Source organism: Ambystoma mexicanum, chromosome 10, assembly GCF_040938575.1.
Source record: "Ambystoma mexicanum isolate Mex_15411 chromosome 10, UKY_AmexF1_1, whole genome shotgun sequence".
Taxonomy (NCBI): domain Eukaryota; kingdom Metazoa; phylum Chordata; class Amphibia; order Caudata; family Ambystomatidae; genus Ambystoma; species Ambystoma mexicanum.
Window position 1 is genome coordinate 767,375,080 of NC_090932.1, and position 1,130,393 is coordinate 768,505,472.

Consider the following 1,130,393-nt stretch of genomic DNA (forward strand, 5'->3'; position numbering starts at 1 on the left):
AAAATTGTCTTCCAGCCATTCCAAAGTACTAGACATTTCTGTGTAAAAAAAAAATATCACTTTTAGTGCACCTAATAGAGAAAGTTTATAAATATATACAATAAATGTAGTGTACTCATTAGTTTCTTGCTAAACTTTACTGTTACTGCTGCATAGGTGTGCTGTTGATTTTTACTGTGCAGTTTCTGTGAGGTAATTCTGTTCAAGGCATATTTATTTTGTTTTGGTATATTCCATTATGTTGCATATGCCAAGTGATTGAACGGTTGGTGTCTTACATGTACAGTTTCCACTTCTTATTTATTATTGAATGTAATGTATTTATGTGCTGCTTTTTGAACATGTCCAGTGTTTTTATTGCATGATACAACAATGTAAGATACCCCCTGAGTTTTTGGATAGTGTTGCTGTTGACCACGTCCGTCCGCGGACATGCGCATGGTCCGCAGACATCAGAACCACTAGCGCAGGTAGGGGTTTAGTATGTTCTATGTTATATGTATATAAACTAAGGGAATCCTAGTAAACATTTATCAAATTGATATTATCTATATCTATATTCAGTGAAAAAATGTGTTACAGGAACGTTATGGTTAAGTTGTGCTACTAAAAACCTATGAAATTCTGTGAACAAAATGTTGTTATGGTTACAGCCAAAACCGAAAAAACCCTGAAATTTGCCAGTTATGGTAAGCTAACCCACCATAACTCGTGCCACCACCGTGCGCTGCTAGGACTAACACCCAGAATATCAAAGATGACATCACATCACTGTTCTTCCTGTTAATGCTTACAGTCCTTTGTAATTAATTGGACCGTCAGCTCTGGTCATTGGGTCGGATCAGTTCTACCGGCAGCAGGGCACCTCTGGAGGGACTGGATCAGTGTCAATTTTGGACTGCACCTCAGACTGGATTTGCAGGGGCCCTTCTGGTCACTCGACACGGCAGATTACAGGATGCAAGTTTCAGCGGGCAAGCCTTAATGGTAGCAAGCCAAGCTGAATCAGAATTATTCTTTTAAGTTTTGGATGTTTTTAAATTGGGTCTAGCTAGCAAGAGTTCAGCAATGCTAAAGTCTAGATTCTGCAAGGAAATCTGGATCTTCAAAGAAGTCTGAAGTCAGCTACAAGATGAAGAGTTCTGGAACAAGGTGCTGCGCGGAAATCTGGACGGGTTCTGGAAGCAGTGTGTCCTATGTGTTGTGAAGTTCCTATATTTATACTATCAAATGCCATCTCCAAGTTTACGGTGTGGGCGGAATTTCAAAACACACCCCCACAGCTGTGAGTGGCCGCAGGCACTTGCCTTGTCCTGGTTGGCAGTCTGAACAGAGCTGTCATCTTTATGATGCGATTTAGGAACTCCCACATTGATTTTGACCACAATTTAGCTTTCCCATAAATACACATTTTTATAATTATGCCCTCTACTAAGATCAGACACATGCATTATATTTTGTATGGGTTTTCCTGGCATCCATTTCCCATCGCTGTGAGAGCTGCCTTTCTCATTCTATGGGATTTCATCAATTTAAATCATAACTGTTTGGATTAATGATTTCTAATTTGGTACACCTCTGGGCGCTTATCAGTGGATCATGTACATACAATCTTAGGCTTGCAACATTAATAGTTATGCTAGCATAAGGATTTTTTTTGTAACTTTGGTTCCTTAAGTGGTACAGATTTCATCAATGTCTTAAAAGCATTGGCCTAAAATTAGGTTAACGTCTACCAATTTTTAGATTTATACTCCTGCAGGTTGCACAGTTAAATAGTTTCAAACTTAATCACAAATACAAATTTAAACACCAAGAAGTTCAGAGTTTATTTTCACCTTTCAACAAACAACAGCTGTCAGATCCCTTTGATCAGAGTGGGGTGCAGAGGGAAGCATCCTGTCCCTCCCCTGCAGATCCCGTCCTTTGTTCTTGGCTCAGCCACAAGACAAATGTGTGATGCTGTCTCATTGTGCTCCTTGTCATTATGCGGGAACCATTAAGCAGCCATTAGCCTTCCTGTAGCAAGGGGTTGTCAAACTGAAATGTGAATCTTTCCCAGGCTGGGCTGTCAGATCAGAATTAAATAGTTGATTAGCTGGGTTCCTTTTAATTAAACTCTTTTCATTTCACACATATAAAATATAAGCACACTTTATAAGGGATTTGGACATTTTAATAGAATTAGCCCTTCACAAACATGATTTAAATAGATGAATTTTGCCATTTTAATCAGGAAACAGAAACACATGTATACTGGGGATGACAACTAATTTTCAGATGCAGCTGTCAGTCAGTGAGGCCTGGATTCCTCTGACTGCACTGGAGAATCTATGATTTCAGCACACTTTCCTTTCAATAATTCACTGGGAAAATGACTCAATTTAGCGCCAAAACAGCACTTTGAGGTTGCCATTGATTAGGAAGCTGTATTTAAGAGTATTTTCAGATTTTAGCCCACTTTTGTGGCCTTGATTCATGTGACAGGTAACAACACCCACTGGCATTCTCTCACAGCAAGTTCTTACATTGGCATCAACTTTGTCTGTGTGTGGCAGGGTGTGCAGCTCTTTTGTGGTTTATGAACCATGCACAGTTTTGCAAATTTGGCGCGCACAGGGGTTAGTGCCTCAATTTGTGGCAGATTCCTTCCCCCATTGGCAAAGGGATGTATTGTGGTGCATTGGCATGGGTTGAAATATCCCACAAGTGGGTTGGTTGAGCCAAAACATTGAGGCAATCAACACATACATGACAATTATAGATAAGGAATATAAAAGGTTTCACTCCCATGATGATATTTTCATGTGGATAGGATCTATTACCAAATTATTCTTAACGAAAGAAGTATCTTATTGTATAAAGGACACTACTAAACATATACAGCCATATGAGAATTATATCAAAATGGAACAAAAACAAATGGCCCTTAGGAGACTTAAAAATAAATATAGAACATGGGAAAGGAGTCACCATAGATCACAAAAAGTAGCAGCATGGCAAAAAATATATGCAGCAATTAGGAAGAATTACATTAAGCTCCTATGGAATACCTTTAATAAAATATCCGGAAATTGTAATAAGGCTCTATAAAGTGTAAAACAAGAAAATCAATGGGAAAAATATGTCCTAGATAAATTGAGGGCAACCCAAGAAACCACAAAAAGAGAAAAGGTAAAACTGGAGATGAATATCCCATATGACGATATTCTACCAATAATTAAAAAACTAAAATGCTCCAGAGGTCCAGGTCGGATGGAGAATGCAATCTAGTAATGCTAAAAAACCCGGAAAAGTGGGCTAGTGTCATGAAACACCTATTTGATTGAGAGACAGCGACTGGACAAATAACCAAATCCTCAACCTTATTCTACTTAGTCGCCATAGACAAGCTGGACACAAGAAAAAACTCCAGCATCTACCGCCTCATATCTTTACTAGATGGATCAGGAAAAATATTTGCGGGATGGGTCCTAAGAGAAATTGAAAAGTGTATTCTTAAGGAAAATATACTAGGCAAATTCCAATTGGGCTTTCAAAAGGGTTTATCATGTTTACATAATATCTTTATTGTAAACACTTTAATACATCAAGCCACATTAAAAAATGTGCCTCCCCTACACATCCTCTATATAGATTTCTCTAGCACATTTGATACGATAAACAGAGATAAACTGTGGAAAAAATGTGTATGCCTGTCCGTCTTCTATATGTCTGTCAACTACTCCACCCGAAACTAAGGCGAGACTTAGTCATACGGCCATCTTGTAAGGCATCATTGCTATGACAACGTATAGCAACTTACATTAATTCGGAAGCACGACAGTCGCACTCAACTGTACACGATCACGCTCGCATTCAGCTGCACTGTGAACATAAAGGTAAGCAATCGGTAGCATGTTGATTTACATCTCAGATGCATCTCAGTTGTGCACAAAAGGTGAATGAGTTATAGTCCCAGGTAATACAAAATGCATCAGCCTGACTCATAACTGTTAAGGATTTTAAAATCTAATGGGCTAAGATGAATAAGGCACACTTTTAGAAAGATGGACTTGTTTAAATAATTCTTTCTATGTCTTTTATTTATTTGTTACGTGTCTGTCTTGTGGGCACCCTGTAAATTGTGATTTTGTTGTTATATTTTGGAATACATGTGCATATGTTTGCAATGAATGACACTTTGTGAAAATACATACATATTCGTGCTTTGATCCCTAATGGATAATAGTGTGTTGATGACTACTTTAATCAGACAAGGCCCTGACGCAGGACACAAAGTCCGAAATGCATTGGCCATATATTCGGATTCGCAAAGCAACAACTTTTCTGATGTTTGACAAATCAAAATAGTTCTTTGAACCAATTGCAAAAGAAGAGTGTTAATTAATCACCAAAAAGGATTGAAAGAAGATAATTAACCCCGAGTGGCCCACACCGAATGCTAATTAGCCAGGGTCTTTTTTCACTCATATTAATGTCATATTGTTTTGTGCAAGGCAGATTGTCACTTTGAAGTTACCAGAAGATGACATATAGCACTCAATAAAACAATAAATTCAAATAAATAAATAAAAACAAAAATGATACATTTAAGCAACTCTCAGTTTATGACGCTCAAGGCAGACCTTTAAATGTAAGCTTCTAAGAAGATCTACACCACTGTGGAACCTAATGTTTTGGCTGCCCTCTTTCAACAGGATGAGCCAACTGCAGCACAGACCAAAGAGGATAAACAAAGCTGGATTATGCAGATGTATTCATAAGAGCCCAGATTAAGCTCAAGAGGAATCCTGCTCCCCAGACCACTATATCTATCTCTTTAAAGCTTCTAGCAGCCGTCACAAATTTCCAGGCAGGCTGACCTAGGGCATTGCTTCAAGAGAATCCACAGTTCAAAACCAACTCTCAGTTAAAAGTGACCAACGTGCCTTTTAGTTTTCCTGTATATAGAACCCAGCTGTTTGTAACCATGCAGGACGTAAGGAGAAACTAGAGGGGAGAATGCTCACCTATTGCCTCATGTGTTGGTTCTAAATACCCATACTAACACTAACACCCTATTGTTGATGAAGGACTCAAAGCAGGATTATGCTCACATCACTAGAACAGTTTACATGGAAAGGTGCACGGCAGTCACAGCTTATAGATACATCACTCTTTCCTTAACCTTTTTGTCTCTCTCCAAATCCACCTTTTACTTAGTTTATTTCTGACTTGGCCACACATGGCTTCTAAGCATGGCAGCCCCTGATAAATGTTTCCATCAAATGACATGTATTAGGCTCCCTCGATGTGGATGTACTACTTAAGAACTATGCTTATACACAACTTTCTATTGAAGCGTTGATCAAACAATCACTAAATGTGTTTGAAGAAATGTATTCTGTTTGGGTGGGCTTCCCCTCGTAAAGTTCTGTGGTTTGGTCTTGCATTTTGATTTTTAACAGTACTTGCTGAAAGAAAGCATTGGCTTCCACTGAATCTTTATGCCAGCAGAAGACATGGGAAATGTGAGAACTCAAGTGGGAAGCAAAGAGCTATGTTTGAAAAGGGCCCCACATATCCCACAATATTTGGAATAATAGTGGGTACATCTGCCAATCACTGGAGTGTCTCAACTGGTGTGTCAGACAAACCTCCAAAGCCTCTTTGCCGTTTCTGACAGGGCTGAGAAATACCATCCCACAAAGGAGCCAGTATCTCCAAACAGTTGATCTGCTCATAGGTGTTATATTCTAGTCCAAGATGAGTCACGCCAAATACACCATCTGTCTGATGGCATCAGACTACTATAAACGATCTAGTTAAGAACTGAATATGCCTATGCAGTTCAAGACCTCCATATGCATGATCCCATACCCAATATGCATCCTTGGCCTTGTGACAAATTTGATTCTGCACTCGGAAAAATAGAGGCTAGAATTCCCCCTCAACCCTCACACTGCTACAAACCAAGAGCCAACGGTATGCAGTGATAAAAATGTCGCCTGTACAAGAAATTGTGGCAAAAATGCTGTGGTTTGACCCGTTAAAGGTGTACCCCATTACACCATTTAAGAGGAGCGGTATATATGGTATAATGGGTCTGGGGGTTGTGGGGGTGTCCCCTGCATCTTTTACATGGATTGCAGCAGCAAAACCACAGCCTTTTTGCAATGATATTTTGTGTCAACAGGCATTTTTGATGCGATTTTAACACATGGAACCGAGCCAACAAATGCATAGACGCAAAACAGGCACATATAAGAGCCATATCTCGATCGCCTTTTGTGGGAAACGGGCAGAGAGAAGGCTGTGCTCTTAAGAGCGATGTGAATGTAATCCAGTAGCGACCCAAACAGAAAAGCATAACATAAAGGGAATATCCACTCAAGATTCTATACAAATAGATGTACTGTAATACAACACAACATTTGCAAACACAATTAAATAGAAAAACACCACACAACACCCAACCCAGAGGAAAGAACAGAGAATAATGAAAGATAGCACAAAGCAGCAATCTGAGTAATAAATAAGGGGTGTAATGTAAGTAATAACCAAAAAGGATATGTTTCTTTGATGAAAAAAGCTGCGAAAGTGATCAAAACAGTAACTAGTGCCCATAATGGACCAGGGGTCAGTTATTGGTAGTTAGTAGCTTGTTTCGGTTCTTTGGCAGGTTGACAGCATTGAACTACACTTCAAGTAGGGTACATTGTATTGTTTGGGCCCAAGTGGCAAGTGGGCATGGCACAGATTTGGATGTGGTAGCTCGGTGCTGTTCATAGGTGGCTTTTTGTGAAGCTGGTCGGGGCACTCACCAGGATCTGTTTGAGATCGACCCAGGTCGAATCATATTGTGACCATCAGGAAGGGTCGATGAATGATGCTTCAGCGGTTCGAGTCAGAAGACGGCGATGGTTTAAAATGGTGATCCTGTTGCTACAGGGTGTAGTTCCGCAAAGCTGAAGTTTGAAGACATGCCATACCCAGTTGTGGTGTAAATCCTTGTTTGAGTCAGAAAGTGACTCTCCCCAGTTCAAGATGGGTTCCGATGTTGATAGATTGATTCGACCCTAGCAGATGACCGGCTCAGCAAGGGCATGATGCAGCATCAAGTGGGCTTGAGATGCAGGCACTGTAGTTAGGAGCAGTGCCAGAAAGTAGCACCATCAGGATCCCTCTGTGTTGATGGCATCAAGCTCTGCTTCGACAACAGATCAACTAGCGTTGATGCCATAGAACAGGGAGCCTTAGCTGATCTGGACCTCCAGATGCTGTGAGATCCACACCAGGGGATACAGAACTGAATGAGTCCTTTCATGGTCTGTTCTTCCAGACTTTGGAGATTTCGGGGGAAGAGTGGCAGTAAGAGTCACCCTTTATGTGCCCTGGTAGTGGTTATTGGGCAGATCTTTCCTCTGCCTTGCACTGCTCTTAATTCACCTCAGTAGTTGAGGGCTTTAGAAAGTGCAACTCGCCCAAAAGAGGGCCAATGAATCCTTCTCAGGTGTTGTTCCAGAGTGAATCAAAGAAGTGGTGTAAGACCCCTTCTTTGAAAGGTAGAGCTAGCTGGTTATAGGTATCCAATCCCTGCTCTTGAAATGAGTTGGCGTTGCCTTTCTGACATATTACCCACAGTGCTTTGTGCTGCAGGAAGCAGAGGGGATATGAAGGAGAGAGTGAGGCATAGAGAAGCAAGATGGTGGATAATTTCTCCAACTGTACAGAGCTCTTCCTGTCTCCATTAATCCCACAATGTTCCCTTCTCAATACGATCAAAGGCCCCTTTGGTATGCAGCTTCCTCTTTTGAATAGGTGTGCTCCTTTGATACCTGGGCTTATGATAGCTTCCAGTTGAGTGGCTGTCTCTGGAGGAGGGTGTTACCTACCCACACAAAAAGATCAGAGAAAAAGCATGGCCATTCAGGTTCCTGTCCTGTCACTTGGCATGATCAGCCTGTCTGGTGAGAATACCCATCACCTTCCACAGCTGAGATGGTTCAAAGGAGCTGTAACATGTGTGATATCAAGTTGGATGTGGGTGCAATGATTATGAGCAGTGCCATCACCATGCCCTATCTCTGGCCGTGCTTACAATGGGGCTACACATAAACATGATGGTTTGGAACAGAGGTGCATGTCTTAATGTCACCCCTGTGCTGCAGAGACTGTGGCTGTCACCTCAGCTCTCAAGATGGCACCTGTGACCTGAACCTGCTCTATGCCAATGTAGGGCAGGCACTGCAATATGGGTACTGATGCAGAAGTGCACAGGTGTACACTATGCTTTTGGCAAGGAGCTATGAAAGGAGAATCCAATCAGCAGATTACCCCTACAGAGACGGAATTAACCACATCATTATATAATTATGTATATTAAATTAATATAAATAAAGAAATCCAGGGCTTCTACAACCTTTCCAAATGGCAATCTGTCCCTGTTAATGGAGTTCAGTGTGAATAATATTGCCTAGATTGAAGGGGCAAGGAGACATACTGTTCTGTCTGTACGCCTGAGCAATACATGAATAGTGATTGAAGGAACCCCTTCTATTCTTTCCTGATAAGGAGCATCTTGTGTAAAGGAAGTCTGAATGTAAAATTCTTGGAGTCTTTAAGAAAACCTAGAAAGCTCATAGACTTATGGTGGGATCAATCTGACTTCCCTCAATTTGTTACAATGTGCAAGTCTTCTAAAAATGTGGCTATCAAATCTGCATGAAATGTTCATTTTGCTGCGCCACTAGCCATAAACAACATATGATTCAGGAAAGTCAGTACTCAAACTCCTTGTGCCTTGAAATATGTGGCTAGAGTTCTCAGCCATTTGGTGAAACATGAATAAAGAGTTGGTAGATCAAAAGACAAGCATTATACCTGATACATGAATCCCAACCAAATTGCAATACAAATGTGCACAATATGTACATATAAGTAGGAATCTTTTCTGTCCAGTCAGATTAACCAGTCCCCTATATGCAATACATCTTATGCCAGGCCTATTGTTTAAAGCCTTAAGAGGTCATAGGCCACAAGCTCTTTTGGTTTTCTCAGATTGATACCAATTATTTCTCCTTAGCAAAAACAAATGTCCAAGGAATCATGATAGGAGTACTGTGTAAGCTTCTATTGTTCCTTTCCTCAGATGTTCCTAAATTTCATATGAAATTATGTTGCAATATGTCTGAGCTTCCTCCATTGTGTCTGCACACCAATTCACTCCAAAACCCTGTCACCATCTCCAACATACACACATTAATTGTAATCTAATTTCTAAATTGTCAAAAATGTTTGTCTTCACCCATCCAGTTAAATGATTGGTAGTGTGTTCCTGACACCTATCTTGATGTAATCCAGATCAATTATGTCAGAACATCTGGGTCATTCACTTCTTCCCCTCTAGGGAAAGAAGTAGGGATGTGGTGCACTTGAGGATTAAAGGAAATCTCTCTGGCCCCATAAATGATATAGGTCATTTCCACAAAGCATCTGGACAAGCAACCCTTTCTACTTCAGACCCTGGTGGAAACTCAGGGATAACATTGTTTTTTGCAATGCCTGGCCCTATCTAGAGATGTGAATATGAATACCGATGTACTTATGTCGACTGCAAATTTGCCCTTGAAGAGCAAGTATCCATCAGGTGGTATATGATGAGATTTTAAAAAGCCTTTAAACTTAAAGAGGATATTTTTCCTGTGCTCTTGGGAGAGTGATGCATTTTAATCTCCAAGGAAACAGAAGGTCCCTGGTACCCACTCTCTCAAAGCTCGGTTCACTGATCCCGTTTAAAGAGCTTGCAACCTTGGTTAGGTCTAATAATTTCACCAAAGGGCCATCCACATTATGGAGCATAACCTTGACTGAGGAGCCAATGAGTATCTGCATCGCTTTGCCTCTTTTTGGACTTCCTCACATAAGAATCATTTTTCTTGATGCATGTTGGTCACCTGCTCGTGGAAATATACCAGAAGCCCCTGGGTGAAAGGGCTGTGTAGATAATAAATGACACTCGCACCACCTAGTGTTGCAGGTGTCTCCTCTTTGACTGGGCCCTAAGATCCCACAGGAGACTCCTAATTGTTGATTTGTAAGGTGAGGAACTTTAGATGAGTGGATGAAATTATGTAATCTACAGAAGACTTAAAATAAGTCAACATTCTCCTTCCATCCATGTCTTATCCTCCTTCTCACTTTCATGTTCAGTTATCTCAGTTTGTTTGTTTGTCATGACTCTCTCCAAAGGCTACACATACCTACTTTATGATTTGAAAGAATGATGAAATTCATACTCGTGTACCTTACGGAAAAAAAAAATCATCAATTGATCAGGTCACATTTGAATTAATGAGAACACTGATCGGAAGCTGAGCATTTCTCTTCGGACATTAGTTTCTTGCTGGAATTGATTTCGCTACGTAGGTTAATAAAACAATCTCATTATTCCTAATTGTCAACTTCCACAAGTAATTTTAACTTGTTTTAAAAGATTAACTAAATCTTAGGGAAAGTTTTAAGGATGTCCTTATCGGAACTATTAATTTCGTCAGCCTGCAAAAGTGGAGACGCAATCGCCTTTTGGAAAAAGGAATTGGGAGCGGAGGTTAATGGGCCACCAGACATAGAAAGTAGCATCACGTTGGATGCATGGTGCAAACATTTTGCAAACCTCTACACCAGGGAAGAGCCCCAATGCACAATGGTAGTTAAACCGCCCGAGTATGGTAAGGATATGCTGTTGAGGGAGGAAGATGTTCGTTTAACTCTTGAGGAAATTGTCACGTCTATCGGTACCTAAAAATGAGGAAAAGCCTAAGGCCTGGCTGCATTCTGAGTGACAACTTTAAGGATTAAATATTGGTTTGGGCACAACTTATGGAAACTATTCAGAGTATGCATTAACCATAACAACGTACCCACCTCATGGCAGCATGCCATAATAATTCCAATTTATTAAGAGGGCGGGAAAGAACACTCAGCTAAATATCACCCAATCTCTTTTTTGGACAACAAAGGGAAAATCTTTCCAAATACAATTTTAAACCATATTCAGGCATGAGTTGAAAACCAAGTATAATTCCCCCATTACAGGCAGCGTTTTCATGAAGATAAGGGCATCCACTGTGGAACCGCTGCAAAAGTATGATGTTTTGAGTGGGATGAATCTAAAATCTACATTTGTTGACCTCAAAACATCATTTGACAGGATGCCCAGTGACTTGCATTGGCTGACTTGGCAGCATAGAAATATGCCTGCCAAGCTATTGTCAATAGTAATGACACTCTACCACGACAATAAAGCGGTAATTCGATATGGCTTGACAGCTGAGACAATCACGCAATTTCAGGTGTCCAGGGTGGTTGGGCAGGGGTACGATCTTGCCCCCTCCTGTTTAGCATCTTCACTGATGAAATTGTCAGGACCCTACTTAAGGAATGCCTGCATCCCCCCAAGATGGGTTAAGACAAATGAATGACACTCTTCTTTGCGCATGATGCAGTCCTACTACCTACCTCTCCCCAGGGGATTAGGTTGATTTTGGTATCCTTCCTTAACTGGTGTGGCAAGCTTGGGCTTTCCCTCAACACGGTAAAGACCAAATCCATGTTATCTAGACCTAAATTTGCCAAACAGCAATGGATAATGGACAGTGTTGAGGGAATTGTGCTCAAACAGCCAAAATATTATGATTATTTGGAGGTCAGATTCAATGCAAATGGTTTTTGGTCTTCCCAAGTAGACAAAGCCTGCAGTAACCGGTCCAAATACTGTGCCGGAATACTGCATTTTCACGCTCGCCATGGTAGGAGAGCTACCTCTCCTGCTATTGAATTATACAGGAAGATAGCCATGCTGTCTGCCTCTTACGGGGCAGGAATTCAGGGCTTTGAAACCCCGCGAACTTTGATTGGATAGAATGCATTTTTGAAGAAATTTTACTTGTGATCCCGAAGGAGCTTGAAAGCCCTAATTTGCATGGAGGCCGGCTTGGCTTCAATTGTCAATGACATTTCATTGAAACCAGTAGTCTATTGGCTAAGGTTGTGGTCCAGCCCTGGGTTGAAGTTATCTTGGGATGCTATTGTGCATTTTCTTAGCTTAACTGGAGGGAAGAGTTTACCATGGGCCACCCATGTGAAGAAAGCCTTGCTGCTTTGATGAGCAAGATTTTGGCACCCATCCCAAGCTCATTAACAATGTCACGTTAACCAGGGTCAAGAAAGCCATATCCTCCCTCAAAAGAGGAAATATTATCTGTGATTGAAACAAATTGAGGATGGGAGTCACATATTTTGAGAAGACAGCTTAAAGTGGCTTCAACGCATATTTAGACTATATTGAACCATCATATGCGAGAGCCTTATATTTCGACTTTCGTTTGGGCACAATGAAGCTACCCTCATACACAAAATCTTGGGGCCCTAACAGAATGGATGTATGCCCCTTGTGCAAATCAGATTCTGAGACTGTCCGACATTTTTTGTTCTTTTGCTCCATTCTCAGGAGCTTGAGGTGCCTCTATATAAAGCCGACTATAAGGGTTTGGTTTAGTTTAGTTTAGTTTATTATTTATAGTGCGTACCAGATCCTGAGGCATCAGGGCGCAAAAGATAGGAATATGTTCAGCTTAGTTACAGGTACATATACTACATTACATTACATTATGTTACATTGCCGTACATACATACATACAGGTATTACAATATACAGTTATATACAGTAGGCTTGAAAGGTCAGGTAGTGTCAAGATCATTGTAGTGGATAAGACAAGATCAAATATCATAGTAACTTCACGCACCTAACAAGCGAATTCTGGGGGCTGAAGGTAGACCGCAGGAGAGAGGAGGGTCAAGAGAGGGTCGCTAGATATTGTTTACTCTTAGCCACTTGGTCAAATTCTGTCTGAATTTAGGGAAGGGCTGATGTTCTCTAATGCCAGGGGGTAGGGAGTTCCATAGCTATGCAGCCTTGACTGGGAAGCTATGTCCTCCTATAGTTGAGAGTTTGAAGCGCAGGACTCGAAGGCAGTTCGTGTTGGCTGTTCTTGTAGGTCTGGACGAGGTTCTTTTACATAGTCTGTCTGTGAGGTAAAGGGGTGCTTTATTGTTGAGACACTTGTGCATGAGGGAGGCGATCTTAAGGAGGATTTTATCCCAAGTGGATAGCCATTTGTATTCTCTTCTTATAGAAGATATATGCTCATTTCTGTTGATTTTAAGAACTGCACTCAGGGCATTGTTCTGAAGGACCTGAATTTTAAGGATGGTAAGTTTGTTCGCTCCAATATAAAGTCCATTGCAGTAATCCAATTTGGAAAGTATAAGAACTCTGGCAAGTGTAATGCAGGTGTCTGTGGAGAGGAATTGTTTGCTAGCTCTGATGACTTTGTATGCAGTAGCAGAGGCTAGAGAGTTGACTTGTTTAGAAAAGTTCATGGTGGCGTCCGGGTAAAAACCTAGGGTTTTCACTTCTTTGGCTACTTCTATGTTATTGCCGTCGATAATGAAGTTGGCATAGTCAGGGTTAAGTTTGGATAAGTAAGTAGGGGTGGCTAGGATGATGAGCTCTGTTTTGTCATCGTTCAGGCATAGGCCATGAGTGGCCATCCATGCCTGAACGATGCTATAGATTCTATTTACTAGGGCCAGATCCTCGGCCTAAACGCCTGAGAGTGGAAGGAGGATCTGGGTATCGTCTTTGTAGTCTGTGTAGGCGATACCCAGATGATCCATCTCGTCAAAGAGGGGCTTAGTGAATGCATTGTAAGTGTAGGTGACACAGAGGATCCTTGTGGTACAGCACAGGTTATAGGGTTCGGGTCTGCTGAGCCTGATGGCGAGAAGACTCTCATGGTTCGGTTACTCAGGAAGGACTTGATCCATGTTATAGCCTCTTTAGAGAAATGGGCTGCGGAGTCTAGGTGGCTGCATAAAACCGTATGGTCGACTAGGTCGAACGCAGCAGAGGTCCAGAAGGAGGAGTAGGGCTGCTTGGCCATTGTCTCTGCACTCATCTATTTGAGCCTTAAAATCAATTAAGGCTGTCTCAGTCCCATGTTGCTAGCAGAACCCAGATTGGCGGGATCCGAGAAGGTAGTTGGATTCTAGAAAGTTTTGTATTTGCATATAGGCCACTTTATCTAAAATTTTTAGACGAAAGGGCACAGTCCTTATAGGCCTGCAGTTTGTGGGAATGGCCGGATCAAGGGTTTGCCTCTTTAATAAGGGCAGTATCCAAGACTCTTTTAGATTATTCGGTACCGTGCCTGTGGTGAAGGAGGAGTTGATGAGTTTAGTTATAAATGGTGATAGTTCTCTTGCAGCATCCTTAATAAGTTGTGCAGGGCATTGATCGCCTTTGCAGTTGGACGTTTTAAGTCCCAGTATGACCTTTTCCACCTCAATGGTCAATACTTTAGAGAAGCAAAATAGTGATTCTTGTATGGAGTGTGGAGGTGTCACTAAACTCTGCGGGCTGAGGGGTGTTAGAGAAGCTTTCTTGATGGCAATTTTAGTTTGTAGGTTGGCGACTTTATTCGTTAAGGCATGTTGTATACTGGAGCACCATTTTTTGTCCTTGGTACAGTTTTCCTGTGGTACAACAGGTGTTTCCAGTTCTTTCAAAATGCTGAACAGTTCTCTGACACTAGATTTAGATTGAGATATTCTAGTGTTATAGGTTTCCTGTTTGGCTAATAGAATTTCTTTCTTGTATTGGAAGAGGCCTTAGTTAGGTTGAGTTTGTTTTCGACTGATGGAGAGAGTCACCAGGCGGTTTCAAGTTTTCTTTTGATCAGCCTAAGGTTTTTAGGTGAGGAGTAAACCATGAGTTGAGATGCTTTTTTGGTTTGCTGTTCCTTAATTTGAGCTGGGCTATGAGATCAAGGGCTGAGTTCGTGGCTTCATTGTACTGTTCGGCTAACAAATTGGGATCCATATTATCTGGGACTGAGGTAAGTTTAGGTATTATGAAGGGCATCAATTTTTCTGCTTTCATGAGTTTTTTGTTCCTCGTAGGCACAGGTGGGGCGAGTGAGGACTGGCTGTCAATGTGAATAGTAGCAGGTGGTGGTCGGTCCAAATCTGAGGTACCATATCCGTGATATTAACTTTGCAATTGTGTTCTACTATCCAATCTAGGATTTGGCCTTTGTTATGTGTGGGTAGGTTGACTTTCTGGGAGAATCCCAACTCTTTCAGAGTCAGGGCAGCAGCCACTGATTGGGTGTCCTTAGTATCATTGTAACCTAGATTAAAGTCACCTAGCACTATTGTTTGGGAGGTGTTTTTTAGGTTATTGGATAAGGTTGTGGAGATATCCTCTCCGAAGGTTCCTGCGGGACCAGGAGGTCTATAGATAAGAAAGATGTTTAATGTTTGGGAGTTAGCAGTGGCGATTTTGTCCGAGAGGCATTCACAGGATTTCATAGAAGGAGTTGTGATAGTTCTCATGTCTAGACTAGTTTTCGCTATAATTGCTAGACCCCCTCTTCGAGAGATGTGTCTGTCGGCTCGCAGGATCGTATAATTATCGGGAACTGCTAGCGATAAGGCAGGGCCTGCCGCGTCATGTAGCCAGGATTCTGAGATGGCCTGGAAGTCTAGGTTGTCTGTTACAATGATATCTGATATCTCTGTTGCATGTGCGACTAGAGACCTAGCGTTTATAAGCGCTCCTTTGAGGTTAGTATATATAGTTTAGACAGGCGAGCGCGTAATCTGAGATGTCTGTCCGGGTGACCTATCTTTCTGAGGGTGACCTATATGCCCTACATCCAAGATCTAGATGTCGTTTCATCATTGTCTAACTTTGTTTACTGGGCATGTTATAAACGACCTAAGATTTGACATAATACTACTGCATACAATCGATTCATAACTCTTATTTTGCTCTTGCCTGGTGCTAATGGAACAACAAACGCATGTTTGGGTTGGGTTTACAACTCTACAGCCCCAGAGAATCCTGATTTTAAATCATGTAAAGGCTGCAAGTTTTCCCTCCCTGTGTTGACAAATTTTACATTAGTTCATCATTTTAACTTGTGTAAGGAGCTGCCAGTGATTTTGAATTGTGCTCAGAGACTGCCTTGGGCTTGTTGTTTTAGTATGCTCTCACTTTATATACGAAAGTTTATGAATTTGCTGTTTTTATTGATTTTCTTTTACCCATTTTGATTTTTAATGTTTATCCATATTATACAATTGTATCTGTTTGTTCGTATGTATTTGTATTTTTCTGTTGTTCTTTTATGGAATTACGCTGAATAAAGAATATTTTGATGTTGATTACTATTAATTTCTTGAAAGAAACTGAAAATAAATGTTTTTCCTCTATCACGTTCGCTCAGGATGTTAAGTGGGTCATATCCCTCCCATGGAAGATAATTCTCTTTGTGGGACCCATTTGGCAAACGGTGTGATGGCTGCCTCAGCCTTTCGATTGTGCAGTCTCATAGCAGACTTCCGCAGGTCTGCAAACTGGTCCAATAATCAGACCTACTGTGCAGGCTTCATCTGGCTTTGAATGTGTATAGCAGGAGCGTACATGCTGTGACATAATATTCTGATTGCATATAGTTATGAAGATGGAGACTTCAGATGTTATTAACAGACACAGAGGTGAGTATTTACCCATCCTGTCTGTTTTGATTCTAGCCTAGGATGCACTTGACCGGCCAGTCTTCTTTTGAACTATGGACTTTGATTCAATGGACAGCACAACACATGGGATGACAGAGGACCAGTGGAATATTAATGAATCTTGATCATAGAGAAGGAGAAAAGAGGGTATTTTGTGTTTGAGGCAAAGTTTATTTGCTGAGATAAAAACTGATTGGGGAGCAGACGCAGTGCATCATGGGACTAGAATGTTTTCTTACTGTTAAAAGCAAAATACATAAGAGTAGAAAATGCGTAATACACACTTCCCTGCCTGTTCATAAAATCTTAACTCCTCATCAACATAGCTGGAAGCAAAAATACCCACTTCCCTGTTTGTTCATACAATGTCAACTCCTCATCATCATAGCTGGAAGCAATCACTAAAAATGCCTCGTTCTGTTGTTTTGATGAACTAAGGGCTCTTCCCACATTAAAAAGTGAATACATATTTTGCCAACTTTAATTTGTTTGCCCTCTCATTTAAATTTATTGGAACCCCTCATTAACGTGGTTGATAAAATGAGCCAATTTACTTTTGAACTAAAAGTTCTGAATTTACTATCAAGTCTGAAAGAAACACATTAACAGAAAATGCATTAGGATCATCTGATCCAAGAACTCATTTCACACAGTTTGACACTTTATGCACCCCTCCCATTTCTAATCCCCCACCATCCCTCTCCTCTTCGGGGACAATAACCACCCACTGCCCGCTCATGTTTGTAAATCACACTTTAATGTACCTATGTAAAGCAAACACAAACCCCACCAGATTACTGCAGGTGCAGTGTGTGCCAGCCCTGCCACCGAGCTTTTCATTTTCCGTGATACGTGATCCGGGGAGACGAAACCCGACCCCCTTCCCTGCTTTTTACGTTTGGCATTCTGGACTGAGAAAACCTTTACAAAATGTTTCTCTGCCTACGTCTGTACGCCCTTCGGACGCACCTAAGCATCTTTACATTCGCCAGGTTGCAAAATGGACCTAACATTTTACTTTGTAAAAACACTTTGCTGCCGCACATGTTGCTTTAACCAGAGCAGGTTGGCATGGCCAGTAATCACTGGAGAGGCAGGGAGTGTTTACACTCGCCTTATAGCTGCATATTCCTGATTGAATAAGCATGTCTCTCATTTCACAGTGTTAATGCTATTTCAGGACAGGTTTAAAATGGTTTCTCTGTGCCCTGGCTTATGCTCTAAAATATTTATCTCGCATTGCAAACAACAAACAAACTCATACAATTAATAATTTAAAAATGTACTTATCCATGCATAAAACCACTGCTAGAAGTCACACTGACATTTTGGTCTCACTCGTGATAAAGGAAAGAAAGAACACTTGGAAGACCCCTGGCTGGGTGCGGTGAAGCGGTTCATTAGCAACATAAAGCTGAGCAATGTGGAAACGAATAGTAACGGTGAGCACATTGTACTGCATCTAAACCTATGAAGCGATTATCATGAAGTGCAAACTGTCTAAATATATTAACTCATTTGCCCAATGATATGCACACTTGAAAGATACGAACAGTGTGTGATGGAAAAGATATGGGACCACAATGGTCAACCTACCTGGTGTATCCAACGTTTCTTCACACATTTCTCTGCCTCTGCTTAGCAAATGCAGAACTGATCCCCTCACATCTGAGGTTTGCGGTCACTCTAGGAAATGCAGCATTTACACACATCCTGAAATGAAGCACCCCCTTTCTAAGTCTCCTAACACTGTTCCACTTTACAGGAATTTCATTACCCTCTCGTCATCCCCTCGGATACCCAGGCTCCAAAACCCTGTTATTTCACAAGATCACAGCCCCGCTGGGGCTTTTATGATCCTCTTACCCCTCACTGCGCAACCCTAGACGTTGTCCATCTTTCCCTGGCTACATACCTCCTCACGCAACCGTGACACCGTCCAGTTTCTACCCCCAACATCTGCACGCTCATCTGCACTGCTCCATGACCTGACAGGTCAGCAACAGTTACCGTCCTTTACAGCTATTGGACCACACTCTTTGCCACTCGATCTTTACCCGAGCCTGCTGTCCCTATTTTATTTGATACACTGACCTACCACCAGCTTCAACTCTCTTCATCTCTCTACGGCTAAAATTGCAAAATACAACTCAGGTTAGCCCTGCCTGGTTGCTCCTCTATTAGCCTGTTTAACAATTTGCATGGCTGCTCCTTGTTCGCTGTGTACCGCATCACAGCGCACACCTCCCTGCACCTCAAAAGCATGCATCATGTAGTGTCATAACTCATGGTCTGATACCAGAGTCACACAAGTTTACATATTCCTACAGCCCAGCCACATCATGTCTGGCCAAAGATACCATAATATATGCGCCTCTTTACTAGTTTTGCACTATTTCAGTAGTAAATCCGCTGAAATACCACCAAACGGAATTTCCGGTACCGCCACTTGGTCCCACGGATTTACTGTGGGATTACAACTGCTGGTAGGTGGTGTAAATCCCAATTTGTTAGTGTATGGCTCATTTCACAACTCGCAGTGTATGCCTTGCAGTGAATTGCTGGCAAGTCAAGCTAATGAAGTTAGCTACATGTTCATTCAAATTTGGGAAAACCATGTTTCTCCAATGCTTGTAGCAATGACCATATTTCCAGTATGTGTTGGATAATGCAATTGTGATAGTGCTGTTTTTAGTAATGCTAATGGCATGACCACTTTCCCTGTGTTGTTCTGTCGCCATAGGGTGTCTGTGGGAGACATTGAGCATCCTCTCTTTACCCATAGCTCCCTCTCCTCCTGTTGGGCAGCTCCCTGCAGTTCCATAATCTGTGTCTCTGGTATGTTGTTGTACCCATCCCTCATCACCATGTTCCTTATACCTCCCTGGGCCTTTGGTCTCTCTGTCCCGCACAGCGGTCGCTGGCAGCTGTGGAGACGCTGGCGCTGGAGCGGCCATTGACTTAGCCGTCACGCCGCCCGCGCTTTCCTCGGCAGCGGTCTAGTTTTCCAGCCCTTCCGACCAGCGACGTCCTTTTAACGAGCGCCAACCCGGAAGCCAGCGCGTTGCAACCTTTTCGCGTTAGGCTTCTGGGTTGGTACGCTTCAGTCCTTTCCTCCGCGGCAACCGCCGCTCCCTTTCCTTTTTCTCCCGTTTGCTTTCTGGCTTTCACTTCGCTCTTGGCACTCCTCGCTCTGTTGGAGCTTTTTCTCCGCTCCACCTTGGCTCTCTCTCTCTCTCCTTTTCTCCCCTGTTCTCCTGGGTCCTTCCCCCTCAGCTCATTCATTAGTCACCCCATCTTTGTACTGTTATTTCTCCCCTGGAGCAGTCGCCTTACACCACTTTCTGTGGATTTCCTTATCAGCTGGATCCCTCAGGTTACACAGTCCCACCTTGTATCCTGCTGCCATCTTCAACAAAGAAGGGTTTTTTTGCGCCTATCGGCTTTTTCCCCTTAACCGGTCTGCCCTGGTACGGGGGCCCCCTTGGCCCCGTGTTAGAGGGGCAGGGTGGCTTCCTCTCGAGGCAGACCTCATCCACACTCCAAAGAGGAGGCATTGAGAATAAAGAGATTCGTACTCACATCGGACGAGGAGACCACAGGTGAGCAGGAGGGTGTGAGGGGCACTCAGGGAAGAGGGGTGAAATTGACGGAATCCAGGAGTGAGCCTGACACTCTCTTCCCATTCCCATAGCTTCCCAAAGCTGCACACTTTGCCTCATTGAGTGCTGCTTCGTTCCCTCTAGAGATTGGGTCTGCCCCTTTTGTGTGGGCCTGGCATTTCACTAGTGCCAGTTCCTTTGGATATGCAATTACTTCGATCAGTTTGACCAACAAGAGCACATGCTGCACTGGGGTCCTATCTGCCTTTCTGAACCCCCTTCTGAACCATTGCACCAGTCCTGAATGTACTGTTGATGTGACATAAGCACTGTCAGAATAAATTATCACATACTTATCTATGCTGCGTTCTAGTGCTAATATAAGAGCCACTAGTTATGCTGCTTTTGCTGAGTAATGGGAAGGTAGCCGTGCACTCTCAACTACCTCACGCGTCCAGTCCCCCTTCAGTCTTACCACTGCAGTTCCAGTCCTTCTAATCCCATCAGTTTGATCAATAGTTGAAGAATCGTCAATGTACAGCACGTCTCTCCCCTCAAGTGCATCCTCCCCTACCTTATGTGTCTCACTGAACATCTCTATGTTCTTTTTGCAGTCATGTGCGTAGTCTCCTGGTTGGAGAACGTAAGCCAAGAATAATTCTGGATTTACAGTCTTGCATCTTACTATCCTTTGTCATACGTTTGACAGGATGACCTCATATCCTGATGCCCTCTGTGTGGTCAGTGTGATCTTTGGCGTGTGCAGTATCGCAAAGAGGGTTTGCTCCACGTAAAGAGTGGTGGTGCACCCATTGTTATATCTGAGGACTTCTCCACTGTGGAGACTGCAGCTGCCAATGATTGTTCACACAGATAATATCCTCTGATAACTGGGTCAAGCTGTCCACTGTAATAAGAAATTGGCTTGTGGCCCATGCTTGTCTTCTGAGTCAGTACCACTTTCATCACTACTCTGTCAGTGTGTGAAAACAGGAAGAACTCCTTTTTGTCATCTGGGGTCCCTAAAACTGGAGCTGTACTTATCGCTTCCTTCAATTCCTCAAAAGCTTCAATCATCACTGTGTTCCATGCCAGTGTCTTTGTTCCCGTCTGGACCTCCTTCAATGCAGTCAATAGTGGCCTTGTGTATGTGCTGTAGTCAAAAAGCCATGCTCTGCAGTAATTGCACAACCCCAGGAATTGTTGCATTTCCCTCACTGTCTTGGGCTGGGGTACCCCTGTGGCAACCAAGTATGTTTCCACTTCTGGTTTCTGTACATGAAGCTAGTGAGATCCTGTGAGTCTGGGTGTAGTGGTACTGAACATAATGCATTCTTCAGATCAATGGCAGTGAAACAGGTGGCTTCCGCTGGAATGCCACACAAAATTGTCAATGGATTTGCTGCTACTGGATACGCTGCTTCCATAATGTGGTTAAGAGGTCTTAGGTCCTGAGTGAAACGCCATGACCCCCCATTGGCCTTGCGCACGGGCTACACCGCCATGTTGCATGGAGATTCTGATGGTACCAGAATGCCTCTCTCAATGAGGGTGTTGATTGTCTCATAAATGCCCTCATCTGCCTCTTTGGTTAGGGGATACTGTTTTACTCTTGGCAGAATTGCTCCTTGTTTCAGCTTGATCTTCACTCCCCTTATTCTCCTTATGCACCGCACATCGTAAGGACTTGTGGTCCATAAGCTGTCCGGTGCCTTGGCCATGTCTTCCACCCAGAATGAGGGTGGCACCTCCAGCGCCATCACCATTCTCTGTGGCACCTCTCTGTAATGAATCTGTAACCAGAAAGTTACACTCATTTCCAACATCATCCCAACTTCCAGTCTTTCTTCTCTGAAAAGTTCATAATCTGTCACTGCGGTTAGTCTGCACCCTTCTGCAACTGCATTGATTGCTCTCCATGCCCTCCCCGAGTCATCTGTTGCGTGCAATGCAATCCAATCCTCTCTTGCCAGTACTGCCTCGATCTCTCTGGACACAATTGTTCCCTCTGGCTCACCCAGTGGTGTCTCTGGACTGAACAGATACTCGTTGGCACTCACAACACTTCCCCTGCTATTCCTGGCATCCATGCAATAGCAATGTCTGTTTCATATTAAAACATCTTGGGGTCCACTGGCACCCCCCTCTGTACTGAGTGACCACAATATGCCTGGACAATCTGTTTTACATTCAACATGCATATGTCTGGTGTTGAGCACACTATGCCCTTGTCTGTGAAAGAAATGGTCATGTCCAGTCTGCTCATGATGTCACGTCCCAATATGTTTACATGTGTCTGTCGAGAGTAAAGTCGTGATCTCCGATAGATAGTGTCCCTTTCCGGATGCATGACCTAGTCACCCCAGTGTCAACAAGAAAGGAAAAAGTAATGTCACCTATCGCCCCCCCTATGCGAGGTTCCTCTGCAGGGTTGGGTGTGATCGACAGGATGGGACACATCAAGTTCATCTGTGGGCTGCCCTATTGAGGATACATTGATAACCCGTTTACAGTAAAGGGGTTGTTCCCCACCATAATAACTCCTCCTAGTCGCCTAACGGGTACTGTTGCTACTGTGTCCATGTTTTCAAGTGTTTCATCATTCTGCAGTTGTGTTAGCTGTTGCGTGTTTCCCCTGATCTGTGATGCTTGCAGATTCTGTGGCAGTGGTGCTGCCATTTGTGGTGCCTGCATCTGTATCTGTGGTGGTGCTGGTGCTTGAGATTGTGCTTGGGGCATCTGCTGATATGAGCCTTGTATCTGCCCTTGTTGCTGCTGGCCCTGAGCGTAATAGACTTCCTGTCCCCCTTGATATTGCTGCTGCCCTGATCAGCCCAATTCTGTTGTGCTCCTCTAAATCTGCACACCCTTGAAATGTGTCCTAGCTACCCGCAGGTCCAGCACTGTGGTGGCTCCCTCCCTTGTCCTTGGATACCCCCCAAAAAGTCCCCTGAGTTCTGTTGCACCTGCTGCCCATACCCCCAAAATCCCCTTGGATATCCCCTTGGTTGTGATGTGCCTGTGGCCCTAAACCACGCCCCTTTGGAATCCTCCTCTTCCTCAGAACCCCTGTTGTGGCCCGCCCCGCCCCATGTACCCCATCCTCCCATGGGTGGTCCAAATGGTGGGGGTTGTTGATACTGCTGCTGCTGTGTCGGTGCTTGTGGGGTGGGGCTGTTTATAACCTCCCCTTCCGGTGCATACTTTGATAGCTTCTTTTGTACTAGCTTGGCTTCATCTGCCTTCCTCTCCTCCGGGTTTTGCTTAACCTTCTCCTGACATAGACTACAATGGTGTAGTATTGTGATCTGTATTTCTGACCATCCCTTCTCTTTCAACCCCACCAATTGTTTGACTCTTCTTTACTGGCTCGGGTAGCCCGTGTACTAAGATATGGTGGAAGATAGCTATTGTTTTGTCCCACAGCTCTCGAGTTTCGAGGTGCCAAAGCACTTGAATCTCATGAATATATTGAACAGGGTCTTCACTTTCTCACATTTTGCGTGATGTAAACACCCCAATGTCTCACGTGTTGGGTACTGTGTTCGTAATGTTTGCCATACTGCCGCTCTGCAGTTTCCAAATGGCGACCATTGGTTTTACCATTGGTTCTTGCCTGTTGCTACCCACCCCTAGGAAGGACAGTAAGCTCTGATTGGCTAAAGCTGATGTCCCCTGGCCTGGGACCTGAAATGATTCTCTGCTCGAGGTGTTCCTTGTCAAGGTAATAAGTATAACTATGTGTCTGCATTGTACCAGGTGTGCACCACCAAAGTTTATGCGAGAGCACATTCACATCATGCAACCCTTGTCTCTTGCTGTAACGACTTTGTTGCAAGCTTCTGTCTGGCGCTGTGAGATCGCTCCTCTTTCCCAGCGCCGGTTTCGATTCATCAATCGAGTCAGCCAAACCACGTGTTCAGAGACTGTGTTTTGGGCTTCTAGAGCTCTGAATTACTCTGAATTATTCACATTTACTGCAGCTGGTGTTACTGTCATTCAGGGAATGGAATGTCACTTGTATCTGGTGGCCTTGGCTGCAGACTCTGTCCCACATGTTGCTCCCTTGTTCATGCTGACTTCGGCTCAGCTCAGCTCTTCTGTGAGGCTTGTGGCCTACTATGGATTTCCTAAGCCATGGCCTGGCTTCTACATGTTCGTGTTATTCTATAGTCCACATAGACTAGTAATGCATGGTTCTGTCAGGTCCCATAGGTGCTCCTGCAGCTCCGTAGGTTAATTGCATGTAAGCATCTGCAAGCTTGCTCAGGATCTCTTGCTTCTTGCAGGTTCCGTGTTGCTGCGGTTAAGCTAATGCCAAAATAATAAAGGCAAAGACAGTGGGGGTCATTACGAGTAGGCCGGTAAGGGACACCGGGCACCGTTAACGAGACCGGTAATCCCTTACCGTCCTACTACGAGTTCCCCTTGCGTGTCCTTCCTTAACGCCTGGTTTTACCAGGCATTAAGGACGGGACCCGCAAAGGGACACCGGGGTCGATAACGGTACCGCAATTTGCAGTACCGTTATTGCCGCCTTCCCCCTTCCCATTGAGCCCTATGGGGGCTCAAATGGGAATGGGGAATGGCCCTGGTGAATGGGTAATTACTGGTCCCGCCGACTTCGGAATGGACCAGTAATTACTCCATTCACCAGGCCGGAGTTGGAGGCAGCCATGCCGCAAATAGCGGCATGGTTACCTCCAAACTCGGAATGAGGGGCAGTATGTATATGTATTTGTCCTCTAACTTATAGAACTATTCCATGTGTTCTTCGTGTATTCGGGTGCGTGTTTTGTGTCCCGATGTGCGGATGGCACGTGTGCTTCCTCTCTAACATTGCTATGTCGTGTTGTCTCTAACAACATCAAGCGTGGCTTCTTGGCACTTTAGTCCAGGTTGTCGGTTGAAATCTCCTTAATGGCACCCAAAGGCTCTTTGTCCACTTCAGGCAGTATCTGTAATGTTCCTTGGCTATAGGGTTGGCTGAGTGGGTACCTTTCAATGTACTTGTCTATCATGGAAGCACTAGGAATTGGTGCTAAATGGTATGGGCGATCATGATATCTTTAGTTCTTCTTTCGGACCACGTGTCTGATGGGAGAGGGAGCGGGGTAGGACTCGACCATCCCTCTTCAATATTGACCAAAGGTTAGCAATGCCAATTGTGAAGCTTCAGTAGCAACATGCTGTACACCTCTATTCATAATCATGAATGTTCACTGCAGCTTTAACCATATTAATAAAATAATAAAAAATCTAGATGTGGAATAATGCAAGCGTTTTTGTTTTATTCCCCATCTGCCATCTGCTCTGATTAATGTACTCATGATGCAGACTAATAAAAACTATCTCATCCTCGGAGTATTAGATACATGTGAATAATTACTACCTCTATTCTGCTATGTAATACAATATATACATATCTAATGGATATATCTAATAAAAGAGCTTAAGGGAAGTTGCGCCATTTATTGTATTTTATCAATAATCAAAACGCCTCACGGATAATTTGCCAGAAACACCTATTTAAAATATATCTAAACGATCAGAGAGCAGCAGTAATAATCACTCTTCTACTTAGCACGTTTTCCAATTCAACATCTACAAAAGCCGCACGGTTCAAGTTACAGTCTCTCTATTTACCGTATAGGAAATTAATGTGCTTTAATATGGTTTGAAAATGTTAATGAATATGTTTAGCAAATTCGTGTGAATTGATTTCTGCTTTCATTAATGCACTTAAATGAGGCGTGTGCCCTTTGGTGACATCTATTTTGATAATCGGATTAGCAGTGGACAAGTAAGTAAAGAATTAGGAGTAAATATGAGCCTAGAAGCTGCATGTCAAGCTCGAGCAGTCACTAGGCAGACACTGGCCCTGAAGGCCAGATCTTGTGCCACACTGGGCCTCATCAGGAGCACAGCGGTGCAGCACAAAGTGGCAATAAAGTGCCAGTAAGTCTGTTACCGCCACTTTCACATCACATTACCGTACAGCGGCACTATGAGTTACATCAGTAAAGTGGGGAAAGTACAAAAAACATGAGGTAACACATCTACTTTAGGCCTGAAACTCGTGGGAATTACTGTCAGCAGAATTGCTGCTCGCGGTAATTCATAATAATTCCCCCTAGAGTCCATAATGGATAAAAACGCCATTATATTACCAGTCGTGATTCTATGGTAATTCCACAGAAGTGAGTGGAGGTAGCAGGACACAATTGTGACAAAAATTCCCATGGATGTACCACCAAATTACTGGCACATTGGTAATGAAACTCACTATTTCCACATGAGACACACAGAAAAAACACGCAAAACACGATTTCAACTAATTAACACACATTCGTTTTTCTGGGCATCCACAAAACACACCAAAAACAAGCAAATGCTTCATTTTCCATTAAATGCTAAAATGCTACAACGTTCCATTCCCCAAGAATCCACAAACAATGATAGGCAATTGAACAGAACAACATATGTTCAAACGGAGTAAAGGTTCAAAATGAAAGGTCTACAATCTTTGAAAGTGTCAAGATTATGCTACAATGACAAAGCCAACAAAGAACTCGTTTACATATGTAAACAACACCCATCAGATGTCAATTCAAAAGCGGCCTCATAACGAGGTCAGCGGTAACCAGCGGGTGCTACCAGTGGGTTGCTGCCAACCTTGTAATACAGTTTCTGCCGCCTGATATCCTGGTGCCACCGGGACATTATAAGTCGGGGTGGCCCGGGATGTGAGACCCTGGAAACTGTAAGTCCCCATTCCGGTGGCGTCCCATCAGACTCCACGGGAATGTGGACATGGATGCACCGGCACCGTTGATAACGGGGCTGGTGCTTCCGTGAAAACCATGCCTGCAGGGGTTGGTGCTCCTGGCCGGTCAGACCTGCCGGGAGCACCGGCCCGTGCAGGCATTCTTATAGTCTAGCGATCAGGAAAGGTTCCGGTATGCTGCTACTGGCACCCTTATTTCCGGACCACCAGACTTGCTGCAACGATTCCTCATCCATTATTGATGGCCTAATTAGAAATCTGAGAAGATTTACTCTACCAATGACTTACTTCCCAAAGAACTGGATCCTGGATTGAAAACAATTGGGTAACAAAGACCAAAAATTGTACCCTCTGATATACACCCTCAACCTTTAGTTTCAATGCTTCCAGAGCCCCAGGAAAATGTATTAACTGGAAATTGTAACGCATTATTTGAGAAAGGCTTCTGCACTGCTAATTTGCATTCATCACGTGCAACTTCGCCATTCGTTGGGATTCTGTTAAACAGCTCCCCATTTATTAAGGATAATGGTCACCCATTGTTTTAGTACACACCGTACAGGCCCACTATTAATCCTGGAACAGTTCTGATGGCTAGACACATTTCATTGTTGGGACGGACCCCTAAAAGTCTTAACAGTGATAGCATTCTGGTCACTATTTGTCACCCTAACATCCTGTTTTACCCACTTTAATTGAATCTGGCATTAAGTAGTTCTACAAGGACAGCCTGTATTTTAATCCAAATGCCGTAATTTCTTACTTACACGCATTTAACTGCAAGTCGTTGTTTTTCAGGTACACAAACAAGTTATTCAGTAGTCGCTGGAGACATATTTGCCCAGTATCCAGCAATACTAGGTCGTCCGCATAAATTGCCCAAGTTAGGTGGTGGACATTTGGTAAATCTGCTATGTATAACTTAAATAGAAGTGCCGCAAGCAGACAACCTTGCTTGACTCCTCTTTCTGTTGCAATTCTATCAGTGAGATCGCCATTAGCGTTTAATCTGATTCTTACGGACGTATTGGAATGTAACACTCTTATTTGTTGCAGGTGCTCCATTGGACAATTCCAGTTCTATAGTTTCTTCCATAGGATAGCTCTAATCATACTGTCAAATCAAATGCCTGACGTAGATCTATAAATGCGAGAAGTAGATTTCCCCCCTTTGATGGCTTCGAGCTTTAGCAGGTTTATCATCATAAGGTTCACCTCTACACCAATGCCTTTGGTGAACCCAGTTTGTCTGCAGTCGGTGATTCCAGCATCATCTGCTCACTTTGACGGCATTTCAGTAGGAATCAAGGAGCGCAATCGGATGGTAGTTGTTTGGGTCGTTACAGGCTCCTTTTTTATAGATTGTTACAACTACCGCCGATTGCCATGACGTTGGAAATTTCGTTGTTGTCGAGATCTCCACAAAAACAGTTCTATAAAAGTCGCCCAATGCTCTTTAAGCTTTTTTAATGCAATGTTGGATAAGCCATCTGGACCCGCAGCACCAGAAGTTTTCAGTTTTGTAATTGTATTCAGTATCTCATCTTTATCGAATTGAAGATTCCATGGAACTTTCTTTACCTTGTCGTCGTTGGTATCAACTGCCGAGCTGGTTTTAAAGACTGCAGAATAGTGCTTAACCATGCAGCAGCGCGGACATTGGTGCGCATTATCAACTTTTGTGAAAGAGAACCTTCATTGATGATAGTCCAGGTGTCTCTGCTGTGATGAGCGTATATTGACTTTAGCATTTTTGCTGCTCTCTCTTGGTCTCAAATTAGTTTAGACAAGATTAGCCAATTCCGGTACTTTTGTCAACACCTCCTTAGTCTGGGCAGATAGGTTTGTGCTCACATTGTGAAGCACATTTTCCTGTAAAATCTATAATCACTTTTCTGTTCAATATTAGTCAATTTAGGCCTTGGTTGATTATCAAGTTACATGTGTGTCGGTTTCCTGGAGATGTTAATTCTGTTCACTAGGTCATGTGCACAGCATCGTGATCACTCTGGGTCATCTTCAGAACTCTTAGATTAGTAATCAAAAGTGAGAAGTTTGTTGACGCCCAGATGTAGTTGTGTGTTTTGTGGCATCCAGTCCTGGTCCATGTTGGTCTGGCCGGGATGTCGCCTATGACCTGGCTGTTTAACATCTCACAGTTTCTTATGAGAATTTCCTCCTCCCAGCATTTTGCACTCTTAAACACTCAATTTCCATGCATTGTTTCCATAACTTTCCTTTCACCATTTGAATTAAACCATGAAATGTTAAAGTCACCACATACCAAGATATGGATGTTATGGAACTCCAAAATACACTCGTCCATCAAGAACATTACATAATTTATGAACTTCTTGGGAGAAACCATGGCGGATTCCAATAGATATTTAGAATAAGAAGATGTTCCAATCCAAGATTTTTGGGAGATTTGAACGAAGGACAGTATTTTTAATCATCGTGACTAAACCTGAGAATGGACGGCCGGTCTTGTTTTTTCCATGAGCATTCAGAAGAATCGTGTATCCATCACTTATTGGAGGGTCACGTAGCCAGGTCTCTTGTAAACATATAAATGAATAGCACTCTTTTCTTAGCCCCTTTTCACTGAATAACTGCATAAAGCCACAAGTGTTTCATGATATTAAGGAGCCAGTGTGTTAGGCATCAGTGCTTATTTGCTACTGAACGCTCATTTGACGCCTCCGCCTCGGTTCTGATATTCTTCGAGGGGAGTCCTCAATATAATTTGCCTTGTCGTTTCTGCGAATGTTTCCTTCAATCCTTTTCATCAGTGCACCACGTCTGGCTTTGTTTCTCGTAAGAATTCCACCTGTTGGCAGCTTATGATGTTGTTCAGAGTGAGACTGATTGAAGGTCGTGTCAGTGTGCAACGTTAGTTCATAGCCGAAGGACAACAGTTAATTGCCTGCGTAAGTCAAGGTATTCTCGATCAATATTGAATTGACATCTAAAAATACGCAGTCTGACCTGCGTTCATAGCCATACTCCACTATTGCTATGTCTTCTGACACTATGGTTCTTAGCAACAGTATGCAGTGCAATAATTTTATTGTGTTGTGTCTGTTCAGTTTAATTTTGTTTTTTTCCCAGGAAATATTTTCCAGTCAGAGTTTTCTCAAAGACCTTTGTTGCTTAGCTCGTGTGTCACAGGTTTTATTGTGGCAGGCCCCTTGTCTTCGACTTGGGCTGTGGTAAATTTAGGGTTCAACTTCAGAGGATGATCCCTCTCGTCAGGTTCAACGAGGTTCCATTTTACTTTCCTTTGCAATATTGGAGAGGACGGATCTTTATTAGTTGATCTTACGTTTGGATTTGTGACAACTGATTTCGGGGGGTTGGGCATGAATTCGGCCTCTTCAGCAACTTTCCTTCGCTTTAATGGAGATCCTGGGCCATTGCATATTTTCGCCAATGTTGATTCCGCATTTTGGGATGGTTTAAAAATTGCCCCACTTGTCTTCTCAATTTGCCCGTGTATTACACCTTCAGATATTTTTCTGGGGTCGACTTCTTGAGAGCGGTCAACTGCCAGGCTGGTCCATTCCTCCTCATCCAACGAGTATGTCGAGAGATTTAATAATTCATCTGTCATAATCAAATGGTTGCTAACTGAATCACTATTCTCTGGTCTTTTTTTTGGATTACCAGGTTCAGGCAGTGGGAACATCTTTAGTGGTTCGTGGCTACCAGTGGTCTTTGTTTTGGTCTGACCGGTCCCTCGCTCAAACAGTGGTAATGGCAGTGGGGTGTCAGATTCCTAATGAACCGCCTCGAACAGTTAGATTTACTTTTAGTGGCGGTCCTTTTATGTCTTTTCGGTGACGCCCCACTGGTACTACTCAACATGCTGCTCTTGATGAGCGCACTTGTGGCGGCAAGCTTAGTTGATTTGGAAAAGATGTCAAACGTTGAGGTATCTTCCGTAACGTTGATATGAGTAGACTTTTGTGGTTTAACTTGAGGTTGACGGGTTTGGCACGTTGTTTCAGCTTCAGAAGACCCTTTTGGGCCAGAAGACTTCAAACCAGTATTTATAGGTCCTCTATTTAAGGTTGTAGCATTTTTCATTTGAAATGTTTGTATAGGTCGAAGCATTGGTTTGTGGCATGGTCGTCGGTTGCACTGAACCACTGGGATTGCTCGCTGACTTACTAAAGTCTGTGGAGTTATCTCAGAGTCATCGATGTTTATTGTCTCAGCTTGGGTTACATTTATAATAGGAACCTGGTTTACAAACACAGCTGGAGTATTCCTCTCAATATTTGAGATCTTCTTGGACTTCCAATTGCAAGCATTGGCGTCTTCTTTAGAAGCCATGTTATAGAAGTTATTTTGCATCCATTTTGTGCACTCAAGCACGGCCTCCATTAAAACCAGTGTTGCCTGCAATTTCATGTCTTGCTAGATCATTGAGACTATTGTGCCATTTCGAAGAAGTTTCTGCTTTGCAGTCCAGCCGTCTTTGAATTTGCTCAGTGAACATTTCTAGAGAGTTGAGTTTTGAGTTTGTCGTCGCCAGTAATGATCCTTGATCTTTTAATGAATCATTTGATGATTCATACAGTTTTACAAACGGCACCATTGCAATAGTAGTGGCGGCTAGAACGTTATTATGAATTTGAAGTGCAGCTGCTACTGAGAGCTGACCCTTGATGTTAGGTGCATAGTCATCTGCTTCAATGTGGTGTGGGTTTGTCGATCTGTTTGAGGAGTGTAGCCGAGAGGAACTTGCATGTGTTGAACACTCATCAGCCATGTTACACAATTGTTCGTTGTGGCCGTCTAGGGTGTTCACTTTGTCAATAGTCATGGTGCCCAGTATTGAGCTAGCCTTTGCCATCTGCGGGGTGCTCGTCCGGGCTTTTAAATGACCCTGCAAAGCTGGCCTCATCTTGTGTAGCGTAAAAGAATCATGTTTATTTCTTTGCTGTTGCACTTCAACACTACTGTGAGTGGCGTTGTTGGGCCCCGAACCAGCCCCGATACCACTGCTGGCGTTTAGCCTGTCTCTTAGCCTCAGAAAGTCAGCTTTCAAACGCTCTGTCAGACGGTCCTCCCTTGATGTACTGGCTAGCCGTGGTCTCAGTATTGGGTATAAGGGTCATTGAGGGCACATCAAGGATCCTTGAGGACACTTTGACACTCACGTTCTTCACTGGGGTGTTAGAAGATAAGATTGTCTACAGTTAAGCTGGATGGGGACTACTTCAGTGGCAGCATTTGCGAGTGCAGCACTAACTGGCTGTTCACTTCGCTTATGCATCAGCTTGGTTATAGCCTCGCCAGCATCGGTGGTGAATCCTAGAGATGGTCGGGCAGAGCCTGATTTACATGAATTCATTTGGGCGCCGCTAGACCCATTTGTAAATTGCTGCAAGGGACTGCAGACAATTAGCACAGCATGTAACGGAGCAAGGCCGCTGTGCGTTTCAACAGGTGTCCCAGTGGTCGTTAAAACAGAGTCACAAGCACGTGGGATCGCAGCAATGATTATTGACACTTCTTTAGCTGCTCCGTCCTCATTTCTGGAATCCAGTACACCAGCAGGTTTTCTATTAGATTCAGTATTAAAGGCATCAGCCTCCAGCATTTCGACATCTGTCATGGCACTGTTGAAATTGGCAACTTCGTTATCCAGGTTAGCAGAAACTTTGTTTACAGAACAGGTTTTGCTCGCCATGTCGGGTTGGCACGTAGCAGATCGACTGGGAGGGGACTGAGGGTAAGCTGAGAGAGCCGGTACGGGGGCGAGGCGGAAGAGGTGATAGCAAATGTTGGTGGCGCCATCCAGAGCACCAAAGAAGTCGCGTGCTCCGCCCCCACAGCTAACATTGCAGCCCTTGGCTCCATTGCTACTTGCACGGCCACCTCGCGTGTGTCCAATCCGCAAGTATCCGAGCTTATGTCAGATTTTGCTCAGCCGTGCAGCAGCTTCTGCTGCGTGAGGGGGCCTATGTCAGGCAAATCCTTCATATCCGTCAGTGCAACTTCGCTTCGCTTCCCAATGTCAATAATACAAATGTCAAAGTGTCTCTTATATATAAACTTGGAGTCAATTCTCAGACGTCGCATCCCTTTTTGGAAGCAGGGTATTCGACTGCTACGGCTGCGTGGGGCTGAATCGGGCAGACTGGACTCACTGCCGGCAATTGAAGACATTACTGTTCAGATATTTCATTTGTTTCCCATCATATAATGGATGATCTCATTTCTGTTTAAGATTTAAGTCATTGTCCACACTTTTGTGTTAAGACTAGTTCTAAATGATTGAATGAATGGTTGAATTGTAGCCCCGGTGTTGACCATCTCTACACAGTGTACACAAAAGTATGGTTTTCCTGTAATCAGTCAATATCACTATTATTCATTTCAGTTATATAAAAGAAAGTGTCTAACATTTGGTCCTTGGTCGGTGGCTTTTTGGTGTATAACACCCATGTGTAAGCTTAAACGACATAAGCGAACATTTTGAAGACAAGCGGCTAGAGTCCGCCCGGGTTAGTCACCATATTCATTTTTGGAGACATTTTATAATAAGTCTATGGGTAGAAACAACAGTTAGGCATTATCGGGTTTAAAGTCTGGCATGCATGACATTATGAGGCCGATTCATGGAATAATTAGCGCGGCGCAAGTGGGCAAAAATGTGCGAATCGCAGTGGAATAGCGAAAATCGCAGTGAACGTGCGAAAATCGCACGAAAAGCAGCGCACGTCGATTCATGGAAGGCCGTGCGCGAGAAAACCAGCGGATGTGCGATAAAAAGTGCGCGGCGCACGTTAGCGCACAGGCCATCTAACAGCGTGCGCCAGGTCACAGCGAAAATCGCACAGGCCACAGCGAAAATCGCACATAGCGCGGCGCACGCAATAAAAGTAGGCGGAACACGGGCGTAACACTCGGAATGGGGAACAACTTGCCAAAACGTGGGCGTCACGGGGGAAGTACAGGGCACAAGTGCGCGGAACGCCCACACGCTCGCCTACAACACGTATTCATGGAATAGAATAGGGGAAAAAAGCGCACGCTCAAACCAGCGCACAGGCACAAACACGACCGCCACAAGAAAGGAGGCGGTAGCGTCTCTGCGGCTGTAAGAAATGTGCGCCAAAAGGTGCGCCAACAAATAGCACCTATATACTGCCATGATGAATGTCCCATACTGTGGCCCTCCAGGAAAAATGACGTGCAAAGGGGTACCCACAAACACGGACACCCGCTGACAAAAAATACGTGTGCATGTATACCGGGGTGCGCGGGAAGTGTCACACGCGATTTGCAGGGTACGTGCATCACAGGGGTTCGCGTGAAGTTATTCACGCGATCGGGCCTGGGGGAGCGGGCTACGTGTATTACAGGGGTTCGCGTGAAGTTCCACACGCGATCGGGCCTGGGGGAGCGGGCTTCGTGTATTACAGGGGTTCGCGTGAAGTTCCTCACGCGATCGGGCCTGGGGGAGCGGGCTACGTGTATAACAGGGGTTCGCGTGAAGTTCCTCACGCGATCGGGCCTGGGGGAGCGGGCTACGTGTATTACAGGGGTTCGCGTGAAGTTCCTCACGCGATCGGGCCTGGGGGAGCGGGCTTCGTGTATTACAGGGGTTCGCGTGAAGTTCCACACGCGATCGGGCCTGGGGGAGCGTGCTACGTATATTTCAGGGGTTCGCGTGAAGTTTCACACGCGAATAGCCTGGGCGCGTGAATTTGAGGGGTGCGCGGGAAGTTCCTCACGCGATCGGGCCTGGGGGAGCGGGCTACGTGTATTACAGGGGTTCGCGGGAAGTTCCACACGCGAATAGCCTGGGCGCGTGTATTTCAGGGGTGCGCGGGAAGTTCCACACGCGAATAGCCTGGGCGCGTGAATTTGAGGGGTGCGCGGGAAGTTCCTCACGCGATCGGGCCTGGGGGAGCGGGCTACGTGTATTACAGGGGTTCGCGTGAAGTTCCTCACGCGATCGGGCCTGGGGGAGCGGGCTACGTGTATTACAGGGGTTCGCGTGAAGTTCCTCACGCGATGGGTCCTGGGGGAGCGGGCTTCGTGTATTACAGGGGTTCGCATGAAGTTCCACACGCGATCGGGCCTGGGGGAGCGTGCTACGTATATTTCAGGGGTTCGCGTGAAGTTTCACACGCGAATAGCCTGGGCGCGTGAATTTGAGGGGTGCGCGGGAAGTTCCTCACGCGATCGGGCCTGGGGGAGCGGGCTACGTGTATAACAGGGGTTCGCGTGAAGTTCCTCACGCGATCGGGCCTGGGGGAGCGGGCTACGTGTATTACAGGGGTTCGCGTGAAGTTCCTCACGCGATCGGGCCTGGGGGAGCGGGCTTCGTGTATTACAGGGGTTCGCGTGAAGTTCCACACGCGATCGGGCCTGGGGGAGCGTGCTACGTATATTTCAGGGGTTCGCGTGAAGTTTCACACGCGAATAGCCTGGGCGCGTGAATTTGAGGGGTGCGCGGGAAGTTCCTCACGCGATCGGGCCTGGGGGAGCGGGCTACGTGTATTACAGGGGTTCGCGGGAAGTTCCACACGCGAATAGCCTGGGCGCGTGTATTTCAGGGGTGCGCGGGAAGTTCCACACGCGAATAGCCTGGGCGCGTGAATTTGAGGGGTGCGCGGGAAGTTCCACACGCGAATAGCCTGGGCGCGTGTATTTCAGGGGTTCGCGTGAAGTTTCACACGCGAATAGCCTGGGCGCGTGAATTTGAGGGGTGCGCGGGAAGTTCCTCACGCGATCGGGCCTGGGGGAGCGGGCTACGTGTATAACAGGGGTTCGCGTGAAGTTCCTCACGCGATCGGGCCTGGGGGAGCGGGCTACGTGTATTACAGGGGTTCGCGTGAAGTTCCTCACGCGATCGGGCCTGGGGGAGCGGGCTTCGTGTATTACAGGGGTTCGCGTGAAGTTCCACACGCGATCGGGCCTGGGGGAGCGTGCTACGTATATTTCAGGGGTTCGCGTGAAGTTTCACACGCGAATAGCCTGGGCGCGTGAATTTGAGGGGTGCGCGGGAAGTTCCTCACGCGATCGGGCCTGGGGGAGCGGGCTACGTGTATTACAGGGGTTCGCGGGAAGTTCCACACGCGAATAGCCTGGGCGCGTGTATTTCAGGGGTGCGCGGGAAGTTCCACACGCGAATAGCCTGGGCGCGTGAATTTGAGGGGTGCGCGGGAAGTTCCACACGCGAATAGCCTGGGCGCGTGTATTTCAGGGGTTCGCGGGAAGTTCCACACGCGAATAGCCTGGGCGCGTGTATTTCAGGGGTGCGCGGGAAGTTCCACACGCGAATAGCCTGGGCGCGTGAATTTCAGGGGTGCGCGGGAAGTTCCACACGCGAATAGCCTGGGCGCGTGTATTTCAGGGGTGCGCGGGAAGTTCCACATGTGATTTGACAGTGTGGCTCCTCCCAGGTGTACCCTGTACACCCTCCACGGCCCCTGCAGGCAGCCCACACCACAGGGGACTACCCTGCATCCCTGGTCATGTCCCGCAGGCAGCCCACCCAACATGGGCATGCCCCCCAGCAAAGGCACATGTCTCCTTGAACTAATGAACACCAACACATGTCCCCTTGCACCCCCACCCCCCAGCACTGTGGGGCACCTGCCAGCAGGCCCCCACCCATGTCCAACTCATGTCTCCCACCACCCCCAAACCCCAGCCACCAGGGTCACCCTCCACCAGGGCCCCACTCATGTCTCCCACCACCCCCACCCCCCAGCACTGTGGGGCACCTGCCAGCAGGCCCCCACCCATGTCCAACTCATGTCTCCCACCACCCCCAAACCCCAGCCACCAGGGTCACCCTCCACCAGGGCCCCACTCATGTCTCCCACCACCCCCACCCCCCAGCACTGTGGGGCACCTGCCAGCAGGCCCCCACCCATGTCCAACTCATGTCACCCACCACCCCCAAACCCCAGCCACCAGGGTCACCCTCCACCAGGGCCCCACTCATGTCTCCCACCACCCCCACCCCCCAGCACTGTGGGGCACCTGCCAGCAGGCCCCCACCCATGTCCAACTCATGTCTCCCACCACCCCCAAACCCCAGCCACCAGGGTCACCCTCCACCAGGGCCCCACTCATGTCTCCCACCACCCCCACCCCCCAGCACTGTGGGGCACCTGCCAGCAGGCCCCCACCCATGTCCAACTCATGTCTCCCACCACCCCCAAACCCCAGCCACCAGGGTCACCCTCCACCAGGGCCCCACTCATGTCTCCCACCACCCCCACCCCCCAGCACTGTGGGGCACCTGCCAGCAGGCCCCCACCCATGTCCAACTCATGTCTCCCACCACCCCAAACCCCAGCCACCAGGGTCACCCTCCACCAGGGCCCCACTCATGTCTCCCACCACCCCCACCCCCCAGCACTGTGGGGCACCTGCCAGCAGGCCCCCACCCATGTCCAACTCATGTCTCTCACCACCCCCACCCCCCAGCACTGTGGGGCACCTGCCAGCAGGCCCCCACCCATGTCCAATCCATGCCCCCCTGCACCTGGGTCCCAACATTCCCCAATCATGTCCGTAATGCCCATCCTCCCCTGCCAAAAGGCCCAACCAACTATCACACCCACCCACATATCAAAGGCAATTACATGTTACACCCCCAATGTAAATAATGCAATTTAACACATGTCTGTCACACACAATGGCTGCAAGTGAATGACAAAACACCCAACATGACATGCCTGAAAGCAATGAGATGATACGACACATTGAAGATTAAAAAAATAATATGTATTGAACAGCAAATAAGAAAAAACACAAAGCAAATCAAACAAAACAAGATGAATGTCCATGAAAAAATTATGAAAAAATAAAATAAGCCAATCAAGAAGATAATCCTGGGTCCATGAGCCCTACCAAATTAAACCTAACTGACTACTAACTAAAAAGGGAACTATATACAAAAAAGTGGTGCATTGTCCAATCGCAACCCAAAAAAAATTCAAAAAAACAAAGGAAACCTAACCCTAACTATACAACTATATACAAAGGCAGCGGGCTATTCGGACGGCTCACTGGTTGTTGTCATGGGCCAGGGCATCCTCGAACTCCTGCTCAATGGCTTGGAGGCGGGCATGTTCCCTGGCCCCGAGGTCCCGCAGGGATAACGCAGTGTCAAGCTCAAACTCCCTGCGAAGACCCTCGAGGCACTCAGCCCGCCTCAGCGCCCTCCGCATGGAGTCCTCCGCCCTGACCATCGTGAGCCGTTCCTCCTCTGCCCGCTGCCGCTCCGCACCTATCCGCTGGCACAACCTCTCCCACACGGAAGCCACTCCCATTCCAGGGTTCTCCTGCCCTCCGGCCGATGCCTGCACCCCTGATGTTGATGGCCCCGAGCCATGATGCCTCCCACGTTGAGCCTGCTGCTGCCTCCGACGCAACTGCCTGTGCCAGCACGACGGCATCCAGGCTGATGGAAACCACCGACGCCGTCGTGCACGTGCCCTGCCCGATGATGCCGTCACATCCTCCATCTGCTGGGGTCCAGTTGCTCTGGTGTCCACCCCTGCTGGATCTCTGACTCCCGACTGTGGCAGGGATGGGATCCCCACCGAACTGGCTGCATTGGTCGGGGCAGGTCCACAGGGGGCCCTGGTGGCATCTGGGCTGGAAGACGGCAAGGAGAACGACTGGTGGATAGCCTGCACAGAGGAGGAGAGGGCCGCCACATTGGCCAACACATGCAGGAAACCCCCGAACATGGCCGATCCCAATTGGGCCACGTCGGCACGGTGCACTTCGTGATGACGTGCGTGCTCCTCCCGGGAAGCACGCACGGCATCACGAATCGCAGCCGTGCGCAACGCGACCCCAATCAGGACCTTCTCCGCACGGCCAGGGGTTCCCACGTCCGCAGGTGGAGGGGAGTCAGGTGACATGGACATCCCCTCTACCTGCGGACAGGCCTGGGACGGGGCATCCCTGCTGGTGCATGGTGGTGCACTCACAGGGTCAGGGACAGCGACATGCACAGGCCCCTCCACGGTGACCTGTGCTGCCTCCTGCCCCTGGCCCTGGACTGCACCACTTGCACCAGCAGGGATGCCCCCACCAGGCCCCATGTGTGCCCCAGTGGCGGCCTCCTCCTCCTCTGTGCAAACCACCAACCTGGATGGCTCCTCACCGTCTCCCACCGTAGCAGGCCCCTGTGGGGGCTCACCCACCCCTTCCGCTGCAGCCGTGGGGGCATCCCCGCCGCCTTGCTCCACAGCGCCGTCTCCGCCCTCTTCTTCACTAGCCGCTGCGTAGAGGGAGACAAAGAACACAAGCATCAGGGCACTGTACAATGGTCCCCTAGACAGGAAGCAATAGCAGATGAGCACCACTGTCAAAGTACACGTCCATCATGTCCCTCCACAACACATGGGCCAGTCCAGGCAAAACACACACAGTAACAGGCATGGTGCATGCCATGGACATTTCCATGCATGTCCAATGGACTCTTGAAACATTCAATGATATGTAACTCACATGCATCATGTCTCATGCCCATCACATGCACACACATCACCTCAGTCACATCCATCTGGCCCCAAACACACCAAACACAGCGGATACAAGGGTAATTTTGCTGCTTTACTGAATCTCTGCATTGTCACACACATGTGTCATGCATCCATGGCATGCACAAGTCACAGACACGCAGGTCAGGCACACAGACATGGCTACCATATATGTACCTGGCATCAGCACCCATCCCTCACCCCCACCCATGTTCAGGTACAGAGACTGGCATGCTCTCATGTTCATAATCTGATTAGGGCTCCCCATGCGGCATTTCAACACATGCAACAACCATGTGCATCACACATCACTGGTCGCACATGCATTACCATGATGTCCCTGCACACATACATGCATACATGGGCTATGGCACACATACAGGCAAGTATCATAGAACCAGCACACCGCAACATGCCCTGTCTCACACAGTAATGCATGGACACTTACCGCTCAACTCCAGACGGGCCTCCCTCTCAAGGATCTGGGCGTGGAGCGCTGGGCGTACGCGTTCCAGGACCCTCATCTGGATGGTACTCATGCGGCCCCGGCCCCCCTCCACGAGGCGCCGGGCCTTCACAAGGGTCCTGGACCTCAAGTCCTCCCAGCGCTTCTTGATCTTCAGGACGTCGCGGGTTGCCACCCCCTCCGCGTTGATGGCAACCACACAGTCGGCCCAGATCCTCTGCCATCCTTCCTTGCTGGCGCGGGACGATCCAAAGAGGGCATCATACTGCCCCAGCACATGCTCCACCAGGACACCAACTTCGGTGACAGTGAAGCTGGTGCCCCTCTGCCCCTCTGGCCTGGGGTTGCCACTGGTGCCAGATGTGGAAGTGCCCGACATGGCAACCCCAGAGGCAGGTGTGGGTGGGCAACTGGGTCCTGGGGCTGGGCTGTGGAGCGATGTAATACCAGTCGGGAGTCTTCAGTTCCAGCAGGGGTGGACACAGCAACTGGACCCCTGGAGATGGCTGATGTGCAGGCACCAAATGGCAGGGCACGGTGGCAGCAGGCAGGCAGGCAGGCAGCAGCAGATGGCACGTGGGAGGCTGCTCGGGGCACTGGGGGGCAGTAACTCGGCCTTCTGGGCAGGAGCGTGGGCTTCCGTGTGTTTTCGCGTGGCCAGCTTGATACGGAGTGATTTGGCACGTGAAAATCCTGCACGTCAGCGTGAAATCCGAGGAAAGGCCCTTAGCGCGTAAGCGCGTCAGCACGCATACGCGATTCTATTGGACCAGAGTCCCTCAGCGCGTAAGCGCGTCTGTGACGTGACCCGCACGGGTGTTCCCCACTCAGGACGTGATGACGGGGCACACGTGGAGATACTGCACGTCAGAGTGTCATCGCGTGTAATTGGACAAAAGTGCGCGTACACGCGATTGGCCTATGTACGTGTATTTAATGGGTGCGCGGCCACTTACACACGCAAGTACGTCAGCGAACCTGTATCCCGTGGTGCGTGTGAATTTCCACACGCTATTGGACTGGGAACAGGATTCCAGGGCTGCGCGGGTCACACGCTGTATCCCGTGGTGCGTGTGAATTTCCACACGCTATTGGACTGGCAACAGGATTCCAGGGCTGCGCGGGTCACACGCTGTATCCCGTGGTGCGTGTGAATTTCCACACGCTATTGGACTGGCAACAGGATTCCAGGGCTGCGCGGGTCACACGCTCGCCTAGAACACGCGCTAAGCATAAATCGCGGACTTTAACAATAACAAGCTCAGACGCCAGGATGAACATACCGTTCCTAGCAGCAGTGGCAGTGGGCTACCAAAGGAGGAGGAGGAGGATAGTCAGGGCCAGAATATTCACACCCAGAACCAGCCTTTTCGGGATGCCTGATGACCAGGTGTATGGGAGGTACAGGTTTCCACCACACATCATACTGGACCTGGTGACTGAGTGGGAGGATGACCTCACATCACCCACCCTGTGCTACCAAGCACTCAGCCCCCTGGAGAAGGTCCTCAATGTACTGCACTTCTTAGCCACTGGATCATTTCAGCGGACAAGTGCCATAGTGGGTGGGGTGTCACAGGCCACCCAGTCACGCTGCCTACACCAGGTCTTGAACATCATGACTGCACGCCCATCAGTCCGCAGGCACATATACCTGCCCAGAACACCTGCAGAAAGGCATGCTGCCGCCCTGGATTTTTACGCAGTGGCACGATTCCCCAAAGTGCTAGGTGCCATCGACTGCACCCATGTGGCTCTACGTCCCCCCAGGGCATCTGAGCACATCTATAGGAACCGCAAGCACTGGCATTCCATCAACGTGCAGGTAGCATGTAATGCCAAGGGAATCATCACCTCAGTATATGCCAACTATCCCGGCTCCACCCACGACAGCTTCATTTACCGAATGTCCACCCTAAGCCGGGACCTAGAAGCTGGGCGGCATGGCGATACATGGCTGCTTGGTGAGTATGTATGCCACTGCACATGCATGCATGTTGGATACTGAGCAAGGTCACAACCTCACCAATGATACCAATCCCCACCTCCACAGGGGACAGTGCCTACCCTCTCAGCCCCCACATGATGACGCCAATTCGGAACCCCACCACGCCACCCCAGGTAAGATTTAACACAGCCCACATTACAACCAGGGGCATAGTGGAGCGCACATTCGGAGTGCTGAAGTCACGCTTTCGCTCCCTTGACCGTTCTGGCGGGCAGCTGTTATACGCTCCCCCAGTAGTGTGCAGGATCATAGTGGCAGCATGTGTCCTGCACAACGTTGCAACACGCCGGGGCCTGGCCGTGGACATGGTGGTGGCCCCACATCCCCAACCACATGCACAGCCGCTGCGCATGGGAGGGGAAAGGGCACGGGGGGAGGCAGCCCGTACACAGCTAGTGGCTAATTACTTCACATAGAAATCACACCCCTGTGGAGTGCACACTGCCCTGGCACATTCCATCTGACAATCAATGATGACTCAACCTGACACTGATCCTGAATGTGTGGAGAATGAACCGGGAATTCCATGTCAGCCTGAGATTGTTCACCTGGAAGTGTCACAATGTGTGCATCCCTACCCACACAGACACCACCAATGCAGTTTTGTGAAGTTACACATTGAAGCAGCTAAAATGAATACCCACTTGCAAAATGCAACAAGAGGACAGTGCCATGTCAGCCAACCCAACCCCAGCACTGCCACACGACACACCGTGCCATGTCATGCTAATTGCAGGTAAACAAAGTAATCCCCACAACATGACATCACTCTCACTATGTACAGTGGCACTATTAGAAACCTGCAACACCTGAAATGCTCACAGCAATGCCGGACCAACAACATACTTGAGCACGTAGTACCATTAACATGACATCAAAAATGTAACATATTAGTAGTCTCACCACCTGGAAATGCCTGCACTCCCACCACTACCAACTGTGCAGTGTTGGCGCCATGTAGAGTTGTAGGTGCACTGCTGCCAACATGGTCCCCATCGCCAGACTAGAGGTCCTTGTGTGGACTTGAGGAAGGGACCTGCAAATTGGGAGGTAGACACAGAAGAAGAGTTACACATCAATGCAACATGCAGTGTACAACACAACAGCAATATGCACTAGGAATGTATACACAGTATTGACTACAGACTGGCCACACAGTTCATGGGAGTCCAACGTCACTGTGTAATTCACTGTCACTTGGGCACACCCTTTGCAAGCCCATGGAAACGGGAAGCAGGAGGGGTGTGTGTGACTCAAACCCAAGCATCTGAACCAAATACATTACAAGCCTGCATGTGCCCAGCCACAATGCAGCGTATGCCCACAGGAACCACGGAAGCCAACAGATCGGAGCCAACAGATCGGAGCCAACAGATCGGAGCCAACAGATCGGAGCCAACAGATCGGAGCCAACAGATCGGAGCCAACTGATCGGAGCCAACTGATCGGAGCCAACAGATCGGAGCCAACAGATCGGAGCCAACAGATCGGAGCCAACAGATCGGAGCCAACAGATCGGAGCCAACAGATCCTCCCAAAAAAATTGGGAATAAAAGAAATCAAAATAAAAATGAAAATAAGAAAAAATCAAAAATGGCCATTGATGGGCCCGGGGGGGTTGGGGAGGCCACCCAGGAGGTCCGAGGACAGGATGCACACCAGAACCCACCTGCGTGGATCCTGGGAAAATAAAACACCTCCATGGGCTCATGGCCCACACGGCTACCCTATTGTGGGAGTGTCACTGCTGTCGCTATTATCACCCTGTGCAGCTGCATCCGGAGGTGGTTGCACTATGGGAGGCAGCCCACGCAAGGCCCTAGTCTGCTCCTCCATGGCTGCAAGCATGCGGGTGTGGTAGGTCTGGTTCTGGAGGATGAGTGTGCGGAGGTCCCCATGCAACAACTCACGGGATGCCCGGACCTCCGCCCTCGTTGCCTGCATCTCAGCTGAGAGCGTACGGGTGAGACGCTCCAGCTGCTGTTCTGTCCTTTGGTGTGTGGAAGCCTCAAGCTCAACAAGAGTCGTCCTGAGGTGTAGGAGCTCCTGCCTCAGGGCTTCCCTGTGGCCCTGGGACTCAATGGAGATGGCCTCCTGCAGAGTCGCCAGTGCCGCCCGCCTGTCCCTGTTGGACCCCAACATGTCCTCCCTGTGTGACTGGCAGATGGAGTCAGTTGCCTGCTCTAGTCGCTCCATCAGCCTTTCTGGGGGGACAATGGAAGTGGCCACCCTATCCATGGCCTGAGCCATCATCTCGGATGATGCAGCCTGTTGGGTAGCCATACCGTAAATGGATTGCTCCCATGCGGTATTGCCAGGTGGCGTACGGCCACCACGTCGGCGGGCACCACACCTGTCTGGGGCAAGGCGAACTGCGCCTTGCTGTGCCGGCACTGCCTGAGGCTGCAGGACTGCATTCCCCCTCTGATCTGCTGGCCCAGGAACAGGATCAGATGTCGCGGAGTGTGACCCTGCATCCGTAACCACCAAAGGCGTAGCTGCCAACACTGACATCCCCATGGAGGGTACTGACCCTGGTGCAGGTGGGTGAGACAGAACAGAATCCCTCCCTGGAACACTCACCAGCGACGGCACGTAGGTCTCATCCGAATCAACACCTGAGTACAGCTCGGGGGAGGTGCAGCCAGAGACACCCCTTGAGAGCACGACCTGCAGCACTTGTGGGTTCTCCCCCACCACCACACCACGTCCCTCACTGGTGGTTGGTCGGCCCTGGGACACCTCCTGGGTCTGCACCATCTCCACAACCCCAGCAGTATCAGGTGCGTCTTCCCCTGCAAAGACATGAAAACAAAGTAATGGAAACAGGCATTAGCACCATGGCACACATTGAGGGCTGAGAAGCAAGAGAACCAGTACTTGATTGACATGTCCCACATGACTAAAACCCTCCCATGCATGCACCCTCACTGCGTATGAAGTGCAGGCAAACGGCACACACTGATGACACCAAGATGGAAGATGAACACATTTTCTGCATGCTGCCTGGCAGTGGCATCACACATTGGCCTGTGATTGGCAGGTGAAACACACATGCCATCACACAGATGGCATGTACCATTGCTATTGAGTGAAGATGGAGAGGAGGGCAGCACCTATTCATTCAGTCCAGTTCCCGCATGTAATAGCTTTTCTGATTCTAACAGGTCAGATTTTTCACCTGGAGCTGCCAGTCTGTAATGGTCAAATTGCACAGGGACATGTGTGTACAAATGATATCCAGGTAACAAAGTCACTCCCCTTTACCATACCCATGTCAGACATGTGACTAGTGGACAGCGACATGCCTAGTGAAAGTGGTGGAATGCAAACAAACTGACTGAATGAACAGTGAAAAATAAGCAAATCTGTTGTGTCAAGGTGACACTTCAAGGGCAACTGGCGTGCAGTTGTGCTAGATGTCTACTGTTGGCAGAAGGGATACTGCTATGGCCAAATGCAGCTGCGCAGGAAGTATTGCATGAAGCACATGGCTGACCCATACGACTGAGGCGCACACACTCTCTCCTGGCACCCAAACAGAAGCCCTCACACACACACACCATGCACATGTATGACACACACATGCATGTGCACTCACCGGACAATGCCTCGTAATCAGCCAGATCTCCCACGCCTTGGATCTGTTCCTCCGTGACGTAGGTCCCAGCGACTGACTCATGTGGAGTGAGTTCCATGTCTACTACTGGAGACCCACCTCCAGTCACTAGAGTTGCGGCATGACTTGAGGCCAGCTTACTCTTTGCCCTGCGCTTTAGGTCATTCCAGCGCTTATAGCAATCATTGGCTGTGCGCCTCACGATTCCAAGGGCACTTACGATGTCCGCAACGGTCTGCCAGTGTGCCTGGCGTTGTGCAGGTGTGGTCTTGGATCCTGCAACAATGACCATCTCGTTGTCATGTCCGAACACATACTCGACAAGTGCATTCAGTTCGTCATCCGTGAAGCTGGGCTTCCTGGACGGGCCGGACTGTGTAGCCGTGTCTGGGGCATCAGCCTGTGCCGGACGAGCACTCTTCCTCTTCCGCTTGGAAGGTGGTGGTGATCCTGAGTGTCCTGCGCCGCTCTGGACACTAGGGGCAGGAGCCCTGGTGGACTCTGTATCAGGAGTGTGGGATTGCACACTCAGCATGGGAGTTGGTGCAGGCATTGGCTCGAGTGTGATGGTGTCAGGGGGAATGTCAGCAGCATGGACTAGGACCGACACTGTCCTGGCTGGGTGTGTGAGGGCTGGGGTGGATGGAGCCGCAGCTGCCCCTGCAGCCACTCCGCCCTGCCTCCTTGGTGCAGTAGATGACCTTGCTGCCCCAGATCCACGTGGCATGATGGCATCAACGTGCACCAGCGCACGTGTCGTAGCCCTGCTGACCTGGAAGTCAGCCATGGAGTCAGCCAGGTCTGGTGCCACAATGGGCTGGTCCAACAAGGGCTGAGCATGGATGGTGTCAGCCACTTCAGCCTCAACGGGAGGGGGGGAGGGGGGGGAGGGGGGGATGATGGGTGCCCTTGACTGGTCCTCCACACATGGGGGGACAGGCTCACCCTGCAAGTTACGACCACGTCCCCTACCGGATCCACCACGGCCACCACTTGTGGCTCTTCCACCTTTGCCACCCTTACGGAATCCTCGCCTCCCAGCCATGGCACTGATATTAATGTGCGTATGGGAGTGGCTGTAGACAATTGTCCTGGGCAATTGGGGGTCAAAGGGGTTGGGTACCAGATGGTAATTGTACCCTAGTGCTCTAGCACGGCTGATTGTAACCCCTGGGGAAAGATGACGGGTCACGCAACGCACAGGAGGCCCAAAAAAGGGAGATGACGTGCACGCAACCCCTCCTAGACCACGTGTGCAGAAAGAAAAACCTGCACTACGCTGTGGCACCCAGTAACACAAGAATGAACGTATGCGTGTCACACGCAGCCTAGAATGACCTCTGAAGGGGTAGGCAACACACGGGGCAAGCACAGAAGTTGGATACGTGCGTGACTCACCGTCTGCCAGGTAAAAGAGCGTGAAGAATGAGCGCGTTTGGCTGGCTAAACCCCCGCCAAAAGAAGATGTGTACGCTGTCTGAGAAGACAGGACAACAGTAGAAGGGGACACTGTTTGAGGGAACAGGCCCAGGTAAACCAGTAAAAGAGAAAAAAGAGAAAAAGCTGTCAGAGGTAACAGGGAATACGAACTGGAAACGCCGTGAAGTAAATCGCGTGTGAAACGACAAGAAGTACAGATTTCACCCACTCTCCACGAAAAGCACGTACAAGGAAATGGTGTTCTACATGTACCTTCTATACAGGCCCACACGTACAGCGTCACTTACGCGGCGTGTACGTTCACCAATCACACGCTTTGTCACTCCTGCGTGTAGATCCATTTTCACCAATCACACGCTTTGTCACTTCTACGTGTACATCCATTTTCACCAATCACACGCTTTGACACTGGGACGTGTCACGCAACAATTTCCTGCACGTGCAGGTGACTATAGGCGCGCATATGCTGTTGACGGGTTTACGCGCTAAGGGCCTTTGCTGACGTGTGGGATTTCACTACCTATCAGGCTGTCCACGCGTTCACACACGAGAGACCACGCTCCTGGCCAGGAGGCGAAATTACTGCCCCCCAGAGCCCTGAGCACGCTCCCACCTGCCATCTGCTGCTGCCTGACTGCCTGCTGGCCACGTGCCCCACAGTGCTGGTGGGTGGGGGTGTTGGGAGACATGGGTGGGGGCCTGGTGGAGGGTGCCCCTGCACTGGTGGGGGTGGTGGGAGACATGGGTGGGGGCTTGGTGGAGAGTGCCCCTGGTGGCGGGGGGTGGTGGGAGACATGGGTGGGGGCCTGGTGGAGGCTGCCCCTGGTGGCGGGAGGGTGGGGGTGGTGGGAGACATGAGTGGGGGCCTGGTGGAGGCTGCCCCTGCACTGCTGGGGGGTGGGGGTGCAGGGGGACATGAGCAGGTGTGCAGGGTAGTCCCCTGTTTTGTAGACTGCCTGCAGGGGCCGTGGAGGGTGTACAGGGAACACCTGTGAGGACCCACCCAGCCTAATCGCGTGTGATGATTCCCACGCACCCCTGTAATACACGTACCCTGGCTAATCGCGTGTATAACTTCCCGCGTACCCCTGTAATACACGTACCCTGGCCAATCGCGTGTTAAACTTCCCGCGTACCCCTGTGATACACGTACACTGGCCAATCGCGTGTTAAACTTCCCGCGTACCCCTGTAATACACGTACCCTGGCTAATCGCGTGTTGAACTTCCCGCGTACCCCTGTAATACACTTACCCTGGCTAATCGCGTGTTAAACTTCCCGCGTACCCCTGTAATACACGTACCCTGTCCAATCGCGTGTTGGACTTCCCGCGTACCCCTGTAATACACGTACCCTGCCCAATCGCGTGTTAAACTTCCCGCGTACCCCTGTAATACACGTACCCTGGCTAATCGCGTGTATAACTTCCCGCGTACCCCTGTAATACACGTACCCTGGCCAATCGCGTGTTAAACTTCCCGCGTACCCCTGTAATACACGTACCCTGGCCAATCGCGTGTTAAACTTCCCGCGTACCCCTGTAATACACGTACCCTGGCTAATTGCGTGTTGAACTTCCCGCGTACCCCTGTAATACACTTACCCTGGCTAATCGCGTGTTAAACTTCCCGCGTACCCCTGTAATACACGTACCCTGGCTAATCGCGTGTTAAACTTCCCGCGTACCCCTGTAATACACGTACCCTGGCCAATCGCGTGTTGAACTTCCCGCGTACCCCTGTAATACACGTACCCTGGCCAATCGCGTGTTAAACTTCCCGCGTACCCCTGTAATACACGTACCCTGGCTAATTGCGTGTTGAACTTCCCGCGTACCCCTGTAATACACTTACCCTGGCTAATCGCGTGTTAAACTTCCCGCGTACCCCTGTAATACACGTACCCTGGCTAATCGCGTGTTAAACTTCCCGCGTACCCCTGTAATACACGTACCCTGGCCAATCGCGTGTTGAACTTCCCGCGTACCCCTGTAATACACGTACCCTGGCCAATCGCGTTTTAAACTTCCCGCGTACCCCTGTAATACACGTACCCTGGCTAATCGCCTGTTAAACTTCCCGCGTACCCCTGTAATACACGTACCCTGGCCAATCGCGTGTTAAACTTCCCGCGTACCCCTGTAATACACGTACCCTGGCCAATCGCGTGTTAAACTTCCCGCGTACCCATGTAATACACGTACCCTGGCTAATCGCGTGTATGACTTCACGCGTACCCCTGTAATACACTTACCCTGGCTAATCGCGTGTTGAACTTCCCGCGTACCCCTGTAATACACGTACCCTGGCCAATCGCGTGTTAAACTTCCCGCGTACCCCTGTAATACACGTACCCTGGCTAATCGCGTGTATGACTTCACGTGTACCCCTGTAATACACTTACCCTGGCTAATCGCGTGTTAAACTTCCCGCGTACCCCTGTAATACATGTACCCTGGCCAATCGCGTGTTAAACTTCCCACGTACCCCTGTAATACACGTACCCTGGCCAATCGCGTGTATGACTTCACGTGTACCCCTGTAATACACTTACCCTGGCTAATCGCGTGTTAAACTTCCCGCGTACCCCTGTAATACACGTACCCTGGCCAATCGCGTGTTAAACTTCCCGCGTACCCCTGTAATACACGTACCCTGGCCAATCGCGTGTTAAACTTCCCGCGTACCCCTGTAATACACGTACCCTGGCTAATCGCGTGTATGACTTCACGTGTACCCCTGTAATACACTTACCCTGGCTAATCGCGTGTATGACTTCACGTGTACCCCTGATATGCACGTTACCCGCTTTGCGTTCCTTGTTTGGCTGCCCTGTAAACTGGTCCAGGGTTAGCGCAGCCCTTTGCGATGATTTAGCGATTTTGCTGGCTTTTCCTTGCGCGAGGGCGTTCTTGGGGGCGTTACTGGCGCTGCTGCAGGGTCGCTGCGATACTCTGCGCCACGGCTGGTTTGGGAGCATGAAATCCATGAATACGCTGTGCGCGGAAATCGGTTTTAGCGCACGTGCCTGGCGCAGTCAATCGCACGCGGACACTCTGCGCCAGCCGCTTGCGACACTTTTCTGCGAAATTCTATGAATTACCCTGTATCTGTTTCCGCTATAAAACCTTGCCCTGGATTCTTAATGGGGGAGATTTTAATGTGAAAATAAGAACTGGCCCTCCCACTGACATATTTGATGGCACTGAAGTTAATGTCTAAGGTACTGCCCCACTAGAAATGCTGAACCCACCGTTGTGTGCTGATGGTTTAAAATAGTATTTTTGGCCAATAGAGTGGGGCCTTTGAACAGTTTATGGACGTTTCCACTCTTTTCCCCCTTGCTTTGCAATATATATGTATATTGTACCGTTGTGCATGAACATGAAAAATGTGGGCCTATTCTTCTGCAATTATGCAGATGATTTCCAGTTAGCACTTGAGATCAATGGGGACCATGAAAAACCATAAAGGGGTGGATGACCACCAACTGGCTTTGCCTCAACGCAACAAAGACAAAGCTCATGCTTTATGGACCTCGGCAGGCTAGAGATAACCTGAGTCAACTCTATGCCAGTTTTACGATCAACGGCAGTCAGATCTTGGTGGCACATAAGGTGAAGGCTGTGGGTACTTACTTGGAGGCCAGATTGGACAGCGGTGCTCATGTGGATGCAATTGAGAAAAACATTATCGCCTTAAAGTGTTATGGCAAGTTGCCCCGTTTGTCTCCAAAAAAAACGTGTGAATCTAGTCAGAGTTGGTATACTTCCACAGGTAGATTGCTGTAATGCTCTCTTAGGGGGAGCAAATAAGGCAGACATCCAGAAACTGCAAAAAATTCAGAACGCTGCAGTGCATATCATATACCAGATGCGTCGCACTGAATCTACATCCGCAGCACAGAGGAATTTGCACTGGCTGCCTGTTTCAGCAAGGATCCAGTTCAAGTTGTTGACCATCTGCCATAAATGTGTTTTTGGTTATGCTCCAGCCTACCTTAAAGACAGGCTGAACATTTACTGCCCAAAAAGATATTTTAGATCTGCAAAGGCCCGCTTTTCGAAGTAGACCTCATTAAGAGAGCCTGTGGAAATGGTTGTGCCTTTCATACGCAAGCGGCCCGGCCCTGGAATGCTCTACTGGAATATCTGCATAAAGAGGAAAACCACTTGGCCTTCAGAAACAGCTAAAGACCACCCTGTTTGAGTAACAAGACCAGCTGGCTGTTTACATTGCTGTTAAGGGCACCTGGATGCCTTTGGGCTTTGGCGCGATACAGTTATAGGCTGTTGGATTTTACATTTAATAATCATTAAGGTAGCTAAACGATTGATTATTTCTGTGCTTCTGTAGCCAGATGGAGTTATTTGCAGTACTTCAGGACAGTACCAGAATTTGATAATGATCAATGATCATATCATTACGAATCTAAATCAACAAACAGGATCTATATTCCTAACATGACCCATGCTACCATTTCTCCTAATAAAAGAACTAGGTTGCACCCCAAGAAAGTACTATTGCAAGGAAATATATTCTCATAGAATCTAACACATATCTATGCTCTTTTTTGCTTAAATGTATCTCCTATGACATTTTAGGAGAGCTATGACAAGCTTCTAAAATCTTTGTCTGAAATTTTGCTCAGAACATGTCAGGAATCCAAACCTAATTAAAATTTAGGATGGTTTGCCGAGAAATGTTAAACAGCAAAACTGGGGCTACTGGGCATGGCAAATGCGCCTGACATGGTTACAGCAATATTAAGGTGAGTGAGGGCAGCATATAAAAAAGTAATTTGAGCAGGTAAAATGGAACTGATGGCCTTAGCGTGTGAAGAACTAAGTGAAGTTGCTCTCCAAACACATTCAAGACAATTCCGGGTACTCATTAACCATGACCTTAAGCATAGCAACATCAGCAGCTGTATTGAAACAAATGTGCTAGAAGTGTAGTGGATCACCCCCTCCTCCAAATAGTACAATTTTGTTGAGCCTATGCTCAAATTGGAAGCCCAGACAGACAATGTGTGTTCACCCATCATAGCACCTACAGTTTCCGAAACTCGTTTTGAATTTATCTGGAATTACTCAGACCTTTTGTTTGCAGAGCTTAAATAAAAGCCCTGCACCTAATTGCATTCCCACATATTCTTTCGAATCACTGAAAGAATGTTGGGCTCCACTCTTGCTTATCATATTTAATTATATGCAAAAGATCTGAGAGTTTCCTAAATCCTGCAAAAGTGTTATAGTTTTCCCAATCTATAAAAAAGGTCCCAGGTCTACAACCGCAACATATTGGGCAATATCTTTATTACACTCACAATTTAAAATGTGTGGGAGAGACCTTTTATCTAGATAACAAGCATGGCTAGATTCAGAAAATATTTTGACATGCACTCAAATGGGTTTCGTGAGGAATTGGGAACAGACACTCAGCCTCTAAATTTGTATTTGGTGATATCAAATTAACTGTTTATCAAAAAAGGGAAGATTTGTTTCTACTTTCATGGACCTGAGTATGGCCTCTGCTAAGGTCAATAGAGCTAAAGTGTCGGGCTGTCCCGAAGACCTGTTAAAGCTTATAGTATTACTACACACTAGTTCAAAGGCATGTGTCCGGTCTGAAAACGATGGGCAGTGTACATAATAGTTTGCTTTAGTCCTAGTGTGAGGCACAGATGTTTCCTTGCCCCTTTGTGGTTTTCATTATACATCAATGGCTTGCATAACTCCCTTCTTGGTTATGGTACTGCTACTCGTCATTTTAGGGCTTTGAACATTCCAGTAATCCCTTATGTGGATGCTACTGTTGTAATTGAAAGAACGCCTACGTTCCTTCAGTGCCTCATTAATAGTTACCGTGATTTTATGTAAATATTGGACTTAGCAGAGTCCAAATCTGCTTTTGGAACTGTGCGAAGAGTAAAATAATCCCCAAAGCACTGACTTTTTTGGTGGGGAAGCAATCTGTAAGTCTCACTACCTCATTTTACTATCTGGATATTTAATTTTCTTCAAGACGTTCTGGTGCTGGCCACTTTACTTTGAAAAGCAGAGGTAAAATGTGTGAAGGTAGTAGGGGCTATTCACTGCACAGTTGGACTTTCCTTTCTGGAAGAGGAACTAGGTATCGAACCAAGTATCTTATGTACTAGTATATGGGCTGAAGGGGAATACAAAAATATGGGTGAATACATGCAGCGTTCTAAACATGCGCGTCGATACAAGCAACGAAAGTCCCTATGAAACGGCACATAGAAAATAACAAGAAACCTTGTATAATGAAGGGTTTGCAGCATAGGCCCATCTAACAAGAGTGGAAAAATATAGAAGTGTATATTTATGAGTAAATGATTGTGCATTCCACTGCATTAGCTGAATACAACACATGTAGGCCACCAGATTTAGTTAGCTCTTTCAAAGCATGAAAACCTCCACATCACTCCTCACTGTAGAACATCAGACAGTCCCTCGCAGAAACACACAGACCATTTCAAAGTTGCACAGATTTGCACAAGGCAAAGTTTGAATGCTGCACACTGATTGGTCAATGCAGGGGGGGCAACAAACTTTCAAAGGGTTTAGCTCGCTGTAGTGATGTCTACATGAAAAGATAATAAAGCCGGGAGTTTAAGGACAACACACTGTACACTGATTGGTCAGGATGCTGTAACATTTCCGATTTCCCAGAGCCATGTTCCTGAGAGTTATAACAAATGACCTCCCTAGGCACAGGAACCAAAATGCTACTCAATGAAGGTCATGAGCTGGAAGACGTTGAGCAGCACAATATGAAGTAGTATGATCACAAATTCAGGACAATCAAAGCACAACACTGCCCTGTGTAGGATAAATTACACTTACTGAGTTCTCTGTGTCAAAGAACAGGTTACACAAAGCACCATAATCCACAAAGTAGCGATAATCAGAATTAACAACCAATACAGAAGCTCATATCTAACTCATATCGAGTGAATGCAAAGGTTTTGTGTAAGCATAAATCAGATGAACACCACTGCCCCTGCACTAGTACCACATGAAATCCAGATATCAGTTTAAACGTGTACACCAAAGTCACATAACATGAAGGTGATATTATATTTTGTCAATCTTAGGACAATTTGTAATGCAGAAACACTTACATATAATACTCATCTGCAACATTGCGAAATAACTAAGTCGGCAAGCAGCCAAGCCCAAGCGGGTAAGGTCAAAGACAGATCAAATGAGCTCATGAAGACAAGAAGACAAGCAAGTAGTTTTTTCGAATGAACAAGTTGCAACACAAACTGATGTTAGGCAGATCACAATGGTGAGAGCAGTTCGATGTTGCCAAACCACTAAAGTAAATAGGAAGTGCTCAGAGTGTTATACTTTATGTGCCATGCTGTCATATGTCACAATGATGATTGGTCTAAAATTCTGTAATCATTCACTCCACTTCTACACCTCCTGGAATAACTAATGGCAAAAGTGGATTTGAATGATAAATGGGTCTAACACTTCTGTCCAATAGTAGCGCATGAGAAGCAAGATGATCTCATTTTAGATGAGCTAACTAGCAAGCACGTCACTTTACAACGTAGTCAGACTTGGCCAATGAATGTACAACATGCATAGAGGTACCTATATTGTTTATTACACCAGCCAATCACAAGTGATTAAGTTCACAACAACTATTGTCTTTTTCTTTCTGTATTGATTATATAACCGACCATTTTCTTCATTTGAATTTGAATGTCTTTTTGATATGTCCTGCCCTAGAAGTTACAATCAATTTTTTGTTTTTCTCATATCTCGTACATCACATTTTTTGCCTCTTTGAATTACTTGTATTGGCAAAAAAGACACCTGCCTAACATTTTGGTGGCACGAGTATGGGGATTCCTGGTTCTTCTGCAAAACTGTGGGCTCCTCCACCACACTTGGGGGACAAGCAAGGTCCACTTGGAGAGAACAGAAGACTGCAATTCCCTGAGGAATGTAGAAGGTGCCGGTGTTAAACCAGTCAGATCTGACTGGTCGCTCCAGGCTCACGATCCGACCTCTCTAGCGCAGGGGGGAGAGGCAGTCCAGGAGGCCTTGGATGACTGTGAGGAGCCGGTGTACCTAATACTAGAACTACGGGGAAAGTGAGTATAAATGCGGAAGTAGAGTGAATGCAGGTGATATGATATGATAGTTTATTTATATTGTGACCATACAAAAGTGTTTCAGGGCACGACGGGCAAGGTAGGGGTCAAGCGAGGGTAAAGAAAACACAATAAAAACAAAAACGATCCTACTAAGCCCAGTGACATTGAGAATGGCAAGTGCAGAGGTGAGGGAAGAGGGGAAGTGCAAGGGGAGGTGAGGAATGGAAAGTGCAGAAAGCAGATTATTAAAAAATATAAATAACAATAATAACTAACAATAAAAAAGTGCATTCTGCATGTGCCAATATAAGCGCAGACATGAGTGGCAGATAAGTGCCAGTAAGGGGACTGTAGGGTTGCAGATACAGACCCAGTTCAGAGATTGCCAAAAGTCAGTGCAGGTAAGCGGACGGGTGGGAAGGGATCTGGGCCTGGATACCGAGAGTAGACCAGGAGCCCATGGGCACAGAAAGATAGATCAGCAGGGGAGGGGAAGAGAGAAGGCAGAAGCAAAGACACTTGAGGTGCTTCTGGAACCAAAGGTAATTCTCCTTGAGTTTCAGAGCGGCAGGGAGGCTATTGCAGAGGGAGGCCCCAGCCGAAGAAAGAGACTTACCACCAACTTGTTGCTTGGAGAAGCGACTGACCCTGATGAAGTTGGAGGTAGAGGAGCGAAGGGCATGACTAGGAAGGTATTTCCGTAGGGAGATCTGAAGGTATTGCGGACCAAGGCCCCAGAAGGCTTGTGGACAATGCAGAGGGTCTTGAATTTAATCCTTGCAGCCACTGGGAGCCAATAGAGAGATTTCAGGGCAGGAGAGATATGATCCCTGGGCTTAAGGCCAAGGACAAGTCTCGCAGTCCTTTTTTGGATGAGTTGCAGAGGGCGGAGAGTGGAGGCAGTCAGATTAAGAAAAAGGCTGTTGCTATAGTCCATTCTTGAGAGAACCAGCGCTTCAGAGACAGTGAGCTTCTGGCGGAAGGAGAGGAAAGGAAGAATACCCCTCAGGAGGTGCAGTTGGTAGTTTGATTTCTTAGAGACATCAGAGCTGTATTGAGAGAAGGAGAGCGTGGAATCGTAGCCTCACAAGTGGGAGTAGGACAGGGGCCAAGGGAGGCCAGCCAGAGAGTGGTAGGTACGGGAGGTGCATAAGTGCCCATGAGAAGGATCTCTGTCTTACTAGCATTAAGGCAGCGGTCATTTGGCGACACACCACTTCTGGAATGCAGACAGACAGTAAGAAATGAGGGTGGGAGAGGAGGTGGCTGAGGGGAGACTGAAAACGAGCGGAGTGTCATCTGCATAGCACTGAAAGGTGGAACAGAGCGCTTCTATGCAGTGGGCAAGGGGTGCCAGGTATTGGTTGAAGAGCCAGGGAGAGAGGTTAGACCCATGGGGAACGAGATAGAGGAAAGGAAGGAACTGAGTTGGACCTGGGGGGGTCGGTCAGAGAGGAAAGAGGTCAGCCAGACCAGGGCCTGATCGGTGATACTCAGGCTATCATGGAGGCGGTGTGAGTCACGTGATTTGCTTTTTGTGAAGTTTTATTTTTTCTTCTTTGTAGTAGAAAGTGAAGAGGGTTCATGAAGAAAGGAGCTGGGACATCATGATAACCAATCTGTAAGTGAAGTGTACACATCCCTCAGTAAAGGAGGGAGGGGCAGTGCTGCTTTAGAAAAGTGTTAGGTCCTGTTGTAAGGAGCAAGTATCGTACCCTCCACCTGTATTAAGGGGTGTGAGGTAGACAATAGTAGAACACTATAGAACTGTAATTCTTTATTTCCATTTGCATTGTGCATATTATACATAGCGGTGAAAGGTTAGAGATGATTGTTGGTGAGATTTTGAGTAGGGAAAAGATTGGGGTGTAGATTGTGCTGGGAGAGGGGTGTGGTTTCAGAAACTGTGTTTTTGCGCAAGAACGCATTATGACTTTGTGTCTTTGTTTTGTTTAAAAGTTTTTGTTTGTGGCTTTTCAAAGCGGTTTAGGAGTGTGCCATAGAGGGGCGGCACTTTAAGATGTGAAGGCATTGGTCCTCATTACAATGTTGGCGGTCCAAAAAAAAGGTACCATTAGTAATGTACCAGCACACTTTGCGGACCACCAAACTATGAGTCTGCCCTTAGGGGCACGGAACTCCTGGCAGACTTGACCTGCTGGGAATTCATGCCCCTAATGGCAGGCTTTTCACTGAAGCACCTTCACTGTTAATAACGGTGAAGTGCTTCAGATTTCTCATTCCCATGGAGTCCTATGTGACTCCATTGGAATGGGAAATAACCTTACTGCCACCGCCTGTGATATCCCAGTAGCACTGTGATGTCAGGTGGTGGTAACAGTGTTGTGGGATTGCCGGTAACCCACCGCTACCGGCGGGATTTGCTGTCAACCCCGCAATGAGGGTCATTGTGATGTAGCATTTCTGTTTTGTGAAAAAGCTATAGGGGGTAATTCATAGAATTCACCGTTCCTCACAGCAGTGGCTGTGGGACACAGCAGGAGGAGGAGGATAGCCAGGCCCCGCATTTTGTTACCCAGGACCAGCCTTTTTGGGATGCCTGATGACCAGGTCTATGACAGGTACAGGTTTCCACCCCATATCATCCTAGACCTGGTCGCTGAGGATGACCTCACATCACCCACCCTATGCTCCCAAGCACTGAGGCATTTGGAAAAGGTGCTCAATGTACTGTATTTCTTGGCCACTGGGTCATTTCAGCAGACAAGTGCCATAGTTGGGAGCGTCTCACAGCCCACGCAGTCACGCTGCCTACACCAGGTGTTGGCAATCATGACTGCATGCCCCTCAGTCCGCAGGCACATATACATACCCAGAACACCTGCAGAAAGGCTGGCCATGGTCCAGGATTTTTAAGGGGTGGCACACTTCCTCAAGTGCTCAGTGCCATTGATTGCAGCCATGTGGCTCTACGTCCACCTAGGGCCACTGAGCACATCTATCGCGACCGCAAGCACTGGGATTCCATCAATGTGCAGATGGTATGCAATGCCAAGGGAATAATCACCTCTGTCTACGCAAACTATCCAGGGGCCACCCATGATAGTTTCATATTCAGAATGTCACCCATAAACCGGGACCTGGAAGCTGGGAGGCATGGCAAACATATGACTCATTGGTGAGTACAAATGCCTGTGCACATGCATACTTGTCACACACAGAGAAATGGCAAAACCCAACTAATCACAACCATTATCACCTCCCCAGGGGACAGTGCCCACCCTCTGAGCACCTACATGATGACGCCAATACGGAACCTCAACACACCATCCGAGGTAAGATACAAAGAAGCCCATATTGCAACCCGGGGCATAGTGAAGCACACATTCGGAGTGCTTAAGTCATGTTTCCGCTCCCTTGACCGCTTTGGTGGCACTAAAAACGAATTTCAGAATGTCACAAAGGGAAACCACATTTTCAGACCTAGTGCAATATTTAGAGGCAAAGTTGTTTGCACATGGGACGTGGCCGTCGAACAGCACCTTAGAATGGCGTGACCGCATTCAGGGTGAGGTGCAGAAAGAAAAACTAGACAATATTTTTGCAGAAGGCAGCATAATTCAGGTCTGCCTTACAAGATTATTGAATGCAGCCGATAAAAGTGCAGAGAAAGACTGTTTAATACGGCTATGCGGCAAAATATGGTTTATTTTGAATAAGTCCCTGCGAATGCAGGAGAAGGATACCCAGCTAATTAACAGGTTAAAGACTGAATTAGATGGGGCAAGTAAAAATCAGGAAATGTTAAGAGCAGAATTGGATGTATGCCAAAAAGACATGCAATTAAAATGCAGAGTCTTTGATGCTCAGTTATCCAAAAGCAAGAAACAATTTAAGGATAGTGAGCAAGAATTGGTACACTTAAAAGCATTAGTGGACCACATTAGACAGGATAAAGATGAGGTTGTTTCAGAAATGTAGATTTTTCAAAAAGAACATTGTGAAAAAAATTTGATCTCCAGAGTGCAGAACAAGAAATTATTAAAATGATTCAAGAAAGAGACAAGAGAAATAAAGAGTTCAATGAATGCCAAATGCAAATGTGCGACATGCAGGAGGTGATTAATAAGATGAGTGATGAAAACAACTATTTGCAAAATGAAGCAAACAGACTCCTTAAAAAGTGTAAGGACTTAGAACAGCCAATGTGCATTCCCAGGTCCCAGGAGAGGTGGCAGGGTACCACATTCAAAGGAGTGGAGGTGAATTCTAGCTCTGCCCAAAGAGCTAGTGCTCCAGTGACTGGGCCGGTGACTGAACTTGGTTGCAGCGCACTTGGGGGATTTGATACTCCCATTGGGGGCAGCCACCAATCTCATACACCTGAAAACAGGATTGAATCACAAAATAGTGTAATTCCATGCATTGCAACAAGTAGCCCCATAGAAATAATGAAATCCATTAAAGCCCTGATCAAACCATTTAAAAAGGGAGGTGAATGCTGCATTGAGGATCACTTAGAAGCGGTGCATGACATTTTTAAAGCACTCCAGATACCTACAGACAATATTTTCATTTAACTTTAGATGCCCCGACGGCCAGCATCATAAGGGGATTAAATGAACAGCAGAATATGACCTGGTTGGAGTTTGAAAAAGAAATTAGGCGTCATTGTTCTCCTTTTCAGTCATTGCAGGAGGCAAAGAAAGTCGCATACACAATTACTGCTGGACCTAATACATCCCCTCGCCAATTTGTACAAGACTTAAAAAGAGCATTTTCTCGCTTTGATGTATCTTTTGACCCAAATTCCAATGAGTTTAAAACTGCATACTTCTATGGGCTACAGAAAGACATCATATCCCAATTGGTCCGTGAATTTGACCGTGACAAGTCCCTTGAATGGATTGTACATCAAAGCACAAAACTATATGAGGTACTCTATTGTCAGGGTAGACAAAGTGATAAAATGAAAGATACTAGGCCTAAATCTAAAGAACCCTCAGCCACAGTAATGGAAATCAGGTCAGCCAAAATGTCCTTTGAGTCTGCTCAAAGCCAAGGTAAAAATAATGTGGCACCTGAACAAAGGGGTAATCAACAAAGATCGCCATTTCCTGTACCAATGTTCCAATCACATGATCCTAGTAATAGAGAGAGCTACATCAGCCCTAGGTATTTAGGGGACAGACCCCGGGTAGGATATCGGCCTGATATGGCAGGTATGAACAATAACCAGAGACAAAATCAAGATCAAAGAAATGATGGTCCCTACCAGTCATTGGGCACACAGAGCAGATTTGATCCCAACACCATGATATATGGTAATCAGGATAGACCCCGATATGTGGATCGATTTACTGATAATGGAAATCAACATAGGGGCCAGTACCCACAATCTGAGAGACAGGACATGAGGCAAAACGTGAACTACAATCCACGTCAGTACAATGATTCCCCACCAGGGAACTATAATCAAAGGATGGGTGCAACCCACTCCCCTCCACAAATGAATCAAGAGTTCAGAAACCATCCCAACCGACATCAATCACCTGAGAGGTATCAGAATAGATCCAATCAGGGGGAAAACAACCAATATCAACCTAGGTAACAGAAAGAGGATCCTAGAGAGATGGAAAGGTTCCAGTGCCTTGGGGCCCAAGTGAAAATGTTAGCTGAGCAAATAGGAAAGCTCTATGCAGCGCAAAAACAACCTTCCAAAGAGGGGGCTGATGGCCATAGCAATGACCGGGGGGCTTCCGAAAAGTGACTAAGTACTCATGATAACTGCAGTGCCAAAATGACAGATTGCTCTGATATAATTTTGCACAACGACTCTGAGATGCCTAATTAATTAAAAATGAAAGTGCCAGTAAATGAACTTGTGACAGAAAGTGCAAATACTTCTAAAAAAGAGGTACGGTTTAACCTAGAGCTAAATAAAACAGTAAAGATTTGCACAAATGAAAAAGAAACATTAGGAATTCCAAAAGAACAAAGGGGCAGATTTAAGAAAAATGACTCATGCATGGGGAATACCAGTGAACAGGGAGTAAGTGGGGATGCTATAGCTCCTTCCCTTGGCAAGCAAAACAATGACCAAACACAGACAGAAAAAGGAAATACTCAAAAGGAGGGTACAAGTCAATCACCTGAAGAATTCTTTGAGCCACATATTTTTGAAGAGGCTGAAAGGGCTGGTATCACACTAAATGATCACAAATGCACAGAATTAAAAAATGACAACTTGCTGAATGATGTTGTTACACATGTTCAGTTGGAAGGTTGTAATGTGGTCTCTGATGTTACCCAGATGGATGGGCGAACAGTGGCCACACTCCAAAAAACCTCTGATCATGGAGAAATTAATAAAGTCTCTCGCGCAGAAATGGGTAAAAAGGAGGGAAAAATGTCTTTCCATTTACCAATGAGCTTAGCCAAAAGTGAAAAAGACCTGAGAAAGGTGAGCCCTGAAATCAGTAAGAATTCACACTTCTTATGTGTATTAGAGGAAGTTGAGGACAGATATTATGCACCCATCACTGTAGAAGAAAAATGCCACACCTTTGCTATGATTGACACTGGCGCACAGGCCACAATTATGTCCAAGGAGCTGGTAAAGAGTATCAATGAAGGGAGACCCCCACAGAGTCAGATCACAGTGAAGGAAAATCGAGGTCCAGTGCATAACTTTAATGGGGAGGAGGTGCCCATCATAGGTGTAACTGAGGTTGACATAAAAATAGGAAAGCACAGAATGAAACAAGAGGTATTGATCACATCTATTTGTGAAATTCCATTTCTGATGGGGACAGATTGCCTGAAAAGATTGTCTCCTCTCATAGATGGGGTGAATGGAGTGCTGTGGTCCTTAAGCAAAAAACCATTGAGGCCTAAGAAACTAAAATCACAAAACCGCAATATAAACGAATGTCACACGGTTGCCAAAACAAATGATGCTGTGGAGGTATATCTGCAGAATAGCTGCATACCTAGTGTCACTGTTATATTAATGTGTCAAGACAAAATGCAGAGCGACAATGAAAAACTACCTGTACAAATATACTTGGACCCAAGGAAAAATTGGCAGACTGACATAGATGAGCACACATTACGTTTTTATTTAAAAGAGAAAACATGCAAACAGAATATTGCTCCTAAAACAGATTCAGAAAAACACATTACCACTCTGGCAGAAATACACATGGAAGATGAGCAACCATGGGTTCATGTTGGTATAAATGACTATTTTAAAACAATAAAAGCCACTTTAGCGCTTGGACATGAAAGGAGTTTCATTAATGAGAAATTGTTGCAAAAAATAATGGAGAGGGAAGAAATCCCGAAATTTAGGATTAAAAACCAATATGTTTCTGGGTTGGACAGTCCAGACTTTGAATACCGAATTGCAGGCAGATGCATGCTTAAAATTAGCATTGGGCAGAAAACAATTTACCATAATGTATGGATAGTGAATGGAGCACAAAATGAATTTTACATGGGCAATGACATCATGCACAGAATGTGTATGGTGTTAGATTTCCTTAATCAAAAAATATGGTCACGCCTAGGTGGTCCGGCACCTGAATTTGAAGACAGAAGAAGGGCTTATCATTGTGCACAACTGGTTCCTTATGCAATCGAATTACAAATGATGAAAGATACTATTATTCCTGCATTTACAAAACAGTTTGCAATAACACTGAAATGCAAAAATGGACAGCAGATGAAAGGCTCTGATGCATTTGTATGCCTGAATGAATCCATAAAACAGCAAGGCCTGTATTATGAATACATTCCATTGGTAGACATTGGTGAAGGATCTGTAAAGATTATGGTAAATAATAAAGGTTGTCAGGATATTCATTTAGAGGAAAAGTCCCCATTAGGAATTGCCATACAAAAATCACATTATACGGCAGATTTAAATAACATGGTGATTGGAAATATCCCTGAAAAGTATGTAGATGCCAAGGATGAGTTGCCAGAACACCTGGACTCTCAGCCCAAAGGAATATTTAAAATTCATTCTGGGTATCCTCATGATTCAAATGAGACAGTGTGCTGCCATCAAGAGGATTGCATAATATTTAATTTAAATGAAAATGAAACAGAAAATCAGCCCATTGAAGTGGAAGCTGATATGCCAAAATATTTAAAAGTGGCAGCTTTACAAAAAGACACAGCCACACAGTTAGAGGAAAGCGCAGAGATTCCCTTACCAGAAGATTTTCCAGAATTTTCCTAAATGGTAGAAGAGCAGATCTCCTTAGCAGATGCGTGTGAAAGCAATGAGGATAGGGACAATCTGAGGGAGATATTTATGGAGTTTAAGGATGTATTTGCAAAAGATGCTTATGGTTGTGGTTTAACTGATTTACATGTAGCCACACTACCAGAAGGGTGTAGCAGAAATCCAGTGTTTGTACGCCAGTATAGACTACCGCTGACATGTTTAGAATCATTGGCAGAGATTATTAAAAATTTGGAATCGCGGGGAATCATCAGGCCCATTCATAGCACATCCAATACACCTATTTTAGGTGTGTTAAAGCCAAATGGTCAATGGCGGCTATGCGCAGACTTGAGAGAGTTAAATAAAAGAGTACCAGTATCTAGATGGCCGCTGCCATTCATTGATCAGGGCCTAGCTCAGGTACATGGTTCAAATGTATTTACCACATTAGATCTCACCTCTGGATATTGGTGCGTGCCATTGGCAGAGGAGATACAGAATTTATTTTCCTTTACATTTGACAGGACTCAATACCCCTGGCTTAGAGCTCCGTTCGGGTACATCAATAGTAGGAGTGAATTTATCATATTTTTGAGAAAGGCCATGCCGGATGCAGCGGAAAGAGGAACAATAGTTTACGTGGACGATGTCCTGATAAAAAATGAAAGCCTGAAAAGCCATTTTGATGAAATAAGACATGTACTTGGCCAATTGCAGAAAGCAGGCGCCAAAGTATCTTTGCAAAAAGCACAATGGTGCAAGAAAAAAGTGAACTTTCTAGGGCATGAAGTGACTGAACATGGGCTAAATCCACAAAAGAAGAAAATAGAGGCCATACAAAGATTAAAAGATCCTAAAAATGTGAAAGGAGTAAAAAGTTTATTAGGGATGACAGGCTATAACAGAAAGTTCATTGAAAATGATGCAGAAATCACTCAACCATTGACTAAACTGCTTAAATTGAATACTCCCTGGAAATAGGAAAAAGAGCAGTCTGATGCAGTGGCTAAATTAAAGGAATGTCTTTTAAAGGCACCATGTTTAGCATATCCCATAAAGGACGGGGATTTCTTTATAGAAATAGGTTTTTCTGAACATTGTATGTCAGCAGTGTTATCACAAAAACAAGATTTGAATCACAAAACCATTGCCTATGCAAGTAAGGCATTTTCCCAAGTTGAAATGAAATTTAATGAATGGGAAAAGGCCCTATTAACCACTGTGTGGGCGCTACAACATTTCCGCCCCATTGTTCAGGGAGAAAAGGTGATTATTGACACAAATCATCAACCTTTGCAATTTTTAGAGAGTAAAAGAATTAGATCAGGTAATCTAGCGCAGTCCAGAATCACTTCGTGGACGCTGGCATTACAAGGTTTTCCTGTAGAAGTGAGATATGGACAAAATAAAAAGAACGCAATTGCTCAAGGGTTAGCTGACTTACATGACTGTGCAGCTGAACAAATACCAAATGAAATGGAAGTGGAAACTAGTTTGCAGGAATTTGAACAATCACCACACAAAGCTTTTGATGAAAAAACATGCAAGGATTTGCCAACTGTATATGTGGATGGTTGTGCTTTTCACATTGAAAATGACAGTAATAAACAATTAGTGGCAGGAATAGGAAATGTCTGGTTGAAATGTGAAGGCGTCCCCAGTATAGGGATGAGGATTGGAGATAGGAGCAGTCAGGTGGCGGAATTGGCAGCCATTTATAAAGCAATTGCTACTGCAGTTGATAAAAAGTTCAGTGAAATTGTCCTAGTGACTGATTCTGTCTATGCACGGAATAGCTTTGTGGAGTATTTGCCTGGTTGGAAAGCAAGAGGCATGGTTACATACAACAAAAAGCCACTTAAACATGGAAAAATGATACAAGCCATAGACAAATTGGTGTCAGAGAATAATTTAACAATATACTGGAGAAAAATTCGTGGGCATTTAAAAACACCAGGAGAGGATAAGGAGGGAAATGATAAGGCAGACCACCTGGCTAAGATTGGGGCTGTGATGGGAGAATTGCTACCTATTGATTATTTAATGGGTGAAATACAAATTGATGCAGTGACACGTTCTAAAGCACCAAAGGAGGTAGATCAACCGGTGGTGCAGTGGAGTCATGACACGCCAGACCAAGATTTGATTGAGGCACAAAAGAATGATCGAATTTTGGGAGTCTATTATAATCATTTGATAGATCCTGAACAAAATTCTTTAACAGAAAATGATTGTATGGGAAAAGAAGAGTTGAGGGTGCTATTAAAGAACAAAACACGAATTAGATTACAGGATGGACTCATGATTAGAGAGTCCATAACAGGACAAATACAGTGGGTAGTACCCCTTTCATTCAGAGGGGTAATGCTACACCATGCACATGATGCCATAACTGCAGGCCATAGAGGTTCACAAAAAACATTAGAAATACTAAAAGATTATGCTTACTGGCCACATATGTCCCAAGATGTGGAATTATATACTAGAGGATGTCTAGTATGCGCCCAATTTAAACCTGTTTCACCAATGCATAGAGCACCATTGATGAAAAGAGGCCTAACTCTCCCATGGTCAGATTTGCAAAGAGACTATGTAGGTCCTTTAAAAAGGTCGAGCAGGGGAAACCATTATATTTTAAGTGTGGTATGTTTGATGTCGAAGTGGATTGAATGCATTCCTGCACCAGATTGTAGTGCGCAAACAGCAGCCACATTGCTGGTGAACCATGTGTTCTCAAGGTTTGGGTTGCCACAAAGAATTGAGTCAGACAGAGGAAGTCATTTCACAAGTACTCTAATGAGTAAGGTATGGCAAATACTAGGTGTGAAAAGGAAACTACATATCGCATATCGGGCAGCGTCTTCAGGTACAGTTGAAAGGAGCAATAGGTCTGTTGTGGATATTTTAAAGAAATTTGTGGCAGAAGCAGGTTCCAGCTTGGATTTACGTTTACCGTTGGTTTTGATGGCAATCAGATCAACTCCTGCCAAAGCAACAGGTGTTAGCCCCCATGAGGTCTTGACAGGTAGGAAAATGGTGTTACCACAACACCTACTATACAGAACACATGAGCAGACACTTGTGAGTGCTTCCACAGTTCATGAATATATTGATGAACTGAGGAGGCATTTGCAACATGCATTTGCTTTTGTGCAGAGAAATCTGGAAAGAGCTGCTGACAGTGCAAAGTCTTATTATGACAAGAAGACATCAGTAAAGGAATACAGTGTAGGGGATCAGGTGTACAAGTTTCATTTTGGAAAAAGTAAACAGAAAAATTCTAAATTTCAAGCAGCCTAGCAGGGGCCATTTCGAATTATAGATAAGGTCTCTCCTGTAGTTTATAAAATTTTGAAAAATGAAGGTGAAACGGCAATAGAGCAGTTCGTCCATGTAAATCAAATCAAACCATGCCATCCCAGACATGAGATCAGGCAGCTTGAGCATGTAGAAACAGATAAAGTCCCTTGAACACAAAAAGAGAAAATAAATGGGTACAATCAGGAGGCAGTGACAGAGAAGTTAAAAAGTTGATTGTTATAATGGCACATAAACACTGTAATATATGTAAAAATATATAATATAAAATAAGTAAATACATAAATAAATATATATAATGGAAGCTCATGGTTGATGTGCAGAGAGAAAATGTATTAAATATTGAATGCTCTTTTATATATGCTTGTTTTCTTTTTAACTTGTGTTTAATTTCAGGGGAAAAAAAAAAAACGAAATGTTTTTACCAAGCATGTTTTATTTTTGGCAAAAGAGTGAAGTTAGTATTGTGCTATGTACTTAATTTGTTTCTTTTCTATTTGATTTAGAAAATTAACATTATTTGGTCGGAGGTTCCGGGATCAGAGCCCACGGGAGACGATGGAGTCCTGGAGCTCACATGGACGGAGTCTGGGAAAGCCCCAAAGAGGGGTGAAGACCAAGGCTGCAAAGCGATCAGCATTGAAGATGATACCGATGATATGGTTAATGATGATGATATTTGGAGAGATCTTCAAGAATACAGAAGCACAGGTTGTCATTGAACCTGGACCAGCATCTGGTATCGCGGTGGAAGAGGCACCAGGATTCATCATGAGTGATAGAAGGATGATTTTCCAAAATATATACATACCATTGAATCCTGAGATTTTGATTGAAAAACATTTGAACAATACTGGAATTAAGATTGAACAGACTAAAGAGTGGCTGGAAATAAGAAAAGAGGACACTAAGCAGTCAATAAGAGATATATTAATGCAGTTGGAAAAAACATTCGTGAATTCAGCAGACATTAAGAAGAGGAGAGGAAAGAGAGGTGCGGTGATGCTCGCGATATCATTGGTAATGTCTATAGTTGGAGCCATAATAGGTACCACAATATCAACAGCCAATTCTATTTCGGTAGGAACACTGAGTACTAAAGCGCAACAACTGAGTATTGACCTAGAAATAATACAAAAAACATTAGATGGAATTAGAAGGGGACTTTAAATGAAATGTTGAACATAATGAGTCCTGTTGATAGACTATTAACGAATTATATGAGAGAAGTTCAAACTGCAGTTTCACAATTGATTCAAGGACATATCCCCTTGTATTTTGTTTCGCAGGATATTATTCGTCAAATGATAGAAAGATTGACCAGGAGGGAAATTGATATAATACAGGTAAAAATTGCATTCGAAATGGGTAATGCAATGCCGTTATATGTGGACTTGGAAAGACTAGAGATCGGATTTTTGCTATGCATCCCATATGTAGCCCCTGAACTTATTTATCAAACGAAGTGGGTACACAACGTGGGATTTTGGCAAGAGGACAAATTTATTAAGATTAAGACTCCAGAAGTGGTGGCATTTCAGTCATGGGAACCTGAAGTTTATTTAATACCAAACCTGGAAACGTGTCAAATTTAAAGAACAAAATTATATGTGTCCAGGTAAACTGTTTGTTCCTGATGCCACAGATGCTATTTGTGGTTTGAAATCTGACCCAATTATATCAGAAGGATGTGAAGTGATTATTAGCAATATGGGGAGTGAAGAACTGGCACAGGCTAAGATGGTCAGAGGTAAATGGTTGGTCAGCACCTGTTTAAAGAACATGACGGTAGTACATTTAAACCATGGAACATACGTGGTCAAACAGGTGAAATATAATGTTTTTATTTACAGGTTCCAAAGGATACAATTGTGTCAATAGGGGGGTTAACATTGTTTCATGTAACAAATGATGTTTGGGAAAGCCAAGTGGAAAATATTGATTTTTTTCAAAGGGATACTTTTCCAATAGATCCGGATGTGGAATATTTATTGAATCACAAAGAAAGACATGTTATAAAAATGAATTTGAGAAAAAACAATATTACAGTTAGTAATCTGGGGATAATAGAAGTGGAAAGATTTAATTGGGGAACCTGGGCGGAACGCTCAATAGTGGGTTTGGCTGTCCTGGTGCTAATCATGGGTGGATGGTTGATTGTGCTATCAGTAAAAATGAAAATGTTACTGATTTTAGTAGCTACGTCAGGAAGAGAAAGATATCCCAATACACATGCATTTTAAAAGAAAAAAAGAACTAGTTGTTTTTAGGAATTGGCTTGGATCGTAGCCAAGTTCTAAAAACAAAAGGAGGGTATGTAAGGATATTTGGCGCGTTACAGCACAGAGTACAGCACTACTGCACAGGTACCAATATCTTGGTGTAGCAAATTCTCAATGTAGGCAGTCAGATCTGAACCCTCTACGCCCTCCGTGAGCCAGAGTACTCTAACATTGTTCCTGCAAAATCTACCTTCAGCCTCTTCAGCCCATGATTCCAGGATAGCGTTCCGCACCTCCAGCACTTTCATTTGAGTCACAAGTTCCCCAGTCGTAGTCCTAGTCTCATTCAGTAGCGATTCTGCTGTGGTAACTCTCTCTGCTAGCAATTGCATGTCCTGCCTGAGTAATAAGCATACACCATGACCTCATCAATTTTGTGTTCCAGTGAAGACCTAACAGCAGCTAGGACTTTATTTTCTTGTGAATCCAATTTTGGTGGCAAATTGTCCTTTCTCTCAGTGGGCCAGATTGTCTGGGATCCTGATGTTTAGCCTTGTTTGCAAAAGAGTGCATTATTGCGCCCTTGTTCTTATTTTTGTGGGCAACATGGCAGAAATCGTGTTCACTAGAAGGAATCAATAGAGTATTGCAGTGTCCTGAAGGCCAGATCATAACAGCACAACCAAGAGATGTTAAGGGGTCTAATGTTCCTAGGCCGGAGTATGGCAGTGCACACAAAAGATAACAATGGCTCCAATATCACAAGCACGCGGCCAATGTCGCTTAAAGTTCGATTATGTAATAAATGTTGGGGTCTACTTCAAGCGGTTCCAGTGTCCTGGGGTACCAAATGCAACAGGCTGCGTCTGTCAGTCCATCAAACGCAGTGTTATTTGTGCTCAAATATCACAACAGGTGTGGTAACAGGGACACAGGTCCTGAACATCAAACACGGATTCCAGTGCCTTCCCAGTACTGATTTTCATTGCCCTTGCACAGTATGTGAAAGTAATGATGTATTGAGCCTTGAGGTGTCTTCAGAATTCGGAAAAAAGATTTTAAACGCTGCAGCCAAGTTTGAACTACAGGATCTCAGCAGGAGCTCAGAGCCACCGCTACCTTAGTGCATGAGCTCAGGCCACACCCCCAGGAGAAGAATCAGCAAAGCATTAGTGTTGTGAAGGACCTTGAAAGTGTGAATCACTGGCCTGGGGGATCAGCAGTGGCAAGCCCCCGATGATCGTGGGCCTCAGCAGTAGAGAGACAGTTCCCTCCACTACCTTATACAGTCTCTGAGCACAAAGAGACAGGCAGTGCCACACAGGGGGGGAAATCTCATGCCTGATGCTCCTCTTACCAGTAGGCACAATGTTCCTGAGCTAATCCAGCTGCCACAGTCAAATGGATAGAGTTTTCTATGTGACACCATGCCCGCAACCGGAACATCTATTTCGGTATCCACTGGAGTCCAATGCCTTTCGAGGCGTGCCATATATGTTGGGGAGGAAGGCAGGGATAGCCGTTCATTCAGTTGTATTCAGGGGTCCTTGACCCTGGGCAGACGTTGTCAGCCACTGACTGCCTTCACTGCTGTGTTTGCGACCTGCTTACCGGCCTCCACAGATCAAAGGTGGGCTATTTGCAGGGCTTTAAGTGGGGTAAGAAATCGAGGGGGGGGCCCTCATTTGGGGGCGTGGCTTGTGGGAGGGGCGTGGCCTAAAAAGTACGCAAATCGTAGGGTATACACACAAATATATGTAAATGTTATATATTTGTGTGCGTACCTTACTATGCTTTGTGTACTATGCAAGCCATATTTTCTAAACATAGAGATATGTAACATATAAGATGACTTGCAAAGTACACAAAGCATAGTAAGGTACGCACACAAATATACAACATTTATATATATTTGTGTGCATACCCTACGGTTTGCCTAGTTTTCAGGCCATCTTTTTTTTTAAAGATTTCGGGTTTATAAAAGATGGCTTTGAAAGTACACAATTCAAGCCATCTTTTATAAAGCTTTGACTACGGACAAAATTGTCTGTCGACAAAGCTTTATAAAAGATGGCTTGAAATGTATACTTTCAAAGCCATCTTTTAGAAACGTCGAGGAATCCCCAGGTTCGCCGAAGGTTAAAGACGCCTCGGCGACCTGGGGAAACAAAGGGACAGTAACTGCCTCTGGTGACCTCTCGCGCGAGGGGTCACCAAAGGCAGATACTATGACTGACAGAAGTGGCAGCCAGTCACAGCGTCACTGTGGCTGGCTGCCACTTCTGTCGGCTCGCCTGACTTCATGGCAGGCGCATCTCCCGTCGCGGCTGCGGCCGCGACGGGATAATGCATTCCGCCAATGTTGCGGTTGGACAGGGGCCCCGGCAGGGCCCCGGCTCAGTCCCACTTTTTGGAGACTGCCGGGGCCCGGCCCCGGCATGCCCCGGCCCTCTTTAAGCACTGATCCCACCACCAACCCCTCAGTCTTATCCCCATTCAACTTCAGCCATTTGCGGTTCATCCAATCTCCGACGGCTGTCAGACATCTCCTCGGGCACAACGATATCTCAGCCTGATCGATATCCAGTCGGATCAGGATCTGAGTGTCGTCGGCATATGAGTAACATCTGACACCGAAGGAGGGGATGAGACACACAAGAGGCCAGATGTAGATATTGAAGAGAATGGGGGACAGGGCGGAACCTTGAGGGACACCACAAAGAAGAGAAAAAATAAATAGAGGAGAGAAATGGGGGAAGTGAAAGAGTCTGAGTTCTGTCGGCTAGGAAGGAGGCAAACCAGGCGTGAACCTGGCCTGAGATTCCGACTTGGGCAAGGTGGTCGGGCAGGATGGGGTGATCGACAGTGTTGAATACTGCTGACAGTTCTAATAGAATCAGGGCACCCGCCCCACCTGTGTAAAGCAGACTGGCCATATCATCCAGAACCGAGACCAGGACACTCTCGGTCCCTCGACCTGGCCTGAACCCCGATTGGGCAGGATTGAAAAGCCCAGTAGACCCCATAAAAGATGACAGCATAGGAGAAACCAGCGACTCAAGGAGTTTCATGAGAAACGGCAGAAGTGAAATAGGCCGGTAGTACATTACAATCACTTGTTAATTGCATAATTACAGTACCTGTGACACTTTCTGCAGCACCTCCCCTCCCCCATACACTCTTCCCTCCAAACAAATGGCTTCTTAATACTCATCCACCTCTACAAAGCTCATGTTCCCTTGCAGGACAGGTAGCTCACTGAGTTAAGTGGTTGATGCTCACATCTGTGTTCACTGTAGATCACATGGTCAAGAGGCAGAGGGTCCAACCCCTTTTACCATCGCTCTGCAGACAGTTTTAGCTTTTGTTTAGGCATGGAGAAAGGCATTTGCCAGGCAATGCTGTAGTGGTATTAACTGGCCATTGATGGTAGTAGCTTCAAAATGGTGCGAGTATCTGGGCATATAATAACAGTGCCTTGCAAATGCCTAATACTTATACACAAGCCAAACCCGTTGGATTTGCCAATGCTTGTTTTTATGGGGACTTCAGTGAAAGACAAGCTTAGCGCTTATAAATCCAGTGGCTGAAGGCAGACCTGTTTAAGACATTTTTATTACATCAGTAGCATGCTTACAGCTCCAATTAAGTCATGAACTCTCAGAAGACTGCTTTGAAAAAATACAGGCAGGCACTTTGAGCACAACGTTTGATGGTAAGGCTTGATAAGGCTAGCCCAAAGAGATCCCAGGAGGATGTGTTTTGGGCGCAGAGGGGCGGGAAGTACACCTACACACTGTGTGTCCCTCCTCGTATGCCCGTTTTACCCAGCTGTACTCTAATGCATTAGTTTCAACATATAGGTGGCGCTTTAAGGCCATTTTATAGCCAAAAGTAAGTAACACATTGTGTAGCATCATATTAGTGAAGCAGTTTGTGTGTCTGTGTGTGTGTCTGTGTGTGTGCCTGTGAGTGTGGCAAGCTCGCTAAAAGAGAACTCTTCCCAGTTGCGTTTATTTTTACCATGGGAAGCTGAGAGTGTCTTTTCTACATTAATGTGGAGGGCAGATTTGAGAGAGGATGGCATTGCCTGCTGGCAGAGGCATTGTTTCCCTGGCACATAGGCCTTCTTTCCCTGGAAGAGCTTCAGGCAGTGGAAGGGAATATTTTAAGAGTTTTAGAATTGGGCTGAAGTATCATACTACCTGGGCTGTCACATTGCACACCAGAGCAGCTGCACTGAAATCACTACAATGGCCTGACAATACACAGAGGCTGCAAAGCACACTTTGGAGATGGTGTGATGAATGTGCAATGCTGACCCTGCTTTCCAATTATGTATTTTTTTTTCTTTCCCTTCAATATGTCCTTTAAAATAGCATCAGTTAATTTCAGGGAATTACCTGTGTTCATCTTAAGACCAGCAGGGCCTACATTTGAAAACATGTTTACATGCAACAGTGTGAACAATATGTTGTTTTATTAGAAAGCAACTCTCAGCTGGAAATGTGGAAAAAATCATCAGTAATTTCAGGCAATTACTTGGGACAACTTTAAGATGGTCTGCGCCTAACTTTGAAAACTTATTTAATTCAGCTGTTACATGTGAACAGATCTGGTTCTTAAAATGCAACTCCCAACTAGAAATGTAGTCTGTTCAAACCCTTATATATGTTTGTTTGTTTGTTTATTATTTGTAATGCGCCAAAATACCCTGGGGTAACAGGGCGCAGCAGTTACATGGATTTGCAAAACTTAGTTACATCAACGATAATATATACATACACATGAGCACAAGAAAATGGCAGGAACATATACAAATATACAAGTTAACACAGGTGAATACATCATGCACAAATGGACAGGGATATGCAAGACATAGGGGCTCTGAGTGTTAGATAGCTTGCATCTTCAGCCAAGAGATAGTCTTGGAACGGAAGATTTGGTAAGGTAAATCCATTCTGAGAGTTGGTGGTAGGGAGTTCCACAATTTGGCCGCTTTCACTGGGAAGCTGTTGCCTCCTATGGTGGAACGTTTGTAGTTGGGGACAGAGAGGCAGTCTCTATATACTGATCTTGTGGGTCTCAGAGACGTCTGTCTGTGAAATCTGTCGATGAGGTAAATAGGAGCAGCATTATTGAGGGACTTGTGGGTGAGTGATGCAGTTTTAAGGAGAATTTTATCCTTGATGGATATCCAATTGTTCTGTTGGCTGTATGTTGTGATATGGTCCCTTCTCGAGATGCCCAGTGCCGCTCTAAGAGCGTTATTCTGGAGAATTTGTAATTTGCCAGTGGTAGCTTCTGAGGACCCAAGATAAAGAGCATTGCAGTAGTCCAGACGGGACAATATAAGGGCTCTGGCAAGGGTCAAACAGCTGGAGTCAGATAGAAAAGGTTTGGCTGCACGGATCAATTTGCAAGTGTAGGCCGTGGAGGAGGCTAATGAATTCACCTGTCTATTGTAGGAGAAGTTGGAATCTAAGTAGAAGCCCAGAGTTTTAACTTTGTGTCCTAACCTGATAGTGTTGCCATCGATCACGAACAATGAATAGGCAGGACTTAGTTTCTTTAGGCTAGCCGTAGTGCCCAGGGTGATGAGTTCGGTTTTATCATCATTCAGGCATAGTCCATGTGTGGCCATCCATGCCTGGATGATGATGTACACCCTATTCACCAAGGCCAAATCCTTCCCATATTCTCCAGAAAGCGGAAGGAGGATCTGGGTATCATCTGCATAGTTAGTGTAGGTGATACCGAGATGATCCAAATCATCAAAAAGGGGCTTGGTAAATATATTGTACAGTGTGGGGGAGACACAGAATCCCTGAGGTACGCCGCAAGTGATGGGTATGGGGTCTGCTGCATCTGTGGGTGAAAAAACCCTCATGGTTCTGCCGTTAAGGAATTATCTAATCCATGTGATGGCCTCGGCGGAGAAGTGAGCTGATGTGTGTAAGTGTGTGCAGAGGACAGAGTGGTCGACCAGGTCAAATGCTGCAGAGAGGTCGAGGAGGAGGAGTAGGGCAGCTTGGCCATTATCTCTGAGCATGTCGATCTGTGTTTTAAGGTCAATAAGAGCCGTCTCAGTCCCATGTTGGGGAAGGAAGCCTGATTGTCTGGCTCCTAGCAGGTGCTGTTCTTCCAGGTGCTTCTGTATTTGTACATAGGCGACCTTGTCCACGATTTTTAGCAGAAATGGTACAGTCGTTATGGGTCTATAGTTTGTGGGGGTGGCTGGGTCGAGTGTGTTTTTTTTTTAGGAGAGGCAGTACCCAGGATTGTTTAAGATTGGTTGGGATAGATCCGGTAGAAAAGGAGGCGTTGATTAGCTTTGTGATGAAAGGGGATAGGTCGCGGGCAGCATCTTTGATAAGCTGTGCCGGGCACAAGTCTCCCTGGCAGTTAGAGGGTTTCAAAGACAGAATGGTTTTTTCAACTTCAAGTACAGTCACTTTAGTGAAGTTGAAACGGTTGGTTTCTCTTGAAGTCTGCTTTCCAGGTGGTTTGCCCTGGTAGGGGTTATTCAGGGATGCTTTTTTACAGGAGATTTTGTTTTGTAGAGTAGCAATGTTATTGGCTAGAGCATTTTGGATTTCTGAACACCAATTCTTGTCTTTAATGCAGGTATCTGGTGGTGCTATAGGGGTTTCTACTTCTTTTAGGATAGAGAATAATTCCTTCATATTTGATTTGGCTTGGGAGATACGGGAGTCGAAGGAGGTACGTTTAGCTAGGAAGATTTCTTTTTTGTACAAGGCCGCTAGTTTAGTGAGTTTGATTTTATTGGCTGCTGAAGGGACTTTTTTCCAAGTAGCCTCGCAGTTTCTTTTTTGTTGTCTTAGGTTTTTAAGGAATGGTGTATACCATTTATTTAGATACATTTTGGGCTTGCTTGGTCTGAGTTTGAGGGGGGTGATTAAGTCCAGTGAGGTGGACATAATTTTGTTGTATTGCTCGACCAAAGTCTCAGGGTCCAAGTTGTCAGGGAGTGAGTTGAGTGTGGGGAGTAAGTTCAGGATGAGTCGCCCAACAATGATACTCTTTTTATTTCTCGTGAGTGTGGATGGAGCCCTACTGGTCGGCATAGGTGGAGGTCTAGTGGTGGAGAGCGAGAACGATACCAGGTGGTGGTCAGTCCAAGCAAGAGGTGAGATGTCGGGAGGTGGTGGTCAGTCCAAGCAAGAGGTGAGATGTCGGGAATGTTAGCTAGACAGTTATAGTCCGCCCCCAGTCGAGTATTCTACCTTTGGTGTGGGTAGGTTTCATGCTTCTTTGGGTGAATCCTAGTTCGGTAAGCTTATTAAGAGTGGTAATGGCAGGTTGGTCTTCTGGGTCATTGGAGCCCATGTTAAAGTCTCCAAGGGTGAGTACCTGGGTGGAATTTTTAAGGTTGGTGGAGAGGATGGTATTAATGTCCTCGTCAAAAGTGCCTATTGGGCCTGGAGGGCGATAGATCACATGAATGTTAAGAGTTTGGGAATTGTTAATGGGAACTTTGACTGAGAGTAATTCGCAAGAGGGGGCATTGATGGTGGTAACCAATCTCATAGTAAGACTACATTTGTGGATAATGGCCACACCTCCTCCTCTAGCGTTGGGTCTGTCTTGTCTCAGGATGAAGTAGTTTTCTGGGACTGCAAGCATAAGCATGTTCCCTGCTTCCAGGAGTTTTATGGTCTTTTAGATAATACAGCAATTCCAAACCTGTGTACCATGCATACATTTCCTTCAGCCAACAGTCTTTAAAATGCTATTTTTTTTCCTGTGCTTTGAGAATGTCCTGTGGGGTTTTCTAGACCAGAAATGATATTAACACCAGGAAAATAACCCAAGAGCATTAAAGTATTCCCTGTAGAACAAAATCTGAAATTGGGGCCCTTTGTTCCATTTAGATCACATTTACGTGGTCTAATGCATACGTATCCGGCCTAGACACCCGAACAACTGGGTCCCATTCTTGATATTGGCACTGACCAGTATTCCAAATAGGCACTACTCCGCACACTATATTTCTTTCTGTACTGGCCTTATAAAGACCGAAGGAGGGCAGGGGCAACCCTCTGAAATACAGGAGGGAACGCCGACACCCATGTCTACCCTGGATGGGGCCGCACCATGATTTAGGGATCTGGAGGATAATCAGAAGGCGTTTCGCGATGGCTTAGACATCTGGCAGGTCCTTGGATGGGGTGTTGTAAGACATAATGGGCTTAATTCTGACTAGCCCGGTTTCCTGGTGGTAGAGCCACCAGGATACCGGCATCTAGTACTTACCTTTACCGGCGTCTGGCCCAGCGGCATTGCCTCCGGATTACGGGTGCCGGCGGAGCGGTGTAAATCCCCATTGATGGAGTCCCACAGGACTCCATGAGGGAATTTGCCGACATTACTGCTTTTTTGGTTGGTGGGGCACCTAGCTTGCCTCCAGTATTTAGCTGTAGGTAACCCAGGTGCCCCACCGGCGCTCCCGTAGTCGGGCGCCCCGGTGAAATGTTGGTATCCTTGGATACCGAGACTTTTATACCAGACCACCCAACTCGGAATGAGTCCCAATGGTTGCTTTATTAGCTGCAAAGTAATTGGTCGGAGTGTCTGGAGAGCTACTGGATGAGATAGGTGTTTGGGTTGACTCCAGCAGGACACTGGTTGTGGCATGGCATGAGCTTTGCGGGTGGGCTCTAGCAACCATGGTTGGGCATTCTGAAGGGCGATTGGGCGGCAGGCCTGCGTACTTTTTTGGGTGGCCTTGCAAGTGCTTTGGCAGAGTCGGATGGACGCTTTGAGTAGTTTGGTCACTTATGTTGCCCTGGTTCGATGTTTCACGTTCACGTGCCCTCTGCCTTCTCTCCCTATATCTAGACCTCGAAAGGATGAGCCCAACAGATGCAACACTCACTTCGATGCAGTGGCTCAAATCCGCGGCGAAGCGTTTTTCTTCAAAGGTGAGCATGGCGTCTCCAAACTGGGTCCTTTCTAAGGGTGCCTCTAGATGGTGTGGGTTCAGGTTCCTGGTGAACTGTGGGCTCAAGAAAGCAAGTACCTCAATCTGAGCGTACCTCAATTTGAGGGTAACACATCAGGCTAAGGACCGAGGAGAGAGTCTCAACGCTCCTCAACCCAAGGAAGAGGAGGAGCCCAGAAGAAAGACAGAAATTCTAGAAAGAAGGGTGAGGTGCACTAGAACCCTTCCTCTGTGAGTGACTTCATGGTCAATTGCGACAAGCGGTGACCTGACTTGGCAAGAGTCGAACATCTTATTCAAGAGCTATCCTGACCAACCTTGAATTTACTTTCCTTTTTCATCCCATTTATTTGATGGACCCTTCACTGTATTGAACCGCATATACATTTCTGTTAAAAGAGATCTAACTGCCTGGTCTATGGCTAATCCATATCCGCTTCATGACACCTGTTTTAATTTATCCTTGCATCCTATGACTATATGCACCCCAGAGCTTCACAATTTGCCACTCCTGTTATCACACCCCAGTGCCCTAACACTTAATAATCATTCTTTTCTCTAGCTTCATGTGTGCTATCCAGTCTGAATGAACTCTTCAAAAGTTAAAACGATTGTCTTTGCCAATGTTAGTTTCTACATGTTGTTTACATTGTCTCCCATAAGGCGCCACTGGATGTGCCAGGGTGCGTCCTGTGCAAAATGTGACCGCTTAATTGCCCCCCTAAATCCCTAATCCTATCCCAATATCCAATTCCTGGGTCATATCCCTCCCCTCCCTGTATATTGTGCCCACACCCATTACAGCTTGGGTCGTTTTTAATAAATATGACAAATAAATATATAAAAGCACATGTATTATTTCCACTAGGTGTGCCCTGGTCCACACCATCTTGGTATAAGAGTCCACATTTCAGTCTGACCCATGAGGTGTCTGGTGTCAACACAAATGCAAACTTCTCATTCCCAGCGGTGGCTGGTCACAACACCAAGGTCATGTCTTCAGCTGGGGCCTCCCTCTGGAACAGCCTCCCTGCCACTCTGAAACTTGAGGAGAACCATCTCCGGTTCCGGAAGCACCTCAAGACCTTCCTCTTTGCTATTGCCTTCTCTCCTCCGCTCCCCTGCTGATCTGTTCTGCTTCTGCACCGTGCACCTGGTTTCCCTCTGATTTCGGGCCCAGGTACCTGCTCACCCTGCCAACCACCTGCACTGCCTCCTGGCAACCGTGCACTTGGGTCTGTATCTGTAACCCTACAGTCCCCTTTTCTGCACTTATCAGTCACCCTCTGTCTGTGCCTTAAACCTAGCACTTGCCACTTGCTGGCTGCACTACCATTTGTTGTTGTTTTTCATTCCCATGCACATTACTTTCCACTTCCTCCCTCCCCCCTTGCACTTCCCTCTTCCCTCTCTTCTGCACTTACGCATTCTCAATGTCACTGGGCCTAGTAAGATCGTTGTTTTTGTTCTCCCTTGTACCCATTCCTTGCCTTGTTGCGCTCTGAAACACTTGTGTACGAGCGCAATAGAAATATCATATCATATATCATATCATGTTGAACAGAGACAGCATGAGACATTCTGAGCATGGTGGCCTTGTCTTCCAAACAATAGGCTAGTTTCTTTGAGCCATTGATGGTCCTCAGTGCCTCAACATGCCTGCTCCTCCCTGAGGAGGGTTGTGACTCCTGCCATATTGAGAGCAAGGCTTGGACTGAGAGTGACTGGCTAATCTCGCCCACTTCTTTTTCTAGGGAAGTACTTCTGGAGACTGACCCGTAACAAGCACCTTGTGTCGCTGCAACCCGCGCAGGTCCACCGCTTCTGGAGGGGGCTACCACCCAACATGGACAGCCTGGACGCTGTTTACGAGAGGACCACCGACCACAAGATCGTCTTCTTCAAAGGTGACCCTGCAACCATGCTGCTGCCCCGGGGTTGCGCTGGTGGTTTCACACATGTTAGAAGATGCATGGATTGGGTTGAAGGTATATTGGGAAAACTCTCAGCTAGCCTGTGCCTCTAGAATGGTGGCAGAGCTGGGGAGGAAGCAGTCATGACTTGGCATGTGATTGACAGGCTTAGCCTAACACGTGACTGACTCTGCTCCATCTTTAAGCTGCTTTCTGGGCCTGACAGGGGGTCTCCCTAATCACGTAGAGTCCAATCTGATTCTGTGGGCATCACTCATTAGTTATTAGGTCAATAAATGGTAAATGTTCTCCAAACATTCATGTATCATTGCTGACTATGGAGCGGGTCAATAACAGGATGTCATGGCCCTTAGCTGACTAAGGCCTGAGCTGCAGGTATAAGGAGAGTAAGCTCCCTGAGACCTTGGGTTAGCGTTGCGTGATGTAAGAACCTGTTTAGTTAGTTAGTTAGATAATTAGCAGCATCGAACATCTCCAAGGTTAGATATGTAGTGAACACATGACTGTACTAGTACTGTTCCCTCGCCCTGTCTTGTTGCTCTTTCCACTGGTAGCCACACGTGTGCTCATTTTAAGTGCTTTGAATAATATGTGTGTACAGAGTGATTCCACAGCAGGCTTATAACAGTAGTTATGGACTGCATTCTGAGCTGGTCAAATCATAAATGTGCCAATGTGACACAGGCACCACCCAATAAGATTGCATTATCATATGTCACGTCAATGGCCCATTTGTCTCCAGGCGCTCTCTGGTACTTCCTTCACTGGTGGTCCTATGACCCCTGATGTTGGCTACCGCTGTTTGCGGGTGCTTTACTCTTGTGACATGATGAAGAGTTGTACTGTTTTATCCAAAGTCAAATTCCAGGCTTGGCATCTTACATGTTGCTCCCTTCTGCCCTCCAGGGGACCGGTACTGGCTATTCAAGGACAACAATGTGGAGGAAGGCTTCCCTCGTCAGATCACAGACTTTGGCCTTCCGCTCGGCGGCATCGACGCCGCCTTCTCCTGGCCCCACAACGAGAAGACGTACTTCTTCAAGGACCACCTCTACTGGCGCTATGATGACCACGATCGGAGGATGGACCCGGGCTACCCGGTTGAGAACACGCTCTGGAAGGGCATCCCGGGCACCTTGGATGATGCCATGAGATGGTCAGATGGTGAGTTATCTTAGGCACAGGGTCTCTTTCGTGGGGGTGTATGCGGCCAACTCATTTCTCGGGGACATCACAAGGAGGTTGTGGTGAATATCCAATGAGCTCAAGATTCGCCTAGTCTTCATAATCCTGGTCAATTGTATCTTGGTCAACCAGCGGAGAGGAAACTGTGGAACACAAGTCAATATCATCCCTCTCCCCTTTTCCCTCTACGTGCTGTAGATGGCGCTAGGCCTTATAGAGCCCATGGATAGGTGAACATTCCAAATATGTCCAACCCTGACCTCTAACAGTGGGGTGCATGCCTGGTCTTCCTTATTCATAGGGTCAATGAGTTCTTGATTATTTGGTAACACATTGAGGCGCCTATAAGTCTGGGTATGAGGCCCAATGTAAGTTCCATGGCTGCCTCAAACAGTATGCCTCTTACCTGCACACACATTCAGATCTCAACTTGTAGGCCCTCCGCCATGTGCCTTCCTTTAACCAATAGTCCTATTGCAGCAAGTTCACCCAGACAAGTAGTTCTTTCCCAACCTTATGTAAAACATAAAGGTGTTTTCACTGAAAAACATCATAGGCACCAGGCCACCCCCACCCCATCGCCTCCCCTATGGACAATATGATGAGTCTTAACACCCTCTAAAGGGGGCCAGCGGTGACCTCCTCATGACAGGTGTATATGGGGAGCAGGCGACTGTCCGGCGCCCAGGTGTAACGTCCTCAATCTCTAAATACTGAGGGTTTTCGTCATGGATAACAAGTTTGGGTTTCTATTGCTTTGGGAGGAACTGCCTGCTGACCCCTGGACCAGACGTAAGAAGTCTTCTGTGTGGGTGGGGTGGGGGGTATGCATTTCACTCTTCTGGCTTTCTCAAGGCAAGGGTTTGGATCCAGCCCCACCTTATTTGTTTAAATTCATCACATCAGAATTTCTGGACTATAGTCCATCAGTTTACTGAAAGGGGGTACCCCCGGGAGGGATATTGAAGAAGTATCCATGATGGCGCAGAAGAAGCAGATGGCAGAACAAGCACACAGACCAGGACCCAGCGGCAAGAGCGAAGCCCCTGGCCTGAACACACAGCCAGTCATTACACTACACAATGACCATCCAACAGAAACATCCAGCTCCTGTGTGGATGGAGAGTGGTAGAGGGTCTCCAGTGGGTGACAGTCCTGAAGTTACCTTAAGTATAACTAGCAAACAAGTCTTCTGGGCGGTGCCGGACTATCTATTGGGTGAAGTAGGCACCAGCCTCTGGGCCCCACTCCTTTTAGGGGCCCTGCGACAACGGATCAAAATAAAGCGGTGCAGAAAATTAAAAACTTATTAGGAGATAATTAGCGAGGGGGGTGGCGCGACATTTTGACTGCCTAGGGGCCTCCACAGAGTTTAATCGCACTGCTTCTGAGAACCGCTATTCTGTCCTCCAAAAGCAAATGACCCTGCAACCACACAGGGTGAAGGGCTGTGGTAAGTGCGCGTCCTCTGGTAACATACAATTATTGCGTACTCCATTACTGCGCATGCAAAAATTATGCATTTCGACAGACCCATTTTGCCACATATATATATGTGGGTGGGTCAAGTTAATAATAAGTATGAGAGGTTATGGGGGGCTCCCCCCATGTATATATGCAGTGAAACGCGGTATAAAAAAATCAACCTTTTTGTATGGACAGGAAAAAATGCACAGTAATCACACAGATCCTAATCTTTCCTCTGTATTCTCTCAACGAATCAAGTTCTCCACTTCACAGTGGAGGAAATGAAAGATGATTGGACAGAATGAGGACGCATAGACTAAAGACACAGTTTCAATGGAGTTTATTTTGAAGGAAAAAATGGAAAAGGGATCAATTCAAACAAATAACAGTATGGCTTCTCTTCGCGGTGGCCAAAAGAATCATGTGAAAAACAAGCTACAGGTTTGTTTCTACTTGGGTTGAAACAAGCAACTCAAAATCAGTTCCGGGTTCAACAATCTCAAAGTCCTGATCATCCTTGCTGGGTATCTACCAGGGATTCCAGTCACTCCCAGTCTGGGGTATTTTAGGTGCCCTGAACACTTTGTTCCACAAGGGATGTCATCGTCGCCTTCACTTTTCCTATAAGGTCCTTGACCTGGGGGTCATACACCGCTAACACCCAAATATGGGCCGCCCCTGGAAGGAGCGCAAGGATCACCAGGTGTAGTCCCAGAGGTATCGTCCCGGTGTTTGGCACTATCCATTTGCATATCATTATTTGTCCCACCCACAAGGGCAGTGCAGCACGGAAATGCTAGGTAATTCTCCTCTGAACACGAGTACTATTTGCAATCCCAGTCACATGTTACGACCGTGTTGGACCTAATCAGTGAGGTGAAGCTGAGCCTCTCAAAGGCACAACGCGCAAGCGGTCCACGTCCGGATTACACTTAATGGCTTAGGGTGAGGTTATTGGGCCATGTTTGTTCCCTACAGAGGGGATCCCAGAACTTTTACTTATATGTTAAGAGACTTGGAGTTTCACCCTAAATTACTCAGAGCAATATAGCCATGCGTTTCACCCTACGTTACCCTGAGTAACCCAATATTGGGTCATGGTGTACCACAATATTGACAGCAGGTAAGGACCACCAGCTTACTGTGCACCGTGACATAACTCAATATAGACAGCAGGTTTGAACCACCAGTTCACTGCGGGCCATGGCGTACCTCAATAGAGACAGCCGACTAGGACCGTCAGTTCAATGTGTGTCATGACGTACTTCAATATAGATAGGTAAGGACTGCCAGTTCACTGTGAGCATGGCATACCCCGCTATATATATATATATTCTTTTTTATTTGTATTTGGTCAGAAAAAAAACCTTTACAAAACTTTATAAAATAGCATGAAAACAAAAATCCATTTACATATTACACATATACAATATACCGCTAAAACATTACGAACATCCGGATAAGAACAGAGGGATCTAAAAATTGAAATTTGTGAAACTCTATTCCATAGTAATTATTCATACAATAATAAAGAGTAGTTGTTTTTCAGGAGGATCCAGGAATATAAAATTCAAAATTCGTCATACTCTTTTCTTAGAGGTTATTGGTACAATTCAAGATCTTTTTCTATAATCCTTAAAAGATGGGCTAATGCAAAGATTAATGGGTTGTAATTCCCATTCACCAACCTTTCCCATAAGAATACAGAGCAATCAACAAAGTCAACATTCACTAATTTCATTATAGACTTAGCATGAGCTATTTTGAACTGAGGGCACTCTAGGACTAGATGTCTTAACGTTTCAACAGGCTCATTACAGTCTGGAAATCTACAGTTCTTAAGATGCATACTCAGAGACAAACCTGCCCAATGACTGCACCGTTCCTTAGTTCTAAATTGGTTTAGTTTGAAACGGATGTAATAGGATCTTGTGGACATGCATGGAAAAATGTAAATATACTGGGAGCAAGGCAGTCTCTTGTGCGTAAATTTGGCATATTCTGCAAAAGTACCATATTGCTTCAGTTGGTCAAGAGTGTCAATCCAATCTTTTTTCAGACAGTTTTTTATTGACAAGAGCAGGTCTAAAATACAAATCACTGTGGACTATGGATTAGCCACAAGATAGACAGCAGGTAAGGACTGCCAGTTCATTGTGAGCCATGGCATACCCCAATATAGACTGCAGGTAAGTATGCTAGTCAGTGCTTTAAGTGGGGTAAGAAATTGAGGGGGGGCCCTCGTTTGGGGGCGTGGCTTTCATTGTGGGCGTGACCTAAAAGTCCACAAATCAAAGTAAGGTGCGCAAACAAATATATAAATGTATGTGAGCATTTATATGTTTGTATGCGTACCACTATGGTGTGTGTACTTTTCAAGCCATATTTTATAAACATAGCAATGTTACATATTTCTATGTTTATAAAAGGTGGCTTGAAAAGTGCACAAACCATAGTAAATTACGCACACTTGTGTGCTTACCTTACTATGGTTTGTGGACTTTTCAAGCCACCTTTTATAAACATAGATATTTGTAACATGTTTCTATGTTTCTAAAAGATGGCTTGACACGTAAACAATTCAAGGCATCTTTTATAAAGCGTTGTTGACGAACAAAACAAACCGCAAGGTGGCTTTGTCCGTCGACAAAGCTTTATAAAAGATGCCTTGAATTGTGCACGTTTCAAGCCGTCTTTTATAAACATAGAAATATTTCTACCTTTATAAAAGATGGCTTGAAACGTACACAGTTCAAGGCATCTTTTATAAAGCTTTGCCGACGGAGAAAGGCACCTCGGGCTCTGTGATCTATCTGCTATGAGCAGATAGATCACTGAGCCCGAGGCACCTTTCACCCTCTGCGAACCCGCGGGTTCCGTGATTTAATCTGCATATTAGATCACGGAGCCCGTGGGGGTCAGTGACCTGGGGAGGGAAAACAAAGGGACAGTAACTTCCTCTGATGACCCTGATGAGGGGTCATCAGAGGGAGTTACACTAACTGACAGAAGTGCCGCCAGCCTCTGCGTCGCTGTGGCTGGCTGGCACTTCTGTCAGCTTGGCCGACATAATGACGGGCGCATCTCCCGTCGCGGCTGCAGCCGCGGCGGGATAATGCATCCTGCCAATGTTGTGTGGGACGGGGGGCCCCGGCTTGGCCCCGGCTCAGCCCCACTTTCTGGAGACTGCCGGGGCCCGGCCCCGGTAGGCCCTGGCCCACTTAAAGCACTGGCTATTTGACATCAGGCTACTTACTTCCAGTCCACAAGGGAGACCAGGCAACATGCTAACGGTGTGCCCGCTTGCTCCATTCCACACTAAAGCTGTGGGATGCATCGAAGCCAGAACCCCCGCCACACAGGTCCTGAACATCAAACACGGATTCCAGTGCCTTCCCAGTACTGATTTTCATTGCCCTTGCACAGTATGTGAAAGTAATGATGTATTGAGCCTTGCGGTGTCTTCAGAATTCGGAAAAAAGATTTTAAACGCTGCAGCCTAGTTTGAACTACAGGATCTCAGCAGGAGCTCAGAGCCACCGCTACCTTAGTGCATGAGCTCAGGCCACACCCCCAGGATGAAGAAGATGCAGATGCAGTTAGAGGTACATCAACATCTTCATAGGCCATGTCCCATTAACAAGGTCAGGCAGTGTCAGGCAATTGAAATCAACCATGCCCACCTGCAGCCTATCAAGTCTTCAGGAGAGTATAAAAGGAACACCAGCTATTGGCAAAGAGAGCGAGTTGGGAGGAGAGCTGAGGAGCCATGGCTGCCCAGGACCAGCTGGAAGGAACAGGGATTCTGAGACTCTGAGAGTCTCTGTGAGGAAGCATCTAGGAGAAGCATGGCTAACAACCCCTGTTTCCAGCAAAGAAGAGAAGTCCAAAGAAGGGAGCAGAGAGGCATGCTGATCCCTTGCTACATTCGTAAAATTCGTAAAATTCAATGCTCTTTACCCTGGGCCAGGACAGGAGCTCAACAGTGTCTGAGGAGCAGGTGGGGAGACCTTGACCTCAGATAAGAAAGATGTTTACCCAAGAACGAAGAAAACACCACTGGTGAGTGAAGCGTAGTAAGAGCCTGGTGTGTATTGAAGATACAACGTTGTAGCCCCAACGTGTAAGACTGGTGACGCGTTGGGTAAAATTGACAAATGGACTTACAAGGATAAATATTGGCAGAATGTTCGCATGTATGATTACACTTTCTTGAATTACTACGTGAAATGAAAGGAAGTGTCTGCAAAGAGGAGAGCTATGCACAGAAACAAAAAATGAGTAAAATAGAGATCCTAAAAAGGGGGAGCTGTGTGAGAAATGAAGTGGGAGCAAACTGCCAAAAAATGATAGAAAAGTGCTGACACCAAACAAAGTGTGTAGGAGAGCATTGGTAAAGATTGATCCAGGCTGGCCACAGAGACCCCAGAATAAGCAAAGAGTGTTGGAAAAGCATCAGGGTGACCACCAGGTGAGAGATTGATCCAGGCTGGCCACAGATCACAGAGATCCCAGGGCCACCAGGTGGGCGATTGATTCAGGTTGGCCGCAGAGACCCCAGTATAAGGAAAAGAGAACTCTATTGTTGGAAAAGCATTGGGGTGGCCACCAGGTGGAAGATTGATCCAGGCTGGCCGCAGAGACCCCCAGAATAAGCAAAGAGTGTTGGAAAAGCATTTATTGATTGATTGATTGATTTGTTTATTTATAGAGCGCCTTACACCAAGGCAGTGTACAATGGAACAACTCATACAGTGAACAACAATAAACATTGGGAGCAAAATTACATAATGAATCATTCAACAACAAAACAGTGCAAAAATCAATTAACTGAGGGGGAGGGGAAGTGGAGAGGGAGTAGGATTGGTGAGGGGGAACAGAGAAGGATACAACGAGTGAAGAATAGAAGGGTGGGAGAATGAAATGGGAGTGGGGAGAGAGGAGTTAGAAGAGGGAAAGAGGGGGGAGGAAGAGAGAACAGGGGAGGTCTTCAAGGAGGAGAGTGGAGGAGAAGGGATTTAAGGGAAGTGCGAAATGAGGGAAGGGTCGTGGAAGAGCGGATTGAGAGGGGGAGTGAGTTCCAGTGAAGAGGAGCAAGGAGTTGGAAGGAGCGGAACCGGGAGGAAGCACAGGGGGAAGGAGGTACAGTGAGGAGGAAATGGTCAGCAGAACGAAGTGATCGAGAGGGGGAGTAAAAGGTGAGAAGGGAGGAGAGATAGGGAGGAGCAAGACCATGTAGGGATTTGAAAACAAGGTAGAGAAAGCAGAATTTTAACTGTAAGTGGAAAGGTAGCCAGCGAAGGTGAGAGAGCGAGGAGGAGATGGAATCACGGGAGGTAAGGAGACAAAGAGTACGAACAGCAGAGTGGTAAATGAATTTAAGGGGGGCAAGCTGGGATGCAGGAACTCCAAAGAATAAGGGGGAGCAGTAGAATAGTCGGGAAAAGATGAGAGAGGAGATAAGGAGTTTGGTCGCATGGAATGTGAGGGAGGGACGGATTTTGCGAATGTTGTATAGGGTGTAAAGGGAGGAGCGAGAAGTAAGTGAAATGTGTTGTGAAAAGGAGAGAGAGGAGTCAAATATAACGCCTAGATTACGAGCATGGGAGGAGATAGGGAGGTTGGAGGGAGGAAAGTGGATGAATGGGGCAGGAGAGGGAGGAGGAAGTGAGTAAGAAGGGAAGAAAAGGACTTCGGTTTTATCAGTATTAAGAGAGAGGAAGCAGGAGGACATCCAGTTCTTGATAGCTGTGAGACAGGAGGAGAGTTTGAGATGGAGGTCAGGTGTGAAGGAAGAGAAAGAGAGAAAGAGTTGAGTATCATCAGCGTAAAAGTGATGGGAGATATCATAGGAGGAGATAACAGGGGCGATGAGTGAGGTGTAAAGAGAGAAGAGGAAAGGACCAAGTACAGAGCCTTGTGGAACACCGTATATTAGAGGGAAGGAATAAGAGGTCTGACCCCCTCATGAGACGGTAAAGGAATGAGAAGAGAGGTAGGAAGATAGCCATTTCAGAACAGGGCCTTGGAATCAGAAGGAGGAGAGAGTGTGTAGGAGGAGTGAGTGATCAACAGTGTCAAAAGCTGTAGAGAGATGAAGGAGAATAAGGATGGAAGATTGCTTGGCATTCCGAGCAGAGAGGAGAGAATTGAGGATAGAAGTGAGAGCGGTTTCAGTGGAGTGTTTGGGTCAGAAGCCAGATTGGAAGGGAGGAAGGAGAGAGAAGGAAGAGACGAAAGAAGAGAGTTGAGAATAAGTGAGACGCTCAAGGAGTTTAGAAAGGAAAGGTAGAAGGGAGATAGGTCTGTAGTTAGAGGTGAGGAGTGGATCAGCAGAGGGTTTCTTTAGGATAGGAATAATCGTTGCATGTTTGAAGGCTGAGGGAAAGGTAGAAGAGGAGAGGCAGGAGTTAAAGAAAGTGGTAAGGTATGGGATAAGAAGAGGGTAGATTTTGGGGATGAGAACGGAGGGGAGAGGGTCAGAGGGAGCGGATGTGGGGTGGGCTTTGGTAAGAAGGGAGGAGACATCCGAAGCAGAAACAGATGAGAAGACAGACATAGTGGAAGAGGGAGGAGAGGGGGAGTTCATTTTTTGGCGGACTGAGATGATTTTGGAGGAAAAGAAGTTAGCAAAGTCAGAGGGAGAAAGCGTGGAGTTGGATGAGGGATCGGGAGTAGGAGGAGAGAGAAGACGGTTAAGAGTTTGGAAAATTCGACGAGGATGAGATGCTTGAGACTGGAGAAGTTTAGAGTAGTAAGAGACTTGGTGGTTGCAAGACAAGAGTTGTAAAGAGCGTGGTAAGAGAAGTAAGAGGTTCGATTAGAAAGCGAGGGAGTTTTGAGCCAGAGTCTCTCTAATCGCCTGAGAAGGCGTTGCACAGAGCGGAGATGGGGGGTAAGCCAAGGTTCAGAAGGTTTCCGAGTAGGGTGAAAGAGAGAAAGGGGGTAAAGTTGGTCAAGGGCAGTGGAGATAGAGGATGAAAGGGAAGAGAGAGCATCATCAGCAGAGAGTAATGCAAAGTCTTGGTGAGATGGGAAAGAAGAAGAGCAGGTGTCGAAGAAGAGGGTAGCGTCAAAGTCCCGGAGGTCACGACGTGAGTAGATTGGGGGAGAGGGATTAGTGGTAGTAGGTGTAGAGAGAGGGGAAAGGGATAAAGAGAGTAGGGCATGGTCTGAGAGATAAACAGGGAGAGAGGAGACAGGGGAGGAGGGGTGGGAGGAGTAAAAGATGAGGTCAAGAGTGGAACCAGAGGAGTGAGTAGAGGGTGAAGGAAGGAGGGAGAGGAGATAGAAATCAAGGATGGAGAGGAGAGGATAAGATTGTGGGGGAGAAGGCAGATGGATATTAAAGTCGCCAAGTACCACTAAAGGAGAGGCAGGTGGAGAAATAAGTGAGAGGTGGTGATCCAGATCATCAAGGAAAGAGTAGAGAGGATTAGGGGGTCGATAGACGACCAGGAAGGAAATAGGGTAGGGAGAAGAGAAGGACTTGTAGAGGAATTCAAAAGTAGAGAAAGAGGGGAGAGTTGGAGATGAAGAGGAGGAAATGAATTTAGGGTGGAATAAGAGACCAACGCCGCCACCTCGACCAGAGGTACGAGGGGTATGGATGAAAGAGGAACACGAGGTCGTTAAGGAGCAGGGACAGAGGTGTTGTGACGTGGAATCCATGTCTCAGTTAGGCAGAGGAAATGAAGATTGAGGCGAAAGAAAAGATCAAGGGTAGCTGCGGTTTTGTTACAGATGGATCTGGCATTCCAGAGAGCAGTGTTTATGAGGGCAGACTGGTTGGCAGTGGAGGGGTAGAGAAGGTTAGGGCGATGAGAAAAGGAAGGATGATGGGTAGGAGAGTGAAGGGGGAATTATGTTGTACACTATTGAGATAACCAAATCCCATTCACTCTATTATTCTGTAGATATGAAGACAAGCATAGGTTTTGACACAGACAGGGGGCCTCATTATAACTTGTGCGGAATGGGTTTAATGGCGCCAGTAATGGCGCCGGTGCCGTTAAACCCACTCCGCACTATTAAGAGGTCCCCATAGCGCGTCCCGCGAGGGGACCAGGGTGCTAACAGTGGGCCTGTTCGTAATGAGGGCTCGAATGGGAATGGGGAAGGACCGGGCCCGAGTTCCCTGAAGCAGGAAATACCAGACCCTGAATACTCAGAATAGCCCGGTATTTCCCCATTCAGGAAACTCGGACCCGGACACGATTTTGGAGGCAGCCATTCCCTTATTAAGGGCATGGCTACCTCCAAAGTCGTAATGAGGCCCAGTATTTTGTTTTGGACTGACAGACTTAGACTTCCCTTAGTTTTCTTTCAGTTAGGGAACTTTCCCATCTCAGAGGTAGGGCAAGTTAGGTGTTACATCTCCCTGATCATTGAGAATAAAGGTTTTCAAACTGTGTTTCACTTGTCTGTGTCGTCTCTTGATAACATGCCTGTCTCACAATATATAGTTATAAGGTACCAGAGAGAGAGAATCCACTAATTAAAACATGACTAATGGATATGTCATGTTAGATATGAGGTTCTCACATGATAACATCACATTTCCACAGCAGTGAAAAACAAAACAAGAGATAAAATATGATTGCTTGTGGAATTTATCAACCTTCACTGCAAACACCTCTGTGCACTGAGCCCTAAGGCTATGTCCACTGGGTGAGCCTCAAAGACAAAGATTCAGGAAATCAGAATTTCTTTCAGGAAACTTGAATAAGTGGGCTTTTTTTGCAAATGATTAACTTGAGCCATGTGGTGACGAGCAGGCATAATCCAGGCCTGAGTCTCTAATCCTCTTCTTGACAACCTCAAAGTAGAGTTGTGCACTCTGCATCAATGAGGCAAAGATGTGATATAAACAAAAGAAGAGGACCAATGCTGTTATATGAGCGGTAGGCAGCACCCACCCCACCCCACAGACCACTAAAAGGACAAGAGATGCATCTAAAGTAAGAGTTTAAACAAATACCAGTGTGCTACATCTCCTCATCAGGGCTGAAGGTCAATGATGGGTAAACTGCATGGCTGTCATACATATGGTAATAAAGTCCAGATCAGGTTAGACAAAATCTAGTCCCCACAATGCGGAGCAAAGTGTCCTAGACCTCAGAGGTCAATGAACAAAGGGCAGTGTTCAGGTAGTGGCAGTAAAGAAGGAAGCAGATTCACTGAATGCGCTATCCACAATCCTGGATTTTGATCTGTAAAGTTTCACCCTGCAGGAGGGCGAGCCATGATGCAAAAGCACTTGCCTCTTTGAATTCTGTTACTGCTGCAGAGCTGTTTTAGCTCCAGGGGCCTTGCAGTGTCAGCTAGTAACTCTGTGGGGAATCGTCCCAAGATAGCATCTTCACCACTCAACACACAGCTTTAATGAATGACATGTGTCCATAGGAACAGGGATTGTAGGTCCATGAAGTGCGGGGTGGTTTGACCCAGGCATGGAACGAGAATGGGGGTTAGAGTCTCACAGTGCACCCATCTCTCATGCCAATACCACTCTGTATGAGTCATGTAACTTCTATTGTTTCAGTCCCCAGGCTCACCAGCAAAAGTAAAAGGACGGACTTCTGGGGCTGCATCAGTAATACATTCCTGGATAGGTGGATCAATGATGAAGGGACACTCCCAAGTACATTTGATAGTTTATTGTAAGCATGGAAAGATCAGCAAGGCAGCTGCCGCTTGGGATGAAGTGGCCACTCCAACATCCCTCACACTTACAGAGTCTCACTGAGAAAACCAGAAAGTTATCAATTCACCCAATCTTTCCCTATTATTCAGAATACCACACGCAGGGTGTTTTTTTCTTTTTAGATTGTCTGTGACATTAAAGAATGGATCCAACCATATGTAAATCACTCTTGATCCCGACCCAAAATTCTCTTCATCTTGGAAGGGTATGCCTAAATGTAGGTCCCACATTCGCTATACCTAAAGGCTCAATTTTCACCTAAGCAATGAAGTCCAGCAAAGTCGAAGCATGTCTTGTATTGCCTGTGTTCGCTGTCAGAGGACAGGAGAACTGCCTAGCTTACTTGTGGTCAGGGTTCTGATTTGTTTGAAAACAATCAGCTCCTTTCTCTTAGGACACCGATTTCAAAAAAGTGTTGGAATTATTAGGACTTGGCTCAAATATTTCCCTTGCTTTTTTGTTGTCACAAGATTTGGAAAAATTCAGATACAAGTTCTGATTTTCATATAAGGCACCAATCAATATAAGGGATGATTCATAAAAAGAAAGCAATACTTGCACCAACACAAGATGTGCTATGTACACATGACTAAAATGCACCCAAGCCACAAAATTAAGTAGCAATTACCTCTTCTTCATTTACTCTGAAACCATCCATTTGGCCAAATAGGCCAATTCACAAATGTTTTAGGAATCATGGTCAAACTACTTTTCTGTGGTTTAGTCATGATTTACTTTTCTGTATCAGATGTGAGGTATTTAATTGAAAATTGCACATTTAAAGTTAGCGTAATTGCTTTATCCCTTATGATTCAATGCATATATGACTACTTCATCGACAGCATATATTGCTTATTGTTTTGTTTCTAGATTTAAGTCTGGAAACCCGAGGCAGGGGGACAATATTCCAGCTTCCAGACAACAGCAAGCCGCCTGAGACTACTACAGTGGTGATTCTGCACAGTATACAATCTTAGGAACATAGTAATGTGTTCTAGGATATGTTTTAACAATACTGGAAATTTCTACAGATCTTCTCAGCAGGACGGCCTACATTTTAACATTGTAGTATCTTCTGTATTGATATGATCCTTTGCATTTATATACATCCCCAACCACCCTACTCCTTATAATCGAATAAAGTAAAATGTCTCATACAGTCATCCATGTAACTTTATACATCTACACATAGTGAACATTTCAGTGTTTTATTTTTGGTTAAGTAGCTATAAATTCACCAGTGGTCATCATGGTTTTGAAACATACAACCTCAATTTCCAACAATGTGTAATTCCATTCTTGCCAGCATATGTGAAATGAAGAAGATGAGAACAGCAGTGATCCGCTTTACAGACCAAAACTGTTTGAATCCACTAGGTGAAACAAAATCCCACAATGTGGTCAATTCCAGGCAATTTGCACAAGTAATACTTTTCTTTTGAACTGTTGCCTGATAAGCAATATAACTCTTTCACCACATCACCACACGAGGAGCACGTGAAAATAAGATGCAGTAAAAAACACATTTGGTATTTCAATTTCATTTATTATCAAAATATATTAATTGAAATAGCAGTATTATGATACAATTGCAACATTAAGCATTCAATGGGAGGCTGGTGTATTATTTTCAGAAAGGAGAAGTAATCTGTGGGTAAATATCCATGTACCTAATACAGTTGTTTGCACAGTATTTATATTAACAGACGTAAGGATGTCTTTTTTCTAATCATCTAAGTTTTTCAGATAGACAATGACCACATGTATCAAATTTGTGTATGAATTTTAATGTTTGAAAGAGACAACATGTAAATTCAGTTATACAAAATGAAAATATAATAACTCATAGAGAACGGTGGAAAGAGCACAATAGAAGCAAATAGCTTGCGTTTCTAAAGAGGGCCTAATGAGTGCAAGATTTTCTGTGTAAGGTTAGTGATTGTAAATTATATTGCACTCAGAGCATTGTAAACAAGAGGTCTTCTCAGAAGTGTAAGCATTCCACCATGGTCAACATACAGAATAATTGGTATCAGGTAATAATGTCCCATACATAATGTCACTGGGAAAAGCCATTGACAACATTATTTATGGCAGCATTATGTATGGGGACGGCTTGCTGGGATATCCCCTGCACCCATTTAAAAAACAAAAAACAAAAAAAAATACAGAAAGCAAAAAACAAAAAACAAGGGTTGCAGTATTGTCCCCTGCATGTTCAATGTAATAATGTCTCTGCAAAAACAGTGACGTTATTACATGGAACCGAATAATTGCCCCCAACTGAATATTTCAAGGATATTATAAATCACTGGTGACTGTTCTGCCATGACTTATGCAGGAGAGGAATTAAATGTGACCTATATAGTATGCATAAATAGTACTTTATTGTGGGTAGATTATGATGTATAACACCAAACGACAAAAGGCTATCAGTCAATAGGTGTCTTGAAATTTGGAAAATGGTGCAATGTTTAGATAGACTGTTGGAATGTGCATTGGTCTCCAGGCTAATGCAACTATACAATTTCTTCCATGAGATGAATTTCCTGTCAGTATGTATTTTTTGAAATAACTAAAGAATTGTTGTTTTCAGAAATAATTGATTTTGATGTAGTGCAACAACTGTGATATCACAATACAGACATTATAAGCACAGCAGCTCCTTTTAATAATGTGTGTATTAGGTAATGTTTGTTATTGTGAAGTGTGATAGGGAAGGTTTTCTTTATGATCAAGTATTGCTTAATCTTCTCATTGGGGAGATTGCTAGTAATGGTGCAATGTAATAACTTTTCTGCTAAAAGGTGATTAAGAAAAATGAGGTACAGAAGGATGAAAGAGAATTTTACAGAACAAAAACCGAAAACTGAAAATATTGCTTGAGGATTTATTTCAGGACAAGTGGGAACACATGGTGTCCTTCAAAGTGCGATGTATTCATTCTGGAAAGTTATTCAGAAGGTGGAAGACAGGCATTATAACTCTATTCATCATGGCAGCCCACAGTGTCTCTATTTAAAATATGTTTCCTATTAAGATCTAGTGCTGGCATCACTACTTGCAGGTACAGAGAAAACTAGAACATTAAGTAACTGTAACAACTTATTACAGTGTGTTTGTTACTTTGCAATGCCTCCTTCCAGGGTTAGCACAGAGCGAAATTCCAACTGCTGCTGGAGTACTTAACTAAAGCTGTGACTACCTTTTTAGATTCCTTTCTACTGAAAGAGCTTTAGTTGACACTTTACAGCTATTTGTCGCTAAAGAACCGCTTTATGTTTATTCTGTGCTCTGCTGGAGTTTAGCACAGACGAGCAAGAACCTCTATTCATGTTATCATTTGTATTAACCCACAAATCTGTTTTAAATGTATTGTATTAAATTTAGTAAAATAATGTTTTGCACATCATTACAAACTGCCTATTGCTGATTTTATTTCCACTGGAATAGATTCTATATTCACTACCGGTATCCCATTTATCATACTCCAATCTAATTCTCTCTCTCTCTTTTTCTCCCTCGCTGTCTTTGTCTCACTTTATTGCCCTGTCACTTCCTGTGAGGGTGAGAGTACATTTGTAGGTGCAGATTTGCTGGAGCCATCCCCAGCGTTGCTGGTAACTGTGTGACCAAGCAAACAACTCACATATCTTGAAAAGGGTGTTTTGGCAGTGTTTGGAAGTGAGGGAGTGGTGAAGAATAATTAATTAAGAAAAGGAAATTACTTAATTGTACGAAGATTGTAAATGGCCTCATTTTAAATTCTCACACGATTCATGTCAAATGATCACTTCTAGTACATAAAGTTGTCAAAATGGCAAGTTATGTATGTCTTGCTGATCAAAGCACATTATCTATAACTACAAAAACCATATACATTATTTTCTGATGGAAAGTTATCCTTTCAGGATTAACAGTCTGGTACACTCCTATTGAACACTTACAAAATACCCCCTACGAAAAACAAGACAGGAGCAAATAACACCCGTGAGGATTCCTGTATGCTTTGCATGAAACCAATGAGCATTTTGGAGACATAGAAATAAGCACAGATCTGTGTATTTGGCAAATATGCCCATAATAACATGGCCATATGTTCAAATGGCTATGTACAAAATGCACAATGAGTTTGGTACTCATTACAATGTTCACAATTGTCACCCTAACATTAAAATGTTTCTATCCAGGAGTAATATATATGCTGATTCACACATTGGATCTGGATGTCTGGATGTGAATAAAAATGGTTGTGATGAATGTTGTTCTGTTTCTTGTTTCCTACTCCCCTCACAGAATTTTAGAAGGTGGGGCAGCACAGTTTCAGGGTATGAATTGATGCAGTACACACTTAGAGACATATAATATATGTATGATTATATGTATCAATGGAATGATGGTATGTCCATGGATTGAAAATGATCAAATGCCCTGAATGTATGTAAAAAGTACCCATTGAGAGTCACCTCAGAGTTCCATGATCATATAAAGGAACCCATAATTTGGTCTTGCCCCTCTGTTTGCTGATGGACCACATTAGTGACATCCAATACATGGAATAAAGTACCCCACTTTCATATGATATATAAAGATATTACAACTCACAAATCAGGTTCAAAAGAGCAATGAGTGCAAACAGTGAGTACCTTCATAAGGTCACTGAACTCCTCAATGACTTGCAATATACTTTTTACATATGACAGGATTTATGTATTCCTTATACTAAATGGCCACACCATCATCCTCTTGAATACTTTTCATACGTGAAATACGTGCAGAAACTGTTATCATAGGCAAAACACGATGAAACGCTATTTGTAATGAGTTGCAATCAAATATTTCAAGACAATTTAACAAAACATGAATTTTAGAAAAACTGTTTGTGGCTTAAGGTAGATAGTAACATGCAGCTAGTTGACATCTATCCTGTATTAATCTCCCACAGTTCATTAAATAAACCTACTACCAAAGTGAATCATATCAATTAACAACAGTGAATTGTCAGGAACCTTTAGAAGAAATTAATCTAAAAAGCCAGACATATGGGCATACCTATAATCAAATGCTGTAGTGCGATGTGGAATTTTGATTTATGCTGGCTCATTGAGAAGCATTGTGCCATCAAATCTATACTGTAACAATTTATAACAGCTTGATAGTGGTGTGATTTACTTAAAACACACGAGTAGTGATGTAACAACAAGACTGTAACAAGAACATTATTTAGTAGGTTTAATACAAATATTGCAGGATCCCATGTGTAACATCCTTATAACATTTAGTAAAGGTAATGTATCCCATGTATTGGTCATCATGACCAGTTTGGTGTTAATTTGGTGCTAAATCTGCAGTTAGTGCCAAACTCTTTTACCATTATCACCACTCAACCCCGTGGGTTTACCACAGGTTTATACGTGGTGGAAGGGCAATATTAATCCCCAGTTTTGGAGTGCATAGACAGTCATGGGGATTTTGGCGGAATTACCATGATTAAGTAATTCCTCCAATGTATTGCGTTAAAGTAGAGGTTTTACCTCCGGCCTGATGCTAGAGGTAAATCCTCTGTTTCAGGTTTAAAGTCATAATTCGTTGTGCGTTATAAACAACAGCAGGTCTGATTCTGCCCAAAAAAGTGGCGTTAACAGAATTATGACAACTTTTTTACTGAACTGCCAATCTTATACTGAGGCCCATTGTTTAGAAAATCTTGCAGTTGTACCTATCAGTTCTTATCAATACAAAATCTAACTTATTTTTCTCCAATTTATTATTCTTTTAAGAGCTATCACAGGTGTGAACTTCTGTCTGGATGAGTATATTTGGAATACAGTTTCATTTTTGTGGACTGTCCTGAAGGGGTTTAAATCTCTGGTGATAAAGTTATCGTATACGGACCGGTCAACCAAACATAAATCCAAAAAGCTGATAACACCATAAAAGCGATTTATTTTCTTAAATGGAAACTACTGAGAAGTCCAGAATGCACCATTCTAACGAAAGTGCAAATCTGCCTTGATTAGGTTTCCAAACACCATGGTGCACTTACTTGTGTTGATAAATGTGATTGGAATAAATGGAGTGTGTTAGTTTTTATGCTACAATTGTGTAGCAACTAGATTGTCCTTATACATTTGTCCTTAAATTGAACTAGCTGTTGTTCTAGCAGCAGTGGCATGATTCAGGAAAAGTGTGGTACCAAATCATGGTTGGGTAGAAACTAAGAGACACCTTTGGACCCCAAGAACAGGGAGAGCCATGGCATTCCTGCCTTCTGTTTCTGATAAAAGATGTTTTATTTGGACATGTATATCTGTTAATTACTGTTAACATTGTTTTCTGTTTGATGTGTATGTTGCAGGGTTATTTTGTTCAACAATGAAGTTGATGATTTCGGTGAAATTGGGTTTTTGTGACTTCCTACCTAGATATTATGAAAATGTCTTGAACTACTTAATGAAAAATCTAACGTGAATCATTGCTATTTTGGTAATGTAAATGACATCTAATCAAGATGGAAGAAATCAACAACTTGCTTTCAGAAGTTTCTACAGTACTTCAGTGATACATTATGCTAGATCTCCTGAATTATATGAAACAGTGTACGTTACATGGGATCTGCAAATCTTTTTTTCAATTCTATCTAGTTAATGATAAAATATATTACAATTCATTTCTTGTAAATATAGATACAATTATATTTTTTTTCCAAATGTTTGATTTTATAAAGCTCATAAAATAACATTGCACTCATTTCATAAATCCTGAGAGGAATATGTTGCTTGGCTATATATATTGGCTATATACGTTTGTATTAGTTTGTCTTGGTTTATAAAAATGTGCAAATTCCCACTAAATCTTAGTTATAGAATATTGATTAAAAAAAAATTCTAAACATATTACTTTTTGACATTTTTTTATTGCACAACATAAATGGTTCCATTTATAATGAATATACTTTGGGGCTGATTCATGGAATTATTTGCGCCGAAAAACGGGGATTTGTGTGCCATTCTGCCCAAAAATCCCTGTTTAACAAATGGGGATTTGCGGCAGAATGGTGCACAAATCCCTGTTTTTCGGTGCAAATAATTCCATGAATCAGCCCCTCGCTGTCTTAAATTCACAGTTCTCCTTTGGATGTAAGCCGTCTTGGTAAGTCTAATATTTCTTGGAATAGTTGATCTTTGTTCAAAATGTAGATCTCATGATAGCATGATAAATTAACTACTTCTTCTGGCTGTACAAATATGAAGACATCTTGGGTATGATTTAGAGTTTGGCAGCATTTCGGGTGAAAGTACTGCCAAGCTCGAATACCATTCTCACATATGGCAACAGGAAGGGCCCGCAAGATATTAGTTCATGTGGACCCTAGTCCCCTAATACACCATGCAGATTACACATTACTGCACCTGATAATTAACTCATGTGACGATTGCCGCCTGTGGTACTGGCTTTGTGTGGGGGAAATTTCCTCCACACAAAACCAGGTGACTTTCATGAGTTTCAATTTGAAACTCGAAATTTGGGGGGGAATTGAAAGTGGCTGTTATCTCGTTACCTCCACTTTTTTACAGCACCTCCAAACTCTAAATAAAGCAACATTTGTTGTTTGTCTATGAACAGGCAAAGCATTTTACCACCTTGGTGTGACTCCAACATGTCTTCCTTCTTTCATAAACATTACACAGAGCCCAATCATTTGTTATCCATGTTAGAGTGCATTGCCTAGATAGCACTGTATGAAGTTCTGCAACATTGATTTAAAGCACTTTATCGAAACTTTGGTTACTTAATTAACAATCATTATGTTTTCCACATGAATGTATATTTCAATGAAACGCCCCTAAATGGGAATTATGTTTCTTCTTTGAGGTATCCATGTTCACAAATATTTCATCTGAACCACCGATTTCAGAAAAAGTGCATGAGAAAATATGGCTGAGGCTCTCTCCGGAACACGGTCTTTCATTTGTCCACTGTAGGATGGGGCAAGCGAGGTTCCCTCTACGATTATTTAATTTTGCAGGTTTGCTGAGGAATGTTTCAAACTCGATCCACTAAGTAAGAGTGAAGTGTGTGCCTTGCCTTGTCCCCATCTTAAATGATCATGTCAGCAGGCAGGAGATCATTTCTTTCAGCCAATCATTGTTCCTTCACCATTACCAGACGCGACACTTCTTTGGAGGATTCATGTAGGCATTGCTAGGGCATGAAAAGGCAGTTGAGAACTCTGGAAAATTCTGCAAGGATCCTATCACCCTGTTAAGCGAAAACAGAATAAATTAACACATCAGTAGCGTTCAATGTTTTATTTTTGAAGAAAGTGATTTTTTTATGCATCAATGAATTAAAGAAAGGCATGTGATAAAACCGAACATAAGCCATAATTGGCAGTGACATGGAATCATTGATTCATCCATATAAAAAGATGTTTTCTTTAATTACAAACTATTCATTATCTATTGTTTTCTTTATTAACCTTTTTTTATAGATTTTATTTTGTAAACATTGTTATAGAAAATGCATTAACACCAAGGTGGATATATGGAAGGTTTAAAGTGGTGGCCCTAATCCCGTCATTAGGGATTTTGCGTGTTCAAGCAAATATTTGCACAGATGTCAAATAAACATGGCATGATTTACAAAAGCGTGTTTCAATGGAAACACCATTGAAAAACGATTTGGAAATAAAATGCACAGCAATCTACTTTGAACAGGCACGTCAATTATTCACTCCCATTGACTTGTTTTATTACCATAGTATGAATAGATGATAAAATAAACAATCAACTGCCCTGGTAAAAATCTAATTATTAGGACATTTCTCCTCACACACAAGCATCTAATTTTGGCAAAGAAGTATGTTATCACCCCAGTAACATATATACACAATCAGCATCCCCTTGCACTTTTAACAACAATTCAGCGAAAGCCATTGTAAAGGAACATGGCCTTCTTTGATTGCACAAGCCTCTTCCATGACAGGTACAAGCTCTGGGCCTCATTAAGAGTTTGGTGGTATCCCGATGGTAAATTTGAAAGGATACCTCCAAATGGAATTACTATTCCCACCACCTGATCAGGGACGTCATTTCACCAAAATGCCAGGGGTAGCGGAAGTGACATCACACGATCCTTGACCCCTGGTGACATCACAGGAAGTGATGTCATTTTACCCCACCCCGAAGTGATATCGCAGGATGCGATGGAACATGACCTTTTACCCGTTGACAAGAAGTGCTATCACATAGCATTGTACACTACAAATAATATGGTTACGATATCACTATAATGTGATGTACATTTCACACAAGAATGGAACGCCATATGTATCGTTAAGATCAGTGTGTATAGGTCCACATTACCAAATTACGGTGAATGCAAGCAGATGTCCATGACCAAATGATAATGATGTGTTATTATATAGCACTTACACTTAAGAGCTTTATATAGAAAAAAATATACACCCAATATCACCAAACTTGTGTTGGTACTCATTAATCGACCTCAGAAGGATGAAAGGCTGAGTTGAGGCATTTAAGAACAGACTAAATCAGTGACTCACCCCCTGAAGTGTGCCTGAAATAAACCTTTAATGAGTCTAGCAATTATTGTATAGAATTCCAGAAAGACACATTATTTGGCATTCCTAATCTTTCTTATTTAAGGTCAGTGTTGAAAGTGTTAGACTTGTGTCACTCCTTTTCTTCTTTTTCTTCTTTTTTTAAGAGGCTTTGACAAGAAAGCCAGTCACTCCAGAACTAAGGAGCCACAGGGTGCTGGCCACAGCCCATGAGCTTGCATTACAAAAAAAACAAACTTTTTTTTTCTTTTTTTTTCTAGAGGTCGCAAGGGTGACCACATAGTTCGCAAGGGAGACCTCAGAGGTCGCAGTTGCGACCTCTGGCGACCCCTAAATGACATCCCTGCACCTGATCTGCTGGAACTACTGGAACACCATTTGTTGTATAGATGCCTTACAAATATCCAATAAAATTAAATTAAAACAGATAAAAAAATAAAACAGTAAATCCCCATTCCATGGAGTCCCATTGTACTCGATGTGGGAATTGCTGGTAATACTGGCTGTCTTTTGCCGGTGGGTTTCCTGGCTTAGCTCCAGCTGTCGGCTGGAGGTACCTCACACACCGCACCGGCAAACTTGTAATCTGCCAGTCCAGAAACGTGCCAGTAAATGACATTTCTGGCTTGTTAATTCTGGACAAGAAGGGTTGTAATGAGGCCCAGAGAGATAGGAACAGATGCCTGCCTCACAGAAGGAGCTCTGGCCAAGAAGAGAAGTGCTGCATCTCTGTACTCCTCCCCAACTGCCTCCACTGTGCACTGTTTGTTTTATGTGAAACACCATTTATCTTTAAATGACAATATCATTGGTTCCCTATATTCCGATCTGTGGGCAACCCACAAGCTATAACTAATGGCAATTCTAAAGCATCACCAAAGAGTCAAAACTAATGGCGGTGCTAATCCACTCCATTGTTGGCCAAAACCTTGTTGTACCACGAGGTGGCTCTAAAGTATCACATTTTTGCAAAACCTAATACCAGCGCTAAAGCACCACCTTTAAGTCAAAACTGTGTAACATCACCAGGTGTTACTAAAGCACACCATATGAGATAACACTAATAGTGGTGGCAAAGAGCAACCTATCAGCCCAAAAAATGGACGTTCAAGCACTCATGAGCCACATCTAAAAGTTGGGCTTAAACCCCAACTGAGAGAAAACTAATGGTGATTTGAAACTAATAGTGATACTGAAGTGCCACCTGTGTCAGAACTAATGCTGGAGCTAAAGTGTCACCTACGAGCAAAGACTAATTGTGATGAGAAAGCGACACATATGAGCCAAAAAAGCAATGGTTATGTGATAAAACTAATAGGGGTACTAAAGTGGCACTTAGAAGACAACATTTTTAATGGTGCTAGAGCACAAACTGAGTGAGTGAAATCTAAGCAGCCTAATGTGACCTGAGGACTTTTCTTCCTCTGCAAAGTCATGTCCCCTATACACTCTATACAACTACTTTTGCCACATTGGGTGGCACTAAGTGCTGAATGGGTCAACACTAAAAATGCCGCATCGTGAAGCTTTGGAAATGCTGCCACTTTCACTTGTTGAAGCCTTTATCCAACCGAATGGAAACACACCACCTTAACTGTTTGAAATATATCTATGTTTGCCTCAAACTAATTGGATCTATTTTCTCTTTTTTTAAATTTCAGGACAGTATTGTAAAGAGGAAGGTTAAGAATTATTTACTTTATGCTACATATGTCTCCTTTTGCTGCAAGGGTAAAATGTTTTGGAAAGCAAAGCAGAAGCAGCATTTTAGTTACTTCACAAATATGTGTTTTTTCTGATGAGGAGAAATGTTTGGGGGTCCACATGGACCTCTTGTTATATATATAGATACAGTGTGATTGTATTTAGCCTTGGACATCTGGGAAAGGCCTAAGGAAATATGTTGGACTTCATTACGAGGTTGGTGGTGTGTGAAAAACGTGGCTGCAATTCCATTACTGCCACTTTTACGCACCGCTAAATTACAGGTTTGGCAGAACTATCACCCACAGAGAAAGTGGATGAATTACCTCCAGGGTCAAGCTGGAGATACATCGACCATTTGTCCTAAAAAAAAGGCAGAATTACAACTCTGTAATTCCACAAGTGGTATTTTTGCCAAATATATAAATGGAGACTAACACGTCCTTGCCACCACTTGTAATCATGTGGTAAACCCACAGGACCAAGGGGCAGTAACAGTAATTCCGTTTGGTGGTATTACAGTAGAATTACCACCAGAATACTGTCAAACTTGTAATGCGGCCCATGTCTTTTTTCCCTTGGATTCATTATCACTAATGACTTGTGGCACGGCATTCATATGCTATAGACTCTATACAGCAATCAAGTAACAATGTATGCTACTGCACCCTAGAGACAGAGCTATAAAGTAATTATGGCAAAAGTTCTTACTTTGGACCCAATCACAATGTCAGTGGTAATTCTGACAATTGCGGCCACTTGGTCCTACCAATTTACTGCAGGATTACAAGTGGGGTAACGGTGGATGTGACAAAATCTCTGCTGATCTGCAGGTGTGCGGGGTAGAGTGGTGACTAACAGACTAAGGCACCAACACTACTACTAAGCCAGCAATGATCCCAATCATAAAAGTAAAATGAGGCACAACATACATGGTGTACCTCATTCACCTCTTTGGGTAGCACAGACCGAGGATAGGTTATACTGTTTAGAAGAGGTGTGAGATGCTACAGAAGAAACACAAATAATATCCCTAAAGCATCCTGATGCCAAAAACCTGCAGACCCTGCTGCTTCTTTCAAGTGACAGGCAAATGGCTCTGTGGGGGGAGAATCAAAGGCAAATGAAGAGGGCCTGAATTCAAAGTGAGAGGCGCTGAAAAGTTGCATTGTTTTTTTACACGTGAGTTATATGATTCCACTATTTGGGAAACATTGCACAGATAAAGCAAGGGAACAAGTGCGCCTTTTGGTACGAACAACACCAAACACACGACATGAAGATTGCCTCTGTGTAAAACTAGGGTGCCAACATATACATCATTTTAGTAATTAACATTATCATCCGGCACTTGCTTCCTTGACAGACAGCACTGAAAAACAAGAGAAAATTGCCTGTCTCACTAAAAAATATGTCTGGCAGCACTATGAGAACTCAAATAAATATTGATGGGACACAGAGCAGCTTTATATTTCAACAAATGCTTCTTCATTCCTTATGTTTCTTACGAATTATGGAACTGCATCTCCAAAATGCTAAAGGCCCAAGTGTGCATTTTGAATCAGCAAGGAAATAAACCAAGTCTGCGCATTAGAAATAATTATGTAAAAAAAGACTGTATATTTACAAGTGATTTGTACAAAGCTTAAAACAATATGGTGGGTGTTGTAATGCATTAGAGTGTAAATGTGTTGAAAAGCAGTGCATGTTTTGTATTAGGTTGAATATATTTGGTGTTCAAATCATCCTGATATTTTTCTGACTTCACGGTGACCGAGGTTTCACCTTGAGCTGGCTCCCACCTTTCAGAAACTCTTTAGGAGAGGAACATGTTAGAAAAATCCTCTAAATATCGAGACAATAGAATTTGTGGTCTTTTGAGAGATTAAGATCTGAAGTGGATAAATGGTTGGAGCTTGTATTGCTTTAATTGCTGACCTCAAAAGCAAATGCATCTAATAGCTGGCACCCTTTGACTCAGCCCTCTCTTAAGAACCAAAAGGTGCATTGGTCTAATGCAAGTAGGACAATGGGGCCTGTCAAAAGTGCCTGATCAATCATTGATGAAGGCCTCACAGAGTGGTGTTTACGTATAACTCAGGGCCCTCAAATTGAAATCAGGGCCTGCACAATCATGTGTTTCCCTTATTTTGAACAGCACATGTTATTTGCCATTGTTCCTATATGCAAATGTGAAGGTTACTCATAATTTCATAATCATATGAGAAAACCGAAGGTTGCATTTACAAGCTCATGGTCTCCATTTTATTTATGTATTTATTTATATGTATATGGGAGGAACAATGCTCTTTTGATCACAAATAAATGTACACTATGTAAGAAATCAGATTTGATCGGAAGCATTGTCCTTGTTACAATGGGTTGAGTTTGAGGAACATTTTGACAAGGATGTGGAGGGGAGTAAATTGAACAGTCACATAAGTGGACAATACATAAGTGGACATACATAGATTAAGGACAACCAACATTGGAAATTGTATAGTGCAGGTAGGCAGTATAGCAAGCTGTCCTTGGGATATGACCATGATGGGTGAAGTGCTATAGTGGAGGCAGAGGAAGTGAAGGACAGGGGCAGGTTAGAGGCAAGGAAAAATGGTAGCTAGCAGGAAGATGAGCGTTAAGAGGGTAACTCATAGGCAAGAAAGTAGGCTTTTAGTTTGGTTTTGAACACATCTGTTTGGACCAAGTGGATCAAGAAGAGAGAAAGAGCAAAAGCGAGAGGATGCACAGGGAGGGCAAGGAGCCACAATTGTATTCAAGGAGGCAGAGTAGAGATTATGCAAAGGCTTGTAGATTTGGATAGGGGAAGATAGATACAGTGGTGCCTTACCATGAATAGATTTGTGAACCAGGAGAATACATTTAAATCTGGCTCTGTTTTGCATCATCAGCCATCAAGTCAAGGGACAGCATGAGGAAGTAGCTGTGAAGTAAGGGAGTTCATAGAGAGTCCTGGTAGTGAAGTTAATGATCTTGTTGAGAGGTAAGTAAGCATAATTGGCGAGTCCAAAGAGGATGCTGGCACAAAAGGCTGGTTGAAAGAACACAAGAGTAGGGAAGATATGCTTGGCAGTGTTGAATGGAAGGTAGTGCCTGATTCGGCTAATATTTAGGAGGTTGAGGCGAGCTGTTGTTCCATGTTTTGGAGATGAAAGTAGAGAAAGTGTGAGACGGGTCATAGATGATACCAAGGTTTCCAGTTGAAGAAGAGCAGGGTGGAGTGTCAGGTGCAAACTGGATAGGCAAGGAAGAGATGACAGAGAGAGCTTTTGGTAGACATTAACATCAGAAAGTGCAAAGCCATCCAATATTTAATGGTAGAGAGATAGTTGGAAATTTTGATAGAGAAATCAGAAGAGAGGTGATTAATTTGATTGATTGATTGATAAGGTATTTTAATGTTCCTGTGCAAAAGTGTTTCAAGTTGCAACAGTTCAGAAAAGAGAAGGCGATTTGGGTTTTGTCCACAAAGAGATGGTATGAGAACCCAAAGGAGGAGAGTAGTGCCCCAAGAGCAGTAGTGTAGAGTGTAAAGGGGAGCGGACACAAGACAGAGTCTTGTGGAACACCAACAGTAAGAAGAAGGAGTTGATAGATGCTGTTGGTCCAGGTGACAGAGAATTGGTGAGGTGTAAGGTAGGATCCCATCCATGCAGGGGTTCTATCATGAATCCCAAGAAGAAAGAGAGTATCGCGCCTTGAAACACTGGCCTATAGGCATGTTGTAAACACCATATCATATCATATCATTTCATATTAAGGAGATCAGAGTGATCAACAGTATCAAAGGCAGCAGACAGGTCAAGGAGAATTAGGTTAGAGTATAGATTGGCATATTTAGCAGAGGTGAAAGATATACACTCTTTTATTTTTATAATAATTTTGATCACAGATGAATTTTCTTTGTTTTTTTATCTTTAGTTCCTTCAAGAAGTTTGTTAAATATCCATCCAAGATCTGATAATTTTTTATGGTTAGTCCCGGATGGTTTAGTTTTTCTATCTTTTCTTTCAATTGACCAATTTCTTTAGTAGTACATTCATGCACTAGGGATGCCTGATGTATTATCCTTATCATCATTTCTTTTGAAGTTTTTATCAAAAGCTCTTCCCAGTCATTCAAATCTGCCTCTCTACTATGTTTGAAAGAAACAACGTATTATGTTTGGTTACATGACCGTAACACTGATTGAACAAAGATAAAAGCTTCTCCCAAGAAAGAGAAAGAAATAACCTTATATGTATACACCAAAATATTTTTTTGAAAATGTATAAATGTAAAAGAAAAAATTTGTCAAAAATCTAAAGAAATCTATTTTCTAAAAGAATATAATTAAATAATAAAGAAAATATAAAAACTAAAACATAAAATAAATTGATCCAAGAAAGCCTAACGTTAGGCTTAAAATAGTTACTGTTGCAGGCTGCCTGCTGTTATAAATGAATAAAATAAGGCAGCACTTTGCTAAGGCCTACAAATGAGGATTATCTTAAAATCGCAAGCCGTTTTGTCTCTTACTAAGAAAAACGGCAATCAAAAATGTCCATGGCATGCCGGATGCGATGACGTCATTGTGTATCATTGCGCGATGATGTCTTGGCATCCGGAATTAAAAGGCAGTGATTTCTCAGTCAAAACACATCGTGGATCGGCGAGGAGAGAGGGTCAAACGGATCTCCTCTCCAGTGACTGGTAAGATCATGGCTCTTCCCCTTTCTAATTGCTTTAGGACTGTAAACCTTTAAGTACTGGCTAGGAACGCAAAACAATGCAAGTAGTTAAATTGAGGATACTCAGCATCTTGCATTAATGTTAGAGCAAAAGGAAAAGGAGAAAGACATCCCTATTCTGCATAATTAAGTTATACTATAAGATTGGTAAAATTGAATTAGTGATTACCTTAAACTATACAGCAGAAAAAAATGTTTCTCTAATCTTGTTTTTCTGATTGCTTACTCTCTTTATTTACTAGAAAGTCTATACCAACTGTGAAAAATGCAACAATTTGTTAACAGAATAAATTCAACAATAGAAGCCAATTTCTGTATAGCGAGAGCTACAGAAAGTAATGAACAGGGTGAGTAAATACGTAAACAAAATAAAAACAAAGGTTTTACAAATAGGGTAAACTGGTTTGGGTATGCACACTATGAGGAATGTTAATGATAATGTTGTGAAATGTTTGATTTTGTTTATAGATTTGTGTAATTATAGAAAAATGGGGAAACACTTGAAGAGAGACAGCAAAGATGAATTTTCTATATTAACAAAAGCAAAGAAGTATGATGTGAGACCACAGTAAATAAAAAAACAACAGTGAAAAGAATATTAAGTGGATATTGTGATTTCTGAAAAAAAACACATGCCATCACCCTGATAGTAATTATAACAGCTGGCACACTGGGGAAAATACCACTTAAGAAAATACTGAACCTACACAAAATATTGCAAAGGTCACAATATGGGTATCTACCGGGCTGACAACTACAAAAAATTGGAATAAAACAGACTCGCCAAGGATAAAAGCCTAATTTTGACCGGCACTTCTGTAGATAAACACCACCCGATTATAGGTTTTAATTACTCCCTCATTCTGAAGTCCCATAGAACTTAATTGAGGAGTGGTGGTAATACCAAATATGGTAATGCTGCCTTCAGCATTTCCGCGTTGTGTGTGGACATAATAGCCCCAGTCAAAAACAAGTGGTATTTTTGTGTGTGGGGTCCAAAACGTATAATCAGATGAAGACATAAAACAGGTAGTATTAAAAAATACCTGTTTCATATGGCCACTTGCACTGGCAATCTATCTTAGTGGATTGTCAAACTAGGACTACACAGTAGAAGGGATTGCACAAAATAGGTAATTTGGGAGTGAACAAAGAGACAATATTCTAGGATGTATGATATATGATATGTTATTTTATTTATATCGCGCTCATACACAAGTGTTTCCGAGCGCGACCAAGCAACGGGAGGGTAACAAGGGAAAACAAAAAACAAAAAACAAAAAAACAACAATCTTAATAGGCCCAGTGACATTAAGAACGTGCAAGTGCCTGGAAAGGGAAAGGGGGAAAGTGCATAGAGGAGAGAACATTATAAATAGTGAGTGCAATAAATAAATATATACATACAGACAGTGAGAAATGGTAGTGCAACCAGCAGTGGCAAGTGCATGATTAGTCAGATAGGGTATATCTGATAAGTGCACAAGAAAAATGGGGGACTGAATGTGTACAGATTCCAGTGCAAGGGGTGGCCCTGAGGCAGTGCAGGAGGGAGGCTGGGTGAGCAAGTATCTGGGCCTGACGGACAGAGGGTGGCCAGGTGCACGGTGCTGAGAGAGAAAACAGATCAGCAGGGGAGAAGAAGGGCAAAGGCAGAAGCAAGAAGGAAGGTCTTGAGGTGCTTACGGAACCGGAGATGGTTCTCCCCAAGTTTCAAGGTGGCCGCGAGGCTGCTCCAAAGGGAGGAGCAAGCCGAAGACAGAGATCTGCCACCAGTGCATTTCTTTGAAAAACAACTGACCCTGGGGGAGTTAGAAGTAGAGGAGCGAAGGGCTCAAGAGGGGAGGTATTTATGGAGGGATAGTTGAAGGTATTTTGGACCTAGGGCCCAGAAAGCCTTGTGGACAATGTAGAGGGTTTTGAATTTAATCCTAGAATCCACTGGGAAATTAAGGTATTTCAGAGAAGGTGAGATATATTCCCATGGTTTGAGGCCAAGGACAAGACTCGCAGTCCTGTTCTGGGTTAGTTGTAGAGGGCGGAGAGTGGAGGCAGGTAGATTTAGAAAGAGGATGTTACAGTAGTCCAACCTAGAGAGAACCAGAGCTTGGGAGACAGTGAGTTTCTGCGGGAAGGAGAGGAAAGGCAGAGTGCCTCTAAGGAGGTGCAGTAAGAAGTTTAACCACCTGCAAAGCTTAAGTTTGCGTCTTCAATTTGAACATTTGTATGAGGGAGGCTGATGCAGGTGTATACAATGAAATGCATAGAACAGCATGGAAGGCATGCTATGAGGGTGGGAGTGAGAAATTGGTAGCATAGATAGGTATATTTGAAAGTATCACAAAACTGACAGATTCAGAGTTTTCAAAATGAGCCAGATGAAAATATATTAGCTTTCGGATACAGTACTGTACATTAGGATTCCCTTGTCCTGCCCTTCACTGTGCATTATAATAGACAAGGGGCTGCAATCAGATGACAAGGGGACAATTTGGCAGCAAAAGTCAATCCTGTTCCAGAATCAAAGGATCAATGTCAGCATAGGTGTAATATACCATGCTCGCTGGGATATAGGCTGCAAGTACAGGAATGCAAGGGCTATATGTGTGGTGTTCATATATTTCATTGTAAGCATGCCCTATTCACCCTAATCAGCCATTCTACCTCACCCTATTACCCACACTACCTTGCCTAACACATCCAGTTTACCTCACCTTACTCACCCACTCTAACTCACCCCATGTACTGTCTCTACCTCACCCTACTCACACACACTACGTTGCCTTACTCATCCAGTGGACCTCAACCCTCAGCCAGGATGCCTGTTTTATTTAGACGGCACAATGGCTAGAGCCTTTGTTAAAGAGAACATCATTTTGCGTGAGCTATTGTCATATGTGAGGGAGCATTACCAGGAGGACATCCGTAAATTGCAAATGTTGTGGGACAATGAGCCCAACGACTGCTCTGGAGAATCTTTTATGGGGAGACAGGGACTCACTTTGGTTCATACTCCCCCAGAATCACTTGACCTGAATCCGATCAGATTGATGTGGCCACAGCGTAAGGGGTACCTCAAGCGTGCGCCTAAGACATAGCCAGAATTCTTGGAGGGGATCTTTAAGTTGTAGCTGTGGGTCCTGACCCCAGATAGCTGTACAAAGACGATAAGCCATATTCAGAAGGTGCTCCACGTGGTCGTGGAGTGCAATGGGACTTGACCAATATGTGAATGGACTTTATTTCCCCCTCTGAATGCACACAGCATTATGATATTTTGTGTTACTTAGTTCGCCCAAAAAATAGAACACAATTAGAGAGTACATACTAGAACTTCTCCCACTTCCCAGATCCCACTTCTTTTCATGGGATCAAAAGCACAGTATATGTGAAGGACAGGAAGGTGAAAGGGCATTTACAATTGTATGGGGTGATGTTTGAAGGCTGCCCGTGGACCACACCCTGATGTCAGAAGTTGGGCGGGGTATGAGTAAAGGCTGATGGCTGCCACCATTGTCTGGGACGAAGGGGAGGCGAATCTTGCATGCACAAAGGCAAGGATGGTGATCCTCAGACAAATAGGAGTGCCCACTGAGTTATAAAAGCCATCAAAGTTCACATGCTTGTACTACTGTTCCTATTACTCGAAAGTGACCAATGCAGACCATATCCCTCAGGCAGTTCTTAACAGTTTTAGTGTCTAATCAGGCCAAGCAGGAAATAAACTCTTCTTACTCAGAGCTTAGGGTATGAGTGGGGAGACACATGGCATGTGGGGGAATCAAATAGAAAGTGATGGCAGTCAATGATGCTAAAGGGACAAGTGGGACCTACCTGGGTGTGGGTGAGAAGGTGGGGAGCTAAAAGGTGGTGGATAAGTTTTGTGTAGGAAGTAGTTTGAAGAGCAGGTTTGGGTGAGGAGAAGGTGGGAGCCGATGGTGATAGCTGGCAGTAGAAGGCATGTGGTACAAGTATGGCGGTGAGGCAAGGATGAGGGTACAATGGTGGGAGCGGGTGAGGAGATGGCTGGGGGGCAAGGGTAGGGCTGGTGAGGAGAAGGTGTGGAGTTCAAGGGTAAAAGTAGCAGAGGACTACTGAAGAGTTACAAGAATAGGATTGAGTGAGGAGAATGAGGGGAGTCCAGGTATGGAGGTCAGTGAGGAGTAGGCAGGGCTTCCAAGGGTGGGGGGGGGCATACCAGTAGATGGTGGGAGTACAATGATTGGTCCTCTGATATCACTTTCCTGATGCCAATGCTAAACTGCCAACACCAAGATAGCAGATGTCTAATTACACATGACATAACTAATAATTGAAAGGCGGAGGAGGTACACGTATTATACTAATGTACCACATTCACTTGTTTTTATTTTAAGGTGGCACTGTCCATTACTTGCTTGTGTGAACATGTTCCCTTACTCTAGACATTTGATCTTTGATTGTGTCACCTTAAGCTTACCTGCACATTTCAGGTGTATATTTAGCCACACATCTTAGGGTTCATCACAATCTATTCCGATGTATTTTTGGATTGTTTATGCACTTTCTGATATGTGCACCCTCTGTAAAGTTTTAACATGGGCGATATTGCCTCATTCAACACAATGGTAATGTGAATTGCGGTGTTGATATTCATGTTTTTCTTGCATGGTTGATTTTCTCAAATCTCTGCCATGACTGGTATAGTAGTTGGCTTCAAATGTTGTAATCTCAGCCAACAAGTAATGTTCCTTTTGCTTCAATATCATGCAGTGAATCCAGGCATGCAAACACACATTTATTTAATTTCCCCCCATTGGTGATATCCCTCAAAGGAAATACATTTTACAACTCCACTGTGTGGCACGTAACACTAGGTGGGCTGTCAATGTGCGACATTGTTGCTCCATGCACTTGTACTATCTGTTATGATTTCATAGTTATTTTTTCACTTTCTGTACTGTTTCAAGGACTTGTAAGAATGTAACTGTATTCTCCCATGTTCCCTCCCTCCTTGAAGCGCTTCAAAACACATTGTGTATAGGCGCTATACAAATAAACACTCAATTAATCAATCAATCAATCAATGTGTATCTCTAACCAACATGTCCAATTATTTACTGCCCTGCAGTGTAGCTAATGAACGCATCACAAAGTTGCTCTTGCCCCAGCAGCACAGTGCAATACTGTGCTCTGTTTAACTTATACAAGCTAGTAAATGCTTCCCAACCAGAGCATATGTAATGTAGAGCATTGGACACTCTAAGCCTTGAGAGCTGGACGTAAACATATTCGACCTATGCTTGCCTTTTAATGATTTTCCATGCATTTGCTTTCACTGCGCTGGGAAGCGTACTGTTACAATGCCGAGGTTTGTAAAGAAAAAGTAGCTGTGGTTGGATGCCTGGTGATAATGGTGCTGGATCTGACTGTTGTCAGCTGTTATAGTGATGCCTGTGTGTGTCATCATGGAATCACTGCAAGAAACACTTACGTTTTCATGGTGTTGAGGTTCTTTATTGGTTTTCTAGATGGCAAGAAATTGCCTTGGTGTTGCAAGCAGGTATTTGTACATATGCACAATGAAAAAAGCCAACAACTGTTTCGACCAGGTGTCTTCATCAAGGTGGATGTTTATAAGGCTGGGTGGTCCTTGGACAGGGCTGGACTGTGAACTAAAGGAGGCCCTGGAAATAATTACTGGGGACCAAAAGAAGCCCTGGAAATAAAGTTCAAAGTGGCCCTAAATGACACATTTTCAGCAAGCCCAATGTTTTCCTATGAGAAAATTTGGAAATACCACAGAGAAGAGGCCCAGGGTGAAGAGGCCCACCGGGAAATCTCCAGAGTTCCCTAAAGGCCAGTCCACCCCTGTCCTTGGATAAGTAGCAGAATAGCTTCTGAAATGCCTGGTGGGGCCACGGTGTATGCATTGTTACAATGCACTACTGAAAATGTGTTGTATGAATCCAATGTTGACGGTCACAGTCATATTACAGTCAGTTCCATCCCTCTCTACCACTGCTCCATTATTTTTCTTAATGCCAGGCACCACAGCATGCAATATCAGTTGATGTAATACATTTCCTCAGGGGTGGGCTCTCTCGTGGTGACTCTTTTGGTGTATGCTACTGCTGAGCATTAATCAAGTCTATGCAAAAAGGACGAGCATACTCGTCCTTAGCCCTTGAGGGGTTAACAGTAAATGGGAGTTACTGCTGACAAGGATTCATGTGGTACACTGCTGCAAAGTGCACATGAAAGAATTGAGGTTGAGTTACCTGTTTTCTTTCCCTTCCAAAGTGTGGATGCTCTCCTTTCACATGCACTATTCCTGTCTACAGGGGAATGGGGGGGGGGGGCAAAGCTTAGAGTCCATCTTGGTGTCCACTCTTCGTTGCTCTGCTCAACTGTGTGATCAATCAAATATTACAACTCTAGACTGCAACGTACCCTGCGTAACTTATTCTCCTGATCCCTCTGTCTTTTAAGGACATTTTTAAGAAAAACGGTTTCCTTTGTGTCCCGCAACCCTTGAGCTACTTCCCCCTGCAAATACTCTGAAGTTTTCTGGAAAGACCCAATGACACACATATCACTTCAGAGATGAGTACCAAGGTGAAGGGGTGCTTTGTCACTGTATATTGCAATACAGAAATACAAATGCTCGGAATGTTCCACATGCACGAAATGGGGGGCAACTACATCACTTCCCATAAGAGGTAAATGAAGGCCCTAGCTGACAGAGCTTCAAAGGGTCTGGGTCCCACCACAAGCCAGTCAACGCAGTATGGGGGGGGGTATCCGAGGGATCCCACCCAAACGAGGTCCATGCATGCATGACGGCAGAGGACAGCTAAACTACACATAAGAACACCTAGGAGATAGTCACAGGGGCACGTGCACTCTCACCAACCCTATGGACAGTGCTGATCTCCTAGGGAACGGTCACACGAGCACATGTTCCCTCCCCAATGCAAACATAAATCTTTTTCATTCAGCCTTATTTTGACAATTGTCATAAAAGCACATCCAAACACATCATATTAATCACAACATGAAATTTTCGTAATTAACTGTCAAAATACTGGTGCAGTGTATTATTAAATATGCAGAGCAATTAGCGATTATTTTTGTGTATGGTATATGGCTCCCCTAAGCCAAGCATACAGGTGGTACATTGTAACGACATATGTACAATCTATCATAGCCAAATACTTACAATACATTTTAGCAGAATACAGGCTAGTTATAGCCTTGTTGTTCAGGCCAGACATGTTATCTTTTCAATATGACGACATGCACATACACATACACATACAGGAGTATAGCTCAGGGGCAACACTTTTGGAAGCCAGACAATGCAGAGCAACACAGGTTTGAGTCCCTGTGCCGGATTAAGAGACTGGTCACTGGTTTTAAACTTGTTATAAAAGATTAATTAATTAATTGCACAGGACATAGGAATACACAGGTCATTACGACCCTGGCGTTAAGGTTTTAACGGCGCCGTAAAAGGTGTCGGCGCCGTTAAACCCTTAACGCCTGATTACGAGGTCCCTTTGCGGGACCGACCTTAACGGCTGGTTTTACCAGCCGTTAAAATAGGGTGCCGCAAAGGGACCTCGGTGCTAATTACGGTACTGCAATTTGCGGTAGCGTACTTAGTGCCTTCCCCAGTCCCATTGAGCCCTATGGGGCGAAAATGGGAATGGGGAAGGGCCATGGTGAAATGGGGAAATACTGCCCCGCCAACCTTGGAATGGGGCGGTATTTCCCCATTCCACCATGATGGACTCGTTACAACACCGGCACCAACCATGGTGCTAATAGCGCCATGGTTTAGCACCGGGGTTGTGTTTCCGGACAGAAGGGCCTGATTCTGATGTTGGTGTAAAAGAAGAAAAGTGCCGTCCCGTAGGAGAGCAACACTTTTCTTGTTTGCACCTTATTCCGATGAATGGTTGGCTCAACCTACACTGTGCCACTTATATGAAGGCTGTAGCATCCTCATTTTACGGCGTAGCAACGGCCCTAGTGACCGTTGCTTTCATTGCAGGTAATGAGTGAGTGTATGCTCCTAAGTCATCGCCATAGTTACGACTTTTTTTTACTCAGTGTGCCGCTTTCTTGGGAGTCATACATGAGGAGTACTTTCACGCTTATCACTGCTCAATCGTACTGCAGCCTTCTTTGTACTTCTGTGCAACTTTCCGAACAGTTCAATTTGGATCCCTAAGGGTGAGGTGGTGAGAGGAGCTAGGACCCTTCCTTTGCAGACAATACGAGTTCCATTGGGCACTGTCCTAGGCCTCTCTAAACAAAAAACCCAGTCCTTTGTAAGTTCTATGGTCAACTCTCCGAAGTCACCATCACTGGCCACCCCACAACCCATCTTAAATGTCACTTTGCTCTCAGACAGTTTACTGGCATCTGTATTAACTCTGCGGCCAGACAACAATCGTTCTGACCCTCATTTGTAAATAAATGAAATGTCAACCCTCCTGTCTGTGTATGAAATAATAAGTTAGGGCAACCAGAATACCTTCCCCTGTGCACCCCTCACTTCTGGGACACAGATGTCACGAGGCTGATCCTGGGCTCCAGCTCCTAAAACGTGCATCATGTAGAGCAGAGCAGCACGTTGGACATGCTTTTCCTATTTTATAAAAGTGTTGTGGATATTCTTGGCAGCCCTTTTGTGAAATATGAGTACTTTCGTCGTTTCATGTGACAAATACGCACTGTTGTCCATCTACAACTACTAACACCGCTGTTTTTGCACTAGATTTACAGCCACAAATACACAACACCTCAGCTCTGCTCCCTCCTTCCCCCGTCAGTCTACACGCAGGGCATAGGTTGGAACATTAGTGACAGGGGTGTTGCTAGGTTTGGCAAAGATCCGGGGCTACACTAATATCGGGACCGTTGAGACTCGGGGCTAGCTAGCATTTTGGTTGTAGCCCCTGAGATTCTATCTGGGGCTACAACCAAAAGACCTGGGCCTATAGCCCCCCCCAGCCCCTGCTAGAAACGCCACTGATTGTGGATTACACTTCCTCTGTACACCCATGCCCAGGCTGTTTTTAATTAGGAGAATTCCATTAAAGTAGTTATGTGCAAAGCGCAAGTACTGCTCATAGCGTGCAGCATTGTAAACAGACTAAGGACCCGTTCATGAAAATGAACGCAGAAATCTTGCAAGGGCCACGTGCCAAGAAGGACTCTGCGCGAGCTATCGTGCACAATAAAAAATGCACGCCCCGTCAATTCATGGAATCCACTGTGCAAAGTAACCATATTCACAAGTCGTGCCCGGAATGACACAGACATGCCCACATGCAAAGCATAAGCAGCCTTTTGCATGCTCCGCAGGTGCGAATATATGCACCACTCAAACAGGGGGTGGGGTCCCCCGCAATCAGGCCTGCATCTCGGGGACCCTCTGCAGGGTCCCCCGTAACTGTTGCGGTCACCTCGACAACAGGCGTAGAAAAAATCGTAACTCGGTCTAAACTCTGAAAATCTGTGTGCACACCACTGTAAACCATTCCTGCACCATGCTATACTGCTTATGCACACACCTAAGATAGATCGGACCCCGGTTGCATACACGCACCCCTAAAACTGACATCCAAACACACCTCTGCACTGCAAATCCTATGCGCAAGTGTACTTATGCCTGCCTTCGGTTGGCGTAGTGATCGAGGGATTTGCCTGGTCATTCCTATGCCGAGAGGCTGCGCAAATGTTTCCATGAATACGTGTCATTTGGCGCAAACGTGGGCGTGCGAGGGACTGCCTGTGGGCTCTCCCTCGTAATGCCCACTTCTCACATGTTCTTACCCATTTTCTGAGTTCCGCCCCTTCTCAGCTCTCTGAGCAAGCCACGCCCATGCTCTGGGTGGTGTCTTGCGTAAGTCGCTAGTAGGCTCGTACAGATGTTTCGGGTGTGCACGAATTCCACACAAGTCCCAAGTCCAGCGCCGTCAGTTCCATGAATCAACGAACGCAGATTTGCATGCAGTTTGGTGCACAAGTTCGCTATTTCCTCCGCAGATTATTCCATGAATCGGGCCCTAGGAAGTTGATCGCTATTCGTCAGTTTTGCTAAAACCATGAAAACAATGTATTTTGACCTACAGTACTAGACTTCTTTTTTATGTTGTTCGGGTTGTCCCACAATGCTATTTCTCCAAATTGGCCTTTATATGTCTAAGCCATCAGACTTGTGAAATCCACTTTAGAAGGTTCAACATCGCAGCTTTATAAGCATATAGATCTGGTTCAAGTTGTAGTTTAAGCAAGTATAAAATATCAGCTTTAATGTTATTAGTGCATCAATTTATAACCACCCTAATTCACAATGAACTGGAATGTTTGTAGCAGTAAAAGGAAGACCTTTAAATTGCTTTAGAATTTTTGGTTGATTAGCCTCAAATTTCTGCACCATAAATGCGGGCTTGCCTGGGTTTAGCTTTGTAGACAGTCAATGCTGGCTTAATCAATTTACACCCTTTTTCGCAAACGAATCTTAGAACAACTCTGGCATTTTTAATAAGGCTCGGATTGGATTTTGTGCATTAATACTAACAAATTCCCCTTCTATTAAATCTTAGACCCAGGTAGTGAAAGAAGTGGACTTCTGCAAGAGGGAAATTATTGATGCATAAGTTAAGGGTTTTAACTTTTTTCTTGTCCTGCAACATACCATGGATTTGGTTTTGGTATAATTTATAGTAAGGCCTTTAGCATTGCATACGTCTACAAATAATTAAATTTGCTTATTTCATCATCTGCGAAAAACAAAATATCCATGGATTGACCATTCAGAGATGAAGCATCAGCCACCAGGCTTGAGATATTCATGGCAATATTATTAATAAATAGGTTGAATTAGAATGGAGCCAGAGCACACCCCTGTCTTCCTCCCTTTACAATTGTAATCACTTACTATGCACTTAATTTATAGACCTCCAGGGCCCCTTGGGACATTTGAGGAAGACTTACATAGTATACTTGCCACTAACCTTAAACTATCCTCCCAACTACTGTTTCTAGGTGATTTTAACTTAGGATTTAACTATCCTGTAGACATGCAAGCTTTATAAATAGCTAATACCCTTAATGCACTCGGCCTATCGCAAAAAAGTTAATAATCCTACTCATATAAAGGGTAGAACTTTAGACTGGATAGCCGAGTATAACTGTACAAGTACCATTACTGCTATCACGCCCCAACTCTGGACTGACCACTCTCTGGTGACCTTCACATTATCAACCGCCAGACCACAACAGATGACTTCACACAAGACTACAAGGCTCCACCCTGTCTAACTAGAAATAAAAAAACATCACTGTAGACAAAGTGATCCCTGCTATCCTACCTACCTTAAATGCATTGCCCGAAAATGTTGACCCGAGTACCATGGTGCATGAATACAACAAAATCATGCTTACTACAGTGGATACAATTGCTCCACTCAAACTAAGAGCAAGTAAAGCTAAAGCCCACCTTAACAAATGGTTCACCCCACAACTAAAGGACCTCCGTCTACTGAAGAGAAAGTGTGAAACTTCCTGTAGACTTTGCCCTTCTACTGAGAACTAAAATAAACTAACAACCACCTCAGCGCACTACAAAAAAGAAGTTTGCCTTGCAAAAAAGAATTCTTATAATGAACGCATTGCCAAATCTAATTCTAGTATGAAGGAATTATTTACCATACTAAAAGAACTTGAGTCCCCGATCTCGACACCTGACATATGTACCAAAAATGAAATCTGGTGCTCAGATATTCAACAGGCACTAGCTAATAAAATCAACACTCTCCAAAATAAAATAAAACTAAAGAAAGACTCTCTTTTATCCCTTAAGCCATCCAATTGCAAAGGAGATATCTGTCCAGTGCAGATCATAAAAGATGCTGCTAGAGACCTCTCCCTGTTTATCTCTAAACTGGTCAACGCTTCATTCTCCTCTGGCACTATCCCTGCCAATTTAAAACAATCCTGGGTTCTCCCACTTCTAAAGAAGCAAACTTTACATCCACCTATTGCTACCAACTAACGCCCCATCACAACGGTACCATTTCTACTATAAATACTGGACAAAATTGCCTAGAGATTCAAAAATACCTTGAGCTACACAAACTTCTAGGGGTTAGACAATCTGGCTTCTGCCCTTTACACGGGACAGAAACCGCCCTGATTGATTTGAAAACACAGATTTATGAGCTGAGAGATAAAGGGAAGACAGCACTACTCCTATTACTTGATCTCTCAGCTGCATTTGACTTAGTAGATCATAAGATCCTATGCAGACACCTGCACTCAGCAGCCCACTCCTCCACGGAGGCTATCAAATGGATAGAATCCTTCCTGAGCCAGAGAACCATGAGGGTGTTCTCCCCATCGGCAGTGGCGGACCCCTCCCCGATCCTATGTGGGGTACCTCAGGTCTTGTGCGTCTCCCCTACCCTATACAATATTTTCACCAGGCCCTTGTTTGATGATCTGGACCTTCTGGGAATCACCTACACTAATTATGCAGATGATACACAGATTCTCCCCCCGCTTTCTGGGGATCATTGCGAGGACTTGGCGTTGGTGAATAGGATATACCTCATAATTCAGGCATGGATGGCCACTCACGGTCTATGCCTGAATGACAAGACAGAGGTGATAATTCTGGGTACTCAGTCTAACATTAACAAACTAGGTCATTAACATTTCTCATTTACCATTGATGGAAGTATTATCAAGGTATCCAAGGAGGTAAAAACTCTTGGTTTCTACCTCGACTCCACCATGTCTTTTGATAAACAAGTTAAATCTCTAGCCTCTAACACTGCCTACACATGTAAGCTTATCAGAGCTGGCAAGCTCTCAAATGAAAGTTGCATTATCCTGGCCACAACATTAATTCTCTCCAGGTTAGATTACTGCAATGCCCTTTAAAGTGGTGCCAACAAAGCAATCATTCAGAGATTACAAATATTGCAAAATAATGCTCTAAGAGCTGCACTAGAAATGAACAAAAGACTTCACATTGCCTCAACCAGACTTCAATACAAGTGGCTTTCCACCTATAATAAAATACATATAAACATGGCCTCTTTGGCTCACAAAGCCTTAAACAATGTTGCACCTAGTTACCTAACAGATAAACTGAAGAGAAGAACCTCTAGTAGGCCCACAAGAATTGGAAATACCGATTGCCTTGTGGTACCAAGATTTAGGCTCACTAAGATTGGTGGCAACAGCTTCCCTGTGAAGGTTGCTAAACTTTGGAACTCCTTGCCTCATGAGCTGAGAGTAGACCAACCTTACTTACACTTTAGAAAGAGATATACCACCTATCTCAACTTGATTTCTGGGTAGATAGTCTTTTCTCCCACATTACACTTCACCTCTTTGACGTTGTTTATCTTGTGTTGATTATTGGAATTGCACTGTGTAGCTCTGAACTGTATATAAGTTGAACATTTTATATTTTACTTTTTACCTATCCTTTGACTGTAAGTCATTTTACCTGTACATGTATGTGGTCATGTTGTGAATTACCTGTAACTATGTAAGCTTTGCATCTTCTTATTTGCTGCGCCCTTTTACCTCCGGGTTTGGTGCGCATTATAAATAAAGAAACAAACAAACAGACAGTGTATTTTCCCACCCAGCCCACAGCAAACCTTAGCTGCATTGTCCGTGTAAAGATGAATTATAGCCTGCAAAGATCAGGTGGTACATTCAATGTTTCCAGAGAATCACAAAGGGCTTTCTTAGCACTGACTCGTTGGCCTTTTGGGATCAATGCAGCGAAAATCAAGATTTACCTACATTAAAACAACACACATGGTAACTAACAAAAACAGCCTAAACCGCTGACCTATTGTACCCACCCCCTTCTGGAAACCATCATTTAGTGTAGGTATGACATTATTGGAACTTATCAATTCCTCCAGGCGCCTGCCCATATAAGAGAACAACATTGCCACATTCTAATGTCCCCAACACATGAGGAAATACATTTGTTTCTCCATCACTGATACTGAAGGAGCCATTACATATTATGACTCATCCATGCACAGCTGCAGCAGCCCGGCTGTTAGAAAGTTCCGCTCAGACTAAGAGAAACATATTCAATCACAGCACATGAGCAACGAAACAAAGATCCTCAGTCTCTTAATCTTTTAGGGTAACACACTTGTAAATTCCCCACAAAGAAAGAAGTGTAAACATAGCAAGCTGCTTACCAAGACTTTTTCCAATTTTAATTAAACACCCTAGGAAAGCAGAGGGTACCAGACAGGCAATGACAACAGGGCTCCCGGGAAGATGGGGGGAGACTCTGAACATGTCCATATGCGCAAGAAGACAGCAGGCCTTCATTTGTCACCATACCAGCCCTAATCCAAGTCACATGACCACCAGCCCATAAGTCATTCACCTAACAGTGCATCCATCAGTACACAGGTGTTCTCAATAGCATTACACACCATCAAGGCGGCGGGAGGGGGCAACCCTCCTCTATAAAACAGCCAGTTCAGTTTGCCAAGGTGGGGAATTTGCGTAGAAGATGGTGGAAGGAATTTGTGGAAAGCGTCAGGAGAGAGGAATGCTGAAAGGAGAACAGGAGAAGAGAGCTGGAACCTGGAAGGAGAGTTTGGAAAAGGCTTTTCTGAGTATGGTTGGCCTGACAAGATGGATGCAGAAGAAGCTATAGCAGAAGATAAGTTGACCAGCTGGGCCAACCCAGTTGCAGATAGTATGAAGATGAAACACCTGAGTTGGGAATCTTCTTCATGGAAGAAAAACTGAAGGCGGTTGAGGAAGAAAGAGAGAAAATTAGGAGGATGAAAGCTGCACACCTGTGGGAGACCACCCAGACTGAAAGACCACCTTAGCAGACTGCCAGTGTAGAGACCCCCACAAGAATATGATGGAAAAATTTCCTGGAGATCTATGAAAGTCACTGCGAGAAAGTCCCTAAATCTTAATCTGTATGAAGCAGGGGCAAAATAGTGAAGTGATGGATGATGGGGGAATGCAGAAAGTGCATTTTTACTGACCCTGACCAGTAGGAAAGTTCTGCTTGTAGTGTGAAATTCTGCAGTGCCCATAATTGCCTAACTTTAGTTCCAGATAAAAACAGAAGCCCTTACACGGGAGGAAGCAGTAGCCCTCACTGAAGAGCATGCTGAAACTAGGGCACACAGAAAGGATGAAGACCAGGCGCAAGCCCGGGCCTAGATGAAAGCAGAAGCCTTGGCCCAAAAGATGGCTAAAGACCAGGCCTGAGATAAGGTTGAAGTTTTAGTCTGGGGGAAAACTGAAGCCCTGGCCCAAGGAAAGGAATCAGTAGTGGTTGGTAAGGTAATGAAAGTCCTGGGCAAAGAGAAGGCATAAGCCCTAGCCTGAGAACAGGCTGAATCACTGCTCAAAGTAAAGGCTGAAGCCGTGGCCCGAGAAAAGACTAACACCCTAGCCCAATGGAAGGCGGCAGCTCGGGATAGAGACAATGTGGATACTTTGTCCAGTGAACAAGCAGAAGCCCTGGCATGAGAAAAAGCAGAGATCTTAGACAGAAAGTAAGCAGAAAACCAGGAACAAGAGCATACAGAGAACTGGGCCTCAGAAGAAGGTTAAGCCATGTCCTGCAAGGAAGCCAAAGCTTTGGTCAGAAAAAGAGCAGAAGCTCTTTCACTTGCGAGGAAACTGAAATCATTACTTGAATGGAAGTCACAGCCAAGGAAGACGCTCAAGCCCACAGATGAGTGAAGGGCCTAACACATAAGAAGATCACTGAGATGAAGACACATACCACAACGAAAGCGGAAGATTCCAACAAAGAGGAGATCAAAATGGAGGAGAGGACCCAACAGTCTTCAGCCAATCTTGGTAACGTGGGGAGCCCTGTCAGGGTTTGGAAGGGTCCTGGGATATCCTTAAAGTGGACACAGAAACCCAGTTTCCCATTAATGCAAACCTGTAACCTGCTAGGCCTCCCGTCGGCTATAGCCTTGGATTAGGCACTCTGAACACGACTGTCATAATTGATGGCATTAATCCACCTCAGGGGGTTTAGCGGTTCAGGTCTATGACCTCAGAGTAAGGGGGGCGTCCAGACAAAAGAAGGATATATGTGTCAAAGTCTCCTGCCTAAGGTAGGGGGCCAATATTGAGGTGTTCATAGGAGTTGAGGGCCACCACAAGCTTGTGGATGTTGAAACCAAAGGAGGTATATGGCGGATCCTCAGAACACTCTATGTTCCTGCACTAAGGAATTGCACAGTCACAGAAGCGCATGCACCATCCCCAACCTATAGGAACCTTTGACCTCATATCCATTTATTTTTTTTATTTTATTTATTGAGCATTTGTTAGGCGCCTATACAACCCAGTGGTGTTCCAGGCACCACAAGGCAAAAGAGGGAAGGGAACAAGGGGAGTAATTATACAATAACAAAAAGCAATAGATAATTAAACAATAATGGTCCCACTAGGCCTTGTGACATTCAGACGTGCAAGTGCAATTAAGGGAGGTGAAGGACAAGGGAAGGAAGGAGGGGAGGGAACAGGTGTGGGCAAGTGCTGGTTTGAGCCCAGTAGGGGAAGTGCCAAGGGATACCAGGGGAGAGGACTACTGGCTAAGTGCAGGGGCGGAGGTGCCCTTTGGGGGGGGCACCTCCACCCAGCAAGGGGCCCAGAGGGAGGGACGGTGGGGGGGTGCTGGTATCTACCGGTCAAAGAGCCTGGTAACCTGTGGGGCTCATGAAGGACCAGGCCGTCAGTCTCAGCGGCAGTGGGGGGATTAGCAGCGGAGGGTGAGCGGGAAGGAGATAGAGAAAAGAAGAGTTTTGAAAAGTTTCCAGAACTTAAGGAGGTCTGGTTCAAGTTTGAAAGGGGCAGGGAGGCTGTTCCAAAGAGAGGCGCCAGCGGAAAAGAGAGACCTACCCCCCACTCTCTGCTTAGAGAAGCATTTGATCAGCTGATAGTTTCAGCTAGAAGAGCAGAGGGCTTGAGCAGGAAGGTATTTGGGGAGAGAGAGTTGGAGATAGCGGGGTCCCAGGCCCCAGGAATCCTTGTGGATTATGCAGAGGATCTTGATTGTGTTTCTTGCTGCCACTGGGAGCCAGTGGAGAGATATTAGGGCTGGAGAGATGCAGTCCCTGGGCTTAAGGCCCAGGATAGGTCTCGCAGCCATGGTCACCCAAGGATGTTCACAGGAGCTTTTTCACCCTCATCACTCCTACTGAGAAAGACAATTCCCAATAGGGTTGTCACATGATGTTCCCCCTAGTTATGCTAAGAGGCAGGGCCCCCCCAGAAATGATTACTATCATGCCACCCATACAGGTATGCAAGACCACCAGGAGGTTATTCGCAGGAACATGTATTCCCTTATCACTTATACTCATATTCCCACCATCTCTTACTCTAGCATTGCCCTCCCAGGGAATAGTGCTGGGCATATCAATCTTAAACATACCTCAATGCGTTACAATTGCATGCATACGATACGAGATTGGCCTCCCTCTTTAAACAATATCCTTCAATGGAGTCAGTGTGCCCTGTTCAAAAAGTGTATATTGGCCAAGAACCCCGGATGTCTAGTCTGGTCCCTTGCTCAATATTTGCTTACTTCAAAACAGACGGTTGTTGCAGAGTGGCGAAATCACATATTTGATATTATGGCCACGGCTGATTTATTGTTAAGCATCCTCTTAGAGAATCCAGAAAGAGTCAAGAAAAACTTGTATTTACGAGACTGGATCCATACCTGGGACCTTTGCTGCACGTATAAAGGCTTTGGTAATAACCTATGTGTAGACAAAAAACTTGGAATGTATGAGTCTTACTGTTTCTATATCCTTCGGCGGCCGTTAAATCGGCTTTTACACGGTTCAGATTCAATCTTTGACCGACCAAAGAGGTCTTAGCTAAACGAAAACTAATTAGTCAAACATTGAATGTATGTAGATTCTGTCAAAGTGCTAATCGAAAAGAAACTCTACGTCATATCATGCTGGAATGCTCAGCCTTGTTAAGCACCAGAGAACTACATTTATGTAAACACTATATAAACTTAACTGCATTCAATGATGATGACATATGAATATGTTCCTTTCAGCAAATCGAATGTCTAATTGTATTGCAGTTGTACATTTTCTACAAGCTGTATTCGAATTATGAGTATATGCATAAGCTGACATAACATCAGATGATGATGCCTTTATCAAACCACTGGGTAATTTGTGCAAAAATATAGCCTAAATTCTGACATTGAATTTCAACACTTGACAAAATGTTAGTTATTTTAATTACGGTTAACAGCCATGAAAGTCTTAAATGTTTAGAGAAATAACCTTGTCAATGGATTTTTGATTTGTTTTAATTGCAACAAAATGTTGTATTGACTAATATTGTAAAGTAGAGTAATCAGCTAAATCAATTAAAAAGAGAAAAGTGCTGGGCATAAGCCTTATAGAGACCTTTTTTCATAAGGTCAACATATTTATAGAACGATTTAAGCTCCCTCGGCACACCCAACCAATTAGCTTAGGAAAGGAAGTCTCCATTTAAGAGAACAACATTGTCACCCTCAAATGTCTTTGAAGAACAAGGAAATATACCAGAGGAAACATTATACATTATGACTCAGACGTGAGCATCATGCATCACACATTACACAGAAGCCCTCTTGTTACAAAGTCACATTCAGACTAATAGGAACTGATTTGCGCAGACCATACAATCAAAGAAACAAAGAAACTTAATTTGCTCAGCAACGCAGGGTTACAAACCTGCACATTTCCCATGATGAAAGATGTTTGAATACAGAAAACTCCTTTCCATGCTTACACATACATTTTCCAGCTCAGTATTCACATGATAGAAAAGCAGAAGGACCCATACTAACACAGGCAATGCCAACAGGACTCCCAAGTGAAGCGAGGAAGGGAGACACCAGTCCTATTCATGGTCTTTGCAGGATTCAAGATGGCATTAGGCCCTCATGCAACCTCAGGCCACCTACCTTCCTAGTTGCATGACCACTGACCCATGGTCCAACCACCTAAGAGTACTGCCCTCAGTTTTCAGGTGCTCTGAATAGCACTAAAGACCAACCAAGAGACAGATAAACCCTGCTGTATAAGACAGTCAGTTCAGTCTAACAGGGTGGGGAGTTCAAGGAGGAGTTGGAAGAAGGGTTTTGGTGAAAAGTAGGAAGAGAGAGGAGTACAGAGAGGAGAGCAGGTTGAGAAAGGAGGCAGAAGGGAGAGTTTGGCAGAAGCTGGAAGAAAAAAGAGTTGTTAACAGAGGATGGAGAGTGGGTAGGGAGTGGAGGATGCAGACCGATAGAGAGAGAGAGAGTGAGAGAGCACTTTGGCAGCAGGTTGGCATCTGAATGGGGAATCAGAGGTTAGAGAACGTAAATAGAGGAGGTTGGAGGGATAAACCTACATCAAAGAGAAAAGAAATTGTCACACAGAAAATAAAGAGATCAACCATCAGAGAGTCACCAGATAAGGTGGGAGAAAAGGTGAAGGTACACCAGTGGATGAGGACTAAGAGAAAGAAGGGTACATACAATTACTACATCTGAGGAGGTGGGAAAAGAACATTAAAGAAGTTCTGGCAGGATACCACAGGGACACATTGAGCTGCTCAGTAAATAGGGTACTCCATGAGCACTACTTTGAAACCTGTGACAACAACCCCTGATTGGAAGAGAGGCATTACAACTACCTTGACCTCCAGAAGGCGATATTTAATCTTTCCCCAAGCCCAGGACCTGATGGCCACAGAAGCCCTAATCATCATACTCAATGGACAAAGTTTCTGAATTCCTGCGAAACTCACCATCTGAATACAACCTTCAGGATCATCGACTGGACATTCGAGCAAGAGCAGATGGAAGCCAACCCTGTGATCTTTGTAACAGACTCTGTACTGTATTTTGACTTTCCCTAAGAGACTATGGGCATCATTTGAGTTTGGCAGTATTTTGGTGGAAAATCTGTTGAATTGCTACCAACATTGGTTACCATTACCGCCTTTCAGTCCTGTGAACTTACTGCATGATTCCAAGCTGTGGTATGGCAGTGTCAGTATCCTGTTTTGGAGTCCATAGGATTGCAAGGGAATTTTGCCAGACTTACCGTGAGCTGTGATTCCGCTGCAGTAGTTCCACAGATTTTTGGCTGGAAAGTGGAGCATTTAGAACCTCACAGGCATGATGTACACTGATATAATATTCATCATGATTGAACATTTCAACAGAATGATATCTCAGGAGAGAGGACACCTGCTTGTAAACAGCAGCAACATCATCCAGTGAAAAGCTATGTTTGGTTGGGCATCTCCAAGCGTGGCCCAGGACCCATACCACGTGCTTCTTCAGGGATAACTTTGTTTGTCAGGTGCTGGTGCAGCATGTGAAATGTTTTTCATCCCTAGAGCACCCAAACATCTCTAGTTATGTATGCACAATATCCAAAATATTCCTCATTCATTTCAGAGGCAGCATGAAAAAAATCCAATCAAAATGGTCTCGGCGCAGTTCAGGCATTATTTGAAGTGAAATTCACAAACCATGAATGAGGCTTGGCTCTTGAATAGATGAAAACAACGTGTATACAAATACTGTTGAAAGACATTTGCTGAAGGGCGATGACCATGTGAAATCGGTGCTTCTTGCTGTAATTGAACTGAATGGGGCTTGACAAACTGATGAGTCTGATTCCCTATGACTCTCATGCCTGTACTGTATCTTACCATTATTCGGCCTTTGACCTGGGCCTGAACACTACTGTAATATAGAGCTAACATTTCATGCCAATTGCTTGCTTTGAAAAAAAAAGAAGAGGTAGTAAATAAAACATGATGGGGGTCATTACCACCTTGGAGGTAGCCATGCAACTATTTGCGGCATGGCTACCCCCATTCCGGGTACCGAGTCTGGGTTCCTGGAATGGGGAAATACCGGGCCATTCCGACCTTGGAGGGCCCGGTATTTCCCCATTCCAGGAACCCATCCCCATTCCCATTCGAGCACCCATAAGGCTCAATGGGAATGAGGAGCATGCTAACAACGGGCCCGTTAATGACGGGCCCGTTGTTAGCATGCTGGTCTGCTCGCGGGACCCGCTAAGGACGCCTGGTAAAAGCAGGCGTCCTTACGGGTCCCACGAGGAGACCTCGTAATGAGGCGGTAGGGGGCTAACAGGGCTGGCAGCTCTACCGGCCCCGTTAACCCCCTACTGCCAGGGTCGTAATGACATCCCATGTCTTGTTTTCAATAATGCACCGAAAAAAGCTGCCACGGCTCGTTAAACCACCGCTCTTCCATATACTGAAAATCAAGACCCTTAATCTGCTTGATTATGCAAGGTGTACATCATAATGGATTGAAGCGGCAAACTGCCTTTAGAAGAGGGGAGGGGGCACATGAACAATACCTGGTGACAAGGCACATAGAATGTTTTTCCCAATAGAAAAAAAGATCATGAACACAATTACATTGGAAGCACAGAACCCCAGAATCAAGGTAGTGTGTAAAAGACTGTTTAATATATATATAGTCAGCATTTGGTAGTCTTTAAATGGGGGAGTATGTATGTATAAGCCTGCGGGGGAGAAGGGCGCGGGTGTTTGCTGCCGCCAGGGACCTTCTGCTGGGGAGTCTGCTGTCCCTTTCCTTCACGGACCCAAGCCCCGCCCCTTGTGCGTAAAATGATGCAGGCTTCATCCACGAGGGTGTAAGCCCACGGGGGAGAAGGGTGCGGTGTTTGCTGCTACCAGGGTGTTCGCGCCCCGGTAAATGGAGCACCAAGGGTTTACGGTGTTGCTAGGAAATCGCCAACAGAACACCATTGGATTGGGCACTGGACTTCATCAAGGTGAGAAAACTACTCGGCCCCCCTCACTGTAGTGACTGTAGAATATTGAACTGGCCAGGCAGTGCAGTTTAAAACTAGGCAAAGAAATTGGGGGGGAATGCCAGCAAAGCTTTGCGGGAGGGCCAGCGAAGTGGAGCTGATCCTGCAGTTGATACTGCACGTTCTGAGGATGCCTGTGCAGGTTGAGCAGCAGCCCTAGCGCCCAATGTCCTTACACAAGATAGGGGAGGAGTGAAGAGGGGAAGGGGGCCCCAATCCCTGTATTATTAAGCACCCCTATCCATCACCCCACTGAGGATTCTCATGGGCTCTCTCAAGACCATGATTCGAATGGTGAACATGTGCCCAATGCTAATGCCAATGTCAACCTGTTGACCCCTGGAGGTGGTTTTGATCGTACTGCCACTGCAAACCTTCTTGATACTCTAGGTAATGGGTGGGTGAGGATTGCGAACCTCATTGGGGTTCTGGGCCACTGCCCCCTTCATTAAAAATGGTGGCGGCACCCCCACTGTCCCCTTTTCTGTCTGCACGGCCTGCCCCTGGTACTATCTGCGTGGCCCCTGAGCTACGATGGCCGGTCACTGAGGCTGTTCATTCCCCACCCCCCTCTACGCAGCCACCAGTGACCCAATGGACCTGGGCCTCGAAATATCTTCCAATGGAAAGCACTCTGTGAGTCCCCCTTGCAGCACTTGGCGCGAGTTCATGTCAATTGCACCTTCTGGGGACAGCTCTTTTCTACGCTAAACTCTGCTTAGGGCCGCCAAGCCTCCAATCCGAGGGAATCGGTCCCCACTGGCCTCATCACCTAAGGACCCATCTACTACTGCAAGTTGTTGCTGTGATCGTGTGCTTATCGAACTGGCCAACATCAAATCATTATTAGCATTCAAGGGTGTGACAGAGGCTAGGGGGGAAGGAGGGGCCAATTCACCTGGGGCTGCGCAGGGAGACTCGGTCCCAACTGTTGGCACAGAGTTATACCCCTGACTTCCCTCTTCTAGGGGGATAAACCCAGGCTCTGTCAAAGGGGTACACCTAACACAGCCCTGTCTGTCCCCTCTATTCCATCGTCTGGGGACCACATCTGTGAAGACTGTAGTAACTCCACTGTGCTTCTTCATGACGTCCCAAAACTACCAACTGCTACTAGAGAACCAAGGGATGCCCTCCGAAACAAATGCCTTCATTGGCTGTGAGCGGTGGGGGGATGTGGGTTTGTGTCCAGGGGCTCTTTGTTGAAGTGCACTAGAATGTCCAAATTTGGAGCCAATATGGATATTATCAAAGTGGTCTTCGGGGAGGTTAATATGGCAAAGTTTGTCATGGAAAGATGCAATGGCCTTGGGTGGTCAAGGAAAAGTGGTATTACAGTTGGTTCTTTTCATGTCCCTGCCCCTGTGTACTCCACAAGAGACTACCTCTCAGGGGCAAACCTGACTGCCTTGGGCCTGAGGCGCTACGCGGGGTCCCAGAAGCAGGGGGTTGGTGGTTTTTGTTTATTGGCTGATAGCTCTGCTCGGGGGCACTTATGAAGGGTGTGGTTTTCTTGTTTATGATTTTATTGTTTCCTTTACTGATATGTTTATTGTAACCATGCACTAGTATTGTTTTTTTCTTAGGATGTGCTTTGATGGCCTTTTTTGGCTGAATAAAGTTGCTTGATGATGATATGATACCCCTGATATGAAAGCAGCTGTAGCTCGTGGAGGATTTTTAGATTTTTGGACATCCCTGTTATGTATTTTTGATTAAAAGTAGCGATATTCAATTGTAGCATGCCTTTATTTCTTTAGCTCAAGGATCCAGGGATTAATTGACTCTGGCTGGAGATCACTATTTGGAGTTCAAAGTGGTGAACAAGTGCATATGATCATTTGAACCAACTATTTCGGCAGGCTCATACAGTCCATTTTCCCTGCACAATGGCCTACTGGACAGTAATCACACCATGGAAGCTATGCTCAGGTGACTTCCTACACTAGGAAGAGCCTAGCTGTCTTTCACCACGTATGCTCTTTCAACATTATCAGGATGTATGGTGATATTGTATTCCTTTTAAGTGTTGTCATTATTCTTCTTAATTCCTTATAGTGACTACAATGCCCACTAGCCATCTGAAGATGCTGTATATATCAGTGATATCAACCTGGCCTCACTCTGTACACTATTCTTCTTATGTAGGGGCAGGAAATACCCAGGCAGATCAGGGGATCAGGGAGGTAAGAACTCAGGGCCACCTGCAGTTGGAAGTACAGATAGATATCCAAAGCTACCATGCCCGCTTGTCCTTAAAGGACACCCACCATTCCATATAACAGTATAACAGTACCCTATAGAAGAAAGCAGTGCAATGCAATGGGTGTATGGGTGGCAGGGGTTCAAGTTGTCAGAGCCCAACTCACATCAAGAAACTCATCTCCTTGGTTAAATTACATTAAATCTGTTCTGCGTTCTCTTGGCTATGGACACCTATCTAAATATGATTTCTTGAAGGTCAGGGCTAAAGCCAGACGGGACAACAAAGGTGAAAAACAACATGTCCAATGTTATCATATAAATGTTACTGGCACTTCAAATACATCAGGTTATGTATACTGGCTCACAGAGCCAAGAAAGAGAGTGATTATTCTTCGCTTTAGGGCTAACCTCTTATTTGTAAACGACACTGGAGGTAATGGAGTAGGAAATAAGAAATGTCCATGCTCTGGGAGTGACGCAAACGATTTACTACATTTCATGTTCTTTTGCCCAGCTTTTAAGATTCTTAGGAAGAAATGCCTTTTACCTCTACTAAGGGCCCATGGGGTAAGACAAGTACAAATAGCTTTCTTTTATCGGCCCAGGATTTGTATGTTGCACAATGTACATACTTGTATATTGAGGTTGCTCTTAAACGGTGGAAACAGCATGTCTGATTAATTATAAGGTGACTGTATCCTATTTTATTGGATAAATTATGCTGATCGCATTGTATTCATTTTATCTTGTTTAAATGTGCCTTAAATGTATTAATTGCACTGATGTTCAATTGAATATGCTGTGTTAATAACCTTGTATAATGTTTGATGGATTGTTATTCCGAAATAAACTGACTGAACTGAAACTGACTACACTGTCGGTTCCATTAAATTGTTAGTGCTTTGTAGCCTCTCTTGAACTCACCGTTGAAGCATGGAAAGTGGTGCACTGCCTGGAGCTGTCCCTGTTCAGGTGTGCACTGGGCTACTTGTGATCATACTGTAGGTAATCCTACCTCGGTCTGCTGTAAGGTGTATGCGCCACTGCGGTACGGATGTACTCAACTGTTTTATCGTCCACAATAGTTGAGTAATATTGTATACTTTTGAAAAGGCATTCCCACCCAGCAATATCCCCATCTTATAGTGCACGTTTCCTTTCAACATGAACATGAAACGGTAACCTCCTACTTAACACTGAATCAGCTTCCAGACTTTTTAAGGTGTGCACTGCAAATGAGCCTATACTGCAGCATTATCCCACCTGCCGTGACGTGTGCCACTTAATGTTACTGATACAACTCCTGGTGATACACAAGTTAGACTTCCCAACGTTGGATCGGGAAATGCTGAACTGCCCTCAAACTTTCCTCATCATGCTACGCAACAGCGTGCAGTAGTTAGTCTTTCTCTTTATAGCAGTGTTAGTGGATAGGGCAAAAGGAGGCGAGAATGCACCTCAGAACAGCATGGATCTGGGAGGAGGGAGCACTGCAGCTTGGCGCAGTTTTACTCTATGAACCAAGTAGAGTAAAACTGTCTGTAGAGGAGCAATAATGATGAAGGAGGGTCTGGAGGTTGCAGAAGAAGGAGTGATGTTGCTGAGAGCTGGTTCGGAGGGGGGCGCTGAGGATTCTATTTTTCCATTTTCTAGAAATCCTTTATCTTAAGATAGCAGTGCCGGATGTGATAAATCACGAACCTTGAATTGACAAATGGCAGAATTGTTGTCCTGAGATTTAGAGGCAGGGATACCTTGTTGTCTGACCTATTGAAGTTAATTCTTTTTAACTATTTCTCACACTTTTTGAAGCACACCAAATGTTTGAACATAATGAACCAATACATTTTTGCAAAAGCTAACATTGACCTATTCACCTCTCCTCTACTGGCTCTCAAAGGGTAGTCAGGCAATGTGACCCCTGTGCTCTTTTTCCTTGGATGTATGGGGCAGCACCAATGGATGTGTGCTACAGCACAAAGGGTGCAGTAAAGGATTGGAATTAACAGTATGACATGTCCTGTATATAGTTGGCGAAGCTGTCAAGGTTGATGCTGTCATGGTGGAGGTGACATGGGTTGCAGCATTGTTGCCACTGTGTCCCAAAGTAGGGTTAGATGGGAAGAGTGTCAAAGGAAGGAGGGTGTGTAATGGAGCAGAGTGGGTATGATGGGCTCATGTCTGGAGGTGACCACCTTCTGAGGAGCACTGGCAGGGTTATTGGCTGCTGGGGTTGAAGTCATGAGCCGTTCGTCCTCTGGTTCCTCTTTGAGACTACAGTGCATTCCAAAAGGGGTGACCCCTTCCAGCAACCATGTGTTTCATCTTGATTCTTGATCTTTGTGGCCAGCTCCCAATGCCCCGTTTCTACAGTTTTCTACAGTGTGCACATGGTTAGTTAGAAGGTGGACATACCTCTTCTGTCTGCACTCTTCATTGTACATCCCCTGCGTCCAGCAGCATGGGAGGCAGGAGCAGTCCTACAGGTGCCACACAAAAGTTCATTTTCTGCGCATGACACACTCTCCTACTTAATTTCTGCCATGTCCTGCAGTTCCCACACCTCGTACACCTATGATCCACTATGATCCACTATACATGTCATCTCCAGGATTGTATGACCAACTTGATTGTGATGTCCTCTCGATTGTTTACCATTGACTCCTCTATGACATTTTCTGGTGTGAGATTCATCACTAGTTGTTCTGTTATGTTATGTTGACTTATACTGCACACCACTACCACCCATGGGCAGCCTTCGGGTGCTCACGTGGTTCTGCAAGCAAGAGGACGGGTTGTTTATTGAGTGTAGAGGGATTGGATAGGTCCAGAACCAGGAGAAACTGACATCTGTGTGTGTTGGGTTGCAGATGGGTGGATTGCGTCCACTGGCTTGTTATATCTGTAAGGGTGAGGCCCAATGCCCAGGTTGTTTGTTGTATGTGAAAGGTTGTTATGTTGGGTGTGCGTTTGTGTGTTATATGTGTAAATTGGATGGTATTTAAGGTTATTGTTGTATACACAGGTTTGTTTTGTCCCTAGGGATAAATGCCAGTGCAGGATTGTTGTTGTATGCACGTGTTAGTTATGTTGGGTGTGTGTTTGTGTGTAGTTTGGCTAGCCCATGGGGATGTATAGTACAAAGGAGGTGTGTAGGATGGGAGCCGGGGCGGGGTGGTAATTGCATTGGGTACTGTCAATGTTCTTGTAGGTGGCTAATCTAAATGTGATGCATGGCTAGTCTCCACAATTCTATCTAAATGTAACGTGGCATTATATTTCACACAGTATACAGGTTGAGAGAATAGGGAGAAGTTGAATGGGATTGGGTGAGGATCACGTTTCAGTCGATAGCGATCAACATTTCTTTAGAGGTTGATTAAGGTTTACTGGGAGGGTGACTCCACTGAAAGACGTGGGGCATGTTGGGAGAGTGGAAATTATACCGAAGGAGGTGACCCCCTTTAAATGAGGGTAAAGTAAAGTATAGTTCTTGGTGGATATGTAAACATAGCATTTGGTTCACATAATATACAGTCTTTTCTGACCGCATACCAGGTACATTTTATGAAGAAAGGGATAACACTATGCCCTTCTAAAAGTTATATATAATGGCTCTGTGTTATGCCTTTCTTAAAGAATTTCCCTGAGTAAAGAAGAAATGCAGTCAGGAAAGAGACATACATTATAGTAACTTACCTCAATATAAAGAGTGTCTTGTTCTTCAGCAGAGGCATTGATATTGTTTTGGCCTTTGTTAGAGTGTTCTCCTTGTACTTCTCAGGATAGGCACTTTACAACCCAACATTAGATTTTTGATTAAATGAAACGTAGCTTTTTGCATGGACTGGTCTGCCTAGTGTAGAACGTCTTTGTCTCCATTTAGAAGTTAGTGCCTTTAACAGATGATTTCTTTGCAACTACTCTGTTTGGACTTGAAAGTAATGGTGCTGCTTTGGAATCTCTTATCATGTATTTATTTATTTGTTTGTTTTATTTATTGTTTGTATAGTGCCTATACATAGAGGAGTGTTACAAAGCGCTGAAGGGGGGGAGGGGACAGTGGAAACAAACAACAGTAATTCAGAGCCCTTGACTTTCTAAATGATACAGGCATGCACAGAGCGGGAAAGTGCAGGAATAAGTGCAAATAATACATATAACAGTGGAGATAGGTTTTTCATGTCTGACGACAATCCTTCCTTTTTCAAAGTGCCTTACACAAATAGGATAAAGGTCGGTGGCGGGGGCAGTGTAAATCAGGCAGGCTACTATACAATGCTAAGTTGAAGTGGATCATACAAACATATAGCGGCGTGACATACATACGGTGGAGGGAATGGGTGGGTGAGAGCGGGAGGGAAAAGGAGTGTAGTAAAGGTAGACTACTGGGCATCACTATGCTCGAGTAGTTAAGCAGTTTTAAGGTATAAGGAATGGGCAAGTAGGGTGGAGGGGAGATGAGGATGGGTTGGGGCGGTGAAAGCAGAAGGAGGTCAATACACCAACAAAACATGGAGGTTAAAAGAAGAGGAGAGTGCTAGCAGAGATGGTGGGACAGGGTGGGAAGGGCAGGGGAGGAGGAGAAACAGGGGCAAAAAGTAGAGGCTGCAGATACTACTCACCATCAATACGTTTTTTTGGTCAACAATACTTTCAGGGGTCACCCGACAGTTATTTCGAGAGAGGAAGTAAAGCAGAGAACTTCGATTTTTGGCAGGACAAGGTGAAAACACATGGAGCAACTGGGCACAGCTAAATTCGATTTTTGGTAGGAGAGGTGAAAACATGCAGCAATTGGGCACAGCTAAATTCGATTTTTGGCAGGGCAAGGTGAAAACCCATGCAGCAACTGGGCACAGCTAAATTCGATTTTTGGCAGAACAGGTGAAAACATGCAGCAACTGGGCACAGCTAACTTATCGGGAGTCCAGATTAGATGGAGTGAGAGGTGGGACAGTCCCAGCTGTGAAGGAAGAGGATTGATGCAGTTAGTTGAGGGAACTGACCTTCAGGGAACTGTTAGATGCTCCATTAATTCAGTGTGTCTAGAACGTGTGCAGTTCAACTCAGCCTCCATGTGCACGTTAGGGGGAGGAGTGTAGGAGAGGACCCACAGACTCACCATCAATACGTTTTTTTGGTCAACAATACTTTCAGGGGTCACCCGACAGTCATTTCGAGAGAGGAAGTAAAGCAGAGAACTTCGATTTTTGGCAGGACAAGGTGAAAACACATGGAGCAACTGGGCACAGCTAAATTCGATTTTTGGTAGGAGAGGTGAAAACATGCAGCAATTGGGCCAGGCAATGGACAGGGGAAAAGACAGGGCCTTAGAAAGTGGGCCTTTGAGGAGGGGGCCGACTAAAGCCGGCTTGTCTCCAGTTGGATAGTTTGAACTGCTTGATTGCCAATGGGCATGAAGGGAGGCAGGTTGGAAGGTACTAGGGTAGCCTTCAGAGTCCGGCTGAGGTGGTGGCCATCTTGGAAATTGCTGCGAGGACGGCAAGGAAATCCCACAGCTGATATCCTTCCAGCACTCTCGGCACCAGAGAGTTGTTGGGCATGGGAAAGGAGATGCAGGGCAGCATTCCAAAGATGTTCAACCTAATGAAAATTATTTTCCTTTTATACATTTATTTTCAAATTCAGAAAAAGATGCTGTGCTATTTCTTCAATCACGTGGTTCCTCCTACCTCCTGCAGGGGTGGTGTAGTGGCCATGCACACCTCCAGGCATGTAATCAGACTGCCAGCAAGGGAGCAGACATCCTCGCGCTCCAGTGAAGAGGAATAACGAAGGCAAAGTGTGTGCAGGCCAGTTAGTGGGCCTTTGAGGAGGGAGCCGGTTAAAGCCTGCCAGTCCCCAGTTGGATAGTTTGAGATGATCAATGGCCAATGGGAGTGAAGGGAGACAGGTTGGGAGGCACTTGGCAGCCTTCACAGCCGGACAAAGGTGGTGGCCATCTTGGAAATTGCTGGAGGACTGCAAGGAAAGCCAACAGCTGAGATCTCTCAGCACTCTCGGTACCAGAGAGTTGTTGGGCACGAGAAAGGAGATGCGGGGCAGCAGGGCAAAAAATGTGCAACATTCCAAAGATTTTCAACCAAATTAAAATAATGTTTGCTTTTTTTTCTTCAAATTCAGAAAAAGATACTGCAGTATTTCTTCAATTACATGGATCCTCCTACCTCTTGCAGGGGTGATGTGGCGGCCATGCACGCCTCCAGGCGTGTAATCAGACTGCCAGCAAGGGAGCAGACAGCCTTGTGCTCCGATTAGGAGGAATAACAAAGGCACAGCGGGCCTCATTACGACCCTTGCGGAAATGGAAAAATGATGGCGGAAATGCAATACCGCCATCGAACACCGCTCGTTGCGATCATGACCCGTCACCGTAAAGTACGATGCCATTAGCGACACCGCAGTGAACGGCAACGCTAACTGCACCAAGTACGCGCACGCGCGCCTTGCAAAACCGGAATCACCGCCATGGCGCAACGGTACGCGAATTCTGACCCTAGCGGACATGTACTGAACGCCATCAAGCACGTCGTAAAGTACCATTCCGCCATGGCGAGAAATACGGCAACGCGAACCAACCGTAAATGGCCCACTGAGTGCCTGTACTCCACTCCCTGGCCTCATTGCACAACTCCTGGCAGGCGCAATGTACTCACACTATGCAACCAGTGAAATCCACTATTCACCCATGCATGCCAACGTAGAAAAGCATGCAGGGGCTCAAAGCGCCCCGTGAGTGGGCATCCATGTACGGCATGTCACCATAGCCGTACTGACGCAGCACAGGCATGTGAAGGTACAACACATCAAAATGAAAATCAAGAACACATGACACAAAACAACAGTAGTCCCCCATCGCTTGCCACCAGCGCAAGGCAACATCCACAACAGCATCCTGAGGGGGATTGCACCAGCCCTGTACTCATGCCAGTAAACAAACCAACCATCAGCAGAAGCATGTACCACACAAGTTGGCAGAGTGACTGAGCAGCCAGGCTCATCCCAAGAGGGGCCGATGGGAGCTGCAGGGCACAGATGGCATCAATACAGAAGCTATTCCAATGGAAATGACCCCAGTCCCCCTCCAACAAACGCACGCAAACACAGTCACCTGTGACCAGCCACATTCTGAACAACCCATCATTCCACCAATCGACCTGGCTGACAGGCACCAGTCGGCCAAAAGCCAATCCCCCGCCCCTGAACAGCACATCATGTAAACAGACACAATGGCAGCCTCTATCCGTGACCATACTGTGCTACGTAGGCAAACGCGGCCAGTACTGTACCACACAACTCAACTCAGAAGGCGGAACACAAAGCAGATCATCACGCAATACATACCGCCACAAAGCGAAAATCGCCACATCACCTGCAAAGAACAACGCAACACGACAAATATCGGAATACAATTTAAATGCACATCCAAATGACAAAGGCCCCACATCAATTTGCAAAATCCCACCAAAACAACCATCATCACCGAGGGCTGCATCTGCAATAATTGACCGGCTTCCACTTGTGTGACGCCCTGTACCATCATGGCACACAGGGCTTACATCAACGTTCCAAAAGGCAACATGGAAGCGGCAAGAACCGCAGGTCCGTCCCATGAGGCAGGCACTAGTCGAGCTGAAAGGCCGAAATGTTGCACCTAGCCACCAGTACAGCGTAAGGGCATGTGGCCCATTGGCGATCGTCCCATATGATCGAAATGGTGCTCCACTGATTCACCCGAAGCTGCAGGAGTCGAGAGTAAAAACCATCTGGAGGAGTGGTGTAGAGATGGCATCTGCAATAGGGCAGGAGATACCTGTCACCCAAAAGAAACACAAATCAACCGATTGCATTACGGGTCTCATGATGCATTACAATCTTCATTCAACACACCAAATCCACACCCATATGCATGCTAGCCCACTCCAAAGGAATATACACACCCCTAATCCAGTATCGAATCACAACGAAACCAATCGAACTAAATACACCATTGGCAACGTCGGTTACTGTGCATGCGTCCGTCAAGATAGAACCCATGACATGGGATTAGTAACGTGCCTAGACACAAGTGTATGAAGGCGCGTCGAGCCAGGGAGGATCCGACAAGGGCAGAGAGACGTATGTCCCACTATGGCAGCCTTGCATCACATAACGCAGGGGAAGGGGAGTGAACCAAAAAACCCATGTACATGGCAGACCCTAAACGGAATCATCAGTCCATGCATCCACACATCATTCCCTCATCCCGCAATGAAAACGCATGAATATTCACTCACATAATATGTGAAACTTCCATCGCGTCTGTGCGTAATGCAGTCCGCAAAAACCACTGTGCCCCTGGCCGGATCAGTAGTGTTGTGAAGCAAGATGGATTTGGGAACGTCCTGCCTCATCGTCCACTACGCTATTGCGCATCCCCTTCAATTCATATCATTCATTGCCTGCTCGTTATGGGCCATGTCCCAAGGACATTCTACAATAGAACGTTACATTTCCAGCCAGACCTGTGGGCGTATCCTCGCCGCTACTTCAAAACCCAAAATGCTGGCCTTCGAATTCCTCACTTGCAACATTACGTCGAAAAGGCTTCTGTGAACGCTTGCATTCACAATTACATCAATGTAGTGCGGCTGTGTGTCATGATGCTAACTGGCTGCAATCACAAATGGGACGCCACGCCCGTCGGTGAAGTACGTTACTGTGCTGCATGAGGGTCGGCCATCGATCGAGCCCTACATACCACTGACTCTTCACAGGTATGTAAGCGGCTGCAATCATAGCATGTGTAACAATGGGAGCATTGCATGAAAATCAGTCAAAGTACATCACACTGCCATCGGGATTTGATACATGATTCCAATCCCAAGATGCCATGCGGCCAAATGCAGCCTTACGTGCGGGCCGTGCTCGACCAGAAGGGATTGCATCTGCCACAGATTCATTCAATCAGCACAGGTGGAGGCCATACAGGCCGACAGCACATATATTGCAGACCCAAACCCCTCCCACAACCACTCCCACTCCAAAATGCTACCGGCAGGACTAGCGATGTTGGGCCTGGGGTACCAGATAGCACTGCAAGTGCTACAACTACAAGAAGACGACGAACAACAACAGGTACAACAACCGGGCGCACAGGGGAGACGGAGGAGGAGGAGGAGGAGGAGGGCAAGGCAGGGTCAGCAAGGCCCACAAGCACTGCCACTACCACCACGCAGGCGGCCCGCAATCCCACGCCTCCGAGCCGATCCGTTCAACCTCACTGCTGAGCAGATCCACACCCTCTACCGTTTGGACCGGGACACCATAATCGCCATTGTGGACATGACACATGCTGACCTCGTGAGCATGATAGATAGCCCAACCGCCATCCCACCCCTACTGAAGGTGGTGTCTGCACTCCACTTCCTGGCCACAGGCACCTACCAGCACACAGTGGGACAGTTGCATGGCATTTCACAGCCACTGTTCTCACGGACACTCTTCCAAGTGCACGATGCCCTCCTGAAGCACGCCGACGACCACATCACACTACCACGCACGTACCAGGAGATTACCAACGCTAAAGTGGGATTCCATGCACTTGGCGGCATCCCGGGTTGCATTGGTGCCATCGACTGCACCCATGTTGAATTGGTTGTCCCACATGCCATGGAGGTCCAGTACCGCAACCGGAAACAATTTCATTCAATCAATGTGCAAATGGTGTGTGACTCCAACAAGATATTTACGCATTGTTGTGCCAGATTTCCAGGATCTACCCATGATTCTATGGTCCTGAGGAACACAAGAATACCACGCTACATGGAGCGACACGCAGGGCACAGATCCTGGCTACTCGGTGAGTCTCATTCCATGCATGACATCGTGGCCCATTTGATGCGTCAATGACCTTGCAGGGGGGGGGGGGGCTACTTAGCACTATCATTCCACTGACACCCTTTATTCGTCTCATACAGGTGATGCCGGGTATCCACTGAAGAGATGGCTCCTTACACCAATCCGGAACCCACAGAACGAGCATGAGGAGGACTACAACCATGCCCACTCACGTACCCGTGTGGTCATTGAACAGGCATTCGGCCTACTGAAGGCTCGTTTCCGCAGCCTCAGCAGGTCTGGCGGGGCACTCATATACAGCCATGAGAAGGTTTCTAAGATGGTCATGGCATGTGTCATGCTGCACAACATGTGCATACGTAGGAATGTGCCCATGCCCCCTGACGCTGTACTGCATGCACCTGAAGATGATGATGATGATGAGGGTGGGGATGTGGAGGCACCTCAAGGAGTCCATGAGGCACAGGATGCACGTGCAATCCGACAGAGCATCATAGATGCATGCTTCTAGCAACCACGCATGGTGCCTATTACACGGAAAGGGGACCTGTGGCACTGTGTGTGTGTAGTACAGGCACATTGTGGACTGTACGCCTATGAAGGCCTCGTACGCAAATATCAATGTCCACACATGTCATTGGATGATAATGAGGTGCTGTATTGTTGATGTGATTTGATTTATACACCCTATGGACCCGCCACCCAGTGAAGCCCAACACACCCCCTCCACCCTACTACCTCCCCCCCCAACACCAGTGTCCAAATATGCATGCTGTCCGTGGGTAGACGCTATTGCAAGCCCCCTCTACGGGTATCAGGGGCACCCCTGCCCGTGGAGCGCAGGTTCCTGCCAGATCTGCGTTGGGGGCTGCCCTGGACGGAACTTGCCACGGATGAGGTCTCTGCCTGCTCGCGTCCATGCATGTCTCTGAGGGTTTGTGAGAGCTCCGAGAGCACACGGCGCACAGCAGCAAGTTCAGCACAGACGTCTTTGGACGTCGCATGCAGTTCCCCCCTCAGGCTCTCGGTGCTTTTCTCCATTTGTGCTCTCAGGCTCTCGGTGCTTCTCTCCATTTCTCCCCTGAGGCTCTCACTACTTTTCTCTATTTGTGCCCTGAGTGTCTCGGTGGATGTTTCCATGGCTGCCCTGGAACCCCCGCATTCATTTGCATGGTCCTTGAGTAGCGTGGACGCTTCCTGCTGTTGCTCGATCAGCAGGTCGAGGGACTGTTGCCTCTGCTGGGCCATGGACATTTGCGGTGGTGTGACAGGGGGGCTGCTCAACACATGTTGCCTTGGCACAGGACTTGTGGGGGTTGGCCAGTCGTCGTCTTCAGGGTGCCCCTGCGTGGTTTCGTCATGGTGTAGGGGATGGAACATGCAGGGGGATTGGGAAAGGTCATGGATGGTACCTACGTCGCCAGCACTGTTTTCCGTGTCGGAGCATGCTGGCATGACAGCTGTGTCACCTATGGTGCTGCTACCACCAGAGGCAGTGCCATCAGATACGTTCTTTGGGGGGACCTGTGGTGCTGGGGTTGTGGACTTGCTGGCTGCTGGGGTGCCTGTTGCAGTCCCCTCCAGTGTGCTGCCACTTGATTCCTGCTGCTGCCGTGTCTTGATCCTTGCACCTGAGGTGGAGGCTCTTGGGACTATGGTCCTGGCCCTCTTTGCAGGCGTGCTGGTAGGGGTGTCCTGCAGCTCGTCGTTGGTATCGGACCCTGTGGTGGAGTAAAGAGGGGCGAGCGTTAGTTATGGGTCTGTCGGATTTGGAATGGCAACGTATCAAATGCATTGGGGTGGTACATGAGGCTGATTTGGGACTGGGCCTTGGAGGTGGTCTCATTTTCGTGTGGATTGAGGATGCATTCATTTGGCTGCCTGCAGTTAGGGGGTGCATGCTGCACATGTAGGGGTTGTTTATGGCTTCTTGATTGATTTGTTTGTTCATTCTGACTTTTAGAGGGCGCTGTCAGGGCTAAGTATGTATTGCACTATGGGGTCACATGGTACTGCACATGTTCGTGGTTTGTGGATTTCGCATTGTTTCTCTTGGCCAACCTACCTGATTCTCCGGATGTCGGCACTCCTTTCTCCATCCCTCCGACTCCCTCTATGCTCTCCATTCCTATGGTGGAGGCGCAGATTTCCTCCCAGGGGGTCAACTTGATGGGCGACTCTGAACCCCCCCGGTAGCTGTGGCGATGTTCCTGTTCGCAGAAAGTATGCTGCGTACGCGGATCCGCAGGTCGTCCCACCGCTTGCGACATTGCTGTGGCGTGCGGGGTGTTGTCCCCACCGCACTTACGCGCTGTGCCACCAGGACCCATATGGCCTTCTTGTTGGCAAGGGCCGTCCTGGTCATTTGACTGGAGAAGACGACGGCGGAATTTTCCTGTAGGGTCTCGGTGAGCACGGTCAGTTCCTCTCGGGAGAAGTGTACCTGCCGCTTGCGGTCACACGCTTTCTTGGCTACCTTTCCCATATTTATTTTTTTAACTGGGGTTGCTAACGGGTTGGGATGTGTGTCAGGGTCGGATTTTTTATGGTTGTGTTGGGATTCGGATTTTATAGTTGTGCGGCGTGCTGTTTCCCGTTCCGGCCACATGCTTTTACTTCCGTTTCCGTATATTTACGGTGGCCGTAATTTGCGGTGCACGCTCGTTACGGTGACCGCTCATTACGGTGACCGCTTAGATGGGTGGCGGTATTGCACCTGGTGCAGCGTACGGCGGCGGTAAGGGCCGTTTTGGGGTCATTTCCGCCATCGCAGCCTTTCGGATTCCGCCATGGCGTAATGCTCGTGCCCGATGGGTCGTGATTGGCCGCACTTTGCTCCTTCGTGCTATGGCGGAAACGCTATTTACGCTGTTGCGGTCCGGTCAGTCAATTTCCGCCAGGGTCGTAATGAGGGCCGCTGATTAAGCTTGAAGGACCATTGCCACCTTGGTAGACATTCATCATGCACATTCATTTCTGTTTTGCAGTGACAGTATGGTGTGGAGAGTTCACATTGCATGAGTAGATGAGCACCATGACTGGAATTCATTCCTCTCTAGCTGGGTTGCAACCCAAGTGCAAAGTACCCTTGAGGGCCCCAATAGCTGTGCTCCAAGATGGGAATTGCCTCTGATGTGTGAGCGAAGAGAAAGGGAATTCAATGTGTATGCCTACTTTTGCAGAGAATGTTTTAGGTAAAGGTTCAAAAGAAAGAAGGATGGAAAAAACATCATCAAGGGGATTTGATTATGCAAAACATTTGCCCCCTTTGTTGGCTTTGGAGAAAATGCCCTCTCTACATCAGTTATTGCAGTTATTACTGTATGCTCAGAATCAGTTGGCTGACTGAGAATACATGGCAGGACATCATTTAACAACATATATGTGCTGAGATGAAGTCATTACTTCAATGTCCAGTCGGGTTGTGCAATATAAGGAAAAGAACACTGGGCATCAGTGAGGATGACATTTGACAGGTGGCAGAACTGCAGATGCTGTCCTAGACAGTTCCCTTATGGGCGCTGGTCAGCTAGGAGGAAAGGAACTTGGTAAATAAAATTAGTTGAGGTTCTCATGACATTCTAGAGAATCATCCAGTTCTCCTATGATATGATATGATATGATATGGCATTTGTAACCCGCCTATACACAAGTGTTTCTAGGCGCGACGAGGCAGGGAGGGGGGAACAAGGGGGAAGACAGACAACGATCCTACTAGGCCAGGTGTCATTCAGATCGCGCAAGTGCAGGGGTAGGGGGATAGGAAAAAGTGCAAGGGGAAGGGGAGAGGGGGAAGTGCTGAACAGGGTAAGTAGGATAAAAAAATTTAAAAAAAGACTACCAACATTTTGCCTGAGTCTGCAAGTCAGTTTTTAGCCCTAGCTGTATAGTGTATATGCTTGTAAACATTACATATAGCAGTTCACTATAATGGGGCCATCATTTTTATATCTTGGTAAATCTCTGAAGTAGTAGAAAAGTTTTATCGCGCAAAGTGTTCTTTCTTTGCATTGATGACAGGCAGTGGTCGTTGATGAGTTCACAATAAATGTGCAGATTACCATCTTGCAGGGCAGTGATTCATGTCTATTTGTGATGCAACATAATTACAAATGATTGTTGCTGGTAGGGAAGGGAAGAAGAGAAGCATCCTCTGCTGGGTGGCACTCTAGATTAGATATTGAGTAAGTAATAACATGAAGAGATTGGTAGAGTTACTGTATTGAATGTAAATGTATATATAGTGTTTGCTAAGCTGCTATGTTATCCTGAAGAACTCTACATCGAATGATAGGATCTGAAAGGCACATTTGTTTAGGCATTTAAACTTAGGCAGCTACTGTGAATATTACCAGAGTGCAGTTTTTGACACAAGGGAGCACTTTTTTCGATGTAATTTTTTTATCATGTATGTGGATTCGTAAGCCTATGATACATACATTGTTAACATTTCCCATAGGCATAAGTAGAGGTGGCATGTTAATAGGAGGAACATAAGGATGTTAATGCATATTAATTAATTGTTTGATAGAAATACAATAGTAAGATATGCATATGTTATTTTGTATATTTCATTTTTACTGCGATTTTACTAGTTAAACCCAGAAAAGGCTTTTATGTAATTTGATACTTTACGGAAGCCAAAAGACATATCTAACCATCACTGTTCAATTTACAAATTATAATCAAAAGTATGACAACATTCCCCAGTCTTTCTGGAAATGTTCGACCAGAAACACATTGGCTTATAAATGCAGTACTCTAAAGAACAATCTTGGGTAATCATCTAAAAATTGATTTGGAGCATACTGAAAAATCGAACAATTGCTTATATTTCACGCACAATTGCCATAACTAATAATGTGGCGATGAAAAGTAATAATATGAGATCACTGGTGAGGCGAATCAAACCAATAGCTACAGCGGCTCTTCGTTTCCTAGGAGACGCTTCCTATAAATGGCCACCAACGTTCTGGCAATGACTCCGGCCTAAATGGATAGGAACTTACTTTCAGCCCAATGAGCCATGTTGAATGACAAGGCGAGACCTGGTGGCAAAACAATAGACAGCGCCTTGTGTGGCTGTATTGCCCACACTTCGATAATATGTTCAGTTTGAAATAGTGGCAATATGTTGATGAAATTTCTGTATTGAAAAAAAAAGAACTATATGTCCAAAAGTCACTCTGAAGTGTAGTGCAAAGCTGGCTTGTGAACGGCTCCTATGTTTATGCGTGCATGAGGGGGTGCTTGTAATTGTTAACCTCTCACATACAAGCTTCTTTGAACTTCACTTCTCCAACAACCGGTCACTGATGCACGCGCCCTTAAATTACTGTTTTCCGTTGATTGAATTCTGCTTACAATTGCATATACAGTAAACACCTCTTAGAAATGGGGTGTGTACAGCTGCTTATAAGTAACAAAGTAACAAGCCTTTTAACAATCAGACCCTGTGCATCATTACGAGTAACTTTTATTGATTGAAGTAATATTATTTTATATATATATATATATACATATATATATATATATTCTTTTTTACTGGGGATTTATATCATACTTAATGCCTGATTCCTCCACCTTCTAAAAAATAACCCAGGGATAGAACATATGTTGTTCCCCTTTTTTTGTGCCCCAGGCAAGCACATTGCTCCTATGATATCCTAACACTCTAATTCACCTTAGGTTTAGTGTTAGTCCTCATTTTGTCACAACAAAAACCGTTGGACCTCATTCAAATTTTGGTGGCATTTTGGTGGTAAATCCAAAGCAATACGACCAAACGGATTTACTCTGAGACTGCCACTTGGTCTGGCATAATTACCGCCAGATCACAAGTGGTGCTAGGTAGAGTTAGTCCCCATTGATTGGAGTCCGTAGGACTCTATGGGGATTTTGGTGGAAATACCACTGGCTGTAATTCCACCGATTTGGCTGGTTTTTGGCAGTAAAGTTGAGGAATTACCTACATCTGCTGGAGGTTTTTCCTCTGCCTTACCTCCAAATTCAGTGAGGTAATGCAGCAGTAATGTAGTGGTAACCGTGTAAATTGACAAGGGGGGTCGTGGGAGTCCCTCTGACAGACATTAGTCCTGGTTACGAGGGACTTACCCAGAGTCTTTAGCTCACTATCTTTCACAGAGAAGAAATATCCCAAACATATCAGTCTTTGTCCTGCCCTGGCGCAGTCCAGCACCGAAATGCTAGGCGATTCTCCTCTGAACAAGAGTACGAACAGAAACCCCAGACACGTGTTTCGGTCTGGTTGGACCTCATCAGTAGGGTGGATCTGTGCCTCTCTAAGAATAGTGAGCAAGGGGTCCACGTCTGGATTCCCCTAGTAACTTAGGGTGAGACCCAAAGTTACTTAATTATGCAAATTGACAAGGGGGGTCCTGGGAGTCCCTCTGACAGACATTAGTCCTGGTTACGAGGGACTTACCCAGAGTCTTTAGCTCACTATCTTTCACAGAGAAGAAATATCCCAAACATATCAGTCTTTGTCATTTTGGATTGTGGTGTATGGTGAGGAGTTTGCTTGAATGGGTGTGTTATGCTGTGGTGTTTGTGAGTTCAATCATTATATACTTACTGTTTGACTTTTTGTGGTTATATGCAGGTTTTTCATGCAAATTACCAAGAGGGGTCCTGGGAGTCCCCCTGCTAGACCTTAGTCCTGGTTACGAGAGACTTACCCAGCGTCTTTATCTCACTTTCTCACTTTCTTCCACAGAGAAGACATATCTCAAACATATCAGTCTTTGTCCTGCCCTGGGGCAGTCCAGCACCAACATGCTAGGCAATTCTTCTCTGAAGAAGACTACCAATAGCAATCACAGGACACCCCTTGTTTTTTGCATATTTAAATAACTTTGGGTCTCACCCTAAGTTACTAGGGCAATCCAGACGTGGACCCCTTGCTCACTATTCTTAGAGAGGCACAGATCCACCCTACTGATGAGGTCCAACCAGACCGAAACACGTGTCTGGGGTTTCTGTTGGTACTCTTGTTCAGAGGAGAATTGCCTAGCATTTCGGTGCTGGACTGCCCCAGGGCAGGACAAAGACTGATATGTTTGGGACATTTCTTCTCTGTGAAAGATAGTGAGCTAAAGACTCTGGGTAAGTCTCTCGTAACCAGGACTAATGTCTGGCAGAGGGACTCCCAGGACCCCCCTTGTTAATTTGCATATTTAAGTAACTTTGGGTCTCACCCTAAGTTACTAGGGCAATCCAGACGTGGACCCCTTGCTCACTATTCTTAGAGAGGCACAGATCCACCCTACTGATGAGGTCCAACCAGACCGAAACACGTGTCTGGGGTTTCTGTTGGTGCTCTTGTTCAGAGGAGAATTGCCTAGCATTTCGGTGCTGGACTGCCCCAGGGCAGGACAAAGACTGATATGTTTGGGACATTTCTTCTCTGTGAAAGATAGTGAGCTAAAGACTCTGGGTAAGTCTCTCGTAACCAGGACTAATGTCTGGCAGAGGGACTCCCAGGACCCCCCTTGTTAATTTGCAGTGGTAACCGTGTAACCACTGCATTACCACCGTTTTGGACCACACGGTTAAAGTCGTAATGAGGCCCTTTATTGGGAAGAGGCAGAATTACTCTCGTGTTGGCCCCATGTCGAAGCGAGCGATTTCATATTTGCGGTTTGCTAAACCACAATTAGGAGGAACGGTAAAGGAGGTGTTACATGGAAGTGCTGCCAGCTTAACCATTACCTCCTAACATTTTATGATGCTGATGGGGGCTTAAATATGTCATCCTCTTATAAAGTATGCCATAGTAAACTTTCACTCAAGTTGCTTATTTTCATCAACCCAGGCTAAATGCTTTGACTTGCTAGATAAACCTTATAAGTGTGAGGTAGAATTTTTTCATGAATATGATTATTCTTTCCAGAGTAAAGAAACACGACATAGAGTGGTGCACAAAAAAGGGCATTCGTCAGGCCCCAAAAATAAATGACAATATTCTCAAGAATGAGTTTAATATGTATAAGTTAGCAGTCCTAAACAGGGTGTAAATAACAGTTCCCCCCGGTTCGTATGTGTAGAGTACAATGGATTTCTGAATTAGGGCTCCTGTAGGGGGACCTATTCTGCCCAGGAAGGCTACTTATAAACATGGATACAATTGAACAGGTCAAAAGAAGGAACACCTTCATACTCTCCTGTATACCTTGTTGTCTAAGATAAATCAACACAGACACTTAAGTAATGGTATTTTACTCAAAAGATTGTTTGGACTGTATTATACATCGTGAATGGGATTGATCGATGTGATAACATTTCTTTTCACCAAACCTTACTTTCTATACCACACATATAGACCATGAGAGCAGACACCAGTGATGCCGGTGAATGCTTGTGCGACAGAACCAAGGACAATTCAGTAATAGTCACAACATAGTGAACAGCATAATGACAAGTACCAAACAAAACGAAAAAAACATAGTATTCTTGACACAAACAGTGATGTTACACTGTAGGTAAGAGGTGCGTCTACACCAAGGTGTTTCTGCCGTCTCAGGGGGCTAGATGGGCCTCGTGTCTACTACGGCATTCATCAGGACGTGGTCTGTGTGGGGGTGCTGGGTGGAAGAAATTCCACCAGGTATTCGTGTGTGGGGCCGTCAATCGGGGCTCCTCACATGCAGGACTGGGATCCGCGAGGATTTCGTGTGATACACAGTCCTGGTGGCAAAACGCGAGCGGTGCTCCGTGCAGGCTGTGTTCTGCAGGGGTCTGCAAGGACTGCTGAGTCACTCCAGGACAGAAAGAAAGCCAAAGACGCGGCGTAATGGACGCAATGTCCATTACGCCGCGTCTTTCGCCTTTCTTTCTGTGACGGCATGGTGGATTTCTAAAATCTGACATGGTGGACATCAGGAAGCCACCCTAGTTATAGTGAACAGGGGAACTCTGAGAGGTTAGCCAAACCCATTCAAGGTAAGCATGGAGAGTGGTCAAGGCTTAGTCTCACGAGTATGCACAGGGGTCCGCAATGAGTCCACACAGTGAAATACACAATGGGCCTCATTACGGGTCCAGCGGTAACCCTGCCAGTGCTAACGGCGTGTTGCCACCTGACTCATAATATTTTACCGGTGCCTGAGTTCCGGTACCACTGGGACATTACATGTCTGGCGGGCCTGGAAGTCAGGCGCCCTAAGCAGGCAAACTCGTAATTTGCCGGTCCAGAAACAAGGGTGCCGGTGAAATTAACGTCACCCTGGTTTCCGGACCAGTAGGGTCGAAAAGTTAGCCAAACCCATTCAAGGTAAGCATGGAGAGTGGTCAAGGCTTAGTCTCAGGAGTATGCACAGGGGTCCGCAATGAGTCCACACAGTGAAATACACAATGGGCCACATTACGGGTCCGGCGGTAACCCTGCCAGTGCTAACGGCGTGTTGCACCAGACTCATAATATTTTACTGGCACCTGAGTTCCGGTACCAATGGGACATTACATGTCTGGCGGGCCTGGAAGTCAGGCGCCCTCAGCAGGCAAACTCGTAATTTGCCGGTCCAGAAACAAGGGTGCCGGTGAAATTACCGTCACCCTGGTTTCCGGACCAGTAGGGTCGAAAAGAGGCCCAATGATTCTACTTAGACAAAAAAACTATATTTATACAGGCACAAAACACAATTGAAAAATCAAACAAGCAAGTATTTGTAGCACAAAACTCTCAGTAATAAAACATAGGTGCAGTCATCTTTGGTTTATAGAGATGCACACAATTCATTTAAACAACTAAAAGAATGTAAGTAATGATGCAGTACAGAAAACGAGTTCACAAGAATAAATGCAGTAAATTTGTAAGTCCAATCCCAAGGTTGAATGTGGCCTTGTGTCTAAGAGTCACAAAGCTTCTTTTAGGAGAGGACTGATGTAGGATGAGTTGTTGTCATGGTGAAAAAGGTCCCAGAAGACTTCTCAACAATTTTACAGGTAAATACGATTATTTTCTGATCCTTTAGAACATCTTTTAGAACACATTTTTGGAAAGCGATGGAATGGAATAAACCAAAGTTTATTGTAAGGTTTATTATAGGAGAGACAGGGCTGCTGATTTTATTGCGAGCACTCACCCCCTGACTTCAATTTTCATAATTGACCAGGCAGGTCAACTGGGAATCGTTGGAGGTAGGTTTTCCCACCAGTTGATCCATTAGAAGGTGCCCAGGAGCTGCAGGTGCAGAGGTGATTCTGGTCAGGCCCAAAAGCTGAGTGCAACCATGGTCGATGAAGAAATACAGCAGGCACCAATGCAGACCTCCTCTTCAGGACACTGTACCACATGGAGGACAGCTGGTTTCACCAACAGTCACGGAACACGGGTGACAGTAGGTGTCTCTCCCATCCCGATCGAAATAGACATTCCAGGACAGGATCCCTTTATGCTGGGAAGCTGGAACTTTCCAGGAAGGCAACTTGTAGCACGAATTGGCAACTACATACGTTCTGGCCGAAAATACAGAACAGCAACGCTTCTGTTCAGGTAACCCACTGGAGAGCTGGTCAGTCCACCGGGTGTTCCATCAATGATTCTGAGTGCTCAGGCTAGCTGCAACTCGAGAAGGCATTGAGACTCGTTGGTCCCATGAGTCCAAGTGTTGAAACACCGCACAGGGCCTTCTCAGAGCAGATAGTCCAGCAGGGCTTCACCAGGCCAGATCCAGGAAGGGTTGCTAGGCCTTCTCGGGAGTCATCCATAGAACTTCAGTTGTCTGCTCTTTTACAAGGCATACTTGGATCCAATGCTGATCTGCTGAAATGGCAGCAGGAGTCCCCTTCTTAGCCTAAATCCTGCCGCCTGGAAACAAATGCAAGCCCACCAATGGTAAGGATATGCACCATATAAACATTCAGCAGTGGTCCAAACAGGGATCACTGTGGGTTTCACTCATGCACACCTCCAAGACTCTCAGGGAACCATGGATGTGAGTGGGACTAGCCAGTCCCACCCACTTTCTGGGACCACACACAAATGGCATGCACTAGCCCACGAAAACAACAGCTTTCCCTGGTGAATGTATGACCATATAAGGGAGTCCCTGACCTGGGAAGGCAGGAAGAAGGCCAAGAAACAATATGACCAAAGAACAAGTAAAAGATCTCATGGAACAGCCATTTTAGGGCACTAGACATGTTTAGTAGAGAGCCATGGTAAACGTGAATGTGCTTGCTACAAATACGCAAACATTGTAAACATGTATCTGCTTCCACCAGCTTGTATTTAGGCACAAATACAAGTGACCAAAATACACAGTCTAAATGTCTAGGGTGATGCAAAAGTATACCCACTGCACTGCATTGTAAGATACTGAGTCCACTGTTAAAAAACTACTCAAAATGGTCAAATGTAAAAAGACAAAAGGGAAACATAGTTTCGCAGTACTGACAGTCAGAAAGGCTAATGAGAAAAAGGCCAGTGGAGTAAAGCTGAAGGTTTCACTTCACTGTAATAGGCCAGGACAAGGTGTAATACAAAGAAAGACTTTGGGGGTCCATAGAATATGGAGGGGAAAGTTTCATAAAAGAGAATTCTTTCCTAACACAATGCTACTCAAATTGGCAGGCATCAGAAATGCAAAGTGGGAGTTTGCAATGAACAAATTGGACATTGGGCCTCATTAGGAGTATGGTGGTAAGGCAACAACGGCGCCGGGATCGCTTCCGGCACCATTGCTACCGTACCGCCATACTACGACTTCTGCTCGTGGGTGCCCTTGCAGCTACCTGGTCTGACCATGTGGCCGTATTGGTGCCCACGAGCGGAACATGATGGTAGCAACGGTACCATTTGAACGGTACTGCTGCTACCATCCTCCCCATTCCCATTGAGCCCTATGGGGCAAGGCTTCCTCCAACCTTGTAATGAGGCCCACTGTGATTTGCAACTGTCATTGCACATCTCACACATTGCCACCTCTTATGAGTGAAAAGGTAGGTTATGTGGAAAGTGAGTTCTCCTTCCTTGCAGCTCCCAAGACCCCAAAGTGGAAGCTGTCCATGCAAGATTGCTTCACTAAGCACAGAGCAGCAGCATCCAGTATTCAGGTAGTGATCCTCATGATCACTGCCTACACTTGGAAGACCTCTTCACATTGAAGCACTTGGTATGCATTGCGATCTATTTCAGTTTAAGGGATATGGGATTGCCCTGAAAGTTGCATTTTGAATACAATTGAAGGATATGTCTATTATACCATACAGGCCGTGTACGTCTATTCACTGTAGTATGCAATGCGGTACAGCACACATGCAAAGACTGCCTCATTATAATTTATGTGGCATTCCTCATTGCACATTGCCCCTTTGGCCTGCACACGGACAGGCCTGATGATCGTAGCATTTCCATGAGATGAGTGTGTTCACCTGGCAGCAAATGTTGGGCTTTCTGAAAACACAGGCACATCACTGTCAAGTTTCTGCTTACAGTCTGCAGCGTGTGACGCCGGAACCCCCGGGCACAAGAGGTTGCAACAAAACCATGCCATGCCCCCAGTTTCCGGCACCATGCTCTGCAGACTGCAGATGGAGTAGGGAAGCCAGGAGCCAACATCAGGAAAGTGGGGGATGGGGCGGGAGCGGGTTGAGGTGGGCAGAGGGTGCCACATGGTGGCTGTTAGACAGAATTATATGCAGTACCCTTTCGGAACACCACACACAATTAAGACTACAAGTAACAGTACAAATTCACCTTTTGTACATGCCCGTACTACACAGTAAAGTGGTAGAGATGGCTGAGCAGCCAGACCTATCTCAAGAGCAAGAGAGCAGTATATATAGTTACACAAAAGACAGCATTACTATGATTCAAACAAACATTCACTAGATATACATTTATTTACACATCAGTTGTAAAACATTTCACTGAAGTAAAGCAGTTGAAAAATCACACTCTTAATACACCACACCACTCCCAATAGATTCTTAGCAATTTAAACTCAAAATGAAGTATGAGCACAATGGCACTCCAGTAATTTCAAAAGGGCGGGAAAGACAAAGTGTGGTAAAAATTGAGCAGCACCAACAGGTAAGTAAGCAGGGCAATCTAGAAAGAGGAACTACAGTGATGGAATCAAATCAAAAAGGCTTAGGGCCAAAGTCAATAGAACAAAGTTCTTTTGCTCAAGATCACACAGTTCAGGGTAGTTCGCGGTTAAGACTTTGCCAAGAGTTCAGGACGAAGTTGGTTGGCAGAAAAGTTAGTTTAAAGAGTAGAGAAGGACAAGACCTCGTATTGGCGAAATGCTTCACACACCTTCACCGCAGCTGGATGAAACAAACAACCGGATTTGCACAGTACCTTTAAATGGAGAAGAAGCTGCAGCTGAGGCGGACGTTCCTGGCAGTTCCTGCAGGCTCACGGTTCCTGAAGCGACTGTCGGACTAACATGAAGTAGGAAGACTGCAGGGTCCTGCACTGCCTAGGGAAGAATCCAGCAGCAAAGCAAAGCAACAAATAAAAGATGTGCTCCTTAAAACCCAAGCAGGGTCCGACCTTCCTGGCTATCTGGTTCACTGTAGCTCTTTACAGCAAATTCGACCAGAGGAGGGAGTCCTGGTTTGGGCGAACTTGTTGGTCCCACCAGCTCAGGGGAAGAAGATTCCTGGTAGATCTCCTCTGTTGTCTGAAGATTCGGACCTGCAGCAGGGCTTCACCGGGTGGTACAGTCATTGTAGGGGTCCTCTTCTGTCAGCTCCTCGTCAGTTCTTTCATTCCAGTGGCGACTCTGCCTTTCCAGACCCAGAGACCTGCTTTTTATGCAGTTTTCCCCCATTCACACAGCCTGGCTGTCAATCACACAACAGGCTGGCTGTCCTGGCGGGACAGTCACCTAGCCAATCAAACAGGAGTGCGACTTGGGTTACCAAGAGAACCCATGGCAGGGGTCCTAAAACCCCTCCCTCACATCCTGCCTACCCAGACTTTCAGACGCCTAAGGAGGGCTTCTGTGTAAAAGCCTGCAAAAAGACGGTGAAAAAAGGAACCAAACCTGGTTTGGCGCACAGAGTAAAACACGGGAAAGACATTTTCAAAAAGAAATGGCAAATAAACCCAGCCGAACCGTATAAAAACGTATATGGTCTAGCGGGTTTAAGTTCGAGGCTACCAAGATAGCCTAAAACAATACCAGAGTTATTTAAGATAACCGTGGTAGGAAAAATAGGGTAGTTACCACTGTCACCAGCCAAGTCTTGATGAAAAGGGAGCGAAAAGAGGCTGTAAGAGAAACACACAAAAAGGGATAAGTATTAACCATTTCCAGTACTTTATGTAAGATAGTTTGGACTGGGTCTGTGGATTTGAAAAGACTAATAAAGTTAATGGCAACTTTACATGTTCTGGGAACAGTAGTCAGTCCCAGAAAATGGAGTTTGAGTTGGGAAGTCTAAAAGTCAACCCTGTGTCACTGCACTGAAGGAGCTGTGTAACACACAATAAAAAGATGATGCCTATTGAGTAGGTGAGGCTCCACAGTCTATGAACACAAGAAAATGTTAAACACACAGAGCAAAACACATGTAAGAGTAGGAAAAAAAGACTCACACTCTTACCAGGTGAAAAAAAAAATCCTAGAAATCCAGCAAAGCTGCTGAGGGACTCAGTAGGTAAGGCAAATTAGCCACTCTGGAGAATTCTCCCTAACAGTGGCCAAGCGTTGGGGGGACAAAGAAGGGGAGAGGGCCACACACAAAATACAGCAGGATGCTGCCTTTTGTGCTGGAATCCACAGTGTGACCTTTGGTGTGAGGTAAACAGACATAAAACCCAATTTTCAGTCCTCAGCATCAAGGGCATCAAGGGCACACTGCCCTATTAGAGGGATATGCTTCTAACCTGAAGTAACCTAAAGGAGACAGATAAGATGGGAGCAGGCTCACAAAGCCATACCACTGAATCTGCACAGAGCTTCTGAAATCTAAGTAAGCACTTGCCTGTTGGGGAGGACTCTCACTTGCATCATATGATAGTCCACTACTCCTTACTCCTCCTTTCCGCCGCACTGCAAGATCAAGGCCATACGGCTTTCTGGGTGCTTCTCAATCTTCAGAATTGCACCCCACAACACCAGCAGATACAGACCTCTATTTCTTGTCCATACAGACAATTGCTCTCCTTGCTAATAACTTTACAATTGAAGCAGACCGGCCCAAAGCATGATGCAGATATTTGCAAATAGGCATATTTTCCGAAGAGGCCAGTGTAGGTGGAGAAATATTGGCCACATCTTGCACTATCCCCATAGTTAACTGACATCTAACTGTAGGAAATTCTTCCATTTTCCGAACAGGCAAGTCCATCTCTGCACACATGTCTCACTAATAGATCATAGCTTTCTTCGCACAGTACCATACAAATAGAGTCCTCACATCTATTCCTACATACCCACTCAGGCGACTTCACCAGAGGAGAAGTGAACAGATTTTCCAACATTTGATCACTCTGAGAGTCTTCTTAGTAAATGGATGTCACTCTGCCTGAACTATAGCTACATTTACCATGGGCCTACATGTCTATACAACCTGTTGTAAATTCTTCAGGTTTTCCCAAAAGCCTTACCATGCACTCTATTCTGCTATTTGATCAAGAATGCTGTAAGACTGTTTCATTTACTTCACTGTTACAGTGTGCACTCTACCTCTCTAAGGGCCTGATTTATAAAATTGTTTTTCAATGGAAAAAATCTACTGAAAAACACCAGACCCTAAGTTGTTAATTTGGCTTCAAATGAGAAGATAAACGTATTTGGCTGGAGCTAAATAACAAGAAGTCATTTGACTGGAATACCTACTGAAGACTAAAGTTTGGTACACCACTAATAAAGTTGCAATTTTTAAAGACTATAGTTTATTCCCATTGAGAGATCTTTTAAAAAATGGATCGTGTGCATGTATTTCCACATAGTCAGTCATTTTCATAATGAATTGAACTACCCTGGAGACAATTTTCAGTCTAACGACAAGACTCATTCCTGCCTGCAGTGTAACATCTTTTAAGAAATTCAGAACGATTCCGTTGAATAATGGTTCCATTTAAAAATTAAAAAAAAAGTGGCCGATTCACAAAACCTTTTTCCATGCAAATGAAGGTAAGTGCATGTTGCACCAAATTCACAGTCTTTGACTGTGTGCATTGTGGGTGTGCATATTCAGATGCCATTTTCCACAATGATATAAAACAGGAGGTGAAAGGGGACATTTGTATGTATTTTAAAAATGCATTCTGATTCACAAACAGGATACACTGCAAAATGAAGGGGATGAGCAATGCATTCAAGGGTCATTTCTGATCCTTCTGTAATTTGTTCTTAAACCACTGCTGTCCTATTTCTATCAGTTATTCATAGCTGTACATATTTGTTTAATTATGTCAACATTTAACAAGGATGGGGCATGGGAGATGTGAGAGTCTGCCGATAACATGTTTGAGGCGATGACAACCATATAATTTGGACTGGGCATGTCAATATGCATACTTCTCAAAAATGGCACAGCTGGTTAGTGGAGTAATATGTTCTGCTGATCCTGACCAACAGCTCTGCAGGCTTCATTAAGCCAAAATCACATCATAGAAATATTAGAGGAATTGTGATTTACAGTTTTAGTGGAATGTGAGATAAGTGACTGGCATGATAGCTGGTCTGGTATCCTGCACTCAAGATTCTTCACTGACTCCCTCCAGCATCGAGTTCTCTTAGATGAATTACACAGACTACCGAAAATTCAAGAAAGCACAAATGCATTTTGTGCATGCACAAATAATATTTGTGTCTCTGTGATTTGACTAGCTGTAGTGCAAATGCCATTTGCACATGTAAAAAAGCAGTTTTGTGTATGTAATGTAAAGTAGTCTTATATAGTGGACCTCAGCCAATAATGATGTCCTTGGTGTGCATGGCTCTGTAAGAAAGGAGGGCAGGGTGTTAGATAGCAGGAGGGCAGATGCAGAAACCTTTGGTTTTGATGGATGCAGGTCAGAAGTACCCGTTACCCTCTTGTCGATATCAACATCTTGACTTTGTTTGTGGTTGGTACCGACCGGCCAGGTTAGCCATATGGGCAGCCACCAGATTGTGGAGTGCAAAGATTAACAGCATGGTTGTTGATTGAAGATGCATAGGGTCTGAATTTGTTAAGTACAGTATGCACAAACAGCATTTGCGCTTTCAACAAACGTTTGACGCTCGAGCCCAAAGTGTGAAGGGTAACAATTTATCCATGCTAATCGAGTATCATTCTGCTTCAGCTTTCCAACAGTGTTGCTTCTGCGTAATAGATAAAATATGGTTAGCAAAGGTGTGACAGGGCAAACCGTGTTCTCATTAACTAAAATAGGTGGTAATTAATTGACATCAGAAGAGGCAGCGTTTGCTTAATGAAGGGGTCTAGAGCATCTGGTGCCAGATTATCAAAAGATTGCAGAGTGCAAATGTCTTAATAAACAGAAGATTAGATTATATAACTACCTGCCTTGCTTCTTCTTCCCTCATTAACAAATCCATTACAAGTTCATGATGACTCATATGAAAGTAGAAATCTTCAAAAATGGCACCATGCCACCTTTCTCCAATAACCTCATATACTTCTGCTCCGTATCAAATTCAAAAGGAACATATGCCAAACTTAGAGAGCGGTGGTATTACAGAAGCAGGAGTACATTCTGGGTTGGTAAATGTCAGGTAAGGTGACTTAAACAGAAACATTATAATATTTTCGTACTGACCTGAATTTTCCTGGACTGTGCACATCAGTTTTTATGGAGTTAACAGCATATTCAGGCCTGTATGTCCCACACCATACCTAGAATAAGAAGAGCATAAAATAATACAATCAAAATGTATTGAAATGTCTTATCTTGAATAGCTGAATTGTGAAATGGCTATACTACAAATATAAAAGGTGCATCCATCTTCCATTATGGACACAGTAGATCTTGTAGATGTTTTTCATAGTATCTTCCTTTAAGAGCTCATTTGGCATTAGGGAGATGGACTGATATTATACAGATGTATATTTGCACCTCTGATCTTATCAGTAAGAAATGACAGAACCAAGGATAGCATATTAGTACCCGGCGAGGGTCAACCAGAAGGTAACAAACATTCTGATTGGCCCTCGCCCGGTCCATACTTTGCCGAGAATCCCCCGAAGCTCTTGCTTCATTCACATCCCCGGCGGGGGGGGGGATGTGGCAGCCCCGCAGCCAGTGAGGAGGCTGGGAACAAGGTAATCCCCGCTCTGAGCCTCCGCAGGGCTGAGGGCTCCCATCCTCCCCCACCGGGGATTCAGGTGAGCGTTTTTGACACCCCCACACCCTCAATAATCCCCTTCCCACCGTCCCAACTCCACTTACCTTGTTTTTTCGAGAGTGGACGTGCTGGGGACTCTATCCCCAGCACGTCCGCTCCGGACGGCTGCATTGGAAAGGGAACATGGACTTTGTTTTCCCTTCCCCGGCTGCCATTTTTTTGTCATTTTATTCTTGCAGGCTGGGGTACTAATAACAGTATGCCCCTCACCCCGGGGCCATTACTGAGTCAGGTAATGCCCCGGGCCATTACCTGATTCAGTAATGGCCCCACTTGCTTAAATATTGCTCAAGAAAGTCGGGTAAGGTTGAAAACTGCCTTGGGGCTTTACTTCAATTCATAAGGGCCAATGGTATTCCAATTCTCAGTCATACCTAATGGCAGTGTCCAATGACCAGGTACAGTGAAGATGCAATTAAATTCATTAAACGTGTGCATTCAAAATATTGTAGAAAGAAAGATATAGACACACAGGCCGATTCATGGAATAAATGTGCGCCGAAAATCCCGGCGCAGAGGGGCCAATACGTGCGCTGCGCCGAAAATCAGCGCAAAGCGCAGGGAAACCAGCGCACGTCGATTCATGGAAGTCCGTGCGCAAGAAAAGCAGAGGACGTGCGCCGAAAAAGCGCGCGGCGCAGGCCGGCGCACAGGTCAACCAACGTCGTGCGCCACGGCCACTGTGCCATCACTCCGAGCGCAGCGCACAGCTCTAAAGTAGGCGGAACACAGGGCGGGACACTCGGAATGGGGAATAAAATGGGGCACAACACTCGGAATGGGGAAGAATGTGGGCGGCACGGGGAAAGTTCAGGAGGCAAGTGCGCGGAACGCCCACACGCTCGCATACAACACGTATTCATGGAATAGAATAGGGCAAAAAAGCGCACGCTCAAAGCAGCGCACAGGCACAAACAGGCACAAACACGACCGCCACAAGAAAGCAGGCGGTAGCGTGTCTGCGCCTGCAAGAAATGTGCGCTAAAAGGCGCGCCAACAAATAGCACCTATATACAGACATAACCAATGTACAATACTGTTGCCCTCCTGGACAAATGACGTACAAAGGGGTACCCACAAACACAGACACGCGCAGAGAGAAAAAATAAATGTGTGCGTGCATACCGGGGTGCGCGGTAAGTCCCACACGCGATATGGCAGGGAACGTGGAATCGAGGGGTGCGCGGGAAGTTGCACACGCGAAATGGCCGGGTACGTGGATTTCAGGGGCGCGCGGTAAGTCCCACACGCGATATGGCAGGGAACGTGGAATCGAGGGGTGCGCGGGAAGTTGCACACGCGATATGGCAGGGAACGTGGAATCGAGGGGTGCGCGGGAAGTTGCACACGCGATATGGCAGGGAACGTGGAATCGAGGGGTGCGCGGGAAGTTGCACACGCGAAATGGCCGGGTACGTGGATTTCAGGGGCGCGCGGGAAGTCCCACACGCGATATGGCAGGGAACGTGGATTCGAGGGGTGCGCGGGAAGTTGCACACGCGAAATGGCCGGGTACGTGGATTTCAGGGGCGCGCGGGAAGTCCCACACGCGATATGGCAGGGAACGTGGAATCGAGGGGTGCGCGGGAAGTTGCACACGCGATATGGCAGGGAACGTGGAATCGAGGGGTGCGCGGGAAGTTGCACACGCGAAATGGCCGGGTACGTGGATTTCAGGGGCGCGCGGGAAGTCCCACACGCGATATGGCAGGGAACGTGGAATCGAGGGGTGCGCGGGAAGTTGCACACGCGAAAAGGCCGGGTACGTGGATTTCAGGGGCGCGCGGGAAGTCCCACACGCGATATGGCAGGGAACGTGGAATCGAGGGGTGCGCGGGAAGTTGCACACGCGAAATGGCCGGGTACGTGGAGTTCAGGGGCGCGCGGGAAGTCCCACACGCGATATGGCAGGGAACGTGGATTCGAGGGGTGCGCGGGAAGTTGCACACGCGAAATGGCCGGGTACGTGGAGTTCAGGGGCGCGCGGGAAGTCCCACACGCGATATGGCAGGGAACGTGGAATCGAGGGGTGCGCGGGAAGTTGCACACGCGAAATGGCCGGGTACGTGGATTTCAGGGGCGCGCGGGAAGTCCCACACGCGATATGGCAGGGAACGTGGAATCGAGGGGTGCGCGGGAAGTTGCACACGCGATATGGCAGGGAACGTGGATTCGAGGGGTGCGCGGGAAGTTGCACACGCGAAATGGCCGGGTACGTGGATTTCAGGGGCGCGCGGGAAGTTGCACACGCGATATGGCCGGGTACGTGGATTTCAGGGGCGCGCGGGAAGTCCCACACGCGATATGGCAGGGAACGTGGAATCGAGGGGTGCGCGGGAAGTTGCACACGCGAAATGGCCGGGTACGTGGATTCCAGGGGCGCGCGGGAAGTCCCACACGCGATATGGCAGGGAACGTGGAATCGAGGGGTGCGCGGGAAGTTGCACACGCGAAATGGCCGGGTACGTGGATTTCAGGGGCGCGCGGGAAGTCCCACACGCGATATGGCAGGGAACGTGGAATCGAGGGGTGCGCGGGAAGTTGCACACGCGATTTGGCTGTGTGCTCCCAGGCATTACCTGTACACCCTCCACGGCCCCTGCAGGCAGCACACACCACAGGGAACTACCCTGCACACCTGCTCATGTCTCCCACCACCCCCACCCCCAGCACTGTGGGCAACCTGCCAGCAGGCCCCCACCCATGGGCAACCCATGTCTCCCACCACCCCCACCCCCAGCACTGTGGGCAACCTGCCAGCAGGCCCCCACCCATGGGCAACCCATGTCTCCCACCACCCCCACCCCCAGCACTGTGGGCAACCTGCCAGCAGGCCCCCACCCATGGGCAACCCATGTCTCCCACCACCCCCACCCCCAGCACTGTGGCCAACCTGCCAGCAGGCCCCCACCCATGGGCAACCCATGTCTCCCACCACCCCCACCCCCAGCACTGTGGGCAACCTGCCAGCAGGCCCCCACCCATGGGCAACCCATGTCTCCCACCACCCCCACCCCCAGCACTGTGGCCAACCTGCCAGCAGGCCCCCACCCATGGGCAACCCATGTCTCCCACCACCCCCACCCCCAGCACTGTGGGCAACCTGCCAGCAGGCCCCCACCCATGGGCAACCCATGTCTCCCACCACCCCCACCCCCAGCACTGTGGGCAACCTGCCAGCAGGCCCCCACCCATGGGCAACCCATGTCTCCCACCACCCCCACCCCCAGCACTGTGGGCAACCTGCCAGCAGGCCCCCACCCATGGGCAACCCATGTCTCCCACCACCCCCACCCCCAGCACTGTGGTCAACCTGCCAGCAGGCCCCCACCCATGGGCAACCCATGTCTCCCACCACCCCCACCCCCAGCACTGTGGCCAACCTGCCAGCAGGCCCCCACCCATGGGCAACCCATGTCTCCCACCACCCCCACCCCCAGCACAGTGGGCAACCTGCCAGCAGGCCCCCACCCATGGGCAACCCATGTCTCCCACCACCCCCACCCCCAGCACAGTGGGCAACCTGCCAGCAGGCCCCCACCCATGGGCAACCCATGTCTCCCACCACCCCCACCCCCAGCACTGTGGGCAACCTGCCAGCAGGCCCCCACCCATGGGCAAGCCATGTCTCCCACCACCCCAACCCCCCATCCACCTGGGGCACCCTCCACCAGGCCCCCACCCATGTCCCCCTGGCCCCTGGTCCTGACGATACACAATAATGGCAGTAATGACCAGCATACCCAGCACAAACACCCAGGCAAGGATTGCATGCACCCACATAGTGAATGCAATCACATGACACAACCCCAAAGGCAACTAAGCAAAAGAACACATGTCCGCCACACACACATACACAATGGGTGCAAGTCAATGTCAAAACCCATATCATGGCATGTAAGAAATCAAAGAAAAAATGACACAAGTGTAAGATAATATAAAAATGTATTAAAAAATAAAAATAAAGTTAACTCTGACAACTATCTGGGAAAGCAAATAAAAGGTCCATGTCCGGGAACAAAAATGAGAAACCAAAAAACAAAGGATAGAAAAAAGAATCGATTTTGTCCAAAGTAAACACAAGTAGAATGAAATGAAACATAAACCATTACGTCATGGTGTGACCAATATGAAAGTAAAAATAAATTATCTCACAAAAAAAATAACTATATTTACAGGATTGTTCAAGGGTCCATGAGCCCAACAGCACTAATTAAACCTAATACTAACTATCTAAAAAAATATGTACAAAGAAGTGGCCATTGTCCAAGCGGTCCAAAAAAAAATTTCAAATAAAGGAAACCTAGCACTAACTAACTAAAAAACTATATACAGAGGCAGCGGGCTAGTCCTGCGGCTCACTTGGTGATGTTGGCCAGGGCATCCTCGAACTCCATGTCTATGTCCTGGAGGCGGGACTCAGTCCTGGCCCCGAGGTCTCGCAGGGACAACCCCATGTGCTCTCCAAATTCCCTGCGAGCCTCCTCGAGGCACGCAGCCCGCCTCAATGCCTGATGCATGGAGATCTCCGCCCTGGCCATGGCGAGCCGCTCCTCTTCCGCCCGCTGCCGCTCCGCATCTATCCGCTGGCCAAACTCCTCCCACACGGAACACACCGCCATGCCAGGGTTGCCCTGCCCTCCGGCCGATGCCTGCCCCTCCGATCTTGATGGCCCTGAGCCATGATGCCTCCCACGTCGAGCCCGCTGCTGCCTGCGACGCCACTGCCTCTGCCAGCACGACGGCATCCAGGCTGATGGTAACCACCGACGCCGTCGTGCACGTGCCCTGCCCGATGATGCCGGCACATCTTCCATCTGCTGGGGTCCACTTGCTGTGTCGTCCACCCCTGCTGGACCTCCGACTCCCAACTGCGGCAGGGATGGGATCCCCACCGAGCTGGCTGCATTGGTTGGGGCAGGTCCACAGGGGGCCATGGTGGCATCTGGGCCGGAAGACGGCAAGGAGAACGACTGGTGGATAGCCTGCACAGAGGAGGAGAGGGCCGTCAGATTGGCCAACACATGCAGGAACCCCCCGAACATGGCCGATCCCAATTGGGCCACGTCGGCACGGTGCACTTCGTGATGACGTGCGTGCTCCTCCCGGGAAGCACGCACGGCATCACGAATCACAGCCGTGCGCATCGCGACCCCAATCAGGACCTGCTCCACGCGGCCAGGGGTTCCCACGGCCGCAGGTGGAGGGGAGTCAGTTGACATGGACATCCCCTCTACCTGCGGACGGGCCTGGGACGGGGCATCCCTGCTGGTGCATGGTGGTGCACTCACAGGGTCAGGGACAGCGACATGCACAGGCCCCTCCACGGTGACCTGTGCTGCCTCCTGCCCCTGGCCCTGGACTGCACCACTTGCACCAGCAGGGATGCTCCCACCAGGGCCCATGTGTGCACCAGTGTCGGCCTCCTCCTCCTCTGTGCAAACCACCAACCTGGATGGCTCCTCACCGTCTCCCGCCGTAGCAGGCCCCTGTGGGGGCTCACCCACCCCTTCCGCTGCAGCCGTGGGGGCATCCCCGCCGCCTTGCTCCACAGCGCCGTCTCCGCCCTCTTCTTCACTAGCCGCTGTGTAGAGGGAGACAAAGAACACAAGCATCAGGCTACTGTACAATGGTCCCCTAGACAGGAAGCAATAGCAGATGAGCACCCCTGTCAAAGTACACTTCCATCATGTCCCTCCACAACACATGGGTCAGTGCAGGCGAAACACACACAGTAACAGGCATGGTGCATGCCATGCACATTTCCATGCATGTCCAAATGACTATTGAAACATTCAATGAAATGTAACTCACATGCATCATGGCTCATGCATATCACATGCACACACTACACCTCAGTCACATCCATCTGGCCACAATCACACCAAACACAGGCAAAACAAGGGTAAGGTGGGTGCGTCACTGAATCTGTGCATTGTCACACACATGAGTCATGCATCCATGGCATGCACAAGTCACAGACATGCAGGTCAGGCACACAGACATGGCTACCATATATGTACCTGGCATCAGCACCCATCCTCACCCCCATCCATGTCCAGGTACAGAGACTGCCATGCTCTCATGTCCCAAATCTGCATAGTGCTCCCCATGCCGCATTTCTACACATGCAACAACCATGTGGGTCACACATCACTGGTCGCACAGGCAGTACCATGATGTCCCAGCACACATACATGCATATATGGCACATGGCACACATACAGGCAAGTATCATAGAACCAGCTCACCGCAACATGCCCTGTCTCACACAGTGATGCTTGGACACTTACCGCTCAACTCCAGACGGGTCTCCCTCTCAAGGATCTGGGCGTGGAGCGCTGGGCGTACGCGTTCCAGGACCCTCTTCTGGATGGTACTCATGTGGCCCCGGCCCCCCTCCACGAGGCGCCGGGCCTTCACAAGGGTCCTGGACCTCAAGTCCTCCCAGCGCTTCTTGATCTTCAAGACGTTGCGGGTTGCCACCCCCTCCGCGTTGATGGCAACCACACAGTCGGCCCAGATCCTCTCCCGTCCTTCCTTGCTGGCGCGGGACGATCCAAAGAGGGCATCATACTGCCCCAGGACATGCTCCACCAGGACACCAACTTCGGTGGCAGTGAAGCTGGTGCCCCTCTGCCCCTCTGGCCTGGGGTTGCCACTGGTGCCAGATGTAGAAGTGCCCGACATGGCAACCCCAGAGGCAGGTGTGGGTGGGCAACTGGGTCCTGGGGCTGGGCTGTGGAGCGATGTAATCCCAGTTGGGAGTCTTCAGTTCCAGCAGGGGTGGACACAGCAACTGGACCCCTGCAGATGGCTGATGTGCAGGCACCAAATGGCAGGGCACGGTGGCAGCAGGCAGGCAGGCAGGCAGGCAGCAGCAGATAGCACGTGGGAGGCTGCTCAGGGCACTTGGGGGGCAGTAACTCGGCCTTCGGGGCAGGAGCGTGGTGTTCCGTGTGTTTTCGGGTGGCCAGCTTGATACGGAGTGATTTGGCACGTGAAATTCCTGCACGTCAGCGTGAAATCCGAGGAAAGGCCCTTAGCGCGTAAGTGCGTCAGCACGCATACGCGATTCTATTGGACCAGAGTCCCTCATCGCGTGAGCGCGTCTGACGTGATCCGCACGGGCGTTCCCCACTCAGCACGTGAAGACGGAGCACACGTGGAAATCCTGCACGTCTGAGTGTAATCGCGTGTAATTGGCCAAAAGTGCGCGTACACGCCATTGGCCTATGTACGTGTATTTCATCGCGTGTAATTGGCCAAAAGTGCGCGTACACGCCATTGGCCTATGTACGTGTATTTCAGGGCCGCGCGGCCCCTTACACAGGCAAGTACGTCAGCGCACCTGTATGCCTGCAGCGTGGGAATATATACACGCGATTGGAGTGGGAACTCGATTCCAGGGGTGCGAGGCTCACACGCTGCCTACTACACGCGCAAGGCATTAATTTGCGCACTTTTCAATAAACAAGCCAGATGCCAGGATGAACATACCGTTCCTAGCAGCAGTGGCAGTGGGCTACCAAAGGAGGATGAGGAGGAGAGTCAGGGCCAGAATATTCACACCCAGAACCAGCCTATTCGGGATGCCTGATGACCAGGTGTATGGGAGGTACAGGTTTCCAGCACACATCATACTGGACCTGGTCAGTGAGTGGGAGGATGACCTCACATCACCCACCCTGTGCTCCCAAGCACTCAGCCCCCTGCAGAAGGTCCTGAATGTACTGCACTTCTTGGCCACTGGATCCTTTCAGCGGACAAGTGCCATAGTGGGTGGTGTGTCACAGGCCACGCAGTCACGCTGCCTACACCAGGTCTTGAACATCATCACTGCACGGCCCTCAGTCCGCAGGCACATATATCTCCCCAGGACTCATGCAGAAAGGCGGACGTGCACCCAGGAATTCTATGGTGTGGCTCAAATCCCCAAAGTGCTTGGTGCTATTGACTGCACACATGTGGCTCTACGTCCTCCCAGGGCAACAGAGCACATCTATAGAAACCGCAAGCACTGGCATTCCATCAACGTCCAAGTTGTATGCAATGGCAAGGGAATCATCACATCAGTATATGCCAACTATCCAGGGTCCACCCACGACAGCTTCATCTACAGAATGTCTACCCTATGCCGGGACCTAGAGGCTGGCCAGCATGGAGATACATGGCTGCTTGGTGAGCATGAATGCCACTCCACATGCATGCATGTCAGATACTGGGTCATGACACAACACCACTAATGATACCCATCACCACCTCCGCAGGGGACAGTGCCTACCCTATCAGCCCCCACATGATGACCCCAATCCGGAACCCCACCACGCCACCCCAGGTAAGGTACAACACAGCCCACATTGCTACACGGGGCATAGTGGAGCGCACATTCGGAGTGCTGAAGTCACGCTTTCGCTCCCTTGACCGTTCTGGCGGGCAGCTGTTATATGCTCCCCGAATAGTGTGCAGGATCATAGTGGCAGCATGTGTCCTGCACAACGTTGCAACACGCCGGGGCCTGCCCGTGGACATGGTGGTGCCCCCACATCCACAACCACATGCACGCCCGCTGCGCATGGGAGGGGAAAGGGCACGGGGGGAGGCAGCCCGTACGCAACTGGTGGCCAACTTCTTCACCTAGGAATCACAGTGCTGGCTAGTGCACACTGCTCTGGCACATGCCATCTGACAATCAATGATGACTCTACCTGACAATGTCTGCAAATTACTTGACAATGAACTGTCAGATACACATCAGCCTGAGATTGTTAACATGGAAGTGTCAATATGTGTGCACCCCTAGCTACACATACACCAGCTATGCATCACAATGCAAAGACACAACTCCATCAATCTAAAATGCATTGCCACAGGCGATTCACTACATGACAACATTGCCATGTCACCCACTCCCTTCACAGTCCCGCCACTGAGGACACCATGTCATGGTATGTGACAGCAAACAAACTGGCCATCACAACATGACACCAGTGTCACAAATAGCAGTGCCCAAAATGGAACATAGCCGCACTTGAGCAGCTAACCGCCCTGGGCCCACTACTACACACCTGTGTAAGAGTAATTTCTATCAAATTACACACCAACCCACCCTGAAGCCCACCCAAACAAGACACATTGCATGTAATCAATGGTAGTCTCATTACCTGAATCTGCTGGTATGTCCTCACCGTCCAGGTGTACAGTGATGGCGCCATGCAAAAGTGTCAGTGCACATCTACCGACATGTAGTGTGACTCCAGAGAGTATGCCCTTGTGAAGATCTGTGTGAAATACCTGCAAAACATGAGCAACATATGTAAGTAGAGGCACATATCATACCATCATGCATAGTTAGGTGCAACAACAATGAACACTATGAATGTCTACACAGTATTGACTATGGACTGGCCAACAGCTCATGGGAGTCCAATGTCACCGTGTAATTTGCTGTCACTTGGGCACACCCTTTGCAAGCCCATGGAAAGGGAAGCAGGAGGGGTGTGGATGTCTGCTACCCAAGCATCGAAACCAAACTCAGGACAAGCCTGCATGTGCCCAGCCACAATACAGTGTATGCCCAGGTACCCACACAAGGCAACACTCTTGCAAAATAAAAATGAAAAAGAGAAAAAATGGCCATGAAAGGGCCGGCGGGGGGGGGGGGGGGGCACCTATGAGGTCCGAGGACAGGATGCACGCCACAATCCACCTGTGTGGATCATGGGAAAGGAAAACACCCCATAGGCTCGTGGCCCACACGGCTACTCTGTTGTGGGAGATGAGTCGCTATGGCTCTGCCCAGACCCTGCAGCTGACTCTGGAGGTGGGGGAGCTGCCTCAGATGATGGTGTGACAATGGGAGGCAGCCCACGCAAAGCACGAGTTTGCTCCTCCATGGCTGCAAGCAGGCGGGTCTGGTAGTTCTGGTTCTGGGTTATAATCATGCGGAGGTCCCCATGCAGTAACTCCCGGGATGACCTGACCTCCGCACGAGTTGCCTGCATCTCGGCCGAGAGCGTCCGTGTCAGACGCTCCAGCTGCTCCTCTGTCCTTCTATGGGATGAAGCCTCAAGCTCTAACAGGGTCGACCTGAGGTGACGGAGTTCTTCCCTCAGGGCTTCCCTGTGGCGCTGGGACTCCATGGAAAGTGATTCCCCCAGAGTCGCCAGTGCCGCCCGCCTGTCCATGTTGGACGCCAACATATCCTCCCTGTGTGCCTGGCAGATGGACTCTGTAGCCTGCTCCAGTCGCTCCATCAGCCTTTCTGGGGGGACAATGGAAGTGGCCACCCTATCCATGGCCTGTGCAATCATCTCGGATGATGCTGCCTGTTGGGTGGCCATACCGTAGATGGATTGCTCCCATACGGTATTGCCAGGTGGCATACGGCCACCACGTTGACGGGCACCACACCTGCCTGGGGCAAGGCGGACTGCGCCTTGCTGTGCCGGCAAGGCCTCAGGCTGCAGGACTGCATTCCCTCTCTGATCTGCAGCCCCAGGAACAGGATCAGAGATTGGGTGGTGTGGCCCTGCATCCGTAACCACCGGAGGCTGATCTGCCGACACTGACATCCCCATTGAGGCCAATGGCCTGGCTGCAGGTGGGTCGGACAGAGGAGATTCTCTCCCAAGAACACTCACCTGCGACTGCACATAGGTGTCATCCTCCGAGTCTACACCTGAATACTGCTCGGGGGAGGAACCCCCAGAGACACCCCTCGACAGCACGGCCTGCAGCACTTGTGGGTTTTCACCCACAAACACACCACGTCCCTCACTTGTGGTAGGTCGGCCCGGGTTGCCCTCCTGGGACGGCTCCACCACCACATCCCCAGCATCAACAAGTGCTTCGTCCCCTGCAAAGACATGAAAGAGAAAAATGGAAACAGGCATTAGCACCATGGCATGCAACAAGGGCTGATGAACAACATAGGCAGTAGTCCTACGACACATGTCCTACATGACTGGGAGTCCTCCTATGCATTCACCATCACTGGGTCTGTAGGGGAGGCTCAGGGCATACTATGTACTGATTGGACAGCAACGCCTGCTCACCTTGATGCCTAGCACTGCCATCACACATTGGGCGGTGATTGCCATGTCAAAGGCACATGCCATCACACACATGGCATGTGACATAGCCACCAAGTGAGGAGGGAGAGGAGGGCTACTTTTTTGGATTTCAACCACTCTGGTCCTGACATTGCATCGTCACATCAATTAGTATACATGTTGTACATGGATCTGCTAGTCCAAATTGGCAACGATGCACAGTGCCTTGTCTAGATCAACATAATGCAGTAAACATTGTGATTCCACCTCCCCAACACCTGTAACGGAATAATTTTGCATTCGTGAAGCACCGGTCAAGTAATGTTTGTAGGTGCAGCGGAGCACTGAGGGGTGGTGGGGCAGAAGGGGATGCCAGTCAACAATACTACTGGTGCTGGTGTCATTCATGTCACGCAAGTGCAGGGGTGGGTGGCACAATGAAGTGCAAGGGGGAGTGGCGGCTGGAAGTGCTGTACAAGGTAAGTAGGACTTGACGTCAAGGGCAGATGGTGTTAGGCGCAGACAAGTGCTGGGGGGGTGGCCTATAGGGGTACAGAGACAATCATGCTGTGCTGTGGGCTCGGAGGGGACAGGGGAGGTACACACTGCCTCTGGCTCGGCAAGGTCCTTTCAGATTTCTATGTGTCCTGCAGAGTTGTCACATGCCGCAGATATGTGCCCTTGGATTGGGGATCTCATCTTGGTGAGAAGGGTGAGGCGCTATTGCCTTTGGAGCATGTGGCAGGCCAGTTTGCCAGAGGATGGCCATGATGCAGGACATTCCCTCTCTGCCACCCGGCACCTGTGATTTGGGTTCCCAAGATCCGAGTCATGCCAGGACTCTGCATTGGCATGGGGCTTCAGACAGGTGGTCATGACTGTGGCTAAGACATCCAGTGTACCTGACATGGAGTGGAGCATGGAGTGGGCCCTGTCAGGATGGGAGTGAGCCTAAGGGGGAGCTGGATGGGGGGGACATTTTGGCAGCATGAGCCTCGACTGACACACACTTCATGGGTCGGAATACAAAGAAGGTGTGTGACAGTGGTGAGGGTGGCTTTGCCTGTGGGGTGTTGAGGGTGAGCTGGGAGGAGAGGAGAATGTGATCACTCCAGGAGAGAGGAGTGCAGAGATGGACGGAGAGGGGAAAGTCAGATGAGATCAGAGCATCAAGAGTGTGCCCTGCAGAATGAGTAGGGACAGACGGGAGTCTAGAGGGTGAGAGGGAGTTGCTGAGGTCACAGAAAGGTCACGTGGGGGCGTCAACAGGCATGCAGGTGGATGCGTACCGCACCAAGGATGAGGAATTCTGTGTCTGGGGACATGAGTGAGGAGGAGAGGTGAGGACACTCAGAAAGGAAGTAGTACATTTGACCAGTTTTCCCAGACACAGTACGCACTGTTTGGAATGTCAAGGTGTGGTGGACAGTAACCTCACACAAGCCATTCCAGAGTGGAGTAGGTCTAAGTAGGTGTGACAGTGGCAGGAATACCCTCAGGGAAGCCAAGGGCACACCCCCCCTGCACAGTGGTGGCGGGCCAAGGAGAGGGTCAAGGATGCAGACAGAGCTGGCCGTCTGACATGTTTCCATGAGACCAAGGATGTCAAGGTGCATAACCTCATGTAAGTGACAGTTATCGGAGGAATGTCTGATGCAGCCGCAGTGAAAGGAGTGTAATTGTGGAGGAGGTTGACAGCCTTGTAGGACTTACGGGGAGTGCTAGAGATCAGAGGTGCCGCATGTGTAGGAGTTGGAGTGGGAGGCGGAGAAGGTTCATGGGAGGGTGCAGGGAGGCAGTGCAGGATTGATGAGGAGAGAGGAGGGGGGACAGCAGGAGAGGTAAGGAAGTTGATGAGATGTGGGTAGCATTTCTCAAGGAGATTGAGGTTGGCCTAAGGGCCTTGGACTGAGACGCTCCCATTACCATGCACATCATTAGTGGTATCTGAGGATTGGAAGGAGGCCAGGAGTACACCCCAACGGGTCCCACCTATGATGGTGGAAGAGGAGCAAGGAGAGAGGACAGGGACCATGTGAAGGGTCTATGGGACAGGCAAAGGCATGTATGAGCAGATGTCAGTGAGAGTTAGCTTAGAGTAGGCTCAGATGCACTGGTCAGCAATAGGGTGGGTCGCATTGGAGGGCAGGCTGCCCTCATTTGACTTTTGGCAAGCAGGTGTCGTGCGTAGGGCACGATGGTCTGAACTGTAGAAGTCATGGAAGATAGACCATGAAGAGCAGCATGGAGTGTGAGGGAATGGGGCTCGAAACCAGACGGTACCAAAGGACCCAGGAAGGAGGTGGATCTCAAGGCTACATCCACATTATGACTGCATGTTGGTAGGCATTTATATACAGAGGACGCATTAGCATGTGGTATCATTGCATGTCAGGCATGTGAAGATGAAACTTGAATGGCTGGGGGAAAGGAGAGGAATGGTATGTAAGACATCAGATGAATAGACAGGGGAGTATGAGCAACAATGTAGTGACAAAATTACTAATCAAGGGCAACTTCCATGGTGTTGGCCCATATGTGCACTGTTGCCAGTAGGGATAGTGCTGTGGCCAGATGGTGTTGCACTGAACATACTGGATGAGGCACATGGGTGCCACTATCAACTCTGCCACACACCCCCTTGACAGGCACCCAACATGAATGCTTCACACACACAACATGCACAGGGATGATACACACATGCATGTGCACTCACCGGATGATGCCTCGTAATCAGGGAGGTCTCCCACACCTTGGAGTTGTCCCTCGGTGACGTAGGATCCAGCTACGGACTCGTGTGGTGTGAGTTCTATTTCCTGTGCTGGGGACCCACCTCCAGTCACCAAGGTTGCGGCATGACTTGAGGCCAGCTTATCCTTTGCCCTGCGCTTAAGGTCATTCCAGCGCTTCTGGCAATCACTAGCTGTGCGCCTCACTACTCCAAGGGCACTTATTCTGTCAGCAATGGTCTGCCAGTGTGCCTGGCGTCTGGCATGTGTGGTCTTGGACCCTGCAACGATGACCATTTCCCTATCATGATCTGACACATACTGAACAAGTGCATTAAGTTCGGCGTCTGTGAAGCTTGGCTTCCTTGATGGGCCGGACTGTGCAGCCGTGTCTGGGGCATCAGCCTGTGCCGGACGTGCACTCTTCCTCTTGCGCTTGGAAGGGGGTGGGGATCCAGAGTGTCCTACGCCGCTGTGGACACTAGGGGCAGGAGCCGTGGTGGACTCTGTACTGGGTGTGTGTGATTGCCCACTCAGCATGGGAGTAGGTGCAGGCATTGGGGGTAGTGGGATGGGGTCAGGCCTGATCTGAGGTGCATGAACTAGGACCGACACAGTCTTGGCAGGGTGTATGAGAGGTGGGGTGGATTGAGCCACACCCTGGCTACGGGGGCCAGCAGATGACCTATCTGGCATAGATGCGCGTGCCCTGATGACACCAATGTGCACCGGTGCACGTACAGTGGACCTGCTGACCTGGATGTCAGCGATGGAATCACCCTCGGACAGGTCTGGTGCCACAATGGCCTGGTCCGACATGGGCTGATCAGGGTTGGTATCAGCCACATGACTCTCAACGGGGGGGGGGGGGGGGGGGGGGCATGGGTGTCCCTGACTGTTCCTCCAGACTGGGGGGAACAGGGGCGCCCTGCAAGTCACAACCACGTCCCCTGTTGGATCCTCCACGGCCACCACGTGTGGCTCGGCCACCTTTGCCACCCTTACGGCTTGCACGCCTCCCAACCATGGCACTGATGGTATTGTGCGTATGGGAGTGGGTGTGCACAATTGTCCTGGGCAATTGGGTGTCAAAGGGGTTGGGTACCAGATGGTATTCGTACCCTAGTGCAGTGGCAAGGCTATATGACACCCCTGGGGAAAGATGACGGGTCACGCAACGCACAGGCACCCCAGAAAAGTTAAGGAAAGTGCACAATACCCCTCCTAGACCACGTGTGCTGATGGAAAACCCTGCACTACGCTGTGGCATCCAGTAACACAATGAACGTATGCGTGTCACACGCGGCCTAGATTGACCTCTGAAGGGGTAGGCTACACACGGGGCAAGCACAGATGTTAGATACGTGCGTGACTCACCGTCTGCCAGGTAAAAGAGCGTGAAAAAATAGCACTTTTGGTTGGCAACACCCCCGCCAAAAGAAGAGGTGTACGCTGTCTGAGGAGACAGGTCAACTGTAGAAGGGGACACTGTTTGAGGGAACAGGCCCAGGAAAACCAGTACAAGAGGAAAAAGAGAAAAGAGCTGTCAGAGGTAACAGGGAGTACGAACTGGAAACGCCGTGAAGTAAATCGCGTGTGAAACGACTAGAAGTACCGAATTCACCCACTCGCTCTCCACGAAAAGCACGTACAAGGAAATAGTGTTCAACACTACCTTTTATACAGGCCCACACGTACATCGTCACTTACGCCGTGTACGTGCTTGGCCCATTTTCACAAATCACACGCTTTGGCACTCCTGCGTGTAGGTATCTTTTCACCAATCACACGCTTTGTCACTCCTGCATGTGGATCCTTTTTCACCAATCACGCGCTTCGACACTCCAGCGTGTAGCTCACTTTTCACCAATCACACGCTTTGTCAATCCTGCATGTGGATCCTTTTTCACCAATCACGCGCTTCGACACTCCTGCGTGTCCCTCACTTTTCACCAATCACACGCTTTGACACTGCACGTGCAGGTAACTATTGACGCACATATGCTGGTGACGGGTTTTCGCGCGATGAGTGGGGGGTTTTCAGGTGCACATTCACTCCCTATCAGGCTGTCCACGCGTTCTAACACGAAAGACCACGCTCCTGGCCAGGAGGCCAAATTTAAGTCCCCAAGAACCCTGAGCACGCTCCCACCTGCCATCGGCTGCTGCCTGACTGCCTGCTGGCCACGTGCCCCACAGTGCTGGTGGGTGGGGGTGGTGGGGGCCTGGTGGAGGGTGCCCCTGGTGGATGGGGGTTGGGGGTGGTGGGAGACATGGATGGGGGCCTGATGGCAGGTGCCCCTGCACTGCTGGGGGGTGGGGGTGGTGGGAGACATGGGTGGGGGCCTGGTGGAGGGTGCCCCTGGTGGATGGGGGTGCAGGGGGACATGATCAGGTGTGCAGGGTAGTCCACTGTTTTGTGGGCTGCCTGCAGGGGCCGGGGAGGGTGTACAGGGTACACCTGTGGGGGCCCACCCAGCCTATTCGCATGTGATAATTCCCACGCACCCCTGTGATACACGTACCCTGGCCAATCGCGTGTTGAACTTCCCGCTACCCCTGTAATACACGCACCCTGCCTGTTCGCGTGTGATGATTCCCGCGGACCCCTGTGATTCACGTTCCCTGGCCTATCGCGTGTTCTACTTCACGCGTCCTCCTGTAATACACGTTCCCTGGCCCATCGCGTGTTGAACTTCCCGCTACCCCTGTAATACACGCACCCTGCCTGTTCGGTGTGATGATTCCCGCGTACCCCTGTGATTCACGTTCCCTGGCCTATCGCGTGTTCTACTTCACGCGTCCTCCTGTAATACACGTTCCCTGGCCCATCGCGTGTTGAACTTCCCGCTACCCCTGTAATACACGCACCCTGGCTGTTCGCGTGTGATAATTCCCGCGTACCCCTGTGATGCACGTTCCCTGGCCTATCGCGTGTTCTACTTCACGCGTCCCCCTGTAATACACGTTCCCTGGCCCATCGCGTGTTGAACTTCCCGCTACCCCTGTAATACACGCACCCTGGCTGTTCGCGTGTGATGATTCCCGCGTACCCCTGTGATTCACGTTCCCTGCCTAGTCGCGTGTAGTACTTCCCGCGTACTCCTGATTTGGAGATTGCCCGCTTTGCTTTCCTTGTTTGCCTGCCCTGTGAAGTGGTCCGGGGTTAGCGCAGCCCTTAGCGATGATTTAGCGCTTTTGATGGCTTTTCCGTGCGCGAGGGCGTTCTTGGGGGCGTTACTGGCGCTGCTGCAGGCTCGCTGCGATTCTCTGCGCCACGGCTGTTTTGGGAGCTTGAAATCCATGAATACGCTGTGCGCGGAAATCTGTTTTAGCGCACGTGCCTGGCGCAGACTATCGCAGGCGCACGCTGTGCGCCAGCCGCGTGCGCTACTTGTGCGCTGGATTCTATGAATTAGCCTGACAATCTGTTAACGAAAATAAACTTGCAAAAGTTACCTTGCACTCCTTGGTTCTCAAGGTGAAAGCTAAATTTGCTGCAAAAGCCTCCTTCATTTAGAATGGATATCGTATGGTTGCAGCCAATCCAAGAAAGTATTTTATGAACCCCAATTGATAATTTCACACCTCACCACCAGCACGCAAACAGCAAGGACAAAAGGGCTGGATTCATAACAAACCCCTGGATCCCGTCTGCCAGTGTGTGACCCGAACAAGGGAAGATCATTGCAGGAAGGTTCCTTGTTTTAAGGAATTGCACAGTGTATAGGTAGGTACTCGAACAGGAACAATTATTTCTACCACACTGGATTTGCTTACATGCTTACCTCTGTATCAAAGATATACGATTGGTTGCAACACACTGTGGGAATTTTGGAAAAGAGGATGCAGAATCCTCTAGGGAGACGATGTTTGCAGGAGATTTGGAAGCCATAAATTCCTTGCTTATAGTCAAATATACATTGGAATTATTTATAATGTGCAGACTATGCGGGCCCAACTGTGCCTAGACACATGAATAGGTAAAATACTGGCACCGCCTTGGTGGAAAGGGGAATTACCGCCCTATTCCAAGGTTGGTGGGGCGGTAATTCCCCCTTCCCCCATTGCCCTTCCCCATTCCCATTTTTGCCCCATAGGGCATAATGGGAATGGGGAAGGTGCTAATTACGGCACCGCAAATTGCGGTACCGTAATTAGCTCCCTGGTCCCTTTGCGGGTTGGTTTTTAACGCCTGCAAAAAGCAGGCGTTAAATTCTCCAACCCGCAAAGGGACCTCGTAGTAAGGCGGTAAGGATTAAAACCCTTACAGCCTACCGTTTAATGAGGCCCTTAGTTTTATGGATTCTCAAAGGAACAACCAAATGTGATGGACTATCTGAGTAGAGACCTCCTGCTGGTTTAAACAGAGCTAGCTTCCTGACAAGGCACTGTGGAAAAGCCTGTGAATATCTTAAGGAGACCACACTCTACGCCAAAGACCAGAGGAATTTCTGCAGAAATTGTTCTTTTAAAACTGTATTTATTTCTATATAGCTCAAACCTTATCAACAACGGATATATGGAGGGCTGTACAAGGTTAAAAGATACACACTTTAACCCAAAAATAAAAACAATACATTTCGAGGTTGAAACCGGCACCTTGCCGGCAAGTAATATGACTTACCGCATACCGGATCCGGGTTCCCTATATGGGGAATTGCCGGGCCATTCCAACCTTGGAGGACCCGGTATTTCCCCATTCAGGGAACCCATCCCCATTCCCATTCGAGCCCCCATAGGGCTCAATGGGAATGGGGACCATGATAACAACGGGCCCGTTAATAACGTGCCCGTTGTTAGCATGCTGGTCCTTTAGCGGCTCCCACTAAGAGCGCCTGGTAAAACCAGCCACCCTTAGTGGGACCCGCTAAAGGACCTCGGAATGCGGCGGTAAGGGGTTAACTGCACCGGCACCTTTACCGGAGCCGTTAACCCCTTACAGCCAACCTTGTAATGACCCCCAATATCTTATTGTTCGACACAAATACAACATTCCTGTAAAATAGGAGTTCATATCAAAACAAGTATAAAAGACACTATAAAGTAAAAAAATACAATTCCAACATAAAAACAAAAATATTGGAATACTTTAAAATAAAAATATTGAAAGCCTGAATGTAAACAGCATTCATTTCTTGAACAATTGGGAGTTTTCAACAACTTCCTAAAGTGCAACAAAGACTCAGCCTTGCTATTGTGAATCGGAAGAGAATTCCAAAAAGTTGGGGCAGCAATTGAGAAGGCTTGTTTTGTTGTTTGAGCTGTTGTTGCCTTTGTAAAAAGTGTTACCTTATCTTTATTTGGGGAGTTCTCATTACTACCTAAAATGCACAATTCTTCTGTATGTTAAGCAGGGTGGCCTACAAGAGATTTAAAAAAGAAATTAAAAAAATATGTCCATTAATGGTACTATTATCATAATATGTAATACCTGATCGTTACATACTTCTGCATGTGTTATTGACCTGTGCACAAAAGTGAGTACCACAGTCTACCATCAATGTTTTATTAATGGTTATTACTGGGGTTACTACCAAACTATTTATTTGTAATGAACTCACAATAGTTCAAGAATCTTAGCAGATAATTGGAGCAGCAGACATACAGAATAAAAGCAGGAAAAAAAGTATTTTAAGATGTGGAGTCTATCTTCGCTGGCAAGTTGCAATCAGGTTTATGTGCCACAGTGTTAGCCAACATTGAAATAATGAGTGAAAGAATATGTGATTTAAATGCATACTTTGTCACTAAAACATGCGCCGGTAGTCTTTCCTCATGTTCATCTTATTGTGGAGGCCCACATGTGGAGACCACTTAGGCGTGCCTGCATCATGCAGCAATTCAGAAATCAAGATGAGTGCTGGGATAGATCTACACAGAAGCCAGTAACCCTCTTTCAAAACTGAACGCATTCAAGGCATGCTGAAAATGTAGAGATGTAATCATTTTTTTATTGTTGCTCATTGCACCTGTGGCCCTGAGTACTACAGTCCATACATCCTGGTGCAAAATCACTGCTTTGCCCTCCCCCTTCCCGGTCCACCCGCGCTGTCTCTATATATCAACCCACTGCTTTTTATCCATCTATATCCATGCATCTGTATTGCATGATGTAACCGTCTCTATATGTCAAGTATGATTACTGAACTGAGTTTGTGTGTTTTTAATCCGCACTGAAGGTGGGTAGTGAATAGCTAGTTAGATAAGATTATGAGGTGTTGGGAACTGGGTGCATTGAGTAATGTTGCTATAGGTTGTACAGTCACAACAGTGAAATAATGTAACCAATGGATAGAATTGGCGAAGTCGTTGTATTGAGTTGAAGGTGCAAAAGCCGGTTTTCATGATGTGTATTTCGAATCCTGTTTTTGTGAGAAAAAAGTGTCCCACTTTCACACAAAAAACTTGGCAAAACTATAATTTAGCTTTTTTTCGGGCATTGCCCTATTGCTGTATAGGGCAGTCTGAGTCTGTCTGCAACTCGTCTAGGCGCATCTGTGAAAGAATCTTTAAATGTTGTGGGACCAGGTGCCTTGATACTGTTAAAATGGAAGTAAATGTTTTGTTATGTGGATACTTGAAATATTTAATTGTGTTTCACTGCACAGCTTGCAAAAAACAATTGGAGGTCCTGGGAATCCCTCTGCCAGACACGAGTCCTGGTTACGAGAGCCTTACCCAGATTCTTTAGCTCACTATCTTTCACAAATGAGAAATATTCCAAACATATCAGTCTTTGACCTGCCCTGGGGAAGTTCAGCACTGAAATGCTAGGCAATTCTCCTTTGAATAAGAGTACCAACAGCAACCCCAGACATGTGCTTCAGTTTGGATCGACCTAACCACTACAGTGGAGCTCTGCCTCTCTAAGAATAGTGAGCAAGGGGTCCACGCCTGGATTCCCCTAGTAACTTAGGGCGAGACCCAAAGTTATTAAAATATGTAAAAAACAAGGGGGTCCTGGGAGTCCCTCTGCCAGACATTAATCCTGGTTACGAGAGCCTTACCCAGATTCTTTAGCTCACTATCGTTCACTGCACAGCTTGCCATTAATATTGTTAATTGTTGTGGCATGCGTTCCCTAAAACGAAACTCGCTGTGGCTCGCTCTGAACACAGGATAAAAGGTCTCATTGTTATTTGTCCTTGAATCCACCGTACTAACAAGGACACGATGTGTCAAATATTCACAAAGAATTGATAAGATTCACTATATTGAAAGCGGACATATGAAAGTTAAGTTTCTATTACTGAGATCTGTCTTTCGAAGCGGTTGGTCATCAGTCACATAGAGAGAATGGCAACTCAAGACATAGCATAAGCAAAGTTTTAAATAACATTTAGGCAATTGAGGATGGCAAGTGTGCTGTATGCTAAATGATTAACGATGTGACGGATGAATGTTCAATTTGATGCAAAGAAAAGACATTGTACATGTTAATTGTAACTTAAATTGACAGATAACATATGTTGTACTGTGTCTAATGTATTATAAAGTGGGCACTGAAATATATTTTTGCATTCTCAATTTTACATAGTTATATTATACCGATGTGCACCTGCCATGGGTTCATTCTTCTAGTTGACGGCTGCTTCTAACGTAATTGGACAACAATCATCAACAATGCATCTGTGATATCCATTACCTGGGACAATCGCCAGACACCAATCTTTCCCTTTGCTGTTGTGGTATTAAGGAACAACATGGCAGCCTATATGTTCTGAAAACATGCGATGTGAAAGTGTTGCATTTGAAAGTGAAACCACTATTTCTTCTCACTAACGGAACGCCATATGCATCAATCAAAAATCGATGATGGAACATAATAACTGTATGTGAAGAATGTAAAGACTGGGATTAAATGATCAGTGAACGGAATCAGCATTATAAGATCACTGTTCACAGTTATACAAAAAATGTGAACCATGCAATGTTCACTAGCTATAACCACTATTGGAAAAAGCTATCCATGTTTTCAAGGGCACAATCTCCTCTTTTCAGCATTATGTCAAAAATTAAAGTATTTGTTATGCTCCCGACTGTTGCTGTTTTATTCAAAATATATATTTTTTAATCCTTTTTGTGAAAAGAAAAAAAAGGTTTTGTGTTTTGTGTGGATGTATGGGTCTATGGTCCTGGTTCTGCATTAGATAACGTTATGATGTGAGTGATGACCAGGTAAGTCTGGCTACACTGCTCACTAACATCATTAAAATAGGTAAATATATTGTTTTGACTAGTGGTGTCAGCTTTAGCGTGGGTGATCTGAATTACAGCCGCGAGGGCACTTGAACTTAGGGTGATGGATCAACAGATAAGATTAGCACAAGGTGGCGGTACCTTACACATAGTTTTCACATGTGTAACCAACAAGCTTTTGTGGAAGGAAAACAGGCTGGTTTTGTCCCATATCAAGGTAGGGAACCAGAGTCCCAATAAGAAGAACCCATTGTTGATGCAGGGGGGGCACTGATAAGAGACAGTGAGGAACAACGCCAATGCCACTATTCTTCCTACATCTCGGGTAGCATTATCTAACACAGATCTTGAGCCTCAACTAAGCCAGGAGGGAATCCCTGTCTTGCCAAGCAAACAACTAGAGGAAATTAAGCTAGCTTTAGAAGGCCAGACCAGAGATAGCTCATAATCTAGGGCGAAGAAAGTAGGGCCCCCAGAAGCTGCATATGTCAGAGGTCACGACCCCAAAGAATCCACTCAAGGCCACCCACAGTAGGAAGGAAGGACTGAGAATCAGGATGCCTGGGGAAAGACAAGTGTTCAGATATACAAAGATTGCATTAATCCATTCATGGTGGGGAAAGATATCTAAGACTTGGTTGAGGGACTACAACTAGCCTTCAAGCTCTATATGTTGGTGGTAGTATTGGTGGGACAGCACTGATGAGTCGCTTACTTACATATGTCATGCAGGCCATCACCCACATTACTCCCGAGAGTATGCCCATTTACTCTCAAATGAAAGAGGCTATTCTCAATGAGGTTTTGCAGAAGCAAACAAATATACTGGTGGTGTTGTAGAGCATTAACATGGAGAGTAAATCAGACATTTGAAAGATTTTCTGGCTTGCATTTGATTTAAAAGAGTGATTGTTTAAGTGGTTACATTGTTGAAACATTTAATGGAATCTAAAGTCCTGTAGCTACAGAGCATATACTAAAATATTGTGAGGTACAATTGAATATACACTTAGTGGGCAATAAACTCACAGATGCTAGAGAACTCCCAAAGCTGCCAATGGGTATGTGAGTACTCAAGTCCAAAAGAAAGATACAGCGTCTACACATAAACCATCATGTATGTATTTATTTCATTTCTTATAAGGCACTGCATGCCTGTAGGCCTCACAGCGCTCCAAGAAAAGGATGACAAAGAAGAGGCATCAGTGAGTTAAAGAAGGATTCTACTCGGGTAGATTAAAGAATAATGTCTTCACATGTTTCTTAAAGATATAAACTGATTGAGATGTTTTAATATTGAAGGGCAGGGCATTCCATTCACGTGGAGCATTGGATTCAAAGCTGAAGTCGCTGAAGTTTTGAGATGAGTTCTTTGCAGATTAAGCTGGAGAGTGTCAGAGCAGCATAACGCTCTGCCGGATGATTTCCTCACCAATCATTTAGTGAGGTAGAATCGCATGTTAAAAATCTGGCATTTATAGGCGAGAGAGAGAATTTTGTGCCTGTTTCTCTGCCTCACCAGAAGACAGTGAAGTTTCCTCCTGAAAGCAGTGACATGAACCCGTCTAGACAGGCCAAATACTGCATTAATGGCTCCATTATGAACAGTTTGTAGCCGATTCAGGTTTCCTTGAGATGTCGCAATCAATAAACTATTACAATAATCCAATCGTGAGATTATTAATGATGATGCGAGGAGAGATCACTGTGAGGTATGGCCTGATCTGATGCAATAGTTTGGTCACATGTCCACAAGATAAGCGGATCTGAGAGACCTGTTTTTTCATTGAGAGGTTGGCATCCAGCATCACTCCCAGGGTTTTCACTGATTAGTTCAAAGGTATACCGTTACCCGCCACCTCAAAAGATTCATACTGTTGGGTGAGGTTCTTTAATCGAGGACCATAATAACCACTCTGTTTACGAGTCATTGAGCGCTAGTGAATTGAGTGCCAGTCAAGCTTGGATTTCAATATAGATATGATTTACAGCTTCTACATCCTCCTGATAATTACTAGAGAGGTCGAAGAAGATCTGGGTGTCGTTGGCATAATTTGCAAATTGAACACCTAGATCCTCATGGAGATAGAGAAAAATCGAGAAAAATGTCTGATATGTATATATATATATATGTATATTAAAAAGCAAGGGAGATAAGCACGAACCGTGCAGAACACTGCATGTGCTGGAAATAGGTTTGGCTTGAGCTTTCTTGACTGCCACTCTAGAAGTCTGGGACCCAGAAATGACGCAATCCATTTTGCTGCATTCTCAGAGCAGTTGGAGACAGTAAGCAATCTATTATGTAGTAAATTGTGGTCGATGATATCAAATGCTGCTGAGATATCTAATAATAGTAGCAGTGCCGGATGTCTTCTTTCTCTAATTCCAATAATATTTGATTTAAGGTCCAAAAGAGCGTTCTCAGTGCAATGCGGGGCATGAAAACTGGACTGATTTTGATTGAGGAGTTTTTGTTCGGCAATACTTTTCTGCAGCTATACATTTGCCACTCTAGCTAAGATTTCCAATAGATATGGGACGTTGGTAATGGGTCTGTAGAAATGGGTCTGCAGTTAATTGCAGACTTCTGACATGACGAAACTGAGTAAGGGTGAAGGTCTGCATTGTAACTTCAGAAAAGACCCCAAAAGACTGATAAGGAATCCTATACACATTGGCCGAGCACATCTGCAGAAAAGAAAAGTAATGGAGCCTGCAACACTGGGAAACACACTTAACAGCACTCACGCCATGTTCCATTTGCAGAAACATGGTTCATAGACGGGGAGATATAGCTTGCAATCGCAAACCCAGGCTGGCTGTATTCAATGGTGGCTTTCTAGAGGAGGAATTCTCACTTGGAGAAGGAGTGACTGCATATTTGCTATTTTCTCTTAGAGGAACTATCACAGTTTATTCAGAGGAATATATAGTCGCTGAGAAGGGGAGCAAGACAAAGCACTGTCCGAAAGGGGGTGTAAGTAACACCCAACTTGCTACTCATGACAAATTGAATTGTGTACTACTCAGTTCAGACCAGAAATGGTCCCAGAAAAATCTCAGCACATTCTGAATGCAAGCCAGGAGTCTGGGAACCATTGCAACTGTCACAGGACAATTGAGGCCAGCTGGTTCGGATCACTGAAACTAAAAGCCCCTGTGCTTTTAAAGTGGACAGAACCCTACACTATAATCCAGAAGGTCAGTCAAATGAATTATGTAATTGACACGAAGACCTATAGACACATCTATAGGGCTTTACATATCAACTGGTTGAAAACACATTACAGCAAAGATGACATGGTTATGCGTCTTATGATCAGTGAAGATGCTTTGGGGGATAGTAGCCTCCCCCATTTTTCTTTTTTACAGACAAACGTTACTAATGAATCAGTAGACAGGGTGTGAATATCTTCTCATCTGACAAAGAAACACACGTGGGACTTCCAGCTCATACTTGTGTACTTTTCTAGTTTGTTCTCATTGGCTTCAGGTTTAAGTGGCTGTTGTGTATATATGATATGAACAGAGGACCCAGTAAGATGATTTACTGTACACTATGCCAGAAGGGTAATGGAAAGGATCAAGGATGAATTTTCATAGATGCTAGAAACCAGAGGGATTGAGATAGCCTTCAGCTCATGGGCTACTTCTATAGTGCTTCTTTGCAGCAAAGGGAGCCAATATAGAACTATTGAAGGTTGCTTCTGTGTAGATTATAGAGGCCTTCGTTGTGTTGATAAAACAGATGCACATCTCATACTAGAGCAGGCAAGCTCCTTGGTAAATTGTGCAATGCAAAATATATGAGTACCTTTGATCCTAATGGTAAGCGGGCATAAAAACTGGTGCTAAGGAGAGGTTAACATGTTGTACAACAGCAGGGCACTTCCGGTTTACTATGATACCAGTTGGGTTACAGAAGAATGCACCTGACATTTTTGAGAGGATGCTACAGCAGGTTTTGATCCTGATGGAAGAATTCAGTATCAACAACAAAGAGAGCACATCTATGTTCTGTTGCGCTTGGCGAGATCAGCTATTCTACCTGACACACACAGAATGCGTGTTTGCCTATTGAGACCACCTATGAGTGCATAGTGCAAGGCTCTGTAGCTGACTTGAGTTGCCAGGGAAGTGGCAGTATGGAGCAACCGCTGTAGGCTAGAGTCAAGGTTGTTCAGTCATGAAACATCATAATGACAGAGATCCAGGTTAGATCATTACTTGGTCGCAACCGGTACTATCACTCTGTTGTTGATATATATGGGTCTATTGCTCTTCATTTCAATGACTTGATGCCCAGGAAGTTGGCTAAGGAGGGACTCTGAAATCCCAACTGCCACAAAGTGTTTCAGAGATTGAAAGATGTTTTCTGTGGGGCCCCAAGACTAAAGACCCCCTAATTACGGTCAACAGTTCCTTAACCAGAGAGACACTATTGATTTTGTAATAGGAGGAGTTTAAGCACAGATCTATTCCACAGGGAAAGACTTTGTCGCCTCCATTAGCAGAAGGTCGACAAAGAGACCTGCCCCTCCTTCAAATCATAAATGTGTGTCTCTCAAACAACATCTTACCGTCATCTTTCAAAACAGGGTTAAACCATCAGCTGCTAAAAAAACATGTGAAAGTGTAACCTGAAAATCCCAAACACTATTGAACAAATGCCAGCCTTCCCTTCATAGGAAATTATTAAAAACACTGTGGCCTTACAAATAAACAAACACATAGACCCATAGAGGTTGCCAACAGACTCGCCATCAAGACACAAACCCAGTTGCAGTACTGCTGAGACAGCAAGCATAGGGCATCAGTGACACATTGCACATGACAGACAAAAGTGTTTCAGGTCTCCTGGTCCAGCTGACCCACAACACAATACTACTCACACTTCTTGAAACATGGCGTACATATCCCACCCTCAATGAGTGTGTCTTCTAACTTTCATACCGGCATCAACTGATCCAAGTGTAGCATTTACATCAACACACACTATGGAGTCCCTCAAGTGTCCACCTTGTCACTTGTCTTTTTTAACCTACACATACCACTATGGGACCTACTCAAGTACCCTAAACAATCTTTACATAAATAATGTTACGACATGGAGCTATAACTAAAGATAAACTGCATTGAAGACATTTGGCTAAAATGCTCCTTTATGCTATTTCAGTCATGAATGATAAGCACATACTTAAAACCCAACCCCACCAAAACTGAGTATGTTATCCTCTGCAACCTAGCTAATCATCAGCTCACCCAATTATGGCTTCCCGCAAGAATATCTAAGGGTTCACACTAAAACCAGCCCTCAGTGTCAAATTCCTGAGCTTTTCTATTAACTGCAACTTTTATTCAAACACCACATTGCCAAAGCGGCGCACAGTTTTGTATTACCTATAACTCTTTGCAAGATAAAACCCTTTCTGCCACTCCTAACATCCAGACTTCTGTTTAACACATAATACAGTCTTACCTAGATGAAGGAACATGCTCTTCTAAGGTGGCCCTACCTCACTCCTTGCACCTCTCTAAAAGCTGCACAACCTTGTGCTGTTAGACATATTGTCTGCATCAGAAAATGCGGACATAACAGTCCCATGCTCAGCGAGATACAGCATCTGCAAGTACCAGCCCAAATCATCTTCAAAACGGCCTGCATTACTTTCAAGAAAGCATGAACTCAAGCCCCATCTTTAATAGCTGGAAAGCTAGACATGTTTAGGGGGGTTGTCACAGTTCCAGGGCCCAACCATCATGCAACTGGAAACCAGAAAATATCAGAAAGCAAGACTGAGAAAACTTTATCGCCCCAATCATTAAGGAAAGACTTGAAGACTGTACTGCTCAAGGAGTTCCTCAATGAGGGCATACAACACTAGTGAAGCATCGTCTATAACCGAGTCCACCTCCCAAATGCTCTATTCAGTATACATTTGCTCCAACTATGTGCAGCACTCCATTGCTTCTCTTCCAGGTTAAGTCTTTAGAAAAAGCTAACATACATAAATGCAGGATCTTCGTCTCTTTTCTCAAGTGTATGAACAAGTGGAGGCATCTTCTGTGAGAACGTAGGCGGTTGAAGAATCCTGGAGCATAGCAGGAGCAAGCTTGTTATAATTTCATCTCCTTTTTGCAATTCATGATTTCTACTCTGTCAACGACTTGGTTCCTTGATCTGCATGAGACTTCTGAGATTGTGAGATTCTTTGCCAAGTAAAGCACAGCATTGCTTATCATGGCCTTATATGTGTTGCAGCCTATTTTCCAGAAATGCAGGCTTGTAGGGCAGCCAGTGACGTTCACAAAGGACAGGTGTGATGTGGTTCGTTTTCCCGTGTCTAGTGATGAGATTGGCAGAGTGGTGGTCAAGATACCAGTAATTACTGCATCGCATCTTTACCATTTAGGTGATAGACACCCAATGTCAAGTGGACGTCTTGCCTTTGGGGTCTTGGCTTTGTTAAGGCATGGGTTTCTTTTGCTGAAGCCAATGTGGTGTGGAATGAACCCACAAGGCCTATGGCCCTAGAGATGGTCACCAGGTCTGAGGGGAAGGAACCTGACTGGGGAAAAACTCGGGGAGCACTGGGGACTCTATCCTAAGATTCACAGCTCCTTGGAGAAGAAAGGGAGTAGAAGAATTAGACCTTTATTGGATGTAGTAGAGGAGACCCAGATCACTTGTACTGGAGCAGGTAAGAGATGGAATATCAGGAAAAACAAGCACAAGCAAACAGGAGAAAGGATCACAAAGTACAAGTAGAAAGTGAAAAATGAATGCAGCTGGGACTCAGGACAGAAGCAAACGCAGGAACACACATTCATTTTAGGGGCAAGGATAGCAGCTTTATCAATCCTTGAAACACTTGTGTAACACTTGTGTATAGGCGCATTAGAAATGCCACGTCATATCATATCAATCCAAATTCTTAGCATGAAACCAGAACCTAACGATCCACCATATTGATTGTGGCATGAAGGTCCCCATATGGCTGCCGTATCGCCATATTGGGAGTGGTAAGAAATTATTTCAGACGTGTTAGAAGCAGATGTCCACCCGCCTCTGGATGCCCCAAAGTGACAGGTCCCACACCTACATCGAGAGTCCTAACACCCGAGATATATGACAGTTCTGTAGTCTGTCACAAGGATGAAGGGTTTGATTTTGCAGAACAGAGACATGGCACAGGTGTGGCTGTATGATCGATGGTGGCCTGAGCCATGATGGAGAGGTTGCTGTTGATGATGGGTTCAAGGGATTTTCTATAGCATATGATTTGCAGCTTGAATTGTTCTCAATGCCTTTCGGTTAACGATGTATGGACATTAGATTGCTTGGGAAAGGTGCACAGAAGAATGAATTCTGTTTCTCTTGGGTCCAGTTTTAGGTAGGTGCTAGACACCTAGGTCTAGATCAGGGTGTGGCAAAGCTCCCTCACACTATTTCATCAATACTGTTGATCTTGAGGCAGAGTTGGGTGACTTTGCCAAATTGGTGGATGTTGCTGCAATGATTGGCTAGGAGATCTCCAAATGGCTTAATGTAGATTTTAAAAATGACTAGGGAGAGGATGGATTCTTGTGAGACTCCCAATCGGAGTGGGCTGTACTGAAATCTGCTAGTGCCCACGCTTTCAATTTGGTGTCTTCCTGTGAGGTATGAGGTAAACAAGTGAAGGATTAGTTAATCAATGTCCATGTGAATGGCAATGATGGTATGCCTTTTAATCAAAAGTGTGGAGGGTGGCCATGAGGCCTAATCAATATCAAGGGTCTCCTTTATCAATCACTTGGAGAGGGTCATTGAGGTCCTGGGTGGTGGATGTCTTGGAGTTGCACCAAATTCCACAGCCGGGTTAATAGTCTGGTGGAAGGTTATGTTGGGTGAACCTCATATGTACATTGCTCCATTTGTCTTTCTTAGGAAAGGTGGTTGAGTGATTAGGTGGTGGTTTCAAGATCATTCGAGTTGAGAATGTTGAGAGTCATTGGTGATATTGAGGAGTGGTGTGAGTGTCATTCCTAGTTGTCTTTATTTTATGTATTTATTTATTTATTTATGTTTTATTGAACTTCTAAATGTTAGGCAGGGAGGACTTCATTTAAAGATAGTGACCTTGACAACTTTGAAGATGCTGTTTAAGGCTTATAATGTTATGATCCTGAACCTAGACCACATTTTTAATCTTGAGGTTGTGGGATATGTTTCAATTATGCTTTTGGTACGGAAGTAGCCTGCTTAAGATACTTTCACTGCAGATGTCACAAATTATCTCCAATGCAAAAATATTCTTGGTACAGCAAATAAATCGGACTAATATGACCACAAGATTCCACAGATTGTTTTCTTGCTGCAATTGCTATTATTCTATTTAGCCACACAATTGTTCATTCAGATACACACATCACACACTAGTTGACTATTCTCCTATTTTATTCATGTTGTCATCGGCGTAGCAAGCTGTTTATTACAGTCATTGAGTTGTCCGTAATCTTTTTTTCAACCCTGCATTATTTTTCTACAAACAGATCCTTTGTCCTTTTTCCCAGTTATTATTGACTTGAATTTCTTTTTCTTTTGATCTCAATGAAGCCATTGTTTTGGGTTCAAACTGAATGAATACACGGTATGCTCGTATGCAACAAATTGCCTGGAATTTATTTTCAGTGCAGTGGTAAATGGAAACGGGCTGAAAACAGAAATTAGAATGAACAACAATTATCTGAATTAGACATTGAAAAGGGTCAGTTTCTCGTGTACTCTCTGCCTTGCCAGGGCCCACGGGGTTGCATGGGAAGCCATTTAACGCTGACTTTATGGGAAGCCATTTAACGCTGTCATACAATAACGTTTCAGTTTCGTGTTTTTTTTTCTAGTTTAGAATACTCAGTATTTGCCTACAATTATTGTAGGCAAATCAAAGTGAGTAATGCCTGTTTCCTGGGAAGAAGCATTTGATGGCTCTGTGAAGGTATGTTGAAACCTGAGGCAAACGCCATGCACGAGGGAATTGAGTCACGCAAACCTGCCAGTACATATGATAAAATGCTTGCCGCATCCTGCGAGCAGCTGAGCCCGCACTCTGATTGCCCGGTTCACAGAGCAGAACTGCAAGAAGGGCAGGACTGCGGAGGTGCTTTGCTGAGGCATGCATACCAAGTGGTCATGAGCACTCAAGTTGGCGGAGCCCTGAATCAGCTCACCAGAGATCATTGGAGGTTAAGATCCTTAACGGGTACAATTTAAAAAAAAAAAAAAAACGGACATGTTCACACTGTTTTGCTGTGAAAATCAGGGAGAGTTCGGTCAAGGCTTCTGCCTGATTACCACATTCCCCTGTGTTGACCCTGAGAATGTGCAAAATGCGCACATTTAAACGAGGCAACAGAGAAAGTACATAATGGAGGGAGTCTCTTTGTGGATAAGGAATGTGCTCTGGGGCGTGCTTTTAATGCCCCCATACGCCCACTTATTGTGTGGGCGAACGGTATGTGCACAAAGGCATTCGCACAAGCAGGTTTCCTTCCTTAGGGTAACTACCCACACACACATTTTATGTTTTTTTATAACTTGTGTGCACGAACAGCACACGCAAACAGAAAGCATTGCCAGTGGTTCAAGCGCCAAATGTTCCCTTTGGATCCAGGAGCGCTGTAGAGGGATGCCTTGCGCTATCATGCCTGTGTAATACACCTGTGCCATTTGTTTGTGGTGTTAAGGAGTTGGTAATGTAAACTGGGGTTTATAGTAATTTGGTCGAAAACCAAAATGTCGAAAGTCATAATGTAGAAAAAAAAAGTAGAAAAAAAAATAGATTTTTTTTCAATACTTTTTTTTCGAAATGGGGGGGTTCCTCCCCCAACCCCCCATTTTTTTTTATTTTACCCATTTTTTATGCTTACCAAACCCAAAAAATACATATAAATAAAAAATAACAGATCCGACTTTTTTTTCGACAATTTTTTTCGACATTTTTGTCATTTGACTTTTTATTTTCGACATTATGACTGCACACCGTAAACTGGAATGATGATGTGGGTTCATTTTTGTAGATTTAAGGGTCAGTTGCGAGTTGTTCAGAGTTTGTAGGTGAAGCACCGCCGTTGAAGGTACCACAACCTCCCCTGGTATTTCGCAAAATTCACTGGATTCAGAGTTTTGCACTGCCAGAGGTGGTCTTTCTGCAATACCTCCGTAGTCAGTCCAAAAATACCACCGCTTCCAGTGGTAAGTTTAAAAGGTATTTTTTAAAGCATATTTTCTTCTTCTCTTTCCCACCTTCAATTTGAAGGTGGAAATCGATTATGTACAATTGTGGTCTCTCAATCTAGAAAAGGTAAATACTGACCCATTTTTAGCTTGCATGGGTAATGTGGTGAGTGAAGACGCCCGCCTGTCCACCCCCTTTCCTTTGGCCATAGTTAAAAAAGAAAACGTGTTTTACTGTAATTCCCTACAGTCAATAGGTGAAAAATAAATATGAGGACCACTTATGAATTTCTATCTCCACCTCCACCTCTACCAGTGGTGGTAAAAATAGGCGGATTTTTTGGGGAATGTTTGCCTGGAATACCACCAGCGGTTTTTCCATTGAATAGCGCTGTTGCTATTTCACACAACCTTGACTCTGATCTTTTTGAAGCAGGTATTGTTTTTTAACAGTATTTTGGAAATTAATAGTCTACCGTTCTAACTTTGAAAATCATTGGAGTGGTATTAATAGCAAGGCTGATGCACAGCAGAATAAGACACTTCATTTCAGAAATGTATTTCATTACAAGGAGATGATTCTGATCAATGACAAGAGAGGTGGGGAATGGCGATACGCCCGAGCAAATAGATTTGTCCGAACACCAAATCACAAGATTGTTCACTGTATTCACATGATTTTTGTATTCGACCACCATTTTAAGAGATTCTGGTGACAGGTTTGGATTAAACTCAACATTTCTTGCTGATGAAATGCAGCTATAAACATTGGGTTCTGGTAGGTAAGTAGTTTTCCTGTCAGCAGATGTTCAAAGCAAACAAACTATAAAGCTAATGGAATAGGTCAGAATCTTTCCTGTCAGGGATGTTCAAAGAAAGCCATGTTTCTAAATAAATGATGGCTTGCCTATGGCTTTTCCTTTAAGCTACAAACCAAAATGAAATTAGATTTGTTGGCAGGTGACACAAAAATGTATGTCATCTTTAAAAAAAAACACTGGGTGCCAAATTCACAAAAAGTAATGCCAATAAAGAGTACACAGAGGATGCCATTTTTATTTGCATTACTTATTCACAAAGGTGGCCTGAGCATTTCCGGCAGACTGCCATGCAGCACTAAGGATGCCCTGTCCAGCCCCCTTCCATTAGATCAGTGGTTGGAGCATCTATGGCACTCCCTGCACCCATGTGGAAGCCGGGTGCACATTCATCATGATGCTAAAAGGCCTGTCATCGTGAGATGTATGAAACAGCAAAAAAGCATTTCTATCCCTGTTTGAGGGATAGTAATGTAGGTTGGCCAGCAACGGCTCCTGCCACTGCTGTGCCACACGTAAAGAAATGCATGAATGGGTCAGAAATGACCGAGTCATTCATTGCACTTTCCCTGAGCCTGCACCAGAGAGGCACAGTGTTTTGTGAACATTTGAATGTGCATCCCATTTCTGAATTTGGGGTAATCATTAATATGTGCAGACATGGCCGCTTATTTGTCCAAATGTAAAAAAACAAAAGTAACCTGAACGTTCACATCTATGATGCACACATTGAAAGGGACATTCAAAGGAACTTTGGGAATAGTGCACATCTTTTTGGGCTAAAGTGGTGTGTTGGACATCTCATCACTTGTGGCAACACACATTTTGAGAATAGGCCTTTCGCTGTAGATATATGGTATGCGTGTTCCCCCAAACAGAGCTCATAACATTGCAATCCTATCTGACTAAATGGTATTCCTTTAAGGGATGTAAGAGTCTGCATAATTAATGCTTGGAATGTGATTCTGGATCAGCCCTGCTGGCCGCTCTGAGGTCACTGACCTGCAGTCATGGGGTCTCCATATGAATGTGTAAATAAACTCAGTAGTCCTAATGGAAGCAACTCAGTAGGATGTGTTGGTCTCAAACTAGAAATCCTGTACTATTAATAAGAACAAAAATCAATATGGAAGTGTTTGGACTTTCCGTATATCTGGATTTCTAGAGCTCTCAATATCTCTTCTCTTTCCAACAAACACTCGGGCAGACATTTTGATTACTAAACCCCTTTGATGGAATCCACAAGGCCACGTTGGCTTGGATAGGGGCTTTGTACGCTGTTGCGTCTAATTCCAATGTTGTGGGAAAATTGAGATGCAAAATTTAGAATAAATAATTCATGTCCTCATCTCTAGAACTGGCTGGGGCATGAAAGGTCAATCAAAGGAGAATGCTTACAGGTGTAGTTTTAGCTTATGCAGCTAATTATTCAAGCTTTAGGGGTTATCCACGCAAGTAATTAGGTAACATTACTTTCAAATACACTCTAAAAGATCTTGAAGGGGAAACATTCTTACACAAAATCGAGCTAAAAAACAGCAAACTGGCTGCCTGCACGCATAGGGGTTTCCGTATCAACTCTAGCGATCAGGTATATCTTATTTGACACATATCCCAACGAAGGGTGAACTTCATCCTGTCATGAGGCTATGTAAGAGGTGTGAGTGCCTTCAAGAGCCCCTGTGACATGGGGCCATCATGAAGCCAGGAGTAGACTGGCCCACCCATCTGAACAGGCACCCTGCCAATCCCTGCCATCCAATACAGCCAGCGATTATGGATCCCTATTTGAAAGCTACAGGGAGTAGTTACTATGACATATAGGTCAGCAATTCATGGAACAAACACCACACACAAAAGGTCACACTGAATGCCCTGGGACCTTCTTCAGTAACCCTTAATACACTTAATATACAAATATATGAGTAATGGACAAAAGAGTATGTACTTGCCAAGCTGGGCAAACAAGAATATATTAGTATTAAATACTTCTTCCTGCTTTTTAGAAACCCACAACACCCGTTCCTCGATCTCCCAAGGAACACTACACACAGATGCTATCTGGTGGGGTGAGAAAGTGGGATCATGACTCCCTTTCCAGAAGACTTCACAATGGTTGCCAGTATTGGGAGGTTTTATGTTACTAATTGCTCTTTTATGGGTGCCAACCTGTCAACCTCCAAATGTTTTGGCCTAAAACACCCATGATCACTCCAGACTCGCTCTGTTGACTGTGGCTGGTAGGAGTTGTAGGCCACACATCTGGTCGGTGACAGGCTGGGTACCCCTACTCTACTTAGTACACCGGTCATTGCATATGAGTTGTCCTGCCTACCTTTCAAGGATCCAAGAATGAATCGAAAGACATCTTCAGAAAATCCGAAGGGATGAGAAATGTGGGAGACCTCCAAATGAAGCAGGAAGTAGGGATTTTCATTCTTTACCAACATGTTCACTCCTAGTATTATATGCTGCAGTGTAGGTCAATCACAGTAAACAACAATGGGTAATTTGCGGAAAACACACAATATCATTTCCATTTGCTTAGTAAGGGGCAAACAAGGGCTCAAAAACATTGTCACTGAAAGCCCACCCCAGCATAATAAGGTCCAGATTTAATTCTGATTAGTTGTAAAACATTAAGCAAACTGCTGTACCTGTGCAAAGTTAAGGAAGAATAGCTGCTTATGGTTCATGTCAATCCCAGGAAGCAGTTTTTCTTTTCCATTTTTATTGACATAATTTTCATAGGCCTGCATAATACATAAAACAGAGATGGTGAGTGCTCTTTAGAAACAGTTATGTCAGGCATCATACAAAGAACATGAGTATGATCAGCATTTTATATCATACTAGTGTGAAGGCCTGTGTACACGGGCCAAAATGCACGAGGAGAGACATGTTCAGCCTTACATATTTCTAAGACAACAGCTCCCTCTAGCAGTGAAAACAGGTAAAGTGGGAATTCTCTACTGCTACTGACTGCATCGGACAAACATACATTTGGCCTTTTATTATATTGTATGATAACAAGTTAGACTTAATACAATTTCTGTTAATGTTGTACTACTATTTTGTTTCCGACCCACACATGTCCTTGATAGATGAAGTAGGTTTTCATTTGTAGTGATATATTTCTTAATACCTTACAAAGTTTCAATGAAAAATAGATGTTCATGTTGGTTAATAAACACTTGCTGTGTGTGTGTGTGTGTGTGTGTGTAATCTGCATTTTACACAACACCATGCCATTCAGTTTTAAAGAATGTAGATATTTTTCATAATTGACCAAAAGGAGATTACTGGTATGTATGCAGTGCTGTAATAGCCATTGTTATGAAATAAGCAATTTTAAGACCAAGAATATTCAATAATATAACAGGTGTGAGAAAAGTCCTGCCATGTAAGTAACATCGCAATATAGTAATACTAGAATGTTCAATCCAATGAGGATTAGTTGACACTTTCAGTGTGTTTGTTCGTTCTAAATAACAAAGAAATGTAAATGAAGGTAACAGAGTTGAACCTATAAGTGGGCAGTCTGTGCCACCGTCCAGGGTCCAGAGTTCATGCGGAGCCCCAGGTAGTGGTGCCGTGTGAATACAAACTTACAAAGTGTACATTCTATCGGGGCTGTGCTGCTTCCATGCACGGCTCTTCCTTTTTTATCTGCCTGTTCACGGCAATGCTGTGCCATCACTTCCCAACTGCTTTTGAGGCACCAGAGACAATTCATCTTCCCACACCTCCCATCTGGCCTATTTGATGTTCAATTTCTGTCACACTTACGGTCAACTTCTGAAAGTATATGATTCCTCTCAAAGCTCTGTCAGCATGATATGATCTTCTCTTTCCCGTCATGCAGTAGCCTCGCAGGGTGCCACCGTTAGCTTAGCTCTAGCTGGCAGCTGCGCGTCAGCAATAAAAGCACTGTTTGGTATTGTGCAAGTGGGGAGCTTGCGAGGCTGTCTCTTGGGCCCTTCTCTGTGCTATGTGTCTTTATCCTCTATACCAATGTCTCTCTTTGATTTTTGAATGTGTATGTCCCACAACAGAAATATGAATCATTTTGGATCACCCCAAAAAAGAAAATCCTAAAAGGAAATTCCTGAAATCTTTTCATTACAATGATGTTGTAGAATTACTGTTAGAAAGCAAGTCTGCTGTACTGATACACTAAAGCACTCGGAGCATTCACAGGTATTATTAGTCAACAAGATATGTGGAAAATGTGCCAAGCCTAGGAGTGCCATTTCTGCTGCATTTGTACTGGTAAAGTTCTCCTATCATAGTATTTGATACCTAATTTAGCCGACTGATAATATCTGACCAATCCCCTGTTATTCTCTGGTCCAACCACTCTCTACAACTGGTACATTCTCCAAGAGATGGATATTTAATTTTGACCTGTTACAAGACAGAGATTTAAGAGTTTATTAATATCAGTTGGTTGAAGAGCAATTTTCATTAAAGGACCCAACTCACACAAGTGTACAGAACTATTAAGACACATTTCAAGGTTCTCATGATGGATCACAAGATTAGTTATATAGTAAGGAAAAGCTGTTAAGATATCTCAGCGGGTTGAGTGCTTGCTGCTGTGATCTGTCTGTGATCTGCAGGTCACAGGTTAGAATGCTGGCCTGGGGTTCCTACACAAATCCCTGCTCTTGCATTCTTTAAGAAGCGACACTGGTAATGTTTGTAGACCTGCTTAACAAGTGTCCCGAGTGAAATGTATTAACTAATGGTGCCTCCTCACCATAGGAGGATAGCACAGCAGCAACGTGCTCGCCTTGAAAGCAAGACAAAGCAGACTAACACAGGTTCGATCCCCGGGTCCGCGCTTAGAAACCTCTGGGTATTAAGCGCGTTTTAAATAACATATATTTCCATCTTGACAGGAGGGCATGCAAGGCATGTGCCCTGCCTTGCCTACGGAATCTACTAGCTTTGGAGCTTTTCTCAGAAGAAATTAATTTTACCAAGGAGGTCCAAGAGGGATTTATGAAATTAATTAATGAACACTCAGGTTTCCCATGATATAAAGCGAATGTCGACAAAACAGAAGTGATGAGCTTAACTAAACTGTGTTTATGAACAGACATTGAGGGCTCAGGAGTGTTTTTGAACCCTAGCAAACGTAAATATTTTTTTCTTTTCTTTATGACAATGCTTGTGGAGATGGTCACCATGAGCATCGATCACAAAGAGTTGAGTCCAGATTCCTAACTCTGCATTGGCTCCACTCAATCTACGATGGTGGGAACACCTTGATACAGTTATGATCATCAGCCACCAGAAGTCCTGCAAAAACAGTATCAGCAGCTTTACAAACTGGACCAACATCTGAGTGCATTTCTGTGAAAATATGAGGGTGCACACCCCAAGCAAATGAATTCTGCTCGGCCCAGCAGAGCTGAACAGAGGAGTCAACAGGCGGGGAATTCCTCCTGGCAAAGACCACATGCTAGGCGTGCCACGTATTTTGTAAGGAGCACTGCGATTTGCTGGGTATTGTCATGCCGCTGGGTGATAAGTATGGATACCTCCCTTTTGAGCAATCTGCATAGTGCCATAACCGGGCTCAACCGTCTAAGTGGTATAAACAACCTAAAATCTAACATTAATAAAATGGAAGGATGTTAAAATCATTTCTTAAGAATAGGTGGAGTTAAGGCGTGGCTTTGTAGAGAATGAGAAGCTGAAAGCATTGTCTTCTTGTTATCCCGTAGAAGGTATGACAAATGCTCTAGAGGTTACCTTTAAAATCAAGCTGAACAGCACCATGGTTGTCCATAATTGAGACATATCACTAAAAAGTACTCACGATTCTGTAAACCAACTTCTATGGGCCTACCAGAGAAAGAATGTGCATCTAACATGATAAAACATCACTCTGTGTTAGGCAAACACGCCAACCTCCTAATTCCAGGATTCGAACATTGAAAAGGATGATATTGCCTTGGACATGTGGGGGACCCATGTGACAGCAATTTGTGTTTCTGTAGCTCTCTTAATAGCCCAGCATGTATAATACAGTTTATACAATGCTGATCACATTGTTTAATCAAGAATCACCACATACAAACAGGGAAAAGAATGTGACCATCTGGCAGGGGTGAAGGGGGCAATAAAGAGAAGTGGTCATGATATTCCTTTCTGGACACACAAGCACTCATCATATGTATTTATGGTCATAGGTGAGCATTCAACTTCAACTTGGGCAATATGAATTAGAAGAAATCTAAAAGAGCCCAGAGACAAGCGGTGGGGCTGGCCTAAGGCTCGGAAACTCCATCACTATCAGAAGATCGGTGAGGGATTGGAGAAAACTCATGCTCTTGAAGGTAGGATGGTAGTACGTGACAGCTAATGTGGCCTGTGCTTCAGCTGCAGCATGACAGGCAGGGCTCTCTGGGGTGTGTGAGAATGTGGGCATTGAGGCTTTAGGCATGGCAGCGGGCAGCTGAAGTATATGGCACCATTTGGATGCATCCATATGAGGTTTAGAAAAAATGCATACTGAGTATATATCTGCCATACTAGGAAGAGAGTATCTGAGAAACTTGATAGCTTCAGGACAAATGCTCGAACACACAAAAAGTGGTGGGCACGTGATATTGTGCCTACATCATTTTGACAGCAGCTTTTCCTAATGTTTCCTTGCAGTTCCGCCTCTGTGAAAGTTCTGGTTGCATACAAAGCAAAGGTGTTCTTCCATATGCTGTGCTCCTTTTTCACCACTGCCCGCTCACTACTTCCTGACACTGGGGTAATAGCCCCACCCAACCTTGCATCTGCAGCCCGCCCTGTTACCTCTATCCTCTTTGTCCCCACTCCCCCCAAGACCGCGTAGAGCAACCTAACCCATCACATCCCTGGTCACCTTACTCTGGCTGGAAGCATCTCCCATTTCTGTCTACCTGCCTTCTTCTTTTGTTGATGTTTCGCTTCCTCAGGAGGTTTACCCTAAACTGTCCTCCATGAAACTTTCTGTTTTGCAAAGTAAGATTTTATTTAATTCAACATGGATGCCATTTTTGCCAAAGCTAAGAATTATCACATTGTTGCAAGCCAATATGTTGTTAACAGAAGTGAAAGCACACATTTAACATGTCTTATAGTGGGATGGAAAATGGTGTCTGTTTGTTTTGACCAAATACAGTGTATCGTGCCCACTGAAGAAGGCTAGGTTTCTCATGGCCTTACATCAGTTCAGATGTCAATCACTGAATGACTGGGAATCTTCACTGCAACATCAATCTACTATAAGCAGTGGATGCCCCTGAAATGTGTCGGGTACGTATAGACTCCAAAGTGTGGGGCATGGCACTGATGCTACCCATGTTGTACGGATCTATGTGATCCCTGAGACTACTTTACTGCGAATTACAAACATGTCGAATTTCGTTTTCTACCTTTTCATCCCATACATATGTGGGGTGGGGGGCACATCCCTCCCATTTCCCTCCACATGTATCATTTACTTTCACCCGCCACATACATATATATGGGGTGATTTTGGGATGCTGAAGTTCGACATTTTTGTATACGCAGTCAAATATTCGCAGTAAACGAGTGATACCATGTTGTACCACGTCTGTCAATGAAAGCAATAGTTCAACGACCAGTGACGTACATATACCGCCTTTTGAATTCAACACACGTTAACAGGAGAAAGCTAGATCAAAATACTATACCTTTGGAAAAGGAAGGAGTGTATGCATTTGAATGCCACCACAACACGTACCTGGTATGCTTGTCTGATGCCACCGTTATCTGCAATATTTTCTCCCAGGGTGCTGATTCCACTTAGCTGTCAATAACATATGAACACATTGTACACATTAGACCTCATGAAGTATTTTCCCTTGACAACATGACAACACCTTCAGCTTTTGTGGGCAGAATGGACATCTGAACCTGGCTCACTGGTACAGTTGTGCAATATGAGGCATACCTGGGGCCATATTACAGAAACTTTGCACTGGTGCAAGTGCAAAGTTTGCACAGTATTAGCAGTAGCCCTATTTCTAAAAACACTTGAAAATGTTAAAAAGAATATATTGCTGCATGGCAAGAGCAATTTGGCATGGTATCAGCACCAAGGCAAACATTGACCTAGTACAAAAAAGATACATTTTCAATGCATATTTGCACCGGGGAAAACTTTGCCCTAGTGCTAATACTATTCTGTATTAGCAGTAGGGCAAACTGTGCCCTGGTGCTTAAATACAGTGAAAATGTATCTTTTTTTGCACTAGGGCCTAATGCTCATAACATGTCAAAATGCACTTTTCATGGTGCAATGGTTTTCTAATATTTCCAAGTGTTTTTTTCAAAATAGGGCAAATCGTACCCTAGTGCTGATACCGTGCAAACTTTGCACTTGTCCCGGTGCAAACCGTCTGTAATCTGGCCCCTGATATATATGTGACATATATCAAAATTGAAAGGTGGCTACTTGCGATTCTCAAATATGACGAAAGGCACATTGCTCTATAGTGCGCATGATGTTGAAACAAGTTAATAGTAACGTACGTGTTGCCCTCCAGCTAAATCCCATGAGAAGTTTCCGTACTGATACACCACGCACTGCGACAAATCTTTAAACTGCTTTGCAGAGGATGCGGTCCACCAATCCACAAGATCACCATTCTCGTTAAAATTTCTACCTGCAATGTACAAGTTTTCAAAGATATTTCACAATTGGGATATGGTCCAATGCATGTTATTCAGACAGAAAAGGTCACATTTGTATTGCGTAAATCCCACAAGACACCAAGAGGGCCATAATGCAATGTGAAGTTGCACCAGGAAAAGCAGATCCTAGGGAATAGTAGTTGTAAAATCAGTCAATGATATAGCAATAATTTAAATTAAGGTGGCTGAGACTAATCTAATTGGAATGGCAAAGGTAAACAAAGGACAAACTCTGGGAAAGGTGAATGAAACAAACAATGTAGAAGGAGTTCTACAAGAAGGGAGAACGCTAATGATTATTAGTACCCGGCGCGCAGCAAATTCAAAGAAAGATTCCCATTGCTTGGAGCTAATCTTGCGGTAAGCCCGATCACGTTGCGGTGTACATCTGGCGCCAGTATCCAGCCTGCCATACAAAGAGAGAAGGGGCTGCACATAGTCCCTTGTCCCTGTTCCATGGTGCCCATTTTTTTGACTATTTTTTTTCATTCATTTTAGTGGCCACCATTGAAAGGGAGAAGGGACTATGGGTAGTCCCTTCTCCAGTTCCATGGCGACCATTTTCTTTGTTTACCATGGAAAGTGAAAATGGACTACATTTCCCAGTCCGCAGCAGGCATTTTATTTGTTTGCGAAATGCGAGTTATCGTGCAGCTGAAAAAAAATCATTAATACCCCAATCTAATGGGGCCAGAGTACTAATCGCAATAAGCCCCTCACCAGGAGGCCATTACCACATCCAGTAATGCCCTCAGGGACTTGGTTACGGCACCCTCGCTATGCTCCGGCCTGTAACTATGGGCCCCGGGGGTATTACTTGATGAGGTAATGGCCCCATGGCTCAGGGCTTATTGCCTTAATCAAAGCTTGTAGAGAAAGAAAATTGGTAAGATTACTTCCAAGAAACATCTTGGCATAACAGCCCGCTGTCCTATTGAGATTGTATTTGTTTGCAGAGAGAACTTGCAGGCAATACCATTTATGATCAGAACATAGAGAGTTAACTGGCCTTGATACTTGGCTTCATACTGGGTACATGCCTTAAGAGCAAACTTGGTGTGGTTATTTTAAGATAGAACTTTATTACTGAGGAAACACATTTGAGGAGAGGCATCTCTAGTTATGTAGACAGTGCTGTAGAGACAAGTGTTGTGGTAGTGTGAGCACTTAGTACTAACAGAATACAATGTGCCAGAAGCATTTGTACCTATTGTGTGCCCAAAAAATGACAAATATTTTCAGAGTACAGAGAGTCACCAAATTCGGATTTGTTGTCAATGAGACTTACAACAGCTTCCAAGGTCACACCTACCAAGCAGTATATCATACAACAGTTTAAATGGTGTGGGGTGTGTGTGTGTGTGTGTGTGTGAAGGAAGTTGCATTTTAGCTTTTAACAGTAGTAAGTGGGGATGTTAGCCAATCAGTGTCATGGTACATTGGCCTGAATAGCCTGACAAAACCTTGCTTTCCAGGAACACTTATTGCTGGTTCCCCATATGCCAGTGGGTTTGTCATCTCCCAGCTCTTTTCAACTGCCCGCACACCTCTCCCTGCCCCCAAAACATCACCCCGCTTCCATCTGGGAAGGCCCACTTAGCACATGGGCCACCTCAGTTCTTCTGTGCCCCGACGGCTCCTCCCATCCCACCTCGAGGGATCATGAGAAGGGTCTTGCTCCCCTGCTGCTGATTCATGGCAGCTCTTGTTTACCGGTGATTAACAGCACCTTGTACACTCATACACCACACTTTTAGCATATGCCAAAGTGAGGTGCGTGCGAATGGCAGTAAGCCCCACATTCTGAGATAGGCTTGGGGTGGTGGCCCTAAGCCCTCGCAAAGGCCCTCATGCTAGGATCTGGCAAGCAGTCTAGTACCACGAACGCAAGCCTTAATAGGAAGCTCCATTACCAAAATACTTCCTTCTGCCGGGATCTGAAAACCTGCCTCTTCATATATGATAGATTATTTATAATGCGCTTAGTACCCAGAGGTTTCTAAGCACGGACCCTGGGATCGAACCTATGTTGCTCCGTGTCATCTTGCTTCCAAGGCGAGGACATTGCCCTTGAGCTATCCTATCCTCTCCAATCAATTACGATCCCTCTTCATTTGTCCTACCCATTGTGGCTATGTCACAAAAAGGCCACTCTGCTGCTGAACGCTACACTTTTTTCTAAAACACTTAATGATAACGATATTAATAGAGAAACTAATGTTAGGAATATTTTAACTGCATTCATATTATAAATAGATGCAATTCTAGGTCACTGATACCAATGTAATCCCTTTCTGGTCTTGGCTTGAGTAAAATATAAAACATTTTCCTACATGTCCACTAAGACCCTATCAGGCACTTCAAATAAAGTCGAATACCATTACTGTGTCTGCAATGACGTAGGGGCCGGTGGGTTTAATACAGTGCAGATATTAAACATGCTGTCATGGTGGTCAGAGAAATAATGATGAGGCTATGAGATACATGGGAGGGGGCTGGAATTTTCCGTTAGGGTTCAACTAACCAGCGATCTCTTTAACTTTGCTACTCTCCAAAGGCTGAAAGTAGTGAACTTTGACCTTTATGAGATAAATAAGACATTAATAAAGCAGAACTGAGCAACTGGTCTATGTCAGCAGCTCTGAAACAGAAAGCAAGTGAACTCACTGGGAAGCATGGTAACCAGGACGTTCCCTCACACTTCTACCCTGCACATCACCCACCCAAATACCAAATGTTATAATGCGTAACTGAAATGAAGGAGGTCATTCGTTTTGGGGGAGATTTTGTCCAAGTTTCAGAATCCCAATTCGGGCCATTTAGTTGTGATGGGCAGTTGAGTACATAGGTACATTGGTGAATGATGACGTTGTGTTTTGGAACTATCACTTATAGAGGTTTAATGACGAGATTACAGACGGTGAAGAGGCGGGTGAGAGGCGAGCTGAATATGCCCCAAATGACTTGCTCTCCATCACCAGCCAGGCTGGCAGTGTCGTATGCCACTTCACAGTACCCGAAAACGGCCTGACATCAGAGGGAGCATGTGAATCTGAGGGAGGTTAGGGATAGTTCAATCTACAAACAACCATTCACTTATTGGTTAAGCAATGTTGTTGTGCTCACATTGCTTTGGAGATGCTTCAGAGAACTTAAAGGAAATGAGTTCCCAGTGGAAATTGTAAATCTCTGTGCCAGTGTCAGCTAATTTTAGGAATTTAAAGCTTTTGCCATGTCTGCACGTGATATTGTCCGTCGAGTAGATAGCAAGGAGAAAGAGTAAACTAAGTGCCAAAGATGCCAGTCAGTATGTCACCGGTGACCCAAAGGCAGCAAGAAACATGTGTGTCTTAAGCCCTCTTCATAACTGCAGGGAGCAATTTTCAAGCCTAAATTGGATTGGAAGTCCAGTAGTTTTTTTTTATTTGGCAGAGCATTGTGATCCTGTTATATATGTTAGTTATATCTCCTATCATGCATTGCTAGACCTCTGGCTTTTCATTTCTGAAAATCAAGATTAGCTTTTTATAGGAAACTGCCCTGAAATGATATAAGGGATGTGAGTAAGGTGGTTTTGAGGCTGGGGAGCATGTGGGCAGGGTAAGAGAGGATGATTTGTGAAGGTTCTGGGTCTGGAGATATTGTAGTGTTTTTTTTGTGCTTTTCCAAGATCTTGCTCTGAAACGTGATTCATTTAGAGAAGCAAAAGAAACTGTAAATACTTTAGAAATATAATATACTGAGATGTGGCAATCACAGTGATTGCTAATAATGGAAAGACGAGGGGTTTAAGTTAATTTAGGAAGCAATCCCTGGTTTTATTATTAAAAAGAAACATTAAGGGGATTGCTTCCTAAATTAACTTATGATGTGTCGTCAGCGAGTATTCTTTGGGGTGTTGTATTAGCTCGGAAAGCTTTTATTTGGTTCATGACATTAAGTAAAAAGTGTGCAAGAGAAGATCGAGTGAAGCAGGTGGATGTTTTCAAGGGCCTTTGTTTTGATTGGACACTTTTCCCGTGATTTAACAGTGACAATGTCGATTTTCTCATCACATCAGCAGTAAAAATTCTATTACCACACCTCCCTCTGCCTCGTCCCATTACACCAATAGTAATCACTACTATTACCCTCACATCCCTCTCCTTTGTCTCATTAACCAATTAGTAACTCTACCTTTACCATCACCTCGCTCTTCCTCACAATAGTGCCCCAACCGTAATCTGTCATTACCTCCACATGCCTCTTACTCGTCCCAGTACTCGAGTAGTAATCCATATAATTACCCTCGCATCCCTCTTTCTCTCCCCATCATGACAACAGTAATTGATGTCATTACTCCCACATCCCTCTTCTTTGGCCCAGTACACCAATAGTAATCCATGGCATTAGCCGCACAATACTTTTTCCTCATCATATTGTCTCAGTATCCACACCTCATTCTTCTTCATCACAGTCCCCCACTTAACCCCACTTCAGTCTTCCTCATTACTGTTCCCACTAGTCCATCTCACTCGTCATTGTCAGAGCCCCCCACTACCACCACCTCTCTTCCTCATCATGGTGCCCCTCTAGCCAACTCACTCTTCCTCATCACAGTCCCTTCCACCGCACCTCTCTCTTCCTTGTCACAGCCCCCCACGATCCCACCTCACTCTGCCTCATCATAGTGTCCCACTTCCCCACCTCACTATTTCCTCATCACAGTGTCCCACTACACACACCTCCTTCTTCTTCATCACAGTCCCCCACTTAACCCCACTTCAGTCTTCCTCATTACTGTTCCCACTAGTCCATCTCACTCATCATTGTCACAGCCCCCCACTACCACCACCTCATTCTTCTTCATCACAGTCCCCCACTTAACCCCTCTTCACTCTTCCTCATTAAAGTTCCCACTAGCATATCTCACTCGTTGTTGTCACAACCCCCCACTGCCACCACCTCACTCTTCTTCATCACAGTGCCCCACTACCCAACTCACTCTTCCTCATCACAATCCCTTCCACCACACCTCTCACTTCCTTGTCACAGCCCCCCACAACTCCCACCTCACTCTGCCTCATCACAGTATCCCACTTCCCCCACCTCACTCTTCCTCATTACAGTGCCCAGCTTCCCCACCGTACTCTTCATGGTCACAGTCCTCCAGTAACCCATCTCAATCTTCCTCTTCACAGTGCCACAGTGCCACAGTATCTCCACCTCAGTCTTCCTTATCATAGTCCCTGAGTACCCTACCACACTCTTCTTCATCCCTCATTGAAGTCCCCACTAACCGCACCTCACTCTTCCTCTTCACAGTGCCACACTACCTCCACCACAGTCTTCCTCATCACAGTCCCCCACTACCCACACCTCACTGTTCCCTGTCAAAGTCCCCCACTGCCCCTTCCTATTCCACACTGCAGTATCCCATCAGTAATTATAATAATAATAATAATAATAATAATAATAATAATAATAATGTGTTATTTATATAGCACTTTTATCCAAAGCACTATACATGGAACATATTTACATACATTATTACCCAATTAAAACTGGTACTCAGTTTATCAACCTCGGAAGGATGAAAGGCTGAGTCGACCTTGCAGGGATTTGAACTGCCACCTGCAGATAAAACACAGATCACAGCAACGAGCGCTCAACCCGCTGAGCAATCTTACCAGCGCCTCCCTCTTCATTTTCCTAGTACTACATAAGTAATATATTGCATTACCCTCATATTGCTCCTCCTCATCCCAGTATCCCAATATTCATCTGTTGCATTATCCCACCTCACTCTTCCTTGTCCCCATACACCATTAGTAATCCATTCTTACACGGGTGTGTTCAAAGTGGTTATATTTGTATAGGCCTTGAATGGCATTCCCTTATTTTGGACTGTTGTACTTCTTTGTTTGGGTTGCTACTGAGTCACAGTCCCGCTCCTTCTGAGAGTGCAGCCCTACCTCGGCCCATGTTACACCAAAAGGCGTAGGTGGTATATCTCTTAGCAGTGCCTGTTTTACCTTTATGACTGGGATCGCTGCTGGTTTGTAGAAGTGTGGGGGATGAGTAGGCAGTTTTGCCACTACTTATACGTATACTCCTGCAAAGCAGAAGTTATTTCGGCACAATGGCCCTCATTACGACCCTGGCGGATTTTTTCCGCCATCGGCGGACTTTTCCGCCATGGCGCAAAGTCCCTTTACGCCATGGCGGATGGCGGACTTACCGCCCCATTCCGAGGTCGGCGGGGCGGTAAGTCCCCATTGACCCATTTACCCTTCCCCATTCCCATTTCGGCCCCATAGGGTATAATGGGAGTGGGGAAGGAGTTAATTACGCCACCGTAAATTACGGTGGCGTAATTAACACCAAGGTCCCAGAGCGCCATGGATTTTTCCGCCCGCAAAAAGCGGGCGGAAAAATGACCATGGCGCTCCGGGAACTCGTAGTTGGCGGTAAGGGGTTGGCGCAGCTAACGCTGGCGCAGACCCCTTAGCGCCAGGGTCGTAATGAGGCCCAATGTCAGAGTCTGATGGTATTACAGAAACGTTGTGCTGTCCCAAATGCAATTAGCAACTTGCCCTGGTGCAAAACACATATTCTTTCAATGCATTTTTGCACAAAGCAAAGGATTAGGACTAGGGCAAACATTGCCCTGGTGCAGAAATGTATTGCGAGAATGTGCTTTTGCACAAGAAATGTTGGCCATATTGCCAATTTCACTCACATCAGTGCACATTTACTGCAATACCACCCACTCGTGAGCTATCCGCCCACATTATGTGAAAACCTTTGGATCATTTCTGTATCTTATTTAACTGATTGCTATATCAGTTTGAAATAAGTACCATGTTGTGTCACTATATTTAGAGCTATGAATCACATGTAAATGAGCGTGTTTTAGCTCGCTGCAAATGTGGTAAAATTGCTGACAGAATGGGAGCCTGTCTCAGTCTTTTTGCATGTACAGATTTTGTTTATTCAAGATTTTGTTTCAGTTAGGCGTTTGGATTCCGTACAATGAACTTAAAATGTATATTTATTTTTGCAACTCACAGGTTTTGCCTCGCCTTGACCACGTGCATCTTCTGTGCAAAACATGTGTCATCTTTTCATTCTTAACAAATGACGCTTTCATTCATTTGTGCTGCCACCCAAACAACTTGAACAGATCTCTCTTTGTGAATGCATGGTTTGGGGCAGGAATATGTGTTCAGGAAGTTTTGTATTTCAAACATTCATTGCGAAATGTGAGGTCAGCCTTATGTTCTTAATACATGTTTTAGATATGTTTTATTGGATAATTTGCCACATTGACTTTGTGTGACTGGCATTGAAACCCTGTGTTGCCAAAATAAATTCTGACTGTGGTATTGTGTCTATTGTGGTGTTTCGTGTGGTGAATTGGAGGGGATATTGGTTGCGGCGTAAGCGGTCCAAGTCTGCTTAATCTGATCTATAACCCTCTTTTTTCTGTTTGTGAAATGATTTGTCAACATAAATGAACACAAATGTAAGGTAAACAGCTGTAAAAAAGGTAAAGTTTACAAACTTTTGGGATGCCAATGTTACGGTTTAAACTATCTCTAAATACAATAAAACCTTAACTCACCTTTTTGTTTGATTTGTTCTAAAATATTTAGGTCCCCATTACGAATTTGCAGTGATTTGTGGATAACTCTGCACAATGACCACCAACCTCATTCAGCATTACGCCTTCTGTGTCGCATGGATTTGCCACAGGATAATGAGTAGTGGCAAGGCAGTGTAGATCCCAGTCTTGCCTTCTGTGTCGCATGGATTTACCACAGGATAATGAGTAGTGGCAGGGCAGTGTAGATCCCAGTCTTGCCTTCTGTGTCGCATGGATTTACCACAGGATAATGAGTAGTGGCAAGGCAGTGTAGATCCCAGTCTTGCCTTCTGTGTCGCATGGATTTACCACAGGATAATGAGTAGTGGCAAGGCAGTGTAGATCCCAGTCTTGCCTTCTGTGTCGCATGGATTTACCACAGGATAATGAGTAGTGGCAAGGCAGTGTAGATCCCAGTCTTGCCTTCTGTGTCGCATGGATTTGCCACAGGATAATGAGTAGTGGCAGGGCAGTGTAGATCCCAGTCTTGCCTTCTGTGTCGCATGGATTTACCACAGGATAATGAGTAGTGGCAAGGCAGATTAGATCCCAGTCTTGCCTTATGTGTCGCATGGATTTGCCACAGGATAATGAGTAGTGGCAAGGCAGTGTAGATCCCAGTCTTGGTGTATTTGTTCTAAGCTGTAATACCCCCGTGGGAATCCACATATATATGATCCTCCACTTTATCTCCAAACTCGGAATTCAGGGTGCTCTAAAAGTGGCAGTGGTTCTGTTACTACGCAAAAAAGTGGGGCTAATGGAACTACCGCTAGTCTCTTACTTCACAGGTAAACTCGAAATGAGGCCCTCGTAACTAGCTGTAGCGGGAGGATCATGCTCCGATCTAGCATTCTATCCCTCTCTCTCGCCTTTCTCTCTCTCGCTCTCTTTCTCTTTATGCTTCACTCTTTGTCTCTTTCTATGGGATCTATGTGATTATTGCGACCCAGTTTACTGCGCCAGCCTAAAATGCTTACTTTTTTTCTTTTTTTTGACCCCCTTTTCACAGATTATATATGCAGGGGGATATCCCCGCAACCCTCCATATTTCCCCCAACATTAATTATTTACTTTACCCCATCCCCCACATATATATTCTGAGAAATGGGGTTAAAAAATTAATAATAGAGTCGTCATATTGGGCCGGCGCAGTAAACCCGGCGTAGTAATTGTCTGATTCCTTTCTATGTGGAGGAGAGTTGAGTAGTTGAGTAGTGAGGTACACCTTTGTGAGAGCCGTCCCCGCCTCATGCTGACAGCTGTCTGACTCGAGAAACAAACAGATATCATAAGGGAAAGATTTTCTTTTTGCATAAGCAGCTATTAAAACACATTTTTCAGTGTGACATTTTCTCTCTCTCTCGATCGATGTCTACCTCACTTTCTCTCTCTCAGACACCCGCTCTGTGTGTTCTCTTCCTCTCATGCATACTCTATGGGCCTCATTATGAGTTTGGTAGTATCTTGGTAGTAAATCTGCCGAGATACCACCAAACTGATTTACCGTTACTGCCACTTGGTCCAGCGGTTTTACTGCCATATTGCAAGTGGTGGTAGGCAGTGTTAGTCCCCATTAAATGGTGTCCAAAGGACTCCATGAGGGGTTTTGGCAGTATTACTGCTGGCGTTTATACTGTCGATTTGGTTGAATTTGGGCAGTAATGTGGAGGAATTACCTGCAGCTTTGTGTTGGAAGTTTTTCCTCCACCATACCCCCAAACTCGTAGTTGGGTGGTGTGGTAATGCAGCTGTATACAGTAACACCACTGTATTACTGCCAATGTATACCACACCACCCAACTCGTAATGAGGCCGGTCCCTGTCTCTTTCTTAAGGGTCAGATTTGCGTAGTCAAGTGTGCGTTTGCTAATGCCACCTCACCCATTGTAGATAGATGCAAGAATGAGAAAATACAGATATCCTTTTCTGTACACTGATGACATTGTACACAATGTGCATTTCTAATGATCACTTCCTGCATAACTCATAATTATAAAACATTTGTCTAATTGTCTTAGTTAGACTAGCAAATTAGCAAACATACAATATCCAAGATAGCCAGTCTGGTTTGTCTCACTATGTGAGAGAGGGTATGCCCAGACGTGGGTCCCTTGCTCGCTGCGCCATAGGGAACCAAGCTGCACCTCACTGAGAAGGCCCAACAAGGCCGAAACATGTCTGGGGTTACTTGTGTTTCCGTGCAGAGGGGACCTGGCCTAGCAGTTCGAGCTGGGCTGCTTCCATTGGTGGCAGTACCTGACTGATTTGCATATGGCTGGAACCCTTTTGCAATGGCGCAGACAGGCTAAAAAACGGTGGTGTGGAAGGTTGCCCAGAGCAATGCCAGTGGTTCAGATTCATTCAAAACCTTACACCCATCACTTTTGTGCTTACTGTTTGTCTCACTATGTGAGAGAGGGTATGCCCAGACGTGGGTCCCTTGCTCGCTGCGCCATAGGGAACCAAGCTTCACCTCACTGAGGAGGCCCAACAAGGCCAAAACATGTCTAGGGTTACTTGTGTTTCCGTGCAGAGGGGACCTGGCCTAGCAGTTCGAGCTGGGCTGCTTCCACTAGTGGCAGTACCTGACTGATTTGCATATGGCTGGACCCCTTTTGCAATGGCGCAGACAGGCTAAAAAACGGTGGTGTGGAAGGTTGCCCAGAGCAATGCCAGTGGTTCAGATTCATTCAAAACCTTCCACCCATCACTTTTGTGCTTACTGTTTGTCTCACTATGTGAGAGAGGGTATGCCCAGACGTGGGTCCCTTGCTCGCTGCGCCATAGGGAATCAAGCTGCACCTCACTGAGGAGGCCCAACAAGGCCGAAACATGCCTGGGGTTACTTGTGTTTCCGTGCAGAGGGGACTTGGCCTAGCAGTTCGAGCTGGGCTGCTACCATTGGTGGCAGTACCTGACTGATTTGAATATGGCTGGACCCCTTTTGCAATGGCTCAGACGGGCTAAAAAAACGGTGGTGTGGAAGGTTGCCCAGAGCAATGCCAGTGGTTCAGATTCATTCAAAACCTTCCACCCATCACTTTTGTGCTTACAGTCTTGTACACTCCTGCTGTACTCTTTCAAAATACTCATATGCGAAAGTTTAAAGGGAAACATTGCACCAAACAGGGTTGCAGCCTGCTAAGCATAACATCAGAGAGCAGTCTGGAAATGTAAGAAATACCATAGATATTTATATTTGACGAATATGCTTTTTATAAAAAGGATTGTATGTTTGGACGTAATACACACTGGGCTTGGTGTTCATTTTATTTTTCACAACACTAATTCCAAAATCAAAATGTAGCATTGAAGTATAACAAATGTATTCGGGCAGCATAGTATTTTGATTGCAAGAATAAAATAGCTGTTTGTGTTACATTAGTGAAAGTCTGGGTTGAGCACATTGAAGTAATCATCATTCCCCATGATTTATTTGAATGCTGTCCCCAATCAGACTTGCAACGAGGCAACAATGTTAGTGCTCAACTTGCTTGAAGCACTCGACTCCAATAAGAATATATTCTCATAACCTTTAAGATGGCCGCCCTACACAATAATAAATGTCTAATTGAGAGAGTCCACAATACATATGCACCTCCTTCTGCTAATATAAAAGCTGCACAGGAAGCTAAACATTTTTCCACAACCAGATGCAGAATCACTGGGCTCTCCATAAACATTCCCTCCTGACAATCATTCAAAATCTCAATGCAAAAAACACGCCTTTTCAGCAATTTGGGTATTAAAATGTTGACAAAGCTTGACCAAATTTGCCATTTGTGTTAATATTTGCCAAAATGAGTTGCAGAATTGGGTGTTTTTTTTGTGGCGATGAGCATCTAAGCTACAGAGGAATTTATGTTTTCTACATTTGCCTACATAAAGTTCACAGCAGTAACCTTAAATTTAGCATGCAATGTAATTTATATATGTACACAATGTAATGCGGGCGATTATATGTATATTCTGCCATTATGCATGATGAAGACATTACAAGATCATCAAACATCTGGGTTGTCAATTGTTCCTCTTTAACATCATTACATTACGCAATCAATTAAAGAAAACATAATTAGTAGCTTACCATTATCATCAAAACCATGTGTGATTTCATGACCAATGACCATTCCTATGCCACCATAATTCAATGACTTGGGCTGTGATGCGCTGAAGAAGGGTGGTTGTAAGATACCAGCTGGAAAAACTGAGAAAGAAGAAGTGGTTTAGGTATCTGTCATTTTATTCTGCCCATTTCACACAATTATTTGTGTCAATTTGTCATTTTTTCAAGACCTCCTTTAACAAGGCTCCGGTGATTATGTATGAGGTTTGCATCATTTGTGGTAGCCTAGTTCCTGGAAATTCTGCCACACGCTTGATTGGGAAACACGCAATCATCAACCTTTGCAGTTTTAATGACCGCTCAGCAGGAGTTCCAAGGCACACAAGATGTCAGACGAGGACGTGGACAGTAATGAGGACACAATGAAAAGGTTAGCACCGCAGATGCTTTAGATTATGGATAAAAAAGAAAGCAGCCGCTTGGTATACTATAGACATGGCATACTAAAAACTGCCCAGCACTGTTCGGATTACTAATAGCATGGAAACAGGAGAGTCGTTTGTGTATTTACCACATGGTATTAATCAAGTGGTCCGCAAGCAATGCTTTCAGTTCTATGCAATAATGTGCTGTTTAGAAAAAGAATATACGTTGTTATTGTCATTTGGTTAAATCATAACCTTCGGCATACACAATGATAACAAAAAAGGTAAAGAAAAAGAACAATCTCAAGAACAAACTCATGGTCAGGAAGACACAATACAACAAAATAAATGCATGCAGCATTTTCAGACAGTAAACCAAATTCAAATATTTCATAAAATCAACCACTGCCAAAACAACTGAAGTAGAAGCCCCTAGCAAACAGAACTCACACACAACCTCACAATCTTTCGAAACAGCAGAGTGCACAATCTTCTTAAATGATACAATATGCTTCCCATGAAGGGCAGGACGGTATACCAAAAGATGTTTCAAGGTTTCACTCTCCTTTGAGTTATTACAAAAGCTACATAGGTCCTTGCCACCATCCAATATACCATATTTAACCAGTGTTTGTTTGGTTATGAACAGGCTCAACCTGAATCTTAAGAATAGCCTTGTATAGCTCGATAAGGGTAGAGTAAGAGGACCAGTGCCAGAAATCCACTCTTCTATGCTCCATATGAAGATGTTTCAATGACCCATAACCATGGAGGCACTCAATCGTCGCCATCGAGTCGAGCCCATGAAGCTTACGCTTTATATTACCTGGGTTTCTCTTCAAATCAGTATCAGTGCAGTCCATCTGCCTCAATAGTTTACAAAAGAACTCAGAGAGGCTAGATAATGACTACACGTTGTACTCATGGCTAATAACATTTACATCCTCAAATGAGGTATCAGCCTGTGGTACAAATGTTTATAGAAGAAGGTCGAGATTTTCCAATGAGCCATACTCAACAATGATCTAATCTCTAGTTTGTATCTTATAGCTGCCACGGGCATGGGGTTAGGTAGCCTTAATGCTTTTCGCCAAAGGAGTCCTTTTAGCTTTGGGAGGATATCAAGAACCGAGAGGGCTTGTACTTCGATACCATAAAGAATTGTTGGTACAAATTTGCCCTCGTAGAATCTCAATAAGGGAATAAAGGAGCATGTCTCATACTTGGTGTTGATTGTACATAACTGGGTGGAACGCGCTGTTCTCTTACTTATCATCCATTCATTATACTGTTATCTATGGGGCTTTGCAAGTACTGGATAACCAAGGTAGACAAAGCTATCTACCCATAGCAGCTTATCTGATGAGAAGGACCACTTGTAGTTCATTGTATTCCTTTTACGGGTATACTGCATCACTGTGGTTTTCTGCAGGGTAATTTTCATAGAATTGATCAAAGCATAGTTGTTAAAAACCTTCATCACTTGCTGTAATCCCTTTTGTGCGCAATCAAAAAGAAAAAAGTCATCTGCATATGCTAGCAATATGCATTTAAGATGATCCAACATCAGGCAGGCAAAAGTGCTGGTCTCCAATGTTTCCCTGAATGTCAGCGACATATCAATTGCAGTTTACCCATACTCATTTCTGAAAGAAGGGAAAAGATTTCCACAGAAAGTCAAAAGAAGGTTTGTTCTTACAGTAATAATGAAAATGGTATCAGAACAATACAAGCCTGTGTGCCCTCCTTGATGACCTGAACAATCCCCAACCCACATGAACACACACACGCACACACACACACAACCTTCTTCCCTCCTCCCACAAGAAATGGGATATCAATTTCTGCTTGAAGCGGCATTGGAGCACTCCCAAACACTCCAGCATTAGCGGTGTCCTCCGTAGTCATTAATTTCCCCAAAATTGATGTGGGTCTTTGAAAAAGCAAGTAGATTCAGTGGTTTGCTTAGGGGTTACAATTTTGATTAAGAATTCAGATAATTAGCTGCATTATATTGATGGACATTATTTACAAACATGCAGACATATCTTGATAATAGCACTGTGTGTGGTTTACAAGTGAAAAGGCTCAACTCAAAATTAAATTGAGGAAACAGAAAAGTCTTAGTGATCACAAAACAAAGTCTCTTACCCTAGGGTGCCAAGTCCTGCCATCACTGGGTGGGGTCAGTGTTGGCTCGATGTTGCACGTTTTCCTGTATTTTGTGTTATAGCTTGAGTTGGAGTTGGAGAAAGGCGTCCTACCACCACTCTCTAGAATCCAACATCCTTTCCCAACTTCAGGCTCTTGCTCCTGACCCACCTCACGTTTTACCCCTCTCAACTGATGCTAATCTTCCTGTCCTCATTTCATATCTATTCTCACCACCTGGTTCTGCCTATGTCCAACCCGGCACCCTGGAAACTTCATGCTGTTATTGACTTCCTGACCAGCTCCCCCCAGTACAACCACCACCTCTTGTTTTCACCTCTCCCTCCAAATGCTACCACCTCCTCCTCCTCCTCTCTCTTGCTCCCTCCTACTAAAGCTACCCCCCCCCCCAGTTCTTCACTATCTCTCCTGGATGTTACCACCACATTCAAGCTTCTGTTGTCTCCTCCTCACACCTACTCCCCCTCTCCTTTTCAACAGTCCTCATAACAGAGGCCAAACTTTTCCAATCACCATACACTGCCAGCTCCAACAACATAAATTCAGCTACTGTGTCGGTCTACATTTGTACTCTTTTGTGAGTGTTTAACAGAGTATATGCACCTGCAATATTTAATTGTGTAAAGGCTGAGATTGACTGGGTGTTTGGATGCTCCTTGTGCTCATCTGGGCTTAATGGCTTGGCCCCAATCTTTGATTTTACACATTCTATGCTGACCCTTTCTTTCGATGTCGGCACCGAGATTGGGTCAGCATGTACATTTAGAGCTGGAAACATCCTACAATGTATAACTCCTCTGATTAATTTGTGATGCCAGGTGAGCGGCAAGATGGATACAATGTTTCCTTGGTATGAGATGTGCTCAACAGTGAGATATGGCGATGTAACCTTTCTTGACATATTGGTTTCGCAGTGTCTGGGAGTCATAGCCTTGAGAGATTGTGTTTGTTGAATTTTAGAATTGAGGGTTCATTGGACCACTAAATGTGTCTCTCTTGAAGTTCCAAAGGGAGCTGGTAACTGTATCTATCCTTATGCTATATTTGCCAAAGGCAATTGGAGGGATCCCCATAAAGGGAAAAGCTTCATGTTCAATTTTGTATATTTGGGTCCAGCTATGAAGCGCTTTATGCTCTTTTACCGGGGCAGGGGGTTCCTAGGACTGGCAAATATTGAGTCCATGCGACAGTCCCTTGCCAGAGTCCTGAGACCTAGGAATGGAATCAAGGGTTGCCTGTACCCCTGGTGGGCTCAACACCCGCTAATACTGTGACTCATATTTAAACTGGTCCATATACTCAGGATGGGAATCTTGTCACACATTTTATAGAAATTCACTTTAAAACAGTAACGCTGGGTTAAGCAAATAGCTACAATGTTTGGCAATGGGAATAGAAGGGCCAAACTTGAGGGTTATATGATCTGTAGCAAGATACTAGCATCACCTTACAAATGTGCCCTTTTCCTATAACGATCATCAATAGCACATGTATGTTGTCTTAGCGATTGGCTTTGTAACCCTATCTGTTATCATTTAATTAGTTATACAAGTTAATTAATGGAATATCTACCAACTGATTAGACAACTGTTTTAATCCATTACCAAACATAACTCATATGCTCTATAGGTTAGCAGTGCGTGGAGTTCACCTACCTTATTATGAAGGAATCAGCTCACACAAAATGCATGCACCTCTGATGAGTCACTGAAACAGCTTTAAACACATGTAACACACTCGAAAACTCCAAATAAATAAATGGTATGCACATAATTAATACATTTCTTTGTCGTCAATAAGAACGCTTAGTTTGGCTTTTTGTAAAAACTTAATATTTGTCAACATGTTTTATCTCCTAGAAATTGTTCTCAGAGATTCATCAGGGATTTTTCAATTAAGGTTGGTGTAAGACTATACTTCTTTGAATCATTTTCTTGAATTTGAGTCATCCTGTTTATAAATCTCCAAATTAAATTGTATTTGTAGCGTATGCATTGGAAAAGCTGTCTCCTTTCCCTCAAGTTAGTGACACTTCCATATTTGTCCATTTCCTTTTTTATGTTTACGCATTCCATAACTACATAAATGCTTACACAGTGTTAGGTAGAATTTCTATCTATTGTGTAATTCTCCACACTTAGTGAGACCCTCATCACTTTTGCTAGACGTTTGGGTTTTTATCTGACTCTCATGAGTGAGTGGGAAAATGTTTCCTCACTCACTCATTCTTGTTCTGTGATTCTGCGATCCCGTTTTATTTATCTTTGAGGGAGGCTGCTTTAGTCCATCTTTTTGAGGCATCTGTATTTTACTATCTCAGCACACAGCACCTTTTGTGCAGTGTTGCTGGAACCTTCTTGAGCTTCCCTCTTTGGTTTTCTTTTATTTTCCTGTACTAACATAATGTTACCAGGATAGGGGGATACTTGTTATCTTACCTATGCTTTTCTTTTTTGAGATCTGCACACACCACATTGTGTGGAGTGCTGAAAGGGACACATTGTATTCCTTTTCTCAGTTCTCCTGTAACTTTCTGAGTGGCTGGTGGCAGTGGATATTTTCGACTGACTTTTCGTGATTTTTACACTTAGACTGCTGTCACAGCTGTGGTAAAGGACACATGGGTCACCATTGATCTACAATTGTGCCTGTCTTCCTTTTTCACCAACTCACAATGGGTTGCCTTTTCTTGAGCCTTGCTCTGCTAACCTCGGTGGGGGAAGTCATGCTCATTGCTTTGTCTTTGATGCGCTCCTATTGGGTAAACTCAACCGGAGGTGCCAATGTGACACTGAACTCCACATGTCTTGTCCTCCAGTGTGTCTGCTTTGATCCAGTTCTAACTGGGTGCCTGGCTATGCCCTTGGGACAGCCATCGCCCAAACTTTGAATGTTGCATGCATGCTGATTGGATTGGTTGCTGCATAAAAGTGAGGGTCTTGGTGCTGAAGCCAGAGTTGACCACTGGAAGAAACATTCTGAAGAAAAAGGAAGAAGGATGTCTGCAGCCCCCTCCCGCTGCAGCTCCAGCCCTTTTCTCTGTGTAACACAAAAAATTCAGACCCGATAACTTCCTTCCTTGGACTGGTGGCCCTAACCAGACTCGAGACCTGCTACATTTTGAGCCATCCCACGAGGTGCTTTGACCTTCAAGGCCTGCAAAATCACAATACCCTGGGAACTCTGGCACTGCTGTGGTGTATCATATCATAGAGCTAGGTTGCCGCTGCAAATGTGTGGGCATCTGCCTGGGCCTACAGAGACTCCATCCCAATTGTAGAAGTCCCCTCAGAAGAGTTGAGAACCAAAAGGAGGAAGAAAGTCTGCCATGTGACAACCGGCACTGGTACAAATCCTGTGTCAAGCCTTCACAACCAAGGGTTCTGAAGATTGGCTGCTGGTTATCCCTGTGATCGAGACTTACCATCTGCTCCCACAAAAAGTTCTTCATCCAGCCACCAAGGCCGGATACTCGAACCAGAGCTGCTGTCATCTTACCTTGGGTACCCGCCAGTGACATCGCTCTTCTTCATCATAGAAGGTACTATGTCCTGGGTACTTACCTAGGCAGTTTTTGTGTTGCTGTTAATAACTCCTGATCTTTTTGAGTCATGTTGGTGTGGACGACACAACCATGTTCTCCCAGGACGAAGGACATACTTCCTAGACACTGAAACCCTTCAGGTGGCCTACCTAGTCCCTGTGAACCCTTTGAATAAATGCCATTATGTACTTGTTACGAAAAACGCTTCTTCTGCTATTTGCCAAATTTGACAGCATCTGACTTCCTTTGTTCTGCTGCCCAAGGATCACTGGTCCTTTAGCGTCCCAATCTGACTTTTTTGAGACTCATCCCAAGATAGAGTTGGACATCTAAAGAAAATGCTTACCTAAAGTTGTTAACCTACCAGAATTGCTACTTCAGTAAATGTTGGTTGATGAATGATTTGCTGACCTAAAGCTACTCTTATACTTAACTGTAATTCATCTATGGTCTACTACTGAAAATGAGTATTGCAACAGCAAATGTGTAGTGTACATATATATGTGTGAACAGTTTTTACTTACCGGAACTGTCTTGATTTTAGCATTGCCTTGGCATCTATACTAAACAAGTCTATCTTTATAATAATACATTGTATAAGTGTTTCCTTGACCATGGGGTGCTCAAAGGTCTTTGCACTCAACTATAGCCCTCCGCCTAGACCAAGTCTGGCTGCTCGTCCATTGCTACCAAACCTTTTGGGTATTTCAGGCCAATCCTAAGATTTTGAGCCATGAACACCTATGAGTGAGTCTTCTTCAATCCGACCCTAGGTGGACTTTCGTAAAACTCCCTAACACAAGGTCTTAGAGACCTTGCTAAGGTTGCAATTGCAGAAAACTCATTTTAGCAGAATCACTCAACAATATTCAATGCACGAGGCTTCACGGATTCTAGGGGTCAGTTCTAGGCTGGGATATCAGACAGTCATTTGATTTTAGAATGTTTATTTGGGGTCAATCTAGGAACGCATTGTAAAATCATTCAGCTTACGTCCAGATCTAGAGTCACCCAGTGCGCTGTATAGTCAGTTTTAAAAGATATATTGCTGATCAAAATATGTGGAGGCTGAAATAATAAAAATGGTCTCAACTACACATTTTAGTGGATAGCAACACACAAGTCAAGCAAGGAACCCCTTTTGGTTAATGCATTAGGATTTCCGATCAAGTGCTCTTGCTTATGCTCTGATGTTAAGTGCACCTGTTGTGCTTCCATTTTTCATATATTTTGGATGATCTTCTTCATCAGAGTGGCTCAAACCAGATTGCTTGATAAGAGGGTTATTAGCCTACAAGCTGACCAGATACCAAAGGCCCTCTCCTGGAGTTTGTACATGAACGATCTTTGCCAAGCTGACACTTTGATATGTGTCATGCTATATAATTGCGTTCAACTCAATTGCATGAAGATCAGAAGAGGACAGAGCCTCCATTTGTTTTGCTCAAAGTGTTGTAATCCTCTCTCTTCCTTAAAATAGATCAATAAAAGTCTCTGGATCTTTTCGTGGGATTTTGGCTGCAAGATTTGCTCATCTGTGAAACTCTCCCTTCAGCTTTGATCCATCTCCTGTTTGTACACAAATGCAAGCTGGCTATATTTATGTATCAACTCCATGTTGTTGCAGTGTGACCTCAACTATTGGTTGTTACATGTAAAACACTGTATAAACAACAGCATGTAGTCACGAAATCATGTTCAGTCAATTTCCAGATGTGTGTGACCTATGTGAGATTTGCCCATTTATGGAGCAGTTATTTGCATGCTCAGAGCAGCTAGGCAGGTATGCCATATAAAGGTTGAACAACAAAGGATCAGAGGAAAAACATTGATTCCTCGTGAACCCTTGTTGATTTTGGAAGCCTCATTTGGTGTTCAATTTACAGTAACAGTAGTTCCCCGATGAAGCATTATCAGAAGGTTCAGGATGATATCCCCCACACTTCAAATTTCCTCCACAACCTGCCTCAATCTAAACAGTGGAAAGCCACGGAGCAGTCAATGAAGGCAAGATAAAGAGGGGTTTACCCTGCCTCCAAACCTGTATACTTAGGAGGTGCAAGACAAAGCCATTGTACACCACCAATGACACCTTTCTAAAATCTATCTCCTTAGGGCAGAGCAAATGTATTTAAGCAGATCTTTTAGCAACAGGGGTGCAAATACCATGCTGGAGACATCCATAGGGCAAGACGATTCTCATTTTTGGGGTTCTCCTTGGAACCTTTCTTGTATATCAGGATTAACAGTGACTCTGTTTATGACTGAGGAACGCTAAAGGAGGGAATGATCTGCTTAAATAACCCCAAGAGAATGTGAGACCATATATCCGGCGGTCAAGAATGAGCAGTACCAGTCAGGCCATCAGGTCCTGGGGCTCGAGATTTGTTCACTCTTATTCGTACACTATATGCTTTAAACAAAGAGACTTAGGGTTCACAGTACAAAATGTCAACATTCTTCATGATTATCGTATACAATTCTAGCCTCCCTTCAGGCGGGCTTCCCACAGGAGATGGGTACCTTAGAGCAGTGTCTGAGACTTGACCTACATATCAAACATATATATGTCAGAACAAAAACAAGCTGTCTGCTGTTTTTGCTGACTTGAAAACAGCATTTGATTATGTATCTTGCAATAAATGATAGCAGGCTTTGCATGGCTATAATATTCTTGCAGGCCTACTGTCAATCATCCAGTTATTATTAGGGATGTAACGGTATAACGGTATACCGTTAAAGATACCGTGAACCACTTAATTGAACAATAATAACCGTCACATTGTTTATACCGGTATACCGTTTATACCGTTAAGTGTGCTTTTCAATCTGATTTGGAAAGGCTGCAGTAAGCAAGTGCTGCACAGTCTTGGTCTTGCACTGTTGGATGTGCCGTCTGCCAAGTAGTTTCAGTTGGAGCAGTTTTTAATGCCATTCCATAAACCGCACATGCCTGACATAAAATCAATATGTTAGCAATAGGAAGAATAAATACAGTGCCAAGAAGGAAAAGGGTTTACTTTGGGATGGCGGCTTTGGGATTTATATATATTTATAATGGATATTGTTTGCTAAACATATGACAATGGGGGATTTCCCTGGTTCCATCATTGAATTTACATATAATAAGTCACACTGCGAAATTCACTCAGCTCTGTGGGTATTCCCTGCTGCCATACCAAAGGGTAACATGTCCGTGATTACTGAACACATTTTGGCCCGCAAGTAAACTAAAGGCTGTAAAGTAAAGAGAGCGTGTGTGCATATGCGCACAAGCGTATACTACCATCAGCCTCCATTGATCTGTGGCATGCAGGTTATCAAGATGGCAACATGTTCATCTTCACCAGTAGCCAATGGGGGAGCTAAAAGCCTAGATGACCACTTAAGAAAAGCTATTCAGTTTGCTTTGCCAGTCACAGCAGGGCTCCCCCCACAATCCCCTCCTCCTCTTCACACGTGTGTTTGGTGGAAGCAAGGGGTGGCATTTCAGTGGAAAGTATGTTGAAAAGCCCAATTCTGGCCCTGGGTGCCTGGTTTTCTTTGTGATGATAAATCTGACAATTTATGACCTTTTAGAAAATATTTGTTAAGATTAGTTAACTCCACCTGCTATACCGCGATAACCATGATATACCGTCATTTGGCAAGAAGGTTATTGTACCGTCATAAAACTAATATCGTGACACCCCTAGTTATTATATTACAACAACAGTGGCTCTGTACAGTGGAGTAACTTTTCTGAAAATGTTGAGGGGGACATGAGATCTAAAGGAAAGGGGCCACTGGCAATTGAGGGGGACAAATGGTGTGGCACAAAAGTTGGGGGGGAGGGCAAACACCCTTGTCCCACACTAAAATGACACCCATGGCTCTGTGAGATGGGGGATGAGCAGAGAAAACTCTGATTGGTTCGAGCTCCAGCGTGGGGTTAGGCAGGGTGGTGTACTTGCCCCACTCCTATTTTCCATTTATATTAACAGCTTAATAGAGGTGTTGGAGGCAAGTAGTATGGACACACTGAGGATTGGCAACCCCTGATTTCCAGCTGTCTTCTTCACAGGCAACGCAGTGTTGCTGTCAACATCCCCAGTGGGTATAAGGCACACCGCGACGAAATGTAATGATCTCTGTCTGGAAATCAATAAAAGCAAAACCAAAACTCTAGTTTTCAGACACACGACAGCCGGACAGGCGAAGGCCCATATGGAGATAGACAGGGTCATGTTGGAGCAGATCACCACCTACAATTATCTAGGCATATGATTTGCTGAAAATGGCTCCTGGTGCGACCAAGTCTCCAAAGCCACCTTGACACTGACGAAAATATTGCGGCAGCATCAGGAAAATCCACTCACTGCATGGTAAGGGTGCTCTGAACCATGTCTTTGAATTATATCAATTGAAGGCAAAACGCGCAGTGGTGTATGGTGCAGATATTTGGGGTTCTGCAAAGTCAACTGCCCTAGGAGTAGCAGAAAATAGATTTTAAAATCAATTATGGTGCAAAAGATTAGCACCCTAGATGCCACATATAACTTACAATATGACGTATGCCCCATTGAGTTTCTAATATCTGTTAAACCTTTGCACATTTGGGTATGTAGTTTGACAGCTCCTGAGCTACATATCTACAAAGAACTGGTGAAAAAACCTTTGATGCTGGAAGGAAGCTGCTCAACCCCATGGTTGAAGCATATTACATTTTGGTGCAGAACTGTGGGCCTCGACCAACACTGGGATCAGCCCTCAAGCATGGCAGTGGTCAAAATGGCCTGTAGAACTAACCACAGAAGAGCAATAGCGGCCGCACGTGCAAAGCTATTCCGTGGCCAACAGTACCTGTGGACCAAGGAGACCTTTGGTTTTGGATTCTATTTAGACATCATTACATCAAATCGGGCCTGTTCGTTATTGTATGAGAGTGGCCGACTTCATGAGAAACTGGGGTAATCAAAACCCTTCTGAATGTCTGGCCTTTGGGGCCTCAAATGACACTGTATTTCACTTCATGTTGTTTTGCTCTAGATATAGCGACCTCAGAGCAAAGTAGCTCATGCCAATCCTCAGATTGGAAGGGGTCCGAGGGTGAGTGAGGCATTGGAACACTGTAAGAGGAATGCAGACCTTAATACCTTGCACTTTGCAGGCAAATACATGTATAGGGCCTGGCTGAGAAGTATGAACGCGCTGCACAATGGAAAGGATAGTAGTCAATAAGCTCCATGCAATCAGGCTTTTCCTTTCTACGTATTCAATGAATTTCTGTGTTTAGCATGTGATCGAGACAATATTTATTCGCTTTTTAATCATTTGCAACATATTTGGGTTTTAAATTCTTTGGATTGGTGCTGATTCAAGCAATGCTATCCTATCTGCACCCTACACAATCGAATTCTAGGGATTGATTTGTTTTAATGAATGCTGTATTTTGCAGACTTGCACATTTTCAATTTTATGGTTCAATACCGAAATAAAGTTATTATTCATTCTTTTACAATTCTAAAACAATAACACAATATTGTCGCCCATATCCAATATATTTGGGCTATTTGACTTTTGGAAGTTACATATTTCCAAAAAACATTTAGTATATTTCAGTAAGAATCTGTACCATCACCTGCTAATTGCTGTTTAGGGTTATTATGTGTGATGATGAAAGCTCTGTAGTTTTCGTAGGCTCTTGCATATACTTGAATACAGAGTTACATTAAGCTACATAAAAAGATAACCACTGGGGCCCATCACCCAGGCTCAACTGACCAGACTGGAACCTTCATCCAGCATTCATCACCAAACATTCCACATGACATCACAGCTCTGACATACACAGACAAGCACTTCATAACACATCTCCTCCCTTTCCAATAATCCACAAACACCTGACACACACCAACAAGCACTTCACAACACATCTCCATCCTTTCCCAAAATGCACGAACAAGCACATCACAACACATCCCCCTCCTTTTCACATCCATCACTAGCACATGGAACACAAACATAAGGCACTCACACGAGACATCCACACCATGCATCTTTTTATTGAGAGATGCAACTAAAAAATAAATATCTGGGATGCTATCCCTAAACTTCTATGGGATGCTATCCCTATCCTTAAACGGGATGCTATCCCTATTATGCTGCGGGACGCTATCCCTACACTTCTGTTGTGAGACGCTATCCCTACACTTCTGTTGTGGAACGCTACCCCAACTCTGCTGCGGGACTCTATCCCTACACTTCTGCTATGGGACACTTCTGTTGTGGGATGCTATCCCTACTCTGCTGCGGGACGCTATCTCTACACTTCTGTCATGGGACGCTATCCCTACTCTGCTGCGGGATGCTATCACTACACTTCTGTTGTGGGATGCTATCCCTACTCTGCTGTGGGACGCTATTACTACACTTATGTTGTGAGACGCTATCCCTACACTTCTGTTGTGGAACGCTATCCCTACGCTTCTGTTGTTGGACGCTATCCCTACTCTGCTGCAGGACTCTATCCCTACACTTCTGTTATGGGACGCTATCCCTACGCTTCTGTTGTGGGACGCTATCCCTACTCTGCTGCAGGACGCTATCACTACACTTCTGTTATGGGACGCTATCCCTACTCTGCTGCAGGATGCAATCCCTACACTTCTGTTGTGGGACGCTATCAATACTCTGCTGTGGGACGCTATCCCTACACTTCTGAGGGACGCTATCCCTACACTTCTACAGGAAGCTAACCCTACACTTAAACGGGATGCTATCCCTACACTGTCGTGGGATGCTATCCCTACACTTCCGTTATGGGACGCTATCCTTACTCTGCTGCGGGAAGCTATCCCTTCTCTTCTGTGGGATGCCATCCCTACTCTATTGTGGGATGCTATCCCCACATTTCTACGGGACGCTGTCCCTATACTTAAACCTGACGCTTTCCCTGCTCTGCTGCAGGACGCTATCCCTACTCTTCTCTGGGATGCTATCCTCGCTTCACACTCAGGACGCTATCCCTATACTTTACTCTGTTGTGGGACACTATGCCTACACTCCTATGGGACGCTATCCCACTCTTTACAACATTGGCGCACACCTACACCTCAAGCAAATAACATTTGCATTAAAATACCAGTAAACTATAAATCGCCAAAATGTGCAGTCCTAAGATCCATGCTGCTTTCATCGCAGCCTACATTTACTCATCGCACATGCCTTCAAGATGCCTAAAAGTCCTTGTTGCTCTGGGCAACGTAACCCTACAATTCCTCAAGAAGTTACATCTAGCCCATTCATGCTCTCATCCTTGCTTCTCCAGACAGGCCCATGCAACTTCCTACTTTCCACGAAGTCACATTAAGTATACTTTAAAGTCCATGAATGTCCATTTGTACCTTTAAATCCTCAAATGTTTACACTACCATTAGTACTAAATACTCAAAACGTTACACTACCATTAGTACCTTTTCAATCACACTTGTGGGAAACATTCACACTCTCACCACCACTACCACTTCCATTCTTATAACACATAGGTCTTGCATTAACGCAGTTTTGGCAATCTTACTGTTACAAAACCTTAGTATGTTTCATACTCAAAAGGATACACGTTTGCAATGGCTCTTCATGTGATGCCTCCTCTACTTGATGGCGTTTCTTCCTCACAAACTTCACCTTTTACTCTGGGCCAATCAAGTACGGGCCGCTTTACTGCACCACCTAATCCCAAAATCTTGTCTATTCACTTCGCTCTAAAAAGATACTGCAAGCTCCAAACCCGTTGCAGACATTACTGCAGAAAGTACTGCCCAGATGCTCAACTGCTTCGCCAGGCTCTCCTTTCAGCTCTTCAGGGCTCTCCTTAATGCCTGCATTGCTAATCTGCAGAGGCCCACTGTACACAAGGCATTGCTATGGATCACGTCGATGGACCTGCTTAGTCACTCCGGATCTTTCCGCGATCACCGGCACCCTTCCAACGACGCCTCACTCAACTTCCTTGAATGGGCGTTACATTCACAGCTTCCTTGAATGGACGTTGCTTTCACGTCACACGCCTTTGGGTTCTTTACTCTGCACCTTATCATTGTACTCTCCTGAGTAGCATACAGTTCGAATTGAAGCATGCACTTCACAACTCCTGAACGGAACATCTGTCAGCGTTCTGTTGCTCCGCCATCCCCTTTCACACTGGAACCTACGTCATCAAATGCCGTGTGGCACTGAAGTAGTGCTGATCTCCCTGCGAGAACCCACACGCCAACGGTCACCCACTCCAAGACACTCACCGAACCCAGAGAGTGCAGGAACCGTTAGCCAATACCGGGACTTCTTCAACTCACTTAGTCACTTTCGGATGCCACACATACTTTTACTATGGCAGCCCGGTTCTGAGCTGGGGTTCGCCCTTTTACTTCTACTTCTCCCAGCACCTTGCTCCTTTACTAAGGGCTTCACTCATGGGGCTTCACCAATGACCAGGGGCATCGCTTCGCTTATTAACCCCTCTTCTATTGTGCTGGGCTGCCGCTTCTCCCTTTCTTGCCCTCAGGGCCTGCACTGGGGATTTCTCTTCCTCACTGCTTTCACTCCCCTGCCCAGTGCTGTACACCCTTGGGTGATGGGACTTACTTTTGGTCTTTGTGGGCAGTGGTTCCTTTTCTTCATCTGCTGCTCCCCCTTCAGCAGTATCTTCTTCTCCTTGTTTGTGCAGATTCTTTGGGCCTCATTACGACCCGGGCGGTAAGGGAATACCGGTACCGGTAAGGGCACTGGTGTCGGTAATCCCTTACCGCCCTATTCCAAGGTCCCTTTGCGGGTCCTCCAGGACAGGACCTGCAAAGGGACTTTAGAGATAATAACGGTACCGCAATTAGCGGTACCGTTATTAGCGCTTTCCCCATTCCCATTGAGCCCTATGGGGGCTCAAATGGGAATGGGGAAGGGCCATGGTGGATGGGGAATTACCGCCCCTGCCAACCTTGGAATGGGGCGGTAATTGCTCCATTCACCATGCCGGAATCGGTAAGGTTTTGGAGGCAACCATGGCGCAAGTAGCGCCATGGCTACCGCCTGGGTCGTAATGAGGCCCTTTGTTTCTGAAATCCTCGTCGCCAGTGTAATAATGAAAGCTCTGTAGTCTTCTTAGGCTCTTGCATATACTTTAATACAGAGTTACATTAAGCTACATAAAAGGATAACTCCTGGGTCCCATCACCCAGGCACAACTGACCAGACTGGGACCTTCATCCAGCATCCATCACCAAACCTTCCACCAAACATTCCACATGACATCACAGCTCTGCCATACACAGACAAGCACTTCATAACATTATGGTGTGATGACAATGCGTTAGCAAATTCTTTTTTTCTCAAAATGTATATTTTTATTTTTGCTTGCAATAATTACGTAGTCTGCTGGGGCCAGTTCCTAGTTTCATCATATAAGAAGTTCTTGATTAGGTGATGGATACTCAGGTAGAAAATAAGGCTCGGATATTTCAACTAGAGCCAGGCTATCTAAATGTCTGCAGTGAGCTAAGAAATTCAGTTTGCACCATTTTATCACATTGCCTGCTAACAAAAACTCAGTTCCACCAACTTTATTTTATTACAAGTATTGTCAGAATAAAATGACACAATTAGAGGGAGTAGCGCAGGATCAATATCATCAATAGAAATTATTTGAAGCTTTTTACTGTTGTCAAAATGCAAACAGGTGCAGAACATGTAATGAGCAAGGTCTCAGGGTACATGTTCTAGGAATATCCACCTCTTCAGAACCATTTAGCATGCAAAGCATCCAATCAGCAAGCGCAGATTGGATACGTTGCAGGGCCCAGAAAATATGGATCCAACAAAGCAGGGCCAATATAGAAAAATAGGGCCTCCTTGCATGTGTACGTCTCAAACTAAGATGGACAATGCACATACAAAGATGAAACTGCTATAAGAATGGAGCCACAATGCTACCGAGCATGGAATTCCTCCAATATAATGGACATTATCTTATTGATGCCACCAGCTTCCAGCATTCCAACTAGAGGTGTGAAAAACAGGAAACACGCTGGTACGGCCAAGCCAGTGGATATGGCCTGGCTCCAGGGGCCAAACATGGGCCAAGTAAAAAAACAGGTGATGTGGTGGGAGGACCGTGGGTCGAGAAAAGGGAAGGGGGTGCTTGAAGAGAGGCTAGGGACAGACATTGGGGACCCGATTCATGGAATATTTTACCCATTCAAAGTTTGCACTGCTGAAAAGTGACTTTGCACTGCCAACACAAACCCTGATTCATGGAACGGTGCAAAGTGTTTTTGTGCCGTGCAAAATCCAGGAAAAGATATTTTGTACTGCAAAAATGATTATGCACTGACTTTGCCCCGGAACTTGACTGCAAAAATACACTTTTCAGCAGTGCAAATTCACTTTGTACTGGGCAAACATTCCATGAATCGGGCCCACTGTTTTGTTTGGATAGGGAGTGGCTCTAGGGTAGAGAACAAGGAAAAGGGGAATTGTGGCACTGGTGAGGGGTTAGGCACAGAGCTATTGTTTTGAGGATGGCACGGAAGTGGGGGCGGTTAGTGAATAGAGGTTGGTGGCACTTGGTGTGGTACGGATAGCATGCTTATTTGGGGGCTGTGGGAGATGGGGGTGAAATGGAAGTAGAGCGAATGCCGGAGAAGCACAAAGAGCTGGGTCCTAGCTACCCTTCACTTTCACCAATAGCCAATGCATTGCTGCACTGTCATTCCAGGAAGTACTCCTGTCCCAGCCAATCAATGATTAGCAGGGGCAAGACAGGAAGTCAGGTGGCTGCGCTCTTGTGTTAGCTGCTGGCACGTCAGGAACATTGTTTTTTTTAAAGAAAATAAATTATTCCTGGAATGGGCGGGCAGCAGGTGGGGCTCATGGTGAGCCTCCGCTTTGGGTAGGTGTTGACTCAAAATAAGGGTCATCCCAGAGCCCCAGTTGTGACCCAGGCTGTTCTCAGACCCCTGAGCTCACTCAGCTGTAATTCCAAGAGGATCATAAACACATAAAAACAATACGTAGGAGTTGAAATGTACATGCGCAATAGTGATTAAAGCAGGGTGAACTTAAAATGAAAATAATGTTGAACAAAAGTGTTTGATATTTAAGTGATTCATCGAACAAATCAGTTCTGCTCCACTCAGCCTTTCCTGGCTAGCTCCAATAATGTAGTATAATCATGTATCAATAAGGCGCTTGCTAACGAGCATTCCTGTAGCAAAATAACATCACAATCAAATTTCACAATTCAATCTCACCTATTTGGTTCCGGCTTGGAGAATAAAAGGCATTAACTACAGCAGCTCCGGAGATCCACCTGCAAACATTAAAAGCATATATTAATAGCGAATCGTGACAAATGAGAAAGAAACTGAAAGGAGTCTCGAAATTGTTTAAGATGAACAGTATATCACATTGAGTTTCACGAGATCTCGGAGTTCACAGTGCTAGGAACTGAAGAGGCTGTTGATGGTCCCCAGAAGAAGGGATGTGTGGCCTAGCATCTTGGGGTCAACAGATTAATTTGGGGGTCCTGACACGACTGATTTACATTGTGCTGACCACCTTCTTTTTGGCAATAAGAAGCTAATACAGATATACTGGAATGCTATTGGGGGCATACCAGTGGAAAGCACTGGCTGAAGAATTTCCAGCAATCGCTTTTTGTGTGTCACTATGATTTCAAGGGACAGATTTCCTTGTTTACATTCTGAGGGTGCACACAGAGCATCACAATATTTAAATCCTTTTTGTCCAGAGGGAAAGAAAGAAGGACATATTCCCATGCCACCGAATCATTTAAATTCTCTCAGCAAGACTGGGACTGTATACTCCCATTTTTAATGAAGAATTTATCGTACATAAGACCTTTGTGGTCTGATCAAAAAACAATGGCCTGGTGTTAGCCAAAGTTTGTATGCAGTACCCTCTGGGAACACTACAAACAACTATGACTACAGGTATAGGCAACCCAACCTTTGGTACAAGCTTGTACTACACAGTTTTGGTAGCGTGTTGAGCAGCCAGGCTTATCTCAAGGTTGGAAATGTGAGCTGTAGTCGAGTTACACAAATATTCACAGTTACAGGTATTCAAATAAACTCTTACACTCAAGGTTTCTTGCATAAACAATTAATAATGTATTTATCAGTCAGCTATAAAGCCTTCTTCAGAAGGGAGCAATAGAATAGTATCACACAAATATACTTCAATACTGTACACTTTAAGATTCTGAATCGGACAAGGCCCTTTTGGGATGGCCCACAGACACAACCTACACCCACAGGTGACTTCAGCAACAAAGGTGCTGGGAACATTATTACCTTACTGTTAGCATTCAAAATACTCTTTAAAAAGTAAGTAAAAGGCAAAGGTTATTAGAACTCAAGAATTTACATATATTCATGAGCAGGGCAAATACTTTCAGATAGCACTTAGAAAAGTCATTCAATAGGCTAAGCCAAAGTCAACAGGCCAAATTCTTTGTATAGGATGCAGCACTTCAGCTAAGTAAATGGAAAAGTCGTTGCACATGTTCTTAGGAGTTTTTGATAAAAAAAAAAAAGAAGAACCAAATGTAGGGCCGCAAGCTGATTGGACTTGTGAGTTGCAGAAGTTACAAGCACTTCCACAGTAAGAGGTAAGTTCTCTTAGGCTAGTTTTACAGTACCTTAGTAAAGAAGAAAAAGATGCAGCTGAAGACTTCTGTTCCTGTACAGCTCTGCAGATCTCACTGTTCCTGGGCCTCAGTTGTGGGGACAAGAGGCAGGACGTCGGGGGACCCCTACACTGTACTGGCACCGTCAAAGCAAGCAACCGGCAAACTTTACTTTCAGTGGCTGTTTCGCATTGCAGCTCCTTGTGGTAAAGCAAATAGCAATACAAGCGGTTATTGGCTGTCAAGGTGGACTTTCCTCACATCTGAGGCCCCGCACGCAACTGAGGGGGGTCAGGCTTGGTCAGTCCTGCTTCGTGGGAGTCCGGAGGATCTTCCAAAAGCTTTAGGCCAGCTTACAACCAATACACACAATCTGGTATCCCTCTCCCTGGCTCTAAGGTTTCCTGCAGCAACTCTGAGGAAATTCAACCAGCTCCGAGATGGGTGTCCAGGTGGCTTACTTGGGACTTGATTGGTCCCACCAACTCAAGGGGAGAAGTCGTCCTTGTAGGGCTTCTCTGTCAATGCGAACTTGGCGATTCGGACCTGCAGCAGGGCTTCACCGAGCAAACCAGCGGTTCAGGAGTTGTAGCAGCTGTCCTCTTCAATCTCTTTATTGGTTCCTTCGTCCAGTGGTCGACTCTGCCATCCAAGCCAAGAGACTCACCTTTTATTCAGTTCTCTCCCATTCATTCCAGCCTAGCTGCCACTCACCCAGCAGGGAGTCTGTACTTGCCAGAAAGTCAGCCAGCCAATCTTCACAGACTGCATTTGGGTCTCCTAGGAGACTAAGCACAGGGAGTTTTGGGCACTTCCCTCACTTTCTGCCTTCCCCAGACACTCTGGAGCAAGGGGCGGGTTTCACTCCTGAAGCCCGCCAAAGGTGAATGAACAAAGAGACCAAACCTGGTTTGGCGCACAGAGAAAAACTCAAGAAGGACCTTTCCACAAAGACCTGGTGAGAAAAGAAGACCGGGCACAATTTTAACAATGATGGATAGATGCCATTTTGAAAAAGATGGCTCCCGCGGTTAAAGTTACTGGGTCCGCAAACAGTCAGAGTAAATGCAAACCTTGCTAGTTCAAAATGAAAGCACTGCCACCAGCCAGACAATTGAGAAAAGGGTAACATAAAAGATGTTACATGAGCATTTAGACATGTCAAGGGTTTTGACCCATGTTGAATAATTAGACTGGGTAGATGTGGGGGTGAGCTGTCGCCGCCCATCATTCCAATCCAGAACAAAACTAAATCAATATACTGGGTAGATGTGGGGATGAGCTGTCGCCGCCCATCATTCTATCCCAGAACCAGGAGAAATGCTCAGTTTTGCGCACACCAAAATGGTCACCTGACCTGCCACCCACCAGTGCGAGCGTGATAGGCCAGGAGTGCCATGAGTGAAATGTGTGCCAAAGGAAAAACAGCAGTACCGGTGGCTAAAAAAAAAAAAATACGCTTTGAAATCACCTTTGTTTCTCTGAAATGCAAGCTAAAAATGCCTATTTTAAACATTGCAAGATATTCAAAAATCTCAATGAACACCAGCAGACATTTGGCAGAAGGTAGACTTGGGTGCATACAAAATCTGGAAAGAGAAAGAGCCCAACACAATGTTTATAACAAAACTGGCTGAGCTGTGGATGTCAGCAGCTGAAGTGAAATTGGACTGAATGACACTAAAATCGAAATGTTTAAAATAAATGAGTGACCTACTGTTGAGTGGCATATAGTTTACAACTGTTAAATGCCATAGTTTTGAACTTAGAATCAGCGTTCTAGCTGCATGTGTAAAAATTGCAAGTTTGGTTTGAATGTAGAAAACTGGGAACTAAAGTGAAATTTAGCTGAAGCCTGGCTTGAAGAGAATGAATTCTGCCCGGCAACTACCCCCGACAGCAGTGAAACTTGCTCAGCCACTCTTCCCAGGCCTGGCTGCATTCTGCTGTCCCCACCAAAAGGAGATGACACCTCCCTGATTGAATCAGGAGAGGAGCACCTGGGGACTGCAGGAAACTAAACAAAGCACTGTCCTTGGCCCTGGCAAATGTTAAATTAGGGGGGTCGTAAATGGCTTCCTCTTGGAAGGAAATGGGGAGGGGCACTGCATGTGAGCAAGCTGAGCTTGGGGGAAGTGGATAAACCAGAAATTCCACCGCGTGCTTTCGAAAACCACACCCCTTTGGGGCCAGAGCATAATTTTAAAAAGATGGATAATTCATAGTGCGGACTTGTAAAAATAATATAAATAACATCATCATTCTTGTGATTTTCTATGCACATTTTAAGAGGTGTTAGGACCCTGTGGTATGTTCCTGGGGATAGTAGCAGAAAAAAGGTTGTTACTCCAAATGTCTGCATGTTAAAAATCTGACGCTTTATCATCTGTAACCCATATCCCTGGTGCACATTTGTGTAAAATCTGGAAAGGTTTAGAGGTCGTTATCTGGATGAAAAGGGGAGAATTCTGTCATAAGTGGACACAACCTCTTACAAAGACAGGGATCGGATGGTTTGGTGCTACAGAAAGTATGTTAACTGGACATATAATATTAGAAAAATAGTGCATAGATAAATATGTATTTGGATCAGAAATAGATTTGTGTGCAATTTGACAAGGGGAGGATCCTCTGACCATAAACTTACCTCATCACTCTGACTCACAACCCAGTTCCCCCTATCAAGGGAGAGAGGAGGAACTGGCCAATGATAAGTTGAGAGGGTTGGGCATAGAAGATGAGCCGACCCTCCAACTTTCTAAACACATAAAAGGAGACTGTGCAGGACAGGTAGGGAGATTCACTTCCCACTTCAAGCTGATTTCTTGCGGAGCGTTTTGCCAGAAGACACCAGATCCAGCACTTAGACTTCAAATCCAGACAGAGACCAGAACTTTGAATCCAGACTTCAGAATTTGTCAGCAGGCCTCAAAATCTTTTGCAAACTGGTTTACCCCAGACTTCCAAGGGGCACATCAGAGTAAAACAGCCGGGCTGAGCTGTTTGATTCTGGCCTAGAACCCTGTGCCAGAAACACCCAGAAAGCAGAGCTGTACCCGGAACCAGAGACCAGACCTTTGTGAAGCGCCAAGGGCCAGACCAGCAGAGCAAAGCTGACCCAGACCGCTGTAACCAGAGAACCGGTACAAAAGACCATCCGTGGGGAGAGAACCGCAGTCAACCTGACCAGATCTGTGACAAGGCCCATTCCTTCCAAAATATAGTGTGAGTACCCAGCCAGAACTGTAAAAAACCAATCTCTTAGTTTAAAATAATCTAATTCAAACTATTTTAACCTATTGAGAACTGCATCATAGAAATCGTGTCCCGTCTTTTGATTCAAAGCTGCAAAACTGTCATCTGTCATTCTGAAACTTTAAAATTTAATTTCTGAAAATCTACCTCCACAAAATCGTCCGTATCCCTTGAACCGTTTCTGATAAAAGCGAGATTTAACTTTTATTTTGAAGCTGAGATTCTATGCTTTCCAAAAAGCTCTAAACCGATGTTCTACTCCTTATATTTCCTCCATAATTGCTCTCGACGCACGCGACTAAATTGCTGCGATTTGACATTTTGCTTCAGTTCAGCCACGTGTAAAAATATTTGTCCTTGCTTTCCTTTGCTGAAATTCGTTTGCAACCTGACAGTCATTCATAGAGCACTGCTAAAGTGTTCCTGAACTAATTTAAAGTAGCTAACACGCACCCTGAACCTCTAGAGGGAATTAAAATAATTTTTAGCATATTTTTCCCTTCTTTGCATACCACCTTTAAAGTACTTTGCCTGTGTTTAAAATCATCCCTGTTGATCTAAGCTTGCTAGGGGGGAACTGAATTGGGATTGTACTGTGATTGTATTCCTGAAGACTGTGTGTGTGTGTCACTTCCACCTCCTTACATTGCATAGAGGGGGGGGTGAATTGCCAAAAGGGGAAAAGTGATTTTATTATGTTTTGCTGAAATCATATCAAGTTTATTCCTGTGTTGCTTCTTTTCCACCTTGCATTTCCTTGTTCCATATAAAGCATTCTGAGCTACCTTATCCTCTATACTACTCCTAAGTAATTACCCAGTGTGCTAGTATCACATCATCCATTGTTGATCACTCACTGTCATATGTCTAAGTGTGATATCAATTATTAATTTATTATAAAAGTGTGATATATATATATATATATATTGTTTAATTCCCAAATAAACCTTTTAAATTTGCAAAACAAACTTACTTCTTGGCTCAGTGGGGTCAGGGGGATTCTAAGAGAGGGGTGTTATATAAGGGTTGTCATCCAGAGTACACAAACTGGACATACAAATATATAAATAAGGGCTTCCCTTGAGCAATCCCAGACAAGGCACTGACTTAGTAGGACTGCTTGATTGGAGTCATTTAACAGACACAGGGGATACTAAGTAACCCCTCCAGAAGTCTATTGTAAGATAGGGTGTGCTGGGACTAGCAAGTAAAATGCTAACTAGAGTCAATTTCGCTCTACTGTTCTGGGAAACAGTAGTTTGTCCCCGAGAAGGGATTTAAACCTTGGTAAATCTAAAAGACTTCCCTGTGTCACTGCACTGAATGTGCTGTGTGACACAATTGTAAAATATGATGCCTATGGACTTGGTTGGACTCCATAACCAAAAAGAAACACACAGGTAAAATTCACGCAAACATACATGAGAGAGTGGAAAAAAGAGTCACACTCTCTCCAGGTTAAAAAAATCAAGTCCTCAAAATCCAGCAAAGTTTCTGGGGGTCTCTAAGATGGAGGGAATTAGCACATTCTTGAGAATTCTCCCTAACATGTGGCCTTTGCAAAATGGCAGATTTGCTTCATCACGTATTTGGATTATTTCTATTCAACCAAAGGGTGGTTTAGGTATAACCTACTTATTCTTCATTGATCAAAGGTCTGGAATATGAATTCTTCAGGGACAACACCTCGCCACTGCATTTTCATATCAATGAACAGGTTGTCCTACAAGAAATACTGGAACGGGTGGAGGGGGTATCAATTCTCCTACAAAATATTGTCTTCCTTCCTGTTATATAGTGCTGCATTACTAATGAAGATATTACAATTTCACACTGTTGCACGTGGTTTCCCATATCCTTGCTCTAGCCATCAACACATGCTAAAGCCATGCTAAGCCTCTGTAGAGCCTTCCTCACCCGATGGGCATTGGCGTTGACTCCTAGACCGATCATATGAAGGTTCATTTAGCTGTCTTTGTTGAATACCCTATTAACTCGCATATTTTAAAATGCTCGCATACCACTGTACAACATGAGTTGCAAAAGAACTGCATGAATTTTCAACTGTTCTCAAACTCTTCTTGACCATCAACTCTGGAATGCCTGGACACCTTCACCCTAGCTTCAGGATGCCACTCTACACCAACAATTAGATATTTAAGAAAACAGTTTAAACTCTGCATTGTATCTTTCACAACAAGAACAACAGTGATAACAGTACAGGGCATTCCAAAAGTACAAATGCCATTATGCTTAGTAATAGAGCACTGCACTGTTGCACAAATGCAATAATGGAATCGTTTTTTTGTACAAGGGGGCAATATTTTATTTATTTATTTATTCATTTTGACATGTGTAGAGCGTACCGAAAACCAGGGGTTCTGGGTGCTTTACAACAGTACTTATACCATGTAAAATTGCATTTACACCTGTGCACATGTTCTGTAATCTGGCAACAGATACAGAAGGCTTGCCAAGATTCAACTATCTAGGCCACAGTCCATGTCATGAATGACTATTTCACTTGAGTTTACATCAAAGGTGCTAATCATGCCATTTTCATATTACACCAACCTTAGGATTGTGTCAACAGGATTATCGTTTCACTAGATGCCTGTCTGTAGCAGAGTAAACTACACACCCTTTATACTGCTACACATTCCAATCAGTTGAAAGGCTGCAAAGTATTTCGTCAATACCAACCAAAGGAATCAATCACAGGGGCCCCTGTACTCCTCTGACTCTGGTACCTCCGAGTCATCAAACTCAACATATCCACTACGAGTTCAAAATGTAAAATGCACACCAGTCTACGGGTCCAAAATCTATACCACATTCACAAAAATATCTCAATCAAATTATCCCAGGAGTATCAATATAATATTCTCTTTAGTTGCAAATGGAAGATAGAACAGTATGACTTGTGCATTGATATAACGAGCATACAAAGAGAAGGATCCACTTTTAGGAGTTGTTAATTGATTTTTAGTTTTAATTTTACAATGTAATGTATTTTAAATGTAATTGTGTGCTGTCAATAAGTGTGTGTTTATTGTTTATAATGCAATTGTATAACCTTTGGGCATATTTTATTTAGTTGGATCCTAATTTTAGACTAGTAGCTGGATGTTTAGCCAACCCAGCTTACTTTGGTTTTAAATCAATGATTAATCAATTAGATAAATACTCGGACTTTAGTGTTGCTTCTTTCGATACTGTACTATGCCACTTTGTCTTCAGGAATGCATTGTGGATGGGTGGGGGAGGGTACGGAGTGTGGCTCAGGAGGGTTGAGGGTCTGCATGTTATCGTGTAAAGAAGTGCAGTCACTGTGTGTTCAGGTTTTACCGAGTGCAGAGCAAAAACATTGGCATGCCTAGGACAACATAGCTCAATAGCACGTTATCATGGATTCCTTGAGACTTTCGCAAACTCCCAGAAATGCTTTACATATAACACTCCAGTATGACTGAAGATGGCAGTGATGCTCATATCATTGAATGGGGCTGTCCCTGATTCAGGGATGTTACACACGTGTCATGAAAGAGCAACAGGCAAAGCAGGGAGTGGTCACTCAATCTTGCGCGTGTTCTAATTAGCTTTGCCAAGTCACCCAGCTGATGGGGGAGGGAAATGAGGTTCCCTCGGCAGGATTTCTAAAGTTTGCAGCACACATGTTTTGTGACATTAGGAGGGGGGCCAAGAGGCTCTAAAGAAGCCACCAATTGATTTGAGTCTTTGATCTATCAAAAGAGAGCAGGTCCACATTTTAGGGTACACTCACCTCATCAACACTCAAAGACTGGGACTCTTGACCATCCTTAGAATACAGCAAGTGGGACTGCTGCTCTGTCACTCACTGTGCTTGGGGTGCTCAGCATTGTAGTCGAAAGCACATCTGAATTTCTGTAATTGCACTCATCCCTGTGAGCTGAGAGAGGCACTGGGTGAATCCCTGTGCACCCACCGCTGCTTGCCAACAGACACAGGATCTGGTTTTTTGTCTCAGTTCGGGTACAACGCAGTCAGTGGACACTTATAATATAATTACAACGTTCTTCCTTTAATCTTTGTGATTAAATTGACAAAGATATCATTGACTCCCTATTCATGAACTTATAATAAAATCATCGGAAAAGGAATACTAGCTGTGTGCTTGAAGCTTTCCAGCATCTAAAACTACCACTGAGGCCACCCGTGCTTTCTCCGTAAACATCTAGCCTAGGTATCTGCAACCTTTGCCTCTCCAGAGGTTTTGGACTACAACTCCCATCCGCCCTAGCCTGCATAGTCAATGGTGAGGGGATATGGGAGTTGTAGTCCAACACATCTGGAGAGCCACAGTTTGCAGACGCCTGGTCTAGCCGGTAGACTAGCTCAGGCAGAACATGTGCGCTTGGGGAACAGGTCAAGGCTATGATATCGTGGTCGGCCAGCTCAGCCCTTCACCACATGAAGCTTGATAAATGGAGTATCACACCTCTGATATAATAGTGACACTGTTTATTACACTACTGAGAAGCTGCAGGAATCTGGCATGAAGCACTATAAGCCAAACAAATATTGAGTATTATTTTCACCTAGGAAATCCTTTACAAATGTCTTGGAATGTCCCATATGGAGGCAGGGCAAATGGAATAAACTGCATTTACTGCTAATATACATTGCTTCAAGGCTCTCCCCGTCGGCCAGCTCATAAACAATGGCATCAATAGCCGAAACATTATTGCTTCAAAAAGGGCCGTCTTCTAACGTATCATGCTGATTTTCATTGTACAGGAAACAAATCTACCATTCTCTGTGCACTCGGCGCAGAGTTGACCAAAAGCAAAACTTACAATCCCAAGAGACAAAAAGGGTCTTTCAGTTGCCAAGAGCACGTTCAATTGAAGGAAGTGCCGCCCTATGCACGCAGATTTATGCTACGCACAGAAGGGACAGCATGGGCGTATCCGACAGCATATGCAGGCATATCCCAGAACCCGTCACTCAGTTTTGAAGAGATATGTCCTCGTTTTACCTGTCCGTGCGGCTCTTTCCTCTGAATGGGACCACACCCTGTCTAAGACCCACCTCAGGGAAAAAGAGCAATCCATACAGCCTGCCTACTGAATGGGGCGGATATGGCAAAAAAAAAAAAAAAATCATTTTCAGCATGGACCACTTACGACCCTTCAGTTTCAGTGCACATCAGAACCCAAATAGGTGCTAAGCGCCAATGCATATGTGAGCACAGGGCATGAGCACAACACTTAAAGATGTTTGGCTGGCACGACTGCCATGCAACCAGAGCAGACCCCTCCCCTGGCATGCAATCACCTTAACTAAAAGGACATTCTGCATGGCCTGCAAACTGTGTCTCTCCAGATGTTTTGAAATAGAAATCCCATCAGTTCTAGCCAGCATTATTAATGGTAAGGGACCATGTGAGACAAAGCACAACACATCTGTAGAGTCACAGGTTGCAGTCCCCTGCAATAACATATATACATGTTGAACCCCCGCCCCCTTGTCCAATGAAGTTCACATTGGATGGTTATGGGGGTCAATCTGAAGAAACACTCAGCTTAATAGAATGGCATTACACTGAAACTCGCTTGGGCTGAGTGGCATGCCACTACCTGTGGATTTCAACGATCAAATACACAGCAGTGTAAATTATCTTAAGTTTAAAGGGGTTGCCAAAATAGCAAATGTACAGTCAGATTAAAGTGCCATCTAATTTCTTTCAAGGCGGTGCCAGGTTTAACAAGCGTACCAAGTCACATTACTGAAGCATGCACACTCTGAAGTGGGTCAGGCAGAGCGCATGTGCAGCAAAGCCAAACGCTACCTGATTGTAAACAAAGCCTGTGCCAAAAACCGTGAATAGCTAACGAGTGGCCCTAAAATGGCTTCTCACTGACGCATCACGCACAGCAGAACAGCCAAACAACAGCCAGCATCGAGACCTGCCTCGGATAGTACTCACCGCATCTCTAGGCAACCAACAGCGCGCATTTCCACTTACTGTGCCACAAATAAAAATACGTTTTGGAAATAGTCATCTCTTTTATCTATATTCTTTTAAATTATAGATTATCATTGTATTTACTATGAGACTGAATGATTCACGAAACCTAAGAAGAGAAAAACGTAGAAAACCTACTGTTCTTTGTCCACCTTTGTCCTGAGCAATTTGAGCTGCTCCTTTTGGCTCACGAGTATGTTTTGAAGTACGTTTTCAAAGTATTCATCCTCCCGGAAGTTCAACTACAATTAAAAATGAAAAAATGCATTTGTTTAGAGACATGCTCACTTATTTTTTATTAGAAGGGTCGGAACAACACGGATGTAAGATAATGTGTATTTACAACAAAGCAATGTTTCGTTTTGCCAAATAAAAGGAGCAGACTCCCACGAATCTACAAATCGAGAACATTCTAAAAATATCACTTTCTAACACCACGTACCATTGGTCTGCAACCTTTGGCTCTCCAGATGTATTGGACTACAACTCCCATTGGCCCAAGCAAGTATAGCCAATGGTCAGGCTTCATGGAAGGCATAGTCCAAAACATCTGGCGAGCTGCAGCTTGCAAAACCCTGTAATAAAATCAGAATGTCTTACAGACCTATTGTTGCGATGTCTTACAACTTTCTAAGTTTCCTTGCAGCCTCAGTGTATGGTAATTCTGTGTGTCATACATTGTGTGAAAGTACTCAGTGACATAAAGATGACAATTGAATAACATGCGAATGTGACATACAAGAGGATATTTAATGCCATGCTTATATAGATGCAAAGACAGATGAGACAAAATCTGCAGAAAGCAGTGGGTGCCGAAAATGTAACTTTTTGAGCAGAGGGTCTGATCACAGTTAATAGGACAGAAGTCACTACTTTGGTGGAGATAGGGTGCAAAGGGCACTTGGTTATTTCCTGGAAAGTGAGGTAGTGTCCAGTGGACTGGTGCAAGATAATTGCAATATTAGGAATGGCAGGCTTTTACAGAGAGCTTCCATTTTGGGAAGTGGGGTGGGGTCAGCATATTAGTCCAATTGTTAGTGAATTCCATTTGATTTCAGGGGTAAGAATCTAGTAAATCACAACATATTATGGGGCCACCTAGCGAGTGATGCCCACGTCTCCAACAACACCATAGCGTGGATCAAATTGTTCCTCTCGAACGGCTCGATGAGATTCTTCTCATCCACTGCGGCAGGTATCCCTACCCCAGTTACCTGTGGAGTACCTCAGGGATCATGCGTATCCCCTATAATGTATAAGGCATCCGCACCTCTCTTTGATAAATTAGACAATTTGGGTGTCACATAAACAAACTTTGCTGATGACACCCAAATACTAATTCATATAACAGGGCACTACAATACAGATGCCAAAGCCTTAAACGCAATCTCTCACACTATCCAAGCCTGGATGGCTCAAAACGAGCTTTGTCTTAATGACAACAAGACCAAGATCTTGATCCTGGGCAGCTCCGCAAAACTCAAGAGCCTCCCAACTTCCTACCAATCTTTCGACATAGATGGAAACCACATCATGACCGCCAAAGAAGTCAAGACATTAGGAGTCTACCGTGACTCCTCATACTTTCTCGTCAAGTCAATGCCATCACCTCGGCATCATTTTATACTGCTAAACTTATTACTGCATGCAGAACATATCTAACAGAAGAGAACTGCATCACCTTGGCAAGAGCACTCATCCTTTCAAGGATTGACTCTTGTAATGCTATCTTTGCAGGATTCTCCACCAAAAACATCAAGAAACTCCAGATTGTTCAGAACAACCGAATTAGAGTAGCACTCAATATCCCAAAGTCTGAACACATTACCACTTTCAGAAATAATATTCATTGGTTACCAGTTAGAGACTGCATTAAATTTGAGTACTTACGCTCACGTACAAATGCCTATCTAACACAGCTCCCCGTTACCTGTCCAGTTTAATCACCAAAACCCAGATAGCCCGACCCATCCGCTCAGTTTACATAGGGCAATTGACCACACCAAGATATAAAAGACAAACGCAGGTGGCTCCAGTTTTCCTGTCTTGGCAGCTAACTATTGGAACGCCATGCCTATGGAACTAAGGATGCATCCCTCATTATTGTCCTTTCGCAAAAAACTAAAAATGTGGCTCTTCGCACAGGGCACTAAGCTGCATCCTCCCTACCCATAAGAGCCCTTGACTCGCCTAGCGGACAGATCATTTGCTATCCTGTACTCATCTTTGCCAACCTGCTATTAGTCATTACCCATCTTTGTATGAAGACATTACCTTACCTTGCAACTGTTTTTTATCACTGTGACTTAATTGACCTGTATAATTAAGTATGATTTGTAACCTTACGCAAGGGCAACGTGCTCGCCTTTGAAGCAAGATGACACGAAGCAACATGGGTTTGATCCCTGGGCGGGCTTAGAAACCTCTGGGTATTCAGTGTGTTATAAATAACCTATCATATCATATCAACCACATTCTTAAGTCAATCACCCAGATGCCTGAGGGTTAGGTGCGCAATACAAATGTAATAACAAATAAACAGGAACAGAATGAGAGATGGTGTGCTGATCAGTGTGCAATCACAAGGGTTTTTGAGCTGGAAAGAAACTGGGAAGTAGAACAGTGGGGACTAGCGTTGAACCACGTTTTTCTCATTTTAATGACTTCTTGGTGTTCGGTCCGGTAAGGGAGTGGGAAGGGATAGAGTGAGTGGGTTGACTGGGAGAGGCAAGATACAAAACCAATCAAGTTGCTGCTTGCAGATTGAAAGCAGCCATTTTCTTTATGCCAGCAAGACTCTAAGTGGGTTGGGTTGGGGCATCCAGAGTTTGTGTCACGATGGGGGCACCAGGTGTGATTCTTCTTGGTTGCATGCTAATGAGTTCCACCCTTTGGCGAGACTGAGTGGCACTCTGGAGGTTTCTACTGTGGTGGGATAATCATCCAGCTGTATGGTGGCCATGTGATTAGAGGGGGCGAGGTTTGGTGAAGCGGCCATGATGCCCTGCTGGTCTTTGTGTGTGTTTGTGTTTCCATCTAATGAGAATGTAAAACTGAGAGGTGTTTATTTTGTGTGACCACTGTTTGGATGATGTGGTCAGTAATGAGCATTCCTTGTACATTTCAGGAAATAGTAGACTACTAACAAGACAAAGTATCACATGTCTAAGCTTATGGCATGCCTTTATAAGCGTTTGGATGTATTCCAATAAGTGTGCATACAGGTTTGGAGGCTCTGTGGACAGTGAGCAGCATTGACATGTACTGCACATGCCCTGTGTAGATCATACAATGCATTAGCTTAACGTTTCTGGAAATAACTTGAAGCAATCACACGCAATCAAATGTGTTGAAACAATCTTATTAATTTAAAATTAAAATAATGCCTTGGCATCGTTCCTTGATTGCATTTAGTGAGCATACAGGAAAGTGGAAAGTTTGGTGTGCGGGAGCCGCAGGCAGCATTTGTTTGCTTCATATTCTTAAAATCAAAGAACTCTAAGCTTTGCCAATGGAGAGAATCCGGTGGATGTGCTTGACCAGAACAAGCAATTGGAGAGGGCTTTGTAACATTATAGCCGAATGACTGCAACATTGTTCACCTCGCTGCACGATGGCACTTACGTCCTTGTATTCATTGTTCAGTTTGGTATCATTGGCGATGTCAGCTGGGTAGCCAATCCTCTCAGCAATTGCTGTAGCCTGGGAAAAAAGTGCATGCTTATTTGAAGGACTGCCTATTTGCAAGTTGAACAATAAGCACACTGTACAGTTGCAGGAATGACATTATATGACTGGCATAACTTATTTGTGTTTGGCAGAAAACAGGACATTCATATTTCTATTACAGAATCATTTTCAGACGACTGAGTTCTCCTTGTCCTAAATCATTGCCGGAAATGGAAGTTATTTACTGTTGGAGCACACAAGTTTGGAGGAGCTTAATGGGAGAGAATGTGTTCTCACCCACCCCATAAAATATTGCCTCTAAGAAAATGAATCATGGACACTTGGAACATAACCGAAGAGAGTACTTTTTCCTATAATGTTGCTGGCTAAGGATACAAGTTGTACAGCTTCTAAACCTAAAAAGCTGCACTAAAATACTTTGTGGGGAGGCAGATGAATATGAATGTTTTGTTGGGAGGCAGATTAATATGTCATCCATAACTTCTGCCCCTCCCCCAGCCCAATACTGCACAGTGAGAAACATTACTAACTTAAACAATTGTGCCACCTTTATCACAGGCAGGTAGAGCAGGATATGGAGACAACCTAAGCTGAAAATGGCAAAAGTAGTTAAACTAACATAATAACAATACATGTGCATGCATTACACACACAGCAAATGTGCACTTAACACGAGGAACACGTACATTAGGTAATATATGCATTTACACATGAAGAATACCAACATAGCATCCGCTAGACATGAAGACCACTAACATAACCGATGTACAAGCTGAATGCAACATGAAAGACATGTGAATACTGATTGCTAACATAGAAAACTAGACATTAATGGGGCAGCCATCTTCTCCAAAATATCGCACAGCACCCTGAGTGGGAGCCTAGTGCTTTTTGCTGTTGAACTGCTTGAAGACATGTTTCAAGAACTGTTCAACATATTTGAACCACCGGGACCGTTTGGTGCTTCCTTTTGCACTCTTGCAATCTTCTAAATGCTTGCACTGTCCCATTCCAGGGGCTCTAGACAAGATGAGTACTTTTCTAATGCTCCCAAATATGGGGGAGGGAGACTACAATGGCAGGAGCCTTCAACACAGTGTGGCCCTGGTTACCGCTGGCAGAGAGACATGACTTGCTCCAGCAGCAGGTCATTTTTCAGGTTGCTGTGAGTCCACTCCAGGGACTCAAATACAAGAAGTGCCCTTGTTCTTGGGGTCCTAAACACAGAGGAGGCTGGTACCCAACTGCAGGGGTCCTTAATCATTGTGAGGTCCTGGGTAGCACTGTATCTGTCAGAGAGGCAAGTCTTGTTCCAGCAGAAAGTTCACCCCCATGGTCCCTGGGGATAGTTAGGGGACAGAGCTGTTATTTGCCTTAGAACACTTGACTTCACCTCAAAGCAGGTGGCCTTACTTTCCCAGTAGGGTCCAAACAAAATCTTCTTCAAGGGTTGGAGGCCAAAAGATGATTCAAAGAACTGGTGGGAAAACCCTTCTTTTAAAGGTAAAGGTCTGTAGGTGATTGGACTATGGCTAGCCTGCCTTAGTGGTCAAATCCCTGTTCTTTAAAGAAGTAGACTTTACTCTTCTGATATCACCAACAGAGTTCTTTGCTCCAGAAGAGGAAGAGGGGATAGGAAAGAGAGTGTGGCAGACAGAAACACAATGGTGGAAGTCTTCCTCCACTGTGCTGAGCTCTCCTGTCTACTCTAAGCCTGCCCCTTCCCGTCTCAACAAACGTCTTTAGAAATGCGGAACACTGGTGTGAGGCTACTGCCTTTGAATGGGTGTGGTCCTTTGATGCCTGTGCTGGCCCATGGCTGCTGACTGCTGTGCGGCGGTCCCTGGCTGAGGGTGTTACCTGCCATCACAAAGATAATAAAGAAGAGGCATGCCCATTTAGATTCCCATCCTGTCATTTGTCAGGCTCGGCCAGAATACACATCTACTTCCACAGCTGAGCTCGGCTCACAGAAGCTGACACATATGTGATATCGAATTGGATGTGACAGCAACGTTCTTAAATAGTGCCTTGCTTCATGCCTTAACCCAGGTCTTTAGAGTTTACACTGCCACCAGCTTGGGCTACATATAATCATCATAGTTTTGGTACATGGGTGCATATCTTAAATGCAGCCCCTGTGCTGCAGAGACTTGACTGACACTGCAGCTTGTAAATGGGCAGCTGTGACTTCTGAACCTGCACTGTGCCAGTGGTAGAACAAGTGCTCCAAATCAGGATACTGATGCAACAGGAAACAGATACACACTATGCGTATGGTATGCAGCTGATCAGCAGATCAACATTTTAGAGATGGAATTTCCCACATCACTGTATTATTTAATAAAAATATAAGAGCCATGGCTTTCCCACCCTTGCCAGATGGTAATATGTCACACCACCACATTACAGGTTGTCTAAAGGCCAGGCTACTTCCATCTTAATTACGTTAAAGAGAATGGAGAAATTCACAAGATGGCTATTATTCAGTTTCCCCAATAGTCCTGGCTATATTCCAAAAAAGGCATTTTAAGGTATGATAAACAGTTTCATAGACATTTAGATTAAAAGGGGGTATAATCTGGGTCCTAGTGAAGGTATTGGCACAGGGAACACCCAATAGTTATCTTCTAAACTGGCAAGTATTTAGAACCTTTTGGAGTGGGATACATCAAGCTATTTGATCTGATCTATAGCAGCTGGTCTTTGGTATGTAGAGGAAATCAAGAACTTGGATTTCCAATCCCCTATTCTTTGAGCAAATATCTGGTCAGTATTTAATGCCTAACATGCTCAGGGTATATATATTAATATATATATTAGTCATATTTGTCTTAGGAAATCATTGAAGTTCCACAAATAAGAGGTTGATGCTCTGGGGACCAATGAGTGATTGTGAAATCACAGAACAATGTCATCACCTTTATCTACCTTCATACCGAGGGACACCCAGTCTGGGTCCATGCTCACTGTAAAATCTCTTTAACCAACAGTTAGATTTCATTAAGATCAGATGTGTAAGTTAATTGTTCTAGAAGTGTATCTCAGGGACTTATGTTAACGAATGACTGACTGGATTGTTTCAGAAGGCAAGTGTGGTGAGTGGGTCCTTATTTCTTTTGTACGGTGGCAGTAGCCCTTTGTTTCTGGTAATTGTCATTTTAGTTCTCTGTAGTTTTGGTTTGTTCATATTTTTCCACCGCTCTGATGATGTGTTGCCTGTTCACCCTATTGAGGAGCAATGTTTAGTGGGGCTGAGGTAGCTGTTGCCACCTCCCTTTCCAGTCTGCTGTAACGGTAGCTTTAGTTTTGAATCTGGAGTTCATAAAACTAATCTTATGCTGGGTGTCCATGCTGGTTCAGATGTTTGGGACACCTCTGACACACAATGGAACTTGTCTGATTCCACTTTACTTGTACCCAGTGCATTCACTCTTCCAACTAAATCTACCACCACTCATTGTATGATGTTGCTATTTCCTGATCTGCAGTGGATAATTTCAGTGATCTTTGACCTTCTGCCACTGAGAAAGTAGAAGGAACTGAAAGCACAACTTCCTTTGTAGAACTCTGTAAATGTTCATCATTGGTGTGCAATACCCATGCATTTACTTACACAGTGCATATCCTCCAGGGAAACTTGTGATGAATCTGTGAAGCATGATGTTATCTTTATTTAATCATTTGAAATGTTTGCATCCCCAGTGCAAACAGCAAGTGCTGCTACGAATGTGAAAAAAAACAAAAACAACACCTCTGGTTAATTTGGCTATGGCTGATATGTTGTTCAAATGTGTTGCTCACTCATTGGCTGGTGATCATCCACCTCCCGGAATATATCATATTTCTTCCCACTGAAGTCAGCAAGCATGACTCTCCAACAAGCCGCCTTCAGAAATACACAGCTCATCCTACTTCTCCTTACAAGTGTCACTCAATGGAACATTCCTCATCCACTCACTTAAAGAGATGGACACTGACTGGGGCATGACACACCTCCCCAACTCTCTGATACTTCCTTCCACCATAACCACAGACACATGACTCTCTCACAAATTCCTACGAGGGATTAGTTGCTCCTCCTGATTCTCCTCTCAGATGTCACTTGATGCCACATATCTTGTCCACTCACTTCAAGAGATGTATCACCCAATTCCCTGATTCTGCTTCCTCCCCCCAAAATCATGCAACTGCGACTCCCCCAAAAGCAACCTTATCATTTCCACCTGCTCTGCCTTAGTGTGAGGCGCAAGCTGGTCACACTGTTTTATACTTGTGGCTTTTTTCTTCAGCAACAACCTCCTATACCAGATGAAAGGAGAAAGGTGCCTGTAGGTGCTTGGACGGTGCCCGAATGATAATACTGTACTCTTTAAAAATGATTAAAAAGGCTTCAATCAACAAGAGAGTTCCTCACAGTCATCCAGTCAAGGGTATTACTTACTTACTAGCCACTGAAGATTAGGGGACATGGCCAGACCTATTCAAGGGTCCATGACAATATGTGCAACCGGATCAAACATTGGACTAAGAGCATAACTGAGAAATGGCCTGAACCAAGTAAGACAAACTGAAAACGATACTGGGATGCTAACGCAGATTGATAGTTTAGGATTTACTGTGTTACAATCGTGTTCTCTTGTAACGCAAGGCTTCCCCAGGAATGTATGACACGTTCCTTGAGGACATCGTGACTATTCGTTAAGGAACTGAAAACCATTCCAATGAATGATAGCATTGTTCTGCAATTGCCTTTCTCTGCAAACCGTCCAAATAGATATATTAGCCGGCTAAATCCCATGTAACGTCAATATCCAGAATTGTGAAAGGGGGCGTCAAAGGGGCGTTTTTTCTACATTAATGTCATAAGCAATTTTCTCCTCCACTCACACATCTATGCTCGACAGTCATAGGACTTCAATCAGTACTACAGAATAGAACCTCTGAGAGCATGCTCAAGTTTCAATTCACAAACATTTTTAGTAGCTCATTCTTGAACTAATAGGAAAAGTGAAATGCAGGAATGTTTGCCAGTCTTACCATTTACAGTGTCTCGCAATGAGGTACTGTACTGCAGAATAAAAGGCCCTTTAGTTTCTAAGCAGAGGGAGTCTTCCACAATAGTTCAACCAATAATTCCTAAAATGTATTGTGCTACACACGTTCTTAAAATGAAAAAAAATGCTGTGTATTTGGGTCTCCGGAAAGACTCAGGGCCTCATTACACGGATGGCGGAAAACCATGGCGGAAAGGGGAATTACCGCCCCATTCCAAGGTTGGCGGGGCGGTAATTCCTCCTTCCACCATTGCCCTTCCCCATTCCCATTTTGCCCCATAGGGCATAATGGGAATGGGGAAGGCGCTAATTATGGTACCGCAAATTGCGGTACCGTAATTAGCTCCCTGGGTCCCTTTGCGGGTTGGTTTTTAACGCCTGCAAAAAGCAGGCGTTAAATTCCTCAACCCGTAAAGGGACCTCGTAGTAAGGCGTTAAGGATTTACCGGTACCGGTAAATTACCGGTACCGGTAAATCCTTACCACCATCCGTGTAATGAGGCCCTCAGACTTCATTTCCATGGCATGTCTTTTCATTGACAGCCCATCAAAGGCATTACTTTTCATTAGTGCCTTTGCCTAGTGAATAATGAAATCACAAAACCATAATCAGATCGGACAAAGAGTAGGAGAAGTAGAAAGGAGTTTAAAAAACTCAATAAAAGATTAAAAGGTACAGACATAAAGACACTTGCTGAAAAAGTGCAGTGGAAATTACATTGGACTATTCATTTCAGCAATATATGTATGTAGGAAAGTACCTCTTAAGGTACAGACATTATAACTTGACAGATAATTACATTTAAATGTCTGTCCTTTGAAGAAGTGTCCTGCACAAGAATGGTTTATTCATCCGGGCAAAGACATGCCATCTAAGGAGAGATTTCCTCTGCCCAGCATAAATATATTCACTCAGATGAAAAAGGACAATATAAATCACTTTAACTAATGTTTCTGAAACTTGTATATTTCATTTTGTTATTCGGTCAAGGAGCACATAAATAATCAAATGCTGGGTTATTTTTAAAGAACTGGTAATTGTACTGGGGAGGACCACATTTGTTTTCACTTCAGTCCAAAAGGTCCCCTCATGTAATATTCCACTGGTCCGCCAAGTAGTGGAAAAGAGGATGATACAGGTGAAACTGCCTGTTATACTTTACTTTTCAAATATTTGTTTGTAAAAGTTGAAATGACTCCCTCAATAAACAAATGGGGGAGGTGTTTTATAATGGATTCCAATAGAATCTGCCTGCATTTACTGGGTGTAAATGTCATGCAGATTCAGTATGAATCCATTGTTTTACCATCAGCATGAAAATACATACTGGCGTTAAACCATATGTTGTTTGAGGTAGAGTAGTCAAGCATAGAGGGCACGGTTTGTCTCTTCAGTACCCCACTGGACCTCAAAATATTACACATTTTCGAAAATATCATTAGGGATAAGGGAACACATATACACCTGTCTTAACACATTCTTTAACATTCTGGCATGGCAAATTCTGTACAGCTATTCTGTGCTGAAAAAGACTGAAACCACACACCTCGCTGAAGAAAATAGCTGGCAGGTCAAACAAGAAATATGTTTTGAGTCGTCTTTTAAACTTAATTTAGTCTTATACAGTTTCTAGGTATAGAGGTAGGCCAATCCACAAGGAATCCATCTATGTTTCAAATCGAATACCTCCTAGTGTAGATCTCTGAAATTGTATAAATTGTGTAGAAGAGCAGCCAATGCATCTGCAGGAAGTCCTGCCCCCATCCTGCCTATATGCTGGAAGCCAGAAATCGTGCCATGCATCACACCAGTATGTGTGCCTATTCCGCAAAGAGTCTTTGAGAAAAGGTATCCACCATGAAAACGCTATCTGATGAAAGAATGAGAAGCAGGTGACGTCACAGGGGATGAGTGTGATACACTGAGAAGAGTGGCTGAAGAAGAAGATTTATAGATCTATGGAATCTGATGATAAATGAAGGAATCAAGTAAACTTTCACATGCAAAGTAGCGATTACATGTGTGAAGAGCACTGCAGAAAATGCAAGCCGTTTAATAACTGTACAGATGCAGCAACGCAAGTAGACTAAGTAATCATAGAAGATGGCTATACGTAGTGAATAGACTGCAGGCGGTGCCGCCATTATACAAAATCTGGACATCAGTGTCAAATATGTATTAAGCTCAGACCCACGGAGAAAGAAGGATCAAAGCTGTGTTGCAGCAAAAAAGCAGGTGGAATCGAGGAAAGACCGAGAAGAGCTGTCTGGCCTGGTGTCAAAGGCTGGAGCAGACAAGAACTGGTTATATATCCTTGAAGAACAGTGAACGTGAGATGCTGAATCATCTCTTGTTAAGGTGCAAAGAAAGAACACTATGACTGCCAAATTCTATTCGTTTAACACAATTAAGTGCTAGAAAAGGAGCCGAATTGCGGTCTCCTGTCACATGGGCTATGGATAGAAATAGAAGGTGGGCATGCAGCTCTCGACTTGAGATAGCATATGCTCACACTCCCTTATATTCCCAGGAGTGAGGATACTTTGCAATGCCAAGTTCAAATGCAATCTCCATGGCAGAAGGCATGGACGATGAGAGATGTTGGGCTGATTGGGTGGGGAAACATGGTGAAAGTCCACCCACTGACACCTGGGGTACCAGCTTACGTGCTGCTAGCGTGCCGAATGTTCCAAAAGGGCACGAGCATGCCAACCAATGGTAGAAGGCTATATAACGAAGAGCCTTATAGTTTGATAGCCAATGGTGTACAGTGTGTCAAGAAATGGTTGAAGATGACGTGCACTAGGGGTGGGCATAAGTTGTCCACCTGACTGTAGCGACCCAATCACAACCCGATCCCTTATAGAAAGTATACTTAGATGATTCCTTTAAGCCAACCACAAAACCCTATAGGTTTTTCTTGTTTTCCACATAGTATTACGTCACGTATGATGAGTTTTTACTATATAAATGACATTTTTTATTCAATGCTTCAAGTAAGAACAATTAAGCTGTGCGACGTCCGTTGATGTCTGTTGTAACTCCCTGTTTTAGACAGCATTTAAAAGACTTTGCCTTCTTCCTAAGTTGTTTTATTTGGTGTAAGAGTTACTCTGCATCCCAACGACTGCACAATATGTTACCTATTTAAGGGCCATAAGTCAACACTCGCTAGCAGTGGTAGGATGGTTACACCCATCGACTAAGTAACTCCAGTATTTCGGACAGTCAGACATCCTCTGCCATCTAGCCGGAAGATTGCAGGGTTTCCTGTAGAGAGCGGCCAAACCGAAATCTTGCAAGATGTATCGAGATGGTGGGCAGGGTCCCTCTTTGACAAAATCCCTACCTGGTTTTGACAGGTGCTTTGCGGACCGAAGGCGAAAGTGGTCAGTTGGAGGAGGAGACAATACCAAAGGCCTCGAGCCAACAAAGAAAATGGTGAGTAGACAAACTAAGGGAACAGGGTTGTCGTAATTTTAAAAAAGTAATGAAAGTAACGAAAGTAACAGGAGTAATGGGAAATATTGTGTGAATAGAGAGTGATATAGGGCCTGAGAATCCTAATGCAAGAGGGTTTAGAAGAGGTCATCTTACACCCCAGTGGGTGTCCTTAGGCTAGGAAGACAAGCTAAACTCTGTGATCAGAGTATTAATTGAGAGGTGAGAGGAAAAAAGGGTGATCACTGAGATTTTTATGTGCAAAGTCGACCAGTCTGTATGTTTATGTATTTTGTTGAATCAAGGTGTTAAATAGCGATATGAACAGTTGTGAAAAAATTGAGATAAAGTCAAGAAGTTCTACTATCAATCTAGGCAAGTGGTTGATACCAATCCAGAGGTAGACAGAGAATATTGGAGAAATGGAGGTTTTCAGCAGTGATCGCTGGAGCGTGCTTATATTTGTTGTTTTTTGGTAAAAGTATTTTATAAAGTCTGGTAAGTATTGACAGTTAATTGAGACTCGTCACAATGGGAGACATTACTCTGATGTAGTGTATGTAAGACATTGCCAAAACACATGCCCAAGCTCAAACAGCATAGTGTGGAATGGGTGAAAGGCACAGCAGATAAGATGTTTATGCCATGGCTGTAAGGGGGATCATTGCCAATAGCAGTACTGCAACACATGGCCACATACCTGCATGCTGTGTACGTGGGGAAGAAATTGGAGAAAAGGTTAGATATTTTAGAGCTTTGGAAAATGTACCAGGAAGAGAGGGAAGATCCGCCAACCGAAGAATGGATGCTTAACCAGTGTAAGGAGGAAGGTGTTGAGCCCTCAGCTCCATTACCTCGCCTGAAGTAAAAGACGCTGATATGATATCCTTTAAAAGAACTGAAAGCAGCAACGGGTTATAGTAATCCAATATACAAACCGCCTGCTTATATCAGTGACGATAGTCCAGAGGAGAGTAAGAGAAAAGAGGAAATCTTTAAGATCATACAAAACAAGGAAGAGAAAAGTGAGCAATTGAATGTATCGACAGAAATGGAATGAGAGATTAAGAGATGGAAAAGAGAAAAGGATAAAGATGACAAGGTGGCGCTTGTACACAATGAATGGATGGGAGGGCAGATATTACTCAAGCTAGATGGAAAAAGCATTGAGGAAGTGAGGCAAAGAGAAGATCAAGACGAACACGATAGAAAAGACAGGGAACGAGAAAAAAGATTGAAGGAAGAACATACGAGAAAGGGCAAGGAGCGACAAGAACAGATCTATCAGGAGGAGGAGTAGGAGAAAAAACCAGAACTGGCAGAGAGCAAACAATGTATGACAATAGGCAGAGAGAAATAGAAGATAGGGACAGACGAGAAAGGAAGAGAGAAGAGGAGTAAGCACAGAATTGAAGGGACAAAAGAATACAGAGACGAAGGTAAGAGGAAGAAAGGAGAGCAAAAGCAAGGAGAGAAGAACGAAGGCAAGAGGAGGAGAGAACTGGAAGGGAGGCAAGAAAGCAAAGAGAATTAGATGAAGAGTAAGAACATAAGAGGAGACAACAGGAGCCTGATATTAACCTCATGCAAAAGGAGTTAATGGAGCCAAGTCCAGCAATAAGAATGGAAGAGTTCCTTCCATTAAAGGGAGCAACGTTAGGGGCATCTATAGTAGCAATAGATGAAAAGAACTTTGATATAGGAAGTATCAGAGACAGGATTGATAAGACCTATCAAGAATTAAAGGAAAGTAACAAATCGGGAAACCGCGAGAAGAGAGGCCAATCCTTAGTAGTTCAATTACGAGACAAAGGAGAAAATCCATTCAGCCTGAAACACAGAGCCTTATCCTTAAGCAGACTAAACTTAGATAAGCGTGAAGGGGACAAGAGTCACACTAGTTTGGGACTAGACATGTCGGATGAGGAGAGAGAATCCTTCTGTGGGGAAGAAGGGGGAGACGCATATGCCTCCGAAGAAAGCCTACAGACGGACAAGGAAGTAAGATGGTCCGATCTAGAACAACCTAGGATAGGATGCCAGATCCTGGAGTGTACCCAGAGCATTCCAGAGGATGATCGTATAGTGAGAAAGGAGAATCACCACCATATATTAGCAGGTTAAGGTCGCTACTTGTCTTGGGAGGATAGCCCAGGGGCAACGTGCTCACCTTGGAAGCATAGACACAGAGCAACAGGGGTTCGATCCCAAGGTCCGTGCTTAGAAACCTCTTGGTATTAAGCGCGTTATAAATACCATAGCATATCATCATACCAGCAAGGAGACAGTCAGGGACCATTGTCCCTGCCATAGACAGACAGCCGATGAGAGCCGATTGTGGGTTAGGGTTCACGCAATTTTCCTTATTGGAAAAAGGGGGAGTAAGACCGCAGTATATTCCATGGCCACAGATTGATAAGGATAATTTAAGATGCAAACTCCAGAGTTTGACATCAGGTGCTGGAAAAAGGATTTATGAATTGGAAAAAATGACAGGAGGAAATATGTTAGCCATAGGAGACATTAAGGGCCTCTCAGCAGCCATTTTTGTGGAAAGAGCTGATGACATTTGTAGGAGAGCAGGCTATTCAAGTGTGACAACACAGAACACAGCACATGATGGAGCACCATTTAATAATTGCAGAACAGATGTTTGGAGGGCTCTCAGGGTACAGTATGCTGAAACAGCAGATAAGGGTGCAATGAGGACATGTAAGATGAAAGAAGATGAAGACCCATTGCTTACATTCAGGACATTCACAAGCACTGGACTCCTGAAATGAGGGAACCGTAGCATTATTTTACTACATTTTATGTCAGGGGTTGCCCAAGCAAGTACAGAGGCAAATGATAGGATATGATATGATATGATATGACATTTATAATGCGCCTATACACAAGTGTTTCAAGGCGCAACACAAGTGTTTCAAAGCGAGAGAGAAGAAGCAAGTGGGGATGGAAGCGAATAGAGGAAGGGTTGGATTCTAAAGCAATCAAGGTGGGTTTAAAAATGCATATAATGAGAATCAGAATACGTAAGAAGGATTCAACCTATGGGACTAGTCTGGCGGCCTCCTCCTGTATGTTGGACTTGTGGGATGCCAGGGCACATTGCACGCGTATGTGGGAGCCAAGGGAATGTACAGAATGGCCAATTCTCAAGAGGGAGGACTGCTTATCCTCCACCATATAGCTCACAAACTAGGAAGGGTTTACCCAAGATCAGATTGTGTATCAGACTCAGGCGCTGTGAATGCAACAGACGCAGCAATCACAGCAAGTGCAATTGAATCCATTTTAAGGGCAGCCACAACACGCTCCCATGCAGACACAACAGTATGCAAACACGGGACAATTACTGACACCTAGAATAGGAGGTGCCACTGTAGTGAGAGGGAATCCTTACACAGGTACAGGGGTATGCATATATCCACAATAGGACAGCTCAAAGGGTGACTAGATGTGTTCAATACTATCAGTGACACCAGACCCCCAAGAGGAACCAAGTGTTGATGTGACGATAGGAGGTAAATCTTTTTTCTTTTTTAGTAGACACTGGGGCTACTCGTTCAATTAATACGAGGGGGAAAATATCCAATGTCGGGAATTGCCATGAATCCTTAAGGGTTTTCTGGACCTATGAGTCGAGTTCCTTTTACTGATGAATTACCAGTCTCTATAGGAGAGTGTGACATGTCTGTTCCATTATTGTATTCACGACAGACACCAGTTAACATTTTGATCTGATAACAAAACTTAACATGACGATTTCTTTTACTGCCGAAGGGATAGTGTGTTCCACTCCCGGAATACACCACATGAATTTGGTTGAATTTATACTGGCATTCACAGGACAAGTGGCTCTGCGAGGTGTACCAGTAGAGCCAAAGGTTTTTCTTAGTGGGATGAGCATTCTATTGACATGGCTACCTGGCTTAGTGGGAAAGACTATGAGGATACCTGATGAATTCTTGTTTGGAGCTCAGATACCTATGGACGAAGAGGGGGGACAGACCTTCCCTCTAGAATTAGAAGCAACCATAGTACGAAGGGAAATGGCGATGTTTGAAGGAATGGATGATGAGGGTAGACCATAGAGAACAGTATTAGCTATTGAAGAAGGTTGCAGGTTGACTGACATTACTTATGATGACATGTTTAGAGACGACCCCACAGGTGATAAAGAAGAGCTCTTTATGAGCATCACATACTGGATAAAAATAGAGAAGAGGGAAATCCCACAGCGAATGGCAATAATGTGGCAGTGTCCAGCACTTTTTAACAAAGATTTGGCGAAGGTGCCCAGAGTCCTATGGACCACAGGCACTTATTATGTAGGGCTATTGAAGGGAATAGGAGAGGTCAAAATAAAGCTGAATGCAGGGGCAATATTACCTCTAGCAAAACAGTACCCTGTGTCCTGAGAGGCCGATCAGGGTATATTCAAGACTCAGCACTGATGAAACAGGGTATTCTGGTGCCATCAAAATCATTGTGCAATACTGCGGTGTATCCTTTGAAAAATTAAAAGGGAGGGTAATGTAGATCCATGCAGGACATGAGACCAATTAACCAGATTGTAGAGGCAGAGTTTCCTTTAGTTCCTAACCCGGTGACAAAACTATGCAGTATACCAGTGGAAGCACGATATTTCACGGTGATTGATTTAAAGAATGCGTTTTTCTAAATCCCGTTGCACAAGGACTCACAAGACTTGACTTCATTTACGTTCCGCCAGACTCGTCTGAAACACACTATGCTGCCCCAAGGGTACTGTGAGTCTCCATCAATCTTTAACAGAGTCCTAAAGATGGATTTAGGGAATATTGATTTGAAAAGCGCTGTTATACAGTACGTAGATGAAATTTTAATTTGTAGCACCACAGAAGACGAGTGCAGACAGGACTCGATTCGGTTGATAACTATTCTAGCAGACAAGGGATACAAAGTAGACAAAGAGAAGCTACAGTATTGTCAAGAAGAGGTGTTATACATAGGGCAGTTGATTTCATATGAGGGAAAGAAAAGGTGACAGCTGAAAGGGCTGAAGCAATTATGAAAATGGCCAAACTGCATAAAGTGAAACAGATGCAAAAATGTTTGGGGCTATGCAATTATGTTAGAGCCTGGGCGTTTGATTACAGTTCATACACAAGACCCATTTTGCAGGCTTTAAAGAAAGCACAAGTGAATGGTGTTACAATAGAGTGGACTGAGAAAAAGCAGGAAGTATTTGAGGAGTTGAAGAAGGCCATTTGCACAGCTCCTGTTTTGGTAATCTGCAATTATGCTGAGGAGTTTTTCTTATTTTGGTACACGAATGGGACAGTAATGACAGCAGTGCTTACACATAGGACTACATCAGGATACAAACCTCTAGCGTATTACAGTGGGATTTTAGATCCAGTTATGAAAGGACACTTTCCTTGCGAACAGACATTGGCAGCCGCCATGTTCGCAATTGAGAAATCTGCAAGTATAGTAATGGGCTGCTCTATGACTCTTTTTGTGGAACATGCTTTGTTTGCCATTTTAGAGAAACCCAAGGGTACGTTGACATCCCAGAGAGCTTCTGCTTATGAAGTAATAATTTTGAATCCAATGATCAGAATTGTCACAAAATAGTGAATCCAGCCACGTTTGTAGCTGAGTCAGTGGAAGAGAGTGATCATGTGCATGATTCTGAAAACTATGTTGAATTTTATGATGATATACCTTGTATAAAAGAGAATGCTTTATAGTGAACTGTATTGTGTGTCAGAAGTTTACTGCTGGGCAAGCACTGAGAACCATTAGAGGAATTATTCCTTGACTGAATGGTCCTTTTCAGCATTTACATATTGATGTTGATATGTTGCAGGTGTGTAATGGATACTGATATCTGATAGTGGTGGTATTTCCCTTATCCAGGTGGATCAAAACAGGTCAGTGTACGCACTTTGATTCCACTTGCACAGCAATGTTTTTTCCAAGATCGGGTGTGTGTGAAGTGCTGAGATCTGATAATGGGCTACATTTTGGCAATGAAATGTTTGAACAGATAGCACTATTGTTGAACATTAAGCACAAGTTTTCTTCTGCTTATAACCCGCAAGCGAACAGGATATGTGAGAGACTCAAGGCCTCCTTAAGGAAAGGATTGCCAAGCTCCACCTACCGTTGAAGAAGGGATGACTATATTGCTTGCCCTTAGCTGTATATGCCCTAAGGAATCCGCCTGGGTGGGACCACCACCTCACACCCCAGAAATGAGTAGCAGGCAGAGGGATGAGAATGCCTTTCATCGAGGAGTAGAAGTGATGACCACAGTAATGTGAAACTGCTAGGTGATCAGCTGCATAAGTATTTAACGTATGACCTCTAGCATCTTTCTCATTTCAGATCAACTCAAGTGTCTGGGGTTCAGACTCAGAACACAGATGAAAACCTTTCAGCAACCAGATCTTCTCAATTACTATCAGCACCTAGACTATTTTTTGGTGATATTGTGCTTATCAGAAACTTTACTAGGAATTGGCACGGGCCAGATGTAATGGCTTCTTTTGCATTGAAAATGAAACTCCCTCAGCAGTGAAAGTCCAAGGCAGACGAGCATGGCTTCATTTAAACGATGTGAAGCTATACACCGGCGGGACCGCACCACCCCCAACTGTCGATCCAGAAGCAAAACAAGAAGAATTTCAGCGTGTACAGACTCGATCGATGACAAAGAAGAAGGACAGTAAAGCGACCAGCTGTTGATAAATGCACATTTGTATTTGGACTGTGACTCTCCTTGGACACTCCTTATAGATATATTAGCAGGTGTGCATGCCGTGGCCAGAGTCACAGGAATCCTTTGCAAATTGAACTTTAGAAAGCTATTGATGTGTCACAATTATGCCTAATCTTGAATTTGAAGTTGACAATTGGAAACAAGAGCAGTACCCGGTTAGTTTCTCACTGAGTATCTATTTGGTTCGCTCTATGGTATTAACAAACCGAGGTACCCACAGACTTTTACTTGCTGTTTTTATATTTATCCTTCAAGCTTATCCTGCTCTTGTCAGTAGATATTTTGATATTCACACTTTTTTACAGTATCCTAAGAATGGCCCTGTAACCAGAAGGCTGCTTGTATCAATAATAGAAGAAATGCTGCAGTTACCAGATTTGTTGCAGTTGCCGGAGTAAAAGTGTTTTTTCCTTAAAGTAAAAATGAGGAATGCTGCAGCTGGCACGATTTTGGGGAATGAGCAAGCCAAACCAATTCCAGAAGGCCACAAATGGTGTGGGTTAATATTCTGGTGTATAATATGTGCATTTTCAATTTCTATCTTTGTTTTACTGTTTCTTTTGGTTCATACTCTCTATTTCATTGGTCCAGATAAGACAGATGTCACTTTGATTCTCCTCACTCTAGGAACTATTATAGATTTGCCCATTACTGATGAGCCAAAAACCCGTTGTGTTGTATTTGCCATTGTAAAGTTGCTTTAGAGTTCTTTCCATGGGCTGCAACCATTCTGTTAAAGAGACAAAGGAGGAGTGTAGAGGAAGATCATGATGGGATAACCACTTACACAGATAATACAGCACTGCTGGGTAGTAACATGTGGTACCAGCACATGAAAAAGGTAGGAGAAAGAACATCTAAGAAGAGTTTCTATGTCTGCGCTCTACATAAAGCCCTGTCCACCTTAGGGTGTATCCAGTCCATCACTGAGCCTACCCACACTAAAGGCCGGACGCTTGACTGGGTAGCGCATCATAACTGTCCCATCCTTATCCCCGAGATCTCCCCCATCCCCTGGTCAGATCACTTCTGCATCAAACTCAACATTGCCACCACCACAGGTCCCACTAGACCCAACCCAACATTGCCAGCAGCTTTCTCTAGAAGCTTGCGCAAACTCACTACTGAAAACCTCATTCCTCACCTCCTAGTTCCTGCCCTCCAGCCTCCCTTCCCGAATGATCCTAACCTCCTCGCTAACACCTATAAGCAAGTTATCACTTGCGCTGTGGACACCATAGCACCGCTCACACTTAAGAAAGCGAAGAAATCAAAGCACTCCAATGCCTGGTTTACCCAAGAACTTTTAGAATTACGGTCCTCTAAAAGATGCCTGCTTGCGACCTGTAGGAAAACCCTAACGAAACAACCAAATTAGCTTTCAAAAACTGTTCTAAGCAGTACAAAACAGCCATCACTCAGGCTAAAGCTGCATCCTTCAACACTAGGATCGACAATGCTAAATCTGGGACCAAAGAGATCTTTGCAATCTTCAGGAAACTTGAGACTCCTACCACCCCTCCTTCAACCATCATCAAGGATGAGTCTTGGTGCAACACTATTCAAACCACCATGCTAGACAAGCTTGACACGCTGCACGCTAAAATTATAGCGCACCAAAAACCTTTAATATCTATCTTAGAAACACAGCCCCCTCCCCCTCCACCCGCCACAGCCGAGAAGCTACCCACTTTTGACTTCTCTGACCTGACTGAAGCAGAAGTTATAAACCTTATCAAATCCATTAAGCCTTCCAACTGCAAAGGGGATGCTTGCCCGGCACACATCATTAAAGAATGCGCCCACTCCTTGGCTCCCTTCATTACCGCCTTCATTAACTCATCCTTCCGCTCAGCTCAGGTAACGTCCTCCCTGAAGGAGTCCTGGGTCCGCCCACTCCTAAAGAAAGCATCCCTTGATCCAATGGTTCCAGGGAACTACAGACCGATCACCACTGTCCCATTCTTGCTAAAGATTCTTGATAAAGCAGCCTACCTGCAATTTCAAAAAATCTTGGAAGAAAACCAATTCCTAGGGCTGCGCCAATCTGGCTTCAGGCCACGGCACGGCACAGAAACCACCCTACTGGATCTCAAAAATCAAAATGATGACCTAAGAGATGCCGGTAGGCCTGCTCTCCTCCTCTTGCTAGACCTGTCTGCCGCTTTCGATTTGGTAGATCACAAGGCCCTATGTCATCACCTGTCCTCCACTGCCAACTTCTCCCCGAAAGCCTGCGAATGGATATCATCCTTCCTCAAAGAGAGAGTGATGAAGGTGTTCTCCGATGACTCTAATGCTGACCCCAGCCCTATCAAATGCGGTGTCCCTCAAGGGTCCTGCATATCTCCAGCTCTCTACAACCTCTTCACTAGGCCACTGTTTCAACTTCTTGACGCCATGGGCATCGCATATACCAACTATGCTGATGACACACAGGTGCTCATCCCTCTGAGTGGTGATTACCATACAGACACGATTACTCTCAACCGCATCTATGCCACAATCCAGGCCTGGATGGCTGAAAACTGGCTATGCCTAAATAGCGAGAAAACAGAACTCTTGCTAATTGGATCCACAGCCACACTCAGTAAACTCGGTGCGCAGAGACAGCGCATTTACAATAGACAAAATCCCCATTAACGTGTCCCAAGCCATCAAGACTCTAGGAGTATACCTGGAACCTAGCATGACCATGGACAGACAGGTTAATGCCATCACTTCCTCAGCTGCCTACCATTCCAAACTAATCAATGCAGTGCGGCCATTCTTGTCACAAGACAACTGCATCACCATTGCAAGGGCCATTATAGGATCTAGGCTAGACTACTGTAATGTACTCTATGCCGGCACCTCCCAAAAGAACCTGTCAAAACGTCAAGTTGCTCAGAACAATGCCTTGAGGGCCGCAACTGGTACAGATCGCAGGGAGCACATCTCTGGGGTGAGAAGGCAGGTCCACTGGCCGCCCGCCAAAGAAAGGATCCTCTTCAAAACACTGGCCATTGCATACAAATGCATCCATGGATTGGCACCTACCTACTTAGCTCAGAGGATCACCGAAAAAACACCCTCCAGACCGGCCAGGTCTGCGTATGCCAATCGCCTCTTGGTTCCTCATACTCAAAGAGTTAGAGCCAGTGCCTCTAGTTTCCCTACCTTGGCTGCAACTCACTGGAACACCCTCCCTGCCCAACTCAGGATGATCGAATCACACACAACCTTCCGTAAAGCCTAGAAGACTGAGCTTTTTGCCTGACTTGCCTCCCCCCATCGCCTCAGTTTATGACTGTCTCTGCTTATTGAACCCAACTTGTAACCTTCTTTAATCGATGTAACTGTTTTATTCACTGTACTGGGCCGCTATCTTGTAACCCTTAAGCAAGCCTGCATACATATTCTTCTCAGCGCCTCTATGCCCATGGGTTGAAGTGCGCTATACAAAAACTAAAATAAAATTAAAATTAAAACACCCTATGCCATGGGAACTTCCAAAATATTTATAGCTACAGATGTACCAGTGAAAAAAGCCCATTGCCTGATTCATCTTACACTTTGCCTAACAAGAGGACAGTTTCAAGGCAGAACAACATCCATAGTGTGAATGAATAAAGCGACAAATCAAAGAGAAGATAATTATGTACAAGATATGAAGGCGAGAGAGAAGCCAGGAACAAGGCCTCAAATAATAAGATATGAACAATCGGGAATGAGCGGAGCAGGAATAAGGATCAAAGAAAACACAATGTTAAATTGCCAAGCCAAAAATAAAGAAGAGATACAGATATGTTGGGAAAGAGGACAATTACAAATTAAAAAATTAAAGGAACAGTGTTGACTCACGAAGGATGGGTTGACAGATTGGTTGTGCGAAAAGCAGCAGCATTAATTGGACGGTGGGAAAACGTTGTGTTAAATGCAGAAAAGGAATGCAAGGACCAATGGCTGAAGATTGCAAAATTATTGAGATTGGTTGATGATAAAAGAGGACCATTGCACTTACTATGTCAAACGAGTGCGTCCTTATGCTTCAGAAATAACAGTGTGAGGAAAGTCGGAGAAAAATCACCAATGTGACTACATTTTTGATGTACCAGGCATGAAGTAAGGCACAGCATTCCTGATGGATCATTATTGGGCTTGTGGGTCCAGAGCCTACATAAAACTGCCCAAGGACTGGGGAGAGATATGTTCCTTAGTGCTTATCCATGTTCCAGCATTAGTAATTTCACAGAGTGACCTGAACATTAGTGAATTTCAAAAAGTGGATGCCCATTTGAGAAGGAGAAGAGCACTCAATTTTCTCAACCAAACGAAGAGGGAAAACTATTTCTCAGCTAAATCAATAGAAGCCTTTGATGCTATTCCATATGAGCACAGATTGTTCAGTCAGACTTCTTCAATCTTCACAACTATCTTTATGCCTGGCAGCCAGACGATGCCCAATGTGAAGTGATTAGAAATCACTCGCTGGGAGCTCCTGCAGACGATCAACACTACCATAAAGGGATTCAATGCTATCAGGGAGGAATTGAGGGCCATAAAACTGATGACCCTCCAGAACAGATATGTCTTTGACATGATCACAGCGATGGATGGAGGAGTTTGTGCCAAAATCGGGCAATCATCTTGCACGTTCATACTTTCTCATGATGACCAGAATGGGACCTTGACAGTGGCCATAACGTTGCTGATGAAACTGCACAATCGGATGGATGATGATACAGAAGACATTGCAGATAACAGTTGGCTCACGTCCATCTTCGTCCACGTCCAACAAAGTTGCTGCATCCGAGGAATCACAAAAAGTATGTGGGACGATTGGTCTATTGTAATCCGAATGGTCAATGCAGCTACATGACCTGTAGTGTAGATAACCATGTCAAGTCAGCAGGATCCCTCAAGAGAGTAGTGAAGATTTGGACAGCGAAGAAACACTTCTTCAAGAGGAGAAAACAACACGTGGAGGTTAATTTAATGATATGATGATATGATATCGCACTTGTAGCACGCCTATACACACGCGTTTCAAGGCGCATTTGAAGGTGTGGTTGATGAATCAACCGGAGGGGGGAGTGCAGAGGAGCAGCTGAATTCCTCTGCAAGAAGTTCTGCCCCCATCCATGCTGGAAGCCAGAAATCGGGCCATGCAGGACACCAATGAGTGTGCCTATTCCGCAGAGAGGCTTTGAGAAAAGGTATCCACTAAGAAAACCCTATCTGACGCATTCCTGTAGAGATGACAATCTCTTGGAGGAAATCCCTGAAGGAATGTGAAGATGAAAGAAAGAGAAGCTGGTGACGTCACAGTGGGTGAGTGTGATGCACTGAGAAGAGTGGCTACCGCCAAACTCGTAATGAGGCCCTATGAGTGCCAAGTTTTATTCATTTAATACAATTAAGTGCTAGAAAACGAGCCAAATTGTGGTCTCCTGTCACGTGGGCTATGGATAGAAATAGAAGGTGGGCATGCAGCTTCAGACTTGGGATAGAGTATGCTCACATTCCCTTAAATTCCCAGGAGGGAGGATACTTTGCAAGGCCAAGTTCAAAGGCAAACTCTATGGCAGAATGCATGGACGATGAGAGATGTTGGGCTGGTTGGCTGGGGAGACAGGTTCAAAGTCCACCCACTGACACCTGGGGTACCAGCTTACCTGCTGCTAGTGTGGCGAATGTTCAAGAAGGGCACAAGCGTGCCGACCAATTGTAGAAGGCTATATAATGAAGAGCCTTATAGTTTGATAGCCAATGGTGTATCGTGTGTCAAAAAATTGTTGAAGATGACTTTATTTTAGCATTTGTAGAGCGCACTACAGCCCACAGGCAATGAGGCGCTATAAGGACTTTTTAAGAAGGCTTGCTTGAGGGTTACAGTAAGCAGCCCCAAAGGTCTGTTTAAATACATTCACTTATGCACATTTACATGGTTACATATGATACATATTGATTGTTACAGTTGGTTACTAATCTTGTCTAGGTAGGGATGGGCATAAGTTGTCCATCTGACTGTAGAGACCCAACACAACCCGATTCCTTATAGAAAGTATACTTAGATGATCCCTTCAAGCCAACCACAACATCCCATAGGTATTTCTTGTTTGCCACATAGTATGACATCAGGTATGATGAGTTTTTACTATATAAATCTAATTTTGTATGCAATGCTTCGAGTGAGAATGATTATGCTGTGCGACATCCATTGATGTGTTTTAGACAATTGATATTAAAACAGTTAAAAGACTTTGCCTTCTTCCTGAGTTGTTTTATTTGGAGTAAGAGTTACTCTGCATCCCATCTACTGCACTATATGCTACCTATTTAAGCACCATAAGCCAACAGTTGCAAAAGAAAGGTAGGTTGTGAATACAAGCGGTGTTGGGTACCACTGTTCAGAACCCAATGGTTGATGGCACACAGCAGCGACAACAGAAATCTTGGGTGTCTAAGCTAAAATGGTTGGCACCCATTACCAAGCATGCAAGAAACTGCGATAACAGCAGACATTGCACATTTAAAATGGGTAACATATTGTCCATTTTCCATACCATATGTAAGCTAGGTCTCCATTGAGAAGATTGACACATAATGAGGTAAAATTGTAGACTGCATCAGTTAAACCTCAAGAGAATATTTTGTAGTGACATGTTGTATACAGCCAGGAAATCATATCAGCAGTACTGACGTCCCTACAATAGCCTGACGCTACATAGAGGTTGCAAAACACTTGTCTAGACTCTCTGGAAGAAAAATGCAATACTGATCTTGCTTCACTTCAATATGTCTTTTACAATAACATCAATAATTTTAGGAAATTACACAGGCCTACCGGAAGACTTTCTGTGCCTAACTTTGAAAAAATAGTTCATTTGACAGTTACATGTGACTGTTTTCATGCCGTTATAAATGTGTTTCCGGAATACAGGAGATTGTATTGTCTTTTAGATAATTTAATGCATTTTATTCCTTTTTTTAAATTTAAAATGCTATTTTTCCCTTCCATTTGTGAATTAACTGTCCTGTTGGTTTAGGGGGGGGGGGGTTCTTAACCAGTCATTGCACTTTAAAAGCAAATACATTGTTACATCACTGCATCATATTTTTAGTTAATCCAATAAAAGGTATCAAAAACTCCATCTTGTATGGACTATTGTGAAAGAAATCACCAAAGTAGAATCCAGAAGACAACGGCAGTGGATCATGTAATATGGTTTGCTAGGTAGGTTTCTAAGGGGCTGACTTATAATGGCCATCTTTTGCAGTGTCCTCCAAAATTCATTCTATAAAATGCAACTGGAACTCGCACGGTCAGCAACAAAATGGGCCTGTCATAGGGAACTGGGTTTAACTTTTATTGAAGATTTGTTTTCTGAAGATTCATTTCAATATTTTCTAGAGTTTGTTTCAAACATTAAATTCACCTTGGCGCAGGGCATCATTAATGACACATGGAGGCATGAGCAGACTATAATTGTTTGTTGGATTATTTACATTTCCCAGAAAGTAGCAAAAGTAGGTTCTATCTCAGGGCAGAATAATACACCTCTTATGCATTCAACCAGAAGTGGGGCGATAAGAATGATAAGATATTTTCTTTTGACCAGACGCTTAACTCACGTGAAACTATGGGAATAGATAAACCATTCAAAAGGTTTCTTGAGCTTATTAGTGGTGATTTTGATACCCACACTTATTTTAATTGGTTTATTCTACGCATGTTCTTTTAAGAATTTGAATATGTTTTAATTGCATAAAGTTCAATAGGAAAAGAAACTTTCAGGGGGCTTCTGCCCATTTTATCAAGATCACCTGCACTCTCTAGTGTCTTTTATTGCTGCTTGTTGTCATGTTAGAGGGAGAGTTTTTGTTGCCGTAAGGAAGGTATACTTTAGACAATGCAGCCCACCTATCAACTTGCTAACCGGTCTCTTAAGAAATACAACAAGGAAGCATTTACGTTGAACAAATTGGGAATTAGAATTTCTGCATAAGGTTGTTATACTATTATACTCCATTATTGTTTTACACTGATTAATGTTATCATTGCTTCTATGTACTTAGGTAGAGGAACATAAATTAAATAAGCTGCAATGAAGATTGTTATAATATTATATCCTATTGTTATTTTAGGTATTATATTGTATTTTGTATACATCTGGAGATGTTGTGTAAGCGTGTGGAAGGAGGAGATTGAAACACAGGTGTCATGGTGATTGCTATAGACTTTTATTAGTCAAGAAAATAAAGAGAAAACCTAATTTTTCTTCCCAGCAAACACTAAGGATTCGCTCAGAATGTCTGTGTAAATTATTAGTCCACCATTCTGTGTCAAAATCCCTGCTTCTGTCCTTTACACTTAAAACTAAACTAGAGATCTTCTTGGCCCAGAAGAATCACTTCCTTCGTCTGGATTGGCGTAGCTCCAGCAGGAAATGGGCGATGATGACAGAATACTTCCACTCTCACACCGCCCCTAATGGCCTCAAAATCAGGATTGAGCCACTGATTTTTTTTAAAATCAGCTCCTATTCCACAAGGACTGGAGCTTTATCGCTAATAAATGCACTCACGATTGGCTAATCCTGATTAGTAACACTGCCGAAGCAGTATCTGGGAGACTAATGCTGGGAGATCCAACAAAAAGAGGAGTCCCTTCAAAATCAGACAATCTTTGCGAATTACAAAAAAAAGGCTGGAAGACTTGGAGCTAGCTATGAAAGAATTCAGGGATTTTATATATATGTAAAAAGATTACAAAACTTAAAAAAAACATAGGGTCTCATTATGAGTTTGTCGGTCCGATAGTAATGGCGCTGGTAAGCTACCAGTGCCGTTACTACCGTACCGGAAAACTATGAGTTCTGCTCTTGGGTGCATTTTCACCCACCAGGTCTGACCTGGCGGGCGTACTGGCACCCGCGAGCAGAGCATGTCAGATGCACCAGTACCATTCACGAATGGTGCCGGTGCAACCGGCTTCCCCATTCCCATTGAGCCCTACGGGGCTCAATAGAAATGGGGAAGAATATTTTCTGGTGCCCACGAATGGGCAATTACCGGGTCCGGCAAGGCCATAATGACCCGGTAATTGCCCATTCATGGGTGGTGGGAAAAAAATGATACCGGCAGCAGCCGTGCCGGTTTTACCAGCACGTCTACCGCCAGTATCATAATGAGGCCCACAGCCTCCTTCTCTTACAAAGAAATATACCCATATAATACTGATTCTTAATATGAGGAACAATCTAACACAGGCCAGAATAACCAAGTTCCGACCAAAATCGACGTCCCTTCAGGAATCGCCCAAATGCTCAGCATCTTTCTCCAACTCCAACTGTCATTGAAATGGATACAAGAACCCCAGAGGCAAGTTAAGTGCTTGTAAATTGTTAGTAGTGGCAGTAGTAGTTATTTGTATAGCGCCTTTATCTGATTAATATTGTCTCAATGTGCTTGTGGTGGGAACTCCCTCGAGGGACAGAGAGCTCAGTACATGTAGCCCAATCTATACAGCATCTGCAACAACCATCCTGCAATTAATCAACATTATCAACAGGAGTGAAAATCAATCCATCACCAAAGATGTCATTGGAGCAATGGGTCTGACTTGCACAGCAACCTGACCGAACCAGAATGGCTGAAAAGAGTGCACTAAAACAAACGTAAACTGCTAAATATTAAATAAATAGACAACGAATGAGAAAGAATGTAGGATGCAGGTCCGCGGTGATGCAAACATATGGAAAACATATTTGGGCCTCATTACACAGTAGGCGGTAAGGGTTTACCGGTATTTTACCGGTACCGGTAAACCCTTACCGCCTTACTGCGAGGTCCCTTTGTGGGTTGGTACATTAACGCCTGCATTTAGCAGGCGTTAAAAAACGAACCCGCAAAGGGACATGGGTGCTAATTACGGTACCGCAATTTGCGGTACCATAATTAGCGCCTTCCCCATTGCCATTATGCCCTATGGGGCAAAAATGGGAATGGGGAAGGGTAATGGAGGAAGGAGGAATTACCGCCTTCCCAAACTTGGAATAGGGTGGTAATTCCCCTTTCCTCCAAGGCGGTAACAGTAAATTACCGGCATGAACCATGGCGCTAATAGCGCCATGGTTTACCGCCTACCGTGTAATGAGGCCCATTGCCTTTATGCCTTTAAAGATGTAAGGGTGAACATTGGAGTAATAAGAATGCCAATGTTTCTCAACATTTTCTATGGCTGCTCAACGAGGTTGTATTTTGTAACTAGCACTAATTATAGGAAACCAATGAAGTCTTTGGGGAAAAATGTCCTATTTAATGCACCTGTAAATCCATTAAAGTTGATTGTGTCTGTCACAGTGGCTGAAGCAGAACATTTCTTGTAAATGTAAGAGGTCCACAGGTTCCTGCATCATTCTCTGCCCCAGGAGGAAATGCACTTTGATCGCCGCCATATACATTGATATCCATTAAACAAGGATTCCCAGTGGATGCCACCTATGCTTTCTGTTGTAATAACATTGGTTTAACGCAGAGGGATTCCAGCTTCTCCTCCCCCAAAGTAAAATCTAAGACAAGGGGCCTCATTACACGTAATTAGCACCTTCCCCATTCCCATTATGCCCTATGGGGCAAAAATGGGAATGGGGAAGGGCAATGGAGGAAGGGGGAATTACCGCCCTGCCAACCTTGGAATAGGGCGGTAATTCCCCTTTCCTCCATGGCGGTACCGTTAATTTACCGGCATGAACCAAGGTGGTATTAGCACCTTGGTTTACCGGCTTCCGTGTAATGAGGCAAGGTCAGTTTCTCTGCACCGAGTGGGGAAACCTGTGGAACTGATTTCCTGGTCTGCGTTTTGTTCCACCTGGGGTAACCATTCCCCAATGTAGGTGATGCATATTGCTTCAGCCCTTATTACCTTTATAGAGCAAGCACTTGGCCAAATAGCTTCCAACGAAGATGAAGAATCTCCAGGTTTATGTTTAGTTTACAAAATGTCACTGTATTGAATGTCATTGCTCAAACATTACTTACTGTGGAAGCCTGTTAACTGAATCAGTCTTCTTCCTTCACCTGCCTAACGAATTCTAATGCAGAAAAATGGCGGCAATTTCAACAAATCCCTCAGAAAATGTACGACAATTAGAAAAATACAGCCCCCAAGTATGAACTATTTAAGAAAGGTTTCAAATAAGTAGAAATTGTAACATTGAATTAGTACTTTTCAAAAAAATTGAAAGCACCTTAGGAGCAGAGGTCTTTCTTCAAGCTCTTTTGCTGCCCATATTTCTGATGCGTTGGAATAGTAGAGATTTAGTTCCAGTGGAATTAGAAAAAACTGGCAGCAGTAAGAGGGCAGTAGGATGAATTATAACACCATCACATGAATTATAACACCATCACAAAGGCATGAAAGGTGCAGGAATGTTAGGGGTGTTTCACAAATAATGCAAACAGTACTTGCTATCTGCAAGCAGCTTTCGTTTTTCTGTGGTTTAACAATGGTTTTCGAGTTACAAAAAGGCTTTAATTTCTTGTACCCAATATTTCTTTCGTCAATCAGAAATCTCAAGCAAGATTTAACTTCAATATTCACCTAAATCAATCCCAAAGGCCCCTTCCTCCTCCTCCGATCTTCTATCATGCATTATGCATCACACAGATCGACCAATCAACAAAACACTGCAGCGAGGCTCCTTCTTGCCCTAGGCCCAAGAGAACACATCACACCCACCCTCCATGTCCCTCACTGGCTGTCCATCGGGTGACAATCCACCTTCAAGACAATGTGCATCACCCACCGACCACTCCACAACACAGGACCAAAATATCTGCAACATAAACTCACACCCTACAGGCCCACCGAAAACTGAGACTGGCAAAGCTCTCCTCCTTGCTAACCTAGTCACAAAATCGACCAGAACAGGGGGCTCTTCTTTCTCAGTCCAAGCGCCCACTATATGGAACTTATGTATCCCTTCTGCATCCCAACTGACCTAGTCCACCTTCTGGGTGAACAATCACCCCAGACAGTAAGGAGGGGGCACTTGATGAGTCACCTGATGAGACAACAAGGTGGTACCTAACATGCACAGAAAGGATTCCAGTCAGCCCTTATGATATGCTCTACAAGACCTCATCTTAACTAGATATGAGCCTTGATGCACTGGTACATCTAGCACGCCATCACAATGTAACATAGCTGTATCTCTCGTGGGACGCAGTCACCCACCTGCATACATCTGCAACAATCACTACTCGACTTCACAACACACATCACCACTTCCTATAGACTGCAGCTTAGTCTCCCACAAAAATGTTCCGTCCAGCTGTACACATAATAATTCTCCTCGGCTCTCCTACTCTCTGCATAGCTTCAGCCCTCACACACCATTCTGATTTTCATGGGCTGCTATCAGGGACCCAGCAACGCCTTACCTACCTTCCTGCTTGCTAAAAATGAACACATGCATTTAGAATCCTCCTTCACATTGCACACCTCAGACCTCGGTCCTCCAAAGAGCGTTAATCCCACAGCCCTTTGAGGCCCTACCAATAACAGTAGCTGTTAAACAAATGCCATATGACATAATATTTGAATGTTCTACCTGAAAATTGAGCATTGGATAGAACATATTTTTAAAAATGTGCGGGCCCTTTTTCAGTAATAGTATTTTGGGGATAGAAAATATGGCTAAAATACAGATTCAAATATGCAGCACCCAGGGGACTTGTACATTTTGTATTCCCTCCAGGCACCATCATAGGGCAAGAAGCACACTATACTTGATAAATCATTCTAAAACTTATTTGGTGCAGAGCCAGGTATGGTTGTAAGGCCCCAGAGCCACCTCTGTGCCAGGAATCCTCAGCTTACAGACATTGAGGTTTAACTTGTGGATCACAGTTGGGCTGGGTACAGTCAATGATTGTGGTCCATTGGGACCCGACAAAGCCCAGATGGCCTTCTGGAACACTATGAGAGATTGGGGGCACAATCACTCACTTAGGATAAACCAAGTGCTATTGGGTATTAGACATATACACACAAAGAGTGAATATGCCCCTCAAACAGTCAGCACCTTCTGTAATGAAAAAACAGAGGGCACCTAACTAAGGGATTGCTACTATTCACTGAGGCACCAGATGTGTATTGAAGGCATGTTAAAGATCCAAGAACATTCCTTTGAGTTGGTCTCATGCATTAAATTCAGACCCTTCAGCTTATAGTGATTTTGCAATCCCGCAAAATTGCTGCAAAAACGACAGTTTTGAGCAAAATGCAGTAAAAACGGCAGATTTGTGTAAAAATTGGCATTTTTGCAAAAACACATGCAAAAAACTTTTTTGTAAATGTTATATGCGCGCCCATTCAGATGGCCTTTTTCACCTCCTAGAGCATATCAGGAGGCGTTTCTGCCAATTTAAAAGAGCATCCTAAATTTCCATGCAAGATGCACTTTTAAATGTGCAGAAATTGTAAGCAAACCTACGCGCACGGGAGGTGGGGGCGCCACTGCATGACAGGGTCTTTCCTGATCCCTGTCATGCATTTTTTTAAATTTATGAACCGTTGCTGTGTCGCTCGCATTTCTGTTCCTCAAACAGGATAGAAATTCATTTTACAGTGGCTGGCCCATGAAGGGCCTGTCACTGTGAAAGGTGCTGGGAGCTTGCAGAACACTATCGGGAGAGCGCTTATATTCAAGGTACTACCCATTTTGACTGACAAAAATTCATCGAATGGTACAATTTGACCTATTTCGGCCAGTACCATTCGATCAAATTTTATAAATACTGAACATGTGGAGCGGAGGTTGGGGGGGTGTCACCTGCTCCCCATGTTCAGTATTTTTGGGCTTGGGGTTGCAGGGGTGTCCCCCACTTCCTCAAAATTGGAGATGGCGGACCAAAAAAAGAAAATCACTAAAAAGGGACCCTGTAGTGTTGGATCCGACCCATGTTAGAAGGACGGATGTGACACCGCAGGTTTGCAGGGGAAGTGGCAGCGGCCAAGCAGTTAAGTAGGGGGGAGTGGGGTGGTGGTGAAAGGTATATTTTGGGTTGTTTGGTTTAAGTGCAAATCAATTTGCAGCAAAATTGACTACGGTCAATTCCACGCAAATAATTGCACTTCAGCCAAACAACCCAAAACCCTACTCAAGGCAGTTGGTCAGTGCACAATTTGCACTACAGCTCAGCCCCGTGGAAACGCACAGGTCACCTTTGAGAATAAGATGACCTGCTCATTTACAAAAATGGGTTATCTAAAAATAGCATATCTTCAGCTCTATTTTTAAATGCCCCATTTATTGAGGATCTATGTCCAAATCTACATTTAAAAAAAAAATTAAAAATTGTCACACTATAAGAGGTAAAGGAGAGAGAGAAGGTGAGTGAATGGTGAGATGTGATGTGATAGGCAAGAAAGCAGAGGGAAAGCAGTGGGTCAGAGGAGGAAGCTGTGCACAGGAGAGCAGAGGAAGCAGTGTTGCTGTGGGCCAGAAAACTGAGAACGAGCGGAGGTACAGAAAGTAGAAGGCGCATGTGGTCAGGAGGAGCAGTGTGTCAGAAAGCAGAGGAAGTGGTTGGCCGGAAAGAGGCATAGAGCTGAAGATTGGGAAAAAGGATGAGTGAAGAGTGCAATATAATGGGAGAAATGATGAAAGATGCAGAAGCAGCACAAAAGAATGAAGGACTGTATATTGTACATGGAATTGTAGAGTGTAAAGTGTGAGTTGGAAATATGATTTAGAGTGTAGCAGGGGCTGGCGAGTGCAAATTGTGACTTGACAGTGTGTCATAGCACATAAGTATTTGAATGACAGAGTGAGAGGTTCAGGAATGCAAGTTGTGATGGGGAGTTGGTGAGACGTGTGATGTGTGTTGGTGAGAGAGGTGTGTGGGTGTTTGGGGGATTGGAGAACATAGAAGGGGAATATTTTCAGCAGTACAACTGATAGTGACCAATTTAGTTAATACTATTCAATAGGCATGAACAATAAACTAAAAATGTAGCTAAAATAAAAACTGTTTTGCCAAACCAGAGACATCTGGGACTCTTCCTATTAAATTAATACAAAAGATGCATAATAATGACACCCTGGCTCTTTTGTAGCCTTGCACTCTGCCTCTTTCATGCAATGTGGCAATCTTATGTCCTGCAAAAATGCCGCAATAAATACAGGTCTGTGCCACAATGTTTGCCATTTCATGCCGCAATATCCTGGAAGCTCTGATTAAATCCGCTGTTAGCTGCAATGAAATTGCGACCAGGCATCCCTGTCCTCATCTTACACCATAGATAATGATAATAATGATGTACATGGGGATTATTCACTAACCTTTTGCTCTGCTTTCGTTTTAGTTTGTGCATCCATCCATGTCATTTCCTCTAATGTTTTGATGAACACACCACGGATTTGTCCAATCATTTCTTGAACCTGTGTAAGACCACAAACACAAAAACATTTGACAAAGCATATATAACTGTTTCAATGATGTAATTAGAAATGTAAACCAATGAGATTCTAGTTGTTGAGGGTATCTCAGCTTGAATGGAACACTCACAGTGTGTATGTCCTGATTATTCTACAAAGGACAGCCATTAAGGAAGGTCATTAAGAAAGAAACCCACCATGTTTCTGTGGCTGCGATTTGGAAAGTAACCATTGGACTTTAGGCCAAACTTCCACTTCTTTGGGTTAAACAATATATTATGTTATTTTACATGAGGAGGAGTGCTATGCCAAGTCAGAAAAGAAGAGGCTGAAGCTGACTATGCACTGACATATGAAGATGCATGCATGGAGCCACATTTTCCTGCACCTGAAGTCCCCTGCGACATCGGCCATCCACTGCATGTTTGCAGTGTCCGAAGAAGGTCTGTTCTAGATGACATCGATCCAGATGCACCTGAACTTGAGTCCATGAGGATGGCAAAATGGTATGTTGACCAACTGCATTTAGATTACTGGACCTTACATGGAAGGAGAGAGGTAGGGCAGTTGTGTCAACATTCAGACAGAGTTGGCTGAAAACAAGTCCCTTTATTGAAGGATGACAGTTATACAGGAAGAAAGTGTGAGCCCTCAAAGGGTTTTGGTTCATCTAGCCGTGTACCAGACAGGCCTGCAGATGGTCTGTCAAAGCAAGCCAAGGGTGACAGGCAACTACATTGCAGCGGCTATAAGGGCAAATGTGACAACTGTTGTGGGACCGTTTAGGGGCAGTAACATTCCCAGTTGTGTACCTCCTGACCCCATTGCTGTTCCTGTTCATCTACCTCCTCACATCTAATAATACCCTATTGGATGTGCCAACTGTAACAAGAGTTTAAGAGTTACAAAATTGAGATGTATTTACCACAAAGCAATAAGTCAATGGCATACACCCTTCTTTTACTCCTCAATGACTCTAGTGAACAATGGTATGCCTCCAGTATGTGGCATTGGACCCATCCAACATGCATGCACACTATGCAATTTGTCACAGCAGATATCACACGATATTCCAAGACAGTTTGGACAACCAATGGGCTCTGTCCGCCCTGACCGACACTTCCCTTCTCCTCTCTCCCCTGCACTTCTTGGTATTGCACTTGCACGATCGGAATGACACAAGGGGGGGTCATTACGAGTTGGGCGGTAAGGTATACCGGGCACCGGTAAAGAGACCGGTGCCGGTAATCCCTTACTGCCTGATTCCGAGGCCCCTTGGAGGGAACCGTAAGGAACGTGTGGTGTGACCACACTTCCCTTACGGGTCACGCTAAGGGACCAGGGCGCTAATAACGGGCTTGTCATTTGCGAGCCCTTTATTAGCCCCCTCCCCATTCCCATTGAGCCCTATGGGGGCTCAAATGGGAATCGGAAATGGTTTGTTCAATGGGGACTTACCGGTCCCTCGAGGGTCGGAATGCACCGGTAAGTCCCCATTGAACAAGACCGGACTCGGACACGGTATGGGAGGCAGCCATGGTGCTAATAGCACCATGGCTCCCGTCCATCTCGTAATGAGGCCCAAGGTCTAGTAGGACCGTTTTTGTTTGTCTTCATCCCTATCCCTCCACTCCCCCCATCGTGTTGCGCCTTGAAACACCTTTTGGTGTATAGGCGCATTATAAATACAAAATAAAGAAATATATACAATGGCCCTCATTACAACTGAGGTGCTAAGTGCACCAACTTTACCACCATGGTGTAAACTACGTTTACACCATGGTGGATGGCGGATTTACCGCCCCATTACAAGGTGAGTGGGGCGGTAAATCCCCATTTCCCATTTTCCCTTCCCCATTCCCATTTTTGCCCCATAGGGCATAATGGGAGTGGGGAAGGCGCTAATTACGGCACCGTAAATTACGGTGCCGTAATTAGCACCAAGGTGCCTTAGCACCATGGAACTTAACGCCTGCAAAAAGCAGGCGTTAAGGTGGGAATCAGGCGTTAAGGGTTAACGGTGGTGTTAACCCTTAACGCCTGAGTTGTAATGAGGGCCAATGTATTATTTAAGACTGTGTAAAGCACACAACACAAAGTAAGTTATTTCTAGGGACTGAGCAAGATGTGGCGGAGAAAGGAGTGGGGCAGGAAGGTCTTCAAGAGTTTCTGAAGAGAAAATGTAACAGACAATTTAAAACCTGTTAAAAACCAGCTCTCTGAAAAACCTTAGTATCATTTGGTAGATGCACATTTCAACATGCTTTGAAATGCCTGCAGACTAACTTTAATTTACTGTAATAAGCTTATGTTAGTACTATGATTACAGTTTCTCTAATGTCCAGTTCAAGGAGTCATTTGTTAATAAAATCTTCTAACACCAGGGTTACTTATACGTGTACACTGAGACTCAGGCTCTAATTATTTAAAAGCATAAGGGTGCACTGCTTTGATAAACTCAATTGAAATTAAATTTGTGTTAAAAAAAATGGTGTTGTGTTTTGCTCTTAAAATGTACTGCCAGGTTTAAGAGAATAGATTACTACCTATCAGTCAGTTCTCTTCCTTGAAAGAATGGGCCTAATTCCGAGGTTGGTGCTAGTCATGGCGCTATTAGCCCCATTACTACCACCACTACCGGTACCGTGTCCGCCCTGGTTCAATGGGGACTTACCGGACTAGTCCGTCCTTTGCGGGACCGCTAAATCCCCATTGAAAATATCAATCCCCATTCCCATTTGAGCCCCCACAGGGCTCAATGGGAATGGGGAGGGTGCTAATAACGGTACCGTAAATTACAGTACCGATATTAGCTCTGAAGTCCCTTTGCGGGTCCCGTCCTTAACGCCTGCTAAAACCAGGCGTTAAGGAAGGACCCGCAAAGGGACCTCGGAATAGGGCGCAAAGGGATTACCGGCACCGGTGTCATTACCGGTGCCCGGTATCCCTTTGCTCCCGGTTCGTAATGACCCCCAATGTCTTTCTTTACCTGTAATGTCACCCTAACGGTTCCCACATGTTATAGCGAACAGTAATAGGTCATTATACAAAAGAGATGAACACTACTCTTGGAAACATTACCACAACTTTGCTTTGTCCAGCAAATGCTTCTTGAACATATAATCTTCCAACAGCGTTTTCCAGATTGCCATTGACATAGTTTGCACAACGTCGCCAAACCGCAGTTTCTGATGTCGTGCCGTAAAGCGCCTGTTGAAAGAGGAACATAATGCGAAACGTCATGTTACAAAGTAGAAGAGGCACATATCATGGAAACACAATACAGAGTGGGGAAACTAACACGCGTTGCACTCATATGAACATAATAATGTTAATAATCATTGGAATGAATGTTAAAAGCAATTATAATAATATTAATAATAATAATAATAATAATAATAATAATAATAATAATAATAATAATACAGTAGTAACTTATTATTTTCAAAAGCTCTTTCTAGCAAGGTTTTACTGTTGCAGAACCCTGTAAATAAAAAGTGTTACTATCACCAAATTTAACAATATCTAGTATTTATAAGCTTGAGAAAGATGAAAGGCTGAGTTCGTCACGCGAAATTCAAACATGTGAACCACAGATTTTGAATTGATATTTCATTTATATCGCACTCGTACACACGTGTTTCAGAGCACGACAAGGCAAGCGAGGGGAACAGGGGAGAACAAAAAAACTATCTTACTAGGCCCAGTGACATTGAGACAGCGCAAGTGCATGGGAAAGGGAAGAGGGGGAAAAGTGCATGGAAGGGGGGAGAAGTGGAAAGTGCGTAGCAGAGGGGAAACAGATAAATAATAATAAATAAATAAAATAAATAAATAATAAAGGCAATAATCAGTGGTAGTGCAGCCAGCAAGAGGCAAGTGCTAGGTTTATCATACAGGGTATGCCTGATAAGTGCAGATATTCCAAAAACGGGCCCTACTTGCCCTCAGATATCTCAATGCAATCTGCTCTTGGCATATTGGTTCAATAATCGCTGCAAGGAAATTATGGATTTTTTTTTTAAACTTTCTTTATTGCCATTTTGATAATTATAACAACACAAGTACTCGGACATACAGTTTGAGTAGAAATTAAAAGGAACAATAAAAAACGATGCAAGCCAGTCCCATGTGCCATCTGGCATTTTCCCCTTCTGATCCCCCCCTTCCTCCCCGCGCCGTCCTCTCATCTGGCCGGTAGTTGGCGCCCGGTCGGAAGGTCGAATACCTGTAATCACAGGTTTTGTTGGGCTTTACTCTGATATGGGATTTTGACTATTTGTCTTGGATGATGCTTGTGAGCCCGCCTCATCCACGGATGATATTAGGTAAGCGACATATGGTCCTCAGATGTCCAGAGGTCGCGCATGAAGAGGTAGTGTTTTTATGTAGCTGGTTTCTGTGTCCTGGCAGTATGTTACGTCTTTCAACCAGCGTTGTAGGTTTGGTGGTGGGCCTCTCACCAAGCTGCATGCGATCCTTCATCTGGCAAGGATTAACAAAAGGTCTGTTAGTTTCTGGGTAGTGGCTGGGAGGTCTCTGGTCAAGCCGAGCATTGTCAACTTCAGGTCGGGGGGCAACACCACGTCGATTATTATGGATGTTTTTTCTAAAACTGCGTTCCAGAATGTAGTGAGTGTGGGGCAGTTCCATGCCAGATGTAAGAAGTCAGCTTCTGGGTATTTGCATCGGCTGCATTCAGCTGAGACCGATTTGTGCATGGAATGGAGTTTCGCTGGTTTTTGGTATAGTTGATGTAGGTAGTTAAAGTGAGTTTGCTTAAATTTGGTATTTATCGCTACTTTTTGGGTAAGATTCAGTATATAGTTCCATTCATTTTCGGTAAGCTTGGTATTTAGCGTCTTTCCCCATCTTATTTTATTTTTTTTTTTTGAGCGCACACTCCCCCCATCTTATTTTAGCTTTCGTGTTATATAAGTCTGAGGTTGATTGTAGCGATTTATAGATATTGGTTGCTAGGTGTCATTCGCCCTGGGCTTGAATCGTTTTGTCCAAGAGTGGCCATACTGGGGGTTGCTGCGGGAATGTAGGAAAGAAAGCTTGTACTGCGTGCTTTGTCCTGAAGTAGATGAATGTATCTAGTGCATTGTTGCCGCCCCTGTCCTTTGCCTGTTGTAATGAGAGAAACTCTCCCTCTGGGAATAGATCATGTATCGATTGGATCTGTAGTTTTTCTGTCCATTGTTGGTAGACTTTTTCCCCTGTGATGGGGATTCCGGGGATGAACTTCGCAGGTAAGAGTGGGGAGTATCTGGTCTGTATTGCTCCTGCTTTCGCCATTTTTTTCCAGATGGAGAGTGTCGCATATACCACATTCAGCGGTGTTCGGGGCGTTGGGAATGTGCCCAGGATGACAGCTTGCAGTAAGTGTGGGGTTGCTAAAGCTCTTTCAATTTGGACATGTGGCCTGACAAAGTCATTGGTATACCAGTGGCTAAGAAATTGAGCCTGGGCGGCCCAGTAGTAGTGTTCCATGTCTGGTAGTGCTAGGCCTCCCCGTCTCACCGGAAGGGTTAGGATGTTGTAAGCTACCCTTGCCACCTTTCCCGCCCAGATTAGGTCCATTTGTGAAGAGATACAGTAGTTTGGGCAAGATGACCATCTTCACAAGTGACACTCTTCCCCAGAGTGTGAGCGGGAGTGATTTCCATCTGTTTATTTTGTGTTGTAGAGTGTCGATGACTGTCTCATAGTTGTCACGTAGGATATCTCTGCTGGATCTTGACATGATGATACCCAGGTACCTGACTTTTGTGTGCTGCCATCGGAAGCCGAAATCGTCCTCAAGCTCTTTGGTTGTGGCGGTTAGGGGGAATATTATTGATTTTGAATTATTAATTTTCAGTCCTGAGTAGTGACCACATTTTAGTACTGTGCGCATCACTGGGTTTAGGTTCTCACTGGGGTCTCGGAGGAAGAGTACGACATCACCAGCATAGAGCGATATGATCAGCTTGTGGGGGCCGAAGGTCAGGCCTCGTGGATGTGTTGCAGTCTGAGGTCTGACGCCAGGGGTTCCATCACCAGGGCGAACAACAGGGCAGATAGCGGGCATCACTGCCGCATTCCTCTACACACGTGTATGCTTGTCGAATGATTTCCTCCCAGGAGAATATTAGATGTGGGGGCTTTGTATAGAATGGAGATTAGTTTTATAAATCTTTTGCCTAGGCCCATTCGTTCCATGATTGCATAGAGGAAGGGCCATTCGACTGAGTCGAATGCCTTTTCTGCATCTAATAGTATTGCGGCTGCTTGTTGTTCTGGGTCAAGGGCTTTGATTACTACGAACATTCTCCTTATTCCAAAGGTGGTGTTTCTTCCTGGAATGAACCCTGCTTGGTCTGCTAGGACCAGGGCGGGCATGAGCGGGATTAGACATTTGGTTAATATTTTGGCCAAAATTCTATTGTCAAGGTTTATTAGTGATATTGGTCTATATGATGTGCACTCGTCTTTGGGTTTATCTGGTTTATGGAGAAGAATTATGTTGGCCATGTACAGTGTGGATGGTAGCTGTTCTTCTTCTAAAGCTTCATCATACACTTGTAGTAGTATTGGTAGTAGTATTGGGGCAAGAAGATTTGCAAAGTTCAATAGAATTCTCCTGTTAGCCCATCTGGGCCTGATGCTTTTGTAGTAGGGAGTTCTTTGATCACCTCGAGGATTTCTTCAAAGGTAAAGGGTGCATTAAGTGGTTCCCTAAGTCCTGCATCCACCCACTAAAGGTCAATTGAATCTAGATAGTGCTTCAGTTCTAGAGGATCTCCTGTGAAGTATGAGTTGTATAGTTTCTGGTAGTATTGCCAGAATGTTTCGACAATCTCTTTGGATTCGTAGACGGGTCTGCCCACGTGGTCCTTGATCGATTCAACCACTGTAGGTTTTCTGTCAGCAGAAATAAGCCTGGCTAAGAGCGAGCCAGGCTTTTGCCCCTCTCCATATTGTCGGATTCGGTAGTTGTTAGTCAGGAATTTAATTTCCCTCTCGGTGGCTGCCCTGAACGTCCCCAACTCTTCTTTTACTTTTGCATGTGTTTGAGGGTCGTCTGCAAGAGTGAGTGAATGTTCAAGATCTTTGAGCCGTGTCTCGCTTGAGTCCAGTTCTCTCCGTATTAGCTTAAGAATGCTATTTTCCTTAGATAAGTAGACCCCTCTTATGAAGCACTTTAGGGTCTCCCAAAGCGTCCATGCCAAGGCCACCGAACCCTGATTGGTCTCTATGAAGGATGTTAGTTCTTCCGACAGTTCATGTGCGAAAACTTGATCTGGTAACGCTCTAGGCTTGAATCTCCATTGTGGTCTGGCATTAGTTGTTCGAGTCGGAATGTATTCTAGGGTCACGGCCGAGTGATCAGAGAGGGATCTGGGAAGAATCTGGCAGTCACCCTATTGTGAGTGAGCTTCTTTTGACACCAGGAGATAGTCCAATCTTGAGCTCGATTTGTGGACTCAGGAGAAGAAGGTATAATTGCGGGTGTCCTGATGTTTTTCTCTCCATATATCCATGAGATGATATGCTCTACATATTTCTTTAACTTGTTGGCTCGCTTTGGAGCATGGGAGTCTGTTGCTATGTGATTTGTCTTTGTTGGGATCAAGAGGTGTATTAAGATCACCTCCCCATATGATTGTGGGCCGTCGTCCTGTTTCTAGATGTGTTGTTACCCAGTCAAAATTGTTGGTGCCATCTACAATAGGTCCATATGAGTTCACAAGAAGTATTTCTGCTCCGTTGACCATTCCATGCACTAGTATGGATCTTCCTTCTGAGTCTTTCTGTGTTGAGATAAGTTTGAAATGTATCATTTTACTAGTCAGGATTGCTACCCCTCTAGTGTAGGACTAGAAGGAATGCAAAGAATCTATGGCATCCCCAGTCTTTGGCCCAGCCATTCTCAGAGGAGGGTTGCAAATGTGTTTCTTGAATAAGGGCTATGTCGACTTTGTGGCGGCGCAGGTATTGCGTCATCTGCCGTACTTTGGCTGGGCGATTGCCGCCTTTGATATTCCACGTAGCTACTTTGAACTTGCAATCGCTATGTTTCTGTGTTTACTGGATTTAAGGCGGACCTTCCAGCTCCTAGTCCCGTGGAGTCGACCAGTATCTGACTTGAGAGTTTCGATGAGGAGGCGCAGGGTGGGGTCTCGTGCGGGCTGGTGTGGCCATAGCCGGGACATGTATAAGGTGGTGGGCTTCTCTTGGCTTGACATCGGACAACATAAGCAACTGGATCCCTCCCAACACACGAGCAACCCCCAACTTGCTTGTTTCTCTATTTCCCTCCCATTAAGCTTAACTGGTCAATGTTAACTTTGCTGTGCAAGGGACCCTGGGAGCCTCCCAAGGTGCGCAGCCCTGCGACCTTATTTCAGTTTGTGTGTTCCGCTCGGACTGTCAGCAAGTGTTTGAGATTTTGCATTATCCGTTGGTTATCTATGGCAGATTTCTTTGGGATCTGTCTCTCTGGGGGCGTGGTTGGTTAGCCGGTACGCTGCATCCAGCTTGGTCAAGATATGAATTGGCTTCTTCGGCTGTTTGAAAGAATTGGAGTCTTCCATTATGCTGTATCCTTAGTCGTGCGGGAAGAGCATTGAGTATGTTATCTGGTTGTCTCTGAGCCTTTGCTTAATATTCATAAAGGATCTTCTTTGGGCTTGTACTGTGGCCGAAAAGTCTGGGTAGAAATGAATTTGATCCCATCGAGCAGCAGGTTCCCCTTTTCTCTAGTGAGGCGAAGTCTTGTGTCGCGATCCCAGTAGTTGAGCAACTTTGCAATAATTTGGCGAGCCGGGGCTCCGGGAATGGGTTTTGTCGTTGGGATCCTGTGAGCACTTTCTATTACAAACATGCATGAGAAGGCTTCGGACCCGAAGAGTTTGATACACATTTCTTCTCCATACTCTTCCATTTTTGCCTGCGGCTGGTGTTCTCTCACTCCAACGATCCTAATGTTGTTTCTCCTTGCTCGGCCCTCCAAATCTTCGCTCCGTGCATTAGCCACTTTCATTTGTGCCTCTAGTGATGTCACTCTGGCTATCATGCTTGCTGCACCATCATCCAAGCCAGAAACACATTGTTCTACCTCTTGTAGGCATTCGGTGTGGTTATCCAGCCTGTGTTGGAGCTGGTCGACTTTGGAGGAAAGGCCGTCCATTGTGTTGTTGAGGTTCCCTATTCCGGTTTTTAGGTCGAGAAGGAGCTCTCTAATGTCTGTGGAGTGGGAGCTGTCTTCTTCTCGGTCTATATCACTTGATGAGGGGTCTTGTTCATTGTTCAGTCTGGGTCTTTTCGGAGCCGAGCCTATTTCGAAATTCAGTTTCCTTTGGGATTTATCTGTTTTTCCCATTTTCCTATTACGGAGGTGGCTGGCCTCGTAAGCTAGTATTTCAGGTGAGAGTTTATTCTCGCTGTAGTGTTTGACCTCGCGCCTGTCGCCAAGCTTTTAACCATGCATAGCTGTCCTGGTGTTTTGTGCCAGTGATTTTGAGGCTTTTTGCGCTTGTTTCCTTTATCGCCCTCAGGCAAACACTTTAACGGTCAGAGGCTCTTGCTGGATGTGGTGTCGAGTGTTGAAAAGGGGGTCTAATCAGCAGCTCTTGGAGAGTTCTAGAGGTCAATGCTGTGGGTTTTAGCGGCCAGGGAGGTGACGTTTGAATGTTCGCTGGGTGTGCGCGTAAGGGAGAGACTCTGCGAAGGTAGGATGTTGTGCGCTTGTCTAGTTTATTGTCTTGCTGGTTTGCATGCGCTGTACCTGGACTCCGGGGATTGCTTCGCGGTGGAGGGAGCTGCTGCGTTATTCCATCCACCGGGCTTCCCTCACTGGCGCCTGAAGATCACTATTGGTATGTCAGGACTCCGACTACAGCTCCACGGACCGAAGGGAGATGATGGCCCGGCCTCGTCTCCGCCGCTTCTCTTCTGCCGCCAGGGGCCCCGAGTTCCGGGGGTGCCGGTTCAGAGCCAGCCCTACCGCGGGGTCCACGAACCCCATCGGTGTAGGGTGCCCTCGTTCAATCACGGCGTCTATCTCCCCTCGGCACAGGCGTGTTCAGTCTCGTGCATGCTCCGCTATTTTGTCTGTTGTGGGGCTGGCGGGTTGGCGGATGTCAGGCCGCGGCGTGTTGCGCCAGGCCGCCAAGAGGCCGCCGGGAGTTTCGTCGGGTGACTGGGTCTCGTTCACTGTGGAGGTCGTTCTCGGCGTCTGGACTGTCTCGTTCCATTTTTTCTTCACGCTTGCCAGTCTTTCACCTTTAATCTGTGAAATACCATCGGATGAGTGCGGCAGTCCCTGGAAATCAGCAGGATTTTACAGGATTCATTCGGGGCCGCGCGGGAGCTCACAGAGTTGCGGCCATCTTGGTCGGCTCTCTAGCACCCTCTGAAATTATGGATTTAATTCTTGAAGATTTGAAATCAGCAGAGATTCACATAAACACATAGTTAAAAATACGTTTGACTAGTGAAAACAGCAAACGTGTTTTAAACATTAACACGAAAAGGCATGTTTTGTGATATGATTCTTTCCATGCTGCGATGAACGGGGGTTCTTTAGAAAGCATCTACTACTCTACATTATGATCATTTGATCAATGGGTCATTTTCACTCAGGTCCGGCATGCTCTGGTCTGGGTGTCACCACATTTATGAAGAAACTTAACGGTACATACCTAGAACTTCTCATGTCTCAGTCACACCAAGCCAGGGATGCTGCCATTATGCCCATACCAACCGCTAGGGATGTCCCTAAGTCCTTCTTGGAGTGGGCATCACGTCACATTCACTTCACATAGGTGGGTTTAGGGACAATTCCGTCTCAGGTTCCTTGTGATGCTAATCTCTTAACCTGCCAATGTTCTTTTATGTTATTCCACTACATTGTCATATACCCTTCGCCACAGACAAAAGGCAAATCTTCCAGCCACAAAATCTTCAAGAGAAGACTATCCATCCAGTGGCTGAAGCTACCCCCCGCCCCCTATTTACTCCATGTCATTCCTGGCCCTCTCGTTGCTAACACCTGTGACCAGAAGAAATTACACCCACAACTCAAGTTCTTTTGCTGTGCCACAACACACTACTGAACACCCCTGCACTTCTATTCCAATGCAGCCGTCATCACTGCAAGGCCACCACCATCTTAGATTACTCCACTGATCGAGGAGGGTGCCAGGCACTCACCGAATTTCAGCCCCCCTTCAGTTTGCCGATCGGGGAAATGACAATCATTGGCTACTCCACCTTCTCCAGAACTCAACTCACAGCAAAGCTGTGCGGCCTGATCCCTCGCTCTAGGCTGTGTTTCAGCTCTCGAGATGGAGTCCACGTCAGAGCCAAAAGTATGCGTTCTCTTCAGAGCCTAGATAGCTCCATCCTCAGGTATATTGATTTAGTGTTGCACTGATAAATTGACCTGCTTATGTACACACAAACCAACAGTAAAAAGTTTCAATTGAAGTCAATGGGTCTCATTATAAGGTTGCCGGTCTGGTAATAACGGTACCGGTAAGCTTGCCGGAACCGTTGTTACTGGACCGGCAAACTACGAGGCCTGCTCGCGGGTGCCTTTTCACCTGCCGAGTCTGACCTGGCGGGCATACCGGCACCCGCGAGCAGACCATGTGGGATGCACCGGCACCGTTCACGAATGGTTCGGGTGCATCTGACCTCCCCATTCCCATTGAGCCCTACGGGTCTCAATGGGAATGGGGACTAATAATTACCGGCATCCGGCAATGGGCAATTACCAGATCCGGCAGGGCCGGAATGCCCCAGTGATTGCCTATTCCCGGGTGCCGATAAATTCATGACTCCGGCGACAGCCATGCCGGTATTTACCGGCATGGCTACTGCCGGACACATAATAAGGCCCAATGTCAAGAGCGGCAGTCGAATGTTCACATCAACTACCCTGTCCGTTTTGCTTTGTTGTAATTAAAGGGAATCTTAACTGCAGTCATGTTTATAATAGTAATATATCATAGTGGATTTTCATTTTTTGAACTGCACCTGAAGTGCGGCACTAGTCAACATGTGGCAACCACAATGTAAATGCTAAAATCACCCTAAAGGATTTCACACTTTTCTCTAATAGCAGAATGAGACATTTTGTCTGTGTGTGCAGCAACAGAAAGTATATCCTTATGGAACACTGCTTGACTACATATTATAAATTAACACTCATAAAAAAAGATAAAACATGTATTTCTATAACCATTCAGTGGAAGTAGGTAACTGCTTAATTTCTTCAGGATACAGAATACCCTTGGCAACCCCCTTAATTCGAATTTTGGATTACTGACAAACGTTTCTAAATGTGAGTTTAGAGTTGCTTGGGGTGCATATGGACTGTGACTGACTCATTTGAGCTATTATGTCCCTTTTAGGGTTAGAGACCAACCTGAATGTGCAAAGGGTCTTTCCAATTCGGGTTTGGCATGAAAAGCTGAAAACAATGTTTTTCGAGGTCCCCCAGAGTAAATCCAGTGGTTTAAATCCATACAAACCCTTACAGCCGTCACTCAACATTCTTATAAAAGACACCCTAAGTAGGATGGCTGCACTCACATATGGTTCCCAAGGTTAATGAGCCTGCAGTCCTAGGCAAACCCTCACTGATGAAGCCTTAATGATGCCACAACATTTCTGGGGATACCTGGGATCTCCTGCAGAGGGGATGAACCTAGAAGCTCTGTGTGGACCAGCACTTATTGGGCACAGCAAACCTGATTTTAACATAGGGCCTCATTATGACCCCGGCGGTAGCAATGCCGGTAAAAACGGCACGTCTGCCGCCAGAGTTGTGTTTTTATTTGGCGCCTAGCAATGGGGAATCACTGGGGCATTACATCCCCGGTGGTCCCTGAAGCCAGGCGACAGAAAAAGGTACTTCCCATTCCCATTCGAGTCCCATAGGACTCAATGGGAATGGAAAGGATGGATGCACCAGCACTGTCTGCAACAGTGCTGGGACACCATCAAGGTCTGCGAGCGGGAGCCTTTCTGCCTACCAGGTCAGACCTCAATTTAGGCTCGGGTCACCCTGAGCAGCTGCCAGTCAGCATTGCACCCATGCAGGTATCAGCCTGAGTGCATGCGTGCCAGACCACTTCCCCAGAGTCGAAATCACAGCCTTCAATAAACTTCCTGTGCAGCTAGGACCCACCTGTCCCCACCTGTCCCTGCACCAACAACACCCACCACTAGCTCAGGAGACAAGCCTTCGGAAGTCCCCAAGTTCCAAGCAAAAAGTTACCACTCCCCTTTTTCACCTTCTATTTCACACCCTTGATTCATCTCAACTTCCCCTATATGTTTCGGTTTGTTTTCTTTAGCATTTCTCAGCCTTCTTCATGATGATATCTGTCACCATCCCACCTGTCAGCTTGTGTAATCTTCCAGCACCTGGCTCTGGTGACCTTTGAACAGTATTGCGTTTAGCACTATCTCCTAATAATGTTGTGCTTCACTTGCACCCTTTTCCTTCCTTCGCCCCTGATTTTCACAATTAGCTTTTTTACAAAACCCATCTCGCTTCTGTTACATTGCTATGCACATCTTTACTGAAGCACTGCTGTTCAGCTTTTCAATTTTGCTTGATTTTCTGAACCTAACCATCTTTGTGAACCTATGACTAGTAGCATTTTCGTGGCCCAGGCAAAACTAACCCACTCTACTCACCCCCACAATTCTAAGTGTTAGTATCAACTGTTAAACTACACACTGAAAATGCTGCAAACATTCTTCAGCTCATAAATTCTCTAACAGTACACAGTGTACATGATGCCATCAACTCAACAGGGTAATCACAGCTAATCATGTATGATTAGAATCCATGTCAATCTTGTTTGGGAAATTATATCATGCAAACGGGCACTGTGATGCAATGATAAATGTCACCCATCTGTCTGACATCACTTCCTTCAATATCCATTCCTAAATTCTCAAAGTAAGTTCAAGCACTTGATGAAGAATTATGGTTATGCTGGCAGCAGTTTCTGTGTTAGTTACACAGTCATGTCTATTGTCGTGGGAAAAGGGATCTTGCAAAATATACTTCATTTAGATAGTTCAGAATTGAACCACATTACAAGCTGAACATGTATGATACCCACCTTGCGAAATGCATTTCTTGTGTCTTTGTAGTCACTACTTAGGGTGTTTACAAAATCCATGATGGTTCGCCAAGCAATATAATTCTGAATGTCTCTGTAAAAGAAAATAAGACGATGCTGAGATTACATTGAACCACATCATATCCAGTTTGTACAAAACATTCAGTTCAGATCAAGCCCGGTGGAAAAGCCAGTTATATGTGTGGTTGTCCTGGTGAATTGCTTTGGTCTGTTACATTTGCACTTTTCATAAATGGCTGCCATAATTCAACCTCAGTCTAAAAGCAACGAATGCAGTGAAACAATTTGCAAAATGTCTGCAGTTTATTCCACATCTACCTCATTCTAAAGCCAGCGCTACATGAGAACTTCTCAAAGAGCGCATGCGTGGCCAGGAAGGTTCCCAACATACTCGCAGCATATATGCAGTGTCAGGCATAGAAGCCAAGGATTTGCCCAAGTTCCTCTGTCTTTCACCGCACACATGCTGTGATTCCTTGATCCATCTTCGCCATGTGTGGAGATAGGCAGGAATGACTGGGTGGAGTGAACTGTAGTGGCATTTGGGTCACACTCCTCCAGCCTCATCAGAATGTACCCGATGAGTAGCGGTCACATCTGGACCTGTTAGGAATTTACCTTACAGTGTACTTGGGAAGAATTTGTTGCAATTTTGTCAGGTACTCCGGAGCATAGACAACCACCTCTTCTGAATTTTGGATAGTGAGTGGCACGGTTGACATTATTTCATTTGTGTAATTCATCCAGTTGAATTGCTACAAAAAAGTGGAAATTAATATTTTAATATGGTTTGAATAAAATAAGACTGAAGATTGTTAGTCTTGTAGGAATCATAGGAAAAGACAGCAATCAGACTATTTTTTTATTGTCTGAGATCAGGCTACATTCTTGAATTGTGCATAGGTACAAACGGTTCACCGAACTTTCTGTCTTATAAGCACACTTTTTTCAATTGCGAGGTGTACTCTGTACTCTATGTACAAGGGACAACACGTTTGTTCTAAAAGTTGACAGTCAGTATATTTATTATACTAGCCTAATATTTGACATTTTTTCCTATAGATTTCAATCACATTGTTCAACTGTGGCATACAATAGGTAGGACGTTAAACATTATAACATTTGAAATACAAATGCACTCTGTTTATTTGTGCTTGTTTATTTGTTAGTAGTGTTTTACTGCAATTGTATTAACTTGAACTTTGCTGTACAGATAGGATCTGACCACACCACATGTGGATAAGATACACATTCAAAGAAATGTATTAAATAAAAACAAGGCACATTTTTGATGCGTATGGACTGTAGAAACATGACAACACAGAATTGTGCATCCTACATACATCAAAAGTTCTTCTTTCTTTACACCTTTATTTTGCGGCCTCGGCAAAGTTTGGGATGGTATTCCAGTTTTAATCAGGTTGAAGCATGCCAACTCACAAGCATAAGGGGTCATAGAATAGAAACTGTGCACCCGTGCAAGTGCATTTAGCACTAGTACAAGAAAATGCCACAGTGAAAGCAACATATTCATTAAATACATATTTTTACCAGAGCAAATTTTGCACTTGTGCTATGAGTATGCCAAATATTATCCTTGTGCAGAAATTCCCTCAAATAATGTGTTTTTTGCACTTGGGAAACGTTTGCCCTAGTTCTAACTGGACGTGCAGGGAGGCAAAGTTTCTGTACTATCACCCATGACGTGATTGACTCTCAAAGCTGCTCTGGACAATAGTTTCTTAGCGGAATGAATGAAATTGTAAGGCACATAAATCATCACATTGGCAATACGTTAACACATGTTGATCAATGTAACGGAGACACACTTTGCAATGTAACAGCTGATGGCTGGCAGTGCCCAATTCAGATCTTGTTTAGCATCTTCACTGCCTAAACCTTTCAGCATCCATTAGACTATAAAGTGAACCAAGGTTTTGCTGTTACACACTCAGTTTGTGGGTCGAATGGTTTGAGTGTTGTCTCTGATTCTGAACGGAACATTTATCAAATAATTACCACCATGTGAGGAAAACATAATACATAACGTGATCGTGCATTTTGAGTGCTAGGTTATGTTTACATTTATATATTTATGTATTGACTTTATTGAGTAAACGCTTCACCTAGAATAACAGTAGCTACTCAACAAACTGAACAGCGTAAGCATATAACCACGACAGATGCAAATTTGGTGAGGGTGTGAAAGCCTCAGTTTATTGGATTTTTATTAATATAACATGATACATGTAATTCTGTTTCTGAAAGGGGATTCTGCTAATCAGACCTCACCTTTTTTGAAGCTCCATGTGAAAAAAAGCACAGTGCATAGAAATGTCTGTGAAGAACCAATCTCCTGACAACTGCATCATCTGCTCTCCAGTGACACAGGGCATGTTTAAAGGTCACATGTGCATTCCTGACAGCAACTGTGACCCAAACTCACTCCTGCCAAAGGTGACATTTTAACTTATTCATAATGTAATAATCAATTATTAACATGGTGGAAGGTTAATCTATAAGAATAAGCTACACCTGGTTTGGCATGATAACTGAAAGAGCAATCACACCTTTAAAGCCACAACAATTTGATATCATACACGTTTCAGTTCTGTGAGCCCAGACCAAGTATGTGAGGGCAATGTGTATTTATGGCAGCCTGGCTACCTGCACTGTTCTCAGTGAGACAATAGCCAGGATGCTGTCTTGCTTTGATTCCCCAGGTGGAATGGTAACACCCCCCTTTAGCATTGGAGCTCCCACCATGAAATCACCTGGGAAACCTGCATCAAAGGGGTCCTAACATAACAAAGCCAGCCTCACACCAGGCTGTTTCACAACAAAGGGTCTTTCATGTCTTCAGGCTTCGGAAGAGGAAGAGTTAGAATTGCCAGTGAAGGAAAGGTGGATATGAGAAGGGTTCCATAATTTGGATTTTCTTTGGGGCTCTTTTTCCTTCCTGTACCCTCAATTTCCTGTGGAACAAGTCACCATTCATGCAAGATGGCATGGTCACATTTTACAGTTATTGAACTCCTTACAGAAGGCTTGCTTCTGTCCAATACCCTGAACCCTTATGGTCCTTTTAATTAAGGTAACACATCGCATGATGGATGTGCTGGAGAATAACTCTCACACCATACAAGAAGACTGACTCTGGGGGAATATGGCAAAACTTTCTGTTTTAATATCAATTATCTAAAACAAGGAGTACAATGGACATCAACGGACGTCGAACAGCACGATCTCAACACATTTCATAAACAATTACACTTTTATTCAAAAACCTGTCATACATGACGTTATACTACGTGGCAAACTACAAAAACCTACAAGTGATTGTGGTGGTTAAAGGTGAACATCTAAGTATACGTTTTATATGGGATAGGATTGTGAATGGGTCTTTATAGTCAGATGGGCAACTCATGCCCTCCCTTAGTGCAAGTCATAGTGCAAGTCACCCTCGACAGTGATTAGAAACACAACACCTCATTGGCTCTCAAACTATAAGGCCCTTTGTTATATGGCCTTCTACAATTGGTTGGCACGCTTGCATACTTCTGGAACAATCGATTCTCTAGCAGCATGTAAGCTGGCACCCAGGTGATGGTGGGTGAACATGAACAAACCTCCCCACCAAATTAGCCCATCATCTCTCATCACTCATGCCGTCTGCCATTCAGATTGAGTTTGAACTTGGCCTTGCAGTAGCTTTTCGTCTCTGTGAATATAAGGGAGTGTGAGCACATTCTTAACAAGGTTCAGGCATGCATGCCCACATCTAGTTTCATCTTGGACTCATGTGATCAGAGACCGTGAATTGGCCCAATTTATAACATTTAAATGTCTTAAATGAAGAACTTGGCTCTCATTGTGTTCTCTCTTTGCAACTTTAACAAGGAGCGGTTTTGCTTCTCACGTTTCACTGTTCTTCACGAATAGATAACCCGTTCTTGACTGCCGCAGCCCTTGTCATCAGGCCAAACAGTCTTCCTTTGCTCCATCTTCGAGCCTTGGTTTATTCTTTGCTGTGATACACAAACAGCTGTCAATCTTCCTTTCTCCATGGGTTAAGCTTATTACAATGGTGCCACCGAATGTCCATATTCTATAGATATATATATATATATATTGGTGGCACCACCTGCAGTCTATTCACTACATATAGCCAGCCATATGATTACTTAGTCTACCTGCGTTACGGCATCTGTACAGTTATAAAAATGACTTGCATTTTCTACAATGCTACTGCACACGTGCAATCTTCATTCCACACATGAAGGTCTTCCCAATTCTTTACTTCGCCGTCAGGTTCTATATCATTTATGCATTCTCTTCTCTGGTCACCCTTCTTAGTGCTCAGGGTAAAGTCACGTATCTTGATCATGAGGTAGGAGGGGGTGAAATCCAACCTCTCCCCTGTAAAGTACAGGATGTACATGACTGGGAGACTCCCACTACTCGAACCCAGGTGAGAGCCTTTTTGGGCCTCACTGGATATTACCGTAACTTCATGGCGGACTATGGCACCATAGCTGCCCCTCTGACATAGCCGAAACAACCAAGGAAGGTTAATTGGACGGAAGACTGTCAGAGTGCCTTTATAGGCTTGAAGGAAAGTCTGTGTAGTGCACCTGTGTTGTGTGCACCTGACTGCAGCAAACCCTTTATCATTCAGATTGATGCCTGTGACACCGTAATTGGAGCTGTCTTGTCCCAGTTAGATGACAAAGGGAGGGAACATCCTATCATATTCATCGCAAGGCAACTCAAAGGTAGAGAACTTGGGTGGGCTACTGTTGAAAAGGAATGTTTCAGCATAGTTTGGAGACTTAGGCGTTTTAGGCCCTACCTTAAGGGGTCTACCTTCAAGGTCCAAAAAGACCATTAGCCCTTAAAATGGCTTATGCAGATGAAGGGTGAAAACCCGAAGCTGCTCAGGTGGTCCATTAGCCTGCAAGGGCTACACTTCACTATTGAGCATAGACCAGGGAAGAGTCATAATAATGTAGATGGCCTTTCCAGAAGGTATGTTGATAATCTAGATGAGGGTGTCAATCTCATGGGAAATTAGACCACCCTAACCTCAGTCTGGGGAGGGGTGACTGTGATGCTGGAATTGCATTGGAGGGACAGGGCATCCCTGTCCTTGTCCTGTACTCCATTTTCATGTGTGTCCTGTGTTGTTTTCTGCACAGGGGTCAATGTGGGAGTCCTGGCAGTGCAGCTCTTCCCCTTTTTAGTTGTGGTGAAGAGACCCTTGGGAAAACCTTTACGGCACCCATGGGTAGGGCTACAGCCATGTACCTCTAGTGTATGTTTTTGGGCTCCTGTGTGTGGCCCACAGAGCATGGTATGGGATGGTGGCAGCTCCATGCTGAACTTCACAGGTGCTTTGAGTATCCTCCATTTTGGGATACGCAGGCCGTGCCATAGGAATCAGTTTATTCCTGATAGGAGACAAGTGGCCCCTGTGGCCTCTTGCTTTCTATTGCCAGTTACCTTGTTTTCCCAAAGTCATGGGAAGCCCTGACTCTGTCCCTTCCCTTCACTGGCTGTTGGGTGGAAGTTCCATATATGGTATTGTGGGGAAGTCCAGGCCAGACTGTCTGGAGCCTTCTCAATGGGCCTCATTACGACCCAGGCGCTAATGGGTTAACGGCACCATAAAAGGCTGCAGCGCCGTTAACCTATTAGCGCCTAATTACGAGGTCCCTTTGCGGGACCCGACCTTAACGGCTGGTTTTACCAGCTGTTAAAGTAGGGACCCGCAAAGGGACCTTGGTGCTAAGTACGGTGCCGCAATTTGTGGCACCGTAATTAGCGCCTTCCCCATTACCATCGAGCCCTATGGGGCAAAAATGGGAATGGGGAAGGGCCATGGTGGCATGGGGAATTACTGCTCCGCCAACCTTGGAATGGGGTGGTAATTCCCCATTCCGCCATGGCGGACACCGGCTAACAGCACCATGGTCCTCCGCCAGGGTCGTAATGAGGCCCAATGACTGTATGTTGTGGGTACGCCCTTGGGGTGGGACCTGGGTGAATGGCGTGGGTGACCATTATACATTTCATGTTATGGGTGTCTGGTTTCTGGTGTGTGACACAATGGGCCTCATTACACGGTAGGCGGTGAGCCATGGCGCTATTAGCGCCATGGCTCATGCCGGTAAAATACCGGCACCGCCTTGGCGGAAAGGGGATTTACCGCCCCATTCCAAGGTTGGAGGGCCGGTAAATCCCCTTTCCGCCATTGCCCTTCCCCATTCCCATTTCTGCCCCATAGGGCTCAATAGAAATGGGGAAGGTGCTAATTACGGCACCACAATTTTGCGGTGCCGTAATTAGCTCCGAGGTCCCTTAGCGGGTTGGATTTTAACGCCTGCAAGAAGCAGGCGTTAAATCCTCCAACCCGTAAAGGGACCTCGTAGTACGGCGGTAAGGGTTAACGGTCACCGTTGCCATTAACGGTGACCGTTAACCCTTACCGCCGTCCGTGTAATGAGGCCCAATGAATGAGACAGCCCTGCCCGAAACTGGTATTAATGCAGTGTGGAGTGCAGAATGGCTGGGTACTTGTCCCAATTTACATTCCTTGTTGTGACTGTCTGGATGCGGAAGAATGGCCTGAATGCACTGTGAGCCTGATTAGCTGCTTGCCTGCTGAATGCCTTCGGAATGATTGGCTGTCTGAGCTTGACTCAGCAGTGTGAATGAGAGAATGAAAAATATACCTGGGGACCTCTCACTTTCTGGAATTGTTCAGAGGCTGAAGTCGAAACTTGATGATTAACTTTGATACCCATTCTGAAGAAGAAGGCTTTGCTGCTGCTTTCCTTCAACGCAATCCAAAAGCTGTCTCCAAGAAATGATCCAAGAGAGGACTTGGCTAGGAGACCTCTTCCCGAGCTATGAGGGAACACCATGCACCAGCTAACCTTCACCATGACTCCCTGGAAGTCAGTCCTTGAAAGGCTGCCAACCGGAGACCCGGGCCGCTGAGGAACCTGAAGTAAAGCACAAGGATGTTGAGGCCGTCGACGACCATCACCGACAACCGAGGTTCGGAGGACCAATGTAACCTTGTTGACCGGAGCTGCAAATCACCATTGCATAAGACAATTTGAAATCAAGGACTCCCTTGCCAACTCTGTTGACCTCTTTGTCTCACCAGAGAAAGTCAAGGTTGCAGACGAACCAAAGAGAATCCGCTGGTGGGTTTCCTGCCACCCGAAGTCCACAAAAATTCAGATGAAGATCCAAAAGCCAGCCGTGGTCGAGTCCTGATTGCCAGCGTCAAATGCTGATGAACCTATGCCCTTTCTGGGCCTACGTTCTTCAATGATCTGCTTTGCAACAATTAACTCTTATCATTGAGGTGTACCACAAGCCTCATCTTCGCAAGACATCCACAACTGATCATCGACGAGCACCGCAAGGATCGAAGCTGATACCATCGATGACATTGTTCACCATTTCTTCACGGAATCTCGATGATCCGTGGTTCCTGCCTTAAAGGGAGTTCACTCAAGAAGGATCCTTCGATGACTCATCGAAGAACTCTGCTAAACCAGGTACATTGGGGTAGTAGAACTTCTTTAGAAGGAACCAAGACTATCTTAAACAATATAGGGACTGGGATTGTTGATACACTTTATTTACAGGTTGCCCAGGTGGGGGGATCCTCAAACAGAACTGTGTATTGGTAGCAGGACAAAATATTCTGCCATTTGTTTAACCCAACTTGTCTTCCTTCCTATGTCTATTGTTGATTCACTTTACTATTTGATTTGTATGCCATTGAAACTGTTAGCAGTTGGTGCATTTTAAAGGAGTCAAGAGTTAACTGTGGTATCACATCGACATTGTACATATTTACCATATTCAAATTGCCAGAGTACAAAGTGTGTTATTGATTGTGTATATATATTGAACCTTATTTATAGAAAGAACTGTCTTAGCCCATAACATAGTGTGTGGACATTCCTTTGTGGGGGCTTGGGACTATACTGTATTAAGAACTAGCCACATCACCTTCTGAGAGCTAAGCCTTGATTGCTCATCCATTGCTACCAACAATAGATAATCTTGGCTGGAGTGCTCTGTGCTTCTACTCTGCCATATAGAGGGCAGGAGTACAGATAACCCCCCCCAGTATTTACAGCCACAGTAATTTCTCATGACGTCACCAGCTTCTTCTTTTTGTGTTTTCACACTTCCTCAAGCATCTCTTCAAGGAGACCATCACCCTTTCGGAGATTTATCACGTAGGGTTTTCTAAGTGGATACTTTGTCTCAAAGGCTTCTCGTAATATATGTACTCTTACTGGTATTGCACATGTTGAAATTTCCGATTCCAACATATAAAAAGAATAGGGGCGGGACTTCCTGCAGAGGCAATCAGCTGCTCCTCTACAACGCAGTGACACATTGCCTTTATATGCAAGGTGTCTCATATTCCCTTTTTGATTCATCTGTGGATTGCAGACTTTCTATAAAACAAGGAGAATTCACTGGACCTCTATTGGGAGTGCAGTTCATTCCAAAGCCCTCCAACAGTGAGGTTAAGATATAAGGCATTAAAGGCAGAAGCAAGCTATGTCCACTGTCAATCCTCAGGGGACAGTGTGGAGTGACTGATATTTGGTACAATGTTTGCCCCTCTTATAGATGTAATTAAACCAGGCCCCTCATTGAAAGAGAAAGATCCACTGTAGGACCTAACCAAGCTCTCTGGAGTGGGAGGGCAGACAGAAATTATATACCTTGTCCTGGGGCACCTGGGTGAGGACTCCATGCAAGCAAAAAGCCTGAGAGCAACACGAATCCTGTTTGCAAAATTTCATTCCACTTTCAAAACATGTTTCATGCCCTTTAAGCAGATACTGGACCAGTATGTGCTGCTTTTGACACTTCATGACATTGAACTCCTCACCTGCATCTTTGAACCGGCTCGGTACCACTTCATAACAGTACTTCTCTTCTTCACTAGTATTTGAAAACTGGATCCACACTGCAGAAGCCTTCGACTTGCCACATCATTGGGCACCACTTTGAAACAAAAGGACTGTGCCTTGACCCGACTTGAACACCAATTTGAACTTGTAGAAGTCTTGTAGAAGTCATTGTTTCATGCACTGTCTCGACCCAGCAGAAGCATTTATTCGAAGTGACTAGATCACTGTTCCAAACTTGCTGGACCTATCGAACCGCATCACCTCAAACACTGACTTGAACTATGCAGAGACTTTTCTTGATGCTGTCTGGTATTTTTAGCCCCACTATATAGAAGAGGTGCATCAGGCTAGATAAGGCCCAAGGGTGCAGACATTTGGAATACTAACTGTTGGCTGGCAGAACAAATCCCAGCGACAGGGCTAGAAGGTACAACAGATGACTGATACACTACAGTACAGCTTTGCCAAAAACCATGAACTGTTATGGAGAACTCTCTGCAGTCGGCGGATTGATTGAAAAATGAACATATTAAAGAAGTGTGGGGTGCATTTAAAGGCTCCAAAAAGAAGTCCCTTTCACATGAATGGCAGGATTACAAACACTGAAACAAAGACTGCCTGACCTTTGTTGTTGTTTTTCAAATAAAATGAAAGTGCCATGTCACCTGTCATTACCAATGGATAAGCAGCATTTTAATTTACAAAAGACGGAGGAAACAGAAGTCTCTGTCACATGGAAAACAGGATTTTTAAACATTGAAAACAAACACCGCCTGCACAAGTGGTGCAAATAAAAATGGTTTGAAAAGTAAAAGTGAAAAAATTATCACTACTCATAGAAAAATGTCAGGAAAACAAAACATGATTTGTGGGTTGACAAAGATCTATGTATATTATGTTTCACCCACAAAACTCCAATGACACTTGAAGAGCCACATTGTCGTCATGAAAAAAATGTCAGCCCAAGGCAGACCCTTTTGCTGGCTTTGGGCAAAACTTCACAAGGAAAACTCTCACTCCCAGACTGGAAGTCACTTCTCCCATCATCTAATGACCAACCACAATAAAAATGGGCCTCATTACAAGGTTGGAGGCAGCCATGGCGCTATTGGAATCCGATAAGGAATCCGTTAAATAGTTTGTTGCATAACCACTTGAGTGGGGAGGGAAGGAACTTCCAGTGTTGAGGATGGCTTATCAATAAACCGTTAGAGAAGACACTCCACTGCCAGAGTAATTAAAACATATGTTGTAATGTACAGTTGGACACTGATGGCATGGTGCAGGAGAAACACAAAGATAAAACACTCTTTCATAACACTTGTCAGACCCATTTGATCAAATCCCTTTGAAGCTTAGCAGAGCAGAGGAAGGGGGCGAAGCTTGGGCCTGGGACAGATGTTTACAGGAGTGGAAGGGTGTCTACTGAGTAAACAAAAGTGTAACCCATGGAGCTTAACTTTCTAAAATACCCACATTTGAATTCAGTTTTGTGGAAGGTCTAGAGCCTGTAACATTTTTGACATGTACCAGAAGGCCACGTGATCCTAGTGGGCGGAGTTGTAGTCCCTCTACCCAAAGAGATAGGGAAACACATTCTTAGGTCATTCGCTTGGAAGAATGTAAAGAGGTTTTATTGTAGGCAATGTCAATACAAGAGAAAACCAGGCTCGCTAAAGGTCTTGGGTACAGAAATACTTGATTTTATTGAAGCTACAAGTATGCATATAATTAGAGATTACTACAGGCGTGTATGGAAGATCATATTTTGCCTGTAAACATGTGAAACAGGACAGATACAGAGATGGTTCATAGGTTTCTGAAAACCACCGAAAGAGCACACTCGGTTGATAGGACTCCCCTCAAAATTCAGCCATGGAAACCAAAGTTATAAGGTAAAATATGATAGCAGTTTTCCAGAATAAATTACAGATAAGACATGCCTGGTATCTCGTAGCTTATGGAATCAAATACCTGTTTGTAAAATACCAGAATCCTAACTTTTAATCCTTTCTGCAGAAAATGACAAATATGCGTCATTCGCTCAGGCAACTACCTGCCAACACCATACAAAGTTCATTGTGATCTGTATGAGCAAACCAATTTAGACGTATATGGGTTGTGAACCCTATTTGTAAATTGGAGAAAAGTACCATGTTGAAGATTTTTAACTTCATATTTTCGTTGGTCAGAATTATTTTTTCAGATGGGTGGAGTAAGAACTCCCAGAAAAGAGGCCTGCAAAACTGATGACTAATCATTGGGAAGAGGCAAGGCCTTGTTCAGGGGGACTAACAATAGATGTCCATTCAGAATAATTATCCAATCAGCCGGTACACCCTAATTTAGTTATTTTGGGGGGTAGCTCGTAAGTTTTAAAACTGGATGCACAGTGGAATAAGGGGATCAGACAGATTATCGGACAGAAGGAGCAGACAAGATCAGGCAAGAGGAACTAAAATTGGAGGAGAAAGGTGGAAATACAACCTGGAGACAAAAACAGGAGAAGGTTTAAGCCTAGAGTGTCATCCAGAGACCAGGAAAGACAGTCCAACCAGGTCCTAATGTTTCCCATGAGATGACCCACCATGACTTCCTGATGCTCCTGTGCAGAACCCATCGAGATTCAAAGTAAGTGCATTGCTCCAACAGAACAAACAACTGGTGGGGATCTATCAGAATTAATATCTTTCCTTCTATAGAAATGTATGGGGTGGGCATCCAGAAATAGATCTCTAGCATTTTCTTATTGATTAATAAGTTAATTGATTCCCACATAGTCAACGGACACTGAGGTGATGTTGGCGAAGTGTGAATAATGATATAGCACTTTAAAGTAATTTTGGTTCATCTACATCCATTTTGCCGACCCCAAAAATCCCCTAAAGGGGAGAGATGCATTCAGAAACAAAATTCCAAACTGCTCAACACTGTATTAAAGCAGAAGTTTTCTCAATGGTAAACTGAATCTCTGGGTCTGTGCTGTGCAGAACAGTGTAATCATTGTGAAGCAAAGGTAAGATAGGTGAGTAAAAAGCACACTCTCTTTTGAGAGTGAGCCAGCAATTCCAAATTCAAATGGATCATTCTCACTGTATATTAGAAAATGGAAAGGGTTTTATTATTTGTTGAGAAGAGTATGTGCTTCAATGTTTGTTGTGCTAGAAAATTACTAGAAATAAAAAGTGAGCAGTGCATGTCAATTATTTTGCACAACAGAAAAGCGCTACATGTATTGAAGGAGGACACATACAAATGACACTGTAAAACAAATGCTCCTGCCATATTCAGGGTTCTGCATAAATTCTCTTCACATTAGGGGTATTCTTGTGAGTGACCCAATTATCTGAAGACCTGTGTTCTCTGTATATGTGACATCGGGGGAATAGAGACCAGAAATTGAAAACTGTATATGTGATTGTGTCTTATATGCAAGTGACTTGTGATTTAAAAAAGAAAAAGCTGTGTTTTCAACACATTGGTAGTCAGAAGACTTAATAGGAATTGAGAAGCTTTGTGTCTATTGATAATCAGTGTGTAATAAGGATTGTGTCTATTATTTAAAGAAAAATAACATATATTCTTTCCGCACAACGGCCTGGTTCTTGCCTTACATATTGCAAAGGGGTTAGGGATTACAGTGGTGTTATATTTATCAAAAGCAGAGTTAGTGAAGAACCTGATAAAGTTATTATTTGGTGTGGTGCTTGATTGGGGGTTGCAGGATGAAACTCCCTAAATTAATTGTCATCCCATGAAAATATTCTACAATGCCACATCCTCTTCAACTTGCTAGCCTGGATCAACATGATTCACTGTATTTGAAACTTGGTTCAGCTGCCCGGAAAGCGAAGAGAAAAGCAGAGAATCCCACTTTGACACTGTCGAACAACCAATGACCCATGACAAAGAATAGGACATCGCTGAGAGGTCCTGTCTCCCTGCTCCCCTTTCTGGGAACATACTTACTTGTAAGACCCCTTTGCAACTCTTTTCTTGAAAGAAATATCCTTTCTGAACATTAAATTTGCTGCACTTCCTTGCCTGATCACCCCAGCTCACGTACTGTACGTGCTATACATTACTCTCTTCAACATCTCTGTTCTTATTTACTCAATTGGGATGTTTGCTTGTGTTTTTTAGATAGTTGCATTTTTGTTGTTTAATTACTATTTCTATGGAATCTTGATTGGATGTTATTTTATTTTGGACTGTTGTATTATTGCTGGTTGGGCTGCTACTGTTATCATCTCATGCTTCTCCTGAGATTATAGCCTGCCCTCTACCCACATTACCACAAAAGGTGATGGAGGTATAGCTTTCAGGCTGTGTATGTTTTACCTTTATGATTTGGATCACTGCTGATTTAGTAGTATTGTGGGTCTGAGTAGATGGTTTAGTCACATTTAAGATCATCTCAAAACAATCAATCCATTCACTTGTTTGAATATAGGTGGTGTGGGGATCAGTCACAGGCCTCCTCCTGAGACCCTCCAGGATCTCATTGGATGATCGACAAACCCCACAGATAAAGAAGGGATAAAGAAGGTCACAGCCAGAAACCCAGTGAGTAAGGAGGAAACCGGATGGCTGCAGATATTGTTGTATTGCGAGAGGAGGGAGGTTTCACCTTCTAGAGATCGGAGAGTGGAATTGCCAGTGAAGGGAAGAAGTTGTTATGATGCTGGAAATGCCTTATGGAGGGACAGGGCCTCCTGTCCTTGTCCTATCACTACTCTGTGTGTGTTATCTATATGTATTCTGCCACTGAGGTCCAACCTGAACTTCTGGTAGTGCAGCTCTTCATTCTTATCTTATGGCACCCATGGGTGAGGGTACACCTGTGTACCCCATATGTGTGTTTTCTGCATCTGTGTGCGCCCCACAGAGCAAGGTATTGGCTGGTGGTGGCTACATGCTGACTTGTCAGTGGCTCTTAGTGTCCTCTATCTTTGGGACACCCAAGCCTTGCCATAGGAATCAATGGATTCCTGGCAGAAGGCAAGATGGCCCTGTGGTCTCTTGGTTTCTAATGCCTTTTACATTGTTTCCCAAAGTCATGGGAAGCCCTGACTCTGTCCCTTCCTTCTGAATGGCTGTTTGATGGAAACACAATATATGTCTCTGTTGTTCCCATTCAGCCTGACTGGATGTTGGGTTGAAATATCATATATAGCTATGGGGCTGCCTCTTGTCAAACTGACTGCAGCTTTCCCAGGAGTTGTGTGTTGTGGGTACACCCTAGGACTAGGACCTGTGTGAATGAAGTCTGAAGTTAACTCACATTCTCTGTTGTGGGTGTCTGGTTTCTATGTGTGTGACACAATAAATTAGACAGACCTGTCTGAAACTGACATGAATGCAGTGTAGTGTGCTGAAAGGCTGGGTCCTTGCCCCAATCCACATCTTATGTTATGGATGTCTGAGTGGAGTGAATGGCCTGAATGCCTGTGAGGCTGAATGGCTGCCTGCCTGCATGAATGCCCTACTGTGTGATTGGCTGACTAGGCCTGGCTCAGCAGAGTGAAGGATAGATGTGTATATTTGTGGACCTTTCACTTATCAATTTGTTCAATAGCTGAAGTTGAAGCTTAGCAAGAAGAAGCTACTCCTTGAAGCCCACCCGGAAGAGAAGTCTGCTGCTGCTTTTTTTCAACAATTTGAAAGCAGTCATGTCTCCCAAGGACTGATCCAGAGAGGACCTAAAAATGAGAGCTCTCCTTAGCTACGAGGGACCATTGTGCACAACAGCTACTCTTCATCAAAGTATCTTGGAAGCCAGTCCTGTATGCCTGCCATCCGGATAAGGGGTCTTCAAAGTCCAGAAGAGGAGTGCCGGATATCTTGAACCAGAGAAGTCCATTGGTGTCACCCAGTGTCTGGAGGTGCATTTTATGACTGCTGGGAGCTGTTACTGACAACCGCACAGAAGAGGGGGGTACCCTGGCATAGTGCTGCTGGACACTGTTAATGACTCCATTCAAGCATTCCCACTAAGTCAGTGCCTTGTCTGGCATTACTCAAGGGAAGCCCTTATTTATATATTTTTATGACAAGTTATAATCTGGATGATGAACCCTTGTATAACGCCCCTCTCTGAGAATACCCCTGACCCCACTGAGCTAAGAAGTAGGTTTGTTTTGCAAATTAAAAAGGTTTATTTGAAAAATTAAACAATAGATATATATCACACTTTTATAATAAATTAATATTTGATATCACACTTAGACATACGACAGTGATCAACAATGGATGATGTTATACTAGCACACTGGTTTAATTACTTAGGAGTAGTATAGAGGATAAGGTAGCTGAGAATGCTTTATATGGTACAAGGAAATGCAAGGTGGAAAAAAAACAACACAGGAATAAACTGATATGGGTTCAACAAAAGCTAATATGTTCACTTTTCCCCTTGTGGCAATTCACTCCCCCCTTTTTGCAATATACAAAGATGGAAAGGAGAGCACACAGTTCTCAGGAATACAATCAAATGTAGTTCAGTTCCCCCCTAGAAAGCTTAGATCACAGGGATGATTTTAAAACACAGGCAAAATACTTTAAATGTGGCTTGCAAATAAGGGGAAAATATGCTAAAAATGATTTTAATTCCCTATAAGAGATTCAGGGTGGGTGATAGCTACTTTAAATTAGTTCAGGATCACTTTAGCAATGCTCTATGAATGATTGTCAGGTTGCAAACGAATTTCAGCAAAGGAAAGCAAGAGGCTGTTATTTTGACAAGTGAAGAAATTTGAGCCAAATCGCAAATCGCTGCACTTTTTCCGAGTGCTCCTAGCACAAACGGTTCAAGAGATACCGACGATTTCGTGAAGGTAGTTTTTCAGAAATGAAATAATGATTCAAAATGGCAAATGACACTTTTACAGGTTTAAAATCGGAGAAGGGACACACGATTCTATGATGCAGTTTTGGCGGGTTAAATGTTTGAATTAGATTATTTTAAACTAAGAGATTGGTTCTGCACAGTTCTGGCGAGATACACTATAAATTTAAACGAATTGGCCTCGTCACGGATCTGGTCAATAGGTTTAGCTGCGGTTCTCTCTGCTCGGCGGGTCAATCAGGCACCGGTTCTGCTCACAGCGGTCTGGGTCTGGTCTGCGGTTCTGGATACAGCGTTCTGGTCTGGCATTCGGCACTGCACGGATCTCTGGTTCTGCTGGTCTGGATCAAATGGATTCTGGATATAGCACTGCTTTCTGGGTCTGGCACAGGGTTCTAGGCCAGAATGAAACAGCTCCGCCTGGCTGTTTGAATAATTTGCAATTGATTTTGAGGCCTGCTGAGAATACTTTTGCTTGCAATACTCCTTCTTGGTTCAAAGTTCTGTAGTCTATCTGGAGTCAGTCTGGATCTCTGGAGTTCTGGGGTCTGGATGTAAAGTCTTCTGTCAAAATGCTCAGCAGAAATGGAAAATGAATGTTCCTGTCTAGCTTCCAGTGGCTCTTTTTATGTCTTTAGAAAGTGGGTGGGTCGGCTCATTCTGCATGCCCAGCCCTCTCGTGATTTGATAGGTCAAAGGATTCTTTGGTCCCTGATTTGAGAAGGGATAGTGTGTCAGAGTGAGTCAGAGTCTTACAGTCTATTGAAGAAACGCCCCTTTGCTTTTGCTTGAGAAAATCATTTTCGTAACTAAACATATTTCCCAGATACACAAGTGGTTGACATTACATACACACATCATATATCACATAAGGTAGTCTCTGCTCCAACTCTGATGTTTCTAAGAGCTTGGATTAAGAAATGACAACATTTTGCACTTTTTGGTTGGTTTTCCAATATTGGATTTTTATCAAAAATTACACAGATGTACACCATCTCTCTACACATATTCCAGTAATGTACTGTATCTCTAGCATAAACACAGTGTCTGTAGTATTATTAATTAGCAGGGTTTTGCCTCAGAACATCACAGAGCGACCAGCGTAGTTTTGAACTGGGAGTGAATGTGTCGTTTTAAAGATCCCAAAGTTGTACATTTCTGTCACCTGGTTACAATTAGTTATCAGTATTCTTATAAAACATATATTTGCCTTCCATTCACTTCACTTCAGTGTTTGGGTCTGCCCCCAGAAGCTCGGTGAGTCAGATGGTCACATGGCCTTCTTTGCTGGCATCTCCCAGAGCAGTGTGTTGACAGTAAACACCTAAATCAGCATATCCTATTCAATGGAAAGAGTCTATTGTGTTGGGTCCTGCAGGCTGGAGGAGAAACCCCTCCCTCTCAATCAACAGGGCATGTGATATCCTGCCTTCTTGTGTGGAGTTCTGAGGTGAGAAGGTTTCCCAGCCTCTTGGACTGTTAACAGCCTGTCTTCTGGGAACAGCAGGTGTTTAAGAATTTTAATTAACCAAAAGGTTTCGAAGTTTCCAGCTGGCTCAGGATCCTTTTGCAACTCCTGAAGTACAGTTCTCCTGTCAGAGTTTAGACCGCTAGCGCCGGTTTGTGTCCAATGCCGGTACTGCACCATTTTTTTGGGCGTTGTCTTGAATTAACTCCATTTCAAAAAGGGGATTTTACTTGATAGTATATGATCCTTGTTCAACATTATTTTGATGGGAATCCTCCTTACAGTAGAGTGATGGTGTGGAACACCCCACACGAAGGTTGAATCTTTAGAGTGGTCTTGTGAGCCATGATTTTAGCAAATTTTTGACATCAAGAAAATGAATTCCCAACAGCTGTGGGTTGCTTTTGGTAATCAGCATTGCCATTCCCAATGGTTTCAGGCTACTGTGTGTGTAGCCCAATGGTGGTTTTAGGCAGTGCCCTCCTGTGCTCACAAACATAGGCAAAAATGGGTGGCAGCCTATTCTTCATGTTTCCCTGTGCACTTTCTGGGGAGTTCTGGCCATCATGATGTTTTCAATGCCAGTAATGCACAGTTTTATGGTAGGGCTTGGATGCATGGGTAAAAACATCCCACAACACTTGGAACTGCAAAAGTTCCAAACTGCCTAAGAACATTTGAAAGGACATCTTTGCAGTCACCACTGACCACTTCTTCCTGGTGGAGAGAGCCTGTAGTCATTGGGTGCAGTGTGTCAGGAATAAGGGCCTGTGGTGCAGGAGGAAGCAGGTACGGCATACCTAAAAAAAACTACAATTCCCAGCAGGCATGGGGAAATGTGTAGTTCCTTGGGCCTGTCGGTACTCAGCTGCCGGCATTTTGCAATTAGGGATTGGGCTCTTAACGGCGGCCCACCCGTGCTCATGTGCTGTTGATTAATGTTGGAGAGCATGGGCGGCGGCGGCGACGGCGGCAGGAGCGAAGCAGGAACGCTGAAGGTGTAAGCGAGTGGCGGGAAGGAGTCACACCAGCTATGTCGTAAGACATCCTTCTCTCCCGGGGTGCGGCGGCACACACTCCTTAATCTGCTCCAGAGCTACAGGTCCGGGTCAGCCGCAGTAGGCTCCCGGACCATCAGTTAAGTGTTTCTATGTTTGTTTGCTTGGCCGGTTTACGGCATTAACATGGAGTAAATCAGAAGCTTCAAGTATTTATGTCCGGACGTCTGAGGAAAACGTCCGGACCAAAAGTTAAGTGAAGGCACATAAATCCTTGGTTTTGGGCAAGATAAACGCCAGTCTGGTTGCAGGCACATTGTTTACCTCACGTTCTAAGCACCAGGGAAAATACAACTCTTCTAATCTGCATTTCCAGTTATTACGTTTCTTCTATGTGCAGTGTATTATGTTAATCCATGTTTTGTGAGGCATGTGAACATCTCAATGTTCTCTGTTCATGATCAGTGTATTATGGTTTTAAGTCATTTCCAGTTATTCGCTTTTCCACATGGAGAAAAGCGCCTTTCTATGTGCATTATGTTGTGCTAATCCATGTTTGCTCATGATTCGTGTAGGGTGGCGTGTTATGTGTTAACTAATTACTGAAGATAGAGTCAGGTCAGGTTGCAGGAGTATTAAGCTATCTAGTCAGGAATTGTAGGGGTCTTTTGTCATTTTATGTCTTGTTGTCTTCCCTTCCTTCCCTTTATTTGTCCATCCCCTTTCCCTAACTCCTTCTTCCCCCCATTGGCTGCCACGTGGCTACCTGTAATTCGAACATCCAGGCGCCCGTGCCAACCACGGTGGGAGAGGTCAATCCATTCGGCTTCTGTGGTTCGGGAGAGGGGATTGAAATCCTCCTCCCTTAGGTTCAGTTGTGACAGAATCAACAGCCCCCGATTTCGGGATTACTGAACCACCCAGGCCAAATGGATAACCCTCCCTCGTTAGCGGAAGTGCTAAAGGCACTTCAGGAGATTCAGGTGGAATTGATACATGTCAGACAGGAATCTAGTACTCTGAAGAATCAAGTACAAGGATTGGTAGCACAAGGAACTCATTTGGAGGAAGCAGGGTCTTCTACCAGTAGAGCAGGAACAAGAACGCCCACTGTGGTGGTTCAAGCTCCCAGTAGTGTGCCATTGGCTGCGCCTGAAAGATTTTCTGGGGATCCAAAAAAATACATGACGTTCTTGACCCAGTGTAGGTTACATTTCCTGTGTAAACCATCGGCCTTTGAGACTATTCAAGACAAGAACTGCCTTTGTTATTTAATATCTAACAGGAGATGCGGCCGCTTGGGCAATGCCATTGGTACAGAAAGATGATCCATTATTGTATAATTGGGATCATTTTCTGGCAGAATTTGGTCAATTATTTGACCGAAGAGAAGTGTCATTGGCACAAGACAAGGAGTTATTGGCACTAAAACAGGGTACCAGAGATTTGGTTTCTTATGTGACACACTTCAATAGACTGGTAATTGAACCAGATTGGCCAGAAAATAAACAGACAGTTTTATTCTATTTCAGCAAAGGAAAGCAAGAAGCTGTTATTTTGACAAGTGAAGAAATTTGAGCCAAATCGCAAATCGATGCACTTTTTCCGAGTGCTCCTAGCACAAACGGTTCAAGAGATACCGACGATTTCGTGAAGGTAGTTTTTCAGAAATTAAATAATGATTCAAAATGGCAAATGACACTTTTACAGGTTTAAAATCGGAGAAGGGACACACGATTCTATTGAAAGGATTGAAAGAAGAATTAAAAGACGCTATGGCACAGGTGGAGCCTCAGCCCAACACATGTACAGCTATGATTGATTTGGCATTAAGGTTGGACCATAGGATGAATGAACGAAAAGGAGATAGGAAAAAACCAGAGGTGGTACCTTTTGTACGATTGGATAGAGGAAGGGTGAACAGAAACGGTGAAGGGGAACGTATGCAGATTGGAGGGGTGAGGGGACCTTTATCGGCTACAGAAAAGGAGCAGAGGAAGGTTAATAATTTGTGTTTGTACTGTGGTCAACCTGGACATTATATTCGTACTTGTCCAAATACCCCCAAGAAGATAGGTGGTGGAGATAAGAGCAAAAGCGAGTCACGAAAAGGATTGGGCCGGCCTTAGGGGGAACACAGGTGTCAGGCTCAGTGGTTGAAAAGTTCCCCACTTGGGTAGCAAATACTGCACGAAAAGGTAATTCTCATTTGTATATTTTGGTAACTTTATTTTTTGCTTGTACAAAACAGATGGTGTCAGCCATGATAGATTCAGGGGCAACTGGAAACTTTATTGACATTGATTTGGCCAAAAGACTGGGGTTGCCATTGCGAGAAAAGACTCAGGTGGATGGGGTGCAGTCGGTGGATGGGTCGCCTTTAATTTCAGGACCCATTTGTCAGCAAACTCAACCCATAGAAATGAGGTGTCAGTCTGGACATGTGGAGGACATTGTACTGGATCTAATTGCAGCTCCCCAATTTGGTCTTATTTTAGGAATTCCTTGGTTGACTCAGCATAATCCAAGAATTGATTGGGTAGCTAGAGAGATTTTTTTTGAGAATCCAGAATGCATTGGTCACATTGAGAAGGAGGTAAATCCTGCATTGTTTTTGGCAGATCAGCCACGGGCATTGCAAGTGGTGGGGGCTGTGGGGTTACAGGTTCCGGCACAATATCAAGAGTTTGTAAATGTGTTTGACAAAGGAGGAGCGGAACAATTGCCTCCCCATAGACCATATGACTCTGTTATAGAGTTAGAACCCGGGGCTAAACTGCCATGTAGCAGAATTTATGCATTAACAGAAACCGAAAACCAACATCTGAGAGAGTATTTGGATGATATGTTAAAGAAAGGATTCATTCGACATTCCACATCGCCAGTCTCATCTCCATTGTTTTTTGTGCCTAAAAAAGAAGGTACGTTGAGGACATGTATTGATTATCGTGCCTTGAACAAAGTGACAGTAAAAAACAGATACCCACTCCCTTTAATTTCTGGACTGCTGGATCAAGTGAAAACAGCAGTGGTATACACAAAACTTGATTTACGTGGAGCTTATCATTTGATTCGAGTTAAAGAAGGTGATGAGTGGAAAACTGCATTTAGAAATAAGTTTGGACTATTTGAATATTTGGTTATGCCTTTTGGTTTATGTAATGCTCCTGCGGCATTTCAATTTTTTATGCAGGAGGTTTTGAGTGAGTTTTTGGACATTTTTGTTATTGTATACATTGATGACATTCTAATTTATTCTAATTCACAAGAACAGCATGTGAACCATGTAAGGGCAGTGTTAAAGAAATTGCAAGAACATCAGTTATATGTGAAATTGGAAAAATGGGCTTTTCATGTGAAAAGAGTGGAGTTTTTGGGCTTCATTTTGACCCCGGAACGGATAATTATGGACAAAAGCAAGGTGCAAGCAGTCCTGGACTGGCCCAAACCCCAGTGTGTTAAAGATAATCAATCTTTTTTGGGGTTCGCCAATTTCTATAGACGACTCATTACTAATTTTGCTCAGATTGTGGCACCGATAACAAGATTATTAAGAAAAGCAACACGTTTTTGTTGGGATGTGGGGGCGGAAAAGGCTTTCAAGAACTAAAAATGGCATTTACCACAGCTCCAGTATTACGACATCCAGATTTGGATAGGATGTTTCAAGTAGAAACTGATGCGTCTAATGTGGCCATCGGAGCAGTATTATCTCAGAAGGATCCAGAAGGGAGTTGGCACCCAGTAGCCTACTATTCACGAAAGCTCACTCAATGTGAACAAAATTATTCCAACACTGATAAAGAATTGTTGGCTATCAGGGCAGCTTTCTTGGAATGGAGACATTATTTACTGGGGGCTAAACATCAGGTGTTGGTAGTGACAGACCATAAAAACCTACAGTACTTTAAGACGGCTCACACATTGTCATGATGCCCGCTCCTGGGGAGCCGGCTCAGGCCCTGCATCCCTGAAAGCGGACATCAAGTCCCCGGGGAAGGTCCTAGCAACCCCTTATAGGGGCCCTTTGGACAGTGTCCTGGCGCCTATGGCGCCAGGCTCATAGAAAACGTCAGTCCTGGCGCCATAGGCGCCAGGCTCATTATGAAAGTGTTTGGGTGCACTTACCTGATGCAGACCATGCTGCAGAACCCCGGCCTCCTTGAGGCCTGAAAGGAACTACTTTACATGTGGGACTCATTTACCACCCGGGCGTGGTCGGGGAAGGATACATACCTGATTGGAGGAAGGACACATTCTAGGAATTTCTTCCAAGGCTATTTAAACCACACCCGATCAGCCACACGTGCTTCACGTTGTTCTGCATCTAGCAGCTGGACGCTCACCGTGTCTGCTCCTGCATCCTGACTTCTGCCACGCCTGCCAGCATCCTGAATCACCTGCAAAGGAAGGGAACAAGAGAACAGAAGAAGGAAAAGGCCTTACCTGCTAAATCTGCATCCCAGAGACATTTCGCCGACAATCCTGAAAAGGAAGACGTTTATTTTTAAAAGCACATCACATCGATCGCTGCAGCGCCTCATTCTACTCATCTTACAGGGCGCTTCCATGTTCTGCAGCGACCATCCGGATTCACAGTCGCGCCCCAGCGCCTAGGGAGAAAAAGACAATAACGAAGGTGAGAGAAAGAAGGGAAAAGGGAAGCTAAATCTCCATGTTAAGACTTACCTGCTGGGTCATTCCCTTTTCGTTTCGGGTCCGCGCCGCATCCAGGCATTTTCGGACCCCGGCCCCTAAGGGGAAAAAGACATCAGCGTTAATGAGCGAATGAAAAGACATTACCAAGACGCTCATTAAAGACTTACCTGATTTCCACAAGGATTTCACCTCTCATCTCGGGTCGGTGCCTGTTCCCCGGCATTCCGTACCCCGGCCCCTATGGGGAAAAAGACACTAGCATTAGAACATTGATGCATGGACACAAGGGGAACCACTTATCAAAAACTTACCTGGAAGCCAAGCAAGTTTGGTTCTCACAAATCCGAAAATCCAGTGAAGTAACTGGATAAAACGCGCCCCTGCATCAGAAGCAGGATGGAGAGCTCGTCCTTCCAGACCCTAAGGTGAGACGCTACAGGGAAGCACAGAAGGGTTTTGAGGAGGGTGAGAGGGGTAAGTGGGAGGCCGATTGCATTACCCCGCAGACAGTTAACCCCCTATTTTCACCTACAGAAGGATACTTCTGCGAGTCAGACAAGCCAGATTTGGGGCCCGGTCCAGTCCGTCTCCCGACCCCTGCGCATCACCTTAGACGAGGTCACAACAGCGCGAACCAGGCCAGCGCCTCCGTGGGAGTCAGGTGAGCGTTACAGAACGCGAAGCCTTCCTACAAATTCCCACCCAGGCGCTATGGAAACTTCTGAGACTGATCAGTTGGCCCAATTACTGGGGGAATTACGGGCCGAAGTACATGCCGCTCGTCAAGAGACTAATGCCCTCAAGAGGGAATTAATAATATCAAAGGAAATAACTGATGACCTGGCCAGACAGCTTTTGCAAAGTCAAGCTGGACAAACTCCTCTACCCGGTTCCGGAGGGAACCCCGCTCCTGTGGTTCCCAGTAACCCTGTGCATATTAATCTACCTGGAAACATGCCGCTGGCCCCACCCGAACGCTTTGCTGGGGACCCCAAACGATTCGCCGTATTCATGAATCAGTGTCATTTGCACTTCCTATGCAGGCCTGGGGCCTTCCCTAATGATCAGACCAAAGTAGCCTTTGTATTGTCATATCTCAGCGGCTGCGCTGCCGATTGGTCAGTTCCACTGGTTACTCAGGATGATCCGATTCTCCATGATTTTCAAGGATTTCAAGCAAGCATGGAAAGGTTATTTGCTCGACACTCTCAGTGGCAGGCTCTGGATGATGAACTTCTATCCCTGCAACAGGGCAATCAGGATCTCCTATCCTACATTGCAACCTTTAATAGACTAATTGTAGAAAATGGGTGGCCAGAGGATAAGAGAATCACGTTATTTTATCGAGGTTTATGTGGAGAACTTAAAGATGTCCTGGCCCAAGTTGTAAATCCGCCCCGAGAATGCACAGAATATATAGACTTAGTGGTCCAATTGGATCACAGACCCCAGAACAGAAAAGCAGATCGGTCCAGGTTTGAGACCCTGGTGTTGGTCAAGACTCACGCTAACCCCAAGGGAGTTGATGTCTCAGAGCCTATGCAAATTGGTGGGGTTAAAGGACCTTTAACTCAAAAGGAACGTGAAAGGAGGCGGCAATTAAAGTTATGTCTTTATTGTGGGAAATCTGGACACTTTCTACGAGATTGGCTGGCAAAACCGCCCCGAAAGGCGGTAGGGGCCGCTGATAAAAACCTTGAAGATTCTGTTTCGGGAAACGACTCAGCCCGACAAGCGTAGGGGTCCGCTTGCCGAGCTTGAAAACTAACTCTCAGACCTCGCATTTCATAGTGCCAATGGTTCTCGTAGATCCAGAACAGCCTAAGCAGTTGCATGCAATAAAGGCATACATCGATAGCGGGGCTATTGTAAATTATGTGGACCGTGAGTTGGTCTCCAGGATTAACCTCCCTCTCCGTCCTAAAACCAGCAAAGACGTCATCACCACAGTAGATGGAACTGAAATTGCCTCTGGACCGGTAACGCATTCCACTACTGAGGTGACTCTTATTGGTCCCGACGGCCATCGGGAGGCAGTTGTGTTTGATGTAATCAAGGCCCCACAGTTTCAGGTTATTCTTGGAATTCCTTGGTTAGAGACACATAATCCTCGAATTGATTGGCGAGCTAAGAGAATAACCTTCCCGGATTGTGCACAAACCTGTTATCCAGAAAACCTGAAGATTAATCTAGCATCTGTAACCTCTGCCTCCATGCAATTGCCTCCGGAATACCAAGACTTTCAGGACGTCTTCCAAAAGGAACAGGCCAACACGTTACCTCCTCATCGATCGTATGATTGCCAAATCGATCTGGTGCCCGGTGCACAACCCCCTTGTAGCAGGATTTATGCCCTTACCGAACCTGAGAACCTGCATCTGAGACAATATTTGGATCAATACCTCGCCAATGGTTTTATTCGCCCGTCAAAGTCCCCGGCATCCTCGGCTTTGTTCTTCGTGCCTAAAAAGGAAGGCGACCTCAGAACTTGTATCGATTACCGCGCATTGAATCAGATAACGGTTAAAAACGGTTATCCTCTGCCTCTGATCCCTGAACTCCTTGACCAGGTAAAGGACGCTTGCATATACACCAAGTTAGACCTCCGGGGGGCATATCATCTGGTGCGAGTAAAAGAAGGCGACGAATGGAAAACGTCCTTCCGTACTAAGTATAGATTATTCGAATACCAGGTAATGCCCTTCGGGTTGTGCAATGCGCCTGCTGCCTTCCAATTCTTCATGAATGATGTCCTTCGGGAACTCATCGATGTTTGTGTTGTCGTCTATATCGATGACATTCTAGTGTACTCTTCTTCGGAATCTGATCACAGAAAACACGTTAGGGCAGTTCTGGAGAAACTGCGCCAACACAAACAATTTGCTAAACTGGAGAAATGTGTTTTCCATACCACAGAAGTTGAGTTTCTCGGTTTCATCCTGACACCCAAAGGAGTCCGAATGGACTCAAGAAAAGTGGATGCCATCCTCAAATGGCCATCACCTAGCTCTGTAAAAGGGGTTCAAAGCATGCTCGGCTTTGCCAATTTCTATCGCAGGTTTATCCCGGAATTTTCACGCATAGTACAACCCATTACTGCACTCTTGAGGAAAAATAAACATTTTGAATGGTCTGAAGAAGCCGAGCAGGCCTTCCAGGATTTAAAAGCTAAGTTTACCTCCGCACCTATATTGAAACACCCACGTCCAGATCTCCTGTATGTCGTCGAAACTGACCCATCCAGCCTAGCCATGGGAGCAGTTCTGTCTCAAAGAGATCCCGAAACCAACCAACTGCATCCCGTAGCATTTTGGTCCAGAAAATTCTCGGCACCAGAGATTAATTATGCAATCACTGACAAAGAACTGTTAGCCATAAAGTCCGCTTTTAAAGCCTGGCGGCATTACCTGCTTGGCGCTCGACATACCATCACAGTGATCACTGATCACCGGAATTTACAGTATTTGAAAACCGCCAAGGCTCAGTCATCACGGCAGCTCCGATGGGCTTTGTTTTTCGCTGAATTTGATTTCGTGATTACCTATCAACCTGGCTGCAAGAACGGCAAAGCAGACGCCTTATCCCGAATTGGAATGGGAGAACCTGATACAAACTCAGAACCAGTACCAATAATTCCCGAACAGAGAATTCTAGGCATGACTTTGTTACAGACGCTTGAAGACATTCAAGTCAGAGTGAAACATCTCCTGGACCCTACAGTCCTACAAGATTGGATACAAAAGGGATCAGACTTTACCATAGATAATGGTTTACCTTATTACCAAGGACGCTTATTCCTGCCACACAAGGATTTACACGAACTAGTTATTTCCGGTTATCATGATACATTAATAGAGGGACACCCCGGTATTGCCAAGACAATGGAAAAGGTGAAACGACAATTCTGGTGGCCCTCTTGGCGAAAAGATGTTAAATCTTTTGTGATTTCCTGTGGTGTTTGCGCCCAAAATAAAGGTCAAAAGAAAAGACCAGCCGGTCTCCTCCAACCTCTAGACGTACCGCCAGCACCCTGGCACACCCTATCAATAGATTTTATTACGGACCTGCCTCTTTGTTCGGGATACAATACCATTCTGGTAATTGTGGATTTGTTTTCCAAAATGGCCCACTTCATTCTTTTGAAAGGTTTACCTTCAGCTTCTGTCCTAGCCAAAGAATTCCTCGAAAATATTGTTCGGCTACATGGATTCCCATCTATACTAATCTCTGACCGGGGAAGCCAATTCATTTCCCACTTCTGGCGCAAATGTTGTCAAATGGCACAAATCGAGGTAAGATTATCGACCAGTCACCACCCTCAGACCGATGGTCAGACTGAGAGGACAAATCAGACCCTTGAGCAGTACTTACGGTGTATGTTACAGCAATCTGAAAGCAACTGGAAAGACATTCTTTGGATAGCCGAATACGCATATAATAATTCGGTACACTCTGGAACTGGCCATTGTCCTTTTTATACCTTGTTTGGACATCACCCTCGAACCTCAAACCTCGACTCACCTCAGAACCTCGGAGTGCCCGCAGTAGAACATCTGCATTCTACCATTACCCGAGCCTTCAAAGAGGCAACCACGCATTTACAACAAGCCAAGAGAAAATACAAGGAGAATGCTGACCTACATCGGAGTGAAGCACCTCCGTATCAGATTGGGGATCAAGTGTGGTTAGCTACCAGACATTTACCACTCAAAGGGCCCCGAACTTTTAACCCAAAATATCTGTGACCTTATTCTATTACGGCAATAATTAACCCAGTAGCGGTTAAACTTGATTTACCAGCTAATATGCAAATTCACCCTGTTTTTCATGTGTCACTTCTGAAACCAGTGGTACCCGGAACCCGACTACTCAAAACTCCAGAACCTATTCAAATAGATGGGGAACCCGAATTCGAAGTGAGGAACATTTTAGATTCAAAAATGTTTAGGTCAAAGCTTTTCTACCTAATTGATTGGAAGGGGTATGGCCCTCAGGAGAGGTCGTGGGAACCCAGTGACCATGTGCATGCACCTCGATTAGTCAGGAAATTCCACCGACTCTTCCCAGACAAACCAAAACCCCCGGAGGGAACAACCTTGGGAGGGGCCTTGGGGGGGGAGTGCTGTCACGATGTCCGCTCCTGGGGAGCCGGCTCAGGCCCTGCGTCCCCGAAAGCGGACATCAAGTCCCCGGGGAAGGTCCCAGCAATCCCTTATAGGGGCCCTCTGGACAGTGTCCTGGCGCCTATGGCGCCAGGCTCATAGAAAACGTCAGTCCTCGTGCCTATGGCGCCAGGCTCATTATGAAAGTGTTTGGGTGCACTTACCTGATGCAGACCATGCTGCAGAACCCCGGCCTCCTTGAGGCCTGAAAGGAACTACTTTACCTGTGGGACTCATTTACCACCCGGGCGTGGTCGGGGAAGGATACATACCTGATTGGAGGAAGGACACATTCTAGGAACTTCTTCCAAGGCTATTTAAACCACACCCGATCAGCCACACGTGCTTCTCGTTGTTCTGCATCTAGCAGCTGGACGCTCACCGTGTCTGCTCCTGCATCCTGACTTCTGCCACGCCTGCCAGCATCCTGAATCACCTGCAAAGGAAGGGAACAAGAGAACAGAAGAAGGAAAAGGCCTTACCTGCTAAATCTGCATCCCGGAGACATTTCGCCGACGATCCTGAAAAGGAAGACGTTTATTTTTAAAAGCACATCACATCGATCGCTGCAGCGCCTCATTCTACTCATCTTACAGGGCGCTTCCATGTTCTGCAGCGACCATCCGGATTCACAGTCACGCCCCAGCGCCTAGGGAGAAAAAGACAATAACGAAGGTGAGAGAAAGAAGGGAAAAGGGAAGCTAAATCTCCATGTTAAGACTTACCTGCTGGGTCATTCCCTTTTCGTTTCGGGTCCGCGCCGCATCCATGCATTTTCAGACCCCGGCCCCTAAGGGGAAAAAGACATCAGCGTTAATGAGCGAATAAAAAGACATTACCAAGACGCTCATTAAAGACTTACCTGATTTCCACAAGGATTTCACCTCTCATCTCGGGTCGGTGCCTGTTCCCCGGCATTCCGTACCCCGGCCCCTATGGGGAAAAAGACACTAGCATTAGAACATTAATGCATGGACACAAGGGGAACCACTTATCAAAAACTTACCTGGAAGCCAAGCAAGTTTGGTTCTCACCAATCCGAAAATCCAGTGAAGTAACTGGATACCAACGCGCCCCTGCATCAGAAGCAGGATGGTGAGCTCGTCCTTCCAGACCCTAAGGTGAGACGCTACGGGGAAGCACAGAAGGGTTTTGAGGAGGGTGAGAGGGGTAAGTGGGAGGCTGATCGCATTACCCCGCAGACAGTTAACCCCCTATTTTCACCTACAGAAGGATACTTCTGCGAGTCAGACAAGCCAGATTTGGGGCCCGGTCCAGTCCGTCTCCCGACCCCTGCGCATCACCTTAGACGAGGTCACAACAGCGCGAACCAGGCCAGCGCCTCCGTGGGAGTCAGGTGAGCGTTACACACATTGAGTCCTAGACAACTACGGTGGTCTCAATTTTTCAACGAATTTGATTTTGTGGTGACCTTCCGCCCAGGAAAAAGAAATGGAAAAGCAGATGCCTTATCACGCCAACAAAACATGGACAACATGGTATCTGAAACTAAATCTATAATCCCGGCAGAGAACGTGGTAGGGGCCGTAGTCTCTAAGTTGATGAAGCAGGTGAAACAGGCAATGAGGAATCAAGAGAATCAGAGTTGGGGAGTGAATAACCCTTTGGAAACATTTAAAGAGAATCTCCCTTATTATGATGGCAGATTATATTTGCCTACTTTGGAACTCCAAATGAAGGCTATGCATTGGTGCCATAATTCCCCTCTGGCTTGACATTCAGGGAGTAAAAAGACACAGACTTTAGTGGAAAGATACTTTTGGTGGGCCAATTTGAAACAAGAGGTAATCAAGTACGTGCAGGAATGTGAAACATGCGTACGAAGTAAAGCTGATCACACCAAGGAGTCAGGGTTACTTAAACCCTTGCCCACTCCCACCAAAATATGGACACACATATCAATGGACTTTATCACAGACTTACCACCGGATGATCAGTATGATACGATTTGGGTGGTAGTAGATTACTTATCTAAACAGGCTCACTTTGTGCCTTGTAGAGGCATTCCAGGAGCAGGGGAATTGGCAGAATTGTTTTTGCAGCATGTGGTTCGCCTGCACGGACTACCACGTACTATTGTGTCTGATAGGGGACCGCAGTTTACATCAAGGTTTTGGCGCGCTTTCTGTCAGATGTTAGGAATCAATTGTGCCCTGTCTACTAGTTGTCATCCCCAGACGGATGGACAAACTGAAAGAGTTAACCAGACGCTGGAGCAATATTTGCGCTGTTATTTACATAAAGGAATGGAGTCGTGGGTTCAAGCCTTATGGTTAGCTGAATTCACTTATAATAACGCGGAACATGCTTCCCTGGGAATGGCTCCCAATGAGTGCTTGTATGGGCAGGTACAGGAAATGTTACCAGAACAGCTACCAAATGTTGAGAATTTTCCAACACTCCAAAACAGAAAACAATTGCTTCTAACCATCAGACAAAAGGCGCGAGATAATTTGGAATTTCGAAATATATAATTTCGAATATTCAGGGAATCGAAATAATTGGTCCCCTTGACCCTCCCACATCAGGTGGACACCGGTTTATCCTGGTACTGGTAGATCATGCCACCTGGTACCCCGAGGCTATACCCCTTCGGACCATAACAGCCAAGGTGGTTGCCAAGGCTCTCCTGGGCATCTTTACCAGAGTTGGATTTCCTAATGAGGTGTTCTCTCACAGAGGAACCAACTTCATGTCTAGTTACATGCAAGCTATGTGAAAGGAATGTGGTGTAACCTATACATTCTTCACCTCCTAACATCCTCAGACTAATGGTCTGGTTGAGAGATTTAATAAGACTCTCAAGGGCATGTTAGATGCTTTGGAAGAGCCCCTAAGGAGGACATGGGATCTCCTCCTACAATGCCTGCAGTTTGCTTACACAGAGGTGCCTCAAGAGGGTGTTGGTTTCAGCCCTTTTGAGCTCCTCTCTGGACATTCAGTGAGGGGGCCCATTGCCTTACTACAAGAAGGTTTGTAAGCCAGCCCTCCAGGTCCTGCAAAGCAAGTAGAGGACTATGTTTTAGGCCTCAGAATGGGGATGGTACGGATGATGGGCCAAGCATCAGCAAATCCTAAGGCCAGCCAGGAATTGAACAAGTACTGGCATGATCTTAAAACCACACAAATGGATTGGACTCCTGGTCAGGAGATCCTTGTGATGGAGCCTAGCAAGCCTTGAGCTTTGGCAGATAAGTGGATTGGACCCTTCAGGATTATCTCCAAGATGGCTCCGGTCAATTATTTGGTGGACATGGGTATCCCTGAGGTAGCCCCTCAAGTATTCCAGTCCCTTTCATGTCACCTATGGTTTCCACCCTTGCTTTACACCGGCAGCTCACCTGACTTCATCCTGTTTCCCTGGAGTGGACCCTCTGATCTCAGAAATCCATCGGGATCAGCAATTGGCCCGAACAGCCTTACTGGAAGCCCAAGAGCGAGTCAAGCGTTGTGCTGACTGGAGATGGAGAACGGCTCCTGTTCTTGCTGTAGGAGACACTGTTTGGCTTTCATCCAAATTTCTGCCCAGACACCTGGTTCCCTCCAAACTGTCTCCACGGTTTTCTGGTCCTTTTCAAGTTTCCCATCTTGTGGGCGAACCAGCAGTACGGCCTTCGGCTTCCCCCTGTCTTGGTTCCGCATACATCCCGTTTTCCCCCTCTCCCAACTCAAACTTAATGTGAAGGCTCGCTTATTGAGGGTCTCTAAACTGCATCCACCTCCTGTATCAACCTCCTCGTGTCCGGAATTCAAAGTTTCGGGGATCTGTGACTCCAGTTATTTCCGTGGCCGTTTGCAATTCCTGGTGGATTGGAAAGGCTATTTGTCATGCCTGTGCCATGGGGGCATATATTGGCGATCAATATGGACAAGTTGTTATTCATTTATCTGCAGAAAACTCTTGGATCAACCGCTATTCACTTCTTGGACCTTATTTCCCATTTGCGAGACTTTGGTGCTTTTCTATTTTTTCCAACAAACTACACTTACCACAATGCACTTGGCTATAACTATCTATTCCTGGCTATTCCTATTTTTCATCTTCAGAACTACAATCCACAGAAGCCCTAGGGATCAGCTCTGCTTCCACCAGCTCAGGAACAGAAAGGGAGCAGGCCGATTGTATGCAGGTGTGCTGATCCAGGTGCGAGCAATTAGCCTGTCTCTGTGCTGGGCTGGGCGGTATAAAAGCTGCTGCCTGCAGGAGCTCAGTTTCTTGCATTAAGAGTCCTTCCAGCACCTTTTTGCTTCGAGCCACGTTTTTTCGCATGCTGTTCCTGTTGCTGCTTTTTTCTGATCCTGTTTCCAGTGCCTCGCTGCCCAGCTCCTCTGGGCTCACTCCTTGTTGCCCAGCTCCTCTGGGCTTACTCCTTGCTGCCCTGCTCCTTAGGGCTCCCTGCCTTGCAGCTTGCCTCACCCCGCTGCCTACAGCCCTTGTCCTCTGGGTGTCCTGCCTTACAGTATGCTACACCCTGCTGCCTACAGCCCTAGCCTTTTGGGCTCCCTGCCTCAGCCCTGGTCCTCAGTGTGTCCTGCCTTGCAGCCTGCTACACCCTGCTGCCTACAGCCCTAGCCTTTTGGGCTTCCTGCCTGAGCCCTACTCCTCTGGGCGTCCTGCCTTGCAGCCTGCTACACCCTGCTGCCTAAAGCCCTAGCCTTTTGGGCTCCCTGCCTCAGCCCTGCTCCTCTGGGCGTCCTGCCTTGCAGCTTGCTACACTCCTCTGCCTTCAGCCCTTGTCTTTTGGGCTCCTTGCCTACAGCCCTTGTCCTTTGGGCTCCTTGCCTTGCAGCCTGCTTCATTCCGCTGCCTACAGCCCCTTTCCTCTGGGCTCCCTTCCTTACAGCCCTGCTCCTTTGGGCTTGCTCCTTGCTGTCCTGCTCCTCTGAGCTCTTTACCTTGCACCCTACAGTCCTCTGCAATCCTCAACAGTTTACCTGCATTTATTACTTTCAGTTATTGCAGCCCCCCTGTTTCCTAACTGCTGCTCCCTTGCTTTCTTCCTTGTTTTCTACCCTCAGTTATTTATCCCTGTCCAATTCAGTTATACTGCTTTCCTTTCATTCCCTTCTTCTAGTTTGCTCATCGACTTCCTTTTTCCTGGATGTGTCTGTAATTGTCTTCTCTTGTATTATTGTAGACCCCTTTGTACAGAGTTTGTCTGTTGGTTTCCGCCAGGCAACCTCTGCCCTTTCCCTTGTCTCGTCTCTGTGTAACAGACACCCATAGCTGTTGTTCCCAGCCATGAGCAAACAGCGTGGGCCTCTGTTATAGCAACTTGTGCAGAAGACTGGAGTTTTTCCTAAGGTCCGTGGAACACTCTTTCCCCCTTCTGCATACACCCCAAGAGGGAATCCGGTTTGTTTGTACCTTTATTCCCCTGCTACACTTGCCTACTCATTTGTTATCTTTTACTTTCTGCTGTGTGTGTATTTGTCTGTCCACCTTACTTCAGCACAACCACCCAAACCCTACTTTGGTGCCCTGTGCCACTCTTAACAGAGTGCCATCCGTGACAGAATGCAAGAGCCAAAAATGTCTTGCACCATAGGCAGGAAAGGCACACACAGACCAAGGATGCTCTCCTTTCGGGTTAAGAAACCTTTGCAAAAATCTATAATTCCCATAAAGACAGCAAACAAGAACCTTAGTCTAAAGAACAGTCTCGCCTTAGTAAACAAAGATTTACAAGCACGGTACTACACTCACTGGCTTGCTGACCCTTCTTCCATGTATAACTATTATGACATTTGCGACTATGATCCACAGTCCTTATCCGTTGAAGAGCTACAGCAAGATAATGAATTCTTACAGATCTTGTTAGACCAAACAGTGAAAAACACTCCTGCGTATTCTGACAATTCTTCTAACACTGCTACAACCAAGAATATAGCACTCATTGTGGGAGACTCTAAACCAGAATACGCTGTTGCCAGAGTGATATGCTGAAGATCAGTTTGACAAGCTCCCCAGACTGCTGGGAACCCTCATTTGACAGGACAAGGCAGTCAGTATCCTGAGGTTAGAGCACCTGGTCCTGGGTACAAAAGACCTATACTGACCATCGGTTGTCCTAATGCTTCCCCAGTATCTACTAACCACAATAACCTTAAGGTCAGTCTTCGCATTGCTACAACCGAATTTTCTGCCACACCAGATTCTGAAGCTTTAGATCAGGCTAATGATACATACCTGCTACAAGAATAACTCCTGCGCCTTAAAAGAAGGACCAAAGATCTCTATGATGACTTTGTTTATTTACATAGTAAAAATTCTATGAAGGGACACAATATTCCAGACCTTCTGACACAATGTCCTACACCCGACATACTGTCTTTAGAGATCGACATGGTAAGGCCTGGAATTGCCACGCAGAAAAGGATACAGATTTATACCAAGCAGATGGAAGACCTAAATTTAGCATATGCATCCCTTCTAAAGTCTGACACAGCTCTTTCACTTTCCAACCACAGTAACTCAAGTTCTGGTACACCAGACCATGATTCTAATTCTGAACAATACCCGTTACCTGTCTGGAATCCAGCCTTTCCGTCAGTCAATACCCCAGACCCACCAGGCAATCTGAGCACACCAGACTTTGAAGATCAGCCTTCAGAACGCCTACCCAATCATGACCCCACATCTGTCATACTACCTGTTACTGTATCTGCTAGCCCAATCTCTGCTGATCCTCCTGCTAATACTGCTAATTCTGCTACTGTTGCAGCATCTCACATCACTCTTTTCGCAGCAGAAGCACCCCCTTCCTCTCTGCCTGCAAGGACAGAACCTGTCGCTAAGTCAGAGAACAACTTTTCTTTTGGGACTACAGCTCCGGTTGTTCTTGCTGGTGCCTCTGCAGCACTAAAACTACCAGACTCTACTCTATCAGTCTCAGATGAGTCACTGCCCGCTGGTTCTTCTATGGCACCCACACTCCCAGTTGCTACAGCATCGGAACTATCTACAGCCATTCATGATCTCTCTGCTGTGGTGGCTTCTGAACTTCCTACAAATCATGGAGAACCCGCCACTGTGACTCCTGAATTTTCTGCGGCTAATCTTGACTTTGCCATTGCTGCGTCTGATGCCTTGCAACACCTTCCTAGAGCAACCAACTCTGCTGTACCTCTGGCTCCACCTTTCAACACCTTAATGTTGCCTTTCAAAGCAAGCTTTGCCATTGAACCTGCAGCAGACATTCACAGTTCCTCTATTCATGAACACACTGTTGGGTTTTGTGCTCCAAAGACTTTTTCTTTTCTGATTTCTACCTCAACGGTTCAGCACATTGATACTGCATCCGCCCTTCAAGAATCCCACCTTACAACCTTAAACAGTTTTTAGTGCTTCATGATGTGCCTTTTTGTTATGACAGACCTTCTTGTGGGTCGGTCTTCAGGGGGCCTGGAGAGGGGCCTGGAGAAGGGCATACTGTCATGCCTGCGCCATGGGCGCATACATTGGCGATCAATATGGACAAGTTGTTATTCATTTATCTGCAGAAAACTCTTGGATCAACCGCTATTCACTTCTTGGACCTTATTTCCCATTTGCAAGACTTTGGTGCTTTTCTATTTTTTCCAACAAACTACACTTACCACAATGCACTTGGCTATAACTATCTATTCCTGGCTATTCCTATTTTTCATCATCGGAACTACAATCCCCAGAAGCCCTAGGGATCAGCTCTGCTTCCACCAGCTCAGGAACAGAAAGGGAGCAGGCCGATTGCATGCAGGTGTGCTGATCCAGGTGCGAGCAATTAGCCTGCCTCTGTGCTGGGCTGGGCGGTATAAAAGCTGCTGCCTGCAGGAGCTCAGTCTCTTGCATTAAGAGTCCTTCCAGCACCTTTTTGCTTCGAGCCACGTTTTTTCACATGCTGTTCCTGCTTTTTTCTGATCCTGTTTCCAGTGCCTCGCTGCCCAGCTCCTCTGGGCTCACTCCTTGTTGCCCAGCTCCTCTGGGCTTACTCCTTGCTGCCCTGCTCCTTAGGGCTCCCTGCCTTGCAGCTTGCCTCACCCCGCTGTCTACAGCCCTTGTCCTCTGGGTGTCCTTCCTTACAGCCTGCTACACCCTGCTGCCTACAGCCCTAGCCTTTTGGGCTCCCTGCCTCAGCCCTGCTCCTCAGTGCGTCCTGCCTTGCAGCCTGCTACACCCTGCTGCCTACAGCCCTAGACTTGTGGGCTTCCTGCCTGAGCCCTTCTCCTCTGGGCGTCCTGCCTTGCAGCCTGCTACACCCTGCTGCCTACAGCCCTAGCCTTTTGGGCTCCTTGCCTCAGCCCTGCTCCTCTGGGCGTCCTGCCTTGCAGCTTGCTACACTCCTCTGCCTTCAGCCCTTGTCTTTTGGGCTCCTTGCCTACAGCCCTCGTCCTTTGGGCTCCTTGCCTTGCAGCCTGCTTCATTCATCTGCCTACAGCCCCTTTCCTCTGGGCTCCATCCTGCCTTGCAGCTTGCTACACTCCTCTGCCTTCAGCCCTTTTCTTTTGGGCTTCTTGCCTACAGCCCTTGTCCTTTGGGCTCCTTGCCTTGCAGCCTGCTTCATTCCGCTGCCTACAACCCCTTTCCTCTGGGCTCCCTTCCTTACAGCCCTGCTCCTTTGGGCTTGCTCCTTGCTGTCCTGCTCCTCTGAGCTCTTTACCTTGCACCCTACAGTCCTCTGCAATCCTCAACAGTTTACCTGCATTTATTACTTTCAGTTATTGCAGCCCCCCTGTTTCCTAACTGCTGCTCCCTTGCTTTCTTCCTCGTTTTCTACCCTCAGTTATTTATCACTGTCCAATTCAGTTATACTGCTTTCCTTTCATTCCCTTCTTCTAGTTTGCTCATCGACTTCCTTTTTCCTGGATTTGTCTGTAATTGTCTTTTCTTGTATTATTGTAGACCCCTTTCTACAGAGTTTGTCTGTTGGTTTCCGCCAGGCAACCTCTGCCCTTTCCCTTGTCTCGTTTCTGTGTAACAGACACCCATAGCTGTTGTTCCCAGCCATGAGCAAACAGCGTGGGCCTCTGTTATAGCAACTTGTGCTGAAGACTGGAGTTTTTCCTAAGGTCCGTGGAACAGTCTTTCCCCCTTCTGCATACACCCCAAGAGGGAATCCGGTTTGTTTGTACCTTTATTCCCCTGCTACACTTGCCTACTCATTTGTTATCTTTTACTTTCTGCTGTGTGTGTATTTGTCTGTCCACCTTACTTCAGCACAACCACCCAAACCCTACTTGGGTGCCCTGTGCCACTCTAACAGAGTGCCATCCGTGACACTATTCTCCAGCTGATTGGTCTTGGAAGCTTGCCTCGGGGTTCATGCCCCTCGCCTTATTCGGCAATTTTATCGGCTCCACCCAGGCAAGCCTGGATGTCCACCTCTGAGAAGCAGGCATACTGTCACATCTTCCTATGCCCGGTGGTCTTGGTGGTGGCAGAACCACCTTCGTTACGTTAATGCCCGGGTTCTTATTCCCTATGGTTCGGGTGTTGGCTATCCTTCCAAGATGGCAGCAGTTTCCAGCCGTGGGACTACTCTGTCCTCTACTTTTTCTCCACTCCAGATTTCTCTGCCTCCCGACGGTCATGTGACTGTATATCAACACAACCCGCAAGCATCCATTTGTGTCGCTACTCTTTTCTAAGACGCATCATAGGTTCGAAGCCTAGGGAACTTTACACTCACACATTCTTTATGACTACTAATCCTCTCTGTTTTGTTAGGATCTCCAACTCAGATCGACCTTGCAGCAACGCATCACTTACCGATTTCACTCCAGGTTCAGACCGTGGGGACTTGTTACCCTGTTCTGTCTGCAGCTTGCAAAGCCACTGCTCCGTTACAGAACAAGACACATCTCGGAACGGTAGGGATTATTCTTCTGCTGAATTCTATTTTCAGCCAGTATCAAACCTCAACTAACATATTACACCTCTCATAGTTTCAGCACTTGTATTTGCGAGTTTCCGGAAATCAATGATCTCTCCGCTGGAACACTGCAAGTTTCTTTCTATCTCCCCCTTAACGTAGGTTTAAGGTAGGGGCGTGGGATACTTATCTGTGACTTTGGTTATTCCATTTCGTATTTCTTTCCGCTCCAGCTTCTGCTGCCATTGCTCTCCCTCCTTTGTGGCTTCTATCAGCTCATCCGCACACCATTAGCCACCTAGCAACTTTGTTTCAGGTATACCACCATAGATCTTTACCTTTTGCTCCTACCCTCTTTCCATACATATACTTACCATTTCTTCTTATCACATCAGTAGAGACTCCCAGCCTCCATTTAGAAGACAGCCAGGACTGCAACAGAAGACTCCAGTGCTGGTCCTTCTTCGCTCACTATTCCAGTACGGAACTCTACCCGACTTCTGAATCCAGATGCAGGGTTTTCTTCCCCACAAGGTTTCCCTGGGAATCTTGCTGTCCTCCGTTCCTGTTTCCTCAGGCGGAGGGCACTAAGGTTTCTAGGTAAGTCTTTACAATCGACAAGGGTCTGCCTGCTGATAAGGTTAGTGGATTCTGTGCTTTAAGTTCTGTTCACTGCCAAAAAGTGTTGTTGAGCCTTTATAGATCACACTGAGTCCTATAGCAGAATGGACGGTGTTATCATGAGAACTCAGCTGTGGGTAGGAGAGTCACCCAGTTGTCCTGTTGCTTATTGATAAAGCAATGTAGATATTGCTCTAGAGTCCCATTTAATCATTGTGTCTGGCCCTTTGACTGTGGGTGGTATCCAGAAGATAAAGCCCTCTCAATGCCTAGTTGGTGACACAAAGCCCCCCCAGAACCCAGAAGTATACTGGGTGCCACGATCCAAAGCAATGGTCTTAGGCAACCCATGTAATCGAAAAATATCCGTAACAAACACCATGGCCATCTTTGAAGCAGTAGGTAGACCAGAGAGCATGGAGAAATTAGCCATTTTAGAAAAGGAATCCACCATAACCATAATGCAGGTGCATCTCTGTGACCGTGGAAGGTCGACAATGATGTCTGTCAAAAGGTGGCTCCAGGGTCTAAAGGGAACCGGGCCGTGTTCCAAGAGTCTGACTGGTTTCTGAGTGCTGTATTTGCCTCGGGCGCAGATTGGGCAAGCATTGGTGTACTCCCTAACTTCAGTTATCAGACCAGGCCACCAGAAACTTCATCGGATAAGTTCCAGAGTGTTGGATTTTCCTCTATGCCCGGCTAGCTTGCTATCATGACACCAGGACAAAACACGCTGGCACGTCTCCTCTTCCGGGATGAATAGGCGACGGTTGACGAAGAGATGACCGTCCTTCTTCTAGACCTTATCTTTGTTGGAGGCCCGGAGAAAAGGCATGCTTTTAACTAATGCTTCTTTCAGCGCCTGTGGAAAGGGAGATGCTCGGTGAATGATCTTGTTTCTTTGGAACAGATAATCGGTTCTGTGATCCGAGGAGCGATCAGAAGCATAGCTTTGTGAGAGGGCATCAGGCAAGATGTTTTGGCTACCTGGTAAGTCTGTAACAGTGAAGTCATACCGAGCAAAGAAATGTGCCCACTGGGCTTGGTGAGAGTTACACACTCCATTTGTTGAAGGACCTTAAGGTTCGTGTGATCAGTGAAAATCACAAAAGGGTGTGTTCCTCCTTGCAACAAATAGTGCCATTCTTCTCAGGTGAGTTTCACGTCCAGTAGTTCTTTTTCTATAATGGATTAATTTACCTGACTGGGAGTCAGGGTCTTTGACAATTAGGCCACTGGATGTTCAACACCCTCATGGCCTTGGAGTAAGGCAACACCTATGGCTGTAGACAAGTTGTCTGCTTCCACGATAAATGGACATGACTGGTCGGGTTGGCATAAAATGGGAGGTGTGCAGAACAATGCCTTAAGATGTTGCAAGGCCACATCCGCCATCTGGTTCCACCAAAATAAGGTAACATTCTTCTTTAACAGCCCTATAATGGGAAGCACCACCCTGAAAAAATGTGGAATTAATTTCTGTAAAAAATTGGCTAGCCTGAGGAATCTCTGTATGTCCTTTACGGTAGGTAGTTGGAGCTGGCCAACCCAGCATGGCAGACACCTTGTTGGGATCCATCATTATGCCAGGACCGGACAATATAAACCCCAGATAAGGAATTGTGGCTACCTTGAACAGACATTTCTCTGGCTTCACTAGCAGATCATGGTTCTGTAGATGACATAATACTTCCTGGAGATGTACCTGATGTTCTTGTTGAGAAGGGGAAAAGGGAAGAAGAGCAAGATATCATCCAGATACACAATTACGGAGTGGAACATCACGTCAGAGACTAGTCGGTCCATAAATTGCTGGATAATTTCTGGCGCATTCACCAAGCCGAAAGGCATCACCCTATACTCGAAATGACCGAATGGGGTCCAAAAGGCGTTCTTCTATTCGTGCCCGGCTTGGATCCTGAGAAGATGGTATGCACGTCGTAGATCTAATTTAGAAAAAACCTCTGCTCCTTGTACTGCCTCAAAGATGTCCTTGATGAGATGCATCAGGTAACAGTTGCGGATGGTGACCCTGTTCAAACCTCGATAGTCAATGTAAGGCCTGAGTTCTTTAGAGTCTTGCTTGGGGTGAAGAATAGCGATGTCCCTGCGGGTGAACGGGATGGTTGGATGAGACTGTTATGAAGGTTGGAGTCAAGGTATTCACACAGTGCCCTTTTCTCAACCAGAGAAAGTGAATACATGCAGCCAAATGGGATCAGGGCTCCCGGTGTGAGTTCAATAGCACAGTCCTTGGGATGATGTCGTGGCAGATCTTGGGGTGACTTGTCCAGGAAAACGTAACCAAATTCGGTGAGGCCCGGTAGGCACACAATGTATCCATGAGTGAGTTAGACACTGCCTTCACTGGCTCATAGAATGCCTCCTGAAGGCACTGTTTATGACAGTAGGATGAGTTAAACTCCAGCAGGTTTTGCGTCCAATCAATGGAGGGGTAGTATTTTCGCAGCCAAGAGATTCCCATATGACAAGGAAGTGGGCAGCATGAATTATATCAAACTGTATTTTCTCAGTGTGTTGGAGAATAAACACTGGGGTCTCTTCAGTAGTGTGAGTAATAAGACCAGACCCGAGTGGCTTCCCGTCTACTCCTTTCACCTTCTGGTCTTCTTTCCTTTCTACTTGGCGGATGCCAACCTTCACGGCCCAAATGGTGTCGACAAATTTTCCTGCTGCTCCGCAGTCTATGAGTGCCAAGGAGTCGATCCTTTGCTGGTGCACCAATAGCTGAATAGCGACGACCATAAGTCGGGTGTCATTGGTGGAAACAGGTGAGGATACGGTCTGAGTGACAAAGGGACTGGATGTAGGACCTCAGTAAACTGTCTCTCCTAGGACCGAGGACGGCCGTTTCCTGAATGGTTAGGTTTTACCAAAAGACAATCCCGGAGTATGTGTGCATCCAAACCACAATACATGCAGAGACCCTTGGCTCTTCTGCGTCTTCCTTTCCCAGGAGTGAAGGGCGCTCGAGCAACCCTGATCTGCATAGGTTCCTCCTTTGAAGGTCTGGACGATGAGGAGGGATGTGGAACCTGGTCGGTTTGCAAGAGGAATCCTCAGTAATTCCTTCTCTCGGTCTTCCTCTCAGTCAGACGGTACTCGATCTGTAGACCTATGGACAACAGATGGGAGACAGTGGGCCTCATTACGACCCTGGCAGAAAGGGTTAGCGGGCTCCGCAAAATGAGGCGGACCCGTTAAACCCGTTCCGCCACATTACGAGGTCCCCTCGCAGGACCCGGTAAGGACGCCTGGTAAAACCAGGCGTCCTTACCGGGTCCCACGAGGGGAAGAGGGAGCAAACAACGGGCCACTCGTAATTGGCCCGTTGTTTGCTCCCTCTCCCATTCCCATTCAGCCGTATGGGGTCTGAAATGGGAATGGGGAAGGTCCGGGCCCGGGTATCTGGAGGGAGGAATTACCAGGCCTCCAAACTCAGAATGGCCCGGTAATTCCCCATTCTGGGAACCCGGACCCGGATGTGATTTTGGCGGCAATAGTGGCATGGCTACCGCCAAGGTCGTTATGAGGCCCAGTATTTGGACATGGAGTACGGGCTGGCTCGTCCTTGATTTCTTCCTTTAACCCTCTTCAGAATATGGCATACTGCGCTAGCTATGGCCAACCAGCATCAGTGGCCAATCATTTGACGTTTGTTATGTATCTAATGAGATCTGTTGGGCCTTGTTTAACACTCAGTAGCTCTTCACAAGCCACGTAGGTGGTTTCTGGTCTTTCATGATCTTACACGTAGCCTACAACCCTATCAGGGTCCGCTGGAAGGTTGAAGCCAGCCCCCAAGCCTAAGGACCACAGCACAAGGCCCCACCTGTCTGTGCCTGTCCGTGCTGCTGGGATGCGAGGCACGCTACTCTGCCCTAACACTGTCCCAGTCATGTACCTCATCATGCCAGCGACCACCCTTACTGAACTGCCAATCAATCAGTCCACTTCCCACCAGTGAAACTACTGATCCAGCGAACGACAAGATCAATACTCATTGCAGTCCTTGTCACGTAACCCGCTCTCATACAGAACACATGGACCCCTACCAAGCTCACCTCCTGTTACCTCCTGACATCTGACACTGTTGACGCCCTAAGGTGTACTATCATTACCTCAACGTCTAGCGCAACCTCTCATATACTCTCGCAAGGCACATTCTTATACAGCACATTCACCACTGCGCTGTGCTATCATCCCAATAGCACATATCTCATGCCCTACTATTTTATCACTCACAGGATTTGTTGATATGAATGTTCAGCGAAACCAAACTATGCGGCTCATCTTAGCATATACTGCACTGATTGATGCTAATCTATACCTTAGAGTTAACTATGTGCCTCACATTTTGCACATACTGCACGGTTTGATGCTAATCTATGCCTTTGACTAAACTATGTTCTTGTGCTTCATATTTTGCATATATTGCAGTGCTTGATGCTAATCTAAGCCTTAGACTAAACTATGTTTTTGCACCTCATATTTTGCATATACTGCACTGCTTGATGATAATCTATGCCTTAGACTAAACTATGTGCCTCATATTTGGCACATACTGCACTGTTTGATGCTAAGCTAATCTATGCCTTAGACTAAACTATGTGCCTCATCTTCTACATATACTGCACTGGTTGATGCTAATTGTATGCCTTAGACTAAAGGCACTGATGATAAATACTGTGCTAAACCCTGGTGCCAAATACCTTAGCATATCACTGATGTGCCCAGTCAACTACCAAGCAAATCTAACCATGCCTGTACATAACCGGAGCCCCTTGCAGAAGTGGTCTCTTTTTACTATCCTCGCCTTGTCCATACTGAGCCTCTTGATCTCACAAGCCCAAGCCTTGATTTCCTTCAAGATGGAGCATGACACTAGCATGATACCCAACCTAGCCTTGCCCTTCATCAAGAGCACTGTCTCATTATCCATGGCGGCTACTCTACCTCGCCATGACTCCATAGCGCCTACACAGTTTCCACCTCCACTGACTCCCCAATCATTTTAGCCCCTGACTTTAGCAAACAACACTTAAACTCTCTCACCCGCCCTATAGATCCAACATTATGCCTCCAGGCCAATGCCTAATCAACCTTGCACCATAACCACCAGGAATCTTAGATTAGGATCCAGATTTAAGTTAAAAGTTAAACTACCTTCAATCCCCTACCTCCAAACAGTTAATCAAGGCCAAAACCACAACTATTAAAATATGGAAGCCATATAAGACTCCCACAACTCTGACTTATGCCCCTCTACAAAGACCCTAGCCAGCCCGATTATGCCTAGCAACATCACCATACAGATTAAAGGAACACTTATCAATGCCAGATCATTGATAGCACACGCCCTAGATGTGGCTGACCTCATTACTGCCAATCAACTAGACCTTTTTAGCAGTAACAGAGAACTGGCTGCTTGCCACAGCAGGCCCCTCACTTGCCCTAGCCATCCCAGACAACTAAACGATTACTAGACTTGACAGAGATCAGCAAGACTGTCCTTGGTCTGAGAGCCCTCCCCCATCACACACTCCCATCTGCTTAACTCCTCTCTCTGAAACTCTCTCTCTCAGCCACATGCACCTTAAAAATGCATCTCGTCTACAGACCTCCTGGACCTATAGCCTCATTTGAAGATGACATACAACTCCTTGCAACTGACACCAAACCCAGCTCCCAAATCATGCTATTAGGCGACCTTAACCTTGGCTTCCTAGACCCAAATGATATCACTGCCAATACCTTAGCCAACTCTATCTCCGAACTAGAATTCTCCCACCGTTTCACCAAACCCACGCACAACAAAGGCAGAATCCTCGATTGAATTGCCAACCCCAATTGCGAAACCAACATCATCTCCAATTCACCCTGCGCTTGAACAGACCACCACCATAATGTTTTCCATACAATCCTGCACACAACAGCACATAGCCAAAGCTCTAGCTCATCCAGCACTAACAAGAAATAACAAAAACATTGCACTAAAAACATACTTCCTCTCCTACATCCAATACTAAACCACTAAAAAACTGGAACAGACCCATCCACCTTCCTGGACCTCTACAACCAGACGTTACACCAGGCCATTGATGCTATTGCTCCGTTGAAAGCATGGGAAGCCAAGCCTCAAGCGCACCTCAACAAATGGTTCCCCCTTAGCCTTACAATCATATGTGATAACAAAAGAAAGGCTGAATCCGATTGGAATAATCACTCCTCTACCTCTAATAGAGACATCTTCATAAAATTTACAAAGGGATTCAAACAAGGCATCCTACAATCAAAAAGTGAATTCTTCAATAACACATTTGGCACAAAAGAACTATTCAAAATCCTTAGAGAGCTGGACTCACCTATCCCTCCCACTGAGACCTGCACCAAAGACAAAACATGGTGCTCTAAAATACAAGTAGCCTTACTAGACAAAATATCGCTGCTATAGACTAAAATAGAAAAGAAAAAACTTAACATTAGTTCTGACACAAGCCTTCCCAAGTCCAAATATCCAGTAGGGAAAAATTGCAACCCTTTCAAATTCTCACTGCTATCTACCCCAGAAGTGGAAAATATAATCCTTGTCTAAAACCATCTCGTTGTCAGGGCGACTTATATCCTGCAACGATCATTAAAGAGGCACCGAAAAAAACTGGTACCTGCCATCACGTCCTTTATAAATTCCTCCTTTGAGACAAGCACAGTCCCTACTAACCTAAAAGATGCCTGGGTCCTCACACTCTTCAACAAGCCTAACCTAGACCCTGACATCCCCACCAATTACAGGCCTATCACCACAGTTCCATTCCTGTTGAAAATTCAGGACTGGGCAGCCTATCTGCAAATACAGGCTGACCTCGAAACAAATAACCTCCTAGGGATGCGACAATCTGGGTTCAGAACCAGACATGGGATGGAAACTGCACTAATAGACCGTAAAACGCAGATCAATGAGCAAAAGGACAAAGTGAACATAACCCTCATCCTGCTGCTAGATTTATAAGCTACATTCGACCTCGTCAGCCATGAAGTCCTATGCAACCACCTCACCTCCGCAGCCCACTTCTCTGAGAAATCCACAGCCTGGATTCAATAATTTCTAGACAAAAGAACAATGAGAGTTTTCTCTCCTATAGCTTCGGCCGACCCAGCACCAGTGACGTGCAGAGTACCACAAGGATCCTGTGTGTCGCCAACACTCTATATTTACCAAGTCATTGTTCGATGATTTGGATCACCTCGGTGTCACCTACACTAACTATGCAGATGACACCCAGGTCCTCATCCCTATCTCGGGCAACCACCATAATGACTCTAAACTACTGAAGAAAATCTATCTCATCATTCAGGCATGGATGGCAACACATGGGCTCTGCCTCAATTATGACAAGACAAAACTGTTACTGACTGGCTCCCAAGCCAATCTTAACAAACTAGACATAACCTTTAACTCATTCACCATAGATGGCATAAATATCCCAGTCTCCAAAAATGTTGAGACGCTTGGCATCTATCTTAATGCTACACTAACCCTAAAGAACAAGTGAACGTCACAGCCTCAGTCACAGCATACACTTGTAAGCTTGTAAACTCATGTAGACATTTCCTCTCACCAGCGAGCTGCTCTACACGAGCTAGAGCGCTTATATTATCCAAATTATATATCCAATTATATCCAAATTGGATTACAGTAACCACTCTACCTAGCCATTAGCAAACGCAACTTGAATAAACTTGAGGTCCTTCCAAATAATGCCCTCAGAGCGGCTATCAACATACCCAGATTTTATCATATTTCTGGAATGAGACATAACTCCAGCTGGCTGTCAATCACAAACAGAATTCTCACTCAAAACTTTGACCCTCACTCAAAAGCGCTTATCTAACTCAGCACCTAATTACCTAATTATCCCCAAAAGGCAATCCAACTGACCTACTAGGTCAGCGCAACTGAACCATCTCTCAGTCCCGAGATACAACTGATAAAAATCTGGAGGCAGTAGTTTTGCTGTCCTTGCTTCCAAACTGTGGAAACCCTTACCCACAAATGTAAGAACAGCCCCAATGCACATCATTTGTTATGGGTGGTTGGGTGGAGTGAATGGCCTGAATGCCTGTGAGGCTGATTGGCTTCCTGCCTGCATTAATGCCCTAATGTGTGATTGGCTGATTAGGCCTGGCTCAGGCAGAGTGAATGAAGGACAGGTGTGTATATCTGTGGATCTCTCACTTACCAATTTGTTCAGTAGCTGAAGTCAAAGCTTAGCAAGAAGAAGTTGCTCCTTGAAGCCCAGCTGGAAGAGAAGTCTGCTGCTGCATTTTTTCAACAAACCGAAAGCTGCCGTGTTTCCCAAGGACTGATCCAGAGAGGACCTGCGAAGGAGGCCTCTCCTTAGCTACGAGGGAGCATCGTGCAAAACTGCTAATCTTCATCAAAGTATCCTGGAAGCCTTTCCAGTGTGCCTGCCGCCCAGAGAAGGAGTCTTTGAAGTCCAAAAGAGGAGTGCCAGGCCTCTCGAGCCAGCAAAGAGCTTTGGTGTCACCCCGGGTCTGCAGGTGCGTTTTGTGACTCCTGGAAGCCTTTACTGTCTACCTGCCAGATGAGAGGGTATCCTGGAATAGTGCTGCTGGACACCCAGAGCTGCGAAAGTTCCAAACCACCTAAGAACATTTGAAAGGACATCCTTGAAGTCACCACAGACCACTTTTTTCCATCCGAGGCCAAAGTTGGTGGGTGCCGTAGAAGGTCTGCCGGTGGGTATCCTACCACCAGAAGCTATCAAAGACATCCCGAGCATCCATACGTGGAGAGGGTCCAAGGTCCACTCCAGTGGTCGAGTCCAGGTTGCCAGAAGCCACCCAGAGGTCCGTACTGTGGCTGCAGCACCAAAGAACCGAAAATCGGAAAACCATGATATTCTGAAACCTGACACCAAAATTGAACTATGTACCTGTCGCCGCCAGAAGTAATCGAAGGGCCCCAGGGGTCTTATCGTCATACATCAAGCATTTAAGGAAACCACAGCAAGTTTCTTCTTCCCAGGCCTTCTACAGTCAGGGAAATCGTCGACCAAAGAAAGCACTGCAAGAGCCAAACTGCTGCTATTCCGAAAGACTTTCATTCATTTTATCCTTGGAATCAGCATCCCAGTGGCTCCTTCTTCCAAAGGTAGTCAATCCTCAGAGGGAATTGTCGAGTAAAGTCGAGAAACTGTGCCACTTCGCCTGGCAAGGCACCAAAGGTACTGTGACAAGGAAGATCATCTTCTGGCCTCAGTAGTCATCCAGGGGTCCCAATTTGTCTTGGATCTTGTTCACATGTGGCCTATGAGGTACTTTGGGGTGGTTGAACCTTTTAAAAGACAGCACAATGATATTGAACAATATTGTACTGGGCTGTGAAAGACAACATAAGTTGCTCCCTAACTTTTCTATTACAGGTTGCCCAGGTGAGGGGATCCTCACTCAGAATTACTTGTCTAGTCTAAAGAATGCATTCATCCACTGTTCATAACTAACCTGCCTTTCTTTCCTATTCTGTGCTGGTTACACCTTATTTAAGTATTCACCTGCCATTTAAAACTGTCTGCAGTTAGTGTATGTTCTTACTGAATTTAAGTAGTGTGTGGTACCACATAGAGTACACAGGGTTCTTATTTACATTTACATTCTGTTGGTAACAGTAGCAAACCTTATTTTATATAATGAAGCTGTGTTAACTGTACTTAAGAACCTGCCTGCATTACCTCCTGAAAGATTAAGCCTGGCTGCTCGCCACGTTTACCAAATTGAGAGCCTTGCTGGGGTTGTTCTGTGCCTTTACCCTACACTATAGGGGGCAGAAGTACAAATACCTCCCTCCCCCTAGTTTTTAGAGCCATCTTATAAAAGAAGGAATGAGATGTCATTTTGGTAAAGAAAGAGGTAGACATCTCTTTGAAAAGCAAGGAAGAGGGAGATATCTTTCTGGAGTGTTGGGTTTATTAGAAGGAGGAGAGTCAAGGTGAAGGAGGAGATTGCGGATGTGAGAATGTAGAAGATATGACATATGAAAAGAGTTGCAGGGAGAGACAATGATACCATCAGGAGAGAAAGAGAAACAAATACTTACAGTGTAGCGAGAGAGATAACAAAGTCAGACCATTGTGGAAAATAAGGAGGGGGAGCCCAGCCCCTTAGGTAGAGAGAAAAGGGAGGTTCTGGAGTATGAGGTCGGTCAAAGGGAGGTTGTGGAGGAGGGTGTAGTTATGTTATGGCACCACTATGCTGGGGTGAACATCTTAGGATTAGTCAGGACAGAGAAGGGCCCAAGAGAGAACATCAAGGGGCGAAGTGGGTGGAAGGGAAGAGTAGGTTTATGTTTCTCCACTGAACCCCACAAGACATGCCTAAGTAGCCCACAAGTCATGAACCTCTATGTGGCTTGGACGGAAGCTCCTAGTGCTCTACCAGGGGGGAACTCTGAAGCGAAGAGCTGAAAAGCAGAAGTCAGGAGGACTCAGTATGCACTCCACCTATCTGCCTCAGAAATGTAGGTCCACAACTTGGAAAGCTTGTAACCTAGAGAGAGGTTCAGAGGACAAGACAGTGCCTCTCTCATTATTCCTTGCAAGGGGAGAGATGCCCTTCTTGAAGACGGAGGACTTAGTTTACGCTTTTGAATTTTTCTTTTTCATCAAAGCTTGGAGAGACTTAAGACACTTTTTTTTGCTCACGATACCCGATTTGGATTGTGCTGCATTTTGTAACACTGAACACCTTATCTGCAAACCCTGTGGAGAAAGAGGTGAAGTCTCTGTTCCTTTGACCTTGTTTTTTTCGAGAACCCTATTGGTACCCCCCCTCACATTAAACCCAGAGACCAAACCCAGAGACTTGGGGTTAACATCATGATATCTACGTTTGAATTAATCTTATCGACATCCTGGCATTTAGGTTTGAGACCACCCATACATCTTATTTCTTGTGTATTTTCAATAGAAACCTATGAACTGACTCAATCCTGGGAACATGGTGGCAGCACTAGCTATTTTGTCACAGTAGTGAAAAGACTCCTTATGCATGCTGGTTGTATCACATTAATGGAATGGTCTCTCTTCAACCTTTCGGGAAAACAATGCTGTCCTTGATCATCTTCAGGCTGGTTTCAGATCTGCAATGGGCAAAGAAACAGTTATAATGGCCGTGATGGGTGATATTGGAGCATGGCAGTTGGGGCACTGCAGATGCCATTATCGTGTCAGATTTCTCACCATCCTTCGACACCGCCAACCACCCCATACTCCACGGCTGTTTACAGCACCTGGGCCTCACAGGTTTGGTCCTCAAGTCGCCGACATCTTTCCTCAATGTCAGATCTCAATCAGTGGTAGTTATCCGCTTTAAATGAAAAGCCTTGCGTCTTACCTGATGAACCCCATAGGGCTATGCACTTCCATCCTTCCAATATAACGTATGTACGTAACCCTAGGATAAATGACTGCATTCATTCAGAATAGCCTTTTAAACAAATGCTGATGACACCCAAATTCTTCTGTGTGTGTCTAGATGGAGATTAGCTGTACATCAAAGAGTAATGTGTGTCTTGTTATTGTCCGTTAATGAAGAGAAATCCTTTGCCCTCGTTACCCTTACAACACCTGTTCTCTACACTTTTGGGCATCCATACTAGTCCAGTGTCCAGGCCCAGCAACCTAAGTCTATAACCTGGGCATTAATATGTATCAACATTAATGCCCAAATCAGCAAAGGTTTTCATTGTGGCTTTGGTTTGATGCTGTCCCTGAGATAACTTTTGCTATATTCTTCCTTTCCCCACCAACCTACACTGCTCAATACTTTTGATCAGTTGTTGTCTTGAATATAGCAATTCAGTTTACATTTTACTAACAAAATATGCCCTGGAAAGACTACAAAGGGTACATAACCTGGCCATTAGCATCCTACTACAAATCCCTGTATCTGTCAATATATCACAGTTCTTCAGCAGTCGAACTCACTTCCTGTTGAACAGCTGATCGCTTTTAAATCGTTTTGCTTGGTCTATAAAACTTTTTTTCTCAAATGGAAGACTTGCCCTTTGTCACCATTTCATTTACTATGCGGCTACAAAAAATATTATATACTGCTTTCTCTAAATGTATCAATAATACAATGTTCAGCATTTGCTCCTCCTGGATGGTGAGTAGATTCAGCCTGCACCTCCTTTTTCCCCTTTTGCCACAGAGATAGTGGGTGTAGCCTCCTACACATACCTTCCTCTCTTATTGAGACTTTCAAGTGCTGCAGACATGTTGAAATTCAAAACGGTCACTTAATCTGTAGACACAATACGGAGACACCACATGTGTTGCACAGTGAGTTACGTCGACTGAAGGTGCCTGCTTGCCTCCAAAGAATTTGGAGATGTTGTATAAGTAACTAGCAACAAGTATTTTGCCTGCCCCCAAAAAATGGCACTCTGAGCTACAGCCAATGCACATGATCTCCCCTGCCTTCAAATAAATACAAGCCGTTTTCTATGCAACTAATGTCACCCTAAAAAGATTGCAAACTCTGTTACAACCACTAAAGTCATTCCCTGCCACCTAAGCATTCTAAGATGTTTTATTTGCAATGCATTTTATCTGGCGTCAAAAATATTACACACTCAGTTACATACACTGAATGCAGTCACCTGACTACACTGACATAATTCAGGGAAGGGCTTCTCCTCACTGTGTCCTGAAATGCCACATGCTTTTGTGTCAATGCAGGGTGGTGACTGTGATGATGGAGTACATTGTCACGAAAAGATTGTCTACCCTTTTTCAATTCCCTGCCTCCCCCTCTAATAAAAACTACTTCAATGTTCCACCTCTCACTCAACTAAATCTTTGTTTGAAATTCTCTAGCTCTTCTTCCTGAAATCAATCCTATTATTAGTTGTTACCCATTCACATATATCCTATATTCATTGTTAACAGCTCCCTCAAATTAAGCTTTTACTTCCACTGCTCTAGTGACCTCCTGTCTCTGCCTCTGCTTAACAAGACTGATCCTAAATTCTAAAGATGAGTGCCCTTGTTACCCTATTTGAGCCAGAACAACCCAACACATTTCTCCTCATGAACTTGTATTCTTTAATAAAACTGACTTCTACTGAAACACCCAATATCCAATGTCATCCAAGACATACTGGTGAGATCTGCTGATAGAAATCTCCCTCCAGCTGAGCACACTGCCCAGTTCTGCCTTGCAAAACAGTCTGCAACTGCATGGCGTATCAGGGGTGCTGAAGTGTCCCTTGTGCAATAGCCGACCTTCGATGAGAGGGCCTGTTGGGCACCTCCACAAGGAGTGCATCATGCTTGATACTTGTGTCCTTTCAAGCCTGAGGTCCACTGCAGCTGCAGGCACAAACAACTCTTTGGGCCACGGAGGATGCTACTTTTCATCCCTGCTGAACAGGATTGCAAATTCTTTGTGTTAGTCATATTTGCCCAGCTTGGGGTGACCTTTCTTTAATGCAATCCTGCCTGAGAATGACTAAATACCAAATATTTTGTCAATAATGCAAGCACCTCGAAAAGAGCAGGTTGCATGCATTTGATGATACTCCCCTTGTTTCGTTGCTAGTTTCTGTTCACTAGAACGCGCAAAAGAGAACACAATGATTCTATCTCTAGTCCTGCATGAATGGCATCAAGAAGTGTAGCTCAGCATTCTTACACATTCCACTGATTCATTAGGACCTGTGCCTTTAAAACGTTTACTGGCGTCATCACATTGCGTCCACCTATTTTGATTGTTCCCACATTAAAGCTCACTGAAGCTAGTCACAGAATGAAGTAGCGCGTGGCATGCACACAAAGGAGAACATTCCTTCCCTTCTCTTTGTTTGCCTGGGAGAATATTGTTACTGAACAGAGCTTCAAATTATTCTTTCTGGCAAACACTGGGAGTATGTTTGAAAGGGCGGGACATGGTTGCCTCTGAAAAGGGTACAGATAAGCTCCACTTTAAAGCTGGGGGTAAACTTACAGGTTTTAGCAATGTACACTTCAGGTTATTCAACATTACGTGGCATGCTCGAATGGTAACAGGTTTGTAACGCTGCCTGACCCAGAAGTTGTTGCTGGGCCAAGAACTCTCTTGTACTGTCCCAACCGCCATACAAATATTGCCGCTGGTTATTGTGGTTTAAAACGAGTACGTGTAACTTCTGACAATGACACGAAAAAGCGAATAATTGTACTATCTGAAACAGGAGCAGTACAAGCTGCTTTGCATACGCTATGCAGGTCGAGTCTACGTAGAAAGATTGCAAAGTGTTCCAGCTCGGATTATCCAACTGCGTCTGAATTTTGAATCATAATGCTTTTAAGAGCTTTAGCTTCACAAGTTACGCAAACATAAGTCATAAAACAAGAACACATAACATACCTGCCCATTAAAACTTAGGGAGAAATTGCTCTGGACGCTTTCAAGTGTCATTTTGTTATAGATTAGCATTGGGTCATTTCTGTCTTCAGCTTTAGTTGTAGCCTAGAATCAGCAAAGGAAATGAATCAAATACATGTGATAGTGACATGATTTTAGAAAATACATTGTAGCAGATAGCGGCTTCTCTCCCAAATAAGAACCCAGTAGTACCAAGAAGTCTTAGATAATTAATGACAAGGCATACATATTTTAGAGTGCGCCTGGGACACTCCTAGCAATGTGTGGGCGTGTAAGCGGAACCACTCTATCAGCGCACCAAGGGTTCTGCAACACGATGTTATAGACCTGGCGTAATAAGGTTTGGAGTGCAGACCAGTGCATGGGAAAAATAACAATGGGATGCATCTGTGCTCAAGCACAACACCCATTATTCTTGTGATTCCTGTTGTTGTATTGGCTGCTATCATTGCCACGCATCTTAGCTCAAATAGCGATGATCTTGTGGGTGGCCCATGGCACTGATGATGAAAGTGGGGTTGGGCCCTCTCTTGAGGGGCGGACCATGTCTTTTACATCAACGGCAGCATGTCTCCCCATGGGTATTGCTGTTTGAGGTAAGCAGGAATTCACCTCTTCAATGAAGATTTGTGTTCCAAAAGTGGCTTACTCGCACTGGTGCATGAAAGCTATGGAACTATATGAGTCCCTCATGTGTGCTTTTCCATATGCAGGCCAGAATGAAAGTATGGTATGCTCTACTTTTCATGTTACCCTGAACCCCCACCATTAGCTGCAGACCCCACAGACGGTTTGCATAATTTCAGCACATCTGCAAAGGGTTCCATGTAATAATATCGCCTCAAAAATATCGCCATGCAAAAGAATTCTGCTTTTTGTGAGACATTATTAGATAGAGCATGCGGGGGACACACCTGCAACCCCCGCTCCCTCTGTCCCTATATATATATGGTCACCTATATAATGTCACCACAACCTTTTCCCGGCGACATTATATACGGCGACCATATATATAAGGATATTATTACCTGATACCCTGCAATGAAAGTAGAGAACTCCCTAATATGCAATAACATTTACACTTCCATCAAAATTGATGTTAATCGCGAAAGTGATTTAATGAACGGCAGTGCTAATTTTGTTCCACTAATGCATCTTTAAAATGGGAACCTAATAAACGATGTCTGAATTGAGCAGATGTTAGGTGTACATATCAGTGTCTTCATGAAACTTACAAAGAAAGTGAACCAAGTTAAGAAACAAACTGTACACATAACTAAAATATCAACTGTTTGCTTAAAAGTCAGTGGAAATGCTAATACACTACCCGCAGCTTTTACAGATATAAAATACCATAAAACACCATGATAATACGGCGATATGTAGAGGATGCTAAAAATGTAATGTGACCTAACTTAAAATATTTGGACAAATAATACAAATCTTTGCAATGCTGGATGCATTTGTTTATCACTCAAATTCAATCACTTTGATTGAATCCCTCGATGATCATTTTCACAGTAGAGTCAATTCAATATTGGGGGGATGGAAACCTCTATGTAGCATTTGAGTTAGGAGATGTTGAGAAGCTCTCCTTGACATTGACTGTATTTACTCATTACCAGATATGCTGGACGTCTACTCCCATTTGCCCTATACTGGATAAAAGGATCAAGGGAGTCTACTTCTAAACATCTTGAGTGCCACAAAATGAGAAACCTCTATGTCGACTATAAATATTTTTTAAACATAATTTGAGTCTCTAATCTCCAAATTATATTTGTATAATCTATTGTATTGACGTATCGGGCAGATCGCAGCTGTTGATTTTGAAACTGGCAATTCAACTGGGCTGAAAGGTATCAAGAACTCAATGATGTTTCAGATGGTCATGTAAGTAAAGGAACAGCACATTCTCCAGAAGCCTTGCACTGAAGGGCAGAGTACTGAGGAGGTGCAAATCATCACTAAGGAATCAACAAGCATCACAGTTTCAAGTCAAAGTTTCCCTGGAACTCTCAGCTTTAAAGAAAGACGTTGCCTACGTCCCTATTTGAAGCAGTACATATACATTCTCCTGTGGTATACACATTGTTCTGCAATGCATCCAGTGTTCATATAGCGTCTACGCATTTCTTAGAGACACAATCATATATTTGCTGTTGCAGCAGAATAGGCTCTGAAGTAAACTTCACATGCAGCTCTGTTTAAATCCTGCAGAATATGTTTATAAAAATGTGCTTTAAAATGCGCTTTTAGTAATTTCTTTTGAAATATTGATTGGAGGGTGAGAACCTGTCATACACCCGACCAACTGGCGGTTCCTACTGCGTTGGCGACTGCTCCGCCATTGAATGTTCCATCACAGTGTTTTGTAATGGTGAGCTACGCTCTAGTTGTTTCCCAACATGGCCACCACTGGGAAGTACATAGAGCTTGCACTACCAGCGGTCGGCGCGTTGCAACCATCCGGATAGCTTGTCCTCGTTTGGTGAATACGCTTAGTGTTTTCTTTTTTCGCTTCACACCGAAGCACTTTCTTTCTCTCTCTTTCTCGACTCCCCTTCGCTGAGCTCTTTCCATCCCTTAGTGCTTAAAGCCATTCCGTCTCTCCCTCTCTCTCTTTTTCTTTCCTCCCGACAGAGCCCCTCTTCGGCTTCGGCTGCTTTCCTCTTTTCTCCTCTGCTCACCGCCACTTGGTCTGACTTGTTGCCCCCCCCCCCCACACCTCCTCTTCTGTGCCTCTTGGCTCTTTCCATTCTCCTTCTTTGGTGGATTCTGGTCTACCCCATTATCTACTTTACTCTCACCTCAGGCAGTCCTTGGGTCCCACTCCTTTCCTCTGCAGCCGGCTTGTTACGCTGCTCCTTTCACTACGCCCCGAAGCTGCACAAGTTTTCAACATACCTGCTCTTGCCAGAAGGGTTTTTTTTCTGCCTTCAGGCTTTTTCCCCGTACTTACAGCCTGTCCCCTGGATAGGAGCTGCAGAGTTGCAATTTACAGGCATCACTGTGGCTTCTACCCGAGGTGGGCACATTCTTCAAAAGAAAGAAAAGGATTACCTGGCACATCAACACTGAACTCAAGACGACTCAGAGACAAACAACTCAGGTGGGGAGAGTGGTGCAGGGAGTGGGTTGGAGAAGAAGCATTGTGATAAGAGTTTTTAGGAAACAAAGGACAGATTGCAACACCTTAAAGAAAAAATGGCCACACCTGAACAGGTTCAAGAACTCTGGACTCAAGGACTGTCACAAGAGTTACAGACGGTAAAGACCAAAAATGCAGTTCTAAGGCAGTTAATTACAAACCGTGAACAGAAACCCACAGAATTACCTCTGATGGCTCTATCCTCTGGCAAATTTGATGGGACCCCTAAGAGGGTCAAGGAATTCCTTGAAGACTGCACTGTATACTTCACGTTTAGACCGCAAGCATTTTCTACTGATTGGTCCCGTGTAGGTTTTCTTATCTCCAACATGGCGGGTAATGCCCTTGCGTAGGCGACACCACTGGTTACCAGTGCTAACCCTATACTACAAGATTTTGAGGGTTTCCAGGCCCTACTGAAACAAACTTTTGAAAGACCTGAATTGACGTTGACGGCATGTGAAGACCTACTGGATGTTCGCCAGGGGATGTCAGATCTTCTCTCCTATATTACTACTTTCAAGCCACTGGCAACAGGAGCAGGCTGGCCATAAAAAGCTCAGTATGCCATTTTTCGAAGGGGTCTAAAAGAAGAATTAAAAGATGAATTTGCTCTCTCGCCTCGACCTCCGACATTCTCAGACTTGTTGTCTTCTGTTTTGCAGATCGAATATCGCCTTCAGGAGAGATGAATAGAGCGTAGACGCCATCGAGGAAAGCTCTTCTTGAGTGACGGTCCATCCTCTTCCTTACCCTCTCCTCCACTGCCCAGAGAAGAGCCAATGCAGATCGGAACATCCCAAGCACCACTCTCTGACGAAGAAAGAAGGCACTGGAGAGAGAAAGGACTATGTGCTTATTGCAGCTCAGACAAACATCTCCTCAAGGACTGCTCTGAATTACTGAGTTAACGGTCGGGAAACAAACCCCCCCTGGGCCTAGGAGGGACAGGTTTCCGGGGGTTAGCCACAGTTCCTATGTGTCACTCTTTATCTCTTCTACAGGAACCCAAGAAGATTCTCGATTGATGGTTGTCACTGTACTCCTGGACATCAATCACTGACAAGTGGAATCACTGGCCCTCTTGGACTGGGGTGCCGCAGGCAATTTTGTGGATAGACTGTGGGCGGAAAAGGTGGGCCTCCGGAGGCTGGCCCGCAAGGAAGTACAGACTGTTGAGGGTGTAGACGCCTCTCCCCTCTCTTCATGACCCATAACTCATACCACTGAAGACCTACAGGTTACCATATTTCAACATACAGAGTTGCTCCGGTTTTACATCATACGGGTGGCACATTTCCCTGTCATATTAGGAATCACTTGGCTTAGAAGGCACAATCCTTGCATAGACTGGCAACCAATCAATTATGTTTTGAGTCTATCTACTGTAAGCAGCAGTGCCTTCCACAGACTAACTACAGCAAGGTACAGGCCAGTACTTCTCCAGTTAAGGATCATGTAGGGTTACATACCTTGTCCCGGTTCTGCTCTCAGTACCAAAAGGTGTTCATGGATATGAAGCCTGCTAAATTACCTCCTCATCGGCCAGAGGACTGTTCGATTGATCTAGAGCCCAATGCATTGGTTCCCTTTGGCCAGATTTTCTCTCTTTCACAAACAGAAAAAAAGGTTCTACGGACCTACCTGGATACCAACCTACACAACGGTCTCATCCAAGCATCCAAATCTCCGGCAGGAGCTTCTTTGTTTTGTATCTCAAAAAGGCACTTCACAGAGCTAAGAACCTGTATCGATTACAGAGGATTGAACAAAGTGAGCATCAGAGACCGATACTCGATGCCTTTAATTAATGACATCATTGAGGCTGAACAAGGGGCGAAAATATTTACCAAACTTGAACTCAGGAATGCTTACCATCTACTTCATATCTCCAATGGAGATGAATGTAAGACAGCTTTTCTTGCTTGCTCCTTTCGGGTTATACGAATACAGGGTCATGCCATTCGGTTTAGTAAACGCTCCTGCGGTGTTTCAACTGTTTATGGACCGAATGTTCTCAGACTTGATGTTTATATCTGTAATAATCTACCTGGATGACATATTGGTCTACTCCACCGACAAGAAGGAACACACCCAGCACGTGTTAGATGTGCTAGATCGCCTTCAAAACAACCATTTACTTGCCAAACCTGAAAAGTGCGTATTTGGGGTTTCCTCCATTCCCTACTTGGGGTTCATACTGTCCGAACATGGAATCACCATGGATCCACGCAAGGTATCAGCCATCATGGACTGGCCAACCCCTTCCTCTGTCAAGGAGGTACAACGATTTCTAGGTCTGGCTAATTTTTACAGACGATTCATCCCAAGTTTTCGGAGACCATTCTTCCCATCACAACACTACTCAAGAAAACTCTGGGCTGTTTTTGTAGTCCTCTGTGGCTGATAATAGCTTTCGCCAACTCAAACCCTTTTTTGTTCTGCTCTGATTTTACGACAACCAGACCAATTCAAGCCATTCCTAAAAGAGACTGACGCTTCAGCCGCAGCTATCGAAGCCACTCTACTCCAAGAAGAGGAAGGTGTGGAATTCCCTGTCGCTTACCTCTCTAGAACTCTTTCCGACAGTCAGTTGAACTATTCTGTCCTCGAAAAGGAACTGCTTGCTATGAAACAAGCTTGCGAAGAATGGCGTCATCTCCTCTTAGGGGCTCGTTACCCGTTCCTGCTTAGAACCGATCATAAGAATCTTCGGGTTCTGCAGACCATGGAATGCTCAAATTCCCGTCCGGCCCGCTGGGCACATTTCTTCGCCCAATACAATTTCCAGATTACATATCTCCCCAGTTCCCAGAATACTCTGGCATATGCACTTTCGTGCCAAGACTCTATCAACCATGCCATTTCTCACCCGACTGAATTGATGTTCTCTAGGATCAAGATACTGGCGCACGTCAATTTGTTCCTACAGGAGGTCAAGGAGGCTTTGGTGTCAGATCCATCCATGCTCGTCAAGCCCACCTTGATTCCTTACAAAGAGAAGGACGGACTTTGGTTTCACAAAGACTGATTGTACATACCGTCAGGACCTCTACACAGGAAGATCATAAACTGGTGTCATGATAGTAAGACCGCTGGACACAGAGGACAATCCAACACTTCGGAGCCTATCGGGAGATCTTTATATTGGCCTAATCTGAGACGAGACGTGAAGAACTACCTGCTATCCTGTCCTGTCTGCGCCATTGGCAAAACATCTCACTGGCAAACCACTAGGTCTTCTTACACAAGCAGAAATACCTACACGTCCATGGGCCACATATCCACGGATTTCATAGTGGAACTTCCCATCTACAATTCGTGTACCTGTATCATGGTCACCGTAGACACCCTTACAAAAATTGCACATTTCTCCCCCCTGCCAGGTTTGCCTACTGCTGCAGGCATGGCAGAAACCTTCACCAGATTTATATTTCGACTGCATGGTCTTCCAGACAAGATTACCTCAGACCGTGGTAGCCCGTACATCTCCAAATTCTGGAAGGCCCTCTGCAACCGTCAAGGCATGGAATGAGCCTTGTTATCTGGCTTTCATCCCCAAACCAATGGGCAAACAGAGAGACTCAACGCTACACTCAAGCAATACCTCAGGTGTTACAGTAACCAACACCAAGACAATTGGGTGCAGCTACTCCCTACGGCTGAGTTTACTTACAATAACTCTAAACACTCAGCAATAGGGATCTCCCCTTCTATTGTACTTATGACCTCCATTCACAAGCTATTCTTCCCATACTCCCACAACCCAGCAGCTCACCAGCGGTAGAAACCGCTTTGGCAAACATTGCGGAGGCTCACAAGACCGCAACGTACAGTCTGGAAGCCAGTCTTAAAACATACAAGGCACAAGCAGATTGTCACAGTCGAAAGTGCCCTGACTGGACTGAAGGCACTAAAGTGTGGCTATCGACCAAATTTCAACCTCGATGGGTTCCCCCCTCCAAATTGTCTCCCCGTTTCTTAGGACCTTTTCCCATCTTGGCTAAGATTAATCCTGTAACTTACAAGCTCAAATAGTCTTCCAACCTCAGCCGCATCCACCCTGTCTTTCACTCTTCTCTTCTTAAACCTTTTGTACCCGATGAAACACGCAGGCCTGTGTCTCATCATAAAGACATTCATGGCAGTGACAAAGGCGAATATAAAGTCTCTCAAATCTGCGACTCTCGTTATTACCGAGGTCGACTGGAGTATCTTATTTCCTGGTACCCAAGATTGGAGGATTCCTGGGAACCTGCTTCCTTTGTACATGCCCCCAGACTGCTTGCTCGGTTCCACCGAACCTACCCAAGCAAACCCGGGTTCCCCGGTTCTAATACACCCGACCAACTGGCGGTTACTACCGCGTTGGCGACTGCTCCGCCATTGAATCTTCCATCACGTTGTTTTGGAACGGTGAGCTACTCTGTAGTCGTTTCCCAACATGGCCGCCGCTGGGAAGTACATAGCCTTTGCACTCCCAGCGGTCGGCGTGTTGCACCGTCCGGATAGCTTTTTCTTGTTTGGTGAATACGCTTGTGTTTTCTTTTTTCGCTTCACACCGAAGCTCTTTCTTTCTTTCTTTCTATCTCTCTCTCTCGGCTCCCCTTCGTTGCGCTCTTTCCATCCCTTAGTGTTTGAAGCTGTTCCGTCTCTCCCTCTCTCTCTTGTTCTTTCCTCCCGCCGGAGCCCCTCTTTGGCTTCGGCTGCTTTCCTCTTTACTCCTCTGCTAACCGCCACTCGGTCTGATTTGCTGGGCCTCTAGGAGCCACAGAGTTGCAATTTACAGGCATCAATGTGGCTTCTACCCGAGGTAGGCACATTCTTCAAAAGAAAGACAAGGATTACCTGGCACATCGACACTTAACTCAAGATGACTCAGAGACAAACAACTCAGGTGAGGAGAGTAGTGCAGGGAGTGGGTTGGAGAAGAAGCATTGTGATAAGAGTTTGGAGGAAACAAAGGACAGAACCTCTCTCCCACCCAACTTCGAATTGCCTCACTGAGAAAGGCATGTACAACCAATACTATGGTACTGAAATTATGCCACAACTGTGAAAGACAATTTGGAAACATTTGGTTTAGATTTGATTTTTTTGATTCGACGAGCAAGCAATGTATGCTTTTTTAGGAGATTGTTTGTATGCAACTATAGTAAAGACTATCTTAATAGTTCTTGTAAAAGGCTAACTTCTTTCAAGTTGTAGAAGAGTACCGATTCCATTTACAAGGCTTAATTAGAATATTAAATGTATTATTTGTGGACCTTTAAGCTTGCTCCAAAGAATGCCAATGGAGGATGTACAAAACGTACTTGTATTTGGTTAGGATGCTGTACTGAAACACTTGTGTATAGGCGCGTTACAAATGCCTTATCATATCATATCATATCACTGCTATCAGTCAGGCCTTACTTTTAGATACTTTTTCTATTCCCATTTGCTCTTTGGTAGAGAAGGATTCCAAAAATGAAAACAAAGTAATCCATGAGCAAGGTATTTTACCATGAAAAGTATTGGGACTTGTACATTATTTTATCACATGAAACTCTTAATGAAGGCCCTTGTTGCTTTCAAAATCAGACCTACCGTTCTCTAAGAGAGTGATTCACAAATGTTCAGGGAAATTGGAGTAAGTCAAACTTGTATTGACTTTTGCATATCGGGTGCACTTTACTCATGTACGTAAGTGCTGAATTCTTTATGTGATTTGGTAACCAAGTGCATTATACCTCATCATTCACAATATCAAAAGGTCAGCTGTTCTCAAGAGAGGTGACCCAAATTTGACTCTGACGTTGGATTTTCTTTTAGTAGTATGACCAAGTACAAGTCTCAACCCTTCCAGAGTTGTTGTGGGAGGGGACAGGAGTATGGAAGTCACATGTACATTTTTAGTTTAAAACAGTCAAGCGATAAGGATTTAATGAACAGACAAAGTCTATTAGAAAAATAGCGAAAGTGCAGGGAGCAGCTAAACTTACATAATAAGGTTGATAACAGATATAGCAGATCAGAAATAAGTGTAAACATCAATTGGTAATTAATTATTGGGTCTTGGGTCACAGGCAAAAAGATTTCAATGCATTAGGGAAGAAATAGTTAATAGTCTGACGCACACAAAAACTGTCCAATATTTTTTCCATGGGCAATGTTGAAGTGAACATGACTCTACTCCAAGAGTCTAGGCTTTCTCTTGAAATGCAATAACTTTGTCAACAGGATGTATTTGTGCATATAGTTCCCTAACTCCTAGTTTTTCTTTCCGAGGAAATCAATCAAGATATGTTATGATCTTACCAATTTCCTCCCATCCTAAGCTATATATCTTAAAAAGGTTTTGAATGTATCTAAAACGTGTATCATATTGATCTGTCAGCCTTAATAGTATGTATGTGCAACTAGTTAAGTTATGTAAATTAACTCATACACTTGTTACAATGTATCTAAAGGTTGCAAGTACAGACTAAAAGCAGTGTGTGGGGAAAAACCCATGAGCATCATCATAGGTCACCCTTACGGATTTAGAAATGCATTTTTCTACATGGACTCTGAACCATCTTTCTTGTAGGCATGGCCAGAACCAATGATACACTGCTATGATACTCCATCCAATTTACTCAACCTCAATAAAAGAGTATTATGAAGACAGGTTGAAATGTGACAGGGATGTCTTATTAAAATGCTGCCGAATCATCATTTCAGATATCGATAGTGGTAGCTTTGTCATCCAGCAGCGGGCTTTCTGTACCCCTAATTAGAAAGATTTAAAACAGCCAATAGCCCAATATCTTCCAGAGACTCTTGGCACTGTATAGTAGTGGTCTGTTCAAGAATTGTGAACTAATACTAAACTTCAGAATTAGGCCCTAGTTGTAACACATTTTAAGGATTTAAACTATTTATATTTAACTATGGAGTGGCCCACACTTGTTTTACTGTTTCTAGGTCGACTCATAGCTGATGGGGCTGTGAACAGTTTCAGATATCAATGCCGTTTATTCCTCTAAGTATTCTTTAATCTGTGCTTATTCTTATAGTAAACATGTATTAATTTCATAGATTTTAGTAGGCTCAGAACATACTTGATTGCCATATGTTTAAATTTAAAAAGTCTTCCTTGCAGGCCACTCAATCCTTAAATTTACTTTCCTTAGCTTACGTTTATTTCTTGAATGATTGTTTATAATACTGTCAACATTGGTCAAATTAGTTCTCGTTTTCTTGAAATACGTTTCTGTAAGTTGGAAACATCATTCTGAGAATGACATTACTGTTTAGCTCTATTGATTAGGTTCTCATATGACTTTAACATCTTCAGTATCTCTTTCAATTAATTTTAGATCTCTAATTTCTTCTTTGTTTAAATTAATTATTTGTGTTTGCAAAAGAGAGTCCATTAACAATTATCCAAAAAGAACTTGTATACCAAACAGCCTGTCAGCGGTGAGAGAAATATTGATACATGATGGCTAACAAGCACCTGACAGCAATGTTGCCAATTGAAGTGTCGACCCCAGCCGGTTGTCTCAGTGATAGCTTTTTCTAAGGGAAAATGGTCCAAACGTCTCAATGTTCAGTGTCTAAATAGACAGGAGAGAAGGAACCTTCCACCACATTAGATATTATTATTGCTTTCATCAGAAGAAAGTATAAAAATGCACTAATGTGTCTGCATTGTTTGGGGAGATGTGATAATACTTGGTGTTTGGAGCATTTGTTTACCTATCTTTACATATAATTTCTGGCAGATGGTCAATAACCAAATTCCAAATGTTTTTGAACTAATTGCAAGTAGCAAACATGTGAAGCTCATTGGCCGAATTCGAGGTGTACCTTGGATATGTAACCCTGGCATTAAAATAACAACTGTTGATCGTAGCAAGGGCATGGTACATCTGAAAAATGCCTTTATGATGATGTAAGTATAGTCTAGACAAGGTGTCAACCTTCCACAGCAAATTAGCCATTGCAGACCAACTGAATGGACTTCCCTCAGGTCCCACTAATTTCAGATAGTGAACATATTGTCAGTAGTCTTACATGTCAGATGTGCATTGTATATGTGCAGATGGCCCTGGCTCCTATGATCATGTCATTAACACAAAGCCTTACATTGGGGTCTGTGTCAATGCAAGGGAGTCCACCTTAATTTAAAAAAAGAACATCTACTCTTCAAAATGCAAACAAATAGTTTTAATGCCATGGAAAGGCTATTATGGGCAGTCTTTTGAATAGTTGACCTTCAATGCTGGGTCCTAGACCAGACCAAAGAGCTCTCACTGCTTTGGACAAAAAGGGCGCTCTGACTAAGTTGTAGTCCTGGCCCTCATTCTAGTGTAATAATGAACCTATAGGCAGATTCATAAAATAAAGTGTTGCTACATAGCACCATCAATAGCTGAATTAGTTAGCCCATGTCAGAATATAAAAAGTCACCTTGAAATGTAACTCTTAATCCAACACCACCTCATCTCCAGCAATGCCATTCCATATTTCATTATACAATGAATTAACAAAGCCATTGTACACCAGACACATCCTCCTGTCCATAGGAATTCAGAGATTCTAGAATCAAATTAGGAAAGGCCTGCCCTACATTCATGTTTTTGGGCAGAATTTGCATCTTAACTATTTGACCCTAGCAAGGCGGAATTGGGGGCTGGTAAGTTAGCCATTGTTCATGAATCTCGACTTCATTAGTAAATGTATTCAAATCATTCTCCCCTATACGCCTTCAGTCCAGGTCAATGTTTTTCCGTGGGTATGTTGCAGTTGGAGCCATCATGATTCTGGTTTTCAGGTTTATTATATTCCAAGTAAGTGAAAATTTTACCTGTATTAAATTAGTATCCAAATAACACTTTCCCAAAGTTCATAGCCAGTTGGACCACTACCTGTAAAACTTTATTGGGGTCCTTAATGATGGGCTATATGTCCTAACAATAAGCAACCTACAGGTGAAACTCATTTTTTATCTGAATAGACGGAACATACCAGTATTCAGATACAACCTGATTTAGTGGGTCTTAATGCAGAGCAAACAGCAAGGGTGACGATGGACACCCTGCGTTATACTATGCTGTATAGGAAGGTTTTCAAGAGTAGCCCTCGAGAAGTTATCCTAGATCTTGGTTGATAACATAGAGCCTTAACACTAGGAATGTCAATTTTTGGAAAGTGTATGGGCATCATTACGACCCAGGTGGTAGGGGGTAAATGGCGCCGGTTGTGCTGCCGGCACCGTTAACCCCCTACCACCTCATTACGAGTTCTGCTTACCAGGCGTCCTTAGCGGGTCCCGTGAGCAGACCAGGATGCTAACAATGGGCCTGTCGTGAATGGGCCCGTTGTTAGCATCCTCCCCATTCCGATTGAGCCCTATGGGGCTTAAATGGAAATGGGGATGTACCGGGACCAGGTTCCTTGAATGGGGAAATACCTGGCCCTCCAAGGTCAGAATGGCCCGGTATTTCCCCATTCAAGGAACCTGGACCCTGTACCTGGTATGAGGGTAGCCATGCCGCTAAAAGCGGCATGGCTACCTCCATACTTGTAATGAGGCCCAATGACTCTCACAGTGTGCTATAGGAATTCCCAGCTGACCTTCTTTAATGCTTTTTCTGAATCTAAAAAATCAAGTGCCAGCTAGGAACCCTGCTCATGCTGCATCTACTAAGAGAAGATCTGTCATTGTGAGGAGGCAGCTAAGATTATACCTACTTCCGTATATATTTATGGTACATACCATGAAAAATGTATTCAAGCAAACGTCAAATAAATAGGTGGTTAAGAATATGTCTAGTGACAGAAAACCTGCAGTAAATTGGGCACGCACATTCATACAGGACCATGTAAGTTATATCAGTGTGTTGCTTTCTTGAGGTTTGTGTGAACGATTTATTGGACACTGACCTGATTTTACTCGGGCAGTTATTTGAAATAAAGTAGAGAATGTCTTATCGTAAAGGTTAGTTTTGAAAAGTTCAGAAATGAGCAGCCATTTCATGAGTTAACAGCGTAGGATCATCCTCAGATTGTGTTTAGGATGAGGTTTCTTGCTTACATAGTTAGCAGATTCAAATTTTAAATTTAGTCCTGGATAATCTGATCAGTCATTTCTGTCTGTTGTTTTATAACACATAATCGGCCTGTTTTACAAAGCTATTTTCAATGGGATTTTTCCATTGAAAAGGGCTTTTGAAAATCAGGCCCACTGTATGAGTACTGGTTCTGCAAAGGAGAGATCCCATAGAGATAGCTTAGGCTGCATGATATGGCAGCTGTAGTATCATTAACAAATGAGTTAAAATGTTCAAGAGTAGTCACTTTACTGTTTTGTATTGATAGTTGCAAAACCACATCTTAAAAGTCTTAATTAAATGAATCAGATCAATTGTTTCACTGACATATGTTCACTAATGTAAGTGTGGTACAGAATGGCACTTCAATCTTCATAAACAGACATCCCAATCACATATATATGATGCAAAATGGTACTATCTTACCCTTATAAAATGAGGCTCCTATTTCGACTAAAGGAGGAACAGGCAGCCTCTAATAAAGCTCCACAGACCTTGCATCATATTAATCGATGATTAAGATTAATACATCTTGAAATGAAGGAAAGGCCACCACCAGTGAGAAGATCCAGCTAGTGACCTAGTTATAATGCACAGTCTACACATCAGATGTTGTCATTAGTTGTTATTCCATAAATATTATTTGGACATGGTTCGCTCATATGGGTCACTGTCATAGGTTGGAGCACTACTCAAAGTTCTTCAGTCAAATAAACTTTGTCTTTTAATGGCAGTCTTGAAACAATTGTTGACAGAAATGTGGGTGAGATTGGTGACATTGATACCATATTGAATTACAATATTTTCTATTTCCATGTGCTCAAGACACCTGATGACATCATGGCGCAAAACAAAATCCAAAAGGGAACTCATGACATGTTGTTGGTAAAACTGATTAGCTCTGCTCCTTGGAAATATGAAAAGGAATTCAGGAACACTTTACATAAAGTATTGGCTGTGACACATGCTGATGCAACACCTTATATGTAGGCAGACACAGAGAATGGGTTTACAGTGCTGCAGTTTTGCAAGTCTGTGGTTTCCTGTATAGCCACAAAACGTATTGGAAATCAAAGTAAAGGCAAAGATAAATCCCACTAAAAGGCATCACACAGGCCCTAAAACTCCTTATCAAGTGGTTGTTGTGCAGGATGGCTATAGATTACAATCACGAAAGTAAGGGGAGTGCAGCAAGCGAAGGCTGCAAAGACAAGGGTCGGGAACACCTGTCTGCCCTAGCCAATTGCTGAGGCGATGGCAGGGGAAAGGAAGAAAGCCAGAAACAAACAAATGACTAGACCACAAAGACAGGGCACTCTAGGAGCAGACCAGCACAAAAACAATTGTAACTCAAGGCAAGAATACACACAAATCCATACGAAAGGCACCAAACAGGCAAACAAAGGATTGGTTATCAAAGTAAAAACAAAGGTAAATCCCTCCTAAAGGCACCAAGCAGGCCAAAACACAGACTGGAAATCAAAGTACAAACACAGATAAATTCCACCAAAAGGCACCAAAAAAACCCTAACACTCCATACTAAGTGGTTGTGGTGCAGGATGGGTATAGATTGAATAAGAGCTCTGCCTGACCCAATTAGGTTGTTTTAGCCAAATTTTGCATTTAAGTGGACGATACCCAATTGTTTCTGTGCCTAGATCATTCTAATGTCCAACAGGTGGACGGTCATAAGGATTACTTTGAGCATATTAGTCTGTGGATGCCTTGTAATTAACTTAAATTTAACATCAACATCTTTGTGACTTACATATGTTACAGGCCATGTTTGTAATGTATCTGAATAAGCCCATCTACCAGAACCCTGGTTGGATGAACTTTGGTCCAAAATCCTTGGTACCTTTCAAATTCCCTCCCATAAAGTGTGGTATTTTGGATTGTGGTTGGGCTGAAATTTGTCTCTGGAGTGCCATATTTCTAAGATCTTTAGATCCTGTTTTTGTAACTACATTCCCTGAGTCGATTTCAGAACTATTTTGCCTTTCCACATATAATTCAACTGCTTAACGCATTTATGTCTAGATGGTTGGACTTTCACAACATTGTTTCTCTGGGGCTACCTAAAGTGCTGCTCCATGAATTGCAAATACTTAAAAACATGGCTGCTATGCTGGTGTATCATCTCCAGCACAGGCTCATGTCTCGCCAGCCATGCTCTCACTTCATTGGCTCCCAGTGGAACAAAGTATTGCATTCAAAGCTTTGTAAACAACTACCTTCCAGAACTTTAAGTTCAGCATCAGCAGCACTGTTTTTTGTGCCTATGCTGAGACTAGCTTGTTGGTGCAGTCTGGCCTTTTCAGTCCAGGCTGCAAGGCTCTGGAACTCTCTACCAATTAGTATCTGCCTTACTGAACACTATATGGAATTCTGAAACAAACTCAAGACTATCCTATTGCCTCATCAGGACCATTCAGGTTTCTTGTCCCAAAGGTAATTTGGTTCCTGTTTCTTGTTCCGTGACAGGATCCTTATTGAAGAGGATTGTTTGTGCTTAATACATCCTACACCATACCATATAAGGAAGTGTTAACAGGGGATTTTATTCTAGAACCAGACCCATCCCTTTCATCCAGAATCTGATAAATGTTCCTCTTGGACCAGAAAGTGGCTCTTCTGATTATTGGACGGCATGTCTATGTACAGGAAACCAAAGATTTAGGAGGCGTTGTTCTTTTGAAAAGTAGGACTCATTTTGGCATGGTCAGCCAGAAGGGAGTGAATCCAGCCTTGTCAGTCTTAAGAGGATAGATTAGAGTTTTGATTGTTTTGGTGCATCCTCTGTCAGGCACCCATTTGTCCCAAATGGTTCAGAGCACATCTACTAGAGAGGTTCAGCATCTTCACTATGGGCTGCAGGTTAATGTTTCTTTCTGCAATATGGACTTTACACCTTTATATAATGATTTGATAACTCCTTTGCCGCTATTGGGATTGGGCAGTGGCAGTGTTGACCAGACCATTGGGAATGAAGGGTATCATCTCCTGTACTGTATGTGATTTATGAAGAATTAAATAACAGGCTTTGCATTTCAGTTTGGCGACATGTGTATTGACAGCCACACATGTTTCAGGCCCATTTCTCTGTATGTCTTCTAATGTGCGAAGACTCTGCGATATGGAAGAAAGAAGAAAGGGGGAAAGTTGGATTATTTATCAGTAAACCGCATTACACCTAGTCTTCCATTTGTCATAAAATCCCCTGCAACTCAGGGGCCCCCTCACCAAGTGGGGAGTGATCCAATGGTATAATAATGCTTTGATATGAATAGCATAGTATGAGGGGTGTTAACCAGTCTTGTATATGTTCAAGGGGTGGTGCATCTCTGCTGCAAGAGGGAATATTAGAATATTTAAATTAATAAATACAATCCAACCAGTAACCCGGATTGATGCGTTGGGAATACCTCAAATGTAAGTACTCTGATAACTAAAAGTCGACTACATGTATTGGATATTGTAATTTGTCATATAAGAAATGCTTTGCATGCTCAATCTCCTCACTATCACTGATGATGAAGCAGTATTGTTCAGTTATTTACTTTGGAGAGGAAGCTGAATTCATGCAATCTCCTCACTATCACTGATGATGAAGCAGTATTGTTCAGTTATTTACTTTGGAGAGGAAGCTGAATTCATGCAATCTCCTCACTATCACTGATGATGAAGCAGTATTGTTCAGTTATTTACTTTGGAGAGGAAGCTGAATTCATGCAATCTCCTCAATATCACTGATGATGAAGCAGTATTGTTCAGTTATTTAATTTGGAGAGGAAGCTGAATTCATCATTAGCTGCACCAGAGATTGATATACAAACTATTTACAAAATTGGATCCATCAAGTGGACAAAAACATTCCATTATTCCTTTTACATTATCTGTGGAAATAAAAAATCAGATTGAAAGGTTTGTTCTATGAATGTAAATTGATATGCTGAGTTATGTTACATTGTGTTTGCTCTCATGTAAAATTTCTTTAAGTAATACTAAAAATAATAATAATACAGTACAATTAATAATATTAATATCACTTTATTACTTTATTATACGGTGCTTTAATGACAATTACTTCTACTTGTAAGCACTCTAATAGTAGACGTCATCAACCAAATGTAGAGCTGCTTAATTTATGAAGCTCGGTAGGATGAATGGCTGAGTCAGCTCTATGGGGAGTCTAACATGTGACTGAAGGTGACATACAGACCTCTGACATAAATAACTTTTGATATTAACTTGTCCGTGGAATTTAAACTTAAGTCACCGGGCTCTATGTTAACCTTTATAATGTGAGGCACCTTTAATTTTCACATGGAGAAAGAAGCAGAGGAAATAGCCTAATGTTGAACATTGATTGCACTGGGGTGCAGGCATTTAACTGAGTCACACCTTGGTAATGCAAATATATGGGTTCATAGAAAATGAAAAACTTGGAAGATTTGCAAACGTGAACACTTGGAAGCCCTTGTTACTGCACTTTCTCCATTACAACAAAAGCATGCGTAGGAGACCCTCATTCAGTCACCGTCAGTGTGGAACTGGACCATGAAACAAGAGAGTGTCATGCTGTGTTCCTCAGACAGAAATTACGAGGAATACTCTGTTAGGTCAAGAGACAGTTTTTATAGTGAAAAGTTGTGATAGAATCTCCTGTTAGAACTAGAAACCATAATAGTGATATGTTCAGGTATTGCCAGTGCAGGAGTAAAAGGTAACCCACTTCTTATAAAAGGGAGCGTTGATGAATGATCAATAAACTGTGCAAGAATACAAAGCCTAGAGGCATGACACGTCAAATGCATTAGCTTGGGGATGATAACATTGCTCATAACTTTAAACTCAATTGCTATAGACAAACATGCTATCATTACATTGATTCTTCTGAGCCAACAAAGCCCACTCGCAGCTTAAACAGTAGGACTATAATTGGTTCATCGTTAACAGCAAGAAACCAATAAAGAAGTGTGATGTTTTTCAATTGACATGAGTAGACTCTAGACTGCTTGCTAACAAGGAGGACATCTCACAGAGAATTGTGCTTACCAAGGTCCAATGGGCCACACTGTCCTGCCGTTAAACAATAAAAATCATATTGTTCTATTGCGGCCAACATTCTATAAATCATCCAACAGAGGGGAAGGGCAAAAAACATACTTTTGAATATTGGTGAATATTGTATCTGTCAAGGTGATTTGACCAGCCGAGCCAAGATGTATCTCCACTTTGGCATTTGTTTATTTGTTAAAGTGGTCGGTAATAGGGTGTTATATGTAATCAAAACACCAGGTAAAAGGACCCTTTTAGAACTGCACCCCTTATCATTATCCAGTCAATAATTCAAGAAGGTATCCAACGATATCATGGGATCAATGCTTTTGTTGATTCTAAAGGCTATAGTACAGACAGAGGAAAAATGGGTCTAATATGCATTTTTGCTGGGTCAACTCTAGGAAAATTGTTGAAGGATAACTGTTCCAAATGTAATGACTTTATTCCTAGTGGCCAAATGTATGCTCTGCCAATCCACCGATTCCCAAGATACAATTTGTAGTCCATTGTAGCAAGGACACAGAATAATTAAAGAGCATAGAGTTGTGTTATGAAAGGAACTGAAGTGCAGTGGACATTGTGGTGCTCAGGGTGAAAAAGAGTTGACTGAATAACAAGAGCAAAAATGCTTAAGAATAAAAGAAAAGAGATAGAGAGCCCAATTATGCGGGTAAGGGCATACACTTGAAGAACACTTATTATCCAGAGGACATACCAGAGGCATTTCCCACTACTCTTGTATCACACACATAGGGAGGTCATTTCATGGGAAGATGAACACAACTCTACCAGTATCAGAAACAGAGGTCAACAGAGGCCAATGCCAGGACAACACCTGCAGCCATCTTTCTATTGATGATATACACAAAGCATCTGATAAAGGAAGTGAGACGATTAAAGACATTGAAAAAAGAAATAGGTATTAGTAAAACAATTGCTATGATGCATTATCTCCTGGGCGACCGGGATTCCTAAATATTACAGAAATTGACAGAACTCCTAAGGAAATCATTGCCTTGGAAGAAAAAGAAATATTGAAAGTAGGACAACACTATAATTTAATTGCTATGACAACATATAATATAATGTGCAAACCTTTTAAGAAAGTGCACCCAGAAGTGGAAGAAACTAAGTGGTAAGACCAAGTTTCATAGTAAACAAGCACATCGGATTTTAGTGGACATGACACCAGGCAGGTAGATGCCACTCAAGGCCCTAAAGGGAAATCAGCAGTTTGCAGTATTCCTACCATCAATGTTCACCATCAAACTATGCTAAAAGCAAGAAACAGATTGTTCATTTCTAGGAAAGACTTGGTCAATGAGGAAATTTGAAAGTTAAAAGCAGTTTAAATAGCTGCAACATGCAGCATATACATTTAAGAAAGAGCCCAGACAGCAATTTAGACCGTCCACACATAGAGTAGCTTCTACAAATGGAGATCATAGAATCAGTAGAAGTTTTATAATGCAATGCAGCCATCAAGGATAGACCTATAGGTGAATGAAAGGACTATCAGTAGTTTGACCCCTTCCCTTCAACTTTTTCATTCTGAAAGCAAGCCTTTAAACACTTGTTCTAATATCATCTGGACCAACATACAAGTGTCATGAGCATGACAGCAATGTTCCCAGAAATCCAAGTGCACCATGCCAACAAACACTAAAGCTTGAAGGAAAGACCTACTATCTTCGACAGTGCGCTGAGCCCCTCTCTCCTTCCCCCAGCCAGAATACTAGGTGACTTAAAATCTGCATTGCAATGTCATCGACCATTTCATGCATCAGGAAGTATTATTTTCTTATCCCCTTACAGTCACAATGATATTTTCATATTTCCTTGTTAATGTTGCTTACCCAAACACCTCTGCATCTTTCGAATCATAACATGTTTGTTAGATTAGTTTGGAGGAACTTGTATTAATTTACACAGCATTTATTTGCTTTAACCAAATGCTTGTGTTTGTTTGCACTATATATTTCATAGAAAGTCATCTTATTTATACATGATGTCTGAAAGTTAACCTTACACATAGACACTATGACCCTGATCCTCAAAGTTTTTGTGAGCAGGTGGGTGCATCTCATATGCTGGAGCAAACAAAACAGGCAAATTGCCTGGCTGTGACTCTCAAAACTGCATTTTAGGCACTCCACTGCTTTTCTATGTAACAGTTACAATTTTTAGTATCAGTGTTAAACATATGAGGGCCCTGGGAGGAGAAGGTGTAAAGCAGGTGCATGTCAACGTACATCACAATTCTCCATGGGTTGCACTTTTAGGCAAATATGCCATGCATCATATGGCTGTGATCCTTTGCCAGATTCTAGGTGCAGAAGTAAGTTCAATGTTGGCAGGGGTCTGACAGACCTTGGGCACCATTCCCCTACACAGAATAGAAACGTTCATACTCGGCATGAGCGTTCCATTTATATTTTCATTCCACTCTACTAAGCAGTGCTGGGAATAAAAAAACGTGTGCGGTGTAATCAAAGGCCCCCTCACAAACCCGAACTGAAGGGCCATGTGAGAAAGGCCTACCTGTCATTACAAAAGGAAAAGCAGCATTTTAATTCACAAAGTCAGAAGAAATTCAAATGTCCCTTTCACATGAAAAACAGGATGTTTAAACACTGATACCAAAATGGCTGTGCCTGTGTGTTTGCAAGATAAAGCAAGACATGAGAACAATGTTTGCCTGCCAACATAAAGGGGGCAGGGAAAAGACATGGGGCCTGATTCACAGAGCATTTTCCAATGGGATTGTGCCATTATAAAATGCCTCTGTGAATCAGGGCCTGTGTGTGTGTAAACAAGATGTTGTGCTTCACATGCAAATTACCGGCAACAAGGGAAAAGAAAACCTTTGTTCTATGGGTCACATGAAGATTTCGTTTATGCACAAGGCAGACCATTTTAGCTTGTTGGTGGGCAAACATCACAAAGAACTCCCACACTGCAAGCCTAGATTTTACATCCCCCCACCTATTTATAACTGCAATAAAGTGTGCCTGCTAAAAGGTGTTGAAAACAGACTTTCCCTAGACTTGGTGTCTTTGAAAGGACAGATCCGAGCAGGCCAAATGCGCTGGCTGGTGCATGTCCAGAATGTAGACGGGAGGTGTGAACACAGGGGCTATAATCAAGGCTGAACTCTGGAAATAAAAAAAATACAGGAAAATAGAAACAGGAGGCCTACAATTTGCATTTCCCAAAGATGTGCTATTAATTCAAAAGGACTATTATCATTTAGTCCTTTTTTTAGCAACCATTTTGATATATGTTTCATTTTTTTAGATAATTTCCAGGCAATTTTGATAATATACAATTCACCCACCTGTGACTCGGGGAAGTGTAATGGCCATCTAAAATGGTTTTCTGGCTGATCTGAAATTGTTCCAAATTTGAGAGATGGTGAAAGGATGGAATATGGGTAATATATTACATGTTCCTAACTATTCTGCTTTTTTGTAAAAATGGTGGAGAGCTGCCAAACAGCTATGCAACATGGTGCAGACCCGGCTGTTGTTTTATTGAATTTCCCCTGATTAGCTGAATTGGAAAATATATACATTATGGCAGTTAACAGTAAATCACTAAGTTTTGATACATAACTAGTTTTTGCCAAATATTTGACATGAGAACACATGGGGATTAAACATGGGAATTGCCATACGTCTTCAGCAGACTCCTAAACCAATCCTCAGAGATGGACTGGATTTGGGAGGAGAGAGAAGGGTACTGTCCAATTCTATGTGTGAGAACTCTTGCAGGGTACTCCCCAAGATTGTAAACGTGATGGTGTCATCACTTCTATATAAAGTGTATGTACTATGAGGAAGGGACAGAGCTGCTGACAGCAGCAAGGACTCACCAAAGGAGATTGCATCTGGGTGGAGCTGTCTATTGCTAGGGAGGCCTAAAAAGGCTGACTGGACTCTATGGTGAAGTGCTGTGGACCATCCTTGAGAGTGGGGTGCCCTGATCCCTGCCCTGTCCTTCCAGAGTGTCCTGACATGCAGCAGGCTTTCTTGAACTTTAAACAGAGGTTTTCTATGTAAGTAGAATTTAACACTTTACAACCAGAATGTGGGGGGATCTGCTGGCCTTAAATCCTTCCCCTTTATAGCAGGCGGGAGGGCAAAACTGTGTAGATCCTTAGCCTATTTAACTAAACAATATTAATTGAATTAATTACATTTGGCAAAACACCACAGGGTGATTCTGTTAAAATCCGAAATTAACAAAGCTCATTCCCGGTGTGTGCTGAAAACTATAGACTGCCATTTAATTAGGTGATCCTATTCATCCTGTTGCCCCCACTTCTTTAGAAAGAGAGGTGTCTTTTTCCTTGAACTAAAAAAAATCCCTAAACTGCCAGCTTCCCAAATACAGGCCTTTAAGTGAAGGGGGGGTCTCAAATCTCAAATTCTTAAATCATCCCAATTTTTTGGTCTGGCTTCCATCACACAGACCACAGAAGGGGGGGGGTCTAAAAACAAACTGCTAAATCACCCTGTGTTTATTTTAAAGAAAATATGTGGGTCAAATCATATTTTCCATATGGAGTTGTCCAAATCTGTACACAGAACTGCTAGCCTGTTAAGCGCGCAGGAAAATTGAAATTACACAGCACTGCATCAGTAACTGATTTTGTTAATTGACCAGTATACAGTGTTCCTTGAATTCAAATTTGTTTAAAGTAAATCATTGTGATTTGAATTTTCCCAACCCATTTGTGTGATTTATTTGTCTAACAAGAAGTTAATTGTGAGCCACAAAGAAGGTGGAGTGTATAGTTTAGTGTGAATTCTATTACCTATAATTCAAATAAAAACAGATATATTTCCTGTACACCGGCCTGGATCTTGGCTCATTGGTAGCTCAGGCGGAAGGATCCAAGGGGCATGATATGAAGATGGGATAGGGCTCAATCAAGAACTAACATTAAACCATTTATTGCGTGACACCTAGATTGGGGAGGAGAGGAACTCCCTATGTTGAGGGTGGCCTCTCCATAAACCATTACACACTGTGCATGTGGTTGGGCTATGACATAGCAGCAGGCTCAGACTAGTGCATGGCCGACCTAAAAACACAAAATGCTGGTGTGAGCCAGTTTTTTGTGTAAAAGTGGGACTTTTTTTGGCCAATGTGTTGCCCAATTTGTTAAGTTACCTCACTACACGGCTAATAGTTTTGACCAGTGTTACTGAATACATATTCTTTAAAATGCACAATTTTCAACACATTTTATCAAGAAACTCCTCATTGGGTACTATTCAAACATTGGCACAAAATAAATAAATTGCCATTTGAAACTATGGGACACTTTTTCATTGGTGTCCGAGCTAATTTTATGGCGAAGTCCGACCCTGCATAGCAGAGAGTGGATCCCAGTCCTATAAACAGTTGGGTGAGCCAACAAAATTAACACAATAGTTACTGGTGCATGCCCATCACTAATTTACCAAGGTCAGGTCTGACTGACGGTTCTCTACCCTCACAACCACCCCACACAGCTACTCAAATGACCCTACAAAATCAAGGTCTTGCGCCTGTCAATCTGCTCCCACACAATGTGAGGTGCAAATTTGGCTCACAGTGTGTGTGTGCAGATTTCTTCAACCTATAATAATAATAATAATAATAATAATAATAATAATAATAATAATAATGTAAAATGATGTCATCAAACCATCTGTGTGCAATACTTTAAGTCTGTCCATAGTTTGAATATTCTGTGAGTTTTTATCTCACTCTTCCCAGTTTTGCAGCTTTGGTCTTTATTTATTCCTCTATCTCAAGTGCACAAGTCAAGAAATTTGTCCTGATTGCATTTAAAGTACTTTTCTGTGCCTCTTAGATATTTTGCTCGTGGGGCATTTTAATATACCTGTTTACCAATAACCAAACATATCAACTATTTGTTTATTAAGTGTTTTTTTTAGAACGTTTTACATGCTGGCTTTAGCTCTGTTTGGTGAATTGTGTGCCATGCACAGAAGGATGGTCGATAAAGGGCTCTGTTACTTGTTCAATTTGGATGCCCACTACTATAGGGTGGCATTAGTGACTGGTCAAATTAAAATCATACATATAGTTACTTGGAGATCGTTTGCCAATATTAAGTAAGACGTTTGTGTGTAATCTGTTAGTTCGGCTTGCTGTAACAATGATGACATGCTTAGTGGAGCATAGTCCACTGTCACTAGACTGTTTGATGGTTGTCTTCATACTTTTTTGTAGGCTTATATATTGATTATTTGTGTTTGTATATAAAGCTCAGGATTCACCACTGTGGTGGTCTCTTGGCACTAGAGGATCCAAAAATGCCAGTAGAAAGGAGTTAATTTTGTTGGAAGAGGCAGGTTTTGGAGCTAAGCAGGAGGGAATATTTGCAGTGATTATCTTAATCCTCGGGGAAGGAAATACTACAGTCATGAAGCCGTAGCAATGAAGGCTCTTCCATTCGTTTGAGATTCAATTTGAATATAATGTGTTACATTTGAGAGAGTAGATTTTCTATACAAATCAATCAGGGCGTAACCCTTTCTTCTAGATGGTTAGGGCTGGGCACTGATTATGAAGATTGTTCTGTTTGGAAAATAAACTCTCTAAGGTATCAAGCACAAGAATGGGTGGCTTGATATTGACAGGAACTTGGAGAAGTGTTTAGGATGTAATGATGGTTTCTTAGTGAAGGGTGTTGCCATAGAGTGCTTCAGGAGACTAGGGACACTGCAATAAGATGGTAACAGGGAGAAGTCAACTTTCTCAGAGACATCTAACAACTGCAATTTAAAGCACTCTTGGGTCCAAGACAAATCCTATGGTCCAACTGGTAGCTTAGATGCTTTGTTCCTGTTGTTAATTCAGGTGCTTTGGTTGAACTCATTGGAGTGAATGCTGGGAAGATGACATGCAGTGGAAGGGAGTGACTTGAGGGAAAGCATGAGACTTGCGCAATGTTTTTGTCTTGGGTCTCCATGATTTTTAAATTTCAAAGGATCTGGAGATCTTCCATATGGTGTTCTGCCTCAGGAGGCTGGTCTCTTCAGATTCCTTGATTTCGCAAGTTCCTGATAAACTATGAACACATATGATGATGGCCTATGGGCTTTTAAAAAGCTATTAATGTATTTTTGCTTTAGCTATTTTCACTGCATAGAGATTTCCTTTTAGATTAGTTTTACATTAGAACGTGTCAAGCTCAGAGCTGGATTCAATATGTCTCGCTTCACGTTTGTGGACTTTGAGCATCAAGGTAGCAATGTTTTTAACTGTCCGATGCCTACAATCTTTTGGCAATGGATTTCAGGTAGTTGGGTAGGTTAAAGAATTAATTAAGGAACCCTTGGTAGAATCATGGTATTATGTCGATGACTAGTACATACAAATCTATGTACGCACAAACACATCTATGCAACATATACATATACTACATCTGATGTGCAAAAAAGGGGAAACACAAGTGCAAATGTACCGACCACATGATCCTTTTAGTGCATTTAGCTACATTTTGTTCCCTGTTTTCCTCTTGCTCCAGTAATACAACAGCCTTGGTTTTGCTTTTTGATTTCTTTTCAGTAAATATGCTAATTCCATGCCCAAATATGTTGGAACACTCTTCCACATTCACATGATTATCTTTCATGTCAGTGTATGTTTTTTCTATGGTATCAGATCTCCAGGATCTGTCACGTAAAGAAAAATATAATAGTTCAACATGTTTTCTCTTAGAATTTCACACAATGTAGTCTTCGCTAGATGTTCGGATGAGGCAGTTTCCATGCCACATTCTCACTAATTGTTTATATGTCTGGCATAACATCATCTTGGTTTTATTTTGACCGATTTCTTTTTTTAAATGGGGGACCCTGAACCATCCCAAAAAATCCTCTAGCTCATGTCACAAACAAATCTGAAAAATGATGTCATAACCATTTTACATCTCCTGTAAAAAATACATTTTTACAGTGTACAGTGTGTTATGAAAATCAAAGAAAGATGTTATGAAAATCAAAGAAAGAATGGTCAAAACGGCACAATAAGGCAAGAATGTGTACAAATATTTTAAAAGAAATAATTCTTACATTGGCAATCTCTTTTTCCAGCTCCATAACTTTTTCCATTTCGGTTCTTATACTGGTGTCATTTAATGTGAGATTTCTTTCGGTCCGAATGAGTTTAGCCACAGAAACCATAAAATCTACATACGCTGTGCATGCCTGAAAAAAAAGAATACGATATAAAATGCAGACTGTGATTGCTGGATATTAGATATTATGTTGAATTTTACCTGTGGACTAATTAATATAGTAGGTATAGACACGTACTTCTATGCATCCAACCCTAGCAATGATACAAATAATGCTACTACCATCACTAATAATACTGCTGCTAATTAATATTTAATAATACAAACAATAACAAAATATGTTTCAAGTCCCATGTCTAAAAAAACCCCAATAAACTGCCATGTAAACGTGCTTTGTCAAGTAGACATATAGGGCGTAGTTGTCAGGCTGTTTAGCCATAAGAAAGTAAGTTACTGTTAGCAACATATTCACGACTGCTACCAGAATCAATCCAACTAACTGAATAATTAATAGTTCATCCCTATGATCATCGCCGCATCCGCTTTCTTTTGTTTGCCAAACTGTCTCCTATAACATTTAATGGGCATAATTATGAGTTTGGTAGCAGTAATACAACTTTCAGGGTCTGATTTACAAAAGCGTTTTACAATGGTGCAATCCCATTGAAAATCACTTTGTAAATCAAGCCTTCACTCCTTTTGACTATGTGTTTCACACGTGGTACGCTGTCACCATGCCTGCTTTTGTATGGTTGTAATTACTGTCCCACAAAAGCTTTACCTTATGCAGTAATTAGCACGTGTTGTATTAACAAACCCTCATCGAGTCCTATGGAACTCCAAAAGGGGGAGTAATGTTTGGGTCTGCAAGATTTGGGATTTTGCTTTATAGTGCAAAACTAGCAATCAGGCCCAGTTTTGTCAGGTTTTTTCACTGCTGATGTTCATTTAATTTGATGATATCACTTCCTGTCAATTTCAGGTCAATGAGCAGTACTATTATCATTATGCATCATTAAATGGGAAAATACTGATTGTATAAAGCAAGTTATACACTTACATCTATTACTATAATCACTGATAATGTTTATTTGCGTCCAAACTGATTCACATGATTGTAATTTAAGGATCCCTGAGGAAGAGCCCTTGGGCTTGAAACACGGGTTGGCTCCTTTTTCTGTCACATGGTTCAATTTATATTGTATGTGTTTGGTGCCTTTTTTTTCTGCTACTTGGATCAATTTGCAACTTATTTGTTTATGATTGGGATATATCATGAATTAATTTAATCTTTTATAAATCACAAGTTTTTGAATCGACTCTGTGAAAATGTTTTGTCTTAGACTGTTTCAGACCCAGATTAAATACAGTATATTGCTGGGCGCGTAGTCATCCTAGGCACGTTTTGATAGAATAATTTGTTGGGCCCTTGGGACTGTCCTACCTTGACTAGGATCCGCAGCGACACCCACACATGCAATTGTGTAGCGTTAGCGAATCGTTTGGGGGTTATTTGTCGCTCCCCTCCACCCATTGTTTTGTGCTATACATTTGAATTTCGATGCAAAACCCTGAAAAATGAGGAATTGATGAACTGCGTAAAAACGTGTAGTGCACGCTGAAACAGTCCCCCTTTTCCACGGGCCCCCAAACACATTTTGGAAACGTTGTTAAAACGCTGTGGTTTATAAAAATGCACTTAACATTTTGATGTCAACTCACCAGTGCGTTCCAAGTCAGTCAGCATGGGAAGTTGCGCGGTGGCATGAATAAATAATTCCCTGAATGTGTTTTGTTTCACAGAGTGTACTGAAGCATTCGCCTCCTCCTCTATAAATGTCTTGAGAGGGGCTGACTGCCCGGTCGGGTTGCTTGATGAAAGCACTGGCGTACACTACCTCTGGCGGCTTTACGAGTGTTTGCCGTGCTTAATACTGAGTTATGCTGTTTGCAGAAATGCCTGCGCTTCAATGGCGCTGTGATTTCGACATCTTGACACACTTATCTCCCACTGGGAAACCTGTAATTTTTATGGGCTTCGGCCAGATATTTCCTTTTTCCCAAATCATGTAATTGAAGATCCTGTAATTGCGCAGTAAAGTGGTCTTCCTAACATACCTCTGCGTGCTGATTGATCACCCAAAGCTGCTTCCAGCCCAGCATATTCACCAAGCAACGGCCCGCGCGTGCTGACAGAGAATCGCACTGCATTGTCAGTGTGCTTGCGCTCTAAGATGGCCACTCGTCGACATGTGGTACACGTGTCCAGAATATGTTTCTCCTCCGCAGCGTCGCGCATGTAAATTCCTTTCACATGTTTGCCAAACAGTAAACCTGAGAGCTGACAGTTGTTTTATGTTTTGTAGTAAAGGTAAAATGTAAAGCAGCCTTCAGAAATGAGGCTTGGACAATGACCACGCGATGAAAGAAACATGAGCTGAAACTCTTCCCCTGGGTCAAAATGTCTCCTTGTGTAAGTCGTAAGCACTGTCAAATAAGAAGAGGCTGTTCGGCGGGCGCAGCTTTGCACCATTCTACATATACTATAGCCCGCCCCCAAAAACCACAGCTGAAATACCTCTGCCAAGCCAGAAGTGAGGACATAAAGACTAAGCAGCCCATGGCAGACTGTGTTGCCAGCCTCAAGTGTGTGTTACCGCCAATGAGCGAGACCTTCAGAGAGTATTGGACAATATAGTTTATTCTGAGACAGAGAAGGAAAAGGGTTAACGCTTCTTTTTTAACCTATGTGTTATTTGTCCACTGAATGTGTCCTAGCAACGTTAGTCTACCCCGGTGGTCCTCTTCTTTAGTTGTGCTCTGAATGTAACCAATATTTGTATTTGTATTTATTTGAAGAACAGGTATGTCAATTTCGATCGGAAATGACGTACAAGAACACACATTTACAGAGTGCAGAGGAATACCATGGAAGGCTACCTGTACAATAGCATAACAATGAGTAAAAGTGAGGTGACAAATTGACCTCTGTCCTGTAGGAGTACAAGGATGATTAGAGGCTAAAGCGCCCACTCAGCCCTCACACTTCTATAAACCAAGAGCCAACTCAGGTAAAACAGGCACAGTCAAGAGGTATGCAATTTGTGGGCAAAGGAAGGATATATACTCTTAAGATGGATGTGAATGTGATTTAGTATTGACCCAAACAGCAAAGTATCACAGTTCAAAATAAAGTGAATGTCCAATCAAGATTGTATGCAAATATATTACACGGCCACGGTAGTGGCTGTGTAGTTATGGTTAAGTTGCTGTTTCCATAGGAAGAGCACTTTTTGGGCAGCTTATAACTTCGCTCTCCCTGGACAAATCCTCACCAAACTTTGCAAAAAAAAGCATATGTCCCGCTCTGAATTCTTTTTGCAAAGTTTGGTAATGTATGGTCCGGGGGGGCAAAGTTATAGGGGGGGTCCCAAAACGTTTTTTTCCCCATAGACTGAATGGGGGAAAACTTTGCGCACGGCTACAGGCGAAACCGCTGGACGGATTTGCACCAAATTTGAGGCAGTGGCAGGGGCTTGGGCCTGAAAGCGTGCTTTTGCAAATTTTGTGACAATCCATCCAGTAATTCCCTTAAACACGATCATAAAGTATGTCTCTAAAAATAGTGATATCTATGTCCGCTCTGCGGTCACACTTCCCTGTTCGCTCCGTGGAGAACATTGCAATTGGCTATTCTGTGGTGTGGTGTCCGCGACCATGTTGTGCTTTCACCGATTGGTTGTGGCACAGCGTGAGGTGTGTCGTAATCTTTCGATATGTCCGCCATGTTTACTTCGTTTTCTGTTGAACACGAACATCGGCGCTAACATACGTAAACGAAGAAGGCACCAATGCACTTATAACACTTATGGAACACTTTTTCGAAAGATGAGCATTAATGAGACGTGGTAGTAGAAAGTCAAACATTGAAGTATTCTTATTAGCACTGTCATACGGTACAGTGGGACTTGCTACTCATTGTACGAAATTAACTTACTTTGTCCATTTTACAATCCATAAACAACATTACTGTGATCAGAGTGGCGGGAATCTGAGGCAGCCACCGGCTCTATTTCGTACACAAAGCCTTTCTGCATGTTCACGCCAGTAGCAGGTCTCATAAATAGACGCTGATATGTTGTTGCAAAATGAGAATGTATTTGCATTCGGAGTGAAGGCCACTGCATTTTCTCTTTTCAACATGAGCTCAGTACGGCTGCATATTTGTCAAAACCCTTAAGGGTCCCTTGTTTTTTAACCTTGAGGTACAGGGAAAGAGTAGAAAGAATGTAGGGAGTAACAGTTTGAAAAACATATCGTTTGATAAGGTTATGCTTCAAAAACGTTTGCACCGACCATGAGAAACTAGTTCCCGAACAGGCAGTCTTCCAGATACACTAGTGTCTGACTACAGCTAACGCAATGGAGGCGCTCCATATCATGTAAGTGTATTTTTGCCACCTAAATTCCGAATTGACGTTATGTTTTATTTTGTAAAAAAAATAAAATATTTCCCCTATTGTTTTACAAGTTTTATGTGCCGTTGCAATTTTCTCTCTATTATGGACGTTGCACATTGTCACCATTTGTAGGGTGCCACTACATTTCCCCAAATTAAAATAATATTTAACAAGAAAAGCATGTGTTACAATTTTTTTTGTGCAGAGGTTGTGCAGTGATACACGTTTTATTACACCGCGCAGCTGCGTCCAAAGAAAAATTGTATTATTAATAACGACGTTCCAGCTTTCTGTGCCATTCGATTTATTTTTCCAACTATGGACATTGCACATTGTCGCCGTCCCTAGGGTCCCACTACATTTCCTCCTATTGAATACATTTTTTACTGAAAATGTTATGTAGTACAACTGTGGTTTATCCAAAGGTTATGTATTCATACATCTTTTAATTCACATTTCCTCCTCAGACACTTTCTTCCCTATTGTGATTGTCACGGATTACAGATGCCAAATGACGGGTTTTTTAACCGTCAAATGCAACTGTTTATAACCGGCTGTCTCAGCATCATAATTCACTGGGATGATCGTGTGGGCCCTTTGTGTCCTTATGCTGCTGTCGCTATAAGAAGTAACATTCCATCCTTTCTGGTGCTGTAGATCACAGCGGTTGATGTCGTCTTGCACACCAATGTGGGAGCAAAATGACTATTGTGGCGGCAAAGCTTACTTTCTGTGTGTGGAAAAAAACAACGTGACCTTTAACATTGTCAATGTCGACCAAACAGACAAACTTAATTATTCTATGGAAAAGTGAATAGTGCCATCTTTTCGCACAGTTCATTGTGAAACAAAACTACTTTACTACTTGCATAAGGCGTGATTTCGCTCACTGTATTGTGAAATAAAACTACTGGGCAAATTTTTAAATGTTAGTCTTTTCTTTACAAATTTACTCTCTGTTTGCACAATGTGGCATGCTGCTTTGCAGGTCGTAATGTGTTCTTTTGTAGGTGCTACATCACGCCACGTACGTCCATATGGACGCATTTGTTTAAGCTGCCAAGGAACGTTATGGAGAAAGGTACTCCATACCACTTGCATTGGCTTCGGGAGTGTCTGGCCCATCTCATATGCATTAGTGCCGTCAGCCCAATTTCTGTCATCGTCAGCCCAATTTCTGTCACCCAGATGCCCTATGCACAGAAATGTTTGTACAATAATATATGGTTACACCCTCCCAATACACATATCTTCACACCTTTCCACCTGTGTCACTTACAAAATTTGGTGTCGAAAGGTGAGTGGTAATGGTGTTACATCCAGTATTTCTGACGTCATTACGCTTCGCATCACAGAGTTTGTTTGGCATTTTATGTCAACGTAAGTACACTACTCCTTTGTTGTTTTTACGGACATTTTTACAGAAAAAATTAGTACATGTACAACACATGTATGTAAAGGTCAATGACAAAGACTGAAAAGCTTTGTGTTGTGCATGTGATAGTCTTTTCATATTTAATGGTGCAGCTTCCGTCTCTGAGGGGTAGCCTCTATGTATGGGTAGTGCCAACAATGTCGGGGATATGGCTACTGGCCTTTACTGCAAAGGTGAAAACATTGCATTGAGGTCGCCATGTCCACCGGGGACTGCCTTTCTGGTAAAAGTCTTGCTCATAACCACATATTTATCAAGGAACACAAATGTGGTGCTGCCATAACGGTAATACAGTTTCTTTTTTGCTTTCTGCAGCCTGCAATGGAAAGCGAAGAAGGCTTTCTATCCAATGCCCGTCTTCCCTTTGTATGGTGGCCATCTTGAAAAAGGATTTGTTTTCTTCAGCTGGGAACGCCGGAGGCATTCCGGTTGAAGACAAAAAATCCTCTTTCTTGGTACGACGAATTACTGCTGTAAAATCTCGATTGCCAATTGCATTCATTCCCCACTCTTTGGGGAGGAATGAGGGTGAATGATCCAGAAATGTCAGTATGCACTCTTGCTTATATTGTGTTGCACACTTGCATTGTGGAGTTCAGTGGCGGAGATTTTGCAGTTAGAAGTTCTTACAACAAAACCCAATGTACTTTCACACTTTCAACCAGTTAGACATGTCATTGTGAAGTGTGTATGACTGTTCGAACACGCCCCCATGCTATACATCAGCATATGACAACGTGGAATTCTTCGAAAGGTGGGCAGTTACTTCAAATGTTCCTTTACAGTCGTATGCTTACGTGTTACTATTGGAACCCTGACAAATGTAGTCGAACATTTTTCTTAAAGTAATGTTATGATGAATTTATACTACTAAAAACCTATGGCATTCAGTTAAAAAAAGTTTGTTACAGGGGGGATATGGTTACGTTGCCCTCCCAAAAACCTGTAAAATTCACTACAAAAAAAACTTTGTTGAGGGGACGTTATGGTTATGTTGCCCTACGAAAAACCTGTGCACTTCACTAAAGAAAAATGTTCGCCCTCCCCATTGTGGTTCAAATTAAAAACAAAATACCCCTGAAATTCGCCAGTTATGGCAGACTGAGCCCCCTTACTTGCCATCGCCACTGTGCACTGCTAACACTAACACCCTGAACATGAAAGCTGTCCTCTGAAATGTCACTGATGACATCACTGATGACATCACATGTTTAGCCTATTTGTTTTAGTTGCCTAACATATATATATATATGTACATTCAGTAAAAAACTGTGTTAAAGGGATGTTATACTTCACAGTGAATCCAAAAAACGCTGCACATTCCCCCATTATGGTAAACTAAGCAACCATAACTGCCCGCACCACTGTGCACTGCTAACACTAACACCCAGGACAAGAAAGATGACATCACAAATGTCATTGATGACAACACTGATGACATCACATGTGTATCCCCTTCGTTTTTATCTAGGTCATATCTAGGCCAGGTAGGTGTATTTACTGACAGTCAGAAAGTTACCTTTGAAAAGGTATTACATTTATAGATATTGCTATTCTCACATGTTCTTACACTACTTTCCTTACAATTTAATCGCATTTTATGATGCACATATATAGGGGAAGAAGCACGCCTGAAGCACAGCAATAATTTTTGTACAAGAATACAATCATGTACATTATACACAGTTGCTAATGATACTGCCTCTTGTATGCTTACTTTACACTCCATATATAAACACCATATTTGTATGCATTGCAGTGTATTTATGTTTTGTGTGCATTGCTACAAATATGTATTGAGTGATGCATTATTAACAACTGAGTACATGTTTCAGAGACCAGAAAAGTCTGGTACAGAAGCATTCATCATTTTATAGTACAACTTTGGAAAGTAGAAATATAGCACCTCTATGGTGTATGCTGCAGCCAATACCTACATTTCTGTATGATGCGATTAAATTGTAAGGAAAGTAGTGTTAGAACATGTGAGAATAGCAATATCTATAAATGTAATACCTTTTCAAAGGTAACTTTCTGACTGTCAGTAAATACACCTACCTGGCCTAGATATGACCTAGAAAAAAACGAAGGGGATACACATGAGATGTCATCAGTGATGTCATCAATGACATTTGTGATGTCATCTTTCTTGTCCTGGGTGTTAGTTTTAGCAGTGCACAGTGGTGCGGGCAGTTATGGTTGGTGGTCTTGGTGGTTTGGCAATGGCGAACTGGGCTGTTTGGTGCTGTTCGTGTTGTTTGAGTCCAGCAGTCGTAGTATCCTAGATGGGAAGCAGTGTCAAGCAGGGGTCGAACGGAAGAGGTTGCAATTTGAAGGCGATGCAGATAAACAAATGGATCATGAGATTCGGCAGTTAGTTTGAGGACCTAGTGACTGGATATGCTGGTCAGCCGGATGGGTTTGATGAGGCACATGAGGTGATGCCCCAAGGGTCTGTTGAGGATCAAGTAGAGGGCAAATATGCTGGCCACTGAAATTGCAGGTTCAGATTGAGAGATTCAATGCAGCATCCAATGGTTTTCAGCTCCAAGCTCTACGAGGGTCAGTTTGACAGGTGATAACGATCAGCAGCAAAGATGCTGATGAAACGAGCAGCGGTTTGGCTGTGGCAGATGCAACAAAGGAGCTTGTAGTTTGAGCCGATGCAACGACACACTCAGCTAGTGTTGTGTGGCGGTGAACAGATTTGAATGAGCGGTTTGAGTTTGGAAAGCTTGGTGAGTGCCATAGGCAGTTCGGAAGGGTCCTGATGATTTGAAATGCAGTGAACCAGGCCCAACAACAGTTCAACCAGTTTGATGTGAGGAAGCAGAGGACTCTTAGCTATCTTGACTCTCTGGATGCTGTGAGTCAAACTCAGTGGTCTCAGGGAAAAGTTAAGTCCTTGCTCTGCCTTTCAGCAAAGGAGGCTTATGTAGACGTTCAGGGGACCTTCACCAAGTTAAGGGTCCTGGCAGCAGTTTGCCTGGCAGAGAGGCATGTATTGTTACAGGAGCAGGTTCACCACCAATGTGCTGTAGGAATCGGTAGGGAACAGATCCGCCTCTGCTTTGAATGCCCAGTCGCCACCTCACTGGGGGAGGGCTCTGGGAAGTCAACTCTCCTAAAAGAGGTCCAATGAAATCTTATTCTAGGGATCACAAGATGTTCTGAAGAAGTGGTGGGGGACCCCTTCTTTTAAAAGCAAAAGCTTGTCAATGATTGGACTAATGGTAGCCTGCTTTAGGGGTCCAATCTCTACGCTTGAAGAAGTGGAATTTGCCCTTCTGACATCACACCCAACGTGTTCTTCTCTAGAGGAAGTGGAGTGGACACGTAGGAGAGAGAGGTAGAGAGAAACAAGATGACCAAAGTCTTCCCCCAATGTACAGCGCTCCTCTGTCTACACTAACCCACCTCCTACCTTCTCACTAGGATCAAAGGTCCTTAGAAATGCAACACCCTGGTGTGAGACTACTCCCATTGGAGGGGTGTGATCCTAGGTCCAGGATAGCTTCCTGTAGAGTGACTGTCTCTGGTAGAGAGTGTTACCAACCCTCAAAAAGAGATTAAAGAAGATGTCTCGTCATTAGGGTTCTTCCTGTTATTTGACAGGGTCAGCCTGTGTGGGTGGAATGCACATCACCTTCCACATCTGAGCTGGCTCACAGGAACTGACACATGCAAGATATCAGATTGGATATGGCTGCAATGCATCCTGCCTTAGCTCAAGGTTTTCCTAATGAGCTACCTATGATCGTCATAGTTTTGGTACAGGGGTGCATGTCTTTAATGCAGCCACTGCACTGCAGAGATGTTACTGTTACATCCGTCAGATGGACAACTGTGACTTCTGAGCCTGTTCTGTGCCACTGATAGTGCAGGCACTGTAGGTCATTAGACTGATGCAGCAGGGCACATATCCACACTATGCTTTTGGCATGAAAGTTATGAGAGGGATATCTAATCAGCAGATCAGCAGATTACCCTTTCAGAGATGGAATTACTCATCTCTAAAAGGCTTTCAAACCCAGCAATTCAATCCTCACAAGTGGTGAGTCATCTTATTAGGACGTGCATAAGGGGAGGCATAGACTAGGGACATAACAAAACAGAGAAGTATAAGAATCAGGTGCCTTACAAAGGTAACATTAACCTGAGGGGGGATACTTAAAAGCAAAGAGGATTACTATACAAATATACACAATTACATTCTTACAGCTCACCGGAGGGAGTGGTGGGGTTAGGTATGACACGTGGATGAAATTATGGTAGCTCCCTCATTGGAGATTAAGTGAAGCTGAAGGCAAGCTCTGAAGAGGTTTACAGTTGGGATAGCTTGGATTGTGATAGGCAGTGGTTTCCAATGGAGCCGAGTAAGGTTGGAGGAAGCGTAGAAGTGAGAGGAGGGACGGGGGTATGGGACAGTGAGGGTTAGTGCAGAAGAGGAATGGGGTGAATGAGATGATGAGTACACAGAGATACAATCAGACAGATACAGAAAGAGCAAGACCATTGATATATTTGTAGACAGATGGCACTTGAGCAGTTGTGCTTTGAGAGCCAACCAGCATGAAGTTGCAAGTGGGCATGATCTGGGTAGGGTATAGAGAGTGCATGTAGTGAAGTTGAGCACTTGGCCTAGAGGGAGTAGGGGTAAAGGGGAATGCCAAGGAGTAGTCTTGTGCAACATTTGAGTTTCCTGAGCAAGGATGTGGAGATCAGAGATTTTGTAGAGTGCTGAAGAAATGAACACGTTTTCTGAATGTTGAGAATGTTAATATGAACATGACAGATGGTAGTAGTGTTGAATTATTGTAGTCAGGGACCATTATAAATGTGGTCCCCAAGCTTGTAAGACTTCGGAGAGGGTGAAAGAAGGTCAGGCAGAAAATAGGTATGAGACTACTGTAACAGCCTCTATCTTAATCTGCCTGCCTCCACTCTCCGCCCTCTGCAACTCATCCAGAACAGAACTGCGAGACTTGTCCTTGGCCTCAGGCCCAGGGACCATATCTCTCCAGGACTGAAATCTCTACACTGGCTCCCAGTGGCTGCGAGGATTAAGTTCAAAACCCTCTGCATTGTCCACAAGGCCTTCTGGGGCCTCGGGCCTAAATACCTTCAACTCTCTCTTCCTAAATATCTTCCTTCCGAGCCCTTCGCTCATCCGTCTCCAACTCCCTCAGGGTCAGCCGCTTCTTGAAGCAATGAGCTGGGGGTAGATCCCTCTCCGCGGCAGGGGCCTCCCTCTGGAACAGCCTTCCTGCCTCCCTGAAACTTGAGGAGAACCATCTCCGGTTCCGGAAGCACCTCAAATCCTTCCGCTTTGCTTCTGCTTTCTCTATCCCTCTCCCCTGCTAAATTCTTCACTGAAACTGCACTGAATCTGCAACTGGGCCACTCTCAACAACCTCGGTCCTGGGCCCAGCCACTCTCCACTTGCACTGCCTCCCTGGCAACCCCTGCACTGTGGGACTGTCTCTGTATCCCTACAGCCCCCCTTCCCAGCACTTGTCTGCACTTACCTTGCACTTGCCACCAGCTGGCCCTATTTATTTATTTTTATTCTACTTACTTTGTACTGCACTTCCCCCCTCCCCTTCCCCTTGCCCTTTTCCCTTCCCCCTACTCCTGCACTTGCGCAGTCTGAATGACACCTGGCCTAGTAGGATCGTTGTCTGTCTTCCCCTTGTTCCCCCCTCCCTGCCTCGTCGCGCCTTGAAAGAAAGAGAGGCTTCTGATTGTACCAATGAGGGGCCCTATAACACCCCAGATATATATGTGCCCCCTAACTCCCAATGGGTGGATTATCCCCCGGCTGAGAGATCCGTCTTGGGAACTATTGTAAAATTGGAGGAACTGTATCCAACTGCCGTCAGCCCATTTTTGAATCGATCCACCTTGCTGCGTATGTGGAAGAGTGTCCCCTGCCTTTCAATGATTACCAGCAGAGACATGTCCAAAATTGAACTCCCGACATGGGACAGTAAGACAAATTGGGCTTTGGTTAACTCTTTATCCCCTGTGACCATCTCTTTAATTTTCAATGGGCTCTGATTCCCTTCGAGGTATGGGATAAAAGCTGACAGTATCTTATGTTTGGTATCCTCATATGATTAAAGACCCTCTGGTATTACAGCCAAGGAGTTTGGAAGGTTTGGCTAGGCACTATGGGGCTCCTCCGTGGCCCCAGGCAGGGGTACCCTAGTGGGTGGTCTCCCACTCAATAATCAACAATTGGGAAACAAGCAGCCCTGCTGGCCCCCTGCCAAGTAGATAGGGTGGAACAGAGGAGCATAAGGGAGAGAGGGGCGAGATGGCTGTTTTCGCATGATGACCTGACCTGCCGAGGGACCTACTGATCACCGGACACCTGAAGGCGTGCTGTGGCAAGTTGGAATATCAGGGGGTACAGGCACCTAATAGGTAATGACGGTCTGCCTCCATAGTTGGAGAATATGATATCTGCCTATTACAGGATGCTTGGTTGGAGGCTTCTATGCATTTTGAGGGGTTATGTGTTTATCAAACTAAGGCCAATTGGGGCTCTAGGGGAAGACCATTCGGGGGGCTGGTAATAGGTGTTACCCAAACACAAGACAAAGGCAAACACAAGACAAAGACAAATTGCCCTTACATCTGTAAGTAATGTATTAATGGCAGTGGAGGTAAGCTTGGTGAGTGAGGGATTGCGAGTAAAAATGCTAATAGTTCATGTGTACATGACCCCTAATGCTACCAGCCTGAAGGAAACCTTTGACCGATTGGGTGAGATTCTAATTGATTGGGCTGGGACCAGTGATAATGAGTTGATTTTGATAGTAGGGGACTTTGATGCTAGCTGTATAGGCGCACAAGAGTGCCCCCCCAATATTCATGTTGCCAAAGAAGGTTTAATGCTGCAGAGTAAGGGTAACAACAAAGGTGACGAATGGGTACAGTTTTTGGGCAACTGGGGGTTAAATCTGTTGAATGGTATAGCAAGAGGTGATGAACCAGGCCAATACACCCGGGGCACAGATAAGAGCAGAGCAACTATAGACTATTTCTTTGGAAATAATGCTACTCTGCTAAAAACAAAAGAACTAAAAACTATACTGAACAGTTTTTGTGACCATGTTATATTGGCCCCAAGTTTGGAATGCCATAAGCCTGATGCCCCTACCCACGTCCTTAGGGGGGATAACTATTCACATGTATCCATTCCAGAGATTTAAGTGATCTCGCTCGGTGGAAAGGAAACAAAATAGAAGACTGGCTAAGATCACTAACACTAACTACTGGGGTGGTACAAGGTGGAGACTTGGCGGTGTTTGATACACATACACATTAATTCGACTTAGCCATTTGCGATGCAAAAAGCACTATGAGGAGTAAGTTGAGGAAAATGAGGGGGTCATGTGCTTGCAACTTTCTACTAATCAGAATGTTCCGGATTCATGGAGCCAGTCTATACTCTTGCCAAACTATAAGGGAGGTGATAGACTATTGCCATGTAATTATAGATTAATGTCCCTTTTGGATGTTACCGGTAAGATATTTTTCATGTTGGTTTTAAGGGAGCTACAGTCCTGGGCAGACGAAAATGTCCTTTTTCATTTCACACAAACTGGTTTCCGCCCAGGTAGCTCTACTACCCACAATTTGTGAACCCTGGGTATACTAGCCCAAGATTCCACATCTAAAGGTGGCTCTCCTCTGTATGTTATCTTTGTCAATTTCCATGCTACCTTTGATGGTGTTAGTTGGCCTAAGCTTTGGGCTAATCTGGAACGGTGGGACTGGCCGCGGTGGTCATTTGATATTTTGATAAATCTGCACACAAACACGATAGGCCAGGTAAGACTGGATAACAGAGCCACTGTGTCCTCCTCATTTCCCCTTGATAGGGGTGTTAATCAGGGGTGTACCCAGGCTCATCCACTGTCCTACCCACATGCTTTAACAATGTGGTGTGGTGCTGTCCAAGAATTGGAGGGGTGCCAATTCCTAGCCTCTTGTATGCTGACAACTTGGCCATTTTTAATCATACTTTCAGTGTCATAAAAAACATGTTTGAAATTCTGGTTGCGTATACCACTGAAAATGAATTGGTGGTTAATATGACCAAGAAAAAGATTATGTTGGTCTCGGCCACCAAGGTAAACCTCCCTTTTCTAGATACCAGCTTGAGCAATTTACCATATGTTAATAAGTACCCATATTTTGGGTTTGATATGTGTCTGAGTTGGTCTCATATACATATTATAGAGATCAAAACAGTAAAAGGCTGAGGGCTGAAAGACACATTTGCCCAAAATACGGCAGGCTGCTCATTGGAGGGCATATTGACCCTCTATCACCACATTCTTTTGTCCAATGATATTATATGGCTTGGAGGCCTTCCAAATGACCAACCTGACCTGGTTAGATAGAGTTGATGGTTACTTTTATAGGCAGGTCCTAAACCTCTTGAACACAGTACCAGTAGAATATCTGAGACTGGAGCTGGGGTTGGTCTCCTTGAGGGGCCAACTGTTACTTAGACAAGGAGGGCTCCATCTGAAGGCTAATTTACAACCTACATGTAAATTACTGACACTTGTGGGATCAGACAAGGGGTGTGAAGGGAAATGTGGAGGAGGTGATTTTGCCTGTTTGATTTACCAGCTGTATGAGAGTCTCAAATGGACCCCCGACTATTACTGGGGTGCTTATTATGTCATCCTTAAAGCATTATATGAAAGAAGGCTGGAACGTTGGGACTGGTGTAACAATAATACCCGATGATCAACTCTGAAAACATATCAATATGTGTCCAATGTTTCCCACAGCTATTTATGCCTGCAACCCTACCTCCGACAATGCCCCAGCCCGGCGGTTCACAGTCTGGTGCTCGGACTGCGTACCAACCAACTTACTTTACTGATCCGTCAGGGGGCTAGATTAAAAATAGCCCTGGATCAACACATTTGCTGTATATGTAAATTCACACGCTGTATTGAGACACCCAAACATGTGTTCACAGAATGTAGCCACCTGGGAACTATCTATTTGACTTTACTAGGGGACTATGTCTACAGTTATGACTCAATTAAATGTGAGGCATTCTGGACTTACTGTCTAAACTAGAAATTGGAATCCCTCTATAATTAGTTATATTGGCTTTGGCGTAGTATTAAAAAATTACTCCAAGTACCAAAGCCCTGAATATATACTACTTAAAATGATTATGCCCCCATGACTAATCTTGAAGCCCCATTCTGCAAAACCTCTACGTACTAAAATAGGACTATTATCCTCGATTAGTGTCTTGGTTGTGGGCTCACGCCCTATTAAGAATGTAAACTCTACATGCTTTTTCTGTAAGTCTATGTAAACTATACAAAACCCAAGGTCCTGGAGAGTGAAGAGGGGAGAGGAAAGGTCAACAATGTGGATAGAAGCAAGCAGTGCAGGCCAACAAGAAACATATAGAAGAAAGTTCTGAGTGTTGAGTATCAGAGAGAAAGGATGATACACGCATGAGTGTGAATGTTAATTACAGGCAAAGTGTTTATAACAAAAGCTAGATTGAGTTGTATCTCCAAAGTCATTATCTTCAAGGTACTTAGTAGACGGGTTAAAGACCACCCACTGATCGACCTTTAAATAATGTGTGAGGAGGGAAACTGGATGATTGTTAACCAGGACATTTGGGTCAGCAAACGGTTTCTCCAAAAAGGGCAGGAAAATTGCAGGTTTGAAGGAGATGGAAATCAGTCCAGCAGACAGACAGAGGTTAAGGAGCTCAGAGAGATAAGGACAGGATAATTATACTAAGTCTTTGATCCTTGATCATTTCAGGAGGAAACAGGTTGATAGGAGTTCAAGATGAGTTAGGTCTGCATATGATGTATTCTAAATCAGTAGGAGAGTCAGAGGGGAAGTAGTCACAAGTAAATGGGGTACAAATAGAGGGTGGTGGATAGGTGGACGTGGTGGAGAGAGAGGATGGCTGTGAGAGTGTCATACATTTTAGAGACTTTGGAGGAACTCTAGTGAGCAGGGTTAGTAAAAGAAAGGGAAAAGGCAATACATATTGGCATGGGAGATTTAAGCAAGGATTGAAGGGTAGATGAAAATGTGTAGAGGTGATTGCAAAGGGATTAGGCTTGAGAAGTAGGAGGATTTGGCAAAATCCAGTGCAGTTGTGCATATAGCAAAGGATGATTCTTTGGCTGGGAGTAGGATAGGAGTCTGTGATTTGCACCAACATCGTATGTCTCAACATATATTCGTTTTGAGGTTCTGGATTTCAAACTTGATCTAGGGCTAAGAATGGTGACACAAAGGTGCTTGTAGGATAGTGCTGTTCATCTTTACTTAATTTTAACACTACCATGCCCCTCGCTTGTACTTTAAACATTGGGTGGTTCCAATTAACAGGCACTCTCTGGAGAGGCTACACTGGTCACCATCCATGTTCCAATGCATAGAACTAGCGTGGAGCATCATGCTGTGTACCACTTTGATATCTTTCCTTCTCTGCTCAACTCACAGATACATCTAAATCACAGTTACTGCAACACTCCCACCTGAACTCAGAGTTCACTCTATTGAACAGGTAAATGAGACACAAGGAACCCAAACCAAGAGCCCTAGTCCACAACACACCAGTCACCACACACACTGCTCCCTCCCTCAACCCACCCCAAGACAACATGGGCATCATTTTGAGTTTGCTAAGCGTATGTGCTCCAATCTCTGGCATACACATGTCACCCCCTGGACCCTCCTCTGATAATCTGGGCCTCCAAGCAAGATCCAGTGTCAGCAAGCCCAATGTATTACATTTTAAGCAGTGTCTCTTTTTCTTTTTTCTGTGTTCCTATGTGCTTGAATTGCACACACAGATCTGCAGGCTAGCCCAGCTCTTTACTACGAAAACAAGGATGCTTATTTTCACATCGACCCAATATCCATGTATCCATTTGCTTTCATTTCAACAATATTTTATATATACACACACACGGACGTATGGTACACACATTATTTTTCTGCAAACCAGCCAAGTATCAAATTATGATATTTCCTGTTTTAATGAGAGTTTGAATGAAGGGAACACTCATTAAAATACGAAGCATTTGCTAGAATGACTGCTCAATAGGTTTGAAATGTGTGATAATAATTTGTGTTTGTTTGCCTATATTAATGTGTGCATGTTCAAGTTATACAACTTTTCACATTTTGGAGCACTTCTGGTGAGGCAAAGATATACTTGCACATTGTCCCACTGCCTGGCATGTTGTTGCTGTGGTGGGAGGATGTGCATATTGGAATTACGGGTTGCACTTTGTATAAGATGGGGTTACAGGGAGTTCAATGGGTGAGGACTAAAATGGAGTGGTGTCTATCTACTTTACTCCAGCAACATGATACGGGAACTGTGAGAAGGTTGCCATTTAATGTACTGAGTGTTATTGATGGTTGACAGAAGTGGATTTTGTTTGTCAGGTTGTGGGGGGCAGTTTGTGAATGCTTCTAAATGGAACAAACAACCAAAGGAAAAAGAGCTAGATCACATGATTGTGATGCATGTACTTCCAGGGTGCCAGTGGCCCAGGGATGAATATCGGTTTCTAAACCATCAATCAGCCCCACACCTCTTGTACAACAGAAGGGATCCAAGCATATTGGAAACACAAGCAAATTATAAACCTCCTTGTCCAATTTTGGTAACGTGGGCAGAATGGCAGGCTTATCCCCGAAAGGTCGTGGATCGTTGCTTAGTCGCAACACAGTGAAAATACAATTAACCAATGATCAAATACACTGTCATGGAAAGGTTGCATACAAATATCTACTGTATTATTATCACAACAGACAGTTCTAGCACTCTCCAAAATACAACTCATACTGTAAAGGAATGCAAAGGACAGATAGTTTCAAGAAAGGAAAAGGGATGAACTCTGGATGCTGACAGGAGGGTAGTCGGTATCGTAATTAATCACAATAGTTCAAGGATACTTGGTTTCAACACAAAGGGAGTAATGGTTCATAAAAAGTCACTAGGGGCCTTCGGAGAGGGACTAGACGTACAGAACCAGAATGAGCCTTATACGAAAGGAGTTCTTGGTGTGCGACAGAGTTGAGTCGGGTATGGGGCGCGTTGCAGCTTCTGCAACAGAGTTCAAGATGGGAGACAGCTGCAGGCATCAGGCAGCAGGCAGTTCAGCAAGCGAAGCTGGACAGACAGCTACAGGCTAGCCTACACAGTAGCTTGGGGTCAGGAATTGTTGTCTCAGTGCTGGTCGGCAGTTCTGAAGCACTGGTTGAGGCGTCTTGGGTGACTTTAGTGACTGTGGCAGAACAACAGTCAGCAGTGCAGTCGGTTGCAGCTCGAGGGGCTCGACTGGCTTGAAAATGTCCTTTAAGTTGGATGTCAGTAAAGGCTTGTCATGGCACTTCTCCTAGCTTCTTCACTTCACTGCTTGTGTTGTCCTGTAAGGCGGACGGCCCAAAGATGCAGAGAGTGTTGCAGGCAGCTGCCTTGCGATGCAAGGACTGGCAAAAAGATCAAACTGGGAGACTTTGCCACATGTGATACTGGTTGTGTTATGTATGCCATCAAATGCCCTTGCAGTAAGTACTACGTGGGACAGACTAATCGAGCATCGAAGGTGATATGGAATGAACACTTTTCGGAAATACAGACTATGAACATCAATTCACCGGTAGCAAGACACTTCAGGGAACACAGGCACCAGCTCTCAAAGATTCAATTTCAGATATTCGAAGTGGCGGTTTGGGAATTCACACAAAGATATACATCTTAGACTGTACCGCAGATAAGCTTTTTGGATTCACTGATTGGATGCCCTGGCCCCTCGTGGTATCAATGAAGAGTTTAGTCTAACATGCTTCTTATGCGCCATCAGTCTATATGTGATCTATACTTTGAACTTATTGAAAATTGTAGCTGCTAATTTTTATGTCATGCTGAGTGGTTCTGTATCGACATATCGTTTGATGTGTACTCTCATTGGGCACTCACCCTACGGGTGAATGCAATTACTTGAATTTACTTTATGACTTTCACTTGATGCCATACTCTATTATGGTGACTCTATAGCTCTAGTGTTTGTATACTTGCCTTTGGGAACATGTAACCTATCCCTTAGTTTCTTTATGTACCATTAGTGGGGTTTTGTCTTTAGCTGTCTTGAAGACTTATTTTTCTTAGTTTTTCACATTATTTCCTCTATATATATTGTTTCAACATCTTTTCATGGTCTGTATTTTGTCTACCCATCGGTGGTTGAGCTGTCCTATTTTCTGAACTTTTTCATATGCTTGTTCTTTCCTTTATCTTCGTTCATTTTCTTTAGAAAATCGCTTTCTCTTGATCCTCATTCTGTCTGGGAAAAGTTCCTTTACATTGCAGTTTCTGTTTCTCTCCACACAATTTAGTGGCACTAAGTCTGCCCTCCACACACTTATTATTTCATGTATATTTTGTCTTGCATTTTCCTTCTTCTGTAATGCAGCACGTTTTGACATCACTTCACACGATGATGCCACAGCAGCACCAGTTTATCCTTTTTTTAAGTCTCAACTCGATTGGGCTTACTATCTGCTGCGATCACCGGTCGTGGATGCTTTGCACTCTGAATACTGACCTGGTTTACTGTGAGTATGGATGAATTAAGATGATCACCCAATATCAGCTGCTCCTCCATTGCCTAGAGAGATGCTGACTTTCCTTTCTCCCTTTTTTTGAAATCTTTGCAGCGCAGAGGTTTACGTGCATTGTGCAGGTTGGTTCCTCAATGTCATTTTACTATGTGCTTTGGTACTTTTGTGTTTATTTTGTTTAGACTGCCATTGTGTTGGTACTTTCCTTTGTACTTTGTTGACCTTATGGTGGTTTATTTCTTTTAGAAATATATTATGCGAGTGGCAGCATCCATTTGCATTAGGAACCACGTATTATTAGACTGGTATCTATGCATCCGTTTGTAGTTAATTTTAATTTTCCCCTCTTTTTTTTGGTAAACAGGATGACTGTTTCATACCTTTGCTAACCATGAATATCTTTGTTTTCTTTTTGTTTTTCTTTTGTATGTCCTTGTTTGTACTTCTTATTCGATGTGGGTTTATGTACTCTTTGCTTGAATATGTAATATTCTTTTGCTAGACTCATTGCTTGAATATTTAACATTCTCATGCTTTACTCTGAGGCACCCTGAACAAGGATATGATCTATCCAAAATGCATTGGCCATGATCTCTGTCTTCCTCTGTCTATGGTTGTATTATGATTTGGACACTATGATACACGTGTTTGATTCTTACTGAAGTAGTACCAGTCTCTTGAATTTTTGATATTCAGTCTTCAAGCATCTAATCTAAGTGCATTGATTTGTGCTAGTTCTGTGAGCTCACAACAGTGTGGCTCCTACAACCCACATCTATTTTTGCTTCTCAAGGTAAGGCACAACATCTTGAACTTGATCCTGTTATGGTTTTTTGGTCTGAGGATCAAATGACCAGCTGCATTTTGGATCTTTTGGAGAAAATTGCTTTGATTGATCCAGATTCCTGCAAAAAGAACATTGCCGTAATCCATTTCTGAGTTGGACAAGGGTTCTGACTTCCATGGCATGATGTCCTACGGGATGTCATGGAGGATCGTGTGCGGTATTTTCAGATAAAGAAGGTATTTTTGACCTCAGGACTGATTTGTAGTTCAGGCTCATATTGGCATGCTACAACAAACCAGTTTTGCATACATGGGTGTAATGTGCCAGAAAAGCTGAGAGGTGGGCCGATAGTTCCACATTTCTTGAGATGATGCGCTAGTCCCATAGTTAGAATTTCTGTTTTGGATTTATTAAAAGTCAGGAAATTGCCACTCATCCATGATTCGATGCCCAGCGGCCCTTTGGAGCTGGCAGAGAATTGGTCCTTTTCCCGTGAAAGGTGCAGGAATATAATGTGAGTCTTTTGCAAATAGGAACGAAAAGTTGAGGTGGTGTGATTTGAAAATGTAAATGTATGGTTTAATATAGATATTGAAAAACAGAGGTTAGAGAGGGGATTCTTGGGGTACTTTGAAGATCCCTATACTTGGAGGAGAGATACATCTGCTTAGTATCATGCTCTACTTTCAGGAAAAGAGCTGAAACAGATAATGGCATTGTGGGTGACCCTGGTAATTACTGAAGTCTGCGTAGTAGCATGACGTCGTAAACAGGGTTGAAGGCTGCAGAGGGGTTGGAAGAATAAGCATGGATAGGCTCCAGAAATGGCACAATTGCAGTGCCTTGTCCCACACACAGCACAACGCAGATTCTGTAGGGTGGGAGGAGCTTAATCCAGACTCTAGGTGGTCAAGGAGAAGGTCTAACATGTGTTTGGAGGCAGCAGAGAGCCCTTTTCCATAAGGGGGCTAAACATGGATTATGAATCTCTATCTGGAAAAGCATTGCAGGATTTGGTCTTTTAAGCCTGCTCTTGGCATATGATGGCAGTGCATGGAAATCAGAGGCTGTACATGGCATGTGAGGATATCATGCGTAGAAAAGCAGTATTTGGCCATTTGAAGCTGCGCTTCTCTTATGTTGGCAGCACTCGAGCATGTTAAGGTGCACCTTGATTATGTTGGCCATGCTGGCAGCCGATTGCTGTAATGTCCCATATGAGGCACTAGACGTATATTAAGGTAGTGCCCTTAGCTTCTTGGTGGCAATCAGAATGCCCAACATGGCTGCAGCAGACTCCTTGGTCTTTCTAAAAAGAGCAATGATGTGGTCCTGTGCATCAGGGACCATAGCAGATAATGTATCCCTTCAACATCTTTGGAGGAGGAATACTAAGAATGCATGACGTCTAAATATGACGTATCTGTATCTATTGGGAACTGCTATCCCAGAATAGAAAGATGCTTAAAATCAATGTGTGGGCAAAACTATGCCAATTCCACCACCCAATTAATACTTCTATTCTACCAGTAGAATATAGATGTTCTGTCCGCAGGAACATGTACTATTGATTAGAAATATTTTGACAAGAGGAATTATTTCAGTCATTGGCCATCCCTGAAACGAACATGACCCTATCAAATGAATGTATAATTGTGAATGTTTCAAAGATTAAGAGCTATGCATGTGGAGGACACATTGGTGACATAGGCAAACTGCAAATTGCTCCTTAAAGAATGTTTCTATTGTGGCACCGGTTCCTTAGATAACTAGTATGACATGATTACATCAGATGCCCCCTCGGGATTTGTGCATTTATCACACAAAGACCGACCCAGGTTCGCCCAACGGCTCTGGTGATTCTAGATAAATTCAGGCGGATTGCGTATGTGGCATTACATTTGGGTCCCAGGCCGAGCTCTAGAACAATGCACGTCTGCTTCTCCAATGGCCAGAATGGCAACAGGTAAGAGAGAATTGGGATTTTAAAATATAACAAGGAAAAGAAGCACAAGGCAAAAAGTGCACAGTGCTTTACAGAAGAGAATTGAAGGAGTGTTTTCAGGGAGGAGGCATTAAAGGCGGCATGCCCATAACTACAAGGGCTATGCAGTATCTTTCTCTCCAGTAAAGATCAGGACCCAGGTGGAGCAGCTAATATCCTCAGTTTTGGCTCAAAGTGTTCTTGGCCACATTCTGAGTCTCATAGACAACATCCTCTCAATTCCATATCTATTTCCTCGTCACGAACCTCTCCTTCTTGGTCTTTAATGGAACCAGAACAAGAGTTAATGGAATGAACGTGTAATTGTGATGTAATGATGATTTCATAAATCGTTGCTTACCTATTTCTTTTTTCAACACCGGGAATCGCAGACAACATATTCTTCAAAATAACTGTGCCAAAGCTTTCATTAATCAAAAAAAAACATATTGTCCCAAACCGTGTTTCAGAACTCAAACCAAACCGTGCCCTGCACCTGTTTACTGTACAGACTGTTCTGGATCACCTAACACCATAAAAGCTGCAGCGTCCGGGCAAGGCCTTGGCCATTGCCAATTAATGACATGTTAGAAAACCTCTATAAATACATCTGTACATGGTATGTTTTAGGTGTCCTCGTCGTTATATGTTTCTGCAAAATACACAATGTATGCTAAGCCGAGGTGTACACCTGTTAGTGTCTAATGGAAAACGAATAGGACTACCCTTTACGGTAGTTTATATTCCGAAATAGCAAGTGTACACTCACAGCACAGAATAGGAATAACAGATTTGCTGAAATGTGCAATAAAAGGCAGACACATCTCAGTACATCACAATACTACTTCATTTCTTAACACCGGCACTTGATGGTCTATTTTTGGTGCCTATGGATAAGGTAAAATGCAGAATATAACCAAAAGTGCAGGGGCATTTTTCACATGCTCACACTATCACATTGTGAACGGTGCAATAGAGATCCATACACGTATACGTGTGAAGGGCGTGTTTTCAATAGTAGATTAGGGGGCTGATATACAAAGCGTTTTTTAATGGGATTTTCCCATTCAAAAACGCCTCTGTAAATCAGGCCCTTGGGGCCCGACTCATGGAACTTTTAGTGCGGTGCAAAGTGACTTTGTACGGCCAGAAAACACCCTGATTCACAGAGTGGTGCAAAGTGTTTTTTTGCAGTGCAAAGTGATTTTGCATTGCTCCAAAAGTGGTGCAAAGTCACTTTGCGCTGCAGAAATACACTTCGAGGTGCTCTGCGAATCAGGCTGCTTGTTGGCAGTGCAAAGCAACTTTGCACCGCGCAAAAAGCTCTGTGAATCGGGCCCTGAGTGTTCTCCACAAGCATGGGATCAGTCTGCATTTTGGAACTTGTGGCAGAGTAGACTCACCACCGCTTCATCACCCTGAGGTCGACACATGGGGTACCGTTAATTGGTTAGTAATAGCAATTATTATGAGAGCACGCAGAAACCAGTGGCTGGCATCTGGTACGTAAGTGATCTAAAAAGCTGCTACCATTAATAATAGTATTATTATTATTATTTGTGATGTGGTCATTACTATTCTTATTATGGTTCTGCTTCCTCACATTTGTATGCTCATTGCATGTGATCTGGTATGGATAGTGAGGTTTCTGGAGTTGTATTTTTAGATCCAGAAGCAGAGAGGTAAATGAGACTAATAACTGCTGGTGAAATCTGTCGAAAATCATATATCGGTTCATTGTGATTGGTTATTGATAACGGGCTTAAATAATACCCAGAGGTTTCTAAGCGCGGACCCAAGGATCGAACCTGTGTTGCTCTGCGTCGTCTTGCTTCCAAGGCGAGCACGTTGCCCCCTGTGATGTCATTTGTGATGTCATCTTTGATGTCCTGGGTGTTAGTCTTAGCAGTGCACAGCGGTGGCGCGAGTTATGGTTGCTTAGCTTACCATAACTGACGAATTTCAAGGGTTTTTCGGTTTTGCTTGGAACCATAACGTCCCTTTAACAAAGTTTTTTCACTGAATTTCATAGGTTTTTAGTAGCGCAACTTAACCATAACGTCCCTTTAACAAAGTTTTTTTCACTGAATTTCATAGGTTTTTAGTAGCGCAACTTAACCATAACGCCCCTTTAACAAAGTTTTTTCACTGAATTTCATAGTTTTTTAGTAGCACAACTTAACAATAATGACTTTGACTTTATATACATGTCATATGGAAGTGACTGTATCTCTTCTTATGAACTTGATGTCCGCAAACTTATTTAATGTTCGCGGACATGTTCGGAGAACAGTACCACTACCTAAAAACTGTGGGAGGGGGGTGGTGGGGTATGTTTGATTGTTATATCATAATATAGGAACATTTAACAAATTCAAAAAGCAGCACACACACACATTATATATAGTAATACATAAGAAATGTAACCCATATATGTAACACACTAACCATTCATTTAAATAGAATATGTTCTGAAATGGAATATACCACAAGAAGATACATTGACTTCTAACATAATTACCTCACAGACACAACAGAACTGAGAACAAGACCAGACCCACTGAATACATAGGACTTATCTTACCAGAAATAGTAAGTGTACTTCATTTTACTCATATATTTATAAACTTTCTGTATTAGATTAAGAAATATATTATCTTTTTTTTTTTTTTTCTCACAGAAATGTCTAGTACTTTGGAATGGCTAGAGGACAATTTCCCACATGAAGAAATGTCACAAGATAGTGAAACTAATGGTAAACACTTTATAATATAAACCATTTATTTATTATTTTTTTTATATACATTTAACATATATATATTTTTTTTGTACAGAGCATACCAAAATAGAAAAAACTTCAGAAAACCCTGTTATGGATAACAGTCTTCACAATATAGAAGAAAAAATGGATGTATTGTTTGCTAATTTGAATAATTTAAAAACTTTTGTCGAAACTTATTTCAAACCAAAAACCTCGTACCATTGCCCCACATGTACTTGTCCCTCCTCACCATATCCCAGTCAATTATCCCCAAACCGTCTCCATAATCCAAAACGTTTTGATGAGACTTCCATCCCTTCTTCACCTAATACCAATCATGTTGAAACCCCAAATTCTCCTGTTTTTGTTTCTGTTTCTGCCTCACCTTCTCTGTCATAAATTATTAATATATGTTAAATAAAGTTTAATTTTTATATTGTATTGTGAATAGTTTCCGTTTTTTTTTTAAAACAATAAAAGTGTCCGCGGACAGTGCGAGTGTTCTGAAATGTTCGTACATAAACGAAAATGGAGGTGTCCTAAAGAACACCAGACCTGTTCGTACTGTTCGCTAGCAAGTTGAAACTGTTCTAAGAACACACGTGGTGTCCTGAAATGTTTGTAAAGAAACAAAAATTAAAGTGTTCTAAAGAACACTATATCTGTCCGTAATGTTCGCTATCAACTTAAAACTGTCCCAAGAACACAATTGGTGTCCTGAAATGTTCGTAAATAGACGAAAATGATGTGTCCTGAACACCAGTACAACTGTTCGTAGTGTTCGTTAGCAACATGAAACTGTACTAAGAACACACGCGGTGTCCTGAATTGTTCGTAAACAATCAAAAATTAAAGTGTCCTAAAGAACACTATACCTGTCCGGTACTGTTCGCTAGCAAGCTCAAACTGTTCTAAGAACGCTATTGGTGTCCTGAAATGTTCATACGTAAACGAAAATGGAGGTGTCCTGAAGAACACTATACCTGTTCGTAGTGTTCGCTACCCAATTGAAACTGTTCTAAGAACACAATTGGTGTCCTGAAATGTTCGTACATAAACGAAATTACACGTGTCCTGAAAAAACTTTATCTGTCCTTACTGTTCGCTACCAAGTTTAAACTGTTCTAAGAACACACGCGATGTCCTGAAATTTTCGTTTAACGTGTGACGCACTTTTAATTACTTCAGAACCTGAACAGTGTCCGTAGGACATCAATGCGCATGCGCTGACCAATCTCTGTGCACTTGGTGTCCTGCGGAAAGGCGCTTCCTTCGCGGACTAGTTCGCGAACGGATCATATGACCACGCCCGCGCTCATCGTGTGTCCTGAAATGCGGACACTGTTCGTGTCCCCGAACAATTTAAAAGTACATTTTCAGTTAATCCATAATATTTTTCAATAAAATCTCACAATGGCACAAGTCCTACATAGCAATCTTGAGTTTCTATATACCTTTTGAAATTTTCCGATCCTTTTTTTGTGTTCGATCTGTTCGCGGACAGTGCACATGTCCGCGAACCGCACACAAGCACCCCTATAAAAGACCACGCCCAAGAGCTTATTCCCATTGTGTTTCTGGCTATTCTTCAGAACACAGTGATTTTTGCTGCCACCTGCAGACTACACCATCATCGAGATGGCATCCTTGGCTGCTGAACTGACACTTGGTGCTGCACCTGCTTCAGCACCACCCCCACCCCCTCCACCACCACCACCTCCCCAAGGGCCTGAAGAGGGGAACAGGAGTGAGGATGCGGAGGAGGAATAAGAGGATGATGAGAATGAGGTAGAGGAAAACCCTACTACCCGCACTAGGTGTGAGTCTTGGGTGTGGCAGTTATTTACCATTCATGGTAATGTTCCTAAGGCTCGTGCGAACCGTGTTACCTGCAATGAGTGCAAAATGATACTCAGTCACGGGAAGCACGGTAAGTACAGCTTTGGGACCACTACTATGAAGCGACACCTGAGGTCATTTCACTCTGGGGCTATTTGCAGGGTTGTACCTTGCGAAGAACGTAGCAGGTTGATTTCCTCTACTTCATCCTCTGTTTCTGATCCTGTCACCACAAGGACCACCTCTGTGGGACAGCGTCTTCCTCAAGCTGCCTCACAGGCCATACAGAATGCTGATGACCCTTACCTTTCGAGGGTCACAGTTGTATGTATGTACTGTGACACAGTACTCTGCAGGGGGGAACGACTTCGGAGTGCTTTTGAGACTATCGTCTCAGAGCACGAGAAGACCTGCTCACTACCCAAATAAAACCCACTCTGCATCTTCCTCTCTCAGCTCGCCCTTTCTTATCCCTGTGGTTGGTGTCCCCCCCTTTACCCTCCTTTACCCTCCTCGCCTAGTGTGTCGTGTCTGAAAAACCCAAAAAAATACAAAATTACAAAAATAAAAAAAAAATAAGGCTCTTTTCAGAGCCGCTTTTCCCAGTTAAAAAATAGAAGTGAAAATAAAAGAAGCAGGGCTCTTTGTATTTTTTAGAAGTCCGCGGAAAGTTCGCGAACATTAAAAAAATTGGGTTGCTACTCCATCACAAACATTGTAATTTTCTCTGGAAAGAAGTGGTGGCTCTGAAAAGAGCCTTTGGGTGGTGTTTGTAAGTCAAAAATTGTAAATGCTTAACATCTTCTTCAAAATCGTTGTTGTAATTCCAAAAAAGGTCGCAATGCATTTTGTACATTTCTCAGAAAAATCTGATTGCCAGCATAAGTAAGATGGACTCCATCTCTGCGAAAAATGTATGTACTACAAAACATAATATTTTCATTGTGAAAAGACGACATGCCAAAATCTCTTAGAAAGGCACAAACAGCCTTATTAACATTGCACCTTGCTTTTTCCATTTGTGGACTAAATGAACAAGAAGGAAGCCACATTTGTCTCTGCGCAATCCGTGAAAATATCACTTGAAAATTAGGAAACATGTCCATAGCCTTCCTAAGTCCTTCTTTCATAGCACATTGCAAAAAAAATCCAGTCACATGTCCTAAACTGTTCCCTCCACAATGAATTACAATTATGTCTGGATGTTGCTCTGTCTCCAAAGTAGCACAGAGAGGTAGCAAGTCCAACCACTTCATTCCACATACTCCATGCCAGTGTACTTCCACATGTGGGAATCCAAGATCCACAGCTACTCCAAAGCTTTCTGCATGCACCTTCAACCAATGTATCCACGAATCTCCTAAAATCCAAACAATCTGTTTTCTGAAACACAGAGCCATAGCTATCTTTTGTTCTCTCAGCAAAAAGAGTATCTGAGAAAATCTCTCCTGGCACAACACACCCACCAAACTTTCCTGACCAATCCCTTTCAGTGCTTATTCTCATTTGCATGACTTCTGAACCCAAAAATCCCCGGATGTAACTGCTGATGTCCGCGAACTACCGCCATGTCCGCGGACATATCGTAACATGAACAGCCCTTCTACCATTTCCACTACACTCTCTCTGCCATTCCCTCATTGGATGTACCTCAAAAATCACATGACCATGCACCAATCACATTCAAGACCTCTACATCTAACTTCATCATCATAGATCAGCACTGCAAATGTACTCTGAATCTCTCTGAGTACAAGTGTCATATAATTGGCAAGCAGCATCTACCAGAAATACTGTACAAGTCTTCAAGATTTCTACTTGCAGCTCCATGCATATCCATATGCATGAGCACAAACTTCAGGTATGCATGTTTTCTGTATAGTAGATGAACACATTTTCAAACAGACTTTTACCTTGTAAAATCTGTAAAATGAATTTACTGTACTTTTTTCAATTTCCTAAAATCAACTATCACTTATAAACCTTTATACTATTTACTTTCTTTATACACACACACTCAAATCATGTTAAACTAACATTTTTTAAATGAAATATATAGACTACATATATTCAAACAAAATTGCATGCAAACACAATCTATGTTTAAACCTTTATAAAAATACTTATACAATTTCATATTTTTTCTTTTTATTTCTTTATTTACTTAATTACTTTAAATAAGACATGACATTGAGGCGCTATTACCTAGAACAGTTTACTTACAGAAATAGTGTATTCACTAACATATCATAAATTTCACAAGATATAGTAGAGATATTTTTTTTTGCTACAGTTAGTCATTCAATACAATTTGTTCATTAAGAACTTATCATATGTACTGAACTGATGCAATGTATCATATGTAAATAAATTAGTTTAATGGTTTTAAAGAAGGCACTGAGGATTTCAATTAAAAAAATCAATATCTAAATTAAAAACAGTGCTATATACAAACAACGTTACTAATTTGAAGCTTTTACAATTGCAGTGAAGACCAGTTTCCTGAAAAGAAGCAGCCAAATTCGAAGAAGAAAGAAAAACTAAGAAGTTACCTGTTCATTTTTTAAAAAAGTAAGTAAAATATCACCATAATATTTGTATTATTAATCAAATATACTATAACGTTAATACGAGCTATTTCGGTTTCTAAAAATAGAGATTTTGTACCATTTTGTCCAAAAATTTCCATTTCTTAAACAGCGATTTACAGCCAGAATGGCCCACAAATTTCTATTTTTGGACACACAAATTACCCAACTGAACCACTACAATTTTCATATTATAGGACAAACAACTGTTTTAATTATATACATTAGATTTACTATTTGTACTTTTCCACACCACTAGCTTACTTTTTTTTGTCATCTGAACCCCAGTTTAGTAACACATAAATTCAAGAATACCTATCCCTACAAGTTTTAGTTCCCAATGCATAATCACACACCATTACATACATCTTTATCATCTTACTCAAACACTCATGCACACAGCACACATACATTCCAGAACACCCCAACCCATATCTTCTTTATTTTTTTCAACAGACCCTAAAGAATGCCTACCAAAAGTCAAGTCCGTAGAAAGCAACGCAAAAGTAGAGCAAATGAAAATAAAGGTGTCCAACATAAGCATCCATCTCTAGCAGAATTTGTAAAAAAAGTTGAAACAAAACAGCTAATACAATCATTTAGTGAAACACAAGAAGTTTCAAGTACAACAACTTCGCTTCCTCTATCAAAATGTAAAACAAACCAAAAAACAATTAACAGAAAATCAGCTATCAGTACAGATAAAACTACTTCTTCAAATTTTAATATAGTGCAAAGTAAGCATACCAAGAAAAGTATTTTAGCCAACATATACCGTCACAAAGTCCTTCAAAATCTTATAAAAACAGGAGAGAAATCAGGTTCAAAGCTTAAAACCTATCGTAGGAAATTAATCTTAGAAGCATTGATGGACAGTGCAATTCTTCTCAAAAGAAATGTATTTATTTTACTGTTAAAAAAAATGAAACCACTAACAAAACTAATAACTAAATTACAAAAAAGACTTCTCAATAAGCGAAATATCAACAGCAAGAACTTCTTAAGTATCAGCGGAGGTGAATGGAATCAGACTACAAGCACAGAACCATATTTTAATGAAGAAGCGTACAAACAAAAGCAAATAAATACAATTGCCATACATAGCAGTGGTCGAGGTTATGAAAAAGTGAATAGTACCATAATGGAACAAGAAGTACTTCTTACAAAAATATGCCCTGAAAACTTAGAATTACCCCTCCATTCAACTGAATCAGAACGTCTAGTGTACAAATGGCCATGCACGTCAATCTGTAACATTCCCAAACAATGTTTCAAATCTTTACGCCAATTCCTCAATAAATATGTAAAAAGCAAAGACAAAATCAAAATTAAATTACTGCAAAATATAGATACCTGTCCAGTGCGCAAGTACACAGGACTACAAGGACATTCATTGGCCTGCATTACAGGACCTACTTGTAAAACCACTTTCCATGATATCAAAAGGATATCAACACATCATTCAACTATAAGACATCTAGTCTATAAACTGTACTATGCTAAAAGTCCTGCTTTAGCACTAGCAAAGTTAAATAACATCCTTCTACATGGTACAGCAAAAGACCTACTTGAAGAAATTCACTATATCCAGAAAAAATATTTTGGAAGTGAAAGCAATTTACAGAATGAAATAGCTTTAAACCAATTAAGCAACAATTCTACACATGGCAACCTTTTGCTAAACACATACAAAAAAGAAATACTAAAATTTAAAGGTACATCAGCTGAAGTACCAAACCATGTATGTGTATGTTGCCGTAGAAGTTTTTATGAAAGTAACACAAAAACTGTGGACCTATCATACAAAATAGAAGACAATGAAGATTCTAAATGGTTTGAATTAGCTCTCTACCTTGTAGCAGAAACAAATATGAAATAACTGAGCCCTTAATACTTTGCAGTTACTGCACTACACAACTTGACAACAATCAAACTCCTTCACGTTCTATCACAAATAATTTGGAATTATACCCAGTACCAAAACCTCTACAACAACTTAATTTATATGAGAGCATCATAATTCAAACAGTACACCCATTTCAAGCAATAATACGCCTTCAACCAAAAACAGCAAAATTACCTCCCTCTGAATTGGTAAAAGGCATTATGGGAAAAGTAGTTTATTTACCATTAAATCTAAAAGAAAATGTGCATACTCTAGGAGTGCAACGTCAATGCAGCAATTTTTAATTATATTAGTAAATGGAGTACCTACAAAAGACAAAAAAATATGGCAACAGCTGGTAGATTTATATAAAGTTAGACAAGCCTTCCAATATCTTAAAGAGATTAATGAATATTACAAAGAAATTAATATTGAAGAAAACTTGAAAGATACAACTGAAATCATTCAAGAAACACAAGAAGCTGGTCAATTTGAGCTACTAGATCCTGCTACAATATCAAATACTTTAGACCATTATACAATTCATCCTTTGCACTGTAATGACACCGTACAAGATGTACTGGAAACTTACCAAATGCGTCAAACAAAAGGATCGCCAATCAGTATATGGGAAAAAAGTATAGAAGCATGTGCTTTTCCTCTACTCTTTCCTACTGGCAAAGGAGGAAGGTATGATGATAGACCTATTCAAATATCAGCTTCAGAATACCGCTCATTACGGATGTATTCTGAAGATCCCAGATTTAGACAAAATGTGGAATACATATTCCACCTACTCTTTGAAAGTGAACTAGCAACTTTATGTTACGGAGTTGCACACATATTAAAATCAGGATCACACTTTCAAAATATGACAGCTACATAATTATTAGAGAAAGTGCAACAAAAGGATGAGGTTTTACAATCAAATATTACAAATCTATTAGCAAATATGCGTGGTACTAAAGAGTACTGGTTTCGACGTCATGGAGATGCACTTTGTATGATCAGAAACCTTGGCCCACCCACTTGGTTTGTTACATTAAGTTGTGCAGAATATGCATGGGAAGATTTACATGATTTCCTACGTATATCAAATAAAACCAAAACAAACATAGATATTCTAACACCTGGAGAACTTTGTTCTTTGGATCCTGTTAATGTTTCAAGATATTTTCACCATCGCTTCATTGCTATGCTACATTTTATTCGTAATAAAACTGTTCCTCCCGTTGGAGAAGTGCAACACTTCTTTTGGAGAAAAGAATACCAAGCCAGAGGAGCACCACATATCCACATGCTTTTATGGATTAAAGATGCTCCTAGATTTGGTCAAGACAGTGATGCCACGGTTTTACAGTTTATTGAAAAATATGTCACTTGTGAAATTCCATCAGAAGCCACAAATAGTGACCTTCATGCACAAATTTTACAATTTCAAAGACACAAATGTGGAAAATATTGTCGTCGCAAATACAAAAACAAAGGCAAATACTACACCAAATGCCGATTTGGTTTCCCTAGACCAGTTACAAATACAGGTCAAGTAAACAACCTCATGTCTACAGTTAGACATAGTGTTAAAGGTAAGTCACCTAAAAATACATATTACATAAAAAGAAAAGAAGAAGAAAAATATATCAATGATTATAATGCAATCATTGCCCACTTATGGAATGCAAACATAGATGTGCAGTACATTGCAGACAATTCTACTGCAGTTGCACAATATGTCAGAGCATACTTAACTAAAGCAGAAAAGACAGAGCTCCAAGACCTCTGGAATGTCCTGTCATCAGATAAAACAGTATCTCAGAAATTATACAGCTTGGGCATAAAAATGCTCACCCATATAGAATGTGGATCTTATGAAGCGGCTGATTGTTTAACTGGTACTTCATTGTATGGTAAATCTGAAAATATAGTATGGCTAAGTCTTGGTCCAGCTAAATCTAGAAAAAGAGTTGTAAAATCATATGAAGATATAGAAACAATAGCCAAACATGATCCCAACAGCCAAGACATTTTTAAAAAGAAATTATTGGACACACACTACCCAAACAGAAGTAATACTTTGGAAAACATGTGTCTATACCAAATAGCCCAAAACTACACATACACAAATAATATGAAACCTGATGAAAAAAAGGTAAATATAGAGTGACAGACTGTGAAGGCAGCTTAGTTAAACTCACTAAACCAAATTATTTAATTAGTCATATAAAATTGTCATTGAAGACTCCTCAACATAAAGAAGTATATTACATGTCCCTGCTACAACTCTTCAAACCATGGAGAAAAGAAGAACAATTACTAGATAACTATGATTCATATGAGGATGCTTTCAAAGCAAATGAAAGCACTATAACTGATGTAAACTTTACACAGTACAAAACAATGTTGCACAATGAACAGCAACATGAAGAAGAACTCCAATCCCAACTAGATAAGGATACTCCTGACAGTAGTCAACCTTCTGTAACAGGAAGCCAAGAACCACTGGGAGAACCACTAATAACAAATGAGGCAGAATTAGCTATGATAGAAGTAGAAAACACCATGTATCAGTATGAAGATAAGGAAGACTTAACTATACTACAATCAAAACTAAACAAAGAGCAAAGTAGCATTTTTCAAGAAGTAACAAAACAAAGTGCACATGGTGTAAAACATGAAAAAAAGAATGTTCCTGCCATAATTGTAAACCTATACTACTGTACGTCAGTGGTGAAGCTGGTTCTGGCAAAACATTCCTAATCAAAATCATTAGTAAGTTCCTTCAACAATTGACAAACAACAAACTGTCAGCTGTTGTCACTGCCCCCACAGGTTTAGCTGCCTACAACATAGGTGGTGATACATTACACCGATTACTACTATTACCAGTAGAACACCAGAACAAATTAGACTATTACAAACTTTCTGCAGAAGCTGCAATGGAATTACGCAGAGTATTGAAACAAATGAAAATGCTACTAATAGATGAAGTGAGCATGGTCTCCAACCTGATGTTAGCTTTGATTCACCTCAGATTACAAGAAGTACTCAAAACAGACTATGAAGAGCTGTTTGCAGGAAAACACATTATTGTTTTTGGAGATCTGCTTCAATTAACACCAGTAAAAGGTGAACCTATTTTTAAAACATTAGGGCACAAACTCTGCCATAAAACTGTTGGCAGCATTGGAAATGTCAACCTTTGGCAACATTTCCAATATAGAGAATTAACAGAAAACATGCGCCAATCTGCAGATCTAACTTATGCCAACATTTTAAAAAGTTTGACAGTTGGTATACTTTCTAAAGAAGCAGAAGCAACATTGAAAACCCGGCACATTAATGCACTTTATGGCGATAACGTATGTGCTACAGATGTTATGGAACAATTAGCCCACAAAAATGTCAATTGTATGGCCTTAATGCCAACTCTTGCAAGCTGTCTCAAATTCAATGCAATAATGTTAAGTAAAGAAATGCAACCAATAATGGAAATTAGCGCCACAGACAAACTAGATGTACATGGTATGACACTACCCATGTGTGACCAAGCCTCAACAAGACTAAATAATTTAGAAAAATCAATCTCAAACACAGCAGGCTTAGAAAAGATGTTAAAATTATCCTTAAATTGCAGAGTAATGCTTAAACGTAACCTTGACGTGGACCAAGGACTAGTTAATGGAGCACTGGGTACAGTTGATGGCTTTCAAATATACCCACGTGACAACAAAATTCAGTTTGTCAATATACTCTTTGACAAACTTTCAGAAGTAAAACGGATAGGACGCTCAACAGCTAGATTCCTTCTCTTCAAAGATATGTGTGTACGCAGAGAACAATTTTCTCTAACTCTTGCATACGCAGTCACGATTCATAAATCACAAAGTCTTACCCTAGACAAAGCAATGATAGATATTGGTAACACAGTCTTTAAAGAAGGCATGAGCTACGTAGCACTATCACGCTTACGTACACTTGACGGTCTATTTCTAATCAACTTTGATGAAAGTAAAGTAAATGCTCACTATACACTCACCATCTAAACACATATTCTGTTCCACAAAAACTAAATTGTTGTAAAAGAAAACTAAATCAAACAGAAATGCAACAGGACGTCACTGCAAATCCTCCAAAGAGAGTAAAAGAAACTAATACTTCATCAAGTACCACAAACAAAAAAGAATCAATTAGAGAAAGTAAACCAGGTACTTCTTTAAAGAAGGAAGACAAACTCCAAAAAAAGCAGTTAGATACAGAACTACCTGGACCATTTAAATTCTCAAATATAGTTGGTGTAAGTTGCTATGCAAATGTAGCAATGAATATTCTATTTCAATTACCACCAATTGTTGACAACATTTACTTACACTTTAGAGACCCATTGTGTATGCAAATGTTAGTACTTCATAGAAACGCAAAAAAACAATCCTGACAACACATATAGTGTTTATGGAATAAGACAAGAATTGGACTACTGTGCTGGAATGGTGAAATTCACTATAAACTCACAGGAAGATCCACAAGAAGTTTTAATGTACTTACTACAAGTACTGGAAAACAAAAACCTACCTACAAAGGAAATCTTCCAGATTTCATACATGTGGAAACATACATGCACTCTGTGCAACAATACCAAATTGTGAATCCTTCCATTTCAGCAACTTGTACAAAATGCAAACCATGGTAGATTTTGCTCTACCTGCAATTCATAAAATCGCTCCACGTTAGTAATACAAACACATAGTAAATACGTAATACTAATGCTTCTACATTACAATGCAGATGGTACCAAAAACAACTGCAAGCTGACTGGATTCACACATAGTCAAATATCACTTGGTAAGAAAACCTTCACAACAATAGGTATAATCTACCACGCAGGAGCCACAACCAATGCAGGGCACTACACGGCATATATAAAAAAGAAATGTGGATGGTTTGAATGTAATGATAGTACCATTACTCTAAAGCAGAGATTACCAGCAAATCTTACAAACGCTTATTTGATGTTCTTAAAACCAAAATTTGATAAATAAACTGTATTTAAACCTTTAAGTAAATTTGTGTTAAAACAATATAAACTGTTAGAATACTCCAAAAGCTATCTAACTGCTCAAAGATTCTACAACAACTAATCAGATAAATGAATACCACTAAATTAGGCCAAAAATACACAGTTAGAATACGCCAATTGGTATCTAACTGTCCCAAAATTTAACAATATCCAAATAGATAAATCAAAACCACTAAAATATATTAAAAAAATAGACAGTTAGAATACGCCAATTGGTATCTAACTGCTCCAAAATTTTATAATATCAAAACAAATGAAGAATCTGTTACTGCTCCAAAAAAAATACAACAAAGCAAAGTATAAAGCATTAGCCAGAGACAACAAGTGAACACTGAAAACAAACAATCAAATAAACTGTAGCATAACAGAAAAAGGGTTTTTTTTTAATACAACATGGATTTTTTTTTTCTCCCACAGACCCAATGATTTTAGCAACAAATACAGAAACTGAGCAAATTGCACAGTACTCTGATTTGTACTCTACTAAATATGAGGGTTGAAAAAAAATAAAAGTATATTGCTTATACAATGTAATAAGTCATTACAAAATACTAATACTAACATGCTATTTTCTTTTATCACAGAAATGAAGAAGAAAAACATGGACTCCCATTACTAGACCAAACAGTAAGTATACAATAATAAGGACAACCATAGCAGCATATCACATCCATAGTATCTAATACCTTTGTTCCTTATACATTTGTTTTTCACCCAAAGTTATAAGCAAATATGAATGTGATATGCTGCGGTGGTTGTTGCCAGGGCATACAGTCTTGTGCACCCAAGACTCTATGCCCTGGCAACAACCACCGCAGCATATCACATCCATAGAGTCAAACATTTCAACTATGATCTATGGGAAACTTTTAATGTCTGCGAACAATGGGAGTGTTCTTAGAACACTTTGAACTTGCCAGCGAACAATACGGATACCGTTTTCAGGACACCCCCTACGAACATTTCAGAACAACGCGATAGTTCTTAGAACACTTTCAACTTAACAACGAACAATACGGACAGCGTCCTAAGGACACCCCCTGCGAACATTCCAGGACACCGGGAGTGTTCTCAAAAACGTCTTCAGAACACCCCCATTTTGTTTATTTGCGAACATTTCAGGACACCGCGGGTGTTCTTAGAACACATTCAACTTGACAGAGAACAGTACGGACAGGGTCCTCAGGACACCCCCTACGAACACTCCCCGGACACCGCGAGTGTTCTTAGAAGCGCCTTCAGAACACCACCATCTTGTTTATTTGCGAACATTTCAGGACACCGCGAGTGTTCTTAGGACACATTCAACTTGACAGAGAACAATACGGACAGCGTCCTCAGGACACCCCCTCCGAACATTCCAGGACACCGGGAGTGTTCTTAGAAGCGTCTTCAGAACACCACCATCTTGTTTATTTGCGAACATTTCAGGACACCGCAAGTGTTCTTAGGACACATTCAACTTGACAGAGAACAATACGGACAGCGTTCTCAGGACACCCCCTACGAACACTCCCCGGACACCGCAAGTGTTCTTAGAAGCGTCTTCAGAACACCACCATCTTGTTTATTTGCGAACATTTCAGGACACCGCAAGTGTTCTTAGGACACATTCAACTTGACAGAGAACAATACGGACAGCGCCCTCAGGACACCCGCTACGAACACTCCCCGGACACCGTGAGTGTTCTTAGAAGCGTCTTCAGAACACTCCCATTTTGTTTATTTGCGAACATTTCAGGACACCGCGAGTGTTCTTAGGACACATTCAACTTGACAGAGAACAATACGGACAGCGTCCTCAGGACACCCCCTACGAACACTCCCCGGACACCGCGAGTGTTCTTAGAAGCGTCTTCAGAACACCCCCATTTTGTTTATTTGCGAACATTTCACAACACTGCGGGTGTTCTTAGAACACATTCAACTTGACATAGAACAATACGGACAGCGTCCTCAGGACACCCCCTACGAACACTCCCCGGACACCGCGAGTGTTCTTAGAAGCGTCTTCAGAACACCCCCATTTTGTTTATTTGCGAACATTTCACAACACTGCGGGTGTTCTTAGAACACATTCAACTTGACATAGAACAATACTGACAGCGTCCTCAGGACACCCCCTACGAACATTTCAGGACACCGGGAGTGTTCTCAAAAACGTCTTCAGAACACCCCCGTTTTGTTTATTTGCGAACATTTCAGGACACCGCGGGTGTTCTTAGAACACATTCAACTTGACAGAGAACAATATGGACAGCGTCCTCAGGACACCCCCTACGAACACTCCCCGGACACCACGAGTGTTCTTAGAACAGTTCCACTTTGCTTGCGAACAAAACGGACACATATTGAGTCCTTAGAACAACCCCCAGTCAGTTTATTTAGAACATTCAGAACACCCGTGATGTCCGCAAATAAATCGAACACAAAAAGAACGTCTAACACATAAAAAACACAACTTTCATCCTATCTCATACACTCCCACCCTCCCCAAACACTCCTACACACCAACACACTCTACTAAATACACATTTTGAACAAAGTTTCACAGCGCTGTCCGCGGACGTCCGCGAATCCAAGATGGCGGGCGCTACCGAAAAATATGACGCGCTTCACGCTCCACGCCGTCCAATCAGCGAACACGTTGTATGTCCGCGAACATCACGCAAGACGATTGGCCAATCAGGACACTGTCCGCGGAGCGAACAGGGAAGAGTGTCCGCGAACCGAACACAGATATCACTAATTTTTTTTACCTACTTTTTGGTCATTTTAAAAAAAACTACTGGACGGATTTTCACCAAATTTGCAAAAGCACGCTTTCGGGACCAAGCCACTGCTCCTGGTCCAAATTTGGTGGAAATCCGTCCAGCGGTTTGGGCTGTAGGCGCTAGCAAAGGACCCCCCCTATAACTTTGCCCCCCCTGGACGAATCCTCACCAAACTTTGCAACAAAATTCAGAGTGACCCAAATACTTTTTTTGCATAGTTTGGTGAGGATCCGTCCAGGGAGAGCGAAGTTATAAGCCACCCAAAAAGTGCTCTTCCTATGGAAACAGCAACTTAACCATAACTACATGGCCACTACCGTGGCCATGTAATTAGGAATGTAGAAATCCTGCTTCGCTAGAGACGATAAGGAGCACTAATATAGCAGCTGTTTCTGGAGGCCGAAACAGCATGAACTGCTCAGGCATTCATGGGGGAAATGGTGCCTCCTGTGTTTAGTAATGTGTGCAAACAGTTTAGGCTGGGACGCATCCAGTTTGGGAATATAACACTTTGGGCTCAGCCAACAAGAGAAGGGAGCTCCCCTAACTGCATTTGGGACCTCTTATACCTCAAAAACCCCATCTTTTTTTTTATTTGTCCTATTTATGGACACCTGAGAGAAACATGGATGAATCCTGCCTCCAGGGTGGCGTGGAGAGAACAATTAGGCGGGCTTACACAGTAAAATTTGTTGCCAGAGATAGCGTTCAGGTGTATGAAGTTGCTCAATACCCGTGGAGACCATTGGATGGGAGGAACAGGTGGACCTGATGCATAGTGAATTGAGGTTGCGTATATTTTAAGATTTAGTGGGCCTCATTACAAATCTGGTGGTATCACGCTGGGAAATCTGCCAGGATACCACCAGACGGAATGACCCTTACCAGCACTTGGTCTGCAGGAATTACCGGCAGATTCCAAGTGCCAGTATGTGTAGGTAATTCCCATTTGTTGGAGTCCCATAGGGCACCATTGGGGGGATTGACGGTATTACCGGCACTGGTAATAGCGGTACCGGTAATAATGGCTCTTTTGTATCAGATGGGTGCCTTAGCGGGTGGTAAATCAGGCCCCCACCGGCAAACTTGGAGTGTGCCAACGCGGTAACGTGCTGGTATGCAGTGATGCTGCCATGTTATTACCGCACCGCCACACTTGTAATGAGCCCCAAAATGTGTGCGTGCACTTTCTTTTAATGAAATATTTATTTGTTAGAGCATGCACCCACACACTTAGTTTTAGGATTTTTGGCATTCGAATTATGTTTTTACTTTGTTATTGTTTGTATGTAGTCAGTGATTATGTTGATTTTGGAAAGTTTTCTGAATGGGGAGTATACCAGAATTAAGCAGCCCCATTTGAAATATAGAAACACGAGTTGGATGGAACTAGGATGAAATGACATGTAATCCCATGCATTACAGGACCAGGTGTGCAGGTCAGTTGTTCTCGAACATATATCCAGATAAATTAGGTCAGTATCACATATAACAGGTATTGATCCTTCCAAAAACTCATACCAACACACGATGAGTAACCGTCAATGACTTTTTCTGAAGGAAATCTCATTTAGTTCTGTGGAAACCCCCATTGTGATGTTGCCTCGTTTTTTTCTGATGACCATTTCACGACCATGTATTGTAGTGATTGTGAATGAAGATGATTGTGGTTTACATATTGTTAAGTATTATTTTAGAAAGAAAAAATAAATTCATGTTCATGTATAGTCTCTGTCCTGTATGCACATTTGTTACAATTCCAATACATGTACTTACTTCCTGATAGGCCCCGCTGCATTCATAGTAGTCACGAGATGGGAGCCCAAGGCCAGGCTGGTCAATCTTGCAAAGACAAAGAGAAAATATGTCACATGACTAGAAATAGAATTGTCAAGGAATGCTATAATAATACAGTTCATTTTTTTCTTGGAAATTGATGCTCATTTGGGTGTGCATCAATGTGTGATGGTCAATTTCAGGAAGCTAATTGTGCACGTGCTGCAAAGGGATAGATAAAGAAAAGGATTGTCAGTTAACACATGAAGTGTAGACAAAGCCAATAGTGTTGGCTAATGTATAGCCATTGTCGTGGAATAGAATCGAATGCACAGATATTTACACCATTGCCTTGCCATGTGAAGCCCAGAGTTACACAGCCTGTCAGATGCATTGAAAGATAAGTACATAGGGCTCCCTGAAAACAGAGCTCAGAACAAGCAGGAGCCAGGAGAGGCAGACAGTGTGCGCCTTCAACTCCACATTTCACCCAACAGCCCCAGTTATTATTGCATAGGAGGACATTCCAGATGGGAGAATATATCACACATTAGCAAGGGGATTTCTGATCTCCTGAAGCCTCCACAGACGGGGTCACAATTCATGCTGAACTTCAGTCGTCTTCAGCCATCTCCAGATAGGAGAGCAGAGGGCTCCCTGAATGCCAGAGAGAGGACAACAGCACTCTTCATTAATAAAGAGAGCCCCTAGATGGGAGTGCAGACACGTCCCTGAGTGTCCAGAGGGAAAATCAAGTGCCTCTCTGAACCTTTGATAGCGGGGAGGACACGAGTCTCCCTGAAACACAGAGATTGTACAGAGGGGAGAGGTCATCCTGAACCCCATGAAGCACAAATGTGGAAAACGGTGTACTTCTCCCAGAAGCCAGTAGAGGTTCCAGAGGGTGAACTCCAGCCTCATTAAACCCCAAGGAGTCTCCAGGTACATGCCATATATCTTCTGGGACTGCAGCAGTCTCCAGATTGGAGAGAGGAGGCCTTGTGAAAGTATAGCGCAGAGCAAACTGTACCATCCTGGGAATCGCCAGAGCAGAAGGCACACTGCCAGCAGAGGCTTCTTGGAAGGCACGTCTTTACGGGCTAACACACAGGCCTCCCTGAGGTGCGGGCAGTCTCTAGACAAAAGACAGCTGATGCGTCTTCCTGAATGGCAGGTCTCCCTGAAAACAACAAACTGGACATCTAGTACAGCTCTCGTAAATTCCTTCAAAATGCAGAGACAGCATCATCATGTATCCATACATTTCTTTTAAATGTAGTTATTGTGTGATATAGTTTCAACTTTAGCAAAACTTAACTCACACAGAAAATTGGTCCGAAATTTCAATGAATTAAGAAACAATAAAAACATTGGACTACATAACAAAGGACTCTCTCAATTTAGGGAAATGCCAAAGGACACACAAAAAAGAGCAAGAGCTTCTACATGCAGGACATGTGTGGCCAACATCCACATAATCCGCATAATAAGAAGAACATTGTACTCAGACACAGCAAATCCTACAGGAAACTGCAGGGGGTGCTAGTAAAGGGCCGCTGTATGCATAGCACAGGTCTCCTGAACCTCAAAATGGACTGATCCAAGCAGGTGGATACCACATTACATACATGTCAACATGTTAGATGCCATTTGTGAGATGTCATTTTGCTTATCTCATTATAGATCTAAGCGTGCATGTCTCAGAGTGCAAGGGATAATACAGGGCTGGATGAGTGTTAATGCAGTTGTTGTGGGTTGTACAACCAGTAACTAAGGGGGGAGTGGTGAGGGGCTAACACAGCCAGCCAAAAGGAAAAACCAAGCCTCTTTTAAAGTTAAGTAGCATGGCAGAGCGATAAGGCTTAACTCTCAGGCATGGGGAGAGCCAATGATCGCCAAATGGCTTCACAAACTTCTAATAGGCCATGCTATCACATACCGTTCATCCAGAGGCAATGCATGCCACACATTTATGCAAACAAAAGAACCCTTTGTCATAATGAACACGTCCAGGCTCTCATCCATGTCTCAGCTACACATCCATTCCATTCAACACCCAGCATCCATTCCAGTAGTTTCCCTGTCATTCATCAGATACTCAATATTAAACAAAATTCCTAAATTTCAAGACTCTAGGGACACTTTCAAGGGCTCCTTCAAATTGTGGATATTTATTTTTTGTCAGTGACTTATTTTTGGTGATCAGAGGGACTTCCACTTAAGCACCCCTGCCATTTTCATCCATGCTGCTTATAACACCATACATTGGTTTTAGGGTGTAGATTAGTGGAAGCTGGAATGTAATTTTGGCTTCACAGGGGTGCAACAAATTCTACGACATTGGTAGCCAAATGCACCTTTCTGGTAACCATTGGGGTCCCATTGTGATGTTTAAGTCCAGCACCCGGCCATTTTTTATTTAAGGGCTTTGTTTATTCGGGGCAAAAAAGGGGAAGGCATAAAATGACTGTTCTGATTATGTGGGCTCTTTGTAAGTTTTGTTGTATTAAAAACAATGCAAAGCCCCTTCTCCTTCCCTTAGCTCTCTGTTCTTCGATCTTGCAAGAAGCATGTCGGCCAACCTGCTGGAGGAGATCCCAACTATTTTACAATCGGTCCTTCTATCTTCAGTCGTCATCTGGCTCTATTGGCTGGTTGCAATGGTCTTCAGTCTATTTTGGGGTTCAGGAGACCTGTGCTCTACATACAGCGCCCTTTACTAGCACCCCCTGAAACTTCCTGTATGATTAGCTGTGTCTGAGTACAATGTTCTTCTTATTATGCGGATTATGTGGATTGTGTCCTGTACGTAGAAGCTCTTGCTCTTTTTTGTGTGCCTTTTGGGATTTCCCTACATTTAGAGTGGCCTTTGTTATGTAGGCCAATGTTTTTATTGTTGCTTAATTCGTTGACATTTTGTAACAATTTTCTATGTGTATAAAGTTTTGCAAAAGTTGAAACTATATCACATAATAAATACATTTAAAAGGTTATGCATACATGAGGATGCTGTCTCTTCATTTTGAAGGAATATATTTAGGTAGAAAACAGACCTAGGGCTCCATGAAGGGACCCGCATATTTTACAAGTAGCCCCATGCCATGTGCGTTACATTGAGCCAGCCTTAGCTTTCTCTTATTATGCTGGGACTTGTACTTTCATTGCTTCATAAATGCGGCCCTACATTTCCCAGCATGCAAAGTGAAAAGGCAGGACTGCCTCAAGGTGTCAAGCATGAGATGGAACCACTTGAAAGCTGGGGGCTCTGTGGATACTCGTGTGTCCCCTTGCCCAACAGGAGAAGTTCCCCGGAAGGTGGTGACCATAGGCTGGTAGCTCTGGTATCTTGTCACTGACATCCTAATGGTTGCAACTAGTCCACGAGTCACCAAGAAAATCTAGAGGGCGATCCAACCCAATTACTGTGATATAGAGAAGGTAACTATTCACATTTAAATGCACATCCCACATATGTATGCATTGATATATGAAATCGTAAACACATTAGTCCCCTGAACTTGTAAGGCATCATACGTTGATATCGTTTCCACAGCAGGACATTTGTGCATAGTCTTTTCAAATATGGCGCTCGTGTTTGTGCTGTGCATATCTTTGCTTCAAACTACCACGACTTTATGGTTTGTTTGTATCCCTTGACCTAATAACCTCCCTCGTCATCACATCTTCGTTGTCTTTGCTGCAGGCGTTTGAATGTAAGCTGCCATAAACAAGAATCCTGCTGAAACGTTTCTTGTTTGAATGTCTTCCACTAAGGCAAAAAATGCATGAATTGTATTTTTCAGGATGACGGATCAAAGTAACGGAAGAGCATTGCTCCAGTCTGTGCTGACACCAGTTCCTCTAGGAGGCGTGCCACTTTGCTTCCGTCTTGTTTGCCTGGCCAGAGAGTTGCAAAAGATTTGTACTGTTTGATTGCTTTCTGTACATGGATTCTGCTGGCTTTTTGCCTCGCAGCTGTGCCAAAAAGGGGATTAGATTATATGCCGTTTTGGTTAAAAAACCAAAAACAAAAGGTGGCAAGGATTTAAAAGCTGTCAGTCATGCTCAGAGTGTTAACCAAAGCTACTGACCAAATGGGGTTCAAAAGGCACCATTTCCCCAAAAATCTGCCCCAAAAATCTGCCCCATGCTATTCAGAGGCGTATAATGGAAAGTTACTTACTGCGATTGGGTAATATCAGCACTTTTAATTTGGTGTCCGGGACTATTTTGTTTTTCCAGTTTAAACATGGCTACTCGTCACCAATGAAGGAGGTGGCTCAGAGAAACAAGAATTGGCAAAGGCAAAAGATCACCCTTTGTAAATGTAGAGAGTACGATTTAATTTGTAAAGTGTAAAAAAAAAAAAAAAATACTAACTTTTAAAAAACGATTGTCCTCTGCATTTACAAAGCCAGACCAACTGGATTTGCCCGTGCTCATTACATAAGTTATCAGGTCCTTTGAATTGAAAAATTATTAAGACATGCATTTATAAAAATGGGCAATTATTTTTTAACTTCCACTCTAATATTCAAGGCCGTAGTTGCACATTTAAAATTCAACTTTAGAACTAAGCAGGATGAGCGATAACAGGTCCACAGATAGCCCTTATACGCGTCAGATAGTCTAGGGTTTCCTGGTAAGATCATTGGGTAGAGCGGAAGAAGCTAGTTTTGGGATGGTTGTGTCCCATTTATGCTAATTAATAGGGTAAAATAGAAATGTTACACACCTCAGGCTTTATGCTTATTTCTAGATCTATTTATTTTATTTATTGTTTGCTTGTTAGGCGCCTATACAGGAAGTAAATACTGTTTTAAAGTGCCCACAGGGCAACAGGGAGGGAATATGGGAAAGAAACATGATACGATACACAAAATATAAATACAGTCAGGAAAAAAATGGACAAACCTATTTTGCCTGTGAGTATTCAGAACGTGCAAGTGCAGTAAGGGAGAGGGCAGTGAGGGTAAGTGCTGGAGTGCCATACTCGAGGGCGAGTCACAGATGAAGTGCAAGGCATGGTAAGTGCTACACAGCCAGGAGAAGTGCGACCCTCCAGGGCCAATAGGTGTGCTGATAGGTGATGAAGGCAGACAGAAGCTAGAGTGATTGGGTGTGGAAGTCAAGGGCCCGGAAGATGCATAAGGGCCCTGTAGACCAATCACGGCAACTGTGAGATTAGCAGAGCAGAGAAGGAGGTAAGGAGGAGGCAAAGAGGAAAGTCTTGAAGAGCTTCTGGAATTTAAGAAAGTCCTGCACACGACATAGAGGAAGCGGGAGGCTGTTCCATAGAAGGGAGCCAGCTGATAAAAGCAATCGACCTCCGACCCACTGTTTAGCAAAACGGTTTACACACAGAGTGTTGGTGCCAGATGAACGTAGAGGTCTAGAGGGAGAGTATTTAGTTAGCGAGAGTTGCAGATAGTGTGGTCCCCAACTCCAGACAGCCTTGTGAAAAATGCAGAGGGATCTAAATTTAATCTGTGCAGCAACCGGGAGCCATTGAAGACTTTTCAATGCAGGCGAGATGCTGTCGCTGGGTTTATGGGCAAGGATAAGTCTTGCTGCCTCATTCTGGATTAGCTGGTGTATCGAAGAGTCGAAGAAGGTAGATTCAGGAGGAGGCTATTGCAATAGTCAAACCTACAGAGAACCAGGGCTCAAGAAACATTGAGCTTCTGGGGGAAGGTGAGAAAAGGGAGAATTATACTGAGATGGAAGAGCTGAAAGTGGGACTTCTTTGCAATGTCCTGAGTGTGAGGGAGGAAGGGGAGGGAGGATTCAAGGATGACTCCAAGGTTTCTGGCTTCAGAAGAAAGAGCAGAGAAGAGAAGAGAGCCCATGGAGGAAAGCCAGAGAGATGGGAAGAAGGAGGGAGTAAGGGTCCCGATGGTAAGGATCTCAGTTTTGCTGGCATTGAGGAAGAGATCATTGGAAATGCACCAGGATTGGATGTTAAATTGGCAGTTAGAGATGATGGAAGGTGCAAGAGGGTTAGCAGGAAGTTTGAAAAAGAGTTGTGTGTTGTCTGCATAACACTGAAAGTTGAGGGAGAAGGAGGAAATGAGGAGTGGCAGCTGAGCAAGGTAGATGTTGAAAAGCCAAGGGGAGAGGATAAAACCCTGATGGACACCACAGGTGGAGAGGCAGCTAGGAGACGAGAATGAGCCCAGGATGACTTGGGAAGAGCAGTCAGTCAAGAAGGAGGTCAACCAGTCCAGTGGTCATTCCGAGATACCAAGGGTTTCATTGAGCCTTTGCATGGGGATGTCAAATGCAGAGGAGAGCTAGAGTAGGATGAGGAGAGCTGGGGATTTGGAGTCCAGAGATGCAAGCAGTTCTTCACGGGTGTTCAGAAGAGCAGATTCCGTTCCCCTGGATGCTTGGAATCCAGATTGGTGGTTGTGGAGACCACCCACTAGTTCAGTGCGCAAGTTGAGTTGTGGTAAGACACACTTCTCCAGCAGTTTCCCTAGGAAGGGGGTGATGGAAAAAGGTGGTACTTGGCTGGACAGGTAGGGTCCGCTGATGGTTTTTTGAGGAGGGGATGCACAAGGAAGTGCTTGAGGGAGGAGGGGAAAGATCCAGTGGCAAATTAGTGGTTATTTATTTATTTATTATTCATTAAAAAATTGTATATACCGCGCCACATGCCCATGGGCCTCAGAGCACACACACATAACAGAGAGACTAATCTTTCAGAAATTAGCTTGTGCAGGTGCAAGAGAGCTAATGTTATTGTTGATGGTTCTAAGTGAGCACGGGGAACCCTGTTTGGAAGAGATCTTCATGGAGCGGACAGCTATAGTGATTTCTTCAGGTGTGACAGGTACGAAGGAGCAGAGGGGGAGGGAGGAGCGTGAGGTGCCAAGAAAAGCAGGGGTTGTGGGAAGGGTTGACGGGTGTGTAACAAGGGTGTTAAGGATGTCCTGAGTTTTGGTGGCAAAGTGTGTGGCCAGTGCATTTCCGAGGGCCTTGGAAGCAAGAGAGGAGGAAGTGACTGCAAAAGGATTGGCAAGTTCCCTGCAGATTTTGAAAAGTTCAGCTGTGTTATTGGATGCACCAGATACCCATGCCGGAATGTGGGCCCTTTTCTTGGCATGGATTGTAGAGTCTGTATTGCCTTTTGGGCAGGCGGCATGCCAGTTTACAGATGGTGAAACTGAGGTTTGCCACTTCGGTTCTGCTGCTCTGCACTTTTGTTTCAGGGCTGACAGTACGAAGTCGTACCAGATGTTACACTTAGAGGCGGGTTTCAGGTGGATCCTCATGACTGGGCAAGAATGTCAAGAGTGTTGGTGATGGCCAAGTGTAAGTTGCTGAGATCGGTGTTGGAGTCTGATGTAGAGGTGTAAGGAGGGATGAAGGTGGAGGTGAAGGCAGCAGCTGACACTTGTTTCATTGGGTGAATGGTCCTAAACGAGGTTGGCAGGGCTTTAGGAGGGGCTGTCAGAGATCTGAAAGGACCCAGGAGGGAGGAGAGGAGAGAGTGGTCTGACCAAGACAGAAGGGTGACCAGAGAGGGGAAGAGTGAGAAGTCAGAGTGGATGATGGCGTCCAGCATATGTCCAGCTGAGTGGGTTGGACCAGAGCGGAGAATGGAGAGGGAAAGAGAGGTGCAGAGGTCAATGAAAAAAGTGGAATTTGTGACAGGTGAGCCCAATTGGATGTTGAAATCACCCAGGAATAGGAGGTTGGAAGTGGTTGAAAGTTAGGAAGAACAGAAATCAGCACATTCAGAGAGGAAAAGGGTGGTAGCGCCTGGAGGCCGGTAAATGGTGGCAATGGTCAGGGTGGAGGAGGAAGAGATGACCAACTTACATACCCAGTTCTCAAAGGAATAGTAAAGCTGGTTGGGTAAGATGGAGGAAGCAACCCACTCAGAGAAGATTAAGGCAACCCCACCACCAGCACGGTGAGGTTGAGGTTTAGAAATGATCTTGAAGCCTTCATGGAGGAGGGAGTCAAAGGCAGTGACTGAGCTGGTATTGAATGATGTCTCGGTAAGCGCAAGAATGTTGAGGTCCCTGTCTTCAAAAAGGAAGCAGATGTTAGCTAGATGTATGTTTACTTCATATCCCCATGTTTGAGTAACCAAAGTGATATGAAAAAGTAGCTATTTAAAATAGGAATTATGGATTCTTAGGAATAAGGCCATGTGGTGATGTGTCAGGGATCCCAAGGCGACATTATGGGCTAACTACTAAGAAAACATCCTCTGAATATCCCAGAACCAAGAAGGGTGATAAGCTGTGGGAGATGCATGTGTGCAGGATCAACAATAGATCAAGGTCCACTCACAAAAGATAAGGTCCAGGTGAAGAGGGAAGAAGAAAAGGGTGACAAGAAGCACTAGAGAGAGGACACCCACAACAAAGCGTAATGCCTCCCTACCAGCTTCCTTATAGAGCAGTCACTTGTTTTTCCTTTGGGTCACATGGTCGTCTCAACATCCGGGTTCTCAAGACAAATTGTCTGTAAATGGAATTTCAATTCAAGGCTAAAGAATATGAATACAATAAAATATAGCTCATTGATAAAAAGAAATATGGTGACAGCAAAAAGAGAGTGGCTCATTTTAATGGATAAAGAATTGTCAGAAGAGATCACTGCTATTTTGGATTCGAAAAGTGTAGGCACAAACTTAAATCGGAGCATGGAAGGTGCTCCTCTAAGTTGTTTTACAAGTATGCTGAGCAGGACAACGAATGTTTGAAGAGACAGTGAAAAGGTCTGAGCAAAGTTGACAGGCACCCATGACACTGTGAGTGGGTAGTACCCTACCACTGCTGCCACCACCCATAGGTGCTCCCCACAGTGTCAGCATATTTGGGTGTTACAGTACAGATTGCACCTGCTCATTGTGGTTGATGGATGCACTGACTATCACTGACTATCACTACTTAAAGTGAGTATGACACAATAAGTGCCGGAGCTCAATAATAAGTGCCAGGGTAGAATCCTGGCAAACACCCCCCACAAATTAAGCACTACGACACAACCCATTGTAAAACGAGGGTGTTCATTTGCACCTGTTTGTAGGAGATGGTCCTTAAATGATCACTGATGTGCAGTTGGAATCTGTAGCACGTCTTTGGTGAAGAATGAAAAATGCGCAGACAATTTCTTTAAATTAGTGTTGAGTGGTGGGATCGAGTACGTGATTTGTGCATGTGGTTGGGCAGAATGCTCTACCCTAGAGATGTCATTATCCAAGAGGGTTGAAGTGGTTGTAAAATAGGGTTTGGATGTGGACATTGCATCCAATTTGCAGTGCTTTGTTTGGAGAGTTATGTCTAATGTGTGCTTTGGGAGTGCTTGCGCATTGCTGCATGATGAAAGTTGGTTGGCTGGGTAGGTGGTAACATGATATATGATATGGTAAGTAATTTATAACGCGCCTGTACACAAGTGTTTCTACATGGGCGGTGAGGAAGCACAAGGAGACGCAGCAGGGATATTGATAGATGAAGGTGTGTAGAATGTGGTAATGTTTGCATTGAAATGAATATCTGCTGATGGGGATAGGCTAAAACCAAGGTGTGGATAAGTGCATTGTGGCTTACCTGGGAGGAGGAGTGGTTCTTGACCTTGGCCCATTCATTAGCCTCCCTGGCTCAAACAAGCTCAAGCAGAAGGTCTGAGCTGCACTTACTTCAATACTTTTTGATGAGGGGGTTAGGAATTGGCAGGTGTCATGGCAGGGCCATTGTCGACCAGAGCGATAGGAGAAGACAAAATGCAAGAGAAATAGAAGACAAGGCCACACCTTGCTCTTGTGAGATTTGCTTGCTGGAAGAATGAAACACTTGGAAATATAATGTTTAATTGGAGCTCCTTTCATTACTTAATGTAAATGACCCATGCAGGGTCTTGTAAAGATTCATAAATATGTTTAACAATTGAATGTGATTTAGACAAATGTTTTTTCTGGAAATTCTACCTCAGACCAAAGAAACTGAGCTATGAGTGAAACAGACAAGTGCATTATCTAAACCAAAGTGGCTTGATGCACCTATCCTGACCAAAGCTCAAAATAAATAAGGCCATCGGGCTGGGCAGCTTGTTCAGTCTTATTCTGGAAGCTATAGTTCCATTATTTGGATTTGCATTGAAACGCATCCCATCTCTTTGGAGACTTAAGGAAGAGAAGTTGTGTTCTATAAAGACTTACGTGAATAATGTACACATTGGAGTCCTTGTCATCTGTCCCAACATAGAAGCTGAGAAGGACGTGTTTCCCAAACTGCCATTCGAAATTCGCGATCACAGTTTCTGCTCTCCAATTGGCACCTGTAGAAATGACAAAGGGAATGCATGTGGGCTGACTGACAATATCGCCAGGGATAAAAGAGAAGCACTGAACCAGCTAAAAGAAAAAAGCAGTGGAAAAGGCAACAGTTGTGGATTTCTTGTAGGCAGATGATTGGTATTTGTCGCTTAAATGGCAATATCTGGCCAATGGTGTGAGAGCCTCAGCATATCACAGCAGCACCTGGCAAATATCTACCTAATGCCTATACACAACCCCAAACTGTTGGATTTCCGAATGTTGGTTTTGAACAGGAATTTAGTGCAAGGAACTGAGGTGACTGTACACATAAATGTTGTGCCAAACATCCCAAATAATGATATGATAGGTTATTTATAACGCTTTTAATACCCATAGGTACCTAAGCGCGGGCCCGGGGATCAAACCTGTGGTGCTCCATGTCATCTTGCTTCCAGGCGAGCACGTTGCTCCTGAGCTATCCTCCCCATTCTATCTGCACACTCTCTCCCCACAAAATGGGGTTTACTATATCCCAAATGTGCATGAGTCACTAGTAATGAAGTCAAATGAATTATCCTTCATGCATGAGACAACGAAACCCAACGGCAAGTCCCAGAAGCCAAAGAGCTGCTGGCTGAAAAGCCAGGAACATCTTAGAGTTGGCCAGTTTGCAGATTTGATAGTCACTTGCCAAGCATGTCTTCTACAAATGTAGGTCATTTGACACCGTAACAAACTAAACATACAAACATATTTAGAACTCTTCAAAATTAGAAAAAGAAATGGAAAAGTCTCTACATGTGTCATGCTGAGTTTAGGACTACATCTTTAATGTGATGACTGTGTGCACACTGCAAGTACACAAAGGCAGATAGGAGCTATATGAATAAGGAGCTGTGGATATGTCATGCAGTGAGATGTGCTGAACGAATGGTTTCCGCAGCTACCCTTGCATGTTTCGGGACTTGAGGGGTGGGTAGCTGGCAGGAATGGCTCAATTTTAGAATAGTCAGGGTGGCCAATAGGTGGGTAAAAATACAAAATAAACACCATCACCCCTACCATCCGTATTCCATTGCCAATTATTTTACTTAAAAATGGTGCTATAGTTCAACCCAGTATCCAAAACATAATAATGAGTGTATGCAGCATCTGTGATACATACCATAGACCGAGTCCCAGTTGTCTACCGCGACCGGCCAGTCGTACATGGTGGGCAGGATCTTGATTAAGGGCTGTCCTCCTCTGCTGTTAATCTGGGCTAAAAAATGAGTGATACAATTGATTTTACATCTGGTCAATGAGCAACAAACATATTGCACAGTCAGTGAATAATCTTTAAATAGTGTTTTTAAATTAAATTACAATGTTACTTTCTCCAATGGTTATCTTCATTGCGTTCATAATTTTGTAAAACTTGTTTTTAGATGTTATTATCCTTACAATACAAGGAGCATGCTCGTTAAAAAAACTTACTTTCATTTGTACAGGATTTATAGAGAGTTTTTGCTTTTTGCACTGCAAGTGTGTCGTTGTTGCTGGGTTTCTCCAAAACATCTGAAATGAATGCAAATCATTGATATATTACAGTTAATTCGTAAGAAAATCGGTTTAGATTTTTTCAAATCTTCTAATATTTTGAATAAATAGGTATGCTCATATTGTTCTGGCATGCTTTAGCTAGATGATATCGAATATTTAATGACAGTACAACACAAGAGAACCTATGCATTCTAGTGGTGCTGCATTATTATTATTATTATTATTATTATTATTATTATTATTATTATTATTATTATTATTATTATTATTAATAATAATAATAATAATAATAATAATAATAATAATAATAATAATAATAATAATAATAATAATAGGAATACCAAATAATAATATTAATAATCATAAAATTAATAATAATACAAATAATAATAATAATAATGTGTTGTTTTATATTGTGCTTCATTCAGCATTCATCCTGCTTTTAAGTGCTGTAATAGCATGTGTTCTTACTCCCCAATTTAGGGATATTGAGTTAATTAACTTAGTTGGCTGTGCTGTGGGGTACCAACTTGTAAAGTACAAGCTGGTTGAACGCTGAGGCGCACACAACTCATCAGCTATCCACTTTAACACGAATAATGGAAAAAGTATAAGAAATGCCAAGAATGGCATTTTGGTTAAGTAGAGAAGTGTTTTTTAGTTTCCCACGGTATGCGCAAGTGACTTGTAAAGACCGGGTTTAATCAGTGCCTTCTAATAAATGCACAGATTAAATTCAAATCAATTTGCATCATCCACTAGGCTGTCTGGGTCAGGGGACCTCACTATCTGCAATATTGTCTTACTAAGCCCTCTTCCTCGAGACCACTACGTTTCTCTGGCACCAACTCTTTGTTTGTAAAGTGTTTAGCTAAACAGAGGATAAGTGGTCGATGTCTTTCCTCAGCCGGCTCCCTCCTATGTAACAGCCTCCTCCTCCCTCTGCACCTTGAGCAGGACCTTCTTAAATTCCGGAAGCTCCTCAAGGCTTTCCTCTTTATCTCCTCTTTCCCGGCTCCCCACCTCTGTTAATCCCACAGTTGCTGTGATTGGTGTCTGGGGCCCTTATGAATCCCAGGGGCCCCTGACCTCCCAACACAAAGGGCCCAGCTCCTGTCTACCCTCAGCACATACCTTGGCACACCCTCCGCCCTGGAGATTTGCACTTACACCTAACATGGCTCCAGGCAGTGTAGCACTCAACATTCAAGCACTTCAACTGTGGCTCACCCATGAGCTCAGACTCTCCAGCATGTACCTCCTCTACCCTCTTCCTTGCTACGCTTGCACGTTCTGAATACTCACAAGGCATAATTGTTTTGTTCTTTTGTTCCCTCCAGTGCTTTGAATATTGTGTTTGTAATGGTTTTCAGTCACTTGTGCCCTCCTTAACCCTGTTGACGCTTTGAAAGAGAATTTTACTTGCTCTATAAGTGCTTAACAAGCAAACAATGAACAAATAAATAGTAAATGTAGTTTTGCTTTCCCATTATAGAAAAGACAGTGGGCCTCATTACACGGATGGCGGTAAGGGTTTACCGGTACGGGTATTTTACCGGTGCTGGTAAATCCTTACCGCCTTACTACGAGGTCCCTTTGCGAGTTGGGGAATTTAACGCCTGCTTTTTGCAGGTGTTAAAAACCAACCCGCAAAGGGAACAGGGAGCTAATTACGGTACCGCAAATTGCGGTACCGTAATTAGCGCCTTCCCTATTCCCATAGAGCCCTATGGGGCAAAAATGGGAATGGGGAAGGGCAATGGTGGAAGGGGGAATTACTGCCCCGCCAACCTTGGAATAGGGCGGTAATTCTCCTTTCCACCAAGGCAGTGCCGGTATTTTACCGGCATGAACCATGGCGCTAGTAGCGCCATGGTTCACCGCCATCCGTGTAATGAGGCCCAGTATGTCCGGAATAAAAATAGGCCACTGTAGTCAAAAATGAGATGAGCCAAAACAAGAGGTACAATGATTTGCTACATCAGTAAAAAATGTGGGAAAATATTAAACCTGCAAAACACACTTTAGTTTATTCTTCTAGTGTGCTGTACAAAATTGAGGTACACTAAAGGATGCATACCGTTATACTTTTATATAGGCAACTTTATTCCACAGATTAGAATGCCAGAAGACGTCTTCTACATTATGATCTGAACATTTAGATGAAATCAAGAGATTAATGGGTCTCATTACCAGTCTGGCAGTAAATCTTTTGTAAATCTACTGATTTACCTCCAACGTCATTTACCATTACTGCCCCACAGTTCCCTGGAATTACCACAGGATTACCAGTGGTGTTATGATGATGTAAATCCCCATTTTGAGGACAGCATGGGGGAAAGATTTACAACTAGCATCATTCTGGATGTAAATCCCCCAAGGTCAAACTTGTAATTCAGTGGTCTAGCAAAAGCGGTGTTATACCATAGCGCAAACAGAAATGGCAGTAATAGAATTACTGCCTCTTATTTGCTGCACCACCAGACTCGTAATAAGGCCCAATATATCTTACTAAATTGCTCAGTCTATTCTATACAAAATGTTTCTGGGAGTTCAAGTAAGAAACCAGGTACCAAAATGACAATGCAAACTCATACAAAATGTAGTACTTGAGATGTATTAGTAAGACCAAATGGCAAGGGTTTTCATGAACCCATGTAGACTTTGGAGTGAACAATCACAATTCTGCGGTGTGGATAAAATGTGAACAATTTGTAAAACGTGAATGTCCACTGCACTCAATGCTGCTTGGGATTATGCACCTGGTGCAGTCCCAGGCACTCGTCCAAAGGTCTGAGGAAAACTACTATAAGGCAGACCTCCAGACAATCAGACAGAGAAAATACAATCCTCTAAGGAAAAAAGCTTGGTGCACATCTTTGCAAGGAACACAAATGTTACCACAGGATTACAACCAGCAATCAAATGACATTTGGAAACAAGCAGAGTATCCTGGGCTAACAGCTTTAAATGCACGCCATGATGGGACACCTTTTAATAATTGCAGAGGGGACGTTTGAAGGGAACTTCAGACAGGAGTGCTATAATGACGCGGAAAAATGGGACCAGATGAAGACCCTGCTGCCTACATACAAGACATTCAGGAGAAATGGCATTTAGAAACGAGGGAACATTTAGACAAAATTAGAACCATTTTTTTTATCACATTTTAGGTCAGGGTCTCGCCAAAGAAGTACAGAGACAGTTAAAGGAAATTGTGCGGCATGAGGCAAAGCCATGGCATCAGATACAATTGACTATTGTCCATCATTGCAGACTAAACAAAGAGAAGGACATTAAGAAGGTTGAGGAAACAAAGATAGAAGAGGCAAAGTTGGTCCAAACAAAACTGTCAAAATTGGCAGTAGAAGGAGCCATATTAACAAATAGTGGGGAGAACCACACCATACAGGAAGCACAGCAGATGCAGCCAGGGTCCAATGGGAACTTTTCAGGAAGAGGGGACTATAATGAATACCCCTGGTCGAGAAGCTTTGTACCCAGAGGCAGAGGGTTGGATTCCAAGCAACACAGGCACAAGGGTTTAACAGAGGCAACCACGGTTCGGAGGTCCTCCAGCACAGTGATGGACATACGGGAAACTGGGCCACATTTCACAGGGTTGTAGAATCAGGGGAGGCATGCAACAAAATGTGGCCCAACAGGGGATCGGCATACCCACCACTGTATAGCGCTGTACCACCAGACTGTAACGTACAGGATTAAATGCAGAATCAGCAAACAAAAGTGCTGCAAATGCTGCAAGCACAACAGGTAGTACAGCCTCAAATGCAACAACCACAACAGGTAGTACAATCCCAGATACAGCCAACACAAGTGCGACCACAAGTACCGCAAAATGCAGTAGTACAATGGGGGGCACACTTGTGAAATGGGAGCGTTATGTTCAAAACGTGTAATTTATACATCCATTTGGTATTTTAAAAGCCTACATTCCAGATGTTGTCACTTTATATTATTAAACATGCAGGGTGTTGCGTGTGACAGCAGCATGTCAGAATTAATCTTTCTATAGGTTGTGCTACAAATGCAAGTACACCACATGAAATGTGTTCTACAGTCAATTCCATTCCTTTTGCAGTTAAATCCTGTCCCATCTTCAAGCTCCACGCATCTTAAAGGCACTAAGTCACACAAAGAAAGAAGTTGAGTGTGATCACATGAAACATAGAGGTAATTCTTTGCTTTAAGGCAAATATTTCAACTCGCCTTTAAATATTCTGTATAATTTACTTTCACCCTCCACACAAATGTTCTGTGCAACACTGGCTGAAGCCTTGTTATTGATGTTGCAGTCCACAAATCATATGTTTGTGACAATTAAAACTTTATGCTATCTTGTCCAATGCCAAGCAATTGCATTTCAGATATTTATGTTAAACTTGTAGGCAAACATGCATTCTACCTTATGGGTACCTGTAATTCCCTAAGCACAGGGCAAGCCCCACAAGCCATCATTGTGTTCGGACAGACACTCTTGAAATGGCATATTTTTTTATTTAGAACCTGTACTTTGTACTCCCATCAGGCATTTTAAAAGCCAACATTTAGAATTTGGTCACTTATTTTGATATAACATCTTGAGTGTTACACATGATGGCAGCATGTGAGAATGTGGCATTCTACGTATCATGCTGCAAACCCAAAAGCACCAAAGACTTTATTTCTAAAGTACCTTCATTGCCTTCTAAGGTAAATCCCCTCTTCCCTCCTCCAACTCTGTTCTGCTTATTGTGCAAGCTCTCAGTCACATAGAGAAAGCAAGATGATGAATGCCATGAAATGAAACAGAGAGGTCATTGTTTGCCTTATTGTCAATATATGGACTATTATTTAAATATTTTGAATAGTTTGCGTTCATCTCGCTTAGCCCACATTTTTGCTGCAGGTTGAAGCCTTGTCATTGGCGTTGCAGCCCACAAATCATAAATGTGTGCTGATTCAATCTTTATAATGTAAAGAAGGTAATAAAAAAATCCTACATTTTGGATTGGTATCTAAAATATAACTGAAAATTAGAAGAACTTGTCTACAGAATATATAAAGATCTTTCCCACATTATGCCAAACCAGGCTTCCATGACATTGTTCCCGAACAACATGAAGATTTCTTTTTTAAGTTTTAATAGATTGGAGCCTATACATGTGGAAGGTGTTATAGATACAAATGCCTTTGTAGAGTTTTAAACAAGCCTATCCTATACAGCCAGTAAAACATTGTATGATATATTGTGAAGGAATCGACTTTTTTAGAGAGAATATTTTATATAGATATATACATTATATTACTTTTTTGAAGACAGAAGCATTTTGGCTAAGAATGACAGGAAGCAGATACGTCTCCCTGATCTTATCTGTGATTACTTTATGGGAGGAAATTTCAAACTTGTTTTTATGAAATGTTTACTGGATTAATAAAGTTTTTTTTAATGACTGTGTTTTTTGTATTCTCACAGGCATGTTGTTTATTTGTTGTGGCAGGTTATACGCGAACCAAATCACAATAATAAAAAAAAATCTTCTAACAATATAATAAAGGGCCAGATGTATGTTTGTCCGTGTATGTTTGTCTGATGCACTAGCCTTGCCTGTTATCACCACTAGAGGGAGCTGTTACCTTAGGATATGTTGTGGGATGTATTGACCCACTCTGCTATACTATGCAGCATCACTCTACTATCTATGGTGGAAGAAACAGTAAAATGGCGGCAAAAACCTTAGGTGCGCCAAAACCTCCAAAACCATGTTTTTAACACACAAAAAAGATGGCTGCACAACCTGCCACCCATGGTGCATGTGTGGTGGAACAGAGCACACACTGCAGAAAAAGTGCCAGTCGGCTCCATGACAAGTAGACATGGAGTACAGAGGGAGAAGCAGCGCTTTGCAAGTGAAACTCCAAAATTCGCCATTAAATTACATTTACTTGGCTGCTGAAACTTCAAAATGCCTGTACAAAACACTGTCCAACACTCAAAATCTTGCTTGACACTAAAATTCATTTAACCTAAGGAAGCACTGTGAATGTACACAGTCCTGAAACGTTAAGAGCAATACACCTTCTCAGCAAAACTGGATTGCCTGTGAATGACAGTTCCTGTCAAAAATCTGTGTGCAGCCACACTGGGCTACCTCTGAATGACAGCCCCTGTCATTTAGGCTCTCCTGATTAAACTTCAAAGTGGTCTAAAACTAAGTTTGTTTCATGTTGGATTTCAAGTTAAAAAAAAAATTAAGAATGAACTAGCCTGGCTGGGCCTGCCAGATGTTGAAAAACAGGTTTCCACCCAAGGGGAGGGCATTCCTCTCAGTAGATACTCACTGACATATGATAATTGTGGGGTAGGACAGACTTTTGTCTGCAGCCAGGGACTGAACAATGGCAGATTCTCCAGGCAAGGACATGGACGTGTGAAGAGGTCGTAAACTTGGCTTGCTGAAGAAAATCCCAAGGGAGGGGTCTACTCCTTGAGCTCCTAGAGAGACAAAAGGCGGACCATTTGCTGTTAAAGAATATGTAATGAACATTTTTAGAGACTCATAACTTGCTATCAGAAGTGGTGAAAAATATATAAGTCTCTATAACTCCCTCAGTTTTTAAGATAGAAACGAGATTTCAACTCCCACTTATACCTAACATCCTTAGCTACATCCACAACTCGAGATCACATTGCAAAACAGTGTGGTTGACATATTTTTATCAAAAATCGCTTTGTAAATGTTTGCCGCAAATTACATTTTGAAAAAGTTTTACACGTGTGAATTGCCTTTAAATTATTTCCTACTTGGCCTTTGAGATTCCAAGTGTTTTCTTTTGATTAAATCATTGCTTGTGCTTGCTTGCATCTGTTCAAATTGGCTCCCGTAGAAATATATAATAATTTAAGCATTTGTGACCACATTTAGTGTGTTTGCTCAGCCAGTTTCAAAGGCATCTTGACAGTTGAAAAGTCCAATCCGTTTTTTCTCTTGTGTTTAAGCGGAAACGTGGGAGTGATATTCTGTTTGGTCTGTGTTATTCCTGAGTACCTGCTCTCTCCTCACATCTATTTAAATCGCTATTGGTGGGTTGAAAGGTGTTGCAGGGGGAACCTCTAACCATAGTGCTATCTATTCCAAACCAAACAAAAAGTATTCTTTTCTTTGCTGCATTCTTTTGTGTTCATTACCTGATTCCCAGTGCATTAAAGATATTATTCATTGGTGATTGTTGTTACCTATTAAAAATATATTGTGATTTTAAATTCTAAATAATTAAATAAATATTTACTGTTACAAACTAACCTGATTCCTGGTTCAGTGTGACCGGGTGGGTATTTTGAGAAGGGTGTGATATGAGTGGCATATCGTTCAGAATATTGAACTTATAGTTAAAAATGAATAAGGGTTTCATTTGCACACTACATGCTGGGCGAGACTTGGGTGTGCGCCTGATTGAATCCCTTTACAATGTAGTGGTCCTACAGTGTCAATGAAGATCTACACTTTGGCCCATTTACACACGCTCTCACACTAGTATATATATATACATGTTAGCGATTAGTCTGGCTGCAGGGATGTATATATTGCTTTCATTGGTATCTCTTTCTACGAGGTCAACTGCAATTGTCATCACAGAACCATATCTGCCAACCATGGACCAGATTACAGAAACTTTGCAACGGGGCAAGTACAAAGTTGCACGATATTTGCACTATGGGCAGTTTGTCCTATTTCTAAAACCACTGGGACATATTAGAAAACCATTGCAGTTTGCCATAGTATAACATCCTGGGTGAAAATTGCCTTAGAGCACAAAATATACATTTCCAATGCATTTTATTGTATTAGCACTAGTGCAAACCTTTCCCTGGTGCACAAATGCTTTGAAAGTGCATGTGTTTAGCAGTAGGAAGATTGTAACCCTAGTGCTTGAACCATGCCAATCCGCATGGTGCTATAATTTTCAAATATGTCCTAGTGTTTTTAGAAACAGGGCAAAGATTCTATAATCTGATCCAACACATGTTCCATGCAGACCACATTTCCTAAAATTCCCCAACTTCCAGAAATAGTGCTAGACTGTGAATCAAGTGTTGCAGATATTTACAACTAGAATGAAAAATGAAAATACATTAAAAACGATGATACTGTGTTTCAAGTGCATAACATTTTTTTTTCATCCCAATAATCAATACAACTTTAAATTGGCCTTAAAGTCTAATTATACAGACTCTGCTTATGAGCCCAAGCCTTGCTCTGATATTGTGAAACAGGTTTCCTCTCACACTTTGGTAGGTTTACAGACTACATCCAAAAGTCAAATACTAAATGAGCCTGGAATAAGAAGTAGCATTTTCACTATGGCACTAGCTTTTTCAATGGCCAGAGGAATTTAAAAGAAATATCAACCTATAGGCTGCCGAATGACACATCACAGCTTACTTTACAAGCATTGGCAAAACCAACAGTTTGGGGTTTTGTATAGGCATGGATTAGACATTTTCCAGGCACTGCCATAGTGGTACTACCTGACTATATAACATGGCAATAGCTGGAAAATGGTGTTAGCCCCATGGTATGTGATGGCAGTGTATATCTGTCTAATTCCTATACATGAGATAACACTACATTTCGTACAATGAGACAGACGTAAGGATAGACATATTGCTTATAAATCAAGTGGTTGAAGATAAATGTATTTATGATATTTTTATTTCACCAGGAGCTGCATAACCTCTCAGATTAGGCCATTTGAAAAAATTTATCCACTTAGGAACATAGAGCTAGGCAAATTGGAACCTTGGTGTATCTGTTTGGGGCAGAGATGGGCTGAGTGGGAATAGCCTGCAAGGGTCTGCAGATGTTTTAGACTATGGGCCTCATCACGACTTTGGCGGTAACCCTTAAATCCGGCGGTAGCGCTATTACCGCTGGATTTAAGGGTCCGGCAAATCAGGACTTCGGCGGATTTCGCCCAAGCTCTGAGCTGGGGGGAAATCCACCGAAAATTCATGCTCATACCGCCGGCGGGAAATCCGCCAGCGGTATTAGCGTGAAATTTCCCCATTGAGCCCAACGGGGAATGGGGCATTCCCGAATGGGCTCAATGGGGAATGGGGATTAACATTACAGTCGAACTCGTGATCCGGCGCTATTAGCGCCGGGGAGGTCGGCGGTAGGGCAGATAGCGCCGGCGCTAATAGCGCCGGCGTTACTGCCCAAGTCGTGATGAGGCCCTATGACTCCCATGATCCCTCCCTATTTATGTAGCTGGCTAGGGCTCAAGTGAGTTGTAGTACAAAACATTTATAGAGCCAAAGGTTGCAGACCTGTGCCGTAGCGACTAGCATGGCCAGGGGTAGACAATGAATGGGTAAAAATCAAAACAATACCCACATGCTTTGTATCCTTCCTAACATTCCATTTCTCTCCTATCTTCACATGCCATGCCAATAGTTTTAGTTTATAGGCAGTGTTTAAACCATCACCTTAAAGCCAAAAATAAAAGGTGCCTTGCCAAAATGAAGGACATATTCCTAATTTTAAAATGTCATTATAAAGTGAAGTATATATTGCTCCTCACTAGTATATTATATAATATGAGAGGGACAGCTTCACCTCACTGATGAGGCCCAACAAGGCTGAAACACGTGTATGGGGTTGCTGTTGGTACTCTTGTTCAGAGAGGGATTGCCATAGCATTTCGGTGCTGGACTGCCCATGTGGGCGGGACAAAGACTGATATGTAAATGGATGTTTCCCATCTGTGAAAGGTACAGTGAGCAAAAAGCGTGTGCTGCAAACTCTCACAGGTTATCATGCCATGTTCTTTTTGGAGAGGAGCGCCTGCTACCTTTTTGAAATATTTGTAAGGAACCTGGGGTTGGTCACCCTGAGTTACCTGGGGGCAACTAGATGTGGACTCCCTGCTCACTGTGCTCAGAGAGGCACAGCTTCACCTCACTGATGCTGCCCAACAAGGCTGAAACACGTGTATGGGTTTGCTGTTGGTGCTCTTGTTCAGAGAGGGATTGCCATAGCATTTCGGTGCTGGACTGCCCATGTGGGCGGGACAAAGACTGATATGCAAATGGGTATTTCCCATCTGTGAAAGGTACAGTGAGCAAAAAGCATGTGCTTCAAACTCTCATCTCAGCACAGGTTATCATGCCATGTTCTTTTTGGAGAGGAGTGCCTGCTACCTTTTGGAAATATTTGCAAGGAACTTTTGGTTGGTCACCCTGAGTTACCTGGGGAACCAGATGTGGAATCCCTGCTCACTGTGCTCAGAGAGGCACCGCTTCACGTCACTGATGAGGTCCAACAAGGCTGAGGCACGTGTATGGGGTTGCTGTTGGTACTCTTGTTCAGAGAGGGATTGCCATAGCATTTCGGTGCTGGACTGCCCATGTGGGCGGGATAAAGACTGATGTGCAAATAGTTATTTTCCATCTGTGAAAGGTACAGTGAGCAAAAAGCGTGTGCTTCAAACTCTCATCTCAGAACAGGTTATCATGCCATGTTCTTTCCATAGAGGAGTGCCTGCTACCTTTTGGAAATATTTGCAAGGAACTTTTGGTTGGTCACCCTGAGTTACCTGGGGAACCAGATGTGGAATCCCTGCTCACTGTGCTCAGAGAGGCACCGCTTCACGTCACTGATGTGGCCCAACAAGGCTGAGGCACGTGTATGGGGTTGCTGTTGGTACTCTTGTTCAGAGAGGGATTGCCATAGCATTTCGGTGCTGGACTGCCCATGTGGGCGGGATAAAGACTGATATGCAAATAGTTATTTTCCATCTGTGAAAGGTACAGTGAGCAAAAAGCGTGTGCTGCAAACTCTCATCTCAGAACAGGTTATCATGCCATGTTCTTTCTAGAGGGGAGCGCCTGCTACCTTTTTGAAATATGTTATATAATTAGATATGCTGCTGGGCCAAGACTTCCAGCTTGCTTTTAATTTCATGAAATACTGCCCACTTCCAAAATACTCATGTATTTATCTGTGGGAGCACACACTTGGCTGCCAAAATCATTATTCTCCAATGTTTATGTTATAGGGTTTCATCAAAAAGCACTGCTATTCCACATTCCTGATACCTACGGCTAGTGGGGTTTGGAGAACCAAAAGAAAGCAACAGAAACCATGTCCAAGGAGAGCCTTAGTTATATCACCAACATTAACCATTTAGCTCTTTCTCTGCCATTGGTTCTATGGTCTTTACAGCTGAAAAATCGGATGTTAATGGTATTACCTTCTATTTTTTCATTCCTCCTGATTATGAGTTATGAAACGCATAAGGCAGTAACACCTCCAGCATATGCAACAAGTGCAGCACAAAACAATGGCGATAATACCATTGGTGGAATTTCCAGAGAGGTATTACTTCCCTTCCCCTGTCGGATTTCAGAATGGGGAGTAACAGAAACTCATAATCAGGCGGATAATATACAGTTAATTGCGGTGGCAACTGTAATTCAACTTGGAAGTATTAGCCCCTTTAGTGCCTCCACCGGGTAGGGGCCGTTTCAGTGTTGCGTTGTAAGGCCGTTAGCCTGCTATTGCCTAAGCAACTTGCTTTAGTTGAACCCAGAAGCCCTGATGTCGCCAGATGGCTGTCCTCATTTGCACCTTTGCCTTATGCCACATTTTGTTAAACCATGGAGCCCATCCATAGGTCCATACCCCACAGCCTTCCCTAGAGATGTTATAAGCAGGTGTATCCCCTGTCAGTTCAAACATCACCTGCCACATCACACTTTCATACCCCTCTGGAATAAGCTCATTATAAATGTAGGGAGTTTGACTTTCTTAAACATGGCGGTCCTGTTTTTCTGTATGTTGAACTGGGGTGACCGACCCAGCCCTTTAAGAGGGGGTAGCAATAATTTGAACTGGATTGAGATTCTGAATTTCTCACACATCAATAATCAAAACTGACTCGGGAAGTTGGCAAAATGTGAGTGTTTTAATTTAAATTATCTAAGGCAGGGCGTTACAATGAACATCAACGTGTTCGCTTGTTCTTCACACTCAATTCAACACATAGAAAAAGAAGGTTATGTACTACAAACACGTCATCATTGACGTCTATCTACATTGCAAACTAAAAACCTATTGGAAATGGTGATATGCTTAAAAGGGACATCTAGATATATGTTCCATACTAGTCAGAGAAAGTGATTGGGTATCTAACATCAGGTGGGCAACTAAGCCCTCCCCTAGTGCAGGTAATTCTGAACATCAAAAAATACACAACATCCCATTGGTTACACAATCTATAGGGTCCTCTATCACGTGTCCCTCTACAATTGGTTGGCACCCTTGTACCCCTCTGTAATATTCCACATGCATAAGCAGCACGCAGGCTGGAATCCAGGTGCCAGTGGGCTGATGATAACCATGGCTTCCCACAAAATAATCTGACTTCCATCATCATCCTTGTGGTTTGCCAGTCAATTAGCCCTTTGAAGATTGGCCTTGGGACTGATCTCTGTGCTTGAGAAGAAGAGAGAGTATAGCTTACTCTGCCTTCTTGGTTTCGATACAACTCATCCTTGTGTCTATTTGCATCTGTCCACGTGACTGCAGACCATGATTTTCCAGTCTTACTGCATTTAAAATAAAATACTAGTATTCAGTGAACCTCTGACGTCTTCAATGTTTTCGCCCTTCTCTAGAGACAGGAGTTCTGTTCTTTCACACGTTCTATAATTGTTTGTACGCATATCCAAGCCCAAGGTGGCCTTGATTTCATGGTGTTGATCCAACCAAGCCTTCTTTGATTCACCTCCATGGTTCATCTTTCAATTTCTTACAGCGACACACTGAGAAAGTCTTCCTGTTCACGGAATCCAGCTCTGCTAAAAGTGCATTGTGGAATATCTGTAGTCTATTTATTCCTTATACATATACATTGGTGCATCGCCGCAATCTATTCACTACATAATCAATCTTAAAGAATACTTTGTCTACTTGCATTTCTGCTTCTGTACAATTGTGAAACGACTTAATATATTCTGTAGCATGAACATCATCATCTTGAGCCCGAAATGTTGCTCATCTTTGGCATCTCTTCTTTAAAGCCTATAGGTTGTTTATGTTCTCTTGCCTCTGCAGTTCTTCTAGGCGCGTCAGCTCCACTTCTCTGTGATGTCACCAATCTGCTCTTTTGCTCGGTTTTCCCACTTGATCCGGGATATCATTCAAATGGCCATCATATTGTCATGTATGCACATACGGCTTTCTCAATAGGAATCTTACTTCCAGTATTCTCTTAGGTACAGGTATTCTCACTGGTAATGCACGTGTCTCACACTCTGGTTCCCAACATATTGGCATCATGGGAGAGGAGCTTTGGTTGGGCGTACTTGGCTCCACCTCTCCAATATTTGCCTGGTTCAAAGTGACTTTGCACTGCTGAAGAGTGACTTTGCACTGCCGACACAAACCCTGATTCATGCAACCGTGCAAAGTGTATTTTTCCCATGCAAATTCACGGCAAAGTCATTTTGTATTGAAAAAATGACTATGCGCTGACTTTGCCCGGACTTTACACTGCAAAAATACACTTTGCACGGTTCCACGAATTAGGGTTTGTGTCGGCAGTGCAGTCACTTTTCAACAGTGCAATTTCACTTTGAACCGGGTAAATATTCCATGAATCAAGGAAAAATAATGTTTAACAAACAAATCACAATTTAAAATGATGAATTTAGGACAATAGGAATTCGGTTTATATACAGGGTATCATAGCCATGCACACATCAAGATCAGGTTTCTTCATTGGTTGTCAACTGGCCTTTGGCAATGGTAAGTCTTTGGTATCGGATTTCCAGTAACAAGTTAAACATTCCAATTCACATGGATTTTAGGACAGTGAGACCGTCCAAGATACCCCTCGTTTAAAATGAACAGTTATTTAGATAGCCTGCAAGCATGATCCCATTACAGTCCTGACTAGCATATCTCGTACAAGTGATGTTTTATCAGTATTATTTTTAATAATAGACTTCATCCTGTTTGCCTAAATGTATTTTGCTAGGCTAAGCAGTCTGGCAAAAAACCCACATAATTTCCCGTCGTCATGAGCGAGTCCTAATTAATTTACACAAACATTGTAGGTTCCCACACTTTTAAGCCAGAACAATGCCAACCCTTTATCTTTACCCAATCACCCGTGCAAACATAAATCACGGTAAGCAACATGCACCTGGCCGCCTTTTCAACTTGTAATGTAAGAGCATGCATTACACTACCACATTTACCTTGGCGGAGACTACTAAATTACTTGTCAGCTATTTAACTGGATTTTAATTTGTCATAAGCGAGCAGTGGTTTACAGTAGTCACCAATCAGAAAACATATTTATGCACTTTATGAGACAAAAGGGCGGTTTCCTTATTGGAGTGCTTTTGAAATGAGCTTGCATGTACATTAATGCTGCTTCCTTTGCAATATGTAATTATAGAATATATGAAAAGCACTTCGACCATGAACTTGATCTAAAAATATCGACACTATGGGCCTCATTACGAGGTTGGAGGTAGTCATGGCACTATTAGCGCCATGACTACCTCCAATACCGGTACCGAGTCCGCCCTCGTTCAATGGGGACATACCGGTCTATTCTGACCTTTGCGGGACCGGTAAGTCCCTATTGAAAAAGCCATTCCCCATTCCCATTTCAGCGCCCATAGGGCTCAATGGGAAGGGGGAAAGCGCTAATAACGGTACCGCAGTTTGTGGTACCGTTATTAGCTCGGAAGTCCCTTAACGGGCCCTGTCCATAATGCCTGGTAAAACCAGGCGTTAAGGAAGGGACCCGCTACAGGACCTCGGAATAGGGCGCAAAGGGATTACCGGCACCGATGTCCTTAACGGTGCCCGGTATACATTTGCGCCCACCTCGTAATGAGGCCCTATGGGTGGAAGGTTGAGCCAAACATGTCGGAAATTCAGAAAACCGCTGACTTTTTGGTGGCCTTTGGGATAGATTATCAGCATATGGAAGGTCTTTTTGGAGCTTGTGTCTGCTATGTATCCATCACGCCATTATGACGCCATTATGACTGTCAATCATGACCGTGACCAGTCCTACTGGGGTTAGGCACATATGACGATGTGCTTTATTCATCTTTCTCTCGCTCAGCCCCTTTGTCAGGGTCACCACACTTGACCCAGCTGAATAAGGGGTGTGGAATTTGCCAGGGGAGTCAGTGAAGGCATGGGTCAGTTACCTGTATTCCACACTTTTGTCCCAAATACACCTTTAGCAATGTTTTTGTCCTGCAGTTGTTCCCGAGTATTTCCCTGCAAAAATTAAGATGGTAAGTTGGGGGTCCCATATATATAGAGGATGGGGTGAAAAGGTCGCAATTTGTGATGAAAAAAAAGTGGAACAATCAGCAAAATAAAAATCAGCAAAAGTGTATTTCGGATAAAAAGTTGGGAAACCCCAAGAGATCTCCATTACCTACTTCAGATAGTTGAAATATGATCTCACTACTCAATATACATATAGAAAAAGAGAAACCATGCCATCTCCAATTTGAGAATGCAGAAAGGACAAACACGTTTGCTGTTACAATAGCCTTCCAGGGGCAGCATAAAGAGGGTAGAGCGGGGAGACAGTCAGGAACATCATTGCAGGAAAGTTAATAGGTGAGTCTAAGGTGGAGCTGGGAGCTAACGCCTTCAATATAAAGTGGGTGGTGACGGGTTAACCCCCTTTAAACAAGCTGGCTGAAAAAAATGTTCAGCTAGGGTTGAGGAAAGCAAGGTAGAGGTTAAATGAACACTTATTTTTTAATAGAAAAAAAATACATGACAGTTTATTTTCACTTTTTGTAACCATTCATCCTAACTTATCCGGTGATACTGTACTCATAATGCAATAGAAAGCAATTCCATCCTTTGCCATTCAACTTTTTTCCATTCAAGATCCATGCATTCTATCCTTATACATTGAAGTTTCAGATAAAACTGACATTTGACGCAGAAGTGATGAGCTAATGTTATTTCCATGCCAGCATCATTCATCGCCTCTCTGTCCACTACAATGAAATATATTATCCTCGTAGGTATGAAGTATCAGTTACGGGTGCGATTTTATACCCACATCACGAATACAGGCCTTCATTGCTGTGCTACTGCATGCTTTTTGCATATCCTAGAGTCAACATAACAAAGATACATGTTGCAAAGAGGGGATTGTGCAGCCCAACCAAATCTTCAGCAAGCAATAAGTAGTGTAGAAGTTCAGACATTAGCAGGAGGCAAGCATTATTATCATGGCAGCATGGCAGATGCCAACGTATCTGGCAGTCACACAACATGCTTTAAAGATATCCCATATAATGGTGTCTACTCTCATAGGGAGGCAAAGTAGCCACTGTCCTGTAATCAAATCACATAACATGCTCCAAAGTTTACCCGCCAAACCCATAGAAAGCTGATTGGCACTTAGGTACCCGGTATGTCCGACCTGCACTGATCACCAGCACAGATTTCGCATCTGCCTTTCCCACTGTCCCAATAATGAACCCAACCCCTCTTTTTCTTAAAAGAGCTAAGCGCAGCGAGGTAATCGATAGTGGCAGACAGGCGCTATACAGGACAACCTAGATAACATTCAAGAGTCCATTAAGACTTAAGTCAGAGACAAAACAGAAAGCTATGTATAACACGTGCATATCAGTGGATCTGCCATTGAAACCACAGCTGCAGTAAGCTATTTCCATGCTCGGACTGGCCTATAGGGTAATAGTTTATGCAGAGCCAAAAACACAAAATGCTGGTGTGGGCCCATTTGTTTGTCAAAGTGGGCCAGTTTTTTGCCCAGTTTGGGCCAGTTTGATCAGTTAATTCACTATGTGGCTAGTACTTTTGACCAGTGTTGCTGAATACATATTTCTTAAAAATGCACAATTTGCATCACATTTTATCAAAAAGCCCCCCCCCCTTGGGTACTATTCAAAGAGTGTCACAAAAGGAATGATTTGCCATTTGCAATTGTGGGCCACTTTTTCATTGGTGCCTGAAGTTATGACCAAGTCTGATCCTGGCCATTACACGTCTACTATAAGGACCTCTGTGTTTTTTTCACATGGGAAGGTGTTGTTGCCCTTTCTACGTAGATGTCCTCTTCTTCGCCACATGAAGTGAAGGTTCATTCTGAGACAGCCTTCCCTACATTCCAAAGGTAATGTTGTCAGAAAGCCCAAGTCAATTTGTGCTGGTTGTTTTTTTCTCCAAAGTGATTGCTGTAGTGTGGTTTTCTGGTGCATGGTCGTATGGCTTCATGGGGTCGTTGATGTCAGGGAAGTTGCAGTATAGCAGGTTTGTAAAGAGTGGGTCCACTTTAGCCACAAGGTGGGAATCAACTAAGAGATTACCTACTGTATACCAAATTGCTTCACATGCGGATCGTGAGTAGCCGGCTCTTAGGAGCATGCTAAACCAGGATTGGATCATCCATTTACTACAGTAGGTGATGTGACATGGAGTCCCTGGGGCCGGATTGCAGAAACGTTGCTCTGGTGCAAGTGCAATTTTGCACAATATTAGCACTAGGGCAACGTTTTCTCTAGTTCATGAACATTTGGGCCATATCAGAAAATCTGTGCACTATTACAAGTACAATTTTGCATAGTATTAGCAATAGGTCATAGTGTTCCCTTGTGCAAAAAACGTTTTCACCAGGGCAAAGATTGCCCTACTGCTGATAAAGAATGGTTTTAGCGTAGGGACAGACTTTGCCCTGGTGCAAAAATGCACTGATAGTATATGTTTTTTGCACTAGGGTTGTTCTTGTCCTAGTTCTAATATCATATAAAAGTGCACTAGTCATGGTGCTAGTGTTGCCTCATGTGGCCTCCAGTGGGTTTGCACTAGGGAAAACGTTGCCCTTGTGCTAATGCCGTACAAAACATCTCATGCACAAGTGCACATTTTCTGTATTCTGGCTCCAGATGTGTATCTAGGAAGTCATGTAACACCAGCCAGCACAGCCTATGTAGCAGTTCTATCAAAAAATCTGCCATTCCAAATAGAGTCCTTTTAATACAATTGCTGTTGTAAGGGTTTATTAACTAGCATCTGCTATAGAGCCGTAGGGTCTGATTTACAAAAAATATTTAACATGGGAAAGTCCCATTGAAAACATTTGTGTAAGGGGCTCATTACAAGTATGGCAGTGCAGGAAAGAATTGGTGGTAACGGAATAACCACCACTTTTCCAGCCCCACCATAATACAAGTATGGCTCTGGAGTGAAGGATTTACCTCCAGCAACATGCTGGAGTTAAATCCTCCCACTTTCTGCAAACAATCTGTGGAACTAGCACAGCGGTAATTCTGCCGAGAAAGCCCCACAGGGTCCAATGGACTCTAGAAAAACTAGGATTAACTATGCCACCACCACTTATAATCCGGCGGTAATTCCTCAGGACCAAGTGGCGGTAAGGGTTTTACAATTTGACGTTACCTGGGCAGATCTGCCCACATACCACCAAACACGTAATGAGGCATAGGGCCTCATTACATGGTAGGCGGAGAACCATGGCGCTATTAGCGCCATGGTTCATGCCGGTAAAATACCGGCACCGCCTTGGTGGAAAGGGTAATTACCGCCCCATTCCAAGGTTGGCGGGGCGGTAATTCCCCCTTCCACCATTGCCCTTCCCAATTCCCATTTTTGCCCCCTAGGGCTCTATGGGAAAGGGGAAGGCGCTAATTACGGTACCGCAAATTGCGGTACCGTAATTAGCTCCACTGGTCCCTTTGCGGGTTGGTTTTTAACGCCTGCAAAAAGCAGCCGTTAAATTGCCCAACCCGCAAAGGGACCTCGTAGTAAGGCGGTAAGGATTTACCGGTACCGGTAAACCCTTATCGCCTACTGTTTAATGAGGACCCCAGTCTTTGATTACTTTCTGAAAAATGTTGTTTTCTTCATCACAACTAGGTGGCCCTTAGATTAAGAGATGGAAGGCTACCTTGAATTGAGAGCTAGGATGCCTTAAAAGATAAACATATGGCACTTTATTGGCGTAAGTGGGTGGAAAAGCTGGAAGAGAGTGCAGTACTTTTTTTCTTAGTTTGGACCAGTAGGTGTTGCTTGCGACACCCATTAAGCCCAAACTATTGCATTCAAATACAGATTTGAGTACACATAGGGAGGAACGGCAGCATATGATGAGGGACACAGAGAAATGGCATTTGAGGAAGGTCACACAGTTTATAGGTGTTTTTTGGTTATGAGTCCACCCATTGACTGCCCATAGCCATGCTAATCCCTATGGCTATTCCCACCCATTTCTGCCTCTCCCTGCCCAGAACCTCTCCTCATGGGACCTCTTTGGGCGGAGACAGCCAGTAGCCCAGATCTGACAGATGCAGTGAGATGGGTACCAAAGTGATTGCCAGTATTAGCAGCTTGCTGCATTAGCAATCCTAAATTGACATCCATGGATTGCATGAATGAGTTTATTTTCCATTACAAGTATTTAGTTCATAAAGCTAGTACTTACTCATCTATTTAACCTAATTTATTAGATTTTTGGGTTAATGCGCAAACTACTAATTTGTGCCCATGATACATTTTTGGCACAATAATACATAAAGGTCCTGGTTTATGGAAAAGTGTGCATTTATCCTGCAAGGGCCATGCACCAAGAATGACACTGCACGAGTCTGCACACAAAATAAAAAATGCGCGCTATGCGTATTCAATTGTTTTTGCAAACTAACCATATACGCAAGTCGTGCCCGGAATGCCCCCGACATGCACCCACGCAAAGCAAAAACAGCCAGAACAGCCACCTTTGCGGGCTCCCCTAGGCGCAAATAGATGCACCCTTCAAACAGTGCGTGCGGTCCCCCGCAGGCAGGCCTGCATCCAGGGGACCCTGCACGGGGTCCCCATTACTGTTACTGGCACCCCAACAATATGCGTACGACACTTCGTAACTCGAGAAAAACACAAAAAATATGCATGCAAAACACTGTAAACCGTTCCTGCACACCGCTACACTGCATATGCGCACCCCTAAGTTCGATTGGTACCCCAACTGCGTACGCACACCCCCCAAATACGACATGCAAACCCACCTTCGTGGTACGATTTCTATGTGCATGTGTCTATACGCCTGCCTTTGGGTGGCATAGAGATTGAGGGATTTGCATGGCCATTTCCCAGGCAAGAGGTTGCGTGGTCACAACCCTGAATATGCTTTGTCGTGCGCATTTGTGGGCGTGCTATGGACTGCCTGCGGGACGCCCTCACAGTGCCCACCTTTTACCTTGTTTGTCCTCATTTTCTGAGTTCCACCCCCTACTCCGCCCTCTGCGCAGGCCTCGAATGCGCTCTGTGTGGTGTCACGAGCAAGGCACAACACCACTCGCAGAAACGTGCAGAGCCTGCGCCAAGTGCCCGCATAGTAAGAAAAAGTACTGCGCAGTCGATGCCATGAATCGACAAACAGGATTTTGCACGTGATTTGACACGCAAAGTCACTATATTCTGCGCATATAATTCCATTAATCAGGCACAAAATATATTGTAAAAAAGAGCAATAACAGTTTCCATTGGATGCGTATCCCTAATTGTATTTTATTGTATTTATTGGCTGCGTCACATGGCGTGAACGATCAAAAGTATTTAAAAGGCCGACTCTATACACATTCCTCCTTATACCTTCATTATGCCTCATGGTATTTTTATAACTTAGGAAATCTTTGGAGAAAGCCTTCGATGGTGTCAGTTTCCTCACCAGGGGAACCCCTAAAAATCACAACCTACAACTCAAGAAGCAAAACAATATATACCTTTAAAACGATGCATTCTTTTTCAAAGAATATTTTGCCGAACAAAACCATGCCAGCTCCCACACCATGATTCATGAGTCCATGGAGGAAACAACCTAGGAAACTCCCGGACGAGTGGGCAAGAATTCCAATTCCCATCGCAAAGCACGTCCCTGCCTTTATCTCGTCCTACTACATGAACATACCACAATTCCCACCGCAAAGCACGTCCCTGCCTTCATCTTCTCCTACTACATGAACATACCACAATTCCCACCGCAAAGCACGTCCCTGCCTTCATCTTCTCCTACTACATGAACATACCACAATTCCCACCGCAAAGCACGTCCCTGCCTTCATCTTCTCCTACTACATGAACATACCACAATTCCCACCGCAAAGCACGTCCCTGCCTTTATCTCGTCCTACTACATGAACATACCACAATTCCCACCGCAAAGCACGTCCCTGCCTTCATCTTCTCCTACTACATGAACATACCACAATTCCCACCGCAAAGCACGTCCCTGCCTTTATCTCGTCCTACTACATGAACATACCACAATTCCCACCGCAAAGCACGTCCCTGCCTTCATCTTCTCCTACTACATGAACATACCACAATTCCCACATACCACAATTCCCACTGCAAAGCACGTCCCTTCCTTCATCTTCTCCTACTACATGAACATACCACAATTCCCACCGCAAAGCACGTCCCTGCCTTCATCTTCTCCTACTACATGAACATACCACAATTCCCACCGCAAAGCACGTCCCTGCCTTCATCTTCTCCTACTACATGAACATACCACAATTCCCACCGCAAAGCACGTCCCTGCCTTCATCTTCTCCTACTACATGAACATACCACAATTCCCACCGCAAAGCACGTCCCTGCCTTCATCTTCTCCTACTACATGAACATACCACAATTCCCACCGCAAAGCACGTCCCTGCCTTCATCTTCTCCTACTACATGAACATACCACAATTCCCACCGCAAAGCACGTCCCTGCCTTTATCTCGTCCTACTACATGAACATACCACAATTCCCACCGCAAAGCACGTCCCTGCCTTCATCTTCTCCTACTACATGAACATACCACAATTCCCACCGCAAAGCACGTCCCTACCTTTATCTCGTCCTACTACATGAACATACCACAATTCCCACTGCAAAGCACGTCCCTGCCTTCATCTTCTCCTACTACATGAACATACCACAATTCCCACATACCACAATTCCCACTGCAAAGCACGTCCCTTCCTTCATCTTCTCCTACTACATGAACATACCACAATTCCCACCGCAAAGCACGTCCCTGCCTTCATCTTCTCCTACTACATGAACATACCACAATTCCCACCGCAAAGCACGTCCCTGCCTTCATCTTCTCCTACTACATGAACATACCACAATTCCCACCGCAAAGCACGTCCCTGCCTTCATCTTCTCCTACTACATGAACATACCACAATTCCCACCGCAAAGCACGTCCCTGCCTTCATCTTCTCCTACTACATGAACATACCACAATTCCCACCGCAAAGCACGTCCCTGCCTTTATCTCGTCCTACTACATGAACATACCACAATTCCCACCGCAAAGCACGTCCCTGCCTTCATCTTCTCCTACTACAGGAACATACCACAATTCCCACCGCAAAGCACGTCCCTGCCTTTATCTCGTCCTACTACATGAACATACCACAATTCCCACCGCAAAGCACGTCCCTGCCTTCATCTTCTCCTACTACATGAACATACCACAATTCCCACATACCACAATTCCCACTGCAAAGCACGTCCCTTCCTTCATCTTCTCCTACTACATGAACATACCACAATTCCCACCGCAAAGCACGTCCCTGCCTTCATCTTCTCCTACTACATGAACATACCACAATTCCCACCGCAAAGCACGTCCCTGCCTTTATCTCGTCCTACTACATGAACATACCACAATTCCCACCGCAAAGCACGTCCCTGCCTTCATCTTCTCCTACTACATGAACATACCACAATTCCCACCGCAAAGCACGTCCCTGCCTTCATCTCGTCCTACTACATGAACATACCACAATTCCCACCGCAAAGCACGTCCCTGCCTTCATCTTCTCCTACTACATGAACATACCACAATTCCCACCGCAAAGCACGTCCCTGCCTTTATCTCGTCCTACTACATGAACATACCACAATTCCCACCGCAAAGCACGTCCCTGCCTTCATCTTCTCCTACTACATGAACATACCACAATTCCCACCGCAAAGCACGTCCCTGCCTTTATCTCGTCCTACTACATGAACATACCACAATTCCCACCGCAAAGCACGTCCCTGCCTTCATCTTCTCCTACTACATGAACATACCACAATTTCCACCGCAAAGCACGTCCCTGCCTTTATCTCGTCCTACTACATAAACATACCACAATTCCCACCGCAAAGCACGTCCCTGCCTTCATCTTCTCCTACTACATGAACATACCACAATTTCCACCGCAAAGCACGTCCCTGCCGTTTTTTTTCTCCTAGTACATGAACATACCACAATTCCCACATACCACAATTCCCACTGCAAAGCACGTCCCTTCCTTCATCTTCTCCTACTACATGAACATACCACAATTCCCACCGCAAAGCACGTCCCTGCCTTTTTATTCTCCTAGTACATGAACATACCACAATTCCCACATACCACAATTCCCACTGCAAAGCACATCCCTGTCTTTATCTCCTCCTACTACATGAACATACCACAATTCCCACTGCAAAGCACGTCCCAGCCTTTTTATTCTCCTAGTACATGAACATACCACAATTCCCACATACCACAATTCCCACCGCAAAGCACGTCCCTACTTTTTTATTCTCCTAGTACATGAACATACCACAATTCCCACATACCACAATTCCCACTGCAAAGCACGTCACTGCCTTTATCTCTTCCTACTACATGAACATACCACAATTCCCACTGCAAAGCACATCCCTGCCTTTATCTCCTCCTACTACATGAACATATCACAATTCCCACCGCAAAGCACGTCCCTGCCTTCATCTTCTCCTACTACATGAACATATCACAATTCCCACCGCAAAGCACGTCCCTGCCTTTATCTCCTCCTACTACATGAACATATCACAATTCCCACCGCAAAGCACGTCCCTGCCTTTTTATTCCCCTACTACATGAACATACCACAATTCCCACATACCACAATTCCCACCGCAAAGCACGTCCCTGCCTTCATCTTCTCCTACTACATGAACATACCACAATTCCCACCGCAAAGCACATCCCTGCCTTTATCTTCTCCTACTACATGAACATACCACAATTCCCACTGCAAAGCACGTCACTGCCTTCATCTTCTCCTACTACATGAACATACCACAATTCCCACTGCAAAGCACGTCCCTGCCTTTATCTCCTCCTACTACATGAACATACCACAATTCCCACCTCAAAGCACGTTGCTGCCTTTTTATTCTCCTAGTACATGAACATACCACAATTCCGACATACCACAATTCCCACCGCAAAGCACGTCCCTGCCTTTATCTCCTCTTACTACTTGAACATACCACAATTCCCACCGCAAAGCACGTCCCTGCATTTATCTCCTCCTACTACATGAACATACACAATTCCCACCACAAAGCACGTCCCTGACTTTTTATTCTCCTTCTACATGAACATACCACAATTCCCACCGCAAAGCACGTCCCTGCCTTTTTATTCTCCTACTACATGAACATACCACAATTCCGACATACCACAATTCCCACTGCAAAACACGTCCCTGTCTTTATCTCCTCCTACTACATGAACATACCACAATTCCCACCGCAAAGCACATCCCTGCCTTTATCTTCTCCTACTACATGAACATACCACAATTCCCACTGCAAAGCACGTCGCTGCCTTCATCTTCTCCTACTACATGAACATACCACAATTCCCACAGCAAAGCACGTCCCTGTCTTTATCTCCTCCTACTACATGAACATACCACAATTCCCACCTCAAAGCACGCTGCTGCCTTTTTATTCTCCTAGTACATGAACATACCACAATTCCGACATACCACGATTCCCACGCAAAGCACGTCCCTGCCTTTATCTCCTCTTACTACTTGAACATACCACAATTCCCACCGCAAAGCACCTCCCTGCATTTATCTCCTCCTACTACATGAACATAGCACAATTCCCACAACAAAGCACGTCCCTGCCTTCATCTTCTCCTACTACATGAACATACCACAATTCCCAATGCAAAGCACGTCCCTGCCTTTTTATTCTCCTAGTACATGAACATACCACAATTCCCACATAGCACAATTCCCACTGCAAAGCAGGTCCCTGCCTTTTTATTCTCCTACTACATGAACATACCACAATTCCCACTGCAAAGCACGTCCCTGCCTTTTTATTCTCCTAGTACATGAACATACCACTATTCCCACATAGCACAATTCCCACTGCAAAGCACTTCCCTGCCTTTTTATTCTCCTACTACATGAACATACCACAATTCCCACAGCAAAGCACGTCCCTACCTTCATCTTCTCCTACTACATTAACATACCACAATTCCCACCGCAAAGCACGTCCCTGCCTTTTTATTCTCCTACTACATGAACATACCACAATTCCCAACTCAAAGCACGCTGCTGCCTTTTTATTCTCCTAGTACATGAACATACCACAATTCCGACATACCACAATTCCCACCGCAAAGCACGTCCCTGCCTTTATCTCCTCTTACTACTTGAACATACCACAATTCCCACCGCAAAGCACGTCCCTGCATTTATCTCCTCCTACTACATGAACATACCACAATTCCCACAACAAAGCACGTCCCTGCCTTCATCTTCTCCTACTACATGAACATACCACAATTCCCACTGCAAAGCACGTCCCTGCCTTTTTATTCTCCTAGTACATGAACATACCACAATTCCCACATAGCACAATTCCCACTGCAAAGCACTTCCCTGCCTTTTTATTCTCCTACTACATGAACATACCACAATTCCCACAGCAAAGCACGTCCCTACCTTCATCTTCTCCTACTACATGAACATACCACAATTCCCACTGCATAGCACGTTCCTGCCTTTTTATTCTCCTAGTACATGAACATACCACTATTCCCACATAGCACAATTCCCACCGCAAAGCACGTCCCGGCCTTTATCTCCTCCTACTACATGAACATATCACAATTCCCACCGCAAAGCACGTCCCTGCCTTTATCTTCCCCTACTACATGAACATATCACAATTCCCACCGCAAAGCACGTCTCTGCCTTTTTATTCTCCTACTACATGAACATACCATAATTCCCGCATACCACAATTTCCACCACAAAGCACGTCCCTGCCTTTATCTCCTCCTACTACATGAACATACCACAATTGCCACCGCAAAGCACGTCCCTGCCTTTATCTCCTCCTACTACATGAACATACCACAATTCCCACTGCAAAGCACGTCCCTGCCTTTTTATTCTCCTAGTACATGAACATACCACAATTCCCACATACCACAATTCCCACTGTAAAGCACGTCCCTGCCTTTATCTCCTCCTACTACATCAACATACCACAATTCCCACTGCAAAGACCGTCCCTGCCTTTATCTTCTCCTACTACATCAACATACCACAATTCCCACCGCAAAGACCGTCCCTGCCTTTATCTTCTCCTACTACATGAACATACCACAATTGCCACCGCAAAGCACGTCCCTGCCTTTATCTCCTCCTACTACATGAACATACCACAATTCCCACTGCAAAGCACGTCCCTGCCTTTTTATTCTCCTAGTACATGAACATACCACAATTCCCACATACCACAATTCCCACTGTAAAGCACGTCCCTGCCTTTATCTCCTCCTACTACATCAACATACCACAATTCCCACCGCAAAGACCGTCCCTGCCTTTATCTCCTCCTACTACATCAACATACCACAATTCCCACTGCAAAGCACGTCCCTGCCTTTTTATTCTCCTAGTACATGAACATACCACAATTCCCACATAGCACAATTCCCACCGCAAAGCACGTCCCTGCCTTTATCTTCTCCTACTACATGAACATACCACAATTCCCACCGCAAAGCACGTCCCTTCCTTTATCTTCCCCTACTACATGAACATATCACAATTCCCACCGCAAAGCACGTCCCTGCCTTCATCTTCTCCTACTACATGAACATACCACAATTCCCACTGCAAAGCACGTCCCTGCCTTTTTATTCTCCTAGTACATGAACATACCACAATTCCCACATAGCACAATTCCCACCGCAAAGCACGTCCCTGCCTTTATCTCCTCCTACTACATGGACATATCACAATTCCCACCGCAAAGCACGTCCCTGCCTTTATCTCCTCCTACTACATGAACATACCACAATTCCCACCGCAAAGCACGTCCCTGCCTTTTTATTCTCCTATTACATGAACATACCACAATTCCCACATACCACAATTCCCACTGCAAAGCACGTCCCTGTCTTTATCTCCTCCTACTACATGAACATACCACAATTCCCACCGCAAAGCACGTCCCTGCCTTTTTATTCTCCTACTACATGACCATATCACAATTCCCACATACCACAATTCCCACCGCAGAGCACGTTGCTGCCTTTATCTTCTCCTACTACATGAACATACCACAATTCCCACCGCAAAGCACGTCCCTGCCTTTTTATTCTCCTACTACATGAACATACCACAATTCCCACATACCACAATTCCCATCACAAAGCACGTCCCTGACTTTTTATTCTCCTACTACATGAACATACCACAATTCCCGCATACCACAATTCCCACTGCAAAGCACATCCCTGTCTTTATCTTCTCCTACTACATGAACATACCACAATTCCCACCGCAAAGCACGTCCCTGCCTTTATCTTCCCCTACTACATGAACATATCACAATTCCCACCGCAAAGCACGTTCCTGCTTTTTATTCTCCTACTACATGAACATGCCACAATTCCCACATACCACAATTTCCACCACAAAGCACGTCCCTGCCTTTATCTCCTCCTACTACATCAACATACGACAATTCCCACCGCGAAGCACGTCCCGGCCTTTATCTTCTCCTACTACATGAACATACCACAATTCCCACCGCACAGCACGTCCCTGCCTTTTTATTCTCCTACTAAATGAACATACCACAATTCCCACTGCAAAGCACGTCCCTGCCTTCATCTTCTCCAACTACATGAACATACCACAATTCCCACTGCAAAGCATGTCCCTGCCTTTTTATTCTCCTAGTACATGAACATACCACAATTCCCACATAGCACAATTCCCACCGCAAAGCACGTCCCTGCCTTTATCTTCTCCTACTACATGAACATACCACAATTCCCACCGCAAAGCCTGTCCCTTCCTTTATCTTCCCCTACTACATGAACATACCACAATTCCCACCCCAAAGCATGTCCCTGCCTTTATCTTCTCCTACTACATGAACATATCACAATTCCCACCGCAAAGCACGTCCCTGCTTTTTATTCTCCTACTACATGAACATACCACAATTCCCACATACCACAATTCCCACCGCAAAGCACGTCCCTGCTTTTATCTTCTCCTACTTACTACATGGACATATCACAATTCCCACCGCAAAGCACGCCCCTGCCTTTATCCCAACCTACTACATGAACATACCACAATTCCCACCGCAAAGCACGTCCCTGCCTTTTTATTCTCCTATTACATGAACATACCACAATTCCCACATACCACAATTCCCACTGCAAAGCACGTCCCTGTCTTTATCTCCTCCTACTACATGAACATACCACAATTCCCACTGCAAAGCACGTCCCTGCCTTTTTATTCTCCTACTACATGACCATATCACAATTCCCACATAGCACAATTCCCACCGCAAAGCACGTTGCTGCCTTTATCTTCTCCTACTACATGAACATACCACAATTCCCACCGCAAAGCACGTCCCTGCCTTTTTATTCTCCTACTACATGAACATACCACAATTCCCGCATACCACAATTCCCACTGCAAAGCACATCCCTGTCTTTATCACCTCCTACTACATGAACATACCACAATTCCCACCGCAATCACATCCCTGCCTTTATCTCCTCTTACTACATGAACATATCACAATTCCCACTGCAAAGCACGTCCCTGCCTTCATCTTCTCCTACTACATGAACATACCACAATTCCCACTGCAAAGCACGTCCCTGCCTTCATCTTCTCCTACTACATGAACATACCACAATTCCCACCGCAAAGCACGTCCCTGCCTTTATCTCGTCCTACTACATGAACATACCACAATTCCCACCGCAAAGCACGTCCCTGCCTTCATCTTCTCCTACTACATGAACATACCACAATTCCCACCGCAAAGCACGTCCCTGCCTTTATCTCGTCCTACTACATGAACATACCACAATTCCCACCGCAAAGCACGTCCCTGCCTTCATCTTCTCCTACTACATGAACATACCACAATTCCCACATACCACAATTCCCACTGCAAAGCACGTCCCTTCCTTCATCTTCTCCTACTACATGAACATACCACAATTCCCACCGCAAAGCACGTCCCTGCCTTCATCTTCTCCTACTACATGAACATACCACAATTCCCACCGCAAAGCACGTCCCTGCCTTCATCTTCTCCTACTACATGAACATACCACAATTCCCACCGCAAAGCACGTCCCTGCCTTCATCTTCTCCTACTACATGAACATACCACAATTCCCACCGCAAAGCACGCCCCTGCCTTCATCTTCTCCTACTACATGAACATACCACAATTCCCACCGCAAAGCACGTCCCTGCCTTCATCTTCTCCTACTACATGAACATACCACAATTCCCACCGCAAAGCACGTCCCTGCCTTTATCTCGTCCTACTACATGAACATACCACAATTCCCACCGCAAAGCACGTCCCTGCCTTCATCTTCTCCTACTACATGAACATACCACAATTCCCACCGCAAAGCACGTCCCTACCTTTATCTCGTCCTACTACATGAACATACCACAATTCCCACTGCAAAGCACGTCCCTGCCTTCATCTTCTCCTACTACATGAACATACCACAATTCCCACATACCACAATTCCCACTGCAAAGCACGTCCCTTCCTTCATCTTCTCCTACTACATGAACATACCACAATTCCCACCGCAAAGCACGTCCCTGCCTTCATCTTCTCCTACTACATGAACATACCACAATTCCCACCGCAAAGCACGTCCCTGCCTTCATCTTCTCCTACTACATGAACATACCACAATTCCCACCGCAAAGCACGTCCCTGCCTTCATCTTCTCCTACTACATGAACATACCACAATTCCCACCGCAAAGCACGTCCCTGCCTTCATCTTCTCCTACTACATGAACATACCACAATTCCCACCGCAAAGCACGTCCCTGCCTTTATCTCGTCCTACTACATGAACATACCACAATTCCCACCGCAAAGCACGTCCCTGCCTTCATCTTCTCCTACTACAGGAACATACCACAATTCCCACCGCAAAGCACGTCCCTGCCTTTATCTCGTCCTACTACATGAACATACCACAATTCCCACCGCAAAGCACGTCCCTGCCTTCATCTTCTCCTACTACATGAACATACCACAATTCCCACATACCACAATTCCCACTGCAAAGCACGTCCCTTCCTTCATCTCGTCCTACTACATGAACATACCACAATTCCTACTGCAAAGCACGTCCCTGCCTTCATCTTCTCCTACTACATGAACATACCACAATTCCCACATACCACAATTCCCACTGCAAAGCACGTCCCTTCCTTCATCTTCTCCTACTACATGAACATACCACAATTCCCACCGCAAAGCACGTCCCTGCCTTCATCTTCTCCTACTACATGAACATACCACAATTCCCACCGCAAAGCACGTCCCTGCCTTCATCTTCTCCTACTACATGAACATACCACAATTCCCACCGCAAAGCACGTCCCTGCCTTCATCTTCTCCTACTACATGAACATACCACAATTCCCACCGCAAAGCACGTCCCTGCCTTCATCTTCTCCTACTACATGAACATACCACAATTCCCACCGCAAAGCACGTCCCTGCCTTTATCTCGTCCTACTACATGAACATACCACAATTCCCACCGCAAAGCACGTCCCTGCCTTCATCTTCTCCTACTACAGGAACATACCACAATTCCCACCGCAAAGCACGTCCCTGCCTTTATCTCGTCCTACTACATGAACATACCACAATTCCCACCGCAAAGCACGTCCCTGCCTTCATCTTCTCCTACTACATGAACATACCACAATTCCCACATACCACAATTCCCACTGCAAAGCACGTCCCTTCCTTCATCTTCTCCTACTACATGAACATACCACAATTCCCACCGCAAAGCACGTCCCTGCCTTCATCTTCTCCTACTACATGAACATACCACAATTCCCACCGCAAAGCACGTCCCTGCCTTTATCTCGTCCTACTACATGAACATACCACAATTCCCACCGCAAAGCACGTCCCTGCCTTCATCTTCTCCTACTACATGAACATACCACAATTCCCACCGCAAAGCACGTCCCTGCCTTCATCTCGTCCTACTACATGAACATACCACAATTCCCACCGCAAAGCACGTCCCTGCCTTCATCTTCTCCTACTACATGAACATACCACAATTCCCACCGCAAAGCACGTCCCTGCCTTTATCTCGTCCTACTACATGAACATACCACAATTCCCACCGCAAAGCACGTCCCTGCCTTCATCTTCTCCTACTACATGAACATACCACAATTCCCACCGCAAAGCACGTCCCTGCCTTTATCTCGTCCTACTACATGAACATACCACAATTCCCACCGCAAAGCACGTCCCTGCCTTCATCTTCTCCTACTACATGAACATACCACAATTTCCACCGCAAAGCACGTCCCTGCCTTTATCTCGTCCTACTACATAAACATACCACAATTCCCACCGCAAAGCACGTCCCTGCCTTCATCTTCTCCTACTACATGAACATACCACAATTTCCACCGCAAAGCACGTCCCTGCCGTTTTTTTTCTCCTAGTACATGAACATACCACAATTCCCACATACCACAATTCCCACTGCAAAGCACGTCCCTTCCTTCATCTTCTCCTACTACATGAACATACCACAATTCCCACCGCAAAGCACGTCCCTGCCTTTTTATTCTCCTAGTACATGAACATACCACAATTCCCACATACCACAATTCCCACTGCAAAGCACGTCCCTGTCTTTATCTCCTCCTACTACATGAACATACCACAATTCCCACTGCAAAGCACGTCCCAGCCTTTTTATTCTCCTAGTACATGAACATACCACAATTCCCACATACCACAATTCCCACCGCAAAGCACGTCCCTACTTTTTTATTCTCCTAGTACATGAACATACCACAATTCCCACATACCACAATTCCCACTGCAAAGCACGTCACTGCCTTTATCTCTTCCTACTACATGAACATACCACAATTCCCACTGCAAAGCACATCCCTGCCTTTATCTCCTCCTACTACATGAACATATCACAATTCCCACCGCAAAGCACGTCCCTGCCTTCATCTTCTCCTACTACATGAACATATCACAATTCCCACCGCAAAGCACGTCCCTGCCTTTATCTCCTCCTACTACATGAACATATCACAATTCCCACCGCAAAGCACGTCCCTGCCTTTTTATTCCCCTACTACATGAACATACCACAATTCCCACATACCACAATTCCCACCGCAAAGCACGTCCCTGCCTTCATCTTCTCCTACTACATGAACATACCACAATTCCCACCGCAAAGCACATCCCTGCCTTTATCTTCTCCTACTACATGAACATACCACAATTCCCACTGCAAAGCACGTCACTGCCTTCATCTTCTCCTACTACATGAACATACCACAATTCCCACTGCAAAGCACGTCCCTGCCTTTATCTCCTCCTACTACATGAACATACCACAATTCCCACCTCAAAGCACGTTGCTGCCTTTTTATTCTCCTAGTACATGAACATACCACAATTCCGACATACCACAATTCCCACCGCAAAGCACGTCCCTGCCTTTATCTCCTCTTACTACTTGAACATACCACAATTCCCACCGCAAAGCACGTCCCTGCATTTATCTCCTCCTACTACATGAACATACACAATTCCCACCACAAAGCACGTCCCTGACTTTTTATTCTCCTTCTACATGAACATACCACAATTCCCACCGCAAAGCACGTCCCTGCCTTTTTATTCTCCTACTACATGAACATACCACAATTCCGACATACCACAATTCCCACTGCAAAACACGTCCCTGTCTTTATCTCCTCCTACTACATGAACATACCACAATTCCCACCGCAAAGCACATCCCTGCCTTTATCTTCTCCTACTACATGAACATACCACAATTCCCACTGCAAAGCACGTCGCTGCCTTCATCTTCTCCTACTACATGAACATACCACAATTCCCACAGCAAAGCACGTCCCTGTCTTTATCTCCTCCTACTACATGAACATACCACAATTCCCACCTCAAAGCACGCTGCTGCCTTTTTATTCTCCTAGTACATGAACATACCACAATTCCGACATACCACGATTCCCACGCAAAGAACGTCCCTGCCTTTATCTCCTCTTACTACTTGAACATACCACAATTCCCACCGCAAAGCACCTCCCTGCATTTATCTCCTCCTACTACATGAACATAGCACAATTCCCACAACAAAGCACGTCCCTGCCTTCATCTTCTCCTACTACATGAACATACCACAATTCCCACATAGCACAATTCCCACTGCAAAGCACGTCCCTGCCTTTTTATTCTCCTACTACATGAACATACCACAATTCCCACTGCAAAGCACGTCCCTGCCTTTTTATTCTCCTAGTACATGAACATACCACTATTCCCACATAGCACAATTCCCACTGCAAAGCACTTCCCTGCCTTTTTATTCTCCTACTACATGAACATACCACAATTCCCACAGCAAAGCACGTCCCTACCTTCATCTTCTCCTACTACATTAACATACCACAATTCCCACCGCAAAGCACGTCCCTGCCTTTTTATTCTCCTACTACATGAACATACCACAATTCCCACCTCAAAGCACGCTGCTGCCTTTTTATTCTCCTAGTACATGAACATACCACAATTCCGACATACCACAATTCCCACCGCAAAGCACGTCCCTGCCTTTATCTCCTCTTACTACTTGAACATACCACAATTCCCACCGCAAAGCACGTCCCTGCATTTATCTCCTCCTACTACATGAACATACCACAATTCCCACAACAAAGCACGTCCCTGCCTTCATCTTCTCCTACTACATGAACATACCACAATTCCCACTGCAAAGCACGTCCCTGCCTTTTTATTCTCCTAGTACATGAACATACCACAATTCCCACATAGCACAATTCCCACTGCAAAGCACTTCCCTGCCTTTTTATTCTCCTACTACATGAACATACCACAATTCCCACAGCAAAGCACGTCCCTACCTTCATCTTCTCCTACTACATGAACATACCACAATTCCCACTGCATAGCACGTTCCTGCCTTTTTATTCTCCTAGTACATGAACATACCACTATTCCCACATAGCACAATTCCCACCGCAAAGCACGTCCCGGCCTTTATCTCCTCCTACTACATGAACATATCACAATTCCCACCGCAAAGCACGTCCCTGCCTTTATCTTCCCCTACTACATGAACATATCACAATTCCCACCGCAAAGCACGTCTCTGCCTTTTTATTCTCCTACTACATGAACATACCATAATTCCCGCATACCACAATTTCCACCACAAAGCACGTCCCTGCCTTTATCTCCTCCTACTACATGAACATACCACAATTGCCACCGCAAAGCACGTCCCTGCCTTTATCTCCTCCTACTACATGAACATACCACAATTCCCACTGCAAAGCACGTCCCTGCCTTTTTATTCTCCTAGTACATGAACATACCACAATTCCCACATACCACAATTCCCACTGTAAAGCACGTCCCTGCCTTTATCTCCTCCTACTACATCAACATACCACAATTCCCACTGCAAAGACCGTCCCTGCCTTTATCTTCTCCTACTACATCAACATACCACAATTCCCACCGCAAAGACCGTCCCTGCCTTTATCTTCTCCTACTACATGAACATACCACAATTGCCACCGCAAAGCACGTCCCTGCCTTTATCTCCTCCTACTACATGAACATACCACAATTCCCACTGCAAAGCACGTCCCTGCCTTTTTATTCTCCTAGTACATGAACATACCACAATTCCCACATACCACAATTCCCACTGTAAAGCACGTCCCTGCCTTTATCTCCTCCTACTACATCAACATACCACAATTCCCACCGCAAAGACCGTCCCTGCCTTTATCTCCTCCTACTACATCAACATACCACAATTCCCACTGCAAAGCACGTCCCTGCCTTTTTATTCTCCTAGTACATGAACATACCACAATTCCCACATAGCACAATTCCCACCGCAAAGCACGTCCCTGCCTTTATCTTCTCCTACTACATGAACATACCACAATTCCCACCGCAAAGCACGTCCCTTCCTTTATCTTCCCCTACTACATGAACATATCACAATTCCCACCGCAAAGCACGTCCCTGCCTTCATCTTCTCCTACTACATGAACATACCACAATTCCCACTGCAAAGCACGTCCCTGCCTTTTTATTCTCCTAGTACATGAACATACCACAATTCCCACATAGCACAATTCCCACCGCAAAGCACGTCCCTGCCTTTATCTCCTCCTACTACATGGACATATCACAATTCCCACCGCAAAGCACGTCCCTGCCTTTATCTCCTCCTACTACATGAACATACCACAATTCCCACCGCAAAGCACGTCCCTGCCTTTTTATTCTCCTATTACATGAACATACCACAATTCCCACATACCACAATTCCCACTGCAAAGCACGTCCCTGTCTTTATCTCCTCCTACTACATGAACATACCACAATTCCCACCGCAAAGCACGTCCCTGCCTTTTTATTCTCCTACTACATGACCATATCACAATTCCCACATACCACAATTCCCACCGCAGAGCACGTTGCTGCCTTTATCTTCTCCTACTACATGAACATACCACAATTCCCACCGCAAAGCACGTCCCTGCCTTTTTATTCTCCTACTTCATGAACATACCACAATTCCCACATACCACAATTCCCATCACAAAGCACGTCCCTGACTTTTTATTCTCCTACTACATGAACATACCACAATTCCCGCATACCACAATTCCCACTGCAAAGCACATCCCTGTCTTTATCTTCTCCTACTACATGAACATACCACAATTCCCACCGCAAAGCACGTCCCTGCCTTTATCTTCCCCTACTACATGAACATATCACAATTCCCACCGCAAAGCACGTTCCTGCTTTTTATTCTCCTACTACATGAACATGCCACAATTCCCACATACCACAATTTCCACCACAAAGCACGTCCCTGCCTTCATCTCCTCCTACTACATCAACATACCACAATTCCCACCGCAAAGCACGTCCCTGCCTTTATCTTCTCCTACTACATGAACATACCACAATTCCCACCGCACAGCACGTCCCTGCCTTTTTATTCTCCTACTAAATGAACATACCACAATTCCCACTGCAAAGCACGTCCCTGCCTTCATCTTCTCCAACTACATGAACATACCACAATTCCCACTGCAAAGCATGTCCCTGCCTTTTTATTCTCCTAGTACATGAACATACCACAATTCCCACATAGCACAATTCCCACCGCAAAGCACGTCCCTGCCTTTATCTTCTCCTACTACATGAACATACCACAATTCCCACCGCAAAGCCTGTCCCTTCCTTTATCTTCCCCTACTACATGAACATACCACAATTCCCACCCCAAAGCATGTCCCTGCCTTTATCTTCTCCTACTACATGAACATATCACAATTCCCACCGCAAAGCACGTCCCTGCTTTTTATTCTCCTACTACATGAACATACCACAATTCCCACATACCACAATTCCCACCGCAAAGCACGTCCCTGCTTTTATCTTCTCCTACTTACTACATGGACATATCACAATTCCCACCGCAAAGCACGCCCCTGCCTTTATCCCCACCTACTACATGAACATACCACAATTCCCACCGCAAAGCACGTCCCTGCCTTTTTATTCTCCTATTACATGAACATACCACAATTCCCACATACCACAATTCCCACTGCAAAGCACGTCCCTGTCTTTATCTCCTCCTACTACATGAACATACCACAATTCCCACTGCAAAGCACGTCCCTGCCTTTTTATTCTCCTACTACATGACCATATCACAATTCCCACATAGCACAATTCCCACCGCAAAGCACGTTGCTGCCTTTATCTTCTCCTACTACATGAACATACCACAATTCCCACCGCAAAGCACGTCCCTGCCTTTTTATTCTCCTACTACATGAACATACCACAATTCCCGCATACCACAATTCCCACTGCAAAGCACATCCCTGTCTTTATCACCTCCTACTACATGAACATACCACAATTCCCACCGCAATCACATCCCTGCCTTTATCTCCTCTTACTACATGAACATATCACAATTCCCACTGCAAAGCACGTCCCTGCCTTCATCTTCTCCTACTACATGAACATACCACAATTCCCACTGCAAAGCACGTCCCTGCCTTCATCTTCTCCTACTACATGAACATACCACAATTCCCACCGCAAAGCACGTCCCTGCCTTTATCTCCTCCTACTACATGAACATACCACAATTCCCACCGCAATCACATCCCTGCCTTTATCTCCTCTTACTACATGAACATATCACAATTCCCACCGCAATCACATCCCTGCCTTTATCTCCTCTTACTACATGAACATACCACAATTCCCACCGCACAGCACGTCCCTGCCTTTATCTCTCCCACTACATGAACATACCACTAGATGATTGCTTTACCGCATGACAGCCGGAAAGACGCAATCACAGATTGTTCATCAAAATTAATGTATCAGGGTTGTCATAATGAATACCAATTTGAAATATAGTTTCTATTTTAACCGTATGGAAATATGCATCAGCCTTCATCTTCAACTGAAGTGTCACAGTTAAACTGAAAAGTTACATGTTCACTTCTCTTTGCACAGTGGTCAACAGCTCAACTCTTTTAACATTTTGTTTGCCCATTTGGGTGGGAAAAATGCTTGCTTTCCTATTAAAAAAAAAACAAAAAACGTTCCCCTAAATGCATAAACTCACAGGGCGGTGTTGCAGAAACTTTGCAGTGGTGAATGTGCAGTGAGCAGCAGGGCAAACATATAAGGGCATTATATTCTTTCAAAGCATCTTTGCCCTAAGGAAAATGACCATGACTAGAGCAAACATTGCTCTGGTGCAAAAGTGCATTGAACGAACTTGTGTGTTGCACTATGCAAAGTGCAAAGTTTCTGTATTTACAGCCACACTGCTAAGCATCCTTCAAATGTGTACCTTTGAACATTAGCAGTGTGCTGTGTAAGGATTTTCTTCTCTTTCCCCTATTTGTGATTTGTTTTTTTGTGATTTCAACCCTGCTGTTTTTCCCAATATCCATTGGGTTGCATCCATTGTCCTGTGAAGGGGGAAACCCCAGTCACAAAAGTTCTAGCAACCATTTTGATTTTCATTACCAAAGTAAGGCAGAATCTAACCCACTGGGAGATTCTCTGTTGTGAAGCACCTAAAAAAATAAGCTATTGTCCTTATTGAGTTCACAAATATGTATGTTAGTTATCCCATAAAGTGCAGTTGAAGCATCTAGAAATACACACACATCAGCAACACGCATTGCATAAAGACCACTCCACCACTGCAACAGTGAGCACGTACACATCTCTAAGCTCAGCTACGCACACACAAATCTAATCACTAGCCTTGCACACATACCTATACACACATGCAGTCACACCAGCACTCACACTCAGCGCCCACACCCCTGAAAATACATATGCCATCCCACCACTGCACTCACTGATCATAGCACTACACACAAAACCACACACAAAAGCACACACACACATGCAAAGTCTGCACCACTGCACATACACTGGCCTAGCATCACATGCAAAGCTATAATTAACTCCAATATTGAAGTGCTAACTGAGCATACTGGAATCTGGGATTACTATGCTTTCTGGACATAATGCTAGGAGGCTTTACTGTGATAAACAAGAATATTGGAATGTGACCTTTCTGGGCTAGCTGGTCTAGATGGAATCCAGCACTGCTGCTATTAGTGGGTAGAATAACATATGGCATCACTCTGCTAGTTGGGCAAAATATAAGACAGATTTAATGACCTAATTGGGCACAGTAGAATTGGACTGAGCTATGCTAACATCAGCAACATCCAGACATCACTCTTATGTGTCGCATTTGCCACCCAGAGTGAGCAGGAATGCCCACATCTCAGTCCCAAGCGTGAAATGCCTAGAACCTCAAGCTACGCCTCACCCACAAGGCTCAGTGAGACCGAAATTTGTTTGGGGTTGCTTGTGATCTTGTGCAAAAAGGATGTGGCCTAGTGGTCTGTTGCTTTTGTGGCAGCACCAAGCCTGATTTGCATGTGGGTTCCCCCTTCTGAAGTAGCACGGCATGCTATTAAACAATGATTTGGAGGGGTGCCCATTGCTCTGCCAGTGATGTTTCGTTCGTCCAGAACCCTCCAGACATCACTTCTGAGCTGAATTTGTCAGCCCGAGTAGGATGGGTTGAGGTCCTGAGCTTGACATACATAGAGACTGTGAAAACTGTTTCCATTTTACTTTCAGTCTGAGGTTGTACATGATCCTTGGACAGTGCAGAACAGCAGTCCTCATTGTTTCAGTGACGCAGATGCCAGAGCCATGTTAAGGGGGTGAAGATGCAGACTAAATAGTGATTGGTTGGCAAGCGCACAGTGCCCATAACGCTGTGTGCATATAAGGAAAGCCACAGTCTGATGCCCAGGTGAGCCTACCTGCACGACCCACATTAGATCATGACAGCAGGTTTAGCTGCCTGAAATCGGTATAGGAAACATTTGACTGCTGAGCCCGCAGTTTCCATACCATTAGGTGTGTTGGAAAACTCCCAGAGAGGAAGTGGTCTATCTTATGTGGGTGGACTAAGCGGTATTGCATCAAGCTTGGATGCTCCTGTAAAGCCATGAAACCAATATGTACTGTCCGGAAGTCCATTGTTAATTTAACCTACTTCACAGAAGCAGTTCATAATGGCAAAACCGGTTGGAAAATACTTTGTGAATTAGGCCCTTAATGTATTATACTGAATTTTCTGTATGGAGTTCATTGTGTAAAACTGCATTCAAATCCTGGGTTTTCTGTGCATGGGGGGTCTTAATTTTTAGACAGGGAAATTAATTATCCTGGCACCCCTCTGTACATCTGTATGGACCATAAACCCGTTTCTACCTTTTCTGCGGATCACCCCATTGGATTGTTGGTGATGAGATGTGGGCTTCCGCAGCAAGACCCAAGCTGCATCTCAATGCCGAGGCCCAAAAAGGTCAAAACATGTCTGATGTCACTCGTGTCTCATGCAGAAAGGATGTGACTAAGCAGTTTCAGATGGACTGCCCATTTTGATGTGAAACAAAGCCCCACTTCTATGTGGTCTTTCCCTTTTGTAAAGGCATGAAGGCTAACAAAATGGTATCGCGTTTATTCATCCACACCAGTTGTTCCTATGTAACTTTTACTGAACAAATTACATCAATAAAACTCATCGAACTATATAGGGTGGGGGGTATGTCGATAACATGGGTGGGGAGGAGGGAGGAGAAAGGTTATAAATATAGGAAAGGTGGGCTGGCATGGGACCCCCCCCCAAATATAAAAAAAATAAGATTCAGTTAGGTTTCTGTTGAATGTAATTTTTTCTGTAAAAATTGCATTAAAAAACGAATGTCACCAAAGGGACATAGAACCAAATAAATATGGTCTGGAGGGTTGTCCAGAGCTTTGCACGTAGTTTCTCATGTATTCAAAGCCCTCAATCACTGTTTTGTATGGGACAGTTATGCCCCGACCTCTGTACCAAGATTTCCAGGTCCAGACACCCAAGCTACACCTTACTGGTGATAACAAATGTTGTCCAAATATTGTTGGGGTTGCTTGTGGCCTTATGCAGAAGAGATGTGACCTAACCATTTTGCTTGGCTTCCCCCTGTTGACGTGGGCCTAATCCTTATGTGCATATGGGATTTTCCCCTTCTGCAATAACATGCTGGGCTGAAAGATTATGGCTTGCAAAGTTGCCCAGAACTTTGCAAAGGGTTTCTGTTTCATTCAGAACCCTCCAGTCATCCCTCTTCTGTGTTGAACGTGCTATGCTAACTGGATATTGCTTATCCTGACACCACTTTGCTATTTGGACATACAAGTATCGTTCATTTCTACGCTAACTATTATTATCCTTGACAATGGTTTCAGTACTTGGGAATTGGATTTCAATGGTGCAAATATTTGGCATTTGATGGCAATACCTGAAAAAGGTGTATGCCCTTGAGATTGAATTTCACCCCAAAATATTGAATTGCTACGAATATTTGGGCATATGATGCCATTACCTGATATATCATGGACGTACTTGATATATTAGTGTCAAATCATATTATGTCAGTGCCTGCCAAATGATGGATGTTCGAGGGCATTTCATAGCAATAGCTGGCGAATGTTAGGTGTCATGATACCAATGTCTATATGTGAGTCAAATATATCGGGCCTCATTATGACCCTGTCGGTCCGGAAACAACGTGATGGTAAATCCGCCGCCACCATTTCCGGACCGGTCGATTCCGAATTCCGCAGGCGGTAGGTGTCACTCCCGCCAGGTCTGACCTGGCGGGAGTAACGCCACCCGCCTTCAGACGGAAATGGAAACACCGGCTCCGTCATTGACGGAACCAGTGTTTCCATTGTCCTCATCCCCATGGAGTCCTATGGGACCCCATGGGAATGGGGATTTACGGAATTCTGCCTCCAGAATTACTGGGTCACCGGAGTTGTAATGCCCCGGTGATTCCGGCAATCACAGATGCGGAATGGTATTGTGGGTCAGGCGGCAGCATGCCATTTTTTCCAGCACGGCTACCGCTGGACTCGTAAAGAGGCCCATTGTCTTTATCAATGCTTTTTATACATTGTTGATAGTCTGTGGTAAGGTTTGGGAATGCACTCTAATCATCCATTTTCAATGTTCTATTGTTAGCTATTTCTGCTGGGGTCTATTCTGGGAAAGAGACTGCCGCACAGCTGGAACTTCAGGCATAAAGAATTCCATCAGATCATGACTGCAGAAGATGCAGGGCGACCGACTTGCACACTGCATTGCTTAACATGGTTTGGGTCTATTTGTCATAAAACATTTGATCTAATCACATTTGCTCAAATTTATTTGACATTTATTCAGTCTAAAATGCAGGGGGAGACCACCAGCAAACCCCCGTCACTTCCAGTCAACCTAATCTATACACTTACCCACCCCATATATGTATTTAATTAAATGTGAATGAATAAAAAGGTCAAAGGCATTCGATCAAATGTTTTACGTCAAATGTTTTTAGGTCAATTATGCTAAGATATAACCTCAACCAGGCAAAATAGGGAAACTAGAATGTGGTATTTACTTACCCTACCAACAGTCATCTGCTTGTTTCCTCAATTGTTAATAAAAAGTGCAATGGCACTCCTTATCTACTTGACACCGGTCTAAGGCAATCTTATCCCACAGAATAAAAGATTTCTAAAACCCACCCCTATTTAAACCTTCAAAAAGAATGCCTGCCCAATGCGAGGTATTTGGAAACACTATTTTATTGCACTGGGAGTCATTCAAATAAATGAGATTCCTCAATGTTTCATGAAGAATGCCTTCCACTGCTATTGACAGCCATCTCAATTGCTTAGGTGAGCCAAACACATGCTAATCAGCTGAGCATATGGCCCTTTGGATATCGTGCATGCAATAGATGGGGATGCAGAATAACTCTGACACCAAATAATTGAACCAACTCAGGAACATGGCAAAGGTTGTTGTTTTATTAACAATTATCTAAAACAGGGAGTTACAAGAGACATCTACGGATGTATGCTTGAGCTCTCTGAATTTCACATAAAAACATCCTTTTTTACAAAAAATATGTCAGACGTGATGTCATACTATGTGGAAAATGAGAAAAACCTACGAGGGGTTGTGATACGGTCAAGGGGAACATCCAAGTATACTTTCTATAAGGGGTCTGATTGTGATTGGCTATCTACTGTCAGGTGGACAACTTATGCCTACCTCTAATGTTATCTTCAACACTATTAAATACACGGTATATCAAGGCCCTTCATTATACAGCCCTCTATAATTGCTTGGCATGCTCGTGCCATGTCTGGAACATTCGGTTCACTTAGCAGCATGTAAGCTCAGACCCAGGTGCCAGGAGGTGGTCTTGACTTTATCTCCCCACCCGATTAGTTCAGCGTCTCTCATCACCCATGGCATGGTCACAAAAGCTGGTCTCAAGCAAGGCACAATCTCAGGCTTCCAAGATATAGGATTTAGGGGGTGGGATTTCCTGCAGAGGCATGCAGCTGCTCCTCTACACTCCCCCCTCTGGTGGAATCATCGACCACCTTTTCAATGGTCTCCACGTCTTGATATTTTCTCTTGAAGAGGTGCTTCTTTGGAGTCCAGATCTTCATCACAGCCTTCACGGTGCTGGCTAATTTGACATGTTCAGCCACACTACAGGTCATGTATTTGCACTGTCCATTCGATTACAATAGACCCATCGTCCCACGTACTTCTTTCATCAGTCAATTCCTTGGGTCCAAACCCAGATTCAACATCCATCATAATCTATATGCCTACTGCTTTCTTTTCTATGTATTTGTATTGGGCAATTATTATCGTGATCACACAGAATCCAAACATCACCATGACCAATATTGCTCTAAGAACCTTGAAGAGGTTTGCCCTCCATTGCGGAATCCAAGAGAATATTGAAGCAAACTAACCGTCATCTATAATGTCCTCTGTCTCATCTTCCATCTTTTTATACAGGTTCGTCAGAAACGTTATAGCCTCTGTCAAGGTCCCATTCTCGTCATTAGAGAAGATTTGAATGTGCAACATGATGGCACGATTTTGGTGCAAACTCCTCCTTCCAACGCTTTGATCATGTCAAGGACATATCTGGTCTGCAGGGTCATTAGTCATATGTGACCGTCCTCAATAAGGAAGTGCTTAACAAGCCGGTCGGGGCCTACCAATCCACAAACACCCTTTCACACGTTCTGAAATGTGTGCAGACCATTCTGTTTCTGTGGATCCATTTAAAAAGTCTGTAACCCACAAACACACAGGAACAAAACACATATAATTGAAAACTTTAAAATAACTGTGAAAGCACCCAAAGTCCTCTCTAACTTTACTTACCTGACCGCCAAATGCCTCCTGTTTTTGTTTTTTTCAGAGACTGCACTCCCAGCCACCCCATACACACCTATGAAAACCAAGATGGTCGCAAAGAGATGTAATAGGAGGAGGCATTAACAACTTGAGGAGATAGTTGTGAATCTAGAAAGAGGTGGAATGAACAAGGAGGTTAGGTTGACATAAGACAGCCAACACAGGAGGGAGGATGTACAAAACAAATTCAGGGAGTTTAGAATAGTGAAGTGCTTAAGAAAAGAAACAACCCAGAGTGCAAACCTGAAGCTGTAGAAGGGACCTGCAGAGTAGAGGCTGGTGGTAGAGTCTCCTAGCTCCAACTCCTAGACACCAAGAAACCTGAGCTGTACCTAAACCTGGTGGAGATGACAGAGATGTGTATCCTGGAGAGGTTCCAAGGGATCAAGTTAGACTCAGACTTGAAGGATAACTCTTCTTGCTAGAAAGCTACGAAATCCTGCATCTAGCTGATTGGCACGGAGTGGAAGCCACCCTCAGAGGAAGGGTTAAGAGACTGTTTTTGGGCACTCGCAAGACTTTCCCGATTGAAATGTCTTTGTTACCCATTTGTTGCACTGAAAACAATAAGACTGTAAACCACACTTGTGGGGTCTAGTCTTCTTGCATGTTCCATGGCACTCCATGATATACCCACCATTCTATCCTCAGAAAAGAAGCACTTAAAAGTCCATTTCTGTCACTGTGCGGCAATGCAGGCCTCCACCTCGCCTAAGTGACAGGCAGCACAGTACCCCATACGCTTTATTTGCATGGGGGGCTGTGCTGGTTGCCTCTAAGCAGGGGTGCTGTCCCGGCTATGCTTTTTGAATTTTGGTTTGGCTCAGAAGAAAACATAGTAGCAAATAATGACAGTCAGTGGGGCTTCGGAAGACTGGCCCCTTCGGCTCTCATTATTACACCAGCAGTGTAGACACACTTGCTGACAAATAAGGAGGTCTCTCCTGTTGGTCAGCATGCTGACATTGCAATGACCTACAAGGTAAACACACTGACAGGAGAGGCCTCCTCTCCTGTCAGGCAGCATGTCCACATCCCGAAAGGAGGTGAGAGCCGTGCTGTTTTCCAAGTGGCTGCATGGGCACATGTGTATGCATACATGTAAGGTGAGTATATTTGTTTTTTATTGTGTATGTATGCATTGTATGTGTGCATATATATAGATGTATGTTGGTGTTTGTTGTGTACGAATGTGCTGGTGGAAACGTTTGGATACATTGCATGTGTGTGTCAGCCCCCACTCTAGGGCCCCTACATTTAGGGGTGAGGACTGCTTTGATCATCGCATTCTTTTTTTGCTTTACCCTTCATCCACACAGTACCGTGCATCAAGGATAAAGCAACATGGTAATGGAAGTATTATTATGTGGATAGGATGGCCTCCATTGAATGTAGGCCAGCCTATCCATTTAATAACACTTATCTTTGCTTTTCCTATGATGCACAGTTAATGTACATCAAGGGTAAAGCAAACATGATTTGGCTAAACTGGCCTACATTTAATGTTCACCTGTCTATCCACATAATAACACTCGTATTTGCTTTACGCTTGCTGCACAGTTACTGTGCATCAAGGGTAAAGCAAACATGACAAGTGTTGTCACTGGCCGACATTCAATGTAGACCACTCACTTCAGGTAATATCAACACTTATCATGTTTTGCCCTTGATTTACAGTAACTGTGCATCAAGGGTAAAGGAAACATGATATGTCTTATTACTTAGTACAATGCTCTATTTGGGACAGCCAGTTTGGAAATACTTTCTTTCTGTGGTATGGCATTTTTTACTGGTTGGGAGTCCTCAAATGGTAATACTGATATACATGTGTGCAACATGCATGGACATGCATGGGCACTACCAGCAACAAAAGATGTTATGTACTAGCACATGTTGTGGCAAAGGCATAATGAACATGCATTGGACAATTGGTTCTGTGCACTGTTGGTAACTAGCATCTACTGGGTGTGTTCATGTGCAACCATACACAATTGATTTCAAACTGTGTGGCTTTTTATCAATTATTTCATAGAAAGTGCTGTGAAATGCACCATTTTAACCCTTCATTTAAAAAAATGTTCTCAGGGGGAGAACCCCCTCAAACCCCCAACACCCCTGTCTGGTTCGGTCTGCCTCACTGTGATCGTTCGCTCCCACATTTTAGGCACATATATTTATGCCCCTTCAGCTAAAAAATTTACCAGTCATCACTCCATAAGGGTAGATGCTAATGTCTTGGTTTTGGAAGCAAGACTCTTTAATTCCCCACAATGACAATCTCAGCAGCTGAAAACTAGCCTCCATATATTAAACGGGTAATAATCTGGCACCAGATAACAAACATTGCTCTGGTATTTTGCAATGTTGCAACGATCACTCAGAGGCAATGTCCATGTTGTACTGGACAGTGAGGGCAAATGTCCTCCCGAAACATCCCTGAACCAGTTCAGAATGTATTACCAATGGCTCAGAAGTACCTGACAAACGAGCAACATCTATAATATGGCCGTAGGTTGATTCCTTTACAATGAGGTTTGAGTGATGCAATAGCAAGTTTGTACCATTGACAGCAAAGAGATTATTGTGGTAGAAATGTTTCACTAGACAACATAATAGAATATACCAGATCTTTCATTTACCCCGACTCAAAAGTTCTCATTTTAACGACTTCGGTAGAAATGTATGCTGAGTTGACCTGGTGAAATGAACCTTTGATTTGTAGAGGTGCATTTGCCCTCTGAGCTTCCTTGTTAGCCTAAACCATGAACCATGAATGAATGTTCTGAGGAGCATTTTTCTCCAGCCTTGTTTGAATTGAGGACAAATAAAACACCCTAGACACTGCATTCATTTTGACAACGCGCATGGGGTCGGGACTAGTAGATTGTCAATAATGAAAGGAATGTTGCGCCTCTATTGGAACTACTATCCAATTATCTATTTGGTTATGCAATGAAAGGTGCCATTGATTGTACCAAAATGCGAAACATAGCTTGGATCCGGGTAGAAAATAAAAGTATGTTTAGGTTAAGTTGTTAAATATTTCAGCTATATGTAAGCACTACTATAGTTTCAGTTGATCAGTGTTTGGAATATAAATATGATCTGTATACTTCCAGGTTTGGAAAAATGGTGCATTAAAAAAAAAGATATATCACTACTTAAGTGATCTTACACTCAAAATGAATACAAGTCCCAAAGTGTTGTACATGAAAGAATGTATCAATGGGTACCTCTACTTCCACTTTACAGAGTTTGAATTATAAGTGCATGTTTTTAAATTGTGGAAATGTACGCAGCAGACACGTTATGTTGAACTGGGAGTGTAGAATTGCAGATGGTATGCTTATTTGGAATGCCTCTGTTCTCCTTATTCAGCTGGTGTGATAATTACATTCTGGTGGAAAAGAGGTCCCATGCACAGAAGGCAGTCTATGCGTTTGGGTGATATTGATATTGCAGATGAGAGTTTTGAGGCTACTTCTGACTAGATGTTTGTTTATTTGTTTATGTATGCATTTATATACAGGGAGGACCAATGCACATTTGATCACAAAGGTGCTTTATTTACAGCTGCCCTACACCACTCCTTTTTGACTTGGTTAATTCCCAAGGGCCTAAAACATGCAATCGTCTCCCCAATACTGAAGTAGACCCATCTTGAGCCCTCTTTGGCTGAGAACTACTAACCCATCTCTCTCCTGCCATTCCTCAGGAAGTTGATGGAGGCAATTGTTACTCCTCAATTCTCTCAATTTCTTGAGGTCCACAGCCATCTTCACCCATTTCAGTCTGGATTCCGCCCTCTAATGAGTACTGAGATTGTGATGATGTCCTTCTTTGATGACATTGCTTTGCTCCAGGATCACAAAGGTCAGAGTTTTGATTCGCCTTAACCTCTCCATGGATTTTGACACTGCTGATCTTGAGATACTCTTTCAGAGTTAGGAAGGGATTGGTATTATTGGCTCTCCACTCCTATGGGTTTCATCCTTCTTGATTGATCAATTTCAGGCAGTGTCACTTTCCCCATTTAAATCCCCACTATTGACTTGCAGTTTCATGAAGCACAGCAGTCGTCTTTATCCCCCCTGCTCTTGAACCTTTACATGCGTTCCCTGGCGAATCTCATTCCTGACCATGGAGGGACCGTTTGCACCTATGCCGATGACACACAGATATTATTTTGTCTAAATGCCCCAGAGGTCGACCCTCCTTTTAAGTTGAGTAACTACCTTTCTGGCATTGGAGATTGGATGGCCAGGAACTGGGTAAAGCTTAATGGTAATAAAACAGAAGTCCTAGTAGTTTGTTCTCCCACTGGGGCCTCATGGAGTGTTGACTATTGGCCTGCTTCTTTATGGCCTTGTCGGTTAAGAGTTTAGGAGTGAAAATGCTTGTGTCTGGATCTAGGGAAGCCCACATTTCCTCTGTGCGCCAGCTTGGTTTTGTTAAGCTGAAAGTATTGGTGAAAGTTCAACACGGCAGCACGATTGGCTCTAATATCACAGAGGATTTTGCATTCTCTGGTCCTGCTTCATCAGCTGCACTGGCTTCCGATTGGCAGCAGAATTAATTTTAAAATGCTTTGCTTGGTACACCACGTCATTCATGGTACTGCCGCACAATACCTTAGCTCTAAACCTATTCGATATAAACCAGACATACTACTCCGGCCCTCCTCTCAAATTCTGCATAGCACTCATAGTAAACGAGCAAGAGGATGATCTTTCTCTGTACTGGCTTTGACAATGTGGAACTCACTACCGACAGATCTTCGTGATACTGTTGATCACCTTCAGTTTCAGAGGAATATGAAGACTTATCTTTTTGAGATCTGAATGAGTAGCCTTTTGTCCCCTAAAAGTTGTGTGCTAGCGCCTTGATGCCTTCGGACCATAGCTGAGCTCTACAAGTCTTTATGCATACATGCATACATACAATAGAGAAATCAGGTTTGATGGGAAGCAGTGAGCTTCTTAAAATGAGGTGAGTTTCAGTGATATTCTGAGCAGATTGTGGAGGGAAGTAACTAGAACTGTCACTGGGGACAATACATGGGTGGCATACATAGATTAAGGACAACCAACATTAGACATTTTTAAGTGCAGGTAGGTGACACGGCCAGCTGTTTTAGGGTTGTGACCATGATGGGTGAAATGGAGTTAGAGGAAGTAAGGGACAGAGGCAGGACAGAGGCTAGGGAAACATTTTAGCTATAAGGCAGTTCAGAGGTAGGTCAAGAGGATTTATTTTAGTTTGGTTATAAACAAATCAGTGTAGACTGTTTCTCAGATCCAAGGAAGAGAATTCCATGCAAGTGTAGCAAGAAGAGAAAAAGAGCGGAAGTGAGTGGAAGCACAGGGAGGACGAGGTGCCACAAGTGTAGTTGAGGAGGCAGAGTGGAGATTACGAGAAGGCTTGTAGAGTTGGATAGAGGAGGATAGATACATTGGTGCCTTAACGTGGATATATTTGTGAACCAAGAGAAGACTTTAAAATTTGGCTCTGTTTTACATTGTCAGCCACCATGCCCGGTGACGGCACTGTTCCATGAATCAGGGTGTTTGTTGGCAGTGCAAAGTAACTTTGCAGAAGTGAAAAGTCACTTTGCACCATGCAAAATAATTGCATGAATCAGGCCCTAAATGTTTTAGTGAATTGAAACAACTATTCCATGACAAGCAAATGGGTTTGCAGCAAGGCAAAAGAATGGAATCTGCTCTGCTGTACAAGAGAAGGGATACTAAAAAAAAACCTTGCAGACATCAAGCCAGCAACAATAATCCTCCTCCAGCTTTCAGCAGTATACAACACAATTGACCACACTATTCCACGGCTTCTACTGTCCAGCCTGCAATCTTGTATGGCATCAAAGGAACAAATACAAATAAGACCATTCTTGGTGGATCTGATCAACATGGGTCCTTTCATCCCAAAAGCCACAACTTGGAAATGTGGTATTCCGCAGAAATCGTCCTTATTGCCAGTTCTATTTAATAGCTGCCACTGCGCACCAATGACAATAATTGAGCTCATGAATTTGCCATGCATTATCTATATAGTTAAGATTCATTTTGGAACACAACCACCTATTTCTCCAGACAATGAACATGGAAGACAGCCATCCAACAATGGGTGAAGGATAGCTACCTTTTCCAAAAATGCAACTTAAACATGCATCTTCCTCTGTAGCCTGGCTCACACATTGTACATTCTCAGGTACGAGCCTACTGCCTTGGGTCCAATACCTTTGTTATGATGAAGCTGGGCTTCGTCTTTGTCCAACGGTTCTCATTGAACCTGCAACCAGAAAACCAGAAGCACTCCAGGGGCCAGATTACATAAACTTTGCACTGGTTCAATCGCACGATATTAGCACTAGGGCAAAGTTCTGAAAACACTTGTAAATATTAGAAAAGCCTTGTACCATGAGAAGCGCAGCCTGGCATGGTATAGGCAGCAAGGCAAAAATTGAACAAATGCTAAAAAGATGCATTTCTGCACCTTGGCAAAGTTTTCCCTAGTGCTAATACCATTATGTGTTAGCACTAGGGCAAACTTTGCCCTGGTGCAAAAATACAGTGAAAATGTATCTTTGTTGCACTAGGGCTAGGGCAATTTTGCACATGTCATGGTGCAATGGTTTTTCGAATATTTGGAAATGTTTTTAGAAATAGGGCAAACTTTGCACTAGTGCTAATACCGTGCAAACTTGCACTAGTGCAAAGCTTCTATAATCTGGCCCAAAGCAGCTGCCACTGTCAAATTCACCTACTGAGAATGTTCAAGCCAGCCCTCAACATGCAACATCGAATGTTTAAATCTCTGGATCATGTTCAAGTCCAACCTTAAGGAACATTGAATATAAACAGTATTCAGTAAGCTTCTGAAAATGCATTATTCAGACATGTCTTTGATTAAGCTTGGCCAAAACATGAGGTAGTGGCCATCAATCGCCAAAGATGGGAACTGCCTAATCCTTCTGCTTTGGATTCCTTACTAGAAACGGGAGAACATGCCTGGTTGCTGCATCATTACACATTACGCAATCTTAGTCATTACTCACCAATACACCTCCCACATTCCCTGCCAACCAACTTGGGACAATGGAAGGAAGCAAACAAAGGAAGCAGGAAATAGAAACAGCCAGGAATTCTGGGCAACATCTAGTTACAGTAGCGAGTGAAAAATGAACTTAATTATGTAGGATGCAGCAATCACAGAAAGGTGGATGAAAGAGATTTGGTTTGCACATCCCCTTCACTTGTGCCAAACTAAATTTCACAGAATTCGCAATGGGCATCTGAATGGCACATCACATCCAGATGCCTTTCTGCACCGCTGCTGCACAATTGCGCAAATCCAGGGGCATTTCTGATCATTTTAAATCGCATTCCAAATGTATAGAAACAAACCGCAAAGGAAACATATGCCTCTTTCAATCTCACCCTTTCATGCATGTATTTTATAACTGTTACAGCAATGCTGTGAACTTCTGCTGTCCTACTTGTGTTCCTAGCCCCCAAACAGGGATAGACATGTTTAAATGTGTTCAATTTTCTTTTGCATTTCATAATAATATGCCTTTTATAACTCCTGACTGTTAAAGGTTGTGCTTGGAGCCTGTCATACTTTAGCACCAGGAGCGCCCTCCCGACACCATTTTATGAATAGGGACGGGCCTGAGCATTATTTATGCTATGGTACAGCCCCTGGAAATGCACAGGCCATCTGAATCAGGAGGCCTGTGCATTTCGAAAAATCACGCATTTACAAACAGCACAGCCCCTGTGCTATTTCAAGATGATCAATATTTTGAGAATCTAGCCTTAACTGTCCTCATGTTAATTATATCCTATAACATTGTCAAAATAATGAATGTGCCTACTGTCCTGTCCCTCTCATTTTAGCCATGGACCTTACCTGCGATTAAAAACACCTCTATCATATTTCGCTGCCTCAATCGACCCACTGCAGAAACTCAAAAGGTGTAATATTCCCCAAAGTGAATAGTGCATAGAGGGGACAGACTGCATTTGCACTTTTGTTCAAAAAAGTCCCTTCCATGGAATTTTAATCATTTCCACCGTATAGTGGACAAGTGGAGAGTAAAACACAGGTGAAAACCCCTCTCTTCAGATTTTAGACTTTACTTTTTTACTATGTGCGTTGAAAAGTGTTAATTCCTCCATCGATAATTGATTTTGGGAGGCAATTACAATGGATTCGAATGGAAATCTCTGCTTTTATCAGGTGGAAAAGTAATACGGGCTCAAGGGGAATCCATTGGTGAAATGCAAGCATGAAAATACATCATGATTCACTTTGAGGAGTAGGGAAACCTGATGCACTAAGTTTGCCCATTTCTTGTCCCCCACACCACCTCAAAACAAGGATCCTATGGATCGCCAAAGAAGGAGTTGAGGCAGGAATAATACCTATTGGCCTGATTTAGCACCTTCTTTGATGCTCCATGGGTCTTGGTAAAGGAGCCTCTATGCACTAACCCATCACAGTTCTAATGTATTCAGTCAGCTTGGATCTTTTTCTCTCTTATGTAGAAAGAATAACACTACAAGGGCAGCTTGACCAATGTTTTTTTACATGTATTGTAGATATTTTGTACGTTTTATGACAAGAAAAGAGACACTTGACAAGCTAGTCAAAACAATATAAAGTTGTTCTTGTCCCCCAAAGTTGAAAGTGTCCAGGGGGACTGGTTCCATTTGCACTTTTGTGCGAAATGATCACTTCAGTGCAATACTAATTCTTTACTCTAGGCAGTGGATAAGTTAATTGTGAAAGACAAGCGAAAACTCCATTGCACTTTACTTTGTCGCTGTATGATTGGAAAAGTGTAAATGGCTCCTGTTTTAAATAGTTGTGGATTGCATTTACAATGGATTTCTATGGCATCTGCCTGCTTTTTTGCCAGTTCTAAAACTCAGCCTGATTCCATAGGAACCTATAGGATTTCCTCCCCAGTTTACAAATCCAACTGCCAAATCAAACAAAAGCTGTAGCTTAAAAGATGGTGGTAACAATGGAGTACTACTTTTACTGCCATACTTTTATGCTCCATGAAACTTAAGAAAAGACACACAAAGTAAATGAAAAGATACACCCACATTTTGCCTATATGTTAAGAAATATGTTTGTTTACCCTAGGATTGCACTCTGGAGTAATTTGTTTATTTTAGTGTTAGCCAAAGAAGGTACATAATGGAGTGTGATCAGAAAAAGCATTAAAGGCATAAAGGGCACAGAAAGCAGAATATACAAAAGAAGGTATAATTTGCAATAAAGGCTTCCAAGGCTTAAAAGCGATGGGAGGCCTGCATGGCATGAAAGACATAAAGAGCAAAACAAGGTGTGCTAACCACAGAAAGCATGCAAGGCATAGAAGGATGGGAAGGTATACATGGCATAGAAGGCATGACATGAAAGAAGGCATAAAAGGAAAGGATATCTGAAAAGACATGAATGAAATTAAACACAAGCTGGGGATTGATGGCATAAAAGTACAAAATGGACAAGGATCCGTACAAGGCAAAAAAAAGCAGGTAAAGCATAAAAGACATCAGGGTGTGGCACTCAAGAGTTTTAATCCTTAACCACCCAGCTCTTAAAGAGGCCTGTTTAAAAGTGCTGAGCTTTGCAACTGGGATTGATTAGCTGTAAATCTACTGTCTGGCTAACTATGGCCCAATCTCCATCACTACCTTCCTGGGCAAACTCGTAGAACAACTGGCCATCTCCCAGCTTAATCTCCACACTGAATCTGTTGGCTGTCTTCAGGACCATAAGTCTGGCTTCAGAGCTGCTAGAAGCACAGAAACTGCTCTCCTGAACATCCGTGAAGACCTGCTCTCCGACCTGGATTCTAACACCCCCTGAGTCCTCATCTTGCTTGATCTCTCTTCCGCCTTTGACGTGGTCAACCATGCCATCCTGATCAAATGTCTCTGTGATAACCTGGGTATCACCGGTCACGCCCTGCTGTGGCTGACTTCTTTCCTCTCTGACCGACCCTCCAAGGTCTAACTTGGGTCCTTCCTCTCCGCTAACTTTTTTCTCTACCTGTGGTCTCTCTCAGGGGTCTAACCTCTGTCCCTGGCTTTTCAACCTATACCTGACACTTCTTGCCCACCACTTTGCTGCTTTCTGCCCCAACTTTCAGTGCTATGCGGATGACACGCAGCTCATTTTCAGGCTACCTTCAGCCACCTCTTCTCTGTCTCTCATCTCTGACTGTTTGTCTGCTATCAAGGAGTAGTGTGCTGCCAATTACCTATGCCTTAATGCCAGTAAGACTGAAATTCTCCTCATCGGCACACCCGCCCCCTCTGGCTGGCCTCGCTAGGCCCTCTTCCCGCTCCCACCTGCAAGGCTAAAAACCTTGCGGTCATATTCTACTCCACACTCTCCTTCTCTCTTCACATCTCTGACGTCTCTAGGAAGTCACACTACCAGCTGCACCTCCTCAGAGGTATTTTCCCTTTCCTCTCCTTCCGCCAGAAGCTCACTGTCTCCAGAGCTCTGCTTCTCTCTAGTTTGGACTACTGCAACAGCCTCTTTCTAAATCTGCATGCCTCTACTCTCCGCCCGCTGCAACTCATCCAGAACAGGACTGCGAGACTTGTCCTTGGCCTCAAGCCCAGGGATCGTATCTCTCCAGGAATGAAATCTCTTCACTGGCTACCAGTGGCTACGAGGATCAAGTTCAAAACCCTCTGCATTGTCCACAAGGCCTTCTGGGGTCTGGGGCCTCAATACCTTCAACTCTCTCTTCCTAAATATCTTCCTTCTTGAAGTCTTCGCTCATACGCCTCCTACTCCCTTAGGGTCAGTCGCTTCTCCAAGCAACAAGTTGGTGGTAGATCTCTTTCCTCGGCGGGGACCTCCCGCTGGAACAGCCTCCCTGCCTCCCTGTAACTTGAGGAGAACCATCTCCGGTTTTGGAAGCACCTCAAAACCTTTCTCTTCGTTTCTGCCTTTTGTCCTCTTCTCCCCTGCTGACCCCCCTGGCTGAATCTGAATCTGCACTGGTTACCTGGCCACCCTCTGTTCCGGGGCCCAGGTCCCTCCACCACCAGTTGCACACACCTGCACTGCCTGCATGGCTACCCCCGCACTTGGTGACTGTTTCTGTATCCCTAGTGTCCCACTTCCAGCACTTGACACCTGATGTTGGAACCTACCTTTGCACTTGCCACTTGCTGGCCGTTACTTTTACTTATTGTTATTATTCCATGCCCATGTACTGCACTGTTCCCGTCCCCTTCCCCCCGCACTTTCCCCCTTCCTCCTTTCCCATGCACTTGCGCAATCTGAATGGCACCTGGCCTAGTAGGATCGTTGTCTGTCCTCCCTTTGTTCCCCCTCCCATGCCTCGTGACACCTTGAAACACTTGTGTATAGACGCATATCATATCATATTCATAGTCATTTCTAAAGGCTTGAGAAGCTTGTGTATTATTGCACACCTATTGCAGGTGGTTAACTGTGTGTTTGGGCTGAGGTTACTGTAAGGAAGCCCTTGTCTGTTTGCTTGTACTTTATTAATTTATTTATGTCAACAGAAAGACAGAACAGTCCAGCGCGATGACCCATGCTAAAAGAAAAATTACTCAAATAGATGAGTCTTCAGTTGACAACGAAAGTTGACCAGATTAGTTTCAGTTCTCAAGGTCGAAGGTAGAGAATTCCACAGTCGGGCTGAGGTCACTGGGAGCGATTTCCCCCAGCCACTGGCACGTTTGAAGGTAGGTTGAATCACTAGTGCCTGATTGGAAGAGCGAAGAGCTCTTACAGGGAGATAAGGAGTCATATTCTTAAGATGTGTGGGAGCATGCCCGTAGACACATTTGTAGACAAGCAAGGCTGCTTTAAATTGTATACATGCAGAGGCGGGCAGCTAGTGAAGGGATTTCCGGTTGCTGGATATGTGGTCTTTCCTAGACTTACCTTTGATGATACGTAAAGAGTCATTCTGAGTGATTCACAATTTAGCCAGATTTCTTTGCAAGTGCCAAGCAGCAGTGCGTTGCAGTAATATAGGTGTGAACGAATGGTGGCACAAGCGATGGTGGTTCAGTTAGTCTCTGAAAGAAACGGGTGAATATTCCTGAGCAGGTGGAGTTTGATATGAGGATGATCTGGAGATCTTGCTAGCATTAGTGTCAGCGTTAAGAGCTGAGTTCAGATGGGATCCTAGGGTCTTTACTTTTTCAATGCCAGGGTTAGTACAGTCATGGATGACAAAGGACTGATAGTCAGTTTGCAGGTTACTTCTTGCGTGAGGTGGATCAAAGATTAGGAGTTTGGTCTTATTGCCATTAAGCCACATCCAGCGATGGTTCATCCAAGACTCAATCTTGGTGTAAGTGTGTTTAAGATATGTAGAGTCTAGTTTTAGGATCCTGACAGTTTGAGGACAAGCTGGGTGTCATCACCGTAGTTCGTAAAAATGTTTTTTTCCAGAACTTCACAGAGATGTCTTAAGTACAGGTTAGAGAGAATTCGGGATATACAAGCCCGCAGAAGAAAAGCACAGGTAATGAGTGACGGAGGGAACGTGCTTTGCCCCAACATATTCTAGAAACTCGTTGGGACAGACATTACTGAAACCAGGTAATAGAGTCCTCACAGCATTGCCCTACATTTCTGAGGGTGCAGAAGAGGTGTTTGTGATCTAAAAGATCAAAAGCAGCTGACAGGTCCAACAGGACCAGAAGACCTGTGTTGCCCTTGTCAGTAATTTCAAACATGTGAGAATATAGATCAATAAGGGCCGTCTCAGTACTGTGACAAGCTCTAAAACCTGACTGTCTTGAGTGTAGGATTTGTCTGTTTTCTATAAATACTTGATATTGGGTGATTGCAAACGTGTCCAAGTTCTTTAACAAGAAGTTACAGTTTGTGATGGGCCTTAAGTTTTCAGTATCAATAGGGTCCAGGCCAGGTTTCTTCACCAAGGGATTGACAGCGACCATCTTGAAAGATGCGGGCACTAGCTTCCATTTAAATGAAGAGTTGACAAAGTGAATAAAAAAAGGAGCAAATATCTCCTTTTTCACGAGAATTAATTTGGATGGAAGTATGTTACTTGGGCACGAAGAGGGCCGTATGTTGGCCAAGAGTTTAATCATTTTGGGAATGCTAGCAGCAGAGAAGAGAAAACTAGGGTGTTTCCCTGCAGCAGGCAGGGGCGTGGTGGAAGGGTTAGAGAGATGCGTGATAAGGTCGCTCTTAATCTTTTCCCAGGCTTTTGATACCTTTGCTTAGAAAGCCAATTGGGTGTGCAATCTTGGTTAGAGAGGATGAAGTCTGATTGTGATGGTTCTGGGATTTTAGAATTTCAAAAAAAGGTTGGGGGTTGTTATTTGCCTCGGCTATCTGCTGGTTAAAGAAGATTATTTAAAGCATCAACAATAGCGGATTTGTAAATTTTCCAAGCATCTAACTGATTCATCCAAAATCATTTATGCTTTTCATTTTATATATTAAAATTATACTGCACTGCTAATGCTGCTCCTAAATGTGCAACATGTTATTGTTCTACCTGTTAAAAAGCATTACAGCATTGAATCTGGAACTGGACTACAGGGGTCGTTCTGGGTACCAGTGAAAGCACCATTCCATGCTTACCATCACCAATTGTACAAGAGGTGCCTTTCTAAAGTACACTGTACAGATTAGTAATGCAGACCAGTTGTTTTCTGGGTTTACCCAATCTGATCGTTTCAAACTGATCATATTGTAGATCTGGTCGAATTCGGTCGATTCGAAACGATCAGATTGGGTAATCACTACCAAACATGGGGAGCGGGGGTTGTGGGGTTATCCCCCGCTCTCCATGTTTGGTAGTGATGGCCTTTGGGGGCAGCAGGGGTGTCCCGCTCTTCCAGAGGTTTGGAGGCGGGGGGCGGGAAACAAAACAAAAAAGAAAAGCGGACCATGCGGCATCGGATGAGACCCGCGTAGGAGGGACGGAACTGACGCTGCAGGGTCAAAAGAAAGTGGACGCCAAAAAGGTAAGTAGAGGGTAGGTGGGGTATGTATTGCAGACTTTGGGGGGTTTAAGTTTTGCCAGATTTGGCCAAGGCAAAATTGTGTTCTCTGCAAAATTGACACGGTCAATTCGTCCACGAAGAATTATACCACAGCCAAATCGTATACATCAGTTTTCTGCTGTGGTATGTAGATGTATTTACACTCTGATGAGGTGTTTCATAGTGTCTCTTTCCAGAGGCAATTAGCTTAGGCTCATATTAATCTGCATGATGTTAATTTTAGGCATCCATTGTGGATGGAAAAAGAATGATACCTTTCTTTGCTCAACTATATTGTCAGGTTGAATGAGTATATGATTTGTGCTTGTTTCAAATCATCTCTCTAAAACACAATATTATTTTAGATGCCTGGAACTTGCCTGTCATGACTCCACTTCAGACCTGGTACATCGCTCCCCTGATCGACCGCAGGAATCCCACATTCATTTCTTTCCCTTGATAACACTGAAATCATCATCACAGTATCTGCACTGTGTGTCTTGACCACACATCATTGTAAGGAGAAACATGTGCCTTAAAACAGCGTGTACTACGTACACGTGCGGCTTTTGTTTTCAAAGCTTCAAGTTGGAAGAGCACATAATGACACTGAGTATTTCCTTATTCCTTAGAAAGGGAAATATTCCAGGAAGAAGAGTGAAAGAAACATTTCTCTGGAAAGATCTGTATCAACAGCGCAATTTGTAATTCTGTGACTTTAAAGATAAGAGCTGTTTGCAGTAAATCCCGAGCAGGAAACCAAACACCTGCTCTAGACTTTTACTGGAAGCCTTAAAGTTTCACTGACCTTTCAAAACAACTTCGAGTTCATCTCTTAAAATGTCAAAACTACTGTAGCGGGAACTGGTCTCTGGGATGATGTTCTTTTTCAGCCAACCGCCACAGGCGTACTGATAGAAATCACTGCACGGCTCCACCGAAGTGTCCATGTTCTCGATGATTCTGGATGCTGTAGAAAGAAACTAGCCATCAGCACATGTGTACAATGGTCACTCTGTTAGTAGATACTGTTCAAATAGATTCGGACTTGAAGACAAACTGAATCATTTAGCCTATTCCTTATGAGATTCCGATAAGGACTTGTAAGAAACTAGTGGGATTTTCGGAACAATAACAAAAACTTTAAAAGAATTTATATGACACCTAAATACTTATTGAATTCTTATAACATCTTGAAATAGGATTTTTGCAAGATGTTATAAGATTTGGATACGATTCTTATAAGAAAATCAATATAAAAGTGTTGTATGGGAATACATATGAGAAAAATAAACATATAATGATATTCATGGGATACTATTTGCATATGTATGCGGTTAATCAGGCAGAAACTTTATTTCTGAAAAAAAAAACTATAAAAGTGTACATCAAAAAAGATAAATGGTCATTTTCCCAGGTTGTATCATCGAACATCCATGATTTCAAATGCAACTGGTTTGAATCACATGTAGATGAGTAAACACCTAAATACAATTCATATGAAATCACTAAATATTATGACACTGCTGCATTCTTTTTCTCAGAACCCGGAGAGGTTGGATGACGGAATGGCACATGTGGATGCAAGTGAATCGTGTTTGTGTCTCTCGTCCATCATGGATACTATGGTCCCTTTCTTGTAGCTACACCCGAAGGGGAAGAGAAGCACAACACATCCTGCATGCTATTGTGGGAAAGTCGTGGTATCACACATGAGGGGTGGGGGAGCAAACACATATCATATCTTGTAATGTGGACTCATAACTGACAATCCTTGTATGGGAAGTGGTTGGTAATGCTGACACTGAACTTTCTTGCTGTTTTTTTCTTGTGTTGCCTGCCATAGTGGTACATCCGATTGTAGGCATTATCCAGGCTCTCTTCACACCCCTTCTTCCTTCTGCATTTGCTGATTAATTTTACTCTCTACATTGGTGTTTTATTTGATCTTTTTACCATTAACCAGAGTGGATTTAGATGGTAGAGGCCAAACAAGTGAATTGAAAAGCAAATATGTGTGTACTTAGTCCTAAAGAATTGCACACCCTGTGCCTAAATTAAGTAATAGCTTTGTACATTTGCACGTGTTTAAAATAATATGTTATCGATTGTTTTTCAGCTGTCTCCAAAGTATAATGGCTGCATTAGTATGGTTGTACATCTTCATTTTCTCATTCCAAACCTTGCTAACCTATATGTCCATTGGGATCAAATTAAACAAACCAATCATTATGATCAAGTTCAATAAATGTAAAGCTTGTAATGTGTTATTAAACTTTACTGGGCTTACATTTTAATATGGAACATTATTGCTCATAATGACAACCATGTCTTTTGGTGTTGAAGTTTGCATAACATGCAACTTACTGGTGCAAACCCCTATCGGTAATCTCTACCCACAGTCCCAACATGACAGACTTTTTCCACATCTCTACCATCAGACACATACATTGGTCTTATAAAACGTGAATGGGCAAAATAGCCCCACAAAATGCAACAAGAATGTGTCCCGTTTGAAATGTATGTCTTGCAACATCACTCTACTCCAAGCGACCCAGCTCAGAGATGTCGGGGTAGAAAAGGTAAGAGCAGGACAAAGACTGACTAGATGTCTTTTTGACATTGGATTGAGTGGCCTCAAGTTGTTATGGCACAACAACTGGCACCACTGCCATGACAGACCATGCACAGGTATCTGTCTGTCTGGCTCTGAGACACACGCTTGTTAAATCGTTCCTCTGGAGGATGAACATGTCCATGTTCCAGCGAATGCAAAATAAAATAAAAAAAGGAGAAATTGTTAAAGAGAATGAGGACTTTGTCAAGTGAAACCAAACAGAAGGTATATCTAGTTTAATAATATGGGAAACATTGGGCCTCATTACGACCCAGGCGGTAAGTTACCGCCTGGGTCGTACCTTTACCACCATGGCGTAAACTATGTTTACGCCATGGTGGTTGGCGGACTTACCGCCCCATTCCGAGGTTGGCGGGGCGGTAAGTCCCCAATCCCCATTTACCCTTCCCCATTCCCATTTTTGCCCCATAGGGCATAATGGGAGTGGGGAAGGCGTTAATTACGCCACCGTAAATTACGGTGGCGTAATTAACATCAAGGTCCCTTAGCGCCATGGATTTTAACACCTGCTAAAAGCAGGTGTTAAAACCTCCATGGCGCTAAGGGACCTCGGAATCAGGCGGTAAGGGTCGGCGCTGTTTACGCCGCCGTAAACCCCTTACCGCCTGAGTCGTAATGAGGCCCATTGCCTTTTTACATGAGGAAGGTCATAATGAATATGGCCAGGCATTACAGGAAAAAAGAAAGGAAAAGGAGATGAAAAGTGTATCAGAAGAAGCACAAGATATCAAATACTGCTATGCAGCCACGAAAGATCAAACTCTTCTGGAGAAGCTCAGGAAGAACAAATATGAGCTGAAAAAGGTGGATATGCCATGTTCCGGAAGCAAGTGAAATACTTTGAACAGGGAGAGCAGGGCAGTCACCTCCTTGAACATAGACTCAAGGCTGAGGACAGGGGAAGGGTCATTATGGCTATTAGAGATGAAAGGGACACAGAGATGAATAATGACACAAGAAGGATTTAGCCGTGCATTTAGGAATGGTTATGGAAACCTATATGGCTCTCAGGCAGGTGTGATATCCTGGAAAAAAATGTACTACCAACAGAATTGTACCATATACTTCCTGACTCTGCCCTAAAGCTCCTTAGCAAAGCTGCCACTGGGTCTGCTACCTGGCGGAACTCTCTCAGACCTGCCTTAATCACTCTCCTATTGAAGAAATATAAATCACCAACACACTGTGCTAACTACATACCAATAGGTCTGATCAACATTGATTGTATAAACCTGGTCAAAGCATTGTCAAAGCAGCTAGAAAAGGTGATACACCTGTTGATTCATGAAAAGCAGGTTGGCTTTGTTCAGGGTAGATATGTTGCGGACAATATGAGGTAATTACTTCCGACTTTGGAACAAAGGCAATGGAACTCAAATACCATTGTCACAGTTTCTCTTGATGTGGAGATGGTGTTTGATAGGATCAGATGGGGATATCTCTTCACAACTCTGAGGATGCAGGAATGTGGACCAAAGTTCTTACAATGTGTGAACCATCTTTTTACTGAACCTTCCATCAGTGTTCTCACCAATGGCCTTACCTTCAGAAAGTTCAACATTCAGAGTGGTACAAGACCAGGCTGTTCTCTCTTGGACCTGCTATCCATTGTCACAATGGAAGCCTTGGTTCATATGCTGAGGAAATATGGACACTTAAGGGGACATTATTATGGGGGACAATCAGGAAAGATTTGGCTATATGCAGAAGGCAATCTGGCAGTGATGTTAGATGCTGATTTAGGCATGGCTTCCCTTATGGTTGTGATGGAACATTCTCCAGAGTGACTGGCTAGGAGGGGAATTGGAGCAAGTCAGCGACTTTGCCAGTCTCTCCATCCAACTTGAATCATCTGTCCAATCAGTGGAATTTGACATGGTGCCAACTAAAATGAAATACCTGGGAATCTGCATCTCCCTACAGGTGAATGAGATGATACAGATTAATTTTGCTATGCTACTACTCAAATCAAACCTAGAGAATTGGTTGCACTTGAAGCTCTCCCTCTGGTAGAAAGTCAACAGCATCAAAATGAATATAGCACCCAGGATATTCTATAGTTTCCATGCTCTCTCTTATGCTACCGAAAGGTCTCTTGAAAGAAATTGGTGCTTTGATTAAACAGATCCTATTGGAGGGAAAACCACTGAAGCTAGCACTTTCAAAGCTGCAGCTACAGACTTGCTTAGGGGGCATGAATGCCCCTAATGTCCCACACCGCCACTTGGTGTTCTCTGTGAAATATATCCATAGAATGAACATGCCTGATTCTGATGTATGGTTAGATACTGAATCAAATCAAACTTCACAACTGGAACCCAGTGCATTATTAACACTAAGTCCATAAATATGCCCAAGAAGAAACCCCTCACAGAGTTTCTACGGAAGAGTTGGACCTCTGTATCTCATGCATTCAGTGCTGACCCCTACATATTCTTAGATACCTTGCTTGTTCCCTCAGAAAGATTACTGATCCCAAATGTAACTGAATATGGCTAGCGCTCATCCGGCAGCTACCTTCTACAGACTTCACGTTGCAACCTATTGAAAAGACACATACATCTTGTGAGTGTGGGCTCTGGAAATTGGAGAAAACTTCTGAGATCTGAGAGCTAGAAGAAATGTACCAATAATGTTCTACGAAGCCCATTCAGCTGCAGCTCATCAGATCAAGCTACTGTATTGAACATATTGGATATTGGAGAAAATGCATGGGGGGAACTTGAGTAATAATGACATCTTCTTCTTCATAAGCATTATTTTGGCGTGAACCATTAAGCACAATATTGCATAGAACAAACTTAAACACGATAAAATCATAGATAAAATTGATCATCATCTTCCATTCTAATACTTCAGCTAAGAAGTACATAATCCAGAAACAGATAGCATTTTGTCTAAAGATTCCATACAATTGATATAAATATAATAGCTTCTAAATATGCTAACAAATAACACTTATTCTATATTTATAAAAGTGAACATTTGTGGGTGTGTTTGTGGCTTGGTATTGTATTGTATTGTATAGGCAATTATAAAGTGCAACAAAGACCACAAGGCATCAAGGCGCCCGGGTAAGAGAGAAGCCACTGAACCTCAAGGACTGAAACAAATAGGTTTGAAAGATTTTTTGAAAGGGACATATTCAGAAAGATTTCGAAGGTCAGATGGCAAGGCATTCCAGAGCATAGAGGCAAGGACTGTGAAAGATCTTCTTCTCACTCTGGCACAAGGAAACATAGGAACACATAGCAGAGATTGATTTGTTGAGCGTAGTAGTCTGTTAGGAATGTAGAGCATGATTTTAGAACATAAGAATTCTGCCCTGACATCATGAGTAATACAGTGAATGGGACAGAGCACCTTAAACTTAATTCAGCTCCTAATGGGTAGCTAGTGCAGTGGTAAAGTAGGTCTTGAGAGTGAGCCAGCCTGGGAGCTCCCAGAGCAAGGCGCACCGCTGCATTCTGTAGAGTTTGAAGGCATTGCAATAGCATCTCTGGTTAACCCAAATAGATGGCATTGCAATAATACACAGAACTAATGATAGATGCAGTCACAATTTTGGACCTAGATGTGTCTGGAATAAATGGTAAGACTTTTTTGAAAACTTTCCATTTTGTGTAGCCTAATTGGCAGACTATGGAGATCTGGGCTTCTCTATAGCTAGTGGCTAGTTTGATCCCTAGGCTCTTCACTATTGAACTAGGCTCTGGACATGGCCCCAGGGAGGAAGGACAATAGTCACAAGTCCAGGGCTGTCCCACAGTATTAGATCCAACCAGGAGGACCTCTGTTTTATTTCTGTTAAGTTTGAGACAATTTTTGGCCATCCAGTCCCTGACCGCAGCAAGGTAGTTTTTCAGTTTGCTGGGTGGATGAAATGATGGCACATTCAGGCAAAAGATGATCTGAGTATCATCGTGTAAGAGCAGAAATGTACTCCATAGCTGGCAATTAGATTAGCCAGTGCCTGAATGTACAAATTAAACAAAAGGGGAGACAGCGCAGAGCCCTGGGGAACTCCACAGTTCAAAACAATAGACATGGAAGTAAAAGGAGGAAGATAAACTGTTTGAACCCATTCAGGCAAAAAGGAGGAGAACCATTTCAGCAGAGTGCCCGAGATTCCAGCCTCCTGGAGACATAGAAGAAGCTTCCGATGATCAACAGTATCAAAGGTCACAGAGAGGTCAACGAGAATCAGAGCTCCCACCTCTCTGCGGTTCTGAAGCAAAGCAATGTCATACATGAGAGCAACCATCATGAACTCTGTACCTATACTGGGATGGAATCAAGACTGAAAAGGATGGAGATTGGATTCGAGAAAGGAAGAAAGCTGAGGGGTCACAATAGATTCCATCAATTTCATGAGAACAAGAGCAGTGAGATGGGTCGGTACTTTTCTACCATTGCAGGCTCAAGATGTGATTTTTTAGTATTGGGGAAATCAATGCATGTTTAAGGGGCTCAGGAATATGCCATGTAGAGAAAGAGTAATGGATTGCAGCGGTAAACACAGAAACAGAGTTGGTATAAGCCGCTTGGAGAGTACACAGGGGAATTAGATTCATGGGAGAAGCAGAGCGAAGTTTCAGAGGTGCATTTTGTCTTTCACTGTACTGAAATGGAAGGCACTAGGTTGTTTCCCTTCGGTAGCAAAAAATAAAGCAGGGGGCTGGCCATAACCAGCCTTCCTAGGTGTATCATTCTCGAATGTTACAAATGTTATCCCCAAAAAAGGAGGCATCCGGTCGCAGTGAGCATGAGTTTGCAGGATCATTAAGGGAGCCCATTTAGGAGTAGTCAGCTCCTTGGCAACTCAAAACAATTCTCTAATGGAGCAGAAGGCTGTAAGAATGCGCTGTGCAAAATAACAAGATTTAGCTTTTTTTATTGCAGTATGATATATTGTGCAAGCCTGCACATAGGCTGGTTTTGCGGAGGGATCGAGATAGGTGTGCCACCTCCTTTCATCCTGCCGGCAAAGTTGTTTCCGCAGCCTAAGTGTGGGTGTAAACCAGGGAGCAGAGGGCGTAGTTACCTGTTTGGCCCTCCGGACATTACTGGATACATAAAATCTGGACACCTCACCCCTTTCCCTGGATTACAGCACCTTCACACATGAGAAGGTTGCCTGAAGTAGGTGAAAAAACAATATGGTCATAGAAGGACTGGTCCCTAACCCTATAATGCATGGTTTCTGAGACATTTGCACTGCAACAAACTGCACCACGCCAGGGTGAGGCAACAGGTGGGGAGAGGGCACAGTAGGTCCCAGTATGCAGCAGCACACCAACTCTCGCCTCCCCCCAACATCTGATCCGAGGTATGTCAGCCAGCCAAACACGTCCATTCTCGGTGCAGTTTACTTCAGAGTACAAAGCACAGCAAGCGCTAAGCGAATGGTAACAGCGACCTAAAGGATCATCGATTTTCAACAACACTGAGAGTGTTGTCATGTCTGTCCACAGAACCCGTTCAGAGAATGGGTACTTTTTGTTAGTTAGTTTAATAAAATAACAAAGTGCATAAACTGTGCAAAGTGCTATTTAGGGTACCTAATATTATAGTATGTTATCATGATCAATCTGCACAGATGTATAATCTAATAAAATGTATATGCATTACATTTTTTAAGCAAATTGCCCCGCCGGGCTTACTTACATTACTGATGTATGGAAGATTGATTTCAGGGTTACCAATCCCGCTTGACCCTCCTTCTTCTCCACGCCTTAAGCATGTAGTTTGCTACAGAATGGACTGCCAAGCTATCATTTGAGGAGCAGCATAGTTACTGTGCCTGCAAAGTTTTCCTAATGGCTCTCACCTGGAATAAGAGTTTAAGATTCTCTTTCCGGAGGTCCAAGTGATTGGGACCAATAAGCAAAAAGTGGACAATTCTTTTGGTCGCAACCGGCACACTGGGCATTTATTGCTGACAGTATTGTTCCACTTGTGGCACAGTTGTACAGCCGGTAAGATGCCAAGGAAGAGTTTAACCTGACTAAGCTCTAATATTAAATCATAGGTATAGTGGAAGCGTTAGAAGCAATCGCTGCAGCAAAAAGTTTCTTAAATTACAAGCCATTTCTAATAATGCTCCACAACACTTTATGCTTAATAGGCAGGGAGGATAATCAGCCATGAGACAGGGGCAGTTCCAATGCTGTCACCATTGAATTACCTGGAGTAGATATGACCAGACTTTCTGTGAGTTCGGAGGAGACAGTAAGTGATACGGAAGCCGCAAATACTTCCCAATGTTGGAATTTGGGAAGTCAGATAGTGCTGCAGATGGAAGAACCAATAGTGACAAGAACTATGGCAGAAATGCCACCTACTTATGCACAATATGCAGTGGATAAGGTGAACATACAGGGTCTGCCGCAGGTGAATAATGAGTTGTGTGAAGCTTTAAAGGAGACACACAGGGAAGGCAGCCATAATACTAGTTAAAATGAGACACTCTGTGCCCTACATGAGCCAATGATTATCAGCACGGAAAAGCCTGTATCACTTAGTCCTATTAAGGTTGAGAGTGTACATACAATTATGTGTAATAAAGATCAGGGAGCTCATGGTGGGAATAACCCCCTTATTGCACAGATCCCTGTGCCACACTTGAACCTGGCCTTATTGAATACTAGATCCGTAGTAAAACATACGCTGGATGTTCACAACTATATCTTAGAACAGAAGGTAGACATATGTATTATGGAAACATTGCTATCAGAATCCCATGGCCCCGTGATTGATCAAGTCACTTCCTCGAGCTACGACAGGAGGGCCAATGGGCTGGGGTAGCTATGATCTGCAAAAAGGAACTGGAGCTATATGAGAAGAAAATCGACTATGAGGGATGCAATATACTTCATACCCCCATCATAAGTTTACCCCCATCATAATCCCAGCATCACTCTTGTGCTGTTATATGGGCCTCCTGGGGATTCTATGATTTTTAATGAAGATCTTACTAATGATTTATCTTCGATGCAGACACCAAACTCTGCAGTGATTCTACTGGGGGACTTTAATCTTTGGGGAGGGGATAGAAAAGATAAAAAGCTCTACAATTAGAAACTCTCTTGAATAGTGAGAGTATCACGGTATATAACTCAGAGCCTACACATATCAAAGGCAATGCCTTATATTGGGTCGCCATTGATGATATATGGCTAACCGAGGTGAAAACCACTCCATGTGTATGGTCTGATCATGCCATGATCAGATGCCATGTAATGCTCCCTGTCCCGCTTAAACATCAACATGAAAAATCACATAAGGTAGTAAGTAGAAACTACCGTAAAATTACAGCAGGAGACTTGGCAGAATGTATGGATGATCTGTGGTTGAAAACGAATGAATCAGACCTTCGTGATATTTTAGTTAACACCTATAATGAGGAGGTGACAAAGCTATTGGATGGACTTGCTCCTGGCAAACTGAGAAGTGTCAAGAAAAACCAAATCACGAAGATTGGTTTTCAACCGAGTTAGCTCAATTAAAAACAATAAAACGACAAGCGGAACATGTCTGGCTAAAAGACTGAAATTCCACAAAAAAAGGCTGCCTGGAAATGCAAAAAAAAGAAAATAAAGAAAGGATAACCGAAGCCAAATGTAACCATCATAATGACCAAATGAATAAAGCTGGGAATAAAACTAAAGAACTTTTTAGAGTTTTTAAATCCTGGGAAAAACCAAGAGCATTGACACAGGATACAAATCCCTCTAAGGAGGATTGTGACCAAGTGCAGTGTGCATTGTGGATAAACTCTTATTGGCTCAGAATAAGATTAGGAAATAACTTGATGGGCTGGAAGCAGTCACAATAAAGAAAAAGGCTAGGATGAGCCCCAAAAAAGTCTGATGAGAGCTGTGTCTCTAGTCAAAAGGGTGTAAATCAGGGGACAGCACCCAATGGTTTTAGCTTTAAGGAGACAACTATACAGGAAATGAAAGAAACTCTAAAAGACATGCACCCGACTAACTGCCAAGGAGACCTAGTACCTTCTAAAATCATTTTTGAACACCAATATATCTGTTTGCCATTACATTGTAGATTTGTAAACCCCTCCTTTAAGCATAGTACCATTCCACAACTTATAAAAGTTGCAGCAGTTACACCTCTGGTGAAGAAACAAGGGCTGGATCCGATGGATGCAACTAATTTGCGAACTATCACAAGCACTCTATTTTTTCTTAAACTAGTAGATAAGATTGCGGCTACTCAACTCCAAATATATATGGAAGCTGCGGGAATATTTCATAAGAAACAATCAGGCTTTAGATGTGCTCAATGTACTGAGAGTGCACTAGTTGACTTACAAACGCAAATGCTGGAACCCTTGGAAAAAAACAGATTAGGGCTGTTGTCTCTCTTAGATTTGTCAGCAGTGTTTAATATTCTTGATCATCAGATCTTATTGGAGAGGCTGAAAGTGATAGGGGGCTTTCAGAGAAAGATATTCGCTGGGTACAATCCTTCTTGGTGGGTCGAAGATCAAAAGTGTATTGGAGAGATAATGCACCATAGGCAATTGTTTTGATGTGTGGAGTCCCCCAAGGGGCCTGCTTGTCGCCTCTTATACATAATACATACAGCCATTTTGCCAGCAACTGGAGAGTTTGGGATTCTTTTTCTCCAATTATGCCGATGACTTTCAGCTTACAATGGAGCTGAATGGAAATTACTCAGAGGATCATGAAATGCTCAAAAACATATACCAGGAAATCAAGAACTGGATGTCTACAAACTGGCTATGTCTGAACGCAGCCAAAACTGAGCTGAGGAAAAATCGTGTCGCCATTGCCAGGACCCCACGACAGTGGAGTCCCTTTTTCATTTAATGGCCTTGTGTCCAGCTCTGAAGGTGCAGCGCTCTAAACAATTATGTTCACTATTTTCGGGCTTTGCACTGGCCAACAAGAACATTTGGTGGCCATCTTTGATGTCTGGTCAAAAAACTTCTTATGTACTTGCAGTGGTGAAAGTTTTGATGGAAGTGCTTCCGGAGAGTGGAATTTCTAACACATTTAAAAAATGTTCTCTTTCTTATTCCCTCTCATTTCCACCATTTCTGTATGCTGCTGTAAAGCTGTAAATGATTAAATGGTCATTCTTTATCGTTATTGGTAAGAAAAAAAAGGTAATTCTGCTTCGCTAAAAAGAATTGTTGACTCAATTTTAATGTAAATAACAATACAAAAAAAACCGGAGCTAATGGTTTATGGTTCCAGACAAGCAAGGGAAAGTTTAAGTCAGTTATATGGAAGCCTCTCGATAGAGAAGAACCTAATCCCAGTTTTGGCCAAGGTTAAAACACTTGGTATTTATACAGAGGCAAGTCTTAATGCTGATGCCCAGGTCCCAGGAATCGTAATAAATCCTATTACCTTAGAATTCTAAGGTTAGTTAGACCAATGATTACGAAAGAGATGTGTGCGAAGCTGGCAAGAGCTATCATTCTCTTGCGGTTGGACTATTGAAACTCCCTTTTGGGAGAAGCGAGTAAAAAGTCCATATAAATATTGCAAAAAAAAACAGAATGCAGCAGTACACATTGTGTGTAAACTTACATGGAAGATCCAATATCGGTAGCCAGGAAAGAGTTGCACTGGCTACCTATGGCATCTAGAGTTGCCTTTAAGCTATTGACACTGGCTCACAAATGTATATTAGGAATTGCCCCCCAGTACCTCAGGGATAGGCTGGTAGTATATCAACCCACAAGGAACTTGCGATCAGCCAAAGCCCTTTTTAAAAAAATTGATTACATAAAAAGAGCTCAAGGAAGGGGTCGCTCCTTTCCGGTCTTGGCAGCTCGAGCATGGAATGAATTGCCTGAATCCATGTGGAAAGAGGAAAGATACCTGGCGTTTAGGAAACTCCTGAAAACTAGGCTTTTTGTGCAGTGTTGGAATTCCGGAAAAGCTTATGCGACCTCGTACTAACTAGCGCCTAGATGCCTAAGGGCTTTGGCACTTTAGAAATCATATAACATAACATAACGACATTCATTCTCTTGCCCAATAGAGCAACAGTTTAGCCTTGCAAACCAAATCTATTCTTTGGTATGCAAAATATACAGGTAGATTAGGAGCACTAGCCAGGAGTCCTAAGATGTTCTTTAGGAACTTATTTTCGATCACAGTCCATTGCAGTTTTCTATTCCCCACAGCTCCGATCCATACAAGGATGCTTGCCTTGCCTGAAGCTTATATGCTTCTAATGTGACCCTGCGAGTCCCACTACCAAATTCTCGAAAGAACGTTGCTAATGCCCCACTATAGCTTCATGGAGTTATCCCTGACCTGCACATTTGTGCTGACCATTTGCATTCCTCTGTAACTCGTAACCCAAGGTACTCGTAGCTGGCAATCTGTTCTACCAGTTGAACATTCAATACCAAATTCACCCCTGGTATCATTTTCCTCCTAGCCCCCTTAACCCTTTAAGTGCCAAGGACGAGTATGCTTGTCCTTTTTACATAGACCTGCATAATAGCCTGGCAGTTATACCAGGACTTTTCTTTTAGATACATTTATAGACACTCCATTGGTCGAACAAAAGTCTTCAAACACCTTAAACTGTTTCCTAACACTCACCGGGGTCAAGATCAAGAGCACTGCATCCTCTACAAAAAGCATTATGTGGTATTAATCACTGGACAAGGTGGATACATCAGCTACAGTTCATATTATATCTTTAATCACACCATTGGTGGAGAGGCAAGCCAACTTTGGGACTAGGACGCAACCCTGGTGCACTCCCATTTGTATATCTATCTTTCCTGTTGTCCCCTCATCAATATTCCACCTCACTGCTGCCTTATTTTCTGTTTACAGCAGCTGAATTGCCCTCAAGAGGGGTGATGGGATACCTAGATGCATAAGCGTGCACCATAGCAGAGAATGTGGAACTTTATCAAAAGAGGTACATAAGTCAATGATGACTGCATGGACATACATTTTCCGCAGGTTTACATACTTATCCAATAACATTCGTAATCGTAAACTTTGATCAATTGTTGTTATACCACTTTAAAAACTTGATTGAAGATGGTGCATTGTATGGTACTTCTTAATCCATGCCTCCAGGTGCCCCAAAATAACTTTTGCAAACATTTTCCGCCCTGCATCCAGCAAAGAATTTGGACGATAATTTCCGGGGTCATTCCTCCCACCCATTTTGTAAATGGTAACAATCTCTGCATGGACCCACGAAGAAAGATTGGAATTAGATCTTAATACAGTATTAAAAAGTTCTGACAAAATCGGTACCCAGACTAGCACTTCCCCTCGGTAGAAGTCAACTGGAATACTGTCCCATCCAGGTGCTTTTCCTGTCCTTTGACTACCAAGGGAGCATTTAACTTCCTGTACCATATTAATTAGTGGAGGTCAATTATTATTATCAGAGTAATACTGTGTCACCTCTACACTGATTAGTACCCTGGTTTCCCAATAGAGCGTCTTAAAATGATTAAACTATACTGGCTCTGGAATGCAGCCCTCATCCACTCGCTACTCAGGCCGTCTTCCTGCCACCACCAAGACCCAGAATTTGAAGGAGTCTTTGATAGCCTCCATTAATGATTCCCATGTCCCCTCTACAAAGGCTTCTTTCTTGTTCTAACCAAATGTGTATATGTCTTCCTTGCCTTCCTCAATCACTCTTTCTAGGCACCATCTTTGCACTATTTACTATGTACGTCTATGGCCCTACGTAGTCCCCACCGTATCAGGCCGATTTTCTGTGGGACTGTTTCTTAACCAACAAGCTGGAAGCCATGAAATAGCCTCCTAAATCTCCTGCCAAATTCTTGTTGCCTCCAGTATATTGTTACTATGATGTGTATAAAGAATTTCAAAGGATTCTAGGGCCGGTAGGATGTTGTCATAAATCTTTGGCAGCATGGTGACAGTGTCTAGCTTTGCCCATTTCAGAGTGCACCTAGTGTGTCCTTCTGTGTTGAGCATCATATTTTGCATACAAGCGAACAACCGTTTGGCCCCCAAAAACTCCTGACTCACTATTAATATTAATGGGTGATGGTCACTTTCCATTCTTTCGACCACAGTGAAATCCCTCACAAAACTACATGATTTCACATTCACGAGGATGTAGTCAATTAGGCTAAGCCTAATTCTACTCTTAAAAGGCATGCTAGCCAAAGAGCCACCTGATAGCCGTCCACTACAGAAACTCAAATTAGAAGTCATCAATATGCGGGCATCTTCTTCTGCTTGTCTGTGCTTCCATTTTGGTCTTGGGGCATTCAGTTCCTCTATCCCCAGACCCTATCTTCTTCAACGAGCACATCTTCCATTATGTCCAGGGGATCAAAATGCATATTAAAATCCCCTGTCATGATAATCCTCATTGAACCTAAGTTCCTCTCCCTCCAGGAGTCTACCCTCTCTTTAAGCTGGCAGAATATTCTTGTCCCTCCTATTCTGCCTCGTCTATTGTACAGAGTATCTAAGAGAATATCGATACAATTTGAAAGCTTCAGTTGAACTTCTAGAAAGTCGCTGTATTTGTTGTCTATCATTACAAAAGAGATCATCAATGCAGCATCCACCCACATCGGTACACCACCACTGGGTCTGCCACTCATACCCTGTACAGCTGGAATGGCAAAGGTCACATACCCTTGCAAGTGGGCTGCTTCCATGGCCCAGGTATCCTGGAGGCATATAACGTCATTCCTTTGCACAAAGTCAAGCCAATCCTCATCTGCATGGCACTTGTTTAGCCCTGCGATGTTGCAAGACAGGACCCGCACCACTGGCTATGGGATGGCCTGTACCTCCATGCCAGAGTCATGGTGCCGCCCATATCGATCAAGATCTTCCATTGATGCAGCGCCATTGCTGCTGCTCCCACCCCTGTCCACAACCTGAGTCTGGGGTGCCTGTTGGTCACTCTGAATTAGAGCATCTGTTCCTGATAACTGCACTGCATGACAGGGGTTGTGTGTAAACTGCCAGTGCTATTTATCACCATATCAGCAGCAGTATTGACTGATGAAGGGAGAGTACCCATTCTATGTACACTGCTAGCTGGCATACGATTATCCACTGGAGCCTTCAATTGTGGGGCACTCCATTTTATTACCACCTTTAGTCCATCCGGTGGGAGTGATATCTGCTGCATAGCTAGTAGCCCATTTAACTTGTGCCTTCATCCTTCAATTGTACTTTAATATAAACTTTAGACCGAGTACCTAGGCTTGGCAGGTGCTCACACCTCAATATGTCACTTCTAATAATACTAAGACATCCTCTCTTGGCCTGCAACCAGTGAATTGCTTGGTTAATCAAAGAGTCCCCCTGGTTCCTTTGCATTTCTGGCAAGCCAGGGTACATTTTCTAAATAGAAGCCTCCTTTTTGATTGGGCCTGCTGCTCTGGCCTCTCTTGTATCCCCTTCTCTCTTCCTGATTCACCCTGAGGGCTAAATGTGTATTTGGTTGTATTATTCGATGGCTCTTAGCTGTGAATGCATTAATTACATCTGTTACCTTTTTCACCAACATAGTGGTTGGGGTAGCAATATGATTGCTTTTTAGATTATTGGAGGCAAGTGAGGGGGCGTTTTGTCCTTAGCGGTAACCATAGATATCTGAGCCCTCAGCACTCTAGTTTTTTGTAATGTCGTCTAGCTCTATGCGTAATGCCACATTGTCAGCCTTAAGTTGGTCAATAATAGGATAGAGCTCTTTGCCACATTTACAGTTGCAGTTACAGCATTACGAGTGAGTACCTTTTCCCTCTTGATCACCATGGATTGCATGCGGCAGTGCCATTGCCCTACTTGATTGGTTCATGCCACCAGAAACCTTGCTCCCTACCTCGACCCCTACGACACTGATCCTGTTTTGTATCGCCAATTCCGGGTGATATGATTGTGGAATTCCTTCCTCCTCCTACTCCACCCTTTCCCCCGAATTTGGCTCATTTCTGCTCTCATCGGCAATTGGGAGGTAGTTACTTCCACATGTATTCTATAACGGCTCCTCCCAGCCCCCAATGAGCTGTGGGATTTGTTACTTTGCACCAGGTAAGAGCTTGCCAATACTTAGAGGTGTGGGGAGAGTATAAGTATAAGTATAATTGGTTATTTATAACACGCTTAATACCAAAGAGGTTTCTAAGAGCGGACCCCGGATTCAAACCTGTGTCACTCTGTGTCATCTTGCTTCCAAGACAAGCGCGTTGTGTGATGCTGGAAATGCATGTTTTCCGCGCAGGAGTTCATGTGGGGCTCCTGGCGGTGCAGCTCTTTCCTTTGGTTTGAGTGAACAGACCCATGGGATACCCTTATGGCACCCATGGGCAGGGGTGCAACCCTGTGCCCTAGTGTATGTTTTTGGGCACCTGTGGGTGGCCCACAGAGCAGGGTATGGGCTGGTAGCAGCTCCATGCTGAATTTGACAGGTGCTCTGACTATCCTCCATTTTGGGTTACCCAGGCCCTGCCATTGGAATCAGTTGATTCCCGATAGGAAACAAGATGGCCCCTGTGGCCTCTTGCTTTCTATTGCCTGTTACCTTGTTTTCCCAATGTCCTGTGAAGCCCTGACTCTGTCCCTTCCCCCTGACAGGCTGTTGGGTGGAAGTTCCATATATGGTGTTGTTGTGAAGTCCAGGCCAGACTGGCTGGAGCCTTCCCAGTGACTGTATGTTGTGGGTACACCCTGTGGGTGGGACCTGGGTGAATGGAGCGTGTGACGAATATGCATTCTGTGTTGTGGGTGTATAGTATCTGGTGTTTGACACAATGACTGAGACAGCCCTGCCCGAAACTGGTATGAATGCAGTGTGGAGTGTTGAATGGCTGGGTACTTGTCCCAATACACATAACTTGTTGTGAGTGTCTGGAGAGGAGAGAATGGCCTGAATGCCCTATGCACCTGATTGGCTGCCTGCCTGAATGAATGCCTTTCTGGCCAATTGGTTGCCTGAGTTTGACCCAGCAGAGTGAATGGGGGACCAACTAGTATATCTGGGGGCCTCTCCCTGCTAGAATTTGTGTTCAGAAGCTGAAGAGTAACTGGAGTGAAACTGAAGCTTAACCTTGAAGCCCTGCTGGAAGAGAAGAATTGCTGTTGCTCTCCTTCATCAATCTGAAACCTGCTGTGTCTCCAAGGACTGACCCAGAGAGGACCTGGTAAGGGGCCCTCTTCCTGAGCTACGAGGGACCATCATGCATGAGCTGACCTGTGCCAAAGCTCCCTGGTAGACAGACCTATGACAGGCTGACGACCCGAGACGGGGACTGCTGCAGAATCCCAAGGAGAAGTGCCCGGACTGTTGTCTGCCACTGTCGCCGACCGCCGTCGCCGACCGGGGCCGCCGTGCTCCCGTTTGGCCTAAGAACTTTCGGATCCAAGGACGTTCTCATCCGCATCGTCCCGGCTGTAGCCTGCTGGAGAAGGCCTGACCGTTGATGCGCCGAGAAGCATCCACCGGTGGGTTTCCCGCCACCCAAAGGTCACAGAGACGCAGATGACTCGACGCCCTTGCTGGGCCACAGTTCTTCAAACTCTTTGCAGTCCAGAACTATCGACAGCGAGGTGCCCCGCACACCTCTTCCTTGCAGGACGCCAACGCTCTGTTGTCGACGAGCACCGCTAGGAACGAAGCTGCCACTTCACCACCGTAGTTCACCCTGTTCTCCGTCGGACGTTCGACGATCCGTGACTCCTGCCTTAACGGGAGGGCACTCAAGAAGGGCTGTCGATTCCCCGCTGAGGAACGCTACAACGCCAGGTACTTTGGGGTTGCAGAACTATTGGAAGTCTATTGTGAACAGTATATGGACTGGGCTTGTATCTTTATTCTACAGGTTGCCCAGGTGGGGGTATCTCCACACAGAGCTGTGTTTAATGGTAGCGACCAGTATTCTGCCAATTGTTCAACCGTCTTGCTTTCCTTCCTCTCTCTACTGCTGGTTTCCTCTTTATTGATCTATGTGACATTTTGACAGTATAGTTGATGCACTTTAATGAGATCTGATAATATTTGTGATACCACTGTAGAACTGTATATATTTACCGTTGTCGATTTTCTGAGCACAAAGTGAGTTATTGTGATAGTGTACATAACCTTGAATATTAATTATATAAAGACTGTGTTTTAACTAATACAGTGTGTGGACATTCCTTTGTGGTGGCTTGGGGACTACACTGTACTTAAGAACCAGCCTGCATCACCTCCTGAGAAGCTAGGCCTTGATTGCTTGACCACGATACCAATAATAGCGAATCTTGGCTGGGGTCCTCTGTGCCTCCCCTCTACCATATAGAGAGCAGAAGTACAGACACCCCCCTCCAGTCTTTACACATTGCCACTGAGCTATACTACCCGTGCTATACTACTATATTAACGTTGGGCCCATTAGAGCTGTCCCTCACAGCTTCCTCATAGCCTCATCTGATAGCCGCAGAGTTGCTGCACACCTAACTGTAACCGTGAAAGGATATTGTGTGGCCTTTCTTGTTGTCATTTTGCTATGTCCCCTTTCACTCGCTGAGCTAATTGGTAAATGGCTGGCAAAATAACAGGTCACCAAATGACACAGGTTTAGTGACCTAAGCTACTCTTGCAGCCTCTATAGTTCACAGGTTATAGCAAATAGCAAGCAGGGTTCTATAATTTAAGTAAAGTTGTGCCCTATGTTATAAAATTGCAGGTGCAAATATAGCTAGAATATAAAATCACACAGTAACATAAAATGTCATAAGAATTCATACAATATTGTGCAATCATAAAATCCCATACAATTTCTCAGGAAGAACAGAGATACAATTACTAACATTCCTAGCACTAAACATAATTTCCCTGAAACAAGCGTTAAACGATTACTACTCTAAAAGCACAGATAGTGCACAACCATCTTGTGGCTCGAAGCAGAGTGCTTTAAGTGGGCCCGGGCAAGACGGCGCCAGGCCCCGGCAGAAGTGAGGCTGAGCCGGGGCACTTCCGGGGCCCCCCGGTCCCACCCCGCCATGGCAGGACACATTATCCCAACATGGCCGCAGCCACGATGGGAGATGTGCCCGTCATTTTAATGTCAGGCAGCTGACAGAAGTGCCAGCCAGCCACAGAGACGCTCCTGCTGGCTGGCACTTCTGTCAGTCACTGTAACTTCCTCTTGTGACCCCTCACGTGAGGGGTCACAAGAGGAAGTTATGGGCCCTCTGTTTCCCCTCCCCAGGTCACTGACCCGCAGCGAACCTGCAGGCTCCGTGATTAGATCACGGAGCCTGCTGGTTCGCAGAGGGTCAAAGACACCTTGGGCTCTGTGATCTATCTGCTCTGCAGAGAAGAGCAGAGATCACTGAGCCTGAGGCATCTTTGTCTGTCAGCAAAGCTTTATAAAAGATGCCTTGAATTGTGTATTTTTCAAGCCATCTTTTATAAACATAGAAATATTTCTTTGTTTATAAAAGATGGCTTGAAAAGTACACAATTCAAGCCATCTTTTATAAAGCGTTGCCGACGGACAAAGACACCAAGTGGTTCCATGTGTTAATATCCCCGCAAAAATATTGTCATACAAACATATTGCCATATGTTTACGGCGATATTAAGGCAGGAACCTGCGGGGGACACCCCTGCAACCACTGTATTATTTTAAAGGGAACGGGGGTCACCCCCACAACCCCCGCTCCCAAAAACCCCAAATATTATCCCCAATAAAAATATCGCCTATGGCCATTCCTCACGACCATATATAGGGCGATATTTTTGTTGGGGGTAATATTACGTGATACCTCTCAAGTGTGCATACCTTACTATGGTTTGTGCACTTTCAAGCCATCTTTTACAAACGTAGAAATATTTAACATTTCTATGCTTATAAAAGATGGCTTGAAAAGTACACAAACCATAGTAAGGTACACATACAAATATATAAATGTTTACATACATTTATATATTTGTTTGCGCACTTTACTATGGTTTGTGCACTTTTTAGGCCACCATGGACACCACGCCTCAAACAAGGGCCCCACCTCAATTTCTTACCCCACTTAAAGCACTATAGTGTCTAAGCCTGTTAATGCGGTTCAATTACAACAGCCCACAGGACTTGCAAGAACTCAGTTAAGCATACTGAGCCATGTATAAACTAAGATGGCAACCAGTTATTGTCTATTTACTCAATGCAGCGCTTGCAACTGGAAAGGCAACTTAAGGTGCAATTTGCCACGTGAAATGGCCGCTGTAACCAAGGGCGGGATCCTGCAACAAACAGTGTGGTGGGTGCTCGCGGCATCACAGGTGGTGGCGCAGCAAGGAATGAGCCGGACACGGAGCTCATGAAACATACATCTATTTTATTTCTCTCCAACATTCAACTCCCCAACCCCACCCCTTTGCATCACTTCCCTTTCCTCCTTCCTTCCTCCCGTCCCCCGTTGTCATGGAGATGTCAACGTGACATCTCCCCCCTTTTTAAACAGTTACCAGATTCTTCGCAACAAGCGACGGTCTGGTGGTCTACTAGTACATTTCCTCAATCCATCGGCGAGGTCTGTTCCGAGCCCTCTGCGAACGTGCCAGACTATGCCCTGGTGATGGCCCACTCTCCACAGTCTCTTTGCCCACCCCCGGCTCTGACTCCTCCGAGTCCCACTGATCCGCATGATAGGAGTCATCCGACTCATAGTCCAGGTGCGTACGCACTCTCCCACTTAGCCGCCTAGCTCCGCTGGGAGGAAGTTCTTTGAAATGGGACGAGTTTCTCGTAACTGATCCTTCTGACCCTTGGGCTGTAATCATGGACCCCTTCTTTTGAGTAACACGCAAGGGTTCCTTGCGAAAGGGGGCTGTGTGCTTATGCGTCACTGGTTGCTGGACCGCCACTACGTCCCCTACCTCTATACATGAGGTCTGTGCTCGCCTGCGAGTATCTGCATACACCTTAATTCGGGATTTTGCTACTTCATCTCTTTCTCTCACTTCCTAGTCCAGAGTTGGTGACGGGGTGATGGTTTCCGCCTGTGGGATGAGCGTTTGGGTGTTCCTTCCAAACATCAGTTCGGCCGGGGTCTTTCCTGTGGTGCTATGAGGAGTTCCTCGATAGTCTCTCATCAGTTGGTTCAATACTTGTTCATATGGCTGGCCGGTGAGTCTGGCGATCTGGAGAGCTCTCTTCAAGTTGGCCATGAATCGCTCTATCATTCCGTTGGCTTGTGGACACAGGGGAGTAACTTTCCTATGATGGAACCCATGGTATTCTGCAAATTGGGTGAACTGATGTCCACAGAATGGGGCCCCATTGTCTGTCTTAAGTACTTTCGGTACTCCATAGGCCAAGAACATGTGGTCCAAGGCGGGGATGACATGATGAGCTGCGGTCGATGATATGAGCCGAACATCAGGATACCGTGAGTACTCATCCACCACGGCCAACAAATATTTCCCTCCCTCGATGGGCCCAAAGAAATCGGCTGCAACCACCTCCCATATTTTCTGTGGGAGCTCTGACATGAATAATGGCTCAGGGTGCCGATTTGGTGTGATGAGGCAGCATGTAGGACATGCTTTTAATGCTCCTTCCACAAGCTTGTCCATGTGAGGGAACCACACCTTTTGGCGAAGCATGCGTTTGGTGGATACCATGCCCCTGTGGTTTTGTGTGCAAGCTCTATGACTTTGGCCCTCATTGCTTCGGGAATGACTAGTTTACAATCTTTTAGGAGCAGGTGATCCTCCGACACTGCAAGCTCATCTTTCACTTGTAACAATCTTTCCACATCCTCCTGCACCTTGCCTCCTGCAGCTCTTCCCTTTTCTTTTGCCCTTCGCCACAGTCCCGACTCCAGTCCTTCACAGATGATGCGATAGGCTAAGTAACTTTCCGTTTCTCTGGCGAGCGCTTCCACGTTGATGTCTTCCGGTGCTGACTGATGAATGAGATACCATAGGTATCTGTTGCCCACTGACGGTTCTGGTACGCTCTCCTCCCGTGGTCTCCTGGATAAAAAGTCTGCCAGGTTTTCGCCTTTCCCTGGTAGGTGGATAATCTCAAACGCATAATCCTGAAGTCTCAGACCCCATTGGATGATTCGTGGGGACATTTTGGCTTGAGGGTTGCCATATAGGAATAATAGGGCCTGATGGTCTGTGACCACTTGGAATGGTTTCCCATACAGAAACAGGTGTAAATGCTTAAATGCCCATACGACGGCCAGCCCTTCCTTCTCTGCCTGGGAGTAGGCTGTTTCAGTGGCGGATAGGCTGCGACTGGCGTAGGCCACTATGTGTTTTTGTAAAGGGTCCTTTGGGTCCAGTTGTGCCAGTATGGCACCTAGGCCAACGGGGCTGGCATCGACCGTGAGCTCAGTCTTTCTATTGGGGTCATAGTATGACATATTCTCTGCTTTCGCGGCCCTTTCCCTTAGTAGTTCGAATGCCTTTTGGCAGTCCTGGGTCCACTCGAATTTTATGTTCTGGTGTGTCAACTGTCTGAGTGGTTCGCTGACTGACGCAAAGTCTCGGATGTACCTGTTACAATAACTGGCTAGGCCTGGGAAAGACCGAAGCTCTGACACGTTGGATGGGGCTGCAGTGTCATTTAGCGCTGCCACTTTGTCTGGGTCAGGAGTCATTCCTGATTCGGAGAATACATGTCCAAAGAATTTTAAGTTGTTTTTTTCAAAATTCGCACTCGTCTCTGTTTAAGGTGAGATTTGCATCGTTTAGGGCCTTGCATACCATCATCAGGGTCTCATCATGTTTGTTTACATCAGTTCCGAATACGAATATGTCGTCCGATTAGTTCAGACAGTTTGGGATGTGTTTTATAATGTTATGGACTTCGGCCTGGAACGTTTCCACTGCCGAGGACACCCCAAAGCTCAGTCTTTTATACCTGAAAAGGCCGACGTGCGTGACAAACGTCGTGATGTTTCTGCTCTCAGGTTGTAGGACTAGCTGGTGGTACCCTTTTTGTAGGTCTAGTTTGGAAAAGACCTTTTCCCCGTTCAATAGGTGTATCATGTCCGTGATGCATGGTGCGGGGTGTCTCTCCCTTTTGATGGCCTGATTCGGGTGTCACATGTCCACGCACATCCTTATGGCCTCAGAGCCTTTTTTGGAACGGGGACAATCGGTGATACCCACGTAGTGGGTCCGGTGGCCCTTTCGATGATATCTTGTTCCAGTAGTTTATGGAGGTCATCTTCAACTTTCTTCTGAATGTTGACTGGGATCCCGCGGTATGTCTTGGCTACTTGGCAAATTGATTCATCTACATGGAGCTTTATTTGCCTGTTTCGAAGTTTTCCTATCCCTTTGAAGATTTTGGGGTACAGGTTGTTTATCATTTCAACCGGGTCTATGGGCCTCATTACGACCCAGGCGCTAATGGGTTAACGGCGCCGTAAAAGGCTGCGGCACCATTAACCTATTAGCGCCTAAATTACGAGGTCCCTTTGCGGGACCCAACCTTAACGGCTGGTGTATACCAGCCGTTAAAGTAGGGACCCGCAAAGGGACCTTGGTGCTAATTACGGTGCCGCAATTTGCGGCACCGTACTTAGCGCCTTCCCCATTCCCATTGTGCCCTATGGGGCAAAAATGGGAATGGGGAAGGGCCATGGAGGAAGGGGGAATTACCGCCCTGCCAACCTTGTAATGGGGTGGTAATTCCCCCTTTCTCCATGGCGGAGTCGGTAATTTACCGGCATGGACCATGGTGCTAATAGCACCATGGTCTTCCGCCAGGGTCGTAATGAGGCCCTATCTATTTGTGGACTATTATGTTGTAGAGAATATGTATTAGGCCCATGTCATCTGCTGCTTTAAAGCTGAGCACGCAACCGCTGTCGGTCTCGGTGGCTAGGACATGTATTGGTACCCTCATTTCATGGCCTTTTTAACGGCAGTGCCCACTGAATTGTCCCAGGCATTTTAGAGGTGTCTTGGCTCCCTATGCATATATGTCCACTATTGCCTGGTGTAATTTAGGTTTTTGCGGAAGATAATTGTAGACCTTTTCACTCACCACATTGACGCTGGCTCCTGTGTCTATAAGAAACTCTGTCGGCCTTTCTTGCAGTTTAATGATGAGCGTTGGGCTGTGTGCCATTGCTGTGGGGTTGCCTAGTGAGTATACATAGGTCTTCTTCTTTTGGTCACTCCCTGATGAGCTGGGGTCAGAGTCTGTGGGGGACTATTCCACCAGGTATCTCACGTGGCGTCAGGATCTGCGTTCCGGTCTTGTGCGCATTACAAACCTTCTTCTTTCTCTTCTCCTCTGCCGGTCTTCTCCCGAGTCTCTGTCTCACTGGTCGCCCGTCGGTTGATTTTGAGTGTTTGGGGTGCTGGGGGCTGGGTTGTCTTTGGACGACCCACCGTAACGACTTCTTGGGCGAGATGTGTTCTCTTTGGGTCTGTCTCTACCTCGATCACGGAATAGTCTACACACTGCTTTGAAGTGTCCTTCTTCACCACACGATGTGCACCTTTGTCCCACAGCTGGACATGTCCCTTCATGTGGGTATTCAAACCCACATTTGTACAGAAGAGTTCTTCAGATTTCTTCTCCAGTTGTTGCCTGTTGATGGTTTCTCCTGTGTTGGTGGTGCCAAAACTCTCTACTTGGGAGTCAATGGCCCTCTCAACTCTCGCTAGCGCTAGGATTTCTTCCAGCGTGCGGGACTTCTGAAGCAGCTTCCTGCAGAAAGCTTGGGACTCGCATCCGGAGATGATCTATGATCTTAAGGCTTCCGTGTTTGAGTAGTTTGCGACGTCGCAGTGTTTTAATTTGGAGAGTAATCGCATCACATATGCATCCATAGTTTCTCCTTTGGCCTGTTTGGTGCTATGGAACAGGTGTCTTTCATAATCCACATTAGTATGTGGTGCAAAGTATGCAGCAAGCGCGTCCTTTAGGTCTTGGATTGAGTCTATGGAATCTTGGGGCATCTCATCGATTATGTCCCATGTCGCAGATCCTACAGCTAATTTTAGTAGGCATACTTGTCTTACGTCGGCGACTGGCCCTGTGGCTCCCATGTACAGATCAAAATCCCTGATCCACTTGGTCCACCGGGGACCCATGTTCCTTGGGTCTGTCACATCAAATGCTCCTGGCATTTGGACTGCAAGGGTGTCCGGCAGTTGGTATGGTACATGGTCTAGTGTGGGTGCCCCAGGGGTTAGGGGTACATTCCCTTGTGCTTGCCCTCCTTGTTAATCATCTTGACCTGACATGTTGCTTGGTGTGGTGCTTACTTCTTATGTTGTTGCCACGAGCCCTGCTCCGTGGATGCGCTGGATTTCAGTGGGAGGGCTTCTCTGTAGGTCCTCCCTCCTCCTTTCAGGGGGGTCTTGCCTTCTGCTAACATTGGATGGCCGCCAAACATGGCACGAGCACCATCAAAGTGTCACTGACCCCTTCTGGGGAATTCCGTATTACCGTGTGCTGGGGCCCTGTGTTTGCTTGGGGCATCTGCTGTTGTCTCCTTGTGGTGCTCCCTTGTCTGGTAGCGCACGCACGTAGCATGCCTCTCTCTTCCTGGGGCCTGCGGGACCGATGCTTCCTTCGTGTGGAAAAACACGTGGGCCGTGGTCTGCAGCTGTTCACTGCGCGAGGCTTGCTTCCTCCGCTATGGCCCACGTGGCGGTGCCTCTCCCTCTCGGGCGCCGATGCACTCTTCAGGGTGCAATCACCGCCATGGCCCGGGCCACGTGTTACTGCGCACCAGCTGGGTGAGCCCGCGTTCGCGTGCGTTGGGTCGCGGTTGTTGTGGGCGGGCTGTTGGGCTCCTACGAGCGTTGCTCTGACCGCATCCCACCTTCATCGCCATTGTGGTGGGTGCGTGCTGCATCGCAGGCGGAGGCATAGCAAGGAACGAGCCGGACACGGAGCACATGAAACATATGTCTATTTTATTTCTCGCCAACATTCAACTCCCCGACCCCACCCCTTTGCGTCACTTCCCTTTCCTCCTTCCTTCCTCCCGCCCCCCGTTGTCATGGAGACGTCAGCATGACAAACAGTGGCTTTTTAAGTCACTAATTTGTTTCAGGCACTCCAGGACCGTGGACGGGGGGCATGTAGCACAAAACCAAGACAGTAAAGTGGAAAGTAAACAGCAGCATTAGGGAGCTTAACTTCGTGCTTAACTTCTTCTCTTCGTGTGGGAGAAATCCACTGTCAACTTGTGTCACAGAGGTCAGGGAGGCGCATGCTTGTCTGCCGAATGTGCTGTCTTAGTCCACACCCCCACACTTTTTCTCTCAATTTCAAACTGTATCTGATGGCTCCACCTGCAGCTTTACTCCACAACACTCAGCCACGTATCGCTGATTCGCAAGACCAGACAATATCACGTGCTACAAGACCTTTGTTGCTCCTACTCCTTCATTCTAGTGCAATGCCTCCCACCACATGGGGGCCTAACACCTTGCAGCACCCAACACTGTGCCCTTGACCTCTCGAGGGCTTCGCAGTTACGGGCCCACTCCTCTCTTTATGAAGGCAGGGGGGCTAGGCCAAGCACACAACGTGCGCCAAGTTAAAGAGCTCCTGCTCTTCACAGAAAACAATTAATATGGTGCCCAACACCGCCCCGTTGGGTTCACATGTGTACCGTGTCTCTGGGCCCAATCAGGTGTTTATGAAGACCGAGGGCGTGGCCACAGTGCGCTCGATCTTAAATAGCTCCTGCTCTTTACAAAAAATAAATAATGTGGCGGTCAACACCAGGCCTTTGACTTCTCGCGGGATAGTGATATCTGTTACAAGTGAAAGCTAGAGGAACGTTGGGCCACTTAATCTGGTTCTGCTACAAGACCAATACGTTTTGGAAGTGGGTGTCTGAGATAACAAACAGAGCTGGAAACGGATGTGCTGATGAAGACTTCCTGATTTATTCTGGGTGATGACAAGTAGCACATGATCACCAAAAACGAGCATGCTGGAGTGGAAAATCATCATATGTGCCTAGAAATCAACAAAGTGCTTGCGCATCAACGACTGGATCTACAATCTACTGACTTTGTCAACCTTCCAATGGTCCATCTACAAGAACAAAGGTGAACTGGACACATTCCTTGTGATCTGAGGTCCATTTCTTGAGTCGTGTGATTGAATCTTGTACAAACTACACTCACAAGGACTTTATTTATTTATTGCCCATGTATATGGCACTTATACAACAAGACCGTGTTTCAAAGCCCCACAAGGCACACGGGAAGGGAACAAGGGAGCAAATAACATTGGAAATAACAATGAATAAATAAAAAGAGATAGCGGTCCTACTAGGCCTTATGACATTTGGAGTGTTCAAGTGCAGTGAAAAGAGAAAGGGGGGATGGGATGGGGCTGGGATGAGAGTAAGTGCTATTACGCTCCCCTAGTCCCTGTTAATAAAAGCCTGGCAAGATATACAGCTGAGATACTCCGCTGCTCAGAGGCATTGCTAGGGGTGGGCTGTGGGGGCTATAGCCACCAGTCTTTTGGTTTAAGCTCTGCATAGACGCTCGAGGGCTACAACCAAAAGGCTAGCTAGCCAGGGGTGTTGCTAGGTCTGGAAAAGACCTGGGGCTACACTAATGTCTGGATTGTCGGGACTCGGGGCTAGCTAGCCTTTTGGTTGTAGACCCTGAGATTCGATCCGGGGCTACAACCAAAAGACCCAGGGCCGCCAACCCCCCACTGGCAGCACCTCTGTCTAAGCTAGCCCTGACTCCCGACAGTCCCGTTATTAGCATAGCCCCAGATCTTTTCCAAACCTAACAACACCCCTGCCGCTGCTACTGCCCATCATTTCCTGAAGACCATATCGGTACCCAGGATTGAGGTATATTAACATCTTCTTACCTTTTTCACTACAGACCATCCCCTCCCTGTATTTTCCTCTCTCACTTGAAAAGGTTTGTTTGTGGGCGCCTAGTGCTTGGTTTACGATTTATAGATTATTTGCTATTTGTGTGTTTCTAGCACATTTTGCCATCATGCCTTGAGACCGTTCATCTGGTTGTCTAGACTCTGTATAATGGGTAATGTTAATAAAATAAACTTAAAATAAATATGTAAGCATTTGCATAATGCTTGATGTAGGATTGCAACCTCGGTTGCCATGTTATTTCCCACCCACTTTATTATTTCTGCAAGGTTCCCTCCAAAGAGGAATGAAAGGAAAAATGTGCTTGCTACTTAAAAAGCCCCAATCAAAAAATCAACCATTTGACAGTTTCACAGAGGGTGACGTTAGGACGCGCCCATAGCGACTGGCTGTGCCACGGAAGAAAGAGCTGATTATGAATAAGAAGCAGACGGAAGTATGGTTTAAGCGCTCCGGCCCAGACCGCAATCGGCTAGCTCTGCTCAAAAAAGCTACAGTCCCAACAGACCCACATACCACTGGGCCCAGCTGCAGCCAATGAACCTGGCAAAGAAAAAAACCAAAACCAGAGGGTATAGACGTTTCTCAGTGGAAGCCCCAAGCTATGCAATAGCATTGCATGCCACATCAGATATCTTCCCTCCCCACTCACGTTAGAAAAGGGTCCTAGAACCTTCCTGTCTCAACAAGCCGCACGACCTTTTGCCTCCCACCAAAATGCAGGCTAAGTATTTAGCCGCTCACTTCATAGGGCTCGTGACTTAGCCACAACGGGCCCAAGATGCAGCTATGAGGTTGGTTTACAGCCGAAGAGAACGTGACCTTATGATTGAGTATCGTTGGGTCACTATTAGTGCCAGGCTATTATGCAAGTCTATGCGGGCCTCCCATTGCACTGGGTCTGTATCTGTACCCATACAGTCGCCCACTCTTCTTGAGCACTTATCAGATATACCCTATCTGACTAATTTTGCACTTGCCGGCTGCACTACCACCTTTTCATTGGCTGTATTTATTTATTTATGTATTTAACTTATTCTTTTCTCTCCTCTGTTCTGCACTTTCCACTTCTCCCCCTTCCATGCACTTTCGCCCTTTTTCCTTTCTCCATGCACTTGCGTGTTCTTAATGTCACTGGGCCTAGTAAGATTGTTGTTTTTATTTTTTGTTCTCCCTTGTTCCCCTCCTTTTGCTCGGTCGCGCTCTGAAACACTTGTGTACGAACGCAATATAAGTAAAATATCATTTCATATATCATTTGCAAAAGGGATGAGCATACTCGTCCTTGTCACTTAAGGGGTTAAGTGGCAATTACGCCTTGCCCACATGTACCTAATGACAAAAATCACAAAGTACGCTCCCATACCCCAACTTTCAAGAGGGACAACTTCCTGCTGCAAGGGGCTCATTCCAATCTCGGCTTGAATAGTCAATAACATTTGGCATCTCTTACCATCGACATTTGGACTGCCCTTCTACCCTTCCATCATCGCTGCTTTTTCTCCCCGGTGCTTTTCAAAAAGCACCTTAAATAATACCAGTTCTAAAGGCTGCTGAGTCAGAACCTCAGCGCCAAGAGGCCCATCGGGTTGGTGTGCGCTATCCAAGTGCATACACACACTCAACTCTCTCCTCAGCCTATTAAGTTTGGAGAATGTCCAATACAAATGCTATAAAAACATATATATATATATATATATATATATATTATTGGCATCAAGACAGCAGTAATGGGATTTAATCTTTCTGAAAATAATTGAGAACAGGTTTAGAAATTCAATCGGGGCTGTGTTTACCTCCCTATCAGCATCAGTTAAGCATGCCGGTCGCTGGATGTATTCGGAAGAAGAAATATGACACCCGTGGCTGTTATCTCATTAGCAATCGACATGATGGCAATATAATCCATGGTGTGCAAAAATAATCCCCATGCCAACTTTCTTGGCATAGGGCGATCTGCGACTGCAAACGAAACCCGATATTCTCTTGGCTTCTTCTGTGGCTGTGAGTGTTTTCAAACCATGGCATTCACCCACACGGTGTGATGCCGCCTGATGGGATGAATAGCACATTAGCTGACACTGTGCAGCTAGACGCTGTAGTGCAACATCCTTCCCCACCCTGTACAAACATGGCCTTATTTAACCTTTCAATCGCGGACCGTACTTACACGTGCCAAATATCTCTTAATACTAGGAGGCAGGATGCCGAGGACATAAGGTGGCAATGTGCAAGTTGCCAAAGGCCTGTGCAGGGAGTGGCCTGCGGTGGCATGTGCCACCCACAGGTGCCAGCCCATTCTCCTAAACTACGAAATTAAACTTTAAACACAGGAATGTAAGAGACTAAAGTTAATAATTAAAGTAGATATGGGTAGTGGAGACAAATAGTAAATTAGGGCTATTCAGACGTGTGTGTGGGTGTGTGCGCGCGCGCGCACTGCATGCTACCCCTGCATAAGTCAGTGCCCCACTTGGGCCGCCCAGTCAAAAGAGTCTGGACACCCCACTGATTAAGTTACTGGAATAATTCTGATAAAGGGGGGCATTAATGACACACACTGGTGAAACTGATAGGATACTGTAATTCACCCACTCCTGTGAAACTAGGCTTGGTGTTGGTATACATTGCACACGCTCGTTACAACGCCACCCATGTTTGTTATAGGCCTGCAGAAATGTAATGAGGAAGTGTGGTCTAGCAGAAAGTTTACTGGAAGAAATGCAGTGTTTCCTTGAAAATGACATGTGAAGTGTGTGCTTTCTGCACCCTGCACCCCTGTCGGTAAAGCACTCAACAGGCACTTGGTATTGGAAAATAGTGTATTTTCAAGGGCCGTGCTGAGGATTCAAACCACCTCAAGCAAACTGACATTTTATCCACCCTCTGCTAAATCTTCCCTCCACATCTCTCATTTTTCCCGTGGCCATGCGTGAAACGGCCATCCAGTCCTGTTTTTGCTGGAAAGACTGGGACTTGTAATTTTCCTAAATTTAAAAAGAGAACGAGAAAGAAAAAAACGACAGGTGCAAGTATCCAAATGGGGAAACATACAGAACTGGATTGACTTCTCACGCATGTTAAGGCACGCCTGAGAGCTCTCACCCTGCAACTCTTGCAATGTGACCAGATTTACTGTCGTTAGGCCCGACATGGCACCCCCTGGAGGCTCCTGCAGATGACATATTGGTCAACTAATGAGAATTGTCCTACTGTTGACAGGGTCATAGTATTCACATTAAATATGCAATAATGAAAAAGAACAGAAAGTCTGATGGAAGAAGCAGAACATTTCGATTTATAGACCAGAACCTGTAAATAATACTTTTCAGTCTCAGAGGCTGAACATTTACAGGCTAATTCATAGAATCCAGCGCACAAGTAGCGCACGCGGCTGGCGCACAGCGTGCGCCTGCGATAGTCTGCGCCAGGCACGTGCGCTAAAACAGATTTCCGCGCACATCGTATTCATGGATTTCAAGCTCCCAAAACAGCCGTGGCGCAGAGAATCGCAGCGAGCCTGCAGCAGCGCCAGTAACGCCCCCAAGAACGCCCTCGCGCACGGAAAAGCCATCAAAAGCGCTAAATCATCGCTAAGGGCTGCGCTAACCCCGGACCACTTCACAGGGCAGGCAAACAAGGAAAGCAAAGCGGGCAATCTCCAATTCAGGAGTACGCGGGAAGTACTACACGCGACTAGGCAGGGAACGTGAATCACAGGGGTACGCGGGAATCATCACACGCGAACAGCCAGGGTGCGTGTATTACAGGGGTAGCGGGAAGTTCAACACGCGATGGGCCAGGGAACGTGTATTACAGGGGGACGCGTGAAGTAGAACACGCGATAGGCCAGGGAACGTGCATCACAGGGGTACGCGGGAATTATCACACGCGAACAGCCAGGGTGCGTGTATTACAGGGGTAGCGGGAAGTTCAACACGCGATGGGCCAGGGAACGTGTATTACAGGGGGACGCGTGAAGTAGAACACGCGATAGGCCAGGGAACGTGCATCACAGGGGTACGCGGGAATCATCACACGCGAACAGGCAGGGTGCGTGTATTACAGGGGTAGCGGGAAGTTCAACACGCGATGGGCCAGGGAACGTGTATTACAGGGGGACGCGTGAAGTAGAACACGCGATAGGCCAGGGAACGTGCATCACAGGGGTACGCGGGAATCATCACACGCGAACAGCCAGGGTGCGTGTATTACAGGGGTAGCGGGAAGTTCAACACGCGATGGGCCAGGGAACGTGTATTACAGGAGGACGCGTGAAGTAGAACACGCGAGAGGCCAGGGTACGTGTATCACAGGGGTGCGTGGGAATTATCACATGCGAATAGGCTGGGTGGGCCCCCACAGGTGTACCCTGTACACCCTCCCCGGCCCCTGCAGGCAGCCCACAAAACAGTGGACTACCCTGCACACCTGATCATGTCCCCCTGCACCCCCATCCACCAGGGGTACCCTCCACCAGGCCCCCACCCATGTCTCCCACCACCCCCACCCCCCATCCACCAGGGGCACCCTCCACCAGGCCCCCACCACCCCCACCCACCAGCACTGTGGGGCACGTGGCCAGCAGGCAGTCAGGCAGCAGCCGATGGCAGGTGGGAGCGTGCTCAGGGTTCTTGGGGACTTAAATTTGGCCTCCTGGCCAGGAGCGTGGTCTTTCGTGTTAGAACGCGTGGACAGCCTGATAGGGAGTGAATGTGCACCTGAAAACCCCCCACTCATCGCGCGAAAACCCGTCACCAGCATATGTGCGTCACGTGCAGTGTCAAAGCGTGTGATTGGTGAAAAGTGAGGGACACGCAGGAGTGTCGAAGCGCGTGATTGGTGAAAAAGGATCCACATGCAGGATTGACAAAGCGTGTGATTGGTGAAAAGTGAGCTACACGCTGGAGTGTCGAAGCGCGTGATTGGTGAAAAAGGATCCACATGCAGGAGTGACAAAGCGTGTGATTGGTGAAAAGATACCTACACGCAGGAGTGCCAAAGCGTGTGATTGGTGAAAATGGGCCAAGCACGTACACGCCGTAAGTGACGATGTACGTGTGGGCCTGTATAAAAGGTAGTGTTGAACACTATTTCCTTGTACGTGCTTTTCGTGGAGAGCGAGTGGGTGAATTCGGTACTTCTTGTCGTTTCACACGCGATTTACTTCACGGCGTTTCCAGTTCGTACTCCCTGTTACCTCTGACAGCTCTTTTCTCTTTTTCCTCTTGTACTGGTTTTCCTGGGCCTGTTCCCTCAAACAGTGTCCCCTTCTACAGTTGTCCTGTCTCCTCAGACAGCGTACACCTCTTCTTTTGGCGGGGGTGTTGCCAACCAAAAGTGCTATTTTTTCACGCTCTTTTACCTGGCAGACGGTGAGTCACGCACGTATCTAACATCTGTGCTTGCCCCGTGTGTAGCCTACCCCTTCAGAGGTCAATCTAGGCCGCGTGTGACACGCATACGTTCATTGTGTTACTGGATGCCACAGCGTAGTGCAGGGTTTTCCATCAGCACACGTGGTCTAGGAGGGGTATTGTGCACTTTCCTTAACTTTTCTGGGGTGCCTGTGCGTTGTGTGACCCGTCATCTTTCCCCAGGGGTGTCATATAGCCTTGCCACTGCACTAGGGTACGAATACCATCTGGTACCCAACCCCTTTGACACCCAATTGCCCAGGACAATTGTGCACACCCACTCCCATACGCACAATACCATCAGTGCCATGGTTGGGAGGCGTGCAAGCCGTAAGGGTGGCAAAGGTGGCCGAGCCACACGTGGTGGCCGTGGAGGATCCAACAGGGGACGTGGTTGTGACTTGCAGGGCGCCCCTGTTCCCCCCAGTCTGGAGGAACAGTCAGGGACACCCATGCCCCCCCCCCCCCCCCCCGTTGAGAGTCATGTGGCTGATACCAACCCTGATCAGCCCATGTCGGACCAGGCCATTGTGGCACCAGACCTGTCCGAGGGTGATTCCATCGCTGACATCCAGGTCAGCAGGTCCACTGTACGTGCACCGGTGCACATTGGTGTCATCAGGGCACGCGCATCTATGCCAGATAGGTCATCTGCTGGCCCCCGTAGCCAGGGTGTGGCTCAATCCACCCCACCTCTCATACACCCTGCCAAGACTGTGTCGGTCCTAGTTCATGCACCTCAGATCAGGCCTGACCCCATCCCACTACCCCCAATGCCTGCACCTACTCCCATGCTGAGTGGGCAATCACACACACCCAGTACAGAGTCCACCACGGCTCCTGCCCCTAGTGTCCACAGCGGCGTAGGACACTCTGGATCCCCACCCCCTTCCAAGCGCAAGAGGAAGAGTGCACGTCCGGCACAGGCTGATGCCCCAGACACGGCTGCACAGTCCGGCCCATCAAGGAAGCCAAGCTTCACAGACGCCGAACTTAATGCACTTGTTCAGTATGTGTCAGATCATGATAGGGAAATGGTCATCGTTGCAGGGTCCAAGACCACACATGCCAGACGCCAGGCACACTGGCAGACCATTGCTGACAGAATAAGTGCCCTTGGAGTAGTGAGGCGCACAGCTAGTGATTGCCAGAAGCGCTGGAATGACCTTAAGCGCAGGGCAAAGGATAAGCTGGCCTCAAGTCATGCCGCAACCTTGGTGACTGGAGGTGGGTCCCCAGCACAGGAAATAGAACTCACACCACACGAGTCCGTAGCTGGATCCTACGTCACCGAGGGACAACTCCAAGGTGTGGGAGACCTCCCTGATTACGAGGCATCATCCGGTGAGTGCACATGCATGTGTGTATCATCCCTGTGCATGTTGTGTGTGTGAAGCATTCATGTTGGGTGCCTGTCAAGGGGGTGTGTGGCAGAGTTGATAGTGGCACCCATGTGCCTCATCCAGTATGTTCAGTGCAACACCATCTGGCCACAGCACTATCCCTACTGGCAACAGTGCACATATGGGCCAACACCATGGAAGTTGCCCTTGATTAGTAATTTTGTCACTACATTGTTGCTCATACTCCCCTGTCTATTCATCTGATGTCTTACATACCATTCCTCTCCTTTCCCCCAGCCATTCAAGTTTCATCTTCACATGCCTGACATGCAATGATACCACATGCTAATGCGTCCTCTGTATATAAATGCCTACCAACATGCAGTCATAATGTGGATGTAGCCTTGAGATCCACCTCCTTCCTGGGTCCTTTGGTACCGTCTGGTTTCGAGCCCCATTCCCTCACACTCCATGCTGCTCTTCATGGTCTATCTTCCATGACTTCTACAGTTCAGACCATCGTGCCCTACGCACGACACCTGCTTGCCAAAAGTCAAATGAGGGCAGCCTGCCCTCCAATGCGACCCACCCTATTGCTGACCAGTGCATCTGAGCCTACTCTAAGCTAACTCTCACTGACATCTGCTCATACATGCCTTTGCCTGTCCCATAGACCCTTCACATGGTCCCTGTCCTCTCTCCTTGCTCCTCTTCCACCATCATAGGTGGGACCCGTTGGGGTGTACTCCTGGCCTCCTTCCAATCCTCAGATACCACTAATGATGTGCATGGTAATGGGAGCGTCTCAGTCCAAGGCCCTTAGGGCAACCTCAATCTCCTTGAGAAATGCTACCCACATCTCATCAACTTCCTTACCTCTCCTGCTGTCCCCCCTCCTCTCTCCTCATCAATCCTGCACTGCCTCCCTGCACCCTCCCATGAACCTTCTCCGCCTCCCACTCCAACTCCTACACATGCGGCACCTCTGATCTCTAGCACTCCCCGTAAGTCCTACAAGGCTGTCAACCTCCTCCACAATTACACTCCTTTCACTGCGGCTGCATCAGGCATTCCTCCGATAACTGTCACTTACATGAGGTTATGCACCTTGACATCCTTGGTCTCATGGAAACATGTCAGACGGCCAGCTCTGTCTGCATCCTTGACCCTCTCCTTGGCCCGCCACGACTGTGCAGGGGGGGTGTGCCCCCGGCTTCCCTGAGGGTATTCCTGCCACTGTCACACCTACTTAGACCTACTCCACTCTGGAATGGCTTGTGTGAGGTTACTGTCCACCACACCTTGACATTCCAAACAGTGCGTACTGTGTCTGGGAAAACTGGTCAAATGTACTACTTCCTTTCTGAGTGTCCTCACCTCTCCTCCTCACTCATGTCCCCAGACACAGAATTCCTCATCCTTGGTGCGGTACGCATCCACCTGCATGCCTGTTGACGCCCCCACCTGACCTTTCTGTGACCTCAGCAACTCCCTCTCACCCTCTAGACTCCCGTCTGTCCCTACTCATTCTGCAGGGCACACTCTTGATGCTCTGATCTCATCTGACTTTCCCCTCTCCGTCCATCTCTGCACTCCTCTCTCCTGGAGTGATCACATTCTCCTCTCCTCCCAGCTCACCCTCAACACCCCACAGGCAAAGCCACCCTCACCACTGTCACACACCTTCTTTGTATTCCGACCCATGAAGTGTGTGTCATTCGAGGCTCATGCTGCCAAAATGTCCCCCCCATCCAGCTCCCCCTTAGGCTCACTCCCATCCTGACAGGGCCCACTCCATGCTCCACTCCATGTCAGGTACACTGGATGTCTTAGCCACGGTCATGACCACCTGTCTGAAGCCCCATGCCAATGCAGAGTCCTGGCATGACTCGGATCTTGGGAACCCAAACCACAGGTGCCGGGTGGCAGAGAGGGAATGTCCTGCATCATGGCCATCCTCTGGCAAACTGGCCTGCCACATGCTCCAAAGGCAATAGCGCCTCACCCTTCTCACCAAGATGAGATCCCCAATCCAAGGGCACATATCTGCGGCATGTGACAACTCTGCAGGACACATAGAAATCTGAAAGGACCTTGCCGAGCCAGAGGCAGTGTGTACCTCCCCTGTCCCCTCCGAGCCCACAGCACAGCATGATTGTCTCTGTACCCCTATAGGCCACCCCCCCCAGCACTTGTCTGCGCCTAACACCATCTGCCCTTGACGTCAAGTCCTACTTACCTTGTACAGCACTTCCAGCCGCCACTCCCCCTTGCACTTCATTGTGCCACCCACCCCTGCACTTGCGTGACATGAATGACACCAGCACCAGTAGTATTGTTGACTGGCATCCCCTTCTGCCCCACCACCCCTCAGTGCTCCGCTGCACCTACAAACATTACTTGACCGGTGCTTCACGAATGCAAAATTATTCCGTTACAGGTGTTGGGGAGGTGGAATCACAATGTTTACTGCATTATGTTGATCTAGACAAGGCACTGTGCATCGTTGCCTATTTGGACTAGCAGATCCATGTACAACATGTATACTAATTGATGTGTCGATGCAATGTCAGGACCAGAGTGGTTGAAATCCAAAAAAGTAGCCCTCCTCTCCCTCCTCACTTGGTGGCTATGTCACATGCCATGTGTGTGATGGCATGTGCCTTTGACATGGCAATCACCGCCCAATGTGTGATGGCAGTGCTAGGCATCAAGGTGAGCAGGCGTTGCTCTCCAATCAGTACATAGTATGCCCTGAGCCTCCCCTACAGACCCAGTGATGGTGAATGCATAGGAGGACTCCCAGTCATGTAGGACATGTGTCGTAGGACTACTGCCTATGTTGTTCATCAGCCCTTGTTGCATGCCATGGTGCTAATGCCTGTTTCCATTTTTCTCTTTCATGTCTTTGCAGGGGACGAAGCACTTGTTGATGCTGGGGATGTGGTGGTGGAGCCGTCCCAGGAGGGCAACCCGGGCCGACCTACCACAAGTGAGGGACGTGGTGTGTTTGTGGGTGAAAACCCACAAGTGCAGCAGGCCGTGCTGTCGAGGGGTGTCTCTGGGGGTTCCTCCCCCGAGCAGTATTCAGGTGTAGACTCGGAGGATGACACCTATGTGCAGTCGCAGGTGAGTGTTCTTGGGAGAGAATCTCCTCTGTCCGACCCACCTGCAGCCAGGCCATTGTCCTCAATGGGGATGTCAGTGTCGGCAGATCAGCCTCCGGTGGTTACGGATGCAGGGCCACACCACCCAATCTCTGATCCTGTTCCTGGGGCTGCAGATCAGAGAGGGAATGCAGTCCTGCAGCCTGAGGCCTTGCCGGCACAGCAAGGCGCAGTCCGCCTTGCCCCAGGCAGGTGTGGTGCCCGTCAACGTGGTGGCCGTATGCCACCTGGCAATACCGTATGGGAGCAATCCATCTACGGTATGGCCACCCAACAGGCAGCATCATCCGAGATGATTGCACAGGCCATGGATAGGGTGGCCACTTCCATTGTCCCCCCAGAAAGGCTGATGGAGCGACTGGAGCAGGCTACAGAGTCCATCTGCCAGGCACACAGGGAGGATATGTTGGCGTCCAACATGGACAGGCGGGCGGCACTGGCGACTCTGGGGGAATCACTTTCCATGGAGTCCCAGCGCCACAGGGAAGCCCTGAGGGAAGAACTCCGTCACCTCAGGTCGACCCTGTTAGAGCTTGAGGCTTCATCCCATAGAAGGACAGAGGAGCAGCTGGAGCGTCTGACACGGACGCTCTCGGCCGAGATGCAGGCAACTCGTGCGGAGGTCAGGTCATCCCGGGAGTTACTGCATGGGGACCTCCGCATGATTATAACCCAGAACCAGAACTACCAGACCCGCCTGCTTGCAGCCATGGAGGAGCAAACTCGTGCTTTGCGTGGGCTGCCTCCCATTGTCACACCATCTTCTGAGGCAGCTCCCCCACCTCCAGAGTCAGCTGCAGGGTCTGGGCAGAGCCATAGCGACTCATCTCCCACAACAGAGTAGCCGTGTGGGCCACGAGCCTATGGGGTGTTTTCCTTTCCCATGATCCACACAGGTGGATTGTGGCGTGCATCCTGTCCTCGGACCTCATAGGTGGCCCCCCCCCCCCCGCCGGCCCTTTCATGGCCATTTTTTCTCTTTTTCATTTTTATTTTGCAAGAGTGTTGCCTTGTGTGGGTACCTGGGCATACACTGTATTGTGGCTGGGCACATGCAGGCTTGTCCTGAGTTTGGTTTCGATGCTTGGGTAGCAGACATCCACACCCCTCCTGCTTCCCTTTCCATGGGCTTGCAAAGGGTGTGCCCAAGTGACAGCAAATTACACGGTGACATTGGACTCCCATGACCTGTTGGCCAGTCCATAGTCAATACTGTGTAGACATTCATAGTGTTCATTGTTGTTGCACCTAACTATGCATGATGGTATGATATGTGCCTCTACTTACATATGTTGCTCATGTTTTGCAGGTATTTCACACAGATCTTCACAAGGGCATACTCTCTGGAGTCACACTACATGTCGGTAGATGTGCACTGACACTTTTGCATGGCGCCATCACTGTACACCTGGACGGTGAGGACATACCAGCAGATTCAGGTAATGAGACTACCATTGATTACATGCAATGTGTCTTGTTTGGGTGGGCTTCAGGGTGGGTTGGTGTGTAATTTGATAGAAATTACTCTTACACAGGTTTGTAGTAGTGGCCCCAGGGCGGTTAGCTGCTCAAGTGCGGCTATGTTCCATTTTGGGCACTGCTATTTGTGACACTGGTGTCATGTTGTGATGGCCAGTTTGTTTGCTCTCACATACCATGACATGGTGTCCTCAGTGGCGGGACTGTGAAGGGAGTGGGTGACATGGCAATGTTGTCATGTAGTGAATCGCCTGTGGCAATGCATTTTAGATTGATGGAGTTGTGTCTTTGCATTGTGATGCATAGCTGGTGTATGTGTAGCTAGGGGTGCACACATATTGACACTTCCATGTTAACAATCTCAGGCTGATGTGTATCTGACAGTTCATTGTCAAGTAATTTTCAGACATTGTCAGGTAGAGTCATCATTGATTGTCAGATGGTATGTGCCAGAGCAGTGTGCACTAGCCAGCACTGTGATTCCTAGGTGAAGAAGTTGGCCACCAGTTGCGTACGGGCTGCCTCCCCCCGTGCCCTTTCCCCTCCCATGCGCAGCGGGCGTGCATGTGGTTGTGGATGTGGGGGCACCACCATGTCCACGGGCAGGCCCCGGCGTGTTGCAACGTTGTGCAGGACACATGCTGCCACTATGATCCTGCACACTATTCGGGGAGCATATAACAGCTGCCCGCCAGAACGGTCAAGGGAGCGAAAGCGTGACTTCAGCACTCCGAATGTGCGCTCCACTATGCCCCGTGTAGCAATGTGGGCTGTGTTGTACCTTACCTGGGGTGGCGTGGTGGGGTTCCGGATTGGGGTCATCATGTGGGGGCTGATAGGGTAGGCACTGTCCCCTGCGGAGGTGGTGATGGGTATCATTAGTGGTGTTGTGTCATGACCCAGTATCTGACATGCATGCATGTGGAGTGGCATTCATGCTCACCAAGCAGCCATGTATCTCCATGCTGGCCAGCCTCTAGGTCCCGGCATAGGGTAGACATTCTGTAGATGAAGCTGTCGTGGGTGGACCCTGGATAGTTGGCATATACTGATGTGATGATTCCCTTGCCATTGCATACAACTTGGACGTTGATGGAATGCCAGTGCTTGCGGTTTCTATAGATGTGCTCTGTTGCCCTGGGAGGACGTAGAGCCACATGTGTGCAGTCAATAGCACCAAGCACTTTGGGGATTTGAGCCACACCATAGAATTCCTGGATGCACGTCCGCCTTTCTGCATGAGTCCTGGGGAGATATATGTGCCTGCGGACTGAGGGCCGTGCAGTGATGATGTTCAAGACCTGGTGTAGGCAGCGTGACTGCGTGGCCTGTGACACACCACCCACTATGGCACTTGTCCGCTGAAAGGATCCAGTGGCCAAGAAGTGCAGTACATTCAGGACCTTCTGCAGGGGGCTGAGTGCTTGGGAGCACAGGGTGGGTGATGTGAGGTCATCCTCCCACTCACTGACCAGGTCCAGTATGATGTGTGCTGGAAACCTGTACCTCCCATACACCTGGTCATCAGGCATCCCGAATAGGCTGGTTCTGGGTGTGAATATTCTGGCCCTGACTCTCCTCCTCATCCTCCTTTGGTAGCCCACTGCCACTGCTGCTAGGAACGGTATGTTCATCCTGGCATCTGGCTTGTTTATTGGAAAGTGCGCAAATTAATGCCTTGCGCGTGTAGTAGGCAGCGTGTGAGCCTCGCACCCCTGGAATCGAGTTCCCACTCCAATCGCGTGTATATATTCCCACGCTGCAGGCATACAGGTGCGCTGACGTACTTGCCTGTGTAAGGGGCCGCGCGGCCCTGAAATACACGTACATAGGCCAATGGCGTGTACGCGCACTTTTGGCCAATTACACGCGATTACACTCAGACGTGCAGGATTTCCACGTGTGCTCCGTCTTCACGTGCTGAGTGGGGAACGCCCGTGCGGATCACGTCAGACGCGCTCACGCGATGAGGGACTCTGGTCCAATAGAATCGCGTATGCGTGCTGACGCACTTACGCGCTAAGGGCCTTTCCTCGGATTTCACGCTGACGTGCAGGAATTTCACGTGCCAAATCACTCCGTATCAAGCTGGCCACCCGAAAACACACGGAACACCACGCTCCTGCCCCGAAGGCCGAGTTACTGCCCCCCAAGTGCCCTGAGCAGCCTCCCACGTGCTATCTGCTGCTGCCTGCCTGCCTGCCTGCCTGCTGCCACCGTGCCCTGCCATTTGGTGCCTGCACATCAGCCATCTGCAGGGGTCCAGTTGCTGTGTCCACCCCTGCTGGAACTGAAGACTCCCAACTGGGATTACATCGCTCCACAGCCCAGCCCCAGGACCCAGTTGCCCACCCACACCTGCCTCTGGGGTTGCCATGTCGGGCACTTCTACATCTGGCACCAGTGGCAACCCCAGGCCAGAGGGGCAGAGGGGCACCAGCTTCACTGCCACCGAAGTTGGTGTCCTGGTGGAGCATGTCCTGGGGCAGTATGATGCCCTCTTTGGATCGTCCCGCGCCAGCAAGGAAGGACGGGAGAGGATCTGGGCCGACTGTGTGGTTGCCATCAACGCGGAGGGGGTGGCAACCCGCAACGTCTTGAAGATCAAGAAGCGCTGGGAGGACTTGAGGTCCAGGACCCTTGTGAAGGCCCGGCGCCTCGTGGAGGGGGGCCGGGGCCACATGAGTACCATCCAGAAGAGGGTCCTGGAACGCGTACGCCCAGCGCTCCACGCCCAGATCCTTGAGAGGGAGACCCGTCTGGAGTTGAGCGGTAAGTGTCCAAGCATCACTGTGTGAGACAGGGCATGTTGCGGTGTGCTGGTTCTATGATACTTGCCTGTATGTGTGCCATGTGCCATATATGCATGTATGTGTGCTGGGACATCATGGTACTGCCTGTGCGACCAGTGATGTGTGACCCACATGGTTGTTGCATGTGTAGAAATGCGGCATGGGGAGCACTATGCAGATTTGGGACATGAGAGCATGGCAGTCTCTGTACCTGGACATGGATGGGGGTGAGGATGGGTGCTGATGCCAGGTACATATATGGTAGCCATGTCTGTGTGCCTGACCTGCATGTCTGTGACTTGTGCATGCCATGGATGCATGACTCATGTGTGTGACAATGCACAGATTCAGTGACGCACCCACCTTACCCTTGTTTTGCCTGTGTTTGGTGTGATTGTGGCCAGATGGATGTGACTGAGGTGTAGTGTGTGCATGTGATATGCATGAGCCATGATGCATGTGAGTTACATTTCATTGAATGTTTCAATAGTCATTTGGACATGCATGGAAATGTGCATGGCATGCACCATGCCTGTTACTGTGTGTGTTTCGCCTGCACTGACCCATGTGTTGTGGAGGGACATGATGGAAGTGTACTTTGACAGGGGTGCTCATCTGCTATTGCTTCCTGTCTAGGGGACCATTGTACAGTAGCCTGATGCTTGTGTTCTTTGTCTCCCTCTACACAGCGGCTAGTGAAGAAGAGGGCGGAGACGGCGCTGTGGAGCAAGGCGGCGGGGATGCCCCCACGGCTGCAGCGGAAGGGGTGGGTGAGCCCCCACAGGGGCCTGCTACGGCGGGAGACGGTGAGGAGCCATCCAGGTTGGTGGTTTGCACAGAGGAGGAGGAGGCCGACACTGGTGCACACATGGGCCCTGGTGGGAGCATCCCTGCTGGTGCAAGTGGTGCAGTCCAGGGCCAGGGGCAGGAGGCAGCACAGGTCACCGTGGAGGGGCCTGTGCATGTCGCTGTCCCTGACCCTGTGAGTGCACCACCATGCACCAGCAGGGATGCCCCGTCCCAGGCCCGTCCGCAGGTAGAGGGGATGTCCATGTCAACTGACTCCCCTCCACCTGCGGCCGTGGGAACCCCTGGCCGCGTGGAGCAGGTCCTGATTGGGGTCGCAATGCGCACGGCTGTGATTCGTGATGCCGTGCGTGCTTCCCGGGAGGAGCACGCACGTCATCACGAAGTGCACCGTGCCGACGTGGCCCAATTGGGATCGGCCATGTTCGGGGGGTTTCTGCATGTGTTGGCCAATCTGACGGCCCTCTCCTCCTCTGTGCAGGCTATCCACCAGTCGTTCTCCTTGCCGTCTTCCGGCCCAGATGCCACCATGGCCCCCTGTGGACCTGCCCCAACCAATGCAGCCAGCTCGGTGGGGATCCCATCCCTGCCGCAGTTGGGAGTCGGAGGTCCAGCAGGGGTGGACGACACAGCAAGTGGACCCCAGCAGATGGAAGATGTGCCGGCATCATCGGGCAGGGCACGTGCACGACGGCGTCGGTGGTTACCATCAGCCTGGATGCCGTCGTGCTGGCAGAGGCAGTGGCGTCGCAGGCAGCAGCGGGCTCGACGTGGGAGGCATCATGGCTCAGGGCCATCAAGATCGGAGGGGCAGGCATCGGCCGGAGGGCAGGGCAACCCTGGCATGGCGGTGTGTTCCGTGTGGGAGGAGTTTGGCCAGCGGATAGATGCGGAGCGGCAGCGGGCGGAAGAGGAGCGGCTCGCCATGGCCAGGGCGGAGATCTCCATGCATCAGGCATTGAGGCGGGCTGCGTGCCTCGAGGAGGCTCGCAGGGAATTTGGAGAGCACATGGGGTTGTCCCTGCGAGACCTCGGGGCCAGGACTGAGTCCCGCCTCCAGGACATAGACATGGAGTTCGAGGATGCCCTGGCCAACATCACCAAGTGAGCCGCAGGACTAGCCCGCTGCCTCTGTATATAGTTTTTTAGTTAGTTAGTGCTAGGTTTCCTTTATTTGGAATTTTTTTTTGGACCGCTTGGACAATGGCCACTTCTTTGTACATATTTTTTTAGATAGTTAGTATTAGGTTTAATTAGTGGTGTTGGGCTCATGGACCCTTGAACAATCCTGTAAATATAGTTATTTTTTTTGTGAGATAATTTATTTTTGCTTTCATAGTGGTCACACCATGTCGTAATGGTTTATGTTTCATTTCATTCTACTTGTGTTTACTTTGGACAAAATCGATTCTTTTTTCTATCCTTTGTTTTTTGGTTTCTCATTTTTGTTCCCGGACATGGACCTTTTATTTGCTTTCCCAGATAGTTGTCAGAGTTTACTTTATTTTTATTTTTTAATACATTTTTATATTATCTTACACTTGTGTCATTTTTTCTTTGATTTCTTACATGCCATGATATGGGTTTTGACATTGACTTGCACCCATTGTGTATGTGTGTGTGGCGGACATGTGTTCTTTTGCTTAGTTGCCTTTGGGGTTGTGTCATGTGATTGCATTCACTATGTGGGTGCATGCAATCCTTGCCTGGGTGTTTGTGCTGGGTATGCTGGTCATTACTGCCATTATTGTGTTTCGTCAGGACCAGGGGCCAGGGGGACATGGGTGGGGGCCTGGTGGAGGGTGCCCCAGGTGGATGGGGGGTTGGGGGTGGTGGGAGACATGGGTTGCCCATGGGTGGGGGCCTGCTGGCAGGTTGCCCACAGTGCTGGGGGTGGGGGTGGTGGGAGACATGGGTTGCCCATGGGTGGGGGCCTGCTGGCAGGTTGCCCACAGTGCTGGGGGTGGGGGTGGTGGGAGACATGGGTTGCCCATGGGTGGGGGCCTGCTGGCAGGTTGCCCACAGTGCTGGGGGTGGGGGTGGTGGGAGACATGGGTTGCCCATGGGTGGGGGCCTGCTGGCAGGTTGCCCACAGTGCTGGGGGTGGGGGTGGTGGGAGACATGGGTTGCCCATGGGTGGGGGCCTGCTGGCAGGTTGGCCACAGTGCTGGTGGTGGGGGTGGTGGGAGACATGGGTTGCCCATGGGTGGGGGCCTGCTGGCAGGTTGCCCACAGTGCTGGGGGTGGGGGTGGTGGGAGACATGGGTTGCCCATGGGTGGGGGCCTGCTGGCAGGTTGCCCACAGTGCTGGGGGTGGGGGTGGTGGGAGACATGGGTTGCCCATGGGTGGGGGCCTGCTGGCAGGTTGCCCACAGTGCTGGGGGTGGGGGTGGTGGGAGACATGGGTTGCCCATGGGTGGGGGCCTGCTGGCAGGTTGCCCACAGTGCTGGGGGTGGGGGTGGTGGGAGACATGGGTTGCCCATGGGTGGGGGCCTGCTGGCAGGTTGGCCACAGTGCTGGTGGTGGGGGTGGTGGGAGACATGGGTTGCCCATGGGTGGGGGCCTGCTGGCAGGTTGCCCACAGTGCTGGGGGTGGGGGTGGTGGGAGACATGGGTTGCCCATGGGTGGGGGCCTGCTGGCAGGTTGCCCACAGTGCTGGGGGTGGGGGTGGTGGGAGACATGGGTTGCCCATGGGTGGGGGCCTGCTGGCAGGTTGGCCACAGTGCTGGGGGTGGGGGTGGTGGGAGACATGGGTTGCCCATGGGTGGGGGCCTGCTGGCAGGTTGCCCACAGTGCTGGGGGTGGGGGTGGTGGGAGACATGAGCAGGTGTGCAGGGTAGTTCCCTGTGGTGTGTGCTGCCTGCAGGGGCCGTGGAGGGTGTACAGGTAATGCCTGGGAGCACACAGCCAAATCGCGTGTGCAACTTCCCGCGCGCCCCTGAAATCCACGTACCCGGCCATTTCGCGTGTGCAACTTCCCGCGCACCCCTCGATTCCACGTTCCCTGCCATATCGCGTGTGGGACTTCCCGCGCGCCCCTGAAATCCACGTACCCGGCCATTTCGCGTGTGCAACTTCCCGCGCACCCCTCGATTCCACGTACCCGGCCATTTCGCGTGTGCAACTTCCCGCGCACCCCTCGATTCCACGTTCCCTGCCATATCGCGTGTGGGACTTCCCGCGCGCCCCTGAAATCCACGTACCCGGCCATTTCGCGTGTGCAACTTCCCGCGCACCCCTCGATTCCACGTACCCGGCCATTTCGCGTGTGCAACTTCCCGCGCACCCCTCGAATCCACGTTCCCTGCCATATCGCGTGTGCAACTTCCCGCGCACCCCTCGATTCCACGTTCCCTGCCATATCGCGTGTGGGACTTCCCGCGCGCCCCTGAAATCCACGTACCCGGCCATTTCGCGTGTGCAACTTCCCGCGCACCCCTCGAATCCACGTTCCCTGCCATATCGCGTGTGGGACTTCCCGCGCGCCCCTGAAATCCACGTACCCGGCCATTTCGCGTGTGCAACTTCCCGCGCACCCCTCGATTCCACGTTCCCTGCCATATCGCGTGTGGGACTTCCCGCGCGCCCCTGAAATCCACGTACCCGGCCATTTCGCGTGTGCAACTTCCCGCGCACCCCTCGAATCCACGTTCCCTGCCATATCGCGTGTGGGACTTCCCGCGCGCCCCTGAAATCCACGTACCCGGCCATTTCGCGTGTGCAACTTCCCGCGCACCCCTCGATTCCACGTTCCCTGCCATATCGCGTGTGGGACTTCCCGCGCGCCCCTGAAATCCACGTACCCGGCCATATCGCGTGTGCAACTTCCCGCGCACCCCTCGATTCCACGTTCCCTGCCATATCGCGTGTGGGACTTACCGCGCACCCCGGTATGCACGCACACGTTTATTTTTGCTCTCTGCGCGTGTCTGTGTTTGTGGGTACCCCTTTGTACGTCATTTGTCCAGGAGGGCAACAGTATTGTGCATTGGTTATGTCTGTATATAGGTGCTATTTGTTGGCGCGCCTTTTAGCGCACATTTCTTGCAGGCGCAGACACGCTACCGCCTGCTTTCTTGTGGCGGTCGTGTTTGTGCCTGTTTGTGCCTGTGCGCTGCTTTGAGCGTGCGCTTTTTTGCCCTACTCTATTCCATGAATACGTGTTGTATGCGAGCGTGTGGGCGTTCCGCGCACTTGCCTCCTGAACTTTCCCCGTGCCGCCCACATTCTTCCCCATTCCGAGTGTTGTGCCCCATTTTATTCCCCATTCCGAGTGTCCCGCCCTGTGTTCCGCCTACTTTAGAGCTGTGCGCTGCGCTCGGAGTGATGGCGCAGTGGCCGTGGCGCACGACGTTGGTTGATCTGTGCGCCGGCCTGCGCCGCGCGCTTTTTCGGCGCACGTCCTCTGCTTTTCTTGCGCACGGACTTCCATGAATCGACGTGCGCTGGTTTCCCTGCGCTTTGCGCTGATTTTCGGCGCAGCGCACGTATTGGCCCCTCTGCGCCGGGATTTTCGGCGCACATTTATTCCATGAATCGGCCTGTTAATATATTTCTGTTTTTTTTTTCTCATTAAACCCTATAATTCCAATGCAAGTGTATAGAGCAAACCGAACTTATTTGTATTTATTTTATTTGTAAAGCGCGCTGAGCCCGTGGGCATCTGGCCGCATTTTTTAGGAAGGATAAAGTTACATAAATTCACATAATTTTACATTTATTACACAGTGTTGCATAGATATTGCATATTGCATTAGCATTACAGAATTACAGAAGCAATTAAAATACAGATATTATTTACAGTAGCTTTACCCTGATACATAGCGTAGGTAAGTTAGGCATGTGCAAGGTGGACCTGGGCTAGCAACCAAGTTTTGACTTTTCTTCTGAAGTCGTGGAAGGAAGGTCCAGTTCTGAGTGGGCTGGGCAGAGAATTCCAGAGCCTTGCGGCAAGCACTGGGAATCCGCAGCCCCCCTCTTTCTGAAGCTTGAACCTCGGTAACAGGCGGCTGTGTACTTGGGTAGCTCTTTGGGGTCGATCTGTTACGTGTGAATAGGTTAGACAGATATTTCGGTGCCTGCATGGCAAGGCTTTTGTGTGTGAGTGACAATGCTTTAAAAGCGACTCTTTGGGAGACAGGGAGCCAATGTAGGCTGCGTCTGGTATCCGAGATATGGTGGTTCCTCGGGATATTCAGAGCTGCTCTGATGGCGTTATTTTGTGTAACGTGTAATTTGTTTAAATTCCGTTGGCAGGTCCCTAGATAGAGCGTGTTGCAGTAGTCGATTTTCGACAGAACAAGAGTTATAGCTAATGTAGTGCAGTTGGCAGTGGTGAGGAATGGCCGACAGGCGATGGTGAGTTTGCATGTGTAGGCAGTAGAGGACATTATGGCGTTGGTTTTACTAGTTAGAGATAGCGTAGAATCTAGGTATATGCCTAGCGTTTTCGTGTCATTGGATACCTTGATGATATTGTCGTCGATGATGAATGAGTCAAAAACAGATTCCAACTTGTTGAGTCTGGGTTGAGATCCAAGGAGAAGTAGCTCTGTTTTATCGTCGTTCAGACAGAGCCCATGCTGGGCCATCCAGGTCAGGATGACCATATAGATATCATTGAAGGCTTTGGAGTCTACTTTGTGTTCTCCTGTAATCAGGATGATTATTTGAGTGACATCTGCATAATTTGTGTAGGTAACACCCAAATTGTCAATAATATCGAAGAGGGGCTTTATGAACACATTGCAAAGTGTGGGTGATACGCATGATCCTTGGGGGACTCTGCATAGAACTGGTGACGGTTCAGCTGCAGCCGACGTGGCAAAGACTCTCATTGAGCTATTCTCCAGGATGGAGCTAATCCACAAGGTGGCTTTGTCTGAGAAATGAGCTGCAGATTTCAGATGGTTGCAAAGTATTTGATGGTTGACCAAATGAAATGCCGCAGATAGGTCGAGAAGTAGGAAGAGGGCCAGCTTTCCATTGTCTTTTAGGATTTCGATTAGAGTTTTCAAGTCTATCAGCGCTGTGTCAGTACCATGCCTCAGTCTGAAACCTGATTGTCTCAGGCCGAGGAGGCTGTTAGATTCTAGGTAATCCTGGATCTGCAGATAAGCTGCCCTGTCCAGGATTTTGAGCAGGAATGGGATGGTGGTGATAGGCCTTTAGTTGGAAGGGGTGCGTCGGTCTAGTGATGGTTTTTGTAAGTAGTGGGACAACCCAGGCGTCTTTGAGGTTGTTGGGCACAATGCCAGTGTTGAATGAAGCATTTATAAGGGTAGTGATTAATGGTGCTAGTTCTTTAGTCATCTCCTTAATAATATGGGCTGTGCAAGTGTCTCCCTGACAGTTGGATGGTTTAAGTTTGTTGATGATATGTTCGCTCTTTGGCGGAGAGTGGTGAAAAGTTGAAAGGTTTGTGGGCATGTTGAGGGAGGTCTGAAGTGCTGACTGGTGTGCTATGTTGTGAGTCCAGTGACAGACTACATTTTTTAGCGTAGATTTTGTTTTGGAGCAAAGTTATTTGATCAAGTAATGCTTTTTGGATGTTGGTGCACCAGGTGCTATCTTTGAGACAAGTATCAGTGGGCACTGCAGGAGCTTCTAGTTCTTTGAGTATCTTAAAGAGTTATTTAGTACTCAGTATTGCTTGAGAGATCCTATTATTGTGAGTATGTTGTTTAGCTTGGAGGATTGCCTCTTTGTAGGTGAGTGATGCTAGAATAAAGCTATTCTTGTTGGCTGCCGTCAGAAGACTTTTCCAACGGGTGTCTGCATATCTTTTTTCCTTACGTAATGTTCTAAAATGTGGAATAAACCAAGAATTGAGATGCGCCTGTGGTTTGGATTTCCGTAGTTTGAGAGGGGAAATGGAGTTAATAGCCTTAAGAATAGTTTGATTATATATATCACTAGCACCGTAGGATCTTGGTGCGCCTCAGTGGCATTGTTTAAGATGGGTAATATCAGTGGAAGCAACTTCTCAATGGTTATGTCCTTTTTATTTCTGGTGCAGGTAGGTGGGGTGATGTCCTGTATGGAACAATGCTTGTCAGAATTAATGATGAAAGTGATCAAATGGTGATCTGACCAGGCACAAGGAGTGTTAGATTGATGTTGATACTGCAATTGAGGTCAATGAGCCATTTGAGTGTCCTCCCTTTGATGTGGGTGGGTTCTTGGATCCGATGGGTGAAGCAAAGTTTTGTGATGTATTGGCGAAGTCAAGGGCTTTATGATCTTTTGCATCTTGGAAGCCTAGATTGAGATCACACAGTAGGATAATTCTTGAGTTCCGCTTAGTATTGGCAGATAGGAGGCTAGTGATGTCTTCAGCAAATGTGGAGATTGGACCAGGTGGTCTGTAGACAAGGTGCATGGTAATAGTTTGGGTAGTAGAGACAGGGATCTTAACAGACAGAAGATCAGCTGAAGGTAGATAATGAATAGGTATTGGTCTGAGGCCTAATGAGCTTCTAGAGATGAATGTGACACCTCCGCCTTTAGCTTGGTTGGAATATCTGTCGCATCTGGAAATGGTATAGTCATTGGGGATGGTGAATGAAAGGGAAGGTCCTGCTGCAGCATGTAGCCAGGTCTTCGAAATAGCTAAGAAGTTGAGGTCATGAGTTGTGATAAGGTCTGCAATATCTAGTGCATGTTCTTGGAGGGACGTTGCATTAAATAGGGCACCCTTGATGTTGGTAGCTTTGTCAGTGGTGGTTAGGGGTTCCATGGGCAGAATGCATTTGGTTGGGCTTATTTTAGGCATATTGGCTAGATTGACAGCTGTGGTGTTTTTTTTGTTGGTAGAATTGGATATAGGTGGGGCTGTCGGTAAGAATCTAGAGCCTAGTCTATAGTTCCTGGCATTCAAAGTGCATGGTATATTAGGTGTAGGTTTGCTGGCAAAATGTTCTAGCCATGGAGCTGGAGAGTTCAAGTAACAGTTATGCTATGGAGTTGTGAATGAGGGTGTGGTATTAGTGAAGGGTTGTAGGCATGAAGGCCGTAGGTAAAATGCTGTTTGCTAGGGGGAGCCGGTCTCTCGTGGTAGCCGTAGTGCATGTCGCTTTGGACAAGTGATTCGCTGGTAGGATGGGCTGGGTATGTGTCACGCTGCTGGTGTTGGGCGAGGTCATGATTGGCATTAGTAGGTTGCTAAGTAGGGTAATATGTAGTGTAGTTTGGAGAGCATGTACATAGTGAGATGTAGTCTGAGTGGTTTGACACACAAGTGTCGCATATAGACTAATATACATGCAGGGCGTGGAAGGGCTATTCAGATTAGTCAGGCATACATAGAGTGCCTTAAGCTGCAGTGCAAATCTGTAAGGCACACCTGGAATTCAATAGTTCGCAATTCAAGTCAGTAGGGCCATATAGGGTACCGTGAGGCGCTATTCCTATGAATAGTGCATACAAGAATGCATTAAGATGTGATTCAAATGAGTGTTCAGTCAGATCAATAAGGCACACATATAAGGCAGCGGGCACTAATCAGAATAGTAGGGTACACATAGTATACATGGTAGCATAATAAAAATCAGTAAGGCACACCTAGGATACAGTATAGCGCAATTCAGATCAGTAGACGAAAATGGGATACAGTGGGGTGCTATTCCTGACAGTAGGCCCCTCAAAAAAGCACTGGGCGCAAATCAGGTCAGCAGGGTACACCTATAGTACATTAGGCGCAGTTCAAGTCCGACAAATAGAGAGGGGCGCAGTGTGGCACCTTATCGGTTAGCAAAACAATCGCGTAACAGGGAGAAGCTACAAGCGAGTAAGGCACATAACAATTCAGAATCAGCAGTGCGTGTATGCGTTTGCGCAGCAGCAAATTAGGTCGTTTAGTGGAAGGAGCATATGCAATACACAAGAATGTAGGGACTCGTTAGTCCTGCATATAGGGGGTGATGAGGTTAGATAATCACATAGGGCTCCATATGCATGTATGAGACATTTAAATGGGATGGATTATATTAGCCAGCGCTGCAATCAGAAGCTGACATTAGCAGATTAAGCAATGTGCTACCTGAGTATCGCGGATTTACACTAAGTATACACTAGGGAGCAGAATGCACCATGGGTGCTTAGTAGGTCAAGGATACGGTCTATTAAATACATACGGTTGTAATCTTTAAAGTGTGGAGATTTCCAAGCAGGTCAGGCAGATTGATTACCAAGTTATTGCAGACATGAACAGGTATGACATGGAGTAACGTTCATGATGTGTTGTAGATGGTCGCAAATAATGATGTGTGATGCAGGTCACTCACAGCTGTATTGCTTACGACAGTGCGCACCGGAAGCTTAGGTATGAATGTTCTGGTACACCTCAGATAGGTCAGACTTACCCCGTGTTAGTGGGCTCAATTTGGCGTTGGGTATCAGGTCTGTATGTCGTGCGGCTGTCCGTCAGCACGGACAGGCAAAGACAGGCCTGTGCCTAGAGCGGTGCCTTTGAGGGAAGACCGGCTCATGCCTTCTGGTGCTGCAAAGCACATGAAGTAGGCACAGATGTCCAATGGGCTTCAGGACTCGTCTCCTGGTGTTGCTAGGCAACCAAGAAATTAAACATTATGGCCGCCATTTTCCAATGTTCGCCTCTCGTGTCTCCGGCACGGGTCCGGGAGCCAAACAGTGTAGGAATACTGTTATTTGTGTCTAAAGGAAGCTTGATGAGTGATCCAAGAGGTATGGAGGGTGGAATAGGTGCAATAATGCAAAGCACACAGAAAAGCACCTCTTACCCTGATGCAAACTCGAGACGCTAATGTGTTCGCTTTCTTTTTTCCAGCAGTGAGGACGTTGCAGCTGGGCTCCTACCCACCTGAGGATCTCCGGAGCTGCGGCAATGGAGGGCACAGGCCTGTGCCTAGAGGGGTGCCTTGAGGGGTGCCTTTGAGGGAAGGACGGCTCATGCCTTCCGATGCTGCAAAGCACAGGAAGTAGGCACAGATATCCAATGGGCTGCAGGACTCGTTTCCTGGTGTTGATAGGCAACCAGGACAATAATTATCCTGGAATATAGTAACCTTACAATAACCTTACCCCGAATACAGATTGTCTATGTATATTAAATAAGTTAGGTGTTTACTCATATCAAATAATTATGACAGACAACGTACAATTATAAGGTTTTTTGTATTGTTTTCTTTTTATTGGTACTGTACTGTACTGCCACCATGATACCTCTGATGAGTCTCAAATTCACTTTAAAAAACTAAATACATATGTCCCATCTGTTCTCACACTTTGATGTGCTCTTCGTGGATTCTGCAGGATCTGGTCTCTTTTATCACCCTCCAATTGATTCATTCTCTTACTGAACAAAAACGTCTTGATAATAAAGGTATGTATTTCCTGGAACTATAAACAGAAAGAATCAAAATTGAGTCATGGGCGCCCCTCTATGGGAACGAGCACAGCAAAAATGGCCTGTTCTATGGGATGGTATCCACTCTAGAGTCAGCAGCCACATTTTAGCTCACTGTACCTTTCACAGATGGGAAACATTCATTTGCATATCAGTCATTCCCCACATGAGCAGTTCAGCACCAAAATGCTATGGCAATTCCCTTCTGAACAAGAGTACCAACAGCAACCCCATACACGTGTTTCAGCCTTGTTGGGCATCATCAGTGAGGTGGAGCTGTCGAAAGAGATAGTACCCACTCTAGAGTCCACAGCCACATTTTAGCTCACTGTACCTGTCACAGATGGGAAATATCCATTTGCATATCAGTCTTTGTCCCGCCCAGAAGGGAATTGCCATAGCATTTTGTTGCTGAACTGCTCATGTGGGCAGGGCAATGGGCCTCATTACAACCCAGGCGTTAAGGGGTTAACGGTGCCGTAAAAGGTGTCGGCGCCGTTAAACCCTTAACGCCTGATTACGAGGTCCCTTTGCAGGTTGCACTTTAACGCCTGCTTTTAGCTAGTAATTTACGGTGCCGTAATTAGCGCCTTCCCCATTCCCATTGAGCCCTATGGGGGCAAAAATGGGAATGGGGAAGGGGCCATGGTGAATGGGGAATTACCGCCCCGCCAACCTTGGAATGGGGAGGTAATTCCTCCATTCACCATGGCGGAGTTGGTAATTTACCGGCGTCAACCAATAGCGCCATGGTTAACGCCAGGGTCGTAGTGAGGCCCAATGACTGATATGCAAATGGATATTTCCCATCTGTGACAGGTACAGTGAGCTAAAATGTGGCTGTGGACTCTAGAGTGGGTACCATCCCATAGAACAGGGCATTATGGCTGTGTTCATTCTCATAGAGGGGCACCCATGACTAATTTTGGATTTTATTAAGGGCCTTAGGATTTGTCACCCTAAGTGTCCTAGGGTCATCCAGACATGGACCCCTTGCTCACTGTGCTCAGAGAGGCACAGCTTCACCTCACTGATGATGCCCAACAAAGCTGAAACACGTGTATGGGGTTGCTGTTGGTACTCTTGTTCAGAAGGGAATTGCCATAGCATTTCGGTGCTGGGCTGCTCATGTGGGCGTGACAAAGACTGATATGCAAATGGATATTTCCCATCTCTGAAAGGTACAGTGATCTAAAATGTTGCTGCAGACTCTAGAGTTGGTACCATCCCACAGAACAGGCCATTTTTGCCGTGTTCATTCTCATAAAGGGGCACCCATGACTAATTTTTGATATAAACAGAAAGATTCAAATATTTATCAGGTCTTGCCTTTATATCACAATAGTACTGGAATACTTTTCAGCCCCAGTATGGTCAGTCAGTTGTTTGAGAGATATTGCAATTTGGAAAGGGTATAAAAGCCCTGGCTTTTTATTATTATATTATTTTAATAAATTATATGGGTAACTCCATCTCTGAAAGTGTAATCTGATGATCAGATTCCCCTTTCATAGGCTCCATGCCAGAATCATAGTGTGTATCTGAATCCTGCAGCATCGGTATCTTGGTTTTCAAAGCCTGCTCTACCAGTGGAACAGAGCAGGTTCAGAGGTCACAGCTGCCCATTGGACCATAGCAGTGACAGCCAAGTCCCTGCAGTGCAGCGGCTGCATTTAAGATATGCACCCCTGTACCAAAATTATGATTATACATAGCACATGATAGTGGCAGGATAAACTCTAAAATGAAGCTCAGCCTGCATTTAGGCATGGTGGCTGGCAATACTCATGGTCATGGCAGCAACATCAAATTTTATATTGCACATGTGTCCGCTCCTGTGAGTCAAATCTGCTGTTGAGGGTAATGTGTATTCTGGCCAGATGGGCTGAGCCTGCCACATTACAGAACAGGAACCTGAATCACCATGCCTCTTCTTTTCTCTCTTTGTGAGGGTAGGTAACACCTTCCGCAAGAGACAGCCACCCAACAGGCAGCTGCCATGGGTGCAGGCATCAAAAGAGCCCACCCATTCAAAGGGAGTAGCCTCACACCAGGGTGCTGCATTTCTAAATGCCTTTTATCCTAGTAAGAAGGGAAGGGGCAGGGTAAGAGTAATCAGGAGAGCTCTGTACCATCGAAGACTTCCATCATTGTGTTTCTTTCTGCCTCTATATTGCTTTCATGTCCTCTCTACTTCCTCTAGAGCAAAGCACTGTGGGTGTGATGTCAGAAGGGCAGAAAAGAGTAGACAATGCTCCTTTTGCATATTCCCAATTCATAGAAATGTGAAGGTCCTCGAGCTCATACAGGTGAGGTAACCTGAGTATTTCCTCTATAATGTATGCATCTGCAAACTATATGCTACCTGGCCTGCATACATACATTAGTGTCTGGCATGCACACCAAGCAATAGTGTCTGGCATTAAAAAATGTTTTCAAAATCGAAATGTTGGCTGCACGACATATCTGGAAGAACACAAGATGGCTGCTCAGCTTTACACATTTCACTTTTCTCTTAGAGTTTGCCCAAAAGTCCCACTTCTAACTTATGGGGAAGGGTGTGTATTAGCGAAATTGCCAATGTAATATGTTCATTATTTATGCTTACTTCTACTTGAGATTCTACTGAAGTAAGTGCCTTCTGGTTTTGTCACAGAGCTCTCTCATACAACAGCAGTCTAACTCAATCCTTTCAATCAAATAGTCTTTCTCTCATGAGATCCCTTTCAAAATATTTCAGTCAATACTATGTAAATCTTATCTTAAAGCTGACAATTATGGGCATGTTATTGGAACTGCTCATTGGATAATGTTAAATCCAAGGCAGTGATGGAATCGGAAAGGGATTATGCCATTATGCTATAGGCTCTCCTATAGTTACAGGGCAAAAACTCTGGTTCAAATGTTCTAAATCTTCTATTACTGCTAGCCTCACCCAAACCATGTGTTTGTTCTGCACACTACATTCCCTACTCCTCAATCCCAAATGAATCTCTAGATTTTCCACTGGAATGTCAGCAACCTTCTGGGCCGTGCCAGTTACCTAATGAGAATAGCATTCATATGATTACTTATTGTAAATGTATACATGTATTTTGGAGTGATATCTGCAAGAACCTGTCGAAAATGTTTTATTTTACTGCTTTGCTATCACTTACAAATCTAATATTGGGGGTCCTGTTGGGGAACCTGAAATTCAGGATATTCAATCTCTAGGCTATTTGGTTTTTATGACTAATGTTGCCTTTCAAGTAATTACAACTAATTAGAAATGCTCTGAAAAATTCCCTAAGTTCCCTTGGTGGAACAACATGTGTTCTGTTCATTTGGATGAAAGATTCCATGATGGATCTGTTACTAAATTTCAGAAATGTTATAATAAATGGTCTTTATTTGCTTAATTTCTTAATGATACTAATCCCATTTACATACCAATCCATTTTGCAATAACGCTAATGTTGCCATATTGTGTTGTTCTTTCATCAGAAATGTGTATGTTTTGTTGAATCCTATTTAGTATCTCCCCTTGTCTTTACTTGTAGCCTGTCTGTTTGGCTTATTATCTAGACAAAGTTCATTCAGATAGATGCATCGCACTTCCACTTCTTATTGAGTTGCCTACATCCTTTCCATGCTCTTTGTTATTTTACCATTTAACATTCATTGTTAATGCTCGCTCAGTTATACCAGATTGTATGACTCGCTAACATAAATTATTTTTAAATTTCATATATGAATGTTTTTTTCATTATCTTGACTAATTTTATTGGAGCTTCAAAACATGGGATAAAAATACATTGGACAAAAAAAAGCAATAGATGCTTCTAAACTGGCGAAAGGTATAGTCATGTGTGCAGAAAAGCAGTGGTTTATGTCACTGCTGTGGATAGAGGGGTCAGAAATTACCATTTTATGCACTGCCTATTCTGAACAGGAATTGGGGGAATGCCTGGCAAATCCCAAACATTTAAAGTTGCAGCCTGGCAGGCTTTTTCGTGGGACGTCCTAGCAAAATTGAAAGATGATTCAGCAAATCGAACCTAAACAAATGCAAGCAGCCTCCGAATTTCCCTAGCCTTACACGTCAGCAATGGAGGCTTTGATTCAGAAAGTCATATCTAGCTGTCATGCAAGTGCCAAGAATGATGGGTATTGCTTACTGAGAGTGAGAGTAAAAGATGAGGAGACAAGTAAAGAGAGTGGCATAGAAAGAGAGAGGGTCAGAGAGAGAAAGAGGAGAGAGGGAGATCCAGAGAGCTATATTAAAGTGTGAGACAATGGAAATAAGAAATATTATCAAGCAATACAAGGATAATGAAAAGAAGTCATTAGAGGAAAAGGAAAAGGTTTTGTGAGAGAGAAAGAGAGACAGAAATTGGGAAATACAATGAAACAGTTAACGAGAGATGGAATGACGGAAGAAAAGTTAAAGTGAAAGGACGGAAGGAAGAAAGAAAAGGAGTTATGGATGGAGAGAGGTACTGTGCTGTAATCAATAGGTATCATTACTGCCAAGTGTTATGGTATGAATATCCAGGGAAGGATGAAAGGCCTATGGTTGCTTGTACCTCTGTTTATAGGTGCCTATGTAATATCTAAGAGTGGATTATTTTGGCCAAGGTGGAGGTTAAATGGGCATTTAGTTAATCTCTCCCAGTCTTTGTAACTCCAGGTGATAGCAACTCCAACTCCTACACACTCTGTCCCCTGCTAGCCTTACACTCATACATTGAGGACCAACTATTTCAGACCCCCAGAGTCGTTGAGCTTACAGGAACCATTGGAGCAGATTTGAGGGGGAAAAAGCCCGGCACTGGCCCCAAGACCCAATTGCCTGATGAATGTCTGACAAACACTGTTCTTTATTGTGCTGATATGTTCTGGCTTGACAAGCAATGACCAAGGTGGCTCCATTGGTGCAGTACCTGTGCAAGCTAGTCTGAGGCATCCGGCCACTCTTACTGAGCCTTGGACATTGAGAAAAGAGAAATTTGAGCCTATGTTTCTCTCACCCTGGCAGCCGTTTCTTGCAGCTGAAAGGTCCATGCCTTTCAGAAACCCTAATATGACACTTCAGCAAAAGGGGCGGGGGGTTCCGACGCAGCCAACTTTCCCTTCGCCTGCCAAACCATGACCCTTGTTGCACAACTTGTATCCACGGGTGTCATTTCACCAAAATGCCAGGGGTAGCGGAAGTGACATCACACGACCCTTGACCTCTGATGACATCACAGGAAGTGATTTCATTCGACCCCATCCCCAAGTGGCACCACAGGAAGCAATGGAACACTACTGTTCATCCATTGAGAAAACATGAAGTGGCATCACATAGCATTGTTTCTAAGTACACTACGAAAAATATGGATACGATATCACTGTAAAGTGATATACGTTTCATACAAGAATGGATCACCATATGTATCATTAATATCATTGCATACAGGCCCATATTACCAAATCACTGACTGCAAGCAGACGTCCAAGGCCAAACGATAATGATGTGTTATTATATAGCACTTACGCTTAAGCGCTTCATATAGAACAAATATACATACAATATCACCCAACCTGTGTTGGTACTCATTGATCAACCTCAGCAGGATGAAAGGCTGAGTTGACCTTGCTGGAGGTCAAACCTGCAACCTGCAGATCACACACACTTTGCAGCAGCCAGTGCTCAACCCACTGAGCTATCTTACTGGCTATAGCTATCAGAAAACTAGCCACTCCAGGAACAAAGAGCCACATGCTGCTGGCCACGTGCTGCTGGCCACAGCCCATGAGCCTCAATGTAAAAGAAAAAACAGTTATTTTAATTATTTTGTTTTTAGGGGTAGCAAGGGAGACCACAGGGGTAGCAAGGGAGATATACACGCATTTCACCATGGTATTTTTTGTTGCGTGTTTTTTCATCGCCGTTTTTATTTCGAAAAAAAACTCATCTTTTTTTTTCTTTTTTGGGGGGGTTAAAACATTTAATATATGGTTGTGGGTGTAAGGGAATAAAAAAAAAAGGTGGGGCCTTGGGGGGTAACCCCCCACCAAAAAAACAAAAAACGGCAATGAAAAAACCTGCGATGAAAAATACCGCGGCGAAATATTGTAGAACCGCAAGGGAGACCTCAGGGGTCGCAGTTGCGACCCCTGCGACCCCTAAATGATGTCCATGCTTGTATCCTTTTAGCGCTTTGAAGCACACCACTTGTGTATATGCGCTGTATTAATACACAATTACAATTACATGTGGGACAAAGCAAGAGGGAGAAAGAGAGAGAGAGAGCAAGCGAGGGAGTGTACTTATCAACATAACATAACAGGTGTATTTGTAGAGTGCCCGTTCACACCCAGAGGGGCATCATGGCGCTATTGATAGATAACAGATGTGTATTGTTACCCAACGTAATGGTACATATTTTATCAACCTCAGAAGGATGAAGGGCTGAGTGGATTTCAATTCTCAACTATTATATTCAAATCCATGCATATTAGCTGAATTTTCTAACCCAAAGGGCTCCATGATACCGTGGATCTTCACTTCCATCCTCTATTATCCAATATGCAAGGTTTCACTTTGCTGTGGCGTGCAATGTTCTTTTGCAATATGTCAGCCATCTTTTGTCACTTTATGCAAACATTTTCTAAGTCTTTTTGTGTGGTTTGCTACTCAATGCTACCTTTTCACGTTCGCCATTTTCCTGCTGCCAAAGCACTCTGTGTGCGATGTCAGAAGGCAGAGGACACTTGTTACAACAGCCTCGATTGGACCCCTTCGACCACCAATCCCCTGTGGCATGTTTGCCTTTATAAGGGGATTCATTCCTCTCCTTTGATTCATCGTTGGACTTTTAAGAAGAACAAGAGGAATTAATTGGACCTCTATTGGGGATACAGTCTATCCCAAAATCCTCTGTCAGGGAGGTGAAGACAGAGGGTATTCTAGGCAGAGGAGGATCTATCCCAATGGGGAACAGTGGGGGTGAACTGATGTGGACAAAGGTCTCTCTTTTTACTGCACTGTATTCATGCTCCTGTTCCCTTAAATTGCAGGAGCCCTGTAGGTCTCAGCCAGGCTCCCTTGAGTGTGAGTGCAGAACAGAAGGACTCTTTTGCCCTGGATTGGGACTTCATAACTTGGGTAAAACTCGGAAAATCTGCATACAAACCCCCGTTAACTGTTCCTGCACCCCGCAACATTGCCAATGTAATATTTTCATTATTTATGCTTACTTCTACTTGAGATTCTACTGAAGTAAGTGCCTTCTGGTTTTGTCACAGAGCTCTCTCATACAACAGCAGTCTAACTCAATCCTTTCAATCAAATAGTCTTTCTCTCATGAGATCCCTTTCAAAATATTTCAGTCAATACTATGTAAATCTTCTCTTAAAGCTGACAATTATGGGCATGTTATTGGAACTGCTCATTGGATAATGTTAAATCCAAGGCAGTGATGGAATCGGAAAGGGATTATGCCATTGGCATTCCTATAATTACAGGGTAAAAACTCTGGTTCAAATGTTCTAAATCTTCTATTACTGCTAGCCTCACCCAAACCATGTGTTTGTTCTGCACACTACATTCCCTACTCCTCAATCCCAAATGAATCTCTAGATTTTCCACTGGAATGTCAGCAACCTTCTGGGCCGTGCCAGTTACCTAATGAGAATAGCCTTCATATGATTACTTATTGTAAATGTATACATGTATTTTGGAGTGATATCTGCAAAAACCTGTCGAAAATGTTTTATTTTACCGCTTTGCTATCACTTACAAATCTAATATTGGGGGTCCTGTTGGGGAACCTGAAATTCAGGATATTCAATCTCTAGGCTATTTGGTTTTTATGACTAATGTTGCCTTTCAAGTAATTACAACTAATTAGAAATGCTCTGAAGAATTCCCTAAGTTCCATGTGTTCTGTTCATTTGGATGAAAGATTCCATGATAGATCGTTTACTAAATTTCAGAAATGTTATAATAAATGGTCTTTATTTGCTTAATTTCTTAATGATACTAATCCCATTTACATACCAATCCATTTTGCCTTAACGCTAATGTTGCCATATTGTGTTGTTCTTTCATCAGAAATGTGTATGTTTTGTTGAATCCTATTTAGTATCTCCCCTTGTCTTTACTTGTAGCCTGTCTGTTTGGCTTATTATCTAGACAAAGTTCATTCAGATAGATGCATCGCACTTCCACTTCTTATTGAGTTGCCTGCATCCTTTCCATGCTCTTTGTTATTTTACCATTTAACATTCATTGTTAATGCTCGCTCAGTTATACCAGATTATATGACTCGCTAACATAAATTATTTTTAAATTTCATATATGAATGTTTTTTCATTATCTTGATTAATTTTATTGGAGCTTCAAAACATGGGATAAAAATACATTCGACAAAAAAAGCAGCATATGCTGTGGATAGAAGTGTCAGAAATTAGCATTATATGCACTGCCTATTCTGAACAGGAATTGGAGAATGCCTGGCAAATCCCAAACATTTAAAGTTGCAGCCTGGCAGACTTTTTCGTGGGACGTCCTAGCAAAATGGAAAGATGATTCAGCAAATCGAACCTAAACAAATGCAAGCAGCCTCCGAATTTCCCTAGCCTTACACGTCAGCAATGGAGGCTTTGATTCAGAAAGTCATATCTAGCTGTCATGCAAGTGCCAAGAATGATGGGTATTGCTTACTGAGAGTGAGAGTAAAAGATGAGGAGACAAGTAAAGAGAGTGGCATAGAAAGAGAGAGGGTCAGAGAGAGAAAGAGGAGAGAGGGAGATCCAGAGAGCTATATTAAAGTGTGAGACAATGGAAATAAGAAATATTATCAAGCAATACAAGGATAATGAAAAGAAGTCATTAGAGGAAAAGGAAAAGTTTTTGTGAGAGAGAAAGAGAGACAGAAATTGGGAAATACAATGAAACAGGGAACGAGAGATGGAATGACAGAAGAAAAGTTAAAGTGAAAGGACGGAAGGAAGAAACAATAGGTATCGTTACTGCCCAGTGTTATGGTATGAATATCCAGTGAAGGATGAAAGGCCTTTGGCTGCTTGTACCTCTGTTTACAGGTGCCTATGTAATATCTAAGAGTGGATTATTTTGGCCAAGGTGGAGGTTAAATGGGCATTTAGTTAATCTCTCCCAGTCTTTGTAACTCCAAGTGATAGCAACTCCAACTCCTACACACTCTGTCCCCTGCTAGCCTTGCACTCATACATTGAGGACCAACTATTTCAGACCCCCAGAGTCGTTGAGCTTTCAGGAACCATTGGAGAAGATTTGAGGGGGAAAAAGACCGGCACTGGCCCCAAGACCCAATTGCCTGATGAATGTCTGACAAACACTGTTCTTTATTGTGCTGATATGTTCTGGCTTGACAGGCAATGACCAAGGTGGCTCCATTGGCGCAGTACCTGTGCAAGCTAGTCTGAGGCATCCGGCCACTCTTACTGAGCCTTGGACATTGAGAAAAGAGAAATTTGAGCCTATGTTTCTCTCACCCTGGCATCCGTTTCTTGCAGCTGAAAGGTCCATGCCTTTCAGAAACCCTAATATGACACTTCAGTAAAAAGGGGCGGGGGGTTCCGACGCAGCCAACTTTCCCTTCGCCTGCCAAACCATGACCCTTGTTGCACAACTTGTATCCACGGGTGTCATTTCACCAAAATGCCAGGGGTAGCGGAAGTGACATCACACGACCCTTGACCTCTGATGACATCACAGGAAGTGATTTAATTCGACCCCATCCCCAAGTGGCACCACAGGAAGCAATGGAACACTACCGTTCATCCATTGAGAAAACATGAAGTGGCATCACATAGCATTGTTTCTAAGTACACTACGAAAAATATGGATACGATATCACTGTAAAGTGATATACGTTTCATACAAGAATGGATCACCATATGTATCATTAATATCATTGCATACAGGCCCATATTACCAAATCACTGACTGCAAGCAGACGTCCAAGGCCAAACGATAATGATGTGTTATTATATAGCACTTACGCTTAAGCGCTTCATATAGAACAAATATACATACAATATCACCCAACCTGTGTTGGTACTCATTGATCAACCTCAGCAGGATGAAAGGCTGAGTTGACCTTGCTGGTAGTCAAACCTGCAACCTGCAGATCAAACACACTTTGCAGCAGCCAGTGCTCAACCCACTGAGCTATCTTACTGGCTATAGCTATCAGAAAACCAGCCACTCCAGGAACAAAGAGCCACATGCTGCTGGCCACGTGCTGCTGGCCACAGCCCATGAGCCTCAATGTAAAAGAAAAAACAGTTCTTTTAATTATTTTGTTTTTAGGGGTAGCAAGGGAGACCACAGGGGTAGCAAGGGAGATATACACGCATTTCACCATGGTATTTTTCGTTGCATGTTTTTTCATCGCCGTTTTTATTTCGAAAAAAAACTCATCTTTTTTTTCTTTTTTGGGGGGGTTAACAAATTAAATATATGGTTGTGGGTGTAAGGGAATAAAAAAAAAAGGTGGGCCCTTGGGGGGTAACCCCCCACCAAAAAAAAAAACGGCAATGAAAAAACCTGCGATGAAAAATACTGCGGCGAAATATTGTAGAACCGCAAGGGAGACCTCAGGGGTCGCAGTTGCAACCCCTGCGACCCCTAAATGATGTCCATGCTTGTATCCTTTTAGCGCTTTGAAGCACACCACTTGTGTATATGTGCTGTATTAATACGCAATTACAATTACATGTGGGACAAAGCAAGAGGGAGAAAGAGAGAGAGAGGACAAGCGAGGGAGTGTACTTATCAACATAACATAACAGGTGTATTTGTAGAGTGCCCGTTCACACCCAGAGGGGCATCATGGCGCTATTGATAGATAACAGATGTGTATTGTTACCCAATGTAATGGTACATATTTTATCAACCTCAGAAGGATGAAGGGCTGAGTGGATTTCAATTCTCAACTATTACATTCAAATCCATGCATATTAGCTGAATTTTCTAACCCAAAGGGCTCCATGATACCGTGGATCTTCACTTCCATCCTCTATTATCCAATATGCAAGGTTTCACTTTGCTGTGGCGTGCAATGTTGTTTTGCAATATGTCAGCCATCTTTTGTCACTTTATGCAAACATTTTCTAAGTCTTTTTGTGTGGTTTGCTACTCAATTCTACCTTTTCACGTTCGCCATTTTCCTGCTGCCAAAGCACTCTGTGTGCGATGTCAGAAGGCAAAGGACACTTGTTACAACAGCCTCGATTGGACCCCTTCGACCACCAATCCCCTGTGGCATGTTTGCCTTTATAAGGGGATTCATTCCTCTCCTTTGATTCATCGTTGGACTTTTAAGAAGAACAAGAGGAATTAATTGGACCTCTATTGGGGATACAGTCTATCCCAAAATCCTCTGTCAGGGAGGTGAAGACAGAGGGTATTCTAGGCAGAGGAGGGATCTATCCCAATGGGGAACAGTGGGGGTGAACTGATGTGGACAAAGGTCTCTCTTTTTACTGCACTGTATTCATGCTCCTGTTCCCTTAAATTGCAGGAGCCCTGTAGGTCTCAGCCAGGCTCCCTCGAGTGTGAGTGCAGAACAGAAGGACTCTTTTGCCCTGGATTGGGACTTCATAACTTGGGTAAAACTCGGAAAATCTGCATACAAACCCCGTTAACGGTTCCTGCACCCCACTACACTGCATGCATGCACCCCTAAGTCAGATCCGTACCACAGCTGTGTGCAAGCACCCCTAAATCCGACACCCGGTCTTACCTCTGCGTGGTGATTCCTATGCGCAAGTGTCTGTATGCCTGCCTTCGGGTGGTTGATTGTATGAGGGATTTGCGTGGCCATTTCCCCGCCGAGAAGTTGCATGCCTCGGATCCATGAATACGTATTGTTCCACGCAATAGTGGGCGTGGGATGGACTGCCTGCGGGCCGTCCCTCGCAACACCAATGTTTTCCAATGTTCTTGCTCATTTTCCGTTTTCAGCCCCGTAATTTGCCCTGTGTGCAAGCCGCACCAAAGCTCTGCATGGTGTCTCGCGCGAGGCTCTCGACCTCTCAAAGCGACGTGCCGCGCCTGCAAAAACTCCATTCAACGTACGAAGAAGTGCTGCGCATTCGGTTCCATGAATCGACAAACAGGATTTTGCACACAGTTTGGCACGCAAAGTCCCAATTTTCCATGCAGATAATTCCATGAATAAGGCTCTTAGTGTATAAATCTTCTGGACATACCTCTTTTTAGATTTTTTGTGGGTATTTAGGTTTTATCAATGAAAATGTTTTCTTGTAACATATTTTTAGCTGATTTTAGTTTACCTGGGAGCTCAATGATATTTCAGGAATTCTTAAGTTGTATACAGAATATGAATACAACTTAGCTAGTTTTTCTACCTACTCATAAAGGAAGCAATCATTTAACACTTACATTTTTCGGATCCTTCCTTTTGTTTTGTAATTATAATTTGTATTTCAAGGAAGCATATGTACGACAATAAGAGATAAGGTATGTCGTTGCATTACTACATTTTCTAAAAACACAGTCAGCCTCATTACGACCCAGGCGGTAAATTACCGCCTGGGCTGTGACTTTACCACCATGGCATAAACTACGTTTACGCCATGGTGGTTGGCGGACTTACCGCCCCATTCCGAGTTTGGCGGGGCGGTAAGTCCCCAATCCCCATTTACCCTTCCCCATTCCCATTTTTGCCCCATAGGGCATAATGGGAGTGGGGAAGGCGTTAATTACGCCACCGTAAATTACGGTGGCGTAATTAACTCCATGGTCCCTTAGCGCCATGGATTTTAACACCTGCTAAAAGCAGGTGTTAAATCCGCCATGGCGCTAAGGGACCTCGTACTCAGGCGGTAAGGGTCGGCGCTGTTTACGGCGCCGTAAACCCCCTACCGCCTGAGTTGTAATGAGGCCCAGTATCAGAAAACAAAAATTGTGAAACTCAACTTCGTACAAAACAAATCAAAGCTACTGTTCGCATTACATTTCAGTGGCACATCAAAAGAAACATTAATGCAGACGAAAGGAAATGGAGACATATCTTTTGGGAGGAGTTTGAGGGAGATACAACTAAGTACAAACTGTTACGTTGATATTATCTAAAATAAAATATCAATCTTCAAGATGTCCTTTAAACATCAGGCAAATAATGATATTTCATAACAAAAATCCTTCTAATTATTCCAATGATTATTGGATATGTCTGTTAGGCAGTTTGTGGTGTCTTTCTTTTTCCAGCAACTAAGAATGCACACATTAGCAGTACACATACACAGCAGACATTAGCAGTTCACACATACAGGGCACATGCAACAGTGCTCTACACTAATCATCTAGTGTGGTGATTGTCCAGTGGTGTTATCGTTGAGAAGTCATGAAATATTGCTATTTCTACATCTGTAGATAATGGGTGGACAGTAAGTCTTGGACTGAATTCCATACAGTTTGCCAACACTTTCCAGGTATTATAAATCACCATTAAATGTGTATTAAATGTGCAATAAAGCACATTCTCCATCAAATGCTACTTTTGATAGCCTTTGTTTCAACAATTTCTTTGGCATCCAACACCATTCATATAATATTTTAAATTGTGTTATGTTCACTCTACCTTGTGTGCCCTCACCATGGAAGAGCATTGGCATTCACATGGACCACCTTGTAGTTGTTCATCCCATTTTACCAGGAGTTGTGTCTACATGGTTACATGGTGTGTAGTGTATCATATCAATCAACAAGGAATACACGGTTTAAATTCAACTTTTAAGTGTCAAGTCGATAAAAAGAGAGTTGGGAGGAAGAGGGATCTGTGCCAATCTCTCTTAGTGTCGATTGTAGGCAATGTTTAGTTGCAGGAACCTCCAATGCTCCTGTGTAGAAAGGGCACATTGCAAAGCTAGTTCTTGAAATAACAATAACGTGCTATCATTTTGATACACATGCCGAACGTGTTTGATGCCACATTTGTTCAAAATCAGCCAGTGTGGGCTTTTATTTTATTTAAATCCCAACTGAAGTGTTATGCCATATCTGAACTTCGTTATATAGGTTTTGGAGGACACGTGCCAAACCCAAGGATTAGTCTTAATTATTGGGTGTGACATTTTCTGTGAATGGGTGTTACATATTTAGCAATTATCCTGGCAGTGATTCTTGAGGTGCTCGTCTAATAGCACCCAACCAGGAGTAGCCCAACCAATATGCCGTTTTCAGAATATTCGGTTTAAATGGCCTTCTAAAAATAGATCTGTAGCTATGTTATCGGGTGTAGGCTCTTTTTCAGTGCAGGCTGCCAAATTCTGGAACTATTTGCCTTCGGACGTCTGCCTTAGTTGCAATCATCTAGAGTTCAGGCAGAAAATAAAGACATATTTTTTTCCCTCACTAGTTCTCTAACTTCTTGGAAAGTAGGTTTTATAGTTCCTGATTCTGATTGAGGGTTAAAATAGATTCTAAATGTGAACATTTGATTTCTAAATCATACCATGCTACGCCGTTCGCACAGTGTAACTCCATTTTGTATACTCATTCCACACACTATGGGTGAATTAATTCAACAATCACTGTAGAGTGAAAACTTTAGAGGGAATATCACAATGGATGTATTTGGTTGGCTGAGAAAAACAATCTATTTCAAGGAAGGGAACTAGATTTATGAATAAAGTATGCTACAAACCTTGGAACCGTTTTAGAACATGAGATACAGTGGTTCAAAACTTAGATAAGAACGGACCAAATTAATTTGGATGTTATGATCTTAAATAGGAAAGGGGTTTCTTTCTCTTAAAGCAGTGATTTAGGCAGTAAACAAAGAGACACGTTTAACATCAGTCATATCTATTTTAAAAAGGTCTTATGGATGAAGCGGTTCTGTAAAACAATACATCCTGGACTGGGAGGCACATAGGTGAGGAGGTTCGAGCCACACAAAAAGTTTCCAAAACAGATGTACGACGGATATCACATTTTAAGAACTACCAGAATACACAAGCATGATCTAGTGCAACAGGGGCCTGTCCTAATCATAACGGAACCCAGGCATTACAAAAGATAACTTCTGAGTGTCTCATTCTCATGAATAAAAGTTGACTTCTATTCTATGGAGGTGTGGCGAGTGCCTTCACACCCCCACTAGTGTTCCTCAAGGACCACAGACCTAGATCCTCTGCAGCAGTACTCATTCAACATAATAGTCATCTAACAAAACAACATATGCTTCATCCAACATGTAGTTTTCATGTAACATGTATCCCCGCTTTTGGAGGAACACTAGTGGAGAGGTAGGAGCACCTTCTCTTGTTTATAGATTGATGTTAGTATACCTGGGTTAGTATGTCCTTATTTAGGGTCCCCTGTTCGAGCAGGACCCTAAATAAGGCCATATTCACTACCCCTGATATAATAATGTTGTGGAAAGCAGAATGTAAAATGGAGTGGTATACATTGTAATTAAATGGCTTCACCAAAAGGAGTGCCTGTTGCAAGGGGTCACGTCTGCTGGCATATCACAAGGTAGAAAGTGAAAAAGGGTGGGGGTCTTTTAATGAAATGTATTGTCAAAGGAGAGATTTACAACCATTCAACTACAGTTGGAAGGAGTGTGCTCCTGCATGTTGAACGCTTCAATCAGGCACCTACATGTATCTCTTGATACGTTGCCATGTTAGCTATTACCATGTTTCTTGGGTGATCTTCATATCTTGGCCTGGTAGAATTAGTTGTGCGATAACAGAATCTGCTAAAATGATCTTCTTCAACAGTGTGTTCTGAGGTAATAGCTCACTGGGTACTTGAGGAAGGCAGTTCTGAAGCATTGGCTCTCTTCTTTTGTTGAACTTCACAGTGACATCATCCTGCGAATAGGTTGGTTATCCCTTCATTGTTCATTATGACCGTCTGGCTGGATTCAATAAGCCATACTGTAGTCCTCTGTTATGTAATTCATAAATCAATTCTAAAAAAAGAATTCTTATTCATTCTCATGTTTGAGCAGTATGCCATAAAGTATATTGTGTGGCCATGATAATACAGTGTTGAATTCTTTTTTGCTCCCTGAAGTATAGTGAGTTGATGCAGAAGTGAAAAAATGGTTAGAGGCTGGAGGCCCTTGTCACCAGGTATCCTCTCTTGTCTGGATTCAGAGAGCACACCCAATCTCCAGACAAGCATCACATGTAAGCTGGAGGCATTTCTTGATCCAGGACTTCATACATTTCACTGTGTAATAGCCTTCTATTTTATCAGGTACCCTGAAGAAGCCCATGTACTCTCTCTTCTATCTTCAATTCCATTCACGTCATCTCAAGCTGTCGACCTTCACTTGAAGGTGTTCCAGTCCTTCAACATGATCTATCAAATGATATACATGTACTTCGACATCTGTTGCCCTTTCAGGTATGGACTTTATCACAAAACAGACTTCTTTAATCTCGTCAATTCCATCTAGGGTATGTTGATCCTCTGATTAATTGGAATATTTAATAATCAATACATATTCCAGCATTTTGGCTGTATGCTGTTGTAGATGTGGATATGTGTTGAATGTTCTACTTCCCTTCAAACTTAGGAAATAGTTATTTGCAAGTGGATGTTTTATCAGAGGCCATCGAAACTGTGATTAATACAAAGCAGATTTTGGGAGGACTCACAGCAATTGAAATTAAAAGTGCATTACTGGAAGACTTACTAACTAGTTGCCTTTCACACAGGAATCAGTACTAGTAAATAGAAGCCTCTATTGGGAATATTGCATGAAAGGGTAAGTATTATCTGTGCAAGTCATTTCAAAGCAATAAGCTAGAGACATAATTTATGATCTTTCTAATGTGTCAGCGAGGAAGGTTGTGACTTTAAGTTGGAGATGTGTACTTGAAAGAGAAAGAAATCAGTGGATCTTGGTCTGCTGCAGATCCTCTACATCTCGTGGAAACAAAACATGTGGATTTGGGTGTCAGGATCAACACCATGGCCAATGGCAGCAGGACCCAGCTCACCTTACCACACTCTGCCACTCCATTAAGCCGCCACAGCACTCTCCTAATTGGCACCAGCAGGCCTCCTTGTCAGCAGAGTCCGCTAATAATGGTTTGACCTAGGTGCTGGGAAAGTTCAAATGCAGATCCTTTCCCTATAAATATATCTGTGTTCATCAAGCAGATAAAGGACCTGGAGAATCTAGGGATTTCAGAGTGCTAGACATTTTAGTATTGTGATTGGCACAGCTGCCATTGAGAGCGGGGTGCCGAAATCACCATTCATGGTATAATAATGCTAACAAATTGCTCTTGATCAGTCCTCCACTCCATGCTATAATCTTCAGTTCATTTAAACAGCTCACCTAAGACACTAACATTCAAAATGGGGCTTCAAGCATGGAGCTCGCTACTAAAGGGGCCATCTTGCAGATGGCTAGCCTTGCCCTCCTACACTCCAATTAAAATGTTCCCACACCAATATAATTTGATTTGACAGATCATTTGATGGTTCCCTTTTCTTTACCATTAAACAGTATTGTTTGCCAAGGGCAGAAAGGATTTTAAAAACACACCATTGCAATGTTGCCTTCTTCCATTGAAAGAAGGAGTTTTTGGTTTTATATGGTCCACTGATGACATTGCTATTAAGTACTCCTATGTTCTAGTATGATTCCTGGACATTTTAGTTTCATTACAATTAAAGAACCTAAACAAATAAAACACAGAATGTGTTATTAGGATGATTTGAACTCCAACAAATGTCAAATTTTCAAATTAGTGAAAATAGGTAATATATCTAAGAGTTCTGTAGATTTGGAAAATCTTAAAAAGGCCTGGGTAGAAATTTGATAAAAAGTGGATAATCAGATTATTCAAAATAAAAAAAAAACACTAGAGATAATGAAGCAAATGACCCATTAAAAACTGCGAAAAATCATATTGAGCCAGTAAAAACTGAATTGCTGAAGCCTTTGGTAGATATATGGTATAGGTTCAATAATTGTTTTGTCGATAAAATCAAATTAATTTGTGCAGACTTTGCTCATATGATTTTTAATCTATACGTTGACCATATGGAATATCTGGCTGCGGAATATGGTGTATCCATTCATCAATATAAAGGCGACAGTCAATTTTATCTTTATGTGTTTTATTCATTTATTGATTTATTTATTTTGTCATTTGTATAGCGCACAAAACACAGAGGCATCTACGCGCTTTTGGCTTAAGAGACTGATGTTATCTGATGCCTTAGTGTTTGCACTTTGGATGGTGCTAGTCCTTCTGAAGTTCAGTAACTATAAGACAGAATTCTTAGCGTGTGACCCTGAGCAGTATTCAGGACCAATTCAATCCTGTTTGACTGTCTTTACTGTAGGAGGAATTTCACAATATGTGTCTGTTTCTGTAAAATCAATTGGATTTATGCTGGATATTAGGTAATCCATGCAGCTTCACATTTCGAAAGAAAAGCCTAATTGGTACAATGTCAGTTACCAGCGATATGCAGAATACATTATTTCTTACCCACTGGTTATTGTCAATTGGCTGTTTTCCAATATCTGGTTCCATCCCACATAGACACTGTAAATGCCCTACTGGTACAAGTCTGCCTTGATACCTTTGAAAAAGGCATTTAATTCTGGCATCAGATTGCTTACAGAAGCCAGAAAATGTGTTCTATTTCACCTATTCACTAGGTGTAAGATTGGCTTCCTTTTGGAGATCAAAGTTTAATCAAATTAGGGTGTATGACCTATATCGCTATTCAGCAAGGCCACCCCCATTAACTAGCTTGTAGTCTGTCTCTGCTTGCTGGTCCTAGGAGGTCTCTTAGCAAGGCAAACCTACTTTTTGAAATTCTGAAGGTTTATAAATGGAATCAATTACCCACTACTCTATGTTTGCCCCCATCCTTGCTTCCTTTTAAATATAACTAAAAACACTTGTCTTTTCTATATAGCATCTGGTCTTTTTTTCTGAATATGTTGTATAATGTTATGTGGAGGAATATGACTCTTGAGCTATATCTGCAATATAATAGTATTAGCTTTAATTTCATTGTTTTATAAAAGCTAAATGGCTGTATTGTCTATGTTTTATTTATGGTTATACTCTTTATACAGTGCTCAGAAAATCATTATTTTACAAGGAATGCACTATATAAATTATTTTAATAAAACAAATAGACATATGGCAGAAGCAGGCTAGTGAGGAATCCCCAATGTAGACCCAGGGACTCCACCAAGAACCTAGGATGGTCAGATTGTGCAAAACTCACAGGAATACAGTAGCTTCAATGGGAGTACAACTGCAGATCCACCAACAAATGAATCAAGTCTGTGCCGACTTTCCCTTTTTTATCACTTGCCTGTAACCTCTGATATACCATGTCTCCATGTCCTCTAAAGTGTATTCTTTATAGTATATCCTCCCAATTACTTTTATATTATTGTATGCTGTTACTGTAACCCCTTGTGAAACCTCCACTGCTTTGTTTATAGACCCTCTTGAGTGTAAGAAATTCCACAGAACAGGTTACTTGAACCATGTTTGTTCTCAGTAGAGGGGCTCCCATGCTCATGTTTAATTTGCAAAACTTGGGCTTTCACCCTAAGTAACCTGTGGTCATTCAGACATGCAGCCCTTGCTCAATGTGCCTTGGAGAGTCCCAGCTCCATCTCATTGTGGAGGCCCAACAAGGCCGAAACACATGTCAGGTGTTGCTGATGGTACTCTTGTTCAGAGGAGAATTGCCTAGCATTTCGAGGCTGTACTGCCCTTGTGGGTGGGACCAGGCTGATTTGCAAATCGATTTTGCTTCTCTGTGAAGTGCCAGTGAGCTAAAATGTGGTTGCAGGCCCTCCCGAGTGGAAGAAGGCCCTCCTGAGTGAAAGGAATTCCATAGAGCCGGTTATTTGAACCATATTTGTACACAGTAGAGGGGCTCTGAAACTCCTGTCTGCTTTAGTCCTATGTTCCTCCTATATAAAAGCCACCACAAACAAATATACATATGTGATGAGCAAAATTGACTTCACTGGGATTTAAATGTGAGATTGAAGGCTGCACACAGATATCTGAGGGAAGGAAGGAAGGAAAGAAGGGAGGAAGGAAGGAAGGAAGAAGGAAGGAAGGAAGGAAGGAAGGAAGGAAGGAAGGAAGGAAGGAAGGAAGGAAGGAAGGAAGGAAGGAAGGAAGGAAGGAAGGAAGGAAGGAAGGAAGGAAGGAAGGAAGGAAGGAAGGAAGGAAGGAAGGAAGGAAGGAAGGAAGGGAGGGAGGGAGGGAGGGAGGGAGGGAGGGAGGGAGGGAGGGGGGAGGGAGAAGGAAGCTGCTTTTCTGTTGTGACACTGTTTTGAGGCAATGGACGTTTGTTTACAGAACACTTGTTAATTTTCCCCAAGGGCACCAAAATCTCTATGGCTGGAATGGAAAATGGGGTGCACACCAAGATTCGAGCGACTGTGCTAGTAAAAGTGCATTCCCGAAACGTGTTGTTACTCTGGCTCAGAGTGGCTCGAGAAACACTATTCAAAATGCATTATTCATGCGGAAGAAAACCAAACCTTTAGCCTTTCACACCAGTAATTGTCATGTTCCAAATAGTCATACACTCATCTTATCAACCTCTGAAGGATTAACAGTCGAGTCAATCTTGCAGCATCAGTTGCAATGCCATTTAGCAAGTGCACAGTTCATTGAAGCAGGTGCATTAAACAATCGATTTTTTCAACTGTAGATGTGGAAATATTTTAGAAAATATTTCATAGTAATACTATAATTACTTGGAAATAGTGCCTCGTTGATACATATAACTCACACACATTTATGCTAGGCTGTTAGGCCTTTTGTTGATCAAAAAACAATTTTATAACCTGCATCCATTTTGAAGAATCTGTGTAAAGAGTTGTTTCTACTTTGCAAAATAGTTACACAGGTAGTGTTTAAACGAGCTCCAACTTTGAATACACAGTTATCTGACGAATACACACGGTTTAAGCATGCACAATTGGAAATATATGTGGTTAATGCAAAACATTGGGCCTCATTAAGTATAGGTTCAGTTGCTAAACTCAACTACTGTTATCACCAGTTGTAATTTGGTGAAATCACTCCAACTGCAAGTGCCAGAATGGTAGTGTTGATCTAATTTTTTGGGGTCTATAGAGCTTCATGAGGATTTCTGAGGAATTACCCAGGCTAGTAATTTCATCCACAGTAATTTCTCCTTGATTTGGGGCAAAATGGAGGCCATGCCACCAGCTAAATATGGGAGGTACTTCCTCCGCTTTTCCCCCAATCTTGGAATTCGGCTGTGCAGTAAAATGTGCTGCAGATCTGTTACCACCAACATAATGGTTTTCCCACCACTCTTCTATAGCACCATCGACTCATAATGAGGCCCATTGTGTTGTAACAAACATAACGACTGTAAAAGTAACATCATTCAATTGATTTACAATAGTTGTATAAATTACCTGATTGAACACATTCGGCTGACTTGCAAACACCATCTAAAATGAAACAAAAACGTAATTAATTTAATTTGACATGATTTCATGTTATATATCATATGTGCTTTAACCCATGGAACACCCAATGGTCCTTGTCACAATGCTTTGCACCAGTCCAGTGCTGCTTTGCTCAGTATCAGCCTTGGAAAAAAGTAGCCTACTGGGGAAGCGCATTGAACAAAAACATGTTTGCATTAAGGCTGTTTTGACCCTGTATTAATACTGTGCAAAAGTGCTCTTGTGGCAGTGCTAAGTTTCTGCAATGAGGCATGTGGGTATATACAATCATCAAACAGTAGCTCATTAACATCATAAGCAGATCAGCTTCTGTAGACCCTCCAAAAGGCAACTGACTAAAATGGATGGTGTCCAGGATAAACTTTTCTTTTAGGCAATAATCCCAGTCAGAGAAGAAAGAAACTGGGCCTGATTCACAGACCATTTTCCTATGGGATTGCACCATTACAAAACGCTTCCATGAATCAGGCCCACTGTTTTCACACCAGTAATGCTGATTTCCTTTGCACAAAATGGAACATATACCAACATCATAAAAGCTCTTATTTTGCACTGTCTCGGGAGGATAGCTCAGGGGCAACGTGCTCGCCTTGGAAGCAAGACGAGACAGAGAAACACAGGTTTGATCCCCGGGTCCACGCTTAGAAACCTCTGGGTATTAAGCTTGTTATAAATAACCTATCATGTCATATCACTGTGTGGGAACTCCTCCTAACAATCCACGTGAATCAGTATGTTGATTTCAGTAGCTTGATTTCAGCAGATTGTGCCCACGATTAATGCATTAGGTAACAGCGGGAATAATGAAATGTAATCAATTGGACAATGATAAAAGACATGTTTGTCATGTCATGGTGGCTGTCATTTGCAGATTTCCATTGTGCACCATAGCATGTAATGTAGATCCTATTTGCCTCACTGCACTCTACAGTGAAATGTCCACACGGCGTAGATGGAGCAGCAAATCGTTAATTGATTACAAATCATATCACTTTATTTCGGCAAAATAGCCATAAAAGCATAAAAACATGCATACAACATTAGCAATAATACAAATCTCAAAAACAATAATACGAATTGCATTGATACTGGGTTTCAAAAACAGTCCATAAATACCATTTCAGCAAAATAAAAATTAGGCCTTAAAATCAATACAGAAGCATACAAGACCACATCTTAAATATGCTAAACATGTTTTCCACCCCATTCAGTTTCTTTGGCTTCCACACAATCATATATATCTGCCCATTTTGCAGGGATGTCATTTCACCAAAATGCCAGAGGTAGCGGAAGTGACATCACATGACCCTTGACCTCTGATGACATCATAGAAAGTGATGTAATTTCACCCAATCCAAAGTGACATCACAGGAAGCGATGGAACACAACCTCTCTCCCCTTGACAAAACTGGAAGTGGCATCATATAGCATTGTTTTTAAGTACACTACACTATATCAGTGTGTACAGGCACATATTACAAATTACCGTGAATGCAAGCAGACGTCCAAGACCAAATGATAATGATGTGTTATTATTTAGAACAAATATATAAACAATATCACCCATCCTGTGTTGGTACTCATTTATTGACCTCAAAAGGATGAAAGGCTGAATTGACCTCGCCGGGATTTGAACATGCAACCTGCAGATCTCATGTACATCTCAGCAGCAAGCGCTCAATCAACTGAGCTATCTTGCCGGCTTTAGCTACTTACCTGCTTTAGTAAAATGAGCTGAATGTGACATCCATCAAATAATAGATAACACAGATGTCCTTCTAGCGAAAGCTTGTCTTAAAAACGACAGCAGCGACCATCTGAGATACAGGCTCTCTGCCCAGAGAGGATATAACAAGGCAAGTCGACAGTGTGCAAAATGTCTATCTTTAAGAACTGGGAGACGCGTTCTTGCTCTGATGTCTTTAAAAACTGGACAGAACTGAACAAAAGGCAGAGTATCTTCCTCTGCCTCACACCCAAAGGGACACATATTTCCTTGCCCGCCCCTGACCAGCGGGACAGCATAAATCTTATAGGGGACAATTAAACTATGCTTGAGCCAAGAAGTTTCTCTCTCCAGGATTATTTGCCCATAATAAATAATTTTGAATTGCATCAATTAAATAATGGCCACATTTCTATTAGTGCCCTTCTTTATTTCCATACATTCTCTCTCAGCTCTAGTGATGCTTAACAGCTGATGCTTGAGCTGTGTCGCATCAGATTTAGGGATGACCGTAGGCTTGGTCAGATGGTGTTCAGCATTTATTTTAACCAACCACTTCCTCACATGTGACATCCATGGAACTGCCTGCACTCCCCCCCTGGCCAAGGCATGTTTAATAAATGAGTGTTTTACACCAGCCCTCGGGTTTGCCGATAGTCTGAACCAATGCAAAATTGATTCCAGCACCATTTCATCACGAGAACAACATGCCTAGCTCAGTATGGGCAACATAGTTTGGGCTGATTGATTAAGGCTGAGGATTTATTTTAAAAAGACATTCCTGGAAATTTGGATGCTCTGTGTATTGCCGTAGCCCCATAATGAGGCCCCACAGTTGGCAGCAGCTTTTGCTAGTATGCACCATTTTTTTTAGGTCTAGTGGCTTGGTACTAGACATTGACATACATCTAATCCACCGCCCCCCCCAAGAGCTTGTTTCAACCTAACCCCTAATTTCTCACTATAAACCACTGGTTTCAAATTGGGATTACGACATAGCCCCAGATAATCAAAGGGCAGCACTCTCAGGATTATTACACCATTTGTAGACAGTGATGCCATCTTCGGGCTCTTCCTACACAGATGACACAACATGACAGCCAATTTGACATCATTAACTTTAAAATACAATGATGTCATGAAGTCTGTACACACAATGACAAGGTCCTGCAAGGCTCTTGGTGTACGAGCAATCAGGACCGCGTCATTGGCGTATGCCAAGACTGGGTAGGACTTCCCATTCTTTTTTGGCACATCCATGCTGACCCGCATCAATGCCTCCCTTAGTCCGTTGATGTAGAGGCAAGTTTGTGCTTCAAGCAAAGTGAATCAGCCTGGATCAGATAGAGATTTAAATGTGTTCACTTGTGACCAATCCTGGGAGGAAACCCACTTGTATCTAATCAAGAATGCTTCTGGTATCAATCCAAGATTCAATTTTACCCAGATGCACTCTTCCAAAGATTTTGTGCAAAAGAGTCAAGGAGAGAAATTGGTCTATATGAGGTCAGGCAGTCTCTTGGACACTTTTTATAAATAGGGTGGATGATCCCTTTCCCACATGATTCTAGAAATTGTGCATTTGTGCACATACCATTAAAACAAGCTGTCAATAGTGGAGCCCATAGTTCTACATTTTCTGTAAACAGGTCAGCCGGAATACTGTCTGAACCTGGCGAGCAGACGAATATCTGGTGGACAATTGGTTCTGTAATTGATTACATATTTGTAACTATAACCCTTCTAGTGTCTTGAATATTGTTCCCCCTTCAGAATAACGTGTATGGATCTTAGCAATCATGCTTATTTAGCTTTTACTATACTTGAAAGAGCTGATCACCTGGCATACATCAACACCAACAAAAGAGGCAATGCGATTCAATGGCATTTTAGAGCAATTGATGAGTTAATGGAATTGCTAAACAACTTATTCTATCTTAATAAATCGAGGTAAAGAAAGCAGTCATAGGACAGGTTTAAGCATTCAGAGAGGTGAGAGGTTTGCCTAGCTGAGGAGCAAGAGTTTCTAATGGGGCACAAGAGGGGTTAGCCTTCATCAGTTGAGATAGCACTTTGTCAGTATTAGTGTGACTAAAGTAAGAGATAGAGGCATAGGATGAAGGTAGAGTAGGTGGAGTGTAACATGAAGGAGGAGGGAGTGTGAGGAAATTCAGGAGAGAGGTGCTAATTTTGGAAATGTTTGCAGTGAAGTATTCAGCTAGGTCATTAGCTGTGAGAATGGAGTTGATAGTCATAGACTTAGGAGGAGTGAGGATTGAGTTTAGGGTGCCCTGCAACCATCAAGGATGATTGGAGTGAGAGTCAATGAGGTTTAGGCAGAATTCCCTTTTAGCTCTATCAATAGTGTACTTGAGAGAGTTCGGAGCAGAGAGGTAGAGTTGCAGCTCCACATGTGAGTGGGTACACCTCCTGTCATGACCCTCGCCCAAAACCCCCTCTGGCAAACCTATTGGTCAGGTGGAGTCAGGACTCGGGCCTCTAGAGCCTGGCATCCTCTTCAAAAGCCCTCATGGGTCCAGTCCTGGCGCCTATTGCGCCAGGCTCATACACCATGAAAAACAATGTGCTTGGGAACTACTTTATTGTATCGTCAGCCAACATGGCGGCATCCACATAGCTTGGTTCATAAGAACCAAGCTATGCGGTCTAGTGTTTTGGGTGGGGTAGCCTAGGGACTACTTTACCTGGACTATTTTGTTGGGGCTATTTAAACCACACTCGAGCAAGACAACACTCTTCGCGTTACTTTGCAGCATGCAACATGACGCTCACCGTGTCCATCTATTCCCTCGAACCTCGGAGAAGCAGAACCTGCAAGGAGACAAAAGGAACATCATTAGCAGCAGCATCTTACCTGCAGTCTTCATCTTTAAACACTCGCAGCTACTGAGAACAGCTTCCTCGAATCTGCACGCCTCCCGGACAGAACTACCTGAAAGAGGAAGATAGAGGCAACATTAAAGAAAGCAGTAGAGACATTTACAAATTACGAACTGCTCAAAAGGCTTACCTGGCAGGTCACCTCTCGGCTGGCACCACTCCGGACATTCCACTCGCGCTGAGGAACACTGCGACCTACAAGGAAGGAAAACACAGGTTAGCAAAGGCAGGACTTTGCAGCGCTGCGCATAGCGCTTACTTTCCGCATCATAGTGCTCTTAATGCGCCATCATTTACCAGCGGGGTACAAACAAGCCAGTTCACCGCGCTGAAGCTCTGCATACCTAAGGGAGAAAAAAAAGAGACATTTTAAACAAAGAAAGGCATGCAGGATAGCAACAAAACTGAAGAACAGCAATAAGACATACCTGAACAATATCAAATGGGCCGGCGTCAGTGAAGTAACTGGACCGCACTCGCCCATGAAAGAGAACGCGCCCCTGCAAAGAAGGCAGGACGGAGAGCACACCTTATTCTACCACAAGGTGAGGAGAGGGTGCCAGAGGGACTGAAATCATACGGGGGTGGAGGGAGGATACTTACCCCAGTCGGTCAGTCTTGAACACAGTCCTCCTGTATTTTCAGGCAGAACCTTCCCCGCAGACCACATCAGGGCAAAGCTGAGAAGCATACCAGCGAGTAACCCGGCTGGGTGGCGTCCCTGTGGATAGCAGGTGAGCGTAACACCTCCATTTGTGCATCAGCCAACACTTGTCTGTGTGTCAAGAGCGTATGAATGGAGTCACCCATGGTTGAGGATGCTGAGACTTAGGGGTGAAAGTTAGCAGTGGGAGTGAGAGGATAATGAGTCATATAGTTGGGATTGGAAGCTGGAGAAGGCAGTGTTAGTGGAACTCTAGGTTGGAAAAGGGGGATGGCAGAAGGTTTATATTTCCTTTTAGTAATAGGTGAAGCAAGTAGTGAGTAAAGGTCAGAGGGTGGCCCGGAGCAGATATGGATGGTGTGACAGTAGTATTAGGGGCTGAGAGAGAGGTGGAGATGAAAAAGAGATCCAAAGAGAGGGTGTGTGTGTGTGTGTGTGTGTGTGTGTGGGGCTAGGTTTTGGAATGAGTGGAGAGCTTGGTCTCCTAAAATAAGACTGAAGTTCAGATTTCTGAGAAGTAGTGGGAGAGGGAAGGTTAAAGTCACCTAAGAGAATGAGGTGATGTTTAGTGGAAAGAGTATCAAGGAGTTGGCCAAGTTCATCAAAGAATGGTCCAGTAGGACCAGGAGGGCGATAGATGGAGATGATGTGAATCGAGTGAGGCAGAGCAATATCAGAGACAGTGAATTCAAAAGAGGTAGAGGAGGAGGCAGTCGAGATTATTGAGGCATTGAGGTGGGAAGAGGGTAGGTGTCTAACGCCTCCACCTCTGCCAGTCAGTCGAGGAGAGTGAATGAAGGATTGTTTGGAGTCTTGTAAGGCCATCAGAGAGTCACTGTCAGATGGAGAAATCAAGGTTTCAGTGATAGCAAGAAGGTCTAGAGGAGGAAAGCTGTCGTAAAAGTAGTTAGTGATGAAGGAAGTTTTGTTGCATACAGACTGAGCATTCCAGAGTGAAATGTTCAGTTGATGAGGTAAGGAAGAGTAGAGAAGTTGAGTCTCAGAGGACGGGAAGAGAGGTGGATAGGTGTAAGAGGAGGTATGGTTAGCTTGTCGGCTTTGTTTGTTGGAAGGAGACAGAAGAGAGATATAGAAGTGGGAGTTTCGATGTGTGAATTTTATAATAGAGATATGAATGGAAGAAGCGTGGTGAGAGATAGGAGAAAGAGCAGGAGTGAATGCATAATATGTGAGTAGCCCGGTGTGGAAAGACAGTACAATAATCAGGAAGCTTTGGGTACTCACTGGTGCAACAGGGAGAAAGGCAAAAGCAAAGGCTATTTGATGGAAATGAGTGCCATGTGATCTGAGCACTAGAGTAAATGCTGGTACTCCCTAGACAGTTTATAGTAATATCTTGGAAATAGCCATGTATATAAGGATCTGGAACACCTCCTCACATTTCCATTTTGCTGTATCTATCACAGTATTTTATTATGGGGGCAAACCACTGATACCCTCCAATCACACACTCCCACCCCTCCCCACAACCCTGCTACGTACAAATCCATAAGAAATGTTCCCTGAAGATGCCCCTCTAGAAGATGTGCCTGTAGGGCCCGCTTCTCTGGAATCTGCTCCCAGACACCACATAATTATTTGGAGCCAGTTATGCATTAGAGTCAGGAGGCCCCCCAGACCCTTATGTGTGCAAGGGTGCTGGGCAGCACATCTTCATGCCACTCTCTAGCCCCTCCTGGAACGTGCAGGCGATCTTTGAGAATAAGGTGACCTGCGTATTTCTGAAAGTCGCGCAAATGAAATCAGCACATTCTCTGCATTTCCACTTTTATTCTAAGGCTGATGTTTTCTTGCACCCAGTTGTACATGCATCAGTGATATATGTTTGATGAACCTATTGATGAATGGACCACAGTAAAGTCCAAAACATGTACTGGGAACAATTGGCCACAAGATAATTACGACGTTATCTGTGCTCTCTGTTTTAACATATGTAGATACCCATTCATGCATCCATCCACTTATATAAAAGGCTAAGAATGTGTGTGGCATAAACACGTTCTGACCACTAGATGGTGAAAGCTCAACCTTGCATAGAGTTTCTCTCTGGGCTTCATCGTTTGCTTCTGAGCTGACGCCAGCCTTTCACACATTAGGAGAGAGTGAGCCACATTCTCAGCAAACGTGTTGGGGGAGTGTACTGTTTCCATGGGGAACACAGTAGATACATGATGTGCTGGGGAGACGCTACACTCTGGCACCACAACCTGCATTGACTCAGGAGCACAGTGCATGAGGCTGCAAGATGAAGAGGCAGTGTGCTCTTGTGACGCACATCACATGCACTGAGGAGCAAAGGGAATGAGGATGCCAAGAGAAGGAATCCCGTGGGCGCCCTTCCAGACACCAGGGAGAAGACGCTGCACTTTGTGACACACCACGCATGCAAAGTGGATCACAGCGAGAGTGCTAAGGTAACACCATGCTCACTGGGCAATACAATAAGTGGACCTACGTCTAACAGGAGAGGAGCCTTTCCCAAGGAGGCCATATCACTTAACCCAAGCTCACTTCCAAGCAAGGCCCAGCACAGGCAGAGACAATGCCAAGCATTCTCCTTCCATAGTTCCTGAAACAAGTGCCTAAATCTCCATGTATGCACAGTCTGTCTGCCTCAGATCCACAGTAAGTCACAGTCAAAGCACTACAAGGTACAGCACAACGCTTTGCCTTTCAGGGGCATTTGCCAAGATGTAAGCTTTATTAAGCTAATTCAAATGTGTGGGTGCTAGGCTTTAATTGTATCATTGAAACAGAACCTTCAGTCCCATATGCCAAATGGAACTTCCCACTGCAGCACTTGTATATACTGGACATAAAGGAACGATCAGCACATACTCTGATCACTAACACTCCTGGGGCCAGGTTATATGAACATGTGGGGTAAGTGGAAAATACTGGTGGGAAGTAACCAGGGCCATACAGGTATGATTCAATGTTTTCATTTTGATAAGACAAAACTTTCTGAAACTGTCTTTTCTGAGACCTGCTGTTTCCATTTCAATTAGTAAAAGTTCTGGGCAAAAACGAACCTAAGGATAAGAGTGGTCAAACTCTATATAGTGCAAACTACCACTAACCAATTACTTTGTTGCAAAGGATCTATACAATCCGATATGTGATGTGTGGCCAGGTCGTAACTTCACTTGGAGACGAAACCAGCGGCTGCACCTTTGTGTGCTTATGTGGGTGTGTTTGCAGGCGCACGGTTGCCGCACGGCATCGGAAACGGTGGCGCATGCTCTGTCGTGCAGCTCGATGACCTGTGCCTCTTAGTTCCCACCTTTTGCCATGGCTAGTGGCATTGTGCGCCTTCAACTAAACACGACATTCTCAGTAATGGAAAAATAGGGAACATAAGGCTTACCGTCGTACGTGGCAAACAGCACTATCATGGTGATTGCCACGATGGTCAGCAGAAGCACAATGACTGTGAGCGCAATCTCCATGAAGCTCCATCGTGACTTTTTCTTCGGCCTTGGCGCAATAGTGTCTGTTATATCCATCTGGCTTTCTGATTTGCCCATCACCCTAAACCTGCAACAGAAAAAACAATATGACATATTATTCAATAGGTAAACATTAGCATTTCTTTTAACTTCTTTTAGCCTCAAATTATTACAAAAAAAGAACGAAAGAGGCCGGAATAACCTTTATACAATGTGTGCGATAGACCACAACCTGTTAGCCTATGAGCAGGGTCTGAAATAAAGTCAAGCATTTGTAGCAGAGTTTAATTTTCTGGATGACATACTTGTGTTAATCAGCTACAGCAGTTCAGTGGCAAGTGGCTGGCTCCCTTTGGGACTGATCTAAAAAGACCAGACGCTCTTAAACTTTGATCAGAAGGAAAGCATTAGTCAGGCACTTTGCTCTCCTGAGCAGGTGCAGGCACCTGGCTAATCAGCAACTTGATATCACTGGACGTGCCTTGCGATATTTTATGACTTCTAACAGGTCACCTATTGAAGGGCGTGAGCTGCAGTTTAGAAGGAAAACACAATGAATGTACGCTCACGTTCGTGCTTTGGCACCTTCCAGGTAAGAATCTCGGTTAGCTTGTGGGCCATTCCAAATCCTGGCCATCTGGAATCTTTGAAATGCATGTGCCTGTCACTAGGTAGGCCTGGTCCTCTTGCTACTCTGTAATCTCCCTGGCACCGGCTATCCTCATTCTTCTGGCCAGGTAATGTCCATGCCTATTCACATCCATTCGCAGCATAAACCTTACCACGGATTGTAAACAACCAGATGTGGAAAACCTTTCCTTTCTTTTTAAGTTTTTATTGTACAATTTGGTTTTCACAACACGTTTATATAACAAAAGAAAAAGAAAGGCAAGCGCAACAGGTAAAATGAAATAACGACAGGTGCTAGAATTGTCTCAACAAATACCACTAACTGTACAATATATTGATAAGTGAGGGTAGGGTTAGGGAACTGTTGTATCACACCCTTCTAAGCAAATCAGCCATTTATCCACAGATGTTTGTTGACTCAGCTTTACCTCATGAAAGCCTAAATACATAGACCATTGTTGAGATTTTCTATAACACTATTCTGCAACCATTGGCTCTCCAGATATTTTGGACTGCAAATCCCATCTGCTCTAGCTATCACGGGCAATGTTGAGGCCTCAGGGGATTTGTGGTGCAAAACATCTGGCGAGACCTGGGCTGCAGACGATTGTTCTATAAAAGGTGATAATAGAAAGCTCCTTTACATCTTCAGTCCAAGCGCGAGAATATGAAGTTGTAAATTGGCTCTTGGGCCGGAAAGATACCTGGACATTATTAACCCATCATTTGCACACTCTCTTTATATGTGACTCAGATTCGGCTTGTTACCTTTCAATACACAATTGTACAACTGGCATGTGACAGAATCTGAACGCTGTCCAGCTTGTTCTGCCGAGAAAGAAAATATTGAGCACTTTCTCTTCCTGTGCCCCTATTATGATTACTATAGGAGACGCTATATAAAACCCATGTTGTTAAAATTCAATATTAGAGATCTATCTGATGCATTCATTTTTCCTAAATCAAGGAAGGATAGTTCAGGGGCAGCGCGTTTGTCTTGGAAGCAAAACAATGCAGCACCACACAGGTTTGAATCCCGAATCCATGCTTAGAAACCACTCACTGGTTTGAAGTGTGTTATAAAAGAGCAATAATACAAATTGTAAAAATTCAGATGAATTAACAGTGTTTGCTATTTGTAAATACATTAATCGAGCTTGGCTCCTTAGAAGGAGAAAATTGTCAACCTTCATGTTATAACATAAGAGTAATCTGGGGTCTGCACACTCCTGTGAGTGACTGTGTAATGGAAACGCTTTAATGAAGAAGGATGTGATCTAAATTATATGCACATGCGAACTTTATATCATAATTATGCATCAAATTGCGTAAGCTGCATGTAATGAAATAATGAATCTATCTCTGTAAATTAATATTTTGGATATGTCGTTCATACTATGTGATTTTATCTTGTTTTTTGGATTCATCCAAAATAAACATCATAATGAAAGATTTGCCACAGCTAAATGTCAGTGGATGCAACATTGCAGTAGTCTAAACACAGTGGAGTACTGTGAGACAAGAGGTAACTGTTCTCACAGTAAAAGAAGTAGAAGTGTGGGCGTTGAAGTGGAAACAGCAACACTGAAAAGTCGCCCTGACAAATATACCACTGTCAATGCTAAAACTTGTAACTCGAGAAGTCCTATCTGTTGACCAAGGACTGTATATTGCTTAATGAGTTTTGGTAATAGGACCCTCTTAGAACACACAGGTGAAATCTGCTGTTTCCACGTTCTGGCGTCGCTTTTGTTCTCCCACTTCTGCTTGGTTTGCCTGCCTCATGCCTTCTTCTTTCTGCTACTACTACTATGGCTTGCATTCCAGTCACACCTCCAGTTCCCTCCTCTTCTTCCTTTTGCCTGTGCCTGAGGGGGCCTTTTATGCCTCCCAGGTTCCTCCAGGTGTGGACCGTTAGGCTCAATAGCCTGACTCGTGCAACTGCATGCCTCTTCAGCCCTCTTCTTCATCCCAGTACTTCTGGGATTCTGGGACTTGTAGTGCCTTTCTACAAAGTGAGTTATTTCAACTTCTGCAGCTTGGCAAACAGCCATTACAAAAGTGGGATTATGAGGAAAGTTAAACAGGGATATTTCCCAGTCTACCTGGTCAGGTTCCCCCCATGTGATCCTACACCCTTATACCACCCCCAGGGTAAGGATCAGGAAGTGCTTGCCTTTCACTGGCCACATGATAAGGTTTATGGGAGGAAGCATTACTGATTTATCACAGTTGGTACACAGATTTTTTCATCTGACCACATGATCTGTATTCTTTTTCTCTACCTGGAGGTAAAGAACTCTTGGGGGGGCATAGATTTACTTGGACAAAGCTATATCATTATTTTATTTAATGTCCAGACTGCAAACAATAGATGTGACTATATTTTTACTTCAAAAGTGAACAAAGACACTGCAAACAACGATTGATGCCCTTCTTGTGATGCGAGACACAAAGACATTATGCACTGCCGGCTTTTGTCCTAGGTATAAAAGAACCAGGTGATGCTGGTTAAGACCTACCATATTCCAGATAGGTGAATGCAAAGAGTTTACATAGCACTTTGTTTGAGCTGCTTTCCGACAAAAAGGATAAGTCTGGTAGAACCACAGTTTAGCAAAGAATAAAGATTGCCACTTCAGAGATGGACTGGATTAAGATATAACTGCTAAAGTTGATTCAATGAGTGTGCCTAAGAATGTTTTTATTAAAACTTAAATCTCTTTGCTGTAGACTACCTTACACCTCACCTCACCAAGCCAAAGCTTGGTAGATCAAATCTCCACCACATACACAATGACGGATGCAACTTAAAACCCGAAAACCATCATTAATGGAATGAGATGTCTGAAAAATCAGTGTTTGGATGGTGGGCGGCACTGTTAGTTGGAAACAGTACAAGGAAACAGTACAAGGGAGGGAAAGACATTAGGAAGGACCAAGGCAATTTGCAGTGGCAAAGTGTGGCAGGGAGACGCCCAGCAGTGAAGATTTGGATGCCACCTGAGGTCATTTCTTACTGATGCAGGAGAATTTACAAAGGAGGGGCATTTTTTGGACTTCTTGAGACCTGTGGGACTGGAGGTCAGTGCTGCGTCTTGACCATCTGTCCAGGCTCCCATGAATGGCAGCCTTTCGACTTACGCTCCTCCCCCCATGCTGCCTCATTATTCCAACTGTACTGTTGTTCACTCCCTCTTTTTGTCGGATTGGTGAGGTGATAGTGTCACAGTGGGGAAAGGAGGTAGTCCACCTGGCCACCTAAAGGCTTTTCTCTCCTTCTGCTGTCTCCTTTCCCAGCTCTCCAGGCCATTTTAATCTGCATTAACTCTGTGCATGTCATTCAAACAACATTACATTAACGATATTAGCTATCTATTTTCCTCCATCTCGCTCCCTCTGACTTTACATTTACTGCAATATTTGCTCTTCTCTCCAGAGAATTTTAGCTGGCTTCTCTACCCTACTTTTCTGGTTTACGCTTGCAAGGCCAGAGGGTGGATTTTCGGACTCTCATCAAGCCTGGTCCCCACACCTTGGGCGTCGAATCTGTTGTGATCTTGGATCCATCAGAACACCTGGATCCTGTCTTTGATTTCTCACCACTGACTGCTTACTTTATGCCTTTCACAGTTGTTTCTTTTTTCTATCTGTGTGTTTCATGCTTTTCTGTGATGTACATTGCAAATTCCTTCTCGCGCCTAACAGCCAACGTAGAGACAGACATGTGTGCCCTGTATAAAAAGCAATAAACTAAAGTAAACTTAGTAGGCTAAAGCCTCCACAGCGCAGGTCAGAGACACCTAGAACTACCATGAGCTGCCACTGATCCTATGTTGCCTGTCTATGCGATCACCACTTCTGTTGATCCGCACACTGCAATCCTGGGTTTTAAAGAAAACTTGTATGGACTCCATGTAATAACCTCCCAAGTACTCTTTGAATTCCAAAAATCTTTAATTTCTGCTATGACACTTTACTTCAGATTTGTCATGAATGAGTCGGATGTCATTGCGATTGGAATATTCACAAGTTGGCATAGGGAACTCTGCATCACTATTTCCTACATCGGTTCAATAACAGGACCCTGAGTGGCTGCCAACGTTGTTGCCCCACATTTAATCCGGGATAATATATGCTGTGACACTGCCTATTTATTATTAATAATGCCTAGGCAGTGTTACAGCATATATTATCCTGGATTCCTTTGATGGGCAACGGGGTGACTAGATAGCACACAAGAAGGTGACTTCTATTTTATTTATTTATTTCTATTACACCTCCACCCTCTCCGAACTCACTACCAGACAACCTATGCAAATGAAATAACGGGCTTCAGTTATTGAGAAGAAAAAAGACACCTGAGCAAGACATTACAGCTAGTATCATCTCGCCATTTTGAACCAAGAGACTGTAGCACAGCGAGTGACGTTAAGAATGGCTGAGTACTTTTACTTTTAACATCCAAGACAGCTCCCTGGGGTGTATGTTATTATCATTAGCTCACATACACTGTTTTTTGGTGTGTGGGTTTAACCAAGGAGTGCCAATCCATTCATTCAAAACAATATTTGGCAAAGAGAACAGTTTTGGCTTTTGTGTAGGCTGGAGGGGAAAGCATTTGACAGGCACTTCCATAATGGCACTACCTGCCGATAGCATGGCAACAACTACACACTAGTGTGAGTACCTTGTCATATGATAGCTGTGCCTGTCAGATGTCTAACACCCTTACACAAGACAAAAAGGTTGGCTTTGCCAATTCATGTTTTTATAGGATGTCAGTAAAAGGGCACGCATACTGCTTACAAAGCAGCAAGTGGCTGAAAGCACGCTAGGATAACAACAATATATTAAATCATTAATGCATGAATAGCTGCTATTAAGCCATTAACTCTAAATACTGCATGGAAATATCACTTAGTGGCACTATTAGCAGTAGGTTTGATGTTATTCCTTGATAAACATAGCGAGACCTAGAGGATGTGTTTTGGGCGGGTATGTGCAGGTAGAGGGTGCGGATGGCCATATCCTGGCCATGGGTAGTGAATTGATAGGTAAATAACCAAAAAACACAAACTGCGTTCCTCCTCACATCGCATCTGTCTTCTAGCTGCACTCCATTGCAATATCGTCGGTTTATAAAGCGCCGCCTAATAACCAAAACTAAAAGAGAAAGACCAAGACGGTGCCGTGGATATATCAATGCAAACTTGTTCAAAAGAGAGCAAGCCCCCTTTCTGTTTCCATGGCGGCATATACGTAAAGGAAGAGGCACACTCAGGTAGACTGTGAGGTGTTAGGAAACAAGGCCGCAGGGAAGTTTAATGATTATTTTCCTTTACAGTGATTAGGAAGTGGGAGAGCAAGCAAGGGAGTCACCGTCAGGCAGTTTGGAGCGTGGGCCTGTACCACCTGATTCTGCCTACATTCTCAGTGTGCTGATTGGCTAATGGAGAAGTGTGGGGTGTTCCTTATTGCTATTTCTTACTCTTATTGTTCATCCTGTTCTTACTTATCTTACAGAATCTCTTCCAGCTGCCCACAAAGTAACGATTACCAAGATTCTTATGCTGAGCACTTTCTGGGAAAACTGTTTAACAGGTCTCTGTGCCATAGACAGGGTGTGTCATTTCTACAGGCTAAAGACTCAACCTGCTGTTCTGGCCACACTCCAGCTGTGTTCAGTGCAGTTACTGACAGCTTATGAAGATGCATATTTGCTTTGAAATAGAAATAACCTCTTAAACGTGTGTTGGAAATGAAAATGACATGCACATTTTACATGAAATAAAGCTGCATGTCTCTCTCAAAATAATTACAAAATGTACACGGCTTTATAAAACAAGCTCTGGGGTATGTCTACATTTAGAAAGCAATGCAACCTTTTTAGGGAAGCTCTCCTTTTTCCCATGTCAGGTTTGAAATAATTAAGCGGCCTTGGTTTATAGCCTCACATTTTGGCTAGTGCGTAAGGGTAGTGTAGTCCTGTATTTCCAAATGTTACAGGGGTGCCAAATGACACGTGCTAACAATGGCAAGCCTTGCAGATAATGATTTGAGAACTCCATTTCAGCATAGCTGCATGAAACACAAGTATGGACGAAGGAGTGGTGTGGAAAATGTGGCAGTGGCGTGTCTGAATTAGTGGCTTTAAGAGTTGTACGCTCCATTAATTTTGCATTAAGATCACTGCTGTGCGACTGAAGAAAAGGAAAGTACCTATGGATTTGTAAGCATGGGATTTATATAGTGGAAACTTAGCTGGCAAGAAACGAGCACTGTCCAAACACAGGGAGAATTCAAAGTGAAAACACTAGGGAAAACTGGGTTAACGAGGGCCAATTGAGAATGTATAGAGAAAGCACTAGGGAGAATGAGTGAGCAATGAAGAGGGTTCATCCCACGAGGGCTTGATTCCACACATACCTCCATCTCCATAGATATTTCTGGACCCTGCATGAACACATTTGAATTGTGGGAAGGTTTATTCTGCCTTTCATTCTTACACAATCAGTAAAATGACTATCTTTTATTTGGGTAAAAGGAACAGCTGTTATTTCCATTAAAGCCCATTAACCAAACCGCTCCCACTAAATAGCAGAGTGTCCTTGTGTCTTCCAGCTACACTGGTGGAGTCATTTGCAGTCTGAAGGCTTATTGATCTACAAAGTCTGTCTTCACTGGCCAATTCATTGGGCGAACCCTTTGCCTTAAAAGCTGGCACTCATGCAGTGTGGAGATTGCGCAGAGTCTCCTTGTGTCTTGGCGCTAAACTGGTGGAGTCGTTTGTAGTCTAGAGGCTTATTGACCCACTAAGTCTGTCTTCACTGGCCACTATATTGGGAGGACTTTTTTGCCTTAAAGCCTGGCACTCACGTGGAGTGTGCAGAGTGTCCTTGTGTCATTGTGCCGGTGAGTCTACGGGTTCATCTTTTACCATTGCGTATTTGGAAAGATCCTGCCTATCGATCTGCCTCACGCAGTAAGTTTTGAACTTTTATATTACCTGTGCAGGGATGCGATTCTTGTCCCTTGATACCTTCTGTTCAACTACGCGAGTAACGGCCATGGGCGCGGCGCTCCTCAGCAAACAGGTGAAGTGCCGAGGTTGCTTTGGAAATCGACAGCGGCCCTCTTGAGTCTGCTCCATGTGCACAGAATGAACCTTCGATTGCGGCGATCAGTGCGATTTCATAATTTAAACAAACAAAACAACCAAAGATTATATAATTTTGCCACATGGCCGAGATAAAGGACTCTTCCCAAAAAGTGCATTCCACTTGCTGTTGCTGGCCACGACACTATGGAATTGCAAAAAAGTTCTGTCTTGTCCAGCGGCACTGAGACCTGTATCCCCAGCACAGATTGCAAATTGGGGATCCCCATCCGGAATATTGTAACTGAGGATGTTACCAACAGTGGCACAGCTGGTCAGGATCTTGCATTGTACAAAGATTCTACACTTGTACATGAGTCTATCATTTTGGATTAGTCATTCCTAAGACTTTGTGCCGGCACATAGGTGATCTAATGAATAATTGCAATTCACCTTTTATTTTTGAGAAACCTACAATTTGGATGGGACCTGTCTGCTGGAAGACTCGGAGGGGCCTCAAGTAAATAATACTACTCATTCTGAGATACATCCTGAAATTGACTTGTTTACACCTAAAAAAAAAGAAATAAAAAGAGCCTCTGAGATCTTGCCAAATATCAACACCTTGGGGCTGAACACAATATCGGCTCTCCATTTAGTCTAGGAGTCATTTCTATGTTTGCATGACAATATTAAAGACATTGCTCAGGGCAAGGCTGCGATAGATCAGAATATACAAGTACTGGACTCCACCACAATGGGGTACGTGAAGCTTGCACTGAGTGACATCCTTCTTTAGATGTGTTCATTGACAGTACTTTGCCCATAGTTCCGGTTAGAACGACACTTGGCTCAGTGACCATTAGCCAGTCTACAAAAAGACCTACTCCACTACTGGACTGTGTCTCAAAACTGAGTGTGTCTCCCAAATCATTTCACTTTGCATGCGAAATTGAAGTTCCGGAGGAGACCAACGAACTAGTGTTACTGCGTGATGTTGGAAATAGCAATCCAACTGGTAAGACCAGGAAAAAGTATTGCCAAGCAAAAAAGGAGACAAAGAATCTACCTGCCTCTAATTTTAACAAAAGAAAATTGTTGCTAACATTTTTAAGGTCCCTAACACTCAGGTCAAGGGTGACAACGAGCTATCGTGTTCAGAAGGTGATACTGCTGAGGTTTGCAACCCAATCCCTGACCACAGGATGACAATAGGCAACCAAACTAAAATTACCACCTACACCCCCCCCCCCAAAAAGAGACAGAGCCTGTGACCCACTCATTTGTTCATTCGACACTAGGACAAATGGGTCAGTAGATTTGGTGGTCACTGAACTGCCGTCTGCTCCGAGAGTTATTGAATTGTCAACAACAGTTTCTATTCAACAACATGAAAACCTTACAGCATCTTTAGGGGCCAAGCCTTCTGCCCCTAAGCAAGTACTTAATTAAATTCTCAATCCTCCACTATTATTAGTTGGGAAAATATTACCCATGTTAATTTTGCTCTCCCTATGAACCGCCGTAAACCTTTGGAGATCTTTCAAGTAATTCCATCTTTGAGAGCTCTTCACACGGGTTATATTGAATATGTAGCTCTTTCCGAACAAGGAAATGACAGTGTGGCCAGTCCTTTCTATTCTAACTTAATTGCTTAATTAATTGGTCTTTGAAGAACGACTCGTATTGAGATCTCTGGGCTTTTTAAATAATCAGGAACATTTACAGGCTTTTCTAGTTGTTCCATCTATTGTCCAAAACGAATCTGGATTGGATCAGGCAATCAAAGGAGGACCCAGCCTCCCAGACCACGCTTCCAGTAATCAACAAATAAGTTTGAATGGTAAACTTGAGACACAAAATTAGTCTTGGTTAGAGTCCACCATAAAAATGTTCACCAATACCAGAGAGGTTTTTACTTTCTGGAACACATGTGGACAGGCCAAGCTGGCTAAATTCCTTTTGAACCCTGATTTTTTAAGGACAACATCACCATAATCTTACAAGAGACATTGTCCGTGTCCCATTTTGACCTAGAGGGGTTTGCAACATTCACTAAACCAGCAATTAGAGGCAAACTGGCCTGACCAAGCAGAGGCCTAGCCATTGCTATCTGTTTAAATCTAAGATCAAAACTAAAAATTATACATTCACCCCCACAAAGGTCTATTAGCTGTTGGCCTTACCTTAGAACCTGACAATTCTGAAATTATTTTAGTGAACTTATATTGGGATCCCTCTAGGTCGACTTTATTTTCCATTCAATCGACTTTGACCTGGACAATCGAGGCATGGTTGGATCAGGGTCATCCTCACACAGTAATTGTAGGGGGCAATTTCCATTTGAATTGTGTGGAGGTTGTGAGATTCAATGATTCTTCTGTGATACTACTCTCAACCACTTCTGCTAATGTTGTGTGGGGGGGAACTGGGATCGGTTTATGCTTGGCTGAGGTATGTCACTTGTGCCGGTGCTAGACAACACCAGTGCATATAAAATGTTTACTTGGCATCAGGGGAATGTGTGTTCCTGGATTTCTCATGTCTATACATCTAATGACTTAAGATGTCTGTGTAGTCCCATATCCCTAGATGATCCTGCCTTAGATGAACATATCATTTTGAATCTTAATTTGCAACTACTTGTTGCCTCTTTTGACTTACATCCTGGTTTGGCTATCCTTTCTATTGATCGTGGGAAGATAACTGCTAAATGCAATGTTCAATCTTGCCACAAATTCTCATGCATATTATCTAAGGCTATTAAGAACGTTGGTCTGTCTGATACTGGCCTTTTGCCCTCAAATCTTTTAGCAGATAATTATTATTCTTTTTTATAGCAAGTGTTTGAAAAACTGACTCATAAAGGCTGGTTGCCATAAACATTCCTCCCATACCTATGAAATGTGAATTGTGAAATCAAAAAGGCTTTAAATATCCAGGCTCAGAGACCTCATCAAACAACTTCTCCATCATAATCGATATATTAATTTAAAAAAAGATCAATCCTACAGGCCCATAGGAATTATGTGAAGTACTTCAAATTAAAATTCGAAATGTATAATAAAGACAACCAACAGCTTCTAAAACAACTGTTCTGTCATAATACAGCAGAAGTTTGGGCCACTATTAACAATAATACAGTTCTGTATGGCATGTCTTATACCTGAACAGGTCTGGATAAACTGCTTGTGGGATGTTTCAACCCACTAGTCCAGGCCCTGCAACATTACTGTGCATTGCTTGCATCAGGAACATCAGAATGGCCGCCGGAAAGTATGCTGCTCGCTAAAAATTACCCAAAAGTGTGCAGTAAAAATCCAAAAAATAGGCCGCCATCCACTTTTGCCTATCTCAGTGTTAACATAGGAGACCACTGCCAAAACCCATCATTTGGCTGCCTACAAGGCAAGGCTGATTGCAAAAGAAACAGAGAGCTGTGTGAAAATCTGTTTTTCTTGGTTATCAAATTTGCAAAAATCATGGCTAACACACCACCCAAAAGACCGAACCTCCTTGTTGGCTGTTAAACATCATTCTACTTCAAAAATCCACATAAATACAATGTCCACAGAAGTACACTTATCAGAAGAAAATCGACATTGAAGATTGCTTGCTTGGAGAAATATGTCAAAAATGGGTGCAATGTCATTACTCACATGTTTCAGAAGCTGGCGATTTCTAAAACCTGTCATGTGTAAAGTTGGACATTGAACTCAAAGTATGCCAAACAAACACTTGCTATCAGAAGCCTAAGAGGTGGAGACAATTCAAAACTATATTTTAAAAAGGCTTGAATTAAGAAATTGGTTGATGTATTTGTTAAAAATGCAAGTTATATTTTAAGACAAGACAATTTATGAGATTGGGCCTCATTACGACCATGGCGTAAACTACGTTTACACCATGGTGGTTGGCGGACTTACCGCCCCATTCCGAGGTTGGCGGGGCGGTAGGTCCCCAATCCCCATTTACCCTTCCCCATTCCCATTTTTGCCCCATAGGGCATAATGGGAGTGGGGAAGGCGTTAATTACGCCACCGTAAATTACGGTGGCGTAATTAACAACAAGGTCCCTTAGCGCCATGGATTTTAACACCTGCTAAAAGCAGGTGTTAAATCCTCCATGGCGCTAAGGGACCTCGGAATCAGGCGATAAGGGTCGGCGCTGTTTACGCCGCCGTAAACCCCTTACCGCCTGGGTCGTAATGAGGCCCATTGTGTTTAAATGTTAAAGTTAGCCACACAGAGCTTCAAAGACATTCCACACCTTCTCCCAAACAAAGGAATCTTCCCCCTGCTCTCTGCTAAGAAACTGGCAGGCTGGTGTGATAGGAACTGGGAGGGGCACTCTGGCAGGTTGCTCTTAGTGTAGACAAAGGACTCCCTTGAGCTGAATGAAAATGCTAATTCGGGTGTGACTGACATCAACTGCCCTGGCAGGGAGAAGCTCAGGTGACTCTCTGACTCAGCCAAGCTTGGAGGCGGGACAGACTGGAAATGTGGATTGGAAACTAAAGTAACTGTATGTTTTGGGAAAAGACTTATAAAATATTGTGCCGAACTGACAAAAATATGAAACTTAGAGATTATTAAAATGAAAAATTCACTCACAGTTTAAAACTAATCTGGAATCTGTGTGACATTCAGAGACTGAACCATGAAATGTTTAATATTGTAGCTATTGTGATTATGCTAGGAACGTGAAAAATTACAGGAATATGCCCAGAGTGTATGTGCATGTATGCATAAAAAATTGTACAGATCCGAAAATGGGTAACCAAAAGCGTGAAAAATGTCATTTATGAACCAAAACTCGTAGGAAGATAATATTTGGACAGAAACGTACCTTAGTCAATCTGTCATGTAATTATGTATTATTAACAAGTTGTGCATATTGAAAATATGTTTTTGGGGAAAAATAGATTTTCTGGGTAAAAGCAAAGGGGAGGTTCTTCCCTAGATTGTAAATGGCAGCATCACTCTGACACATCATGACACATCATGACACACTGTTCCTTTCTCAAATCAGGGGACAGGGAATTCTCTGACCTATCAGATCCTTAGAGGGTTGGGCATAGACAATCAGCCTCCCCACCCACTATGGAAAATTGATAAATAGGGACTGCTGAGGACAGTCGAGACACACACATTCACTCATCAACTGACCCATTGGTGAAGCACTCTGCAGGAAGATCCAGACTCCAGAATTCTGAAGCAGAAAGGCCCAATCCAAAAAGATGAACCCTTTTCAGCAGGCCTTTAGAATATTTTGCAACCTGATTCTAACCCCAAACATTGAAGGGGCATCACGAATTCCAACAGCCTGGCTGAGCTGTTCCTGCTTCTAGCTAAGAGCCCTGTGCTAGAACCAAGATCCAGAAGCCATAGAGCAGAGCTGTACCCAGAACCGACCTGTCCGATCCAGTCCAAGAGGCTGTGCAGACCAGAGTACCTTGCTGAGAGCAGAGTCCAGGTGCCCTGAATCCTGTCCGGTGGCGAGTGAAGTCCAAACCCTTGACCATATCTTTGACGGGCCCGTTCCATTCCAAAGCCATAGTTGTAAGTATTTAGTATAGAACTGCCCATAGTCATCTCTTAGTTTAAAGTAATCCTATTCAATCCATATCAACCTATCCATAACTGCATTATAGAATCTCTTTTGTCTACCTTGAATTCTTCTCTCATCCACATAATCCCGTGATAACCATAATGATAATCATCTTGGCACTAATATATATATTTTCTGGAGAAAGGCAATCGTCTCAGGCAGATAGACACCATCTGGAGGTGCCTCTGGATAGGTGGCTGTGCTGTCCATGTAGTTTGTGGCTCCATAGAGTCCATAGTGTTAAGAAATCTTTGTTCTAAATCTTCAACAGTGCATCTTTCAATTTGAAATCTTGACCTTTTTGAGAAAAATCTATCTTCACTAAAACCTCTGTAACCTTTGAACCGTATGTCATAGAAACGAAATTTAAATGTCCTTTTGAAGCTAACATACTCAGCTTCAATTCCAATTCCTTATAGTTTTTCCGTAATTGCGTTTCTCGCAGGCAGAAATGTTGTCGCGAATTTGCATTTGGCTCAATTTCACTCCATATAAAATAGCTATTTCTTGCTTTCAACTTCTGAATTTCGTTTTTCATCTGCCAACCATTCAACAATCATTGCTAGTGTTTCCCTGAACTTATCCAAAGCAACTCTCACTAGTTCTGAGTCCTATTTAGCGAATTAAAATCATTTTTAGCATTTTTTCATCACTTCATATTACATTCAAAAGCACTTGACCTGTTTAAAATCAACCCTGTTTCTCTCTGCTTGCTTGGGGGGAATCGGGATTGAAACTGCAATTGTTGATTGTTATTCCTGAAACCTGTGTGCCCCCATTCCATCTCTTCATATTGCGTATTGGGGGAGTGAGTAGTAACAGAGGGAAAGAGTGATTACATTGTCCTTGGTTGAATTCATATCAAGTTTATTTCTGTGTTGCATTCTTTCATATCACTGCATTTCATTCAACCCATACAAAGTATTTGCTGCTACATTAATCTTCCTATTCTTACTCCTATTGATTAAAGAGATTGTTGATATTGTCATATTACCCATTGCTGATCATTGCATACATATTCATAAGTGTGATATTCAGATATTATCCATATTTATGAAAGTGTGATATATATATTGTTCGATTCTTCAAATAAATCTTTTAATTTGCAAAACAAACCTATTTCTTGGTTCAGTGAGACCAGGGGGATTCAAAGAGAGGGGCGTTATATAAGGGCACATCATTCAGAATTAAAAGAACTTTTGACATAAAAATATATAAATAAGGGTTTCCATTGGGCGTCCCATACTAGGCATTGACTTAGTTGGAGTGCTGGATTGAAATCACTTACATACTATAGACATTTTCCTTGCCTGTTGGGTTCATTAAAACAATCCAAGGTCGATAGGCCACGGAGGATTCCTGGCACTTGCCCTTGGTTTGAGTTAGATATTCTTTGGGTTATTTCTAGAATTAAGGCCTCAAGGGCACCTGGCCTAGACAGTTTGGCCCCTGTGCTCATTAGAAATGCCCCAAACATTTGGTGTCCCCTCCTTAAATTTCTCTTAAACACAATATATGATAATCATATTTTGCCTACGAAATGGAGGGAGTCAATTATCATTCCAATCCATAAGAAAGGCGATCTTGGCAATCCTGATGATTATAGGCCTACGCACTACTTGATGCTGCCAGCATAAGGTTTTTATTCTCTCTTGTTAATGGACTTTAACATCTGTCTCCAGCAGTTGGGAATTATTATGCTATATCAGGTGGGCTTTGGGCCTCAAATGGGAATTGCCTTAAATGTGACCATTATTACCCACTTAAAAGCCTCTGTCAAAAAACAATTCAACTGGAACTACGTATCTGGCATTGATCAATATGTCTAGCGCATTTGATCGTATTGAGAGAACTACCTTGTGGCATAAATCACAAACCAGTCAGGTGCTGGAGAAGCTAGTTCAGCGGATGACATTGTTGCAAAATGGGAGAATCATAAAGGTCAGGCTTTCTATGGAGGGTGCTCTGTCTAAGTCCATTGAAACCTTTGTAGGGCTTGAACAAGGATGTGTTCTGGCACCAGTACTTTGCAATTCCTATAACAGTGATTTTGACCATCTTTGGGTGAATATAACACCTTGGGCCTCATCACGACTTTGACGGTAACCCTTAAATCTGGCGGTCGCGCTATTACCGCTGGATTTAAGGGTCTGCCAAATCAGGACTTTGGCGGATTTCGCCCCAGCCCTGAGCTGGGGGGAAATCCGTCGAAAATTCACGCTATTACCACCAGCGGGAAATCCGCCGGCGGTAAGAGTGTGAATTTTCTCCATTGAGCCCAATGGGGAATGGGGCATTCCCGAATGGGCTCAATGGGGAATTACATTACCGCTAAACTCGTGATCCGGCGCTATTAGCGCCGGGGAATTCGGCGGTAGGGCTAATACCGCTGACGGTAATACCACCGGCGTTAAAACCAGCCGTTAAGGTCGGGTTCCGCAAAGGGACCTTGTAATAAGGCGCTAAGTGTTTAATGGCGCCGCAGCCTTTTACGGCGCCGTTAAACACTTAGCGCCTGGGTCGTAATGAGGCCCTTGGTCTCGTAAAATCGGTCCATTTAGCACTACTCAGGCATGAACTGGGGTTAATTTCCCTCCATAAGAGACATTTGTGGTGACAACTGTCTAGATATGCCAAGATAATTCCCCTGCCCCTAAAATCTCTGTATATTGATCTAAAAATAATGCCATCTGGGAAGTCTGTAGAATCCATCAATGTCGTCAAGAATAACACGAGAAACCTCTTAGACTACAGCTGTTCTTCAGAAGACGAACTCATCAATCGCTGTGCTACTACCAAATATAATTTGTTCAGGTATGACTGGAGGGAGACTATTGAGCAACTTGGTACATATAACACGTATAGCGAGTATGCCAAGTTTCTTATGAAAAAGGGTAATCTGTCAAAATATCCTCTTTCCGTGTAACAAGGCATGCTCTATGTACCTTTGCTTTCGTCTCAACCAATTGCCTACGCTTGAACGCATTGGCCATTGAAATACGCACCAAGATTGAGTATTAGACTGTCCTGTCTGTAAATGTCTGGCCACATTGGAAAGTTTAAGGCATTTGGTTTCCTCCTGTCCTATCCTGAGCAACTCTAGGAATCAGCACTTTAAAGATACTGTTCCGATGGGCTCTGATTTTTTGGGGGATATATTTTAGTCACACCTTATGTGGGCCGATAACTTCCCATTAATCCTTGCTGTGTATGAATTTCTTTTGGGGGTTTTTGCGAGGATCACTTCTTGGCTGTTGAACTCAGGTTTTATGTTCTAAATTCCCCTTGTTTGGCTTGTTTTGTACCTTAATTTATATTCGTGCTTGTGTAATGTTCTACATACTTTTTTCATTGGGTTTTACATTTTATGTGTTTGTAAAATGTGAACTTTTTTTGTAAACCATAACACAATGATATATAATATATACATACATATGGTCATGGGAAATGCTGCCCTAGGCCCACATGCTACTACTGGTTGTAGCCCTGAAGTATGTTTTCTTTACTACCTTCATTACTCTTTTCATATGACTCCTCTCAGGGAACTCTGCCAAGTCGAATCAATTGATCAATATTTGGACGCCAAGTAATACGCCTAGACTTGACCATGATGCCAATAATGTCTTTCACTATATACTGGACCACTTGACCATGGTATCCTCTGCAGAGACCTATGTGTAAACTCAGATTGCAGGTTTAAGTCTCATTGGTTCCATTCAGCCTCTCATCCCTCTCCAGTTGATAAAATGAACTCCATTGGTTTTGACGGTAATTTCGGTTGCTTTCGGTAACTAATGATAACTATATTTGTAGTATGGTACGGTAAATAAGTGTGTGCTGGTGTTGATACTGTAAAACCAACATGTTTAGATGTTTATGCTGCACTTTCTATGTGCCATTAAGGAGGCCAGTACGCAATAAAAAGCAGGTAGAGAATGTTTTAAATACTTTGTTAAGTCGGTAGCTTTCATTTAAAAATGTGCAGTCAATGGGAACATAGCATTACATGCAATAATAGGCACTGCATTGCAGATGCATTTTATGGAGTATATGAATCGGCAAAGCTAATGGCCTCACCTTTACACTAGAACAATTTGGAAAAGTGAGAATACAATGGACACATTTGCATTGTAAAGGGTATACATGCAGTACACAAGGCAAGCACATCTCAGGTGAAGAGTACTCTTAAAAGCAGAGTTCACACTTTGAGACTGTTGTGGGGTTGTTTAAGCAACATTAGACAATAATATTTCAATAAAATAGATGTAGATGCACTTTCGTTAAAGCACAGTTTGTTGAAATATTTTTATAAAGGAAAAGGAAGAAAAATAAAAGGTGGGGTTTCTGGTTTCAGGTATTGTTGGGCTTTGGATGAGTGAAACAAATCAGTTCCTGGAGCAGTCCTTGTTCGAAATTGCAGTCTATAGGAAAGCCTAAAGGTTCCCTGCAATAGTCATGAGCAGAGGTGAAGGGACCAGTCAGGCTTTCTTACTGGAAGTGGGCACCCTGTTGTAGGTAAGGTCGGGGTGTCTGGAAATCGATGGGCAATAAGGACTGAACTTAGGGCCTTCAGGTTTACTGAGGGCCACAAAGAACCATTATGTTTTCAGACTCAGTCAATATTCAGATGTTCATCTTCAAGTGGGAGGTGAAGTGAATTCCACAGAGTACATCGCTCCATGTGGAGGTTCTCTTCTTCACCCCTTGATGAACTGTATATACTATGCTAGGTGGATGGCTATGAAGGACCTTCGATGCCTGGTTGAGATGTAATCGATAGATGGGGCACTTAGGACCCTTTCATCCCAGAAACACAGAATTGCTCTCAGGTATAAAAAATACAAATGAAGTAAAACAAAACACAGCGAAATTCATAAGGGTAAGATAGTTGTGAATGATTGGCATCTGGCAAGAGAGTAAAAGCCCTGGCTTTTTTTTATTTTTATTGAAACATAAAGTGATGTGGGTATTCCTTTCTCAGAGAGGCTCGATTGCTCACCCGGTGCCCCTCTCCAGAAAACTCAATTTGAAAAGCATAGTACACACCTAGTTTCAGCTGTATCAGAATCCTGATCTGCAGCCCTGCTCTCCCCTGACACAGATCAGGAACAGGGCACAGATGTCCTCTTGACAGCTGCAGTGACAGTCCAAGTCACTTCAGCAGAGGGTCTGCAGTTAAGATTTCCACCCCACCCACAAAACCCATAAATGTGAGTATACTGTTCTTGTGGCATGTTAAACTTTAAATATAAAACATACGTGCTTTAGGGTATAGCTGATGGTATTTCTCATAATTATCATAATGGCATCCAATTGATATCACACGTGTCAGCCCTGTGGGCCAACTCAGCTGTGGAAAGATTATGTGTGTTCCCCCCAGTCAGGATACTCTTGATGCTGCCATCAAGACTGTAGCATTGTGGGTTGCCGCTCTTTATTTTTTTGTGAGGGCAGGCATCACCCTCCCCAGACAGACAGTCATTCCACAGGAAGCCATACTGGTAAGAGGAATCAAAGAGCACACCCATTCACAAAGAAGTAGCTTCACACCAGAATCCTGCAAACAAAAATCATTTCATTCTATTGAGAGGGGAAGGGCGGGGTTAGTGTAGACATAGGGAGGTTTTACAGCTGGAGGAAGGTTCCACCATCTTCTATCTCACTTACTCTATCTTTCCTTCCTAGACTCTTCACTTCCTGTAGCACAAACGGTTACTTTAGATGTGATGTCAGCAGGCAAAGTCCACTTATTTTAAGAACAGGGATTCAACCCTTGCTTTTCTCCAGTCAACTGTGGACTTTTACCTTTAAAATAAAGGGTCTGCCACTACTTCTCTGATTCACCTGGGACCAAAGATCTGAGAAAGAAGCCAATGGGCCTTGGTTAGTAGAGTTGACTTTCCAAAGACCTTCATCTGCAAGGTGAAGACTTAGTGTCCAAGGCATAGGCAAGTTCTGTTCCCTACACACTCCCAAGGAACATTGGGATGACTCTTGCTTCTGGAACAAGACGTTCATCTCAGCCAGCCCCACTATTGTCCAGGAACTCATTGTGGTAAATGACTCATGACTATGTGGGCCTGCCTACCTTGCCCTCACCTGCCCAGTTCAAATAGACTGCTCATCACCGTACCCAGCCTCAGAGTGTTGCACATCGACTCAAACCAGCTGTTACAGAATGACTAGAGCTGTCTCGACACTGAACCACTGCCTCACCGAACTGCACACCAGAGCAACACTATTCCTGCTTCGAACCATCGCTGATGTTTGTTTACAAACCTCTGGACCATTGTGCATTGAAGCTGCCCAGCAGTTATGTCTCCAATCAGCTTGACTTTGAACAGATCCTGGTTGTTGCTCAAACCTGCACCACCAAGCATCGACTTCAAAATGCTCTGAGCTGCCACATCCGATCTGGCTTGACGTCTGCTTGCTGTTTGGGCAAACACGATCCACCATACCTAAACTGATCTCGATCCGCTTGCATTAATGTTGGAAGTATGGTTCGATGCAATTGAACTGCCAAGAAGTGACTATTGACCCATATCTGCCCCCATGATCACTTTTGGGACCTAAAGAATGGTCACTTGTGCACCTTTTTTAACAAAGACATATCCTTTTCAAAGAACATTTCCGTTGTTGAATTGCCTTCAACCCCTGCATATTTGCTCAGGGTGTGTCATTTTCTCGCTCTCCTGCATCTTCTCTGTTCTTTCCACATTGCTGGGTTTTGTACAGTTGTTATATTTAGTTTTCTGGCCCTCATTACAAGTTTGCAGTATCCTGGTGGTAAATCCGCAAGGATACCGGCAAACTGTGTTACCATTACTGGCAGTCGGTCCAGTGGAATTTCCACTGGATTCTGAGTGCCGGGGTGACAGTGTAACTCCCCATTCTTGGAGTCCAATAGGACTCCATGGGTAAGTTTGTAGGTATTACAGGAAGCGGCATTAACAGCACCTGTAATACTGGCATGTTTTGCCAGTAGGCTTGCAGAATGACCTCCAGCTTTTAGCTCCATTTAGGTGCAATGTGTCACCCAGCTGTGGGTTGTGTTTAATTGAAGTTTATATATTTTTATAGAACCTTGATTGGGAATGCCCTTTATTTTAGACTTTTTTACCCTGCTGTTTGGGTTCACAAGCCTCTTGAGAGTATAACCTACCCTGGAACATCTTACCATAAACGGGAATGGAGGTATATCTCTTAACTGTGCCTGTCTTACCTTTACTCCCACCCTCTGCGGTCAAATACCAAATTCTGGTGGACAGTCTGTTGGGGAAGGGCAAGCCTGACCCCCAATATCATTGCTATGATCACAATACCTGGGACCAAAGAACCAGCATGGGTAGCCACCCTTGTGGCCATGGATCAGAGGGCGCTCACAGCTGAGGATAGTGAAAGACCGGCACTACTGGTTCTGCCTTGTCCAGATTTTGAGTTCACACTCATGCCAGCAAGAACATAGTGGCCACCAAGTTGCCTACTGTGGTGACACCAAAATCAGTGACCCAGAGTTGCCTAAGACATAGAATCACAATCAGGGGTGGAGGGATCAGGGTTTTCAGACCCACAGAGCCTGCCAGAATAATGTGAGTTGTCCTTAACTGAAGGATCAAGCCAGGCTGACCTTTACCAAGCACAACACTACTGCCCCACTCTGGCAGATCGGTATCAGCTGATAATATAGTGGCAAAAATGTTGCCGGTAAAACAAATTGCGACAAAAATGCAGTGGTTTGACCCGGTAAAGGTGTACCCCATTATACCATATAAGGGGAGCAAGGGTTGCGGGGGTGTCCCCCGCTCCCCTTAAATGGTATAATGAGTCCGGGGTTTACGGGGGTGTCCCCCCATCCTTTACATGATTGTGGTGCAAAACCACCACATTTTTGCCGCAAAATGTTGTATTCACAGCCATTTTTGCTGCGATATTAAGACATGGAACCAAGATATTCATTAGCAGGCAGAGAAACAGTCCAAGGAAGAAGTCCCAGGGATATTCATGGTGTACTGTGTGAATGGTCTCCTGTACACTGAGACCAAGAATTCTAAGACAGGGGCCAGCCGGCTGTTGGTGTCCCCAAAAGCCACAGGAGGGTCCTACTGTACTTGGCTCATGAAATTCAGTTGGCAGGTCATTTAGGAATGGCGACGACAGCTGAATGTAAATGTGTACTGGCCACAGATGGGAGTCAAAATAAGATCATGTGTGCGGTCCTGCCACACTTGTCAAGCATCCAGCAAGACTAGCAGAGCCACAATGGCCTCCATAATTCCACTACCAGTGGTTATGAGCCTTTTTGAGACAATAGGTGTGGACATTGTAGGTACTTTGGATTCCCAAACCTCCTCAACGAACTGATACTATTGTTCGATCGCGCCACCTGGTGCTCTGATGCTGTAGATCTGAGGTGGTGAAGGCCCTAATAGGTATATCATCTCATGTAAGATTCCTTAAAGAAGGTATATCTGACAGGGGATCCAAGTTCATCTGCCTATATGAAGGTCATTTAGGATGAGTGTGGAGTAACCTACAAGTTCTCCAAAGCCTTTCACCCACAGACAAATGGGCTTGTTGAGTGGTTCAACAAGACCCTAAAAACCATGATAGGTGGTTTAGAAAAGACCCTAAGGAGACAGTGGAATATTCTCATGCCATGCCTGCTTTTCTCCTATGAGGATGTTTCACAGATGGTATTGGGTTCAGTTCCTTTGAACTCCAGTTTTGACCCTTTGTTAAGGTAGCTCTAAATCTTGTGCGGGAAGGATAGGAAAGCAATCTCTGAACTCCCTCCCATGACATAATGGACCATGTACTTGGCCTCAGATCCAGAATGGCCAAGCAAAGAGAAGAGAGAACCCAGAGCCTGAAGGATATCCATAAATTCATGAAGCACTGACATGACCAGAAGGCCAGCATGACTGAGTACAGCCCAGGAAAATTGGTTTAGATCATGGATCCAGTCAAGCCCAACTCCCTTCATGATAACAGGACTGGGCCTTATGTGGTGTTGGAGAAAGTCAGTGAGGTTAACTTCTTCATTGATACCAAGACTCTGAGGAAGATGTTTTGGGTGTTCCATGTCAACCAGCTGAAGCCTCATCACATCCTGGACAACGTAGTGATGGCTCTGGTCACTGATGATGACACTGAGGAGGAAAAAGATCCCCTCTCTTACTTGTTATATGCCCATTCTACTGAGGGATTTCTAAAAGGATTCGACATCTCCCCATACCTGACTGAGCAGCAAATGCAAAACTGACCCGTGACAAAATGACTTCTGCCCCAACACTAGGTCACCATAAATGGAGTATCCTACTTTTTGCAGACTATGCCGTACTCAGATCCAAGAGCCAAGGGGGCTTGTAGCATCAGCTTTCCACTTTCGGGCCCACATACAGGAACAAAGCTCTAACCATAAATACACCTAAAACCAAAGTTGTGAAGTATTATCCTGCAGGCAGTGGTCGCAACGTTCCGTCAAAATTCGATCTAAATAATCTCCCCCTAGAATCAGTTGACTCCTTTGAATACCTGGGGCTGTCTTTTTCTAGAAATTTGAAATGGGCCAACCAGATCGACAAAAGTGGCCGAACAGCCGTCAGGCAAAGAGGCGGAGTTGCAGGTTTCTCTTCTCATTTTGGGGGGAGAATTCTTTCATTTGCTACAAGGCTATACAAGGCCCAGGCTATACCAGCTATTACATTTGGAGCAGAGCCACGTACCACATACCTTGCTCTGCACTCCAGGAAACTGAAAACACATTTGTGAAATGGCTCTTGGGACTCACCTGTAGCGCACCCTCTGCCCCAGTAGTATTTGAATTATGCTTAACAGAGTTAAAATAAAAAAAAAACACTTTCTTACTATCTAAAAATGTGGAGCATCAATGTGCTATTCCCCTCCAGAGAGGGTTTGTTGGATGTACGGTATTCCAATGGTGGCAAATCACTTTTGTGGTTCAAATAAGTGAAGCATTTGTTCGTGACCATTGGACTTGAAATCCTATGGACTGACCCAATGGAATTTGGTTTGCAGTTCACAGGCATTCTTAGGAATTGTTTTTATGATTGGGTGCTGAAAGCCAGACTGGATATGTGTTACTCACGATGTGTATCACCCAACTAAATCTCTGGCAAATCCAATCTGATGATAAAATCATATCTTGATTCCACAGCTCTGAGACAGGCAAACATTTGAAATTGTGCCTGGATATCTTGCCCCTTGCTACGTTCACTGCTCTTTGGAGAAAGAACATTGTATCAAAATGCCCCTTATGCATATATATATATATATATATATATATATATATATATATATATATATATATATATATATATAAAACTGTATATGATGAATACGAACTACATTTTTTATTTATAAGTCCCATGTACGATGATAAGTGGAGCAAGTGGCTTAAACCAAGTTTGAACCATCATGCCTTAGATTTAGAAGCAAAGCTCTCAAATTAATGAAATCTAGTTCTTTCCATTCAGTGTTCCATGCGGTTTCCTCATTTTTAATCAGCGCTTTTCATAGGAGAGAAAAACATCATGAGCACCTGATTGCTTAAATGTGTTCTCAAAATCAATGTCTGATATAGTCCTCATCACAATCTATTGCAATAAGATACGGGTAAGAAGGGTGACAAATGTTGCTAGCCATATATGTAGTATATATGTTCTTGCACAAAGTGCGTATATGTCTTATAGCAACTTCTACTTAGCCGGTTATGTAATGAGGCGATATGCCCCGAGGTGGCAGGCCGACACTGTAGGTAACGGCCCGCCGCCCAAGTCCCTTATTGAGGGTGGCGGGCCATTACCTGCACGGTCAGCCCGCCACCAAGCGGCATATCGCCATTAGAACCGGTGTAGTTCATAGTTCGCTACACATGTGCTAATGCTTTTGTTTGTTTTAATTGGAAAGTATTGTCTCTCTGTAAATGGGATGCCTCCATATGAAGCCCCTCTTCCATTCCTGTGGCGGAAAAACGGAGCAGGGACTGGAGCTGCAGGAGCTGCAGGAGCTGCAGGAGCTGCGGTCGCAGGTCCCACAGCCGCAGCAATCAGGTAAGTGGGATTGGGGGAGGAAGAAGAAAAAAAAAGCAGGGTTGGTGGGGGAAGATGGTGGGCGGGGAACTCGCCATCAGACGTTTTGGAACATGGGCTAACACTAGCAGTGTCAGTCCGTATTCCGTGCCTCATAAAATGCTCTAATTATGAATGTGAAAATAGAATAAGAGTAGGTTACTAGAATAATTGCACTTTATAGTACCCGCCTTTAATCATTGGCAGCTATGTGATGTTAGAAATGGTGTCAAATGGTTTTTATTAGTTTCACGTTTTGTATATATACCATATATTTTAAATATTTTGTGATGTGTTATGGAATTGTTTGGAATTGTATGCGTGTATGGCCTACTGCCAAAATAAAGCAAATTTTGATTGAAATGGCTTCTGGCCTGCAAGAGTTCAATGGTGAGTAGCGGCTAAAGCACCTACTCTGCCCTCCAACTGCTACACATCAAGAATGATCCCAATCATAAAGATAAAACAGGCTTAGTTAAGAAATATGCCTACTTCGCCTTTTGCGGTAACTTGGGCCGAAGTAGGGCTATACTCTTAAGAGGGGTGTGAATGTGATTCACTAGCAAGCAAAGCAACAATAGTACAACAGTCCAAACCGAAGGGAATGCCCAATCAAGATTCTATAAAAATAGATATAATTTAACAAAACACACTTTATGCATACCATCTGCACAAATTACTAAATATAAAAACACTACACAAAAAACACACCCAAGAGGAAAGAACAAAGAATATCTAAAGATAGAAAGATGTAGCACTCTGGCTTATGCATCAGGAGTGTAAGGCAAGTAATACCCACAATGTTTGTAAAAAAGATATGTCCGGATGCAGAAAGGGATTAAAGGTGACCTAGCCAGTCTCTTTGGCCCAAAGGTGGATCAAGGGGCCAGTTACCGGTGAAAAATATGTTCGGTGGTTCTTGACGGTTGAACAGCATTGAACCAGGCTTCTTGGTGCTGTTAATGGAGCTGTGGTTGCATTCTTCTAGATGGGGAGCATTATTGACCAGGGTGCAGTTTGAAGATAAAGCTTGAAAAAGGGCGGATCATGAGAGCCACCATGGTTGGTTCGAACGATGGTCCTACTGCAAAGATGCTGGTGGCTAGATGCACGCTTCTGATGGGATCAGTTTGATGACGCATTCAAGGGGCAGCAGATTGTGAGGGCCCCCTGTGTCGGTTCAGCGGTCGATGAAGTAGCTAAAGACTGGATGTGCAGTCGTTTTGAGTTGTTTCATGTGGCGTTCAGCGGTCGTGGTTCGATGATCGACCAGGGTCGGTATGACTGTCGATGACAATTGGTAGCAAAAATGCTTGTGGGGCAAGCATTGGGTTGAAGGTAGCAGATTTAATAGTTAATAGTAGTTCAAGTCTCGGCATTGTCAACCTCAGCTATCACTGTGAGTAGGGATGAGCGCAAATCCCACAGGGGAACAGAAATGGTGAAATTTGACAACAATTCCATTCTGCCGGCAGGGTGATGTTTCACTTTTCTTTCCTGCACTTCTTTTTTGGGCAGAATGTCTTTTTGGTGTGGCACGCAACACAGGCAAAAAAAACAACATTTCGGGCAGGAAATGCTCCAAGCTGGCAATTCCGCTCCGAGCGTGAAATTAGCTGATTACGTGAAATTTTCCAGTAATCCACCCATTATCCCATGGAATGGAATTCGACACTTTCACCCACCCACAGTGGTGTAGCAGTGAACAGGTAATTATTATAATTAATCATAATTGTTCTTATATAACACGCTTAATACCGGAGACTTGTGTTGCTATCCATTGCTTTGCTTCCAAGACAAACGCGTTGCCTCTGAGTTATCCTCCAACCCCAAAGCTAATAGTATTTTAGGTGCTAAAGTGCTATTCAACAGTTTAAATACAGTAGTCTCTATGTTCCAGAAGGGGAGCGAATGTCGAGCAGGGGTTGAACAGGAGCTCATGCGGTTTGAAGGTGATGCTCAAAGAAGTTCGGATTGTGAGCGCCACCAGGGTCGGTTCAACAGTCGGTTTGACTGTAAAGAGGCTGGTGACTGGATGTGCAGTTCATGTGGAGTGTCCCTGGTGCGGTGTTCAACGGTTGCAGTTCAAAAGATCCACCAGGGTATGGTCGGCTGTCGATGAAGATCGGCAATGAAGATGCTGGTAGTTTGAAGAAACAATTTGAAGGTGGCATATGCACTGAAGAGCTTCAAGTGAGATGAAACCTACAAATGTAGGGTTTCGACTTGCATACCGCCCAAACTACAGCAAAGGCCTCTTTCTCAATTGTGGCCCAGTTGCACTGTCGCTTGGTCATGTGCCTACTAGGTTATTCACAAGCTTGTTCTATCCCATCAGAAGCTAGCTATGCTAGCAATTCACCAATTCCAAATTTGCAGGCATCTGTCTGTATTATGAATACTTGTTCATAGTCCTGGGTTTGAGAACTGGAGCCTTGCAAAGGCCATCCTTCAAGCTCTAGAGGGATGTCTGACAGGCTGGGGTCCAGATGAACTTCTTTGGCTAAGTTTTGGAGGTGTCATCTTTAAGGGGGCGGGCAAGTGTCCTTTACCCCTTGATAAAAGGCCTGGAATAGCCCTAAAGGCCCAGGAAGGCACTCACTTGAATCTGTGTAGTGGGCATGTCCCAATCCATCACTGCTTCGACTTTGGCCTGGAGAGACTGCCTCTTACCACCACCCATTTGGTGTCCTGGGTAAGTCACAGTTTCCTGTGCTATCTCGCAATTGGATGCCTTTATAGTCACGTCATCCTTCTGCATGTCTTGAAGAATCTGTTTCAGATGGGATTGATGTCCCTCCCAGGTCTGAATGAACACTGCAACATCATCTAAACAGGCAAAACTGAAGTCCTCTAGTACTGACAATACCTGGTTTACCATCCTGTGAAAGGTGACAGATGCATTCCTTAACCCAAAGAGCATAACATTGAACTAATAGTGCCCTTCTGGCTGGAAAACTCTGATCACTGCCTGCTTGATCAGTTACGCCAAACTGCCAATACCCTGCTGAAAGGTGAAAGGTACTTCTGAACTTGGCCGCGTCTAAATTATCAATAAGCTTCTCTGAATTTGTTATGGAGTGTGCATTTGTCTTGGTGACAGAAATGAGCCCCCTGCAGTCCACTCAAAAGCAGACTTCAATTTTCCTGCAACTTCACTTTTTAGGGACCAATACCACTGGGCTTACCCAGGGTTGGCGGGGTTTCTCAATAATACCCAAGTTCAACATCTTGGAGACTTCCTCATCCAGTGAATTCTTCTCTTCTCCGGCTTACTTTCTCCGGTGTCAATATCAGGGATGCACCAATTAATCTTCTCTGGAGTCACAGGGAACAGACCTGCGAACTGACCCAGCAGCTGCTGGCAATGTGAGGAATTGTCGTTTGACAAGGCAAGGGTGAAGAAGCGCTGGATTTTTTAATTTGTATTAAATTAAGTAAATGATATAAGTAATTGCCTAATCTGCTGATCAGATTCCCCTTTCATAAACTTCATGGAAAAAGCATAATTTGTACCTGTGCCCTGCTGCATCAGTGGCCTGATCTGGAGTGCCTGTTCTACCAGTGGCGCAGAGCAGGTTCGGAGGACAAAAGATGGTTATACTTCGCTGTTGGGTTTCTACTAAATCACATTCACACCCCTTTTGAGAGTACAGCCTTCCCTCGGTCCATGTTACCACAAAAGGCAAAGGCGGTATATCTCTTACCTGTGCCTGTTTTACGTTTATAATTGTACTGGCTCTTGGTTTGTAGAGGTTTGTGAGCTGCATAGACGCTTTAGCCTCCATGCCTCCATGTACTCCTACAAAGCAGAAATACATTTGTCATACCTACCAACAAAATAGGAAACAACAAACATATAGGAGCCTGCCCTGACCTCCCGCATCTACATAGGGAGCATTTTTGCCGTACCACCGAAAGAAGCAATAATATTAATGCTGCCTTATGTAAAGAGTAACTCTAATGTACAAGTCTTTTCATTTACTTTCATTACTAGGTGTAAAAAAGAATGGATTACAAAAATGTAAATATATTTAAGACTTAAAACACAATTTTAATGATATTGAATGATATCACTATTGGGAATGAGAATGACCTTTTAGTCCCTAAAAATATATTTTGCACCTAACTTGCAAAAACAGGGAGTAAAAAACTCCCAATTCAAACTCTTATTGCAAGCACTCTTTCCAGATATGTATAGGCAATAATAAAATGTATCTCTATCTGAAAAATCCTGAAGGCAAGAGAACCAATATCATTTACGCAAACATGTATATTTTCTGGACTATGCAGGAAAACTAGCTATGCCTTTGTGGTTCAAAAATGCTCTTTCTGATACTTAATAGCTCCAAATATAAAATGCTTACATTATTATGTCCCAATACCTGGGAACAGCTCCAGCCCTGATGCAGAAAGTGAAAAATGTAGGTGATGTCTTTGATGCAGCCCTAACATTTTCCATCCTCGGGAGGATAGCTCAGGGGCAACGTGCTCGCCTTGGAAGCAAGACGACACGGAGCAACACAGGTTCGATCCCCGGGTCCGCACTTAAAAACCTCTGGGTATTAAGCGTGTTATAAATATCATATCATATCAAGTAAAGGAAGTTATCCAGGCCATCAGCCTCACATTATCCAATCTCAGAAACACGGTAACCCTCTTAAAAACAACTGAAAGGAGCTGGACAGAGCCCTGCTAATAGCACATCTGGGTGACTGAAAGTCAATCTACACCGGGCTCTCCAAAGATGCTATTTGCAGGCTGGTCTACTACACCATGCAAGGATTTAATGACTAAGACGTCTTCTTGTAACAGTGCCTCGATGCCCATGGGCTGTGTGAGCGCTTTATAAATGCAAATAAATAAATAAATAAAAGGAAACTACCTCGCTCTATGCCCACATACTTCATACCATCCAGCAACTCCATTAGGCCAACATACACACCATCTGCCTGAAGAAGGAGAAGAAGCAAAAACATGGGGACACTCAAGCTCAGAAACATATCCACGTTTTGGGTTTACGGTCAAATCCCCTGATCTTGAGCTCAATGTCAAAAATGTATCTTCTAACAAAATTGTTGTTGTTAAAGATGTTGTACGTGAAGCGGGAACAGCGTGACAAAGGAAAGGGTGTACTCCACGCATCCAGAATTCAGGGTGGAATCGCATCTATACGATTACTGCGACCCCCATCACTGTGACCCCAAAATTGCCGACTTTTTTTATTTCAAACCCCCTTTACACCACATATATTTGCGGGGGTAGATCCCCACACCCCTACTTGCATTATATACCATTATCCTCCCACATGTATATGGGGTGTAAAAGAGGTTAAAAAAAAGTCGACCTTTTCAGAGTTCGCCATGATGGGGCCCAGTAATGGTGTAATTCCGGTGACATCCAGTCATAACATTTAATCTGCAGCTGCTTCACAAGTTACCTCCCATCCACCAATATCACCCACAACCAGCCACTGGTGGTCCGGCTTATATGACATTGATGACTGTAGTAGACTGCATTCGGTGCTGCTCTTCAAGGCTTTGTAACCTAATGTGTTAACAACATTTACCCACTGCCTCAATGTATACACAATGCATTAGATCCACAAAGCGCTCCGAAGTGGTTGCAAGGCAGTATGAAAACTTGAATATGTGAACGTCTCATATTTGCCCCTGCTCCCCTATAGCTCATTCGGAATGACTGACAGTAGATGGATGAGATACCTGGAGCAATACTGGAAGGGCTCGTGAGCAAATCGTTGTGTATTACATGCTCACGTGATCATCTTAAAGCGGCTCCAGGCACCCCAGATTTTCTGCAATTTGAGGCCTTTCGAATCAGATATCAGACAGCAGGTGCAAATCAGAGATGCTCACTTGAAATTCCGTGTTTGCTTAGGCGCAAATCTGTGTGAATCAGGCCAAGAGTTGGGCAATCGAAAGCGAGCAGAGAGAGCAGTGTTGCCTAACGCTAGCTCGCTGGTCGTTCGATCTGCTAATGAAGTTGATATTTTTAGATGACAACGTTTGAGTCAACACCAGGTCAGTGAAATGTTGCGCAACTGTGCAATGCCTGGTGTACTTGCTGATGTTATGCATTCTGCTTCGAACTGTACTTTGGAAGTTTAAGCTAAGTAATTCATTATTTGGTGATCAATCTTACTCTTGCGGTGAGAGGGCAGATAGGGTTGCAACAACATAATAAATGGAATAACAGGAAAATAAACTTTGCAACAAGGCAAGGCTTGCGCATAAGTACAGCAACAGCAAAACATATACGCAAGCAGTGCCAAAGTAAAGAGGAAAGATAGGAAACAGCAATGCAAGCACTTAATTAAATTGCACGTACGCTGGAAAAACACACAGTCACAGGCATAATGAGAAATATAGCTGATAAGGTGACAGTACAGAGTTAAAAGGATATGTCTAAGCCTTGGAAACCATAGCCTGGTGTCCAACCACGTACAGATTAAATACACATTTTTTAAAAAAAAAATATTTAATGTTTAAGATATGGGAGCAGAATTTCTACTAGCATTTTTCATTTAAGTAGTTAATCGACGTGAGTGACTAAGAAATATAGGACCTCATTAAAAGTTGGGCAGTATTCCGGTGTCACTGCTACTTGGTCCGGCGGATATACCGCTGGATTATCAGTGGCGGTAGCATTGTTAGTGAACATTAGCTTGCAGTCCATATGACTCCATGTGGGATTTTGGTGGAATTACCACAGCGGTAATTACACCAGCAGTAATTCTGCCAATTTTACCGATTGTTCAGCAGAAAGTGGGAGGATATCCCTCCAGCATGATGCTGGAAGTAAATCACCCACTCCAGGGCCAAACTCATAGTGTGGCAGTGCGGGAAAAGCAGCGGCAATTCCGTTGCCGCCACTTTTTTCCTGCACCGCCACACTCGTAATGAGCCCCATAGAGTTTTGAGCCAGGATACATGGCTTGGTCAGTGGTGGAAGCTAGGATTAAAGTTTAGGCATTCAATCTACAGGGAATAGCATAGTTTGTAAGCCACATCTTGTTTTAACAAATGAACGTTGACACGTCTATGGTCCACGCTCCCATTCTTGCTAGTAGCCAGTGAATCGAGGTTGCATGCTATTCTTAGGACGAACATTTCGAAATTACACTCATTTTACTCTCTTCCAAAATGGCCATATCAGCAACACACAGCACTACTATTTTGGGTTCCATGTGTTAATATCCCCGCAAAGATATTGCCAAACAAGAATGGCCCAGTATTTCTGTAGTGATATTAACCCATTGAATCTGCGGGGGACACCCCCGCAACCCCCATATTATTTTAAAGGAGCGGGGAACCCCCCCCACAACCCCCGCTCACATTTACCCCAAAAGATTATCCCCACTAATATTATCACCTATGGCCGTTCCCGACGATCATATATATGGCGATATTATTGGTGGGGATAATATTACCTGATACCCTATACTGGCTCTCAAATCTCCTTGAGATGCGACTGATGCGAGAGATATCTGCCCTTCCAGAGTGGTCATCAAGGCTGCACATGCAGCGCAGAGGAGCAGATGGAGCCTGCTTCATGCCATCATCATCTGCAATTCATAAAGTGTATCCAGTCTGGTCTGCTCTGTCGAACAGTTCTGCTTTACCATATGTTTAAATGGTGCAAGCAGTGAGTCGAAAACTATGTTTCACACCAGTCAATTGTGTTGCCGTAAGGGCGACTTTATTTCGTGGTACCCTCAACCCTGCAAAAGGCAATTTCAAAAGCAACATCCAGTAGTAGTCCTGCTGTGAGCATAAACTCATTACACACAATCTCGTGTCTGATCAAGACTGATCTGACCTTGAAGCGCGTGGGTGCATTGTCAGTTACATGAGAAATCAGGCACGCTTGATACACAGAACATGTGTGGACTAGAGGTTGGAATGCTTACCTGCAGAAGAGAGCCCATATCAGTTCTTGGTTCCAGCTTCATCACTGATGTATGCTTTTAACTTTTCTTATTTGTATTAGAAGTTTGATATAATACTGTATAATGGGAGGTCCAGCATAAAAACCCATACAACACTATACAATAAAAGCAATAATTCACAATATAAATACTTGTTGTACAGTAGGTACTTAAAACCTGACATATATTTGATCAGGGCATTGTCGCGCATGGATGACTGGTTCAGGTGAAAGAAGGTTGCTGTAAGAATAACTTTAAACATTTTATGGGTTCGATGTGGCTTCATTAACTAAAATTGCAATGTGGTAGGTTACTTTGTTTCATTGTGGGTTTTTCCTTTGTTTTTCTTTTAATTGTAAGAGGATTCAATCCAGCACTACAGCTAAGTCAATGCCTAGTCTGGGATACTGAATGGAAACCCTTATTGATATATCTTTATGTCCAGTTCATGAGTTCTGGATGACTACCCCTATATAACACCCCTCTCTTGGAACCCCCCTGACCCCGCTGAGCCAAGAAGTAGTTCTGTTTTGCAAGTTTAAACGGTTTATTTGAGAATGTAAACAATATATATATATCACACTTTATAATAAATTAATAATTAATATCACACTTCAGAACATGAGCAATTAACAACAATGGGTAATGTTCTACTAATAAACTGATTTGATTACCCAGGAGTAGTATAAAGGATGAGGTAGCACGCTTGGGAATAGGAACAGAAGAATAAGGTGGTAGAGAATGCTTTATCTAGTTTCAGATGGATGCAATGTTGAATGAAAATGCAATACAGAAAATACTCAATATGATTTCAACAAAACAATGTAATCACTTTCCTCTGGCAATCCACTCCCCCCCTTTATGCAATGCAAGGAAATGGAAGGAAAGCACACAGTTCTCAGAAATGCAACCAAATGTAATCCAGTTCACCCCAGCCAGATTAGACTACAGAAGTTTGAAACACAGGCCCAAAATGCTTTTATATGTGCTGGCAATGAAGTGAGGAAAATGCTGAAAATGGTTTTAATTCCCTTTAGGAGGTTCAGGGTGAGTGAAATATACTTGGGATGAGTTCAGGCTCACTTTAGCAAGGATCTAGGAGTAACTAGCAGGTTAAACGAATTTTTGGCAAAGGAAAGCAAGGAAGCTGCTGTTTTCACACGTGACTGGATTTTTAACCAAATCGCGAATCGCGGCAAAATTCGCGAATGTGTGAATCACGATTACGGCAAAAGTATAAGGAGTAGCAAGTCGGTTCTAAACTTGTTGAAAAGCTGAGATTCTAAGCTTTCAGAGGAAAGTTAAACCAAGTTCCTAGCCCAAACGGTACCAGAGATACGGACGATTAAATAAAGGTAGTTTTCGGATTTGAAATTTTAAAAGTTCAAAGCGACAGGTTACAGCTTGCAGCTAGAAAATGACAGGTGACAGCTTTGGAAATGACAGGTGACAGTTAGGAGGCAGTTCTGGTTAGATTAAAATAGATTGAATTATATTATTTTAACTAAGAGATTGGTTCTGCGCAGTTCTGCTAGGTACTCACAATATATTTTGAAATAGGCCTCCCTACGGATCTGGTCAGGTTTTGGACTGGACTCCGTTTCTGGTCTCGGCACTTCACAGTGATCTGGGTCAGCTCTCTGGTTCTGCTAACAGCGGTCTGGATCACTCTGGATCTCTGGCCTCTGGTTCTGGATACTGCTCTGCTTTCTCTGGGTACAGCACTGCTTCTGGATCTTTCTGACACAGGGTTTCAGGCCAGAATCAACACCTGGGTCCGGCTGTGAATAGTCTGCAAATGATTTTTGGGCCTGCTGAGAAATACTTTAGGTTGCAGTGGGCCTTCTTGGTTCAAAGTTCTGTAGTCTCTGCTTAGCTTGGAAGTCTAAGTGTAGGATCTCTGGATGTGAAGTCGTCGGTCAGCATGCTCCGCAGCAAATGGAATTGAATGTCCCTACCTGTCCCAGCAGTCTCTTTTTATGTGTTTTGAAAGTGGGTGGAGAGGCTAGCTTTCTAGGCCCAACCCCTTCAGAGTTCTGATAGGTTGGAGAATTCTTTGCGTTCTCACTGGAGAGCAGGATTGTGCGTCAGAATGATGTCCTTTAATGGCTTGCAGAAAGGACACTCCCCTGTCAAATTGCACACAAATCTATATTTGATCAAAATACACATTTCTCAAATACATAGTGGTTTGTCATTGCATGTACATATTACCTATCACATGAGGTATACTCTGTTCAAACTCTGCTCTTCCTGAGGGCTTGCATTCAAAAATGGCAACTTATTTTCGATTTTAGTGGGTTATGCAACCTTGGTTCTTCATTAAAAATTATACACATATACACGGCCTGTCCTTACATACTCCAGTAAATTCCCATGTCTCTAGCTTAAACACAGAGTCTGTAGTATCCATAAATAGCGGGGTTTTGCCCCAGAACATCACACAAATTCCCAACGCGTCTTAAAACGTGCACAGAAAATTCACAAGAATTATGGTATCATTTAATTAATTTTGACAAGTCCGCACTGTGAGTTATACATCTTTCTTAGAATCATATTCTGGCCAACAGGGGTGTGTCTTTTCAGGTCACATGGTGTAGAAACCAGTTTATCCAGTTTCTGCCAAGCTAAGAGACCCTGCCCCTCCCAGCTTCTGCCAAGAGGAAGCTATTTTACGGTCCCCCTAATAAACCATCTGCCTGGGCCCTGGAAGGCCCATTGTTCAAGAGGAAGCCATTTATGGCCTCCCCCCAATAAACCCTCTGCCTGGGTCCTTTGTTTAGTCTCTAGCAGTCCCTTGGTAATTCAATCAGAGAGGGGTAACCTCCCCTCAGAATGCAGCCAGGCCTGAGAACTGCTGTGGATCCAGTTTCACTCCAATTGGGGGGAAGTTGTCGGGCAGAATCCAGTTCCTTAAGCCAGGCCCCAGCTACTGTCACTTTTAGTTACCCAGTTTTCTGCATTCAAATAAAACTAACAATTTTTACACATGCAGCTGGAATGCTGATTCTAAGTTCAAAACTATGACATTTTAACAGTGCAAACTATGTGGCAGTCACAAGTCTGTCCCTCAGTTTATTTACACATTTCGATTTTTGGTAATTTTAAATCCAGTTTCAGTTTAAGCCGCTGCAGACCTGCAGAGCTCAGCCAGTCTTGTTATAGACCTTCAAGTCACTTCAGAATATAACTTTACATTGTATCCACCTCTCAGTAAGTCTTTCTTTGGCCTGCTTTGGGTTCATTTATTCAGTTTAACACAAATGTCTGGTGTAGTTTTAAAACGCCGGCTTTCTGATAGTGGTGAGTACTGGTAATGCAACCATTTTTGGGATTTAAGAAAATTAATTCCCCACAGTTCTAGGTTGCTTTTGGCAATCAGCATTGCCATTCCCAATGGTTTCAGGCTACTGTGTGGGTAGTCCCATGGTGGTTTTAGGCAGTGCCCTTCTGTGCCCATAACATCGGCAAAAATGGGTGGCAGCCTATTCTTCATGCAATTCCCTGGGCATTTTCTGGGAAGCTCTGGCCATCATGATGTTTTCAATGCCAGTACTGCACAGTTTTTGTGGTAGGGCTCGGATGCATGGGTAAAAATATCCCACATAATGAGCCCCCCGTAACCTACCTCCCAACCCCAACTCAATCCCTTCCCTAACCTTTCCCACCTCTCTTTACCCCTTAGCCCTCTACATATGAATAACTATTTTATGAAACCTACAATGAAGTAACTTACCACATTGTAATTTTGGTTGATGAAACTACGTAATAGAGTTTATCCAAATTGGTCTTCCCCTAGACAACCAATTGTTTTTTACTGTGTACGTCTCTGACAATTGGTTTAAGAAACAATTTTGTGCATATCAACCAATATTGAGCATTTGGTTTTCATCCATGGATTTTGGAATGACCAGGTGCCCATTGCAAAATATATATTTTGTTTTGGTTCTTTTTCTAACTCAGGAGGCAGTGTTCAAGGTTATGCTGTCAATGCTTAGTATTGGTATTTCTATCTATTTCTGAGTAGTTGGATGTTATGTGTCAGTCCACAAAAGAATACATTCAACAAGGCTCTATTTCTCGCAAATTGTTTATTGAACACTTTGGTGCCTTCACTATGTTTTTGATTGATTGATATTTTCTTTCTATTGCGCTCGTACACACGTGTTTCAGAGCGTGATAAACAGCTGTTTGCCAGAAAACAGCATTAGAGCGTTTCTTAAATTGTCTGATGTATGCTTTGGCCATTTGCAGTGTCACAACTTTTTAAGGCAATTGTGTTCTTTGGCTGCAAATCCAAGATTTCAGTTTCTAAGCTATCCTTGTCTCGTAGTCCGTATTAGCTACTTGGTATTGTGACGACATTTCCCAGAATTCTTAGTCTGACCTTTCCTTCTCTCACAGACTTTATTATACATTTTGATACTTTGACTTTCTTTCCCAGAATTCAATACCAGGGCTTCCTTTTCTTACAGTCTAAGTGGAAGGTGCTACCACTTTAACTACATCTCCAAACATGCAGCAGCAGGTGTAGTTTGTGTACTCATATTTCCAGGGTCTCATATCCACTCAGTCTTGTCCTTGTATTTGTTTCATTGCATCTTGGTTTTAATTGCTGACTTCCAGCTTCAATGGCTCCTCTTACGGCAAATTGCACTCCTCTCCAAATAACCATCTCTAAAGGTCCAGCTCTTGCAGGACCTTCAAGGGTTCTTATGTTGGCACCTCTGGTGCCCTCTAAGCCCTGGATAATGATGTCGCCTAAATGCATGGCTGAATTGCCACTGCCAGGCAGGCCTCAAAACCTTTGAAACAACCTCAGTTATGTGATGCACTGGAACAAGGCCAGATTGTGTCTGGGTCACAGCACTCTCTGGTTTCCTGCTCCTTCAGGTTTCAGCAGCTACTGTCTCCATGTTGCCTTTCCAGGGCTCCACATTGTCTCCATCTCTGATGCATCTCTTTCCCTATTTGTACTTTTCAAGACTTCACACCATTCCGAGAGCTGTTCTCACTTGCCTCATTGATCTAGAAGTGTCTGGCTCCTACTTATTCCTCATGAGTCCCTGTTTGGCCACCTCAGGTCACATTCTCTGGGCAGGCAGACAAGGCTACTGAATCGAAAAGAATGTTCTTGGATTTCATTCCAATTTCTCTATAGAGCTGCTTTGTCAGTGATAAGTGTTCTCTGCTTTCTTCTTCTGGTTTACCACGTGTCACTCTTTTTGTGCTTGATCAGGATCTGCATACAATGTATACGTTCATTATACTTTTGTTTATGTCACTAGATGGACACACTTTGAGACGGTTGTTTTGAAATATTCTTTTCTGATCATTCATCTTCCAACATAACAGCCAATGTCCTTTACATTTTTGTTGTTTTGTACTGTGGATTTCTATATTTTTGCCCTTGTTGCAGAGGTAATAATGCTTGATCCGATTGCTTTCAATTGTCACCAGATAATAGCATGTTCAGGTGTTGTTTTTCTGCCTTTTCCCCATAATGACCCAGCTCTGAGAACAGCCATCAAGCACAGTCATGCTAGATCAATTTATCCACCCGTTGATCCACACGAAATTCAACTTCTGTCATCAAGGCGATGGCCTTGCAAAATGGCAGCTACTTGGTGGGTGTACCCTGCTTTCGCTTGGATGTTACCATCTGTGAAGTTCACTTTGTGCTTAGCCAACAACCCCCTTACTGATCAGTGAATGGGTGGTACACTTATTGTCGATGTTCCCTAGATTCTGATATTCTGTGAAAAATAATTGAACGTTCTACAGACAGAAAGGCATCACCCAAAAGGTGTGCAAAACACATACATCATTGAAGGACTTAATGACTGTGCTCAAAGTCGCGGTATGCTAGAGGCGCAGTGGTGACCTCAACTGTATATTGATAGAAGGAATTCTAGTGGGTCCAGTTGTTGTCTTGGGCTCTTCCGTTCTGTGTGATGAGGGTTACATGTGGGCTGTCACAATCACAGTGTACATTATAAATGATAACACTCCTATTTTGATTTATTCTGATGTACTGCACACATCACTTTTTCACATCCCCACATTTTGTATCTCTGTTATTTTTAGTAAAGTCCTACTATGGCTGTAAATGTTGAACAGGAGCATCATTAAGTGCTGCCAGTCATCCTCTAGGGTCCTCTAGACCCTCCCCAAAATGAAAGGCCATGCCTGACTTTCAGTTTAGTCATCTAGGCCACTGTACTCGTATGGTTGCATCTAAAGATGTAAGGAGTGGCTATTGTGCACGGTTGTAATCCTTACTCTCAAGTGCACCACAATAACATATTCAGTTTACTTGTAATGTGTTGTGGCCACTCAAGAACAACCACTGTGTCCCGTCAATACATAATGATAGACATTAGCAATATAGAAAATATAATGATATGACCCCTACTGACATTCATTACCCCTTTTTCTCTCTGTTTCCTTTTCTACTCCTTATCTTCACCCCAGGCCTTCTCTTATTCAAACTATAGTCACCCCCATTTCTTCCCCCACCCACTTCCGATTGTACCCGTAATGTATCAAATGACCTCTACCCATCTGTCTCCTCTGACTTTTCTTCCTCTATTAATCTAGGTCTTTTAGGTCTTTTAAATACCAGTTCTATCTGTTATAAATCCCATTCTATCATTAGCCTTTTCTTTTGTCTTAATCTACAATTCCTTTGTCCTACCGAGACCTGGGTCATCCCTGATAACACTGCTATGTCTGATTCTCTTCAAACTTCTTCTACACCCCTCATCCCTCGAGTCATGGTGGCGGTACTGGAATCCTCTATAATTCCTCTTGAATGCCTGTCACTCCTCCTCTTGGTCTCCTTTCTTGTTCTTCATTTGAGTACCATATCTCTTCTTTCTCTAAAACCTTTCCTATTTCCTTTCTGACTATCTGTCAATAACTCTCTGCTCACTCCGCGTACGTTCAATGTACCGTGATTCACTGTAGATACCTTATTATTGTACCATTGCCGTATTGTGTCCATGCTGCCTGCCTCATTGTAATTACCTGACTTTCTGCTGCGCATCAAAGTCAAGAACTATCTCACCTGTCATGATCACCCTGTATTGTATTGTGTACTTCTCACAACCTTGTAACCAGAACATCCATGTAACTTTTTAACCATTGAAACTCACACTGCGAGCTGTCTGTCAAGAAGAGCGCTTAGATGCCTTGGGGCTTGGTGTGCTATACAAACAACTAAATAAATAAAATAAATAAATCTATTGGCCTCCCGGCCCACCCACTGATTTTCTCGAACATCTTGACTCTCTCGTATCAGTTCTTCTCCCCTCCTATTCCCCCTTTTTTTCTCTGAGTCTTTAATCTCCCCCTTCTCACTACTTCTACTCAATCATCTCTTTTATCTTATTTACTCTCATAATTTATACCTTCTCTCCCTTCTCACGGTATGGCGTTCATTCATCCCCCATTCTTTTCGCAGCACTTTTTGTCAAAAAAATGTTTTGCCCGAAAAAACATGGACAAATATGGGGGGTTGCGGTGGAGGGCATATAAGGGGTAGGGTGCGGTGGAGTATAGGGATAAATAATAGTGGAGGGCGGATTGGTGGTGTGACCCCCAAATAAAAAAAAAACATCAATGATTTTTTTGGCCAAAATATTTTCGACAAAAGTGCAGCTTATAAAAAAACGGTTGAAGAATGAATATAGAGCCTTTCTCACCAGTCAGGCTCCTGCCTCGACCTCATCTTTTCTTCATTCCCCTCTCCTTGGCACTATTACTGTATATCCTACCCATTCATCTAACCACGTTGTTCTCTTGCTCTGTCTGTCTCTCTCTTTCTCTATCTCTCTCTCTCCCTCTCTCTTTCCTTTCCTCATCCTCAATTCACCCTTTAGCCCCCACCTTCAGCCGTGATAATCGTTACTCCTTTAATCCTGCTTGCTTTCTCTCCACCCTTTACTCTTCTCTTCCCCCTGTCTCCTCCTTTTCTCTTCTCTCTCCTGACAATGCTGCAAAACTATTTCACTCAACTCTTCTATCTACTCTCGACTCTACTTAACCTTCCCGCTCCTTCACCTCCCACTCGCAGTCCTGCCCAGCGTTGCTTCACTCCTGTTCCCTTCTCTCTCTGGCCCAGTCTTCGCAAAGACGAACGGCAATGGAAGAAGTATTTTCCCTCCACTCTTCTTAAAATCAATCCTTGCTCCCAGCAAAAAACGATATTTCTTTGAACTCCCTTTAGCTCTCTCTCAATACCCCCATAATTTCTTTCAGCTTCTGGAAAGTATTCGCTTACCTTGTTTTCCTGAACCCTCTCTTCTATCGTCTCTTTCTTCCTCTGGAATTGCCAACTATTTTACCTCTAAGGTTGTTTCTCTTCGCTCTTCCTTTTACCCTCTTACACCACATGCTTTCTCTTCACCGCCAAGCTCACCCTCTTACTCATTATCTTCTTTTTCCTCCCTTGATTTGGAAATCACCTACCCCCTGCATGTGAACCTCTGATTGCCTCCCCCTTGGACCCACTTGCCTCTTCCCACATTCAACAAATATACCCCATTTCATCATTTATCTTACTTGTATAATTAATTCTTGTCTCACTAACTCTTGTTTTCCTTCTTCATTTAAATACGCTACTATTCTTCCTATCCTGCAAAAAACAACCCCTCAACCCTTCTCGCTTAACAATTTTCGCCCCATGTCTCAGCTTCCTTTTCTCTCTAAGCTCTTGGAAAATGCTGTTTATTCTCAGGCCCCTTCCCACCTTAATCTTCATGTGCACCTCCCACCTGTTCAGTCTGGCTTTTTCCTCCTCTCACTTCACTGAGCCCACACTGCTGAAAGTCTCCAATGCTTGTCTCACTGCCCGTCACTCTAAGGTTTTGTTTGCCCTTATTCTACTCAACCTCTTGGCTGTGTTTGATACTGTTGACCACTCAGTTCTTCTTATGCACTTCTCTTGAACTTTCTGGCTCTGTCCTGAAATGGTTTCAATCCTATCTCTCTAATTTCACTTAATATATTGCTTGGTCCGGTAAGACTTCTCGTCGAGACCTCTTCTCAATGAGGTGCCAGAGGGTTCTGTTCGTGGTGCTCTTCTCTTCTTTCTCTATCCTGTACTTCTCTCTACTTTCAGCTCCTATAATTTCTCATTCCATCTCTACACCGCTGATACTAAAATGTTCTTTTTGTTCTCAACTTTTTTCTGACTTACTTCACTCAACGCTGTCTTTCTAATCAGCTTTGGATGTCCTCTCCTTTCCTTCACCTCAACTCCTCTAAAACCAATGGTTGTCTTCTTTCCTGCAACTTTCTTTCCTTCCCCGACTTTCTCTTCCTTCCCTTTCCACCCACATCTCTTCCGTTCTCTCCATCTGCCCATAAATTAGGTGTCATCTTTGGCCCTTCTTATTCTTTTTCCTTTTACATTTCTAATACTACCCGATCCTCCCCCTATGCTTTATTTAATATATGTGTCTTGCCCGTCCCTAACTTTCTTTTTACACTATTAAACCTCTTATTACTTCTCTTATCCTTTCACGTATAGACTACTGCTCAGTCCTTCTTCTTGGTCCCTGACTCTCACCTTGTTCTCCTCCATTTGGTCTACAACTCATCTATTGATCTTCTCTTTTCTCTTCCCCCCTCGCCCCTTGATCTATTCTTCTCTGCTTTCCATGACTCTTCACCTGTTTGATTCTGAAATTATTTTCCATTTCCTCACTATTGTCTTTAAATGTATCTCTGGTCCGGTCCTTCATTATCTTTCCTCATTTATGTCACTCCATTCTCCATCCTGTGTGTTGCATTCTCAGAATGTTTTTCGACTTTCTGTCCCTAAACCCCATGGTGCCTCCTCATGTTTCCTTTCCTTTGCATTACTTGCTCCTAATGCACTGAAACTCTCTTCCTCTCACCATACATTCTTTACAATCTATACACGTTTCAAGAAAACCTTAAAATCCACCTTCTATCTGCTCTTTCTAATAACTGATTTCATTTGTTTTACTGCCTGTTGAATACCTTGAAATGTATTATGATCTGTAATTGCACATGTGTTTGATAAAATTGATCAGGGCTTAGACAGTAGCACTAAACAAATCAAATAAAATGCAAATACAAATGGCAATGGGCATTTTATGATAGGGATGGTGTAACCTGAATCCTAGGAAAACAGATGAGGGAATACCTTTCAAAATCATGCGGTTTGTTTCTACAACTTAGCAAATATGTTTAAAAAAAACGATCACACATTTGAAATACAGTTTGAGTTATCATTTGGGGGGCAAAACGAAGAGTAATGGGTGGGAGTTTGCAATCCAGCAGCCATATCTACTTTCTTTTCAAAACTAAATTGCATATTATTTCTACACTTCCAATGGGCTGGTTAGGATGCAAATGCAAGTGCATATGAACAAAAAACAAAGTCACATATGTCATAATGTGATGGGCACCATCATAGAAGTGTAATTCAGTACCCACATTTCAGAACAGTAGAAATGGTGTGGTTTTGGTCTTTGCTAAACCGTTGTACACGAATAGTGTGATTTGCGAATCGCACAATACCGCGGACAGATTGGATGTGTGCAGTTATTGTTCTTTTCAGGATATCCACCATTGGGATAAATGCATGTGTCAAAGTTGGCTTACCAACATGCAGGTTATCTTATCACACCAGAAGGCACCTCATTTTCTCAGTGTCACCTGAGACTCTGTTGGAACTTTTGCAGTGAATAAATATTGACTTTGTCGATCTCTGCCACACATTCCAGCTAACAACATAGTCAGTTGGGGTGGCAGATATTGCCCAAGAAGTCTGGCACAGTCTTCAAAGTAATCTCCCACGATTCACATTGCCTATGGATAAAATCAGGAATTTGAGTTCAAGATTTAGCACTGCTTCAAACATGTAATTCCCACTAAATAGCAACATGTGGATATAAGAGGTTCACGTTCCTATACATGATTAAAAACATGCTAGACCTGTGAAAAAAATCAGAGCCAACATCTGCAGATGGCCTGCCCGCAATATTTCACTATGGGGGTCGGAGTCATTGTGTAAAGGGCAGGAAGGATAGCTTATGGACAACACGTTTATCTTGGAAGCAAGACAACGCAGGTTCAAATCCCAACCCGCCCTTAGACAATCACTGGTATTAAGCACGATATTAAGGAACAATTATAATTGTTAAGTTGCTGCTCAGGCCTAAATTGCTGTACATATCCTCAATGCTACCTCGACTCCGTAATAATACATGACAGACAATAATTAGAACAGAGACGTCTAAGTACATATGGGGTGATTCAAACCCTAGAATTGCTGCCCAACTCAGTCAGAATTCGGCTCCGCATATCCAAACTTACTCCTCAATTTAGATCAACTGGGAAAGAGAATTAATGACTTCAAGATGGGGCTACAATAGCCTTTGCCCTTCTCATAAACGAAATACCATATTCTTCAAACAAATGTGTACATGTGAGATAAAATGCACAAGCCAATTAAAGATCACCCATGTTTACACCAAGAGCCCAGTATCTGGCATAATGAGTCGGTGAAGATTATGAATTCTTCTATTTGGTGGCCTACATGGGCAGAATTAGGTGTAACACAGCTGAACCATCTCCTCAACGAAGATTAAAATCAAAATCTGATATCGCACTTCAAGCTGTCCTCGAACCAATACCAGAAATACTTACAGCTGACAAGCAGTTAGTAAAGAGTACGCATTTGGACGATGAAGATCGCTCTTCTATCTTCCCCGCGGACTATAGTCTTGGAGCGCTGGCCAATGTAGACAGTGAAATGACAGCCTTCTATTCTCTTCTAATCAGGGAACATATGCTTAGGATGTTTCAGCCAGAGCTATGCACCAAATGGGAAGACTGACTTCAACAACAATTCTTGCATGTGTGATGCCAGTATATCCTGAAAACACACAGATATGATAAAAGAGAGGCCACACTAAATCCTACCCAATTAAAAACCATACAGGACTTGTACTGTACCCCTAGTAAGCTATTCAATACTAAATTCTCTGAAACTAGTAAGTGTTGGAGACGCAACGAGGAACCTGGAGACTTGGTACATATGGTACGGAGTTGCCCCAGACTCAAAAATATTTGTCAACTAGTATGGGAGGAGATGATTGCGAGAATGGGTATACAAATCCCTTTACAGGATAGAGCAACCTTGTTGCATGTTTCTCTGCGATAGACCTGTCCAACCACCATGTTACACGCTGGGCCATCTAGGCATTAATACCAGCCAAAGTTAACATCCTCAGCCTATGGTGAAGACCATATCCACCCACCATTTGCGACTGGACACAGGGAATCCTGAGCCAAGCATCATAAGAAAAGATCATTTATAGTGTCAATGATCAGGAGGCCAGTTTCTGGCGAACCTGGGGCAATTTTCTTTCCTCCCACCGCTAATGAGTGCTAACTCCTTCAAATAAGTATCCTAAGCCTCTATACACTCCACAACAATGTTATCATCTCTGCTATAGTGTAGGCAAAATATCTTGACTAGAACAGATCAATACAGATGGTCCAATTTGGTGTGTTTGTTTATACGTTTTTGGTTTATTATGTTGATGCCTTCAAGAACACATAAATAGATGGTATGATCCTTACTAACCCCGGACAGAATATTTAAAAATTGTATATCCAGGGTAAATTAAGCTCACACGTGTAAGTTTATGAAAAATGACGGAATAAATTAGGGTAACCGCAGGTGCTCTCAGCATTATGTTTCAGACACATACATGATTTACAAACTGCACTTAAGGACCTATTGCTGAAGCGCACGGTGCTTGTACCCTCGAACGACCGTGATTCTTTGGAAAAGGCCACACAGATTTTTTAAAGCCATATTGTCTTTATGCTGTGTTGCTTGTTATAGGAAAACTCAATAAAATCAACAATACAAAGCAATGCGAAATATATTCTTGTTTATTAATATACCCCCTACATTCCAGGCCCTGTTAGAACAGAAATCCCGCAAGGGGAGGGTAGCCACACTAACTGCTTGAATAACACCACTTCATACACTGGATAAAACAGACAGGAGCCCAGGAACCCAGACTATTTTGTTTAAATCCTTGTATTCCATCCGCTTCTAAGAGGGAAGACCCTCAGTTAACGACAACTGAGCATGAATTCCTTGGTGCTACTTGAAGCAGAATCCCTTAACACTAGCATGGACCTACTATCCTACCATTCTTTAACATTATTGTGAACCCCATGCAGAACGAAACAAAAAAATAACAATTAAAGAATAGTGACTGCATAATAACTAATTGGTGCAATAGGACACACCACATTACACCTAAACCATAAAGTTGCCAGTCAATTACTGGACTCTAACCAGGCCTTCCCTTTATATAGCCTTCAGAGAAGCATACCCACAAAGGGAAATAATATATATATATATATATATATATATATATATATATATATATATATATATATATATATATTTAACAGTATTACATAGTTTACAAAAATGAAAGCTTAATCAGAAATATTTGTTGATGACCATTCAATGGAAACTGGAAAAATGCATTTGTGCATTCGTTAAAAAAGAATACAAGAAATGACTGTAATCACAAGGGCACCTGCTTGAACATGGAGCTGCCGAACCTTACAAGATACTTAGGTACTTACCACTCCAGATATGGGCTGTAATAACCAACCTCCCCGCCCACGATTCAGCCCAGCCTTAACATTCAGTCTTGCATCTAATACCATGCATAGTCCATATAAGCAACACACATCAACAACTCAGCCACTCATATAACACACATCACTGATCAACCGTTCTTGTCTATTTTCAGAAGCCACCACCCTGAAGGTATCAGGTAATAGTGTCCCCAAACATAATGTCCCCATACATAAGTTGATGGGAAAAGCCATTGTCGACATTATATATGGTAACATTATGTATAGGGTCGGGTTGTGGGATGTCCCCCGCTCCCCTTGTACAAAAAGAAAAAGAATTCAGGGTTTGCAGGGGAGTCCCCCGCATGTTCAATGTTATAATGTCTCTGCCAAAAACTGTGACTTTTTTCTCAGGAGAAATGTTTGCAGGGACATTATTACATGGAACCACCCAGTATTAACACACCATCATATGCTTGTTACATGACTCTCTTTAGTACTCAGAGGAGCATCACAAACCCACATGTCCCACTCACCGAAGATCCCAGAGGCACACAAACAGCAGGTACCTAAGAATATACACCAATGGAGATATATGGGTTACACCTCATTACTCCTGCTGCTCCCAGTAATCCTCAGACCCATTCCTCTTTTACAGAAAAGAGAGTTTAGAGGCCCATAAAAATTTGAAAATGTTAGACTATATAAATCCCATTTTTGGAATGTTAAAAACATAGAAAAGGATAGTATTCTAACTGTGGAAGCAGGGCGTTGAAATATAGGGTGTGCAACCCTGTCTGATTTAAACACTTGGTTGGAAAATATCTGTTGGTTCGGTTATTTTTAGACTTGTAATATGTTTTAGAAAGTGAGAGGTAAGTAACAAAGCAGAGCATGTCTGACTTTCTCCCACTCACACTGTGGTCAATTCACAGATGCTTACTTGTCCAAACATACCTGGGATAGGCTTGTGTTTTTGATCCCTGTTTTCGTCTATTGATTGTTCGCAGCAAACTGGAATGTTCCAGTCAATATATATAATACGACAGCAGGCACTGGCCTTCTAATGGGTGTTCTTTCATGGACATCTTAAGGCGCGTGTGTGTGTGAGTGTGCGTGTGTGTGTGTGTGTGTGTGTGTGTGTACAGATTATGGCAAGTTCAGAGAAGCAGGAGGAGGGGATTGGGGTACTTTGGGGTCAGAGCACGCCGCTCACACAGTAATATGACACACAGAGGCAATAAATGGGGGTAGAAATACACATACTGGCAGCTGGTGAGAAAAAGAGACACTATCCACATAATCTGGACATGGTCCGTGGATCCATTTGCATGATGTGGGGCGAGGACATGAGTCAGGTGCTTATTTTCAGTATGCAGATTGCCACAGACACATACCTGCTCAGGATCGTAGAAAGGAGAGAGACTTCAAAGCAAACCAGATGGGTGATATGTCAACATTAGTCAGTGTCATGATGCCCCAGTCTGACCTTGATACGGATCAGGTTCAAATACACACATTCCACAGACATTCAGCAGTTTCTGGGGTTGATACAAGGGAGGGTATGCTTACAAGCAAAGAATATGGGTCCATGGAATCAGGGACAATTAGAACCCAGCAAACCAGGGAAGGAATAATCCAGCGAATAAGATCCCGTATTGTTCAAATTTCTCTACCATCCACAGTATAGAAAAATGCAGCAATCCCCTGGCTGTATGATGGAGAGAAAATAATTCCAATATAGTGAGAGTGTGAGAAAACAGGCGCACGTGGAAAAGGCTCATTAGCCGAAGGAGTAGGAGGAGAATGGCAGGAGATCTGATGGTCAGACCAGCAAGGTTAACTACGAGCCGAGTCAGTTCAGGGACTCTAGTGGTAAAGGGGCAAGGATGAGACTTCAGACTAGAGCAGGAGGCCTACTGAAGAATGGGTCCTAGGCACAGGCAGGTGCCAAACACAGATTAGTAGAGACTTTGGTAAAGTGAGACAGTATATTTCATGGCTGATGGGATGGCCAACAGTGTCATATCCCTCAACATTTTTAGAGTGAGCGCGGTACTATAACGGCAGGATCAGAAAGTGGGGTTGTAGTGATGGGTTGGAGCTCAGGCACGGGACGCAGTGGTTATGCCCTCAGCACAACCCAATATCCCTTTAGTTATCACACGGCTAGTGGTGAGAAAATCCCACATAAGGGGGATACTTACCTGAGTTGTGCTAATGGCTTGACTAGGCATAAGAGACCCTTTCGGTAAGAGAGGGCACTATAAATCGTTACCACTCATCGCGAAATTACCCGTACCCTGAACACATGAGGGGAACAATCATTGCCATACGCCATTTCATCATGCCAGTAAGTGACAGCAGAAAGTCACTGAAACCAAGTGATGACCAGGATCTGAAATGTTAAGACCCCACATTCTGATTATGTGAGGGCCTTTTCGCTGGCTTTGATCGTTCAGGAAGCTTGCTTTCTAGAACAGGACCTGGATTTTTAAGCTCAGAATAAGAGGTCCTTAATGAACACATGATACCCCGCTCTGTTGTTCCCACTGTGACACTGGTTGTGATCTTAAAATATGCATGTATTAATTCTGGCTACCCCTGCAGTCTTTCACAAACCTTTCATGTCCTTAGTAAAACAGTGAATTTGACTTCTGGTATTTGTGTGTTCTGTGGACTTCATGGCAAATGGTGTTAGAGTGGAATGCACTAACACAGGGTAAAGGAATGCCCCACCTCCCCCAAAGGAATTTAATCTAAAATGTCTGCAAATCTACCTTACACGTCTACCTCTGAGGCTTTGGGGTCACTCTCTACAGTGCAGACAATGTTATGATTCCCACAGGAGGCGAACACTGGTGAAGACCAACTGAAGCATACTTATGCCCCAGGTACCTATGGCAGGATTGCTCCAAAGTCAAGTCTAGATGCCAACAATTATTTTGAGTCACTATTGGTATCGGAGTGGAGTGAAACACGCAGTGCCAAACGCTTATGAAGTTCCTGAGAGAATTGAAATGTCCAGACTGAATTTACGCGCTACAAACGTATCATTAACACAATTGTACTATTTAATTAGTTGTTGCGGAGCACCAACTAATTAAATAGTACAATTATGTTAATGATACGTGTTTGACTTCACTCCCATACCAATAATGACTTACATTTGATTTTGAGCCTTGGAAGGGTAGGCTCTGTGGGAATTGCACGCGGCAGGCTTTGGCTCTGACTATTATTTTAGGTGGATAATTAAGCGCACAGGTACTTTTTCGAACCCCTCCCAATTAATTCAATAAATATTTCGGGAGCTGGTGTGGTGAACTAAGACTACAGAGATGATGTTATTGTCGACATAGCTGGCCCTACCTGTTAGGAAAACATGACCTAATCACACATATGTAAGTAATTAGTCATTTGTATAGCGCTTTTATCCCATTGGTATGGCCTCAAAGCACTGTAGGTGAACAGCCTTGGGGGTCCGTGGTCCTAGGTCTGGTCCAAGGTCTGGGAACATTGATCAGAGTAATTTTGAATGCATGTTTTGTAAGCATATGAATTGGTTTTGTGGAGAAAGAGGTTTTGCTACACACATCCCCGTAAAATGCCCAAGGAAATGACAGGTGGCTTCAGATGCAGAAGGAAAGGCCAAGAAATGTCCCTACTTGGTGGAAAGCAGAGATTGTTGTAACAAGCAGAGAACAATGCCATAGAGAATCTGGAGACCAGATTACAAATCCTTAAACATATGTCGTTCCAATTTACAGTTATAGAGATGGCACACTGTACTGAAGGCCATCACTGGGTAGCCAAATCACAGGACTGCATACTGTCCCATTTTTATTGACCATTGATTTATAACCAATTGAAATAATGTTGTAATGTTGTAAAAAAAACTGCTCACTGTGCTACAGTTGATGTGCCAAAAGCCACTCTACAGCCCCATTTTTTTTTAAATATTGGAATGGACACTATGGACCACTGGAAGCAACTGAAGCTGGAAATCAATATATTCTGTTTATTGTGAACTGTGTTGCCAGATATCCCGAGGTGTTCCCTCCCAGGTCTAAAACCTTCCTGTTTTATGCCCTGTTTTACTTGAGTCATTTTCTCTAATGAGATCTTAACAGATGAAGGGACAACTTTAATACCCAGGATTACGGAGGAGAACAAAGAGTTACTCCAGATTCAAACGTCACACATATCTATCTACCAGGCGCAAAACGAATGGGCTGGTTCTGAGGTTGAATCAAACTCTTAATAATATGTTGAGGAAACCTGTGTGTATGGGATGAATTGGTATGAACTGCTGTCATTGGATATGTTTGCAGTTTACACACCCCAAGTATCCACTAGGTTGAGCTTGTTTGTGTTAGTGAATGGGAGCCAACCTTGTAATGTATTCGATTTGCTGAAAGTAGGCTAGGAACAACCAGGGGACACCGGAATTAGCATTGTCCACTGTGTCCAAAGAACTAGGGAAAGACAGACCCTTGTTAGAGACTTAGTTCTGTGACACTTTCAATATACACATGGCAAACAGAAAACCATATATGATGAGAAGGTTCAGTTAAGGAAGTTCTAAATAGGTCATGAGGTTGCTGGACTGCACGGTAGAGTATCCAAGGTTATTATGATCACATATGCATTCCAACAGGTAAGTTAGCTCTACACGGGTCATACTGCTTGCCATAGTGCTTGCCAGAGCACACAGCGAAATAGTGATGGAGGAGATCTGAAAAATAGATTTTGGAGTCATCAAGGGTTCCTACAGTCAATAGTGAGCCCCAATAGTTTTGGTGAGAAAACTTGACAGCAGCTGGGAATTTCAGTTCAACACCCACCCTATGAAAGGGTTGACGAACTAATCAATATAACTGGGTTTTCTATTTTATTAGCTAACCCATACTTTACAGACGGTTATTGGCTTGTGGCCCTAGGACAATAGTGCCAGGAAGAACCAGCTAGAATGAATATACACGGTTTTTTGGACCTGGGGGCCTCCCTTTGCCATCAAAAGTTTTTAAAACAATATGACAGATTTAAAACAAACCCCAAAAAGTTGCATCTGCAGTACTTTGTGCCCAGCTTGTTTTGTATTTGGAAGAAATGCATAGAGCGGTTTTTGCATGTGTTCAAAGGAAACACTTTTCTCTATGGTGAAATATGGACTAAGTAGGCTAAACAGATTTTTTTAAATGTTCTATTCATAATAACTTTTGACCTGTTTTACACATTTTCCCCATTACTTCTGGTTTTGAGGGGCCTGTGCCAGACATTTTCTCTGACTCTGTCTAGTAAGTCAAAGATGGCCTGCACATTTCCAAGGGGGTGTGCTGCAGCACAAATGATGCATGGCGAGCCCCCTTGAAGACATTAGTTCTGGAGCACGTTTGGCACTCCCTGTGCCGATAAGGATGCTGGGAGAGCATTTCATCATGGCGGGCCCTTAAAGGTGCGGTCATTGTGAAATGTGTGAAAAAAAGAAAAATGCATTTCACTCCCTTTTGAGGAATAGGATTCTGAGTGGAGCAGCAACGGTTCATGCAGCTGCAATTCCTCACTTTAACAAATGAAACACATGAACGGTTTAGAAATGTCCCTGCTATGCATTGCACTTCCACTGTGTTTGATCCGTTGAGACACAGGGGGATGTGTTTCTTTTCTGCACATTTTAATGGTGATTGTTACATTCGCCTTTCCGTCCCGCTAGGCGGTGACGCAAGGCGCCTGAATAAAGGCCCCGCTCCGCGCAGGCAGTTCCGGGGCACAATTACAGCACAAAGGTGTCCGTGTCTTCATTGCTCCTCACGGAGCTGCGCAGCTAGGCCTACATCCCCGGGCCTATCCTCCCTGCTTCCCGCCGACGCCTCGTCCGGAATCAGGGATCCAACAATGGCGACGAGGAAGCGAACACGACGGCACGCGTAACGCGTAACGGCGCCACCCAGTCATTCAAGCCCCCTGAATAGGGCGACATTTTTGGAATAAAGGTGGGGGTTTATCTCATTCAATCTCTCAAAACCATAATTCCTTCCACCCACCAACAAATCCCAGCCACACTGCAAATCACCTCCAGGCAGCATCTACGCCATGCCGTGGGAGTTGTGGATGGGGAAAAGGAGCACCATCTACCCCAACACGGAAGCACACGGAAAGGAAAACAAGGACACTCTCAGGAGCACCAGAAGGTGAGAGAACGGTTGCCACACGTGCGCATTGACTTTAAATATGGCGGCAGGCACATCCACCCCCAGGCCCGGCACGCCATCCAGAATGGCCGCGAACCTGTCACTGTCAACGCCGCAGGCCCACCCGCAAGGTGGCTCGACCGTTGCACTCTATCCTTTTGACCCATATACTGACCCGTCCTCGGTTGGCCCACGATGGCAGTTGTGGTTGCATAAGTTCGAGATGGCAATGGAATGCAAGGACATTACCACGTTGAGAAAAATTAGGTTGCACCTATTGTTGAATGTGGGGAATGAGGTATTACGCATCTTCAATTCACTGGCAATCACGGATGGCATTGACGTCTACCAGCAAACGAAGGACGCCCTGACGGCCCATTTCATGTCCCAGCTCAATCCGGATTATGAGACATTTATCTTCTGCACAACCATACAAATGGAAGAGGAAACGCTGGATGCCTACCACACCAGACTACGGAAGCTAGCAATATCATGTGAATTTACAGATATAGAGAAGGAGATCCGACGCCAACTCATAAACCCTTCAATCAGAAAAGCTGAGGAGAATGGTACTGAGCGACAAGGGAATATCCCTGACACGGATCCTTGAACTGGTCTGCCAGAGGGAATTGGCTCATGCCAGGGTGGCACACATGGGCACGACCCTACAGAAACTACAGCCGGCCCTCACATCAGCAAATGTGGCCCAGATCACGAATCGCCAGTTCTCGAGGGAAGAGGCCAGTGGCTACAACACGCACCCCAAATGGCAACCCCGGACCCTGGGACCCACGGAATGTGGGTGGTGCGGAGGGCCTCGCCACGGACGACACAACTTCCCGGCTCAAGGAACGACATGTGGCGCGTGTGGCAGAAAAGACCACTATGCCAAAGTATGCAGGTCGTCAGGGGCGCCACAGCAACCACCGCAAGCATCACAGGACAAGAGTGCAGGCAAGAAAAAGAAACAGGCCAGCGCCCGACATGTCGAGACCACAAACTCCTCCACAGAGGAAGATGGTGATGACGCAGCACACATCCAACAGGAAGTGGCAAATGAACATTGGAAGAATGGGAAGAAAGTCTACCTGGTGTCGGCCCTCAACTACGGAAACACCACAACAAAAAGGAAGCTGAGAAGATGCAAATGCCAAGTAGCGATCCTCGGCCAGAATATACTAATGACCATAGACACAGGCGCATCCGTGAACGTAATGCCACTGACTATGTTCAGAAAACTACAGCCCCAACCGACCCTGAAAGCAACAGACACATTACTGTTCGCATACGGGTGCAAGACCCCACTGCCCATAGTAGGCAGGTCCCAAACCGACATCAGCCAAGGGGAAAAATCACTGCAGTCAAAAATCTACGTGGTGAACGCAGGCATTGAATGCCTCCTGAGTGGTGATACTGCAGAGGACCTGGGGCTGATAAGTTTCATTTGTGAAGTGACTGACACACAAGAGATCCACAACGTACTAGAGAGATACGCGAACCTTCTTAGGGGAATCGGATGCCTAAAAGGGAAGTCAATCAAGTTACACATCGATGAATCAGTCCAGCCAAGAGCAGTGCGGCACAGAAGGACACCATTTCACATACGCAACCAAGTGGAACAGGAACTGAGGGCATTGGAAAAAGCGGGCATCATCGAGGAAGTAACTGGGCCCACTCCATGGGTCTCCCCTATGGTGATCACCAAGAAGCCCAAACAACCAGGCAAGGTCAGGATATGCACAGACATGCGCCTCCCCAATGCAGTGATAAAAAGGGAGCGCCACATCACCCCGACCCTCGAAGAAATCATGGCAGACCTCACTGGATCCAAAATATTCTCAAAGGTCGACCTGAAGGCCGGATATCACCAGCTAAAACTACACAGGGACTCCCGGTACATTACGACATTCTCAACCCATATCGGCCTATGCAGGTACAAGCGCTTAAGCTTCGGGATCTCCTCGGCAGCCGAGGTTTTCCAACAAACAATACAGGAGGTGATCCGCGATATCCCGGAAGTTTTAAACGTCAGCGATGACATTCTAATTCATGCAGGCAACAAAGAAGAACACATGCAAAGGCTCCATATGCTTCTCAGCAGGTTGGAGTGTGCGGGTCTGACGATACACAAAGAAAAATGCAAATTCCTGAAAGAAGAAATCTCGTTCTTTGGATACACGTTCAATAGCACCGGTATCTCGGCGAACCCCCAAAAGGTGGCGGACATCCAAGCTGCCACACCCCCACTACACCGACGGAGGTGCGCAGTTTTCTAGGCATGGCCACCTACTGTGGAAGGTTTATCCCAACCTTGGCCACACTGTCGGAACCCCTTCGTGAACTCACAAAAGCCAGCACAAAGTGGGAGTGGGGACCCACATACCAAGAGGCGTTCGAGCATATCAAGGCGTCGCTATCGGCAGACACCACCATGGCCTACTAAGACCCTAGACTACTGACCGAACTGTACGTGGACGCCAGCCCCGTGTGTCTAGAGGCCATTCTCATACAGGTGGCAAACACGGGAGAATCGATGCTGATTGCCTATGCATCCAGAGCCTTGACACCGACGGAGCAACGTTACTCCCACATCGAATGAGAGGCGATAGCTGTACTATGGGGCTGCCGCCATTTCCATTTGTATCTGTACGGCAGGAAATTCAAAACATACACAGACCACAAACCACTGCTCCCAATCTTTACGGGCACATCATCTCACCCCCCTGCCCGGATTGCCAAGTGGCTGCTACATCTCCAACAATATGATTTCGAACTGTCATATCAGCCAGGCAGTGGCAACCCGGCGGACTTCCTGTCGAGACACCCGAGAGAGGCAACTCCGAGAGAAATACACATGGCAGAAAAGACGGAAGAGCACATCTGCCAGGTAATACACACCATGAAACCACGAGCAATCGGACTGGAAGACATCGTAGAGGCCACGCAAAGTGACCCATGCTGCGACTTGGTGAAAGACACGATTATCTCCGGGGAATGAAAGTCGTTCCTTCGGAACACCCACAATAGGACAACAGAAGCCAAAGAATTCCTCACAGGAATCTTTGCAGTCCAGCAGGACCTCTCCATCACGGAAGAGGGGCTCATCCTATGAGGAACCTGAATCATCATCCCTCCAAGCCTACAGGACAAAATAGTGGCGCTGGCACACAAAGGGCACCAGGGCATCGTAAGGACAAAAGCCCGGATAAGACACTGCGTGTGGTTCCCCCAAATCGACGGAAAATTTGAGCGGCTTGTAAACACCTGCCTCCGATGCCAAATAACGGGGCCTCCGCTCAATCCTGAGCCCATTCAGTCGGCGGTGCGAGGGTCCGCAAGATGGGACGCAATAAGCATAGACTTCTGCAAAATACAAGAAGGCACCCACCTACTGGTGGCGATTGACGACCACTCGAGGTATCCAAAGGTCGAGATCATAATTCCACGGCAGCAGAGGTGGTAATACCCGCGATCAAAAAGATGTTTGCAACCCATGGCCTACCAAGGAGCATCAGGAGCGGCAATGGCCCGCCCTTCCAAGGAGAAGAATTAAAAAAATACCTCATGGAACTGAACATCCGCTAGCACCACATAATGCCGAGATGGCCGCAGGCAAATAGTGACATGGAACGCTTCATGCGAAGAATAAACAAGGTGTTACACCTGTCGCGCGTCAATGCCAGCCCATGGCAGGTGGACCTATACCAATTCCTACGGAATTATAGAGTCACACCCCACAGCACAACAGGAATACCGCCGGCAGACCTAATGTATGGCACGATCATTAACTCCTCCATACCACACCATCCGAGTAGGAGCACAGACAGGTTCGACCATGAGCGCACCGAACGAAGAAGAACAGGGGCAAACGCTCACATGAGCAACAAGAGGAATGCCAGGCAGTCCGACCACCGGGTCGGTGATCAAGTGGTCATGTTGAGGAATCCATCCAGATCAAAATTGGACACCCGATACGACGCTGCCCCATGGACAATAAGCAAACGAAAAGGCACCATGATAACCGCCAAAAGGGGCAAAGAAAAGTGACAAGAAACGCGTCATGGTTCAAGGCAGTGCCAAAGAACCTGTGGACAGATGGCGAATGTCCCCCGGAGGAAGAAGAGGGTCCGCCAATGGATGAGGGACATGAAAATCCCGACAATGGAGAGTTCAGAGACGACGGAACAGAAGAACCACCGAGTGAACCAGAACTGGTGAGCAGAACAGTGAAAGTGAGCAACCCGAGGGGAGACAGGGGTTTGAACCCAGGGGTGGGAGATATTGTCTAAGAACTGCGACCCGGCTGCCGGCCAGACTCTGAGACAATGTATGGTAGAGAATCCCATTGGAGAGAATTGACAAGAGGATTTTAGAATGCGTGAGTGCATTTTAGAGAGTACGAAGGTAGGTAGGGGTGGCTAAGTCCCTGCTAGTGACCGAGGGAGATATGGCTAGTGTACGGGTGCTGAGATGGGCTGCCTGGAGAGTATGTGAGTCAAGGCGAAAAGTGGACAAAGCCATCCTGGTTTTAAAGTTGTTTGATTGCTACATTTTCTAGAGGTTATGGAGGGGGTGCTTTAAATGTTTTGCAAGAAGTTGACCAGGACAGGCCCACCACGCTGCCCTTTATGGATCCGAATTGTGGGGCCAAATTGATCTGAAGCAGTTAGTTGTCTCAGAAAATGTTTTGGGGAAAAATATCACCAGGCTCCCCATGTCGTCTCCAGCAATCCCACCACTGATAGAATTTAATATTCAGAGTGTGAGCCACTTAGCATTTATTACAACTTTTCTGTTCTGTTATAGATTGTGGAGTTTATCCTCTCCACCAAAATATATAGATGATGCCATATATCTTATGTCACAGGAGGGAGGGAAATGCAAGCCATGGTTCACACATATTAGAAAAAGCTTACTCAGCTTGGGTTACTGTAATTTCTGGAAGTTTCCTGAGTTGATTGATATGTCGACTAGTACTACAATCAGGCCTTGGTATCATGAGAGAGAGGATGCTCTCTCTTAACTGTCAAAATAAAAAGTACTGTATTTCTCAGCCTCCATTGGAATAAAAAATGAAGGTTTGGATATGTGATATACTCGGACATGTTGTATTCCAAACTCTTGAGGCTTCTTTTTATGAAGTTTTTGTTAGGCATACTACTGCTAGCAGTACGGCGTCCTTGTTGGGATAACAGCATATCGGATCATTCTTCCTATTGTAGCGATGTAAAAGAAAGTGAAACTCATTTTTTTTCTAATTTGCTCTGTCTACCTAGACCTAAGGGGACAATACTTGAAAGCCTTAATTATGTTTAGATGCATAAGATCATCCGTGGAAGCTAGCTCCTTGGTGTTCAAACTAATGACTTGATGGTTACTTCATTAGTAGCTAAGAATCTCTTTACAGCTTGGTTGAGGCAATCAAAATTTGTGAAATCAGCAATATGAAGGCATTGATTGATAGGAATAGTCTTAATATTTTGGGTGTATTTTTCTATTGGTTATCATTGATTTATTTATTGTGTTATTGTATGTATTTATAATGTTGAATGTATGCTCTGCTATTTATTTGTATCTATGATATAACATTGAGATGATAAATAAACGAACGAACGAACGAACATGTATGCTCCCTATTATCAATAGAATAACCACTGGCAAACTCAGAAGTATGAAACTTCATACACCCCTAATGAGTGATTGACTATTCTCCAGCCCTTTAGCCTTTTCAGAGGCCCATGCATGTTATGAATTTCTTATGTCATCATATTATAAAGCTCATCAATACTCATTGTGTTTATCTCTGCATGATGACAACCAGACAACAGTATTCCTGACATGTGAGAAACCTGAAGGTGTCTCCCTGGCTAGTCCCCGGGGATCTGTCATCTAGGTGGCCAGGACATGGCCATCGCTAATGGATCCAGTTCCTGTGGGTGGACAAGTGAGGTAGAATAACCTGGATGAGGGATCCTTGGGGAGTATGAGTGGGACACTGACGGGTGAGACGCGATATCCCCCTTCTTTCAACACCTTTTCCCCATCCCACCATGTAGGATATTCCAAAACACCCCCCCCCCCACCTTTTCCGATATGAACTCTTTTGCACAACACGGAAGACAACGCACTAACACCAGAACTGTTCCAATAGAAGGGTAGGCAAAGTCAGGCAATCGACCTAAATCACTCACACTTTACGGCCCTTTCCTTTCTTACAGGGATAAAAGGTAGAGCACATGAAGAGCGAGGCAGACAGCACGACGAGACAGCTATCCAGACCAGGCAGTTCAAAAGGAGGAGAAAGGCGGCAAATATTGAGAGGCTGAAAATGAGAGACACAACCTTGCCCTTTTAGAATCACACCCACAAAACCTCTGCAGAGGAAATCATAAGGCCGTGGACAACAGCACAAGTGTCTTGCAACAGATGTCAACAGTACACACAGCATGCCTATGCAGATAAGCCGGAGAGAGTGAAACCCCTGCTACTGCGGTACCAGCCTTGACTCCAGATCCAAGGAAAGCCAAGTGGTTCCTCATAGCCGGTGAGTCGAAGGAGAACCGATAAGAACAGCGCTGTGTTGAATGAAAGTTGCAAATTTGCATATGAAGAAGAGTTCAAAGAACTGTATAGGTGTTAAGGGAAGACCAGCTGCAGAGGGAACCAACACCATGTGGGTGCTGACTTGAGAAACCCTGGTCGATCCCAGATACCAGAAGGCTGTAGGAGAGCCACCAAGATTGGTCAAAGTGGTCATACAGGAGGTCGAGCAAAGTCCCTGTACAATCGAAGTCTTTGACCAACAAACTGTTGAGATATGTAAGGATATTTGGCGTGTTACAGCACAGAGTACAGCACTACTGCACAGGTTGCATTTTTTTTTTATGCAGCACCACCACATGGGTGTGGTGCATTGCTATATGTGTTGCCAGAGTAACATGGACATATAAGTAAAGACAGGCTATTCAGTCAAAAACGATTTTTACATATAAGATGCAAATCTATTTTTACAGTTAAAAGCACACATGTGCACATTCAAAATGCACACTATTTTTCACCTGAAATGCCTATGTTGCAAGAGACACATTTGAAAATTAATAACTAACCTTATCAATAACTAACCTGACTAATAAAACTTCATTTAACATAACCCACTAATAAAAATGTGTCTCCACTGCAGAATTAGGCCTACTCTGAAAGTGAACTTTTAAACGCACATTAATTTTTTTTTCTCTGCTGCTCTGTCCACATAACTACAGGAAGCAAAGAGCTCGAAGGAACAGGAAATCAGTTTGTTACAATTTTTACTGTAGCAATGAGCCATTGTGTAGTGAGGGAGGAAATGACATGATTGATTCTAATTGGAGCAGCGTCATAGCAAGTATCATGCTAGAGGCTGTGATTAGAGTTTTGCTGGGGAAGCTTGAGGAGAGGGGGAGAGCAATCGAGATCTTGCAGAGCTGGGAGAAGGACCTGTTTTCCTGGCTGAGGCATTCCTGTTGCAAAAGCTGAGAATTCCAGGCAATAACCCCGGTTTGAGAACGGCAGACGCTTGTTTTCACTGGGGTTAATCTTCAAGGGAGCCAAATTCAGAAAGAGAATAGCCGGAGAAAACTCATGCTGAACAGATAAGGTAATTACAGAAGTGTGTGGGAGCTGTGCGAAGTGTGCGAAACTGTTCAGTCAGTGTATTCGAGGGAGTCCCAGTCCCTTATCAGCATATTTAATGTTACCAATTGAATATATTCTCGCAGCTCTCTGTTCATTTTATCACAAATAATGTTGTACCATTTCATTTATTTCTGTAAAAAAAGGTTAAACTGTGTTTAAAGGAAATTTCTATAATACAAAAATATCTGAAAACAGATAGCTAGTGTGTATTATTTCTCTCTTTCATTTTGCATGGGAAAAGGTTTAAACGTGGGTAGATTTTTAAACAGTGCAATTATCATTTTAAAACAGATGTGTGCATGATTATATTCAGTATGGACAGTTGTGAGTGACTGTTTGTAGCATAGCTTGTTGGAGGTACATGAGCCAACGGGAAGAGAGACTCTCTGGACATAGTTCCATACCGTATATAAGGTAGTGGAAATTACCACAAAAATACCACAATAGCCCATGGTGGCACACAACACTAACACTGAAAATGTGGTATCCCTAAAATGTAGGCCTGAGGTCTCTCTAGTGATCAAGAACAATCTAGATAAAAAACAAGGGATGTTGGATATTGGGGCCACAAATAAACCAACCACTACACCAACCAACCACGCAAATTATCGCGCACATTATCTAAATAGGTCTGAATTCTGAAATAATGCAATGTATTATTGTTATGTGTGACCCAATATGAATACAGAGAGTGATTATTGCTAAAGGTATTTTGGCGGTAAGAAAATACTGCAAAGCCCCAAATATCCACAAAATACCCAACAGAAAGTAAGGGAAGCATATCCTGCATGGTGCACATTAATACATGAACTGTGTCATGTAAAAATTAGCAAGAGTGAACCCGGTAGAGGGATGCTGATGAGACTGGGTGAAGTCTAAAGTCCCATGATGAACAGCCTATAACCATCGACGAGAGGGAATCTGCCAGAGGGTAGCCGACAGCCAAAGTTCGGTGAGAGTGAACCCGGAAGAGGGAAACCAGTACTGAGGGGCAAAGCCCGAACTTGTTTAAAAGCACATTAAGATTTGTGAAAGCAGGAAATATGGCAAGACAAGGGGAAGGAAAGTGTCCCCCCTTTCAATTGGGATACAAGTCCGACTGAGGGAGATCCAGGGGTGGAAAGCTATCACCCAAAGTTCACTGAGAAGGGAACTGACTTGTGAATTTGTTTAATACGATATTGTGAAGTGTCTGCGCCCGGACCAGGGGCATCCGGGAGTGAAGCCGTCACATAAAGTCTGCGTGAAGCAGAACTTTGTGTTTGTTTAATACATAAGGCCTCGAAGGAAAGAGACTTTTATTGAAAAGAGACTTTACCATCGAAGAACATGATAGCTGCAACGAAACTGTCAGCTCGTGCTGAGAAGGCTCGAACGTCTGCTCTGCCAGCTAAAACAGAACTGTCAGCTCGTGCTGGGAAGGCTCGACCATTTGCTGTGCTCCAAAGTTTCACCTTGTCCCATGCTACAAACGTGGGAAAGGGAGATCTCAAGGCAATCACATCCTGACTTATTATTTGAACACTGTTTCCTTTATTTTGATACCCTAACCCACACTTTTTCTGTAATTTGTTGTAAGGAATTGGCAATAGGTTTTCTTAGTATAGACCTTTTTATTTCAACGCTACGCCACTAGGATTGCCTAATTTTTCATTTCAATTGTCGACGCTTGCTCCCATCTTAGATTTAGGTTTAGGTTAGTCCTTTTTCCACCCTGCATTTATAGTTATGTTATGTTATGTTATTTGGCATTTATATAGCGCTCAATATATCATTTGTATGACCTGAAAGCACTGGTAGGTTGAACGCCCTCGGGAACCCCAGTCCAGGTCAGTCGAGAGAGTAAGGTGTCATAGGGTGCTTGGGTGCACTGATTATGTGCGCAGCCGATGCGATTGCTTGATGGTAGCTGCATCATAGCATTATGTGTGGTGGTATTTGATATCAGTTGAATGTGTGCAGTCTGGAGGATGGACACCAATACTGGATTCTGGCTGCGGTAGGCCTGTGTGGTATGCTTATGTGTGCAGCTATGCTGATTTTAGAGGGGTATAGCTGCGTTTTATCAGAATGTTGAGGTGTTCATGAAGTATTGTTCAAATGTGTGCAGCTAAGCCAAATTGATTGAGGGGTGTAGCTGCACTATAATTGTGTGTTGGTGTAGGTTAGAGCGTGAGCATAGTGATAGGAGAGGTCAGTGTCTGAGTGGAGGTTTTTGATTGGGTGTTTGCCATTGTTGCGTTCAGAGTAAACTTATTTGTGACTATAGGTGCATTCAAAGTCGTCATTGCTCAGGGTTTCTTTGAACATTTGTCATTAGGTTGCAGGGTCTCATCAGCCTTAGATGGTATTGGTCGGCATTATGGAAAGAGCCAGGTTTTTTAAGCCTTGTAGAAGGCCATGTAGTCTTGGGTGTGTCGAATATGTGGGGGGAATGAGTTCCACAGAGTTGATGCCAAGGTTGAGAAGACGGATCCTCTGATCCTGACAGAATTAGAGGTTGGAATCACTAGAAAGCAGGTATAGCTTGATGTTAGGGTTCAAGATGGGAGTGAGGGTATTATATTCTCTTGTAGGTACCTTGGGCCGGTCTTGTGCACTGCTCGGTGGGTAATGCATAGGGTCTTAAAAGTGGCCCTTTGTCCGAGTGGGAGCCAGTGGAGGGTTCGGAGAGTGGTTGAGATGTGGTGTCTGTTTTCCGGGGCACAGAGGAGTTTGGTGACAGCGTTTTGGGCTCTTTGGAGTTTGTTGAGTTGGTATGCCGGTGCTTCCAGGTATAAGGAGTTGGCGTAACAATAGACATAACAGTGGCAAGTCTGTTGGGGTAGGATAGGGGGGGAAAAATGAATCTAAGAAATTTGAGGTGGTAGTGACAGCGTTTTGAAACATTATGGATCTGACAGGAGAGGTTTAGGCCTGAGTCCATAGTGCAGACTAGGTTTTTGAGTATGTTGAGGGGATGGTGGGCCAAGGGAGGGGGGCCATGGGAGCGGTTATGGGAGAAGGGCAGTATTGCCGCACACAATGATTTCTGTTTTCTCATGGTTCAAAAAGAGGTGATTACTCGTCATACATCTGTCAATATCAGACAGACAAGCCTCAAGGTCGGGACGTGGGTCAGTCCTTGTTTTGGGGACTCTTAGGATAATCTGGGTATTGTCTGCGTAGTTGTAACAGGAGAAGTTGTGAACTCGGATGATTCCTGGTAGAGTGATCAGATAGAGGTTGAAAAGGAGACTCGAGGGATGCATGGACCTTGGGGTACTACAGTGTTCACCGGGCGAGAATTCTTTAGACAAAAGTGGAGAGGAAGGAAATTTGTTTCCTGTTACTGAGGAAATGGCAATCCATTTGTGTGCTGAAACACAGATTCCTAGGGTGTGGAGGCAGTCAATGAGGATTGAATGGTTAATGGTGTCACAGGCTGCCGAGAGATCGAGGAGAATCAGCGCTGCGCAACCTTCAGAATCTGCCGTGACCTTGAGATCATCGCAGATAAAGATCTAAAGACTGCCAGAAACCAAGCATGTAGTGTTTGGAAAAGATGATCCAAGGTCTTGGACGGAAAAAGATGGCAAATATTGGAAGTGGATGCAAGTGAAACACTTGTTTTGGAATACAGAATTAATTTTGCAGTTCAGTCACTTTTACATTAAGTGTGTAACCTCCAGCTTTCCTTATTTGGAGGAGCAGTAGAATAATACTTTGATTAACAGAAAGTAAGTACCTCTTTCACACTGCTGAAACCACTGATATTGTGAAAAAACCCCTGTGAGGCTAGGGAGGTGAGCACACAAAGACAGACCCTCCCTAGGGGTCTGGACAAGCGGGACCTCTCTGGGAATTAATCCCTTCTAGGTGATAAGGACTCACATTCCCATGAGGAACTCCCTACACAAGAAAATCTATCTGCATACATGGGATTAACTTTAAACACCATTAACATGTATTGACTTGAGATAATGCTGGACAGAATACACACTTAAACGTAATACACCCTTAATAAACACCCTTGAACTGTGATCACATTTGTCTCTTTACTGTTACCACCATGAGTTCCTTAAACATGACACAAACTGCTGGCCTGGCATATAATCTTACAATTCCCCACTTAAACTTTGCTAATTTTATCAACTTCAGAAGGGTGAAAGGCTGAGATCTTCTTACCCAGATTCAAACCTGAGACCTGCAGGTTACACATGGATCTCTACAGTCAGTGCCTTGATCTACTGAGACATCGTACTCCAGAGTTGCATGTGCTGTGCTACTTGGATAACATTCAAAAATGCACAGGTCCCCATCTCCTTTTGCTAAGCCATACCACACCCAATCTCATCGGACCACTCCCTTTTCCTTAACCTTTCTCTCCCTTCATAAAGCCTTTTAAGTTATTTTGTGTATGTTACTTTCCACAAATCAGCACAGACATAACGGAAATCTTTTGAGATGAATAGCTGTAAAAGGCGATTCTGGATGAAGCATGCAGGAATCAAAATCTGCGGAAATCTGCCCAAATCGCAGTAGGAGATTTGCAGGAGCACTCAGATGACTTTTGAGTATTGGCCATGCTTAAACAGGTATGGTCAGTGGGCTCAGGTCATGGATGAAAAGCTGTGAACATGACTTCAGTCCGACCCTAGTGAGGTGGGGACCTCCATTTGGGGCGGGGGGGAGAGTGCCACCCCCCGTTGCAGTACAACATTTGCTGCCAATTTAGGGTGCCCCTCAGCCCCCGTAAAAAGTAGCCTATGATTTAGTATTATTTGTTTTGTTTACCCAACTTCGCTTGGCGCAGATGGCCACATTAGTGTGCCAATCTGGACCCAGGGTACCCAAACCCTACGGTCCCATCTATTGGGGGTCCTGCCCCACCTTTTGTTGTGGCCCCCCCACCCCAAATGGCTGGGGGGACACCTCATGCAGCCCTCCCTGAGCCTCCTAGGAAGGACTGCATGATGTGCCCCCCCCCCCTCTGTTCGGTGGAAAATGGAGGCCCCCACTTCATGCAACCCTCCCTGGGGGCAGATATCTGCTCCTAGGAAGGGGCATCTGACCCCAGGGAGGGATGCATGAGGTGGGGCCTCCCCTATCTGACGCCAGGGAGGGATGAATGAGGTGGGGACCTCCATTTGGGGTGGGGGGAGAATGCCCCCCCGTTGCAGTACAACATTTGCTGCCAATTTAGGGTGCCCCTCAGCCCCCCCCTAAAAAGCAGCCTACGATTTTGTATTATTTTCTTTGTTTACCCAACTTCGCTTGGCACAGATGGCCACATTAGTGTGCCAATCTGGCCCCAGGGTGGCCAAACCCTACTGCCCCATCTATTGGGGGTCCTGCCCCACCTTTTGTGGTGGCCCTCTCCCCCCCACCCCAAATGGCTGGGGGGGACACCTCATGCAGCCCTCCCTGAGCCTCCTAGGAAGGACTGCATGATGTGCCCCCCCTCTGTTCGGTGTGGGTGAGGAGAGGGCCACCACAAAAGGTGGGGCAGGACCCCCAATAGATGGGGCAGTAGGGTTTTGGCACCCTGGGGGCAGATTGGCACACTAATGTGGCCATCTGCGCCAAGCGCACTTGGGTACACAAAAAGAAATATCCAAAATCGTAGGCTGCATTTTAGGGGGGGCTGAGCGACACCCGAAATTGGCAGCAAATGTTGTACTGCAACGGGGGGTGGCACTGCCCCCCCCACCCCAAATGGAGGGCCCCACCTCATGCAACCCTCCCTGGGGGCAGATATCTGCTCCTAGAAAGGGGCATTCGCCCCAGGGCGGGATGCATGAGGTGGCGCCTCCCCTATCTGATGCCAGGGAGGAATGCATGAGGTGGGGACCTCCATTTGGGGTGGGGGAGAGAGTGCACCCCCCATTGCAGTAAAACATTTGCTGCCAATTTAGGGTGACCCTCAGACCCCCCTAAAAAGCAGCCTACGATTTTGTATTATTTTCTTTGTTTACCCAACTTCACTTGGCGCAGATCGCCACATGAGTTTACCAATCTGGACCCAGGGTGCCCAAACCCTACTGCCCCATCTATTGGGGGTCCTGCCCCACCTTTTGTGGTGGCCCTCTCCCCCCCACCCCAAATAGCTGGGGCGGACACCGTATGCAGCCCTCCCTGAGCCTCCTAGGAAGGACTGCATGATGTGCCCCCCCTCCATTCGGTGTGGGTGAGGAGAGGGCCACCACAAAAGGTGGGGCAGGACCCCCAATAGATGGGGCAGTAGGGTTTGGGCACCCTGGGGGCAGAATGGCACACCAATGTGGCCATCTGCACCAAGCGAATTTGGGTATATATAAAAAAAAATCCAAAATCGTAGCCTGCATTTTAGAGGGGGCTGAGGGGCACCCTAAATTGGCAGCAAATGTTGTACTGCAACGGGGGGTGGCACTCACCCCCCTCCTCCCCAAATGGAGAGCCCCGCCTCATGCAACCCGCCTGGGGGCAGATATCTGCTCCTAGGAAGGGGCATCTGACCTCATGGAGGGATGCATGAGGTGGGGACCTCCATTTGGGGTGGGGGGCGAGAGTGCCCCCCCGTTGCAGTACAACATTTGCTGCCAATTTAGGGTGCCCCTCAGCCCCCCCTAAAAAGCAGCCTACGATTTTGTATTATTTTCTTTGTTTATCCAACTTCGCTTGGCGCAGATGGCCACATTAGTGTGCCAATCTGGCCCCAGGTTGCCCAAACCCTACTGCCCCATCTATTGGGGGTCCTGTCCCACCTTTTGTGGTGGCCCTCCCCCCCCCCCACCCCAAATGGCTGGGGAGCACACCTCATGCAGCCCTCCCTGAGCCTCCTAGGAAAGACTGCATGATGTGCCCCCCCTCCATTCGGTGTGGGTGAGGAGAGGGCCACCACAAAAGGTGGGGCAGGACCCCCAATAGATGGGGCAGTAGGGTTTGGGCACCCTGGGGGCAGAATGGCACACTAATGTGGCCATCTGCGCCAAGCGAATTTGGGTAAACAAAAAATAAATCCAAAATCGTAGCCTGCATTTAGAGGGGGCTGAGGGGCACCCTAAATTGGCAGCAAATGTTGTACTGCAACGGGGGGTGGCACTCACCCCCCCTCCTCTCCAAATGGAGGGCCCCACCTCATGCAACCCACCTGGGGGCAGATATCTGCTCCTTGGAAGGGGCATCTGACCCCAGGGAGGGATGCATGAGGTGGGGACCACCATTTGGCATGGGGGGTGAGAGTGACCCCCCTTGCAGTACAACATTCGCTGCCAATTTAGGGTGCCCCTCAGCCCCCCTAAAAAGCAGCCTACGATTTTGTATTATTTTCTTTGTTTATCCAACTTCGCTTGGCGCAGATGGCCACATTAGTGTGCCAATCTGGCCCCAGGGTGCCGAAACCCTACTGCCCCATCTATTGGGGTCCTGCCCCACCTTTTGTGGTGGCCCTCTCCCCCCCACCCCAAATGGCTGGGGAGAACACCTCATGCAGCCCTCCCTGAGCCTCCTAGGAAGGACTGCATGATGTGCCCCCCCCCTCTGTTTGGTGTGGGTGTGGAGAGGGCCACCACAAAAGGTGGGGCAGGATCACCAACAGATGGGGCAGTAGGGTTTGGGCACCCTGGGGACAGATTGGCACACTAATGTGTCTATCTGCGCCAAGCGAACTTGGGTAAACAAAAAAAAATCCAAAATCGTAGGCTGCATTTTAGGGGGTGCTGAGGGGCACCCTAAATTGGCAGCGAATGTTGTACTGCATCGGGGGTTGGCACTCACCCCCACTACCCCAAATAGAGGGCCCCACCTCATGCAACCCTCCCTGGGGGCAGATATCTGCTCCTAGAAAGGGGAATCTGACCCCAGGGAGGGATGCATGAGGTGGGGCCTCCCCTATCTGATGCCAGGGAGAGATGCATGAGGTGGGGACCTCCATTTGGGGTGGGGGGGGAGAGTGCCCTCCCGTTGCAGTACAACATTCGCTGCCAATTTAGGGTGCCCCTCAGCCCCCCCTAAAAAGCAGCCTACGATTTTGTATTATTTTCTTTGTTTACCCAACTTCGCTTGGCGCAGATGGCCACATTAGTGTGCCAATCTGGCCCCAGGGTGCCCAAACCCTATTGCCCCATCTATTGGGGGTCCTGCCCCACCTTTTGTGGTGGCCCTCTCCCCCCCACCCCAAATGGCAGGGAGGGACACCTCATGCAGCCCTCCCTGAGCCGCCTAGGAAGGACTGCAGGATGTGCCTCCCCTCCGTTCGGTGTGGGTGAGGAAAGGGCCAAGACAAAAGGTGGGGCAGGACCCTCAATAGATGGGGCAGTAGGGTTTGGGCACCCAGGAGGCAGAATGGCACACTAATGTGGCCATCTGCACCAAGCGAACTTGGGTAAACAAAAACAAAAAAATCCAAAATCGTAGGCTGCATTTTAGGGGGGGTTGAGGGGCACCCTAAATTGGCAGCGAATGTTGTACTGCAATGGGGGGTGGCATTCTCCCCCCCCACCCCAAATGGAGGTCCCCACCTCATGCATCCCTCCCTGGCGTCAGATAGGGGAGGCCCCACCTCATGCATCCCTCCCTGGGGTCAGATGCCCCTTCCTAGGAACAGATATCTGCCCCCAGGGAGGGTTGCATGAGGTGGGGCCCTCCATTTGGGGAGGAAGGGGGGTGAGTGCCACCCCCCGTTGCAGTACAACATTCGCTGCCAATTTAGGGAGCCCCTCAGCCCCCCCTAAAAGGCAGCCTACGATTTTGTATTATTTTCTTTGTTTACCCAACTTCGCTTGGCGCAGATGGCCACATTAGTGTGCCAATCTGGCCCCAGGGTGCCCAAACCCTACTGCCCCATCTATTGGAGTCCTTCCCCACCTTTTGTTGTGGCCCTCTCCCTCCCACCCCAAATGGCTGGGGGGGACACCTCATGCAGCCCTCCCTGAGCCTCCTAGGAAGTACTGCATGATGTGCCCCCCCCTCCATTCGGTGTGGGTGAGGAGAGGGCCAAGACAAAAGGTGGGGCAGGACCCCCAATAGATGGGGCAGTAGGGTATGGGCACCCAGGGGGCAGAATGGCACACTAATGTGGCCATCTGCACCAAGCGAACTTGGGTAAACAAAAACAAAAAAATCCAAAATCGTAGGCTGCATTTTAGGGGGGGTTGAGGGGCACCCTAAATTGGCAGCGAATGTTGTACTGCAATGGGGGGTGGCACTCACCCCCCCACCCCAAATGGAGGTCCCCACCTCATGCATCCCTCCCTGGCGTCAGATAGGGGAGGCCCCACCTCATGCATCCCTCCCTGGCGTCAGATAGGGGAGGCCCCACCTCATGCAACTCTCCCTGGGGGCAGATATCTGCTCCTAGGAAGGGGCATCTGACCCCAGGGAGGGATGCATGAGGTGGGGACCTCCATTTGGGGTGAGGGGGAGAGTGCCCCCGTTGCAGTACAACATTTGCTGCCAATTTAGGGTGCCCTTCAGCCCCCCCTAAAAAGCAGCCTACGATTTTGTATTATTGTCTTTGTTTACCCAACTTCGCTTGGCGCAAATGGCCACATTAGTGTGCCAATCTGGCCCCAGGGTGCCCAAACCCTACTGCCCCATCTATTGGGGGTCCTGCCCCACCTTTTGTTGTGGCCCTCTCCCTCCCACCCCAAATGGCTGGGGGGGACACCTCATGCAGCCCTCCCTGAGCCTCCTAGGAAGGACTGCATGATGTGCCCCCCCCCTCTGTTCGGTGTGGGTGAGGAGAGGGCCACCACAAAAGGTGGGGCAGGACCTCCAATAGATGGGGCAGTAGGGTTTGGACACCCTGGGGCCAGATTGGCACACTAATGTGGCCATCTGCACCAAGCGAACTTGGGTAAACAAAAAAAAAAATTCTAAATCGTAGGCTGCATTTTAGGGGGGGCCGAGGGCCACCCTAAATTGGCAGCGATTGTTGTACTGCAATGGGGGGGGGCACTCACCCCCCCACCCCAAATGGAGGGTCCCACCTCATGCAACCCTCCCTGGGGGAAGATATCTGTTCCTAGGAAAGGGCATCTGACCCCAGGGAGGGGTGCATGAGGTGGGGCCTCCCCTATCTGACGCCAGGGAGGGATGCATGAGGTGGGGACCTCCATTTGGGGTGGTGGGGAGTGTGCCCCCCGCCGTTGCAGTACAACTTTTGCTGCCAATTTAGGGTGCCCCTCAGCCCCCATAAAAAGCAGCCTACGATTTTGTATTATTTTCTTTGTTTACCCAACTTCGCTTGGTGCAGATGGCCACATTAGTTTGCCAATCTGGCCCCAGGGTGCCCAAACCCTACTGCCCCATCTATTGGGGGTCCTGCCCCACCTTTTGTGGAGGCCCTCTCCCCCTCCCACACCAAATGGCTGCGGGGGACACCTCATGCAGCCCTCCCTGAGCCTCCTAGGAAGGACTGCATTATGTGCCCCCCCTCCGTTCGGTGTGTGTGAGGAGAGGGCCACCACAAAAGGTGGGGCAGGACCCCCAATAGATGGGGCAGTAGGGTTTGGGCACCCTGGCGGCAGAATGGCACACTAATGTGGCCATCTGCGCCAAGCGAACTTGGGTAAACAAAAAAGAAAATCCAAAATCGTAGGCTGCATTTTAGGGGGGGCTGAGGGGCACCCTAAATTGGGATAAAATGTTGTACTGCAACGGGGGGTGGCACTCACCCCCCCTCCTCCCCAAATGGAGGGCCCCACCTCATGCAAACCTCCCTGGGGGCAGATATCTGCTCCTAGGAAGGGGCATCTGACCCCAGGGAGAGATGCATGAGGTGGGGCCTCCCCTATCTGACGCCAGGGAGGGATGCATGAGGTGGGGACCTCCATTTGGGGTGGAGGGGGCGAGTGCCCCCCCGTTGCAGTACAACATTCACTGCCAATTTAGGGTGCCCCTCAGCCCCCCTAAAAAGCCGCCTACGATTTTGTATTATTTTCTTTGTTTACCCAACTTCGCTTGGCGCATATGGCCACATTAGTGTGCCAATCTGGCCCCAGGGTGCCCAAACCCTACTGCCCCATCTATTGGGGGTCCTGCCCCACCTTTTGTGGTGGCCCTCTACCCCTCGAACCCAAATGGCTGGGGGGGACACCTCATGCAGTCCTCCCTGAGCCTCCTCGGAAGGACTGCATGATGTGCCCCCCCTCCGTTCCGTTTGGTGTGGGTGAGGAGAGGGCCACCACAAAAGGTGGGGCAGGACCTCCAATAGATGGGGCAGTATGGTTTGGGCACCCTGGGGGCAGAATGGCACACTAATGTGGCCATCTGCGCCAAGCGAACTTGGGTAAACAAAAAAAAAATCAAAAATCGTAGGCTGCATTTTAGTGGGTGCTGAGGGTCATCCTAAATTGGCAGCAAATGTTGTGCTGCAACGGGGGGTGGCACTCACCCCCCCTCCTCCCCAAATGGAGGGCCGCATCTCATGCAAACCTCCCTGGGGGCAGATATCTGCTCCTATGAAGGGGCATCTGACCCCAGGGAGAGATGCATGAGGTGGGGCCTCCCCTATCTTACGCCAGGGATGGTTGCATGAGGTGGGGACCTCCATTTGGGGTGGGGGGGGAGTGCCCCCCCGTTGCAGTACAACATTCGCTGCCAATTTAGGGTGCCCCTCAGCCCCCCCTAAAAAACAGCCTACGATTTTGTATTATTTTCTTTGTTTACCCAACTTCGCTTGGCGCAGATGGCCACATTAGTGTGCCAATCTGGCCCCAGGGTGCCCAAACCCTACTGCCCCATCTATTGGGGGTCCTGCCCCACATTTTGTGGTGGCCCTCTCCCCCCTCACCCCAAATGGCTGGGGGGGACACCTCATGCAGCCCTCCTTGAGCCTCCTAGGAAGGACTGCATGATGTGCTCCCCTCCGTTCGGTGTGGGTGAGGAGAGGGCCACCACAAAAGGTGGGGCAGGACCCCCAATAGATGGGGCAGTAGGGTTTGGGCACCCTGGGGGCAGATTGGCACACTAATGTGGCCATCTGTGCCAAGCGAACTTGGGTAAACAAAGAAAATAATACAAAATTGTAGGCTGCTTTTAAGGGGGGGTGAGGGGCACCCTACATTGCTGCAAATGTTCTTCTGTAACGGGGGATGGCCCTCTCCCCCCAACCCCAAATGGTGGGCCCCACCTCATGCATCCCTCCCTGGCGTCAGAGAGGGGGGGCCCACCTCATGCATCCCTCCCTGGGGTCAGATGCCCCTTCCTAGGAGCAGATATCTGCCCCCAGGGACGGTTGCATGAGGTGGGGCCCTCCAATTGCGGTGGGGGGGTGAGTGCCACACCCGTTGCAGTATAACATTCGCTGCCAATCTAGGGTGGCCCTCAGCCCCCCCTAAAAAGCAGCCTACGATTTTGTATTATTTTCTTTGTTTACCCAACTTCGCTTGGCGCAGATGGGCACATTAGTGTGCCAATCTGCCCCCAGGGTGCCCAACCCTACTGCCCCATGCATTGGGGGGCCTGTCCCACCATTTTTGGGGGCCCTCTCCCCCATACCCCAAATGAAGGGGGGGTGTACCTCACGCAGCCGTTTGTAGGAGGCCCAGGGAGGACTGCATGAGGTGCCCCTGCCACCCATTTGGGGTGAGGGGGAGCGGGCATGCAAAAGTGGTGGGACAGGCCCCCCAGTGGGTGGGGCAGTAAGGTTTGGGCACCCTGGGTCCAGATTGGCACACCAATGTGCCCCTCTGCACCAAGGCAAGTTTCGTAAACAAAGAAGAAAATGGAAAATGGAGGAACACTTTTTAGGGGGGGGCTCTGGGGCACCCCAAAGGGTCTGGGAAGTTTCTAATGGGATGGGGCATTGACCCCCTCCCACCTCAGCCGCAATGGAGTGGGTGCCAGGTCATGCAGCCCTCCCTGGGACCAGATATCTGCTCCTAGGAATGGATGCCAGAGCCCAGGGATGAGTGCAGGACAGCCCCCCCATTATCTGCCCCTGGGGAGGGCTACATGAGAGGGGCCGCCCCTCCAATTTGGCCATGTGTGGGTTCCCACGGGAGTCCTCTTTTGGAAAATGTGTGGGGTTCCCTGTTTTCCTTACTGGCTTCGACACCCTAGGCCCAAATCTGTAGGTTGCCCACATCGTCAGGATTAGTCAGGCGAGTACAAAGGCAGCGAATATGGCAAGGGAAATGTGCACTAAATCACACAGTGAATAGCTTCGAATTAAACTACGTGCACACAGGAACAACGACTCATGTATGCTAGAACCCAGGAGTGCAAATAGAGTGTGACAACAAAACCAATATATGAAAAGGGATGTGGGGTAAGCACCTGACCGCGAGGAAAGTCGGCAAGCGCCTTACCCCCAATTGCTGTTACAGGTACTGACAGCGCTAAATCCACGTGGAGGGCAAGCAATGACAGGATCTGTGAACTAACACTCTTGATGGTATTAAATAAGGGAACTTAAGAACTGTACTCACGAGGACGAGATAAACCTCTTGAATGTCAGCTAGCCCACGAATCCTGTTGATGAAACTGGGACCCAGAAAGGCTATAACAGCAATGGGAGGAAAACTAAATACCTAAGTTGGAATAGTGATTACAAATTAGTGAGGAAAACATAAGCATTCACACAGGAGCTAGCTACAACCGCACACCACACCTAATAATCAAATGGGAAATAAATGCAGAAGTGCAATGGAAAACATGGAATGGATCCCAATAGAAAGTAAGGATCAGGAGCAGGGAAAACGAAATAACCAATGCAAACTTCTCCCTACTCCTCCAAGGAAAAGACAGGAAGCTGATCTAAGAGGAAGGCTAAGGCATACGGGTTTACAGCAGCAAAGGACAGAGTCAAAGAAATATAGAACACAGACAAACTGGGCTGCATCTAAAAGGGGAAAGCACTGAGAAATACTGCCTGCAAACAGAGGAAGACAAAAAGGGAATCAAGGGAGCAGAAATCAATTAGCGCATGAATCCGAACTTCAGGGCGGAGGAACAAGAAAACAGGAACTAGGAACTAGGTACAAAAGCTAAGATCAAGGAAAAAAGGGACTAGTCACAACAGGAAACACTGCAACGATGACCAGCGCTGGACTGAAGTAAGACTGAGGCTTTTAAAGCTGCTTAACGAGCACACGCCTGAGGTGTGCTGATTGCTGCACCTGCAGCCACAGCTGTTGCCTATCCTCCACCCAACCTTGTCCTGCAAGGGTGGAGGTGGAACAGTGGGCCAGGCATTCTGGGAAGCATAGTCATTTGGTTAAAGAAGCATGCTGGCTGCCAAAAACCTGGAATGGATCCGGAAGGGAAGTAGCTTGGAAAATAGGGATTTAGCGCTCCCAACTCATCACAGCACTGTAGCATAAGGTTCGGAGGAAAGGTCCAGTAGGGAATAAACCCCAAATCATGCCCCCAAGTGGTGGGAACGGGAGCGAAGGGAGCGAGTCGTGACAGTATACCCCCTCCTACGGCCGTCTTCGGGTGCCCGCCACCCGCACGAGACTTCTTCTTTCCATGATGGGAGTGCTTTTTCTTTGGAGGTGGCACTGATGGAAATGGTGGCCTGTGGGCAAAGGCAGATGGACTTCCATGATAGGAGTGCTTTGTCTTTGGAGGTGGTACTGATGGAAACGGTGGCTTCTGGTGAGGAAGAGACTCATGGTTCGAAGAAAGGCATGAAGGACTTGCAGGACCTGAAGCAGAATTGGAAGGTCCTGGAAGCTCAGTCACTGGGAGTGGACCCTTATAAGTCTTTGAGGAGGGAGGCAGGCTGGTGCAACATGCCTTAGACAATGGTAGAAGCCCTGTTAGCCTTTCTGCCGAGAGTGGACATGCGGGAGGTGAGGAAATTGCTGGCTTCAGGAAAGGTTTATGTTCAGCCATTAGAGAAGGTGGCGGCTGAGGTAGAGGTTCAGATTTTCTTCTGTCATCCATCTGGGAAAAGGCTTGTGGTTGAAAGTGACTAAGGTTTGACTGCACATGTTCTACGCCTTGGAGAACTGGAAGTCCAATGGGTTGTACAAGGCTGGTACTCCTGGTGACAGTCGGGTAGCCACTTTGTTGCACGTGGGATACAACAGCAGGGACGTTTGGCATACTGATAGGAGTGATAGACGCAGTACTTGGTATTTCAGGCACACTCGCAGAAGGAGCAATAACAGACACATTTTGAACTGCAGCAGTCATTCCCTTCCTTTGGCTACTAGCACCCAACTGGTGCTTCTTGGCGGAATTCTGTTGCACAAGTCCTGTAGGTAATACGCCGGTCTGCACCACCCCCTGTGCACACCCAGGTGAGTGGTTCTGACTCACCACTTGGTCCAGCTTGATGACTCTGAAGCGGGAGCTGGCAAAAGTCTCAAACTCTGATGCTGCATCTTTAGGAGGCTCTGATGCTAAAGTGAAGCAGTTGGGAGAATCGTCTTGTGGAAAAGGCAGGCATTCTGGTGCTCCTCCTGAAGCAAAAGAAAGGCAAGCTAGACGTTCATCGACAGTAAATGGTTGGGATTCAGGAGGAATCGCTGGAGCAGAAGAAAATACAGCAGGATCTGATGGTGTAGACAGGTATACCTCTGATATTGGCAGCGAGGCTAAGCAGGATACAGGCGTCTCATGAACTGAAGGCAAATACTCAGTATACTCCGGGACTGAAGACATGCACTTTTGATGGACTACCGGAGGCTCTAAAGCTGAAGGATGATCTGCAGGATGAGTCACTGTAGCTGAAGACAGGCAGGCCAGGGGAAACCTTGAGGCTGAAGGCATGCAAGCTGAAGCAATCTCGGTTGCTGGATACAAACATGTCCAGGTCTTTGGGACTGGCTCTTGAGTAAATGGCAGACATGGCAGCGGTTCATTGGTTGAAGACACGTGTGCCAAAGATGACTGCAGGGCTGTGGATTGGATCATAGAAGAGTCAATGGTTGTAGGAGGACAGACAGAAGTCTCAGAAGTTGACAGACACATTGGTGGCTCAGGAATGGAGGGCACCTTTAGGGCAGTAGACTCCTTGGCACCAGTAACCAAAGACTGAGCTGTACCCTTGCAGTCCCTTTCTTTAGTGGGTGACACAGAGTCTCTTTCTTTGTAGAAGTCAAAATCAACCAGTGGAATCACCATAGTAAAGTCTCTGTTAATCAGGATTTCGTCAATTGTCCATTCCTCTGTTTTAGCTTCTGAAAGAGGCAGATTATCAATCAACAGTTCAGGAATCGCCTGCCGGTTTTTTGGTTCTGTATACTGTGGAATGAGTCCATCAGAACATGAAATCTGTACTGTCTCTGACTGTTCGTATTGATCAGAATTGGCAGAAGGAAGAGTGAACCCAGGGGTAACATCGTTTTCCACATCAGCTTTAACATCTACTTCAGTCTCAGCAGCTGTATCAAGAGCAGGGCCTAAGCCTACTGTAGTGACTGAATCTGTGTATGCCACCATTGTGGATTGTGTTTGGAAATCAGAAGCTTGTATGTGTGCTAGCTCAGAATTATGACAAACTGCTACACAGGAAATTTTAGGTAAAGGAGTGGCTTGTAAATCTTCAGCTAACTGCAATCCCTGACAAACAGCAGAACCATTGTTAGAAACTGTGCCCAGATTAAGCGCTGTGCTAGAAGAAAGACCTTCACTCCCAATAGATCTAACATATTGACAAATATCATGGTTTACCAAAGTCTCTGCACTCAGGGGCTGAACAGTGTTCACTTCATCAACATCAACGGATAAAGTCTGAGGTGTATTCAGTAAAGAGTGCAAGGTTTTATTCTCCTCTTGTAAAGAAATGAATTCTTGTCTTAACTCCTCAAGCTTAGCTCTTAGCATGCCCTGCATTAACTCTACATCACTATCAGTAGGCACAGGGGGAGGCATAGTGGCATCAGAGCTGGATCCTGCACTAGCAATCTGGATGTGCACCGATTGTGCATTGTCCTCTACTGCTTTCAGGTTCTGAGATTTATACTTTCTCTTACTAACTTGGTCTGTGTTTCCCTTAAGCAAACTATTGACATTAGACCTCTTGGCATTAGGGACTACAGTATGTACTTGTGCAAAGGAGTATGCTTTAGACTGAGGGTAGAAAACAGAAGTTATGCAAGGAACCCCTCCATTCTTTATGTTTGTACCATGAAACTGTTCTATCTGAGGTGAAGCACAACTGGAATCATGGGGTTCAACAACAGAGGTACTCTTGTATAATAAGTCTAACAGTGTGTTGTTTTCTGCGGCTAAGGCTTGCGCTGACATAGAATCTGGATCAAAACAAAAGACAGAACTAGGATCAGGCAATGTAGGATGTGCCATCCTATGGGAAAAATACTTTGCACGTAAATGCCCATTCGTGACAAGGAGTTCATTTAAGTCAGGACTAGTGATTTGATTGTCACAGGTAAATGTAGGGGAAGCTTTCTGTACAAACTTGTTAGAGGCCTTGCTGCCTTTCTTTCTTAAACTTGCCATATTCAATGGGAATTTTAGGCTGGTCATTCTGTCAGGATTAGTCAGGCGAGTACAAAGGCAGCGAATATGGCAAGGGAAATGTGCACTAAATCACACAGTGAATAGCTTCGAATTAAACTACGTGCACACAGGAACAACGACTCATGTATGCTAGAACCCAGGAGTGCAAATAGAGTGTGACAACAAAACCAATATATGAAAAGGGATGTGGGGTAAGCACCTGACCGCGAGGAAAGTCGGCAAGCGCCTTACCCCCAATTGCTGTTACAGGTACTGACAGCGCTAAACCCACGTGGAGGGCAAGCAATGACAGGATCTTTGAACTAACACTCTTGATGGTATTAAATAAGGGAACTTAAGAACTGTACTCACGAGGACGAGATAAACCTCTTGAATGTCAGCTAGCCCACGAATCCTGTTGATGAAACTGGGACCCAGAAAGGCTATAACAGCAATGGGAGGAAAACTAAATACCTAAGTTGGAATAGTGATTACAAATTAGTGAGGAAAACATAAGCATTCACACAGGAGCTAGCTACAACCGCACACCACACCTAATAATCAAATGGGAAATAAATGCAGAAGTGCAATGGAAAACATGGAATGGATCCCAATAGAAAGTAAGGATCAGGAGCAGGGAAAACGAAATAACCAATGCAAACTTCTCCCTACTCCTCCAAGGAAAAGACAGGAAGCTAATCTAAGAGGAAGGCTAAGGCATACGGGTTTACAGCAGCAAAGGACAGAGTCAAAGAAATATAGAACACAGACAAACTGGGCTGCATCTAAAAGGGGAAAGCACTGAGAAATGCTGCCTGCAAACAGAGGAAGACAAAAAGGGAATCAAGGGAGCAGAAATCAATTAGCGCATGAATCCGAAATTCAGGGCGGAGGAACAAGAAAACAGGAACTAGGAACTAGGTACAAAAGCTAAGATCAAGGAAAAAAGGGACTAGTCACAACAGGAAACACTGCAACGATGACCAGCGCTGGACTGAAGTAAGACTGAGGCTTTTAAAGCTGCTTAACGAGCACACGCCTCAGGTGTGCTGATTGCTGCACCTGCAGCCACAGCTGTTGCCTATCCTCCACCCAACCTTGTCCTGCAAGGGTGGAGGTGGAACAGTGGGCCAGGCATTCTGGGAAGCATGGTCATTTGGTTAAAGAAGCATGCTGGCTGCCAAAAACCTGGAATGGATCCGGAAGGGAAGTAGCTTGGAAAATAGGGATTTAGCGCTCCCAACTCATCACAGCACTGTAGCATAAGGTTCGGAGGAAAGGTCCAGTAGGGAATAAAGCCCAAATCATGCCCCCAAGTGGTGGGAACGGGAGCGAAGGGAGCGAGTCGTGACACACATGATCAAAATGGGCAGTGGCGAGAGGCTTCGGGTTATCAGTGGGTTACTCTTTTCCTTTTGCGCCCCCGGTAGGTGCATCCACACATGTGAGGTACCATTTTCATCGGGACACCTGTGGGAACGCGGGAAGGTAGGCCATGTGTTGTTGGGGGCGTGTTTCGATGGGTGAGCCGAGCGAAATGTGCGGAATATTTGTTTTTTCCCCACATTTTGGACTTTGCGGGGGTGTCTGGGTAATAAATTCTGGGGTGATTTGGGCCTATCATACCTCTGCGGATTCCCAAAGTTGTCCTCTTTTCGGAAATGCATGGGTTTCCCTGTATTCCCTGGTGGCTTGGACACCAGAGGCCCATATCTGTATGTTGGGCCGGTCGGCAGAGCGTCTCAAATTCCGGTCTGAAAACAGACTTGGGCTTACTTGTGTTTTAGGCTTTCCCCTTGGCGGCCAGGTAGGTGCACCCACACATGTGAGGTACTGTTTTCATCGGGACACCGGTGGGAACGCGGGACGGTAGTCCATGTGTTGTTGGGGCGTGTTTCGATGGGTGAGCCGAGCGAAATGTGCGGAAAATGCAGTTTTTTTCCCCACATTTCAGAATTTGCGGGGGTGTCTGGGTAATACATTCTGGGGCGATTTGGGCATATCATACCTCTGCGGATTCCTACAGGTGTCCTCTTTTCGGAAATGCATAGGGTTCCCTGTTTTCTCCGGTGGCTTGGACACCTGAGGCCTATATTTGTATGTTGTGCCGGTCGGCAGAGCGTCTCAAATTCCGGTCTGAAAACAGACTTGGGGTTACTTGTGTTTTAGGCTTTCCCATTGGCAGCCAGGTAGGTGCACCCACACATGTGAGGTACCGTTTTCATCGGGACACCGGTGGGAAAGCGGGACAGTAGGCCATGTGTTGTTGGGGGCGTGTTTCGATGGGTGAACCGAGCGAAATGTGCAGAAAATTCATTTTTTTCCCACATTTTGAACTTAGCAGGGGTGTCTGGGTAATACATTCTGGGGCGATTTGGGCATATCATACCTCTGCAGATTCCCACGGGTGTCCTCTTTTCGGAAATGCATGGGGTCCCCTGTTTTCCCCGGTGGCTTGGACACCAGAAGCCCATATCTTTATGTTGTGCCGGTCGGCAGAGCGTCTCAAATTCCGGTCTGAAAACAGACTTGGGGTTACTTGTGTTTTAGGCTTTCCCCTTGGCGGCCAGGTAGGTGCACCCACACATGTGAGGTACCGTTTTCATCGGGACACCTGTGGGAATGTGGGACGGTAGGCCATGTGTTGTTGGGGGCGTATTTTGATGGGTGAGCCGAGCGAAATGTGCGGAAAATGTGTTTTTTTCCCCACATTTCGGACTTTGCGGGGGAGTCTGGGTAATAAATTCTGGGGCGATTTGGGCATATCATACCTCTGCGGATTCCTACGGGTGTCGTCTTTTCGGAAATGCATGGGTTTCCCTGTTTTCCCTGGTGGCTTGGACACCCGAGGCCCATATCTGTATGTTGTGCCGGTTGGCAGAGCGTCTCAAATTCCGGTCTGAAAACAGAATTGGGGTTACTTGTGTTTTAGGCTTTCCCCTTGGCGGTCAGGTAGTTGCACCCACACATGTGAGGTACCGTTTTCATCGGGACACCTGTGGAAATGCAGGACAGTAGGCCATGTGTTGTTGGGGGCGTGTTTCAATGGTTAGCCGAGCAAAATATGCGGAAAATGCGTTTTTTTCCCCACATTTTGGAATTTGCGGGGGTGTCTGGGTAATAAATTCTGGGGCGATTTGGGAATATCATACCTCTGCGGATTCCAACCGGTGTCCTCTTTTCGGAAATGCATGGGGTTCCCTATTTTCCCCGGTGGCTTGGACACCCGAGGCCCATATCTGTATGTTGTGCCGGTCGGCAGAGCGTCTCAAATTCCAGTCTGAAAACAGACTTGGGGATACTTGTGTTTTAGGTTTCCCCTTGGCGGCCAGGTAGGTGCACCCACACATGTGAGGTACTGTTTTCATCGGGACACCTGTGGGAATCCGGGACGGTAGGCCATGTGTATTTGGGGGCGTGTTTCGATGGGTGAGCCGAGCGAAATGTGCGGAAAATGCATTTTTTTCCCCACATTTCGGACTTTGCGGGGGAGCCTGGGTAATACATTCTGGGGCGATTTGGGCATATCATACCTCTGCGGATTCCCACGGGTGTCCTCTTTTCGGAAATGCATGGGGTTCCCTGTTTTCCCGGTGGCTTGGACACCCGAGGCCCATATCTGTAAGTTGTGCCGGTTGGCAGAGCGTCTCAAATTCCGGTCTGAAAACAGACTTGGGGTTACTTGTGTTTTAGGCTTTCCCCTTGGCGGCCAGGTAGGTGCACCCACACATGTGAGGTACCCTTTTCATCGGGACAGCTGTGGGAACGGGGGACGGTAGGCCATGTGTTGTTGGGGGCATGTTTCGATGGGTGAGCCGAGCGAAATGTGGAGAAAATTCATTTTTTTTCCCACATTTTGAACTTAGCAGGGGTGTCTGGGTAATAGATTCTGGGGCGATTTGGGCATATCATACCTCTGCGGATTCCCACGGGTGTTCTCTTATCAGAAATGCATGGGGTTCCCTGGTTTCCCCGGTGGCTTGGACACCAGAAGCCCATATCTTTATGTTGTGCCGGTCGGCAGAGCATCTCAAATTCCGGTCTGAAAACAGACTTGGGGTTACTTGTGTTTTAGGCTTTCCCCTTGGCGGCCAGGTAGGTGCACCCACACATGTGAGGTTCCGTTTTCATCGGGACACCTGTGGAAATGCGGGACAGTAGGCCATGTGTATTTGGGGACGTGTTTCGATGGGTGAGCCGAGCGAAATGTGCGGAAAATGAATTTTTTTCCCCACATTTCGGACTTTGCGGGGGTGTCTGGGTAATACATTCTGGGGCGATTTGGGCATATCATACCTCTGCGGATTCCCACGGGTCTCCTCTTTTCGGAAATGCATGGGGTTTCCTGTTTTCCCCGGTGGCTTGGACACCCGAGGCCCATATCTGTAAGTTGTGCCGGTCGGCAGAGCGTCTCAAATTCCGGTCTGAAAACAGACTTTGGGTTACTTGTGTTTTAGGCTTTCCCCTTGGCGGCCAGGTAGGTGCACCCACATATGTGAGGTACTGTTTTCATCGGGACACCTGTGGGAACGCGGGACGGTAGGCCATGTGTTGTTGGGGGCATGTTTCGATGGGTGAGCCGAGCGAAATGTGCAGAAAATTCATTTTTTTTCCCACATTTTGAACTTAGCAGGGGTGTCTGGGTAATAGATTCTGGGGCGATTTGGGCATATCATACCTCTGCGGATTCCCACGGGTGTTCTCTTATCAGAAATGCATGGTGTTCCCTGGTTTCCCCGGTGGCTTGGACACCAGAAGCCCATATCTTTATGTTGTGCCGTTCGGCAGAGCGTCTCAAATTCCGGTCTGAAAACAGACTTGGGGTTACTTGTGTTTTAGGCTTTCCCCTTGGCGGCCAGGTAGGTGCACCCACACATGTGAGGTACCGTTTTCATCGGGACACCTGTGGGAATGCGGGACGGTAGGCCATGTGTTGTTGGGGGCATATTTCGATGGGTGAGCCGAGCGAAATGTGCGGAAAATGTGTTTTTTTCCCCACATTTCAGACTTTGCGGGGGTGTCTGGGTAATACATTCTGGGGCGATTTGGGCATATCATACCTCTGCAGATTCCCACGGGTGTCCTCTTTTTGGAAATGCATGGGGTTCTATGTTTTCCCCGGTGGCTTGGATACCCGAGGCCCATATCTGTATGTTGTGCCGGTCGGCAGAGCGTCTCAAATTCCGGTCTGAAAACAGACTTGGGGTTACTTGTGTTTTAGGCTTTCCCCTTGGCGGCCAGGTAGGTGCACCCACACATCTGAGGTACCGTTTTCATTGGGACACCTGTGGGAACGCGGGACGGTAGGCCATGTGTTGTGTTTGTCTGGTTTTTATAATGTTTTGACCCATTTGCTGGTGGCCTTTGTCACACAACCCTTTCATTTCCCAAATGTGACCTACATTTAGTCGCTGCTTTAGGAACCATACACTTTTGTAACCTAAAAGGTCTGCCTGTGCTCTTTCAAAAAATGTACGCTTGCCATTCCTCACCACATTGGTTTTCCCGATTTACACATGCTAAAACCGTCTGTACAGGCCGTGAGCGTAAAACTCCTGTGTACCATGGCTCAGTGTTTGGCTTGTGGTATTGTTTGTTTTATAAAACACTACAAAAAATGTGTGCTCTCCTAACTGCAAGAGTCGGGGGAATGTAGTGGACCATTGTTTTTCTCAAAATTCATAGAAGCCATTGCCGTACCAAGCCAACCATGGCCAACACATACCTTTTTTTCGGTCATTTTCTTGCTTTTCCCCCAATCTATGGCAGTTTCCCCTACCTAGTTGTTGCCTGACCTACGCAAATCACCCCTTCCAAAACTTGCCTTTCTGTCCTCCAATTCGGCTTTCTTACCCTTTTCTTCCATTCCGTCCATGCATGTCCAATTGGCAAAAAAGGCCAAAATCGCCTACCTCTCACAAAACAGTTGATAACCACATCAAAATATTTTTATTTTTTTCCACTCAACCTGTTCTTGAAAGCCAGGAAATTGGGGAATTCAGCACAGCAAACCATTCGTTCCTAGCTCTTACAAGGAAAAAACCACAGGCTTCTTTGTACATCATTTTATTGGCATTTTTTGAAAAAACCCAACATTTTCACCCTTTTTACTTATTTTCTCTCACCCCCCTAGAGCAACCTAGGATTCCTGGGTGGCATTACGACCGCCTACATGTGGGAAAAAAAGGAGCCACATTTGGCCGAGATACCTCATGTAACAAAAAAGTTACAAGCCATTGAATGGACACATATCGAAATCACCAAAAAAGGCCCTGGCACTGGGGAGAAATACCCATGGCACTTAAGGGGATATATAAGAGCAAAAAAGTGGGAGAGATGAAGGGTCCTGCTCTGCTCACACCAGTCCAGAGGATGGAGCGACCAGATAGTAAAAGAGAATGGGATATGCAGTGTTCGGACTCAGGACGGCGTCCTTCAGTAAGAGAAGGTGGATAGTCTGTGAGAATTGAGATTTTTGGGGCCTTTCTGTAAATTGTTTGCTCCTGAACCATGCACACTCCTTAAAGACATTAAGTCATATTTACATAAGTTTAAATGCTATGATAATTGCATTCTAATTCTTTTGCTATAACAAGCTGTATCTGTTTCAGTAGCATAGATTTAATTTTTGTAATGTTTACAATAATAGCTGACAAACGCACGATTCCTTAATTATCAAGGCAGTGCATTATTAGAACTGTGTGCATTATGTTAGGTTATCTTGCATTTGTATAGCGTCTCTGGCCATGGCTTATGGTGTTGAAGTACTTTTCCTGTCAGAGAAGTAAGCGGGGAGAATTTTAGTGCATGCAGTAGTAGTAGAAAAGGGCAAAGTGAGGTAGATAGTTGGAATGAGGAGAGACATCAGATAGAGTTGTTTGGAGTTTTTGGGGACACAATCTTCCTGCACCCCCAGGCACTTCATAAAAAGGCAAAGGCTGCCACAGGTACTGTAAGAGAGCAGGGGGGAGTGAGGGCTGCCCTTAAAGGCTTCTACACCATTACATTATTGCATGCTTCATACATGCAGTGCAGATTCGGGAATAGTAGCCATCTTAGATACTAGAAGCCATACTGTAGCACAAAGCTTAAACACAGCACAGCAGTCAGCACCCCAGGCCTAGGCTGCAGACATGAGTAAAGGAATAGGTTGTATCCCAGGAACTGATGAGAAAAACCAGAGCTACACGGATCCATAAACCTTTCATTGTCCTAAAATGTTACCAACCTTCACGGCCTGGGAAGAATCTGCCCTGCAAGGCCATGGGAGGAGGGATGAGCGTCTTTGTGCAATAGAATCCCATGGGCCTCCGACCCCCACCAGTCCCAATTCTCAATGATAGCACCCACATGCCCTTGCTTCAGGACCTCTTAATTCCAATGTACTAGCCAGTCCCAGACCACTGATCATTAGCCTGTTGGCCCCCCAATCGATCAAAAAGATGAGAAAGCAGGGCCTCCCTGCCTTCCCTTATAGGCCATGTGATTTGCGCTGTGAGGTGCAGGGAGGGATGAAATAATAGCCCAGGACAAGGGTGGAAGACCTTGGAGAGGTGCCGGCCTGTCTGGGAGCAAATCAAGTGTTTGAGTTAGTATGACTTCGGCTTCCCTCCCCGAGCTCCTGTCTGCTCGTACCAGGTGCACTGCTACATAGATAAAGGTGTGTTGTTTGCTTTGCAGATACATTGCCAATTATCCGGCTTGTGACCAATGATGAATGCAGCATCACCCACGTGGAAGAAGATGGGCAGATGGGGCCGGGACCAATGGCCTGGCAACCCCTATGGAGCAGGTGACTTATGTGTAGGGTCTCAGCAACCAGCCACATGGGTTTGCACTGTATGTAATGATGTCACTGATGACGCTGTGTAACTTCCTAATGTGCTGCTCATATAGATTTTGCCAGAACGTTCCGCGGCAGCAGAGCTCTTTGTTGGCACTTCCATTTTTCTGTGGAAATAAACTTGTTATCCTTGCAAGAGGTGTATTGGGCCTTTTTCCCTAATGGGTTGTATTTTTCTGGTGTGAGCATCTAGGGGCTTTCCTACACTGTGCCAGAGGGAATGTCTGGAATGTATGCATCTGATGGTGAGCCAAGACATGCTGAAGCCATGCCCAAAAACCACCCAGACACCAAAGCCGTTTTACTTACTTCCCTAGGCCTCCAACTTATATTTAGGAGATGTTGCATGTCAGAATCCGAATTTGGCAAGTTTGAAAAAAGCTCCCTTACAAGCAAGCAAAACCAACCTCGATTTTCTGGGGAGTTTTCCTCATTTATGCCATGCATACCAAAAGGCCATTATTTGACCAAAACACGAGGCTTGTGCTTCTGTGAATTACAAAGCAGAGTCTTTTACAGGTTTGTTCCACTACTCATTTGATGTTTTTAATGAATTACAGTTGATGCTGATGCGTTGCTGACATAGTTAGGGAACTTCCAATCACCTCCTCATACCCACTCAAATGCCACATGGGTATTCTATTATAATGCTCTGCACCCATCATCACCCTGTTAATACATTTCATTCTCTTTAAGGCAATAAGCACCCTTAAAAAAAAAAGTGAACGAGAACTTCTATCATGCGGCATGCAGAGCCTGCAAGACCAAGCACCCCCACAACCTTCATGACCACACTTGCTCTTTTTAAATTAGCTTCTTGTCTCCCTTCCACATCCACCCATTTCATCTTCTACAAACTCACTTTGAAGCTACTGCCCCCTGGTACTACTGCTGCAGCGGTGGGTAGGGAACAGGGGAGGTTGATATTGGGTTATGAGGCACTCACAGATATCAGATTAAGCATCACACATTGGAGCACAATACTCCAAATGGAAAAGTTCTATACCACCTTGGAGTTACCAGAGGTGCAGGTGCAGAATGTTGGATGTCGGTTGTGGCATTCCACTGCATCAGTCACAGGATCATGTTCTGAGTTCCTGTGATGCTGGAAATGCCTTTTGGGGGGAAAGGGCCACCTAGTCCTTGTCCTACCACTTCTCTGTGGGGTTTCCTTATGTTTTCTGCCACTGAGGTCCAGCCTGGACCTCTGGCAGTGCAGCTCTTCATGTTTTCCTTTTGGTGACAACACACCTGGGATACCCTTATGGCACCCCTGGGTGGGGGTACACCTATGTACCTCTTATGTGTGCTTTTGGGCACTTGTGTGTTGCCCACATAACAGGGTGTTGGCTGGTAGCTGCTACATGCTGACTTGGCAGTGGCTCTGAGTGTCCTCCATTTTTGGGACACCCAGACTCTGCCATAGGAATCAATGGATTCCTCCAAGAAGGCAAAATGGCCAGTGTGGCCTCTTGGTTTCTATTGCCTTTTATCTGTTTTCCCAAAGTCCTGGAAGCCCTGACTCTGTCCCCTTCTCCTGACTGGCTGCTGGCTGGAAATACCATATATGGCTCTGGGGCTACCTACCTACTGTCAGACTGACTGGATCCTTCCCAGGGGCTGTCTGCTCTGGGTACACCCTAGGGGTGGGTCCTGTGTGAATGGAGTCTGAAGTGAACCCACATTCTGTGTTATGGGTGTCTGGATTCTGTGTGTGACACAATGACTGAGACCGCCCTGACTGAAACTGACATTAATGCAGTGTAGTGTGCTGAAAGGATGGGTGTTTACCCCAATCCACATTCTTTGTTATGGGTGTCTGGGTGGAGTGAATGGCCAGAATGCCTGTGAGCCTGATTGGCTGCCTGTCTGCATTAATGCCCTTCTGCATGATTGGTTGACTGAGCCTGGCTCAGCCTGAGTGAATGGGGACCAAATGTGTATTACAGGGGACCTCTCACTCACCAATTTGTTCAGAAGCTAATCTTGAAACTGAAGTTGTTCAGAAGCTGAAGTTGAAGCTGAAGCAAGACGAAGCTGTCATGATCCCAGTCAGTTCACATAGCCCTCAGTCAGGTTTTCTGGCTAGACAGAGAAAGTTAGATACAACATCAGGTCAAAGGTGGGCGCTAGTCTGGCACACATGGCATTTACATCATTCTCAGCATACATTTCCATTGACTTTTTTGATGTTTTACAGTAATTCCATACACTTAACATGGCCAACGCAAGGTCCATTCCTAAACTGCAGCACGTTCTATTCATATCGCAGAGGGAGCTATTTAAGCCCCGCCTCCGCTGGAAAGCGCGCTTCCGGCCTGCACTGCTGACAGCGGGTAGCGCTACCATTGTTTCTCCTCACAGAACCTGCTTAAGGAGATAATAGAGACATTTGTTTTACAGCAAACTACAGAGTTCAATAGTTAATAGAAAAGACTTACCTGTCTAAGGTTATCGCCAAAGCAATTATCTTCCGTCCGAAGTTTCACTCACAGCCGCAGCATCTTCAGTCAGCAGTCTTCGCTCATAGTCGCAGCATCTTACATCAGAAGTTTTCACTCACCGCCGCATCATTTTCAGTCAGCAGTCTTCGCTCGTAGTCCCAGCATTTTCCATAAGAAGGTTCACTCACCGCCGCAGCATCTTCCGTCAACAGTTTTTGTGAGTAGTCGCAGCAGCTTCAGTCAGAAGTTTCTTCCACAGCCACCGCATCTTCTGAAGGTATTTTTCCTCAGCTTTCCTAAAACCTGCAGACAAGACAGGAGGTATTTAAATTAACAATAGGCAAATGTAATAGTTTAAAAAAGAAGACGTGTACTAAGCATTTTACATACCTGAAGGTTCTTCAAGTTTTCACCTCACAGTTATTTCCACGCGCTTCCCTGAAGGCTGCAGTCACTCTGTATAAGTGAACTTACATTTTAAAGCGTTTTCACATCTTGAGTAACTCCGCAGCCCTCTGCAGCCATAATTCCTTTTCCTAAATTCAGAGAACTTGCAAAAGAAAGAAAAAAGAGCAAGTTATTAGAATGAGGGATCTCTCCAACATAGGACGTAATAGAAGCCCTGAATGATTACAGTATTTGTACTAGCTACTTGCCCCAAGACTCATTCTTAAAAAAGTAAAGACATTTTGTGACAAGCGACTATAGAATACTTTAGCTGCCCAAGTTATCATTGTTTCTTCATCTCAATGCACCCCTGTAGAAAAGTAGGATAGAGTGCTCCACAAAAAATAAACACAGGTGAGAAGGGGCGGATTAAAAGAGTACACATCTCAGGCAGTAGTATCTTAGTCAATAGATGTTATAGTGTTCTATTATTGTTAATGTTATTTAAACAGAAAGAGAATCCAAAAAGTGTCAAGCACCAGGTCCACAGGCTGAGAAGGCAATACACTCCCGAGGGGTCCAGGTAAGCGTTACAGAAGCTGTGCCTTGAAGCCCCGCTGGAAGATCAGTCTGCTGCTGCATTTTCTTCATGTAATCCAAAAGCTGTGATGTTCTTCCAAGGACTGATCCAGAGAGGACCTGCTTAGGAGACCTCTCCCTGAGCTATGAGGGACCATCTTGCAACCTGCTACTCTTCATCCGAAGTGTCCTGGAAGCCAGTCTTGTGTGCCTGCAGTCCAGAGAAGCAGTGTTTGTGAGTCTTGAAGAGGAGTGCCTGGACATCTCAAGTCAAAGAAGTGCATTGGTGTCACCTAGGGTCAGGAGGAGCATTTTGTGACCGCTAGAAGCCGTTGCTGTCTACCACCCAGAAGAGGGGGTACTCTGGCATAGTGCTACTGGACACCCAGAACTGCAAAAGTTCCAGAATGCCTAAGAATACTTTAAAGGACATCCTTGCCATCATCACTGAGCACTTTTTCACACAAGAGAAGGTTCAGGGTCGCTGAGTGCAGAGGAAGGTCCCCAAGTGGGTTTCCCACCACCAGAATATAACAAAGACATCCCAAGCGTCCAGACTTGGTGAGAGTCTAAGGTCTACTCCAGTGGTCGAGTATAGGTCACCAGAAGCCATGACAAGGTCAGTGCTGTGACTGCAGCAGAATAACCAAAAGTCAGGAAAATGCAACATTCCAAAACCGACAACAAAACTGACCTATGCACACATCACTGCCAGAAGTCACCATGGGTCTTACTCCCATCTGCCGAGCCTTTAAGGATCCCACAGCAAGTTTCATCTTCCTGGGACTTCTACAGTCAAAGAAATCGTCGACCAACAGAGAGCCCCACAAAGAGCAAAACTGCTGCACTTCAGAAAGACTTGGGTTCCATGTTTCTTCTTGGAATTAGCATCCCAGCGGCTCATTCTTCCAAAGCAGTGTTCATCCTCAGAGGGAATCGTCAAGTGAATCTGAGAAACTCTACCACTTCGCCTGCAAAAGCACCAAAGGTAAAGTGATGACGAAGAGCATCTTCTAGCCTCAATGATCATCCAGGGGTCCCAGATTCGTCTTAGATCCTGTTCTCCTGTGGCCTCTGAGGTACTTTGGGGTGGTAGAACCTTTAAGAAGGAAGTAGAGGATTATTGAACATGTTTGAGCGGGTATGTAAAAGACAAGATAAGTTTTACTCCTTAACTGTTCCATTACAGGTTGCCCAGGTGGGGGGATCCTCACACAGAATTACCTATCTAGTCTAAGGAGAGCATTCTGCCACTGTTCATAACTAACCTGTGTTTCTTGCCTGATCTATGCTGTTACAAAGAATTCACATGCCTATTTAAAACTGTCTGCAGTTAGTGCATGTATTACTGAATTTAAGTATTCTGTGGTACCGCATATAGTGTATATAAGTGCCATTCTTTGAATAGTATTCTCCAGAATAGAAAGTGTTATTATTTATATGTATGTATTCTGGTATCCACCTTATTTATATAAAGTAGCTCTGTTATCACCTAACATAGTGTGTGGACATTCCTTTGTGGGGGCTTGATGATTCACTGTACTTAAGAACCTGCCTGCATCGCCCCCTGAAAGCTTGAGTCTTGGTTGCACATCCATTCTACCATCTAGAGAACTTTGGCTGGGGTGTTCTGTGCCTTTGTCCCAACCATATAGAGGGCAGAAGTACAGATACCCCCTTCCAGTCATTACAGTTCCCAAATGCAGAGGCAAGCATATTTATTGAATGTGCAACTAGCTTCAGGAAGCAACCGAGAACATTACAAAAAATACGGGGAAGAACAGATCGAGGGAAGCAGAAATACAAGGGAATGGGGAGCTAACAACTTGGGGGGGGCATTTTGCAGCAAAGCCTCTATAAGTAACAAGGGGTGGGTACATGGGAGAAAATCTCCCAGTCTCAGATTAGGTGCAGAGTTCAGGAAATTATTGTGTTTTGCTATTTATATTAGTTATATATTTCATGCACTTTTTGCAAGAGACAGGATTGCCTCACAGAATGACCTGTGCCTATGGTCCAACATTACTAAATTTGCCAGAGGAAGGAAAAATGTTCATAATCCCAACCATGGAGCTGTGATTCAGGAGTTGGATCTGCTGACCTTATGATTAATGTGGTGTTTCATTGTGAATAAGGGCAAAGTCTATTCCCATGGGGCATGCCCTTGACCTCTGCAGTGTCAGGGCATGCACGGTGGGACTGCTATAGAGCCCTTTCAAATGTTTTCACCATTTTTGAAGCATGCATTACAGCTTTTTTGGAGTCTGACAATTAAAAAAAGTTGAATTAATTTTCACCATGTAAAGTACATTTTCTAAGTTAGCCCAAGCTATTCCTTACATTGAAATGTATTCTTTTAAAGGAAACCAGCATTGCAAATGGAAACATAAAAATTAAAAGAATGTAAAAAACAAATGTAATCCTCATACTATATTTCGGCATTGGAAAGATTCAAAGATTTTGTTATTTAACAAACTGAGACACTCTAATTTAGAATTGAAAGCCAAAGATAACAGAACAATATTAGAGAAGAATATCAAACTGGTTTGATGCTGGAAATTATCAGCATTAAAAGAGCCAAAAAACGTTACACCATGAAATGGAGTGAATTTCAGAAAATAAATAATGGGATAATTTAATTACACTGCACACTTAAAAAAATCGATGATTCAAACTGGGCATGGCAGAGTAAAATTCAGCTTCAACTGCTAAATCCTTTGCAGTGAAACATAAAATAAAGCTAAAATGTTACTGCTTTCGCAATGTGTTTATGAAATTCTCCTGGCAGACCACTTGTGCCCCAGAGAAGAAGTATTTTTGATCTAATTTACTATATTTAGCAAAAATTGATTGTAGTCATTAAGACCTTCACTAAAATGATTTTGTAAACAAGATGGAATAGGTTTGTTTGCTATGAGACAATCTGTATCTGGTTAAGGTTGATGTAACTAGAGTATACCCAAACAATCCCCAAGATGAAAGCGCAAAGAGGAACTCAAAGTAAATCCAGTTTAATGGATATCCATCATCAATGTTCAATATTATTACTGAGATATTTTTGTACAACATTTTTAACACCTTTTATTTGCACAGGAAATAATGTCGGTGTTATCTAACTTGGTCTCAATTTTACAAATGTGTTTATGAAAGCCTTAGAAAAACGGATTGTTGGTATATTTTTGATTTGCTAAGATTCCAATGCATTAGCAAAAACAGTTGTTTTCTCCTTCGCAATGGAGGTGGTGGCCATTGCTTTCCATTCTGATTGGTTGAAAATAGGTCAGGCCCTAACACTCCTTTTTTCACTGCCTTGAATTAACTCGACTATCCATGATGCCTTTGATTCTAACATCACAGCAATCAGAATTCAAATCACAAACTCTATCCAAAATGTACCTATTTTCTCACAGGACAAAACAACATAGATTTGACTCAGACAGAATTTCATTGTAATATTGTTAGCAGTCAAGAATGTTTTGAATTGCATTGTCCTCTGTGTGATGACCAATCAAGCTTTCGACATAGAGGACCCAAGCTCACATTTGTGGATGCTCTTGACAATTTGCTTTGGAATGAAGACAATCATGAAATCACTTAAGTAGTAATACTGGATCTGTTGTCAGCCTTCCACACCATGGATCATGAGATTATTCTTAATCAACTCTCTTCACAAACCAGGGTGACATCTTAAATATTCTATTGGACTGTAACTAATTTTTCCCACAAAATGTAGAGGAGGCCCCCATGCCAGCAACTCATCAAAATGCCATGGATAGCGGAAGGGGTGTCACAAATCTTATGAAACAGCAAGTGATGTCAGATGCATTTAAAGCCAATGATATCACTTGCGTGACTTATGGGTGTAAAAATGTATATAAACTTACATTTCATAAAATACCAAACTAGTACTAAAGCAGATATAAGAACATTTTAGATACTTACCACATTTTATTAGGGTGCTGCCATGAAAGACCACGGAGGGGGTCATGTTATGACTGGGGTAGGCCCAGTAGAATCAACACTAGCAAGGGGCACTGCCATATATATGCCACTACAGCCGTGTATCACCGTTTACTGCTATCTTATACCAATTATAGCTGCACATGTCAGGTCTAGTAGTCATAGGCCAAGTAAAGCCCTATATTCCCAGGTGCTGCCATGATACTGTACGCCAAAGGTAGCCTCTATTTGAGGATACTGCCATTGTATGTCTGTTATAGCCCAAAAGCCTAGGTCCAGTCAAAATGTGTGTGTTACAGCTTTATAGATTCAGTTGCTTCTATCATATGTCAAGTGCATGCTCAAATGTCCAGTAATGTCACCCAATGTCAGTTATTGACTCATTTAACTGGTATGGTCACCATATGTAAGTGAAAGCCTCACATGTCTAATTGCAGTCATCATGTGTGAGGTCTAAACTCAGATGCACCAGTAATGGCATTCAGTGCCTTTAATGCATCTTATAAAATACCATATGTGCAGCCCCACACGTAATTGATTCCATTGTGTACCAATCTCAGCCTCAAAGAATTCATAAACACCATATAGTTCCCTATGTGCCTGGTACCTTTGCCATTGGTGATGTGCAGCCTCAAATGCCATATAAATGAACATGCATGCATCTTGCAAATGGGATGTCATTGTATGTCCACTTGCTGCCGTCACTTACCAAATGAAGTCTCAAATGCAAAGAAAATGTCTCTTAATTCCTCATACTCATGGCATCTTTACGATAAGGAGTCTGCAGTCTGTGGCTGATTGATGTTTGGGCATATGTCCCTCATGAGCCCCCCCTCCCCCAATTGCCTGTGCTGGATAAAGGTGATGGGATATGTAGTCCAGAACCATTAGGGGCAAAGTTGACAGGCCATGCAATAGGCGTTTTGCAGCCTTGTATGTCCATTTGCTGTCATTATACACCAATCATGGCCTCAATGCCTCAGAAATTCAGTCAATGAGAGAGTGATGGAGGATGGGGAAGACAAGAGATGAAGGAAGCTAAAAGAGAGACATACTGTGTTGGGCAAGAGGAAAGCGGAGAAGGGGATTGATGCAGTAAATGTAAAGTAAAGGGAACCCGTAATGGGAAGAAACAGGTTTAAGGGACACAGCAAAAGTATGCAGAAAGAAAGAGAGAGAGAGAGAAATAAAGAGAGAGAGAGAGTGTGAGAGAGAGAGACGGAGAGACAGAGAGACAGAGGGAGAAAGATGTAGAAGCAAAAGAGGCAAGTGAGAGGGGCTGTAGAGATTACTGAGGACTGAAGAAAGGCACAGGCAAAATTAAATTGGTAATGGGAATGTGATCATTCCTTCTGAGTCAACTATTGAGTAAGTTACACCTTCCTCTCTAGATCAGTTCCTGACCCCCTCAAACAACAAGCACAAACCGTGAAGAGGCATTTTGATTCAACCCATTTCCCTTCCATGCGTCCTGGTTTCTCCCAGCCTACGACTCTGACATATTAAATGTGAAAATTAAATTTGATTCAATAAATATATGAAAGTGTAGCCCTTCCATACACCTTCTACATTAAAGTCAGCCATAGATGTTCATGAGTAGAAGCACAGATATAGCCCCTTCACTCAGACCAGTTGTGAAGGCAACTTATGCAGCTGGAAGGAGGTATGGGTACAGGAGACCTGAAAGGGCACTGGCATTTTAAATTATTGAAGGTTGTATCCACAGTTTCTGACAGCATGTTGATATCAAACATTCTTCATACTTAGTCCAACTAAATATGTGCCAGTACACTGTTAAACACTTTCATAATGATGCCCAAAATATATGGCAGCGTGGACTTGTAAAACACCTTGTTGTGACACATGTGCCCAAATGTATACCACCATTGTTACTGTAAAACACTTTCATAAAGGTGCTTATGCACACACTATATGCTGGCTTTGTGCCAGAGATGGGGTTTTTCCACAAACTATAGAAAGCACACACATCTATCTATGTATAAATATAAAATTCAACATTTGTTTGTTTGTGGCAGGATTTGTGGCAAAGCGTTGTTCCTTAAACAATTCCACACCGTTTCACCAATCTGTACCAACTGTTGCATAGTTACCTGTTCGGACCCTCTGGACATTACTGGCTACATGCCATTTCAACACCCCACCCCGTTCCCTGGTTTTCCGCACAAGTGTACATTTGTTTGTGGGTTTGTGGCTTGGCAAAGCGTTGCTCCTTATACAATTCAACACTGTTTCACCAATCTGCACCAGCTTTTGCATAGTTACCTGTTAGGACCCTCCGGACATTACTAGCTACATGACATTTGGACTCCCCACACCTTTCCCTGGATTGTAGTACCTTCACACATGAGACGGTTGCCTGAAATTGGCGAAACATCAATGTGGTTGTAGAAGGACCGGTCCCGATACTAGGAACAAAACTCGAGGTCCAGGTCCTAGGTTGCACAGTTTCCAAGATATTTGCACCACAATGCACTGCAATGAACTGCACCATGCCAGAGTGAGGAGACATGTGGGGAGAGAGTACAGAAGGTCCCAGTATGCAGCAGCCCACCAACCTGCACCTCCCCCAAAGTCTGGTCTGGGGTATGTGAGCTAGACACAAGTTCCCATTCTCAGTGCAGTTTACTCCAGGCTGTAAAGCACATCAAGTGATTAGAGAATCGGAACAGCAACTTACAGGATCAGTGTTATCATGTCTGTCTACAGAACCCGCTCGAAGAAGGGGTACTTCTGCTGGTTATATAATGTAAGAAGGCTTTCATATTGTGCAAAATGACAACTATTTTGTTTTCACTGTGTTGAGGCTTGCACGTTTGTGGGCTTATTGTGCCAACATTAATGGTTTCTAGTCTGTAGTCTGTCGAAGAAAGGAAAAGCTTTAAAAACGTCAAGGGAGGGATAAAGTTGTTGCAGGGTAAGACGACTAACAGATAGCGTTTTGGAGATAGATGTGCAGGGCTGATCGCAAGGATGATGTGTGTGCCCTTTTGGATGCATGTTGATCTCAATAGTTGTATCGGATGGTGTGCAGATCTAGCCAGTTGCATTGCATCTGTATAACAAAGAGGGATTTTCATGAGGCAGTTTTCAGAGAAAATATCCTAGAAGTAGAGTGTGGTTGTTTGATGGGCTTGAGATTGCCCAAGTGGATTTTTGTATAATGGAGTTCAATTTGCTTTGTTCTTGCATTTACTGACCTAAAAACAAAATCCAGAATCATAAACCCGATTAGTCCGAGCCTGGCTGGCAAGATTAGTAGGGCGAAGAGTACGCTTTAAAAAATGAGAATGTGAAAGACAACATTAAGGGAAGCAGAGAATGGAAGTGGTAAGATTCAGTCCTTCAGTGTGTTGTGAATGTGTCACTGTCTGCCAGGCCTGTGCTGCTCGATGTAAGGAGTCATAATCTCACATATTATGACTTAGTATAGCAAAGCACCATTTAGTGCCTTAGGCTCAGAAGTACACCAGGCCAAAGTACAGACAAGGGAATTATAATGGCAGGATTGCAATGATACACAACTCAGGGGCAGGATCTTGTCATGGAACACAAATGTAGTAGGGTGAAATGGGCAAATAAAAGTAGACACACAGTTGTAGAGAGTCCAGCAGACAGAATGATTTTGTGATTTTCTAATAGAAGGAGAAGTACCCCTCCAATTTCACTTTGCAATCTAGATCACTGTGCAATGTCAAGAGCAAGGAGAGGGGATTTTTTATATTGTGGTTATTTTCCATGGGAATTGTATTAGAAAGGTTAACTCACTTTCATCTTCATTCACATCTTCATATCTATTGTTTTCACAGATATCACACCAGAAAGCATTTCCTCATTAGGCTAGGGTACAGATGTCTTTGTATCACAGCCCAATGAAACTATGCCTGTGAAAAGAAAACACTGTGGATACCGTTTAACTTTAACATGCAAAATGCTACACAGCCTATTTTAGTGCATTTATTTAAAAGTAATCTCCCTCAAAATATCTCAAAATAGAAACTATAATGTCCAGTTCTCTTTCTCCGAATGATGATTTATTCACATTTGAGGTCTGTGTGCAGAATTGCTATGTTTTTAACAAACAGTCTCACTTAGATCTAGATACAATGAGAAGGCACTGTTGGATTTCACACAAAATGTTACATTTGTAAGGAGTACCAACTAGGAGGAATGTCCTCCCAATTCCCTCGCACCCCAGGGAGTGATCAGTACAATACCTCTAGGGGATTATCTAATAATATTTAAGTTTCCATACTTTGAATAGTTATTTTATGCCAGAGTCAAACATGAGCCCTCATGAGTTTTCACAAAATAACTCCCAGTCAGGCTCTCTTCCCTCTTGGAAATAAAATCTGCTTCAGGTAATCGTTTCCTGTCCTTGTCATGAATGAGATTTATGATGGCAACTTTGATGTCATGGGTGTTAGTCCTTGAAGTGCACATTCTGTTGCACAAGTTATGGTTGCTTAGCTTACCATAACTGTCGAATTTCGGGGGGTTTTCTGTTTTACCTGTAACCAATGTTTTTTCATTGAATCTCATAGGTTTTTGCTAGTGCAATTTAACCATAATGTCCCTTTAACAAGATTTTGTGTTAGTGCATTTCATAGGTTTTTAGCAGGGCACTTTAATCATAACGTTGCTTTATGGTAGTTTGTTCAGTAAAGAGAAAAAGTTTGTTAGTAACATATATACACTTCAACTAGTTGGTGTATGTGCAATTACACGGCAAGTATCCGTAGGACTCCATTAGTGTCCGCATGTCCGCATCTTGAAATGCACTTTTAAGTGGTTGTGGAAGCACACGTGTTTATGTTCCACACCTAGACCCATGCATAGGTCATGAAGTGTATGCTGATAACACCGCCCCTGTGGCCAGCCCTACATATTCATGAAGTAGGCTACTGCATTTAAAGTATTGCTGTCCACTTTGTGGGAGGCTATGCAAACCTAGCAATGTGTGGCTAAAGTACTCCTAACTGTATAACGGCCAGTGCTAAACAAAGAACAGCAACCTGCACTGTGACGTGGGTGTGGTAAATTTGGCATTACTTACATTTATCTGCTGCTTCCCTTTACATGACCTGTGAAACTGATACATTGTGTGTGCACTGAGCAGTGAGATGGAAAGTACAAACATGTCACCTGCTGGTTAGACAGTTGAAGAAAAGATGTAACTGCAAGTGGGACAGTTTGTAATAAGGCTGCAACATTGCAAAGCTGGTGCACCTTCCACACGGGCATACTAGTGCATGTAAAGGCAAGTAAGGAAACAGCAGAATATACAGAGCACAAACAAGCTTACTGGTGGTTGGGAAAGCGCTTTATGTGCATGGATTGCACAGAATAAATGGCTTCGTAGCATAGGTAAAGAAGATGTGGTTGGCGTTGTTGTGAACATTCTTGTAAATCAGAATGTATGTATATCCGCAAATGGTACAGCTAACAGTAATGGCGTACCATAAAGTGTTTGTACTGCATGTGACGACAACTGAAATTGAAGGGCAAATAAGCAGTGGGTCGGCTACCCCCTTTCAAACAATGACATTGGGTACTGTCATGTACAGCATTTGCCATATCTGCTGCAGGCAAAATGAGGTGCACTCCTGTAGTGCAGCAGAGCCGTAAAACAACCTTTCCAAAGCCTATGCTGTGCTACACACCCTTACCTGACAAAGAGCATTGTATTGTACATGTAGTGCAATGCGGTAGTGTGCACAGGGAAGGTTGGTGGAAGTGCATTGAAACGGTCGTTATAGGAGCATTACAATGCATAGCACCTGTACAGGAGATGGCCACCCAATTATTCCGTCTCCCAGCATGCCCCATATAATATCTAGGCAGGTGCTGCCCCTGCCACACCAGACTTTTCCTGGCTTTCCTTCTGTGCCGTGTATAAGAACACGATAATAAATAAAGATGCACTGGGGAACGAAAAAAGGTAAACAAAGAAAGCACCTTTCACAGATGAACAATGGAATTGTCAAGGCACGCATGCAGGGTGGCAGGCATGGCATTGTGGAGAACACTGTAGTGCAGCCGGTTAGAAAGGAGTGTGCTGTACAAGAAGTTTCTTTACGTGTTTCAGAGCGTTTTGAAGACAGTCACAGCGCAACACTTACTGCAAGAAAATATCAGTACTTGCAAGAAAGGCACCAAGGCAATGTAGATGCTGTGTGCAGAAATCGACATAGCTGGCACAGTAAGTTAAACGTTGGTAGGGAAAAGTATTTGTGCTATGAAACATCATAATGGCATGTGTGAAGTATGCCATTGGCACATGACAAAGAAATTCACAAATAAACTTCTTTGCAATGTACCCCACTGTTTCCATTAACAAACCAAATAGAAAATGACGCTGCGACATCGGTAGCTCCATACTGCGATAGAACGTTATACAAGAGATCAGAAAGAAACGCATGAACTAGGTTAGTGCCTCCTTCATCGCAAACAGCACTGGAGCTCCTGTAACATGCTGTGCAATGTTTCCTGCACAATGAGCAACAGTAATGCTGGCATGTCTGCGTATCACACACACAAACCAAAATCAGGCACTTCATTGTACCTAGTCCATAGTAGTACACATGTACATCATAGATTGGCAAATGAGTAGCGAGTGCACAGTGTTTTGCATTCACTTTTACTGAATGTATGTAGGCATACCCTGAAATCTGCACACTGTGCCTTGTAAAACACACTCCCATAACAGCACGCCCTGCATTTCTGTGAACACGTACACAGTGTAGCTCCGTCGGGCCGTACACACCACACCCACAAACTTGATTGCCCAATCCCCTTGCCTCTGCAGGCCCATTTCTATGGGCTTCATCTGAAAAAGGGGCGTATGTACCATGTGCCACCCTGCAACTATTGCGATATTTGCAGACTTTTCGTGCTGCACATGCGCGGAGTGGGGGAATAACTTTGTACCAGGGGAGCGCACGTGGTTGGGTGTGGTGGCTCTTAAAAGAACCGTTGTTTCGTTGTTGGGGTTATTATTTTATTTTTTTAAGGTGCTTCCCTAGCAACACTGTCTTTGCAGTTTTCATACGTGAATGTGTATTTTGAACTGCAGCTCACAATCTTACAGTAGGGTCTTCAGTGCTGTCTGTAGATTGTGCATGAACATTTCATTCCCACTGACCGACAAAGACATGCCATTTCCCTTGAAAAGGTGTATGTATCGGGAACCAATGTTTTCATTCTCACATGAGTACATCCCAGCAGCACTCAAGAAGTCACACATGCTTCTGTTGATGAGACCCCTTCCGACCTCTGGCCGAGGACAGGAAGCATTGGAATAATGCCAGGCGATTCTCGGCAGTATACATGAGAAAAGCACCTTGGCAGTAGGAAAAATGTGCTGCCCTGCTTTCATCAAAATCTTCAGTTGACTGAACACACGGCATGGAACCCATAAAGAAGCCTCCAAAGTGCACAACATGTATAGTTGCCGAAGAGGCCACGTGTCGACATTCTAAAAGCAGTCCGCCGACACAGCATGATTCCATACCACTCCACAAAACATTCACTCCCTCCAAACCTAAATTACTAGACAAGTCTTCTTGGAGGGCATACATGCACAGATCTTCCACAAAGTAATCACCCACAACGAAAACTGTGTGGCTTGCCACGTTTGCAGTACACAAAGTTCTGGAAAAGTGAATGCCTCCTTTTCCTGTGATGCACACCCAGAGCACTTGACTGGCCAAAAGCCATAGTCCCCTTTCCATTGGCCAACATGGTGAGCAGGGCAAAAAGTGGCACATGCCTTCCCCAATCACCGCGAGGGAGGTGCCCCAGTGAAACAGGAGGGCTTCTTCTCCCTATTGGTGCTCTTTTCTGTAACGCACACCCTGACCACCTCATTGGCCAAATGGCATAGTCCCATTTCTATTGGCCAGCATGCTCACAAACGCAGATTGTGGTACGTGCCTTTCTACAAGTACTGCCAGGGCCGCGCCCCTGTAAAGCCAGAGGAGTCCTTCTTCCTATTGGCACACGTTCCTCTGACACACACCTTGAGCAGCACATGATAGGGCAATCGCTACAGTCCCATTTCCATAGTCCAACATGGTGAAGAGTGTTGAATGTGGCACGTGCGAGTCCCCAAATACATCGAGGGCTGGGCCCGACTGAAGCAGGAGTCCCTCTTCCTATTGTTGCACATCCTAAGCAACTCATTGGACAATCCCCCATGTGACTTTCGTGCTGCGTGCGGCCTTGGGGGAATGACTTGCATCCAGGGCAGAGGGAGTTCGTACTAAGGGGATACTCTTAAAAGAGTCTGTTTTTCATTTTTTTTAGATCCTTCTACAAAAAAAACTTTTTTGTCTGTTTTTAATAGTTTTTGAATTTTCTTCTATGCACATTAGTTCAGTAAACTCTTCAATGCATCTTGTAGATGAGCAAACAAAACTGTTTGCCAATGGAGGACAACAAAATGCCATTTTCTTGGAAATACTCTGCATGTCCCCGAGTAATAGGGTCACTGTTGCAGAAGAACATTCCATCAGCGGACAAAAAAGTGTGCATGCTTCTGTTGATGTTACACCTTCCTTTGTGTGGCTCAGCACAACATCCATGAGCAGTAGTCCATGCTCTTCTTGGTAATGTAGATGAGAGAAGGACCTTGGCGGTGGGAAAAAGCATCCTCACGAAACCCTGCCAACCCTAAGGAAGGCAGGTAAACCATATGCATGCCGTCGTAAGAAATTACGATAACATCTACTACTGGAAATGTGGCGAGGTCTTTGCAAAGTGTATGCATATCGACGAAATGGCACTCATAGACTGCATTCCACAGTGCGTCCACTCCTTCCAGACCAAAATTTTCGTCCAAGTTTCTGGGCAGAGCACAGTTGTGCACATCTATTGCAAAGGGAGCACCTACAGGCAATGCAATACATTACGCCATATCAACCACCCTCAGTACCCACATTGTAATGTGCATCCGTTTCACCTCCCCTTCCTGTTAACTGCACCCACTCTACTTGATTGGCTAATCCCCACATTGTCATGGCAATTGGGCAAGGTGGTATAAAGGGCTTATTTTGCCAGGTGCACCTCCCAAAGTAGCGCGTGGGCTGCACCCTGTAAAACTAGAATAGTACTCCTTACCTTTGCACTATCTTCTCTGCAGCTGTACCTCATTAGGTTATACTAGTAAACAGGCACACACACATCCACCAATCGCCATCATCGAACACTGTCACTGCTGTGGAACACTTGAAATGTACCGTTACACATTCACAGTACAAATGTGCCATTCCAAAGCACGTCCACTACAAAGTTCAATGAAAGTATGCACGATTTCTCCATCTGCATACATCCACATGGACATCCAGAATGTGGCACTGCCATCCTGAAAGTACCACGTAACCCACTACCTTTTTCGTGATAGTGAAGGTGGGAGGATGGTGGGTGGTAAACAATATGAAAGTTGGCAGGGGATTTAGTCTTCCAGCATATATGTGTGAATTTTATTTATTTCTTCATTTATTTTTAAGGTCGTGCAAGCAATTTTTTTTTTCTCTTTGTATACATTTCGGTTGCCTGTCCTCACATTTTTACAACATTCTGGTCAATGCCTCTTGCATAGTGCGAAAGAAAACGGCATTGCCAATGGTGCTCAAATAAATGCCATTTCTACAGAGCCACTGCATGTTTTGCGACCTCATGATCTCATAGTGGGTGGAAAACATGCCTGCAGTCTGCATAAACCGACGCATAAATCTGTTTATAACACACCTTCCAACCGCTGGCTGGGGACAAATTACACTGTCATGCACCCACACTGCTCTTTGTGTGATGCATGAGAAAAGCACCTTGGCAGTAGGGAAAATATGCATTACTGAGGTCAGCAACCTCATCAGTGGACGGATTAATCGTTCACACGACATGTAACCGAAATGTGCACTTTCATAGTGCACCACCACACAGTCAACGTTTGTGACGGACGCCATATATCTGAAAAGGCAAACCATCCCGCCGAAACTGTAGTCACCCTGACAGACCCAGAAAGAGTCCACCCCTTCCAACCCAAAATTACCAGCAACGCCTCTTTGCATGCAACACCTGTGCAGATGGCGCACAAAGGTATCACTGACGATAAGCATGGTTTGTCTCTCCATCTCCACCACCCTCATGACACAGTATTGTGATGAAATGGTAACGCCCCTTCCTATAAACCAGGCCATACACTGCTCATAATGGGAGGATGTGCACATGTAATTTCCATCTACAGTGAGGGCCATGGGCCAATAAAGCTGTGCCAATACTTTTTCCCTTTGCACCGTTACTTTTTGGAGGACTCCCCAAATTAGGTGCTGTCACATTTCAAAACAAGCATGCACCCATCGCATACAAAACCTCTGCACTGCATACTGTAATTTCTGTACAGCACAGCTTTTTTAACCGTTGAATATTCTCAGTACACGTTCCGTTTGTTTGCAAAGCCCATCCACCAGACATTTCTGCTAAGGAAGGCAGTATTGCAGCATCCACAAACATCATAACACACCCCCAGCACACCTTTAGGTATGCAGACAACATTGCAGCCCTTTCCACACCCACCGCAACACTGTACATCCAAGCAAGCGACCATGAGGGCACCCAACATTATCCACAAAAGTTACATACGTAGCGCCAGTTTTACCCATCTCCCTCAAACCATAAAACACCCATTTTGAAAAAATGTCACACTTACCATAAGCCACAACCATAGTTCAGCCTGCACCACCCCTACGCACTACCGATCACACACTATTTTGTCACTGCCAACCAATGTACACCACCTTCACAACATAGGGCCTACTTCAATAACTTTGTACACAGCAGAGTAACCCACCACATATAAGCTGCCCTTCAAACATACCCACTTCCATAGTCACATTGCATATGTGCTGCACCCTGTGGACAGACTACCCAACTTCTCACTGCACCATCTCCTGCCGCACACAAAATACTGTGGCATGTTCCAACTATCACCACAGCCACAAAATGCAAAATTCACGCTTTGCAACTCACTTGGTCTGCTGTAGCACGTCGACAATGTGCCTCACACACATTTCCCAAACATCACCACCCTGTGCTGTATACATTGCCAAACCTGCAATGCTCTAGTGGGTCTGCTCCTTGCACACATTCCCCCCACCGTAATTAAACAATACATGTCAGCATAGCACCAACTACCACTATGCACATATGCACCACTGGCACAAGCATTGCACCCAGTGCCCACACAGCGTGACTTTTCTCTGCAGCAACTCCAACCACAGAGCACCGCCATGGAGGTATGCATTAACAATTTGCAACAGTTACCATAATGTACAAACAAGATACTCTCTCCTGCATCCCTGTACACTTTAAATCATGTACTATGGACGTACCCACTACCATTAACAAACTATTGTGCCACTGCCAACGTACCCACAATCTATTTACAATAGGGGCCTATAACAGCTGAAATGTGCTCCACACCCATTCCTTACATGTCACCACCCTCTAACTCATGCACATTGAAAAATGCATTACTGGCATGCGTGCACTCAAGGCCTAGGCTCTTGAATGCGTGGCCTTTGGCCATGAGTCCAATAGTCTAGGCCTTAAACACACTCATGCCAACGTACTGCCACCATGCATGTCTCCATGTCAGCTTCTGCGATAATGCACAGAGACACCACTGCCACCAACACTCCTACCCAATTTATAGACTGCCACGGTGCTACGCAGCAGCAAATTCCAACAGTTAACATGATGGCCACGTGAGCAGCTACCATTTTGCACAAACGTACCACACGTAGTTAGCAGCACTTCACCCCAACTCCCCCACACCATAAAACATGCAACCACAAACATAGGTCACACTTGCCAGAATGCACAAACATACCACATACTCCACCACCTCTACCTACAGCCATTCACAAAATACTGTGTCACTGCTAACCTACCCACAATCACTTTGCAGCACTAACGCTACTGCACCCAATTGGCACACACTGCACTTTGCAAGCGCTACCCTGTACCGGATGCAGAGTGAGACATGCCTTCCTGGGGTGTGTATGATTCAGCCCTACGCTCCTCAGTGCTTGCCCTACAGCCTACGGCCTTCGCCCATGCACCCAATATTGTAATCCTTCCACAGACCCACTGCACCTTCATTCACCCATGTATGCCTCCATCTGCCCAACTACCGCTTTCCATCTCCAGCGCTACGCAACGCGCGCTCCCACCCAAGCGATCAAATGCAATTCACTCCTCATCTGCAAATGAGCTGGCACCACTCACCACGAAAACAGTTCCCCACAAACAGGTTGCGCCATAAACTAAGGGACCTTTACTACAGCTGCCTCCAATCACCACAGAAAATACTAGCCTATGTATGACACATGAACCAATTCTCACCCTGCCCACCCTGCCGCCACTGCACTGTCCTCCGATACATGACAGGTTCCCCAAAAAATGTTGAGGCACAAACTTCTCCGACACCACGCCGTCCCGCGATCCAATTACACTTCTGTCCACGAAGCGAACAGGGAAAGGGGTCCGCGCAGCGGACCCAGAAAGCACAAATTTTTTGAGACGTACATTTCACTGTTTTGTAACAAATTTACTGGTCCGATTTGCACCAAACACACAAAAGCATGCTTTCTGGCCCAAGCCCCCGCTCCTGGCGCAAATTTGGTGAAAATCTATCCGGCCGTTCGACCTGTAGCCGTGCGCAAAGTTTTTCCCCATTCAGTCTATGGGAAAAATATGTGGCACCCACCGTATAGGTTTCCCGCCCCCCCCACGAAACGTCGCCCGACTTGGCGAAAAAATTCAGAGCCCCCCTATACCTTTTTTTAGCCAAGTTTGGTGAGGATTCCTCCAGGGGGAGCAAAGTTATAAGCTGCCGAAAAAGTGCTCTTCCTACGAGTTTAGCAACTTAACCATAACTACACGGCTGCTACCACGGGCCCTGTAATATATAATTTATTGATAGGTGTCTTCCTGAGTTTGGTTACAATGCATTCATACCACATTGGCTTCAGACATGCCAGTATAAAATAAGATTCAATCATATTTCAAGTAAGCATAAGCAAGACTTATTTTAGACTATGACATTATTCTGAGCCTATGCTTGGATTTATTGATGCTAACATTTTGGCAATTATAATAGTCCATTACTTAAATAGCATTATCGTTAAAATCACTTTACTTAAAAAACTCTTATATCAAAATATTATAGCCCGGCGACCACAATGAATACTCATTTGTTGACCTCAGAATGATGAAAGGTTGAGTCAACATTGCTAGGATTCAAACCAATGACCTGAAGAGCGCACATAGATCACTGCAGTATGCAATTAACCTGTTCAGGTCCCTTGCCAGCTAATTTCCCTTACATGTGCATCCCACAGCATTTGGTAATACGTTGCCTCTAGGGGCTTCATGTCTTATTCTATTAACACTTATTATTACAGTGCTTCTAAGCAAGGGCAATATGTCATGGACCACTTGTAAACATGTTAATAGTACTGTTAGAAAATATAGTGGACAGGAGAGGGTGTTGAGGAGATATCATAACCAATAGTTATATTTAAATGCACAATTGATTAGACAGCATGCTCTGTCACAATGAGATAGCACAGAAAGTTAAAAGGTCATCTCTAACCTGTGCCAGCCTGCACTTTCCAAATTCAAATGTGTGCAGGGCTGAATCAGCCCTTCATCCTTTTCAGGTTAATAAATGAAATACTTTTACATTCTATAGTACTAATACTTATTTTTACAGGGATTAGAAGCGTAACTATTGCACTTGGATACAGGAAAATCCAGGCCACAGTAACAACACAAGGTGGAGTATTTTTGCACAAAATGATAGGACTCGGAAACATAAAAAAATCAAATTGACCGAAAACGAAGCTCTGGGTCTGGGGCACCCGGTCTGCCTAGTTAATATAGACAAACACTAATTTCTAGCTGTGCGTTTACGAATATAGCACATTAAAGAAAGTCAAAATTTCACTGGGGGATTTCCAAAATTAAATAGGTCTCTAAGAACCAGCATTAAATTTGTTTTCATACTCCCTGTACATTCCTTAACCAGGGGTCACAGAGGCATTGCCAGAGGTCACACAGGAGTCACCAGGGGCAGCAGCCTCTATAAAGTCCTAAATGATATCCATGACCTAACATAGGGGGTCATTACGAGTTTGGAGGTAACCATGGCGCTGTTAGCGCCATGGCTGCCTCCAAACCCATACCGACTCCGCCCTGGTGAATGGAGCTATTACCGCCCCATTCCACGGTTGGTGGGGGCGGTAATTCCCCATTCACCAGTGCCCTTCCCCATTCCCATTTGAGCCCCCATAGGGCTCAATGGGAAGGGGGAAGGCACTAATAATGGTACCGCAAATTGCAGTACCGTTATTAGCTCCAAAGTCCCTTTGCGGGTCCTGTCCTTAACGCCTGCTAAAACCAGGCGTTAAGGGAGGACCCGCAAAGGGACCTCGGAATAGGGCGGTAAGGGATTACCGGCACCGGTGCCCTTACCGGTACTGGTAATCCCTTACCGCCCGGGTCGTAATGAGGCCCATAGTCTTTATGTGGGGAAAAGTAGGAACAAATGTTTTAAAGTCCATGGGGGTCGTTACGACCCAGGCGTTAACCATGGCGCTACCAGCGCCATGGTTGACGCCGGTATTTTACCGATTGCGCCATGGTGGATGGCGGAATTACCACCCCATTCCAAGGTTGGCGGGGCGGTAATTCCCCATTCACCATTGGCCCTTCCCCATTCCCATTTTTGCCCCCTTAGTGCTCAATGGGAATGGGGAAGGTGGTAATTACGGTACCGCAAATTGTGGTACCGTAATTACCTCGAAAGTCCCTTAAGGTGGGGACCCGCAAACCGCCACCTTTTACGGCGCCGTTAACCCATTACCGCCTGGGTCGCAATGAGGCCCCATGCTTTAGTTTAATTTATTAAGTCATAAAATAAGATTTTTTTTCAAGAGAAAAGTAATTACTAAAAGTGCACCTGCTGGTTTATATTAGGTCAACTAAATTCAAACATTATAGTCAACATTTTATTTATTCACTGGATGGGGTTTTACAGAACACTTTTTTGCATTCAGACAACAGACTTCCAAAGATTTTCAAACCATTGTCTGTGCAAATGTACAGGTTTTTCACAGCAGTTTGAATCTACAATTGACATGTTTGTCCTTGGCGGAGTTGGTTGTTTAAATTTCATGTGAAATTTCATGTGAAGGAAGTCTGATGTTTAAACAAGTTGATTAAATTGGTCAGTTCACAGTTATTACTTGAAATTCCCAACTCAGTGTGCTGCAATGGATGATATTTGCATGTAGACTTAATCGCATGGTGTATTAATTCCTTAAATTGATTGTCATGCTTGGAAGTCAATTGGCCAGATTCTCATGTTTGACACTTGTGCCAAAACAAATGAGCCCTATGCATGAAGGGTATCAGAATGTTAGCCTATAGATGCACACATTCAAATGCTCTTTGCCACGCTTCTGTGCCTTTGCATAAACAAGGAGGCATTTCTGTGCATTTCAATGGGCATACAGAATTCAAAAATAGGTAAAACATTGAAATGTGCGGACATACACATTTCCCTACACCTGTTTGGAAAAAACAAAGGGGACAGAACAAGGCATGATAGGATCATCACATCCTCTCCATTGTATATATTTTAAAGAGTGACAGCAGTGGTTTCAACCACTGCGTTCACACCTGCATTTCTATCCACTTAACAGGGAAAGAAATGTTTTTCTTTTATTCCACATTTAGGAAGGACCATTTATCGGCAGCTCACTGACAAATGCACCCTGAACACCCATATGAGGCCTAAAACCTGGTAATACAATAATGCCAGGAATAATTTAACAAAGGGGCCTGTCCAGTACATCTTTTGACTTGCTGTCCAGCTCCCTGAATTGTACCTGTCACCTTTGAGAATAAGGTGGCCTGAACATTTCCAAGACTAGTGTCACAAAAAGCACATACTCTGGGGTTTTTTGTTTGTGCTAGGTTTTGAGAATCTGCCTCAATGAGTCTAATTCACCATGTTCCATCTGCTTCCCATCAACTGAAATTATGAACAGAGGCTAGCACAGCGGCAACGTGCTGGTCTTGGAAACAAGACCACTCCGAGCAACCGAGGTTCGAATCTCAGATTCACACTTAGAAACCAAACTCAGGTATTAAGTGTGTTATTAAAAACCAATAGAAATACATTAAATAAACAGTTAATGTCAGTCCTGTGAATATGGAAATATTATTCCTGGTTACATGACATTATCTCTAGGAATAATGAATTTTTAGGGGTAAAATCCCTGTCCTTCAGGCAAGTGGCCTTTACCTTCTGACATCATACCCAAAGTTGTGATGTGCTAAAGGAAGTTGAGAAGACAGGAAGGAAAGAGAAATATAGAAAGAAACAAGATGGCAGAATCGTTCTCGTGCTATTCTTAGCTCTACATCTACACTAATGCTGCCCCCTTCCTTTGTCAATATCATCAAAGGTCCTTTCGGTAAGCAGCTCCCTGGTGGGAGGCTAGTCCTTTTGGAATGGGTGTGCCCTTTGATTCATGCTTCCAAGCGCACCACTTGCTGTGAGGCTTTCTTGCTGGAGAGAGGTGTTATCTGACCTCACAAAGGATCAAAAGAGGGGCATAGCCATTCAGTATCCTGCCCTGTCAGTATTTAGGGTCAGGGTGTCTGACCACATTACACATAACCTGTTCACACCTGGGCCGGGCTAACAGTGCACACAAATGTATGATATAACATTGCTGTGGATGGAATAAGCATGTGAGATGCTAGACATGTTGCCCAAACTTAGGTATAGTTTACATTTAAAGTTTACACAACTTCCACGAGGATAGTAACTCTCATAGTTCTATGGTTTGGGTCAGAGGTGTGTATCTTAAATGCAGTGCCTGAACTCCAGTAACTTGACTGTCACTGCAGCTGTCAAGAGAGCACCTGTGAACAATGAACCTAATCTGTGCCATTAGAGAGCATGTGCTGCAGATGATGAAAATGATTTAGCAGGGAACAGGTGTACACTATACATTTGGCATGAGGTTTATGAAAGGGAGATCTGATTAGCAGATTACCCTTTCTGAGATTGAATTACCTGCATCTTGTTATTCATTTAAAATTTTAAAAAAATGAAAGGACACCAGTGACCCCTATACCTGCTCTGTGCCACTGAAGAGCAGGTGCTGCAGATGAGGGAACTGATTCATTAGGGTACACGTGTACACTATGCTTTGGCATGCAGTTTGTAAAAGGGCAATCTAATTAGCAGATTAGCCTTTCTGTGATGCTATTACCCACATCATTGTATTATTTAATAAAAATAAAAAAAACAGGACTTCTACGCCCTTGACAGATGGCATTTGATCACACACAGATTGGGAAAATGTGACTGAAAATATAGGGTGCTGAGACATGGTCCTATGAAAAATATAATTGGCTAACCAAATTGGAAGGGGACTTTATAGAACGCTATTGGATTTGCCTCAGTCACCCTCAGTATCTACACTTAAACTGGAACTGGGCTTAAACTCTTGGAAAGCTCAAGCCTACTAAAGACCCTTGCAATTCAAGTGTAAACTTTCCATAGCAAAAGAATGATCCTGTTGAAAGACGGTTACTCTAACAAATCCAAACGTTTGTCTGAGATTTGTGAAATATCTGATGTTTTGCTGAGTAATTATCATCAATTTTTTTTCTCTCTTGAATAAGGGAGTGATAGCTACAAAAAGAAAAGGAAAGGATTGGAGAGGCATTTGTGAATCCACTGGGTCAAAAAACCCAAGCAGAATAAATGGAACCAGTTCTGCTGACATATTTGGCTTTGTTGTCGATGAGATGAAAAATGTGCCATTGTATGCAATTTACATTAAATCAATGGGCGGCTCATAAAAAGATTGGTTCTAGGTCTAAGTTGCCCTTAAAGAACTGCACTTGCAGATTCTGGTTAGATGAGAGAGTGGAAACTTTAAAGCACTTTTACATTAAATGCTTTAAGCTAACAAAAATAAGAATACCACAGATTGGACAGTTTATTGGTCAATACCATCAATTTAACACTGCAAATTCTTGGCTTGGGATCATGGGTTGACAATATATTGGGCTTCATTACGGGTCCGGCGGTAACCCTGCCAGTGCTACCGGAGGGTTGCCGCTGGACCCGTAAAATGTTACCGGTGCCTGACTTCCCGGTTAAAAGTTTGGTGGCCGGGAAATTAGGCGCCAGTAATTTTGCTAATCCCCATTCCCATAGAGTCCCAAGTGGGGACATTGAAGCACCAGCACCGTTGTTAACAGTGCTGGTGCTTCTGTGATGGCTTTGCCTATCGTGACTGCTGTGCCCGGCAGAGTCAGACCTGTCAGGGACAGCGGCTCCGGCAGGCAAACCCCTAGTTTGCCGGTGTGGAAACAAGTGTGCCGGTGAGTTTACCGTAGCCCTTTTTTCCGGACCAGCAAACTCAGCATGAGGCCCGTTGTCTTCATGTTTGCTGCTTTTACATTTAAGGATATTTTAAGTTTTAAAATATAAACTGTCATTTACTATGAACACAACATGAGACTGTCTGTGGAAAACAATAGATTAGGAAAATATAAGCATTTTCCTTTTTCTTATATCTACTGGATTTATATGTTTATATTACTGGACTTTTTAAATAAATGATATGACACCTTAATTAAATAAAATGTATATATATATATATATATATATATATATATATATATATATATATATATATATATATATGTACATATTCCGTTTTTACCAGTGCATGCTATTTTCTTACAGCTTACTAATATCATACTTACCCCAAAATAGCAACATTTGTGTTCAATTTACCTAGTTTCACCTTAAAACTGTGCCATTTCCCACCTTCTAGCATAATTTTTAACACTTCCTTACACTTTTTGCAACTAATTCCACTGTTTTTGCATTCATCGACGTCCACGAACGTCTGACATCATCGCGGACCTTCTGGACAGTGCCATGTGATCATGCAAACACGCGCAGCATGATGATGTGTTCGAGAACGCGTTCGCACTTCTCACATCAGGTCCATGCTTTGAGGACAGTTCAGAACTGCATTTTCTACTGATCTGGGAATTTTCAAGCTCAAAATGTACCCTTGCACAGCTCCTACACCTATTCTTACTCATTATTCATTAACAATCTTGTACACAGCACATCCTTTGAAGAATATTAGCAAAACTGCTATTTATCTTAAAAATGGCATAAGCTATTGCCGTCCCTCCTCCCAAAGAGCCACTACTACCACCAGCTGGAGGACCTACAAAACCAAAAAAGCACAGTACTTCTAAAGACAATTAAGAGGACCAAGAATACGGGGTAGACGAAGTGCCTACCTCTAGCACTCAGAGAGAATCATGGGTGCGGCAGTTCTTTATCACTGTTGGGAATGTACCAAAGGCTAAAGCTACCAAATTGAAATGCACTGAGTGGAACTTTGTAATCAGTCTCGGACTACCTGGACAGTACTCCTACGGGACCACCTCCATGCGCCGCCACACCAAATCCAACCTCTGCAATGCTCTCAGAAAGGTTGTTCCTTTCTTAGTAAGTAGTAGGCTGTCTTCCTCCACGACATCTTCCTCAACCAATGCTGTAACCACCCAGCCTATTTCTGTGGGACACAGGATCCCACCAGCTACCTTGCAAGCAATGAAAGAGGCTGTTGATCCATATCTTTCAAAGACAAGAGTTCTCTGCAAATACTGCAACACACCACTCTACGGGGGAAGCAATTTCAAAGTGCTTTTTAAGCTGTAAGCAAGGAGCATGAGAAACACTGCCCCCTACCTTAAAAGTAACACACGCGCAACATCTACCCCTGTCCAACTGCCCCTCCATATTAGTGCCTGGTGCCTCATCCCTCATTTCCCTCCCCACCTTACGTTCTAACCTCTGCTGCATAAGAAATACATCAAAAAACAATAAAAGAAAGGTTCCTTTAGGAAGCACCTTTCACAGTTAAAAAATAGAAAAAAAAATCTTTTAGACTCCATCCACTTTACATTTCTCAATAAATGACATAGACATGTGGCGTTCATCCCCCATTCCCGGGACTTGAACGGGGGATAATGACCCGACAGCCCAATTTATCGGCCAAAGCGAAGCGAGGGTGGATAACGAGGGCTCCAGACCGTTATCCCCCAATCCAACCACTGCAATGGGAGATGAAAGCCATTAGCATCCCAGGTTCCCAAGGTCCAAGGTGGGAACCCGGGGTGCTAAAAAATAATGATTTTTCTGCGGCGTCCCGCTGTAGGAAGGAAAATCTTTTTCCAAGATGCCCACCATGGAAAGGGAAGGCGGGGATCCGTACACAGCCCCTCTTCCCTTTCTGTGGCAGTCTGCATAAGGCGAAGAGAGAACCGTATGACCATATTACCACAAGCATTTTTTTTTCCTTTTCAAACCTATCCCACTTTCAAATAACTTTACCACACTTGTCAAAAAATAAAACACAGGCACATTTGCAAAACCATGCTTTAAGGTCTTTGCCAATGCTCCTTACACGAGTTTGCTGGAAACCTGCCCATGTTTTATTTTTTCAAAAGTGTCAAAATGTGTACACATCCAATAGTCATATAACTTAGCCCCCACTTGACAAAATCCATTCAGACTTTACACAAACATTCAAGGTTGTGTCTATAATATTTCTGAAAACTTTTGTCCACATTCATCAAATGGCAACTAAGTTGCCATCTAAAAATCTTGAGACCCCACCTCTAATGTAAACCTCCTCTTGACATAATCCCACCAAACATTGCAAAAACATTTATATCTGGATGTAAAATGGGTTTGTGTTGTCAAATCGGACCATATTTATAAGCCTTTACAATATTTTGGGACCCCCTCTAATTTTATTCCCTCTTGACAAAACAACTCCACACTTTCCAAAACCATTCAGAATAAGGTCTAAAATAAAATTCAAAAATGTCATGCTGTTTCGTTGAGTGATGCCAAAGTTATAAGCCATCCAAAAACTGCTTTTCACCAACCCAGTAATGCATAAATAGGCATAGATGTCATAGAACCTCTGAAGTGTTCGCGAACATCACAGGACTTTGCGCGAACATCCGGACTGTTCACAAGGCTTTGGAGATGAAAACCGCACGTTTTTCGGCTTCTTACGGCCATATCCCATCCCATCCTCATCACCCCCACCTCCCCAGAAATTGTTTGATGAGTTTGACAAGTGTATGTTGTGTTTTTTATAGGTCGTTACCGTGATGTTCGCGGACACCGGTGGATGTCCGTGAATCCAACATGGCGGGTGTTTCCAAAAATCTGATGCACTTCACGCATATCACCACCCAATCAGTGGGCGCGTCCAATATCCGCGGACATGACGTCGCCCTCTTGACCAATCGGAGGCCCATCCGCAGACCGAACAGGGAAGTGAGCCCGCAGACCAAACCCAAATATCACTAATTTGTTTTTAACCTACTTCTGGCCCTTTTTTCAAAAAAACTAATGGACGGATTTACACCAAATTTACAAAAGCACGCTTTCAGTACCAAGCCGCCACTCCTGCCGCAAATTTGGTGAAAATCCTTCCAGTGGTTTGGGCTGTAGACGTGAGCAAAAATGTTTTACCATTGCGTCTGTGGAAAAAACTGGCATTTTGGCACCCCCTACAACTTTGCCTACCCTTGACGAAACCTCACCAAACTTCCCAGAAAAATTCTGACAGGACCATATACTTTTTTTGCAAAGTTTGGTAAGGATTCATCCAGGGGCAAAGGTATAAGCCATCCAAAAAGTGCTCTTCGATGGGCTGAGCAACGTAACCATAACCCGCTACCACAGGCCCTGTAATATAGTACAAAACAATGTATAGTAGAACTGTTTATATGTTATAGTTTGAGGGGCCTCCAGTGGCTTTTCCAAGAGTTGTTTGGAAGACTCGAATGCGCTGCTTAACTTACCGGGCACTTGGCTAATGACCTGCTCAGCACATGTGGCCATATTAGGACGGCCCAGTAGTGGTGCTGCCCTGACCAGTCCACTCTCTATGGGAATGCAGAAGAAGGCTGATTTACAGCCCCTCCTCCTGGAAGCGCACTCAGGTGATGTCACCTTTAACTCATCACCCTCTAAGAAGTGCATGTCAAGGTTATTTAAGGACTTTCCTATGTATGTCAAACGCCTTAATAAATGTAGTTTAATTTTGTCGCTGGTCGAGTTACTGGGTGATCAAACAGGACAGGTGCAGCAAACTCTAATGGAAGTAGAAGTCAGCTGCCAGAAAATCCCCAGAGCTGCAAGAGTAGGTAACTATCCAGAACCTCGAGAAAGGCTCCCCCAGTTACCCTAATGGGCGGCTTTGTGCTACCAAATTATGCAGGGGCTTGCAAGTCCTCAGTAACATTTAAAGAAGCGCATGCGCGGTTTAACGATGTCTGTGAAGCGGGCGTTTGACCCGAAAGTAATTCCTGGAATGAAAGGTCTGTTAGTGGTTATCAGTCCGCCAAGGTGCTGATAACTGGATCGCCTGTCAGCTAACCCATTATTAATCATATATCTGAGGCCTACCTTATTCCAAACGTCTGTGGACTCCGCCATTGCTATGTATAGGAGGTGATGTAGACGCAAGCCTGGTCTTGGATCCAATAGGTCAAAAGCATCTGCGTGTGTCTTTTGGCCCTACAATAAACATCGACTAATGGCCATTAAAGGCGCTCTGCTCTTAGCGGTATTCCTTTAATGAAGACCCTGAACACGCTTTTGAAATCAGACACCAGCAGCTCATAATTGGATCCCCCCACCCCACACACACCACCACCACCAAGTGGGTGCCCTGCACAGTATAAGACTCAGGCGTGCTGATCGTTGCCTTTAATAGCACTGCAGCCAGGGGGCGGGCTTTTTCATCTGGTGAGTGGCTCCTCAGCGCGTCTGCTGCGCGCACTACAGGCGGACGTCAAGTGCCCCCGTAAGGACCTCGTGTAGAAATGCGCTCGAATTTATACAAATCACAGCGCAGTTTGAAGTTCTTAGCTTTCTGTGGACAAAGGCATTTTTGGAAAAATCAGGGCAGTTGGCAGTTTAGGAAGCTAGCTGCGTTTACTCCAGTGTCACTATCCGGGGGGGCAAATCAAATAAAACATAAGGCGCAGTAACGGTTGAATCAGGAATACGGAAACACTCGAATTGAGGATAACCGGCAATGGTCGACATGTTTCTAAAAGCAGGTAAACAGTCATAGTAGGTACCAACTCGGTACCAACTCTGTTACTAAAACTCTGGAAAGAGGGCATGTCACCAGGGAGCAGGGCCAATTCCATACAATGTTAGTGGTGTTGGCATGCCTTGGTCCCAAAAACTAGAGTAAGGAAGCGACACGTGAACAGGGCAACATCACCACTGTGCTGCGGGGATGAAAGGAAGAGCACAGACAAATTGACAGACGGCGCGACACTGCTGTACATTTCATCAATGCCAAATCACACAGCACAGCAAATGGTCACTTACCGCCGACTGGGGGAATTCAACGAAACTCAGGTCAGCCCAACTGGGGGAATTCAACGAAACTCAGGTCAGCCCAAGTGTCTTGTTATAATACAGACGAGACTGCAGGATGGGCAGATGCCGACGGCTGACCACAGCTGTTACAAGTAGGTATGTCACCCCGGGGCAGCGAAACTAGCGAGTGCATCTCCATGCTCCCCCTCCCCCCACCTCTCCACCTTTCCCCGCCCCCCGTCATCTTTCTCTTTTTACTCACCAGGTGCAGTTCCCGGAAGTGCCTCGCTGGAGCACTTAGACATGACCAACAAATCATAAAGTGAAAAAGAGACCTCCCTTGAGAGCGGCGGCGTGCTGCTGTCCGTGCAGGAGTGCGTGGGGGTCATCGGTGCCGCATGGGAGGGGGGCGGAAAGCGAGTCGTTGATTCTGACTTCAAACAGGTCATCCCTATACCGCGGTCTCATCGCGCTGCCAATGGGCACTCGCAACCACACCAGTGCCAGCAAGCATTCCGCTGACAACTCATGTGCACGCGCCACCAAAACGACATCGCGACTAAGAGCGGGCTCTCCTGCCGGACGAACTCGGAAGAAAGCCACAGTTGCTACTGACCACGGACTGAAATCTCCGAGCACACCTTCCGGATTGGTGTTGTTGGGAGGGTGGGTTGGTTGCTCACCTCGTGGGCAGAGTTTATGAAATGATCTCTTTCCAAACTCGAGATGCTGCTGCTATTCCAAAATGCATTCCTGTTTAGACTGCCCCGCGGCAAGTAGGATCTCATCGGCGAGATCACGGGCAGGGAGAGTGCACAGGTTGGGGCGCTGTCCAGATGAGTCCAGGGTGCATCGCCACACGGCCGGCCATAGGGGCTGAGCCACAGAAATAGTGCACACAGCAGCTCCGGGCGGGACTCTGAGGGGCAGAGAGTGCTCACAGCAACCACCGGACTCTGCCAGCTCCAGAACACGAAGCACATCCTTCGCGCGACAAGCAGCGCTCTGCTTGACCTCAAAGGTTCGCTCTCTAAAAGCGGTCATAAAATGCGATCCGGGCGGGCGGGCGGGCAGGCCGCCTCGCAGCTCCAGCTTTGCCAGGCATTCCGTGGACGCCGGGTAAGGGGGCTCTTTATGACCTGACCGGGCAACTCGTGGGCGAGTGTGAGACTGGAAGGAACCATTTGTCTGTCCTCTGCAGAGGTGGTCAGGGGGCGAGCTTCTAGTTATGGACTCCTCTCCTGCTATCCGCGGCGTTCCTCTTAGTTCAAAGCGCAGTCATAATGGGGCTTTGCTGGCGACCTCACCGATCGCAAACTTTCTAAGGACAGACTGTTCGTGCCGGACTGCCCCCTTTACATTTGCTCATTTTGATTTCGGAGAGTAAAAGCAGGCAAAGACTTCTGCGCCCGCACGAAGTGCACGCTTTACTATTCTGGGTGGCGTCGCTCCGGGCAGCGAGGGAGAAGAGTTCTTTTGCTTTACTCTTGGTGTTAGGCAGATCTGTCCTGGACGCAGTGACCCACTCTCGTGCGCATTTCTGCATGTCCCTGCTTGCACTTCCCGCAAGAGAAAACCTGCCGGGCGTATGCCAACGCCGCCCTGATTCACTTTCCTGGACGCGCAGTGGCGGTGAAATAAGTGCATTGCTCAGAAATGCAGCGCCGGGATAACACATATTGAAACAAATCGGTGGATTTAAAAACAGGTGATGAATAATTGAAAGTGTACCTAAAAAAAATATCAATTATTAATATGCTAGAGGTCATACGGCTTTCTGAATCACTGGAAGGAGGACAGCCTCACCAGAGCGCCAGATCTGCCTGATCGCGGTTCATTTGTTTTTCAGGAGCTCAATAAATGAATGTGCACATCAATGAACTAATCATTCTGTTCACAACACTTTATGGAGAGATTAACCGAGAGGTTAAGGCCATTGTTAAAACTAGAAGCCCCTAGCTGCATCAAACCAAACTTAATGCAAATAAAGCCGTAACGCGCTAATTACAGCAGAGCCCGAGATCAATAGAAAACCCAAGACAGTGTGAAATGTCTCCAGTACTAAAGCAGGGGGAAGTGAATGCCCAGTCAAGCGAACAGGCAGGCCGACGGGGAAAGTGTCCTGTTTTTGCAAGCAGGCTACGAGTCCACGGGCCAGTGGAAGTGCAGCAACTCGTTCATTCCCTTTGGCAGTAGCAGGTATGCCTGACTCATCCATCTGCCGTGGCTTCTTGGAGCGGGTTCAAGCACCTGCGCTCTGCAGTTATTCATTCTAACTTTCACTTTACAGCCATGGGCACGATTCGTGGATTTTTGCACTGACTTTGCAATGCAAAAATACACTTTGCACAGTTCCATGAATCAGAGTTTGTGTCGGCTATGCAAAGTCACTTTTTAGCAGTGCAGTCACTTTGCACTGTGCAAAAAATTCCATGAATCTGGCCCCTTGTTTCACCACCCTATTTTATTTTTTTTTTATTAGGGAAATTGGCTTACAAAAACCTTCTCACTCAGACATCACACACATAACACATTATAATAGATGTCACAGAGAAGATAAAGAAAGCCTTTTAAAGTTTCATTTCATATACGCAAGACAAATAAGCTTTCTGTCGATGATTATTAGAGTTCTCCTACAACAAATGTTAGAAAAGATCGAGTAAAAAAAAAACCTCCTCTAAAAATCTCAGAGTTGCTAAAACAATACCTGTATTTGCCCCAGTACGCGCACTTTCCCAGCATGCTTCTGCTGTGTGGGTCACCACCCTTTTATTTCATTTTTAAGAAGCAGGGCAACCCCACCATGATTGGTTCGTAATAAACAGCTGCTCAAGCAAAACCTGTGAAACAGACTGAAATGTTACGCAGCACATCTCGAGTGCAAACAGAACACGCAACAACATTTCATAACTGGGGCATAACTTTGGCAAATGAGGATCCATGATTCATGTTGAGACTGAAAGGGAAATATTAGCGAGGAGTAAGGGCTAATAACATGCAGAATGATGCAATATTGTCCTCTCGTGATGACCATCTTGACACCTGCAACACTGAAGAGTAATGTATGGAAGGTATGGATTACATTTCAACTAGACATAAACAAAGGACTACATAAAAATCAGGCAATCAACCAACCCAAATGCAACAGTGCAGCCTAAACTGCAAGCTCACACCCCTCTGCATTGCACCCCATGCAACCCCAGACACCTTCTAGCGGTATCAGGGCTTATCAGTGAGATGAAGCTTAGGTCTCTTGGCACAGTAGGCTCAGGACCCTTGTCTGGGCACACTGTTAACATTTCAAATGACAAATGCAACACCGAAGAGTGATAAATTGATGGCATGGAAAAATCACAACCAAAGGCATTGCTATGGGAAACTTTCCAACACCACCATGACACCCTTCATCTCTATAGTAGCTGTTCATATCCCTGTACCATTGAAGCTCAGTGGTAGATAAATCTTTGTCTGTAGGACCCTGCCTTGACTGACCCTAGTGTGCACCATTGCTGCTTCATATGTCAACTGTCGCAGTACATTACACGGTCACACTTGACTCGGGGAGTTCCTTTCCCCCAATCCAGGTGATGCACAACAAATCACTATGATTTTGATTCAGGTTCTACTTGGTAAGGCCGCCAACCCATCTCACACCCAACCTCAACAAATGTCCATTGCCACAATGGACTAGGAACTAGGCCGGTGTGTAGTAAGAATATACATTTATTAATTTATTTAAACCAAATTTCACAAACAGACTAACATCAACCACCAATGTTGTGACAACATAAGAACAAAAATGACTTCCATAATGGCACCAACAGAGAGCTAATACTGAGATATGCAGTCACAATTTCCTGCAGCTTTCTTTTCAAACCCTTCACCAATACAGAAAAATAACAATTCAAAACACACAGTGATTGCTGATTTGGTTCCAATACTTTTCTCCCAGCAAACCCCACCCTCCAAACATCATTAAAACCTGGCTCCTCTGACTGGAAGGTCAGTGGCAGAGAGAGGGAACACAATGGGTAAAACGTTTTGGGATTCTGATAAAAAGCACTCTTTGGAAAAAGGGATTCAAGGGGAAAAAATGGTGTTTTCACCTATAACCACAGATGCAATATGAGGGAAAGAAAAGCAATGGGAACATTTGTTTTGCCATACCTAAAAAGAACAGGCAGGGCTTTGTGGTTTCGGTCAGAGCACAATAGGAACAAAGGGGCTTTCTGATTTAAAATGGAGGGGATCAGTGGAGAATGCACCCTGCACCCTCATGTGTAAACAGGGTTTTTGGATTCATTCTTTTGGCAAATCTTTATGTCTATACCGGCTTATAACACACTGGGAGGAGCTTGTTAGTTGTGCATGCTAACAAAATCCATCCTGAAATTTATATAGGGCTAATAATTGATTTACTTTAAGTAAATATGCTAAGAATATACACAGACAGACAGGGAATTTGCTATGGAGAAATACTAGAACAATACTCGAGGAAAAATGCAGGGCCTACACAATCCATGGCGTTTCTATAGTTTTACTTACAGGAGAGGCCTTGTAATGGGTATCAGGGAACAGCAGGTCACCTCTGGGACACCAAGGGTGTCAGTGAAGGCTAGTCCCCTCGGGCTCCTTCAAGGCGCCCCAGTCAGCTTCTATGTCTCCTGGTCCCTGTCTCCAATGCAAGATTTGGGACTTCTCTGCTTGGGTGTTTCTTGCAAGAGTTCAGCAGCAGGTTACCTCCCAGAATAAGTGGAAAAAGCCCAGTCCTGATGCAAACAGGTTTACTTATAGGGCAAATGACATCAGAGACTTGTCATGATTCCTGCAAAAGGGATTGGTTGGTTTTCTCTACCCACCTCCCACCTGTGTGCTAATAGGACAAGCAGATGAGGGGTGTGAGTTAGGAAAGCTTTTTCATCCCAAACTAACATGTGGGCTTGGCATGTTCAAGCTCTGAAAATCTATCAACATGGTAAGTAGCCTCATTTTTCAAATCTTTACTCGTATACAGATATATGTTTAAGAACTACTTGTTAAGGCCAATCATATGATTCTACCCTGAAGCCGGCACACCATTCCTATGCAGAGATACAGGTTGTCTTTGTTTACTCAGGAGCCATGTCAATGAAAAATATGCCACTTCATAGTTCCCATGTTAATATTGTCCTTCACCCTCACACCAACTTTCAAATCTCTTGGAATCAAGGGAAGGCCCAAATCAAATGTACATTAATAACATCTGTTGTGTTTATCATGCAAACATCGTTTTGGGATGGTTCAAAGGGGGTTACTGTCATCATTAATAAAAGTCTGGAATGAGCGTTGTGGCATATACGCTACCCTTTTTATGCAATAATATGTATTTTTCCATTAACTAAACTCCAGCCTTTCCTTTGTTGTCTTAAGTTGCATTTCCCCTTAAGCATGTGATCATCCAGAGGCTGACTCATGTTTAGCTTCGCCTGTCCCTTTGTGGCTTTGTAATGACCCTGGCTGCAACTCTAATGTACATTTCATGGGAGTTGTGACCTCAAGATCACCTCTGCTGAAAGAACAGGCATGGCTTTATCTATTTCCGCTGCGGTTTAAATCTAGGCAGTGGATTTCTTTTATATATTTTTAAGCAATGGACCTGATTGATGGTTGACAACCAGACCCCCTCTCCAGGACCAGCAGAGGAAGGGTCTTGGAGGTTAAGTTTCATTTTCAGGAAAAATGCCCAGCTGCATGTAAACATTCTGCAAGAAATGGCTTTTAAAGTGACACACAGTACATTTTACATGACATTTTATAAGGCATCCATGCCTTATATCCATGTGTAATGTCTTTCTTTTAATCTCACAGTTGTAATAGACATGAGTATCACTTCTGGATTGTCCATATGTATAGGGAAGTTTTATGAGAATACCATGTTCAAACTCTGAAAGTCTAGTAGGCATTTCTCTCTGCATACTGTCATTTGGAAGAGGAAAAAGGAAGTTCTTTTATTTCTTATAATTGCAATAAACTTGATTTCACTTGAGATTACTGGAGCACAATCGGGTATTACATTGAAGATAATGTACACACAGCGATCTGTCTCTTTAAGTAAAAAGTGTAGCTTTTCATGGATTTAGTAAAACAGCATTGTCAGCCACATGTCTTTCTTTTCCTTGCTGAAAGGCATTGCATATATCTTCGCACTTTTTGAGATTTAAGCCCACTTTCTTTCCTTTGAGATTTAGACCTGTCTTTAGTTTAATAGGCCTCATGTCTGACATCACCATTTCTGTGCTGGCTTTAGACGTCAATGGAACTTTATAAATCACTCTTGCCTCTTTATTTCTGGACTTCATGGGCCATATTTCACCCCACGCAACAATGCAACTCATCAAACAGAGGTCACTAACTATCCCTATCTGTGTCAGTTTTCCATCATATTGACAACCTGATTAATTTGCTGAGCTACACAGACTCTCGGGATTTGTTTACACATATGTTGGTTCCTTTGACAGTAGTGGGGACTAAGTGGGGGTGACCAGGTGATCCTTCCCATATTAAACCCAGGCCTATCGCCCACTAGCTCACTGGAGGTGGGGCGTACCTTGCCAAAGTTGTCACTGTGCTGGTGTGGTCAAAATAAGCCAAGAGACTTCTTCACGGGTACCATTCATTGGCAATTTTTGTGGGAACACTCCAAGGCACCTGGAGAATGTTTAAAAGAGTCTTAATGGTATTCAGCTGCTCCCTCAATGTATATGAAGTCCGGCCATAAGCTTAGGGCTTTTTGGTAATTTTCTGGCATTCCTGAATACTTTGATCCCTTAAGCCCTCAACGATCACAGAGTGGGTCTCTTCCAAAACATTCACTAGCAGGCTGTCAATCTCATCAGGCAGGAAAGACAACACTTGTCACAGATGCTTTCCCAGCTTTAGCAGCAGGGTCCAAAGACAAGACCAATTTGAGAAGTTCTTAATCATTAATCCAGATCATCCAGCTTTCAGGTCAGCAACAGCAATCAGGAGTCCATGGAAAATACTTTCTGAATTTTAATTCCTAGGATGTCATTAAGATGGTTGTTCCCAACACCGGATTATAAACCCTTCCCAGCAATAGTACACAGAACAGCAGTGGCTTCTAAGTACTATACTGAACCCTGCACTACTACTATAATAACAATTAGAGGAATTAGTGGCTGCCGTCCAGGGTCTTACCCTCAAAGTACAAAATGTAAAGGCTGAGAATGCTGTCCTAAAATAGGTAGTGGCCCAACAAGATCTTTCTGTAGAAGCCTCTCAGTTCAGCGGTACTTCAGTGTAGAAGTGCCATGGAAACTCAAAGAAATACAGTGAATTCATGGATGCCTGTACAGCGGCCTTTGCTTTCCGTCAGACCTCGTTTCCAATGGATAGAAGAAAGGTGGGTTGTATGATCTCTCACTTGGCTGGCAGTGCTCTTTATTGGGCCTCCCCACTGGTGGTTGCTAACAACCTTATTTTGGATGACTATTGAGGATTCCTGTCAGCCTTTTCAGGAAGGTTTGACAGACGTAACTGTCCTATACTAAACAAGACAACTTCATCGACTTGGTTCAAGGAACTTCAGACCTTTTATCTTATGTTACTAGATACAAACATTTAGCCCAACAGACGGCGTGTCCAGAGTAGGCTTGCTTTGCGCTTTTCCATAGGGGCTTAACAGACAAATTAAATGATGAATTAGCCCAGGTTCCAAGGCCTCCTTCATTCAATAAATTGATCAAGATGGTGATACAGATTGATTTCTATCTACAGGAATGCAAGTCGGAATGACATTGTTGTTGATCTAGTACTCCCAGATCTTCCATGCCTATTCCCACAGTTCTCCAAGACGAGAATACTACAAGCGAACCAATGCAAATAGGGGCAACCAGAGGACCACTCTCGGAAGATGAAAGACAATGCTGCAGAAACAAGGGACTCTGCATGTATTGTGGGTCTTCCTCTCATTTAGTTAGAGCCTGTCCTTTGCCCCCTCAAGGTGGGAAACACCAGCTCCCGATCATAGAAGGGACCCTTACACAGAAGAGCAACCTTGGTGCTCGCATTCCTGGCACCATTAACAGAGCTCATGAGAATTCTTCCTCCTTCATGGTGAACCAGATACGACTTGTAGCGCCTCAAGGAGTAGATATCAAGAAGATTGGAATGGTGGATTCCGGGGCTGCCAGAGTCTTTATGGACATAGCCTGGGCCCAGAAGATGGGTATAGTATTTGTACAAGAGGCACAGGCCATGCCTGTGGAAAGAGTGGATGGGTTACCTCTCAGTAGTGGACCAATCGTGGAAAATACAATCATCCTGGTCATGTATGTACAGCAACATAAGGAAAATATTGCCTTTGATCTGATATTCGCAGCCCATTACCCGGTAATTCTGGGAATTCCATTGTTAGAATGGCATAATCCTTTTATTAATTGGAAAGCCAGGCCCCTGTTTCTTGCATCTGAAAGGTGTACACCCTCTTGCATAGCAAAAGATGTACAGGAGTTCCTGCTCCATATCCATGTCACCTTCGAGATGTCTTTCCTTGCCAGTGTCCACTTTGGTTCCAACCAAATACCACACCTTTATGGATGTTTTTTACGATGAAGGGGAGAAACAGTTACCACCGCATCGGGCAGATGACTGTGCCATAGAACTTATAACTGGCTTTACCATTCCCTTCAGTAGGATGTTTATACTATCACAAGGAGAAAAAATAGCATTACGAGCATACCTGGATTTGAATCTGAAGAGTGGTTTGATCACTGAGTCTAAATCATCCGGTGCAGCATCTTTGTTTTTTGTCCTTAAGAAGGACACCACAGAACTGTAGCCCTGCATTGACTACAGAGGCCTAAATAGAGTCACTGTACCAGAAAAATACCCTCTTCCTCTCATCCCTGACATTCTGGAGGCAGTACAATCAGCCCAGATATTCACTAAGCTCAATTTAAGAGGAACGTACCATCTGGTGAGAATCAGAGCTAGGTATGAGTGGAAAACCGCACTCAGAACCCCTTTTGGTCACTCCCAATACAGGGTTATGCCCTTCGGATTGGCTAATGCAACAGCTGTGTTTCAGCGATTCATGGTCCATGTATTCACTGCTCTCCTTTTGCACAGTTTTTTTGTTTATCTAGATGATATACTAATTTACTCTAAGACACCAAAGGAGCATGTTTAGCATGTGACACGTGACTCAAGTCCTGCAACGTCTGCAACATCACCAACTGAAGGCTAAACCAGAGAAGTGCATCTTCGAAGGAGACTATGTCCCTTATCTGGGTTTCATCATATCTAATCACAGAGTCACTATGGAGCCACGGAAAGTCCAGGCTATCTTTCGGACGAAGCCAACCCAAATGTCAAAGAATTACAGAGATTCCTAGGAATGTCTAACTTCTATAGTACATTCATACCCGGCTTCTCTAAGATTGTATTACCTTTGACAAACCTACTGAAGAAGAATGTAACATATTATTGGAACACGGATACAGAAACTGGCTTTAACACCTTAAATACATCATTCACCAGCGCCCCCCTGCTACATCAACCATTCTACATTTAGGTGTTCATTTTGGAGACCGACGCTTCAGATTTTGCAGTAGGAGCTGTACTGAAACAATAATCGTCACAGGAACAAGAAGAACACCCCTTGGCTTATTTCTCCAAGACTTTGTCATCAGTCCTAGAAAAGGAGTTAATGGCCATAAAACTTGCCTGCCAAGAATGGAGGCATCTCCTTCTACGTTCTAATCACCCAGTGGAAATAAGAACAGAGCACTGTAACTTATAGTTAAATCAGAACTATGACTGTTAAAACAATAGACAAGCTCGGTGGGCTCATTTCTTTTCGCATTACCATTTTCAGATCACTTACATGCAAGGTACCAAGAATCTAATTGTGGATACCCTGTTGCAAAACAGTTTTTCACAAGAACCTCCTCTACATGGTAAAATGTTGCTGCAAGCAGCATTTACATATACTTTGGACACTTTGGTACATCAGCTGAAGAAAGATACAGAGGATAACCCTCCTGCAGCCTATCTGCACAGAAAAATTGAATTTTAGGATGGATTGTATGTGTTAAAAAAACAGTATACATACCAACAGAAGACTCACACAAAAAGGACATACAATTGTCCCATGATTCCGCGGTGGGTGGGCACAGTGGTGTCCACAATATGGCAGAACTACTCTCAAGATATTTCTAGTGCACTAATTTACATAAAGATGTCAAGAGGTATGTTAGCGAGTGTGCCATTTGTGGCCAGAACAAGACCCCTCGTAGAGCGCCTGTAGGAAAACCTACCCAAGCAAAAAAACTTCCAACCAAAACTTCCCAACTCTGGCAAGCAATTTCTACAGACTTCATTACCGATCTACCGGTGTCACAGGGTTACAATACCATATAAGTTATAATTGATTATTTTACTACAATGACACACTTTTCCCCATTACCTGGGATACCAACAGCAAGTGAAATGTGTGAAGTCTTTATCAAGGACATATTTTGATTACATGGCCTTCGTTTTGGACGGGGGACGTCAGTATACTTCCCGTTTTTGGTCAGCTGTTTGCAAACATCTAGAAATTGAAAGGGCTCTGTCCTCGGGGTACCACCCAGAGACTAACGGACAGACGGAGAGACTAAATCAGACCCTGGAAACCTATCTTTGCTGCTATACTAATATAGCACAAAACAATTGGGCCTCTCTCTTGGCTCTTGCTGAGTTTTCCTACAGTAGTGCTCAACATTCAGAAACAGGAAAGAGTCCTTTCTACTGCTCTTATAGTTACCATCCTCGCTGGCTGACCAATCTACCTGCTCTTCTATGAACGGTTCCTGTAGTAGAGGAACTCATCCAGGAGATAAAACAAGTTCATTAACAAACTACTCAAGCCCTCATACATTCCCAAATGATTAGTAAATCCTATGCAGACAAGAAAAGGTCAGAAGTTCCTGCCTATAAGAAAGGAGACAGCACATGGTTATTTACTAAATATCTGCCTCGGAGACTGACACCTGGAAAATTTGCACCAAGATGCTTTGGGGCGTTCCCAGTTCTGAAAGTCATTAATCCAGTGGCCATGAACATCAAATTGTCCCAGTCTTGGCATCGCATACACCCAGTATTCCATTCTTCGTTGTTGAAGCCTTTTATGGGTTCCACCCACAAGGGCATCCGACCTCCGACTACAGTCACGGAAACACAGGAATATGAGGTGGCTTGTATTTGTGAATCCAGATTTTATCGAGGTGTGCTCCAATTCTTAGTTCATTGGAAAGGCTACTCGTCTGCAGAACGGTCATGGGAACCATAGTCAAATCTGAATGCCCCCATCCGGGTGGTAAGGGTCCTGGATGGGGGAGTGATGTTACGAGATTTCACAGCCATGTCCATGCCTGGCAACTTCAAGCGTCCATGTCTCTATGGAGATGGTAAACTGGACATCGGCCCACGCCAAGATAGCTCCCACATCCCGTTCATAATAATGCAACAAGTCAGGGGCTCTTTCTATCCAAAATCCTGAGCTAATCCTACTTGCAAGTTACGTGCATTAGTTGGAAATAATTATGACTCGGAGAGGGTCCTAGGAGGGTCTAATTATAAAACTCTGAATGAAACCAGCTTTGCTGAGATTGACTGGTCCTTTGACAAAAAGAGAGAACTCCAGTATGTCCATTTGAAGAAATCTTGTGAACATAAATTCAATAATGATAAGTTATTTATATAGCGCCTTAATCCAAACCACTTTACAGAGCACATATTTACATACAATATCACCCAACCGAAATTGGTACTCATTTATCAACCTCGGAAGGATGAAAGGCTGAGTTGGCCTTGCCGGAATTCGAACCTGCAACCTGCAGATCACGCTCAGATCACAGCAGCAAGCGCTCAACCCACTGAGCTATCTTACTGGCTGATAGACTGGTGCAGAAATTGTACTCATCTCTCTAAACTAAAGGGATTTGAGGCAGTGTCTCATGTAGTATATCATTACTGTAAGGTACAACCCTATGTGCTGCTCTGTCCGGCCCCTGAAGTTAGACAGTTTCCTTTAAAACTCTGTATAAACCAGCTATCGTTGATGGCTGTCTTGTGCCCTCATTTGGGGGTATCTCTGGAACATAGGAGATGTCAATTTTGTGGCAAACCTGGTCAACTAGAGACGGCCAGGCATGTCTTATCTCAATGTGCTAACTTGGGGACTTTATACATGTACATGCTAGGTAGACTGTTCCACTCTTATGATGCAATCACTGAAGACCCTTTTTGGGACTACTGTCTGAACTCAGGTATCCATCTCAGTGCAGCTTGCCTTATTTAGGGTATGGAAGCACGTTCAGACCTTATTATCTGAATAAGGAAACTGTGACTCCTTCCCCTGGGAGTGGTTCCTTTTGGCATCCTTTCGTACCCATTGGTGCAGTGAATGTCACAGTATCCTTGGATTTTGTCTTCTAGCAGAGTTGCCTCTCTAGGGAGTTGCCTGAGGTTTACTAATGAATTATTTTGAGATATGTCTGATGAATTGCTCTGAGAAATTTCAGATGAATTTGAGTATTGAGCACTTGAAGCTAAATTGAATTGAACTGAGTTATATCCTATCCTATTTTATCTCAGGTTTATTGCATTTAAATGTATTTTATTTTACTAATTCATTTTTCTATTGTGCCTTATTTGCTCTGTTGTTTATATGCTTTCACATGTTGTGCATAGACCAAATTATGGAGTATATCACAATCAAATTATTATTATTATTATAATGATGCAATTATGTCACAGCGTCAAGATGGTGCTCTAGAGTCTGGATCTTCTACAAAGGCGGTAAACTCCCGGTAGGCAGAGTGTTCAATCTGCCCCCTCCCCTCTTCCGATTGCTATGGCGCTCGTTTTCTCCTATTCCTCTGTGGTCCTTACTTGCCATCCCTGCCTTGGCCTTGCTCTCCTCTTGCTTGCCTCTCATTCCTGGCTCTGGATTTCTTCTTTCCTCTACTGCTTCCTGGCAAAAGTATTTTACAGCATTATCCTCCTAGATCCTTACCTTCCAACATACCTATCTGGATTCCTGTTCCTTTGCATTGCTCAAGCTACATCTGTTCCATAGCAGCCAGCATTCTATCTTCCTGGAGGTTTTTCCCCTATTTGGGGGTTTTCCTCCTCATTTGAGACTGTCGCTCTAGATCAGGTGGCAGTGTGGCTTCCAGGGGAGACAGGCCATACCTCTATGACCCAAAGCCACACAAGTCCTCCAAGATATGGCCTGTGGCTGAGACTTTCCTTGTATTGGTAAAATATCTGAGCAGACCATGTGCAATCAAACTTCAGATTAGAATGTTCTAGGACAGTTGCTACTAAGCAATGAATTATGTTATATGTGAATGTTACATTGTACCATTATGTCACAACCTAATCCTGAGCAAAGGTGGACTTCGAACACGATAAGAAGATGGTCGTAAAGATTGTCGATGACCAATGAGAAAAAAGGAATTTGGAAAAGATGGAACTTCTTTGTAAATGTGATGTCCAATCATGTTTGAGGGGTGGATGGTAATAAAATATCTGGGAGTATTAAAATGTATCAATTGATGTAGTTCATTGAGACGTGGGTTAGTTTGGTCCGATAGTACCATGTAAATGCTCCCCAGATAATTTGTACATTAAACCTTGCTTACATACAAAACATGCACTCATTCCGTAGGTGGTGGACCCGGATTGGGGTGAGGTAATTAGGGGTGCCATGGTCCAGCTGAGCAGGGCGACTTGGCCGAGCACCACATTAGAGCACTTTGGGTCACATGAGTGTACTTTTGGAGGTATAGCAAGGAGGGAAAGAGGGTTGTTTCTTTTAATTTAAGGGGTTTTTGTATGGGTCGAACTCACAGAACCGGTCTCGTCACAATCAGAATTCTCACCTTGTGGTTCTGGTGAAGCTTTATGGGTACATTCTTCTGTTTCTTCTCCTTCATATTGGGGACTGTTCCTCGTCCAGAGAAGAGGTAGGGCCTGTCTCCGTTGGAGGCCACCAGGCTTGGTTGGGGAACAACAACCTCAGTCGTGTGGGTTCCCAGGAGACAGCCCTTGAGGGGAAAAAGGCTTCCGGCACAGAAAATCCCAGTTCTTCCTATAAATTCTTCCAGCAGCTAAATTGAAGCTTCCAGCAGCTCCATTGAATATGACAGGCAATCAAGTGATCCCTGGAGGGTATGCGCAAGAGGGATAAGGCAAGAGTTGTCGCAAGATACACAACATCTAGCCCAGGAGAGCGCGAGTGTTGCAACGCGCAGTGCCATTGTCTAGCGGCAATGATATGGAAACCACTAAACCTCTTGTGTTGCTTGCGTTGGTGTCATGATGGAACAACACTGGAAGCCAGTCACCAGCATGTCCATATGCTCCACATACGCAACATGACAGTATAACCCCTCCTTAAACGGGGTCCTCCGGGAAATTCTGAACCAAAAAGGGCACATGTTTGTTGTGCACTGGCTCCCATGACCTTTCCGCATTGGTATAACCTTTCCAGTGCAATAGGTAATGCAAGGTCCCATTTTTGTATCGGGAATCGATGATCCGGGAGACCTCATGCTCCTCAGGTTCGGTGTTGGAGGTGAGTACGGGTTGTGTTGTCTTCCGGAGGTACCTGTCTGGCTGGTAAGCCTTTAGTAAAGAAGAGAAAATGACTGGGTGGATGTGCTTCATGCTTTTTGGGAGACATAACTTGAATGCCACTGGAGTGATGTTGGAGATTATCTCTTATGGGCCCATGTAGCGTGGAGAAAACTTGGATGGACACACCCACCTCGGTAGGTGTTTTGTGGATAACCATACCTTGGTTCCCATATCCCAGGGAGGAACAGTGCTTCGACCGTGATCCGCATAAGCCTTGTACCTTTCCTTACTTTTACCCAAGGCTTGGTGTGCTTCCTTATGCGTCTGTCACAGATTCTCAAGCAGGGAGTCCACTGACAGTGTCTTGGGGGGTGGAAAGTCCATTGTCGGGAGGTGTTTGGGATGGTATTCGTAAGTTTAAAAAAAGGACTCATACCTATGGCAGTATGAAAGGTGTTGTAGGTGAACTCTGCAAATGGCAACAAATCATACCAGTTGTCTTGTTCATTGCTGATAAAGCATTTGATGTATTGTTTAAGGGTATAGCTGAGTCTCTCTGTTTGGCAGTTGCTTTGTGGGTGATAGCCTGATTATAAGGCTCAATGGATTCCAAGAAGTTTACACAGAGTTGATGAAAAGGAGGGGCTATAATGTTTGCCTCTCTCAGAGATAATGGTTTCTGGCAGTCCGTGCAGTCTAAAGATGCCTTAAGACAGGGGCCACTTGATGGGCAGTCAGAAGTGCCGAAAGGGGTGTAAAATGGGCCATATTGCTGAACGAATCTACTGTGACCATCATGGATGTACATCCTTTAGAAGGTGGTAGCTCGACAATAAAATCGGTTGAAACGTGCTGTCAGGACCCCAGAGAGGGTGGGTCCTGCTGTAACAGCCCCAATGGTTTGACAGTGACACATTTGCTCTGTTCACAGTGAGGACAGGAAGACATATTCTCGTGTATCCTTGTTAAGAGAGGGCCACCAGAAGGTGTGAGAAATTTGATCTAGCGTGGCTGCAGTGACTTTAGGGCCAACCGACTTGCTATTGTGACACCAAGACATCACCAAGTACTTGAGGTTGGGGGTAGGCACATAGAGCTACTTTCCTTTGAATAGGAGACTGTCTTGCTCCTTAACTGTAGTTTGGGAATCAAATGGCAGTCCACATGTGAGAGCTTTAGATGCATTTCTTACGTCAAACAGGAAGGTGCTGACCTCAAGGACAAACTTCTTTCCTGAGAGGAGCTTCTCCTGTCCCTGGTATTTCCCTGTGCTTTTCCTCAATATTCTGAAAAAGCTATCCGCTAGTATATTCTCCTTGCCGGGTATATAGGTGATGACAAAATTGAACTGTGAGAAGTAGTATGCCCATCTGGCATGACATGCATTCTGACACTCCATTTGTTGGATGACTCGAAGATTACGGTGGTCCTTATGAACCGTAAATGGATGGGAGGCACCTTGGAGAAGATGACACCACTCTAAGCAGGGCTGGCGAATAGCCAAGAGCTCTTTCTCCAAAACCGAGCAGTTCCTTTCGCTCGATGTGAGAGTGTGGGAATAATATGCCACTGGGTGCTCTGCCTTGTCTGGTACTTTCTGTAAATCAACAGCTTCTATAGCAAAGCTCTGAGGCATAGGTTTCCATGAAAAAAGGAGCAGTCTGGTCCAGTTGTAGGAGGATGGGAGCGGAGCAAAAAGATGACTTAAATCTCTGAAATGCAGCCTTAGCCTCTGTGTTCCAAGAGAAAGGAACGTCCTTCTTCACCAGTGCTGTAATGGGTACTACAATGTCGGATTCATTTCGGGTAAACCTTCTATAAAAGTTAGCTAAACCAAGGAAGCGTGGGATGTCCTTACTTGTTCGCGATACTGACCATTACATTATGTCCTTGATCTTACGTGGGTCCATCTGCACTCCTTCTCCGAAAAGTATAAACCCTAAGTAAGGGACAGGGGAGGCATTGAACACGCATATTTTGGGTTTGGCTAAGAGTTTGTGTAACCTTATGCGATGTAAAACCTCAGTGACATGTTGGGTATTTTCCTCTATGGATCTTGAAAATACCAAAATATCATCCAGATAGACTATTACTGGTGGAAAAGGAGGTCAGAAAATATCTTGTCCATGAAGCGCTAGAAGATTGCCGTAGCATTGACCAAACCAAACGGCAAGACCTGGTATTCGTAGTGAGCTAAGGTGTTCTGAAGGCAGTCTTCCACTCATCTCCGCTTGGTTTGTTAGTTAGGTGTGGCACTGTGCCACGGCCAAGAAATATCCAGTTAGCAGAAAGTATATATAACATATTTATTCAAGGTTGTATTCAGAGGGTCAGTATCAGCATTCTAATAATGTCAGTATCAGCATTCTAATGCAATCTTTAACTATTGCGTATTTTCAGATGGTGGCATGTGCTAATGTTTCACCATGCTGCAGGCTTTGTCAAGGCTATTTGATGTGAACACAAAGTATATGTCAGCCTGTTCAAATTCACAGGTGATTGTGAGTTAGTAGAATTGTGCATAAAGTAGTGACCATTGGTATTTATGTTTAATAATTGGTCTGTGTTGATACTGTTAGTATCATGGGCTATCTCCTGGTGGGAGAGTTACATAATACCGAAGAATACCCTTGCCGGCCAGTGGTTATCCAATGTGGGTGGGCTGGTATAGTGCCTAGTAATAGAAATGTATAGGGTATGTGGCTGTATTACAGCAGCTAGTGAGGGGGTCTAGATCCAGGCCATAAAGGCTGGTGCGGGTGAATAATATGGGGATAGTATTGAGCCTTATTACAAATACCTGATAGGCGCTTAGTATGGTCCTTAGGGTGGAGAGGATCAAGGGGCTTTTTCCTATTAGCTCCTATGTTCGTATTGATGGTTCTCCTGTAAGGCGAACAATAGGTTCAAGAGGCTAGTGAAATGATTAAACAGTTCGAAAGTGGGAGTCTCTATTGTAGCTTAAGGTCCTCTTACTTGATTAGGAGTCGTAGACTTGGTGCTCTGGATCCCGGATGGCAGTGTTCCTCTGTTTTAAGTGAGCACCGCCATCTTGAAACTGGCATTATATGCCGTAGTGTGATGACGTCATCGTCATTAAATAAGTACTGGGATCGCGGTAAAACATAATTGGTTATGAATTCATTAAAATGACCTTGCTGGTTAGGCATTCCGCAAATTGATGGTTTCGATTTGTAAGTGTTTGCAGGCTTTGTTTGTGGCAGCAGCCATGTGTCTGGCAGAGGTTTAAGTGCCCAATACCCTCTTATGCGTGCAGACCAAAGGGTCTGTGATAATGTGAAGTGGTACAAATATATGAATCTGCTTTAAATAATATGAGATCCGTTAGGTTGGGGGTTGGGGGTAAGCATTCCAAGGATTCATTCTAAGTCCAAACCAAGCTGTTAATACCAGTAAGCCCATGTGTTACCATATTTCATTTAAACAGAACACAAGCCTAACTATGTGAGCAAAGTGAGGCGATCTGTGGTAGCAGGCAGATGTGTTGGGAACTAGACCTGGGTGAGTTTGAGTATTATGACAAAATTATCCGTCATCCTAATATGAACCAGTAGTGAATTGTGAATAGATTGAGGTGATCCTTCAATTGGTTGCAACACTAGCTGCTGTAATACGTAGCCTATAAATTGCTATTATTAGGCTCTATACCAGCCCACCCCACTGGATAACCACTTGCTGTCATGGGTCTGCTCGCCTATTATTTAACTCTCCCAACAGGAGATAGACCACAATACTAAGAGAATCAACACGGTCCAATTATTAAACATAAATTACCAACCCAGTAACCTATACTGTTGATGAGCATCACCGAGCCTCAACAACACCAGCTTCCCTCAAAATATACCATTCTCCCAACAGGAGCACTTCAGCAATTCAGATTGAAAACTTGGACACGGGTCCAATCAAAGAAACCATTTCAAGGATCTAATTTTATACTATCCGTATAACACTCACCATAGCCTCCAGTTAATAAACAGTGTGGAATGCAATGGCACAATTAGCATGTGGCCCCCACAATAGGTTTGTTTTATTGTCACGTACATAAGAAATCACCCAGGTAGAATGCTTATCAATTAACAACGCCTTACTTATAGGCACCATATCTCCCGAACACATTGGAGTGATCACTATGCAACCAGAAACTGGGATATAACGGTGTACTCACACCAATGCCACACATAAACCTAAACACAAATGGACACTGAGCAGTAGATATTAAGGATCATTTAAACAGGAGATCTACTCCACATCACGCCACTTTCAAGACAAATGGGCTGCTTGCCTGCTCTATACCTTACTCATCATGCTATTTTTAGCTTTATGATATGATATGATATGGCATTTATAACGTGCCTATACACAAGTGTTTCAAGGCGCGACAAATGACATGCAGTTCCTTAAATCTCCTTTTCATCCCTTTCCTCCTTCCTCTCTCTGCTCTCTGACACTCAGTATTAACAACCAAATGGGCATTGGTCCAAATGTATATATCTGACATGATGAATGCAAACTGTATATTGTAGTAGACTGGATTATTGGGATACTTATGCATGAAATTGATGCTCTGTATAGCTTCGCTAATTGTAATTAACAGAACACTGAGGACTTATGGCCACAACTTTATGCATAATTCTACTAACTCACAATCACCTGTGAATTTGAACAGGCTGACATATACTTTCTGTTTCTAATGTTGACGGCTCACGCCAAATAGCCTTGACAAAGCTCTCAGCAGGGTGAAACATTAGCATGTGGAAATACACAATACTTAAAGATTGTATTAGAATGCTGATAGTGACCCTCTGAATACAACCGTGAATACATATTTTATATATACTTTTTGCTGGCTGAATATTTCTTGGCCGTGGCTCAGTCCCACACCTAACTAACAAACCAAGCGCAAATTTATCTTGACTGATTAGGGGAATATCAGTCAGTTAGGTCATTGCAGCCAGCTCACACATACTGAACAGCCACACTAGACAACGAAGGAAGGCACGTAGACTTACCACTTTCCCCAACCCCCACAATCTATTCCACTCATCTCCCCATTAAATACGCAACAGGTGGTATGCTCCCCTTAAATACAGCTTTGTGAAGACCTCGGCGCCCTGGACGGCTTCTAGTATATCCTTCATCAAAGGCATGGGACAACAGTCCCATATGTTTATGCCATTAAGACCACAATAGTCAATACAGGGTCTTAATTCCTCTGTGTTCTTCTTCAGGATGAAAAACAGGGATGCACCAGCTGCTGATTTAGACTCCCTGATCAGTCCGTGCTGCAGGTTACTCCTCAGATATTCTCTAAGGGCCTCCTTCTCCTGCTCTGTGAGGTGGTAGTTCCTTAGGTGATCTATCCACAAAGACATCTTGAAACTCTTGATATTGAGTCGGTATACACATCACCACCAATGCTGGCAAAGAAACAGATACTGCTGGTTTGGTACAGACGTTCCCTGGTAAAAAAACAATATGTGGAACAGTACCTCGATAGAAACAGTATGGTGTTCTTGGCCCAGTTAATCGTTGGATTGTGCTGGCATAGCCAGGGTATACCCAATATGACTGGGAAATAGGCTGTTCGTATGAGGTCAAAAGAAATTGTCTCCTTGTGTTGGAACATAGACATCGATGGGTTGGGTGCCCTGAATAATAGGACCAAACAACAGCGGGGAGCGTCACCCCCTTCCACCGCTACAGGTTTACTCTTTCATATCATGGAAAGTGCTCTTTCCTTGGCCCAAGCAACGTCCATGAAATGACCAGCTGTCCCACAATCCAACAGGGCTTGTACCTCAATGGGCGATATATGGGGAATGTCCAGGTGTACTCGAAATATTATTAACCTGCTGTCCCACGTTCTTGACCCTTTCTGGGTAATGTTACAGGGACTCTTATACACACCCCTGTCCTTGGTCCCCATCGGGACCGGAGTGGTTAGTTTCCCTGTCGGCGAGGAGGAACATCAGGACAATTTACGAAGGAGATGGGAGCTGGCTTTGCAGTACATACACAGGCCCTGTTCTCTTCTTCTTTTCATTTCAGCTGCAGTTAATGGTCCTCTAGCCGCCGCTATGTGCATTGGCTCATCAGGAGGGGCTCTTTCAACTCGGATTGGCAATATCGCAGGTAGTGCTGAAGGCCCTATTGTCTCATGTTTGTTTCTTCTTTTCCACCATGCAGTATTCAATTTGAAGAGAGAGAGACACCAGTCCCATAAAGGGAGTGGGACATGCGACCCTAGCCAACGCATCCTTTATGTTGTCGTTGAGTCCCCTTTGCAAAATCATCTGCTGTGCAGATTCCAGCCAGTCAGCTTTGGAGGCCATTCTATAGAAGGTGGTCACGCATTACTGCACATTGGTAATTCCCTGACAGATATCCAATAATGTTTCACAAGAGGAGAACAGCACTTCAGGTCTCTCAAATCGTTACTTAAAAAGGTGAAAGAATGTAGCATAGTCCTGTATACCTGGATTTGCAGAGGTCACCAGAGGTGTAGCCCATGCTAAGGCATTTCCAGCCAGGTTCAACACCAAAATACCTATGTTGGCACGCTCAGACTCATAAGTCCTAGGGCCGAAAGTGTAATAAACCACACAAGCATCAAGGAACTCATTGAGTTTACGAGGTGCCCCATCACATATACTGAAAGGAAACCCCAAAGGGGGGTAGGTTGCCTTTCTGCTCATCTCTGGCTGCTGCCAGTTGTCTTATGGCTCTATTTTTGGTCTTCGGAGTCTGTACTTTTACAGTCAATCCTTGTATGGCGGCAACCAGCTCCTGGTGTTGCTCTAGACTGGACATGTCACTAGTCAGGCATTTCAAACTCTCAGAATCAGTCTTGTCACAATCAGAATCCTCACCCGGTGGTTCTGGTGAAGCTTTATGGGTCCATACCTCCTTTTTATTCTCCTTTGTGTTGCGGACTGTTCTTCGTCAGAGTCGAGGTAGGGCCTGTCTCCATTGGATGCCACCGCGCCCAGTTGGGGATCCACATCAGAGATATGAGCACCCAGGAGACAGCCCTTGAGGGGAAAAAGCCTTCTGGCACAAAAAAACAGTTCTTCCTGAAGTGCTTCTAGCAGTTCTGTTTAAGTTTCCAGCAGCTCTTTTGAAGATAAAGGCAATCAAGTGTTCCCCGGAGAATGGTGCGCGAAGGAGGCACAGAGGATGCCCAATGAAGCAAGGCACCAGAGAACAGAAGGAGGGTGAGCAAGCGCAAGGGCCATGAAGTTGGAAGGAGAATGGAAAGGTACACGGCAAAGGCCAGCACAGAGGGAACAAAGGAAGGCAAGAAATGGAATGCGCAAGAGGGATAAAGCAAGAGTTCCCACAAGATACGCAATGTCTAGCCCTGCAGAGTGCAAGGGTTGGTTGCAACGTGCAGTGCCACGGTCTATCAGCATTGGTACGGAGCGGCGGCCATCTTGGAAACCACTGCACCGCTAGTGTTGCTTGCATTGGTGTTGTGATGGAACAATACCGGAAGCCAGTTGCCAGCGTCTCCACACACTCCACCGACACGACATGACAGGAACTGGAATATGGGGGTTTAGAATTAGTCTAGGTTCTGAGGATTGGAAAAGTGGATGTTTTGACAGAGTGATTGAACTATTCTGTGTTGTAACTCCCTTGTATATATGTTTTATCTAGAATGCTATTTTAGAGGTGTGAGGTGGTATGCTACCCCACACACCTGGTTTAAGGCTTGCCCTGATACCCTTTAGTTTGCTTATCTGGTTGGCTGGAGCCCTCACCTGAGGGTGGGGTTGTATCTTCTGTTAAGTCCAACCATAGATACCTTTCAGAATTAGGTTCTCGACATTCTCTTGTGTTAGCTGTGCAGGGGCAACCCTCACATTGGTCTTCTTGGTTAGTCGAAGTAGTGAAGGGTAGACTACCTGTAGTCTGGAAAAGACGGTCTTGTAGTAGAGAAGGCTGGACTAGTGAAAGAAGAGAGAGAAACAAGCTTAGCGGTGCTGTATTGGAAAGCATTGTGCCACTCCTTTGCTCGAGTGGTGGGAATATCTGACAGATTTTGGCTGGTGGTGTGCTTTTTTTATAAGACTCTGTCTTCTGTGTATGAATGAAAAGTAGAATTGAAGAAAACAGTGGAGCGAGGTATATCAGGGTTTTTGTAAAATTATTTTTTAAATTTGGATTAGGGTATGGAGACTGTTGAATTATTTGTGCCAAGTGTTGGCTATAAGGTGAACATTCTGAAGTATCATAGGGAATGGTCACGGGAAAGTAAGGTTAAAATGATACATTATTAGCCTGTCTAAGGAACCTATGCTTTGAGGATACTGAAGAATTTGCATACCTTTTTGACTACAAAGCATAAGGGCTCAAAGAGAAGCACCTAAATATCTTAGAACTCTGGCAAATTTATGAAAAAGGTGAGACGGGTTATAGTGTTAAAATAGTGGAAGAGCGGCCGAAAAAGTAGGGTGCAGGATTTTCTTCTGCACCGCCCCAATATGGGTGCTATGCTTATCGCCTGCAGAGGGATATACACACCCTGAGTTTGTATCTCCATTTTCCCCAGTGGCTACTCCAGCGGCTATGTGACTGACACAGGTAGCGCCTCCATCAGTTGCGATTCCTAAAAATTGGGATCACGAAGGAAGTGGAATGGGGACTCCTTCAATGGTTAGGGCTGCAGAGAGGTTACAAACAGAAAGTGGAAGGGAGCATCTCCCCTGACTGCTAGACTAGCAGGTAGAACAATGATAGAGGACCGAGATAGAGTGAGACTGGCAGCACGAAGCATGGATAGAGCATCAAGATCGAGGGAGAAAGAGGAGGTCAGGCCTTTTTGTGCTAGGATAGAGTATAGGCTGCAGGAATTGGTAGAGACAAAGGAGCAGAAAAAAATGAAAGAAGCACTGAGACTATCAGAGAAAGAGAGAGTGCTGCTACGACGGAAAAGAGATGAAGAGCAGGAAAAGGAAGAAAGGCAGATAATGGATGTAGAAGAATTAAGGAAGATGGAGGCATGGGCAGGTTCTTGTGAGGCTCAATAAATCAGTTATCAGAAGGGTTCAGGTTGACATGGAGGATGAGGGGACTGCCACAGGTACAGAGGTAGAGCAGTGAGGATGGGAGATGGTACTCCATGGTGGTGCTGATCATGATTCCGGGCCTTTAGAAGAGTCAGGGGAAGTGGTAGCTGGTATAGACGAGGAAGAGGATTGGGATGTCGAGCAAGGAGAGAAGGGTGCAGTTTCCCTACCTTCTGCTCCAGTAGCAGTGATAGGTAATATACCATGGAATCGTAGGACATGTCAGGGTACTCACATGGTGGTATTAAGACATAGGGAAGAGATGAGGAAAGCTTTATTTAAATTATTGTGTGTAATGCAGTTCCTGTTACTTCAGAAGGGCCAAGGCAGGGCGTATTATGTCCTGTGGTCACACATGAACTAGAATATCTTGATGAAGACACTCCCTTCGCTCACTGCAGGAGCGGGAAAGTGGATTTATGCATTGAAGAAACATACCGCTGGTGTCACGTTGGCCCTAGGGAATATGAAAAGCCTATTTGCAACTCTGATGGGGGAGCGGTGAGATGAGCTTTGGGAAAAAGTGTGATATACAGGAGTTCAGTTAGATACAAATACCCATGATGGAGCAGTGTTTAATAATTATAGGGTGCAGGTTTGGGGGGACCCTGTCAGTTATGTGTCTGGGAATGTCAGATATAAATTTGATAGTAACAAAGGCAGTGAAATTGGAGAAAATCTGCGCCATCCATCCAGTTAATTCAGGTGATGTGGAGAGCAGAGACAGGAGAATGGTGGGATCACAGCGTGGTAATATTTTATCATATGCTAAAGAAAGGACCCCCCTAAGAAAATCTAGCATGGTTTAGATAAGGTGGTAGGAATGGAAGCTAAGAGTTGGCTGGAGATCCAAGCACACATTCTGCATGTTTGCAAAAGAAGACAAGAAAAAGAGAGGGAAAGTGGACAGCAGGCACAAAAAGCAGAGGCTGAGCTTGTTCAAAAGAAGTTTGTGAAGATTAGTCTAGAGGGGGCAGTACTTATGAATTCTATGACGGGACAGCACGGGCAAACGCGACAACAGGGACACATTGAACCGTGTATGACTCAGGGGTAGATGGATGGGTATGTTCCCAGTCCAAGGCCTAAGAGAGGGTTTCCAAGGGTCAGGGAAGGATTTTCGCAAGGGAACAACTCATTTGGTGGGTTCGGAATAATGGGTCCTCGGTTAATGGGCCCATATGAAACAGTTATGGACGGTTCTATGGGATTCAGTGTTGGTCGTTGTTAGCACTCATTTTCTATACTGTGGCCTGGTGGACAGATCTATGAAGGCCAACCTAGTATTTTGACAGGGACAATTCTGGGAGCTGTAGTCAAACCAGTTCAATGTAGCAAGCTGAGTAGTCTAGGCTAAGTCTTCAGAGGTGATGAGCTTGTAAGGGGTCCCAAATGAGTACACACAGTGAAAAGTCAGGGATTATACTTAGACAATCAGTTATAAAAATACATATGTATTCATGGCCATATAACACTGAGACAAATTACTTCTAATAGTTAATACTATTACACAACACTAATAATATATACATATATACAATCACTAGAGTAGGGCAAAATACATATACAAACCCTTGTAAAGGAAGTTGAATATTAGTATAAGCACTACAGGTCAACAGAGATACAATACTAGCTTCACAAGTCCATCCTTTAGATGTATGGGGCCTTGTTCCCAAAAATTCATCAACGTTCCATACAGTTTTGTGAGGCTTGAAAAATGAAGGTAGGGTCTCTGGGGTCCAATGAACAGTTCCAAGTGTTAGTGGACAAGTTATTCTAACTAACAAATGTATCCCCAACTTTCAGAGTGTGTGTTCCAACAAGCAATGACAAAGCCAAATTAAATAAAATATTCTAAAAGTTATCAAAACCTTTAAAAAGGGAGTTAGAGGTTCAGGTAAGTATCATTACAAATCGCCCCCATACTCAAATTCTTCATAGGACTTGGCAGGTCTGCTGAAGATGGTCTGAAGTCACTTCTCCCACCATCAGCTTTAGCCCTTGATCCCCAGGTGCTGCAGATTCGAGCTGATCAGCCATTCAGCAGTTCAGGGGCACTTCTGAAAGCTCTTCTTCACCAAAACACACACTTTTGAACACTTGAAATTCCCACTGGTTCCCATTACTCAGGTGTCTGCATTCGAAATTCAATCTATACCACATTCTGTCTTCTCACCATAGCCTTGAAAAAGACCCATGTCGGGTTGAAACACATGTTGGATTAAGTGTATTAATAAATCACCCTAAACACAAAGTGACAAGATTGCTCATTTATTGCCTGAGACTAATATGTAACTATACAGAGAATTATAATATCTCTGACCCTGCTATATTGCTATAGTCTGCCACTTTACTCTTGTGTTTCCCAGTGAGGCACAGGAGAGTCTTCACTTTAGTTTTGGTAGTGGAGGCTGCCCAGATCTGTACCAGATGTACTTCACTGACAAAAGGTTGCATCTTGCCTCCACTTACACCAAAGTTATGCTGAAAGAAGGCCAATGGCTCCTGTTCAGTTTGACACTTAGTTGTCTCCCTGAACAAGTTGGCCCGATGAAGGTCCTGGCACCCACTCTCTTGAGTTATTCCCAGTTCCTTCCAAGTGGGGTTTGAATCTGCCATATCATCCAAATATGTACATCTGAAATCCTCTCTCTCATCCAGAATAGTGTCTAATCTCATTTGACAAGTGTCAGTTGCAGTCACCAATTCAAAATTCAATACACGGATATAAGGATCTGAAGCGGCAGAAACTGCTGACTCCTCCTTATCATAGACTGCCATGGATATGTTTCCACCCCCTGCAGAGAGATCAAACAGGTGACTGCTCTTTTCAGTACAGAACTGATCCACCAAGTTGTCACCTCTTGGTGGGGAGTGTGTATCTGTCTTGGGGACAGCATACAGAGCTCTAGCGTCCATACAGAATCCCAAACTGGATGTACCCATATGTTTCTCCATATCCCCAGAACTGGTCCCATGACAGCTAGAGGGCTCAAACACCCCTTGTTCCAACACAGGGTGGATCTCACACCATCTGTCAGAATCTCTTGTTTGCGGGTCTGAACCACCACAACACCCAAACTTGGTGGGTTCACCAATTCCCATAATAGAGTCTGTTTCACACCAATTTGTTATTAGGGGTTTCAGTGACAACAAGGGGGGAGATTGCCTCAGCAAAATCTCCACCTCATCTTGCTGATTTGGGGTAAGTTGAGAAGACACTAGGTCATCCTCAATGAATCCATTACAAGGGCTGCTCTGGCGCAGGACAGAGAGTCACTCAGGTTTGTCTGGCCACCTTTCTGTAGCTATAAGCAGCGCTTCAATTCTATCTCTCAAGATCCAAACCTTCACAGTATTCAGAGGAAACTCTATGGTAACCTTTCTAGTTCCACCAAGCAACTTCTGAATAGTTTAGCTTGCTAAGATGGGAAACTTGGCAAGGCCCAGACCACTCACATGTGTTCAGGGATTTATGAATTAAGTTTGACAGGGGAAAGTCCCACTCCCTTCTCTGGTGCTCACTAAAGGCTTCAATCAAACTTAGGAGTGAACCAACAAGTCTTTCTCTCTCTCAGACCATCTTCCTGCGGATGAAAGCCAAGTGACACTTGACAGGTCACATTACTCTCCTTCCACTGGGTCTGACAATTACTGGGTATAGCAGAGGAGCCAACTCTGGTATTGAGTCTCAGTAAGGTGTCAATGACTGAATTAGCAGTCATTCTCTGTGGGTTGGTACATGGACATATGGGGCCTCATTACAATAGTGGCAGTCTGGAAACAAAGGTGCTGGTAAGGCTACCAGCACCTTTGTTTCCAGACGCGACACTCTAAGTCTGTCTGCTGGAACTGCTACGTCTAACAGGTCTGATCCTGCCAGGCGCAGTGGCCCTGGTAGGCGTACTGATCACGGAAGAACTGGCACCGTTAGGAATGGGGACTGACATTTTCTGGCACCTAGCTTCCGAGTCCACCAGGACTTGTGATGTCCCGACGGCACCGGGAAGCTAGGTGCTGAAAAATGTTACGAGTCCGGCAGCAACCCACTGGAAGCACCGGCCCATGGTGTTGTGATCAGCAATCACCAATTGTAACCTATTGCCTGAGGTCTCCAGAGTAAAAGGGCTAACTAAATTAGGCCTCATCTCTGATCCAAGTGAGATTACTCCTAAAAGTGAACTCTGGAGTGACTGAATACTTGTCTCCCTTCTCCCAACCTAGTGACAGACAGTGAGACTCCTAGATTGGTTTTCTCCTAGGACCCCCATCACGGGCCAGCAAGAATGTGTGTTAGACCAATATGGTGGTATCCTGACATTAGGATGGACCACCAGGGTAATGTCAAACACCAACTGTAGGAGAAAGGGCCACACATCCTGAGAAACCTCCAACCTCTCAAGGTTTTCTTTGATGGGCTCTGTGGGCTTAGATTCCAGTAAATCACCTTCCAGTTGCATTCTTTGCTTCACTGGAGGCAAGTCCTCCCATTGAAAGCAGGACTTTCTCCATAGGGCTATCCATGATGGTTTTCTTTTCTGTTGGCCCATACTTCTATTTCTACTCTACCAGAAAACTTTGTAGTTCAGAAGTCCCATAAGAAACAAGATTATTTGGTGGTACTTCTTTCAAACCTGGAATAGGGACTCTGGCAACTACCCCAGCAGATGATTTAGGTAGGACAGGGGGAATATGTTCCTTCCCTCTTCCGCTTCTGCTGACTCCTCTGGCCCTGGGTTTCCCCTTAGGCCAAAGCCTTCCCTTAGACTTGCCTAAAGCAGCCTAATTCTGAGACCTAGTGCTTGAAGGGTCTGGTGAGTGTCTATCAGGACCTAAGTCTTAAGGACTAAGCATACCCAGAACTCTTCTATGAACAGCACACCTAAAAATGACAGATGCCCTGACCATTTCACAATTCACAGCCCTAATGGCAGGTGCTATTGGAACATTGAGACATGGTCTACCAGCCAAAATGTGCTCAAGCATGGCCAAGTGAAACATGCCCTCAAAGGTGGTTACCTAATGACCCTCTAGCCAGCCACACAAGTGTTTCAAAGAATCTGTAATAAAATTAACATAAGCCAGACATTCTTTTTTCTTGTATTCTCTAAATCAGAATCATACCAAAATGTCGCCCTGGTAATTACGACGGCCGAAAAGGCAGACTTTTTTTGGGACCCCCCTTACATCACATATATATGTGGGGGAGGTATAGAATATAATATCAATATGGGGGGGGGGGCTGCGGGAGTTCTCACCCCAAATATATATGTGGTGTAAAGGTGTTTAAAAAAAAAGTCTGCATTTTCGGTCGTCACAATAATCACATAGATCCCTCTAAATCTCCTCAATATTGGGTAGGAGTTTTCCCAAACTTTAAGATGAGAGTTTTCTTAAGTTTTGTAAAATCCTGCCTCTCAACCTTTGACATTTCCATAATGACACTGCAGCCAAAATGACGCAGTATACAGAGCAATCATGCAACCCTATCAGCATCACTCACTCCATGTACTTCACATGCATACTCAAAAGTCACAAGACAATCAATTATATAATTTGTCTCCTCATGCACAGTGAGAAGATACTTTGGGAACCCTGGATGTGAAGAGGACCCAAAACCATCTCCAGATCATCTGGAAGAACCCTGTGAAGCCTGAAACCTGGCAAGCTCCATTTGGTGATCTATGTCCTTCTGCCTCGCAGTTCTTTCAAAATTGAATCTAGCCAAATTAAACTCAAGCTCTTTTTCTTGAGTCTAGTTTTTTTTTTTTTAGATCAAAAATGGCTTGAACTTCTGAGGTTGTAATAGACAAAAGTCCAGAGGATTCGTCCTCTTCCTCCTCACCCTCAACATACCAACCTGAATGCAAACATCTTGTACCTGTAACAGCATCTACCCAAAATGTATAACATACCTACTTGAATGCAAATATTTTGTATCTGTAACAGGGCCTCAATGTGCACTTTACAAGTCAAATGCATTGTCAGCAACTACATTGCTGCAGATGTATCCAGCGCCAGCCTCACTACCGGTATCATTAGTTAGGGGAGGTACATCCTTACTCCTCTCAAAACTAAGAATTTTCACAATCAATTCAGCTTTAGTGTCAGAGACTGTCAGACCTCTGTCACTAAACAACTTTTTTAAGTGATCCACTTTTGAAGAACCTAAGGAAGTGAATGTGATTGTCTCCATGTTATCAATTATAGTAGGTGACTGTCAACTACAAGGCAATACAATATCACAGTATACTGTGTAAGTGTTATCCAGACACTCCACCAGTGCACAACACTGAGGTACCCAATACTGCTCCTCACTCAAGGAACATCTAAATGTTAAGTGGCGAGGGTCATCCCACCACTGTACACCAATTTGTTAGGACTGATTTTCTATACACTGGCCTGGTGGATAGATGTATAGAAGGCCAACCTAATGTTGTGACAGGGACAACTTTGGGAGCTGTAGCCATACCAGTTGAAGGTAGCCAGGTGAGTGGTATAGGTAAATCTCAAGAGGTGATGAGCTTGTAAGGTGTCTCCCAATTAGTACACACAGTACAAAGATAGGTGTTATACTTGGACAATACATTATACAGATTCCTGTTTATGTATGGCCATATAACACTGAGAAAAATGACTACTAACAGGTAATACTATCACACAACACTTATAATAGATACATATATACAATCACTGTAGTAGGGCAAAATACAAAGAAAAACCCCTGAAAAGGAAGGTGAGTATTAGTATAAGCACTACAGGTCCACAGAGTTACGATACTAGCTTCAGAACTCAATCCCTAAGATGTATGGGGCTTTTTGTCCAAAAGCTCATCAACATTCCATACAGTATTGTGAGGATGGGGAAAATGATGGTAGGGTCTCTGGAGTCCAATGAACAGTTCCAATGTTAGGGGACAAGTTATTCTAACTAAATAATGTGTCCTCAACCTTCGTAGCACTTGTGCAAACAAGCACTGGCAAAGCCAAACAATATACAGCTTTCTAAAAGTTATCAAAACGTTTTAAAAGAGTCTTAGGGGTTCAGGTAAGTATTGCTATAACTCACTCCCATACTCCAATTCTTCATAGGACTTGGTAGGTCTGCTGATGAGGGTCTGAGGTCACTTTTCCCACTGTCAGCTTCTGCCCTTGATCCCTAGGGGCTGCATGTGCAAGCACTTTACCAGTTGATGACTAATGTTTGTGCAAGGTCTTCCAGTAGGAAATGCAAAATAACTCAATGCAGGGCCCTTCTCACTACAGGACTGGGCACAGGTAAGCAGTTTTGGCTGACGGCCACTGATGCACAGCAATTCAAAGGGATTATTTTGCTGCAGTCAGAATTTGCCTCCTACCTCAGGTCCCCTTGATGCTAGAACCATGAATTCTCACAGAGGTGGCTCTTAAAGGGCAAGCTGAGGATCCCTCAAGGTCCAGGCCTCAACTCAGACTGGCAACATCTGCAGTACGGTTGCCCAAACTCTGAGCTGGACAGCCACTGGGCGGTCCAGGGGCACTTCCAAAGGCTCTTCTTCATGGGACTCCGAGCTGACCTTGAGAATGGATGTTCCCTCCACTCCAAGGGTCACAGCTCAATCACAGGACTGCTAGAGATCTTCGACAATACACAGCACTCTCCCAGGACAGAAGCAGAAGTTGGTCGAAGGCCTTCTTCCAATGGGTCTCTGGTCTGCTTGCGGGTCTTCCAGATGGATAGGATTCTTGGCTCCTTCGGTTTCTTCCATGATCTCTCTAGAGTGGGTGCAGGGGCCCTCTTCTCATCCAAAAAGGCAGGTAAGAGCTGAAACCCCCTCTATCCAATGGCAGATTTGGCCCACACACACACACACCATCAACGGTCCAAACAGGACCACTGGTGGCACAACTCATGGATACCACTCAGACACACCAAAACTAGTTTGTGGATTGGGACCAGACAGTCCCAACCCACATCCTGGCAGCAAACACCCATGCCCCTGTAGTATCTCTCCAAAAGCCTCTGCTTTCCTGGGCACTGGAAGTCCATATAAGGATTTACCTGGCCTGACAGGCCAGGAAGAAGTGATAAAGGAAAGTTGGCCAAGGAACAAATGAAAAATCATGGAGCAAGGCCATGTTTGGACATTAGCCACATGTGGTAGCCAAGCGCGGTAAATGACATGCAAAGGCTAAACAAAATTATACATAAAGATCCCAAAAAGTAACCGCTGCCACCAGCTTATTCCATAGGCATACCTAGACTAACCAGAAATCCTCTACATGTTAGTCTAGGGCAAAACAAAAAGTGTTCCCCATTGTACTGCATTGTAAGATGCATTGTAGTATGATACAAAATTACCAAAGTTATAAAAAGTTACCAAAAGTAGTAAAAAAGTACCAAGAATAAAGGAAACAATGATTCCTAGTACTGACAGCCTGAAAAGGATGTCAGTTTCCCCATGACAAATGAGCAAAAGCCAATCTAGTGAAGCTTAAGGCTTCACTGCACTTCAAAAAGAGCAGGTCAGAATCAAACATAAAAGCCAAAAGTTTGGGGGTCCATAGAAAATGAAGGAAAGGTGCTGTAAAGAGAAATCTTTCCTAACAGTCGCTTGGAAGGTTGGGACACGTGTCACGAGATTGTCATGTGCGGCCACAGTACTTTAACATGGAAGCTCAACAGATGCAAGCTCTGACCCTGCCATATGCTCCGGTCTCTGTACAAACAGAGCAGGCATGGTTTTAACAGAGCCCAACAACTTGGGCTGCTCAGAAACATCGGGATCCCACTGAACATACCAGCACAAGCATCAGTGCAGATATGGGAGAGCAATCCATTACCACAGGAAACAGTTGCTCACTACACTGGAGCACGTGTTTTTGGAGGGAATCCTTTTTTTCTCCCCAGTGCTAATATGTATCCAGAGTAGGACAGCTCCCAGGGCCTCTGATATGTCCAGTCCTGTCCATTACCACTGATCCAGAAGAGGAACCCCGGATAGGTGTGCAGGTAGGTGAATGGACATTATCATTCATAATCAACATACGGCCTAAAAAAATCTTCCATTAAGGAAGGTTAGTTAACCATATATGGCAAAACAATGGACACACAGGGATTCTATGGATCTATCCTGTCAGTTCCTTATACTGAAAATCTTCATATTAAGGTAGGTGCTCAAAATGTATCATCCCCTTTGTTGTATTGTATGGATACACAGGCAAATCTCTTGGGAGGAGATCTCCTCAGTCGACTCCACATGTTGATTGCTTTCATGGAGGAGAGTATATTATGCTCACCACCAGGGTTGTGTCCATTAAGGGACTCATAATGTTTTCTTTATGAGGTGATGGATTTGTTGAGTTGGGCCCCTGACATCAAACGTCAGACTTGACGGTTACGGCTACGTTTTTATTTTGGCCTGACATGCCATAGGAAGTAATGCCAGACGCCATTGTTATGATTCTTTTAGGGGTAGTAATCAAATAGAACAGGGTGGTTTTCTCAGTTACATATAAAGATGGCGGAGAGTGGAGCATCATTTTGTGCATCGATCCAACCTTGTCACTGAGGGATGTGTCCGATGGGCAATTGTTTGAAGACACCAAAGACACAGAAGAAATGGTCTTTGAAATTGGGGTGCCTTGTCAGATAGTGATAGAGCAAAGGGAAGTACCACAGACAAAGCTCATTGTTAGAAATACATAGATATTTTGGAAGGAGGATTTGAGAAATGTGCCAGACCATTTGTGGACCAGCAATCCTCATGATGTGGGGCTGCTAAAGAGTGTTGGAGCGGTGAGGATACAATTGAACGTTGGTGCGATATTACCACGGGTTAAGCAGTATCTCTTGTCTAGGGAGGCAGACAAAGGGATTTATCAGACCATTATGGAACTGTTAAAGCAAGGCTTAATACAACCATCTGTGTCCCCATGCAATACAGCTATCTACTCTGTGAAGAAGGTGAAGTGGTCCAGTTGGAGAATGGTCAAGGATTTGCGCCCCCTCAATAATATTTTAGAGGCAGAATTTCCGGTGGTACCGAATCCTGCCACCATTCTCTGTAATATCTGTTCTGGGTCGACCCACTTCACAGTAATCAAGTTAAAAAATGCATTTTACTATGTTCCCCTACACCTCTATTCTCAGTATCTCAGAGTGTTTACATATTATGGTCGGAGATTCAAGCACACAAGGTTGCCCCAGGGGTACTGTTAATCTCAGAGTGCTTTTAACAAGGGTGATTCAGATGGATTTGTGGAATTTACATGTATCGACTACCGTATTTCAGTACATAGATGATCTATTAGTTTATAGCACTTCAGTTGAGCGGTGTCAAGGAGACTCAGTAAAACTCCTCAACCTGCTTGTTGGGGAAGGGATACAAAGAGGAAAAAGAACAATTGCAGTACTGCCAGACAGAGGTAGTATATTCAGAGCAAGTAATATCACCTGCAGGAAAAAAGGTAATGCCGGAGAAAGCCACCACAGTTCAGAGCATGCCACAGCCAGTCATAGTGAAACATATGCAGCAGTTTTGGGGCTCTGTAACTATTGTAGATAGTGGATCTTTGATTACTCTAGTTAAGTGAGGCCCTTACTGCAAGGAATCAAGGAAGCACAGAAGGGGAAAAGCCCGATGGAGTGGTCTGAGGAAATGGGGACTTGTTTTCGGGAACTGAAGGCTGCAATCAGAAATGCCACATTCCTGTTGACCCTAAATTACAAGAAGCATTTTATCTTTTGCACATTTGAATGGGCAGGTGATGAAAGCGGCCCTGACCCAGCAAACATCGCTAGGCCACAAACCTTTAGGGTTTTACATCCGACTCCTAGACTCAGTGATACGGGGACAGTTCCCTTGCTATCAAGTTCTAGCAGCAGCAGCTTTTGAGATACAAATGTCTTCGACCATTACTATGGCTTGGCCGGTGACATTGTATGTAGAACATGCAGTTTTTTGTGATTCTAGAAAAGTCCACATTAATAACTCAGAGAGTTTCAGGGTATGAGGTAATTTGTTAAATGCATCGATTCATCCTGTGCAATGTCACCGAGTCAATCCCTTGACTTTAGTAACCAAGCCAGTGCAGCCTGATGACATTGTTCTTGATTGTGCCACGTATGAGGGAGAATAAGAAGAGAGGATGAATGTGAAATGTGAAAGAGGAAACCCGGAGGGGGGTGAGGTGATTTTTGTTGATGCGTCTTCAAACATCAACAAGGAGACGGGTGAGAGGCATACGGGTGCAGCTGTCGTGGGTCTTATGGATGGGTAGTACCGGGTCAGACTGAAGAGACAGTTGCTTTCTCATTACTCTGCGCAAGCAGCAGAACTAGTGGCACTCCTAGAGGTGCTAGAAATAAGTAAGGGGAAGGCAGTTTCTGATTATTCTGACTCTGCGTATGTCACCTCTACTGTCCAGTCGGGGTTATCAAGATGGCAGAGAAGAGGGTTTAGGAGGTCTGACGGGTCCACTGTCCAGCATGCTGTGCTGCTATCCCGATTAATTGAAGCATTAACTCTGCCAAAAGAGATAGGTTTAGTTAAATGCGCTGCCCACACTAAATGCACTAATTCAATATCTCTCAGGAATTATGCCGCAGACAAGGTAGCGAAGGAAGCAGCATATTTATCTTTCAGAGATTCCCAGAAAATGGAAACCATGTCCCAACAGGTACAGTTACCAGCCCAGTACACTGCAGTGTCATGGTCAGCGGTCCAAGGAAGCAGACCTTACAGGGTCACAAACACAGGGGGCACGGGTCGACACAGTCCTGGCGCCTTTGGCGCCAGGTTCATAAAGAACAATAAACGAGACATTCATTTGGCTCAAAGATATCTTTATTATGGACATAGCACCTAATTTCGGGTGCATTGTGTATTTAACATTGGAACTTTCATCTTTAAAGCAGCCCCACGTGCACTCTTGGGTGCGGCAACTGCTATTGGGTTGCCTGGTACGTTCTGACTCACTAGGAGTGGCAGGGTGTGGCAGGCAAGCCAAGCCTGGTGGGCGTGCCCACGATCACAGCTATATAAGCTGCTCCAATCCCTGAGGCAGACGCTTCACGTTATTCTGCACTTCCATGCAGCGTAACGCTTACCACCGCCTGGGATTGAACTTACCTTGGAACTCCTGTCTCAATACATACCACCTGGGGATATGGTTCTCACCTGTGCACTTATTCGTTGACATCCCGTCTCACCTTCAAATCTTCCGGAACGCAGACATCTTCATCTTAGCGCCGCGGCTCACCTCCAAATCTTCCGGAACGCCAACATCTTCATCTTGGCACCGCGGCTCACCTTCACATCTTCCTGGAAGCTATAATCTTCATCTTGACACTGCAGCACGAGGCGCTCCATTCGCGGCCTCAGCACCTGCAAATAAAAATGTAAGGCGAGGTTAGACACTTAACAGACATTAAGTTTAAGGTCCCACCACCACCAAACCTCACACTTTCCCTTAAACCATCACCCACCTGTTGTCGGACATTGCGGTTTCATCCATTTTCATCCCCGCCGTGTTCCGCGCCTCCACAGCTGCTTTTGGGCCGGATTTCCATCTATTTGGATGAAAACAGAAGGGACAACTTTATTCAGGGATTAACAATGCCATTGAGAGCAATAATACCAAGACAGAAAACAGAAAGGGGGAAAGACAAGAGACATTGAGGTTCATTATGAGTTTGGAGGCAGCCATGGTGCTATGCCGTGTCCGGGTCCATGGTGTTGGAATGGGGACTTACCAGGACATTCCGACCCTTGCGGACCCAGTACGTCCCCATTTCGAAAACCATTCCACATTCCTGTTCGAGCCCCCATAGGGCTCAATGAGAATGGGGAAGGAGCTAATAACGGGCCCGTAAATTGTGGGCCCATTATTAGCTCCCTGGTCCCTTAACAGGTCCCCCTAAGGGCAGCTGAGACCCACTAAGGGACCTTGGAATGCAGCAGTAGGGGGTTAACGGCACCGGCATCTTACTGGTGCCGTTAACCCCCTACCTCCGTACTCGTAATGACCCCCATTGAGAGAAAACAGAAAGAGGAAAAGACAAGAGACATTGAGAGACACTTACCACCATCCAGGAGAAGCATAGTCATAGCTGGACTTACCAGGGATCAGTGAAGGAACTCGATCCCATCAACAAGTGCCCCTGCCAGAAGGAGCAGGGCGGAGTGCTCATCATCCATGCTTATCAGGTGAGCCTTATGGGCCGGTACGTGCCCTCAGAAATCTCATTTTGGATAGAAGGGTTTGGGTGGTACAACAGTCACCAATCAGCGCACTCACTTTTTCTCATATCTAAGCAGGAGCAATGCCACCGATTGTTGCCACCCACAGCTTGTCCACAGGGTGAGAGACCTGACAGGGGTGATCTAACGCCTGTGAGGACTGCAACCGTGCCTCAACGCCTCCGCACAGACCAAGTGAGCGTAACATGCAGTCCCGCTGCTTCAGATAATACAAATGCAAGGGAAAGCCCCTAGAGAAGAACAGGAGCTGTGGAAAAGGAGAGGATGTGTTCTCTCATCCACAGGTTTCCTCTGGACACAGGAGGTGATGGGGAAGGTAATGATGCCTTTAGTGCTTCTTCTTTTAAATCTAGAGCAACTACACTACCCGTTGCATACTCCTCAGCGGAAAATCACAGCAGAGCTCCAGGAGCACTGCTTTATCCCTGACTTACAAGAATAGGTAAGTAGATTCACAGGGAATTGTGTAGTGTGCAAAGAGTTTCATCCTGGATATGAAGTCAGTGAGGGGGTTCTTGGCCAGGACATCAAGTCCATTCAAGGAGCTCCAAATGGATTTCCCGGACATGATTACGAGGTGCAGTAGTTCCAGATATTTAATTGTTGTTGCTTGTCCATTCTCCCGGTGGCTTGAGGTTGGTTCCTGGGTACATCCTGATGCTAAATCAGCAGCAAGATATCTGGTGACCGCGGTATTTCCAAGGTGGTCAATTTGCAAGGTCCTAAAATCAAATAATGGAACCCACTTCTTTAATGCGTTGTTCTCAAAAATCACTTTGCTGTTAGGAATAAAGCATAGGTTGTGCTCAGTGAACCACCCACAGACCAACAAGCTAATGCAGAGGCTGAATGGGGTCCTTAAGGCCCATTTAGCCAAACAGTCTACAGAATTGAATACATCTTGGTATGTTTGCCTTCCACTGGCACTATTTTATTTGCGAAATCAGCCAGAGAAGGACCACTACTGGAGCCCTCATGAAATGGTGACTGGGCACAGGCTACTTACACCTCTCTCACCTACATGCATGGTATCAGACCGCAGTGGTCCTAGGAGAGGAGTTAAGGGAATACCTTAAGGCCGTAACAAAACATTTTAAGAATATATCTTTACAGGTTGTGTCTTCTCATCACCAGACAGCAGGAGAAAAGAGTGAGACTACTGATGACCAACACAAGACACAGCCTCTCCCGGGGGAACAGACAGCGTTTCCATGGGCCTTACTGTATGATCTACACAACTTCGACTGCTGTGAAGGTGGAGAGCAACAATAAGTGGATACAGCTTAGTGATACTCAAAGGGATACAGCAGCCCTCCACCAGCACAGGCAAAGGCACAAAAGTTAAGAACTCCATAAGGTTTCAGTGTGAAGGGAGGTGCAAACAGAGTTTGGGAATTTTAACCATTTTGTTTAGGAAAAGAAATGTCTAAATGTGTAAATGTTGTGAAAAAATATATTTTATGGTTTCTATGGTCTTTATGTCATGTCTGAGGATGAAAAGCAGTGTATATAACAACATTTAAAATTGTCTAGTTTTATGAAGTCCGATGAGAATATGTTAAGAGGAAAAATAAATGTTGACAACAATCTTTTTGATAATGGGGATGATGAACTAGATCCCAGAACAAATGCACATGGTTTTGCAGTTGATAACATAGTATAGCCATATGAGGAAGGTGTTGAGAGAGAGACCCGTAGGATATTGCTACATCTGCTCTCTCATCCCCCATGGTTCGGGCATTCCTAGGGTGTTTATCCCGAGTGAGGTAGAGTTAGCAGATGCACTATGTCTGGTGCACCTGTCCCTGTGCAGGGCTTTAGGGCAGTTTAAAGGACAGTACAGTAAATTACTGCATCAATCATACCAGTCGATAAACATTGTTCAACTGCTGATCGTACAGAGCATAAAGACATTAGGTCTGCTCAAAGTGCCAAATTGACCTTTCAAGGGGCTATTTTTTCAAAGAATCAATAGGAGCAAGGGGTGAAAAGTTGCAGAGCTGGAGGAATGAGGGGATTCTCAGAAGAAGGGGTGGCCCGAATAAATCAAGAGTGTGGGGAAGTGTAGATAAATTATTTTCAGCATCTGATATGGCTCAAGGGGCCATAAAAACCTGTCATGATACAGACACATACCCATTTTTCTCTGTGTTTTAAGGGCGATGGCACAGTGCCCATAGGCACAAATGGGAACTGCAGCTGCTCACTTCACATCGCAGATATGGCTGGAGGTACAACTGCTTTTCTAGATAACTTTTGAACCTGTGGACTGAATGCGTATAGGCAGTTGCCTCGAGCCTGGCGAGGAGTGTGCAATTTCTCTACCCTTCATGTGCCGTTTTCATAATCCCTGAGGTACACCTAGTTCTGTCCCAGCTAATGCTGAAAGTTACATCTGTGCCCCCTTATCCCCTGTGCCACTTGCGCCACTTTCATCATCTTATATATACAAACCAAAGATGTTTGATGGCAAAAATCAGGAGAAATTGCAACGTAGGGGAAGATCTAACTACCTTTCAGCAGCATCCTCACAGGCTATAGTAGACATTCTTGATCAATACCGGCTGTTTATCCACAACAAGACGTTCTTTGCCTCCCTACTGGCACAAGCAGCGGGCAATGCCAAATGACACCAGCTGATCAGGTACGAACATTTACCCTTTGTGAAAACTTCAGAGTCAGGGTTCAGTGCTATTAGGGAAGAGTTGCAGGCACTGAGGCTCATGACTTTGCAAAACCGGTATATACTCGACCTCCTGACAGCAATGGACGGTGTAGTATGTCAGAAGATTGGGTGTACCTGCTGCATGTTTATGTGCTCCCAATGATGCAGAGAACGGTAACCTCACACAAACCATTGCTGCCTTACATAAACTCAAAGAAAGTGTTTAAGAAGATTGAGGCTGGTATCACCAACGATTCATGGATCGACTCCCTGTTCTTTTGTGTACCTTCTTGGATGTGCCTCACTGTGAAGATTATGTTGCCTATTTTTGTCTTTTTTCTTATTCTTTTTTGTTCCTGCCAAATGCTCTGATGATGTTGTTCTGCCCAGTTGCCAACAGCTGCTGCCATGATGATTATAATCCTGTGCAGGATTAGGACGACCACTGCTTCATCCCATACTGGTACTCAATTTGAAGTTGTCTTGTGTCTTCCACCAAATTGGTATGCTTGTGTGAAGCAGCAGTTAGATTGCAAAATGGTAGGGAGACGAGTTGGGGTTGTTCGGCATAGAAATATGCTCATTTTGGGAAAGATACGGAGGATGATTGTAGGGTAATTCCCCAAGAAGATGATTATGATTTGTTAATTAAAGTATTAACTAAAGGGGGGAATGTTGAGGTGGTCAGGAAGGGTCCCCATGATTGCAAGGGGTTCATGTTGGGTGCGCCGTATTGATGACTGGGGGTGGCGGCGAACTGGGCGCGATGTTGCAATGCTGTATGTATCGAGTGTAATTAATTATGGAGGGGATATGTTACTTTTAGTGTTACTGTTTCTCTAGAATTGATACATGTTAGAGTTGCACGCGCCTATAAACATACAATGTTAAAACCACAAAAGTAACATGAACACGATGTACACATGGGGTGCTCTGAAATACGTGGAAATTGGGAGACAAAGAGGGTTTCAATGCGCATGCAGAGGGCGGGCCAGTCCTGAGATCCTGCATTAAAGAAGGAATAACATTTATAAGGCTTGCACACAGAGAAAGGAGTTTAATAAGGAGTTTATATAAATCTGCATGTAGTGGGGCTTTGTGAGTTTATTCAGGCTTTGCAATTAACAGTTGCGCGATGAATTTTAGGTAGCTGGGACATTCTAGTTTTTCAGGCTTTGGGGTTCACAGAGGAAGAATGAGTCATCCAGTAGTAGGTCAGCCTGTCAACAGGACAAAGGTTTATGGTTTAATAGTTCCGCAAATAACAGATGTAATCTTTCCCATTCCATTGAAGTCACGTAGAGGGGATTTACTATTTGTTTGGGTCAGTAATAAAGACAGGGAAGAGGCCAGGGTGCCGGTGTTCAGTTGTTTTCACAGGGTGAAACTACAGGCTGTACGTGATGGAGTAGTGGTCTCATAAATTAGAGGAGCCAGGAAATTGGGGCAGATGAGATCGCAATCAGTAGTTCAAAGAGAACCTGTTTGTTCAGACGTTCCTCGTATTGCTAAAATATCCGAGCAAACCATGTGCAATCCCACTTAAGGTTAAAAGGCTCTAGGCCAGTTGTTACTAAGTAATTAATTATGTTATATGTGAATGTTTCATTGTACCATGATATCATGACCTACCACAGACCAATCCCCAGCAAAGGCGGACTTCAAACACGATAAGAAGATGGTTGTAAAGATTGTTGATGATCAACGAGAAATAATGAAATTGGAAAAGATGGAACTTCTTTGTAAAGGTTTTGTCCAATCATGTTTGAAGGGTGGGTGGTGATAAAATATCTGGAAGTGTTTTAACAGTTGCTAAAATGCATACAAATGTATCCATTGATGCAGTTCATTGAGACTTGGGTTAGTTTGATCTGATAGTACCACTAACTGTTCCAATTGTATCAATTGATGCAGTTCATTGAGACTTGGGTTAGTTTGGTCTGATAGTACCACTAACTGTTCCCCAGATAATTTGTACAATAAACCTTGTGTTACGTATAAAAGGTGCTCTAGTTCCTCGGGTGGTGGACCCGGTAGTGATCTGCACCCACAAAAACAACAGTAATACAGTAAGTACCAAAATAAAAGTAAAGTCCAAACAGGATGCTTATGAAAAGATAGCTACTTTATTCAATACAGTTCATTAACAAAACAATCAAAACACTATAAAGGAAATGCACACATCAACGAAGACATATATATATATATATTCTTCTGTCCATGGCATTTACCTGATTAAAGAATATTTTTGATGCTTGGAGATCTTTGGCTTTTGAACTCCGTGTTCGGTGTGGAACAGTCTCACTGGACTGCTTTTTGGAGTGCACTCCATTAACTTTATACCCAAAGGGTGCCTGCACAACAGCACAAAGGAGGGATAAGCAGCAAGCAAGGCTATGGGAGTGTAAGAAAGAGTAGGACATACATGTTAGGGAGAATTCTGATTTCTGTGCTAATTCCCTTCAACCTTAGAGACCCCCAGCTCTTTTGCTGGACTTTAGGACTATTTCATTTTTACCCTAGAGTGAGTGAGCCCTTTTTCTCACTCTCTAACGTGTTTTGACCTGATTTGGAGTATGTATTTTCTTTATTTCTGAAGTCTGACAAACTCCATAGACATCTACTTTTTGTATGGTGACACACAGCACCTTCAGTGCAGTGTCACAGAGAAATCCTTTAGATTTCTCATAAGGTTTAAAAACCTTTTCTTGTGGGAACTACCGTTCCCAAGAATAGTAAAGTGAAATTTACTTTACTTACCTTTTCTCTTTGTAGGTCTAGCACATAGCATCTTATGTGGAGTGTTTGGGGTTTACTTAGTAGCCCCTTATCCTACCTACTCATGTAAAAAAAATATGTTGCACTCACTACTTTAAATGGTTGATGGCAGTGGTTTAATTTTCCTACCATTGTGCTTTTCTACCAGAGGCTGAATCCTCAGCTGCAGTATAGCACCCATGGGTGACCATTTTGTCAAAATGGCCCAGTCCTCTTTTTTCACCTTTTTCAATTTGTGAGGTCTTTCTTGGGTTTTACTCTGCGCGCCAAGCCAAACCTGAGCTCTTTGTTCATTTCACCTTTGGCGGGCTTCAGTACTGAAACCCGCCTTTTGCTCCAGTGTGTCTGGAATGGCTAGAAGCGAGGGATGTTCCCGAAACTCCCCTGTCCTTTGTCTTCAGGAATGCCTGAATGCACCTAGTCCTGATTGTCTGACTGGCTGTCCTTTCAGGACAACCAGAAAGCTGTTCGAGTGGCAGCTAGGCTGTGCAAGAATGGGAGAAACCTGCTTAAAAGGCAGGGATTATGGGACTGAAGACAGAGTCGACCACTTCGAAGAACAACCTGATGAAGAAACCATGAACAAAGCTTGCTGCATCCTCCTGGACCTTTGAATTGCCTGGTGAAGCCCTGCTGCTCTGCTAAACTCCTTTTTTTCTGATTGACAAGAGAAGCTCTGGAAGGGATGACTTCTTCCCTTGGGCAGTGGGACCAACAAACCCCCGAGATGAACTCCACTGGACCACCTTCCTCGACTGGCTGTACTTCTTTGCTGTGGCAGAAACCGAGTGCCAAGTCTATGATCCAGCCAGAAGCTCCAAGAGTCTCCCCAGGACCCTCCAGAAGCAGGACGACCAGAGCTCGAGTCTCCTCACCAGAGTACAGGACTCAAGGAGTGAAGGAAGCCCAACCGGTATCCAAGATCTGCGGTGGTGCTGTTTACCGAGCACTGAAACCATGAAGTAACGCTGATCTGAAAAGAGCCCGTAGCTGCCGCCGACCTCCGAATTGCTGCTGCAAGGAGTCCTCCAGACCTCCTCCTTGGCCCCACGACTGAGGCCCAGGAACCCAAGATCTGCATTGCTGCAACCAGACAGAAGCCAGCTGGAACAAAGATACTGTTCCGACTTGGGGTACTTACCTCAGTGTCTTTAGATTTGCTCTTCTAAATTGAGACTTGCAGTGGCTACTTTGCCAGAGTTAATTGCAGATCTGCCCTTCACAAGTATAACAGCATGTGACCCTACAATGATTTTTCTTCAGCAAACTCTCTAACTTTGTGCAAGTGTTTGTTATCTAAGAAGTGCCTCAGCTCCATAGTCTGTGCTCCAATTGCCTTTGGCTGTCCTGGCTCCCTGGAGACTCTTCTTGTCCATTGACTTTGATACTTATCGTCCCTCATAGGTGATAACTTGGTTTTTAACTATTATTGCTGGGAAAGGTTTTTATCTAGACTTCATTGGAATATTTAAGTGCTCACATGCTCTGAGAACCTGTTTAACCTTTTTCCTTCCCTTAACCTTTCCTTTCTACAAACCTCAGAATCTACAAAGTGTTCTAGTGACATATAAATGCCATTACTGCCCTAGTTAGTGAATTCACCTCAGGGTGTTGGAAGTGTGTAAGAAGCATCTCCAAAGAGTATCTGCTAGCTTTGTGTTGATTCTGGAAAAGTATTTTTGAAGTATATTTGATTGTTACATATATTTCCCTTTTAAAGAATGTTTATTTAAAAACTACTTTTAACTAAATTAATAATTCTTTTTTAACAAAAACCTTGAGTGTCAGTGTTACTTGGCTACTTGTATCTGTGGATTTCATTGCTACTGCTCTACAGCTTACATGTACCCCTCTTGAGATAAGCCTGGCATAGCCTTTGCCATAGCCTTTACCTAATAACCAAGAGGACAAGTGTTGTGTAATCCCTCACAGGGTTACTACATCAAGTCTTGCCTAACAATACATCAAGCTAAAACAACAGCAAAAAAGAATATTTAAAATATATATGTATTACTCAGCCATTGGTAGCTGGCGTGTACTTGTGGTTAAGTTGCTCAACCCATAGGAAGAGCACTTTTTGGGTGGCTTATAACTTTGCCCCACCTGGATGAATCCTCACGGTACCTTGCAAAAGAAGCATATGGCCCCGTTGGATTGATTCTGCCAAGTTTGGTGTTCTTTCGTGCAGGGGGGGTCAAAATTATAGGGTGGGTTCCAAAATGGGTGGTTTTTCCCATAGATGAAATGGAAAAAAAACATTGCTCACGCCTACAGCCTAAACTGCTGGACGGATTTTCACCAGATTTGTGTCAGGAGCGGCAGCTTGGACCCAAAAGCATGCTTTTGTAAATGTGGTGTTCATCTGCCCAGTAGTTTTTTTTTTTTTAAATGACCAAAATGTAGGTTAAAAAAATTGTGATATCTGGGTTCAGTCCGCAGACTCACTTGCCTGTTAGGTCCGCAGACCAGCCTCTGATTGGTCTAGGGTGTTGTGTGATGTACGCAGACATCGGACACGCCTGCTAATTGGATGGTGAAAAACGTGAGGTACGTCTGATTTTTGCATACGCCCGCCATGTTCGATCCGCAGACTGCGCGCTGGGGAAAGTCTGGGAAACCCATTTCGGTTTATTAGGTGGTGGAAAGAGGCCCTGCGAAGGGTGGGGAGTGTAAAAAAGTTGATATGGGCTATTTTTGTAGATGGAAAAAGGTCAGACAGGTATCATAGCGGTCCATGGACACCATGGTAGTCTGCGGACAGCGCCGTGAACGGACGGTTTGGGAACACACATTTAGAGTTATTTGGTGGGTGAAAGAGGGTTTGAAAAAGGCAGGGGAGTGGAATAAAGATGATATGGAGCTGTTTTTATAGGTTCGATTGCATGGAGTTAGGGTGAGTTTTATTGGTTGATTGTGTATGGTACGTACTTATTATGTAGTATATTGTATTGTGGTGCTTGAGGCCAGTGACCAGATTCTGGGGGGCATGGCCGTAGCCCCAAGAATATGTCCACTGGCCACAACCACCACAGTAATAATAGGTGTATAGTAAATGCTATGGTTACTTAGTTTTATAGTGTTATGAAGCTGGAATCTGTGGTTTATTTTCTTTGGAAAAAACAGTACAATTTGTTAAGCAGGATAGTTTAAACGCTGTAAACAATACATTCTAAGTACTATGTTTGGTACAACATTCGTGTATGACATACTGCTGTTTTCTTGACATTAAATCATCAATGGGAAAAATAATCTATACTGGATTAAAAAACTCGATTACAGTTATGTGATTGTAAGGGTGATAGTATGTTTGAAGTATGTTGTGATGAAGGGAATGCTTGAAAAACTTAGATACCTGTTGGTGTATTCTAACTAAATTCAAGGTTAGAAGAAAGATGTTTTGCCGTATAATAATTGAGATGGCGTATTTGAAGTGTTTTGGAATGAAGGGTATTTTTGAAGTAGTTAGATACCTGCATATTCTTACTAGATTGACTTTGAACAGTACTATTGCCGTATTATGGATGTAGTTAGATATCTGTTGACTTATTCTTATTGTTAATTATGCTATAGTTTAGTGACTAAATTTGGGTTGAAGGAATATTAAGTAGGCATGTGTTAAATTTGCTGGTAACCTATGTTTTGGTGTAACAGAGGAATTGTTAAATTGAAACCAACCACTTCTTTTTGACGTATACAGTGTAGTGCCCTAAAGTGGTGTGGCACCAGTGTGGTATACTACACCTTCTGTTGTGAAGCTTTTCTTTCCAAGAGATAATTGGCCGAGTGTAAAGCCTGGAAGGTACCATGTGAATTGTGCCTTACAAGCATTTGTATGACATGTTGGCTATGTGAGTTTATTTGTATGGTGGAACGATTGTGTGAATTGGAAAAAGGACATAATATGCAATGATTTGCATTCTGCAGACGCTGGTGAAATGGAATGGATTCACAAATTGTTCATTAGGGATGAACATGGTTGCATAGAGTGGATGCATGTTTGCACGTGTATGATGATGCAGTTTATTATGCGGTCACACTCAACTCAGGGAGTTTCTTTCCCCCAAGCAAGGTCGTGCACAATAAAGCACTTTTTATTTCAGGTTCAATTTGGGGAGGCCTCCAACCCATCTCGCACCCAACCCCAACAAATACCCTCTGTCACAAATGGACTAGGAACCAGGCCGGTATATAGTAAGAATATTTATTTATTTATGGTTGGACAAACAGTCTAACATCAGCCACCAATGCTTTGACAACAGCCAATATCACAACAATAACTCAGTTATATAAAACAAGGGTTTTAAAACATGTGATAATAACTGGCACATATTTAATTTCAATTTAACCAATAGAAAAACATTCACAATACAATACTAGATCCACAGGAAGGAGTTTATTTGAAACAATACTTATCTCCCAGCAACCCCCACCCTCCAGGCCTCAATTAAATAGGACCCCTTTGATTGAAAGGCAAGGTGCAGGGAGAGAAAGCACAATGGAAACATTGCTTTGGCTGCTGACTTAAAAAGGTGTTGTTTAGAAAGGGAATTCAATGGGAAAAATCGTTTTGGGCTTGTTACTAGAAATGCAATATTAGGGAAAGGAATACAATTGGAAAAATCGTTTTTCAGCTTTGATTTAAAAGGCAAGGCTGGGAAAAAAGGAACTCTCATCAAAATCATTTTTCAGCACACATGAAAATAAAAGGGCAGGACTTGATAACTGGGGTCAGAGAAAAATTGGAACCAAAAGGGAAATTTATTTTTGTACACATATACAGATGAGATGCAATACTTTGTAATTCTGATTTAAAATAAATGGGGATGCATAGGGAATTTTGTTTTTGCACCCTCCACACTGACATGAAAGGCAGTGTATTGTGGATTACTTATTTTTGGGATTATGGACCCCATGTGATTCTGGAAATGCATTGGAGGGACAGGGCCTCCATGCCCTGGTCCTGTAGTCCTTTTAACATTTGTGTTCTGTGTTATTTTCTGCACAGGAGTCCAATGTGGGACTCCTGGCAGATCAACTCTTCCTCTTTTTGGTTGTGGTGAACAGACCCTTGGGATACCCTTATGACACCCATGGGTGGGGTTACAACCCTGTACCCCTAGTGTATGTTTCTGTGCACCTGTGTGTGGCCCACAGAGCAGGGTATGGGCTGGTGGCAGCTCCATGCTGAATTTGACAGGTGCTCTGAGTGGCCTCCATTTTGGAATACCCAGGACCTGCCTTTGGCTCAGTTAATTCCTGGTAGGAGACAAGATGACCCCTGTGGCCTCTTGCTTTCTATTGACTGTTACCTTGTTTTCCCAAAGTCCTGGGAAGTCCTGACTCTGTCCCTTCTCCAGACTAGCTGTTCTGTGGAAGTTCCATATATCGTATTGTGGGGAAGTCCAGGAAAGACTGGCTGGAGTCTTCCCAGTGAATGTATATTGTGAGTACACCCTTGTGGTGGGACCTGGGTGAATGGAGTGCATGACCAATGTACATTTCATGTTATGGGTGTCTGGTTTCTGGTGTGTGACACAATGAGTGAGACAGCCTTGCCAGAAATTGGTAGGAGTGCAGTGTGGCGTGCTGAATGGCTGGGTGCTTGTCCCAATCCACATTCTTTGTTGTGAGTGTCTGGAGGGAGTACAATGGCCTGAATGCACTGTGAGCCTGATGGGCTACCTGCCTGCTGAATGCCCTTCTGAATGATTGGCTGCCTGAGCCTGGCTCAGCAGTGTGAATGAGAGACAGAACAGTATATCTGGGGACCTCTCACTTACTCTAATTTTTCAGAAGCTGAAGTCAAAACTTGATGCTTGTCCTTAAAGCCCAGCTGGAAGAAAAAGGCTTTGCTGCTGCTTTCCTTCGACACAATCCAAAAGCTGTTGTGTCTCCAAGAACTAATCCAAGAGAGGACCGAGCTAGGAGAGCTCTTCCCAAGCTATGAGGGAACATCGTGCACCAGCCAACCTTCACCAAGTCTCCCTGGAAGTCAGTCTTCGAAAGGCTGCCGACTGCAGATGGGGACAGCCGAGTAATCGGAAGTGATGTCGAGACCATCAATGACTGTCACAGTCGACCGAGGTTTGTAGGATGGCTGTAACCTCATCGACCGGAGCCACAATGCTCCATTGCCTAAGACACTTGGAAAACCAGGACTCCCTTGCTCATCACCGTCGACCGTTTTGTCCCACCAGAGAAAGTGATGGTCGCTGCCGAATCGAGTAGAATCCGCCTGTGCGTTTCCTGCCACCCGAAGTCCACAAAGACGCGGACGAAGATTGGAAAGCCAGCCGTGGTCACATCCCGATTGCCAACGCCAACCACTGACGACCCGACGCTCTTGCCGGGCCTTTGTTCTTCATTGGCTCTTTGCGGCAACAAACTCTTGTCATCGAGGTGTACCTCATGCCTCATCTTCACAGGACGTCCACGAACGACCGTCGACGAGCAGTGCGAAGTTCGAAGCTGCACCCTCGACGAACCAATTCACCTTTTCTTTGAGGGATCTCGACGATCCGTGGCTCCTGCCTTAAAGGGAGTTCACTCAAGAAGGATTTGTCGACTATATTAAACAATATATGGACTGGGCTTGTAGATACACTTTATTTACAGGTTGCCCAGGTGGGAGGATCCTCACCCAGAACTGTGTCTAGTGGTAGGGACCCAGTATTCTGTCAGTTGTTTAATCCAACTTGTCTTCCCTCTTATGTCTATTGTTGATTCACTTTACTATTTAATTTGTATGCCATTGAGACTGTCAGAAGTTGGTGCATTTCAATGGAATCAAGAGTTAACTTTGGTACCACATAGATATTGTACAGATTTATCATTTTAGTATTGCCTGAGCACAAAGTGTGTTATTGTGTGTATATATATTCTGAACCTTATTTATATAAAGAACTGTGTTATCACTAACATAGTGTGTGGGTATTCCTTTTTGAGGGCATGGGGACTACGCTGTATTTAAGAACCAGCCTGCATCACCTCCTGAGAGCTTAAGCCTTGATTGCTCACCCAACGTTACCATATAGAGAATCTTGGCTGGGGTGCTCTGTGCTTCTACTCTGCCATATAGAGGGCAGGAGTTCAGATAACCCTCCTCTAGTCTTTACACTGGTGGCAGCGGTGGGATGCTAATGGTTGTAAGAATCAGTGTGTAACCTTGCCACTTACAAAATATCCGCACTTTGTGAATTTGAGGTTTAGTTGTGTACTAGATAACTCCATTACAAGCAATGGAATCTATTGCAAATGGTAAATTGAGTAGGGTGAGTTTACAGGCTCTCCAGAGTGCTTGTGAAGTCAGGGAGTTAGACTTCGAAGGTTAGTCTAGGGCTGAGTTTATAGCTGCCCTCGTGGATTACCAGACTGATTGTGACGCTCTAAATGAAGGGGTGGGGGATGCAACCATTGAGGACCCTACCCCTGGGGTTGTTACTGAATCTGTTTCTTGGAGTGCCATCACTTCTGCGGCCTCTATTCTAAAACCACGGCTGACCACTTTCTCTAACCACTTCTACATAGGCAGATATAATTGCCTCTGTCCACAATAGCCCGGTTAGGGCTTAATATCTATGCCCCACATCAAAAAGGACTTTGTGTTTTCTCAACTCTAATGGTCTGTTTGAATGTATTGGAAAAAAACAGTAATTGAAGACAATACTTCACAGCATTGTAACTGGGAGATTGTGACCTCTATGAAGTAATATTGTGTACACCTCTAGTTCAATTATAACAATTACAAGGAGTCATTGCATATTGTTTGTACAGACCTGAGAAGAATTGCACCCTTTTGCATTGTTCACCATTATCTTTGCTCATTCATACAGTTGTTGACCTGCTTTTGACCTAGCTAAGTCAAGTTAGAATCATGGTGTTCATCTGTGTTGTTTCATTTTACTTAAACACTCGATCTCTTTTTAAGAAAAAAAAGAAAAAAAACTCACAAGGTTAGCCACATAAATAATAAAGAGGCTACCAAAAAACCTATCATAGTTAATGGTTGTTTCTTCACCTCATGATTATGATTTATTACTAATGCATGGGGCATTTTTGGAAGGTTTGAATCACAAACTGCTTTAAAGTAACTGCAGTACGGAATCAGTGAGGACAGGAGCACCCTATGTACACATATCTTGATCTTTCAGCCATTATATCCTGTCCAACTCTAGGGCTGTCCCTCCAGTTACACTACATCTATTCTAAAACCCAGCAATGCTTCATCAGGGAATACATTGGAACTTGAATTATTGAGGATGAAATTGGCCTTTGAATATAAAAAGTTGGAAACTGAAGTTGAACTTAAGAACGAAGAGTTGGCACAGCAAGTGATACTCAAGAATAGGGATCTTGAACTCAAAGACAAGAACAATGAATGTCAGAAAATCCAGCTAGAGAAAGCTAGAGTGGAGACTTAAGCAAAACCAGATGAGAGTGTCAAGAAGCCCTGCTACCAAGTTTATGAAAGATTTGGTTGGTGTGTATGTGGAGGGTTCTGATATCCTCCAGTGGATTGAAGCATTTGAAATGGCTTGTGGTATCCATGATGTTGATAAAAGTGATTGGGCTAAGTGTTTGTTAAGTAGAGTACCTCAGACTGGTTATGACTGTATTCTGAAACTGAGTGTGGAAGAAAGGGGTCAGTATGAGTGCATGAAATCTGTTTGATTGCCAAGTTTGGCAAGGCCCCTACCCAATACCTTAAAAGGTTCAGGGTATATAAGAAAAGTGAGATTGTGTCTTGGATTGACTGGGTGAGTGCTACACATATGAACATGATAGGGTGGATTGATGGTTGAGCATTTTTCAGAAGCCTGTTCACCAGAGCTGCGTCAGTATGTTGCTGACCAGAACATTTTAGATCCCTTTAAGCTGGCCAGTCTGGCTGACAAGTGGGTCTCCCACCGGGTGTCCCCTAAGGAACCCAGTGGGAAAGACAAGGACAAAGAAAAGGGGGCCTCTCCGAAGTCTGCTGAGTCCCAAAAGCAGTCACAGTCAGTTAAATCTAAACCTTCCTCTCCTAAAACGCAAAATTCTAGTGGGGATAAATCCTATGTGGGTGGATGTAAGTGTAGTGGTCCTCCTGCTGCAAAGCAGGCTCGCAGTGGCTCCAGTACCGTACCCCGCATTCCTGGCACTTGTTGGGACTGTGGGGCTCTGGACAATAAGAAGGGTGACCACAAGAGTAAAGGTAAGGCACTTGGAGGACAGGCTGTCAGCCTGACCTAACCTTGCTTCATGCCTGAGGTGGAGGCCACTGTCCTCTCCTCCTCTGCAGGAATCACAATTGGTGAAGAGATTTCCCCAGAGTCCCTTGGGGCCTGGGACCAGTACGCCAAAGTACTGGCTACAATCCCACAAAGCACCCGTAGATTTTTGAGGAGTGTCCTCCTGAATGGCCAGAATTCTACTGGTTTGAGAGACCCCTGGGGCAAGCATGAAAGTGGTGGACAGGACCCTGCTCATGCCAGAGGATTATGTAGGTGCTCCTCTGAGAACTACCATGTTAGCTGGTGGACCTCCCAATTATCGTAGCCCTAGTCACCATCACGATTGCGGACAAGACAGCAAAGCTTCCTGTCCTGGTTCAGGACAATGTACCTGCTAACAATTTGTAAGGAAATGATCTAGTGGAGTTGGGGTAGACCTCTGATGGTCTCCCCCTGACTGCTTCTGCAGTCACTAGGTCACAGGTAACACCAGGTCTGACTGTGAGTCAGGTACCCAAGCCCAAGGGGAGACCCAAGGCAAGATGAAAAGTAAGAAGGCCACCTCTGCAAAGGGGGCTCCATCTCTTCCTGCTGCCTCAGCAGCACCCACTGGGATTCATGCTCCAGACGAGCTGGGTCTAGTGGCAACCTGAGACTCAACTCCTGAGGGAGAAGAGCCAGAAGACCCTCCTGAGGGAGAGGTTCTCAACCCAGAGGATCACCCCGACCTTCAATGCCTGCTGGCTGAAGAGGGGCCCTCTAGAAGAATCTTCTGCAAGGGACAGAGAGAGTGCCACTCTCTCTATGGTCTGAGGAAACAGGCCCTGGCCCAGGCACAAGGTGAAGTGCCTAGGTCATTCAAGATCTATTGGGAGGGTGAGCTCCTTTGTAGTGAGCCCACTAAGCCTGAACTTGGTGCCCTCAAGAGGTTGGTGGTACCCCAGGTTTACAGGCCCTTTGTTAGGGAGAATTCTCAGAAATGTGCTAATTCCTCTCTACCTTAGAGACCCCTAGCAACTTTGCTGGATTTTAGGACTTTTAATTTTTAACCTGTATTTTTTAATGTGATTTGAACTCTGTGTTTCTTTTGGTTGTGGAGTCTGACGAACTCCATAGGCATCATCTTTTACATTGTGTCACACAGCACCTTCAGTGCAGTGACACAGGGAAGTCTTTTAGATTTCCCAAAGGTTTAAATACCTTCACTACTGTTTCCAAGTGCAGTGAAGTGAAATTGACTTTACTTACACTTTTAACTTTCTAGACCCAGCACACACTATCTTACAATAGAGTGATAGAAGGGTTACTTAGTATCCACTTTGTCTAGCTTCTCATGTATCATTTTTATGTTACCCTGTCCTCGATGAATGGCTGGTGACAGTGGTTTCCTTTTAACTACCATGGTGTGCTTTTACCGCGGGCTGCGTTAGCAGCAGCAGTAAAGCACCCAAGGGTGCCATTTTTGTCAAAATGGCCACAGTCTTCTTTTTTGCCGTTTTTTGTGTGGAAAGGTCCTTCTTGAGATTTACTATGCGTTCATTTTGTTTGCTTCGAGTGAAGCCCGCCTCTGTCTCCAGGGTATCTGGCGGGGGCACGAAGTGAGGGAGGTGCCTGAAAATTCCCTGTGCTTACTCTCCTAGGAGACAGAAATGCACTCTTAGGTGATTGGCCGGATGGCTGTCCGGCAAGGACAACGACCCTGCTGGGTGACTGACAGCTAGGCTGGAATGAATGGGAGAAACCTGCATAAAAGGTAAGGCTTTTGGCTTGGAAGGCAGAATCGACCAATTGGCAAAGGAATCCAAAAAAGAACTTGGAACAGACACTTGCGACAACTCCTGGTCTGTTGGTTTGCCCGGTGAAGCCCTGTTGCTGTGCTGAAGCTCCAAATTCGCCTTGACTAGAGAAGCCCTACTAGGAGGACTTCTCCCCTTAAATTGGTGGGACCAATCAACTCCAAAGTAAGCCACCTGGACATCCTCTCAAAGCTGGTTGAATTTCCACTGCAGTTGCTGCTGGAAACCATAGAGCCAGGGAGAGGAGCACCAGTTTGTGTGTGTTGCTTTTAAGTTGGTCAAGAGCTCCAGGAAGATACTCTGGATTCCCAGGAAGCAGGACTGACCAGGCCTGAGCCACCTCAACAGAGTGCTGGATCCCAGAAGCAAGGAAAGCCCATCTCAACAACCAAGAGTCTGCGGTGGTGCTATTTGCTGAGACGCGAGGAGCTGAAACCGCGAAGTGCCACTGAATAGAAGTTGGTAGTTTTCTGTCACCGACCGTCCCTTTGCAGTGCAGGAATCCTCCAGATGTCCTCCCTCTTGTCCCCACGACTGAGGTACTCTAAAGTCTAAGAGTACTTACATCTTGCTGTGTAACCTCACTTGTCCTCATTGGAGACTTGTCTTGGTTGCTTCTGTAGAGTTGCTGTCAGCTTCTTTACCTCAGAAGCCTAATCAGCTTGTGGCCCTGCTTTGATTTCTTCTTTTCTAAAAAGACTTCTAAAACATTGTGAAAGACTTTTACTTACCTGCAAGAATTGCTTCAACTCACACAGACTTTTTTGCCCAATTGACTTTGGCCTGGCCTGGCTCCCTGAATGACTCTTTTTCCCTCTGGCATTGTGTTTTGTCTTCCTTCAAGGAAGTGGTTAACTTACTTTGCATTGGGGATTACCAAAAGTACTTACCTACCTCAGAATATTTGTGAGATCTCTTGTTTTATTATAATAACCTTTCTCTTTGACACATTTCTACGTATTGCTCTAAATGCAACAGTGTTATAATAATGTCCACAGTGTCCTAGCTATTTAAGTCACCTGAGGGTGAAGGAAGAGAAACTAAGAGTGTGTATTTTGGAGAGTATTTGTGTGTTAGTGTTCTATTGCCCCTTCTGAAGAAGGCTTACTCAAACTGACTGTTAAATAAATTACTAATTGTTTAATAAAGAAACCTTGTGTGTAAGAGTTTATTTGAATACTTGTCACTGTGAATCTCTTTGTAACTCCCCTACAGCTTACATTGACCCCTCCTGAGATAAGCCTGGCTGCTCAACACACTACCAACCTGTGTAGTACAGACTTATACCAAAGGTTGGGTTCCTATTGCCAGGAGGTCAGGGTTGTTGTAGTGCACCCAGAGGGTACTGCATACAATCTTGCCTAACACTGGTGGCAGTGGTGGGATCTATTGTAGAGTTGTTACACTAAGTATTTACTTTGCTTTCGTTCAACTAAAAACCTTCACAAGGCTAAGCTCCAGTAGAAAAGCAATTGTAGCATGCCAAATATGGATAACTTCAGTCATTAAGCCCTGATCATTTTAACAGTAGAGCAACTGAAAGAAATGTGTAAAGTCAGGAATCTCCCTGTTAAAGGAAAGAAAAATTAATTCATTGCAAGATTGTTGAATCATCAAAGTCTGGGTAGTAGGCCTATCACACCTACTAACCCAGGAAATGTGGAAAATGATAATGAGGATGATAATTCAGAGTCTAACTCTAATTCCTTAGACGAGTCAGAAGAGGGAGAGGAATCCCAGGAAGGGAGCCCCTCTTTGCCTCAACAGGCCCTTTTGCCTCAACCTTTAGCCACTGGGACCCCACAAGGTCCATCACTGAGTCCAGAATGTGTGTCTCTTGAGAAAATGAGGCTTGAGTTGGAATTCAAAAGATTACAAATCCAAGCTGAAACCAAACATCAGGACATCAAACTCAGGGAACTAGAAATGCGACATGCTCTTGAAATTAAGAAATTGTCTGTTGAAAATGTTTCTATCCCAGAGTCCTCTAGGTCTTCCAGTCCAAAGAGGCATTGCATGCCCAAAGAAGCAGTCAGTATGCATGATGTGAAACTTGATATTTTGTATTGGTTGGGTGCTTTTGAATACAATTATGGGATTCAGGGTTTCTCAGGGAATCACTTGATTCCTTGGCTTCTGTCTAGGCTCCCTCAGGTTGCAACTGGTGCTCTAATGGAGGTGGAGAATTTGAAAGATTGGAGTATGAACATGTGAAGCAAGTGTTGATAGCAAGATTTGGGAAAACTCCTTCCCAGTACCTTAAGAGATTTAGGACCCTCAAAAAGACGGATGGTACTCCTTCGGTTACCTGGATGTGTGAATGTTTGAAAAACCTAGATGGTTGGTTTAAGGGTTACAGAGTGAACTCCTTTGAAGGAATGAGAAATCTATTTTTGTTGGAGTCTATTTTTGATGCCTGCTCTCCTGAGCTGAGACAGCACTTGGCTGACTCAAAAGAGATTGATCCCAAGAAGCTAGCAAAAACCGCTGACTTGTGGGTTGCCAACAGGGCCACTCACAAGGATTTTGGGGCCACTCACAAAAAGGATGAGGGGAAGCAGCACAAGAAAGATGACAAATAGAATTCTAAATCCTCCCATCCAAAGGAGGGCCACAAACATAGGAAGGGTAAGCCATATCGGAAACCAGGTCAGTCTAGTGAAACCTCTGGTGCCAAACCAGAGGGAGGTCAGCAGAAACCCCCATTCCAGAAAACATTTGATAAATGTTATGCTTATCGGTCTACTGACCATGTGAATGGGGATCCCAGATGTAAGGGTAAACCTTCAGCGGTCCACACTGCCTCCTTAGCCTTCATCCCTGAGGGAGAAGTACATATGGCAAGTGGAAACTTTCATCTATTGGCTGAAGACCACATTGGAGTCTTAGCCAGTGTTTCTTTAGTGTCCCTGGGTCTGTGGCAACAGCAGAATTTAGATGTGCATAACTCTATTCCAGACAACACAAAAGAATACCGCAAGGACAGTGTACTTGTGAATGGCCAGGAAATCCCTGCCATTAGAGACATTGGGGACAGCATTACAGTGATGAGTAAAACTGTCACATATACTGGAGAGCAGGCAGGTGCAAGATGGGTTAGAGCCTGGCAGACTAGACACGCCTTGCAGGCATCCATCACTCCTTTTTCCACTCTCTCACAATCAGGTACAAATCATAATTGGCGCCCGGCCCCCTTGGGGGAATCTGATTGGTTCAGCCACACTTCCTGTACACCCAAGATGGCCACTGGAAGTCTTTCAGTGCATCTAGTGGCAGGCTCTAGCCTCTGGGCGTGGTTGGATATATAAGCCACTCCCAAAGGCAGACCCGTGCTTCGTGTTGCATCTTTAGCTTCAAGCAACATGCTCACCGCGATCCTCGAACTTCATCTTCCTTGGCTTCCACTCCAGAATCTCTGCACTCACGTTCCTGAACTCTGCACCTAAGAGAAAAGGAAATACAAAAAAGGACAATACCTGTAAGTGCTCATGCTAAGACCCGACTCCTGGCTCGTTCTTGCAAGTGTGCACGCAAGCTTCAGCACCACTTCCCTGATCTTCTTGGGAACTCCCGAGCAGCATTCTGAGTTCTCGCAAACTTCCTCTCTCAGAGAACTCTTCAGAACAAACCTGTGGAGAGAGAATAAGGATTAGCGTGCATCAGCAACTTCTTTCTAGCGCGCAGAACTAGCCGTGACCTAAGAATACGCAGCGACCGCTCGGAGTAACCAGAAAACTTACCTTTAGATACTCACCCTTTCACGAGTGGAGAAACAGCACCAATTCCTGTGAAGCAACTGAAAATCCGAACTTACCTGCAAAAGTACCAGATCCAGTGAAGCAACTGGAAATCCAAACTTACCTGCAACATCTCTGCTGGGTGAAGAAACACAGTGAGTGGCAGAACAGAGACTTACCAGACCCTGGGTCAAGTGGAGCAACTGATCCGTGGGTTCCAGAGACACAGCACCCCTGCCTAGTTCAGGATGGAGAGTTCGCCTAATTAATCCATAAGGTGAGCCAAACTCCTAACATTCCACAATCACAGCACACTACAAGGGGAGGGAGAAAGAGGGCTCTGGGTCCAAATCTTGGTAGACTAAGCATCTTAACTCTATATTTGGCAGGTGACTGCAGTCCAACACTTCTAGTCCCGGGAAAGCAGGGAAGGGGTCCAGAAGACTCCTCTCTCCCGCAGAGACCCAGGTGAGTGTGACAGAACACGAAGTCGTTCTGAAACACTCTGCTTGAGCGATGGAGGCTTCTGAGGTTGACCAGTTAGCTCTGTTGTTAGGGGAGTTGCATGCTGAAGTGCATGCGGCCCGCTCAGAGACCAACTCATTGAGGCGGGAGCTAGTGGTAAATAGAGACAAGACTGAGGAATTGGCAAGGCAGTTACTGCAGACTCAGGCAGGTTTGTCCCCTCTTCCGGGTGGGGTTCCCCAAGGGCCAAGCCCAACACCTTCATCAGCGACACCCATACAAGTAGTCATCCCAGGGAATGTACCCTTGGCCCCCACAGAGCGGTTCACAGGAGATCCAAGAAGGTTCGGAACCTTCATGAATCAGTGTCGCTTACAATTTTTGTGTAAGCGCGGACTATTCCCTACAGACCACTCAAGAGTAGCTTTTGTGCTCTCGTATTTAGAGGTCATGCAGCAGATTGGTATGTCCCATTGGTCAGTAGAGACGACCCCTTACTGCGGAACTATTCTGGTTTCCAACGCGAGTTGGAGAAGATTTTTGCCCGCCGCACACAGGGCCAAGCACTTGATGAGGAACTACTGTCCCTTCGACAGGGTAACCAGGAACTTATATCTTGTGTAGCCACTTTCAACCACCTGATTGCTGAATCGAACTGTCCAGATGAAAAACGCATCACATTGTTTTACCAGGGTTTACGAGGTGAATTAAAAGATGTCCTTGCCCAAGTAGTTAATCCACCGGACGAATGTGCTGAGTATATAGATTTAGCTATGCAACTATACCATCGCCTACAGAACCGCAAATCTGAATGGGCCCGTACGGAAGGTCGGACAATTTACTTGCGACCTAAGGAGAACTCGACCCGGCAACACGGGGAATCGCAATCGGAACCCATGAAACTGGGGGTGCTCCGCAGCCCTCTTACTGAGGCAGAACACAAACGAAGATGCCAAGAACAACTATGTTTGGATTGCGGCCAATCAGATCACTTTCTTTGAAATTGTCCAGCAAAGCCTCCACGAAAGACGGTAGAAGCCATGGACAGTACCAAAGGAGATTAAAAAAATTAGGGCTCCTGGTTAGGAGCCTATTTTACCCAAGAGGGTTACTAGGAAACAAAAGTTACAATTGAATAGGTCCAAGAGAAAAAGTGCTCACAGAATACTCCTGATTTTTTTATCAACCTCTGCATAAAGAAAGAATTACTTATTCATACTCTGTGTAGAATTAATCTTGTTCTTTATCTAAAGTTGTACATTTCAACATAAAATAGACACTCAAGAGATAACATCAAAAATGGTATTTTACCCGAAGTACACAAAATATTTACAACACACGAAACCAAAAGTTTCTTGGCACAACAATCACTTTGTGTGTGTAAGACAAACTCAACCTCAGGTGTCGTTTGCCATGAAGTTCACATAAAACTACCAAACACATAAACAATTAGACATTTGTAACATCACATATAAATTTCAAGGACACAAATAGTTTTCTCTGTGTTAGGCAGCGTGAATATACTGCAGTTAGGGGTAATGCGTCTACACCACGGTGTTTCAGCCATTTTTAGGTGGGCTTGATGTGCCACATCTGGTGTACGGCCTTCATCAGGGTGGGGGTCTGTACTGTATGATGTCTGTGCTGCAGGGAAAAGGGAGACTGTTGCCAGGGGAGTATTCAAGCACCAATTATTTGAAGAAAGGAATGAATCATGCACTGTGTAGTATCAAAAACACACACAGCTTACCTATGGGTATATTAATTCCACAGGTTCTGTTGTTGGGAGATACACTAGCCACACGGGCTGGTCTCTATATTATCCTGTTTTCAAAAAGCTGAAAAAATGGGGTTTCTAATTAACATTAGTGTCACCTTAAAAGTGCTTCAATGAAGCTCGACCAAAGCGGGCACTATTTACATGAAAGGAATCTTACCTCTCAAATGAAGGTGAAAAATCACTCTAATGTCAGCTTGGTTGCTTTGTTATCTCAAATGGCCCTGCAGGAAAAAACCTAGAGGGAGTGAGGGCTCCGATTACTATTGCTAGCATGACAAAACTCACAATTCTGTACGTGTGCCGGGAGCGCGATGTGTAGAATTACCTGTCTGCAGAGCCTGCACGCCGTCTGCCGCTAGAGCGTGCGAGTGGCCTCAGAACGCTGAGTCATTGAATGGTTCACGGAGGCCTGGCTGAAGCATTAGTAACGCTGTTGCTAGGTCTCCGCGGCCTTTTATAGGGCGGCCATCTTAGATGGGGATCGTAAACCGCCAATTGCGAAACGAGCGACAATATCTGCTCGATTGCGGCTCAAAACAAAAAACGAAAGTGTTTACATTAAACCCCATAGCTAAGGGGTTATAAATGGGTAATTTAGAACCCAATGTTTATGTGTGGTTGCTATGGCAACCAATGGTATATGGCGATGCGTGTAGGATCAGGCAAAAATCCTGGTTTTGGCTCCACAGATGTGGTTGAAGATCCAAGACACGTCTTGCTGCCCCAACTTTCAATACTGGGGGCGGGAGAGACCTCATCAAACAGAGTAATTGTGAGTTTGACTGAATAACCATGCCTGACTCGTGCACCTGGTCATCTTAGTTGTACGTCACTGTAGTGAGTAGCACCTGAGTGTAAATACACAGTCTCCACCATTGGTGTATAGTTGCATCTCATAGCACAACGGAGATGTATATAAGATATATACATGGCTTGATACAAGTATGCATATTTAGTTAACATTGTGTCCTGAGCACATCAGGAAGGCCTATGAGCTATATACATGGCTTGATACAGACTATGCATGTTTGGTCAACATTGTACATTTGGTTATGTTTAAGATAGCACTCTATACAAATATGTTGTAAAGACATCTCACAACAGATTATTCAAAAAGTGAAAGTGCATCATGTAACTCTTTGTTGTTGCTCCCACAGTGTACCAATGTGAGAGGTAGTTTAGATTTCTATGGTGAGATAGACAGAGTTCAATATAGTCGTATTATAAAACCACAGTTCTATTATCTCCCCTTAGCTGATGGCAACAGTTAAAAGAACACACTAAGGTTAGTGAGGTGTAAAGGGGGAACATAAATAGATATTTGTGGTAGGTCTCATAGGAAAGTTTCCACTCAACTGAAACCTTGACCCCAACCTGTACAGTGTTGAGTTTATGGACCCAGCGCTGTTCTAGTTGTGTTAGGAGAAGGAGAAGATGAAACGGGAAACGCTGATGCCCGGCAGACTTAGAGGTTGGTTTGTCGAGCACACGAAAGATTCACTTGACCTCCCATTTTGTAATTCCGGTGGTCTTAGTATACCAGCAACAACCAAACAAGATCCATGCACTTGAGGCATTTGTGGACAGCGGTGCTGTCGGGAATTACATGGACTTAGAGACCGTAGGCAGGATAGGGTTGCCAATCTGCACAAAGAGGAACGTTGAGAATGTAACTGCAGTGGACAGAACCAAATTACTTTCAGGTCCAGTTACCCAATGCACCGCCGATATCACATTAATCTGTCAAGACGGCCATAGGGAAAGCATCTCATTCCAGTTCCAGGTGATACTTGGCATACCCTGGCTGGAACTACACAATCCACTTATAGATAGGCGCGCACGAACACTAACCTTCCCCAGGGAATACAACCACTGTTACAGTCAGGACCGGGAATCGGAATATCCATTACCAGCATCCCTGAGGGTGATGTCAGGTTTGGGTATGATAGGAACATTACCTACGGAGTATCAAGAATTCCAGGATGTTTTTGCCAAAGAGCAAGCCAACACCTTGCCTCCTCACAGGGTTTATGATTGCCAAATCGATCTGATACCTGGAGCGCAGATACCCTGTAGTCGGATTTATGCCTTGACTGAAAAAGAGATTGCTCATTTAAAGACTTATTTAGACCAAAATCTGGCAAACGGTTTCAACAGACCCTCTAAATCCCCAGCAGCCTCCCCGGTTTTCTTTGTACCCAAGCAAGAAGGCGACCTACGAGCATGCATCGACTACCGGGCCTTGAACCAAGTAACGGTAAAGAATAGATACTCGTTACCACTGATTCCAGTACTACTCGACTAAGTGCGACGAGCTAAAATCTTCACAAATTTGGATCTCTGCGGCAACTACCATTTGAGTACGCGTCAAAGAGGGCGATGAATGGAAGACCGCTTTCCGCACCACGTGCGGTCTATTTGAATGCCAGGTGATGCCCTTTGGGCTTTGCAACGCTCAAGCAGCATTTCAACACTTCATGAACGATGTACTCAGGGAACTGCTGGACGTCTGTGCAGTCGTATACATCGACGAAATCCTTATATATTCAGCTAATATGCAGGAACACGTGTCGCATGTACTAGCAGTGCTTCAGAAACTAAGGGAAAACCGCCTCTATACCAAAGTCGAGAAGTGCTTGTTTCATATCACCGAAGTAGAGTTTCTGGGTTTTATATTATCACCGTGTGGAATTAAGATGGACAACAGAAAAGTGGAGGCAATGATTACGGGGCCGTCAAAGACATCAGTAAATAGAGTGCAAAGCTTTCTCAGTTTTGCAAATTTTTGTCAACGGTTTATACCTGGGTTTTCACATCTAGTACATCCAGTCACTTCTTTGTTACGCAAAAAATGAAAATTTCAGTGGACACCAGCAGCAGAAGAGGTGTTTCGAGTCTTGAAAGACAAGTTAATCTCTGCACCGGTATTACAACACCTACAACCAGATCTTCCATACATCATGGAAACAGACACCTCCAGCATTGCCATGGGGGCTGTCATATCTCAGCAAAGTCCAGAGACAGTGTTTACACCCCAGGGCCTTTTGGTCCAGGAAAATTAATCCAGCGGAACTCAATTATGCAGTTACTGACAAAGAACTGGTCGCGATTAAGGATGCCTTGTTGGAATGGAGACACTACCTGCTTGGTGCCAAACACACTATTACCATCAAAACAGATCACTGAAATCTACAGTATTTACACTCTGCAAAAGAGCAGTCACCCCGGCAACTCCGGTGGGCCCTGTTCCTGTCAGGATACGACTTTGTGATTACATACCGGCAGAGAATCAAGAATTGCAAGACTGACGCCCTCTCTCGCATTGGTAAAGGCAAAGACGCTTACATTACCCCTGACCTGGTAGATATCATTCCAGGCCGCAAGATTCTGGGGCTTTGTGGGAGATATTCCTCATCACTGGATGCACTCCAACAAACAGTTAAAAATAGCCTATCAGAGGACGAAAAGCAGGCCTAGGGCAAAAAAGGAAAACAGTTCACTATGCACGACGGTCTGCCTTACCCCCAAGATCGTCTAGAACTCCCAACTCGTGCTCTCCAAGAGGGAATTATAGTCAGTTACCATAACTCTCCTTTGGAAGCCCATCCGGGAATAGCTAAAACCCTGAGAAAGTCAAGAAACATTACTGGTGGCCGACGTGGTGAGAAGATGTTATTGAATTCGTGAACTCTTGTGGGGTCTGTGCTCGATACAAAACATCCAGACAGAAACCAGTTGGTCTATTACAACCCATGGCGATACCCCCTGCCCCTTGGCATACCATCTCGATGGACTTCATCACGGACCTACCCCCAAGTTCTGGGTACAATACCATACTAGTGGTTGTTGACCTCTTCTCTAAAATGGCCTATTTTATAGCATTAAAAGGAATTCCTTTGGCATCAATATTAGCACAGGTCTTCCTAGAGCGCATCGTAAGAATAAATGGATTCCCCTCTGTGATCACTTCAGACAGGGGAAGTCAATGTGTGTATTACTTCTGGAAGAAATGTTGCACCCTGGCAGGGACCAAAATCCAATTTTCAACCAGCCATCACCCCCAAACCGATGTCCAGACAGAACGCACTAACCAGACCCTCGAACAGTATCTTCGCTGTCTATTACATCAGACCGATCAAGCTTGGACAGAAATGTTATGGATGGCAGGATATGCTTATAATAACTCAATCCATGCTTCTACACAGCAGACCCCCTTTTATACTCTGTATGGCCGAAATCTACGGACCTCAGTGTTCGACCCGCCAGAAGCAAAAGAAATGCCCGCAGTTAAAACGTTACATGAGCGAATAACTCAAGCAGCACAAGAAGCAACCATACATTTGCAGACAGCCAAGGCTACACAAAGGAGGTATGCAGACCAGCATCGGAGGAAAGCTCCGGATTACCAAGTAGGGGATTCCTTGTGGTTGGCAAATAAATATATAGCCCTGAAAGGGCCCAGAAAATGTCAGCCAAAATACATCGGCCCGTTTACCATCGAAAAAGTAATCAACCCTGGAGCCATGAAACTAGCCTTACCACCCTACATGAGAATACACCCAGTATTTCATGTCTCGTTGCTAAAACCTATACACCCTGGTACTCAGGTGCAAGTTCCTCAGGCACCCATTGTGGTCGAAGGAGAAGAACCTGAATATGAAGTAAAACGTAAAAACATAAAACGTATCCTGGACTCTAAAATCGTAAAGAAGACCCTGTACTATCTGATAGACTGGAAAGGGTATGGACCCCAAAATAGGTCATGGGAACCTAGTGAAAACATCCATGCCCCTCAATTACTATGCAAATTCCACCGAGATAACCATACCACCTTTGGTGCCCCTCCCAGTGGTGGGAGTCCCTTTTGAGAGGGTAGGAATTGACATTGTTGGTCCCTTAGACCCTCCCACATCTTCAGGCTACCAATTTATATTGGTTGTGGTAGACCATGCTACCAGGTATCCTAAAGCCATGCATATGAGGACTGTTACTGCTCAGGCAGTGGCTAAGGCTCTCCTTGGTATTTTTACCAGTGTAGGTTTTCCTAAGGAGGTTATCTCAGACAGGGGGGCCAATTGTATGTCCCACTATATGCAAGCCATGTGGAAAAACTGTGGATTGACCTACAAGTTCTCAACAGCCTACCATCCCCAGACCAATGGGTTGGTGGAGAGGTTTAATAGAACTATGAAGAGCATGATGGGTGCTTTAGAAGAACCCCTTAGAAGAAAGTGGGACCTTCTGCTGTCATGCCTTCTCTTTGCTTATAGAGAAGTCCCTCAAGAAGGGGTTGGCTTTAGCCCCTTTGAGCTCCTCTATGGTCATCCGGGTAGAGGTCTATTGGTCCTAATCAAGGAGGTTTGGAGAGTGCTCCTTCCCACAAGCCAGTGAGAGACACTGACTATTTGTTAGGTCTCCGAAGGAGAATGACACTCATGATGACAGATGCTTCTGATAACTCAGGCTCTGGTTAAACATTGGCATGATCAGAAGGCCAACATGGTTGAGTTTACTCAAGACCAGCTAGTTCTAATTATGGCAGAGGGCCTTACAGGACAAATGGATTTGGACCCTTCATGGTTGTGGGCAAACATGGAGAGGTCAATTATTTGGTGGATTAGGCAATCTTAAGGAGGGCCACAGGGTCTTTCACCCCAACTGCCTAAAGCCCTATGTCTCTAGACTAGATGGGAGCTTTGCTTCTAGCCTCTGCTCAAGAGGAGGAGGAGTGTGAGCCTCTATCTGACCTCCTCAGGCGACAACGTTTAGATGGAAAGAAAGAAGGAGTTAATCTCTCGTCTGATCTGACACTGGAACAACAGGAGGAGTGCAACATTCTGTTAAATCAGTTTGCCCCTCTGTTTTCACTATCACCAAACTTCACCCCTTGGGGCCAGCATGATATTCTCACTGGTGACTGTCTCCCTGTCAAAAGCAGGGGTTAGAGAATGTCACACCGTGTAAGAACCCACATAAAGGAAGAGGTCTAGAAGATGCTTGATCTTTGAGTAATAGAGCCATCTACAAGTCCATGGGCTAGTCCAGTTGTACTAGTGCCAAAGGCAGGATCAAGGAGTTGAGATTCTGTGTGTACTATAGAGCTCTTAATGCAGTCACCACGACTGATGCCCATCCTTTACCTAGGACAGATGAGCTGGTGGACAAACCTGGCTCAGCAAGTACCTCAGTACATTAGACCTAACCTCAGGCTATTGGCAAATAGCTCTGACAGACCATGCCAAGGAGAAAACTGCATTTCAACCCGAGAAGGCCTCTACCAGTTTAGGGTAATACATTTTGGACTACATAATGCACCTACTACATTCTAAAGGATGGCAAATCATGTTCTGAATGGGATGGAGGACTTCTGCATGGCATACTTGGATGACATTGCAGTGTTCAGCCCTACTTGGAAAGAACATATTAACCACTTAGGATATGTGTTGCAGGCTCTTGAGGAGGCCAATCTGACCAAAAAGGCAAGTAAATGTCAAATTGGTCAGAGTAAAGTGGTCTACCTTGGACATGAGGTAGGAGTAGGTGAAATAAGACCATTGCCTAGCAAAGTACAAGCTGTACAAGATTGGTCCACCCCTACTACTCAAACCCAAGTGAGAGCCTTTCTAGGTCTCACAGGTTACTACAGGAACTTCACTGAGAACTATGGGACCATAGCTTCCCCCTTGAATGTGATCTCCTCACCCAAATTCCCCAAGAAGGTCGGGTTGAATGAGAAGTGCACTAAGGCATTTCAAGGACTTAAGAAAGCCCTTTGTCAAGCTCCAGTCTTGAGAGCTCCTAACTACAACCAATCCTTTATTGTACAAACTGATGCTTCCAATACAGGTATAGGTGCAGTTCTAAGTTTGCCGGATGAGAAAGGCAGGGAACACCCAATCTGCTTCATCAGTAGAAAACGGAAGGACCCTGAAACAAGGTGGGGAACCATATAATGTGCAAATGTTGCCATTGTGTGGTCTTTGAAGAAGTTTAGACCATACTTGTATGGATCTACTTTTATAATTCAAACAGACCACCAATCCTTGAGATGGTTAATGCAGAGGAAGGGGGAGAATCCTAAATTATTAAGATGGTCAATCAGCCTGCAGGGGTTTGATTTTATCACAGAACACAGGTCAGGGTGCACTGACCAACATGCAGATGGTCTCTCCAGAAAGTATGACCGACTGGATTAAGGAGATTCATCCACGGGGTGTATTAAATCCCCCTGTCCCTTAGTCTGGGGGGGGGGATGAGTGTTAGGGAGAATTCTCAGAAATTTGCTAATTCCTCTCTAACTTAGAGACTCCCAGCAACTTTGCTGGATTTTAGGACTTTTAATGTTTAACCTGGAGAGAGTAAGACCCTTTTTCCCACTCTCTCATGTATATTTGAATGTGATTTGAACTCTGTGTTTCTTTTGGTTGTGGAGTCTGGCAAACTCCATAGGCATCATCTTTCACAATGTGTCACACAGCACCTTCAGGGCAGTGACACAGGGAAGTCTCTTAGATTTCCTAAGGGTTTAAATACCTTCTCTTGGATAAACTACTGTTTCCAAGAGCAGTGAATTGAAATTGACTTTACTTACACTTTTAACTTTCTAGACCCAGCACACACTATCTTAAATTAGAGTGCTGGATGGGTTAATTAGTATCCATTTGTCGAGCTTCTAATGTAACATTTTTATGTTAACCTTTCCTCAATGAATGGCTGCTGGCAGTGGTTTACTTTTAACTACCGTAGTGTGCTTTTGCCGTGGGCTGCATTAGCAGCTGCACTAAAGCACCCAGGTGTGCCATTTTTGTCACCATGGCCCGGTCTTCTTTTTTTGCCATTTCTTGGAAAGGTCCTTCTTTAGATTTCCTTTGCGCGCCAAACCAGGTTGGATCCCTTTGTTAGTTTTGCCTTTGGCAGGATTCACGAGTGAAGCCGGCCTCTGGCTCCAGGGTGTCTGGCAGGGGGCAGTAAGTGAGGGCAGTGCCCCAAACTCCCTGTGCTTAGTCTCCTAGGAGACAGAAATGCGCTCTTAGGTGATTGGCCGGCTGGCTGTCCGGCAAAGACAGCCACCCTGCTGAGTGACTGACAGCTAGGCTGGAATGAATGGGAGAAACCTTCATAAAAGCGAGGCTTTTTGGCTTGGAAGGCAGAGTTGACCACTGGATGAAGGAATCCAAAGAAGAACCTGAAAGAGATGCCTGCTACAACTCCTGGAGCGTTAGTTTGCCCGGTGAAGCCCTGTTGCTGTGCTGAAGCTCTAAATTCTCCTCGACTAGAGAAGCCCGGCAAGGACGACTTCTCCCCTTGAGTTGGTGGGACCAATCAACTCCAAAGTAAGCCACCTGGACATCCTCTTGAAGCTGGTTGAATTTCCCCTGCAGTTGCTGCTGGAAACCATAGAGCCAGAGAGAGGAACACCAGTGTGTGTGCACTGCTTTTAAGTTGGCCAAGAGTTCCAGGAAGATCCTCCGGACTCCAAGGAATCAGGTCTGACCGAGCTTGAGCCACTTCAACAGAGTGCTGGACCCCAGATGCAGGGAAAGCCCTTCTCAACAGCCAAGAGACCACGGTGGTCCTATTTGCTGAGACGCGAGGAACTGAAACCTCAAAGTGCCATTGAATAGAAGTTGGTCCTTTTCTGTTGCCGACCGTCCCTTTGCAGTGCAGGAATCCTCCAGATGTCCTCCCTCTTGTCCCCATGACTGCGGCCCAGGAACACAGGATCTGCAGAGCTAAAAAGGAACAGGAGCCAGCTGGATGCGATTTTATTCTAACCAAAGGTACTGTAAAGTCGAAGGGAACTTACCTCTTGTTGTGTAACCTCACTTGTCCTCATTGGAGACTTGTCTTGGTTGCTTCTGTAGAGTTGCTATCAGCTTCTTTACCTCAAAAGCCTAATCAGCTTGTGGCCCTGCTTTGATTTCTTCTTTTCTACAAAGACTTCTAAAACATTGTGAAAGACTTTTACTTATCTGCAAGAATTGCTTCAGCTCACCTAGACATTTGCACAATTTATTTTGGCCTGGCCTCGCTCCCTGAATGACTCTTCTTCCCTCTGACATTGGGCCTCATTCCGAGTTGGGCGCAAAGGGATTACTGGCACCGGTAAGGACATCGGTGCCGGTAATCCCTTTGCGCCCTATGTCGAATTCCCTAAGCGGGTCCCTTCCATAACGCCTGGTATGACCTGGTGTTCAGGACGGGACCCGTTAAGAGACTTTAGAGCTAATAACGGTACCGCAAATTGCAGTACCGTTATTAGCTACTTCCCCATTCCCATTGAGCCCTATGGGGGCTGAAATGGGAATGGGGAATGTTTTTTTCAATGGTGATTTACCGGTCCCTCCAAGGTTGGAATGGACCGGTAAGTCCCCATTGAACCAACCCAGAGGCGGTACCGGTATGGGAGGTAGCCATGGAGCTAATTGCTACATGTCTACCACCATACTCGGAATGAGGCCCATTGTGTTTTGTCTTATTTCCAGGAAGGGGTTAACTTACTTTGCATTGGGTGTTACCAAAAGTACTTGCCTGCTTCAGAATATTTGTGAGATCTCTTGTTTTATTCTAATAACCTTTCTCTTTGACAAACTCCTAAGTATTGGTATAAATGCAACAGTGATATAATAATGTCCACAGTGTCCTAGCTTTTTAAGTCACCTGAGGGTGCCGGAAGTGACTGTGTGCCATCTCAAATGGGTACTTACTGATTTAGAGAAACTAAGAGTGTGTATTTTGCAGTGTATTTGTGTGTGACTATTCTATTGCCCCTTCTGAAGAAGGCTTACTCAAACTGATTGTTAAATAAATTAATTATTGTTTAATCAAGAAACCTTGTGTATAAGAGTTTATTTGTATAATTGTCACTGTGAATCTCTGTGTAACTCCCCTACAGCTCACATTGACCCCGCTTGAGACAAGCCTGGCTGCTCAACAAGCTACCAACCTGTGTAGTACAGACTTATACCAAAGGTTGTGTTCCTATTGCCAGGAGGCCGGGGTTGTTGTAGTGTACCCAAAGGGTACTGCATACAATCTTGCCTAACACCCTTCCTACTGCAGTTGGCGCATGAGGTGCCCTTAGCTTGTCATCTTGGGACCAAGAAGACTAAGCAGAGGCTCTCTGTAAATGTATACTGGCCATGGATGGGAGTTGAATTGGAGTCCCATTGCAGGACCTGCCCCACTTTTCAGTTGTCTGGCAATACAGGAGGCTGTCTCATTGCCCCACTGCAGCCTTTGCCAGTGGTTGGCATACCATTTGAGAGAGTTGGCACCGACATTGTCAGTCCCCTTGACCCTCCCACTTCAGATGGACATCGGTCCATCCTAGTCTTGGTTGATCATGCCACCAGGTACCATGAGGCTATTCCCCTTTGGACCATTACAGCCAAGGTGGTTGCTAGGGCTCTCCTGGGCATTTTTACCAGAGTTAGATTCACTAAAATGGTGGTCTCTGACAGAGAATCTAACTTTATGTCGAGTTACATGAAAGCGATGTTGAAAGAGTGCAGAGTAACCTACAAGTTCTCCACCTCCTACCATCCCAGACCAATGGTCTGGTTGAGAGATTTAATAAAACTCTCAAGGGCATGCTGGGTGCTTTGGAGGAAATGGGAAACCCTCCTGCCATGCCTTCTGTTCGCTTACAAAGAAGTATCTCAAGAGGGTGTTGGTTTCAGCCCCTTTGAGTTTCTCTTTGGACATCCTGTGAGGGGGCCCCTTGCCTTGATCAGAGAAGGTTTGGAAGGCACCCCTCCAGGTGCTGCCAAGCAAGTGGGGGACTATGTGTTAGGCCTCAGATGGAGTACGACACAGATGATGGGCCAGGCAACAGCGAATCTCAAGGCCAGCCAGGAATTGAACAAGTACTGGCATGACCTTAAAGCATCACAAGTGAATTGGACTCCGGGGCAGGAGATCCTTGTGATGGAGCCTACCAAGCCTAGAGCTTTGGCAGATAAGTGGACTGGACCTTTACGAATAAGCTCCAAGATGGGTGAAGTCAATTATCTGGTTGACATGGAGCCCCTGGGGTAGCCCCTCAGATATTCCACATCAACAGGCTCAAGTTTTCCATAGGCGAGCAGAAGTCTCATGTCTCTTGCTAGCTTTAGAGCAAGAAGAGGAGAAACGTGAGCCCCTTCCTGATTTGCTGCTTAGCAACTCTCTGGATGGCTCAGTGGAAGGAGTGCATCTCTCTCCACATCTGACACCAGAGCAGCAGAGGGCCTGCAGGGCTTTGCTCCGTTAGGATGCCCCTCAGTTCTCACTGACACCAGACCTCACCCTGTGGTGCAGGCATGAAATTGACACTTGTGACAGAGTACCTGTCAAATGCAGGTGCTACCAAATGTCAGACATGGTTAAGAAGCACATCCAGGCTGAGGTCACCAAGATGTTGGATCTGGGTGTTATTGAACCCTCAACCAGTCCCTGGTCCAGTCCAGTGGTCCTTGTCCTCAAGGCAAGTTCCCAGGCATGTAGCAAGGATTGGCGCTTCTGTGTGGACGACAGAGGGGTCAATGCCGTCACCAAAACCCTTTGCCCAGGGCTGATGAGCTTGTGGACACCATAGGTGCTGCCAAATTTGTGAGCACCTTTGACCTTAATTCAGGCTATTGGCAAATAGCTGTGATGGACCATGCCAAGGAAAAGACTGTGTTCTCAACACCTGAGGGACTCTACCAGTTTAGAGTTATGCTTTTTCGGTTGAAAAATGCACCTGCCACCTTCCAAAGATTAGTCAACCATGCGCTCAGTGGACTGGAGGACTTTTGTGTGGCCTACTTAGATGACATTGCTGTCTACAGTTCCACCTGGGAAGAACATTTGACTCCTTTGGATAAGGTGTTGCAGGCCTTGAAAAGGGCTAACCTCACTATCAAGGCCACCAAGTGCCAGATAGCTCAGAGGAAAGTCACTTATCTTCGTCATGAGGTAGGAGGGGGTCGTAGCCAACCTCTCTCCAGTAAGGTACAGGATTTATATGACTGGGAGACTCCCACTACTGAACCCAAGTGAGAGCCTTTTTGGGCCTCACTGAGTATTACTGCAACTTCAAGGCAGACTATGGAACCATAGCTGCCCCTCTGACAGCTCTGACTTCGCTGAAACAACCGAGGATGGTTAATTAGACCGAAGACTGTCAGAGGGCCTTTATTGGCTTGAAGGAAGTCTGTGTAGGGCACCTGTGTCATGTGCACCTGACTGCAGCAAACCCTTTATCGTCTAGACTGATGCCTGTGACATCGGAATTGGAGCTGTCTTGTCCTAGTTAGATGACAAAGGGAGGGAACATCCTATCATATTCATCAGTAGACAACTCAAGGGTAGAGAACTTAGGTGAGCTGTTGTTCAAAAGGAATGTTTTAGCAAAGTTTGGACCTTTAGGTGTTTAGGCCCTGCCTTACGCGGTCTACCTTCAAGGTCCAAATGGACCATCAGCCCTTAAAATGGCTTATGCAGATTAAGGGTGAAAACCCGAAACTGCTCAGGTGGTCAATTAGCCTGCAAGGGCTAGACTTCACCATTGAGCATAGACCAGGGAAGAGTCATGATAATGCAGATTGGCCTTTCCAGAAGGTATGTTGACCGTCTGGATGAGGGTGTCAATCTCGTGGGAGATTAGACCACACTAATCTGAGTCTGGGGATGGTGACTGTGATAGTCTTAATGCATTGGAGGGACAGGGCCACCCTGTCCTTGTCCTGTAGTCTTTTTATCATGGGTGTTCTGTGTTATTTTCTGCACAGGAGTCCATGTGGGACTCCTTGCAGTGCAGCTCTTTCTCTTTTGATTGTGGTGACCAGACCCTTGGGATACCCTTATTGCACCCATGGGTGGGAGTACAACCCTGTACCCCTAGTGTATGTTTTTGGGCACCCGTGTGTAGCCCACACAGCAGGGTATAGGCTGGTGGCAGCGCCATACTGAATTTGACAGCTGCTCTGAGTATCCTCCATTTTGGGATACCCAGGCACTGCCATTTCGGTGGGATAGCTCAGGGGCAATATGCTTGCCTTGGAAGCAACACAACACAGAGCAACACAGGTTTGATCTCCGGGTCTGCGCTTAGAAACCTCTGGGTATTAAGCACGATATAAATAACATGTCATATAATATCATATCATTGGAATCAGTTGATTCCTGATAGGAGACAATATGGCCCTGTGGCCTCTTGCTTTCTAATGCCTGTTACCTTGTTTTCCCAAAGTCCTGGGAAGGCCTGACTCTGTCCCTTCCCCTGACTGGCTGTTGGGAGGAAGTTCCATATATGGCATTGTGGGGAAGTCCATGCCAGACTGGCTGGAGCCTTCCCAGTGATGGTATGTTATGTGTACGCCCTTGGGATGGGACCTGGGTGAATGGAGTGTGTGACCAATGTACATTTCATGTTATGGTTGTCTGGTTTCTGGTGTGTGACACAATGAACGAGACAGCCCTGCACGAAACTGGTATGAATGCAGTGAGGAGTGCTGAATGGCTGCGTTCTTGTCCCAATCCACATTCTTTGTTGTGAGTGTCTGGAGGGAGAAGAATGGCCTGAATGCACTGTGAGTCTGATTGGCTGTCTGCCTGCTGAATTCCATTCTGAATGATTGGCTGCCTTAGCCTGGCTCAGCAATGTGAATGAGAAATAGAACAGTATATCTGGGGACCTATCACTTACTGGAATTGTTCAGAAGCTGAAGTCGAAACTTGATGCTTATCCTTGTAGCCCAGTTGGAAGAAGAATGTTTTACTGCTGCTTTCCTTCAACACAATCCAAAAGCTGTTGTGTCTCCAAGAACTGATCCAAGAGAGGACCTGGCTAGGGGACCTCTTGCCGAGCTACGAGGGAACATTGTGCACCAGCTAACCTTCACCAAGGCTCCCTGGAAGTCAGTTATTGAAAGGCTGCCGACCGGAGACGGGGACTGCCGAGCAATCTGAAGTGAAGTGCCTGGTCGTCGAGGCCATTGACGACTGCCACCGTCGACCGAGGTTTGGGGGACTGCTGTAACCTCGTCGGCCGGAACCACAATGCTCCATTGCCTAAAACACTTTGAAATCTAGGACTCCCTTGCTCAGCACCGTCGACTGCTTTGTCCAGCTGTAGAATGTCAAGGCCGCTGCCGAATCGAGGAGAATCTGCCGGTGGGTTTCCCACCACCCGAAGTCCACAAAGACGCCGACGAAGATCCGAAAACCAGCCATGGTCACATTCCGATAGCCAATGCCAACCGCTGATGACCCGACGCCCTTGCTGGGTCTATGTTCTTCATTGATTCTTTGCAGCAACACACTCTTGTCATCGAGGTGTACCGCACACCTCATCTTTACAGGACGTCCACAACCGACCATCGGCAAGCACCGCGAAGGGCAAAGCTGCACCCTCAACGACCGAGTTCACCTTTTCTTCGAGGGATCTTGACTATCCGTGGCTCCTGCCTTAAAGGGAGTTCACTCAAGAAGGATGCGTCAACGACCCGATGTCGAACTCTGCTAAACCAGGTACATTGGGGTAGTAGAACCTTTTTAGAAATAACCAAGACTATATTAAACAATATATGGACTGGGCTTGTTGATACACTTTATTTGTCTTGCATTCCTCTGCAACGTTCCCTGTTTAAGATATCACGGGGTGGTGACTTATGCTATCCAGGCACTGGAACGAGAGCCTAGTACTGTGGTTTATCATGGGCCACCTTCACCCACACACCACTCCACCTTCCTCCTCCCTTTCTAGAAAGGTGTTACCATAAGGACACAGAAGCTAGTTCCTTTAGACATTGCACCTGAATTGATAATGGGAATTAAAAGTATACACACTGACAGCATGCAGTTAATTATAAACAAGTGTGCTTTACAGGGGGTATACTCACCCCCCTGTTCTCTACCTTATGTTTCCCCCCTCCGAAATGAAGGTGCCGCCTGGATCAAATTGAAGGTCCACGGAGGGAGTGAACCGCATGACAAGAACGCTTGGTCCTGAAGAAGATGACCCTAATTATTATGGTTATCGAAACTGGTCAACCAAACTATGCATGAGTTCTCTCATACAGATGATGATGTCCAACTCAAAAAACTTGCACAAGTCACAAATAATGTGTTCTACGACTAGATAGCTTTACAGTCTCTAGGTTATTGTTTTGTTCTTTTCCCTCTTCTTTGAGGGACAAAGTGTTTTACAAGATCAGAACAAGTTTTGAGATGACAGGATTATTACTTGAACTGGTGATTAAAACATAGAAAGAAATTCCAGATAGTAGTGCTTTTCCATGTCACCCATGAAAAAGGCATAATCTAATGTTTATTGTCTTGAATTTGTAACATATGACTTGTGTCTGTCCTTTTATAGGTGGATGTGTACACTTGTTGGATAGGAGAGAGAACTTACTTGCAAACCCTTTTAGATAGGCGGTGCACCGTCCGACCCCTAGGGAGAGATCCATGCGGATAGGGACAGGGTGTTCTTCATAAAAGGAACAGTCTGTTTGTGTGTTTAATTTAACAAAAGAGAGGGCTGATGTTGTTTTTACTCTACTAAATCTTTCTCCAAACACCATTCTTTTGTGTTACTACAACGTATCCTAAAGGTAGGAATGTAATCAGGACCTAATGGTCTTTAGTTAAGCCCTATGTGTTTTTTGCTCCCAACACATTGCAATTTCAGAGGGTGGTTTTCTATGGGAAATTTACTTTGAATGGATTTAATAAATTGTGCAATTGGCCTATCCAGTTTCACCCCCTCATTGACCCATCAATGAAAAGGGATTAAGGCAGGTGACTCCCCACACAATTGATGGCTTTGGGATTTCTATTACATGGGAGGCTTTGGTCAGGAAAAGTAGCCGGGCTACTCTGAGGACAACACAGGTCTGGTCAAGGGCTTTCAGTCAAGGATTTTTTCCTGCACCCACACTCCTTCTGGTTTGGGTCCCAGTTAGATTGTCTATATCCCAGTCACTGTCTCCAGTGCAAGGTTTGAGGCCTCCCTGCTAGTTGTTTCTCATAAGAGTCCAGCAGCAGCTCACTCCCAGATTAATTCACAAAAAGCCCAGTTCTGGTGCAAACCTGCTTTTTTTCTACGGCTACGGACACTGCAACATGGTCATAATTCCCACGGTCAGGATTGGATAGTTGGCTCCCTTCACCTCCCCACAAGACGCCCACTGGCTGCTGATAGGGCCATAGTTGGGAGATATGTATGATGTAGGCTGAGGGAGGAGAATAGATACATCATTTCAAAATGGCAGGGAGTTTCTAAGTCTTTTTTTCTGAAAAACCTCATAATGTAATAACCCCACAGGTCTTTCAAATAACCCCATGATGATGTATACATCTGGGTTCTATATCTTACGGCGAATCAGACCTTACTAATTGTATTTCTGCACGCCATTCCTGAGTGGAGCTACCATTTTTAGTCGATTTCTATCATGCCGAAATAGCTACAAATGGGACAATTTCCAATTTAAACCTTATTTTCATGATCTACTCCTGTGTCAACTTTCCCGTTCCTCAGGTGTATGAAAATGGCTGAATCATAATTTTCCGGATAACTTAACTTATGTACATCACAGACATTTTATTTGTACAGGGTCCCAATGGGCTTTTTCTTCTGCTTAATTTGAACCCGAGGTGGGCTGGCTAGGCCGCACAAGGCTCCTTTTATTTTGGAAAAACTGCATTCAGTGTTTAATCAATGGCAATGCCTGATATGTGCTAGTAAGTTTCATTTCTTCTTAAGACATGTGACCAGCCATCTGGTTTATCCATGTTTATCTTAACATATTCTTCTGCTTGGCTTCAAAGCCTTGCTCAGTGCTTAATGCAGGGGCGTTGCTAGGTGGGGCTAAGGGGGCTATAGCCCCTGATCCCTGATCGTTTGGTTGTAGCCCTGGATAGAATCTCAGGAGCTACTGCCAAAAGACTAGCTAGCCCCCAGTCCCAACAGTACCGACATCAGCTTAGCCCCGGGTCTTTTCCAGACCTAGCAACTCCCCTGGCTTAATGTACAGTTTATTGGAAGTTTGACCTTAAGGTCACTTCTACAGGACATGTTATCAGCAACTAATCGACAACTAGACATTCTTCTTGGTGGGCCCAGTCCCAAAAGGTCTGGAGTTCAGATTTCAAGGGGTCTTTGTTCAGAACTAAATGCACATTTTCTCGGGAACCTGACCTTAAAGGCCATTTCTGTTGGTTGTCCTATCAGTAATTCACCACAAACTAGATCTCTAGCTTTGTGTTTCTTTATATTTTTACTGAAATTACAGGCCGGTTGCCTTGGTGAACCTAGCCCCGAAAGGTGAAGGTCACAATTCCAGATACCCAGCAGCGCAGTGGAGAAAAATATCAGCAGCCAGTTACCTGCAGGGTCCTAAAGGAATAACACTTCCTATTGGCACAGTATGTTAAACATTTTGCATTTCAGATTACATTTAGGCCTGATGTTCATAAATACAATTTTTCTTCACATAATGTATACGCAGAAATAGGTTCACTCTCTCCACACAGATAGGTTATAGTTACAAATGGAAGCAGTATTCAAATCTACACTTCTTTGTCTATGTTGTCATTTTTTATGGTGAAAACAAGAAAGTAATCAGTCCTTCACTTTATGTCTGGATTGCAAAGGCCTTGTTCCTTTTATTTAGCTTCCAAATGCACACTTATTTCTTTTCATCCATGTGGATTGCTGCAGTTTTTAATCTGTCCTAGTGTACTGTATTTCTTTACTATTACAGTTGAAATGACATGAGAATCCCTTCGGTACTGTCCACGCATAGACCATTATTTACCCTTTAATTATCAGTTTATTTGTGAAAAGTAAGTGTCTTTCTTCACTGCAAGACTTATCCTTGGCCTCAAGCCCAGGGATTGTACCTCTGCAGGACTGAAATCTCTGCAATGGCTCCCAGTGGCTTCGAGGATTAAGTTAAAAACCCTCTGCATTGTCCACAAGGCCTTCTAGGGCTTGGGGCAGCAATACCTTCAACTTTCTCTTCCAAAATATCTTCCTCCTCAAGCTCTTCGCTCATCCGCCTCGAACTCCCTCAGGGTCAGTCGCTTCTCCAAGCAACAAGTTGGTGGTAGATCTCTTTCTTTGGCTGAGGCCTCCCTCTGGAACAGCCTCCCTGCCGCCCTTAAACTTGAGGAGAACCATCTCCGGTTCCGGAAGCACCTCAAAACCTTCTTCTTTGCTTCTGCTTTCTTTCCTCCTCTCCCCTGCTGAACTCCAGGCTGAAACTGCACTAGTCACCTCGCTACCCTCTGTTCTCAGGCCCAGATCCCCTCACCCCACCAGTTGCACACCTGCACTGCCTCCCTGGGAACCCCTACACTTGGGACTGTTTTCTGTATCCCTACAGCCCCCTACTAGCACTTGACACCTGATGTCTGCACTTACCCATGCACTTTCCACCAGCTGGCCGCACTTTATTATTGCTTTATTTATTCTATTATTCTATAATCTTACTGTTGATCCCATGTACTGCACTATCCCGTCACCCCCCGCATTATTCCCCTTCCCCCTTCCCCTGCACTTGCACAGTCTCAATGTCACCAGGCCTAGTAAGCTTTGTGCCTCTGTCTTTCCTCTATACCCCTTCCCTTGCCTCATCGGGCCTTGAAGCACTTGTGTATAGGCACGTTATAAATTCCATATCATATCATATCATATCACGTGTGCACTTGTCCATTTCAATAGACTTTAACTAGGCACATTTCATTCCATGTCACTTGGCCTTAAGTCAGAAAAATAAGTGTTTCGACTGGCCTGCAACTTCCGATAGACAGCACCAGCCAGCTTCACTCTTAAATACTGGCATGGCCTGGCCTCTTTATCTCTGACATTCAGGGGCTACATTTTACTCCACAATGAAATCTGCAGAATTTTATTTATAGGGATGTTTTTGGTTTCCAGTACTTGTAGTAAGTACATTAGGAATTCTTGTGGATATTCCTATGTGTTTATGGTAAATGCTACCATTTCTGCACAGTATTCCAATTGTTGCTTTATACCTGAGTCACTGTAAGTGTTGTCAGGATTATTTGTGGCATTTCTATGAAGAACGAGCATTTGCAAACACAACTGGTCCGTGTCGTTTAAGTAAATCTTGTGAACGATTGGTGGTAATTGAAAGAGAAGATTCATTGTTACATTAGCATAACCATTTACTCCATTTGTGTTACTGAATTTAAATGGACCAGAGAGTTATGTTGGTGGATCGCAAAACACAGGTGCTGTCAATAAGTTGCATGAAAAGGTACTTTATATATTAAAATAATACTGTGCATCTAACAAGGTATGGCAAATAAAAAAATGCAATTATTGCCTTCATTCCAGAAATGTATGTCTGTATTTGCTACACAGGTGGTGCAGGTTTGTGGAATAATCCGTGTTCACATGGTGGATTCATGGAAGACTGGGATTTTGTGACCGAAGAGTAGTACCTGACAGTGTGGTTCAAGCCATTCGTGATTAATTCCCCAATGACACCGGACAATACTGTGGATTGATGCAGCCAGTACCTGAACTGTAGCAGTATAATTTGTAGTGTCATTGATATCCACCTTACTAAGCTAAATACAAATATTAAAAATAATGAAATTTAAACAGTTGTGAGAACATGTTGTAAGTGTGCTACACGTCCAAACATATAAGAGTATTGTTACATATTGGTCTATAGTGCTCGCCTCATCCTCATACACCCCCCCTCCAGTATCAATGGCAGTTGGCACCTGTGATCATGCACTCGCAAGGTGGCTGGGCAGATGGGGAGGCTCAAGGTGCGGAACACTATGTGCACCTCAAAGGCATCTTACGAACTGTGACTATTGTCCACATGGCCACCGCAGTCCTGGTGTCTCCAGACTCCCCTTTGAAGACCCTGTTCCTGCAATGAACATATGTATGTGTCCCTTGAACATTGCTCCGGGCCTATCGTGTTCGCCCCATTCTCATCCACCACTCTCACTTTTACCTAGAAGCTCAACATCGGCAGAGCTCTGGTACTTTCTAGGCTGTACTATTGCAACAGCCTCTTCCTTAATCTACACACTTTCTCTCTGTGCCCTATCCAGCTATTTAAAAATAAGGCTGCAAAACTTATCCTTGGCCTCAAGACCATGGACTGCATAATTCACTGTGGCTCTTCAACCTTAACTTGTCACCTGTAGTGAACTGAAATCTCTACATTCCTTTCTTACTTTTAGTGTTACGCAGATGACACTCAGCTCTCCTTCAAGGTCTATGCTGCATCCTCACCTCTCATGCTTATTCCTGACTGTATATCTGCGATTCAGGTTGGTGCACCTCCAACAATGTCTGCCTTAATGCCAGTAAGACTGAGATCAATCTTATTGTACCCCTTCTACCGCGTTCCTTCTTTCCCTCTGGCTGCCCTCCTTGGGTCCTGTACCTGTGCCTTCCGGTGAAAAAAAAATCTTGGTGTCATCTTCGACTCCACCCTCTTCTTCTGTCCTCACATCACAGACGTCTGTAAGAAGTCCCACTACCAGCTGCCACTACAGAGAGGTATTCTTCCTTTTGTCACTTTACCCCAGGAGCTCACTGTCTCAAGAACCCTAGTTCTCTGTAGGCTGGTCTATTGTAACAGCCTCTTTCTAAATCTTCCTGCCTCTACTATTCGCCCTCTGCAACTTATCCAGAACAGGACTGCAAGACTTGTCCTTGGTCTTAAGCCAAGGGATCGTATATCTCCAGTCCTGAAATCTCTACACTCGCTCCAATTGGTACCTGCAAGAATCAAGTTCAACACCTTCTACATTGTTCACAAGACATTCTGGGGCCAGGGACCACACTACATGCAACATTATCTTCCTATGCATTTTTCTTCTTGAGCCCTCCCCTCATCCACCTGCAACTCCCTGAGGGTTAGACGCTTCTGCAGGTAGAGAGTGGGGAGGGGGGTACATTTCTCTCCTCAGCTGGTGCCTCCCGCTGGAACAGCTTCCATGCCTCTCTCAAACTTGAGCAAGAACACCTCAAGTTCTGAAAGCAATTGAAGACTTTCCTTTACGCTTCTGCTTTCTCTCTCTCTCCCCTGCTGAGGTTCTCGTTCTGCTACACTAACTGGTTATCTGGCCACCATCTAAACTTTATGGGTACCAGGTTCCCTCATGACCAGTAGCCCATGCACTGCCTCCAGGCCCACCGCGCATTATGGACTGCATCTGAAACCCTACGGTGCCATGTCTATTTGCACTTACTTGGAGCCGTCCACCCCAGCGTCAATTACTGGTGGTTGCTTATTGCACTCGCCCCTTCCATCACCTGGTACTTCTCCTCTCGTTTCCCCTTGCACTTGCACGATCTGAATCACACAATGCCTAATAAGATTGTTTGTTCTGTTTCCCTTTGTTTTTCCCTTCCTTTTCTTGTCACGCCTTGAAACACCTGTATACAGGTGCATTATAAATGACTTATATCATATCATTGTTGTTTTGTTCCCAGGCTCCCACACCCTTTTTTGGTCTAGTGGCAACATGAAAAAACATTTTTGGGTGTAGACGTTTCACAAATAACCAAGAAATAAATGAATAAAGTAAATGAAATATGGACATGCTGGAAAGTAGATACAATGATAACTGGCTGCAGATTGCAATAGAACACAGGTTTATGTGCCACAGTGTTAGCTAGCATAGAAATAATGGGTGAAGGGAACACAGCCGCCGATGAGGCAGCCAAAATGGCAGCATATCTGCCAAATGAAATACCTGCTGAGTACTTTGTGATTACCCCACCGGCAAGCCAGCATCCAGCACCTTAGACAGCATTACCCATCTCCCAGATTATCGAACTACAAGGAAGGGCACCTGAAAGGGAGAAAGAGTTGTTGTCATGGAGAGGTTGTAAGCAATCTCTGACAGATCTGTTATGCAGGCAGGAGAGCTTTGGGAATACAGCAATACCCCAGGAACTGCTAGTCATAGCCTTTGAACAGTTACATTATCCATCTCACAGTTCAAAGCTGCACATAGCAACAGATATACAGGAGGACTGGTTTATACCAAACATCCAGGAAAGCATTACAGAAATTATCATACATTGTACCACATGTCAATGTTTCAGTGTAGGGATGACTCTACGGATGTTATGGGGCACTTTGCCCCACCCTACTGGTCCGTTCCGTGAATTACACATAGATTACGCAGATATGGGTGAATGTTGTAATGGATCTAGATACCTCATTGTAGTAGTCTGTCCTTTCTCAAGGTGGATGGAAGCAGGGCCGTGTGCACATCCGGATGCCAAGTTTGCTTCTAGGTTTTTAATGTAGAAAGTTTTCCTGCGATGGGGTGTTTGCGAGGTTTTAAGGTCAGACAATGGCACACATTTTTTCAATGCATTATTTCAGCACGCAAGAGCACTACTTGGCATCAAGCACTGGATGTGTTCAATTTATCACCCACATGCCAAAGGCATTGAGAAGAGAATAAATGGGCTCCTTAAAAGTAAGTTATCCAAATTGTGTACTACGTTGCAGAAAAACTGGGTACACTGTTTGCTCCTGGCAATCTTCAGTTTACGCATGCAGCCAAGCAAAGACCACCATTTGTCACCTCATGAAGTGGTCACTGGCCAGCGTATGCATACTCCCATATCCCCTTTAAGAAGGGTTTCAGATGCACATAGGGCAGCAGCGGTGCTAGGCGATGAGTTCAAGGAGCATTTGACTACACCAACTAGGGCCATTAAATATGTCTCCCAACAGATTTCACCTCACAGGGTTGTGACGACAGAAACACTGGATGCTGCGACTACTACAGTGACAGATTCCGAGCATATGACCACACAACTACTGCTGCCTGGGGATTTCATATGCTTCCACAATTACGTGCAGGTGGAATAACCCTCGGTTCCAAGAGCCCTATGAGGTGGTGTTTTGTACTCCCCTTTCCGTTAAAGTCAAAGAATTGCGCTACTGGGTCCTCCTCTCTGACATTCGTAGACTACATTGGTACATCAGTTATCTTAAAATGAGGGGTCGCAGTACTTGAACCCTCTCTACCGCACCGGCCTGTCCAGGAGCGATACGTGTGCGGTACCACGTTCTAGTGGCATGCCGAAGCTTAGCTCCTAGCTCTGTTTCTTTCTTTTTTCTGGGAGCGCTTCCTTCCTTCCTTCCTTCCTTCCTTCCTTCCTTCCTTCCTTCCTTCCTTCCTTCCTTCCTTCCTTCCTTCCTTCCTTCCTTCCTTCCTTCTTTCTTTCCTTCCTTCCTTCCTTCCTTCCTTCCTTCCTTCCTTCCTTCCTTCCTTCCTTCCTTCCTTCCTTCCTTCCTTCTTTTTGCTCTCTGTCTCTCTTTCTCCTTTTTCCTCTTTCCTTTTCTCTCTCTTTCTCATTTTTCCTCTATCTCTCTTACTTTCTCTTCTTCCTTCTTCCTTTTTGCTTTTCTTTCTTTGTGTACAAAGTACATCTTGTATATTTTTCTTTTTCGCTGTCTTTTGTGTCTGTGTTTACATTACAGGAAAGAAGAAGATGGACGTGAGTAGGGATCCGAGGTGTAGATGCACAAATGAGAGAATATTGACCTATGTTTATTATTGTGGGTTGGCTATTATTGTAGGTCTCTGTGTGATATTGATAGTACTCTTGGGAGTGTATTGGGGAGGGTGTTATAGGGGGAGGTACTATAAAGCAAGGGAATGGGGGCAATAAGATTGCATATTATCCAAATGAGACAATACATACAAATTTTAATAATATGAGTGGAGTTACATATATTAGCACTAATGTGAACACCTTCAATAATAATGGAAATTAATGAAATGACATTAATAAGCACAATACGTCACAATATCATGCTATTTCCGATAGCACTATTAAAGCTGCCATCCCTGAGAGCGTAAATAGAAGAATGAAAAGAGAAATATGACAAATGAATGACACGTATCAAGGGCTGGGTTTGGATGCAATTGAGGATATTCATCATCCCAAGTTCACCAACTCATGGTATTCTGATATGACTGGTGTGGGGGGAAACTCTCTGAATGGAATTTGTTATGTGTGTTCACTCATTCCACATGCGTCAGGCGCTCCCAACGTGTTAGTACCGCAAGCAGTCCCAATTATAGAGGCACAATGAATAAGCCTCTATAATCGTGGCGATAAGCCCGGTGGTGAAAAGGGCAGCTGTGGAGATTTCGCTGTTTTGTGCTGTCTGTGGAACGTACTGGAACTCTGCATAATCCTTTGTTAAAAATGCTATTTCTTCCATGGTAATTGGGACCCTGCAACCTTAAGAGCAGCAAGGAAGGAAAGACACGCCCCTTGAGGAAGCAGTGTACTTTAACTCCACCTTGCAGCCCTCGTGACCATAAACCCGGTGGTGAAAAGGGCAGCTGTGGAGATTTCGCTGTTTTGTGCTGTTTGGTGCAGGACGTGCGGTAGGTGGAAAGATTCACACAGCGTTGCTGTGTTTGTGCTCATATGCTTAACATTAAGGGGACCTATTGTTTTTAACTATTAACTCTTCCCTACCACAGCACAGGTAACGGGCTGTGTTGCTATTTTGGGCTTCTCTTGGGGACTGTGGGGGATTGCCGTGTGGCTGTTCCCTTTGACCCAAGACCTGACTTATTCATATAGGACCTCATCTACACTTGGAATCCTCCTCATTCTGGAGGTAGACTGCGGGGTGGCACGGTGACTGCAGGCTTTAGCCTTTGAGCCGTGCTTTCCGCTTGAAGCCCGGCTGTGGTGACAAGGGCGCCATGTTTGAGTCTGGTGTTTCTGTTTGCCAGTAGCTCTTTGGCCCGTGCGGGAGACTGTTGGAGGTTTGTCTCCTTTGATCCTGCTTGATTTATTTTTCACTTTTTTGGGGGCTGCGGGGTACTGCTATGTGGCAATTCCCTTTGACCCAAGTTGAACTTGGTGCTTCATTTATTTTTACCTTTTAAGGGACACAGTGCCTGTGGGCTTCCTGCCTTTGAGCTGTGGCTTCTGTTTGAAGTTTGCTGTTTTAAACATCAATTTTCATTATGTTTATTTATTTATTTATTTAATCTTGTTTGCTATGGTCACCCTGCGAAGTGGTTTCGGGGCCAGTACCTGCAACATGGAACCCAAACCAGTGCAGAATTTGGGACATATTCCTCACCTTAATGTTGAAATAACATAGGGGGCCTTGCCTGTTCTTTTATCTGTGGCCAAGGACAGTACAAGGAGCCCGGATGTTGCTAAAAACGTACCAGCTGAGGGTAATGTGACTCTAACTGGTACTACAATCAATCCTGTACAGGCAGATCTGCCTATGGCTGAATTACCTTTAAATGTATTGCCTTCACATGATGGGACACTGGATACTTCAGTTAATGCTCCCCTAGATGTTGGCCTACTGGAATTAACTGATGCTAAGTGCCTCCAGGAAACTGATGAGATGGTAGCTCCTCTGGCAATGATGAAAATTGTGGGATTTCATGCTTCCACTCCTCAACCCATTGGGTCCTTTAAGAAATCCAGTGCCCTAACTGGAAACCGTGGAATGACTGGTGGGTTGGGTGTTTCATTCTCAGGTCGGGGTGCTTTTAAAAATTCATCTAAATGTTCTGGATCTAATGTGTTTGTTTTTGGTAAGTCTACCGAGGGTGTACCCCCTAGTAATGTGCATCACCTTTTGCCTGTAAGCAATGGAGGTCACCTAAACCAACATGGCCCTGTAGGAGGCTCTTTTGTTACCTCACAACAGGACTTAACTCAGGAAAGCTGTTTAGAGGATTTGTTCCATAGGGCGGTAAATGCTACTAGGGATATGATGCATGATAATATTGATCTGGACTCATCACCACCCATGCCTTCTCATGGGAAAGTCTTCCCTAGTTCGATTACAACAATGAACTCCCTGATTGGTTTGTGTGTTCTCAAAATAGGGTTACCCTCTGAATCTCAGCCTATGAAGGAGGTTCCTATTGGGGTGTCTGAGAAGGGGATATGTGAACTAATTTCACCACTTTTGTCTAACGTACACATTAGTTTAAACTTGGCACTCAAGGTCTTATGTGATACTCAGGAAAATCTGGGGGGGACTATGACTGCTCAGCAGAAGGCATTTAATGATCTTACTCTACGTATGGCTAGATATGAGAATCTACTCAATAATGTGAATTCAACGAATAGGTCTGTTGTTGTGGGATCCAACTCTCATGAAGATTTCAATTTTAGGTTGGAGAGGTTGGATGAGAAAATGTCTGGTGTTTTGGAGGCACTCTCAGTCAGACCCCATGGAGACCCTGTAGAGTATTACCCCAATGTTGGGGGCTGTGATCAAGCTGAAAGAAGTGTTCATCCTTTGCCAATGGATAAATGGGCTGTGGAATTCTCCGACAGTCCCTCAGCTCTGATAGAAGCAATGAGTAATCTGCATGACAGTGCTGTAGAACAGGAGGCTATTCTAGTGGATGATTCCAATCTTTCGATTATTGAAAATGATTTGGATATGCAGTCAGTGCCCACTAATCCTTTTAGGGGAAAAAGGCGTAGGAAGAAAGCATCAAATAATAAAAGAAAATCTAAGAATATGCCCACTGTGAAGACTAAGGGGAGTAATTCCAACCTTAAGGCTATTCGTAAGTTAAACAATCACGAGACAGCTGATAAAGTGGGTTGTGTTGAACAGGTTGATAAGGGATCAGTGGCTGAGTATTGGAGAATTTCCCCAGACAGGTCCGGGATACTACTAAAGGAGATAGATCACCGTTGGAGACTCCAGGTACCTCTAGGGAACCTAAAAAGTGGGTCCAGGGTGGAAATGTGTCAGAATGGGTGCAAACTAAACAGACAAAAATGGCAGCATTTGGTAAATTGATTAGTACAATGCATGCTCGTATATCTACTGGTCATTTACAACCGACTGCACCTACCACTGTTGCCAACCGGGTGGTGGTTACAGGTCTTTCTGGGTCTACTCAGGAGGATATACAAGTGGAACAAACAATGAGAGGTCTGCTAGTGCCCAATGTGGGGATGGGGCACTGCGGTTCTCTGTTGGGTGGTACCGCCTCCCCCAGTTCTGGCACAACATGTTGGTGGAGTGGCCCCTGCTCAAATCTTGGAAGGAGCAGTACATGTGTCTTCTGTGCCAGGCTTGGGGTTACAGGCCAGTGCGGGGTCCTGTCAGAGGGATACAGGGGCTGCACCATGTCCAAGCAGTAAAATCATAGGTTGGATACCTATTGAGAATGGCACGAAGGGGAACAGCCTTAACAGAGTCAGGTTACTGGCTTTCTTTAAGGCAATTCCACTTCTCAGATCAATAACTACTGATGACATAGATGCCATATCTCTCCCTAGAGTAGCTAATGGCAGAATGGTTAGCTTTTTTAATTTAGGTATGGCTGCTTCCATGGTTTGGGACCAACAGTGCAATGTAAAATCCATGGGATTTGACCTGGTGGAATTGCATGATTCTGCGGACGCAAACATATTTCTTTGCTTTGTACAACCTGTGGTGACTACCCCTGAAATAGGTGCGGGGATTACCCCCGTGCCTATGGTCGACTCTGGAAATGTTGTACCTCTTATTTCTAACCTCTTGGGTAATGGCCAGGATTGGTCATGGTTACAACCTGCCCTTAGATCTTTACAGAGTCTAGGGCTGGGTATGACATATGCATGACAGGATAACTATTGATGTTATATCTTGTAATACTTGTGGTTGTTCTAACCTGTATAAACTTTTACACAATTCGTCCTCTACTAGTATTCGTAGAATATATTTACTGCAGGAGACTATGCTGATAGTTGATCCATCTTTAGCGGGGTATAATACTGTTTCCTGTCCTGCGGTTATGGGCGTTGAAGGTGTACGAGAGGACGTCTTACCATTGCTATAGATTGCAATCTGCAGCTTTTATGGGAAATTCGGTGCTGCCTGGAATGGCTCTTGGCTATTGAGTTAAACTTGGGTGCTGGCTTCTCTCCGATATTGATACTTAATCTCTATTGGAACCCTATCTGAGTTAATTTTGAAACCGTTGAGGAGGGGATAGGAGATATTTTGTTTGACTGGATTCAGAGGGGCTGTGGTTTTAAAGTCATTTTGGGAGGGGATTTTAATTCCTTCTGTGCAGAAGGTGCTTGGTGGAATTCACTGGGGGCTCTCCCTTCAGCCCAGCACGTGAACCTTAGTCGAGACATTGGGTAGTATCTTTTTCAAAGAGTGGGACTTGTCTTTACTGGATCACTCGTCCTCTTCTACTGCCTTTAAACATACTTGGCATAGAGGAGTTTTAACCTCTCATATTGATTACTTTTATGTCTCAGAGGGCATTAGGAAACTGTATGGTTATCTTAGTCATCTTGACCCTGCTTTGGGTGACCATGTTCCCATTTCTTTTACCCTGACTATTCCCATGTCTGTCCCTTGTATTAGGCCGGATTTGGCAGGCTTGGAGTCTAATAACAGGTGCACGAGAGTTAAGTGGAACAAGAAAATTGTATTTAAATTCAGTCAACTTCTTTCTGTGATGCTCCAAAGGTCTGGTGGTGTTCTCTATGGCTATGATATTGATGTTGGTGATGGTACCTCTTCTTATAATATTGTCTTGGCCTGTATTTGTAAAATTAGGGACTCTATTGGCTCTGTGAACCCCCATAAGAAATGTGCCATAAAAGATGACAGAATCTTATCTTCTAAGGCCCGGAAAAGAAAACAGCTTGCTGCTTTGAGGAAGGGTGGTCTTAAACCCGATCAGTATGGGAAACGCAAACGTTCTATTATTTTAAGGCACAAGAATTATGTCAAATCCCTTAAGATGGACGGCTATTCTCTCTGCCATTAAAATATGTTGGAGCTTTTGTGTAAGGGGAAAGACGGCCATTTTTGGTCAACGGTTAACAGGCTTTTGGGGAATGTTAAAGGGAGTACCGATTGCCCCATAGATTCTGCTTCCTGGGTATCCTTTTATACCAAGAAATATGCCCTGCCTGAGGCCTTTGGAGTATTGAAACATTCTGATTTGGGTTTACCAGAGAAGGGTATCTGTAATTAAAACAAGGAGTATATTGCATGGGCGATTCCCCGATTGAAGCCATCTAGGCCCCCTAGCCCTGATGGGATTCCCCCCTTTGTTCCTAAAGAGGACTCTGGAATTTGGGTCTAACTGTTAAAACCTATGTTCGACCACATTTTTCTGACTCATACAGTGCCAGTTTCTTAGTCTAAATCCGTTATTGTACCCGTTTTGAAAAGGGGCGATAAATTGGATTTGCCCAATTACAGACCCATAGCTCTAAAGGACGCTAAAAGTAAGGTTTTTTCAATTTTGTTATTAAGGGACCTCAATTTTGTTATCAGGGAACATAACCTTCTGAGTAGGTTCCAGGTGGGGTTTCGACATGAGCTTGGTACTTGTTTAAATGCGGCTATCCTTTCCCATCTTAGACATTATGTCTACCACTCACATGTTGGGGATGTGTATTTGGCACACTGGACATGTCTAGTTCCTTCGATGTGGTGTATATCCAAGCTCTGGTGCAAAATGATTACTTTGGACATTCCCCGTAAAATGGTCCAGTTGTTTGCTTTGTTGCACTCTAATACATCCATCTATGTACATTTATCTGAAGATGGTGTTCTCTCCTCTGAGATACTCACCTTTACAGGGTTTAAACAGGGATGCACTCTGGCCCCTACACTCTTCAATCTCTATACGTGCGATGCTAAGGGACTGTGGCAGGGCCTCTCCATTGCACCGGTGAGATTGGGGAGTCTAGGGCTGGAGTAGATGGCCTATGCGGACAACTTCATACTGTTCGACAACATTCTGTGAGGACTAAGGGTTAGGATGCAGCTTTTCTATGAATATGCAGTGGCAAGCAATCTGTTTCCTAATGCCTCAAATTCTAAAGTCCTAGTTCTAACTAAAAGGAAAAAGGATATCCAATATGCATGGACTATGGGAACAGATACTGTGGAGCAGGTCAAGACCGTAGTTTATTTGGGATACTATTTGGCTAACAGGGTCAGCATGGAAAATTGGAAATCTATTCTGTATGATAAAGCCAAGAAACATACTGCCCATATGAAATTTCTAAGGCAGAAAGTATGTAAATTGTTGCTTATTCCCCTGAGACGATACTATTTGGCCAAATTTGAGTCTTTTATCCTCTACTTTACCTTTGCTCTCAGAACATGGGTGACCTTTTGAATGCTATTCAGGGAGTTTTATGGAAGAACATACTTGGTCTTTCTATGGCCATTCCATACGCCATCATTAGAGACAAGCTGTGTCTAGTGTCTTTAAAAGTGAGGTATGTGTGGAGACAGTTGTCTCTATTTAGAAGAATTATCACTCCGCCCAAACACTCCCTTTATGAGAGTCTTAAGGCTGGCATGTTAACAAAGTCAGTACCATCTTTAAGAGAGTTTAATGAACGGTTGTGCTCTGTGTTGGTCCATATTTGTTCATCTGAAGAGGACTTGATCCTCAGACCGGGGCATGTCAAAAAGATCTTGTTCAGGTATGACTGGGCTGAAACGGTTGACTGCATTGATTCATATACAGGATTTGTGGAGTATGCAAGATTTATACATACTAAGGAATGTCTTCTGCTATATATTCAAATGTTTCCTTGTCCTATTATACGCAGGAATTTCATGCATTTCGGGTTAAACCAACTACCTGCTTTTGCGAAAATTAAAAACTGGAAAACCATGAACATGAATAAGGGGCCAAGTATAATGGACAAGGAATGTAGGTTTTGTAGGGTTAGCAATACTCGTGAGACTCTGAAACACTTGGTAGTAGAGTGTACATTTTTTGGTGCAAAACGACTTAGGGTTTTCAAGGACTACACAATTGATTGTTCAGGGGTATCTAGAAATTTGTTTTGGTGTCGCTGTATGTGGGGCTCTGGTATTTCCTTAGTTTTATCTCTGAATCATTTTCTTATATTTCTTGAGTTGAATAAGAAAAATGTAGCTTTGGAAGGGAATTATACTTTGTAAACTGAAGTTTTTTTGCTTTACTTATATTTGGTTTTGTTCTGATCTTTCTTTTCTTTTTTTTCTTTCTTTATTCCTTTTTTCCCTTTTTTCTTTTTTCCCTTCCTTCTGTTTTTTACAATATGAAATTTGATGAATTGTTTTTATATGTTGCTGTATGTAATTTGTTGTGTATGTTTTTTTGTAAACTGTAAATGCAACAAAAAAAAAGTGGCACAATGCCTAGTTCATCTTGCGCTATGCAGAATAAAAGGAATGTTCCAGGCACATAGTGTGCAACTGCAAATTGTGGGTCCAGATTTTGTAAAGTGCAAAGATGATCCAAAAAACTTCAAGTGTGTGGAATGTAAGTGATTTCAATAAGGCACACACCCAAGTCTCGCCCAGCATGTAGTGCGCAAATGAAACCCTTATTTATTTTTATCTATAAGGTCAATATTCTGAATGATATACCACCCATATCACACCCTCCTCAAAATACCCCCCAGGTTACACTGAACCAGGAATAAGGATAGTTGCAAAGGTAATTAATTGTTTATTAAATTAGAATTTAAAATCACAATATATTTTTAATAGGTAACAACAATCACCAATGCGGTGACAGGAACAATGAATACAATCTTTAATGCACTAGGAATGAAGTAATGAACATAAAAAGAATGCAGCAAAGAAAAGAATACTTCTGAGTTGGTTTGGAACAGATAGCACTATGGTTAGGGGTTCCCGTTGCAACACCCCTCAACCCACCAATAGGCAGTTTAAATAGATGTGAGGGGAGAGCAGGTATTTAGGAATAATGCAGACCAAACAGAATATCACTCCCACCGTCCCCCCTTAAACACAAGAGAACAACAAATTGACTTTTCAACTGTTAGAATGGCTTTGAAATTGGCTATGCAAAAACAAAAATATGTTCAAAATGCTTAAATTATTATAAATTCCTACAGGAGCTGCTTTGAACAGATGCAAGCAAACACAAGCAATGATTTAATCAAAAGGAAACAGTTGGGATCGTAAAGGCCAAGTGGGAAATAATTTAAAGGTAATTCACATGTGTAAAAACTTTTCCAAATGTCAATTCATGGCAAACTTTTACTTATGCGATTTTTGATATAACGGGTCAATCGCACAGTTTTGCAATGCGATTGTGAGTTGTGAATATCGCTGAGGATGTTAGGTACAAGTGGGAGTTGAAATTCCGCTTTTATCTTAAAAACTAAGGGAGTTAGAGGTTTCAGTGAGAGGTGTTTTTTCGAAAATAAGGACACAAATATGGACACAGACTTCAGTTTAGAATCAGAAAATATGGCTTATGCTTTTATTCAAGGCTAGAGCGTTCAGGCTAGGCAACCAAGTCGGGACGAAGTAAGCTCTGACTCTGCTTCATGACTTCAGCAACAGATCCCCATCACCTTCCCCGGTGGCACCAGTCCAAACACTCAAAGTGGGATTTATGGATCACAGCTACACAAATAAAGATGACTATGAAAATGGCGCTTTACCAACTATACAGAATATGATAGCACTAAAGATTTTGACACTGTTACTGGTTAGGAAAGTAGGGATAGTTCAGAGATCAGAATGGAACAGGATAATGCAAGGTATAAAATAGTTGTCTAGCATCCTATTAATACTCACAATCCACTGGGATTTAAGATTTTTGACAGTCACGGTTCTGGTCAATGGATTGGATCTATCAAGGAAAGACAGCACATCAGGCGTGGGACTGGATCAGCTAGGCCAGTCACCGGAACTGCACAGGATCTGCCCTTCTTGTTTCTGGATATTTCAATTTAGTGGGATTGCGAGTTCATCAGGCAAGCGTTTATGGTAGCAAGCCAGATAGTTTCAGGATGCTTCCCTACACCACAGCGCTCCACTGGGTTGTAAGGATTAGTTCAGGATTAATTGAGGCCTAGCTGAAAATGGTTCAGCTTCTGCTTGGCCTGGTGATTGGTATCTGGATCTGGAAGGATGTTGAAAGCTGGATGTTGAATGCTGGATCAGAGTGCTTCGCTGGAATCAGAAGAGAGAGTCGCTATGTGTTGTCAGCTGTCTATATTTATCCTTTCAAATGACATCACAAAAATTGTTTTTTTGGACCACTTAACTAAACTCATCCCTGTGGACCGGGATTGGATCAGAGCCTCATCTCCGCCTTGCATCTGAGTGATTAGCTCAAACACAGGTGATGTCAAGTTCATTGTTTGGCTTTTACAGTCCGTAGAAACCTCCCCTAGCCACTAGTATCAAAATCAAATTGTGTCCCAAATACATATTTATACATTTGTAACCTCTATGAAATTTACATACAAAGATTTCATATTTTATGGAGTATCTGTTCATCAAAGTCCCGCTGCTGTGAGATCTTGTTTCGCCTTTCTGCAGCATTTTGTCCATTTCTCCATGAAAACATTTTTCACACTTTCTCCAAATTTCTACAAATATGAGTGTTTACCATAGGGATGTGTGTGTAAAGTTTAACAATTCTAGCATAAATACAGTTCCCATAAAATCACATATATCACCATTCCTGTTCAGAATATGCTAAACAGTTCCACCACATTTTGAAATGTAGTGCCAAAAATTAGACTATCAAATCTGCCCATTTGATATTTTTCACCATTTCTGCTAACAAGTTATGAGACTGTAAACATTGTTCATTACATTTTCTTTAACAGCAAATGGTCTGCCTTTTGTCTCTCCCTGGAGCTCAAGGAGTAGCCCCCAAATTTGGGAACCTTCTGCAAGCCAAGTTTACGACCTCTTCACACGTCCATTTCCTGGCCTGGAGAATCTGCCATTGTTCAGTCTCTAGCTGCAGACAAAAGTCTGTCCTACCCCAAAATAATCATATGTCAGTGAGTATCTTCTGAGAGGAATGCCCTCCCCTTGGGGGAAACCTGTTTTTCTACTTCTTGCAGACCCAGCCAGGCTAATTTATTCTTAATTTCTTGACTTAAAATCCAGCAGAAAACAAACGTGTTGCATCAAATGACATAGATAAATTACTTTCTTAGATTTAAACCCGTGGGATCAAAAACAACTGAACTCTGTGTTTCTTCCAGCAACAATCCTTTTATATTTGCTAATCTGTCAGAGTTTTAGTTTGAATAACTTTAAAGTTTCATCAGGAGAGCCCTTTGACAGGAACTGTCATTGACAGGTAGCCCAGTGTGCTGCACTCAGATTTTTGACAGGAACTGCCATTCACAGGCAATCCAGTTTTACTGAAATATGTTTTGCTCTTAACCTTTCAGGACATTGTACATTCACAGTGCTTCCTTAGGTTAAATGAATTTTAGCGCCAAGTAAGATTTTGAGTGTTGGGAAGTGTTGTGTAAATGCATTTTGGAGTTTTAGCAGCAAAGTAAATGTCATTTACAGGCGAGTTTTGGAGTTTCACTTGCAAAGCGCTGCTTTTCCCTCTGCACTCTATGTTTCTTGTCATGGAGCCCACTGGCACTTTTTCTGCAGCGTGTGCTCTGTTCCACCACACATGCACCATGAATGGCAGATTGTGCAGCCATCTTTATGTGTGTTGAAAAACGCGGTTTTGGAGGTTTTGGCACGCACAAAGGTTTTTGCCGCCATTTTAATGTTTCTTGCACCATAGATAGAAGAGTGAGGCCGCATAGTATAGCAGAGTGGATCAATACATCCCACAGGAAACATGTCAATTATAACTGGCAGGACATCACACTACCTATCTTGGCAGAAGTACTGGTAACATATAACATGGAAAGGATAGCACAAATGGACACTTTCTATGATCAAATCTGGACAGAGCATAACACAAAGCTGACGTGGATTGCAACAATGGAATAGCTGGAGCGAGTGAACAAGGAAGAAGAATATAGACTCTGTTTACGCAGCAAGGGTACAGTGTTTGTCGGCTCAAACAGACATTGAAATAAGACTATCTTGATCACAGACATGAAGAAAGGAACAGCAGCGCTGATGGATTACTACTGGGTCTGTGGCTGACAAGCTTACTTGCACCTCCCACCATCATGGAGGGGTTGTTGTTCGCTGGCCACATTGCACTCAGAGCTATTGGTAATCCCAGAAGAACAACTGAAGGGGGGAGCAGTACCTGCAAAGGGACCAACTAGTATCTTGTTGCCCACTCAAGAGCCCCATATCCTGCTAAGAATAGGACAGTTACAAGTACTGCAGAGGATGGAAAGATCAGATTACATATCCAAAGACTCTTCTACATTGCTTATTGAAATACTAGAAGAATATAGGCTTTTCAGCTCAGTAGAATCCTTTTTTGCATTTTTGCTTTTGTTGGGAGTGCAGGCCACAGCAAATGCCAAATGGTTGTAGATAGTAAGATGGGAACTGTTCAGCTCCCAAACAACACAGAGAATGGGTTCAACGTGATCAAGGTTGAGTTGCGGACGATGCAAAATCTTTATGTGTTGGACATATTAACGGCAATGGAAGGTGGGGTTTGCAAAATGTTTGGCCGTTCCTGCTGCATATTCATGCCACCAAAGGATGTGGAGAACTCATCATTATCTCACATCATCGCAGCTGTCCATGGCCTGTGTGTTCGCATGAAGATGGAGGGGGGAATACAGGACAGTGATTGGTTTACTACAGCATTCAGTTGGGCCCCGTCATGGCTCAGAGCGATCGTGAAGATGCTAATATCCATCATTGTGTTCATCCTTGTTATTTTCTGCACTTGTCAGCTGGTCCTTCGATGTTGTGTCAATGTGGCATCTAATTGCACAAGAATGATGGTTTCAATTGGGGTTCCAAAAGCACCTTGTGAAACAAAGTCTATTGTGATTCCCGGGGCAATCAGTGATGCAGCGTCCATTCCACATGCAACAGCTATATGTTCTGGATAGATTGGCCCAGGAAATGCCTCGTTCATCATAGGATGTTTGATAAAGAATGGACTCAGCTATACCTTTATGATAATAAGGATGAGTTGGGATGTTGCCGTTAAAATCTCACATTATCAAAATGTGGTGACTATCACAATATAGAGCTATTAAGTCCTTAACCATTTCAAATAGTGGATGATTTGGCATTGATCCCGGGGTACTTGCAGATTAAATCACTAGGGAATACTGGAAGCAAAAAGAAAAATGTGAGGCCCCAGTGCAAGACAAAATTTAATCAGAGGGAATTTTCAGATTAATTAAAGAGAATGTACATTTGGCACTAATAAAACCTACCTTTAGGGCTTCCCAAGTTGCCTTTTACAGCTACTCTCTGCATGGTGCATCAGTCATCAAGAATAATATCTTCTGTTAACCATGTTTCTTGTAAAGCAACAATGCTAAAAAGGAAATGTTAGACATAAAACCATCTTCTTCAAATAGGTGACTAAAACCGGAGGTATTTCACAAAACAAGGTTAGAGCAGTGATCAGGGTTGACTTAAATAATTATTAGGAGTGTTTCAAGAAGACACCAAAAACCTGGCTATTTAACAAATTCTAACCCAATTCCAGTCCTCCCTCCTACCCTCCAACAACAGAGATCTATTTTGAAACCTCCCATTTTTACTCCACTGCCCTTGCTGAATCAATGTACTCAAAAATGTTGCATGTAAGATTACTCTGTAAGTATGTTCTACAATGATACTAACTGTTCTATGATCAAATGTTGTGTATTACAATGTCAGCCCCTGTTAACTATATATCATGCTGCCTGTATCTAAGCTGTGACACCCCCAGGTTTGGGCATACCACTAATGAATTAAACAAATAAATAAATAAATAGGAATAAAAGTGGAAAGCCACTGTCAATTATCCACATTGTGGCCACCAGACCCACCTTATTCATTAACAAATTGCACAGTTCTATTGACTCTTCTATTTGTTGCTACTGTGATGTTATCTATAGGTTGCAATGGTTGAAATCCTCCTTGAGTACCCATCTCAATGGTTAAATCATCTTGTGAGGCCCTAAATGTGCAATGCAGAAGACAGCGTGATTGGTTCCATGTGTACCCTTGATCAAAAGAATGAGGAAACTGATCAATGTTCTCTAGAGAACAGTCATAACTCAATTGACAAAATATGCTTCTAATGCCATGATAAAATCAATGACCGACTCTGAATAACATAGAACAATTATAATCCCATAATGGTTGTTCTTCAAGGTTTTAACATAGTCAATGTTTGATGAAGAAATAGACCGCAATGATAGAATTGGATAACATAAATTGAAAAAAAGTGAAATGATTTAGAATACAATGGGCCTCATTAGGACCCAGGCGGACTTCGCGGTGCTAAATGCACCGCGAAGCATGGCGGAAAGCCGCCGATAGCGCCATGGGGGTTGGCGGATTTACCGCCCCATTCCGACCTCGGCGGAGCGGTAAATCCCCAATCCCCATTCTGCCCTTCCCCATTCCCATTTTTGCCCCATAGGGTATAATGGGAGTGGGGAAGGAGTTAATTACGCCACCGTAAAATACGGTGGCGTAATTAACAACGAGGTCCCGTAGCGCCATGGTTTTCTCCGCCTGGTAAAACCAGGCGGAAAAGGCCGCCATGGCGCTACGGGAACTCGTAGTATGGCGGAGAGGTACGCCATGCACTACGCTGGCGTAACACCCTCTCCGCCAGGGTCCTAATGAGGCCCAATCTCTTTTAGAGCAGAAGAGACTCTGTATTCTAAGGACACCACATTATGATTTTTGTCAGTTAAATGATGAACAAGATAAGGAGAGACATAGGGACTGATTCATGGAATCCAGAGCAGAAAAGGCGCTAGCGCCGCGCACCGAGAAGGAGCGAGCGCCATTCGTGCGCCAGCTGTGGCGCAAACAATTGTGCAGCAGCGTATTTATGGATTTCCCGAGTCCTCAATAGCCGTGGTGCAAGGAACATCAAGCAGCACCAGTAACGCCCCCAACACGCCACCACGTGCAATAAAAAGCTGGTGAAATGCCTAACATGGCGCAAACCCCTGCGCCATCCCTGGTCCAGCATACAGCCCCCCCCAGCCAAATCACATGAAAACTCAGTGCGGACGGGGTATGCGCTAAGTTTCCATGCAATTTGGCTGGGGTGTGGACAGGGGACATGCTGAATTCCCATGCGATTCGGCTAAGGGGCAGACAGGGTATGCGCTGAGTTTCTATGCGATTTGGCTGGGGTGCAGACGGGGTGCGTGCTGAGTTCCCACGCAATTTGGCTGTGGTGCGGACTGGGTTACGCATTGAGTTCCCACGTGATTTGGCTGGGGTGCGGACAGGGTACGCGCTGAGTTCCCAAGTGATTTGGCTGGGGTGCGGACGGGGTACATGCTGAGTTCCCCCGTGTTTTGGTTGGGGTGCAGACGGGGTACGTGTGGGAGTTTACATGTGATTTGGCTGGAGTGCGGACAGCGTATGCGCTGAGTTCCCATGCGTTTTGGCTAGGATTCGGACGGGGTACGTGCTGAGTTCCAATCCGATTTGGCTGGGATGCAGATGGGGGTAATCGCGTGGAGAATCAGCGCGTACCCCGTCCGCACCCCAGCAAAATCCTGTGGGAACTCAGCGCGTATCCCATCCAAAAGCCCAATTTTGTCCAAAGACAAAATACAAAGTACCCTCCACTTGTGTCATATTAAGTGACATTGGCCTTACGTGTCACGGCATGAGCCTCAATGAGCACACATCACCTGAACAGATAACCTCATAAACACATGAGTGACACTTCCATGTGTGAAGGACATGACGACATACAATCAAATGACATGTCATTCTGAATGCACATGTACACAAGTGTCCAAACGGCCAAACCGTCCCGGTAGGGGGAAGGGAGTGAAGACAGACACAAGAAACTCATCAGGGCAGGTGGCATTTAGATGGTGCCAGTGCATGTGAAGTGTCGATTGTTGAAATGTGTCTGCAGAGGTGCCAGTCCAGCCCATGTGAAGAACATCCAAACAAATAAACCCCAAAAGACAACTCTGAAAATATGGCCAGCTGATGGCAATTCCAAGCCTAAGAGCATTCTGCAGGTGCAAACTGTTGGTAGGTTTCTGTTGGCATACATGAAAACAGTCTAAAGATTGTGCATGTCTGGGAGTCAGTGCAGGTGTACAAGTGGCGTACGAAGAGACCCTTTGCCAAGTACAGAGGGTAGCCAGCTGACCATAGCAGATTCAGACAGCACAACATCAGGGCAGAGGAGCAGCAAAAGCACAAGCACAGAGGAATTACTGAAGTCATGATTGAGTACATGGCCACTATACCATTAACTATCCACCAATACTGCAGCACTGGTCTGTTCTTTTTTTAAACCACAGCAATTTAAAAATGCCATTGCAAAGCTAGATGGCCAACTACACGAGAGACAATTACATAAGCACAAACACATGCTGGCGAATGGCAAAGGAGGACATGTGTGTCACACTGCATCAATGAAATCCTGGCTCACCATGGAAAACATTTTGCACTCCCGTCATTAACCCCCCCCAACACAGTGAGGAACAATACACATTGATGCTGCACATGTGCAATCAGATGCCACTACACCGTGCACACTCCGACAACCCCTTGCAACCCATCCACTGGTCATGCACACCAAGTCATTCCCCGTTCAACTGGATGTAAAACATGACACATGCATGCAAGTGTGCACACACTTGTACAACATTGGTCATCATCTTGGACACAGGACAGAGTAAGAAAGTGCAAAACTTTGGAAAGAAATTAAAAATCAAACATCCCAAGACTTAAATAAATAACATATATTTAAAACCAGTAATAACGTCATACATATATGCAAAATGAAATATGATGTGCATGAAAAAAAAATCTTTTTTTAACAATGTCCAAATGAAAATCCAGTGTACGTCAAGAAAATTATGTGATAAGTCACAAATGAAGTCCATGTCCTTAAATGATCATCCCAAAGCAAATTAAAAATAAAAGAAATCTATTGCTGCATGTTGAACATAAAAGTAGCCAAAAAAATCCAAACTATGTACAGAAGAAATAGGTCCAATGTTCAAAATGCACACCAAACAAAGAAAAGAGTAATCCACAAAACGACACACCCAAAAAACTATGTACAAAAAGTGGAGCACAGTCCAAACACTCCCAAAGAAATCCACTACAAATGAAACTTGTACCTAAATAACTTTATACAATGGCAGCTGGCTTATCCTCCTCCTCACCATGCTCCCTCAATGTCTCGGCCAGGGCATCATCAAACACTACATCCAATTACCCTAGGCAGGCTTCCACTCTCACCTCAAGGGCTTGCAGGGACTCCAACATGCTCCTCTCCCACTCCCTGCAAGTCTCCTCGAGGACCTCAGCCTGCCTCTCTGCCTCACGCAGTGAAATCTCTGCCCTGGCCATTGTGAGTCATGCCTCCCGTGCCGCTCTGCCCCGATCTGCTGCCTCAAACGCTCCAACATGGACCTTTGTGTAAGGTCCACGTTTGCCTCCTGTCTGATGACCGATACCTGCCTACCTGAGTTGGTACACCCCGAGTAATGTAGCTTCCTACTCCAAGCCTGTTGCTGCCCAATATCCCGGTGCCTGCTCCTTAAGTACAGCCTCTGGGATAATGACAACACCGGGGGGGCGTTGTGCATGTGCCTTGCTCCTTTGTGCCTGCACTGCCTCCATTGCCACAACTCCTGTCGTCGGCTGGATCTTCTTGGTGACCACCTTGGCTGATCCAGCTCCTGACTCTAGCAGGGATGTGAACTCCACCAGACTGGCCGCTGGGGTTGGGACAGGTACACAGGGGGCCCTGGTGGCATCTGGGACAGAAGACGGCAGGGAGGATGATTGTCGCAAAGAGGAGGAGGATGAGGAGGGGTCACAGAAGTGGCCTGCCCACGCACCCAATTCGTGACCAGGCAATGTGCTAGCCAGTTCACGAGACGGCAGACCTCCTTGTAATGATGTGCAAGCCCTCGATTGGAAGCCTGCACATCATCACAAATGGTGCCTGTCTGCCTCATGATACCGGCTAGCACCGGTTCCACATGGTCCTGAATGGCAACATCCGCCGGTATTTCTGTTTCCATTTGGGTGGAAACATCTGCCACCTGCGGATGGGTCCGGCCTGGGGCATGCCCGCAGGTGCATACTGGTACGTTCGCAGTCTCAGGGGCAGTATCAGTCACAGGCCCCTCCACAGCAACCTGTATTGCCTCCTGCCCCTGAGTCTGGACTGCACCAGTCACACCCACATCATCACCCCCGCCGGGCCCCGTGGGCTGGGCTGATGCAGCCTCCTCCTCCTCCACCTCCGCCAATCTGGATGCCTCCCCACTGTCTTCTGCATCGGATTGCCCCTATGCTACCTCACCTGCCACTCCCACTGCTGAGGAGCCCACAACCAACTTCCCCGTCTTGGGCCTCCCCTCAGCAGCTGCGGCCGTTGGCTCGGATGCAGCACCAGTCTCCTCGCTCCCCGAAGATTATATAAGCTGGGAGCGTGACTGGGCCTTGCGTCTGTGCCTGGTGGAGGCATTCCTGTTGCCTTGCTCCACAGCGCCTTCTCTGCCCTCTTCTTCTATCTCCACTGTGGATAGGGAGACATGGAACACAAATATGAGAACTGAACATATGTCGGTTTGGCACAAAGCAAATGTACATGAATGGTGCTGTCAAAGTTGACAGCCATCATCACCGTTCACAACACACAGGTTATTGCAATTAACACACATGCACAATCATGTCTGGAATTCTCAACAGACAATCACATCCTTGGACAAGGCACTGTCTGCACCTCAAAATTGTGCATTCACCTCACATGCATCATGGGACATACACATCTCATTCATACACATCATCTGACAGTCATGAAGAAGGCCATGGTGCTATCAAGTCAGAGTGCACTAGAGGTCAATTTGGCAGCATGAGTCAATCACACAATCTAATGCTCAAGTGACATCCATCCAGTCACACATTCACTCTTCAGACACATGCACATATGCACCATGCATGTGCATGATGTTGCCAAAAGCACCCATGTGTGACACCTCTCACATGGCCAAGTCCAGACACATGAAATCAACCATGTGCACGTAGTTACTTGCTGCCGCATATCACACATTGCTACACAAGCACTTTTGATGTGACACATGCTTGAATGGACTCACATGCAGCACGCAGACATCTGTACAAGAGGCATACCAGACAAAAGGCCAAGGTGCAGTGCACACTCCAACCATACATCAACATGAACATGCACTATGGTGGACAAGTACACATGAACACTTACCAGTCGACTCCAGGTGGAGATCCAAATCCATGACATGGGCATACAGTGCTGGGTAGAACCTCTCCAGGACCCACATTTTGTTGGTTGTCAACTGGCCCCGGCACCCCTCTTAGTTCACACCAGCCTTGAGGAAGCGCCGGGCCTTGTTTTGGGTCCTGATCCTCCCCATCAAATTGGACTGGAGCGAGTGGAGAACATCCGTGGGACGCCCCAGCTGCCTCTCCCTGCGCAAGCGCCTGTGAGGACTGGCAGAGAAGTGGGGGCACGGAGGACACAGCACAGAGAGACGGTGAGTGCGGAGGCCCTGGGAACAGTGTGTGAAGGAGATGGTGGATCCAGGCACCAGGGACTTGGAGGCCGGGGCAGCCCGCAGAGGAGTGAGAGGGGAGGCACCACAAGGGAACGGAAGGCCCGGGGGCTGATCCATCCCCTGGAACTAAAGAAAATCAGGGCCCAGGCCCGGCAGGGATCCTGAGAGACTAAAAGTAGATGGGGGTGTGACACGGTGGCTGGGGCCTCAGGGAATCAGCTCAACACAGGCAAGGGGGGAGCAGAGGCCCCACAGGGGGCAACCACTGGTCCACAGCAGGGTGCAGGCAGCAGAGTCGGTGGAGGATAGGTGAGTGCCTGGGGGCTCCACTGACATAGGACCTCCACCGAAAGTGGATCACAAAATACCAGTCTGCCCGTAACAGGTCGGCAAGAGGACCTGACCCAAGGCGCATCCGGGCAGTACAGGAGGGTCTAGTCCACTGCCGCGCGTGGTATGAAGTGGGGGAAATCCGCTGGAGTCGACGTGGGGACCCCGCCATGCACCTCGATACCAAGCAAGAGGGGACAAGTTGGGGAGCTGCACAGAAGCCTACCAGGAGGGACATACCAGCAGAAGTTGAAGGATTATGTCTTTGAAAAACAAGTGGAAAGGGGGCAGAGCGACACAGGCCCAAGAGACGTGGCAGGTACTCTACCAAACATATGGCCATCGCAGGATCTAAGGGCCCTGCCTAGACAGAGCCAGGAAGGACCGGATGGAAGGGACACACTGGAGCACGTGGACCCTGCCGCCCCCATGTCAAGAGAGGACTTCAGGGGGGATATGCTTGCACTACAGGACAGCCTGGCTTAGTCTTTTCAAGAGCAATTTCAACTACTAAGATTGGATCTAACCTCAGCATTGGGGGAAATTCGACAGGACATGAGACAGCTGGGCGAAATAACTGATATCCTAGAAAAAGGTCTGCAGGAAATGGATAAGGAGACAATGGCTAACAGCGAGGCCATAGAGCACCTAGACAACACCACGCGAAAACTGGAAATTCAAATGGAGGACATGGAAAACAGATCCCGCAGGGTCAACATAAGAGTGAACCTGCTGCCAGAATCAGTCTCGGATAGAGACCTCAAGCGAGAAGTTCAGAACATCTTTGCCAAAATTCTGGGAGAAGAAGCCCCGGACGTCATAGAGCATGACTGAATCCACAGAGTAGGCAGGATGGTTAAAGGCAAGACCAAGGGATGTGCTTGCAGCCTTCACCAGGTACACGCAAAAGGAAAAGGTTCTATCGGGAAGCATGGAAGCGGGAACCCGTTATGTATCAGGGCCAGCAAATAGCACTATACCAAGACCTGGCCAATAGCACGCTTGTAAAGAGATGTCAGATGGCACCAGTAATAAAAGCGCTTAATGAGCGAGGCATGCGTTACAAGTGGACCTTCCCATTCGGCCTAATATTTGATTGGGAAGGAGGACAAAAGCGAGTCACATCGGTACAAGAGGGAGCTGACATTATGCAACTCGACTTGGATGAGGTGCACAAAATAATGGGAGCAAGGGTCCTAGGCCCTAGGCCAAGACCAAGACCTTGGGAATGGGCTACAGTGAGGTAAAAAAGAGAAGAAGCAAGAGAGCGGGCAGACCCCCTCGAAAGGAAAAAGAACAGGTCGCTGGGGAGGCAAATAGAATAGGGGAACAGGATAAATCTTAAACAAGCAATGTCAAAGGGGTGGTGGGCCTTGGAATGAGATAACAATGCAGGGGACGGGTAACAAACATCTTGGAATTAGAATGTGCGGGAATGCTCAAAGACGGAGAGGTGGTGACGCGAGAAGGGCAGGTACTTCAAGAAAGGCAGGGGGAAGGGAGAGAGGGCATGGAGGTGTTTGGGCAAACCAGGGAGGGGAGTTGGGAGGGGAGCGGTGGACAGAAGCAACAAAGGGGGGGAATAAGGATAAAAAACTGAGCAACGGGGGCGCGGGGAAAGATTTCAGAGCGGGGCTACACAGGGGTTATCAGCAGAGGAGGGGCACCGCTAAACCAACATACATTCAAGTGGTTGACCCATAATGTCAGGGGACTCAATTCTCCCCTGAACAATTTACGAGGAAGGAGGGGCCGGACATCCTGGGTCTGCAAGAAACACACCTCATACGTGAAGACCAGCAGAGATTAAGGCTGCGGGGGTTCGATCAGATTCTGCATGCCTCAGTAAAGACCAAAATGGGGGGAGTGGTGCTAGCAATCAAAAACAAGATGGACTTCAGAGTCCTCGAAACTCTAGGAGACAAGTAAGGCAGGTATATCGTATTTAGGGGGACCTACCAGGATCTCCTCTACACCATGGAGATGGTCTATGCTCCGAATTCAGGCCAGGAACAATTCCTGAAGCGCTTCTCGGGGGGATTGGAAGACAATGCACGAGGCCCAATAATCCTGATGGGTGATCTTAACATAGCGTGGGATAGGAGGCGCGACAGGATGGGAGGATCGGGGAGGTTACGAGGGGCAGCAATGTCGACAGAGCTAAGGGAGAAGATTGAGAGGGTGGGGCTGCGGGACACCTGGAGGGAGCTAAAGGGGGACGAAGAGAGCTATGCGTTCCTGTCGGGAGTCCACGGATCGCAATCTAGAATTGATTATATCTGGGTATCAACGGGCTTGGTGGGACGGATCCGGGAGGTTCAGATGGGCCCCATTGGAATAGCGGACCACAGGATTGTATCCGTCCAAATGGACCTAGGGAATAGAGAAAGGGGGGTCTGGGGATGGAGACACCCAAACTACTTACTTAGAGACCCAGTAATCAAGAAGAGATAGAGGAGAAATTGAAATGCTTCTTTGAATCTAGCAAGAGGGGGGAAACGAGGGAAGAAACAAGATGGGACGCTTTCAAGGCAACGCTCAGGGGGGAACTGATAGCGGCAAAGGCTCAAAGGCAAAAGCAGATGAGGGCGCTGGAGGCACAGCTGGAGGCGAAAGTGGAAGCGGCAAGGCAACGGGCGGGATCAACCCTGAACAGGTCTTCAATGAGGGAATATAGGGGGGCAATAGGGCAGCTGCAGGTCCTCCGAACAAAAAGGGCAGAAGGGGCACTACCACGCCAAAGCAACGAAAGGGGATGCGCTGCTAGCGCGTCTACTGAGGGGGGCAGAATCAAAAAATGTGATTAAAGCCTTGAAAACAGGAACTGACGAACGGGTCACACGGACGGGGGGTATTCAGGAAACCCTGCCACATTCTATGAATCCCGTTAAACATCCCAAAATCCCCAAGCCCTCCCACAGGAGGAATTCTTGGAAAAGGTGACAATGCACAGGATCGGGAGGAAGGCGCAGGAGACCCTTAACAGGGAAATCACGGAGGAGGCGCTGGGGGCGCCATGCTACCCGATAGTCATCTTCAAGTGAGAAGGGTGATAGCTAACCTACCACCGAATAAGGCCCCGGGCCCAGACAGCTACACAGCAGCCTTTTACAAACATTTGCAGCTGAATTAATCCCGCACCTGACATACCTCTTTAATAAATTTAGAATCACAGGTAGAATAACCCCCTCTATGGAAGAGGCCAGACTAACCCTCATCCTGAAACCTAAGAAAGATCTTGAGGAGAGAACATCTTATAGACCCATAGCATTGATATATGTAGATGCCAAGATATTCATGAAGATCTTGGCCAACAGGCTTGAGGACCACCTCCCCCCGTTGATCCACCGGGATCAGGCGTGATTTATTAGAGGTAGGCAGACATCAGACAACATCAGGAGGGTGGCCCATCTATTGCAAAAGGTACAAAAGACGGATACTACCGTGGTCATATTGGCATTGGATGCAGAACAAACTTTTGACAGCATGGAGTGGTCCTTCTTATTTCGGGCAAAGCAAAAAATGGGTCTTGACGAGGAATTCCTGACAATGGTACGGGCCAACTACCAGGTGCCGTCGGAGAGAGTGGCAGCAATTCGGGCTATGTCCAGACCTTGAGCATGAGTAGAGGCACAACACAAGGGTGGCCTTTGTCTGCTATGCTTTACGCAATCTACCTAGAGCCTCTCCTGCAGGAAATACAATAGACAGAGATAAGAGGCATCCCATTTGGGGGGGAACATCAAAAAGTGGTGGCCTTTGTGGACGACATGCTGCTGACGTTGATGGCACCAATGGAGTCAACTAGGGCGAGCAGAGCCTTGTTAGAGGAGTTCGGGGTAGTTTCTGGCCTGAAGGTCAAAGCAAGTCAGAATTACTGAACCGAACCTTGGGGGCAGGGGACTGCGAAGCACTGAGGGTGGCCACCCCCTTTGTGTGGAGCCCTGGAGGAATTGGGTATCTGGGAGTGAAAATCGCAGCAACCCTGGTGGGCTGATATGCAGTCAACTACCCCGCACTGCTGAAAAGCATAAAACGGGACTTCCACAAATGGAGGACCCTTCAGATATTGTGGATGGGAAGAATGGCCTTGGTTAAAATGGTCATACTGTGGCGAATGCTGTATCTATTCAAGGCAATCCCTCAGGCGGTACTGGCCAACATTTTTAGGAAAATGAATGCTTTGTCTAGTGAGTTCATCTGGGAGTGTAAGAGGGCAACACAGCTACTTACGACACCCAGAAGGGAGGGAGGACTAGCGTTGCCAAACTTCCAGAGGTATTATGAAGCTACACAGCTACGGGTGATTAGGGAATGGCTCCAAGAGGGGGAGAATATACATAATAAATAATGGGTGAAAATTGACAGGGCAGTAGCGCATCATACATTGGCAGAATTGTTGTGGCTACCGAAACAGGACAGCCTAAGCATATATACGAGAGCTCCATTACCAAATTAGTGGCGGACAACTGGGACAGACTAGTGGCATCCAGTGGTATGACAACCTTCCCCTCCCCTTTCACACCAATATTCAACAATGGGGAATTCACACCCATGTTGGAGAAGGGGGCATTTAAGCAGTGGCAGGAAGGTGGATGCAAGAAGTTGCAAGACATGTTTCAAGGGGAGGACATACTCTCATTTGAGGAATGTAAAAGGGAGTTTGCAGTGAAGGAAGGAGAGAGGCTTAGGTATGCGCAACTACGACATTGGGTATTGCATCCTAGAATAAAGAAAGCAGCGACTGGGAAGATAACACAATTTGAAAAATTCCTCCTGACTAACGATGACTCCAAGGGGCTGATACCTTACCTGTACAAGATATTGGATGATGCAACCCCTAGGCAGCAATGGCCGTACATGCGAAGGTGGGAACAGCTTCTGGGGAGGGATATAGGAAGGGAAGAATGGGAAAGGCTGTGGAGGATAATCCTTAAATTAGCGAGAGCATCCCAGCTGCAAGAAGCATGGTACAAGATATTACTCGGATGGCACTATACACCAGCCCACCTCCATAGGATATACCCGGGTGCATCAGGGGATTGCTGGAGGGAATGTGGGATGGAGTGCACTGTGGAAAATATCTGGTGGAGGTGCCCAAAGATAGAAACATTCCGGAACAGATATTATTTGGAATCAAAGGGGGCGCTGCAGCGAGAGAACCCAGACCTCGAGAAAAGGTGAGGATTGTCCTAAAACTAGCAGCTATGATATTAATAAAGCAGAGGTGGAAAAGCACAGATGTACCCTTGCTGCAGGATTGGCTACGGAAAATATGGGAAATCACAGCCCTGGAATGGGCAACGTATGCCATGGAGAACAAAACACATAACTTTGCAAAAGACTGGGGAGAAACTCTAGCCTTCCTTAAGGATGACTATCGGGTAGCATGGCGCCCCCAGCGCCTAAGGCTCTTGGAACTGCAATGAACCATGGTGACCCGTCCACGGATGGAAAGGACCAGAGACTGCTGAGAAGCTGCTCCTGGGGGAAGTGGGTAGGGGGGATGGAGGGTCAGTTGGGGAAACGTTTAATATGTTGTAAAACCAATGAAAAGAATTTAGGAAAAAATAAAAGAAATTGCCCAGGACAATCGATAGCAGCACCTCCCATTGCACTAATTCATCAGTGCCATGACTGGGAGGGCAACTAGTGGGAAGGGAGGCAAAGGTGGCAGAGGTGGCGGAGGTGGCCGAGATGGGCAAGGTGTCTGAGGTGTCCGGGTACATGCAGGGAGAGCTATGCCCCCCACCCAACAGGATCAGGAAGCTGCAGGGGCAGCTGCAGCAACCACCACCCAGCCTCCGGGTCACCCAGCCAGGCCTGTAGTGCTCCCCACCCCTGTCTATGGAGACAAAGGGACAGATGCTATCCGTGCATCAAAGGGGAAGGGACATGCTGTGCAGCGTCCTGGCACCGTCACCCAGGGTCCAGATGCAGCAGTGTCAACTGCTGTACACACCTGCCAGGATCAGGTAGCTGCAGGGACAGCTGCAGCAACCACCACCCAGCCCCCAGGTCTCCCAGCCAGGCCTGTAGTGGTCCCCACCCTGGTACACGGAGATGCTGGGGCAGATGCTATCTGTGCATCAAAGGGGAAGGGACATGGTGTGCAGCGTCCTGGCACCGGCACCCAGGGTCCAGAGGCAGCCGTGTCAACTGCTGTACACACCCGCCAGGGTCAGGTAGCTGCAGGGGCAGCTGCAGACCTCACCACCTAGCCTCCGGGTCACCCAGCCAGGCCTGTGGTGCTCCCCACCCCAGTCCACGGAGACACAGGGGCAGATGCTATCCATGCATCAAAGGGGAAGGGACATGCTGTGAACCATCCTGGCACCAGCACCCAGGTACAGCCAACCTGCAAGCGCACCTACTGTCACACCATCAGTGTGTGATGCCACAGCCCATGCCACCAGTGCTCCGGCCCCTACTGACCCAAGTGGTCCCAGCCACTCAGGGTCTGCACGATCTTGCAAGAAGGCAAAGTGTGCACTAGGCAAACAGGCTCAGTCCCAAGACACGGCACAGGAGACCCACATGTCGAGGAAGAGGAGCTTTAGTTATGAGGAACTCCAGATCCACATGGACTACATGCAGGAACACGAACATGACATGCTTGTGCGGGCAGGGAGCACACATACGCCTGCCCAGCGTATGGCCCACTAGCAGTGTGTCGCAATCGTATTAACGCCTTGGGCCATGAGAGGCGCTCAGCTTCTGGTGCAATGAAGCGTTGGTATGACCTCCGGCGCAGAGCCAAAGATAAGCCATGAGAGGACAAAGAACTCACTCCACATGAGGAGATCATAGGTGCTATGATTGATGTGGAGCAGAACCAAGGCGTGTGAGATCTGCCAATTTATGTGGGAATGTATGGTGAGTGGTGATGCGTGTGTGTCCAGGATATGTGTATGTTGCTTGGATGAAATGTAATGATTGTCTGGCAGTTCTGCCTGCATTTACATGACTGCCATGGGTGAACCATGTCATGGTGGACTGACACATGCTTGTTGTCCTGCAGACTGCATAGTGTTAGGGAGAATTCTCAACACGTGCTCATTTCCCTTACCTTTTTGAAACCCCCAGCAACTTTGCTGGATTTCTAGGATTTTATTTTTTTCCAGGGAAGACTGTGAGCCTTTTTTCACACTCATCCATGTCCATGTATTTTGTGTGTGTTTTACTTTTGTGTTCTTCGGTTATGGAGTTTTAAAACAACTCCAGTGGCATCATCTTTTTATGTATGTCACACAGCACCTTCAGTGCAGTGGCACTTGGGTGTCTTTCAAACTCCCCAAGGTTTAAATACCTTCTCTGGGAATGACTACCATCTCACAGAGCATGTCAAGTTAAATTGGCTTTACTAGTCTTTTTAAATGTACTGACCCAGCACACACTATCTTCCCATAAAGTGCTGGAGGGGTTGCATAGCTTCTCCTGAGTCAAAACACTCATGTAACAGTAAAATGTTACCTTTTCCTATTTTAAATGGCTGTTGACAGTGGTTTAGATCAACTACTATGATTTTTCACGACCGCTAACAACAGTAGCTAAAGATGGGGACAGCCATGTATTTCAATATGGCGCCACAGACCTATCTGTAAAAACAGACTCCGGTCATCTTTTTTCGCCATTTCATTTAGGAAAAGTCCTTCTTGTGTTTAACTCTGCACGCCAAACAAGGTTTGGTTCCTTTGTTCATGCCCTTTGCCAGGCTTCAGTGCTGAAGCCCTTCTCTGGTGCCAGAGTGTCTTGGGTGGACAGGATGTGAGGGGGTGCCCAAAACTCCCTGTGCTTAGTCTCCTAGGATACCTGAATGCACTCTGGTGTGATTGGCTGGCTGACTGTCCGGCAAGGACAGCCACCCTGCTGTGTGAGTGACAGCCAGGCTGAATGAATGGGGGAAAACTGCTTAAAAGCAGGTCTCTGTGACTTGGAAAGCAGAGTCGACCAATGGAATGAAAGAACCGAAGACAAGCTGAAGGAGGAGGACTGCTGCAACTCCTGGACGACCAATGAAGCACTGCTGCAGGTCTGAATTGCCTGAAACTCCAATCGACAGAGAATCCTTCAAGGTTAATCTCTTCCCTTGAGTTTGGTGGGAACAACCAACTCGTAAGCCACCTGGGCACTGTCCCTAAATGGTCGAATTTTCAGTTGCGTGCTGCTGAAATTCGGATAGGCAGTGGGAAGGAAACCAGCTCATGGACTTTAAGGCACTCACCCCTTAAACTGACGTCTTGCTACAGCTTTTGGGCTCATCCCTGGGCACTGCAGAAACCTCCCGACGTCCTCCTTCTTGTCCCCTCCCCACGACTGAAGCTCAGGAACTGCGAGACCTGCTCGGAACTGCCAGGAACAACTGCCTCAGCTACATCTTTCTTTGTTAAAAAGGTACTTTGCAAATGCGGTCCAGAAATATTTTCGACCATCGAGAAAGTTTGTGAAACTTTCCTCAACTTCGAAGGCTTGTCCTTCTCTAAACATTCATCAAACTTTTCGCCTAGCCAAATTCTTCTAAACTCTGTGGCAAAGACTTAACCGTTATTTGCCAGAACTGTGCTATCCTATACAAAGACTCTGAACCATTGACTTTGGCCCAGGCCTATGAGAGGAATTGATGGTTGTATTTAACTGAAACCCTTTGCCCTGCCTATGAATGTATTTGGGCTGTCTATTCTTATAACCTTGTCTTTCCTCCTTTTTATAAGTATTTGAAGTGCCATTTTGCTCCTACTTCATTTTGGAGCTAAACTTGTTCAATTACTTCCCGGTTGGATTTTTGTGGTTTATTAGTGTGTGATATTGAGCTGCTTGTGCTAGTGTAATGTTTTTTTTAACTGACTGAGTAAATAAATGTATATACTTTTACCAAGAAACCTTGAGTAAGTGTATATTTGAATCACCATTTGTTGGTCCTTTGTGTAACTTGTTCTACTGCTCACTTAAACTCTTGAGATAAGTCTGGCTGCTCAGCCATCGCTACCACTTTACTGTGTAGTACAGGCTTGTACCAAAGGTGAAATAGTGCTTACACTTGTAGTCCTAATTGCATGTAGTGGTCCCAAAGGGTACTGCATGTGATTCTGCTTAACACATACGCACAATGTGCTGCACACCGTGACAAACCCCATCACCACACCTGCTCACTCCTTACATGTCAATCTCTGTCCAGGCTCTCTTGGCCCTCTTCCTGCTCCAACCTGTGATGGGGGATAGCCTGTGACAATCTTGCATTCCACACTCGCCATCTCTCGGCACATCGCTGACATTTCTGAGAGGTCACCCTGCTAGCTACACCTCCTCATGAGTATTCTTCCTTTCCTCTCATTCCCCCAGCAGCTCACTGTCTCCAGAGGACTGGTCATACCTATGGTGGGGTACTGCAACGGCCTCTACCAAGATTTCTGTGCCTCTACTCTCTTCCCTCTGCAACTCATCCCGACCTGGACTGTGGGGATTGTCCTTTTGTCTTGGTGCCAGGTATTGTATCTCCCTAGGACTGTGATGATGGCACCGGCTCCCAGTGGCTATGATTGTTCATTTCCAATCGCTGTGCATTGTCCACAGGGCCTTATGGGTCCTGGTGCCACAGTTCCTTCAACTCCATCTTCCCAATTCGCTTCCTTCTCATGGTCTTTGTTCATCCCTTTCCTACTCCCTCAGGGTCAGTTACTTCTCATAGCAATTAGTTGGTGGTTAATGTCTATCTTTGGCTGGGGCCTCCCTCTGGTACAGCCTCCCTGCCTCAGTGGAACTGGAGGTAAACCTTCTCTGGGTCTGGAGGCACTTCTAATGCTTCCTCATGTGTTGTGCTTTCTTAACCTCCTCTTCCCTGCTGGAGTCCTAGATGACTGAGAGAATGCACTAATCACCTGCCCACACTCTGATCTCCGACACAGGCCTCTAAGCCACCAGTTGTATGAATGCACTGCATCTCTGCCATCTGCCACACTATGGCTGTTTACTGTATTCCTCCAACCCTCTAACAGCAATTGACACCCAATGTCTGCACTTCCACTTCCACCAGCCCGCCACATTTTCATTGCTCATTATGTAGTTGTATTTAATAGGTATGCCATTGGCATGTACTGCATTGCCCACTTCCAACCCCAGGTCTCACTTTCACCAGGCCTATTCACTTGCGTGATGTCAATTTTTGTTTGTTTGTTTGTTTTATTTATTTGTATGGCGCACCAAACCCTTAGGTAACTGGGCGCAAAGGTTACAAGTTTAGTTTAAGCTTATTTACACAATAGAGAATAAAAATATAATGTAAAAACAAGACAAGGATTACAATAAAGGACATAGTAATACATACATAAGTGGTTAATACAAATACAAATAGGCATAGGGAGGTCATTATCAGCAAAGTAATAGCCATATTACATGATACAGTATTCAGTAGTGGAGTGCATCAGCGATCACTTGTCATTGGTTGTCAGCCAGTTTAAGGTGTTACGTCTAAAGCTGAGGAAAGATTGTTCCACTCGTAGGGGGAGTGGGAGTGTATTCCAGGTCTGTGCAGCCTTGACAGGGAAGCTACCTCCTCCAGATTCTTTTAACTTGTATCTAGGAGTGACGAGGCAGAAGGAGTTAGCAGTTCTGATAGGGCAAGAGATAGGTTTCATGACTATTCTCTCAGCTAGATAGGGTGGTGCGGCATTATTGAGACATTTGAATGTGAGGGAAACTGTTTTAAGTAGGATTCTGTCATTGATAGACAGCCAGTGGTTTTGTCTCCATAGCTCTGAGATATGCTCTCTATTTTAAATACTTAGTGCAGTTCTTAGTGCATTATTCTGTAATATTTGCATTTTATTCAGAATGTACTTACTTGCACCTATGCATAGGGAATTACAATAATCCAATTTCGAGAGTATGAGGGCGTTAGCTAGGATGATGCAGCTTGCTTTAGAAAGGAATGACCTGCAGGCCCTTATTAACTTGCAGGTGTATGCAGTTGCCGAGACCATAGTATTGACTTGTTTACTCAAGGTTAACGCAGAATCAAGGTAAAAACCTAGAGTTTTTACTTCCTTTACAACCTTAATTATGTTCCCATCAATATTAAAGTTTGTGTAGTTAGTGCTACGTTTTTTTCTGATTGGCGACAGTTCCAAGTATCAGGAGCGCGGTTTTGTCGTCATTCAGGCATTGGCTATGGGCTGCCATCCATGCCTGAATGAGTAGATAGATTTTATTCACAAGGGTTGTATCCTTATTGTAATCGCCCGAAAGGGGAATGAGGAGCTGGATGTCATCTGCATAATTAGTGTAGGTGACACCCAGATTGATTGTCCAATTTGTCAAACAAAAGCTTTGTCAATATATTGTACATTGTTGGTGAGACATAGGAGCCTTGCGGTATGCTGCAAGTTATCGGGATGGGGTCTGCAGATGCTGATGGGGAGAAGACTCTCATGGTCCTGTTGTTTATGAAGGTTTGGACCCAGGCTATTGCATCCTTTGAAAAGTGAGCTGCAGAGGCAAGGTGTTTGCATAAAACATCATTGTCCACCTGGCCTCATGGGATGGGTGTGTCTGGCTTCACTCTATTCCACCACCCTTGCATCCTAGCTCCGTGTGACACTTGTGTGTGTTGAGTTTGTGATTTACATGTCATGTCATGTCACATCCATTGTTCATGACTCTGGGTCAGTAGTCAGCAAGTTCCATCTCATGCAGTATTACAGTTCAGGCATGGCTATGTTATGTGGCATATGTGTTTTTGCATCAGTGATGTTGGTGAATGAACTATGCCAGTTTGGTGCTTGTGTGTGTAGTAGCAGGTGCTATGCACCATGCACTACATATTGTATTTAGCCATTCCACACACGTCCAAGGCTGCTTTCATGCTACCCTTCACTTGCATTGACAGTGCATACATGCAGGTGTTTGTGACATGGCAGGTTGATGTGTTGCATGACAACACTGTGATGCCCATGTCTGTGGGCTATGCTATTTACATGGCTCTTTATGTAATTTTCTGTCCATGTGCAGCTGATGAGGCACTGGATTGAGAGGAGGAGGTGGAGGAGGAACAGGATACTGAGCCACAACCAACCACCAGTGGAGGACGTGGTGTGGTAGCCCATGAAGATCCACTGGTGCTACAGGCCATCCTGGCCCTGACTCAGTCTGAGTACGCCTCCGAGGAAGCCTTTGGCTCTGGTAGTGAAACCGATATGGATACCTCTGTGCTGTCGCAGGTGAGTGCATCGACTGTGGGTGCTGTTGCATCCCAAACATCTGGAGGCGGGGACGACCCCCCACGGGGCCAGTCAGTGTTGGCACGTCAGTCTGTGGTGGTTACGGCTGCATGGTCACGCTCCACAGTATTGACTCCTGTTCCTGGGCCAGCTGATCGAGGGAGGGCTGCAGTGCTGCAGCCACAGACAGCGCCATCACATCAAGGGCCAGGTTCCCTTGGCCCAGGCTGGCGTGGGGTCCGCCAACACAGTGGCTATGTGTTAGCTGGCGATACTGTGTGGGAGCAGTCCATGTATGCTGTTGCACAATAACAGGCTGCTTCATATGAGATGTTGGCTCAGGGCATGGGTAGGGTGGCCAATTCCATGATACCCCCAGCAAGACAGGTGGAGCACCAGCAGCAGGCATTGCGATCCACATGCCGATCACACAGGCTGTAAATGGCGGCCAACAACAAGAGCCGATGGGCAGAACTTAGGGATCTGTAAGCAGTCATGGCTGCAGAGGGTTAGGCCCACAGGGAAGCCCTGATGTTAGAGTATAGGTCCCTCAGGACTACACTGGCTGCACTTGAGGCATCCAGCAGTAGACTGTCTGAACAGCAGATGCAAGTGATGACTCATACCATCACGGAGGAACTGCATGCATCCCGTGAAGTGTTGCATGGAGACTTCCGAGCCATCATGTTGCAGATGCAAGCATCTCAGTCCCGCATGGCTACTGCCATCGAGGACCAGACCAGGGCTATACGTGGAGATCCTCCCTTACCACTACCACATTCTGATGCAACACCAGAGGGTGGCGACAGCAGTGACAGGTCTCCCGATCCATGCTAGCCGTGTGGCCCATTAACCCCTGGAGGGTTTATTTTTTCTCTCTTGACGCGCACCCTGCACCTCCTGCCTCCTAGGTGGGCCTCCCTTCCATTCCACATGGGCATTTTTGATTTGTTTTAACTTGTTTTTTGTCTATTGTGCATTTATGTGACAGTGTGTTGCTTTCTGTGGCAGCCGAGGGAATCCACTGTGGATTCCAGCTGGACCCATGCAGGCTTGTCTCGTGTTGGTACTCTCCTTGTTTGTGCCTTAGGGTCCAGACACATATGCCACTCCTGCTTCCCCTTTCCATAGGCTTGCAAGGAGTGCAGCGTGTAAAGGTAACTTACACAGAGGCATTGGGCTTCCATTCTATCTGTGGGCAGTCTCAAGTCCGACCTATGTATACACCCCTAATCGGAATCATCATTGTTTGTCCAGTGCATGGTTAGCATCCCTTCTTGTTTGTACATAGAGATCCCTACTTCTTTCATGTTCAATCTTGATGTATTGGCTTGACTATCTCCATTATTGTTAGGCCTCCTGCTGTATGCGCTTCCATGCCCCCTTTGGTTAACAGTGCCACATGAATATACAAGGGTGCCATGTGCAAGTCACAACACATTGAGGTGCATGTGCAATTATGTATGGTCACGGTTAGCCAGATTCACTCATGGGTCCTGTGTTTCTGGTGTTCCTGTGTACATTATTAGATTGATGAGATAGAGTGAGTTATTTCTGAACTGGTTCCGTTGATTGTTGAGCACTTTGTGCCAGTAGTGTTATGTGTTGGCCATGTATTTCTCAGTTTGGACATTGCATGCCATGCATGGTGTGTCAACCAGGTGACATGAAGTATGGGAGGGTTTAGGGGACTTACCGGCATTTAGACGTTTACTTTGGCATAGTGTTGGTGGCATACTCCATCTTCCATGTGTTCCTTTTGGGCACACCTGATTGAGATACTTTTAGTACTAAGGGAAGCACACAATGTAGCACTTCCAAGGTCACTTTCTCAGGGTGTTAAGGTTGAGACAGATGAATATCCATTTGTCATCATCGATTATTAGCTGAAATGTGCCAGGGCTGTGCGCACTCCGAGAGGTTGGATTTTAGGTGTAAAATTGTGCCACAAGCTGGGTACGGGCAGCCTCGCCATGTGCCCTTTCCCCTCCCATGCGCAGGGGCCGTGCATGTGGTTAGGGATATGGAGGCACCACCATGTCCACCGGTACACCACGCTGTGTTGCAACATTGTGCAGGACACATGCTGCCACAATGATCCTGCACACCAGAGTGGCCAAGGGAACAGAAGCGTGACTTTAACACTCCGAATGTGCGCTCCGCTATGGCCCTAGTTGCAATATGGGCTGCGTTGTATCTTACCTGGGGTGGTGTGTTAGTGTTCCGTATTGGCGTCATCATGTAGGTGCTCAGAGGGTAGGCACTGTCCGCGGTGGAGGTGAGATGGGTTGTTAGTGGTGTGGTTTTGTCTGTGTGAGACATGCATACATTTGCAGGGCCATTTGTACTCACCAATGAGCCATGTGTTGCCATGCCTCCCAGCTTCCAGGGCCCGGTGTAGGGGTGACATTCTGAATATGAAACTATCATTTGCATATACAGAGGTAATGATTGCCTTGGCATCAAATACAACCTGCACGTTGATGGAATGCCAGTGCTTGTGATTGCGATAGATGTGCTCTGTGGCTCTAAAATTCCTGGACCACGGCCTGCCTTTCTGCAGGTGCAGGTGTTCTGGGCATGTATATGTGCCTGCAGACTGAGGGGCATGCAGTCATAATTGCCAACACCTGGTGTAGGCAGCATGACTATGTGGCCTGTGAAATGCCCCCGACTTTGGCAGTGGTCCGCTGAAATGACCCAGTGGACAAAAAATGCAGTACATTGAGCACCTTTTCCAACAGGCTCAGTGCTTGGGGGCACAGGGTGGGTGATGTGAGGTCATCTTCCAACTCCGTGACCAGGCCTAATATGATATGAGGTGGAAACCTATACCTGCCATAGACCTGGTCATCAGGCATTCCAAAAAGGCTGGTCCTGGGTAAATGAATATGAAATATGTGCCCTGGCTATCCTCCTCCTCCTGCAGTGTCCCACGATCACTGCTGTGAAAAATGGTTTTTTCATCGTAGCTGTATACGCACAGTGGTTTTTCGTGCGCCCCTTTTATGCATTGTTTTTAGTGCACGGTGACGCTTACGCCTACTTTTGTGTGGCGGACGTGTTTCTGGATTAGTGCGTCTTTTTCCACGCACCCGTGAGCACTGTTCGATTCCATGAATACGTGTTGATAGCATGCATGTGGGCATTTAGAGTATTTTACTGTGGTACTTCCCACGTAACGCCCACATTTACGCTTGTTGTTCCCCATTACACGTGTCCCGCCCTCTTTTTAGGTGACTGTGCAAGACGGTATGTGCCTTCGCTGGGCATCTCACACAAGGTGTTTGTGGTGTCTCAGTGACGTGTTGGACCCACGGGGATTCAGCGCAAGTCACAGGTAAGCCCTGCGCATTGTGTTTCATGAATCAGCAAACAGGTGCTTGTGCGCATTTTGCACGCAAGCGCCCCTTTTTCCGCTCAATTTCATTTCATGAATCAGGACCATAATCTGTGAGATTAGCAATATTAGGTGCCCAAGTTATTTCTGTCAGCCGCATGAGCTCTCGGATGGTAGACTCCAATGGTGTTCTTAATGATCATAGTAGCCAGTGTGTTCTGGTCCTGTAAGTGATGGTCAGGTTCAATTAAGACTTGTGACATCTTGGGTGCCCATTCCTCTAGTATAGTTTAGTTTAGTTTGTTTATTTTATAAAGCGCGTCCGAACCCTCAGGTAGCTGGGCACATAATCATGTGCACAGCAGAGTTACATATCGTTACACAAACACCTTAATACACCAGTCAGAGCATACGTTATTCCAGGCTCTGAGTAGTTACATACAAGAATAAAGTATACAGAGAACAGGGTACAAGATAGTTACAGTGGAGAGTGAAGACCGGGTTACAGGGTGGTCCTGAATCGGATAAAGCCAGGGTGAACATTACTACATGGTGGCGAACGGCGACTGGCCGAACGTGTCATTGAGATGATTTCACCATGGCTCTGAATGGCCAGAATGCGGCTTCCGATCTAATTGCAAGAGGGAGGGTATACCAGCATTGTGCTGCGAGCACTGGGAAGCTTGAACCTCCTGCTGTTTTTAGGTTATAGTTGGGGATCTTTAGTTGGTGCAGGTAAGGGGTTCTGGTGGGTCAAGGCGAGCAATGTCTAGCGAATTTGTCTGAGAGGTAGCGAGGGGCGGTGCATGACATGCACTTATGGGTGATGACCAGGGTTCTTAGCTTGATTCTGTCGCGGATCGGGAGCCAGTGGACTTCTATGCTGCCCGTGGATATGTGAGCCTTGCGCGGGAGGTTAGGGGCACATCTTAGTGCATTATTTTGCAGGATCTGGAGCCTGTTCCAGTTTCTTGTGGTAGTGCCTAGGTAGAGTTGATAAGGTGAGGCAACTAGAGGTGGAGAGAAAAGCCCTACAGGCATTGATCAATTTATTGGTGTAGGTGGTGGCTGAGATGGTGGAGTTTATTTGTTTTCTTAGTGACAAGGTGGAGTCAAGGTACACACCTAGTGTTTTGACCTCTTTGGAGACTTTTATGATGTTGCTGTCAATGGTAAAGGATTGATACCTTTGGTCTAGTTTGTTGAGGCGAGCCTGGGAGCCTACGATAAGCAGTTCTGTCTTATCGTCGTTGAGGCAAAGACTGTGTGTGGCCATCCAGGCTTGGATTTCTAAGTAGATTTCATTAAGCTTTGTGACATCCTCTTCATAGCTGCCAGTGAGAGTGATGAGGACCTGGGTGTCGTCTGCATAATTAGTGTAGCTGACACCCAGATCATCAAGACGGTCAAAGAGGAGCTTCGTGAAGATATTGTAAAGTGTGGGGGAAATGCAGGAGCCTTGGGGCACTCCACATGTGATTGGGATAGGGTCCGCAGCCGCGGTGGGGGCGAAGACCCTAGTCGACCTGTCAGACAAAAATGACTGGATCCACTTAGTGGCATTCTGAGAGAATGCAGCACCCGAGGAGAGGTGTTGAGTGAGGATCTGGTGGTCAACCAGATCGAAGGCAGCAGATAGATCCAACAAGAGCAAAATGGCCAGTTTGCCCTTATCTTTGGCATCATCCATTTGGATTTTTAGATCCAAGAGGGCAGTTTCAGTCTGTACCTTCAAGGACAATAGAATCATTGTTAAGCTCCAAGTCTGCTGTAGTGCCAATATCACCATCATTCAGGACTGTCTCATTATGATAATCAGCTGCTTTATTCATAGGTAAATATGAACATATATATTTGGAGCCTGAGTTGTTATCGGCCCTGATTCATGGAAATATTTAATTGAGGATTTGCATGCCAATCTGTGCGCAAATTCCCATTTGCCGATTCATGAACCCGAATGCTCTGGACTTTTTCGGTACTTGCATGGATTCCGCGCAGGCCTGGCATGTCTCTGCAAGTGGACGAGCGCCTTGCACTAGACTCCAAGCAGAGTGTGGGCCGGGCCTATGCAGTGACCCAAATAGGGAGTGGAACATGCAGAAGGAGGAAGAACACATGAAAATGTGGGCGTGTTGAGGGACGGTCCACGGCCAAGCAATCACATGCACATACCAACTCAAGTACAACAGTATTCATGGATTTGATCTCGGAAGGTTGCATCATGAAAAATCACACGCAAATCCCAGGACCCATACATCACATGATAGCAGGCGTTAAGTCCAAAGGCCCATAGGAAACAACGAGTGTGCAAACCGCTGCTCATACGGGTGTCGGTACGTACAATCGCAGGGGTAAAAGCAAGTTACGAGCACTTGTAACTTTCATGCCCTCTGTAAGTTATGATCAGCACCACTCAATTTGTGATCAGCATGACTCAACTTACAATCAGCACCACTCAACTTATGTGCCCTCTGTAAATTACGATCAGCACCACTCAACTTATGTGCCCTCTGTAAATTACGATCAGCACCACTCAATTTACAAACAGCATCATTCAACAATACCATGAATATGCGGAGCACACAGAAAAACCTTTGCACGCAGGCTAGCGCAGGGTCGTTCTCGTCACACCGGATCTGTGGGATCGATGCACCCTTTTCCATGAATCGGACCCATTATCTTTGCCCCCTCCAATAAACTTTGTATTGTTTTTGGCAATTTGTTACCATTGTTTGAATCCTGCTTATTTTTTTATTTTAATTTTTTGCTGCTTTGTCAACAATGTCATAGTTTCCTTTATCATTAGTCACTGGAATTACAGAAGACACATTGGGCCTCATTACACGGTAGGCGGAGAGTTCATGCCGGTAAAATACCGGCACCGCCTTGGTGGAAAGGGGAATTACCGCCCAATTCCAAGGTTGGCGTGGCGGTAATTCCCCCTTCCACCATTGCCCTTCCCCATTCCCATTTTTGCCCCATAGGGCATAATGGGAATGGGGAAGGTGCTAATTATGGTACCACAAAAATTGCGGTACCGTAATTAGCTCCCTGGGTCCCTTTGCGGGTTGGTTTTTAACGCCTGCAAAAACCCGCAAAAGGACCTCGTAGTAAGGCGGTAAGGATTTACCGGTACCGGTAAATACCGGTACCGGTAAACCCTTACCGCCTACCGTGTAATGAGGCCCATTATTTCTCCTTAAACATTAATAATTTTGTAATGATTGGGGTTGGGATTTATTTCTCTTCTTATTCTTATTTTTCTTTCACATCTTGCCAGCTATGAAAGAATCTAAACGATGGATAATCCCTTTATTTTGCTTAGATGTAAATTCTTTTGTGTTGGAATGAGCACTATCTACAGTATCTCCAGTGATATATTCATCAAGAGATATAGTAGGGATTTCTCTGATGTACGCATTAGTAACTTTGTCCTCATCCAAAGGTTGATTATCATTTAAAGAATCAATGGATTCAGATATCATCCAGGCAACATTAGTGATATGCCCTATAGGTGCTGTCTGCTTTATAAATGTATTCAAAAGTAGAGTATGTTCAGACGTGGTCTTATGAAGGTCTTCACATAATCGTAATAATGACATAAGGAGATAGTCAAGAGCGTGAAATTGTGAACGGGTTATAGGTACAATATTATCTGTTAACACAAGTGACAAACGAATTGCCATTGGACAGAGATGTACAAGCGATGTCCTTTTCCAGTAAATTAGAATTTAAACCAGATTGTTGTGGAGTCTCTAATACACTAATATTCGGCAGAACGTTATTGCCAAGATCGCGTAATACAAAGTCGTTAGCAGATAAGAATTTGATTTAAGGCTCAGTAATTTCACTCTCTGTCACGCCTAAGTTACTACCAGGGTAATTCATAGAATCCAGCGCACAAGTAGCGCACGCGGCTGGCGAACAGCGTGCGCCTGCGATAGTCTGCGCCAGGCACGTGCGCTAAAACTGATTTCCGCGCACAGCGTATTCATGGATTTCATGCTCCCAAACCAGCCGTGGCGCAGAGAATCGCAGCGAGCCTGCAGCAGCGCCAGTAACGCCCCCAAGAACGCCCTTGCGCAAGGAAAAGCCATCAAAATCGCCAAATCATCGCTAAGGGCTGCGCTAACCCTGGACCACTTCACAGGGCAGGCAAACAAGGAAAGCAAAGCGGGCAATCTTCAAATCAGGAGTACGCGGGAAGTTCTACACGCGACTAGGCAGGGAACGTGAATTACAGGGGTACGCGGGAATTATCACACGCGAACAGCCAGGGAACGCGTATTACAGGGGTACGCGTGAAGTAGAACACGTGATAGGCCAGGGAACGTGTATTACAGGGGTACACGTGAAGTAGAACACGCGATAGGGCAGGGAACGTGTATTACAGGGGTACGCGGGAATTATCACACGCGAACAGCCAGGGTGCGTGTATTACAGGGGTAGCGGGAAGTTCAACACGCGATTGGCCAGGGAACGTGTATTACAGGGGTACGCGTGAAGTAGAACACGCGATAGGCCAGGGAACGTGTATCACAGGGGTACGCGGGAATTATCACACGCGAACAGCCAGGGTGCGTGTATTACAGGGGTAGCGGGAAGTTCAACACGCGATTGGCCAGGGTACGTGTATTACAGGGGTGCGTGGGAATTATCACACGCGAATAGGCTGGGTGGGCCCTCACAGGTGTACCCTGTACACCCTCCACGGCCCCTGCAGGCAGCCCACAAAACAGGGGACTACCCTGCACACCTGATCATGTCCCCCTGCACCCCCATCCACCAGGGGCACCCTCCACCAGGCCCCCACCCATGTCTCCCACCACCCCCACCCCCCAGCAGTGCAGGGGCACCTGCCATCAGGCCCCCACCCATGTCTCCCACCACCCCCACCCCCCATCCACCAGGGGCACCCTCCACCAGGCCCCCACCCATGTCTCCCACCACCCCCACCCACCAGCACTGTGGGGCACGTGGCCAGCAGGCAGTCAGGCAGCAGCAGATGGCAGGTGGGAGCGTGCTCAGGGCTCTGGGGGACTGTAATTTGGCCTCCTGGCCAGGAGCGTGATCTTTCGTGTTTGAACGCGTGGACAGCCTGATAGGGAGTGATTTTGCACGTGAAAACCCCACACTCAGCGAATCGCGGGAAAACCCGTCACCAGCATATGTGCGTCTATAGTTACCTGCACGTGCAGTGTCAAAGCGTGTGATTGGTGAAAATGGATCTACACGCAGGAGTGACAAAGCGTGTGATTGGTGAAAATGGATCTACACGCAGGAGTGACAAAGCGTGTGATTGGTGAAAAGTGAGCTACACGCAGGAGTGTCAAAGCGTGTGATTGGTGAAAAAGGATCCACACGCAGAAGTGACAAAGCGTGTGATTGGTGAACATGGGCCAAGCACGTACACACCGTAAGTGACGCTGTACGTGTGGGCCTGTATATAAGGTAGTGTAGAACACCATTTCCTTGTACGTGCTTTTCGTGGAGAGCGAGTGGGTGAATTCTGTACTTCTTGTCGTTTCACACGCGATTTACTTCACGGCGTTTCCAGTTCGTACTCCCTGTTACCTCTGACAGCTTTTTCTCTTTTTCCTCTTGTACTGGTTTACCTGGGCCTGTTCCCTCAAACAGTGTCCCCTTCTACTGTTGTCCTGTCTCCTCAGACAGCGTACACATCTTCTTTTGGCGGGGGTGTTGCCAACCAAACGCGCTCATTATTCACGCTCTTTTACCTGGCAGACGGTGAGTCACGCACGTATCTAACTTCTGTGCTTGCCCCGTGTGTAGCCTACCCCTTCAGAGGTCATTCTAGGCTGCGTGTGACACGCATACGTTCATTGTGTTACTGGATGCCACAGCGTAGTGCAGGGTTTTCCATCAGCACACGTGGTCTAGGAGGGGTATTGTGCACGTTCCTTAACTTTTCTGGGGTGCCTGTGCGTTGCGTGACCCGTCAACTTTCCCCAGGGGTGTCATATAGCCTTGCCACTGCACTAGGGTACGAATACCATCTGGTACCCAACCCCTTTGACACCCAATTGCCCAGGACAATTGTGCACACCGACTCCCATACGCACAATAACATCAGTGCCATGGTTGGGAGGCGTGCAAGCCGTAAGGGTGGCAAAGGTGGCCGAGCCACACGTGGTGGCCGTGGAGGATCCACTAGGGGACGTGGTTGTGACTTGCAGGGTGCCCCTGTCCCCCCCAGTCTGGAGGACCAGTCAGGGACACCCATGCCCCCCCCCCCCCAGTTGAGGGTCATGTGGCTGATACCAACCCTGATCAGCCCTTGTCGGACCAGCCCATTGTGGCAGCAGACCTGTCCGAGGGTGATCCCATCGCTGACATCCAGGTCAGCAGGTCCACTGCACGTGCACCGGTGCACATTGGTGTCATCAGGGCACGCGCATCTATGCCAGATAGGTCATCTGCTGGCCCCCGTAGCCAGGGTGTGGCTCCATCCACCCCACCTCTCATACACCCTGCCAAGACTGTGTCGGTCCTAGTTCATGCACCTCAGATCAGGCCTGACCCCATCCCACTACCCCCAATGCCTGCACCTACTCCCATGCTGAGTGTGCAATCCCACACACCCAGTACTGAGTCCACCACGGCTCCTGCCCCTAGTGTCCACAGCGACGTAGGACACTCTGGATCCCCACCCCCTTCCAAGCGCAAGAGGAAGAGTGCACGTCCGGCACAGGCTGATTCCCCAGGCACGGCTGCACAGTCCGGCCCATCAAGGAAGCCAAGCTTCACAGACGCCGAACTGAATGCACTTGTTCAGTATGTGTCAGATCATGATAGGGAAATGGTCATCGTTGCAGGGTCCAAGACCACACATGCCAGACGCCAGGCACACTGGCAGACCATTGCTGACAGAATAAGTGCCCTTGGAGTAGTGAGGCGCACAGCTAGTGATTGCCAGAAGCGCTGGAATGACCTTAAGCGCAGGGCAAAGGATAAGCTGGCCTCAAGTCATGCCGCAACCTTGGTGACTGGAGGTGGGTCCCCAGCACAGGAAATAGAACTCACACCACACGAGTCCGTAGCTGGATCCTACGTCACCGAGGGACAACTCCAAGGTGTGGGAGATCTCCCTGATTACGAGGCATCATCCGGTGAGTGCACATGCATGTGTGTATTATCCATGTGCATGGTGTGTGTGTGAAGCATTCATGTTGGGTGCCTGTCAAGGGGGTGTGTGGCAGAGTTGATAGTGGCACCCATGTGCCTCATCCAGTATGTTCAGTGCAACACCATCTGCCCACAGCACTATCCCAACTGGCAACAGTGCACATATGGCCCTACACCATGGAAGTTGCCCTTGATTTGTCATTTTGTCACTACATTGTTGCTCATACTCCCATGTCTATTCATCTGATGTCTTACATACCATTCCTATACTTTCCCCCAGCCAATCAAGTTTCATCTTCACATGCCTGACATGCAATGATACCACATGCTAATGCGTCCTCTGTATATAAATGCCAACCAACATGCTGTCATACTGTGGATGTTGCCTTGACATCCACCTCCTACCTGTGTGCTTTGGTACCGTCTGGTTTCGAGCCCCATTCCCTCACACTCCATGCTGCTCTTCATGGTCTATCTTCCCTGACTTCTACAGTTCAGACCATCGTGCCCTACTCACGACACCTGCTTGCTAACAGTCAAATGAGGGCACTCTGCCCTCCAATGCGACCCACCCTATTGCTGACAAGTGCATCTGAGCCTACTCAAAGCTAACTCTCACTGACATCTGCTCACACATGCCTTTGCCTGTCCCATAGACCCTTCACATGGTCCCTGTCCTCTCTCCTTGCTCCTCTTCCACCATCAATGGTGGGACCCGTTGGGGTGTACTCCTGGCCTCCTTCCAATCCTCAGAGGCCACAATTGATGTGCATGGTAATGGGAGCATCTCAGTCCAAGGCCCTTAGGCCAACCTCATTCTCCTTGAGAAATGCTAGCCACATCTCATCAACTTCCTTTCCTCTCCTGCTGTCCCCCCTCCTCTCTCCTCATCAATCCTGCACTGCCTCCCTGCACCCTCCCATGATCCTTCTCCGCCTCCCACTCCAACTCCTACACATGCTGCACCTCTGATCTCTAGCACTCCCCGTAAGTCCTCCAAGGCTGTCAACCTCCTCCACAATTACACTCCTTTCACTGCGGCTGCATCAGGCATTCCTCCGATATCTGTCACTTACATGAGGTTATGCACCTTGACATCCTTGGTCTCATGGAAACATGTCTGACGGCCAGCTCTGTCTGCATCCTTCACACACTCCTACCTGATGTTCAGGAGACCCTCTCCTTGGCCCGCCACTACTGTGCAGGGGGGGTGTGCCCTTGGCTTCCCTGAGGGTATTCCTGCCACTGTCACTCCTACTTAGACCTACTCAACTCTGGAATGGCTTGTGTGACGTCTCTCTCTACCACACCTTGACATTCACAAACTGTGCGTACTGTGTCTGGGAAAACTGGTCAAATGTACTACTTCCTTTCTGAGTGTCCTCACCTCTCCTCCTCACTCATGTCCCCAGACACAGAAATCCTCTTCCTTGTTGCTGTACGCATCCACCTGCATGCTTGTTGACCCCCCCACGTGACCTTTCTGTGACCTCAGCAACTCCCTCTCACCCTCTAGACTCCCGTCTGTCCCTACTCATTCTGCAGGGCACACTCTTGATGCTCTGATCTCATCTGACTTTCCCCTCTCCGTCCATCTCTGCACTCCTCTCTCCTGGAGTGATCACATTCTCCTCTCCTCCCAGCTCACCCTCACCACCCCACAGGCAAAGCCACCCTCACCACTGTCACACACCTTCTTGGTATTCCAACCCATGAAGTGTGTGTCAGTCGAGGCTCATGCTGCCAAAATCTCCCCCCCATCCAGCTCCCCCTTAGGCTCACTCCCATCCTGACAGGGCCCACTCCATGCTCCACTCTATGTCAGGTACACTGGATGTCTTTGCCACGGTCATGACCACCTGTCTGAAGCCCCATGCCAATGCAGAGTCCTGGCATGACTCGGATCTTGTGAACCCAGACCACAGGTGCCGGGTGGCAGAGAGGGAATGTCCTGCATCATGCTCATCCTCTGGCAAACTGGCCTGCCACATGCTCCAAAGGCAATAGCGCCTCACCCTTTTCACCAAGATGAGATCCCCAATCCAAGGGCACATATCTGCGGCATGTGACAACTCTGCAGGACACATAGAAATCTGCAAGGACCTTGCCGAGCCAGATGCAGTGTGTACCTCCCCTGTCCCCTCCGAGCCCACAGCACTGCATGATTGTCTCTGTACCCCTATAGGCCACCCCCCCCAGCACTTGTCTGCGCCTAACACCATCTGCCCTTGACGTTAAGTCCTACTTACCTTGTACAGCACTTCCAGCCGCCACTTCCCCTTGCACTTCATTGTGCCACCCACCCCTGCACTTGCATGACATGAATGACACCAGCACCAGTAGGATTGTTGACTGGCATCCCCTACTGCCCCACCACCCCTCAGTGCTCCGCTGTACCTTCATACATTTCTGGACCGGTGCTTCACGAATGCTATATGATTCCTTTACAGGTGATGGGGAGGTGGAATCTCATTGTTTACTGCATTTTGTTGATGTAGACAAGGCACTGTGCATCGTGGCCAATTTGGACTAGCAGATCCATGTACAACATGTTAACTTATTGATGTGATGATGCAATGTCAGGACCAGAGTGGTAGAAATCCAAAAAAGTTGCCCTCCTCTCCCTCTTCACTTGGTGGCTATGTCACATGCCATGTGTGTGATGGCATGTGCCTTTGACATGGCAATCACCGGCCAATGTGTGATGGCAGTGCTAGGCAGCATGGTGAGCAGGCGTTGCTCTCCAATCTGTACATTGTATGCCCTGAGCCTCCCCTACAGACCCAGTGATGGTGAATGCATAGGAGGTCTCCCAGTCATGTGGGACATGTGTCGTAGAACTACTGCCTCTGTTGTTCATCAGCCCTTGTTGCATGCCATGGTGCTAATGCCTGTTTCCATTTTTCTCTTTCATGTCTTTGCAGGGGACGAAGCACTTGTTGATGCTGGGGATGTGGTGGTTGAGCCATCCCAGGAGGGCAACCCGGGCCGACCTTCCACAAGTGAGGGACGTGGTGTGTTTGTGGGTGAAAACCCACAAGTGCTGCAGGTCGTGCTGTCGAGGGGTGTCTCTGGGGGTTCCTCCCCCGAGCAGTATTCAGGTGTAGACTCGGAGGATGACACCTATGTGCAGTCGCAGGTGAGTGTTCTTGGGAGAGAATCTCCTCTGTCCGACCCACCTGCAGCCGGGCCATTGCCCTCAATGGGGATGTCAGTGTCGGCAGCTCAGCCTCCGGTGGTTACGGATGCAGGGCCACACCACACAATCTCTGATCCTGTTCCTGGGGCTGCAGATCAGAGAGGGAATGCAGTCCTGCAGCCTGAGGCCTTGCCGGCACAGCAAGGCGCAGTCCGCCTTGCCCCAGGCAGGTGTGGTGCCCGTCAACGTGGTGGCCGTATGCCACCTGGCAATACCGCTTGGGAGCAATCCATCTACGGTATGGCCAACCAACAGGCAGCATCATCCGAGATGATTGCACAGGCCATGGATAGGGTGGCCACTTCCATTGTCCCCCCAGAAAGGCTGATGGAGCGACTGGAGCAGGCTACAGAGTCCATCTGCCAGGCACACAGGGAGGATATGTTGGCGTCCAACAAGGACAGGCGGGCGGCACTGGGGACTCTGCGGGAATCACTTTCCATGGAGTCCCAGCGCCACAGGGAAGGCCTGAGGGAAGAATTCCATCACCTCAGGTCGACCCTGTTAGAGCTTGAGGCTTCATCCCATAGAAGGACAGAGGAGCAGCTGGAGCGTCTGACACGGACGCTCTCGGCCGAGATGCAGGCAACTCGTGCGGAGGTCAGGTCATCCCGGAAGTTACTGCATGGGGACCTCCGCATGATTATAACCCAGAACCAGAACTACCAGACCCGCCTGCTTGCAGCCATGGAGGAGCAAACTCGTGCTTTGCGTGGGCTGCCTCCCATTGTCACACCATCTTCTGAGGCAGCTCCCCCACCTCCTGAGTCAGCTGCAGGGTCTGGCCAGAGCGATAGCGACTCATCTCCCACAACAGAGTAGCCGTGTGGGCCACGAGCCTATGGGGTGTTTTAGTTTCCCATGATCCACACAGGTGGATTGTGGCGTGCATCCTGTCCTCGGACCTCATAGGTGCCCCCCCCCCCCCCCCCCGCCGGCCCTTTCATGGCCATTTTTTCTCAATTTTCTTTTTTCTTTTCCAAGAGTGTTGCCTTGTGTGGGTACCTGGGCATACACTGTATTGTGGCTGGGCACATGCAGGCTTGTCCTGAGTTTGGTTTCGATGCTTGGGTAGCAGACATCCACACCCCTCCTGCTTCCGTTTCCATGGGCTTGCAAAGGGTGTGCCCAAGTGACAGCAAATTACACGGTGACATTGGACTCCCATGAGCTGTTGGCCAGTCCATAGTCAATACTGTGTAGACATTCATAGTGTACATTGTTGTTGCACCTAACTATGCATGATGGTTTGATATGTGCCTCTACTTACATATGTTGCTCATGTTTTGCAGGTATTTCACACAGTTCTTCACACGGGCATACTCTCTGGAGTCAGACTACATGTCGGTAGATGTGCACTGACACTTTTGCGTGGCGCCATCACTGTACATCTGGACGGTGAGGACATACCAGCAGAATCAGGTAATGAGACTACCATTGATTACATGCATTGTGTCTTGTTTGGGTGGGCTTCAGGGTGGGTTGGTGTGTAATTTGATTGAAATTACTCTTACACAGGTGTGTAGTAGTGGCTCCAGCGCGGTTAGCTGTTCAAGTGCGGCTATGTTCCATTTGGGGCACTGCTATTTGTGACACCGGTGTCATGTTGTGATGGCCAGTTTGTTTGCTCTCACATACCATGACATGGTGTCCTCAGTGGCGGGACTGTGAAGGGAATGGGTGACATGGCAATGTTGTCATGTAGTGAATCGCCTGTGGCAATGCATATTTGATTGATGGAGTTGTGTCTTTTCGTTGTGATGCATTGCTGGTGTATGTGTAGGTAGGGGTGCACACATAGTGACACTTCCATGTTAACAATCTCAGGCTGATGTGTATCTGACAGTTTATTGTCAAGTAATTTTGTGACATTGTCAGGTAGTGTCATCATTGATTGTCAGATGGTATGTGCCAGAGCAGTGTGCACTAGCCAGCACTGTGATTCCTAGGTGAAGAAGTTGGCCACCAGTTGCGTACGGGCTGCCACCCCCCGTGCCCTTTCCCCTCCCATGCGCAGCGGGCGTGCATGTGGTTGTGGATGTGGGGGCACCACCATGTCCACGGGCAGGCCCCGGCGTGTTGCAACATTGTGCAGGACACATGCTGCCACTATGATCCTGCACACTATTCGGGGAGCATATAACAGCTGCCCGCCAGAACGGTCAAGGGAGCGAAAGCGTGACTTCAGCACTCCGAATGTGCGCTCCACTATGCCCCGTGTTGCAATGTGGGCTGTGTTGTACCTTACCTCGGGTGGCGTGGTGGGGTTCCGGATTGGGGTCATCATGTGGGGGCTGATAGGGTAGGCACTGTCCCCTGCGGAGGTGGTGATGGGTATCATTAGTGGTGTTGTGTCATGACCCAGTATCTGACATGCATGCATGTGCAGTGGCATTCATGCTCACCAAGCAGCCATGTATCTCCATGCTGGCCAGCCTCTAGGTCCCGGCATAGTGTAGACATTCTGTAGATGAAGCTGTCGTGGGTGGACCCGGGATAGTTGGCATATACTGATGTGATGATTCCCTTGGCATTGCATACAACTTGCACGTTGATGGAATGCCAGTGCTTGCGGTTTCTATAGATGTGCTCTGTTGCCCTGGGTGGACGTAGAGCCACATGTGTGCAGTCAATTGCACCAAGCACTTTGGGGAATTGAGCCACACCATAGAATTCCTGGATGCACGTCCGCCTTTCTGCATGAGTCCTGGGGAGATATATGTGCCTGCGGACTGATGGCCGTGCAGTGATGATGTTCAAGACCTGGTGTAGGCAGCGTGACTGCGTGGCCTGTGACACACCACCCACTATGGCACTTGTCCGCTGAAAGGATCCAGTGGCCAAGAAGTGCAGTACATTCAGGACCTTCTGCAGGGGGCTGAGTGCTTGGGAGCACAGGGTGGGTGATGTGAGGTCATCCTCCCACTCACTGACCAGGTCCAGTATGATGTGTGCTGGAAACCTGTACCTCCCATACACCTGGTCATCAGGCATCCCGAATAGGCTGGTTCTGGGTGTGAATATTCTGGCCCTGACTCTCCTCCTCCTCCTCCTTTGGTAGCCCACTGCCACTGCTGCTAGGAACGGTATGTTCATCCTGGCATCTGGCTTGTTTATTGATAAGTGCGCAAATTAATGCCTTGCGCGTGTTCTAGGCGAGCGTGTGACCCTCGCACCCCTGGAATCTAGTTCCCACTCCAATAGCGTGTGGAAATTCCCACGCAGCAGGCATACAGGTGCGCTGACGTACTTGCGTGTGTAAGTGCCCGCGCACCCCTGAAATACACGTACATAGGCCAATGGCGTGTACGCGCACTTTTGGCCAATTACACGCGATGACACTCTGACGTGCAGTATTTCCACGTGTGCTCCGTCATCACGTGCTGAGTGGGGAACGCCCTTGCGGATCACGTCAGACGCGCTTAGGCGGTGAGGGACTCTGGTCCAATAGAATCGCGTATGCGTGCTGACGCACTTACGCGCTAAGGCCCTTTCCTCGGATTTCACGCTGACGTGCAGGAATTTCACGTGCCAAATCACTCCGTATCAAGCTGGCCACCCGAAAACACACGGAACACCACGCTCCTGCCCAGAAGGCCGAGTTACTGCCCCCCCAGTGCCCTGAGCAGCCTCCCACGTGCTATCTGCTGCTGCCTGCCTGCCTGCCTGCCTGCTGCCACCGTGCCCTGCCATTTGGTGCCTGCACATCAGCCATCTGCAGGGGTCCAGTTGCTGTGTCCACCCCTGCTGGAACTGAAGACTCCCAACTGGGATTACATCGCTCCACAGCCCAGCCCCAGGACCCAGTTGCCCACCCACACCTGCCTCTGGGGTTGCCATGTCGGGCACTTCGACATCTGGCACCAGTGGCAACCCCAGGCCAGAGGGGCAGAGGGGCACCAGCTTCACTGCCACCGAAGTTGGTGTCCTGGTGGAGCATGTCCTGGGGCAGTATGATGCCCTCTTTGGATCGTCCCGCGCCAGCAAGGAAGGACGGGAGAGGATCTGGGCCGACTGTGTGGTTGCCATCAACGCGGAGGGGGTGGCAACCCGCAACGTCCAGAAGATCAAGAAGCGCTGGGAGGACTTGAGGTCCAGGACCCTTGTGAAGGCCCGGCGCCTCGTGGAGGGGGGCCGGGGCCGCATGAGTTCCATCCAGAAGAGGGTCCTGGAACGCGTACGCCCAGCGCTCCACGCCCAGGTCCTTGAGAGGGAGGCCCATCTGGAGTTGAGCGGTAAGTGTGCAAGCATTACTGTGTGAGACAGGGCATGTTGCGGTGTGCTGGTTCTATGATACTTGCCTGTATGTGTGCCATGGGCCATGTATGCATGTATGTGTGCAGGGACATCATGGTAATGCATGTGCGACCAGTGATGTGTGACCCACATGGTTGTTGCATGTGTTGAAATGTGGCATGGGGAGCCCTATGCAGATTTAGGACATGAGAGCATGCCAGTCTCTGTACCTGGACATGGATGGGGGTGAAGGATGGGTGCTGATGCCAGGTACATATATGGTAGCCATGTCTGTGTGCCTGACCTGCGTGTCTGTGACTTGTGCATGCCATGGATGCATGACACATGTGTGTGACAATGCACAGATTCTGTGACGCACCCAACTAACCCTTGTTTCGCCTGTGTTCGTTGTGTTTGGGGCCAGATGGATGTGACTGAGGTGAAGTGTGTGCATGTGATATGCATGAGCCATGATGCATGTGAGTTACATATCATTGAATGTTTCAAGAGTCAATTGGACATGCATGGAAATGTGCATGGCATGCACCATGCCTGTTACTGTGTGTGTTTTGCCTGGACTGACCCATGTGTTGTGGAGGGACATGATGGAAGTGTACTTTGACAGGGGTGCTCATCTGCTATTGCTTCCTGTCTAGGGGACCATTTTACAGTAGCCTGATGCTTGTGTCCTTTGTCTCCCTCTACGCAGCGGCTAGTGAAGAAGAGGGCGGAGACGGCGCTGTGGAGCAAGGCGGCGGGGATGCCCCCACGGCTGCAGCGGAAGGGGTGGGTGAGCCCCCACAGGGGCCTGCTACGGCGGGAGACGGTGAGGAGCCATCCAGGTTGGTGGTTTGCACAGAGGAGGAGGAGGCCGACACTGGTGCACACATGGGGCCTGGTGGGAGCATCCCTGCTGGTGCAAGTGGTGCAGTCCAGGGCCAGGGGCAGGAGGCAGCACAGGTCACCGTGGAGGTGCCTGTGCATGTCGCTGTCCCTGACCCTGTGAGTGCACCACCATGCACCAGCAGGGATGCCCCGTCCCAGGCCCGTCCGCAGGTAGTGGGGATGTCCATGTCAACTGACTCCCCTCCACCTGCGGCCGTGGGAACCCCTGGCCGCGTGGAGCAGGTCCTGATTGGGGTCGCGATGCGCACGGCTGTGATTCGTGATGACGTGCGTGCTTCCCGGGAGGAGCACGCACGTCATCACGAAGTGCACCGTGCCGACGTGGCCCAATTGGGATCGGCCATGTTCGGGGGGTTCCTGCATGTGTTGGCCAATCTGACGGCCCTCTCCTCCTCTGTGCAGGCTATCCACCGGTCGTTCTCCTTGCCGTCTTCCGGCCCAGGTGCCACCATGGCCCCCTGTGGACCTGCCCCGACCAATGCAGCCAGCTCGGTGGGGATCCCATCCCTGCCACAGTTGGGAGTCGGAGGTCCAGCAGGGGTGGACGACACAGCAAGTGGACCCCAGCAGATGGAAGATGTGCCGGCATCATCGGGCAGGGCACGTGCACGACGGCGTCGGTGGTTACCATCAGCCTGGATGCCGTCGTGCTGGCAGAGGCAGTGGCGTCGGAGGCAGCAGCGGGCTCGACGTGGGAGGCATCATGGCTCAGGGCCATCAAGATCAGAGGGGCAGGCATCGGCCGGAGGGCAGGGCAACCCTGGCATGGCGGTGTGTTCCGTGTGGGAGGAGTTTGGCCAGCAGATAGGTGCGGAGCGGCAGCGGGCGGAAGAGGAGCGGCTCGCCATGGCCAGGGCGGAGATCTCCATGCGTCGGGCATTGAGGCGGGCTGAGTGCCTCGAGGAGGCTCGCAGGGATTTTGGTGAGCACATGGGGTTGTCCCTGCGAGACCTCGGGGCCAGGACAGAGTCCCGCCTCCAGGACATTGACATGGAGTTCGAGGATGCCCTGGCCAGCATCACCAAGTGAGCCGCAGGACTAGCCCGCTGCCTTTGTATATAGTTTTTTAGTTAGTTAGTGCTAGGTTTCCTTTATTTATTTTTATTATTTTGGACCGCTCGGACAATGGCCACTTTTTTGTACATATTTATTTTATTAGTTAGTATTAGGTTTCATTTGTTCTGTTGGGCTCATGGACCCTGGAACATTCCTGTATATATTGTTATATTTTGGGAGATACATTTTTTAATTTTTTTATTGTTTACACCATGACGTAATGGTTTTTCTTTGATTTCCTACTACATGGTTTTGCTTTGGACAAATTATATTGATTTTTTAATCCTTTGTTTTTTGGTTTATCATTTTTGTTCTCGGACATGGACCTTTTATTTACTTTGCAACATAGTTGTATGTTTTATTGGTTTACTTGATTTGTGTTTTTAATACATTTTTATATTATCTTACACTTGTGTTATTTTCTCTTTGGTTTCTTACATGTCATGATATGGGTTTTGACATTCACTTGCACCCATTGTGTATGTGTGTGTGACGGACATGTGTTCTTTTGCATACTTGCCTTTGGGGTTGTGTCATGTGATTGCATTCACTATGTGGGTGCATGCAATCCTTGCCTGGGTGTTTGTGCTGGGTATGCTGGCCTTTACTGCCATGATTGTGTATCGTCAGGACCTGGGGCCAGGGGGACATGGGTGGGGGCCTGCTGGCAGGTTCCCCACAGTGCTGGGGGTGGGGGTGGTGGGAGACATGGGTTGGACATGGGTGGGGGCCTGCTGGCAGGTTCCCCACAGTGCTGGGGGTGGGGGTGGTGGGAGACATGGGTGGGGGCCTGGTGGAGGGTGCCCCTGGGGGGTGGGGGGTGGGGGTGGTGGGAGACATGGGTGGGGGCCTGGTGGAGGGTGCCCCTGGGGGGTGGGGGGTGGGGGTGGTGGGAGACATGGGTGGGGGCCTGGTGGAGGGTGTCCCTGGTGGATGGGGGGTGGGGGTGGTGGGAGACATGGGTTGGACATGGGTGGGGGCCTGCTGGCAGGTTCCCCACAGTGCTGGGGGTGGTGGGAGACATGGGTGGGGGCCTGGTGGAGGGTGTCCCTGGTGGATGGGGGGTGGGGGTGGTGGGAGACATGGGTGGGGGCCTGGTGGAGGGTGCCCCTGGGGGGTGGGGGGTGGGGGTGGTGGGAGACATGGGTGGGGGCCTGGTGGAGGGTGTCCCTGGTGGATGGGGGGTGGGGGTGGTGGGAGACATGGGTGGGGGTCTGGTGGAGGGTGTCCCTGGTGGATGGGGGGTGGGGGTGGTGGGAGACATGGGTTGGACATGGGTGGGGGCCTGCTGGCAGGTTCCCCACAGTGCTGGGGGTGGTGGGAGACATGGGTGGGGGCCTGGTGGAGGGTGTCCCTGGTGGATGGGGGGTGGGGGTGGTGGGAGACATGGGTGGGGGCCTGGTGGAGGGTGCCCCTGGGGGGTGGGGGTGGTGGGAGACATGGGTGGGGGCCTGGTGGAGGGTGTCCCTGGTGGATGGGGGGTGGGGGTGGTGGGAGACATGAGCAGGTGTGCAGGGTAGTTCCCTGTGGTGTGTGCTGCCTGCAGGGGCCGTGGAGGGTGTACAGGTAATGCCTGGGAGCACACAGCCAATTCGCGTGTGGAACTTCCCGCGCACCCCTGAAATCCACGTACCCGGCCATATCGCGTGTGGAACTTCCCGCGCACCCCTGAAATCCACGTACCCGGCCATATCGCGTGTGGGACTTCCCGCGCACCCCTGCAATCCACCTACCCGGCCATATCGCGTGTGGAACTTCCCGCGCACCCCTGAAATCCACGTACCCGGCCATATCGCGTGTGGAACTTCCCGCGCACCCCTGAAATCCACGTACCCTGCCATATCGCGTGTGGAACTTCCCGCGCACCCCTGCAATCCACGTACCCGGCCATATCGCGTGTGGAACTTCCCGCGCACCCCTGAAATCCACGTACCCGGCCATATCGCGTGTGGAACTTCCCGCGCACCCCTGCAATCCACGTACCCGGCCATATCGCGTGTGGGACTTCCCGCGCACCCCTGCAATCCACGTACCCTGCCATATCGCGTGTGGAACTTCCCGCGCACCCCTGAAATCCACGTACCTGGCCATATCGCGTGTGGAACTTCCCGCACACCCCTGAAATCCACGTACCCGGCCATATCGCGTGTGGAACTTCCCACGCACCCCTGAAATCCACGTACCCGGCCATATCGCGTGTGGAACTTCCCGCGCACCCCTGCAATCCACGTACACTGCCATATCGCGTGTGGAACTTCCCGCGCACCCCTGAAATCCACGTACCCGGCCATATCGCGTGTGGAACTTCCCGCGCACCCCTGAAATCCACGTACCCGGCCATATCGCGTGTGGGACTTCCCGCGCACCCCTGCAATCCACGTACACTGCCATATCGCGTGTGGAACTTCCCGCGCACCCCTGAAATCCACGTACCCGGCCATATCGCGTGTGGAACTTCCCGCGCACCCCTGAAATCCACGTACCCGGCCATATCGCGTGTGGAACTTCCCGCGCACCCCTGCAATCCACGTACCCGGCCATATCGCGTGTGGGACTTCCCGCGCACCCCTGCAATCCACGTACCCTGCCATATCGCGTGTGGAACTTCCCGCGCACCCCTGAAATCCACGTACACGGCCATATCGCGTGTGGAACTTCCCGCGCACCCCTGAAATCCACGTACCCGGCCATATCGCGTGTGCAACTTCCCGCGCACCCCTGCAATCCACGTACCCTGACTAATCGCGTGTGGAACTTCCCGCGCACCCCTGTAACCCACGTACCCGGCCATATCGCGTGTGGGACTTCCCGCGCACCCCTGCAATCCACGTACCCTGCCATATCGCGTGTGGAACTTCCCGCGCACCCCTGAAATCCACGTACCCGGCCATATCGCGTGTGGAACTTCCCGCGCACCCCTGCAATCCACGTACCCTGACTAATCGCGTGTGGAACTTCCCGCGCACCCCTGCAATCCACGTACCCGGCCATATCGCGTGTGCAACTTCCCGCGCACCCCTGCAATCCACGTACCCTGACTAATCGCGTGTGGAACTTCCCGCGCACCCCTGAAATCCACGTACCCGGCCATATCGCGTGTGCAACTTCCCGCGCACCCCTGCAATCCACGTACCCTGACTAATCGCGTGTGGAACTTCCCGCGCACCCCTGTAATCCACGTACCCGGCCATATCGCGTGTGCAACTTCCCGCGCACCCCGGTATGCACGCACACGTTTATTTTTTCTCTCAGCGCGTGTCTGTGTTTGTGGGTACCCCTTTGTACGTCATTTGTCCTGGAGGGCCACAGTATTGGACATTGATCATGTCTGTATATAGGTGCTATTTGTTGGCGCACCTTTTAGCGCACATTTCTTGCAGGCGCAGAGACGCTACCGCCTGCTTTCTTGTGGCGGTCGTGTTTGTGCCTGTTTGTGCCTGTGCGCTGCTTTGAGCGTGCGCTTTTTTGCCCTATTCTATTCCATGAATACGTGTTGTATGCGAGCGTGTGGGCGTTCCGCGCACTTGCCTCCTATACTTTCCCCGTGCCGCCCACATTCTTCCCCATTCCGAGTGTTGTGCCCCATTTTATTCCCCATTCCGAGTGTCCCGCCCTGTGTTCCGCCTACGTTAGAGCTGTGCGCTGCGCTCGGAGTGATAGCGCAGTGGCCGTGGCGCACGACGTTGGTTGACCTGTGCGCCGGCCTGCGCCGCGCGCTTTTTCAGCGCACGTCCTCTGCTTTTCTTGCGCACGGACTTCCATGAATCGACGTGCGCTGGTTTCCCTGCGCTTTTCGCTAATTTTCGGCGCAGCGCACGTATTGGCCCCTCTGCGCCGGGATTTTCGGCGCACATTTATTCCATGAATCGGCCTGTACGTCTATTAGCAAGTACAGGGTTGCCAGAAGATACAGAGTCTGTAGTGGGCATGTAATATATGAAGGAAGGAGAGGAGGAGGACATATTAGCGGCATTTTCCAATGCAAGCATATTGGCCATAGAGCTTGACATAGTAGGACAGTTATCACTATTGCTTGCAGCAATGTTATTAAGTTTAGCTTCTGGCAATGCAATTGCCTTATCTCTGAGATTAAATGAAGTCACCATTTTATTGGTAAGTTTGCTTCCCAGGCAGGCCAAAGATGGGCATTCTTCCAACCTTCGGCTAGTGAGGGGTATAGCCTATACGAGTGTTTTTTGTTAGGGAGAATTCTCACCCAAGTGCTAAATTCCCTCTACCTTAGAGCCCTCCAGCTCTTTTGCTATATTTTGGGACTTTGAACGTTTCAGTGTGTTTTACTTTTGTGTTCTTTGGATATGGAGTTTTTAAACAAACTCCATTCACATCATCCTTTTCCTATGTGTCACACAGCACCTTTAGTGCAGTGGCACAGGGGTATCTTTTAAAACTCTGCAAGGTTTAAATACCTTCTCTGGGACTGACTGCCGTCTCCCAGAGCCTGTAAAGTTAAATTGACTTTACTAATCTTTTTAAATGTACAGACCCAGCAAACACTATCTTACTATAGAGTGCTCAACACTCATGTAACAGTCAGATGTTATCCTTTCCTACTTTAAATTGCTGGTGGCAGTGGTTTTAAACAAACTATCATGATTTTTTATGACGGCGAACACCGGTAGCTAAAAATCGGGTCAGCCATGATTTTCCAATATGGCGCCCAAGACCGATCTGTAAAAACAGACTCTGGTCATCTTTTTTGCCGTTTCTTTTAGGAAAGGTCCTTCCTCTGTGCGCCAGACCAGGTCTGGTCCCTTTGGTTGTTGACCTTTGGTGGGCTTCAGTGCTGAAGCCCTCCTCTGGCACCTGAGTGTCTGGGGTGAACAGGATGTGAGGGAGGTGCCCGGAACTCCCTGTGCTTAGTCTCCTAGGAGACCTGAATGCACTCCGGTGTGATTGGCCGGCTGGCTTTCTGGCAAGGACAGCCACCCTGCTGTGTGAGTGACAGCCGGCTGGAATGAATGGGGGAAAACAGTTTAAAAGCAGGCTTCTGGGACTTGGAAAACAGAGTCGACCACTGGAGTGAAAGAACCGAAGACTAGCTGAAGGAAGATGACTGCTGCAAGTCCTGGTAAGTCCTGATGCAGGCCCAAATTGCCTGAAACTCCATCAACAGAGAAGCCCTTCAAGGTTAACTTCTTCCCTTGAGTTTGGTGGGAACAACCAACTCGCAAGCTGCCTGTACAACGTCCCCATACTGGTCGAATTTTCTGCAGAGGGCTGTGGGAAACCAGATAGCGAGTGGGAAGGATACCAGTTTGTGGTCTTTAAGGCACTCACACCTTAAACCGACATTTTGCCAAGCTTGTGGCCTCTTCCCTGGGCAGTGCAGGAACCTCCCAACGTCCTCCTTCTTGTCCTCACGACTGAAGCTCAGGAACAGCAAGATCTGCAGGAACTGCCAGGAACAACTGCCCCAGCTACAGCTCTTCTTCACTTCACAGGTACTGTGCAAATGTGGTCAGGAAATCTTTTCAGCCGCGGTGAAAGTTTGTGAAACTTTCCCGACTTTGAAGGCTTGTCCTTCCCTAAGCCAACATCTAACTTTTCGTCTGACCAAATTCTTCTAAGATCCGTGGCAAAGACTTAACCATTTACTTCCAGAACTGTGCTATCCTATACAAGACTCTGAACCATTGACTTTGGCCCAGGCCTATCAAACTGAATTGCTGGTTGTAGTGAACTGAAACATTTTGCCCTGCCTATGAAATTATTTGTGCCTTGATTTCTTTTAACCTTGTCTTTTTACCCCTTTCAAAAGTAATTGAAGTGCCATTTTGCTCCCGCTTCAGTGGAGCTGAACTTGTTCAATAACTTATTGGTTGTGTATTTGTAGTATATTAGTATATGATATTGAGCTGCTCTTGCTAGTGTAATGTTTTCCAAACGACTGTCTAAATGAATGTATATTCTTTTACCAAGAAACCTTGAGTAACTGGTGATTTGAATCACTGTAATTGTTGCTCCCTTGTTTAAACCCTTGTACTGCTCACTTTACTCTTGAGATAAGTCTGGCTGCTCAGCCAATGCTACCACAATACTGTGTAGTACAAGCTTGTACCAAAGGTGAAATTGTACTGACACTTGTAGTATTAATGTGAATCTGCCTAACATTTTTCGATTCACCCTGCTCTACATTAAGCAGAGTTGACGTGGCTCCAACGCGTGTTTATTACTTGCCTTAGGTTTAAAAGAAGCAGGAGGAACGCTAGAAATGACCGACTAAGGCATCTCCATAGTAGAAAGTTGCGCAGCGGATGCCGGATCGCCCTCCGTCTTCCCGTCTGACGGCGGGACAGCAATGCAGCAATCCTTTTGAAGAGTCACTTCACCTCCAGCAAGGTAAGACCATCTCCAAGAGCACCAGGTGAGCAAAATAATCAACCATGGCTACAATCACAAAAAACACCTTACTAAAAAATAATGAAAACCAATCATACACAGCTAGATTATCAAACATTGAGCAACAAAAATTGAGCAAATTCATTTAGCGCTCATTTTGAGGCTTATTTAATATGCAATGAAGCAAACGTGTTTGGCCCCAATCCGAATTATCTCAAAAGGTTTTCACTAGGGCAAAAATGCATCCCACCAGTTAATTTAATATGTTTGCTGCATAATTATAATTACTATTACAATTACAATTTACAATTACTATTACGTAATATCACAATAAATAAAGTGCACACTTTTCGTTTGTATGTTATGCAACAAAGCACTAAAACAGTGTGAATCATTTTTGGGATCTTACAGATTGTGACAACACCTGTTTTACCCATTACACATTATCTAAGCACTTGCCGAATTTTTTACATCGGTGCAAATGTTAGCTTATCTGGCTCCGGGTCTGTGTCACTTGTACGTGGAGAAACTAGGATTCAGCACTTTTAAGTGTTCTATGCACACACATTCTCTATTATAATACTTGTACTAGCTGTTGCATAGCAGTGTCTTCATCTGGGATGTGTATTCTGGTGTAACGAGAAACAACATAATGCTAAAACGCCCTGAGATGCACGATTGCAAAATGGTTTCGCACACTTCAGGTGTGACGAGTTTCTTTTTTGCGATATTGGACAAATGGAATATACGTCATGTATCCATTTAGGGCCCAATTCATGGTATTTTCTGCACGGTTCACAGTGACTTTGCACTGCCGACATAAACCCTGATTCAATGAACTGTGCAAAGTGTCAGCTCATAGTCAGTACAAAGTCATTGTTGCACTACAAAATGACTTTGCACAGCAACAATACACTGCACAGTTCCATGAATCAGGGTGTGTGTCGGCAGTGCAAAGTCACTTTTCAGCAGTGCAAAGTCACTTTGAACCGTGCAAGAAATTCCATGAACCGGGCTCTTAGAACAGTGTTAAACTACTCTGACTCTATAGTCCAATCGAAAATTACACACTCTCGTTTCTCCCCAAACACTTAGGGCCTGATTCTCAAATGTTTCCCCGCATGTCAGATTTGCACCGAATTTGTAAAGCCTAAAACTAGCTCATCCTTTGAGATGTCTGGAACTCCTCTGAGATGATCATGTGCACGTGAGTCTCTACAATTGGCTCATTGGCACCTCAGAACTGCTGCAGACACTTCCAGATGTGCATGCTGGCATGTGCAATTCTAAGATGATCGCAGGCATCTGCTGATTTGCTCCAGTCCAATTCTCTGAGAGTCAGGCCCCTACCCCGATGCACACAAGTGTCAGGAAAGAATTTTGTATTGAAGCAACCAAAACATATTAGTACCCTATTGCGGAGCTCTGGTGCCCCCGGTGGATAAAAATCACACCAAAGTGACCCACTAAGAATTGCTCCTGAGCTGCAGTGCCCAACGGGTAGACTAGCAAATTGCACTTCATAGCGCATATTGTATACCACTGCAAAGCTCCAATAGTGTGATTCTGGACTTTCTGCAAAACATGGTGGACCCGCGTTCTACACAACCCCTAGCCATGAAAAGCTGTAGCAGGTAGCACACCTCTTCAACATTACTTGAACTATATTGTTTAATGAGCAGTTGATTCGTTGCTGCTTGACCATGAACAAACATATCTTTTTATGGGTTATCATGGATTAGGTCATGTTGATTGATAACACAAGGAGCTAGGAGTCATTTTCAAATGTCCGGAGTGGCAAAAACAAGCAGTAAAACCAAGGTATAACTCAGTCTACCCCTTGGTTTAGCTCTCTGGGTCATTTGAAAATGTTTTGCAGGGGGCGAGGGAGACAAGGTTGTGGAAAACGTTTCCTCCTCGTCCTTCCTGCGCCACCTGCAAAACCTCTTTTTTGTGCACCTACATTTCTATTGAATCCACATACATTTCACTCCTGCTCAAAGTAAGAGGATTTTGTTGTAAAGTGACTTATAGAGGATATTTTGGGCCCGAGTCTTGGACATTTTTGCACGGTTCAAAGTGACTTTGCACTGCTGAAAAGTGACTTTGCACTGCGGACACAAACCCTGAATCATGCACAGTTCCATGAATCAGGGGTTGTGTCGGAAGTGCCAATGCAAGAAATTCCATGAATTGGGCCCTTTGTCACAATTCTAGATTTCTTCTCTGCAAAGCTAATTGTTATAATTACAGTCCATTCATCTAACATCCACTTTTTAGCCACAATAGCCAACATATGTGTACATTTCATTTTTTTTTATTTGTTTGGCTGAATAATTCAACCTTTCAAATTTGCATTCATTTTACATACATCATTTAATTACTCATATCATGTTTACATTGTGCAAGATTACAGATATAAAAATACACTAAAAATGCAAAGTAGTCATTCTTGACTTGCTTAATAAAAAAGACAATCTGTGCCTGATACAATAAAACAATATTTTTTAGAATACATAATCAAACTGGACTCAATCCATGATCATCATTTATGATAATAGGTTAAATTAAATGTATCTCTCTGGGTAGAACAGCGTTTACAAACTGAGCGAGTGCAATGTGTATTTCAGTTCTGGAACTAGTGAGTAAAAATCCCCATATTTCATTTCTAGTTCGAGCACATGTGAATTGAAGCAAGTTATTAAAATATCTTACTCGAATAGGAGACAGTACTGGACATTCTACCACAAAATGTGATAGAGTTTCAATTTGTGTCTCATCATTACAAAATCGGCAGATGTTTTGGGTTTTGGGAATTATATCTCGCCTTGCTAGAATTTGATTTGTCGAACATAAATTCAACCGTATTCTCTGCATCTAATATGAGTAAAAGGACATTTGATTAGATAACTCTCCATGGTTCGAAAATTCTTGTGAGGAAATAATGTAATATTCAAATTCAGATATCTTTAACATTGGTTTTGGGTGCTTATCCAATCAAATCGGTAAAGGAATAGTTGATCCTTTGCTGAATTCAATAACAATAATTCAATTAGAGCATCCAAAACACAGTTAGTCCATGTTTTAGGAAATTTTGCTATAGAGGTTACAACATATTGTGCCACCGTGCCCAAAACATTTGCTGCAGTCGCTGCTATTAGACATTTTCTGTATAGGTTGCACATTTTCCAAAGTACTTGACTAAAAATGATGGAAAAAAGCCCAATTCATAGCGTAACAACGGTAAAGGGTTATACATAGGCAGTCCCAAAGCTGATTTCCAGAATTTGCCCTCATATCGGTCCCAATATTGTCTTGTTTTGGGCAACATTGTCTCGGAGCCGTAGGAGACAGTTGGGATTACCTTCTGCAGCAAAAATGTCAATATAGGAGCCGAGGTAAATTTACCATATTTATATGACAATATTTTGGCTTGTGATGTTAAAGTTCTAATTTTAGCATCCACTGTCACTGCGTGCATGGTGTCAGTCATGATACCGGTAAAAGGTAACCCCAAATACTTATAATATGATACCACCATCCGTCTCTTATTCTGTAACGAACATGCATAATTTGACATTTTGTGGTTCTGTTTTCTCTGACATATTACTATTTAAGTTTTTTCAACATTAATAGTTAGATTATTGTCGTTGAAATACCCGTCCAATTTGTTCAAAAGAATTTGCAGTCCTTTGGGAGTTTGAAACAAAAGGACGAGATAGTCAGCGTAAAGAAGCCAGGTGATCTTTTGATTTCCTAATTTAGGGGCATCTGCAATGGTGTCCTCAAAAGTTATTTGTATATCTAGGAGAAAAAGATTGAACAAAGTTGATGCCAATATACACCCTTGCTTCAATCCCCGTTCAGTCTTAATCGTGGCAGATAATAAGCCATCTAGAGTAAGTCTAACTTGGCTAGTGGTTCTGTGTGCAATTTTTTAATTGATGTGAGGAACGATGGAGGACACTCATAACGTTTCAGTTTAGAAAATAGCAATTGCCGATCCACCAAATCAAAAGCTATGCGGAAATCCACAGAAGCCATGTATATGGTTTGATTTTTTTCTAAATACTTGGATTTTAGCATATTGAGAGTCATCATGTTTGGGGACGTGCCTAATCCAGTTACAAAAAAGTATTGGAAGGGGTCTCTTCTAAATTCTCTCAATGACCATACGTCTAATTCTTGCAATATGATGCGGCTATGGATTTTACCAGGCGCATCAACAATGCAATGGGCCTATAGCTTTCTGGGGTACTGTAATCACCTTTCTTATGAATTGGGACAATTATAGAATGTTTCCAAGATGGAGGTATACATTGAGAATGGTTAATTTGGTCAATAATTTGATGTAGAATGTCCGACCAAATATCAGGATGTTGCTTAAGAACTTTATTAGAAAGACCATCAGGACCCGGGGCTTTGGATTGACTTATCGTATTGATGAAATATAATATGTCTGCATGATTTCAAAGTGATTATCTCCCATGATTTGTTTTGTTTACAATAAATCTTTGCATAATGTCATAATACGATATGTCACAAAAGGGTTGGCTGGCCAGGGAGTTGAGGCAGGCAGGATACAAAGATTCTTCAAACTGTGCTAAAGCTTTTTCTGTCCACCTTGTATGATTTAATTGATTATTAACAACCATTGTCCCCCTCATCAGAGACTTTTCCTGATCTAACTGTTGGGAAGTAACAGCCCATTTAACAATAAGCATTTGATGGTCGCTATTAGGTACAGATGCAATTCGAAAAGAGATAATTTTGGAGAATAGTTTGGAGTACAAATAAATGTAATCAATGATGGCTTTAGAAAGACGCCGTATCCACATGTGTTGCAGTGGGATATCATCAAGACAGGCTCCATTTAACATGCATTAAGCACAGGATTTCATTAGATGTTCCCATTGTATAAGCCTTGTTCTTTCCTGTTCATGGTCGCGTTCTAAACAATTAAATTAAGGTCTCCCGCCACAACAGTGTGAGAAATTTCAGGCACTAATGCAATATAGTTCAACAAGGTAGTTACATCATGTAAAAACCTTTGGTCGTCACTTAACTTGTGATTCCAGTATAAGTTAATCAGAGCGTACAGATCAGAATTAACAGATACAATTGTGAGCTGAGAATAGGCATTTGGGGTATATGAGAAAAATAATACATAGCTTTGAGCTAATTTTGGTGCATGTAAGGAGGTCAGACATAGGGCAACCTTTTTCTCTCGGTAACGCCAGAGCAAAATGCATTGCATGATCGTTCCAAATAGGTGCTTCAGTAATCCATGTTTCCTGTAATAAAGTCAGGTCAAAATTCCCCAATTCGTAATCTTTATTTTTTACCAAATGTTGGTAACCACGTGCATTCCAAGATACTGGTGTAATAATACTCTCATCCACTCTGTGTTTCTCTAGTTAACTTTTGGAACCACAATTACAAACACATTTGGTACCAGGTTGTACAGAGATATTTGGTGATATGGATTTTGCTAACCACGTGGAGGCAGCTTCTACCCGAGAGCTGCCATCGTACTGATCATCGGCTACATGGGTTGGACCCACTAAGATTAGAAATCCCAACGCAAATAATTGATCTTTAGCTTCCCAAATGAGAATGGGCACAACTTGAGATCGCAACCACAAACAAACAGTGCTCAATACAGTATCATTAATGAACTCAACTTGCTCTAAATCCGCAGTTCCTATGTCCTCCAAAATCGGAACATCAGAAAACAACTCTAGTATGCTGCATCGATTGAGAACATACTGAGGATAAGGAGCTGGACGGCAATCAAAGATTAGTGCAGTAGAGTTCTTGTCACGACGGAGCATGCTTGATTGTTGTTTCAAATGTTGTTTCGTGTTTTGAGAGTTAAGAATCGTCGAAGGTGGTATCTTAATTAGATTTTTAGGTAGTAAGGACTGCAGCATTCATGCTATCTCAGCCCCATTTTTGGATTGCTGATCATCTTCTATTATCAGCGGGCAGTTGTTATCAGATTTCTCTCTAAGGGATTGTTTATTAATTACTCCATTAGTAGCATTGGGCGAGCGCCATGGGTTAGTGTCTACTCGCACCGGGACATTGGCTCGCACATTTGGGGCAAGCAGAGGAGCAGTTAGTGTGGGAAGATTTGAAAATCTAACCATGTATGCGTCCACTTCCTTCCTAATCTCTTGTCTTCTCATATCTTTGACTGCTCGATCATTGTTAGCAGTGTTGTTGTTAACTGGTATAGGACAAACAGTATTAGGAACTTTGAGAGTTTTCAGAATTGTAACATGCAGCACATTTTGTTGATTTTGGACAGCTTCTACGAGTTTGTCTAATGGTGCACACGGTGTAATGTTTGGTTCAAGCGTATGAGGAATAACTAATTTCAATTTTCGTGCTTGATTTAATTGCTTGTATTTTTTGGTTACAGCCGATGAGGCTATTTGTATGCTCTTGGGCGGGACTTTCAGAGTTTTAATGAACTGTTTAGTCGTTGCCTGTTGTAGTAGTTTTACTAGTTTTCACATTTCTGGTCTTTTTGCTGCTTGAAGAAGCTGGTTCTTATTCATTAATCCCACTTTACTTAAAGGTTGTGCACTGTCTCGCAATGCGTCAAACCTATCGTTGCTTAGAGATTCTTAAGTAATAATCCTGCTGATAAACAGAAGGGGTGGAATACCTTCAGCATTGATTACACCAGAATTTGGAGGGCTGGCCGGATTAGAAAGGCTCAAAGAAGATGTACATTTGTCCACAAGTAACGCAGGACATGGTTTAAAAAAATTGCCCCATCAAAGGCAGATCTTTTTGTTCAAAATACTTCTCCTGTTTTATTTGCCATGCTATTATGGAGGGTATTTGGGAACTTTGGATGTTCATTTTATCATTGAGCGTTTCAAAGAGTTTAGATATCGTATTTATGGTTGTGTTCATGGCTTCTAAAGTCAGGCCTATCAGTTTAGAAAACCCTTCAGTGATGGGCTGGTTTCTAGTAACATTACATTTCGTGGTGTGGGAGATAGAAAAGAGGATACTACATTGAGTTTGTAAGACTAGCATCAGCATCATGAGTATTTGGCCCATGTTTGTTCTCATTAGACAAGCTCCGATACTCCTTTGTAATTTTGTAAAACTTGGGGTTTCACCCTAAGTAACCCAGGGTAATCCAGACGTGGACCCCTTGGATATTGTGCATTAGAGGGGCTCAGCTTAACCTCACTGAGGAGGCCCAACAAGGCACACATGTATTTATTTATTTTTGCATTTGTAGCAGCGTGCTGAACCCTCAGTTATCTAGGTGCTAGTTACATAGTTACTAGTTTCAGATTGGTGATTGGAGCTGGGCACTTTGAGCAAGTGGTCATGTGAGGATCTAGTGGGAGAGAGGGGGTGTATTTTTCCACATGCTGAGAAAGGTAGGCAGGTGCCGTTTCGGAGAGGCACTTGTGAATGATGGAGAGTATTTTGAAGTTGATACGTTCTCGGATCGGCAGCCAGTGGGCATCTTTTCTGACTTCTCAGACTTGGGTGTTTTTGGTAAGTCTGAGGGCGTGTTTTGGATGATTTGTAACCTTTCAGGTTGCGTTCCGAAGTCCTAGCAAAGCTGGTGGTGCAGTAGTCCTACTTGGCCCCAGTGATGGCTCTGGCAATTGTGAGGTGATTGGGTATGGAGAGAACTTACTGGCGTTGATCAGTTTGGCTGTTTAGGTGGCAGCAGAGGAGATGGCATTAACTGGACGTGAGAGGTCGAGTGAAGCATCTAGATAGCCACCCAGAGTTTTGGCAGCTACTGAGATGGGGATTAGATTGCTGTCGATGTTGAAGGAATTATAGGCCAGATCCAAGTTCTGGAGAGTAGTGGGGTAGCCAACAATGAGAATCTCAGTTTTATCGTTGTTTAGGCATAGCATGTATGTTGATGTGTGTTGCCATCCAGTTTTGGACAATATTGTAGACTGAGTTGATGGTAGCAGTGTCGTGGTGGTAAGAGTCTGAGAGGGAGATGAGAATTTGGGTGTCATCAGCAAAGTTCATATAGGAGACGCCGGGGACATCCAGGTGATCGAAGAGGGGTTTTGTATAGATGTTAAACAGAGTCGGGGAAAGGCAAGAACCTTGGGGGACGCCTCATGTAACTGGCGTGGATGAGGAGGCATGATCGTCTATGAAGACCTGAGAGGATCAGTCAGCTAGGAAGGATTTGATCCAGTCAGTGGCTGCACGAGAGAAGTTTGCTGTGGTTGTGAGGTGATCGCAGAGAAACTGATTGTCAAGGAAATGAAATGCAGCTGAGAGATCCAGCATGAGGAGCAAGGCAGGTTTACCTGTGTCTTTGATGTCGTCTTCTTGATTTTTCAGATCAAGCAGGGCAGTTTCCATGCCATGCCTTCTGCGGACGCCTTATTGATGGGTGCCGAGGATGTGGTTGGCTTCAAGGTATTGTTGTACTTGGATGTGAATACAACAAACTGTGTTACTTATACTAGTGTCATGCGCCCTTGTCATGGAGAAGAAAAGAAAGACCAAACAATGCCTCTTATTCTCCAAATTGTAAGCTTTGAATTTTTAATTATACATGGATTCAAGGCGTGCCCTCTATGATTACACGTGTTTCGACATCTGCGTCTTTTTCAAATCAGGGCTAATCACGTTGCATTAACAAAATTATCATTATCATTGCAAAAACGAAAAAATGGATGAGCAATAATTGTATACACATTCCAAATTAAACATAACAATTGCATTCATGCATGATAAAGGATGGTCGTTGAGGGAGGGCAAAGGGTGGGATTGTTAGGGATGGTTGACAAAGAGAAAATGCAGCCGATAATGAAAGAAAACGTAGAAATGAAGAAAGAAAAACACAAGAAAGTAATTAATTAATGAATAATGTCTCGTTGCACTTTTCAAAAAATCTTTCAATCCTTAATCAATCCCCAAAAAAATGGGTGGTGTGTTTTTTCTTACCTAGTAAGGTTGATTCAAGGTTCATGTGTTGGTAGTTTGGGTTGGGTAGTCATGGGTTAAATCCCTAAAATAAAAACATCAAGTGGCCCATTAATGAGCTACCTTCCTTACATTTAGTGAAGTGCACCTTAACAATGAATAGAGCGAGCTATAGGCTGTTTAAAGACTATATTAATGTAATTTCCCGGGTGACTTTAATTATGAACTCAACGTTGTGAACTTATAAACTGTGCTTATCTGTTGAAGTTTATTTGTGAAAAAGAGCGTTAGACCGGGTCTTCATATCAATCAACCAGGGTCATGCAAATTGTGATTGCACGCCACTTGTGCGAGTGTTTAACATCATTACTTGAAGCTAAAGTTGCGCTAGCACTTGTGCTTATCATTCTTGAACATTACACATTATCTATCGTGCCACCATGTGTTTGACACGTGCGGTCGCATTATGTGAAATAAGCCCCCCTGCGGGAGCCCCTCCAGCACGCTTACCTGTGTCAGCGTGTTCCGTATCAAAGAGTCCCCGTTCGCTCTGTGCCGTGTTACTGTTGTTATTGCGGCCATAGAAACTGATCGGCTAAGTCCTACTTTAGTTTTCACTGTGTTCGTCTAGTTTGTTTGTTTTTAGTGTCAGACTGTTGGTGTTACATGTATTGTTACGGGCTTCCTTATGTATTAGATGAATTTAGAAAATTAGAAAGCAATTTTAAATTGCTGTCTGGATCGAATCGCAATTTGTTAACGTTTCCAATTAAAAGCCATATTCGGACACTACAATTATTCTGAACTACAAATATGTATTTCATGTTGTATGTTATTACCAATTTTGGTGTTAAAAATGCAAAAAAACAACACAAAAAAACAAAGCTGATGTCTGAGCATCTCTGGTAGTCTTTTTATGGTTTCTATTGTCGCGGCCATATTTTGGGAAAAACAAGATTGTGCAGCATGGGAATTGCGCTCCCTTAATAAATTTTACGGCGGAATGCCAATCTAAAATTGTTGTAGCTTGAATAGAGTGGGTGTACGTTTTTGGGGGGTTTTGTGCGCAGGGAGGATTTCTTCATTAACCTGTTTTTGGTATTAAAAAGACTTAAGACTGGTATGTGTCTATGCACACTTATCAATAATATGAGGCATACTTAGCCTAAAGTTGTCTGTAAAAAAGTAAAAGAGTAGTAAAAAAGGTGGTTCAAACCTGGTATATAAAGCATGCTTATTGTAACATATTAGCAAGTGTCAAAGTGAATGTTAGAAATTACAAATGGTAAAAACCCATTTCTGATCAATTCTTGCTTACTTTCTGTACAAAGATTGCTCTTTCACTTGTTATTAAAGGAATGAGGCCATCTCATGGTCTGAGTTCAAACCTCTTTCCACTGCACGGAATTTGCAAATTAGTTTCACTTCTTCTTGCCTCAATTTAACTTCAAGGTCTTCTCCTCTTGGTCCCAGGGTCACTTTTTAAGTCCAATGAATTTCAAATGTTTTTTATCGACTAATTGATGTCTTCTTTGCCAATGTTGGGCTAGAGGTAAGTAGGTGTCTTGACTTCCGATGTTGGATAAGTGTTCCCTTATCCTTATCCTGAGTTCCCTAATGGTACTGCCTATGTAGATTTCTTCACAATAGCAGATTATTGCATAGACCACAAACTTGCTTCTACAGTTGATCTGATCCACTATCTTGAGAGTTATGTTTGTCTTTGAAGATCACTGTATGATTTAAAGCATGTTTACACATTGTACATGTTCCGCATTTCTGAAACCATGTTGGTGGTGGCGGGAGCCATGTGGTTGGGGTTTCTTTTTTCTCTTCTGGAAGGAGTGAAGGGCTTAAAGTATTTTTGATGGTTTTGGCTCGTCTATAGGTTAATGTAGGATTGTCTCCTATGTACTTCCTCACATTTTCGTCCAGTTTCAACAAATGCCAATTCTTCCTTAAAACCTTTCTCAATACTTTGTTGTCTGCACAGTAACTAGTAATGAAGCTGATTTCTTGTCTTTTATCTTGTGTGGGTCCTGTTGTCTTGAGGGTGCTCGCCCTATTGATTTTGGAGACCTTGTCTCTAGCTTGTGCTATTATTTTGTTTCCATAGCCTCTTGTTTTGAATCTGCTGGTCAGTAATTTGCATTCCTCTTCAAAACTGCTTTGTTCAGATCAGTTTCTCCGAGCTCTGATAAACTCTCCCTTTGGTATATTCCTGATCACGGAGTTAACATGGCAGCTTGTGGAGAATAAAGTGGAATTTGCCCCAGTGCTTTTCCTGAAGGTTTTAGTTTTAAGATGGTTATTTTCCACATACATCTTCAAATCTAAAAAGTTTATTTCGTTGGTGCTGACAGTTCCTGTGAATACTATCCCCATTGTGGTCTGATTTGCTCTCCGTCTGAACTCCTCAAGGGATCCCTCCTACCCTTTCCAAATGATAAGTACATCATCTATGTACCACGTCTGTAGTATCACCTTTGCTTCATATTCTTTGTCTGTATAAATGTGTTTATCTTCGTACATTGCCATCGTCAGATTAGCAAGGGCTGGTGCGTATTTAATTCCCATTGCCACCCCTTGTGTCTGCTTGAAAAATTGCCCATTGAAAATTAATACATTGTTTTGTAATGTCAATAAGAGAATTTCTTTCAACATCCTTACAGATTGATAATTGGATGCAGTTTCCTTTGAAAATGTGTTGTCCATAGTTTCTATGGCAGTATAATGTCTGATTGATGTGTATAAGGAACGTACGTCCCAAGTAGCCAACCAATAACCTTGCTGCCATTCTATCATTGACAATTTGTTTATTGTCTCAGTAGTGTCTCTCAAATAGGATTTGGTTTTGATCACCATGGGTCTTAAGATATTGTCAATGTAATGTGCCATGTTCATGGTTGCCCAACCTATTCCACTTAGAATGGGTCTTCCTTCTGGAATCTTTGCATATTCTTTGTGTATTTTAGGTAAAAAATATACTGTTGGTAATATGGGTTGTTTAATTTCCCAAAAATATTTTTCATCATCAGTGATGAGTCCTTGTCTATGCCACGTTGTGATCGCTTCTTTCAGTTCTAATAGTATCTCCAATTTTGGATTTGTTTTCAATTTGATATAGCAATGCGGTGTGCTCAAATGGTTCATTGCCATTTCTACATAGTCCACTCTGTCCATTACTACTATTTTTCCTCCTTTATCAGCTCCTTTGATTACCAAATTATGACCTTTTTTTAGTTGAAGGGTTATCATATTGATATTTCAATTTGAATCTGTTTGAAACTTTAGCATCATTGTAGTCATTTAGATCCTTTGTAACTGTTTTATAAAAGATGTCAACTAAATTATCTGGCATGAGCTGTGGCATAAACTTAGATTTGGGTTTAAGTTCCTTTGCGGAGAGGCTTGTTTGTTGTATTTGAAGCTCATGCAATGTCTCATGAATTGGTCTTTCTTCTGTTTCCTGTAAAGATCTAAGTGCATTTATATTGGCCAAATCTTCAATAGTTATCTCACTTTCCTGTACCGGTAGTTCCTTGGTATGGTGTACCTTGATTTGAGTATCAAAATATTTCTTTAATTTCAGCTTTCTCACAAATTTGAATAAATCTCTATGTACTTCTGTATTATTGAAGTTTGTGGTTGTTGCAAAAGTAAATCCTTTGTTTAGTAGTGATGTTTCCTCGGGTTTAAGTTGATGATTAGATATGTTCAAAACCAGGTCTTTCACTTGTTCTTTTTCACTGCTTCTCTGGCTCTTGCTCTTGTTAGTCTCCTGAAGTGTTCTAACCCCTCTGGGTTTCCTGTGTCTATTATTTCCACGTGTCCCCCTCCTCCTGTGGGCGGTTGTTGTTGGGTTGCCTGTTGTGGCAATATAAAACGCACTTGTTTTGGATTTTGATAGGTGAGTCTGTTTCCCTTCTTATATTTCCTTATTTGATTTAAAAAACCTTGTCCTTCTTTGGTCTCAGTTGTATTGATTGCGTCTTTTTCTTGGTCTCCTTCAGAATCTGCATCCAAACTGCCTGGGGAAGTATTTGGTGTGCTTTCCTTCGAACTAGGTTTGCTTAATTGCCTGTATTTGTCCTGAAAAGTGTACACTTTGTCGTCCTCATAATCTCTAATATCCGTGAAGAATGTTCTCATCTTTCTAAGTTTGATTTCGTCTTGGTATTCCTTCAGGATCTCGAACATTTTTTGATAGTTTTTCTCTTTGGTCACTTCTAGTGCTTTCGCTTCCTGTATTTCCTTTTTAACCTCTTCAATTTGGTCTGTTGTGTGTTTATGCTCACTGGAAGCATGTTTTATTAGGAGTTCTAACATCATGTTGGAACTTTGGTTCAAGTTGCGTTCCCAAGATTCTGCTAGATCTTTGTCATCATCTTTTGTAAAGTCTGGGAAGATTAATATTCTCAATCCTCTAGGGATCTGTTTCTTGGCAATATCATTTTTTAGGGATTTGATTTCCCAGTATTTGTCTATTTCCTTTTTGGATAATCTTTCCAATTTCACGAATTTATAACGTAAATCCTCTCTTTGTTTCGGCAGGTTGGATGCAAATGCGTGTGCATTGCTGCCCTTTGGTGCAAAATGGTTTAAGGCATCTTCTTCTCTATTTTCTAAATATTCAGCCATGCTGTCTAATTCTTAAGGATGTCTGTTGGGGCTGCAAGGTCCCGGGTACCCTTTAGAATAATATCCTTTTGTGTGTAAGGAGCCTATTTTGTTGGGTTCCCTTCCAGGTGGACCTCAACGCCCTTTCTTGAATGCTTGCTGATTGTCAAGTCACGGTCGCATGGCTGTGTAACAACGGAGTTACCTTGGCTCCCTTACTCCGTTTGAATTCAGAATACAACAAACTGTGTTACTTATACTAGTGTCATGCACCCTTGTCGTGGAGAAGAAAAGGAAGACCAAACAATGGGCCTCATTACGACTCAGGCGGTAAGGGGTTTACGGCGGCGTAAACAGCGCCGACCCTTACCGCCTGATTCCGAGGTCCCTTAGCGCCATGGAGGTTTTAACACCTGCTTTTAGCAGGTGTTAAAATCCATGGCGCTAAGGGACCTTGATGTTAATTACGCCACCGTAATTTACGGTGGCGTAATTAACGCCTTCCCCACTCCCATTATGCCCTATGGGGCAAAAATGGGAATGGGGAAGGGTAAATGGGGATTGGGGACTTACCGCCCCGCCAACCTCGGAATGGGGCGGTAAGTCCACCAACCACCATGGCATAAACATAGTTTACGCCATGGTGGTAAAGGTACGACCCAGGCGGTAACTTACCGCCTGGGTCGTAATGAGGCCCAATGCCTCTTATTCTCCAAATTGTAAGCTTTGAATTTTTAATTATACATGGATTCAAGGCGTGCCCTCTATGATTACACGTGTATCGACATCTGCGTCTTTTTCAAATCAGGGCTAATCACGTTGCATTAACAAAATTATCATTATCATTGCAAAAACGAAAAAATGGATGAGCAATAATTGTATACACATTCCAAATGAAACATAACAATTGCATGCATGCATGATAAAGGTTGGCCGTTGAGGGAGGGGAAAGGGTGGGATTGTTAGGGATGGTTGACAAAGAGAAAATGCAGCAGATAATGAAAGAAAACGTAAAAATGAAGAAAAAAAAACATAAGAAAGTAATTAATTAATGAATAATGTCTCGTTGCACTTTTCAAAAAATCTTTCAATCCTTAATCAACCCCCAAAAAAATGGGTGGTGTGTTTCTTCTTACCTAGTAAGGTTGATTCAAGGTTCATGTGTTGGTAGTTTGGGTTGGGTAGTCATGGGTTAAATCAATTTTTTCGTTTTTGCAATGATAATGATAATTTTGTTAATGCAACGTTATTAGCCCTGATTTGAAAAAGACGAAGATGTCGAAACACGTTTAATCCATGTATAATTAAAAATTCAAAGCTTACAATTTGGAGAATAAGAGGCATTGTTTGGTCTTCCTTTTCTTCTCCACGACAAGGGCGCATGACACTAGTATAAGTAACACCGTTTGTTGTATTCTGAATTGAAACAGAGTAAGGGAGCCAAGGTAACTCCGTTGTTACACAGCCATGCGACCGTGACTTGACAGTCAGCAAGTATTCAAGAAAGGGCGCTGAGATCCACCTGGAAGGGAACCTAACAAAATAGGCTCCTTACACACAAAAGGATATTGTACTTGGATATGGGCTGCACAGTCGAGGATCTTTAGAATGAATGGCACTGTTGTGATTGGATGGTAGTTGGTAGGGATGGAGGGGTCGAGGAGGGTTTTTTAGTAGCGGGAGGATTCATGCTTCTTTCAGGGATGCTGGAACGGTATTTGTGGAGAAGGAGGCATTGATTATGGTTGTGATTAATGTGTGATTGAATCGGCGCAGTCTTTGTTGATGGGGGCCGGGCAGATGTCACCTTTGCATCAGAATGGCTTGAGGCTTTTGATTATGTTGGCTGCTTCCAGTTCTGAGACAGGGTGAAAGTCAAAAGGCGTGGGGGATGGGGAGTGTAGTGCCACAGGGTTAGAGCAGGGTGGTGGTTTGTCTCAGATGGCTTGCTGCTTGGTGCGGATTTCTTTCTGGAGTATGCAGATTTTTCCTATAAAAGGCTTCTTGCACCTTGGTGCACCAGTCGTCGTCTACTGTGTGAAGGGTGGGAAGCGTGACTGGAGGCTCGAGTTTGCGCAAGATAGTGAAGAGTTCACTGGAATTAGAATTGGTGATTTCTATTCTCTTGATGTAGCTGTTGGCTTTGGTTTTGTGTAAGGCCTTTTTTAACTCTTTGGTGAGAGAAGTGAATTGGACCTTGTTAGCTAAATAAGGTTTTTGTCCTTGTCATTTCTGCAGCACGTTTCAGACTGTGCGAAGCAATGATCTCAGCGATGAACCATGAGTTTTTCTTTAGCGCAGGTTTGGCTTTGCGCTGTTTGAGTGGGTCGAGTATGTCAACTGCTTGAGCAATCATGGTGTTGTATAGGTCGACTAGGGCAACAGGGTCAGTTGTTCTGTTAGTTGGGTGCTTAAAGGCATGGTCAAGTAAACATTTTTATTGTCCCTATGGGTCGGCCATGTTTTTTTAAGCCTAAGTGGCTCGATTTTAGAAAACTTTCCTATGGACCTTACCTGAGTTTTCGTCCATTAAATGCACGCGAAAACAAGCACCAGGGAGCCGCCATTTTCTGATAATCCTATCTTTTCCCCGATCGCCCTGGCTGACCTGCTTTTGCGGCACTAAATCAATTTCCCCGCTCCTGAGCCTGATATTATCCAAACATTCATATTCCCCACCTCTCTACGTGACGTTACTGTGCTGCGTAGGCAAACGCGCCCAGTCGTCTTCTGCGCGACTCCACACAGAACCCGGAAACCAACACAGATCAACTCACAACACAGCGCGCCACAATTCGGAATATGAAACTGTACTTTAAAATGAAACAGCAACACGGTACATTTGGTAAAGTACATTTATTTGACATTAAATGTTTAGAGAATATTCAGCAATTGCCATATGAACTCCGAAAGCCATTTATTTTCTTTTATCTGTATCCGCAATAACTGTTCCGTTTCATCTTGAGTCATGCGCTGTTCCTTTATGGTACACAGGGTGTTCATTTTCGTAAAAAGAATCACTTTGGAAGCACGGTGAACCGCAAGGCTGTTCCATCAACTAGGCACTAGTCCAGCGTAAAGGTTGATATGTTGCTTCTAGCCACTAGTACAGCGTAAGGGCATGTGGGCCCTTGGCGATCGTCCCATAATATGGTGATCGTGCTCCAGTTGTTGACACAAAGCTGCAGGTGTCTGCTGAAGAATCCATCCGCCGGTGTCTCAAACAGATGGCAGTGGCAGAATGGGATCAAATACCTGTTATGAAAACAAAAAAATTATAATTAGGCTCGCTAGCCGAACTTCATTAATATTGCTCATTTTATATATTACGGCCGATCAGAAACTATTTGCTTGCAAGGATAGTTCAATGGAGTATGTTCGTCTCTAAAATCAATGCGAAAAGTAACGAGATAAATCGAGGCCAACACACAATGATAAACAACAGTTAGTCTACATGCGTGAGGAATGATATGATATATGATATGGCATTTTGTAATGCGCCTATACTCAAGTGTTTCTAGGCGTGACGAGGCAGGTGGGGAACAAGGGCAGACAGACAACGATCCTACTAGGCCAGGTGTCTTTCTGATCGCGCATGGGGAAGGGCTGTACATGGTTAGTTGAATACAAATTAAATAATAGGGCCAGCTGGTGGCAAGTGCAAGGTAAATGCCGGGAGAAGGGGCTGAAGGATACAGAGACAGTCCCGTAGTGCAGGTAGGCAGTGCAGGGAAAAGTGGCTGGGCCAAGGACCGAGATCGGTGAGACCAGTGGACCTGCATGCCCATGTGCCCACTACGAACACGTTTTACTTGCTTTTCCTAGCTCTTCATTCATTCATTTATTCATGCATCCATTCATTAAATCTTCATTCCGGTATAAAAGCGTGTAAAGATTTACTTACATTATATTTGAAATTTCCATTGTGTCTCTTCATAATGCAATCTGTAAAACGGACCGTGCTCTTGACAACGATTTTTCGTATACTGAATTAAAATGAAACTCGGTCTAGTTTCTGAATTTTCTGTCTTATCGTCTCTTACGTTATTGCGCACTCCCTTCAAATGTAGTTCTTTCGGCATGGTCCCTGTCTCAAGGTCAAAAATCAATAGACCCTTATACTTCCAATGCGACTTGTGGGCCTCATCTGGGCGCTGTCCTTCGCATTCTTTATTTGCAACATCACGTAGTATAGGCATATGTGAGAACTTGAAGTTTAGAATCCGTCTATGTAGTGCGCCTCAATGTGCAAATGCGAACTGGCTTCTCTCCCAAATGCCACGGCCCGCTTGGCTGGCGCGTTCTAAGTGCCCCAATTTTGTCCCCGTTGTCTGCGAGCTTTGCATCCCAAATTGAGACATTTAATTTTTGGCGGAAGGTCAGGGAAAGTATAAAGTACCACAGGAGTTGATTTAAAAGTGAGATTTATTGTTTGTTTGTTTTATTATTTGCAATACGCAAGCCTCCCCTCCGTTAACAGTGCGCAGCATTTACATTTACATGAGATGAGACATGAGAAAAATATATACATACACATATGTGAGGTGAATAGAGAGAATTCAAAGATGACACCCAGCTTGTTCGCCACCCATGATGGTGAAGGTAGGGGTTAGGTTTACAGGTACACTGTACAATAACATTTATTTACAAAAAGACAATCGTATTGCAATTATTTAAACTGGGATTTGTACTTCACAATCAGCTGTGCTTCGGGTGGGCATGGCACAGTCGCAATGTTTGGTGGAAATGGATCACTGCTCTGCACAGAAACGTCCAAAATTCCATATCTGTGCTTCTCTAACACAACAACAATAAGGCCTTTCACAAAGTCGAACTGCATTTCATCATAGACTGGTTTGATCACCCATTGCTTACTTCGTTTTGAAAACACCTTAGTCTATCGAGGCATCCTTACTTTACCCCTAGTCCTAGATTGTTCACGTCCGACATTGCTGTTATGGGCCAAGACAGCTAGTAGAGTGCGATGTTTCATGCCCCGAAAGCTAAAATGAAAGCGCTTTGGCCTGTACTTTAGGCACATATTGTGGAACACCTCCAAATCTCCTGTGTGACAGAATTCTGTCAGTCCTCTCAAATCTCTTGATAGAGTTTTGTCGAAAACAATCTTCTCAATGGCTTTGTGTGTCGGTGAAGATGGAATCAACCACTTCTTCTTCCGTGCCTCCTCTGGGGACAAAGGGCTATGTTCACATTGGTGGAAATGTTCATTTGCTGTCCAGCGGTGAATGTTGGTACAGTGGTGCATCAGTGACCGCCATTTTTCAAGTAGTATTTCCACTGACCCCTCACAAGTTTTTGAGCTCCACCAAAGAGGGTTGGTGATAGAATGTGACCACTGCAAAATACTTTCAAAACCTTTTTTTTCCCTGCAGCCAAGATTTTCTTATTGATTGATTTAGCAAGATGCCATACGTCAAATTGATGTTTAATATGTGGGAACTGCTCTCTCATTGTCTTGGCAATTGAAACGTGTCTATCCGTGGATATGAGGTCGATGTGTATTCCCCTTGATTGTAGATATTCCACTGATTTTATAAATCCTAGTTTCTCCATGGCCACTGACGATGTACATTGTGTTACCTGCACGACCACCGAACTCACAATTTTCTTACTATCCATGTCCTGAAAGTGGTAGGTGCAGTACTTGGCAGAAAATCCAGGGCTGTCGCACTGTCCATCGCCGGCTAGCCTGAATCGTTTGCCTTCGAATGTACTTGCTAGAGACAATTGTTCAATTTTCCAAGCATCACTAATGGCCGGAAACAGATAATCACGTTGGTATATGTAGTACAGCGCTTTAGAAATGAAATGGAGTCCCACAAACTGAAAGAAAGCCTCTAACTTTCTAAAACTGGAGCCACTAAAAAGTGATGCAGCTGCACACAGTAGATTGCCTGTGGGCAGTTTCCCCAGCATCGGTTGTGCAGACCATGAGAACCTATGATTTAATCTACAAGCGGCATTTATTTTGACGTTACTGCCTTTTATTTGACGAGTCACATTAACCAATGGCTTCCCACATACTTTCCCTCTAATGGAATGCACACATTTCAGCATACTTATAATTTCCATCAAACAACTGTCGAATACAATGTATTTGCTCTCTTTCATTAGACTGTCATCCTGCGTCAACGTTGTTCCGGCCTGTGACGTTGTGGAGATTTCAACACATTGGAAAGTAATATCGCTGATATCAAGTTCTGATGCGTCTATGGATGCTGCGGCTGGTTCATTCTCTGTCATTTCGACATCTATTACTTCAACATTGATGGGAGAACACAACAATGTCTACAGGTTTTTTGGTGGCAAATTTTTGGCGGGTGTAGATTGTGTAAATAGATCTGCAACTACTTCAGAGCTATCTTCAATACATTCAATAACATCTTCTTGTGGTGGTGCGGTCGCACTGTAGCTAAGGTCCAATGCAACTTTGCTGTAGTCTCCAAACACAGTTAATTCAAGTTCTGGCCATTGGACATGAGCATCTCGAGCCTGAACACACCTTGCCTCAATTAATAGTTCCTCCATAGTGTACACGGTCTGGCAAGCCACATCTCTCATTCGCTTCACTGTCTGTGTGTGTATAGTTCTGTCACCCACGGGTAACTGGAGGAGAGATTGTAAAAGGGATGTTCAGTTTAAACACAAGATTGAGTGTAGTAGAATTGACTGGAAAAAAACATAAAATAGTCCCCAGCACAAACATTATTTTAAAGTTATGAACTGTTTGTAACTAACCTTTTTTTGTTTTTTTTTCTTTGCAACTTTTTTTTGACTCGACCTTCAACATCTGCACGCTGTAGCTCCGATTGGTTTCCGCATGTCCTCCCTTCCTCTTGCGCTGCAACGACTATATTTGCTGTATCCGCATAGACAGCACGGAATGAGGCTCCATCGTCTCCCTGAAACATAGTACTTTCATTACTATGTATCAAAATATTGTTAGCATAAAACACACGTGAGGACGAACACACAGGTACATCTCAATAGCCAAACACGATTTAAACATTGTGTGCAACAATCAAACAACAAGTATTCAACCAGTGATGATCTATTTCGATGGAACTGTCAGTATCCATACCTCTGGCTCTGCATGGACTGCCATGAATGGTTGTATTGGAGAGGAGGCATCCGCATCTCCCTGAAACACAGTACTTGCATTAGTATGCTTTTCAATATTGGAAACACAACACACACTTGGGGTCGACGGCACAGGTATATATAAAGAGATAACCACAAATGATGCATTGTCCAAAAGAATCAAGGAAAATCCAAATATGATCACATTTCATCGACTTATTTCAACGATTCCTTTACATCTGCATCATCTAAACGGGATGTTGTGATTGTGGTGGAAGCTCCGTCGTCTCCCTGAAACACAGTACTTGGATTAGTATGGTTTTCAATATTGGAAACATAACACATACTTGGGTTCGAACGCACAGGTACATATAAAGAGATTACCGCAAATGATGCATTGTCCAAAAGAATCAAGGAAAATCTAAATATGATCACATTTCATCGACTTATTTCTCCGATTTATTTACATCTGCATCATCTAAATTGGATGTTGTGATTGTAGTGGAAGCTTCGTTGTCTCCCTGAAACACAGCACTTGCGTTAATAGGGAAGAAAGTATAGCAAATGGAATCACGTTATATGATCACGCATGATGGAGCTGTCATTATCCATACCTCATGCTGCTGAAGAATATCTATGGATGTTGCAAATGTAGTGCGCACTTCCAAAAGCTGTTGCGCCGATTCGTATACGCATGGTCCCACTTCCACTTCCCCTGGATTTACTTGAATGTCAGGCTCTGCATCAAGTGCAGGGGTTGACGCTCCATCAACTGCCTGAAACATAGTACTTGCATTAGTGAGGATTACAATAGTGAAAACATAACACACACCTGGGGTCGACAGCACAGGTACATATCAACGGCTAACCACGAATGAACCATTGTGTAGAACAATCAAACGACAAGAATTCCAGCTCTGATGATGACGCTCGATGAAGCTATCAGTATCCATACCTCCTGCTGTTGGAGAACATCTCGAAATGTTGTAGATGTGGCGGACGCTTCAGCATCTCCCTGAAAGACAGTACTTGCATTAGTATGGATAACACTAATTATAACTGAAAACAAACACCAGTGGACGATAACTAAGGTGGATATCAATTGGAAAGCACTAACCAAACATTCGGTAAAATGATTACGCAATAAAATAAAAATATTACTTGACATGCATAAAACAAGTCTTTAGCGGATTAGCCTAGTAAGATTACCTGATACGCGCTAGAAGTGGTTGATAACTGCGACCACGTCAAGGATGTAGAATGTTCTTGCTTCAGATTCAAGGGATAGTCAAGAAGTTGTAAAGGTAAATTAATGATTGATAATGAAATGTGGGTTATGAAATCGAAAAAGAATATATTGGTAAATGTCATTATTCAAAAAACTATACACTCATATCAATATCGAAATTATTACAAGGGATAGAACACCTACAATATCAATTAATCCGTTTGGATACCTACACAATACCGCAAGGCCTAAAGCTAAATCCGGACACTTGACTCACCGGTGGCGGAATGTGGACGAATAGAGTAGGAATAGCGTTTTTGGAGAAATTTCCCTGTCGTTCGCCATTTATTCTTCTTTGTTACCCAAGATGTTGTGTACATGTCCAAGAAAAAGTGCCGGCTGCAGATGCGGTATCGATCACCCCTCTTGTCCTGTAAGACTTGTTGGACTCTACTTTCCAGCTCATCCAGTGGATATCCGCAATGTCTGACCCATTCTCTTATTCGATCAACAGTTTTTGGGAATACATGCATTGTAGTGCCTTCAGATTTAGCATGGGTCTTCGAAGGGCAACCGCTAATCGAACAGGCAGGCATGGTTGATAAATCTGAAAAGTAAATATCGACATTATTATACAATCTTCAAGAATAAAGATTTGATATAAAAGTAAATGAATCATACAATGATCAATGCAAGGTTTGTTTTGGTCACAGGAACTATACCAGTTCATTATGTGCAGCTTAGTATTTGCATAAATTGCAGAAATGTATAAATGATGTGACTAAAAACTGAACATGTGACTCATCCCTTGGATGTTCTGTAGTGCACGAGAAGGAAACATGCTTACATTATAGACTGGACCCCCAAAGGGTGCAATTCGATGACAATAGACACAGATAAAAATAAATAGATCTATTGATAGCATAGCAATGGAAACTCAAGTCAATAGCAATGAGACCAATGAACCTAGCACTATTGTGTACTCAACTCGCAAATAGATAGAAATTTTAAAATCTGCGAAATATGACTAGGATACATGGCCTTACCTTGACCAACAAACAGTTGGATTCAGCAAGCAGAGTAGAATGTTGCAGGAGAATAGGTGGGTGGCCACAGGTAGCACACTGATGGGTTTGCTCTAAGCGGTCACAGAAGTTCACAGATAGCACGACGACGAGCAGATTAGCGTAGATCTCAGTGGTTGCCAGGTAACACGTTCAGGAGTTGACTTGCAAAGCACAAAGATGTTCTCATGAAACATATCAAGTGGTTTATAAAGTATTAGAAACAGGGGTGTGTTTGTGAATGAATGACGTATCTTAGGGGGCGGCCTGCTTCAAGGGGAGGCCTGGCTGGAGACACGGGGTCTGAGGAGGCCATGTGACCGATGGCCCCTTGGCGTGGGATACCTTTTGAAGTGTACATGTAGTTTGGCACATTGGCCTTTCGCGCCCCTGACAGCCCCCCATGCCAGATTGCATCCACCGGCGCGAACCGCCTTTGATACAGGGGGGTAGGATGGATGGGCCTGGGGCGTGCAGATAAGGCACAGGAAGACTGCTGAATGGAGACACACTTATGTGGATTGCAGGGGGGCGGCCTGCTTCAAGGGGAGGCCTGGCTGGAGACACGAGGTCTGAGGAGGCCATGTGACCGATGGCCCCTTGGCGTGGGATACCTTTTGAAGTGTACATGTAGTTTGGCACCTTGGCCTTTCGCGCCCCTGACAGCCCCCCATGCCAGCGCGCATCCACCGGTGCGAACCGCCTTTGATACAGGGGGGTGGGATGGATGGGCCTGGGGCGTGCAGATAAGGCACAGGAAGACTGCTGAATGGAGACAGACTTATGTGGATTGCAGGGGGGCGGCCTGCTTCAAGGGGAGGCCTGGCTGGAGACACGGGGTCTGAAGAGGCCATGTGACCGATGGCCCCTTGGCGTGGGACACCTTTTGAAGTGTACATGTAGTTTGGCACCTTGGCCTTTCGCGCCCTTGACAGCCCCCCATGCCAGCGCGCATCCACCGGCGCGAACCGCCTTTGACACAGGGGGGTGGGATGGATGGGCCTGGGGCGTGCAGATAAGGCACAGGAAGACTGCTGAATGGAGACAGACTTATGTGGATTGCAGGGGGGCGGCCTGCTTCAAGGGGAGGCCTGGCTGGAGACATGGGGTCTGAGGAGGCCATGTGACCGATGGCCCCTTGGCGTGGGACACCTTTTGAAGTGTACATGTAGTTTGGCACCTTGGCCTTTCGTGCCCCTGACAGCCCCCAATGCCAGCGCGCATCCACCGGCGCGAACCGCCTTTGACACAGGGGGGTGGGATGGATGGGCCTGGGGCGTGCAGATAAGGCACAGGAAGACTGCTGAATGGAGACACACTTATGTGGATTGCAGGGGGGCGGCCTGCTTCAAGGGGAGGCCTGGCTGGAGACACGGGGTCTGAGGAGGCCATGTGACCGATGGCCCCTTGGCGTGGGATACCTTTTGAAGTGTACATGTAGTTTGGCACCTTGGCCTTTCGCGCCCCTGACAGTCCCCCATGCCAGCGCGCATCCACCGGGCTCGTACATTTAGGGCATTATTGTAGCCATTGTGTGTTAAACAAACTAAAATAATTTATAGCGGTGGTACTGGTATCTGTTCACACGGGCTACAAGCGGCGAAGGTAGCTGACCAGAGCACTGAAACGAGTCACAGAATACTCAAAGTAACACAGAGAGAGGAATGGAATCAAAAATCTGCTGCTGTGTGTTGTGAAACGGTCTGTTTATACTTATTGAGGAAAGAGGCGTCCTGCCATTTCCATGGCGACACGTCATTAGCTGAAGCGCATCGAATGTTGACACGAGACGTGCTTTGGCATTGGGAAATGGGCGGTACGAGTCTGCTGATGACAGGCTCAGGGGCGGGGGAATTGATTTTGTGCCGCAAAAGCAGGTCAGCCAGGGCGATGGGGGAAAAGATAGAATTATCAGAAAATGGCGGCTCCTTGGTGCTTGTTTTCGCGTGCGTTTAATGGACGACAACTCGGGTAAGGTCCATAGGAAAGTTTTCTAAAATCGAGCCACTTAGGCTTAAAGAAACATGGCCGACACGTAGGGACAATACAATTTTTTACTAGACCATGCCTTTAAGGTCTGAGAGGAACGGTAGGAGTTGGTTCTTGGTTAGGTTCTTGGTGCAGCAGGCTAGGACATTAGGTTTCATTGTGTTGCAGGAGGAGGGCTGTTTGCCCATTGGGATTTCAAAGGTGATGGTGTGGCGATCTGACCATGGGCAGGTCGAGATGGTTAGGCAGAAAATGTTACAGTTGAGATCAGCAATCCAATCAAGGGTGCAGCCATGGATATGGGTAGGGTAAGTGATTCACTGAAGGAAGCCAGCGTGATCGAGAGACATGGCTACACTTTTGGCGTGTATGTCAGAGGGGTTGTTGAGGCCGAGGTTGAGGTCACCTAAGATGATGAGTTTGGAACTTGGTTTTAATGAAGTCAAGTGGGAGAATGGAAGACCAGGCTCCCGTCCTTCGCCTCTCGCGCATGGCCTAGATGGTCACGACCCAAACACCCGCCACGAGAAGAGTTTGTCCATTTGCCAGACGACCAGATACCCTGGTACAGGAATATACGGATGTGTCCATCTGCCTGCCCAGCAGCCCGCACTGGCCATGCCGACACCTGCAGCACGGATCAACTAGACTAAAATCTACACGTCGTTAGAGATGCCATGACGACCTAGACAACGGGAAGCACATCTGTACAAATGTACACACTGGACACTCCCACACCAACCTACACAAAGAATATACTCAGTGCTATGACGTAGGCGACAGGCATATTCACGGACGTGCATCTTTATTATTTTTACATAGGCTTTCAGAATCCAGAAACGCAAGACGCGTCATGAACTCTTCTACTAGCTTGCTCACGCTTCTATTGAAACCAGTTACCGCCATGAGAAGTATAATGAAGACAGTACTGGTCATGAAATTATATGCTCCTATAACCTAAAGCACCTGTACACCAAACGGACAACTTATGCACCAGGCCCAAGGAGGCCTCAAACAAGAGCTCCCGTGGAAATTAACAAGGCAAGAGTCAGTTGCTGATCCTGCAGAATGAGCTTGGCAAAGCAACCAGCCAAGGTCGCAATGTTGCAAACCTACGTTCCAAGAGCAAATCATCAAAGGCACGATGTTGCAACCTCGTGCTCCACGCACCAACGTTAAAGTCACCCCGACAAATTAAACCAGACGCGCAGTAGAAAAACAATATTAATTGTGCAGAATTCTGCCTCTTTCACGGTCCCTCCCCACGTGACCAAGCCGAACCTGACGAGATGCCAAACCCAGGAGAACAGAGGCGTCTGGATCCCTCGCTACGAGACACTGGCAGATACACTTGAAAGGCTCAATGGACATCTGCAACAGTGGGAGCGGTCCCCCGTCCAGCTATGAATAAGTCCTCACATTGTCTGCATGTACCCATAGTGAAACATTGTTACAACTTACAGGTACACCGAGAGCTGGGAACGACGGTGGTCCCAGGCTGGGAAGCTCACGGGCGCACCAATCAGAACATGGGGCTCTTATCACTGACGCCAGCAAATTTAGCCAATCCCCAGGAGTCTTCATGTAACAATTCTCATGTATCTAATTGTAGGGACAACCTAGATATACCACCTGACTACACCTTGTCCACTAATATCATTTTCTATATGTGTGCTATACTAACCCTACCACTCGAACACCCAATTAAGAGTGGCGATAGGTTTTTTGTTAACTTTCTGAAGTGACGCAAGTAGCGCGTCATAAAACCGTAAAAAGGGCCTGCGAGCCCCACGATTGTGTGTGTCAGGACGAACGCGTACGCTCCTTGACCCATCCCTGCCGTTTTGTCTAATAAACAGCAGAGTCACCTTGCTCCTTGTGTGCGTCTCATACTCTATCTCACCTCATCTGGGATACACACGGGAGGAGTTGGGGCCTCCCTGCCTGGAGGTCCGCGGACGGCCCGGCCGACCCCGGCAGAATTTCCCCCCGACAAGTTGGAGGCACTGCTGAGATCTGTTTAAGATCGACTTTTTATTTTTACTTTTTCCAAGCACTCACATTGCGAGGAGGCCCGGCGGCGCGGCCCCCTCTGCCGTTGCCCCCTTCTGAGGACTACAGGACCATCGCGGAGCTGCGAGAAGACCGGACAGCGCAATCCGGATATTGGCCCTCGGGAGCCGGTTGAGAAGTATCCCGCCCGCGGTTGGCGAGTGTCCAGACGTGGTCCAGACGAGGGGAGGTGGCGAGCCGCTTGGAGGGGTGCACGCAGTCGAGCGGCCCTGCATCGAGAGAACTTGGTGAGCATGACACGCACAACGAGCAATGCGAAATTGTGAGGGAGGGGGAGGAAGTAAATAAGGGAGGAGGGAGGTATTGTACAGATGCGCGGCGAAGGTTTAACTGAGTGTTGCTAATGGAATGAATAGGTGACGAGACGAGTGCGAGAGCAGTCGGCTACGTCACGCAAAAAGAGGGGGGCGGAGCACGAAAACATCACGTGTGACCGCTCGTAGACACTGATTGGCCTAAATCGCGACTAACGGGTAGGGGTGGGTGTGTGTGGTTTCCTACGATTTGACATTTATTGATCAATGAGTAGATGAGGTTCCCTATTGTTCGAGCAAGAAACTCGATAGGTAGATGACGAGGTTCCCTATTGTTCGAGCAAGAAACTCGATAGGTAGATGACGTTTCCCTGTAGGCGGTAGCTAGTTACATAGTTGCTCAATACGGAAGATAATTGGCTGGTTAAGCCCTCCTGTTGAGGGGCGTATCACACGCGAGGCGACGCAGCGTGCGCAGTCCGGTTATATTATTGATGAGATTACCTTGTTCCAGGAGAGACAGGAAGACAGCTGTAGGGTTAGCGGGGTAGATTGCAAGTGTATTTTGAACTTAAAGAACATAATAAGAATGTACCAGTAGCTCGAAGAAATCGGTGACGTCACCAGTAGGAATTTAATAGGATATCGCGAGCACAAGGAACTTTGGGTTTGAGAGTGATGGGGAAGAGAAACATGATAAAGGAGCGGATACGGAGATAAACGATAAACGAGTGGATAGAAAGAGGAGAAGGGGAAAGGGGCGTGGCTGCGCACGGAGAACGCCGGCCACGGCAAGTGTAAAAGGGGGAGGAGAACGGGGAAACAGGACGACTGTATAAGATCGTCGTAAGGGGTACGCAGCCGCGGGGGGCTGCGTGCGCTTCGGCCGCAGGGGGCCGTAGGGGAAGGAATATAATATAACATCATACATATATACATATATATTTGTTTTTATTATATTTTTTTTTTTTATATTATTATTGCATAATTTGTCAAAGGATTGTCGTAAGTCCCCACACTTGCGGGGCAAGGTAAGCAATACAAGGTTGTATATTGTAAACTGCTAGTAAAGGGAAGGATAACGAGGGGAGTGCGACTATGTCATACGGGAGAGGGTCGGGAGGGTGGGGGAACACCCTCACTACCCCACTACAACACATATGCACCACACTGCCACCACATAGGGAGAAATTAATTAAGTACAGCATAGAGTGGACCCAGGGGACGGACAACAAAATGTTAACACCATGGCCGCCTAATGGTAGTTTCGATCCATATGCCCAACATTCACTGCTAAACCATCTGCATAATACATACAAGGGGAAGAAGTTGACAAATCATGTGGAGGTGTTTAACTTATGGAGGATGTTCCAGGGGTCCAGACCAGGACAAAATGGAATGTTCACTATGGGGGAAACACCGGAAGAAAAGGAGATTAAGAAAGAAGGAACGGATGGGGAAAAGGGGTGTGAAAGGACAAAGAATACGGGGAATGAAGGAGAGGGAGGAGAAAAAATTGATAAATTAGACAACATAAAAAAGGAACCGAGCAACGAGATACCCATAACACCGGGAGTGAAAATAGGGGGAGAAGGGTTATACCCTCTAAGAGAATTAGGAGAAATAGAAGGACAGTTAAGGGCGGCTGAAGGATACTCGAACCCGGCATACAGCCCTCCACCATATGTGGTTCATAGGAAAATGACAGTGGGGGAGGGGAGGATTGGAGAAGAGCAGATTGTAGAGATAGGACATGATGAGTGGGTAGCTGCACAGATATTATTAAAATTACGGGGCTCACTAACGGGAGAAGAGAGGGAGGCAGTAAAGAGAACAGACGAGGATAGTACAAGGGAGAGTGAGATGAAGGGGGAGGAGCTATTACGACAAAGAGAAGAGATTTTGGAGGAAAAACTGGCAAAGCTAAGGGATGAGCAGAACGAATTAATAAAACAGCTTGAGAAGGAGGAAAAGGAGAGAGTGAGGAGAAAGAAAGAGGGTAAAGACGAATTGGACAAATTAAGGGAACGAAATGAGGAGCAAAGGATAGAAGCTGAAAGGGTAAAAGCAGCAGCAGACAGGGTGTCAAGAGTAGTGTTGAGAGAAAAAAAGAAGGAAGAAGAAGATAAAGAAAGGGAAATGGAAATATGGAGGAGGAGGGTAGTATCAGAGGCAGCTAAGAAATATGAAGAGGGGAAAGCACTAGAAAGAGAAAGGGTGAAATGGGAAAGGAAGAAAGAGGATGAAAGAATATTGGAACAGATGAGCAACGAAGTAATGGAGGAACTAAAAAGGAAAAGAGAGGAAAATAGTAGGGAGATGGAGGAGAGGAGTGAAGGGGAAAGAGAAGGGAGCAATAGGGAGAGTGAAAAATGGGGGGATTTATATAGAAGTAGAGAAGTAGCAACAACATCGACACCAGGGGGAGCAGTTGGTAACAAAGGAAGAGGAGAAATGGAGCTAATAGACTTAGAAACAGTAACAGTAAAAGGGAAAAAGGCAGAGTGGGGGATACCATTTATGACTGATTTTTGCAGTGAGGAGGAAGAAGGAGTAGAGAGGGGAGGAAGAAAGAGTGAAAGGGAAAGCTTAGATAAGCTGTACCTCACTAGAATAAACATAGACTCGCCATGGATCAGTAAGAGAAGGGAGGAGCTAGAACGAAGTGAGGAGAGGGTGCACGAACTAGTGGAAAAACAAACCCATGAAGCCACACTATCACCATCTCCATCACGCCCTCCCCCATCGCACCCTACATGCTTAACCGCCACACGCTCGCTGCGCACAATAAAGCTTGCGCCCTTCATGGACGAATTGACTCCCTATGCATGTCGGCTTAGAGACCTCCCTAGCCGCAGGCAAGACAGACAGATAAACATACCCATATTAAACACAGGAAATGACGAAAAAAGGGGAAAGGAAGAAGAGGGAGGTAGGAGCAGGGGTAGTAAGGAAGAATTTGAAGTGGTAAAGGAAACGGGGGAAGAGGAGGGGTGTGAAGACTCAATATTATGGAGCGTAAAGGGTGACACAAGACACAACTTAATGCCACTGTTGGAGAGAGGGGGGGTTAGACCGCAGTATGTACCTTGGAAGCATACGGATAAAGAAAATATAAAATGTAGGCTCCCATCACTAAGTGGAGGTGCGGGTAAGTGGATATATGAAATGGAAAAACACACTGCAGGACAGAAACTAGCAGTAGGAGATGTGAAGGGCCTGTTAATATCAATATTAGGGGATAGAGCGGACGACATCTGGAAGAGAGCAGGATTTCATGGGGTAACAATAACGAACACATCGCATGATGGGGCGCAATTTGCAAACTGCAGGCATGCGTTATGGCAGGCACTGAGAGTACAGTACCCAGATACATCAGACATAGGAGCAATTACTTCCCGTAAGATGCGTGAGAATGAGGATCCTGTTGATTATATCCAGGATATTCAAGAGAAGTGGCGCATGGAAACTAGAGAACAATGGGATAAAACACCAGCCATATTTTATCATATACTAGTACAAGGGCTCCCAGAAGGAGTTCAGAAACAACTAAAGAAAGTAGTGGGAATGGAAGCAAAACCGTGGCCAGAAATACAGCTGACTATAGTACATCACTGCAGGATATGGCAGGGAAAAATGAAACAAAAGGAAGAGGACAGGAAAACAGAAGAGGCCAAACTAGTACAGAAAAAACTTACTAAATACACTATGGAGGGGGCACTAATAACTACGCCCACACCAATGGCCCAAAGCCCCACACAAGTAGTGGCTGCACAAGATCCAGCTCAAATAGCACCCCCACAAAGTATAACACAGCAAGTGCCGCCACTACAATTACACGCACCAAACGTGGGAGGAGGGTACCCAATGCAAGGAGCTGGGTATTATAGTTATAACAGAGGGAGAGGAGGATTTATGAGAGGAAGAGGATACGGATATAATACCCAACAGCAGGTGGGGGGACGAAATCCCTACCCCACAGGGCAACCGGTATACCAGGACAACACAGGGAGCTTCCCATGGCAGAGTAGGGAACCACCCGTGTGTTGGAGTTGTGGATTATTAGGACACATGTCACGTACGTGTAGGGTCAGGCCAGGAACACCAGCATGGAATGAACAGGCACAACCTAGGCCATCACAAGAACAGCAGGGCATACAACAACAACAAATAACGCAACAACAGCCACAAACATATTCACTGCCACAACAACAAGTAGCGCTAACACAGCAACCCCAAACTGAACAAACGCAATTGGGTAGGGTGACGGTCTTGGGACACAACCCTTACACAGGGAATGGCCAATCATTGTACCCCCAATAGGACAGCCCACAGACGACCTTGGTGTGTCCCATCCTGTCAGTAACACCTAATAGTGCGGAGGAGCCACGCATAGAGGTAACGATAGGTGACAAAAAGTTATCATTCCTTGTTGACACCGGGGCAACCCGGTCTTGCATAAGGGAAGGTAAATTTAAGATGTCAGGCGAAGCCATGAACACCCAAGGATTTTCTGGGGCTAAAGGGTTGGTTCCTTTTACTGATAACGTTCCCTTATCTATCGGAGATTATGATCTGTCAGTTCCACTTTTGTATTATAGTGCCTCACCAGTAAATATACTGGGGAGGGACATAATGAATAGGTTAAATATGACAATCTCCTTTACAGAGGATGGTATAATTTGCTCTACTCCAGGGATTAACATGTTAGCAGCACGACAGATTATGCAAGCATACTGCGGACAGACAGCGATTAGGGCGGAACCAGTAGATGGCGAGCTATTCCAGTATGGAACAGACATGGCATTTGCATGGATGCCAGGGATAGAAGGGAAAATATGGAGGAGGCCAGCAGCCTATCTATTCCGACCAGAAACACCTGTTAATGAACAAGAAGGAAAGGTGTTTGTAATGGACATTGAGAGCATTATTGCTACAGCTGAGTATATTGCTGTGCACGCCCAAGACAAAGAAGGAAGAGCATGGAGGGCAGTGATAGCACTAGCAGAAGGATGTAGGTTGACCCAGGTGTCAGATGAGGAGCTGTTCTCAGAAGAAAAGGAGGAGGGGGAAATGGTGTTCATGATGAGTGTAGAAATATGGCTAAGAGTGGCTCACAAACAAATAGCACAGAAAATTGCGATGGCACTTGAGGCACCTGCATGCACCCCAGTCCCTTTCTTTAAGGAGGATATGTCAAAGGTGCCCAAATCATTATGGACCATTAGCCCTTATGACGTAGGATGCATAAAAAGCATAGGGGGTGTACGGATAAAATTGAAAAAAGGTGCCATACTACCAAGAGTAAAGCAGTACCCACTGTCAAAAGAGGCAGATGAGGGCATATATGAAACTATAATGGCACTTATAAACAATGGCATATTGGTCCCCTCAGAATCACCATGTAACACGGCTGTGTACCCAGTGCGTAAGGCTAAAGGAGGGTCTTGGCGCTTCATACAGGACCTCAGGCCCTTGAACAACATAGTAGAAGCAGAATATCCAGTAACAGCAAACCCGGCCACAATATTGTGTGGCATCCCAGCAGAAGCATCACGATTTACAGTAATAGACCTTAAAAATGCATTTTTCTCAATACCTTTACACCCCGACTCACAAGATTTGACAAGTTTCACTTACCGAAATACAAAATGGAAACATACCAGGTTACCACAGGGGTATTGTGAATCACCCTCAATTTTCAATAGAGTAATACAGATGGATTTGGGTAACGTTGAAGTGGAAAGCACAGTGTTACAGTATGTGGATGACATAATAATTTGCAGTATAAATGAAAGTAAATGTAGAGAGGACTCCTTAAAAATGTTGACTATATTGGCTGAAAAGGGGTACAAGGTAGACATGGAAAAAATACAATACTGTCAGGAACAGGTACTTTACATTGGCCAACTGATATCCCAACATGGAAGAAAGATTGCACCACAAAGAGCACAGGCCATCTCAAGCACTCCCATGCCACAGACTGTGAGAGAACTGCAGCAATTTCTGGGGCTGTGCAACTACTGTAGAGCATGGGTATTTGATTACAGTTCATACATAGGACCCCTACTTGAGGGTTTGAAGGAAGCAAATAAAGGGGAGAAAAAGTTGGGGTGGACTATGGAAATGAGGGAGGCATTTGACGAACTGAAGGACGCGATATCAACAGCTCCAGTACTGGCATCCCCAGACTATGAGCGACGCTTTTTTATATTTTCACATTGCGACTCAGCAGTAATGAAAGCAGTATTGGCCCAAAAAACAAGCATGGGCTATAAACCAGTAGCCTTTTACAGCGGTCACTTAGACCCCGTGATGTTAGGCCACTTCCCTTGCGAACAAGGTCTCGCTGCAGCTGCTTTTGCAGTAGAAAAAGCATCAGCGATAACGATGGGGTGTCCAACTACACTGTTTGTGGAACATGCACTATTTGCAATATTGAATAAACCCAAGTCCACACTAACTACACAAAGGGCATCAGGTTATGAGATCATTTTGTCTAGGGCTGAACTAGCAATTGTTAGATGTAGCACTGTTAACCCTGCAAGGTTCCTAGCAGAAATAATTGAGGAGGGAGATTACGCCCACGACTGCACCGAACTAAATGAAATATATTCATGTACTAGAAAAGTTGAAGAAAATGAACTAGAGGGAGGTGAGCTTTTGTTTATTGATGGGTCATCAACTATTGATCAAGGAGATGGGATACGGAGGACTGGGGCAGCAGTGGTAAAAATGATGGAGGCGCCGGTGTGTGTGGCTATGAAGTGTGTACAGTTACCACAGCATTACTCTGCTCAAGCCGCAGAACTAGTTGCACTAATATTAGCATTAAAGGAAAGTTTTAACAAACGTGTAACAATATATTCCGACAGTGCATATGTTACATCCACTGTTCACTCAGGGCTATCAAAATGGAGAAGAAGAGGGTTTAGGAGAGCTGATGGCACTCCAGTGCAACATGCCCTCTTGTTGGCTGAATTAATTGAAGTAATAAACGACCCCCAAGAGCTAGCCCTAGTAAAATGCACCGCACACACCAATGGTGAAGACCACGTCTCAAAAGGGAATGCAGCAGCAGACGCACATGCGAAATATGCTGCATACTTTGGTGAGATATGGAACCCCACAGACTCACAGAGAGGGAGAGGGAGGGGAATGGCTAGGGAGATGTTAATAAAAGAAGGGTACACCCATCTCCCAGCCACACAGATTATGGAACTACAAGCGGCTGCACCAATGGCCGAAAAGGAAATATGGGTAAAAAGAGGATGTACAATGTCACCAACCGACGCACTATGGCGCCAGGGTGGTACTGGGAAAGTTGTAATACCATTGGCACTTTTAAATACCGCCCTGAGCCAATTACATCACCCAGCCCATACAGGCAAGGAAATAATTGCAGCACGAATTAGAGAAGATTGGTTTTGTCCCGAGTTGAATTCTCATGTGTCAAATTTTATCAGCAATTGTCTCACATGTCAACAGTTTACGGCCGGTCATACCCTAAAAGTGATAAGAGGTACCATACCCCGGCCAGAAGGACCTTTTCGGCACCTTCACATTGACTATGTTGATATGATCAACATATGTCAAGGTAATAGGTATATGATTGTAGTAGTATGCCCATTTTCTAGGTGGATTGAAGCAGGGCCCTGTTCACACCCAGATGCATTTAGAGCAGCCAAATTCCTAGTAAGGGAGGTCTTCCCCAGGTGGGGAGTGTGCGAGGTGTTAAGATCAGACAACGGCCCGCATTTCGCAAACGAAATGTTCCAACATATCACAGCCCTGCTGAGCATAAAGCACAAATTTGCATGTGCATATCACCCACAGGCTAACGGTGTATGTGAACGCCTGAATGGCTTATTGAAGGAGGCAGTTGCAAAGATACAACAAACAACAAAGAAAAGTTGGTTGTATTGCCTTCCGTTAGCCTTATTCGAACTAAGGAACAGGCCAGGGTCCGACCACCACCTCACCCCACACGAGGTGGTTACTGGACGTCAAATGCGCCTTCCCCTAACGCCTACGTCAAGGGCATTCACTGACCACGAAAGTTCAGCGAGTGTACTAGGTGATGAAATGTATCAATATGTGTCGTCTTTGATTACTAGTGTTGTGTTTGTGTCTCAACAGCTCGAGCGCACGCGGGGCGGGTCCACCAGAAATCAAGAAGAAGGCGCCAGTACAGAATTAGAAAAAGAGAACTTGTGCAAACTTGCCAAAGGTGACCACGTGCTACTTCGCAATTTCAATAGAAAGTGGAACGACAAAAGGTTCACCGGCCCACATCTGGTAGAAGACGTATCACCAAGAGCAGTAAAACTAAAGGACAAGTGTGCCTGGAACCACCTACATGATGTAAAGATATATAAACTGCAGACCCGCCCCAGCGCCAACGACAGGTCCATTGGAAGAACAGCAACAACATCCCCGACGGCGGAAGGAAGTTCTACCACAGACAACGATCCAATTCACTACCCAGCTACCCCAGAGACAACAACTGACGAAGAAAGGGGTGATCCCTACACTGCCCACCCCATGGTCACACGTTCAAAGAGTAAAAATACTTCCGCCATCTGAGCGCAAAAACCCCCCCCCCCCGCCCATTGACTGCCAAGGACAGTTGTAACTTAAACTGAATGTTCTCTCGCACAAATACACATGTAAACACATGAATGTTCTCTTTTTTCTCTCGCACATACAGGAACTGCGTATTATTGTATTGTTAAGTAGAGAGCTAATTAACAAGTCCACTGTCCAGGCGTAGATGGTACTCCCAGACGATAATTACCCAGAAGAATTGTCACACCAATTTGTATACGAAATAAAAAGGCCAACATACCTAAAAAGAAGAAGGGTACGTGTCTACTACACAGCCTTTCTCCTGGCCATAGAATATTACATGCCCCACCTCCGCCCATACTTGCCGGTCCTAAGAGACCGATCACTTAGAGTAGCGTGGGAACAGCTCTTCGCCTGGGCACTGAATGACTATTTGATAGGGAGAGCTTAAATAACACAAAACTAACATCTAAAAACGAGCATTTCTGAGAATTTTTAGGCGGGCAACTTTCACGTCGCAAGAATACGCTGCCAGGACTGCAGCAAGGTAAGAGCAAAATGCCGGTGAAATTAGCAGTTGTAATAAAAATAATAGGGATTTTGATGATCACCGGATTTTTGGCTGCCTCTGTCTGGCAGTACAGCTGTGCTATCAATTTTATTGCTGCACCCAAACCTAATATACCCCCGTTCCTTGCTGCAACAGGTGTTACGTCAGGTGGTAGTAGTAACATTGCACCCAAGCAAAATAGAGTTAAACGCAGCACATACTCAGACAATAAAGGTATTGATAATTATGTACAAGATTCAGCACACGTCACAAACAACATATGGTACCAGCACATGACCCGCATTGGTAAGCAGACAACTGAGGATAGCTGCTACGTCTGCTCATTAATACCATACGCCATGAGTGCTTCACGAACATTTGTTGCCACAGAAATAAATGAGAAGATAGCGCAGTGCATAATATACTTGGCACTGTTCCAGACGAAAGGAAGATTTCAAGGAACTGTAGTGCACTTGACACGGAAAACACGAGACTCATACCCATATGAAAACAACTTCCTCAAGACCTACTTGAGTTATCACAAGACCAGTTTACATGCTGAAGCATTCAAATATATAACAAGTGGCCCTGCAAAAGGAGAAACACAGAAAGTAACACTGCAGTACTTACCATGTGATTGGTACGCCACTGAAGTTCCGGGTAAACAAGGATGCTGGGAGAGGCCGCTACTGACGATAACAGGAAAGGTGTATCTGGACAACAGCTGGGAGATAGGAGTGATTGGCAGCAACATGGTAACAAAAGAAACTATCTCAACCATCGAGGCACACAATCACCGATGTTGGACGACGTGGATCAAGTATGTACCAAGGCTCACGTGGGTAGAAGAAGATGAAGACCCAATAACGATACTACCGTTGACTGCGCCCAAGGTATGCTACCAGCATAAAGGAGAGGTGGACGTAGGATATAACACCAATTGTGCAAGTGTGACGGAGTTACCTGAGGGGGGAGCGGGAACAGCAGTAATAATGGACCATTATTGGGCCTGTGGAGAAAAGGCATACCATACGCTGCCTCCCCTGTGGAATGGTGTGTGCACAATGGTACATGTCAATGTGCCATCACTAGTGGTACCTAAGAAGCATGTCAATGTGGCGAAATTTCCTAGAATGACTGAAGGGGATAAGAGAAGAAAGAGATCTGCACCACTTCGGGAGGAGCAAGAGCACAGGACCAACAGCAATGACACTGTCCTAAATAGAAGAAAAAGACAAGGAGAGCCGCTGACAGGAAATTACCTATGGGGAAGGTCGGAAACGGCACTAACATCAATACCGCCAGAACACAGACTATTTAGCAGAGCAGCAATGTTCTTCTCCTCAATAATACACCCGGGACTACAGGCTTACGCAAACGCAAAATGGCTCCAAATAACTAGATGGGAACTAATGATGACCATCAATTCTACAGTAAATGGGTTCAACGCAATAAAAGAGGAGCTGCGAGCTGTAAGGATGGTAGCACTACAGAACAGATATGTATTGGACCTTCTCACAGCAATGGAAGGAGGAGTTTGTGCAAAGATAGGACAATCATGCTGCACGTTCATACCTGCCAATGATGCTGACAATGGTACACTGACAGAAGCAGTTTCGCAATTGGCCCAGATGCACTCCAAAATGATGGATGAAAGCAACGGTGTGAACAAGGATAAGAGCTGGTTTTCACTGTTATGGTCATGGATGCCATCTTGGCTGTCAGATGGACTGAAAATAATAGTGGGCTGTACTATATTGGCTGGAGCTACCCTGATCATAATTAGATTTTGGAAGGCACGGAAGGCACGCACTACTGACGAGTTGCTGGAAATGGTGGGAATGCACCCCTTGATGCCAACAGATGACGGCCAGCATACAGGTGTAATAATACAGGAGAGGGAGAAGTTGCGCACCCAAATTATCACAAACCATCTAGACCCACCATCCGTGAAGATCGAGAACCCAAGAAACCCCAGGAGCTACATAGGAAGATGGGTATACTGTACTCCTGGAGGTACCTGTGAATATATGTATTGGTCCTTTGAAGATCATGTAAACCACTATGGACATCTCGGAGGAATAACTAAGATATGGCGAGTAAGAGGAGATAACGAGAAGGATATGTTTGTGGTCGACAAGTCGACCAGAGGGGGGACTGAAGTGGGAGAATGGAAGACCAGGCTCCCGTCCTTCGCCTCTCGCGCATGGCCTAGAGGGTCACGACCCAAACACCCGCCACGAGAAGAGTTTGTCCATTTGCCAGACGACCAGATACCCTGGTACAGGAATATACGGATGTGTCCATCTGCCTGCCCAGCAGCCCGCACTGGCCATGCCGACACCTGCAGCACGGATCAACTAGACTAAAATCTACACGTCGTTAGAGATGCCATGACGACCTAGACAACGGGAAGCACATCTGTACAAATGTACACACTGGACACTCCCACACCAACCTACACAAAGAATATACTCAGTGCTATGACGTAGGCGACAGGCATATTCACGGACGTGCATCTTTATTATTTTTACATAGGCTTTCAGAATGCAGAAACGCAAGACGCGTCATGAACTCTTCTACTAGCTTGCTCACGCTTCTATTGAAACCAGTTACCGCCATGAGAAGTATAATGAAGACAGTACTGGTCATGAAATTATATGCTCCTATAACCTAAAGCACCTGTACACCAAACGGACAACTTATGCACCAGGCCCAAGGAGGCCTCAAACAAGAGCTCCCGTGGAAATTAACAAGGCAAGAGTCCGTTGCTGATCCTGCAGAATGAGCTTGGCAAAGCAACCAGCCAAGGTCGCAATGTTGCAAACCTACGTTCCAAGAGCAAATCATCAAAGGCACGATGTTGCAACCTCGTGCTCCACGCACCAACGTTAAAGTCACCCCGACAAATTAAACCAGACGCGCAGTAGAAAAACAATATTAATTGTGCAGAATTCTGCCTCTTTCACGGTCCCTCCCCACGTGACCAAGCCGAACCTGACGAGATGCCAAACCCAGGAGAACAGAGGCGTCTGGATCCCTCGCTACGAGACACTGGCAGATACACTTGAAAGGCTCAATGGACATCTGCAACAGTGGGAGCGGTCCCCCGTCCAGCTATGAATAAGTCCTCACATTGTCTGCATGTACCCATAGTGAAACATTGTTACAATTTACAGGTACACCGAGAGCTGGGAACGACGGTGGTCCCAGGCTGGGAAGCTCACGGGCGCACCAATCAGAACATGGGGCTCTTATCACTGACGCCAGCAAATTTAGCCAATCCCCAGGAGTCTTCATGTAACAATTCTCATGTATCTAATTGTAGGGACAACCCAGATATACCACCTGACTACACCTTGTCCACTAATATCATTTTCTATATGTGTGCTATACTAACCCTACCACTCGAACACCCAATTAAGAGTGGCGATAGGTTTTTTGTTAACTTTCTGAAGTGACGCAAGTAGCGCGTCATAAAACCGTAAAAAGGGCCTGCGAGCCCCACGATTGTGTGTGTCAGGACGAACGCGTACGCTCCTTGACCCATCCCTGCCGTTTTGTCTAATAAACAGCAGAGTCACCTTGCTCCTTGTGTGCGTCTCATACTCTATCTCACCTCATCTGGGATACACACGGGAGGAGTTGGGGCCTCCCTGCCTGGAGGTCCGCGGACGGCCCGGCCGACCCCGGCAGAATTTCCCCCCGACAGAAGGATTGATGACGTGTAAGAGATCTTCCTCAAAAGAGGCAATATGGCCAGTGGGTTGGTAGATGAGGTGGAGATTGATGGTGTATGTTGGTGAAATAAAAAGCTTGGTGGTGAGTGATTCGCATTTAGGGATAGGGCTCCAATTAGTATATCTGATGACAAGGGTGTTTTTGAGTGCTACTCTGCCACCTCTGTTGAGGATTCTGTCGTTCCGTAGGATGGCGTTGCCAGCAAGGATGGCAATGGATCATGCAGGGCTAGCAGCGGGATGGAGCCATGTTTCGGATATGGCAAGCAAGTCAAGGTCGTTGGAGGTCAGGAGGTCGTAGATCTCAAAGGCATGAGTTGCGACTGACCTGGCATTGATTAAGGGACATTTGAGAGGAATGTATCGGTAGAGGCGGTGGGAGGGTGAGTATTCTTTTTGGCAGGCCGGTGTGGGTGGAGCGTTGGCCATGTGTGCATACAGAGGTACTTGTTTCTGGTATGGATGGGGGGAGCTTTGGATGGGGGAGTGGGTCGCGTGTGGAGAGTCTCCTGGTGCGGGTTTGGAGTCGATAGTTATTGGTGGTGAGTGATGGAGGAAGGCTTGTGATGGCAAAGGAGGGTCTTCTGGTGTGGGTTTGGAGTTGGTGGGTTCTGGTGGTGAAATATGGAGGAATGCTGCTGAGGGAAGGGTGGTTGTCATGGTTTGTGCAAGTATGGGTGATCTAGGCAGGGGAGTGGGATTAGCATCTATCCAGAAATACAGGTCTGGGGGTGGTGATGGTACCCTTGTTCAGAGGAGAATTGCCTAGCATCTCGGTGCTGGACTACCCTTTTAGGTGGGATAGAGACTGATATGCAAATGGATATTTCTCCTCTGTGAAGGGTGCAGTGAGCTAAAACTTGGTTGTATACCCTACTGAGTGGAAGAAATTCCATAGAACAGGGTATTTGACCCATGGTCATTCTGAGTAGACGGGCTCCCACACTCCTTTATAATTTTGTAAAACTTGGGGTTTCACCCTATGTAACCGAGGGTAATCCAGACATGGACCCCTTTCTCACGGGGCTTTAGAGAGGCTCAGCTTCACCTCACTGAGGAGGCCCAAAACAGCCAAACCACGTTTCTGTGGACCCTGATGACACTCTAGTTCAGAGGAGAATTGCCTAGGATTTCCATGTAGGACTGCCCTTACCGGTGGGACAAAGACTGATATGCAAATGGATTTCTCCTCTGTGAAGAGTGCAGTGAGCTAAAACGTGGTTGTAGACCCTCCTGAGTGGAAGAAATTCCATAGAACAGAGCATTTGACCCATGTTCATTCTCAGTAGATGGGCTCCCACACTCCTTTACAATTTTGTAAAACTTGGGTTTTTACCCTAAGTGACCCAGGGTAATCCAGACGTGGACCCCTTGCTCGCTTTGCTTTAGGGATGTTCAGCTTCATCTCACTGCCTGGGGTGTCTGGGGTGAAACACGTGTCTGGGGTTGCTGATGGTACTCTTGTTCAGAGATTTGCCTAGCATTTCGGTGCTGGGCTGCCCTTGTCAGTGTGACAAAGACTGATATGCAAATTAATATTGCTCCTTTGTGAACGGTGCCGTGATCGAAGACGTGGTTGTAGACTCTTCTGAGTGGAAGTAATTCCATAGAACAGGGTATTTGACCTATGTTTATTCTCAGTAGATGGGCTCCCACACTCCTTTGTAATAATGACTGTTAGGTCTGGCTTTGTACATGTAGGAACATGTTTTGTCCTGTGGGGCAATTACACAATAACTGAACCCTCTAGCTGTATAAAGTCAGATCTTTTAGCTTTGCCAGTACTTGTAAAGTGGTGTATTAACATCTCAAGTCAAAAAAGGTGATTCTAGGGCAAGGTAACACTTTATCCCTGCCTAGGGAAGGTCAACAGGGGTTATGCAAATATCTCTACAAGACACCAAGTTTGGCCCTGTTCTAGTAAGAGAAATATAACTTCGTAGGGTTGTCATGGAGCAGCGGTTCTGCAACCTGTGGATTGCCAGATGTTTTGGGCTACTAATCCCTTGATCCCTCGCCATTGACGATGCTGGCTCGAGCTAATGGGAGGTGTAGTCAAAAACATCTGGCAAGCCATCTGTTGCAGACACCTCCCTTACAGGCACACTATTAAATACCCAAATCAGAGCAGTGTGAGTCTGTGTTGGTTCATGGCCAGCACACGCCACACACACTCATGTGGAGCTCCCAAAGGAGAATGAACTAACACATTCATTAAACGAGCAGGATTTGTACTGCTAATGTTATTTGTGAACACTGAGACACAAGACAATATTCCATTAAGTGGTGTGTACCGACGCAGGACTGCGGGCTGGTGGAGTACTCATAATGCAGGCTTTTTGCTTTGTGTATACTCATTACAGTGCGTTCTGGTGCTTGATTTCCCTGGCCTATGACACAGTGCATTCCTTCCCATATAATTATGGGATGCCGAATAGGCGGGCTCCAGTTGCGGCAAGCATTATCCTTCTAACCACTAATTACAGTAGCCAGAGATAAGGGCAGGTTACGCATTTTACATAAATAATTCATACTACGAGGCTGCGCTGTTTACATTGCCCTGTGTGCAGCCGCTGCATTACATATGACAGGCGTAATGATATATGACATCCTTCAGGCCAGAATCCGCTTCTCAGAGCTCCATTCATTGGGTGTCAGGCCGCTTCTCTTCGAATATTTGTCTGCCCTCTTAACCATGGTTACCTTTGCAATTCTAAACCATCATCTTTTATTCTGGTTGAACTCGAAAAATGTCCTGATTAGCACCTTTCAGTTTGTTTTTTCCTTGTTCGAACTTAGCCAAAGTGGAATGGGCCTAGTGTGGGATGCCTAAGTCCTGGGGAGTAGGAAGCACCCTGGGACGCCTTGCTGGGTTGAGTTTCAGGGGTGCCCAGGCCGGTGGCTGGCTGCGGAGGCCTCTCCCTGAGCCGCCAAAGGGCAGGGCAATTGGATTGAGCAACGGAGGTCAATCAAGGACAAAGGAAAACATTGTAAAAACAACAATCTTTTTCGGGTGGTGTTGCCTCAAAGTATAGGTTTGGAAGGGGGGCTGACCTGAAAGCTTCCCTCTACCGCCTTCACTCCCCTACTGTTGTACCTGTAGCATTTTACTTTGAATTCAATGCGGTCTGTAATTGGTAGCCAGTGGATGTTTCTTCTGGTTGCGGAAACCTCAGATCTTTTTAGTTCTAAGAACACAAGTAGGATCTGCTCGGACATCATACTAGAGGATGGGTATGCTGGACCGCATCTGGGCACTTTGGCACAGACTCTTTCCAGCTTTTGAAATCTACTTCTTCGACCCACCTGTGATGTATGTCTACGGGATGGGAGGGCAGGATTGCTTGTTGGTCACTTTGAGGCACCACGCACTGGGTAAGATATCTTTGATGTGACCACCCCTCAGTTAGCATGCTACACTCCCCTTGATCAGGGTTCCACATGTGGGGATTCAGGGATTTAGGAGCTTTTGCTTCATTGCCAACTTAGTGTGAGGGGTTCTTGCTTTGGTGCTTATTTCTCACCCTAGGACCCAGCCTGGCTTTGTAGTATCCCTCTAAATCCTCCTTTTTCCCCAATGATTGGGTGATGTCTATGCTTTGGCTTCCATTGGACGGTAGTTGGTGGAGTATTCTTGGATAGGATCTCTGCTGGTTGTCTCTTCCAGCTCTAGTAGTTCTAGCAATAGAGTTGCAGTTGTTTGGCTCTTCCAGCTCTCCTAGTTCTAGCAATAGAGTTGCAGTTGTTATCTGTTGCTGCTGCTGGCCGGTTGGGCCGTGCATTGCTCGTTGCCTCATCCAGGATGCTAATTTTGGGAGTTGGCCTAAAGTTGCTTTCTTCCCTAGCCGTTAACTGTGTTTCTGTCAATTCTGTCTATCCCTGGGGTTAGATAGTTCACGGCTGAGTCCTGGGCATGCCTTGGGTAAGCCTATTGACTGGCCTGGTTTTGTATCTGTCTTTAGCACCTGGCTTTTTAACCTGTACACAATGATCTCTCTCACGAGTGTCCTTCACAGCCTCCACTTATTGTTTTCTTAGAAGGAGTTGCAGATGACGCTCTAGAGTACAGAGGAGAAGTTTTTCCCTTTTGGTCTAATTGAGTGCTTGTACGCTTTTGGTTCTTTTGGTATTCTACATAGAGTAAGTTCTAGGATGATGAAGAAACAACGTGGATGTAATGTTCTGATTACTCATGTGATAGGGTGGTCACATCACACTGACTCTTAAAGAACAGCCAAGTGTGTTTATTGAAATAAAAGTTGTCAGAATGGCTTTTTGTCTCAAGTTCGTCAAGCTTACTGGGATTTTTGTGGGGTTGTTGCTAGGGCTGGGCCTTTTCTCTCTTGCCTGCCCCGGGCTGGATTCCCACCGCCCTAGCCCAGATGTCCCTAACATGGGTTAGTAATATTAGGAATGTAACCTCTATCTGCTTTCTTTTCTTTCTATACTACAGGTGTTTGGCCTAATTTGCAGCTGTCTCACTCTCTAGGGATCTTCTAACTCCCCCTTACCTGTTCCCGGTTAGTATTCTCAGACTGTAATGAGAGGTGCCTTCATTCACCCCATGTCACGCTCACTTTGGGCATACCCTCTTGTATCTGTCCCTGATCCTTTTTAAGTCATCCTCTTCCCACTCTTTCTCTCTCTTTGGACTTTCAGGAATAACATACCCTGCTTACTTCACCTGGTCAGACGCCTCAGGGACTCCCAGGGATATGGTGCCCTGCACACCCCTCTAATACCGACTACCACTCTACTACTTAACTCCTTCACTCAGTACTCCCCCTGCCTACTATCTCTACACAAGACTACTGTAATAGTTGCAAGGGAACTATTATCACCCTGTTTACATGCAAGAGGAACTGGGCCCTGGAAATCCCCTGCCCCAAGGCTGTAAGACCCAGCCATAGGACAAAGTTCACTGTCTTTATTAACAAATCTATGACAGGGATTGCAGCACAAACAATGCAATATTCTCCAAGCGAGCTCATCTGTCCGGGGCCTGTCCTCTGGTTTTCTTACCCCATAATGTCACAAAAAATGAGGTTACATTTCAAAAACCTAACAGGGGAAGGGACTGGTTAGCAAGGTGAACTACATATTTTTCCTTCCTCAGAGTCATAATGAGGCTGCTCTCACATGGCAGGATATGCTCTCTTTGTAACGGGAGTGAAACAAGCAAATTAGTATTGCAAAGGGACCAGTTCTCCAATAAACTGGACAGCTTTTTGATTAATCCCTAGTATGCATGGGTTTTTAACTATTGAACTCTTCATGCAATTACAACACAGTAATACTTTGGAAAGATTGTGTAGGTGAGAGTATCGAGAAACATGGGCTAATTACCTTCTGTAGTTCCTCCAGATTACATAGTAACAATGGCCAGGTGATGTTACCTAGACTGGGAAAAAAGTTAGTAGCAGAAACGTATCAATTTAGATTGACACCAATATTTTTGGAGTTGGAGGGGACAGAAAAGGATATATACCTAAATATATGTTTCACCACTTAAGATTTTATGAGACTACAGATGTCCTGAGATTCAGAAATAAAACCAGAGACACAATCAACAGAATATGTTTTAAATTCATTATTTGAATGAGTCAGGTCTTGTTTCGCTGTGTAAGGGTTGGCCCCTTAATCACCTCAACCCAAAAGGGCCCACCACTTGAAGAACAGGTGCACTTTCATAGTGCAACTATCCAGGGAGCAGTTTGATGGAGTTGTAGGACCAAACAAATCCAAGTCTCAACACACCACATCAGTGGACATCTTTTATAAATGTTTGCAACAGTTAAAACACTCCGAGATACTTTATTACAATCCACCCCACCACATGATTGGACAAAAACCTCTTTAAAAAAATCCCATCTTTTCCTAATTCCTATGTTTTCATTGGACAATTTTATCTTAAGCCATCTTCAGATCATATTGATAACACACCACTTCTTAGGATTCATTTGTGGTGGGTCATGACATCAGCACATGGTTAAACATTGGTATTGAAACATAATTCATTACTGTTAATAACTGTCCTAAGCGCTTTGGCCTTAACCTTTAATTTGCACATGGTTTGTGTAAATATTTCAAGCGATATGAAGAAGGCTAGGTAAATAATTTCTTTTTGAGTTAGTGATACTATCTCATTCCCCGGGTCACTGTTCTGTTGAAACTTTTCAATCTACAAAACTGCCACTGTATCAGACAATTGAGACTACTGGGTATGGTATGATATGATAGTTTATTTATATAGTGCCTGTACACAATGTGTTTCAAAACATGTAAGGCAAGGGAAGGAACAAGGGAAAATACAACGACATTCTTACAGGCCATGAACAGTAAGGATGTGAAATTAACTATCATACTCTGCCTGACGACATTTCAGATAGTGCAAGAGCTAAGACATAGATAAGGAAGGGAGGAGTAGAGTGGCGAGGAAATGGAAACAGACAGGCGACTACCGTACGAGGCCTGGTAGAGCCAGAGAAAAACAAAAGGTGAGGGAGGGGGGTGCAGAAAGGGAGGGGAGGAAAAAAATGCTGTACAGCGTTTCAGATAGTGCTGGGGGGGGCAGTAAGGGCTTGGGGGAGCAACAGACGAGGTTGCTATCACACTATGTCCAGGGACAATTCTGTGCATAGAAGAAAGTAAGGGGAAGAGGGGAGGAGATAGGAAAGGGGAGAGCGGCGGGGAGAAGAGAACAGAAAGTAAGCAGTCAAAAAGATTGGAGAAGCAAGAGGGGAGAGCGAATACAATTGCAGAAGTCAGTAGTAACACACTTACACCTGCTCATCAGCTGCAAAGGAAAATAGGTTGGATGACTCCTTGAGTAGAGAAAAGAGCGGCAAGCAGGAAGGCACCAGGTGGGCGGGGCTTGCTAAGTGGTGAAAAAGAGCGGCAACCAGGAAGGCACCAGGTGGGCGGACCTTAGACCAGGTGACCTAGATCCACTTACACCTGCTCCCCAGCGGCAAAGGAAAAGAGGCTGGAGGGCTCCTTAAGTAGGGAAAAGAGCAGCAAGCAGGAAGGCACCAGGTGGGCGGGGCTTGCTAAGTGGTGAAAAAGAGCAGCAACCAGGAAGGCACCAGGTGAGCGGGGCTTAGGCCAGGTGACCTAGATCCACTTACACCTGCTCCCCAGCTGCAAAGGAAAGAGGCTGGAGGGCTCCTTAAGTAGGGAAAAGAACAGTAACCAGGAAGGCACCAGGTGGGCGGGCTTAGGCCAGGTGACCTAGATCCACTTACACCTGCTCCCCAGCTGCCCTAGGGTAGACTTGGGCATTGGGTTACTACGTGTTTTACTGCTGACCAAAATAAATATTGAAACTCCTTCTGTCTCATTCTCATGCATCAGGAGATTGCATCTACTTTCTACAATACTTATCCGACCATAACAGCTCATGGCTATTTTCTACAGCTGTGCTGACCGGAAAGGTAATTAAGTTATTTATTCACCTCTCTCCTGGTTACTAAAACCTCACAGAACCAGTTTCAACGTTCACTCTGCAAAAAAAGCCCCAGACTATTGTGTGTTTGATTCATTGGTGAAAAGCCCCTATATCGAGAATCATGATTCTCCATGTATTTGTGTTAATGTGCATGTATGTTTTACATTTGGTGGGTTTGACCACTCGAAGAGCTGAGTGTTCGATTATATAATTAATTAAGTTTTGGTTATGGAGTATGTGCTACTGGAAATGCATTGTCCTACGACTTCCCTGAGTGTGTTTTCTTTATGGTTTATGCCACTGAGATCCAGCCTGGATATCTGGGAGTGCAGCTCTTCATGTTTTCCATTGGGTGAACAACACACATGGGATACCCTTATTGGGCCCATGGGTGGGGGTACACCATTGGACTCCTTGTGTGTGTTTTTGGGCACCCATCTGTTGCCCACAGAGCAGGGTATGGGTTGGTGGCAGCTACATGCTAACTTGACAGTGGCTCAAAGTGTTCTCCATTTTTGGGACACCGAGGCCCCGCCATAGGAATCAATGGATTCCTGACAAAGGTGAGATGGCCACTGTAGACTCTTAGTTTCTATTGCCTTCACACCTTGTTTCCCAAAGTTCTGGGAAGCCCTGACTCTTTCCCTTCTCCCTGACTGGATGGTGGTTGGAAGAACCATATGTATGGCACTGGGACTGCCGCCTGTCAGACTGACTGACATCTTCCCAGGCACTGTGTCTTGTGGGTATACCTTTTGGGTGGGACCTGTATGAATGGAGTCTGAGGTCAACTCACATTCTGTGTTAAGGGTGTCTGGTTTTGGCACATGTGACACAATGCCTGGGACCACTCTGACTGAAACTAGAGAGAATGCAGTGTAGTGTTCTAAAAGGCTGGGTCATTCTTGAAATATCCTTCTCACGAAAACGACCATTTCGTCTACCGAAAAATGTAGCAGCACAGTTCTTTGGCTAGATGTAAGTTACCTCACTCTTATATGATACTCACTCAATTGGTCTCTAGAATATTTTTTGTAAATCTAGCATTTCTCTTACTCTAGGGAGACCCCAGCTTAAAGAAAGAAATTTGAACAATCCATTTGAAGCACGTACTCTCGTGTCTACCTCTTTTTCTTACCTTTTCACGTATATTCTACCTTAGAAGGTAAGTTCCATTTGCATATATCCATGTCTTTTTTAAATATATAATGCCACCTTTGAATACAGGATGCCCTATGACTTATTAAACTAGGTACAGGTACATTGCCTGACACACAACCGACTTACCTCTTTCACGTGATCCATGATTTGTCTCAAAAGAGAACCATGTGCTATGTTACATATAAACCACTTGATGCTTTAGATTTTTGTCACAAGGGACTACTAATATGTTTGGTCTTTGGAATCTTTTGTAATTGATATTTGCATTCCAATATTACTTATCAGTTTGTTACTAATTGCCACAATGATGATTCATTGTAAATATACTGACTCTTGAAACTTGTATATAGATTAGACAAATTAATATAATTCGCTAAAAATATGATTTATGTTTTTTGCTTTTATAGAAAAATTGAAAAATTGTGCTATTGCTCCTGAAGAAGAGTGGACAACTCGAAACGCGTTGGGCTTCACCATGTACTTTGTACAATAAAAATCTTGAAATTTTGGTTAAAATGTTGGTTGATGAAAATGATGACTTACCACATGAACTGTTTACCATAATCACCTTATGAAAAATGTTTCCTGAAACAATGTACAGAACGAGTATCTAAACTCCATTGAATTTTTGATCTGTATTTACAGATATTTGACAGTGTGTCTCAACTCTTCATCATAAGCACCCTGGAAAGTAGCCCTGTGTAGCTGCCATCTGGAGAAGAGGTCTGCGTGAATCCAGAAAAGGAGTTCTTGGACATCTTGAGTCAAAGAAGCCCAGTTGTGTCACCCAGGGTCTGGAAGAGTGTTCGTAGCTACTGGAAGCCAGATTCCTGTCTACCGCCCAGAAGAGGGGGTACCCTGGTATAGCGCTGCTTGGCACCCGCAGCTGAAAAAGTTCCACATCTCTTGAGAATCCTTCAAGGGACATCCTTGCCATGACAGCTGATCACTGTTTCCCACCAAAGAAGATCCCAGTATGCTGTGTGCAGAGGGAGGTCCACAGTGGGTTTCTCCTACCACCAGAATCCAACAAAGACGTCCCGAGGGTTCAAACTTGGTGAAGGTCCATGGTCCAGTCCAGTGGTCGAGTCCAGGTCACCAAAAGACATGCAGAGGTCCATGCTGTGGCTGCAGCACAGAAGATCTAAGACGGTGAACCGCAAAATCCTACAACTCAATGCCTACTTCTGGCACTGCACCCATTCACTGCACCCATTCACCGCCAATAGTCATTGAAGGTCCCCACTGCCAAGCCTTTTTGGAGTCCACAGCAAATTTCCTCTTCCTAGGATTTCTACATTCTGAGAAATTGTCAACCAGTGGAGACCACCACAAAGACCGAACTGCTGCCCTTTAGGAAGAGTTTGGTTCCCTTTTTCCTTCTCAGACTCGACATCCCAGTGACTCGTTCTTGCAAAGGAGGTCAATCCTCGAGGGGTCCCGTCGAGTAAAGCCAAGAAACTCTGCTGCTTCACCTGTCAAGGCACCAGAGGCACTGTGACGAGGAAGAGCATCTTCCAGCATCAGGAGTCGCCCAGCTGTCCCGGAATCATCTTGGATCGTGTTCTCCTGTTGCATCTTAGGTACATCAGGGTGGTAGAATCTGTAAATAAGAGCATTATTGAAAATGTTTTGGACTGGGCTGTAAAAGACAAGATAAGATATGCCCTAACATTTCCATTACAGGTAGCCCAAGTGGGGGTATCCTCACACAGTATTACTATTTGAGTCTCATGAAAGTATACTGCATATGTTCTGAAACTAGCCTGCCTTTTTTCCTTGATCTATGAAAGTACAACTTACTTAAGAATGCACATGCCTTTTTAAAACTGCCCTCAGTTGGTGCATTATCACTGAATGTTAGTCTAGTTTGGTACCAAAAAGAGTGTATATATTGTTGCCAGTCTTGTTGCTAAAGTATAAAGTGTTATTATTTATGTGCATATATGTTGCTGAACCTTATTGTATATAAAGAAGCTGTGTTATCGTCTAATATAAGGTGTTGACATTCCTTTGTGGGGGTTTGTTGAAGCACTGTACTTAAGAACCAGCCTGTTTCACATTCTCAGTGCTTAAGCGTGGTTTCTCGTCCAATGCTACCATATAGCGAACCTTGGCTAGGGTGCTCTGTGCCTCTGTCCCAACCATACCATAGAGAGGGCAGAAGTACAGATACGCTCACTCCAGTCTTTAAAGAGTATTATCAGGAAATGGTGCTCTCGATATCAGTCTACTCACCCACTCTTTAGAGCAAGACATGTTTCAGTAGAGATAGAAGCACTGCTCTGTTTGATTGAATCATAAAAGATGTGCAAGCTCCCTTGATACTTGTTGGATAATGAGAACATAACAGGCCTGGTGAGTTGGATAAATATGTCACTGCTCATAGTCTTTGACCAGACCCCTCAGAGTGCTTGCCTCTGCACTTTTATTTAATGCTGATCTATGTCACTCAGCAAAGTTATTTATGAGTCTCCATACATGGAAGCATACCCATTCAAGACTGTACCACTTTTAGTATGCAATGACTAGGCCCACCTGCTATTTGTTCTGAGTTTTCATTTCCACCAAGTCTCTATGATCTGTGGCAAAACTATACACTATGTAACTGTATAAGAACAATAATTGTTAAATCTGGAACTATGACCGCCACACCCACAGAAGTATATTCTTTAAGCATTAATATATATGATTCACTGAACTCATTGTTCTTTGTTCCTGTGACCTACATGGACATAATGTACTTGCATGCTATACATCACATCATTTAAGCCCCATTTTGGTCACGTGATCTTTTATGTTGATGGAGTGCTATCCTTATTACTAGCTCTGTAGTTAGGCTGTGTGTCCCAACGGATACTGTTAATTATTAACCAGGACTATTACATTCAGGCTTCAGAATTAATCTGATTAATGTGTCTCTCCCAGTATGTCAAGATTGCATTGCTTTATTACCTGTGGTTCTATAGATTTCTATAGATTTGCTTTAAATATTATAATGACATGATCATCTCATATTATTGTGATACGTCACACCTCAAATTTGCTTACAGGATTCTGTCTGTACCTGGGATTTGTGTAAGACCACGTTCCCCACATGCTATACTTGTCACAGCCTCCTACTGATTTCTACATGAAACATTTATCTACTGTTGCCCTTAGTACAAAAAATTAATTATGTAATGTTATGTTGATTTTTACTGTTCACCACTACCACCCAGGTGCAGTCTCCAGGCGCTTGCGTGGCTCTGCAAGAGAAGTGGGGTAGATAAGGATAGGCTGAGAGGATAGATTCAGAACCAGGTGGAGCTGGCGTCTGTGAGTTTTGTTTTTATCATCTTAGGCCTCATGCATTATAACCGTATGGGTGACATTTGGTGCATCAAGTGTGTGGTAGAGTTAGTGTTGGTGTTAGTGTCTTGTGTGGGTTATAAACGGGTGGTCAGTGCACTGGTTAGATAGTGTACATAAGGGCTGCAAAGTCACTGGTGGTCACAGCTTTAAGATAATCTAGCATCTTGGTGAGTATTTGCTTTGATGATGGGTTTTGGACTAAGTAGGTGGTTCACTCTTTGTATATATATATATATATATATATATATATATATATATATGGTCATGCTTTGTGTTTGTTTATGTGGGTGGGGTGTGGCTAGGCCCGGTATGGTGTATTGGAGTCAGCTATGTAAGAGGAGCAAATCAGCTATGTAAGAGGTTACTAAAACCAGACTGTTTTTTTTATCCTCTGGCATTGTTGGTGCTTGTTGGTATCTAGCCAGGATATTGTTTGTGGTTCTTTTGTCCCTCCAAGGGAACTAATGTAGTACATCTAACTGTTCAGTTAATCAAAAAGCATTTTAAACTCTTTGAAGAAAATCAAGGTAGATATTGCAATTCTGCAGGTGATTACTCTACTGAAAAGTGGTGCAGTCATGTTATGTAGAGATTGTGTTGCTAGAAATGTAACAGCTCTTCTAACAACACATCTATAGAGGTCTCCATTTAACTACACAAGGCATTTTAATCAAGGGAGACTATTGTAAACACTGATAATGGTGGAATATGGTGAATATGGTGGAATATGGGTTTGTGTTTCATTGAGTTAGGAAAGCTGATTGGGAGCGTCTGGAATAGGTATAGACGTTGGGCAGGACTACCCTCTTAAAAGTGTTTAGTCGTCCCATCCAGGAGATTGTGAGTTTGTCACATCTCTCGAGGTCTTGCTGAATCTTTATAATCAGGGGTCAGAAATTAGGGCCATAGAGGTTCCCAAGGTTGCGGGTAACATTGATGCCCAGGTAGCGCAGGGTCGTCAAGCTGATCTTCATGCCCAGGTGTTTGAATGGTGCCATTGTAGCATCTCTACTTTCGTCCAGCGGGAGGATGGTCGATTTCTCTGTGTTTATTTTGAGGCCTGCCAATTGTCCATAGGCTCTTATCATTTCCATTGCTTCTGGGATCAACGTTAGGGGATTTGTCACTTGTAAAAGTATGTCATCTGCATATAGGCTTAGTTTATACACTTGTCCCCCAGCGAGAGAACGAAGAGTATGGAGGACAGTGGGCAACCCTGTCTAGTTCCCCTTTTCAGTTCGAACCATCTTGTAACGCTCACCTGGCTCCCATGGAGGCGCTGGTCTAGTCTGGGTTGCTGTGACCTCTTCTAAGGTGATGCGCAGGGTTCGGAAGACGGTCTGGACCGGGCACCCCCAAATCTGGCTTGTCTGGCACGCAGAAGTATTCTTCTGTAGGCGAAAATAGGGGATTAACTGTCTGCAGGTTAATGCAAATCGGCCTCCCACCTTCCCCTCTCACCCTCCTTGAAACCCTTCTGTGATTCCCCGTAGCGTCTCACCTTAGGGTCTGGAAGGACGAGCTCTCCATCCTGCTTCTGATGCAGGGGCGCGTTGGTATCCAGTTACTTCACTGGATTTTCGGATTGGTGAGAACCAAACTTGCTTGGCTTCCAGGTAAGTTTTTTGATAAGAGGTTCCCCTTGTGTCCCTGAATTAATGTACTAATGCTAGTGTCTTTTTCCCCATAGGGGCTGGGGTACGGAATGCCGGGGAACAGCCACCGACCCGAGATGAGAGGTGAAATCCTTGTAGAAATCAGGTAAGTCTTTAATGAGCATTTTTTGGTAATGTCTTTTTATTCGCTCATTAACGCTGATTTCCTTTTTCCCCTTATGGGCCGGGGTCCGGAAATGCCAGGATGCGGCGCGGACCCAAAATGAAGAGGGAATGAATCAACCGGTAAGTCTTAACATGGAGATTTAGCTTTCCTTATTCCCTTCTCTCTCTCACCTTTTGTTCTTGCCTTTTTCTCCCTAGGCGCTGGGGCGTGACTGCGAATCCGGGTGGTCGCTGCTGAACATGGAGGCGCCCTTTAAAGGTGAGTGGAAAGCGGCGCTGCAGCGATCGTCGCGATGAGCTTTTAAATAAAAGTCTTCCTTTTCAGGATTGTCGGCGAGATGTCTCCGGGTTGCGGATTTAGCAGGTAAGGACTTTTCCTTCTTCTGTTCTCTTCTTCTCTTCCTTTGCAGGTGATCCAGGATGCTGGCAGGCGTGGCAGAAGTCAGGATGCAGGAGCAGACACGGTGAGCGTCCAGCTGCTAGATGCAGAACAACGTGAAGCACGTGTGGCTGTTCAGGTGGGGTTTAAATAGCCTTGGAAGAAGTTCCAGGTATGTATCCTTCCTCCAATCAGGTATGTATCCTTCCCCGACCACGCCCGGATGGAAAATTAGTCCCACAGGTAAAGTAGTTCCCTTCAGGCCTCAAGGAGGCCGGGATCCTGCAGCATGGTCTGCATCAGGTAAGTGCACCCAAGCACTCCCATTATGAGCCTGGCGCCCATGGCGCCAGGACTGATGTCTTTTATGAGCCTGGCGCCATAGGCGCCAGGATACTGTCCAAAGGTCCCCTACATGGGGTTGCTGGGTCTTTCCTTGGGGACTGGATGTCCGCTTTCGGGGACGCAGGGCTTGAACCGGCTCCCCGGGAGCGGGCATCATGACACATCTTGAGTAAACCCCCGTTTAAGGCTACACTGGTTTTGGCAGCGGTCTATATTGCTTTGATTCCCCGGTGGAGTTTTGGGCCGAGGCCTATTTTCACTAAGACTGTCCAAGAAGTCCCAGGCCACCCTGTCGAATGCTTTCTCAGCGTCTAGTGAAAGAAGGATTTGGTCTCCATTCATATTCCGTGCTTCGTGGATCAGGTGGAGTGTTTTCCTCATTGTATCGGCGATTTGTTGTCCCATAATCAAACCCACCTGATCAGGATGTATTAACTTGGGTAGATGTTTCTCCAGCCTGGTGTATATCTTTGCATTGATATTCAGGAGTGATATCGGGCGATAGGAGCTGCATTGATTGGGGTTCCTTCCCTCCTTGGGTATGACTGTCAGGAGAGCTTGGGCAAACGCGGGAGGTGCTGTACCTGTGTCTAATATATTGTTAAACAGCGTCGTTAGGAAGGGAATGAGTGCGGAAAAGGTATTGTAGAAGCCCGGGTTAAAGCCATCGTCACCGGGGGCCTTGTCTAACTTTAGACGCTGTATGGCAAATTTTACTTTGTCTGCCATAATTGGGGCTTCTAGGGCCTCCGTCTCCGGGGTGGAAAGCGACAGGAGAAGCGAATCTGTAATGTATGCGTGTGTATCTTGGATAGGTGACGTCAATGTGTTGGGGTAGAGGTCTTCATTAAAGGCGGCAAATGTACTTGTACCTCTTGCATGATACTGATCGTCTCTGTTGCGTAGTTGGTTCCGGGCCTCCCTATCTCCTTGCTTACGTAGCAGCGCCGCCATGATGGTGTTGGCTTTGTTTCCTTTTTTATAACATTTTTGTTTGAGAAATAGTAGGTTCTGCACTATCTTCCCCTCCTCAAGAGCTTTTAGTTTATTCCTTAGGCTCCTTGCCTCGGCCAGATGGGTCTGTCTCTCTGTAGGCACTGATTGGGCGAGTCTTTCAGCGTTTTTTAAAGTGTGCCTTTGGTTTGTTTCAATCAGAGACCTTTCCCTTCTTTTTCGGGCCCCTTCTCTAATAAGGATGCTCCTCTAAGTGGCCTTGGCTACTTCCCATACTATCTCCATTCGGACGTCCTGCGTGTCATTGGTGGTGAAGAACTGTTCGATCTCACACTTGAGTTCTTGTTTGAAAACCGAGTCTTTCCATAGATGATCGTTACATCTCCACTTCGAGTTTTGTTGTGGGAGCTCCTCCCAATGTAAATCTAATGTGACCATGTCATGGTCCGACCAGGCAATTGAGTGGATGGTAGAGTTGGTCATTACGTCCATCAGGCCTTCAGAGATGTAAATGGAATCAATTCTTGTGAGGGTACTATGTGGAGCAGAGTAAAAGGTGAAAGCTCTTTTCTCTGGGTGTAGTTGTCTCCAGGTATCCCTCATTCCATATAGTTTGAGGGCTTCATGGATTTTTGCCATTTCTTGTTTTTGGGGGGTGGCCTGTGTTAGAGGCTTGGTTTGTTGGTCTATATCAAGGTCCATCCCGGTGTTCAAATCTCCACCTAAAACTAGGTGTCCCTGCGCCATGTTGATTATTTTTTATGTGGTTCTTTGCAGGAATCTATTTTGACCTTGGTTTGGCACATAGATAGTTGCAAGTGTGACTTGCGTGTTTCCTATTAACCCAGAGACTAGAAGTGCCCTTCCGTCTTTGTCCGACCATGATTTAGTAATTTGCATGTGTATTCCTTTGCATATCACAATCTCAACTCCGGCCTTTTTGATGATATTAGAACTCCAGTACGTGTTACTTAAGAGAGAACTTGGTATATTGCGCTTTTCACCTCTTTCATATCTAGTTTCTTGTAAGAACATAATATCAATGTTGGATCGCTTGAATTCCCTAGAGACTAGGGAACTCGTCTTTGGCAGGTTTAAGCCTTTGACATTGAGTGTGCATATTCAGAGGGTAGTAAACTTATGTGAATTAACTGTTCCTGCAATCAACAGCGGTGGTGGTGTCTGCCTGCTGGAATGTGCTATCCGCGCTACTTGAGAGCCTGGGCTTCATTCGTTGTGACGAGTGTCTCGTCGTACCTTGCATGCGTGACATTTGAACTTTCTCTTCTTCCCTTTCTCCCTTCCCTCCCGCACCCACCTCTCCCTCCCCTGCATTCCCCGCCCGTGATGGCGCTCGGTCTCCTTCGGCATCAGGATCCCGTTGAGTCCGAGCCACTGATTTGGTCTTTAGACCTGGCCCCTTAATTTTATATCGCTTCGTTGGGTGCCCCCATTGTATGGCACATTGTTGCATTTTGGATGGTTTTGAGCGTGTTCGTTAAGCACTCTGGAGTTAACGGTGTCGATGCAGATGCTTGTTTTATTTCTACTGGACCGGCGGCGCTGGGTTGGGTGGAACTGCGTTTCGGCAATTAAAAAGACATGGTGGATAACCATTGTCGCGTGACTAGTTGCGTGTGTTGTGCGGTGTGTAGTTTCTTGATCTTCGTGATGTCAATGGAGTCATCGTCGAAGAGAAGCATGAGTACCCGGTGGATGATATTCTTTAAGCCACCTTCGGTTTCACCTTGGGTTTCGGGAATTCCAAAAAAGCAGAGGTTATTCCGTCTCTCACGGTTTTCGAAATCATCCTTTTTTAATGCCATGTCTGCTTCTCGGCATTCAATTCAGGCTAGTGGGAATCCACCTGCATTTCAACAGTTTCAAGAGACGACTGATTATGCTCTACCTCTTCAAGTCTGTCCTCCATTTGGTCAATTCTGCTATTGATCTTGTCAACCTTATTACTTATATCTGTGTGCATTCCCCTTGTCTCATCGAGCAAGACAGCATTGTCCCCTTTGATTGCTGTGGAATCCTTGCTGTTGGATGTCATTTCTCTTGTGGTGATTGGGGGATTATTCTTGTCGTTTTGTGGATATGCAAATGTGGCCAATTGGTCTTTGTAGCTCATATGTGACAGGTTTATGCCACTGTATGCTTATGAGTTTAACAATTGGCCACTTCCATGTGTGAGAAAAGCTGCCTCGTTGTGGGGTGTTGGCGCAGTCTGTACGTTGAAGAGACTTTATTTCGTCCACTGGCTTTGTCGTGTTGTTTGTGCAGGGAAGATGTGGGCACACGCACCTTGTCGGGGGCCACACACCTCAAAATGTTCACTGGTTATCCTTTGTGGTCTTGTTTATCGCTTCCGGGGTGGCAGCAGTTGTTACTTCTTGTGCTGTTGGTTTAAACAGTGTAAGTGGTGAGGGGTGCAGTGCATGCTGTTATAAGGCACCCTGTGTCACCCTCTGTCAGCTGGTTTCATCATGTTAAAAGGGTGGTAGGCATATTTGCATCACTTGAGCCACAAGTGATAAAAGTTCTGTTATGGAGGGTTAAATGTAATTTGATCACATGTGCCATCCTTTGTTCATTTCAGCCCTTCATCAGCCTCCATCCGTTGTCACAGTATTATGCAGACAGCTGGATGGTGTGCTCCTCGGGCACCGGGCCCAGCACCGATCCTAGTCCACCCCCCTCTGCCTGGGGCAGGTAGAGCTGCAGAGGGGGAGGCAGACCAAGACCCGCGATTTGCAGTTTTTAGGGGGCATCTGGGTGGTGGCGATGTGCTAGGGAATAAGCAGTTGTTAAGTGACTTGGTGGGAATGGTCAACTTCCAATAACACATTTCTAATTGTGAAATGGAAGCTCTGGTAGACTGAGCCCCTCACAAATTTCAGGTCTGGTTAAAGGGATTTGCCAAAGGAGCTGGTGCGATTAAAGGTAGTCGCTTGGTAATCGCTGATGGCAAAGCTTTTAAATCCATTGATATTGACATATGACAAGCCAAAAGAAAATTATGTAGGGAAATAAAGGCCATGAAAAGGCCCAACTGGAACCCTCAAGAACAAATAATGTCAGTTAAAAGGGAGAAAAACAACTATCGAAATTGGTTTAGACACTGGAAGGTCTCAATCAGAAACGCCCAGTGGCTGGGGGCCCTTATATCTAAGAACTCTTGTTCCATATGGCAGACCTTAATGCAAGCCAAGGGTAGTAATACCAAAATGATCCTTAACCTGATTAAAAGTGAAAACTGGGAAAATTATACAATCTGGGGGGATCTCTGGGTTTTTAGTTGTCCCAGTAGATCCGGCCCATCATGGTTGACCGTATGATCAATGCAATAAAGAACCTTAAAGGTTTGTAACACCCGGCCCAAATGGGCTGTCTAACTTGGTCTTAAAAAATTCCCCAGAAGTGTGGACTACTATTCCCCCGTTATTGTACAAGAAGATCTGCGTGGGACACCAGATACCATCTTCATGGCAGCAGTCTGTCTTGGTACCGGTTCAGAAGAAAGATGATAAGAACATCCCGACAACTACAGGCTGCTGTCCATGTTAGACGTGACTGGCAAACGGTTCGGCACATTCCTGTTGAAGGAGTAGCAGAGCTGGACCAAGGCATCAGGAGTCTTGTATAAATGTTAGTCAGGTTTTCGACCAGGCTCTGGTACTACATACAATATAAGGATGTTGGATATGTTAGCCAGGAGAACCAGTGGGAAGAACAGGACTTATTTATATAAATTATAAGTAGATTTGGAGGCTGCATTGGTAGCATGCTGTACATAGATGATTTAGTGATATCCAATCACACACTAAGTGGCATGAGAAACATGTTGAGTGAACTGAGAGAATATGCCAAGGAAAATGGGCTTGTAATCACCATCACTAAGATCAACTGTATGTTCTTAGCAGGGAAGACGGTGAACAAGGTATCTATGAAACCATGTTTGGTCATGATTGATTACATTGAGAGCTATGTCTATCTGGGCCTTGAGATGAGTAATTTGAATGGTTCTATTGGTGTAACCAAGACCAAAACAAGAAAGGCACAACAGTTGATTCTGCTCTTGCGTACGTTCACCAACACGATTGCAGTTTAAACTGTCCAGGGCATCTTGATATTCTACAAGCAGTGCGTCAGCCTGATGCTATTGTACAGCCTTGAAGCCTTGGCTATGAAGGACCTTGGTTGGTTAGATCATCTGGAGGGCCGATTTTGGCATACAGCCTTAAATCTAGCAAACTCAGTGTCTATGGAATACCTGAGGGTTGAACTGGGGGTTGCTTCACTGAGTACCCAATTATGCAAAAAAAGGTTGTGTTGTATGTAAAGTCTAAAACAACCCCAGCATGCACTCTTCTAAAGAAACTAGGCGGACATTATTAATATGAACAGGGTTCCCAAGGGAAGGGCTTCGAAACTTTAAATCTGTATTTTTTTCAGGATATAAATTGGTTACTACGGCCGGAATCTTGGTTCAATTTTGAGATGGTAAAGGCCTCCCTTTTTTATAATGTGGATTCATGGGACTGGGCAAAGAAATATTCCCATTTGTCAAAATTGCATAATTAAGATGCAGGTTGCGCACAAATACATGAAACCTCAAAGGTATTTACGGCTCAGCCCAAGTCCTTCCGTCTGCTATTTTATGTTGAGACTTAGGACCAACCAGCTCCCATTATTGGCAATTAGGGGTTCGCAATGGCGGATCCTGAGTGACTCAAGGGATTGTCGGCTCTGTAAATCTTCTGGTTGCCTAGAAACAGCGCAGCATGTTATGACTGAGTGTCGGGTCCTTGGGTCGGCCCATATGTACTTGTTGGGAGACAGAGTGAATAATTATGACACAACTAAATCCAAGGCATTTTAGATTCTAACTCAAGATTCTTATAAAACGCAAACTGCACTTTATTGGGTTTGGAAAAGAGTGGAAAAGCGCTAGGAAGTCATTGAAATCTCAAAACAAGTATTCAAATAGAGTTTTTGCTATACTTAACCCACTTTTATGAATTTCTAAATGACTGTGTATTTGATATTAACATTCTTAGTTTTTCTTTGGAAATGTTTGGCCTTGGCATCTAAAGGATGAATATTTTAGAGATTCATATGGATTTTTATAGCGCAGTCTCTTTTAATTTGCAATTGTTTTTTACGTTTTTTGAATGTGAGGAAATGTTTGTGTTCACTGTGTACTTGTGTAACAATTTTGCAAAAAGATTTGAGAAAAACGTGTTTGTACCTATATTTTGGTGAAGTTCTTTTGAACTATAAGCAAATAAAGATTATTATTCTTATTACATATGTTTATAATATGTTCTTAAACATAGACTTTGCAATTTTCTGACTAATTCTGACTATGTTCCTGTTTTGTCTTGTCTGCAGTGAGAACAAGACAAAAAGAAATAGTATTCTGAAAAGCAGCAAACAATATATTTTCACCTGAATAATGGTACCTAACAAGCTAGCGCTGCAAAGAAGGTGGCCCCTGCGAGGATGACCAAAATGAGATATGTTTACCTCAAACCTTCTATGCTCTTAAGGCAACTGTTGTATGGCACAGTACAACCATTCAAGTAGCCAACAAGTACACACTTCACTGATAGGAAGTGCTTGATATTTCTAGGCCTCACAAAAAACACTTCTTCCTGGCAGCAATGTTTAGAAGCATCCTTCACCGGCTCAAGGGAGAATAGAAAAGACATTCTTAAAAAAGTACAAAATATAACTGTTGTAAGGAAAGGCAGACATGCATCAACACGTTGCTGATCCACTTTTTGTTTCCTGTATTGTGTGGAAAAGGTATGAGAACAAAGTTGGAACAATCCTTCTCACTAGTAGTCCAATGAGTGATGATTGAAGATGTGACTCAAGAGTGTGAAAGAGCACCTAGTCAATGTTCCATTATTTCAAATGAAAAAGAAATCATCCCACAGTATGAGTACAACTAGCAATGGAAGTTGATTATTATCAATAGAATGAAGTCATACAATTGTAAAGCCCAGGGGTTTTACATTGAGTGCATCTGGAAGAACCAAAACCACTACCCCTACCAGATTTCAAAGTACTGCCACTAAACCAGACACTTAAAGAGGTTGAATCCATTGTATGTGATTGTTCTGTGTTTGATAAGAACGGGGACAACATGACATTCTTCAACACTGTATGCAAGGCTCACATTATGGCATCATGGATTAAAGTAATTATCTAGAAAATACTTTAATTCAATGGCTAAATCAAGTACAGTTGCAAAAAAGGTTAGGTGATAGCTGCATCTTCTGAATATCAACTGCTGTGCTTTTGTTGGATGATGTGGATCCATGTGCAAAATGTGACTGACAGCACCATTTCCTTGTTGTCAAGCCAAAGGATACCAGTAAACAGAAGGTGGCACAACGATGTCACCACTGCTCATCCACACCTAACAGGAAGATTGGACACTCCTAAAGCCATCACACATTCCCATTTTCTTTTTTAAAAGTAGAATGTACCAAGAACAAGCAGGTGTACTGAGAACCCTTTCCCGAAATATATAAAGTACTCCCAAATCTGTGTTCTGTCCAATAAGCAGACATTTCAGCTCTTGCCACATTCCCTGTTACTTCTTGCCACATTCCTTGTTAAAATATGCTATATTATAGGAATTTGAAGAATCAATTTGAATCTGTGACTAGCCATTGCACCTTCTTCTATTTTCTGCCAATCATGACCCTTACCCGGTCAACGTGGTGAACAAAAGTTTGGTGAAGTGAATTGCTTATTTGCCTCTTTACAAGGCTCACCCCTCACTATCAGCCATGTAGCCATGTATACTTCTTGTCACCACTGGGAAGTATCTCTCCGTTTTTCCCTGAAGTCTTTGATTTGAATCTCCGACATGTAACTCCCTTTTGACAGTTCTATGCCTAGTCACTTGACCTCTTTACCTCACCTCATTTATCCACCCCCCTCTCCTTTTTCTCATGTTTCCTCCACCATCAAAACCCCCTAATTGGCTCAGAACCCCTTGTCGCCTTTTCCCTCATCTTCCCTCATCCACTCACTCTGTACCAAAACACTTATGTGCCTGCTCCCCTATCCATCCACCCCCTTCTAACGTTTAGCCTCCTTTGTAAGCTATCCTCAGAGAACACCCAATTACCTTGATTCCCGTGAGGACTCTGCAAGCCAATCTGTGAGGAATTGCCATCTGGAAAGGTGCTGAAGCCCTGGCTTTTTTATTTGTATTTCTTGATAAAATGTTGCTGGTAATTTCTTCTCTGAAAGGGTAATATACTAATCACTAATTCATCTTTCATAATCTCCATGCCAAAAGCATAGTGTACACTTGTGCCTTGCTGCATCAGTAGCCCGATCTGCAATGGCACAGAGACTGTATTTAAGCTGGGCATCCCTGTTCTGCAAACTAAATAACTGTGGGATTACTTTCCTGGTGACCCACAACACTGTAAATATAATTCATACCTTAGTTTGGGGTATGGTGGCCAGCATCTTTCATAGTTATCCAAGTCATATCAATTTGATATCACAAATGTGTTTGCCCCCTGAGCCCAATTCAGCAGTGGAAGTGTTATGTGTACTCTCCCCAGGCAGGTTGGACTTGCTTTTGCTAGCAAGATTTTAGCCCTAGGGTTTGGCTCTCTATGTTCCTTTGTGATGGCAGGTAACACCCTACCCAAAGAGACAATCACTCCACAGGAAGCTCTCATGGCAACAGGAATCATAGTCACCCCCATCACCAATAGGAGTAGCCTCACAACAGGGTGCTCCACATCAACAGGCAGCAGGGTTAGTCTAGATAGAAGTAGCTCTTTTAAACTGGAGGAAGGTTCAGTATTCTTGTTTATCTCTCCTTCTGTCTTTTCTTCCAGCCCCCTCCACGTCCTATAGCACAAAGCACGTTGGCTATGATGAAAGATGGCAGAGACCACATGTGCCAAGAACAGGGATTGGAACCCCATAGCAAGCTAGCATAGCTTCAATCACATGGGAGATTTTGTTTTTCAATGGAGGGGTCTCCCACCACTTCTGTCAATATTTACTGAAGAAGATATTGTTGGGACCTGTTGGGAGAGCAGTCCTATACAAAGTCCTACAATTGTGAGGTGAAGGCAGATGTTCCAAGGCAGAGGCAAGCTCTGTCCCCTATCCACCCGCATGGGCCATTGGGGGTGAAATGGTGGAACAAACCTGCATCTCTGCCATCCACACTGCTGCCCAGGAACTCCCTGTGCTGCAGGACTCCTGAAGGCTTGTACCAGCCTCCCCTGTATTAGGTCCTGGTAAAAAGACTCATCCTGTCCCTGAGACCCTAGAGTGGTATTCCCAGCTCCTCAGAGCAAGGACAGCCAGGATTGCTGCCACTTCACAGTCAAATTGCTGTGGGTTGTAATTTGAGCATGTTTGAACCAGATCAAACCACCAATACCTTCCAGAGCTGCCTTTGGCACTCGCTGATCTTCGAATACCTGTCCCACACATTCATACCCATTTGTCACTGGACCAGACCATTGAAGGTGCATTGTTGCCTTGGCTCAAATAAAGCGGTACCACTGCATCTGCACTCCTCGTACAACTGTTTCAACATCCAGCTTCTTCATTGCTGAACGAGTCGCTGATCGAAACAACCCTGGTGTTCTTCTCAAACTGTGTCCTTCAAGCCCCCACATCGAAACAACTCAGCTGTGCATCCATTCTTTAGCCCATCCACTGTCAAACCTAGACGACACAACTGAATCTCATGACCTCCATGACCCCATCACTTGAGTAATGTTTTGACTTGCAGCCTTCATCAGTTCGATGGCATCCCTGAGTAAAGCAGGTATAGGTAAAAAAATCTCCCAGCAAAGAATCTGAAATTGATTGGGGGGTGACATCAGTGAGAAAAAGTCCAAGAGTTTGTGTCTGCCCAATTCCAATAATGGATGATTAATTAATAAGGGGTAGTGTTTCTCTGTTTGGCTGGTTTTCTAAACAATAGGAATCTTGAACAGTGTTTCAGTTGCTGCTCAAAAGTTTGCTTACTTCATAAAGCAGAGAAACACCCTCAGTCGGGTCTTACAATATTATTGAAACAGTTCTACTTTGCATTGATTCATCTTAATGTAATCAACTCAACACTTTTGAGTTTTGATCCATAATTTTATTTTATTATCTTGAATGCAATACATTTATGGAAACACTTCAAGGTTATTTGCATTTACAACTGCCGATTCAAAGTTAATTATTTAGTACAGTCTCTTGGTTCCAAAAAGAAAGGTAAAGGAAGAGGTTATTAATGCATCCTATGTGCAACCTCTAGTTCAAAAGACATTTGTTTCATGCAGCCTCCTCTGTGCAGCTAATTCCAAAAAGAAAAGGTTTTAAATTCCAAAGAAAATAATTTTGTGCTTCCTCAACACGTGTTTCACCACGGTCACTCTTCTGGATCATCAGGAGGGTCACAATATAATGTTTTTGTATTCTTTGTAATTTAATGTTCAACAAAAGTAAAAAATAAAAGGTTTATATATAACTGGAAATATTTTTGATGAAAGGGTAAACCTATTGGTTTATCCTTTTGTCAGCTAGTAAAGAGGCATCTGCATTAGCATGTATTGAATTTTAACTCACCCTTCTGATTGCTATCACACTTGTAGTGTTGTGGGTATTCTTCTTCAAATGAAGGATGTGTTTGGCTGATTTCTAAAAAATTAAAATAAAAAAGTTGTATATTTATCTGTTTCATTAGTATCTTCACTGCTGTGCCTAGTTAAAAAGCAGGACAATGAGGGAGAATGATAAGGGAGATGCAGGTTTTGTATAAATACCTGGATTCAATTGTCAAGCTCCTGTGAATTCATAATGCTGATCCGCATGATGAATCGCTGTTTTAAAATGGCCACTTCCTTAATAACAACGTGCATAACATCATTGCGTTCATTACCGCGATTACATCATCAGCCCGCCGCGTGTGTGGGCCATTTTATTGGGGCAAAAAACGACGCCGGTCAATGCTGCTGTTCTAGGATATAATTATCAGTATGAAGTGGCTCAGTTTTTTATTGAGTGTTTTGCCTCAAATTCCATTGGCTTCAGACAATTGGTGTCTATTACTGTTGGAGCGCAATGTCGGTGTCTCCATTCTGAAATAGCAAATTGGTCTCAAATAAGGGTTCATTTAGATACTGTTACACAGGTGCACAGGAATTTAAATAGTTGGCGGGTTGCCTGAGCTAAAAGAAAAAAACGATATGTTGGGAACATTATGTTAATGTCTCCAGTCCAAATTAACAATTTACATCATTGATGTATCCACTGAATACTCTTGCACAAATGTGCTGAATTTACAGTAGTTGTTAGATTGGCCATTATCAAAGGGAATACTGGAGGTTGAAAGCATTTCATAAATAAATATACAGTTCATTATCCTCATTGAGAAAATAACAAATTAGCGTTATATGTGCATTCACTAGATAATGGTACACAATTGCACTGGAATTATAATAGTTGGCTAATAGTCTGGTTTCAAAGAAAAACAATGGGCCTTATTCACAGAAGTGTTTTATAATGGCAAGATCCCACTTAAAAACGCTGTGTGAATCAGGCCCTATGTGTTGAGAACAATATTTAAATGTCTTCAGTACAAAATGTCCATTTACCATCATCAATGTATTCACTAAATGCTAGTGCACAATTGTGTTGGAATGACAGTGGTGATCATATTGCATATTGCATATTGAATATTTTCAAAGAAAGACTACATATTGAGAACATTTTTATAAATAATTGTACATTTCATTGTCCTGATTGAGACCAGATTCACGTGTCCATAATATTGATCCATTTTGCTTCTTTTTGGAATAATAGCAGTTCTATATTGCCTCTGGTAAGTCTATTCTTTCCAGTCCCAAACATGTGATCGATTTTATGGTACATCCGAGTGTTCTGTGTGGTAATGAAATGCCATTGGGTATGTAGTATCTTGTTTTTGACAGCTCTGAAATATTCTATTACCCTCGTCTTTAATGTACTTATGGTACTACCTATGCACCATTGTTTGCACACACATTGAATGCCATATATGGCAAATCGTGTATTGATATTGATAAATTGCTGTATTTTCCTTTTGGTGCTGTTCGGTAGGTCTATAATGTCCTCATTCATCCGTCATTTGTGGGCAAATCTTGTAATTTCCACATTTGAGGTTGCCTGTTATAGGTGGGAGATTCCACATGAATGCTAGGTCATCTGGTTTCTTTCTTGGTCTCAGAAAGCTAGGACTAAGCCAACCCTTAATAGTTTGTGCTTTTCGGTAGGTTACAGATGGTTGGTCGTCTATGTGATTCAAGACATTTTTATCTAATTGTAGGATGTTCCAGTGTTTGTTTAATATTTTGCATATGGTGTGCACATTGGAACTATACGTTGTAATACATATGATTTTTTGGTGGTATAATTTGCTACATTGGTTTCTTTGTTGCATAGTAGGTTTTTTTCTTCCCTTTGGGTTTGCTCTTGTCAGTGCTTTGTGTAGAGTAGTGTTGTCGTATCCTCTTTGTTTTAATTTTTCCAGTGCATTTTTGACATGTGTTAGATATTCAAGGTTTTCACTGCAGATGCTTTTGATTCTGAGAATTTCTCCATATGGAATTTTGTGAATAATGTGCTTAGGATGATTGCTGTTTGCATGTAGAATTCTGTTTCCTGCTGTTGGTTTAATGTAAAGGGTTATTTGAATTGTGTTATCTTTAACATGTATCTCTAGTTCCAAGAATCATATCCTTTCAGTACTTTGATTCATGGTGAGCTTAATACTGAAATTATTCGGATTGAGAAACTTGACACATTGTAGTAAAGAGGGTTGTCGCCATCCCAAATCATTAGGATATCATAAATAAAGCAGCGCCAAGTGTGTCCAAGCATGCTCTGTCTCACAGTTGCCCATCAAGTGGTTGTCATATGCAAATGCATATTTTGCCCCTGTGGCAGTTCCTTGCTGCTGCTGGTAGATTTGATCATCAAAATAAAAGATGTTATTGGTGAGTGTGAATTTGGGCATAGATAACAACATCTCATTCTGTTCTTGTTAAGAAATTGATCTGGATTTGAGGAAGTATTGTGCAGTATGGATTCTCTTTTTGGATGGTGTATACTTGTGTATAATGATGTTACATTTAATGTCACAAATCTGTAGTTCATCTGCAAGGATATAGAGTCCATTTGTTGAATAACATGTTTGGTGTGTTGGATGTATAATGCTAAACTCAAAGCCAATGGCCGCAGGTATACATCAATATATTATGATATCCTTCGGTTAGGGATCTCATCCCATTTATGATTGGTCTGCACAGTGGGAATTTGAAAACAAATTTACAAATTTTGGGAACAAAATAGATAGTTGTCATGCCTGGAAATTGGATATTCATGTAGTTATATTTGTTGTCATTAAGTAAAACTAGATCACACTAGTCCTTGGTGGTTGGTTGGCATTTTATGACCAGCTCTGAAAGAGGGTTACTGAGTAGTTTCTTGCAGCACTTGGTGTCATTTAATGGTTGATGTGCTTCAAGTACATAGTCTTCACTATTGATAATTATTACTTTGCCCCCTTGTCTACTGATTTGCCTATGATGTTTGGATTCCTTTTCAGCTTAGTTAGTGCTTGTCTCTCTTTGATGGTCATATTGTGTTGCATTTTGGGATTTTTTGTTTGGTAAATAAACTTTTCTTAGATCCTCTAATACAGCCTTACTAAAAAGTTCTATCACATTGTCTGATGGTAGAATGGGCATACTTTTAGATTTTCATTTTAAATAGGTTTCTTCTGACAAGTACATCAGTATGTCGTGTTCCCTCATAAATTGTTCAAGGGTATATTAATCTCCTGTACCTTCCAAGTTGAGCAGGGCGAGTGTGTTCTCAGCTAATTCCACCATCAAGTTGGATGCGGTTAGTTGTGGTACTCCAAACCTAGTTTTGAGCAGTTCTGTCTCAAAGTGTTTTTTGAGTTTTTGGTGTCTGCAAAATCTTTATATATCTAAGTTTGTTTGAAAATAGTCTGCTGTGTTAGAGGGGCTAAAGGATAAGCCTTTATTCAATGTTGATACAAGATCTGTACTGATAGTCACATTTGACAGGTTCATAACTAGATCTACTTGTAATTCTTGTTTTTATTGGATCCTGTTTGCACTCCTGAAGTGGTTCCACTTTGACATTTTAAGGCCTCCCCTCTTACCTCTTTGGAATGATTTTGTTGAGTCATGGGTTTTAGTTCTACCATGTTTCTTATGCTCAATCCTTGTATGTCTGTCCACTGTTCACTGATAATTCATTCTGGTACTTTGTTTATGCAAATTAACTTTTCTAAAAAAGGGCACTAAATTTCCGGAGATGTTTCAATAGATGGGCCCTCTTGGTCTATGTCACTGCTGCTGGTTGATTCTATTTCAGAAGATACTGGGGATAAGATCACCTGCTGTGTACCTGACCCTTTCCTGTGGGGTACCCTTTTTGATATTCTTAAGTCATGTTTCTTCTGAAAAGTGTATATACTTTTATTCGTATAATCATTTTCATCTCGAATATGCATCTTCTGTTTCCTGAGTTTGAGTTCTGTTGAGCATTTGGCTAGATAGTCATATAGGATTTAGTGGTTCTAAAAAGTTATTTCTGGAGGATTTATGGCTTTTATTTCTTCTTTAATTGTATTAATCTCTATTAATGTTCGCACATGTACTTTACTTGATTGATTGATGACTCTTACCATAATTTCTTTGGAAGTATTGGTAACTAATTGTTACCGGACATTCAATGCTTCTCTATATTCTTCCTCAAAAGTGGGGAAGTTTAATATTCTGAGTCCTCCAGGTATGCATCCTACTTATAGGTACATTTTCATTGTTTTAATCTGTCACCACTTTGATAATTCTTTTTGATAGTGTTTCAAGTTGTTCAAATAGTTTCCGTAGTAACGGAGAGAATGTTTTTGCAGTGGATGTATCTGGTGTTTTGTGGCTCAAAAAAGCTCTTCTGCTTCTGCATCTCTTGACTGGAAGTGCTCTGCCATTCTCCTTACCTTTTAAAGGTTAAATAACAAGATGGCATTGTTGTTTTTCCCTTTTTTATGGTGGTTGCATTAGATTGATTTTTCTGCCAATGCTGACTGGTTAATTAATGACTTCTCTGAGTAAATTCACTGTGGTGAATAATCTGAAATTGATTTGGGGGTGCTGTCACTGAGAAAAAGCCCCAGATATTGTGTTTGTCCAATACCAATAACCAGTTTGATGGCACTTGATACATGTGTGCCGCTGGACCATTGTGATCACTGCCTTTTGAACCTCATCAAACTGCAAACTGCACCAAGAAACCTGTTTGTTTAACTGACAAGATATTACAAAATGCATTATTGACTGATTAGCACCCAATTGGTCCATTGTGGGTCCTAGAGACTGGCTAAGTCACATTAATGCCTTTTTGCAACACAGGAAAATATCCTATTTGAACATTGTGGTTTCTGTTGCCTTTTCTCCCCTGCCTCATTACCAAGAGTTCTGCATCTTGACATCCTGCATATTCTATGTTCTTTCAACAAGGGTAGGTTTTTGTAGCAATTTCTATATAGTTATTGCATATGATGTGTTTAATTTAAGTGTATGTATATTTTATAGAAACCTTTTTTGGATGGTTAAACTTCACTGTTTTGATTGATACTGAACCACATTCAACCCTCTCTTAAGAGCATAGCCTTTCCTTGGCCTGCCCATGGTACCACAAAAGAAGGATGGATATCTCTTAATTGTGCCTGTTTACCTTTATGTTTGTGTTGGTCCTTGGTTTGTAGAAGTGTGAGGGCGGAGTAGGCTGTTTAGCCTCTACTCAGCTTTGTACTCCTGCAGGGCAGAAGTCAATTCATCAAAAACTCCCTGGCTCTGCCTTCAACTCCCCTCTTGTCTGTGACTTGTATGGTTTGCTCATACCCTACATCTTGCCACAGGATCCTGTTTTCCTGTCTGCGCAGGGTCAGGTCTACTCCTTTTCCAGATCCTACTTCATCCTGACGTTCTGCAGTGGCACACGTGTCACAACAGAATTACATCACATTATTATTATTCTTTACTGTATAACGCATAAACTCTTTAACCAGTTGTTGTTAGCTCATGTTCATTGTGCACCCTTGCGGGGCAACTAGAATCACAGTTGAATACAACATGACTTACTTGTGCACTTATTCAGATGTGTACAACCCTACACATTAGAGTTGACCACTGCTTTATCCCGACAATACCAAACACACACGATACACTACACTCAGCATCTTGGCTTGATACAAGATCACATACTTGTATTTGCCATCACTTGCGCGCTAGCTAACCACCACTATATTCCCTCATAGATCATGCTATTGTCTTTCTCTCTGGAATGCAATCACTGTAATCCACCAGCCTCTGTCATGTTTGCTATCATTCTGTGGTAACCAGCATAGTTAGATGACTTTCCTATACACCCATCTGTACTTTTTCTGGGATCATCTGCATTGTGTATGATTTTGAAATAAATCCAGTGGAGTCTGTGCACATTTGTGATGTTTGTCCTGTAAACCTACTGACTGTTATTGTTATGTCTGCCTATGTGGCTCAGTCTGCTAAGCAATTGCTGGTCTTGTTGATCCACACCATCCTTCAATCATACATTGTTCATTGATTTACTCTCAACTTTATACATATGCTTAGCTCATCTTGTGTCTTTAATAATCACTGTGCATTATCAATGCATTGTTTGCTGAAGTTAAGGACACACCCACTCTCTACCGTACTTGGCATTTATCACCCACAATATCATGTGTCACTGTGAAACATCCAATTTTTCATATGACAGCTCTTGTGCTGGTCATTATGCTGTGCAATGTATAACCTGCTACATCCATGATATGCATTTCTTGTCATTGTACCACTTTCTGACTCACACTTGCCTGCCCTGTAGTTCTACACCACCTCGCCATCGTATTATCTGCAATTACCTAGTTGTATTGTCAGATATTGTGACATATTTAATTACATTCTTGTGCACTTGACAACCCTGATAACATAAATATTCCCTGAAATATATTGGAGCTCCTTTTGAACATGCATGTAAATTGCCCAGAGGGGATTGCGTACCAAACTGGTCCCATCCAGACAGTGTTCTTCATATGCAACGCAGAGTGCAAAGTGAAGTGATGTCGGAAGCGTCTTTATGTCCCTCTTTTGCACTTCGCAGTGCAAACTGAGTAAATGCGATCTGCGAATTACATATGCCAGGTAGTATTTACAACGATTTCCACCTGCACAAAGTAGGTGGATTCCCTAGGAAATCAATAGTTTTACGCCTGCATGAAAATGCTTGTTCCCACCCTTGACAGAACTTGTGGTAATTGTAATAACTATAGTCAATGTGTTAAGGACAGAAGACAAAAAACGTTTAATACGTTTAAACGTTTATCTTATACGTTTTTTTCTTCTGTCCTTAAACCATTGACTACAGTTGTTACAATTACGAGTTCTGTCAAGGTTTGGAACAAACCAGTGCTTTGAACACCATATTGTTCACAGTTTCAACTGTAACTTTTGAGATGAAAACTGTGTTGAAAATGACATGCATTTCTCTACCCCATTTTAGATTGGTCCAAAGATAGAGCACATGGCTCAATGCTCCTTATCACCATGGTGGAGATTAGGATGACATTGGGCCTCATTACGACCCTGGCGGTCCGGAAATAACGGTGGCGGTAAACCCGCCGCCACCGTTGTTTCCGGACCGCCTGAGTCCGACCCCTGCAGGTGGGAGGTGATGTTCCCGCCAGTCTGACTTGGCGGGTTTAACACCTCCCGCATGCAGGCGGACGAGGAAACACCGGCAGCATTACGAGATGCTGCCGGTGTTTCCATGATCCCCATTTCCATCGAGTCCCATAGGACTCAATGGGAATGGGGATTTACACCATTCCGCCTCCGTGATTCCCGGAAAACCGGGGTTGTAATGCCCCGGTAATTCCGGGAATCACGGAGGCGGAATGGTAATACGAGTCCGGCGTTAACATGGCGGTTTTACCGCCTCGGTTAACGCCGGACTCGTAATGAGGCCCAATATCTCCTATTGACACATGTAAGTCAATATTGACCTTCTCTGAGTCAATCGGAATGTTGGGAGTGCTGTCAGTAACTACTGAGGCAACATGCTCCTCAGTGGCGCGCCAACCTTGCTGGTAAGGACCTGCCGCCAAGTTAAAGTCCCGAGCACTGTGAGGATCCCTTATTGAGGGCAGCGGTGCTGTTACTGGCAGGGTTGGCACAACACCGAGGGGCATATCACCATTAACAACCATGTAGTTCCCTACACGGGTGCTAATATTTGGGATTTTTTAGGGGAAAAAAGTAAACCTATCTGTGTTGCACAGCCTGGCACTCTGCAGTGCTGCTTTCAGTGAAGTCTGACATCAACATAAAAATGGACTTCAGTGACAGGAGTGGTGCACAGCGCTGGGCTGTGCAACAAAGGTAGGTTTCTTTATTTTTACTTTTTGGGGAAAAAAACAACATTAGCACCCGTGTAGGAAACTACACGGGTGCTAAGTCGAGAAGGGGGAGTGGGGAAGGGAAGCACCCAAAAAAAATGAAATTTTCAGAGCAAGGGCTTTCCTTAGTAAATACAGTCCGCGTACTGGGCATTTTCATTGGTTCTTTCTGCATTCTGAATACTCTTATTTCAAAAGCAGACCCGGAAACAACAATGGTATTTGTAGGCAAGATTTTATTTAACAAGAGATCCCTTATTTAGGAGAATCTTTTTTTATTGACTGCAACACCCACTTTAACACACCAAACAGAAACCTAAAATATGTGAAAAGGCTTTTACTTTATTATGGAAAAACTATTTAGTTTTACATTAATCTTAAATCTCATGTTAAAAATGTCTGCTGCGGGTTTTGTCATAGGGCTATTACATAACTTGGGTAGTATTTTAATTTCATGGTAAATTGTGGTATTTTAGTATGGTGGTATAACCGTGATGAGCATATTTATACAATCTTAGATAGAGCAGCGTATCTACAGATACAGAACTATCTGAAAACTAACAATCTACTAGGCTCCAATGGTGTGCAGTCATAATGTCGACATCAATAATGTCGACAGTCAAAATGTCGACAAATTAATGTCGAAAAACAATAATGTCGACAAACAAAAATGTCGAAATTTTTCGATATTTTTTCGAAATTTAAATTAGTGCATGAATAAATAAATAAATAAATATATATATGATGTGGTGAGTATGAGGGGTGGTTGGGGGGGTGGCAGGGGGGTGTTGGGTGAAGGGGGGGTTGGGGGGACCCCCCCATAGTAAATACAATTTTTATTTATTTAATTATTGAATAAATAAATAAATAAATAAATAATTGGTATGTGTTGAGTATGAGGGGTGAAGGGGTGGTTGGGGGGTGTGGGGGGGGTGGCAGGGGGGTGTTGGGTGAGGGGGGGTTGGGGGGGACCCCCCCATAGTAAATGATCCTTTTTTAGTTTATTTATTTATTGAATAAATAAATAAATAAATAAATAATTGGTATGTGTTGAGTATGAGGGGTGAAAGGGTGGTTGGGGGGTGTGGGGGGGTGTTGGGTGAGGGGGGGTTGGGGGGGGACCCCCCCATAGTAAATGATCCTTTTTTAGTTTATTTATTTATTTAATTAATACATAAATAAATAAATAAATAAATAAATAAATAAATGGTATGTGTTGAGTGTGAGGGGTGAAAGGGTGGTTGGGGGGTGTGGGGGAGGGGTGGCAGGGGGGTGTTGGGTGAGGTGTTGATAGTTTTAAGGGTTTATAGTCATAATGTCAAAAAAAAAAATGTCGACATTTTTTTTTCGAAAAAATGACTTTTTACATTATAAGTATAGGATGTCGACATTATTATTTTCGACATTTTTTTTTCGACATTTTTGTCTGTCGACATTTTTTTTTCGACATTATGACTATAAACCGGCTCCAATCAATCCGGCTTTAGACCTAAGCATGGTACGCAGACAGCCCTCTTAGACCTCAAAACCCAAATTGAGGATCTAAAAGACAAAGGTAAACTAGCCTTACTACTACTATTAGATTTATCCGCTGCCTTCAAACTGGTCAACCACCAAATCTTTTGTCACCATCTGAAAACTGCAGCCCACTTCTCTGATAATGCCACTAATTGGATTAAATCATTCCTGGACAATAGACATATGAGAGTATTCTCCCAAACCTCCTCGGCCAACCCTGTGCCTGTCCCGTGCGGGGTCCCCCAAGGATCGTGCATCTCCCCTACCCTCTACAATGTTTTCACGAAACCTCTGTTTGATGTGCGTGACTATCTGGGTGTCACCTACACCAATTATGCTGATGACACCCAGATACTCATCCCTATCACAGGTGATTACACGTTAGAGGTGAAAACTTTAAATGACATCTACCATGTCATTCAAACTTGTATGGCACAACAAGAGCTCTGTCTTAATGACGACAAGACAGAGCTCCTCATCCTAGGTGCACAGCAAACACTTAACAAACTGGACCCCATGTTTAGCTCCTTCAAAATCGACGGAAACTCCATAAAAGTCTCCAAAGATACTAAAACCCTTGGAATCTACCTTGATTCCACTTTCTCCCTCCACAGACAAACGAATGCAGTCACAGCTGCCTCTGCCTACACATGCAAGTTGTCCACAACATGTCGTCCTTTCCTCTCTACTCAGAACTGCATAACCCTTGCTAGGACTCTGGTCATGTCCAAACTGGACTACTGCAACGCACTGTGCCAAGGCACTAACCAATGTAACCTTGACAAACTCCAGATCATACAAAATAACGCCATCAGAGCAGCCCTCAACATCCCTAGATCAGCTCACATCTCCGAAACTAGGAATAACCTTCACTGGCTATCAGTCTCCCAAAGGATCTCACTAAAATCTCTTGCCCTGATTTACAAATGCTTGAATAACCAGGCCCCCATTTACCTATCCTCACGGTTCACTCATTATATCCCACCTCGGGCACTAAGGTCCGCCCTTAGCACAAGCCTATGGATCCCTAGATATAAGCTCCAACCAGCCGGTGGGGCTAGCTTCCCAGTTCTGGCAGCAAAATTGTGGAACTCTGTGCCTCTCACTATCAGAAACTTGCCCTCCTTGAACTCATTCAAACACATTCTCTGACGACTAATTGACACTCTGAAAAACTTGATTACTTATGTATTGTTTGTCTAACCTGTAATGTGATCGTATTCCTCTGTCAATTTAAATGTTCCTTGCAATGTCATACAGTTATGTAACCACTGCACTAAGATATGCGCCCGGTAGCCTCAGGGCCTGGTTTGCGCTATACAAATAAAATAAATACAAATACAAATACAAATACTACCCTATATGATGAGACATGTCTCCCATCCCTTATATTTATATTCTGTTAGGGTTGTCCGTAAGTACAGATTCTTGGACTTCACATTAATAGGGACATAACAGTATCAGCTGTTTTGCCGGTGACTTATTTACGAAACCGGCCTACCTTCTTTTCACGGATATGTTCAGCTTCCAGCATGCACAGCTGAACACACAAATACAGGCATCACACATTTTCTAGCTTGCTATCTAGTTCTCCAACCTTTACTCTTCACTTTACATCATAAGGTAAAAGAAATGTTTACCACTGTTGGGTACATTATGACACCTCCTTATTATTCCCCTCCTTTTACATAACTCACATAGACACAATAAAACAATCCCACCAGCTCAGAGTTTGCAATTTTTATATATGTGTTATAATATAAAATAGGTTTTGCAATGCTCATGTTAACACTAGTTGCAATAAACATATGTCATTTTGGTTCACATTGAAAACATCAGTTTTGTTCTTACCAAAGCCTTGAGAGTCGATGCAGTTACAGAGTGTAATTATCCAAGAGAAAAGATATAAAGTAGAGCACGAAACATGGAAACTTTTCCTTTCATTGGCTTTCAGAATTCCTCATTAAACATGTGAGAGAGAAACAGCAAAGACTTTGTACAAAAAATCTGTCTAGCTGACGGGAACTGAAAATACCATCTTCAACGCGCTCCTCAAAATGTCACCATACTTACTTAGAATGTGTATCATTTCTGTGCTGAAGTAACCCCTCACTGGACCGCCTTATCTACGGGCGGGGCATCTGGTTTGTAATTTATCAACCACCTTGTGTGTTTGAAAGAAGGGTAGCGATTTGTGGAATCTGTTTTATCTTTGTACCAGTTCAAAAGAAGTTTGAAATGAAACACTTGTGTATAGGCGCGTTATAAATGACATATAATATCATATCATTAAAATGCTTACCTTATGCAGACAACCTTGTTTTATAGATTATGCAAATTTGAAGCACATTTCATTTACCTATATGGTTTGAGTAGTTATTTTATTCTCTAATAAACATAAATCCAACACCTATATTGCTTTACCAAGTAGGTGCATATAGTCTTAAAGACCTCAGGTGAAGTCATTATAGCTTGTCGTTGTGACCCTATCTCTGACTTCTGAGGTCGCCTCTGGCCAAATCATTTCATAATTCTGCGATAATCTCCCCTTTCTCTATATATGCGCCTGAACTGTTTCTTCGCTATTTCTGTCCAGAATATACCTTGAAATATGAACTGCTGGACAATTTGCAAAGAAAGGTGTGCCTTGATCTTCTTCGATTCTTTAAACCTTTATTTTTCATTGAGTATGTATTGTCTTCTGTCAAACAATACACAAATGCTCTTGTGCCAGGTATTAACTTGTGATTTAGATGGAATTCACTGCAAAGATGTGTCAAGCGTGGGAGCTAAACGTGTGGTTCTTTAATCGTACAAGTAGATTTTCATGATTTAAATTTCTAATGAAAAGGAAAACCCAATTACTTGTGAACTTGCCTGTCACTTTCAGACTCTTTGGGCCTCATTATGAGGTTGTCAGTAACTCATGTGTGCTACCAGGGGGTTGCCTCCGACCTCGTAACACCATTTCCGCCACCTGATCTCCCGTTGCCACCAGAATATTATAGGTGGCGAAGGGCCCGTATGTCAGACGGCGGAAACTGTAGCTCCCTATCCGACTCCATGGGAACGGGGACACGGAAGCACCGGCAGACTTGTTAACTATGCCGGTGCTTCCATGAAAACCATGCCTGGCCCCTGAAGGCAATCTCATAGTCTGGTGGTCCGGAAAGGGTGCTGATACATTGCTACCGGCAACCTTATTTCTGGGCCGCCAGACTTGAAATGAGGCCCTTTGTCAAACACCTGGCACATCTGGGACAACCAGACAAAGATAAAAGTCTGAGTGAATGGCAGATCTGCAAGAATACAGACTAACTGTATGGAAGAAGAGTTATCTACCTCAAGGGTATGTTGTTCAAAAAGGGGTTAGTTCTTTTTATCTACATGTAACATATATATGTATATATTTGTGAAAGTGTGTTTGTATGTTTGGGGTTGGCTTCAGCCCCATAACAGATGGTGGGCTGACATTTTGGCCCACAGTCAGCATACCAGTCTGGGGTGTACTGGATATAGTGATATTTCACTAAGCCCACCCATCTGCCCAGCACAGAGAAGGGTCCTGCCATGTGCTATCAATATAGGCGATGTCGGGAGATTGTGGATTCTGTGCCATTTTTCAAAATTAGGAAGTCAGGACACAAGGTCGACATACTAGTTTGGGGTCTACAGGCGATAGTGAAATTTGACCAACCCACCCATTCGCCCTGCACAGCGGTGGAGCAGGGTCCAGCCCTGTGCTATCAGTATAAGCGATTTTGGGAGAATGCCGATTTTGCGATTTTTCAAAAATAGGAAGTTATGACACAATACAACATACACAAGGCTATAAGGCTACAGCAGAACCCCACGTGCATGTCAGCAACAGACCCAGGCAATGCCGGACAGTGCCGCTAGTTATGACATATTAGGTTTTTAGTTTAAACTCTTTTGCATTTAATGTATCAAAAATGGGGTCACGTAAATAGTGTTTACCATGCCAAACTCTAAAAAGGTGTACATTAATTTATCCTTTCACAGGATATAAAATGTATGTAAAAAATAGTCAAATCTAGGAAAATGGCGGACACTCCTTGTATCAAATGATGCATATCAAAATGATAGTTCGTGAGTGTAACCTGCGAGTCAGTGATCATTTTCACATCAGCCCTTACAAAAGAATTGTTTTGGAAGCAGTGGAAGGCAATGTAGACTGCCTGTTTTGCTGACACCAAATTTCCAAAGTTACGGCATTGGCAAGAATGTGCTTTGCAAGTTACTCCTTCCCACTTACTATTTCTTTTGAACCAATGAAAAACACGTGTATCTTGAAAGGAACAACACTGTCATGAATCTGAAAAAGTAATGAGTGGCAATACATGAAGGATCTATGGGCCTCATTCCGTCTATGCCGGAATCCTGGTGGTAGAGCTGCCAGGATAGCAGCATTTGGTACTTACCTTACCGGCACTCAGTCCTGCGGCTTTGCTGGATGATTACAAGTGGTGGCGGTACGGTGTAAATCCCCATTCATGGAGTCCCATTGTAGTCCATGAGGGGAGTTTCCATCATTACCACCACCGGAAATACCAGTGGCAGTAACATGGGCTTTTTTTGGCCGTTAGGGCACCTGGTTTACCTCCGGCATTTAGCTGGAGGTAACCCAGGTGCCCCACAGGCAATCCTGTAGTCGGGATGTCCAGTAAAGTGCTGGTATCTGCTGGCAGCACTTTTTTACCAGACCGCCCAACTCGGAATGAGACCCAACGTGCAGTGAATTATAACAAATTCTAAGGGACCAATTCATGGAATTATTTGAGTGAAAAATTGAGGATTTGTGCGCCATTCTGCGTGCTAAACCCTGTATGCCGATTCATGGAATCGACTGTGCAGCACTTTTTTGTAACTTGAGGGGACTTCACGGAGTCTCAGCACATCTCTGCGAGTGTCCGGGTGCCTTGCGCGTAAAATGAGGAAGAACAAGGGAAAATGTGGGTGTTGCGAGGAAGGGGTCACAGGCAGTCCATCGCACGCCCACTATTGCGTGGAACAATACATACCCAGGGATCTGACTGTGCAACCTCCCAGGAGGGAAATAGTCTACAAAGCCTGAATACTATCCGCCACCTGAAGGCAGGCATACAGACACTTGCGCATAGGGTTCACAGCAGAGAGTTACGATTGGGTGTCAGATTTAGGGGTACATGCATGCAGCTGGGGTTCCGATCTACCTTAGGGGTGCGCATACGCAGGGTAGTGGGTTGCAGGAATGGTTTATGGGGGTTTGTATGCAGATATTCTGAGTTTTACCAGAGTTACCAGAGTTAAAACGCATTTTGTAGATTTGCCATTCTTTCACAAAACCTCGTTTGGAGGGTTGATTCAATCTACTGACAAGGCAAAGCAGGATTACATTCAGTAGTGCTAAAGTGGAAACTAAAATGGAAAACTTCATGAACTGCAGAATCTTTGTGCAATTTTTCAAGCTGGAAATCAATTCTTCAACCTCAGTGCAAAATGTATGCATGCAGAGGCACCGAGCGAAGTACTGCAGTATGACATTTTTTAAAGTGAATGCTTCATTCAAATTGGAATGCGCTCTTGTAAAAATCTTTTTATGATTAAATACAAGTAAATAAAAACATTTTATTTTAAAAAGTGAATGCTTCTTCCCACTCCTGTTGTGGACCGTTATGCTAAATCCTTTGGTATCCTCATTGAAAGCCACCTCTCATCTACGAGCCAATTAACAAAGAAAAATAAAAGCAAATTTTGAAAAATGGTTCCAGGTTCGTCTAATTTTCAAGATTAAGCCTCATTTCCAGTAGAAACACGTGCAGCTGTATACACCATAGTAGTGCAACGCTGGCAAATATGCATCACCATCACCCAAAATCTGATCTCAATGCATTGATTTCTCCTGCAAACTCTATTTACAATGCAATTATGGATGTAATCCTCTCATATGTGGCAGATTAGTTTACAACCTGCTGTGGAAATAGAAACCCCAGAAGCCAGGCCTTTGACAGACTAGAACTTGCTAAAATAAAAAGGACAACATGTTTCCAGACATGACACTTTCCGCAAGAACATCCCGCTCCAGATCACACGTCCTTCTTTGTTTATGGAAAGCACACAAGATGCACCACTTCCAGGAAGACCTGCACCAGTAGAAGTAAGACCACTATGAGCACCACAGCTGCCGCTCCTTATCGCCACCAAAGCCAACTGCATGTTCCTTCCCCGCCCCTGAAAAGTCTGCAGCCCCATCCATTGCCCCAACTCATATTGGCAATCCTTGGATTATGCTCCTTGACTCTTGTCGACCTTGCAGAAGTGTTTCTGTAAACTGGTTCTCTGTCTATGCTCTTTGCTCCCAGATGCCAGATCCACACAATACAAATATCTCATAGAAACAAATAATACGAATGCATGCCCAGGAAACAGAGAAGCTGCATGATTCACTTGATAGTATTAGATAAATCCTAATGGCTCACAAAGCAATGACAATACATCACTTGTGTGGGTCCATCTAAAAAAGAAGAGTACTGACTTGCAAAACAATGCAACCATAAACCAGCAGATATGGCATTTCAGATGACATAAGACATGAACAGTGGGTGTTTGCACGGACATTTTACCATTAATTTGCTACATGTGTAATGTAAAGGTCAACGGTTTCTTCATGCAAAAGTGAAAGCATTGTTCCATGTTTTAGCTTTCACCCTGGCACATTAAGTTATTGCATTGGGTGTTGCCTGCCACATTTGAGGTACAAAAAAACAAGATTCTTTCTCCCAGAGCAGGAGAGTCTAATTGACAAAAAAATAATTCTGGTAAATTGCATTAATTTGGTGGTATCTCAGTGGTAAATCCACTGAGATACCACCAAACAGAATTACCGTTACAACCACTTGGTCCGATGGTATTACTGCTGGATTAAAAGTGGTGGTGGAAGTGCTAGTTTCGAACTGGTACTAAGGCCCAATCTGCCAAACTTCCTGCAGGGCTCAGCTTGATGCCTTCCCTTTAATTCAGTTGGGAACATCCGGTAATCACATTTGATAATGAAATGTGTGAGGTTAGTGATAATTAGCCTCAAAGTGGTGAAACCTCTGTAGGAAAAATGCAGATTTATGCAAATGAATGTCTAAAGAAAGTTGATGGGATATGAAATTTCGAGTGAACTACAATGAAAGTTATGTTATGTTATGGAATATTTATACTGCACCATAGTGATCTTATTTTAGCAGAATATGATCTGAGAGGTAGGTTATTGTGATCTTGCCAGGGTTTCACCAGTCCTTAGTTTGTAAATGTTAAAGAGGGGGTTTGAGACAGAATGATGATAAGAAAGTATGGCTAGTTAGATGTGGCAATATGTTCACAGTCCCTCACAGTCCTAGGCATTTGAGTTTGCCTGAGCGTTGTTTATCTGTGGTCCTTCTGTTTCTAATTGTCTGGTCCTGATTCAGGCACCTCCATGTATGGATGTACCCACAGATTTGGCTTTGCAAGGGATATTATAGAGATAGTAAAGAACTGACAACATACCAGACCTTCCACCAGGTAATGGATGACAAGACTTGACTTGGAGTTTCCTTCTCTTTTAATCTGTGTCGCAAGGTGCCCTCTAAGTACCATGAAACACATGCTCTTGTCTATCTCTTAAACAATTCACAACCGTATCATTCTTAGAAAAGAGTCAATATGTCCCCTGTCCCCTCTCCTCATCCTCTTCATTCTTCTGTTCCTTCTCCTGTACCTTCAGAGTTCCATACCCAAACGCTAGGGGTTTCTTCTCCTCAATGGAGTAACTTTGATGAAAATGTTGGGGAGGACATGACATCTGAAGAAAAGGTGCCCCAGCCAAATGAATGGGGACACAATTGTGTGCCATGAAAGTTGGGGGGATAAACACCCCTGTCCCCCCTTAAATTACGCCCATGCTTCTCCTGTCATTCTATCATGTCCTCAAGTATACTCGGCTCTGCTTGACTCCTGTATCTCCATTTCTCCCCCAGTTTAATGGTTTCTACTCCATTCTTCTCACAACCTCTTACAACTTTCGCCTCACTTATCTTGGCAGTCTCTACTCTGATGATCGTTCCACCACTCTCCTTGTAATCCCTCCTAACTCCTTGCCACCACTTCTGCCTGCTTCCTCCCCACCGTTTTTTTTAAACCTCCTCCTTATTCCTTCGGCCGATCTCAATCTCCCAGCTTCTTCCAAACTCTATCTCACAACCTACATCTAGCGCGTAATTTGAGGCGCTATTGCATGAAAGTGTACATAGGCAAGATTATGATTACATAGAAAACATGAGGTTCTTAGTTATATATGGGTACTGGGTTGCAGCTGCCGTTGGCATACAAGCAAAACTAAAAAACAAGTGGGTCAAACAAACAGCCTTGTTTTGATGGCTTTGCAGAAAGCTATGTGAGAGTCAATTCCCCCTAAGGTGCGTAGGTAAGGTGTTCCAGTGTGAGGCTGCTATAGCTGGGAAGCTGGTGCCGCCTGCACGTACTCTGCAGGTCTTAGGGATGGATATCAAGTTGGTGTAGGCAGTTCTAGAAGGCCTAGAGGAAGTAGGCCGGGATATTCTTTGGGCAAGGTGTGGAGGAGCCAGGTCATGGAGGCATTTATGCGTGAGGGAGAGGATTTTAAAGGTGATTCTCTGCCTAATGGGAAGCCAGTGGACCTGCCTTCTAAGATCAGAAATGTGGTCCTTCTTGGAGAATCCTGTATCAGCCCTAAGGGCCTTGTTTAGAGCGATTTTGAGTTTAGCAATGTTTTTGCTAGATGTCCCACCCAGGAGAGCATTGCAGTAATCCAATCTAAACCCTATCATGGCCCTGGCGATGGTGAGGCCATTTTGTGAGGATAAGAGGGATCGAAGACGAAGCTATAGCATTTTAAGTTTAAACCTAGGAGGCACCTTTTCTTCTGGGGTGTTTTTCTGGTGTTTATCGGATTTCACTTAAAACAGGAAAGCCTACATATATACCAAGATTATCATTGATACTTCTGAGTGTGGCATTCGTCTTTACCCTAATGTGTACTATCACTTCCAGTCTAATACACATCCCCTGGTCACGAAGGGACATATGAGACTTATAAGAAGGCTAGTGTAGAGGAGCAGGTAGATGCATATACACTACCTCTTACCCATCACCACCATTATACTGGAACAGCAGGAGAAGAGCTGCATGTGGGACCCCCCTGTGATTTCCCTATACTGCTTTGAGTGTATCAGGGACTTTATGCACTCAGGCAACTATTCCGAATGTAGCCACACATTGAGAGAGTGGATGGATGTGTGCATGCACTAGTGAACATCATGGAGCGTTGAGTGACATTTGACAAGGGCAGAGTGATGTCATGAAGAAGATATATGAGAATATGCTGAAACGATATAAAAATACTTAAGATTAACAATGCAATTGAAAATGATAAATTATTGATGTGGATCAATACTTGTAATATGCAGCAATGCAAGGTAGATGAGACAAATAGAAGCTTGCAATAGAGGAATGTATGACATGGCTAGGATGGCCATAATTGGAAAAGTGACACTGGCTTGTGTGAAGATCCATTCTAACTACCTCAGAAACAGATCAGGGTGGAAGAGTCAGGAGAAGCTGGAAAATGGCTTTGTGCGCAATCAAAGAGGAGTCTATGTTGACCTAGAATCATAGATGCTATTTCAAGAAATAACTGCGGAGTACAAAGGGAGGCAGACAGATAACGTCATGAGCGTGAGACACATTTCTCTTAGATTAATAACGATGAAAACATATGCAAGAGCCAAGTATTGGACAATTAACAGTGCAGAAGGCTCATACACGATGGAGTGAGCAAGTCTATAGAGGCCACGCAACAACACCCAGCTAAATTGAATCAAATGGCAGTAAATAGGAGGTTGAAATAGACACAATCATGGTCTCCTCACACATGATGGAAGAGATGAAAACAAGGGCTATTCATTAGGACGGGGTTGAAGATAAATGATTTGCTTATATTCCCTTGAATGTCATACACTAAGGTCAACTACAGACGTGAAACTTTGGCTTATGTTCAAATTGATGAGAGATGGTGGCCTGTTTGGGAAAGTGGGGCATAATTTGACTTGACTTAAACACCTGGGTTTCAATTTCCTTCCATGCTGCTAGCGAGCCGAAAGTACAGGGTTGTTTGGGAATGCCTATGTCTATACAATGTTCCATAAACCAATCCACTGCCATTTTGTAAGCTATAATCAGTATTATATATATTTAGAGGTAGTTCAAGGTGTGTCTTACAAATAAGAGACCACCAATGAAGCAGTAACCCGTATATATGCACTCTATAAATAGACATGTTCCCACAACCAATCCCTCCCACCAGTAGGTTTTATAGTTTGCCATGTACGAGGATGTCATAGATGATGCATGTTTGGGTATACAACCTCTGTGTAATCGAGAGAGTGTGTGTGTGTGTGTGTGTGTGTGTGTGTGTGTGTGTGTGTGTGTGTGTGTGTGTGTGTGTGTGTGTGTGTGTGTGTGTGTGTGTGTGTGTGTGTGTGTGTGTGTGCAAAAGTCAGATCGATGCTCATAAGTGGTGTACCCTGCTTTATTAAAATAATAAATATTAAAATAAGAATACAGTAGTATTTTGCCATATTCTTTGATTCTGACCTGTTATTTGGTCTGCAATCTTTATTGGTAATTCCATCTAGCACAGGAGATGCATAAGAGATGCTTCAAGGTGCTAGACCACACAAGTCACTCTTTCCCTTTTTATTCTAGCGCCCAGGGAGATGATGCTGCCCTTCCTCACAGCTGGCTTGGATTGCTCCAAATCCACTATATTAGATAGGAAGGGCTCTGTGGACTTCAGGTAAGCAATTACATGCCTGATTGTGAACTACACATATCATTCAGATTCTGTAAGAGGTTGATTCAAATAGAGTCTGGGTCCAGCTCACACAAAACACACTTAGGCATCCCATTTCAAACAATGGGGATGAAACCATTTGTAATCATATAAATTGAAAAACAATGCCGCCAAAAGGACCATTAATACGGCTAAATGCTCAGCAGTTTGCTCAGAGCATGTTCAAAATGATATCCAAATCGGAATTGGGCAGTCCAAATTGCCATAACTCTAAATCATCCCAGGCATGCAAACCTTCAGTGCTGCCCCATTAACACCATCATGTCAGAAATTCATTGTGGAGTGCTTTATCAGTACCCTGGTGGCCAGCAGTAGCTGAGCCCGGATTCTAGGCAACCACAGCATGCAGGCATGTTCCAGAAATAATCAGACATTCATGGTCACTACTATTTCGCAATACAATGTAGGAGAACAGTCCTCTCTCATAAGGGTATTGCATCTGTATAGCCTTGTCTTCTACATCACTGGTTTATCATTACCACATTGACGATCTACCATGTCCTTGCCCAACACCTAAAAAAGGAGACAGGGTACTGCAGTGTGCTTAGGCTGTGATTCAAAATCAGGAGAAAGTAAATTTTGGGCACAGCATGCCCAGGAATCCTTGGAGACATCACCACACGTTGCAAGTGGTTATTTTAAGCTTAGGGGCCACAGCTCATAATCATGCAGCCCTCTTGTTCAGGATCATGAGCTTTCTCAACAGAACATAAATATTTTGTAATGAAAAACAGTCTGTCAGGTAGTCCTATTCTCAGCTTTGTATTGTTAATGGTACCAGTTATTTAACACATAATTCATTTGTATACATGATGATTAACTTTAATGTTATTGTCATTTCCTGGTGATTTTGTTTCTTTCTTCCTTACTGCAGTTTCCCTGTATGTGACTGTGATTTGTATGCATTGTGGGTCTTCATATGTTTGTTTATACTAACGCAAGTGTAGTATGTCTTCAATGTTTTATTTATTTATTCCAAGTTTAACAGTTGTCAAAATTCTGATAGGGTGGCATTTATTATTTTACTTGCCAACATTACCAGATTAAAAATGCCAAAAACATAGTGTACATGAACAAACTACACCACAGATTAATTATAGAGAATTCCAACAATCAGAAAGACAAGCCCAATTTCCTTTACTTTACATTAATTATTTGTATAGCGCAAACCATGGACCCATTGACATTAGGGCGCTGACAAGCAAAAAGCATGAAAGGTCAGTTCAATCAACATGCCGGTAGGGAGAACTCATGAAGGGGAAGCCAGAAGAATGGGCCATACAAACAACCATGTTTTTAACATTATCTTGAAAGGATCTAACCTATTTTGGAATCTGAGATATATGATATGATCTGATAGGTTATTTATAACGTGTTTAATACCCAGAGGTTTCTAAGCGCTGACCCGGGTATCGAACTAGTGTTGATCCGTGTCATCTTGCTTCCAAGGTGATCACGTTGCCCCTAGGCTATCCTTCCGAGACAAATCAAATCAAATCATAAGGGAGATCGATCCAGGCTTTGGGAGCAGCAATAGAAAATGATTCTCCCTTTTCTGTCTTCCTGGTTCTGCATCTAGGGATCATTAATCATTTCTGATTATTAGATCTGAGGGATCTGCTCGAGACTTTTTCCACAATAAGATCCTGCAGATAACTTGGCATAATGCCAAGTGTGCATTTAAACGTGATCACTAGGAGGCGAAAACACACTCGGTCCTCCACCGGGAGCCAATGCATTGCTCTTCTTGCCTCTGTAACATGATCATGTCTGGAAAGGCCCATGACTACCCTCACTGCGCCACTTTGAATAACTTTTAATCTGTTTCCTTCTATTTTGCTAAATCCAGCTAAATGGCTACAACAGTAATCTAATTTCGCACCTACAAAGGCTCTTGCTATTGTCTCTGCATTGGCCTGTGTGATAAGACATCTGAGATGAGCAAGGAGCTTAATATAATACACAGCCACAAAAACTAGGCTCCCTACGTGGGCCCTCATTGTAAGTTGGTGGTCAGAAATTACACCCAACATTTTAACTTTCTTGAGGAGAGTTATCTTGACATCCCCCAGTTGGAAGACGTCATAGGCAGAACCCAGTTTAGACAGCATGGGCTGCGTGCCAATAATCAGCAGCTCGGTCTTAGACCTATTAAGGGCCAAATTATTCCATAGCATCCAATTTTCAATAGAGACGTAGACTCTTTGTCTCGATCATGAGTACCATCCAAGTGGATGACGCACTGTGTATCATCCACGTAGTTAGTAAACATGATCCCTTCATGTTCCAGCAAAGCAAAGAAGGGAGCCACAAAAATATTATAAAGGCATGGGGAAATGCAGGCACCCTGCGGGAGACCATATCCACCGGCACCGAGAGGGCCTCAGCCTCCTCAGAGCAGACTCTACTTTCTCTATTATTAGGGAATGACGCAACCCAGCGTGTTGCTGCTGGGGAGAAATTGGCCACTTCCTCCAACCTGGAGACCAATATAGAATGGCCTACCAGGTCGAACGAGGCCGATAAGTCCAAAAGCATCAACATGGATGAGAGTCCCTCTTCCATCCAATCCTAGAGCCAGGACTTCAATTCCAGCAACACGGTCTCCATCCCGAAGCCTACTCTAAATCCAGATTGTTGACAATTCAGGATGGGGTATTTGTTTAAATGGTGGGAAATTTGCCCACACGCAACTTGATCCAGTATTTTCAATAGAAATGGCGTATTAGTAATTGGACTATAATTATGTGGCTCTTCTATAGGTAGGCCAGGTTTTTTAAGAACTAGAGTAACCCAGGATTGTTTTATGTCTTCAGGAACGTGTCCCTCAATGACAGAAGTGTTCAGAATTTGCAGATAGCTGCAAGTAAAGTCGGTGGGCAGGTTTTTATAATCAAGGCCGAACAAGGGCCGCTTTTACATCTGGTAGTTTTAAGATGCGTCACTACCTCCGACAATTCATCAATCAAAATTGGAGAGAAATTGAACTGTGGGATAGAGGGATACAGATGCATCTTTTGTGGTGCTCATTGCTAGTCATGCTCTGATCTAACAAAGAGGCATCTTTCTTTCACAATATGTCTGCCTTGATGCCCTTCAATTTATTAACCATGGCATCTTGGATAACCTGGCACCAGATAACCTGGCACTAGGTCCCATATTTCACTGCTGGTCTAGCGTCGGGGGGGTTGTGGATTCCTGCTCTTTAAGTATTTTGAAGAGTTCTTTAACCTTAGATTTAGCATTCAAATTCCTTGAGTTAAAAAAGAAATCTTGGCATCCAACATTGCCAGTTTATAAGCTCTACCAGCACCTTTGTAGGCCACCAGGGTTCATGGCACAGGAATTTTTTTCCAGTGATAGAAAAGCTTTAGAGTGGTAGATTTTAACTTTTGCAAATCAGGGGAAACCAAGTTTTTTTTTTAACCCATCCCAAAATGTTCTGTATTTCTCCGGGGCTAGTTTATTAGTAGTGTCCACCAAGTTGGATAACAAGGTTTTAGATATTCCAACCACAGAATCCTGGGGTGAGAAATTAATGGAGGGGCTCAGTAGAGGTTCTATTCTATTCTGCGTGATCATACTAGAATTTCTACCCGGAGTCCCCTTGTTCGTCAGTTTTTTAGGCAAGTCAGCCTGGATAGAGAAATGTACAAACACATGATCATACCAGGGACAGAGGGATACCTGGAGATCTTTCGTTATAAGATTAGTGGCGTAGATCCAATCTAGCAAATGACCAAGGTTATGAGTTGGTAACTGGTTCCTCTGTTGCAAGCCTAGGTTTGCCAAGGCCATCTCCAACTCTGCAGCCCTTGGATCATCCTTGTGACCTAGCCAGAAATTAAAATCCCCCAACAGTAGGCTAGAATGGGGTTTGAGAAATGACAGCAAATTATTGGACAGTGACAGCTTGTCTTCAGACAAGGAGGGAGGCCTAGAGACCATAAGTAGGTTTAATGTAGATTTGTTATTAAGTCCTATTTTAACCTGCAATGATTCAATACCACTCATAATAATCCCACTTTTTTCCCAGATAGTTAGAGAAGATTTAAAAATCAGTGCCACACCCTCCCCCTGCCCTCCAGTCTGTCCTGCCTAACAATGGAGTAACCTTTGGGGATAGCAAGGTTGAGTGCAGGACCAGCTGCTCTGTGGGCCCAGGTTTAAGTTATAGCACAGAGACCCCAACTGTACGCAATTAAATCATGATCATGTCTTCAAAATTGGATGAACTTAGCAATGAATTTAAGGAACTTCTAAATTAAGTTCAAAATTATGTTATTAAAATGCTGATTATCACTATCCTACTTGTACTTGTCCCACTTTGTCCCAGCAATCACTCCAATCAAATTCACAAAATATAAATCAAAGAATGTTTGATGAAATATCTCTCCCTCGCTCCCCCGATGAGGATTTTAGAGAAATACCAAATTCTCACATTCATGTTTTCCATTCCAATACCCCATCCCTTTCACAAATACATTTATTTTGTATACTAAACATATCTTTTATATTATTTTGTATGCATTATTTTTTCTTTAAAACCCCCAGTTAATAGTCCATGGACTACATGACTGTTCGAGGGACTGTTTCTGAATTGGTCGGCCTGCAGAAATTGTGCTGTGTCCGGACATGCTTGGTCTGGCGTAATGCACTTTTAATTGGTCCATGGATAGGGCACACATTTGCGGACATCCATGCGCATGCTCCCGATGTCTTCCGCTAGCAGAAGTCTGTGCACACCCGTAAGTGTCGTGGATGTTCCCGAATGTCATCCTGTGGCTGCACCGGTGTGGCGTGACAGCGTGTCAGTGGATGGTGTTGGTCACCACAGACAGTTGTAAACTGTATTTTGGCCAATCTAGGATGTTTCAAGTTGGAAGTTTACCCTTGCATATCTCTTAGACCCATTCTTAGTTGATCTGTCAACTTTTTACAACTTTCGAAGGCCTATTTGAAACTTTGTAGTCCATGGACAGTCACGCGGTCTGTAGACAGTCCCACTGAAGGGACCCACTCAATACTTTTAGTCATTCTCAATCTGGCAATCTAGGAGAGCACCTGGAGAGAACACATAGAACACCTGCTTTGCAGATCACTAACCTGCATCTATGGCTTCGGCATGGCCATTCTTCCTCTCCAGGAGCCACCACCACCACCATCACGAACACGCGTGATGATGCAGAGGTGGATGACGAGGAACAGGAAGATGAGGTAGAGGAAGTTCCTATGTCCAGCACCCAGAGAAAATCATGGGTGTGGTGTTTTTTTTACCACCATCGGGGGTGTACCAAATGCTCTGGCTGCCCAGGTGAAATGCATTGGGTGCAGGGTCATACTCAGTCACAGAAAACCTGGACAATACTCTTTTGGGACCACCTCCATGCGCCGCCACACTCAATCTAACCACCCGGTGCTCTGAGGTTGTTCCAAGTAGGCTTTCTTCCTCTCGCCCATCTTCCTCAAACACTCCTGCCACCACACAGGGTACTCCTCTGGGACAGAGGATCCCACCTGCTGCCTCGTAGGCCATATAGGACGCTGTTGATCCTTAGATTTTGAAGGTTACAGTCTTCTGTTAGTACTGCATGCACTGCTTTGCAAGGTGGAGCATTTGTGGAGTGCTTTTGAGGCTTTGGTCAAGGAGCACGAGAAACACTGTCCCCTACCTTATGTTTAAGGCACACCCAACATCTTCCCCTGTCCACCTGCCCATCCCAATCTGTGGTTGGTGACCCTTCCCTCCCTTCCCTCCCCTACCTTACCTCATCACCTCTCCTCCAAAAAAAAATGCTCCAAAAAATATAAAAGCCAGAAAGAACAAAAATAATATTCCTTTTGGAGCCACCTTTCAAGTTTAAAAAATAGAACAAAAAAATAAATAAAAACACAGCACCTTTTTCAACCTGCATAGTCTGCGGATAGTATGATAGTCTGCGGACACCTGGAAAATTCAAGCGTGGGGTCATTAAAAAATGGTGGCTCTTAAAATAACTTTTTGGGGGTTTCATATACTGAACCAACAAATGTTCTGCTGAATTTAATTATTTTGTCTAACCTTTAAAAAAACTGCTTCTATTTTTGTTTCTGTTTTTCCTTTTTATTCACTAAAACTGCAAATTAATAATTCACTACATATTTCGCATGTTCACAAAAACTGTTTAAATGCATTTTGCATATTCAAAAGAAAAATCTGATTCCCAAAATCAACCAAATGCACTGCATCTCCTTGAAAAATATTAACAATATCAAACATGACTTATTCATATTGAAAATATGTCATTTCAACAACCTGCAAAAAAGCACATACAGCTTTGCTTACATTGTGCAGTGCTTTCTCGATATGTGCACAAAATAAATTAAAATGTTTCCACATATGTTTTTGAGCTATCCGAGAAAAAACAATCTTTGAACATGAGAACAGTTCCATTACGTTTGCAAATGTATCCTTCATAGCAAACTGTAAGTACATTCTGGTGCCATAGCTCAAACTGTTGCCTCCACACTAAACTACAATGATGTCTGGATGCTTCAAAGTAACCATATTCTCACAAAACAGGAGCCCTTCCACCCACTTCATTCCTCTGACTCCATACCACGAAACTTCAAATTCTTCAAATCCAATATTCACAGGTAATCCACACTGCTCACTGTACACGTTTACCCAACAGATCCAAGAATCAACCACCATTCAGACACTCTCCTTTCCTTCCTCAAAGCTATAGCCATCTTCACTGTGCACAACAAAAATAACTCTTGCTACACTGGTGTATATAGTAGCTAGGACAACAAGAGCACTGCTGGCTCTTATTAACAGATATTCTGAACTAATGGGATCAAGAGACTTACAAGTTAATGCCACCAAGTCAAAGGTGATGATGATAGGGCAGAAAAATTGACTATCTGCTTCCTTCATGCAGGATAAAATTAAACTTTAGCAGGTGGACCATTTTAGCTTTCTGGGAATGGTATTAACAAATAAATGGCAGGCGAGGGGCCACTTATCTAAACAATCTCAGTCTACGGGCCAGATATGTGGAGCCATTAATAGTACTGCAAAAGTTTAAGATTACAAGCCTATTGCAAAAAGCCTGCAAATCTATAGAGCAAAACCAAGTGTGATAGCACTGTATGGTGCTGAGCTTTGGGGATTTGAGGACAGAGACTAACAGGGTAATTCATAGAATTTCGCACAAAAGTGGTGCACCCGGCTGGCGTACAGTGTCCTCGTGCGATAAACTGCGCCAGCTGCGTGCGATAAAATCCATTTCATCGCACAGCGTATTCATGGATTTTAGCCCCCAAAACCAGCCGTGGTGCAGAGTGGCGCAGCGACCCTGCAGCAGCGCCAGTTACGCCCCCAAGAACGCCCTCGCGCAAGGAAAATCCATCAAAATCCCCAAATCATCGCAAATGTCTGCGCTAACCCTGGACCAGTTTACAGGGCTGCCAAACAGCAAACGCCAAGTGGGGTCCGTGTATTACTGGGCTGCGCGGGAAGTTTCACACGCGATTGGCCCAGTGCGAGCGGGGTACATGTATAACTGGGGAGCGCGGGAAGTTTCACACATGACTTCAGCAGGGTACGTGTATTACTAGGGTGCGCGGGAAGTTTCACACGCGATTCCAGCAGGGTACGTGTATTACTGTGGTGCGCGGGAAGTTTTACATGCGATTGGCCCTGTGCGAGCGGGGTACGTGTATTACTGGGGTGCGCGGGAAGTTTCACACACGATTGGCACTTGTGTGAGCGGGGTACGTGTATTACTGGGGTGTGCGGGAAGTTTCACACGCGATTGGCCCTTGTGCGAGCGGGGTAGTGTATTACTGGGGTGCGCGGGAAGTTTCACACGCGATTGGCCCTTGTGCGAGCGGGGTAGGTGTATTACTGGGGTGTGCATGAAGTTTCACACGCGATTGGCCCTGTGCGAGCGGGGCACGTGTATTACTGGGGTGCGCGTGAAGTTTCACACGTGATTGGCCCTTGTGCGAGCGGGGTACGTGTATTACTGGGGTGCGCGGAAAGTTTCACACGCGATTGGCCCTGTGCGAGAGGGGCACGTGTATTACTGGGGTGCGCGGGAAGTCTCACACGCGATTGGCCCTATGCAAGCGGTGTACGTGTATTACTGGTGTGCGCGGGAAGTTTCAGACGCAAATTCAGCAGGGTACGTGTCTTTCAGGGGTGCACGGGAAGTTCCACACGCGACTGTCCTGTGTACGTGTGTTCCAGGGGTGCGCGGGAAGTTTCACACGCAAATTCAGCAGGGTACGTGTATTTCAGGGGTGCACGGGGAGTACTACACGTGATTTGGCCGGTTGGGTCCTCCCAGGTGTTCCCTCTACACCCTCCACGGCCCCTGCAGGCAGCCCACACCACAGGGGACTACCCTGCATCCCTGCTCATGTCCCGCAGGCAGCCCATTCACCATGGGCATGCCCCCCAGCCAAGCCACATGTCACCCTGCACTACTGATCAAAAATGCATGTCTCCCAGCACCCCCACACCCCAGCACTGTGGGACACCTGCTAGCAGGCCCCCACTCATGTCCCCCTGCACCACCCCCACCCCCCAGCATCCAGGGGCACCCTCCACCATGCCCCCACTCATGTCTCCCAGCACCCCCACCCCCCAGCACTGTGGGGCACCCTCCACCAGGCCCCCACTCATGTCTCCCAGCACCCCCACCCCCCAGCACTGTGGGGCAGCCTCCACCAGGCCCCCACTCATGTCTCCCAGCACACCCACCCCCCAGCACTGTGGGGCAGCCTCCACCAGGCCCCCACTCATGTCTCCCAGCACCCCCACCCCCCAGCACTGTGGGGCAGAATCCACCATGCCCCCACTCATGTCTCCCAGCACCCCCACCCCCCAGCACTGTGGGGCACCCTCCACCAGGCCCCCACTCATGTCTCCCAGCACCCCCACCCCCCAGCACTGTGGGGAAGCCACCACCAGGACCCCACTCATGTCTCCCAGCACCCCCACCCCCCAGCACTGTGGGGCAGCCTCCACCAGGCCCCCACTCATGTCTCCCAGCACCCCCACGCCCCAGCACTGTGGGGCACCCTCCACCAGGCCCCCACTCATGTCTCCCAGCACCCCCACCCTCTAGCACTGTGGGCAGCCTCCACCAGGCCCCCACTCATGTCTCCCAGCACCCCCAACCCCCAGCAGTGCAGGGCAGCCTCCACCAGGCCCCACTCATGTCTCCCAGCACCCCCACCCCCCAGCACTGTGGGGCACCGGCCAGCAGGCCCCCACTCATGTCTCCCAGCACCTCCACCCCCCAGAACTGTGGGGCAGCCTCCACCATGCCCCCACTCATGTCTCCCAGCACCCCCACCCCGCAGCACTGTGGGGCACCTGCCAGCAGGCCCCCACTCATGTCTCCCAGCACCCCCACCCCCCAGCACTGTGGGGCAGCCTCCACCAGGCCCCCATACATGTCCCCCCAACACCTCATGACGATCCATAATCATGGCCCCCATGCCCACTCAATACACTGCCTATGCCACCCCAGTCCCAACACACCACCAGGTATGACATCCACCCGACAAAGAAATCACCAGCACATGATGCATCCCAAATGGCTAGTCTGCACATCAACACATATCCGTCAAACCCACACAATGACAGCATGTGAATGATAGAACACACATTGTGACATGCATGAAACCAAAGAGAGAATACCACACATTGAAGTACAAAATAATGTATTAAACAGAAAAGCAAGGCAATGGAATGTAACAGATGAAAATGGAAATAATAAATTAAATCCAGCATGTCCAATAAATGAAAAAGATGCATGAAATCCAAATGAAAGGCAATCCAAAAGCAAGTCTCCAAAGTGTCAGTGTGAGAAAATAAATCCAATGTTCCAAAATAAGAAAAAAACATTGATCCATGTGAAAATTCAAAAAAAAAAATCCAAATCCATTGTCAAACTATGTACAAGGTGCACATCCAGGGTCCATGTGCCCAATCCTTTAAATGAAACCTATAAAATAAGATACTACCTAATGAAGAACTATATACAAGAAGTCGGGGCATTGTCCAAGCACCCCAAAACAAAACAAAACCGAAAGGAAACTTAACACTAAAGAACTATTTACAAGGGCAGCGGGCTAGTCCGACGGCTCACTTCTGGATGTTCTGGGCCAGGGCATCATCGAACTCATGCTCAATGTCCCGTAGGCGGTCCTCCTCCATGGCCCCGAGGGTCCGCAGGGCCAACGACAAGTTCTCCTCCAACTCCCTGCGGATTGCCTCGAGGCACTCGGCCCGCCTCAGGGTCCTCCGCATGGAGTTCTCCGCCCTGACCATCGTGAGCCGTGCCTCTTCTGCCCGCTGCCGCTCCGTATCTATGGCATGGCCCAACAGCTGCCACACGGAAGACACTTCCCGTCCTGGGTCCTCCTGCCCTCCGGCCGATGCCTGCCCCTCCGATGTCAAAGGCCCCGAACCATCATGGCTCCCACCTCGTTGCTGCTGCTGCTGTGCCTGTGCCCGTGCCCTGGCTCCTGCTGCCTGCACATCCTCCACCAGCCGGGGTGCAGTCGTTGATGTGGCCACCCCTGCTGGACGTCCGACTCCCGACTGTGGCAGGGATGTGTCCTCCACCAGCCTGGCCACACCGTCAGAGGCAGCTCCACAGGGAACCCAGGTGACAAATGGGTGGAAAGATGGCACAGAGGACGACTGTCACATAGGGTGTTCAGTTGAGGAGGGGGTCGGAACAAGCTCCAGCAAACGGAGGAATCCGGCCTGGGTGACCTGTCCCAGTAGGCCGACGCGGTCAACGAGCCATTCGAGATGACGTGCAGTCTCCTCATGAAAAGACTGCAGGTCACCTCGCATAGCCCGTTGACGCAACGCCACACCAGTCAGGACAGGCTCAACCTATACCTGGATAGCCGCGTCCGCAGGCAGAGGAAAGCCAGTTGTTGTAAGCTCATCCCCTGCCTGAAAACGGGTCTGGACGTATGCATCCCTGCTGGTGCAAGATGATGCAGTGACAGGATCAGGGACAGGATTGCACACAGGCACCTCCGCGGCGGCCTGTGCTGCCTCCTGTCTCTGGTCCTGCACTGCACCACTAGCACCAGTGGAATCCCCACCTCCAGACCCCGTCTCTGTCGCTTGCACGGCCTCCTCCTCCACCAAATCCCCCACCAACCTGGATGACTCTGTGCCATCTTCCTCCGTTGGGCCCTGTGGGGTCCCAGCTGCCCCTTCTGCTGCCGAGGAGTCCAACTCCGACCTCTGCCTCTTGGACCTCCCCCGGCAGCTGCGGCCTGGGACGCGGCACCGGACTCCTCACTCCCTGACCAGATGACAACCTGGGAGGGGAGCCGGGCCTTGTGTCTCCGGCTGGCGGTGCAATCCCTGCCGCTGTGCTCCACAGCACCTTCTCCGCCTTCTTCATCAGTTGACGCTGCAGACATGGAGAAATAAAACACAGGCATCAGGGCACTGTACAATGGACACATACACACATGACAGTTGTACATGAGTGGCATTTGGAAACCTCAGACATGGCATCACATTCGCCAACACACATGTCATTTTCTCTCGCACACATGAGCCATACACAGCCATATTGCAACAGGCAGCGCCACCCATACACATACAACAGCATGTGCAGACAAAGGTGAGCCAGACATCACATGCAACACAGGGAGTGCACTACACATGCACACACACCACCACACTTGCATGCATGTGTACGCCTCTGCCAACTGTTGTAGTGTTCAGATTGGCATCCATGTCACATCTGCCAATCAGGCTTCCACATCCCGCTGTCACATGCATCCATGTTGCATCACTGTTGCCCCCTTGTCAAATACACACACATGCACATGTACACAGTGCTGATACATGCAGCTGAAACCAACATCCAGGTGTGACATTACGAACATGCCTACTTACATACACATTCATCCAAACATGTGTGCCCACACATCTGCATTTGGCATGCAAGCCTACACACACAAGCACCATCCATGTCTCACACATGAGAGCCCTCGCATGTGTTAGCCTCACGGCCCTGTATACCCCCCCTATACTTGGCCCCATAAATACACATGTGCAACCTGCACACTACTGGCACACCACCACACGCACATCTTACGATCAAGATGCATGTACACTTACCGCTCGACTCCAGATGGGTCTGCCTCTCAAGGACCTGGACGTGGAGAGCTGGGGATATGCGTTCCGGGACCCTCATCCGATCGTCCGATAAGTGGCCCCGCCTTCAAGAGGCGCCGGGCCTTATTGAGGGTCCTGGACCTGAAGTCTTCCCATCGCTTCTTGACATGATGGAATAGTCGGACTGCCACCCCCTCCGTGTTGATGGCAGTCACGATGTCCGTCCAGATCCGAGTCCGTCCTTCCTTGTTGGCGCGCAAACTTCCGAAGAGGGCATCATACTGCCCCAGGACTTGCTCCACCAGGACACCAACTTTGGTGGCAGTGAAGCTGGTGGCCCTCTGCCTCTCTGGCTGGGGGTTGCCAGTGGTGTCAGATGTTGCAGTGCCCGACATGACAACCCCAGAGGCAGGAGTGGGTGGGCAACTGGGTCCTGGGGCTGGTCTGTGGAGCGATGGAATCCCAGTCGGGAGTCTTCGGTTCCAGCAGGGGTGGTCACAGCAACAGCACCCCTGGCTGATGTGCAGGCAGCAAATGGCAGGGCACGTGGGCAGTAGGCAAGCAGGCAGCAGAAGATGGCAGGTGGGAGCGTGCTCGGGGCTCTGGGGGGCCGTAATTCGGCCTTCTGGGCAGAAGCGTGATCCAGCTTGATACGGAGTGATTTGGCATGTGAAAATCCAGCACGTCTGCGTGTAATTCGAGGAAAGGCCCTTAGCGTATCAGCGCGTCAGCACACGTAGGCAAATTCATTGGCCCAAAGGCCCCCAGCGTGTAGGCGCGTCTATGACGTTACGCGCACGTGCGTTTTCCATGGCGTGTAGAAAAAATAAGCACGTCAGAGTGTCATAGCGTGCAATTGGTGGAAAGGGCCTCAGCGCGTATGAGCATCTGTGACGTGCGTGCGCGGGTGTTTCCCTATGACTGCACGTCAGAGTGTCAGCTCGTGTAATTGGAGGATAGGGCCTTAGCGCGTACACGCGGAAGTGACGCTGGACGTGTGGGCATGTTTAAAAGGTACGTGTAGAACGCCATTTCCTTGTACGTGCTTTTCGTGGAGAGCGAGTGGGTGAAATCTGTACTTCTTGTCGGTTCACACGCGATTTACTTCACGGCGTTCCAAGTTCGTACTCCCTGTTACCTCTGACAGCTTTTTATCTTTTTGTCTTTTTCCTGGGCCTGTTTCCTCAAACAGCGTTCACTTCTCCTGTTGTCCTGTCTCCTCAGACAGCGTACAATTCTTCTTTTGGCGGGGGTGTTGCCAATGCGCACACGCGCGTATTTTTCACGTGATTTTTCCTGGCAGACGGTGAGTCGCGCACGTATTTAACATCTGTGCTTGCCTCGTGTGTTGCCTACCCCTTCAGAGGTCAGTCTAGGCTGCGTGTGACACGCATACGTTCATTTTTGTGTTTCTGGGTGCCACAGCGTAGTGCAGGTTTATTTTTCCACGCACGTGGTCTAGGAGGGGTTGCGTGCACATTATCTCCCTTTTTTGGGGTGCCTGTGCGTTGCGTGACCCGTCATCATCCCCCAGAGGTCACATACAGCCTTGCTAGAGCACTAGGGTACACATTCCAGCTAATAACCTACCCCTTTCACCCCCAATTGCCCAGGACAATAGTTTACTGCAACTCCCATACGCACAGCAGCATCAGTGCCATGGTTGGGAGGCGAGCACGCGGTAAGGGTGGCAAAGGTGGCCGAGCCACAAGAGGTGGCTGTGGTGGATACGGTAGGGGACGTGGCTGGGACTTGCAGGGTGCCCCATGTGTGGAGGGCCATGTGTGACATGTTGGCATCCAACAGGGACAGGCGGGCGGCACTGGAGACTCTGCGGGAAGCCATTTCTATTGAGTCCCAGGGCCACAGAGAAGCCCTGAGGGTGGAACTCCGTCAGCTCAGGGTAACTCTTGTTGAGCTTGAGGCTTCAACTAACACGAGGACAGAACAGCAGCTGGAGTGGCTCACACGTACGCTCTCAGCTGAGATGCAGGCAACTAGGGAGGAGGTCCGGGCATCCCCGAGTTGTTGCATGGGGACCTCCGCACGATTATCCTCCAGAACCAGACGTTCCACACCTGCATGCTTGCTGCCATGGAGGACCAGACTAGGGCTTTGCGTGGGCTGCCTCCCATATTGCCACCACCTCCTGATGCAGCTGCAGAGGGTGAGGAGAGCGACAGCAGCAAATCTCTCACAATCGGGTAGCCGTGCAGGCCATGAGCCCATGGAGGTGTTTTTTTTTCGCAAGATCCACACAAGTGGGTTTTGGTGTGCACCCTGTCCTCAGACCTCCTGGGTGGCCTCCCCCACCCTCCCTGGCCCATTCATGGCCATTTTTGATGATTTGAATTTTGAATTTTGATTTTTGATTTTTGATTTTTTGGACTTGTGTGGCTCCCGTGGGCATACGCTGTATTGTGGCTGGGCAGATGCAGGCTTGTCCTGAATTTGGGTCAGATGCTTGGGTTTGTGTGACACACACCCCTCCTGCTTCCCGTTTCCATGGGCTTGCAAAGGGTGTGCCCAAGTGACATTGACTTACACAGTGACGTTTGGACTCCCATTTGATGTGTGGGCAGTCTGTAGTCAATACTATGTATACATTCCTAGTGCATATTGTTGTTGTATTGTACACTGCATGGTGTATTGATATGTGCCTCTGCATCCATCTCATCCTCCTAATTTGCAGGTCCATTTGTCATGTCTTCACAAGGCGGTCTACTTTGGAAATGGAGTCCATGTTGTAAGCAGTGCAACTACACTTTTGCGTGGCACTAACACTGTACAGTTGGAAGTGTTCGAAGTGCTGGCATTATCAGGTAGTGAGGCTACCAATTTTTTAAGTCCGTACTGTCATGTTTATGGTAGGTTGGAGGTTGTGTAGGTGATTAGTATTATTGGTAAGTATTTGGTAATGTGTGTTGTTGGTCCTGCATTACTGTGAGCATTTCATGTGTGGCCAGTTTCCATTAGGGACACTGTAGTTTGTGACACTTGGGTCATGTTGTGGGGATTCATTTGTTAGCTCTCACATAGCATGACATGCCATGGTGTGTTGTGTGGCTGTGCCGGAGAGGGCTTCGGTGACATGGCACTGTTCTCATGTTGTATTTTGCAAGTGGGTATTTGTTTTTGCTGCATAGAAGTGTGTCTTTTGATGACACTGCATTGGTGGTGTTTGTGTAGGTAGGGATGCACACATTGTGACACTTCCAGATGAACAATCTCAGGCTGCTATGGTTCTAACAGTTGACTGTCCCTTAATTCATCATAATTGTCAGATTGAGTCATCATTGATTGTCAGATGGTATGTGCCAGGGCTGTGTGTACTCCACAGGGGTGGGATTTCTATGTGAAGTAATTAGCCACCAGCTGCGTACGGGTTGCCTCACCCCGTGCACTTTCCCCTCCCAAGCACAGCGGGCGTGCATGTGGTTGGGGATGTGGGGGCACCACCATGTCCACAGCCAGGCCCCGGCGTGTTGCAACATTGTGCAGGACACATGCTGCCACTATGATCCTGCACACTACTGGGGGAGCGTATAACAGCTGCCCGCCAGAACGGTCAAGGGAGCGAAAGCGTGACTTGAGCACTCCGAATGTGTGCTCCACTATGCCCCGTGTTGCAATATGGGCTGTGTTGCATCTTACCTCGGGAGGCGTGATGGGGTTCCGAATTGGTGTCATCATGTGGGTGCTCAGAGGGTAGGCACTGTCCCCTGGGGAGGTGGTGATGGGGATCATTAGTGGGGTAGTGACATTACTCTGTATCTGTCATGCATGCTTGTGCTGTGGCATTTATACTCACCAAGCAGCCATGCATCACCATGCCGCCCAGCTTCCATGTCCCGGTTTAGGGTTGACATCCTGTAAATGAAGCTGTCGTGGGTGGACCCTGGATAGTTGGCATATACTGAGGTGATGATTCCCTTGGCATCACATACTACCTGGACGTTGATGGAATGCCAGTGCTTGCGGTTTCTATAGATGTGCTCAGATGCCCTGGGGGGACGTAGAGCCACATGGGTGCAATCAATGGCACCTAGCACTTTGGCGAATTGTGCCACCCTGTAGAAATCCTGGCTGACAGCCTGAATTTCTGCAGGTGTTCTGGGCAGGTATATGTGCCTGCGGACTGATGGGTGTGCAGTGATGATGGCCAACACCTGGTGTAGGCACCGTGACTGCGTGGCCTGTGTCACCCCCCCACTATGGCACTTGTCCGCTGAAATGATCCGGTAGCCAAGAAGTGCAGTACATTGAGGACCTTCTCCAGGGGGCTGAGTGCTTGGGAGCACAGGGTGGGTGATGTGAGGTCATCCTCCCACTCACTCACCAGGTCGAGTATTATGTGTGGTGGAAACCGGTACCTCCCATGCACCTGGTCATCAGGCATACCAAATAGGCTGGTTCTGGGTGTGAAGATTCTGGCCCTGACTATCCTTCTCCTCCTCCTGCGGTATCCCACGGCCACTGCTGCTAGGAACGGTAAATTCATCCTTGCGTCTGAGCTTGTTTGTTGTTTGCGCACTCTTTTATGCTGCGCGGGACGTGCGCCTGCTTCATGCTGGCGTACGTGTTTCCGGATTGGACCTTTTTTTTTGGCGCGTTGAAGGCAACCGTGTAAATCTTCCCGCCCACCCCAGGAATACACGTAACACGCTCTCCCAGGCCCAGTCGCGAGTAAATATTCCCACCCATCCCTGGAATACACGTACCCCACTCTCACAGGCCCAGTCGCGTGTGGAACTTCACGCGCACACCGAAATACACGTACCCTGCAAATTCGCGTGTGAAACTTCCAGCGCACCCCAAAATACAAGTACCCGGGGCAAACACGTGTGGAGCTTCCCGTGAACCTCATAATAGATGTACCCTGCTGATATCGCGTGTGGAAGTTCACGCGGACCCATAATACACGTACCCTGATGAAATCGCATGTAAGACTACCCGCGCACCCCTGAAATACACGTACCCAGGCAAATTGCACTGCTGGGGGGTGCGGGGGTGGGAGACATGAGTGGGGGCCTGGTGGAGGGTGCCCTACAGTGCTGGGGGTGGGGGTGCAGGGAGACAGGAGTGGGGGCCTGGTGGAGGGTGCCCCTGGATGCTGGGGGTTGGGGGTGCTGGGAGACAGGAGTGGGGGCCAGGTGGAGGGTGGCCTACAGTGCTGGGGGGTGGGGGTGCCGGGAGACAGGAGTGGGGGCCTGGTGGAGGGTGCCCCTGGATGCAGGGGGGTGGGGATGCAGGGAGACAGGAGTGGGGGCCTGGTGGAGGGTGCCCCTGGATGCTGGGGGGTGTGGGTGCTGGGAGACAGGAATGGGGGCCTGGTGGAGGGTGCCCTACAGTGCTGGGGTGTGGGGGTGCAGGGAGACAAGAGTGGGGGGCTGGTGGAGGGTGCCCCTGGATTCAGGGGGGTGGGGTGCTGGGAGACATGAGTGGGGGCCTGGTGGAGGGTGCCCCTGGATGCTGGGGCGGCGTGGGTGCAGGGAGACAGGAGTGGGGGCCTGGTGGAGGGTGCCCCTGGATGCAGGGGGGTGGGGGTGCAGGGAGACAGGAGTGGGGGCCTGGTGGAGGGTGCCCCTGGATGCAGGGGGGTGGGGGTGCAGGGAGACATGAGTGGGGGCCTGGTGGAGGGTGCCCCTGGATGCAGGGGGTGGGGGTGCAGCGAGACAGGAGTGGGGGCCTGGTGGAGGGTGCCCTACAGTGCTGGGGGGTGGGGGTGCAGGGAGACAGGAGTGGGGGCCTGGTGGAGGGTGCCCCTGGATGCAGGGGGTGGGGGTGCAGGGAGACAGGAGTGGGGGCCTGGTGGAGGGTGCCCTACAGTGCTGGGGTGCAGGGGGACATGAGTTGGACATGAGTGGGGGCCTGGTGGAGGGTGCCCCTGGATGCAGGGGGGTGGGGGTGCAGGGAGACAGGAGTGGGGGCCTGCTGGAGGGTGCCCTACAGTGCTGGGGGGTGGGGGTGCAGGGGGACATGAGTTGGACATGAGGGGGGGCCTGTTGGAGGCTGCCCCTGGATGCAGGGGGGTGGGGGTGCAGGGAGACAGGAGTGGGGGTCTGGTGGAGGGTGCCCCTGGATGCTGGGGGGTGGGGGTGCAGGGGGACATGAGTGGGGGCCTGGTGGAGAGTGCCCCTGGATGCAGGGGGGTGGGGGTGCTGGGAGACATGAGTGGGGGCCTGGTGGAGGGTGCCCCTGGATGCTGGGGGGTGTGGGTGCAGGGAGACAGGAGTGGGGGCCTGGTGGAGGGTGCCCATGGATGCAGGGGGGTGGGGGTGCAGGGAGACATGAGTGGGGGCCTGGTGGAGGGTGCCCCTGGATGCATGGGGGAGGGGGTGCAGGGAGATAGGAGTGGAGGCATGGTGGAGGGTGCCCTACAGTGCTGGGGGGTGGGGGTGGTGGGAGACAGGAGTGGGGGCCTGGTGGAGGGTGCCCCTGGATGCAGGGGGTGGGGGTGCAGGGAGACAGGAGTGGGGGTCTGGTGGAGGGTGCCCCTGGATGCTGGGGGGTGGACGGTGCAGGGGGACATGAGTGGGGGCCTGGTGGAGGGTGCGCCTGGATGCTGGGGGGTGGGGGTGCTGGGAGACATGCGTTGGTGGGCAGTAGTGCAAGGTGACATGTGGGTTGGCTTGGGGGCATGGCCATGGTGGATGGGCTGCCTGCGGGACATGTGCAGGGGTGCAGGGTAGTCCCCTGTGGTGTGGGCCGCCTGCAGGGGCCGTGGAGGGTGTAGAGGGAACAGCTGGGAGGACCCACATGGCCAATTCACGTGTGGGACTCCCCGGCACCCCCGAAATACACGTAGGCTGCTGGATTCGCGTGTGGAATTTCCAGCGCACCTGGAGTACACGTAGCCTGCTGAAATTGCATGTGTAACTTCACGCGCACACCGAAATACACGTACCCTGCAAATTCGCGTGTGAAACTTCCCACGCACCCCGAAATACACGTACCCATGGCAATCGCGTGTGGAACTTCCTGCAAACCCCGTAATACACGTACCCTGCTGATATCGCGTGTGGAAGTTCACGCAGAACCATAATACACGTACCCTGATGAAATCGCGTGTAAGACTACCCGCGCACCCCTGAAATACACGTACCCAGGCAAATCGCACTGCTGGGGGGTGGGGGGGTGGGAGACATGAGTGGGGGCCTGGTGGAGGGTGCCCCACAGTGCTGGGGGTGGGGGTGCAGGGAGACAGGAGTGGGGGCCTGGTGGAGGGTGCCCTACAGTCCTGGGGGGTGGGGGGCAGGGGGACATGAGTTGGACATGAGTGGGGGCCTGGTGGAGGGTGCCCCTGACTGCTGGTGGGTGGGGGTGCAGGGGGACATGAGTGGGGGCCTGGTGGACGGTGCCCCTGGATGTTGGGGGGTGGGGGTGCTGGGAGACATGTGTGGGGGCATGGTGGAGGGTGCCCTGCACTGCTGTGGGGTGGGGGTGCTGGGAGACATGTGTGGGGGCATGGTGGAGGGTGCCCTGCACTGCTGGGGAGTGGCGGTGCTGGGAGACATGTGTGGGGGCCTGGTGGAGGGTGCCCCTGGATTCTGGGGGGTGGGGGTGCTGGGAGACATGTGTGGGGGCCTGGTGGAGGGTGCCCTGCACTGCTGGGGGGTGGGAGTGCTGGGAGACATGAGTGGGGGCCTGGTGGAGGGTGCCCCTGGATGCAGGGGGGTGGGGGTGCAGGGAAACAGGAGTGGGGGCCTGGTGGAGGGTGCCCCTTGATGCTGGGGGTGTGGGTGCTGAGAGACAGGAGTGGGGGCCTGGTGGAGGGTGCCCTATAGTGCTGGGTGTGGGGGTGCTGGGAGACATGTGTGGGGGCCTGGTGGAGGGTGCTCTGCACTGCTGGGGGGTGGGGGTGCTGGGAGACAGGAGTGGAGGCCTGGTGGAGGGTGCCCTACAGTGCTGGGGGGTGGGGGTGCAGGGAGACAGGAGTGGGGGCCTGGTGGACGGTGCCCCTGGATGCTGGGGGGTGGGGGTGCTGGGAGACATGTGTGGGGGCCTGGTGGAGGGTGCCCTGCACTGCTGGGGGTGGGAGTGCTGGGAGACATGAGTGGGGGCCTGGTGGAGGGTGCCCCTGGATGCAGGGGGGTGGGGTTGCAGGGAGACAGGAGTGAGGGCCTGGTGGAGGGTGCCCCTTGATGCTGGGGGTGTGGGTGCTGGGAGACAGGAGTGGGGGCCTGGTGGAGGGTGCCCTACAGTGCTGGGGGGTGGGGGTGCTGGGAGACATGTGTGGGGGCCTGGTGGAGGGTGCTCTGCACTGCTGGGGGGTGGGGGTGCTGGGAGGCATGAGTGGGGGCCTGGTGGATGGTGCCCCTGGATGCAGGGGGGTGGGTGTGCAGGGAGACAGGAGTTGGGGCCTGGTGGAGGGTGCCCCTGGATGCTGGGGGTGTGGGTGCTGGGAGACAGGAGTGGAGGCCTGGTGGAGGGTGCCCTACAGTGCTGGGGGGTGGGGGTGCAGGGAGACAGGAGTGGGGGCCTGGTGGAGGGTGCCCTACAGTGCTGGGGGGTGGGGTGCAGGGGGACATGAGTTGGACATGAGTGGGGGCCTGGTGGAGGGTGCCCCTGGATGCAGGGGGTGGGGGTGCAGGGAGACAGGAGTGGGGGTCTGGTGGAGGGTGCCCCTGGATGCTGGGGGGTGGGGGTGCAGGGGGACATGAGTGGGGGCCTGGTGGAGGTTGCCCCTGGATGCTGGGTTGTGGGGGTGCTAGGAGACATGCGTTGGTGGGCAGTGGTGCAAGGTGACATGTGGGTTGGCTGGGAGGCATTGCCATGGTGGATGGGCTGCCTGCAGGACATGTGCAGGGGTGCAGGGTAGTCCCCTGTGGTGTGGGCCGCCTGCAGGGGCCGTGGAGGGTGTAGAGGGAACAGCTGGGAGGACCCACACGGCCAATTCACGTATGGGACTCCCCGGCACCCCCGAAATACACGTAGGCTGCTGGATTCGCATGTGGAATTTCCCGCGCACCCAGAGTACACGTACCCTGCTGAAATTGCGTGTGGAACTTCACGCGCACACCGAAATACACGTGCCCTGTAAATTTGCGTGTGAAACTTCCCGCGCACCCCGGAATACACGTGCCCAGGCCAATCGTGTGTGGAACTTCCCACGAACCCCGTAATACACGCACATGCTATTTTTCACACAGCGGGTGTCCGTGTTTGTCGGTACCCCTTTGCACCTCATTTGTCCTAGAGGGCTACAGTATGGATCATTCATCATAGCTGTATATGGGTGCTTTTTGTTAGCGCACATTTTGGCGCACATTTATTTCAGGCGCAGGGACGCTACCGCCTGCTTTCTTGTGGCGTACTTGTTTGGCCCTGTGCGCGAGCGTGTGGGCGTTCCGCGCACTTGCCTCCTGTACTTCCCCCGTGACGCCCATATTTTCACACGTTGTTCCCCATTCTGAGTGTTCCGCCCCGTGTTCCGCCTACTTTTGTAATGTGCGCCGCACTATGTGCGATTTCGCAGCGGCCGTGGCGCACGCCGTTGGATGACCTGTGCGCCTGCGTGCGCCGTGCACTTTTTCAGCGCACATCCAATATTTTTCTCGCGCACAGACTTCCATGAATCGATGTGCGCTGGTTTCCCTGCGATTTTCGCAGTTGCACTGCGATTTTTGCACTTTTACTGCGATTCGCACGTTTTGGCACCTCTGCGCCAGAATTTTCGGCGCACATTAATTCCATGAATCGGCCTGTTAATTCCATTAAAGGTGGATGACTTTATTGGACATCTCATCAATTTCCTGCCCTCACCCCCAATTTTGTCCATGCACTCAGAACTGAACCATGACTTTATAAGTGATGGGCTCAGGTTAAGGCTGATTTTCATGTCATTGTCAAAGTGTTGTTTTAAATGTAATGCACTTTTAAGGCTTGTGCCGAATAAGGTTTTGTATAAGTATGAGTTATTCTCTCCAAAAACACACACTGCACCATCTAATTCGTGACTGCTCTTCTCCCTTCAACAGAGGTGCACGCTGGTGTTTTTTTGTTCAGTACTCTTTGGCAGCTGATGGCTTGATCCAGTGTTGAGTTTGCACTATGCATAATCAAGTCGACCTCGATCACGTGTTGCAGCAAAGTGACATCACAAGATGACATTACAAAGAGGGTGATAGAAGATGTAATGTGTCCATACTACTATGCTACAAGCTGACATTTCACCTCAATGTCTTGCTTTGAAATATGTAAGCCCAGGCAAACCCCCAGAATCTTACCAGTGAATATTTGTGTTTCACTACTTCAAATGTTTGATGACCCGTGAATATTTATTGACAGGTCACTTTTGCGGGGTAAAAAACAGTAACTGCTATCATTCAAATCACCCCAATTCTTCCTCCCCTCACTGTGCTACATGGTATCCCAACTCACAGCAACCCAAAAATGGACACACACACATGTTTTGTTTGCTGTTTCCAGCACAAGACCACATGCATTTGTGCTCTGGAAGAGATCATGCCGGAATCCAGTTTGGCAGTGGACCTGTTTTGAGGATATATAAGGAATGGCTGTAGTCTTACCTCCAGCACAAGGCCTTAATTGTTGAGCCTTGCTAGACCTCAACCATTTCTTGACTGCCACCCAAAACTCCAGTGCCTTCAGATATCCCTTCTTTTGCCAGGCCTGCTAATTGATAAGCATGAATTGTCATTCACAGTCACTCGAAGTACAATGAAACGCATTTTAAAATTGCAATCAATATATTTTAGAACATGACGGAATTTAATAGGAACATCATTTTCACTACAACCAAAAACCAAGGGTCCCAGAGAAGTTTAAAAAAAAATAAACACCATTAACTGCTTTTTCTTTGACACGCATGACTAAGGAAAGTACTAGTATATGGTCTCCAGTAGTCGATAGCAATTTAAATGGAGAGTGACTGAAGCTTGGCGGAATCAAATAGTCTGTATTTTATTGTTAAATGAAATGCATGCTGTCAGATGGGAGCCTGATGCCCAGCACGATTCTAATGAGAATCCATTAAATATTGTGGAATTGAATAACTCCTCGTTCCTAGCCATGGGGTAATGTCAATATTTCCAGAAAATATTAAAGCGAGTACACGCACGGCGGGACAAACGTGACTGCCTGTGAAAGCAGAACTGGAATGCATCTACTTAAAGGGTAAAGTATCAAATCACGAAATAAGAGGATCTGCTTACCCCAACTTTGCCAGGACAAACTGGTTTATAAGCTCTGCCAAGGTCCTTTGAGATATTATAAAAACTTTGCAGAGAAAAATATGTGTACCATGCACTATGCAAGCATGTGAGATCAAATTGAGCCTCAAGCATCCAAAAGTTTGTGCTTAACAACAGTAACCAATAGATAATTTAATGCTATTATCATTTCCATAAGTAACTTTGCCTTGAATCACTGTTATTATATTCATTTAATACTTGGTAGCCTCCAGTATCCGTACAAAAGCCGGGACATTATTTTGTTACTACAGGCTAGTGGAGACATCACAACTGACCTGTAATAAGACAATGGGCCTCATTACACGGATGGCGCTAAGGGATTACCGGCACCGGTAAGGGCACTGGTGCCGATAATCCCTTAGCGCCATACTACGAGGTCCCTCAGCGGGTCCTGAAAGGGACCCGCTGAGGGACTTCAGGGCAAATAACTGTACCGCTATTAGCGGCACCGTTATTTGCTCCTTCCCCATTCCCATTGAGCCCTATCGGGGCTCAAATGGGAATGGGGAAGGGCCTTGGTGAATGGGGAATTACCGCCCCGCCAACCTTGGAATGGGGCTGTAATTCCCCCATTCACCAAGGCGGAATCGGTAAGATACCGGCGGCAACCATGGCGCTAATAGCACCATGGTTACCGCCATCTGTGTAATGAGGCCCAATGACATTACAACCACTCTGTAATCAGTTATTACACTTCAGTTGCGATGTCACAATGCCTGCTGCTTCAGCCTGCACATGGCCAAATTCCAGCTATCACTGCCGCACCTAAAACAAGCAATAAGCTTTTCCAATTCCTTGCTTGTGAAGTATGTCTCTATGACACTTTACGGGAGGGAACAGCTCAGTGGCACATCCACTGAGCTTGGAGAGGCCTGTTTTTGTAGTAAATACTACTTCAAATGTGCTTCTATATACGGTTCGAATTTATCATGTTTTTCATATAGTCAATCGTTAGCAGATTTGCACGCATTGTTTGCTTGAATTTCAATCAATTTTACACTTACATATTCAAATTTTCTTTATTATGATCCTTATAGCAGAAGCCCTTGCCGATGCAGTTCGGACTGTGTCCTTCCTCAGGGTGGGTTTCTAAAAAACATTAACAGCCTGGGGTTAACTTCCCTAATATCATAAACTCAAGATAAACATCACAAATTGCATTTTACAACATTCATAATCCTTTTTTTTCTTTATGCCATCAAAGTAACACATACCTGCCAGATTGTTGTGTGCTTTCCTTATTGATCAATTTCTTCAATTCACAATTACATATTGCACACTGTTTAGCTGCGAACTAATTCTGTCGTGCACTCCTATGTTACATTCATTAAGAGCATACCAGGATATATTCAGCTTTGGTTCTGCATGTGGTTATGCAAATGGTTATTTCTACATGAGGAAATGTTCTGTAAAGAAACCAAAATAACCATGCTTAGCATCTTTTTTTTCTAAAGTCCATACTCTGATGATGGTATTTACCAACTTGCTAACTAGAACATGTTGCAGCAAAATTACAAAGATAAATTAATGTGTTTGCTCACCTCATCAAGACGCTGATAAGGTGCGCTCCTAAGGAGATTCAGTAATGGAGACTCGAAGTTCTCTTTTTCAGTCAGCCGTCCTTTCTAAACGAGGACATGAGACATAATTAAAAACCAAAAGTATACCAAGAGAATATTAATGACACGGTCCGATCATTGGTAGAGTGCTTACTTGATAGTGCTTCCATCCGGGCATATCTGAGGGTCCGCAGCGTTGTGGTGTCCCTGGCAACAGAACGCTGCGTGCCGTGGACCATCGTTAAATGTATTACATCATCACGTACGCGCACGCGATTACGCTGGATTGTAGTCCATTGGTGTTAGGGAATTGTAGCTCGATGGGATTGTGTTTATGGAACCAAGTAAATCCGAACAAACTCAAAAGTCCTAAACGATGTCCAACGTGGGTATTTAGAATGTGTGTCTTGCTTCCTAAAATGTTTTCACCTGATTGGGAATGTATTATATCCAGTGCAATTCAGTGTGATCTAATATGCAATTTTAATTCTGCGAGGCAAGACGATCAATGCATCTCACGTGCAAAATACTTGTGTGTCCATAGCTGAGTTTATGAAGCTCAGAGGATATTACCTGTCCACATGGTGATACCTGTCAAATTTAAATGCTCAAGTACATCATATTGATATCTCAAATCAGCAGGTTTATGTGCCTCACCTGATTCGCTATCAGCTATGTTATTTAAACTAAGTGGTTCTAATGGCCATACCGTCTAATGTGATAGCATCAGTAGTGTCAAAGACATGGGGGGTAATTCATGGATTATTTGTGCCAAAAAAAACGGGAATTTGTGCACCATTCTGTCCGCAAATCCCCATTTGTTAAACAGGGATTTGCAGGCAGAATGGCACACAAATCCCGTTTTTTTTGGTGCAAATAATCCATGAATTACCCCCTTAGTTTTGTGTCGTATCTAAGATATTTTACTGTGTTGCAAACTGCTGCAGCTGGCAGATCCTGTATAAATATTGAGATATTTTAAGTATGTGTCAATGATTCTTAATGAAAGTGTAACATTCACTCAGTGCCAATAATAATACTTGTATTATAATTCGTAATAGCTGTGGATGTAATTAGCTATATACTTGTTATACATACAACTTTTATGGCATAGTATGGTTATTCATTGTGCAATGTTTTTTACATATCACATAAGTACTCATATGTGCTCATATTCTTTGTGATAATAAAGTAACTTGTTGGGCATTTTCCTCTGATACTTATGAACTGAGTCAATCTTATGTCCAGTGTTCATTCCTAGTGCCCCTTTTTTTGGTTCTTTTGTGGGGAGCTTTTTCATTATACAAAGTTCATAAAAAACAAACTAGATCCAGCTCTTCATTCAAACCTGAAGGTGCAACTGTTTCAAGCCTATCTATCCAATAAGCTTCACGTTGTTCAAGTTTTTTTGTTGTATTCATGCGCAAATCTTTGTTTCTGATTACTTCCAAGATTTGAAACCTCATTTGCGAGAGCTGGTGTTTATGATCTTGAAAGTGTCTTGCTATAGGTGAATGACGATTGTTCGTTCTTACATTAGATTTATGTTCATTCCAGCGTATGCGTGCTTTGCGGATGGTTTGTCCAACATATGTAAGACCACATTGGAATTTAATTGCATACACTACATTCTGTGATTCACATGTAACATAGTCCTTCAATGGAATTTTTCCACCAGTACGTGAGTGTGTTATAATGTTGCCCGTAGTCACATTGTTGCAATTGTTACATGAAAGGCATGGATAAGTTCCTGTATGTTTGCTGCGTTGTTTTTTGGTTCGATTGGGGTTGGTATCTACTAGAAGATCTTTTAGATTATGACTTATTTGAAAGGCAAGAATTGGTTTATTGTTCAAGTTACCTTGTAATCTGGTGTCACATGCTAGTAATGACCAGTGTTTCAATGTTGTTTTATTTATCCTATTAGATTGGATGTTGTACTTGCTCACAAACACTAGTTGTGTATCTGTCTTAGTGTCTTGGGTTTTTGGTTTTAACAATTGAGCATGTTCTTTTTGATCCACTTTTTGTTTTGCCTCCTGAAGTTCTGGTTCCTTATATCCCCTTGATCTAAATTTGTCAAGCATTTTAGTCGATTCACATTCCCAGTTTGTATTAGTATTGACGATTCTTTTGACTCTCAATAATTGGCTATATGGTAAACTCAAAATGGTTGAAGGCAGATGAAAACATAACCTGTGAAGGAGATTGTTCCTGTCTGTTGGTTTATGAAAAATATTTGTTTCAAAGTTAGGGACTGATGGTGTGATCTGTACATCTAGGAAATGTAAACCGGGATTTCCAATTTCCGAGGTAAACTGAAGTCTTGTATCGATTGTGTTGAGATATTGTAAAAAAAAGTTGTAGATTCTCTGCTGTGTCTTTCCAAATCAAAAAGATATCCTCTATATAACGACCCCAGTGCTTTATATTTTTTTGCCAAACTGGATGGTGTAGAACATAGTCCTCCTCAAATTTGATCATAAAGGCATTGGCATATGCCGGTGCCACTGTGGCTCCCATTGCAGTTCTGCTTATTTCTTAGTAAAAGGTTTTATTGAACTTAAAGTATGCATTCCGTGCTATCATTTCTAGCAGGATCATCATGAATTATTTTGAAGCTCCAACATTTTCTTCTTTCAATGAGATCCATTCACAGTTTGCAGTCCTAAATCATATGGTATCGATGTATACAGGCTGCATACATCAATGGTGACTAAGATGTCTGTATGTTCTATTTCTATGGTGTGCAGTCTGTTTAGGAAATCTGTGGTGTCCTTCGTATATTTTGGAATGATAGGTTGTAAAATTCTATCGATATAAATTCCTAAGGATTGTAGTAATCCTTCAGTTGCTGCAACTATCGGTCTTCCCGGTGGTTTTTCAAGGGTCTTATGTATTTATGGTAGTAAATAAAATTGGGGAACCTTCGGGTATTGTGTTGTTAGGAATGATTTAGTCAAAGATGAGATCCATTCATTTTCTTCAGCATCAGTTAGCATTTCTTCAATCTTATTCTTAATTTCTTGTGTTGGATCATTCAGTAGAACCTTATATGTTCTAGTATCTTGCAGTTGTCTTTGGCACTCTTCTTGATAATCTGATGTGTTAAGTATCACCAAGGCTCCTCCTTTATCCGCTGAGCGGATTGTGAAGTCCAGATCTTCATACAACTTTTTTATTACTGACAAGTCCTTCTTGTTAAGGTTCCTGTATTTGGGTGCTTTGAAAGAAACTTTTTTCAAATCCTTCAAAACAGCTTCTTGAAACACATCTATAGTTCCGTGTGTAAAAGAGGCATATAAGTGCTTTTTTAGTGTAATTCCAGGAATTCTGAATCTTTAGAAGCTGAATTGAATGTAATGTCTGCAAAATAGGCTTTTAGTTTCAATATGCGAATAAACTTAAACAATTCTATTTTTGTTTCAAACAAAGTGTGAGTTGGAACAAAGTTCAAGCCTTTCTGTAGTATTGCAAGTTCAGTTGTTGTCAGCTTTCTCTGTGATAGATTAATCAGTAAAGCCTTCTGCTCGGATATCGACATTGGGTGCCTGATGCTTCTGCTCTTCCTATGACACTTTACAGCCATGAATTGATAAGGAACTGTTTCTGGTACAATATGCAACTTAGAACGAAAACAAGACCTGTTGTATGCCAGCAGATAACTTCTATAAGCACTCCTGTGGGATAGGGAACCAAATCCCTAAGCGATTAGTGCAAAATTCACAATAATTCAGGTGTTGTTCAATACCTTCTCAGAGTGTGTGACTTCATAAGCAATATATACTTTCAAAATGCAGATTGGACCGGAGCCCAATTGCAATGCTTCATTCATTCAGTGAGACACATAAATGCCATAAACTCAGTGCTTTTTCAAACAAATCATTAAAAAAACAAATGACATAAAGGAAAAAGTAGAAATTGTCAGAGTTCACAAAGTTCAAAACAGCAAAGTTACAAATAACATGATTCCCAAAGGAACTTAATTCCAAAGAACACAAAACTCCTGCTAATGCAATGTACAATTGTGTTACATCTCTTCACACAAATGTTCACTGTTGCAAACAGTGAGTCCAATGTTTAGCAATAAAACATCCTAATAGGCTCCACTCCACCGAGTCTGGATAGCCAGTCCAATTAACTGTGTAACTCCGCAAAGAAGGCAGTCAAACCTTGCCCAGTGATCAGCCAGCGGTCTTTGGTAGAAGTGCCCCAAATGAAATAGGGCTGTATTTCAAAAGCCAGGCTGATCACTGCATGCTCTTTGTCAGAGTTTATCACAAGCTCCTGAAGGGATCTCTTCATTGTAAACACTTCGTCCAATAAACCTTTGTAGTTTCTCACTCGTGTTTTGGTCAGCAAAACTTCCGCAGAGTAAAGAGATCTTATATTAACCTCCCCCAGTGCCTTATCAATATAATTTAGCCATGGAATTCTTTTCCAACCAGCTTGGCTGCTCTCTGTTGACTTGTAGTTGACTGCAATGCATTCGGAATAGGCAAAGGAATGGGTATTCCAAACCCATTGTGTGTGATGCTCTGAAGTCACACACCTTGTGCCCCTCATTCTTTGTGTTGACAGCCTTTGAAGTGGGGCAATTTATGAACGATCGTTCATTCAACAAGCCATCGATTGTACACAGTATGCACTTAACATTTCAGTGTTAAGAACTGAACATGGGGTACTTTTATTCACCAGGCCAGCACAATTATCAGTTAGATGACCAAACCTATGCATTCTGCAAAGAGAATTAACGTGCCACCCAGAAAAGGTTTTAAACTATTTTCTTCATTTTCATGTCTCTTTATCTGACACACCAACCCTTTTTTGTATATTACTTTTTAGTTACATATGGCACATCCCTGGGAAGGATGACTGTCATGTTCTTGCTTAAGTATTCTAGTGGCTGCTTTGCGACATGTACTAAATCCACACGCTCCGCATCAAAGGTCTTTTCATTTTTTTAAATAAGGCATCCACTGCCTATTGCGCACACCAGATGTCACCTCAAAGTGACTTGGCACCTTGATTAGGAAAGCAGAATTCTTTGTGTTTCACATTGCAGACAGTAGTCCATGGTAAATCAACCCAGTGATGTGTGCAGCAATGATCTGTGCTCCGCACAAGTCACCACCCTATTGGTTAATGGCATCTATGTAGCGCTCCCATATGTAAAAGCATATATGCCTGGAATGTTTTGTGTATGTGGCTCTGACGTGTAAGCTATACTGTATCCACACTTAAACACATAAAGCAATCAAACAAGTTGCCTCAAATTGTACATCTACTATGCCAAACACCCTTTCTACACTGCCACACCATGATTTTCACTAGCTGCAGGCCTGCACTAATAAGAGATGCAAATGCCAGCTCTGTTAGATAAAGCATAGGCCTGCTCTATTTTGCAGAAATAACCCCTGAGGCATGTGTATTGGTGAGGGGGTAGTGGCTGAGGAACTGTGGACCCTTTACCATGCATTAGAAGCCAGTTTTCTTTAAAACCTGCAATTAGCTTATTACTGGTCAGGCTAAAGTTTGTAACCGGTTGCCCTCGGGCCTTGTGCGCTATACAAAAAAAAAAATACGAAATAAATACAAATACAAGAGGTGCAATCCTTTCTCTGCATTGTTTATTGGGTGTCTTCTGTAGGGTATCCCTTCCTGTTTATAGATATAATTCCGTAAAGAGGTTTCTGTATTGGGGGTAGGGCATGCACACACTCAGACCCAGCCTTTCCTCATCTAAAATGCTCCAGGAACAAGAAGAAAAAGAGCCTTTGTACGCCATTTGAGTGGCTGATGTTCCTGCAATGTTATACTGACATTCAAAAACGTAAGCTGTTTGAATAAGTATATATGGTTCATGGTTACATTTTAATGTTAGGGTGAATGTTGTGAACTGTGATGTGAGCACCAAGCCATGTGTCTGTTATGAATTTAGAGATTCACCCAGACAATCCTTTTATCATAGACTTCTTAATCAGATATAGAGATCTCTGATCACTGTTACAGTCCTGAAATGCTCTGTGATTTAATGCAAAGAATGCAGAAACCGTCATTGGTGCAATGATTCCCCTTTCCCAATCTCATAGTGGTATTTTTAAGAGTGCAATAAGACTATACCAGACTGTCCATCTTGGAATGATAACCTTCTATTGGAATATAATTAATATGGTTCGTTTAGTATTGCCCCTTGCCAAATACAAGTGACGTGGTACGAACAGAACACCTGCAACACAGGGCCAGTGGGCCCTCCGACTCCGGTAGGCTGGTCACACCATAGTGGGCCAGTACAAACAGTTTGAAACTGCATTTAGGCAAGGCATTCCCTAAGAGCAGTTGACAGAAAAACCATTTACTTGAGCAGCAGCAGCTGTGTTTTATCATTATATTTCTTCTGTAAAGTACTTGAATTACAATGTAATTAAACCATCTTCATTTATATAGCAATTATTTATTGATATTGAGAGATTTCGTTGCACGACACAGAGGTGTAGTTTGGGAGGGATGTGTGCCAGTCAGGGGGAGGGGGAGAATTCTAGTGTTTCGCCCTGGGCACCAAGTTGGCTAGAAATGGCCCTAACTGTGCTCTGTAATCAGTTACTACGCTTTAGTTTTGATGTCACAATGCCTGCTGCTGGAGTCAGCACAACACAGAATTCCAGGTGCCACTGCAGCACTTAATTAAAGCAGTGACAAGCTTTTCAAATTCCTTTCCTGTAAACAAGCTTTCTGTGAGCCTTTACAACCATTAACAGATAAGGAGTTGTTCAAGGTAGTATGTTTATTTTGTGCATTGCTGAAGTGTAGCACCGGAGAGCAAGAACAATCATGTTATGGCTTATTCTAAAGCACAAAACGATGTATTTTAGATGCATTATATTAAACAGTTTAAATCATCTTTCTGCAAAACATTTGAAGCTGCATATTATTATTATTTTCTTTTATCCAAACATGTTCTATTTCATGGATCAGCAACTGGAAGGTCTCTTGCGATACATTAAGCAAGAAGTACTCAAGGGGATGAGAATGTATCTACATGTAATATCAGGAATAAAGTATCTCCTGTTGTACGTAAAACAGATATTGCAAGTCACTTTATCCCAAATATAAAATGGTGGCCCTCAAGAGTAGATTATCTTGCCATGTCTAACATATGAATACTACTCTCTTCTTTGCTCAGATTACCAGCCACAGAAATCAAATAGCGATTTAGCAGTGACTGCTCCCTTTTAAGTGTGCTCACAGATGAAGTCTTAAGTATTGTTTCTGAAAAACGACTTGCTAGCCTCGCTGGCCTTGATGATGCAGATTGGGGCTCCATCAGTGGGCCAGACGTGATCATTTTCACTTCTCTAGTACTACTCCCGTGTGGGGAATCCCTCAAAATGCTCACATCTCTCCTCAGTTACTTAGTTTCTCCCTTTACCTGTTGGCAGACCACATCTTGCACGATTGGCTCCAGTCTTCTCAATGACAGCATTGTCCATATTAGCATTGTGGTTAATCAGCATGTCTGTGTGCTACTTGATTTTGTCAAATTCTTGCCGAAGTAGGAAAAAAAAGATGATTTTGAACTATTTTCAAGATGAAAACATTTGAATCAGAGATGCATCTCTTTGGAAGAGCTGACTGCAGCATCTAGGTAGCCTGACGTGAAAATCTCATGCAGGTGTAAAAGGAAGTGCTCAAAAAAGACGGAGGAGGCCAGCACAGCGGACATCTTATTTCCACTCAGTGTCCACCCCCCCCACCTAGTGTCAGCATGAAAATGGGCTGGAGTATCAAATTGAGCCATAAAAGCATTAGACTTTTCTTTTAAGCCTTCAGACAGTGGGACGCCCACTTTGAAATGAGGCTGCTACAAGGGATTCCTATGGAAACCACCTGTTTTTAGCAGGTGCAAATAACAGGTGGATTCCGTAGGGATCCATTGGCTTAATACCAGCACACAAATACATGGTAGCATTAAACCACATACAGTTGAGTGTGAAGAAGGAATATATGATAGAAATGTTATTACCGTTGGCTTCATGCCCCTACTCCTCCTTCAACATCCTACTCAAGGAGGCTAAAGGGGAAAATAACACAGACCACAAAATGGTCCCTTCAAAAAGGTGAAAACCTTTAGTCTACAAGCAAAAAGCGCTTTGTGGTGTAGGAAAATGTGTTATTCCGGGGGGATATTCACATTTGCTACCTTACTATAGGCACTCAGTCCATATCGACAAATCAATGTTTTTTTATAGAAAAATACAAATTTGAAGAGTTATACAGCATGGTTAAAAGTATGACAATCGTCTTCATTACTATGACATACCTAGGAGGTAGTTCAAAACGGAACACAATAGCAAATCGGAAAAAAAGTTAATAAATCCCTAATGAAGTGGCTTGTGCTGTGTGATTACTCACTAGTCGTACCTCGTTGTACAAGCACTCATCAACTCTCATATCTTTCATACCGTTCCCAACATACCAGAGTTCATAAAGAACATATACATAGAAAGCACAGTTGTATGCCCAACATGTTTCTTTTCTTAACATTTGGTGTCATAATTTTTTTGGGAAATTCATCAGGGGCTGATGGTTCTGTGCATCATGACTCCTAATTATTGAAGCCAGGCAACTTAAACATTCATTGTGGTTCTTGCTCTGGTTTAAACTACAGCCCAAGTCCCCAATTCTTGTGCAATTTGTTCATTATGCAAATGTGGGATCCTCCGCTATAACAAAAATAAACATAGTATATCAATTGTCCATCTGTTTGGAGTGTAATTCTCAATAAAACTAACAATGTCCAAATTCATTAATTTAATCTGGGTCATGTGTGAGAATAGTCATTTATCTTGCACCGCAAATCATTTCAAAATTTAACATTCTCTTCTGCCTGTACTTTTATTTCACGGGTTGATGTCATTTAAACAGTTAATGATGGACTAAGTGTTTTCAAATCTTTAGGCTACATCAAAGGAAGAGGTGTCGTTATCCGCATGATTTGTGCAATAATGCTCAATGCTGTCTAGGGCCATTAATGCTGATCCATATTCTATTCAGTTTACTACTGATCAAAAGCATGCTAGTGGGCTAATAGAGCAGTTCCTTACCCATCCTTGCATTTTGGCCAGACTTCTGTCCTGGAATGGGTTATTAAGGTGGTCCCTCGTGGGTAATTGGCTCTGAAGTGCACCTTTGTCACTTCAAAGTAATGGCTGGCTGGCAAAAAACAAAACAGACCACCGCTTACTGATGATTTGTTTCATAGTTTGCTATAGTAGACCAAGTGTCAATATTATGTTGTAATACGCTGTAATTACGGTGTCTTAAATGTCTTACCAAGGTAATGGGTTGGTGAGATCTCGCAATTTTTCTTCCTTGTTTACTTCTCGTGATATTGGCTCACTTCAATCGTTATGTAGCATTTACATGTGGCCAAATTGGATACGCATGTTGCAGGATCTGACGCGCATTCTCTCTTTCTGGCTTCAGGTTGCTTAACCTTGGTACTTCATAGGCTAGGGGAGCATGTAGGCAAAGAAAATCTAATCTAAGATTAATATATTTCCTTTATATTTTTGCGGTCCTATTCTGAAAAACATCATTTTGCTGTAGATAAAACAGCTGCGCATTTACCTAACTATGCGGTAGCTATCAATAACTGCTGATTCTTCATTGTTCCAAGTTGCTTGGGGCTTCATAGATAGTTGATGGCAACAGTCATTGTCACAGAAGTTGTGCCGTTCCAATCACCTATACAGAGAATCGGAGAAGTGGAGCAGACCAAAGTGGCATGCTACTATCTGTCTTACGGGCAGGTGGCGCTACTGAGTTTCGTTTTCGCTGCGTAAAAGCTCTTACCGGTAATCCGTATAACCCGATCTTTCACTCGCATCTTGCGGTACAATCTTCTCCTCTGGGCATCAGTATGGCATGCGTCATTCTGTTCCTCTTTTTACGCATGATGTGGCTTTTTTAGCGATCCATATTGGCTGTGGGCGACTCCCTTGTTTTGTGGTTGTTTGTCGTCTTTTTTTGTTTTTGATTGTTTTCTCTGTCTGCCGTGGTTAACCCCTTGCCCTAGTGTGGTTTTCCTTGACTCGGTAATGTGAGTGACCCGACTCTACATATTACTTGCTCCCAGGGGGATGGAAGCATGAGGCCAACATGTGAAGCCAACCATTGCTTTTCGTTATGTAAAAAAAGAGAAAAGAGGTGCCTCCTTCAAATGGCACGAAAATCTCCAGTGGCTGCAACGCTAGGCATGGTGTTACATTCCAGGGATTATAAAATGGCGCCTAAATGTTTATGGGGATTTTTTTAATTGCCCTGAGTGGTGAAGTAAGGTGGAGCAAGGTGTAAAAGAAAGGAATAATGCTGTTAACATTGTGGTTTACTGCGACAGGGGAATTTTCAAAATGTTTTGCAGGGGGAGTCGGAGACAGCACAAGGAATCCATTTCCTCCTCATCCTTCTGGCTCCTGCTACTAAACATCTATGTTGTAAGCGTGCATTAGATTTTCATGCAGTTGTGGATTTAGCACCTGCTAAAAGGGTTTGGGTGTGTTTGACCAAAATTGTTTTGATCGCGGCAAACTGACCGAAAAGGATTTGCTTGTGGCCCAATTTAAACGCACATTAGCATTATTTTTGTTTTTTGGGGTTTTTTGTCCACCAATTTTAAGGAAGTGGGGACACCCCTGCACCCCCAGAACTGCAAAATATCAAACATGGGGAGAGGAGGACAGCCCTGCAACCACTGCTCTCCATGGTTGGCATTTTGCAATATATGCCACCAAATTGCCCCAAAGGCCAAATCACCCATGTAAAATTCGATCAAATTGGTCATTAGGTCAATTGTTTTAGGTCAAATAGGCTAATACTAATAAAAGCTGGTGATTCTCTAGGAATCCATTGTAAATGCTGTCGGCAAAGCTCTAGTTGAATGCTTCATATACAGCTATAGTCAAAGTGAGTACCTCTGTTTTAACTCTTTTCTTTTCCATCCTGTGTACCCTGCCTGCAGAAGTCACACATTGCAGGCAGGGTACACAGCAGCTCATAAGAGTTACGTTGGAAGCCCATGCATGCAATTAGCATTCTTTTGAATATGCCATCATATTGCACAACTTCCTTCCAGGGCCAAGATGCCTCTTTGGAGGCAAACAAGTGCTCCATCAAATAAACAACACAGCACGATATGAGTGTACTGCAATGGGGCACACAAAATACATGCAAATAAAGCCCCCCTCCCTTTTCTTTGATGGTCGAGTCAGCAAATGATATCATAGGGTGTATTTTAGGCCACTTGACTTATAACTATATATTCAAAAAAGTAATTTGCCCTGCAATCAATTAGTAGTAGTGATAGTCTGTGATGTGGCATATTGTGCATAGTGGACAACATATATTGTTCTCATGCCAATTACAATGTCTTAAACAGAGCCTGTCATAAGGGCCCACATAAAGTAGACTTAAAACAACTGACGCACAATGCTTTGTCTTTCACACAATTCTGCTGTAAAATGGAAAAAGCAACAAGGGGCCAGATTACAGAATGGTGCAGGTGCATTCTGGATGGTATTAGTTTGCTCTGGATCAAAAAAAGCATATGCTTGTAATGCATATGTGCACCAGGGCAAAGTTTGCGTGAGTGCAAATTACCAATCCGTATTAGCACTAGGGCAAAGTTTGCCATGGTGCAAAAATGCATTGAAATGCATTGAAAGAAACTCTGCTGATACCGTGCAAAATTGCACATGCACCGGTGCAAAGTTTCTGTAATCTGGCCCCAGGTGTAGATCCTATTAATCCATGGTGAGTAACCCCACGCGGCTGGCAGGTCGCATCCAAAGCCCTGTGTGTGTTCATATGTGAACCCTTCCCAAGATGAAGACTGCATGGATTACGGTGCATAGTTCGTCCACTCCCATTCAGCTAAGCTTGTCCTTAGTCCTTTTTGCTACGCACCTTCCCCACCTCTGCTGATAGATACCCCCATTACCTCATCCATGTCTTCAGCAAACCGAGGGTCTGTGCTGTACCCCAGCATCTTGAAATACCCTCTGTTGCCTCTCACCAGCTTTGACAACTTTCAGGCCCTCTCATTTTCCACACCGCCGCAGATCCCAGAAAACCTCTGAAGTACCAAAATTGATATTGATCGCCATAGATTGGCAACGTTTAAGAGTAAGCATCTCTGAACTCTTAAGCTTAATTCAGAGCAGAAACCAGCCATAATGAAATGACTGGAGGTGGCCGGGAAAAAAATGTGACAGCTGGTATCCTACACTGTGAAAGGGCACCGACTGTGAGGTACTGTCAGCATTGTTGTGTTCCTATTTGACTGAAAGTCTGCATCCTTTGGGCGTTTTTTCTTCACGGGGGATGAGTAGAACAAGGACTCTGAGACATCAGTCATCACTAAATCACTAAAGGTCTGATTCTGTAAGATGCTTAGCATTGTTGCAGCGAACAGTCTATGTGCGTTCTCTATGTCCACACTACAAGCGCAAACAATGAGCAAATTTGCAGTGTGCATAATAAGCAGTGCAGATGCTGGAATGGGATGGCTGAATTGCATCACCTTTTCGAGAATCTATCACATAGTGTCATTTTGGTGGTGTGATTGCATGTGTGGCTGTGATGCGTATCTTTATCTGGGTGTACAATGGCATCTGCATGAGTGGCTTGTGGAGATTTTTTGTGGCCAGACCTGAATACACAGATGAAGGCACGTGAGGTCCCATGGAGGGATGTATGTCTTTGTCATACTTTACTCTTCATACCTTTACTACTTCTGTCATTCACCTTGTCATTACAGGGGGAGACCCCCTGTGCCTTCCCTTCTTTTCTAATCCATATTTTTCTCCCTAAATCCTCCTTGACCCAGCCCTAACCTTGCACCTAACCTTACCATCTCGATTGACACCTTTACAATGTGAAGATGAAGATGAAGTAAAAGTAAGAAGAAGTACAGGCATGAAGAAGTAAATGTCTGATCAAGTGAATTTAGAGTGTTTTAAGTGAAGCAAAAGGGGATACCCCATGGAGGCCTAGGAGCTCACCTTTAGGATGGAACACATCCAAACAGCATTTGGTATAGGCATTATCAGCAGTTGCAAGGTTGTAGGGAAAGATAACACCATCAGCACAGCACTTAATAGGACATTTTCTTGGACTGCCCCTTTCATAGCCACCTATTGATCTGCATTTCACTAAATTGCAGACAGTAAGGATACACACAGCATTACAATATGTGTAGTGGATGAGAAAGAAGGCAATCTACAATAATATAGAATTGTGGACATACCAGGTACTAAACAACTCCAACAAACTCTTCTGACCAAGTATATAAGTATACTACCACTGACATGGTGAGGAACACTTTACCCAATATGTGTGCACTTTCTGACACTTCAGACACTGTATCAGTAAAACATGATGCCAGCACTCACACACCCATGCATCAAGGAGACTAATAAGAATAAACATGTCAAGCACACTACTCCTAGAGGAGTACAACACCCTGGCCCTCCAAAACAGTGCATTCCAAAACCTAAAACATTCAATTAGTGTATGTCTTGAAATGGTTTTGAACCATTTAATCCTTTTTTTAGCATTATACATGTATATATTATAGTGGGATATATGTAAGGTGAGTCACACTCTCATAGGAAACCCCAAAAAATGAATTGCTAATAACTTTTGACTCATGCAATTATGAGGCAATTATGGACGCTCCCCTCAACTCCCAGACTGCAAAGTTTGGTAAAGGTTTGTAAAAAAAACTATAAAGTTGTGGCCTACTTCCCATTCATTTCCCCATGGACAAAAAAGGTCAATTGTTTCCGGACCTCACAGTCCAAACCGCTGGACGGAATTGGACCAGTTCTGAAACAACTTGGGCATCAAGCGTTGACTGGAGGCCTTTTTATGTTTTGGGTTTCTTTCGATCAGTAGTTTTTTTTAACTATTTGATGGAGAAGGGGGTGCTCCCTTCTCCCCCCAAAAATTATTACATATTTCCCATGGTGCATTGCAGGATCATGGTTTCCAAAAGTGAAAAAGCCACCATCTTTGTTTTCGATGCGAGACATAGCTGTGGCTATAGACAAGGATATGGGAAAATGAAACGCAGCAAAAAAGCCATTTGCTTGTTTTACATCAGTGCACCTCCTGCATTTCACTGTGTTGTGCCTCCTTTTTTGACATCTCCTAGTAGGCTTCCTGGTGAGTTTAGCTAGAACTATAATGTGCAGCCACTTTCTTTTCTGTCCAAACCTCTGTCGAACTATGACTCTCTCCATTTCTCCTATATTCTCTATTTGCTACACTATCACCTATCCCCCCTCTTTCCCAAAGTCTGGTAGAAAAAAGCACAAAAAATGCATCTTGAGTGCAAACCCTGACTTCCATGGACAACCCTGAAAGAAACTCTGTACATAGCAAACTGAACAGCCTGGAAGCCAAAATGGAAGAATTGGTGAACAATGTTGCCACCTTAAAAGATAACGTACAAGGACATATTATGGGCAAAATAAAATGCCACTACCCAAACTGCACGTGTACCTCTTCCCCATTTCACAGCCCTCCATCCCCTCAAAATCCATGTGATTAGAGACATTACACTGATACCTCAATCCCTTCCTCCCCTCCCAACCAACTTGTGCACATCCCCAATTCCCCACAATAAGTATCCACATCTGCTACTCCTTCCCTTTCCAAATGGTATGTATGAATGTGTGGAAGTAAATGTTGATATTTAAATTGTTGCTGAGTGTATATGTGGCTTTTTCTTTGTTTTTAAAATGCTGTTATGACTCAGCAGTGCACAGTACTGGTAGGAATGACCGCAATTAAGCAAAAGGGAGGTGTCCTACGGACACCACGCCTGCCCGGCCTATCCGCAATCACAATGGAGTCATCCGTATGCCACCAGTACGACCTGCATAACTGCATCTTGTGAACCACCTATAATTAGTTGTGGGAGCGGAAGTACACGCATGCGTATCTCTTCCAATGTCTCCTGGTGACACCGCCCCTGTGCAGCATATGCAAACTACTTGTGATTAACTTTAATTAGTTTGTAACCCCCCACCCACATCCGACAGGTAGCTGCACACATAAACATCCCACCTGCGATACCCTATAAACATCCAGTGTGTCCCAAAATGGTCAGCGCCTGTGTGTCACACTATTGTTCAATCCAGAGATCCCAAAGGTGTGCATAGGTATGTGCACAAAGTATTCTGCCCAAAACACGTCCTGAGGACAGCCGTCCCAATCGAGCACATTTACGAGGTCACCATGCGACCGCACCCACGCGCATTGTAATTGAGAAAAGTATTAATGCCCCTTCCTGTGACCCACACCCTCAGTACCTATAGTCCCCACTGTCCCATTCCCATGGGCAGCATGCTGAAAACGGTAGTATGTGGCACGTGCGCTTCCCCAACTACGGCGAGGGCTGCGCTCAAATAAAGCAGAAACAGTCCCTCTTCCCTTTTGTCAGGCTGCTGGTCCTGAGAATAATCCGGTAGAAGAACTGGAAGCGCCACTGTAGAGTTCTTCCTACCAATGTACCGCTTTGTATTTATAATCAAAACTACAAAGGGATCAATTAGCCGAAAGATGGAGATCACTGCATCCGTAGTTTGGCAGGTTCAGACACCGTTGTTAGCCTCGGGTTGGAAACTCCAATACTGATGACTGCCTAAATGAAAAGACCTGAGTTCAAAACAAGGTAGTCTCCCAAGAACTATACAAGACCATGAATATCAGAACCAAACAAGAACATTGAACAGCAAGGAGCAAGAAGAAACAAGGAGATGAAATGTAGCACACTTACCACTGGGGTCTATGGTGAGAATACTACCGAGGAACTCGTACACCATCCAACCTGACCCTAGCACCTCGCCGACACGAAGATGCCTATGCGTAAATGGTCTCTAGTCCAAGGTACTATCCTGATGAAACGAGGACGCCTAACGCCTTATGCGCCAATGATCACAGTCTCTGGTCCAGGTGCCGTGAATGGGATGGTGTAGGTTAGCTCTAGGCAATAGTGGAGGCAAGCAAACACGGCCTCCCAATCAGCCGTAGTGGATCGGGAGCTGCTCCCCAGTTGATGGCGTGTGGCAGATGCAGATGATGTCCAAGAAGAGGAAGTAGGTCGTTGGACGTTCCGGGGTCGGCACCGGGTAAGCAATGCAGGTAATGTCCGAAAGAGGGGGTAGGTCATTGAACAATGAGGTCAAGCAGCGTGCGGGCAATGCAGGTAAAATCCGAAAAGAGGAGGCAGATCGTCGGACGGTCCGAATTCAGCAGCGTGTAATCAACAACAGGTAAGACGTATCCACAATGCAGGTCAGAGGAACAGTCCAGAGTCATGAGCCAGGGGGAGAGCAACCAGGCAAAAGAGGGCAAAAAGTCCGGTCAAGAACATGAGCAAAGGTACGAACAAACTAGCCTTATATCAGAATCAGAAGCAACAAGTGCAGCAACCCGGAAGGGATTATAGCGGGTGAGCGGGGCCTCGCTTCCGCTTGACTCCTCCCCTGTGGAACGCAATAGTGTTACACTTGTGGAGGGGACGCCACAATCGTCATGGTAATGAAGCTGTATGCGTCCTGAAGTGGGTGTGGATGTAACGGGAGTCCGAACGTGACGTGAGTTTTGCAAGGGTTCTGCCAGAGATACTGCCGGGTGACATAGAAGGCAATGAGTGTTTCTGGACGATCCTGACACCTTTCCACTATCTTTTTTCCAGCATGCCCTCATTGGGTACTGTTAAATAGTCACACACGCATCCACCAATCACATTGAAGAGCTCTCCATGTAACACTATCAGTTCTGTACAACAGTTTGTACACACCACACCAGAAATGTTATTGCGTAATCCCTTAGCCTCCACAGTCCCATTTCCATGCCTGCATCCTCAAAAGCCCCGGATGTGGATTTCGTGCTGTGTGCGGGTGTGGTGGAATAAATTGCAACCAGGGTAGGGGATTTCGTCTTTAGTGGTGGCTCTGAAAAGAGCCTTTTTATTCTAGGTGCTTCTAGAGAAACACCTTTATTTTCAGTTTTTCTAGGGTTTTCTGTTTTCTTCTCCTCCTCACATTCTTACAGTAAACATTTCAACGCCTCCTTCAGTTGATGGAACAAAAGTGAACAAGCCAAGTAACCCAAATCCATGCCGCCATAATGCACGACGACTACATGAACAGTAGCAAAACTGGCCGCTTGTCTGCAAAGTTCAAGCATATCGCCGAAACTGCGAACATGGACGGCACACCACAATGCACCCACGCCTTCCAAACCGAAATTACCATCAAAGTGTCTTTCCCGGACATACTTGTGCAGATCTATCACAAAGGCATCACCCAAAACCAATACAATGTGTTTCTCCATGTTTTTATTGGGTTTTCTGTTTTCTTCTCCTCCTCACATTCTTACAGTAAACTTTTCAACGCCTCCTGTAGATGGGCAAACAAAAGAGCATCACCAATGCTGGACAAAGAAATGCCATTTGCATGAAAAAACTCTGCATTTCAAGAATTAATGATGTCATTGTTGCAGAAGAACATCCCACGAGCGAACAAAAACATCACACATGCTTCTGTTGATGAGACCACTTCCAACCTCTGGCTGGGAACAACATACATTAGGAAAGTACCATACTCTTCTTGGTGGTATGGCTGAGAAAACCACTTGGGCAGTGAGAAAAAGCATCTTCACTGCATTCATCAACCTCTTCAGTTGATGGAACAAACGTGAACAAGCCAAGTAACCCAAATGCATGCCGCCATAACGCACGACGACTACATGAACAGTGGAGAAACTGGCCACTTGTCTGCAAAGTTCAAGAATATCGCTGAAACTGCGAACATGGACAGCACACCACAATGCGTCCACTCCTTCCAAACCGAAATCGCCATCAAAGTGTCTTTCCTGGGCACACTTGTGCAGATATATCACAAAGGCATCACCCAAAACCAATGCAATGTGTTTCTCCATGTCAGCCCACCTCACTACGCAGAGTAATGAAAAACAGTATTACCGCCCCTTCCTGTGAACCACACCCTCAGTACATGATCAGATAATCACCCCTACAGTCCCATTTCCATTGGCCAGCATGGTGAGAAGCACAGAATGTGGCACGTGCGCTCCCCCTAGTACCGCCAGGGCTGCGCCCCAGTAAAGCAAGAGCAGTCCTACTTCCCTTTCCACTATTTTCTGTCCAGCACTACCTCATTGGCTACTGTTAAATAGTCACACATGCATCCACCAATCCCAACCAAGATGTCAGCATCTAACACTGTCAGTTCTGTACAACACTTCATATGTACCATTACACATTCAGACTGCAAGTGTCGTGTCATTCGAAAGCACGTCCAGCAGGAAGTTCAGTAAAACTATACAAGATTTCTGCATCCACATTCATCCACATGGCCACCCATCAACACAAAGTAGAGGTATGAATAATTCTTCTGCAGTATGTTTACAACTCTGTTATAAGAGCCTCTAAGCACAGTATCTGCCACTGAACATCCATTGCGTACTTAAAACATATACTATTTTTTCTCCCATCACCTACCATCAAGTGGCACTTCGATGGTATATTCTTTCAACATTTTCATTTACCCATATCACTAATTGTAATATCCAAACAGGAACTCTCTTCTTTCCTTCCGACAATGCTATGAATTTATTTCCGAACTAACCCATCTCCTACATAAATCGTAAAAATATTGCACCGAAACCAGCACTGAATGTATCTTTCCAACCTAAACCAATTTCCCAGAAGATCACTGTCTCCACATATGTGGTTCTCTGTATGGTGGACTATTGCAACAGCCACTTTCTAAATCTGCCTGCTTCTACTCTCCGCCCTCTGCTACTCATCAAGAACTGGACTGCGCGAATTGTCCTTGGCCTCAAGTCCAGGGATTGTATCTCTCCGGTACTGAAATGTCTGGATTGGCTCCCAGTGGCTGTGAGGATGAAGGTCAAAACTCTCTGCATTATCCGCAAGGCCTTCTGGGGCCTGGGGCCTCAATACTTTCAACTCTCACTTCCTAAATATCTCGCTGCTCGAGCTCTTCACTCATCCGCCTCCAACTCCCTCAGTGTCAGTCTCTTCTCCAAGCAACTAGTTGGTGATAGATTTCTTTCTTCGGCAGGAGCCTCCCTCTGGAACAGCCTCCCTGAAACTTGAGGAGAACCATCTCCGGTTCTGGAAGCACCTCAAAACCTTCCTCTATGCTTCTGCTTTTTCTCCTCCTCTCCCCTGCTGACTTCCTGGCTGAAACTGATTCTGCACTGGTTACCTGGCTACCCTCTGATCTGGGGCCTAGGCCACCTGCCCCCACCAGTCGCACCCCTGCACTGCCTATCTGCATCCCCTGCAATTGGGGAGTTTTTTTCTATATCCCTAACAGTTCTACCACCACCTGATGTCTGCACTTATCCTTGCACTTGCCACTAGTGGCCCGTATTTCTACCTATTGTTATTTATTCTTCTTCCCATGTACTGCACTTTCCCCTCCCCATGTATTTGCGCGATCTGAGTGACACCTGGCCTAGTAGGATTGTTGTCTCTGTCTCCCCTCTGTTGCCCCTTCCTTGCCTCATCGCGCCTTGAAACACTTGTATATAGGCATGTTATGAATGCCAAATCATACCATATTATATCATATCATACACACATTGCATGCATTACAACAGGATGCCTGCCACTTACCTTGCATACTTCACAGAATTTATTTTCCACTGTAAACCATTTCCTACAAAATTCACAAAAATATTGCAGAAAAGCAGCACTGAGTGTATATTAGCAACTTTAATCAAGTACATACAGTGCATGCATCCACACAGGATACCTGCACGTTACCTTGCACACTTCAACCATAGTCTTCTGCATTTCTCTGTACAAATAGACCTTCTCCCACAGTTTGTGTGTACACACCACAACCAGAAATCTTATTGAGCAATGCCTTAGCCTCCACAGTCCCATTTCCATGCCTGCCATCCTGAAAAGGCCCGGATGTGGCACGTGTAATCCTGAAACTGCTGCAGAATCAGCTGAGTTATCATGCTAGGGATGGGGGAGGGGGGAAGAAATTTGAAACAGGTTAGGGAATTGGGTCTTTAGTGGTGGCTCTGAAAATAATAATTTTTATTTTATTCTTTCATTTATTTTTTTTTTCATGTTTTTATTTTACATGCTTGCAAACAACCTTTTTTGTGTTTCTCTTTATTTGAGTTTCTGTTTGCCTCTCCTTACATTTTTACCAATTTATGGTCAACGCTTCTTGCACGGTGTAAAAGAAAATAGCATTGCCAACGGCATTCAAAGAAATGTCATTCACATGGAACCAGTGCATATTTTGCGACTTCATGATCTCATAGTGGGTGGAGAACATTCCAACAATGCTCATAAATGCACACATGCTTCTGTTTATAAGACACCTTCTAAGCTCTGGTTGGGGACAAATTACACCGGTATGGTCCCATAATCCTTCTGGGGGTATGCTTGAGAAAACTACCTCGGCATTGGGAAAAAAGCTGCATCACTGCATTCATCAACTTCTTCAGGTGAGGGTGAAAATGTCCTATGACATGTAACACAAATGTAGACCCCCCTAATGCACCTAGACAACTTCAACAGTAGCGACGGAGACCACATATCTGCAAAGGTCAACCATACTGCAGAACCTGCACTCATACAGACTGCCCCACAAAGCCTGCACTCCTTCCAACCCGAAATTAGCAGCAATGCCTCTTTGCACGGCATACCTGTGCAGATCTTGCACAAAGGTATCACCCACGAGCAGAGGTGTGTCTCTCCATCTCTGCCAACCTCATTACACAGCGTATTGGGGAAAAATAGTACCTCCCCTTCCTGTGGACCACACCATGAACACCTGATTGGATAATCCCCACAGTTCCATTTCCATGCCCACCATGTTCAGAAGCTCAGGATGTGGCACGTGCGCTTTCCCAGCTACAGCGAGGGCCACACCCAAGTAAAAGAGGGAGAGTCCTACTTACCTTTCCACTGTTCTTTTTGCGGCACTCCCTCAGTGTGTACTATTAAATATTGACACATGCATGCACCAATCACATCCGAGACCTCTGCACCCAACCCTATAATTTCTATACAGCACTACATATGTGCCATTAAACATTCAGAGTGCAATTCTCAGGGTATTTGCAAGCACCTCCACTAGAAAGTTCTGTGAAACTATCCAAAACTTCTGCATTCAGATTCATCCACATGGGCAGGAGGGGGGGAATATATTTCAATGAGGGTAGGGGATTTCATCTTCAGTTTTAGTTCTGAAAAGAGCCTCCACCCCTTCCAACTGAAAATTAGCAGCAATGCCTCTTTGCACGGCATACCTGTGCAGATCTTGCACAAAGGTATCCCCTACGATTAGCACTCTGCATCTCTCCGTCTCTGCCAGCCTCAGTACACAGAGTATTGGGAAAAAATAGTACTGCCCCTTCATATGAAGGACACCCTCGACACCTGATTGGATAATCCCCACAGTTGCATTTCCATGCCCACCATGCTGAGAAGGGTAGGATATGGCACGTGCACCTTCCCAGCTACAGCGAGAGTCGCACCCCAGTTAAGCAGTGACAGTCCTTCTTCCCTTTCCACTATTCTTTTTATAGCACTCGCTCATTAGGTACTATTAAATCGTCACACAGGCATGAACTAATGACATCCAAGACTTCTGCATTGAACACTATCATTTCTGTACAACACTCTATATGTACCGGTACACACTCAGAGTATACGTCTCGTGTGATTTCAAAGCACTTCCAGTAAAAAGTTCTCCAAAAGTATCCACACTTTCAGCATTCACATTCACCCAGAGCTTCACCCATCACCACAAAGTAAAGGTAGCAATATGTTTTTGTTCCCAGCACTGCAGTAAGTGCGAACAACCTGTACGTCAAAGTGCAGTACAGTAGTCAGTAATCTGCACAATGCACACTATCCAAGCACATAAATATCCAGTTCTACCCTATCAACTTCTATACACACAGTATTTCAACACAGCACCCAGTGCATCCATTGCAGGAGTGTTCACTGCATCAGCTCCAGCCATGCACTAAAAACTGTAGGATGTGCTAACGATCACCACACCCATGGAACCAACAATGTATGCAATGCTCACAAACCACACACTGAATGCAACACTGTCAAACCCACTTGCAAGCAGGGCTTGAGGATGACTTAGGTCTAAACACGTGTCGGCTGATTTTTGGAAATTAAATCACCAACGGATGAAAATTTGGCAAGACTTTATGTCTTCATATTATCTTTGTATAACCATACAACAGAAGCAAAAATACAATTCGCCCATACCAATCTATCTCAAGATAGAATAAACCTTTGGCTGGAATGGTCAATACCTAACGAGTTCAATGCAGAGCACCTTGTTCTTCCATGCATTCTTAGGTTGCTTACCAGAATGTGTTTCAATGCACGTTTCCATCAAATCCAGTTTCCATTTGAGGGAGGGGTTGCCAACCAAACCGTGGCCAACCAATTATTAGTTCCTGTGACAAGTCACAGGCCTTAGAAAGTGCTTTCTTCCCAGGTCATGAAATGGCCTTGCAACTGTGATTTAGCGGAGTTTTGCCTGGGTTATATGTTTTGCTTAGGCCATGTCAGAGCCACCTCCACATGCATATGATCATTACAGCCATCTTCTAACCTTGGGGAGAAGTCAAGTACAAGCAGATTAGAGAAAGGGCAAGGGGTTTGCACCAAAGTGAAAAAGTGCTGTGGAATGATTTGACTCTACTAATCGAAGTCCTGAATCTAGGATACAGGAGGGTCTATGTGTACTTATCCCTTATTGTTGCTTCAAATCTCTCTCATGTATTTGGTATTATTATTATTACGGTATTTGTTGAGCATTGACCTAGCTACGGGAAGCAATGGGGCACTTTACAAGTCATGGGAAAGTACAAAGCGAGAAAAATAGATTGCAAAAGATCAATGCAAGGGTGGAGCTAACAACTGGCGAGGTGTAAGGAGGGCAGGTTGGTTTCAAGGGATCTACCAGCAACCAGGGGAGGCAGCGGGGGCAAGCAGATCAGGTGAGGTGGCAAGTGGAGGGGGTGTGGACCCAGGTGTTAAAGATTCGCCATTCATTGGAGATGAAGGTCGTGAGATCCTTCTTGAAATGTCGAAATGAGGGTCAGGCCCGGTGTTGACAGGGAAGTCTGACTTCTCTTCTCTGACTTCTCTATTAATAGTCCCAGATTTGTGCTAGAGCAGGTACTCAGTGCAGTACCGAGTACTTTTTCCAAGGTTCTTGATCTGTATCCTTTATCCACGCTATAGACATGTAGCTTTCTTTTGGCATCTAAACTCAAACCGTAACACAAACCATAATGCACACTGTGCTTGGTTATATAGGATGTCCATTTGCTTCGAGGCTCAATATAGATCTACGTCCTGTAGCTCTACTTATTTTTCTGATTCCTGTACAAAAGAAGGGGTTCTTGGCACATTGAGTGCCAAAGCTTATTGTATTTGTTTTGCTGCCTACTGTATCAAGAAATGTGTGGATTGCGGATGGGGCAAGGAGAAGGATGATTAATACGTTCTTCATTTTCTTTGGTTTGGGGGAGCAAATGTGTCTGTCCACGAGCCACAAAACACCTTCACCTGGTGCTTAAAAGAAGGAGCCAGAGAAGACATTGTCTTTCTGTTGTCTTGTCGCAGGGAGGGGAGGAATTACACTGTGGCTGCCTTATCGGATGAAGGAGAGGTGCATCATCCGTTATGTCAACAGTGTCTTTTATGATATGAGCTCACATCTAGCATCATCATCAGGGGATCTGCCCATTTACCTTCACCAACATTTTCTATTATAGACACAATATTTGTTTAACATTATTCACTTGCATAGAGCAAAGGCACGCACTCTATGTTCCTGCACATGGGTAGGCCACAGGACATTAGCCATAGAACCTTTTAGAAATTCACAAGGCAGAATGCACTGTCATGATACATTCCCGTGCTCAGCATAGAATTTCTGTGTACATAACGTCATATTTAGCAGTTACTTTACAGTACATAGCTCTGGAATTTCAAAATGTAAACCGAGGGACTGAGCCTAGCAATACAAGTGCTTCACCTAATGCACGCATGCCCACACTGTCTTAACAGTTAATTTAACACTGTGTAACAGCGTTTGCCTAATTCTGCATTATTACAAAATTCACAGGAAAGCATCTCATGGTAGGTTATGTTTTAATGGCTCCTCGTTTGCTCTGCCACACTGGCAGTACTGCAGCTTGATAACCTTGAGAGATGGCATGTTCTGTTATGCCGCAGAAATAGATCTGCCAATCAGCACGGCCACAGTCATCTTCTCTATCAAAGCAGCATCCCCTGTGTTTCCGACAGCAGTGATAGCAATGATCAGCGACTCAGTCCTTATCAACTTTCAATATGTGTTGTACGATATGTGTGTGGCAATAAAGTAGAGCCACCCAATCAGAAGAAATACTGAAGTCTCTAACTGATGAACTAGGCATACTGACTTTTTTTCTGACTGAAGTCAGCAACAGCCCGACTTCCCATCCACCTGCAATTTACCCCCATTCCAACACCCAGCCATCAATAACCATAGTCTCTGAGACTTGAATTAAGGAGGTGGTTGGCAACCATGGCAAGCGTGGCAATTGCAATTTCTTTGAGGCAGGTGCGAAGCAATATCTACACTACATGTTTCAGTTCTTAAGTTGGACTTTCTTCAGGTGTTGCTCTTTCAAATCTAACAAATTGAGGGACTAGATATCTTCTGGCCTTACGTATTTCAGCACATTCAGGAATGAAGGTTTCTGCGTTTCCCAACACTGTTAATAGGTAAGGCCTTCATTTTGACATACATGCCTACATGTATCGACCCTTGATACATTCTATTTAGTAAAATTGTTCTGTCATGTTCCTGAATCATCCTTTTAACATCATGGCTCCATTAACGCCAACCTTCTTAATGTTCCTCGTAGTATTTCTAATAAGGCACGGCACGGGGCCTTTGGCATGGCAGCTCCCCTGGCTTGGAATGCCCTCCCTCCTATGCTAAGAACCATAGCCTCTACAGAACTCTTTAAGAAGCAGTTGAAGACTCTGCTCTTCTCTGAGAGCTCTCTCCCAGCTATGCACCTTTGCTGTGCAGCTTCTGATCGTTTCCATCTCTCTTTATGTATGTTCTTCATATGTTAGTCCGCGCCCGTTAGCCTTCGTGTACCAGGTGTGGATTATAAATACTAAACATAACATAAACACATAAACATAACTGTGCATTAAATGTGCAGTGGCCCCCTTCTGTTGATCGTGTAGTAGCTGTTATCTTTTGCGTTTCCTGAACGCTACTGGAAAACCGAGCACATGTGTGGTAATCTGTAAGGCACATGTTGCTCTCCCTCCTGATGAAGAATAATTACACATGTTGAAACAATTTTGCAAGATATGTGTACATGATGTGCATGGTGGTGAATATGTATCAACAGAAACATTTTGCAGATAGTTTCACGTGACAAGTTCGTGTATTAGTAAAACACTACTGGTTTGGGTTCAAATTTTACTAGTAGCAACAGAGCATGTTTTTTTACTGTTTTTAAAGCTGTTGAATGATGTTTGATTACAATGAGTGCATTAAGAAGCATTTGCTTATAATATAGTGAACACATAAAAAAAGTATTTAGAGTAACAAAGCATGTTCATCTGCAGGTGTCTACCAGTGTGTGTCCAAGTATAGACTTCCATGTGTGTGCTCCAGATGCATCGGTGCAGCTGACAATTCCAAGATGGCGGACTGTCGTTGTAGAGGCTCAATCAGTGCAATTACTCAAACCTGATTTTGTAGGAGATTTTCAGATTAGCTGATCACAAGGAAGAGTAAATATGAGACACAATTGAAAACTATGATACTAAGCCCAGCCCAAGGGAGAGAAGTTCAGGCAGAGAAATTAATGGCGTGGGCGTTTGGTACAGTGGATTGGTGAGGTGCACGCAGGTGGAGGAGCAGAGCAAGATGAAGGTGCGGAAGGAGGCGAAGGAGTGGTGAGAGCTGAGGGTGCAGGGGAAGGTGAAGGAGTCAGGGAGCTGATGCTGTAGGAGGAGGAGGTGGAGAGAGATGAAGTTTCAGGAGCAGGTGCGAGAAGCTGTGGTGTGAGCCGAATGCTCAGCAGGGAGAGGTGTAGGAGCAGGAAGGTTTACAAGTGCAGAAAGATGGGGCGGTGCAGAGACAGCCAATGGGTTAGGTGGAGGGAAAGTGCTGAGAGAGTTGAAAAACACAGCAGGGGATAGAGGTAGAGTTAAGAGTGCTGAGGTTGGAGGACACTATCATGCAGGAGAAGAAAGAACAGAAGAGGTTACAGGATGAAGATAGGTACAAGTACAAAGGTCGTTTTGAGAAGGAGAATTCCAAGGTGGAAAGGAAAGAATATAGGAGGCCGAAAGTAGGAACAAAAGACCATGGGAAGTAGCCAGTAACAGTCAGACAGTGCGACAACATCTGTCTATTCATTGTCCAGAGAAGTGGGAGGTTTAACACGCTTGTGGCGGACCAATATGGAGGTTAACCGACAGACAACTCACGGCTCGGAACTGAGACCTTGAGACAGGGCATCAGGCCTGACTGAGCATTGAGTGAGGAGGAATGTGAGATTCACATTGAGGATGAGGACTCTAGGACAGGGAAGCACCAACACACACGTTCATGCAGCCAGACACCATGCTGGCCTGCCTCACCTTCTAGAGTTTCAGGGGACATAACTGCAGCAACGCTTAGACATTCCGTAGGAGAGTTTATTTTACCGAGGGGTACTAGCCCGACCTTCAGTCACAGGGAGAGGGCCAATGAGAAGCAGGACATTGTCCAATCAAGCCAAGGGACTGTGAATGAGAGGCCATTTGGGATTTTGGTTCGTCTTTTCCTCATAGATTCAGAGGAAGAATAGACCAGAAAACTAAATTGGCACTTCACACCATCTCCATCATATTGGGTACAATGAAAGCTGTAACCTGGGGATGTTATTGCTGGAATAGAGGATCACTGGTGGTCCCAGGATCCTAACAAACCCCTCAATGACAGGATTAATCATCTCCGAGGTAAAGAAACCCGGCAAAGACATTTCCTTACTATTAGACATCCACCAAAAGTGAGACTTGGCTGACTCAAACAGTGGGAGGTGGTTGGGGGTTAGGGCGGTCGATATATTGTGAGGTTGTTATCTTTGTTTCTAGCTCTTGATAGAAAACCCTTTAGCCCTTTTGTTGGGAAACCCCAAATACCAATGCAAATTCTAAAAAACGGCCTTTCTTGTATGTTTATGTCTTCTCTAAGTCCTCCTGACTTGTCTTAGCTCTTCCTCTGTCAGTCTGGTGGAGCTTAACGACATATATCGGTGGCAACAATCGTTAGATGGGTGTATTTGGCTCTTGGAATGGGACTGGTTGTAAACGTTTTTCGTTCAATTTGAATGGGTTGATAGATTTATAAAACAGTATGGCAAATATTCATGATCTATACAATGTGTCGGATTCCGTGAGGGATGCTGGAGCCATATGAAAGGGGCAACATAAATACTACTTTGAAGTAGTCAGTATAGGTTTTTAATTTATTGGAATGGGAACTAATATCCTAAAGTTTGTGTTTTCTGAAATTCAGCGTTGGACAGTTTTCTGTAACGCACCTACTTGCCTCTGGGTCTAAAGCCTGCCCCAATGATTGGTGCTTTGAACTGTGTGGCCTGTTGACTGAGCATGCTGCACCAAACGCATGCTTTTCACTTGGCAGGGACAAGATAGGTAGGGTGACCAGACGTCCCGGTTTTGCCGGTAATGTCCCGGAATTTAGTGGTCTGTCCCCGTTCCTCGAGATTATGTTTCCATTGGAAACTGCAGTGGTCCCGGTTTTTGGTAGGCAGGAATGCACAATCTCACACAGAAGAAATGCTGAATTTTACAAATTAAGATACTGTTAGTGTATGATATATTAATCATAATGTGTGTTTATTTGAACAGTAACACTCAAATCCTCTTCTCCAACGCTGCTGAAGTGTAGTGCCTTGACAGCATCTTTTAAGAGTTAGTGCTACTTTTATGTTAGTTGCCCTGTCCCGGTGTTTTACTTTTTAAATCTGGTCACCCTAAAGATACGTCATTACATTCTGAGTAAATTGGTATGAGTCTGTTCTTGTTTAACGCCACTGCAGTTGTATTGTAAGCAAATGATATTTTGGACAGAATTAATTCCTTTTTGGACTAATTCTGCCTGCTTAAGAATGGAGTATGTGGCAGGGAAGACTAATGTAAGGCTCCATAAAGTGCATTTTAAAAGTTTCAACTGAGGTGCAATACCGGTTTAACGCCATTCAGGTTGCACAATCTACATTATGGGGGTAATTCATAGAATTCAGCGCACAAGTGGTGCACGCGGCTGGCGCACAGTGTGCGCATGCAAATCTCTGCGCCAGCCGCGTGCTCTAAAATCCATTTCTGCGCACAGCGTATTCATGGATTTTAGCTACCAAAACTAGACGTGGCGCACAGTGGCGCAGCGACCCTGCAGCAGTGCCAGTTACAGCCCCAAGAACGCCCCTCGCGCAAGAAAAAGCCATTAAAATCCCCAATCCAGCGCAAAGGGCTGCAATAACCCTGAACCAGTATACAGGGCCGCCACACAGCACTCGGCAAGCGGGGAACGTGTATTACTGGGGTTCGCGGGAAGTTTTAGACGCGATTGGCCCTGTGCGAGTAGGGTACGTGTATTCCTGGATGCGCGGGAAGTTTCACATGCGATTGGCACTGTGCGAGTGGGGTACGTGTATTACTGGGGTTCGCAGGAAGTTTTGAAGCAAAAGGGCATGTGCGAGTGAAGTACGTGTATTACTGGGGTTCGCGGGAAGTTGCACACGCGATTGGCCCTGTGCGAGTGGGGTACGTGTATTTCATGAGTGCGTGGGAAGTTTCACATGCGAAAGGGCCTGTGCGAGTGGGGTACGTGTATTACTGGGGTTCGCGGGAAGTTTCACAGGCGATTGGCCGTGTGCGAGTGGGGTACGTGTATTACTAGGGTTCGCAGGAAGTTTCACACGCGATTGGCCCTGTGCGAGTGGGGTACGTGTATTTTGGGGGTTCGCGGGAAGTTTCACACACGATTGGCCCTGTGCGAGTGGGGTACGTGTATTACTGGGGTTCGCAGGAAGTTTCACACGCGATTGGCCCTGTGCGAGTGGGGTACGTGTATTACTGGGGTTTGCGGGAAGTTTCACACGCGATTGGCCCTGTGCGAGTGTGGTACGTGTATTTCAGGGGTGCGCGGGAAGTTTCACACGCGAAAGGGCCTGTGCGAGTGGGGTACGTGTATTACTGGGGTTCATGGGAAGTTTCACATGCGATTGGCCCTATGCGAGTGGGGTACGTGTATTACTGGAGCTCGCGGGAAGTTTCACACGCAATTGGCCCTGTGCGAGTGGGGTACGTGTATTTTGGGGGTGCGCAGGAAGTTTCACACGCGAAAGGGCCTGTGCGAGTGGGGTACGTGTATTACTGGGGTTCGCAGGAAGTTTCACACGCGATTGGCCCTGTGCGAGTAGGGTATGTGTATTTCGGGGGTGCGCGGGAAGTTTCACACGCGATTGGCCCTGTGCGAGTGGGGTACGTGTATTTCAGGGGTGCGCGGGAAGTTTCACACGCGAAAGGGCCTGTGCGAGTGGGGTACGTGTATTACTGGGGTTCGTGGGAAGTTTCACAAGCGATTGGCCCTGTGCGAGCGGGGTACGAGTATTACTGGGGTTCGAGGGAAGTTTCACACGCGATTGGCCCTGTGCGAGTGGGGTACGTGTATTACTGGGGTTCGTGGGAAGTTTCACATGCGAAAGGGCCTGTGCGAGTGGGATACATGTATTACTGGGGTTCGCGGGAAGTTTCACACGCGATTGGCCCTGTGCGAGTGGGGTACGTTTATTACTGGGGTTCAAGGGAAGCTTCACACGCGATTGGCCCTGTGCGAGTGGGGTACGTGTATTACTGGGGTTCGCAGGAAGTTTCACACGTGATTGGCCCTGTGCAAGTGGGGTACGTGTATTACTGGGGTTTGCGGGAAGTTTCACACGCGATTGGCCCTGTGCGAGTGGGGTACGTGTATTTCGGGGGTGAGCGGGAAGTTTCACACGCGAAAGGGCCTGTGGGAGTGGGGTTCATGTATTAGTGGGGTTCGCAGGAAGTTTCACACGCGATTGGCCCTGTGCGAGTGGGGTATGTGTATTTCGGGGGTGCGCGGGAAGTTTCACATGCGAAAGGGCCTGTGCAAGTGGGGTAAGTGTATTACTGGGGTTCGCGGGAAGTTTCACAGGCGATTGGCCCTGTGCGAGTGGGGTACGTATATTACTGGGGTTCGCGGGAAGTTTCACATGCGAAAGGGCCTGTGCGAGTGGGGTAAGTGTATTACTGGGGTTCGCGGGAAGTTTCACACACGATTGGCCCTGTGCGAGTGGGGTACGTATATTTCGGGTGTGTGCAGGAAGTTTCACACACGAAAGGGCCTGTGCGAGTGGGTACGTGTATTACTGGGGTTCGCGGGAAGTTTCACACGCGATTGGCCCTGTGCGAGTGGGATACGTGTATTACTGGGGTTCGCGGGAAGTTTCACAGCAGATTGGCCCTTCGCGAGTGGGGTACGTGTATTTTGGGGGTGCACGGGAAGTTTCACACGCGATTGGCACTGTGCGAGTGGGGTACGTTTATTACTGGGGTTCAAGGGAAGCTTCACACGCGATTGGCCCTGTGCGAGTGGGGTACGTGTATTACTGGGGTTCGCAGGAAGTTTCACACGTGATTGGCCCTGTGCAAGTGGGGTACGTGTATTACTGGGGTTTGCGGGAAGTTTCACACGCGATTGGCCCTGTGTGAGTGGGGTACGTGTATTTCGGGGGTGAGCGGGAAGTTTCACACGCGAAAGGGCCTGTGGGAGTGGGGTTCATGTATTAGTGGGGTTCGCAGGAAGTTTCACACGCGATTGGCCCTGTGCGAGTGGGGTATGTGTATTTCGGGGGTGCGCGGGAAGTTTCACATGCGAAAGGGCCTGTGCAAGTGGGGTAAGTGTATTACTGGGGTTCGCGGGAAGTTTCACAGGCGATTGGCCCTGTGCGAGTGGGGTACGTATATTACTGGGGTTCGCGGGAAGTTTCACATGCGAAAGGGCCTGTGCGAGTGGGGTAAGTGTATTACTGGGGTTCGCGGGAAGTTTCACACACGATTGGCCCTGTGCGAGTGGGGTACGTATATTTCGGGGGTGCACAGGAAGTTTCACCCGCGAAAGGGCCTGTGAGAGTGGGGTAGGTGTATTACCGGGCTTCGCGGGAAGTTTCAAACGCGAAAGGGGCTGTGCGAGTGGGGTACGTGTATTACTGGGGTTCGCGGGAAGTTTCACATGCGATTGGCCCTGTGCGAGTGGGGGATGTGTATTTCGGGGGTGCGCGGGAAGTTTCACACCCGATTGGCCCTGTGCGAGTGGGGTACGTGTATTACTGGGGTTCGTGGGAAGTTTCACACGCGATTGGCCCTGTGCGAGTGGGGTACGTGTATTACTGGGGTTCGCGGGAAGTTTCACATGCGAAAGGGCCTGTGCGAGTGGGTACGTGTATTACTGGGGTTCGCGGGAAGTTTCACACGCGATTGGCCCTGTGCGAGTGGGATACGTGTATTACTGGGGTTCGCGGGAAGTTTCACATGCGATTGGCCCTGTGCGAGTGGGGTACGTGTATTTCGGGGGTGCGCAGGAAGTTTCACACACGAAAGGGCCTGTGCGAGTGGGTACGTGTATTACTGGGGTTCGCGGGAAGTTGCACACGCGATTGGCCCTGTGCGAGTGGGGTACGTGTATTTCATGAGTGCGTGGGAAGTTTCACATTCGAAAGGGCCTGTGCGAGTGGGGTACGTGTATTACTGGGGTTCGCGGGAAGTTTCACAGGCGATTGGCCGTGTGCGAGTGGGGTACGTGTATTACTAGGGTTCGCAGGAAGTTTCACACGCGATTGGCCCTGTGCGAGTGGGGTACGTGTATTTTGGGGGTTCGCGGGAAGTTTCACACACGATTGGCCCTGTGCGAGTGGGGTACGTGTATTACTGGGGTTCGCAGGAAGTTTCACACGCGATTGGCCCTGTGCGAGTGGGGTACGTGTATTACTGGGGTTTGCGGGAAGTTTCACACGCGATTGGCCCTGTGCGAGTGTGGTACGTGTATTTCAGGGGTGCGCGGGAAGTTTCACACGCGAAAGGGCCTGTGCGAGTGGGGTACGTGTATTACTGGGGTTCATGGGAAGTTTCACATGCGATTGGCCCTATGCGAGTGGGGTACGTGTATTACTGGAGTTCGCGGGAAGTTTCACACGCAATTGGCCCTGTGCGAGTGGGGTACGTGTATTTTGGGGGTGCGCAGGAAGTTTCACACGCGAAAGGGCCTGTGCGAGTGGGGTACGTGTATTACTGGGGTTCGCAGGAAGTTTCACACGCGATTGGCCCTGTGCGAGTAGGGTATGTGTATTTCGGGGGTGCGCGGGAAGTTTCACACGCGATTGGCCCTGTGCGAGTGGGGTACGTGTATTTCAGGGGTGCGCGGGAAGTTTCACACGCGAAAGGGCCTGTGCGAGTGGGGTACGTGTATTACTGGGGTTCGTGGGAAGTTTCACAAGCGATTGGCCCTGTGCGAGCGGGGTACAAGTATTACTGGGGTTCGAGGGAAGTTTCACACGCGATTGGCCCTGTGCGAGTGGGGTACGTGTATTACTGGGGTTCGTGGGAAGTTTCACATGCGAAAGGGCCTGTGCGAGTGGGATACATGTATTACTGGGGTTCGCGGGAAGTTTCACACGCGATTGGCCCTGTGCGAGTGATGAACGTGTATTTCGGGTGTGCGCAGGAAGTTTCACACACGAAAGGGCCTGTGCGAGTGGGTATGTGTATTACTGGGGTTCGCGGGAAGTTTCACACGCGATTGGCCCTGTGCGAGTGGGATACGTGTATTACAGGGGTTCGCGGGAAGTTTCACACGCGATTGGCCCTTTGCGAGTGGGGTACGTGTATTTCGGGGGTGCGCAGGAAGTTTCACACGCGATTGGCCCTGTGCGAGTGGGATACGTGTATTACTGGGGTTCGCGGGAAGTTTCACACGCGATTGGCCCTTCGCGAGTGGGGTACGTGTATTTTGGGGGTGCACGGGAAGTTTCACACGCGATTGGCACTGTGCGAGTGGGGTACGTTTATTACTGGGGTTCAAGGGAAGCTTCACACGCGATTGGCCCTGTGCGAGTGGGGTACGTGTATTACTGGGGTTCGCAGGAAGTTTCACACGTGATTGGCCCTGTGCAAGTGGGGTACGTGTATTACTGGGGTTTGCGGGAAGTTTCACACGCGATTGGCCCTGTGCGAGTGGGGTACGTGTATTTCGGGGGTGAGCGGGAAGTTTCACACGCGAAAGGGCCTGTGGGAGTGGGGTTCATGTATTAGTGGGGTTCGCAGGAAGTTTCACACGCGATTGGCCCTGTGCGAGTGGGGTATGTGTATTTCGGGGGTGCGCGGGTAGTTTCACATGCGAAAGGGCCTGTGCAAGTGGGGTAAGTGTATTACTGGGGTTCGCGGGAAGTTTCACAGGCGATTGGCCCTGTGCGAGTGGGGTACGTATATTACTGGGGTTCGCGGGAAGTTTCACATGCGAAAGGGCCTGTGCGAGTGGGGTAAGTGTATTACTGGGGTTCGCGGGAGGTTTCACACACGATTGGCCCTGTGCGAGTGGGGTACGTATATTTCGGGGGTGCACAGGAAGTTTCACACGCGAAAGGGCCTGTGAGAGTGGGGTAGGTGTATTACCGGGCTTCGCGGGAAGTTTCAAACGCGAAAGGGGCTGTGCGAGTGGGGTACGTGTATTACTGGGGTTCGCGGGAAGTTTCACATGCGATTGGCCCTGTGCGAGTGGGGTATGTGTATTTCGGGGGTGCGCGGGAAGTTTCACACCCGATTGGCCCTGTGCGAGTGGGGTACGTGTATTACTGGGGTTCGTGGGAAGTTTCACACGCGATTGGCCCTGTGCGAGTGGGGTACGTGTATTACTGGGGTTCGCGGGAAGTTTCACATGCGAAAGGGCCTGTGCGAGTGGGTACGTGTATTACTGGGGTTCGCGGGAAGTTTCACACGCGATTGGCCCTGTGCGAGTGGGATACGTGTATTACTGGGGTTTGCGGGAAGTTTCACACGCGATTGGCCCTGTGCGAGTGGGGTACGTGTATTTCGGGGGTGCGCAGGAAGTTTCACACACGAAAGGGCCTGTGCGAGTGGGTACGTGTATTACTGGGGTTCGCGGGAAGTTTCACACGCGATTGGCCCTGTGCGAGTGGGGTACGTGTATTACTGGGGTTCGTGGGAAGTTTCACATGCGAAAGGGCCTGTGCGAGTGGGATACATGTATTACTGGGGTTCGCGGGAAGTTTCACACGCGATTGGCCCTGTGCGAGTGGGGAACGTGTATTTCGGGTGTGCGCAGGAAGTTTCACACACGAAAGGGCCTGTGCGAGTGGGTACGTGTATTACTGGGGTTCGTGGGAAGTTTCACAAGCGATTGGCCCTGTGCGAGCGGGGTACGTGTATTACTGGGGTTTGCGTGAAGTTTCACACGTGATTGGCCCTGTGCGAGTGGGGTACGTGTATTACTGGGGTTCGCAGGAAGTTTCACACGTGATTGGCCCTGTGCAAGTGGGGTACGTGTATTACTGGGGTTCGTGGGAAGTTCACACGCGATTGGCCCTGTGCGAGTGGGGTACGTGTATTTCGGGGGTGCGCGGGAAGGTTCACATGCGAAAGGGCCTGTGCAAGTGGGGTAAGTGTATTAATGGGGTTCGCGGGAAGTTTCACACGCGATTGGCCCTGTGCGAGTGGGGTACGTATATTTCGGGTGTGCACGGGAAGTTTCACACGCGAAAGGGCCTGTGCGAGTGGGGTAGGTGTATTACTGGGCTTCGCGGGAAGTTTCAAACGCGAAAGGGCCTGTGCGAGTGGGGTACGTGTATTACTGGGGTTCGCGGGAAGTTTCACATGCGATTCGCCCTGTGCGAGTGGGGTATGTGTATTTCGGGGGTGCGCGGGAAGTTTCACACCCGATTGGCCCTGTGCGAGTGGGGTACGTGTATTACTGGGGTTCGTGGGAAGTTTCACAAGTGATTGGCCCTGTGCGAGTGGGGTACGTGTATTACTGGGGTTCGCGGGAAGTTTCACACGCGATTGGCCCTGTGCGAGTGGGGTACGTGTATTACTGGGGTTCGCGGGAAGTTTCACATGCGAAAGGGCATGTGCGAGTGGGATACATGTATTACTGGGGTTCGCGGGAAGTTTCACACGCGATTGGCCCTGTGCAAGTGGGGTACGTGTATTTCGGGGGTGCGCAGGAAGTTTCACACACGAAAGGGCCTGTGCGAGTGGGTACGTGTATTACTGGGGTTCGCGGGAAGTTTCACACGCGATTGGCCCTGAGCGAGTGGGATACGTGTATTACTGGGGTTCGCGGGAAGTTTCATACGCGATTGGCCCTTTGCGAGTGGGGTACGTGTATTTTGGGGGTGCACGGGAAGTTTCACACGCGATTGGCTCTGTGCGAGTGGGTTACGTGTATTACTGGGGTTCACTGGAAGTTTCTCACGCGATTGGCCCTGTGCGAGTGGGGTACGTGTATTTTGGGGGTGCACGGGAAGCTTCACACGCGAAAGGGCCTGTTCGAGTGGGGTAGGTGTATTACTGGGCTTCGCGGGAAGTTTCAAACGCGAAAGGGCCTGTGCGAGTGGGGTACGTGTATTACTGGGGTTCGCGGGAAGTTTCACACCCGATTGGCCCTGTGCGAGTGGGGTACGTGTATTACTGGGGTTCGTGGGAAGTTTCACAAATGATTGGCCCTGTGCGAGTGGGGTACGTGTATTACTGGGGTTCGCGGGAAGTTTCACACGCGATTGGCCCTGTGCGAGTGGGGTACGTGTATTACTTGGGTTCGTGGGAAGTTTCACACGCGATTGGCCCTGTGCGAGTCGTGTACGTGTATTACTGGGGTTCGTGGGAAGTTTCACACGCGATTGGCCCTTTGCGAGTGGGATACGTGTATTTTGGGGGTGCACAGGAAGTTTCACACGCGAAAGGGCCTGTGCGAGTGGGGTAGGTGTATTACTGGGGTTTGCGGGAAGTTTCACACGCGATTGGCCCTGTGCGAGTGGGGTATGTGTATTTCGGGGGTGCGCGAGAAGTTTCACACCCGATTGGCCCTGTGCGAGTGGGGTACGTGTATTACTGGGTTCGTGGGAAGTTTCACAAGTGATTGGCATTGTGCGAGTGGGGTACGTGTATTACTGGGGTTCGCAGGAAGTTTCACACGCGATTGGCCCTGTGCGAGTGGGGTACGTGTATTACTGTGGTTCGCGGGAAGTTTCACACGCGAAAGGGCCTGTGCGAGTGGGGTAGGTGTATTACTGGGGTTCGCGGGAAGTTTCACACGCGATTGGCCCTGTGCGAGTGGGGTATGTGTATTTCGGGGGTGCGCGGGAAGTTTCACACCCGATTGGCCCTGTGCGAGTGGGGTACGTGTATTACTGGGGTTCGTGGGAAGTTTCACAAGTGATTGGCCCTGTGCGAGTGGGGTACGTGTATTACTGGGGTTCGCGGGAAGTTTCACACGCGATTGGCCCTGCGCGAGTGGGGTACGTGTATTACTGGGGTTCGCGGGAAGTTTCACATGCGAAAGGGCCTGTGCGAGTGGGATACATGTATTACTGGGGTTCGCGGGAAGTTTCACACACGATTGGCCCTGTGCGAGTGGGGTACGTGTATTTCGGGGGTGCGCAGGAAGTTTCACACACGAAAGGGCCTGTGCGAGTGGGTACGTGTATTACTGGGGTTCGCGGGAAGTTTCACACGCGATTGGCCCTGTGCGAGTGGGGTACGTGTATTACTGGGGTTCACAGGAAGTTTCTCACGCGATTGGCCCTGTGCGATTGGGGTACGTGTATTTCGGTGGTGCGCAGGAAGTTTCACACGCGATTGGCCCTGTGCGATTGGGGTACGTGTATTACTGGGGTTTGCGTGAAGTTTCACACGTGATTGGCCCTGTGCGAGTGGGGTATGTGTATTACTTGGGTTTGTGGGAAGTTTCACACGCGATTGGCCCTGTGCGAGTCATGTACGTGTATTACTGGAGTTCGTGGGAAGTTTCACATGTGATTGGCCCTGTGCGAGTGGGGTACGTGTATTACTGGGGTTTGCGGGAAGTTTCACACGCGATTGGCCCTTTGCGAGTGGGGTACGTGTATTTTGGGGGTGCACGGGAAGTTTCACACGCGAAAGGGCCTGTGCGAGTGGGGTAGGTGTATTACTGGGCTTCGCGGGAAGTTTCAAACGCGAAAGGGCCTGTGCGAGTGGGGTACGTGTATTACTGGGGTTCGCGGGAAGTTTCACACCCGATTGGCCCTGTGCGAGTGGGGTACGTGTATTACTGGGGTTCGTGGGAAGTTTCACAAGTGATTGGCCCTGTGCGAGTGGGGTACGTGTATTACTGGGGTTCGCGGGAAGTTTCACACGCGAAAGGGCCTGTGCGAGTGGGGTAGGTGTATTACTGGGGTTCGCGGGAAGTTTCACATGCGATTGGCCCTGTGCGAGTGGGGTATGTGTATTTCGGGGGTGCGCGGGAAGTTTCACACCCGATTGGCCCTGTGCGAGTGGGGTACGTGTATTACTGGGGTTCGTGGGAAGTTTCACAAGTGATTGGCCCTGTGCGAGTGGGGTACGTGTATTTCGGGGGTGCGCAGGAAGTTTCACACGCGATTGGCCCTGTGCGATTGGGGTACGTGTATTACTGGGGTTTGCGTGAAGTTTCACACGTGATTGGCCCTGTGCGAGTGGGGTATGTGTATTACTTGGGTTCGCGGGAAGTTTCACACGCGATTGGCCCTGTGCTAGTCGTGTACGTGTATTACTGGGGTTCGTGGGAAGTTTCACACGCGATTGGCCCTGTGCGAGTGGGGTACGTGTATTACTGGGGTTCGCAGGAAGTTTCACACGCGATTGGCCCTGTGCGAGCGGGGTACGTGTATAACTGGGGTTTGCGTGAAATCTCACATGCGAAATGAGCAGGGTACGTGCATCTCGGGGGTGCGCGGGGAGTCCTACACGTGAATTGGCAGTGTGGGTTCTCCCAGGTGTTCCCTCTACACCCTCCACGTCCCCTGCAGGCAGCCCACACCACAGGGAACTACCCTGCACCCCTGGTCATGTCCCGCAGGCAGCCCATCCACCATGGGCATGCCCCCCAGCCAAGCCACATGTCAGCTTGCACTACTGATCACCAACTCATGTCCCCCTGCCCCCACCCAATCCCAGCAGTGTGGGGCACCTGCCAGCAGGCCCCCCTCATGTCCCCCTGCATCCCCACCCCCCAGCAGTGCAGGGCACCTGCCAGTGGGCCCCCACTCATGTCCCACTCATGTCCCCCTGCACCCCCACCCCCCAGCAGTCAGGGGAACCTGCCAGCAGGCCCTCACTCATGTCCCACACATGTCCCCCTGCACCCCCATTCCCCAGCAGTGCAGGGCACCTGCCAGCAGGCCCCCACTCATATCCCCCTGCACCCCCACCCCCCAGAAGTGTGGGGTACCTGCCAGCAGGCCCCCACTCATGTCCCCCTGTGCCCCACCACCCAGCAGTGCTGCGCACCTGCCAGCAGGCCCCCACTCATGTCACCCTGCACCCCCACCCCCCAGCAGTGTGGGGCACCTGCCAGCAGGCCCCCACTCATGTCCCCCTGCACCCCACCCCCCAGCAGTGCAGGGCACCTGCCGGCAGGCCCCCACTCATGTACCCCTGCACACCCACACCCCAGCAGTGCGGGGCACCTGCCAGTAGGCCCCCACTCATGTCCCACTCATGTCCCTCTGCACCCCCACCCCCCAGCAGTGCGGGGCACCTGCCAACAGGCCCCCACTCATGTCCCACTCATGTCCCCCTGCAACCCCACCCCCCAGCAGTGAGGGGCACCTGCCAGCAGGCCCCCACTCATGTCCCCCTGCACCCCCACCCTCCAGCAGTGAGGAGCACCTGCCAGCAGGCCCCCACTCATGTCCCACTCATGTCCCCCTGCACCCCCATCCCCCATCAGTACGGGGCACCTGCCAGCAGGCCCTCACTCATGTCCCACTCATGTCCCCCTGCACCCCCACCCTCCAGCAGTGCGGGACACCTGCCAGCAGGCCCCCACTCATGTCCCCCTGCACCTCCACCCCCCAGCAGTGCGGGGCACCTGCCAGCAGGCCCCCACTCATGTCCCCCTGCACCCCCAAACCCCAGCAGTGCGGGGCACCTGCCAGCAGGCCCCCACTCATGTCCCACTCATGTCCCCCTGCACCCCTAACCCCCCAGCAGTGCGGGGCACCTGCCAGCATGCCCCCACTCATGTCCCACTCATGTCCCCCTGCACTCCCACCCCCCAGCAGTGCGGGGCACCTGCCAGCAGGCCCCCACTCATGTCCCCCTGCACCTCCACCCCCCAGCAGTGTGGGGTACCTGCCAGCAGTCCCCCACTCATGTCCCACACATGTCCCCCTGGGCCCCCACCCCCCAGCAGTGCAGGGCACCTGCCAGCAGGCCCCCACCCATGTCCCCCTGCACCCCTACCCCCCAGCAGTGCGGGGTACCTGCCAGCAGGCCCCCACTCATGTCCCACTCATGTCCCCCTGCACCCCCACCCCCCAGCAGTGCAGGGCACCTGCCAGCAGGCCCCCACTCATGTCCCTCTGCACCCCCACCCTCCAGCAGTGCGGGGCACCTGCCAGCAGGCCCCCACTCATGTCCCACTCATGTCCCCCTACCCCCACATCATGACGATCCTCAATCATGGCTCTTATGGCCAGCCTCCCCAGCCCAAAGACCCAACCAAGTATTGCATCCACCCACATAGAAAAGGCAATTACATGATACAACCCCAAAGGCAAGTATGTAAATGAACACATGTCCGTCACACACACACAATGGGTGCAAGTGAATGTGAAAACCCATATCATGACATGCATGGAACCAATGAGATAATACCACACATCGAAGTATGAAGAAAAAAATGTATTAAACACAACATGAATGTAATTTAAAAAAAACACACAACAATGGGAATAATTAAAGAAATGCGGCATGTCCGTAAAAGAATAAAAAACAAGAATACATAATCCAAAAATCCAAAAGAAATGGTGTCCAAAGTCACGGTTCAACAAAGCAAATCCAAGGGAAAAAAGAAAGTGAAATCCATTGCTCCATGGTGAAAATAAAAAAAATGTGAATAATCCAATGGTGAACTATGTACAAATGAACAATCCAGGGTCCATGAGCCCAACTGATGAAATGAAACCTACCAAAAATACTACCTAATAAAAAACTACATACAAAAACGTGGTGCATTGTCCAAGCGCAACCAAAAGAAAAAAGAAAAGAAAAGGAAACCTAACACTATCAAACTATATACAATGGCGGCAGGCAAGTCCTGTGGCTCACTCTGTGGTGTCCAGGGCCAAGGCATCATCGAACTCCATGTCGATGTCCCGGAGGCGGGACTCTGCCCTGGCCCCGAGGTCTCGCAGGGAGGCACTCATGGCCTGTTCCAACTCCCTGCGAGTCGCCTCGAGGCACTCTGCCCGCCTCAACGCCCGACGCATGGAGAAGTCCGCCCTGACCATGGTGAGCCGCGCCTCTTCCGCCCGCCGTCGCTCCGCATCTATAGCATGGCCTAACCGCTGCCACACGGAAGACACTTCCAGTCCTGGGTCCTCCTGCCCTCTGGCCGATGCCTGCCCCTCCAATGTTGAAGGCCCCGAGCCATCATGGCTCCCACCTTGTTGCTGCTGCTGCAGTGCCTCTGCCTGTGCCCTGGCTCTTGCTGCCTGCACATCCTCCTCCGGCTGGGGTGCAGTTGTTGAGGTGGCCACCCCTGCTGGACGTCCGACTCCCGACTGTGGCAGGGATGTGTCCTCCACCACAAGAGGCCGCAGGGTCAGAGGCAGCTCCACAGGGTACCCAGGTGGTACATGGGTGGGAAGATGGCATGGAGGATGACTGGCGCATAGGGGGTTCAGGTGAGGAGGGGGTCGGAACAAGGTCCAGCAAACGGAGGAATCCGGCCCTGGTGACCCGTCCCAGTAGGTCAAAGCGGTCAACGAGGCATTCGAGATGACGTGCAGTGTCCTCACGAAAACACTGCAGGTCACCTCGCATGCCCCGTTGACACAACGCCATCCCACTCAGGACAGGCTCAACCCGGTCCCGGATAGCCACGTCCGCAGGGAGAGGAAGGCCAGTTGTTGTAAGCGGATCCCCTCCCTGAAAACGGGCCTGGACGTAGGCATACCTGCTGGTGCAGGATGATGCAGTCACAGGATCAGGGACAGGATTGCACACAGGCACCTCCGCGGTGGCCTGTGCTGCCTCCTATCCCTGCCCCTGCACTGCACCACTAGCACCAGCGGAATCCCCACCTCCAGACCCTGTGTCTGTCCCTTGCACGGCCTCCTCCTCCACCAAACCCCCCACCAAACTGGATGACTCTGTGCCATCTTCCTCCATCGGACCCTGTGGGGTCTCAGCTGCCCCTTCTGCTGCCGAGGAGTCCAACTCTGACCTCCGCCTCTTGGACCTACCCTCGGGAGCAGCTGCGGCCTGGGACACGGCACCAGACTCCTCACTCCCTGATGAGATGACAACCTGGCAGGGGAGCCGGGCCTTGCGTCTCCGGCTGGTCGTGCGATCCCTGCCGCTGTGCTCCACAGCACCCTCTCCGCCCTCTTCATCATTTGACGCTGCAGACAGGGAGAGATAGGACACAGGCATCAGGGCACTGAACAATGGACTGATACACACATGACAGTTGCACATGAGTGGCAGTGTCAAACTTCAGACATGGCATCACAATCCCCAACACACATGTCATTTCAACTCACACACATGAGCAATTCCACAGCCATATCACAACAGCCAGCACCATCCATACACATACAACAGCATGAGCATCCAAAGGTGAGCCAGACATCACATGAAACACAGGGAGTGCAGTAGACATGCACACACGCCACCACACTTACATGCATGTCTACATCTCCTCCAACTGTTGCAGTGATGAGATCGCCATACATGTCAGATCTGCCATTCAGCCTTCTACATATCAGTGTCACATGCATCCATGTTGCATCAGAGTTGCACACTTGTCAAATACACACACATGCACATGTACACAGTGCAGATACATGCATTAGGAACCACCATCCATGCCACCACCATGCCAGTGTACATACACAGAAATTCAAACATGTGTGCTCCCACACCTGCATTTGTCCAGCATGCTTACCAACACATACACCATCAATGTGTCTCACACATGAGATGAGACACATGTGGCAGCCTCACGCCCATGTTCATACACATCCCTACAAAAACACATGTGCAACCTGCACACTACTGGCACACCACGACATGAACAGCGTCCAAACACTCTGCATGTACACTTACCGCTCGACTCCAGACGGGTCTGCCTCTCAAGGATCTGGACGTAGAGCACTGGGCATATGGTTCCAGGACCCTCATTTGGTGGTCCGACAGCTGGCCCCGGTGCCCCTTGGCATCCACTGCCTTCGAGAGGCGCCGGGCCTTGTTGAGGGTCCTGGACCTGAAGTCCTCCCAGCGCTTCTTGACATGATGTAAGTCGCGGACTGCCACCCCCTCCGCGTTGATGGCAGTCACGATGTCCATCCAGATCCTGGTCCGTCCTTCATAGTCGGCGCGCAAACTTCCAAAGAGGGCATCATACTGCCCCAGGACTTGCTCCACCAGGACACCAACTTCCCTGGCACTGAAGCTGGTGGCCCTCTGCCTCTCTGGCTGGGGGTTGCCAGTGGTGCCAGATGGTGTTGTGTCCGACATGGCAACCCCAGAGGCAGGAGTGGGTGGGCAACTGGGTCCTGGGGCTGGGCTGTGGAGCGATGGAATCCCAGTCAGGAGTCTTCGGTTCCAGCAGGGGTGTTCACAGCAACTGCACCCCTGGCTGACGTGCAGGCAGCAAATATCAGGGCACGTGGGCAGTAGGCAGTCAGGAAGCAGCAGGTGGCAGATGGGAGCGTGCTCGGGGCTCTGGGGGGCAGTAAATTGGCCTTCTGGGCAGGAGCGTGGTCTTCCATGTGTTTTCGCGTAGCCAGCTTGATACGGAGTGATTTGGCACGTGAACAAATTGCACGTCAGCGTTTTCATTGGACCAAAGTCCCTTAGCGCGTAAGCGCGTAAGTTACATTACGCGCGCAGGCGTTTCCCTCATAGCACGTGATGACAGAGCACACATGGAAAAACTGCATGTCCGAGTGTCATCGCGTGTAATTGGAGGAAAGGGCAGCGTACACGCGTATGTGACGTGTACGTGTGGGCCGGTTTAAAATCTACGTGTAGGACACCATTTCCTTGTACGTGCTTTTCGTGGAGAGCGAGTGGGTGTCATCTGTACTTCTTGTCGGTTCACACGAGATTACTTCACAGCGTTTCTAGTTTGTACTCCCTGTTACCTCTGACAGCTCTTTTCTGATTTTTTGTTGGGCCTGTTTCCTCAAACAGCGTTCACTTCTTCTTTTGTCCTGTCTCCTCAGACAGCGTACAATTCTTCTTTTGGCAGGGGTGTTGCCAACGCGCACACGCGTGTATTTTTCACATTCTTTTTCCAGGCAGACGGTGAGTCGCGCACGTATTTAACAACTGTGCTTGCCCCGTGTGTCGCGTACCCCTTCAGAGGTCATTGTGGGCTGCGTGTATTACGTGTACGCTTATTTTTGTCTTTCTGGGTGCCACATCGTAGTGCGGGTTCATTATTTCACGCACGTGGTCTATGAGGGGTTGCGTGCATGTTCTTTTTTGATTTTGGGCTGCCTGTGCATTGCGTGACCCTTCATCTTCCCCCAGGGGTCACAGACAGCCTTTTTAGAGCACTAGGGTACGAATTCCATCTAGTACCCTACCCCTTTGACCCCCAATTGCCCAGGACAATAGTTTACTGCAACTCCCATACGCACAACAACATCAGTGCCATGGTTGGGAGGCGACAAAGTGGTAAGGGAGGCAAATGTGGCCGACCTTCAAGAGGTGGGTGTGGTGGGCGCGGTAGGGGACATGACCGGGATTTGCAGGGTGCCCCTATACCCCCATGTGTGGAGGACCAATCAGGGACACCCATGCCCCCCCACATGGTTGAGGGAAATGTGGCTGACACCATCCCAGCTCAGCCCCTGTTGGACCAGCCCATTGTGGCACCTGACCTGGCACAGGATGACTCCCAGGCTGACTTCCAGGTCAGCAAGTCTAGGCCACGTGTGGCGGTGCAAGTTGTTGTCACCAAGCCACATGGATCTGGGGCAGCTATGTCATCTGCTGCCCCAAGTATGCATGGTGGGGAGGCTGAAGGGGCAGATGCAGCTCCATCCGCCCCAGCTCTGACTCTCCCAGCCAGAACAGTGTCGGTCCAGGTCCATCAAACTGACTTTCCCTCTGCCAACATTACCCTGCAACCAATGCCTGCACCAAGACCTATGGTCATTCTGCATTCCCACACTCCTACTACCCAGTCCACCGGTGCTTCTGCCCCTACTGACCAGAGCGGAGTAAACCACTCTGGCTCCACTCCACCTTTAAAGAAGAGGAAGAAGGGTGCTCTGGCACAACAGGCTGAGACCCCAGACACGGCAACATACTCCGGCACGTCAAGGAAGCCTAGCTTTAATGACGCGGAACGTGATGCACTTGTGACCTATGTGTCGGCACATAGCCGCGAAATGTTGGTGACTGCAGGGTGCAAGACCACACCTGGTCAACGTAGGGCACACTGGCAGACCATTGCGGACCGCATAAGTGCCCTTGGATTTGTGAGGCGCACCGCTGATGATTGCTGCAAGCGGTGGAATGACCTGAAACGCAGAGCAAAGAACAAGCTGGCCTCAAATCATGCCGCTACTCTGGTGACTGGCGGTGGGTCTCCACAAGAGGACAACAAACTCACTGAACATGAGTCTGTTGCTGGGCCCTTCATCACAGAGGAACAAATCCAAGGTGTGGGAGATCTACCTGATTACGAAGCATTGTCCGGTGAGTGGCCATGCGTGTGTGTGTAATCCATGTGTATGTTGTTTGGGTGACGGGTTCCGATTCAGTGACAGGTGAGGGTGTATACTCCTGAGTGTTATGGGTCACCCATTTGCTTCTTCCTTCCATACATTCACATGCCTTGGATTTGGGTATGACTGTATCCCTTCTGCCCACAGTTGCCAATTTGGCACACATTAGTGCACTTTACCTTGAACTGTCATCTTGCAACTACATAGTTCACATTTTGTAAGTGTTCATTCAGGCTGATTGTTTCCACTCTCCCCTTTTTGCTAGACATTTTTCTGCACTATTGCGACATAGGTGCTATGTTTCGGTCATTGTTCACAGCCCAACTGGGGCACTATTTTCACATGGTTATGTTAATGATTAGACCATTCAGGCCGATGAGTCTTGGCCTGCAGAACATTTTCATAAGGGCCTGTTTGCATGTGGAAGATGACAGGTGTTTCCTGTGATGTCAAAGGGACCAACCATTGATCGGCCCACAATGACTGTGTTATTGGACACTGGATGTGTTTCAGTGTGTGGCACATGCATATTTTGTAACACTATTCAGCATCAATCTTCACATCATGTCGATGTGACATGGATGTGTGACATTACTCATTCACTGACATATTGCTGTAGTTTTGTAATTTACCGTGGCTATGCTACATGACATCTGTCTGGTGGCATGTGTCATGTATGTGTATTGGACATGCCACTCACAGCCTGATGTGTGATGCCAGTGCTACCCAACATGCTGCAAATGTATTGAATATCCATATTGCTCTCCCCAGTGTCTGCCTATTTGACTCCACTTCCAACTCTTTGACAGTGCATGCATGGCAGGATTATAGTCATGTGGGACATGTGTAATTCACGTACTGGATCTCTGGCTTGTCACGGCCTATGTGTGTGCTATGGTGCTCATGCCTGTTTCCATTTGTTGTCTTTTATGTTTTTGCAGATGATGACCCACTTGGTGCTGTTGAGGTTGAGGAGATGGTGCAGACCCAGGAGGGATCTCAGGCACGACCGGGCACCAGTGGGGGATGTGGTGTGGTGGTGGGTGAAAACCCAATGTTACTGCAGACCATACTGTCTAGGGGTGCCTCTGGGTGCACCTCCCCAGACCTCTATTCAGGTGCTGAGTCGGATGATGAGACTTATGTGCAGTTGCAGATAAGTGTTTCTGGCAGGGATTCTGTTTTGTCCAACCCACCTGGACGAGGGGTAGAACCCTCTATGGGGATGTCAGTGTTGGTAGGTCCGCCTTTGGTGGTTACGGATGCAGGGTCACACTCCACAGCATCTGATCCTGTTCCTGGGCCAGCAGATCAGAGGGGGAATGCAGTCCTGCAGCCTCAGAAAGTGCCAGCACAGCAAGGTGCAGATCGCCTTGCCCCAAACAGGTGTGGTGCCCGTCGATGCGGTGGCCGTGCGCCACCAGGCAATACTGTATGGGAAAACTCCATGTACGGTATTGCAACCCAACAGGCAGCATCAGTAGAAATGATGGCTCAGGCAAGGGAGAGGGTGGCCACTTCCATTCTGCCCCCTGAAAGGCAGATGGAGCAACAACAGCAGGCAACAGACTCCATTTGCCAATCACACAGGGAAGACATGTTGGCGTCCAACAGGGACCGACGGGCGGCACTGGAGACTCTGCGCCAATCGATATCAATAGAGTCCCAGGCCCACACGGAAGCCCTGAGGGAAGAAATACATACCCTCAGGCAGACTCTGGTTGACCTTGAGGCTTCCACTAATTTTAGGGCAGAACAGCAGCTGGAGCAGCTCACACGTTTGCTCTCAGCTGAGATGCAGGCAACACGTGAGAGATCCGGGCATCACGCGAGGCCATGCGTGCAGAAATGCAGGCAACCCGTGAGGTGCTGCATGGGTATCTCTGCACATTAATCCTCCAGAATGAGACCTTCCAGACCCGCATCCTTGCTGCCATGGAGGACCATACCAGGGCTTTGCGTGGGCTTCCTCCCATAGGGCCACCACCTCCTGATGCAGCGGCAGAGGGTGAGGAGAGCGACAGCAGTTCTCCCACAATGGCATAGCCGTGCAGGCCATGAGCTGAGCCCAAGGAGGTATTTTTTTTCTGCAACATCCACGCAGGTGGGTGTTGGTTTGCACCTTGTCCTCGAACCTCCTGGGTGGCCTCCCCCACCCCTCTGGCCCCCACATGGCCATTATTGATTCAAAAAAAAAAAAATGTTTACAGTGTGTTGCCTTGTGTGGCCCCCATGGGCATCCACTGTATTCTGGCTGTGCACATGCAGGCTTGTCCTGAGTTTGGGTTAGATGCTTGGGTTCTTGAGACACACACCCCTCCTGCTTCCCGTTTCCATGGGCTTGCAAAGGGTGTGACCAAGTGACAGTGATTTACACAGTGACGTTGGGCTCCCATGAGCTGTGTGGGCAGTCTGTAGTCAATACTGTGTAGACATTCCTAGTGGATATTGTTGTTGTTTTGTACACTGCATGGTGTATTGATATGTGTCTTCCTCCGAATTTGCAGGTTCCTTCCTCATGTCTTCACAAGGCCGTCTACTTTGCAGATGGAGTTCATGTTGTATGCAGTACACTGAGACATTTGCATGGCAGTAACACTGTACAGTTGGAAGGGGTCGATGTGCTGGCGTATTCAGGTTGTAAGACTTGCAGTACTTTGATTTTGTACTGTCATATTTTGCCACTGTTTCATCCTGTGTTTCTGTATTGTGTTGCTGGTAAGTATTTGTTTATGTGTGCTGTCTCTTATTGATTACTGGGAGCATATTGTCTGTGGCCTGTTTCCATTTTGTACAGTGCACTTTGTGACACTTGTGTCATGTGTTGTGCATTCATTTGGTTGCTTTCACATTGCATGACATGCCATGGTGTGTTGGGTAGCTGAGATGGGGAGGGGTTGGGTGACATGGCACTAGTTTCATGTTGTATTTTGCAAGGGGGCAGTCAGTCATGCAGCATGAATATGTGTGTCTTTTCATCACACATCATTCATTGTCTTTAAGTAGGTAGGGATGCACACAATGTAGCACTTCCAGGTAACCAATCTCAGGCTGGAATGGTAGTGACAGTTGACTGTTCCTTATGTCATCATCATTGATTGTCAACTGGTATGTGCCAGGGCTGTGTGCACTCCGCAGGGGTGTGATTTTAGGTGAAGTAATTAGCCACCCGCTGCGTACAAGCTGCCTCAACACGTGCCCTTTCCCCTCCCATGCGCAGCAGGCGTGCATGTGGTTGGAGATGTGGGGGCACCACCATGTCCACCGGCAGGCCCCGGCGTGTTGCAACGTTGTGCAGGACACATGCTGCCACTATGATCCTGCACACTATTGGGGGAGCGTATAGTAGCTCCCACCAGAACGGTCAAGGGAGCGAAAGTGTGACTTGAGCACTCCGAATGTACTCTCCACTATGGCCTAGATTGCAATATGGGCTGTGTTGTATCTTACCTCGCGTGGTGTGGTGGGGTTCCGAATTGGCATCATCATGTGGGTGCTCAGAGGGTAGGCACTGTCCCCTGGAGAGGTGATGATGGGTATCATTAGTGGGGTTGTGGCATTACTCAGTATGTGACATGCATGCATGTGCAGAGGCATTTATACTCACCAAGCAGCCATGTATCGCCATGCCACCCAGCTTCTAGGTCCCGGTTTAGGGTTGACATTCTGTAAATGAAGCTGTCGTGGGTGGACCCTGGATAGTTGGCATATACTGAGGTGATGATTCCCTTGGCATCACATACTACCTGGACGTTGATGGAATGCCAGTGCTTGCGGTTTCTGTAGATGTGCTCAGATGCCCTGGGGGGACGTAGAGCCACATGGGTGCAATCAATGGCACCTAGCACTTTGGGGAATCGTGCTACCCCGTAAAAATCCTGGATGGCAGCCTGCCTTTCTGCAGGTGTTCTGGGCAGGTATATGTTCCTGCGGACTGATGGGCGTGCAGTCATGATGGTCAACACCTGGTGTAGGCAGCGTGACTGTGTGGCCTGTGACACCCCCCCACTATAGCAGTTGTCCGCTGAAATGATCCAGTGGCCAAGAAGTGCAGTACATTGAGGACCTTCTCCAGGGGGCTGAGTGCTTGGGAGCACAGGGTGGGTGATGTGAGGTCATCCTCCCACTCACTGACCAGGTCGAGTATTATGTGAGGTGGAAACCTGTACCTCCCATACACCTGGTCATCAGGCATCCCAAAAAGGCTGGTTCTGGGTGTAAAAATTCTGGGCCTGACTATCCTCCTCCTCCTCCTGCTGCGGTATCCCACGACAACTGCTGCTATGAACGGTATATTCATCCTGGCGTCTGAGCTTGTTTGTTGTTTGCGCCCACTTTTATGCTGTGCGGGTCCAAGTACGCCTGCTTTCTGCTGGCGTATGTGTTTCCGGATTAGTGCGTCTTCTTTGGCGCACGCGTTAGCCCCATTTGATTACATGAATACGTGTTTTGAACGAGTGTGTGGTTGTTCCGTGCATTTGCCTCCTGTACTTCCCCCGTGACGCCCACATTTTTACACGTTGTTCCCCATTCTGCGTGTCACGCCGCCTGTTCCGCCTACTTTTGTTGTGTGCGCCGCGCTATGTGCGATTTCGCTGTGCGCGTAGCACACGATGTTTGGAGACGTGTGCGCCAGCGTGTGCCACGCCGAATTTTGGCGCACATCCTGGGATTTACACGCGCACGGACTTCCATGAATCGCTGTGCACGGGTTTCGATGCGATTTTCGCACTTGCGATGTGATTCGCACGCTTTCGCATGGTTGCGGCGAAAATTTCAGCGCACATTAATTCCATGAATCGCCCTGTAACTTTAAACATGTTTTGCAATTGTTTTAAAACTGGACGAAAACACTGAAAAATAAGTTCCTTTTTTATAGCATTGGTTCAAATTTCGATGAACACGTAATTCAAACAGCCTTCTTAAAATGTTGTGAAGGGGCCCCTTAAATTCTGTCCACTCGGCGACCTCAAAAGGCTTTGAGCTGGTGCCCAGAGTCCAGGTCTGAATGAATGGTGGGTGAGGGGCCCACATTACGCCCCTCCATTTCTTTGAAATGCTTTAACGAGAAAGGGTTTGGCGTAGCCACGATTGTCTAACAAGCGGGGCCTGAAGCAAACGCAGTTGGGCCCACGGCTGTGACAGTAACGTCTGTAAACGCCCACACTGCACTGCTGAGCAGGCATTTACAGATCATGGAAGGGCCTTGCCCACTCAGGCCCTACCTACCCTGTCCAGTCCTCAATGAATCAACATTTATGATCACATACTGAAACATTTCTACCACCAAAGCAACAACTGGTCCACAGCTGTACTTTGCTGACGCACAGAACATTATATGATTCTATTTTAATGAATGCATAAGTGGTTTTGCAATCCACTAATTGACCTCCACTCCTACACTGCATGCGTCCTTCATTTTGAAATATATGTTGTCAAATTCTAGTTGCATGGGTTCAACTTTATTTGTCACATTGTTTTAATGCAATTTGTCTCCATCGTGGCACTTCCTCTATGTTTGCCCTGTGCTTATTTCTCTAAGCAAGGCATGTTTCTACTCAGTTGTAAACACAGGAAAGTGTTGTCAAAGCTAAACATGTTTTCATTTTGCAGAAAATATACAGACCGACGTACAGTTTTAGGCCATATTTTGTTCGGTCTGCTTTGCCTTCACACAGCACAATAATTTGTATTTCCCTTAGGTGGGTTTTTAACATCCTATTGTGTCTCTTTTTCTTATGTAATGGGACAGAGTCTAAATATATATTTATAGTCTGGGGTACATAGAATGTACTGTCTCGGGTACATATCTCATACACCACTATGAGTACCTGATGTGATTAATATTCCATGGGATCGAAACCCCTAATTAGGAATATATGTATTCTCAAGACAGGGTACGGCTAGAATGTGCAGGGGGCATGGCCCGCAGCCAAGCTCTTTGCTTAGTTAAGACACGGGATGCCTGTAACAGTGTCTTGCGAACAGTGCAAACTGTTCAAGGCTGTTTACTTCCACCTGTTGGCATTTCCTCTTAAATACATTAATCCAGCCATTTGCGCAATAGACATGCCCATTCTATAGACATATCATGCCGAGCCTAGAGAATAACACACACAGTATACAGCCAAAAACAGGACAAATAAGAAATAATGTTCCGATTACTCATGTTTCCCGCATACAGAAAGAGCTAAACAACTGTATTATATTTCATTACAGATGTATAAATACTCAACTAACATTGTCCAATAACCGCTAAGGATACGGATTCTAAGTACTAACAATATAACATTGTTTTAGTGACGAATAAACCTAAAGTGGGTAAAACTGAGGAGCAGCTTAATCCTACAAGTGTGATAGTATGGCACAAATATATCACAGAAGGTTTAGCGGAAGACAGTACCATAAGAATATTTCTGACATTATTATTAGATTAAAAAGCTCCTCTGCTTTGCCATTTTTCGAGGGCGGAGAGTAGAGGAAGGCAGATTGAGAAAGAGGCTGTTAAACTAGTCCAGCCTAGAGAGAACAAGGGCTCTGGAGACAGCGAGCTTCTGGGGGAAAGTGAGAAAACGAAGAATACCTCTGAGGAGGTGCTGCTGGTAATGGGCCTTCTTAGCAAGGTCTGTGATGTGAGGAGAGAAGGAGAGAGTGGAGTTAAAGATGACACCAAGGTTTTTTGCCTCACAGGAAGGCAAAGGGAGAGGGCCCAAGGAGGGTGGCAAGAGTGAGAGAGGGGAAGCGGGAGTAGGGGTCCCAATGAGAAGGATCTCTGTCTCAGTGGCATTAAGGCAGAGATCATTAGAGGGTCACCAATCCTGAATCGCAGATAGACAGTCAGGAATAAGTGAGAGAGAAGAGGAAGCTGAGGGGAGCCTGAAAGAGAGCTGAGTGTCATCCACATAACACTGAAAGTTAGAGCAGAAGGTAGAGATCAGGTGGGCGAAAGGGACCAAGTAGACATTGAAGAGCCAGGGTGAGAGGATAGAGCCCTGGGGAACACCACAGGTGGAGAGAGAGAGGTGGTGGAGAGAAAGGACCTAAGTTGGACCTGGGAGGGTTTGCCCAGGAGGAAGGAGTTCAACGACTTGAGGGTCTGATCTGTTATGCCCCGGTTCTCACGGACAGCACTGTAGTCTTTATGGCAAAGATACATTCCTTCCGATGTTTAAAACAAGGTTATTCACTGACCTCACTGCTGTTTAATCCTCACTGCTGGATATTCCTGAAGCAACATCGTCTGTCAATAATGTGTTCCCTAAATTTGGTAGTACACTGATCTCTGGATGGCCTATGCAGATGATGTCACCTGATGGATCATATGTCAGTTGGCTTAAATAGGACACTAACAGCTGGTTTACAATATACTCAGGTGTATAGACTTTGTTAAAAACCAAGAGAATGCATTTTTACACTCAATGCCAAAAGAATAGGACATGGCTCTGGAAGATTTGAAATCTGTGTTTAAACATTAGTAGAAGTTAGAATTTAACAGAGGCTGGGGAAAGAAAAAGGTCAAAAGTGATTTGCCTGATGTCTATCATATGGGGCCTTTCTGCTAGAACAGCAGGATATAGCCCAAAAGGCATTGCCACAGTATGAACCATAGTATAGGTTCATCGATCTTGTATGGAATGAAAGTTACCATAGTAATTTATCCAGACTGCTTTAAGTGTCTTGAATAAAAGATTTGGTGTATATCGCTGTATCTCCCCCAATGTACCCCAATCAAATGCATAAGATTAGAGCGTGCTATACCATCTTTAGCGACCCATGCAGTGATAAAGAGAGGTTTCATGTATTTAAAGATACTAAAATCTACAGACTATACTTTATTGGGTATATTGCGTCATTAGATTAATAACTGTTATTGTAAAGCCACTAATCTATACATGAAAGAAAATTAAAAATGTGTCTTGATGGTAGATTGGAAGGTAGACTGGTGTCTTGAAGAAACAGTTTATATTAAAGACTAAGCAGTGTGCCTTGTGCAGTGATATAATGTATGTTTCTAGTAAAACATCATTGCCAGATTATGTTTTTAATCCTCCATCATTGTTACAGATGCAATTATATACTATGCTATTTCCTATTATGCAATATCACAAACAATTAATGTTAATACCGTATAGTCTGCTTCCTGCACTAGTAGTAATTGGACCAAGATTTGGGGCCTCATTACAAGTGTGGCGGTTCAGAAACAAGGGTGCCAGTAAGCCTACCGGCACCCATTTTTCCGGACCGCCACACTACGAGTCTGCTTGCCGGGCCGCCACATCCGGCAGGTATGACACATCTCTATTTTGTTTCCTGTCTCTCCATGGTTTTGAAGAATTTATCCTCATTTAAACCTGTTTTTGTTTGTAAATATTTATTAAATTACATCATCACTTATGAAGTGCATTTTCAAAATAAGTGGATGATGCAGTCAGTATGTGTTTACCGGACATTTGACTCTGGTTTTTGTTAATGACATCTAGTCTCTTTTATGCTCCCTTATATCTCCCTCACTGGTATCCCCTTTTCCTTACCCCCTTTTCTTTCCTCGCATTGGAAGGTGCATGTTTTTACTCTTCTGTCTTATTACTTTGCACCACAGAAGGTTTAATGTAATAACGTCTTTGTGCAACAAGAATACATTTCTTAACTTTGTGTACACAGTGTACTGGAGTGCTCATGAGACACGGGGATCATTACGAGTTTGGAGGCAGCCGTGGTGCAATTAGCGCCACGGCTGCCTCCAAACCCGGGTCCGGGTTCGGTCTGGCTGAATGGGGATTTACCGGGACATTCCGACCTATGCGGACCCGGTAAGTCCCCATTCAGTTAACCATTCCCCATTCCCATTTGAGCCCCCATAGGGCTCAATGGGAATGGGGAAGGTGCTAATAATGGCCCGCAAATTGCGGGCCCATTATTAGCTCCAAGGTCCCTTAATGGGATTCGCAGAGAACGGCTGGTCAGACCAGCCGTTCCTGCTGGAACCGGCTAAGGGACATCAGAATACGGTGGTAAAGGTTTACCGGCACTGGCATCCTTAACGGTGCCCATAAACCCTTACCGCCCAACTCAGAATGACCCCCACAGTGTTGGTTTAAATATGTATGAACATGTTCCTATACTTTTATTTTAAAAAGAAACCGTTCCGGAATGGTTTGTTTTTAAAATAAAAGGGCCTCATTACGAGTTTGGAGGTAGCCATGGTGCCATTAGCGCAATGGCTGCCTCCAAATTCGGGTCTGGGTTCCTTAAATGAGGAATTACCGGGCCATTCCAGCATTGGAGGACCCGTTAATTCCTCATTCAAAATACCCATCTCCATTCCCATTCGAGCCCCCATAGGGCTCAATGGGAATGGGGAGGGAGCTAATAACCGGCCCGTTATTAGCTCCCTGGTCCCCTTGCGGGAACCACAAAGGACGTCTAGTCTGACCAGACGTTCAGAGCGGGTCCCGCAAGGGAACCTCGTAATAGGGCAGAATGGGTTTACGGGCACCATTACCAGCGCCATTAAACCGATTCCGCCCACCTCGTAATGAAGCCCAAAGTGTTGGAAGCAGTTGAAACCTGAACTTCAGTGCACTGCACTGAACGTTTCCTTAAACTGCAGAGCCATTTGTTTGGGGGTTTGTATTGTGTGTGGGAGGGGCCATGGTGATGGGGTTTGTGGAGAGCGGGGCAGGTCAGCAGAGAGCATAGTTCCACTACTTCTTTTCGTACACTTCAACCACTGCAGAAATGTCCTAATATTTGACACAGTTTGGTCTAATTAACGATCAATCGTGCAACACACCTTGTTGGCAGACATACCTAAGAAGACACTCTGGCCTACGAGGAATTTCTGTTGGTCAAATTCTTCCTAAAAGAGAAATAGAACGTCTCCGGAAGGAACTTGCTTGAGTGGGAAATAGTTAGCAATTCCTATTTAGAGGAAAAATGTAGCACAGGCCGATGTACCGAAACCCCATTGAGTCAATAACGCAACCACAGTACAGAAAGAAATCAATACAGTACCTGAACTAAATAAAACTGTTAAACGAACAAACTTTGAAATTGTTGTCAATAAAACGAGGACCCAAAATACAAATGTCCACCCACTGACAGAGTGTAGAGTATTGGAAACGTCATATAGCGTGCTTCACACTCCCTGACCTGCTACTAAATTAGACATATCCCACTAAATTTGATAGACCATATGTTTACCTTATGAAATGTAATTTAAAAAAATCTAGGTGTAGGTAAATGCTGTGGAGATTTTAATCAATAACAGCATTCCTCAAACAACACAACATCAATACTAGGAGGCCCCCCAAAACACTTGCATGGCTAAGAGAAAATGTTGGTTGCTGTTTGGGTATGGGCAACTGCCCTAAAAAGTAAAAAGATGAAACACAGAACAGAATGAAAGTAGGAACATGGCTCTGTTATTGCAGAGTGTGGGGGAGGACATCCACCTGCAAATATATGGAAAAATAAGCACTTGCAGCGAAGCCTTTAGAACTTTAACCCTGCCCTAGACTCACGCACATCACTCTGGCTCAATATCCTGTTTCTCTAATCTCTTATGAATTTAAATATAAATCTCCTTGCCAGAAGGTGTATATTGACGTTTCTTTCCAACCACGCACCCATTCACCTGCGTCTCATCCATTCTCATCTCTTCATAAAGGGTTCCCATATTGTGTTGCCAATTGAATTGTATTGCATAAAATTCCCGCTTAACAGATTGCCGACTGTATTGCTCACATGTGTAATGTTGGTCTTACATTTCTTCTGCGCACCATAATAAACTTGGTCTAGTCTCCTTAATTGTCAGGTGAACAATGTCAGCAACCTGTGCAGCTGCCCCAGCTCTATTTCATGTGGTCTGATTTGCTCTTGCTTAGTTCTGTTGCTTACCTGGCTATTAGTGCATGTTGTGTTTATTGATAGACACCTTGTGTCTGAGGCCCGGTTTCCGTGTATGGTAGCCATGCTTGGAGGGAGCTACAAGAGAGAAACCTGAATGGATGGGAAAGGATTCGAAATTCACATTCTGAAAAATGCCCAAGTGAGGGAGTTTACCTGACAAACAACACCCTTGTTTCTGCTCGCTGGGAAAGCCTGAACTCCTATCTACAAGCCAAACGGGTGAGCTCATCACCAAAACTTCACAAAGCTCAATTGAGACCTGAGCAGCACAACTGTGAAAGCCGGAAGGTTTTTAAAAAGTATTTTATCATTCTACAAGCTACAACGAATATAGAATAATGGTGGGAAAGCTGGTGTTGGCCACGTTGGGGTAAACTGTGTAATTAACATTGGGCACGCATCTATGAAGTTAAAGGATTCTGCTAATATTTTATAAGACATCAACTGAACGTGTTACTTCTCTTATTGAACATGGTGCAATAGAAAGAATTTTAAACTGGAAACTGTTTTAATATCCAATGAATGCATATGGAAAAGTGGGCAAAATATAGCTATACATTTTGTTATTGCAATGTGCATGAAAAATGGAAACAAAGTACCTAGCAGGCATTTGGAAAGTTGTTAAGCCAGTTTGTAGCTCAGGCTAGCACACAATGACGTGTATGTGTGTCACCTTCCCTGGGCTGGAGGTTAGGAGATAAAGCGACTATACTGTCAGGAGCAGCAACGGATCATGGGTTCCTATCTACTAAAAGCCACCTGACTAAGTGGCTATGGTGAGACTTTGTGGTTAGCTCTGACCCAGATCGAACGTGTTGAGCTCCAAGAGGTTAGTAGTAGCAGATGCAAAAAAAAAAACACATTTATGGAAAAATGAGATCAGGTATTCCCCGGTGAAGAGCTCCTGTGAAAGGTAAACAGGGATCTGCCGGTGCATAAACATGGCTGACCACAGGGCCATCATCGGGTCCTCCCTGAGGTTAATGTATTTAGAAGTCTTTCAGTCACTGCAGCAGACAACGCCAGGCTGCAGGTCACAGGAAGTGTATTTTCTAAAGTAGTGTGTCTTCCAAAGCCATAGCATGAGATAGAGCAGGAACCTTCAACCCGCAGCTCGTAGCATCTTTTGGACTATGACTCATGTACTTTGCTTTCGGTACATGTTTTGGAGAGCATTTGCATGGGCAGCGCGCCCCTGTTTCAGCCTCCGCTGAACTAGGGGCATGCTGGTGTTCACGTTGTTGGCTTGCAGCTTGGGAGATTCTACCACTGCCCCTCAGTCTTGGGGGTGGCTTTGTTGCAGTGTTGAAGGCTGTGTGGTTGGCAGGTCATGTCATGGCCTCTTGGCGTGGTCGGAGCATGGTGGCATGGCACGGTAGAGGGGTGCCAGTCTGCCACTGCACGCTGGGGAATGGTGGACATCTGGTGCTTCTCGCCCTGCCTGCCCTGTTTGTCCTGCATCCACCTCTCCACCTTTTGCACCGTCTGGTGGGCTCAGCCTGCATGGGTATCTTGGGCAGTGTTTTCTCGCTATAGATGTTTATGAATTACTACTAATACTAGAGATGTTTTCCACTATGTTCAACAGGGCAAACACTACCTTTGTACCAATATAAAACATTTCTACTGCATTATTTTGTTCAACAGTGCAACACTATGGGCCTCATTGCACGGTAGGCGGAGGACCAAGGTGCTATTAGCACCTCGGTCCATGCCGGTAAAATACCGGCACCGCCTTGGAGAAAAGGGGAATTACCGCCCTATTCCAAGGATGGCGGGGCGGTAAATCCCCCTTCCCCCATTGCCCTTCCCCATTCCCATGTTTGCCCCATAGGGCTCTATGGAAATGGGGAAGGCGCTAAATACGGTGCCGCAAATTGCGGTACCGTAATTAGCACCCTGGTCCCTTTGTGGGTTGGTTTTTAACACCTGCTAAACAGCAGGCGTTAAAGTACCAACCCGCAAAGGGACCTCGTAGTAAGGCAGTAAGGGTTTACCGGTACCGGTGCCCTTACCGGTACCAGTAAACCCTTACCGCCGTCCGTGTAATGAGGCCCTATATGTGATTTAAAATATGTCTACTGCATTAACTCAATGTTACAGAAAAGTGGACATACGTTGGAAGTACCTTTAACATATCCATCAACAGTGCATACAACCTGTATGGTGTGCAGTCATAATGTCGACATCAATAATGTCGACAGTCAAAATGTCGACAAATTAATGTCGAAAAACAATAATGTCGACAAACAAAAATGTCGACATTATTCGATATTTTTTCGACATTAATTTAGTGTATGCATAAATACATAAATAAATATATATATGATGTGTTGAGTATGAGGGGTGGTTGGGGGGGTGTGGGGGGGTGGCAAGGGGGTGTTGGGTGAGGGGGGGTTGGGGGGGGGACCCCCCCATAGTAAATACAATTTTTTATTTATTTAATTATTGAATAAATAAATAAATAAATAAATAAATAATTGGTATGTGTTGAGTATGAGGGGTGAAAGGGTGGTTGGGGGGGTGTGGGGGGGCGGCAGGGGGGTGTTGGGTGAGGGGGGGTTGGGGGGGACCCCCCCCATAGTAAATGATCATTTTTAGGTTATTTATTTATTGAATAAATAAATAAATAAATAAATAAATAATTGGTATGTGTTGAGTATGAGGGGTGAAAGGGTGGTTGGGGGGGTGTGGGGGGGCGGCAGGGGGGTGTTGGGTGAGGGGGGGTTGGGGGGGGACCCCCCCCCCATAGTAAATGATCATTTTTAGGTTATTTATTTATTGAATAAATAAATAAATAAATAAATAAATAAATAATTGGTATGTGTTGAGTATGAGGGGTGAAAGGGTGGTTGGGGGGTGTGGGGGGGGGGGGTGGCAGGGGGGTGTTGGGTGAGGTGTTGATAGTTTTAAGGGTTTATAGTCATAATGTCAAAAAAAAAAATGTCGACATTTTTTTTTCGAAAAAATGACTTTTTCCATTATAAGTATAGGATGTCGACATTATTGTCTGTCGACATTTTTTTTTCGACATTTTTGTCTGTCGACATTTTTTTTTCGACATTATGACTATAAACCAACCTGTATTTGTACCGATCCTATGAAGTGTGCATATTTCCTGCATTTGAACTATAGCAGAGCCCTCCACTTTAGACAGTTGACCTTGGAGCTGCAACCTACAGACCACAGTCCCGAGAAACATTTGGTCAAGCTGTCACATAGTCACTGATAATGCAAAACCTTCCGAGCCTGGACACTTTTCATTACGTGCCCAGTGCAATGTATTTTAATTAGTCATTTGGGCTAGTAATTAACTGCACAGTTCCTTAACTTCACAATACTGCGCTCATGCAATTTAATGCTTTTATTTATGTTTTGCAGATGGTCCATTTACCCCACAGCTCTTCAAGGACATAACAATGGCAGCAGGAGCTATACAAACATCAAGACACATAACACAAACATAACATGATCCTTCACCATTGTCTATGTTGGCAAAGGCTTATGGGAGTTTTATGCCAAAATAGCTGGCCATCCAAATGTTGCAGACTCCTGAGAAACTGGTATACAATCTGCAGAGCCGGCTTTATGTTGGACAAGGCACATCGTCCAAAACTGAAAAGAACACATTTTTTTGGAATGAGGGCCTCATTTTGGAAGTCCATTCACGCTCTGTGATGTTTTCATTGTTTCTTAAGGCAGAGGGCGTGGGTGGAATGGGAGTTAAGCGCGCAGTGCAAAAGAGAGGCATACAAACCCTACTGCCATCACTTCAGACTTTTCTTTTGCACTCCGCAGTGCAAATGATGAAAATTGCCTGGGGGGGGCAGGAGGGGTGGACATGTAAGCTTGGAAGCGGCCCCATCCGGGCACTTTACAGTCATATTCAAAAAAAGCTCCTGTGTGTTTCTCAATATGCTCAAAACATCAGAAATCTACACAAGATTAGTCACGATGGGGACAGTGAGTTACATTCACTAACTTAAACAAAAGGGGCACCATGCCAAAATGCGCTTTCTACGATGCACAATGCCAGCACTGTATTGGTTTCAATAATGCATCCAGTTGCTGAATGCGCTGGGACCGTTTGGAGAAGTGCAAGCATAACATTTCTTTGCATCAGGCGTTGCTACGGGGTGGACTGAGGGGGCTAGAGCCCTGGGTCTTTTGGTTGTAGCCCCAGATCGAAGCTCAGGGGCTACAACCAAAAGCCTAGCTAAGCCCGGGTGCCGACATTCCCGACATTAGTGTAGCCCCGGATCTTGGACAAATAATCTGATGTGACACAGTGCACAAAATGGACGTGGTGCCTGCATGCTGCACCTACAATAAGATGGCTTCTCTTGGGGTTCCAGCCTAACTCCCTGAACATTGACTGTTTCGTATGCCAAGAGAAACTATATGCTTCTGTTATTAGTAAGAACATTAAATATTTGGTCTTTAACAATCAATGTTCTGCTGAAATGATGCCAGTATCTGTGGAGATATGCAGTGCAAGGGGAGCTGCAAAGGATTCTGGGTCTGTGACTTAAAACATCTGCTGTAGCCAATTCGTTTCTGCGTATTCAATTATATAAATCAGCCCGCGTGTCTCTAACGGGCAAAATCACAAAGGTTCAAAGACATTTGGTTAATTCACGCTTCGGCTGCCTTTCTTGAATTGAGTGCACTTTAATTATGTGCAAATTACAGATTTAAAGTGGGTACAGGTGCTTTCTGGGGGCAAGCCTTCCTGTTGTGTATTGGGCTCTGTCTTGTTGAGCTGTTAAATGTTTATGTAATCAACTGGAAAATTAATATGTTACGCCAGGAAAGGGCTCTTTGTGCTACTTGCGATGATACAGTGATGCAGGATTAATGGATTTCATTAACAATGGGAACAACTGTATTTCATCTATTTTCTGAACAATTTTTTATCCTGTAGGGAAGAATGGGAGGAGTCAAAGAATTCCACATCCCTGCCGTAGAAACAGAGCATGCTGGGCCACCCATACACGCCTTGTGAAACCTGGGCGTCAGAAGTCTCAGATCTTAAATGACAAGAAGATACATCATCTGTGAACTTTTGGTTCGGAAGTGGTGGGCCGCTGTTATAAGAAGTGTAAAGGTCAAAAAGAGTATCTCCAAGCCTATCTCACAGGCCACGAAAATAGACAATAATTTTAAGGCATGACACAGTGGCTTCCTATTATTTTTTAATTGTTTATTTATTTATTGGTTATTTGTGAGGGGCTTATACAACAAGACAGTGCTTCAAAGCTCCACAAGGCACATGGGAAGGGAACAAGGGAGCAAATAAACGGTGTAAGTAACAATGAATAAATAAGGAAAAGAATAGACAGCGATCCCACTAGGCCTTGTGACATTCAGAATGTGCAAGTTCAGAAAAAAAGAGGGGGATCGGGGGTGAGGGAGTAAGTGCTAAGGGCCCCAGAGGGCGGGTGGTGCCAGGGTGCCTGTTGGGGAGGTAACAGGTAAGTGCATGGGCAGAGGCATCCCAAGCCAAGGGGGAGGTCTGACGCCCATCAGGTAAGTGTGGGACTGAGACAGACCACCCAACTAGTAGGTGTAGGCCCAGAGGGTAGTGCATGGGGGGTGGAGGCTTTTGGTTATTGGGCAAATGACCAGGACCCTATAGGACACGAGGGACCGGGCCGCCAATCTCAGAAATTGAGGGGATGGTTAGCACGGGAGGGTGAGAGAGAAAGGGGAGGAGAAGAGAAGGATCATGAGTTATGTGCAGAACTCGAGGTGATCAGGTTCAAGACAGAGATGGAGACTGTTCCAGAGGAGGGAGCCAGCCGAAGATAGAGATCTGCCCCCAGCTCTTTGCTTGGAGAAGCATTTGACCAGCAGAGAATTAGAGCCAGAAGATGGAAGGGATCTAGAGGGAGGTTATTTAATGAGAGAGAGAGTTGTAGATAGTGTGGCCTCAGGCCCCAGACAGCCTTATGGATGATGCAAAGGGTCTTGAATTTAATCCTTGCAGCAACCGGGAGCCAGTGGATAGATTTCAAGGCTGAAGATATACAGTCCTTGGGCTTGAGGTCAAGGATAAGTCTTGCAGCCCCTATTCTGGATTAGTTGAAGAGGACGGAGGGAAGAAAGAGGTAGATAGAGAAAGAGGCTGTTGCAGTAATCCAGCCTGGTGAGGACCAGAGCTCCGGTGACATTGAACTTCTGGGGTAAGCTGAGGAAAGAGAGAGTGTCTGTAAGGAGAGGAGATGTAGTTGAAAGTGGGCCTTCTTGGCAAGGTCCAAGATGTGAGGAGTGAAGGAGAGAGAGGGGTCGAAGATGACCCCAAGGTTTCTGGCTGCAGTGGAAGGAGAAGGAAGAGAGCACATAGAGGGCGGCCCGAATGTTGGAGGTAAAAGGGGAGTAAGAGTCCTGGTCAGAAGAATTTCAGTCTTACTGGTATTAAGATAGAGATCACTGGAGGTGCACCAGGATTGGATAGCAAACAGGAAGTCCGGGATGATAGAGGAGGAAGTGGAGGAGGAAGGGAGCTTGAAGTAGAGCTGTGTGTCATCTGTATAACACTGGGAATGAGGAGAGAAGGCAGAGATCATATGAGCAAGAGGTGCAAGGTAGATATTGAATAGCTAGGGTGAGAGGATAGAGCCCTGAGGAACACTAAATGTTGAGAGAGTGATGGTGGAGGAGAAGGAGCCCAGTAGAACCTGGGTGGGGCAGTCTGTGAGGAAGGAGGTCAACCAGTCCAGTGCCCACATCACTCTTCTATTTTCTCTCCACAGCAGTAAGATATGTCTACAGAAACTAAACAACCCACAATCCTATTGTGTTCCCCGATCCCTTTCAGTCACATAAGTAGTATTCTCCCCATAGTACATGCTCTCTTTCTTACTGCTTTGGAGCAGACCGCAAGCTGGTCTCTGGCCACACATGCTTACCATTTTTTTCATGAGTGAAAGTGTGAGGCGCGTTAGGGAGAGCTAGTGTGTTAAAGTCCAGTGTTCACCAGCACAGGGTGCTTCTACAATCAAGTGCTCATGTTGGACAATAATGTATGCAGCGTGGAAGGAGTAGCAAGCATTTGCTGTATTGGGGAGTAATCTCGAGGCAAGTTAAAAAAAGGGCCCATACGCAGCATTCATACGTACATTCTGGGCATTGATCCATAAGATTGTGTTTCTGTTCTCTGGGCAAGGCGCCTTCCATTATCTTCCATTATTCAGGTGGAAGGGACCATATCTAAGTTTTGATTTACCAGCAGGAGAGATATCTATGAGGGTCTGTCCTTATGGCCCAGGAGTGTATTAGGGAGGGTAACAATTGGGAAGATATTTTGACTAAAGGTGAGGAGGTAGAGAAGCCACCATTGGAAAGACCCATGTACCCAGTTGAAATCAGAAATTGAGCACAGAAAGTGGTTTGTTTCTTGGGGGATGCTAATGCATTCTTCACACAGGAATTGCAGAAAGGGACTCTCTTTAAGATTGTTCCTAAACTTGGGGGGATAGAGGACTACCAAGGCATAGAAAACATGGACTCCTTGCTGTTTGGGGATGATTTTGTGACAGACCTGGTGGAATGTGTGAATAGGTTTACTTCTTTGGAGAAGGCACAGGTCTTGCTAAAGAAAATGTTTTCTGTTCAGGTCTCCCCCAGGGCCAGTCGTAGCAGGAACCGTTCAGATGGATCGGGTGCATGTACCTAAGGCCCCTTCACTTCCAGGAAATCTGACACCCAGTACCAAAGAGTGAAGCAATCCTTCTTCCCGCAGAGAGCCCAGTTCACCAGAGGTCATGGTTTCAGAGGTAGCAGGGGAAGAGGTGCCTTTTCTCAACGTGAGCTGACACCTTCTGCAGGATGGCCCTGTAGGTGGTGGGTAAGGTTTTTCTACAAAAAAGTATGCTGTGTTTCTCGGGATCTCTCAGTATTACAGACAGTAGAAGGCTTCCATAAAGAATTTGTAGAAACACCTTGCCAACGGTGCCCAAGAAGGTGCTGTTTTTCACCAAAGAACATCAGGAGTTAATCAACCAAGTGGTCATAAGCCCGTTGTAAAAGAAGGCAACAGAGTGGACGAAGGTGTGAATGTCTGTGTTGACTTGACTTTCAAATATTTGTTCAAGAAATCCAACAGGAAACCACAGGTCACCAGGCTTTTCATGGCCTAATGCTTTAATCCTAATTTAGCTTGCATTCATATAATATAAGAATCTACTTTTGCTCACCAAAAGGAACAAACATGGGGAACACGTGTTGAGAGACTTGGAAATTATTTTGATGCACATAGAAATATGAGTATTACTGTGAAAACCAAGTTTGTTTATTGTTGAATTACAAACCATAAGAAAGTGTGAACACACAGAGAAATATGAGTATTACTGTGAAACCCAATTTTGTTCATTGTTGAATTACCAACCATAAGAAAGTGTGACGCAACACTATCTGAGAGACTTGGAAATTATTGTGATACACAGAGAAGTATGAGTATAACTGTGAAAACCAATTGTGTTCATTGCTGAATCACCAACCATAAGAAAGTGTGAAGCAACACTATCTAAACAATAATCAAAACGGATAAAAAATATGTTTTAAATTGAATCTTGTGTCAGCGTGCTAATTGAATTTTGACTCACCTAAAATCCACAAGCAATCCTGAACTAATTGGTTGGCGCATTTGAGGATCATTCCCATTCATACATTTTATAATATTTTATATGTGTGGCAGCCACACATTTTGGGAAAAAGCATTGCTAGACAACCAACTTAACAACATCAGAACATACTTACTGAAAAAGTGCCAAGGCAGAGCTTTGCCAGGCTGCACATATCTTTTCAATTTTGAAGATAATGCAAAGAAGTGTATACTTAGCCCATTGTTTCATCGATAGCCAGCCAATCTGGCGGCAGGCAGAGGAGGAAGAGATAAAGAAAGAAAGTTTGAAAAGTGTGCAGACCATGAAGTTGAGAACTTTGTTCAGAGGTGAAAAAGCACAGTTTGAAGGACATTGCGGAGAATGGCACAGCAGTACGTTCTAGAAAAGACAAAGGTGGAGATTAGCTGTTTTGCAGTATTGAAAGGAAGAAGATGACAGATTTTTCTGATATTGAGGAGGTTGTGTCTGGCTGCAGTGGCAGATTAGGTGATGAAAAGCGAAAAGTTGTGTGATGGGTCGAAGATGACTCTGTCAGTAACAGACTTGCCCCAAAGCTCCTACAATTCATAAAAGTACTCCAGACCCACCTATTCAAGGAATCTCTACTCAACACCTAGTCCATCGTGTCGCCTCTGCACCACCTGACTCACTAGACACCATATACCCCTCTCATCCCCACCACCCTGTAAAGCTGTATCTCTCTTCTGCGCCCCTCTGTATTCTTTTTCTTAATTTATTTTAATTTTATTTTTAAAAACATTTTTTAGAAAGTTTATTTATACATTTAATATTTCACATTGACAACTAAATATAATACAATAACACATTGTTCAAAGAATACTTAAGCAATTCCATCATATTAACTTTATCCCCTCTGTATTCTACCCCCGCTGTATATCTGTTATGCATCTGTTCTGTTGTATAACCTTGTAAAGCGCTCTGTTGTGTATCTGTATTGTTGTATACCTGTGTAAAGTGCTCCGTTGTTTCTCAAAGCTAGTTCCGTACTAAATGAATACCATAGTAATAATAACACCAAGGTTATGAGTGGAAGCAGAGTAAGTAGGTAGTCAATAGAGAAGAGAAGAAGAGAGGAAGAGGTAGCCTTTTTGACTGTGAAGTCGAGAACGTCAGTCTTAGTGGAGTTGAACATGAGCGAGTTAGACCCTTTTCAATATTTGATGGCAGAGACGCAGTTTGACATTTTTGACAACAGCTCGTTCAATAAGGAGTGATAGAAGAAGATCTGAGTGTTGTCAGTAAATAGTTGATAGGAGAAACCATACGAGGAGATCAGGGTGCCAAGATCTGACGTATAGAGAGCGAAGGGAAGTGGATCAAGGTCAAACCCTTGGGGAACAGTAACAGTAAAATGGGTGAGTGAGGAGGCAAGGCTGTTCCAGGACACCTGAAAGTGTCTGAGAGCAAGGCTTAAAGCAAACCAAGCAAGCAGACATAATGTAGAGAGAAGGTCAGAATGGTCAACAGTATCGAAGACAGCAGAGAGGATGAGAAGAATAAGAATAGATTAATGGTTTGCATGCCGAGCAGAAGAGACAAAGTTAATGACATTGAGGAGAGCTGTCTCAGTAGAATAAAGACATTGGAAGCCAGATTTTGCAAAAAGTGTATAGGAGATGGAGGTGGGTTTAGGAGGTGAGAGAATTGAGTTGAGAGATTTTTGGAGGCATGTAGGTTGGGAGGATTGAGAGGAATTAAGAGTCCCATTTGGCAGAGTCAAGACTAGAGGAATCGTTTTGAAGAGCAGTGAGATAGAGTTAGACATCAGAGGAGCGTCTTGATCTGTTCCAAGTGCAAAGCTTTGGTACGGTGAGTGTGTCAGAGGCGGCCTCTGAGGGAAGTACGTTTGTCGGAGGTGCGGCTTGACACGGCACGACACGGAGGTGCGGCTTGACGCGTAGGACGAGTAGGAGGGTCCTTACCTCGAATCCAGCACCCCGTTTCGCTCGAGTGTGCGGGCAAGGCAGTGAGGACAACACTGCGGGGAGAAAGTGCAGGAGAAGGATAGGAAGAAGGAGAGGCCCCGATCGTAAGGAAAAGCACAGGCAAGGTTACAGGTGAGAGCCTAACCGCGCCGCCCCGTGTTCCGGGTCTGCTCCGGAACTGTGCCAAATACCGCACGACACGGCGAGGCAGCCCCCGAAGCTCCCAGTGATGTTTGGTTCCCACGGCCCCACTGGTATTGAAATAAGCCAGGGGTGGCCCTGGGTGATTGGCCCCTTTACTTAAAGGAGCCTTCCCGAAAGAGGTGGTGTGGTGCCTCCAGCACTCCCCCAGAGTTTGAGGGGGGTAGACGTCAGTTCCTCTACCCTGACTGACCTCTCCCCTTGATAGGAGGGGGGCTGGGTTCAGAGGAGATGGTGAGGCACCTATAAGTGGTGTAGAGGAGTTGAGAAGAAACATACCCTACCCAGAGTTGTACCTGGGAAGAAGGGGAACCTGCCATTATTACCCAGCGACTGAGGGCCCCCGCCCGAGAGACAGGCTTTATAGCCCCCTGGTTGATTGACAAGGGGGGCCCACAGGAAAAGGTGGGAAATCAATTTTGCTTCCCAGCGTGGAACGAGGGGAACCATCTCACCACGTAAACATCAGCCCTATCTATCTCTAGTCTGGGAAGCAAAGTGAGCTATAACATAGACATGCGGCGGGGCAGAAGAGCCCCCCACTCGATATACAATCTACGCAAAAATAAGTGCCCACCCATTAAGGAATCCAAAGAGTGCCCAAAGAAAGGGGGAAAATCTAAAAAGAACGCTAAAAATGCCCTACCGGTGGTGCAAGGGGCTATAACCAAGTTTGTCCCGGTGAATCCTCCCCCTGCTATCAACTCTACAGTAAACGAGGATATGACAGCACCGATACATAATGATGGCATCTCCTTAAACACCTCTAATTTCGATGATATAGATAACAACTCCCTTCTAGATCTATGTCTGACTATACAGAAAGGGATGCAGACACAAACTCCTATGAGGCCAAACAGTGGCATAACGCCTACTAAAGATAGTAGCATGAATAATGCCACAGGGGAATACCACGTGCCGGAAAGGAGCGGACGATTGTCTGCATCTCCTAACTTAGTAATGACGTCGATGGAGGACGATCCAGACAACGTAACGGAAGATAACATCGACCTACACCCTAGCTCATCAAAGATAATTGAGCTCCAATCGTCGGTGGCGGCCCTGCAATTTGCCCTCAAGATACTTTTACAGATGTCGGGACGTATCCTGGCTAATACCAACTGTATTACTATGGCCTTAGGCTCCAAAGGCCTTCCTCGGGAAGAGGCCGAAATGAATCTATCAGCTGCACTACTCACAGCAGATGTGATCAACGAGCAGGAAGTGGAGATGGAAGAGAACGAGGGGCCTCATGCACCCAATAGCAACAGCATAATTGAGGTACCTCATGAGGAGGTGGAAGAACGGGAGCAGGAGCACAGTCCCCAGTCCCCCCTCACACGCAAACAGCGCAGATTGGCAAAAAAGGCACTGAAGAATAAGCCAGTGGCAACAGGTGCCCAATCTCCTATATTGGGACCTAAATTAGTACCGGAGACACGGTCTAAAAAGGCCAGGAAAAGAATGGTGAGAGCAGCCCAACGGGCGGCTAGGGCAAAGGGCCCTCTGTTAGATTGGCTGATACCTGAAGCGAAGGCAACTGAAGTGGATGATAATGAAGCATCTGTGCTGTGCGAAGAGCCTGATCAGGAAACCAGCATATATACACAGCCGGAGTATGTTCCCGAGACAAAGGCATCAGGGGAACCTGGGGAGTCACCATCACTGGATCAGAAGAGAGCAGTGAATGATACAACTACTAATCGCACCTGCTTCATTAAGAACTTATACCCCAGCAGCAAATATCCCTGGTTAGCACGCTCAGAGCTGCCCGCTAGACTATATCACATATCTCAACTGCGTGTTTTAAAATCTGAGGACTTTCTTTTCATTGAACCACTTGGCTGCCCTAATCCCAATGTTTTGGCCATACATTGTACCTTCCCGACTACGGCACATTTAATCAGGAATTACAAAGAGGATTTGATGGCAGTGGACATTGAGATTGATGTGGACCCTATGGAGAAGGGCCCCTTGCCTAAACCAGAAGATATTATGCCTTCAGTTCCGGTCGATACTGTACTTAAAATGGGGGAGGGGGATAACCCTGCTCTGGCTGAAATACAGCAAGCCCTGAAATCACTGCTAGAATCCATCCCGCAAATGCTAAAGAACCACTGATGCTTATCATTACTTTCTTGGAACTGCAGAGGCTTTTCCCACCTTCTGAGATCTGAGGGTTCTGCAGATCTACTGTCACAACACAGCTGTATCTGTCTCCAACAGACATGGTCTCTCGACCCACTTTTACTTGACGGCCTTGTTATACATCAAGCGGTGGCTTAACGTGGCAGTATGGGTTGTCCCTATGGGGGGCTACTAACTGGGGTAATGAATTCGATTACGTCTCGTAAGATACAGTGTAAAGCTGAGGAGCAGCTCCTGGCAGTAGAAGTCGAACTACACGATGAAAGAGGTCTGGGAAGGTATTTAGTAATCAATCTTTATAACCCCCAGGAGAATTGATTCATGATTCGTTACAGGAGGCGATTCAGGACCTGTTGTCTTCCTGGTGGCTGAGAGATGGAAATGTGGCTGTGATGGTCATGGGCGATTTTAACTGCCATATGACAGATGAAATACTCATATACTCTAATCCTGACTTTAGCACTAGGTGTGTAATGACCCACGGAAAGAGGGAAGCTGAAGGGCTAGGCTGGCTACAATTGTTTGGAGCCTGGGACATGGCTATGATTAACGGCCGTACCAGGGGAGATCGGCCAGGGAAACACACTTGGTCTAACGGCCCCTCCACTAGCACGTTAGACTATATATTTATGTGCCCCGAGCTACAGACAAGAGTGACTGACATGGCCGTGAAGCACAACGAATAGAGCGACCATGCGTCGCTACAGTGCACTCCATGCATCCCTATTCCTACATCTGTACCTCCTAATATAGTGAGTATTCAAACCAACTGTGCAGGATCCAGAATTGTATGGTCCGAGAGAAATATAAGCTCCACTATGGAAGCACTTAAATCTACTGCAGCCCTAGATTTCCTTGAGTTCGAACATATGTCGATAAATGAGATTGAGGATTGGATATCTAAATTCTCAGGCCAGCATGCTACGGCCAATAAGGGTCATATGTTAAAGATAGGGGGGTGCATACCCCCGTTTAACAGGGAAATTAGGGATGCTAAGAGAGGTCTAAGAGCGGCTATTCGAGGTCTGAAACTGATGAACTTACCTGGAGCCTTATACCGTGAGAAACTAAGGAAAATCAAAAATCGATACAGAGCAGACATCAAGAACATTAAGAGCAATGAAAAAAACGCCAGGTATCAGAAGCTAGTACAAACGATCTGCACTAGAAACTCTCGCGGCATTTGGTCCCTCCTTAATGAGAACAGAGAGTAGGCTAAAGTCCCCTTAGTTAACCCAATAAGTAAGGAGGCATGGGAAAAGTTCCTATCAGACCGGAACTCAGGAGGTATAGAAACCTTGATTAGCTTTCGGGTGAAGGCTCTCTCTCCGTTGCCTTTTGACATCTCAGCAGAGGCAATATTGAACAAAATAGTTGCCCTCAAGTCCTCCAGATCCCCCGGACCTAACGGGTTAGCCAATATAGTGATTAAGAGCCATCCTCTATTTTGGGCCGACTTGTTTTCGTTACTTTTCAATAAAATATTAGAGCAGGGGGTAATCCCCCGCTCATGGCAAACTGCCATTCTTATTCCTGTATTTAAAAAAGGTAGCCGTTTGGATCCTAATAATTACAGGCTTTTATCCATGTTAGATATCTCTGGTAAGCTATTTGCCTCACTGTTACTCAGTGAGCTGCAGAAATGGGTAGACAATTCCAAAATACTCAGCAGATTTCAATGCGGGTTTAGGCGGGATTTTTCCACCTCACATAACCTTTTGGTTATGGATATACTGCGTACACGGGCACTTAGCAAGGGGCAGCCCCCATTGTACGCTTTATACATCGACTTTAAGGCCGCATTTGACTCCATCCCCCGAGGGAGACTATGGACCAAGCTAGAGAAATTGGGATGCCCGACAGGCTTGTTATATTATTTAAAACTACTCCATCACAATACTACGGCATGCCTTAGATTAAATCAGGAAGGAAATTTAACTCGAAAGGTGACTCAAGACAGTGGGGTAAAGCAGGGATGCGTCACAGCACCCCTTATTTACAACCTTTACGTGTACGATATCCCGGCAGCCCTGGCTGAGGTCGACAATTTCCCTCCTAAAGTTGGGGAAGTATCATGCACAGAATTGGCATATGCGGACGATTTGGTTGTCTTTGATAACACCATAGGTGGTTTAAGGCGTTCTGCTACTTCTCTTTGGGACAATGCCAGAATTAATGGCCTAACGATCAACCTGGACAAGACAAAAGTATTAAGATTCATGAGGAAAAGAGCAACTCGTGTGAATCTGATGGTGCATGGTAACTCCATACCCTACGCTCCATCCTACCGCTATTTATGAGTGGACATTGAGCCCCTAGGCGATTACTCACTCTGTAGTCAGGGGCGAATCACAAGAGCAATGCAAGTCACCTCACTTATCTCCTCATTTACAAATAAGAGGGCGGTTTCACCTTGTGGGGGACGCGTCATCTTTATATTCAAGTGTTTGCACCCATGATTGTATATGGTCTCGAATCACTACATACTATGGATCTAGGGTGGTTACAAGTGCTGGAGGGCAAGTTCTGGAGAAGAATCTTGGGGGTATCCCCGGGGGTACCGATGGCACTGATTAGATTAGAACTGGGCCTTCCCTCCTTTAAGGCTATGGTTTTGAGGAAAAGAGCTGGCTTCCACCTTAAGATGATAAGTGACTCTACCAACTCCCTTCTATCCGTGATCCACCAGGAGGTGACCAAAAAATATTCTACCTCACCCCTCAATAAAGACATGGTTAAATCTTTCATTGACATTGGTTGGATACATAGAGAGACTATGGTCACAAAGGAAACCTTACATGCATTAGGTAAAAAAGTAGCCAGATGGGATTGGCTAGAGAATTTCGCCCATATAAGTAATCTTGAGACATATCACTTTGTCAAATATCGTCTGTATAATTTCATGAAGCCTCAAGCTTACTTATCTCTCTTCCCCTCCAGGAAACTTAGACGCTTCATCATCCTGTTTAGATTAGAGCAATTACCTACCTTGTATAGTAGAGGGGCTTGGGAGAAAATCCCTGTGGACAAGCGTATATGTTGTCTCTGCAAATCCCCAGATTGTCTTGAGACAGCTAGACATCTTCTCACGGGATGCCAGACACTGAGAGACACAACTCTTCGCCATTTGGGCGACTTTGTACATGATTGTGCAACAATACGTGATATGTCTTTTTGGATTTATTGCACCAATACCAGCAACATGCACTTATTCATTGCACTCTATAACATCTGGCAACAAGTGGAACTTGGTTTAAAGGGTGGGGTGGAATCATCCCAAGTCTGAGGAGCACATGAAAACACACAGAGTTCCTCAATGGAGAGGGAAATTAGCTATTCACGCAGTTTATGTAATGGTTCTTTTTAGTTATAGTTTTTAATGTTGATATGCATATATGATTTTATTTGCAGGTTTATGTATATCCTTGCATTGAGTATAATGTTTTGTAATTTGAAATATGTAAAAATTGTATGTGTAAAGTTTGAATTTATTTTCATTCTGTATCACATTAAAGAATTTGATTTGAGTGCAAAGCTTTTTCTGCATTGTTGTTTTCAGGGTACAGACAGACCTGTGTTAAAGTTAGTGAAGGATTCTACAGGGGATGGAAAGATGAGTTCAGCATAGGAGGAGAGAGAGTGGTGTAGGTCAGGCAGGTAGTCACGGAGTTTGGAGGAGAGAAAGTTGCACTTAGTAATAGTTGTGTAAATGGAGAGAGTGAGGAAGAAGCAGGAGTGGAGATTGAGGTAAAGACGATAGAGTGATCACAGGGAGGTGGTTCGGTGGGGATAATAGAGTCGGAGAGTTGCAATGAGATGAGAATAAGGTCAAGGGAGTTTCCATTTGAATGAGTGGGCAGAGAATGGACAGTAGGTGATTAAGTAGAAGAAAGTTTAAGTCAGTGAATAGAGCAGCAGGGAGAGAGGAGAGATTGAAATCACCAAAAACAGTGAGGTGGTGATCGGGAGGGAAAGAGTCAATTAATTGGGCGATGTGGTTGAATAATTGATCTACCGGACCAGGTGTCTGGTAGAGAGAAATAATATGTATGCCATAGCAGCAGTGTTTGTGTAGGTAGTGTATTCATATGAGGGTGAATTAGCAGGAGATAGGGAGTAGTGGAGATAGGAAGTTTGGATGATACACCACCACCCCTACCAGTGGGGCAGGGAGAGTGAGTAAAGGTGGATGTGGGGTCATGAAGGGAAGCAAGGGTTGCAGAATCAGAAGGAGAGATCCCGGTTTCAGTAAGGGTAATGAGGTTAAGAGAAGGAGAATGAGAAAGGAAAAAGTCAGATGTTTCATTGCAGACAGGCTGTGCATTCCAAAGAGCAATAGAAAGAAAGTGAGATGTAGAAGCATAGCAACATTAAGTCTAAGAAATAGAGAGGCACTGGTGGTAGATGTGAGAATAGATTGTGTAATGGAAGTTAGGGTTTGAGTAGGTTTTGTGAATAGAAAGAGCTGTGGAGCGAGAAGAGAGGAGGCATTAAGAAGAAGAGATGATAGGGATGGGAAGAGAGTGTAAATGGTTCTGAGTTGAGAAGAGTGAAGAGAGAAGTAGGAGCGAAAGGAAGAGATAGCATGAGAAGCACATGGCAAGGGTGCAGCTGAGAAGAAGCAATTAAGGGTACTTGCAGACAAGTAGCAGGACACAGCAAAGCAAAGGCTCATAGGGGAAGACGCAAGGTGCTAGGCAACTATTAATTGCAATGGGATCATACCAAAAATAGGATGTAAACATTTTGAAGTCCAAAATACTGAATTTCAAGAGCCCCATGTTACTGTATATACATGTGGAGGGGGGTTAAGTTAATGAAAAGGGTGGAGGGGTTTTGGGGCCACTGCGGGCGCCCTCACCCGCATATATATGGGGAAAAAAAGGCATAAAATAAAATGCAGTATTTTGGGATTCGATTTATTTTTCTCGCAATAATCACATAGATCCATAACAAATAGTGAAGTGCTTCAAAGAGACATACAGTACTACAGGTCATATTGGCGGCAGTAGCAATCCCATTACGTATGCTTTTAAAAATGACTAGAAAAGTATGATTGATGATATAGAAAACAGTATGTGTCCTTTTCAAAACGGATCCTTTTTTAAACTCCCATTGTGACTGGTCTCATGAAACAGGAGACCATTGCGTCAAGTGAATCCAGCGCCGGAACCCAGCCAGCCCGTTCGAGTACCGGAGACCCTTGCAGCCTTGCGCTCGCTCCCAGGAGGGGGCGGAGCCTATTGGCGGTCACGTGCAGCGCCACGTGACTCTTCCCAGCTGTAAAAGCCGGACAGAGCCGCCCGAGTGGCGAGACCATTGCGTCAAGTGAATCCAGCGCCGGAACCCAGCCAGCCCGTTCGAGTACCGGAGACCCTTGCAGCCTTGCGCTCGCTCCCAGGAGGGGGCGGAGCCTATTGGCGGTCACGTGCAGCGCCACGTGACTCTTCCCAGCTGTAAAAGCCGGACACAGCCACCCTTGCGGCGTTAAGCCCGACAGGGGTAAAGGCACTGGGCTGTTAAGCGGCTGTTACGCGGAGGTGAGCATAAGGTACATCTACATTATATTGTTTCCCATATTACTCCGTGAAACTGCAATTCTTGGCGCCGCACTCTGTTTGACATTACCTCTGGGCTGGGCTTCCATCCTTACCACCTATTGATCCATAACAGAAGATAGGAGGTCGATAATGAGACTTCGGAGCACACCCCTCCTTGAAGATATGGTAGACCAGGAAGGATCATACCTCGAGGGAGAGGGTACTGAAGCACCCATCGCATCAGCCCCCTCCCCACCAGGAACATCCCAGACTCCTTCTCACGTCACCCATGCCATCGTTCATGTTGATAATCTTCCAGGCTCTAAATCTTATGTCCCCCCACCCCTTATTCAGGAAGGTTGGAAAAGAGGACTGGAATACACTCTAACAACTAAAAAGATTCAAAGCAGAATCAATGATCACTTCATAAGGAAAAGAAATAGGAGCACAAATGATCTAGCTGATTTAATTGTTACCTCCAGCCAGTCCTCCTGTATAAATCAGGAGGGTGATAACATCTTTCCTCCACCTTCGTTCTCAGAATCTCTCCGCCACTCGGAACTATCATTACTTAAAGCATCAGAAAACGGACTTGCACAAGAAAGACATACCTCTCCTTCACAAGGGATTCCCCTGACAGCCAATGAGAATACGTTGACAGCACTGAGCTTTGTGCTGAACTCCCTAGTGTCCGTCTTTGAACTTTTAAAAACAGAGGTCCAAACACAAGCAGGTGTCCTATTGGAACTCGCGAATGAAGTGTCAAAGAACGAATCAACAACAACGGCTCTCAATAACATCATGAATACAATCTTGATTCCAACCATAAAAGACGCACAAACAGAGGGAGCGAAACAAGGTCAGGACCTCACTCAAATCTATTGTCTATTGAAGGAAGAGGCCAAGAACAACCTCACAACACAAGAGCTTGTAAAAAACCTTCCAGTGGTCCTTCATGAAAGTATGTTTAAGAATCAACTACAGTCAGAAAAGGACCCTATAGACTGCTTTGATGACACTCCTCTATCAAATTCAGTTCTAGAAGAATTTCGTAGACTAGCGAATGTTGATTGAGAAGGCACTGAAGAGATCCCGGAGAGCTCGAGAAACACCATTGTACCAAATACTCAAGTCTCCCCACACAACGAAACGATCTTGGACCTTGCAACCCCAGGCTACCCCCGAAAAAGAAGAAGGAACAAGCAAAAAAAAACAAAACCCACTGCAAAAAACTCTCGCTCCTACCCACAGTCGGATAAAACCCAAAAAAAATCAAAAAACCAGAAAAACAGAAACCAAAAAAAATCTGGAACCAATGCCTTCCTGAAAAAAATCACAGCGTGCGAGGAAAAGACCCTCGACTTTGAAGCTGAAATACTCTCAGTAGCTGGACCATCTCAGAGTGAAAACCAAAGTTCCTCTAGGTCCACTACAAGGGGACCGGGGAAAGACGGAAAAAAAGAGGTCTCTGCACAAGCGGGGGAGGTTCAAACCAACAGTAAGGTACAAACCGCAAACATGGCTATTCAAACGGAGCCAATCAACCCTGTGAGCGGCATTTCCAATAACCAAAGCCTAAAGGTGGCCCAGACTAACATTAAGTTAGCACCTATTTTTCTAAAAAATAAAACCCAAAAAGACATCATCAACTGTGCAAGCAACACTAGACCAGCGTCTACCAGCCCAAACACCAGTGTGAACCCGGCTGTTGAAATTCCAACGGTCGCCTCCTCCCAGCCCCGGCCTACCATCGACAACGCTTTTACTGGTCCCACGTCCAATGAAGCGGTCTGTCGGAACGGTCTAGGAAAATCATCAAACCTAGAGCTGCGCTCATTTAACAGAGGAGTGGTAGATGAACTAGAGAGCTCTCCTCTCTTCACACCTGCGAGGGCTTTAGAGCCGGAAATAGCTGACTTCTCAATTCCCAGGATCTGGCTGAGACTGGAAAGACCTAATAGGTATACATCACTTTGCAGATCAGTACTGTTGACGGAAATTAGGAAAAATTACAATCTATTTCTCTTTGCGTCAGATGACATTGAATATGTCAAATTTCCAGTGGCAAATGACAGATTTCTCGTGGAGGTCGGCCTTGTCTCTAGAAGAGCCCATCAGGCAATTATCAGGAACAAAATCGACCTGGCCAGGTCAGGCCTCTTGGTGTTTGAGCGAGAAGAGGAAGATAGAGACAGAAACTACTCCTGCCTTTCTCCAAACAGAGAAGTCAGTCCAAGCTTCGGAGGACCAGCTGGTACAGGGTCAGCACACTCAAGGACCCCGACCCTCAGTCTCAACCTTAACGAAAATCTAATTACAAAACTTCCTGAGATCATTTCTCAAATTCTCGTGAAATTAGGTGAGGATCAAAATAGTCTTTAGGCAAAATGGCCTGGGACTAATCTCCTGGAACACAAGAGGTTCTAGCTTTCTAAAAAAAAAACTTCTAAAAAACAAGCTGTTACAAAATTTTGACATCTTGTTATTCCAGGAGACTTGGCTTGTTAACCCCATAGAGATAGAGGGCTTTACAGTCCTAAATCTCGGGGCCTCACAAAAACCTAAAGGGAGACCTGCGGGCGGCCTTTTAATGGTCTTAAAAAACTCAAGCATTAAACAAGTTGTCCCACTATGCAACAATGCAGCAGGCATTCAGGCCTGCAAAATGGAGCTTGACTTACATAACGCAACAACAACCCTACTGGTTATCAACATCTACTGGAACCAAGCCACCATAAACCTTCAAGACTTCGTAGAAATCTTGCACAACATATTATTAGTCGCGAAGACCGACTTCGAGAGAGCCTTCATCATCATAGCAGGAGACTTAAACGCAGACCTCACTTCCCTAAGAAACAATCAGGTCGCTCATCGCAAGCTGGCCACGTCACAAAAGGGCAAAACCTGGTGGGACTTCCTCTCCTCTTGGGACTTTGAAAGGATTCTCGAGCAAAATGGGGGCAAGGAAACAGGAAATCATACATGGTCCCAGGGTTCACGGCATTCCACATTAGACTATATATTTGTGACACCAGGCCTTTCGGTGCTGTGCCCGACCCTCACCCTCAACTGGGAAGGTGGCAGTGATCACGCCTGCTTGGAACTCCGGTTTCCAGTCCAACAGAGAGGTCCAAATCCACCTCGCCCGGAGGATCTAGTTGCATTTAAGGGAAAACTGAGAGTGTCCAAATATAAATATGGAGGAAAAAAACTGAACCAACTGCTAGAAGCAGTTCCGGCTCCATCGTGGATCGAGGAATTCCACCCAGAAAAATTTGGAAAATTTGTGTGGTCAATTTGTCCACCAAATGAAATAAAAGCCACAGGGAAACAAATACATATTCATCACTTTGACGAAGAAATACACATGCAAAAGAGATTACTTCGTAAATCCATACGAATCATAAAGAAAAAAGGAAGAGGAGACCTGCAAGAAATCTTGCAAAAAATCAAGAAAGCTAAACAATCTTATAGAAATTGGTCCCGCAACCATAAACATCAACTAAAACAAGAAGACGGGGAAAAGATGCTTCACCTACTTAACGCAAACAACTGCAGAAGCTTTTGGGCAGCACTCAATCAGTTGGAAACAGGTCGTAACAGCTCACTCTGCAACCTGGTCTCAGAGCAAACCTGGATCGACTATCTGTCCAAGAATTTTGAATACTCAGGTTCCAGAGATTTTATTGGACCTTCAACGAGATGGACACTGTCATTCAACCAACAAGATATTAAAGAGCTTATCCTCTCTGCTTCCACGTCGAAGGCTGCAGGGCCCAACGGACTCAATTACCAGGTTTTAAAAAACCAGCCCTCATTGTGGGCAAAGCTTCTATACCATCTTTTCCAGGAAATCTTAGAGAATGAGATCTTCCCCCCATCATGGAAGAACGCATTAATTATTCCATTCTTTAAAGGGGGAGACAGGCTTAACCCGGCAAGTTATCGTCCTATCGCCCTCCTGGATATTGACAGTAAGCTTTTCATGCGACTCCTCCTGAACGAAATTACACACTGGGTAGATACCAACCACATTCTTTCCCGGCATCAAACGGGTTTCAGGAAGGGCCTTTCCACCAGTTTAAATGGCCTTATCCTGAATTTACTCAGTGAAGGATCTAGCGAGAAGGAGGGCGTTCCGCTCTTTGGGGCCTGGGTAGACCTGTCCAAAGCATTTGACCTGGTGGACAGGTCACTCCTCTGGCAGAAGCTTCATAACTGGGGGATGCCAGCCCCCCTACTGGCAATGCTTATGGAACTACATAGGAACACCACCATTAGGGTTAGGTTGGACGATGTTGGCAATCTCTCCGAGGAAATACAGGTTTGCAAGGGAGTACGACAGGGGTGCCTAGGCGCCCCCCTACTTTTCAATCTCTTCCTAGCAGACCTCGGAAATTTTCTGGCTACAGCATCTATGATCTCACCCAGGATCAATGGAAGAAGCATACATTGGCTGGCTTATGCAGACGATATCGTCCTATTAGATGGCTCGGCTTTGGGGTTGCAACGGCTCCTCCTCAAACTAGGCGAGTATGCTAAGTTAAATGGCCTACTAATCAACCCCTCAAAATCTAAAATCTTGATATTTAAACATCCGAGGAAAAACCTCCAGTCTAGGAAGTGGTCTCTAGATGACATGGAAATTCCCAGAGTTGAAGAGCTCATTTACCTGGGCTACGAAATCCTTGCATCTCCATCTTTGAGCAAGCTGCTTCCAGTTATTCTGGGAAAGATCGGTAACATCATAGCTCAGATGAAGAATTTAAATGGGAAATTTTGCGGCTTTTCACTATCCCCACTTGTTAAATTCTATATTGGCAAAGCGGTACCAATCCTCCTCTACGGTTTAGAAGCGAAATCTTTGCTTTGGAACTTCGAATGGAACAAAATTGAGGGTAGGGTGTGGAAAGCTGTATTACATCTACCCGCTTGCACCCCCCTCTCCAGTCTGAGATTCGAACTGGGTCTGATCTCCTTGGGCTGTCGTGCGGACTGGAAGCTTTTGTCGCTCTACCGGGACATTATCCTTGCCAGACCTTTTACCCTCTTCTTCGACGTAAATGAACATTATAATAAGGGTAAATCAAAACAACTTCTTGGTCTGGAGAATAAAGTGGGCGACATTTTACTGAGGCTGAACTTAAAAACAGAAACACTCCTTGTTAATCCTCTGAAAATCAAAAAACAACTAGAAATATGTGACTGGATCCGCACGATCGAGGGAGTCAGACTTTTGAAACCACCAAACCTCTTCCTGAAAGTCGAGAGAAAAGCAGGCACACTACCACGTTATCTTCAAAAATTTCCGGATCAGAACATTCGAAATAACTTTCTAAGATTAAGATTGAATCTGGCCCACACTGGAGAAATCTTGGCCAAAAGAAACCAGAGCGATAAGGCCAAAAAGCTCTGCAGGTCTTGTGCCCCACCGAACTCACAATCACTGAGACATCTGCTGTTAGAATGCGAGGGTACCTGGATGGCAAGAGTGCAGTTGCTCGGAAGATTCATCCATAGAGAAGAGACCCTGACACAGGACTCTTTTTGGGATAGACTGATCTCTGGTCAAGAAGTCATGCTGACTACGGCTGTCGTTAGGGTCCTGGAAAACTGCCAGATCCTATCAAAACACAACTAAAATGCCATTCCTTTTTATATTTTTTTATACTTTGTAAAGGTTTTCTTTGTAAAACCACAAACAAATAAATAATAAAATAAAAAAAAAATAAAAAAGAAACAGGATTTACGAACTGGATCCCTCTTCCACCGTGTTTCCCCTCTGACCTCTCTCTCCCCTTCAGCACTCTCTGGTGGATGCCCCCAAAACCCACATCACAACCCTCCACTCCCAACTCTCCTGCTTCTCCCTCTTCATTATCTGGGCTATACCCCTGAAACTCTTGCCTTTCACTCCTTCACCCTGCAACATCCTCACACTATCCCTCTAGTCGCCCTTCTGCTGTCCCCCTTCCAAACCCACCTCTTCCAACATTACACTTAATATTCATCCTGCCACTGACTTTCACATCCTGGTTTTCTTACTGGCTAGGAGTGACACATGTATTGTGCTATCCAGGAATCTAAATGTAGAATGGATTTGGACCATTTGGAGGGGACTATAGAAAGAAACAGATACAGGATATTAAGTAAGTCTAACATAAATTAAAGTATATACAATAATTACGTTTTTAGAGTTGTGGTTGTACTTCATCTTGTAGCGACAATGACAATGTTGGCTTAGAGTTGCAGCTGTTCATGGGCAGGAGGGAGAAGGCGCAAAAGTGAGAGGAAGTATAGGGGGTTTAGAATAGCAAGGTTAAAAAAGGGCATGGGATCAGGGAGTGCAGGGGCAGTGGAAGAAAGAATCCAACAGTTATGAATGTATGTTGGTAGATCATTTTAAAGACCAGAAGAAGACATTTGAAATGGAAAGATTTGTTTATGTAGAGCTAACCAACATGGAGGCAGTAAGCAGATGTGGGAGAGTATTTTGGGTAGATTCAAAGGGCGCGTGGGTGGCAATGTTGAAAAGGTTTATCAAGAATGGAAAATTGATCAATCAAGACCAGCAGGATGCTGGAACAGTAGTCCATTTGTTGAGGACTGGAGTGGTGAGCAGAGATTTAGCAGAGTTGAAAGTGATGTGGGGACATGTTTGTCTGATGTTAAGAAGTTTGAGACTCTCAGCTGTTAAACTAGAAGAATAGATTGATGGAATGTAATGTCATTCTCAAAGAGGACCACAAGGTTGCAAACCCTGGGAGATACAGTAAGGCGAGAAGATCAAAGTAAAGGGAAATAGGAGGGGAGGGGATTAGGGTAAAGGGCTACAGGCGGGGTGAAAAGATAATTTCTGATCATTCAGTTTTGCTTTTCTATGCATTGACATAGCTAAAGGAAGGGCACATGAATGAGGAGTTGGTTCATGATTTTGTGTCTTTGAGGTTTTCTTAGGGAGCTGAAAGGTAGCACCTCTTTAGATGCATCTCTAACAGCTATTTTTCGCCAATATCTCTTCTTCCTGTTCTTTATAAATTACTGACGTTTGTGATATTTGGTCAAGTCACCATTTACTTACATCACCAATCCCTTGTCCTTCAATATCAATCTGGTTCCTTCAATCTCTCTCTTTGAAAAATGCTCTTCTCTGTGTCACTTTTTCTCTATTTTCCGCATGCCACGCTAAATAATCATCCATCTTTATCTTTAGTGATCTGGCTGCTCCTTACCACACTGTCCATCACCGACCCCTTCTTTACACTCTGTTTTTCTCAGAGTTTTCTAGCGCTGTTTTGCAGCATTTCCAGACTTATCTAACTGATCAGACCTATGCTGTCTCCTCGGATGGTAAACCTTCTTCAACTTTTCCTTTGCATTTGTTGCAATTTGGTGTTCCTTAACATTCAGTTCCCGGTCCTCTCCTCTTCTTCCACTACAACAGACATACCTGTTATCTAGTATTACATTTATCCTCTCATGTCATTCCTTGTTTGACGATTTCCAGATTTTCATCTAATTTTATTCTCTCTCACACTCTCTTTAAGCGTCCTTCTCAAAAAGTCGACTTGCTCTTCAGTCTTGTATGCACTCTTATTTTCTCCATCTTTAGACTTCCAAAACTGAGGTCTATTTTTTCCAGTCTTATTTATTTCAATATTTCCCTCCGCAGCACTCTTTTTTCACTTTTCACTCTCCCCTTTTCACTGTGCTCCCTTTGACACTATCCATTTCTCTCATATTTCTGACACTGCTTCTTCCTGCCATTTTGTCCTCTGTAACATTCATAAAGCACAGTTGTTTCTTCCCTCTCCAGGTACAAAACCTCTAATCACCTCTCTTGTGTTCCCCATCTTGAATATTGCCCACCCTCTTAGTCAGACTTCCACTATAACCACTCGCTCACCTTTGATCGATCTATTGCTCTGCGACATGGCTCCTCCTTGGCTTTTCCCCTCATATCTGTATCACCTCCTCTCTTTCGTCCCTATCTTGGCTTTCTATTGATTCACGCTTTCTCTTTCATTTTACTTGCATAGGGCCTAATTATAAGTTTGGTGGAATCTCGGCGGTAAATCTGCTGAGATACTACCAATCAAATGTACCATTACTGCCACTTGGTCCAGCAGAATTACTGCCGGAATACAAGTGGCGGTATGGCAGTGTAGGTCCCCATTTATGGTGTCCATAGTGTTCCATGGGGATTTTGGCAGGATTACCACTGCCATTTATTCTGCTGAAATGGCTCGTTTTTCGTGGTAAGGAGGTGGAATTACCTCCAGCTTTTTGCTGGAGGTTTTTTGTCCACCCCACCACTAAAAGCATAGTTGGGTGGTGAGGTAATGCGGTGGTAATGCGGCAGTAACTCTGCATTACCGGCATGTTGCGCCACACCACCCAACTTGTCTATTTATTTTATATATATTGATGGTCTTGCTACACCTTGCCTTTCTTCTTTTATATCTAATTATAGAACCCCCACTATGTACTCTAAATCTCAATACCTTCTTGTTCTTGCAGTCCCGGGCACCCTTTTCGGCCAATCTTTTTTTTCTTTCTCTCTCCTCATGCCTAAAGATTGGAACCGCCTTCTCCCACCTCTTTCTATAACTTTGTGTAGTCCTTATCTAAAGTTCCATTTGCTTTCTTCATATCCATTTCTATTGATATTTTATATTACTTCGCATACACATGTCTTGATTTTGTGTCATTCTTTAATGCTTGTTCTGCACTTTTGTGAACGTGCTTTATGAATTCAATAAAATAGAAAGAATAATTTCAGTTTTTGAGGAGCTAAGCATCAGTATTGTATTACCACTGATTGACATATGGTAAAGACACGGTCAATGATGCAGAGCAATAGTTCTGATTTGGGTATTATCGGAAAAGAGATGTCATAAAAGAAAAAAAAGAATAAGAAAAGCTGTTTAAGAGAAAAGTTGTAAAGTGTGAATGGTGCAGAGGTAAAACAAATTATCTGAAACGGTTGACATATCCAATTTATAGATGGTGTGGTTACATTTTAGGTAATGTGGTTTTAACAGAACTACTCAGAAAGCTCATGTTGCTTCATCTTTATAACCAGATTGGAAAAACCCCAAACAACTCTGATCGGGAATCCAAGGTTGTTTTTTAACATTTCAAAATAAAGAGCTTCCCTGGGGGATAATCCTAAACATTAATTTGTTATCACTTTTAAAAATAGATCACAACATAATTATGTAAAATAATAAAACTCAGAAACAGTGAAAATATTTTTTATAAAAATATGAATCTATAATCTGAATGAAACACATTTATGAGGCGCTTGATGTAAATAATTCAATGAACGTACAGATATTATTCCACGGTACATACAAATCATATCACATACACAAAATGACAAAAAATAAATCACACACCATCTAAATGCATTTGAAAAAGATGTGGACCAATGTTTGTTTAGCATTTAAGAGCACGTACCACCGAAAATCTATCTCTTTGAACAAATTTCCTTTTATCCACATTCTCGCAAACCATCAGTGTATTTATAAAATAGATGACTGCAGCCCAACTTCAGTACAGGATTGTGTGTGTGCCCATTCTGGCACTAGGATATTTCATTTCAAAAATACCCAGCCTTCTTCAGGGTAATCATTGTTTTAAGCAATTGTGTCTGTATCCACCTTGTTCTATCTATGTTGAAAATCTTAAGCTGTTGTGTAGGCATTGTCTGCCTCTCAAATATTTTGCAGAGTGTAGTCATAGGTAAACATTTGCACAATTGATTGTGAGTTATTGCAAATTGGGCTTCAAGTCCATTTGTAGACTGGATGAGCTGTCTGGACATGAGAAAGATTTGGGTGAAGAGTTGTTTGGTAAGATTTTTCATTTAAACTTTCTTTTGTCATAAACGTAGCTCCTACTATTTCATAGCCTCTTCCATTTGTATCTTTAGCAATTGGACAGTGGGATTTGTTTGCTGTTGGCTTTATTCTTCTTCATTGTAGTATGGTGCTGTGCTACATCTTTGACACCTTTCACCTGCACAGAAGTTAGTTGCAAATGTTATCTATGATGACATTGGGCATGCTGGAAAGTTTTGGTTGTAGTTTTTAATTACTGTTAATGGTTCTATTCTGTTAAAAATAGTTTACTTTTTAGTTTGAATATGCTGTCTTGCGCTTCAAGTACTAGTTTTATTTGGTAATTTTGAAGTGAGGATAGTGACTTTTCAGATTTTTCATGAGATTGCTGAGGGCTCTGAGATAGAATCCTTTTTTACAAAATTGTTTTTTTTAATGTTTTATTGTGATTACATTGATATTGGGATATGTAGTTGTTAGGAAGAATTATATGCAGTACCCTTTGGGAACACCACACACAATTAAGACTACAAGTGACAGTACAATTTCACCTTTGGTACAAGCCTGTACTACACAGTTAAAGTGGTAGCAGTAGCAGAGCAGCCAGACTTATCTCAGAGTAAGTGAGCAGTATCAAATAGTTACACAAAGGACAGCAATTACTATGATTCAGGCAAACACTGACTCAAGGTTTTCAAGTAAAGAATATACATTTATTTCATTCTTCAGTTGTATAACATTACACTATTATAAGCAGTCTAAAAATCACTTTCTTAATACACCACACCATTTCCATTAAATTCCAGACAGGTTAAGCTCCCAAAATGAAGTGGGAGCAAAATGGCACTCCAGCAATTTAAAAGGGAGAGAAAGACAAAAGTTAACAGAAATGGATCCACACCAACAGGTAAGTCCTCAGGGCAAGCGAACAAGAGAGACTACAATGATAAAATAAGATAGAAAAGGCTCAGTGCCAAAGTCAATGGTTCAAAAGTCTTTTGCTCAAGATAATACAGTTCAGGGTAGTTCACGGTAAAATTTGTGGCACGATTTCCGGACGAGGTTGGTTGGTAGAAAAGTGAATTGAAAGAGAAGGACAAGCCCTCGGATTGGAGAAAGATTTCAAACACTTTCACTGCGGCTGAATGAAACGCACAACCAGATTTGCACAGTACCTTAAACGGAGAAGGGGCTGTAGCTGAGGCAGACGTTCCTGGTAGTTCCTGCAGGCTCACGGTTCCTGAAGTGACTGTCGGACTGATCAGAAGTAGGAAGACTGAAGGGTCCAGCACTACTCAGGGAAGAAACCAGCAGCAGCACCAAACAACAAATAAAAGATGTGCTCCTTAAAACCCAATCAGGGTCCAACCTTCCTGGCTATCCGGCCCACTGTAGCTCTGTACAGCAAATTCGACCAGAGGAGGGGTCCTGGCTTGCAGTTTGGGTGAACTGGTTGGTCCCACCAGCTCAAGGGAAGAAGTTTCCTGGAGGATCTTCTCTGTCATCAGATTATGGAGATTCGGACCTGCAGCAGGGCTTCACTGGTTGGTTCAGTAGTTGTAGGCGCCCTCCTCTTCCAGTTCCTCGGTGGTTCTTTCGTTCCAGTGGCAACTCTGCTCTTCCAGTCCTAGAGACCTGCTTTTTATGCAGTTTTCTCCCATTCATACAGCCTGGCTGTCAATCACACAGCACAGCGGCTGGCCTGGCAAGGCAAGTCCCCTTAGCCAATCAGACAAGAGTGCGACTTTGGTTACCAAGGGAAGCCATGGCAGGGGTCTGAAGACCCCTCCTTCACATCCTGCCTACCAAGACTCTCAGGCGCCAAAAGGTGATGAACTAAGGGACCAAACCTGGTTTGGCGCGCAGAGTAAACACGAGAAAGACTGTAACAAAAGAAATGGTGAATAAACCCGGCCGGAACCAAAATAAAATGTATTTGGTCAAGCATGTTTATGTTTGAGGCTAATATAATAGCCTAAAACATTATGATGTTTCTATAAGATAATTGCGGTAGAAAAGTTGGGGTAGATACCAGTGCCACCAGCCAAGTCTTAAGGTAAAGGGAGCGAAACAATGCCCCAAGAGGCACAGCCAAAAAGGGATAAGAATTAACCGTTTCCAATGCTACATGGAAGATGGGGTGCATTGGGTCTGTGGTTTAAAGTGACTAGGGTAAAGTTAATGGCAACTTTACTCTTTTCTGGGGGACTGTAGTCATCCCCAGAAAATGGAGTTGGTGGGAAGTCTAAAAGACAACCCTGTGTCACTGCACTGAGGGTGCTGTGTAACACACATGATAAATATGGTGCCCTTGAGTAGGTGAGGCTCCAGTGCCCAAGATCACACAGAAAGTAGAAATACACACAGCAAAACACATGTAAGAGTGGGAAAAAAGGTACACACTCTTACCAGGTGAAAACAAAGAAATCCTAGAAATCCAGCAACTCCAGGGACTCAGTAGGTAAGGGAAATCAACCATTTATGAGAATTCTTCCTAACACTCCCACTCCCATGTTCCCATGTTTGTTTTGTTTGTTGGGGGTTCATTGTCTGTTAAAATTGTTAAGGGGGTACTTGATTACTTTTCTTTTTGGATGCAAGGAGCAATAGTTTTGCTAGTGGTGGCTACGGTTTACTTTGCAAGAGCAGAATTACGTGTTCTCTTGCTTGCAGGTTTTCTATACATTCTTTTAGTGGAGGGTGAATGAATGACTTTCCCTTGTTTTTACCAGCTCGATCTTTTCTTTGTTTTCTGCAGAGTTGAGTTTTAGAAGGCATTTTTTGTATCTGTCAGAGAAAAGTAAGAGAGCACTTTGAAGTTGTTAATGATTTTGGTATCTAGGAAGAAATTAGTATTGGGTACTCGGATCAGGAGGAAGTAAGTGTGGGTAATGATATGGATCAATAGTGGCTACTGAAATGAGGAATAGGGATGTTGAAATAATGATATAGATAACTATTGAGTAGTAGGATGAGCAAAATGAATGCAGAGGTGGATTGCTATTAGTGTACTGGGATTAGGAAGAGTGGTGTAGGGAGAATTATATTGGGCTATGTGTCGAGCAAGATGGGGTTTGGGCAATAATATGAATTTCTGTTAGGTAGTACTGAGAGGAATATGTGTATATGGGTGATGTGGGTGATGAGATTGACTATGTTTTGTTATTAGGATGGGTAGGAGATGCAGTCGTAATGGTAATGAATATGATTGTTTAATGGGAAGAGAAAAGGGAATGTGTCGGAACAAGAAGCTATGGATTTTAATTAGGAAATGGCATGAGGATAAGGAATGTATAGGTAATGGGAGCTGTGGCCCAAAAGATCTGTAGAAATACAGGTTTCAGAGCCTAGGGTACCGGGACGGGGAAGGGGGGGGTGTAATGGAAAGGAGTGTTATTTTAGTAAAGGGATAAGGAAGGAGAATTTGGCAATGATTAGATTGCTATTAGTGTACTGGGATGAGGAAGAGTGGTGTAGGAATAATAATATGGATTAATATTGGGTTACTGGGATGAGGAAGAGGGTGTTTTGGTAATGATATGGATAAGTACTGGGTAGTAGTGTGAGGCAGATGCATATGTAGATGATGACATGGACTATGCTTTGGTACTGGGTTGAGTAAGAGGTACAAAGTGGTCATGGTAAAGATTGTGATTGTGTAATGGGAAGACAAAGAGGAAAGTGGGGGTAACAATATGGATGATTATTATCTACTGGGATGAGGAAGAGGGGCATTTGGATAATGATATGGATTGCAATTGGGAAGTGGCATGAGGAAGAGGGATTTATAGGTAATGGGAGCAAAACATTTGTAGAATTACAGGTTGTAGAGCTTTGGTGTACTTGGACGAGGAAGAGGAGTGTGGAGGTAATGCAAAATATGATATCAGTAATGATGCAAGGAAGGGGACAATGTGGCAATGAATGAGTACGTTTGTAAGGTAGAAATAGATCAAGGTAATAAACAGTATAATGATGTTGGCAAAATTATGATGACATATATTACATCAATAAACTTACTTTTTAGAAATGAAGAGCTTGCTTTGTCGGGTATGTTTCTGTGGTAATCTTCTGTTTTTATGGAAATGTTAAAGGTAGAGTGTTGGTGAGTTTGCAAAATGTAAGGAAGTGTGTAATATATGACTGTTTTTATATAGTTGGAATGGGTGCAGCAGGCAATTATGTTTTGCAGTACAGAAAATATGTTATAGTTATAGTTGAAGTGACATTATAAACAAGCTGGTATATTTTATTGTTGTATTAAGGTATTTTACAGCTTTTAGATAAGGCAGGACATTTATAAAAAAGGTATAATTTATTTTCTTCTACTGTACCTTATTGAGCTGCTTTCAATTATGGAATTGTGCACTGCCATATGTAGTGGGACATGTAGCAGATCAAAGTTAAGCAGAAGTCGTTTTAAAAGCACTTGAAAAATTGAGAATGGTGCTGCATACAAGGATGCTTTGCAGCACAGAAAAATGTTATTGTAGAAATGACATTATAGGGAAGCTGATCTATTATAGTGTTGCATTAAGGTCTTTTATACCTGTAAGACAGGGTATTTATAAAAATGCATCATTATTTCTTTGTACTGTAGCTTAGTAATTGAGCAATTTTGAATGATTAATTTGTGCACTGCCATATGTTGTAAGATATGCAGAAGTGACAATGTAAGCATACATAGTTTTAAAAGCAGTGCTAAAAACCTGGAATGGGTGCTGCAGGCAAGCATGTTTTGCTGGACGTACATTATTTTAAATAATTGAAGTATCATTATAAGCAAAGTGGTAGATTGTATTACTTTGGACAATTCTAGAAGACCTATTTGATGCCTTCTTAGATGCTGATGGCTTTAGATCCTGGAAGTAGAAATCTGTAAAGGTTTTAAAAATAGCGTGTGAACGAGCAGATTCTGAATCACAGCACAAATGCACTCTAAGAGTTGAAAGATACGCCTGAACTGTTGAGCTGAGGTGAGAAGGTTGCATGAATGGTCTGTGGATGTGGTCTGTGACTGCTGTGAGGTTGGCTTCATGGAAGGAGACACAGACAACAGATTCAAAGTTGAACAATGTTTTATTAAATAAAGTTCAGGATGGATTAAGGCCTAACTTGCCCTATACTAAGGTGGGATTTTCCTACCTAAAGAAATTAAAGAGTGTCAGTGTCAGTAAGGTCTGTTTCTAAATCTTATACTTGCCCTCACAACTAATACAAAACCATGTGTAGGGACATTAACCATAAAACAAATAGTATTCGAAACATAAAGTTCTAAGCTACTTCCAGCTCTGCCTCACTTGTCAGCCTTCTCCCCCAAATGTCATTAAGTTCACCACAAAGTTCAATTTCTCCTCCTTTGAATATTAGAGGAAATGCAGTTTTATAAAATTTAGCGTGCCCTTCCCCAAGTTCAACACAGTTCCAAGGTAACCCAGTTTCAGGACACCAAAACTCAGGGTTCTGTTCCCCAAGCTTAATGTCGATATCAAAAGGAAATATCTTGAAACCTTTAGTCTTTCAACTGGACTTGCACAACTCAGGGTTCCCTTGCCCAAGTCTGATGGTTATCAAGAGTTGTTTTCCTGCTTCAACCACAGCAAGCTTCCTTGTTGACATAAAAGAGTTCTCTGGTGAAGGCGAAGTTTCAGACCACATGGTCCACCCATGACAGGTCATGCAACCAGGAACTTTACTTTCGCTTTTCCACTATCCTTGGTTCACAAGTTGTAGTTCTCTGTTCTTGGTGCACTTTCAGACCACATGGTCCACCCATTACAGGTCATGCAACCAGGAACTTTCAGATTTCCTACAAAGTTCAAAATTAGACTTTTTTTTTTTTTTTTTTTAAATGTATTTTATTTTATAACGACCACACAGTGCAACAGACCATAAATAGAACACATCAAGCCACAACAAAGGCCAAACAACAGATATGAAAAAGAAAAGAAAGAAAAAACAGAACAAAATTAACTTAACAATCCCCTTCCCTCCCCCCTATGAGCCTGTAGGGTGTCCACCATCATTGTCCGTTCCGTGTGGTGGGGTTCCGTCGCTCTCAGATCCAGCCGAGGTCGACCCCGTACTAAACAGTTCAGCCAATAGCACCTTCCATGCCGTGAGGGAGCTCGCCTCTTCCTCCCCTCCCGCCCTGCTGGCCTCCCACCATGCTGTCGTCTCGGCGGCAGCCCATTTCTGGAGGTCACGCCACCATGCCTCCACCCGTGGCCTCTGACAATTCTTCCATCCCATGGCTATTCTGCGTTTGGCAAGTGTATAAGCCAAATCTTTAAGCTTCTCCACGTGCCGAAGCTTGCGCGCCCTGGGGTACCCTCCAAGCAAACAGGCCCAGGCCGAATCTATCTTAAGTACAATGCCCCTCCCTGCCAGCTTCTGCGCCACTTCACCCCAGTAGGTTGCAATCACAGGGCAGGCCCAGAACATGTGAATCATATCAGCGTTCTCTGTGTTACACTTAGGACACGCCTGGCGTCCAGCGTCTCGAAATCTGGAAATTCTCAGGGGGGTCATGTATGCCCTATGCGTGATATATAGTTGTATCTGTTTAAACCTGGCATTCCTCGATACTTTTTTGTGGTACCCCAGGGCGCGCTCCCACTGCCCATCCGCCATCGGGGCCCCCATCTCTGTTTCCCATTCCAACCTCAGGTACCCCAAATCCTTCCCAACCTTTGCCATCAGCATCTCGTACAGCCTGGAGACCTCATGCCCGCCCTCGGATGCGTCATACATAATCTCCAGCGTCGCATCCGGCTCGTCAGCCAATACGGTCTCGGGCCAAGTGCTCCGGACCTCTCTGACCACTCTGTGGAACGTCATGTATTGCCCCGCATGCAGCCCCGCCCCCGCCTCCAGATCTGCGAACTCCGCCAAGGCCCCATCCTGCCAAATGTCCCCCAAAGTGACCAGCCCCACTGACTCCCAGTATGTTCGCAGGATGGCCCTAAGCTGTCCGTCTCCCCCTGCCAAGGCCACCAGCGGCAGCTGCGGCATGCACGGCAGGGGATCCCCCATCATCCGGCAGGCTCTTCGCCACATGTTCCTGCCCAACGCTAGCATCTTAGGACGCCCCCTCATCCATGTGCTGGATACCCAAATAATCTCTCGCAGGTAGAAGGGGGAGCAGTCCTTTCCCAACAGTCTATGTTCCGGGGTTTCGTCGTCCGAAAGCCACTTGGCCACGTACTGCAGCTGCGCTGCCACGTAGTAGGCCTCAAAGTTCGGCAGCCTCACGCCGCCTTTCTCATAAGCCTTCTGCAATTTCCACAATGCGACCCTGTTACGCGTGCCCTGCCATAAGAAATCTCTACATACCCCATGTAGTCTAGCAAAAAACCCCTTGGGTATCATGTATGGAATGTTATTGAAATAATGCAGCAGCCTAGGTAGCACGACCATCTTAAGCATAGCACCCCGGCCCATCATCGCCAAGGGTAGTTTCTCCCAAAACCTCATGCACTTCTCGATCCTCCCCACTGCCAATTCAGTATTGTGCCTGTGTTCCTCCCCGGTCGTGTGATATACGTCTATGCCAAGGTACCGAAAGGTGCTTGTCGCCCATGGGATTCGCAATACTGGCAACCTCTCAGCCGGTATCCCCACATAGCCGCCCAGCGGGAACAGAGTGGATTTCCGAGGGTTGACCGCTATACCAGAAAGCCAAGCAAACCTCTCCATCACCTCCAAGACATATTGCAAGTTCTCTTCAGGGTATTGGAGGTACAACAGCATATCGTCGGCATACAGGGATATCAGATGGCTCTCCCCCCCCCCACCTCTATGCCCACCGGGTCATACTGTTGCCGGAGGTAAATTGCCAAGGGCTCAAGGGCCAGGATGTACAACATTGGGGACCAAGGACATCCCTGCCTGGTGCCTCTACCTAACTGCCACCTGTCCGACACTACTGCCCCCGTACGAACTCTGGCTAGAGGCGCGCTATATAATAATTCGGCCCACCTCCTGTACCCTGGCCCCATTCCGAAGTGATCCAGTCCCGCCAACAGCCACGGCCAACGAACAGAGTCGAACGCCTTGACCGCATCCAGCGCCACTATCGCCATTTCGCCGTCTTTGCTACATCCCCATTCGACCACTCTGTGTAGGCGTTTATGGTTGTGGGTAATATTCCTGTCCGGGACATAGCCCGTCTGGTCAGGGTGAATCAGCTTGCCTATCACTCTCCTCATTCTAGCCGCCAAGACAGCTGTTAGGATCTTGCTGTCCTGGTTCAGCATTGACAAGGGTCGATAGGAGCCGCAACCGTGTCCCGGTGTATTGTGCTTGGGGAGTGGCACTATGACCGCTTCCCTGAGTGATTCTGGTAGCTGTCCCAGCTCAAACGCCTCATTAAACATGTCCAGCATGGGTGGGAGTACCTCCTCCCCATACGCCTTATAAAACTCGCTGGGGAACCCGTCCGCCCCCGGGGCCTTGCAAGTGGGCAGCTGTCGCACTATTTCTCTGAGCTCTTCCAGAGTGATCGGAGCATCCATCTCCTCTCGCTCTTCATCGCTGATTCTGGGCAGGCCTATATCCCCGAGTACTTCATCTATCTCCTCTCGGCTCCCCCCTTCCCGATCTTCATACAATGTTTGGTAGTATTCTGCGAATGCCCCATTTACCCCTTCTTGCGTATCGATCTCCGCACCCCCTTCAGTGATGACCGATCGGATCGGAGCCCTAGGGGTTTCGCTCTTATATAGCCAAGCGAGGAGCCTGCCTGTCTTGTCCCCACCCGCATGCAACCTCTCAATGTACTTCGTATAATTCAGGTTACAAAGTCTGTCCCAATGCCCAGAGCACCGCTGCTGCAGCTCAGTAACTACTTCCACATCGGTCCCACCCTTCTCCAATTCTTTTTCCAGCTCGATCTCGGCCTCTCGCAGGTCGGTCAGGATTCCGCCCATTAATCCCTTGGACTTCGCGATAGCAACTCCCCTCATCACCACCTTAAAAGCCTCCCACAAAGTACCAGCCGATTTGACACTCCCTGTGTTCGACTCAAAGTACGCGACTATCTCCTCCCTCATGTCCTCCTTGAATACCGGATCCCGTAGCGCTTCCGCCCGAAGGCGCCATGTTGGAATCCGTGCACGTGGGGGGCGCAGCCGCCAATGCATGATTAGGGGCGAGTGGTCCGAGAGGACCCTCGCCCTGTAGTCAATCTGTTCACACTCCGTAAGAATGTCTGGAATGGCAAAAAAGTAGTCGAGCCTCGTGTGCAGTTGGTGCGGAGCCGAATAGTGCGAATACTGCCTCCCACCCGGGTGTCTCGCTCTCCACACGTCCACCAGGCCTAGATCCGCTAGCAGCGACTGCAACACCTTGGCCGCTGGGCTGGGCCTAACCATTTTGTCATCCGACCTGTCCTCCCTGGGGTTAAGCACACAATTAAAGTCTCCACCCCAGATTACTGTGCTCCCCATCCCTTCACCGAGTCTCGCGCACAGTGTCTTGAAGTAAGTCGCTGTGTCCTGGTTGGGCGCATAAGTGTTTATGATACAGACAACTCTACCTTCCACAATCCCCCGAACCATGGCCAGCCGCCCGTCCGACTCCACAACCTCCCCCAAGAGCTTGAACGGGACATGTGGTGCAACCCAAACCAGCACACCCCTGGCATACGCAGAGAATGTGGATCCAACCACTGTCCCCCTCCATTTTCTCCGCACCATTTCAAGTTTATCCCGTGTCAAATGCGTCTCCTGTAACAAGGCCACGTCTATCCTCTGCCTCTTCAAATACAACATGACCTTATTACGCTTCAGGTAGCTATTCAACCCTCTAACATTCCATGTCAATACCTTAAGGTCTCCCATGATTTATCCGTAGCTCCCACTTCCCCCTCTGGTCTGATCGCCTCCCCCCAGTCCCGACTACATCCCTTCTCAGTTTCTTCCCCAGGCTCACATAACAACTAACACCCCCCACCCCCCTAACCCAACCAACCGCCCAGCTCCATCCCTGGATCTCAGGCATCCCCGTGTTCGGTTCTCCACGGAAGCCCCCGTAGAGAACCCGACAGGGTGTCACACCTCACACAGTGACTAACCTAACCACACACTGGGGTACGAATAAAACGGCCCTCGGATGCCCCCTACACATTTATATCTGCGCTCGCGGACCATGTTCGAAACAGTTAAAAAATGCATCCCCATCACAAAGTGGCAAAGACTATATTCCAGTCCAAATGTTCAAAGTCCGCCAGGCCCACTGTTTCACTTAGCTCTCCCTGCTCCGTCCGCCATCTGCTCATCAGGCTCCTGAGGGCAGTTCTGCGCATCGAGCCATTCCATGGCCTCCTCAGGGGTGTCGAAAAACAGTGTCTTAGCCTTGAAGAAGACCTTAAGTTTGGCTGGGTAGAGTAACATATACTTGAAACCGGCCGTCCGCAGGCGCCTTTTGACCGCCCCAAAGTTCATCCGACTGCGCTGCACTTGTAGAGTGTAGTCGGGGTAAGCAGAGATGGTTGCCTCCCCTCGCCGTATGGTGCCCCCTTTACGAAAATGTTCCAGAATCTTCTCCCGGTCTTTGTAGTTGAGGATCTTGGCGATCACGGGCCTGGGCGGATTACCCGGCGGTGGCCTTCTGATCAGGGCCCTGTGTGCCCTCTCCACTGCAAATCCCTGCGTTAGGGCACCTCCGGTGATCTAGTTCAAAATTAGACTTAATAGCCAGTTTCTTAAAGTGCAGCTTCACAATTTTAACACATTTGTATCTTTCCTTCAGTTTAGCTTCCTTTTGATTTTTACTTCAATTTTCATCAAGGTTGGTTCATCTTATACCATTACATTCAGTTTGTTAACTGTGTGGATTTTTAATTCATATAATATCTTTTGTCTTCTGCTTTTCAGTTCTGTGTTCAAAAATAAAGGTCAGCATACTTGCCGTATTCCAAATAGTGTTCAATAAATGTGAGCTTTTGTTTTAGTTCATTCAATATGGCATTAAAACAGTTATTTTCACCTGTTTTATTCTATTCAGTATTCAATGTGAGCAACATGGTCCTTTTCTTTCATTGCGATATGTTGCTTTTACTTATTTTGTTCAGTTTGATGGTCAATAAAAGTAACTTTATCTGTTTCATTTTAAAGTGGGAAGTGACGTTCACTTATTTCAGTTTATTCAGTATACTCCATTCAATTCGGTATTCAATAGAAGTAAAGTATTCATTTTCATTCAATGCAGACAGTTATATTCACTCAGGTATTATAGGTGTCCCCGGCACTTACCCAGTCTCTGCAGCTCCTCCGGCAACTCCTTCGCTTTGCTTCTTCCTCCCGAGGGACAGCCAAATAATGTATGGAGTGTCGCCTCCACCTTTATGCAGCGCTTGCTGCTCGCCTCCTCATAGGTAGGATCTCCGACCCGCATTCAGAGTCCAGTGGGATCCCAAGGGTTTCCTCTAGCATGCTGGTGTCTCGGCTTCTCCTCACCTTCGGTTTCCACTCTGGGTTTCCCGCTCTGAATCCAACCCGTACTCTGGTCCATGCTCTGACCTGTGCTCCTACTCTTTCTCTCATCGGTGTTCTTTCTCTTGCTCTCTATTCTGCCTGTAGCCACAGCTTTTATACACCTGTGTTAGGCTAACAGGATACAGGTGGTGGTTGAGAGTTTGCCTTGCCTGGCCATAATTAAGTGAATTGGTGGGACATGCCTGACCTTCAGGCCTCTTCTTCGTCCCAGTACTTGAATGGGTAATGAAGGTAATCTTCATTCTTACTAATTGTTTATTCTTCATCTCAGTATCATCATACATTTCAAAGGGGGAGAGAAGTGGAAGACATTTATATCAGGGAAAGATCAGAGTGACTATCCTAAAGGTAATAGTGATAATGAGATTTATTCTTACAAATCTCATCTCTACCCTTCCTCTTCCTTTGTTTAACCTGTCTGGGTTAATGCTAGTTCCTACCCTTCTCAAAGATCATGGGCCTTGATGAACAGTATCCCATAACCATCTCTAGTATAGAGGTTCTTTTTGGAAAGGGAGGATAGCTCAGCACAACCTGCTCGCCTTCGAAGCAAGACGACATGGAGCAACACTGGTTCAATTCCCAGGTCCACGCTTAGAAACCTCTGGGTATTAAGCGTGTTATAAATAACCTATCCTATCGTATCATATCATATCATAAAGGGAAATAAGGATTACCATGTCTCACACATCGTTATCCAACTTCCAAACCCAGAAGACCCTCTATCCAGGTGATCCCCCCTCGCTTGTCCACCCCCAGGGGTAGGATCCAAAAGAGATGACCTATCCCTGTCTACCTGCATAGAGGATCCAAAGGGAGTAGAAGTGAGAATATCCCCAGGTTACCCTGAGGGCTTAAATTCAGCCAATCAGGGTGCATTGCAGAGGTAAGGGTAGAAAGAGAAGAATGGATGCCCAGGGCCCCAACATCCACAGACTATGTGGTTGTTCACTCACAGGCCACTAGTGCATCTGGAAACTTGTAACATGCCCTGTAGGGAAAGAGAATTGGGGTGGCCAAGGACATTGTGGAAGTCCACAGACGTTGGGACACTCAACCAACCAGGCCTTCTGTTTGTGAAGGAGGCATTGAACTGGATAAGGCAGGGCATCAAGTGCTTCATTTCTTGGCTGCATTGCTGAAAACATGGAGCTGCACAAGAAGACTGTTTGGAAAATAGGTGATTCCTGGTTTTATTGGTTGGAGATATATGCAGAGTAGCTTGGTATCTCATATAATCTTGTGGTTTAAGAGGACATACATGAAACTTATATGTGAGGACCTGGTGAATTTTAAACATCTACAAATGATTATTGTTCATTGTGGAGGTAATAGTTTACGGTATATTACTGAATATATGTACATGTCTGATGAGTTGTTTGCCACAAAAAAAGTTTTTTATTCACAAATTAGACAAAGGCAAGTGTGTAAAAGCTCTAAGCTGTACACCTTACACATCCTGGAAATTACCATTTCCTTTGCCATCTTCAGAATGCAGTGAATATTTTTTGTGAAAGAAATGCCATTGTGAAAACCACAGTATGTAATGAAAACTATAAACCTACACATGTATGCATATATGTTGACAACACATTTTTACAACAATGAAAATGCTCTTTTAAGAGCCAACATGAAAGAGTAAAGCACATAATGTTGTTCGACGGCACATAACGTCATTCTGCATTCGGTTAAAAAAAGAATATCATGGCCAAGGGGTCGTGCTGAAGGGCTAGGAGAGGGAGCGGGGGTAACGGGGCACCCCCCAGAAATGGTTAGAACAACTGCATTCCTTCCTTTCTGTGAGTGTATGTATTCCATTCTGTTTCTTCTGTTTCTTCTGTAATGAAATCAATAAACAATGTTAAAGAATTAATTTACAGTTAAAAGCACAAGGCTGAAAACTTTATTTCACTGGCCTGAAACTCTGCATTTCATGTAAGCTAACCACTTCTAACCTTTGGAAATATGGATTTAAAGCAGCGGGCTTCTGTGATCATCAATCTTCTTCCTAGAGCAAACTAGTCTCAGGCTCAAGTGGCGTGATTCTTATCTCACTTGTGTAAGCAGTTACACATTTCCACGTGGTCTTCAGCGGTACTGCTTGGTTAATCATTGTATGACATTTATTTGTTCTTTTCACTTATGGGCTTAAAAAAAGAAACCATATTTGATTTCCCCATCTCCAGCATATCGATGATTACCAACAATGTTTTAGGAGCAATAGTTTTAAATGTGCCATTATTTTGATCACTGCTAAATTAAGCACTCTTTATTTTTTTAATGACATTTCTACAACACAATGTTTGAAAAACAATAATATCACATACAACCATTTTGAAACAGTGTTTTTTCCATGTAAGGAAGCTTCAAAAAACTCATCCCTCTGCTCTCTTTTCCTCCGAAGATTCTGCTAAGAAGCACTCTGATCTCTTAAAGATTTGACTTCAGCAATAGAATGCACCTTGGTCTTCCCGAGAATGGTAAAATATGTTAGCAGAGGGTGCAGAATAGTGCTCACAGGTTTCTGTAGGTTGTTTAGAGATTTTAGAATATTTCACCTGTTATTGCAACTTTTTGTGGGCCAAAACCCGTGAAGCTCATTGCAGCCAAAGCTTTTTCTGATCCATTTCCATTGAGGATTTCAATTTGGAAGACACCCATGATTTGGTATGATTTTAATAAGGACCTGAAGTTGGGGGCAACCAATCTTTATGCTGGACACAGATGCCCCTTGATAGATCAGTCAGCCTTTCCTAAAAAAGATATGGGTCCATAACCACAGATCTTGAAGACTGGACCAATTATCTGAAGAAAGATAATGAAGGTCAATGTGGAATTATAATCCTTCTCTTAAGAGAATCCTTCCTGTAAAGAAGAGAATTCCCTTCACGTCAATGTGCCTGATACAAAAGGCTATGAATGGAAATAAACCAATCCTCTGCAAACAATGACCACTCTGGTTTGTTCCATCCAGGAATCTGAAAGGCCAAATTATGTTCCAACGTTCAGTAAGCAAAAAGTCAGAGGTAGATCCTTTTCAGTCCAGGTCACTAGAAATTGGTATGGTCATCTATACAACTTGCACATGGAAAGAAATTGATTGATCTTTAATATGAAACTAAAGACATGGCTATTTAAAAATGTGTAACAGCCTATGTCCGCATTTCAGTTTTCTGGGCAATCCGTTTTCTCATAAACATCCATGATAATTAAGGGACTTAGTAGGCTGCTGGTGTGGCTTCATGTGTGAGCTTGTCTATATTGAATTTATATTTTCTGCTAGGCACCAATGGTTCAAAGATTTTCAGAAAGATGCAAAGATTGTCGATGATCCAGGAGGTTTTCTCCTATGGCCAGTGTGAAAGCCCCTAGCAGGGAAATATGGACGAATGTGGATGAGATATGTTCACTGGCTGAGGACAAGAAGCTATTATGTACTGCATCCAAAGTTGCTTCTGTTCCATTCCAATTGAGGAATTAAAATTGGTAGACACCCATGATTTGGTGTGATTTTAAGAAGGACCTGTGGTTGGGTGCAAAACATCTTTATGCCAGAAACAGATACCATTTGAAAGAGCAGTCAGCATTTCCTTAACAAATATGGATCCATGATCACAGATCTTGAAGACTGCACACATTTTCTGAAGATAGCTAACGATAGTCAATGAACAATTATAATCCTTCTTTTCATGTCCTTTACCTTCAACACAGTAGAACAATATCATATTATTTATTTTAGTTACAACAAGCCCTAGGGAAGTCTCAATATATATGGTGTTGTCAGACTAAGAACTAGTATTTAGCAATTTTGTTTGGAAAATGAAAAAAGGGTCACATTTTCCTTTCTGTCTTTAGTTTGGAAAAATATATTAATGTAGGGACCAATAAATAGCTTTGATTGTGCTAAAAAAAACATGCAATCTGAGGCAAACTATGTAAAGGCTTATCGAAAACTTCACAGTAATGTTTGGCGAAAAACACTTTGGCTCCTGAGTTTGCAGAAGCATTGGCAATAGAAGGGACAAAGGCATCTGTGATGGAGTCACAGGGAAGAAGCTAGCTAGGAGGATGGTGTTCTGTAAACCCGAGGGACCTATGTTCCATTGCCTACAGAATCCCACTGGGGCCAGATGAGGTAGAGGTAGGATTCCAGAGAGACTCCACCGCCTCCCCAGCCTCATATGCAGTGTGGACAGCACAACATTGTGGTCTGATAATACCCCCAGAAATAGTACAGGTGAGGAAAGCGAATAGCATCAAATATATAATACGCTATCCATAGCCCTGGAAGCGAAACACGCACTTTCATACATCCCTGAATCAAGAGGCCCACTAGGATGTCAATTAGGAGAGAGGTGCTCAAGCAGAGAAGATGGGCAGTCAGGGGAATCAATGCTGCCACGAGGCAATCAGGGTGTTTAAAGGGTGTTCCCCTCTTCTATATATTCAGGCTTGAGAGCCGCAGGCCGCCTAATACGCTTCCAGAGATTAGCACACACTCCTGGTTGGGTGTCAGAATAAAAGCCAAGCACCCAGTCCAGCCTCATGAACACTAAGCGCAGTCCCCAATCCTATGCTTTTAAGGTGACATATCTTTAGGAGCAAACAAAAGCAGTGAGCGATTGGAGGTAAGGGGGAGCAATAGGACAGAAGTAAAATAGGTGAGAAGGAGAGGAGAGCTGAATAGGGAAAGGATGCATTGAAGAGCAGGGGCTGAGAAGAAAAGGATTCATGTGTAAAATAGAGGATAGATTGGGAGAGACTTAGGGTGAGGTGGAAAAGAGGAGGGGCGGACATGCACTGAGGAAGTGGTAGAGGAGAGACAGAGAGAGGGTAGAGTTAAATAAGTGCAATAAAAGAGGAAAGGAGGTAGGCAAGCAGAGGAATACAGATAGGCAGAGGGAAGAAAACACCTACAGGATGAAAGGAAGCAAGGGAATTGAATGGACAGCAGGATAGGGGGAAAGAAACACGTGTAATAATTAGGACAAGAAGAAGGAGAGTTAGGAACCTTTCTGAAAGCTAGAAGGAGGTGTGAGAAGGGGAACTCGGGGGAAGAGGCAGAACATATGAAGATGGGCGGAAGACCACAGGGGAGAAAGGAAGAAGACGAAATGCAGAAAGGAATGAGAAAGCAAAGAGGAGAGACAGGATGCATAGCTAATAAGAGTGACATGCTAGGTGAAAGTTTGACACAAGGCCGAATCAGAGGTTATGGAACCACTTTCAGTTGTGGTGCCAGAACAAACCCGCCTCCTGAGGCTCGCAGGAAAAACTACAGCACAGCACAAAGCATGACAGAGGTGCTGAAAGCCCTGTATTGCAGAGGAATGTAGCAGTAAATTGGGTCCATAATTTAAAAAAAAATGTGTTATCACCTGTTTCTTTTCAGATGGCTCATGGATATTCGGGTGGAGTTTCTGGTAGCAGAACTTCCAGAAGGAACAGAGCAGAACAATGACTTACATGTCATGCCACAAAAGCCGTGATTGAAGTGTCCTTGAACACATTAGACTCAGTTGAGTGAAAGTATTATGATGAATCAACCGGATTTTAGGGTCATTTGTGGTTCATCATATCCCTGAAGTTTCTCAAGCAATCTGGGACCCCAAAAGGCAGAGCAGCATATCATTCTATTAACAAAAATATACTTCCCCAGCACTGTCTCGACTTACTTGTCCTCCTGGCATTGCAGCAGCTTTAAGCATGGCCGATAATAATTACAGTAGTAGTCCCTCTTGTACATTAAACCCTACAATCATCCAGGTTCCTGCTTAATGCTGCTGAAATGTAAGGAGGACAAGTAACCCTGACTGTAGATAGTTGGGTAATGTTAAGGTAAATAAATTCTGCTTTGTGAGAGATCTAGCACATTTCCAACAGTGCTCTGGGTCCCCCGCAAGCGGGCCTGCATCTCTGGGATCCTGCGCAGGTCCCCCGTAACTACTACTGGCACTCTGACAACATGCCTGTGATGTATCATAACTCGGGTAAGACTCGGAAAATCTGTGTGTGAACCACCGCAAACTATTCCGGAACCGCACTACACTGCGTATGCGCAGTCCTTAGTCCGATCGGATCCCCGGGTGTGTACACGCATCCCTAAATCCAACATGTGATCCTACCTCTGTGCCGTGATTACTATGCACAAGTGTTCTTACGCCTGCCATCGGGTGACAGAGAGATGGAGGGATTTGCATGGGCATTTCGCTGGCGAGAGGTTGCACGGACACTTTCATGAATACTATTTGTTGTGCGCCTTTGTGGGCGTGCTATGGACTGCATGCGGCCTGTGTCTCATAACGCCCAGGTTTTCCCTCACTCTTCCTAATTTTCCGAGTTCCGCCCCCTACTCCGCCCTCTGCGCAGGCCTCACCCATGCTCTCTGTGGTGTCTCGCGCAAGGCACTCGACCGCTCGCAGAAACTTGCCGAGCCTGCGCGAAGTCCCAGCAAGTTAAGAAAAGGTGCTGCACAGTCAATTCCATAAATCGACGAACAGGGTTTCGACCACAGAATGGTGACCAGATCCTCGATTCTCGACGCAAATAATTCCATTTATCGGGCCCTTAGGATACCAGTCCTATTAAGATGCTCAGACAGCATGATTTGTGTTGACCCTCGACCGGACCACTGTGTAGACACCCCTCCTGATTCGCCCCGGAGGCCATATTCCCTGGCCATACCTGTTCTTGCCCACAATAAAGGGAAAGAAAGTCAAGAAAGAATTTGAGTTGTCTTTTGATCGCACAGCTGGCTCACATCCTAACATGACAGAGGGGGTTGGGGTAGTAAAATGGAAAAAAGGTGCACTGTAATAACATATCCCCAAGTGGACCTTTTGACGTTCTCCTTCTACTATATCCAATTGTAGTAAGAGGAGGGGACCTGACAAGGAGAGCGTCCTCATTACATGAAATGAATGCAATTCATTGTTTACTGCCTGCTGTGCAATTCTTTGCTTGGACAGCACGCCGAGTTCTTAGTTACATTTCTGCTGGACATCACATCGTTTAAGCACTTGTTTCTGACATTTCACAAGCATAAAGCCAGTGACAGGGCCAAGTCTGTCTATTACCCTTGTAAAGTCGACACATATAGCACCATTATAGTGGGCAATGCACGTGTTAATACAACGGTTAGAAGCGGATGAAATCCAGCAAGAATTGCTAAATCAGAACACAAATGATCATTACAGAATTACAAAAGCTAATCGTATGAAGCATTACATTTTCTGCTGGACACTGTAATGCTTCCACTGAAAAAATACCAACAGCCTACTATTCCCAAATACCTCTCTTCACTGGCAGTGTTTTAAAATCCTTTTTAACTCATGGCTTTTATAGGTAGGGTACTGTTTACCTATTTATGTTAGTCATTTTACAATGCAGGGTTTACGGATAAGCCGTCCCTGACATTCTCAGTTAAGGAAACGCAAGAGCGTGTGTCTGAAATGCTGTCTTACTTTAAGAGGGATGACGTCAACTAGGCCTGGACGTCAGAAGCAGGAGGGGGACTCCACAGTAAATTAGAAGGTGATCTCAGAGTCGGAGAGCAAAAGAGAGAGAAAGAAAACCCATTGAATGATGTTGTCAGAAAGAGCGCCATTGGGTATTTCATACAGTTCTTTTTTTTATAGAAAATCGATTTAAATTCCAGTGGTTAGAGAATAGAAACGCCTGTAACACAGAGTAACACGAATTATAAAGCTGGCTTGTGTCCATAAACGGCTTTAAATATGTTACGAACTGGTCTGCAGATACTGTTACCCTTTTCACTGAAAGCCTCCGAAGGTCGTGATTGTAATGAGGCCATACGACCTGGTATAACGGTAGCCCTTCGGCCCCCCACAGACAGACACTCACATGGGTATTCTGTCAGGACTCTGCCTGCGCTCTACTGCGCATGCGTAGGGATGCCCCTTTTATTCCTGTGACAGAGTTGAATCATTCCACCTTGGCCGCAACGTGACTATGGGCCTCATTACACGGCGGTAAGGGTTTACCGGTACTGGTAAGGGCACTGGTACCGGTAAACCCTTACCGCCTTACTACGAGGTCCCTTTGCGGGTAGGTACTTTAACGCCTGCTGTTTAGCAGGCGTTAAAAACCAACCCGCAAAGGGACCAGGGTGCTAAATACGGTACTGCAATTTGCGGCACCGTAATTAGCACATTCCCATTTCCCATAGAGCCCTATGGGGTAAAAATGGGAATGGGGAAGGGGAATGGGGGAAGGGGGAATTACCGCCCCGCCAACCTTGGAATAGGGCGGTAATTCCCCTTTCCACCAAGGAGGTGCCGGTATTTTACCGGCATGGACCAAGGTGCTACTAGCACCTTGGTCCTCCGCCTACCGTGTAATGAGGCCCATAGTCCTTCAAATGGGACAGATGGCACATGGATTCTCGTTGGGAGTACCTCCTACCTGTGCTCTCCCAGGTAACTTTGTTTACACCTGGGCCAGTATCTGTCACCTCTTGTGGGATCCACCCTTGATCATCAGTTTGGTTGGCCTCGCCTCTCATGGGTCTAGAGTCCACTGTATTCCAGCCACTTAGCTTCTTGAAAAAGCTAGAGCTCCGGGTCACTGTTGTCCTCCCATTGGATGCAGTCACCATTTACCTCTTTACTCCTACCACATCCAACGGCTTCGGGTCATACGGTAGCAAGATCTTTCCTTCCAGGGGCCACTTCCTGTCCAGCACCTCATCTCCGAGGGATATGTCTGGTGGTCGCAGTTTCCTCCTGATACTCTCTATCTCATTATGCATCCTTCGTACTTCGGCCACCTGCTCTTCATCAATCACTCCTGGTGCCATATCCTTGCTGTCCGACAAAAACCCATGCGGGCACCTTCTGACCAGGACTTCTGCGGGGGCAACTCTTGTGGAGCAGTGCGGAGTGGTCCTGTATTCTCACACCTTGTTCAGAGTTTGCATGAAGCGTTCTGCCTCCCCATTATCTCTGGGCCACAAGGGAGATATATTCCTGTGCTTGACTCCACACTCTTTCAAAAAGCCTGCAAAATGCTATCTGTGAAACAGCGGTCCATGATCAGTACACACTTCTTCCGGAAATCCATGAGATGCAAAAACCTACTCCACCATCGACACTATGATCTCAAATGAGGTAGATTCCATGAACTCCACCTCTGGATACCTACTCCATTTATCATTTACCACTAGGGAGTGCATGTCTCTCCCTAGAGATACAAAATCCATGTGCACCACTTCCGACGGTGCAGTGCCTCTGGGCATTCACTCAATTTGGGGTTCTCTCCGCACAGGGCAGCCTGACACCACACACAACTCCTCACAAACTCATCCACCAGCTGTTCCAAGATGAGGAACCACACCTGCATCCTTAAGCATGACTTGGTCTTGGCCGATCCCTGATGCTCCTGATGAGCCAGTGTTATTACTTTTGTGACCAACACAGATGACACAACCATCCTCTGGCCTCTCAACAGCAGTCTCGATTACGCAAAGTACAGCTTGTTCCTCACCTTCCACAGCTGCTCCAGTGCTACCTTCGCATCCTGTGTGCATTTGTCCAGCCCCCTCAGAGCCAACTTCCAGTCACCTTTGGCGAGGGGCTAACAGAGTAGGCAGAAACATTTGCCTCCTGCGGAGATATCCGCCGGCTCTTGCACGGACATGAGGTTCGCAGTGCTGGACTCTACCAGCAGCCTAACACATTTTTCAACATCCATCTCTCCTTTCTCAGACTCCACTTCAGACTTCCCTGGATGCCTGGACAGGTAATCTGTGGCATGGTTCTCCCCTGGCTGGTACATCAAGCAAACATTGTACTCCAATAAGGCCAGCATCCACCGCTCAATCCGAGCTGGTGGCCTCGATGATGATCCAGCCATGATTGGTAGCAACGGCTTATGGTCGGTCCAAACTGTCACTGGTCTTCCCTACACATAAAGCCTGAAATGTGTGCACACCCAGAGCACCGCCAGTGCCTTGGTTCAATCTGGGAATACCGCTGCTCAGCATCCGTCAAGGCTCTGCTTGCAAATGCCACTGGTTGTACCTCCTCCTTCAAGCTCTTCTGGGTCAGCACATCACCAAGACCAAAAGGGCTTGCATCCACCATGATCTCTGATGCTATGGCTTGGTTAAAAAATGCCATAGTGTTGTCAGCCGTGAGGGCCGTCTTAATTTCTTCGAATGCACTCTGTTCCAATGAGCCCCACTGACATCCGGTATCATTCTTCTTCAGATTTCGTAAGGGTTCAGACAATGTCGCCAGTTTCCTGATGAATCGTCCACAGTATGTTACCATACTGAGGTAACTTCTCACCTCTGTGACTGACTCCAGGTGTTTTGCCTCCTTGAAGTCTTTCACCTTCCTGTGATCCGGCGACACATTTCCCTGCTGAAACACAAACTAAATTTTCTACTTGAAGAATTCACATTTCTCCTTATGGAGGTTGAGTCCCAGCGACCTGATCCTCTCAAGTGTCTTTTCTAGCCTCTCCATATATTCAGTCTCAGACCTGGTGAAAACCAGAATGTCATCACTGATATTAATGACAAAACGCTGTCTGTGAAACAGCGGTCCATGATCAGTACACACTTCTTCCGGAAATCCATGAGATGCAAAAACCTACTCCACCATCGACACTATGATCTCAAATGAGGTAGATTCCATGAACTCCACCTCTGGATACCTACTCCATTTATCATTTACCACTAGGGAGTGCATGTCTCTCCCTAGAGATCCAAAATCCATGTGCACCACTTCCCACGGTGCAGTGCCTCTGGGCATTCACTCAATTTGGGGTTCTCTCCGCACAGGGCAGCCTGACACCACACACAACTCCTCACAAACTCATCCACCAGCTGTTCCAAGATGAGGTCAGGTCAGCCAGCACCCCACGTATAGTGTTCTGGAAAACCTCAGTGGCTGATGAAATGCCAAAACTGAGTCGCTTATCCCTTCATAAACTCTTATGAGTAGTGAAAGTTGCAATGTACCGAGACTCACGGTGCAGGACCACCTGATGATATCCCACCCACAGGTCCAGTTTGGAAACAAACTTTGTTCCTTGTAGTTCTGCAATGATGTCATCCATGATGGGCATCCCGTGCCTTTCTGGCTTTATGGCCTTGTTGTGCTGGCGCATATCTACACAAATCCGAACCGACTCCAGTTGTTTTGGCTTCCATGCCACCACTATTGGGGACACCCACCGTCTCAATGATGTCCATCTTCAAAAGGCATTCTATCTCCTTGTACACCTGGTCCCAAAGATGACATGACACCCTCCTGTGCTTAAGGGCCACTGGGCAGATGGATTTGTCAATATACATTTTCACCAGTTTTCCTACACCCACTGACACACTTGCAAACTTTCTCAGCACCTCCTGAATGTCTTCCACGTAGACCTCATATGCAAAGCTGACAATGTTGAGAGCCTCTGCCACGGGCCAGCTCAGTAGAGTTTCCTTGCTGACATAGGGGAAAACAATTTTACCTTGATGGTGTTCGACCCATGACCCACTTTCGAGACTAATACTGCTTTGAATGACAGCAGTTGTGTATTTCCCAATGTGAACATTCTCACTTTCAGGCAGGCCATGACTGGCAGTCCGGGCAATGCCTCATAGTGGTTCAGGGCCATCACACTCACAGATGTCCCTGTATCAATCAGTACCAGGATTTCACATCCATCAACAGACACTGCACATCTCGGTTGCCTCTTCTTGTTGCCCTTTAAGCCACTGAGACTTGAGATGAAGAACACATCCTCTTCCTCGTCCTCTGGGTCAGGTCCATGGTCCGGCTGGTCCTCATCTTGATCCACCTGGGCTACCCTCGGAAAACGTCTCTGAGCAGAAGTGGCCACCTGGGCAGGGCCTCTTGGTGTGACTACTGGCCCCTGTACCTTGCACATACGCGAAGAATAATCAACTGCCCCTGTCGCTGCATCTTTCCGGAAGCACACCCTTGAATTAACTGGTTGTGCACCATCTCCTCTTCATTGTTCCAAATGCACGTAGCTTCCAACTGCCTCACCCTGTCATGGGAAGAGTCCATCCACTCGTCGTCTTTCTACTTAGCTGCACACATTACAAACCTCTTGTTATCCACTGGCTCCCCGTGGCTGCAAGGATCAAGTTCAAGACCCTCTGCATAGTCGGCAAGGCTTTCTGGGGCTGGGGCCTGCACTACCTAGACCTCTCTCTCCCTAAATACTCTCCTTCTAGAGCCCTCCGCTCATCCGCCTTCAACTCTCTCTTGGTGAACTGATTTTCAAAACAGAGATTTGGGGGTAGATCTCTTTCCTCGGCATGTGCTTACCTCTGGAACGGCCTCCCTGCCCCTCTCCGTCTTGAGCCTGATCAACTTAAGATCCGGAAACTGCTCAAGACGTTCATCTTCTCTTCCGCCTTTTCTCTCCCTCTCTCTTGTTAACCCACTCTCTATTCGTGCCTACTGCCCTCTCCCTAACTCAGCTCCATTTGCTGACTGGTCGCCAGCTGCACCTCCAGAACCACACAGGTCTCAGGCTCCCCCGCCAGTCCTCTCACTTGCCCCTAGGCCTCTTCAGTCCACCCACCACTTCTGCACTTCTTTACTCATTCCCTGAGAATGGTAGCCTCTCAGCACTTAACCCAGGTCCTTGGACTGGGCGCTCTGTTCATCCCTTCCCCCCTCCCTCTCATTCCATGCCTGGCACTTAGTTACCTAGAATGTACTGGGCCTGGTCCGCCAGGCTCGTATGGTAGTTTTTTGTTTCTGTATGTCCTCCTCCTCCCCTCCCCTACTATCGCCTTACCATCTGTCACGCACTTGCACTATTTGAAACATTTTTGGCCTAGTACAGTAGCTCTATACTAGAACTGTATGTTCTTCTCCCTCTCCTCCCCTTTCAGTCCTTCCTTTTTGTCTTACATCTGCACTTGTAGTAAGGCCATCAGGCCAAGTTTGCAAGACATTTTTGCAAGATCATTCGGAAATTTCAAAGCCTAAGAATGACTCTGTATTCCCCTGTTCCTGTCCCGCCATGAAGTGCTTTGAAGTACTTCATCTGTGTATAAGCGCTCTATAAATAAAAATGTACAATTACAATTACAATCCACATTCACCAGTGAAACTAAATGGGCCTTCACAGAGTCCTTTGCCGCACTGTAGGAGTCATCCACCAGCCACAACGTCTCAAAAATGTTCAATATTGCTGGTCCTGTAGCATACAAAAGGTTCGACTTCTTCGCCTGATCATTCAACTCCCCAACAGCAGAGAAGTACATCTGCAGGCACTTCAACCGTAAATTCCACCTGGGGCTAGAGCTGCGGGTGCCCCAGATGCATCAAATTCTGGCTTTGGAGCCAGTGAACCCTATTGACGATGCACTTGGACTACTGCTGGAGCACCTCTGGCCGCTGCCTGGTCATCCTGCATGCTGGCACAGCACTCCGCTCTGCATGGCCACACTGAGCGCACAGGCACACCCAGTGGATAGAGGGTCACAACTCAGTCGGGCCACTCTAGTAAGGCCTTCACACGGATCCTCCACCTACCCAGCTGCGTGTCCAAAACACACAGAAATAGGAAGAAAAGAAAAACTTACAAAACTTTCCACTGCATGTCAGGAGAAAGAAAAGAAAAGAAGAAAAACATTTTTTTTTTCTTTTTTTTTCTTGAAAATGTACACTCTCAAGTACTCCAAAAACTGTCCAAGATGCACACCACCCAACCATCCCAACATTTGAAGGAGAAATAGGTATGTGTCTCATCACATTGCTAACGATCATTGCCGAGTGGCGTAACATATACATTAAATTACAGAGGAGACAGGACTGATCCAGGCATGCCAACATAGTGGGCCGGGCAGACATGTGATTCAAAGGCTTTCATCCTGTTGGGTCCTACCCTGCTGTAAAAAAATATCAAATGAGATAACACTTTCTTTAGAACCTGATGAGTCAAAGGCCCCTGACAAGTCCAACACGGTAATGACTAAAATCCATTATCAGTCCAAAATCCATCAGCAAATTGTCCATCACCTTCATCACCAAACAGTCCACCGCCCACATCAACTTGGGAACCGCTCTACGACTGGCTGATAATCTGGATTGAGACACATCAAAGAATCAATCCTCTTCCGAGCTGGGGGTCTACTACATTCTCCATAATATTCCACGATGAGGGAGATTGGCGGTAGGACCATGCATCTCGACACACCAAAAATAAAGTCTGCATTTTTACAGAAGGGTTGCACCAGGGCAGATTTTACCTGGTGATGGGACAAACCCCCAACAAATTTGACATGAAAATGATCTCTACATGCCAGCGAGCGAACCACTGTTCTAAAGTTCACCTTCAGCATAGATAATAGGCAGGGGTCAACATCACAGGCAGTCCAATTGATATCAATGGGTAATGTCAGGAGATTGACTGTGGTGACATAACTAGACTTGACTGTGGCAGAGATGCTTGGGTTGAGGCTCAAACCCTCAGTTAATGCTGGTTGGATGCTAAAACACATGCACTCAATTGTATACTTAAAGAACCAATAGAATTCCATGCAGTGCTCCACAGAACTGTTGTGATGGACATACAGTCTGTGGCAGGTTCTGCAACCGTGCAATCTCCACACAATTAGGACTACAACTAACATCATCAAAGTCAGCATGGAATATGGTGTAGGGATCATGAGAGCCAAGGACCAAAACATCTAGAGAGGAGACAACGGTTGCAGGCCCCTGATCTGAGCGAACCAGACTGCGCGTTAGCCAGAAGAGTTTTGCAGGATGGTTAGTTCGATGTTAATTCATTGACATCCAACAATCAATACACTTTTGAATTCATAAGTGATTGACTTGCATATACCAATTTAATTTCCACGTGCTTATTTTGCTATATGTGTGACAGATTTTTTTTGTAAGTAAAAGAAAATCATGCATTCCATCAATCATAAACTGTGACAAAATGACTTGTGCCCTGCAGAAGTAAAAGGGTGAATAGTGACTAAAACGCCTACTCAGCCCTCAAACTGCTACACACCAAGAGCAATCTCAATCATAAAGGTACACCAGGCACAGTTCAGTGATATACTTCCTTCACCTTTTGTGGTAATGTGGGCCCAAGGAAGGCTGTACTCCCAGCAGGAATGTGATTCAGTAGAACCCCAAACAGCAATAGTACAAATGTGCAAATTGTTGGGAATGTCCAATCAAGGATCCATAAAAATATATACACTTTAATTAAGCACACAATGTGCAAAAATAAATCAACAGAAAAACACTACACAAATCCCACCCCTGATGAAATAACCCATAATATGTACAGATAGAAAGACGTCGCACTGTGAGTAATGAATCAGTGGCATAAGGCAAGTAAAAACCACAATATTTATAAAAATTGAAATGTTCTTGGATGCAAAAAGAGGATTAGTTACTAACCAGTCTCTAGGCACAAAATTGAACTAAGGGGGCATTTAAAAGTTAATAGTACCCTTTTGCGGTTCTTAGCAGTTCAACAGCATTGAACCAGGTTTAGAGCTGTTGTGCAAGTGGGTAAACCAAGTTCGAGTACTCTGCATCAACGTTGATCCAAGCATTGAGCGTGCGTTGAGCCAGTTAGAATATGACGGCGTAGGAGTTTGAAGGCAGCCCTCGCGCAATGCAGGTTGGAGTGTTCAACGTGATCGGTTTGAAATCGAACTCATTTGAGACTTGGTAACCACTGGTTAAGGTTGATGAGTGATGCTCCAGCAGCTCGAGTCGAGGTCCAATATAGGTTCAACGCTGTGACCCTGATGGTCCAATGCGTGAGTCACTGAGGATGGATGGTGTCTGTGTGGAGTTTTATCAATGTTTCTCTGATATCCTGTCATCGCTGCTGTCGGAACTATGTAATGAGTTGATGAAGAGGAAGGCATGCCCAGAATCGATACACCATGTGGTGATCAATTTGGTTCCCAAGCCGAGCAAGGATGGTAGGGAGAACACCATCTTTACCGATTTCATTGCTGAATTTAGATATTAAAGTTTTCTCTAATGGACTCATCCTGCACATGACACACGTGCTCATTGACTTGATCTACCCCTCACATGGTGATATGAGAATAATAACGCCACAGCATTGTTAGACATTTGCATCCACATAGAGAGGAGGTGCCCGGTGCTCTAGTAATCGATGCTGAGTACACTTTTGATAACGTGGGCTGGGGTTTTCTGAGTCATACCGTGAGGAGATATGGATTTAGGAGCAGGTTCTCCAGATTGTTTGAATTGGAGAATCAAATGTTATGACAGTTGACAGACTATTATTTTTAATTATGGATGACTTTCGATTGATGTACTCTGTCATAACATGCTCTTACCATGGGAATTTAAAGTGTGCATATGTATAATAATCCTTTGTATTGTGCTCTATGTTGACTTCTGGACAACACTGATGGACCCTCATGGTCCAATCTAAAAGGTATTGATTAAGTTAGGAAGAATCACACAATTGTACGAAATATGTTTATAGGTTACTACTGTCCCGATCGACACCCTGCAAATGAACCCTGCGATCGTCACAAGCCGTGACCTAACATATCAATGATTTTATTATGGACAATATTGGTTTTAATTCCATTCCTTTTACTTTTCAATGATATATCACTATCTGTATCTATTTTAGCAGGACTCCACTATTCAAGAGGTATAGTATGTTTTAATATGTAATGATTGGCATTTCAGGGATCTGCATATGTGTAATATATTTGTTCTATTTTTATTTGCTTTTATGGATTTTTTTAATCTAACATGAAGCTAAAGAAAGGGATTGTTTAGTGCATGCATTCAAATGCACGGTCAAGTGTTGCTACAAGTGCTGTCCAATGTAAGAGGTTTACTTTGAAACAGCATACACCTCAAGGCTACCCCCTGCCCCATCTTTTATTTAGTATAACATTGGAACAGCTACTTGGAGAACCTGGGGTTACTGCGGGTTGTACTGAGAAAAAAGGTTCTGGCCTGCGCAGGCTGTGTTGTTGTTACTGTGAATGATCCAAATGTTTCTTGGGGCCTCTCCGAGGGCTAATGTCGACTGATTTTTTATTTTTTTTTATTTGGTTAGCTGGTAAATCAACCTTTCAAATATTACATTTCATGATTGCGATTTTATGACATTTCATAAGTGATTACTACATATCAAAACATTCACAATCAAAATTTAGCAATAACAAAATAATACAAAGATAAAAATAGCATACTAAACTAGAAACAAAGAAATAGCACTTTTCATGCTATCAAATTAAAACTGACAGTCACACAATGTAACATCAACAAAACAGTAAAACTGGCAAACCAATCTTTAGCCAAAATCACGACAGCATTTAGTAGTCCTTTCATGCTCTAAAAAGGGCCTAGGGTAAAACTATTTGCTTACCACACGCCCCACTGACGGGAAGATCGAGTCTAAAAAGTGAACTATTGCCACTCTTGTCGCTTGCTTGGTATTCGATTTTGTCGACTTATATGGGTGTAAGGTGAACCTGGGAACAAGTGAAGTGCTACAAAGGTCAAATCCATGCTTTAGGGGTCACTACGAATGCCGTGGAATTAAATGGGAAAGGAAGGGGCTCTCTATTTGAAGGTGATCTTGTTTAGGGGCATTACGAAAGCAATGACAAGCAATATGATAGAGTGATGAGCAGCATTAAGAAGCTTATGCAAAAATGCCAACATCTGATCCTGACAGTGTGGAGGAAGAGTGGCACATAGTTGTACTCAGGTTAGCATATACCTCTTGCCATTGTCAGAAAAGGAGCAGAAGATTTTCTATAAAATGTTAGGTGAGTTACTTTGCAGAAGAGGGAAGGAGGTAAAGTTTGGTTGTTGAACCGTTAACAAGAATGTCTCCAAAGGGTTCCTCAGGGTTTTCAGTCCTTAGAAATTATCAAAGATTATTTACTCTCCATGCAACAAGACGTTGGATCCAGAGGATAGGTTCAGGATAACCCAGAATGGCTGAAGTGGAAGAAGTTATCTTTGGTGCCGTTTGGGCTAGAAGCACACTTGACAAAGATGCATCCTCTGAATCTTGGGAGAACCTCTGCTATAGTTTGGTTTATGGTTGAGCACTTGAAGGAATGTACATCTTTGCTGAATCGCAACTTTTGATTGCGTCTTGGGGCATCCATGTGGGGTAATCTCACTATCACGCTAAAGAACAAACAGTTTGCACTGGAGGCACTGGATTGCACCCGGGATCGTGCTGGTGGGCGATGGCTGGTCTGGCGATGAGAGCAGAACTTTTGAGTATTTCAAATTCAATTAGTATCCGGCAAGGGTCAATCAGAATGTAACAATCTGATTGGCCCTCGCCGGGGCTTTACCCGACTGGGAATCCCTCGCCCGACATTCCTTTCCTTTGTTCCCGGCAGGGGGATGTGGCAGCCCCTCAGCCAGCGAGTAGGCTCAAAATGGGGCAATCACCGCTCCGAGCCTCAACAAGGCTGGAGGCTGACATCCTCCCCTGCCGGGGATTCAGGTAGGTGTTTTGTCCCTCTCCCCACCCCACTCTCCAAACAATCCCCTCCCTGCCCTCCCAACCCCACTTACCTTCTTTGTGGTCCTTTTTCAGGAGCAAATGCGCTAGGAACACTTCTGTCCCCAGTGCGTCCCCTCCCGATGGCCGCCATGGAAAGGGAAAACAGACTCTGTTTTCCCTTCCCTGCGGCCTTTTTTTTTGTTCTGTTCCGTAAAGCCGCAGCTTTTCGGAACACAAAAACAATACTATTAGTACCCCGGTCTTGTGGGCCGGGGTACTAATAGCAATAAGCCCCTCACTGCCGAGGTATTACTGAGTCAGGTAATGCCCCAGGGTGTTTGCCTGTAACTATGGGCCCCGGGCCATTACCTGACTCGGTAAAGCACACGCTGCTCGGGGCTTATTGAGTAAAATATAAGCCTGTGATCAGGGAAGAGAAGAGATTTAATTTCTTAAATGATTTCCTTCAGAGCCTGAATGAGTCAGTTCTCACGAGACTTTCAAGCACATCAGTGCTCTATAATGGGCAAGAATGCTCCCAGGAGTGTTGGCCATTGCACAAGACCCAATGGGACAAGAGAACATTTATAGAGTATCCTGGACGGGTGGATAAAGCGGCTAGAGAAACTATTTGTCTGGAGATTAAAACATGTGTATGTGATTTGTATCTTAGGTACACAGTGCTTTGGTGTTCTGGCATTACAACTGGTAGAGAAAAAGTTTCCCACCCCTCTCTTTTGGAATATAGTGATTGTTGGCCTGTAAAGAGCAGATTTGCACATATCTTTTGGAGCGCTGGTGAAAAGAGATTTTGAGAGAGGTACTTAAATGAATAGTGTTGGTGATTGGGATAGACATGACTTTCGATCCACTGGCAGCTGCATTTATTTATTTTTCAGGGCCGGTGGTTATAGAAGCAAGGATGGACTGGGAACCAAAACAGGCCCTGGAAATAATTGTCAAAGTTGCCCAAACGTACACATTTTCAGCAAGCCTAATCCTTTTTGTATGGGAAAATGTGGAAATAAAATAGGTTCCCACAAAAACAGAGCGCCAGGGTGTAGGGGCCTACTGGGAAATATCCAGAGTTCCCTTTAGGCCAGTCCACCCCTGTATAGAGGAAACCCAAATATAAAGAGAAAGACATTGTGAAGCTCTGGAGTAATGATGAGCACCTAAACTGGAGGGCTGGGTTGAGAGTTTGCTTGCTTGTATTGGGATATGAAAAATGTATGTTTGCAGTAAAGGAAATTGAATGCGACTAATGACTCAAACGGGGAAGCTCCCATTAACTGTATGTGTAATGGAAAGCTTCCTAATGAAATGTCATTAAGGCTTGTGTTTCCCCTTGTGCAACTCTGCAGGGTGCCATCCCCAACGTGTCAACATGACTCCCTTTCACTTCTGCTCTTTCCTTGCTGTGTGTGAACCCCTAAACCCATCCTGTTGTTTGCCCCTGTGTTTTGTGTCTATGTCGACAGGTCTTGGATATAACAATTACTCTTGTCCTGTATTTATTATCAGTGTTGTATCTCTGGAATTGAACAATACAAGTGTATCTAAAAATAGGAAGGCCTCGGTGTCAGAATACTGGGGTACCTACGGATGTGCAATATGCAGCAAGGTCGGGTAGCTGGCAAAGGGGGTGGAGGGGTAGTACAGGGGTTTGCTTAAAGTTGAAAAGCTTACTTGAGGTAGTGAAATGTTTTACACTCCTTCCTGGGCCACTGGCATTCGCATTCGTCACTGAGGTTGAGTTTATAACATGTTGGTCAAAAGACTGGAAGATAGGACAGCAGGTATTGAAGACTCCTTATTCAAGCAGAGTTGTGGAGGCAGTTCCCTGTGGTAGATGTTTTTGGAAAGGCCATTTGTTGTCGTTCTTGTGATTGTAAATGAATATCCTGCACTACTCTCATTCCGCAAAAATGTAAACACTTGGCTCTTTACTCAAGACACTAAGTTTCCCTCTCCCTAGCGGTAAGCAACCTGGCATGACCTGTATCTGTACTTTACCATCCAAGCCATCACAAGCCTTGTAACCATATTCTTAAGTCGTCATAACTCGCTATGCAAAGCCTCTAGCCTGCATCACCTCTGTCTTGCATAGCCTGTAACCATGTAAAATGACTGAATCTGTAATCAATATCTTAAATCTGCTGAATCTATAACCACAGTTCTAAGCTGTTGCGCTCAGATGCCTGAGGGTTAGGTGTGCCATGCAAATGTAATAATAAATAAATAATAATAAATAAATAAATAAATAAATAGCCTCAAGGCTCAGCAGGATGCTAAAATGATAGAGGTTGTGCTAAAATAAGGCCGCCTGACATGATATTTCAACGGTTCATTTCGTTTCTGTAACTGGCCCAAGGGACATATAAAACAGATTCCAGTTTTAAAATGGTACACACAAAACCATTCAGCAAAAGGTAAGCGCTAGGGGAAAAAGATGAAAGGGGTCAGCAGAGGGAAGAGAGAAACATAACATGGGTGAGGAGGAAGGCAGAGAAGCAGGCAAAAGCAGGCGCTGTAACATGTAGAAAGAGAGAAAGAGAGAGATGGTCATGAAGAGAGAAATGGTAGAGAGGGCTATAGAGGGTATCAAAAAGGGGAAGGAGAAAATAAGCTAAGAGTACAAGGTATGGAGGCGTAGGGTTCAGAAGGAATGGGTGAGGTTTCGCAGAGAAAACAGAAAGGGCAGAAGAGAAAAAAAACGATTAGGTGTTATAGAAGACAGAGAAGAAAAAGGTGAAGGATAGAGAGAAGACAGAAGAAGTGGGAGAGAAAATGGAAATGAGGGAGAGAAGACAAATAAAAAATGTAACGCGAGAGATGGGGAAGCAGGCAGAAAAGACTGTGTGTGAGAATGAGAGAGGGTAAGATGTAGTATTGAGATCAGGCCCAGCATCAGGGTCTTTCAAGCTTTCAAATAAAATGGAGGCCTCATCTTGGGAAGCAATCTGTGACACTGACGAAGAAAGCTACATATATTTGTTTTTACCATTAATTTAGGGTTTCAGCTCCCCACTGGTGTTCTTTCTTTGTTCTGCTGTGCTTGTCATGAGGTAATCTACAGTTCCCACTTCCCTCCATTGCTTTATACACCTGTTTGCCACAGAATGAGCTGCAGGGTAGGACAGATGATATGCACAAATTACCTGAAGAAGCATCAGTCTTTGTGTACTTGTTGGCCAAAGACAGACCTCTTTAAAAGGGTTTAGCTTGTAACAGAAATATGTTCAGCTTTTTGGTTTGGAGTAATTGTATTGTATTGTATTGTACTTTTGATTTATATAGCACATTTTACCATTATTATAGTGTCAATGCGCTGTTAGGACTGAACGCCCTTGGAGGACCGAAGTCCAGAATGTTGGACGTCAAGGAGTAAAATTAGGATGCGTGTGTGCATTTGGCCAAATAAGGCTTAGCAGGGCTGACCAAGCTCTGGTGGAGAGCAACCCATGTGGACAGGCATGTGGGTGGGTGCTGAGAGGAGTCAGAAGATGGCACGGATTCTATAGACTGTGTGTCCATCGTGCCCGAATTTGTCATAGGTCTGCACATTGAGGGGTAGTCTAGTGTGATTAGGCGGAAAGTTATGTGAACAGCACAACCACATTTTGTCATAGTCCATACTGTAATACTGTATTTTGATGTGTGCAGGTAGCCATGCCTGTGGCCATTGTCCTCCAGAGTGGTGTGTTATACCTACCTGGTGGAATTCAGTGGTAATTTGTTGTTTGCGCAGGTACTTGACTTCTTATGTCGATTCTTGCTGCAGTGATAAAACGGTTAGTGACCGTCCATGCACCAACTATTTGCAGCAAGAGGAGCACAGCTTGTACTTCGATGTTCTTCAAGGTGGATAATGTGGCGAGTCTACTCTGCTATAAAGCACTTACTGAACCTTTTCAGTTGTTACCTTTACCATGGCTGGCCCATCCTATGGTTCATACATGTGCAATACCTGCCTATTCCCCCCTTCCTTCCAAAGTGATTCTGGGGCTGGTTCTTGATTTCCCTCCTGTAGTATTCCACAGGGACCCCTGCCTGGCCAATTGTTACGAGACATGGCCATGGCACATGTCCTCCGCTGACAATTCCCTGCAGTGCATCCCAATCAGTCCGATTGCGATGGCGGTGATTCTATCACAACCTCATCGAGTGCACTTTGCCGGCTTTACCGTAAATGCCAGGTGCAGTGATTCATCAATCCTGTGTCATTTCATATATGAAGGGCTGAGATTCAGCTAGTGGTGCTTGAGGGAAGACAGGGTCATGATTGGTGTAAGCTGGTGTGTGTGGTCTGGGCCACTGTGAAAGCGGCCAGTGCCACCAGGTGCTGAGAGGTAAGGGTTGTGGCGAATGCATCGGGTGCCGCTTGGTGCTGAGTATTTCTAAGTGCAGATTGGGAATTGGAAATACTTAATATGCTTGGAGATTAACCAGGTTCAAGCTGATGATATGCAACCTCTATGATAAAACCACCCCTTACAATTTGTACTAGGAAATATCTCCATGGTAATCTATGGATCACACTGCCTAAAATGGCCTTTCCCAACTCTAGGCAAGGAGACTCCCCAAATATTCTGAAATGGGCCCCCAAAAGCAAGCCCCCAATTATCTTCAGCTAGTCCTGATCAAGATGGAAGGGGAGAAAAGGAGTAGGACTGACTGGGAATAGATGTGTAAATGAAGGAGAATATGAGGGAAAGGGAGAGCAGGAGAAGAGAAAGGAGTGGGCATAGTAAGAATGACAGAGAAAAGCGAGAGGATGGTCAAGTGAGAGAGGGTCAAAGTGAAAGAGGAAAGTGTGTGGTGACATGCAAAGAAATAGTTCATGGTATAATAAAGGGAACCAAAAGAGAGACATAGATAGAAAGCAGGAGGAGTGCAGGGTGTCAGGGAGCCAAAAGAGAGGCAGATAGAAAGTGAGAGGATTACGGGGTGTCAGGGAACCAAAAGAGAGACAGATAGAAAGCGAGAGGATTACAGGGTGTCAGGGAACCAAAAGAGAGACAGATAGAAAGCGAGAGAAGTGCAGAGTGTCAGAAAACCAAAGAGGGACATAGATAGAAAGCGAGAGGTGTGCAGGGTGTCAGGGAACCAAAAGAGAGACATAGAAAGCGAGAAGGGATCAGAGTGACAGGGATCCAAAAGAGAGACATAGAAAGCAAGAGAAGTGCAGGGTGTCAGGGAAACAAAAGAGAGCCATAGATGAAAGTGAGAGGAGTGCCGGGTGTCAGGTATAAGCAGAGCTGGCATTTGAAGTGACAATCCTATTTAATCTAAATCCCACAGTTGCTGTGATTGGTGGCCTGGGCACTTACATGGCCTTATGCGTCCTTGCCTTCTGTCCAATCACTCAGAGCAGTCCCCTTCCCCCCACACTTGCCTTTGGACACCACTGACCTATGTTGTCTCACTGACCTGCACTTATTTCGTTAGCTCGTGACCCCTCTTCTAGCAAGGGGTTGCTGCCTGTCACTTACCTGTTGCCTTACAACAGGCTCTCTGGTACTTTCCCCCTCTGTGGAACCTCTAGCACTTACCCCCACCATGTCCCTTCTGTCTCTCTGCACTTGTATGCTGCGAATGTTCACAAGGCCTAGTGGGACCGCCTTTGTATTTTACTAATCATTGTCATTATATTCCATTGTTTTGCTGTTTCCTTGTTCCCCTTCCTTTTGACCTGTATGTGCTTTGAAACACAAGTTCCATATGTATACACGCCTTACAAATGCACAATAAATAAATAAATAATTTATGAAGAAGGTGCTGCAACGTGGGGTGTGTATTGTTATGTGTGTGGGGTTCTTAATAGCCATTTGTGTCCTCTAAGCAAAGGTGGCTTCTCTACTTATGCATTGTCAGAGAAAGTCACCATATGTCGTTCTGTGCGCGTGCCTGATGAGGGTGAAATACTAATTGAAATGTGTAGTCATTTGGATGACTATGCATATTTTTACAGATGTGTTTTCTTTTACAATCAATCGTCACGTTGATTTTACTTTCACTAACTTTGAAAGGTTCAATTAACCTGTAATTTTCCTAAAAAACACGAGGTGGCACCATTGACTCACTACTGTTTTCAAGTCCAACAGTCGTTTGAACATCCCTATATCGGTTTTCTAGTATAAAACATTATTTTTTATATGTATGCCTTTTTACTTAGTTGGTGTATTAATAGAGTTTTGAGTAGTTGCGCATGCCAACAAGGCGAATAATTGGTAACAGGCCATTTGAAAAAATAGCAATGAAAATAGGTGACTTGAGAGGAGAGCTCTGGCTAGCACATAATTCTAAACTTCAGAACCCCAAATAAAGGAAATTGAAACAATTGATACTAGAACTTTTGTGTTAAGGGGAGGAGTGCAGGAACGTCATTTCACCAAAATGCCAGGGGTAGCGCAAGTGGCATCACGCGACCCTTAACCCCTTAATGACATCACAGCAAGTAATGTGATTTGACCCCCGACCCCGAAGTGATATCGCGGGATGCGATGGAACACGACCTTTCACCCGTTGACAAGATAAGAAGTGCTATCACATAGCATTGTACACTACGAAAAATATGGTTACGATATCACTATAATGTGATGTACATTTCATACACGAATGGCTCGCCATATGTATGGTTACGATAAGTGTGTATACGCCCATATTACCACAAGCAGACGTCCATGACCAAATGATAATGATGTGCTATTATATAGCACTTATTCTTAAGCGCTTCATTTAGAAAAAATATACACCCAATATCAGCCATCCTGTGTTGGTACTCCTTTATCGACCTGAGAAGGATGATAGGCTGAGTTGGGGTTTAAGGACAGACTAAATCAGTGATTCACCCCCTGAAGTGTGCCTGAAATAAACCTTTAATGAGTCTAGCAATTGTTGTATAGAATTCCAGAAAGACACATTATTTGGTATTGCTATTATTTCTTATTTAGGGTCAGTGCTGAAAGACTAAGACTTGTGGCACTCCTGTTCTCATTTTTCTTCTTTTTTTAAGGGGCCTGAACAAGAAAGCCAGCCACTCCAGAAGTTAAGAGCCACATGGTGCTGGCCACAGCCCAGGGGCTTGCAATACAAAAAAAGAAAAAAAAGAAAAAAACAATAACTTTTTTTTTTAGGTCGCAAGGGAGACCACAGAGGTTGCAAGGGAGACCTCAGAGGTTGCAGCTGTGACCTCTGGTGACCCCCAAATGACGTCTCTGGAGGAGTGTGGCAAGTTCTGGAAGGTGGGTTGAGGGACAGAGCCCTACCCGATCAACCAGCACCCCTATCTCTTCAAGGAATCCAATCTTGTTGATTTGAACAGAGGCAAAGAGCATTTGGGGAGCATAAGAATTACCACATTTTACATTTGAAATATGTCTGCTGATAGTGATTCAGCATGAAACCCTTATCATCAAGAAATGCAAATCGGGCTCTCTGCACTTTCCAATTGTCTCAATACTCACCCTAACAGAAAAATGGCTGTAAATCGCAAGAGATATATACTCGTTTGGATAGCTTATGCACAGGGTGTGTGGTTTGGGCAGTTTCTGCATGGATCTCATTAAAGAAACCTTCTTTCTTGGAGGCATACATCTTCTCAAGCCTGCCTGTTACTTGAAGCTTCCGAGGAAGCAGGATTTGCGGGCTGCTGCCAAGACAAAGTTTATTGGAGAGCCGTGTGTTCTTTTTCCAGCCCATTTGTTCCCAGCCCCAGCGTTAAGGATTGAAATTGGACACGTTGGGTGCCCTTTTTTATACTGATTTTGTAACTTATTACAAACCTTTATCAATTACCCTTAAAACGTACAAAATATAGTCTTTCATCCAAACTTCCATTGGTTGCCACCACTCCCTCCCATCACAGGGAGAAGAAGAGCAAGTTGAAAAAGTAACACATCCTTCGATCTTACACCACCCCTTGTTTACATGTTAAAAACTTCCTTCAGAAACTGTATCGAAGCAAAAATCACATGAAAGTCTTCACCACCCACAAGGTGAGACCAGACATTTTCAGCCTCCTCACATTGCCTTTTTTAATGCAATCTCCCAAATGCTTGGTTCAGATTTCCGTCAGTTCCCTACAACATATCAAAGCATCCAGCAGTGTTTCTACTTGCCCCTCAGATATACAAAAGCTACAAGTCTTCACATTTATTTTGCCATATATCTTCATGATTTCATTAGTAGGGAACAGGTTGAATCTTAAACTCATGAACTGGGTCCTGTACCAAGGTGACAGGTAGAGCTTTAAATACCCCTGCCTACTTCCATAGGCCTTCACTTGTTTGCTTAGAGCTGATTGCATCCAGTGAGTGTTTCTATCCTGGAGGGTTTTAATCCAATCTCGCTCCCACATTTTTTATTTTAGTTTATCAGGATTGGTTATCGGGACTTCGATGTTTGAGTCTAGCAATTCTAGCAAAGCTCTAAGACGGCTCTCCCATTGTCCCGAAATGCCAGGCGCCATCGTACCCATCTCGTTACTAAGAATTTCAAATGGGGAAGCAGGGGGCACCAACAAACATTTTCAAAATAACGATAACGCCTTCCAGACCGTTTTCGCATATTGTGAAATGAGGCTTAGCTCATATCTAATGACTGAAGTCGCTATCAGGTTTGGCAATTTTAGGAGCTTTCTCCAAAAGATATCTTCTAGCGATGCCCATACCTTATAAGATGTTAAGAGAAACCCCTCTGCACCAAAAAATCAAGACCAGAGCCACCTTAGTCTCCAAGAAAGTAATTACTGGCTTTACAGAGAATTTTCCGAATCTCCTGTGGAGCTAAATTACTTGCGAAGTTAGCATGGAGACTTTTTTTTTTAGAGCCCAGATTTGGGGCCATCATCCCTCCTGTTATTAACATGGGCCCCCAGATATATCAGTGACTGAATTTCTATTAAGGGAATATTTTCCAAAGAACATTTGTGCCCAGACCTGCCCTTCTTTATTCTAATACCAAATGCCATGATTTTGGTTTTCTTCAGATTGATTTCTAGGCCTTTGTGACTCACAGAAACCTTACTTGTGGCCATTTAGGGTTCCAGCTTCTTCCCCTCCCTATGGGTTGACTTTCTTTGTTCTGCTCTGCAGAAGCCAATGCACACATCCTGTAAAAATCTGCAGTCACTCGACCCTCCCACCATTTATTTGTGTATGATTCTGACAGAGAATGAAGCCCTGAGGAGGGGCTGATGGTATGCACATATTCTCTAAAGAGGCATCCGTGGCCATAAAGTGTTTCACTTTAGAAGTATTTCCTCTGGCTAACGACAGATCCCCCCCCCCAAAAGACCTTCAATAAGCATAGACGTATTTTACCATGCTTTCAGCTGTTTGGTGTCTTGACAACAAATATAGTTGGAGATTAATGAAGTTCAAGGTGGGGCTAATGTAGTGGAACCGTAATGAGTACATCAGGGAAAGCATCCAGGAAGCATATACTCTATTATTATGTAGTCACCTCGCAGCTGCCTCCGCAACCAAAGTCCTCTCCCTATGTTGTACTGAATGCATTCTTTCCATTTCATGTACACTATACATTGTTTCTGTGATAAGTGCACTGCTCAATTGATAGGAAGTTTTGCCCGAGCTCAGCCCTGGCACTTATTTTCGAGCCCTGGCACTTATTGTCTCAGACGCAGTTTAATCCGACACAATCCAGAAGCTTTGTGGGAACATGATGCAATGAGGAGGAACAAAACAACAGTGAGATTCAAAATGCAGTCCAAACCCAGAAACGCTGTGGGAAGAACATGCAATGTACTTGAACAAAACAACAGCAGGATTCAAAAATGCAAACCCAAACCAGAAGCAAATTGGGAAGAAAATGCAATGTGGTGTAACAAAGCAACAACGAGATTTACAAATACAGCAGTACAGCAATGGTGTACTCTCCTACCTGGTTGTAGTTGGAGACTGTGAGGGGGACACCTGGCTGGGCTGGTGCGCCAGGGCTAACAGGTAAACAGGGATGGAAGGTGCCCACATGAAGTTGCCCTTTGCTCGAGCCCTTAGCTGGCTTCCGAGAAAAGCTGACCTGTGGAGGGCTGCAAATATGGTGTTCAGGGTCTCGTCACCTGGAACACCAATCGGTTCAGGCAAGGCCGTGCAGTGGGAGGGGGAGGTGGAGCAGGGCCTTGTGTATTAAAATTATCAGGCATGTCCAATTAAGCCCTGCATGCCTTTTCCTCTGTGGCAGCATGCAGGGAATGGGCTTGATGTGCCTCCCGTCGCCAAGTTCTTTTGGTGTTCCGGGTCTCCTGACCCAAAACACCAACCAGCTCAGGCAAGGATGGGTAGTGGGAGGGGGGAGGCAGGACATGGTCCTGTGGCTGAGGAGCTCTGGGAAGCACAATGCACTTCATAAATGCCTCTAAATTTAAATGATTACCAGCCAGGGTCACTTAAGCCTATGATGGTGTTGCCTCTGTGGTGGCGTGCTGGCAATGGGCTGGATGTGACTCCCTTTGCCAAGTCCATTTGGTGTTCTCTTTTTGGTGTTCTTTCGGCACCCCTATCTCTTCAAGGAATCCAACTAACTGATAAGGGTCGACTTAACCTCTCTGTAACCTCTCCTACCTAGTCAAGCAAACAGTCATCATGGAAATGAAATAGGCAGCTTGCATATGACCTCGTATGTCTTTAGTTGCTCCTAATATAAATATGCATTCTCTTTTTTCTCTTTCCTTTGTATAATTGCATGAGTGTCTATATTTAAATAAAGTGATTTAATGTGGTTATTTTGATAAATTATAACTGAATGATTTTATTGTGTGATTTGGAGAAAGGGTGAATTATTGACTATATTTTTTGATGTCACTCCATGATTGGGAGTTCATTGAGGAGTTTACTATAGTTGGTCAAAGAGATAGTGATCGCAAATCTCTTTGGATGGTCATAAGATTAGAAGGTAAATTGGATGCTAAGCGGGTTCCAATCGTAATAATAGCAAACGGTAGATGTGTAATAAAATGGGGTCACATAAAGATGAAAGTCCTAAAAAATACTATCTATTGTTCAGTGTTGAATGACATTTCATGTATTTGTAATGTATTTGTAATGGTCTTGGTGATATCTAATGATTTGGTAGTGAGATGGGTGCCCTTTATCACCAAACCAGCAAGAGAAATAAGATCAAAAGTGATGGACAAGTGCGATTGGTTTGACAACGAGTGTAGCACGGCCAAGATAGCCATTCTCCTTCGTCTAGGGAGAAATGGTAAACTAGACAAAGAAGAATTGCGAAACTTTAGCGCTTCCTATAGGAACATAATTTGGGGGGAAAAAGAAGGCTACAACAAAAATAAGTGGGATCCGCTGTTGGAGGCAGCAACCACGGGGGATACTAAAACTCGGGGAAAAGCGACACCAACAACAACAGGTTACACTCCCATTTCTCACCAGAGGACTGGTTAAGCCATTTCTCTGGGTTGTACAAGTGTATTGGTGACAATGGGGATGTGATTGTTGTGGGTCATCTGGTGGAAGGCTTTGAGCCGACTAGGCTAACAATGAATATTACTTTGGCAGAAGTTAAGTGTGCCATCCTAAGTGCTAAAAGCCACAAAGCCCCTTGCCATGATTGGATACCAGTAGATTTGATGAAAGATGAGCCAAACATCAGGGCGCCAGTATTGTTGAAAATGATTACCTCATTTGTTAAGCTTAATCATGTCCCAGACTCTTGGCGGAAGGCACAGACTGTGCCCTTTAATAAAAAGGGTGATAAAGGATCACCTAATAACTAGGTTCACCTGATAACTATAGGCCTATTTCGTTGTTAGATGGAGCTGGCAAATTGTTTGCAAAGGTGATCCTTAATCAATTGCAGGATTGGGCGAACCTAAAGGATCTGGTTTCCCATCTACAGGCCGGTTTTCGATCTGGGATAGGCACTATTGACCAATGTTTTTGCTTATCACTGACTCTTCAAAAATACAAGGTGATAAAGAGGATACAGGTTTATGCTGCATTTGGGGACCTGCAAACTGATTTTGACTCTGTCCCTAAAAGTCAACTGTGACAGGTATTGATGAAGCACAGGATTCCGATTGAATTGATTACAGCTGTTCAACAATTGTACTATGAAAATACTGCCGTGGTAAGGTGGGGGACTACAGGCGAATGCATCAAAGAATTTAAGGTGGACAAAGGCGTACACCAAGGCTACGCCTCCACTCTTGTTCTCCCTCTTTATTAACAAAGTTATTTTGGCATTATTGACTGAGTGTGCAGGTGGTAACCGTGACCCCCCTAAACTTGGCAAAGATATTATTCCAGCATTATTTTTTGCTGATGATGCCATCTTCTGGCCACTTCTCCAATGGGTATTAAGCAGAGTTTGAAATGTTTTGTCACCAACTGTACTAGGCTAAGCCTAATGTTAAATAAGACCAAAACAAAGGTAATCGTATTTATACCTTCAAAAGCCAAACCCTGTGCATGGAATTGGAGGGGGTAGAGCTGGCACAAGTACCATACTACGATTACTTTGGGGGTGAGATTCACCAAAGGTGGGTCTTGATCACAACAGCTAGATAAATCAAAGGTTATCTTTGACAGGAACAGCAGGGGTATAAGAACATACTTTGTTAACCACGGGGAGAGGGCAGTATCTGCGGCCTTGTGTATTTACAAGGTCCAAGCTATACCTGCAGCCTTATATGGAGGTGAGCTATGTCGTCATGTTGAGAGCCGCCAATTTGAGATTATAGAGAATACATTCATAAAAATGTTATTACATCTGCCCAATATCTTTCTGAGTGCACCGTTGTTGATGGAGCATGGACTAGAATCAATCAATACACAATTGTTTTGGAAATCAATTATTACTGGATTAGACTTTGGGCATCTCCAGATTTAAGTAAGTTCCCGAAGGCTGCTAAAGCCTTGTTAAGCTTCCCAGGTGGGGGTTCACTACCATGGTGAAGCATGTTAAACAACAATTGGAATATTTGGGGTTAAGCAACATCTGAAATAACCCTGCATATATAATAAGTCATACGTGAGAAGTGAAGCTTGCTGTAAAATAGGCAAGTTATGAAAAACGTATTATCAAATGCCTAAAATGAAAGTTAGGTCTGGATTACTTGTATTTAAAAAGTTAGCAGGGAATTGAAAGTTATCTGGACCTTATAACACCTGTTTATGCACAAACACTGTTTATGGAATTTAGAATAGGCACTACAGCCAAATTCACAAATATCTGAAAAGAACAGAACATGCAATGTTGCCCAATATGTAATACGAGTCCAGAGACTATCATGCACTTTTTTGGTATTTTGTATACATTATAATGACTTAAGAAGATTGTATGTATTGCCATTTTTTAAAAACACTTCTGTTTCATGCGCCCTGGAAGCTGAACTATTATGCCAGTCCACCAAAAATGTTAATGATGCATATTTTGTAGCAAGATTTGTATATAGGGCTTGGACTCACCGTAATCTCTTCATTAAGCATCAGCAATGAGAGCTATATGTGCCCTTTTAAAAACATAGTAATATATGAACCGTGATTGTTTTTATGAATTGATACTTTTTAGATGTTTATATTATCATTGTATTTGTGATGTTTTTGCATTGTATTGTTTACTAAAGATACATTTGTCGAATAAAGGATATGATGATGATGATGATGATTATTCAAGCTGAGCGCTTTAAAATAATATATATATATATATATATATATATATATATAAATTGTGGTTCCAAATTGTGAATGCAAAAGCCACTAAGCAGTTCGTTTTTTAGGTCTGTGTAGAGAAGACATCAGTTACCCTTCAAGAGCTTTTCTAACAGTATATTTTCTAAGAGTCAAAAAATATGGAACTAAAAATAGATAACAAAGTACTTCTGATCAGTCCAATGCACTATGGATCTTCCCCTTTCTTGATGCCTGCTTCATATGGAGATTTGATTTTGCAGAATTATTTACCACTTCCCCCAAACAATGTTGCTTGATATCCCCACTCTACCACATCCTCATTGTCCCTCAGGGTTGGTGAATTCCCTGTAAAAATCTAAATGCCATGGAAAATGGATGGATCTAAATTACAATAGCCGCGTGTACAGTATGCAGACACATGCATACCCACAAATGGCAACAATGAGTTTTGGAGAAGTAGTACAGGCCTCAGAGCTGAAGACAGGGCTTGAATTCCTCCTAAAATGTTGACCAGCCTCATATGTGGGAGTGGTAGATAAGCATGTGGACTACAGCATGGACAATATTAAGCAGTGGCTGGGCAGCAACATCTTTTGAGACAGTTCATTGCACAAATCTGCACTGCTGGAGCATGCACTACAGAGACGCTACCATAAAAGTAAGTTATACTGAAAAGTTAAAGTATTTGGCCAAAGGTTAGCATGTATCTGAATGAATTGTATGGAATAAATAATGTCTGATTTATTTTTTCATTTTAATCAAAGTATCACCCCAATTTAATGCATACAATTCAGAAAATTTTAGATTAACAGAAACCGTGGGGGTGGAAGGACCAGACAGAAAAAGAATGTTGCATTTACAAAGCCCACACTACTCAAAGTGGCAAAGTGGTAGGCTTCAAGAATGCAAAGGGCTACTGGGCTTCAATAAACAACATGAATTGTGATATTTTCATTTGCTTGAGTAACAAGCACAGTGCTACCTCTTGTAAATTGGCAAATAGATGATGTGGAAAGGGAGTATTCCTCTATCTTTGCAGTTCAAGTGGAAAGTATCAATGGTTTCTGGAAGCTCAATGGGTCTCAAAGGATTAGAGGTCAGCCATTTGTACATGGTAAGAGTTCACAACTGCAAAATTGAAGTAATCCATGCAAGACTGCTTCTACTTTACACTGGAAAACATTAGGTTCGCAGACAGTGATTCCCCAACAGAGCTCCCTGCACCCATAAATCTGCTTCACATTGCAGCATTTGTTTGTGCATTGTAGCCTGTATGCATTTGAGAGATGGGCATCAACATAAAAGTCACACTGTAAACATAAATGAAACCCAAGACTATTTATCTAATGCAAACTCATGCCGAAAAATTGTGAACTGAACTGCTTTAAATTAAGTTTGAGGCAGTGCTGAAAGAATCAAAGACCAATGGAGAATATTTCAAGTTCACGTGAGAGGGGTACCAGAAAAATGTAGCATTTATGATTTCCACCTCTTACTCCCTACCATGACAAGGGTGATCCTATAAGATGTGGGTAATCAACTGTGCACTTGAAAAGCTAGTACTCGACATGTGGGAAACTAAACTATATCAAAAATCATTTGGGGCCTTTGAATACATTGCACCTGAAGACTGGGCGTTATAACAATGTCAAGTGAAAACAGGAGATACAGAATGTACCAGTTTGAAAAAGTGTGAAGAGGGCAGAATGTGTGAGGAATTGACTCAGCTAACCCTGAAAGTACAGCCTGTGTTAAAAGAAATACACTTTAAAGTGAGAAAAGTCAAATAGCTCATCGTGTGATTTTTTTTAGAAGCTTTTTACTGTAAATGGAAGAAAATATCAAAATGCAGATTCTAAATTTTAGACCAGAGAAAATCAAATAAAAAATTACATGTTCTTTAAATTACCATTTGTGGGTGTATTCTGAGTTACATAAACCTTGTTATGTACATGGCAAACTATGGTATTTTGTAGTAGGTTGCCTGACCTTGAGGTTCAATTCAGCCTGACATTATGCTGACTTAAAGTTGACCCTCGTTATTACTTGGAGCAAGACAGACCCCACCCTGGGCAGTCTCCTGGGGGATATTCCTATCAAAATAAACAATCATATGAGAAAGATTGGATTTGCGATCTTCTGAGAGATTCCTGTCTACAGTAGTAGGTAGTTGGAGCCTATGGTATTTTATGACCAGTCTCAAAGGCAAATGCGTACATTAGTTGTCAACCAATTGTCTCTGACCTCATACACATTAGCTATTTGCTGGTACTAATGCAAACAGAACAAAGGGGCTTGACAAAATGCACCAATCAATCATGGATGAATGACTTCAGAGCTAGACCACTGGAGAGCTATCACATGAGTCATTGTGATAAGCATGAGATCCAAAGTGCAATAAACAGGGCAAGTCCAGTCATGCATATTTAACTTTATTTTAAAGTATCACCTGTGACCATTGGCATTACATAGAGAAGGTGAATTGTCCACATAAGTCTGGAAAAACAAGACATAAGAACATTAAACTAAGAGTGTTTCAAAGATCAAAGACTCCTCATTGATTTGACACCACATTTGCTTGTCTACAATTATTTTATAATTCATAAAGTCATTGATATTCATACAACTATGAATGAGTATGCTAAATAGTCATGCCACATGACATGTGTCTTCAAATACAGATTCCATCAATTTTGGTTTCATTGAGTTGGCATGTTGCAGTCATGAATTACAAAAAACAATTTTTTATTTGCTGTCAAAAGTATTTGGAGTTGGTTTTGCCCCCACAGTTTTGACCACAATTATAGAAAAAAATGATTAGCTGTATGTATTCAATATGACTGACTATATATCAGGCAGACCAATGGAAATATTGAGCCTATCATAACGTGTGACATAAGTATGGCATAACCATGGGCACGCTGGAGACTTTAAATCAGTGTAAGCAGAGAGGAGGGTGATTCTGACTCTTGAAAAGTTGCAGAGAAGAAGAACACTTGTGCCCATTAGATAAGTGCTGAATGTTTATAGCATCTTGGGAATTGGGCCTTGATCCTGAATCAACTTAACCTGGGGGAAGACTTGCTTTCCAAGAGGGCTGAGAACCTGACATTTCCTTTAGAAACTCATGAAAGTCAATTTGAGTAGCACCTAAAAGAAACATTTCAAAGTGAGTATAAAAACCTCCCCAAATATAATAGATAAGTCCCCTAGAAATATTGCCCTGGCACCCTGGGGGGTTGCAAGCAAGGGAATTGGGGTGGTACTCACCAGTAGGGGTGAATAATCCATACAGAAAAATGTAGCTATTGTGTGTGAAGTTAAAAGGAGTCATTCCATTTCCCATAAAGTGTGAATGTAAATCCTGGCAACCCCTCATCCTGAAATCGCACAATAAGATTCATATGTGACTTGAAAAGGGAGGGGCATTTATATTTGTTCAATATAAACTACAAATAATTCTATCAGATTGGGCTGGTTGAGCTAAGATTGTGTGTGTTCTAAATTGGTGTCACTGCTTCTTTAACCTAACACCTGTAGAGTATAGATAAGACTCATTACAGGTACATTTTAAATGGCATACACATATTAGCCAACATCAGCATTTTTATGTTGGAAAAGGAGTTTTTCAGTTCCTTGATAACAGGATGTGTTGGTAATATTGGCGAAAGCAAAGGTCTGATGTATTAAGTTGAAGTGTAACTTAATGTGCCTTTTGAAGAGGTTAACATTTAGGAAAATTATAATATTTTGAAGAATCATGTTGCTGCTATGACCCACCTGCCATCCGGTTTGCTATGTATTACATTTAACCAAATGGCAGTTAAGTGGCAGATTCATCGTTAGAATAGTTTTGTTATTTAGACTTAAATGTGCATACAGAATTGATTATGGAAATTAGAGCTTGTGTGTAAGAAATAGTGAGATAAAAGCAGGCAGGTTGTTTTTGATTTTTGGAGACAAGCTGCCTGTGATTGTGTAATATTGTGGTGACTTCCCTGCATAAAGCTGGAGATCACTTTTGCCGTTAATTCATCTCTGATTTCTTTCTTTAAATAAATTCAGGTTTTTATAAAACAGCCTGTTTCTAGAATCCTTAATTGTGGGGTTATACTATATGAATAAGGGGAATGAAATCAAGGTACCCTGAGGACACAGTGTTCCTATATTGACCAAAATCTGTGTTCCAAAAACTGTGGGCCCGTTGTCTAGCATGTTAAGTTGATGACATCACTTATTTCCATGCATTCAGGCACTGTGTAACACAACCTGTGCATACAGTCACACATGTGTGTGAAGTTGCATTAGTGCATTGAATTAGATGATCCCTGGTGTATAGTCTAATAGAGTATACAGGCGGTGATTGTGAATTCGTATTTGGGAAAGGGTTGCTGACCATGTACATTTTCTGCACCAAAAATGCCTGAAAGGCCTCAGCAACATTGATACTCATGCAACAAGCTAATGATCAATGTCAACAAGATGTGAAGCAGTTGACTGAATCTCTGGAAGATATTCAACTGTCACAGAAACAACACAGTGCAATAGAAGAAATACAAAATGAACTAAACATGTGCAGAGAAGCCAAACAATACTTGGAGTGAGAACATTTAAATGTTAACGGCAGTCATAACCAGTGCCTACAGGCACATAATAAGTTAAATGTATGTACAACTAATCAAGCCACTTACATTGATGGCTTATTAGATGCCTTTGTGAAGAAAAAAAACAATTGAAAGAGAGAAGAGAGATAAATGAGAATATTGTTGTGAAGGAGGTAAATTCACAGACCGAATTTGATCTGCTATATAATGATATTAAAATCATTAAAGTAACTGAGTGCTCAGTTAGATAGGAGAAAGACATAGCAGTTCAAGAAATAAACCAGCTCACTTTACAATTGGCGCAGGCACATGCCCACAGTGGTCAAAGTAAGATACCTACACAAGGATGGATAGACAGAGTAGAAGAAAATTGAATATTGAGAGAGAAATCAGAATTAGTGATGAAAGATCATGATGATGCAGTGTCTGCGATTGGACACCTGAATGACTATGAGTTAGCAGAAGAAATACATATTTATCAAAAAGAAAATGAAGAAGAGCTACCAAACATGAAAGGAAAATTGTCTTCCAAAATGAAATCATTTAGCAGGAGCCAAGACAGTCTGAATGTATCTAGGGAAAGCTAGTATGCACTATACAGCAAATGATAATGTACATAGACCATAAGAAGAAAGGAGATTATCCCCTACTCCTGAGAATACCTCTCCACTGCCCGGAATTTCCCATAGTCATACTGGTGGTATTGGTGCACCTAACCATAATCAGGATATAATGGGAAGAGTAGATACAGCGGAATATATATACATTCAGGTGAGAAAAGAGGTCAATTGCAAACATAGTATGACATGATATGAAATGATAGCAACACCTAACAGATAATTAGAAAATCAAGTTATGAAAATGAGTTAAAGTAACAAAAAGTACAGCATTTGATCTAACAGAGAGACCATTTAGCTCAATTGGCTGACATTAGGAGATAGAAAATGCAACCTAAAAAAGCATTTTAAGGATCTCTTTCTATGTCAAGGATTATGTGGATACCCCAGAATACCTAGGTAGATAGGTACTCTGATACTGAGAGACAATATAAAGACATACCATATTATCCAGCCCCTCAGAAAGGATTTGGAGACTTTAGCCCAGAGGACTACTGGGAAAGTGGGAAAAGAGAGGATCCCCATACCATATACATAGGAAACCTCCTTGCAGTCATTATGATGGGGGGCAAATAGGCAGGTACGGAGGGCAATTCCAGTAGTGTTTTTGACTCTGATGATGAAAGATTGGACCCAGGTAAAGAGACATAGAAACAAATACACAGTTTGTAAAAGACCTAACCAGACATAACAAGGATATAAAAAGCTTTAGCACCCCTTACCGTTAAAATGGTATGAACAGATAATGATACCATTTGGATGAAAAAATGCCAGAAAGCAACATTGAATTCATAAAATGGATGGTTTATGGATCAATCTCATGGGGAGTTTTCTCAAGAACTCAAGCATGCATTTTACCATATTTCTTGGGGTGTCAATATAGAAACTTAAGATTTTGAAATAATATTCTTCCATACCCTTGAAAAATATGTAGTGACTCTGTTAGTTGGAGATTCTGATGACTGAAGAAGTCTTGAGTCGATCATCATGCAAACTACGAGAATATATGAAGTACAGAACACGTCAACTCCCAAAAAACAAAATAACCCCTAACAAATGTATGCTCTGGCCAACATGAACATAGCTGAGGTAAAGAATACTCCTCAGTTGGACTTAGAGGCATATTGGCCAAATACCTATTCTTCTGCTGTTACGGATCCTAACAAACCTAGACTACCCATTGTTTAAATCCAGCTGACTAGCCTTCGATCTGGCATGCAAAATACTGATCCCAACAATAAACAGAGACTTACATTAGTCCTCAGAATTTAGGCAATAGGCCTAACCTGGGCTACAGATATGTTCATTTTTTAGAGAGAAATAGTTAGAACCGGGAGTTGTTTCCCAGTGAAATGCAAATCAGAATCTTCCCAGGGAAAGAGGCCAATCACCCCCTCTGAGAACCAATTACCATGACAATTATCCTAATCTTGCTAGGTTCCAGGATAAAAGATCCCTATATTAGGACGAGTGGAGACCAACAAATACATACAGCAACAGTTATCAGAGGTACCAAAACTAATCTCCTAGAAGAGATAGTTATCCTTTTAGGGAAGAACAGAAATATGACAATAGACCACCAGCCCAGGGAGAGGAAAAAAGTTCTTACAACTTGAGCAACAGAGAAACATTTGACAGAGAGAATTGATTAAATCATCAGATTGCAACAGGGAAATCCTGATTCTAGTACTCAAGAAGCTTTGGCCAGAATGAGTCAACCGTTCAGGGTGGGCAATAACAAGAGGACATTGTTCCAGTTAAATATATACATGGAGAAGACGAGAGGGGGGATTCAACAGAAAACAAATTACAGGACTTATAGAAAACATATTTGACCTCACACGAAAATATCCATGCGTTTCCTGAAAAGTTGGTAAAGGCTAATGGTGAATCTGTTTTCTCCTTGAAACGAAATCAGAGAAAAGTAAAACAGGTGAATTGAGTGAGGAGAAAAATGTGTCAGTTACATTTGAAACAGATGGGTACTCTCTGGAGATAAGACCCATTGTTATATCTTTCCCAAATGTAATTCCTCTTCAAAGGGAGCACATAATCTGATTTTTAAAACGCCTGACAAAGCATCTGAAAGAAAACAAAAATGCTTAGTCAAGAAACACCTAGACACAAGACCCAAGAAGAACCAAGTATGAGAATTTTGAGAGAGATATTAGAGCAAAAGTATGTTCCTGCCTCTCCAGATTTTTCTAACTTCCCAATGCAAGCATTAGCAGTGACCTGGATACTGCAGAAGAGTGGGGAAGGGGTGGAGTCCCTGTACCAATGATCATCTCCAACTGCATTTCTATCAATACAGAGACCTTGATCAACCCACTTGAACTTGATCCTGAGGGGAATGCTCCTGAGGGGACTGCCCAAGATCAAATTTGTGAAATCTCAAACATCAACAAAATAAACAAAATACAATAAGAACTGAACTTACAACTGAAATGCTAAACTAACTTGCACATTCTCTGTAATATGCAGATGGACAATTACAGGTTTGTTGCACCTTTCAATATTCAGGGACAGTGGGACCTACGGGCTCTCACAGATACAGGGTCTCAGGTGACCTTGATATCTTGAGAAGTGCTTGAAGCTTCAAATTAAGAACAAGGGGGAAAACTCCGAGCAAAATAGCTCCCATCCTTGCAAGAGGCTTCTTAAATAAATAAATTCTAAATTCTACCAAGCTGAAATCTGCAGCGGAGCATGAGATTAACATCTGAACAGGCCAGATGTTTGAAGCTTCACTCTTTTAGTCTGGACTCTCCAATGGAAATTCTTCCATTCAAGTCACAGGTTTGGATGCTGCTCCACAATTAAGCCAGCCTAATGCTGGCACCCCTGCAATGGGGAAAAAAAGACCTGTCATATTTTTGAAATCAATCAATGATTGAAGCAATTACAAAGACTTAGTTACATTTGTAATTGTGCTAAAACATGAGATCCAGTGTTTTCTTGATTTAAATGCACACAATATTTAAGAATGACTTGTCAGAAACCAAAAATGATTTTTTGGATAACTTGGCAAGTGTACACAAACTGAAGAGTGTGTTATGGTTGTGGTATTTTCCTCTATTTAATTAGTATTTACACTTGAATTTTCAATGCGTTTGAATAAGTATACAACTATGAATATTAATACATTTGTGAACATTTATTGCACAAATGAATCCCACTTGTCCAGACATCTATACTGGCCGGGGATTACAGAAATCTATATTTCATAAATGTGTCATGTTGTCAGGAGAAAATATAGCATAACATTGATTTTGTATTTAGAAATATCAAGAGCTGATCCCTCACTGCTTTCTTCTTTTCATATGCACAGAAATTATAATCAACCAATGAAGATTTGGAGGTGTATTATTTTGTTATGTCTGACTGTTGGGCAAGCCAATGGAAGGACTTGGTCAATACACAGAGACCAATTTAAGGGCTGCAGATGGGAGGGTTGCTGTTCCAAGAGGACGAGTCCTGTCCAAAAGAGAAACTGCAGAGAAAGAAACCTGAGGCAGTTCTAACTTCATGGCCACAGAACAGAATAACCCTTGCTGAGTGGTGGGTTTCCAATCTTATTGGGTCCATGCTGAAGCCAAAACCTGGATGAGTATGATAATGCTCTGAAAGAAATGCAAGAGGTTCCTCAGAGCCATTTCTCTGATAAGTACTAGGACTGGTCGTGTGGAAATATGTTGCAAAAATAAATTTGTTTTACATGAGAAATAAACAGTGCATTCTCACTGCATATAAATTCAAGTGATATGACATTTAAATCCAACCCAAAAATACATTTCTGATCTGTGTGCGCAGGGGGACACAGATAGCTTTTTTATGCAGTCTGCACACAGCCCTTTGGAAATAATATTCTTATTATTTGTACCACAAGAATTTCCACAGATATAGTTAACATAGAGCTATGGCTTGAAGATTTCAGCACTGTAGCCTAATGAGGATTTACTTGATAATTAACTGATGTGAATGTAAATCCCATGCAATCCCTCACTATTGACTTTACACAGTATAGAAAACAAATCTCACACCATTGGGACTCAATTTCTGAAGTGAAAAGAGAGGTGCACTCATGTTTAATACAATCCCAAACTCATTATCCCAGGTTGGGTAGGTAAACTGAAAGTTTGTGCTTTCCGAACTAATAGCACTGGGCCTCATCACGAGGCCGGCGGTAGCCGTGCCAGTAAAACTGACAGGCCGCCGCCAGACTCATGATGATTTACCGGTGCCTGACTTGCCGGAATAACCAGGGCATTACAGCCCCGGCAGTCCGGTAAGTCAGACGGCAGCATTCGTAAATCCCCATTCCCATTTCAGTCACATAGGACTCAATGGAAATGGGGAGGACGGAAGCACCGGCACTGTGCGCAACAGTACCTGTGCTTCCGTCGAAGTCTGTGGGTGGGTGTCGCCCGCCCGCAGAACTCGGAGGGTGCCGGTCCGGTAACAACGGTGCCGGTAGCCTTACCGGCACCGTTTTTACCGGACCGGCACACTCATAATGATGCCCACTGATTCCATAACCCACAACCTGCAGAATTCTGATGCAGCACATTGTGACCCTCAAACTGCACACACATACTAGCAACCCACTGCACCATATGTACATGAGAAAGTTCATGTATGCAAAATTTCGCTGATTCCATGTTTACCAATCTTGGAGAAAGCAATGTTTTTGAATAGTAAAGTGCAGTCATAAATGCAGTTGCTGTGAGGAGTGCAAGGAGCTTATTACCTTTCTTATTTCTGCTGGTGAAGACTGTCCCCCTCTGTTTGTTTTACCATGCATGCAGCTATGACAAAAAGATGTACAAAGGACTACCAGGAGTCCTTCTTCCATAATGATAACTAGTGCTCTGCAAGGAATTTGAATGCGTAGTCCCTATGGAACATCTATCTCAGTGCGAAGCGACTGTGAAATGCACTGATAAGTGCAATTGTTGCAGTTGGCGCAGGAGCCCTGGAGTCAAGATTGTGGTTTAATTTGTGGTTTAATTTAAGTTTACCTCTTTACCGTGGCAACATATGCTCTCAGGAGTAAGATTATACTGCATTTGGGGGATGGCTCTCTTGAAGTACCAGCTGTTGTTCGGTGAGGTCATAGCAAATCACTCACTACTCTCCCTAAGGGTACTTCGAAAATGACCAGCTATTTCTGTGAAGCAGTCCTGAGCTCTCATAAGGCAAGCATTACTAGCATTTCCATGTAATTGGGGTATGAGCTGGGCTTGGTGTGCTTTGCTACTTAGGACCTGCATGGTGAACTGGGCATGGCTCCTATTACACTACTAAATACATCATCCATCCCCACTGCTACTGAATATGCACTGCCACAGAAAGCGCAGTCTAATGCAAATTCCCCAGTAACATCTACAGGGAAGAAGAACAGCTCTACATATTTACCCAAAAAGGAGAAGCATAATATAGATGCATCTAGACTTCTGGCCTCCCTCTCCCTAATTTAATGGATACAACTCTGGAGATCTTTATAGCTAGGCTCTCCATTCACGATCCAGAAGAAAGCTTTGCCTTCCCTATAACCAAAGCAAGATCTAAGCAAAGGAACATAAACTACCACACATCTCCAGAGCTACCAGGTGGAACCTCGATTTCTGCTCTCGGTTTCATGCTGAACTTCCTTGTGCGAGTCTATGAAAATATCAACTGTGATATGAGAGACATGAAAGACCAACTGAAAACAATTCTAAAATCGGCTTTTTGGAGGGGTTTATTATGGCTCTGAAACATGAGGGGGGAGGTAAAGGTATTAATGGGGTTTGTATACTCGTGTTTGACTTTGGACACACAATGCACCCTGAAAGAAACCAATAGACTGGGCAACTCGGATCAAGTTGACACTAAGGAGGATTTGTCCTGTCTACTAATAGGAACTGCATGGAATACATCACTACAAGAATAAAATCAGGTGGTCTTTGCGGTGGTCTTTGGTCAGTAGAATACAGTTGTGACTAGCAACTTTGCTAGCATTGATAAAGTGACTACAGAGCTGGATCATCTGGCACCTCCACTGACCGCAAATCCTTACATAATAGATAAAAGGAAAGAAAATCAAATAATATTAAGAATGTTACCTTTAAAAAACAGAGGTTTCAGAAAATGTTTGAGAAATCTTAGAAATCAAATTATGTCTCCCCATCCTGATGATGTTTACCTGGAAGTAACTGCAAAGTCCAACGTGATTACTAAGAAAAGGCAAAGAAGCAAAAGTGCATTGCAACATGGAAAAGGGAAATTATGCTACCCGAAAAACATGGAAAGAAACATCTTACCATTCTGACAGAGGGCAGATATGCAAGATCCCATTCAAGAAATGGAAAAACTCTCTACCAACAATAACCAGTCTTCTGTTCTTCAGGACTCTCTGCAGCACAATTTACATGAAAGTCATGATACTTCAGACTCCTAATTTCCGGACGTGTGGCCCTTTTTTCAATGAGCTATGACCTATTTAGTTCCCTTGAAATTAAATACATCAGGGAGATGGGACATGTGGAGAATAATGGGACAGGACCAAGAGGGGATGTGGCACCAAAAAAGCCAGTCATTCTGGGAAATAAGGACAGAAGCAGGTGGTTGTTTGAATCAGACAGATCTTGGGTACCAGAACTCTTAGGGTCGGACAAAACTATGAGATGGGTTGGATTTGTAGCATAGGATCACAGCATACAAATAGCTTCATGGATCAGACAAGATTATAAGCACATATTTAGGGTAGAACACGAGGAACACCACTTAAGGAATTTTCACATCATCAAATTACAGAAGGTTTGGTTATTTGATATGTATTCAACCTGCCATTTAAGGTTCAAGGTGAACGCCATATTGCGGGCTCTTCACAGTAATTAAGAAAGAGATTTGGGATGATTGTCAAATCTGTGATAATGCCCACTCTAGCATCCTCACTGTGGCTTTGTTAAATAAAATCTGATTTGTTTTTCAGAGGAGGGGATCTTCTTATAATTAACACATATTGCAATTCACAGGTTTCAGATAAATATTCAATACATAACAGCCTTACTAGAGGACTGGTTTAGTAGGGAAATATGGTTGAAGTTATTATCCTAGGAGATTTGAATTGTCATTGTCATAAATATTTGACACCAAATCTACATAGGAAGAAACCGGAAATGGTCCTATATGTGCAGACCTCATGAATGAATGGGAGATGTGTTGTTCAAATTTAGAACTTGCAAATCATTCTATTTTGAATACACCTGGAAAAGAGGTAATGCTGCCTCAATGATTGATTATATATTTGTCTCCCAATCTTTGGTGGATAACTGTCAGGGGTTTAATACATATTCTATGGACCACAACAACCATTTGCTCTGAGGCGTTCTACTTTGAGTGGAAATTGACCTCAATGTTTAAAGGCCTAATCCAGGATGTCTTGGTAAATAATGCAGGAAGCTGTTTTAGTGGGAAACCCAAGATTGCACATTGGTTCAATTCCCAGCTGGGCAGCATCAGTGAAAGCCTTTGTTTGGAAGAAAACTGGAGTTTGCTCTGCTCTTCTCTACTTTTTTTAGTAACTCTATCAGAATGTGCAGGAATACAACAAATCCATGTTTTCACAGGCACAAACATGACATAGCACCATTTCGATTACAGAGTGCAGGAAAAAAGAGCTTAGCCATCAACTGCAAGTCCATAAAAAAATTGTTTTGATTCAGAGAATCAGCTTAGAGCGAAGGCACTAAATCAAGCCTATACAAACTGACGCAAGAACCACAAAATAACGTTGCTACAATTGGATGGAATGTTAAAAGTACTATCCACAAAGGATACATATGATTTTTGTTCACTCATCAATGAGGACAGGACATACCAGGAAAGCAAGCAGCTTAATCTGATATGTGAGCATATCTGAGTAAAGTATCCTTATTAATTATATGATGTCCCAATGGGAGAAAATCAGTATCCACTACCTTTCAGCTGCTGAAAATGTGACCTAAAGGTGGATCTAGACGATGTAGAATACCCAGTCAGAAAGGCAAACCCATCTAGAGACCCAGCAGGGAGGGGCTATCTAATCTCATTGTCCAGGGGGATATAGATCTGTGGGCAGCTATTCTTCTGACTATGTTTTTTGACCATCCTTAACACTAAAACCATACCTGAATCTAGGAAGATATCCCACCTGATTCTTATTTTCAAGAAAGGAGAAAGACTATCACCCTATCGCTTTCCTGGAAGTAGGCAGTAAGATCTTTTCTGCTAAGATTCTGGGGGAACTTAACAAATGTGCTGAAATTTCTAATATAATTGATATCAATTACTCAGGAGTCAGCAAAGACATAGGTGCACAATTGAAATACTTCCTACAGGCACTGCTCTTTAAAATTAGGAAGGCTGAGAAAGGGAACCTGAACATCACTTTTATTGACCTTTCCTCAGCTTTTGATAGAGTGAGTAGTGTTATTTTGTGGAATAAAATGAAAAATTGGGGAGACCCTGAAAGCATCTTGGAAATCCTGACTGCTATCCACATGGATACAAAGGTCAAAATCAAGTTAAATGGGGATGGTTATGTCTAAGTGTGTGGGTACTACACTGGTCCTGCAACAGGGATCCCTCCTGCCTCGGCTATCTTCAACCTTTATAAGATCTTGGGGAATCCTTGAAAGATGCTAGGACCTTCACATATTGGTACATCTCCACATCCAAAACCTGGCTTGTGCAGGCAACCTGGTCATTCTGGACCAGACTCCGATTGGTCTGTAGTGCAGTCTGGATATTTTAGCTATCCATATGCAGGCACATGAACTTGAAATCAATGCACATACATCTAAAATCATGATCAGCACACATAAATGGGCAAAAACGAATTTTTTATGGAAATTTAAAGGGGAGATGATGGAGCACATTGACCAATTCACCAATCTGCAAAAAGCTATTTTTAATAGTGACCAGACAGGCATATAGCTCAAGAAACTCAGAAAGAAATGCAGACAGTTCATTGCCTAGTTGATAAGTTGAACAAGAGATTTGGCATGTTCTCACTCCTGCCGATAATCAAATATTTTAAGGTAAAAGTAACTCCAGGATTGCTTTATGGTACTGAGATACTTTTAGCATAAAAGAGCAGGTGTGGCAGAAACTGGAGGGGTGAATCTGGAGAAGAGTGCTTGGGTTATCTCCCATTCGAGATAACTAAGTAGAAATTAGGTCTCTTTTCCCTGGCAATCATGATGAAATAGAGGGTCTTATTGCCAAAAGGAACATCTTAGTCCCCCCCAATAAATAGCCTTTAATAATCTTAAACATGGCTATGAACAAGAAAAGCTTTCCAAATCTGACCAAATGGGTGAATGAATGTGAAATTCATTTGAGTGGAACAGAGCATGAAAGAGAGAGTCTTATACTTCAGCCACTTAATATGAAAAAAGCTTTGTGGGACCAAGATTGGTGTACTAAAAGATAAACTATTAATAACTATGGCCTTTTATATTTCAGGCTTTGCAGGAGAAACGTTTAAATATTGTGGAGAAATATATGATGTAGTTCCCATGTCATAAATAGAGGTTTAATTTCCTCAGCCTTTTTCCCACCATGGAAGTCGTGGGAGCAGGTCCTTACTTTCAAGAGTAGCTAGAATATGTAGATTATTTGGTGAAAAGGTGAACATTTAAATGTTGCAACATCTTCTTTTGGAATGTATCAAAACGTCCTACTATAAGAATAAACACATCAAGAGGTTTTTGCAGTATTTACATATCTATGTACTAATGCACTTTTGGCTCAGAATACTAAGTGGGAACCAGATTGCATTCGTTTTTTAAATATTTAATGGAGAAGGGGCCCCATCTCCCAAATAGATAGCTATATCTCAGGTAAATTGTCAAAACTGTGTGTTTTTAGAAATGAAACAGTCACGATCTTGTTTTTCTCTCGATGCGAGAGATAGCTGCGGCAATAGACGAGGATACCAGAAAAAGACATTTGTGGGTCACAAAAATGCAAATGCCAAGAGGCTAGAGGTGGGATCTAGATGGCACGAAATGACATTTGGGAGTTAGAGCGGGTCTAGAGACTGAGTTTGCAATGCAAAGCTTTTCTGTAACCTCGACTCGATCCGCAAATAGCCGACATCTCAAATCAAACTGTGTCACATAAAAAGTGTGTGTTGTGTGGGGAAAGGGAACGTGCAGGGGAGTGAGGAGGACATCTGAGCAGAGCAGGGAGCTGGCACAGATTAGGGGGGCACTTGGTGAGGGCCTAGAGCAGAAGAAAGAATTTGCTTTTCTTTTGTTTTTCTGATATTCGTGGCTATAAAACTGCATATAGCCTCGGCTTTCTGTAGTCCATACATAAAATGACTGCAGAGGTATCTGTAGTTCTTTACCGGCTGCTATAGAGAAAAAGTAAAAAATAAATAAATAGATATTCTTACAGCTGTAGTGATATTGGGGGTGAAAAATCACTGCCCATTGCCAGTGACGCAATAGGCATCCGGGACTCCCAACCGGGACTAACACTGCTTAGATTCAAAGCAAGGTAGCGGCTGCTCCATCAGGTCATGCTGCCTAATAAATTAGCACAAGTTACAGTAGAGTCAGTTCTGGTTACTACATGGATGGTAGACAGTCCACAGTCCTGGATGCCATGTATTTTCTTAGTTTTCAATATCTGATAACACACTAAGAAACCACACTGTAGAGGATCAGGTGATGCATTTACCCTAGCTCCCACCCCCCCACCACCATTGTACTGGAGCCACAGAAGAAGAGCAGTAAATGGGACCCCCTGTATTGTTCCTATACTGCATCGAGTGTATGAGAGATTTTATGCACTCAGAGAGCCATACAGAATGTACCCTTGCACTGAAGGCGTGGAAGGATGCCACATGGAAGAATGTCAGTATGCACCTATGGACAACATGGAACGCTAGGGTGAAACCTGACAAGGTCAGAGTGATGTCATGAAGAAGATATATAAACTTTGCTGAAACAATATGAAAATATTTAAGAGTAACATGTACCTAAGGCTAAAGTAATCGTTAATACAAAGAAGATGAAGTAACTTACTGGTCAATAACTGTAAATACGTAGTAACGCAAGGTCGAAAGGAAACATATCGAGGCTTGCTATAGAGGAATATATAACATGGCAAGGACGTCCATGATAGGAACATAGTTGCTGGTTCACGTCAAATTCAACCAAGCTACCTCAGAAGCAGACCAAGGTTGCAGAATCAGGAGATGCTATGCTGGCCAGGATGAAGGATACTATTTTAAGGTATAACTGAAAGGCACAAGGGGAGTTAACCAGGATAAGCTATGAACGAAGGAGACATTCCTCTTAGATTAAACTAGAAGGAAACATCTACGATTGGCCTAAGTATTGGACAATTAAAAGTGTATGAAGTCTATGCAAGGTAAAGTGAGCAAGTTTCTAAAGGCCAAGAGAAGCAACAGCACCCTGCATAATTGAATCAAATAGCAGTAAATAAGAGGCTGAAATTGACAAATTTGTGGTCTCTTCACATGTGAACCAGAAGCCAAAGACAAGGGCTGTTCATTAGAGCCTCAGACGTAAGACTCATGCGAGATGATGGACTAATTGGGAAAACGGGGAGTAGTCTGACGGGATTCAAACACCTAGGTATCATTTCACATACATGCTACTAAAGTGCCGGAAGTCCAAGGTTGGGATAGCATACCAACCAATCAGTGGGTGTGAAGGACAACCTAACATACAATGTTGCATAGACCAATCAACTACCATTTTCTCCACTATAATCAGTACTGTACATATTTAGAGGTAGTTCAAGGAATGCCCTACAGATAAGGGGCAGCAAATGAAGTACTAACCCATATGTATTCTATATGTAGATATGTTCCCTTAACCAATACCTACCCTCAATAGGTTTTATAATTTGCTGCATAGAATGATGTCATAGATGACGCATATTGAGGTATAAAGGCTGATGCTTTTCGGTTTTCTATGCTTCATTAAATGAGAATAAAGTAGTACTTTGTCATATTCCTTAAGTGTGTCCGATTATTTGGTCTGAGATCATTATTTGTAATTCCATCTAGAACACAAGAAGCTCCAAGGTGCTAGAGCACATTTTGGTAGCAGTGGGGATGGTTATGGTTTAGTCAACCTATACCAAATCCAGACCCTCGGACCATTGGCTGCTCCCGCCATTAGTCAGAAGACTGCAAAGCTTCCTGTGGAGATCAGCGTGCAGAGTCACGTGCAAGAACATTCAGTTAGTAGGACCCCCTTTGATGAAATTCCTGTCCAGTCGCCGCAGGTGCCCCGTGGACAGAAGGCAAACTGGTCAGTTGAGGGAGAGTTGATGCCAAGGGGCATAAACTGAGTCACATATGTAAGAAGAACAATGAAGGTGGCAAAAATAGGGGGGATTGTGTTGTAAATAATATGTATAAAAAGTAGCGGGATCTTTTGGGGAGATTATACAGAGAAGAAGTAGATGAGTCGATCTCTGGTTCAAGAGGAAGGGTATGCACTAAATTAAAGACTCCAATTAGCAGTGTAAAGGATTCCTGAGGCAAGGAATGTTGTGTGCCGAACAAGATGGCCGCCTGAAACGTGAGCTCCGTGGCAGGCAGATCACTCGATCCTGATCTTGTGCCTCTACGATCTACAACTTGTACCAGGCTGCTGCGATTTGCGAGCTGCTGGAGCAGGGACCATCTGGTCCAAATCCCGAATGAAAACAGCGTCGGGAACCCTGTGATTGGGAACTGCCGTGACCATCCCCCGACGTCCGCGCATCTGCGCACCGAAATCTGGCACTCGAGGAGATTCAGACAGTTCAGGCCCCCGGAACCGAGACACCTCGCCACCCCTGTGGAGGCCCGTGGAGCGGTGGAACAAACACTGGCGCAGAGCACCGCAGATATTAGAACCTTAACCGGTGTGACCCTCGTATGTTGAGCCAGCACCCGCGCTGGGCGGCTCCTACTCCGGCCCTCATCGACTCCTACATCGGCCTTCATCCTGCTGTCCCCCTCGCTAGCACCCCCCGCCAACGAGACTTCAGCACCCGGGGTAGAGCTGCGGCACACCAACGGACGCCGGGTGCCGCGCTCCCCTGGCAGCATGGACTGAGTTGCCAGATCCTAGGCAGCCATAAGGTATGCGGGGGATGGGGATCCTCTAACACCCCCACTGAGGGCTGCTAACCCCTGGCCGTCTCAAAGCAGAGATAAGGACAATTTTCTGCGATGCTCCGGGGGGGTCACCAATTGCCCGCCCCCAATAGAGGACGCCCTGAGACTCGCTTGCTCCCGCCGAGTGACTTGCTGTGGCCCAGCTCCTGCCCCGGTTCATCTCATCCACCACTCAGGGTGCCCCCTGCAACCTCCTGCGGAGTGATCGCACCGACATCCTCCCGTACCCTCTCAGCACGGCGTAGAGCGCACTAGATTCTTGTCTGCACCTGGAAGGGCCCGGACCCCTGGTGGCCTTGTCACGGCTTGCTGGTTACCCTGGCTGGTGCCCCATACACTAGCTGGGATCCCCTATAGTCCACATCACCTGGCCCGCTGCCCCGTGCCGGTTACTCTACGACACTCGAGGCTCTGCCCTGGCCCCTCTCTTCCTCCTTTCAGGACGCCTGACTTTGGGTTCCCCAGCGCTGCTTGGATTGTATCCTGCCAACCTTTGCCATCAAGGCTGGGGGGGCCCCGGACTCTGGAGTTATCATTGTGGCCCCCTATCTCTCTTTCACCCTAAACCTTTTTGTGACTGATACCACAGGGTGGAGGAGCTGGTGTCCTTGCCCATTTGACAAATTCAACGAGTGACCTGCACATGAACCCCTGGGTCCCATGGGGGCTGAGTGTAGGGCGCAATATATACTCTCTTGGTGAACCACAGTGGAGACTCCTATCTGCGCGCAGTGGGATTTGGGTCTCGCCCCTGGCTCCCCTGTAGCGGGCCAGACTTCGGAGGTAGCCGCGATCTCTCTAATTCTCAGATGGGGATACGTCTCCTGGACCTCCTGGCCTTCTAGTGGGGCATCTGGGACCTTCCCCCCCTGGGGAGCAACGGACACGTGGGGTGACCCACCATTTTAGCCAACTACACTGTCCTCTTTTGGCTTCAAGAGGCGTTTTCGATTTCCTACCGCTGGCCCGAGTAGTCGCCCACTGCGTGGACGGGCTGCCTGGATCCCCTGCTTGGATCCCCTGGGGGCTATACCTCGTTGGTCCTGTCTGTCGCGGCGTGGGGCGCCATTAGCTCTCCCTCATCTCTCCTGCATCGCATCACCGTCACAATGACTAAAGGGGCTGGGAAAAAACAGAGCTCCATGAACATGTTCACGAAGACTTCGGTCAGTTCAGCTGAGGAGGTCCCCGAGCAGACCCCTGCCACTTCTTCATCCCTTGCTACCTCAGAATCACAGATCATGATGGACTTTATCCGTGAGGGTTTTACCACGCTCCACTCAAAGTTAGACGACATGAATGGCACTATTTCCTCTATCAAGGCTCATATTGAGAGGACTGACAGTCGAGTATCGGAGGTCGAAACCAGGGTGAGCTCCGCTGAAGACGGTCTGGGGGCACTGCGTTCGGTGGTCATGGCTCTGTCCAACCGCGTCCTAGAGGTGGAGAAGAAAAATGAGGATTTGGAATCTCGCTCGAGGCGTAACAACCTCCGTATCATTGGGGTTCCCGAGAGTGGCATCGGAGAGCCGATGGAAGATTTTGTGGAACATACATCACTGTCGCTTCTAGATTCACCGAAGCTCTCTCTGCCGTTTTTCTATAGATCGGGCACACTGGGCCCTGACTCCTAAACCCAAGCTGGGTGCGCCTCCACAACCCATTATAGCTCGTGTCCTGAACTTTCAAGACCGTGATGCCCACCTCAGAGCCGCAAGACTTAAAGGTGAACTTCTGCTGGGTGGAGCAAGGATACACCTATACCCTGACTTCTCGGTGGCTGTTCAGCGGGAGCGCAAGACTTTCTTGGCTGTAAAGAGAAGGCTTAGAGATCACGGAGTCAAATACTCCATGTTATACCCCGCTAAGCTGCGAGTCGAGCACAACAATCAGGTGTCATTCTTCACGATTCCGGGTGAGACCTCCAGGTTTATCGACAAACATTTCCCAGGTTGACCCTCCTATTCCTCTACAGCTACTCAGCTATACCCGTTGGGGAGACGCTGACACCGGCTTTCTCCCGATGCCAAGAATATACCACACCTGTACTCCTCAACAAATGTTAGTTGGATTACTCTGCATGACTGTGCCAAGTTAAACTGTGCCAACAATCTTTGTCAAGTTACTTTCGAAGCTTCATTGTAGGCACCATGTTCTCGCTGGATCTGCCACAGGCCCGGAGCGGCATCATCAGTCCGGCCCACAGGCCCCCAGGCGTTGATGCCACTGGTTTGGATTTGCTTAAGGGGTTTTGGGGTTGTCATTCCTCTAGTTGGGGGAGGGATGTGGGTGGGGGTGGGTTGTGATGGGTGTTCTGTTATAAAAAAAGTTTGGCGCTGGCAGCGAGGGCAGACCGCAGGGTAATGCAGTGTTAATGGGGCTACAGGGCTGCTACATCGGCCCACTTGACATCATCATCCTGGCAATATGAACGCTACCGCTCCTTTGATGGAGAACAATCTGACTTTCATGAGCTGGAATGTGCGGGGGCTGGGCAATTTTTAAAAAATGAGACTGATACAGCTGCAAGCCGAACAGCATGGATCCAAGATCCTTTTCTTACAGGAGACGCATGCGCGTTCTGAACAATGTATGAGATTTGCCAGAACATGGGGCCCCCAAAGATACTGTACCAACTTCTCTACCCAAAGTCGTGGGGTTATGACTATTATTCCTAAGAGTCTTAAATTTACACTTATTTCTTCACAAATAGACCCCCAGGGTAGATATGTTCTACTCCATGCTACACTCCAGAATAGGGAGGTGGTTTTACTGAACATCTATGGCCCCAACATAGATGACCCGGAGTTTTTCACACACCTCGCATCCCTTCTGGATGGTTTCCCTATGGTTCCTATCCTCTGGGGAGGGGACTTCAACACCATTTTTGATATAGACCTTGACAGATCTGGGTCCAGGCTCCGCCAACTCACCAGGGCAGCCTATGCTACACTGTCGTCCCTTCCCCGCCTTGCAGTTGTGGACGCATGGAGACTACTCTACCCTGATTTCCATGTCTATTCCTTTTACTCTTCAGTGCATGATTCCTATTCCCGAATTGATAGGTGGGTAATCTCTGATGTACTGATTAAAAATGTGGTACAATTGACGATCCTCGCTAGGACCCTATCTGACCACTCGCCGGTGATCATCACCATGGGCTGGGGGCTGGACTGTGACCGTACCAGACGCTGGAGGATGAAACCTCATTCTCTCCTTGACCCTCTGTTCAGATCAGAGCTCGAGGTAGCCATTGAGGAGTTTTTTTAAATAAATAAGGACTCAGTTTCTTCGCAGGCTACCCTTTGGGAGGCCTTCAAGCCATATGTTAGGGGCATAGCACTGTCCAAGGAGAGTGGCATACTTAGAACAATTCAAAGGGATATTGCTGTTAGCGAAACCAAGCTATCGACCCTGGAGGCCAAGTGTTTGCTGTCTTCAACCCCTGCGATCCTTGCAGCTACAGGAGTGGAATTGGACGTATTTAGTTCCCTGGCGGAACGTGAACAAAAATTCCTAGATAGTCCCGGTCTGGCGAGGAGATACGGAGAGGGCGAGCGCCCCGGCCGCTTCCTTGCTAGACTTATCTGTCATGAGCAAAGTGCTCCACATATCCCTGGGAATTTTAGACCAGATGGCTCCTTAGCTATCGCATCACAGGCCATCAATTCGGAGTTCTTCGCTTTTTACGAAGCCCTATACTCCAATTCGGACGAGGCCATGGAGGCGGAGGTGGACTCCTATCTTGCTGCTCTCCCCCTAACGGTCCTCTCTCCTGAGACCGCTGGTTCCCTCGATCTCCGCTCACCCCGGAGGAGTTTTTGGAGGCCATAGATTCTTTCTCCTCGGTTGCATTCTATAAATGCTATAAAACTCTCCTACTCCCTCACTTAATAGCTCTCTGGGAGGAATCTGTGGAGGCAGGCATACTCCCTCCATCACTCTGCGAAGCCACAATTACTGTATTGCTCAAACCTGGTAAACCTGCCACCCAGTGCGGTTCATATCGACCTCTTTCCCTCATAAACTGTGATACCAAAATATCTGCCAAAATGTTAGCGACCAGACTTGCCCCCTGTATGCCATCTATTATACACCCGTACCAGGCGGGATTCATTCCAGGACGTTCCACCGCTATGAACCTGAGACGGCTTTTTAATATAATTAGCAGGATTAGCCCCAGTGTGCAGGCGGTAGCCGCAACCCTCGACATGCAGAAAGCCTTCGATTCAGTCTCCTGGAGATACCTCTGGCGGGTGCTCGAACAATGCAAATTCGGGCCGGTTTTTCACTCCTGGGTCAAGGTACTCTACTCAGGCCCTGTGGCCAGTGACCGCACGGAAGACAAATGCTCCCCATTCTTTAATATTGCTAGGGGAACGAGACAGGGCTGTCCGTTCTCTCCCCTGATTTTCGCTGTAGCGACAGAACCTTTTGCCGACATGCTTCGATAACTCCACTCACATAGAGGGCTTCGCTCGGCGGGTCAAGCCGATATTATATCCATATATGCTGATGATGCACTCCTTCTCGTGCGGTCCCCCTCCACTAATTTACCCCCGATATTGAAAGATGCTATCCACTTCGGGCGCATTTCAGGCCTCAAGGTGAACTGCGCAAAATCTACGCTTTTCCCGCTCATGGAATGCACCCTCCCCCCTCCTGACACCATGGGTTTCACGTGGGCGCAGTCGAAGTTCACTTATCTGGGGACTGAAATAACACGTCAGTTCGAGTCGACCTCGAGGAGAACTATCAAAACTACCTTGCGCACCTGGCGGCCAAGACTCTGGCATGGAGCAAATTGCCGATCTCCCTGGCAGGTAGAATAGGGATATTGAAAATGATAGTATTGCCCCAATTACTATACAGGTTCACCAACGTCCCCCTGTGGACGGGCAAGGGTTTCTTCCAAGTATTGACACGCAGTATCAACTCTTTTTTGTGGCATTCGGGTGCGGTCAGGCTCAAGCTTGGTACCTTATCTACCCCGATGGCTGACGGCAGCTTTGGGGCCGCCGATTTTCTTAAATACTGGTTGGTTTCTCAAATCCAATACACATCCTACTGGTTTAATACAGCAGACCCTCCTCCACATGTTAGACTCGAAAAACTGGCGGTTAGCGACCGGGACATCTGCTCCCTGGTGATACAACCCGTTCCCTCGGCACGGGATACACTGAACCCGGTGGCTTGCACTTCCCTGGCGCTAACGAAAACGTGGATATTGCTGGATACTCCTCATCCATTTCATGGCAATCTCCCGCTGTGGAACTTTCTCCTCGGGATCCCACGTGTACCGCCATCGACTGTGCGCAGATGGGCTGAGGCGGGATATGAGCTGCTCCGTGATGTATTTGAGCAGGGTAGCTTTGTTGAGTGGCCCGACCTGCCGCTGCCCTTGAGGGGTGGCCCGAGTGCATGGCTTCAGTATTCATCTCTACGTAAAACCCTTAAACGAAACTACCCCATGTTTCCAGCAATGCCACCGGACGATCCCACTATTGAAGAACTGACTTCCCCCACACCTACCAGAGGGAAAATATCTAGGCTATACACTATGATACAATCCAGATCCACTCCGAAATTCACCGGGCTAAGGCGGGCGTGGGAGGAAGACCTCGGGTGGAGGTGACGGACGAACGCTGGGCTCACATGTGTGCCCATATACATCAGGTGTCTTTCAATTCCCGCTTCAAATTGATTCAACTAAAGGTTTTGCATAGGTTTCATTATACCCCGAGCAGGTTGCATTGTATGCTTAGTGATCACTCCCCAAAATGCCCCAGGTGTGGACAGGATGGTGCCGACTATATACACATGGTCTGGGCCTTTCCCCACCTCTCCCAATTTTGGGGGATGGTGTTCTCAACCGTATCTTTTATACTTGAAAAACCTATTGACCCCTCCCCAATGAAGTGCCTATCTCATGACTTTCCCGGGCTACCCCGAGATTCCAAGAAACTGGCCGGCCTTTGCATGCTCCTTGCGGTACAAGCCATTCTGCTCTGTTGGCTTCGCCCCGCACCTCCCACTCATGCTCAATGGCTCAGGGCTCTCACATGGGCCTCAGACACAGGAAACGTGGTCCTGCCTACAACCAGCTCACTCGAGGCCTAGGGATGTTTGGTTCAAGTTCCGCTCCTATATGTCAGATTTAAATGCGACACCGGATACATCTTCCCCAACTAATACACCCACTCAGGCAGGTTGCCTACCATGAGCTAAGGGATCCCTTACAATGTGTTCGCTCTGTATGCGTTCTTGATGGAAAATGTTCATACTAGATGCAGTAACTGTGTGCCTGTATTGTTTTAACTGTACCTACCTTGTGCTTGCCTTGTGTTTTGTTTGCCTGTGTTTTGCTGCCAAGCTGATTAATAAAAAAAGGTTTAAAAAAAAAATGAAGACGTTGACAGGACACATTGAAAAAAGTACACATGTGGGGTTATACAAATTTCAATATAAAGCTTTTGTTGTGTTTAAACTAATGAATATATAATGATAGTAAAACATAAGGAGATTGGTGAACATTTGGACCAAGAGATTGACGTTGATCAAGAGGGTACAAATGAAAGGAAATGAATATGTAAATAAAGAAGAGACCTTTAAAATAACAACAATAAAAGAACAAGATAACAAAACTTGATAGAAAGTGTAAACAAAGGAGCAAACAGAATACAATTACATACATTTTTTTTAAAAAAAGTAAGCAGTTCAAATATTTTCTTTTGGGAATTATAAACAGTTATTGATGGTGCCTGTGCCAATTGATTGGTGTGATATATTTGATAAAATAAAGAATCGAATAAAGGTATGGGTAAGTATTGATGATCAAAACTGACTCATCATTATAGGGGACACTCCTCTTTTACATCTGTGTGGGACATTGCCTAGATACACAGCGAAGATAAGGCAATATCTTTCGGAATGGGTCCGAGGCACACCTAATAAGATGCTCATGTCGTGGCCTCATGAGGGTTTGCTGTCAAAAACCATATTGCAGCATCTGATAACTTATTTGCATGCCACATACAAGGGGAAAAGTTACAGAAAAGGCTGACCATTTTAGAATTATGGAAGATGTTTCAGAGTAAGAAAGAAGATCCAGCCGAGAGGTAGTGGATGCTCAATCAGCATGAATGGGAGGATAAAATGCCTTCGGCTCCCCTTCCTCTCCTGAAGAAAAGAGCGTAGATACAGAGGAGAAGGGATTTTATCCTTTAAAGGAATTAAATGCAGCAGCGGGGTATCTTAATCCAATGTATGCACTCCCTCCTTATAACAGCAAGGATAATGCAAAAGAGAGTAAAAGCAGAAAACGCAAACATATATCAACATGCAATGAAAGTAAACACTGTGATGAGATAAAGGACAGGCCGTACAGACAAATGGAGATAGAGGAAGAAGCAAAGATGCAAAAAGAAATAAGGGATAAGCATGAATGGAGGACAAATATTACTTAAGCTAGACGATAAGGGCATTGATGGGGTTCGGGAAAAAGAAGAGCGGGAAAAGAATGAGAAGGAAGAGGAAAGAGCATACAAAGAAGAGAGGGATACAGGGTGCAAGTTAAGGGAAGAATGGAGGAGATATAAGGCAGGAAAAGAGGTGAGCTTAGAAGAGAAGAAACAGGAAGAGATAAACGCCCAAAGAATGAAAGTAGGTTTCAAAGAAGGCGAGAGGAAGACGAATTGAGGGAGACGAGGAGAAGAAGAAATGAACAGGAGTAGTGGATTAAAAGATGACAAGCTAGAATATTTATGACATAGGAGCATAGTGCCAATGGATGCACGAGAACGACTGGAGGAAGAGAGAGAGGGTCACAGCAGCCCCCTAGGGTGCTGCAAAGAATGCCCAGGTCATCATGGGCTGATGGGCAGGACACAGAAGATATAGAGCAAAGATTTGAAAATGTATACAAGCAAACAAGGGATAAAGACAGGCATAAAACCAAAGAGAATGCAGAGGGATCTCCATTAAGGGGAACTGAAGGTAGGTTAGATGACATCACAACAGGTGATTATGGAATGCTGTCTTTAAACATATTAGATCTTGATGATGCGGAGAGGGATAATAGTCATACGAGTCAGGGCATAATGATGTCAGATGAAGAAAGGGAGGAGAATGAGAGAGCACAAAGCGAGAGCATATGCAGGTTTTTAAGAGAATCAATTGGTGAAAAAGGGGTAAAATGGTCAGGCCTGGAGGACCCTATAGAAAAAAAACCCAGTACAGACACCATATACTGAGCGATCACAAGTTCGTTCAGGCAGTACAGGGGATATATCTCTGCCATATGTAAAAAGATTAAGATTATTACCAGGAAGGAGACAAACAGGTGAGATTAACCCTGTGTGGAAGATGAGGAGTGTAGTCAAGCATGATTATGGACCAGGATTTTCACAATTCCCATTAGTTGAGAAGATGGGACGATGACCACAATATATACCATGGCCACAGATGGGTAAAGGTAATTTGAGATGTAAATTGCTGAGTTTGACTTCTGTGCAATACCCTCTTACATCAGACATGGGTGCGATTATGACTAGGAAAATGGGGGAGGATGATGATAATGTTGCCATTCAAGATATTAAAAATAAATGGCATCAGGAGACTTGTGAACCATGGATTAAACAGGAGCATTATTTTACCCCATTTTGTGTCAAGGGCTGCCCGAGCCAGTGCAACAGTAATTGAAGAAACAGGTGGGAATGGAAGCAAAGCCATGGCCAGAAATACATTTGACAATCGTGCATCACTGCCGATTAATGCAGGAGAAGAATAAAAAGCAATTTGACAATAGAAAGCGGGAGAAAGCGACGTTAGTTCAGAAAAAGTTGTAAAATATAGCCTTATACAGAGCGGTACTGACAAGTAATGAAGATGGGGTGACACAGGAGATGCTGTCCGGTCAGCAAAATAACGCAGGGAATCCAGCAGATTAGAATGAGTAGAACTCTCAGGGAAGAGGAGGATTTAATAGCAAACAGTAGCAACAATGTTGCAATTGCAGAAGGATAGGACACATAGCTAGGTGTTGCAATGGCTGTGGTAACCAAGGGTGCAACGTGAGGGGTGTCATAGCTGGATGAACAGTGGAATTCCTATGTGGAATGGTTAGGGATGAAACTAAGCCCTGGGTTCCTAGGAAGTCAGTTGAGCCCTTTGTATTCAAGGTGTTGGTTGTGTTGGGGGGCTTGCTGCTATGTAACTAAATAAAGCCGGTTACAGTGTACCTGGACTTCGCCTTGTCCTTACATTACTTGGACATGCAGAAGCAGAGGAGGCATGCAACAGAATTGGAAAGCTCCAATAGGGGGATGGGTTATGCTCCACAATATAATACAGAACCACAGCAATATTATGCACAAGATCACATGCGGCAACCCCAACAAATACAGCCAGTGCTGACACAAATGCAAGTACAAAAAGGGCAACCACAGTAAGAACAACCGGTACAACCGCAGCAAGCACAGATCCAGCAGGTGATGATACCACAATGGAACATGACCCCAGGCGCCCAACAAGCACCTGCAACCAAATTAGGGAGTATTACTGTGATAGGAGGAAATCCTTTCACAGGGATGAATTATACCCAAAATAGGACATCCCACAAAGCAACCTGGTGTGTTCAGTGACACCAGACCCCCAAGAGGATCTAAGGGTCAGGGTAACGATGGGAGGCAAGACATTTTCATTTCTTGTATATACTGGAGCTACTCATTCCTGTGGCCATAAGGGAAAATTCCCAATGTGAGGTACTACCATGAATGGTCAGGGATTCTCTGGGTTGATGAGTTTAGTTTCTTTCACAGATAAATTGGCAATTTGTACAGGAGAACACTATATGTCAATACCATTATTATGTTCTAGGTAGACGCCAGTTAACATTTTAGGCGTGGCCTGATGACAAAGCTGAACATGACAATATCTTTTACTGATGAAAGAATAGTGTGATCTACACCTGGGATACACTATATGAATGTGGGAGAGTTTATATTAGCCTATATATGCCAGAAGGCATTACAAGGATTTTGCTTAGATCCTGAGGTATTTCTGTATGGAATGACTATTCTATTATCATGGTTACCCAGATTGGTAGGTAAAATGTTGAGAATACCTGATGCATTTTTCTTTAGACAAGAGATTCCCATGGATGATGAGGAAGGGGAGGTTATTCCCTTAGAGTTAGAAGCAGCAGTAGTTAGAGAAGAAAGGGTGATGTTTCATGGGACAGACAATTAAGGAAGAGGATGGAAAACAGTGATAGCCCTCAGTGAAGGAAGTAGGCTGACAGATTTGACAGACAAATGCTTGTTTAGTGATGACTATTCCGACAATGAACTAGTGTTTTTCTATAAGTCTCGCTTATTTGATTAAAGTAGAAAAATCGAGAAATACTGCAGCGAATGATGTTGGCAAAAGTACCAAAGAATGTTTGGAGCTCAAGCTCCTATGATGTGGGTCTATTAAAAGGGTTAGGTGAAGTTAAAATTAAACTAAAACCAGTAGTCCTTTTACCATGAGCATTACAATATCCTATGTGCAGAGAGACGGATGAAGGTATATTTCAGACCATTTCCGCTTTAATGAAGCAGGGCATATTAGTGCCATTGTACACAGCCATGTATCCTGTGAAGAAATCAAAGGGGGGGTTGTGGAGATTTATACAGGACCTTCTTCCCCTAACCAATATAGTCGAAGCTGAGTTTCCTTTAGTTCCAAATCCTGTGACAATACTGTCCAACATCCCATCTAAGGCTAAATATTTCACAGTTGTAGATTTGAAAAATGCCTTCTTTCAATTCCCCTTCATGAAGACTCACAAGATTTGACTTCCTTTTCCTATAGAACGATCTACCTGAAACATGCTTGTTTGCCCCAGGGGCATTGTGAATCCACTTCAATATTTAACAGAATCCTCCAGATGGACCTAGGTAATGGCCAAATCGAAAGTGTAATAAGTCGATAAGAGGATGACATGTTGGTATGCAGTTAGACAGAAGAAAGATGCAGAGAAGACTCAATTAAACAAATGACGATACTTTCAGAGAAAGGATACAAAGTAGACAGAGAGAAGTTACAGAATTGTCAGGACAAGGTCTTGTACATAGGGCAGTTGATCGCTCACAAAGGGAGAAAAGTGGCAACTGAAAGAGCAGAAGCAATCATGAAAACCTTAGCACATAAAACAATGAGGAAAATGTTTATAGGCTTATGTAATTACTGTAGGGCCTTAGTTTTTGATTACAGTACATATAACCAATCACTTTTAAAAGGACTTAAAGAAGCACAAAAGCCCAATAACATGGACAGATGAGATGATTGAAGGATTAGCGGTGAAACACCTACCTTGTTGAAAAAAGCTATAATAGTTCCTATTTATAAAAAATGGGTCAAAGAACAACCAACAAATTATCGCCCATTTTCACTTTTGGATGCTGCCGGTAAGATTTTTAGCAAATTGGTACTCTCACATCTACAGGACTGGGCGGATGGCGATAATGTGATTAGGTACCTCTAGGCTGGGTTTCGATAGAACAAAGGTACCCTGGACCACTGCTTTTTTTCACATTTGCTGATCCAAAAATATACAGCATTAAATAAAATGCCCCTTTTGCACAGCCTTCTAGGCTCCAGGGATACCCTATGGCAAATCGTGCTATCACGTCACGCCCCCATTGACATGGTCTCTGTTATGTCCTCCCTGTATACCAACAATAAGGCCAAGGTTCGGTAGGGGCTGGGTGGTGATACGACAAAGGAGTTTCACATCATTATGGGCATCCAGCAGGGTTGTGTCCTGGCAACTCTACTTTTTAACATCTACATCCAAGAAATTATCGATGAGTTAATGGATACGTATCAAGTCCCCCAAGATTGGCCTCCGATTATTACCCTGCTCTCTGTTATGCAGATGATGCTGTGTTACTTGCCACCTCTCCAACTGGTCTTAGGATGGCCCTATCTATTGTTCAGACTAAGAGCAAATCCCTTGGTTTAATTTTAAACTCTGAGAAATCAAAAGTGATGGTGTTCAAGTCCACCATTTCTATTTTTAACAGCTATGATATGATATGGCATGTATAACACGCCTATACAGAAGTGTTTCAAGGCGCGACGAGGCAACGGAGGGGGAAACAGAGGGAAGAAAGACAACGATCCTACTAGGCCAGGTGACATTCATATCACGCAAGTGCATTGGAAAGGAGAAGGTGGAAAGTGCAGGGGAGGGGAATGGGACAGTGCAGTACATGGGTTAATAGAATAAATAACAATAAGTAAAAGTAAGGCCACCAGGTGGCAAGAGCAATGATAAGTGCAGACCTCAGGTGTCAAGTGCTGGTAGTGGGGATGTAGGGATACAGAAAACAGTCCCAAGTGTGGGGGTTGCCAGGAAGTCAGTGCAGGTGTGCGACTTTCGGGGGAGGGTACCTGGGCCTCAGATCAGAGGATGGCCAGGTAACCAGTGCAGTTTCAGTTTCAGCCAGGAAGTCAACAGGGGAGAGGAGGAGAAAAAGCAGAAGCAAAGAGAAAGGTTTTGAAGTGCTTCCGGAACCGGAGATGATTCTCCTCAAGTTTCAGGGAGGCAGGGAGGCTGTTCCAGATGGAGGCCCTAGCTAAAGAAAGAGATCTACCACCAACTCGTTGCTTGGAGAAGCGACTGACCCTGAGGGCATTGGAGGCGCATGAGCAGAGAGCTTGAGAAGGAAGATATTTAGGAAGAGAGAGTTGAAGGTATTGATTAATAATTTTAGTAATGGGAGTGTTTATCAGACCAAGGTCCTCTGAATGAAGGGCTCGACTAGGTACATAAAGTGAGATGTGTGCTCTCTGGTAAGCCTTTGGGCCTCATTACGACCCAGGCGGTAAGGGGTTTACGGCAGCGTAAACAGCGCCGACCCTTACCGCCTGAGTACAAGGTCCCTTAGCGCCATGGCGGATTTAACACCTGCTTTTAGCAGGTGTTAAAATCCATGGCGCTAAGGGACCATGGAGTTAATTACGCCACCGTAATTTACGGTGGCGTAATTAACGCCTTCCCCACTCCCATTATGCCCTATGGGGCAAAAATGGGAATGGGGAAGGGTAAATGGGGATTGGGGACTTACCGCCCCGCCAAGGTCGGAATGGGGCGGTAAGTCCGCCAACCACCATGGCGTAAACATAGTTTACGCCATGGTGGTAAAGTCACGGCCCAGGCGGTAACTTACCGCCTGGGTCGTAATGAGGCCCATAGTTGGTTTGACTTTCATCGCTAAGTGAGTCATCGAAGAAAACCCCCACAATCTTGACTTTGTCAAATATAGGGATGAGGCAATCCTCAATTCTAAAGCATGAGTGTTCTAACCCAAAATTAGATCTTAACATGGAGCTGCCGAAAAGAGCCAGTTCTTGGTCATCCATAGTTCAATGACCCCGTAGATGGAATTCAGGTTCATTGTGTCAGTGTTATAATGCCTGCTGATTTCCAAGAACTATGATACCCCCATTGCGTGGACGCTAAACCCAGTGATGACATCACAAATGACATCACTGATGATATCAGTGTAACATCATTGGTACAGCAGATCAATTCTGCAAGAAAGAGAGATGCAACATTCAAAAAGCATGTTTCTTTCCAAGCTTTGAACTTGCCAAGTGTCTTCATTACACTAGCAGGAAGTGCCAACTGGTGCTCCACATTCTGGACCCATGTGTGCAAAGGAAAAAGGGAATTCAGCAACCGGAATGGGAAGACAGTTGGGCCATTAAGTAGCTGCAACCCAAGGTGTATTTTTGGTCCCCAGAGTGCATGAGGACTGGGCGTAACACACTGGAGGAAAGAACATATTGGTGTCCCCGGTGAAATATACTACTAGAAAGGACCTTTCATTGCCTCAAGTATGTGAGAAAGGAATGCACTAGAGGAAGGGACCGTGGCCAACCAAATGCAATGCTAGACAAAGGACTTTGTCAGGTGCATAGAAGGAGGAATAGAACACTCCTGTATTGGAACAAAGCAAAAAAAAAAAAACTGTAAGTGTCTGCCACATCTGAGGTAAAGGAGGGAAGGGGTCCCGTGGAAATGGCTATGCAAAATATTCTGAGTCCAATAGTATTTTTCCATTCCAGAGGATTGGTCAAAGTTAAGCTGGGCACAATGGGAAAAAGGCTTCCTCCATTCTCGCCAGACTACATCTGGTGGAGGGGACAATGTTAACAGGAAACTATCACTGCTTATGCATTCTCTGGGATATGAGAGACAGCTAGCATATGAAACACTCCCTGACTTGTCAGAGGAGGACCCAATATCAGCAGGTCTATATGAAGAGGAGATAGCCCTCAGGCAACTTTACTTACACTTCAACCCCAAGACAACCACGATCCTAGAAATATATAATTGTGCTACTATGCCACACAAAGAAGGGGAGTCAGTAGAAGACCATGGGGCTCATTAGAAGTTGGGTGTTGGGATACCACCCAACACAAATAGCGTCACCGCAACCCGATCCAGCGCTATATGTGCTGGATCCCGAGTTGCAACAATGCTGTTCTCCCCATTTTTTAAGAGTCCATAGGACTCTATGGGGCAGTATGAGCACTATTACCACCGGCACTCATATTGCTGTGATGATAGCGCTGCAAATGGGCAGAAAGTGGCAAGATTTACCTCCAGCCCGAAGCTGGAGGTAAATCTACAACTTTCGCTGAAAACTCGAGATTGGGCGGAGAGGTAATGCTTCGTTAACAATGATACATCTGCATTTTTACCACTCCACCCAACCCCAACCCCTGATGATGCCCCATGTTACTGTTCTCGGGCACTTGGCACTGATATGCAACTTTGGGAATTAATTAGATGATCATTAAGGGACCAGTTCATTTTGCACTGCTCTGATATTAAAATTTTAGAGGAGTTGTGGTTGAAGGATGATCCAATACTTCGTGAAGATATGGTCATCGCTAAGGGTATGGAACATTCAATGGCATGTGTGAGACATCTTACTAGTCGTTCCAACAAGGACACAGAGATGGCGGTGACCAAGGAAATCTTTGCTGTGAGAACTGGGATACCAGAAAAATGAAACTGGGGAGGGCACAAGGAAATAGAGTACAGGAAGGGAGAATCTTATGGTGGCACAACAGGAGATACAGCATGCTACAAGTGTGGAGGAAAAGATCATCTAGCGGGGTCTGTGTCCTGGAAGAAAGATGGTATGCAATGCATATAAAAGGTGGGGATACTTCACATATAATTGCCATAACTTTTGAGGGGCCCATTACCTCGAAGGAGTGTAAAGTTAGTGGAGGCAAATGCCGTGCCTGACTCATCAGCTGAGGAGATATGCAGAGACAGTAAATGTCAAAAAAGTGATCAGTAAGAAGGAACATGAGTGTTATGGTGACGAGGGTAACTGCCCTATGGCTGATGACTAGAGAGTTGATTAATGGTAAGCAATGTGGGGATGACAGACTCTGGGGCAAAGATAACCTTGATATATCTACGGAAGTATTAGAAAATGAATTGAAAGGAAAATTAGAGGATTTGATGCCACCAGATGTTAGACCAGTAGGTTACATTATGGACATAATAGAACTGCTTTCATATCTGGAGGCAAGACTGGAGTTCAAGGGATGGACAGCAACATGCAGAGTGTATGTTACAAAGAAGAGTACATTGCTTCTGGGGTGGAGGGAGCAAAAGAAGTTACATATTAAGTGGGATCCGAATACGGAGGAGCAAGTACTACAAGAAAACCAGGTGGGCGAAGTGGGGAATGAATTGTTTTCGAAAACCGCTGAGACCCTAAAAGGGGTTGTCCATCAAATAGGCCTGAGAGAAGGGTGTACACCGCTGACAGCCAAACTGAGTAGTGTACCCATGGCCAAGAGAGAAGTAGTGCATAGTGAGTTGAACAAACTGTGCGAAATTGACATAATAGGACAAGCAGGGGCAGTGGACTGGCTAGCACCCTTGGTGATGGCACGAAATCTGAATGGGGAGATACAGTTATGTGTCAGTTTGAGAGAGTTAAATAGTAGAACTTCCCCATTGCTGAATAGGAACGGGATACTGTGTCCCATTGGGAAATGCAGAGTGTTCACGAACTTGGATTTTATGTAGGTTTATCATTAGGTGGAACTCCACTCAGGCTGTATGCATTTGACCGCATTTATATTGCCCAAGATGGTGTTTCAATTTTAAAGGATGCCATTCGGTTTAGAACCAGCATCCTCAGTGTTGCAGAAAACAATATATAAGTTGTTTGGTGGCATGAAAAATGTACAGTGCTTTCAGGTCGACATATTGGTGCATGGGAGGACTATGAGGGAGCATGATGATGGGCTGATAAATGTGTTAATGTTTCCGGCTGAGAGAGGACTCACACTAACCGTGGAGATATTCACTTTTTGGTAGAGGGCGGAAGAATATTTGGGTCATGAAATATCAAATTAATGTGTCAGGCCTAAAAAGGAATTGTTGGAGAGTATGAAGTGTATGAGGCAACCTAAAAACAAGGCAGAGTTCAGATTATTTTAAGGGACAATAATGTGCTATCAAAAATCTTTGAAAAGCTTTGCAGACAAGATGTATGGGATGAGGTGTCTTTTGAAGAAAGGGGCAGAGTTTGTATGGATAGCCATTGGTAAAATGAGTTTAGTAAAATAAGGGAGGAGATTGAAATGACGATTACATTAGGGCAGTTTAACATGCAAAGGAAGTCCATCATTTTCAAGATGAGAATGATGGAGAGGAGATTATTATCATTCTAATTAGTAATTTCTAACACACTTAAGACCAAAGATGTTTCTGAGCGCGGACCCAGAATTCAAACCTGTGTGGCGCTATGAGTCGTCTTGCTTCCAAGACGATCGCATTGCCACTGAGCTATACCACCCATGCCGATGATAATTTCTCATAAATTGAGTCTACTGTGAGGGGCAGAGGAGAGGTATTCAGTGATATTAAAGAAGGCATGAGGGTCCTATTGGGTTCTGGAGAAATTTAGAACGTTTGTATGGGGATCAGAATTTGTTTTCAGAATGGACCACAAACCGTTTATATCAATATGGAAATTGAAAGGAATAGACAAGTTGTCACGAAGAAAGGCTAATTGAGTGGCAAAAATGCAGTGTAAACATTTCAATGTGGACGTTGTGCCTGGGGATGAAGAATAAAATTGCAGATTGCTTATCATGATTGTCGATGAGAAAGGAGCCAGAGGTGGATGAGTGGAATGAGCAAGTATTCATTATGTGTGATTTGAGATGATGTAAAAATGATGGCACACACAAACTTTGTGAGAGGTGGATGGTGAGCTAAAGGGAAACCCAAATGTGAGTAGTGGAGCATGTGCAAGGCAAAAGAGGACTTAAGTGTGGAAGTGAGGATTTTGTATCATGCAGGAAGAGTAATTGTACCAAGTAGTCTCAAGTCAAAGTTAATAGATATTGTTCACAATGATCACATTGGAGTGTCTATGGCAAAGAGAGTATTGAGACCCTGCTATTGGTGGCTGAAGTTTGATTGTACGGTGGATGAAAGAATAAAAGATAAGATTTCATGGCATGTAAACAATCAGAGGAGGAGCTGAAGATTTGGAGTAGAACATTGATAAGACCCCAGAAGCCTCAGAGGATCTGGGAGGAGATTGCCATGAAGATCCTTGATCCCGTGGCTATGGGTGCTAACAGGAGTTTTTTTTATTGTTCTGCTTGAACTATTTTCAAGACTGATCAAAGTCAAAGTTGTGCAGGAAGTGATGTCATGGAAATTGGCATGAAATTGATAACATTTATGGATGACGTTTTCAACAGCGAGAGATATCCTGAGAGTGTTTTCACTGATAATGGACCTCAATTTGTGAGTCGGGAAATGGCTGGTGTTTGGAACAAAATTGGTATTAAGTAGAGGAGGACTGCTTTATATCATCCTGAGACCAATGGAGTTGTCAAAACAAGTAAATGGTTGCTTAATGTAGGCTTTACATGTAGAGATTGCGTGGTGTGAGAAGAAGGAAAGAGAAGATATTGGAACATGTGGTGACATTGTGCTGGCTACCAGAGAAATGCAATTTGAATTGAAGAGGGGGTGGAAAGCACGCACTGGAGTATGTCCTCCATGGATGGGGCAGGCATGACAGCAAGCATGGAGCTGAAAGGGGTAAGGGCGAGAACAGAGAAGGTAAGGAGGTTGGGAAAGGTAAGGCGAGATGGGAGGCTGGCAGTGGAATAGTTGGTTGTGAAAGAAGGGAATTGAGTGAGAGTGGCAAAGGCTAATGTAAAGAAAAAAAGGAAAATGGTTTTATTGGAGAACCTGTAAGAGTTGAAAGTGTTTTGAGAGGTGGTGTTGGGATTGAAGGGGGGCAGGTGTGGATTTTGAACTGAATTGTTAAAGTTAATAGGCCCCCTGGAGTGGGCTATGAAGAAGAGATGTGCTGGGATATCATGCATATTAAGACATTGAATGATACATGAGTTGGAATTATGTGTTTCCAGTGTGAAGTCAGAGGAAAATATAGAATCGGGCTGGAAATTCGAACTGTAAAGAGGGGAGCAGCAAGGAAGGAGGTCTGTGGAAGGGGTGTTTTATTGAAGAGACTTAGCATTATGTGGTGACAATAAATGTACATAAACTCATGTGAATTTGCCAAGTGTCATCATTTGTCTCGGGAGGATAGCTCAGTGACAACATGTTCGCCTTGGAAACAAGATGACACGCAGCAACACAGGTTCAATCCCCGGGTCCACGCTTAGAAACCTCTGGGTGTTAAGCGCGTTATAAATAACCTGTCATATCATATCATTACAAGGTCTACATCTGCACCCATTCAGTCTTAATAAAACAAAATATGAATTCCTGAAACAGCTTGTTGTTTGTCTCCAGAATTGTGGAATGGAATTGCACATGAAAAATGACAGCCCAAAGCTGTAGAATAAAAACAATCCAAGCGACCAAAATAATCACTGCATGCAAAAAGGGTCTCAGACGGTTACATAGATCTAAACTGACAGGGAGCTTGTCTTATCTCAAGACGTTACAACTTCTGTAGCAGAAGAAATTATGAGTACATCACAATTCCTCCACCCTCATTGGCAACCATCTATAGAACATGCTAATTCCCCTACAGTCCCTTGGCCAATTGGCCACATCTTCACTGCCCCATCCCCAAGACACGTGTTTGCCTACATCGTCAATGTCAAATCCAATTGTGTGATTGGTGGGTTCTTATCGATAAGCTCATAAATGTGGGCCCATAATGTGAGGTGCACCCTCCTGTTCGAGACGCAATCAAAGAAACTTGTCAAGGCCAACCCTGCTTTTGATGAGACAATGGGCGTCCTTATTAACCCAGATGCCATAGCGCACACAAGCTTCACCCCTGACCTTGTACTAAATGTATTGGCATCACATCTGTTCCTCCTGTCCTGAATCACAAGATGTTACAGATATGCCACCCCCTATCTTTTCCCTACCCCAGGTTCCTAGCGATGATGTAACAAGGGCACTGCTCTTGAGTCTGAAGTTTGTGAATTTGTTTGCTTAAGTTGTGTGTCAAGGTGTAATTCATATAGGGAGTCCGCCTCAGGGTGAGGGTAGTAGTGTTTGAAATCTTTCCCTGGCTCATTGGCATTGCAGAGCCTTGTGCCCTATTCTCATGAATTTGTCCACCAAAGGGCACATCTCTTCACGCTCATCTATAAACTAACATGTGGTTCTCATCACATTCAGTCCCTGCAGCTGGATACAATTAGTGATTATCTGTGTACCACGGGTGCCTCTGACCTCGGCTTCTCTCCTGGGGAACGAGAAAGGGGATTTGTTTTTGGAACTAACAGATCTTCAGCTCCACACCAAGGCCTGTGTTCTCTTCTGTTCATTGTGTAGTAGGCCTTAACATCTAAAATGGTGTTACTTCTGTGTAATTACCATACTACTTTGCTGACTCCATCTTCCGCTTATTTCCACCCTGCCCGGGCATCACGCTATCCTATGTTACTACAATACATCAACTAAAATACCAGGCCTATAATGCTGCCCTATCCACCTCTGTAACCACACATTAATGCATCTGTTGCTCTTTCTGTGTTGCTATATTTGTGTACCTAAATGTATAAATCCTAACTAAAACCAATGTATACGTTGCCTGCGGCACATCCTTCATTCTGCTCCCACGTGGTTGATCTCTAATAGGTTTTTCTCAACCTGAACCTTTTTGCCTGGCTGTGACGCTGTACGTGCATCCCAACATTTCCCCCACCTTTAGTTAATACTCCATTAACTAACCCTTCAGAATCATCTCTAAGTGCCCATGCCCTACACACATGATGTAACTCCCTCCCGAGTGTACTCTTTTGGAGTGCCAGTCATGTAACAGCACCCTCCATCTCCTGCTAAATCGCCCCTGCATTCAATATAATTCTCTGGGTCTTTTGGGGGTGTGGTCACTGTTCCCAGGACTTGCAAAGGCTGCTCTACTTTTACCATTCTTGGCTTTACAACCCCATCCCACCTATCAGTCTGGGTGTAATTGTGTTTTGTGAGAGGAGGAGCTTTACCCGCCCTTTTTGAAATCATCATTGTGGTGCCCGTCGGCAGGATCTTCATGCAGCACCTCAGGATCATTTCACTGCAACACAAAATGACTAACACAAAAACTACGATGGGAACCAGCATTTTTACAACTTTATCTAACCACGATGGGGCCCAGGAAAACATGGCATCAAACCAGTCATCGGCCTTCACTCCAGCTTCTTTCTCCGTTGCAGTCCTCAAGTTGTGGAGAGCCCCTGCTGCAAGGGACAACGATCCATTGTAATCATTGTTAAAGGGATTTATGTGTAGCAAGACAGCCCTATTGTCTTCCAAACAACCACTTCCATTGCAATAAGCAAATGCAGAACATATTGATTCTGGAGGGTCATAAGCCTAATGGCTCCCAACTCACTTTTAATTGATGCAAGGCCCTAATCTGTGTGGTTTGCCATCTGAATCATCTCCCATCTAGTGATCTGCAGCCATTTTGCATTGGCTGCAGTCTGGATACTAGGCACCAGGAGGGAGGCAAACGTTGTTTCTGTCTTGTTGAACAAGTGGTATTCATCCGGGATCGTCTTTATTTCTCAGAGGAGTCTTTGGACAGGTAACTAGATCTCTTCTGATGACAAACTCTTGGTGAGCGATGAACACGCTTAATTATTGGTGTCTTTGTTGGATCTGGGTCTGGTACATTTATAACTGATACATGAGAATCAGGAACTACAAGAACTGTGGACTGTAGGGTAGTCATCGAACATACCCCCATCCATGATGGTGGGAGTTGAAAGTATGCATATTGTCCACACACCCAATACACATCCATCAATGCTGTTGTGCCCTCAGTCAGATCAGAGATGAATAACATTTTATTGCAAAAGATGTTTGTTCCTATGGGTACAGTGCCATTTCACTGAAAGCAAAACGAGTAATCTCAGCTGACCTTTTTACTTTGGCTGGTGTTTCATTTAGTTCAATCCATGTCAGCTTCGGGAACAAAGTTAATCGATAGTCTGCCAAAGTTTTCGTTCACGCGTGCCATCACATCTTCAGAAAACCCCAGTAAGCCCCTGCTGCAAAGCTCACTACTCCTGCCACATACATTGTGAGAAAACAATGTTCTTTCCAGCTTCAGCAATGGTTGCACCTTGCACCTAACCTGCTCTTTCTTCTTGGCACATTCTTCATTGGCTCTGTCCATGATGACCACCTTGATGGTGTGCTCTTGGAAAAGACTCTCTACTATGCACAGGGTTAAATGAACCAGGTACTGGGCTAGAAGAGGCACGTTTCTTGGGGTGCCCATCACATGTGGTATCAAAGAGCATACATTTGACCTCTCCCTCCCCACATCGCACATGTGATTATAACACATGTTATTCGATTCAGAGTGGTGCACATCGGTCACAATGTCAAATATAATGCCCTTATACTGATTGTATTCCATCTCCTCCTCAGTTTCCTCTCCTCATTTTTGTAATCCCCCATTGTTTTTCATTCTAAAAAAACATTCCATAATTCCCTTAACTCGCATTTGAGATGCCTCCACCATATAAAATAACCACACAATAACAATGTATAACCTGCAAGGAAAATACAACCCTCATTACAACCCTGGCGCTAAACCATGGCGCTATTAGCACCATGGTTGGTGCCGGTGTTGTAACGAGTCCGCCATGCTGGAATGGGGAAATACTGCCCCATTCCAAGGTTGGCGGGGCGGTATTTCCCCATTTCACCATGACCCTTCCCCATTCCCATTTTCGCCCCATAGGGCTCAATGGGACTGGGGAAGGCGCTAAGTACGGTACCGCAAATTGCGGTACAGTAATTAGCATCAAGGTCCCTTTGCAGCACCCTACTTTAACGGCTGGTAAAACCAGCTGTTAAGGTCGGGTCCCGCAAAAGGACCTCGTAATCAGGTGTTAAGGGTTTAACGGCGCTGACAACTTTTACGGCGCCGTTAAACCCTTAACGCCAGGGTCGTAATGACCCCCATACAGCATAACAAATATATTACACAACATCTGTGGCGTTGAACATGCAGAGGGAGAGAACAAGCAGACATTTATGCAAACAATCACAGATCCATTATTATACAAAAAAGATGCTGAAATAAACTGTTTAATGGTTAACTATGTTCAAGGGAAATGTGGTGCCCAATAGCAACTCAAGAAAGCACTTTGCGCATAATACAGCTTATGGGAGGTCACTAACTGGGCCAGTTAATTTTAATAGGACAATACAAATATACTGTATTTTGAAGCTTTATTCTGGGTCAGTACTTATGTCTTGTTCATGAGAAGGTGGAGCTGTTTCGGGTGCCTTCCGAATGTAAGATAGGTGGACCTAGTAAAGCAACTCCTTTACTTCTTCTGGTGCTTCTTTGAGTCCCACCAGAAGAGGTTTTGTGTAACTAGAATAGTAAAAACTCCAAGGTGTACAATAATTACACAAACCCAAAAATTGTTGCATCTCTTTAAGTTTAGTGGGCTGTGGTTTATTCTGCACAGCAGCAGCTCTTTCAGGAGTTACTCTTTTCCCTGTTGGTGATATTATTTGTTCCAAATGCACCACCTGCTTCTGACAAAATTGCACATTCTCCTTTTCTACTTTGCATCATTTGGGCTCTATCAAAGCCTTGGCGGCATCCCGGCAATAATATCGCTGGGATACTGCCAATGCAAATAGCATTACCGCTACTCAGTCCGACCCTATTAGTGCCGGATCGCGAGTAGCAGTGCAGCGGTAAGGTCCCATTCCCTATTGGGTCCATTGGACCCAATGGGGTTGGAGGTGCAATAAGCGCTGCACTAATAGTGCAAAAAAATGGGGGGAAAGTGGAGTATTTTACCTCCAGCAAAAAGCTGGAGGTAAATTTGCAAACCTTCTGCCCAACTCGTGATTTGCCCAGCCCTTAAATGCGACGGTAATAGCAATACCACTGCATTTAAGGGCTGAGGCCCTATGCCTGCTAGCAACATCAATAGTATGATGAAATCTGCCCTGCACATTTCTTCCATGGTGCTACATATAGAAAATCATCTACATACTGGATGATTGTGATAAGCACATGTATGCTGCCCAAATCCATGTGGAGCACTCTGGTAACAATACCCGGGGACGCACAGTACCCCTGTGGAAGTCTGGTGTGTTGAAATGGCTGTCTGCAGTGAATAAACATGGTTAAATATTGAAAATCAGGGTGCAATGGGATAGAAAATAAAACATTTTTCAAATTGTTGACAGTAAACTGTGTGGCTTCCTTGGGTATGTTGCAAAGAATTGTGGCGGGATTTGGAACAAGCGGAAATTCTACCTTCCCTATGCTATTCAATGGGCATAAATCATGTATGAATCTCCCACTTGACCCCTTTTTTTGTCACAGGATAAATCAGAGTTCTACAAGGAGACTCTGAGGGTTCTATAATGCCCTGCTGCCATAAGGCAACAATTGTCTCATGTATTTCCTCATCTGCCTCTCTTGGCAATGGATACTGTCACACCCTTGGTAACAGTGCTCCTGGTTTTAACTTAATGCCTACTGCTCCCATGCTCTTCACAAGGCCCACATCATGAGGGTTATCCATTCATAAAGAGCTGGGGACCTGTAACAGTTACAATCTTGTAGATGTGCAGGAATGGTCAATATACACAATAGGCGTGCTTCTAGCAAAAGTACCAGACATGGGACATTTCTATGCTGATTCATTATTTAACAAGGAACGTCATTACCATTGTCTTCTAACAACTGCCCATCCAATATGCCACTCAATGGCTGAACAGGGTCAATACACAAGACAGTTTGCCACTCACCTCCCTCTTCATATATCCCTATGAGTACTATTTTATAATCCGCAGTGAGCACCCCCTCCAAATCTAGCATTATAATAGTACCTTGAAACTGGTCTTGGGGTTTTGCTGGTCTAAACAAAAATTCTGACGGCACTCTCCATGGCTTGCCTTAAGCACCTGGCACCGAACTCAACAACACTGTTATTCCATACATAAACAAATCTGGGTGCGCGGGTACTCCCCTAGTAGCATCGTCACTGAACAATGCTTTTGTGATGGCCAAAAACCCTTCCATAAATAATTCCTCGTGTTAGACACACTACCCCCTAACTCTGAGAATGAAATGGTCATATTCAGTTTGCGCTAATACAAGGAAGAGGCTGGAGGGTATTTCATAGAACAGACCCCTAAGGGCAGTCCCTCTTTAGGTTACTAACCTTTAAAACAAACAACAATGCTCATGGATCTAAGTCATTCAAAAGGAGTAAGGGTCACTTATTTTAATGGGATATATTTCATTGAATCATAAACAAAAATGAGGAAAAACTCTAGCACTTCAAATAGTCTCTTTATGCCGGTCAAGTGGCACAGCAAGTAGAGCACTTGCTTTGACATCGGTGCAGAGTCTGCTAAGGCAGGTTTGAATCCCAGCGGGGCCAAACTCAGCCTTTCATCCTTCCGAGGTCGATAAATGAGCACTACACACCGTGGGTAATAACAAGCAGCGCTCAGATACCTGAGGGTTCGTAGCGCTATATAAATGCCAAATTATTATTATTATCAATTAAATATCATATTTTATTCATTTTGATTTTGTTAAAAATGGTAAAAAAAACATAGGAAACAGTCTCAATAAAATGGCATGTTTATAATTGATAAAGTGCTTTGTGCTGTACATTATAATACAAAAAATTGCACACACTAATCATTCACTCAATAGACTCAATATCACCCATTCATACTATTCATACTACACAAAAACCAAACATGTTTAATTCCTTCATGTCTATTAGTGCATTGATATTATGGGAATTTCATCAAGGGCTCTCTAACTCCTTTTACAATTAGCAGCAATTACTTGGATTTATTTTTCCCTTCTTTTAATGATGAGAAGTCCCAATTTTCTTCCCCGTGATGCATATAAGTATCATTACTTCTGCACGACCCATTTTACTCTCCTGAAACAACTAGAACATTGATTTTAATTTACCATATTTTCATGTGGTCATCAATACCGTGAGCAGGTTAATGGTACTCGATTTATTGTGTTTAAATAATAATTGCAGCATTTTAAAGATAAAAGAACTTAACAGTGAACATTCTCTGTGGCTTCTGTGTGCTTAACTCTGTCTCCATCGCTCTCGCAGGCTTCCCCCATGGGGAAAGCTAACTAAATTAATTTACACAACCTATTGGGTTTCGTTGGAATTAAGGTTGCAACTGTTAACATGCTTGTCGTAATTTTTATATACAGTATAATCTTGCTATTCAAAGATGTTTCATCGTTTAGTCGAAATACACCAGTGTTGAGCGACGGTTTAGCGTGCATGGAATACTACAAAACCGGAATTGTGTCAATCCCACAGTTTACAAAGATCATCCACCACCAATCTCTAGTTTTTAAATTATTTAATTACAACCACGTAACTGCTTACCCGATTCTAACTTGGTATTGAATCGGGTGCTTGTATTAAGTATGTCTGGAGAAGCCTCGAGGACGAGGGTCGAAGAAAAGAGCCATGGGTCCGGTCGTGATGTCTAGTCCAAAAAAAGGGTAATCTGAATGCTCATCTCGCTTGTGCTACTGTAATTACCGATTACAAGACTAGACACGGAGGCTCTTATGTATTTAATCAGTCGGAAAATTAGCTTAACAAATCCCTTAACAACAAATGTACTGGTGTCACCTTTGAGAACAATAGTGGTGCTACTACCTCTTGGTTACCAATCTTAATAGGTAAATCATCTGTGAATGAAACCAAATGTATTGCCCCAGAGAATCCCTGCGTGTCTATTACTTTACCTGATAAATGGAGCACCCTTCCTTTATGCATGATTTTGTTTCACCTTTGTCAACTATAAAAATGAATGATTTGTTGCCTGTCTCTATACCTAACAGGGGTTCCTCTTCACGGTCGAAGGTGACTGACAGTACTGGGCATGTCAGGGCTCTCTGTGGGCTGTCCTAATTGGGATATGTGTTTGACTATGGGAAAACAAAAGGGTGACTGCCCAAAACTCACCCCTGTGTATGTTGTCACTGTGCTTTGAGGTAAAACATTTTTGTACCACACTTGATGGGCTAGCTGTTGTGTCTGCTGCTGCGCATACATTGGAGCATTATTGGGCACAGGGGGTTACATCTTCTGGATACAGATGATTGATATTGATACTGCGGCTGTTGTACCTGCTGGGGTACTGGTGCGGTCATCACAATATATGAAACACTTGGGGCCTTCGGCCCATACTGCTGCAAACAAATAACTGGCGCTGCTGGTCCACTAGGATATGCTCCGGTATTATATGCATAAGCTTGTCTCCTACTACATTCTCATGCAAAGTGACCCATCTTCCCACATAACCAACACGGTCCTGACCCACCAAATCTTGGCCCCATACCACCAAATCATCCTCTAACTCGCCAGCCACCCTGAAACCCTTCTCTTCCAAACTGATAACCTCCTGTGCAACCTCCTTGATACCCACTTTGATATCCGCCTAATATCCTTGATTGTCTGTTAACCATTGCTATCCTTCTTTAGTCCACTCTGGTGCCATTCTTTTTTCTACCAAAGCCGTTCTCTGTTCTACCTGCAGTATGGGTGCTCCGTAATCACTGCTCCTTCTATACTTAATTTTGCCCATTTCTTTTGTACTAACTTCCACTCTGTATTGCCAGTGTTTAAGATTCATTCTAAACCTTCCAGCCATCTCCTCTTTGTTTTCGCTTTGTCACCCCGAGTGGGACAGGTATGCTCAGACGTGGGTCCCGTGCCTGCTGGGCCTATAGACCCAAGCTACTCCTCACTGATGAGCTCCAACAAGGGCGGAACATGTTTGGGGATGCTTGTGGTCTCGTGAAGAAGGGATGTGGCCTAGCAGTTCGGGCTGGACTGCCCCTTTTGGGGTGGGGCCAAGCCTGATTTGCATATGGTCTTTCCCCTTCTGTAATGGCTTGGCAGGCAAAGAACGGTGGTCTGGAGGGTTGCCCAGAGCATTGCCAATGGTTAAGATTCATTCTAAACCTCAGCCATCACCTCTTTGTTTTCGCTTTGTCACCCCGAGTGGGACAGGTATGCCCAGACCTGGGTCCCGTGCCTGCTGGGCCTAGAGACCCAAGCTACTCCTCACTGATGAGCCCCAACAAGGGCGGAACATGTTTGGGGATGCTTGTGGTCTCGTGCAGAAGGGATGTGGCCTAACAGTTCGGGCTGGACTGCCCCTTTTGGGATGGGGCCAAGCCTGATTTGCATATGGTCTTTCCCCTTCTGTAATGGCTTGGCAGGCGAAGAACGGTGGTCTGGAGGGTTGCCCAGTGCATTGCCAGTGGTTAAGATTCATTCTAAACCTTCCAGCCATCACCTCTTTGTTTTCGCTAACTTCCCCTCTGCCTTCTGCGCAGCATCTGCAGTGTCCCTTTCCTTTTCCTGTTGTCATTTGCAGTGGTGAACTATAATTGCCTGAATCTCTGCCCAGCCTTTCGTCTCAATCCCTATTACTTTATTCAAAGCCATTTGTGCCTCTTTTGGGAGTCCTATCTTCAGCATGTGATAAAATATTGCTATTGTTTTATTCCATGATTCCCCTGTCTCTGCCCTCCACAGCTCGTGAATCTGTAATATGTATTGTGCTGGGTTCTCATCACCTTTCATAGTGCGCGCCATAATCAAGTGTATGTCTGGTGTATCAGGATATGCATTTCTTAAAGCCGCCCACACCCGTAGCCTGAAAATCGTTGAAGTGTGCTCCATTATGACTGTCATCACCCATCTGTACCCCTCGATATCCTGCCTTTCACCACACATCATCTGCTTGGCCCTCTAATACTGCAGCAAACAAACATTTCATATCTCCCACTGCCAACGTAATTCCTGCTGTTTGTTTTTTGAATGCATATAGCCACCTGCCCGCTCCTGCCGCGCACAAAGGCAAAACCTTAATCAAATTGTTTCTATTCGTGTGTGGCCAGGGCACATACTGTGCTCTGCCAGGCCCTTTTTGTAACAATGAAACACCATTCCCACCTGCTTCACTGGTAACTTCTTGCCTCCTTGCTTTCCTTTTACCACTGCCACATGACCTGACCACACTCTTAAACATGGGCCCCACCAACTCTCTACTCTTGGCGTCACTCTAGGTGGCACCTCTCCTCCTCACTCCTCATCTTCCCCCACTCTTCCTCCTCCTCCACTACGGCATCAACATCTGATCGGGTAGATTTGTAATCTAAACTATCTGCTCATGGTCCCCCTCCCCTATCCCATTAATCATTGTGACCCTCATCCCTTGTTTCAACTTGTACATCCCCAATCGCAGTACTGTCAATTCTGAATAGGATGTCACCTACTCTCCACTCATCTGTACCTATCAGCGCTCATCACCCTTCCCCCTCTCCTGCCTTACCTATGCAAGCTCTGCTTCTGTCCTACAAAGCACCATTTCTAAATCTCTTTGTGACCTATCTTCAGTTTCCATCACTACTGGCTTACATGCGGCACACACTGCTGGGTGCTGCAGGACATTCTCATGGATTTGGGGCTGTGGTCACGAGGTTGCATGGGGGTCATACTCTGGTTGATATACCCTGCAGCTGCTTGCATGGGGAACACCCCTATCGGGGTGGCAGTGCTGTGGGTGTTGTGGGCATTGTAGGTTGTTCTCTGGATGCAGGTGGTTCAGTAGGTACGGGAGTAACGCAATGCACTTGCATTAATATCTCTCCACTCTTTGAATCCTTAGGGACATCTTCCAAATCCTCTACCTTTCTCCAAGGCTCAAGAATGCCCTTACAAATTCTTCATTTCTTTCCCTTATATCTCACCACCAAATAAGTATACATAGGACCCAGACCCTCTCTGTTGTTCGTTTCTTCTTTGGACCAGGGATTGCACAGTCCCCCTCTCATAGCCACAATATATGTGCTGTACACATATATTAAAGTTGCATCATGGAACTCATGTTGTAGTCATGCCTACTGTTGCAGTGCTATTTCACCTCTTAAACACAGAACCAGCAGTATCACTCCTTCTCCTCCCACTGTTATCCACCCTTACCTTATCCCTCCCTTCGCCCATCACCCCTCACACCACACACTAACACCCCACACAACTCTCCATGCAATTCAACACCCACTACTTCACACCACAAGAATTCAATACCATCTTAAACCACAAATCAATAAAAACACATGTATATACACAGTGCTTTAGAGCCTTCCTTCGAGAAAAGGATATTTACCTCCATATACTATCTTCTGCCCAGCAACAGGATCCCAGGTCCTCAGTAAAATTAACATACACAACAAATCACACATATTTACAAATGGTGTAGACCCTTCCGCTTTGCCCTTGCCTCAGTAAGAGGAAATGTACCTCCTTACAATCCCTTGAGCTGAATGGGGGGTCCCAAATCTTCCATATATTGGACTATGCCTTTTATTTTATTCTGCAGTGCTGCCTTTCTTCCACAATCAGAGAAGTTCCGGGTTACTCTCTCTTCATCCTTTACCTTATAATATAAACTGTGACCTCACCTTATTAAAAAAAAGACTATATATTCCCATGTGGCTTTACATACTCCATTCATTCACCACCAAATCACTCCACACATACTCATTCTCCCCTTATTGTTTTCTCCCGCAAAGGTGCACTTACATCTACGCGTTCTTGCGAGTTCTTCCGATATGGGGTTCTTCTGATACAGGGTCCTGTGAACAGCCTGAACACTCTGGGAGCAGAGCCCCACTCCAAAGAGCAAACAGGGCTCCTGGTAGCAAAGCACCTGTGAACCTCTCTTCAAGTCATGCACGGGAAACTAGACAGTGTCACACCCCAGATGTGCGGCTGGATCACCCCGACCTCACGGAGAGTCTGGCATCACCTCATGGTCAACAAATTGAAAGGAAGACAGCTCAAAACCATAGAATAAAAACAATCCAAATGACCAAAAGAATCACTGCAACTCTTTGCAAGGAAAAAAAGGTTTATTGCATGCAGAAAGGGTCTCAGATGGTTCCATAGAACCAAACTGAAGTGGAGCTTGTCTTATCTCAATGTCAAGTACTAATGTAGTTGGATCCTGCAGGAGTGAGGCTGGCCCACCTAGCCCCCAAAGCCTGCCTGCTCAATAATCCTGATACTATAAAACTATTGGCCAGGCAAACCCAAGGGGAAAGGGGAATGGATAACAAAACAAAGACGAGAACTCCCACTGCAGGTACTTTAGACTGTCTTCACTGGAAGGGTTTTTTGGATCAGTGGTGTTCCTAAAAGAAAACACAGCCTTAAGTAAAATATATTTAAACTTATGTTTTGACTATTCTATATTACTATAATATGTCTCTAATTACCTGTTGCCTAAACTTGAATTGCCCTTAGGCTGCTTCAGTAAGAAATGTTGCTGCTTTTGATGCTGTATATGAAGTTTTTCTCTTTCTTTTCTCTCACACTACAGCATATCACTCTCTAAAACAAATAAATAGTGATACCCATTTATGTAGTTGTTACTCAGCCTTTGAATATCTCCTTTAGTGTATTTTCTAAATAAGTATATTTATTAAATATAAATACCTTGGATAACTTCCTGAAGAAATACTAATATTCCGCTGGCCAGTACTGGATTTCGAAAATATTGCAAAGTGTATTTTCTTAAAAAATTCTCCTTCGAAAAAGGCTTTAGTTCAAAACTCTTGTTCATCAAAATAACTGACTAGCCTTGAATCCGAAGCGATTTGTCCAAACGAAAGTCTTTATTTCTTGGAGTCCGTTACGAAGCGCGACACAGAGAAAAAATGATTCATCTCAAAATGGCCGCGACGCACGCGCGACGTCGTAGGGTCCTTTTTTCTAACCGCGCGCATAGGATTCAATAATACGCCCGGCTCCGTACGAATGCTCGAAACAAAATTACTAACATTAGAAAGGTTTAATAAGGTTAATAGAGATTAGACACGCAGCGAAAACAATCCACACGCCTAGTTAGTATTAGTTGGTTTTAAAATCTAAAATTGAAAATGTAATTTTTTTTCTTGAATCTTCAACTACTCTTGTTTGACAAAATATAATAAAAATTACCATGAATTAACTTGTAAAGTCTTAAAGTAAAAATTTATTTTGAGCAACATCTAATTGCTTTCTACATTAAACAACGGAATTGCACTTAGCTTAGTCCTTGTTCTTCAATTGGGTTCCTCTGTTCAAACTGGTTCAACTGGAATATTCTTATAGTAGATTTCAGCAACTTCTTTCTTGACTGATATTACTAAGGTAGAAATTGAACTAAAACAAAAGATTCTACAACTAGTGACAGTACACTATAGTTTTATTTTAACTGGAGCTAAAAATGTACGACCTACTCTGATGAATACTTTAATGAAAGGCAGTTTAGATTTGTAAGGAACATTCTAAGTGACATCACAATACTGCCTGCTGCAAACTAAACCAATCACTATTGAGATTGTGTTCCTCCATCTTGACTTGGGGACATTTCATCTTTCTAATGAAAGTTAGTTAAGGAAAAAAAATGGAACTAACTAAAACAGAAAATGTTCTAGTTTCTAAACAGATTTTAATTAATATTTTAACCACCTGAAATAGTGTTTGCAATATCCTATTCTCCTAGGAACCTTGCTAATGTAAGGTACAGAATGTGAAAACCTGACACTCAAGATGTTACACATTTTATAGTGGAACAAACACAGATTTAACAAAACTATGATTATTATGAGTTCAACATAATATCACCACCCTCATTGGCTACCACCTACAGAGCATGCTAATTACCCCCATTTAGTCACTTGACCGATTGGCCACATCTACACTGTGCCCATTCCTTAGACACGCGGCCCCCTATAACGTTGCTGCCGAATCAAATTGTGTTAATGGTGGGTTCATATCAATTAGCTCATAAATTTGTGACCATCACGTGATGCGCACCCTCCTGTTCCAGACTCACGTCAAAGAACCTTGGAAGGACCAATCCTGCTTTTGAGGAGACAATGGGCATCCTTATGCCCAGAGGCCATTGCGCACTCAACATGATCAGGGCAACGCTCTTGAGTGTGCATTTCGAGGATTTGTTTTCTTAAATTGTCCATCTAGGTGTAATTCATATAAGGTGTCTGCCCCAGGGTGAGGGCAGTAGTGTTCTAAATCTTTGCCTGGCTCATTGGAATCGGTAGTGTCTTGTGCCCTATTTTCATGAATTTGTCCTTCAAAGGGCATATCCCTTCCTGCTCTTCTATCAACTAACTTTCCATTCCCATTACATTCAGGCCCGGTGCTGGATATAATTATTGATTATCTGTGGCCTTGGCTTCTCGCCTGAGAAATGGGAAAGGGGATTTGTTTTTGCAGCTGAAATAACAGAGCCGCAGCTCCACACCACAGCCTGTGTTCTCTTCTGTTCATTGTGTACTAGACCATAACATCTAAAATGATGTTACTTCTGTCTAATTGAGACACCAACCTCGTTGTTACCATACTACCTTGCTAACTCCATCTACCCCTTATTTCCATCCTTCCCACAAATCACGCTATCCTACATCACTACAATACATCAACCAAAACCCTGGCCCAATAATGCTGCCCTATATATAACTTCTGCAACCGCAACATGAATGCATCTGTTGCTCTTTCCGTGTTGCTATATTTGGGTATCGAAATGTATGAAAACTAACTCAAAACAATGTATACATTGTCTGTGGCACAACCTCTACTCTGCTCCCACGTGGTTGCTCTCTAATGGGTTTTCTTCAACCTGAACCTTTTTGCCTGGCTGGGATGCTGTGCATTCATCCCAACACATGTCAAGGCCCTTTATATGAAGGTATGCCCTCTTAGAAAAAAGACCAATATGAACCTCCACTAACTGCCAGAGATTTGGACCTCTGTGATCATATTCTGCATTTACATAGAAGGGGACAAGAGCCTACCAATATCCTTTTAGCAGTTTTTCCTGCTCAATAGTGTCTCTAGAGTGTATGTGAATATACTTTTTCAATTACTGTGTGAAGGGCTTGTGAAAACAAAATTCTGTCTGATACCCAATGTGGATTTGATTCCTCAGAACTGACTCTTATCTTGGCACAGCTGATCTCTAAATATGTTTTCATGGTTCCATGCCTTTCCTTCGGATGTATTTACAGTGTGTGTCTTCTCCCAACAGTAAACACATCAGAGCTCTTTCCTTCAATGCTCAGTGCTCAGTGGCACCCAATCCCCCTTCCACTTCCTGCCTCAAGCTGCCTCAAAGGCAGTTTTATCACGCATCACACCCCACCCCCACCAGTCCCAAACGACGCATGCCCATTTGCCTCGGTTTCCGGCGTGACTCTGCTTCTTCTTCCACTTGGTGCCGTTGACAGTCCTTCGGCACCCTACCTGCTACACACCCCTGCCCACCTGTCCATCTACACACACCCTCCCGGAACGTCTCTCCTCTGCGTCGCTCTTTGCCCCTATGTAAGTGAAGCACAGTAAAGACATGAGTTGCACTTGCAGCGCTGCAAATACACGTCATGATTTCAACCAAGAGGGGATCCATTTATTTCACATTCATGGAACACTTACTAGATTTTGGCAGGATGAATTGAGCCAAACATGAAAGAATCAAGTTCAGCTGCGTATCAGAAAATGTGTGATGGTGAGGTTTCAGAGAAATGGAGAATATACTGAGGCATTCCCGTTTTATGACGATGTGTGGTGCTACCCTTGCTACTTAATTTGAATGGAAACTCCATCATTAATTAGGTGTTCGACCAGCCCAAACACTCTAGAGTTGGAGCATGGCAAATACTGCCCTTAAGACATGTAGACATACCATTCTCGTGGCAAGAAAAACAAGGACCCTTCTACTTTAGAATAATGCATATGCTACTTGTATGCACCGTCGTGATTTACTTATAAATCTCGGAAAATCCCAATCATTGATCATGAATCCTTATATTTGGATGGCAGGTGCATAGCCCAAATAAAGGAATTAGACTACTCGGGGATCTGCTTTGCAGAGAACATTTCTTGTACACATGGATAGACGAGCTATTAGAATGCTCTAGGCAAATGAGGCAATATTGAATGATGTCAAGCGTTTTGCCAAACCACCACTTGACATGATGCTGAGCATATAGAATGCAAAAGCAAAACATACATGCATCTATGGGACTGAATTCTATGGATTTAAAAAGTCAGAGTCGAAAACAGACCAAACAGAGCGCCACAACTTTTTGTTCATGAAGGACTGGCACAAGGTTATGTTGAAGTTTTTGTAAAGGCGAAGCCCATTCAAGCAAGGTTCTCTCTAAGGAAGAAACAAGTACAGATCTGTCACAATGTATTTTTTTAGATCACCGTACAATTGCGAGTGTCAGCAAGACATACTCTTGCTAAGTTCCCTGACATGGTTTCAAAAACGGTCCCAGAACACCCTCATTACGGGTCTGGCGGTAACCGTGCCAGTTAAGACGGCAGGTAGCCGCCGGATCTGTAATTAATTACTGCTGCCTGACTTGCAAACACCGGCACCGTTACTAACAGAGTCTGCGAGCGGGTGCTGTTCCGCCCGGCCAGGCGCTGCCATTACGAAATGGCACCCGCCCGCAGACTTGTACGGTCCAAAAACAACAGTGGTGGTAATCTTACCGCCACCATTGTTTCTGGACTTGAAAAGTTATAATGAGGGCCAATGGAAGTAAGTATTGTCATTAAGAGATCACTGGGAAACATGTACCTCAGACAAGGAGGGGAATGTGAGATTGGCAACAGAACTAATAAGAGACATGTGATAATAGGTATACTTAAAACAATTGAAATAGTCTATTGGGGAGAGGCTCTATCTATCTGAGGTGGTTACTAGGCCGCTGTAAATTAAGTATGTTTGCTCGAAAGTGTGTAATAATTGCCCTGATGAATTCTGGCCCCTTCTGTCTGGACAACTTCGAACCCAGTATGCGTGTTACCTTATTCTGCCCTCAATATAGCGAAATCCTTAAAACAACTCTTATAACGATTTTAAAATCAAAAGGCTTTTCCCATCACAGACTTTGTAGTCCCCACACTGCTATCTTAGTTTTGGACTAAGTGAAGTGGGAAGGGAAGATACCTTAAATTGATGTACCACCCTGTCCCAATTAGTCAATATGAAAAAAAATAATGTGTGATTAACGGATGCTCATATAATCTAAGGAACAAGTACTTTGGAGCCTTCACTACAATTATAAAGAAGCATAGGGCCTCATTACAAGTACGATGGTGCAGTCAAAAATGGAGGTAATGTGGCAGTAATTATGTTACCACTTCTTGTTTTTGAAGAACTCTGCTGATTTTATATTTCTTTGGATTGAAGATTAATGTCTAACCCATTTCTAAATTATTCTAAAGTGCAACCAAACAAACACATTTTGAATTGTGACATCATGATAAGCAGCAGTTTCTTTTCTGAAAATGATCCTTGCAGTACTCACACACTATACACACGCAATCTACTACATATTGACTGCTAGGGGGCACATTTTACAACATAACTGGAAGTGCCAGATTAAAAGAAGTGCACCTTTTATTGAACTGCAGGTATAGGTTTATGTTTTGCTGAGTGCAACATTGTACATTTTGTACATTCCAGGTGCGAGGGACTAGAACCCAGTCTTTCTCCCTCCTGACCTCACACTAACACTGTTCTACATTTCTCTATTAAGCCTAGCTGTCTCTAAATAACACTGGGGGTCATTACGACCCGGCGCAAAGGGATACCGGGCACCGGTAATGACACCGGTGCCGGTAATCCCTCTGCGCCCTATTCCGAGGTCCGTTTGCGGGTCCTTCCCTTAATGCCTGCTTTTAGCAGGCGTTAAGGACGGGACCCGCAAAGGGATACCGGGGTCAATAACGGTACCGCAATTTGCAGTACCGTTATTGCCGCCTTCCCATTGAGCCCTATGGGGGCTCAAATGGGAATGGGGAATGGCTTTTAAATTGGGGATTTACCGGTCCCGCAAAGCTCGGAATGGACTGGTAAATCCACATAATGCCATGTCGGTGGCGGTACCGGTATTGGTGCTAGTCATGTCACCAATAGCGCCATGACTAGCACCAACCTCGGAATGAGGGCCAATGATTCGATACTCATACCAGTAGTGGCTGGTGATCTTTTAAACTAGAGGGACATACATGTATGCACCTAATATACAGAACCAACTGAGTGCCCCGATCGGGCGTGAACCAAAACAAGAGGGTTCAGGTAGCTTCTACCCCAAGAATAGTTTTAAAATAATGAGTTAAAATGGTGCATTTTACAGTACTTTCTGTCAAAAATTTGGTAAAAACAACACAGATTGCAAGCAATTTTATATGGTAGCAGATGGAAAAAACGAATTGTTGCAAGTCACCAGCAAAGCACAGGAGCTTTTTGAAACACAGTTTTCATTATGCTTTTGCCCACAACATATACCAGTATATAAAACATTTTCAGGCTGGATGTGCCTATACATATCCATCCATGCTGCACCAATATAGGCCAGTATTACCATATAGGGTCTCCCAGCCTGTGTACTAAGTAATCACACTTATGTTTACTTTTACCCTTGATGCAAAGTACACAAACAAAAATGCCATGACACTCAAAGATATATATATGGCTAAACTGGAGCCGCACACGTAAGCTTCTCTAGCCATGTAATACTATTCATCATGTCTGCTTTACCCTTGATGCCAAATAAAACGTGACAAATGACATGACACAGCCAGAAAGTAAATGCACATTGTCAACCTAGGTGAAGCTAGCCATGTAATAACCCTTATCATGTTTGCTTTACCCTTGATGCCAAGTACAAAATGTCATGCAACATTAAGAAAGTAAATACAGACTGGCACTATTTTAATGTGGCATGGATTTTTTTTACCTGGCATCAATATGGTGACTCAATTCTGGCCCTTTGTGTGCATTGACTCCACAGGGCATGTTTGTGACACTTGATGCATGTCTGGTTGGACAGAGATGCATATGTGTTCCCATGACTGACTGCTTCTGTGTTACCCAATGAGGTGACTTTGTGTACAGTGTTTGATTCTGTTGGTTATCTGCACCAGGGTGTCTTACACTTTTTTTGTTTTGATACCTTCTTCATGTCATTTGCCACTGTCAGTGAGTGTATATTGTGTGCCCACATTGTGGTCTCATGCATGTTTGAGATAGTCCACTCCCCACAGCTTGTCTTCATCTGTTCTCCCCTTGTGAGTTGCAAGTGCACCCTGGAATCCATGCACACTGGTACAGTCTCAATCAGGGTGTGTGGTGTGTTGGTGGGTCTGTGAACAGCTGTATGTTGCCCAGAAGACTATTTGCAGTGTTGTCGTACTGGGGTGTATGTTGGTTGGTGTAGCATCTGGGTATATGGTTGGAGTGCCTTCTTTGTAGGGATGTAGCGTACATGGGTCTTTTTGTGATTTGCATGCCTTGATGGGTTTTGGCTGTGTTTTTTTATGATGGACAGCTGATGAATGACCTTTCACATGTGCCCATTTTTTGTCAGTCTGCTCTTCACTGTCAGACACTTTTGTCGTTCATGGACCACTACATGTGGTTATTTTCCATCTCTGTCCCTTCTGTGTGCTCCAACCAGGATGCTACTTCAAGAGGTGTTCATCCCGATCTCTGCTGCAGACAGTATCCTCCTTGTAATTCTTTTTCCTGTCCCTCTCTTTCTCTCTCCCACTACACTCCACTGCTCATCAATCGTCACTCTGTGTCCTGTGTCCCTCTTGCACGCTGTGATCCTTGTACACTATTATGCCTATTTTCTTGTTCCCTACATGAGTTGTCATGTATGCCCAGTATCTTTAAGTTGTTGCAATGTATATCTTTGAAATTTGAAAATGTATTTACAGGTGGTATGCAGTGGATGCAAGCCATGTTAATAACAGGTGCAGGTTAGTGAAGGGCACTCAGGGTATGACTTATGTTGTCCTTTGTGGCAGGGAGTCTGGCACTGTGTGGGGTCCCTTTTATTTTACTTGTTTTGGGGTGAACAGACTCAGCTTTGTGGGTGCATGTAGCACATGGTATTTTTAGGCTAGTTTTTCAATGCATGCTGTTTTCTCAAGATAAAAATGGTGGCCCTGGTTGTGGGATCGTAGTTACGGGTGGTTTACACTGTAGGCCCTTAGTTCGTGAGTTGTCATGAGGGTGGCTGGCCCGGATGGTTGTGTGCTGTGACACGTATTTACGGTTGTGGTGGTGAGTGTTTCCTTGCACTTTACAAATGGGTCTTGGCTGCCACATGGCATCCCATACAATGATTTTTTAATAGTAATTCCTACCCACATAGGTAGTCCAATCTTGGTACTTCTTCCCTTTCTGGGGGTTCTCTCCCAAGACAAATCCACACACATGATAACATTGCCGCTCATTGGTGTGATGCAACGTACTCCACAGCCACCAGGCACAAAATGATTGTCCATTATTTGTTGGTTGCCATGGTGACAATGTACCGTGCAGGGTGCACCATCACTTATTATGAGGCCTTTTGACAGCTGCTGGGTGCATCTCAATGCTCCCTTCAGTTCAATGCACAGTTGACAGAATTCAATCAATTCCCGAGGAAGTCTGCCTTCCCTTGCATGCTCCCTTTTGTGTGTGTTTGTCCTTGGGCTCTATTTTTAATTGATTTTTCATGTCTGCTTTTGTTTTTCATGTCAGTTGCCTCAGTGACCTGCCTTCCAGTCTGACAGCTGCCTCTGTGAAGTGCTGCCTTCTGCAAGATCTGGTCTTCTGTGCAATTGGTGAGATTTCTTGTTCACTTGTTCTTGAGCTCACCTGCCAGTGCTTAGTGCATTGTCCCACTACCAAATTGATGAGGGGATGCCATGTAATGACATTGAGAATACTACAAAGGTGCTAATGGGTTTCCATTCTCTCAGTGTTCTCTTTTTAGGGGTCCTCTCAGTGTCATGATGACTGTGCCCATATGCATGTGTTGAGAAGGTACCATCAGCATGATGATGGGTAAGTCTAACATGTTCATTCACTGCATGTCAGACGGGCAGTGTAGGGGTTGCGGTTGGGTAAGGTGTTACTGTGTGGTTTGTTCAATTTGCATTGTGTTGTAAATAGCTTATGTTTATGGTGCGGAATTCCACCAGGGTGGAATTCCACACTCCATGTTCCATTGTTGTTTACTGTGTGGTGGTTTGAAAAGGACAGATGCTGGGGTCTCTGAGGGAGCAGGGACAATGCTGGTTCTGGCTAGTCAAATAAAGGAGTTACCACAGTGTATTATTCATTACTACACTGGCGACGAGTGACCAGCCAGTCCACCCATGCGCCTTGACCTTGCCGGTGTCGCTGACCTGTGATCCCTGCTGAAACGTGCTGTGCGTCCTGATGAGGGGCAGGAAGCCTGGCTCCAAGTTGAGGGTTTCTGCTCTTGGTGGCGGAGGTCGGTCACTGGTGAACATGGATGAAGTTTTGAACAGGGTGCGTAGTAAATAGGCGTCCTTTTGGTATGGGCAGCTGAAGTGCAGGAAACCTTTGCATGTGGAAGTGGGGGATCAGGTGGTCGTGAGGAATCCTAGGTTTGTGGCCAAGGGTTTGAGTAAATACTTGCAACCACGTTTTGTGTTCAAGGTGGGACGTGCTTATGTAAAACTAGATGATGGTTCCAGATGGAGCCTTAGACTTGTTGTGGTCACAAACAAAAGGAATGTTGTTGAGGGGGTGGGAAGGACCCTGGGAAGCTCCCTTGATATTAGTAGTACCTTAGTTGGTGGGGATGATTCCTTGGATGTGAGTGGTGTGTTGGTTGATGGTGACCTTTCTGTGCCTTCTGGCAGTGGCGGTTGTGATGGAATACCTTCCCCTGCTGATGATGCTGCTTCTGGCATCGCAGGGGATGTCAGCGCTGAAGGAGTACAACCAGAGGGTACCAAGTCTACGTCCGCGAGTTGTCTGGAATGTACTGCGGCCGGTCTTCGCAGGGGTGCTACCTTTCAGGCTCCCAGAGTTTGTGACTCAGATCCTGGTTTGCGCAAAACCTACACGTCTAGGGAGAGGAGGATTCCCTCTAAATACAACAAATGTGTTCTTGGTGCTGTTGCACGGTGATTCTTCATGTTCTCTTCTTTCCTTCTTTCTAGCTTTCATATCTCATTGTCTGTGTATGTTTGTGTGTGCTGCGTGCTGGTATTTTGTTGAATTTGTTGAATGTGTAAGGGGGGGGAGGAGTGTTGTAAATAGCTTATGTTTATGGTGTGGAATTCCACCGTGGTTGAATTCCTCACTCCATGTTCCATTGTTGTTTACTGTGTGGTGGTTTGAAAAGGACAGTTGCTGGGGTCTCTGAGGGAGCAGGGGCGATGCTGGTTCTGGCTAGTCAAATAAAGGAGTTGCTAAACTTACCGCAGTGTATTCTTCATTACTACACATTGGTGTAAAGTGGGCGGATGTGAATGTATGTGTGCCAGGAAAAATGTTGATGGGTGGCTGGTGAGGTATTGTATGCATTTGGTGCATGTCACTCAGGGGGGCACATGTTGCTGTATTTTTGGGTGCATGGATGTGTTGCCAGCCCTCACATTGATTTGTATTTCTCTACAGATGAATTTGCCATGGATTGATGAATGTGGGAACTGTGGAGGAAGTAGCAACTCTATGCATGCACATGAAACAGCATAAGTGATTGGTAGTTTCTAGGCCAACAGCGGGGGAGTTTGGTGGACTGCACGGTCCAGATGATGCAGGCTCACAAGGTTTGAGGTAAGATGTGTATTTCTCTTGCAGTACACTGTTTTCTTTATGTTTCACCATGATCTCCTTGATGTGACTATGTATTGTGAGCATAGTGGTTGTCAGGGAATGGTTTTGCCACTGGACCTGTTTATTAATGTGAGACATGCATGCTGGGTCCAGGGCTGTCCTCACATGAGTTTGTTAGCATCAATTGCGTAGTATGCCCTCCTACTTGTGGTCTCATATGTGTGGTTTGGTGTCTACACGCAGTGCAGTTGTTGTTGGCCATGTGATGGCAGTCTGTGACTTTGTAGCTTGTGCTGTGAGCTTTTGGGTGTGTTACAAGAACACTGTTGTGTTAAGTTGCTATGCCTGTGTTGTTAATTTGTGTACTGCAATGCATGTTATGGGCATGATTCACATGCTGTTTTCTTGCGTGATTGCACCTTTATTTGACACACCTGTGAATGTGTCCCTTGGGGTGTGTCTGACACTTTTGATCACTTCAAAATTGGTTCTTAATCTGTGTTTTTAAATATGGGGTGCAATTTTTGCCTATTCCCAGTATGTATGTCACATGTGGAATCTTGCACCCCTGCTTTCACACTCACAGCAACATGGATATGTTGTTGCCTTTAGTGCACATGGTCTCACAGGTCTTCAATCTGATTTTGGTTTGCTCTAAGGGTTTAGAGGAATTGTTGATTTTGGTGTCCATTAATGGCTAGGTGCTAAGATTTGATTGTTGCCTAGTTCATTAATTTTTCTGTAGCAACATATTTCTACTTGTTCATATATTTTTGCCATTTGTGCAGTTGTTGAGCCTCCAGAATGATTAGGTTCATACTTTGCTAAGTTGTAGTGTTATACTCCCCCTTACAAGCCTTTTATGGGCCTCTTCTTGTTCATGATGTTTTATATCTAATGGACACACTCAAATTTGCCCTCCCAGTGGCACATTCTCAGGATTTTGTTATGGGCATGGCGGGTAGGCCCCAATTCATCATTGAATGGCATCTGGGAGGTTGCTCCGCTGTGTGCACTCCACAGGGGCTGGTATTTATGTGGAGTGCGATAGCTCCAGATGTGTGTGTGCAGGCTCTCCACGTGCCCTTTGGCCATCCACGGACAAGGGTGGTGCTTGTGGGTGTGGCCGGTGTCCCACCTGCATGCCCACTGGTACACTACGCTGTGTGTCAATGTTGTGCAGGACACATTCAGCGACAATGATTCTACAGACTACTGGTGGTGCATATAGCAACACACCAGCAGAGTGGTCTAGGGAGAAGAACCATGACTTTAGCACTCTGAATGTGCGCTCCACTATGCCCTGAGTGGCTACACGTGCAGTATTATACCTCATCTCAGCTGGTGTTGTGGGGTTCTTTATGGGTGTCATCATGAAGGTACTCAGCGGGTAGGCACTGTCCCTTGTAAATTTGTACATGGTTCTCATTGAAATTTCTTGGCAGGTTATATTGTTCAGTGTGTGACGTGCATGCATGTGCAGGAGCGTTCATATTCGTCAAAGAGCCATGCATTGCCATGTTTTCCAGATACCAGGGCCTAGTGCAGTGGCGACATGTGGAAGATGTAGCTGTCATGAGTACTGCCCGGGAAATTGGAATAGACTGCCATAATGTTCCCTTGGCATCACACGCTACCTGCAAATTGACGGAGTGACAGTGCTTTCTGTTCCAGCCGATGTTCTGGGTCAATCGGGGGGTGGCCGTAGTGCAACGTGTGCAGTCTATTGCATCTAGTACACAGGGTAAGAGTGGCACTGCTTAGAAATTCTGAATGAGTGTCTGCCTTTCTGCTGGTATTCGGGGCATATTTATGTGCCTGCGCACACATGCACATGCTGTTATGCAGGACAGCACCAGGTGTAGACAACGTGATTGGGTGGCCTTGGATGTACCACCAGTGGTATGCTGGAAGGAATCAATGGCAAGGAAAGGGAGTGCAGTCAGCACTTTTTCTAGCAGAGTAAGGGCCTAGGAACAGATGGTTGGTGATGTTAGGCCATAATACCACTCCCTGACAAGGTTTAGAATAATATGACATGATCCTCCAGCATCCCAAAAAGCATAGCGTGTGTTATGAAGAGCTAGGCCCTGGGCATCCTCCTCCTCCTGTGGTGTCTGTGCACCATAGCTCCGACTACTGCTGGATTCAATGGGCTACATTACGAGGTAGGAGGTAGCCATGGTGCTTTTAGCACCATGGCTACCCCCTTAACGCACTCCGGTTCCCGAAATAGGGACTTACTGGGTCATTTCAACCTTGGCGGGCCCGATAAATCCCCATTCCGGGAACCATTCCCCATTCCCATTTGAGCCCGCATAGGGCTCAATGGGAATGGGGATGGAGCTAATTACGGTACCGCAATTTGTGGTACCGTTATTAGCTCTGAAGTCCCTTAACAGGTCCCTTCCATAATGCCTGGTAAATAGGGTGGTAAGGGATTAACAGCACTGGTGTCCTTACCGGTGCCAGTAATCCCTTACCACCTACCTCGTAATGAGGCCTAATGTGTCTGTACATGTTTGTTTGGTGTTTATAGCATGCTTTATTGGTATTTGTTCCTATGCGCGTTGATGCTTACGCCTGCTATTTTATGGCATATGGGTTCCGGGATATGCTTGTGATTTTTCGCTACCCGACATTACCAGTTCAAATCCATGAATACGGTTATATTTGCACGGCTATAGGTGTGAGATTTCTTGGCTGTGTACTGTTCCCTCAACACGCCCACATTTTCACAAGTTCTTCCTCATTCTGCATATTCTGTCCCCTATTTTGGTCGATGCATAGGCCCTGCCCACACTCTGCGTTGAGTCACATCAACTCGCTAAGAAGTGCCGGCCCTGCGCGAACTCCATGCAGGTCCCAGAGAAGTTCTGTGCAGTCGGTTCCATGAATCAATGAACAGGGATTTCCATGCCGATTGGCACGCAAATCACTGATTTAACGTGCAAACAATTCCATGAATCGGGCCTAAGTTACGCTGCAAATGTTTTAATTAGATTGGTCCTGAGACCATATTGCTTTGAGTTTTGATTTGTGATGGAATATGTTTGACTAAGTTGTTGTGTGGTGTTGGATGGTGTGGTTAGTTTTATTTGTTACATGGTTTATTCCTGATTTACATGTTGAAATAGCTTGCATGTGGCAGATTCATTTTTTGCTTGTGATATATTCTTCATGTCCCCATGTCTCCCCTGTCCCGCCAGTGTCCCCATGTGTCCCTGGCAGGCCCCATGTCTTCCATGCCCCCCGCCAGTGTCCCCATGTCTCCCCTGCCCCTGCCAGTGTCTCCCCTGCCCCCGCCAGTGTCCCTCTGTCTCCACTGCCCCCTGGGGGTGTCCACATGTCTCCCCTACCCCCTGCCAGTGGCCCCATGTCTCCCTTGCCCCTCACCAGTGTCCCCAGTTCTCCCCTGACCCCCGCCAGTGTCTCCATGTCTCCCCTGCCCCTCGCCAGTGTCTCCATGTCTCCCCTGACCCCCGCCAGTGTCCCCATGGCTCCCCTGCCCACCAGTGTCCCCATGTGTCCCCGGACCCGCCAGTGTCTCCATGTCTCCCCTGGCAGGTCCCCTGTCTTCCATGCCCCAGCCAGTATCCCCATATCTCCCCTGCCCCTGCCAGTGTCTCCCCTAGCCCCCTCCACTATCCCCTTGTCTCCCCTGCCCCTTGCCAGTGTCCCTCTGTCTCCCCTGCCCCCTACCAGTGTCCCCATGTCTCCCCTGCCGCTCGCCAGTGTCCCCATGTCTCCCCTGCCCCTACCAGTGTTCCCACGTTTCCCCTGGCGGGCCTCATATCTCCCCTGCCTCCCACCAGGATCCCCATGTCTCCCCTGCCCCTCACCAGTGTCCCATGTCTCCGCTGCCCCCGCCAGTGTCCCCATGTGGCCCCTGTCCCCCGCCAGTGTCCCCATGTCTCCCCTGCCCCCGCCAGTGTCCCTCTGTCTCCCCTTCCCCCCGCCAGTGACTCCCTTCTCCCCTGACCACCGCCAGTGTCCCCATGTCTCCCCTTCCCCCACCAGTGACCCCATGTCTCCCCTGCCACCCGCCATTTTTCCCCCGTCTTCCTCCTCCTTTTTCTTCATTCTTCTCTTCTGCTGCTTGTGATTGCTCTCTTCCCTCTCTCCCCTTTCCTGTCCTTTTCCTGACCATATGCCTTATGCCCCCCACCTCCTTCTCTCCTCCATCTCCACTACCCTCTCCATCCCTTCCTCCCCTCCCTTACCGCCATCTGCCTTTTCTGGCACTACCTCAATTGCAGTCAGGCATAGTAATTCATAGCCGCCTGTCCGTGCAGCCGTCTTCCCCTCTCTCACCCCCCATTTTTACCTCGTTATTTCTCTTAGCACTTACTCTTATCACTGATCCCTTGACCACTGATAACAGCTCGTCTGTCCCCCTTCCCCTTCTGTTCTCTCCTCCCTCTCCAGCCTCAGCACTATCTTAACAGTCATCGACCTTCAATTGATAGCCACTTGTTTGTTCCTCTCCTCACCCCTTCTCTCCTCCCCATTCCCCCCTCCTCCTTCCCCCTGCTCTTGTCACTCTTGCACTGCAACAATTGTCATCATGAATAGTAATGTTACTGCTAGTTTTATCTCCCTCCTTCCCTATCTGTTATGATTCGATAGTAAATGTTCACCTTCTGTACTGTTTCAAGGACTTGTAAGAATGTACGTGTATTTCTCCCATGTTCCCTCCCTCCTTGAAGCGCTTTGAAACACATAGGCACTATATAAATAAACAATCAATCAATCAATTAATTGCTAAGTGTCCCTCTAATCCTTGTTGTACAGTGTAGTTTTACATTTGGTATCTGCAACTGTGTTGTTGTAGGATGTATTATTTTGTATTGGTATATATTTGGTTACATTGTGTGTCTTTTTATGTTTACTTGTTGTGGTGTTCTGATTTGCTGGGTGTTTTTTGTGTCCGGTATGATTTGCATGCTATGATGGTCTGCTGTAGGGAGTGGGTGAACATGTTGACAGAATTGGCTTTTTGTTGATATGCTCCTCATTTATGTTTTTCCCTTTAACTGGGGTGTGCAAAACTGACTGGCGGATTGTGTGTGCGTATTGAGGCTGACGTTTTTGTGCATTTTGGGGATTATTTACACGAGAATTCCCTCGGATCCTGCCCAACTTGCATGGTGGATGGTATGGTTTAAAAAATCAAAAAAATCCGCCTGCCATTTCAGTTGACATGCAACAAATGCCACAGCTACACCCAGTAGCTATATCAGGAGTTCGCCCTATGAATTGTGGGTATGCCAATTAGTGCAAAATATGCTTATGGTACTGAATTGTTTTAGGGCAGTGCTATTTTATACATGGATTAATCGATCTAAACATGTTCGGCAGAATGTTTTTGTCATGCTTTTTTAAACCCACCATTCTAAAGATACTTCAAAGCTCAAATCGCAAGTCCAGACTGCAAAATACTGATCCCAAATGTGGGCTAATCATGTATTTGGTTGTTTCTATGCTTGAGTTGCCTGTCCTGGGTTGATACAACTATGTATAAAACAGCGTCTCCTTTATAACAGACAATTTTCTGGAACACAAGTTTAATTTGTATTCTCCCAATGCTTTGCTTGGTGTCTCTGAGCTGGGGATTAACTTCATTGGTGGCTTCTGGGTGGCACCATGCCCTGGCATTGGCATTGGCACAGGCTGTTTCATGACACTGGCCATGCACAGGGTAAGCCCAGTGGTTACTTTGCAAGATCTGGCAGGGCATGTGGCATGGCTATTCACTATGGGAATGCAGTGGCACGTGCCGAGGCAATGCAACCATCACTTGTGCTCCCATGGTGGACTGCTCATACAGACACGCATTAACTAATCCATGACCTCGCCAATCTCTGGAACTCCTGACAGAAAGTGCTTGCTAGGGCTTTTTTGGGGTACAGCAGCCAACATATGCAGGATGGCAGGCAAGCCTTTCCTGAACTGGGCATGGTTCCCAAAATGTTGATATTCTTAAAGAAACTGTCTGATAAGTTATGTATGGTAACCCTATTGTACACTGCCATAGCTACCGCATGGAGCAAAGACATAAAGCACGCCCATTATGGACACTACAATTACAGGTCAAGTCGTACCCGAATACTCAGCAAGGTTGAACTTGGAAGCAAGGTCTACATACAACAAGCACTAGGCACGTCTGTAGATGTAGTAGCAGAAAAACCGAGTGGGAACCACACAGTCAGCCAGTCGCTCTCACTCTGCTCTCCCAGTCGCTCTCACTCTGCTCTCCCAGTCGCTCTCACTCTGCTCTCCGAATGGAGTTGCTAGTAGGTCAGAAAACGTTCAGAAAAAATCATGAATAATGCATCCTGTGTTGAAAGCTTATAAATCAATTCCAAGATCCTCTTGCATAAAAGTTGTAATAACAAAACAAGCGAGGCCAGTTGTTGCCTCATCTATAAGAGATCATTAGCCAAGGCATTTCGGAGTATGCCTCCTTCGTCCGCGCGTCTGTAGATGTAAACATTCAATTTGCAGGCTACTAGCAAGCCCGAAAAATGTCGCTCGCCACCTCAATTCTATGCATACACCCAGTACCCCATTCCTTACTAGTCAAATATCACTAGGCAAAGACTAGTGGTGAGTGCACATTTCCCACCCTGGAAATAGAGTATACTTGGAGCATACATGTCTGCTGTACAGTGGGGTAAAATCAGGCAAAGGGAAAACTAATGCGCTGACCAGAGCATGAACCTAAGATGACTCTCATTCATCATATGTATAATGGATACGGAAAGTATAATCTGTGTACTGCGTTTCTGTACAGTGCATGTGTACCACAAGCACATGCCAAATCTTAAGGAAACTTAAGTTAATTACCAACGCTAAAGCCTGCATAAACAGTGCCTCGGTATATCTGTAATGTTCTCAATGGATTGCCAACAGATCAAGACCTGCGCAGGCAATCATTTAAACAAGTACTTCTTCATACGACATTGCCTTTGTATAAGGCTAATTTATTGCATAATTACATTGCGTAGTATTGTTAAAGTGACGCCGTGTACAGATGACGTGATGTCGTAGGTCGGTATGAGCAGTCGAAGGTGAAGGCCCAAATTATGATTGCACAGGTTTTTAGATTTTGCACAGCGACCATAATGTCTTTTTGAAGTAAAAGTTGTTTTCGTCACTGAATTGCAATGATTGATTTTTGACCTAACGTGCTTCTTAATGTTACCGCCATGGGTGTCACTTAGTTCCAATCGAGCTTTGAGATAATGGAGTTTTGTGCAGTTCTGCAGAGGTTGTGGAGGGATCACAGTGATTTTAGCCTCCACCCGAAATGTATGTTGTAAAATTAATTTTGGTTGCAGTTATAAGTCCAAATCACTGTCATCACGTCAAAGCTTTGAAAGGACCTCGCTAAAAGTAGAACAACCTCAATTAGTAATATTGGGTTTACCCAGTGCTTTAAATGGAAAAAAAGAAATGCAGGTACTCACCGAGGTACGAAGCCAGAAATTCTGGCACTGTGCTTTTACACCGGTCGTTTCGGCAAAGCACCTTGGGCTCACGTCCTTTTAGGCACACCCTGTTGTTTGCAGGCAATGCCCAGTGAGATTAAATTATGAGCCAAGGAGCACACACTTTGGTATAGCATTGTATCTGAGATCCTTTCAGACAAATTTCCAGTTTGTTGTTATGCATTTTGTTAAGAAAGTTTGAATACCTATATTCAATTGCTCTCTTTTTTGGTGTATCAAACTAGCAGATATTCTAGCTGTAAACTAAGCTTCAGAAGTGGAGTTTTGTTATTGCTCACATTCATTGCTAATAGGATATTCGGTAGGTAACTGGATCTGTTTGCGAGCTTTCAGTCGAAATGTTCGATCACCACTCCAATTACTTAAACATTTACATATTAGAGTAGGCACTTCTAATAACAAAAAAAATCTTTAAAAAGTAATTACCCAGGCTTTCCAAATCAATCCTGCTCCATCAAAGGACGCCAATGGTAACAGTTGAAGCTCGGTTAGTGAAACGGTGTTCCAGACCTAGTGTGCTGAGAGCACAGTAGTGGCATATTTGTCTCTCCTTTTGTTCTGCAGAGTGGGCCCTGAAGGAGACGTTATGGGCACTGCGGGTGGTGGAGAGAGGAGACGGGAGGGAGCGCTGCTTCCCCCAGCAAAGTCTGCAGAAACGTAGTCCTTTAAATTGCAATGAAGTGAAATTAAAAGCTTTCATTTTCACCTCGCAACATAGTTGGGTACCGGAACTCTCTTTCAGCAATTGAGAGGTGCAGGTACTCGAATGCTCAAAAATAAGAAGTACAGGTCCTGAGGGCCAGGTAGGGCTGGCTAATTTAAAGCACTGGGTTTACCTGATCCAGTCCATGGACCCACATATAACATTTAGGACACTTGCTTGGCTACTTTGGTTTCCAGTCAGCGGATAGTCTCTCAGGTTGTTCTAAGACTTGTTTATGAGCCTAGTAAGGAGCAACCAGGTTTTTGGGGCCATCTGATTGGAGGCTTGGAACCTTTTTTAGACCATTGCTGCCCATGTCTGTGTGTCTTAAGTTTCGTCATGGGAAGCCACGCTGCAGAAAAGTGCCTTGAATATTACCGGTTTTCTGGCTGAGGAGCCTCGCTTAATCACCTATTTTTAAATATTTTAATTTGACAGTAGTTTGGTAGTTTGAAAAGAAAAATGCAATCTCCCTGCTGCAGCCTGTCTGCCCTTTTTCATTCCATTTTCCCTTCATCCATTGGGACATTGAGTGCTGTAGCTCCGTCCCATGAGGCCATGTTCAGATTCTAACCACGTCCTGCTGAAAGGAGTGACCCACCTTCCATAAAGCTTCTTCAGCATTCTCATAAGAATTCACCTTGGAAAATATGTTTCCAACAAACCTTGTACAGAAAAGTTTCTCCTTTGCTGAGGGTGGGGAAGTTTATTTACATTCTTCAGCTGTGAGGTTTTCTCTATACCCACTTCACACCTCTGACTAACGGGATAAAGTATTTTCCCTGCCATGCTTTACAAAAAAATCAAAAAAGAACTTGTTCATGGCCTGTACCCCGGGTGGCCTAAACAATGTGTTCCTTGGTGGCTTACAGAAATTCTGTGTTTACTGTCTCCACCCACACCACAGAATGGAGCACTGTGACTAATGATAAGGATTTGATATTTATATAGCGCTTACGTCTAAGCGATGTACATAGAACATATTTGCATACATTGATCATCGCAACCGAAGTTGGAACTAGTTTATTGACCTCGGAAGGATGAAAGGTTCAGTTGGCCTTGCCGGATTTTGAACCTGCAGATCACACATCGATCATAGTTGGGTGTGCTCTTCCTGCTCAGCTATCTTACCGGCGTATGCCAGGGATTTAGTACCAAGGCCCTCGAAGGCAGACACAGACAACTAGTCAGTTGGTTGAATCAAGGGAAATACCCTCCCTCAGTGGCATGATCATCCAGGATTATTGCTCTATCCTCACAAAAGGAGGAAATATCTGCATTTTATAAACGGTCAGCAGCAGAAGAAAGACCATCCATAGGGTGAGGGTGAAAGGACTGACCTGTTCCAGGTGTACACAAATCTCCTGGGACTCGAGGTTCACTAGAAAATACTTGACAGCCCAAAGTAACGTGTTACCAGTACACGTCCATGAGCACAAGCATGACCGCTCATGGATCAGCACCATTGTCCATGAATGCAAGCAAATACAATCATAGCTTGCTCATGAGACGGTTGGTTGGGAGTAGAAACTGCGA

General features: G+C 45.0%; 2 protein-coding genes across 5 annotated transcripts; one reads left to right on the top strand and one right to left on the bottom strand.

The window, feature by feature from the left end:
- Positions 1–77,816: 77,816 nt before the first annotated feature.
- Positions 77,817–81,043, top strand: LOC138492924 (matrix metalloproteinase-17-like). The gene is made up of 3 exons (XM_069620219.1): positions 77,817–77,911; positions 79,686–79,838; positions 80,772–81,043. Exons 2-3 carry the CDS (start codon positions 79,778–79,780, stop codon positions 81,041–81,043), a joined length of 333 nt encoding a protein of 110 aa, XP_069476320.1. The 5' UTR covers positions 77,817–77,911; positions 79,686–79,777.
- A 12,705-nt stretch (positions 81,044–93,748) lies between these two features.
- On the bottom strand, positions 93,749–683,415 carry MME (membrane metalloendopeptidase). Of its 4 annotated transcripts, none has more exons than XM_069618415.1 (23): positions 682,392–683,415; positions 565,579–565,748; positions 556,846–556,881; positions 482,284–482,445; positions 422,887–422,967; positions 422,576–422,671; positions 421,312–421,430; positions 411,132–411,197; positions 370,105–370,239; positions 343,693–343,794; positions 291,276–291,412; positions 290,637–290,730; positions 279,583–279,711; positions 276,406–276,504; positions 245,731–245,808; positions 242,245–242,348; positions 231,442–231,500; positions 214,040–214,159; positions 202,161–202,294; positions 201,370–201,435; positions 196,274–196,369; positions 160,009–160,085; positions 93,749–100,485 (listed from the first exon to the last, which is right to left on the bottom strand). In XM_069618415.1, the coding sequence occupies exons 2-23, from the start codon at positions 565,736–565,738 to the stop codon at positions 100,386–100,388; spliced, it is 2,250 nt and encodes a 749-aa protein (XP_069474516.1). In that variant the 5' UTR covers positions 565,739–565,748; positions 682,392–683,415; the 3' UTR covers positions 93,749–100,385. The 4 variants fall into 4 exon arrangements, with proteins under 4 accessions (XP_069474516.1, XP_069474515.1, XP_069474514.1 ...); XM_069618414.1 differs by lacking the exon at positions 682,392–683,415 and adding an exon at positions 681,971–682,351; XM_069618413.1 differs by lacking the exon at positions 682,392–683,415 and adding an exon at positions 681,718–681,903.
- Positions 683,416–1,130,393: the final 446,978 nt, after the last annotated feature.

Bases quoted from the DNA above. Each gene is read 5' to 3' on its own strand.
- LOC138492924 (XM_069620219.1), top strand. From the start codon at position 79,778: ATGGACAGCCTGGACGCTGTTTACGAGAGGACCACCGACCACAAGATC. The intron at 79,839-80,771 runs GTGACCCTGCAA...TCTGCCCTCCAG, and splicing joins CAAGATCGTCTTCTTCAAAG to GGGACCGGTACTGGCTATTC.
- MME (XM_069618415.1), bottom strand. From the start codon at position 565,738: ATGGGCAAATCAGAAAGCCAGATGGATATAACAGACACTATTGCGCCA. The intron at 291,413-343,692 runs GTATGTTATGTG...ACTTTTTTGTAG, and splicing joins CCCTAAGTTTTAATGGGCAG to CAATTCAACTGGATGAATTA. The intron at 201,436-202,160 runs GTACGTTACTAT...TGTTATTGACAG, and splicing joins ATTTAGCTGGAGGGCAACAC to CTAAGTGGAATCAGCACCCT.